Source organism: Ceratotherium simum, chromosome 27 (genome assembly GCF_057802395.1).
Source record: "Ceratotherium simum simum isolate JZ-2026a chromosome 27, ASM5780239v1, whole genome shotgun sequence".
Classification (NCBI taxonomy): domain Eukaryota; kingdom Metazoa; phylum Chordata; class Mammalia; order Perissodactyla; family Rhinocerotidae; genus Ceratotherium; species Ceratotherium simum.
In genome coordinates this window covers 32,175,863-33,329,295 of record NC_141926.1, presented here as the reverse complement: position 1 = coordinate 33,329,295, position 1,153,433 = coordinate 32,175,863, and the positions used below count along the sequence as shown (strand labels likewise).

The 1,153,433-nt window shown below is 36.0% G+C and overlaps 1 protein-coding gene and 1 pseudogene across 1 annotated transcript; both read left to right on the top strand.

Annotated features, from left to right (window-relative positions):
- Window positions 1-359,812: 359,812 nt before the first annotated feature.
- Window positions 359,813-360,615, top strand: LOC106803578 (small ribosomal subunit protein uS2B pseudogene; annotated as a pseudogene).
- Window positions 360,616-426,457: 65,842 nt separating this feature from the next.
- Window positions 426,458-907,309, top strand: ROBO1 (roundabout guidance receptor 1). Its single transcript, XM_087418208.1, has 29 exons — window positions 426,458-426,872; window positions 593,099-593,425; window positions 771,221-771,378; window positions 797,874-797,994; window positions 798,336-798,474; window positions 800,527-800,654; window positions 825,415-825,539; window positions 827,799-827,970; window positions 835,380-835,585; window positions 837,099-837,180; window positions 837,355-837,523; window positions 837,610-837,776; window positions 844,262-844,383; window positions 845,067-845,298; window positions 846,276-846,397; window positions 850,736-850,907; window positions 854,668-854,865; window positions 858,933-858,959; window positions 860,351-860,393; window positions 866,836-866,990; window positions 869,562-869,897; window positions 871,749-871,856; window positions 874,816-874,960; window positions 877,482-877,730; window positions 886,524-886,930; window positions 889,835-889,987; window positions 897,878-898,186; window positions 904,191-904,387; window positions 905,638-907,309. The coding sequence occupies exons 1-29, from the start codon at window positions 426,602-426,604 to the stop codon at window positions 905,650-905,652; spliced, it is 5,055 nt and encodes a 1,684-aa protein (XP_087274334.1). The 5' UTR covers window positions 426,458-426,601; the 3' UTR covers window positions 905,653-907,309.
- The last annotated feature ends 246,124 nt before the right edge of the window (window positions 907,310-1,153,433 follow it).

Genomic DNA, 1,153,433 nt, shown 5'->3' with positions numbered 1-1,153,433 from the left:
TCTTATGTGAGTGTCTTAGACGTTAATGTCAGTGTACCTTTGTGACCTATCAAATTATTAATGTGAAATTTCATGTTAATTCTGTCAGCAAATATTTTTTAAAACTTGCCAACAGGCAAGGTACTCTACTGGGAACTGTGTTTATAGTGAAGACATAGCTCTTGACATTTTGATTTTCACAAGAAATCTAGAATAGAAAGAACAAGTGTTTCTGCCTGCAAATTAGAGATCACTGAACTATGGTATAGCAAGAATGAACGTTAAGTCTTCTGAACCCTAATCCAAGAGCATTCCGCTTCATATTCTTTCTGCCTTCTATCATATCTTGTATCTTATATCATAGAAGATATATTAAAATCCTTTGGAATGCTAATATTTATAATATAATATGACCAACAGGTATATTAATGGTCTGTGATTGGATATCAAGTTACTGTGTTGTGTGCCAAACAAATGTTTCACTCAAGGGAAAAAAAAGTATTTGTAAAGATATATTATTTAGTTCTACTAAGAAATTGCTGGGTCTTTTTTCTTCTGCATATGCTATGCTAATGTGACCACCTTTTATTTTAAAATTATATCTAATTGACTATATTATAGAGTTTTAATTTAACTCAAGACAATATTTGTAACAAAAGCGTGATTATATAATTTTGAAGCAGTATTTTTTTAATATACCTAATGTAGTTCAGATCTTAAAATCCAACTTTATCTCCAAGCACCAGTTTACTTAGAGCTAGAATGAATGAATTCTGTAGCTGCAAATTCTGTAGAAGATTTCACACAGTTGACAGGCTCTTCTATTCAGACTCATTATTACACTATAACTAAATAACAATGAATCAAACGTTGATTGGATGTATGAATGAAGCACTTGAGGTCGGTTAAACTTGATAGATTCAAAGCATGAGCCCCATGGACTGCTTATCAAAGATGAGATTTCACAGACCTGTGTGTCTTTCCCTCGTTTGTCATGCTATCACTGGCTTGAGGGCTCTGAAAAGCAACTCTCATAGGAAAAAAATACTGTCTTTCCAAGTCTCATGGGAAATATAGACAAAGTTGCAGCAAAAATTATTCTTTGTAATTATGTATCTTAAGATTTTATAATCACTAATGCATATCTGAATAAGAAATCTAAAGTTGAAATGAATGAAGATGACAGTGAATATGCATTTTTAAATGATTTTCTCTATATATACACAGATAAGTGGATTAGACATTAGACTAAACATTAGTCTAAAAGGTCATCAAATAATTTGATAAATGTATGCATAAAGATACTGCTTGAAAATTAAAGGTTGCTTCATTTAATTAAATATCTTCTGACATTAACAGCTGCTTTTTCTCATTTCAGAATTTAAAATTTTCAGATTAAAAAATATTTTTTGTCTTTTCAGAATAAAAACATTCCGATTGAAGTTACTATTTCCTAATTGTTAAAAACTTTTTTCGGGGCCGGCCCAGTGGCCTGTGGTTAAGTTCAGCACGTTCCGCTTTGGCAGCCTGCGTTCAGTTCCCAAACATGGACCTACACCACTCATCAGTGGCCGTGCTGTGGCAGCAACCACATACAAAATAGAGGAAGACTGGCAACAGATGTTAGCTCGGGTGAATCTTCCTCAAGCAAAAAAGAGGAAGATTGGCGACAGACATTAGCTCAGGGCCAATCTTCTTCAGCAGAAAAAAAAACTTTTTAAAATTAGAGTTGGAATTGAAATTTCTTGACCAAAGTTTTTGATATTACACAGATCTAATAACAAGTGTCAAAGCAGGCAAAAACTCTACAGAATTTTAAATTTCTTTTTATAGAATAAAGTAGCTGAAATCAACTGTAGGAGCTTCACTCATTCTCTAAAAATCCATGGGGACGTATATCACAGGAACTCTTTGATTAAAAGTCATACATAGTGATTAGAGTTATGGGAGTGGTTAAGTGACAAAAGCTTTGTATGAAAAAGATTAATCTTCTATATAAGACAGATAACTAAAAGTCCATAATAACACAAAAGTGAGATAAACAATTTCCTCCTTAAAAAATAAAAATATTGCATTGAGTATAGTTGTGGAAGAGAGTGTTGTTAAATGTTATGTGTATGGAGCAAATTGAGGAGTTGCTTATTAATTTAGTGGAATTTAAAGTATATTTTCTAAATTTTATTGATTAAAATATGAATAATCTGACATAAAAACTATCAATAGAAGTGAGAAGTAATGTTCCATTTAGTAATAGGAATGATATTGTTTTACTAATTTTTATATCAGTATTTATAGTATATATATATTTATATAGGTGTACATATATGAAATAAAATATTTTTAAAAGTCTATTGAATGAATAGATTAATAAAACTTAATTTACTGGGGTAAGTTGTAAAAATAATTATTTTCTCTCTCTTTTTTTTTTGTCATTGAGGAAGATTGGCCCTGAGCTAAGATCTGTTGCCAATCTTTCTCTTTTTGCTTGAGGAAGATTCACCCTGAGGTAACATCTGTGCCAGTCTTCCTCTATTTTGTATGTGGGATGCCGCCACAGCATGGCTGACAAGGGGTGTACGTCCACGCCTGTGATCTGAACCCACGAACCTGGGCCACTGAAGCAGAGTGTGCCAAACTTAACCACTAAGCCATGGGGCCAGCCCGAATTATCTTCTCTTTTGACTGTGTGGCTTACATACAATTTCATGCAGTGTGGTGGGTGATATTACATTGGACTGTGGTTGAGGAGACTCAAGTTTGAGTCCTAATTGCTAGTAACTAGAAAACCAGTCAGTTCTCTATTACAGTCATTTTTTAATCATCAGCAAAATGTCGAAAAAACTAGATGATTTATTTACACACTTTTTCAAAAATTCTAAGAGATTTTTTCACATTAACATTTCTGAAATTACATTACTTTTACAATCATTTTTGGCAGTGTTGATTTTGGGGAGGATATGCAAAAATAATATATCTTAAAAATTATAATAACAGATTGGATGAAATATGATATTTAAAAATCCTTCTAGGAACTAAAGTTCTCTGATTCTATACATTCAAGGAATAAAAGATAGAGGTTTACAGGTATGGACTACAATACTGAAAGACACTTTGATTTGTAATTTTATGAAAGAAAATGTTGAATACATCATCTTGTGTGAATCCACTAAACAACCATATTAATTCTTAAAGAATTATATAACCAAAGAGCCACATATTTTGATCCACCTCAACACACATGACAAATCCCATAAGCATGCATTGTACACTCCACTGGATCTACCCATTGATTGGATAAATTGCAGGTTATGCACAATTCCCGGTATATTAGCTCTGACGTTTCCATTCTGTCACTCAAGGTAGCAAAATAGAATGTATTTTCTCAAGAGAGTTATAATTTTGCTATTGGTTAGGCTCTTTTGCCAAGGAAATTCTTTAGGTTATGTGAAATCTTTAAGGTTTTACTGAAAAAAAACGATGGCCATAAAGAAGACCAGAATCGTAACTATGTAACCAAGCCTGACAGAAAACCAGGAAAAGCTCTGTAACAAGGCAGGAACCTCAGCTCTTGGTTACAGGCCTATTGAAAATGCAGCTCGGAAACTGGGACGTCTGTCTGGATCCAGCCCAGCTGTGGCAGTCATTTTACCTCGCTGCCAGAATTTCATTCGTCTCTATTCTACTGCACCATTAATGTAAATCAGCAACTTTCTCTCCTTCTTTTTTCCTCTGTATCTTTCTGCTGCTGCTTCCCCTACCAGCCATCAGACTCTATTTCACATTGGAAATGTATAGAATATATATAGCTTAACTAGTTAGTTAATCATTATCCTTCTTGCAGTTTGGTGGCCCAGGAGTCAGTTATCTTCTTGATTCAAATAGCTTTGGCCAGGGTCATCAAGCATGTGGCCCACCTTGGTGTTTCTCCCAAGTGATTCTGAGCTCAGCAAGCATTCTGAGACAGGATCAAATAACAGGAGGCGATATGAGGGGTAATCTCAAATACAGTCTAATTTATATTTTAAAAATATGTAAAACATCACAAGTGACAGTGTGTTAAATGTAATCAATAAAAACTTAGCTCTCTTTAAATTGAACATGAAACTGTAGTGACTAAACGTTTTTGTAGACTCATAGTAGTAGTATTTTTATTTTCTTTTCTGATTGTCACTCCAAAGCTTAGGACCAATTTACCTCAGTGTTTTTTTAAACCAAAATTCCGCTATTCCATATGCACTAGGCCAGTTTATCTTTCCTAAGGCTAAGCTCTTATACCTCTTGAACAAGTATGTATCTTCTCTGTGCTGTGCTCATTATTAGAATCTCCAACCATTATTCTCACTTACTTCTCACAGTAAGTCCTGAGTTAGATAGCAGTTGATCTACTCTGCAGATCAGAACCATGAGGTGCAAAAGTGTAAGGGGCCTGTCCAGATCTCTGAGATGATTAAAGTGCACATCTTCTGGCTCCAATTGCAATGCTCTTCCCACTCTATCGAACAGCCTACCCAGATCTTCCCTTTTTAAGTTGTTTGGACTTATGAATAAGTTAATTAACTTATTATCAATAAGTTGATTCTTCTTACAATGTCATTCCATTTTTCTAGTCTTGTTTAGCATATCTTTTCATCTTAAGTTTGTGAAACACACGATTACCCATATATGTACCATGTCTTTCTTTTTCCATGATTTGCCAATGTCACTTCCACTGCCTGGAATAAGCTTCTGTACATTTCTTTGTATATACATTTTTACCATCCTTTAATACACTGCTTAAATGTTCACTTTCTCTCCAATCCCTCTTGATTTGACATCACCAAGTAGTAATATTTTTCTTTCTGCAGTTCCAAAACATTTTATTTGTGCAATGCTTATGGTACTGAATACTATATTATTTAGAAAGAATTATAGTTTTATAGTTACGAGTTATCATCCATTAAACTGTAAGCAATTTAAGTAACAGTATTTTCCCCCTTAATAGATCCCATGATATCAAGCTCAGTATCACGAAATTGCACAGAACTAATAAGTGCATTTGGGATAGAAAATGTATCTGAAATTAAATGTGTATATTGAGACATTTTGAGTTAATGATATCTTACATTATTTAATTTCCAAACGTAAAGATTAGAGTGAAGCTAAACTTAAAATCTATTGGTAGAAAATGACTTATAACCATTATTCTTATTTATCTGTGCAACCAAAAATGCTAAAAGGCACTGAGGTTATTCATTTCTCACTCATCAGTTCACTCTTTGTTTATCAGCTGAACATAAAAGTTTTTAATGAGAGATGGGAAATTGATCATTTTTTTTTTGCTTTGTAATTGCATATAATAGGAACTAATTTATATTGAAATAGCCAAAAAGCAACATCCTTGACCCTCCTCAACACAGAGAAAAGAATAATAATCAATATGCCTATGTCACAGATGCATTCTGCATTGTTTGAGATCTTCACTGGAATTAGTATTATAATATGTAAAATTAGGTTTACTGTATACATTAGGAAGTTGTAGTTCTTTAATTTTTAACATTCAGGGCTGGCCCCGTGGCTTAGCAGTTAAGTGCGAGCGCTCCACTACTGACGGCCCAGGTTCGGATCCCAGGCGCGCACCGACACACTGCTTCTCCTGACATGCTGAGGCCGCGTCCCATGTGCAGCAACTAGAAGGATGTGCAACTATGACATACAGCTATCTACTGGGGCTTTGGGGAGAAAAAAAAAAAGGAGGAGGATTGGCAATAGATGTTAGCTCAGAGCCGGTCTTCCTCAGCAAAAAGAGGAGGATTAGCATGGATGTTAGCTCAGGGCTGATCTTCCTCACAAAAAAAAAAATAATAATAATAATTTTTAACATTCAAAAGGATACTACCCTTTTAAATTTTATAATGTTTAATGATGTAGAGTTTAATGAAATTTTGAATAGTAGTTACTTTCTTATTGAAGACCCATCATCAGTCATACTTTTCAAAAGATGACATTTGGTGCTTATATGACATTATAGCATTTTGTGACCACAGAGTGAAAAACTTTCCTTATATGCTGTTCTATATTCCTGGAAATTGATATTAAAATTCATTTTTGAATGCGAATTTTATGCACAGTCTTTTGGGAAAAGCTCATAATGTTACCTTCTCAGAGAGAAATCACATGGAATGATTAACCTGTATCCTATGTATTTATGTGGCATGATATAAATTCAGTATCTGTCAGCATACTGCACTGGAAATGTGATCAAAGAGTAGAATTATGGAAAAATAGTGTTTTAGAAGTGGAAATTTTGTTATGACAACTCAAGACAGGACTGAAATCACCCTAGCTTGCTGTGGAATAAGCATAATTCGAGTTTGTTCGAATTTAAAACCCACTCCCTGACAAGAAATAAATGGAGGTGTCGAATTTCATTTCGATCACATTCAGTAATGACCTTGAGTGCATGCAAATGTGAGATTTACTCAGTGGGGCTCTGTGACAAGTCTACGATTCAGCTGTGAAATTAGAGTAGCTTGTACCTAAAGTGGAATTTCACACCTCCTGAACGAGCAGTCTGTTTCTTTAGTTATGGTGGTTAGAAAAATAATGCAGAGGTCTGTATTTCCATTTGTGGATGTGAGCAATAATAGCCTTAGCCATAGCAAATGTTCAATATATGTATTTTATACCCCAATCAGCTATTATATCCTAATAACTAAGTACTGATTGTAGCAGTAACAAATACCCGAGCCCCTCGGGAATTGCAGTGTGCAAGTTTGCAAAATGCATATATTGAGCCCTGCTGCATTTTCTTGGGATTTAGCACATCTAGGCAGGAATTGAAGCCTAACAAACAGAAATGATCTGCTTCTTATTCCCTATATAAACTGCCAGCTGTCTGCCAGTGCCAAGCTAACGATTGGGTAACTTGAACTATTAAATTGGAAAATAATTTTTATTGGTTCAGAGAATTCAGTTTGGAATGAACATTAGAGTGTTTCACATGGTTATACTTTACATATTTGAAATACATGCATATTTTTCTATCTATTAAATTTGTGAATTTACCATTCTGTAAGAGAATAGAGATGGCTTCTATAAAACTCTGTATCATGACAGCCTCCTCTTTATGTCCACATTCAATTTAAAAAGATAAAATGCATAGAAACTGATCTGAGAGTAAGGAGATGAATGCTTTTATTGCACAATTCACATGAAGGAAAAATCACTACCTTAATTTACGTGAATACTGCATTGAATCTCTCAAGTGAAACTGAAAATATCTTGAATCACATAAGGAAATATGTGCATCATTGTTGCATCCTTAATATGTTAATATTTGCAATGAATATTCATGAAACATAGTATGTATTGTAGTCCAAGCATATTGGGCCAGAGGTCTAGTGTGTGTGTGTGTGTGTGTGTGTGTGTGTGTATGGGATTATTGTTCTGCAGAACACATTTTGGCTTACACTGTCTAATAACTTTTTCATTGCTGCAGGTAGCCTTTTAAGTCAAAGTACAGTCTTAAGATGAAAGAAGGTTCTTCTTTGTCATCTTTAGGGAACTCTAAAGCAAAATAGTCTCAGGCCCTTTCCTTCTTAGTCTATAGAGAGATATAGGACATGCAATGAAGAGGTTTCCCATTATCTTTATATTGTCAGTCCAAAGGAACATATGAATGCAAAAGGAGGAAAACATACTTTAATTCCATAGTTCTCTCAGTTTACTTACCTATAAAAGGGAGTGATTCTGTCTTATGTGCCTGAAGAGAGGGGCTTGATCAAATCATCCTTTGAAAGGTCTTTTTACTCCTAGTTCACATAAAATTCTGCATCTGTTTTGTCACATAATTGAGATGATGTTGAAGTAGCACCTCAGGGATAGCATAGTCACCAGGACCTGGCTGTTTTGCCAGTAGCTGGTTACCATGAGAATGAGGGCAGGAATTTTGAATAGGTAAGAGCTTTTCTTTGCCTAGATTAATATTTTATTTCTCTGCCCACCCCTCTTCCCCTGCCTAAAATTTTGCTTATTTTGACGACCAAAAGGGTCTGCACAGTTTCCATTCTTGATTAGAGGTAGAGAATACAGAAAACCTAGCAGCAAATTTTTATTTCACAAAACTTAAAATAGTAGAAATCCAGAATAGCTTTCACTGTTTAACTGCAAAGTTAATATATTTCTTATGAAGTGGATCTTGTTTTTGCCACCCCATCTTCAAATTCCAGTTCTTGGGTAGAAGTTATTTGTATACTGTCAACCCCTTCAGAAGGATTTTCTTGTGTGTTCCACTAATTTTTATTCCAAGAGTCATTGTTTTAAAGTGACTTATCTATTCATTCTTGTCTTTGCTGATACTGGGAATTATTTCTCCCCAGTATTTCAGCATTGTGCAATAAACTAGTCAAATTTTCTAAGCATATGTTGAAACATAAGGTATAATCTTAGGAAGAAGGTGGTTTTTGTTCATTAAAACAATTAAATCTGTTCATAGTACATAGCTTCAAACTTGGCCATTGAATAAAAGTTAAGTTGCTTCACATTCCAAATGGCGTCATAGGACTCGTATAGAGCCATTCACTCAAGTGCTTCTCATTCTCTTTAGACCGTGAGAGAGCTCTGTAAAGGCCGTGCTTGGTGTGTGCTTTGACTTGTCAACCCTGCTGGTTCAGAGAGCAGTAGCTTTTTAGTGAAGTGAGGCTGCCGTTAGAAAAATGTTAGTGTTAACTGAAGAGAGCTTCTTCTATACAAGAGGTGATGAGGAAGACGGCTTACATGTCCTTCACTTTTTAAGATCCTATATTTTTAAAGATAAAGAATAAGGCAACTACCTCATTTTTAAAGTAGTTCACATATCCTGGGGAAGTACTTCCCAGATCGCCATAGTATGGGTTGGATGGGTTTTCTGAGTGCTTTCATCACATACTGTGCTCTCATTTATGTTTTACTGTATGTGTATGCACATCCTGTATCATATATCTAGTATCAAAAATTATATATAGAGTTGGGTGACTGTTGTTGGGGTAAGGTGATTGCGTCGTTGAGCTTGAACGCTTGCTTAATTGATGGCTGCTGTTAGGCCAACCATGGGTGTTTTTCTTCTTACACTCTAATGAAGGTTGTGTCCTATATCTAGAAAGCCGTTCCTCTTTAGATTATAATTTAAATTTACATTGGAATTGCGAGAGTTTTTAGGTAAATTTGAATTTGAACTTTAATTCTATTCTGGATAACCAGCTATCACCAGGCCTGTTAGGCTTTCCACCTCCACCTATAAATCTTCACACTATTTTGCAACATAGACGAGTTCGTTATATCATAATCTCCTTGAAGGCAATATGGTTTTCCTCTCCCCACCGCCGTTCTTTTCATTGAAGTATATATGGTGCTCAGTAAATCTGCCATGAATTAATGAATTTAATACAAGTGAAATTAATCTGCTCAAAATTACTTGGTGTGAAACCTTGATTTTCCCTCTCAAACATTTATGTTGGAAGAACCTGACTGTTTTTACAGGATTTCTCAGCCAATGAGAGACCAGAATTCTTTCTAAAAGAAATTGTCCCTTGAAGGAGTAATTTCAAGGAAAATTTTCAGTCATTATTTCCTCAAATGTTTTTTTCTGTTTTCTTCTCTTTCTCTTTCTTTTTTTTTTTTTAAAGATTTTATTTATTTAATTTTTGCCCCCCAAAGCCCCAGTAGATAGTTGTATGTCACAGCTGCACATCCTTCCAGTTGCTGTATGTGGGACTCGGCCTCAGGATGGACGGAAAAGCGGTGCCTCGATGCGCACCCGGGATCCGAACCCGGGCCACCAGCATTGCAGCGCGCGCACTTAACCACCAAGCCACTAACACTGAGTACACAATCCTATCCCGTCATCAACTGGCAATGACCCCAAATTCTCCACCAAGCAGAGGAGGAGAGTGTCACAAGAGCCCCTTCGCAGGCGTTTCCTCCAGTCTGCGCTCTAACGGACACTCTCAGTGTGCTGATTGCTTGCCATTCAATGGTGGAGGCAGGTGATGATTCAAAAATCTGCTGTTGCCAAGAACGAGTATTGGCATCTATGTCTGGTCACTGCTCTCAGAGAGTAGCACAAAATCATACTCAGGAATGGCCACAATGGAATTGGAGAATGTACTTCTTCTTTTCACAGAATCAACTGCTGCTAGGTGCATCTAAACACAACACAGTGCCATTCACCTCAAATGAGTCTTGAACCTGGGCCTGCTGTGAAGGTTGACTTAACGTCTCTGCTGTTTTATTGTATATACTGAAATTGTCAATGAGAAAAAAAAAGTACCTATTTTGATGTGCTGTTTCTTACTAGATGAATGTGCCCATTACACTATAATAAGTAAGTGTTTGTTCTACTCGGGTCAGTGCTCCGCTCCTCATCCTTAAAGTCCACTTAACAGTGTGGTTCCACTTTAGTTATCTAATTTTGTGTAAACCATGTTGGTAGACTTCTCATACCCAGAGCAACTCTTTCATACATGCCCTGGAATGAATATTCACACTTAATGGAGCATGGGAAACCCATTGCAGTATGTTGTTTCTCTCTTATAACTGCTCAACTCAGCAATTGCTTAGGAGCATTAATCAAATGAAGGGAAAATAGAGGAACAACAAAAAGATGGGTCAGTGGTGTACCTGGTGACTGAGTCTTGCTCTCAGGATCACAGGCTCAAGGACTCGTGCAGTGAAGGTCGGTAGAGGGGAGGTAGGTACTCTCTCCCTTCTTGAGTGAGAAAGTTATCTGCCACTATCTCCTGATGAGTGCTTTTCTCTCAGATGATTTTCTGGACACCCTTTGGGCATTTTGCTAGTGATTCAACCAAGAGTGACAATGAGGGGCCGGCCTGGTGGCGCAGCGGTTCAGTGCTTGCGCTCCACTGCAGCGGCCCAGGGTTCGCAGGTTCGGATCCAGGGCGCACACCGACGCACCGCTTGTTAAGCCATGCTGTGGCGGTGTCCCATATAAAGTAGAGGAAGATGGGCACAGATGTTAGCCCACGGCCAATCTTCCTCAAGAAAAAAGGGGAGCATTGGTATCGGATGTTAGCTCGGGGGTAGTCCTCCTCACACACACACAAAAAAACCTCCGGAAAAAAAAAAAAGAGTGACAATGAGTGTTGGAAACCGTTTCTGCACACATCCAGCATCTGATAATGGGGAAGCCTCACGCATATGTCCTCGACATCAACGAAACTGCCATGGTTTTTCCTCTAGAAGCTCCATCCCACTGGAAAAGCAGAGTGGAAGAAAAATGCCACATGGGGGCATTTGTCTCCTTGAGCTTTTACTTCTTAGTCCCCATTGCTGAACTTCACCTCTGTTAACACAGGTGTACAGCCCTGGGAGGACACGGCAGGGCAGGCCATTTTCATTAAAGCATTAATTCTGGAAAGAGAATCAAAAGACAAATTCCCGTTTCCTTGGACGCCCACCGTCCTGGAGAGGATTTTTTCTAGAAATCTTAATGTGTTTATGGGATATTCCCAGAATCCTCCAAAATCATTGAGGATTATCCTGTAGCCCCAGTATGTACCATCCTCTCCAGTCATGTCTGTATAAATATCATATACATTCCCGCACCTAAAGATCATCTTATAATATTTTACTTATTGTGAACTTAAAAATAGCACAGTGTAGACCATGATGTTCCCTGTCAGGCTAAATCATATATACTTGGAAAATTTCTGGAACTTTGTAATCTCATTTTCATCATTTGCAAGGTAGAATTAAAATGAACTATATCAGAATTAAAAGAAAGAAATGTGACAACCTGTAGAAGGACCTAGATGGATGCTCAGTGAACTTAGTTCTCATTTTCCTCCACGTGTTACTCTGCAAACTCCTCCAAATCCAGTTCAAATCCCACCATCTCCGGTTGTCCACTGCCTTTTGAATTTGCATTAGTATCTGCCATAATGAACTGCTTGTGTTTCTTACTTCCCTTAAATTCTAAACTGAACAACTTGTGTTTTAATCACAGTTGAGTTAGTATTTTCTACACTGCATAATAAAATCTTGCCAAGATTACAGTTAGTTCAATTATTTCATTTCAAGAATCAGCACTTTTCTATTTTAATTGCCCTTGATAAGTATTCCTAAACATAAGCGTTTAAATAGAGCATACTGAACAGAACCTGTTCACGGTGACTGGAGGCCATCATTAAATAACCTGTGATGGTGATCTGCTGTCGATAGAGTGGGGCATAATGCTGAGTGGACATGGGCTGTAATGATTGTCCTGGAACTTGCTTTCAAAGAAAAGTTCCCCATTATCAGCAAAATTTTCAGTCATCTTTCACGTCCTGAGAAAAGTAGAGTGTGCCCTGTGCAGCTGCAGGACTCTGAGTTATGGAACAGTGCAGACTCGCTAAACATTTAGCCAACTTTGATTCTTGCAAATCATGTGCAAATATTGATTTTGATCAGAAATGAGAAGCAATTTTGTTTTAACTCTCCAGGTCTTGTTCTTTTCTTCCTGTAGGAGGACTGGGCTCTTTCACTGTATATAATCCTAGGATGGTTTTATCATATGCTTAACTCTTAACTTTGACCGACCATCTATGCAAACCATTGTGCAGGCCTTACCACTAGGCTGTGCTTAGATTCAGTGAAGTCAGGTCTTTTCTGAAAGCAGAGAAATACATTCATAAAGAACCTCATTTTAATATCTGCGGCAGCTGTGTATTGCTATAAAAAACCTACCATCTCAAGTTCTGTAATCTCATAGAGCATGCCTGTCCCACTGCCTTTTACCCACAAATTGAGTAAATATTGTTAATAATAATAATAACTTGTTGAATACTACGAAGGATTAGGCTGAAAATTCATTAAGGTAGTCCCCCAAGATAAAACCTCCACTTCACAGAGGAGGATATTTGTTCAGGAAGATTAAGTGACACTGTAAGCGGCTGAGTTGGGATGGAAGCCAGTGCTGTCCAACTGTGGAGCCCATAATGTCTTCTTGGTGTCGTGTGGCGTTTTCTGCCAAGAGTAGCAAGAGCGGCCACGTTGAGGCGCAGGGACTAAGCTCTCTGCCACCTCCCTCCCAAGCTGAGGGCTCAGTCTTCTCGTTGTCGCTCACTCCTTTCTTCTCAGGTATAGCACCTGTAGTCCTCAAGGATCCATTCAAATCGTTCTCGGCTAAGAAAGGTGTTCTGCTCCTTACCATTTTCTACTTCTTTTACTTTACGTTTTGTCGCATGTCACTTCTCTCATTCCGTCCACTTTCACAAGAAAATGCTTAATGTAAAAGTATCTACCAATAAGAGAATTCATTTCCTTTTGCCTGATAGACAAGCTCTCGCAGTATACTGGATGTAATTTTGTTGTTTTAGAACCTTTTTTCTTTAATGCCGTGCTTGCTGGGGCTGAGGGCACAGGACCTGCTGCGTCATTCCTTATTTTTTGAGGAGATGTGAAAGGGAAATCACTTTTAAGTCTGGAGCCAGTTTAAAATTCTAAGGTCCAGAGTGGTGGTGGTGTTGTTTTTAATTCATCAGCAAATTGCTTATTAGCTCATTCAGTAAATATTTATTGAGTGGTTACTCTGTGCCAGGCATTGGGGAAAAAGCAGACAACAAGGCAGAGAAGTAGGTTGCTCTCATGGAACTTCCATTCTGTGAGACAAATAGACAAAAGGTCAGTAAGGCAATGTATAAGCTAGCTAGTTTTAGATACTGATAAGTGCTATAAAGAGACCAACGCGGGACAACATGGCGTGTGAGAGGCTGGAGGAGGTGTTGGGTCTGCAAGCCTTGCAGAGGGGCTGTCGTGGTAGAGAACTAAGTGACGAGGAGGGGTCGGGCAAGCACAGCGCTGGGGGAAGAGTTTCAGAAAACACATGCAAAGGAGAACACGAGGCAGGAAAGAGCAGTGTGTGTTCCTGGAAGCAAAAAAAGGCCAAAGGGTTGGGAATCCACTAGGCAAAATGAGAGTGCTTGATGAGGTAGTTGGGGTCCAAATCCTACTGGTCTGCTATGGACTTAATTGTGTCCCCCGCTAAATTCACATATTAAAGCCCCAACTGCCAATGGAATGGTAGTTGGAGATGGAGTTTTGGGACATAATTTAGTTTAGATGAGGTCATGAAGATGGGGTCCTCATGATGGGATTAGTGACCTCATGAGAAGAGAAATAGATAACAGAGCCCTCTCTCTGTCCCTGTGAGGACACAGTGAGAAGGCAGACATGTGCAAGCCAGGAAGAGGGTCCTCACCAGAACTCAGCTATGCAGATACCCTGATCTCAGACTTCCAGCTTCCAGGACTCTGAAAAATAAGTTTCTGTTGTTTAAGCTACCCAGTCTATGGAATTTTGTTAGAAAAGCCTGAGTGACTAAGACAAGGGCCTTAGAAACCATAGTAAAGTCATTTGTATTTTATTATAATTAGCAAAGAAGGCAGTGAATAGATTCTCCTTGATAAATCACTTTTGGTTTAATAAGCTTCATACACTCTAACAGTTCTATGTAAATGAGGAGCGTAGACTGAGACACAGGCAAATCTATGATAGAATCCCTACATTTTCAATAAAAGTTCAATAGCACTTATTACTGTTGTGTTATTATTCTTAATAGTGCTCAGATACTTGCTGGAAAAATCATTTATCTTTTTCATTAAAAATTTGTCCTTCCATATTTGTTAAATTAAAGCAAACATTACTTAGTTATTAATTTACATTGCAAATAGATGAGCATTCCCAAAGATATAAAAATTGCAGAATATAAAAATGAACACTTTTGTAAATTTAGCATTATTCCATAAGTCCTCCTAAATCAAACATGCCATTCACAATTTAGATTGACTTGTTCTGTTCTGTTCCTTAGTAATCAATCCCATGGAAATGTGAGAAAGTAGAGTCACTGTTCTATTAGGGTCATAAAAACAAAATATACTAGTAGATATCTGTATGTTTTTTTGATTGCTAATAAGAAAATGTAATTATTTTAAAGTTCATGTGTGCTATGAAAAAATGATCAGTAAATGTAATTTCCATAGTTAGAACTTTTTATTAGATCATGGATTCAGCCTCATCACCTCTCTTAGTTCAAGTCCAGAGCCTTGTCTCTAACTACCAGTTGTCCAGTTCAGATGATTCTCCCATCATTACCTCATTCTCAGTATCTGTAATCAGAATCTGCCTCCACTTCTTTTTCTTCTCCCTCGACCCCCCAAAAACAAGGGCATCACTAAGGTATTCAGGAGTGAGACAAATGACGCATTTAGTCGTATCCCAAATATTGTGTGATCATGAACTCAGGTTCAAGTTACATAATATAAAGACTTGGAAGAAAAATAGTAACAGCAGGGGAAGAGGTGGGTGACATCTACTTACTGTCTAATTTGTACAGGCCGTGTATTTGTGAGGAAGTAGAAAACGGCATTCCCATGCCAACTGCCTTAGTGATTGAGAAGGCGATTACAGGTTGGGAGAGTGTGTGTATATGATTTTCAGGACTTGATTACTTTATTTGATGCATATTTGACACATTCTCCAAATCCATCGCTTTTTCAGTTATCATGACATTCTCGGAGGTAGCAGTGAGTTCATTAAGTGTCTACAAGCAGTTTCCTTAGAACTTTGCAGATGGTTTTACTTCTGGTCACATGCTGCTTATTGAGGAACATTTTCTGTAATCTGTCCATTTCTACAGAGATGCTGTTTAGGTATCTAGGTAAGACAGGAAAATATTAAATATCAATTTCTAAGAAATCATCATCAAATAGCATTTTCGAGGTTAGGAAAAGAATGAACATATGTTATCTCATTTCCATTGAGTTTCCTTTGTGTTTCAGAAAAAGCCTGTTAGGTAAATTGGACAGATATTATGTCATTTTAGAGGTTAAAAGACAGTTGAAGGTCATGCTAATTAACAATACAAAGTCCAAGGCTAAGTAATTAGCTCGTGATTCCTACCTTAATGTTCATTCTGTACCCTAATATGAATGATTATTTAGATGTATATTGTTTCATCAAGACATGCAGTTTCCTCTATGTTTTTGGTTAGTATTTCAGCAAAATTGAATGTATATTGCTTTTTTATCAGGAAAAATATATATACAAAAAAATTTAGAAAACATAGAGCCTATAGTTTCTACCCAAAATAAGCTATATATATAGTATTTTAAAAGTGTCCCAGGGCAGGTACTCAAGTTTTGTGATTGTTCCCATATCTGCACTTGTATTAATATCTACAAGGTCATTCAAAAGTAGAATACTTTATTGATAGAACTTTGTCTAATTAATCAGTTTCAAGTCAATTTAGAAGACTAATTTATATGGGTAGGTTAAAAGTAGTCTAAATTTCAGTATTTATAACCTATGAATTGAGTATTCAAATTGTTACTGCAATATTTAAATTTCATGAAGACTAAAATAATCTAAGTGACAGTTGTAGATTAAAACCACAAAATGTGACATAAAATATTCCTCCTAGAAAAAAATTTATATCATTTATTTAGATAAAGGGCTCTGAAAGAGAATATGATAAAAAAATTTTTATGGTTTTTCACTTAAAAGTAGCCTTTAAGTAGGCTAAAGAAAAATATTTTGTGTTAAATATGAAACTCTTTCTTATACTCATTTGAATTACTAATATTGGTTATATTTTTCAGGCTTCAGTTGGGTAAGCCTAATGAAAACCCAGTCGAATCTTGTATTGTGTTGTATTAAATATTCTTCAATGCACTCTGTTCCCCAGGGTCTCACTTTATAGTGTGACATTCTCACGTTTTTAGGAATCATTTCTCATTGTTTTCTTTTCGTCTATACATTTTTGCTTATTCCTGCTTCCATCAAGCTTAAAAGGAAAGACAACAAATCTGCAGAGGGAATTGTGATGAAACTGTAAAATACACCCACATATTTGCATATACATGACTACCTTGAATCCTAGAGTCTATTTCCACAAATGCGTTTAGAAAATCTAATGGGGACTCCAAAGGAGTAGAATAGGAACTAGACGAGTTCTCTTTTTGAATCGTGAGTTGTTGAGAGTGAAGGATTTCATGAGTCAGAGCTGAACACAGCTAATAAAAAGGGTTGGCTTCTGTTGGGGGACAAAATATATATGTATGCTTTTGTATGGATTAAGTTCAGATTTATTATTCTGAATTATTCACCCAGCATTAATCATAAATCAATTTAGTGACAACTTAAAAATATGAGAAAATTTTATATGCAGCTTGAATAATCCATTTAACAGGTCAAATCGGTGGTTTTACTCTGTGCTTCCCTTCAGTTGGGTGCTCCAGTGAGGCACTGTCTCCTCACCAGTTTTATTCTCCCAGGCAGTCAAGGGCAGGGGGATCCCACAGTAATTTGATGACCCTGTGTCAGGGAACACAAATCAACTTGAAAGGAAGAGTATGTCTGGTTTAATGTCGTATTTTACGCACAATAAGAGAAATGACATTTCCTAAGACCAAACCTAAAGCCTTGAAAAAAGTAAATCTGGAGAATCTCACCCTTAAGGATTGCTTAGCTGTTACTTATACATTTATCTGTTTTTTTCCCCTAGAAAAATATTCCCCAAAGTGATTCCAAGCATGTTCTATGGTTTATAATTACTTGGGAAGATGACAGCTGATGAATAGCTTCTCTCCTTCCTGCATGTGTGGTGAACAAATGCTTTCCAAGAAAGTCAGACACATTATTCAGGTCATGGTATGAAATAAATACACATAGAGGTTGGTATTTTAGTCAAATAAATATCAAAAACTTTTAAATTCCTTTTTCACATCATGCCTGTGTGTAATCTATTGTGAGGTAGTATACTCTCTAGTATAATGCGGCATATTGCTGTGAAATTCCATTATGTTTCAAGATATTTCATTTAATTGAAGTGTGTTGATATATTAAAGGAAAATGTGAGCTGATGATGTGGCAGCTAGAACTATCTAAAGTGCGCCCTGCACCTCCCTGACTCCTGCTGCATAGAGCAGAGGAGAAGGAGCGAGCTGTGGAGCTAGAGCAGCGCTCACTCCTGGCTCAGCGGTTGACTCGTTGAGTGGTTAGGGGCTCAGTCATTTTAAATCTCAGTTACCTCATCCGCTAAATACAAATAGTAGAGGTTTTGTGAGGAATAAATGAGACATTCCATTTCATTGAGAATCAGATATTTTAACTTTTTAATCAAAATCATGCACTATTACTAGTAATATCATTTCTAAAATGTGAATTCACTATAAACTTTCGAATATATATTATGTATTGAAGATGTGGGTGAACTTTGAAAGAATATCTCTTAATGCTAATTAGCTAAAGTTAGCTTAAAAATAAAATATGTTTTGGGCCGGCCCCATGGCTTAGCGGTTAAGTGCGCGTGCTCCGCTACTGGCAGCCTGGGTTCGGATCCCAGGCGCGCACCGAGGCATCGCTTCTCTAGCCATGCTGAGGCCGTGTCCTACATACAGCAACTAGGAGGATGTGCAACTATGACATACAACTATCTACTGGGGCTTTGGGGAAAAAAAAAAAAGGAGGAGGATTGGCAATAGATGTTAGCTCAGAGCCGGTCTTCCTCAGCAAAAAGAGGAGGATTAGCAAGGATGTTAGCTCAGGGCTGATCTTCCTCACACACACACAAAAAAGTCAGTGTTTTTTAAAGCTTTTTTGATGAATAGCTTTATTCAGAAAGTTACAATGAGACTTTTTCTTGCCACAATTTTGTAAGCTGGAAAAGCAAATTAGAAATATCTAACAGTACATTTGCTGTGATAGAGAATAAATGCTTGAAGTTTGGGAATATTTTAAACTTCTAAATTGTGTAAATTTGTGAGCAAATATAATAGTGCAGACTCATACACTGAAGCAGAAAATTAGAATCTGTGATTGTAGACACTTAAATAATAAATCCAGTTAATTGCTACTGACAGTCCTTTAGAGATGAGGGATCATTGTATTTTCAGGTTTGGCCCAACGGCTGTGGAAAAATATTATTCCTCACCAGTGGATGATCTAATTTAACTGAAGAGCAAACCCTGTAAAATCAGAGTTGATGACCTGGTTGATTAATGTACTTAGTAATTCTATTAGAGTAAAATGTAATTTAGAAATCCAACCACTAAAAATCATCATTCTTTTGGTTAAATTATTTTTTAGTTAGAAAATTCACATATATTTTGGACTAATATTTAAATTGGTATATATCTTATAGAAGTCATGTATAAAGATATATTTCTTCTAGAAAATGCACATTTAATTTAGCGGGGGCAACAGAAAGTGAAGAGATAAAGTATTTGGGTGAGTTTTCAAACTCCACTTTCAAAGTTTGATAAGATACATTATGAAGGGAAGCATATTTTCTGTGCATGTATACAACTGCAGGCATTTTACTTTCCTTAAATGAATACTGTATCTCTCTTGAAACCGTGAAATAATTAATACGCTCCCATCCTTATCCACTCTCCAAAAAATGCCCCTCTGAATTTCTACCGTGCTCTGTGCCAGAGAGACTTGGATGGGGGGACTGTGTTAATATAGTGTGGAAACATTGGTCGTTGTAATTTCAATCAAAATCAAGTAGCAGAAACAAGATCAAATCAGTTGCTTGAATTGACCTGTCACTTCACTTAAATTACAACGAGCAGTTCAATAACCCTATGAACCAGTTAGGGAAATGTGGGTGAATGTGCGTGGATTAACATCATCGGAATTTGTAGCCAGGGTTGCTGACGCAGTTTTTAGACTAGTACAGTTTCCAAACATAAACTTTGATTTAAAGTGAGACAGATATGTATATGATTACCTATGTATTTTTATAACCAAATGAAGTTGACATGATTTCAGAATTTTATTTTAGCCAGGATATTGAGATGAAAACTTATAGCATTATTTACCGGAAATCTACTTGAATAAGAGTATATTTCATCCTTTAAGTCTAAAGGAGAAATGTAGTAGAAGATTTCATATACTTTTTATGCAAAATGTAATAGATACTATATTATTAAAGATTTGTGATAGCATTCATTCAAACACTTTTGAGCTTTAAGAGTTATACACAGAATGTGAAAACATTAACAAGATAATCTTCATGGCTTTAAACAAGTGCTACCTAATAAGAGCACGTAGATGCACACAAAAAGTATAATTTGAAAGATGATGGGATAACTTCAAAATGCTGTGGGGGCAAATTAAAGAAGGAACTTGGTTTTCAGGTCAAACTTTTCAAAGAAGATAAAAGTGAAACTGTACAGTGAAGGAGTCTGCTGAGCTGGAAATAAAGAACTGGGTTGTTAAAATTTCAGCCAGAGAAAGTAGTGTAGGCTGAAACGGCCAACATTAGGAAAGGCTGAAATGTTTGTGTTTATCAAACAGAGAGTAGATTGTCAGGACTGGAGCATGGTGTCTCTTGGTGGGGGGTGGAGCAGTAGATTGGATTATGAGTTGATAATCGTTGATGTTTGGTGATGAGGGCTTATTATATAATCTTTTTGACTTTTTGAAATTTTAATATTAAAAAAATACACACACACACTCAGGGGGACCAGGGAATGAGATGTGGGTGTTGTCCGTGTTTAGCTGGTGCACAGTTACTAGTCACATGTCAGTAGTAGGCTCAGATTGAGAGACAAATCAGACACGACCACCTCATTGGTAACTCAAACTACATTGACACATGAAAACAGTACAGAATTGTATTCGAGAAATAGTCACATCAGCACATTGTTGCAGGTGATGTTCCTGAGTGAGAAGGGCTGCACCAGATCTCCCAAAAGCTCAGCTCTCCCTCACTCCCAAGCCCAGACTTATATAGGCAGGTTTGGATGTGTGCTGGAGCCCACATAATCTCAATCAGGTGCAGCTCATCAATATAGGTGGAATCTAAAATGCAATGTGACAGCAGACTGGGTATGTCAGGAATGAAATTCTTATTGTTGACCGTCAGCCTTCCCAGGTCAGCCTGGTCCAAGACCAAGACAAACTAGCTGGGTCCAGGGACATACCTGATCTTATTGTTTTAAGAACTAGAAGAAATAGAGTAATGATCTTACACAGACATTCTAGAAGTTTTGTTAACATGTGCTTATACTGTCTGTAGGGCCTGGATCTGTTATTGAACGTATAGAATCAGGTACAATTACACAATCAGAGAGGTTAGAAGATACTAAAGACCCTGGAAAATCTTCACCTTTGGGATGGTTTTAATGTAATCTGTAAAAATAAGAGAGAATTTCAATTAATGTGTATTTTATCAACTGAACCTGTATGACATTCTTTGGACATCCTTTTAAACTCATCAGTGAGCATACACACCCCTATAAATTCTGGGTGTAAGCTAAATCATATTTGATGAAAATATTGCAGAGTATGGTTGAACTCTTGGTTCCATGATCTTTTAGGATACAAATATAAGATAGCAACTTTTTGAACTGCTGTGTTATAATAACTTTATCAACTGTTGTAGTAGTAGACTGGAAATCTTTGGTAAAATGTGCCAAATTTCAACGCCCTAAAGTATATCACTTCTGCAACTTATCAAACAGTGTTGACTCATGTACTAGACTTACGGTAACCTCCAAGGAATTATGAAAAATAATCATATTAGTGAAAGAATTATTATGAGTTTCAAAATCTAGATTCAAGTCCAACTTGGTGCCACATGTAAAATTAATCTTCGAATCTTTGCAGAAATCCTCTGGGCAATAGTCCATGTCGTAAAATCAAACATAATGATGAATAGACACTTTTTACTCTGAAGAAGTCCAGAAAATAAAATTTCACTGCACAATTGGGCATATGTGTTATGGAGGATTTTATCTTCTTCTTAAGCATGAAAAATTGTCCACTATGTGCTATAATACTGAAAAGATTAATATCCTGTTCCACTATGCAAATCCTAATATGAAGCTCAAAAATATTGCATTTTAATTTTTTTCCAAACTGCGAATGTTTTAAACAAACAGCCCTGACTTTCCAAACATGGTATCAATTAAGCAAATACCTAATATTGGTACTTTAATAATGTTAAAACGCGGTTTTATTTCTTTTTTCAAAAGCATCTTTCAAAACATATACTTTAAAATGCAGGGAATATTGTGGCATGGTTTTATGACAAAAGAGTAAAATGATATTAAATTATTCCATGATTATTCTGGACACACCCATTCATCATATGTATTAAAAGAAAACACACCATATATCTTTCCTAAAACAACGAATATGTCTATGTTAACAAAATTATTTTCAAATTTTTTTTGCATTTTTCTGTTTATCTACTCTAAAATGCAAGAGGTATTGAGGAATGTTTCTGTAACAAAATATCTGATAGTTCCATTTTGTAAAACTTGCAAAATGTGCAACATTCCTTTGAAAAGATTGCTTGATAGAAAATACATTGGTAGTCAGCTGTAAAGATATGTCTCAGTTGGTAAAGAATTTGGTTGTCATGATTTACATGTTATGCCAAACTCTTTGCTAAACTATGGGATTTTTTTTTGAGGGAAGAAAGCTATCACAGACACCGAATATTGGAGCAGACCCCTCACTACCAGTCCACCATTCTCGTCTGGTAGGGCCTTTTTATTCTAATGAGTGTGGTCTGTCTTGTGTACAAACACTAGGCTCTGCTATTTGATATGCACAGAAATTCAATCAGATGTTTAATTACATCTTAACATGAGTTCCAAGCAGCTGGATAATTCCCTTGTTTCTGATTAAAGAGATTACAAAAAATAAAATTTAACATGGCATTTACATACAACTCTAAAAGGAAACATTATTAATAAGTTTTAGGCGTTTAAGAGATGCAAGGCCTTTTTTTTTTTTTTTGCTGGGAACAACAGTTTCTACAACAATGAATCACTTGAACCGAATGGCAGGAAAGGGGGCACACTCATCTGAAATGTTAGCAGTTTGAAAGGGCAGATCCTAGAAAACTGTCAGATAAACATTTGCTGATACAGTGTAGAACTTTGCTATCACTGATGTGCCAGGGTCAGTACTGTGCATTTTGGGTTGCAACTGACCAACGGTGAACATTTTAGAAGCATGGAAGCAACTGCCTAAGTTGAGCATAGCTGACACAGCTTGATAATTTGAGGCATGCATTTTGGTGATAGTATCAATTATAATGTGCCCTACTTTTTTCATACAGACAAAATCTTTAGGATTTTTTTGCACTAAGTGAACTATTATTCTTTTTAAATCTCCTTGTAATTTCTTGGTGAAGTATATTTTCATTACCTTAAACTTTTAACGTCTTCAAAGTAAGGGAATTCTTTGGAAAGTGAACCAGACCGTCTTGGTTCTCATGTTACTTCTATCTTATGAACTGGACAGATAACGTTAAATCTGTGTTAACTCTTTTTAGACACAAAATCGTTAGCTATCCAAGACCCAAAGGCTATCAAACATGGATATAAGAATGTTGCCTACAGTTATATAACATGTGTCATCTCACTTCTCTTCCTGGTTTTGGTGATGGTGTTCATGGCACTTTTGCTCCATCAGAAACATTCCGTGAAGCTACAGTGCGTGGTGCGACCCCAGGCTGGACGAACAGGACCTGGAACAGACTAGTGTACTATATACATGTATCTGTGTTTGTCTGTGGGTGTGTGTGTGTGCTATAGGTGTGTGTGTGTATATGTATACACACATATTGATTTGGAAAGCTCTCTGGGATGTGTATCTGAAATGTGAAGAGCATTAAGAACAATTCTGGTAGAAAGAGCGCTCTCACCTGTATAAGAAAAATTATTTCATTGCCTATATACATTTGTACAAAGTTATTTTGAAATATTATGTAGCAGTTTAAAAAATGCAAGAAGTGTGTGTGTGTGTATGTGTGTGTATTGATGGATAGATCTCCAGGATTTATTGTTATTGGGAAGAGCAAGGCAGAGAACCAGGGAATGACAGGTATTGTTTAATCTTAATATATGATAAGGTATCTGTACATATATAATAAATGCATGCAAATATAGACAAAAAACTTTGGGGAAAAAACCCACCCTCTCTTGTAAACGATTTGGATTGCTATAACAGAATACCAAAGACTGGATGACTTATAAGCAACAGAAACTTATTTCTCATAGTTCTGAATGTTGGGAAGTCCCAGATCAAGGCTCTGGCAGATTCGGTGTCTGGTGAGAGCCCACATCCTGGTTCACAGACAGCCATCTTCTTGCTGTGACTCTCTGGGTCTCTTTGATAAGGGCTTTAATCCCATTCATGAGGGCTCCACCCTCATGACCTAATCACCTCCCAAAGGCCCCATAGCCTAATACCATCACTTTGGGGGTTAGTATTTCAACATATGAATTTGAGGGGGACACACTCAGTCTATAGCACCCCCAAACTGGTAAAAGGAGCAAGATTGAGAGAGGAAATCAAGGGCTGAGAATCTGCTTCTCTGGTCTCATGACTTTCCCTCATGGTCACAGATGACTGCTACAGCTCCAGTCATCACATCTTTACATGACAACATACTTATAAGGAACAACAAGGAGTAAATCTCCTGAGTCTCTTTTATTACAGAAATATATATATATATATATATACATATGCACACACATTTCTGAGATGTCTCCAGCACAATTTTCCTAGAATCCCATTGATTAGGATTTGTATCATGCCTGTAACTTCGCTGCAGAAAGAGAATAGGAAAGAAAGTAACAGAATTTCAATATCTGTCGTCCCAGGCAAGCTCTGGCACCAAGAAAGGAGTCATGAAGAATAATTATTACATAGGCCACCAGCAGTGTCTGCCACATTTTCATTACTTTTGCATATATGTTGGGAGGAAGAAGTACCACGGTTCCTTCCTTCCTCCCTATGAACTCGGTGGCTTGCCTGCCTTACGGTATCCTGAGTAACAGTGGTACATGCACTTTTTTTTTTTTTTTTGTGAGGAAGATCAGCCCTGAGCTAACATCCGTGCTAATCCTCCTCTTTTTGCTGAGGAAGACCGGCTCTGAGCTAACATCTATTGCCAATCCTCCTCCTTTTTTTTTTTCCCCCAAAGCCCCAGTAGATAGTTGTATGTCATATTTGCACATCCTTCTAGTTGCTGTATGTGGGACGCAGCCTCAGCATGGCTGGAGAAGCGGTGCGTTGGTGCGCGCCCAGGATCCGAACCCCGGGCCGCCAGCAGCAGAGCGCGCGCACTTAACCGCTAAGCCACTGGCCGGCCCCATGCACTTTTAGAGGAGGAATATCTGCAGCTCATTGTAAGAAAGCTGACAAGCTCTACAAGAGTACTTCTTATTGCAGTTCTCATAAAAATGGGCTCTGATTTGCTTGAACATTCCAATACTCCAAACATGGATATCAATTTGATTCCCACTATATCCCTAAGAGTTTGATTGTCGAAAGTGGATACTTCCCTAAATATTCTGAATGAGAATTGAAGATTTCTGGGTAAATCTTCACTTACTTTTTCTTAATTCTGGAAAATATTGGTGGACTTCTTAGGGTAGAGGATTTAGGAGTTGGTCCTACAAAGTGTTTTCCAGGAGACATCCTGTGCAAGATTATCTATCTTAACATTAAACTAAGGAAAGCAAATCAGCATTGCAATGAATTGTAAGAACCAAAAGACAAATCAAGCAGAGAACTGATAAACCTGGATGTGAGAGGTGAGGCTGGATCATTAGCATACATCCTGAGGGAGTCCAATGCAGGGAGAATCAGAAGCCTCTGATAGCGGTTCAAGGGGAGGTCAGGTGAGAGCCTGCAGGATCAGCTTCAAATTCTATTTGGAGACAGGAAATCTAGGAGGCTTAATTTTTAGAATAGCCTTAATAAATCCGTCCATAGATGGATGGACTGTTTAATGACAGAACAGCAGCCCCCAAGGCTGAGGACTGAACCTTGAGTGTGCTGTACTTTTAGTTCTTTTGAAAATTTATCCAAAAACGGCACTGGGATAAAAGGAAAGATTAAGATTTCCTACTTTAGAGAAAGCACCAAGAAGTAACATATATTCTTCCTTTCTTTAAAACAGAGTTTCTGAGCTTTTCAGGCTGTATCTGAGGACATAATGTAACAATATACTTACTAGGACTTAGCTGATACTAGCTGAGAAATGGAACAATTTATACTAGATCTATAAAAATAATTAACCAGGGAGAAAACAAGGAAAGACATCTAGGACCTTATTGCAGTGAACAGGCTAGATGGTGCCAGCTATGGAAGATATCAGAATTCCTTTATGCTCTGCATAGAGATGTCTGTCATTTGTGACTGCTGTCACAAATTAGCAAAAACTTAGTGCCTTCAAACAACAAAAATTTATTATCTTACAGTTCAGGTCAGAAATCCAGTATGGCTCTCACTGGGCGGAAATCAAGGTTATCAGCAGGGCTGCGTTTCTTTCTGGAATCTTGAGTGGAGGATCCATTTTCTTGCCTTTTCCATCTTCTAGAGGCTGCCCACAGGCCCACATTTCATCTCAAATCCAACAATGGCTGTTTGAGTCTTTCTCCCATTACATTAACATTCCCTCTTCTGCTTCCAAGGACCCTTGTGAGTATATTGGACTCACTCAGATAATCCAGGATAATCTCTCTGTTTTAAGGTCAACTGAAGAGCAACCTTAATTCCATCTGCTACTTTAATTTTTATTTTCCATGTAATATAACATATTTATAGGTTTTAGGAATTGGGAGGTAATGTCTTTCTGTCTACCACAGTGGAAAAACTGCCAAAATATGAAAATCTCTATTATACATTGTTTTGAACCTTCAATAGAAGATAATAAATATGGTAGAGTCCTAATAGTTGAAACACATTTCTGTTTTTCAAAAGAGCTTACAAATTGATTAAAATATATTAATTAGCACAGAGGCAAAATATATTAAGCTAATATATACTGAGGGTCTACTATATCTTCAGAGTCATGTTATACTCTAAAGAGGAAGAAAGGAAGTTCAGAATTGACCCAATTCTTATCCTCACTTTTTAGAGCCCACAAAATATCATATGTTTTCAATTGTCTATAAAAGTTGAATACAAAAACGGTAGTAAGAATATTGCTACCATGAGTAAAGTTAAATATTTACTAGTAATTTGATGTCATTTCAACTGTTGACTTACTGTAAGAGAAATTTTTTAGAGTAAAAACATTAAATAATCTTATTCCACAAAGTAATCATATTGAATTAGGAATTATGTGCAAAGTAAAATAATTATAAGATAAATTTTTAAAAAATAGTTCACAAAGCAAATGAAAAGAAACCACTCGGTACCACATAATGATCAAATGGATGACACAGAAAATGTTTTAAAGGTTCACAAGGATAAATCATCATTGTAGTCCCCCATAAAAGATTTATATTGTTGAGTCCACATTTTATTTCCTTCCCTTTCCTTTTCTGCACACTCCTCAGTATCACAGTGCCTACCCGCTAAGCGCCGTCTGTGATCCAGACCTACCCAGGCACCAGGAATATTCTACCACAAGAAAATCTTCCCCCTTAATTATGTTTAAAAGACCCTAATTCTTCTCCAAAGTGCTTAAGATGTATTTTACAAAGCAGTCCAGTTAATTTAACTATTACAGATGCTGACTGAGCAATAGTCCTCTAAACATAATTCAGTGTAAAAGAATTAATCTAAGTGAAACTGTAAATGACAGAATTTCTAACAGTGTGGGATAATGGCATGCAGTGGCTCTAGGGGCAGGGAAACATTTTGAGGCTGCCCTGTTTGGGAGCCAGCCCTTTTCTGAGCTGTTCCTGATTTTTGCTTCCTTACTTCTTCAGTCTCTGAACCTGTGGATTCTTTGAAAGGTCCGAGTTTTTTGGCAGTAGCAGCAGGGATTCCAGAAGTTCAGGATACAGAGAAAATCAGAGGGCTGCATGTGTATTTGAACACGTTTGTGTGACATAGGAGAAAATATCAGTGGCTTAAATATGTATTGCCTGGTGGTCTCCTCTCTTTACTGCTTCTATAGTTTGAGAAATTCTGGATTCAGATTGACTTTTTTATATTAATAACACAGTCACTCCTAACCGATTTAACCAAATTTGGGACTCATTTTTCCAGTTACTTGCTAAACACTTCTACTTGTATGCCTTGCCATTTTATATTACATCTGTAATTGAACTTATCTTTCTTCTTATTTGGAAAAATATAGAAAGCATAAACTTTGGAGTCAACCTGTGTCAGTCTCTTTTTCCTATTGGTTCCGATCTCTCCCTGTTGTCCCTTCTTTCTTCATTCCTACTGCCAAACTATAACCACCAAGACTGCACCCTGAATTATTGAAACAGTCTACTGTCAGTCTCTGTCTCATCTAATTTGTGCTCTTCAAACAAAAAATTCCTGAAAAACTTTCATTGCCTTCAGGAAAAAGTCAAATTATATCACTCAAACTACCTTCTAGAGTCAACCAACATCACCTTGCCTTAGTCTTGGTCAGACCCTCTATTAACACACCATCCACCTTGACTAAAAGTTCAATGCCAATCAGACGTCTTGATGTTTCAAAACATATCTTGGGTCCTGTCTCCAGCATATCATATTCTTAAGTTCTAATACTCTCTGTTCCTTCTTAGTTCTCCTGTTCTTATTGTTTGTACAATTTTTCTGATGATAATGGAGGTCTTTCCTAGTGATAACATTTGATTTATGCTTTCAGACTCATACTATTATTAACGTTTCATGCTTGGGATTCAATTTTCCTAGTTTGATATACCATCTTTACAGCAAGTACCGTGGTTAATGTGTTTACATATTGAATAAATGACTGTCTAATTCTGCCGGGCTATTGAGCTAGGCACTGGGATTATAAATTCCTGTAGAAAACACAAAACAGAGGTCAAGGATCAATTTGTTATATTTCCCAGAGTTTCCAGTATGGTACCTTAACATTCATATTGTGTGTGTACATTTAAATATTAAGAAGAAAAGAGTTCACATTATTTCAATTTAATTATTATAATTTTACATGTCAAGCATTTACATAGCTGTTACATAATATTTCATTCAGTGTATTTATTGAGCACCTACTGAAACTACTACTGGTTCCTGTTCTTCGGGAGTTTAGACCTATGGGAATATGGTAATTAATCAACAGATCGTACAAACTGATGTCAAATAGAGGTATGATAAATACTATGAAGAAGAGTGGCTTAGTCCATTTGAGCTGCTATAACAAAAATACCATAGACTGGGTGGCTTAAACAACAAACATTTCTTTCTCACAGTTCTAAAGGCTGAGAAGTCCAAGATCAAGTCACCAACAGATTTGGTGTCTGGTGAGGGCCCACTTTCTGGTTCATAGATGGTTGTCTTCTTGATGCATCTTCACATGTGGAAAAGAGAGCTAGAGAGCTCTCTGAGGTCTCTTCTATATAAGGGCACTAATCCCATCCATGACCTGATCGTCCCTCAACGTCCCCACCTCTGAATACTATCACATTTTGGATTAGAGTTTCAACATACGAAGTTTGGAGGGACACAAGCATTCAGTCCATTGCAGAGTATGTCTACTGACATGCAAGTGGAAGGTGCAAGATACCAACCAAGTTGGAGAAATCAAGGCAGGGTTTCCTAGAGTAGTAAAGTCTGACCTGATGAATGAAAAATAAAGTTTGGGTGAGTGCTGGGGAAAGAGTTTCCAGGCAAAGGAAGCAACATACACAGATAATGTTTAGCTAGAGGAAGAATGATGCATTTAAGGAAGTGACAATTGGCTGGTGTGGCTGAGCACAGAGTGAGGGGCCATGTCCTGCAAAATGAGGCTAGAGAGTATTTGAGGGCATGTCATGCAAGATCAGGTAATTCATGTAAAGGACTTCTGTCTTTATTCTAAGAAAAATGAAAATTCATGGAAGGATCTGTGTGTGTGTGTGTGTGTGGTGGCAAGGTGTTAGTGTGAGTTAAACATTTGCAATTGGAAAAGATCATTCTGGCTGCTCAGTAGGGGGCTAGAGTAGAGGCCAAGTCATCGAGGAAGCTATAGCCATGTCCCAGCTTTGACCAGAGAAGTCAAGGCAGGGTTTGTTAAGGGTGAATGAGTTTGAAAAGGTGCTTAGAAGGCAAAATTGACCAGATTTGGTTGTGGTTAGATATGGATGTGACAAAGAAGGAAGTACTCAGATGACTTGAAGATTTCTACCTGTGTTGTGGAGAGAGAGTGATGCCATTCTTTCAATGTACATTTTGACAGAAGATCGTAAGTTTGGTTTTGGGTATTCTTGAGTTCAGAATGTCAAATCCAGTTAGCAATGTCAAACAGGCAAATGGGAAAAATATCTCTTTGGAATTCAGAAGAAAGTTATTTGCTGATGATATATATTTGAGGGTCATTGTTTGTAGATAGAATCTCATGCCAATTCTATTGTTGCAGTAGGACCTGGGAGAAAGTATAAAAAAAGATGAAAATGGGCTGGCCCCGTGGCACAGCGATTAAGTTCACGTGCTCTGCTTGGGCGGCCCAGGGTTCGCAAGTTCAGATCCCGAGCGTGGACCGATGTACTGCTTGTCAAGCCATGCTGTGGTGGCATCCCGTATAAAGTAGAAGAAGATAGGCATGGATATTAGCCCAGGGCCAATCTTCCTCAGCAAAAAGAAGAGGATTGGCAGTGGATGTTTGCTCAGGGCTAATTGTCCTCACAAAAAAAAAAAAAAAAAAAAGAAGAAAAAATATCAGTGCTATGAGTGTTTTGGTAGTTATAAAATGTAATATTAAAGTAGTTCAGTTTTAGGAAAAAGTTTACAATTAAGAATCAGAAAATATTATGCTATTTTTAAAGCAATTTTATGTATTATTATCTTACTTTATACTATCATGGTAAAGCAAATTATAATGTGAGAGTTTTACCTTTATATCAACAAAGATAGCTCTTTTGTAAGGTTGCTAAGAAAGGGAGGATTTTCCATGTATCCATCTCATGTCCTTAACTATTAAACCTTAAAATGGTAAACAATTACATTTTCTGTATGAATGCAAAGAAACAGATGCATCATGCATCTATTTATTAAGGTTTGTTATGAGAATATTTTAATACATTTATTTATTACATTACAATCAAATTTTCACTACTTTGACTTGATTTTTATAGAAATTTTGAAGGTGGTTGAATTAACTCATTTTGATCCAATTCTCAATGTCCTTGAAATCCTACCCAAATCTTTGAATTCTTTCTTTTTAAATAACATCCCTAATAAGAAGTGACCTTTCTCAAACCGTCTTTAGGCAAGACATTATTAAATTTAAGAAGCATGCTTGTTGCTGTACATGAAATATAAATACAGACCATAGAATATTAATTACACAGTAAATAAAAGTCCTACAAGGCATTGTCTAAAAGCCAACAAAAATGTTATGAAATTGACTTTACTGTCATTGAGTTCAAGTATATGCTGCAGCAATAATTTTATGCATTTAATTATGAATAAAGGAGGCATTATGTGTCTATAACTATATAACATATAAAGGAGGCTTATCACAAATTCTTTTCAAAACTGTAATGTTCCAGAAAGATAGTTCAGTTGTTTCTTCTTTATGATATCAAAATATTTCCCCACATTTCTGGGGCATTCAACTGTATCACTGACAATATTTCCAAAAGCATTGAATTACCTCAGGAAAAATGTGAGGCTTTTTTTTTTTAACTGATTTTTAAATTACATGGTTATAAATGAGCATCATTTTAAGCCTTGATATTTGGTCTAAGAAGCTATCTAGGAGCAGGAGCCTTATTTATTTCAGCAGACAATAACTGCTGCCCTGATTCAAATGTTGCATGGGGACCAGTAAATGCTAATCTTCAGGTCTCAAATTCCCATTAAAAACATGCAAGATTCTCATTGCAGAGATTGAAGGATTTAGCTGCTTTTTTGTAATAACCAAAGCAGTTTCAATGTTTGAATGTGCAATATTTTGATAAAATCACATCTATTTGTATATGCATATTTATTTTGCTATCTACCTAAGGTGTTCCAAACAGTGAAAAATGTAGATGAAGCAAATACAATGGTGTTTGATATTGTGAGAACATGGATAGCATGGATTAATACATTTTCATCTGGATTTATTTAATACAAATCTTATTACAATGTTATGAAAACAGAAGGTTGTATGATAACCCAGAAAGCATTTTCCACGAAGTAAATCAATGAAAACAAACAAAGCAAAAAGGAAAGAAAAAGAGATATCGGGTCAATAAGATCTGTGGTTACTAAGAGGAAACAAATGAGCTTTGTGATTTTGCATAATTGATTTGTTGCTATTTATTCATTTGTTTTAATGTAAATGACAAAAATGCTTTTATGTGTGTTTTATTAACCTGCTGTAAGATATAAATAATTGGACATACATTCATATATTGTGATAGAAAGATCCATATAATCTACAGTCATCAACCAAGAACCTGAGAAATGGAATCTGAACCTTCATGTTCAGAAAATTATCTTTATACTTTGGACAGTAAAATATCTTTAAGGTTGGGTTGTGGAGAGTCAGTACTCCCACATACCTTATTTTCTAAACATGTGTGGTGGAGCACCGTTGTTACTCACACATAAGTGTGAATGTCTGCCACCCCTTCCAGCTAGCCACTGGCTTTCCTTTTGTGTTTCAACTGGATGCAGGGTGAGCCCATAAATTCTCAACTCAGTGTCTGTGTCATGAGAGGTTGAAGACAGCCTAGCAAAGTTATACTTAGGGCTCCTTTTGCCCAAAAAAGCTTTACTCTGAAGTACTTGTCCCATTATTTTGTAACAACCATATTTCCTTCGAATTATTTTACGCGTCTGCGTCGTCTCTGAATGAGAAAAACTTTGATGCATGTGGGGGACTTCACTTTGCTTCCCACTCTTGCTCTTGTCAAAAAAAAAAAAAATCCTAGGGGCCAGCCTGATGGCTTAGTGGTTAAGTTTGTATGCTCTGCTTTCGCCCAGGGTTCGCGAGTTTGGATCTCGGGCGCCAGCCTACACACCGCTCATCAAGCCTTGCTGTGGCGGCGTCCCATATACAAAATAGAGGAAGATTGACACAGACGTTAGCTCAGGGACAATCTTCCTCAAGCAGAACGAGGAAGATTGACAACAGATGTTAGCTCAGGGACAATCTTCCTCACCAAAAAACAAACAAAAAAACAAACAAACAAAATCCTAGGGACAGAAAAGAGATTGAATTTTCATTTCCATTCCCTACTTTACATTCTCCTTTCTTCTTGACTCCAGCTAAGAGTCACTAAGTTTCTTCTCTTTAAACTACGTAGATTATTCTGAAGTGATTTTCCAGGTTTTATCTCCTGATCTGCTGAAGAAGAAGATAATAAAATGTAACAAGTCCTCTCACCAAAAATCAAAGACGATTTTCAAGATTACTTTCTTGTTGAGAAATAGAATAACCACCCTCTCCTATTCTAGGATAAGTTTCATGGGTCTGTTTTGGAGGCAAGAATTTGCAGCAAACACAATTGAATGGGAGAAATCAAACAGCACCAACCCACTTACAGGGACATAGTAGTCCCCTGTTTTATTTGTTTGTTTTGCTTTGTTTTCTTTTGGCATGGGGCAGGATATTTGGGTAGAAACCACTAAATCTATCTACACTGAGCCCCTTTATGACAAAGTTTTATTATAGTAAGCCTGACATTTTTTAGTAGATCAGGGAATAGATATTTTCAGGACACAGGAAAGGCGACTTTTATTTTATTATTTTTTTGTGGGGGGGTAACATTGGTTTATAATATTATATAAATTTCAGGTGTACATTGCTATATTTCACCTTCTGTATAGACTGCATTGTGTTCACCACCACAAGTCTAGTTGCCATCCCTCACTGTACACCTGTACCCCTGTACTGCTTTTGCCCTCTCCCCCCACCCCTTTCCCTCTGGTAACCACCAATCTGTACTCTGCATCTATGTGTGTGTGTGTTTGTTTATCTTCCACATATGAGTGAAATCATACAGTATTTGTCTTTCTCCATCTGGATTTATTTTGCTTAGCATAATACCCTCAAGGTCCATCCATGTTGTTAAAAATGGCAAGATTTCATCTTTTTATGGCTGAGTACCATTCCGTTGTGTATATCTAACATATTTAAAAGAAAACATAGGCAGTATGCTCTTTGGCATCAGTCTTAGCAGTATCTTTTTGAATATGTCTCCTCAGGCAAGGGAAACAAAAGACTCCTTTATACTGCATCTAGTGTGAAATAGAACATACCACAGCCTTATATTCAAGCAATTTAATGAAAATGGATATTTGCATTAAATTGGCACAGTATCCTTCCAGAGGCTCTGTCAGTAGTTTATGGAAGGCCAGATTTAAAACAGGAGAGATGACTTATCTTGTGTGTGAGCATATTAGTCATCTCTGAATATAAAGGAACATTTAGTTGTTTAATACAGTTTGTATGTATTTTACTGAAATGTGCAAATCTAATTGTCCAATTTTGAAAGTTGATAATGTCTCTATAAATGTCACTAGATCTTTTGCTGAGTTTAGCTGTCCAAAAGGACCTTGATAATCTCAAGAGACTAATTCTTTCTTTTTGTCATTGAAATAATGGATATCTCTTTGAAATGTAAATGAATTGAATGTATAGGAAGAAAGGATTTTTTTTTCTGTGTATAGACATGTTCAAGTACTGTTGTAGATCTTATTGTTTTACAAATAATACTAATCATAAGAAATTTGGAAGAATTTGAAATATCAGTAAGTTAGGAAATTGTTTAGCAGCTGAATCATTTTGGTTCATCTTAGTAACAAATCTGAATCAAATTATAATAAAACGTTTTACAGTACTTTAAGCAAAATGTTCTTTTAAATTATTGGTAAAGACTTTGCACAATTTGTTGAAAGTTTAATCTTATGTTAAATAAAAAAGCAAATGAAATAAACATTGAGCTATAGAACTCAGTTTATCTCTGTTGGAAAAATTTGTTTCTTGTTGAATGGATTTGTTTGAGTAAAATTAAATAATGTAATATCTATTTGAACTGGTTTTGAAATATATTCCCAGGCAACTATAAAGCTGACTTCTTCACATGATTACCATTAGGTTTCATGTAAGTTATGCATGGAAACCTCCTGCGGATTCAGAGAAAAATTGATTTCACTGTGTAGAAACAGTGAGAAACCCCAATTCATACTACTAGAGGGAAAAATTTATGTCACAGTTTAGACAACTTGTTAGAATGCAAAATGGGTAAAAATAATGTCGGTTCATACATTTTTAACAATTGGATTTATTTTTATCTTCTAAATTTATCCCAGTTCTTTAGAATCATAATTGCAAAAGGTTATTGAATTGAATCTCCTTATTTTACAAATTAAAGCCCTTAAAAGTAGAAAAAACTACCAAAACCACTAGATCAGTGAATAGTGAGAAATTGAGTTCTCATGAATTGTAAAGGAGTTGGTGATAAGGACTTTAAATCAAAATGGATTCAATGTCAGTGTCCATCTGTTATTAGATGTAAATAAGACATCATCTCCGAACTTTTGTTTCTTCATAGAACTGTTGTGGAAGTCAGATGACGTATGTATTCAGATAACAGAAAGCATATGATAAGTTGTACCATTTATTTTATATCCACTATTTGGTGAGCACTGTGTCATTAACTTTATTTATGTTCTTTTTGAACTGAACGACCCTCCCTCCAAGGCAAGTATCATTTGACCCAATTCATGACATAGTTGAGTTTCAGTTACCACATATACCACATGACACTTGCCATGCGGTCACACAGCTAGTGACCGTGCCAGGTTTTTGAACTCATGCATAACTTGTCTTTGTGCTTTATTGTCCAATGGCATAGGAGCTCTTAAAGGATATTTACTCCCCTTTCTGTTCAATTCTTCTGCAACATATATGCCAACATGAATGTTAATTTTAAATATTTCAATTTTACTTTAAGGAAACAGATTCAAAATACTTGAGAATATCTTGCACTTCTATATAAGTTCTTCCAATTAGAAGACACAACTAGCTACCCTGCTTAAGTTTCTGGCGTTGGAAATTATCTAGGGGAATTGAATTTTAATAATTGTACTTTTCTATATTATCTCTGAGATTCCATTGGGACTAATGCAAAAAATCTGGAGCCAATTTTTTTATTAGTGGCATACTTCAAGAGAGAAAATTAATTTAAGAGAATAAAAGCCTTGAGGTAAATATGGAACTCTAAAGAAACTAAACACAAAAAACTTATTTTTTCAGTAAAAAAAATTATCTCTGATGCTTAGGAAAATAAATTAATGAAAAAATAAATATTAAAATTATTGATAAAACGTGTTAAGTAAAATTACCCAAGTATAAAATTGTCAGAAAATATATATACCCATGAGTATAAATGTGGTAGTAATGGTAGTAACTAGAAATTCTTCTTGTTTTTCATAATAATGTCAATACTAATCACTACAATGAAGTGTTTTTTAAATTATTTTCTATAAGTACCACTCACTAGATTTAATATTGCTTTCTCCAATTTCTGTTATATTGATAAATATAAATATATGATAAATAATGTAGACCTTATTTATTAAAGAAAATGTGATTGCATTGGCAAAAATGAAGAATATAAGGTAGAGAAATATATTGTTAAATACTTGAGAATTTTTATGACAGATTTCTAAGTATTTCATAGACACTAGTCTGAAACCTCTAGAGTCTCATAAATATATACGATCAGAGAAATAATAGAACTTTGCACCTTGGCGTTATTGGAGGAACAAGTTTTGTTTTAATTCCATTAAAAATATATCACACACCTTTTATGTCCAAGTGTTATAATACAAAATGAAAAAGACATGTTTCCCATTTTTGAAGACCATTCAAGTCTGGAATGGGAGATACAAACAAATATACCTAGATCAATTCAATAAAATATAGTTAACTTAAGAGTCCCATCTCTTCTTTGTTTTTTTCCCAGTTTTTAAATAATATTGAGGTTATTCACACAAATGCTGTTCTTAGCTTTAAAAAAAACCCTGGAAAACTTTTGGAATTGTTACTTGAACAGTTAGGTTTTCCAAGTGTAACAGAAAAGAATTCGCCTTTAACAAAGTGTAGCCATATCCACACACAACTATTCTGATTTTCCATTTTTATGGTAGTATTTCATCTGATCCAAGTAGAAACTATCAACTCTTTCTTTCTATGTACAGTCAATCATTTATGAATAATTAAAGAAGAGTTGATTTATGATGCTTTAGATGTTTGTACATGTAGTGTGTTACATTTTATGCATAAAGTATGCTTTCTAAATGGAATTTTAAAATTCTATTTAATAAATTTGTAGTTCACATTTAGTTATTACATTTTCATTTATTAAAGAAAAAAGATCTAAATAATGGCTGGTACACACATGCGCACACACACGCGCGTCAAATGGAGAAGAGTAAGTGGGAGCGTTTGAGCCTCCTCTGACCAAGGCTCTTTATAAATCCCAAACTCCTTTCCTCTTAGGTGCCTTTAGATGTCTCTTCCTTCCTGTCATCAAAAATCCTTTTCAGGCAAATAACTGACACCATTGATGGTGTAGATTTGTCAAAATATTAAGTCCCCCCAGAAGACTAGATATTAAAGCACATATCCCCAAATACAGCAATAAGCTTATGAGAGTCATAGTTTTCCTGGGCAGTAGAATCTACCTCACAGATCTGAAGGAATACTAAATGATTTTCTGTTTGTATAGTGTTCTACCATGATCTTGGTAGAATCTCTTCTCCTGGATGCATTTGCATGAAAAATGCAAAGTCTGTATTTTCAGTTATCTCAGAATGAATATTCTTGTGACTTCTTTTTTTTGGGAGGTGAGGAAGATTAGCCCTGAGCTAACATCTGTTGCCAGTCCTCCTCTTTTTGGGAAGGAAGATTGGCCCTGGGCTAACATCGGTGCCCATCTTCCTCTACTTTTATATGTGGGACGCCTGCCACAGCATGGCTTGATAAGCGGTGCATAGGTCTGCACCGGTGATCTGAACCTGCGAACCCTGGGCCGCCAAAGCGGAGTGCATGAACTTAACCACTACTCCACTGGGCCAGCCCCCTGTGGCTTCTTTTTTTGACTGAAAGATTGATAATTCTATCGGTGTGTACCAATTTATTTGGAGAGAGTTGTATATATTATTTGGAGAGATATTTATATCACCAAATATATATATATATAATTACCTTTTATGAAACCCCTTATAATGGTCAAGCTTAGCATATTGTTTTTAAGTACATAAATAACCATCAGATAATTTGGGGTTTTTTTTACTTATTTTTTTCTCCTGAGGAAGATTTGCCCTGTGCTAACATCTGTTGCCAATCTTCCTTTTTTTTCCCTTGAAGAAGATTAGCCCTGAGCTAACACCTATGCCAGTCTTCCTTTATTTTGTGTGTGGGATGCCGCTACAGCATGGCTGGCGAGTGATGTAGGTCTGAGCCTGGGATCAAAACCCACGAACCCAGGCCACTGAAGCGGAGCATGCAGAAATTTAACTGCTCGACCATGGGGCCAGCCCAGATCATTTGTTTTTAAAACAACTAGGTCAGGTCTCCTGTCCAATGAGGTAGGTATAAAATGTCATTTAGTTGATTGTAGAGTACACCTGATGCAGCACATTTAACATTTTATGCATTTATTTACTTGAAATATTAAGGAAATATTGACGTTTTGTACTTAGGAGCAGTAGTCTCCAAAGGATATGTTTTTTTTGGTGAGGAGATCAGCCCTGTGCTAACATCTGCCAATCCGCCTCTTTTTGTTTTTGCTGAAGAAGACTGGCCCTGGGCTAACATCCGTTCCCATCTTCCTCCACTTGATATGGGATGCCGCCACAGCATGGCCTGACAAGCAGTGCATCGGTGCGCGCCTGGGATCTGAACCGGCGAACCCCGGGCCGCCGCAGCGGAGCACATGCACTTAACCACTTGCGCCACCGGGCGGGCCCCTAAAGGATGTTTTTTAAATTCCAATTTTAATATGCTGAATCCTTTTATTTGTATGACTTCCCAGAGAATGTGAGGAGTTGAAGGATAATGGTCTTATAGTTTGTGCTCTACAATTTAAACAAAACTTGACATTTTTTGAATTTAATGTAAAAATAAATCAACTGAAGATAAACTCTAAAGGCATACTCATCTTTGAATATAAATGTCATCTTCAAATAGAAGTGATGATACAGAGATGCATTAACTTGTGCACTGTGTGCATTTACAGGGGTTATTGATTCCTTCACTCCTTCACCAGAGGCCTTATTCAGTGCCCCTTCTGTGTGAAGCTCCCCAGTAGGCATTAGAGAGAGAAAAATGAAATTGGCTTCCTCTCCTTGAGTAGACAGAAATGTCCAAAAACAAGTAGAATTAAATGATCAAAGTGATGAAAACAGGAACAATGATTCTAAGGTTTCAGAAGAGGAAATGATTATTCCTACTTTCAAGGCAGAATTCAGGTGAAGTTTCTAAGAGATGATCTCTGAGCCATTTCTTTAAGGAGGAATGGCCACTTGCCAGTTGTAGGAACAGAGGAAGACAGAGCGTTCCAAGAAGTAACAGTCTTGGCAAAGGCAGTGGTGTAAGAGTCCGTGGCCTGTGTAGATAAATATAGAGAACTATGCAGAGGGTCTTGCAAAGGGTCTTGAATGCCATTTGAAGAAGTGTGGATTGTGTTGTAGCAATACAATTACCAGCAAGTTATTAAAATACAGAAATGAGCATTTATTATACCCAAACAATTATTCAATTATGATTTCTTCAGAGTAACATTGCCTTAGATGAACTGAATTATGATGGTAGTAGGTAACATCTTGAGTGTTTTATTGTTGTTGTTGTTACCTTCATATATTTGACCATTTTGGAGGTTATAATAAATATTAGTTTCTTTTATTATATTAATATAACAACGTTACTTCCTTTGTGTTAGTTTCCAAAGGCGAGTGTATGTTTCATGTTTCCACAAACAATAAGATGTTGGGTAGGAGGATGGAGGATGATAATCACCTCTCTCTACTGGTACAGATGTTCAAGACATTCAAGGTAATCATCCTTTAGTAGCACCTCCCCAGGCATCTTCTGTGTGATCTCGGGAATAGACGATGCAGAGAACAAGCCTCCGGGTTCATGATGCAGGGGGTCAAATATGGCCACGGTGTTTTTTAAAAAAATATCTGCTAAGGGAAAGTGTTTATTTGAAACCAACTCAAATGTTTACTGGAAACCAACTTTAGAATACCTTTTGAACAGGGTTTGTCTTGAGGATGTGAAAGAATCTTCAGTCGTTTTAACTTCTTTCCAATGCTGTTACTTATATAGTCACTTGTCTTACACATGCGTCTAGGTTAGCAAAGACACACAGTACATTTATTCCAGCATCTTCCGTCTGAATTTGATAAAACTACTTGTCCGAAGTACTTGATTTGGAAAAGGCACATGGAGCGCCTAGCTTATTCTGCCACCTTGTGGTTAAAACAGCAAACTTTCATTACACCAACAATTTAACAAATTAGTATTCTTTACCTCAGGGAAATAATTTCCAGTGTTTTGTAAATAGGAATCCCTAAGAACACTGGTTTTTAAAATATTTTCTGGATAAATATGCCGATATATAAGGCAAAATACTGTTTGCTTTGAATTACTTAACTTTTGTTAAAAGCAAGTGACAAAAAAATTTGAATCTTATAGTCCTGGGATATATTTAAGTATAGAAAACTATTATCATTAAATACTGCAATTAGTACATGACCGATTGTGGGTGGACGGGTGATGTTTTCCCAAGGCGTCCCAGTCTGCACTGGTTTAGACTTGCTCTTTGGGGTCAAAAAAGATGACACAGCATCAGTATGTTCAAAGTTTACTTCATTCAGTGACAACAGCTGATGTCTAGATAGTATCTGAAATGCATTTTTCTTTTCAACACTGTGAATTGTGGTCTAGAGAATTTCATTTCATAACTGATTGGCTCTTCTTTAAACCAAGTGTTTTTGCCCTACACTTTAAAAAAAAAATTGCTTTTAATCTTCTCACTCACAAGTATTTCTTTTCACCAATGGCACTTGTTTAAAAAGTGGCTCAGGATTGCTTTTAGGTTAATGCTTTAAAACTATTTCTGAGCTAAGAAACATTAGTTTCATTAAAATCAGATGTTAGCAATAGAAATATAAGTTAACTTCCAATTCATTTGTTTGCTAATTATTGTTCCCTCATGTGGCTCTTAGTCACTGTTCCTCTCCATGTCAGTCTATATATCATCCATGTGGTCTCTGTTATATTTTGAATTCCTAACTTAAAGAAAAAGCCTAGACTCATAAGATTTGTGTTTTTCTATATTTATCTTAATTCTTCAATCTGTCTTATCCATAAATGACTCCAATTCCCCTCAGATGGGAATATAGTTGAATATGCCTTTATTTACATGTTTAAACACGTGCAAAATTGCTGAACTAACAAAACTGGATCTTCTGTTTCCTCTTGTCCTCTCCACTCCCACTCATGCCTTGAGACTCAGAGTGTGTGACTCAGTCACTGAGGCTGGAGGAATGGCACCCTAGACTCTCCTTTTTCTTACCATTACTTACCTTTTGAGATGCAGGACATCATTTAAATCAACCTACTTCTAGTCCATTATCCCTGTTCTTGCCCTGTGTTTCAGAAGAGATCTCACAGCCTCAGGCCTATGTCTACCTGCCTGCCTGTGTTCCCTTCCTTCCCTCAGCATAGTGTATGCATCCATGTGTGTATGTCAGGTCTTTTCAATGAAGCTTGCAGTCAACTCAGTTGTTCTCAATTCCCTGCTCCTTTCTTCCCTGTAAAAGGATTATAAGAAGGTGACAATATATCCAAGTTTGTCAGGACAATCCCAGTTTGTACCTATTGTCTTGGCTTAATTATTAAAAAACTCTTTCACTCCCAACATGTCCTGGTTTGGACAATACATTTTGTTACACTTAGTATAACATCTAAGTGCCACTTCTTATAGTGAGAGTATTTTTCATTCTCCATCAGTATTAGGTTTGGCCATGTGACATGTTTTGTCCAATGAGATATGAGGGAAAGAGACCAATACCGGCTTAGAACAGAAGATTTAAAAGCCATTCCAGAGTTTCTTCAAGATCTCTTGGTCTTTTCCCTCTGCCACAAGAATAACATGTCTCACATCGAGCTGTCCCTTCAGCCTGGGTTTGGATTAAGAAGCATTGTATTCTGGAATGGGACAGACCACCCACCAGCCACCAGCCACATGTGAATGAGAAATTCGTACTGTTGAGAACCACTGAGTTTTGGGGATTTTTTATTATCTTAATACAATGTAGCAAAAGCTTTGCTTTTGTTTTTCTGTAATTAGCCCCCCATCCGTAAATCTTAAAAGCAGTCCTCTGGGGTCTTCTGACTCTGTAGTTTCATGGACGATCCTGAACGTATTCAGCGTATACCAAGAAGCTGCATGTTTTTGGGTAATAGTAACTCTGAGACCACATCAGAGAGTAGAAAGAAAGAAAGGGAGGGAGGGAGCGTGGTGGCAGCAGCTTGTAACCTTATTGCCCCCATCTTTATCTCTCTGATTGGATAAGCTGCACCATTGTTTTTGTTTTGTTTTGTCTTCACATACTTCACTCCTATTCATTTCCTCTCCCAATTCTGAGTAGCTACTGCCAGGTTGGTAAATTAAATAAACCCATAGAAAAATAAGTATAGTTTTCGGTACATGTAGAAGGAGAATCAAATAGTCTGGGACAGCAAAGTTGTAAGAGTAGAATCCTGTGTGAGATCTAGGCAGGAGCTAACAGTCCTGGCCCTGATGGGTCCAGGTAAAGGAGAATGCCGCTCATGCCATGTGATTTTAGACTCAGTGCAAGCTCCGCCTTTCCTCACACAGTCTCTTACCACCAGGTGGCTCTCCAAGCCAACCTGTTCAATAAACCCTACAGAGATCTTTTCACTATGTATTTCCAGAACATCTTTTCAGTTTTCTGGAAGAGATTAAATGATCATTCCCTGGAATACTAACTGTTCGTTCAATCATTGTTTCCTCATTCATTCCTCAACAGTTGAAGGCTTGACTGAGGCTTGGCTCTAATGCTTATTTCATGGTGTAATAACAAAAATGTCTACAACTCATACTTTAGTCCTTGCCGTGTACCAAGCACTGAATAAGTGTTACCTATTATTAATAATTTATATGGCCTATTTTTTATACCAAGTTTATAATTGAAAATCCTAACATAATATTTTCCATTTCTTGCCCCTCTCTATTATACAAATAGCCAGAGCAGAGTGAAGTCAGATGCAAGGATGGGCTGGAGATAAAGATTTGGGGCCATCAATGCTATCAGATTAGTGCATTGGGAGCCATGGGTGTAAAGGAGATAGACCGGGAAGACTTCTAAAATAAGAAGAGAGCAAAGAATAAATCCTGGGGCCTACTAATGGGTTGAAAAAAATCAGTCTCAGCAAGGAGATTGATGCAGAACAACCAAAGAGTTTATAGAACAATCAGAAAAGATAGTTTTTCCCAAAAGCCAGTGGCAAGAAGTTTTTAGGAGGGAGAGCATGATGGTCAATGTCAAATGTTCCAGAATAATCAAGTGAGATAAGGATAGTAAGTATTTAATAGATTTGGAAATTAGGAGGTTATTAATAGCCTTCACATGGGCATTAACAGTAGAGGGATAAGGGTACTAGTCAGATTGAAATGGGCTCAAGAATGACTGCTTGTGAAGAAGTGAAGGAAAAGGAGAGAGTGATAATCAGAGGGAGAAATGAGGTTAGGAAAATATTTTCCTTTGTTTGAAGTAAAGAACGACTACACATATTTTTAGACTAAGGGTACAAGTTCAAACAAGAGCATCTTATGGTATATAATACACTGTGATGCGGTTTTCCACTCATTGGACTGACAACAAATTTAAGTTTTATTACACATTTTCTTAACAAAACTGTGGGGAAACAGCTACCCTCATATAGTGCTCATGGGAATGTAAGTTTGTTATAGCCTCCATGGTAGGCAATAGTGCAATATTTTTCTTATTTAAAATGCACATAATCTATTAGCAAGCATCTCCACTTCTAGAAATTTATCCTTAACTCACACATATGTGAACTGTTGTATGTTCAAGATTATTTGTTTGTACCAGAACACAGCTGGCACGTTCATCAATAGGCAATGATTTAATCAATTTATAATACATATAGACGATTGAATAGAATGCAGCTTTAAGAAACAAATGACTAAGGTGTCTATTTACTAGTTTGTAGAGATATCCAGAACATATTAAATTAAAAAGTGCATAATGGCATATATAAGCTACAAATATACTGTGTGTAATAAGAAAGGAATCAGAAAATATACTCATTTTTGTTTGCATATAAACAAAGGAGCTATGGAAAGATTCAAAAGTGACGAAAAATAATGGTAACCTGTGTATGGAGGATGGGGGTGGGGAGGATGTGTGGAGCTTGGGCTGGGGGGAACAGGGTGGGTGGTTGGGAGATTTTCCACTGCATTATTATTATTCTATTTTAAAATTATGTATGTTTCCTATTCAAAAGTTTGAAAAATATATTTTTAAATAATAATTGTAGGTGAGTTGAGAGCTATGAAGGAAAAAGTAAAGAGAATGTGGGATTATACATTTAATCTAGTTAAGGGAAATAGAGAGCTTTCTGACAAGTAGCATTGATGCTGAGGCTGGAAGTGTGAGTAGCAGCGCAGCAGGTGAAGGGGAGGGCAGGCGTGTGCCCAAAAAAGAAAAGAGAGGGAGGAGCACAGACAGAGGGAGGCTGGACAGACAGGGGAATGGAGAGAAAAGGACGGGGAGATGGTGTGTTTCTGAAGATTGAAGGTGAAGGACAGAGGAAGAAGACGACAGAAGGAGAAGACTGTGGTCAGAGAACTAGGGAGAGTGAGAGAAAGGAAGCTAGAAAGAGGTAAAGGGAGAGAGAGACAAAGAAAAGAGGAAGCATCTACCTGAGGGTACAGAGACACACTGCGGATGAGAATGGAGCATACTCAGGGAGACAGAAAAGAGGGAGCACAGACATATAGAGGGGGCGAAGGAGGGGGGAGAGATGAGATGACTGAAAAAGAAACCTGGTGTGCCACATAGCAAGTTAGCATCCTTTTCTGGTCTTGACGTCAGTGGTGGCAGAGGCTGCCCTTTAGAACTGGGTGTTATCTGCAGACTTAGCAGAGCGATTTGCAAGAGTTGACATGCAACACATATTGTGGTCCTGACTGAGCAGTGAGTTCAAGAATGAGTGAATAGCATTTCTGTGGCCACTGTATTCACATTCATATGTTTGCTTTCAATCTAATAATAAAATTTAGCAATTTTGCTAATAGTAAATCTAGTCAACTTTATTAATTGTCAGATTTCAAAAGTTGTTACAGTAAAAAAATTAGGGTATGGAAACTGTGTATATGATTCTACAGTTATGTGCTTTTTTTTTTTTCTTTATATGCATTGACCATTTCTTGAAGGAAACCCGAGTATCTGGTAACACTGAGGGAAGAAATTTGGAGTGTGAGATTCAAATATGGGACAAAGCTTTTTCTTGTAAAAGCTTTGTGATTATTTTTAGAGCATATGTGCATAACATATATGACACAGTCAATAAATGAAATATGCTGATGAGAACTAAATTACAAAATAACACATGTGAACACATGCAAACACATCAGCCAAATGCCTTTTAAAAACGGTTACATACCAACTGGCCAGAAAGATGTGTAGATATTTAATGATTCTTTTTATGGAATATTACCTAATCAAAATGTGGGTCTGATCCGATGACTATATTCAGTTTCACTAACCTAGGTTTTAGTCAAATGAACATTGGATACGACCAATCCTTGGATGTGGTATTTTGAATATACAAATAATACAACACTGAGGATATAATTTATGAATATTTATAAATATATGTCTATGGAGAATTCTGAGATGTTATTATATTATCTCAAAATGGAATTGGAAAATATTAAAAATAAGACACTGAAGACAAATTGCTAACAGTTAAAGGAATGTCTGCTGAACAGCCACAAACATTGTTTCTGGTTAACAGAAAATTTGCATCTTCATAATAAGTGTTATATGAAAAGCAGAGCCCCTTTCATATGCCAGCTCAGCTATTCAGACTCTTCTTATCTCCTATCTGGAATACTGCCTAGTAGGAATAGGAAATTCTTCATTCAGTTTGCCAATTATATCTGCCATGTGCAGGCAAGGCAGAGCATTGGCAAACATTCAGAAGCCTGCGGATTGAATTCGGTGGTGGAAGACTGTCAGCTTTGTTCAGCAATCCAGGAAGCTTTGCTGGTTTTAATAATACATGAGGAGGCATGGGGGGAAGATGAGTCTGGGCTATTTTTCAGCCTCTTGTGTTGACTGCATGCATGCTGCCATGAGCCAGGAAGTCTCCCATCTTCAGGCTTTGTTTGGAGAGGGAAGTTAGAAACCAAGGCTTGGAGAATTTTACATTTAGTAGAGTGAAGCTCTTTCGCAATCAAAAATACCCAAGAAAGAATAGTTAGACTGTGGCCAAGCATTTGTTTGAATTACACAGAAACATTTCCCTTAACATGGTAAAATGAGAAAATGCAGTTAAATATGTGATAACAGATTTAAAAATTGGCTAAATAATGAAACTCGTTTGATATACAGAGAAGGAATTTTAAGAACAAAAGGACATTTCTTTAGATTCTATAAAAAATTCAATGAGTAGTTCAAAATGTTAAGTGTATATTTTAAATGTGTACATTTTAGTCTCTGTATATGACTTTGCTGAATATATAGATGAATACAAACATGTCAATTCTCATTCTTTAGAGCTGAGTATCGTAATTTCTAGGGACAAAACATTACATGGAGATCACTACAGATTCATAAATACGTACACATCACCCCAATAGATTAAAAGGTTTTCTAGTGACAGTAGTGTTCCTAGCATTAATACCCTCCAACACTAGACTCCTTATCCAGTACTCTGGAAAAGGGATTGAAAACTCACGTGCCTTCAAGCCCCTTTGAAGAGGAGTAAATATAAGACAACAGCGAGTGCTGTGGACCCCAGCAAACCAAAGACTGTGTCCAGCCCCAAATTTGGAAAGAAAAAAAGGTAAAGCATAGTATTAGCCAAACTGAACCTTCAACGAGTCAATTATGTCCACCAGTTTGCTATCACAGCTTTAACAGACTTCTGCTTTATCTAAATTTTTCAAGAAACACCTCGAAAGGAACAGACTATAAAGCATGCTGTAAGAATATCAGAGGAACTCTCCTGACTCCTCCAGCCACACACAGGCGGTATGGGTCTGGAAGTTAAATATGCCTTTTGGAATTGATGCCACAAACAAGCGTTAAGCTCTCTTCTCTTCCCCTCTTTTCCAAACAAGCAGATGAGTCTTCTCCGTGAATGCAGACTTTAGCCCAGATCTACCTTGTTCCCTCTCCCAGCCTTCCCCTGCTCCCATCCTAGAAAGTTCTGTGTCCCCCACATCCTCCAGCCCACTTCCCTATGTGCCCTGCTGTCCAAGAAAACCAGCGCAAGTGCATTGAGAATCATGATGAGTGTTGGTGGATAAAGATAGTGGCCTAGAAAACAAGAGTTTTTGTTTCTTTGGTTGAATTTTTAACTTTTTGGGGAATAGTTTTTTTTGAGACATAGTTGACATATAACGTTATATTTCAGGTGTACAATGTAATGATTCTATCATTGTATGTATCACAAAATGATCAGCACAACAAGTCTAGTTAACATCCATCACCATAGAGTTACAAATTTCTTTTTTCTTGTGATAAGAACTTTTAAGATCTACTCTCTTAGCAACTTTCAAATATACAATACAGTATTATCCACTGTAGTCCCCATGCTGTACATTACATCTCCATGTCTTATTTATTTTATAACTGGAAGTTTGTCCCTTTTGACTCCCTTCACCCATTTCGCCCACCTCCCCACTCCCCACTTCTGGCAACCACCAATCTGTTCTCTGTATCTATGAGCTTGGTTTTTTTGGTTATTTTTCTTTTTTTAGATTCCACATATAAGTGAGATCATAAGTATTTGTCTATGTCTGACTTATTTCACTTAGCATAATACCCTCAAGGTCCAAGGTCCATCCATGTTGTTGCAAATGGCAAAACAAAAGGTTTTGATCACAGTGGTTTTCATCAGGGAGAAGAGTGGAGAGAAGTTCTCAGTGAGCCCTGTTACATCTAATGTGCTATACAGAATTAGTTTCTCCTAAAGCTTCTGAAATACAGCCATAAAAAACTCATCTCTTTGGGCTCGTTTAGCAATATAATTTTGCCAGACAGGTATTCAAATTAGCTATTAAGTTTCATATAGATTAAGCAGTACTACTATCGTTAAAAATCACTACTATATTGTCACAAATGGCTGACATGGATGGACATTGAGGGTATAATGCAAAGTGAAATAAGTCAGAGGGAGAAGGTCAAATACCGTATGATTTCCTTCATTAAGTAGTAGATAATAACAACAATAAACAAACACATAGGGACAGAGATTGGATTGGTGGTTACCAGAGGGGAAGGGGGGAGGGAGGAGGGCGAAAGGGATAATTCGGTACATGTGTGTGGTGATGGGTTGTAATTAGTATTTTGGTGGTGAACATGATGTAATCTATGCAGAAATAGAAGTACAATGATGTACACCTGAAATTTTTACAATGTTATAAACCAATGTTACTGCAACAAACAAAAAATTAAAAAAAAAAAATCACTACTATGTTTAAATCGACAAATCAATAAACCCAACAATAAGCAATCCAGGGTCCCAGGCAATGAGATTTCTCTTCCTTACCTAATTCAGGTTATTCTCATTGTTTTCTTCAATGTAAATGCTGACTCTGACAAAGCAACATTCTCCTTGGCTTATGTAGGTTAAAAAGTGACTTACTCATTCTCTGAATGTCATTATAAATTGAATTACTTCTCTGGTATATAGTGAGTCTTGTGAATTTACTAGAGGGAGGGAGGGGGGAACTTGCATGAGGACAGTAATTTAATTACTTTTCCTGTAACTGAAGGTATGGTTGAGTTCATGATAATCATCTTAGTGTAATGTTTTTTTCTCTATTGATGTTCCTTGACACTTACAGATTATTTTATTTAAAATATGGTTGAGCGTTATTATTGCCCCTTAAGAAAATGTATTAATACTTCTATTTGTTTATAGATATATAGATGTATTTTTACATATTTTGCCTACTTTAAATCATCTAGGTTTCTATGGTAGAATATATAATATGTTATTACATTTTTAAATGTTTTCTTACAAAATATGAGACAAAGTTCCATAGATCAGTCAGAACACTTAACAATGGTATCTTACGCTCCATTAAATACACTGTTGGTTTGTTTGCTGATGTTTCTTCTTGGTTATTTGTTATCTTCCGTGGGATTTTCTAATGTCTCCTAGAATTTCACAGATCAGTAATCTGAAATGAGATTTTGATGTTCAAAGCCCTAGTCCTCTGCGGGATATTAAATATTCCATGTGAAGGTCAGGTTAGGGTTGATTCATAGTGCTTGATATGAAATCCAGCTTTCAGTCCCTTTAAATCATGACTTCTTTATTTTTTCTTTTACTCTCTTTGTACATAATGGGCACTTGAACTTAGAAGATCTGCTTTTTGCATTATTGAAGAAAGGCATATCATATTTTTCTAAGGAAAGCTTTGAAAGACTTGGATTAAAATTGGTCGCTGTGTATTTTGTTCTCATGGTACTCCTTATGTTTAGGACTGTTTATCTTTGAATGTCTAACACCGGGTTTTCCCTGTAAGTTCTCAGCCTTTTGTTTGCTTCTCTTTCTTTAGTGTATTGCCAATTTTTTGTTTTGGAATATATTATTCTATTGTGATGATAGTAATTAAAGTCTCTGTGATAAAATATTTCCTGTTTAGAAAAAGGAAATTATCATTAGTATTTGTTTGATTTATTCTCTTTCCTGAGGTCAGTTAACAATAACACTCAAATTTGTAGAAAAGAAGTGAGATAGAACATAAAGAATCCTCACAGCAGAAGCCTTAACTGCCACTTATTATGAATGACCTCGGGCAAATCACCCAGTCTCAGAATTACTTTTTCTCATCTTTGCAAATGGACCACAGCACCGTAGCTACCTCGCTAGTTTGAGAGCCAAGTTAATTTATATATGTAAGTCCCCTTGAAAAATGTAAACTAAAACAAATACGTAAAATATTCTAATTTTATAAGTTAAGGCATAATCACAAAAACAGATGAATTTTAGATAGCAAAAGGAATCATAATTGATTTTAAATGGAACTTAATATATTTCGTTTTTTTCATAATTTATAAAATCTTGGTGAGACTTTTCAGCTCATGTTAGCTACTTTCACATAAAAAGTAGTATCAGTTGGAATCACTTTTTTTGTAAATTAAAGTCTGTCCAACATTCGTGTGATATAAGCGGATTAATTTCTCTGTGTCTCAGTATCTTCTCTAAAAAGTGGGTTGTACCAGATAATGGGTAAACATTGCTATCGATTTTTTTAGACCTTCCAACTCCTCTCTGATATTAAGCTGGATCTGCTAGCTGCACTGTGATCTGCTCTGCCCGGTACTGAAGCTCAAAGGAATCTCTCTGGTCAAAAAACTGTCGGCTCTGGCCATCCTGTTGAGTCAGGTGTCCTATCTAAATGCTGAATGTATGCATGGAGGCCTATGAAATCATAATTTCAGAGGGGACTGAAGTAGACAACCAGTTATTTGAAGGTCAGTAGCCTCAGAAAATAGTAGGAAGTGAGAGGAGCAATTGAGAAACTTTTTCTTCCTTTGGGTGAATATATTATGTCATTTAATATGCAAAATAACGTCCTATGGTAGTTAGAATTATTCTCACTTTACAAATGGAGATGAAAAATGTGAGGTTCAGAGATAATTTAACTGTCCAGTATCACTGAGCTGGCAGCAGCAGAGTCCATATAAAAAATCAATATCTACAATTAACATCTTACATATTTTCTAGATTATTCTCTGCCATCTCCTTTGTTCCACAGTGTGAAACCTCTGACACAGCTTGAGTGTTGTCCTGAAGGCCATCCCAGTGCCTTGAAGAGTCCTTGACATACAGTGAGCACACAACACACGTTTGTTTATTGAATAAAACAATACTTATATGATAGTATTTATTGAATGTTTCTCATTAATTTTGAAAAGAAGAAATTGATAGTTTTATTTTTTTCTAAAAACCTTATTCTGATTTTTATATAAATCTTGCCTAAAATTTTTACTTGAGGGTTAGTAGCCCTGAGAGAAAAGTATTCCCAGCTCCTGATATAAAGATTCAGCAACTAGCTCGTTTTTAAAAATGACTAAATTTGAGTAAAAAGAAAAATTCCATTAATTTTTTCTAAAATCAACAATGTTTGCAACTCTAATATGAAATTATAAAGTGTTCAGATTTTTTAAAAATGCTGTTAATAGGAAAGCTTACATGCCAGATTATGGTCCTTCAAAAGGACCATAAGAACTTCTAAATAATATTTAATTTTAATTCACTTTAATTACAAAATAAATACATGAATCACTTTCTAGGAAGTGTAGGAATGATGATCTTGTAATCTAGCAATGTCTGAAGGCAGTATTACCCAAATCTTGGAATCTTTGTGTTGAGCTAACAACAGCTTGTATAATTTTTACTTTCCTTTCCATACCTTCTCTTGTTGCGCAGACATTTCAGACCTTACCCAGATTTAATTTTCTCCCAGCTCATTTGATTCTGTTTGGGGGATTTGGAAATCAGGGGAGATGTTTTTTCCCAGAATGCAGTGGCCTAATCACTGCAGTCTTCTGTGGATGCCCTCCACCCCACCCATCTAAAAAATAGAAGGAAGAGGAGAGGATGTTCAAAACAACTATATATTTAGACGTGGAAATCTGGTTGTCAATTCCAGGGCCATACACTTAGTTAGACCTAATTTTCCATCTTGTTTTCCTCATTTCTTACGTGTATGGTCTTAAAGATTACCTCTTCCTTCTAAGCATCAATATCTTTTTTTGTTTATTTTTGTTAGGGATTGTAATTGTTCATACCTCAGAAGTTTTGTGTCACTTCACATGCTTTGCAAGATGCCTGATATACAGTAAATATTGAATAAGTAAGAAGAGTATTATGACCCTGAGGTATACATCCTACAGTGGAAATCAGATGATTTATGATTAATAATAACTAGAATTACCAAAATATGGTCCACTCTTCAAGTCTGTTTTTCACAGAAATATATTAATGTATTTCATAAAGGGCAGTTGAGACTGAGAAAGAGTTTATTTAACATTATTCATTAAACTGTAGAACTTTGGGGGAAAAAAAACTGTAGAACTTTGTGCAGAATCCAAGATGTATTGAGTGCTTGTTATGTATCCAGCTTGTTCTAAGTGCTGGGTAACGTTAAGCAAAAACGTATATAGTTTGGTATATAAGGGAGACACAATGTAATCAAATAATCAGATAAATGAATATATAATTATAAATTTACATATGCAGTAAAAGGGAAAAGATGAAATAATGGGAAATTCAAGACTCTTCCTAGAATTATACTATATGTGACCATGCAGGGAATGAGCTTTCAGAATATTGAAATTCTGAGTTCCTTAAATTCCCCTGAATAGACAAGCCTCAAATCCCAGCAGGTTCTTCAGGCAGGATACAGTCTGTAGACCAGCTTTGGAGTAAACAAGAGATCACATTTAAAAATGAACATAAACAAGAACTTTAAAAAGAAAGGTGTTTAAACTACAGCAAGTAAGATTTAATTCAGCCATAAATACTGTTAAGTACTAAAATTTGGCTGCCTTCCTGGAAAAAAAGTAAAATAGAACCAGCCATAATCACAGGGTATGTTGGACTAATTCTTTCAAAAGAAAAAGACAAGTCTAGGTGACTGCTTTAGGTTCAAGATAGTTCTGATTCCATGATAGAAATAGGCACCGCAAAATAACATTTTGTCTTTTTATAATAAATTACCTATGTCTCCCTATGTTGTAGAAGTTGCTTTTCACTAAAGACTTACTAAAGTATTATTAAATATCCCTTTAGATACTATATACTATATATAATATACTATTATATGCCAATGAAGCACATTTATTATAAATCACTAGCTGTTTACAGAATAAGAGAGTGCTGTGTAATTCACTTGACCAGCCTCCAACAGAAACCATGCTAAAGGCAAGCTCACTGATTTTGAGGAGCAGAATCCAACTGCTTCATTTATAATTTTGAATTTTTTTTCTTAGAAATAATTAGAAAACTGATACCAGATACTACAATTGTTTTGTTATACAAATGCAAGTTTTAAGCAGAATATAATTTCTAAGAATTGTCTTTTGGGGTAATGGAAAACTATAATGTATTTTTCATGGAAGTTGCTTTTATTTAAACAATGTAAACGTGTTGATCATATTGCTGGCATTCTATTGAGCAGTGGCAGTTCACAGCCTGTATCTTTGTTACCATGTATATTAGTTTGCTAGGGCTGCCATAAAAAGTACCACAGATTGGGTGGCTTAACAGCAGAAATTTATTTTCCATAATTCTGGAGGCTAGACGTCCAAGATGGAGGCGTCAACAGGGTTGGTTTCCTCTAAGGTCTCTCTCCTTGACTGGTACATGGCCCTCTCCTCCTGGTGTCTTCACGAGCTCTTCCCTCGCTGCTTGTCTGTGACAAATTTCCTCTTCTTATAAGGACACCAGTCACATGGATTAGGGCGCACCCTAATGACCTCATTTTAACTCATTTACCTCTTTAAAGACTGTATCTCCAAGTACAGTCACATTCTGAGGTAATGGGGGTAAGGGCTTCAACTTATGAATTTGGAGGGGACACAGATAAGCCCATACCGCCACGGATTTTGGCAAAGTACCTTCGTGAGCATTGCCAAACAATATTTTTTAAAGAAAAATGAAAGATTGGTAAATCTATGACACCACTAGTTTACACCATAGAAGCACACCTGTGTTGTTTCAAAGTAACATTTAGTGGGTGTACACAGATTTGCAAAGTTAAAAATGTTGAGACCAATTTTTCTCTATGGAAAACAATGTAATAAACTGATAAAGGGTTTTAAAGAACCACCAAAAATATTCTACACTTCTAATTCTCAAAATGCAAGGAATGCATATTTGGAAATATTGCTGAAAGGCTCTGAAGACCTTCCCTACAAATTGATCTCCTCTTGCTCTGACCCTTCATTGCAGTATTGCTACTCGGCTATTTTAATAGAGAGAGAAGTAAGTTAACACTCCCCTCCTTTTATTTTCTAGTAGTCTGGATAGTGTTTATAATACTTGGAGACCAAATGTGACTAGATTTCCTTAAAATATAACTTAAATATAACTATGCAACTATTAATTCAAAATTCATTGGTAGATTTAAGATGATCAGCTAAAATTGTGCAAAGTCCACTATCTCCAGGAAAACCTGCATTGTATGTACTTGGAACATCTACACAGTCATGCTCAGGGTATCTAGAGACCTTGGTAAACAGCTGCTTCTGAGCTACATTTTTATCAAGGAGCCCACTTCCAAGCTCCGATTAGATCACAAATGATGTGGTCTTGGTTTTGCACACATCGTGTCCCTCACTGTCTTATTTTTAACAAACTGGTTAATGCCCTCTAGGCATTATTACAGAAGTTATGATCTATCATGAGCTTTTATCTCTTTATGTAAAGTAGAGCCAGTTCTCAAGAGGAGCTCTAGAAGTATCAATTGATTGATTGGACAACTGACACTCCCAGAATGTGGGTGACGTTGCTGCACAAAGTACTGGCAGTGTGTACTCATCTGACACATAATTTCCTCGTAGGAACCTCCTATGAACTATGCATCTTTTCAGGTGTGGGACTTAGACATTTGCTTACTGGATAACAAATTCAAACTCTTCTGTTTTTTTCTTTGTAGGAGAGATCAGCCAGCCCTGAGCTAACATCCATGCCAATCCTCCTCTTTTTGTTTTGTTTTGTTTTGTTTTGTTTGCTGAGGAAGACTGGCCCTAAGCTAACATCTATTGCCAATCCTCCTCCTTTTTTTCCCTTTTTCTCCCCAAAGCCCCAGTAGATAGTTGTATGTCATAGTTGCACATCCTTCTAATTGCTGTGTGTGGGACGTCGCCTCAGCATGGCCGGAGAAGTGGTGCGTCGGTGAGCGCCCGGGATCCGAACCTGGGCCGCCAATAGCGGAGTGCGTGCACTCAACCGCTAAGCCGTGGGGCCGGCCCCTCAAACTCTTTCTTTCTTTTTTTTTTTTTTTGTGAGGAAGATCAGCCCTGAGCTAACATCCGTGCTAATCCTCCTCGTTTTGCTGAGGAAGACCAGCTCTGAGCTAACATCTGTTGCCAATCCTCCTCCTTTTTCTCCCCCAAAGCCCCACTAGATAATTGTATGTCATAGCTGCACATCCTTCTAGTTGCTGTATGTGGGACGCGGACTCAGCATGGCCGGAGAAGCGGTGCGTCGGTGCACGCCCGGAATCCGAACCCGTGCCGCCAGTAGTGGAGTGCGTGCACTCAACCGCTAAGCCACGGGGCCGGCCCCTCAAACTCTTTCTTATTCTCCAGTTTCGTGTTTTCACATACCTAAACTATACGAGTTGCACGTATGTCTCCATGACACTTGAAACTCACCATATTCAAAACCAAACTCATCAGCTTCTTTTTAAAAATTGCTTCATCTCATTATTTTCCTGTTTCTTTTCTTTGAAACTTAGTGTTGATATCTCATGGGTTACATTTGACCCATTTTCCTTGTTCCCACTGTCAATCAACTGACAAATTCTAGGTATTCTGTCTTTTCAGTAACTCTAACTACTTCTCTACCCTCTTTTCTCATGCTACCATGCTAGTTAAGGGTCTTAATATTTGTCATCCGTATATTTATCTCCTAGTTAATATCACTGCCTCCAGTCTCTATTTCAATTCTTCCTCACTGCCATGAGAAATCTTTTTCATATAAAGCATATTTCTAATCATAAAATCTCGACACACAAGCCCAGTTAAAAATAGTCATAATGATAATAATAACAATAATAAAAAAACTGTCTGTAACCCCTCTTTTTTGTCCTAATAAAATGCAAACCCTATTCACTGAGACAAGACATTCCTCAAACTCTTCCCTAAATATGTTTCTAATCTCAACAATAACTCTCTTTCTATAGTTTACGGTTTTGTTCTACTGGAGTCACTTGCTCTTCCCCAAATGCGCCTGATATGATCATCTCTTTGTGCATTTGCACACACTGTTCTTATGGCCTGGAATTCCCTCTCTTACCCATACCTGCATGCCCTGCCCATCCTTCAAGGCATAACTCAAATGCTAACTCTTCCTTGAGGCTGTATCTTCAAGTCAGGACTACAATAATCCCATCATTCTGTAGACCCACCACTGTGTGTGTTACTTACTTAGGGCATTCTGTCGTGTGTTACTGACATTTGACTACCTGTAGGATCTACCTGACTGGAGAGTAAATCCATGGAAGGCAAAAATCTGTGTCCCTCTTCATCTTTATGCCCCTCTTATGCCTATTCTCTAGTACAGAGACTGTTAAGTTGGTGACCAAGATATTGCAAACTGTTCTGAACTAGGGTAGCTTCCCTTGTTATTAGGCAGCCATTTCACTTTTCTCTCCAAACCAACAATTTTTGGATGCTAAGGTCAAGCCCCCAACTCCTTCTCTTCCTCTCTCTCTTTCCTATTCCTTCTCCTCCTCCTTGTCCTCTTCTTCGTCTTCTTTGCTAGAAGACTGAAAAGGCTCTGAATAGAACAAGAAAGTCAATTTGTTAAGTTAGAATGTCTTTGTCTAGAGATGAATTCTTCAATTAATGGTTACTCTTTATGTAGCAAATTCACACTAATTCCACCTCAATAATGGATTACACAGGAGTTCGTTTCAAAATAAGTAGGAACATAATTGTCAGGGAATTGAATATTCAAGAGGTTTTTATAGAAGTACTCTTAGCACCTATGTAATATTTTAAGAGCTATAAAATGGGATGTACCTTCTATTACAATCATATAACAGTTTTCTTTACTGAATATAGAAAGTTACACCAGAACTTCGGATGCTCTACCAAGCATCTTGTCAATGCACACGTGCACACATACACACAACTACTGCTACTCTTTCTTTGTAAAGATTTTGTATTACTGGTAAAATTGCTGTGGTTGTGAATATCTGTCTGGCAAGCAGGACATAAGAAAAAAAATTTGAACAGAAATCTGAAAGACAGCATGAAATGTGAAATTTGTGTTGTCTGTTCCAATATGCCAAGACAATTAAGAGATAAATATCAGTTCAAATTATGAGTCCTTCAGTTGTTAACTAAAACAATACTGAAATACAATAATCTATCAGTAATATTCATTAAATCATTTCACTCAAACTCAAAATGAAACCATTCTTCATGTAGTTTTTTTTCAAGTTTTCAAGTTTAGAGAAAGATATCTTTAAATTCCTTCTTTACAATTTCTTTGGCTTTAGGTTCTGTACTTAATGCAGTCTTCACAGGAAAAATTATCACAAAATAGGTCTTTTATTTTTAGCATTTTACAATAAAAATTTTGTTTCTAACAAAAGTATGAATATATATTTATACATTTATATTGCAATCTGGAGATTTGCTAATATTTTCTCTAATTTTAGCAACAGATATTAAGCCAAAATATTTCCATAAAAGCTTATCCCCTGAGAATAATAAAATATACCTCACAAAATCAAGGGGAAGATAAAAAAGATATATAGAGAAAGTTATTTTCAAATATAACATTCATTAGAATTAGTATAACCAATTCAGTACCATTATAATGTTATGTCTAAATTTAGCTTATAGATTTTCAAATGTGATTGTTATAATTTTTGTTAATTTTTTGGTATTAAAAATATGGCCTGCGTTCAGAATTTTTAGAGCCCCATCACTTGTTGGTTTATGTAAAGACACAGTCCTACAGCACTTTAAGGAGTCCACACCTTAGAAGTTCTATATCATCTAGGAGCAAATTCCTTTTGTACCTTGCAAAAGTAAAGCTGGTAAATTTAGATAATAAAAATATAAACCTTCCTTCACAAACCTTAAGATGGCCATTCTGTCAAAGTTTATCTCAATTGGCAAGAGTCTGTGTTGAATAGATTGCGACTATTTCTGAGTTTTTATAGACAAATCCAGACAATGGCCATTGTCTTAAAATATGATGGGAAAAATATGCTTCCTTTTATCATGATTTTACACAGTAGACTGAAAACAGATTTCCCAGAGACAATTTTGAAGTTATAAACATGCTTTGGTATGTTTTTCTCTTAATTCTTCATCTGACTATGTCCTCTCACTCCCTCTGCACGCCTATCCTCCACCATAGGGGGTTTGTGGTTTTGCTATTTATAGAGAGGGAATAAATGAAGACATGTTGAAGTAACTTACCTGAGGGAACTCAACATCAGTTTACCTAAGAGTTTTCTGACAGCTGCTGTGTCACTGGACAACATCATGTTTTATTCCCTCGAGCCTGACTAGCTTCATTCCATGAAAGGTAAGCAAAGGACTATGCTTTCTCTGCACTGATGTGTGTTACAGGTAGAGCTATCTGACTCAAATAGCTATGTCCACACTTACCTTTTTAACTCAATAGAGTGTCATGGTTACCTGAAACAACCGTATGTATTTCCTAGACTCAAGTAAAGGAAAAAGGGACATTGTTGCATATAGTCAAAACTGATAATGACCATTATTACTTAGTGGAGGTCACATGGCCTTGGAAACAGATGTTGAGACACTTAATAAAAATAGAGATTGGGTTTGCAAAAAAACATTTTTATAGCTGCAATAATGGGATTAAGAATACTTCTTGCCTGACGAATCTGCAAACAATCTGAAAAAGAATTAACCGACAGATGAATGAATTGATGTATAGACACTCAGTTCTAAGGGTCATCAGCCTGATTAGCTTTAGTAGTCATGGTATCAGGTCTACACTTCATACTGTATTCCCTCAGAAGACATCAATGCCAAGAATTCACTTTCTGCTCTGCTCTGTTCTGAAAGATGAAAGGCAGGCTCTCTAGAACTGTGCCGGGTCAGTGAAAAAGTCATCGGTGGAGAGCTTCATGGACTGGTTGAGAAAACAATAATACTTTAGAGCAGAGTTGGGCCAATGTTTTCTGTAAATCATTCAGGCTTTGTGAGCCATACAGCCTTTGTCACAACCTCTCAACTCTGCCATTGTAATAGGAGTGCAGCCACAGGCAATACACAAACAAAAGAGCGTGGCAGTGGTCCAATAAAAATGTATTTGCCAAAAGAGGTGAAGGGCTGTGCATAGTTTGCCAAACCTTGCTTTGGAAGCACGGTGTCTCCAAAAATTAGTCAGCCAAATATATGATGTATGTCATGATTTAGGGTGTGTGGGTGGGTGGTGAGAGGTGAAGAAGGTAAGAGAGAGACACACTCAGATGATATTCTGAATATACCAATATTACCTGGCTGGTTTGCCACGGTCCTTTGAAATTTCACTCAGAGCCCCATTCTGTTGCTAGGGCCCCCTTGCAAAAATGCATATGACCTTGAAATCAATGATGTGTTAGTCCATTATCCCCCTTTAATATTTAGCCTTTCTAAAAGTGTGATATGTAGAAAACTATGGTTAAGCACTCGGGGTTTCTCAAGATGATTTGAATATAGACCTCACTAATACCATCCCTTCCTGCCCTCCTCACTTTGAAAATCTATTAATGGAAAAAGTGATTTCTAAAAGATGCTTTGAATAATAGAGCTCTAATTCATATTAGTGGTGAGGACTCAGGTGAGATTTCAATGGGGAGGATGATATGGAGCCAGGGGCAACCGTTGGTGGAGGAAGCATGGTAAGGTCTTATAAAGGCAGGACCATCACAGGGGCAGAGGAAGTGGGAATTGAGAAAGGCATCCACACAATGGAGCTCAGTTACTCACTGAAGACAAGTTAAAACTTGCCAGTTCCACCAAAAGCTACCTTTGGTACCTAGTGAGATTATTTGACATGTCCCATGACAAAATTCACATTAACATAACACAATATTTATGTCCTTATTTTATTGATGCTTTATTTTTAAAAGAAATTTCTAGTCATATCTATGTTTATTATGTTTAATTGCTTGTGGTCATTTTTTTTAAACATAAATTGAATAAAGAGAAAGGTTGTGAATATTGAATCCATAAAAAGTATACCATAATGTAAAATATGAAATGAAAATGACATTTGTATTTTAAGGAAGAAAAAAAAATGACCTACAGATTGGACAAATTTTATTGTGGGTTATTTATCTCATTTTTGACTTTAATTTGTGTTACAGATATACTTATTATTCTTTAAATAATCCAGGGCTATTTTTAATTATTTTATAATTTCTTTATATTTATAAAATCTTATGTTTTCACTAGTTTAAATTGCTCTTAAAGATTTGGGAATGGGAACATTTGTTAATAAGTAAACAAGAAATATAGTCGACTAAATATTTGTTATATAATTTTTCAAAGGGTAAATGGAATCACAAACATTTGGTCTCTACAATTAATTGAGCTACCATACTTTAAGACTATTTTTTAAGGAAAGGAAATTTGCACAAGTACATAAATAAGATTCTTTTTCTAAACATATATATGCTTAAATTAGGAATTGTAAAAAGTAAGCAACAGTAAGGTTGAAGTAGAGATAAAGAAGTGATGTAAAATAGTGAATTAATGATAACATAATTTTAAATGCCTATCATAAATAGAATGTATTTTAGATACTATCATACATTCACCTCTTCTATACTAGAGTGTAACTTAGAAAAATGTATCTCTGTCAATATGTATTGAAATTATAAACTAAAAACACAATTTAGTGGAAATAGAGCACAATATTTTCTTTGAAAGCAAATCAAAAGGTAACAAAATGCTTCTGAAAAAATATTTCTTTCATATTTCTATGAACACTGTTTCTTATTTGTTGATATTATGGGCTTTTCAAAATATTACTTTCCTCCAAAAAACTAAAATACAGTTTTAGTCATCCTAGTGGTAGAGAGATGAGTTTTAGATTATAGTTTTATAGAATCAACTTGAATACCATTTCTTGGCAGAGATCCCAAGAAAATAAAATTATATGCCCTAGTTCTCTATTTCTACTTTTCATTTTAAATGAATCACACCTTCTCAGTCTTTAATGGCTGCGATAGACTTTTTTTTTACAATTCTTGATTTTTAAAAGTAAAACCTATCAACTACAAACAATTAATGGAAAATTATTTTATACTACTTACCATTTTGAAAGAAATAAGTTATTCTATCTTTAAAAACATTTGTATTAGTAAACTTTGTATTGCAAATATTGGAAGGGCACCAAAATATAATTGAACTGTCTATTTTTCAAATTCCACTAGAGGGCAACATATACCAAGATTTTTATCCATTTGCAGTTTCAAGGGGGAAAATTATCCAGTTTTATTCTTTATCATGAATAAATGTCATTGATTTAATATTTAGCAGCATTCAGTATTATCTTTATTATGCACATGTGCTCTGAATGAATACTATCTCATTTTTAAAAGATAGTAGTGTGGGTGTTACTTCATCTGATTTTAATTAGTTACAATGAACACTCTTCAGTTACCATAATTACTAGAATAAATGCCAAATAAAAAAGGCATTATTTTATATGTAATGAGTTCGTGTGGTGAGCTAGTTAATGTCATATGTGTTTTAAATTGTATATATATAGGAACAGTTCTAGGTTAAAAAAATAAAATAAAAATCATAGGAGATACTGGTAGTAAATTTGAAATTCAATTTTGAAGAAATACATTTGCTCATTATAGATCCTCAGGGTTTACGTTAACCGTGAGAGAGAAGACCGGTGGAATGGTATGTGTCAGCTCAGTACAGTACTTCTTAATCCTTGCTGAGAAAGGGATTTGGCTTGACGTTGGCAGCATCACCATTGTTTTAGAAGTCTTCCCAAACCCCACTGTTTACAGCCTGTCCTGTTCTATCCCCTACTTCTCCACTGACCCATTAATATTTACGAAAGAAAAATATTGTAAATACAGGTGGTTGTCACTAAGACACTGACATTAGAAAGAGCATAATGCTTTTGTTTCCAAATAAATTTTCTGTAAGAGAGAGCAAAGCTAAATGGAAAGCGGCGGGGGAGGAGATACACAACCAGCTTTGGGAAAGGATAATGTGGGTTTTAATAGAATCATATTTAGAAACAAATAAACAAAAATACACAAACGGTAGTGTACTGTAATTCACTCTGACAGATATTATACAGGAATAGACATAATTGTCATCTATGGTAATAAAATAGGGAACATTTTCTCCATATTTCTTGTTTAGTTAATTACATTATATTTAAAGGCTATTTTTGTATTCATAAAAATAATAGGTGCTCATTATATAAAAAAATTAAGCATAGAAGATTTATTTTCCCTCTAATCAAATCATCGCCTTGATAAATTATCATCTTTAACATGCCTGTTATACAAATAGACAGATGATAGCTGGACCAGGTTTTAAGTGCTTTGCATGTATTGGTTATTTAATCTTCTACTCCCTATGCAGTAAGCACTGTTGTTATCCCCATTTCATAGATGAGAAAACTGAGGCATTTATGTTAGCAATATGGATAATTAGAAGAATCGAGATGTATATACTGAGATACATAAACATGCATAAATCAATAAATAAATGGAATATTAGTTCCCAATGATACCTCTAAAATTAAGAAAACAAGATTATGAAAAACTTCTTTTTGTTTTTTTGCTGAGGAAGATTCATCCTGAGCTAACATCCCTGCCACTGTTCCTCTATTTTTTCGTATGTGGGCCGCCAGCACAGTATGGCCGCTAACCAAGCAGTTTAGGTCTATGCCTGGAAACCGAACCTGGGCCACCGAAGTGGAGCGCGCCGAACTTAGGGCTAGGCCACTGGGGCTGGCCCGAAAAACTTTTTAACATTGAATCATTTTAACCTCATTTTTCAAATTGAGATAGTATCAGTTCCCAGCAATAGATGATCGAAATCAGAATCCTTGCACACAGCCCTTCCTCCTCTATATCTTATCATTAATTTTATTAATATTTTCATAGTGTCAAAATTTGTAACATTTCTATTTCACTCTGTAACCATAATTTGCACTGCTTCTTAGCCTTAGTCTTGTATTTAAATAGATCATGCCCATTCTTTATCACGATTTTGTTTTTGAAATGTTTATTTTAATTTCTTGGCCATCTAGAGATCTTCAAAAATATCTTTTTCAAGAAGGAATCATGTATTCTGCAAGCATTCTTGTGAATTTCTGTCTATTATCTTGATACTTAAAAGCTAATTGTCAGGATACACTTTTTTTGTGTGTGTGTGAGGAAGATCTGCCCTGAGCTAACATCTGCCAATCCTCCTCTTTTTTGCTGAGGAAGACTGGCCCTGGGCTAACATCCATGCCCATCTTCCTCCACTTTATATGGAACACCGCCACAGCATGACTTGACAAGCAGTGCGTCAGTGCGCGCCCGGGATCCAAACGGGCGAACCTGGGGCCATGGCAGCGGAGCGCAGGCACTTAACCACTTGCGCCACCGGGCAGGCCCCTAGGATACACTTTGAATAAGTATTTCCTTGCTCCTCAGTCTTTAAGCGAGTGTTACTCTGGAGAGCAGATCAATAGGAATTTCCCTCTTGAATGTAATCTGTTCTTTTCTGCCCAGATTACTATATGATTCTTTATTTATTAAAAGTATTTATTTGCTCAACAAATATTAAATACCTTTGATATACCTGCGTAGTCGCTGGAGATAAAATAGTGTAAAAAAAACAAAAGTTGGCTTCTTGGAGCATGCATTCTAATTGGAGAGAGAGGCGATAAACAGATAAGTATCTCCTTACCTGTCTGTCTGTCTATCTGTCTATCCATCTAATCTCAGGCAGTGATCAGTGCTTTAGAAAAAAAATGTAAAACAAGGTGCAGGAATGGTGGATCAGGTATAAGGCATGATGCTATTTGATGTAGAGTCACTATGGCCTCCCTATCAGGGGTCATGTGAATGAATTAGCTATGAGGATATCTGGGGTTCCAGGGCAAAGACCCCACACCGTGGTCATTTCATATAAATTTTTCCTGGAATAACTGTTTCCTTTCGATTTGTAGATTCAAGTGTTCATTTAATCAAACTTTATATTTTCTGTGTTATTTTTTGAATTATTTTCTGTTCCTTTTTATTCTTGTACATTTCTTTTTGAAAACCAGTCATCTAAATGTCAAAAGTGCATTGTCTATCTTTCTATAATACCCTGTATAATTGTACATCTTTGTTTTTCTTTTATTTTGTTTTGTGTGAATTCCTCACACTTAGTACCCTGAATCTATGTTAAGTTGAATTTCTCCTCCTCCTCCTCTTCCTCTTCTTCCTTGCAAATGTGCCTGTTTTTTGGGGTTTTTTTAGTTTTTTCTCTAAACTGTGCCAGCTTACTTTTCACCCTTTTGTTTTGTCTTGAAATTTGTCCTCCCTTACTTCTTTTTTCTTTTTTTATTTGTTTTCCCCCAAAGCCCCAGTAGATAGTTGTATGTCATAGCTGCACATCCTTCTAGTTGCTGTATGTGGGACGCGGCCTCAGCATGGCCAGAGAAGCGGTGCCTCGGTGTGCGCCCAGGATCTGAACCGGGCCGCCAGCAGCAGAGCACGCGCACTTAACCGCTAAGCCACGGGGCCAGCCCAGTCCTCCCTTACTTCTTTGTTTCTCTTGTTTTTTTTTTAAAAATGTACCTTTTCTTAAAGGCTCTTTTTCTCTTGTTTGTTCTTTTTTAAAAAATGTATATAAAACTTCATTGAAGTTAAAGAGAATTATTTAACTAAAGGACCTATTTTAGTGATTTTTAAATGATGTATCATCTTAACATGGCTTTTCCTTTTGTGTCATTCTTTTCTTTTTTTTTTTCCCTAGGTCTTAATGTTGGTCTCATGCTTTCTACTTAAAACTCTCTTTTGAAAGTGGCTGGCTATTTGCTGAGAAAAAATGTGAGGCATGGAGGGAAAAAAGTGTGAGGAAGGATATTTTGGAGCAGTCCACTCTGCATTTTGTAGTATTTGTCGGGTATTCTTCATGGGTTTTTTAAATCAAAAGTCTAGTTCTTACATGACTGTTAGAGTGATGAATCCAGAAAGTCACGTGTACACAAGACAGAATTTCATAATTTCGGGAATGATTTTCAAACTTATCTTTGGTATGGAATTCATAATTTTTTTGGTTTTTGAATCATTTGTTAAATTAATGGGAAAGAAACCAACTTTTTTTCAATCATTTTTCAGATATTTTTAAAATAAAAAAAACATTTAAATAACCAGAAAGCACCAGTTAATTTTAACTTCAATTTTATCCTTTTAGAAATTACATTTATTAAATATATATCATCAGATCCTAGCATGGTGTCTGACAGCATAGATACTTGAAAAAAGTCTGCTAAATGAATTAATTATGTTTTAAAATTTTTACTAATATCTATCAATTTTTTCTTTTTTTAATACATTCCATATAGAGATTCATCAGATATTGTAAATTCTGATATAACAATAATTACTGTTTTTGAGTTGGGGACTATAAAATTCTAAATCCAAAATAATGTTTGATATTTTTATAGGAAATGCACTTTTGAAATGTAAACAATAATTAAGAGGAAGTGTGAATAGCTATTAAAACCAAGAAGAATGTTTTTAAATTTTAGATTGTTATCATAATATCCTAACTTTTTTACCTGTAATAACTCTCTTCCATCCTAAGCATTTATTTTGGGATTGTTTACTAAAACTTTGATTTAAATAATACCTGACACTTCTTGTTTTCCAAAAATTTTATATTGCTTCTTATCAATTATTAGTATTCTGGCTTCCGTTTGTACATTAAAATCTAAAATTAGATTTTATTCAATTACTCAAAGCAATATTGACTTGTGCTTTAAGTTTCTGATTTGAGATGACTATCATGGACTTGTAATAGGAATTTTAATACTAATAATAGTGTTGAGAATTTAGTCATGTGATTTTTCAGTAAGAAATTATTTTACAAGCATCATATCAGTTTCATAAATATGTACCTTAATTTCCAGGTGGAATTAAAGAATTTATACCTTGTGAGTCTCATGCTAATTCATGCACTAAGATAAATATCTTTGCTAATTTTATGGAAAAAATAACTCATAAATGGGTTACAGAAGTTTAAATATGTAACTCTAGATTGCACCCTACTGCCTCTTTTTGGTGCAAAAACATACCCCAGTTCAAATCTGGGCTCTCCAAGCCCTAGTCTCTTTGATGTGTAGAGTATCTAGTACACCCTATATCTTGAAGAAACCTCAAATGTGAGTGACAGCCAAAAAAATAACAACTTGCCTAGAGTGTTTAGGCTGGAATTTAATGGTCCTGTATTCCTACTAGTGCTGTACATATTGGCAGATGCCTTATATAAGCAAGTGGCCATTCCCCTGTTCATATGAGCAGCCATTTCCAAGCTGCAAACTGTCCTCAAAACACTGGGATAGTGAGGGTTCCTCTGTCCAGTCACAGTTCAGATCGCTATACCTCTTACCCTCTTTTGCCCAGGAAACTGGTTACTTCTCTTTTTAGGCTCTTGAAATATAAAACTTCAATTCAGTCATTTTCCAAGAAAATGTAATCATGGTATTCTCCCCACCCTACCACTCTACTTTCCATGTGGAAGAAAGGTACCGTCAGAACTCGACACAGATTCACTCTGTAAGGATGGCCAAAGTAAATGTAGGGTACCTCTCTTACTGGAGAAGATAAAAGAATTATCAGTTTAATCAATTTTTTATCATTCCTCAACTTTGCTCTTCATGTTTTATGTATATACTGAAGATGCTATAATTTCAAGAATTTTACAAATCTATTGCTGGCAGCAGTGATTCATGACAGAGTCAGGGTGGTATTTTACAGACAGTTCTATTTCTGCTCCTCCGTTGACTAGCATCTTCAGGTTGTTTGGAGGCTCCCTGGAGCTCCTTACTGTCTGGCCATCCCCCTGTCAGGAGCTCAGCTGAGCTGGAGAGAGATGAACTGCTAGGGCTTGGAGAAGTCAAGCCGAAAGTGAAGGTTAACGGGCAAGTCTTTCATCACTTCCTGCAGCAATATAAGCAAGAGGCTGAAACCCCAAGAAGGTGCTGCTCTGCCCACCTCCCCTTCCGTTTTTCCCCATTGAATGGCACAGATCAAGGCTCAGGTGGCTCAGCATAGACTTGGAGGTCATCTCACTGTTGAGGGAGCCATGACAAAAGGCTCCTATAATTCTATGTATCTGGGGTCCAGAGAGGGCGAGGGGAGGGTAAAGAGAAGGATAGCAGTGGAAAATTACTGAGTGCTAAGGCAGAGTGGAGAAAAGTGTCTTCATGGCTTCCCTCTCTTCCGTCTGACCCCTCCTCAATCTGGATGCCTCAGCAGAGGCACATGAGGAAGGTCTCTGCAAAAGACTCCACATAAAGAGGTCTCTGAATGGAGGAGCCTGAAATGGGAATGCAAATATATGTAAGCACAAGGCTGGCCCTAGAGAGGCCCAATTCCTTGACTGCAGCTGCAGTGCATTGGCTGTGCTCTAAGTCTGGTGTGGGAAGGGCAGCGTTCCTCTGTGAGGCCTGCCAGGTAAAGACTTCTTGTAATTGCCTTTGTGGTTGTAGTTCAGGTCAGGCCTGAAAAATCACAGGTAGATTTTTTTTTTTTTTTTACATGTTTTTTTTTTTTTAATTTTTTGTTTATTGCAGTAACATTGGTTTATAACATTGTAAAAATTTCAGGTGTACATCATTGTACTTCTATTTCTGCATAGATTACATCATGTTCACCACCAAAATACTAATTACAACCCATCACCACACACATGTACCGAATTATCCCTTTCACCCTCCTCCCTCCCCACTTCCCCTCTGGTAAGCACCAACCCAATCTCTGTCCCTATGTGTTTGTTTATTGTTGTTATTATCTACTACTTAATGAAGGAAATCATACAGTATTTGACCTTCTCCCTCTGACTTATTTCACTTTGCATCATGCCCTCAATGTCCATCCATGTTGTCACAAATGGCTGGATTTCATCGTTTCTTATGGCTGAGTAGTATTCCATTGTGTATATATACCACAGCTTTTTTATCCATTCGTCCCTTGATGGGCACTTAGGTTGCTTCCAAGTCTTGGCTATCGTGAATAAGGCTGCAGTGAACACAGGGGTGCATGTACCTTTGCAAATTGGTGTTTTCAAGTTCTTTGGATAAATACCCAACAGTGGAATAGCTGGATCATATGGTAGTTCTATCCTTGATTTTTTGAGGAATCTCCATACTGTTTTCCATAGTGGCTGCACCAGTTTGTACTCCCACCAGCAGTGTATGAGAGTTCCCTTCTCTCCACAACCTCTCCAACACATGTTGTTTCCTGTCTTGTTAATTATAGCCATTCTGACGGGCGTGAGGTGATATCTCATTGTAGTTTTGATTTGCATTTCCCTGATAGTTAGTGATTTTGAACATCTTTTCATGTGTCTGTTGGCCATCTGTATATCTTCTTTGGAGAAATGTCTGTTCAGGTCTTTTGCCCATTTTTTAATTGGGTTGGTAGTTTTTTTGTTGTTGAGATGCATGAGTTCTTTATATATTTTGGAGATTAAGCCCTTATCAGATGTATGGTTTGCAAATATCTTCTCCCATTGTTAGGTTGTCTTTTCGTTTTGTTGATGGTTTCCTTTGCTGTGCAGAAGCTTTTTAGTTTGATGTAGTCCCATTTGTTTATTTTTTCTATTGTTTCTCTTGCCCGGTCAGATGTGGTGTTTGAAAAGATGTTGCTAAGACTGATGTCGAAGAGCGTACTGCCTATGTTTTCTTCTAGAACTTTCACAGTTTCAGGTCTTACATTCAAGTCTTTAATCCATTTGGAGTTAATTTTTGCGTATGGTGTAAGGTAAGGATCTACTTTCATTTTTTTGCATATGGCTATCCAGTTTTCCCAACACCATTTGTTGAAGAGACTTTCTTTTCCCCATTGTATGTTCTTGGCTCCTTTGTCAAAGATTAGCTGTCCATAGATGTGTGGGTTTATTTCTGGGCTTTCGATTCTATTCCATTGATCTGTGTGTCTGTTTTTGTGCCAGTACCATGCTGTTTTGGTTACTATAGAATGTAGTATATTTTGAAATCAGGGAGTGTGATACCTCCAGCTTTGTTCTTTTTTCTCAGGATTCCTTTAGCTATTCGGGGTCTTTTGTTGTTCCATATAAATTTTAGGATTCTTTGCTCTATTTCTGTGAAAAATGTTGTTGGAACTTTGATAGGGATTGCATTGAATCTATAGATGGCTTTAGGAAGTATGGACATCTTAACTATGTTAATTCTTCCAATCCAAGAGCACGGAATATCTTTCCATTTCTTTGTGTCTTCTTCAATTTCTTTCAGAAATGTTTTATAGTTTTCGGTGTACAGATCTTTCACCTCTTTGGTTAAGTTTATTCCTAGGTATTTTATTCTTTTTGTTGCAATTGTAAATGGGATGGTATTCTTAATTTCTCTTTCTGCTACTTCGTTGTTAGTGTACAGAAATGCAACTGATTTTTGTATGTTGATTTTGTATCCTGCAACTTTACCATATTCGTTTATTACTTCTAAAAGTTTTCTGGTGGATTCTTTAGGGTTTTCTATATATAAAATCATGTCATCTGCAAATAGTGACAGTTTCACTTCTTCCTTTCCAATTTGGATCCCTTTTATTTCTTTCTCTTGCCTGATTGCTCTGGCTAGGACTTCCAATACTATGTTAAATAGGAGTGGTGACAGTGGGCATCCTTGTCTGGTTCCTGTTCTTAGAGGGATAGCTTTCAGTTTTTCACCATTGAGGATGATATTAGCTGTGGGATTGTCATATATGGTCTTTATTATGTTGAGGTACTTTCCTTCTATACCCATTTTATTCAGAGTTTTTATCATAAATGGATGCTGGATCTTGTCAAATGCTTTCTCTGTATCTATTGAGATGATCATGTGATTTTTGTTCTTCATTTTATTAATGTGGTGTATTACGTTGATTGATTTGCGAATGTTAAACCATCCCTGCATACCCTGCAGGTAGATTTTTAACCAGGAACCAGACTCCTCACCCACCTCATTCTCCTTTACTCCAGCTGTTTCCATTTCCTCCCTCCTCACTTACATATCTGATTTTGGTTCTTCCTCTTTAAACCTATACTGCACTAAGGAGAGTGGTGAAAATAACTGGAACAGTTCAGAGAAGATTTATGGTCAGAAGGTGAAATGAGTTTATTATGCACAGCTGAGAGAGAATCCACCTCATGGAAGGTGGAGGAACGGAGTGGATTCCAGGGATAGCATGTACAGAGGCGCTGATCCATTGTGGGGACTAGTGACTTAGGTTGACTGGAGCGCAGAGTGTAAGGCAAGAACAGGCAAGAGATGTCTTGAAGAGACCAAAATACGAAGGGCCACATATATCATACAAAAATTTAAAATATTTTTCCAGTAAAAGATGGAAAATTATTGAAAACTTAACAGTGAGCAGTATGATCACTCTTACGTTTTAAGAAAATGTCCAAGCCACGGCTAGTGCGTGAGCTAGTGATAAATATGAAAACAAATCATGAGGCATCTGAGTTTTTTAAGTAGTATTCATAGTTTGTTTGCACCAAGACCAAATTGCTTATTCTGATTTGTCCCTAAGGGAGACCATTTCAAAGATCAACAAATGAATAGTTAAAAGAGTTGCCAAATTATTCATTAGCATGTGAGTACTTCCTTTGAAATATGTGTTATATAAAATCCCCATATGTGTAAATAAACCTATAAATACTGTATTGCAGCTCCACACATTGGGAAGGGTCGTTTGGGAAAATGGTGGGTGAGGAAAATGTGCTGCTAACCTGGGGGGGGGGGTACAACTCATGTGTGACCAGAAGAAACTTGGGGTTCTGCAAAGTCTGTTTAGCATTAATATCTTGATAAGCAGTAAGTTTGTAGAGTACAAAGTGATTTTTTTTTAAAACAGCCAAAGTATTACCTATTTTCTTAACATTAGGCAACTCTATTTCTAATAAGCAAATTATAGTTTTAGATATGTGTTTGAACTTCTCATTAATGCCATTCTTTTTCTTTAAATGTTTGTGCTGTATATTCAAACTCATGTTAAGAAATAGCTAAGTCCAGTTTTTAAATTCCACAATTGCAATTGCCAATTTTTTCTCTTGAGTTGATGAGTTTGAAGACCTTTTCAAAACAATCTGACTATATTCTCAGCCATATCAAGCTATGTTAGAACCTACATATATGTGTGTATTTTCAGATTTAATTTTTATTCACTAAAAATATATGTGACAGAATAAAAGTTACTTATCCATTTGGAATATTAAGCCTAAATGTTTAAGGCTGTAGTCGTTTGTTCTTCATTATTGTTTACTGTGGCATGGGGGAGGAGGAGATCCAATTCTGATCTTGGAAACTCAAAGTAAATCTTATTGACTTCAGCAAAAGTTATGCATAAAGCATCCAAGGGCGGAAGTTGACCCACAACAAATGGAGTCTGATTTCCTTATCACTTTACATGCATGTATAGATGTTGTTCTGGACTAAGAAACATATTTTGTCTGAGGTGCATGGCTCTAAGGTTTAGTATCTGCTTTTTCCTAATTTGCAGTGAATGTCCGTTAGATTCATAGAATTGTGTTTATTGTCTCTGGTGGTTAATTAAGCAGCTTTTGTTTTTTTTTGTTTGATTGTTAATTAACAATCCAAGGATGTTAATCCCACACAGCGTTTCCAAGGCAAAAGGATTTTTATTTCCCAATAATAAATTCAAAATATTGTAGGGTGTAATTTTGAGACAATAATTCAAATTTTTAAAATAATACCATAGAAAATGGTATTTTTGTTTGGTTGTCATGAATTCTGTTGCTTTTATTTTTGGAGGATATCATTGTTTTATGAAACAGTGGGTACCGTATAATACAGCATTTAGCAATGTTCACCACAAGAAGACATTTGCTCTCAATGTCATTCAAAGTCTCCATCTTCACGTGCACGTTCCTCTTACACAGGTTGAGCCAAATGTAGATGAGCAACAACAAGCTAGTCCAATTTGTTATGGCTGGTTAAGGTGCTCTATAAATATTCTAGTGATATAATGATACTTTGGGGAAAAATAATCCCTATTTCTGAGGCCATAGGGAACAGTGAATGTTGGACTTAATTTATTTTTTCATGCTAATTTTATTAAGATTATTGCAAAATTGAGATTACTGTAATTTTGCCACTCAAAGATTCATTTTGATCTTACATATTCAGATTCAAATAACTCTCAGATTTTTTTTTCTTTAACTTTGTTGTTATTTATATTTTTCTTAGTTAAAAAAAGAAAGCATGAATTATTTTTTATTCAGTAAGAGCTAACAGATTCTAAATATAAATCTATTCTGTTTCTAATATAAGATAATAATGCCTGTTAGATGACTCTTTTTAACCTCTCAGTTGCCTTGTGTTTTTATTGGCTAACTTTTTAATATCTACATAAGTTTTCTGCAATTTTAAATAGTACTGCCTTTAAAACAAGTGGGGAGTCATTGTTCTCATTTTCCTTTTTTTCAATCTAAGGAAAATAAATATAACGATTATTTCACATTAATAAAATTCCTCAACTGCTAAATCTTGAGCAATGAGTTGTATATGTTAAAACGAGATGCTCTATATTTGGCCTCAGGATTTAATTCAATAGAATAATGGTAAATTCCTTAAACTATTTACTTAAGGGCTTAAGAAAGCTATTAAGCCTGTAGGCCAGGTGACACCAGAAGGCTGAGGTGAAGGCTGAGAGTTACAGCCCTCTTAATAACACAGACTGAAAGCTAGTATTAGGGAAATGAAGAAGATTAAGGTGTCAGCTCAAACCTTAGCTATACTGTTGGTCTCTACCCTTTACAGGTGGGGAGAAATAGAACAAAGGGGCTCCAGAGAACAGAAAGCCATACTGTGGTTTCACCTCTATTATCCCTTCAACTCCAAATTTTGCACATGCTAGTAAAAATGTATTTGGGAGCGATCATTAATATAGCTGTCCCCCTGAAACCTTACCTAATTTTTTTGCTGGGCAACCAAAAGTTAGCACTTATTTGTGCAAGTGCTTGATAAAGAATAAAGAGAGATTCCACTGCTCATTTGCTCATTTAACCTTTGGCCCCATTAAGCAGCATTGGAAAACTAGTCATTTTCCTGGGGATAGAGAGCTGAAATGAGTTCGCAGTCAGATGGAAAATAATGAATTAGTTGCAATACATTAGAATAGATACTGTAATAGAGGTACAGTCATGGGCCGCATACGGATGTTTCAGTCAACAACAGACCACATATATAACAGTGGTCCCATAAGATTAGTACCCTATAGCCCAGATGTGTAGTAGACTATACTATCTAGGTTTGTGTAAGTATACTCTGTGATGTTCACACAAGGACAGAACTGCCTGACGACGCATCTCTCCGAACGTATTCTGGTTCTTAAGCGACTCATGACTGTACTTATTGTGGGAAAGGAGAAGACATATGCCTAACACTCTCTGGGGTGTCCAGGAAAGATTTTGCAGGGAGAGTAGGAGTTTACCTGGCAAAGGAAACACCATATATAAAGGTATTTCCTTATATTTACTTTTGTACATTAAAGAAGATACACCTTTAATGAACCACAGGGAGTTCAGAATTATTTGCATATGAGAGGGCTGTGCACAGTGAGCTGTAATAATGTAGCAGTAAATTTACGAAAGTAGCTAATACTTGGTGAGCTCTTTACTAAATGCTAGTCACTATTCTGAGAGCTTTCATTAAAACCCACCATAACCCTTCTGTTTTATAGGTAAGAAACTGAGGCATTGAGGGAGTAACAATTTTTCAAGGACGTGTGGCTATTGAGCATCAAATGGGAGTTCATGCCCAGGCTGAGTGGTCCCAGAGTCTATGCTGTACATGAGGTTGGGGAGGTGGTGAAATCAAGGTGAGAAAGAACTTTGCTTAGGGGTTCCTCTATTCTGTAGGTAAGAGGGAACCGCTGAAGTCAGGCAACCCGTCGGACGTGAGACACGACAAAGGCTTTGCGGATGACTTGAAGCTCCCGTTGTGAAAGGCTGAGTTGCAAGTGGCACCGTATTAGAGATAGAATTAAAGAGTTGTGGGAGTGGGTGTTAGAAGAAACTGCACTAAGTTTGTGGCATGTTAACTGCCAACATGTGTCTGCAGTTTACAGTTATTGGCAGTTCAACACTGGATAAAATACAAGGCTTCTTTGTGCCTCTTTTTTTGCGTCTGTAAAATGGGGATGAGGTTGTTATGAGGGTTAAATGAGTTAATAATTTTAAAATGCTAAAAACACATCAGATTCATAGTGTCTGTTATCTCTGTGTTGGTTAAACAATAAATTACAGATCTAAACCTTAAACTGCCTCGAAACAGACCAGAAATGAATAGTAAGTTCTGTAATCTGTAAGGCCAGTTTTTAACTAATTGAAAAAGTTTTATTAACCTTTATTAGTGTAGGAACTACTTATGGTTTTAATTTTTAATCTCCTGTAATGGTGCCATTCATTATATTAATATTTTTCAATATATGTGATTATGTTTATCAATTTAAAATTAGAACAAATATCACTAACTTAGATGAATCTGAGGGTAACTGGATCAAATTACACATTATTTTTAAGTAATTCAGTTTTTTGAATTAAAGTGTACATTTTAATACCAACTACACTAACAAAAAATTAATATATTGTCTGATTTTATTCAAAGCACTCACACATTCAAACATCCTTTTATTCAACAAACATTTATTTAATGTCTGCTATCTAGCAGTCACCCAGCTCAACACTGGGTAGTGCTAAAAAGACAGTATCTTGGGGCCAGCCCGGTGGTATAGCGGTTAAGTTCGCGTGTTCCGCTTCGGCGGCCTGGGGTTTGCAGGTTCGGATCCCAGGTGCGGACTGACGCACCGCTTGTCAAGCTGTGCTGTGGCGGCGTCCCGTATAAAGTAGAGGAAGATGGGCACGGATGTTAGCCCAGGGCCAATCTTCCTCAGCAAAACGAGGAGCATTGGCAATGGATGTTAGCTCAGGGCTAATCTTTCTCACAAAAACAAAAACGAAAACAAAACAGGACACTATCTACCCCCCACCCCTGAGAGAGTTCAGAATCTAGTGTAAGAGTAAGGGTAGTCAGTGCAGTGATAGTGGCATCCAGATCATGTGATTTGTCACAGAATATTTAAACTCTTTCCATCAGTTGGTCTTCAAAAACAGTAGAGTACATGAGCAAAATATTACATGCATATTAAGGTTTTTCAGATTCTTGGTAGACAGCATACTAAATTATTGCCTCTAAATTATAAGCGCCTTTTATAAATCCCAGCCTATTATAGTAACTATTACAATTATATCATCATATATATCTGAAATTCTTATTTATGCCATCTATTGAAAAAATAGACTTTGTTATTATAGTGAATACATAACCAGCAGAGCAACTTGAAATCCACAGGAATAAATGAAATCTTCTCTCCAAAAATACTAAGTTGTAAATATACCAGAATCAAAAGTTGTGCATTTTTCTTCAGGATTCAGGCTTCACAGAGATGCTGATATCTGCAAGTTTTCTTGAACAATGAATAGAATTTTATCACTCAGAAAAGAGAGAAATTAATAGCCCAGCACTTCATCACCACTTTAAACATGTATCACCCCACCTTACAAATGAGGACTTTGGATTGCAAAAAAGACTCATGACTCAGTGGGTCACTATGATTCTCAAAGGCAAGGCAAACATTCAGCCCAGGTCAGCAGATCAAAGTCAGTGCTGTTCCTACAATCAGAGGGCTGTGTCCTTTCAGGCAGTGACTTCATCTAACAAATAGGATGTTCAGTGTATTACCTTAACTGTTGCTTATGTCCTTGAAAGCAGTTTGGTCTCCTGACTCTTAAATGCCTTGTACCTCAGGGCTTCATCTTCAGCCAGGACCACACTTCTCTTTCTGAGAGGTTTTTTTGTTTTTTTTTTTAAAGATTTTATTTATTTATTTTTTACCCCCAAAGCCCCAGTAGATAGTTGTATGTCATAGTTGCACATCCTGCTAGTTGCTGTATGTGGGACGCGGCCTCAGCATGGCCAGAGAAGCGGTGTGTTGGTGCGCGCCCAGGATCCCAACCCCGGGCCGCCAGCAGCGGAGCGCGCGCACTTAACCGCCAAGCCACGGGGCCGGCCCTGAGAGATCTTTTTGATTGCCGTGTGTCTGGCTGAGAAAGCATTCCTTCTCTTGGTCACCGCTATCACTTCTACATGAACAGATCCCATATCTGGAATTCTCATCCTGCCTTTCCCTTTGACACCCAGCCCTGATCCATAATTGCCTGCTTAGTATTTTCGTTTGAATGTAGAATCATTGCTTCAGATGCAACATATCAAAAACTGAACTCTTCATCCTTTGTTTTCCCAAAGCAAGTCTCTCCAAATCTCCCTTGTTTCCCACTCAGTGGGACTGTGAGTATTAATCCCTAACGCTTCTCTTTGTCTCCCCCCTTTTCCTTGCTCTTTATCATGAGTGAAGTATCAATCTTCCATTTTTCAGTTCATCTCGACCATCTGCCCTTCGTCACAGTGCCTCTGGATGGGATCTTGATCATCCATGCCAGGAGTTATATTAGATAGGACAAAAACTAAACTACTATAACAAAAACAAAAAACAAACACATTGGTTCCAACAAAGTAGAAGCTTATATATTCCACATGAAGCAGCCCAAGTTCAGTGAGCAGAGCAGCATGGGGAGGTTGCTCTGTTCTACAAGAACTCTCCAGGAACCACAGTGATTTTTTCACTGCTCCATCATCCCCTGGAATGTTGTTGTGGCCTGAGTGATACAGATACGAGCTGGCTTAGTTGTGTTGCATTCTAGCTCATGGGAAGCAGGGGAAAGAGATATGGTGAATTGAAGCAGGAGATATGGAGGTTGCACATGTGACTTCTGATCACATTCCTTTGACAAGACAGTTACCTGGCCCACCCAGCTGCAAGGGAGGCTGGGAAATCTCCAGTTGAGCAGCTTATGGCACAGCAAAAACAATTGTTATGGAAGAAGGGAAAAATGGATTTGGGCATATAATTAACCATTTGTCCTACTAGTCAAACACTATTGCCCAAATATCCATAAACATTGTTTCGCTCGTTTATTCTGAGATTTCAAGATCAAACCAAATTCCACTTCCTTTTCTGGTTATCATAATCATTGGCAGCATTGTTTTCTATTTACTTTCCCATTCATTTTGTATTTACTTTATACTGTCTTATTTAGATTCTGTAAAGCTCTTTATAAATGATCCTTATTATTATTATATGCATTCTCAAACAAATTTTAAGTTTCTGGAAACAGGGAACACATCTTATACTTCTTTGCATAGGCAGGGCCTGTCATTGTGTTATCCAAAATAAGCAATAAAATTATGCACAAGAGTTTAGTTTTTCTTATAATACTGGCATAGTATTTTCTGGCAGGGTTCTTATACATAAGAAGTGAATAAAATATGTATTTAAATGGATAAATATGTGAATGATTGGATGAATATGAACTTGATCCAACCTCTTTCCCAGATATTCATAAACTGAGATTTATATAAGTCTGGAATATAAGGATCTGATTTTTTGAGGCAGTAATAGAAAGAACATAGAATGTGTGTGTTCTGTGTAAAATTCACATGAAGAGCTATAATTCTCAGTTTATTTTCTATTCCTGTAAATCTGATGGCACACATAATCCTTACGATTTAGCGAAAGATAGTGTCTCGATTTTCATGATATTAAGAAAAGGCATTATAGCATATTTCTTTGTTTTAAGTTTGGTAGAAAAAATAACAAAATTTCCCCTGAACTATTTCCAACAATTACTGAAATCGAAAGCAAGCCAATGTGGAGAAGTGGTGAGGCAGTAACAAAGAGGAGTAACTAGGTGATGAAATAATAATTAGAGATCAATAAAGATCAAAGTAAGAACTAAGAATGGTTATTAAAATGTCCCTAAGTTTCGGTAGCACAGAATGGCCAATTTAAGGAAGACTTGCCCATTAGATTTGGGAAACGTTTGTTTATAATACATACTCCCATGTTAGTGGCTTGAACTGGTTGATAGATGAGGGAGAGGAGTGCATTAATAGGCTATTTCTTCTTTTTGAAATGGGCCTGTGTTTCAATAATGTAAATAATGGTCTTATGAGTGCATCTAGGCTGCTTGCAGAATCAGCTCTACAGATAAATCCACTGATAAAATGTTCACTTATACCTGTTTTTCACTTTTTATTTTTTAGTTATTTTTCCTACGTAGCAGGGTGTAAGAATTAAACACTCAATTCTAAGGATACAGAACTCATATAATTTACAGAAAGTAGGTAAAATTGTGTTGGACAAAATTCAGCTGAGCTCCATTCTACCAATGGTTTTCTTTTTCTTTTGTGGAACAAAAGAAGTGAGTTCACTTTAAGTACAAATTCCTAAGTCTTTTACAATTTCTATTCAGACTCTCCTTGGCATTTTCGTTGGGAGGCAGTCAATTTCTTTCTATAGATGGATTTCATTATTCAGACTTCACCATCAGTAGAATACATTATAAATTATGCAGAAGGTGATAATTAGTCGCCAGCAAGAATATAAATAAAACTGCATAACCAATAAAAGGCCATAAAACCTGGCAAGTAAAATTAGTTACTATGTGCTAAAATAGGAAATGTTATGGAGGAGAAAAATTGATCTCACATGTCCTCTCTGTGCTGGAGAGAAATTGATGTGTTACGCATAGCTCTGGAAACGCATGTGTATAGTCTATTAGAAATAAAATAAAATCATATGTAATGCAGTGATTTAGAATGATCTGAGAACAAAAGAACCATGGTCCCATGAAGGTAAATGGTTCTTTTGTTAAAGTAAAGCTGATAACATCCTTCCCCCTCCACATTAAACCAGGCTCCAATTTTTTTAAATGTGCATCGATTTCCACAGCTAGCTTTTGCAGTTTTAAGTTTTGAAAATGACACTGAAAATCTTAATAATTTACGTATGTTTTACAAGTAACACATGCATGCACACGTACACAAAAACTGTTTTGTATATTTCCTGGAAATCTCTGGTTAGTGAAATGACATATCAGCAATATGGAACAAAAGATAATCCCAGTGTGTACAATAAGATGCATTAAGTGAGCTGAAAAAAATTTACCTAGCCCACCCAACAGAGCTAGACTGTAATCAAGGGGAAAATATTGCATGTGAATTGTGCCCATCTAGAAAGGAAAAGATTTTTAGGCCCATATTGATTTCATTGAATCCCCTATAGATACACTTGAGAAATTGTAATGTAAAGGTTAAAGCAAGGGCTAGAATTCATTTGAATAATATATTCTAACATATTCTATAAGACCCAGTTCACTGCATCAAAGAACCAAAATGTATATCTAAAGTGTTCCAATTACATCAACAATGCCAAAATACTTTGGAAAGGATGACTGTCTTCTAAATAATTGTGATTATTGAGATTGTTTTCTTAATAAAAGAGTATTTGGCATCCCAAAAATAAAATCAGCTTCCAAAGATTTAAAAAACAATTGCAGTTAAAACCAGGCTTTACTAACTATGGAAACAAATTGGAATTTGTGCATAAAAAACCTTTTGGGTTCTTTTTATTGTATATTTTTAATATTCATGTTTCCTTTATCATGATGGTTTGCTTAGATTTCAATGTCAAAGGAGTCAACATGCCTAATATAAATGCAAATTTCCTATTCAGTTTTTAATAGAAAAACTAGGGAAAATGAACCTCAGTGTTTAGGTGGCCAGAGTAGGTAAAGGCACATTGAACTAAATATAGCGTGATAACATTATGAAATGTCTTCTGCTACTTAACGCTTAGGGTCTAATATAACCCTAAGATGCCTGATGAAAGATCTGATTCCAGAAGACCAACCATCAGTTCATATGACATAATAATATATTTGATTAATTTTTTTTTTTTTGTGAGGAAGATCAGCCCTGAGCTAACATTCATACCAATCCTCCTCTTTTTGCTGAGGAAGACCAGCCCTGAGCTAACATTCATACCAATCCTCCTCTTTTTGCTGAGGAAGATCAGCCCTGAGCTAACATCCGTGCTAATCCTCCTCTTTTTGCTGAGGAAGACTGGCTCTGAGCTAACATCTATTGCCAATCCTCCTCCTTTTTCTCCCCAAAGCCCCAGTAGATAGTTATATGTCATAGTTGCACATCCTTCTTGTTGCTGTATGTGGGATGCTGACTCAGCACGGCAGGAGAAGTGGTGCGTCGGTACACACCCGGGATCCGAAACCGGGCCACCAGTAGTGGAGCGCATGCACTTAACCGCTAAGCCACGGGGCCAGCCCTATTTGATTAATTTTTAAGGGACAACAATACTTTTTTGTGTGTGTGTGTGGGGAAGATCAGCCCTGAGCTAACATCCGTGCTAATCCTCCTCTTTTTGCTGAGGAAGACCGGCTCTGAGCTAATATCTATTGCCAATCCTCCTCCTTTTTTTTTTTTCCCCCAAAGCCCCAGTAGATAGTTGTATGTCATAGTTGCATATCCTTCTAGTTGCTGTATGTGGGACGAGGCCTCAGCATGGCCGGAGAAGTGGTGCGTCGGTGCGCGCCCAGGATCCGAACCCGGGCCGCCAGTAGTCGAGCGCACGCACCCAACCGATAAGCCACGGGGCTGGCCCAGGGACAACAATTCTACTTAGCTTCATTAATGAGAATTAATCAGTGAGTTATTTGGAGTTCCATTAAATTCTGAAGGTTATTTTAATATGCAGATTTCCAATATTCATTACCCATAATAGTGAGGTAACTATCCAAGGACTTGATAGATATATAAGTTCTATGAGTGTGACTTTTAGACACCAGCTTTGGCCCATTCTCCTTTGCATTCTTCGTACTCCAGATCATAGATATTTGTGGACTGCGATTTATTTACCATCATCATCTGTTTCTTGATTTGTGCAATAATTGTTGATTAAGTTCCACTTACAGGCTACACTAGAAAGGGAATAAAACAGATATGTGAGTGTTATAGATGGCGTGATTATCTAAGATCCTCTTCTGATGTGCCTCTAGAGCACTCTGCATTTCTCCTCCTTAGTATCCGATATGATACTCTTTTGTTGTTGTTGTTATTATTAATCTGTAGCGCCTCCTAGATTTTAGGTGTATTGACAATAGGAACCAAGTTGGGTCAGTTTCTCCATTGCATAACTAGTGCTTAAAAATCTCAAATATGTGTGGTGGGAACATAGCCATGCATGGAGGCATGGATCAGGGGATGGCTGCAAAAAATGACTAAGCAAAGCTTCCTGGTAACAATGAAGAGGGGTCATCATTTCTGCCTGGCAGGTGGGGGAGAGCGATGAGGAGAGCTTCGCCAATACAGGTAACATTTGAAATGGTTGGAAGGTGAGATGGGGGTGGAATGAATTAAAAAGAGTAAAATGAAAGGATAGAATCTTGAAGTACACATTGCATTCTGAGAAAGTTAAATAACCCTCCTGAGGAGCTGAGGGTTTCTGGAAATTTGGTAACATATGGGATTGGAAAGGTAGTTTCCTCGCAACTGATATGTGAGGAATGGGGTGGGGGCAGTTCAAACCACATATGTTGAAATATTCCAGGCGTATTGTTCGGTAACTATCTTATGTTGACCAGCTTAACGTGTACACCTGGTTTCTCTTTGGTCTACACTGACTCAGTTCCAAGTTGGCTAAGCTGCAGTTCCTAGCCCTCGGTTATTGAAGAATACTTTCAGTCTAGAATCAGGTGCAATTTTAGCAGGGTTTGGGCCCATAAGAATATCAGGATACCCCTCATACTCCAAGTTAATTGTTCTGTACTTACCTTTCTTATTCAAGATTCTAGTTTCGGTTCTTCACTTGATTGTTTTCTACCATAGATCCTTGGACCCTTACAGCCATATTTGGTGCGTTTTTTTTACCTTTACTTTCTGATCATAGTGCACTGAATTACAGCATGAATATTACGTGTATTTTCTATAACATAAGGAGTAAGATTATAATATATACAAAATGAAGGAGGAGAAACACTCATCGATGTTTTCACAATGTAGATTTAATTAGTTAAGATAGATTTACATATAAATTAATACACTATTATAGATTGATTATGTAACTATTTAATTAATTAATGTTAAAATGGTGCATAGGCCTTTGGACAAGAGTAGTCCAGATAATCCTATATCAGTAATAAAACTGAATACAAGGATCTTAAACTGGTAAATGTGCAATTATGAATCTTACATAGCAATGATATAAGGCACCTAAACTTCATTCTTTAAGAAATGCGTGTTTTAAAGCTCCCTTGTTATTGAGATCAAAATATTATAGGGCCGGCCCCGTGGCTTGGTGGTTAAGTGTGCGCACTCTGCTGCTGGCGGCCCAGGTTCGGATCCCGGGCGTGCACCGATGCACCGCTTCTCCGGCCATGCTGAGGCCGCGTCCCACATACAGCAACTAGAAGGATGTGCAGCTATGACATACAACTATCTACTGGGGCTTTGGGGAAAAAAAGGAGGAGGATTGGCAATAGATGTTAGCTCAGAGCCAGTCTTCCTCAGCAAAAAGAGAGGAGGATCAGCGTGGATGTTAGCTCAGGGCTGATCTTCCGCACCAAAAAAAAACAAAAAAACAAAAAGTAGTCCTACATTTTTTTTCTTTTTTTTGGTGAGGAAGATTGTCCCTGAGCTAACATCTGTGCCAATCTTCCTCTATTTTTAGTATGTGGGATGCCACCACAACATGGCTTGATGAGTGGTGTATAGGTCCACGCCTGAGATCCAAACCTGCAAACCCTGGGCTGCCGAAGCAGAGCATGCAAACTTAACCACTATACCACCAGGCTGGCCTCCCTACTTTTTTTTAATTGAGGTATAATTGATATATAACATTATATTAGTTTCAGGTATACAACATAAAGATTCGATATTTGTATATATTGTGAAATGATCACCATGATAAGTCTAGTTAATGTCCGTCACCATATATAGTTACAAATTATTTTCTTATGATGAGAACTTTTAAGATCTACTCTCTTAGCAACTTTCAGATATGCAATACAGTATATTAACTGTAGTCACTATGCTGTATGTTACCTTTTTTCTGTTATCACCATAACCTTGGCAATTTTAAACAATACAGTAATAAACTATTCCAAATACTCTCCTCCAAAAAATTTTTATCTTAAGTTCTAATCCATTACTGTGATTATAATTGCTTCTGTTATTGTCACTTTATGGTTTAGTGCATAACTGGCGAATTCTCTCCATTAGAAGTTATTTGAACTTCATTGAGTTTTAACAATATAGGTGGAAGCTAAAAACTAGCACATTTTAATTTTATCCTTAATAAACATTGTCTTCAACATGGCAATTAATACAAAGAACTCCCAGCTACAGAGTCAGAACCCCAACACACCCAAACTCAGATACATGCAGATTAAGCTACATGTGTTCATTTCAAGATAAAGTATGTAATAGCTCAGAAATGGCCAAAGTCACTTAGGGAGCAGTTCTTGATTCTGACCCCTATGATCCCAAACATCCCTGCATTTAAAAGTTGATTTCATGTAAACAATTGCTGCTCAGTGAGGGTAAAGATAAAAAATGAACTTGAGGTACTTCATTTCTGTCATTTCCTTGGAGTATTTATTCATTTCATGATTATTACTGAAAATAATTTTGTTGTATAGAGAAGAAGGGTGTTAAAAATGATCTACCTCGGGTGTCAAATATAGTGTATACCACCCTGAATGAGACAGTTTCAGCAAGCATTATTTTCCCAGATGGAGAGAACTTGTCCAAAATCACCTAGCCATTAAGGAGCAGAGCTTTACAAGAACCAAGTCTTCTGATTTCCTAGACTAGTGTTCTTGGTTTCACTCAAAATGCTAATACACTCTTTCCTGGGAAAAGTGTTTTGCGGTCAGATAAGTTTGGAAGATGCTAGGTTAAACGTATTTCTTTACTATAGGATTTAAGGTGTCTTTTAACATTGTGCATTTTAAATTTTCAAGGGGTGGGTTGGTGCTTCACAAACTTATTTGAAGCACAAATTGTTTTGTTTTCCAAGAAACATTTCGTAAGTCTAGCTTAGCACTAAGCATACAACAAATAAACAAAATATTTGAAAAACTCCATGTGCCGCTTCTTGAAGTTAGGCATTTGATTGGGAGATGTTTTACTAGAAAGTCTACCTAACATTCATTGAGCGCTTACTTTGTACTCCTTTAAGAACTCTGCATTTATGTTTGCATTCTGTTTTCACCCTACCATATGAGATTGATAGTATTATTACCTTTATTTTAGAAATGAGGAAACTGAGGAATGTCAGAGTGAAAGAACTTGTCCAATGTCAGAGAAATATGAAAGTGCAAACATTATTGCAGCCTAGAGAGCCAGCTTTTTTCATAGATTTTCAATTTTTGTTTTCACATGAGTGATATATAGCTCGTTGCTGTGTAAACTTTTTCCTGCAGCATACAGCTGTCTAGAGAAACACTCACCATGTGGGTGATTTTCTTATTGACACTTTGGGGTTTGTATATAATATTGAGGAATTATCTTCCCTACAAACATCTAAGTGAGATCTTGTACAAAGATTGAAAGAGCATGGAAGGACCGGCCCAGTAGCTTAGTGGTTAAGTTCGTGCACTCCACTTCGGCAGCCTGAGGTTCACAGGTTTGGATCCCGGCCGTGGACCTATGCACCACTCATCAAGCCATGCTGTGGTGGTTCCCATACACAAAATAGAGGAAGATGGGCGCAGATGTTAGCTCAGGGCCAATCTTCCTCAGCAAAAAGAGGAAGATGGGCAATGGATGTTAGCTTGCGGCCAATCTTTCTCACAAAAAAAAAAACCACAGAGTCATTTTTTTGACTAATGTATCTCTAAGCTGTGCCACTAGGAATCCTTAAACGTGTCGTTTTCTTCATCTGTAAAATGGAATGATTTATTTGCTCAGATTAATAATTACAAGATAAAAATGCCTTATAAACTATTCAACAGTTCACAAGTATGAGTTGTCATTCACTCATTTTGCTGTTTTCAGGACTGACTGAAGTGTGTTTCTTAGACATGGAAGTTATTGCATTCTGGATAATGAGAAACAGGTATTCAAAACAAAATACATAATGCAGTCCTTGATATAAAGAGTGAATGTCTTTCTGTTTGTTGAATGTACTCTTCTTAAACTGTTTAGGATTTTGATTCTAAAACAGAATGTATCACTATCCTAAGTCTGCTCTAACAAATTACGATAAACTTTGTAGCCGAAAACAACAGAAAATTATTATCTCACAGTTCTGGAGGTCAGAAGTCTAAAATTAAGCTGTCAGCAGGGTGGATTCCCTCGAGTTTCCTGCCTCTGTCCTAGCTTCTGTTGGCTGCCGTCCACCCTTGGCATTCGTTGGCTTGAGGCTGCATACCTTCAATTGTGGCCTCCGTCTTCACACGGGCTTCTCTCTGTGTCTCTTCTGTGTCTGTGTGTCTCAAATCTCCTTCTATTTTCTCTTTTAAGGACATCAATCATTGGATTTAGCGCCCACTCTAAATACAGGGTGCTTCTGATTTAATTACAACCGCAAAGCTCCTATTTCCAAATAAGGTCCCCTTTCACAGTCCCCAGAATAGGACTTGGATATATCTTTTGGGAGAGATACAATTTAACCCACTTCACAGAGATAGAAGCTTGTGTTTTAAATTGTTTGTCAACTTATGCCTTCAACACTCGCCTACTCTTATTTCTACTCCCCAACACCTTGCCCTAATCTTACTAATTCCTAATATTCCTTTAGATCTTAGTTGAAAAGTCACTTTTTCAAGGAGGCCTTCTCTAACCCCTAGACTAAATTAGGTGACTCACCGTATGTTCTATGCCAACATGATTACAATGACTTGTTTAGTGGTGTCGTCTCCAGATGTAACTCTGTTGGAGCAGGAACCATCTCACGTCTATATTACTCACAGTAACTGAAAGCCAGGCACAAAGTAGTGCTGTAAATTGTAATTTAATTGAATTCAACTAAAATTGTTCTTCAAGTTTACTGAAAATTAGCATTTGAGAATTAGAGTAATAAGGTTGTAGTTTAGTTTTCCTCTCCTTCTTGGCTTAAGGACCTCACCAATTCCTACAGTTTGACGTGTCTTAAAAATTAGGACCCCTTCTCTCATCAATACATAAGCCCTTCGTGCTAGTTCAATTACTACTCTTAATATGTCTGTATTGTAAGTCCCAGTGTGAAGGAGGTGATGCCCAGTAAGAAGACTAATTCACACTCAGGCATAAACCAAAAGTTATATTTACAGTTGGGTAAACTCAACTATTATACTTAGAACTTTGAATAGATCTATAGAGATGTCAGGCCACTGGGTTGTTCTAAAGTTCTCCATTTCGTAGGCTCCTCAGAATCTCTAAGTCTCCTAAAAACTAGAAAGTATGACATTGAGCAGGATTTAGGAAAACTGCCCATGAAGTTGGAGGGCGAGAACTATATATAGATTAGGTCATTTCTGATTAGTAGGTGTTCTCTTTAGAAAACAACTCCTATATATTTATTTGGGAACAAGCTTTCTGCTCAGTGTTACTTGCTGAATACTTGTTTAACCGTGACAAAAAAGACTCAAAATAGTGTCTAAATTCACAGAATCTTAGTTAAAAACAATTGAAATTTTCAAATAACTTTTCCTAGGAGCAGAGCATTTCAAACAATCATTGATTGAATGTAAGTAATCTTCAGTTCCCCCCATGAATACATCACCAACAATATAACCCTGTATGATAATATTTTAGCATAATTTTTTGTGATAAACAAATCTATAATATCCTTTAATTTACTAAATCAAAGAATTTTTAAGCTATCTGATTTTTATGTAAATTAATAACATGCTAAAGGATGAGGTCTTATAAACACTAACACTACATTTTTATTCTATATCATATATTTGTAAATATAGACTAAAATGAAGACTAAGATAGTTATGTGGGGGCCGCCCGGTGGCACAGCGGTTAAGTGCACTCGCTTTCCTGCGGCAGCCCGGGGTTTGCAGGTTGGGATCCCGGGCACGCACCGACGCACTGCTTGTTAAGCCATGCTGTGGCGGCGTCCCATATAAAGTAGAGGAAGATGGGCATGGATGTTAGCCCAGGGCCAGTCTTCCTCAAGAAAAAAAGGGAGGATTGGCATTGGATGTTAGCTCAGGGCTAGTCCTCCCCCCCCCCCAAAAAAAGGTAGTTATGTGGATGAAAGATATGAATTAGTGCACACAGACACATAGAAAAATATTTAACAATATTATTAATAAAGAAATGTAAACTAAAGCAGAAATATTATATAAATATTAAATTAATGAAAATATAATAATAAATATTATCTCCCTATCATTTCTACTCAGTGTTCCAAACATTCTTCAGTACACACAGAGTAAATTAATACCATTTTGTTATGTGTCCATGAATTTCTTGAAGACAGCTATGCTCAGCAATTTGTTAATTTTCCCTGATAAAAATCTTAAAAGTCTTTTAACTCTTTCTCATAGTTCAGTGTTGCCAGCTTTCTCTGCATTTTGGATACTTTCTCTGGGTGTCCTATTCCAAATGACCAAATTTTAAATGACCAGTAAAAGGAGATATATAACTGTAGCTATAGCTATAGGTAGATATATGTGAATTGTTTTCCATTATACAGTAAGACAAGTATGTCAGTACCTGGCTCAAAGCTGGAAAAAAGTGTGTGTGTATATATATAAACACATATCTGTATATACACACACACATATATATGTACACACACATACATCTGTCTACACATATATACAGTATACAGGTGTTACCACCCAAGGAGGGGGTCATCTGCACACTGCAAGACATACCAATAGTCAAGAGGCAAGGAGGTAGGAGAGAAACAACTTTTTATTACAGCTTTCTAGCAAGGGGGAAGATGGCCGACTAATGTCCCAAAGAACCATCTTACAGAACAAAGACTACAGGCCAGTTATATAGGGGGCTGGTTTCTGGGTAGGGGAGGCAGCTGGTCTCCGGGTGGGAGCAGACACCTGGTCTTAGTTCCTGATAGTCTTTGGTTTTACTGGATACGCATCAGACACCGGAGCAATGCCCACCCTCATCTTTCAGTTGTCATTGATGTTGGCTGTCAACATAGACTCTCTGCCCAGGGGTCATCACATTCCTAAGGAACTCAAAAGAACAAAGTTCTCAACTTATAGCAGCTGGGAGGGGCCATAAAATCTACAGAGCATGTCTGGGTTAGTTACTCAGAGGTCATTCAAAGTTACAATAGGGTTTCTTTACGACAGTATGGCTTCCCTCATGTCAACCTTGTGTTGAGCTGGTATCACAGGTACTGGCATATTTGTTTTACTATATGAAGGAAGAAAAAATTCTCATTAGTTCAAATTGTTGTGACTTTGTATTAAAAGCACTTCTATTTTGGAGTAAAGTAGATTAGCCAAAATATAATACAAATAACCAACATCTATTAAGTGATAACTCTCTTAGACAGTATGGGTTTATATTATTTCAGTCATTTCCTTCTCACAACAATTATGAAAAATTATTTTCTTCTTTTAATAAATAAGAAAACTAAACTTACAGTAGTCAAGAACACGGCCCAGGGAAGCACAGTTGTGTGGCAGAGTTAAGATTCAAATCTGGTTGCTGTTTTTCACTCCAAACTAATGATGTATATGCATGTTGTACCTACATTTCTTTTTTATTTTTGTAAATCAAGTGTTTGACGTCACGCAGTAATTAGGGAAAACTCATAGCAAATCCTTCTCTTGAGTTTTGGTTTGTTTGGTTGTTTTTTTTTTTTTTTTTAAAGATTTTATTTATTTATTTTTCCCCAAAGCCCCAGTACATAGCTGTCTGTCATAGCTGCACATCCTTCTAGTTGCTGTATGTGGGACGCGGCCTCAGCATGGCTGGAGGAGTGGTGCCTCAGTGCGCACCCGGGATCCGAACCCGGGCCGCCAGCAGCGGAGCGCACGCACTTAACCACCAAGCCACGGGGCCGGCCCTGTTTGGTTGTTTTATTTTTGTTTCCTATAGCCCCACCACTATCCTGGCCTCTTACCTAATCAATTCACTCTTGGTATTCAGCAATAAATCCTAATCACTTCTCATTATTCCAGTTTATACCAAATTCAGTTTATTCTGTGTGCTGCTGCCAGATTAATCTACCTATCTGAGATTTTAGGCCACTTAATTTTCCTTTTCTATAATTTCTAGTAACTTTTCTTGATAATTTACATACTCTTTAGAATCTTTCTAAATTCTTTGTAAATGATTTTCTGTCTTGTCTAAGCACATGCCGCATTATTTTCCAAGGTGAATCCGCTACTGTTAACCAAACTGATCTCCGAGTTGGCCCATCTGCATGTACTAAGTGATCCTTGTCTCACCATGTTGTCATTTAAGTAGATTTTTAAGTAGGTTTTAAGTACTTGCTGAGTGCCAGATACCTTTTTATGAAATTTACATGCATAATCTCATTTAGTCTTCACAACACTCCTATGAAACAGAGGAAAAGGTCAAGGTAATAACATTTATTGCACTCCATACTTTAAATGATCTTTGTTAAATTATCTCCTTTAATCCTCAAAATGGCCCGGACTGAAATTGGAGAACTTCAAGGGCTTCCCCAGGCATAGTCAATGAAGGACTGAGCTGGGTTTAATTAAGGTCTGTCCAAATCCAACCCCACATTCTTCCTATATCGTACTTCCTCCTTGGAGGCAGGAACGGGTCTTAATCTTTCTCATGTTTTCGCAGTGCTTCATGCAGTATATGGTTATCTTAGGTGCTCAATAAACAAATGAATGCTGTTTTCCTTCATACTCTTTCTATTTTGGCTCTACTTTGCTTGTTTAAATTCTCCCCAATTTGGAGTTTCATTTCATTTATCAAGCTTGCCACCTAAACAAAGATATCTTTCTCTTAATTACAAATGACTTACCTCTAACAATTAACATATTTAATTTCTATGAATTAAGGGGTAGAGTAAGTAGCCGTTAAGAGCAGGGACTCTGAGTCAGCCTATTCAAATACCATTGTGTCATGTGATTTGGGAAAGTCATTTAACCATCCTGTGCCTCAGTATCCTCAAGTATAAAATATGGATTATTATAGTACACTCTTCCTAGGATTGCTAAAAAGATCAAGTGAACAGTGATGATTTCTACTAGGCTCAGAATAGTGTCTTTACATGATGTATTTGTTAGGTAAAGAATGTACTCATCATCCAGCACTGTAGGTGCTGGGGCAACAACAGTGAGTAAAAGCAGTAGAGTCCTTATTTTCATGGAATTTTTAATCTGCCACTTAAATGTTACTGAGTTATATATTTGTTTTATGAGTTCTAGCCTGTGCTTAGCACAATGGGAGACATATGGTAGGAATCAATAGCTCCTTTGTTTGTCTGTCCTGGTGCCCAAGTTAAAAATGAAAGTTCAGAATCATGGTCTAATAGAGGTGTTGGTATCCACTGTAAACCCCCTTCCCTAGGATCTGCTTGCGTGCTTCTAGGGACCATGCTGTTGCTGAGATGTCCCTTCCATTACTGAGCGAGTCTACCTTCTTCACAAAGTGTGAACATTTGCCTTCAGGTAATTATTGCATTTTTCCCACTAGGAACTTGTGTCTTTTCCGTGAGCCATGTCTTCAAATATTTGGCTGTTTCTATTAGTCATTTGGTTTTATTTTTCTTTTTTAGGCAAAGTGATTCCCATCCCATAACCTATTCTCATATCATAGTTTCCACCCTGCTAGTCATTCTGATCATTTTCCTCTGGATATATTCTAAACAGTTCCTGAGATAGTCTGACGCTTGAAGGATACAGGGTACACTGTTTCCAATGCCCTTTTCCAAAGGTAGATATTGACACCAATAATATAAATAGTAATAATTTATTCCTCTGATTTAATCAATAAACCACTTTTTCAGTGAATTAACATTTTCCTGGCAAACATTAAGAGATACACCATATAGTCACTCATTATGCCACCAGCCCCTCATAAGTGCCTAATGTCCAAGATGCTTCATTACTTCAGTACCTAACCTATCGAAAAAGACACATAGAGATCCACTTGAATCTTCTAATTGTATGGAAACATCAGGCTCCTTGCCTACAGATTTAATGCATTATCTCATAGAAATCCTTTTTAACAATAAAATTGAGCTTCATTGTACCCTTAGATAAAGCTAGCTCATTTAACTTGTGAAATGAGCTATATTGATCTCCTTGTCATTAGAATTTAAAGGGACAATCTTATCAGGCTTCGGTCAGTGTTATCTGTCTTTTAAGAAATCCAAAAATAATTATAGCTGAAATACAAGGGAAAAGAATTATACCATACAAATAGAAGTGACATATAAATTTTTGAACTAAGATGCATATGACCATTTTTATAATCACATTGAAAACTTTATTTCCATAAAGGAAGCCATGGATTGTTTCAAATGTCAGTAATTATGGTCTGAGTTCTTTTAATATCTGTATTCTTCTAAAAATGTGTGCCTTTCAAGAGTACAGACTTTGTTAAATATATGTTCATAGCCTTCAGCAGCAAAGACAATCTTTTGGTCACAGAGAAAAGAAATAAATGGCAATTTCAGAAGAGATTTGGGGTGGTTTTCAATATTTTAAATTTAGACACAAGTCTGGTTTCTTTCAAAGCAAATGGACAATACTAATACCAATTCATTATCACAGGTATTAGCTGCCTAGAATTAAGATTGTTTAAAAATGACTAGATGAAAAATGAAAGGGAAACCTAACTATCATTTTTGTAGTTAATTCTTGGGAGCTGGTAATTTTCTTAAAAAAAAGTTAATGGATGAGTAAAAAGACTGACTTCTGTATGATAAATAATGGGAGTCCTCTGTTCCATCAAGAAACAATCCAGGACTTGAACTCATTTCTCATGTAAGAAGATTTGGATATATGAAGAAACATTTTCTGGTGACACTAGAGAATTTGGACACATAGATATTTTTAACAAAAGACCCTCTGGTTTGCAATGAGCAGATTCATTTAAAAATGTTTTAGAGACAGTATAAAATCAGGGTCGCAATGTAATTGGCAAACTATCATCTTTGAAAATTGCTGGTAAATAATGAAAATACTTTATAAGAATTGACTAAAATGAATCCCAAAACATGAGACAGATGTACTGTATCCAGCAATGAAAGTAAATATTTAACTTGAATTAAAATAGTATATTATTTAAGAATTCAAGAAGTTGCTAACTTTAGAGTTTGAAGCAGAACATGGAAGTTTCTGAATAATTGTTTACTATTATAGACAAACACGCATAACCAACAAAATAAAGGAAAGCACCATTAAGAAATGAAATTGGGGGGCCGGCCGGGTGGCGTAGCAGTTAAGTGCGTGCACTCCACTTTGGCAGCCTGGGGTTCACCGGTTCAGATCCCGGGAAGGCACCAACACACTGCTTGTCAGTGCACAGCCATGCTGTCTCGGTGTCCCATATAAAGTAGAGGAAGATGGGCACAGATGTTAGCCCAGGGCCAATCTTCCTCGGCGAAAAGAGGAGGATTGGCATTGGATGTTAGCTCAGGGCTGATCTTCCTCACCAAAAAAATAGAAATGAAATTGGAAGAGAGAAATGACTGTGTTTGGAAGGAACTTATTTTGTGATAAGTCTCAGTGGAGATAGTTAGATCTGTTTGGCATTCTAGGAGACCCGTTATTAAAATAGAATATTAATAAGTATCATTCTTTGATTTAGAATAATTATCACCATTACAGATATGAACAGTCAATGGTAACTCACAGTATTTTCATAGAAAGTGTATAAAATGTCATTTATTCAAAATGTTTATGCGATACAACTGGGAAAAACAAAACTAGTTGGTCCAGCAACTTAACATATGTAAACTGAGTTCCATTTTTATATTGTTAAAAATGTAATTCAAGTAACCAGGAGTGCCCCTAGGATTCAGCTTTCTGGGCTATAAGAAACATGTCACATTCTTTAAGGATTAGGACCTTTGTCTCCTCTTTGCTTTCTAATCCCATAGAGGTACCATGAGTCTACAGCTGCCTAAAGACTCTGGAATGTGATTAAGGGCAGAAGAGTTGCTGGAGGATTAGAGTCATGTACAGGGCACCTGTGCTGTATGGACTGAATTCATGGCCTCTTGCTGTAAAAATTTTTCCCCAGAGTATTGATCATAATCCCTTATTCAAAAAGCCACAGCACAAAAGTAAGAATAGAAAAAAAAATGGATTCATTGGCATTCATCAGAGTTATATACTTTTGTGTTTCAAAGGACACCATTAAGAAAGTGAAAAGGGAGCACACATAATGGGAGAAAACATTGGCAAATCATATAACTGATAAGAGACTTGTATCCAGAAAATGTAAACAAGGCTTAAAACTCAATAATAAAAGACAAATAACTCAATTAAAAAGTAGGCAAAGGACCTGAATAGAAATTTCTCTAAAGAATATATATATTAGCCAATAAGCACATGAAAAGATGTGTAACACCATTAGTCATTAGGGAATTGCAAATCAAAACCAACATGAGATACCATTTTACACTCAGTAGGTGGCTCTACTTAAAAAGTCAGATAATAACGAGTATTACTGAGGATCTGGAGAAATTGGAAGCCTCATACACTGCTGGTGGGAATATAAAGTAATGCAGCCACTTTGGGCAACAGTTTGACAGTTCCTCTAAAGGCTAAACTTTTTACCTTATCGGTTACCATATGACCCAGCAATTCCACTCCTAGGTGTATCTTCAAGAGAAATGAAAACATACATTCATACAAAAACCTTATACACAAATGTTTATAGCAGCATTATTCGAAATAGTCAAAAAGTGGAAACAACCCAAATGTCCATCAACTGATAAATGGATAAATATTCACATATATCATATCCATACCACATTTTTTGAGGTCAGTGAAAAGGAACGGAGGACTGACATATGCTACAACATGGATGAACCTTGAAAACATTAAGTGAAAGAATCCAGTCTCAAAAAGACCACATATTATATGACTCCATGTATATGAAATGGTCAGAAGAAGCAAATCTGTCAAGACAGAAACTAGATTAGTGGTTGCCTAGGTGTGGGGGCGTTGGGAGAAATAAGGAGTGACCGATAATAGGTTTGAGGTTTCTTTTTGTTGTGTAAAAATGATATAAAATTGATTGTGGTGATGGTTGCTCAATTCTGTATTATAATAAAAGTCGAGTTGTGTAGATTAAATAGGTGAATTGTAAAGTTTGTGAATTACATGTCTATAAAACTGTTTAAAAAATCAGTTTTAAAAAAGGAGCTATAGTAAACATCTTCAGACAAACGTCAGTTCAATTATTTCAAGATTCCTTTGATAAAAAAGATTATTAAATACGGACTTAAAAATTATTCATGCCTTTTTTGTTTGTTTTGTCTTATTTTGCTTTGGTTAGACAATTCCTCCATGTGCTATGTTATAATATTAAGTGGCAATCTAAAGTTGGCTACAACCTATGCTATGCAGAAATAATTCACCAGAGAAAGAAATAAGTTTTAAAAATTACTTTCTTTCTCTTAACTGTCTAACACTTCTTAAATGGATGAGGGAGTCACATCGCTGGAGTAATAAGTTATTTTATTTAAGTTTGTTTAAGAGATTTTGACAGAGAACAGACAATAGAAAAATGCCAACATGTAAGGAACATTCAGAAATGGTTCTCTAACAAGAAATAACATGTAAATCAGATAACTTGACATAAAGAACATCCTATATCTTAAAAAAATTGTGTATGAATGGTGCATCTATGTGTTCTGTATGCCATATATGCAAATCTAGCATTGATAACTATTTCACTGGTAACATGATATGCCACAGATTTTCATTTATTCATCTGCAAAACTTGGAGTACTAACTACATATTAGGGTTTGGCAGATACAAGAAATACCAGATGATTAGGGTGTAGATCTTGTTTTCAAATTGTCAGGCAAACTTCAAAAGTGTGTCAGATTTCCTAAAGTTACTTTGAAAAGAACTTACATTTGAAGAGTTATATAGTCCTTTTATTGTTTCACAGGTAACTTTATTTTCTTTCCAAAGTTGCATCATTGTCTGATAATTCTACAAAACTGTTTGAAATTACCAGTCTTTTCAAAGGTTGCACATATAGGCCATTTGATATGTCAGTTCATATCCTCAATCAATGACTTCGTAAAACCTAGTTTGCTACACAAGTAATATATCAAAATTTTAAAGTTTTGTTTATTAAAACAAATATGTTTGTTTATTATTAATTTATCTAAAATTTATATGTATATTGTTTTCATTTGTTCACGCTCTCTTCTAGTGTAGTGTACGTAACTTGCACATATATTTACCAATAGAATAGACACAAGTGTATAGTCTGCTTTTCTACTATACAATATATGCGTAAATATTTTTCATATAGCTACAGTCTTCAAAATTATTATTTTACTTAATACATAATACTGGGCTCATTGATATACCATAATTTATTTAATTATAATCTCATTTTTACTATTATAGTTGCTAGTTTTCACTTGATAAGTAACATATATATTTTATAGTTTTTGCTTATTTTGAATTATTTCTTTAGGTCAGATTAATTCTTCAGATGGCACTTTTTTTTAGACAAAGCATAGAAGAATTTTCATGGCTCTGGAAACATTTCACATTTTGCTACACTTCTCTTCAAAATGTATGTACATATTTACACTGCCGAGAGGATAGATAAGAGCCAGTGACACTCTTGCTGTCATTGTATAGTATCTTAGTTCCAAGAACGTATGTTTTCTGATTAGTTATTGCTGGGTAATAAACTACCTCAAAACTTAGTGGCTAAAAACAACAACCATTTCATTATATCTCACAATTTTGTGGGTGAGGAATTCAGGCAGGGCTTGGCTAGGTGGTTCTCGTTTTAGTCCATGTGGTGTCAGCTAGAGTCGTGCTGTGTTCAGTTGGCAGCTGGGCCGACAGGATGTGGATGAGGGGCCAGGCAGCTTCACTCTCATTCATGGCAGTTTGGTGGAGATGGCAAGAAGGCTGTGCTCACCTGTGCCCCTCTCCCTGTTCCTGGATTTTCAGGGTCACTTCTTGTGGGTCTCTCCAGCCAAGTTGTCAGACTTCTTGTTTAGCAGCTTAGTATCCAGAAGGCCAAGGTGAGAACTGCCATTCACCTCAGGGGTAGTCCAGATCTGGCATTTCGTTTCTGTCCTCCTCTGTTAGTCAGACTGTCACAGACCAGCCCAAATGTAAGGGAGGGGAAACAGACCCCAACTCTCAATAGAGTGTCAAAGAACTTGTGACCTTCTTGGTCCACCACATGATGATTTTATGTCAATAAAATAGATTTTTTAGCTAAAATTTAGCTCAACAAAAATTGTAGTCAGACTAAAAATGGTTTTATTTTAATGAAGCGATTTGATACAGTGCTTTGTGTCTCTGATAAACTCAGTACAATTTTATTAATTCTGTATTGATTTCACTATCGCTAAGCCAAGCAAATGTGCAGCTAGTACTTTTTTAATCACCCGAATTAAATATGCTGTGGCAACCAAAGCAGCCAAGGTCGCAATTTACATTGTTAGATGTTAGTCATTAAGAGATTGTTCCCATTAGGATTATTAAAGTGTAAATTTAAATTTTCTGCTTGGCTCAGAAAAATTAGTATAATTTTTAAATGCTTTGTCTGCTGCTGTATTCTGATTTCTCTTTCAGATCTATAAATATTCTTGATTCAAGGATCATTAGACTTCCACACAAAAGGCATCTGGTTTAGTCCTAAGTGTGGCTATTTTGTATGTATAAGCATTTGCTTTATTGCTGTAAATTTATTATGCAATCACATCAGAACACTACCTAAAATATATTTAACTTATGAAAAGCTTTTCTTCTACTTTGGAGAAAGTGTGTTAGATGGGTAATAGATTTTCTAAATTAGGCCACATGTTACATGGTAAATTTTAAACACATTTGGATATTTACAATCAGTGTTACGGCAGAATTACCATATAATAATGGCAAAAACTCTTAGCAAATGGGAAGTATACATTAGATTTACCAGTTTAAATCTAAATTATCAACATTTCTGTTTCTTTCTAGCCAGACACTTTTTAAAAGTGAAAGATAACTAGCCGAAATACTGGTTGTATTGTTTTAGGAGGTAAGAATTAGAGTTTATAAAAGGAACTGTATCTCAAATAGTCCTGGGTTTCTGAATCAAAATGGATGCTTAATTTTATTTTTTTTGTTATAAATTCCATGCATTACTTATAATGTATCACTTCTAAGGAAAAAATTATAAAAGCCTAAGTTTATTACTAATGCAACTTTATTCAATTTCAAGTATTTACATTTTCTGTTGTTCATAAGCAGAATTATTGTAATAACGAATTCACCGTTTGTTGTTTTTCTGTGTGTGCCAGGTTCTGCGTCACAGTACCTTACTCTGTTTTATTCCTCTTAATACCTCTTGAAATTTATTTCTATTTCTTTCTAAAATAATGAGCTGCATGTAATAGTGAGTTACGTATACAATATTCCCAAAATGTAGATTATTTTATTCTGTATTTACTATTAAAATGCATATAGTCTTCCATTGTCTGAAAAGACATCTTAGAGAATTTAGAGTTCATATTAACAAGCGTTTCTTTAATTGAAAGACTATTTTAAAGTGATAGTATTTTTGGAGAAGAAATACAAGTAGATAGATGAATAAGTCAGTGGGGGAAAGGTGAAGCATAATGATCTGGTAAATCTTTATAAAAATTTGATTTATTATATATGGTCTCTCCTTGTCTTCCTCGTATAATCCTTCATCAGGACTAATTTCACTTAATCTGTTGTCAACACCTTCAGTAAATTAGATGCAGATACAAAGGAACTTCTGATTCATATACCTAACACATTTGGCCTTTAAAAAAATATATGCCATGATTTTCTGTAGAAAGTAACTATTTCCAGTGCTTCTTGTATGGTTGTAAAGTCAGAGCATGATACCTGTTGATTGACTGAATGATTGATAACGTTTTCAAGATAAATGTGCTTGTATTAATTCAGCAGCTAAAAAATGAGTCAAGTAAAGAAGGCATTTTTAGGACTAAGTGAGCATAGGGAAATATCTTACCTAAGTTCATGTTTCCCTGATTATTAAAGTATAAATAGGAGCTATATTGATAATATTCTACTTAATGGAAAGCAACATAATGATCAGTGGAAGAATTCAATCTCATCACTTAAAAAGCATTTAATAAATTAACATAAAGTTGTATATGATTTTATAAGGGCCACAAGAATACAAATTTTCGGTTCTTAGGTAAGATATATCGTTTAAACTTATCATTGGTTTCCTAGTAAGTGTAGTTTAAAGAAAGTTTTGTTTGGGTTTCAATTTGATATTTTCTTTTAAAGTTTTGTTAAAAGAGTTTTACTTCTGGGCTGATAAGAATAATGATGAGGGCTATAATAGCACTTTTAAAAAATAATAATAATATTGCTACTATTATTGTTATTTTAGCTCTTAGGTACTATCTTAGTCCGTTTGGCCTGCTGTAAGAAAATACTATAGTCTCAGTGGCTTATAAACAAATTTATTTCTCATAGTTCTGGAGGCTGGGAAATCCAAGATCAAGGTGCCGGCAGATTTCGTGTCTGATGAGAACCCACTTCCTCGTAGACAGCTGTCTTCTCACTATAACCCTACATGTTGGAAGGGGAGAGGGAGCTCTTTGGGGTCTCCTTTATAAGAACAGTAATCCCACTCATGAGAGTGGGGTCCTCATGACCTAATTACCTTCGAAGGCCTCACCTCCTAAAAGCATCACCTTAGGGGTTAGGATTCCAGCATATGAATTTGAGGAGGACATAAACATTTAGTCCATTGCAGGTACTAAGCACATTTCCAGTTATTATCTCGTTTAATTCTTTTAACAAGCATCTAAAGTACTTTTTAATGGATGATTATTAGGTAAGATTAACTCATCCATAGCCACAAATCTAGTCATTAGTAGAACAATGATCCAAACCCAATAGTTTGCTGTACTCATACTGTTCTTTTAAGTATAACTCATCTAATTCTACCATCTTCAAAATTTGTTAGGTATATATGGTTGAACCATTATAGTTCAGCAAACATGAATTACTAAGATAGGTCCTCTACTAGTAATTGAATTTTATTTGTAAAAAATGATATTCATATTTAAGCATATCACTTCCAATTTTTTGGTAAGAACAAGATATACAATTTGGTAGCTAAATCTTTGTATGTATCTAATTATTTCCTTAAGATTTTTAGAAGTGAACTTTTTAAAGCTTTTGAAACTCACCTCCAAAATTTCCTTCAGAAAGTCTATACCAATACTAATGAGCAGTAAATGAGACGATATATATCCTAGAATTCTTACTCAAAAACTGGTTGTTACCACTTTAAAAAAAATACACTTTCATAGGTGAAATAGTCTCTGTATTTTAAATATGCGTTTTTGATGACTAAAAAGATGTATCAGATTTTTTAAATACCTTTACTGTTAATCTGACAAATTGGATATGTGTCCTGTTCTTTTTTATTGATATCCTAATAGTTTACAACATTGTGAAATTTTAGTTGTACATCATTGTTTGTCAGTCACCATATAAATGTGTCCCTTCGCCCCTTGTGGCCAACTCCCAAGCCCCTTCCCCCTGGTAACCACCAAACTGTTCCCTCTGTCCATGTGTTAGTTTATCTTCCACATATGAGTGAAATCATGTGGTGTTTGTCTTTCTCTGTCTGGCTTATTTTGCTTAACATAATATCCTCCAGGTCCATCCATGTCATTGCAAATGGGACTTTTTTGTATTTTTTATGGCTGAGTACTATTCCATTGTATGTATATATCACATCTTTATCCCATCATCAGTCGAGCGACACTTAGGTTGCTTCCACTTCTTGGCTATAGTGAATAATGCTGCAATGGATATAGGGGTGCATAAGCCTCTTTGGATTGTTGATTTCAGGTTCTTTGCTTAAATACCCAGTAGTGGACTAGCTGGATCGTAAGGTATTTCTATTTTTAATGTTTTGAGGAATCTCTGTACTGTTTTCCATAGAGGCTGCACCGGTTTACATTCCCACCAGCAGTGAATGAGAGTTCCCTTTTCTCCACAACCTTTCGAACATTTTTTTTTTCTTTGTGATTATAGCCATTCTAATGAGTGTAAGGTTATATCTTAGTGTTGTTTTGATTTGCATTTCCCTGATGATTAGTGATGTTGAACATCTTTTCATGTGCCTATTGGCAATCTGGATATCTTCCTTGGGAAAATGTCTGTTCATATCCTCTGCCCATTTTTTGATCAGGTTATTTTTTTGTTGTTCAGTTCTGAGAGTTCTTTATATATTATGGAGATTAACCCCTTGTCAGATATATGCCTTGAAAATACTTTCTCCCAGTTGGTGGGTTTTCTTTTCATTTTCATTCTGGTTTCATTTGCCTTGCAGAAGCTCTTTAGTCTGATGAAGTCCCACTTGTTTATTTTTTCTTTTGTTTCCCTTGTCCGTGTGGACGTGGAATTGGAAAAGGTCCCTCTATAACCAGTGTCAAAGAGTGTACTGCCTATATTTTCTTCCAGGAGTTTTATAGTTTCAGGTTTTACCTTCAAGTCTTTGACCCATTTTCAGTTAATTTTTGTATATGGCAAAAGAAGATGGTCTACTTTCATTCTTTTGCATGTGGCTGTCCAGTTTTCCCAACACCATTTATTGAAGAGACTTTCCTTTCTCCATTGTATGTTCTTGGCTCCTTTGTCAAAGATTAGCTGTCCGTAGATGTGTAGTTTTGTTTCTGGGCTCTCAGTTCTGTTCCATTGATCTGTGTGTCTGTTTTTGTACCAGTACCATGCTGTTTTGATTATTATAGCTTTGTAGTGTATTTTGAAGTTAGGGATTGTGATGCCTCCAGCTTTATTCTTTTTTCTCAGGATTGCTTTGGCTATTTGGGGTCTTTTATTGCCCCATATGAATTTTAGTATTCTTTGTTCTATTTCCGTGAAGAATGTCATGGGATTCTGATTGGGATTGCAGTGAATCTGTAGATTGCTTTAGGTAGTATGGACATTTTAACTGTGTTTATTCTTCCAATCCATGTGATGGGCTATCTTTTCATTTCTTTATGTCATCGTCGATTTTTTTCAATAATGTCTTATAGTTTTCATTGTATAGATCTTTCACCTCCTTGGTTAAATATATTACTAGATATTTGATTCTTTTTGTTGTGATTGTAAATGGGATTGTGTTCTTGAGTTCTCTTTCTGTTAGTTTATTATTAGAGTATAGAAATGCAACTGATTTTTGTAAGTTGATTTTGTACCCTGCAACTTTGCTGCTGTAGTTGTTAATTATTTTTAAGTTTTCCAATGGATTCTTTAGGGTTTTCGATATATAAAATTATGTTGTCTGCAAACAGTAAGAGTTTCACTTCTTCATTGCCTATTTGGATTCCTTTTATTCCTTTTTCTTGCCTAATTGCTCTGGCCAGAACCTCCAGTACTATGTTGAATATGAGTGGTGAGAGTGGGCAGACTTGTCTTGTTCCTGTTCTCAGAGGAATGGCTTTCAGTTTTTCCCCATTGAGTAGTATGAAGTTGGCTATGGGTTTGTCGTATATGGCCTTTATTATGTTGAGGTACTTTCCTTCTATACCCATTTTGTTGAGAGTTTTTATCATAAATGGATGTTGTATCTTGTCAGATGCCTTCTCTGCATCTATTGAGATGATCCTGTGGTTTTTATTCCTCTTTTTGTTGATGTGATGTATCACATTGATTGACTTGTGGATGTTGAACCATTCCTGTGTCCCTGGTATAAATCCCACTTGATCATGATGTATGACCTTTTTAATATATTGCTGTATTCGGTTTGCCAATATTTTCTTGAGGATTTTTGCATCTATGTTCATCAGCCATAGTGGCCTGTAATTTTCCTTCTTTGTATTGTCCTTGTCTGGCTTTGGAATCAGGGTGATGTTGGCCTTGTAGAATGTGTTAGGAAGTGTTCCATCTTCCTCTGTTTTTTGGAATAGTTTGAGAAGGATAGGTATTAAATCTTCTTTGAATGTTTGGTAAAATTCTCCAGAGAAGTCATCTGGTCCTGGACTTTTATTTTTTGGAAGGTTTGTGAATACTGTTTCAATCTCTTTACTTGTGATTGGTCTCATCAGATTCTCTATTTCTTCTTGATTCAGTTTAGGGAGGTTGTATGAGTCTAGGAATTTATTCATTTCTTCTAGCTTGTCCAATTTGTGGGCATATAGTTTTTCATAGTATTCTCTTATAATCCTTTGTATTTCTGTGGTGTCTATTGTAATTTTTCCTCTTTCATTTCTAATTTTATTTATTGAGTCTTCTCTCTTTTTTTCTTTTTGAGTCTGACTAAGGGTTTGTCAATTTTATTTATCTTCTCAAAGAACCAGCTCTTTGTTTCATTGATCCTTTCTACTGTTTTTTTGGTTTCAATTTCATTTATTTCTGCTCTAATTTTTATTATTTCCCCCCTTCTGCTGAATTTGGGCTTTGTTTGTTCTTCTTTTTCTAATTCCGCTAGGTGTAATTTAAGGTTGGTTATTTGGGATTTTCCTGTTTGTTAAGGTGGGCCTGTATTGCTATGAGTTTCCCTCTCAGGACTGCTTTAGCTGCATCCAATATGAGTTGGTATGGTGTATTTTCATTTTCATTGTCCCCAGATACTTGATTTCTCCTTTAATTTCTTCAGTGATCCATTGGTTATTCAGTAGCATGTTGTTTAGTCTCCAGATCTTTGTCACTTTTCCAGTTTTTTTCTTGTAGTTGATTTCCAGTTTCATAACAGTATGGTTGGAAAAGATACTTGTTATGATTTCAATCTTCTTAAATTTATAGAGCCTTCCTTTGTTTCCCAATGTATGGTCTATCCTTGAGAATGTTCCATGCGCGCTTGAGAAGAATGTGTAATCTGCTGTGTTTAGGGGGAGTGCTCTATGTATATCTAAGTCCGTCTAATCTAGTTTTTCATTTAAGTCCACTATTTCCTTATTGACTTTCTGTGTGGATGATCTATCCATTGATGTTAAGTGGGGTGTTAAGATCCCCTACTATTATTGTGTGGTTGTTAATATCTCCTTTTAGGTTTGTTAATAGTTGCTTTATGTACTTTGGTGTCCCAGTATTGGGTGCATATATATTTAAAAGTGATATGCCTTCTTGGTGAAGTGTCTCTTTTATCATTATATATTGCCCCTCTTTTTCTCTCATTATCTGTTTTATCTTGAAGTTTAATTTGTCTGATATAAGTGTGGCAATACCTGCTTTCTTTTGTTTGCCATTAGCTTGGAGTATTGTCTTCCATCCTTTCACTCTGAGCCTGTATTTATCTTTAAAGCTGAGATGTATTTCCTGGAGGCAGCATATTGTTAGATCTTGTTTTTTAATCCATCCCACCACTCTGTGTCTTTTGATTGGTGAATTCCATCCATTTACATTTAGAGTGATTATTGATATATGAGGGTTTCACGTTGCTATTTTGTCGCTCATTTTCCAGTTCTTCTGCATTGGCTTTGTTTCTTGTCCCATGTGTTTCAGACTACCAATTCAGTTTACTAGATCTGTATGATGGTTTTCTTAGCTTTCTCTTTGTTTATCGTATGTATCTCTGTTCTGTTTATTTGTTTAGTGGTTACTATGAGGTTTGTGTAAAAAAATATCGTAAATGAGATAGTCCATTTTCTGATGGCCTCTTATTTCCTTAGACTAAGCCAATTCCAACCCCTTCCGCTTCCCCTCCTAAGTTATTATTGTCACAATTTATTCCACCTTGTGCTGTGAGTTTGTGGTTAAAGTGATGAAATTATATTTACTTTTGGTGTTTTCCTTCCTTTTATCTCTGATGTTTTAATTAAATGTTTGCTAACCTATTCTGATAGAGAACTGCAATTTTTCTGATTTTTGTCGACCTGTTTTTCTCCTTGCTCAAAGCTTTGTATCCTCTTTCTCTTTTTTTTTTTTTTCAGGCATGAGGGCCTTGAGCATTTCTTGTAGTGGGGGTCTTGTGGCAATGAACTCCCTTAGCTTTTGTTTATCTGGGATAGTTATTATTTCTCCATCATATCTGAAGGATATTTTCACTGGATAGAGTATTCTTGGCTGAAAGCTTTTGTCTTTCAGAATTTTGAATATATGATTCCACTCTCTCCTAGCCTGTAGAGTTTCTGCTGAGAAATCAGCTGAGAGCCTGATTGGGATTCCTTTATATGTTTTTTTTTTTTTTTTTTGTCTTCCTGCCCTTAATATCTTTTCTTTGTCATTGACTTTTGCCAGCTTTACTACTATATGCCTTGGAGAGGGTCTTTTTATGATATTTAGGAGATCTGTTGACTTCATTCACTTGTATTTCCAGCTCCTTCCCCAAGTTTGGGAAATTCTTAGATATTATTTCTTTGAAGAAGCTCTCTGCTCCTTTTTCCCTTTCTTCTCCCTCTGAAATACCTCTAATCCTTATGTTGCATTTCCTAATTGAGTCGGATATTTCTTGGAGAATTCCTTCATTTCTTTTTAGTCTTAGATCTCTCTCCTCCTCTTTCCCTTTCTTCTCCCTCTGAAATACCTCTAATCCTTATGTTGCATTTCCTAATTGAGTCGGATATTTCTTGGAGAATGTCTTCATTTCTTTTTAGTCTTAGTTCTCTCTCCTCCTCCATCTGGACCATTTCTGCATTCCTATCCTCAATAATGCTAATTCTTTCCTCCATATTGTCAGCTCTGTTCTTTAAAGATTCCAGATTTTTCCTTATTTCCTCCATAGTGTTTTTCATCCCCAACATTTCTGATTGGTTTTTCTTTATAGTTTCAATCTCTTTTGCAAAGAAGTTCCTGATTTCATTGAATTGTCTATCTGTGTTTTCTTGTAATTCATTGAGCTTTTTTATGATAGCTATTTTGAATTCTCTGTCATTAGGTTATAAATTTCTGTGCCTTCAGGATTTATTTCTGGGTGCTTGTCATTTTCCTTCTGGTCTGGAGATTTAATATGTTTTTGCATACTGCTTGAGGGCGTGGGCTTATTTTTCCTCATTTTGAAAATACCTTGTTGCGGCTTCCACCTGCCGCCACTAGGTGGGGGTCAAGAGCTGTGTGTTCTGAACCCGCTGTGATCTGCAGGTGCTCTGGCCAACCGATTGTGCTGGGGGTTGCCGGGTGGGGGGGAGGGGCACTTTCTTTCGCCTCCCCCATCCTGGGGGCTTCTCATGCCTCCCTTGTTATCTGCTCTACTGGGGTGATAGTTTGATGAAGGCATCCCCACAACAGTTCAGTCCCCTCCGTTTGGGAATTTCCCACAGGCTGTGTGAGAGCTTGGAGAGTGATGGTTTTCCTGTGGAGGCCTGCCTGTTGCCTGTCTCTCTCTGAAAGCCACATGGTCTCGGAGGGGAAGGGCTCTTCTCTCACCTGCCTGATCCCGAGGTGCTTCTCACACTTCCCTCGCTGTCTGCTTTGCTTGGGTGGTAGCTTGATGAAGGCACCCCTGCAACAGTTCAGTGCCCTCCGTATGGGACGTCCCCCCAGGCTGTGAGAGAACTTGGAGAGCAACCGTTTTCCTGCAGAGGGCTGCCCTCCTCCGTCTCTCTGAGAGCCGTGCGGACCCGGTCTCAGGGTTGCTGTAATTTGAGAGGGAGGGGAGTTCTCCTCACCTCCTTCCACTTCCTCCGGGAGTTCCAGCACCTCCACCATCAGACTTATGGCTTTGTAGGTCTCTTAGATGTCTTTTGTTTTGTGTGACTGTCCTCTGTTGGTATATGAATGTCCTTTTTGTTGTATCTTATGGGGGGAGAGTCTATGGGGAAAGCTCATTCCGCCATGATGCTGATGTCACTCCTGTGTCCTTTTTTTTTAATGTTTTTTTTTTAAATTGGAGTCTTTTTATTCGTATTGATTTGATGCTGAACTTTTTTTTCCATATTAAAGGACATTAACACTTTGTTAGGGGGCCGGACCCGTGGCATAGCAGTTAGGTACACGCGCTCTGCTGCTGGCGGCCCAGGTTCGGATCCTGGGCGTGCACCGACACACTGCTTGTCAGGCCATGCTGTGGCGGCGTCCCACATAAAGTGGAGGAAGATGGGCACGGATCTTAGCCCAGGGCCAGTCTTCCTCAGCAAAAAGAGGAGGATTGACATGGGTGTTAGCTCAGGGCTGATCTTCCAAAAAAAAACACTTTGTTATGCTGGAAATGTTCCCTTCCTCCACTCTTCAACTACTTTTTATTTTTTCCCCTATGGAAAATTACAATGTTCTGTTTTAATATTTTTACCTTTTATGTCATGCTTAGAAAGTCCTCCTCTATCTCAACATGTATAGTTTTTTTCTTAAATATTTTTTGGTGTCTTTTCTGTTTTTTCTTTTTTTTTTTTTAACACAAAGACTCTAATCCCCAGTGCTTCTTTTTGAAGTGTTACATCTTTGTAGTCCTGTGGACATATGATACTGTTATAGCAAAGATACTTTGGAGCATTGTTATAGCAAAGATACTTTGGGGCATGTAGAATTTAAAATACACCTATCACCTCACCCATCGTTTTTCAAGCAAACCTTCAGAGTGGATCATTCTTCCACATCATTCTCATTCACTGTTGTAGAACAAGACGTGCTGAGGAGAAAGCAAGAGCCTCATAAGAAGATAACAGTTGCCTTGGTATCTTGGAAGGGAGGAACCTTCTTAGGCAAAAATTTCTAAAGAGCCTTACTACCACACCTGCTTCAAGTTCTTGCTTTGTGTCAGCTCTCTTGCTCTATCCATTAATATTTTCTTCACTTTAATGCTGCTTGGATTTCATCTTGGGGGGGTAGGGGCAGAATATGTCTATCTTGCATTTTTGCCACTTTGGCAGGCTTCCTCCCATTCACTTTCACCTTCTTCTATGTATAAACAACAACAAAAAAGGTTTTCTCTTATCATTTAAAATAAGTTGCTTCCCCCACCCCAAGCCTCTTAAATCCTAGTGTCACCTAGCTACCTTTTCTTCTTCATGAAAAATTCAATGGTAGGAAACCATAATTCGCTTATTTCTCAAGGCCCAAATTGTGAACCATATCAGAGCTGACCCTCACCTCCCTCTCTTTTCCTTGGGTAGTTCCCACGGCCCTTCCCCTATGGGAGATAAGGGTCAGTGTTCTAGCATTGTGTTGTCAGCGTCTGTGCCAAAGATCTGACCTGGGGGGACAAAGGAAGCAAAAGACACAGGGATACACTCACATGTACACACACACACACACACACACACACACACACACACATTTTCATTGATTTCATCTGATCTCATGACAATGATCTCCATAAAACTATTATTTTTAAGTGAAAACTTGTATAACTAATAACATAGTACAATAGAAATGGATTATGTAATGTAATTCTTCATGTTAAATTGAGTAAAATAGTTATTTTGCAAAAAAATAAATTCAACTGATGAATGCCAATTATTTTTAGTTTGTTTATACTAAGAATTATGTGCTCCCAGATTTTAATATGCCTGTGACTATATGCCTTGAATATCATGAGGAAAATCCATTGCTTACCTCTGTTTCTTCCAAAGTGAAATTCATCATTAGTGTTGGAATCTGTGAATTTATGCTTTGAGAATCTTGGCACCCAGTATTAAATACTTGGAGTTAAAGTCTTTGGAGGGGAGATAGATTAAGCCATTATTGTAGGGGATTAGAAAAAATTAACTCTGGGAAATAAAAAATTAACTCTGGGGAGTATATTTACCTGGAGGAAAGATGCATAGGTAGCAAAAAATGACCTAGAGTGAGGCAGGAACTTCCCTGGAGAAAAGTCTTTCTTTTTGTGGCAATTTTGGGGGAAGGTTTAGAAGCTTGAGGATTCTAAATATTTGGAGGAGAGAGTATTACAAGGATTAAAATGGCATGTAAAGTTGATATAAAAACTCACTCAAGCAGCTATTTAATAAATATTTACTGAATGTTTAGTAGAGGTTAGACATCATTTCTAAGTCTGGCACAAGGAGTAAAGTAAATCTAAGTGAATGCTATAAGTAGGTTAGTAACTGATTTAGGTAGAGAAAACTTATGTCAGTTCTTAACTGTATTTTTGTAGAATAATCTTACTGTACTTTGTACAGCAGTCAACTAAAAATGACTAAAAATAAGAGAAAGCAGAACAGAATAGAACTAGTGTCCAGAGCTTTTTCCCTTTAAACTATACAACCACTTACAATGCTGTGTCTCTGCCTCCATACTCTATTGCCACCTGCAGAACTTTTGTTTGACATTCTGGGTTTGGGTAAAAAAGTGACTTTCTCATTTCTCAGTAAATGTTTTTATGTTTTCACTGAAATAAGTTACACTTGCTGTTAAGTCAACACACTGTGCTAAAGGTTTCAGAAAAATGCTTAAAATTTCATCATCAAAGGTCTTGTGATTAAACTGTTATCTTGATTAACTGTTATGCTTGACCCACTGTTACTCTTCAAGGCCATCTTATTTTTCCATTAGATATGTTCAAATTTCTAATTAATCTCTCATTTCAATGAGAGTGGTAGAAATTAAAGATATCGCATCAAGAGAATCAAACTGTGAAACTTATGGTCAAGCAGATTTCCGCATGCACTTACACAGTGCTGGAGCATGAATGCAAAAGAAGCTTAGGTACAAGAAGCTTAATACCAGTGAGAGCTGCTCAACGGATGGTGCCTGCAGGAGAGACAGAAAAGACCTGAAGGGAAGTGTAGTGTGATTTGGGTTCTTTACTTCTAATATACAGGTGGAAGCTTAGTTATATGAAATCTTTGGACATTTTACAGTGTCATGTTTCATATTCGATAATCATCCTTAAAGCTATATCTATGTAATGCTCATATACAGGCTCATTTTTTAAATAATTTAAAATTATTACTTGTTATCACATAGGCATCGTAGCTAAAAAGCTCCTTATTGGACTAAATCCTTCAAGCAGTTGTGTTGAGAGCATAGAGAAATAGCCAGTGCATCTCTATTCGTTGACTTTGGAGAGTTGATCTGAGCAAGTCATGAATCAAATAGCTCTTCCTTGTGTCTCCAACTGAAATGCAGAAAAATTACTCAGAGCCCTACAATCAAAGTAATTATAATGGTAGATATAAGGGAATTACAGATAGGTGTTTACATGTCTGCTTAAAACACCGCACTACTGAAATTTTTTACCTGTGTTTTAGAAACTATTTTTTAATGAATCCAAAATTCCTCTTAGCATCTCATCTTGAAACTATACTCACCTTAGTATTACGACATTTTACTTTTTAAAGAAAGTGGTACATTTCTAAACTGGTAAAAAATCGTGCAGGAAATGGCAGAACAGTCAAGCCACCTGGTCCATAATGAGCTGTATTAACTGAAAACTAAAGGTTGATGTTAAATGTTGCACCTATGCCAGGGAGGTGAGTGTGAAATCTCAGTCTAGCTTCAGGCCCTCTTTTTGTGTTATAATGAGTCACTCTAAAGAGCAACACTGCTTGTTCTGTTGCAAAAGTCTTCTGTGTGCATATTTTAGCCTTTTTTACAAGGTGTGAATTGAAACTCAACTCACTGAGAAGTTTTTAGTAACTTCAACCAATTAGGTAATAAGAAAAGATATTCAGAGTGAGCATAATAAACTGTAATCCCTCTTGAAAAATAGGATACCTAGAATGTTCCCTGAGAAACTCTTGCCGACCTCTGAAAACTAGTTTTGCTGACTTTCCTCAAGAGTGTCAAGCAGGCTGACTAAACAGTCAAAGCAGAAAAAGGGCCACTCTGATATCCCATATGTTAAGCAACAAAGTTTGCGTTATTCCACTTCTCATTCCCCATCAGAGCAGTCTGGGCTCTACTGTGCCTAAGGAGCGGATTTTAGTTGAAGCCTTTCAACTGATTTTTGGAGAGTCAGTCTTTAAATTGAAACTGATGAAGCAAATGTGAAAACAGATGAGATGAATGGATGTGAGATAATGTGAGTTTAAAATAAAAAGAATCGAATAAGTGAGTGAAAATAATAGTTTAAGGACAAACAAATGATCCACTTGGGAATTTTCTTGGGCACTACTTCATAGAGATTATAGATTCTTACCACTGTTTTTTGCCAAAATTTTTATTCTTGCTTTACTTTTAAATGACATCTCCTTATCTCATGCTAGAACATATTACTAGAAATTTGAAGCTATCTGTCAACTGAAAGACAGAATGAATAAATTGCTTCTGTCTGATATTTGCAATTTTATTTTTTTACTTCAGTTTGTGGCTATAAATCAAAGCTCATGTCAAGTGTAGTAGGTTTTTCTTATTAACGTGAAGTAGAGTAACTGAATGAACAGTCATCTAAAAATATATCTTGAGTGAAAAAAAAATCTTGCCACATGAATAGAAAATGAACAGTTACAGCACTTATTGTCCTGTTTTTATTTCTCAAAAGAAGCAGGCTGCAATATTTAATCTTTCTTCCTCAGGTAATGAAACCATTTCCAATTACTTTTCAGGTTTTTCCTAAATAGTGTACTATCTGTGGCAAACTGTAGTTAATGTTTGGGGGGGGGGACCTTAAATATAATTAAATAGACTAGAACATTCCTCACCAAAATTCCTCACTTTTAAAAAGCCAATTAGGTTTTAGCTGAGAGTGAGACTTCTTTTTTCACAAAATCGTTATCTGACTCCGGTCACACACTCCTGTTTATTTGTGCAGACTGACCAAGTACTGGGAGGAGTTCCTATCACAACAGAAAAGTCTAGAAGAGACCGAGCAGTCGGAATCAACACTTCTTGCGAAATCTGTCTCTCGTTGTTGCTGTAGTCTGATCCTTCTTCTTCCGTGACCTTGTCCATTACATGAGGGTAAATGGGTTTCTGAGATTCAGAGCGGTCTTTTGAAGAGCCACCTTGCCTTCTCCTTGGGTAGTTATTTCCCCCGAGTTTCTTATTCTGGTCTGGCATTCAAAGTCTGATGTCTCCTGCTGTGATTTGTTCTAGGCTTGCTGCTTCTCATTTTCCCAAGTTTTCAGCACTCTGCTTTTGATATGAGTCTTCACTGAGGCCTCAATTCAATCTGAATCCTGAACAGCTCTTTGAAGCTGCTAATATTGGCACAGTCCCCGGCTCTCTCCCTTGTGACTGCCCAACCTGTCCTCTCAATAATTCTTAAACTTCACTTGCTTAAATGAGGCTTTTAAAAAACACATCCTTTAGAGCTGCAACCCCAAAGATTCTGTATTAGTTGGTCTGGGTTGATTCCCAGAAATCTCCGTTTTGACAAAACTGAATGGTTCTGTGATCCAATGACCACCTTTTGACAAGTATCACCCTTCTTTTTATTGACACTCTATTCTCTAAGTTAAGGAAAATGGAAGAAGGGTTTGGGTATTAAGTCCATCATGGCGACTGATGATATCCTATTTGGCAATGCCAAGTAGTCTTTTGAATTTGATGGCAGAAGTTTTGCTTTGTCTGGAAGCCCTGTATTTAGGATTAGCTTCTGTAAGAGCATCATGCAGCCTGGAAGTCTTACCTTCTTTCCTTGACTGTGTAAGAGAGAGGCATAGACTCACAAGTTAATTCTGGCTACTCAGGGCACTTTGGCACCTCTTCCTTCTTCTCATTCTTTGGGAAATCAAATTCACCCTCTCTCCTCCATATGAACATCTGTACGTATCTTTCCGTCTGTCTGTTATCTGCTCTGTTGTTCTCCTGCTCCTCTGTCTTTCCATATCCCTTCTCTCTTGATACAAAGCCTTCAAGATTCTGGAAAACAATAACCAGAAGTGCATGTTATCAGCTAATAATTTCTGCTTTATGCCCCATGACAAAAATCTCCCACAACATTAGAGACACATATCCTGGATACATGTTTGGAAATAATATGGGAGGAAAAATAATAACGTGAATAAAATGCACATTAGTATGATATATATTTTAGGTAAAAATCGAAGTTTTTTTCTAAATAAAATTCTGCAAATATGTAAAATCTACATGCTTATTAATGTATCTCTTTTAGACATATTAAAGTAAGTGCTTTTGTTTGTTATTTGGGTAGTTGAATATTGCAGTCATTCCCAATTAATACCTATTGTGAGCCAAGTACAGGGAGAAAATAAGCAAAAAACAGACACAATTTCTGCCTTTCTGGAGGTTAGATTTTGGTGGTGGCATGGATAAATGATCATACAAACAAATGTAACATTGAAAGTACAATATATGGGGCCAGCCCCGTGGCTTAGCGGTTAAGTGCGTGCGCTCTGCTGCTGGTGGCCCGGGTTCGGATCCCAGGCGCGCACCAACGCACTGCTTCTCTGGCCATGCTGAGGCCGCGTCCCACATACAGCAACTAGAAGGAGGTGCAGCTATGACATACAACTATCTACTGGGGCTTTGGGGGAAACATAAATAAAATTAAAAAAAAAAAAAAAAAGAAAGTACAATATATGTTCTATTAAAGAAGGATATATGATACTGTGACCTGCTCACCTCTCAAAGGTCCCACCTCCAAAAACCATCACTTTTGGCATTAGGGCTTCAACATATAAATTATGAAGGAACATAGACCTCAGTCCCTAGGGTATCCTTGTTCTGAGTGTTGTGTTTTTGTGTGTTCAATTCACAAATTTATATAATGCTGTAAATCTCAGTGTTTTCTCCTGTGATTTTCATTCGGTGATGTTTTCAGTTGTATCCATGATATTGTATGTATATCTAGTCCATTGCTTCTCTCTGATGCATGGTGTTCCATAGGAACCATCATCATATTTTAGTTACTCAGCCCCCTAGTCATGAACACATAGATTATCCCAACCTTCCACTAAACTAAACAAAGTTGCAGTGAATGTTAGCATACATTTTGTTCCCTTACAAATTGACTTAAGAATTTTTCTGTGGTAAAATAGCTGGATTTAAAGCATGCACATAATTCCTTTCACATAATATATCCAGAAAGCTTTATATGCTGGCTTTACCAGTTTACATTCCTACCAGTAGTGCACATGCGTTGTAATCTATCTATATCTCACATACATGTGGCGAGGTTTCTTTCTTTGCACGTTTACCGTTCTGATGGGTACTCTGTAGTATCCCTTGTTTAAATTAACATTTCCCTGTTTAGTAGCGACCTTGAGCATCTCTTCATATAGTTACTATTCATTTGATCTTCATCTCCCTAAATAATATTGCTTATACATGATTGCACATTTCCAGTATTTTATTCAGTGATTACAAATATACTTTTTTTTTTTTTTTTTTTTATTTATTTCCCCCAAAGCCCCGCTAGATAGTTGTATATCATAGTTGCACAGCCTTCTAGTTGCTGTATGTGGGACGCGGCCTCAGCATGGCCGGAGAAGCGGTGCCTCAGTGCGCGCCCGGGATCCGAACCCGGGCCGCCAACAGCGGAGCGCGCGCACTTAACCACTAAGCCACGGTGCCGGCCCTACAAATATACTTTTAATGAAAATTCTATATTGATTTTAGATATTTTAAACATTTATCAAGAGTCTGTTATTCTTTTTTTTTTGAGGAAGATTAGCCCTGAGCTAACATCAGATGCCAATCCTCCTCTTTTTAGCTGAGGAAGATTGGCCCTGGGCTAACATCCATGCCCATCTTCCTCTACTTTATATGGGATGCCGCTGCAGCCTGGCTTGACGAGTGGTGCATCGGTGCACGCCCGGGATCCAAACTTGCGAACCCCCGAACCTGCGAATCCCGGGCCGCCGAAGCAGAGCTCGCGCACTTAACCACTGCACCACCGGACTGGCCCTGAGACCGTTACTCTTTTTAAGGGATATATGACCAAAAAAAGTCACATAAAGTATAATATGGTCTAATAGGGCAGGAATTCAAAAAAAAGAGAGAGAAGAACATAGAATACATAACTTTCATATTGTTGTAAGAAAATTAAATGTATCCTGTGGAAATTAGAGTACTAAAATAATAGAAAATACAGGTTAATTTATACAAAGGACCTAGAATACTGTCTGACACAGAATCAGGACTGAATAATTACTATTTTCCTTCCGTCGTTTTGCAGTGTGAAAAAGTATTTCTGATAATCAATAGACATATTTTGATCTTTTAGTTTTTTTAAAAAAGGAAATTCAGAATGTTAGAGTATGAAAGATTATTCAAAACTGTGGTTTTCAAACATTTTAGGGATTGTTCATGTTTCTAATATAAACTCTTTTATAAAATCTCAATTTTTAAAACACATAAGGAATGGTATTTTCTTAATAGAATCAAGATGAGAATTTCAGTCTTATATCAGCCATAAGGTGCTTTATTTAGTTTTGTATCCCAAACAAATTAATTAGCCAATACACTAAATATATCTCAGTTGTTGTAAGAAAATAAACTATTCACGTATCTGAAAGGTCTCTGGGTTTTCATTTGTTCAGACTGGATACATTCAGGGAACTTGTCTTCATCTCTGGTTTGAACCATATGCCCATTTCTAAACCATCATTTTTTTTCAATAACTCTACTGACAAATTCATTGGTAAGACCTAAGTCATAAGCTCACTCTCGGAATAAAAGTGTTTGCTTCTCTGCAAAGTTTAAGGGAGAAACTGTGGAATCATCTACTTAAGGCATTTATTCATATTCCAACTTTGAAGTCAATCTTGGGTAAATTTCTTAACCTCCCTCTGCCTCAGTTCCTCATTTGTAAAATGAGGATGATAATAGCACCTCGTATTGTACCTGACACACCATAAGCATCATATAGGTGTGTACTGCTAACAAAGGACTTAAATTCAGTGGCAGCATGGACTTTTGTTTAAAAAAATTTTTGCTTTCTTCAACTAAATGTATTAACTATTTATATATTTATCTTAAAAATATTACATGACTTTCCTTTTCTTGACTGTTTCTAGAAAGAGCTAACAAAGATTTTATATATGTTTTATGGATGCTTATTAGGACACTCAAACATACCTTGATTGAAGAGACTAATATGCTTATATGAATATTTCTACTGTATGCATTTGTTTGATTTTTGCTTTTTTACCAAGTATATTCAATATGTAGGCAAAGGAGTTGTTTTCTGTTTTAATTAGAGTAGACCTATTACTAGATTCTTTGTAATGAACTCTTGTTTCTGAACTAATAGTAATCAACTTTATTTTCTATTCCCCTAGTGAAATGAATGTTCTAGCAATTTGTTTAATAAATCAGAGAACTCATTTTGGTGATTTTTCCCAATTTGGTAAAATATTTGTAGACATACAGGATTTTTCCTACTTTATTAGTATCTTGGGAGCTTCCTACACATATTTCTGAATCTTGTGGGTAGAAATTGCCATCCCTTCAAAGGCTTAGGTACAGATATGAGAAGAGAACCAAGAGAGGAGTTATTATTGAACCAGGTAGAATGATGGCTAGTTCACTCAATCAGAATTTCTTGTAAAATTATATAACTTCTCAGACAGTGACATGTTGATACTCAAGGAAACCCCTACATTTGTCCCTGCTTAATTATATGGTAACAATGACTGATTTTTAAAATAATTAATCTTTCTTCTTGATAGTAATAAAAGAAGAAAATGTCCCTATCAACTTCGTTATTTATTTATTTTCTTTTGCGGGGGGAGGTGGGGAAGATTGGCCCTAAGCTAACATCTGTTGCCAATCTTCCTCTTTTTGCTTCAGGAAGATTGTCCCTAAGCTAACATCTGTGCAAATCCTCCTCTATTTTGTATGTGGGATGCCACCACAGCATGGCTTGATGAGTGGTGCATAGGTCTGTGCCTAGGATCTGAACCCGTGAACCCTGGGGGTGCCGAAGTGGAGTGCGCTAACTCAACCACTACGCCACTGGGCTGGCCCCAACTTAGGTATTTAAATGACATGAAGCTCATATTATGGTAAAGAGCGCTACAATCTGAAGAAACATAAACTAGGACTCTATGGTGGGGAACCCCATCTTAGGCAAGAAGATTGCAGCATAGTGGAGGAAAAATTCCAAGCACTTTCAACCAGTCAACTGGTACTCAATCACAACTGCTAATTCTATAACAATATTAGATTCCAATGGTGCCAGCCCGGTGGCATGGTGGTTGAGTTCGGTGCACTTCACTTCAGCAGCCCAGGGTTCGCAGGTTTGGATCCTGGGAATGGACCTCCACCACTGGCCAAGCCCATGCTGTGGTGACAACCCACATACAAGACAGAGGAAGATGGGCACAGATGTTAGCTCAGGGCCAATCTTCCTCAGCAAAAAGAGGAGGATTGGCAACAGATGTTAGTTCAGCGCCAATATTCCTCACCAAAAAAAAAATTAGTTTCTATAAAGGACACGTGCAAAGCATGAGAAAAATAAATGATGGAACTACTGAAGAGGTTGAGCTTACAGTTGCTAAGAATAGATTGTAAAGAAATAATTAGAATGATGAAGTATATTTGGAGAAAACTTCCTGCTATAGATGCATATTGCTTTTATGTTAAAAAATCATGCTTATATTACAGTTCATTTGAATCTTTTCTTTGACTAGCATATAGATTAACAAGAGCATAAAATCTGAAATCGTTGCCTGATTTCAAAGGCTGGTCCTGCCTCTTGTAACCTGTATGATCTTGGGCAAGTTGCTTAACCTAAATTTGCTGTGATATAGTTATCTTTAAAATGGAGCTAATAATAGTACCTACTTTATTGGAGTGCTTAAGGGATAAATGACTCAATTTATACAACCTTCCAAGAAGAGTACCTAACATATTGTATTATAACAACTCAATAAATGTAACTTCTTGGTTGTAGTATTAGTGGTAGTACTAGTAGTAATAGTAGAAGCAATAGTCATAGTAGTAGTAGCAGTAATAGAAGTGGTATTAGTGGTAATAGTAGTGCTACTAGCAGTAGCAGTAATAGAAGTGGTGTTAGTGGTAATAGTGCTACTAGCAGTAGCAGTAATAGAAGTGGTGTTAGTGGTAATAGTAGTGCTACTAGCAGTAGCAGTAATAGAAGTGGTGTTAGTGGTAATAGTAGTGCTACTAGCAGTAGCAGTAATAGAAGTGGTGTTAGTGGTAATAGTAGCAGCAGCAGCAGCGGCAGCAGTAGTAGTAAAGTGGTACAGATCATCCCAACAACCAAAGCTGATGGTTTTGTCATTGATAGAATTTGAAAGAGCTGAACAAGCTGTATCTTTTCTAATGAATACATTATAATTAATATTACCTAGTGATTAGAAATCAAAGAATAAGCAACCCAACCCAGTATATCTATAATATTAGCACACTTCAGGACTGGTTTTTGTTTGTTTGTTTAAGGACCAGTTTTTATAGCTTTATATTTACAATCCACAAGTATAATCATTTGGTTCAAATTAATTCATGCTGTAGTCAAATCAATTTAATCCTTATATTCTTAATTATCTAGATTCGACATGCTTTTTCTTTTGCTTAAACCTTGAGCAAGTAAATTAAAATCTATAACAATTTTTGATATAAAGCGATGGATCTCAAGTCTGAAGAGAGGCTAAGAGTTTATTTTGTTGAATCCCTATCCAACACTTGAATTCGTTTTTCAATGGTTTTGTTCGGATAGAAGCTGGACATCCATTGATGGAGATGTCTTTATTGAACATTCCTTTTTTCAAGAGTTTGTTAGAAAATACTTTCTTCTGTTGAACTTTCCCTGTAGAACCACTTAAAATAAGTGTAGCACTCGGCTGTGGGAGGGGCCTTCCAGTATTGGAAATCGTCTCTCCTGTCCCTCACGTCTCTGTAGTCCGGATCATACAGTCTCAGTTTCTTCAGTGAGCGCCATAATAATCTTGATATTGCTTCACCTTTGCTTTTGTAAGCAGTCCAGTTTGTCAGTGTTCATACTGAATTGTAAACTATCAACTCTTGTGGTAGACTGTATTTCTTTCTGTTAATAAAACCCAAGATCACATTATTTTAATTTTCTTTTGTCTGTTTAAATTTATGTTTTCATTTATGTTTTCTCTTCTAAGTCTTTTTCCCTTGTGCTCATTTAACATGTATTTTTATTCTCTTATACTTGGACAGTCAATATTTTAGGTTCATTTTCAGGATTTCACATTGCAAGTTACCGTTTGACTTTTCCTCTCACCCACTTCTATGTTGACCTGCTGAGTAGGTCAGGGTACCTCCCAGTTGATATCTCCCTCTAATCAGTTTATCATATGAAATCATATTAGAGTTATTGTAACAAGATTTTAAATTATGAAGTATATTATCAAGTTAAATCTTCCTTTTGATTTAAAGATTCCATATTTTCTTTATTAAAAAAATATAGAACAGGTAAAAGATGTGTTAGATTTCTATTCTTAAGCCAAGAAGACTAGATTAAGACAGTAGAATATCATCTTAAATATACTGATATGGTCCAAAATTTGTAGTCTCATAGCCATAATTGATCTTGTACAAGTTCACTGTGGCATATTGTAATAATATCATTAGCATGCACATCAAGAACAAGATATACACCATGGTTTGTAAATAAACAGATATTCTCCAAAAATAATGTGACAGTTTTGTGGGGAAAAATCTTCCATTTTTCATATTTTAATTAATATTTGTACATATCTATTATAAGCAACGCTAATTGCATCATGACCTTACTTATTTCAAAACACTAAAAATTGGCTATAATATATATGGTGCCAAATTCAAGTGGCTGCTCAAATAATGCACTGAAATATTATACAGGACATATTGCATAGTAAAATTTCAGACATTTATTTTAGGAAAGATGATTTGCAATTATGGACTCACAATTTGATTCATGATAAATGAAATTTTAGAGGATTGTAGAGATTTGGAAAATTTGCATTTGATGTTACCCAACAGAAGTAAAAGTTTGAATTCACCACTTATATTAACTTGAGGTTTGTTTAGAATAAAAGATTCAAATGGTGAAATAAAAAAGCAGGATGGATATTTATGTCCTTGTAAGTAACAGAGAAAAGACAAAAATAATGAGAGAAAACAATTCTATATTGTTTATGAAAAACAACTAAATCAAAAATGGAGTATGATCTATGAAAATTGCTATGCATATAATTCTACTCATGAAGTTCTAGGCATGAACAAGACCATTCATGTGAGTTTTTTGGTGTCATCAATATAACTTTTTGAAGTAAAAACTTCAAACATTCACTCTGGGGTTAAATAATGAAGTTCAATATATTTATACATATTGTATGCCACATATTAATATGTATTGTATATACAGATTATATATACATTAATTTGGTTATGACATACATAAATATGTATGATGTTTTCTGTTGAGCAGAATACAGTGCACCAGTTATCAGTCTGAAGAGAGTAAGGCACCTTGCATCAGTTATCAATCCCAGGAGAGGACTCTAAACACTTCTGCCCATTGCATCTTTGGTTATCAGAGTCACCAAGGAAAACACAATGCAGTCAAGCACTTGATAGAACAACACTTTACGTACACAGAGAAGGAGCAAGATGAGTTTAAGTAGTGTGCATCAGACCCCCAGGACCAGTGGGTCTCTCCCAGCAGACATTGCAAGGCAGTTTGCCTACATGCACCTCTCTCGTGGTGGAAGGACCCAATCCACTCCCCACGGAGGACAGATGGAACAGTGGGGTTGGCCAGGTGCCATAGGACGCACAGACTTCGAGCAGAGACAGGAGAGCATTCATTGAGGCCGAAACAGGGAAAGACAGTCCCACACAAGGTGATAAGCACACCACAGGCTGTGAAGGCTCTTTATCTCTTGGTAAGGAAGTGTTCCAGGCCCAAGGCCCATTGTTATGTAGCCCGGGGGGGCGGCCAAGAGACTGCATGCACGAGACTGCCTTTCCCAACATTTTGTACATAAATAAAAAAATAATGAATGGGACTCCAAGGTTGAAATAACTAGATAAGATGGCCATTTATGTGTGTGTAAGTAACTGGGATGAGGCAATGGGGATACAATAGGACTGATATAATAAAACACACTACTGAGGGTATCAACTACTGAGGTTAGAAAACCAATCATTACCAGTAACTTAGCATCCTCCCCACTCCGATCTTCTTGGATAACTTCTTCCTCACTCACCCCCTGACATCACAATCATCACTTGTTTGTGCGTTAATCTCTCTCCTTCCTTTCCGTATAGTTTAACATGTATGAATCATTTACTTTGCCAGTTGGTGAACTTAACATGAGTGGAATGATATTGTTTGTGTTCTTCTATGACTCTTTCTCTTCAACATCATTATTGATATTTATTTATGTTGATGCATACAGAATTATTTAATTTGTCATTGCTGTATAGTAGTCAACTGAAAATACTATATTTTATGGATCCATCTTACTATTCCTGGACATTTTCTTTGCCATTATTTCAAAATAATAGTTTAAACAAAGCTTTTTGAGTTTTTAATTATTTATCTCCAAGTATTCATGTTCAAGAGTGTCTTTGGAATATAAATATAAGAGTGGAATTGCTTGATTGTAGAACATATGAACATTCAAATTTCTTAGGTAATGGGAAGTCTTTTCCAAAGCTGCTGTTTAAATTTACACTCTTGCCAGCAATGGATAAGGTCAGCTTCTCAGTAACCTTGCAAATACTCGATATTGACTAACTTTTACATTTTTGCCCATCTGGTAATTGTGAAATAGTATCCCATTATAGTTTTAATGTGCATTTTCTTAAATGCTCTTCACCTGATTTTGGACCACTTGGATGTCTATTTTATTAACTGTCTATTCATAACTTTTGCCCATTTAAAAAAACTCTTGTTTGCCATTTATTTTAGATTGGTAGCAGTTCTTTATATACCTTAGCATTAATCTTATGCCTGTAATATCTTCTCTTGGTTTGTGAATTCTCTTTTCAATGTTTTTATGAAGTTTTTTCATGAAAAGAAGTGCTTAATGTAGTTGAAATTAGCAATCTGTTTCTGCATCATTTGTAATTGTGAGTTCTTTTTAAAAAAAAACATTTCATCTCATGGTGATAAAGATATTCTGTATGGTCTTCTAAAGTTTTATCGTTTAGATTTATATTTAAATGCTTAATCCACCTAGAATAGATTTTTGTGATTGGCGTGAATTTGGATTTCAATTTAATTCTTTTCCTGTGGACAGCCAATTATCCTGCCTTCATTTACTAGAAAGTCCATCTTTTACTTCACTGACTTGCAATGCCAACTGTCATATATCAAGATTCCTATATATCTAATTTTTTTCCTGTGTTCTCTAACCCATTCCATGTGTAAGTTTTTCTATTTCAGTAACAAAGCCATTGTCTAAGATGGAATACATTTTGTATTCAGTAGGGTAAATTCTTTACTTGTAATATTCTTGGCCTTTTGTCCACGTAGGTTTTAGAATAAGTTTGTCAAGTTCAATGGGAGAAACTCTGATGGGATTTTCATTGACATTGTATTGAATCTTAGATCAATTTGTTGAGATTTCATATCATTGTAATATTTATTTTAACAAAAAAATTGTATTGCATAGGTATCCATTTATTTAGGTATTCTTGAATATCTTTCTATAAAGCATTTTAATTTTCTCTGTAAAGATCATGTATATCTTTTAAAAAATTATATCCAGATACTTAATGATTTTCATTATTGCTGTAAATGGTGCTGCTAACATTTTTGCTGGTATTATGGATATTTTTTAGAAGGTCATTTGTTAAAAATTCAGCAGTATACTAAACTATCATTGTTCTATCCAAACGTTCATTTATTTTACTATTATTCATAGATTCTTTTGGCTTTCAAATTTTTCTAAAATTGTTACCAGTACATAAAATATTTTTAAATGCACATATTTCTCTCTAAAAACATAAAATATTTTTAAATGGACACTTTCTAAAAATATTATGTTTTTGATTTCCTTAAACCAATGTTCCTCAAATGTACCTAATCCAATCTTTCTATTTTATGAAGAAAAATATCTCTTTCATTATACTTAAAAGGAAATTCATAGTTAATATAACCTCATTGCATACATTATTTAAAAATCTAATTCAGTGCCATAATTATAAAATGAAAGAGAAATTAGCTATAATAATAAATGCTTTTACTTTGATATATAAATTCTCAAGCAAAATACATTAGAGGACCTAATTAAGTAATTAGATGCTTGTCCTTAGGCATGTGAGTCCAGTGCCATATATATGACAGCTTAAAACACTGACAGATAAAGATGTTTTATGTTTTATGTTGATGATTTAAATACAAAAAAATTTGTGGTCTTTGGCAGTCTTATAGTCTTATGGTTAATAGCTTAGGATAAAGTTCAACATAAGAAATTATAAACTTCTCACCATTGACGTAATATTGCAATTTAGTTATGTTTAAGTAATGCACAATTTGCTGTTTTGGTAAGTGAAATGAAGTCACATTGTAGGTAATGCTATTTAAAGACTGGCTGTTTTCCTATGTCAGCAGCTGGTGGGACGTTCTCAAGCCATGCTTGATACACATTACAGGACATCTATCCTGCTTGGCTTCCTTCCACCAAATTCTTATAGTGTCTCCCTATTATTTAATAACCAAAAAAGCACTCCCCCAAATTCTCAAGGAGCACCTCTCTCTAGGAGATACTCTTGCCCCTGTTGGGAGCAGCCACAACTCTCTGAAGCTGAGATATGAATGTACTTCAGGGAAAAGGGATTTGGGTGCAGCATCAACAAGACACACCACCAAAATATATACCATAAGTCCTAAAATAGACCAAATTGACCTCCTAGCAGTCTTATATCAAAATGTAAAGGAAAACACAATTAGTTACGTTATTCTCTACATCTATGAGATAAATAGAAACCAAATACACAGGAAAAGCCTGAGAAATTTCCACCAGAATTCTCATAAAAAGATACTCTGAAATTTATGGGACTGTGTTTTCTATATTATCTCCACAGCAAGTACAGTGATACATTATATATGAATTTTCTTATATCTCCACTCAATACAGGTTGATAGTATTCCACCAAAATGCAATTCAGGGAAAGAAAATCTGTGAGCAGCCTAAAGAATGGTACATGAATAACTCTTAGTAGTTTGAGTCGATCCAAGGATGTCATCTAGAATATAAAAATAAGGATGGACTGCATATATTCAGGCAATTTTCTATGAATGTTATTTATTTATTTATTATTTATATTTTTGCATCTGGGCAAAATCAAAAACAAGAATTGAGCTGCTGAGGGGTCGTATTCTCCTGTAAGGACCAAGATTGCCATCATTCTATGTTGTTGTTGTTGATTAAAAGTGTAAGAATGAATAATTGAAAACTGGTTCAATTACATTTTTTTCCCTCTTGGAAAAATTGGTCTTTTTATTTCCTTGGAAGTCAACCTCTGAAGACACTGTGATCAGCATAACTTACTTGGTGAAATCAAATTCTGATATGCCTATAGCAGATAAATTTATAGAACTATTGCTATGTTAAATACAAAATCATTTTATGTTGTGGTTATAAGTTCAATCAATTTTGAAGTAATCCCTGGAGCACAGGTTCATGCCTTTAGTGTGTCCTGCCTACTGCTACTTCTAAATCATTTTCATTTTCTTTTAACCTTCCTTTATGCTAGCAATCTACAGACTCTAGGAAATGAGATTCATTTTTTTTTCTTTTGACATACTGTACATGTCGGCACACCACAGTCATATCAGTATATGTAGGATGACTAATTGCTTTTTTCTGAGAATAGTAATTCAAGATGTGGCTATTTGAAGGACTAAGGAGAGTAATGATGAATTTTTCACATGTTCATATTCTATTTTCTTGCTGTGAAATGTACAAAACAGATCTACTCCAGCTCCATAGCTTATCCCAAAGAACAGAATCACCAAAAGATGCTGCACAAATAATACTAAGCTATTTACTTTAGAACTGATTGGCCATGATTGTAAGAAATGCTAATAAGACCACCAAAAAGGAACACACACATAGTTGAAATCATACACATACAAATAAACATACACAAAATATCAGAGAGGAGGACAGAATGTGGCCTAGTGTTCAGTTCCCAAAAAACTACAACCCATTGATTCATTAATTAGAGTTCTATTTGTAGTTAAATTTGTCAAGGCTTATTGAATACCACTTTAAGTATTTTGTTAACAATTGCCTTTTTAAAAAATGGTTGAGGTTGTCTTTTACTAATGAATATAATATACTCTAATAGATTCTACACTCTTTTGAAATTCAGTCTTAGCATCTTTTATTGAGAGACTTTAACAACTGTAATTAAAGAGACTTCATGTAGCATATATGTTTTATGGTTGACAACAAAAATGTAAGATGACTTTAGGTAATGCAATATGAATTGTTCTCTGTGTAAAACTCTTAATTTGATATAATGTTCCCTTTAATATTTTAAAGTATAAATTGAATCATTCATTTGTTGAAAACATCTGCCAGAATGCCTGTGAAAATAGAATAGAGATCTAATTCCTTTTGATGGCACTTGAAGCCCTCCACATCCGGTCATTATTTCCACCAACCATTTTCTTCACCATTCTAAAGGCTCTTTATTTCTCCTCTGTATCCCAGCCACACAAGATCAATTCTTGTTCCCCAAACAGTATCTGCATTCTCTCATCTCCATGTCTTTGCTCAATTCATTCTAATTTAACAACAACCAAAACAAATGAACTCCTATTTTGTGTTAGGAACAAAATTCAGGCCACCCAGTAGCTAGGGTCCAGGGGAGAAACAAACCAGCGGATAACTGCGATTGTCCTTAGAGCTAAGAAGTGTGCTTAGGGTAACACATGAACGAGGAAAACTTATTTGAGGTCAGGGACTATCCTGGTCCTCACAGCGGGCAGCTGCGTAAGGGTAACAGATCAGCCATTTGAATCTTACTTTAGTAAAAGCTTTCTAGCATTTGCAGTTTTATTCAAGCTGGTTTTGAAAGATGAGTAAAAATCAGCAACACAAATAATGAGCAAAAGTTCATTCCAGACGGAAGATGAAGCCTATGCCAGATCATGGTGTCTCTGGGAAACTACAAGTAGTCTGGGTGTGTCTGGGGTAAGTGGGGGTGGGGTGAGGGGAAGAGCAAGTAATGGGAGATGGGGCTGGAGAGATAAACTGAGTGTAGTTGATAATAAACCTTTTCATGCCATACTAAAGGGTTTTTATTATACTTTGAACCAGTGGGGAGCATCACTTGATGCTGTTTGTCTCCTTGAAAGTTCATTCTCACAGCAATGTGAAGCATGGCTTGGAGGGGTTCAGAATTAAGACCCTGGTGATGTAGATATAGCATATTGAACAGATTTTCCCATTCACTTTTCTGTGCCTGGAATACCCTCTGACTTTCAGTTAAATCTGTTGGAGTCCTAACTTCCTATCAAGATCTGGCTCAAATGTTACCTCTCAGTGAAGTCTTCTAGATCTTTCCTCCATCACAATATTGTCTCTGTCTCCCAATTATTCTCACAACTCTCTCTCTCCCTCCCTCTTTCTCTTTTTCTCTAGTCTTCCTTCTAGCTCTTGATTAGAATCGACATATTTGGGCCGTCTCTGCAACTAGGAATAAACATGAAAAGGGAGTAGCCACTCAATAAATATTTGCAGAACTGGAATTTTTCATTAAGTTTTCAAAAGACATAGATTTACATTAAAATTTGAAAATAATGTGTCAACACAAGTAATCCATAATCAATCTATAAATCAAAATTGGAGTGAGTTTATTATGAGCCAGATCTGAAGACTAGCCAGGGGCCTTACTTCCCCAAGGAAGGAAGGGCACCAAAGAAGTGGGGTGTACAGAGTGGTTATATACTGTCTTGGAACGAAGAGCATACATACATCACGTATGATAGGAATGTCCCTTTTTCAATAGTCACAAGATGCTTTGCTGGCACAGCAGATTGGTGAACACACCAGGTCAGTCAACACAGCAGGTCGGTGGTCACAAAATGAACACAGCAGGTCAGTAATTAATCCTTAGTTTAGGGAGAGATGCTTCTCCTAAAGGAAACGGCAATATGGGGGAGGTTACATCCCTATCTTTAGGGGCATTGTTCTTGTTTTTGGGACATAGTAAATATTTAAAGCAGATGTACAGTGCATGCTCAACAGGCCTTGTCAGGCCCTTTTGGAAAAACAAGGTCAGGCCATATTAAGTTTTAAACCAAATGGCTTCCTCCTATATTCCAATATATGCTATTGCTTATCATTTATTTATCAGGTGTATTGATATAAATGAGAGGAGAGAATTTGGAAACTTTGTATGTGAAATTAATTCTAAATCTTGTTTATATTGTAACTATTAAATTTGTGTCTGTTGTTACTTCATCAGCCCTCTGGTGTTCACCAGTTGGAGAAGAGATTTCGTTTTATGTCAAATAATTGCTGATTTTAGAAAGCAGAGACAAAAAAGCAAGTGTCCTCTCAATTTACTTAGTGCAATATGAAGAACATAGTCATGCCTAAAAATAGATTTAGATATTAGTGCTTTCTAGTAAATTCATTTCTGTCAGGTATTCAAATTACTTTGTCTGAGATGAGGGGGAAATGTGAATTTTATACCAAAAAAAGATTCTCTACAAAAGGCTGCCTTACTCTGAAGCATTTTTCCTTAAAATTGAGGGAAAAAGAGAGTATCTAGAACCTTATTGACTTAAGCTAATTGTGAATTATAAAACTGTACAGTACCAAATTTGCCTGTCTTCACTTTGTAAAACAGAATCACATCTTTATATAACTGGTTTAAACATATTTTTCTAAGTTGTATTAAGTTCCAGACTTAGAATTAATTAATATTCATGAGGTATTATTTCATAAGCATGTTTAACATGAACAACATTCTTAAATTTTTTTTCTCAAAACTATTTCAAAAACACAAATAAATTTTTTCTATCACCTGTCTAAACATTAAGACCCTGGATGTGAAGATGCAGAATATTGGACAGATTTTCCCATTCACTCTTCCATATCTGGAATACCCTCTGTCTTTCAGTTCAGTCTGTTGGAGGCCAGGATATCCTAGTGATTTTCCCAGTTTCAGAGCTCTGAGACTGCAGTGACTTAATGAGGCAAATGAATTGATGCTTAAAGTTAACGATTTCATAGCCATTTAGAATATTAGCAAAGAGCTGGCAGGCATCATTGAAATTTGCCAGATGTATGAAGGGAAGGGAAGAGAAGGAGGGAGGGAAGGGAGGGAGGGAGGAAGGAAGGAAGGAAGCACCAGAATTTGCTCCACATGCAGACAAGATTAATATTCATACTAACTTGTGCTGTATTAACTGGTCATTAACTGGTCATTAACTGGCTTACCACTTATCTCAATCTCTTTCATTTGGTCTTGCTCTGTTGATAAAGTTAAATAAAGCTGATGGCCTTCTCTTTGTATCATTTATAAGGTAGATCTCCTTTCTTTGATTCTCAATACATTGATCTCACCTTGACTTCCACTAGTGGTACTAACATGACAGGGGCAGTCTATGCCAATATTATGATTTAGAGATTAATGGTGACATGTAGATTGACCATTATAGTGCATGTTGTAAATGCACAGAATTAAAATCTTTATAGTAAGACACAATCAAGAATCCAGAATTAGAAAACTCAGAGATTTACCTGATCAGAAAATCAGGACACAGGACAAAATAGATGAAACCAATTTGCGTGATTTGAGAGAAAAAAATAAACACTCTAAAAATCACGTTAAGAGTATGGAATAAAGTTTTAATTTTTAAAGCTAATTTTTATAACCCAGAGGCTCTAAGCATCTTTTTATAACTACCCTCACTTTTCACAATGCTTCTTTTGATACCAGGAAGCTCAGCCTGAAGTTTTTAGAATGATCAAAATTAAGAACATGATCTTCATTTTTGTTGGCCCAGATATCTGCTTTAACACTTCAAACACTCTTTTAAAATATCTCACACTGTATCAAAAATAACTTTCCTTAGCCACAAAGAAATCCGAGCTCTGTCAGTCAGCAAGCCCATATGTATGTGAGGAAGAAATGTGCTGCCTAGTTTACATGACAACCTACAGATCAAAGCAAAATAAATAAATAATCTTGAGTCGACTAAGCCTCCTATTTCTTTGGGAATAAACATCGAATCTAAACACTTTGAATTGGAAGACTGAAGACACTGCAATTATCTGTGTTGAAAGAAGATGGAAAATAAAAGTTTCTGGTAAAGGGGAGTTATCATTTTTAATATAGAATTTTAATGTTCACCGAAAAATACAAATCAAACTCAGTACAGATTGGTAGACTAAAAATAAAAGGTTTGTCCATCATTGTAGAAATCCAAACATTGCTATGGAAAAATAGTTTAGGCTTCTAAATGCAAACTAACCATATGTGATGTGTTTGGTTTCACTTATTATTTTCAAAATGGCATTTTATTCATTAGCATGTATTATTAAGATTTATCTCAAATGAAATGATCTATAGGATTAAAAAGTAAGTAGCCTTTTTTTACTGAGGAGTTACCATCCTTTGTTTGCAAGGATCCAATAGCTTTTCCTGGAATATAGAGCCATTGTCTTTTATGTAGAGTTTCATCTCTGCACTGGTTTGAATTCACCATGACTGATTCCAATTCTCACAATAATTTCTTCCTTACTTCAAACTTCATGATTAATCAGCTTTTTAAAAGAAGTATCTAAGGGAGGAATCTCCTCTTTTCGGAGAAATAAGTTCAGAAAAGTAGTGCAAGTTATTTCAGAAAGGGCTCAATTATCTTCTGTTCACTCTGCTCTTGGCCTACTTAGGATCTATCGAAGGAAGGGCGGCCCTTTGACAAAGTTTAACAGGAAGTTTGCTCAAATTAAGAGGATATCCACAATGTCAGAAAGCCCGGATTTTATAACAAATGTCGTAAGATGCTCTCAGCCAAACTCCTTTACTGAATTTGGTCAATACAGAGCTTGAATTTAGGTCACTCCTTCTGGAAACTCACTAGAGTTGTGGCTATCAGCCTGTGCGTATATGGCCATTTCTACATGGACTCAACCTCAAGTGCTGTAAAAATTGCTCTTTGTTACTACCTGGGTAAAAGAGAAGAATAAACTTGAAGAAGAGTTTGCGTGCCACTCTGGTAGGCTCAAAATTAATAGGACACAGTCTAGATTTTTAGAGGAAGAAACTATATGTAGAAATAAGTAAGTATGATTCAAAACATTTTTTTAAAAAAACAAAAATTTTGCTATAATTAATTTTATTTTATCTTACTTTCATTTTTGGAATGTAATAATTCTTAGGAAACACCTTTGGACTTAATATCAAGTATAGAACTTTCCAGTATTTCAAAGGCAATAATAAGATATAGCCTACATAAATTATATGTGTGGGTAATATTTAATCAACCAGGATGCCATTAATGACCCCTGCGAAAAAAGAAATACTTTAGCATTAATTACAAAAAAAACCCAGCATGGTTCAGTGAGCAGTGTGACACTAATCAGAACTTTGTGAAGGGGACATGTATTTTGGGGGCAGACATTAAGACAAGTGCACTCTCTCTCTGTTTCTCTTACAGAGATTGGAGTTGGTGAAGGTTATTAGGAAGCACCAGATAATTCTCTGCCACAGAATTAAGTAGTTCAAAATAATTATCATGGTTTTCTCATGTCAACTATATTATTTCCTAACATATTTTAAGTGCATCAAGATTAAGACTGTGCACTAAGCATGTGAAGTGTTATTTTTCGGAGTAGAAACTTATTACTTTAACAAGATAGATTAATCTCCATTTAGGTGTTAAATACCTGTGAGTGATTCAATGTTCTCAAATTTATTCCCTGCACTTCGGACCAAAATCTATTTCATGTAGAACACATAAAAATATCTATTTGGTAATCAGGAGTAAACTGGAGAGAATTTGGGTATCTATATGCAGTTTGGTGAAAAACATAACATTATGTTTTCTTGATATTATTAAGATAAAACAGAAAACATTAGAGAAATTTAAATATTGAGATCGTATAAACTGTACAAATAAAATATTTTCATTTTTAATGAAAAATGAGCTTGCTTTTGTAAATGTAATATTTTATATGAGTTATACATCTTTGAAATAGCTATAAGAAACTCTAGATGTAGAGTTTTTGATAATAATCTTTCAAGGTCGTCATAGTCACCATGAACAAACTTTGAACAAATGAGTAAATGGTACCAAATGTCAGGAAAATGTTTATCACGTCTTTTCCACTTAGCAAAAAGAACTGTCTTACTTTTAACAAAATTCAGGTAATTTTATTGTGATGCTGAAGAATATCAAAATAAGTCTTTCTTAAAGCCAAAAACTATCCTTCAAATTTTTTTTTTCAATTTTTTTGCTTATAAACCCTTGACAGTGCTCTTCCTTTGACAATCAGTGAACTTTGGAATGAGTCAGCAGAGAATTTTCTGGTTCCATTTCATCATATCAAATCAAAACAGAAATGAGTGGTGTGGCCTGGATTGCGTTAGATTAAACATTGTGATGTTATCACTTAATGTGGAATTCAGATGGACAAACTTTTTATATGCAAGAATTTCTCTGAGAGTAAAACAAGGTGTTTGTTTGAATATCAGAGTTCCTTTCTATCGATATCTAATTTATTACATTTCCATAATATTTCATATATTTCAAATGTTCATTTACCACTTTGAATATTTCTTCTCTGATACTTTTGCTACTCATTTGAAGAATAAATCATGTTATGCTAAACTTAAATTCAAACTAGGGCTATTACCTAAGCACAGTTATTAATGTCTATAGATGCATCAGTGTATACTGAAATCTTTTCCAACTCAATAATTAAATTATCATCTTGCACATTGTCATTTTATCTACTAAGAGTGTTATTCAAAAGTGGCACCTTTTCTGTTTACTTTGTCCTTAGTACCAAACAGTGCAGACTAGGAAAATGAGTAACTCTGTAATGGTGTGACACATTTTGGCTTCAGCTATAAATTGTCAGAATTTGCAATATACAGTGCTTGAACAGGTACTGTTGGAACTCATTCCTGGAAGATTCAGACATTTTAAGTTCACTGATGTAAAAATTTGAAAGCTTTTTCTCTGCAGAGTTTATTTTACTGTAAGATGCCTGTGTAGTATTTTAGCTTTGTTGTGTTATTTGCTATTTTCTATATTTCCTTGAAAATTAAACATTTAGGCTGAGTAAAAGAAGAAATATTAGAGTACAAAGTTTCAGTTATACAACATGAATAGTCCTAGAGATCTACTGTACAGCATAGTGCTTTTAGTTAACAACACTGTATTATCTACTTAAAAATTTGCTGTGAGGGTAGATCTTATGTTAAGTGTTCTTATCACACACAGACATACACACAAATAATAGATAAAGAAGGTGGGTGGAAGCTTTTGGAGATGATGTATATGTTTATGGCACAGGTGTGGTGATGGTTTCACAGGTGTATACTTATCTCCAGACTCATCTAGTTGTATACATTAAATGTGCACAGCTTTTTGTATGTCAATCATAACTCAAAAAAGTGGTTTAAAAAGAGAAGAAATAGGCCAGCCCAGTGGTCTAGTGGTTAAGTTCGTGCGGTCTGCTTTGGTGGCCCGGGGTTCACGGGTTCAGATCCCGGCCACGGACCTACACACCACTTATCAAGCCATGCTGTGGCAGACGTCCCACATATAAAGTAGAGGAAGATGGGCACGGATGTCAGCCCAGGGCCAGTCTTCCTCAGCAAATAAAAGAAAAAAGAAGAAACATTTGTGCAAGTAAATGCATATATGATATAATCCTCATTATATTGCCTAATTAATGCCTTGTATTCCTCTTTCTGTACTGTGTTTTGTCTTCTGAATCTGTTGAATGTCCACCTTTAATTAATTCTTTTTTTAAAAAGTCTGCATTACTGTGGTATCGCAGTCAGGGGTCAATGGAGAAAACAGAAAATACTAGTGTTATTTCAAAAAGAAAGGGGTTTAACACATGAAATACAGTGCTTTACAAACTTGCTGGAAGAGCTGGAGCAGTGAGAATCAAGGGACCACCTGGGTGATTGGAGTATGATCACTACCTTAGCTGTGACTGGGAGATGAAGAAACTGGTGCTGCTGTCTCCACCGCGGCTGGCTCTCACGCCTGGGTGCTGGTAGCTAGACACTAACATACGCAGTGAAGGGAGCTGCAAAGGCTGATCTCTCTCCATTCTTTTTTTGCAGTACCCATAGCAGCAGCAGAATGACTGCCACCTTCTTTTGCCTTCCAAAGCTCATGCAAGTGCATCTGCATGGTGGAACCTGTTTATATCCAGAACTCTAGCTGCAAGGCTATCTGGGAATGTAGTTTCTACCTTTCCAACCTCTGCAAATAGAAGCAAGTTGGAATGGAAGTTGAGAGAGCTAACCCAGGCATCTTCTATAGTCTACACTTTTGGCTATTCAACATCCCTTTACATTCTTTTACAAATAACTAAACTTCCAAATAGCAACTGTAACAACTTGGTCTAGTCTAAATAATGTAACCATACCATATATATATGTTTTCATTCTCTTCTCAAAAATGGAGACCCCAAATCCCGTCAGTGACTGAATAAGTCTTTGGGGTTATATTCAAGCTCTTCTAGTTTAGTTACAGTTCCAATTTCCTATCCTGTAAAATCTTTTAAAAATGTGGAGAACAAGGTGAGGAGGAAAAATGAAAATTGGTTAATATATATAAATGCATACAAAACAATGAAAATGAAAAAAATATGGAAATCTGCTACATCCTCTCATTTCTGCAGCTGGTCACAAAATTGTAGTTGGTTTGTCCAGTAGCCCCCCTCTTATCTGTGGTGTCACTTTCTGTGGTTTCAGTTACCCAAGGTCAACCACAATCTGAAAATATTAATTTAAAAGTTTTAGAAATAAACAATTCACAGATTTTAAATTTGGGGCGTTCTAAGTAGTCTGATGAAATCTCACCCTATCCCACTCCATCCCACCCAGGACATGAATCATCCGTTTGTCCAGAGTATCCACACTGTATGTGCTCCCTGCCTGTTAGCCTGTTAGTTAGGGAAAACATAATATATATAGGGTTGGTACTGTCTGTGGTTTCAGGCATCCACTGGGGGTCCTGGAATGTATCCTCTGTGGATAAAGGGGACTACTATACGACTCTTGCACCCCTTCTTTGTTGCTGTTGCTCTCAGCTAGCACTTCAGCTGTTTGGGGTTTTCTACATGAAATACAGTGACCCAAACCTTGATTTATTAGGGATCTAATAAATGGGATGAAACATAATTTTCTATAAAATGAAATCTATTTCAGTTTAAAATCCTTAAAGGGGCTATGGGCATTTAGAACTTTGAAAATTTTGCTTGCTTGTTTACTTCTTGGTATAGGTTGTCTGCATTCTTACAGATGTTTAAAATTAAATTATATCAAAAACGTGAAAAATTAAGCAGAATAAAATCATTATTCAATTTTGTTTTATCTAATAAAATTTCTGAAAATTTACAATTTGTAAATATTACATATAATTGAATGATGAAGATATTTTGGAAAATCAGTTTTCTTAAGCTCCATGGCCTATAGTAGTACCTTAATGAGTTGACTTATTTAAATTGTATTCATTTTTATTTGTTTTATAAAATTATAGAACACTTTTAATCCCTAAAAAAATTATAATAATCAGTTTAAAAGTTACATCAAAAATCAGACTTTGGCTAATTGTGAACATCAAATGCCAATAGGGAAGTAACAGAAAAAGAAAAAAATGTGAAAGAAGAAAGAAAAGTATAACAATTCAGAAAATTTACTAAAGCAATTATGGGAGTAACTGGTATATAATAATAATGAAATAATCATACATATCTAATATTTAAGATGAAAAATGAAATAAGAGCAAATCAAATCAAAAGAATGCTATATAGTTTGCTAATAGCTTGCAAAACAGATCTTCCAACTAAAAAAATAATGAAGTTAACAGACATAACTCAGTAAGAAGGCCTAATTGGTGCTATATGGAGTAGTCAGTTCAGACAGGTGTCTGACCCCACAATTGATTGTTTTTCAACCACCAGTACAACAATATTTATTGGGATTTTGCCAACAAAATTTTCTGGCTCCAAACCTACGTAGTCTATGAATTTAGTGCCAGCAGGCTGTTCTGCCACTTGCTGCCATGAGCTTCCTTGCTCAGCTCAATGCTAATTAATCATTCTTCTTTTATGCCTTGAGGCTGCGAAACTGACCCATCAATAACTCTATCAACTGGAACAGACTTTGTGTCTTTCAGGGTTCTTCATGAGTCAAGTCTCTTGCCCAGATTCTGAGGGTTAAGGTGGGTTTAGACTCTGAGCAGAACTAGCTTTATATTCTGGCTCAGGAAGCAACATCATAGGAATAGCCATAAACTTTGTGGACCTAGCTTGATTGTCACATAAAGTTCTAGGATGAACCAGAAACTCCAGTCATAGCCTAGGCTTTAGCTCATAGGAGTGTATCTATGCCCCTTGGAAGCCAACTAGTATTTCGACATATTCCCATGTGGTAACTTGACATGCACATATTCCTGGTTTCATTTTTTAAGTCAGGTTATTGAGGTATAATCTACATACATTAAAAGTCATGCTTTATAGCTGTACATTTCTGTGAGTTTTGAAAAATATAGTAATGTGACCATCACTATGATGAAGATATAGAATATTTCCATCATCCCCCAAATTTCCCTTATGTCCCTTTGTAGTCAATCACTCTGGCAAACTTAGATCAGATATCTTTCCCAATAATTTGACCTTTTCTAGAATGTCATGTAAATCAACTTTTACAATGTGTAGCTTTTCCTTTCTGGATTCTTTCACTTAGCATAATGCTTTTGAGATCCATCCATGTTGTTGCATGTATCAGTAGTCATTCTTCTTTTATTATTGATTAGTTTTCTATCGTATGGATGTGCCACAATTTTCTCATCTACTCACCATTTGATGGACAATTGGTTTGCTTCATGTTTGAGGCGGTCATGAATAAAGATATAAATATTCACATACAGTCTGTGTGGGCATATGTTTTCTTTTCTCTTGGGTAAATACCTTGGAGAGGAATTGCCTGGTCTAGGATAAGAGTCTGTTTAAGGTCATAGGAAATGGCCACATTATTTAAGCATACTGGCTTTAACATTTTGCATTTCCACCAACAATGTAACAGAGTATGTACTGTTTAATAATAACAACAACAATAATGGCAGCAATAATAACAATATAATAAATAGCAATAATAACAGTCTTATTGGGTACCTATTCAGCACCTCCCGTGTAACAGACACTGTGCTAAGCACTCTGCATATTTTTAATTCATTTCATCATCACAGGGATATATAGGGTCGATACTATTATTATCATCTTCATTTTAAAAATGAAGAAATTGAAACCTAAAAAGTGTCATGTAACTTGGCCGAGTTGTCTCAGTCTACAAGTGGTAGAGGTGAAATTCAAACCTAGGTAATCTGGCCATTAAAATTCCCTAAAGCTTCCCCTACACACTGTGTTCTGCTGCCTCTCCATTTACTGGTTAAATAGACATTAGGAATAATACAGAATCGGCCACCCTAAATACAGATAGAAGAATTCTAAAAATTGCATTCTTAAGGAGGGTGTTGAAAGGCATCTTGAGCAGAACATAAACTGAAGAAGTTAGCATCCAAGAACTTGAAAAAACTACCATTAATATGTGCATACAATAGCTATTCATATGTTCACGTTACCCTCTTTTTTTCTGCATTTGCACAATCCCTATTCAGACAGAGCCATTCCCAGCAAACTGATGTGAGGTTTGGATTGAATGTAAAAGGTCTAAATTTATAATCAGAAAGGAAAATAACTTCAGTCTTGGAGAACAAGAACAGAAGTTGAAAGAGTCAGACTCCAATACACAAAATTCTATTTAATCTGAGGAAGAAATAGAACATGACATTTTTTTACTGTATAAAACCAGGAGAAGGATTTAATGGAATAATTAAAATAGACTTTATATTTTTATTTGCAGATTACATAAAACTGCTCATGACAATTGACAGACACTAAATAGTTTGGCAACTATATGGTGCCCAGAATTATTTGTTTTTATATTTTCGTTAATTATTTTGGAAAATTGTGAAGACCTATTTTTGACAGTGTATGCTGAACCACTTACTTTTAAAAAATTCTTTCTCAAACTACATTAGATGGTTTTCTTGTCATTTAGTTGAATGCAAAGAGAGAAAGACAGTGACACTGGTTCTGCCAGACCTGGCTGTAGCAACGTTTTTGGAGACAGGCATGATAGAAGTAGATGAAGAAAGAGGAAGGAAGTGATAGTCATGTTGGTGTCTAAAGGACCTGGGCTTATGTGTATTATTTGTGTTCAGTCACAATGTACAAAAAGACATTGAATCTTCTCTCCTACTTGAATGTTTTTATCAGGTGTTGATGCAATGCTATTTTTACCCTTACTTGTTTTTAATAAAAATTCAGAGTGAATGTTTAAATGTGTGCTTATGTAACACATCGTATATCCAGGATGAGTTACATCAGTTCATTCTGGGTACTAAATAAATTTAGGCATGTAGGGGCCACGCTGCCCACATTTCTGTAAAAACTCCTCAAGTGATTTTCAACTCTTTGTGAAGATTAAAAAAAATTATTTGAGAATGGCTGGAGCTACCACATGGCATGAGAACAAAATATATACTGTTATCAGATCACAAAACAGTATGCCAACAACAAGCCAGATAGTGTGGAATCCAGATTTTTATTTCTAATTTCTTCTTCTTCTCTTTTTTTTTTTGTGAGGAAGATCAGCCCTGAGCTAGCATCCATGCCAATCCTCCTCCTTTTGCTGAGGAAGACTGGCTTTGTCCTAACATCTATTGCCAGTCTTCTTCCTTTTTTTTTTCCCTTTTTCTCCCCAAAGCCCCAGTAGATAGTTGTATGTCATAGTTGCACATCCTTCTAGTTGCTGTATGTGGGACGCCGCCTCAGTATGGCCAGAGAAGTGGTGCATGGGTGCGCACCTGGGATCCGAACCCCGGGCCGCCAGCAGTGGAGCGGGCGCACTCAACCGCTAAGCCACAGGGCTGGCCCCTCTAATTTCTTCTTTATCCAGATTTATGGCTGGGACAATGATCTCTGAGTCTTCTGGTCTGGCCTGCATCACCCAAATATTAGAACCTCCTGAGTGTGTGTGTGTGTGTGTATGTGTGTGTGTGTGTCCCACACTGCTCTTCTATGCTTTTTGAGTCATGGTCTTTACTGTTTCAAGTTTTTGCTTTCTGTAGACCTTATCTACGTACAACTTGACATCTGTCTCAGATTTTTTTGTATCTATTTGTTTGGTGCTAACCAGGGAAAATCTGGAATCTCTAACCAGCCACTAGTCTTCTCCACCTCTATTTCTGCTAGCTACTGTTGTCGGGCAAGTTGAAAAGAATCCTAAATCGGCTAGGAACCTGACCTATCACGACATTTTCAGTATCCCCCCTGGCTTCAATAGATCAGAAATGTTTAAGCATTTTGTTCCTAGTGTCACATGAACATTTATTGATAAAGCAGTTTTGCTGGCCTCTTGAATAAACCAATTGAAATAATTATTATGGTTACCATTAAAAAGGCTACTGTGGGGCCGGCCCCGTGGCTTAGCGGTTAAGTGTGCGCGCTCCACTACTGGCGGCCCGGGTTCGGATCCTGGGTGTGCACCGACGCACCACTTCTCTGGCCATGCTGAGGCTGCGTCCCACATACAGCAACTAGAAGGATGTGCAACTATGACATACAACTATCTACTGGGGGTTTTGAGGAGAAAAAGGAGGAGGACTGGCAATAGGTCTTAGCTCAGGGCCGATCTTCCTCACACAAAAAAAAAAGAGTTGAAGGGGAAATCACGGGAATATTAAAAAAAAAAAAAAGCTACTGTGTTATCAAGGAAGTATTGTTCATTAACAGGTTTCTTTCCAGGACATTTTTCTCCATGTGATTCAATATAAATGTATATTTTAATAAATGAATAAAATGTGAGGGGTGCATCATGGGAATGGAAGAAAGTAGTCATGTGCATCTTTAGCAGATATGCCCTCTGTTTAATTTAGGCTGTTTATTCGTTGCAAGATGAAGAAATTCACCCCAAGTTAGCTCCAATAATCAGAGTTTATTGTAAAGACACATACCCATGGCTTCCTCAGGAAAAGCAGAAATAATATAAAGGCCACTCCTCAGGAAGTGTATGAAATGTCTTACAGTTGGGTCAAATGGAACCTAGCTTCAGAATCCCCGGCAGTTCTAGTGTCTTAGTAGCACGTCTCTATCAGCTGGATTCCTCGGCTTCTACTCTTCTCAGTCTCCTGGTTTATGCTCTCTCATCTTTTCTGTTTCTTCCCAACATAATCTGTGCTCTCTTATAAAACCTCTCTTTACCTCATTTCTTTTAGTCTCTGTTCTTGTGTTCTCTGCATTGGCTCTTTGTATTTTTAATTCATGTTCTTAAGCGTTAAAATCTAACTGACCCAACACATCTCCACAGAACAAATCATTGGCCAACCTGTGGATCCGTTTCCCTTAGATCACATTCCCACCAGATGTCCAGAGGAAGGTACATAGTATCAGACATTGCCTCCTCAGGCTACTCCATCAGGGGCTGTGGTCTTGGGAGGCACCCCGTTGGGATGTTTTGTATATCTCCATGAAAAGACAAAGGAGAATTCTAATTTTAGCTCCACGCGAGCCAAGACTTTCTCTTTTTGTAACACACTATTATTTCTCCTGTTCCAAGAACAGTGTGTGGCACATTGTGAGCCCTCAAATATTTATTGAATGCAGGAATAAATGAATGACTAATGGGGGCCCAGCCCATGGCTGAGTGGTTAAAGTTCTGCATGCTCTGCTTTGGCAACCCAGGTTCACAGGTTCGGATCCTGGGCACGGACCTACTCCACTCACCAGCCATGCTGTGGCAGTGACCCACATACAAAGTAGAGGAAGATTGTGACAGATGTTAGCTCAGCGCTCATCTTCCTCAAGCAAAAAAAGAGGAGGATTGGCAGTGGATGTTAGCTCAGGGTGAATCTTCCTCAGCAAAAAAAAATAATGGCTAATGGATCATTTGGATTTGCTTAAGGAATGTGCAGTAACTTCAGAATGGGATAGAACTGAGAGATCCAACCTGATCCAGGTCGAATTCAGTGTGAACTAGCCTCAAATGGTTGCTTAGGTGTGGACCCAGTGAATAAATTTGTGTAGGATTAATGTGAGAGAAATCTTAGCCTAATGCAGACCAGAGAACAGACTGCCTCAGTCATCTTCTTCCAGGTCATATGCATCAGAATGTATCTTCTATAATTTAAAAAAATATATTTAATTTTGTTGTTTAGAGTATAGAAAGATAATAAAAGCAAGAACATGGACTTGGTTCCCACACAATCAAGCACTGTCTCTTGAACCACATGCTGCCGTCTAACCAAGAGAAATGTTGCTTTAGAGACATCTGTTAAAAGAAGCAAATTCAAGAATAATCTTACTGGAGAGGTATCCAAGACACTGTAATTACACCGAAACAAAACGCTTCTAAATCCCTACATTTAGAAAGTCCAAGTGGAACTCTAACCAAGAAGGAAGGGCAATCTTATGGACAAAACTATATATTAATATGGCCAGTTGGGAGAATCATGAAAGAACCTTTTTAAGCGCTTCTCCATCTCACCCGTATTTATCCCTGTCCTTCTCACTCTTCCCTGCAATTCTACTCATCAGATGTTTCCATGCATATGTGCCTATGGATCTTCTAGTGCATATTTCCTGAAAGCTACTCTTTACATTTTTCATCAAAATGCTAAATTATTCCGTTTTCTGCTGTTAGAAAAATTAATAAAAATAGTACCAGTATGCCTATTTACAGTCATAAATCATATGCCCATGTATCATCTCAGTTGAGCCACACAGAAATTCGATGCTCCAAACGTTCTTAATGTGTACATTTCAGAGGTGAGAATAAGGAGGCTCACCTAGGAGGAATGACCTACCCAGATCTATTATCCATAAGTGGTATCATCAGGGTCTGAATGTAGCCCTTTTAACACCATGAAGCTGTCTCTTGAGATTTCACATCTCATGAAAATGTGATAACAATTTAACATATCACCACTTCCTATGAATATTTACACTTTAATGTGAAAGTGAAGACTGGCAATGTATAACCCAAAGTTTCCTTAGTAGTGAAAAATAAAATATTTTGACAGCTCTTTAGAGATTTTATTTCTGGGGTTATCTTCCCATTTCCTAAAGGTGTGGTTGACTCAGCCGTGATTAATCCCATTTATTTCCAGACTCACTCTTAGTCTGCAAATGGTGAAACCAGGGGCTGATATTTTAAATTTTAATCTACTTTATTTTTTTAAATTTTGTAGATTGGTTCTGTTTTATTTTGAATGTTTCTTTTCATTTTAATCCTTAAATTTGTTTCAGGATATATTAGACACGAGCAAAATGAATAATTCTCTCAAGTCACTACAAGGTATTTTCTCCTGTACAATATTAGAAATATACCAAATAGAGTTATTTTGAGAGTCTGACTTGTACCACAAGGATAGTATGAATTGAGCTCAAGGCAGCACAATCAAAAGAGAGAGAGAGAGAGGGAGGAATTCTGGGTGTGTGGGAGTTTGTACCAAAAACAAAAAGTGAACACACGTAAAGAACTCTTGATTCTACTTCTATATTACATCCCCATACGTGTGTTTTTTCTCTGTTTAAGAATGACACAAGTAGTTTTTAGACAGTTGGAGACTTTGGCATAATATCTGTGAAAACCCAAGCAAACTGTGATTCCAACACCCAATCTGGATTTAAATAGAGCCTTCATTTATCATCAAATCATCCTTATTTCTAAACTCATTGGAAATCTCTGTTTCCTTTTTACGATTCTGTACCAGCTCCACACAAAAGCACTACTTTAAGTATTTTAACTGATGTGGTAATACATGAATATATATTTAAAAAAATTATTTTATTGAGGTCACATTGGTTTATAACTGGGTAATTTCAAGTGTACATCATTCTATTTCATTTTCTGTATAGACTGCATCGTGTTCACCACCAAAAGTCTAGTTTCCATCTGTCACCATTACAGGTGCCCCTTTACCTCTTTAGCCCTCCCTCCACCCTCTTCTCTTCTGGTAACCGCCAATCTGTTCTCCTTATCTGTTTGTTTGTTTATCTTCCACATATGAGTGAAATCATACAGTGTTTGTCTTTCTCTGTCTAACTTATTTTGCTTAGCATAATACCTTCAAGGTCCATCCATGTTGTTGCAAATGGCATGATTATAGTAAAAGAGTCCATGGTACAGTCAGGCAACTCTGCTGAAGATAGTTAAACTAATTAATACATCAGCTGAGGTACTTAGAGCGGGTTTTGAATTTAAATGTTTGTCAAACTCCCTTTGCAAAGAGTTACATCCTATGTCACTAACATAATTTCCAGTTCTTTTCAGTCCTTATTCAATTTAAAGCCTAACTACATTGTTTGATTCTAATGAGATAGGCAAAATTTCTGTTGCTAGTTAAAATGTTTTTAGTGAATCAAGTGCACTAATTTCTTTCCCACTTTCCAAAAATTATTGGGGTAATGGAGAATAGAATGCATTTTCTACCAGGATAGTTTGATAGAAACATATATTTGGCATGGATTCAAAGTGAAATTTATAATTAAAAAGTTTCATGTATGTAGAAAATCATTTAATTGTCAATAAAATGTCAAATAAATACAGTAGTAAAGCGAATGAAGGTGAGTATTACCATTCTCTGTATTTGTGTGTGTGGTGTTGCAAGTTAGGTGAAAGTTTATATATTTCTGCTGCAAAAATCAACATTGTCTTTTCTATACTGGTTTCCTAAAATAAGCTACAAATGTTAGTTTTAAACTTTTATCTGTAGTGTTTATTTTCAAAGTGTTTTTCCATTTGAAGAAAAAAGTGTATTACAATATTCTGCGATTTCAGCCATATAGCTTTTTTTTTTTTAAGTCTAGAAGGAAGCGTAAATCTTTTGTATATAGCTTGAAACACAAAATACTTGAAGAGGTGTCTTGCTCTTTCTCCGTGCAGAGAGGCTGGAACCTTTAGAAAGAAACCCTATTGGCTTTCATTGTATTGAACAAAGGCACTGAAATATAAGGGAGCTGAATATTTGACAGACATGGGGTTGTAAAAGCTTTCTTAAGGACACTTAATAGGAAGTATAAAATGTCACCAAAGTAAGGGTTGTAAATATAAAAGTAAGAGATACAGTAGAAACAGTATATCAGTTAATACAGATGCCTTTCTTTTTTCTCAAGCATAAATATTACATTTCAGTAATTCAATTTATAATATTTTCAAATATACATATCCATAAACGTACATATAGCCACACTTATATATACATATAAACTGTATTCTATTTATAGTATTTTAACTTTTAAGCTGACTGTATGCCATGTTTTTGAAAGACCAGACGCATCCAAGAGCAAAATTAATAATCGTAATAAAATAGGGGCCGGCCAGGTGGTGTAGTGGTTAAGTTCATGCACTCTGCTTGGGCAGCCCGGGGTTTGCAGGTTTGGATCCTGCGCACGGACCAACGCATCACTTGTCAAGCCATGCTATGGTGGCGTCCCATATAAAGTAGAGGAAGATGGGCATGAATGTTAGCCCACGGCCAGTCTTCCTCAGCAAAAAGAGGAGGATTAGCATCAGATGTTAGCTCAGGGCTAATCTTCCTCACCAAAATAAATAAATGAATAAATAAGTAATAATAAAATAAAATCATGGGGAAAACAAGATCTAAAAATACCTTGTTGATGTTGTTGTTTGTTGTCTTAGTCTTTTTAGTAGATTTGCATTGCTCCTCATTATATAGTCAGAAGTTTTTGTTTCGGTGTGTTTATTTTAATATGCATACTAAAAAAATTAAGTCCTAGTTATGAAAAAAATAAGTTTTATCAGTTTAAAGCTTGAGTGAATATATTTAGATGCTCAATTCTCCTATCTTCTGAGTCTGCTAACAGCTCATTATTCTTATAAATCTTGGGCTCTCTAATGAATGTACTATTTTTAAAACTTAATTGATGTTCTCAGGACAACAGAACAAAACTTGACCTCTTTCACACATGTGAAAGTAATAAAGCAAGACAGAGCTTCATTGATAAAGTCTTCCTTAATTAAAATAATTTCTATGGAAGTATTGAATATGTAAAAAGCCACTACATTGAATATATATACCACTACATATTCAATGTACTTTACATATATCGATGCGATTTATCTTCACACTTATTTAGATATACACACATATGTGAATTCTGCAACATACCTATTATTTTCCCCATTGTATGGAAGTAAGCTGAGGCATCGAGTTTATATCGCTTGTTAAGGCTGCAATGCTAACAAGTGATGGAGTTGAGATCTGAGCCCAGGTCTGACTCTGTAAAACCCAGCCTTTTACACTAAACCATGATTCTCCTCTAGAATCTCAAATAATTTTTATTATTAAATGTCAAGGAATGAATAAAAACACAGACACAAGAAAGAGGCACAAGACCCAAATGTTGTGTGCTGTACCAGAAGAATGCACTCATCCAGTGGATATTTGTTGAGGTCCAGGAATATAAAAATAGGTAAGACACAGTCCTGCTTTCTATGAGCTCACAGTCTAATGGGAGAGACGTAAGTAAACAGAAACTTTTAAAGCACTCACTTATCGTTTTAGCAATAACATGTTGACAGTGACTATGAGAGCAGACCGAGTGCCGCATAACCCTCTGAGAGGAATAAAGTGGATCTTCACAGAAGAGGATATGTTGGGGAAGAGTTTTGTAGTAACAGTAACTGTAGAGGTTACTACAGAAATAGGAGAACAAGAGCATCAGAACCAGAGAGAACAGCACAAAGTTTCCCAAAAATTATGGGCTGAAATGGAGGGTGAATATGAGGGAAGGAGTCATGGAAGATGATGCTAGACAAGTAAGGAGGGCCTGGCATGTTGTGCAAAGTCATGTTAAAATGCTTAATTTACTTACACTAGGCTAATTAAAATGTTAGTGATATTATATATGTGAACTCATTGACCACAGCAGCTGGCACATAGATATCCCTGAATAAATCAGAGTCACAGAGTGGGCATGAAAATGTGTAGCGGTTAATAACTTGGACTCCAAATCAAAAATATGGTCCTGGATCCTAGTTCCACAGCTGTGTGGCTTCGAGCAAAACATTTAATCTCTCTGAGTCTCAATTTCTTTTTCTGTAAAAGACAAATAAAAAAAGTTGCAGCAACAGTAACAACAACAATAATATTGTTGACTAACATTTTAGTACTGCTTGCTTTATCCCAGGTAATGTTTTAACATATTTAATTGCATTTGCTCATTTAATTATCTTAACCACCCTACAAGTCAGATATAATTGTTCTCCTCATTTTACAAAGCAGAAAATTGAAGCCAAAAAGAGGTCAAGTAAGGACACAGAGATGAGCATGTATGGATTTGACATGAATAATCCCATTGCAGAACATATACTGCTGCCAATATCTGGGATGGAAGGCTCATAGTGCCTTCCTCATGTGTTGGGCAGCTGGTGGGGGCTGTCAGCTGCAGGACCTCACTCATCTCCACGTGGCCTCTGAGCCTCCAGAAGGATAGACCAGATTCCTTTTGTGGCAGTCTCTGGGCAGAGCTCGAAGAGAACGTAAGCAGATGGTATAAGATCTCTTGAGGCCCAACCTCAGAAGTCAGACACATCACTTTTGCTGCATTCCATTGGTCAAAACAAGTCACAAGACTAATCTAAATTCAAGTAGTAGTGAAATAGACTCCACCTCTCCATGGGAGGATTGCCAAAGTAATGTGTAAGTAAGCATTTAGGATGGCAGGAACTATTGCAGTCATCTTTGCAAACACGACCACAAACCTTTCGGGATACCCTTTATCCTCGTCAATGGCCACATTCACAGTTCTGTACAAGAACATTGATGAAATTCAGGTATTACAAAAGCCTCAGCTGTTAATGGAAAACTAAATTTGGTATGCTAGACTGAGTATTTATTGGTGAGACATATTGTAGAGAGGTTTTACTTACTTAAGTTGAAGATTGTCTAGTTTACTCTCATTTAACCAGAGCATTAAATTGATGTTTATTCAAGCATTCTCTTTTTTCATGAATATTTATTATTCAGTATTCCTCTGTATATAAACCTTTCAGTTTCTTCTATCAGTGATAAAATTAGGTCTTTGTTACTGTTTTAAAAATACAGAATGTCATAATTCTGAAACACCTGTTCAGGTAGGAAAATAATAATACTTTTAGAATGGATTAAAGAAAATCTTATGTCCTACAAAGTAGCACATAGTTTTTAGTATCGAAAGTATTTATATTTAAGTTCTATCAGAAGACTTCATTTTTCTGTCAATGCTGTCCTGTTTCTCAATGGTTTATTAGAAGGCTAGTAGTACATTTCATGGATAAGAATTGAAAATACTAGAAGCATTTTATATATTATGGATAGTTTTGGCTCTCTGCTTTATTTCATCATAGAAGGATATTAAGGCCAGCCTCCAAAGGTTAGTCTTCAAACAGTTAGTCTTTTTCAAAATTACTCTATTTAAGAAAAATCTTAATCAGTAATATTCAAACCCAAATGCCAGATATGCTTTGACCATGGCTTGACTATGGTTTCTGAGATTCCTGCATAATGATGACCTGGATGGAGTCTCCTTTTCAGACGCATTTTCCAGGCAAGTGGCAAGATGAACATCAGTTTCCTGTCATCAATTCCCAGATTAACTGGCCCAAACCTCCTCATAGCATTACACTTTGGAGTAAATTAGACCACAGACTTAGAATTCAAAATAAGCCTTTTTCACTTTGACTGAAATTCTGTGTGCGACAAGGACAGGAAGTTGTGGGAGTGGAACTCAGCAGCCACAAGCTAAGCGGTGGACACTGTTTAGTTTCTTATCATGTTCAAACTGTAGGTTTTCTTTTATACAGATCCAACCTTAGAATCTACTTGAAAAAATGACTTGTTACCCTTTAGAGGGTGGAACTTGTGACGTTCAGGGGAGGGAAACTTGTGATACTCTCATCAGGTGACTCTTGTAAATACATGACAAATGAAGCATCTTGTTTGTCTAATTAAACATGAAGGATCTATCAACTCGTTGAGACTATGTCTTTCTTTCTATTTATGATAGTGGCGGGCTTCTTCCTCACACTGCCTTGCTCAGAACTTGTCACATTTCCCCCTTGCTCTCAGACTGAATTGCTTGCTGCTCGAATCAGCGTCGTGTGCTATGTGTCACTAACCTGCAGTTCAGGCTGGCTTTCCTAGGAGTGCTGTCTGCTCCAGCCACAGAAGGCCCTCTTGGCGTGGCCTTACAAATGCACACCCTGGTCTCTTCTCTCATCTTTTTACTCTTGTACTGAATATTCTAACACTTGTCATCATTTGTCCTTGACAAACGTCTAATTTTATTCCTGCTTAAGTCAAAACTTCTCGCACACATTTCCTTATACATAATCCGTTTCCCAAACTCTTTTAGCATTAAATATCTCTTGAATTCTTTAGAACCTGATTTACTTGTGTTTTTATTCCTTTTTCTAAGTTTACTTGCAGTCTGATCAACTAAATCATGAGTTTATGAGCATAGTTACGTCTAATACCTGTTTAGCAACCAACGTAGTGTCTCTATCCATCTACGTATGTATGTATCTATTGCTCTTGTATAGTTACTAGAAGAATTTCAGGCCTGCTAGTAGCTTATTTTGTATACCTATGTACCTAATTAAAAACTTGCTGTTAATATTATTTGCATAAAACCATTCTCTTTGTTAATTTATTCATCCAATTAAACCATTATTGCCACTATCTATAAAGAGCTGTTCTAATTACTGGGTCAAAGAGTGAGAGGCTATCATGGCTGAAGATTTTTTCATTGATCATGGCATTAGGGATATAGTAAAATCATTTTTGCAAAATTATTTTCAGCCCACGTATATCTTTAGATATCTAATATACTGAATCCAGTTTAGACGATATAGAAGTAACTGTGGTTGAGCTTTAAGTACTGGTCAATCTCTAATGTGCTACGATACTATTGGTTATTGTAATGTGATATCAAAAAAACAAACAATGAGTGGAATGCTTTTAATAAATGGGTCATCCTCTTTCATAAGCCATAAAAAGAAATTCACTAGTGTCCCTCTAAAAACCAGGTACCAAGGATGGATTTAGGGCTTCCTGGAGAAATAAAAAAGATAAGAACAGGACATCACACTCACAGTTTTTGCTACCCATTGTTGATGTTCCTCCTAGGTGAATAGCGTGCCAATGAATCACTATTCATTGAATCACAGCCTAGTCATTGAGTTGGTAATCAATAAATCACAGCCTGTTAAGCTGTGCTAATGGCCTAATAGGCAAACATCCCTTAGAAATAGGGCATTTTATCAAACTCATAGAAACAGAGACTAGAATGATGGTTACCAGGGCAGAGGGTGGAGGGGAAAGGGGAGATGTTGGTCAAAAAGTACAAACTTCTACTAATAAGATGAATAAATTCTAGGAATCTAATGTACAGCATAGTGATTATAGTTAATAATACTGTATTATACACTTGAAAGTTGCTAAGAGAGTAAAGCTTACACGTTCTCACCACAAAAAAGAAATGGTCATTATGTGACTTGATGCAGGTGTTAGCTAACTCAAGGGTGGTAATCATTTTGCGATATATAAGTGTACCAAATCAACACGTTGTACACCTTAAACTTACACAATGTTTATGTCAATTATATCTCAATAAAGCTGGGAAAAAATAATTAAAAAAAAATAGAGCATTTTATCTAACACAGTGATGACGTTTTTGTGATAATCCGGTTATAAAATACTTTCTGAAACACGACCTATAACCTAAATGTGCATGGCCATCTAGCCAGAGTGAAAAATTAGGGACCATTAGGAACTGTGTAAACTGGGGACTATAAGCCTGACTTAAACACACGCAAAGGCGAATTTTCAAAAACACTTTGCTAGTCAAACAAAGCAAAACAAATCAGTAGTGTTGATTAGAATAGTGTTCTGCCAGTTGATGTCCCTCGTATTAATATATCTTCACCTGACCCCACTCAGGTAAAGGAGATTAAAGTAATGGGGTTGATTGGAGTTAATGATTGCATCCATGGCCTTTACCAACCAGCTGATGTGCGAATAAAAATCATTGTTTTGGAAGTAGTTGTGATGAAAAGAAATGAGTGGGCTGTTGTGACCCAGGCTAGAGTAGCTATCTATTGCTGTGTAATAAATTACCCTCAAAGTTTTCAGGAGCTTAAAACAACAAACATCTATTATCTCGTACAGTTCCTGAGAATCAGGTACCCGGAACAGCTTCGCTGGTGGTTTCAGCGAAGGGTCTCTCGTGAAGTTGCAGTCAAGCTGTCATCCAGGGCTACAGTCACCCAGGGCTATCAGCTCACTCACATGGTTGTTGATAGGCCTCAGTTGCTCGCTGGGTATTGGACTGATACCTCAGTTTCTTGCTAGATGAGCCTCTCCCTAAGCTGCCTGAGTTTCCTCACAATATGGCAGCTGGCTTCTCCAGAGTGAATGATCAAAAGGAGAGAAAATGTGCCAGAAGGAAATCTCAATGTCTTTTTTTTTTTTTTTTTTAAAGATTTTATTTATTTTATTTTTCCCCCCAAAGCCCCAGTGGATAGTTGTATGTCGTAGCTGCACATCCTTCTAGTTGCTGTATGCGGGACTCGGCCTCAGGATGAACGGAGAAGTGGTGCCTCGATGCATACCCGGGATCCGAACCCGGGCCACCAGCATCGCAGCGCGCGCACTTAACCACCAAGCCACAGGGCCGGCCCTCTCAATGTCTTTTACAACCTAGTCTCAGAGCCACACCATCACTTCCTCCTTATTTTCAATAGCATCCCAGTCCGTACCCAGGAATGAGAATTAACGTCCACTTCTTGAAGGAAGAAATATTAAAGAATTTGTGGAAATATTTTAAGACCACCACAGAAGCTCTGCCATTTTCTAACTTAGATATTTGATGTTGGAAAAATATTTTAACCTCTCAAACTTCTGGGGATTTTGTTTGTTTGTTTGTTGGGGTTTTTTTAACTGAAAAAGTGTGAATAATTAGCCAAATTCTGCAAAACTGGTTTGAGGATTAATAGAGGTAATGTTTATACAAGCAATTTGCAAAGTGCCATAGGAATACAATGTATCTTGTAATAGCATCTGTAGTTGTAGTCAGAATATTATCCCCTAGACAAGTGCATTTTCCTATAAAATATGGTATGGAGATAGCTCACATGTTATTGTTGATTTATAGTTCAAAAGTAACCACTAGTATTATACATGGTTGGGCAATACTGTCTATAATTGACAGTTATGGGTGCATGGTTCTCAATCAAAGCATCACCAAGTCTTATCAATTTTATTTCTTTCAAATCCATCCATCTCTACTGTCAGAACTCTAGGCCATTATCCTCTCATGCCCAGGCTGCTGCAATAGGCTTTAACTGGTTTTGCAGTTACAACACTTACCCCTCCAAGCCTTTTTACCACATCGTAGCCATTGTGCTTTATTTAATTCAAATATTCCTCACATGAGAACTAAGACTTTTATAGGTTGTAGACAGATATGCCAATTGTCACTAGATTTCAGATCTTATTTTTTATATTAGTGTGTATTAACTTTCAGTATCCCTTCCCTATCTGGTTTGAAGTGATAGTGACGTTTTGGAAAGTTATTAAACAAAGACAAGAACATTAAGTTTAAAAGACTGCTGCTCACCTGTGATCCCCAAATCTGCGTAGATAGCTCCACCTGAGGTGTCTATCCCAGAAACTTTGCAACAATCTTGGAACCGTTTTCCCTCACTCTCGATGTGAAATTCATCAGCCAATCTTGTTGAGTCTCCCTCCAGAATATATTTCTAAGCTATTCACTTTTTAATTTATTTTTCTTTATTTCTATCACTGTTAATATAAATTTTTCACTTAAATAATGAGATAGTCTCTTAACTATCTTCTTACTTCCATTTTGACACCCTCCAACTTATTGTTTCTATTAAAAGGAGAGTAACCTTTCAATGCAAAAATTTATTCCTTCTTAAAACCTTAGAACAAAGTTCAGAATCCTTAACATCCAAACTGAAAAGGTTTCTACCTATGTCTTTAGCTATTCTTTCATCCTTACATGTGCCAAGCTCTTTTATGCCTGAGAGATTTTTTGCATAAGCTTTCTGTCTGGCTAAACCTATTTTCTGCTTTTCCCACTTTTGCCTTGTATGTGCTTATTCATCCTATCTCTGCCTATGCATCACTTCCTCGAAGAACCTTTAAGTCCCCTTATTATAATCTCTTTTTGAAATCTTCCCTTTCACTTCATTGCAGATGCAACTTAAAAGTATGTATCTAACAGTGGGATTTTATTATATGGTGTCTATTTCCGCTCACTAGAATATCGGCTCCATGAGGGCAGCGACCACATTTATGGATTCATTGCAACTCCTCAGTAATTACCCTAGTGCGTGACACATGTTGGGTGCTCGGAAAACATTTGCTGAACGAGTGAAGAACGGGAGGCTGTTGACTGCTCCCATTAACTTTTGTGAGTCAGGATTTATTTATTAGGTTAGTTGATATGATGGTACTGATCAGTTTCATTTAGGAAAAATGAGATTGCTCATCTCCATTGGCTCAGACCACTGTGTTTGCACAGCCGAGTGGAAGGAGAGCTTGGAGCAAGAAGGAAGAGAAGGTGCAGACATGCACTTTGCCTCTTTCATGTTCTAAGCTGAAATAGCTATGGCCATGTGGAATTTAGGATGTGACTGCCAAATAACTGGCTTTGTACCGATTCGTAATTTTAGAGCAGACTAAGCCCATCTGCTGATAATCTTCATTGCCTGTATGTTAAAAAGTTTGCATATTTGGAAGCTGGTTTTAGAATGTGTGTGCAGATTTGAAAGCTGGTCTTCCAGTGTAACTAGGATTTCCTATTTATCTGTAACATCTTGTAATACTAATGGCCAAGGAAAGCAAATGACAATGTATAAATAAATACATATCCCATATTTATAATTGCTCCCTTTGGGTGATCTTCTAATTCTCATGACCTAAAAGTTAATACAGAATACAAGCTTTGAGCTTTTACTAGTGTGATGTGGATTATAGGAGACTAAGGTGCTGCTTTTATTTGATGGTTATGATTAACTTTAACTGAAAGGGAATAAATGTAAGTAGGATTTCCTGTTAACTGTAACATCTTGTAAATACTAATGACCAAGAAAAGCAAATGACAGCATATAAATACATGTCCAGAGCATGAAAGAAGTTATCCTGGCTGTTTTAAAGAGTCACATTTTAATTTTAAAATTTACCAACTCAAATTAATATCCATAAAACAGGAAAAATGTACCATAAACTCAACACACTTTTGGTGATTTTCTTCTATGTACGGCAATCATTACTGAATTTAGGGATATAAAGAAAATATAGGGTCTGTCTCGTGGCATAGCGGTTAAGTGCACACGCTCCGCTGCTGCCAGCCGGGGTTCGGATCCCGGGCATGCACCGACGCACTGCTTGTCAGGCCATGCTATGGCGGCGTCCCACATAAAGTGGAGGAAGATCGGCACGATGTTAGCTCAGGGCCAGTCTTCCTCAGCAAATAGAGGAGGATTGGCATAGATGTTAGCTCAGGGCTGATCTTTCTCAAAAAAAAAAAAAGAAAATATAATACAGTTGGGAACACAATGAGCTCTACAACTAGTGTTGAATACACACACACACACACACACACACACATACACACACTTAAACTTTAAAATAATGTGCAAAGATCTCTACTTCCAGGTGAATAAATCATGAGAAAAATGGATGATTATGCCTGAGAAAGTTTGAGAAGATGAACTTCTGTTAAGCCCTTAAACATCAATAGGATTATACAAACTAGAGATGGGAAAAAGTTATTTTAAGGAGAAAGATAATAAGTAAAAAGACCTGACAGTCTGGAAGTTCATGTTGTTTTGGAGAACGGGGAGTTTCCTAGTATGGTTAGATTTTACAGCTCTAAGTAGGAATGAGAAAAAATAAAAAGCCTTCCTTAATGCTTCCAGATAGAAATTTTCTCCTCTGTGATTCCACAGAAATTGCATATGGATTTTCATTGCATTTATCATATCACATGAAAAATTATTTGTTTAAATATGTTTCTCCCTTTAAACTATGAGCTTATTTAATGGATATTTGTTATTAATAATATATTTGATACATGTAAGCATTCAAGGTATATTTCTTGACTCAGTGAGTCTGGAAAATTGAAATTGGAACCAGGTTCAGAATGCTCTGCCATATATGACTAGTGAAGAAGTTTAGAGTTGCATTGCTTTTTCTTTAAAAATTAGGAGATTCCTCATAATAATCTGAATTTCTAGCTTCTCCTTAAAATTTGAAACATCTGGCAACCTGGAATCTGCAGCCCACATGGCAACATTCAGCTGACGTTCAGTGGCAGCTGCCACCTTTCACAGGGTTTGCTCTGTACATCGCCACAATCCCCACCTCCCCCTGTTGTCTTCCACTCAGCCTGTTTCACCAATTTATGTTACCTGCTTGGCTGCTGTAGACTTTTTTTTTTTTCCTCCTCTGCTGCAGTACAGAGGACTAACAGTAAACAGAATATTCTCGGGTATGTGTTTTAGAAATATGTTTCGGCAGCTGTGTGAGCTATTTAACTGTAGAAGTCGGTCAAGTTGTAGAATATTATTATGTGTTTAGCAGTATCTTAAAATAGCTTTATATGCTTGTTAAAATAAATGTGTGTATATTACTGTGCTATAATGTTCTTAGAAGCATAAAATTATTTTTATTATTAAAAAATAAATTTGGTCCCAACGTGAAGGCAAGCTTCTTATGTCGTTGCAATGTAGTTTCAAAATAATCAAGACAGTGTTGCGATTTGCTCACGGTAAGCAGGGAAGTCTAATTTGCTAAAAAGATCTGCTCAGCTCATGAGACGATAAAAATCATTCTGCAGGAAACAGGAGAGATGGAATATACCAACGTGTATTTACAGAGCAAACAAGTGTTTATGATACAATGCAGATGATCCTTGAATGTGCAATATTCATTAGATTTTGCCTGCTTTGTGGATTTGGGATATTTTTGGCAGACTGTCTTTTTACATTATTCTCTGACTATAAAAATCGCACAGTACAAGCTAAGTAGGAAAGACGATTGTTTACCACTCCCTTTTTTCAGAGGTAGTTTTATCATGTCTTAGCAGCAGATATTTATACATCTAATCCTTTCTCTAAGATGTTAGATAGAGAACAAGTGGGGTGTTTTTACTTTCCTTAACAACCACCTCTGTCTGAAATGAGATGTGTTTGCAGTGCCAAAATTAAATATTCAGGTTCATCAAGTACTGTAACCTGGCGTACAGCATGGGTAGGTGGGAAAATGCGGAAATCTCGGCTTTTTCCTGTTATCATGTTATGAAAAATATTGACAAACATTTGGAAGAAGTGAGAGTTGGCAGGAGCCGGGTAGGAACTGGTAGCTGCAGAAAGACCAGAGGAAATTGTGAGCTTATCTCTCCTGACATTTTGCTTATGTATAGAGGAAGGCTTTACAGCCCTTCTAATTTTTTTTTTTAACATTCCCTGCATAATTCAAAAGGAAAGCCTGATGAGAACATACCTGCTTTTTTGAAATTTATGGAAAAACAGCGTTTTTGCATTTCTGCTGAATAAAATGACAGGATTGGCTCCAGGTTTCTGTTCTCGGTAAAAGCCTTCAGGTTCGTCTGTGACAGGACTCTCCACAGAGGTTATTTTTACCTGGCATGGCTGTGCTGTTACTGATGCTGCTGCTCTCGATGGCAGAAATAACTTCTTCTCTGGGTGTCTCGGGCAGAATGAAAGCTCGGTCGAGGTGGAGAGGTGAAAAGAATCGTGAGTAACCAGGATTTTCACTCTTGCTGCATTTCTCTCTTTCGTCTTTATATCTAAGAAGGCATCGGATCTGCCTAGCTTTGCAGTTCACAGCATTTCCAAGAGGTTGTTTCAAGACTTAAAAATAATTTTACACATTAAATATGCATGCAGAATAAATGGGCTCCACCTTCTGTGGGCTCCACACATCTGCAGTATTGTTCTGGATTTCATTACAGGACTTTTGCTTGTCTTTTCTAGTTAACTTACGATTCCCGAGACTTGTAAAGACTGAGCAGATAGAGCCAGAGGCCGTGTATGTAAGTTAACATTGCCTCTTCTACATAAAGTTCAAATATATTGCTGACATTTGTTGATATTCAGATATGCTATGTAATAAAATTCCTTACATCTAAGCATTTTGTTCTGAGGGTAACAAGAAAGGAAAATTAGCAATAGCAAATGTCATAGGAACTCAGATTTGAATAACTTAAGAGTTGATGCTACACAATTGGGAATTGCATGTTGATAAATATATTACCCTTTAGAGTCGTTAACTTCTCTCCCGATGGAAATGTAAAACCTCTACAATTTCACTATTAAATGTATTTATGTATTTAAGACGTATAGTATTTAAACTGCTCTTTTGCTTTTAGAACTGAATCTGTTTCTGGCATCATTACAGGAGAAGGAAATGGATTTGACATTTGTTTCCCTCCGAGCTAATTGGCCAGATCCAGCCGCTGTCTTTCCTCCCTTTTACCATCCCATAGGTTGCCATAGGTGGAAGGATCCCACTTTTATGTGTGTGTCTGTGTGGAGAAAGCTTAGATGTAGATATATTCCTCTTCTCCAAGTTTAGAAGTAGATGCATTACCCTTCTCTATATCTATCTTCAAAAAAAGAAATATAGAAATGGATCCAGGAATCTTTTTGGAGAAGGGGAATGCTTCCTTTAAAATATCACTGAATGCTCAGAGGAGGCATGCCAATAAACTTATTTTACTGAAACTTCCTCCAGAAAGTTCAACGTAACCTTAAAGCTAATTGCTGAGCTTATGACTTTTGTTTTAATCATGCCTTTGGCCCAGTTCTGGTTCTGTGTTATTTGTTTGAGTGGGAGTTGGAATGCTCTGATGGATTCCAGTGGGGACTGGAGCCATACAAGCTGGAAACGTCATAGATTGAACTTGCTCAGCTCCAGTCGAATTTCTCAGTAATCAATTAAAGTGGCCTGGTATCTTCCATTCTCTTTTTTCTTTCTTTCTATTTCCATTAATCTCTTTTTTTTTCCTCCTTCTCATGATTGAGAAAAGGTATACCTATAGGTCTGATATTTAAACCACCTGGATATAACAAGTGATTAGTCTTATTGACCATTTCTTCTCTGGACATCTAGGTTGCCGTGATGTTCTCCCTCACTGTTCTAAGGTGGAACCATGAAGTCTAAATTTGGTGTTCCCACTGGAGAATACTAAAGGAGGAATTCATTCCTCCCCAAAGTCCAAGATTCATCAGTTTTACTCGACTCTTTGGATTTAAATCTAATCACTCTAGTCCATAATATTTGTTATAATTTTTGCCTATCTAGCGTCAGATGTATATAATATTTTCATATGCATTAAATGAAAATATATCTACAGTAATCTCGTGATTAGCAAAGATGGATGTGACTACTTCCATTTCAACAAGAGGAAACTGATATACCAAAAAGTTCAATCACTTACTCCAGAACATTCACCCAGTTAATTTACCGACACAGCTCTATGCTCAAAGTGTTTAAACCTCTAACTTAGTGTGCTGTCCACGGCACAAAGCTCCCTCAGAGAACAATCTGACTGTGGGAAACACACACCCTAGTTCCTGAGTCAGCTTTGGGTCCATTTTTAAAACAATAGCCTCAAAATGAATCAGTTTGAGGGTACTCAAGATGTTACACTTTCATGTAGGGACTCCTGAAGTCTTTCTTCTGGTTGGACGTAAATCAGTATCTTTAGAGGACCAGTAGCAAACTACAAATAGTAAGTTCGAGAATTTCCAAACTTTTAAAAAGTTAGTTTTAAGGAAATAATGCTTGGAAAAAATTGGGGAGGGGAATGGGATGGGAAAAATGGGTAAAATTATGATAAACCAATTGTTCTTAATGTACAGGTATAGTTTTCTGTTTTTAAATTATTTTGACATCCCAAGAGGTGACTGAAGTGTAATTTCTTATATTATTACCACAATGGTGGTCTTTAGTGCCAAAAAATCAACAGGGTAGGGAGCAATACAAAATCTTAAACTCTTGTGTTTCAGCCTTTTACTTTTCGAATAAACTCCTTGGGAACACAAAATTGAGTAATCCATGCATTGAAGAGTTTGGATGAGAATAGCTGAGGCAATTCATTGAGAATTTCTCAACTAAGAGAATTCCTGTTGGGATACAGATCAATTGATTCCCAACAGTGAGTAAATTATGATAGAAAGCTGTCGTTCAACTTAATAGATATCCTTTGAGGGAATTTGTGAAATATATTTAAAGGAATATTCAATATCCTAATGAATTGAGAGTTATATAATATACTTAAAATGGCAGTGATAAAAGTTGAGGTAAAAAATATCAATCAGAATTTCTGATTTTCAAAGAACAGGATAGTGGTTACTGAAGGAGAAGGGGGTAGGAGGAGGGTGAAAGGGGTAAAGTGGCACATGTGTATGGTGACGGATGGAAACTAGACTTTGGTGGTGAACACGATGCAGTCTGTACAGAAGCTGAAATATGATGTGCACCCGAAATTTACACAGTGTTATAAACCAAAGTGACCTCAATAAAGTGATAATAATAATAAAAAGAATTTCTAATTTTCAAAGAATGTCAAGTCACAGCTTTGGGTTAGGATTTGAATGTCTAAAGAAATTTATATTCTTGGTTGCCTATATCAGAGACTTGATTGATTTTTTTTTTTTTTGGTCATTTTCTATTCATGGACTTGTGAAAGCATAAAAAGACTTCAAAGATTGTTAAAGAGATTTCTCTACTTCAAAATGGATTGCATTTATGTTCTTTGAGAGACTTGAGTGTCCTCAAATGTTTTCTTTGCTTACGTTTTTTTTCAGTAACTAGAACTTGAATTTATTTTAGTATTTATCCAACTTTTTGCATCTGTTTATAATTTTGCCTATTTCTTGAAATTGTGAACTCCAGGAAAAGACTCTTTGTATCATTTTCATCATCTAGTAGAATTCATGACACACTGTAGAAACTCAATTAGTATTTGCTTCAATAAATGGACTCTTCAAAACTAGCAATCAAATTTGAGAGTATAAATTAATATATCATTTAGTAAATTCTTTGGAATATGTAAAATCATTGAATATAGCCTTATCCTTTAACAAAAGTATTTATGTACAAAGATATCCATCAAAATATTATTGTAAAATATATATATAAATGTAAAATATATAAAAAGAGGTAAGTAAATATAGTAGATCCTGTAGAACAATGATTTTCAAACATTAAAAGTGCATTTTAAAAAACAGTTCATAGAAAAAATGCTTAAAATGTAACATTTGGTGAGAAAAGGCTGTGCGGATTTATATACATTATGATTCAAAAAAAGAACTCATAAAGACCTTCTTAGATTAAAAAGAACTGCATGCCATATAACTCTCAATCTTCTAGTCCTGTTATCTATGGCACTTACCATTATCTAACTTTATGTAATGTATTTATTTATATGTTTATTTCTCCACCAGTAGAATATAAACTCCAAGAAGGCAAGAATTCTGACTCTCTTGTTATTTCTTTCCTCCGCTTTAGTAAAGAACCTAGGAAATACATTTATTCAATGAATATTTATTGATTGAATAATATATGAAGAGAAATTCAATTGAAATGCTCTAAATTAAGAAGAGTTTTTATTAGGTATTGTGATTATATATAATCTCTACTTATTTTTAACTACTTTTTAAGGCTTTTCTCAATCTTTTTAAAAATAAGCATATTAGTTTTTTTTTAAAAAGGCAGCCATATCATCCAACAAAAAGGCTATCATAGACATAGCATATATATAGATTTAAGCTTTTAGTTTAATTTAGCAGATATTTTTTAAAGAAAATTAAATCTCTAGTTCACAGAGCTCCAACCACATGACAAGGAAAAGAAAATAGACTTAGAACATTTGTAAGAGATGTGCAATAATTTCATTATATAGCAATGGTTAGTAATATATATCCCTTGTTGGTTATTTCATTTTGGTTTATAAAATGTGCTTAACTTTATCATCCTCAGTCTTTAGAGTAGATAACAATTTAAGGATAAATCAAACTTTATAATACCTACTTACCTTATTATTTTGCAATAATATTTATGAATGTATTTAGTGCCGTTGAGTGGATTCCGACTCCTAGCAACACTGTGTACAGCAAAGCAGAACCCTGCCTTGTCTTTTTGTGCCATCATCTCACCTTCTGGCGCTGTATCAGACAATGCTCCAATGCTATTCATAGGGTTTTCACGGCCAATTTTTCCGGAAGTGGGTGACCAGCTCCTTCTTCCTACTCTGTCTTAGTCTGGAAGCTTTGCTGAAACCTGTCCACTGTGGGTGAACCTGCTGGTATTTGAAATACTGGTGGCATAGCTTTCAGCATCACAGCAACATGCAGCCGACACAGTGTGACAACCGACAGATGGGTGGTGTGGCTCCCAGACTGGGAAACCAACCCGGACCACAGTGAGAGCGCTGGATCTTAACCACTCACTAGACCACCAATTTATGAGTGAGGAGTTATTAATACTTTTATTTTTTCTAAACACACCATGTAGGAATTGAAAAACAAAAAACTCCAGTGGTGGACTCTACTAGGGAAAGAGTTCGAATCTATCAAAATAACATCTGTTAAATAATAATCTAAGCAGAGAAGAAAACAGAAAGAAAATCACTGTCAGAATGAAATGAAGTATGCAATAATGACTTAGAATTTTATTAAGGAAGTAATATCTGTTCTTCAGATTCACACAAGTGGAGCTTAATACAATGAGTGTCATAAGTTTGTATCATTTATTCTTTCCCCAAAATTTATATAGGCAGAATTTCATTATATTATAGGGGAAAACGTTTCTAGTATCTTTTCAACAAGATAAGGCCCTAAAACTGTGAATCTATGTATACGGACTATTTATTGCCACCTCTAAATGGCCGCGTGGCGGGTATAAACATCCACATAGTCTTTTCTATTCTGTAATTTCAGATTTCAAGAAATGTGTTGGTAATTCCATGCTTCTACTTCTCTGTCAAATTTGCAGATGGAATTCTACAAAACTGTAATGAAAGAAAAAAAGGATTATATATAAAGAAGAAAAGACTTGGATCACATTATTAAAACTCTGATCGGAAAATTCCCAGAACCTTTATAGAAATGCTCCAGGTGTGAACTTGATTCCTGCCCTTAAACTTGTAAACCTGACATACATATTTCCAGGAACAACTTGCTGTGGCTGAAACATCTTTTGCTTAATCTGTCCCATTCATTTATAGAACCCTCCACCGCTGCTGCTGTCAGACACACACAACACACACACACACACACACACACACACACACACTGCAACTTCCCTGTAAGATTGTCAAAACTATTCTCTGAAAAAAAAATTCCCTTCATAAATATACCACAATGCATTTCTTATTGTGATATTTCATTTTTAACCTCCCATCTCAAGGCTTTCAAATGAACTCTCTGCAGTTATTTTTAACCATCTGTTCCTTTTCTTCTGTCGCTGGCCACAGGTCAAGTGTTTCTTGTAGAAAATTTCTGAAACATTAGAGTTATTCAGGGCACGGTCCATCAGAAATTTTAAATAAATTTTTAAAATCTTTAAAAAACTTAGCTACCATGGCTCTTTCTCCAATTTTATGTTTCATTTTTGCCACTTTATTGACAATATCATACACTGCAAAATCGCCCAGGAGCTTAATACAGCAAAAGATTTTAACTCTTTTTTCTGAGTATTAGTTTTGTAAAGCTAGAAGCCATTTAAATAGGCTTACAATTTTTTATTAAAAAACAGTGTTTCACTGTTAATCTTTTTTTCTCTTTCCCAACTCTTCACATTTTACAAATTTTTGAGAAATATCTCTTGTAAAGAAATATCATATTCAATAAGTTAAAATACTGTATAGCTTTAATCCACAATATAAAGTTACAAAAGAGTCTTTACTATTTCTTGTTCCTTTTTTATACCCAATGAGAAAATATTCTTACAATGTTGATCAGATACTGAGGTTGAGACCAAAAATCAACAGAATTTTGGTGAACTAAAGTATAAGTGGTGAGTTACCTACAGGCAAAGATTAGTATCCAAGATACAAGAAAACACAGCCTGAAGCAAACAGTACAATACAGACAACTGGGAAACAGGAGAAGCTGATAGGATTTGCTGGGAACAGCCACAGGGGTGATCGGGCCCTATCAGAGAAAGCATAATGTGCTTCCTTGAAGATAAAAAGGCAGAACTGGATGTCATAACATATGATGACACGGTACCCTTTGCAGAACAAATCTTCCTTTCTGCAACCATATGAGCTACCAATTGCAGTCAGAGAGTAGAGATCTCATGCCTTATGTTAGCAAAGTTCATGGAACCCAAGAGGATTATCTTTACATCATGATACTTTAAAGATATTTCATAGTGAAACTCTGGAAAGGGCACTACATTACTTTTTATGGAGAACAATATAGTGTTGCATGTCCACAATCGTTTGTGGTGTGATAGTTTTGGAAGAACTAATGTGTTCTCTATCACTAATTCTCTGTAAGTTAGAGTTGAAATAAATGACCATAATTTCAGTGGGGCAATTCAGGCACTTTCCTTTCAACTCAAGGTGATGAAGAATAATTAGAATATTTAAACTATTATTTCTTAATATAAGAAAGGTACAGAGAGACTTTTTAATAGTTATAGCAAGAAAAGAACTGAAATAAAATGAATTTACACATATCTATTTAATTACTTTGTTGCTGTAAGATAAGATACATTTGAACTAAAGCCATTTAACATTTATTAGAATAATTTTTTTTTTTACTTTTTTTTTTTTTTTTTGCTGAGGAAGACTGGCCCTGGGCTAACATCCATGCCCATCTTCCTCCACTTTATATGGGACGCCACCACAGCATGGCTTGACAAGTGGTGTGTCGGTGCGTGCCCGGGATCCTAACCAGTGAACCCCGGGCCGCCGTAGCGGAGCGTGCACACTTAACTGCTTGTGCCACCGGGCCAACCCCAATAATATTTTTTAAATACCAATAATTTCATTGTACTCTAGTTTTATTAAATGGCTCTGGTGAGTATCTGCTTTATAGACAATGAAATTATTAATGTAGCAACACAGGCCCGTTCTTCCTGTGTCCCTTCCCATTCGGTCAATACTTGATTGTTCAGAAAACCTAGTTTAACTGATGGCAGAATATGAGCCTCCTTCAATGGCAGACAGCAAATCATTTTATCTACTCCTAAGAAACTCTAGGAGAGGAGCAACATAAAAGCAACTTTGTTTCATTCCGTTTCTCCAGATTGCTCTGCCTGTTGTCTGAGGATGAATACAAACACCAGATGACAGATAAGGACTTGACAGTTAAAGTTTGTAAGACTGAAACTTCGGTTTGGAGCTTGCCTATTTTCTGTTTGGTATTGCTCTGAGTCTCTTGACAGTTGTGTTAATATAACATATATGTATTTATAGTTGTGTTATATGTATATATAGTTGTGTTTTATAGATAGATATATATAGTTGTGTTAATATATACACCCAAATATAGAGAAGACAAGAGGTATAGAAGATGATTTCACCCATAGTTGTGCCGCAAAGGTCAATAACTTAAAGCTGTAGCAGATGAAGAGAAAGTAAATTCCTTGATCATATACATTCCAGTGTAACTTTGTTGCCTCAAGTTCCCTTAGTCTCAAATCTGGGGACCAGGAGAAAGCGCTCAGCTGTTCCATAGATGCTTAAGAAAACAGCTGAACTCAGCTGTCACACACATGAATAGAAAAGCAATTTCCCAGGTAATCCATTCTCAGACCATTCCATATTGAAAGGTTAAAATTTTACAGAAGCAGGATGTCAAAATAACAAAAGAACAATAACTTTGATTCCATTTTGATAAAAACGATGGGAAGGAAGTGTCTACAGATATTATAAGAAGGTGAGTAATCCAACAGGGTGAACAGGCTGAGTGTCTGTAACCTCAGTTTTGGTAAATCCAGCATTCATCCTGGCGTTTGCCATAGAGAAGTGACCCTAAATTATTCCAGCATGGTAATTTTAACTATCTCCTTTATAATTCCAAATATAATTTTTGGTTCTAACAATTTGCTCATAAATTTGAAGGAGACTGAAAGAAAGGGCGTCTGTAAGATTTTTTTTTCTCATCTTATGGTACAAATGTTAGCCAACAAATTTGGCTATGTAGCTTATTCTGTCAGTTGACTACTATTTTCCAATTGACTTTGATTTTAAAATTAGAGATTTGAACTCATAAAAATTTAGCCCAAGGGTGTAGTAAAACCACACCTAAGAATATAATGTCTTTGAGAACTTACTTTGTAAAGGAGGCAAGTTCAAAATTATACTGTTCACTAGTCCTCCTTAGAAACCACCTATTATTTGCCATCTGAAATTGTTCTTAGGTTACAGAAGCGTTAAAAATTTTTATGGGCTAGAGCTCAGTTAGTTTTGGACAGTGTAATGAAGTAGAACAGCGTGCCTAAGGAAATGTGGTGATGAATTTATCACTGCTGTAACTTGTCCAAAATCCCTGCCAAAGTAGCCACATTTTTTTCTCTGAATCTGTTCAACATTCTCACCATTAAGATTTTCACACTATATGTCAGTTTGGTGTCATTGAATTAATGTAAGAAAATGCTGAGCAGGCTCAAAAGTAGTATAGTCTTGGTTCATTTCTCAGTTTTACCATAAAGAAAGGAATCCACAAAATTATTAGCATTAAATTTCTAATCTTGTTACAATACTTTATGAATTAGAGAGAAATAGAGACAGAGAGGAGGAATAGGGTTCTTTGTGACATAAGACTGTATAGTTGAGATGTGTATTGAGGGAGAGCGGGCGATGATTGGAAGACATTAGGCAGCCCATTAACCTGAAGCATTTAATGGCTGAATTATCATAGAGTAGCATTGTAACCTGAACAAAGTTTATGAGCAAGACGGCTATGAGCTCCCCCAGAAATTTCATCAACCACTGCCAAGGAAATTTCTTCTTTGATAAATGAAGTCATCATGAAAATAATCATCATAATCATTTCCCATGGAAAGTAATACATAATTTAGAGTAAAACGATGGTCAGTCCAAACCCAAATTTAGTTTTGGGGAAGGCAGTTAAGAAGTCTTCAGTGTGTCTCAAAATCATTATACCATATGGAGTCTATAAGAGCAGATACCTTGGAGACAGACGTACCAACGTCCAAATCCAGTCCCTCACCCTGCGTGTTGTGAGAACTGACACAGTCTCTCTGGGTCTCTGTTTTTATCTGTCAAATGGAGATAACAATATGTTCTCTCCTGCAAGTTGTGAAGATTTACCACATTGACCAGAAAGGTTTGGTACATTAAGTGTTCAAACACTGGTGATTCTGATTGTGGTGGTTATAATTACTATCAACATTGTGATTATTAATATTAAATTTTTCTTCTCCTCAAAATGCCTCTTTATCTATTGCACATACTTCTCTGTAATATTCACGAACAGGAAGATAGCTGTTTCCTGAGAGCATATTGCTTGGTTGGTATACGACCCAGATCACCATACGCAATGGGAATATGTAACATAAAGATGGCAATGAAAGGAATGGTGACATACATGGCCTGTAATATTAAAAGATATGTTGGCAACTTTTAAATACAAAAAAATGGGAATATATTTTTGATAAAATAAAAAATTTTCTCCAGATTGAAAATATTAAATTCAAATCAAACTACACATCTAACCTTATTTATGTTTATTTTCTCTAATTCTCACATAAATTCATATGGTACTATGATAAGTGCTGAGAAAGACACTTATCTTGTATTTTGAGATTTATACTCTCCAAACTTAGTATAAAACACACTGAACGTTAGGTTATATATCATATCAAAAAACTGTAAAAAGAAAAAAGAATCAAAAGATGTATTTAACAAATATAAATTTGTAATCAATTAACAAACAATATGTTACACACCTGCGCACCCATGCAAACACACACACACACATATAAAACCTCCAAGTACAACTATGGTTTTTCTCTCTGAAAAGTTATTTGAGGGGCCAGCTGGTGGCATAGTGATTAAGTTTATGCACTCTGCTGCGGTGGCCCAGGGTTTCTGGGTTCGGATCCCAGGCACGGCCCTATGCACCACTTGTCAAGCTATGCTGTGTCGGCGTCCCACATACAAAAAGTAGAAGAATATTGGCACGAATGTTAGCTCAGGGACAATCTTTCTCACCAAAAACAAGAAAAAAGTTACTTGAAAGAGCACTTAAGGTTGTCAAAAAAGTTGCCAGAATTAAGTCTTGAAGAAAACTAGAGAAAATTGAGTGCTCTGTCTTTGCCAAGAATTCACGTTCTTTTTATTGCTATATAATATATTTTCATTTTATGTGCTAGAAATTATTGAAGATCTCGTGGTTTTATTTGCAGAGTACCCATATTTATCACCTCCCTCCTTTTTCCAACATATGTGATTAAGAAGTATACTGACTGCGCTGATCATTGATTCATGATGGGCCTATAATTGTGTTTACAAATATACATTGAATGTGTCTGAGTATTCGAAGTCACTTAAATTCTGTCAGGAACTTAATTAATTAAAATACTTCAAACTTAAGGGATTCTGTCTCTTCCTCTTCGTTGTCTAAAATGTTCGTGTATGCAATATTGGCCATTTACTGAAGGACTTCATTTTCCCTCTTCTTTTGTTAAACACTTCTTATGAGGAAGAAAGCAGACCCAATTCATATTTAATAATATCTACTCTCAGAAACCTTTGAGTGCTTCAACAGCAAAACGTAGAAGCCTAAATATAAATTCTTACACCTTTTAGCCTTTAAATTGTGACTAACTGTAACATCTTCATATTAAAAACCAATTTAGCAACACATTTTAGAGACTGGTTCCTAATAAATAAAAAAATAATGAGTTAATGAATGAATGGACAGACATCCCACAGTCAAACAGTAAGCTTGGGGAAATTAGGGCTATTTCTTTTTAATCAATGATTCTTAGAAACTAGCCACTGAATTAAAAAAATAATAATTTCTAAGCAATTAACTTTGACTAGGAATCCACTTTGGATTGTTTTTGTTATCTCAAATTTAAATATAGGTATATATATATATTTCCTCAGGTTTAATCTGTGCTGTGCCAAGAAACTAATAAATATTAAGGAAGTAGTAATTGTTGACAGTGCTATTTCCTCTCCTTTTGTCAAATTGTATTTGGAAAATTATAATTATTTATTACAAGATGAATAGGCCCAGAAAAATTGAGGAAAACCAAGACGGTATCTTAGAGTTACCTTACCAAATCATTGACTTATTTAATATAAAACCCATCCGTTTACACAGAGACACCAATTAGCCAAAATTCTAATATTGATTTTAGAAAAGAACAAACAGTACCCTTATGTCTCCATCCACTATAATATACTTATTTGGAAAAACATTTATTTAGAATATATATTATTTAGAATGCACATTTTTCCCAGAATGAAACTCATACTATATAAAAGGACATATGACATTCTAATATAAATGCTTTAAAATAAGTTCTCATCTTTAAATACTAACCTGTTATCAATACTTAGAGGGGAAACAACCTGAAAATTATTCTTATTATGAAAGTTTACCTTGAGGTTTGTAAAGGGAAGCCTTTGAAGTACAAGTATAAATGTTTAGTGTGTTAGAGGGAGGGGAAGTGAAACATTTTCACATAGAGAAGAACCTGAAATGTGAGGGTAGTTTTGGGGATTCAATTACAAAATTTTGTCAGAGTTCTGCCCAAAATAATGCAATTACAACATATATTTCCCTGATATTATCATTTGTTAAATATGCAGTCTGGTGTATCTATGTGTGTTGTGGGGTTGTTATAGATGTATTTCTTATAGAATGACTTGGGAAATTGATAGGAAAACTTGGAAAAATAGTTTAACACTTTGGTTTTTATGTATAGGAAATAATGCAAACTATTGAATTTATTTCAACGGATTGCAATATTTTTTTAATTTAATAGTTTGGCTGAGAACTTACATTTACCATATTTTGAAATTTACATTTGGTGACATAATTTGAAGAACTGATCACACAGCAAGCTTTTCTGAATAAGTAATTAAATATAAAACAGGGGGTAAATGTGCACCCAATAAACCTAAATATTATGAGTTCTGCTTGGCTACACAAGGATCTTGTGTGAGTAAATCAGCAACTCAGGTCTTTAATGTCATTTTTGACTTATGTTTGGAAAACACCTGTAAAAATTCTGTCACGATTTTAAGAATAAAGAACGAGGTCAGTGTATTTCATAGTCACGTTCATGTAATGCTATATAAATAGAAAATGAAAATATCTACAGATGGAAAAATATGAAACACCTTTCATTCATGCCCAGTGCAAGGAGCCCATGCTCTTCTCTCAACCTGAAAGCATCAGGGTTTTGTTCCTGGTAAAAACCATCTTGATGTTTTTAAGGCAAATTTTATAGAGTGTTAAATATGTGGTCATTTTCAGTTTGTAAGTAATTTAAAGTGTTCTGGCAGTCCTCGTAAGTAAATGTACATGCTAGAATGTGCATCATCACCTATGATTTCAACATATATGTTTAATCAGTATATATTCGCTCACTGAACAAATTAACAGACCTGAAAGTAGTAAACAAGTGAGCGCTCCTCCTATCACAGGAAAGAGTGTTCCAGAAAGAGGGCACAGTAAATGCCAAGCGTTGGATATTAAGAATGTGCTTGACTTTTTCAGGGGAGCATGCTCAGAAATCGGTGTGCCTAGAGGTCACAGGAGGTTGAAGGGGGAGCAGATCATGTCGGGCCTTATAGGCCAATGTAAGAGTTTGGGGTTTTAATCTAAATGGAACGTGAAGCCACTGGAGGGGTTTGGAGGGGTTTGAGCAAAAGAATGAGACGATCTGAACCTTGATAGTTCTGGTTATATATATACGCAGACGTAAGCATCTCACATTTCTCTGTTTACTGCTGTCTCAGAGGAGCTGCAGGCACAGACAGCCACGCACTTGGGAATGTGTTATTTATCAGAAGAGCCCAGCGTGCAGGCTCGACGCGACTCCTTTTCGGCGCGAGCTATGGTTCTCAGTGGGGTCAGTTTAGTCCTCTTAAGACAGACGTTTTCTATGGGGAAGATTTGACCCCCAAGAGGGAGAAAATTTGATCATATGGGGTGAAAAAATCCTACTGTTGTATATGAAAAGCACAGTGTATCTGGCTGTTAAAATTTCACTGAGGGAGCACCATAAGGACAAAAATGTCTAAAAGGCTGCTTAGGGGCGGCAATAACAAATAAACGAGAGTCACTGCTCTTAGGGATGGTTTAGAGCTCTGCAGAGGCACTGGGTTATTGTAATTATGGAGGAGACGTTGCCACCAGCATTTAGTGGGTAGAAACCAGAGATGCTTATGGCCTGCAATGCTTAGGGTGGTTCTTAAAAATAAAAATTTTCAAAAATCCCACTGAGAATTCGTGTAGGCAATAATTCTGTCTTTAATTATCTGAGTGTAGAAACTAGTTCTGTTTTTCATAGTCATTCTCACTAAACAACCACCTTGTGAAAGGAGGGAAGATTGCACTTTGCTTTGGTCAGATCACATCATAGACAAAGGTGTCTCCTTTTGTATTGGAGTCAAAAATAGCACACACCTGTGTGAGTCTACATTTGTAGCTGTCATAGTCACAGTGATTCTACATACAGGTGCAAGCAGATGACTGTTTCATTATATCTGCAATATATGCCCAAGCTGTATATATTGAAATACACATGATTTTAGTATAATTCATTTTTCTTTTAATTTTACAGTTATATGTGTATAAAATTATGTGACAGCTTATTATATATTTATTTTATTTTCAGGATAATAAAAGGAGTGTAATAGGGTTTGCTGAACAGGAAGGAAGAAACAGAACAGGGGAGACATCTCTTGATTCTTTAAGTGGCAAAAATTAAATGATTGAAGAAAAGGTTTTTTTTAAATCTTATTCTAGCACTATCAGATAGAAATTTGGCAGTGGATAATTAAAAATAATTAAAAGCTAATATTATAAGGAAGAGTAGAAATAGTTTCTTTTCTAACTTTTAACTAACTGCTAGTTGCTAACTATGTATAATTTTTTAACTCACTAAATACTCATTCTGGAGCAGGCCCTATTGTAATCTATTTTAATTTATTTAAATTTCTCAGTAAACCCAGGAGGTTTTCGCCATTTTACAGATGAAGAATATGAGGCACAGAGAGGTTAGGTAATGTAGTCCAAACACATTGCTAGGAAGTGGTAGGGCCAGGATCTAATTAGAGAGACCTTCATTAAAGTTATATCCTTGTCGCTTGGCTGACATTAGGCTTTCCTAGTCTCTGAATGTTTGTTTTGTATTGAATATTCAAGTGCACAGTATCCCAGCCTTACTGATTGCATGGGTCATGGTTAATTAGTCTTCCTGTCTGATTGTCTGCTTATTTGTTTGGTTGCTTGTTTTGAATTTAAGGTGAAGTTACTAATTTTTGTTTCTTGAAAAAGTCAAGATCCTTTGTCTAATAAATGTCTCTGATGTCATTCTTAGTCCAATGTGCTGATGCTTTTAGGATGTTTCTCCAGAACTAGAGTAACCTGGAAAAGCTTTGTCCAGTATGACAGATGGTGAAGAGTTTACCAACTGAAAAGCAGTATTGGTCACTGCAGCAACATAGCTAATGAATGTGTCTAGCTTCTGAACTGCAAATTTAGCTGTAGTCTTTGGAGTCTATTAACTAATAATCATAGCAAACACAACAAATATGCATATACTTTAAGGCTTCTAAAATGCTTCTCAAGTTTTATAAACTGGAAGTATTCTTACATAATAAATTTGAATAAATTACTATTTCATTAGACTTTTAGTCTGTTTTTCACAGAGGAATTATTTTTCCTCTTTAGTAATCAGTGAATATTTTAAAGGAATGACAGATGGACTAATGTCCAATGACAGAGGGTTAGTTAAATAAATTAGAACATAATCCTAAAATAGAATCCTACAGTGATTAGGCAAATAAAGTGATGTTTATGAAGGTTTCTTTTTTCTTAATAATGTCAGAAAAACTCATGATGCTGTTCAGAAAAGTGAGATGTAAAAATTTGTATTTAATCTCCACTGTATAAATAAAAATATATGCCTATGCATAGGATAGAAATATTGGAAGGAAATGTATTTAGATGTTAACAGTGATTGGAATTGTAAGAATTTTTATATTTCCTTATTCTTATCTTTAGACTTTATACAATGAACATATAGTAAATGTTATATTTGAAAAAAATTTTTAATTAATTTTCAGGTATTTCTTCATGTGTATTCTTTTCATGTGCCCTTCTCATCAGATGGGAAAATTTTTAACCTATGGTGTCCTGTAAAGAATGTGGAGATCTATGATGCCAAAAATTCAAACAATTCTGCTTCTAAAATCCAATACAAGATGCTGAAATATTGTTTCTTATTATTTTAACTATTAAAAATAAAAATAATGTTCTATTGATCCATATCCCATAAGTTCTTCTAGGAATAATTAATATAGGTAAAACTGCATTTTGTGTCACCATAAAACATGGCATTGTGCTAATAAAATATAAGTTATATATCAGAACATATATACTAGAAAACCAGTTAAGATAGCTGCTTAGGATTGTGATTCCAATTTTAAAATATTCTGTTTTTGTTTTAACACACACTAGCACCTGCCTAGTAATATCCCTAAAAATGATGATAAGGTTAATTTTCATGTATGGCATTCTGTCATAAATAGGAGATCCAACAATAATTTCATTTACTCCATTCCACTAAGAAAGAATGATATTTAGGTTAGTAAATTGTGTTCTCATCAACAATTTTAAAAATGAATAATGAATAGAAACATGGCACTTTATTTACTTATATATCATCTTATATAGTTGCTTCCTTATTTCCAAAAGTTATTTGTCAAAGAATATATTTATATATGTGTGTGTGTATATATATATACCATATAAATAATATAGAAAGTATATATAGTACTTTCCTATACATTATTTCATTTAATTCATTTCATTCTTTAAAGGAGCCCCATAATAGCAAGTAGATAGATGTTTAAGTCACTTGCTAAAGTTTACTTAGTTTATTGGTTCTTTCTGTCAAAGTTAATTCATTTTATTGCAATTTTTGATGTGAATAGGAAGATCAAATGCTCTCAGCATTTAACTGGACATATACACATCATTAGCTCCTCCTTACACACAAACTATTCTACTCTTTTCTGATCTGAAAACTTCTCTTATGTGCCAGGTATCTTCCAGAATCTTCAATGTTTTAAAAAAAAATTCCAAGTCCTCCACTAAAACAGAGATCTTATTGCCATCTTTCTCTTGATTTGCTTCATCAAATATTCCCAATCCTCTAGTCTCTTCCTGTGGTACTGAGAGACATCTAAATCCACACAGTCACCACTCATTGCCTTCATTTCCTTCTCCTGCAAAATCCTGAAGCATTCTGTTTTGCACAAGCTGCAGGATTTTTTTTTTTCTTTTCACCTAAGTTTCTATTATAACCATGGCAGCATCTTCAGAGAGTTCCTCCACTTTATCCAGACATCCGGGCTTTAGTGACATTCCTACTACAACTTAATTAGCCATCCCTTCAAAGCTGACTTTGGTATTTTCCCTTTGTTGTTGATGATGTAACATTCTGTTAGACACGTCTGTTGCCTGTGAAAAAGATATCCTCTTTATAATAAGACTCCACTTAAGTATAGCCCCCTTTATATCAGTCCATTCCTCTCCTGTCAGTTCTCGTCCTGCTTCTCCCATTTGTGGTGGAAGTCTTAGCAGGTCATTGTACCAGTCACCTGCCTTAGTTTATACCTACTCCACCACAATTTTCCATCATTCCCAAGATTTTAGTACGTTCTCTCTTCTACAGATTCCCAGATTTGTTTTTCTAGTTCTCATCTCTATTTAATATCAAACTAATGATTTTTTTAGAACAAAACTATGCTTAATTTTTTGTTTTCCTTCAGTTCTCCCCAAATTTCTCTTCCATGTCAAGCGGTTTTAAGCTAATTGAATAGCATTTACCTTATATTCTACTTCAGGCATTGTTCCTTTGTGCTGTCTGTTAGGCTTGTGGGTTTTAAAATATCCTGCTCTTGACCCACCTAAAAACTCTTCTCACCTCCCTCTCTGGCCTTTGTTCCCCTTTTCTTGAAAACATTGTTCTATCATCCATCATTTCTTTAGCTACAATATTTTCTGTTCTCTTAATTGTTTTCTAATCATATACAGACACAGATGTCATAGATTTTCCAAGTTCACCAACAATTTCCTCCAGCCTTTCTGGTTCCTCTCCTCTCTCACCAGTGACATGTCCAGTCCTCCAAAACATCCACTGCAGTCAGGTAAAATGATCCACTGGGATTTCCAGGTGATTTCATTTGATCCTTTGACTGTCATGTCCCCTAGAAAACCTTAAGTTGATTCAAATAGTATTCCCAAATAATATTAGGATTTTTTACCTTTTATTCTTATATTGGAAGAGAGAGCAAGAGAGAAGATAAATAAGATATATTTTGAATCTGTATTATAATCATAACTGCTGTTATGGATCATTTTATGTAACATTTCAGAGTTACTATAAAATTTCAGATGGCTTTAGATAGTGAAATATTTGAGAAATTCTTCATAGACTAAAATTTCAAAGTATATTAGAAATTCATTGAATTGTTAAACAAAATGATTTTTAGCTACTAAAACTAGAATGATTCAGTCATTCTAGTCATTCAGTCATTCAGAAGATTTGACATTCTAATAAATTTTGAGTGAAGTGGAGTTTATTTAAATGCAAATATTTGCTCTGTGATAAAGAAATAAAACAATTGATTCCATGGTAAGACCTATAATGAAATTTTCTCTCCTTAGGTAAAAGGAGAGTGCAACAACTCAATACCTTGGAATGGTTCTGTATACATTGATATAATGAATTGAAACCCAAAGTCTCTTACTTTTATATTTATTAATTGCTTAATTTTTATTCAAACTTGCCATATGTGGAGTTATAACTGCTATCTAGAAAGACTGGATAGTTGTTCAATTTTTCCTTTAATAGTCACATACAACCACATATATATATTTGTTGTTGTTAGTGTTGTCCAGTCACTTCCAACTCCTAATGACCCTGTAGACAGCAGAGTGGAACCGTGCCCAGTCTGTCTGTGCCATCCTCTCACCTTCCGGCGCTGTATCAGCCAATGCTCTGTGGCTATTCATAGGGTTTTCATGGCCAATTTTTTCAGAAGTGGGTGGCTAGGTCCTTCTTCCTAGTCTATCTTAGTCTGGAAGCTCCATTGAAACCTGTCCACCATGGGTGACCCTGCTGGTGTTTAAAATACTGGTGGCATAGATTTCAGCATCACAGCAACACACAGCTGCCAAAGTATGACAACCGACAGATGGGTGGTGTGGTTTCTTGACCAGGAAATGAACTGAGGGCTGTGGCCATGAGAGCCCTGAATCTTAACCACTAGACCACCAGGGCTGGCTACATATAATATTAGCTGTGGGTTATTTGAAAATATTTTTTTAAATCATTTTAATTTGTCAAACTGTTAATGTTGATATGACTGTTTTCTTAAAGCATCAGTAGAGTTTACTTTGCACATTACGGTTTATAAAGGACTATTCTCATAGGTCATCTATTTGTCAACATAATATCCTTGTGGATATGTCATTATTATCATCCCCTTTTCCAGATAAGGAAACTAAAGTGTAAAAGTTGAAATAACTTGTCTACAATCACACATTGTATTGGCTTACAGTAAATAACTGAGCTTGAACTGTCCTGTAACTTGAAATTTCATGTTCTTTTCTCTAAAACTCAGTGATGAAGATACTTGTAACTACGGTGCATCATACCTGGTACTGCAAGTAGTAAGATGTAGAAGCTGTGTATCTTAGAGACTTCAGCGAGACACAGCTTGATTCCAAAAATAGAATTATCAGAGCAGTAAAAATGACACCAAAATGGTTATTTAAAAATAAAATTAAATCTCTTCTTTGAATAAGCAAAACATCCTGAGAATCAGAACATTATTACAGGAAGTCCTATGATCTTACCCCTTAACCTCAATATTTCCACCCTTTAAAATTCACGCTACCTTCCCAGGTCCTGATAGGGAAATACAGTATTCACAGCAGACACTCACAGTGACAGCAAACACTCTTCAGCCAGGGTCCTCTCGCCATGAATGGTTTCAGTGAGATGATGCTACTCTCTGAAAGATGCAAAAATTATTATTAGGTCCAATTTGATATCAAATTATGTATCCACATTATGTTATCTAAAAAGTTTTAAACATAAGTATAATAAAACATCAAACCTTTTAAGCTAGACATGGTGTCATGTCCACATAAGGCCATTATAATCAGTTAAAAAATAAGTCCAGTCATCAGGAAAATTTATGATTGAATTAAATACATTATTCTATTACTTTGGAGTATATATGTCTTATACTTTCCTCCTCTCAAGGCCCTAGTATTGTCAGTTGTAGGATTCTCCTGTCTCTGTCCAGTTTATTACATAGTAAATGCTTTAGAGGATCAATGCACTAGCAATAGATTCTGTTCTAAGAGTACTGCTGGATCCAATGCAAATATATATTTGGTTATGTAGATCAATTAAATTATCTTTTTTTCTTTTTCTTTTTCTTTAGGTTCCTAATAATTACTCTAAATGACAAAATTACTATTTTAAATCATTTGACCTCAGTTTTTCATCTGTTAAATAAAAGGCTTGGACCGCTTGTTGACTATTTAGATCTCTTCCAGCCTAACATTGTCGTACATTTATGACTTTATCAACTACAGATTCCACAAAACTGATTAACAATGAACACGAAAGGAATTCCTGATTTGTTGTCTTTGAAATGAGTCTGCTTTTCTTCCTGAAACGTAACCATGTAACAGAATGTTTCAGATTATTTGCTGAAGTTTAGACAAGATTTCAAATTGCAAAATTATGTATTTTAAAGGGCCTTGTAGGATAATCTGTCCAAAGATTAACAAATATATATATCATAGATGAAATGAACAGCAATTATACCATAAAGAAATCATGAAGACTCTGTTATATTACCCAATTATGTATGCCCAGTTAATTATTATATTAGCTTCTTTATCCTTAAAATGAAATTCTCCTCGATTTTCATTTTGAAATGTATACAAGTTGTTCTAATTTCTGAATAAAATTACTTAAATCCTCTTATCCAGTTCCCATTTGCTATAAGGTTGAACCATTGGAAACTGTTGATATTCAGCTAACCTTTTTTAGAAAGGCAGTTTCCTATAGTGCAAGCTAATGCATATATAGGTACCTGGGCAGTAATCGCCAAAAGCCAGTGTGTGAGCATTTGCATGCATTAAATTAGGGAATATGTATTTATAGATTTATATACACATATGCTTTACTGTTTCTGAAGTTTTAGTATTTTTATTGATCTTGGTGTTTTCTGTTTATGTGCATCTCTAATTCTGTGTTGTGAGTGTTAGAGGGTGAGGAAAGTACTTAATATACTCTACAGTACATTGCTCTTGAGAGAGAATGATGATGAAATTTGGACGTATTTCTGATGAGGCATCAGCCCACCCAAATATAGTTTTAAAAATCTGGAAAGTAATTTGATTGTCTATAGATTTGTAAAATGTAAAATCTTAAAAAGGTTATCTTAAATTTTACATTCTACCACTTTAAGGATTTCGATTACTTTTAAAAATGGGGAAAAAATATAGGTCCTAAATATATAATTTTATAAAGAAAGGAAATTTTGATAATGGAAATCTCACAAAAATTACCTTTTGGAGAGTGCATTTTCTTCCCGTTGAATAGCAGCAGAGAAACTCATTTGATATTTTTATCCTTGACAAAAGCATCTACTAATAATACATTTGATTTAGGTAGGAGATAGACAAATAACAATAACAAAGGCAATTGTCATGCACCTTGTATGGTGATTTTAAACATGCTCACATTGTCACATTCGAGTTTTACAATACCCTGTAAGGCAGGCAGGAATGCATATTACCCTCTTCAATGACTGGTATATAGTATTTTTCAGTCTGCTAGCATTTGTTCCATAGGTGTTGTAGAAAGACATTATTACATGTCTACTCTTTATTTAATTTATATTCTCTAATCTAAAACTTCTCTGCTGGTATACGGTCTGTCTTTGAATCCAAAGGTAGCAGGGGATGGAGATAAACAAATGGAAAGTAGTTGAAAGAGTGTGTTCGACTACAGGCAACTGAGAGAGAATGAAGGGGACTAAAATTATGAAGAGGAATAACAATACCAGGCTTGTTTTTAGGAAGGTCATTTGAGCAGCCATATGGAGAGTGTAATAATGAGAAATACATTGGCAAGACTGATTTTTAAAGAGACTATTGATAACATCCAGAAAGAAAAAGATGGAAGCCAACACTACAGAAATGGAAAGAAATGCCAAGACTCTGATGCTGATTGTGAAGTAGATCAGATGCCTAACAAGATTAGGGTAATCATATAATTTATCATCCACACGAGGACCCTTTTGAGAGTGAAAGAGATTTCTATTAATAATGGAGATGAAGTGACAGGTATAAACTGGAACCATCCCAGACAAACAAGCATGCATTGTCATTACAGGCATACTGGGAAGAAGAATCAAAGAAGCCTTTCAGAATTTCAAAGGTGTAGATAGAGTAAAATTTCTGAAGACAGGGAATTCAGTGGAAGTTAGTTGTAGGAAAATTTAATGAGTTCCGTTTTCTGGTCCCATGCACTAAAATAAAAATATACAGCAGGCAGTTTGAAATTATGTCAGTATCTGTGGAGTTAGATAAATCTGGAAATATACACCAGAGTCCCTGGCATTGTGGGGATGGTTGAAAGCTTTGAAGTAAAGGACATCATCAGGAAAAAAGGTAGAGAGAGAAGAAATTAATGGTCTCATATATAAAGTGCTGGGGAGAGTGGGATTCACAGAAACCAAAAGAGGAAAGAATTTGAAGAAGCTCAGAGAGATAAACAGTGTCAAGTATTGGAAAAGATTGGTATAGAACAGGTACTAAAAATGAGCCACTGAATTTGTCATTTAGTCAGTCAATAGTGACCTTTGCAAGAGCAGTTTCAGTGGAATGACACAGAAGAAGCGAGATTTTAACAGGATGACAACAGATTGAGGAGTTGAATAATACCCCCTAGATATAATAGTAACCTAACATTTTGCATTTGCTACGTGCTCATTTTTATTGTAACCTCTTTACACAGATATTCTCCTGTAATCCTCAAACAGTCCTGATGAAGGAGTAATTGCCCAAGATCACTGCTAGTAAAAAGTGGAAACTAGATTCAAACCACACAAGCTATTTTGGAGCCTATTCTTTTAATCACTGAGTGGGTTGGCTAGTTTTCATCCGTTAAGAGTAACCAACACAGTGGTTAAGAGACTGGGCTCAAAATTCTCACTACTCCTTTGAATTATTAAAGAGTGACAGTTTTCTCAGAAGGTGATTATCAAAATTCATGTTTCCCCAACTCCCCTGCACCCCTCAAAATAGAAGAGCCGTAGTGTTCTAACCAGCATTCCTCAATTTCCAATTTACTGAATCAGATAGGCTCAGTGGCATTGGAAAGGCATATTAATTGTACCCATAAGCAATGATATATGGGACAAGTATGGAAGACAGGCACATCATGCCAGTGGCTTCTGGACAGAGAAGAAAAGTCTTGAGCAATTTGTCATAGATAGACTCTGAAAGGGTAGGAAAGAGAAACAGTGTATTTGGACGAGTGGAGCAGATTATGTTTCAAAGGGAAAGGAAGAGACTTTTGCAGATTTGACCAGGCTAGACCTGATGCTGACAGCTGTTCATGATTTGTGACCTTGAGCAAGTCATTTAATTTTTGAATCTCAATTTTCTTGTTGTAAAATGAGAAGCTGGGGTTAAGTGATCTCTAATGTTTCTTCCAGTTGTAACTTTTTAAAATAGTTTTAAATATTTGCTTAAGTTTTTCATTATTTTGTTTGATGATATGCTTTCAGTGTCTTTGAAAAACAAAGGTCCTTTTATTGCCTTAGGGGGATATCCACATGAAAATATTAACTGGAGAATGTAATGGGTCCTAGCATTTGAGGTTTCACATGAGATCTTTTATTTAGTCATGCTGTAGAAGTGTATTTTTACATTTAATAACCAGAAATGTCATTAATACGTTATCTGTTGTAAAACAATGCCACCCACTTTTGGAATATTGTTCTCCCTGAAGTTAAAACCCATTATCTCATGCATAAAGCCTATATATCATTCCTGTCCTTCCTATTTTAAGGTCTTTCTTTTGAAGTGCTGTCAAGAGAAGTTTATGACAGTGACAGAGTTATCTGACCTTGTAATTATGTGGCTTATTGTATTCTCTCCAAAACTGGTAATTATTTCTTACTAAAAGTAACTGGTTCTTCAAGCTTTATTCTTCTAGTAAAATTCTGATACACAAAGTGTTTTCTTTGACCGGGAAGATGTTTGTCCAACCAATTATGGCAGGTGTGAGGGGCAGATTAAGGTTACCCATTTCAATTGTTGGCAGGCCTGTGTCAGATGATTTGGATGTTCATTCTGTAATTGCTTCTCTGAGACTTTCTCATCAATTCCTTGAGTGATAAATGGGAAATGGACCACTTCATTTTTCCCCTTTCAGGGGGAATTTTGAACAAAAGAAATCTGGGCTTCTGGTCCAGTGTTCTTGACTGCATTATAGTGAATTCAGCCTTAAAATAGGAGGTAACCAATCGAGGAGTCTTAGAAATTTGGATAGAGGTTAAGAAAAGTGATACTTGTTGGTTTGCCTTTTGGAAACTATAGTTTTATTTTACTATTGATTTCTCTTTCATTTTGTCATAACAACTTTGTTTAAACCCAAACTAAAGTATCTAATTGCAAATTTGATAGTTAAGTATACAAAATCAATTACAATAATTCTTACCAAGTCATTCCCATTTGCATCTTGGGACCATAGTGACACATCTCTTTGTTCTTCTTATCTCCTAGTGATAACATCAACAATAAAACTCACTCATCAAAAGTACATACCTCAAATTAATTTGGGAGACTACTGTATATAGTTCATGTAAATAAATATCTCTGCATATTACACTGAAAATTTTAGTTCTTTGCATTCCTAGATGGAGCTATTGTGATGGAACGCTACATAGGGGTGAGAATGGGGGAATGGGAAATTTGGGAGAATTGTTGACTGAAATATTACTGTATGGCCAAAAAATATGTTATTCCTCACTTTATGATTGGACTAAGAGCCACCATCTGCTGCATGGTTTGTACTATTTATTGGACTACAAAAGACATTTAACATTAAATAATAATAATGTATATAGAGTTGTTAGTCCTATATGAGGACCAAAATAGGACCTATGTGTTATAGCCTGTTGCTGCTATTTTTTTTTTTTTTTTTTTTTTTAAGAGGCAAAGCGTTTATTTGAGATCAAAGAATTGCCATTTGGGGAGCACAGATTCAAGGAGAAACTCAAATAGTGTCCCACTGGAGAGTAAAAATCAGGGGCTTTTAAAGGCAAAGGAGGGAGGTTGTATTACAAAGATTTTTAATTGGCGTTGGAAGCAGAGAGCTGGTAGTCTTGGCTAAACATTGATTGACTGCTGATTCTGTCATCAGAAAGTCCACAATCCTCAGTCTTTATGGTCAGGATATGAGTTCGCCTGCTGACTTCTCAAACAATTGCTTGTAAAACAATTTCCCTTTTGACCCAGTCCAAAGGTTTGGCCCAGTCCAAGGTTCAAGACAGCAAGGCAGTTTCTCTGGAAAGCCAGCTCTGACTCCATTTTAAAATGGCTTCACTATAGTCAATTTTGACAGAGGAAACCAGACAAATCCAGAATGTGGACCATTTTACAGGATAAATTAACTGGTTTCTCCAACAAATCAACAGTATGAAAATAAAAGGAGGGTGGATTGCTATAGATAAGAAAAGGATTAAGAGAGATAATAAAATGCAATGTATTGTCAAAAGATAATTTTCAAAAAGTTAAAAATATGGTCCTATACAAATATAAAATGTGTTGCTGCTATTTTTAATAATTTGATAAGAAATATACTTTATTGTTAAAGCAGTGCTTTGGGGTATCCTTAAAACAGTCTTCCCCCTTCTCCATCTTTGAACATGTCCTATTTCCGATCTTCACAACACAGCTGTCCAGCTTTCATACTAGCATCCATTCCCTGCACAAACTCAAACTGAAAGCATTGCTTTGTTAGTACGGCAAATATGTACTGAAAATTGGCTGCCAGTCCTACTGCATTTTCCTCTCAGGTTTTATTTCCCACATTCCTACTCTCCTCTCTCTTTCTTCAGGCCTCCAAAACCTCCTTCACCATACCCCATCCCCAGGCATGTAGGCACCAATATATACACTTTCCTATGTTACTTTGAAAAGTAAACAATGGTAATCATTTCATCTTGCCATTGCCAAATCTACCAAACTATGTCCCTATAGATACCAAACTGTATCCGTATTTTATCCATATTTACTGCCTTGCTTCCTAGTGCAAAAGTAGAACTATTTTTATTAAAAGCTACTTGTGCTCTGGACTGATCATCTCTCACCTTGATGAGAATATGTTTTCTACAGTCATTTTTCTTTCTGACATCATTAACATGTCTCTTTCAAAAGTATCATTCTTGTCATGATCTAGGGTCCTCCGTCTTAGAAAAAAATAAAAAAGATTCTCTCTTAGAATGATTTCTCCCTCTATGCTCCCCTTTTCAGCAAAGTTTCTTGAGATGTTTATGCTTCCTTTGCCCCTTCCTTACTACACTGTCTCCTCATCACATTCAGATGGGCACCCACACTAAGCACTCCATTGAAACTGATCTTACTAAGAACAGCATCCATCTACATATTGTCAAATACAATAGTCACCTCTTCTCGTCTTACTGTGGCTTTTCAGCATCATTTGACAGTTGTCCCCTCCTTCTTAAAACATACACATCTCTTGGCTTCCAGTACACCACAGTCAGTTCTCCTCCTACCTTGTCAGCTACTGTCTCTCAGTCTCCTTTTCATATTTCTTTTCCTTTTCTGGTCTCTAAATGGAGTGCCCCCTGGGCTTGGAGCTTGTTTTCTCTTGTTTACAGTCTTTCTCCAAATGATCTCTTATAGTCACTTGCTTATCATCTTAAGTGTCTGTAACTCCCAATTTTATATCTCTAGCTCTGGACTCTCCCTTCTTTCCTCCCTTCTTTCTTCCCTCTCTCCCTCCCTCCCTCCCTTTTTCCCTTCCTCCCTTCTTTTCTTCCTTCTTTCCTTCCTTCCTTCCTTTCTTTTTCTTTTTCTCTTTCTTTCTTTTTTTGTTTGAGCTCCATAACCTTATATCCAACTATTTACGAGACATCTCCAATTAAATATAAGGTAGGCATCACAAACACTATATGGCTAAAATAAAATATTTGATTCTCCCACCACTCCATTGCAACTGGTCCTCTCTCTCTCTCTCCCATCCCACTATTCACTTCTATTCATCCAGTAGCTTAAGTTAAAAATATTGAATTTATCCTTGATACTTCTTACTCTCTGCCATCCAGTCTATCATCAGGTACTGTTGGACTCCGTCTCCAAAATATATCGTAAGTTATCTACCTCTCGCCATCTCCACTGTTATCATCCTAATCCATGCTTGTAGTCTTTTAATCCATTTCTCACACAGAAGCAAAAATGATTCTTATAAAACCTAAATAAAATCATATCATTCCACTATTTAAAGCTGTCCAGTAGCATCTTGTTTCACTCAGATGGAAATCAAAATTCCTTTTTCTGGCCTCAAGACTCTTTCTAACCTGGACCACACCTATTTCTCCAAACCCAGCTTCCACCACTATCCTTCAGACAGACTGAAGACATGTAACCCTCACACATGACAAGTTTGGTCCTGTCTCAGGGCCTTTATGCTTGTTCTTCCCTCTGTTCAGGATGCTCTTCTCCAAAATTGGATCATAGATGGCTCTGCTTAGATATTCAGAGTTCATCTCCAAAGTTGCCTTTTTTTTTGCTGAGGAAGATTAGCTCTGAGCTAACATCTGTGCCAATCTTCCTCCATTTTTTTGTATGTGGGACACCGCCACAGCTGCAGCGTGGCTGGTGAGTGGCATAGGTCCACAGCTGGGATCCCAACCTGCGAACCTGGGCTGCCAAAGCAGAGCACGCGGAACTCGAACCACTTGGCCACAGGGATGGGCCGCAAAGTTGCCTTTTTAAAGTGACCTTTCCTGATAGCTAATATTGCCTCATTTGTTTTCACATGACTCTGTCTTGTTTTCTTTTTGCATCTTATCCCTATTGTAAATCACATTGTATATTTCCATGTTTTCTTATTTATTTTCAATATCCCCTAACCTGGATTCCATATTTGTAGCTCCAGTTCCCATAGTGAAAATCCTGCTTCCCAAATATACTAATATATGCATTTATTTGTTCTACCCTACAATACACACAGACCAACTAATAACAAAAACAAAGCTACTAAGTGCAGTTCAAAATTCTTTGCACTTCTTTTTGTCCTTTGTTTATTTTTTTAATTTTTTTTTTATTGTGGTAACATTGGTTTGTAACATTATGTAAGTTTCAGGTGTACATCATTATATTTCGATTTCTGTGCAGACTACATCATGTTCACCAGCCAAAGACTAATTACCATCCATCACTGTACACATGTGCCCTTTTACCCCTTTTGTCCTCCCCCTCCCCACTTCCCCTCTGGTAGCCACCAATCTATTCCCCGTATCTATGTGTTTGTGTGTTGTTGTTGCTGTTGTTTTTGTCTTCCATGTATGAATGAAATCATACAGTATTTGGCTTGTTCCACCTGACTTATTTTGCTTAGCATAATGCTCTCAAGGTCGATTCATGTTGTTGCAAATGGCAAGATTTCATCTTTTTTATGGCTGAGCAGTATTCCATTGTATATATACCACATCTTCTTTATTCATCTGTTGATGGGCACTTAGGTTATTTACAAACCTTGGCTATTGTGAATAATGCTGCAGTGAACGTAGAGGTGCATATATCTTTGAATCTACAGTGCTAAAGGTGTCCAGTCAGGATTTTGTGTACAAAAGATAAGTGAAAGTTTTTTCTCTGTGGGTATATTATCCATTAGATATATAGTTATGTTCATTTGTTGATATTTCAATTCAAATTCAAGGTTAGCTTTTCTTTCTTTTTTATTGAATACTGTTTTTGAATATGGAAAACAGTTACATAGTATAAAAGCCAAAAGCTGTGCTCAAAGAAATCTTGCTCCCACCCAAATTTTAATAGATTGGAAATCAGACTAAATATATAATTGTTAATATTTCATTTACTTATTTAGTTATAACTTACCAATTCTCCAGCCATTAGACTTCTAGAAAGTTCCTTCGGTTTTTTTTCCTCTTTAAAATTATGCTCGCATCAACGAAGGTAGGTTTTTAAAAAAGTTCTTAAATATTTCTCTGACCTTTTGTTCTAACTGTGACATGGAATGTATTGCCATTCTGAGGTTTTGCTATCTGTTGTTACTCTGTATCAGATATCTGCAATTATAATTAGCATATTTGGATTAGTCCAGATGTAGGGGATTAGTTATTCCAGATGATAGAGTATCTCTCCATATATGTACATAGCATGAAGCAGATAATAAGTTAGAAGATCTGGACTTAGGTCCCTGTTCACTCCTATGTTACCTGTGCACATGGATGTCATTTACCTGAGGCTAAAGTGGGCTTAATAGTACCTGCTTTGTGGAGTTCACTACAGAAGCATTCTCCTGACCAGAGTGATTTTCCTAGAAGTGGCCCATATTCTAATTTATTCATGGTGCTTTTGGGGGGATTTTTTCAAACTCAATAATCTTGGGAGGTAATCTCTTTTCTCTCTGTCACAGAGTTGTCTTGTTGTGAGTGAAGACGTTCCAGCTGACATATTGCCTTCTCTACCTGCTCCTCTCACACCTACCCCCAAAGGTGGGAGGGAGAAAGAGATACCCATGCACTAGTGTCCCTGGCTCGATCCATCTCTATGGATAGCTCTATCCCTGTTTAATTATATGAACATATAAACTTCTCATTTAGGTAGTTAGATAAATATTGTATGTTCTCTTCTCAAAGAGCTTACATTTTAAGTATGCCTAAAACTTATCCATGTGTTACATGATAGGTATATCATTAGGCAGAATAGAACAAGGGCTGTAGCAGAAATATCCCATGTTCTGGGAAGGAGAGAGAAGATCTTAATTTCAGTATGAAGGATCAGTCAAAAGATGACTTTAACGGTGGTCTTTCAGAGGCTTAACAAAGAAGTGAGTTTGTGAATGTTCCATTCAGTTTACCAGATATGTATCAGGCACCTCCAGTATGCCTGTATCACATGAGATATCGCTGGGCGTACAACTGTTAGAAGAACACAGCATCTGCTTGCAAGGAACTCATAGGCTATCCTCGTGACAGGTCACACTGACTCTGTTTTGGCATCATCTCCCAATGCCATTATGCTACTTTAATTTATCCTGCACAAGGCAACCAGAATAATATTACTAATGCAAAGTTTTCAACATTTGGTTCTTTTACTCTAAAACCTTTAATGGCATTCCATTTTCTGGATAGAGTCTAGAACAAGAGTTTTCATTGTTCACTCTAATTTTTTTTTAATTTGAGCACTTCTCATTACATATTTTTAATTTATTTGTAAAATACACACACGCATCATTATGCTGATGGACATCATAAAATGTATAAAAATAATAGAGAATAAACAGTAATGAGATCAACATGAAATAAATCATTAAAAAATATACCTTTTTAACCGTGATGGCATTTTACTATCATTAGCTAATATTTGAAGGTAATATACATGTATACACACACATACATGCTGGTAAAGTTGTATTTCAAATGGCAGTCTGAAGACAATCTCTTTTGGTTTTTAGATAGCTGTTGTTTTTATCCAGTAATAAGATTGATGAAGTCTAGTAATAGTACTAGTTACTGCTAGACTGGTTCCACTCCATTTTCTGGTTTACTTATATTTCCATTATTTGCATTATCATCAATCTATGGTTTCTTTGTAGGGATCTTTTCATGTACTTGCCCATTTCTTGAAATTTGTAATCCCAGATTTCCATCCCTAGGTGTATCTGAACTATCAAATCGTTCACAAAGTGCTGAAAGCCAATAGCTGAAGGAGGACTCCACCTGTCACCCCATCTACATTGCAAAATGACTCCCCTGCTCCTCTCAGGGAGCTGTGCCTTCTCATATATGACAAGTGACCATCCTGATGTATGGCTGGCTGAAGAAGTCAGTGTAAATCTGTGCAAGAAATAAGAGAAAGCCTAATTTTTCTTGTCTTGTTGATACAAAATAAGAATAAACTAGGTCTATTATTATCTTTTCACACCCCAAGCATCACCTTTCATACTCTGTAAGGTGTGCGTACTTCACTGCACTGGGGAATTAAGCCCAAGTCCTTTATCTGGCTTCAAAATTCTCTGTGACGTGACTCTAATCTGTTCCTCTTCGTACAGGCAGTACTCATTTGGAAGTATTGCTCCCCATCTCCTGACCAGGCCGCCCTCTCCTACATCTGTGCTTTGACCCACGTTATGCCTCTACTTGAATACCTTGTCAGCTGTAATGTGAGAGCAGCAAGCATCTCTTAGCCATCCTTCACTGCCTCCCATCTAGCATAGTAACTGACAAAGAATATGGGTCTAATTGAGAACACCTTCTTGACCTGACTGTATTAGTTGATAGTAAGACCTCCGTAATTTCAAATGAGTGAGATTTTTACTCTAGCATTTGTATTCCTTCTTCCCTTCATGAATAAAGCAATCTCAGTATTACTAGTATATGTGTAAAATTTATTTTCTTTTCTCTTCTCTGTATTTTAAATTCTCCATTACGTATTCAGTGAGTTTATATAAAAATAGAAACTATATAGTTAAATTAGTAAGTGAACAAAAGTCTCTGGAATTCTGTATACACTCATGTTCATAGTAGTTTTTTTCCCCATATATATTTTAGTGTAAATCACACATTCTGATGTGCTGTGTTTGTTTCTAATTAAAACATTCTCAGGTGGCTCATGTCAAAAACAATCTCAGGTAAATTCTTTTACTGTGATGTCATGGCATCCACACATTTTGATACCAGCATATTTTTTCCCAGTATATTGAGGACCAATATAAAGATGGCTTCACAATCTTGAATTATTTTCCAGAGACTGTCAGAAGCAAGAAATTTACATTGGATTTACTAGCATGCCCTGTTCAGTGATTTTACAAAAGAGAATAATTAAAACGTGTAAAGAGCATTGGAATTCTCCTCTGTAAATCCGTTATCGTGGAAGCTGGCTCCTTATTATAGCCTGCACCACTTGAAGATCTGTGTTCCTGGAGGCTGTCTCCTTGAGTTTTTCTGTTTCTTTGCTAGTACATTCTTATGTCTGTTTCTTTTTTTTCCTTCACTTCAGAGTGATTCTGCCAGTTAAGTCATTTTTATTTATTCCATGTTCTACCAGGTAGCAACTCATTCACAAGGACCAAGCAAGATCCTTTCTTTTACAGAAATCTAGTGTCCAGTCCCAGCAGGTTTCACAAGAAGTTGCAAGTTCACAACTGATTATTGCATGAGAGTCTCGGGTTCCACATTTTTATCCGGCAAGCTTTATGTCGCCTTGAGGATTAGCTGGTCTTGTGGAAAGATAACCCATGAAGGCATGGAAATATTTTGTGCAGCAGTATAACATTACAATGATGATACTCACTTATATAAAAAATCCTATTTAGCAAGAGTTTATCTTTGCAACATAGCAACCCCTATACTCTTCAGCTCCAGGCGCCACGGTCATAAACTTCTTGAATTTGCAGTCCTAAAAACAGCAATTTCCAAACATTTGTGATGACACTTGCACATAAGGCAACAGAGGATTCAGGATGAGATATATACAGAAAGCTTCAAAATAAATGAAACCATCTAATATTGATAAAGCAGGCATTGGGTTTCTTTTTCTTCTTTATTCAAACTCAACATCAAGTGCCAAAATTTGAGAAACACAAATAGTCAAATCCTAAAGAATGAAAATTATTCTCACTTGTGTTTGGGATAGATCTTTCTGAACATATGACTGGAGGAGGCAAGCTTGCATTTCTGTGGTGCCCTTCATTTCAGAGTATCTGATTTTCAGAGCAACATTATTGTAATTCGCTCAGTATCATCAAATTTCTGTCAGTGAAATTTCATGCAGCGGTTTCTGTTTCACCCTCCCTGCCTAAGAAAGCAAAAGATGCTGAACTCTCCTGTGTCAGACAAGGTTTCCTGAGCCATGTCTGAGCCTCATGCCTTCTCCTCTTAAAGTAGGGTATTGTGAGACCATCTTATCCTTGATTTAACAGAGTCATAGTGTTTACCTCCATGTAATCATGAAGGTATCCACAGATACTTTTAAAAAATGTGTGTATGTGTGTGTGTAACTTCCCGTAAACTAAACATAAATAGATCTTAATGCAACCTTTAGGACTTGATATCATATTTGACTTGCTAAAGGGATTAGAAAAGTAAGCATTAGAAGAAAGCATTCAAAATCAAACTGTATTGTTTAGTGATAAACTCTTCTTTATCTTATAATACAATAATTTAAAAAATCTTCTCTGTTCAGTGCCTAATTGGATTTTTTTCAGATTTATGCACTCTCTTCCTTATAATTGCTCACTTTTTTCCAATTCTTATGTAATTGCCCTTTACTCCATGACATAAACATCTAGCAGACAAATGGCTATTTTTACATTGTTTTCATCACTGCTTTTATTTGGTTTGATATATATCTTATGTTTGTTTTTCCTATGTATTTTGAGACATAAAATTTCAGAAAATAATTGCGATCATTGTGTTTTCTACTCATTTTTGGTGCAGTAGAGTTGATTCTGACTCCTAGCGCCCGTCTGTACAGCAAAGCGGAACCCTGCCTGGTTTTTGGGCCATCCTCTCAGCTTCTGGTGCTGTATCAGACAATGCTTCACTGCTATTCATAAGGTTTTCATGGACAGTTTTCTCAGAAGTGGGCTCCTAGTCTGTCTTAGTCTGGAAGCTCCGCTGAAACCTGTCCACCATGGGTGACTCCACTGGCATTGCAAATCCCAGTGGCACAGCTTTCAGCCTCAGAGCAACACGCAGCCACCCCAGTATGACAACTGACAGATGGGTGGTGTGGTTCCCTGACCAGCAAGTGAACCTGGATCATGGTGGTGAGAGTGCTGAATCTTAACCACTAGACCACCATTTCTACTTATATGTGGAATTTGAAAAATAGAATTTTAAACTTAGAAGAGAAAATGTGACAAAACTGTTTGAAGAAAAGTACATTTAAACTGGTTACCAGTCATAGAAATAGTGTTAACTATAAAAACCAAAATAGTAAAAGATATTTTCTATAACTCTGGAATATTATTAAATTTCAAGTTAACCCACCAATATTTTCTTTTTTGGCATCAGTTGATTGCTCTCAATAGCTTGTTTTTGAACGGATAAGATGTTTTGATGCACTGCATATGTGATATATCCAGCCCATCTGTTATGGAAAAAGTGAAATTATCTCTAAACTAAATCAGTAGTCCTCAAAATAAACAACTAACCAAGTAAATAAGGCATATGGCACAAACTATTACTTTGCTGTAGTGTTTAATCTTTAAAAGAAGACTGTTAACTAAGCATTTACATTGTAAGTCACAAAGAACCTAAGCTACTCACAGTTAAAGGGACAATTAACTGACCTGCCAGTCATCTATACTGGCAATTCACTTAGTGAAACTTAACAAATGAAAGAAGAGAAATTATTGGTAAAGCCAAATGAGACATGCGTTAACTGAGTACGTGCATTTTGAAAGAGACATGGAAACTGTCGTGCCTACTTTTTTTATCCAGGTTTGCTATAGGTTAACAGACTAAAAAATGTTTCTTTCTGGGGAATGTTTGATCAAAGAAGAGAAGGATGAAAGAATGTGGCTTCCTTCCAGCTCCTAAAGAAAAGCAGAACTGAAAGGAACAAAGAGATGAGACTAACTGTCATGGGCGTGTTTATAATATACCCTCCTTAAATTAAGAATCACAATAAAACTGAGCCTCCAGGTCCATTTTTTACTTCATTTTTAACTGTTCAGAAGCCACTTATTGTATCTCAATGACAAAAAAATTTTGAGAAAGTAATTTATTCTTACATTTTTAGACATGGAAAATCTTAAGGAAATTCTTTTCTCTATTATCAAGCTTTCAGGGTTAAAAACGTTAATAATAATTATAATAGAATATACTAATAAAAAGTAATAAAAATAAATAAATAAAAATTTTAAATACAGCTCCCCAATGGAATAAAATCAGTACAAAAGCTTTATGCAGCATTTGAGGTAGTCAAAAATAATGACATTTCATTGTATGGCATTGATCTTGCATACTTTAGCTTTGATTTAATAGGAAATCTTGGCAGGCAATTAACCTACATATAAAGATTTGTATAATACGAAGCTCTTTTTGAATTGCTAATAGGTAATTTTTTTTCTCCACAGCAGCCCATTGAGGACTCCTCTTTTTTAATGTGAACTATATCTTCCATAGTTTATTAGCACCAACTCTTTCAACTGTCCTTGGTGTCTACTCTTTTTTTTTTTTTTTTTAAAGATTTTATTTATTTATTTTTCCCCCAAAGCCCCAGTAGATAGTTGTATGTCGTAGTTGCACATCCTTCTAGTTGCTGTATGTGGGACGCGGCCTCAGCATGGCCGGAGAAGCGGTGTGTCGGTGCTCGCCCGGGATCCGAACCCGGGCCGCCAACAGCGGAGCGCGCGCACTTAACCGCTAAGCCACGGGGCCGGCCCCCTTGGTGTCTACTCTTAAACGAGTCCTTCTTGGGGTCACTTCCCCTTTGTATTTCTCAGAAGATCGATTCTGTGCAAGGAGAAAACAGCTGAAATACCAAGGCCTGCTGGAAAATGCCAGCATCTAAATACACGTCTCATCGCACCTGATCAACTAAAAGTTGATGGCAAGGAGTTGAGAGTAGAGGGAATACAATGAGATAAAAACAGAAATTAGATATTGCTGTTTTAGGGAAACAGACATCATTTGTCAAGAAAGACCAGTTATTGATCAAGAAACTTAAGGATGTAAATTGAGACTGTGATGAAACTTGGTTCAATGGCCACATGTCAAAGAGAAAATGTCAGGCAAGTATCAGCCTTATGAAGAATCAAATTTCATTTCAACTTAAGTTTTTTTGGTGAGGAAGATCAGCCCTGGGCTAACATCCATGCCCATCTTCCTCTACTTTGTATGTGGCACGCCTGCCACAGCATGACTTGATAAGCGGTGCATAGGTCTGCGCCCAGGATCCAAACCTGTGAACCCTGGACCACTGAAGCAGAGCTCGAGAACTTAACCCCTATGCCACCGGGCCAGCCCCTCAACTTAATTTTTAATAGCATCTAGCCTGGGAAACGTTAAGTCCCTCCTTATATTCCAAGGCTGTATTCAATATTATCAAATTATTTCACAAGAAAAATTTTAAATTAATTAACAGCATCTATTGTAACTCTGTCCACCATCTTTAGCCCTGCATTCAAGACCTTTGAAAATATGGTCACGCCACATCTTTCAAAACTTAGGTTCCGAATACTTCCCTAGGCAAATCTGTCTTAGCTAAATGAGTCTATTGATTTTTCCTTAAGTATACCTTTATCACTGTTTCTACCTCTATTTATTTCTTATTGCCAGATGTCTTCAATTCTAAATTGTATAGCAGGATTATTGTTATTAAGTGCACTGCTTTTCAGATATATTCCTGATAAAGTTTATTGTTGATAGTTTCAATGCATTACTCCAACTTTTCAGTGTTTAATGGAAGGGATAGGGCATAGCATCCTGATGGTGTCGTTTAAAGTGCTACCTGTTTCCCCAACTTAATGTCAGATCTTACTTGATGATCATGCTCACTCTATTTTTATGCCTGATGAAAGATGTAATAATTTAGGTGTGAAGTGATAAGATTTAGACTAAACTGGTAGTAGTAAAAATGCAGATTAAAAATATCTAAGTAAATATAACAGATGAAATAAAGGTTAGAAAATGATTGTGAAGCATGAGAAAATATGGCTGTGTGGATATAGGGAGGTAGATTATATGGAGAAAATAATGAGTTCCATTTGAACATAGTGAATTTGAAGAGATGCATGAAATTAAATTTGCCACATGTATTCTTGATAACATGCATATCACTATAATTATATATTTATACATGCATATTAATTTATAGGATTTCGTATATAAAACCATGACTTGTCTGCTTTGTAGGCAAAATAATAAAACTTCAAGGAAGGTTTTGACTCTATGCAATTTTGCCTTGAGTCCTGCTATTGGACCCTGATCATGATCTAAATGCAATTCCATCACATGAGGCTAGAGATTAGGTAAGACATTAGAGCTAAAGATGATGCTATAAAGTGATATTAACATCAAAGTGGCAGCTACACACTTGCAGGATAAGTTGGCACAGTTAGCAAGGAGGGGCAGAAACAGTGAAAGTGATAACTACGGCAAGAATTATGCTGTTGAGAACAAGTTTTATTTTTGTATCAGTTAGCTATTGTTGCATGACAAATCATCCTAAAATTTATGGCTCATAACAACACAAATATATTATTTCACAAAAGTCTGGAGTCATTAGGTGTCTCTACTGATCAAGGCCATGCTCACCAGAACTCAGCTGGGCTCACGCTACAATCAACTGGAGTGTCGGCTGAAGACTGGCTGATCTAGTAAGGCCTCAGCTGGATAATTTGCCTCAGTTCCGCATGGTCTCTTATTCTCAGGCTAGCTCAGGCTTATTATCACGATAGGGGCAAGATTTCAAAAGAGAATGAGCAGAAGTGCTCAAGGCTTCTTAAGGCACACTTTAAGTCACATTTTATTAGCCAAAGTGAGAGTCAAAAGGCCAGCCCAGATTTAAGTGGTGGGAAAATAGACTCCACCTCTTGATAAAAAGAGCTACAAAGTCACATTGTATAGGGCAGGATACAGGGAGGCGATTAATTGGGGCTATCAATGGACTCAATCTGCCATGTCACACAATATGGTAGATTATGCTAGATTATGGCAAATTATGTGAGGACAATTTCAAGGAGATAAAATTGCTTGAGAAAAGCTTAACAAAATGCAAACAAAAAATGCCTAAAAAATTTATCAAGAACCTCAGTGGAGATTTTACAAAATTTCAGGAGAGTGATAGGGATAGACTTTACTTAGCAAGGAATTTTGAGTAGATGGTAAGATATTGAAGCAATGAGTGATCCCTTCATAGCTGGAAAGATAGCAGCCTTCATCATATTTTTTTCATATTATACATTTGAAAATAAGAAGGAATGGAAGAGAGGAAAGAAATACATATGAACAACTCATATGTTGATTGTATATACTTAGGAAGAATGTAGCCTTAGAAAGGAGATGTGACAATCTTTTCCTGTAATTTAAGGAAAAGAATAAAGAGTAGGTACAGAAAAAGGAATATATAGAATGAAAGACCCATAAGAAGAACTCCCTTTTGTTCTCAGTGAGAAAAGATCAGATGATAAATGGAAGTAACAAATGAGATTGAGAAATGGAAAAAATTGGAAAGGGATCTAAAGGAGATAAATAAAAGAAGCCAGGCAAGCATTTTGGTGCTGTTCATGATTTGTAATGGAACAGATGGGCACTTTTTTTGTTTTAGTAAATGAATGATTAAATAAATTATTTATAGTGCAGTGTTTCTTAAACTTTAGCATGCATCAAAATCGCCTGTAGAGCTTACTAAAACCAAACTATTGGACCCACCCCTGGAGTTTCTGAACTTAGCTCTGTGGTGGGGATCGAGATTTTATATTTCTGGTAAGATCCAGGTGATGCTGATGTTGCTGGTCTAGGGGCGATACTTTGAAAACCACTGGTATAATGCACAAGTGGTCTTGATTTCTATGAAAGTATTAGATTTTTAATAAATATAAATACAAACATAGCTTTATTTTATAGTATTAGCTTACAAGAAGTAGTATTATGCTCAGTCGTATGATGAACAGTTCTACAAGTCTGAATTATTATAATATAGCTGTAGAAATATAGAATTGAGATTTTTAGATTACAAAGTGAATGGCAAATAAGGAAAATTGACATACACTCCAGGTTTGGTAGCAAGTTGCAGGTGGGGTTCCCGTCTGCTCCACATCTTTTCATGCTGGATTCAACTTGAAGGGCAACGCCTACCTGGAACGCGCTGGGATCAGGGGCATTACAGCAGCAACAACAAACACATCAAACCTCAGAATCATTTTTCAATCGTCTGCTTATGTCATGTCCACTAACATCCCCCATGGCCAAGCTCAAAGCGGGTGGGAAAGTAGCCTCTGCCATGAAGCCATGGCAAAAGTGTGGGTATTACTCCACCAAGAGGAGAGAAGAAGTATTGAGAGCAGTAACTACCACAGTCATCAATTAGTTATCTCGTCTTTTTTTTATGAGAACTTTAAGATTTACTCTCTTAGCAACTTTCAAATATGCGATACAGTATTATTAATTATAGTCACCATACTTTACCTTAAAAACATACAGCTTGTTTCTAGTATCTTGTCTTGAAAGACATTTTCACCCCTTTTATACAACATTTTTCTTGTCTTTAAAGGGTTAGCTTAAATGATCTGTAAGATCCTCTCCAGATCTATCCTTTAAAAGTCAATACTATTCTGATGGTAGCTGAGTTCCAAAGTACCTATATGCGTATGCAGTACTACTAAATAACTTATGGAAAACCTATAAAGAGAGTTCATCAGACACTGTCCTTCTAAAATTTAAATTATTTATGGATAATCTGTTATATTAATTATTCTTATGTTGATATAGTGTCTTCAAACACATGCGGAAATGTTTGTGACTTTTGATCCTCACCATTAGTTGGAGAGGTAAGCAGGGAGACATTATTCAAATCCCTTTGCAGATGAGGACACTGAAGCTCAGGGTTCACGTTGCTTGTTCAGTTTTGCACAGGAAGAGAGAGAGCTGGAACTAGAGCTCAGGCCTTTCTCTGCTCCACTGCTCTTTTCATTATATTGTACACCAAAGTATCATGCTACATTGTGTGGATGATGCAAAAGTCTATTACAAATAGTTATTTCTGCAAGAAGTTTACTTCTCTTCTGAGCGTGTAGGGTGTAAAGGCATGAAATTATAAAACTTAATGCATGCAATTAAAAAATAGGAAAATGGCGGAAGAGCTCTCCCAAGGCAGCATCTGATTAATTGCAATAAGTATTAGAATTCTATAGAGAAAGAGATGACAATAGTTAGATAAAATGCCTTATTTTTTTTTTAATTTTTTGTTTATTGCAGTAACATTGGTTTATAACATTGTAAAAATTTCAGGTGTACATCATTGTACTTCTATTTCTGCATAGATTACATCATGTTCACCACCAAAATACTAATTACAACCCATCACCACACACATGTACCGAATTATCCCTTTCACCCTCCTCCCTCCCCCCTTCCCCTCTGGTATAAAATGCCTTATTAATCAGTGTTTTAGAATAAAATTTGCAGCAGTCTTGTGAAAATGAGAATGAGAAAAATTTATATATTCTCAGAGGCAGTCATAGATTCTTCACTCCATGGCATGAACACAGATGAACACAGAGCAAAATCTTGAGAGGTTAAAGCACACAAAAAAGTAAATTTTGATCTAGTGGGGGGTATCAGTGCTGGGTAGAAAGTGCTGCTGGGAAGGCACTGAGGACCGGGCACTGGGGACATTGCAGCGTGGGACACAGGGAAATAAGCCCTTGGACCCTTGGGTGAGGCTGGGGGCATGAGAGAGAGAGGTTTCCCAGGCTAGTTACTCACTTCCGATTGGTTATAAAGCAAGCCCTACTTAAGGCCTAAAGTGTACAGAAGAGCTTCATGATGTGTGTGTGTGCATGTGTGAGAGAAAAAGAGAGAGAAGTTGGTTCCATATGTGCTTTAAACAAATATATAACTTCAAAGCACGTTAAATATTTACTTTCTCTGCCATCAAAAATGTAAGTGCGTATAGGAGAATAATGCAGGGCCGGGGGTGCAGGTGGGGTTGGAGAGGCACTGAGGGAGTTGCCTCAGTGTTGAGAGAGAACATCAGAACCATCCTTCTAGTTAGTCGGTATTTTACTTTATCACATAAACCCTGCTAATCTGCTTTGTTAAAATAGTCAAGTCTTTTGTCTATAGTATTTTGGATTATCAAATTTTAAACACTCAAAATGTTGTTCGGGTCTATCTTCCTTTGTGTGCTAGCAAGAACACATCACTCATATGAGATTAAGAGAAGAGGGAAGGGTGGCTGGAATACACAGAACATTAGCAGTTGGGCTTTGACGAGAGAGAGAGCTGTGTATTATCAAGTGAACAGCACTGAGCTCTTCTTAATGACCACCTTTCTTCATTAGTGCAAACTCGGATGAATTACTAAGTGAAAGGATGGTCTGAATAATATATGATACCGAGTATAATGAAGAGGATAAACATACATGTTGGGCAGAAACTACATTTAATAAATTAAGTAGAAATATAGTAGGTGGTAATATTTTTAAATAAAAGAGGTGTGCTTCTACTAATGGAAAGTGGTTCTGTGGTGGTTTTTCTGCTCATTGCTCAGTTAGGTCCCCGACTACTACTAAAAATCGTTTAGTATTAAAATAATTGTATAAGTAGAAACCTTATCTAAATACTCTTGCTGTTTCCTCAAAGATATTTAGGGGGATTGGATTATTTGGACAATGTTATATTTTGTCAAGAAATTATTAGAGAAAAGCTGTTAAATTTTTAATTTCTGCTGGAGTACTTTAGGTGTCAGAATAATGAACTTTTTAATACCCTGGCAACAGATTCAATAACATCTTTAAATATGGCTTGACATTTATTTGAGAGAGTTGTATATTTTTTCATCTTTTTTTGTTAAATTGTGGCTGTCACCACATAAAGAAGAAAAGAATATATATATTATATATATATATATATATATTTTTTTTTTTTTTTTTTGAGAGGAAGGCCAGCCCTGAGCTAACATGCAATGCCAATCCTCCTCTTTTTTGCTGAGGAAGACCGGCTCTGGGCTAACATCTGTGCCCATATTCCTCTACTTTATATGGGACGCCACCACAGCATGGCTTAACAAGCGGTGTGTCTGTGCGTGCCCAGGATCCAAACTGGCGAACCCCGGGCCGCCGAAGTGGAGCACACGCACTTAACTGCTTGCGCCACCAGGCCGGCCCCGAAAAGAATATATTTTTTTAAAGACCACAAATATAATAAGCAGACATCAGGTCTGCTCAGTCTGTTGAAAAATTTGCTTTTCTCAACAGGTTGATTTCTTAATTATCATTTTAGAGCTCTGCTATATATTTTGCTTAATGATCTCATTACATATTTTTATTTCTCCCAAAGAGTGCTGTTGTTGCTTGTATTTCTGCCATTAGATAAGTTAAGGTGGAAGTGGGAGGCAAAGATTACCTTAGATCTTGGTCTCCTGTTCTTGATTTCCTTGGAGATAACCTCTTCATCTATTCCTTTCTCTCCAGTGTTCTCCTCAATTAAACATAGTTTTGAAAAGGAATAATAAACTCATTCTTACAAAGTTTCGAATACCACCCATCACATATTTTCATTTTAACATGGAGCAAATGAATGGATTTAAATTATGGAACTTGAGGCAGCCATAAAACATACGAGAGAAAGAGCTTAAGGGACAAAGGCTTCTGAAAACAAGTGTTATAGGTGCCTAGTCATACTGCTGGCCTCTGGTTGACCCTTCATTAGTAACTGGATGTAAGTAGTGTTATATTCAATGCAGAGGTTTGGGAAATAAGGACTGTGTAGTTTTTACATGATTTCCAATAAATTGTGTGTCTCAAAAATGATTAAGCTCCAACTTAGAGAATATTAAGAGGTTTTAAAAATATTTTAAAGTGTACAGCAATATATTAAAATAGCACAACTTTGGGGCCAGCCCGGTGGCACAAGCGGTTGGGTGCACGTGCTCTGCTGCGGTGGCCCGGGGTTCACCAGTTCGGATCCCGGGCCTGCACTGACACACCGCTTGGCAAGCCATGCTGTGGCGGCGTCCCATATAAAGTGGAAGAAGATGGGCACGAATGTTAGCCCAGGGCCAGTCTTCCTCAGCAAAAAGAAGAGGATTGGCAGATGTTAGCTCAGGGCTGATCCTCTTCACAAAAAAATAAAAATAAAAAAATAAAATAAAATAGCACAACTTTAATTATTTAAACTTAAAATAGTAAAGTTACATGGATTGGAAATGATGTACAATATAGATCCTGAGTCCCATAGTGAAGAGAACACTCCAGGCCTTTCGATGTCACCTGACCTCTAACTTCTGTGAAAATTCATCGTGCTCAGGCACAAACCTGGTCTATAATACAGTGTATACTTGCTATGAACTTCTGAGAAAGCTCTTGACTCTTTCATATGTAAGCCTCAAATACAAACCAGCTACAATCTCATAGTTTCACATTTTTCTTTAGTCATTTTTGTAAATGTAGAAATTCCCTTCTTTCTAAGTAAAATTCATAATACTGTTATGGTCTGGCAGAACTAAGAGGAGCATCTCAGATGTTCATCAGCTTTTAGTTTTGGGCACTTAAATAAATCTGTGAGTTTTTCAGTGGCCAGCTATTGCTTCACGTCTCAGACACACTCTCACTGTGGGTGAAAAATGCTGATTTAATAGGCGTGTGCCTGTTCGTGGCCCTCTGCTCAAAGTCCTATCAGAGTTTACAAGCTATTCTGATGGTAGCTTTATATAGATAGATCCTTTTCCAACTTGAACTAAACTTCTAATCTTCTAACAAATGTATTTCACTTTAGTTGGTTTCCAACATGCTACTTTGTTCGGAATGAAACAGGATTTGGAAAATAGAAGGCCCGGGTGTAAGGTCTATCTAGTTCCATCATTTCCTGGTTGCGGGATATTGAGCAATTAGCTTCTCCCAGCTCTAGCTTTCTAATCTGCAAAATCTACTATGAGGACCAAAGAAGACCAATGCTATTCCATTTAACCCTCTACAGATGCCAGCTTTCCCTCTTCTTCCAGTGGCATTCTCAGTCCACCTGACTAAGGTTCCTCTTGGAAACTTCTGTCGTGATGCCAACCTGCGTTGTAGCATTGGGGGAGCCTAAGAAGCATAAAATTTCTCTGAAGGGAATAGACTATGTCATTATCTTCAGAGACACTGGCTGGTGACTATTTCAACTCTGAGCCCTAGAATCAAATCATAGATATTTCTGTTACGGGGCCTTTTGCCATTGTCCTGGAACTGGCATGGACATGCACTCTTCTGGCTAATGAATAATAACAATCCCATTGTAGATTAAGAAGTATCTATTTCAGTCCATCCCGTTGGACTATTGATGGTTCTGCTGTTCCGAGTCCATTCCACGGTAGACTCAATCCTTCTAGCACCACCATGTGGCCTTCCCTTGCCTCCCCAAACCTACCTATCTTGTTCTCATTAGACTATTGAGTTACCGAGTTATATGAGCCTTAACAACCCAGAGGATACCATGAAGCTTCCCCTGACCCTCCAACGGAGGCATCTTTCCCATATTTAAACTTTAGATTAATATCTATTTATGCCACTTAATTCACTTTCTTTTATAACCTGTTTGTTGACCATCTGAATTTCCATAGTAGATTTGAAGGCACAAACTTTGTCTTCCTCTGATGTTTAGGCCTATTTTTGAATATACCTGGCACTGAATAAATAAATGTTGAATAAATCAATCAAAGAATGGACAAATGCAAAAATTATATTGCGAATACTCCTTAAATACATATCTCTTCTATAAGAACAAGGAGCCATAAGGCTAAAGTTCACTGCCTAAAGCTAACCTCTTGGTGTGTTTTAATTTTCCTGCTTGCATATGACCTTAAAATGCTGGTCCACTGAGAGCTACTGGAGAGGGTGACAGAGTCTCCCTAGGGATTGAATGTAAACCATTTTTGACTATCAAGCAAGGCCTGAAAAAAGCTAGGTTAGGCATCCTTTCTATTAATATGAATAGGAAAAAATGTAATACATGGCCAACAATTATTAAAACTAAAAGTTAAGTTCAAATAACATCTAAAATATCAAATTTTGAAAAGGGCAAAAATAAAAAAATTTTGAGTCTGAGATGCTGCATTTCTACATAAGACTAAGTACTGAAATTAAACAGTGATACCATTAAAATATTTTACAAGTGGTCAAGGCTTGCATATCAAATGCCAGCTTATATGACAACTAATCATTTTCTGCATGGTCATTTAAAATATGCACATATTTTATGGTTCAAAATGTGATCAAATTAGACCCAAATTGTTTATATTTTAATGGCTACCCCTCCAAAAAAGTGAAATCCAGATACTATGTTGTTCTTCTTTTTAAAAATGTATTGCTTCTTTTCATTGGTCAACATGATTAAGTAGCTTGGGGATAGGTCCCTCTTTCTAAAGAGAGAGAGTCTTGGATTTTAAAACATGTACTCATCATTTTATTTTTAAATATATCCATGTGAAAGTATGTCTGAGCTCTGAGTATTTATTTTATTACAGTTTTTTATCCAGTTGTCTGTGAAATTATTTTCAGAATCTAAACTAGACACCTACTTACATATTCCACAAGTGACTAACATGTTTGAAACTGTCATTGGAATTTGGTGATGAGTTCAGTGCACCTGAAACAGCAGCCTCTATCCTCTGGAGGAACAAGCTCCAAGTTTCACCCCCAAGAGGCTCCATGACTGATGCTTTTTCTGCTCCACTTTTTGACAAGCCCTCTCCCTTCCCATCACTCTTCACTGTAGTTCTTCAACAGTTACCTGAGACTTGCTTTTGCTTTTAATATAAACTTATGATGTAATTACTAAATAAAAAATAAGAATAATGGTCCTATTAAATAGTCAATATGAGATAAAAAGCCAATTAAAGCCCCAGATGGAAGTGATGCCAGAAGAAAACCGTATCCATGAGTGGATGAGGCTCATCAGTTGATTGGGTTCTAGATCTAAAGTTCCCCAAGGGATGTTTTAAACCCACATAGTGGGGCCGGCCCTGTGGCTTAGCGGTTAAGTGCGCCCACTCCGCTACTCGCGGCCTGGGTTCGGATCCCGGGCGCGCACCGACGCACCGCTCGTCCGGCCATGCTGAGGCTGCGTCCCACATACAGCAACTAGAAGGATGTGCAACTATGACATACAACTATCTACTGGGGCTTTGGGGGGAAAAAAAAAGGAGGAGGATTGGCAATAGATGTTAGCTCAGAGCCGGTCTTCCTCAGCAAAAAGAGGAGGATTAGCACAGATGTTAGCTCAGGGCTGATCTTCCTCAAAAACAAAAAAACAACCCACATAGTGGTTCAGAATGCTGAATTTTGCATTTGGGAGATTTTCTTGAACTAAAAGATCTTTAGAAGACTGTGTTCCCTCTTGGCTTCATAACCAAGGAAAACTGAAAAGTAAATTAATTCAGTCAGGGTCTAGAATAAATTGCACACAATAAATTCAATTCAGAATATCTTTGTCAAATATGCTGGAGGCTACCCTATTACAGATACTAAAGATCAGATACAAAGCCACAATTTTAGGGAAATGGCAGAATTTCATTGGGTCAATATTTGACAGTTTATTTATTGTTCTGTGTAGAATTGCCATTCTGTGCATATATGTAGACTACAAGATGATACAGCTTCCCTGACTAGCAACGGTTGCCAAGAATGACAACAGAAAAATATTTGTGATGTGTTATTCCCCTTCTCTTTAAGCTGTTCAGAATTAATAACACAAGTCTTCCAAGTGTTGTAAAAGAGATCATAATCCATTGATCATCTGTTACATATAGTCTGGATCAGAAGTAAGATGAAATAAAAGAATAAAGGGTAGACAGGGCACCCAGTCAAGAGACACATAGCTTACATATAGAAGCAAAACATATTTTATATTTTAACGATGAACTGCAATACTTTAAGCATGAAGCAAATTGAAGTAGACGTCATCAGCTTTGCTTCTTGCTAGTTATAGATATTGAACAGTTTTATTTTTTATTTATTTATTTTTTTTTTGGTGAGGAAGATCAGCCCTGAGCTAACATCCATGCTAATCCTCCTCTTTTTGCTGAGGAAGACCGGCTCTGAGCTAACATCTATTGCCAATCCTCCTCCTTTTTTTTTTTTTCTCCCCAAAGCCCCAGTAGATAGTTGTATGTTATAGCTGCACATCCTTCTAGTTGCTGTATGTGGGACACGGCCTCAGCATGGCTGGAGAAGCAGTGTGTCGGTGTGCGCCCGGGATCCGAACCCCGGGCCGCCAGTAGCGGAGCGCGCGCACTTAACCGCTAAGCCACGGGGCTGGCCCTGAACAGTTTTATTTTTTTAAATAAAGATGAAGGAGTTAGAATTCACTTGTCTGTTAAAAAACCCTAAAGCTTAGTATTAAACATAACTTCAGCCTCTGTCTTAGTCTCTTCAGGCTGCTGTAATAGAAATACCACAGAGGGGCCGGCCCTGTGGCTTAGCGGTTAAGCACGCACGCTCCGCTGCTGGCAGCCCAGGTTCGGATCCCGGGTGCACACTGACGCATCGCTTCTCCAGCCATGCTGAGGCCGTGTCCCACATACAGCAACTAGAAGGACGTGCAGCTATGACATACAACTATCTACTGGGGCTTTGGGGGAGAATAAATAAATAAATAAATAAAATTAAAAAAAAAAAAAAAAGAAATACCACAGACTGGGTGGCTTAAACTACAGATATTTATTTTCTTACAGTTCTGAAGGCTGGGAAGCCTAAGACCAAGGTGCTGGCAAATTCAGTTTCTGGTGAGAGCTCTCTTCTTTTTTGCTGTGTGCTCCATGACCTCTGTACACAAGTGGAGGCAGGGAGAGAGTGAGCTCTCTGGTGTCTCCCCCCGTAAGGACACTAATTCTATTTGATCAGGGCCCCACCCATATGATCTTATTTAACCTTAATTACCTCCTTAGCGGCCCCATCTCCAAATACAGCCACTGAAAGTTCAACATGTGAATTTGAAGGGGGCACAAACATTCAGTTCATAAAAGTCTGAAAACACATTATTTTGTTGTCAGGTACTTTCTCAATCCTCAGTGTTTATGTATTACTCCTTACTCCTCATAGTCCTTCACAGACCAACATGTTTTGTTTGTATGTGTGCATTTGTATTTTGGTGTTCTGTACCTTTATATAAATTCAAAATTTCCTAAGCCATATTTATATTTATTATGAATAATCTGGCTTTTATCTACTTTTTTTCTCTTGTGCATCGTTTTTCATCTTCTACATAAATGGAATGTATCTACAAAGCACCGTAATTTCTTTTACATGTCTCTAAATTCTCTAAAGATACATTGGCTTATGTTCATTTGAAACTTCAAATTCTATCTTCTCAGAAATAGATATTTAAATGTTTCCAGAAGACCTATTTGCAGATTGATTAAATATTTATTTCCATTGACTATAAGTCATAACACTCTCTTGAAGAAATAGAGAAGGTGAGAAGGAATTGTTACAGTACATTGGAAAGACTCGGATATCAATCCCAGGGTTGCTGCTTGGTGGATGTATGACCTTGGGCTGGTCATTGAGCCCACTTTTTTCTGTTTCCATATCAGAAAAATATGGAAGTTATGTGATTGTCTTTTTCATGCCTGGGTTGTACAGGATAAAATGAAACAATGTATATGAAAAATACCACACAAAAGTTAGTTATTACTCTAGAAGCAATTAAGCATAAGAATAAGTTTTATAATTTTTTTCCTTTTTTTCAAAAGAAATATAAACATGGAAAATACAGAATACGAACTTCTATGTGTTCAAAAAATTAGCATGGTAGGATTCTATCCCACTTCTATCAGGTCTTGAAAATTTCCTCTTATATTTTTAACATATATTTTACCTATATTTCTACCTAACTTTCAAATTTAGCAACTACATGTAAAATTTTTAGAACTACCAATTTAATGAATTATTTTTAGTGAAGATTTCAGTTTTACTTGAACAAATTTAGGGAATGTAAGTGACATACTTTTCATATTCCAATGGCTTTTCTACAGGGGCATAATATTAGACCAGAAATCTGCACATTCAATTAAGAACCCCCTCAAAAAAAAGAAAAAAAAAACCTCTGTAAGATTTGTAAGAAGTAAAGGACCATGAAAATGGTCACATATTAAACAAAATCTAACAGTTCAATAAAGCTTTTCTGAGAAGTTTGCTCTCTGACCCATAGGTGGCAGAACAACGTAGCAAATAGAAAATAGGTGTGTGTTCTCTCTGTACTTGTGAACATCCAAGCAAAGGATTATCTTTACTTTGTGAAGTTACCTTAGTGAGAATTATATGCGGTCAGAGCAGGGAGAGTCAGGAAAGGGAAGAAGCCTTTTCCAGTTACCTTTCTTTTCTGTGGATTTTGGTAGGCCAGATGCAGGGATCATCTGTGTGTTGAAATATGTTGAGAGAGATACTCACACTGGAAGCTTGGTATTCAGTTAGTACTGTGAGCTGACTTTTCCCATCTTTTGTAAGGGAAGTTGCTTGTGTAAGTGGGCCACAGGGATTCCACACGTGGAACTTATTTGGGTTTTCCCATATTGTATTCTTTCTACATGGGGAATTTAGATTTCACATGTGATGAAAGATTTGCAGGTTTTCTACAGCTTAACGTATTTTAAATCAGAGAGCAGAAAAAAGACAGTATCTTCCTGAATTGAGTTTTGTGGATCTCTTGTGTCTTTACATTAACCTGTGCAATTGGTTTAAGGCGTGTTAATTTTGATGACGCATACCTGAAACAAGATTTCTCATTTGTTTCCCACTATTTAGATTGTCCTATAAGGTGTGAAAGCTCACTTCTGTGAATGTTATGATATGAATTCACAGGGTTTTCAGAGGTCTTAGTTCTGTCAAATAGGTGTGATCTTGCAATGTTTTGTATAAATTAAACATTTATTAATCAAATAAGATTAAAAAGCACACAGGAGCAGGTATTACGTAAGGCACGGCTGCTGTGAGTCCTCTGCAAAAAATAAATCTTTTGTAAGGTAAAAAATTAAACAATTTTTTAATCTGTTTGGGGGCATCTAAGTGTTTAAAAGCAGGACCCACCTGTATTTAATTTCTTTCTGGATGAGAGAGGAGCAAAAACAGTGGAAATGGATTGAAGTAGCCAAAATCAGAACAAGCAGTTGCAACCAGTCTGAAATCAGAGTCGGATGTGGGGGAGGAGCGAGGAGAGCAGGGTGAGACGAGCTGCGGCGGGTGCCTGAGGGAGACAGTGAAGTGGGTGTTTGCAGCAACAGAACAAGTTCCTGTGGTTAGAGCAAGCCTGGTTCTCAGGCCTACAGCCTCACACCTGGCAGATTTTTAGATTGGTTTGTGGGAGTTCTGAGCCCTAAGAAAACTCTGTCACCAACGCTTGGGCTAGTCTGAGACCACTGAGTTTCTGTTTCCATGGATTGCAAACACAATCTACTCTTTTAATGTGCAGATGGTAGTAATAGCATCTATCACTTGCATAATAGTCTGCAAATATTCTTAGAAAATTATTTTTCACAAAGTCTCTCTTATGATCCTGGCAAAGAATCTCTAGGACTTGAGTATGAATAAGTTTATCAGGTAACTGTAAAACACACTGTCTGGTTGTAGGAAAAGGCAAAGGAAAGGCAAAGAGAAAAGTGCAGAAAAGAAAGAAAGCATATATCATTTCATTCATCCATTCGGCATTTTCTATGCGCCAGGCAAGGTACTGGCACAAAACAAGCGGGATCTCTGTCTAATTTCATGAAATGCACAGCCTCATAAAAGAGAGCAATATGAAACTAATCAACACTTACTACTCAATTACAAATTGTGAGAAGAGTAGAAAGTGTTGATCAGGGAAGGCCTCAAGGAAGCGATATTTTATCTGAGACTTGAATATTAATATGTACTGACCATGTGCTCAAATCTACAATAGGAGCTGCTATTATTATCCACAGTCGTTGTCCATTATTATCATCCATATTTTATAGGTGAAGAAACAAAGTTGTCAAGAGGTTGAAAGACTGTCCAAAGTCACCCGTTTTAGTAAACAATGAATTTGAACCAGGTATCCGGCTCTAGCGTGCTTAACCCCTGCTCACTGCTGCCGCACGACTGGAAGGAGGATAGACAACAGTCTGGCAACGCTCCAAAGCAGAGAAGTCTGAAGATAAACTTCCAAATCTCAGTCGTGCATGGTTCCGCTGGACCCTCGAGCAGTACAGAGTGTCCGAGTCAGCATCAGCGCGGTTGATAATACTGGTTATGAGCTTCAGGGACTCTGACTGTACACATTGTCTGAAAGTACGTTTACTGTAAGGAGAGAATCGCTATAGGTGGCCCCTGAGCCAGAGGTCACCTGAAAGCTGGAAATTCCCTTATCCCGTTCAAACTGAGCCAGCCTTTATCTCTGTGATGGAGACCAAGGACAGTGAGTCAAGAGAAAAAAAAATTAACATACTATATATGACACTTCCGCCATGTAAGAATTTTTAATTGTGTTCAGCTATTTAGGATAATTACATCTAATCACATAATTCCTGTAAATTGATGAAGTGACATAATTTAGATGTTTAACAAGAAATGTAGATTAAATAATTATAATGTATAGCTGTAATTTATGGATAATGATGGGAAAATTTTAAACTTTGCAAAATAGTGTAATTGGAGCCTCCATGGAAATGTGTCTCACCATTTCTGTTTCCTATTTCTGACCAAGGGCAACAACTTCGAAAGCTACGTAATGTAAACTTAAGGGCTTCGCTCTGTTTCTAGGACATCTTAAATATAGAGTATTCTTAAGAGACCAATGTGGTTTTAGCCTCTTCCCAGGAATCTAATATGAAATAAACTGCCTTAGAAGGAATTCAGGACTCCAGCTGTTTCTCGAGTGAAATGACCATTGCGAAGACTGAAAACTCTCCAGAAATCAGTGGCAACTTTGCCCCCGGAGCTCTCATTCGTGTGTTAGTTGTTAAGTCACGCAACACATATTTATCGGTGGCCATAGTGTGCCGTGTGTTGTGCCAGCTGAGTGCTGGATATTCTGTAGGGAGCAGAGTTAAAGGGGGCCAAGAAAAGAAAAGTGATGAGTAATTAGGCATGCCCAAAACATTGTCTTATGAAGAGGGCAACTAACATAAGCGTTTTTCAACAGGGAGCTGATACTGGAGACTTTATGAGGACTTGAGTAGAGTGGTGAATGCCAAGGCCAGAGGGAGTAGGGTGGGAGGCAAGTCAGAGGTGATGTGGGGAGACCACTTCTTTTAAGAAGTTTCATAGTGAAGTAGAAGAGATAGAAATAGAAAAGGGGGTTTTGAACCTAAGGGAGATTGCTGTCTTCCCACACCCCCGGTGGACAGGCTTATTTGAATCCTGATGGGAAGTGTAATGATAGCAAAACTTTATTAAAAGCTTTCATTCCAGGTTTTTACCTTATCCATTATTCTCGTTTATTCATCGCTCCAATCCTGAGAGCTCTCTGGTATTACTACTCCCATTGTACAGGCGAGGAATCTGAGGTTTAGAGAGGTTAAATATCGTGCCCGTTATTGCTTGGCTAGTAAGCAGTAATGCTCTGAAGAACACCAGGTCTGTCTGACTGCAGCGTCAGCATCTGCAGCTTTTCTATAGGTAGAATTAAACATAAGAGGATGAGAGCTTGTAATTGAAAGTTCCCGAGCCCGAGAAGTCTGGAGGGATGTAATCCAATGGAGAAGTGCAGAGAGAAGACTCAATTTCAGATAATTTAGGGTATTTAATTATCTTAAAAGAAAAGAAAAGTAGCACCATTTTAACAGAACAGAGAGATGGAAGTAGAAGTACAGATCCAGGGCCGGCCCCGTGGCTTAGCGGTTGAGTGCGCGTGCTCCGTTACTGGCGACCCAGGTTCGGATCCCCGGCGCACACCAACACACCGCTTCTCCCACCATGCTGAGGCTGCGTCCCACATACAGCAACTAGAAGGATGTGCAACTATGATGTACAACTATCTACTGGGGCTTCGGGGAGAAAAAAGGAGGAGGATTGGCAATAGATGTTAGCTCAGGGCTGGTCTTCCTCAGCAAAAAGAGAAGGATTAGCACGGATGTTAGCTCAGGGCTGATCTTCCTCACCAAAAAAAAAAAAAAAAAATGAAGTACAGATCCAAGGGGATAGACTCAGTGGAGGAAGTTGGTGGCACTTCCATGTGATGGCTTCTATTTCTTTATAAAGTTAAAGGTTCTCTGATGATAGAGCAGGGAGATGAAGAAGCCAAGACTCCAGACTGAGTGGCAAGGGGTGCAAAGTCTCAACCATGGGGAATAGGAGAGGGACTACTACAAAATCACATTTGCTTGTCCTCACTCAGGGCCAAGTTGAGGTTGTTGACAATGAATTGAGGATGCATGTGCAGGTGTGAAGAGCTGGACTGTTACACTGTGGTGTCTTTGCCAAGCAAGTGAGAAAGGATAGCGAGAATACTGGTAAAGGGGGTTACCGTCGTGGATGCACCTTGGACTTGAATCATGAAAGGAAAGGAAGTGAACAAGGAGTAGAAGCAGAAGACTGGAAGGCCTGGAAGCCCTGATGCCGTCATATTCAGATATGTTTGGGAACTGAGTGAGAGACCTGAATCATGGAGGCTGTAGTTGGCGTGAAGGGTGCCTGACTTCTTGCTTCAGAACTCAACCAGAATGGAAGGTGCCCCGGGTGTTAGGAGAGAAGGTCGCCCCCAGAGGGTACTGTTTGTAAGAAGTTTATTCTCGTGGCTTTCAGGGCTATATCAGCTCCCACGGTGTCTTCTCAGTCAAATCCTTAGAAAATAAATATACATTCAGGAGGTATACGTGCTTATTAAACATGCTAAACTAAAGTTCAGTTTTCTGACATAGGATTAACACGAATAGCTATAAAAAATGTTTTGTACGAGTTCTTGATGTCAATACCTTTTTATCTAATAAAAGTATTTTATGTAAAAAGAAAAAACGTGTGGTTAAGGACCAAAACTATACAGAAACTGGATTGATTAATCCCTGCACATTGTGATCACAGCTGCTTCACATTGTCACCTAGACAGGAAAATAATGGCCTGTTAAGGCCTGATTCTCAACAGGTAGAAGCTAGAGAAGAAAAGGTTACTTAGCTAAAAAATAAGTAAATAAAGCTGAAATTAGAGGAAAGGAGAAAAAATCAGAATATGATAAAGTGTATGTGAGTGGGCATGAGTTATTAAACCAAATGGCGACATTTCTGAAAAGTAATGATAAAGTTCAAATGACAAAACCGAAACTATTGTCAGACTATCATTGCAACACGGAGAATACATAATTAAATTATGACAAAATACAAAATTAACAATGACTTAGGGAGGCCAGTCCTGTGACACAAGTAGTTAAGTGTGTGCACTCTGCTTTGGCGGCCTGGGGTTCACGGGTTCGGATCCCGGGTGCACACCGACGCACCGCTTGTCCCACCATGCTGTGGCGGCGTCCCATATAAAGTAGAGGAAGATGGGCACAGTTGTTAGCTCAGGGCCAGTCTTCCTCGGCAAAAAAAAAAGGAGGAGGATCAGCATAGGATGTTAGGTCAGTGCTGATCTCCCTCACAAAAAAATAAAAAATAAAAAAAAAAAACAATGACTTAGAGTTTCTGTTGCCTAGAATTTAATAATTCACTGTACTTAAAGTGAACATAAACTCTATTTTTTAACTTTGATTATATTCTAATCCTTCAGAATTTGGGCCATGGTCCATATGATGAAAATTGTTTCTTGAGAATTGATCACTAAAATTATTATTATTCTTATTGTAAATTTGATATGGGGCTTTCAACTTGTAAGTCAGAATGAAGAAAGAAATATGAGGGTAAATATATCTGGGTGTGCACATATGTGTGTGCTTCTATGTACATGGATGTAGACATATGGACGTGTGTAGGAACAGTGTGTGCATGCATGTGTAGGTGTGTGTCTGTGTAGGCCTCGAACTCAATGATGCTGTAGTATTTTTCTTTGCAACGAGTTAATAGTCGATTTAATTATGCACACGTCAGTTCTATGGTCCTCCCAGTAAAATCTGTGGAGTAACCATAAAACCATGTAATTCTCATTTGTGTCTGAATCATGATGTGTAATCCAAGGATAGTCCATGTATAAATGGCCTTTTAAAAGTTGTAAAACCATTGACATCATAATGAGAAAATTAAAAATAATTTTAATTTAAAAAGGTAACACTACCACATTTCCCTTCATTTCTTTCTGTCTTCATATTCCATGGTCATGTTGAATACAGGGCAAGAAAGGAACAGGGTGCCTAACTGAAAAGGGGGTGTTTTAGGTCATATACAGAAAAGGAAAGAAACCACAGCTGCTTCTGTGTTTCAGAGGCTGGCCAAGAAAAGTCATCATGGCTAAGACTGGGGGCCCGAGAAGTTTCGAGACTGGTCTTATTGATCACTCTGAGTTCCACGTAACCGTATCATTTCCTCTGAGTGGCTGAGAATAGGAATGGCTCTTCTCTTTTCTGATAGCTCATTTGGAGCATATAAAAGCCCTCCTCATCAGGTTGAGAAAATTACATCACTGATAAATCAACCTTCTGTACCCTCTTGGATCCTAGTCTCTAGCTAGAAAATGTGGCATTTTTAGACATTAAGACGATTTTGGGTTCTTTTGAATTCCTCTAAGAGCAATTGGGTCTGATGCGAGGGGTTTGTCCCTTATCTCCTGGGCTACGAAGAGCTCTTTTATCATCCAGGCATTTGAGTTGGCAGAGTCGCTCGAATAGGTCAGAAAAAGCTCCTACAGAGATTTTTATATTACAGCATTGTTAGCTAAATTAATCCTTTTGCCTAGATTTTTTTCCCTGAAGAGAAATTTTGTAAAGTTAATTGGAGTCTCAGGAAAAGAACTAACAAAAGACAGAACTTCAGCTGGATCAAACAGGCATGTTATCTCAAAACCAAAAAGATGAATTATGAGGGAGGATACTTGGCTTTTAATGCAATTAAAGCCTGAAAAGAAACTTAATTTCATCTAGTCCATTACTTTTCCCCCAAGATAAAACAGTTCATGAACATTTCTACAGCGATATTTTTTATCTTATTATTTAGGATCTACAGTGATAAAAATTATATAACTTTTCATAAAGTCACATAGTTATCAAGTATTTTGCTGAGTAACCTTTCTTCTTCTCTAGCTTAAATATCATGTTCTGAAATTTTATTCAATTTTTACGTAGTCACTCCTATTAGGAAACAGAAAAACAAATATTCTTTTTTCATTGTGAATTGTTACCCATCCTGTTTGTAATAACCTTAAGTACAATCTTGACACTGAAAACTTACTTCAGTCTACTATTTTTAAAAAACTATTTGATTATGCTTCCCCCATATGAGGTCTTATTTATCCATTAAAGCTACCTTCTTGTATCTTTTATATATTACCTATGTCTTAGATACACATAATTCCTCATTCCTTACTAAATTGTTAAATATTAAGCTTTTTTTAGTGGAATTATTGTATGTTTGTCTCATTACTATACATTGAACTAAATCTCTTTAGGAAGTAAATATACATTTTAAAATTCACACTTATAGGGCCAGCCCGGTGGCATAGTAGTCGAGTTGGCGCACTCCGCTTTAGCGGCCCGAGGTTCTCAGGTTCGGATCCCAGGTGCGGACCGGACCTATGTACCACTTACCAAGCCATGCTGTGGCAGGCATCCCACATATAAAGTAGAGGAAGATGGGCCGGGATGTTAGCTCAGGGCAAATCTTCCTCAGCAAAAAGAGAAGGATTGGCAGCAGATGTTAGCTCAGGGCTAATCCTCCTGACCAAAAAAAATTCATATTTATATATGTGTATAATGTGTATATGGTGTAAATTTGTATCATAGGCACCCTCTACTGAACTTGATCAGAAAGGATAGTCTGTTAACTGGATCTGCCACTAGATGGCACTGATCGGCTTTTGGAAGCTGCTACCTTGACAGACATTTGCTTAATTGAGAAAAAAAAATTTTTACTCAAGAAATATATCACTTTTCTTAATAACTTTTAAGTTTGCAGTGAGTTTCTAATATTTGCAGATGTCTGGTATTGCTTAGAGCAACCATAAAAAGTTGAGATCAAACAACAAATGAATCCAGCTTTTTTCTGTACTAATATTTTTATCCCTCCCATTTTATAGTATATACAGGAAAAGGAAAGTTCACTATTGAATTTAAAAATCTTCAGCCTAGCCGATTTTCATTAGTATCTTCTAAAAAAGTTATTCATTCCTTTTTACTGGTTTTAAGTGGCTATTGATCTGGAAGTTCAATTTTTAAGTTATTTAATAGGCCCTAGTTATGCAAATTTGGTATCAACGTATTTTTGAGGTGTATGTTTGCTTTTTCCTGCTTTTAGCTACCTATAACAAATCTCTTAGTAAGATATGATTTTTGCCGTGTCGTGTTTACCTGACTCTGGTTCAGCTGGGATTACTTTTTAGGCAGGGGGTTAATTTTTATCTAACACAAAGATGCATAAAAAAAAATTCTATTATCCCCTCCAAATTAAGATTCATTGTAAAGTGTATCAAAAGAAATATTGGAAATATTTGTCTCAGTTCATTCAACTTTAATTTGCCCTTATATGGACTAATGAAGGGTGGCAAATGCAATATAGTAAATTAGGTTAGGATGTGACATGTCCGTTAGACGCCACAATGCTTCAGACTAACAAAGAATCAACATCAAGGTTCACAACCCGGGAAGTGTGCATCAGAATTACCCGTGGAGGTTTTTAAAACTACATACACAGACTCCACCACAGAGCTATTTACTGAATCAGGAACTGTTGGGTGTTAGCATCTGTATGGGTTAAAGGCTTTAGGAACTGCTCTACTGGGCAACCAGAGGTGAGAACTATTGGTTCTCAGAGAGGAGGTTTGAATGAAGAGCATCATCTTATTTAGACATCCTGCACCATGGCTCAACACTCTGGAATCTGGAGCTAGCTTGCTCCCAGCATTTCCACTTCTTACTTCTGTGACCTAGACAAGTTACTTATGTTGCTATGCCTCAAGTTCTTAACTATATAATGGTGACAGTAAGAGTATCTACCTTACATGTGGTTGTCCTGAGGAATAAAAGGGCTAACCATATAAAGTGCTGAAATTTAGCCCTCAATAGATGAGAGATATTATTATTATTTTATTATTATTATTGTTGTTGCAAAAATATAGCTGCTCTGTATATTGATAAGCTATAAATCTGTTTAAATTTATGTAACTTTTGCTATATTTTTATTTATTTTCATTATATTTATTTTTATTTTTGTCCTACATTTGGTGAGAGTCACTTGAATTAAAATTTATAAAGAGAAGAGTAGAGGAAGTGAGTTAGCAATTTAAAAAAATACCAAATATTTATAAATCATTTTATAAGCTCCTGGAGTCAATAGGAAATTGGTCACACGGAAAATTCATTTATGGATAGTCAAGAATTGATTTCATGTCTTCTTTTTTTTCTATTGTCATCTAAGATTTGTTCAGAACTCCCATTTACAAAAGTTATAAATGTATTTTATATATAAGGGATTTACATTCTGATATGATCACCAGGGCATTGGGCCAATATCATGTGATTAAGACTATAACTAGACTCTTCTTAAAAGAGGCATTTAGTAATTAAACCTTACTAAAACTTCAAGTTGGGAATGTTTGAACTTCATCCAAAATGTTTTCAGAGCACGTCTATATAATCTCTGATGCTATTGTCTTGGGTGCCACTGCCATAAACAAAGTCCACGAGTGTTCCGCAATTTCCTCTGCCTGAAATTATCTTTCTTTTATTATCTGGTGGTTCAAGTTCTTCTCTTCCTTCAAACTTAGCTGAAGTATCATTAACTTCAGAAATCTTCCCAATAGGCCTCCAATCCACTTACTCTGAAGTCCATCACTCCTACTGTTTCTAGGCCTCTTAGGGTTTCTAATTTCTAGTGCTGTTTCAGTTCTTTGTATATAGCTGTTACATCCCCAATTGGATTGTAAGCTTACTGAGAACAAAAAGCCATGACTGGGGTGGTTTGGTATTTCTAGCCCTAGCATCATGGGGCCTTTTAATCAGAAAGGTATTATGTTCATAATAATATTTTTTTCTGTAGAATCTTCTTAGGACTCTAAATATGTTCATATTAATAAACCTGGCAATGGTGACTGTAGTTAATAATATTGTATTGCATATTTGAAAGTTGCTAAGAGAGTGAATCTTAAATGTTCTTATCACAAGGGGAAAAAAACTGGCAAATTCTAAATTATATGCCAAATGATTGAGGCTTGGATAATTGTTTTCATCGTTTACTCAGTAGGTTGGGCAAAGAGTGAGCAAATCTGGCATTTGGTATGAAACAGAAAATTTGACCCTTCAGGGTCAGGGAAATTTGGTAACTAGAACCCTTGAAACAAGATCAACATCAACCACTAATCCAGTAACAGTAAGAAATATTTTGGAAACAATTCATAGACAGACAGAAAATGAATCAACTTCAATTTGTGTATGTATATGGAATTATAGTCATATAGTTTTAATTATTGACTGTATATTATCTGTGAATGGAGACATTACATGTGATATGATACCATACGCTATCAAATATGGTACCCCTTTGTTTAGAAGCTCAGTCCATAATTGAATTAAGCAGCTTTTTGTTGTGACCATGTATGCAGAATGCATTTCATGATGTTTATTTTCCAGAATTTAACCATTTTTTAAAAGCAGACAGAAAGCATAAAGGCTTATTTTGACTTTATAAATTATAGGAGCAAAATATGTTTTCAATATCTATCAAGGAGTTAATTGAGTGATTCATTTGCTGTTTCGTCATTCTATTGTTATAGCATGTTGATGTGTGATTTAGTTTCCATTAAGAGCTGCTGGAAGATTAATCTAGTTTAAGATGCTGACTAGGCAAGCAAAATGTTCGAGCACTGCAAGCATTTTTCTAATTGACTTAGCAGCACAGATAAATAAAGAGGTGATGGTATAGTAGCAAAGAGGACATGATATGACTGGTCTCTGAAGAAATATATTTTAAATAGCGGCTTATTGATTTATAGGTGGATATTTGTAGAGGGAAAAAAAGGCCTCTGACGACGTTAAACCATGAAGTGTTGTGCAAACTTGCAGTATTTTTTAATTTACATGGCCAAAAAATGTTGAAAACAATAAAATACATGTTAAACAGTGCAGTACATTACTGATTTATAATGGGAAAATGTGTGAACGGGTATAATTTTATGCAATCATTTGCGTCTTTCCATATGCAGGAAGGAGACTTAAATCTCTTAAATCTATAAATGTAAGATCTTTAAGATCCACTCTTAACATTGTAGATCGAGTTTGAGAAAGGAGATATTTAGTTTAAATTCCCACATTTCTGGAGTTTGTTTCCTTTTTTGAAATGGAAAATAGGTCTCAAATATGCAAGTAGTATTAAATGAAGAGTGAGACTTCTGTCATGGGAAAATGTAATTAAAGCACACCCAGACACACTGCGGATTCCAATATGTGTGTTGAAATTCCAAGACAGATTTACAAGAACAAAAGTATTATCTGGAGAATCAGCAAATGAAGGAGAGCTTCCCCAATCACAAATGCTTCTAGGGTAACCAGTTATGACCCGTTGGGATATCAATCAGTCTTCCTAAACCAAGTCCAAAGAGGAGACAGAGACAGAACTCAAGTAGAATCATTCCTCTGACCTTTGCGTGTTCCTTTGGACTGCTGGTGACTAGCGCTTAGACCTGAATCATACTCCGTTTCCCTGTACCAATAATAATAGCTGGCATTTATATGGTGCTTATGTTATGGCAAACACTATTCTTAGCATTTTACAGGTATTAGAACGTTTAATCCTTGTAACATCCCTATGGGGTAAGTAGTAATATTTTCACAATAGCGTTTTACAGATAAAGAAACTGAGGCAAAGAGAATAGCCAACATGACCAAGGTCACGCAGCTGTGTAAGTGATGAAGCCAAAATTCAAACCAAGAAAGTCTGCTCCAGAGACTGTGCTCATAACCAGTATTTGAAACCCCCAAAACCACACTATCAAACAAACTCTGATCTTACTTATATTTCTTCTGGGAATGCAAAGAAGAAACTGAAAAGTCTATGTGTAGAATGCTCTCTCTCCCTTTAATTTCGTGTTTTTTTTCTTTGCTTGCGTTGATCTATGGATGAAATTTGATTCCACCTATTTAGCTTAAGAAAGTCAGAGACTAGATTTCATATGTTATATGTGCTTAAATACCTTCCGGCTCCACAACCGATGAAGGTTAGTGCTAGAGGTAAGCAATTATACTTAAATGAGACTCATTTCAAACAAAGTCAGAATTAAGGAATCTGATTGGGCGATACGTTGTCTTTTTAGAAGTCTTGTATTTTCTCCAAACCACCTGGTCCTCAGGGAATTCATTAGCTTGCAACTAGACTTGTGGCAGATCCAGGTCAAGTTGGTATTTTGAACATGTCTATGTGGCCTCTCTGTAGTTGCAATTTTCAGTTAGGTAAATACTTCAGATAAACAGCTTCATTATTTTTTCTGTATAACTGAGGATAATTGTGTAAATTATAACTAAATTCTTTATAAACTATGATCTCCTTGTAATTACCTCAATTAATGTTTTTAATTGACATAATGACTCACTTTTTAGCTTAATACCCGAGGCATTTCCATTAACTCTCTGACATGAAACACAGATGGCAATTGATATGTCTGGCAGGCTTTTTGCCCCTTAACTATATATAAAATCCTCTTGACTTAGAAACAGAGTAGGTTCTGAAAGGTTGTTATCACCCCTTTCTACATCTAGAGTAGCATCATTCAAGTGTGGGTTTTCACTACCTGTTAGATACAGGCAAAGAAGACAAATAGTAGAGCATGTTTTATAATTTTTTGGAAATTATGTTTTTTTCAAGAATTTTCTTGAACTTCTAGGGTAAAATTCCCCATTCCTTCTATGTTATCTTCTGGCTCTATACTGATGACCATGAAGACAAACTCCTTCAAAAGTAGAAATAAAGGGGAAAATTAATGAACTTAGAAGTTTGACTGACCTACCGTATCACGGCTTCCTGATTGCCCAGCTCATATGAATATACAATACAAGAAAAGAAATTATTTCCTTTGGGCCAAAATTGAAAGTACCCAGGAACAAAGAACTTTTACATTAATTCAAAAAAAAATAAATGGCCTGAAACCAGAGGGCAGGCAGAGGAGTCTTGAAAAATTCTATTAACTCAGAGAAATTTTAGTTTTCTGCTGGATCTGATGAACCAGCCCTGAATGCCCTGAGAATCTCCTTCTGTCATTGGTTTCATTTACAAATGGAAAGACAAACTATAGACTAGCACATTTACAAGCAAATGTCTGAATTAGAGAAATAGAGACAAATTCAGATATTGTTGTATACAAGATCATAAATGAAGAAGTAAAAACAATAACATGTGAGGTTAAAAGTTTGGGTGATGCTGAGTCATGAGCCTCCTCACAGATCTCCAGTGTCAGATATTATTCGTTTTGGTGAAAATCTATCATGGCAACATTTTGTTCACTTCTGAGTCTTATGTTCCTGGGAAGGATTAAATCCCAAGGAGAGTACATTTACTATTGAAAAGCCCTGTGCTAAAAATGAGGTGAGTAGTAAGAGGAAGATGGTACTTTCATCAAAGCCTCTATGTATTTAGAAAAGGTATTTGGTCTTCATGTGGAGACCCACTCTGTTAATGAATTGTGTCTAACAGTGCTGTAAACCTGAGATCAAAAGATTAATTTGTGAGCATTTCTTCTGAAATGATAAAAATTTAAATACTATGGATGGTGTGGGTGGGAAACTGAATTTCTGAGTTCTTAGATTTAAAGCACAGAAGTGAACTTGTGAAATACTACCCTGATGGGTAGTACTTATGAAAATACTATTCATGGGTAGTATTTATGAAAATAAAATACATTTATGAAAATGGTGATTCCACTCACTCACATGGTTTCTAAGATCTATATGCTAATAACTTCAAAATCTACATCTCCTGATTTGATCTATTATTATTATTATTACTTCCAAAAAGCTTAAGTAGAAGAACAACATGATTAGGTTTAGTAATTTCTCTCTGTTGCAGTGGGGTCCATTACCTGTTTGAGTAAATGACTCATGGATTGTGGCAAATGTGTCAAAATAGACAGGCAAGGAAGTAAGAGGCAGAACTGATGACAAATCTATAAAAGTTGGTCAGTGGTGCTGAAAGCCCTGCTATGATTGGAAACCTTGAGTTGTTATTGTGACCGTCAACATACTTGAGTGATGTAATCCAGAGTATTCTTTCTGCTGTATAATTGCAGAATAGAGATGTGGGCTACAGTACTGATCGAAGGTTGGAATTCTACTGGGCAGCTTTAGTGGAATGATAGGGATGAAAAGTAATCAAGGGTACTGGTGTGAGAGCAGCATGGATGGTAAATCAGGCCTCTGGAAGGCAGAGGAGCAGAAAAAGTCAGGAGGAAGTTGGTTGAGATAAGATGAAGGAGGCAAGAGCCTGGATATCTAAATGAGATCAAATGGCAAGTGTAGAATGCAGAAAAGAATGGGACAAATAAGTTTCAACTCTTCCTTAATTATTCTCCTTGCCACACAAGCTGTGGTAAGGATTAAGTCTGATTGTACATTTTAAAAGTTTAGAGGTGTCCCTGGCGCGTGGTAAGTACTCAATAAATTCTGTCCAGTAGTGGTAGTAGTAAGAATAGTAATCGTAGCAGCATCAACAACAGTCATAGTGTTGTGCCTTTCCTAGACTATTGCCATAACTTCTTTTCTGTTCCTCTGGAACCTAACTTCTCGTGTATCCTCCACACTGCCACTGTAGCCCTCTGCTTAAAACTTCTGTTAGCTTACTGTTGACTTCCTCCTGATTGGATAAATTGAAATTATTTAGCTGGGTATAAAAGAACCCTCTGAGTTTAGCCCCAGCACTTCCATGTCCACACACTTGATTGAGGGACTGAGCATCAGATACAACCATCCTAAACTTCCCATCATTTCATAATACAGCAAATAATGACCACTCCACGTTTGATTTTCTGTACTTGGAAATTATTTTTGTGTGCACGTGTACCCTTGTGCATGTATGTATGTGCGTTTGTGTGGGTATTCTCTGTGAAATTAATTCTTTCAGATTCAACTAGTCAGAATTTTTCTTTCTCTTCTACTTTGATCTTATATATATTAGAGCATTTCCTGCAAAACTTAGCAATTTGTCTCTCCCACTAAATCCTTAACAATTTGTCTCAAGGACTCAGAACAGTACTTCAAAGCTAATATTGATGAACTAAACATTTGGAGAATAGTGAATGCTACAGTCTGACCCTAAAAAGTAATACATTTGATTAACTACATTGTCTTGATGTACTTTTGCTCTGGTCTCACACTTTTATTAAGGACAGACACTTTTAGGAAGATAGTTTGTCAATAAACAAATACCTGTTTATTACTAAAGAGTTAATGTTATCCAGCTGTACAAGTTTAAAAGTTAATCTTGATTCTTAACTCTTTCTAGACAGTACAATATCAGTAGATTGTACAATTTAAAGGTCGCTCTGGTTCCCTTCAATATGCATAATAGTTATATTCTGTGTATGTGAATGTAAAACGTGTATATACATGAAATTAATCTGGCAAATTTATAAGCAATGAGCATCCATAAATCTTTTTTAGTTGATAAATTAAATATAAAGAAAGGCAAGAGACAGAAAAGCAAAATATAATTCATCTAGACTTTGTGGAGAAATTTCGGTTTTTTTCCTCCATGACTTTCTGGCATGATTAGAAGGACTGTACTTGAAAGGAAGGTAAGCCCAACAGTTTGATGCGATACTTCCATTCCCAGTTAGTAGCCCTGCAGTTGAAAAGGAGGACACTCAGCAATTTTCTATTTGAAATTACCTGTGTTGAGATTTTTGTGTAATGGAATTAATTCAGCAGGGCCAGAAGAATGCTTAAAAAGGCAGTTAGCTTCTTCCTGTTGCAAAGACATATGTTTTGATTGTAATTACCAGAAAAACAGGTTGTGCATACTGTACTTTAAATCATCTTCCCAGCTATGGGAACTAGTACAGACGTGTGCAAAAGACACATTGTGCCCTCCTTTTAATTTCCCGCAAGTTTTTTTTTAATCAGATCCCTTTCAATAGAAATAATCAGTAGATAGCTTTTATATAGCTTTGTCTTTCATTTAAAAAAAAAAAAGACAAGATGTAATAAAAATAGACATTATATTCAAACAGTTGAATTGAACAGGGATGAAATGAATACACATCAAAAATCTTACAGGGAAAGAATGATGGAAAGTGTTATTCTCAAATGATTAGGAATTTAAAAGAAACAGAAACTTAATTTTGTAAAAGTTAAATCTCTTTGTGGCCTTCTCTTTATCATTATTCAAAATCAAACAAACAAATTGAAAAAAAAAAAAGACTTTACTAAACTGAGGAACATAGCCAGAAATCTATGGGCTGCTTAATTACTATCAACTATATAGACAATTTAAATCTGAATGAGATTGTAGCATTTAAAAGAATATCAGTTTATATCATTGATCTTTTAAAGTAAACCTCTGCACACAGCTGAGTAATCATTGGTGGCTCCTTAAACTATTTTATGTAGTTTAATTTTTTTCCTCATAGTTGTCTCTGAGATCAAATGAGATAATATCTTTGAAATGCATGAGGTAACATAAAACCGTAAAGCAAAATTATTTTATTTAACCACAATTTCCATTTGTCTAGTAGAGGACTTGAATCTCGTTTTTTTAAGAGCTTTTTTGAGATATAATTTACATACTTTGCAATTCACCCATTTGAAATGTACAATGCAGTGGTCTTTAGAATAGTCATGTACAACTTTCACTGCTGTCAATTTTAGAACATTTTCATCACTTCAAAAAAAAATCCTGTATTTTTTAGCTATTGCCCATCTCTCCTCCAGTCCCACTAGCCCTAAACAATCACGAATCTACTTTCTGTGTCTATAGAATTGCCTATTCTGGGTATTTCATATAAATGTAATCATATAATATATGGGTTTTGTTGTGACTAGCCTCTTTCACGTAGCATAATGTTTTCAAGGTTCATCCATGTTGTAGCATGTGTTCGTACTTTGTTCCTTTATATGGCTGAATAACACCCCATTGTATGGATATATCACATTTTGTTTATCCATTCGTCAATTGATGAACATTTGAGTTATTTCTACCTTTTGACTTTTGTGAATAGAGCTACGATGAACACTTGTGTACAAGTATTTGTGTGGACATGTTTTCATTTCTCTTGGGAGTGGAATTGCCATGTCAAATCATGCTCTATGTTTAACATTTTGAGAAATAGCCAGAATGTTTTCCAAAATGACTACATCATTTTACAAACCCACTAGCAATATATGAGGGATCCAATTTTTCCATATCCCCACCAACACTTATTATCCTCTGTATTTTTGTTATAGCCGTCCTAGTGGGTGTGAATTGTTATCACATTATGGTTTTAATTTGCAGGTCCTTGATGACTGCGATGTTGAGCATCTTTTCCTGTCCTTATTGGCCATTTGTATATCCTCTTTGGAGAAATGTCTATTTAGATCCTTTGCCCGTTTATTAATTGGGCTATTTGTCTCTATTATTGAGTTCTAAGAGTTATTTTAAATACAAGTGCCTGATCAGATACATGATTTGCAAATATTTTCTTCCCATTCTCTGGGTTACGTTTTCACTTTCTTGATAGTGCCTTTTGAAGCACAAAAGTTTTTAATTTTGATGAAGTCCTATTTATCTGGTTTTTTTTTCCTATTGTTGCTCATACTTCTGATGTCATAGCTAAGAATACATGGTAAAATCTGAGGTCATGTAGATTCACCCTTATGTTTCTTCTAGAGTTGTATGGTTTTAGCTCTTACATTTTGGTCTTTGAATTTTTGTATATAGTGTGAGATAAGGGTCCAATTTAATTTTTTTGCATGTGAGTAAACAGTTGTCCCAACACCATTTGTTGAAAAGACTGTTCTTTCCCTGTTGAGTAGTCTTGGTATTATTGAAATTCAGTTGGCCACAGACACGAGTTTATTTTTGAACTCTGAATTCTATTCATCAACCTGTCTTATGTCAGTACTACGCTCTCTTGATTACTGTTGCTTTGGAGTAAGTTTTAAAATTGGGAGTTATGAGGCTTCCAACTTTTTTCTTTTACAAGATTATTTTGGCTATTCTCAGTTCCTTATAATCCACATGAATTTAAAAAATTAGCTTGTCAATTTCTACAAAAAAGCCAGCTGAGATTCTAATAGGGATTACATTGAATCCGTAGATCAATTTGGGGAGTATTGCCACCTTTGCAATATTAGATCTTCAGATCCATAAGCATGAGAAGTTTTTACATTTATTTAAATCTTCTCCCATTTCTTTTAATAATGTTTTGTGGTTTTCACGGTATAAGTTTTACACTCCTTTTGTTAAATGTATTTCTAAATATTTTATTATTTATGTAAATGAAATTATTTCCTTAATTTCATTTTTGAATTGTTCATTGTAATTGTATAAAAATAGAATTGAATTGTGTGTATTGTTCTTTTACTCTGCAGCCTTACTGAACTCACTTAGTTCTAATCATTTTTTAGTGGATTGCTTAGGATTTTTATATATAAGTTCATGTCAACCGTGAATAGATTAGTTTTATTTTTTCCTTTTCAATCCAAATGTCTTTGATTTCTTTTTCTTGCCTAAATGTCCTGGCTAGAACCTCTAGAACAATGTTGAATAGAAGTGGAGAAAGCATACATCCTTTTCTTTTTCCTTATCTTAGGAGGAACGCATCCAGCCTTTCACCATTAATCGTGATGCTAGCTGTATGTTTTTTGTAGATGTCATTCATCAGTTTGAGGAAGCACTTTCCTATTTGTTGTTTTGTTTTGTTTTGTTTTGTTTTCACCATAAAAGAGTGTTAAATTTTTTCAAATGTTTTTTTCTCTGTCTATAGAGACAATCCTATGTTTTTTGTTTTTTGTTCTGTTGATATGGTGTATTACATTAATTGTTTCTTGCATGCTAAACCAACCTGGGATAAATCTAATTCTTTTTATATGTTGCTGGATTCAGTTTGCTAGTATTTTGTTGAAGATTTTTGCATCTACTTTCACCAGAGATATTCATCTGTGGTATTCTTGTGATGTCTTAGTTTGGTTTTGGATATTAGAGTTATACTGAACTCACAGAATGAGTTGGTAAGTTTCCCTCCTTGTCTGTTTTTTATAAGACTTTTTGAAGAATTGGTATTAATTTTTCTTTAAATGTATGGTACAATTCACCAGTGAAGCCCTTTGGGTATTCAATCTCTTCGCTTGTTATAGATTTGTTCAATTGTCTGTTTTTTCTTTAGTTAGTTTCAGTAGCATGTCTTTTTAGGAATTTGTCCATTTCATCTAAGTTATTTAATATGTTGGCATATAATTGTACATAGTATCCCTTTATAATGCTTTTTGTTTCAGTAAGATTGGTAACACTGTCCCTTCATATTTCTGATTCTAGTAATTGGGAGAGTCTTCTCTCTCTCTGCCTTTCTCTCTCTTTCTCTTTTTGGTCAGTCTAGCTAAAGGTCTGCCAACTGTGTTGATCTTTTCAAAGAATCATCTTTTGGTTTCATTGATTTTCTCTTCTCTATGTCAGTACTTTCCACTTTAATCTTTATTATTTCCTTTCTTCTGCCTGCTTTAGGTTTACTTTGCTCTTCTTTTTCCAGTGTCTTGTATAGAATGTTAGGTCATTAATTTGAGATGTTTCTTCCTTTTTTTTTTTTTTTTTTAAAGATTTTATTTATTTTATTTTTTCCCCCCAAAGCCCCAGTAGATAGTTGTATGTCATAGCTGCACATCCTTCTAGTTGCTGTATGTGGGACTCGGCCTCAGGATGGACGGAGAAGTGGTGCCTCGATGCACACCCGGGATCCGAACCCGGGCCACCAGCATCGCAGCGCGCGCACTTAACCACCAAGCCACAGGGCCGGCCCGTTCCTTTTTAATATAGGCATTTATAGCTATAACTTTCCCTCTGAGCATTGCTTTAGCTGCATCCCACAACTTTTTGTATGTTGTCTCTTCATTTTTATTCCTCTCAAGGTATTTTCTAATTTCTCTTATGATTTCTTCTTTGACGCATTGGTTATGTAGGAGCATGTTGTATAATTTTCACATATTAGTTAGTTTCCCAAATTCTTTCTATTATTGTTTTCTAATTTCATTCTAGTATGATTGGAGAACATACCTTATATTACCTCTGTTCTTTAAATTTAATGAGGTTTGTTTTGTGCCCTAGCATATGGTCTATCCTAGATACTATTCGATATATACTGGAGAAGAACATATATTCTGCTGTTGTTGACTGGAGTGTTCTAGAGATGTCTGTTAGGTCCATTTGGTTTATAGTGCTATTCAAGTCTTCTATTTCCTTGTTGATTTTCTTACTAGTTGACTAGCCATCGTTGAAGGTAGGGCTTTGAAGCTTCCATCTATTAATGAAGTGCTGAATCTCAATAAACATTTAGCTAATGCTATGTCTGGTGAGCAAGTTATTGAAATTCTCTCTGGGTCTCAATGTCCTCATGAGCATGAGCAAGCATTTACTTGCTCCAATTGATCCTCATAGACTTCTTACTGCTCTGTGATTCTATCACCTTTATTAGACCTAGGTCATAAGTGAAATGAATCCATAGCTCATTAATGCTTATGCTAAAATATCACAGACATTTTACTTCCCTTTGCAAATATTTTTCAGGATTGTCTTTTCAAGTGTAGCCAGAATCAGAAGCTTTAAGAAATCAAGGCAAAGACACAGATTTGACTAGATTGTTAACCAACTATTGTGCTATAGTATGTTGTTGGAATGTTATTAAAGCAGGGGAATGTTAATATTTAAACTCAATTGATATTATTTTTCCAATTAAACTTTTGGTTTTAAATTGAATTATTATTTAGTTGTAGCCAGGACTGGTTTGGAGGAGAAGATTAGAATTTTGATTATAAGTCTCCTGTGTTCTGTCCCTTTGGAAATGAGAGGAAGCATACAAACATAAGCTTTGCCATATGCATATGAAGTTTCTAAAGTATTTGTCTCTTTTTCCACTCAAAAATATTAAATACATGATTCACTCGTAATTTGCTGAGAAAGGTACCGTATGGCATCAGCCAAATGCCTGCCTGAGACAGTTGTCATTAGAGAGAGAAAACTGTTTATAATTCAAAGTCCAGCACATACATTACCTCCCATGGGATGCCTTCCCCATATCCCAATTAGAGTTAGTTTCTTAGTCCTCTGCCTTCATATCACTTTGTACACATGTATATTATGATGCTTTTTCCACTGTTGTGTTTCCTGTCTGCTCCCCCTGCCCCCGCCAAAAACTGAATGTTTGGAAGGGAAACCTTACCTCATTTCTGCTTGTAACCATAGAATAATACCTCACGTGTAGGAGGTGCTAAATAAATCCATGTATTTTAATATTAACACAATTTATTGTAACTTCGGCCATGATCAATGATATTTCTGGTATTTGTGTATCTCAATGTAACAAAAATAATAGAGTCTGCACTCTATCCCACCCGAGTCCATGTGTGTACTCTCCGCATGTATAGCATCTTAACTTCTATTCACAGTATACTACATTTGGTTTTAAGGCCCATGGTTCATTCAGTACCTTTGTTCAAAAGGAATCTATTTCTGATTAGTGTGCTCAGGTGAGTGGCTAAGCTACTTTTCCTCCTTGATGTTTGAAGGTTATATGCTACATTTGTTACACTTTAAGAAGACTTGAAAGCGATTGTTCTTTTCCTGCTTGTGAGGGCTTACCATCAACTCACCTGTTTTCTAGGTATTCTCTGATTGTGTCTCCTCTATAAGGGTTCCAAGATGTTTTTGCCAATATCATTGTGTTGCCATTTAATGTCTGTAGTTGTATATATTAAAATTGCTTGGCACTTCAGATGTCACTTTTGTTTGCAACCTGGCCATGAGCCAGGTTGCAAGTTAAACCCCTTAATTAACTTAGTGACAAAGAGGCATTTATTTACCTGTCATGTCGAAATTATTTGATGCAGTTCCTTGAGAGGATAATTTAGACTGTGCTGCATGCAAGCTAATACTTGACCTTGACTGTCATCAGAAATATTTTCTGTCCAACAAATACGCTGATGTTTTAGAGAAGTTTAGGTTCTCTACAGAATCCTAACATCAGGCAGCTTAAATGTTCAGTGGCTTTTAAAGGCATTCCTACACACGTTACTATTTAATGTATGTTATTGAAATATTTAGAAAACAAAATTAAACACAAAGGAAACATTACAACCTCCCCTGTCCCCTCTGTATTATCAATTCCTGGATAAAATTTGTTAAAATTAGAGATATAGTCCTTTCCAGACTTCTGTTTGTCTGTCTATGTATCTATCTATCTATAAAATTATGTATATACACGCACACTTTCGCTATAAAAAACTACATACTATTTTGTGCCAACTTTTTTTATTTATCACCATATTATGAACTCCAAGAAAAGGTTAAATTAAGTTGAATATTTCAACTGTCTACAATTTAAATTGTCATGATCATCATAACATCAAATAAAGTATTGATTAGAAAACTATTTCAACTCTAAACGTAAAGTATAATCCAGCTTTTTTTTCTGAATAATTATTCAAAATAATCATTAGTATAATACATGTGCATATGATTCTAGAATATGTGTCATTTTGCAAAATGATCAATTTTAAAAAGATATCCTTCAAAAAAAAAATAAAATAAAATAAAATAAAATAAAATAAAAAAAAAGATATCCTTCAGTGATCTAAGATGGTGCACATATTTGTGAAGCTATCCTAAGGAAATAAGGCTTCACATTGGAAGCTTTTTTTTGCTGAGGAAGATTCACCCTTAGCTAACATCCGTGCCAGCCTCCCTCTATTTTTTAGTATGTGGGCTGCCAGCACAGCATGGCCACTAACAGAGCGATGTAGGTCCGTGCCTGGGAACTGATCCCGGGCTGCTGAAGCGGAGCATGCCGAGCTTCACCACCACGTCACTGGGGCTGGCCCACATTGGAACCTTTTTTAATTTAGGAAATTTTTTTGGAAGAGTCAACTTTTAGTTGGAAAGTTGGCGCTAACATAACATTGTAAAACTTCCGATAAGTGGTTTAATTTCTACACAGAAAAAAATTAAAGCCTGGAAATATTCACTTAGATGCTAAGTATTCGCTTAGACTACTGTGCTAAGCTAATGTGTTCAGACACTAAAAAAAAAAAGACTTTTTTGAAGAGTTAATAAAGTGCTTCAGGTTCTGATAAAAGTCATATGAAATGAAGCCAAGAGTCAGCCTGTTTAAGACAGATAATTTTCCACATCATCGTAATTGCAGAATTAAAAATAAATCCCAACATACTTCTATTCATCCCACCTGGGTTTCAGACCCCTAAAAAATTAAAAGTATGAGAAAATAGCATCTAGAGATTCCTCAGTTCTCATCTGAAAAATATAACATATCCATAATTTTGTCATCATCAGAAGCCACTTTTGCTAAGCCATCACCAGCCCTGTTTTTTAGAAATGTATTTTATTCTAATTTTAACTCAAAAATCAGATGACAGTATTTCTCTGTGAATATAAACAATAACCGATATATTGACATTTACATCAAAAGCAAGAAAGTATATTCAATGAATTTATATCACTACATCTATTTTCCTAGGATTTGGTGTATATGAAACTGACTTTAATGATACTCCCTTCCCAGAAGTTATTCTTGACCTAATCCCATGTGAATTCTCCCCCTCTCAGTAATATTTGATTATGTTGACCAGTTGTAGAAAATAGCGTATTTTAAAGTTATGCTCTGTTAAATCATCAAGTATCTATGGAGTACCCCATTATGCAAGGCACTATGAAACACTGAAAAATATTTTTAAATGTTTAGCAAGAGTAAAAAAGCAAAAGTGTCTTTTTAATAAAAGTGGCAGCAGTTTATAAACTGTCCAAAGCTGAAAGACCTGCTTCAGCAAAATTCTTGATTACCCTGGAATGTAGGGCAAAGTAAGGGGGAGAGAGAGAGCAGTAGGGATTTAGTCACTCAAGTTATCATATCATGATTAGAAAGTGGCTGAGGTAGGGTTTAGATAGTTCGAGTGAAAGCCAAAGGGTGCGGGTCTTTATCTCTTTTCCCATTTTGTGTGCCTGAACACACAGTTTTTGAAAGCCACTGGGTAGTTTCCCATTCACAGGGACCCCTCAGGTAATTAGACCCAGCAGTGGAGGTGAAAGACTTCCCTTTAGTGAGCCGTCTGGAATCTTTTGCCCCCAGAGAGCAAAAGCCATCTAGATAAAAGTAAGAGAGAAGAGAAGTGAAATAGAAGATTGGCCAAAGCTGTCAGAGCCTTCATCGAGTCACGTCAACTGCCTGAACCTCTGCTCCCATTGGCAAACGCATCTCTTAGACTTCAAACTACTAAGAACAAGAAGTAGTGGAAATGGCCTAATGCAGTGTAAACTAAAGATGGCGGTTAACGATTTCAGTATCGAACCAAGCATAAGGGACCAATCTGTCCAAGTCCAAAATATATATTGTTAAAATACTTAGAATGGCACTTTCCACGACTTTTTAATGAACAAATTTCAAACATATTGAAAAATTGATAGAATAATAAATGAATATTTATGTACCTCTTCCTGTATTAAAAATTGTTAATATTTTATCACATTTATGTTATCTCTATAGAGATATATAGGCATATCTGTGTATATTGGGTTTTTTTGCTCTGTCATTCGAAACCGGGTTACAGACTTCAATGTGCATATCCTAAATAAAAGCATTCATTTTTGTAACCGTAATACATAATACATAATACAACCACAAAACATTTTTGTAACCATAATTTGTAATCACACCTTAGAAAAATAACAACAATTCTATATTATACACTGGCTAGCCCATGAACAAATTTCCCACAAGCGTCCTGCGAATGTTCTTTTTTAGTTGTTGCTACTGTTATTTTTAATTTTAAATTATAATCCAAACCAGATTCATATATTGCATTTAACTATTATTCCTCTTTATTTTATGGTTTCTCTGTCTTGGCACTATTGACATGTTGGGCCAATAATTCTTTGCAGGGGGAGGGTCAAGGCTCTCCTTTGTGTCACAGAATGTTTAGCAGCATCGCTGGTCTGAGCCCATAGCATGCAAGTAGCACTCTCCCCAACCCCAATTTGTAACAGTGAAATTGTCTCCAGATGTTACCAAATGTCCCCTGGGGGACAAAATCACCTCGGACTGAGAACCACTGCTCTATTTTAATCTAGAAAAGTATCTCCGTCTGCACCTTGTATAATGTCAGGCATGCCTGGAAACAAGTCTGTATTTCATACCTGTGTGATCTCGACATACAACACCATCCCTCTGTGGACAGTTTGGGACTTATGAATCTCAATAGGAAACAATCAGCCTCTGAGCAATCAAAAAATCACCTGAGAAACTTGCCAAATAGCAATTCCTGCACTTTTCTCCTAGATATTCTGACTCAGTTCTGGATTGGGACCTGGGAATCTGAGTTTTTTATAAGCACACCAAGTTATTTCTGTCCCAACTCAAGTTTGGGAAACAACAACTATGTCTTGTTACATGAAATCCAAGATCTTAGGAAGGGCATGCATGACAACTCTCTCTTCTTCGATTTTATTATTTTACAAGTTTCTCCTTCCTAGGTTTGCTCAGAGGACAATCATAGGTTCTTTTCTACATCTTTGTTTGCTCTTCTTCGTTTCCTGCTGAATTTTCTTCTTTCCACCACTTAAGCTTGGGGACACCTATGTCTTGAACTCTACGTTTTTGTATAAAGCAGCATCCAGTGTTTAATGGTTTCAGATGTGAATAGGGCAATATTTTCCAAATGTTTGTGTTTAATACATTCTCCCACTAATTCTCTCATTGTCTCATTTCTGTAAAGATTTTTTGTTCGTTTTGATTCTAACATGTTGGCAACACAATTTAGCATCTTTTCTACCATGATTGCTCAGCTTATTTCAGATTGCTATTGTCATTCACTACTGGTGGGAATGCAAAATAGTACAGCCACTGGAAAGACAGCTTGGCAGTTTCTTAAAAAACCAAACATACTCTTACCATAGGATGCAGCAATCATGCTCCTTGGTATTTACCCAAAGGATTTGAAAACTTGTGTCTAAACAAAAACCTGCACATGGATGTTTATAGCAACTTTATTCATAATTGCCAAGATTTGGAAGCAACCAAGATGTCCTTCAGTAGGTAAATGGATAAATAAACTGTGGTACATCCAGACAATGGAATATCATTCAGCACCTAAAAGAAATGAGCTATCAAGACATGAAAAGACATGGAGGAACCTTAAATGCATATTCCTAAGTGAAAGAAGCCAATGTGAAAAGGCTATGTACTGTATGATTCCAACTATATGACATTCTGGAAAAGGCAAAACTATGGAGACAGTAAAAGGATCAGTGGTTGCCAGGAGTTCAGGGAGAGAAAGGGATGAATAGGCAGAGCACAGAGGATTTTTAGGGCAGTGAAACCACACTGTATGATACCATAATGGTGGATACATGTGATTATAAATTTTCCCAAACCCATAGAATGTATAACAAGAGTGAACCCTAATGTAAACTGTGGACTTTGGGTGATAAGTGTTAATGTAGCTTCATCAGTTGTAACAAATGTACCACTATGGTGGGGGATGTTGATAATGGGGGAGGCTGTGCATGTGTGGGGGCAGGAGGTATATGGAAAATCTCAGTACCGTCCCATCAATTTTATTATGAAGCTAACACTGCTCTAAAAAATAAGATCTACTAAAATTTTGTTTCTATTAATTACTCTATCATTTTTCCTGAGCCCTGGGCTGGCTGCCATGTAATCATTGTACTCTTTTCTCCCTCCTTTGTTCTGAATATACTTACCATGTTCTCTTAATTCTTCCTCTAGAGCAGAACTTCTCAAACTTCATGTGAAAAAAAATTACATGGAGAACTTCTTAAAATGCTCATTCCCAGTCCTCGCCCTGAAAGAATCACACCAAAGAGTTTTGGCATATAGTACAGGAATATGAATTTTTAACAAACATCCCAGGCAATTCTGAAATAGGTGATCCAGGAACCAAACTTTGAAACCTCTTGCTTGATAGCGTCCGACATATATATATATAATTATATATTGTTTTCTCTCTTTTTCTTTGACTTTGGTCCTGTTCTAGCCATACAAAGGTTACAATAACTTCTTTGCTGGCGATCCTAATTCCAGTCTCTTTTTGCTACAATTATTCCTTTGTAAACTGCTAAAATAATCTTCTGCAAATGCCATTTTTATCACATCACCTTCCTGCTCAAGAATCAGCTACTCCTACCGTATCAAGTCTAAACTCTTGGCCTATAATTCAAGGTCCTCTGTCAACTGGCACTTTTGTACCTCTCTAATTTTATCTTTTCTCACTGCAGACTGACTCTCCCTGCTAGCTAAATCCAGCCAACTTTCCATTCTTCCATGCTACTTATATGCGTGCCTTTGAGTTTCCTATTAATCAGAATGCCCTCCTTTTTAATTTCCCTCAACATAGAATATATATTTGTTTCCAACTTACCTACTTCAGGAAAATTTTCCTGATTAAAAATTTCCACCAAATCATTGTGCCAATTGAATCAAAATTAGCATACTGGACTATAATTCAGATGGGTAGAAATAACAGAAGAAGCCTCTAATATAAAGCAGGAATGGTATGTTATTTTTCCAATTAACTGATAAAAATAAAGAATGACTGCAATAAAAATATTAATCAGAATTTTAATGGAAAAGTATGTGAAATAAAATATTAAAAATAAATAGTCTAAGAGTTTAATGTAAGTGTGGTAGTTATAGTAAACTCCGCAGTGAGACAGTAAGACATAGCCAGTAGAAAAGTGAATCAAGAAACATAAGATAGGAACTGCTAAGGTGTGAAATGAAAGTGGGGGCAAAGTAAAATGTCAGAGGGAAATGAGACAAGAAAGCAAAGCCTCAGTTGCCTATCCAAATAAATTTAAATACTTCCCAGAAGCAGTTTTGGTGGTGCATGGCTGTTAGTTTTATTATTTTATAGCCATAGCTCCTACATCCAACCAACTATTGGTCTTTTCAAAGCAGTCATTTCTTGAGCCTGTGTAGCAAAAACACCAGATTCCATTCCAGTGACATGCTACATGCCTACCTAGTTCATTGAGTATAGCCAGATTTATTTCAGGATGGCTCTATGGTTTAGGAATTCACAAGAGGTCCTGGTTTTCCATGCCCTCACCAACACTTGGACTTACCCATCTCCAAATTCTGATGATTGAGTGGTGAAATATGACATCGTATTGTGAGTTTACTTGCATTTATATAATTGCTAAGGAATTGGTGCATCCCATAAAATACTTGGGAGCCATTATGGCTTCTCTGTCTATGAATTGCCTAATCAAATCTGCCTAACTCTTTTGTATTATCTCTAATCACTTCCACATATTCACTCTATATCAGCCATGTTGAACTCTAGAATTCACCCAGAATTACCAGGGTCTTGCTAGCCTTCTTAAGTTTCCACATGCTTTTTTCTTTCCCTGCCAATCTCTAGTATACTTCCTGTGCACACTTCAATTATAGCACTTATAATGAAATTATTTATATCTGTGTTTTTCTCACAAGACCTGGTCTTTTAAAAAAAATAATAACTTTGCATTCCTAGCTTCTAAGAAATAGGAGGTACGTAGTAAAAAGTGGTGCAAAGATACATTCCTGAATAAAGTTTTCTTCTCAACATCCTAAGAGAGGAAATCATTTTCTCTCTCTCCTAAGATGGGGAAAGCCAAGACAAGCCATCTTAGGTGTGTACTCAAGGGAGTCTGTCAGACTCGTAGAACAGTGTACATCCCATAGTTACATCCTCCCTGAACCCAGAGATCTCACATTTCCCTTTTCCTGGTAACATGAATTTTGGAGCTCCAGAAGTTCTCTCCTCCCTCATTCAGGCCAAGATCCGAGTTCACCTGAAATGGCTTGTACCTGAGAGAGCGAAAGATCACAAAAACAGGAGTCAGGCACTCTACATACTTGCATCTTGTAACATAGCTGGGGAAGATTGCAACAGTGTGAAGCAGTGTGGAAAGAGCAGTGAAATGGACTCAGACAAGTCTTTTGGGATGAGGCAGATACTATCTTTTTAGGTGCATCCAGATGCAAGAGAGACTAACCCATTGAGCTGATGGAAAGAAGTCCAGCCAGACTGGCATAAATTGGTGTTGAGAAACTCACATGACAGACACTGGGTATTGGGACAGCAAGTGACGCCAGCGGAGCAAATAGGCTGTCCCACCTGCCAAATGAGTGGGCCTAAGATGCAGGGAATCTGGAAACAAGAATATGTAGGGTTGGAATTAGATGGGCCTGTCATTAAATTATAAGATCAAAGTCACTGGAGTGGAATTTAAAGTCAGCCAAGAACAAGAAGTATTCCAGACCTAGAGAAACAGGAGTGGTAAAGACACAAAACAGGAATCAAGATATATTCTTTAAATAACCACATGAGTTGTAAACTTTTATTTATTTATTCACTTATTTAACAGATATTTTTGAGTACCATCTAGGGGTTGGGTGCCAATGTCGACTGAAGATATGGCAATGAACAGACACGATTCTTGGTTCTCACAGAGCTTAACATTTTAGTGGGAGAATATGGACAATGCAAAAGTAAAAAAGTAACACACATGGTATGTCAGATGTTGATAGGTGCTAAGGAGAAAAATAAAGCAGGAAAGAGAAATAGGGAGTATCTGCAGGGAGGGTAGGATTAGGTTGTAATTCCATACAGGATGCCTGGAGAAGAAGACAACAGAGCAAATGCATGCAGATGGAGAGGGAGAGAGCCGTGTGTTCAACAGCAAGTGCGAAGACTCTGTGGACACAGGTCTGTTCGTGATGTGTTCATGATGTGTTTGTGGACAAGCAACGAGGCCCGAGTGGCCAGCGAAGAATGAGTGAGGCAGAAATGGGCACAGGGACTCAGAGATGGAAGAGGGCTGGGGAAGGTCAAATGGGGCCTTTGTAGTTCACTGCAAAGATTTTGGTTTTTACTTACAGTAAAACACACTTGGAGCAGAAGAGTATTATTATGAGCTGACTCACATTTAAACATTATCACTCTTTGTGCTGCATTGAGAAGAGATGGAAGCAGAATGGGCAGGAGGCTATTGCAATAGACCAGCTGTGCGATGGTGGCTCAGGTCTGGGTGGAAGCAGTAGAAAGAGTGAGAAGTGTGGAGAGTCTGGACACATTTTGAAGATATAATCAATAATATTTGCTGTTGAATGGGAAGATTGTATGTCGAGTGAGAAAAAGAGATGAGTCAAGGTTAATTTCAAAGTTTTGGGCCTGAACAACATGAGGAATGGAGTGGCCTTTTACTGAGGAGAGAAAGGCTGTAGGGGTGTAAAATTACAGTTCAGTTTTTTTTTTTTTTTTTTTTGCTGAGGGAGATTCACCCTGAGCTAACATCTGTACCAATCTTCCTCTATTTTGTATGTGAGTCACTGGTACTGCATGGCCGCCACCAAGTAGTGTAGGTCCATGCCCAGGAACCGAACCCAGGCCCCTGAAGCAGAGTGTGCTGAACTTAATCGCTAGGCCATGGGGCTGGCCCCCGAGTTCAATTTTTGAATCTGCTGAGATTGAGATGATTATTAGATATGTAAATGGATACATCAAGTTGACAGTTGCATACCAGGGTGTGGAGTTCAGGTGAGAAATCTGAATAGAAATATAAACTTGAGAACCTTTACTTGGTATTCAAATTCATGAGACCAGTGAAAATCATCAAGCTAGTGAGTATAGAGATAGAAAAGAGAAGAGGGCCAGGGATGTTTAAGAGCTAAGTAGGTACCTGCAAAGGAGACTGGAAAGGGGCAAACAGAGATAAAGGGAGAAAACCAGAAGAAAGACACCTCCTATCATCCAAGTGAAGAAAACATATCAAAGGGAAGGAAAGATCCAAGGACTGAAAATTAAGCAGTGAATTTAGCAACATGGAGATTACTTGTGACTTTAGTATTTTTTTTTTCTGATGGTAAACATATTTTTGCCACAAGATATTCAGTGATATCAGTGATATGGATTGTAACTAAGGTGAACAATCAGGCAGGATAACACCATTTGGGGGCAAAAATAAGGAGTCCCTATAAAGACGACACTGATTTTTTTTTTGTAATGCTTATCCTGACTAAGGAGATAATATCAAAAGAGTAACTGTTTGAATTATGTAAAAAATGACATTATTGAAATTATTTACCTAATATAGCCAACTTAAGATAAAATATTTATTTAAATTTTATCTCATTATTTTATAGACTCTTTGGAAATGTTTAATCTTGACTAGTATGTTTTTAGTTTCTCTGGAAGATGATTAAAAATGAGTATTATTTATTGAATACCACCAAAAGCCAAGAACTTTACATGAATTTTGTCATTTATAGCTCGACTTAGATATTGTCATCATCACTTTCAAGGGGAAAACTGATCTAGACTATTCTGGGTGATAGCATTCTGTGTGGAGCTGATATATAACTTAACACAACAGAGGAGGAGAGCGGGTTCCCTTGGAACAAAGACGGGCTGTGTTTTCATTTTGTATTCATACCACACTTGCCTTGATACTTCACTCACCAAAGGTCCTCAACATGTTTATTGAATTATGTTAAACTAAAAACTAAAGCACACCTTGAAGCTATCTATATAGTTGACTCCAAATCTGGTAATTAGGTGACATAGTTTTCTGGCAAGAAACGTTAGAAATGGGTAAATATTTTGTGCAAAGGGGTCATACTGTGTGTGGTCAAGTGATGTGATAGTAAGCAAATAGGCAGTTTCAGGAATGAAGCTGGCAATTTTCTGAGAATTGTTCTTGAGAGTAAAGTAAATCTATTTTGAAAACATGGCTGGTTCTGTTTGACAGAGGCAAAAAAATTAAATGCATCTTTTAAGGTAATCATCTGTATAATTCATGCCTGAATTTCTTAAGTAAATTTACTGGTATGTTGGTTTAAAATTACTTAATCAAAATTCAAAATCAACAAATAATAAATAACATCAAGCAATTACTGGTATTTTTTATTCGATAAAATTAGAAATTCAGTGAATTTTAAATTGTAAAGTATTGGAAGCAACCCAAACTAATAATTACAAATGATTTTGATCTTTATACATGTCGTATACAATGAAATTTTTATTATAACCTTTGCTGATTTTATATCATAACCTAGTATTTCCTTATATTTTATAAGCTATTTATTCACACTATTAAATAGTAGAAGATAATTTTTTTAAAAAAAGGATGAAAAGAAACTTTTTTTTTTTTTTTGAGCAAGATTGGCCCTGAGCTAACATCTGCCAATCCTCCTCTCTTTTTGCTAAGGAATACTGGCCCTGGTCTAACATCTGTGCCCATCTGCCTCCACTTTATATGAAATGCTGCCACAGCACGGCTTGCCAAGCGGTGCATCAGTGCGCACCCGGGATCCAAACCGGTGAACCCCGGGCCGCCGCAGTGGAGCGCCTGCACTTAACTACTTGCGACACTAGGCCGGACCCTGAAAAGAAACTTTTTAGTGTTCTTTGTATTAAAACCTTTAAAATAATTATAAAGGTTTATATTTTTTCCTCTGTGATAACTTCCCTTTATTATTTTACAATTTCAGAGTAAGTGACAGCAAATATTTTAGCATGTCATGTGCCTGTATAAGCATATTATTGGCTTATATCTAATTTGGTTAAATAAATATTTTCTTATATATTTTGATAAAGTAGAGCATGGTTATGAGAAAGCCATTCCTAGATCATTTCTGTATCAATATGATTCTGGCATTCCCTGGTATGATTTTCTTGAGTAAATATTTGTTTCTGTGGTGTGCTGTACAAATATAGAAGATGATTATAAAAATAATATACTAAGTGAATTGGTACTAAAGATCTTAAATATCTTTTGAATTCTGATATTTCTAAAATGCTTCCTTTAACTTTTAATATATAAAAGCAGACCCAGAAACCTTAGGAAGATAGAGGAGAAAAGTCAGTCTTGCTTTTTTTTTAATGTATGAGAAAATAAGTGAATTAAAGATTTGCTTCAAATTTGAAACAATTACTTGGATGCCACAAAACTACTAACCTACTATTCTTTTCCAGTATATCTTTGGATCAAAGATTGTTGGATCCAAGATATCTGTCAGCATTCTCGGGTCTTCTCTGCTGAGTGGGCTCACGCATACATACATTCATTGCATCATTAAATGTAGATTTATTGAGCATCAGCCATTGGTCAGACACAGTGTTGGGACACAGCAATCACCCAGGCTGAAGTCCTGCCTTCACAGATCTAATATTTTAGTTGTAGAAGACAGTTAAACTGAATAAGAAAACCGAATAACATGTTAGATAGTGATACGTCGTATGAAACACAATAAAAAAATGGAAATGGGGATAGGGAGTGGTGGGGAAGCTGTGATATTAAATGAGAGGATCACAGTAAGCCTATGCGTGAAGATCTGAAGAAGATGGAAGAAGGAGAGTCCTCTGCCAAGCTGGGGGCACTTGTATAAGTTTTATCTTGTGTCAGGCCCTATTTTAAATGCTTTGCTTCCATTGACACGTTTAATTATCACAATCAACTTGTAAGCCAGATAAGAAGTCCATTTTACAGATGAGGAAACTGAGGCACAGAGAGGAATAGCAACTTGGCCAAGGTCCTAGGCCAATAGTAGTGGAGCTAGGATTCAACTCAGGCAGTTATTTCCAGATTCTAGGTGCTTAAATGTAACCAAAACATCCCCGGCATAAGAAACAGCAAGGGCAAGTACCTGAGGGTACGCGTGTTTCGTGTGCTGGAGGGGCAGCCAGGAGGCCAGTGGGGGTAGATGGAGGGGGTGTAGGTGAGACTGGAGGGGGGGGGGATGCAGATCATATGGGACCTTGTGGATCATTAATGAGGGTGTGTGATGGGAAGTCACTGGAGGCTTGATAATTAATGAAGATATGTGCTATCAACTTGGTTAATGTGTGTGCTTCAAATCAAAGACATTTTAAAGGGCAGCGAAAAATGGCAAGAAAACGATAATCAAAAAGAAAGGAAAATATATAAAAACCTTCATGCTAATTTTTGTGATCATAAGGTACCTTTTCAAAATCCTCTAGTACTTCCTGTCCCCCTCACCCTGTTTTGTTTTTCTCCAGTGCACTTATCACCGTGTAACCCAACAATAGATTTTAATAGACTTTATTTTTTAAAGTCATTTTAAGTTCACAGCAAAATTGACCAGAAAGTACAGAATTCCTACATATTCTCCCCCAACACATGCACTGCCTCCCCCGACTATTAACATCCTGTGCTGGAGTGGTACATTGGTTACAACTGATGAAGCTAATAGACACATCATTATTACCCAGAGTCCATAGTTTACATCAGAGTGATATTTAATTAACTAGTTAATTATTTAATTATTTAATTAACTAGTTAAGTAATTCAAGCAGGACCTTTCTTTGTCACCAGGAAATCTCTCTTAAGGGATTATAGCAAATATGGCCATTTTTAAGACACATAGTGTGGATTTCCCAGGCTATTTTGCTCTGTTGTCGCAGTCCCAGTTGCACCACTTGTTTGTTCAACAGCTGTTTACTGAGTGCCTGTAGCATACTAGTCGTGCTTCTAGAAGCTAGGGATATAGAAGGGGAAAAGCAGTAAAGATGCACCCTGACGTCGTGTGTTGAAGTACCCTAGTGGAAGAGCTTGCACTCTGCAAGTCGGAGGTGGTGCCAGCTCTCACCTCCTCGTTCCCTGTTCTGTTGTTTGATGGCCGGCAATGCATTGTTCAACAGCAAACCCTAGAGTCTTTGTGTTTGTGATATAAACTCATTGGTGCGTTGGTATACTCATTCTTAACATTCATTTTTAATACTTCATATAGATGTTGCAATTGCACACGTTGGATTTTCTGGGACAGGCCTGGCATTAAATATCTGCCTCCTTGTGTTTTTAAATATGTCAGTACTTGTTAGAACCTGCATGCTAATTTTCTTTTTTCTGAAATTAGGTCACTACACAAATAGAGTCACAATCTGACTCTTATTCTGAGAATTCTGACTCAATCTGATGTCTGAGAATGTTATGCTCCTTCATTATCACCAACAAACTTTAGTCAGACAACGACTCTAAGGCAGGAGAGAAACTGGTAACCTATTGTCCTCAAAGAATTTATTTAGATTCCAAATATTTTTCACACAGAGGGGGGATTTCCTAGGCATCTGGAAAATTTACCTCTGTTATTTGGCATACTTTTCCTGTAATACTTTTACAAGCTGTAACTGCTCCGGGTGAAAAAATTTCTTAATCACCATTACATGCTTTCTACTAGAAGGTCAACGGTATTTGTTGCCACTGTTAATAAACTAATCCAGAGAAACAATTCAGAAAGTTGAAATTAGCACTCCTACTTATTAAAAAGACAAGAAACTTATTCCTATTTGTTAAAAAAAATCAGAAGTGTCTTTTAAACAGCTTGCTTTTAGTACTATATTTTGTACTGTTCTTGCTCATACGGTGATTTTCGTCTTAATTATTTTTCAGAGTATAAACAAAACTGGATGGGTAAAATAAATCTAGATAGCAATGTAGAGAGTTTTGGAAAATTTTTTATAAGACCCTCTAAAAGGTAAAAATAAACTTTATATTGATTTAATGGTAAATTCTAGGGTGTTTAATTCCCCATTAAATGTGGATTTACATTTTATGGTCTTGGAGGTCATAATTTATTTATGCTGAAGCGTTCATTTTGCTAAATTGCAGTTCTGTTCTTTCAAGCATAACAACTTGAAAATGCATTTCTTAGCCTTTACACTAAATGATACAACTGTATTATTAATGCTAAGATTTATTTTTATTGTTAATATAGTTAGTTATCCCATCAAGTCTAGAAAGACTCTGAACCATATGTGTCTGGTTCTTATTGTAGTGTAGCATATCAGATGTATTTGTATATGCGTGGCACATTTCAGGAGTATAAAACTGAAGAACTTTGGAGCATAGAGAGCTCATCCAGTCCAGAGGCATCATTTGCAAATGATGGACACTGAAAGGACCAGAAACTGAAGATCATTTCCAAGGGGTCTGTAGCTAGTGAGAGACAGAACTAGGAGTATAACCTCAGTCTCAAACTCTGAGGCCAGTGTCCTAACGATACAAAGTTGTATTTCCAATGACTGTCTCTATGCTTCTGATATAAGTAGATTTCACTGGTCTACAGCAGGAGTTGTAAACTTTTTCTTTTAAATGCCAGGTAGTAAATATTTTAAACTTTGTGGGCCATACAATCTTTGTCACAGCATTCATCTCTGTAGTTGTAGCATGAAAGTAGCCATAGACAAAACGCACACCAAAAAATGAGTGGGGCTGTGTTCCAATAAAACTTTACAAACAATGAAATTGCAATTTCAAATCATTTTCATGTTTTACAAAATAGTATTCTTCTTTTGATTTCTGTCAACCATTTGACAATATAAAAACAATTAAGAGTTCATAGACTGCACAGAAATAGACTGTGGGCCAAATTTGGCATTGAGGCCTTAGTTTGCCAAGCCCTGACGTAGAGCAATGGTGGGAATGTTTTAAAGCATGTTGCCTATAATTCACAGACACACAAGATATCCTACTGAGATTCTAGAATTTAATCATAAGGATGATTAAATTTAGATCATCCTTATAAATTTCTAATTTTACTAATGTATATATTAATACATTAGTACATATAAATATAATTTATAAACAAAAATATATAGATTTATTGAAGTTTTGCTCAATTATTTTACACAAATAATAAGTTGCCATAAAAAAAATTTGAAGTCCATTGGTCTAGATGACAGTGGTCTGAAGCCAACAAGGGAAATGTAATAAGAATATGCATATCATATTGCATAAGTACAGGATGGAAATTCCCAAATATAAAAATGGAGTTAATTATACTGCCTCCACAAGGTTGTATCAGTTAAATAAAACATTATAGGTCAAGCACCGAAATGGTGCTTGGGAATTACTAGACACTAAATAATAATCAGTATTATTATATCTCGTGTGACACCAGTTTGTAAGTAAAAAGTAGATATTCAGCAAGATGTAATACAAAAGGACTGAATTCATATTTAAGAGAATGCTGAAAAATAATAACATATCTATCCCACATTGTTATAGTGCTTTACAATTTTCAAGCACAATCAATTGTATTTATTTTAAATTTAATATATACCACAAATCTGTGTACTATGTAGGGCTGACATATTTTGTAGAATAAGAAATTATTACTTCCATTTTACTGGAAGAAACTAATTCCCAGCTGAAAATGATGGTGTCATTCCGGAACCCAGGTTTTCTAACTTCTACTTGTTAAGGGAAATGATAAACCACAATTCAACATTTGGTTGCTCTGGGCCACACATAATGAGGGGAATATTGAGAACCTTGATGAGTACAAACAGTAGAGTAAGTTTTCTGTGACCTGGTGACCTGAGAAATGGTTAAGGAAACTGTGGATGTTTGACCTAGATAAGAAAGCTTTAGAGTAGAGAGGATAACTCTAAAAATTTTTCAAGATTTGCCTTGTGGAAGAGAGCATAGATAGATTATTTTATTGCCCAGAAGAGAGAACTGGAACCAATAAGCAAAAAGCTTTTGACAAAATGCAAAGAAGGATTCTTAATAACGGAATAGTATAATGATGGAATGGTCTATCCTTGAGAGAGTGAGTTCTTCTAGAATATGTAGACCACCTGTTAAAGAAGAGTTTCTCACAAAAGAAGTCAAGTTGTATTGGATTTCTTTTGTGGCCTCTTCTATCCCTAGAAATCCATGATGCAGCATATTTGTAAGATCATAGATTATAAAACTCTGCTATTATTTATAGATTGATTTTATGTTCATATAATTTTATTATTATTTTTCAAAGGTTTTATTGTAAAATTCTGCCTCAATACAACTCCTCAGTATTACTCTGACTCAAACACCCTGCCAATATTTTTGAAAAATCATGGTAAACATATTTAAAATTTCTTTCATTTTAAACATTTAAATTGTTCCTGTATTTAAGACTGATGAGTAGGAAAAAGAAGGTGCATTTCTTATAAATTTTCTTACTGGAGCTGCCAACTGTCCTTTTCAAATATCATTTTTCAAAAGATGACAGTATAAATTAGAGCATTTCATGGAAGGAGCCTATGTGTTTTAATACAGGTGATGCTACTTTTATGAGACATTTGCACTTAACAATAAAATCTCTCCTAGGTCTAACTCTTGATCTAAATAATCTGTAAATTAGCTTTCACTTTATAAAAGAGAGATTAAGATAATTAATTCACCAGTTTTTGTTGCAAAATAAGGCAACACATTTAACCAATAAATCATATTTTGTGTGTTTTACAAAATTTTGATTACATGCATTTGCTTAAAGGCTCTTTATTGTGCAAATGATCTAATAGAACAAGAAAGCTTGGCTTTTCTCATTATGTCTATGTTTATTATATAGAAAATTTAAATTGTTCTAGCCTACCAAAGCAAATGAAAATGCAATCAGATCCATGATGCTCTGTTTCATGCAGAGTGGTACTATTTCCGTTGTTGCATTGTTGGCAGGAATTGAAAAGAAGCAGATTGTCTGTTGGTTTCTGGTTGTCATATGAATCATTCTCAAAGAATGAGCCCTTAGCTAAGGATTGGTGAGGACTAGAGAAGGGATCACGGGGCCTGTACTTCTTCTGTACCTTTTGACTATGAAATTTACTGCTTGACACATGAAAAGAGTAGCAAATGGTGATTTATTTCTGCAGGATAGAGAACATTACATATTTTCCTGTTCTCTAGCCATATTTTTGAAATTTATTTTGAGAAATCCATCTTTGGCTATAGAATGCTGATTAATTGCCATGGTATGTGTTCATGTGATTTGAATATGATGACAAAGCTGAGGAACTCAGGACCTCTAAGTTTAAAATGAAATCAAACAGCCCAACTACATTAGCCACTTTGTAATAAATACTTGGTCTATTTTCTCCAGTATGTAGGCCATACTTAAACTCTTTTTGTGTGTGTGTGTGAGGAAGATTAGCCCTGAGCTAACATCCGTTGCCAATCCTCCTCTTTTTGCTGAGGAAGATTGGTCCTGGGTTAACATCTGTGCCCATCTTCCTCTACTTTATATGGGACATCACCATAGCATGGCTTGACAAGCAGTGCATCGATCCGTGCCCAGCATCCTAACCTGTGAACCCCGGGCCACTGAAGCGGAGCACGCAAACTTAACTGCTATGCCACTGGGCTGGCCCCTTAAAGTCTTTAACAGAAATAAATTTATATTCAAGTGTGTATTTTACTGAGTAAATATTCAATTGCCAAAATACATTTTCATATTTATAGAATACATATTATATTTAATAATAACCATGTCAGTCACTACTATTTTATTTGAGCCTATTTATAGTATTTCTCTTAGAATGAAATATGTGACAATTTTTCAGAGAAACCAAAGCCCTGAAATGTAAGTATTTCTGAAGCAAGGTCTCCAAAGTGGCCCTCAAATACTTCTCATGGTGACTAAATTATCCTTCTTAAAAATTCCTGGGCCGGCCCCAGGCTTAGCGGTTAAGTGCGTGCGCTCCGCTGCTGGCGGCCTGGGTTCGGATCCCGGGCGCGCACCGACGCACCGCTTCTCCGGCCATGCTGAGGCCGCGTCCCACATACAGCAACTAGAAGGCTGTGCAACTATGGCATACAACTATCTACTGGGGCTTTGGGGGAGGAAAAAAAAAAAATTCCTATTCATTGCATTTCTCTGTCTATCAATTATGTGTAGTGTAAAAGTTTCTAGTTTCTTAATGCTAATTATGTGTTAAGTATTGTACATAGAAACTTATTCAAGCATCACAATGCCCCTCTTTACTGAAAAGAATGGAAGGCTCAGAAAGGTTAAGTGACTTGCTGGTGGTCACACAAATGATAAGTGGCAGAGCTGGGATTTGAACCCAAGAAGTTTGGCCCCAGAGTCAACACTCCTCACCCTTGAATCATACTACTCACCTATCAGAATCATTTTGTTGTATTTGTCCTTGAGAAGTATGTTCATATATAGTTTCCTAGCATCACAGAATTATGCAATAAACCAAAAAGGATAAATAAAATTTACTTTCAGTTTTAAAGAACTTCAAATAAATAATCTTTGTTCTCCATGAAGGAGAAAAAATGTCCACTGTCCTGTTAAAAGAGCCCTCGGTGTATCTGACAATTCAGATTGATTTTCCTCTTTAGGTTCTCTCACATTTATTTCTTAATTTTCCTTTGTGCTAAATTTTCAAACATTTTAACTTGGACTACGAGGTGCTGCATGCACGTGATCCTGACTTCCATTCTGGCCTGACCTGGTCCTCTTCTCTCTTGTGTTCACTATGTTCTGGCTGTGAGCCATCTTGCTCTCTTTCTGACACTCAGAACCTACCTCAAGGCTTTTGTGTTTGTTCCCCCGATGGGACATCTTCCCCTAGAACTGTCATCGCTCAGGTTTCAGGTTTAGTGTCACTCCTCAGAGAGGCTCCTCTGCCCTCCCAGCAGCTAAAGTAGCTGCTCCCCGTCTCCTCCCTCCCCTCCTCACGCGTCTGTGATTTTTAGATCTTACCGTGTTAATCACTTTGTGGTCATTTTCTTTACAAAGGTGTTTTTCAGGTCTGTCCACTCTATAAGAGTTGTCTCCCCATCTGCATGAGACCAGGGACCTTCTCTGTCTCTGATTTGCTGTTGACTTTTCAGTGCCCAGAAGAGAGTAGGTGCTAAATAAATACTCATTGAACTGAACTATTGAATCTTTTCTATTTCAAAAGTCTCCACACTAATCTCTGCGAGGCTGTAGGACAGGCATTATCAGAATGGGGAAATGTTGAAATCGTTCTTCACCTAACTCTTGATGGCCAGTGTGAGGCCAAGCTGAGAGGAGGCCTTGAGTGTTTTGGTTTTACGTCAAGCTTATCCATTCAAGTGCCTTTTCTGTTCTTTGTTAGTTTGATTATTTAGGCAACATCTGTTAGAATTTCACAGTTAAAAAATAATTTCTTTTAGGGCCGCCCCGTGGCTTAGCGGTTAAGTGCGCACACTCCGCTGCTGGCGGCTGGGGTTCGGATCCGGAGCGCGCACAGATGCACTGCTTTTCCGGCCATGCTGAGGCCACATCCCACATACAGCAACTAGAAGGCTGTGCAACTATGACATACAACTATCTACTGGGGCTTTGGGGGAAAAAAATAAATAAAAATTGAAAAAAAATCATTAAAAAATAATAATAATAATTTCTTTTAGAACACTGCATTGTCACACATGTGCAGTTTTGTAGGAACTTGTCTCCTCAGAAGATTTATGGTAGTTGGGGAAATGCTCGAGGATTTACTACAGCAGTAAACAAATTAACACTGTTGTGGGGCACACATCTGTGCTACTCGGTTAAGGAATATGCATAATTTAGAACTTGAACTACCTCTGCTATGCTGTACTGGTTGGATGTTGCAGTTACACCTGGCCTTTCCTAGTAGAAGGAAAGCTTGAATTTCCTATAAGTTGATCCTAAAAAATAGTTATAAAGAACAGATTTTTATTTCTATACCATATCAAAATATATGGCATTTTTTAAACTCAGGCAAATGATGGTCAGTTCTATATTGATTGACAGTAGCATAATCTTAACCTTCTGTATGATACTGTGTCACTCTTTACAAATGGTATTTAACAGTCTCATTTGTGCTTTGACTCTAAAATTGATGATATAATTAGTAAATGTACACATGGACAGATGCACACAGAGATAGTTTTATGTGGAAATAAATGCTTAATAAACTAATGGTATGTTTAATTCATCATTTTAATTGGAAATTAGTACAGGTAAACCACCTCAAACAAATGATGTAATACTACCTTTAAAATCACTAGAATTGACAGCATGTAGTCATACAGGTAAGACATTAGAAATGTGACAGCCACATTAGACTTCTGAAATTATAATTGAAGGACATCCTAAAGAATAGTGACCAAAATTTTTCCTACGTATCTCATTTACCATAATTTGAATAAATTTAAAAGAAAAAGAAATTGATACAAATTTGAAATGCATGTATAATTATTTTTGCTTTAGGAATTGTCATAAAATGAGAATTATCTTAAATGGTATAATTTTTCATATCCTTTCTTCTATTTCTTCCCTCTTGAAAGATTTCTTGAGTACATGTATGTCCATCCCCACCTAAAGGGATGTGAATAAAAAAGATACACAGTGCTCAGAGAAATCTGACAGGCAAATGGACCAATATAGGGCTAAATGGTCACAATTACTAGCCCACTGTCAATAAATAGGGTATATGCTTTGAGCTGCATTTTCTAGTAGATGGGAATGGCTTTTTTGATGATGCCATTTACGCTTTCTGACCTAGTTTTCTTTGCTAGCAAGTAGAAGCATTCATCAGGAACAGTATTAAGGTATGTCACCTTTTTTCTAATCTGTGTGATGCCTATTTATCTTACAATCTCCAAGACTGATTTCAAGCATCCTGTCATTCTTGATGCCTTCCTTTACTTCCAGAGTGAGCTGGTTGTCTCTCATTTATGCTTCCATAATCCTCAGTATATTCATGGAATTTAACATACCGGTTTATACTTGTTGGTTTTCAGTTTTGGTTTATGTTTATTCACCATCTAATTCTTTAAAAAGAGATCTTTGGCCTCTTTTAATCTGAGGGCTTTTTCAGGAAGAAGACTGTCATGTCATTTGCTTTTCCGTAGTACACTGAAATAATACTTTGCATTAATGTGGCCTATACAGAGACTGCCTGAGTACCTAGGTTAAGTCAGATTGATAGCATATTTTGTTCAAGTAAGCCAAGGCCTCAGCAGCTATTAATCCAAATTTTATGCACATTATCTAAATCATTGGTTCTCAGATTGTGGTCCCTGGCCCAGCAGCATTAGTTGCATCTTGGAACTTTTTAAAAAGGCAAATACTGGGACCCCAAACCCATCATACTGAATCAGACACTCTGGAGGTTGGACTCAAAAATCAGGTAATTCTGATACCTACTAAAGTTTGAAACCCCTGACCTAAGCTAATAAGAATGAGTAATGATGTATATAGTCAATATACCGTATTATACCTGAACTATGGGCTTAGTTTGTATTTATTTATTAATGTGGACATGTACCTATTAAGGAGAGCACCCCCTAATATCCAGCCCTTCTCCTTTCTGGGCTTTGAGCCGTGTATGAATCAGGAAGCAGTACTACTTGAGAAAACAAAATTGCAGTTTAAGCTGAAATAGAATTTTCCTTGTCTGCAAACTTGCCTACTGTGGGATTGACACCATTCTGAGCTGTAATACTAGTGTCTTGTCAAAGGGGGAACCTCAGACCTCATCCTCTTGCAGTTCTTTGAATTGCAGTCTGCGACTTTGAGTAAATGAGTGAGGAGAAAAGGAACCAAGGTACATTGGGTGCCCACTGCATGATATAAGTGTTAACGTATTATAATATCCTATTGCACATCTAAACAAAGTAATTCTCTAAGTACAAGACTGGGACTAGTACTATCACGAAGAAAAGAAAGTCAATCAGAGCCCAGAAGATAGTATGTGTGAAATACTTGGAACAGGGCCTGGTACAGAGTAAGTGTTCAATTTATGTTAGCTACTATTATTACAGATCATTTAGATATTTAAAAGAGACTCTAAACTCATAGGAAAACGTATGGATAAAAATTTCCCAATGTAAATATCCTTTCCAAATGTAAATACATTAGCAATATTTTGCGATTTTAGTTACTTCTAAATTAAAAAAAAAAAAAAGCTGTGTTTATTCAGTGCTCCCTTCAATTAATCTCACAAATTGACTTGCAACAGAAGAATGAAAATGGACATTATTTATTTTACATCTGCAGTTGGCAAAGGGAAAGATTGTAAATGTTCTTGCTTTGGAGGCTAGAATTTAACAACTAGTCACATATTTATTGGAGAATAATACCAAGTTTGGTGTAATCAACACCTTTGTCTACCTTTTTTCCTATAACAGTTTTTACATAGAGAAGTTCACTTCTCACTTCAAAATCCCAAATATCTATGAGGTAGCAAATTTAAGCAGCTTCAGCTATGCAGCTTAAATTTTATAAGAATAATCATGTCACCAATTTTACATAAAGTTAACAGTCATCAAAACCATATTGTCTATTGTTTATCTACAGAACACAAGTTCTAGTGGGGCAATACTTCATTGTGTGATAACTGTCACATCTCCAGTACCTGGAAAAGTGTCTGACACATAGTCGACTTCCAAAACTATTTGATGGGGGCCAGCCCATGGTCTAATGGTTGGGTTTGCGGGCTCTGCTTTGGCAGCCCAGAGTTCGCAGTTCAGGTCCTGGGTGCAGACCTACACACCACTCATCAAGCCATGCTGTCCCACATACAAAAATAGAGGAGGATTGGCACAGATGTTAGCTCGGGGACAATCTTCCTCACAAAAAAAAAGAAAAAATACTTGATGAATACTTAATTGAATAGATGAAAGAATTTGTGTGAACCCGCATTATGACAGAAAGTAAATGTTTAAAGTTATTTTTTAAATCTTTAAGGATGATGAATGTTTATACTTTGTAATTTGAAGTATTGTAATATTTAAAACAACTAAAAGAGAAAATTGTTACATGTATCTAATTTTATATTCTTTACTTGGAAGTATGGTATTGTGATCTTGAGTAAGATTAAAAGTAACTTTTCTTTTAGGAAAAAAATCAGTACATTGCCTCTCCTTTCATTCCATTACATACATTTTCATGTATGTCTTACATTTAAAACTTTCCTCAACTTAGGATGATGGTGTTGAGAAAAGAACATGGATGTGTAGCCAGGAAGACAATAATAACATCTCATTTGCCACTCTAAGCAGGAACCTTTTAAGCCTCAGTTTCCTCATCTGTAAAACAGGGGTATAATATCAAGGTTCCTCTGTTATTTTAAAGATTAAATGGAAACAAGTGTGAGTGTCTAATATTAAATGTAGTTTTCTTATCTCAGATTCATCTAAAATTTCCTTACATCCACCGTGAAATAAGTCAAAAACAATGGCTTAATCCTCTAATCCAAAGTGGAACCTTCTGTTTTTTAATATTATTACTATATTAAGTATATATTAATATAAAATATATTAAATATATGTTAACATGTTCATATAGTCCTTAAAACATTATATATGTCTCTCCATGAAATTGATTCACTATTCTAAAGTTAGAAGATATAGTAAGAGTCTACCCTAGTTATATACCTTAGTAGCTCTTGACCCTGAACAAGTTATTTAACATCTCTAAGACTCAGTTTGTCATATATGAAAAGGAGAATAATAATATACCTTAAAGAGTTGTTGGAAGAATTAAAAATACTGTATGGAGAACACTTAGCAAACTTAAGTATTCAATAAGTGATGACTCTTTAACCCTTTAGTCAAGTACTTACAGACCAAATTTTATGGTAGGCATTTGTTTTTCTTTTTACTATACTCCAAATTTCATATCTGCCATAATTACAGTAACAGAAACAAGAAATCTCAGAGCTTAATATTAGAACTTTAGCATTTTCATAAATTTAAGTTGTTTTTAGTACTTTCACATAAAGAAGCAGCTCCATTTCTGCAGCTATTTTCATACCCACTCCTAGGCACAGTTTTCATTTTATTTTTAAATGAAAATAAACATTAGGGAAATAAATTTTTGCCCTTAAATCCTTTAATTTTTAATTCATTAATTATGTCCAAGTATTTCTCAGCAGTATCACAAGAAGCTTATTAGATGAACTGACATAATCAATGTGGAACCTGCTGTTAAGCCCAGATATTCTGCTAAGCCAGTATTTCCCATTGAAAAATTAAGATTTTCAGAAGTATTACAAAGAAATTTTTAGCTCAACTCTTTCCTTTATTTCTATTAAGAAAATATATTGGTCAATATTGTTAGACAGAGGAGAATTAAACCACATAATAGTTCAGACCTGTGCTGTCCAGTGCGGTAGCCACCAGCTGCGTGAGTCTATTGAGCCCATTCAGAAGTGCTGGAAAGGTACAGTACACACTGGTTTTCAAAGACTTACACAATATTTCATGAATAATTTCATATTGATTATATGTTGAAAGGATAATATTTCGTGCATTTATATCTTATAATATTAATTTTACCTATTTCCTTTTACTCTTTTAAATGGGGCTACTAGAAAATTTAAAAACACTTATGTGGCTCACATTTGTGGCTCCTTGGCTTAGAATTTCACAAAGTCAGTCAAAAAGATTCCCTTAAACTAGGAAGGGGCTTTATAACTATATATGTTTCTGTGCATTTATGTGTGTGTGTGTGTATACATTTATAATGACTCTAGATAAAACAATAATTACATCACTAGCACAGTAGCAAAAGTATATATATATTTATTAATGAAAGTTCTGTTTCAAAACTTGTCAGAAGTTGACTACTTATCCTAGGATTTGTAGCTTGATTAGATATGTCAGCTCATTAAAGAATTAACTGAATAAGATATTAGAACAGTTTTAGTTGGAAATGGCAGAGATCCCAATCAGACTTGGTTAAATGAGGCAGGAAATGCATGTCCAGTTCTCAATTAACCAAGACACGGGTAACTGGAAAGAGCAGAGGCAGATTTTATAGACAGCTTGATCTTGGAGGTAAAATCTTGTCTGTAGGGTCTGCACACTCTTTCTCTACCACTTTCTCTATCTTCTTTCTCTTATTTGCTCCCTCACTCCATCTGCCTATCTCTTCATCAGTCTTGAGCCTATATATTTTTAATGTTTTCCTCATTTTCTTTTTGTGTATCTAATAGCGATTCCAGGTCTATAACTTTACAGCTTATAACCCGTAGTAAAAGAGAACTATTAGAAATTCTAACTTATTGACTTGAAAAATTCTTTGGAAGATTGCAGTTGTCTTGACTGAATCCTAAGCTTATGCATTGAACTAATTATGAGGTTTGTAAGGAAAGGAAAGTATGATCAGTCAGAATCACATGCCTACATATGCGCACATATGTACACATATGTATACGCATATCTGTGTGTATATATCAGACATATATTACAGTGTATATATAGTGTGTGTGTGTGTACATGTAGTAAATAGTGCATATAAAGATATATATACACACTATAATGGAGACTTCAAGTATTTCTAAATTTGAATGTGCCTCTGAAATGGAACTATAATATTTACTATTATTATTGTAAAAATCTCTATAATTTTATCTGATTTTATAAATTTCACCAGGTAATTATTCTCATGCAAGTGTTGCAAGTTTCATGCATATGCTCTCCTTCTCATAATGCCTAGAAAAGAAAAAAACAGGTAACATTCCTCTTAATACAAAGTTTTATTAAGTCTAACTGCAGAAGAATAACAAATATTAAGTGTGTAGTAGGTTGTATGTAGTTATGGATTACTTGAGTCATCTCAATATTTGAAACTCATTACTCCCCTTTATTTATTTCATTTTATTTCTATGTTACATTTTTCTTGGACTGATTTCTGACACAGTTGGTCCTGCTTGTTACTGTTTAGCCAACTTAGACATTTTATGAATAAAATAAGTCGCTAACACCTTCCCACACATGAGGGCCCAGAAAACTCTCAAAACTGCCCAGCTAAATGCCATCTTTCTGAGGTGGGTTGTCTGGGGAAACTTGACTAGACTGTAGTCTCATTATTTTCCTTTTTCAGGAACTTCAGAATGTATCTATATAAATTCATAATGAATGGAGATAGCTCTATAAAAGAGAAAATATCAAAACCATTTGATTTACCGAAAGAATGAGAGGGAATGAGGAAAGAAGGAGTGAAGGAGGGAAGCAGGAAGGAAGGAAGGAAGGAAGGAAATTAGGAAGGAAGGAAGAGAGAAAACGGTGCATTAAAAAGCACATGTGATAAGCAGGGTTTGAGAATGCTGATGATTATTTTTTTGGTGAGGAAGATTAGCCCTGAGCTAACATCTGTTGCAATCCTCCTCTTTTTGCTGAGGAAGATTGGCCGTGGGCTAACATCCGTGCCCATCTTCCTCTACTTTATGTGTGGGATGCCGCCACAGCATGGCTTGATAAGTGAACCCCGGGCTGCCGAAGCGGAGCTCACGAACTTAACACTATGCCACCAGGCTGGCCCCCAGGCTCACATTTGTAAATGCTGTCTGTGTATTTATTGGTGATTGCCAAAAGCGTATCTGCAACCTGAGTCTCTCCTCAGAAATCTGGACATTTATGTCTGACTGTCTACTTGACACCTGTACTGAAGTCTGATTGATAGTTAAAATCTAATCTGTCCAAAGTCGAGTTTCTTTTACCCTCCTCATTTCAGAACTGGAAACTCCATTCTCTCTGTCACTGAGGCAAAAAATCAGAATCATCCTTATTACTTTCTTCCTCTTACACTTCTCTCTTCCCTCCCTTTCTCTCATACTACACGTTCTGTCAGGAAATCCCGTGTGCTCAACCTTCACAATGTATCCAGATTTCGGTCGTTGTCACCACCCTCACTGCTGCCGTCCTAATTGGTGTCACGATCATCTCTTGCCCAGTTTATTGCGTCAGCCTCCAAGATGGGGCCCTGCTTTGCATCCTTACCTTGCAACATGTTCTCAGCACAGCGATCTGGAGCATTTTCTTTAAACAGGTGTCACTTCATGTCGTCGTGCTGTTCGAAAGTGCCACAGCATTCCATCATTCTCAGAGTAAAAGACAAAGTCCTTGCAGTGACGTGCAGGAGCCTAACGATCTGTCTCCTGTTTCCTCTCTGTCCTCAGTGAGGACATGCTTAGCCATCCTCTCTAAATTGCATTCACCAACTCTGTTATTTCCTATTCTTTGGCCTTGTGGAATTTTACTTTTCTCCTTAATATTCATCACTATCTAACGTATTCTACACTTTCTTGTTTATCTTGTCTATGGCTGTTGCCTCCACTAAAACAGAAGCCACGGGGACAGGGATTTTTTTATGTTGTCTGCACCTAGAAGAGATTGTGACACGGAAGAGTGTATGACAGCTCATATTGCACAATGGGTATTTGTTGAAAGAATAAATGAGCAGCATTTTCAGAAGCTTCTATCAGGTTTGTTATTGGAAATGGATCATCCAAATTCAAGATAAAACAGAAAATCTAAGTCTGAGGGGAAAAAATAACCAAAATCCAACTGTAGGTAATATAGCCCCAATTTCAAGCTTCTATGGGAGAGTATGAGACTTGGATAGAATCAGGAAGTCATAGAAGAAGGACAATATACATTCTTAAAATTTAGATGAAACACCAAATCTTTTTAGCGTTCTATGGCATCAGCCTAAACCTAAAGTTGGGGCTGTATGTTATTCTAATTTTAGGCAAAGACAAACAAAGGAATAAGACCTTTACAAACAATGCCTGTGATTTTAAGCTGCTGACTTTAATACAGCTCTGTAGCCGCATGTCTTCTTTCCTTTATCTTCATTTCTCCTCCTCAAATGTCTAGTTTTCTGAATTTTAAATAGCTACTCTGTGACTCATAAGTGCATATTGTAGATGATATACCATAAAAGCATTTTTTAATCTTTCTTGTTCATCTAGTTTTCTTTAACTGGTTAGAAACTTAGCAACATGTGAAATTAGTTTTTTCAGGGGCCTCTTTCCCACCTATGTATGGATTGGGTTGTCAGAATTTAGCTAAATGGGACTAAAAGAGAGAATTGTTTTATCTACATAATGACCATAGGATTCTTTTTATCTCTCTGCACATAACTCGTAATCTCTGAAAGATTAGCCACATATAATCATGCTATTTATGGGGAGATCAAACATTAAGAAATACTAGAATCTGGCAGACTTTTCTATTTGAACTACATAGAAAGGGATTTATAAAGTTGTAGAAGAAAGCTCCCAAAAGCACTGAAAGAAAGAATACAATTTTCTTGGCTTCATACAGTTAATCCCTTGTATGCAGACAATCTATTGGTCTTAATCGCATGAGAGGTTGCACACTAAAAGTAGGGGTAAAAGTCTGTGAAGTAGGATAGTGCTTTTGAATCTGGGTCCTTGTCAAACTGTCTGGTGAAAAGGCATAAACAGCATTGGTGTCTATTTTCTGCCAATATTTCTTGCAGCTCCCTGAAATGTTATTAACTTTGATTTTATGATTTAAAATCATAAATTTTTTTGTTTTTGGTGAGGAACATTAGCCCTGAGCTAATACCTGTTGCCAATATTTCTCTTTTTGCTTGAGGAAGAGTGGCCCTGAGGTAACATCTGTGCCCATATTCCTCTATTTTTGTATGTGGGACGCTGCCACAGCATGGCTTGATGAGTGGTGTAGGTCCACACCCAGGATCTGAACCTGTGAACCCTGGCCACCAAAGCAGACCGTGCCGAACTTAACCACCATGCCGCTGGGCTGGCCCCTAAAATCATAAATTTTTTATGATTTATCATAATTTTGAAAACTTAAACAGTGTTATGGAGATATAAATGACATTAGTTTTATTTAATTACTTTTCTTTCATCTCTATTGTGTGTGTATGTATGTATTTTAATATCTGATCTGCTGAAATTAAATCGAAATTGTCATACTCAAAACATTGTAACACTTAAGGGTGGGTATTCTATGTGATTCTCTTTTTTTCTTAATCCTAGTTAGCACAGTTACAAAAACATGGTAATGAATGAATGAATGAATGGATACACTTTTACAAATATCTGTGTGGTAAAGCTGGTAACAGGTGGAACTGTCTGTGTTTCAGCGTAAATCTAAATTACTCCTACTCTGAATTCAGAGAGACCTGAAATGCCTAAAGGATTGATTGACAGTTTGGTCCAGATTTTATTGGGATAGGTCTATTCACATGAAGAAGCTTGGTCTGAGTATAGTATCTTAGCTTTTGATAAGAGTTACAATTTTGAGTATAACATCTCTTATTCATATATTTATTCAGCAAATAATATTTGAGCCATTATTATCTGTCAGTAGCTGCTCTGAGCCCTGGGATTGACTTCAAGGAACTCATCTTCTATTGGGAATATAGACAGTAAACAAGTGTACTAATAAATATATAATTCCTGGTAGAAATTGTTTCATTGAAATAAATCAAGCAGGGGAGTGAAATTGAAAATGGTTCATGATGTGGGGCTCTACATCTAAATATGGAGGTCAGGGAAGACCTCATTCTGGAGGTCACCGTTGACTTGAGAGCAGAATGTTGGGAAGGACAGTGCCTTAATCCAAGTGGGCATGGAATTCATAGTTGTGTGAATGAAAATAGTGATAAGTGGTTGGATTTGAGAAATATTTGAAAATAGAGTTCATAGGACATGCTGATAACATTTGCTGAATCAAGCATGGGAGATCCAGAGTTGTGGGGAAGAGTGTTGCTTAAGGGCCAGGAGATAAAATTATATTTGAAATTTGATTTCTCTGTGTGAAGATGAGTGGGGATTTGTATAAATGCATCTGAAGCTAAGGGTATGGATCTGGGATGGATGTAGGGATTTGGAGACATTCATGAGTGGTTTTTAAATCTACATGATGAGAGAGAGAGTATTTACTGAGATAGTATATATAGAGAAGGACAGTGGGTCAACTATGAAGTCCTGGAGCATAGCAATATTTAAATATCAGGTAGGGGAAGAAAAGCAAGGAGTATGTGAAATTCAGACAGTCTGACTAGCAGTCATCATCAGAATGAATAGCACAAAATTCCTAGGCTCTAATCTGGTGGTACTTTAATATCCTGTTAAGGGGGTTGGTGGAGGGGAGGGGGAGTAGGGGAATGAAAAGAAGTTATGTGCCTGCCCAAAATCACTTGGTATACTAAGTAGATTTTCAGTGCTAGGTCTCAGGCTTAGAGAAATGAGACTGAAAACTATATATCCAGTTTAGGTTGCAAGCTGGGGACTAAACCTCAAGAACAAGGCATCAGAGTTAGAGATCTGGTCCCTACTTCTCCTCGTTGTAAGGATACTGGACCTCAATGAATTAAGTCAACATTACTGACTGTGGACTCTGGCTCTATTCCTTGAAGTTGGATCAGTGACTGCTTGGCTAGAATTCTTCAGATTTCCCCTTGAATAATATTGTTAGCTTTTAATGGTTTGTCTGACTATAAGTATACCAAGTATTTATTGAGCCCACCTGTGCCAAATACCTTTCCAAGTTCGAAGGATCCAACCATGAACAAGATCAATAACTCTTTGCTTCCGTGGACCTTATCACACTCTGTACAGGAATAAGTAGACAAGATAATTGGAGTTAGTATTAGCTGTGGTAAAGATAAAAATATAGAGAATAATGTGAAAGGTTGATGTCTGAGGAGATGCTATTTTGAGCAAGGAGGTCAGAAAAAGCCTTTTTGAAGAGATGAGACTTAAGCTGAGGTTAGTGATAAGATGTGATGGAGAAAGGCACCTGTAAATATTCAGGTTGCAGCTCTCCGCACAGAGGGCTAGGGCAACAGCTCTTAGGTTGACATGAACTTGATATGTGAGAGAAATCAAAAGAAAGCTGGAGTTTAATGAGCAAGGAAGCAGTGGGTATAAAATGAGCCCAAAGATGTAGTTACACTTTCTATTTAACAAGTTAATCCTAATAGAAGTGAGAAAAACTCATTTTTCTATCCCTAGAATTCTAAGTTCAAGGCTAAACAAATCTTTTATAAGGCCTATTATGATAGAAGGAGCTTCAAATCCTGCCTCTGCAATATAACTGGGTGTTTGGGCAATTTACTTAATCCCAAATTCCATGTATTTTCTTGTTTTAAAATTGGAATTATGGGGGCCGGCCCCATGGCCTAGTGGTTGAGTTTGGTGCACTCTGCTTTGGCGACCTGTGTTTGCGGGTTTGGATCCCGCACATGGACCTACGCCACTTGTCAGCCATGCTGTGGCAGCAACCCACATACAAAATAGAGGAAGATTGGCACAGATGTTAGCTCAGGGCTAATCTTCCTCAAGCAAACAAAAAGGGGAGGATTGTCAACAGATGTTAGCTCAGGGTGAATCTTCCTCAGCAAAAAAATAAATAAATAAATTGAAATTGTCATATGCTCCATAGTATTAAATAGTGCTATATACCTTAGAGAGTTGCTATGTGGATTTAGTTAATATATGTAAAAACACTTAAACTGAATCTAGCATAGATCGAGTCCACAGTCTGTGTGACTATTATGGTTGCTGAAGACCAGTACATCTGTTATCCCTCAGCTATTGCTCACAACTCAATGAGAAGTCCCATTGACTATAAAGATGTCAATGCCCAGTATTAATTCAACCATTATCAAAACACTGCCCAGATACAAAGCAGAGGAAATGAGGTTGTCCCGATGGCTTGTGAGCCATTAGTCATGAAACAAGCTTAGTATATCAAATAAAGAAAACAGAAATCAATACAGACGTTTTCATCTGGTGGCTTTTGGAAACAAATCGAAAATGCCAAAGAAAGAAAACCCCAACAGATATCACCACACACTTTTATCAAGAGTTTTACATTCTTTTTTTTTTTTTCATATCAATGAAATTGATACCACTTACTGGTTCTGTTTGTAAATGGATTTCAAAAAATGCATGACAATTATTATTTCATATAGTTGTCTTGTTATACAGACTTTACAGGATACATGAGATGAATAATGGGAACACGCATGCAATCTCAAAAACTTAAAATAGCCAGTAGAATTGTATTGATTGGGAGAGTAGGACAAGCTCACTGAGCTTCCAGCAATAGCCTCTGAGAAGCTGGGATCTCCGTTCCCGGCGTGAGCATACTGCCAGTGATAAGTGAGGTGCTTTATTTGGCTGATCCTCTGAAGCTACGGGATATCGAAAGGCCCAGCATCCTGGGAGAGGAAGGTGAGGCACACACTCTCTTGCAGCTTGATGAATAAAGTTCTTCCCTACCAGCAGCTGCCAAACAGATGAGCAGCTTTAAACAAAGTCGGGGTACACAATGCAAGCTGGGCCCAGAACTAATCAGATCTAATTAAGACAGACATGTTATGGTCCAGTAGTGTTGACAGGGTCGGGATTCCTGTAGCTTTAAATGAGGCGTGTTATAATTAGGATCTAATTGAAAATCTGGAAGTGATACCAAGCCTTTACCCTTCAGGGCCTAAGAGGAGGTCTGTTTGGGTCCTGGTTTGCACCTTATTGGATTGTGAATGCTCAATTAGACAGTTATGTAAAAAAATTAAGCAAGTAGGACAACAGTTAAATATAGTTCAAAGGAACAGAATTTAAATTCACATCTGTTTGGATATGAACCAGAGTTTCATCTAAATTTTAGATTTAGAGTTTGTCTTTATTTTCTATCTACTATTATGTTGTGGCTGTTATTATATACAGCCAAAAACAAATGTTTAGGCAATTTGCTGGGCACGATATGTCTCATTAAATGCTCCTGATTTCTGGAATTTGCAAGAGGTATACTCATCCAAATTATGTTCTAAAAAATATGTAAAGGATATTCATATTTCACAATTTCATACAATATTTTAAAATTATCTTTGTCCAATACAGACTGCCACAAACTTTGCTATTAGGCCATTTCCTTATTGAAGTTGCTTAATTTTTTAAATTATTTAATAGATTTTTTTATGTGAGGAAGACCACTCCTAAGCTAACATCCATTGTCCATCCTCCTCTTTTTGCTGAGGAAGACTGACCCTGGGCTAACACCTGTGCCCATCTTCCTCTACTTTATGTGGGACAACGCCACAGCATGGCTTGACGCCCGGTGCGTTGGTCTGCGCCTGGGATCCGAACCTGCGAACCCCGGGCCACCAAAGCGGAGCGCGCGAGCTTAACCGCTATGCCACGGGGCTGGCCCCAATCATTTAATATTTTTGTAATGTGACTCAGGTTTTAAGTTTATTATAGTCAGCTAGCTCTGAAGTGTCCCTTGACTTTTCCTGCCACACACGCAAACAAACATTAAATAGCTTACGTAGATCTGGATTTTCCCCTTCACGAACTTGCAGGTAATTCTTAAGATCTCTTTGGGTACTACTTACTAACATTATGGGGGTTTTTTTGGCCTTTGGGTCTTTTTAGCATTGACTCTCCTACTTAGAGTTGGAGCCATGTCCCTGTGGACAAATTTTAGCTGCGCATCTATCAGGAAATATCTCCTAGAGATCTCCCTTCAGATTTAAAAGTCGTTCTTTTCTAAATGCAGTGCTAACAGCTGACCTTGAATATTTTTCACTTCTTCCTCTATGTTAGGGTTAGGAATAGATCTGATTGTTATATAGCAACCCTAGTGAAAAACTCAAGATAACATCAGCTGTCTATGAAGTGTCATTTTGTTGATTTGCCATCTTATCAATTTGCAATTTAATTCTACAGAAGATCAATCCAAAATGCCAAATAACAGATTCAGGGACATGTACAGTGCTTGCTTCCTCACTGCATTCAGGTCTCCTTTTAAGTCTCATTTTATCAGAGAGGACCTCTCAAACCAGAGTATATAAAATACTGCTTCTATCCCTTAAGGAACCCTGCTTTCTTCCTTTTTATAGAACTTTTCACCACATGACATATATGTTAATAGTTTATCGTCATAATGTCTGTTTCTCTCCATGAGCCAAGGAACTGTCTTGCTCACTGCCATTTCCACACTGACTGAGACAGCAGTGGCCACATAGTAGGTACACAGGTGAATTTGTGAATAAATGAATGAGTGAAGGGAATATAAAGTCAATGCTTGCCTTTGGTGGTTAATCCTGAAAATTAAATTTCAGCTTTACAGACTGAAAATTATACATTTTCAACACAAATAAATGTGCAAGTTTCTCATGTATGAGTGATTTCATTTTTGTCCCAGGTGTAGTCTCTAACCTAAGTTCTTTGACGTGCAGAGTTATGTGATCTGTTGGCTTTTATTTACCTCTTGAATTTTTATTTTCCCTATAACTGTACTCTTTACATTGCAAATAAAAATTATGTAATTTCTACTTTACCAATTAATTAGTGCATACATCTCTCAGTGGAAAAAAACTTGTTATAAGTGCTTAAAATAATATAATATGTTTAAGGAGACAGAACTTTTGTTGCTCTTGTAACCTGATACAGAGATGGTTTCCTCATGTAGCAGTCAGCTTGTGGGAATTTATAGGTATGAAATTAGCCACAGACTCTAAAAACATTTTACCTATGGACAGGACACTCATTGTTACTAAGAGGAAAAAAGAAAATTAATTTAAATCAGGCTTATTGCTTTCAAATATAAGGTTGTTTCCAGTATATATAAGCATGTATTTCTTAACATAATTTCTATTTTTTTCTGTTTTGTGTTTTTTTTCTTACTGTGATGTTATTCATATCAACATAGATATTACTTCCATAGTGGATCAATTGATTGAATGGATTTTTCCTAATGCAATTACCCCAAACCAACAAACAAATCTATTTTATTTCTACTGTTCGCTGGCTTCCCAGCTATCTACTTGACATATCACCAAGAGACTCCCATTCTTTGTGAATATATGATTGAAATAATTATCAAAAATTCTAATAAGAATCATAATATTTAATAGATTATTTTACATTAATTCTGTAATTTTACCTAATAAAAATAATTTTAACAAGTTTGGATTTATCAGATAGATAAATTTAAAGAAGTATTAAGGAATTAAGCCATCCATGAAAATCCTGGAAATGTAAGGTTTATTTCAGTTTATATTTCATTGATGTTTTAAAAGGCATCACACTATTTTCTGAGCAGTATACTTTAGAGTTGTTTTTACAGAATGGCAGCTTGAATTTCACCAGATGTGAAATCATTTGGTTGTGTAAACATATTTTTTTTTCTGAAATGCATAGGGTTTTTATTTCACTTAAAAAAAAAAAAGGCTGTAAATGGATAATGTCTATAGGTTGCACTGAACATCTCAGAGGGTCCAGGGCCCAGATACGTGGAGGTGATTTACAATCTGAGGTAAACAGATTGGCTCAGATAACACTGGCTGATCGATGCTCCCCATCCCTCCAGCAGGAAATGTCTTGGGGAGGCAGGGGAATGACTTTTGCAAGCCCTGTCTCAAATTCTGAGCTTCCCTGACCGCACTCCCTCCTTTTCCTGAAGAAGTGAAAACTAAGGGAATAAAGATACTCTTTCTTTTGCTTTGGAAAGTTCTTCTTTTTTAGACATTCCTATATCTGAGAAAAGAACAGTTGACTGAACCATTTGACAAATTTACTTGAATAATCTTTCATAATAAATATTGAGCTATCTGTCCAAACAGTGCAGGCAAATGTGGAAATATTCCTTTTACATTTTCATGGGGTGTTTTAAGTAATTGAAAATGATGTTTGCAATAAAGTTTTCATTTTACCCTTTAATTGGTTCTAGTAAATGAAAATTGCTTTGTTATTTAACTAATTCTTCCATCCATTCTTGGAACTGGTTTCAAGAATTTCAAACTACCTTATCACATAGATGAAATGTGCTGTTGAATACTGTGATTGTCCTGAGAATGAAAGAATAGTGTATATTGATATCTTAAGAAGGAAAAAACTCAAAAAATGGTGCTTGCCAGATTGAAATCTGAGCTTCTGAATTTTAAAGTCAGTTTTATTTATGTTGTTTATTTATCACCTATCTTCTTCCCCTCCTGGCACCACATTCTGTCAGGAATGAGGAATAGTTTTTTTTTACAACTATCAGGAAAGACTCATTTAAAAATTGTAAGTTTAAAAAGGCTATATTAGTAAAACAAATTCAAAGAAGGCATCACAAATACATCCTGTATTATTTTTATGTATTTTGTTAAAAAGGTTTATGCAATAGGTATCAGCTTGCTCATTCCTCTGAGAAAAACTGTCTCAGACTTATATCCTGTTACTAATTTTAAGCATCTGCATATCTGTTTCAGTAGCCTTTTGGAGATTAAATACTCTGCAAAGTTGATTCTGATTTTAACACTCTCTTCCAGCTGCTATCCTAGGGTTTTTCCATTTTCTCAACCTTCATCTATATGCATTTAAAATTTTAACATATAAAGGAATCATTTTTATTTCCTATAAGTTAATAGTGCATAATTTCCTTTTTTCCCCTAATAACAACATTCTCGTGTCAACATTAGTAGGGCAATTTGGTTTGTACTCTTCCATCCCTACTACTAAAACTGTGGCCAAACTGAACCATTCTCAGCCACAGCTTCTTCATTATCTTCCAATAATAATAAGCTTCATCTCTCAGAAGTGTATGTAGCAAAAGAAATGAAGTGCATTGAAATTCTCTGAATTTTAAAACAATAATAAAAATTGCTTTTATTTGTTGACTCACACATCTGAAAATATTTTCTACAATATCCTTTTTTCCCCCAAAAGTAGGGCTCTCTCTTTTCCAATTCTTAAACATAAAGGATTAAATTTCAACTTACTTCTAAGTATAAGTTAGGATTTGTCAGTGAGTGAACATTGCCTTTGAGACTTTAAAATGCCGAAGAAAAATTAAGATCTGTACACACATAAATGGCTAAAACTAAAAACGCTGATCAAACCAGGTATGGGCTAGGATGTGGAAGAAATAGAACTCTCATATGCTTCTGGGGGGATTGTAACTTCTTAGAAAACAGTTAAAACAGTTTGGCAGTTTCGTAAAAAGTGAAATATCCACTACTATATGATTCAGCCATTTCACTCTTAAGTATTTGCCTAAAAGATATTAAAGCATATGTACACATAAAGACGTGCACAAATGTTCATAGCAGTTTTAATTATAATAATCCAAATCTGGAAAGAACTCAAATGTATATCAACATAAGAATGGATTAAATGTGGTATAGTCATACAAGGGAATACGACTCAGCAGTTAAAAGAAATGACCTCTTAATACACAGTAAATTGTAGATGAATCTTGCAAAAGTATTATGCTGAATGAAAGAAGCTAGGAAAATAATGATTAGATATTATATAATTCTTTTCTTTTTATTGTGAGGAAGACTACCCCCCGAGCTAACATCCATTGCCAATCCTCCTCTTTTTTTTGCTGAGAAAGATTGGCCTTGGGCTAACATCCATGCCCATCTTCCTCTACTTTATGTGGGATGATGCCACAGCATGGCTTGCCAAGCAAGCATTGCGTTGGTCCATGCCCGGGATCCAAACGTGTGAACCCCGGGCCACTGAAGCGGAGTGCGCGAACTTAACCACTACACCACCAGGGTGGCCCTAACATTCTAAGAAATAAAAACTAACGTATAGTAACAGAAAGTAGATTGGTGGTTGCTTGGGGTGGGGAGGAGGCAAGAAATGGGAGAACAAGAATACAGAGGGGCACAAAGAAACCTTTGGGGGTGGTGGATATGTCTATTATCTTGATGATGGTGAATGTTTCATGGATGTATATGTATGTCAAATCTTATCAAATTATACACTTTATATTTATTTTTTTAATTAATTAATTAATTTATTTTTCCCTCAAAGCCCCGGTAGATAGTTGTATGTCATAGTTGCACATCCTTCTAGTTGCTGTATGTGGGACACGGCCTCAGCATGGCCGGAGAAGCAGTGCGTTGGTGCGCGCCCGGGATCCGCACCGGGCCGCCAGCAGCGGAGCGCACGCGCTTAACCGCTAAGCCACGGGGCCGGCCCAAATTATACACTTTAAATCTGTGCAGTTTATAGTATGTCAATTATACTTCAATAAACCTATTGTGTTTTTTTTTTTAACAAAACGTAGGATTGCTGCATGGAGTCCCACCATTTTTCTGTGATGCGCATATGCCTTTATTACCCATTCTAAATTAAATATAGTCCATAATTAATCCAGTCACTGATATTAACCCACTTTCAGGATAGAATAAAATCGTCACAGAAAAAACGTTACCTTGGATTAATGATTCCAGCTTCTTTTATTTTAATTAACTAATATCTCTTGCATCTGTTTAATGCTTTACATTATCAAAGGGCTTTTACACCCTAACTTTCATTTTAGTGAGACAAATGAAACTTAAAAAAAAAATAAAAAAGAGGCTATCAAGAAATGGCCACCATCCTTCTAGAAGCATTTGTGGTTCTCATCAGAACGTATGACAGAAACTGTATTTTTTCTTTCCTGCCCTGCTCCCAACTTTCAGAGTTAAATTAAACTATGTACTTTTTTGAGTATTTTTTCCACACTTGGCAAAAAGGGATTATATTCTCCATAATTATGCGTGAAGGAAAGGATACTTAGGATTGGGTTCAAGGTTTCTCTATGGTTAATATAAAAGGAGAATTGCTAATCGCATTCCACACCACATTCAATTACACGTCCTCATTTCCCAAGTCGCCTTTGTCATTTTTTCACGTGATGCCAATTTAGGCAGTGATAGGTGATATGAATGACGTAGTTTCTTCTCTTTTTTCGATAAATTATTTTAACTTCCATTATACAAGATTGTGCAGTGTTGTAGATAAAATTTAAACTTGAACACGGGAAAACTCTTTAGTTTCTCTTCTTTCAATATTGCTAGTTTTAAAACGATGTTTTCTTTTTAATGTCTAAATATGTAATACTTGATCTGTTCCATCAATTCAGACAAAATGAATTTAAAGAGGAAGGACAGCCAAATTGACTCTTTTGGGCAACTGATTACAATTTGGTCAAAAGGGCTTGTTCTACACAGAAAGTGTAAAATAATAGAGCCCCAAATGAGAGAATTAGGGAGATATTTCACTTCAGTAAAATAATTTTTTTTAGATTACACTTGTTACAGATCTACCTCTACAAAGGAGCATGAACCAAATAGAAATAAATATAATAGTCCAGTATGTTAAAGCATCTTGAGTTCTTTCAAGGTTGTGCTCAAAAGCAGAGTATAAATTGGAGAAAATACCATTCTCGCCTCATTACTTTCTTTTTGACTTAATGAAGCATATCAGGCGGCGAGCAGGGTAAATGTGGCAAGTGCTCAGAAGGAAGCAGAGTTGTGTATGCAAAGGAGAGCAGAGGTTGATTAGATTACTCAGACATGTGGATGGCGTGTATAGTTCCTGTACTAACATTCAGTTCCTGGAATTCTGTCTGGCCCCTTCATTTTACTCTGGCCAAAAATAAACCCTGTGTGGTGTATCTGTTCTCATTAACCATTTTGCTTATCTCCTGATTGGAGTATTGTGGAATGTAGCTTATACAAAGACAATATTGTAGCTAGTGGGTGAGTGGGTAGAACTCATACAGTCAAAAGAGATAACATTTTATGTACCTGTTCTAAAATATCATGCTTGTATCCTAGGATTCTATTATGTTAGTTTTATGACATTAGAAATCTTTCTTTCCCCAAAAGTTTGTTTCCAGGGCCAACTGCACAGCCCGGTGTTGCCCATTTGTTATTTTCTTTAGGTATGCGTTTATTTGTTATGATTAAAGAACAGTTGGGCTTTTGAAGGGAAAAAGGAAAAATCCTTTCTTCTTTTTTATTGTTGTTTTGGAATATTTCTTATATATTTCCATCTATTGGAGCAATTCTTTGTTTTTTATTGTTGTTTTGGAAAATTTATTGCATGTTTCCGTCCATTGGAATGCGTGTGATTGTGTTCAGTGAGGTCAAGAAGCATGCCATGGGCAAATGTCGATTCACAGGATGAGTCCTACAGTGGGTGAAAAACTGCAAATAAGAATTTACCTTTAGGCATGGAATTTTAAAGATTTTATTTATTCAGTTTTTCCCCCCAAAGCCCCAGTAGACAGTTGTATGTCATAGGTTCACATCCTTCTAGTTGCTGTACGTGGGACTCGGCCTCACGTTGGACGGAGAAGTGGTGCCTCGGGGCGCGCCCAGGATCCGAACCCGGGCCGCCAGCATCAGAGCGCACGCACTTAACCGCTAAGCCACGGAGCCGGCCCTAGGCATGGAATTTTAAATTATTACAAATAGGGGGTGTTCCTTGGCATAAAGGATTTACTTGAAGGAAAGTATAAGCATACATCTTCTGGCAGGAAGTGCCTATACTATAGACAGTTTATAAATTGAAAACCTAGACACTTAATCACATTTCACAATACCATATATTCTTTTTAAGGCATTTATCTCATTTAAAGATGAAATCCTCATTTAATTCTTATAAATATTACTTTGATTCTGTTTTCCTTTTTTATATAATTTATAGTCTGAAGGTTTAAATGGCTTTATGAGAATTTAATAGATCTTTTAGTTCCAACGTTGTTATCTTTCAGTGTTTTTTTTTTGTTGGTTTTCTGAGTTGATATTTAAAACTACCTTTCATTTTCAGTCCTGGCTCAAATGCACCTCACTACTTTTATTTACAATTCTTAACTCTCAAACTTTTGGCTAAATTCCATTTAATTCGCAAGAATTCATGTAAATATGTAAAAAAAAAAAAACCCTGTATTTTCTCATTTTAATTTCTTTTGATGAAAAAAAATTATTTTATCTCAAGTATAATGTATCCTCCCAAAATGAGTATATTCATTGACAAACACTTTATAATTTTAATTACTTTATTTTCAAATCATATCAAGCAAGTAATGGTATCAGTATTAATTTAAAAATTTATTTGTACCTTTGGAAGAGCATATATTGTAGCATGCATGACTTATTTCTATAAGAAATGATAATGACAGCACCTTCACCCATGTGTCAGGAACTCAGCCAAGTGCTTTACATATCTTCATAATTCCCAGTAAGCCACGTATTAATTCCCCTTCCTGGTGAGGAATTTAGGGCCTGGAGAATTAAGTAATGTACTAAACATCGGACTCTAGTCAATGTTACAGTCAGGATTCAAACTGGGTCTCTATAATTCCAAAGCTTGTACTCTTTTCTCTAAATTTCGTTACATCTAAAGAAATTAGTTGAGAGCATAAAGACTGGTCTCTGCTAATGTGATCTAAACTTCAGTATACCTGATGATATCCATTTGGTGATGAAAAGAATACAACTCTGTTACCTCCAGTGACGTGCTGTGTTGTCATAATGCACACAAATGGAAAGTTCAGTTGTGCCAAAAGAAAGTATCCCGCTTCTTTGTGTGTATTTATTAAATCTGTTTGATTTAAATGTAGAAGTATTCTCAATACAATGAACTCAAAAGAACCTTTAGATTGTCATTATATTGAATAAGTTTGAAATCTTTATAGTCCTCAGATATTTTGGCAGTAACAGGCTTTAACCTGTAATTTCCTTCTTCAAAAGAGTTGAAAATGGAAATTTTCAAATAAAATCCTTCATATATTACTCTATTAGTGGGATTCCTTTAAATAGTATAATGAAAATCTAAATTATCTTCCTGCTTATTAAAACATTTTTTGAATATCTGCTTTAATGATGAACTTGCACTTGTAATATCTATTAATTTTAAATTAGTTAGAACTTGGCTTATGTACTTTTACTCCATTAAAAGAAACAAAAAACAACTTTTTTGACTGGCAGTTTTAAAACTTTTTAGAAAAAGTTTAAGGATAAGCTGGCATTCTGTTTCAGAACATCCTCAAATAAAACAAAGAAATTCTATTCCCCTGCTAAAGTAATATTTCATTACTATTTGCTAAACGAAATGGTTCAAGTCTTTTCAAAGGGACCATAAAATAGAGAAATAGACAACATGCACTACTGAAAAATTCTGACTCTTAAACCCCGCTTCCTGAGGGGAGGCATATTATCATTTGTAATGTGCTTGATCCTTCACAATCTCACCAGGGTCAGGGACTATTTTTTAAAAAAGAGAAAAATATCAAATAAGGAGTATAGAATGAGCTAGGTGGGGGAGGAGGGGATGTACCTTTAAACCCAAAGGCTTTTTGTTCGTGTGTTTGCCAATCAATCACGCCAGCTGGTGTGGTTATAGGTTGCTCTTGGTGATGTGTTGTCACAGGATCCTAAGAGAATTCTAATCATAAAAGACCTGCTCCTCCCCACCAAGAAGTATATAAAGTAAACTGACATTTAACAAAATATATCCACATCACAGAATCTACATTAGTGAATTTAATTTAAACAATTATCAATATGAGAACACGATTTCTCTGTTTCATTAATTCTTGTACAAATGATTTCACATACAGTGAGACACTAAAATCTAAGACATTGGACTTTCTCTTTTGAGAACTCGTATAGGAAAGAGAAACTGATTTTCTTAGGTTTTCCTAAGAGTGTATCACTTGAATTATCTTCATTGCTAGTTGCATTCCATTACAACATCATACAATATTACACAGACTTGTATGTGATTTCAGAGGTGGGATGATAAAGTTGCACCTCCAGAACTCTGTTGATTAAAAGAAAATCCAGCAATTGGTTTATTAGAATATTGTTAGTCATCCTCCCTCTAACAATAGTAATGAGATCTTATCATATTTCAATGAAAGAAGTATGTTAGTATATTTAGAACAATTTTTTATACAGTTTGGAGAAATGGTATTTTGTTTATGTGAAGCATCCATTTTTCATTTCTCTCTTCCCATGGGAGCTAACATAAATCAAAACAACTCAAATGTTTTTAATTTCACTGTGAGATCAGCAGCTGTTCCCCAGAACTCTACCACAAAAGAGAGATTTTTGTGAGTCACGTCAGATAGACAATGTAGCAAGATCTAGTTACATACTATGATACTTACTGTGCATATGCCCATTAGAGATCATAATAACAAAAAATTGTGTTTACTTAAACTCACAGTTTTGCAAAAGTCAAACAGTTATGTAATTGTCCCTATAGCCCTGTGAATCATGGTGGTAGAGAAATGTAATCAATTAGTGACAAGCTCCTTTGATGTACTCTATAGTGGATTGACATAACAAATGACCCATTGAAGAGCACTGGGCTAAACGAAACTGCTTAAAAGGAAATTGAGTTCAAGTGAATATTTCCAACAGTTTATTTTGAATGTTTATACTTTATGCAGTTCCTAAAAAATGTGTAATTAGGCTATCTGCTTAGTTTTCCAGAGGAAAGAGAAGTAAATATGAGAGTTTCATCTAAGCGCCAACTACATCTTTTATTTAAAAATAAAGAAATCAAAAACAAACTAGTTAAAGCCAAAGCAGAATTGAGAATTAGACTTTGGTATTTTGTGAGTCTTAAGAATTAAGTTTGCCTTAAAGGACTATGATAACATAACATTTTCAATTATCTTGTATTAAACACATGACTTTAAAAGCTAGTTTTCATAAGATTAAGTGTGCCAAAAAGAATGTGTAGTGTTTTACAGTTTGAACAAATTTTGGAGAGGCTACAAAAGATGGGGAATGATGACAAGCAATAAGACTATGGTAGATATGGTTCTGATTCAAAGTCAGTGATTCTATAACCACTTAGCTTTAGTGTCTGACCCCCCTTCAGAATTTAAAACCTCTCTCAAAAGAGATTGATCTGACCCTCATGGCCCATGGTCTCTTTTGGTATAACTTAAACTCCAAGTGGAAATTTGCTCTGGAACTAAACTAGTCTCATTAAATTCTTTTAAAATAAGATAAATCCATTTCAACTGGAAATCAATATAACTTCTGCTTCCTAAGCATCCCACAAAACCTGTCCAGGATTGGGCAAGCGAGATTCAAACACAAAGACTTGGTTCAGCAATTGATGGGCATCAGGTGATCTCAATGAGTCAATCTTTCTTTTCTTCTAGAAGATAAATAACATCTTAAAATTGCAATTCTATTGCTAAGCCTACACATAGAATGTTACCTTTAATCATTTAAGCCTTGTATATCTGATAATTGGCCCAACTGTGCTGCTATAAGTGTGAAGTTATATAAAAGATGGTTCCTTTTCATATATTCTCTTCTCTGATCTAATGAAAATTGATTATTGATGCATCATTGAGTTTCAGGTTAACTTTTAAATGAAGTAATAAATAAATGTATCTGTGTCAGCACTCATGTGCCTTATGCAGTGCTTCTCATATGATATTTTTGACATAGCTTGATAGGAGGTATCTTTACCTCACCCCCATGCCCATAGAACGAGTTTGAAAATATTATGATTCCATTCTTCAACTTGATTGCCAGAAGCTAGGGTTGATGTTTAGTCTTAGCTACTGGATTTACACATATGGATTTCATACTTGTTTGTGTCTTTTTTGTCAATCTCATTTTCCATTTTTTTATCTCTGTATATGCATATGTTACCAGAACCATTTTGATTTTAAAATGTTAAACTTATCATTCACACATATGCAATTTTAGTTTTACCTTTATCTAAATACACCAAATCCATAGCCTTCAGATTTTGAGTAGTTTGTTCTTTTTTATTATTGTTTTGGGAGAGTGGCAGAAGAAGGATTTCACCTCATTAAAAGAGGAAACTGGCTGTTTTTCTTTTTTCTTCTGGATTGGGCAGACATATTTGCTATCTTTTTGATTGTAAATAACTATGTAACAATGAAAATTAAAATAGCTGTACAAACTTGAAGGAATGATGTTTTTAAAGCATGGTGCTGACCATTCATTCATTCATTCAACTTTCCTTTTCAAGAACTGTTTGTGTGATAAGCACTTTTCAAGGCCCCAGAACATGCAGGGATGTTCAGCCCCAAATTATCTGAACTCTTTTCTTATGTCATAGATTTGAATTTCAGTTTAAAAGGTCACAATTTGTTGTTTATAGGTTCTGAGTCTAAGAAAATAAAAACTCAGAATCAACTATTCTTAACTGCCCAAAATCATCTTTGCAGGGTGAATAAGTATCTTGCCTCCCTTTAAATGTTTGGCATTATCTGATTAGATTTCTCGGTTCCATGTGGAATACTTACTGTCATTTGCAGTGAGCCATCACAGGAGTATGTATGATTATGGAGCATCTAGTTAATTTTAACCTATAACAATCTTTCTGAAAGTTTATGGTAATCTATCCAAAAGTGGCCAGAATTCACCAGCACTTACATAGCAATAATATATTTACAACCTACAATAAGCCTGGTACCATGCTAGACACTAAAGATGTAAATGTGATTAAAATAGTCCTTGTCCTTGAGGGCTTACACTCCACTGGGGGATCCTGAGGGGATGTGAGAAAGTATATAATTAGAGAAATTATCATATCTGGTAAATGTTATAACACTTGGTCGAAGAAGTACCAAATCTTTGGGAGAACCATAGGAAACATAATTAAAGGGATAGGCTTAAGTGGGTCTTGGAAGATGAGTTTAGGGGTTACCAGGCAAAAAAGGGGAAGAGTGTCTGGCATACTTAAGAAATAATATGGAGCTGGAAAATATCACTGAGGGATATAGAGAGGGGTAAAATTCGGTATGCGTTATATTGTGCAAGTCCCCTGTAGTATGATTAGGTACCCATAAGGTGCCAACACAGTGAAAATTTCTATCATGGAAAACTCAAAAGGAAGCAATAAGAGAAAAATTCAAAGGATTGCTAAGCAGTGTTGTGGTTCAGTTAAAATTTGAAACTAAACAATTGGCAGAATTTTGAGCAGTTAAGAGCTTGATTTTCATTGTGGACAAAATTAGTAATCAATATGGAATAACAAACCAATATATGGAGGTCACAGAATTTAGACAAGATGAAATTATGTCTGATGATAAATTTAGTTTAGGCTCATTTTTTTTGGAACTCAGAGGCCAGGGTCATAGATTCCCTTTCCACATGGATATTGAAATCCCCAAGGATAATGGCAGGGATCTTTTTTAATATGGGGAGTGACTAGGAGAGAATCAGATGACAGCAAGGAAGATGGGATGGGCCTCAGGAAAGAAAAATATCTCTGCTTAAAGTGGAAAGGTACTGTTCTAGAAGTAGAAGCATGGAACTAAAAGAATGTAGACTTTACCTCCCAGTCCCAAGAACTAAGGAATGTAGAAAATTAAGCACTCTGCCTTTAAGAAGGTTATAGGATTGGGTGTTCTTCGAATAGAAGCAGGTTTTAGTTAATGATAAGATTAAGATAACGTTCTAGAGAAAGCCTGAGGATGTGTGTAAGTTACGTGGGTACATAGTAGACAGAGATATCCAGAGGACAATATGGAAGGACTTCAAGGCTGAATAAGTGTATGTGGGGCCCTGAAATAAATGGGTTAAGGAGAAAAGACTGGGTTGTATAGTAAGAGAATACTATTGAGATGAACAGATCTGATGTTAAGGCAATAGGAGAGAGTGACTTAAGCATATTAGGAATCAGGTCTGAAACAACATCTGTGTCCTTACAAGACCACAAATATAACAGAGGCAAATAGTTTGAAGTGGAACAGAGCAACACAGGAGAAAATTGCATGGTTGGATATTCCATTAGAATTTTGGTGACAAATTCTTTTGGTCCCGCTGTTAATGTGTGCCCTCAGAGAGACCATTTAACTATTCAAACTGCATCTTTCCCCATTGACAGGCATCAGTGGAAAATGAAATCTCAGCTTAGGGGAGAATGACAGGCTGCCTGTTATGATGCTCTTTGGTAATTTTCATCCTAACAAAATATGTTATTTTGCGAACACATCATAAAGCAAAAGTCCAAGCTGATGTAAGTAATTGTAAATTTACTGTAAGCTATGGTCCTGGAAATTGTCTCCCAGCAGTCATAATAATTATTGCTTGCATGTTATTTCTGCCCTCCCTAAAATTTATATTATTTTAACCAGGAGAACTGAGAGAAACATAAAAGATAAATCAGGCAGCTCAGCTGTTGAGCATTATCTACAGTACCAGCCTAACACCCAGATCAAATCCAAGCTTACATCTCCCTGGGTGGGAGGAGCTACAACTGTGCCTGGAGGTCAAGAGTAAGACAGCGAAAGTGGTAAAACATTTCACCTGTGGGAAAATTAAGAGGCGGCCATTGGTTTGAAGTCACCCTCCACTGAAGAAACTCACGACAAATCTGATTTCAACTCTGTCTCTCTCTCTTTCACAAAGACACACCATGTATTGTGGCTAGTCGTGTGCTATTTTACTGGTTTAATGTTAACCATTATGGCCTTCATTAAATTCTAGACCAGAACATGAAAAATGAAGTTTATCTGCTTAAGGATGTAGTCTCAAAATTGAGACAAATGATGCTACTACCAAAGGGTGTGGCATTTTTACTTTTTATTATTCTTTTAATAAAGAAGGGCATTTTTAATATATCTCTGCACTTCTACCATAGGAGGCATTTACATTCCAAGAGAGTTTTTGACTATCTAAAAAAATAATTTTGTATGAACTTAGATTAGATATTCTAAATATTTCTAACTATTCTTTTCTCCTGAAATCTTCACAGTCTGTTACATATGGAGCAAAGCACACCGAGAGTCAGGGAGTTCAAATTTGGATTTCATAAAAAGGCACGTGTTGTTTGTTATTTGATTACAATAGCATCAAATGTCCTTGTCAAAATTTAGTATCATTTCCAAAAGGGTAAAAGTACTAATAAAGCATTTCCTTTTGATGTAATAAAATAGTTCTACTATACAAATGAGAATAACAAATTCTTTTTATTTGAGTTCTACACACTTTAAGTGCCATCTAAAATGAATAGAAATTGGGAAAAAAGATGGGGATGTAAAAGGACAATCACAGGTGGGGAGAAATAAAATACTCAATGTTAATAATAGTAATATATATGGGAACAGAAAGGTGAAGGTCATTTTTTTGGGCAGCTGTAGAATACTAAAGGAAGCTAGTCCAATAACAGAGATTTTGAAAGTAAGGAAAGATTGATTGTTCTACAGTGTTTCTGCATCTGGCCTCCTTGATTTCAAACATTTCCAGATTGTTATCCAGGATTGCAACTGGGCAAACTCTGTACTCAAGTTTGCAATTAGAAAAACACAAACACACAGCAAAATACACGCACATCAAAAGAAATCATAAGTTTAAAATATTCTGAAGTAAGAATGTTGAATATTGAGTTTCAATGTGTTTTTTTTTCTTTAGTCACAATAACTGTGGCTTATGCTTTAAAGTTGAAAGTATTGTCTTTAAACTTACTGTTAGGAATTATGACACCCCGTCCAGGCGGGTCGTTCAGAAAAGAATAAAAACAGATCATTCAAAAGGATTTCCTTAGTTTCAGAAGTGGAATAATAATAGTAAATTACAAGTATCAGGGGAATGTACTTTCAGGACTTTTAAACCTTTCACTGGGAAAAAGGAAATGGTGGTTATTTTTTTCCTATTATCACGTGCAAATTTTGAAAATTGAGGAAGATAGGAATTTTTACTTTCAGTGGAAACTACTTAGAAATCTTAAAAACAAATAAATTAATTATATTAATTCATACAGAGTTAGCTGAATCTAACTTAGAAAATTACTATTTAAGTTATATCATCTTACATACACACACACACACACACACACAAATAGACGGTTTCTTTGTTTCATGTTGAATGACCAAGATGTTCTCTTTTATGTCCATCTGAATTCAATTTAAATCAACAATATGTATAAAACATGACTACATACAAAATAGACAAAAATAGCAGCAAAGAGATGTGAACGTCACTTCCCTGAAAGTTACACCCCAAGTTAACAGAATAGAAACATTTATATCAAAATTAAATATTAATGTATTTAATTTACTTTCCCTTTCTTTTGAAATTCAGTACATACAATGAACTGAGGAGGGCAGAAATAAAAATCAGTGAGGGGAGAGTGTATGGGGAAGACGGAAATAGGTAAAGAAGGGAAATGAGTCATAAACACTGGAATAAGATATGTTCACATGAAATTTTGGTGGTATCACTCTCATAGTATTTAAAGAAGAGGAACCATCTGGAAGATGGGGGTAACTAGTCGTGTTTCTCATTTCTCTAGAGTCTGTAAAACATACTGTTGAATGGAAATGCAAATGACTAGTGTCTTTCACTATGTTTGTGATAGCATTTTTCAATACCTTCATTAACCCAGGAATATACAGTGATAGAGGTAAAGGAAAATTTCATAGTTTGCATATGTCGGGAATGACTAGGGACTTCGCCTCATGTGCCATCTGTGACTCAAACTATTCTTGTTACCCAGGCAATAGCCAAAGCAGAGAGATTGATTGGTTCTGCTATCAGATTGAATGTCAGCATCCTAGACACAGGATGGAGGATACATCTGCAATGAAGAACAAAACTCCATGAGTCCAAAATATTTCCAAACCTAGAAATTTTTGTGTATACAATTTAATTCAGATGTTGAACTAGTCTATTATGTATCCTCTGCAACAAACTGAAGAATTCAGTTACCGTTACATGATATCATAATCCTAAATTTTTATAGGATTGAGCGACGACTCATTGTGCTCTGGAAATCTTCCCAAAATTGGCATGCAAAAGGACATATATGGACAGTGATGTCACTACTTGCAAGCGAAAGATGATGGAGAAATGTTTGGAAAAGTAACTTATGTCTTGTATTCATTGTGATTGAACTTTGTACAGCAGAGTATAAAATGGTTTATACCCATCTTTAAAAGTCATGTGGATTTGAAAAATAATATACCATATAATGAAATCCTTGTGTTTATCTGGAATTTATAAAATGAATATCAATTCTAATTATTTTCTGTTTAGGTATGGGTGGTGGTATTATTATTATTTTCATTATACTGTAAGCATTATATATATATATTCATTTTGTGATTACACACTTCTTCCTCAGGCAAACTTTTGGAAATGCCCTTCAGGAGTTTAAAATCCACTCATTTCTCATACCTCCATCTTGTTTCCCCAAGCTCTAGAACAAACACTTAAATGCAGATGAGTAATTGAAGTCAGTGTGCATAGGAGTCCAAGGAGTTTACTGTATTAAGTTTCCAGTCCTTTGCTGTTAAACCTGATTTTCCTCTGCTTCTGTATGGCATTTAATACAGGGGGGAAAATTGACATCTTTTAGTGGAATTGAGTATAACTATATCTCTGTGAACTATTTCTTCAAAATGTGAATAAAGTAGAGAAAATGATTGGACATTCGGAATATGGTGTCACCGGGAAGTAAGGCACATTTACTTTGGGTGCGTTTATTGATTCATTGCTTTCATATTTGATTCTCTTGCTCATATTTTGGGGGCACATTCTTTTGCCAGAATCTTCCCCAAATAATGCAAATGAAATTGGTATATTTTTCCCTCCCTTATCATATTTTTTCCGTATGTCTCATCTTTTCCTTCACCTTGCCTGTCTTTCATTGTTTTCTATTTCATAAAGTTATGTTTCCAAATGTTAATATCTTAAGTGTAAACCATTATGAATAATGAAGTTTAGACATATTTACCTATTTCTCTCAAAGAATCAATATATTAAGTTTATATTATCTGACTTCTTGGAATTCTAGGCCTTATATGTGTTAGGTTATTGAGAGACACAAGGCTGTAATGGTCTGCGCAATATATTACCCAATTTCCTGTATCCTTTCCCTTAGGATGAATTTCACAAAATGTCTGCAGAGCTAAGGAAAAATCCGGGGCTTTGATATGTCTCCTTGGCCCTGCTTCCTGTTTTATTGCACTGCTTCCCTGAATGGTCCCATGATCAAGACTTCTTTCGTGCCTCTGGGTCCCAGACAAGACATGACCATGACGGGCCAGATAACATTCCTTGCATTGCTAATTTTAGGCACAGATTGAGTGTATGGTTAAAATGAGACACTGGTATTCTTGGTTTAAAGGGCTATTCTATGTGAAGTAACTCGACAACCTTTGACCTATTTAGTAATGCTTTGGGAAATTACAATTATATACAGGTGCAGGCAATATGTTAAGCAAAACACTACAGAGGCTGGTTTGCTTTCCACGATTTCACGTTCTTCCATGGGGGCTATAGATTTTAAGCCAAGTGAGTGTGAGATTTAATAACTTCTCCCCCTTGCTGTTTTTTTTATAGCTAAAATATTACCTTTGAATAGCTTTAATCAGTTAGCCATACATAGACGTTTGAATAAATGCTTTTGAATAACATGTTGATTTATAAATCACTGGGAATGTTAAAATATAATTTTCAATATGTTCAGTTATTCAAGAGTCCCTAATATAATTACCTAAAAATCAAATCAGCTAGTGAAACTAGCTTTATAGATACAAGCAGGCATGGAAAGTATAAAAAATTGGGAATAACATGAAACAAACTTATGTGGTAAAATACATGAATAAAGAGTTCTTTTTTCAGCCTTATTTTCTCACCTGTTCTAAATGTTTTTGAATAATTAAATTAATTTAGAAGTTTTATTTTATTCGCTTTATCCGTAGTTTCAGTTTTTATCACCTTATTTCTATTACCAGTGAAGATTCATGTGTTTGGATGATTGATCAATAGCTGTTATTACATTTGCTTTAGACACAGTCTCTTTCAATCAAATATAGCAGTTCTTCTAGGTATAGCTAAACTGTTTCCTAGCCTTTGTTAATTTTATACTTAGCTCGATATTATTTTTATATCAATTCTAACTCAAAATTATACTTTCAAAACTTGATCATTATTATTTTCTCAAATCAACTTACAGAGTAACTATTTTATAACAATTACCAAAATTGAGAAATAGGTTAATATGGTATCCTACAATGTATTTTTACTATAAAGATATATTTATTTTAAGTAATACAGAATAGTTTCTCTATAATTAACCTATAGTCTTTTAAAGGATAAATTTAAGAAATACTTTATGTTCTCAGATAACCTGTAAATAATGATTATTTATACCAAGAAGAAATGGACTCATATGTTGAATATTTCTTTAGCCTCATCTCTCTCTTCCACTATTCTCAGGCCCTCAGTTCATCACAAACTAGACAATAAAGAACCTTCACAGATTTAGAGCAGCAAATTGGGTCAATTTAAGAGAGAAATATTAATTTCAAATTCGACCCCAAATGTGCGTGTGTGTGTGTGTGTGTTGGTGGATGTGTCTCATGAAAAAACTTCACCAGCTTTCTGGAACTTCAGAGTGGAATGCCTCTGTAATAACTCATGGATAAAAGTGGACCCTCCTGGGGCCAGCCCGGTGGCTTAGCAGTTAAGTGCGCGCGCTCCGCTCCTGGCGGCCCGGGTTCGGATCCCGGGCACGCATCCCGGGCGCGCACCGACATACCGCTTCTCCAGCCATGCTGAGGCTGCGTCCCACATACAGCAACTAGAAGGATGTGCAACTATGACATACAACTATCTACTGAGGCTTTGGGGGAAAAATAAATAAATAAATAAAAATTAAAAAAAAAAAAAAGTGGACCCTCCTGGATACCCATTCTTTGGAAGTGAGAGAATGCCTGTTCAGAGTTAGCAGATTGAATGGGAATATGGGAAAGATAAAAAGAGCAATCTTGAAATTTTCTTCAACTATAAAACCTAAACCTTCTTCATATTCCTAAGGAAATTGGATCAGGCCTGAAAACATTTAATATACTGGACTGTATTATTTTATTTAATCAATATTGTCAGGGCTCCGAGATGGAAATAGTGAAAACTACAGTACAGATTTTTGAGACACATTAAAGGAAACAGACTTTTTAAAGTCTAAAAGGGAATTATAGATGGGATGATTGAGGAATGTACTTGTTCATCGGGTATGAAAAATTGTTTAGAATTACTCTGCAACTTATTCAAACTTATTCAAATTATGGCACCAAATTTACATAGGTACAGATAGGCACATGTTCAAGATTTCCAATTTTCACAAGATGATTTCTCTTCATTTTTGGTACAGTTGTGTATCAGTTTCCCTTTTAGAAATAATACTAAAATGTTCTGATCAATCTAGACTGTCTCACATGTGCATAAGTACATTTTTTGAAATTTTAATTGTTAGTTGACCATTCTCCATTCTTCATTCATGTCCTCTTTCACTCAGGGATACCCTTTATGGTTTTAAATTATGGAAAGACCATTGACTATAGAGCAAAAGGTCTGCATTTTAGCCATGGTTCTCCCTCTTGCTAGCTGAATTATATATCCCTTTGCCTGCTGTCCATATCCTCTTGAGGCACAGCAAAAACTCAAGGTGGCTAAAATTGACCTCAACTTTCTTATGCCAGATCTCAGTTAATAGTAAAATATCCATCTAACTCTCCAAGCCAGAAGACTATGACTCTTAGACTTCTTGTTCCTCTCTTGTCCCACAGACCCAATCAGTCAAGAGGTCTATAAATTTTACCTTCTAAATATTTTTCAAATTCATTCCATATCTCCTACTTCTGCTGTCACTTCTCTTGTCCGGGCTCTCATCACATCTTTCCTGGACATTGTTCATACTGTTTCCCACCAGGAAAGTTTTGTGAGAGCAGCATCTTATCTTCTCATTCACTTAGATCAGTCACTGCTACAAAAAAATCTTGGTTGAATGAACAATTGGCTGGTAAAGAGGGTTCTATTTTTGGTGCTCATGCACAACTTGCTCATTCTGTACCCTTTATCTTGAATGTCCTTTTCTCTTTTCTTCACCTTTATACTGCCTTCAAAACTTAGTTAAGATTTCATCACCCACAGAAAGTCCTCTCTGAATAACTATGTTGAGTAAGTGTCTGTATTCCCCATGGCACACTGTGATTATTTTATCTTAGCACATACCACATTTTATTGCATTTTTCACTTTGTGTGTCTGTCTCTACCTCTAGACCACGAACTCCTTAAAAACACTCTTGTTCACCTTTTATTTCCAGCACTAGTGCAGAGTCAAACACATATTCAGTGTTTCTTGAATGGATAATGAACAAATGAATGAATGGTCACAAAGAAGACGATTATTCATTTTGTTGCCTAGAACAGTACCACACACATAAAAATATATCAGAAATATTTAACTTAATTGGCTTGAACTATATTACTATGGACATCTTTGATATTTCCAAGGCTCAGTTTCCTCCTCTGCAAAAGAAGATGTTTGCTTCCTCTGATAACTGAGCAAAGTTACATGCACATGTGAATGGTTGCAATAACTTTCCTCTCAACTGAAAAGTTGAACAAATCGAATTATTGTCAATTTAAATAGAGTGCAAAGCAGCGTAAGATATTCATGAGCAATATTCCTGATGTTACTGACTATATAAATTAAAATTCAGTCTGATTTATTTTAAATTTAATCTAAAATTATATATTGAGCACAGAACACCACAATGTAAACTTCCGTATGTTCCATAGAATATTTTTTTTTTCCAGGCTTCCATTATTTTTCATGATCATCTCATTTATAGCAGTTTTTAATTTATCCTAATTTGAAAAAGATAAAAAAGCATTCCCATCATCTGATATAAAATATATGAAATTGAAAAAATGTCAACAAAATAAAGAGATAAATTTTAATTTTCAAATACATATATTGCTTTTAATGAATTTATTATAACTTTCATATTAGCCCCAAAACAGATGTCATATTTTACTTTATCAGAGCTTTTTACTCCAAAACAACATATCCAGTAGCACCAATTTAAGCTTTTTGAACGCAGAAACTCAGTATCCAACTGTTGCCTTAACATCTATTTTAGGAAGGAGCACCTATATTAGAAATTTGGTATGTACAATCTATTGTTTAATGTATCATTTTTGCTAAGTGGATAGATTGTCTGAGACAGCAATTCGAAGGTCGGATGAAAATGAAAGGACTATGAATATAATGTTAATATAAAAGGAAATCTTGACTCTCCATTTCCACGTTAATCCTAGCTTAAACCATGATCCCATCCCCCAAACAGCTGTAGTAAGTTTTATTTCATCTGCTTTCTCTGTTTGTCCTGTGGGTCTTGAAAGTAGCGAGGGCTTTTCTACTGACTTGTGTGTGTGTGCTACCCTGAGTGTGTTCTGTTTTAACATGTGGATGTAGCTTCTGTGTAATCTCTAAGTAAAGTAATCACAGAATGATACTCACAACTCAGTGTGTTTCTCATTAGCTAATGCTATTGGATGCGAAGAGTCTATATATTTGAAGGGTCCTGTCTTTCTGATTATGTATTGTAAATCTTTGTCTTTTTTTCACTTTGAAAATACTTTTCTCCTCCTTTTTCCAGTACATATTAAAGTGCCTGGCACATTAAAGTTACTCAGGAAATATTTTTTGAATGCTGAGACACTTGCCCTTTGAAAAACAGATATAGTCCTATATTTGCTCTTATATTGCTTACCACCTCAATTGCAGATATGGGGGATACAGTCCCACATACTCATTTATACTTATGTTTCTGTGTTATATATTAGGAACATTTCCATGTCATCATTTTTACTTGACAATTTATTCCAGAATCCATATTTCAAAATATATTTGAAAATAAATTGATTAATTTTCAAAGTTTGATAATTAAGGGCTTAAGTTATAGTTGTTATTTATTCAATTATTCATTCATTTCACAAATAATAATATAGTTACTTCAATGTGCCAGATGTTGTTATAAATGCGGGGAATCTTCTGATAAATAAACCTTTCCATGCCCAGATGAAACTAGTGGGAGAATTGTAAAAGTTACACATACATACATGCACACATACATACGTAACATCATGGGCTCACTGAGGAGGAAGAGACTACTTCTCTCTGAGAGTTAAGAAAGGCTTTGCATAGGAGGCAATCAGTAACTTGAAAGATACATAGGAGTTTGCCTGGCAGGAAAAAGGGGGAAGTCGCTGTAGACGGAGGGAAATTGAGTGATACACCTTTAAGAAGTAATAGTTGTCACCAGCAGTTTTCTTTTCAATGTCCTAATATTTTCCATTTGAAAAATTTATGATAACCACTTTATTATAGCAAAGAGCTTCAACCACCAGTTGGACCAGTTTATTTGGTCAATTCTATATCAAAGCCAGCTGTAGTGTTAGCAACAGGAAAAAGAGGCTGTTCCCTCTGTTGCATCATTTGAAGTAGGACCAGTGGTTATGATCAAAAGGACACTGAGGGGACCTGAAAAATAAGAATAACCTGGAGGGATTTGGTCACATATTTGCCTCCTAATAATAAATTCTGGTAGTAGTTAGTTTACACATGTTGAGTTTTCTTGAAACAGAGATGAGGTGAGGTAGAGAAGTCATGACCCACTACAGCTGAGTGATTTGTTTTGAAAACACGTGTGTTTACAGCTTACTTTTCTACCTTTTGCTAAATAATAAAATCAGTCAGTGAATTTGCTGTTGCATAATAGTATTTTTTCTGGATCTAAAACTCCATTATTTCCATTTTAAATGTTAATATAGAGTCATATTACAATAGTAGTGGTAAATACTTTTAGAGTGAAAGATGGTAGCTATTTGCTATTAAATATTATTATTTCTTTTATGTTAAATTAAGGAATACTTATATAAGATAAATATGATTATACTATATCAGAATTCAGAAAGCCGAAAAGCATTCTCTTGCTGCAGTGTGACCCAAGGAGATTTACATATACAGATCCAAGTACACTACGTTGCCAATGGATCAAACCGACTGGCTTAAACAGAGGTCATAAATTGGCAGCCCTGTAGCTATATATGGCTGGTAGATGTATTTTGTTTTGGCTGAAACATTTATGAACAGGAGAAAAAGGCAGGAATTTAACAATTAGAAGATTTGAAACTAAAATTCTGATTTCTGGATTCTCTTGTAATATGGAAAGATCCTGATAGCACTGGTCTTCCTTTCTTTATGGCAACAACTCAGATGGGGCTGAGTGGAGAAACTGCCTGCCTGCCTTTCAGTGGTGCCTACCTCTTCAGTTTTGCTGAGTCCTGATTGTGCCACTACACTATTTTTCTAATTTATTTATTTACTTATTTTGACTTTTGTATACTTTCCTTTGTTAAAGTCATAAATGTTGACTATATTCTTTTCCCAGATATATCAATTGAAGATCCCGTTGTTATTCATGTTAAAACCATACAATTATGCCATAGTTTAATATGCTAAAATCTTTTTATAAAATAAAAGGAAAAACCTCTTTCATAACTTGAATTCCATGAAATCGTGTGTGTGTAAACGTGTTTTTAACCTATGTAGATTCCCCCAAGGGACATCAGTGGCTCTGGTGTGTTACTTTTCATGTCCTGTTAGATGGTTGTTAACCTGTGGGGAGGCAAATAGAAGCTGCACTAGCCCAATGTTAGCTTTGCAGCATCAGACACTCTGTATCCTGATGCATTTGTTTCTTCACAGGCTGGCTTTACTGCAGGAGATGTTCAGATAGTTACTCTTTTAGGAAACGCTTTGGATACGTTTTTATCTGTATCACTTAAAACAACTCTGTAAACGCTGCAGTAGTGCACTGAAATACTCATTTGTAAAGTAACATGAGATACGGAATATGGGATTTTAGGGTAGAAATGGCTCTTTCACTCTCTGTTTATGGGAGTTGTGTTGATCTTGAGTCTTTTGCCAGAGTAAACACATCTGCAGCTCATATTCCACAGTATCTCAGGGAAGAACAGTCTCAAGTTTTGTTAAAATACAGTGCTAATTACATTTTTAGCTTCCATGTGTTCCTTTGGGATTTCATGCATTTTTAATTTTCAGCAAAATCTTGAAGCTCACCTCTAATAAACTGGAGAGGTGCAAAGAATGGAACTTAACAAATGTATGAGGAACCAGTGTTCTCAGAGCCATTACATTGACATTAATTCTCATCAGTGAGATCATTCTAACTAAACTGAGTTGGTAGCTCTACACATATTGCTGCCCTTTGTCTCCAAACAGTAAAAACCTAGGTTAATTCTTTAGTGTGACCATATTACACAAAGGAAATTAAAAGGAAAGTGGCAAAGTAGTGATATAGTATAAGTAAAATAAATCTCACTCATTCATTCACTAAGACATTAGGCTTACTCTGAAATTGACCCTATTTTAAACACTTGAAATACTGAGATGAATATAACATGATCTTGTCCTCTAGGAAAAAGCCATAATCTAGTGTAACTTCTTACATTATTTCCCTTCATATTCTAATATCGTATTCCCTTCTGAATAAATATGAAGCCCAGGAAATCTAAATAGTACAAACATACTTATTTAGAGGTTAATTGTAGATGTCAGGCTCTTTTTACACACATCTGCTTTCTCTAGTTGGAGAAAAGTTCATCTCCCACTGACTGTTTAGGGTGGTAATGAAGAAATGTAACTCTCTTGAAGGTGGTCAGTGTTCCAGAAAAAGAACTGGAGAAGATATTGGGGCTCATATCTATAAAGATAAGGGTAAATGTTGTACCACATTTTTTGTTAGCAAATATTTGAAATACCTAAAAATGTCCAAAAGATAATATACAGACATCTGTGTGAGCAAACATAGTTAATTCTGGTATTTTGGAATCAGAATAGTATCGGTTTGACTTTTACTCAGAACCCTTGTCAGTCAACCAGTTTTTCCCTGCAAGGATGGTAGGGGGGAAGCTGGTACAGGTGGTGTCAGCCAGGCAAAATGATGCAAGGTTAGGGACCAAGGGATTGGGGAAATGGTTAGGCCATGGGATTATCTAAAGCCACCAAAAGGAGGTGGGATCAAGTGGCCAATGCAAACCAGGATACACCGCAGTGAATCAAAACAAGAAAACATCAAGCAAGAGCTTGAAAGCAAAAGGTAAATTTGAAACCAAGATGGTATGTAAAGGGGGAAATGAAGCTATATAACTCAAAACTATCAATTAGGCTGATGTGACCAAACCGTAATGTTAATATCCTCAACATGTGGCAGACAGGGGCAGAACATTCCCAAGTATTTAAATGTGAATGTTTTTAGTTTTGAGGTTAAAAAAAGTTTGAGGGGGGCCAGCCCCATGGCGTAGTGATTAAGTTCGGTGTGCTTGCTTCAGCAGCCCGGGCTCATGGGTTTGGATCCCGGGCATGGACCTACACCACTCATCAGCCATGCGTGGCGGTGACCCACGTGCAAAATAGAGGAAGATTGGCACAGATGTTAGCTCAGGGACAATCTTCCTCAAGCAAAAAAAAAAAAAGAGGAAGATTGGCAACAGTTGTTAGCTCAGAGCAAATCTTCCTCAGCGAAAAAAAAGTTTGAGTATCTTTAAATATTGTTTTAAATGCAATTTTGAACTTATGGAATAAAAGTTTCATGTTGTGGTAGGGTTTTTGTTTTGTTTAAATCCAGATTTTTGGTGTATATGAATCCTGAAACATCAAAAAACAGGAGTATGATGACATGATAAGATTTCTCTTATGGCTTATTTCTGATTAAGTGATGGATGGCATTTCTTTAAGAACTCAAAACCACTAGAAAGGAGAATTGCCATAGAGTACCTATGATGATTGTTTTCTGCACACAACCAGTTGCAAGAGAATGTAGCAATGATTTTATCTGGTTGTTTTTCTTTTCAGTTCATGGGCAGTGAATGATTAGAAATATATCCTTCTCCTAATTTAACTTGAAATCTTATTTTCCCAAACAGGATGAATGACTCTTATAATTTGCTTAGATTCCTAAACAACTGGTTGACATTGATAAGATTTCTGTTTCACTAATTTTAGTGTTCTTGTATCATGCCAAATAAGAAACATTCAAAATTAGATCCAATTAAAAATTATATTCAAAATAATAAGCAGCTGTGGAAAGGTGATGACGTTATAGGAGGGGTTGTTACGAGTTAGGTGCAAGACTTAAGGACAGCAGACCTACAGCAGCCCAGTGACAGAAATCTTCTACAGTTATGCTACATATTTTCAGCCTGATATTTTGCATCATGACTGTAAAAGGTAAGAAATGAAAGCTTCAAATAGATTGATTTCCCTGCAATGTTCATAAGTGAGATGGGTCTTTTGAGGAAAGTTTTAACAATTCAACACTGGAGTTGCAAAAAACAAAAAGAAAGATTGATTCAAAGCATAGGATTCCCACCATCATCCTCTCACTCCCCCATCAGCCTAGACCACTTTAGTCACCTCCTGCTGTTTCACAACCTTCATAGCACATGGGCCACTGAGTAAGGCAGGAAATTGTTGCAAGACTTGGGACAATTTTAAAATCTGAATACCTACAGAATCATCTTGGCTGGAGCTAGGTCACTTCATTTTTAGAAGCCACTTCTGGAATTCTGTTCTAGGATGGGCTCAACTCTGAGAATGGAGTGGCAAGATTAGTTCAGAGCACTTCCAAGAATAGAGAGTCACTCAAGCTGAACTTAGGGTTATAAGTAGGACAGGAAATATATTTATTATATACTTGTCTATTTTATGTTTAGCCTTTTATAATAGCAGAGTCCTATAAAACTTTTTATGATGATGGAAATGTTCTACTGTAGCTTTCAAGCACTTGAAATATGGCTGGTGCAACTGAAAAACTGATTTTTAAATTTTATTTTATTTTCATAAATTTAAATTTAAATAACCACATAAGGATAGTGGCTGCCATATCAGATAGTACTCTTTGATTATATAGAGTTCAAATCTTTCTCTGCCAACACCAAGAAGAACTAAATAAGCAAGCAAAAAGCATAAGTGAAAGGGAAAATAATGGGAGAAACTTCAGAATACATTAAAAGTAATTTCTTTCTATACAATATGGGAAAACAGACTTCTAAATAGTTATCCATTGTGTCAGTGTTTGGAAAGGATTTTTAAATGTTGAGCCAAATAAGTGCAGAGTTTATACCACTTTGATTAGTATCAAATGGATTGGGCACCTTTTCAAACAGAAGGCTATGAAACCAGTTGGTTATGACTTCATGCATCTGAAGCCATCCATTGTCATTGGACACCAACCTGACTGGCCTACTCGGGGTTTGGGCATCAATTTATTTTATATCAGATAACAATGTGCTTTAACATTTCTGTTAGTACTTAGTATCATTAATATAAAAATGATCCTCAGGCTAGAATGTGAAGTCCATGCTTAAATGTATCATCTGTGTTCTCATATACCATAGAATGTTTGGGATTCTTGAAGCAGCAATAGGAATCCCCCACACACAGAGAAGAAAATGGATCCACGTGTCAGTGTCTGGTAGCTAAGAAGGATATTTTCTGTCTCCTGCGGGTTTATTCTCACTTTCTGGAGGTTTAGACTATGAGTATTCATAATTTTCACATTACCAAATAGATTTTGATTAGACTTTCCCTTCCATTTTGCTGTTCTCTTAGTCTTTACACAATTAAATGTCCTTTAACTAGAACATTTTAATCAAAATTATTACCTATAGAAATTAGATGTATGTGAGCTCTCACTGGATTTTATTCTGATTGACATTCAACTTAAATTATTCATCATCTTAAAGATATCTGTAGAAAGAAACAGATGTGTGTGGGAAGCTTCCAAGAAAAAAAAAGATTTATTTATATACACATGCATATGATAGCAATGCATTGATTTGCAATGGAATTAACTTTCACAAATCCATCCTAAACTTTGGGAAGAAAAGAAAAGTACATAAAATTTTACATACTTGTTACTAATATTTGTCACTCACAATTTTTAACCTGATTTTTTTTGATGCTTTGCACTTTTGTCATGGATTAGTGTTGTTGCCAATTTTTTTCCTCATTCATAAAATATGTATTTCACAATATTAATATTCAGTACCATTGTGTCATAAAACTTTTGTAAATGCATTTAAATTATACAGAATAAATTACCTTAAAAAATATATATATTTTTTGATGAGGAAGATTGGCCCTGAGCTAACATCTGTTACCAATCTTCCTCTTTTTGCTTGAGGAAGATTGTCCTTGAGCTAACATCTGTGCCAGTCTTCGTCAATTTTGTATATGGGACGCTGCCACAGCATGGCTTGATGAGCGATGTGTAGGTCCACGCCCAGGATCTGAAGGGCCCGGAGTTCACTGAAGCAGCGCGCACAAACTTAACACACCACCAAGCTGGCTCTCCTAAAAATATTTTAATTAATATGAAAAAATGAAAAAAATAGATAGTACATGATTATTCTAAAAGGTAAGAGTTGTTATATATAGTAATATCTACATTTATTAAAAAAACTATTTTATATTGGTTTCCTCATTTCAGTAGAACATTTGAACAATAATATTATTTGATTACATTTTTATTATTAATATCACAAAATAACAACAAACTCTGAAAGCTCTTCTTTACCCGCTGTAAATTTTTCCCTATTTATCACTTATAATACCTTATTATTTTCCTTCAGACAACTTAAAACATTTATAAATAATTGTTTATATGTGATTTTATACATTTAATCTTTCTCTCCCCTGTAGATATTTCTAAACTCCATTAGGGCAGGCATTTGCCTGCTCTGTTCACATTGTGCTTTACTCGGTACTTGGCAACATGGTAGATTCCCAAAAAGAATTTCTTAAACGCATGAATGAGGATGGATTGCATGTGTTTAACGATTAATAAATAAATAAGGACTATGATTTGCTAAGCTCTGACCTAAATACCAGTAAAAATCTACTTCTCCAATTTGGAAATTAAACCCTGATAATCCTTCCACAAGAAAAATAGAGATACTCATCTCTATCCTGATGAGAAAGATAATAGAAACAATTATATGTTACATTTGCTTTGCATGGCTTAGAACATAATATATATTATCTGATTTGATTATCTCAAAAACTCTATGAAGGAATTTTGGCTTGATATGATTTTGGATGTTATTTCTGGTAAGAAATAACTTTCATGGGCCTCATGGTTAAAGTGGAAGCACCAGCATTCAAATCAAGGTATTCTGATTTCTGAGATGCTTTCCTCCACACTCTGCTGCCAATATAACCCAGAAACCTGCAATTCCAAATACACTTAATCAAACTGATGTAAAAATAAATTTCCTGGCAGAGATATAAAATAAATCCTGATCAGGTTATCTTATACGACTGAGATTGTTACTACGTGCTGAATGTCTCTAAAGGTTGGCTTTGGGTGCAGTAACGCATGTCAGTCCCTATCTGTTCCAGCCCAACCCATCAGCAAGTCCTAATGTTATTCAGTACCTTTTGTCTGAAGCCTCAAAATGTTCTTAGAAAACTTTAACCAGACCTCTTTATATCTTGGAAGTCCCATCATCAGTAACAGGGAGGTCTGTAACTAGGCTTTCTGATTTAAGTCCAGTATCCTATTCCTGGGTTGAGGGACATATTTTTTAGGGGTAATTATTTCAACACACCTTTAGTAAATAACTACATGCCAGGCATCATAGTAGTTATGGGTATAGAATACTAAATTAAAAGCCATAGTTCCTGTCTTTTGGGGACATTTTAATGTAGTGAAGGGAAAGATAATAAAAAGTAAATATATACATAGTTAAATGGATGAATGGTTGGAGAGAGATGAGACAGAGAGATAAATTGTGATAAAGAGAATTAAATAATATATAATAATGTGGAGATAAACTTAAACTGGAAGAAGAGGTTCTTGATCAATCATATATTTAAGTTAAGAAAGACTAGCCATGTGAGAGATTGAGGGAAGGGAGGATGCTGTTTTACTAAGAAAGAATCATATGTGCAAAGGAACTGTGGTGGGAAATATTTGGCATTTTAAACTGACTCCGTTAGTACTGGATAGTCAGAACCTAGTGGGCTGAAAAAGCAAAGTGAGTAGGTCCTGCATATTCAAATATGGATGTGGTGTGCTCCACTTTGATGGCCTCAGTTCGCCGGTTTGGATCTCAGGCACGGACCTACACCACTTGTCAGCCATGCTGTGGTGGCGACCCACGTACAAAATAGAGGAAGATTGGCACAGATATTAGCTCAGGGCTAATCTTCCTCAAGCAAAAAAAAAAAAAGAGCAAGATTGGCAACAGATGTTACCTCAGGGCAAATCTTCCTCAGCAAAAAAAAAAAAAAAATACGGCCATGGTACAAAGCTTGGAGTAACACATTCTTATGTTTGTTGTCGTAGAATTTAAAATCCTTGTTGCTAATACGGCAGATGTAGAAGCTTAGAGACCAGCTAACTGTTTAGTGTTTATGATTTTATCTGGGCAAAAGATGGTGTGAGAATGGGGAAAAGTACATAGGTTGGAGATAGATTTTAGAGGTAGGAATGCAATAACTTGATGACAAATAGGGTATAAAGAGTCAGAGAAATAGAATATTTAAAGATGACTAATAGGTTTTGGCTTTAGTTATTGACTGAATGGTGATACAGTTAGCTATTATTTGCCATTCGATCTAGAGAATGTTTGTACATTATTTGTAATATTTTAAGCGGGAGGGAGGAAGAGAAAGAAATGGAAGGAGGTAGAGAAGAAACAGGACAAGAAGGGACGTGAAAAATAGGACAACTGATGATGGAGGAGACAGAGTGAAATATCAGAAGAGCAAGGTCCTTGAGAAAGCAAGGGGAATGAAATCCAGTGCATGTATGGAGGGATTGGTCTTTGTTATCAGGAGGTACCTTTGTTTTGTTGTAACAGGAAGAAAAATGAAGAAATTAAAGTACATAGGTTAGTGGATTTGGTTGCAAGAAAATAAAGGTGTTCTCTAATCAATGGCTTCAATTTTCTTAAAAAGTTGAAAACGTTGGGGCCAGCCGGTGGCATAGTGGTTAAGTTCACATGCTCTGCTTCGGCGGCCTGGGGTTTGCGGGTTTGGATCCTGGGCGCAGACCTACAAACCACAAAGCCATGTTGTGGTGGCATCCCACGTATAAAATAGAGGAAGATTGGCGCAGTTGTTATCTCAGTGACAATCTTCCTCACCAGGAAAAAAAAAAAGAAAGAGAAGATGTGAAATAGATGGTATTAAAGTGTGTGAAAGCAGTCCTTTTGGGAAAATGAGGTAAAATTGCTTTACACTGTTGAGTGCCTGTTTGAAATCTTGGATTTTAATTAAAACGTCACTAAAGCTGTATAATCTTATTATCTTTTTTATCACCAGTGAACGTTTCTGGTTCAAGTTTGGACATTTAGGATGGTTAATTCCACCCAACCTTAGGGATTCCCACATCTCAAACATCTCAAGAAGTCTCAAGGGCTGTCTGGCCTCTTTGAAATAAAAGAAATGAAATTTGTAAGAACACACCATGGAAATCCCAGTTTAGCAAACAACTTTACCCCTTATTATATTATATTCTGTCAAGGGTTCTTCATTTTATCATTTATATGTGAAGTATATATAATATATTTTTTCTTTTTATAGTAAAAAAAAGATTTTCATGTAGGATACTTTTAAAACTATTTGTCTTTGTCTTTTAAATTAACACATTTTAATGGCTTAAGCCTTATTAATTTTATTTGCAAAATAGTTCCTTGCCCTGTCTTATCTTTTCATTTCCCATGGAGTCAATCCAAGTTCCAACCTCTTTGAAGCTTCATGTTTTGCCTGGAAAACTACTTTTTAAGTAATAATGCCTTAGTTATGATGCAGTAACAAATAACGGCAAAAGTCTTAAAACAACAAGAGTTTAAAACAACAAAAGTTAGTTTTTTTCTTGCACTGCATATCAAATGCAGGTTGGAAAAGTGAGTCTGTACATTTTAATTCCTCAAGGATGCAAGTTGATTGAGATTCTAGCACTAATGTTGGAAATATTAAAATTATCTACCAAAACACCTTTCTTTTCAGTTTTGTCCCCCAAATTTTACTTAGGTAGGCTTGGAGACAGTCAATGAGAATGTGAAGCTAAAATAAGAATCCCTAACTTTCTTATCTTTTTCTGGAACAGAAAGACTTGAGCAGTTGAGAGATATCCCTTAGAGGAAATACTTCAAAGGTCATATTCCTTGATAAAGGTCAATTGGCTTACCTAGGGAATTCTATCCATCAGGGTGTTTGTGTGTTTTTGTTTTGTTTTACTTTGTTTCAGTTGTTTTGTTCTCCCCTAGATCAGAGATGACCTGGCCTTTCAACCAAGTAAACACTCTATTTGGATCTGCACAGACCCACATAATCAGAAAAGATCCGTAATCAATTTTGCCTCACATGAGTACCTCAGAGTACAAACTTCACATTTGTCCAGAAAGCTCTTTTCTAATCTTGAATAAACCATAGCATTAATCTCATTAGGTTGATTAAAATAAGGGACAACTCTAGGAAATAGCAGTTGATTCCTGATTATTTTCAAACTGGGTGAAGGAACATTTTTTCTTCATTCAGTTACATTGTGATGAAATTATGTGGTGCTTCACTTGACTTATGTTGGTTCCCTTTCAGATCTGGTACAACATCCCTTGTGTTTTATACAAAAGAGGTTTATAATACCTTTTGCAAGTAAATTAAATTTTTTTAAGACCAGTGCAGGCTGACCAATCATATAAGCACTTAGATCAGACAACCAGAAAACGTATTGGGTTGAGAGGAGATGGAAGCTATTGCAAAAGTGTAGATTTAATACCAGCTCCAAAGAAGATGGCCATAAAAATGCATGATGGAGGAAAAACATTTTTTTCTTTATTCACTTGCAATATGTTTGAAAATCATTATACTGAATATATACAACCTATTTTTACAGTATCTGATAATATTTAGGTTTTACATCTGCTGATACTATTTAGGTTTTACATCCTTCTTCCCTTGACCTGAAGATAAAAGCAAAATAGAATGAATGTTTGCAGCTGTTATACATGATATAAAAATGGGAATCTGCAAAGAGATATTTACATTTTGATTTCTTTTAGTTTAAAATGTACCCAATTAGCAAGCTAACATATACAAAAAAATACTGTGTTCCTGTAAAGTCAGATAATCCTTAAAATCAACTGTAAGGCAAACAAATTGATTCAATATTTACCAGGGTCTTATCTATACAGAAAAATTCTTCTTTATAGTATCACTTGCATGTGATGGTTAAAAGCAATAAAAAAGGTAATTTCTGGGGATGGGGGTATACAAGTATTGTGAATATAGCTTTCTGTTGTTTCTCTTGTTTTATGTAAGAGAGAATTGATATTAAATTAAATATAGAGTTGACCAGAGTTCATTGTTAATTTAATAGAATGTATATAAACAACTGAGTACTGTATATTTTAGTTCAATTGTTATATTGAAAATTTGGATTGTGTTTGAGATCAGATGCCGTGGTTTGGGGTTCCAGATAATCCAATATGCTATTTTAAGTGAAATTGTGATTGTTACTATCAGACTTTGAAGTTCTCTGTAACTTTTCACTAATACTATTCACAATAAAGCAAAAAGCAGCATTGGCCTTAATCCTGCTCAGGGAACAAACTCATCCCATTGGAATATCTCTGTTTTCTGATTCAACATTGTAAGACTTTCTATAAAACTCCTTGTAAAGACAAAAAGAAAAATGACACTATAATAACTAAATTCCCTTACGTAAAGTTTAAGCCAAACTCAGTTAAACTTGTAACAAGAAGATTCTTTATAAATCGTAGGTTATGTATTTCTATAAGTAACATTTGAATTCTAATGTTGTGTCACTCAGAGTTATTAGAAAATTCAATCTCCGTAAATTCTTGGGGTCTGGACAATATGCATACATGCATACGTACATATATGACATATAGTGCATATATTTATACTTAATATATGTTAAAAAAAAAACAGACACTAGATTCTTACATATCTAATAGAGTGATTCTATTCTGAGCTCCACCACAAAATACCAAGTAGAGCATTTCCAAACACATTTGAAATGGTGTATTTATGATAAAGAAGCTAGGGTGATTTTATACATCATTCCCAGGGATTCTTTGGATGTATAACTAGGATAGCTTTATATCAGATTTCAGCTAAATCAGCTGACTTTTTCAATAAAATTGCAATTACCTATATAGGTAGATATAGATATCTAAAAGTAAGTACAGTCCATTACTGGATGCTAGGTTTTCAGTTCATGCTTTCTTATTACGTATTTTTAACATCCCTTTAAAGCTTAATAAAAGAATGAAGGGAGAGTGAAGTTAGATTTGTATCTGGCCTCAGAGGCCTAAAAAAAAAATACCTGCTGGTGAAGTAAAAATTACAAAATGCATTTTACAGTTGAAGAAATCCTCTTAAACAATTTTCTCTTGTTTGATTATCTTTATCAGAGACTTGGGTATAGCAGATTATCATGCTTTATTAATAGAAGTAAGGGTCACTACACAAAGTAACTGGGAAATTTTAAAACAAATTGTGGTTTGAATATACAGTTTAGGGCCGAGACCTGAAATTTACAAATTCTTAGCTATGTATTTTTTCTCTGTTATTCAAGAAAAGCATCTCTATACAGCATCACATCTTTAAAATGGTGCATACTGTCATGAATGTAATAACGAATTTGTCCGTGGTGAGTACCATTTTTTAAATAGATTTTTAGGTGATAACCTAATTTCAGCAGCTTCAACCTGCAATGGGGTGTCCAATATTATAATATCATTCTTAAACCATGCAGTCTTTGAAGAAAGCTTTGAGTTTGGGGTCTTTGACATTTTGAAATGACAAATTTCGTGGTCATCTGTGTTTGGTGTCTCCCTGTGGAAATACAATATTTAAGAGATTAAACAATAGTGTAGGGAGTTGGATAATTGAAACTGTGCTTCAGGCCAAGGTAGTGATGAATTTCGGGAGGAGTTCACTCTGAAGTTCTGTTTCTCCCTCAGAGCTGCTGTGACACGATACACAAAATATTAATATTGGCATGGACAGCAATAAACAAAAATGTTCGTGTAACCTTTGGTATTCAAAAACAAACAGATATGTACAATATGCCTAGAGCAGGTTAAGATGGGAAGAAGGAGAAAACAGAACAAAAAACAAATTATGTTTTCAGTTGTTTAAATGGAGAAACTGTAAAGTAAACCCATATCACTCATATTTCCATACTTTAAATGTAAATATTTTAAAATGGTAAGTATATGTTTCTTGTGTTTATGAGTCATAACATATTTCCCATGTGTACACTATAATTTTTCTGAGGAGAAAATATTTAATTGATGGTATACAAGGAAAACAATAATGGTTGAAACAACAACAACGAAGATAAAATACAAAAGGAAGTCAGATTGTAGGTATAAGAAGTATAGCGAGAGTGCGAAATTAGATATGCGGTGGGAGGGAAATACCAAATTCCAAAATTTTTCCATTTACTTTAGCATCTGGTTGAAGTTGTTACAGCTCAGTGTGTCAAGATGGCTAGCTCATTGCAAGGGAGAAAACACGACTTATGTGAAGTGAGACACAGCCCAAAGGCTGAAAATCATCTAGTGTCTAGCTGGGGGTTTAGTGATGTCTCTATTGCTAAACAAAATTTTAATCTGAGTAGGAAGTTTTAATCCAAATAAGGCATAAGCCTGAATCTAAAGCGGCTGCCTCCGTGCCCTGATTTCTTATTCGAGTCGTCACTTTTGGTTTAGGAGAATGGCTCTGGTTATCATCCCTAGGTGAAAAGGAACATTTGAGCATGTCATGGTGCAGAAAGATCCTAGAAAACCGCTGTTCTGATATCAGTTCAACAACTTGCCAGGTAACCTTGAGGGAGTCAACTTGATCTTTCTGAGGCTCTTTTCTTTTTTGATAAAATGAAGGCAATGTTCCCCTTCCAGCTTACTTCAGATGATTATTATGGGTCAAATGAGTAAATGGAATGTGAACAACTTCTGTAAACTGTGAGCTGCAGTAAATGAAGGGTATTATCCTATGCTAGACTAACCGAAATTGGAGCAGAAGGGGGAGGGGCTTCCATGATGGAGTGGTACAGACCAGGGATTCATTGCAGCCCAATTAGCAGGCTGGCCAAAGAGTGGCACTTGCAGTTGATATGATTATTCCAAGATCTGCTCATTTACTCCATCCCTGCCCCAGAGACTCAACATCAATTTGTACTTTTGCATTCCCCACTTGATATTTTTAGCAAATGAGAAGGCTTTTAAGGATTTTTTTTCCCTGAAAATATGATAAATTCCTTCTTTCTCTGTCTTGTCTGAGATTTAATAGAAATCAATCATGAGTCCAAAAATCAACTTTACACCCTAGTTCACCAGTTGCCAAAATTCTCAGACTGACAGTCAAAAATATGCTTAAATAAACTCAATTTATTTCACCTCACTTTTAGCTTTGTTTATTTATTTATTTATTTTTGTCTCATAAAGTAAAGTATATTTGCAGCAAACAGGAGGCCATGAGGAATCCTAGCTTTGATTATTAATGGATTATTTTCCTCCAGGGTTGAAGGAACGTTACAGAAGGCTTATAACCTCAAACTTATTTTCTGGGAAGTGATAGAGTTAGTGTATGTGGTAGACCTTAGAATGTATATCATTTGTGAGGATGTAACCTATTTATGGAAAAGACTGATTGTGCCTACAAAGTAACACTATGTATAGGTAAATAAACTGATTTAATCACAACTATTGAATATCAAGTACTGAGCTTCAAGTTAAAAATCTAGAGATTTAAAGGTGACTAAGAGACGTTCTAATTACATTTAGAAGCTCCCCGCCTAGTATAGTATACAGTAAAAGGTACATCTTGAGCTCCTGCATCAGAATAATCTAGAATGCTTATTAAAAGTGGGACATCTCTATTTCCTCTTTAAAAAATTAAGATACTGACCTCTGCCTTACGTTCCTCACGGGGTTGTCATAAGAATAAAAATCACAGAAAATGAGTAGATGTAAAGTACCTTTTAACTTCAAGGCATTTTACAAATTTAGTCTTATGTGTTCATCAAATATCTTGAAGAGAGAAATTTAGATGAGTTCACAAATTTAGTGTGAGTCCAAGGTCCTAATATGATTTTCTTAGTTTTTACTGATTTATCTGTCTTATTAATGAAAGTTCTATCTCAATGTCAATAAAATGTTATTGACATTCTTATTTTTCCTCATTCCTTATGTATTGAGGATCTACTTTTTTCAATCATATAGTGTACAAAGTTTGTTACACATAATGTACAAAATTTTCTAATAGTGTACAAAGTTTGTTAAGTTAGTTTGGGAACTAAACTAGTCCCCATTGGTTTTAATCAACTGGATTAACATGCTAAGGTTGTTTCCATTCATTATACCGTCAAGCCCAGTCTATTGAAAAAGCTTAAAAATGTGAGGTTGATAATGAGTATATGTACCATGTGTCTACAGGCTGTGAGGAAAGGGTGACTCTTCCTAATTAGAAAGTATTGTTTTGCTTTTATACAAAGTTCCAAAAGGAAATCCAGAAAGTCATTATTTAAATGTGTGGGTGGAAGAACCCCTGCTCTTAAGGGTTTTTTTATCATCATGATTCATGGAGTTAAAAGGGAAAAAAAAAAAAAACAGAATGGAAATTGTGTGTATGAATTTTGTACTCAGAAGTCTTTACTTAATGCAGGTTAGTGGTGTGCCGAATGATGCTTGTTTTATTACAATTTCTACCAAATTATGCATTTCAAATTCTCAAAGAGCCTTTAGGCGAAACTATATGCCTGTTATATTCCACATGAACAGATCTTGCTGAGGAGACGGTCCAGACTCCATCCTAACCCAGCTTTGAGGCAGATGTTACCTCACTTATGGGGAAGTAATTCTCTTAATGTACTTCTTCCTGCTGTCAGTGGGGGCTAGGGGGCTGGCGAATGATTAATATTTGACGTTATGCAGTGTCTGAGCCTAAGCAAGTTCTGACTACTGGAATGTTCCTTCATACGCTACCTCTAGAAAAGATTGTGGGTGTGTATGTATCTATACTTCCAGAGCAGTAATTTGTCATTACTGTATAAGTGGGAAAACGCAGTGACACTAATGATTAAAATGCAGAATTTTTTTTGCTTATGTAAATACTACTTTATTGACAATCCAAATAGATTGCCTAACGTAGTCATTACATGTTGATTCAGAAAGCTACTTCGCTCAGCGGTAAAATCAACTATAAGAACAATACCGTTTTGTCTTAAGACTAAACTGCATTTTGGGATATGGAAAAGAGAGTGGTGAGAGAGGAGAAATTATTTTTCCATCCTGGCTTTTTCTGGGTGATGGACACACAAATTCAATTAGTCTGTTTTCCTTATTTTAGTATATAAGGTAGATTATAGCATTGCCCAACAGATGTGAAGGGTTTTTTTTTTCTTTTTAATTTTTCTGCTTAAAAGAATATATTGAAATTCTATTAATTTACTATGTGCCAGTTGTTTTAGATGTTTTTGCAGATGTCATTTGATTATTGTAACAACCCATATGTATAAACATAATGTCCATTTGCAGATGAAGAAACTGTAGTTCATTCATTCATACTCTGATTCTACAAACATTCATGAAGTTACTAGAATATCCTAGGTATGGCTCTGAGCACTGGGGAACACGATGGAGAAAATGTACTAGAATCCTGGCTTATATGAACTTACTTCTTAATGGGAAAGGCTTACATCCGATGAGAGAAGTTCAGATAGTGAAGGAGACTTTCCCAAGGCTCCATAGTTAATGGGAGAGCTGGTATTTAAGATAAAGCCTTCTTTCTCCCAGTTCATTGCTGTTTTTGTAACATGGTACTATAGTTTATGTCAGAAAAATGCTTGTCTCTCCTGATTTCCCAGGTTTACTGGATCAAATATCATCTCTGTTAGTTGCGGTCTTGTTTCAGTCATCCATTTGTGCTAGAGCAGCAATGTTAATATTCTAGTAGTGTGTGTGTGTGTGTGTGTCCTTTCTGTGGAGGAAAAAGATGTTAGTCAAGAATTGGAAGAAGTAAAAATAGGTTCAGAAGTACCAAATACTCTCAAAAGCCTAAATAACTAATTCAAACAAAAGAAAAATGCCAGAGAGACAGACTTGTAAGTTCCTATTATGCAAAGAAGTATTTAGGGCTAAAGTGGGCTGATAGTAAGTGTATAAATGAAAATAGTCAATACTGCTCATGACAGAGATAATGTTACTGATCTCATATCCTGTGAATAAAGGTATGGTTAAATGGTCAGATATTTCAGCAATAATCCATTCCACAGTAATTGCAGATATAGCTGTTCTGAGCATAAAATGGAATGATTTCCCAAGGTCAGATGCCACTTTAGAGTCAAGGAAAGCATTTCAAGAAAATTAAAAAATAAAACAAGTTAGTCCAGAGCTTTCTTGCCAGGTGGATAAGTATTCCTTATAAGGCACACTAGAAAATTGGATTGTAGGGAAGTAAAACCACATTGCAACCCAAACCACATAATGAGACAAGTGGCAGAATTGGAATTACTATGCAGTCACACTGTGCTTTAATCACTTGAAAAACATCCATATGGCTTACACATGCGAGTTACCCAGTTATAGTCAGAATGCTCACAATTATGGAAGAAGGGGCGGAACTTTAAGTCTTAGAGCCTAAGTTACAGTCTCTCTCCTCTTCCCTTCTTCATTAAGATTTAGCACTTGCAGGAGTTTCCTGTCTTATAAAGACCTAGCCCCAAGACTAGATCAATTTTGCCTCTTGTTTGCTGTATACTTATAACTTTTAATGTTGTTTTTATTTATCCTTGTTCTAATTGGAGTGGAGGAGTTCCTGCAGGTCTTGCAGACCATCATAAACTGAAGGAACGTTAAGTAGGCATCCATTATTTTGTCACCAAGCCAAAAATACCCGGAACTCCAGCAAGTGGCCAAGGTCCAACAACTCCTTCACACATTTTCTTTTTTTTTTTTTTTTTTATAATTTTATTTATTTATTTTTTCCCCCAAAGCCCCAGTAGATAGTTGTATGTCATAGCTGCATCCTTCTAGTTGCTGTATGTGGGACGTGGCCTCAGCATGGCTGGAGAAGCGGTGCATCGGTGGGCGCCCAGGATCCGAACCCGGGCCACCAGCAGCGGAGCGTGCGCACTTAACCGCTAAGCCACGGGGCCGGCCCAAGAAATTGTAGTTCTTTTTTTTTTTAATTTTTATTTATTTATTTATTTTTTACCCCCAAAGCCCCAGTAGATAGTTGTATGTCATAGCTGCACATATTTCTAGTTGCTGCATGTGGGACGTGGCCTCAGCATGGCCGGAGAAGCGGTGTGTCGGTGCGCGCCCGGGATCTGAACCCAGGCCGCCAGCAGCGGAGCACGCGCACTTAACCGCCAAGCCACGGGGCCGGCCCGCTCCTTCACACGTTTTCAACGCCATTGTTTTAAAAATGTTAGATGAGGGAATGGAACACATTCTTAGCATTGTATGAACTAAAATGTGTTCTTGTGAGTGCAAAGGATGGCCTCTCGTTCATTCCAGAGGATGTTTACCTTAGTATAGAGTCCCTCCTAATGCCCAAGCTATTGGGAGATTTCCTCGGGGTCTTCTAATGACACATCTGGAGTCTGTTAGTGACCACGTTACCATACAAACATCTCTCTGACTCTGCCTGGCTGTATACTTTGATGCTAATGTGGATGATTAAAATATTTAGAGAATTTACTTAACCAATTTCTTTTTGGACTACAAACTAATAATGTATTTGCATTGCATTGAATGGTTATTTTGATGCTTCATAGATAGAAACAAATGTGCATATTTCTGCACAGTGTATAAACAAATGTGAATGCATTTTTTAGCTTAGAAAGCATATAGTGTATACTTAATTCCCAGTGTCCTGACATAAGTTAGGTCACACAGGTAAGGTCAGCTGAGTCTTGTAGGCCAGTTGCGTGGTCCAGTAGGTTTGATAGAACAGGAATATAATGTAATCTAAGTCATCTCCCTGGGGAGGGAATGTGAAAAGTTGTGGATTAATGGGATGCTTGTGTATGTGACTGTGACTGTGTACTTCTTTGCAGAGTGTATTTTATGATTTCTAAACTGATGATAAAAATTCTAAATAAGAGCAATTTTTGGCTATATATATGATATGAATAGAATCATAAGTAATCTCAATAAGAAATTTTTCTTCCAGACTTTCACTTAACACAATACCTGATACATAATGGTTATTGGATAAATGCTAGCTGCTTTTAAATTATTGTTACATGTTATATTATTTTCCTAAGGCTGCCATAACAAATTACCACAAACTGCGTGGCTTAAAAATTTTAGTATATGTGCTGCCGAAGCGAGCACTGCGTGGCTTAAAAATAACAGAAATTTTTTCTCTCACAGTTCTGGAGGAAAGTTGTTCAAAATCAAAGTGTCATCAGGGCTGTGCTCCCTCCAAAGGCTCTAGGGAAGAATCCTTCCTTGACTTCTAGCTTCTGAGGATTGTGGGCAAACCTTGGCATTCCTTGGTTTGTGACAGCATAAATCCAGTCTCTGCCTTCTTTTTCACATGGACTTGTCCCCTGTGTATCTTTTGTGTGTCCAAATTTACCCCTTCTTATGAGGAAACCAGTCATAAGGACATCTACACTAATTCAGTGTGAAGTCATCTTAACTTGATTCCCTTTGCAAGACCCATATCCCCTTTGCAAGACCCATATCCAAATAAGATCATATTCACAGGTTCTGGGTGCACATGAATTTTGAGTGGATACTGTTCAATCCAGTAGACATACTAAGTTGTATAATTATTTAATGTTTGATGATTTCAAAGATGTGACCATCGATTAGTGAAATACTTGTTAACCAATAAGCTACAAAATCCTAATATCCAGTGTTCATCCAAGTATACGTTGTGAGATACCATACACAAAATAGTTGCCATCCCACAAAATATTTGTTGTTCTTTTTTTCTTTATAATCGTCTTGAGATTTTTTTCAAGAAAATCTGAATTTTTAGTCACATGATTTTTAACACAAAACATTATTACCCAACTTGCTGACCTCCATAATTCAACAGCCATGTTTCTGAATTTTTTTATTGAAAAAAAAACCATAAATAAATACACTTTAAGAACAGTAACAGTTTGTTTTAAATTGGGTCCCTTTTTTTTTTTTTTTTTTGTGAGGAAGATCAGCCCTGAACTAACATCTGTTGCCAATCCTCCTCTTTTTTGCTGAGGAAGATTGGCCCTGGGCTAACATCCCTGCCTGTCTTCCTTTACTTTATATGGGACGCTGCCCCAGCATGGCTTTGATAAGCGGTGTGTATGTCAGCACCTGGGATCCGAACCTGTGAACCCTGAGCCACTGAAGCAGAGCTTGCGAACTTAACCGCTACTCCACGGGGCCAGCCCCTAAGGTGGGTACGTTTTTTAAAAGTTGAATACATTGAACTGCAACAAAATAAGTTCTGATAGAAAAGAAAACTGAGTAGGGGGTAGATTCCTAATAGTTCTTGATATACCTATAAACATATTTTACTCTCTCCACTACTCATTACAGTCTGAGAAGCAATATGTTTAAAATGGAGTCCTTTCTCTTCCCTTTTCTCCCAAACCTGACCCCCTTTAAAATCTTATACCCTTCAGTAAACAGAACAAAATACTATAGATCTTTCAATTATAAGATGAATAAAGTCTGATGTTCTATTCTAAAAACAAAACAAAATACTGTAGATCCAGTTATGCATGCTAGATATCTAGGAGTCATCTAAGATTCTTGCCTTTCCGTCAGTTCCCACACCCATTTCCTCAGCTGCAAGTGCCACTGACTTTCCAAGATATTGCTTGAATCTGAGGTTTTATCTCATTCTATTTTGTCACCTCCTTGAACAAGCCACCTCACCCTTTTGCCTAGATCATTGCAACAAAAGCTTAACTGGTCTCCCTGCTTCTCATTCCCTGCTCCACACCTTCACTCATAGTAAAAGTGATCTTTATATATTGGATCACAATACTTCTCTTTTTAAAATCTTTCAATGACTTCCTATCAGACCTAGAATAAAATCCAAACTCCCCACCATGTGTCTACTCTACATCAAGCATGATTCTGTTATTCTTTCTGGCAGCCTTCTGTTTGATTTTTCCATGTTCCTTTTTGAAAATTGCCATTATCTTTCTGTTTTACTCCCTTTTGCCTGTCTTCTCCTCTAGGGTCTTATCTCTCTTAGGCATAAACTCTGTCATCTTTCCCCTTGTGCCCCAGAGTTTTCCACGATGTCTGGCACACAGCGAGCATCCAATAAATATTTGTTAAATGAATGAATAAATCTACTAGCCATCGTGTAAGTAAACAAGGGATCACTTATCTCAAAGTAGAAGTAAGAGTGTCTAGAAATGCCTTCCTTCTTACTGGAAAAATAAAGCTGGAAGCTGCTGGCAATATCATTTATTTTTTTCCCAAAATCTATCCAAAGTTCTCTTACAACTGCTTCTTTAACAACTAATGCAGATTACAGCTTTCCCTCTCTTCTTTAAACATCAGGAGAACATCATTAATGTTTAATATTTGAGCACAGGCCAAGGTTTCTGTTTGTAAGTCTCAGGGGGAAAGAATTTTGATAAGTGAATGATTTCCGGCAGGGCAGCACATTCCCAAATCCACATGCACTCATGTCTGTCCCAGTCTCCGCTGCCAAGATGCTTATTTATTCTGTGTCTGGGGCTTTCCAGTTTAAATAAGTCCTCCTACCTCATTACTGTGTCCACTTGTGTTTGGTGTACAAATTATTTTCTCATTGATTCTACGCCATCGTATATTACTGGAGGAGTATGTCTTGCAGCTCACAGAAGTTCTGAGGTGCCTGTGAGCATTGTCGCAGGGCATATTGAATAATTTTTCTTGTTGTGGACTGAAGCTTAAAATGAGATTTTTGGCTATTTATGATCAGCAGCTGAAAAGCTTCTGTTGTCAGCAAAGCTCAAAATAGCAAAGCAAGTTGGGGAGATTCTGTTATTGCTTTTCCTTCTCTCAGTGCCTTAAAAAATGTTTATTTTGTGTTGCTTAAATGGGGTTATTTTAGTAAATGTACCTCCCTGGATACTTTTGCAAGTGCAATGGCTGCTGAGCCCTAAATTTCATTGTTCAAAATAAACTGACCTTTCCTTTCTTCTGTTGTTTAAAGCTTCAAATCCTCTGAAAAGGATGAAGTTAATAAGCTGCCATTGATGACTCTGGTATGGGGTTTGGCTGTCAGGACAGTAGACAGTTGTTTTTTTTCCTTTTTAAAGGTTGACTGTCTTGTGGTACGTGCACCTTGGAATGATTTAACTGTTTGTTTAGAGAGAGAAAAAGATGCCACAGTTATATTACAGTATTTTAAAAGTCCTATCTGTGTTTATAGTTTTTCCCCATTGTATTTATCCCGGTTCTTGCAAAAACTAAAGGGAAGCATAATTGCTTTTCTCCAAAGTTTTATGCAATAATAGGAAATGTAAGGTCTGCAGAGCATTAGAGGAAAGGAGAATGAGATGCCTAACAATGACAGTTATAGTAACTGGCATTTATTTAGTGCTTGCTTCATGCCAAGCACTGTTCTAAGTACTTTATATGGATTAACTGGTTTAATTCGTGCTAGAACTCTCTGGGTTCTAGTTATATATGGGACAGTGTTATTATCCCTATTCATGAAGAAACAAGGCAGAAACGACATGATAGCTAAAGTCACACAGATAATAAGTGGCAGAGCCAAGATTTGAATGTAGGCAGGGTGGCTCCAGAGCTGCACAATGCCGACCGTAGTGAGGAAGGGACTTGGATGGTAAGCTGTTGTATGATTAAGACAATGGAGAAGCCATTAGTAGAAATACTTTTGAGCAGGCTTTCCAGCCAAATAATACATTAGGAGTGGTAAGTTCCCTTCAATGCTCATCACCCTAAAAACAAATGTTTGCAATAGCAAAACTTATGTATATTATTATTGGGACACAAGAACAAGACTGAGTTCAGTTACCAGCTACACAATTAATGAACCGTGGAATGTGACTTTGCCTTGGTTTTCTCATCTGTAAGTTGGAGCTCATATTAGTGCCTACCTCTTAGAGTTGTTGTGAAAATTAAATGACATATGCATAGAATCCTAGAAGACAGCATGGCACGCCGTAAGTTATGTTTTAGTTATATTATTACTCCTAAGGATTTTCTTTACAAGTTTAAAATTTTAAGACATCCAAAATAAAATACTACACTTATACACACAAATTAGTGTCAGCAACTTTAATTATCAGTTTTAAAAGAGCACAGTGTACCTCCTTTAAATCTCTGATACCAGAGAAACAGTTTAATTAAACATTTGGTTTTCAAGCCATCATTGGGCCACACTTAACCAGGGACGGATTGAGTCAGAGACACAGCCACACCCTACGTAAGGGAAAACATTTGAGATGTGATCCCAAATGGAATTGAATGTTCTGTAGGGAACATTCTGGAATGTTCTGTAGGGAGCGTATTGCTCAGTGATAAAAGGTAAGATTCTCTCATTATTGTTTCAATCAATTTAGAATAAACCTTTCACATTGGGTTTTGACTGAGCTTAGGTTACTTGTCATTAGGCAGTATAAAGCATTTCCCTCAAAGTCTCCAGTGGAAGGAACTGGCAGTTTTCCTAATTATGCGTCTTTGTTCCATTTGACCTTCCACGTTGTACCTTTGCCTTTTTCCCTTTTCCCTTTTTTCTTTGCTGCAGTCATGACCTAATTTCTTTTTACTTCGTTTTTCTGTGTAACATCTTTCTCAGGGTTCACATCACCCCCACCTGCCCCACCCCTATGTCTGGAAGGACCTGAAAGCCACCCAGCTGGTTGCCTAATCACATGAGATTCCAGGTTAGCTGCAAGTCTCCAATACTTAGGTGGATGAATATATAAAGGAACACTAGGAAGGGTGCAGATGTCTGACTTTGCAGTTTCTAGCCACATTCACATAACCCTAGTGTAATTTTAAAGGCTCCATTAGAAATCCTATATGAAGTATAAATTCAAAAGAATATGTAGATGTCTCCCAGTAGTTTTCCATGCGAAAATATTTTGTTTGAAATTCAGTACTAAAGAGTATCTGGAGTTAATAAAAAGAAAAATCTTATTCTGTCCAGATGAATGAATTTAAAACCAAATTTTCTTACTGAAGAATAACAGACTATATGATCTTTGGGAAGCAATGTTAAATAGATCCAGTGGTTTAAAAAAATATGTCTGTTATGACTAGATGAATTTTCTTGCATTTTAAACATTTTAGCAGTGAACCAAAATTCAGACATTTTAATCATGTATGACAGTTAATTTGAAATTTACTTGATGGGCACGTCTTTTGCTCTTCTTTCTTGCCACTTATGACTTCTTGTAACCGGACTGTTATAGCTGTTCACATTCTGTTTTCAGAACACCCTTATGTCTTAAAAGACGAATAGGAGGGGAAAAAAAGAAACAAAATATAACCAAACAAGGAAAAAACAGAAATAAATCCATTATTTTGAACACTTTCTATAATATATAGAAAGAGACATACATGTATATAAAATGTTTTATTCAAATACACAAATATAGTAAGAAAATCATTTTTAAACCCAGCTTGTTACTTTTCTAGTTTCATAGATAGAATCAGAGTATAGATATTAAATTCTCTCCCCAGTGTGATCTAAACATGCCCATCTACTATCTGTTTTGACCACAGGTGTACAGCCTGTGGGTGTAGCTATATGATACCGTCACAGAAACCGTTTTATCAAAAACATATTTGGCAACTCTTTTTCACAAAAGCAAAAGCATGATAAGTTTAGGGATAAATGGAGGATTTTGCAGGAGACCCTCTGTGTGCTGAAAATATTTTCTAAAGACAAATTTCAGAGACCATCCTGAGGGTATTTATGTTTAAGTACATGACTTAAAGATGGATTATATTTACAGAGACATCTTTTCCTTTCAAGAACTGTCTGAAATTTTCTTTGGCATATGTCTTTCATTTATTCTTTCATTACATAAAATTCATTGAGTGCCTCTGTGAGTAATCTATGGCTTCAACACTGAGGACTTAACAGTTAGAGGGACGGGGGGGGACAGTTAACCTCAATGAGTTTCTATTATGCAATATGACCAGTGATGTAATGAGGAAATGAACCAGGCAAGAAGAATACGTAATGGACAGAAAATACACACCAGAGTCTGATAAACATGGGTTTGAATTCTTGCCTGGATCCTTCTCATCCATAAAATTTCAGTAATAGTAACAGCTGCCTCATAGGGTTATTGGTAGAACCAAAATAATTACTGAATGTTAAGTGCCTGAGACATCATGGACTCTCAATGCATAGTAACTGTTCTTGGCAGTGTTATGAGAGTGCTGAGCTAAGCAAACATTATTTTGTTTTCCTTTTGATGGGAAAGACTTACTACTTGTCAATCAGCTTTAGATAATCAGTAGAAATTAAAGTGTAGATCAAAGGGAAAATTACATGTGATGAATGTGATCAGCAATGCAGTTTGTTGATTTTGTTGAATTTAAAGAATCCATTGCTCCTTTCTGGTGCCCCAGCAGCATCTTGTGTGAGCCTTTTTTAGCACCTGCTTTCCTGTATGTGAAGATTGCTGCGTGTGGTGGTAACATTCTTGAGCTCATGTTTCCTCGGAGGAAGGAACAAATACTGTCCATTCATCCTGTGTTCTCACTGTTTTTCTCATAGCAGGTGCCTGATAACATCTGTATTTGTTGAATTGTAAAAAGAACTTCGTGAATTTCTTAATCATCAAACCCACATCCTACCATTCATGAAATTTCAGGGCCTTTTGGGACTGTCAGTTAGATACACCCAGTGCTTCCCACTTAGGGAAGGTAGCAATAAAAATATCCTTAACTTTTAAAATATCTGCATTCCTGAAAGTCTGATTTTTAAATTGTTTTTAAAATTATATATATTTTAATCTGTTTTTTTAAATTTCGTATATCATTACAGTTTAAAATTTGAGATCGATAGTCATAAGACTATTTTTTTCTCATCAAGGCTAAATTAATATCACACTCAAAAAGGAAGCATACTCTTGAAGCTTTTTATTTAAAATAAAATAAAAAAAATTGAATAGATGTTAATAGATATTTTAAAATGCAAAAACAGTATCCTACCATTTTTATGTGGCTAGGATGAAAATTTGATAGGCTGGTGAGCCAGACCTTTAAATATTGGATTTTTAAGTGAAAAATACACGCATAGCTACTGTAGCAAAGACCTGATATAGTAATGTCTTAAATTAGTGAGAAGTTTATTTTTCATATAACAATCTGAGCGTAAACAGTACAGTTCTGGTGTGGTTTCATGGAGTCAAGAGACACAGGCTCCTTTTATCTTGTTCCTCTGCCATTCTCAACACAGAACTTTCACATCTTGTTCCAAAATGGCTGCTCTAACTCATGCTGTCATGTTCACATTCCAGTCACATAAAGGAGAAGAAGGGCAAGGGAGATCTTCGCTTTAAGGCTACCATACAGAGTTTGCACACCTTATCATTTCATGTCCTAATGCCCAAATGTATTTTCATTTCACACCTAGCTGCAAGAGAGTCTAGAAAATGTATCTTTCATGGAAAAAAAAAAAATAAGGCTAAAACTCATAGGTCATATTACCAAAACAATGAGGAGAAATTGGATTTTAGGGGACAGCTAGCCATCCATGATACAAGGCTTTAAGTCAAGAGGGATTTTACATGGAATTTGCATCATTACTCGTAATTCTTGCCTTTCAAATTGCCCCAAAGCACCATAATGCTAAATTTTCAGGGAAAATATATGTGAATCATATCATCCTACATAAAAATGGGTTATTACTATCTATCTAAGGTGACTTCAACAGTCCAATATCACAGGCTAAACATATATCAAAATTCAATTGTTGATTATGAAATAATAGCCTATAGTAGCTAACAGTTCATGAGAACTGATTATGTGTCAGGCACTGTTGTAAACATATTAATGTATTAAATAATTTCACCACATCTCGTTGAGGCAAGTTACTGGTATCCCAGTTTTACAGATTAAAAAATTAAGGAAAAAATGTGTTTTTCCTTTTTGAATATATAAATGCTAAGAATGCTTAATACATGCATTTTCTTGACATATGAGGTGCTGAATGGATGAATGGCATGTCAAAATCCACATACGGGAACATGGATGTTCAAATGATTGTATCCCCTTGAAAGGAACCATCTTCTCTAGTGGCGTGTCTAGTGATCAAAACATTCTTGACACTCCACTTGTGAAGCTGTCCAGTGAGTTTGTGTCATAATCTTTGGCAGATGTATAATGATGAGCGATATGGTCCTTCGAGGATGATTTTGATTTCATTTGATGTTTGGAAAAAATTGAAGTCATTTAGGAAATAGTCTGTTCAAAGATTAAGCTAGAAGAAACCAATTTTAGTCAAAAATGAAGTGTCCTTATAAATTAATGAGAAGGCTTTTCTCGTTGGGCAGATAAGCTGATTATTTTTGTATAATTCTAATATACTTGGGTTAAAGATAAAAATTAAGTTGATGTATTTTTAAAGTAAAAAAAAAATGTTATGATATCCATACAAGTGGTAGCAATATAAATATTTTCAGAAGCTAAGACATTCTTTGGCATGTATGTAAATAGTGAAAAGTTTGGCTTCATATTTCTCTCCCCCAGTTTTCAAAACAAATTTTTTTGAGTCAAGAAAAAAAGAAAAACTTACATGAATAAACTGAAAGGCAAAACAAGTTTAAATGTTTAACGTATTCTTTGTTAATTGAGATTTGATAATAAGTCAATACTACTGGTTTGTATAGTTCTGAAAATAGAGTGGCAAGAATGAGGCTAGACACATGCAGTAGCTTGATCCCAAAGAGCTCGTGTGCTGGGTTAGGGATATTAAGCTGATTTCTGTGTGACTAAATCGTTCTATAGGACTAAACTACAATATGGAAACTCGATTTGGAGCAGAGGCCTTGAAACTAGAGAGAGGAGACAACTGAGATAGTGCACGCGACACACAACAAATCTAAAGCAAAGCAGAGATAGGGAAAGGAAGGGAAAGAGCACATAGCTATGAAAGATATTAAGGAGTTAAAATCAGTGAGACTTGGAGACCAGTTACATCCGATCAGGACCTGAAAAGGGAGGAGTCAAGAGTGATCCCTAGATTTTTGCCTTGGCCATCGCCTTAGCATCATAACAGCTCACCTGTGTTGACCATCACCATAGCATCAGAACAGCTCACCTGTCTTGACCATCACCATAGCATCAGAACAGCTCACCTGTGTTGACCATCACCATAGCATCATAACAGCTCACCTGTGTTGACCATCACCATAGCATCAGAACAGCTCACCTGTCTTGACCATCACCATAGCATCATGACAGCTCACCTGTGTTGAGCACTTAGACGATGTCAGGCAGGTGGCTGAACTCTTCATATTAGTTACCTTATTTAAGGCTCAAACAAAAGCTGCTCTGTGCCCTCTTTATAAAAAGCCAGAGTATCAGAGAATATTAAACCCGTAGCAAAGAGCTGTCCACTTTGCCTTAGAAGAGATTAGGGAGCCTTGCGAAAACAGGACTTGAGAAATACTGCTTTGGCGGTCATATGAAGGGTATTAAATTTCCAGAAATTTTGAATATATGGATTTTTCATTTAAAAATCTGGGACATTGGAGGCAGGGTGGAGTATAGGTAGTGTTTTCAGTACCATTTACATGATATATTTACAATCTTGTTTTTAGGTAATGATTAAAATGCATTATACGTACGCTTAGTTCAGAAATTGTTATATTCCATTTTAAAATTAGATAATACTCAAAGATAAATTAAAATTTACTAATTAAATTTATTTTTACATGACTTCATAGTATGTTTCTTCACTTGATGTGACTGTTTTCAGACACAGACCAAATTTTATTTCCTGAAGTAACAGAGAAGCCTGGGCAAGGTAGAAAGCAAAAGGAATCGGAGAGCATTTTGTGCAAAGGCGAACGGCATGATCCCTCTAGGCCATGCTTGGCAGAAGTCTCCACTACATTCTTGGTACAAACTCTTGATAATGTTCTGTTTTACAACATGTGGTGGTGTCTTTACAATATCAGCTTCGAGTGGGCTGCTTTTGTCGCAATCAAGTAAATTTGATCATGGTGCTGCTATTACAGGAATTTTTTGGATCCAAGCACTTTGGTTGATAAAATTTTTCTCAGTAAGATTTTTCATTTTCTTTCTCCTGTACTTAAAAGCAGCAATTGAGTGCTCAAGAACAGTTGATTTTTCTGCATAATTTGGGAAAGAGTATTTGACAAAAGTGAAGTGTGTGATTCAGATAGAATGATTACTGGAGAAATTGACTTGAATTTTCAACAATTTTTGCAGTTGAAACCAAATATCCTTCTCATCAAGCATAATACCGTCTTTGCTTCTGGGTATTTTGATTCTCAATGGCTTCTGTTTCCTCAAGGATGTCTCTGAATTTTTAGCACATTTTTAAGAACATTATTACCAACAAATAACATTGAGTTTTATAAAATCCCCATATTTCACTTATCCTATTTACTTGCTTCTCCCTGTTGAGTGTAATTATACTATTAGTAATCTGGGATGCTTTATAACCTCTTTTTCTTTTCTAACATTCTTGAGAGTGCTCAAACTCATATTTTTAATAATCAAGTTTAAGCCATAGACTATTACTCCTACTGTAGTAAAAGTTTAATATCTATATAATATTCTTTCCTCATCTGTTTTCGTTTAACTTGCAATGTCAGCCAGCAAATTGAATCTGTTCACTATCTTTAATTTCAAATAATTTTTAAAAATGTACATTATTCTGAGGGCCAGCCCTGGTGGCATAGTGGTTAAGTTCAGTGCACTCCACTTGGGCAGCCCAGGTTTGGTTCCTGGGCATGGATCTACACCACTCATGGCCATGCTGAGGCAGCGTCTCACATGAAAAGTAGAGGAAGATGGGCAACAGATGTTAGCTCAGGGAGACTCTTGCTCAGCAGAAAAAAAAAATGTACATTGTTCTATTCTCTCCTTGTTACTATTTAAATTAAAAAAAACATTGAGCTTTATGCATGCCACAGAGCCTTATGCTTTCTTTTCTTTAGAAAGGTCTCTGCAGATACCACAAATCTGGTGATTCATTGTTCAGAGGCCACAATACACGTTCAAATTCTGATTCCAAAGAGTAATTTCATTAAATATTATCTAACAGACCAGTAGTAAAATTAGGTACTCATTTAAACATTCCCTGTCCAGATGGATTTTAACTTGTTGGCAGTCCAAAAAAAATGTTCTTGGAATGTCTTAATTTGCATATGTCAGTTGAAGCCAGTGAGAGTTAGGGTACATCCAGAAGGAAAATGAGAACTAAAAAGGACCCCTGTCCACTTGGGATTTAGCAACAGGAAGCCATTGGTGACTGACAAACATTGTGTCAAGAAAATGTTGGGAATGAAGCTGATTGCCATGACTTGTAAGGGAGATGAGGAGGTGGAGAGGGTGAGTAGAGGTAATTTGTTTGGTTTATTTTATTTTTATTTGCTTATTGATTTTTCAAGGTTGAAAATGTCTCGGGTGTGTTCACCTGCTGTTAGAAAGGATCTAGTATCGAAGGAGAAGGGGAACGTATAAGAGAGAATGGATAATCAAATCACCAAAGAGGCTAAGAAGGAAAAGTCCAGAGCACAGCCATACAAAGAAAAAAAAAAAAGAATGATTTTTCTATTATAAAAGGCAGAAGGAGAAAAGAAGAGGTTGGAGAAAGTCAGGCCATACCTGTAGGTTTGAAGTCAAGAATTGATGTGGTACCATCTGTTTTCTCTGTGAACTGGAGGCTCTGACCTCAGCTGTAAGATAAACAGAAAAAGTAGAGCCAGTGGTATGTTAGAAGTTAGAGATGAATAGGCAATATTGGAAATAGCCATTGTGAAAGGGTTATTATAATCAATAATCTAAAGAAATAATTATCTAATTTTTATTTATTTATTTATGTATTTATTTATTTATTTATTTATTTATTTTTGAGGAAGATCAGCCCTGAGCTAACATCCATGCCAATCCTCCTCTTTTTTTGCTGAGGAAGACTGTCCCTGAGCTAACATCCATGCCGATCTTCCTCCACTTTATGTGGGACGCCGTCACAGCGTGGCCTGACAAGTGGTATGTCGGTGCATGCCTGGGATCCGAACCCAGGCCGCCAGCAGTGGAGTGCTTGCACTTAACCACTACGCCATGGGGCCGGCCCCTAATTATCTAATTTGTAAAAAGGAATAATTTAAATTTTATAAAAGTGGCAATCTCCTCCTGTATATTTGTAAGAAAGTATATTAGAGACAATATCTAAGAAACTATCAAAATAAATCTGGGCTTCAATGAATAAGGATAGGACTAGGGTAGTGGCAGCAAGAATAGATCAAAAAGACTGATTTGTCAAAATGTTGGAAATTAGAAAGATTTAGTGCTCTAGAAGACTTGTCAGGGAATGAAAGAAAAATGAGCTTATCTATTAGTATTGCCATGTGTGTTACAATATTGTTCTGAACTAGGTAGCATTGCTCCTTAAATGAGAGAAATGAATTTGACAATTATTAAAACAGTGTGTCAGTTTTAATTATTTTGTTCTTAAATCTCATTTTTATTTTAACTGCTTACATTTTCTTTTATGCTTAATATGATACCCCTCTCAGTTGAACAGACATATTTGTGATACCTGTAGTACATGAATGTCCAAAAGGACTGTCCTGAGATATACCCTATTATATCACTATTTTTATCAGTATAAAACCTTTCTTTTACATAGTGTACTATACTTATAATTTAGTTTGGCCCATATAATAATTTTAAGAGGTAACCTCAACAAATATTTTTGTATTTTTTAACACACTAACATATAAAATGTTTAAAAATTTAAATATTCCTGGTTCCTGGAAAGCAGACTCTAAGATGGAGATTTCTGTGCAAGAGATAATTTAGGGAGTACCCTCAAGATAAAAAATTGGGAGGTGGGGGTTAGGTGGGAAAAGGAAATGGATTGGGCAGAGGAGAAGCTGAATGACAAGGTAGATGAAACAGAAGCCACAAATGATCCTCCAGGGAGCCATGAGGACGGAGAGCCCTTGAGATTTTTTCCAAATCTGGATGAAGGAGGCTGCATTGACCATTCATTTGATGCAGGCTGTCCCCTGAGATGGGGGATGACCTTGGACACGGTGTCTGTTTTCAGTCAAGGTCACATCTTGCAGTGGAACTCAGCTCACAGCTGTCCCTGCCAACACTCCCAGTGGCTGGGGTATTTATTCTGGAGAAGGGATCTACACAACACACCACAGCTCCCTCTACGATTACAAAAGGATTTATTATGAAAATACCCTACCTTATTTCTCTCCACCCCCAATACCATTCCCCAAATGCAACCATTGCTATTTCTCTTTTTTTCTCCTTCGTCTTTCCTAATGATTACTATCTCAACACTAAATAATGTACTTAACTGACTTTCTAATTTTACCAATTTGAAATATTATTCAAAAAGACAAATAAGTTTTTATCTCATGTATTCTAATTTCCCATTTATCTTTCCCTTTATTCTCAAAATAATTGCATCACTATTTGTATTTCCCTGAAGTAATCTGACCCTAAAGTCTAATCAGCGTTCAAATATGTGTGAGAATAAGGGTTCGCACTTTGTTCAAATTTGCTTTTACTTGGGTTTCTTTTTAAAGTGTCAAATAGAGCAAAGGAGAACAATGAGATAAGGATGCGGGTAGGTGGATACAATTTCCCTTGGCTTTTCTTGTTTCTGAGAGTGCTACCCCTGAATTCAGTTGAATGGATATAGCCTTTCTGAAAGGAGGGAGGTTTTCCCCAGGAGGACAGAGTGAAGAACTTTGGGTTCTGTGCATTTGGTACCATCAGTTACCTTTCAACCTTTACTCAGGTCCACTTCTCAATTTGTGGGTCAACCATACTTTCACTTTCACCTTAGTTATTTGCCATGCTTGATATATAGATTGTATCTAAAAGATGACCATTAAGTAGGGTTTTTATTATTGTTATTGGTAAATATTGTTTACAGCAGAGTCTCTTGGTGTGCTGTGATTATATTTCCTTGTCTGTGTTCCCATTGTGATTATCACGATGCCGTTTTTATACTTCACCAACAGATAGAAATCAAGTCCCCTTTTGGGGACTTTATATACTTCATATTTCAGCCAAGTTTCTTGTACATTTTAAATTTCAGATTTCTGCCTTTCTTTCTCTTTCTCTTTCTTTCTTCTTCTCCATTTTGCTTTAGTCTTTCCTTTCTCTTTAACTATAAGAGAAAATATACTTATTCAGAAAATAATTCTTAAAATTTTACCACTTTTTCATTCTATTACTTCCTTTTCTTCTTCTCCTTTTTGTTTTTCCTTATGGAATATTTTCCTGAAACTCACTGTGTCATAGAAACTTACCGTCTGAGGCCTTTCCCCTTCTTGCTAAATAAAACTGATTGTTCCCAGTGCCATCTAACCATCTGTGGTGTTATCATTCCAAAATGGATCCCTCTTTTGTTCCACTCACAGCTTCCTGTTTCTCCATTTATTTTCTTATTTTCTGCATTGTGTCTTTATGTGACTTTTTACAAAAGGGTGAATGGAAAGTAAACTTTCTGAATTCTTGTGTTTCTTACAATTTCCATCACATTTGATTGGTGCTTTGGTTGTATCTTGAATTCTAGACTCAAAATTATTTTTCCTCATAACTTTGAAGACATTACTCTATTGTTTTCTGGCATTAAGTTTGTGGATAGAAAGTTGAATTATTTTTTGTTTGTAGATGGGCTTTTTTCCCCCTCTGTGGAAGTTTATAAGATCTTCTCTGGTTCTCTAGAATCTGTTTGGAGGTAGGTCTTTTCTCATTAATCCTGCCATGCACTTGGTTGGCCCTTTCAATCTATGTGAAGACTACCTTTCGTCAGCTCTAGAAAATTTGTCTGCAGTGTTTCTTTGTTGATTTCTTCCCTACGCTTTCTCTCTTCTCTGTAAGACAATCTTGTCAGTCAAATATTAAATCTCCTGGATTGATTCACTATGTTTTTATGTTTCTCTCATATTTCCACTTTATATTTTTGTACTGTATACTTGGAAGTTGCCTAAACTTTGTCTTCTTTTCTACCTCTTTATATATATTTTTTGTTTTAAAATCTAGGAGGCTGCCTTAACTTCCTTTATTATCAACTTTTTATTTGGTAAGAGGAAGGGCAAATCACATTACTGATGACTCAGAGTCTCTTTTGTTCTCTGGTCATCCTTCTTTTATTGAAAAGAGTGAAAAAAGACATAGTTTCTACCCCATTCAAGTTTAATATTTAGTTGGGACAATATATCAGTTATCTGTTGCTGTATAGCTAACTGCTCAAAACTAGTGACTTGAAACAACTTTTTATTTGGCTCATGACTTTGAAGGTTGGAAACTGAGGCTGGACAGTTTAAGGATCTGGGTGGGGTTCAGTTGACATCTGCTAAGGTCACTCAAGTGTCTTCAGTTAGTTTGGGGGTCAGCAGAGGCTGGCCTTGGCTGGTAGGTCTGGGGTGTGTGGGAAGGCAGACCTCTCTCTATTTGTTACCTCATCCTTCAGCAGGCTCTCCTCAGCTTATTCACATAATGGGAGCAGATTCCAAGAGTGGCTTAAAAGGCAAGACCCAAAGTGTAAGCATTTTTCCAGTCTCTACCTACCTCACATTTGCTATTGTCACATTGGCCAAAGCAAGTCACATGGCCAACCCCAGAGTCGCATGGGAGGGGACTTTGCACGGATATGAACAGAGGGAGGCATTTGGAAACTGGAGTTCCCGTAACAGCCATCTACTAGAGATAAAATAGAAGACCTGAAATAGAAGACAAGACAACTTTGAAACACTCTTAAAAAAATGTAAAATTAAAAACCATAATTTTTGTGTTGCAATATGGTATATGCTGTAAGAATTCAATGAAAGAAAGCTAGAGCTCGAAATCCCTAGAAAAGCTTCATGAAAAGTTGGGTTTCACCAGGTTATTAAAGATTGAGATGAATTTGGATAGGCCAAAAGTGACACTCAGATTCGTGGGCAGGTTGAAGGTGTAGGGGATCAGAGGGGAGTGGGAAAATGAACATATTATTTCACTGAATTTGAGGATTTCCTCTGTGAAAGACTAGAAATGATGGTAGATATTCAAATTAAGGTTAGTTGCCTGAAGGCAACGAATGGCTGATTGGAAGACTCTATTGTTGATAACATTTTAATATTAGGTAAAATGAAGGAAAGAATCCCTGCTGGCAAAAATATAGTTTTTAAAATTAAAAAAAAAAACTCTCAATTATTTTTCAGAAATATCTTTGATAAGGAAAATTATGACTTGAGAATTAAGGATATCAGATATTTTGAATAAATATAATCTAAGATTTATATAGGAATAAAAGGGGCTAAAATTTACTTTCATCTTTATCTTATTTTTAGCACGTTGGAAGATATCTTTCAAAATAAGCACTAAGCTATTTAGCTTATAAACGTAGACCAGCATCCTAATTTTTGAAGGCACTTGTGGAACCAAATAACTTTTTCTTTTTTTTTTTTTTTTAAAGATTTTATTTATTCACTCTTTTCCCCCCAAAGCCCCAGCAGATAGTTGTATGTCATAGGTTCACATCCTTCTAGTTGCTGTACGTGGGACTCAGCCTCGCGCTGGACGGAGAAGCGGTGCCTTGGGGCGCGCCCGGGATCCGAACCCGGGCCGCCAGCATCAGAGCGCGCGCACTTAACCGCTAAGCCACGGAGCTGGCCCCCAAATAACTTTTTCTACAGTTGACACAATTTTAGCCTTTCTTGATGCCAGTCATATGGCTGATGCTTCTCCTTCACACCAGTCAGTCTAATTTATTTAGGATTTTTAGACAAAGAATTATTGTTCACTGAAACAACAAAAAAAAGTACTTGGAATTGTCTACCAAAGATTATTAAAATAAAATAATGCATTTGGATTTATTTAAATCACATACTTAATACCCTATAATGCAATAAATCAAGACTTGTTTTTAGGAAGAAAGTGAAATATGTTTCACTTTTTACACAGAGAATATATATTTTATTATAGTGAATTATAAACATTTTTCTTATGGCAATTTAAGTATCTTCGTTTAATTTAATTTAATGAATTAATTTATTTTTTGGTGAGGAAGATGAGCCCTGACCTAACATCTGCTGCCAATGCTCCTCTTTTTGCTGAAGAAGACTGGCCCTGGGCTAACATCCATGCCCATCTTCCTCTACTTTATATGTGGGACGCCTGCCACAGCATAGCTTGTTAAGCAGTGCATAGGTCCGTGCCCGGGATCTGAACCCGAAAAACCTGGGTCGCCAAAGCGGAGCATGCGAACTTAACCACTATGCCACCGGGCCGGCCCCCTGGGTATCTTCATTTTAAATAACATTGTTGAAAACACATATATAATATAAAGCTAATGAGACTATCCTCATTGATGTTAAAATACTTTAAGAAACTAAAGGATTGCGTTGGCTTTGGGGTTAACTGTGATGAATCTCTGAAAAGATATTCTTACTAACTGATTTTTTTTCCTGAAAATGAAATCTCTTGGATCACTGCTAGTCTAATCCCTGCTAACATGCCCAATGCCTTGCAGGTTTTATCATTTGGTATTTGCTAAAACTCATCTTTGAAAGGATGTGTGGTCTAAGAAATTCGAGGCTAAAAAAATCTCTCCATATTTAGCTTGAGCTGGATGTATTAGTAAACCATATCAATTACCTGACCATATAATATAGTCCATCTGTAGACATGAACCTCAGCCCTCTCCCAATCTGGAGAAATATTTGCAACCATTCGTGCCAGTGGAAGCATTGGCCTTTCCACCTGTAAATAGGTTGGAAAAACAAATCACTCTGACAATTGGAAATAATGCTGATCTCTTACACTAAATTTTAAGTATATCAAAGTAGATGTCGTAGTCTGATTATTACCAATACACCCTCAAATGTCTTCTCGTCCTGTTTATTGTCCTTATCGCACAAGGTGCAGGATACTTCACATTTACATTAATTACAAAACTGTCAGACGGTATTGATGTTTCACACAGGTTTGAATGGCCCTTAATCTTTTCCTGCATTTGGAGAACCTTGATTGACCCTTCAGAAGATAGAAATAACTATAACAACATGCAAAAATTGTGTATTTTTGCAGCTGAATTGACCTGTTTCTCTCTCTTTTGAACACTCCCCCCAATCTCTTCTCTTCTACTTTTTTCTCTACTTCTTTTTCTTCTCCTCTTCCTTTTCTTCCTTCTCCTCCTTCTCCTTTTCCTGCCCTCCTGCTTGCATACACACTCATTTGCACTTACAAGCACATAGGGATGTACAAAGAGTTTCTATGAATTAATAACACTGATTTTTTTCCCCTGTCATTTCAGAAGTGGTGAAGTTTAATACAAAATTGTACTCCAAACTATTTCAATTTTTTAAGGTTCAACAAGCCAGTCTTGCACCATCAATCGTGATTTTTGTCTACATACTAATTAAAGACCCTTATTTAAACCATGATGAGTAGCAAACTTACTTTGAATTTCATCTGCAATGTTAAGTTAAAGGAATCCCAAACAGATGGCGTAATATCGGGAAAGAATTTTGATATGTATTATTATTATTTCCTTTAAGGTAGGAAACTAGTTAATAATGATAACAATACTAACAGCTAACATTTAGTGTCTGTGTATGTTTATTACCTGTCAAGATGTGTGGAAGCACACGGCGTCCATCAATGCATGTAATCTGCAAAACAACTCCACGAACAAGGGTTCCTTTTGTAGTTGAGGAAAGTGAAGCACAGTAAAGTCACGTAGCTAGAAAAGGTAGAGCCAGGGGTTTTTTGTTTTGTTTTTGGATTTGGTTTTGGTTTTTTCCTGATAGACAGTTAATATAATCACCTATGGGACTGAGAAATTTTTAAACTTTTTAAAAAGTATAGAATAGTGTAAGAATAGTACAAGGTATAAGTATATTGCAAAGACCAGCCATAACCTTATTCACCTATTAACATTTTACGTTATTTTCCTTTTTTCTTGCAACTTCTTGATTTGTATTTTCAAGAATAGGAATATTCTCTTACATAACCGCAGGAGAGTTCTCAACTTTGGTAGACTTACACAGATACAACTTTTATCTACTCCATATTTCAGTTTTTTCAGCTGACCCAATAGTGTCTTCTACAGTATTTTTTACCAACATTACAGGGTCCAGTCTAGGATCAGGTATTGCATTTAGTTTTCATATCTCATTAGTCTCCTTTATTTATTTATTTTTTTCATTTTTATTTTTTGTGAGGAAGATCAGCCCTGAGCTAACATCCGATGCCAATCCTCCTCTTTTTTGCTGAGGAAGATTGGCCCTGGGCTAACATCTGTGCCCATCTTCCTCTACTTTATATGGGACTCCACCACAGCATGGCTTGACAAGCAGGTGTCCGTGCGCACCTGGGATCCGAACCTGCGAACCCCGGGCCGCCGAAGTGGAGTGCACACACTTAACTGCTGTGCCACTGGGTCGAATCCTCTTTAGTCTCCTTTAATCTGAACATTTCCGCAGTGTGTCTTTGTCTTTTATGATATTGACATTTTTGAAGAGTGTAGTGAGACTGAGGTCTTTCATACAAACAAGTGATTAATTGAGAAGCTGGTGGTGAAAGAAACAGATCTGAAAGGGAATGTCTATGAATATTTTACTAGATATTCTAAGGAGGTAATTAAAATAATTGAAGCTATATTTATTCTGATCTTACAAGGAAATCTAGATGAATTTTAAGAAAATAGAAGCATTATTGCACACATTTCCCATTTTGCACTAAATCTAAGTGTCAAACTCAGCAAAAGAAAGTTCCTATCTTTCTGAAGCCACTCTGGCAAGAATGACACAGTATATAAAATAAATAGATTAATTAATTACTTAGTTAATTAAAACTATCCATCTGTAAGTTTATATTGACTTGTTTGTTTCTTTGATATTACTCAGATTGAACATATAGAATTCACCCTGCAAGATCAAATAGTTAATTAAGATAATGGTAGCTTAGACTAAAGTGCTGGCAGTGGAGATAGAGGGAAGTAGATGAATTTAAGTGTAATTTGGAAAGTTCAATTGATAAGATTCTGTGATGAATTGAACATGGGAGGTGAGCTGGAGGGCAGGACCAGGGATAATTCCTAAGCTCCAGCTTTGCATATCTGACTCAATTCAGTGAGCCAGCCAAAGAAAGTAGAGGACCAGGGTATAGGAGAGAAGGTCAAAAGTTCAGTTGGGACATAGTTTCTTCTTATATATTTGTATAGTGATACTGTAATATATATACAGATCTGAAACTCAGAGAGGAGGGTTGAGGTGGAAAAAACAATTCTGGGCATCACCTGCATATAGATGATCATAAGAGTGTTAAATGTGGAAGAAATTGCCTAGGATGACTCTCTAGAGAGAGTGAAGATAAGAGAGCCCACAGGGGGCCAACCCCGTGGCTTAGCAGTTAAGTGCGCATGCTCTGCTACTGGCGGCCCGGGTTCGGATCCCGGGTGCGCACTGATGCACCGCTTGTTGGGCCATGCTGAGGCCGAGTCCCACGTACAGCAACTAGAAGGATGTGCAACTATGACATACAACTGTCTACTGGGGCTTTGGGGAGAAAAAGGGAAAAACAAGGAGGAGGATTGGCAATACTTGTTAGCTCAGGGCGGGTCTTCTTCAGCAAAAAGAGGAGGATTGGCATGGATGTTAGCTCAGGGCTGATCTTCCTCACACACAAAAAAGAGAGCCCACAACATAGCTTTGAATAACACTCACATTAAAGGGCTTGGTGGAGGATGGTTAGATTGCCAAGGAGCTTGGAGAAAAATAGCAGCCAGACAGGTAGAGTAAAACCAGAGAGGATGTGTTATAAAAGACTGGAAAAGAGTGCTTGAAGGGATTAAGAAATATTTACTGCAGTCAAAGGTTGCCAAGAGGGAAAAGAAGTTAAGTGTTGAGAAATGACCTTTGACTTTGGAATCATCTTGGCTCTATTGACTTCATCCAGAACTTTTACAGTGGAGTGATGAGTATAGAAGCCAGACTGGACTGAGTGGTCATGGGAAAAGTGGTAGGAAAATGGATCAACATACAAGTGTTTTCAATAGTGACTGTGAAGAAACAGGATGGGTGGTAGCTGGAGCGGTTTGTGAAGTTGAGGAGAGGTTTGAGCCCTGCTTTCCTTTTAAAAAAAATAGCTGTTGGAACAAGTTTAGCTGTGATTGGAAAGAATCAAGTTGAGAAGGTATGTTGAATGTATAGAAGCATGAAAAGAAAATAGAAAGTGTAAGTTCTTTGAGAAGATGAGAAAGGATCATGATTCAAAGCAAAGGATGTGGGATTGGCCTTAGATATAGAAGCGACTCCTTTGCTATAATGGGAGGGAAGAGGACAAGGAGAGGCACAAAAGGAGGAGGAGTTGTAGGTTTGGAAGCAGAAAGTCAAGAGTCCCCATGGGAAAATACAATTTTCATTAGGAGGTAGGAACGGGGGTCATTTATAGAGAGTGAGGACACAAATGGAAATAGAGATTTTTGGGAGCTCAAAGAAGACTTGATTGTTATTCAGAAGAGTGGGAGAGGATTTCTCTGTCCAATGGACAGTGTTGAGGGTCTCTTGAGGTTGGAGATCATACAATTATTTTGAAAGTGTCTACCCTGTTGTGTGACATTTTGCAGCATTACATGGCAGTTCCTGAGCAGGCTGGAGAAAGTAGGTAGTTTATGTAGGGTTGGGTGTTTGAAAGGCAGGTTTAATAAAAAGACAAAGGAGTTTGGATGTTCTAATAGAAGTATTGAAATGAAGGTCAGGATATCTATGCTAATATTAAGAGAAGTGAATGAAGGACAGGAATGGTGATCTGAATGAACTAAAGCAGGCAGTGTTTGCTGAAGTTAAAATATCAGTTATCTTGCAAGCACACTGTAAGAAGAGGAGGTTGTGCTTGAATTTGTGATTTTAGATGTGGAGCAATCTGAAGTGACGCCAGGTACCTTCATGTGACAGAGAGTGTGGCTGAGAGGTGGGACAGGACAAATTCTCCCCCAGTGGGGAGATCAAGGACCTGAGAGATCAGGATACATGGATGTTGAAAACAACCTGGATGAGGTTGATTGGTGATACAAGGAAGCCAGGGAGCGATTGCCAGAGATTTTAATGAATAAAGGGCAGCAACAGAGAGGCCGCAGATGGCAGCGAATAAGAGGAGGAGAGCATGATTAGAAACAGGAAGAAAGGTTTTGATTTGTTTTGCTTTTAACAAAAGGGCAGAGAAGTAACGATTTGGAAATGGTAAACGGGAGCGTGGAGGAACCAACCCATGGCCAGGCCCATGAAGTCTCCAGAGTACTGGAAAATAAAAGCACTTGAGGATGCTGCCTCTGGAGACACCACTATGTCTCCAGAGATGAGCCAAGTGTCAGTTAAGGCAAGGGTGGTGGAGAGGAAGCCCCAAGAAGTTGATAGGAAATTGGAATTTGCGAATTCAGGAATATTGGTTCTAAACACACGGCAAAAGGAGGTGAAACTAGGAGAATCGTAGGACTGGGGCGAGGGAGAGCTTCTAGGCACTGAAGAAAAACTGAACCCAGCAATTGGCAATGTCCTTATCATACCGAACCAAGTGGGCTCGCCCCCTGGTGAGTTAAATAAGACTCTACACCAGTGCAAGTTGTCTCACAAAGTAAAGTGTATTTGCAGCAAATAGGAGGCCATGAGGAATCGTTTCCAAAGTCATGGCGTCCCCGAACAAAGGAAAGCAGGAACTTTTATTTGGTTGGGGAATGAATATTCAAAAGGGAGGCAGGTATTTGCTTGCACAAGCTCAGTTGGAGAACATGCTTACACATACTGTGGCCTAAGCTCCTCCTGGAGAGATCTTTGCATTAAAAATAAGGCAAAGGATCAAAAAGAATAAAATATCTAGGAATAAATCTTACCCAGGAGATGAAAGAGCTATACAATGAAAACTACAAGACATTATTGAAAGAAATTGATGATGACATAAAGAAATGGAAAGACGTCCCATGCACATGGATTGGAAGAATAAACATAGTTAAAATGTCTATATTACCTAAAGCAATCTACAGATTCAGTGCAATCCCAATCAGAATCCCAATGACATTCTTCACGGAAATAGAAAAAAGAATACTAAAATTCATATGGGGCAGCAAAAGACCCCGAATAGCTAAAGCAATCCTAAGAAAAAAGAACAAAGCTGGAGGCATCACAATCCCTGACTTCAAAACAGACTACAAAGCAATAGTAATCAAAACAGCATGGTACTGGTACAAAAACAGACACACAGATCAATGGAACAGAATTGAAAGCCCAGAAATAAAACCACACATATACAGACAGCTAATTTTTGATGAAGGAGCTAAGAACATACAATGGAGAAAGGAAAGTTTCTTCAATATATGGTGTTGGACACCATATAAACTGGGCAGCCACACGCAAAAGAATGAAAGTGGACCATCTGCTATCACCATTCACAAGGATTGACTCAAAATGGATCAAAGACCTGAAGGTGAGACCTGAAACTATAAAACTCATAGAAGAAAATATAGGCAACACACTATTTGACATTGGTGATAAAGAATCTTTTCGGATGACATGCCTACCCAGACTAGGGAAACTAAAGAAAAAATAAGCAAGTGGAACTTTATCAGACAGAAGAACTTCTACAAGACAAACGAAACCAGAATCAAGATGAACAGACAACCCACCAGCTGGGAGAAAATATTTGCAAAACATACATCTGACAAGGGGTTGATCTCCATAATATATAAAGAACTCGCACAACTGAACAACAGGAAAACAAACAACCCGATCAAAGATCAAAAAATGGGCAGAGGAAATGAACAGACCCTTCTCCAAAGAAGATATACAGATGGCCAATAGGCACATGAAAAGATGTTCAACATCACTAATCATCAGGGAAATGCAAATCAAAACAACACTAAGATATTCTCCTCACGCCCGTTAAAATGGCTATAACCACCAAGACAAAAAACAACAAATGTTGGAGAGAATGTGGAGAAACAAGTATCCTCATACACAACTGGTGGGAATGCAAACTGGTGCAGCCTCTATGGAAAACAGTATGGAGATTCCTCAAAGAATTAAAAATAGAAATACCTTATGATCCAGCTATCCCACTACTGGGAATCTATCCAACGAACCTGAAATCAACAATCCAGAGAGGCTTATGCACCCCTATGTTCATTGCAACATTATTCACCATAGCCAAGAAGTGGAAGCAACCTAAGTGTCCCTCGACTGATGACTGGATCAAGAAGATGTGGTATGTATATACAATGGACTACTACTCAGCCATAAAAAAAGACAAAATCATCCCATTTGCAACAACATGGATGGGCTGGAGAGTATTATGTTAAGTGAAATAAGCCAGAAAGAGAAAGACAGACACTGTATGATCTCACTCATATGTGGAATATAAACCAACACATGGACAGAGAAAACTGTATTGTGGTTACCAGGGGCAATGGGGGTAGGGAGTGGGCACAAGGGGTGAAGGGAGACATGTATATGGTGATGGACAAACAAAAATATACAACCCAAAATTTCACAATGTTATAAACTATTAAAACATCAATAAAAAAAAAAATAAGGCAAAGGTCATGGGCATAGCTCTTGTGGTGAGGCTTGGTCAGTTTCAGGATGGCTGGTGGTTACATCTCCTTAACATACAAAGGGAAAAGAAACCACTTGGAAAAACAGTTAATTGCTTCCAAACCCACCTTTGAGTTTCTCCAGGCTCCTAGTCGGTGATGCTTATAACAGAACTCTGACTCATAGTGTGTGATTGAGGAAATTTTTTATTATTATCTAAAAAAGAATTACTGAATTTAGTTTCTATTTCCACATTCAGTTTACCTCAACAAATTCCATAGAAGACAGTTTTGCATGTGCTATTCCTTTGTCTGGAGTGTTCTTTCCTAAGTAATCTGCGTGGCTCGCTTGCTCACCACCTTTAGGTCTTTGCTCAAATGATACGTTTGCAGTGGAGCTTTTGCAGAAAGCTCTTCCTCCCGTCCAAGTCCTCCATATCCTCCTTCATTTTCTCTTTAGCACTTTCCGTCCTCGGGCATGCCCTGTGATTTACTGATTTATTTTCGCCTCTCTTCTAACGTGAAGCTGCAGAGGTCTGGAGGGCGGGCTTTTCATCCATCACCTTCGTTCACAGTTCTCTCGCCACCAGCTAGAACCATACCTGAAACATTCAATAAGTAATTGCTGAATGAATGAGTTAGTCCACACATGAATTAATAGTTAGAGAAATGCAATGGGGTCTGAGGACACTTCCAAAAGAGAAGTTACGAAAATATTTGGATCAATGAACACATTGTTGGAATAAATGTGGGGCCCTCCAGGGTAATAGGGTACAGCACACATGTGGATGAATAAATTGTGCCAGGAGCATTTGAAAGTGGGCTCTTTATTTCAGAGTCGCCCCCGGATTACAGGATGATTTTCATGTCATTTGAGAACTTATTCCCTATCAAATAGCACACTGAATCGTCTCCTTTTGGTTTAATTTTCAAACCAAATAAAGCAAAGTGCTGTTACCCTGCATGAGGCTGACTTTGCAGCTGAGGGCCTCTGGGCATGTCAAGGCCCAGATTTAGATTAACTGGCAGTTTCTGCCGCTGCAAAAATCAAGCTATGAGAACTTCGAAAGCAGAAGAATGGTTGAAGAAAGCAGCACTCTATTTCCCTGTTATCAACTTCCCAACATCCCTCTTGGAAAGTAGTTAAGATTCCACTCGATTGAATATAGGACATATTTTGGTGTCTTTAAAACTTTTTTTTTCTTGTTAAAAAAAATACATAGTCAAGATGTTTTTTTCTACATCTACTCAGTGCTCATTTCAAACCTGATGACCACAGTGACTAATCCTGATTTTTTTAATTGATTTTTTTTGTCTGGCTTTTGTCTTTATCTTTCTTTAGTTTTGCTTGTATTCTTTTTAATAATTTTTTTTTTTAATTTATTTACTTTTCCCCCAAAGCCCCAGTAGATAGCTGTATGTCACAGTTGCACATCCTTCTAGTTGCTGTACGTGGGACGCGGCCTCAACATGGCTGGAGAAGCGGTGCGTCGGTGCGCGCCCGGGATCCGAACTCGGGCCACCAGCCGTGGAACACGAGCACTTAACCGCCAAGCCACGGGGCCGGCCGGCTTGTATTCTTTTTAAAATGATCCTTAGTAAAACTCTCCTTTTATACATATAATATACATGTATAATATACATGTAAGATACACATATGCACACATTTGTCCTAGAATAAAACAAGGTCATTTTTAGAGCACTTTAATTAAACATCTCTCTTCTATGTAGTAAATATATTAACATTATTTCAAGTGTGAGGGTTTTTGTGCATGTGTGTGCACACACACGTGTATGTGAAGGTATATATGTGTGCGTGTGTGGGTGTGTGTTTGAGTTTTCCCAGAAATTATTTTCTATCAAGAATATATCGGCTGTATGAATAGGCTTACAGTCTTTAAAATGTTGCTTTAACTAGACAAGCTCCGTATTTCCCATCTTTTAGAGTCTTCTGTGTGAGACTGACTGACATTAAACGAGGGGAGAGTGTAGTGATGTCCAAACAGAGGAATGCTTGACTACCCATCTTGCGCCATAGGCCCAGACCTATGAGAAGATCCATCACTAACTTCAAATTTTCTTTTGAACTGGATGGTGCTGGATTGTTAACATGTTGTGTAATGACCTGACCTGTACGAATCAATAAGATGTCTGTCCCATCCTGGGAAGATAAATATGGATGAGTCCCATGCCATCAGTCATTTGGCCTGCTGATGTTAATGAATATTTGTACTCATCGAAGTCATCCAGAAGAGGGAATTGGTCCCAGAATAATCCTATTGCTGCCTTTGGATCTCAAGTATCAGGAGATAGATCAGATTCTTTGTATTTGCATATGGAGAAAGTGAGAATGCAGCTGGACAATTTCCTTCTGGCTTTTACTAGAATAAGATAGATATTGCTGTTCATCAACAGTGACTGCAGGGTTAAAAAAAAAAGAACAAGAGGAAGGAATCCTAGATTTTTCAGATACAATTCAGATGTTTTAGAAATCCATTTTTCCATGGTTCTGGTAAATGTTCTCTGATCCTCTGGAATTCACTGTTTCTTTTGTGTCTTCTTGCTTCCTGGTTTCTAAGTCTGTGCTATCCAAGGGAATTGAATGTAAAGTTTAAAGAAACCTAGCTTTTGAGCAAAATTGAGCAGGAAGGTCAGAAGGTTGGTATGAAATAGATGATTTTGCTTCCAAATTTCTTTGTCCCTCTTCCATTCAGTACCCACAGGAGAACTTAGGCTCAATTTATACCATTTGTATAAAATGTCTCTGAATGGTTTGGTCACTAATTCCTATAATAGTCTGTTGATAGATAATAGCTGTGACATTCTGAATAACAGGGGAAAATCTAGCTAACAGCAACAGCTTCCAAGGCTTAGAAAATCCTATCTGATCTAAAAAAAAAATTCTCATTTTTAAACAAAATAAGTAATTTAGCTTGAATATTTTAAATTATTCACCAAACATATACAGTATTTTTGTAATACATATTATAGTAACTTCATTCAAATATGGAATATTAATTGTATTGTGTTTAGAAACATAAATCTTAGTACTCAACAAATTTTTAGAAAATCTAGGGATTATGTTGATAATAAACAAATGGGAAGAGGTCCTTACGGTCTTTTTTTAAAAGTCTGTTACAATCCGCAGTGCAATCATTTTAAGAGACAAAAAGTGATTGAAAGGAGAGACTTAAGACCCATAGTAAATTATACCTAACACTAAATTTATAATGAAAGGCATTTTAATTTATATTAGATTTCCTCAGTATTTTATTTTATATGTACTATAATACCCTTTTCCCAAAGGGGGGAAATGCTCTTGATTTTCAGCCTATTGAAGAAGAAGAATATTTACTCTTTATGGGGAGTCTATTGCTTGACCAAAAATATGCTCATCTTGTGAGATAACCTCACGTTACACAAGAAAAAACTGAGACTTCAGGAAGTTAATTAACTGGCCAGGTTCACATATCTGATTGTAGAAACTGTGTTCTTTCCATTTATATCACACATGCAGTATTTCCTTGGTTTTGCCTGGGAAAACAGAGGCAAAAAGCAATAACAACTGGAAAATAAGATGAAGACTATGATAGAGAGAAAGAGAGAAAAAGGAAGTTGATATCACAGAAAAAGGATGAGTTTAGTGACGAAAAAAAGGAATTTGTAAAGAAGGCAAAGAATCTCAGTACATATTGTAAACTCAAACTCTCCACGTAAGAACTACTTCCCATACCATTGCCTGCCCCAGACTGTCAGCTTCCATTTTATAAACAAGATGTTTTTAGCATAACAGAACTAGAATTAATGTATAACATTCTATATATTTGAAAAGTATTAGTCTACATACATAAGCACATTTTCTACCCAGTGTCTTAAACTCAGAGACATACCACCTCATTTCCACAAGAATATAATTAAATTAATATAATTAGAATAATTGTAAGATCTATTCTTTATTTGAATCTTTAATGAATCCTTATGGTTTTTCACTTCATCTTGGGATATATTGCTTCAAAAAATTATTAAATAGCAAAAATTTAATTTTTTTCTCTTTACTCAAACTTTCATCTATTGCTTTCATGTAAAATGGTATGGTGGCAAATTGTTTGTTGTTATTTGGAATTTGAAAAGCTATTCTTGAGTTTAATTATACCTTTTAAAAATAAGGTGAATTTGCCCAGACACTAAGCTTTGAACTAGGGTCCATAAAACTATGGTAATTTAAGAAAAATAATTGACTAATTTAGAATAGTTAAGCAAGCTATGTGAGTATGTTAAACAGATGCATTGAATGTGACAATATGTCCCCTTTGGATGGGCTCATTCTGAGTTAAAACGTGAAAATAGAACTGGGTCTGCTTCTCATCAGTGTCAAAAACATCACATAATTTTCTATAAAAGTGTATATTCTTCAATTACTGACCCAAGTTCCCCCTTTATCCACATCCCAGGGGTACTCACATTCTGGGAATGATTTAAAATGATGATGTGTATAATGTACTTGATGCTGTATATTACTTTTTGTTTTGTTTTTTTACTGATTATCTCCTCCCTGTCTGGAGCACATTACTATTTGCTCTCCCTGGAAGAGAAAATATGCCTTCCCTTCCATAATTGTGTATGTTTGGGTATGTGTTGTGAATGGGGGAGCTGGCCCAAGTTTCTCATTTCAGAGTGTTAATCTGAAGTTATGGTTCTCAACGGGAGTGATTTTGCCCCCACCTCCCCAAGGGACATTTGATAATGTCTGGATGCATTTTTTGGCTGTCACAATTCAAGAGGTTGCTACTGGCATCTATTGGGTAGAGGCCAGGAATTATGCTAAACACCGTACAATTGACAGACCATGCCCCTACAACCAAGGTTGATCCAGCGCCAAATGTCAATAGTGCTGAGATTAAGAAATCCTGATCTACAGTGAGGAAAATGTGAGGAAACTATTTGAAAATATTTGTTAATTACCTAGTTTTACCTGAAAAAATTCCACGGAAGGAGGCAAAGGAAAATCTACCTTTTGTCATGATTTATTTAGTAAAGGATACATTCTCTTTTTCCTCTGAAGATATGTATCATAGCCTAATCTTACTCTATGACACAAAGCTAGGGCCTCATCAACCAACTTCTCAGGGAGAATACACACACACACACACACACACACACACACACACAAAATTAGAAATGTATCACATTGAAATTAGAGATACATCTTGTGGCCATTGGCTTAAAGGCTGCTCTCACACACTGTGTAATTAATGTCATCTCTTTATGCTGTATCAGGAAATTCAGATGATAAACAATTGACCATCACAATGAATTAGAAATAGAAATGGATATTTCAATTGTTTAACTCATTGATTTTTTGTTGTTGTTTATTTATTTATTTTTGCTGAGGAAGATTGGCCCTGAGCTAACATCCGTCACCAAGATTGCTCTTTTTTACTTGAGGAAGATTCGCCCTGAGCTAACATCTGTGCCAGTCTTCCTCTATTTTATATGTGGGTCATCACCACAGCATGGTGTAGGTCTATGACCAGGATCTGAAACCTCGAACCTGGGCCGCCAAAGTGGAGCACACCAAACTTAACCAGTAGGCCACGGGGCTGGCCCCCTGTTTATTTTTTATACTTTAGAATTTGATCTCGTTGAAAACACAACAGAAACTCAAGCTGGCAAACAGATACATAAACACTAAGAAAATGAGAGAGAGAGAGAGAGGGAGAGAGAGGGGAGAATCCAGTAGACAAATTCTTTGGCCAAATATTTTGGGGATTTTTTTCTTATTGCTCTGCCTGGCTATTGCTCCTTCATTTCTTTGTTCATAAAATAAATTCCTAACTGAGCATGCAGAATAAATATATACAATAATAGGTTGGAATTTTTACATCTAAATAATTTCAATGCAAGATTTATATTCTATTTTCTTTGATAACAGAAAAGCATACACTCCCTTTCCCTCCTTTCACCACATACCCACATGAAATTGAAATCTTTCACTCATATTCTAGCTGAATAAATGAATATATCTGTTTCCTCAATTTTGTTCTTTCTGGTTTAGTTTCCACCACACCATGGATATGACTAGCTTTTAAATTGCTGAATATTTTTACAATTTTAAAGATACGGCTTACATTTGTACCTCATAAATAAGTGGGAAAGGAAATGTTTTTGTATTATGACTTTAGGTGATCAAAAAATATTTATCACTGCTGTAAGGAAATGGTTGCTGTTAACACTGTCTTTTGGATGCTTTTATGGGACTTCTATAAAAGAATGATTCATGTCAAGATTGAAAGTAGTGTTTGATGGCAATGTGGAAAGTGGCCATCAGACCAGTTAATATGCAATTCTGGTCATTCCCATAAGAATCAGCCAGGGCATATCATCATACGATTCCTAGAAAAATGAACAGCACTGTTCACAAGAGCTTGGCAATTAATTAAATGATATGCTTGTTCATCTTGCAGGTCAAGCAGATAATTGTGCTGAGAATTGCTTTGAAATCATGCATGGTTCAGCTTAGCCCTTTTGAATCCCAGGAGAGATTTGCAGGTCACACTGCATATCACACTTCTTGTGGATGGAGGACTAATACTAGCTAATCCTGTTAGCATATACAATGGAATAAGAGATAGCTAGAGATTCACATTTACATGGTACAAGTTAACATGCCCATTAAAGAGTCCTGGCCTGCTTTCATTGGCTTTTTTGGTATGCAACTCTAATATAATAATTACATTAGATTTCACTTGGCATACTTTTCTATGAATGTCTATGATGGCATCAACTTCATTTGATCTTTATGTAAGTTTGCACACGCACTACACAGGTAAAACTTAGCACCCCCATCCCCAAAAAAACTAGCAGTTGAAAGGTAAGAGCACATATTAATTTGTTCCTTAATGCTGAAATTCCCAGGGATCTTAAAATATAGTATATTAAGTCAACATTGAAATGCTTTTTTAAAAACTACTGGATGGAAAATGTAATACCTAGATTTGTCAGAAGCTATTTAATAAGTTAACTAAATAATTTTTATTGATAATATAATATATATTGTATCTTCTTTATTACTTTGAACCAGAATTTTTATTTATTAAATGCTTTTAAAGCAACAGTAAACAAAAACCCAAGCTTTCCTGTCTTAATTATTTTCTGTATAATGGAAAAAATTCTTAACCTTAACTAAATTTGTTTTTAGAACTGAGTTAATGATCAAAAAGTTGAAGATGCAAGAAACCTATGTAAGATTATCTAATCCAGCAATCTTTGTTTTCAAGTTAAGAAACAGAGGTCCAGAGAGGTTAAGCAACTTGCAGAAGATCACACAGCTATTCAATGGTAGAATTGGGAATGACCCTCAGGTGTTTTTATTCCTAAGGCATTTTCTGTTGAGTCACAATTAGGCTCTGATACAAGTTACTTAATAACCATTTCTGGTCTACCTGTTCAGCTACACAGAAATCAATCTTTAAAACCAACCACCAATAAACCAACTGAAAAAACGTAGAGGGACTACTGAATGATTGGATTTAGGAAAAATAAATGGCTTGGGGAGAAGCAACTAACCCTGATTCTGCCAAAAAATATTCTCAGAAAACTGCTGAATAGTTTTAGCTTGTGGATTGTAGGTTGGGTTAATCTTTTTTTGGAAAACTTAAACATCATTATATCTAAAATATCCTATACAATTAGACAATTCTTGGTCCCTAATGAAGAATATCCCTTTACTTATCTTGTTCCTATATCTATAGCATCAAATGAAATGGATTCAGGCCTTTTCACTGACAGAAATAAATAAGAATGTGTGTGTAAATTTGTACGGGTCAATAATAATTTTCATTAGCAAAATCAAGACGATACCACCTGAGATGAAGTGAGTCCCCTCGTCTGTTACATTCTTCATTCTTTTTTTTTTTTTGTGAGGAAGATTAGCCCTGAGCTAGCATCCATGCCAATCCTTCTCCTTTTGCTGAGGAAGACCGGCCCTGAGCTAACATCTATTGCCAATCCTCCTCCTTTTTTTCTCCTTTTTTTCCCCAAAGCCCCAGTAGATAGTTGTACGTCATAGCTGCACATCCTTCTCGTTGCTGTATGTGGGACGTGGCCTCAGCATGGCCGGACAAGCAGTGCATTGGTGCGCGCCCGGGATCCGAACCTGGGCCGCCAGTAGCGGAGCGCGCGCATTTAACTGCTAAGCCATGGGGCCGACCCCTGTTACATTCTAACAATAAAATATTCATTATTATTTAGAAAACCCTTTAACTATAACACTTAAAAACTAATATAGTGTAGTTAATTTTATCCTGATATTCTGGAATACTCTTGTGAATAATTTATTTGCAATCATGTTAGAATGTGGACATTTAATCATGTACTATAAATTTATCGTATTCCTCTTTGCAATAAAATAGGATTCAGTATAAAAGTGATGCATTTTGGATTCTATCCAAAAGAATTTATTTATTGTAGTTGGTAGGAGTTTTAAACAGCAATGCCTACAGGGTCCAGGCAGGTACTGTACATGCACAAAATGGACAGAATAGAAGAGAAAAGGAAGTGGTGGGGGGGTTAGGGAGCACATGCTCCCTAAAGCCAATTCTTTCCATATGGGAATTCCAGCCCATTGTTAACAGAATGTCAGATTGCCCAAAGGACAATAGTAAATAAGATTTATATTTAAAATTTCCCAATTTATAAATACTGAATTGTATCACTCATCGTGCAGAACAAATAAACATATTTGGGGACCATATGCAAGATGCACAATGCCAGTTTACATTCCTTTGGGAAAGTTTCACTGAATGAAACTTTGTCTGTATAAGAAGGTTTCAGGCTCTAATGAACACTTTTTCTCTTTGTACTATTTTCTTTTATTTATATAACTTTACAAATCAGGAGATTTCTTACTATTTCCCATATCCAGTTTCTGTAACTCTATCTCATGTATAAGAAGAAGAATTTGTCTAGCTCAGATTTTAAATGATTTTTTATTACTGCCAGGGCATACCTTGCTATCAATAGAACAATAAATAATTGACTATTATTTAGAGTTGATTTTATTTAGAATCCCATCGAGTTTGATTGTTTAATAAGATAGTTGTGAGATAATTTTTCTTTAAATACATAACTGCAAACAACCTAAAGTAGTAGAAATGTTTATTTTAAGCTCTAAATTTCTCAGCACAAATGAAAATATGATCCTCTGCCGCCCTCAAAAAACCCTCTTTCTAAATGGACTTATATATGCTTATGTTTTGTCCATGTGGCTACTTCTACAGTGATGATCCATGGCTCAAGCAAGAATGTAGAAATGCAGAAACATTCTAAGAGTAAAGCGAAGAATCTACCACCCAAGACGCCAGCCCAGAGGAAGTTGAAAATAGTGCCTGTGATGGGCTAAACAGAGAATAATTAAGAACTCTTTAAGAGCCGTGAGTTCGGCAAGCTGATCTAAGAATGTGTCGGATGATAAGTTCCTTAGAAGGAATTTGATAAAATGTCAAGTTTGGAGTATGACGGCCAAAGCCTTTGCTGAATTTTTTTCTGAAATGGTAGTCCTCTTACAATAAAGCCATATCTGAAACCAAAGTATAATCCTGTAGTTAATTTTAGTTAACTAGGAAGTTAAAAAAATCAGGTGGAATCTTAAAAAAAATATATATGTTATCTTATATTAGCTTAGGGGATATTGCAGCTGTTCATATTGTCACTTCATAGCACGTGTCACTGTGACAAATGAAAAATATTTTCATCTACTAGGATTACTGGGTTGCTGAAAAGCAATAAACAAACTGTAACAAGAATTATGTATGTAACTGATAGTTAATCAGACTATTCAGAGTGGTAATGAAGAGAATGAGAAGATTGGATAAAGTGTTTTCTGCTGACAAATGGTCTACATCACATTAATAATTTATTAGCTAAAATTTGTGATTATTACTGGTTAATGTGGTTAGCAGTGACTTATTTTAATGATTTCTCAAAAAATACAGGGTAAAACTATTAGATACAGCTCCCTTTGAAATGATCTTTCCAGTAGCTTTTTCAACCCCAAGGTGGATTTCTGTCAGTGGTCCTCTTTCAGAAAGGGAAATGGGGTTGCTTAAAATGCCCCCCTATTTTTCACCTCATTGCAGCTGAATATAATGGGGAGTTGCTTTTAGATTCTTACTTTCTTCTTTCTAACTCGTAAAGTGGTGAATAATGATTTTGAATGCGGGTACTTCTTGAGAAAAAAGCCTTAGTGAGACGCAGAAAAAGTAGCAGTGTTATCATTCAGTTGAATGAATGCAGAATTCCAATTTACAACGCGAATATATTAACAGATTCTATAAAATACTACTTTTTGGAGATGCTCTTCAGGGGGGAAAAAAAGATTCCTTGGTCAAATAAGTCTGAAAAATTCTCTGTAACACTTCTCACCATTGGAACCAACAGTCCTGCAGTAAGGTAATGTGCTCAACTTCACTTGAGACTTCAACACCACTGCTGTAAACAAAACATATAAAAAGTCACCTAAAATTTTTATGGAAATCCAAGAATAAATCATGTATGCATGAATCAAATTGCCATAAGAGAATATTAAGCACAGAATCAGAAATTTTTAAAAACTTGCAAGATGGTGTCCCTCTTCCTGGCCTGGAAGCATGTCTGTGACCTAAATTGCCCCCAGACAGATATGAATCATTTCCATTCTGGTAATTAGCTTTCTAATTAGCTTTCTAGAATAAGTTATCTAAGGCTTTAAAACAAAAGTTTCCTTTGAAAATCTATTTGATGAAAATCTAAGAAAAGAGTTCATATATGTCAAAATCGATGCTTATTTTCTTAATTAAAAAATCATAAAATTAACAAACACCTTAGAGAGGATTTATGATGCTCTCTGCCTGATGAGGTGTAGGGAAAGAGAAAATCAGCAAAAGTTTAAGTTATTATTTACTTTCCAGGGATGTGTGCTGGCACAAAATATTTCTCCCTGAATTTCTAGTTTATATTGATATGTATTTTATTTTTCCCTAACATCAAAATAGACATTTTTACTTAAAATGCATGAGGAGTCTATTTCTTTAATGTAATGTTCTTGAAGGTGGATATATGGCATAAATAGATATAAGAATCATTAATGCCTGCCATTTATGACATTTAAGTTATGAAGTTAATGCAAATGGAGCTGTCAGAGAGGGAAAATATTTGAGCAAGTGTTGCCAAAACAGGAAGAAAGAATGAAAGTCTTCTGTACATACAGTGCTCATGCACACATGCTCTCCAATCAGCCTTTAATTTCTATGAATGTAAATGGGTGGACTGAGACTGTATATCTATTATGCAAACAGTCCTTTGTCCTGTCAGGCGATTGAGGAAAAAGACCATAATCCTTGGTGTCCTGGAGAATGTTTGCTGGTCCTCAGGGACTGACTATCGTTTAATTTAGGCAAGTTAGTGTCTGCCTTAGCTCTGGGTATTTACATATAAATTGTTTGTTGGGGTGGAAAGGCAGAGAGGGAAGATATATTACAAACTGCTTCCTCCAATTATTTTATGATGTCTGCTTTCATGTGGGGTGTGTGCTTGGCAAATGAGTGGTATGGGGGAAAAAAGGGCGTGACAGATGCAAGATCTATATTCCCCCACATGTGGAAAATGAGCATCAGTGAAAAGAAAACTGTTTGCATGTGATCTATTTCTACACATAATGAAACAGAATTGATTTAATATGGAGACTCATTGCTATTTTGGCGTAAGTGCATGTGACCTGCCAAGCTAATATATCCCTGTGCTGGGCAGGACTCATGGATGACTCATGGTTGCTGTGGTTTTCCCCTGATTCATTAGCATCCCGTGATTCACCTACACATTATCACCTGCCCGGCTGGTAGGAAGGAAGGTATACATGCATTTTAGGAGAGGGAGTGTGTATTTGACAAAGCTTTTTACAGATACTATCATCATTTTCTAAGATATGGGATTTGAGGCATAGCAGTTCAAAGATTGCTATGTTGGAGGAACAGGAAACTTACCCAGCATTCCTAAACCTAATGCCTTTTATGATGGAGGCCGGGGTTCAGGGCAATTAGGTGAGGGAAGAGACTATTAATCTCAAAGTAAACACTATTCTACAAAACTGTAAAAATAATTATAGAGCAATTACTAACAGAAACTATAGCCAAAAATAAAAGCACTAGGATTGAACCTTAGTGCCTTCTAGCATATATGAATCACCTCCTACATTGTTTTTTTTTCTTTTCTCTTTTCCCAAAGTTAACATTTGTTGAGAACTTCCTGTGTGTCAGGCATTGTGCTAAATACTTGATATGCATTAGCACATTGAATTCTCCCTATAATTTTATAGGGTCAGTAATTTCATTTGTCCCATTGTCTAGATGAACATAAGGAGGTTAAGTAACTTGATCAAAGTCACACAGTGAAGGAGGAAAGCCGGACCCAAATGAACCACATTCCACCTTTTAACCACTGTGTTATGTGGGCTCACATTTGGCTATTGAGAAGTGAAAAACGGGGATCTTCCCAAACTGGGAATTCTTACTCCTACACTTGCCTTTTCTTTATCAACTTTCTTTATTACTGTTATTGTACACATGTGGGTGAATTGAAAATATTTGAACCAAGAGGTTCCTCCTACCACAGCAATGACCGTGTGCCATGGTCTTACCTGGAACACCCCCAGCAACTCAGATTGACCCCTGTCACCATATGATAAATGGAGGGTTGCTACTTGCTTTCCCTCTTACTAAGCTTTTACTGAGCAAAAAAGTTTACAAATATTTCACACCAGGGAGAGGAGTTGGAATGGAGGAACATTCAGATGGTGGTTGCTATAGAAACTGCCATCTAGAAAGTGAGATAGAGAGAGGAGGAGGGGAAGAGAGACTGATTTCTAACAGAGAAATGAATTCCCTCTCTCTCCGTTTCTTGAGGCATCAGAAAAATATAAAGCTTTCTTTGATGCTATATCAGATCTTTGCAACCAACTGAGTGACCTAATTTAATATTATTTGACTTATTTAAGACATTTATATCATTTCTACCTTCAAAGTGGTTGGAGACAGCATACGAAATTAAACATAAACAACAAAAAGAGTCATTAGGGATGAAACAATAGAAAAGGAAATTACTTAATTTTGACAATCAAATCAAGAATTTGACACTAAACCTGCTGAAAGGCTAGCCTAAAAATAGATGTGCTGGGCCGGCTCCGTGGCTTGGCGGTTAAGTGCGCGCGCTCTGATGCTGGCGGCCCGGGTTCGGATCCCGGGCGCGCCCCGAGGCACCGCATCTCCGTCCAACCCGAGGCCGAGTCCCGCGTACAGCAACTAGAAGGATGTGAACCTACGACATACGACTATCTACTGGGGCTTTGGGGGGAAAAAATGAATAAATAAAATCTTTAAAAAAAAAAAAAAAAAAAAATAGATGTGCTAAATATTTGTATTTTACAACTCACACAATTTTAAGTTCATAAAATAATTCATGAATTTGTTCACTGATCTGTCATGATATAACCTGGTTTGGTCTTGACTTCAGCTTTAACATAAAAACGAATCACATTTTAGGATTTAACAAGACTAGGGAAATTATATTGCCAGGCAGACCTCAAGTAAGAAAAGTGCCAAAGTCTGTACTCAGAACTGGACCTAGCATGGGCCATCAGTGACACCTGGATTCGGATCCATGATCTCACAACATAGTAGCTATATGGTCTTGGGGAAGTTATGAAACCATTCTAAATTTCAGGTTATTCATCCACAAAGTGAATTGAATAAAAGTATCAACCTCACAGTTTTTTAGTGTTGTTGAAAGTATGACATGTGAAAAAGTAAGTAAAATGTTTAGCACAGTGCCTAGCACATAATAAGCCCTGAATAAGTAGTGGCACATACTATTATTAGCACGTACTATTATTAGTTGGACAAGTTGAGGGGAAAACAAATCCCTAAGAGACCACAGAAATAAAGTTTGTTGAGCCAATGAAGACATATAATATAATAAAATATAACACAATATAAGTGTATATACATATTTCTTTCCAACACATATAGAAAATAAAATAAAATAAAATAAATAAATTAAAATAAAATAAAAAAGTAAAAATAATACCCTGGAAGGCAGGCATAAGGTGAACTAATTAGCCTGGTTCACTTATACTGAGGTGCAGGGAAGAAAACAGCCAAACTTTATATTTGTGCTTTTATATGTTGCAAGTTTAAAACTTTATTTTATAACATAAAAGTGAGTTCAAATTTGTTATATCTTCACTTGGCACACATATTATGGGCTGGTTGTCAATTTCAAGATAGGCTTAGATTTATTAGGGAAAGTTGAATTTAGTAAACATGTTTAAACTAGGCCTTTTCCGTTGGTTTTACTTCAATAAAACATGTTGGTAGTAGTACTTTCCCAGCCTGCTTTTTTCGAACATTGAGTTTTAAAACCCACACACACAATATTTTAAAGACTTGTAGAAGTGCTGAATCGTACTTGAGGCTGGTCTTGGAAATGCTGCAAAATGTGCTGTGAAAATTCTATTTGTTTAGATTGGTTTCTTTTTTTTATATCCCACTTACTTCCCAAGTGAATTTGAAGTGAACCACAATAAGGCTCAGATATATATGAACATTAGGCTCAGGCATGCACACGCGGCGCACCCGCGCGCGCACACACACGAGCTCGGAAATAGAGTTAGGGTACTTAAAGAAAGGAGGATGTGGAGAAACCCGGCTATGAGGACCAAAGATGTAGGCTAAGGTGGTTGTGGTTACTGAGCATGAAGTTAACCTAGGAGCAGTCCAATTATGAAAGTGTACATGGTGAGTTTCACGATTCTTCTTACCAAGTAAAGACAAATTTCTCCCTAAGCTCTGTGAAGAATAAACACATCACCATGATTCCTGTGTAAAAGACTGTGAACGTCTGTGAACAATGTCTTCTTCAATAATGACTTTTTAAAAGATGTAGAATGTTTTAAGTATTATTTTTGTATGTAATTCAAATTTAGGTAGAAAGCATTTCAGTCAAATGTGTAATATAAACTAACACCCATAATATTCAGCTTTTACCAATTTGCTAGTGCTAATATTATAGATAATATTACTAGGCTTTTCTTTGTCTGCATATTCTGATATACACAGGTCATTACTGAAAACCTCCTGCGCCTGCAGCCACCGTCATTCTCTCTATTACATTTTAGGATATTTTTCATGTTCAACGGTTTAATATTCATGATGATTCACAAAACGAGAGTCAGTTTGATTTCAGATTTGCGGAAAAGCATTTTCCAAATTGCTCAACTCTAGCCTGTATTGTCAGATATCTCTTTAAATACATACAGAGAACTATACTTTTGCATAAGTGGAGAACATGAATGGGATGTAGTGGAGAGAGGTTAAGTATTTTGTGCTTTTGATCAGTCAAGCAAGAAAAGGAAGCAGCTGATGTGGATCCAGAACTAAAGAGAATTGCTCTGGAGCTTTCTGAAGCAAGTCAAAATGCCTTTGGGAAAGTTATTTCTCCAAGGTGTCTTCCCATCTCATTTCCTCACTTGGCACCTCCGCCCCACAGGCGTCCCTCCTTCAGAGAGCTGCTGATGCCCAGATTGTGTCTACAAAGGAAACAATGTTTTCCTTCGTAATAGAATCCCAGAGAAAATGTCTCAAGTTACCCACTCTGCTGTTCAAGCTTATAGTCACCTTTCCATGCACTGTGAGTAAGAGCTGGGTCATGTCAAGAGCTCATCTCTCACAACTCTGAGCAGAAAAAAAAGAAAAAAGTCTGATTGGTTCTTCCCTATATAGAACATATGTTTTAAATTATATTTTAAATATAAAAATAACTTTCATTATATTATAAAGAGTATAATTATATTCTACCCAGTAGACCACATAGGCTATCAATGTAGTCGAGTCTGAAAATTGATTCTAGAACATTGAAAAATAACAGCCACATAAAATAGTGATATGGCCTTCCAGTACCACTTGACTTATATACCTTGGTTGACTTTCTCATATTTTTCAGAAATAACAACAAAACAGATTCCTTTCACACAAAGCAAAGCAATAAAAAATAATAGTCTTTAATTATTATTTATTTTATTTTTTTCCCCCAAAGCCCCAGTAGATAGTTGTGTGTCATAGTTGCACAGCCTTCTAGTTGCTGTATGTGGGACTCGGCCTCAGCATGGCCGGAGAAGCGGTGCGTCGGTGCGCGCCCAGGATCCGAACCCGGGTCGCCAGCAGCAGAGCGTGTGCACTTAACCGCTAAGCCACGGGGCTGGCCCAATAGTCTTGAATTATTAATTTTTAGTATTAAGTGCAACCTCCCTTAACAGAATGTCTTTTTCCTATATTTTCTGTTATTAACCATGATGTTCAAATTTTCTGTCTTATGAAGATTCTCCAGTAAAATAGAGCTTGATAGATTGTTCTCTGTATTGATATTATATGCTTATTTTATAGGTAAGAAAGTACAATTTAATTCCAGAGATAGCATGCGTAAAATCTTTTACATGAAATCGCAGTGACCAAAAATAAAAATAAAATTAAGATGTCTGATTTAGACTTGCTATCTTCTTATATAATGTTTACAAACCAGTGGTTACATACACAAATATAATTTCTTTCTAATTATATTGCATAAATCATCTAATATAGCATTTGAGATAGTGAAAAATTGTTGATAGGTAATTTTTGTTTTGTTTTTTGTTTTTTTTTTTTGTGAGGAAGACCAGCCCTGAGCTAACATCTGATGCGAATCCTCCTCGTTTTTGCTGAGGAAGACTGGCCCTGGGCTAACATCCGTGCCCATCTTCCTCTACTTTATATGGGACGCCACCACAGCATGGCTTAACAAAAGGTGCGTCGGTGTGCGCCCAGGATCCGAACCGGCGAATCCTGGACCACCGCAGCGGAGTGCGGGCACTTAACCGCTTGCACCACCAGGCTGGCCCCTAATTTTTGTTTTTCACATATCAAGACTTAAAAAAAAATCTTAGCTTATTAGCTTTCATCTAGGATTAGAAGGTTGTACTTTCTTTCTTTTCCCTCATACAAACTTGGTGGGTTATCTGCTGTATATCATTTAACCTCTGAGTCTTCCTTTTCTCATACGTAAAGATGACTGTGCCAATGAGATCATATTTGTGAAAATTGTACTTCTACTATGTTACCCAGGAAGACTTGAAGACTTGTAGATATAGGGTACCTTAAAAGAACGATATATGCAAGATTGGGGCAATTTGAAGCTCATCTCTCCCCATATAACCATAGAGGGAACTGATTTTGTTAGGAGTCCCTTCCTTGAAACTCTTTAGTGAAGTCGCCTCACCTTCTAAGTTTGGCAGAAACTTCTTAGTAAGGATTGCAAAGTTGTTTGTGAGCTGCCTCTGGCTTGGTTCTCAATCCTCATCTCTCACTCCCATCCTAACCAACACCAAGCCCCTCTTACAACCATACCCACATCCACACATCCACACACACACACACACAACCATATCAACTTTCTTGCAAAGCTCTGCTTTATGGGTTCCCTTTTGCTTCTGGCCCTTGTCTGGACACGTCTCTTGGCTATCCCTCTCTTCCTCTTCATCTTTCAGGTCCAGCTGAGCATTCACCTACTTCTAGAGGAAACCTTCTTGTACTCCCTCCTGAGTTAAATGTCTTTCCAATGAGCCCCCAGGTTTTTTTTGTCTTAAAGCTCATTCAACCATATTGAATATACCTCTGTGTTTATCTGACTCTGCCAAAATAGCTCTTGCTCGCAGTGCCCAGGGCCACCATTGTGTCTGTATATACATTGTTTCCATATATACATTGTGGCACAGTGAGCATTAGATAAATAATTTTTACAAGAAAGAAAGGGATGGAGGAAAGCAAAGGAAAAGGGCAAAATGGAATTTAGCTGACAATTAGTGTCAAGCAAGGCAAAAAATCAAAATAAGAGGAGGGAAGCAACCTAGTCTTAAACTATGTCCACAATTGGAAGTCATACATCTGAGAGAGAAGAAAGCTGAGAGATGGCATGGGCAGTTTTCAGAGGCTTGTGAAACTCTTCTAAGTATCCTGGATAACCATGTTCCAACTCTAAAAAGATGACTTGATTTGAGCATGGAGAACTTAGATTAGTTATCATCAATTATTGTCTGACATTAAGGTAGTTTAATTTTTTACAAATAATTTTTTTTGCTGGAGATTTTCTTTTACTAATGATTCCTAAAAAGTATGTCAGATTTTTTTCTTCTTGACTAGTGAAGGGAATAGTGATGATTTATCTAATTAAATTAGTTGATGTCTCAAGGTATGGTCAAGCCCCAGAATGCCATAAGTGCATCAAATTATATCTGATTTCTAATGATTTATATACTAAAAATTAGATGTGAACAGAAGTCAGTTTTTTTTTCAGTTTTAAAGATCAGTAATTCAGGCCAGCCCTGGTTGCCTAGTGGTTAATTTCAGCATGTTCTGCTTTGGTGGCCAGGGTTTGGCTCCTGGGCACAGACCTACAAACCTACAACGCTCGTCAGTGGCCATGCTGTGGTGGTGACCCACATACAAAATAGAGGAAGATTGGCACAAATGTTAAGTCAGGGCAAATCTTCCTCAGAAAAAAGAAAAAGTCAATAATTCAGTTTATATTAATCTTCATGTAAAAGAAGTTACGTGGATTCTTTTGGAAGCCTTAGTCATGGATTTCCTAGTTTGCAAGGATCGTAAAACAATTCAACTACCTCAAGTAAATATGGTTTATCATACAGAAGTGGCATTGACTTTCCAGGTGCCTAACGCCAGACCAGATTCTTTCAACCTGAAAACCAAGCACTCATTATATTCTGACTAGCTTAGCCTCTCATTATCAAAATTCCAAATTTTTGCAAGAAAGAATGTGAACCATCCAATTTAGGCAATGAACCTTGATCCACTCCAATCAATTATGGCCAGAAGGTAGATGAGGGTTGGTGATAGTAGGATATTGAGGAACACAAGGCTCCCCTTTCGGGTACAGATTATCTTGGAAGAATTTGTAGATTGGCTAGCCATGATTGGCCTCCTTCAAAAGAGGTTGACAAATAATACAAAGCATTGTTTTATGAGACTGTAAAAGTTCTCTTATGAATGATTTTGGAAAATGGGATTTTTTTTTCCTTTTCAAGTGGTATAAGAAAGACAGCTTATTTCTTCTAATTAAATTAGACATTTACTCAATGTTTTCCCCACCTCCTATCCTTTGGCTCAGGATTCTATACTTAGAACAAATTTAAACTTTTTCTCGTGGTTCATTTGCTTTAAATGAGATTTAAATGTAATGCAATAGTGTAAAGTTAAAAGTGACTTCAAAATGCAGTTTACATAAATGTTCTTGAAAGCTTCATATGTTTTTTAAATTGAGTTCACGTAGAGGTGTCATTTTGAGAAATATAACTGCTGGATTTCTTATGGTTCCAAATTGTAACATATTTTATCAATCAAGTATTCTTTAATATACAGCTAATAGAATTATATCTGTAATAGTTTTATAACATAGTTAAAATTAAATTATTTCCTCAAAACTAATTTATTTATTCAACCTTCCTGGAAAGACTGCTTTTTCTTAGAGATCCTGGTAATTTATCTCCATTGTCATTTTTTTCCCTGGAGAATTAAAGTTATTTTAGCTATGTCTTGGTGGAAGTTAAATGTTACAAATTTTTTCGTGTTGTTATTGTTTTAATTAGGCCTCTTTTCGATTGGAAAACACAATCTGAATTAGCATGATCCAAAAGTGAATTTATTAGTTCACATACCTTGGAAGTTATCCTTCTTTCTAGCTTCAGGTTGGGCTCAAACTTGTAAATACCCAATTTTCTTCTTTCTACTTTCTCAAAGAAGCTCTCATTTCATGTTGGAATGATGGCAGCTACACGCCATTTTGACATCCTCTTCCCTGATAGCACCAATCAATGTCCCAGAATTGAGTCTTGTAGACTTCACTTGGTCTCAAATGAGTCATATTCAATTCTGAATCAATCACTGTGCCCATGAGATTGCTGATTTCTCCTGGGTGTAATTGACAACTTCTACTCTTAAGCAAGTAGTACCCTGCCAAATACATGCCTAGAGAATCCAAGAGTAGTAGCTGTTCAAGCAAATTTAGGGCTATAACCAAAAAAAAGTAGCACAGTTTACTACAAGTATTGACGTAAGATGTAATTATTTAACACTGAAAAGTAATATTTATTTAGCCCTATCTTATTTAGGCCCAATATTAGGCATTTCCCATACATTGACAAAAGGCAGATTTATCTCCATGTCATGTGAGTGATGTCATGGACACGTGGAGAAGTTAATTATCTAATCCAAAGTCTTATAGTTTATAAGTGAAATTCCTGGCTGTGAGTCTTACCTCCACAATTTCCTAATCAAATTGCTTATCCTCTAAGGACTATGGTGTTCTCCTTTCCAAAAAGAGGAGATTGGGCCTGATGATCTCTAACTTGCTTTCCATCTTGAAAATTTGCTTATTCTATGATTCTAAATTATTAACAGTTGCTCCTACCAAAGAAATGGCTTTGGATTCTGATCATGCTTTTCAGCTCCACTGCCAAATTGTAATCCAGGCACTCAGCATCTTTGACTCTAATCTTTGCAGCATCTTATTTGATTGTGCTGCCTCCAGCTCTTCTCCTCCGACTCCTCTCCCCATGGTTTTATGATATTGGGCAATAATAACAGATTCAATGATAGTCTTCTCTGCCTTCTCCTTCTTCCTGTTAATTATTAGATTAAGTTCAGACTCCTTAGTTTGATATACAACTGCTTTAATCTGACAACCTCCAATTCAGAACCATATTGTTCCTCTTCTCTCCAGACCCTCACTTATATTTAACTTTTCACCGTTTCCCAAACTCGACGTGTTCTTTAAAATTTCCATTCTCCCTGAGTTGTCCTTTCTGGCCAACTCCCTCTGGTCTTTCAAAGGACTGATGAAGAATAAAATATTTCTATGCAGTCTTTCTTGACTTCCGCAGGGAAAGCTGGTCACGTGTTCCTGTGTGCACCATCAGCACATACATGGAGAAGAGTTAAGAGCTTTGTGGCAAATAGGTCTGCATTAGAAAACTTCCTGCCAGTTATTGTCAAAAACCTTGGGTAAAATAAGCATGTTCTGTGTGTTTTCACTTTGCTCACCTTTAAAGTCAGCATAATCAGTAATTTCTGGCATTTTTATCCTAATGTGATAAGAGTGTCATATGTGGAAGCTATTCAGCTACTGGTGCAAGCCTACAGGTGTTAATAAATTGATGTCTTCATATTTCAAGATGGAGTCTTCAACTTTTTCATTGGACCCAAATGTGATTTTGAGAAACTAAGGAAATTCATTAAAAAAAAACAATGTTTTAATTTGTAACAAAAACTCTGCCAGAATATTGAGGGGATGGTACAATTGAATCTTATATATCATCTTTCCCTGTGACGTTTCTAGAATAACAATTGATAACCTGAAGACTATAGGATGAATATAGAATCAGAATAAGACCAGCTGGATGTGTGATCTAATTGGTTAGCATAATAGAACTAGGTGGTTTAATGTTTCAGGTCACCTGGTCACGGTAGGGCAAGGATCAGATTCATACCTTTACCCCCATAAATGAAATGTAAGGGGCAGAGCAACTGAATGATTGATCAAAGGTGCTTCTTTAGTGAATGGAGTAACTAGACAAAGCGGAAGTAACAGCAGTCTAGAAATTTTTAAAAATGGAGGAACAAGGTAAGAGTCTGACTTACAACCACTAATAAGGACATTGGTTCTTTTATTTCCCAAATATCTGCTCCTCACCAATGTACTCTAACACAGATTACAGAGTCTATGGCCATGGGGATACAATAATCTAGAAAATATTAACGGGAAAAAGCTTTTTTATATTAAACTGGATTTGGGGAAACATAAAACAGGAGTTTAAGAGGCTGAAAGTACGTTGTCACAATGATGTATAAATTAAGAAGCAGGAAGGACTTTAAGGGACAGTATGAAGAGGATATGAATTGAAGGCAATTTTTTCAGGGCCATGTTTATGAATGCTTCACAAAATGTCAGCCCATGATAAGATGGTACGTGGTCTGTGACAGCCCAGAAGTTATTGGTGGAGGAAGTGCCTACTTTTCTATGATCTAGATTCACCTATAATCATATAACTTGAAGAGACCAATTGAACTACTCTTTAAGTAAATGAAATTTTAGTTGAAAGTTCCTTCAGCAAATAGACTCAACAGCCCACCTTCCTTTTGGGCAACAGATTAATAGCAATATGTCCACCTGCTGAATCTGTGGGTCAGTGTTAACGGAAATCTAGATTTTTAGATTATATCAAAGCATATTGAGTGTTAAAAACAGAATTATATATTTCTTCATGAAAATATTATATTACTCTACATTCTTAGAATTTTTTCCGGGGGCCGGCCCCGTGGCTTAGCGGTTAAGTGCGCCCGCTCTGCTGCTGGTGGCCCGGGTTTGGAACCCGGGCGCGGATCCCGGGCGCGCACCGACGCACTGCTTCTCCGGCCATGCTGAGGCTGTGTCCCACATGCAGCAACTAGAAGGATGTGCAACTATGACATACAACTATCTACTGGGGCTTTGGGGGAAAAATAAATAAAAATAAAAAAATTAAAAATAAATAAAAAAAAGAATTTTTTCCGATGGAATTATTTTCTCTAAATGCTTTTTTAATGAGTAAAAGAGAGTAGCACAAAATTAATGTCTTCATGGTGAATTTTTGTGGGGTAAAACATTACTTTTCATAAGTTCTCTAAATGTAAAATTTCAAAATGGAGTCTATTATTGGCTATCATACTGATTGTGAGTGTGTGTGTGTGTGTGTGTTTACCATTTTACTTCAGTTTGAATATGTGAAGAAGGGAATTCATATTGAAAATATTTCTAAAAGTATTTTAGTTTTTCATTAATTAATTACTGAAAATATTTAATTTATAAAGAAATTATTTCATATTCTCTAATTTTCGATGTCTGTAAAGATAAAAATATATTTGTATTTAACTAAGTTATTTTGTATTTTACTTAATTATTCTAGCCAGTAAGTAGCGGCACAATTTAGCACTAACTTTGGGTTTTTTATTACCAAAAAGGCAAAATCATCATCTCAGCCATCTTTAGGCTAATTGTCAATCTATCATACTTCCTTTTATCTTTTTAAATAATATATTCACTCTTGCATGTATGTCCCAGAGAAGAGTCATCTGCAAACATCAGTCCCTGTATTCTTTTAAGCTAATGATTCTATTTGCTATTTGAAAGCAATTACTGTAGCCTGAAGACTCTGTTCTAGGAAGGAGCACATGGGAGAAGTAAAGAGACAGATGAAAGATTGTGAGAAGACATACTCGGAAAGTCAAAAACACACAAGGGATTTATATCTAGAATATAAGAGTAATTTCTCCAAGTCAAAAAGAAAAAAAGTAAAAGAAAAAAACAATGGCAGGAACCACAAGAAAAATATGAGCAATGTTATAAAAAAGCAGTTTGCAGTGTAGGAAACCCAAAAGGCTAACAAGCATGAAATATGCTCAAACCCATGAGGAATTAGAGACATGCTAATTAAAACAACAATAACATATCACTTTACACCTATGAGATTAGCAAAATCTAGAAAGCTGGATAATGCCAAATGTTCGAAGGAGTAGCAAGAAATAGGAAACCTGCACAGAGTGTAGAATAGTGCAGTCATTCTGAAAAGCAATCCGTAGTTGTTTTAATCCAATTAAGTTCACATCCCTACTATATCCCCACAACCCACCACAAAACATATTCTGGAGAAATTCACATACAGGCTGCGATGGAAAATACTTAACAGTGTTCTTCACAGTGTTATTTGTGGTAGCAAAGAGTTGGAGGCAATCTAGGTGCCTATCACTGGGAGATAGGTAAGTGAAGGATGGAAGCTACACATTATAAACTAATACAGAAGAGTTAGAGGCAATGTACTAGATATTCCTACAGCAATAGGAATAGATCTTTAAAACATAGTGCTGAGTGGAAAAGAATAAGAAAAAATAGCTATAGCAAATATCATTTCTGTTTATTAAAATATATGCACATAGTCTCACAACATTTTATGAGAATACGTTAAAATCAAAGGCTACCCATCAAACACATTAGGATGACTGCCTAAGTGAAGGGAGGGATGAGACAAAGGGGACTGGGGAATGGGGGTAGAAAGGAAATAAACAAACTAGTCAAATAAAAGATGGACTTCTTACTACCAATGATGTATGGTACCAGTAACTGTGAAATGTGATTGATCCACCTTTCTGCACCTGGGGTCCAAAAAAACCCAAAACAACAAAAATTTGAATTGTTGCATACACTGAGGAGCAAATATAAGAGAACCACATAGCTTTAGGATCCACCAGTTCCACTGATATTCAAATCATTTACCATGTACATTTCTGTATTTGAGTTAAATTGAATTCCTTGAAACAATAAGTCTGCTCACATCTAATCGAGATTTCCGGACAAGAATCCTGCTAAGATTCACTTGGGAGCACTAACCCAACTTCAATACGTATCCTTTTCAGTGAAACTTCTCAAATTTCAAGGAACTTCTGACCCACTTGACTACATAAAGAGCCAGTCTACTGACTCTGGCCATTTATAATTTTGAGTTATCTGTTTAAACGGAAAGGGAAGTTCTCTTTGATATCTAATAGAGATAAACTCTTTCCTGGAAATAGTGTTGCTGTGGTTAGAAAGTCTTAATGATTCAGGGCTGTTGCCTTTTGTTGTGCCAATTCAGGCGCTTTATGTCTCCAGACAAAATCTCTCTGAGCGAGATGGCTTTGATATAAAACTGCTGATATTTACATATGAAAATGTAACTCTTTGGCCTGGCAATAACCGTCCATGTGGGGGGCTTGGATGAGATTTCCAGACCTGCTCTCTTGTGCTTGGAGCTGCGGCATCTGGAAATGATACTTGTGGTCATGGTAATACTTCAGTCTGTCAGAGTATATTTTATCTAAATTGTTCAGTGTGCTTTGCAATTTATTAATCCTTGCAACACCTCTAGGAGGAAGGCAGATATTTTTTCCCTTGAGGAACTGAGGCAATAGAGAGTGGAAATGAGAACTTCACAAGGCCAGGCAGCTGGATGAGAGGGTGGAAGGAAGTCCTTTGCACTTAGGAGAACAGCCAATCCTATTAAATGGTGAACTCATTTGACACTACCATTAAACAAGTCTTAAAGGAAATTTTATAGCTTGTGAATGAAGAACAAGGTTTTGGAAACCAAAATTAATGAAAGCTGAAGGAAACTGAAAAATAAATTGTGACATTTAAAACGTGCTTCTTAAATATTCTACTGCGCATTCCAACTTAGTGAGATTAATCAGGGAGACTAGAAGAAAACACCAAAGATATTGAACGAAAAGCTTGAAAGTCTGTGGGCCCTGGTTGTATCCGTGTTTGGGGAGTAGAACAACTTCTTTGAAAGTATTTGCTCTTCCTCCTTTCGGAATAGAGTGACTTTTTGATGCTGTTATCTCCTTCTTTTTGATTTTTCCTGCAGATTAATAGAATTTCCTGACGGTTCACAGGCAACTTGTCCCTGCTCTCTGGTGGCTTGTGGAAGTGATAATATAAAGGGCAAAGAGTGGATTTTTTAAAATTCATTCCTAACCTTCTCTGTGAATTTGTATTTGTTCCAGATCCATTTTAGATTCTGTTAGATTCCATTAGATTATTTTTAGGTCTCAGGTGTAAAATGCAGCAGTGTATAAAGATGGTCTCTAAGGTAGGTCATTCCAGGTTATTCATTTATTCCACATTCCTCGTTTATCCCACAAATAAATATTTGCCAGACCTATTATATTTCAACCAGTATTCAAAAACTGGAGATACCAGCAATGAGAAAGAAGCAGTCCTATTTAAAAAACTTTTTGGTTACTGAAGACTCAAGTAAAAAAAATAGGTAATTACAGTAAAGGAGAGTAATGTGGATAATAAAAAATTCTGTTAACAGGGTTACTGTCCCAGACTTGAGGGATCATAGATGGTTTCATGGAAGAAATGATATCTAAACTGAGACCGGAAAGACACATAAGAGTTAGCCAGGCAAAAGAAGGGAAATTGAAAGATGAAATATTACTGGCGGGGCAAACAACATTTGTAAAGTTCCATAGATACGATATAGCAAACTCAACCAGGGAACTGAGAGGAATAATGATAGTTACTATCATAACAACAACAATGGTACTTGGTATTTATGAATATTGCTTAGCTGCTAAGTACTGTGATTTGTACTTAACGAACATTATCTCAAGTTCTCCTCAAAACTACTTCTGCTTCTGGGCTGGCCCTGTGGCTTGGTGGTTAAGTGCGCGCGCTGCAATGCTGGCGGCCCGGGTTCGGATCCCGGGTGTGCATCGAGGCACCACTTCTCCGTCCATCCTGAGGCCGAGTCCCACATACAGCAACTAGAAGGATGTGCAGCTGTGACATGCAGCTATCTGCTGGGGCTTTGGGGGGAAAAAATAAAATAAATAAAATCTTTAAAAAAAAAAAAAAAAAAACTACTTCTGCTTCTGAAAAGATTATTATACTGATTTTCCAATTGAAGAAAATGGAGGGGCTGGCCCCGTGGCTTAGCAATTAAGTGCACGCGCTTCGCTGCTGGCGGCCCAGGTTTGGATCCCAGGCGTGCACCGACGCACCACTTGTCTGGCCATGCTGAGGCAACGTCCTACATACAGCAACTAGAAGGATGTGCAACTATGACATACAACTATCTACTGGGGCTTTGGGGAGAAAAGGGGGAAAAAAAAAAAAGAAAATGGAGACTAGAGTTATTAGTAATTTTGCCAATGTTACCATCCAGTAAAGAGGATGATTTGGCATTTACAACTTGGTCTTGGCAACTGGCCCATGGCATAGTGGTTAAGTTTGGTGTGCTCCACTTCAACAGCCCGGGTTGGCGAGTTTCGTTCCTGGATGAGGACCTACACCATTCATCAGCCATGCTGAGGCGGTGACCCAGAACAAAATAGAGATAGATTGATACAGATGTTAGCTCAGGGCTAATCTTCCTCAAGCAAGAAAATAGAGGAAGATTGGCAACAGATGTTAGCTCAGGGCGAATTTTCCTTGCCAAAAACAAAACAAAACAAAACAAACTTGGTCTGGTTGACTCCAAAGCCCAGAAGTGGTTCAGAGCATAACCAGTGTGGAGACACTGCCTAAGGGTCTTTCTCACTGTGTGACCTTGGACAAGTGTCTCAGCATCCCTATGCCTCAGCTTTCCCCATTAGTAAATGGCGTTTGTTAATAGCACCTCCTGTAGGATTGTTGTGAGGATTAAATAAGGTAGTATGTTGAAACTGCTTAAAAGATATGTGGTATACATAAGCACTATAAAAGTGTTTGCTATTGTTTTCTTTGTGTTAAACCTTACAACCATATTGCCTCTACTGACAGAACTATAAAATGCAAAGGTGGCAGTGGCAAGTGATAAGGCCAGGGCCGTTGGAAGGATTTGCAGTTTTCTCACAAGGACAACAGAAACCCATTGAGGTTTAATCAGTAGAGTTGGAAATCAGTTAAGTACTTTTAAATATCATTTTGTCTTTGAACAGAAAGCGATTTGATGGTTTTAACAAGAATCCAGGATGTCTACGTCTGCTTGGGCTGCTGTTAAAAAATACCGTAGACTGGGGAGCTTAAATTACAGACATTTACTCCTCGTAGTCCAAGATCAGGCTTGCCAGCCTTTTTGGGTTCTGATGAGAGCCCACTTCCAGAGAAGTGAGTGCTTGCAGACAACAGCCAACTTCTCCCTGTGTCCTCTCATGGCAGAGAGAGGAAGTTCTGACATCTCTTCCTCGTTTTACAAGGGCACTAATCCCATCGTGGGGACTCCACCCTCATGACCTCATCTAAACCTAATTACCTCCCAAATGCCTCGCCTTCTAATACCATCACATTGGGGGTCAGGGCTTCAACATAGGAATTTTGAGGGGACACAAACATTCGATCCATAACACAGGACTATGATGATAATGTCCTGAGGTAGGATGGTGAGAATGGGATAGTGAAAATAAATAAATTATAGATTTAGTAGGTAGAGGACAGGAATTTATAATTGACTAGATTTGGGAAATGATGCATATAAAGGAAACAATGATGTCTGAAAGGCATGAAAAAAGCTAGTTGATTTAGAGGCTAGATATGCATTCAGTTTTGGATATGCTTTACTTGTGATGCTTTCTACATTATTCAAGTGGAACTGTCCATTAGACAACTGGATAAATCTATCTAGATTGCAAGAGATTGGTCTGAGTGTAATCTATAGGGCAACATATTGAGAGTAATTTAAACCATGGGATAGTATGAGATTGTTCAAGGACTGTGTGGAGTGAGAGAGGAAAGCTGAGGTGAGAACGTTGAAGAGCATCAACATTTATAAGATGAGCCAAGAAAGAGGAACTTCAAAGCTGTGGCCAGAGAAGAAAGGAGACACCCATAGTACTACTGAGAGAATCATGGAAAGAGAATTTTTCAGGGAAGGAGGGATCAGCAGCATCAAATACTTCCATGAGAACAAATTAGATCAGAATTAAACCATCTACTAGATTGAGCATCGGGTGGCTAATTGGTAACATTGGGAATGTAATTAAGGTACAAAGTGACAGCAAAGTTTGATTGCAGATTGCTCAAATATTTTAAGATTTTTATGTTCAATTTGAAATAAATGCCTTCATTTTTTCTCTTTTCCTTGGATTTCCAAAGCATAGACCAATGCTCTAGAATTTGATCATTCTGTTATTCATCTGTTCATTGCCACATTAAGTCTGTCCTTCCTTCTGTTTCTTAATCTACCAAGCTCATTCCTATGTCAGGTGTTTCTATCTTTGCTGCCCCATCTTCCTGGAGATACTTAAGACAGAGCAAACACTTAAGAGGTTGTTTTAATGGTTAAGACAATTAATAATTGTGGGTTACATGGGGTCTATGCTTGTTTAATTGTGAAGATAATGCAAAAAAGGAATGCAAAAGAATTCCTCTAATACATATGTGACTAGATCTCTCTCTTATAGGAGTTACAACAGAAGATAAGTTTACTAATGATATTGTTGTCTTTTTTTATGGTACATGCTGGCTATTATGTTAAAATACTAGATAATATGCCCTTTGCAGAGTGCAGTCTTTTTCTCATTAATATTTTAAAATTTAGGAGAAAAACATACATTTTATTAGTCAATACATTGCTTTTATATTTAATGTTCTTTCATTCCAGAGTAATATTATAAATAGACTTTTCTCAATGATTTTCATATTTGCATGGAATGCCAAACGTTTTATATAACGTAATAGAGTCATCTTCTTTAATATTAGATTGCCTTGTTATTGATGTTAATATAACATTATTACAACATTAACATTAATATTAATGCTACAAAATATACGATTTTTATATATGTTACTAATACAATTTTTTAAATGTTAAGGATTTTCTAAGAACAGGCTATCTTTCCTTTTAATAAACAGGCCTTTAAAATTTTTATCATGTTCCCTGTGTGCACTTGCAAGTTACCCTTCCAGACAAAATGATGACATTCAGTTTCTCCCATTGGAATTCTGTTTAGCTATCACAGACTACACAGAGCACAGATATGGTGACATAATGCAGCTCTGTCAAATGTCTTTCCTGACGTTAAACGGGCCTATCCTATGTATATCCTTTGTGGCCATGCAGATAATGCAGGAATCAGACAAATATTCAGTACAAAGTATTTCCTACAGGGTCCAGAGTTTGCTGTTTTCATTTACAAGAAAACTTCAGCTATCTAGAACCTTTAACATATGAACCATTTTATGTAGAAAGGGCATAATTTAACAACAACCAAGTATGTAAAAGTGCTTTGTAAAATGCAAAGCATCATTTTCCTGAGAGCTGAGGATTTAGCTTTAAATACCGAAAATTTTTTTAAATTGTTTTTGAAGTGACCCTTCCAAAATATATTTCCCTCTTTATTTTACATGTATAAGAATCTGATGACCGTAGTTGTTTGGTTATGTCACGGTTAGTGGACATTTCATGCTACATTATATTATTTGCCTTTCCCTGGCCAAGCATCGCACATCTACAGCTCTGTGGTCTTGGTCACATTGTTCTTTCTAGAAAACTCTTTGCTCACTCCTACCTACTCTCAAAATTCCAACTTAATTGGCACATCATTGTGACATTGTCCAGGCTGTTTTCTTATTACAGTGTTTAACATTTAATCTTTCTTTTTTTATTCCCTTTACCCTATTGTCTACTGCATCTAAACTTATAAGAGTTAGCAAAATTAGGGTACTAAGAAATATGTAACTATTTTTTTAATCCCTAAATGGAGTTCTTTAATGTCAGTATTTGTTTTCTATCAATAGATAACAAAAGCAAAAACAAATAAACACTTCTTTTCCATAAACGCATTATTACGTAATAAAATATGTCAGGAGCAGTCCTTTAATTCAGAACTATGTCATGTGAGTTTGACCGACCCTTCTTCATCTTCCTCAACACAAAATGTCACTGACCACAAGACGGCATTGAATGTAAATGATGACTAATCCTGCTCTGTTTCCACTCATTACAATGCTTTTCACTCCTTTACTTCACCTGCCTTGACCCTTTCATGATTATTTCCCTGCTTTCCATCATATAAATGGCTCTGCTTTTTGTCTTCCTACAGTTACAGCATTGACCGTCCTCCTTAGTTTTTATCTCTCTCCTCTGATATTTGTGTTCACTCTATACTTCCATTTTGTCCCATCCCTACAATCAGAATAATCATTCAAATTTAATAAAAAGTTCTTAGAGTTGTAAGAAATATAGAAAATTTGCATCAGTCACCCTCCCTTTATGCACTGGTGGATAAGATCTCTTTTCCTTTTGCTGTCAAAAGTTTATATAAGTAAAACATGTAGCTGAGTTGTAACTAAATTTTGTTATAATGACAGTGACAATGAAGCACTGCAGTGGAATCCTCACGCCACAAAGAAGAGTGTGTCCGTTAGATTACAGTCACATCCTAAACCATGTATCTCATGGAAATAGTATTTTAACACTTTGGCATCCAGGAAAAAGGCGTATAAACAAAAAATGGTAAATAGGGTTTAAAGATATACAACCCTTGATCCAAGTAGACATCAAAAGTTGAGCCATTCAGAAAAGGTAAATCATGATGAACACACTGAAAGTGAAGTAATACTTATATCTGCATGAGAGATAATTTGTAAAATTACACTTTTAACCAGCTCAGTGTTATTAAGGAGTAGGAGTCAATTTCCCCAGACATCACAGCAGACATATTGGTTAAAAATTACAACTGGTTTTAAGTGGCTACTTTAGCCACTTCTGTCTTTTTTTTTTTTTTTTTATAATTTTATTTATTTATTTTTCCCCCAAAGCCCCAGTAGATAGTTGTATGGCATAGCTGCACATCCTTCTAGTTGCTGTATGTGGGACGCGGCCTCAGCATGGCCGGACAAGCGGTGCGTTGGTGCGCGCCCGGATCCGAACCCGGGCCGCCAGTAGCGGAGCACGAGCACTTAACCGCTAAGCCACGGCGCCGGCCCATAGCCACTTCTGTCTTTATTTATTTATTTATTTATTTATTTTTTGAGGAAGATCGGCCCTGAGCTAACATCTGCCAATCCTCCTCTTTTTTTGCTGAAGAAGACTGGCCCTGGGCTAACATCCATGCCCATCTTCCTCTACTTTGTATGGGATGCCGCCACGGCATGGCTTGACAAGCAGTGCGTCAGTGCGCGCCAGGGATCTGAACTGGCGAACCCCAGGCCGCCACAGCGGAGTGAGCGCACTTAACCGCTTGTGCCACCCGGCCGGCCCCATAGCCATTTCTGTTATTAGCGCTGTCTTGAGTCTTCTGTTCAGTAAAAAGACTTAAAAATAAGAAGGTATAAATTCTTAACATTTGAGGATATTTAAATATTCCAGTGCTTTAAATCTAATCAGCAAGAGTAATAGACAACAACCTGAATTTGTGCCTGAATTTCTTATAAGCCACTCAAGGACTACTTAATTCATTTATTCCCATTCTTCTTGATTATCACAACACCTCTATGATAAAGATAAGTATATGTTTACTAGTTTATCATATGGGAATATGGAAAAGCAGTGCAATTTAAGTAAACTATACACCACTGAATAACAAGACATTAAAATAAGGATATATAAGAGCATGGTATAATCTAATTAATTCAAATTCAGAAAGAGAGAATAGCGCTATCTGAAGCATTGAAATGTCAGAAATACACTGAAATATTTCCTAGATCTGGATATGACATATTTGTATATTCAGTATTCTTAAAACAAGAAGCATTAACCTGGAGAAACTAATAAACTGCCATGAGTGTTGCCAATGGATGGTCCCAGAGGCACTAGATGTAAAGCTACAGAGAGACGAGCTGAAAAACAAGCGGTTTATTAGTAGCAAATCCCAAACACTTCTCCTATGAGGTTGAACCTCATTCATTTGTGCTGTGTGTCTTAGAAGACTTCCTATCCCTTTTGCTCTTAACAATCCATATAACTAGAAATTAGATAACTGTTGTAATCACTTTAAGGTAACTCACTAGCAAGTCTGGGGAAGAACTCTGTGTGACCTCCCCATGCAGTTAAAATTCTTTATTCCTGACCACTCCCTTCTTTGTTTCTATGGTCTTTATTTTATGAGTTTGTGTCTGTGTGTGAGATTCATCTTCCAGGAATGGCCTTCCCCTCACCGTATCCTTTTCTTCCCTTTTCTCCAACTGGGTAAAATCCTTTTCATCCTTCTAGCACTAGCCAGATACCATCTTTTCTGAGAAAACGTCAGTACTGTTGGAAAGGTTTAGTCAACTTTTCCAAGGTGTATTCCTACCCCGCTGCTTATGCTTCCTGTGGTCTGGCTTATACTGCTGTTTGCATACGTATGTAGATTTGTCTGCACATGTGTACAAATGTACTAGATACATACCTATCGTATGCATACATATGTATATTTGTATAGATATGCAGCAGTTCCTGCAGATAAAGGCTATGACTTTTCGTCTTTAAGTCCACTATGCTTTATTCAACGTCAGGCATAAAGTAGGTGCTCAATAAGCTTTTATTTAGTGAATAACTAAATGAATGTGCTAGTTAATTAATTAGTTAATTAACATGCTTAAAATTCTAGAAATAAAAAATGTTTAATAATATTCCTCCCTGGGCCGGCCCCGTGGCTTAGCGGTTAAGTGCGCACGCTCCGCTGCTGGCAGCCCGGGTTCGGATCTCGGGCGCGCACCGACGCACTGCTTCTCCAGCCATGCTGAGGCCACGTCCCTCATACAGCAGCTGGAAGGATGTGCAACTATGACATACAACTATCTACTAGGGCTTTGGGGGAAAAAAAGGAGGCGGATTGGCAATAGATGTTAGCTCAGAGCCGGTCTTCCTCAGTAAAAAGAGGAAGATTAGCACGGATGTTAGCTCAGGGCTGATCTTCCTTACAAAAAAAAAAAAAAATTCCTCCCTTTGATGTTTGGAGTTCACAATAAATAGGAAAGACATCAATTAATAAATAGACTATAATGGAAGATAATCTGAATTGATTATAAAAGACACATGAGCATCTAACTTGCTGTATAACTTTTCTGAGTATGCCTGTGGGTTTTCTGAAGAACAAAGAGACAAATTCCAAATGCCATAGAATCAGTTAGTCACTCAACAAGTGTTTATTGACCAGAGGAACTGCAAGCAATTTCATGAACTGAATTTCTATTTACATTTTGTTGTCAACGCATAACAGAAACTCGACAAAACTCTCCTTGATTTCAGGATATTACTCATCGAAAACAGTTTTCATTTTACAAGGCTTTATTTTTCATAATACAGAAACAAATCTATCAAATAACTTTTTTTATATGATAACTTTCAAAAAGTAAAAAATCTTTTTTTTGAGGTCAAAGTAATTTTACTGTTTGCCTGTGACAAGAACCAGATCAAAAGGGGATGATAAAATATTACTCAATAGTCTACCCTTTTATATTTAATACCTTAACACATCTAATTCAGATCCATATAAAGAACTATGAATTAAGAATCTTTGAAACATCATGTTACTTCAGACATGGAATAGAAGATAGAAATAGTGAAATCCTTGTTACAGATAATACAACATTTAGACACTATATCAAAATCTTATAAAAATGAAAGAACAGTGTGGCAAGATGTCATTCACTGGCTCCCTGCTCTTGACATCAGTCCATATCAAATTCTGATCTGTAATATATAATATATTTGATTAGTGTCACTTACATATTCTAGTTGCTCATTCCTTATAACATCACTCTGCAATGCTGGGACAACTATAAAAATAGTAATAGTAGAATGATAATGAAAATAGCTACCAATAACCGACTGCTTACTATATCGCCAGAACTCTATTTAGAATTTTATGTACAGGACCTTGTTTGCTTCTCTCAACAGACCTATGAGGTAGGTATTAATATTATTCCCATTTTAATGATGACAGTACTGATACTTGGAGAAGCCAAATGACCTGCCAAAGATCACATGACTAGCATATGCTAGATCCAGGAAGTTAAACCTAAATCTATCTGACTCATAATCACTCCATTGAGTCTTCTGTATCTGTAGGTAAAATTAACAAAACTGTTTCGGTGTCTTAACAGAGACCCCGATGGCTACCTTTAACTTTATATTCAGCTAGTCCTCTAGCATAGCACTACTTTGCCCTCCAAGTCAGAATCTTCATAACTAGAGATATCAAACTCACTACTCATAACTCAAGATATTGAACCCACTTATTAAAAGGCAGAACAATTCTCCACATCAGAAGAAAGATGATACCCTTCCAATTTTATTGGGTCGCATAATTTGTCCTCACTTACTCGAATGGCAACCAATCGTCCACACACCTGTAAAGAATAAGATGATCTTCTTTTGTTTTCATCATTCCAGTATATTAATAAAAGAGTAAATGAAGATTTAGGAAGACAGAAGGATAGAATTAAATGTGAATGCCATTTGGAATTGCAGATAAGTACGTGTTGTTCAGCAAATGCAGCATTTACATGTCTACACACATGCTAATGTCAAACACACAAGTACATGAGGAACTTGCCAAATTGAACAACTTCTGAAGGTGAGAGCCAGGCACTTGAGAACCTTTTAAGCTCCCTTTTGTATAAATATTTTTTTGTGTTGAAAGTGGAGACCACACATTAGAATAAAAAGAAAGTAATGTTCCATTCAGAAATTTGAAACTATTTTATTGGGATCTAATCTTCATGTAACATCTACCACCAATAAAAAAGACTTTTTGCATGACATCTGAACAGCATTCAGAGGAAGGAGGGACCCATGGAGACTTGTCCATATTTACTTGAGAGATCAGGAATCTGAAATCTAGAGATTAGAGACGTGCCCAATGTTTCTCATCTAGGAAATGTCAGGGCTGGGATTAGACCAAGAGCTCAAATGTCCGTGGCTATTCCAACATTCTTTCCTCCATCAGTATCTATTTATGAGGAACTTGTATCCTGTAATAAACCTAACTAGGTCTCTGAGCAGCAGTGGACACAGTTGATCCCTTCCTCTCTTTTGCAGCTCTCTTTTCACTTGGCTCTTGGCTTGTATGATCCCACATTCTCCTTGTTTTCTTCTTATGTCTCTGGCTATCTTTTGCATCTCATAGCCAACTTCTCCTCTCTAGCAAACTGTAGTTTGGAATTCCCCAGGAATCGGTTCTGGGTGTCTTCTTTTCTCACTCTGTACTTTATTGGAATCAATTCTACATTGATCTTCATCACATGTAAGCATGAGGATTGGGATTAAAATCATATCTTCAGCCTTTCCAAGCTACCCAGAGAGGGGTCCATACAGAGTTGTTCTGGGTTCCCGTTGTAACTTAAAGGGAAACTTGCACGATACTCGGAGCCCTTAATGTCCTGCAAAGGAAGGAGGAGGATGTCCTTGTGGCAGGAACCCACTTAGGTGGTACCAACTTTGATTTCCAAATGGAGCAGTACATATACAAAAGGAAAAGTGACTGCATCTACATCATAAATGTGAAGAGAACCTGGGAGAAGCTTCAGCTGGCAGCTCATGCTATTGTTGCCATTGAAAACTCAGCTGATGTCAGTGTCATATCCTCCAGGGATACTGGCCAGCAACCATGTTGAAGTTTGCTGCTGCCACTGGAGCCACTCCTATTGCTGGCCACTTCCCTCCTGGAACCGTCACTAATGGGAACCAGGCAGCCTTCTGGGAGCCGAGACTTTTGGTGGTTACTGATCCCAGGACTGACCACCAGCCTCTCAAAGAGGTGTCTTATGTTAACCTGCTTGCCATTGCTCTGTGTAACACAGACTCTCCTCTGCACTACATTAACATCGCCATCCCATGCAACAACAAAGGAGCTCACTCAGTCAATCTGACGTGCTGGGTGCTGGCCTGAGGAGTTCTGCGCATCACGGTATCATCTCCCCAGAACACCCATGGGAGGTCATGCCTGCTGTCTGCTCCTACAGAAATCCTGAAGAAATGGAAAAGGAAGCGCAGGCTGCTGCTGAAAAGGCTGTGACCAAGGAGGAATTTCAGGCAGAATGGACTACTCCAGCTCCTGAATTTACAGCTCAAGTCAACCGGAGGTCACAGACTCGTCTGAAGGTGTGCAGATGCCTGTGTGCCTATCCAGCAGTTCCCTACTGAAGACTAGGGTGCTCAGCCTTCCGCTGCAGACTGCTCTGTAGACCCCACTGCTCAGGCCACTGAATGGGGAAAAGCCTCCACTGAGTGGTCTTAAGCTGTTCTTCCACAGACTCTTAAAGAGAAAATGGAAATGAGGTTGATGGAAAATAAACAGTTTCTTTAAAAAAAATCATCCTCAAATCAGAAGAGGGGAGAGAATAATTTCTACTTTTTATCATTTTCTGAACACCTGATCTTTCTCTGATGGAAAATAAAAGCTATATCTTGGTATAAGGATGGGGTGAATATATCTAGGCTTTTTTGAAGGACAGCAGAGTGTAGATAGGAGCAAGGAATCTGGATCCGCACCTCCATGGTTCTAACTCTAGCTCTGCACTTACTAGCTGGTGATTTTCGAGCCTCATTTTCTACCTTGAAAATGAGAATAATAGTAATTACTTCATAAGATCATTTTGAGCATTAAATGAGATAATATGTGTAAATAGAGTAATTGGAAAAAAGTGTGCTCTCTGTTTACTATAATCATTGTCATCATCATCATCCATATTCAAAGACTCACAAACTTTTATATCCAACCCAGACTTTCCTCTGAGCTTCATACTTCCATATGCAGTGGTCTACTTGAGGGGTCTACTTTTGTGTTTCATAGATATCTCAAATTTAGCATGTCCCAAACTCTTGCTATATCTATTCAGCTCTGACAACTTCCACAAACCTGCAACTTGCTAGTCTTTTCTATTTCTGTAAATGTCACCTCCGACCAATACCACGTGCAAGCCAGAACACTGGCACTCATTCTTAAAACTCCCTTCTCCTCACCCCTCACATACAGCCGTATGTATTTTGAATCCATTTATTTTTTTTCATCTCTACTGCCACACCATAGTCCAAGACAACATTGTCTCTTACCTGTACTAAGGCAATATTCTGAACTCTCAGTGAGCTCTTGCTTACCTGCAATCCATCCTCCACTAAATAGACAGAATGCTCATTTTAAAAAACTATGGACAACTTGGTTTGAAACTCATAGGTGGCATTCTTTTACTCTTAGGTCAAATTCTTTCCGTGGTCTACATGACCTTGGATGTTCTAGCAGATACTTCTTCTAACTCATCTTGTCATTCGTTATATTCCAGCCCCTGGCCTCTGAGAGTTCCTCCAACATGAGGAGATTTGTCTTGCCAGTGGGGCTTTTAGGCTTGTTGTTCCCTCTGCTGTTCTTTCACACCTGCCACCTGACACACGTAACCCTTGCCCTGTGCAGATACTGCCTGTAGCGCTTCCTGCTGATTCTTTGTATCTCAGCTCATTTCCTTAGAGCAGCCTTCCCTGAGAAACCTTAATCAGTCTGAATTTCCCCCTTTCTTTTCCTCCTATCACTTATTACAATTGTTAATTACATATTACCTGCATGTTGTTTTAATATCAGTCACTTCCTCGCGAATATAATATCCATGAAAGTAGGAACCACTATATACCAACACTTCTTAGTGTCATTCCTGGCACATAGTATGGACTCGGTTAATATCTGTTAAATAAATGAGCATAATTAGTGAGCAATGCAATACTTTTTAAAATTGATTGATTAGAAACAGAAATGCAATCCAAAGCCATATAGCAGGGTAAAGGCTACTAATAGAATTGAAAAAATTGATTTGGGGCAACCATCAGGACATGTTGCTAAGTTTAAGTTTTGGAAAAATAATTTTTCAGGAGTTACGTAAACTCCAGGAAGAGTGCAGTATCAACCTGTTAACATAAAAATAGGGAAAGAGAGCAAATATGAAATAATCGCATATTCTCCTGCTATAGATATTTAAACTATCCTTTGATTTCCTTTAATAAAGGAGTCTGTCTGCAGAATGAAATATTATATTATTGAAACTTCTTTAAAAATAAAATAGCTATCAACCAGTGAAGGTTTACTCAAATGTAAATTCTTCTCCTGGGTTATATTTACAGAAATTTTTGCACCGAGAAATGTCAAAACTAAAAGAATGAGACATTTTAGAAAATATAATCATTTTATTGTTGAATGTGCAAGAAAGGTCCCCTTTGAATTTTTTTAGAAAAATTAAAGTACATTAATCAAAGCATAATACCTTTCATAACTGCTCCCATTAATCAAATTCCTCCCAGGAGGTGGGCCTATGTGAAGCAAGGTTAGAGCAGGTTGTTCTTTTGCACATTAATTTCCAAGGGAAATTAGTAAATACATATCCACATGCTGAGAATTCACTCACACAGTATGTGTAGCATATTAACAATTTATATTTATGTTAATATTTTATTATCTGAATCCTTAATATGGGCTTCACATAGTTAATTACCTGCTGCAAGCCTGTTCTCGTAAGTGAAATATAATCTAAATAATACAGAGTGTTAGAAGCTTGTAAACCACCTTGTAACAGGTGATCACATTTCCCGCTTAAGAACACATTCTTGGGGCCCGCCCGGCGGCGCAAGTGGTTAAGTGCGCGCACTCTGCTGCGCTGGCCCGGGGTTCGCCGGCTTGGATCCCAGGCATGCACTGATGCACCGCTTGTCAAGCCGTGCTGTGGCAGTGTCCCATATAAAGTAGAGGAAGATGGGCATGGATGTTAGCCCAGGGCCAGTCTTCTTCAGCAAGAAGAGGAGGATTGGCAGATGTTAGCTCAGGGCCGATCTTCCTCACAAAAAAAAAAAGAAAAAAGAACCCATTCTTGTGTCTACTCCAACCTTGATGTCATAGTGCATCTGATATTGAGGTAGTGAGTATTCATTTCTTCCTTACTCCTCAGCCAACTAACATCTGCTCAATCTGGTGCTATGTCCTACACAAGGATCAATTCTATAAATTATTTTAAATATCAGAACAATTAATAATATAAAACTAGAAAAAAATGAAAGTACGGCAAGGCAAACAATTTTTTGAGGAAAACAACAATAAATCTTTGGTCCAGCTTGGTAAAATAAGATGATTTACTCAGACAGCCCCTTGTACTCAAAAAGAGGAATTAACCAACATTTAATTAATATTTTCCACATAGTTTAAATTATTCTTAGCAGATAATGGAGTTTCTACTTCCTTCTTACAGGGTTGCATACAATAGCTCACTTTATGACCTTAGGAGTATGTCCTAAAAAATATCTATGGACAGATCAGAGAGAGAATAGGGAAAAATATTTGTGTGTATGTCTATCTCTGTTATAAACTCCTTGAGCGAAGGATGTAAGTTTGCTACTTTCATTCATTCATTCATTCATTTATTCCTGCATTCAGATAGTTGTTAATCACTAGTTACACTAGAAATGGTGGTATTGTTGAAGAATAAAATCTGCCTAAGATAAAGTGGGTTTGACAAACATCTTTTAAAAAGGTTACAGATGTAAGACATTCTATGAAATAGGTTTTAATTTTTATATATGCAAAGAACGTAGTAATTGAGTCAAGTGGAACACTACAAAGAAAACATTCCAGTTGGGTCTTGAAGACAGAGTAGGTCTTCTCCAGTGGCGGGAAAAAGAGAATGCAAGGCAGAAAGGGAAAGTGATTTGACAACGACAATTTGTTTGTAAACAGTGAGTTTGTAAAATGCCTAAAGCCATACTACACCATCCCACCGTCATGGTGAACAAATGAGGGTAATCTACCCCTCTGCCCTGCTCTCCAATACACAATTTGTAACAAGGCCTTAGAAACATGAGTTAGACATGTGCTGTCCAATAAGGTAGCCACTAGCCACGTGTGGCTATTTATAAAATGAATAATTCAGTTTTTCTTCGTACTAGCCACATTCCAAGTCCTCAATAGCCAGGCATATGTGGGTCTTGTAGAGTTCTACTGGACAGCATTGCATTAGAGCATCCTCATTTCTGTTGCCTGAAGAGAGGCATTTTTAGAATTCCATGTGGAATTTAGAATGCATTCCTGAACAATGTATAAATGGGGAGTTAATTTTAGTTTAAATGTATTATATTAGTAGTAGCCTTATTTTAAGATACATCAGAAGTCTTTCTGACTATTTTAGGAAGTGAGCCATTATTTAAAACATTCCTTTGTGGAAAATGCATTCCAAGTAAAACAATTAATGAATACATAAAATTCTGTAACAATTAATTTATTTATAAAATATTATAAATTGGAGATGTCTAGTAAAGAAATATGTACTTCTAATTTTTGCTTCCTTATCATAAAGTTGTGAAGTGCTATTATAAATTCCTTTAGGGTATTCCCTGAACATATTTTCTTTTAACATTCTCATGTACCTGTTTATTTTGCCAATTTCTACATCATGTATTTGCTTCTGAAAAAGAATTGCTGTATTTATATTTCTTTAAAATTATTCATCTTTAACTAAGATCTCAAATTGAGTTTAAAACTCAGATTTCAATTTCCAATAGGTTAGAAATGCACTATATTACTTTTCTTATCATTCTCCTGAAGGCAATCTGGCAAACTACTTAATACCTCAAACTGCCACTTTATTTTGACAGCGTTTCGTGTTATAATATTTTTACGCTGAAAGTACAGACTTATTGGCCTAACATACTTGCTTTTCTTTTGGAAACATGGATAAATATTCCTTAAGTCCAAGACTCAGGTTTTTGCTTTTAATATTTGGGTTTTATAGCTATGCAGAAACACACACAGGCACACACATGTACACACACACGCGTTATCACCTTTTCTCAGGAGCAGTGGCATAAATTTACATAACATGGCCTTAATGCTAATTTCCTCATTCTTTCTATCCTACTTATATTTATTCCTTTTTTATATTTACATGTTTTTTTTCATTCAAAGAAAGTTGTCATCCTGGACAGACATGTGGGTGGGTCTCTATTCTTAATTATTTTATGTATTTAATACATTTACATGAGTCTTATCAATCAAAAATCAATTGAGATGTTTATTAAGTGGACTTAAGGCATCTCTGTACACTGTATTCCTGATTTTAACAAATGTCTGAGTTCATAAGTGCATTTTTCAATTTCTTACTTTCATATACTTATTCAGTAAATATTTAGAGAGTAAATGACTCTGTACTCTGCTGGGTTTGAGGATACAGTGGAGAATAAGATGGATAAATCTCTGCTCTCATAGAGCATATGACTCAAAAACATTAGCAAAAAAATATGCTCAGCGTCTATGAAATTTTTTGGTTCCATAAAAGAGCATATTAAAAGAAAAGGCAAGTTTAAAAATGAGTGAAAGGCAAAAATCCATTATTACCAACAGAAAAATGGTGTGTGAGGGTGTGTGTGTGTGTGTGTGCATGCAAAGCATATACCCTAACACAGTAGAGGTGCACATACATGCACAGTATACATACATATCTTAAAAATTCCAGATAAATGTATACAAAGATGTCAACAAAATACTTTTATTTTCTGTAGTCTCTCATTTTGCTGTGATAATGTTACTATTGTAGCAAGAAAAGAAAAAAGTGTCCTGTGTTCCCCAAAATATTTAATTTAACCTGATGCTAATTTTTGTGTTTATGCAGTAAGTTGAAGAATCAATAGCCTTTCTTGTCTACATTAAGATTTCAAACATATACTTAAAAATATTTACATAGGAAAGTATTGCAAATATAGTTATATAAACAGTAAAAATGTCTCTAGGAGGCTAATTTCTTAACACTTGTTTGTACTTACATTTTATTACCTTTTATTCATCACACCTGTGACAGAGCAGTAGCAATTTAGGACTGACTGGTTTCCGTTACAATCTGTAAGCATTCTGCACTCAGTATTAAAAATAGAAAGAAGATAAATTTTTTATTTTATCAAAGAAATGGTACACTCATAGAGTGTTAACATTTGGTGGACCCTTTAGCTCAGAGAGGATCAGTGACTTCCCTGAGATCACACAGGAATTAGTGGCAGAAGCAAGGTTATAGACTGGGTTCCTTGCCTTCTCAGTTTTCTTTTACTCCATCACTTAACGTGAACTAAGTTGACTTGAATATTGTGTATAAGAATAGTTTAAAATAAATGCAAGTTTGTTTCTGCAGATTTACTAGAATGAGTTTTACTTATTTTTATGGAATTTGCCTATACCTGGGCCTGAAACCAGATTTTTATTTTACAGATGAGATTATACACTATCCAGATTAAAATGTGTCCCAGAAATCTTGGCAGAGTGAGCTAATCCCAGGGCCATCTGTTTTCTGGATGGCTTTGGAAGTTTTGTTGGAATGAGTTCTCTCAACACTTTGCATTTCAATGGCTCCTCTTCAAGTGATTGAATTATTCAGTGTTGGACAAAATTATTCTCAGCACCAGGTTTAAAATTTTACAGTAATTAATAGAGAAAAAATATTCAATTAGAGATGATCATGCTTTAGAGGTGATTCTCACTATCAAATAGTATTTAAGAAATGCTCCTCTGAGTGTGATCTAGAGAAAACCTAGACTAACATAGGGTAGAGAGAGAAATTGGCAGAATCTTGGCATTTGAAGGAAATTTAGACACTGTCTAGAAAGTCTTTTTTAGTATCTCTTCCAGAAGGTTGTCTGAAACAAAGGAGCCAGTTCCATCTAAGGATAGCTCCAACCATCAGAAAGTCCTTCCATATATCACGTCTTTTTCCCACCTCTCTAGAGCACAGCATTACATCTTTTCCTATGAGCGCTGGTGTTTGACAGAAGTAAAAAAAAAATTTTTTTAAGGGTATTTACATAATGACTGGACATCTTTGGAGCTCTTCTAAACGGAAGGGAATTCATTGTTCTCAAGATTGTGGTATGCTGAGGGAATCTCCATCTTTCCACTCACATCATAAGGCTTTATGCTTTGTACTTTCCCCATTTTACACACATGTCAGAGCCTAGGTTGTAATCTACTTCTGCCATGAAGCTTTCCCAGAGAAATCATAGCTCCTTCTTGCTCTCTCTGTCATACATTTGGCAGAGAAAAATCTCTCCATTTATTATCTTTTATTAACATTTTTACCACCATGAGATAATATGTCCTAATAAGAGGCAACATAGGGTAGTCTGTTTCACAGTTGTCCCACTTGGAGTTAGAAAGGGGCTCTGCTCGTTGTCACCATGCAGAAACCCAGGATGAGGGAGACCTCATCGCAACATATGTCCATGACTATTGCAAGCAGTGAGAAGGGAGGTGATGAGTCACACACTACCTCTTAAATCTTCTGCTCATACTTCATTGAATGCAAGTCAACTAGCTACACCTCACTTAAAGGAAGGGTGGAATAGTCCAGTCCTACCACACATCCATATGGCAGCCAGCAGAAGATGTGGACAGCACCAGTGATTAGCAAAGTGGGCATAAGTATGCAGTAGTGAGGGCTAGGATGAGAGACCTGTGGCCTAAATAGCAGATTTCTACAACAGAAGAAAACAGACGTATTGGTAAGGATGTGGAGAAGACGCTTGGCTATAAAAAATTTTAGAAGAGGCTTGGCTGAAAGCAAAGGATACATCAGAGAGAGAAGAACTAGGTTAATTCAGGAGAGAACAGTTGAATGTCAAAATGTGTAATGAAAAGCACATATGGCCACATATGTAGAAGGGAGAATCAAGTTATCTTGGGTAGCATTCTCCAGCCCAAGATTTGTAGTAGGACAGAATATAGGGCTTGGGCTGCAGAAAAATGGTTCAAAAACTCTCCTTAAATATTTGGGTCACCTTGAATGTAAGTTACTCGATCTCTTTGGCCCTTGTGTTCCTCATCTTTAAAATAAAGAGCTTGGGGAAGTTAAATTCTAATATTCCTTTCCAGCTCTCATCTTTCAAGATTCTCTATCTTAAGTATATTCTTTATTCTAAGTAATGTTTGGTGAAATTTGGGGCTCAGGTGAAAAGTATTTAGAAGATCTGGTGACATAGAATTTATATATAAAAATTTATATAAATATAATATATAATATACATAAATATAAAATATTTACATGTATAGAATGTTTGAATTCTATGTCATATTCATAATAAGACATGTTATGATGTACATATGTATATGAATATGTATATATGTATATATACATACATATGTCTTGTTATGAATTCAATAATCTGAAATTCATTTTGAGAAGACCCATGTGAGAAAAGGAAAGCCAGCTCTCCTCACATCACAAGATGAAGTATTTTCAGTGTGTGGCTTCCCCAAGATGACCAACCAAAAATACCAGATGGTTGGGGCCGGCCTGGTGGCACAAGCTGTTAGGTGCACGCGCTCCACTGCAGCAGCCCCGGGTTCGCTGGTTCAGATCCTGGGCGCGCACCGACGCACCACTTGTTAAACCATGCTGTGGCGGCGTCCCATATAAAGTAGAGGAAGACGGGCACGGATGTTAGCCCAGGGCCAGTTTTCCTCAGCAAAAAAGAGGAGGATTGGCATTGGATGTTAGCTCAGGGCTGGTCCTCCTAACACACACACAAAAAATACCAGATGGTTTTAAATTGAACTAGATACTTGGACTATAGCAACAAATGAATTTCAAATTTGCCAATTTCCTGGGCCTATATTGACTTCCTGTCATCTCGGATCTAACAGTATTTAAACAAGTCCTCTGAAGACAGAAATCTCCGTGTGACTATTTCTAATCTCCTCAACTGTTTTACTCAGTTATTATCTAGGACATATGCATAACAAAAATTTCAGAATGATGAGTAAAGATTCTGATTAGAAAGTGTCATTAAAGATTAAATGTAGCAAAAGTCATCTGATAGTTTAAATGTCATCTCTATGTGTTAGTGCAATAGGGAGATACTTGTGAGTAATAGAGTAAAATGAAACTTTTTGTCCTAAGTCTTTCCACTGACTACTGCCTGAAAATTCATCATTAGAATAATCCCTTTGACTTAATGTATAGCCTCTACAATCATATCCTTATAAAGGTAAATGGTTGTAGAAAAAATAAATGATTTTCATCAGCGTGAAGCCTCAAGACACCTGGAGAGAGAGAGAAAAGAAAAGAATGGAGCCGAAAAAGCTCTTTCCCTTCTCAGAGTGTTGCTTATGTCAGATTAGAAATTATTTTTACAACTTGAATTGTCTAATTAGCACTGCTTTATGAGTGCTTCCTCTGGCAGGTACTGTGATTCTCACAATAACACTATCAAATAGAAGTCATCAACTACATTCTGTAAAGAAAGAAACTGAGTTTTGTTGAAGTTGAGTAGCCTGCCCAAATGTACACAGCTAGAATATGGGGAAGTGGGTGTCTGGGTGACTCTCAAATCTGTGCTCTGTCCACTATTATAAGAAAGAGGGAACAGGGACCCTGGCTTTTGCTCTAGGTAAATTGGGGGATGCTGTAGATTGTATTCATAATCAGTCTGGCTTGTGGAGCTCGGAAGCCATTCATTGAAAAAGATGGTAGAAAGAAGCTCTTAGATGGAAAACTTAGAAGCTAAGGGCACCAGCAATTCCCTGCACATTTCAGGGGTCCTTTCCAATGCTCTGAGTCTGTCTGGGATGTTTACAAGACCAGAAAGAAGCTTTTCCTTAAAACAACCGCTTTAGCACAAAACTCCTTTCGAATTTATTCGGCCCTGCCCCAGCTTGGGTCATTTTGGGGGAAAGACCCAAGCTGACTCACCTACCCTAAGTCCTGGCCCTGAGCCCACTCCACTGTCTACACTGGCCAACAGAAATAGGAGCCTTTTCGCCAGATGGACTCTCTCTGAGCAATGCCTTCTTGCTTCTCTAAAGCACAAGCAACTGTAGGCTGTGTGACAACTCTCTATAAAATGCTCAGAATGTTCTGTAACAGTTCACATGGCAGCATGTTGCTGTCTGCCGCACCGGAAATCTATATATCGTCTTAAGTGAGAGCAGAGCTCTTTGCAAAGCCCAGAAAGACCTACATTTCAAGTTTCTGTTGATAGGATTATTGTCTTTAGAAAAGAGGCCCAATAAAGAGAACTAATGTGAGCAAACAGCAGAGCACTAACGATCTGTGGAATATCCTTACAATAATGTGCAGCCTAATCCTTTCTCATTTGGGGCATTTAAAAGTCATCTCTGGGGCCGGCTCCGTGGCTTGGCGGTTGGGTGCGCGCGCTCTGATGCTGGCGGCCCGGGTTCGGATCCCGGGCGCGCCCCGGGGCACCACTTCTCCGTCCAGCGCGGGGCCGAGTCCCGCGTGCAGCGGCTGGAGGGATGTGAACCTATGACATACGGCTGTCTACTGGGGCTTTGGGGGGAAAAAAATGAATAAATAAAATCTTTAAAAAAAAAAAAAAAAGTCATCTCTGTATTCTGTTCCCTGCATCCTGCCAATACACTTATTTTTTTTCCCTTGACATGACTGGTGATTGGGTAAAACCAGCAAATGTTAAAGAGCTAAACTCCGGAGGAAAACAAAACAGTTACAGAATTTAAACAATGCATCTTATTTAACTTGAAGCACAGTAAAGCATTAACGGTCATATTAATAATAATTGAATAACAAGTTTGCATTGGCTGGAGTACCAAAAATGCTTGTATTTATTGACAACAGATGTTTTAATATCCCAACTCAACTGCTCTAGGAACTGCCTTAGGTTCTGATGTGTTTTTCCTACAAATCTGATTATATCCTAGTCAGGAACAAAGCAAGATGACAACTGACTAGCAATCTTTTAGAAATATTTTACCAGGCAATGCAGAAAAAGCCAAAAGCCAAAAGCCAAAAGCCAAAAAAAAAAAAAAAAGGAATCCTGCTAATGTTTACTATAAAAACAAATATATTTTACTGCCTCTAATTTCCGATTTATGTGGCAAAAATATTCACATTTAAAAAATTTTAAAGTATTGTCCAAATAATGCACTTGCACCACAGATTAGAAAACATATCCTACCCTTAGGGCCACCAACCAGAGTTACCCTGAGTTATTTTGCTGTAAATCCAGGCTAAGCTACTTTCTATAGTGTGCAAGTATTTTTAACATTTGAAGGTTTTCTCTTATAATCACACTTTATCCTCTTAGAAAAGATGTAATGTTACATTGTACTCCGAAGTAGAATCCAATGGAAAACGATGTGCCTGAACTCCCCACAAAATCATGGTTACCCCTACCGTCAATGTTACAAAAAGTTTCAATTCTTGGAGTTTCTTCTCTGAGGGAACTACCTCTTCTTCTCTGTTTCATTTATATCAGCTACAACTATTTTCAAGTATTTATGGAGTAGACTTTGTGATACAAAAATACCAGAAGTTGGTTCCTGGCTTTTCTCTCTAGCGTTGCTATCAAGTAACTAAAGGCATGCTCCTTGTTCTCTTTTAACTATCAAGAGTTTCTTACTTATTTGAGCATATAAAGAAAATGCTAGTTTTCCAGCACAATCTTAAAGAGGAAATTAAATGACACTGGATTCTCTACTTCTTTCTGCCAAAAAACAACAAAAAAAAATGTGATTCTCAATATTTTTCCCTTTTGTACACACACACAAAATGACTAGATCTCTCTTTCTCTCTCTCTTTCTCTCTTTTATTTTTTTTCTTTTTGTGGGGGAGGGAAGATCCTGGTAGAATAAACTTTTTTCTTCCTTAGATCTTTGCCAATTAAAAAAGAAAGATCAGCAATATTTTTTTAGACAATAACACCACTTGATATTTTTGAGGGATGTGGTCGAAATTGAAGTTATCAGCACCTAAAAGCTAATGGGATTTTTCCAAAGCCTTCAGCAAATATCCAGATATCACTGATGCTCTAAAGACCCTTTACCAGTGGGAATAAACATGAGTTTTGCTGAGCGGAATTAATGTAAGTGTGATATTCAACAACTTTCCATGTCAATAAAAGGATAGTAAGACAAATTGCAGTCTAATTTCCAAGATATGGGCTTAGTTTACTACAAATTAGCCTTCTTAATTATTGACAAAGTTACATGTACATTATTTATACAGCATAGGTACTTGGAGATTGTTCAAACAAAATTTTTTTTTCCTTTTTTTTTTTTTTTTTTTTTTAGGAAAGAGAACATTCTTACTCACCCTAGGTTAAAAGAAAAGAACAGAACCACCACCCTCTTTAGAAATGGTGAAACTTAAAACCAGAGAGAGAAAATGGAGAGGGAAAATAAGCCAAATTCATACTTCCTCATTATTCTTAAATCATGACTTAATTCCTCAGGGGCATTTTTGTTGTTTTTGCTTCAGAGACAGCAGAAATTCAGGAAACTTTCTAATGTTGAATCTCCAATAACTGGAATCATCCCTTACCTACAGGTAATCCCCACCATCCATTTAGCTGTGTGTCCCTTTCAGTACTGGGTTGCTCAGGAGTGATATAGGACCCAGTGCTGGCTCTGCCGCTAACCAGCTGCATTATCTTAAGCAAGTCGCTTCTCTTTCTACCCCATCTTAACCCAGCCTCCCTACAACCACACCTCAATTCAGTTCTTCTCTTTTTCTCTTCTGCTGCTGCCCACTATAGCTGGAGAAAGTTTCTTAACAACCAGGCTCATCCATTTCTGATTTCCCTATCCATTTGGGCTCTTACCAGAATTCATCAATCCAACTATATGTTCCTAGCCAGCTACTATATGTGCCATTCCTCAAGAGGCTATTCCATACCTGGACAGTTTCTTGAGTCCACTGAGTCACTTCTGACAGTCTCACTCTCTGCAGATACCTTTGCCTCAACCTGCAGCTTCTCCCCCTCCACGTCCACACATCTCCTGCCAGACTTCCCTCCCTCGTGTGTTTCAGAGAAAGCACTGAACCCCTCTAAGTCTAAAATATGCTATTTCACCCCATTTTTATGGTGGACCTAGTTTTTGTTGGACGTGAAGCCTATAAAATTTGTGGAACTTTATTTAAGAAAATTAAATAAAAATAAAATAAAATGTGGCTTGATGGATTAAAGTTAAAAATCTCACTCTGGCGAATGCACGACGCCCATGACCTTGTGGTGGTATTGCTAGGGCCCCTTGCCTGACCTTGGCCGGGGTCTACGCACGCGAGGGCCCTAGGCTTCAGTTTTCTTGTCTTCCCAGTGCAGCCCTGCCACCCAGAGTTCACTCGGCTTCAGGCTCTGAGGCAGCCCTTGTCGATAATGCATTAACTTCCCTCCTCTGTATCTGAATTGGTACTAGTTTTGTCTCATCCTTGGGAGCATGGGGAAAATAGTCACTTCAAAATTTTTCTCTTTTAGGACTTACATTTCTCACTTGTCCACTGTTGAAAATGGCTACTTCTCCTTTCATCTACTTTGGGATTTTGCCCCTTTTACACCCCTGATCCTAACTTATGTTTCCAGCCTTATCTCCTCCCCACTCTAGCACCAATGTGCGCACACACACACACACACACACACACACCGGTGCCCCAGCACTGGTAAAGGCAGGTCTATGTAATTATGTGTCATAGACCAACCTTTATCACAGTCCTATGAATCACTATTTAAGGGAGTGTAAATATTCCATTCATATTTATAAGCTAGAAGAACTGACAAGATGGTTTTTTGCCACAGTCCTCTGCACTTAGGCTCACAGGACAGATGCTAAGAGGGAAAAATGCATTTTCAGTCTCTGGAGCTTGGCAGTCTGTCAGTGGCAATCAGCTGTGCAGTCTCTGGCCATGCAGAAGGCATCTGGCCCTAGACAGAAAAAAGATGGGAAGAAAGTGGAGGGAATAAACTGCTCTTCAGCAGTGCTGTAGATGCTGAAGAGCAGTTTATTCCCTCAATTACAGGTTTCTAAATTCATTGCTGCATCTACTTTTAGTGTCATATGATATTAGTAATGAATATCAACTGTGATGTAGTAATTTTAAGGCTAGATGGAAGGAGAAAGTAAAAATCAAAACAATTTAAAGTATCTTAGCATATAGGAAGAAAATATGTAATTAACTTTGATTTTCAATAAAAAGTGTCTTTAAAAAATGAACATAATCAGTTCTAAATTTCTGGTTAAATCTATACTGTTTTTCTAAGTAGGATGAGTGTTCCTAGAAAGAAGATTTAAATCTGATGAAGGTGTCTCATATGCATCTTAAATTTCTCTTACCCCTCATTAAAAAAAATCAATAATGGGAATTCCAACTATGTCTCGCATTTAAAAATAAAAGGGTAAACAGGCCAGCCTGGTGGCATAATGGTTAAGTTTGGAGCACTCTGCTTTGGCGGCCCAGGTTCACGGGTTTGGATCCTGGGCGCAGACCTACACCACCCATCCAGCCATGCTGTGCCAGTGACCCACATACAAAATAGGGGAAAATGGACACAGATGTTAGCTCAGGGCCACTCTTCCTCAAGCAAAAAGAGGAAGATTGGCAACAGGTGTTAGCTCAAGGCCAATCTTCCTCACCAAAAAAATAAATAAATAAAAGGGTATTAGCATTTATAATGAGAGTTAACACTGTGAATCAGGGAAATCCTTGATTTCCCAGGATAGGTAACTTTCGATGCATCCCCTTCAAATTGTCGGTCATCTAATCTCAATTTTCTATTTAGATTGTGCAGTCTCAACATTTAAGGTATGCTGTGAGGGTATGTATTTTAATTCATTTACTCACTTGACAAACCTTTACACCTTGGCACATGTTGTATGTGAAGCCCTTCTTGGTGCCGGGCCAGTGTTAATCCAAAGATAAACGAAGCAAGAGCCCTGTGATCAGGTAGGTCCCGTCCAGTAGAATTCACACGAGTCGAGTGGAGAGCGTTGAATGCTATGATGTGTGTTTACACGGAGGAGAAACCCCTGAGCCAGCACGGGGAGAAGGGTGCTGGGGGAGTGGGATCCGGGACGAGGCTTCCTGAAGGAAATGCCATATGTTCTGAAGAACAAGTAGACAGACGTCGGAAAAGATTGTGACAAACAGAGCGTCGGGGGATACTCAAGTCTAGGAAATTTAGATAGAATAGAAAATACAGCACTTCCACAAATATAGATTAGAGTGGCAGCCCCATTTATCACACTGTCCTCTCTGCTACAGCCTCACTAGCTTTCTCTCAGGCCACAAACTCTTCGGGCTGCTGAACCCTCAGAGTCTCCACAGGAAAGTTCTTTCTGAATGGAAAACCCTTAGGCTCACGGGCACCCCCTTCAACTGTGCATCCTCCAGAAATCAGCTCATTACTCACTTCCTCAGAGAGGCCTCTGTTCACTCCCCAGACTGAGTTAGACCCCTCACCCCCTCACAGGCCCTCATAACTCCAGTTTCCTTCCTTTGTAGTACCCACTACACTAATAATAATAATAGCTACAATTATCATGTACCAGACTGTATTTATTTATTTAATCCTCACAACAATCCTTTGAGATATGGTATATTGGTATGGTGGATAACTTGCCCAGATTCACACTGTTACTAAGTGATGGAGCTAGAATTTGAACTGAGATCTAGAATCTATGCTCTTAGCGGCTACACTGTATACCACCCCTCTGCTTCCAGTTAGATAATGGAAATGTACGTGTGTGTGTGAACACATGGTGGTGGTTATAGGGGAGAAAGAGATAGGTTTTTTTTTTTTTTGCAACTTATTTCTCATCCACTAAATTGTAGTCTCCATGAAGGCAGGGAGTCATATTTCTTTTGTTAGATATTTGTCCTCTGTGGCTATTTCAGTGCCTAAAAAAGAAGTATTCAAAAGACATTTATAGGGAGAATGAACGAGTGAGAAAGGTTAACAAGAAACGAAGATGAAGAAATGAGAGGTAGATGTGGCCAGTTATAATGACCTCGGATGCTGTGCTAGGGAATTTGGGCTTCATTCTGCAAGTCAGTCACTGAGGGAGGAAAGTTAAAGAGCAGATCATGTTTGTATCCTAAATCACTCTGAAGAACAGGTTACTGGGAGGCAAGACCGAAAGCTGTAGAAAAATTAAAAGTAGAGAACACCACTTGGATAAAAGAAAGGAGACAAGTCAAAACTTTGCTTACCAGAATTTTAAAAACATATAGGATAAAGCACACCAAAAAGCATGTTCCACGTGTCAACCAATAAAATCATCATACAGCTTGTTTTGCAAACTCTGCAAGCAACTTTTGTAAACTTTTAAAAGTGCAAATGCTTTACTCTAATTCAAGATCAATCCATTCAAAAGTATAAACCAAATGTTCAACGCTGATTGAAAATTGGTTTGTTCATAGTGTTTCCCATAGTCAGATGTAACTGAGTTCTTTATTCTGTGTCAGAAATACACTTCAAAAAATATTCATAAATTTAGCAACTTTATTATTCATAAAGATAATGTCAACATTCATGATTACATTTTTCCTGAAGATGTTCTCTGATTCACTGATTAACTGAATTTAGGCTAGTTAACACTAGGAAATAACTAGTACACCTACTGACATGGCTTTTTACAAATGTTTTAAGAAAGCTAAAGAATAAATAAACTGTGATATGGTCTAAACTGATTTAGTTCTATTAATCCTGATGTCCGTGATAGTGGAGAGATAACATATTTAGCAAGTTATTGTATCTTTGTCCTTATGAGAAACTAAGCTAACCCAATTCTAAATCAGACAGCACTCTGTTAAGCCAATGGAATAAGTTAAAATACACTCAAATCTTTATCAATTCTATGGGTACAGGTGGTCACAAGGTACAAACTTCCAGTTATAAAGTAAATAAATCCTGGGGTTGTAATGTACACATGACGACAAGAGTTAATAATACTGTATTGTATATTTCAAAGTTGCAAAGAGAATAGATCTTAAAAGTTCTCATCACAAGAAAAAAAATTTGTAACTATGTGTGGTGAAGGATGTTAACTACACTTATTGTGGTGAGTATTTTGCAATATATACATATATCGAATCATTATATTGTACATCTGAAACTAGTATAATGATATATGTCAATTATATCTCAATAAAAAAATAAAATTTAAATTTAAAAAATTTATCAATTCAGATTTTTTTTAAACTAAGGAATTCCACATGTTTTTTTTAAATGGAGCTTCTCATGCATGGTAAACTTTAGATTTCCCTAAAATAGCTTTTATAATATTGAACAATTCTTTCCTTCAGCTTCATTTTACACTAAATGGCTACTATTCCTGCTCCTACGAGGATGGGGCGTCTTTTGTTTGTTTGTTTATTTTTAGTGGGCTTTGAAATATCATTTGAGGGAAAAGCCCATCTGATGTCAGAGCTTTCTTTGTTGAAGTTCCACTGAGTCAGCCTGAGATAAATGGAATTTTCTTCTTCAATCCAAGGCTTAATTATGGTAATTAGTCTGTGCAATTTGTGAAGTTTGGCAGCCAATTCAGCTCCTAATATGCATAAGCCTCTTTCTGCTACAAATTGAGCAGGTTTTAATCAGTTTTGAAAAGACAGTATCTTACTCTGCCTGCGTGCCATACTCTTAGATTTTGAGATTGACTGTGATTTCAAACTCTGCTACATCATTAGCAGTTTTGATATTTTTAATATTCATGAAGCTTTCCTCTTAGCATTAATCCCCCGCCGTCTGTGATTATGATGGGCACTTCGGGGATCTGTCTATTGTTGTCTGTGGAGAATGAAAGGCCCTGCAACTCCTGGCAGTAAATTAACCCTCACAATGCCGCTTGGTGCCAAATGCCTTTTGAAATGTTGCCTTCTGCTCCATGCCTTTCTGTTCGGATTTCACACTCCTGTTTGATTCCCTCAACAGACCCATGCTTCATTTTATTCTGACAGCCATCTGTGACACTATGGGGTTTTTCCCCCCTCTTTTTCATTCAAAAGCCATATCTTTCACCAGTGTTTCTAAAATGGGCATGTTAATCAAATGAGGAAAAAAAGCCCAGGGTACTAATTCTTATTTCATTATGTGGATGTTTATGCACATTGGGGGAATTTGTAGAAACATATACAGTTAATTTCTTGACAGTGCTTCTTCAGAATAAATTTTTAAATCACCCATAATTTCTTCATCTACTGCTATTTTTCAAAAATGTGTCAGATTCTCTGAAATATATAACTCTCTTAAAAATTAGTTTCATTAGATTTTCGTATTTTAAATAGATAAATTTAAAATTTGGAACTCTTGCAAACAGAATAAATAGAATGTGTGTATTTTTATTGAGTATGCATCTTTTACCAGCCTATCTTGGTCTTTAAATATACAGATGGATAGGTAACTAAATTCAAAATGCCAAAAATTGAGGTAAAAATTAATACTTCCATTCCAATATTTTGGTAATAATTTATTTTTCTAACTCTAAAATATCCTTTACCCTTGCAGGTAAAAGAGGGCTTCTAATTAGCCACATGACCTTGTGTACAGTAAGACAAACGTATTTTATTTACTTCACAGCTTTTCAAAAAGAATCTTATTTCTGAAAAAAAATCAAGGACACTGTTTCTTAAATTACAAGTGATTTTAGAAATAAAATAGAGTCATCATGTTTAAATATAATCTTAAAGAATAAGCATCACCTAGTGAAGATTAAAAAAGAGTAATTCAGAGAGAACCACAGGCAACAGAAGCCAGTAATCCTTTATAGAAAACCAAGAAGAGCACGAGTGAGGACCGAGTCCCTGGTAAGCCGGGGAGTGCACTCAAGAAGCCAAGTTCAATTTATGTGAAAGAAATAGCTTCAGTAATCAAAACCATTCCTATTTCCTGAAATCTCTTAGATTTCTTTTGAATGTCAGATAAGATAACTCTGTAACGTTGTCCTTTAGTTAATGTGAGGAAATCATTCTCTGTAGTCTTCTCAAGTCGGGGAGGTGTGGAAGAGGATCCCTTGAATGACAGGAGCGGAGGGTGGCAGGGGAAAGGTTGGAGTAGAAGGACCTGCCCATCCTGTATGCCCTAGCCCCATGACCGTGTAGGGAGGAGAAGGTTGTTAGGAAAGGAGCCTGGTCTGTGCTGGAAGAGTGTTCCATTTGAGGCAATACACTTGTCAGCAAAGCACTAAGAATTCTGCATCCAAAATGTGAGCAGCTAATAAAGATCAATAGTGGTAGGCCTAACAATTTCAGGAAGGGTTAAATGCATATGTGAACTTAGAAAAGTGTAAAATGTAGTGGACACAACTTTGTATTTTTACTGTCATTGAGACCTAAGTTTATTATTCTGATGGATTGAAAGGAGAATCTGAGCTTCTGTTTTGGTCCTGTCCCTGCCTAGAGATGCTAGGAGTGGCTAGTGTAACAATAGGGAAATGGAAAATTTTGTAGAAAAACTAGAATTTTATAGAAGTAATTTTTTTTTTTTTTTTTTTTTTTTTTTTTGTGAGGAGATCAGCCCTGTGCTAACATCCGCCAATCCTCCTCTTTTTTTTGCCGAGGAAGACGGCCCTGGGCTAACATCCGTGCCCATCCTCCTCCACTTTATATGGGACGCCGCCACAGCATGGCCTGCCAAAGCAGTGCGTCGGTGCGCGCCCGGGATCCGAACCAGCGAACCCCGGGCCGCCGCAGTGGAGCGCGCGCACCCAACCGCTTGCGCCACCGGGCCGGCCCCGAAGTAATTATTTTTTTAAAAAAATTGAAACCCTATAAAATATCTAATTCAAACTTTTCCAAATTCTCCCTTATAATAACATAATAAAACTAATAATATATTATTATTATATTTATAATAAATGTTATTTATTATAATATTCTCCCCTATAATAATATAATAAAACCTATATTTTCCCCAAGAATATAGATTATTTTTCCCCAATTCTGTGCAGCCCAAAGGCACTTAAATATGTGTGAATGAACTGGATAAGTAATAAGTAGCACTATAAACAAATATGTTTTATAGAATTTGAGGTTTATATTTACTAATGACATGTTAAATTATATTCATGGAAAATAAAATAATTTTAGGTGAATCCTAAAACGGATATTGTAGCATTCTGAATAGGGAGGAAGAAAATACTGGTTAAGATAATAGCCTTCAAAAATGCTTAAGCCTACAAATTATTTTAAATAAATAATTGAAAGACATCATTAGTGTGGATGGTTTTGTTGCCAAAACATTACGCATAACTATTTCTTAATATTATTTAGCAAGTTTAGCAAAATGGATAACTTTTCTTTGAGGTCATGACATTAACCAGAGATCAAGCATCCGTAGCTTTATCTTTGGACATAAAGAGTGATATAAACATGCATATTAAGGCAAAAAATATGTGTGCTTGATCCAAGTGTGTCATTTGAACACACCCTCGAACTTCAGGAACTTTCTTGACAACCCCATAGCCTGGAAGACTTGAGGCAGCCCGAGGTCCCTTGAGCTTACAGGTCTGGCTCAGTTCCATTTTTTTTACTGTTCTTTAGATATAAACCAGAATGACCCCAACCCCCAGGGTAGCCAGTGAATTAGCCTAGCCTTAAAGGGGTTGAGTAAGAAGGTGGAGGAAGGGAAAAGAAGATAACCAGAACATTGCCAGACCTCCGTTTGTTTATTATTGTATAAAATGATACTTTTCTTTTTTAAATGGAATGATGCAATTCATATAACAAGTATTTAGCATTGTAACATTTCATCCATGGTTTTGAGGGGCAAGTAGGAGCGGAATAAGAGTCATCTGCCAATAATGTTCATGAAGTAGTGATTATCTTCATTAATCATTATGGCTGAAAGTGATTCTTGTCGCATGGTTAGATATGAAGACTCTGTCTTAGAAGACTATCTGCAGTCACCTAGAAGGAAGTCACAAGCACAATTGCTATTGTGTTTCCTGTAGGATAATTTTTAGGATTTTTTTTTAATTTAGGATAATTGTTTTTCTGAGTATTCCAGTAAGAATTGTAATAGTCAAGCATTTTAGGCAGTGTTAGCTTATGTTTGTGGGCAATATGGCCCAGATAAACTCCAGAGAAGTTTTCCGTTACTTGGAAAGTAGGAAGAACAATAATATAGGTAAGGTTGGGAATTTGATCCAAGTATATTGCCTAAATATGATTTATGTAGTTCAATAACTGATTCAGAATTACTAAAACTAGATGGCAGATTGATTACTGTAAAAAAAAGGTGCATAAAAACTGTTAACAAATGCTATACTAGTTTAAAAGTGAGCAGTTAAAAGTTTCTATAGAAAAATCAGCTTTGTCCTAAATTGGGAAGTAAACGTTCTTAAAATGTGGTTATTAGCAAGTGTATTAACTAACTGTTATCGTTCTGAGGAAGATGATCCCAAGTGTGGCTGTTTGTCTATGCCACTATAGTTGACTCTTAATTATAGGCTATGAAATAAAATTCTAATAATGATTATAAAGGTAGTGATTGTCTTCACCAGTCATTGCACATCGATATGCAATTGGCATTCTCTTGTGAGTACCTGATCCACGTAAAGCACTTTTTGTACACTTGGTGTCCATTACAAGGGCACAGACCTCACCTCAAAGAGCCTTCAGTTTTACAGAGGCAGATATGAAAACAGCTGAATTACTGAGCTTAACAAAATACTTAAAAAGAGATACACGAGAAATACCTTTTAGGAACAGAAATGAAAAAGCTTTTAACTCTTCTTGGGAGAATCAAGAATTAGCATTTAGGCCTGAGTCTTGAAAGGTAAACAAATTCTTTGATCCTAGATAAGGGTAGAAAGGTATGTCAGACTGGAAGAGTAAATGTCATAAGCAAAAGAATATGCATTTAAATGTATGCATCCTAGAAATGGTAAGCATTTCAGTATAATCGGTAACACAATTCACAGAGAAGATGTAGTGGGAGGGATAGCTGGAAAAATACAGTATTTAGAATTAAAAAAAAAGAAAATAATGGGATACACATTTATAATTGGAAGCAATGCAGTTTTGTACTTTTATTTTAATACAACTGTATGTCAAGTCTGGGATTGCTTCAAATTACCAAAAATGAGGAGAGCCTGTGAAGAGCCCACCTTCAGAGAACTTTGTAATCAACTCTGCCCTGTTGAACATGCCAGTTTCTTACAAGGGAGATCCAGAAGAGCACATTTCCAGGGTGCTGTCTTCTGAGGGGACCTTTAAATACGGAATATTGCGACACTTTAGTTAATAGAATAAAGATGTTTTGCTTTTAGAGATAGAAGGTGGTTATTTCTTTTGTTTATTTGTTTGGATACTTTTGTAGACCTTCATATTAATCTGCAATGATCAGAATTTCAGCCAACCTCCTACAAACACACTTGGGATCAAAAATAGTTTATCTTCTGTAATCAATGTGCTTTCATCTAATAAACATGAATTAGCAATGCATTGGGTCTTGTTTTTCACAGGCTACTAGGATGTATAGAGCAAATTTAGGCTACTCACAGAAATTTAGTAGGCTGTGACAATTTTTGTTAGTTATTGTTCTTGTTATTGTTACAAGTCTCACTTCTGTCTCTATTTGTATGCCTATTCTTTTGTTTTACTTTAGTACATACTTGTTAATTTATATATTGCCTTGTTATATTTTATATATTCATAAAAGCACTCATATGATTGTCAATGTTTTAACAATGGACTCTCCAGAATGTGTGTGTGTGTCTGTGTTTAGTATAATACTGATATAAGGATATATAACATATAACTTATACATAATAATATTATATATACACAATACTTTTTATTGTAGATTTCATAGTCAGTTGTTTCTCAGGGAATATTTTTGTTGATTTTTTTCTCTAACTTTTGTATTCTTAGCCAACCTATGGTTGCATTTCTAGTTTGTGAATATTGGTTGATATTTTCATTTAAGCTGACAAGTTAGATAAAAGTATAACAATAAAGATGTATATCAGAATTCGTTTGTTCATCAATTATGTGAATGACTGCTGAAACGGTTGGTAGTTTTTGAATAATAGAAGAATATTTTATCTTTTTTGTGTGTGTGTGTACTATTCACAATATACTGATGCCGCATTTTTAAGTTTAAGTTGCATTATTAACATTTGCTTCATCACTTTCTTAAGTCTAGACAATCAACAAAAAAAGTCAAGCCCTGATGCTCAGTTTTTTGCAATTTCCATGGCATAAATACTGCATCATGTCCAGTTTGAAGCTACTCATGTGACGTCACTGAATGTAAAGTCGAGAAGAGATGCTCAGTAGCACACTATTATATGGTATTTCTACCACACAGATAAAATGCATGTAAATAACATCAAGGGCATGAGCGTAGTAAAAATGTAGTAAAATAATTAGGAAGTGGTGAGTTTTTCGTATCTATTAGCTTTGTTTTTAACCTATTTAATTATAAATTTATATTATTTAATTTTTAATAATGTATTTGTTAAATAAAATTATTGGTTAACTGGCTCATAAAATCCCTGAAAATGTATCAGTCAGCTCTTGTGAATGAGCGCATCTGGATCCAGCACACAACTGTGTGATATAAACCACGTAAATTCTTTCTAAATGAAGGAAAGTTATATATAAAGTAAATGGCTCTGTTAAAAAAAAATGAACACAAGTATGAAAAATACATTAATTCAGATCAATGCAAATGCTGAGCCTAAAAATCAAATTGATGAAAAGTCAACTCTATTTATTTCCTTTAGCCTTCTTTGACTCTTTTTGACTCGTTACTGGCAGGCTTGTTTAATGTGTATTTAAATTCCTGAGAGAGAAAAGATAACTTGTTAAATTCACTGGTAATAATAACATTTGTGCCAAAAGTGCATGTGAGGCAACATTTCTTTTTTCCTCTAAAATAGATTTGCAGCAAATTGACAAAAATTTGCATTGCCTTCGTTTAGACATGGAAAGGAAATTGAATTTAGGTTGCTGTACAAAGAGGACACTATTTTTCCATTTAGGGACAATGTTATCTGAACATTTCAGATCTTTTCCTAGTTAAAATGCAAAATATTTATAAATACAATTCTTAGATAGCTAGATAATGGGCCACATTGGAGGATTATGTGGATTGATGGTGTGTTTACCTTACTTGGATTATTTTAAGAAGAGAAGAGTCTCCTTTGTTAACTGAACTGGAAACACCTCTAAATTTTCTGATAAATAGCAGCCCAAATAGCACACCATGGCCTCTGACAGCATTCACGTGTTAACAGAAGAGAGTGGTGTGTTAACTGGTGGAGGCCTAGAATGATTCCATCAGTAATTAGTAAGTAAATGAGGCCCGAGGATGAAAGCTTGAAGGTTCCCTTTGCCCCCTTCTCTTGATGGGCACGTGGTCCTGAGCTTTAGTGAGAGTATTTTATGAAGAGCTGTGCTCTAGGATATGCAGATTGTGCAGACTCAGCACTCACACTTACTGTTTCCTTTGTTATTAAAGATCACACTCTCTTACTTTCTGACTGAACATTTACCTTTTAGGATTTTTAAACCCATTTTCACATTTTTATAAGTTAAAAGTATGAAGACTATTAATATTCAAATGTTTATATAATTTTCTCCTAAACTTTAAGTTCAGAGTTTTGTAGGTCCTAGCCTTGTTTTGGTGTACTCCATCAATCTAGGACAGTGTCTTTGCTTTTATGCTTTTCACATTAAGACTTCTAAAACTTGTGAAATTTGAATTGAGGTAACAAAATGCACTTAGTTTATTTATTTCTCACCCCTCCTTCCTAACGGTCACTCTGAGCCTAAAATGGTAATGCTAGAGTGAAATCATTTTTTATGTGGTTTTATTGTACATCGTTAAGTACTTCCGCAATTTACCTACCCCGAGGGATCTGATTATAATGCCTACATCAGAGGATTTTATTCCAGGTTTCAATCACTTAGAATCTTTAGTCATGGAAGAGGGTTTATCTTTTGCATTGATTAAAATCAAGTAGTCCAAGGAATTATTCTGGTATCTGGATTTCCTTTGAAACATTTCTATTCATATAATATTAAAAACTCTGTGTGTGTGTACGTGTGTTCATTTCTACAAACCAAAAAAGTAAGGCTGAATAGGGTTAAAATGGAATCCTACAGAGTAATCTCAACAAGTACTTATTGTCTATAATGTGTCTGTGGGACAAACAAATAAATGACAAGGTCCCTACGCTTCTACCTTAAAGTCTTGTCTGGAACCTCTGTGTGGACTGTACGGAGAACTATAAAACTAATGTGTCATAATAAAATAATACAATGAATGTTTATCACTGTTATATAGCACAGTCTTGAATCCAAATGCTTGGCACTATAGTATGCTTTAGGTGATCCACATCATTGATAGTCCAATATCCTTGACGTTGCTGTCCTGCCGGTTGTCTGGGCTGCAGCAACACTGGTCCTTCTTTCAGTTCCTATATGGTTCCGTTCTCCTGCTCATTTTGTGATCTTCAGCACTTATTGCCCCTACCTAAGTCATTCTGTTCAGTGCTACCGACTTCTTTCCCCATCAATTCTAGGGCTTTGCTTAACTAACTCACCTTTATTCTTCAAGTCTCAGCTTTAAATGTCACTTCTCCATCAGATCTTTCCCTAACAACACTCATCTTAAATGTTTCCTGCCATCATAACACCTATAATTAATTATTTGTGTAAATAACCTCAATGCATTTTTTTCTTAATGTAAGCTCCTTTGAGGACCAGAACCCTTGGTGTCTTATCCAATCCTATATCCTCAGCTCCTAGCACAGTGCCTGAAACATAGGGGGTACTGAGTCAATATTGGCCAAATAAATAAATGGTCATGAATGGGGAGGTTGACAGTGGCTAGAGATATTGGAGAGTTTTGGACATATAGAACTTGAACTTGACCTCCAGACATTAGAGTGAGAGAGAGACTTCTACAAAGGAAGAGCAATGTAAACAAAATAGTAGTGGCAGAAATTAACCTAGGAGATTTGGAGACCGTAAAATGAACTGGCCAGAGTGATGGTCTTGAGGGTTACTGCAAAACAAATAAAATGGGGATGTGCTTTACTGTGTTGGGATGAAAGCCATTTTCAGGAAGCGAAGCAGTTCCTATCAAATTTAGTTTTAGATTCATGGTATTCCCATCTCTCTTTTTTTTCTTTTAACCTCCTTAAGATTCTGAGAGTAGAAACAATCTCCCTAGAAGAAACAGTGTTTGTTATATTATATAAAAACAAAGGTCATGACTCAGCATCAAAGTAAGTCTTTTAGTAGAGTGAGGATTAAAGCTGAGTGTTTCCTCTGAGGAGGTAAACTGTCTCTGTGGGCTCTTCTCTGGACACTCTGTTAACCAAATCACACACAGCCTAGTATGCTTGTGCCAGCAAAGCTCAAGAGGGATGCTGCTAATTCCAAGTTCTCTAAGCTTCTAGCTGTGCAAATTGCCTCTATCTATATGAGGTACACATTCCCCAAAACAGTAAGTTCTGCTTGACCGACATGTGGTACAAGTTATAAATAATTAGTATAATACAGATGATGATGATAGATAGCCAAAATTTATTCGGCGGTTACCATTGGAAAGATACTATTCTAAATTCTTTCCATGTATTAATTCACTGAATCCTCATAACCACCCCATGAAGTGGATACCATTACTATTTCCATTTTACAGATGAGGAAGATGAAGTACAATGTATTTAAGTACCTTGGCTGAGTCATCCAGCTAATAAACAGCAAAACCAAAATTCAAACACAGGCATTGACTTTGGAGTCCATGTTCTTAAAAGGTCTTGAGTGCCAGATCAGGTTTAAGATTGCATTAGTAGAACATGAGGGGCCATTGTGAGATCTGGAACAAACGTGTGAGATGATGAAAGGCTTTTTGTTTTTGTTTTTTTAAAAAAAATTTGATAAAACAGCAATGTGAAGGAATATTACTAGTCAGGACAGATGAGAAGGAAAGTACCCTATTAGAAGGCTAGTGTATAGTCTCATAATTGATGTGAAGAGGGTTTCCCCAAAATGATGACAGTCATGACAGGTGTTGTGAAGATATGTCAGGAATTTAGCAAAACAGAGCAGTGCTATTGATTTCTTGACAAAGACACAGTGCATGGATGTATACAAAGCAGTTTAATAGACAGTGAGCTAAATTCCATATGTTGCTCTTGCTAAGGAATAAATTGTTGCCTTGCATTTTCTGGAATTGTATTGACGCAAGCAATGAAAAATGGTTAAGAATAAATGAACAAAACCAAAAATTTTAACTTCAAAAAAATTACCAGGATGAGCTTAGATGCTCTGGATGAATTAGGAAATACCTTTGTGCTCCTGATTTTAGTGTCTAAAACACCTTTATTCGATGTGATAGTCAATAAAATCAGCAATACCTTGACCAGCAGAAAATGACATGGTTTGCCATTGGTTGCCTCTGTTGGGAGACACGATTAGAAAATGATTAGAGATGGAGTAGCCAGAGTTTTGACAGCCTTTGTTCTTAACACTGGAGACTCGTGGATGTATGCACCTCGTCTCAGCAGAGTGAACACCAGTAGCATTCACTTAGAATCCTAAGATGTCCCTGGAATATTCCTTTTCCGTAAGAGTGTAAATGACTCATTCATTCCACAAATATTATTAATTATTTACTGATTTAGGCACTATGGATACATTAGTTAACAAAATAGGAAAAATTAAATATCTGCCTTTCATCATTCAACATACTTTCTAGTGGAAGATTTCATGAAAGTTTTTATGTCATGATTGAGATATAATGCATATCATTTACTAGGCCTAAAATCATTAAAAAAAAAAAATAGTGTTTCGTAAATGCAGATGTTTATGGGAATAAAAATTCCAAATGAAAGAACTTGATGAATAATGAATACTCAGTCTCAGCAATGCCATTGTAAACAACCAACTGTCCAAAATTTACTTGAGGTCAAGTTTGTAATGATTCTCCAATTTCTACTAATTTCTAACAGAAATGGATTGGCTGCAGGCACTAGATTAAGTGTGCAATTTGCTGTGCCCTTATGATCTCCACCAAATCTTATATGACCTTGAGGCATAAGTAGCTCTATCAGTCAGGGTTCAATCAAAGAAGCAGAACCAGTAGAAGATATACATGAAGAGATTTATTGCAAGGAAGAGGATTGCACAGTTATGGGGGCTGGCTAGGCAATTCTGAAATCTGCAGGACGGGCCATCAGGAGAGCAGGCTGGAACTCCTCCTCATGGGCCAAAGCTGCTGTCCACAGGCAGAATTTCTTCTTCCCTCAGGGAAGCCTCAGCTCCATTAAGGACTTTCAACTGATTGAATCAGGCCCATTTAGAATCTCCTTTAATTAAAATCAACTGATTATGGATTTTAATCATCTACAGAATATCTCACAGCAACCCCTAGATTTCTGTTTGGTTGAATAATGGGACAGTAGCCTAGCCAAGAGGACACATCAAAAGGACTATCACAATGGATTATATGATATATGTAACTGGTTTCATGCACATTCTTCAATTATAAATACGAAAATTCAGCAGACAATTTCCTTTGGGTAATATTTGAACTTTTGCAATTGATTGATCAGGGGGTATAATGCTCTTTCAGGCTTTGAAACTTATGGGAATCTTTAGATAACATATAGCTTCCTATTATTTAAAAACAGTAAGGATGTTTTGACACTGATTCCTAGTCATTTGAATCAGCTCCTTCCCAAAAGGCTTTGTGGATCATCTCCTTATGATGAGAAATGGAAAATTCTCTGAGAGGGTATTCAGAGTTCACTTATTCCCAACAACCTCAAATAGACGAATCACTCTAATTCTGAAAGAAATCAGTAACTTTGCAAAGTGCTTCATAAGAAAATAGTGTTGAGATGCCTCAACTAATTATTGATAATGCCATAACTACACCTAATAGCTCCATGTACAGAATGCATTACTGCAGCAAACACCATAGCAGAGTAAGGTCTTCTGGTCAAACGTACATACTATAATAAAGTTCCTGAGCTTCATTGTTATGTGAATTATGATGCTATGTGAATGATAAATATTTATTGAGCATCTTCTTATGTGCCAAGCACCAGTTTAGGTTCTGGGGAAGCATTAGGAAAAAAAAAAATAGTCAAGAATCCTCGCCCTTATGGTGCTTACATTGTAGTAATGTGGAGAGAGAGTGGTTTAAAATAAACAATACAGATACAAATTAACTTTTAAATCAAGATAGAATGTTTTAAGTGTCATGGAAACAACATTTGGTTAAGGAAAGAGGGATGGGGTGTGACAGGGCATGTTGCAATTTTAAATGAGGTGTCAAATTTGTAAAGGTAATAGTTGAGCACAAACTTTAAGGATTCAAGAAAGTAAGCCATGTGGCTCTCTGGGGAAAGAGTGTTCTAGTATAGGGAACTTGCAGGTATTTGAGAAGCAGTAAGAAGACCACTAGGCGTTCACAGAAAGAGCAATGGGAGAGAGGTAGGGAATGAATTCAGAGGGGCTCAGATCCTGAATGTCTCTCTAGACCACTATAAAACTATGTCTTTAGTTCTGAAATAAAGGAGGAGCTATCAGATAGTTCTGAGCAGAACAGAAGCATGACCTGACATAGTTTAATGGACTCATTGAGGATGTTGTTTTGAAAGGCGACTATAAGGAAGCAAGAGTGTAAATGGGAAAAGCAGTTGAAGCTATTGCAGTAATGCAGGCAAGTGATAAGGGTGGGCTGAACCAGGATAATGGTGGTGGTGGAGGAGGACAGAAGTACTTGTATTCTCGTTGCATTATGGAAATGGTGGCAATTTGATTTTGTATTGTCATCATATGATCATGAGATTCATCACCTCTAGTCAGATGACATGAAGCTCTGATCTAAATGTCTTTCAAATATGCATCCTCCTGATGGATTTCTTTCTAAAGAGACAGTGCTATAGATGTTTGAAATAATAAATTAGTACTGTAAATTTTTGCAGCTTGATATTGTCTGTAGATATCAGAGACCATGCAGAGACTTTTTGTTGAATTTCTTAAAAGGATTTGGACCACATTTATACTAACAGTTGCTTCTTTAATACTCTATACTGTGTGGTGTTGAAGACTCATTGGTTCTTTGTTTTATTCTCCCCACCCTTGGACCACTGTAAATATCAAATGTGGTATAACCAGGTGGTACCATTGGAGAATTTCACTATGATCTCCTCTTATAAAGTAGTACCATGCAATGTCTTGTAAGAATTTTTTGAATCACAGAGCTGGATGTTAGTGTTATACTTCTACAGTAAAATCAGCAGTGTCATTAAGCAATGTCATTACCAGGCTAATGACATGTGTAACATGTGAATTTCTGAAAATTGTGCTCTCGGTCTTGCTTTAAGATTTAGAGTCAGGGCATGCAGGAAGAAGAAGCCTTATAAATGACATTCGTTCACCTGTCTCAACTACAAAACAAGGAGCTCTATACTTTTCTGTATAGGATTCTTTTCTTTGTTTGAAAGCTGAGTGAAAGCCTCTCAGAGTATGAGTCCCATGAAGCAAGATAACTGATACAAAAATGCTTTAAAGAGGCTTGGAATTATCCATTTAAACATATTGTATAGGTATTTGTTCCAGAAATTGGGGTCATATTCAGTTTTTTACCAGCTAGTCATGATGTACACGGCCCGCAGTGCCCAGCTTTCTCTTTATTTTTCAGAATCTCACACTTGCTGCTAGGAATGTATGTCTGATCACATTAGCATAAGCAAAATATGAATAGGCTTTTCAGTAAGACAACATTTCGCTGATACTAAAACTATTCTGAGCTAATCCCATTGTGAATGAATAAAGTATTTTACTACAGAAATTTGTAAAACCCTAACATGTTATTGCTGTGAACCCTGGGATTTAGGATTGATAGATAGGAAAGATGACTGATGCATGAAGCACCCCTCCAAAAAGAAAGACACATATATTTTTCTTTCATTTCACCTGTGATAATGCTATTTCAAGGAGAGAATGTTATATGAACATATAAAGATTAAGGCAAAACTATCAGTGAAGGACATCCTTCAACCCACATTTCCTACTACAGTTTCAACCTTGTTTTGGCTTTCAGTCTAATTCTAAACCACTGCTGCCACATGTTCCTGTCCCTTGTTCTTCTTTTCTCCTGTTCAATTCTTGGCAACTTTTTGTATGTTATTTCTTCCAATAACCTGACCTATTGAAATATATTTTTACCAGCATCCTGTGTGGTGTCTCAAACTCTGGCAAATGATCAGGGAACTCCTTCAAATTTTGCTGTCTAAGAAGCAGAAAATGACTCTAGTGGAAACAATTCTACAAATTCGAATACACTGAGAGGTAAATTTCACTGGCAAGATGTTGACATGCCACTTCTCTTCCTCATTCAAAACAGTAGTAAAATAAATAAATTTGAGAGAAAGAAAGAAAGAAATTATTCAAATACATTTATTTTTCCTCCATTAAACTCATTTTCATAATTGACATATTGGAATATATATCTAAATGTGGTTCAGCAGAGGCCAGATCTACCATTTTGAAGTTGTAGGACTCTTGGATTCTGTACAGGTATTTTCCATCATCTCAGGAGTGCAGCAGCTGCCTGTGGGGGCTAAGTTAGGAAGAGAAGGTCCAGGAGCAACGGGGGACTTCAGGCCATTGTGTATCAGAGGCCAAGAAGAGAACAGTGTTTCTGGAGACCAGCTCTGGCTTACTGAGGTTCCAATGCAAGCACATGAATAAATGAATTTTAAAGTGCTTATTTGTCTACAAGTAGTATTTTAAAACGTTTTAAGAGGTGTACAAAATCGTGGTATAAAAATGAAACATAGCAATAATTAATTTCCTGTACAGCTTCTTTAACTGATATATTAAAAGACAGCTCATATTTAATTTTCAATGACTTTTCTTTTTCTTGCAAAATCCTTTATCTATGTGTAGGGATTATTTTCACAAAGAACTATGCAACAAACTTATCCTCCATACAAATGTATATACCAATTATTATTTGGGTTTCTTCTCGTGTCTTTAAACCTTTGATTTTAAAAAATTAATAATATGTTTAAGAAAACTTTGTTAATGATGCTATTGGGGATATTCACTCACACCAAAAACAGAAATTTAACTTGTTTTAGCAAATCAACAGATTTCTTTCTTCCACAAAAATATTTTGGCAATGTGGAAGGAGATGCAGCAGTTGGATCATGGAGCGGCCTCCTTCTACATTGATGCCAGCTTGTTGGCTTGGCAGGCAGCCTCCGTCAAGAAATACAACCATCCTGCTGCCATTTGTTAAATTTACATAATTAAAGACCAATTATACGTGGTATTGTTTTGTAGCAGGCTCCTCAGCTGGCTTTGCCTTATTATGGTTTCATGCCACTTTCCCATTTTGCTTACCAAAAATTACTTTGACTTTTTGTCATTCTAATGAGGAGGTTAAAAGGAAAGCATATCTATCAGAATGATACATAATTATTGGGCTTGAAGAATGATCTCATGAGCGAAATATAAGTTAATGGATGTTTTCATTTAATTTCTTTGATGTGCACAGTAAAAATGGTTTAGAGTAACATTAGATGTTACCAGTAGGTATGTGTGTCTGTGTGTGACACTGACACACAGCGGGCAGCTTTTCATTAAAAGTATGAAGCTGCTTAGAAAGTTTGGTATTATCAAGTGCTCTTAATTTTCCTTTTGTTAGAAATATGTATTATATGATCATTTTTTAATATTTCTCACTGCTCATCCTGTAGATCCACACTGAGATCATACTGTGTTCACATGAGGTTTCTGAAGGTAACAACAGTTTATCTAGACAGCCAGTTGCATGACATAATAGACTAGTCCATCATGTAAAAATTAGCAAGGTGCTAGCCAGCTCAATTTAGCTATTTCGCTAGTTTTTAATTTAGAAGTCTTAAATATTATGAGTTTACATCTCACTACATTGACAGTTAGAGTCAGTCAGCAGTTCCCTTTACAAGCTGCTGCAGACAATGTTTCTGAAATGTTTCTGGAATCTGTAGTATGCCCTTAGTTAACACTGAGTTCCTGAACTGTTTTATATGAAGACACTGGCATACACTAATGATAAATTTATAAGATAATGATTATTGGCTTCCAAAGAAAATCTTTGAAAATATGGAAATCTTTTATTTGAAAAGAGGATTTTTAAAGCCTCACATAGCAATTAAAATTGGCATTGATAAATTGTATCTTAATTAAGAGATCTTATTGGAAAAAAAGTTTAATGTGTGATATTCATACTGCAACATATGTATACATTTTTTCAATTTGCAAAAGAAAAATACACAGAATAATATTGTGAATGTGAATACTTGAGTAACTGATTATCATGGTATAATGTACAATTTTAATAAGTAAATTTAAATTCTTCATAGAATTCTGTAAATAAAAGTGGCCTTGAACTGATCTAACCTAAAAAGAGAATATTTTGCATCACATATGGCTAGATTTTAGACTAAAATAATGTTTTCAGGACTAGATTATTCCCTGTCTCTTGACATCCTTCTGTGTGCTGTTTTTTTTCTCAGACACTATAGAGTTTCCAGAGTCGATCTAGCCATTTCATCCACTCAGATCCAAGGGCAACAAGAAACAGTTTCTTTTCCAGAAAAGTCAGAAAAAATCTCATCATGCTTTTTTGGCTTTGATTGGTGACATACCCATCTGTGAACCACTCACAGAGGCCATAAAATGCAAAACTGATGGCCAGACCTGAATCAAGTGCCCACCCTTGGACTCAGGAACATGGGAATTACTCTAGTAAACAGGAGGTATGGATGGTACAAACTATTAGGTTAGGAGGAATTTTCTCAAGTCAGTTGAAGGATTTGACATGGATTGACTATAAGGGATATTGATTTGTAAGATGACAATCAGTGCAATCAGATTTATAGGAAATCTTATCAAGTTAGTAGACTTGGTCACTTATACAACCGTACCCTTTCAGCTCTAGTCACTACATGGTAGCTCCCTTCAAATGTTGGATCTGAATTTAAACGTTTATCATTAGACCAGCATATCTAGTGGCCATCTATACTATTTTAGACAACTCACAAAAGTAGAAGTGGCCTTTGATGCCTAAATTTCTCTAGAGCACAATTAAACCTGGGTAATAATGGTTAAATGAAGATTCTCATGTAAGACCTCTACTGATGCTGCAAACGTCTTTGTATAGACCACACAATTTAGAATGGTTTTAAGAACAATTGAAGTGATTCCAGTGGTAATTTAGCCTTTCAAAATTAAGTTTACATTATTACATATGGTCCTGACAACAATCCCAGGAGGTGGACTGAGAACATTTTTTCTATTCAACAGTAACCCAGGCTTCATAGAGGCCAAATGGCTTACTATGGGCTGTGTAGCTATGATGTGTTAGATCTTGGACAATAAACCACATCTTATGATACTAATTCAAGTACACCATTACTCTACTTTGTCTTTCAAAATAATGCCAATTTTAGTGAATTATGTGGGGGATATTATTTCTTCCAAAAATATTTCTTATTTTCAACTCCAATATAGTCATGCATTGATGCCTTATCTTTATTCCAAAGAAGTAAATGGCACATAATCTATATTTAATAACTATTTTTGAATACATAGATAGATGAAAACTTTTTAAATGTGGAGACTACTTTCTATACAATCTTACAACCAAAAACAGCAGCCTTACATGGTAGAATACCAGAATAAATTGGAACTTGTAAATAAATAGAGGCAGCAAAAACAACGTATTAAGCACAGTATAAGCATAGAGTGGAGTTGGTTCATGAATAAACAGAATAATGCAATAAAATAGAAAGATGACATTTGAAACATGGGGAAAAGATAGATTATACATCAAATAGTGTTGGGACAAGGTGTTTAATATCTTGAAAAAAATAAAGCTGACCCTTACTTCACTCTTTGTTACAAAACACATTTCAGGTGAACCAAAACTTAAATAACAGCAATGAAAAGAAAAAAATGTCTAGAAGAAATACAAGAGAATGGTTAATAACTTGGAGTAGAGATTGTATTTCTGAGAAAGACAGAAAACCCAGAAGTATTAAAGGAAATTACTAAGATGTGTTACAATATAATAAGTAAAATTATCTACATAAAAATAGCATTAAGAAAACGCAAAAAAAATTAGAAAAATATTTGTAGCATATATTACAAAAAATAGTAATATACATATTACATACTATTACATGTAAATATATTAACAATGTATATTTTGTCATTAATATATAAATGAATAACTTAAAAAAGCAAAAATTCAATGGAACATTTTGCAGACTAGATGAACAGGCAGATCATAGGAAAACATGAAAAAGTGCTCAATTTTATTCCTAATCAGCAAAAGTATAACACAAATGAAATTCCATTTTTCAACTATAATGTGACTAAAATTTTAGTGTTGTTGTCAAGAGTATTGGGATAATATACTCTCATAAATCATCGTAGAATCTATGTCATAGAAGACATAGACTCTTTGGCTTAGCTTTTACTTTTTTTGAAGTTAAACTACAAATTTACTCACATATTTGCAAAACGATGTTCATTCTAGCATTGTCTATTAACTGGAAGCAAGGATCACTTAAACTGCAGTATACCCATATAATGAAGCACTATGGAAATAAATGAAGTAAATTTATGTGGGCTGATATGGAGCATCAACCATAAAGGGGCAAACTGGTGAAATTTAGAAAATGCGCTTATGTGCACCTATTGGCTTTAAAAAGTAAATGAACGTGGAGTACTGCTAAAAACTGCAAGCAACAGTTATTATATCTGAGATTACCCAGATTATTCATTCATAATTTTTTTTAATTTTTACCATACACATAGATCGCTTTTTCCAATAAGTAGAACTACTTTTTAAAACAAATTATGCTGGCAAAAAATACTCACATTCCTTTATTATACACTTATAACTCTTTTCCAAGAGCCTGTTTTACTCTTACTTCCATCCTAAACTTTCTTTTGAATAATTCTAAAAGCATGATAAGGAAATGATACTAGGTTTAAAAGGTTGATGGCACAAGCTACTTGAACTAGATGGTTGTTTGATTTTTTTCCTTCCAACTCGTCCCGAGACAGATCTCTGACCTGAGCAGAGTTCTGCAAACAAAACCACATGGTCTCATTACTGAATGCCCAGTTGGTTTCTAAACAAGGATCTGTAACTGGTATGCCAGCCTCTACCACTCTGCTTCAGTTCCCACTGCTCATCAATAAACCATGATGTGACACACAGAACCCTGTGCCTTGGGGCCAGCCTGTCAATGATGGTGGACCATAAAAAATTATATGTGTTCACCAAATCATCACAGAGAAAATCCAGGGACAAAGCTCAAAAAAAAATTTTTTTTCCCCAGAGGACTATTCTTAAAAGTAGCAACAAAATAAACAGAGAGAAAAAAATACACCCACATATGAACATAAAAATATATGTACAATTTTAAAATGCCATAGTGAAAAATGAATATTTTGGGGTGAACATGCAGTTTGCTTCATTTCCCCATGAGAATGAACAGCATAAACCAAAGTCTAAAATGTGCTCTTTGAGAGAATCCATAACCAGATAATGCTTTCTGTCTCTAAGTAGATGATTACAATAATATTAGAACTTCATAATTGTAAGATGCTTAGAAAGTCAGGAAATCTATAGGTATCCTAATAAATATACTGTTCACTAACCCCGATAGTTTAGTTTCCTTGTTTAATCGAGAAGGTCACATTAACTATAAACCTGACTATATTTTACTACTTAAATATAGAAATAAAGTATGTAATTTTTAACTTACAATTTTTACTATTATATCTTCTCTATTCGATGCTTTCCCTATGTTTTTCCATGGTATCTTTTATCCAGACCATCCCCATTTAAAGTATTGCTCAAGAGGCAATTAGAAAATGTTTTCTGATTTGATAGATGAGTTGTCTACCCTATAAGCAAATTGAATTACTGCCAGATAAGGAAAGAATGCTAACCTGTGCTAACTGAAGTGAGAGTATGCAAAAAAATGAATAATTTTTCTTTCTAATTATATATTTAACTAGAATACCATTTTATTTCATATAATCAATAAACATTTATTGGTCACTTATTAGGTAACAATAAGAAAAATAAAAGGGGTACCAGAATAAAGAGGTTTCTGTACTTGAAAAGTTTACCTTATGGCCAGTGGATATTTACATTACCAAAACTTATGATCCAATGCATTATTTTTACAATAGCTTTAGGTGCAGCCTACTGTGTACTGGCTATGAAGAGAACAATCAGCTCCACAAATTAGGGGTTAGGAAAGGAAGTAGCAAAGCAGAGCGAGGCAGGATGAACGGAATTCTGTCAGGGACACACGTTGAAAGGCATGTTAAGTGGAGTATGAATAGCACGGACAGAGGAACAAAGGTGTCTGTGGTTCGCTGAGAATGGTGGGGTCTAAGGGTGGTTAGGAGTCGGTGACCATCTAGAAAGGTTGGCTGTAGCCGGATGATCAAGAGCCTTTTGTACTTGGCTGAGAAACTGCAAATTAATTTTGGAGACGTTCAGGATTGTAAATTGGGAAGTGAATCAGGTGTGCACTTGTTAATTCTAGAAGCAAGGTGAATGATAGATTGTGGTAAAAGAGTTGGGTTGAGACTGGAAATGATGAAGACCTGACTCCTGGTCATTTTTTAAGGCAATTTGGTTAAGATTTGGGACTCTGGTTCAAGTGCTGACTTGGCCACTTTCTAGCTATGCAACCTTGACAGTTTTCTGATCTCTCAAAGCCTCTGTTTCTTCACTTGTAAAATGGGAGTACCATCTGGACCTGCCTTTTAGGGTTATTGTGAGGAGTAAATTAGATAATGTGTGGAAAATGCTAGGCACAGTGCCTGGCACAGGGTACCACATACTCAGCTGTAGCAGAGAGGAGAGATTGGCCACTGCTAGCTTTGCTGTTGATTGGGAAAGACAACGTGTCAGTCCCAGAGAGATATATCCTTACCATATTTGAAGAAAACATTTGATTCACTAAGTACTTGTAGGAAAAGAAAGAAACTCTTATCTTTGGAAAGTTTTCTTTTGTAGATATTAATGTACTTGACTTTTAGTGTTTTAGTATTTGCTTATTGTTTGTTTTAATTCAAAGAAGTAAATGCAATTCAATACAGAATAATTAGTTTACCTCCCAAATAACTGCATCGACTTTTATACAGACTGCTTATCCCTCCCTCTACAAAAAGATGTCCTATTTTCTTCTGTTTGTATAATGTGACTTAGCAAGCAATAAAGCTAGTAAAAAAAAAAAAAAAAAATGGATCTTTTAAAATCTGTCTTTTGGGGGCCGGCCCCGTGGCTTAGTGGTTAAGTGCGCGCGCTCTGCTGCTGGTGGCCCGGGTTCGGATCCCGGGTGCGCACCGACGCATCACTTGTCCGGCCATGCTGACACTGCGTCCCACATACAGCAACTAGAAGGATGTGCAACTATGACATACAGCTATCTACTGGGGCTTTGGGGGAAAAATAAATAAATAAATAAAATTATAAAAATAAATAAATAAATAAAATCTGTCTTTTGGGGGCCAGCCCCGTGGCCTAGTGGTAAAGTTCAGCATGCTCCGCTTCAGCGGACCGGGCTCAATTCCCTGGTGCAGACCTAAACTGCTGGTTGGCGGCCATGCTGTGACAGTGACTCATATACAAAATAGGGAAAGATTGGCACAGATATTAGCTCAGGGCGAATCTTCCTCAGCAAAAAAACAAACAAACAAAAAGATCTGTCTTGTGCATTGTGCGTAGAGACCTGGTGCTGCTCAGTGTGGAGATGTGGATGTAGTCTCCCGTCTTTGTTTGTGGATCACAGGCAGCATTGGCAGTAGGGGTCAATGTGTCCTTTGAGGGGCGCACATGTGTACACCCAAGCAGAGATGTACTTCAGTCTATTTTCCTCCTTGCCTTTGGAGCAGCTGTCACCAAATTAAACCACAGAAAATGGAGAACAGATAAAAAATGGGAGGTGATTACCGTCTTATTCTTCTTCCATACTTTTGTGCTAAATTAAACTGATTGCAAATATCAATTGTTATAGGTAAAACAACTTTCAGCCTTCACATAAATATTCCAAGAATTTGCTTTTAAAAGCTTACTATTGAAAAAACTAAAATGGAATTTATTTCCTAAATGTTATTCAGTCTAGTTACAGAATTAATAAGGAGGATGTTATTTTAAACTTGTCTTTTTTTTTTCCACGAAATTCAATGGCCATATCAGTTGTTTAGGAAAAATAAAACCGCCCATGGAAAGCAAGCCCATATGAATTAATTCTGAAACCAGAAAGAGGTTGATATCTGCATCAAGAGACAATATTTTAAGAATTCATGAATTTCCCTTTACTTATTCATTTGCAAAGGTTAAATGTGAGTTGTTTTATGCAATGCTTTGTGCTTTGATCAGTCTCAAGTGACTGTGTTGACTGATCTCATCTCTCTCATGTGAAATGCAACCCAGAAAAACAAAGAAAAGAAAAGTCTTTTGCCAAGATATGTAACTGTGGTCAATTTGAAATAAAAATTTATCTATCTGAAATTGCTTTTGAAATGTAAAATACCATTCCATTATTAACGACCCTACATGATCTCAAATGACCATGATCTGAAATGATGGCCCAGTGTGATAGACTGAGCATTCAACAAGATTCTAAAGATGTTCATTCTAGTCCATGTTTGCCATTTTTGTTGTTGTTGTTGAGAAAGATTCACCCAGAGCCAACATCTGTCACCAGTCTTCCTCTTTTTGCTTGAGGAAGATTCACCCTGAGCTAACATCTGTCGCCAGTCTTCCTCTATTTTGTATGTGGGTCGCCACCACAACATGGCTGCTGACAAGTGGTGTAGGTCTGCGCCCAGGAACCGAGCCTGGGCCACCAAAGCAGAGTTCAAGGAACTTAACTACCAAGCAACAGAGTCAGGCCCCAGATTTGCCATTTTTGATCAGTATTACATGTTTTAATGTAGTATTCATTCCACAGATGTTTACTCTGAATCCACTATGTGTCAAGCTGTGCAGACAGTAAAATAAGGAATGACTAGTGTGTGCAGTTTAGAGTAGCCTTTTAGATCCAGCCTCCCTGAGGAGCAGATATCTGATTCTGTCCTTGGATGTATCAACCAGCTCAATGGGACTGCTTCTTAAGGAGTAAAATGGACAAAACAGCAATTGCCATGCATACCACGCTGAATATTTTTAAGGATAAAATTTGATGATATATAAATTAAAACAGTTCAGTATATTTATATATTATTTATAGCCAATATAGATAATATATTATGTAATATATTTATTCAAGTAAATGAATATGTAAAGAGTTATAGAAATAAAACTGTACTATTAAGCAGAAAAGCAGATTTCTAGAGGAAGAATTGAATTGTATTTGTCAAATTGTTATTCCTTTTGCCATTTTCTGTAATAGGCCTTTAGATCAACCTGATAAACATTGCATAGTGGTCTCCTTTCTATAATTTTGGTTCAGAATGTGAGCTCTGGATTCAGAGAACAGAGATCAAAGCTTTACCAATTATTATCTGTGTATCCTGGGGTGGGTTAACTTTCCTGTGTAGCCATTATTGGAGGATTCCTTTCATAACAACTTTTTAAGAGCTTAAAAGCATGAAATAGCATGAAATAAAATTATTTGTTATTGTTACTGTTGCAATATTTGAAGTTTTGTTGATGGAGACCCAACTATCTACTCCCTGATAAAGACAGGGCAAAGATGGAGCATTAGCTACTTGATGCCGTGTGGTTCTATGATGAGGAAGTCTTGAGATTGAATTATCCTTTTTTCTGAACCTTGCTTTCCAAATCTGTCAGGTGGATTACAAAATATCCCTCACTACCCCCACCCATCTACCCCCAAAGCACACACATCCATCCTCCACATGACACCCAGGCTAGTATTTTAACAACATAAATTGGATTGCATCCCACTGAATGCCCTGCGGTGCACTTAGATGACAATCTAAACTTTTACAGAGGTCTATGGAGAGCTACAGCATCTGGCCCTTGCCAGATTTGACCCTTATTCAATTTCAAAATGTGCTTCTAGGGGGCCGGCCCCGTGGCTTAGCCATTAAGTGCGTGCACTCCGCTACTGGCAGCCCGGGTTCGGATCCCGGGCGCGCATCGACACACCACTTGTCCCGCCATGCTGAGGCTGCGTCCCACATACAGCAACTAGAAGCATGTGCAACTATGACATACAACTATCTACTGGGGCTTTGGGGGAAAAAAAAGAGGAGGATTGGCAATAGATGTTAGCTCAGAGCTGGTTTTCCTCAGCAAAAAGAGGAGGATTAGCCTGGATGTTAGCTCAGGGCTGATCTTCCTCACACACAAAAAAAATAATAATAAAAATGTGCTTCTATTTTTGTTTTTTTTCCCATCTTTGAAAACATTCATGGTTTTTCCAACTCAGGGCCTTTGTACATGCTGTGTCTTCTGCAGAAACATTAGACAACTGTCTTCCCATTCTTCAGATCTCTGCTTAAATATCATTGTCTCAGAAAAGGCTTTATTTCCTGAAACCCCTTCCAACAAATGCGCCCCTTGTTACACGCTTGTCTAAATGTCTTATTTATTTCCAGCACGGTTTGCAATTATTTTCTTTTTTATCTTTTTGGTTGTCTTGTATGATTCTCCCCATCTGACTGTCAGCTTCATTAGGCTAAAAACATCATCTCGTTCTTTTCTGTGATTTTACTCTGAGGAATTAGCCTATTGTAGTAGTCCAATAAATACTTGTTACATGAATGAATGATGAATGAATGAATGAATAGCTATTACACAATACAGATATAATCTAACACGCTTTTCCTTGCATTTGACAAATAGATACTTAAAATAGTGTTATTTTCCTTTTCTCTACAGTTTAATTAAAAATGATTGTGCCCTTTTGTCATCTTAAAGTAGAAATGCAATGGAGAGTCAACACACATCCCAACACCACCTCAGCCCTCTTCTCTGTCTCCATACTCCACTTCCACGTTCTTCTTTCTTTTTATCTTTCTCAGTTTTCTTTCTCATTTACTCTGCTTCCTTCTGCAATGGAAACAATGCTTATGTGTATTCTTTCTTTTATTGAAACTCAAAGCTCTGACTTTATTTTTATTTACATTGTGTTTTAGCACTAAGGTAGATTCTCTGAGACCTTTAAGAATAGCAATCACGAGATTATGAGCTCCTGAATGTTTGGGATTCTTTTATTCAAGTTTGTATTCACTATACTGCTTAACATAGTGACTAAAATATATTAAAAATTCAATATTTTTATTTGAATTGGAAGGCGTCAAGGCTATGAATGAAAATAAACCAGTCTAAATATTTACATCAAAAAAGAAATATGCGAGACCAAATAGTATACTGAAGGAAAATTTTAGAAAGGCTGTGATTTCAGATTAAGAAAATTTCTTCAGGGGGGCCGGCCCAGTGGCTTAGCAGTTAAGTTCACGTGCTCTGCTTCAGCAGCCCAGGGTTCACAGGTTCAAATCCTAGTCACGGACCTATGCACTGCTCATCAAGCCATGCTGTGGCGGCGTCCCATACACAAAATAGAGGAGGATGGGCACAGATGTTAGCTCAGGGCAAATCTTCCTCAGCAAAAAAAGAAGAAGAAGAAAATTTCTTCAAGAGTGATCTTCCAGGTTGGAATAAGTTGCATCATTTCCATATCCTAATGGTAGACAAAAAGGGATATAAAAAAAAAGTGTAAAGTAGAGGATAAGAAAGGTAGAAATACAAAAATTCGGTATGATTTGCCCCACAAATCTATACTTCAAATCGTCTAACAGCATACAAATCTTTCTTTCTATTCCTTTTTTAGATAATTATGGGAGAATTGAAGGACTCTCTGACTTTCTATACAATGTTATAGAGGAGGATTGGGATTTCCTCAGTTTGAGCTACTCTTCCTCTTCAAAATATATTTTTTAGAGGAACAGCCACAACTTTGTGCTAAGCCTGGAGCAAAGTGTCCTCTCCAGGGGCTTGAGGACAGCTGTGTAACTTCCAGGAGCTTACTTAGTCTCTGCTGCCTGAGGCCTGAGGTTAGTTGTGGGGACCGAGTGTTCTGAGTAATGATGGAGGCTCCATTTAAACCACTGCCTGGTTAGTAAGACCAGCGTCCTAAAGGCTTCTGCAATGTATTTAAGATCCTGACATTATCAGAAAGTAATGTTCCAAGATTATCATGTAATAAAAATGATAACCTTTTCATTCCCTTTTATTCGTTAAACGAGTCCCTTGACTAGAAGGCACACAATTACCACTTAGAGAAAGATGCGGAAATCACAGTTTATCTAACCATCAGCAGCTTGTCTCAGAGAATTGACCTTTGCATTCCAGAGAAAGTTATTTGGAACACAGCCACCTCTATCGCATCCTCAGAATTGTTTTTCTCTTTTTTTTTTTTTTTCTTCCCTGCTTACTAAATCTAATAGAGATTGTTTGTGCATAAGTGCCAATAGGTGTCATGGAATATCAAGAATCTGACTACCCAAACAGAAGGAGATATAACCAATGAACTAAACAAAAACAAACACCTATATGGCCTTACTGTTTTTTAAGCACTATACACAATTAATCTGCACAAGCTTTCTGTGAATTAGGTGTTAACATTATCCCCATTTTACAGATGAGGAAACTGAGGCTCAGAAAGGTTAAGTAATTTTCCCAAAATAGCACAGCTATTAAGAGACAGATTAGGATTTGAAGGGAGCAGACTGACTCAGAGTTCTCTAAACCACTCCACTATACTGAACTAGAGAACGAAGACTCAAGAGGAAAACAAAAACTTACTTGTAAATTTAAGAATTAATAGTCAAAAACTGTAATCTTTTTTGTACATGATTAATTGTTGGTTTGAACACTGAAGATAATCATATCAAGGAAATTAGAAATCGATTTCTTCTTTTATTTTCCCTATCACTCTCAAATAAGTTTCAAGTTCATGTTCCTGCCATGAGATTTATTTATTTTAGTAAAAGCCAACACTCCTGAGAATAATGCTTGTATACACTACTAGTCCCATTGAAATTGTTCTTGATGTCTTCTCTTAGGAGTTCTTTCCTTTAATTCATTCCCATGTATGAAAATTCACCTTGAACATAAACATCTATACTATTTCCATTTCAAGATTTATTTGTCTGTGCTATTTCTTTATTCATTTCACAAGTAATACAGTTGTGTATCACTAAAGACATTTGTTGATCATCTGTTGAATAGAGCATTAAACACTGTTGTAGATGCCAGAAGTTAAAATAAAAAATATGAGGTTTACACGCCCTGTTCTCATGAAGCTTATATTCCAGTGGAGTGAAACAACACTCAATGTATATTCAAACAAATGTACAAGGCAAGTTCAGGTTATGAAGAAAAAGTGCTAAAAAAAAAAAGACAGACAGATGTGAGTCAAGTTAGGTTGTGGGCCAAGACTGTCATCATAAAATAGGGCTAAATAAAGCTGTCAGGGAAGAATTCTATGATGTGGCAACATTTGAGGTGAGACCTAAGATGAGTTCAGTAGAGACAAGAATAGTAAGTTCCAGACATAGAAAATGCTATGTGCAGAGGCAAGAATGAGCATGGCCTGTTGCTTGAAGAGAAAGTCCAGTGTGAACAAAGGAAAGACTGGTGCAAATTGTGGTTTAAGACAAAGATGTGAAGGATTTTGCAGACTGTATTAAAGGATTTTCATTTTATTCTAAATATACTAGAAAGTAATTTATAGTTAGAAGTGGAAAACTGTCTGATTTTTTTTTTTTCTGCTGAGGAAGATAGCCCCTGAGCTAACATCCATGCCAGTCTTCCTCTGTTTTTAGTATGTGGGCTGCCAGCACAGCATGGCCACTAACAGCAGTGTAGGTCCGCACCTGGAAATGGAAGGCAGGCCGCTGAAGCGGAGCGCGCCGAACTTAACCACTAGGCCGCTGGGGCTGGCCCTGATTTTTATTTTTAACCAATCACTCTGGTTGCTTTCTGGAGGGCAGATTATAGAGGAAGAACAGCAAAGAAGCTGGGAGACTAGTTAGGAGGCTATTGCCGTGGTCCAGGTGAGAGATGTAGGGAGCTTAGAGGAAGGAGGTGGCAGTAGGCACAAAGAGAAGTAGAAATATATTTTGTTCATTGAAGCAATAATACTTGGTGATTGAATAGATGTGTGAAATGCAGAAATCAGGGGGTGGGTTGAGGAATCAAGAATGACTTAAATTTTGTCTCGCAAGATGAGGTAGAGGATGGTATTCTTTAGTTAGATTTTGCATGTACATGTATTGATGGTGGACATGGAAATTGAGACTTCCTTTTTTGGACGTGGTAAACTTGAGAGACCAATTAAGCATCAAAGTGCATAAAGCAAATATTTATATGTGAATCTGTAGTTGTTTTTGAAATATAATGCAAGTGTTTATAGTTTGCTTTTTACTTTGAGTTCTTATTTCCTTAGAAGCTTTTGCTTATATTTTTGTGCTTATATTTTTGAATTGTCTAAATGCTCTAAGAATATCCTTAACTAAAGATAAATATTTAACTCCATAACTTACAATCATTATTTCTTGAATATTAAATACCAGAATACTCCTATATGTGTTTCCTAGCTGCCGTAATATTGTCTTTGAAGTACTACTATTGACCTTTATTACATGTTGCTAAAAACAATTCAACATGTAAGTGTGCCTGCAAAATTAAAAATTCACATGTAAATGGAGTGTTGCTTCACATTCAGTGTGTATCACACTGAAAGGCCAGACTGAACTTCCAATTTCTGGTCCAGCATGTAAGGAACTTAGAGGTCACCACTCTGTCCTAACAACAAGTAAAAAGCTAACAAACTGAAAAAATCAACGACTCTTCTTAGAACTGTCAGAGAAGTGATGTCACAGGGCAAACCACTGCCCCCAAAATTGGAGAGAAAAACAGGCAGATACAGAGACTCACAAATTAACAGAGCAGAAACCTACCAGCAGAACCCACTGGTTCTTCTTCAAGAACCAATGCCAGAGGAGGGAAACCTGAACTGTAATTGGTGAATTACCAGAGGCTCAGTGTGGAGAAGTCTGAGAGTTAAAAACAGAGGGGACCGGATCGTAAGGGACCTCTCCCCCCAACAATATTGTGAGATTGACCTCCAGGAGCTTGGCCAGGTTCCTACAGTAAAGATCAAAGAAAAATCCCCTCAGGCTTCCAGCAGGGGGAGGGGAAAAGGGGCCATTTTGAAATAAGCTGGATCACTCTGTTCTTCTTAACACGGCCTGCCCTCAGTGGAAACAATTTTATCAAATCCTAACCTGCTGGAATTTTATCAGAGCCTAAACGACATGCGAGAAGGAAAATACCCCACTCCAGCCCCTTCTAGCCATTCTATCCTGCCCAAGGTGGGAAAAGAACTGAAAAGCACTGGTGAAGTTCACAGCTGGGGCAGAGGCTCACCAAAAGACTGAGACCTCATCACTGGACTACAAAGTGCCTCCCCTCCTCCACGCCTGACCACCGTGTTACTAAAGCCTTACCTACCTGAGTTCTTTTCACTCAGTACCTCATATCTGATTCCAACAAAAAATTACAAAGCATACTAAAAGGCAAAAAATGCAGTTTGAAGAGACTGAATGAGCATCAAAACCAGAGTCAGAAATAACAGGGATGTTGGAATTATCATACGGGGAATTTAAAACAACTATGATTAATATGCTAAGGGCTGTAAAAGATAAAGTAGACAACTTGCAAGAATAGATGGGTAAAGTAAGCAGAGAATTCTAAGAAAGAATCAAAAAGAAATGCCAGAGATCAAAAACGCTGTAACAGAATGAAAAATGCTTGTGATGGGCTCATCAACAGACTGGATACAGCTGAGGAAAGAATCTCGAGGCTCGAGCCTATGACAATATAAAGTTCTGAAACTGAAAAGTAAAGAGAAAAATGACTGGAAAAAAAAGAACAGAATATCCAAGAATTGTGGGACAGTTACAAAATGTGTAACATATTCATAATGAGAATAAGAGAAGGGGAAGAAAGAAAGGAACAGAAGCAATATTTGAAAGAATAATGACTAAGAATTTCTCCAAATTAATGTCAGACATCAAACTCCAGATTCAGGAAGCTGAGAGAACACCAAATAGAATAAATGCCCAAAAAACTACACCTAGGCATATCATATTCAAACTACAGAAAATCAAAGATAAAGAAAAACTCTTGAAAGAAGCCAAAGGAAAAAAGGAGCAAAGATAAGAATTACATCTGATTTTTCTGAGGAACCATACAGGCAAGAAGACAGTAGAGTGAAATATTTAAAATGTTGAGAGAAAAAAACACACACTCACCTAGAATTCTGCACCCTGAAAAATTATCCCTCAAAAGTGAAGAAATAAAGACTTTTTTAGACTAACAAAAATTGAGGAAATTTGTTGCTAATAGATCTGCCTTGCAAGAAATGTTAAAGAAAGTTCTTCAGAGAGAAGGAAAATTATATAGGTCAAAATCTATATAAAGTAAGTAAGAGCACCAGAGAAGGAATAAGTAAAAGTAAAATAAAGATTTTATTTTCTTATTCTTAATTGATCTAACAGATAACAGTTTGTTCAAAATAATAACAACAATGTATTAGATTGTGTATTCTTATATATATAAGCTTATATATGCTTATGTAAAGTTAAATGAATGCCAGCAATGATATAAATGATGAGAGAGAAGAATTAGAAATATTTTGTTATTGGAACAAACAAAACAAACACATAGATACAAAAAACAGATTGGTGGTTACCAGAAGGGAAGGGAGGTGGAGGGAGGGGAAAAAGGGTAACGGGGGTTAATTGTATGGTGACAAATGGAAACTAGATTTTGGTGGTGAGCATGCTGTAGTGTATACAGACATCAAGTTATAATGTTGTACACATGAAACTTATGTAATGTTATAAACCAATCTTAGCTCAATTAAACAAAAGAAATATTTTGTTATTTTAATGTACTTGTACCGCCTGTGAAGTGGTATATAGCATTATGTGAAAGCAGACTTGGATTAGTTACAAATGTATATTGCAAACTCTAGGGCAACCACTAAAAAAAGTGAAAAAAGAAGTATAACTGACGTGCTATGAAAGGAGAGAAAATGTATCATATAAAATGCTCAATTAAGGGGCCAGCCTAGTGGCGCAGTGGTTAAGTGGGCACGCTCCACTTTGATGGCCCGGGGTTCACAGGTTCGCATCCTGGGTGCGCACCAACGCACCACTTGTCAAGCCATGCTGTGGTGGTGTCCCATATAGAGTAGAAGAAGATGGGCACAGATTTTAGCTCAGGGCCAATCTTCCTCAGCAAAAAAGAGGAGGATTGGCATCAGATGTTAGCTCAGGGCTGATCTTCCTCACACACACACACAAAAAGGCTCAATTAAAACTGCAAGATAACAACCAAAAAAAGGCTGTCATGAACATGTTAAATAATAAAATGCACTTTGTCCCTGTTTCATAATGGGATATTAGAGAATTAGGAAAATTAGCAACTAGTTTGCTTGGATTCCCACTGAGTAGTTTAAGTCTAGAATTTGTAATAAACATGTGATGTAATTATCCAAAGGCAATGATGTGATGATAAGTGGTTAACAACTGGCTCTCTGGGGGGAAGGCCCTGACTTACAGTATTTAGTGATTTCCATGGTGTAAATAACTCCCATGGAGTTATTGAATGAATGAATGAATGAATTGAATGAATGAATATGGAGTTGGGAACCCATGTGAACAATTGATTCTCATGGAGCGAGTTCATGAGACTCCAACACACCACTGTCTAAACACATCTTTGATTTTGCTGTTCTGAGCATGTTCTTTCTAAAATTATCTTCACGCCATGTCTAAACTTTAATTATTGATGATATCAACATCACCCAGCTAATCTAATCAACCACTCTTATTAGACAATATATTTTAAGAATTCAACATTTCGGTAAATGCTTCTTAGGAATGGATGTCAGTGTTAATAAGTGATTTTTCTGGTATCATTTGGGTTCTTATTTTATTCAGTGGTGATTTCAGACAGCTTCAGGGCTTAACTAACTTACTTTATGTTTACTAATCCATTAGACATATGCATGAATACTCAGAAATGGAAAACACATATATTGGCTTATATGGACCATTGAGCTCAACTCAGAAACCAGCTTTGTCTATTCTTCATATAATACCTGTCAATTTTTTTTGTTTTGTTCTTCCCATATGCTATTTTAGACCTTGCCCTACTCCCAGACTTATATTTTATTGCCGGTATTTTTTTTTTAATTTCTAAATAGCTTTTTGTTATAACTATGAACGCTCTTCACCTTTGTGATGCTATTTGGCCATATTTGCAGGTTCTGCATGTCTATTGTGCTTCTATTTCTTTCTTTGTCTTTTTTGTAAAGACAGATAGCTTTCTAGAAATGGCCCATATGACCCTCAAAGGAGAGGTAGGAATCAAAGAATAATTAGAGTGACCCACATAAGTGAACAGGGGGGATACAACAGAGGCAGATGAGGAAAGAGAAAGAGAAACAAGAAAAAAGCTCTTTCTGAAATGTCTGTAACCGATATTCTTGGCAAAGTTTCCATGCTTTTTTTTCTTCCTAGTAAAAGTAAAGGGGGTTCTGAAGATAACTATAGGTGTAGAAAAATACCTGAAGTTAAAAAGAAAATCTGAGAATTAAAATACAGTTTAAGAAAATGATAGTACCTAAAGCCCTTTTGAAATCAATGCCTACAAGGATAAAGAAAGATAATTTAAAAGCATCAATAACAAATGGAAAACAAATCCCATGTTCAGTTTCACATTGGTTAAATGTTGTATATAAAACTAAGCACCAAAAAGAATCAATAGAGTCATTAACTATCTTACCCACTGGGTATGGTAAATGATAGATTAGCTTAAATGTGATCAGACTCCTTTTTTCCCCATTCAAAGGAAAGCCCTTTCCTGTTCAAGGATCACTTAACTGAATGGTGCTGGCTGGTCTCCCTAACACCCAATTTCCTAAAGTCATTTGAAGTATGAGATTATTTAACTCAAATTCTAAGCAACTAATTTCATCCTGGGACAACATCTGTGTAAGGAATATAGCTGCCTCATGAACATCACCTAATTATAATATTGCACATCTTATCTTCAGCCTCTTTGATCTCTTGAAAATGATGCATTTACTGAAAAGGAAACTCACCTGCTCAGTTTATATTTCTTTTTTAATGAAAAAATAGCCAATTTTCTGGGCAATAAGTCTCGGTTTTTGTCAGACAGTAAGTATGTTCTGAATTTTGTGACTAGCAAATTATATCTCTCAGGCAGGCATACCTGGGAATTCAAGATAGAGAAAAATCAGCTTTTAAACCATAGTTGAACCAATTATTATCTATTGACTGCATTCAATTTAAGTTGCTACCTGATGGGTAGTATAGAGATACCCCCTCTAAAAAACAAATTATAATTTAAATCTAATTTTCAGGGTTATCTTTACTTGCTCTTTGAAAATTAAATTCAAAACATATCTGCTATGCAACTATCTAGTTTTAATCAAAAATACTTTTATGCTATTTTTTGTGGATATGTAAACATTTATTTGCATTTCTTTCCAAAACCAATTCCTACATTTCTTTCTACATTTTAGAAATATGCATTACACTATGTCAAGAATTACTGAAAAAATATTTTTACCATTTCCTTCTGCCTGGAGCAATCTGTCTTCTCTCTGAATTCAAGGCCTCCTCATTCCTTTTTCTCTCCTTAAATAATCAGAATGCACTAATATCTATGTTACCTCTTTTAGATACTTGATATTGGGCATTTGCATCCATTTCTTCCAGTATTCTTCATATTTTTTTCTGTTTCCAATTTTGATTGTAATTCTATAAAGTAGCATATATTTAATTCTGTAAAGCCCAGAATAGCAATGCAAAAATAACCCCACAATGAAATATTAATCTTAAAATCATATTTTCTGCTATCTGCATATTTCATACACGTCCAGAATATATGTGGATATGTGTGTATGTGTATACACACATATATACATATACATATACTATGTTCCTGTATCTGAAGTGCTGTATTTAGCTTTACAAATGTAAAATAATAAACGTATTTTTTCTGCAATTATGTTCACAAAAATGACCAGAAATCGATGTAGTTCATAGTATTAATGGGCTCTATTTTTTATGGACCATTTTCTTTTCTTAAAGTTTTCAGTGGTTTATTCTTCTCCATCTTTATTCCTCTGGGATCTACCCTGGTGCCCTAAACATCCATTCACAGGCCACTCTTGAAAGGTGACTGATGACAGGTGGGCCTTAGAAGTGATAGTGGGGACAATTCCAAGCTCTGTGACATTATTGTCTTTGTATATTTAAGATTTCTTTTTAAGCAGAGGCTTTTATTGATATTTGTAATAAATATTTTTTATTTTATAAATAGAAATAGTCTATGAAAATTTCTCAGGCAATTTATTTAACTAGCCATTTTCTTCTTTCTTTATCTTTAATATGAACTTGTCCATTTGAAGTATCCTCAAAGGTTTAGTTGAGCACACACGCCAAATATGATTTCTTACCAATTAAATGGTCTCTCATTCCATCATCTATAGTTGAATTATCCACATATCTTTATCTCAGTCATTGTCCATTTCATTCAAAGAACACCATGAGGGTGGTCGTTTTATTTTATTTCATTTCATTTTATTTTACTGTGCTTTATTTCATTTTATCAAGCTTTTAGGGAAATAGTGTCAGTGGGACCTGAACTTTATCTCCCAAGCTGTCAGAGTTCATCAAATAAAAGGTTGTGGTTTAAATTCAGGGCAATCCACTGTCTGACCTCCATCAGTATCCTTTCAATCTCTTTCACAGAAATTGATCAGGTCAGTGGGGAAGCATTTTTTTTTATACCATCTTTTATGGTGGTAGCTTGACAATTCATTTATTAATTGACATAGATTTGTTATAAAACCTTATAACAATATTTTTCAAGTATGGTAGATATATCCATTTCAAATGACTAGCTTTAGTATAGGGAATTCTACATTCCTTATAGTTTTCATATTAAAAGAATAAGACAATACAGTTTTTTTAATACGATGAGCATTTTTCTATAATCAAGAATCTTACTTCAACTCTCATTGATTCCATAAAAGTTTGAGATTATATATGATTTTTATCCATTTTTGAAGATTACCTGTTGCTCTTATATTTGCTTTTATAGTGAGCCATCTAAGATTATCGTCACTCTCCTTATCAATGTAACTTGATCTATATCTTTAAACAACTGATTTTTTAAATATCAACAACTAGTTCTTATAGTCTCCCAATGACAAACCAAACCAACTTGATCATTTTTAGTAAATTGATATAATAACATCATTTTTAAAATTGTATGTGAAAATATCTAGGATGTACAAAAGCAACAAGCTTTTTTGTAGAACATAATTTTATACAGGCAGTTTTGTCCAGCCTTCATCTACAGTTATATGCTAGCCTAGGATGCAAATTTTTGGTTGGATTATATGGTCCCAAACATGTTTTACTTTGAAATGCATAATAACGTACAAGATATTAATTTTTCTCTTAGAAGATAGAGTGGTATTTACAGTGACAACATAAATTTGTCTTGTGATTTTTTTATACTTAAGTGACTTTTATTTTTCGCTTTTAGCTTATCACTATCAATAGAAAAAGGAAACCAAAAAGATTATTCTGCATTTTCTTTGTTCTTAGTATCAATTATGTATTTTTCCTTTTAATATAAGAAGGATAAGATGATATTATTAAATGTTTAAAAGCCTCAAAATACAATAAAACTAAATTTCAATGCTTTTAAAGAACCTACAAAGCTGCAATATTACTTATCTTTCTTGATCTCGGGTTAAGTTCACCTAGTCATTCTTTCTACCACAATTCCATACACACCTAAGAAGGGAAGGAGGAAGAAAGGGACTGAGGGAGGGAGGGGGTGAGGAAGAAAAAAACTAGAGGAGGAGGAAGAGACGAGGATGTGAGGGAAGTGAAAGGGAGGGGAGGGGAGTGGAAGAGGAGAAGAGGATGGGGTGGGGGGTGGGGGTGAGCTCTCAGAAGTTTAACTGGAACCTAATCCTAATGCCACAGAGACTTTTCTTCCGTGTGAACACATGCATGCCTTTGAAACTGACTGGCTGCTTGTGCAACTACACTGGAAAACAATTTGGCAATTTCTTAAAAAACTAAACATCAATTACCATATGCCCCAGCAACTGCACTCCTAGGCATTTATCCCAGAGAAATGAAAACTTATGTTTACATTTAAACCTGTACACAAATGTTTATAGCAGGTTTGTTCATAATAGGCAAAAACTGGAAACAACCAAGATATACCTCAATTGGTCAATAAAGTGTTGTATAGCCATTCCATAGAATACTAAAGAATGAGCTCTTAATACACAGGACAAGCAGCATGCATCTTTAGACAATGATGCTAATTGGAAAAAGTCATTCTCCAAAAGTTACATACTGTATGACTTCACTTATAGAACATTCTCAAAATGACAAAATTATAGATATGGAGAACAGATTAGTGTTTGCCAGAGGATAAGGAGGGGGTAGGCAGGAGGAAAGTGGGTGTGGCTATAAAAGGGCAACATGAAGGACCCTTATAGTGACAGAAATGCTTTTTAATCTTGCCTATAAATGTCAATATCCTGTTTGTGACATTGTACTATAGTTTTGCAAGATGTTACCACTAGGGGAAAGTAGGTAAAAGGTACAATAGGTCTTCCTATGTTATTTCTTAAAATTGCATGTGAGTATACAATTATCTCAAAATAAAAAGTTTAACTTAAAAATATCTACTGACTGTAAAATTGTAGCCTTCAAGCTTCTCAGAATCTATCAGCAAAGGCGGTAGAACTTTAAGTTTTCACAGTGAGATTCAGGATGACTTTTGTTATGACTTAATAGCCTTCTGAATACAATATTTTTTTTTTTTTTTGAATACAATATTTTTTTGAGAAGAATATATAACATAACTCTGGCATCATAAATTAAGTACACGTGATTGATGGAAAGTTTGACAATAATATTTTTATTCTCTAATTATGAAATACAATATGCTCGTATCATTTTTATAATGATAAATTACCTACATTGTGTAATTACTTTGGCACACTTTTTATTTTGTGTGTTTTCTCATTCACTATGATGCTTTAGACCTACTTGTCTTTGCCAGAATTAGGTACCATTAAAGAGAGTGGTTTTTCCCTAGGAGCTAAGGGATTATAAGTAAGTAAGCAATTTTATAACCAATGGAAGATTTATATTTACTGGAAAATTTGGTTACCAGGTATTAGACTGTCAGGTAATTTTTATAATCATATTTAAACATTGAAATACACATTCCAAAAATAAAATTTTAACATTAACATGAATAAATAATTTAGTCTTATTCTCCCCCAAAATCTAAGAGTAAAGGTACATATTCTTAGATATTTGATTTATTTACATTAATTTGCTACTAATGCAAGACTGGCCATCCATTTTTTAAATATAAATTGTTAATCTTATGGCCATTTCTGATTCTCTCTATTATGATTTTAAGGTTTATGTTGAAGCCTTAGGACATTTTCAAATGTCAGACATTGCAGATTACAGGTTACAGAAATTTTCTTCTAGTTATTTTTCCTTTTCTCCATAAGCAAGAGTTAAAGTATTTATTTATGATTTCTATAAGATTTCCCTAAAATATTCATGCATAGTTACCATAATTCTGGCAATATGTAAAACTCAGTAGATTTTTATTCCATATCTATGTACTTCAGTTCCCTTTCCTATTTTGCAGGAAAATGTGTTTCTTTGAAAATTCTAGCCTCTACTAAAAATGGTCACAAAAGCCCAATGGAAAGAGTATTAGTTACTATATTAAGCTTTCCATCCATTTCCCATCCTTGTGCTGACCAAAAGTATCCACATAAGAGCTGCATCTTTGGAAACAAAAATCTTATATTTGCTGGTCACCTAGACTGTCTCCACTCTAAACACTTAACGGAAGCATTAAGAATTAAGCTTGAAAAAGCTAAATGAGACAATACTGCAGAGGCCACTGAGTCTACAAATGAGCATATTTCTACATGTACAAATAAATGTATTATGAATTATAAAACAGGGACTGCAGAAGGAGGAAATTAATTGGTGCAATATCTTCAAATTTGAATGTAAATGTGCAGTATAGTTTCTGAAAAGCATTTCTACTTGAGAGGCCATATTATGTAATGAACAAGGTCATAATCCATCATATCTTTCCTCTGAGCCAGCAAATCTCACCAACTAGAAACTCACTAGTTACTTGACTCCTAGCAAGAAGGAAATCTACTGAGGACGGCCTCTTGCCTCGTTTAAACTGTTGACCATCTGTAATGAATGGACTTCATGAGCCAAGAGCATTGGTGCCCAGAAAATATTTTTACATAAACTGTCCTCGCTATCACTTGAGTATGAGTAATGATATAAACAGCCTGTCTTTAAGGTATTTGGGGGTTTTTGGGGTGTTTATTATTCAGAACTCTTATTCCCTCCACATGGATACACATATACACATTCCTTTAAAATAGCTACTTTTATTGTCTTAGGTTTCAAGAATTTCCCTTAATTTACAATAAGAATGTCTTTTTTGTAACAACATTAGTAAGTGAAAAATATCATCTTGCTATAAAAGTACTTAATGAGAATAAAAGTTGGCAGAGTTTCCCATTAAAAAATACAAATGCAAATCAGAAATACTGTGATGGTGGTGCGTAAACAACACAAAAGTAGGTCAGAATCAGCCAAGTAAAACAGAAAAAAAACATAGAACATATGCTATTATAGTATCTATAATTATAATCAATGGAATAGATGTAATAAGTGTGTAATTGATTACACTCAGTGACAAATAGCAAGGAAAGGGAATGCTGTTTTAAAAACCAGCTTGACTTTATAAAATGAAAATGAATGGCTGTGAGCTGAGAGGCTGAAACAATAGAGGGAGAATCGAGTGCAAGCTGATTTGATCCGCAGAGCCCTGTGTCTGTTCCTTACCCGCTTTCTGCGTGGATTTGCTTCAGTGAGACCTCGTGCCACAACCATGGCTACAAACAGCCTTCCTCTAAGGAGAAGTGGGGGAAGGGGGCGAGGAAAGTATCAAGTGAGAGTAAAAAAGGTAAGCACCGTTGCCGCTCCCGCACTGAGGGGAAATCAGTGGAGGTGGGTGAATGGGGGTAAGCGTCTACCGCTCTCTCTGGTCCTCGATGGGACACAGCTAATCCCCGTGACCTCTGGGAAAGCTGAAGGCATAAAGTGACCCCAATAATCAAAAGCACAATTACAATGAAGAGCGCAAAACCGTGACTGTGGTTAGAAAAGGCGGACAATGAAGAGACTATGGAGGAAATTTGTCTCTTTAGCAGTTGAGTGAATGCTGCCTTAGAGTTGCCCGTAATGGTTGCAGATGGACGAGGGCGAGGACTGCAGGCCACTTGGGGGACAGCGGGGTAGGGCGGAACTGGCGGTTACCACGTGACCTCGGGCCCAACTTGCAGATGCTGGACTTGCCCTGCCTCCCTCCAAAGCACCAGTTTGTATCCGTCTAGAGGAGACAGTAAAAGAAGAGCAGAGGTTGAAACAGCACTGGGCAAGGAAAAAAAAAAACTTTCCCCTAAGAGTGAAGAAATCTGTAGAATAATTTCAATATCCAATGTTGTTTTTTCCTCAAGAAATAAAATTGAGTGAATTCATCCTTTCCAGCATAAAGCAACCAGGCAGTTAGGCCAACTCAAGTCTGCAGTTCAAGGAGTCTGCCATAAGGATGAAATGCTGTCTGAATGGAAACACTTCCTGAATGATTGGGAATTCTGTGTAAACCGGGGCTGAAGAAATGCAGTGGGAAGACCTGATGTAACATGGCTAGACAAAAATCAAGTTTTCAAAATCCATTTTTCTCTTGCATTTTAACTGATACTTTATTTGCCTTTTCTCCTATACAAACCCCAAATTGGCACATTAAAACAGAAACAGAATGTGTCCCTTCTCATTTCAAGAGGCAAATACACAGGATTTTTTTTCATTAAGAATTATTAAGTGATCCTTTTAAAATTGGCTTCTAATTTGGATTAATTATAATAATAGCTAATGTTTACTGACTTCTTAATAAGTGTCTGGGACTGTAGTAAGACCTTATTTGCTTATTTAATCCTCGTAACACTCCTATGAAATAAATACTGTTATTTCACACTTATGGATGAAGAAACTGAGGCAAAAAAATAAAAAGATAAAATAACTTGTCCAAGGTCACAGAGTTAGCTAGTGGCTCCTAAACATTACACTATATTGAATATCTAAATAAATAATAATATATACTTAGTTGTAGTGATTCCAAAATGCCAAGCAAATTATTTGATATTTTGACTGAATTTAACAAATCATGTAGATCTTACTTGAATATCATTCAACATGTTAACTAGCAGCAGTGACTGGAAACATGCTGTATTAACGCACTTGGGCGAAGGGATAATAAATTAGCATGTTCTATGATAAGAAAAGAGCACTCCTCCTCACAAGGAGGTCTGAGTTTTTATTCACAATCTCAAATGTGAACACCTTTTCCCAAAACCAGATTTCTCCCTCTACAAAAGAAGAATGATCCTATTTCTTCCTGATCCCACAGCATCATTTTAATACTGTAGAAGGAGTACTCCCCTAATTCAGGTATTACTATTGTACCATTTCTGTCCCTTAAAATGCGAGATGTATCTGTTCATACAACTAGGGCAGCTGGGGCCACCACCTGTTAAGTAACTTCAAGCACCATTTAATTGGCCTATGTTGAAGTTACCGTATGCTTTGACTGGAAGAGAGTGGAACAGTAGCAGATGCTAAGCACAATAAAAGAAAGGCCGTTGAATACCAGGGCAAAGTGGGTGGAGAGAATAACAAAAAAAGTCAACAGACGGAGAGAGCCAGAAATACTAGTAAAATGGACCGGAAATTAACTCTCACAGATAAAGTTCAAGGGAGCAAATCTCTGCAGATTAAATTCCGTCCCACCAAGGTGTCTGTCACATCAGATGTTACTGAGAATATGATTTGAGCATTTTGAATAAGTGCAGAATTCAACTGGACAATTGACTTAGTTTCTAACTATATAAAGGAATTGTCATCACTTATTATTTCCATGAAAACATCTCTATTATTTCCATGAAAACCTCCTTTCTTAGACCAAACATTCAGGCCTCAAAGAAAAAAACATGTCGTCATGATGAAGCATAATTTTCCCAATTACATTAAGAGCTCTACTTTGTCAATGTTTCCACTAGAAGAGATCTGGAAACAAATGGTTTTAAAATTATGAGCATTTCTTCATCAATAGAATGATTTCCATATAGAAGGCACTTGATCTTGTTTTGCCAAATTAAGTTGAATTTAAATGAGTTAAAAGCTTCTTCTGTGACATTTGTATTCTTCTGAGCTACAGGCTTATCCATTAATGCATTTACCTTCCTAACATTCAATAGTATTTTTTTGTTAATAGAATTGTTTTTTTATATATATATACATATACGTATGTATATATATACATGCATATTTCTTTTTGATGTTTTTGCTTAAATATGGGTTAGGTCTCTATTATTTAATCAGATTTCATCAGCCTAGTATACCTGGATGTATCCCAAACTAGCTCAAACAAAATTGTACTTGAGGATTTTCATGTAGTTATTTTTTTCCCCCCAAATTGTAACATTTTTGCAAATTCAAAAATAGAATGTGGCATTGGCAAACTAAATATTAATTCGAAATTTGTATTATAGTACTTCAGTTTCAAGAGCAGCCCCTCAGAAAAATGCATTCCATTCATTCAAATTAGGATATACCTATGTTTATATCTATATATCTATATCTGAAATTACTCAACTCAAAGGGCGTTCATAGAATCAAAATGCAATTCACCTACCTGGCAATATTTAAATACTTTTCTTGTTTATTTATGTTACAACTTCTTTTGATTTTGAAAATTATCACTATTTATTACACTTTCCTTTATATCCAGTTTTTCATGGATATTTGTAAATCAACTGTTTTTTGTGTGTGTGAGAAGATCAGCCCTGTGCTAACATCTGCCAATCTTCCTCTTTTTTTTTGCTGAGGAAGACTGGCCCTGGGCTAACATCAGTGCCCATCTTCCTCCACTTTATATGGGATGCCGCCACAGCATGGCTTGCCAAGCAGTGCGTCGGTGCGCGCCCGGGATCCGAACCGGCAGACACTGGGCCGCCAAATCGGAGCGCGCGCACTTAACCGCTTGTGCCACGGGGCTGGCCCCTCAATCATCTCTTTTTAACGTGCAAGAAGGAAAACTTACCGGTAAAACCCTCACATGATTTTAACAAGGTTCTATTTCCTAAAGTACATATTTATGTGGGAAGTAGAGGAGGGAGAAAGATATTCTATCAGCAATAGTAATTTCCCATAATGCAGTTCTGAATTAGATTTATAGTGGTTATAATTTTAGATAGATAAATATATTACAATGTTCTAAATATAGAAATAATTGATATTCATTCATTGAGAAAAGTTCCCTTCATCTTAAACTCTTGACTACAGCAAAACTATGCCTCAGTATTTCATCCAATCATTCAACAAAAATGTAGTGACTTCCTACTTTGTTCTTAGCCCAGTGCTAGGGTTAGGCATATGAAGATAAGTAAGATGTAATCCTGTTTTAAGTGCCCTGAAGCTTATACCAAAAGATAAATCTTTGTTGTTGATGAATAATTTTTAAAAAGTAATTGTTAAAAAAAAAGAATCTGAATTTATTTTGATTTTATTTAGTCAGTCTTTCAATTCCCCAAATCTACATATTTAAAAATACATGGACAAAGCCTTATTTTAATAATAAATACCTATTTTAATAATATTTTATTATGTATTTCTAGCTTAAACACAACCAACTACCTTATTAGCTACTTTATTTTATCTTGTCTATGGAAGGAGACAGTGAAGAAGCCCTGGTGATATGCTTAATGGAGCTCAGAAATAGATTTGGGAAATTATCCAATCTTACTGTTCAGTGACTGGAAAAGAATCGCTAACCTGGTGTCCCATTGCTTATATACTATTGAATTCCATCCAGTTCCTAGAATTAGATCAATGAGTAAAGAGAGGCCATGGGGTATAATGAAAAGAGGAGGTGCTTTGAAGTCAGAAATCATTTGGAATCAAATTGCAAATCCACTGTTTACAAGTTGCATGACGGGGGCCAAAGAAATTCTCTGAGCTGTAGTTTCAGTGACTTTAAAATGGGAGCACTGATGATGCAGATCATGATGATGATGGTGATAACTGGGATCATGTTAGAACTGTAAGAATTACATGAGAAAATATACATACATGTAAAATGATGTAATTATATTGAATAAACTAAAGCATTCTGTAAATATTAGTTGTCATTATAATCAGTACAGTTTTTACTTCTCTTTCTTCACATATGATTCATTCAGTTAAACCAGAAAATGAGAAAAAGCACTTACATATAATTTGAGATCATTGTATGAAATCTACCTATTCATTTAATATAATCCTGGCATCTCAGGTCATGGGTTACAATTACCTACTCTATCGTGGAGATTATTTTAGTTAGTCAAATACCAAACCACTCTGAATTTGTTTTTTTGTCTTTTCAACAGCGTTGAGAAAATCTTCAAATTTAGGAAGAACCATCCATTCACTAAAAATTTTATGTGAATACATATTTTACATCAATTTTAACATTTTTCTTTATTTTATGTAAACACATTTTCTAACAATCATTATCCACATGGATTATTATAATCATGGTTCTTTTATCTCTGAAAGAAACATAAGGAAGCATCCTTGATTTTCCTTGTAATATCAAACTTGGAGATGGTTGTGACACATTGTTTTCTGGTACCATGTTGCTACTTTTTAAAAGATAAGTTTCTTTCAACATTTAGTAGCAGAATTTTAGAACTAGATACATATTATATTTAATGTTCCAGAGCATACAGATTTCTGAAAAAAGTCATTCCGTTCTAATTGTGAATGAATTTTTTGCTTCATTCTCTGGATTTTTTTAAGTAAGTACTACCTAAAAGCACCTACTGATGTTTCTTTTTTCTCTCTGTCTCTATAATATAACTCATATTTCTCCCCTTAGTTCCAGTTCAGAAGAATGTAGCAAATAATAATGTACCTTCCACAGTTATTTTAATCATACATGATTAAAGCAGTAGTTTGAATTTAACTTTAGTTTGATCTTGTAGAATTGTGACACAAATTTAAAGCTTTACAAACACAGTTTTTGCACTTAATTTTGTAATTCATTGCCTGGGTTTCTAATTAAATGTTCTCAGCACTCCCTTTAAAGTCCCCATTCCTTGCATTCCTCTTGATTAGTAGGAAAGAATCAATAAGAATTGATCCAATTTGTAGAACACAATTCTCATATTGATAGTAGTTTATATTCATTTGCTTTTTCCTAATCTTTTATTAATGGTCATCTTCAAAATGTCAATTAATGCCCAAGACCTGCACAATGATAATGCAGATCTATAAAGAAACCAGCTTGACACTTTACAGTAGGGCAAAAGGAAGAAGCTATTATTTTTAACATATATTTACACAACTGAATATAACAGAAAGGAAGGATAAAGATGAAACCTCTGTTTTGAGCTGTGAATTTCAAATCTAATTAAAAATTAAAAGTAAATAAATGAAGCTAAGTTTAAACAACAGATTTTTCTTTTATGCCTCTATATTTCCACAATGTAACACTGGCTAACATAGTATGAAGAACAATTTAGAGAAATATGGGTTGACTGGTAGTACAAATATGAGTCTTCGTGCTACATCATAATATTAGCTATTTTAATCATATCACCAATGAAAAGGAAATGTCATTGCATGAATTTCTGCTGCCCCTTATAGAGAAAGCTTTACACCACTCAGTCTTCATCCGCCATGCTTTAAAACATTTTCAAATGTTTTTCGTGATAAGATTAATTGTTAATATTTTGCCATGTTTGCTTTAGTCCTTCTCTCTATGTACTTTTTTTCTGAATCATTTGAGAGTAAGTTAGAGATAATTCACCCTTAATTATTCCATATGTCTAACCTAAGAATATATATTTTTTTCTATAGATTTTACTTAAGACTGTAGGTCTTAAGTCTTGATTGAAGTCAGGGCAAGCATTTTTAGCACAAACACTTCATAGGTGATACTGTATATTGTATCACACAGTTGTCTTCCCACTCTCAATTACCCACCATTGGTGATACGAAGTTTGATTACTGAGTTCAAGAGGTGACTGCCAGATCTATCCATTATAAAATTATATTTTACCCTTTGCAGTTAGCAAATAATCTCTGGGGTGATACTTTGGCACTGTGAAGTATGCTGTCCCCTACCATTTTTCCCCTAGCAGATTTAGTATCCACTGAAGATGCCTACCTGAATGAATCACTTGATCAAAAGTTGCAATATAATTATTTTTCTAATTCCGAATTTCCCTTGTGTTTTGGTAGGTATTGGGGAAATCTCAGTAAAGATATTATTATACAGATTAACAAATTTCACCTTTACTATTTAATTTACCATTAGAGAAAGTTGTATCACTTTTATTGAATTGTTGTATTGAAAGTTTCCTTAAAGACATAATTGCTATTGCAAAGGAAGATACAGATCTTTATTCTCTTTTGTGATTGTTGTTGCTTTTATTAAATCTATGAAAGACTTGTAAGATGGCCCGCTCATATATTATATACCTTATATAAATAATATGTATGTATCATATATATATAAAATCTTATATACTATAAGTTTAAGTTAGGTATACAACCCCCTCCAAAAAAAAAAACATAAAACCATGCAGCAAAATCTACTATAAATAATAAGTCTATAGGCCAGAGTTCAATTTGAACCCCAGATTCTAAAATTTCACTGAATTGTAAAATATTAAAAATATAATACAGTGATGACTTTCTTAACATAGATAGGGAATATAGGAAAGTAGTTTCAGGGAGAAGATGATGAGTTTAGTGTTTAGGAGGAGAAGGTGTGAGGATTCTTGGAGTCCACAGGACGTTGAGTAAGCAGTGGAGGTGAGGTTTGCTCACTGGTAGAACGTCTAATGAAGAACCATGGAAGTTGTATCATCTTATTAAAAAATGTTGAAGCCATGAGCCTGTATGAAGATATCTACAGAGAGCAAGTTGAACAGAACGGGATGGTCTGGAACCCTGTGAAACACAAGCATTTAAGGAGCGTTGGGTGGGAACCCTGCTTTCATAGATGAGGCATTAGTTCCATGTGGCCCCACACATCAGAGTTGGAATTAGAATTTAGAAAACAGCCTTTTCTTTATAACCTAACATAAAAGAAAGGACTTAACTGTAAAATTGAAATGTTTTGTCTTGAAAAGCAGTGAAAGCTAAATGGCCACTAACTGCAGATGAATCTATATGTCTGATGGAAGATTGTTGTGAGAGTCCATCTGACATATTTCCAACCCAGAATGTCTATGATTTTGTGATTCAAAACCTTTGTTTATGTTGAAAAAATGCTTTATATGCTTTTATGGATACTAGAAATAGAGTACAATAGCATTTGAATTAATTTATAACAAGTTTTTTTTTTCTGAATATGACACAGGTGCAGAAAGTGCATTTTTGTATTTTGAAATTGTTTCAGATTGAGGACCTATCACTTAAGTGAGATTTGCCTTCTTGTTTACCCTCAGTTCTTAAAAAAAAAAAACCTGTTCAAGCCCGTACAGTGTTGCAGGTCCAGTGTAAGGTGGTGGGTCTACACACGTGAAGCAGACAGATTCCCTGACGCTCGGGAATTCACAGTCTCATGGGGGCAGCAGAACATAAAACCAGCACCCCTAGTGCAGGTGCATTTCTAGATGTGATGGTGGCTTTTGTCAATCTCAGCCACACCTACTTCAGTTCAGGCCTGGACGGCCCTAAATTCAGACTTGGGGCCCAAGAAGACTTCCTTCAGACATTGTAAGCTCTAAATAATCTCTTGCCTCATTATGGTCTATTCCAAGGCTCACATAATCAAACTTATTTAACAGAAACTTTAAATAAATATCTTTTGGACTCTCTTTGAATTAGTCCTCCAGCTCGCATGCAGTGAGCCGAGTGGTTATTTCCTGCTGTAATCATCTTTTGACAGGAAGGAGGGGGAAGAAAAAAGTGAGTGAGGTTAGTAAAACTGGGCACTTTTGTTGCCTTTAGGTCTAGCATATTATTAAAGACAGGAGGAGGTAGATAGAAGGTGCTTTATAGATATGGCAAAATTCATTGGTTAATGCAAAGTCAAGGCTTTTCCGAGCTAAGAAGGGGCCAGAAGGGTGATGAGTGGGAACAGGAAAGCAAATATAGATACCACTTAGGATAAATTAGATGTAGGTGAAAAATCTACTTTCAACAGATTTAGGTAATCTAATAATGTCCTCATTCTCAGGGTGGTTTCATTAAGGAAGGGGGCACCAGCCTTATCCCAAAAGTCTTAGGATATTGTATAGACAAAACGGATTTAGTTCATGTTGTGGGTTTGGGTGTATTTTTATTGTGTTTTCAACAGAGTGATTAGAAATGTGTGTATCCACGTTAAATAAACCATCCCATCATAAATTAAAAGTAGTATTTCCTTTGAAAAGCTGCATTCATTACGAAGAATAATTTGTCTAATATTAAGGTGACCCTAAACACATTGTATCTTTTGAAACAAGATTGTGGGTAAGTAGGGGAGGTCCCCTTAAAAGCCCTTTAATACATTTGAACAAGTACATTCTGTTTATCTTCCTACGTCAACCTCTTTTATTTGGCGAATGTGCGTGAGCAAGGTTACTTAGTTTGTGGCAGAACATTGTACTAATACTTCCTGAAAATACACAGAAATGCCCATTTCCCATTCTGTCTTACTGATGTGATTGAAACTCTGACTTCAACAACTTGTGCATACAAATAAGCTAACAGGCTGGAGGGGTAGAAAGAGGACCTCTCCCTACTCTACAATGTCCAGAGTCCATTTTAAGGACAAACATGACGACAGCCATCGCTAGAAAGGCAAGGAGAAATAGAGCAATAATGAGTGTTTTTCCCCTTTAGTCTGCATGGATCTGAACCTTTGTTTTTCCTTCATTTTAGCCACATCAGGTTAATTATACCAGACATGGGGTGGGGGGGAGGGAAGGCAGGGAGATAGAATGGGTGAATATGCTCTATGCTAAAGCCACAAAGTGGACTCACGTTAGACTTTTTATCCTCTTTAAAAATTTCTAAATCATCCCTCAATAGCTGTGTTTAAAGCAAAATGTGTCAACCTAGCTAAAAAAACTGGCAAGGACACAAAATTAATGACCCCTGTGATGTTTCTAGAGGGGCATTACCTGCGTGTACTCGCTGACTCATTCATAAGTGACACACGTTCTTCCGCGAGTAAACAGCTGTGCTTCTTCCCTGCTCAGACAGAAATCCTCTGTAGATGCTGTTTAAGGTGATGAAAAGCCCGCAGAACACCACAACTTGGATGACCTATGACTCTATGGTATTCTGTTTAGGGAGTGCACACTTGGGTTTCATTGTGTCGGTGTCTGCTTATCAGCAGTGGAGCTGGAGGCTCTGCTCCTGTTTATCTAACACACATGGATATGACACGTGGAGTAATTGAGCGCAAGTGAAATTAGTCGTGGTGTCGTTGGGCTTCTCTGTATATTTATGCTGCTCCTCAACTTCTGGATATTGGAACTCGAGTGTCATGCTTAATCTCATCTCTAAAATTCTATATAGAACAATGAATGTGCAATTTGAAAAACATAAAAAAGCATTTCTTTTACTCCAGAAAAATAAGAATAGAGGAATGAAAATTATCTGGATGACTGTAACATAGAATTTCAATCAATTTGGAATGTTTTCAAATATTCAGACCAAAATGTGCAAAGTTAAGTGTCGTTTTACTCCTGCATTCAGTTCAATAAATTTATCTCAGGCCTTTAAGATGACAAATTGTTGCCCTCCGAAAGATGCGATGTGGCACTGCCTTCTTCGCTGTTGCTCAGAAAAAGTATAACATTTTTATCATCCACTCTCTTATTTGACAAGACCCTATTTTTCCCCACACCCTCCCCCCACCCATATGAGGTACAGTCCCTGGAGTCTGTAATTGGCAGGAGATGAGGCGATGATGGGGAGTGATCGCAGTCAATAGCTTTGATTAACAATAAGGTAGAAAATTAGCAATGCTAGCGTTCAGCCACCCTGCCCTCTCCCTCCTCCATATGCTGCCTCAGTCCGTGCTGGCGGCCTCACAGAGGGCAGTCAGAGCCCTTCGCCAGCTTTGAAGTGCAGCAAAGGTGCAGGCAGAGAATTAGGGAAATGAAGGAGAAGTAGAGACTGTGAGCCATGATGCTGAGACTTTCCCCGGGCTTAGTGTGCCGCAGGAGGAGCGAGGAGGAAGTGTGCTGTGTGTTGTCCCTCTGTGTTTTTATGTCACATGTGGATTTACTTGTGTCTGGACATGCTGTGATCGAAATGGCAACTACTGTTACTACTGTGACCCCATCAGCAGCTCTGGTGTTGTTTCCGACAGACCCTGAAGACCTAGAGAGGGGGAACGACCACGGGACGCCAATCCCCACCTCTGATAACGATGACAATTCGCTGGGCTATACAGGTAGAGTGTTTCTTTCCCGAATACTAACTGTCCGTTCCTTCTAAACTGCCTCTACCTCCATCAGTCATCAACCACCTGTGTAAAATTATCTACTCATCCCTGCTTCTGGCTAACAACCACCACCACTTCTTGTCCTCATTTTCGAGACTTCATCCTTCAGCTGGGAGGTCGTATTGCTAAAGTAAACACTTTGGGGATAAGAAATTTAACATGAAAACTGCATGCCTTCTTATTGTCTTTTTTGAATATAGAAGAATGCTTATCAGCCTGGAACTTTGATATTGCTGATCTGTTTAGAAGGATAATATTTTCTTAGAGATTTCATGTGCAACTAAATTGCTATCAAAAGAAATGAAAGCCTACCTACAAAGCAGTTGGGTTTCAAATTATCTATACTTCTTTTGTGGTTACACTTTGAGTCTTATAAACAACAGAAAGCAAACTCTTAACCAGAGTGATGCAAATCATAATGACCAACTTAGATCTCAGCATTGTGTTTGCATGACTTATTGTTACCTTATCCACGAACCACTTCTTAAATTAGATGCATGTGTACACCAGCATAAAAGTAACAAATTAACTAATGAATGTGTTGGAAATAATTCATATTATAAATGTCTAAGAATGATCACTCTGGAAATATTTCAGTGTTTCGTGCAGAATTTGTAATTAGAGTTCTAAAAATAATTGCATAAGTTACACATCTAACTCAGACAGTTTGACTAAAACTTTAGATCAAGGCAAAGAATAAAATACATCACATAACCCATTGAATCAGATAATGATGTGATAGCGGTCTTGTTGTAAAGCTGTTTATGATATTTTTTATTAGTTTTTGTTAATATAGTTTTCCATAGACTTTGCTAGGTTGTGGGAGTTGGATGGGTGTGTGTGTGTGTGTGTGTGTGTGTGTGTGTGTGTGTGTGTTAGGGTAGTAGAGATTAGAGATAATGGAGAACTCTTCTGTATCATTACAATCTTACAGATGACTGTGTTAAAAAGAGAATAATCCAATAGACACATTTCACTTTAATATAAAATAATAAACTGGTACTTTACTTTAGAAGCATCCTCACTATCTTCATAGAAATAATTTTCTCCAATGTTATCCCTTGTCAACATAATTTCAGGTTTTTAAACACTTGCAATAAGTGCTAAAATTAATAATGCCTTTATAAGCAACTTCAGTATTTATCATATTTTAGTCTTATAGATAACTTATTTTCCTTTTACTCCTATCTTTGAACATAACAACTGAGATTAAAAGACAGCAAATCAAAGCCCATTGGTGATGAGATGGTGAGGGAGTTATTGTACTTTTCCGGAAACTTAGCTAGAACAAGAGTTGCAAATGTCATTCCTTAATACCATAAATACCAAGGAAGTTCGTATTGATGGAAGGAGGAATCCGAGGTTGTGTTGTTTCTCCCGAGTCCTCATTTGCCAATGCATCTTAGTTCTATTCCCCAGAGCTCGCCCAGTCTAAACAACTGTATTGTTTAGATACACTAATAGGGTTTGCTCTTTGTCTTTTATAGATTTCCTAAAAATTATATATAACCAATACATAAATCATGTTGGAGTACTGAATTAAGAGAACTTAAGTTACAATGCAGTTAAGACTAAATGTACCATTTTTTTATTGTTTCATTCCTATTTATTTTTTCCCTCAGGTTAATCAGTAGTCAGATTTCTGCTATTAAACCTATCATTAGATGAATTAATATGAGGTAGTAAACTTATGAAATTATCTTTACATTCTACAAGGGAACTAATTAAAGTAGCACATTTAATGCAAAGTGACTGGAAAACAATCTTCTGAATAATCTTGTTCCTGAGACTAACTGTTTACAACACTCTGGTAGCAAAAGTTTATTCTCTTTTTATTCTTTGTTTCAGTAAATTCTTGATTATTCAAGAACCTCTTTTCTACTATGTGAATTAAAACATGCTACTTGTGTCTCTTTCATTTGCATATTAACCTTTTTTTTTTTTTTGCTCTTTAAAACATCCACTAGAAGTGATAATAAAATAGAATGGTTTTTGTCGGATTGATAACACTTATAAAGAAAGGTCTCAATTGGCTCTGAAGTTGAAGAAATACAAACTATTACTTGAAACTACCTACAGATTTCCTTTTCTTTCGTGTGAAAGTGTGCAGGTGTGTGTGTGTGTGTGAATTCCCTTTACTATGATCCCATATAATTAAGTTGATGAAATCTTTATATTAGAGGTAACTCAGTTCAGAGGAAAGTGAGATGGCCTATCTGCTCAGGAACATTTTTACATATTGAATGTGAGTTGTCTAGAGTTTAGCATGTCTAAAGTTTAGTAACCTTGGTTATAGCAGCAAGAACATTGTCAGAAATAAAATATAAATATTAAGCAACTCAGAATATATACAAAGCAATTGTCAAATAAATCATTGATATGAGTTAGTTGCAAAATAAATTTCCATGAAAGTTAACAAGTAACTGTATCAGGTATTGTTTGTGTCTATATTTTTGCACAATATCTCACAATTACTATGCAAATTGTATATATTGGATGTTTATTTTTTAGTACATGTTGCTTCACCTCATTGAGCTGACAAGTGAGATTTTTCACTCTCCCCCAAACATTCATATATATAAAGCTTCCCAGAGGAATCTGTACAATTCTGGAAAATATATTTTGGGGAACATGAAACAGTCCTGAAAGAAGATTACCAGTTCACTAAAATCCACATGCATACCTCCCCACTTCTCCCTTTTTGACCACTACAAATAGTGTAATTTCCACTGCAAGCTACTTTGTCGCTACATCTGCTCTGCTACTCAAACCGTTTGGGATCATCACTATCAAATTGATCCATCAAACTAGAATCCACAGATCTCATATCATACACATGAATTTATATTTTTACTAATGATCTAGTCAACAAATGATAATCTCTAAATAATAGTAGTTGCTTCTTAAATCATATACCATACTTATTTAAATTGTATAAGTGATTTAATTGAGAGGCCCAGGAAAAAGTGGTAATATAGAGTTCAGGGAAGAAACATATATTGATTCCTTTTCTCCTTACCATCTCCAGATACAATACTACAAAGCTATGTAAGGTTTGAAAACATTTCAGTCTCTGTCTTACTAATCAATGAATGCAGAGCAATTTCTAAGGTGGCTCTGTGGTGTGTTATTAAAATGGACTTGTGCATTATTTACAGAGAAGTAGCCCATTTCCTGTTTCACCAAGTGTGTCATAAATATTGGAGATTATTTAACAGTTCATGGTATATAGCCTTTGTTGCAAGAACAAGTAAAATGAGGTTTCAGGTCAGCACTTTGTGGGGTCAGACATACATCCCAAAGAGGCTGAATATGTAAAAATCAATGATTTTTTAAAAGGAGCTTCTGAAAAGAGTACATTGTTTTTGACTTCTGGAAGTGCGTGTGGTGCTTTACAAATATGGAAAAATTAAATAATTTGTCTAAGAATAATCAAATGTCTGAAATACACACATAATCTATGTACAACTTTAGTCAGTGACATAAAATCTAAAGAGAAGTTTATTGATACATAAAAATTCAGGGAATTGTGGGAGCTAATGACATCTTAGTAGCTTCTTAATCTTTTTAGAAAGCAGTAATTGGAAATTATAAAAGAAATTAACTTTATCTATTTTTCCGAGTACCAAAGAAGTCTGTAAATTTGATTTGTAATGTCTCATATATATCCTTCGTCCTCATTTCTCCATACTAAAATGAAGATAATGTAGCCCATCCTCATAAGTCTGTTTTAATGATTGGCCTCCTGTATTTGCAGTAGCATATTGGAAGAAAAGCTAAATGCAAATTTAAAAATCTTAAAACTGAACAATTATCAGACTTATGTCAATGTCCATTTAAGTGAAAATCTAGCCAGGGAATTTCAGCAATTCCAGAGTAATTTCAAATGGGGATAATCGAGTCTTCTACCCATCAACACTACCTCCAAGTAAAATCTGGTTATAATTATGTTTAGAAGGAAACAAAATACATGCTCTCTTATGGAAAAAATATCCTGGACGAATTAGGATGTTTGCCCATATGCAGACAAATAGCAATCCCAAAACCATGTTTTGCCTTCTGTTTTGGAATCTCAACAGGTAACTATTAATTGATGGTGACATTGATTCTTCTGTCACTCTACATTCTTTTTTTTTTTGGTGAGGGAGATTGGCCCTGAGCTAACATTTGTTGCCAGATCCCCCTCTTTTTGCTTGAGGAAGATGGCCCCAAGCTAAAATCTGTGCCAATCTTTCTTCCATTTTGAATGTGGGTCGCCGCCACAGCATGGCTTGACAAGTGGCGTAGGTCCACACCCGGGATTCAAACCGTCGAACCCAGGCCACCAAAGCAGAGCATACTGAACCTAACCACCACACCACCAGCCCGACCCCTGCCACTTTACATTCTTAATTGCATAGCTTCACAATTAAAATAAAACAGAAACTCCATTGTGGCATATATATTTTTAAAATTTATGTGTTGATACTAATAACTAGCATTTATTATCACTTCATGTATGCAATGCAGTTTTCTAAACACTTTACCTGCTGTAACATGTGCTATTATTAATAGAGGTGCCTGATGTCTGCTTCAATATTCTAGAAGAAAAGTAGTCCAAAATTAATTACACATTTTCCAACCTCACAGAGTCTTTAATTTAAATAAGGTTGCGACTACAAGCTGCATTTGAGCATATAGTTAGAAATTAAATAGGCTAGCCATGCTCCTTCTACACAACGGCACAGTTCTAGTGACCAATATTTTAGGTCTCTGCTAATTCTCACCCTGGGTTCATTATTATCACAATAACTAATGCACATATTTTTAAAAAATCAAAATCAAATCAAAAGCTTTTAGGACAAAAGCTTTAAACAAAAACAAGAGGGTCCTTACTCCACCTCCCTATCCTTGAACGCACTTTCCTTAAACAACCTCTTTTCTTACTCTTTCAGATGTTTCTTCTGATAGTTTCCTTTATGTTTTTAAATAATATGAATCCACAGGTACTTCTTGATTTGTCAGTTTTAGACATTATCTAGTAAACTTTTTTCCCCATTCTCTCATTATCACATTCTTTGTGATAGTCAGAATTTACACTGGTATGACTAAGCAAATTTTGCCTAGATGAGTCTACTGCAGAGCCAAATAGAGTACTGTAATTGCATTTCCTTCTTCGTATGAGATTGTTCATTTTCTAGAGTTAATAATTGCATTTTTTTAACTTCCTAAATGCTTAGTCGTATCCAATACTTCAGTGATCTGAGTTTTTTCTGGAAATCTCCCTCATAAAGCTCTCCATATTTTTGACCCAAAATGAATGGTTTCTGTCTAAACCTAGGCCTTTTTTTCGTCACTGTTTTATCTTGGATCTCCTGTTTCCTAGATCTTATTTCTTCCTCTTTCCTGGTTTATCCTCTTCTTAACAGAAGCCTAGTCTCCAGAAAATATATCATAATAAAACTTTAAAAACAGAAGTTTTACTGTGGTGTGCTTTTGGTGGCTTGTTCGTGTTTGCTTGTTGTTTATTTGTTTTCCCTGATTATGCTGGGTACTAGACGGGCCCTTTCAAGTTGGAGAATCATTTATTTCAGGTATGGGAAATTTTCTTAAATTATTATTATTTATTACTTTTTTTGATGAGGAAGCTTAGCCTTGAGCCAACATCTGTTGCCAATCTTCCTTTGTTTTTTGTTACTTGAAGGAGGTCATGGCCCTGAGCTAACACCTGTGCCAGTCTTCCTTTATTTTGCATGTGGGACACCACCACAGCATGGCTTGATGAGCAATGTGTGGGTTTGTGCCCAGGATCTGAGCTTGTGAACCCCGGGCCCCAAAGCAGAGCTCCTGAGCTTAACCACTATGCCACCAGGCAGGCCTCCTTAAATCATAGTGCCCCATCTCTGTTTTCTCTGCTCCCCTTTGGAATTGCTGTTAGTGAGACACTGGACCTCTTAGATTGATTCATTAAGTCTCTTGTCTTTTCTTTCCTAATTTCTAAGTCTGTGTCATTTTCTTTGCAACTTTGTGGGAAATATCCTTGATATTTATTGTCTACCAATGCTTTTAGCAAAATGTTTTATTTGTGTATTATGTGTTAAATTTCTGAGAACTCATTCTTATTCTCTGATGTCCAAAGAGCTTCTGTAAGTCAAGATTTCAAGTTAATTTTTCTGACTCTAATTAAGTGCTTTTTCTGCCATACCTCTGCATCTTCTGATAGTTGGTTAAAGTATTAGAAATCCACTCAAAATTCATCAGTTTATAGGTGAAGAAACTGCGACCTTTAAAGTTATCGTAATTTAATCAAAATAGTATAGATATTTAGCGGTGAGGATGTAACTAGAACCACATCTTCCAAATCCAACTTTTAGTGCATTTTTTTAACTTAAAATATGTCACAAAATTGCTAGGAAATGAGAAACTGTAACAACATAAGCTGCAGAACACTTTAAAACCAGCACTACACTCTAGTGGTTACATATATTTTATATTTGACTCTAGAAAATAACGTACTAATTTACAAGTTCATATAAAATGCCTATCCTACTCTGTGTGAAATATCTGGATAATCATCCATTCATTTACATAAACAAAATTCACAGAGTGAGTGCCTCCTCAGGAGAGAGCATTGTACTAGGCACATGGAGGTATATAAGATCTAAACTCTGTTAAAATCAATACCATGCATGACTCCTCTTTGGATCATTATATCTGGTGGTCCCCTCATTGCCTTAACAAAAAATGGTTTCCTTTTCATTATAATTGACAACAGAGAGTGGACATGCCTAACTCTGTCTTCCTGAAGTTTAAGGGTCACAGGCCATGGAAGCTTCAAGTGAATTTGAGCATTAAAAAGTAACTTGAACTCTAACGACAATGGGATTCTGTGAAAGAAGAGTTTAAAGCAGTTTATCTCAATTATTTAAAAAATAAATTAAAAAAGCAAATGTTGTGTTACTCTCACATTATTAACATTAAGTCTAATTCTGGAGTTTTTCATGAACACTTTGGAGATTTAAATTATTCTAAGAAGGTGTTGACTAAGGCGTTGACTATTATACATAGTGTTTGATAATATTTTCAGTGTGGAAAATTTGCAGCTAAACATTTTGAGTTTCTATGGTGGGGGATGAAAGAGCACAGTGTGTTAGCTTCTATCAAATGGCAAAACCTTGATTTTAACAGGAGAATTGCGTTTAATTTTACTTTCTTCAGTTAGAAGTTCAAGTGAAGAAAATACTTTTTGCGAATAATTTTGACTTAAATTTTTGAAAGGATGCTTTTAATTTTTAGAATATATCCAAAATTGGCAAATTTTAGAGATGTGTGGATAAGTAAACATATTGAGAAACACGAAGAAGGCGGGCCTTGTATAGGTATGCTGCCATCCTTAAGACAACACCCATACATATAAGGAATTCAGGTTAAAAGTTTTTTTAATGAAATTTGCAGAAATGAATAATCCTGTGTCAAAGCAGCTACAGTAAAGTGACTCCCTAATTATCTGAATAATACAGTAAATCTTCATTTAGAAATCATCCTGAGCTTCCTTTTTTTCTTGGTGAGGAAGATTGGTCCTGAGCTAACACTGTTGCCAATCCTCCTCTTTCTTGCTTGAGGAAGATTGGCCCTGTGCTAACATCTGTGCCCATCTTCCTCTATTTTGTATGTGGGATGCCGCCACAGCATGGCTTGATGAGTGGCGTAGGGCCATGCTGGGGATCTGAACCCACAAGTCCAGGCCGTCAAAACAGAGTGTGCTGAACTTAACCACTATGCCACTAGGCCAGCCCCCACCTCTGCTTTCTTTTGTTAGATTTCCAATTCATAAAAAAGGAAATACTGGGGCCAGCCTGGTGACGCAAGCGGTTAAGTGCACACGCTCCGCTGCGGTGGCCCGGGGTTCGCCAATTAGGATCCCAGGCACGCACCGATGCACTGCGTGTTAAGCCATGCTGTAGTGGCGTCCCATATAAAGTAGAGGAAGATGGGCACGGATGTTAGCCCAGGGCCAGGCTTCCTCAGCAAAAAAAAAAAGAGGAGGATTGGCATCGGATGTTAGCTCGGGGCTGGTCTTCCTCACAAAAAAAGAAAAAAAGGAAATACTGTATGGCAGTTCACTAATTTTTTTGAAAACTAAAAGATAATTGGCTAACTCTTCCTAATCTCTAATTTTTGGACAGAATTTTAGTCAATTATCAATTTTTCTCCTTATATTCATTTCTACAGAATTTTTTTCACAATTCATGGATATCAGTCTAACTTTAGCTTATCTCAAAAATTTAATACTTGGAGGGCTATGCAATCATTACATAAGCATTTTCTATAAAAGTAAAACATTTTACTATTATTTTCTATTGATACAAAGAAACTATTGAATTAGCTACAGGGTGGTACCACAGCTATAGGTGGGTACTACAGTAGATTATACTGTGGTACCAAGCAAAAACAAAATTTCCATGGCAACACAAGATAAGTGTTCTAAGGCAACACAACAAAAAGTTACGTCTCACTAAGGCTTTACCTGACAGGGGGACTCTATTCAACATAGTCATTCAGATTCCCGAGGCTACCTTTAGCTACTATCCTGAATGGATCTACATGCATACCTCTAGTCATCTCTCCTTCCAGGTAAAGTGGATGAACAATTGTACCACTCAAAGTTCTTCCCACAATAAGGATTTACTTTCCCTACAGTCCTTCATGGCATCCTTGTATGGGCTGTAATGCAGCAACAGTCCACTTCCAACCAACGTCAATGTATCATGCAGAACTAAATGTATATCAGGCTTAGTTATTCCTCTTGTCGACTGATCATGAGAAACACCCCAGGTATCTGTATGTGTGGATTGAGGGAGAGGTGGCAGTGTAGCAGGAAGAGATGCATCATGAATGGGAGCTACCTTCATGTGCAACATTTTTCTGTTTTCAGTACCTACTTGAGCCTAATCTTGTTTTTCCTATGCCAATTCCACTTGATGATGGTATGCTGCTGTGCACATCCAACTTTGCAATGTAGAGGATCTAACATCACCCAGTTCACGATGGTTGCATGATTTGGGGAATTAAGAATTAAGATTCCCTTGACCAGAAATTCAATCACTCCTAGACCCAAGTTGCTAGACAGAAGCTGAATTTTAAAAGATTAATTTTTTTCCCAAAGAGATCATTGCTTTTCTCTAACCCTAGGTGGTCTATGCTACGATTCTACTATCAGAACTTGCCAGAAGCACCATGCCATGTCCCATCACTGCACAATTGGATTTCCTCACTCAAATAGCCCAAATAACAGAGCTGCTTTGCACTATAAGCTGCATCAGTAGGACAGCCTTCTCTTGCTCTGGGTCACAGTCAAAAGGGATAGCATTATAGGCAGTTGGTAAATAGGAATGAATAGCTCACCCAAATGTAGTGTATGTTTCTTTAATTATCCAAAGATACCCAACAAGCAGAGGTATTGCCAAAAAATGTGGATTAAGAAGCAGCCACTGATCTTTCACTTTGGTGAGACTATCCTGCATGGCTGGACCACCCAAATTCACAGGGATAGTAGGCAGAACCCTAGATTTTTATGAGATTTATCTTCCATCCTTTGAAATGCTTATGCCTTACAAAGGCATATGGAGTAACTGCTGCTCACTGCTCCCCAAGATTTATGAGCATGATTTCAACAATCTAGTGGACCAGGATGTTGACTTGAGGATAATGAGATGATCTTAATAAAAAGAGGAATAAAGATAGGTGATGTAGCCTTTAGGTAAGATAGTGAATATGTACTACCATACCTATCAAGTGAAAGCAAGATTATTCTGGTATTATTCCATTTACTGGAGAGAAAAGAATGCATTTGCCAGAATAGGAGCTGTATTCTATGTGCCAGGGACTCTGGTAATTTTCTCTAGTAAAGAGACAGTATCTGGAAGAGTCTTTAACATTTAAATCTTCACCTGATTAAATATACAATAATCATTGTCATTCTCTGAGACCTATCTTTCTTCTGCATAGGCCAAAGAAGTAAGTTTAATGGAGATAAGGTAAAGGCAAACACTCACTGTATATTTCAGTTTCTTGAAATTGGTGCTAATTGGCTCATGTTTTCACAGAGATATGATATTTCATGTGATTTTTTGATTTTATATAGAGTGGCAATTCTAAGGGCCTCTTATTATTAAAAAAAGTCCTCATTCAATAGGTCAAGGAGACAATGGGTTGTTCTGCCAATTGTTGATTCAACTGTCTATTCAATAACTGGGAAGATGGTTACAAGGTGGATTTTCAGGCCCACTGGCAGATGTACTTAGGACAAAACTCTATCATTTGACTAACGACACAGTAGTGTTCTGGATCTCTAGGTATTAGCAATATCAAACAGTCTGCATTTCCCTTTCTTCAAATCAGACATCTTGATAAATGGGCCTCCCTTAGGGAAGTCTAGAAAGAAAGTTATAGTACATAAATTTAATGGTATTGCATGGTCCTTTTTCACAACTACCTGGGCTCTCCTTCAGGTCTGGGGCTCCCAGCCCATGCATTGGGTGAGAGCTCATGGTCTGGCAATTGGATGATGGACCATGACTATCCAACACCTGACTCAAGTTAGTTCTTTTTTACCACATCTAGAATATTTTTTTATTTAAAATTTAATTATACTGTGGTAACTTCACAACTATTTCAATCCTAAGGAGTCCTGATCTGTAAGCTACAACAAAAAATCCTTGGGAGTCCATTTGCTACTGTGAAAACCATGCTCACTTTGTCTCTGGTAGGTAACTGCTACCATCTGGTCTTGGCCACTCCATGACCCTGTCATCCACACTGAAACCAGGGAGCTAATGACAATGGCAGTGCTTCCTAACTGCATTGCTAGCCTACAGAGAACAAATGCTATGATGCTTTTCCAGGATGCAGGAGCTCCTCTCTCCAGTGTAGTCCCAAATGCCTTGTTGAAGGAATTGTCTTCCGGGCCCTTTCAGGAGACAGTTGGAGGATGGGTAAATATATCACAAATGATAAATCCGCTCAAACCTTTGAATCCCTCTACATCAGTTCTGCCCAGTAGAAATATAATATAAGCCACAGATGCAAGCCACCTGTGTACTTTTAAATTTTCTAGAAGCCATATTTTGAAACAGTAAAAAGAAATACATGAAATTGTTTTTAAAACTGTATTTTATTTAACCCAGTGTAGACAAGATATTATTATTTCAATATGTAACCAATATAAAAATTATTATTGAGATAGTTTACATTTTTTTGCACTATTTTACACTTAAAGAACCTCTTGATTTGGATTAGCCACATGTCAAGTCCTTGATAGCCACATGAATTCTTCCCTCTCCATTATGCCAAAGAATTTCTGGCATCTAAACTTTATTTACTAAACATATCATTTGAGTCTAAGTTTCAGTCAATACCAAGCACACAGCTAGAACCACTCCCAGCTGTTCAAACTAGCCCTTTGATTCCAGAATCTCTGTTAAATCCAACCATATTAATAAATGCAGCCCCTTTAAAATTATTTTTCTTCTTTTCTGGTCAAGCACATTTAGAATCACATCCCATAGATATTCTCCAGGTTTCTGCTGATATAAATTAGCAAAATCTAGTAAGCCTTCTCTTCTTGGGTTAAGTATTATAGCTAGGACATGTTGGGAATTGAATCTGATCTTTGCTCTGGAGGTAATTAGGAGTCTTGCAGTGGGGTGTAACGTAAATGGATATCCTTTAATATGATAACTACCGCAAGGTCTCCAAGCAAGGCAGATCCAGCTTCATCATATTGGAAGAAAGGGCTCTACCTACTGGCAAGGGAGGATCAGTGGAATTGGGGGGTTGGAGGGCTCAGGTTGATCTGAACCCATCCACATAATGCCACTCCAGTTTTCGGGTTCCTGCACTTTCCCCAGTCAATGCTGTAAATTTTCACACAAGAGCCCCGAATCCAGCAATACTGAGTCAGAATTTTATCTACAAGAGCTCTGAGGCTGTAAGTCAACAAAGATTCTCTATGCCCCAGATTGTGTCTTGAGCCAAGAATTTAAAATGCTGGGTGTATCACTTTCTCTAAATGATTCTATGCAATCAGAAGCAGGCGGCCCACCCACATAGTCCTTGTATTATTTAATGTCATAATAGCCTGCTGCAGGAACTATTCAGTCCACAGAAGCCTTGACTCAATTGGCCCTCCATTATAGGTGACACGTCATGGTACTGTTTTGTCACTTTGTACTACAAACAGCCAGGTTCTCTTTTTTTTTTTAATTTGAGATATAATTGACATATAACATTATGTTAGGTGTATATCAGGTGTACAACATAATGATTCAATATTTGTATATACTGTGAAATGATCACTACAATAGGTCTAGTTAATATCCATCACCACAGGTAGTTACAATTTTTTTTTCTTGTGATGAGAAGTTTTAAGATCTAGTGTAGGGTCTCATTTTTCTAATTGCATTCAGATTTCACTCACTTCAAATCATGCAGGTGAGTTAACAAATCCCAGATTCTCATCCTCTGTAGACAGGAGGTCCTGTGTAGACAGCGTCTACTGCATGGTGGGCCTCTGTTTCCAAAACCTGATAATGGTTCTGGAAGGAGTTGGAGTTGAAAAAATCAGAAATTACTCTAGATATTTTAATAAGAAAGGGATTTAATGCAGGCAATTAGGTGCTTACAAAATCATTGGAAGGAGAAGCGAAGCTGGGCCTCCAAAATAGCCCGTTAAGATAAGTCAGCCCAACAGGTCCACCAGAGAAGCTGTCACGTCTCACTTAATCAAGAAATGGGATATCAAAGGCAACATGGAAATGAAAATTCCTTAAGATTCTAAGTCTGTCAGTGAGCTAGTAACTTATTACTTCTGAAAGTGTAAAAAGTACCCAATTCTCATTCACTGTGATAACTTAGATCTAGTGGGCACTTAGTGCTGTTCATTTGGCATCATCTCATGCAATCCTTATGACAGCATGGCAAAGTGAATTTTATCTCTATTTTGTAGATAAGGAAACTGAGTCAGAGACAACTTAAAGGAATTTTCCTGACTTGCCATAACTGTCAAATCCAGGGAATCTTGTCTCTATTCTCAGTTGCTTCCCATACCAAGGTAGGGGTTATCTGTAGTAAGCTTTATGTATTATTAATAATTGCAAACTCAGCATGTATAAGCTTTCAAATTACCACACTTATCCAATTAACCCGTGGTTACTTATATAGCCTTTACTGCTTCTCTTCAGGAGCAGGCTAATGAATTTCAGGATAAATGATTATACAAGTGGGAAACAAAGGTCATGAAAAATATGGAACACTTCATAATAACTGTTACGTAAAGGGCTTTTTATTCCCCCCAAATCAATTTTAAAGATTGAAGTCTCAGCAGCAGCCTAGTCAATTTTAATTCCAGTGCTATGCAGTTGGTTCTAATAAAAATTTTAAAAACTAATAATAATGATATATCAAATTCCTAAGTATAATACTTTAATTTTACAGATGAAATGAGAGAACCATACATATCTAGTAAAAATATAAAAACATTCATGGAATGATTTACATCAACCCTTCAAGATGCTAGTTATCTCTGGGAAAGTGAGGAGTAGAAAGGGACAGGGAAACAGCTATAGCAATATCTGGAAATTTTTGTTTCTATTTAAAAAGAGAATGCATACAAATGTGGCAAAAATTTAATGATTGTTTATGTGGTGTAAATGAGTGTCTATTATATTTGTGTAGTTTTTTCCATGTGCAAAATATTTAATAATTTGAGATTAAAGAGTTTTAAGAAATTAACATTAATTTAAAAAAATTATTAAGATTCTGTCAATAGCATTACAGAATATGGCATACTTTGCTTGTCATGTGTTTTATGCTAGTAAAGGCATTTTATTTTATTTTATTTTTTTTTGAGGAGCTCAGCCCTGTGCTAACATCTGCCAATCCTCTTTTTTTGCTGAGGAATACTGGCCCTGGGCTAACATCTGTGCCCATCTTCCTCTACTTTATATGGGACGCCGCCACAGCATGGCATGACAAGCAGTGCTCAGTGCGTGCCCGGGATCCGAACCGGCGAACCCCGGGCCACTGCAGCGGAGTGCACGCACTTAACTGCTTGTGCCACTGGGCCAGCCCCAGTATAGGCATTTTAAAAATGATATATAATAGAACTTTGAAAGAGTACCCTAAATCAACACAGCTATGTTAAAATAAAACCGAAAGAAAGAAGAAAAGAACTTTTGCCCCAAATTTAAATCTTATAAAGTATGCTTTTGATGTATTGGGATTTTAATGTCTATTCAAGTCAGACATGACCTCAGTTTTTAAAGATCTAATCCAGAAACAAATGCCTGAAACTGATTTTTTTGTTTTAACAAAATGAAAGAGGCACTATGATGTACCTTAACGTCAAGAATGTGCAGAGATACATAAAATACTGTCATTCAATTTGTGCTTTAAAATATATACAGCATATAATTATTATGGGTAAATGTGTTTGTTCATTATCTTTTTTCAAATGCAATTTAGATGTTTTAAATGTAAAAAGAACCAGTGGAAACATACAAAGTCCTTTCACAAAGAACTGTGCAGAACTAAATTACCATTTCTAGAATAGGGGTTTGCCACAGAAATCCTCATTAGTGAAAATGTTCTGAAGAGACTCTATCAGACTATTCACTCTATAATTTAACAATACATTACTCTGAACTAACCAGAGACAGGACACCCTTATCCACCACAGCCTTTAATGCATATGTAGTTCCCTTTAGTTTAACCTAGTCCTCTTTTATCTATTTCTATCTTAAGTTTCCTTTAAATGACAGTTGTACAAGGAGAAAATTGTATAAGGAGAAATTCAGAATTGTATTCAATAATTAATGATTGTCTTTGTCTTTAAAGTAAAAATGAGATAAAGAGAAGCTTCTGGAAACAAATTCTGTTATTACCATTTTATTGTAATCTAATAAATTTCTCTAGAACTTAATCCAAAAGGAAGTATTAGAATGACTGTATTAACTTGGTAAAAATAGTTGAATGGACATTAGGATTTTGTTATTGATGTTTAAAAGTGACTATATAGGTAAACAAGTGAAATGCTGAGAAAATGTTAAAATAAAGCCACCCTTAAATTGCAGAAGTGCCTTTTTTTTTTACACAAGTAGCTGTGACTTTCCTGTTATTTCTGCTACCTTACATAAATTAGACCTTTATACAGATGAATTTTCTATGCATCAAAGAAAAAAGTTGATAAATCAATAATTGTTTTTATTGTTCATACTATACTCACTTAAATTTGCTTTGTGAATGACTATCAGAATCAACCAATTCAACTAAAAACAAAGTTCTGGGGATTACTTAAACAGACCATGAAATAAAAGGCCTATGGTATATTTTTGGTATTGAACTAGCATTCTGACATATAGTATAGAATTATTTGGCTATTTTATCCAGGAATAGTTTACATTGCCGTTTACACAGACATCTGTATTCTACTGCAACTAAAAATTTGTTTTCTTGTCAAGTTCAAGGGTAAATTTTATTCTTTGAATTTAAAATTGCTTTAACTCTTTATTTCAGCCAAATGATAATTTTAAAAAGAAATAACATTTAAGGGCTACAAATATGTCAATTAATAAACTTTATTTAATTAAGCAATCCAAGAATGTCAACCAATTTCTAAGAATTACTTATGTTGAAGGTTTTAATGATTACGTAAGTAATACACTCCCAATACAGGTAATTTAGAAAACAAAGAAAGGCATAAAGTGAAAATAAAATTATCAACACCCAACATTTTAATATGTAAGCAGTTCTCATTATCCACCTGTAATTATAATGAGCAAAGTCCACTTAAAGAGAATTCACACACACACACAAACTCACACAAAAGGCAAGTGCAAAATTGTATTAAAATTGAAAAGGTAATTAGGACTTTTTAAAAAATAAACTACAAGTTAGAAAAAGTAATTTATGTTACCTTCAATAAAATGTGCTTTATATTTGTAAGTCAGCTGTAACTCGTGTAAAGAATCAGCTCTAACTCGTGTAAAGAATCAAGCATCGGGCCGGCCCTGTGGCTTGGTGGTTACGTGCGCGCGCTGCAATGCTGGTGGCCCGGGTTCGGATCCCGGGTGCGCATCGAGGCACCACTTCTCTGTCCATCCTGAGGCCGAGTCCCACATACAGCAACTAGAAGGATGTGCAGCTATGACATACAACTATCTACTGGGGCTTTGGGGGGAAAAAATAAAATAAATAAAATCTTTAAAAAAAAAAAAAAAAAGAATCAAGCATCAAATCTAACACAATTTCTCTAAACATTGTGTGATGACAAGATGTGAAATCCATCACTTCACGTTTGATTTCACCAGAATTACCATATTCCTTGTGTAGAACCCATCTCGTCATACTTATGGATTTCCTCATCCTCTACCATGAACTGATCTAACTGAAAAATATCATCTGTCAGTGGTTTTTGTGAAATGTAAGCAGTTCTCCAACAACACTTTCATGGAAATCTCTTCTTTTGTGAGATCCTGTATCTATGGTAAGATTTGCAGTTTTACTTTGCAAATGATATATGTTGTGTTTGCTTCAGATTATTGGATTAGCTGAGACTGATCTACCGAGACTGACTCAATGAATGGGGATAGGTGCTCAGTGAAGTGGGGAGGGATATTGGAAGGGAACACATTTATGACTGATGACTTTGTTAGTGAATATATTCTTGTTATAACAACATTAGTTTTCCTGTGCAGCCTCAGCACTTTGAGTACTCAGATAATGAATATGAGGATAATAAGTACTTGGCATTTATCATTCTTGTGTTTTGGTGTATACATATTATATTTTAACTTATATATATATTTTTAATCCATGCATACTGTTTATAACCTAATTTTTCTACTTTAAATATCATAGACGTTTTAATAATGTACTATGTCATTCACACAGTATTAGCTCAGAAGTAGTCTAATTATAATTTAATGTGGGTTTAGAATTTAGCACTTGCTTAAGACCTTAGATCTTTGCAAAAATAATTCATTCTTAAGATAATAAATGCAGTAAACAGTCAATTATTGATCTAAATTCATATAATACATAAGTAAAACGCTAATAGAAATCCAGTTCTTTCTATAGTTCAGAGGCTGTTCCATATAATCAAAAATAGAATTATTAGTCTTGTTTTCTCAAGCAATATTCCTGTACTGAAAGAAAAACTATTTGAAGCAATTAAGGTTCATTAAAAATGTTGCTAATTTAATGAAACCCTGAGAATGTGACATAACTAATAAAAATGAGCTGCACTACTAGATTCTAATAAAAAATATACAGCTTTATGTTTCCCGGAGGGAGCTCATAAATGGTAAATATAATAAATCTCTGATTTATAGGCTTTTAGAAACCTCTTAACTAGCAAAACAAAGATATCTTTTCCTTCATATGGCAAGTTTTTTTTTATTTTTAAGTAAAATATTTGCTATTTTAAAAAGAAATAATTGTTAGAATAATATTTTTTTTCAGCTAGTCAAGTTGCTTTAATTTTGAGCAAGGTATCCAGCTATATGAATAGCAACTCTGTTACCATAACTAAATTTATGAGATTTTCCGGGATAACCAAGGACTTTCCATATATACATTACCTTACTTCAGATTTAACAGAAACAAAACAAGTAGGAATTAGGATCCAGACTAAGACCTCTAGAGACCCTCAGCAACAGGCAGAGACAATCTATCCTACAAAAATAAGTGTTTCCCGGAGCCATATACACAGCAGGAACTCCATAAATACCAATTGATGGCCATAATCAACATTACTGAGATTGGTTGACATCTTTCAGGCTAAAGGCATGTAACTTTGGGGTGTACTCTTTCCACCACATACATATTACACTGGGACTTTTTTCAATGCACTTCCATCTTTCTTCTACAATTCTTGTTTCCAAGTTGGACAAAACAATGCATAAATATAAATATTTGAACAATATCAATATTAATGTAAATTTAGGGAGCATGCTTCTTTTCTCTGTTACTATTCACTCTAGGCATGGAATTCATGAGATAAAATTAATATGTGAAATCCAAATTGGATCAAAGAATACTTGCTGTTTTTTCACCTAGATGTAAACTGGACATGCCAGATTGCCAGATTGTCCTCCAGAATGGCTACACTGCTCTACACTCCCACCAGCAGTTCATGAGGTTGCCAGTCTATGAGGTGTATTAACTATATCACTTCATTTTCACTTCTCTGATTATTAACGAGTTGGAGTATCACTTTGTTTGCACTGGTCTTTTGGGACTTCTCTTCTGTAAATGACCTGATTATATACATTCTTCATTTTTCTCTTAAAGTCATTGTCCTTTTTCTGTTGATTTTACTTATTTCTCTTGAGTCATTTGTCTGTTTTCTTTCTCCATGGTGACTTAATCAGAAATCCTTCATTTTCATACAAATCACACTATCTTATTTTGTCTTATGGTTTTGCTTCTGAATTATTCACAAAGATAGTTGCCTACATTTTTTCTATTAACAAGGTTTACTTTTCACATTTTGGGTTCTAGTGCGAAAAGTAAGGCCACTTTTTACATGGTGTTTTATTTTTCTTCATATACGGAGTCAGTTTTCTCTATACCGTCTATCAAAGCCATCTGCCCTTTCTCCGTTGGTAGCAACTTTTCATAGATCATATCCTCATGTATGCGTGGGTCTGCCTCTGAGTTCTCAGTTCTGTTACCTTAAATCTATGCATCTGTTCTTGCACCAATACTGCACTGATTTCATTGATACGTCTTTGTAGTAGTCCTTCAGATAAGATAGGGCAAGGGCATAATTGTCTCTGTAAATCATCCTATCCAAGAGCATGGATTGTGTCTCTATTAATTAAGATAAGCTTGTAATGTGACCTTGAACTAAATGACCTCTCTAAGGCGCAGGATGATGTTAGTATTACCTAATTCATATGGTTGTGTGAGAATTAAAGGATGTTCCTGCAGGCCTATCACTGAACAAGTGACTGATGCATCATAAATATTGAATAAATGTTAACAATAAGAATTAATAATAAAAATATAATAATCAGAAGGTACTAAACCAGGTTTCTGCTCTTGCTGGGAAACAGAGATAATGTACACAACATTACAATTACACGTTTATTTTACTTTAATAATATCCAGTACAAACGTTGGATTTATTTATCAGAGAAGAACAATTTGAAAAATTAATTGTAAGTGCTATTGTGTCCTTACTTATTATTTCCAGAAATAGCCTAACTTCATGTAAAATGGTTTCTACTAATTCCGTTTTACAACTTTACCAGCAGTAGCTTGAAAAACATTTTTTAATTTCCTATTACATTATCTTTCAGATAAAGTGACAACAAAAGAGTTCAGCATTCCTCAGTGAGAAAATACAGAATTCCACAAAACTGTGAGGACAAACCTGTGCCTAGTTTCACTCTTCTTTCCAAATGAGTGATTCTTGACCTGGGCTTCCATACCCAGGACTTGCTCTGGGCCAATAAATCAGAATCCCCAGGAGTGGAGCACAAACACTGGTGTTTTTGTTTTAAAATCTCCACTAGATGAATCTAATATGCCAGCAGATTAGAGAACCACTGCTCTCTCCTTCTCACATTAGTTTTAGGCTTGCAACCATTGTGAATCTCTGAGACCAAGTGTAATATTTGTTAAATTAAAATGCAATTTGATTTATTCTTTTTTTTTTTAATATTTTTTTTTTTTAAGATTTTATTTATTCAGTTTTTTCCCCCCAAAGCCCCAGTAGATAGTTGTACGTCATAGGTTCACATCCTTCTAGTTGCTGTACGTGGGACTCGGCCTCGCGTTGGACGGAGAAGTGGTGCCTCGGGGCGCTCCCAGGATCCGAACCCGGGCCGCCAGCATCAGAGCGCGCGCACTTAACCGCTAAGCCACGGAGCCGGCCCATGATTTATTCTTGTCATTCATTGTCTTTAATTAAGGCAGAATGCCTTAGTTAAAACCAATAAATCTTTGCTTCCATGATAGTCAAAGTCAGAGAAAGGCAGAGCCTCACATTTACTAAATGTCATTTTTAATTATATACTTTGCATGTATGTGTATATGTTTGTGTTTATATGTATTCTCTCTTCTTGGATGACTTTTTTTGTAAGAGACTTCAGATGTGATAAAGATGATAGAATTTATATTTAATAATTCTGGATATATCATACTATTAGGAGAAATAATGTTTATTCTGAGTTCACTGTTTTTTTTTTTTGGTGTATGTCAACAGAAATGGGTAAATATGGAAGAACTTTAGTGAATTCATAGGGCTATTTGCACTTGTAAACTGCTTACTCAACAAAAAACATCCATTTGTTTAAACTAAGGTCAGCCTTCATTTATTACAGTAATTACTGCCTTTCAACTGGAGATAATGTGCTTGATTTCCCAAGTATGTGAGAACTCTATCTCCTAGGAGTCACCAAGCCTCAGTAACTGGTGCAAAATTGACCTAAGACTAGGGTCTTAGTTCTATTTATGAATTTACTAGTAGGTCATTCCTGTTTGTGGGCATTAGTCCATATTCATTTTTCAGCTATGTCTGATTTTCTTTTTTGATGTTCAATTAAAGTATGTATACTTAAACATGAAAGCTTAATATTGCTAAGTCTAATAAGCTGCAACTAGTATAGGCAAACCATGCGCTAATATAATTAGATTTAATTTGATTTGTTTGTTGAATTCAGTCAAGCATGAGCATTGTTTTCTCTACATATCAAATAACTTATTTGACTGAATCTTGCACTTTCTGTCTTCTGGTTTTGGAATCATGTTAGGACAACCTCTTTGATAATTTACTTTAGAGTTTTCCTGTTCTGTTATCATCAAATACATACAAGATTTTATCCCAGGTCACTAGCAATTTATAGCCACTAATTTCATACACAGATATGGTTAACCATTCTTACTCAGAAGAATCATAAAGAGCTCCTTGAAAGAAAACCTGAAAATAATACTCATCATAAATAATGAAACAATTTTAATAATTTATCAAGAGCAAAGTAGCACAAATAACTTTTATGTGCCTGTCTCTTTGGACATACACATCTGCATTGGTGACATTTGTTCTGTAGTCAGTCCCAAGGATAGTAAAGTTCTATCAAAGTGAAGCAAAAAAACATTTGCTAAAGACCTGCCAGCTCCTTGCTTAATTTTATTATTTTTGTCAACCAACCATTGCCACAAATTTGTAACTGCCATATTTTCAATAATTTGTTTTTTAATCTTAAAAGGGATACAAATAAAAGTAATTCATATAAATTGGCAAGCAGAATGTTTAGGATATCTGGTGATTACTTCCTAGAAGGGCTAAATAACATCTTTGCCTTGTCCATGTGTTTTATGGCTGCAATTTATGATGTTTAATCAGCTTGATTCTACTCTTGTGATGGAAAATCTTGGACTCTCGGAGCTTCCTGCTGATGATGTGAGCTGTGGTTACAGCACATGAGCATTACACTGTTGTAAGTCACAACCTTCTATTTGCAGACTTTCAGGCAAAACACATTCTCTTAGCTACAAACTGGTAGATTTGAAAATAATTAAAAGAGACAAAAATTATGTTACAAAATTGTTTATGCTTTGCATCTGAAAGTGGTATGTATTTCTTTTAATTGACACCATAGACTATCGTATGAAAAGTACTAATTCCTGAGGAGTAAATGCTGAAATATTATCTATTTTATGTACACTTTTATAGATAATTACAATAAAAATATATATACAGATGCACACACAAATACTGATCAACATTAGTACTGATAAAAGATTCAATAATGGTGTTGAAGTTAGGTAGGTCAAAGCTCACTACATCCCCTAGAGTATAATGAGATCAGCTTCAATTAAATGCAAACCCTGTGAGCTGAGCAATATATTGGTTCACATGAAACTTGTTTTACAAAACTTATTTGCATTTATTGACATTTCATCCAGTCATGCTTTAAAACTTAAATCCTAACATGACTGTCTACACTCCTCTAAAATGTTTAGATTCAAGTAAATAAATTTTACCCGGAAATCTTGCTAAATTGAATTCCCTAAATATTTTTTGTGTTCGTACAGCCTAGACAATGTTGTGGGACTACCCTTCTTGATGTTCCACTGTTTACAGATATCCAACTTTAAAATATACACATACTGAAGCTATTTCTCTGCTTTCAGATTCTTGTGATTCTCAGATTAGCAGAGCTCTGCCAAGAGTAAAACCCTAAAGAATAATTGTGAGGATCAGGGCCTTAAACAGAAGCAAGTGGAATAACATGAAGCTTCAGGGCAAAAAACAGTGAGGAACTCAGCGAGTCTGAGTGAAGAGGCAACCTCGAGGCAGCTGGCAGAGTCGTTATTAATTCAGTTAAAGCTAATCATGCTGTTGTTAAGTAACTTCTTCAAATTATCATAATATAGCACCATTTTTACAAATTTAAAATTTTGCTTATAGTCACAACGACATGGGTACTGAATCATGAATTGCTAATAGAGTTTGCCCTGTCTACTCCTGGGATTTGGCAGAGCCCATTTGTTGCTAGATTTGTTCCCAAACATGTCTTGGCCACCAAATTTGTCTTTTAACTCATGAATGTCATTAGGCCTCTTTCTGATGTGCTGTATTGATCTCAATTCTCCAAAGCGTTCTCAGGTGCCAGAGTAGCTATGTCTGCGTTTTAAAAATGAGTTCTGGTTTCCAGTCATGGTGAAGCTGTTTCTTCCATTGCCCCTAGAAGCCACTCTATCTGCATAATACACAAGCAACTTCAATATATACCTCTCACCATCTGCTAGATTGGCATGATGCCTGATTACATCAAGACAATCACCTCCTTCTTCTTTGCCATAGGTGCTAATAATCTTCAGTGTATCTGACCAGCTTTCAAAATCCTGTAAATTACAGATTTTCCTGGAAGAAATCTCTCTTCTGTTCAAGAACAAAACAGTGGTGCCTCGAGCTTCTTTTCAAAGGGACCCATCTGCTAATTAAGAGTTCAAACAACAGTCCTATCTTGAAGTCTTCCCTTCAAACTGCCCTTCTACTTAAATCTAGGAAATATCTTTATTACAGACCTTCCTAGAATACATAAGGATTAGATGACCGCAAAAGCCCACAATCCCTGGAACACGGTTTCAAATAGATGTTTGAAGACTTAGTGAACACTTATTATTTGTCACTTAACATAAATTATTTCAGCTTACTGAGCAAAAGTCAGGCTTAATTTAGATAGGATCATGTGAATTCATGTCATGGATCCTCTGAAGGAGATTTCTTCATTGTTTGCAGTTTTTTAATTGATTCTCGTGCTCTTGGGCCAGCATTATGTCCTTTAATTCAGTTTCATAAGCTGTTCACTCTCCTTTCCATCCTGATGAAAACAGTGTGGAAAAAATAGGAATGTGGTTTAGGGAAAAAAGAATAAGATTTGGGTGAGACAGACCTCCATTTAAATCGATTACACTGCCAATGGATGATATGGAGAAAATTACTTAGCTTCTCTATGAAAGGGGAAAATAACTATTCAAAAAGATAGTGTGAGCATTAACTGAAATTATATTTTTAAAGTATCCAGTACAGTGCCTGGCAGTTAGTAGAGATTCAATAAATGTTAGTTATTATCCATCACCTTCAGACTAAAAGCAGTGATAATGCCCAGATGTGTGTGGTGGTGTTATTCGCTTTTTATATTTCCCTAACTGTAAGTGCCTGTTTCTCAACATTGAAACAAGCAAAGCTGTGTAACATAGAGTAAATTTTGTCTTGGCCTCACATTCATCTCTCCCTTTAAGACTCTTTAATTTCATGGTATTTCTTCCCTCACTTACCTGGACTTCCTGCAGCAATCCTGCAGCCCAGAATTGAGTATAGGGTCTAGTTGGCCTGCCATTTAATTTACTTATCTCTTTCTAACTCATCCCCTGTTCTTTGCAAGGAGAAGTTAAAGAATGTATTCAGCTGAGTTATTTCTCCCTCCCAGAACACAGTGCCCCATTAAAAAGATTTTCAAGAGATCTTTTGGGAGTTAGGGTAGTAATTGAGTTTCAGGACCACGAATGGCCAGTTGATACATATACAAACAAATAAGTCAAACTGCAGTCTGCCAACTCCTACTGCAGTATTATCTCCATTATATCACCACATTTCAGAGTATGAAATATGCTCATAATTTCTAATGATAAAAATTGTTAATTCTCATTTTAAAATGATGAAAATATATCCATCATCTTGGTTGAAAATATTATTCATCAATTATAATATAATTATAATGTGGTACTCTATACAAATCCAAAATTGTGAGATTTTCCCAAGCTAGAAACCAAGGCAGAAACTCAATTATACGTTTTTAAACTTCTGTCCGTTTTCTCCTTCTGGTTTCTTGTCTAAAATGGCCTTTCCCTTCCAGTCTATCTCACTGTCACCTCATCTGAGACTTTACTTGACTTGCTCCAAAAGAAGATCTTGCTTTGTCTTCTACAGGGCACTTGGGTACTTCTTGTTTATAACATGCATCACATAATTGTTAATTTACCTATCTGCCTACTTACCATTCCCTAGACTATTGTACCTCTAGAATAAGGTGAGGTCTTACTCATTTCTTGTATGCCCAACACATAAGTACAGTGTTTGGTGCTAAGTGCTTCATATATTTGATTGAATTTAAAGCAAAAAAAGTGCAAGTGTACCTTGAATAAAACAATTTAGAGGCAGAAAAAGTATGTTTCCTTAGTATTTGTAGCACAGGAGTATTTTTAATGAAAATGTCAAGTGATCTTTTTCAAAATTTAGTTGAGAAAATAATTAGTGCTTAAAGAGAAAGCAAGAGTTGTGTTTGTGTTTTCTTTCTGTTGTATAAGCAGGAAAATTAGCCGCATATTATAAGGAAATTTCTTTATTGTTTTCCTGTGATACATAATTATCTGTGCAGATATAATATATTGATTGTCCATTATCATGGGGAAATTTCACAGTGATTGTTAGGGAACTTTTATGGAGGCAGAAAATTGTGAGACCAGACCTTTTATTGTATCTTAGTCCATCTGTGGTTGCCATTTCAGACAGTGACAATATGAAAAAAGTATGAAACAAAGAGAAATAAGTATGAAAAAGATTAATTAGTTAATTCAAAAGGAAGTGAAATGATTCTTCTATGGCCTTCTAAAAAGAAAGTTGTTCTTTCATATGTACTGTTTTTCTGGTTTACTATATAATAACAAACAACTATATGGAACCCTGTAATCTGCTCTAAGGCCACATAAAATATTTCATCTGTTTCTTATATATAGTCATGCTGCATAGTTTAGAAATTTATTCCCACTGGGTGTAACCTTTGTCATCTAGATTCAGTAAATGCTTAACAGGCATAGGCCAGGACCATGTGTGTTTTGCTTTAAGGGTAAATAATCTACACTGAGACAGACAGCCCCTGAGAATATTCCTCCCATATGTCAATATCATGGTTCTTTTTCAGCATGCCTAATATATCATGTCATCAGCGTGGTCACAGCAAGACAATGGCAAAGAGAACCCAGTGTTGGAAGTATTGCTCCAAAAATCCTTCTTAGAGCATAATACTACTGTCTAGCTATAAAAATTCTCTACAAGGATTACTGTCCCTAATAAAGCCACATCAGGAACCCAGTTCAACAGAAGGACAACAAAAAGTAAGGAATTTACATATTGACCTGTCCACTATTGTAGGAGCCTGTAAGATTGGAAATGAGCCGACATATGGGTCATTCCTCAGCCTATAAATCTCACCTCTGTTGTCACAATGGAATATGAGAATGAATAGACATTCTTTTTAGTTCTCAGTCATCAAACCATTTTTTTTCTAATTTTATTGTCTTCACCTCTTTATAGTGACTAACTCTTCTAAATATACTAAGGGGAAGACAACTGTCCTCTGCTATCTGGATAGTGTGCAAATTAATTGATCATGCTTTATTAGGAATTCCTATATGAAAACAGCAAAAATATTTTATTATAATAGTCACAAGTGGATTAGAACTATCCTTTATTCCACAGATCAGGATCAAGAAAAATCTGAATTAAAGTAATTCATCCTTTCTAAAACTGGTGGTTGTATAACAACATATGCAATAGAATATTAAGAATTTAGAAGGATATGAGAAAGAAAATATCTAAAAATGAATTAGGAGTAGATTTAAAGGTACATTCTTATTTAATGGCGCTTTTTCTCACAGATTTCAGGCAATACTTTTTTACAAAACACTGAAAACATCATTGACTTCTTGATTAGTATTTAAATAATATATAGCTTAGTGGATTAGCACCCTGTTCTTTTATCTCTAAGATGTAGTTTTAAACTGACTTGACAGTCAATTTAATTATACAATACCAAAATCGCAAGTGGAAATAGATTAGTTTTCCGTAAACAAAGCACCACATGTCACACAATTATATCAAAGGTCTTGTTCAGCACTTTCGTGTTTTGTTTTATTTTTAATGAATACATGAATTATATTACTTGAAACACAGCATACTTTCATCTCTCAATGAAAAATCCAGCACTCTATTTCCATTTTCCAAATCAGGAATAGTTTTTTTTCCCCCCTCCCCAAAACCCCAGTCCGTAGTTGTGTATTCTAGTTGTAGGTCCTTCTAGTTCTTCTGTGTGACCGGCCACCACAGCATGGCTACTGACAGACGAGTGGTGTCGTTCCGTGCCTGGGAACCAAACCCAAGCCACTGAAGCAGAGCACACCGAACTTTAACCACTAGGCCATCAGGGCTGGCTCAGGGATAGTTTTTGAAACTGAAATTCCATGAAGAATCCAGATTTTCTACTCAGGTAATGCCCATACTTCATAAATGAAATGTTTCTCTCTAAAAACAAATGAATAATGTAGAAATTACTTACTTGCAAGTTTGCTTCACACTTTAAAATTCTTATGCAAGACTTTGTACATATGTTTATAAATATACCTCTATATAGACTCTGACTGCAGATTTCTACATTATGTCATGCTTTTATTAGTGATTGTTTCTATCTTCTTATTAATGTCTATTGCATCCATATTTCAGTTCTTTAAGGTAAGATTTGTTAATTGAGAGGAATTTTCAAAGGCTAATAATGAGAAATTGACCTTCATTTTAGGACCTAAAATGGAACGTTTCTTTATCGAAGTTGTGTTTTGAAAAGAAATAAGGGAACAGAACAATCTGAAAGCCATGCCTTCTGCCATGCCTGCAATTGCTTTCCTGTCTAAGTCCTTTACATTCTACAATGTCAAACTCAAAACGCATCTTTTTTCCTGCAAAAGGTGTTCCTTTCCCGTTCTTGCCCTTGCTGTTTTCCAAATTGTCTGGACTCAAACATATTTATAATAAGATTGTCCAATATTCCTTTAAGGAAAGTCCATGTTTACCTTTCCCAAAGCCTTAAGGTTGCCTGGATTGTGAGCACTAATAAGAAGTTGTAGATAGGAGCAAGGGATGGTGCAATGTCTTCGAAGGCCATCTCTCCGTTTCCACCAAGAGTCCAAACCAAACTTGAGAATGCCAGTAGAAACAGAAGAACATGGTGGTAACAACCAGCTCAGAGATCTACTGGGTAAGGCTCTGAAAAGGAGTCAGGGATTCCAATCCACTTATGAGCCTACGTTACACAGTAAACCAATCAATTTTATCTCCCCTTAATATTAATTTTTACTCCTCCAAAATAAATGTAAACTCGTGGAGATCAAAGGTAATATTTTCTATACTCCTCTGTTCTACTTACATCGTCTAGTATAATACTAAAAATTTGTCGATTATTAATAAATGTTTATATGAATAATTACTCTAAATACCATCAGGTTTCCCTTTGATGATGACCTAAAATTAAAAATATATTTTTATTGGATCTAGGTAGTTAATCATCAGGAGAATAAGGAACTTCATATTGCTCTTAGTGAGAATTACCCTTTTCACATAGTTTTAACAATTTCCATTTAACAAATATATCATAGATTTAAATTGAAAAAAACCTTCAAGAGTTCACGTGTAAACTAATATTAATAAAGCATCTTGAAATTAGGTGAAAGGGAAGTGAGAACAATTTTCCGTCTTTATCACCTTATAAGACATTTCATTAATAGCTTTGTAACAATTAATACTGAGGTTTTGTTCATTGATTTCTATAAGTAAAACCTGATCTTCTATAATGCAGATGGGAAGATTTCATATGGTTTTGGTTTCAGACTGTATTGCATTCCTGAAAAATATAAAGCACCAGATTTACATTTGTAAGAAAATTTCTTCTTGTCTACTTTATCTCAGTCTCTCCTCGTGAGGGGTAAAATAGGCCACCACAGAGAGAATGAATCAAGGCAGAATTGAGAGAATGTTTTGAATGAATTCTTCCAATTGCGAAAAATGTATAAAGCACGTGTATGTAGAAAATATACAAATGTCTCTAAATTTACTTGAAGTAAGTTAAATTTTAGCTGTACATCATACTCTGAAGTTAGGGAGTTGGTGGAATCTTTAGAAGGAAAATATTCAGTACTATGCATTTCTCCGTAATTCTTGTGTTAGAATACTAAGGTTACATGCTGCATTATTCTACCTGATCATATGTTTAGATAAATTACAAAGAGATGCACAATTGAAATGCATATTCATATATTTATATATGTTCTTCAGACTATACACAATAGCTGTCAACCTGCATATCAATTTTTCACTTGTCATCTCTATTCTTTTACTTTATAGAAAACTTATATTTTCTGTATTCTTTTTCCTTCTTCTTTAGAAATTAGAGAAGAACGAACTAGATATCTTTTTTAGATTACCTACTCAATCTAAGGCTATATGCCTACATAAATTAGAATCACACACATGGTATATATTTAAAGGGAAATGATGGCATCTTGATAAAGGTGTGGGAAATAGAATCTTTCACATTGCTTCTTGGAGTGGAAATTAACATAGCCAAAGTGCAATATTTATCCAAATTTAAAATGAACACAACTTTGACCTAGAATGGCTGATTCTAAGGTTTCATCCTACAGATACTTTCTCCATGTGTGCAAAGATATTTGTACATGAATGTTCATCATAGCATTTTTTGTAGTAGCTAACAACTGGAAACAAAACCAAAAAGTGCATCTAAGAAAAATGATTAAAAACTACTGGGTAAAACATGGCAAATACATAAATTATATCTATAGTTTATGCCTCATGCTGTGCATCCATTAAAAAGAATGAGAAACATCTACATGCAGTAATTAGGGGGAAACTCCAAGATACACTTAAAGAGAAAAAAACACTATCCAGGACATTGTTTTAGTATGCTACGATTTGTATATAGATCATGAACGGATTATAGAATATCTTTCCCAGTTCATTAAATGGCAATGCCTGTCTTCCAACTGCTCTGAAGAAAGAACAAAATACAAATCAAAACAAACAAACAAAAATCCAAAATCATCACAAAAAACTTTGAATTCATTCTCAACTCTGCGCGCGCGCGCGCGCGTGTGTGTGTGTGTGTGTGTGTGTCTGTCTCTCATCCAATGTGTTAGCGAATGTGGCTTTTCCTTCAAAATACACGCATAATCCAACCACGTACTATTTCCACTGCTCCCAATGTGAGCCACCGTCATCTCTCTCTTTTGATTGTTGGAGAAACCTCTCAACTGTTCTCCCTGCTCTTGATAAAATGTCTTCTCTGCTAAAGATATTTGTTGAGTCCTAGTACCGTGGTTATGGGCAAGATTGAAGTTTGGAATTGTATCAGGTTCAAAATAAGAATGTTTGATTATTTTAAGGCTTGGACCACTGTCTCAGAGACAGTATGTGTCGTGGGCCTCACGGTCAGTTAAGTTTATTCGCACAGGAAGCACTAAGAATAATTCTAGGGAGATGCCAGCAATCAGAATCCATGTGGCGAACATTAAACTGAGCAGATATTGAATGACCGAGAGGAAAGCATCGGCCACAGCTGACTTCAGTGAATGTTACCATCTCAAGGAATCTTTTGCCGCTTCCGTTAGTTGTTTGTTGTTGTTGTTTTAAGCCGAGGCCGTTCGTGTAACAGCTGTTTTCCCAGGGCGTGTTAAAGGCCTTCTGCAGGCTGCCACAGCAATTATTTTGGAGGTAACCATCTAATCATAAAACTCCACGTAGATACCATGTTTTTAAAACTGACACACTCTTCAACACTTCAAGGCGAACGCTACAGAGAATCCTACATAGCCATAGGACATAGATGGTGGTTTTGAAATTGGGTTTAGCAATGAAAACCTTCGTTAAATAGAACCCTATATACTGAATTATATATATATCTAATATATGATAAATATTTATATATATTAATATGTATATAATCTAACATATAACAACATATTAGAGAGAGTGTTTTCCCTAAAGATGCAAGATTCTGCCCGCTCAGGCTTCCCTGTCTTTCCCCTTGCCCGTTAAAAAAGATGATCATAACACATCTTCGTGAAACCTTAGGATTTCATGAGCAACATTTACGTAAGTTGGAAAGGTTTTCTCTATACATTGATATTTAACCTTTTTGCAAACCAGATGAACTCAATGAACTATCCACATCCTAGGAAAATATACATAACCATGTGCCTACAATATTTTCTATAAAATTTCAGTGGCTTACAGACCTTCTAAAGTCATCAGTAGACCTTTATGCAAGGTTTTTAGTAAAGTTGTTGTGAGGGTGTGAGACGGGCCGGGATACACATATGGTCCATGTACTTTTTCAGGCTTGTGTGAAGACTTGAAAGATATAAATATGAAAGAGAGGGCTCTACCATCTTGCCTGATAAACAGAACACGGCAGGTTGTCCAGATTCAGATTCAGCTGTTTCTGGTTCCAAGACCCAGGTTTCTCTCACGACACGTATGCTAACTGCATGTAATTATAAATGCGTGTAATTGGTATCAGACACACTTCTCCAGCTTATTTCTCCAGTCAAAGACGACATTCAAGTTTTCTGTTATATTGGTAAAATTTTAATTATATTTTTCCAATCAAAAAGATTCTAAAAACAAAAATATATCATTTTACTAAAATAGCATTTCCTCAGTTACATTGGGATGTCTTTCCCTAGAAAGTAACATTTGAAGCATTTTGAATAAGTTCTGAAGGAAATTTGTCGGCTTAAATAGATAGAAATTTTTTTATTTTAGAGTTTAAGTAAAGTGCAAATTATTTTAAAAGCCTCTAATTTATTTGAGAGAGTATGGAAAAACTGAAAAGATTGTTTATATATTATGTGAAAATCTTTGAAAGAATAGGGAATTAATTGTGGTATGTTGGTAGTAATACTGTGTGTGCAGGAGAGAGAAATCTCATATTTAAAACACATTAGTTAATTGATAAGTGCATTAGTTATCTATTGCTGTATAATAAATTACCCAAAAACTTAGCTGCTTTAAATAACAAATATTTATTATCCTACACAGTCTCTGAAAGTATGGAATCCAGGAGCGACTTAGCAGGATGGTCCTGGCTCAGAGTTTCACATGAGGTTGCAGTCAAGATGTCAGTGGAGGTTTTAGTATCCTGAAAGCTTACTGGGACTGGACGTTGTGTTCTAACATGGCTCACTCATGTGGCTGTTGGCTGGAGGCCTCAGTTCCTTGCCACATGGAACTTTCCATAAGACTGCTTGAGTATCTTCACAGCATGGCAGCTAGCTACCCCCAGAGTGAGTTATCCAGGATAACTCACAGAGCAAGAAGCCATCATGTCTTTTAAGGCCCCTCATCTCTGAAGTCACATACCATCACTTCCTTTGCATTCTTTTTGTAACCAGTATGTCACTAGTCCAGCTCACAGTCAAGGGGAAGAATATTAAGCACCACCTCTTCAAGGAAGGAGTATCAAAATGTTTATACATATTTTAAAATCATCACTACATGTATAAAACAGAAGACATGCTGAAATTTTGCATTTTGAACTTTAAAATGTTCACGTTAATTTTTCATGAAATTCACTTGACTGCGAGCCCCATGAAAGTGCTGAGTTTTTACGATCATTCTCCATCAAATACCTCAGTGTATCACAGAATGACTCATTTGTGGTAGATACTTCATATTTGTTGATTGAATGAATGAGTGAATAGAGTGTACTAATCTGTGATTCCCCATCCCAAAAAGAGTTATTTGGAGATCCTTCAACTATATTCATTTCTTCATGTTTGCTAGATCTGGAATCCCTCCTCTGCCCCACTCCACAAAATCAGATTCATCGTTTAACAAATTCTGAGGTAAACATTTCTTTAAAGAAGTTTACTGTTTAAAACTAAATAATTTTTATAAAGTTGATAAAAATAAAAGCTGATTGTCCTTGAGCCCTTAAAGTAATGCTTTCAGCAATAGCATTATTTTTAAACTTTCTCTGGAAGATGTAGTTTGATAATTCAAATTCACAGACTTCTGATTTGAACTGCCACATGCAATGAACAGGATGAGGCCTGGGGGTTCCTTCCTGTTTGCGTATCAAAGAATATCCATGGAGTACTGATGATCTGCAGGATAATTAATCTTTCTGACTTGTACTTCCGCCACTCTACTGAAACTGCTCTTGCTAATGCACTGTTGGCGTTCTCACTGACAAATTTATTAGACATTCTTCCTTCTTCTTTACCTTATTTGAACTGCATTCTACATATGAAATTTTTTTCTTACTATATCCTTCTTAAAGTAATTTATATGTCAGAAAGTATTGGGTTATATTGCAGTAATAAACAACCCCCAAATTTCTGTAGCTTCCAACAGGGTTGTTTATGCCTCATTTACATAAGCTTGGTTCTTCTCTACATCATCGCACTCCAGGACCCAGGCTGAGGGAGCAACCTCTCTGTGTTGTATTGCCGTCATTATAGGAGAGGAAAAAGAGAATTAGGTGACACACATCCTGTGCTTAAACCTACTGCCCACAAGTGACCGATCACACTTCCATTTACATTTATTAGTCAAAGCAAATTAGATGATCAAGCCTAATTTCAATGGGGCAAGGAAGTAAGAATTTTCTCTTAAGATTCTTCTCGCTCTCCTCAGGCCTCTCTGATTCTTCGTTCTCTGTTTTCTGTCAACCCTTAAATCCAGAGGGTCTCAAGCTTTCACTATGCATAGGATTCATCTGGGGAGCTTGTTGAAAACGTAGATTCCATTAACTATTTCCACTTCTGTGTTCTGTATTTTATTTGATGGCACTGTCTTAACGACAGTTACCCAAAATAGAATCATGGATGTCATCTTTGAGACTGGCTTACTAAGGACACAGCAGCAGGGCAGGAAATAAAGGGGTACTTTGTCTGTAGAAAATTTTAAAATAATGATAAAACTGATTTAAATTTAGTCTGCTTTCTATTTTCATGTATTGTCAATTCTAAACAATGTTAGTGATTTTTTCCTCTAAAAAATCTTTTGTTCATGTAAGCTATAGATAATTGTGCTTACTGTCAAGTTTTAATAAAATCTTCAAATCAGCACATATTTGTTACCTATATTTTAATGAGCAATGTGTTTTATATGAAAATTAATTCAGAGAACTCCCAAGTTATACAGCCAGCCATTGACACATGTGGACTCAGTCACACACATTCATTTCCAGAGTAAATTCTTAAGGTTCATAATCTTTTGAGCTCTCTTTGGGTGAGGATTCTGTCTCCAAACCCTGTGGTATCACATACTCTTGCATTTAAATATAGATGTATGATAACAATTGATAGAATATTGACTGTAAAGGCAAAGGAACAGAGTTTGAGTTACTTCAATTCCCATTCTATGTGAGATATTAGAATTTGAGTGTGTATGTGTAAAATTTAAAACAGCAAAAGAGAGTAAACTGTGAAGTGTAATATATTTGTTTGGTAAAAGTAAATTTTAGTTTATACTTGAAATAGTTTACTGAATTTGATTAGCATCTTAAATTTGAAATTAATTCTTTTTAATTAACTTTTGTTTTACAGCTAAAGAATGAATCAAGAAAATAATGATAATTACTGATTATCATGATTATAGCAAAATTATTTTGTCATATTGTGCAGCAGGATTAAAAAATTATTCACTCTGGGTTTCAGTTATGCTAGATAGGCACTGATCATTGATTTCTGCCTCTTCGTTACTACTTCCCACATCCAAACAATCTTAACTTTCTCAATTTGTTTTTCATAATTTTCTCAACTTCTCTATCCCTGGCATACACCAAGCGCTATGTAACTGTAGAATACCATTATTATTAAGGGCTTTTAAATGGGAGGAATTCAAGATAGGAAGAAGTTTAAAAATGGGATTGGATCAAAATTCATAGTATAAGATATTTGCAACATGCTATAGTACTTCAGAAATGAGATTTCATTTATTCAAATAATTAAAGAAACAATGCCAATCAAAGTTCCTTAAATAACATCTCTATCTTGCAATTCTCAATTTTATATCTCTACCCCAGACCTCTCTTAAATACAGTCCAGTGTATCCCATTACCCAATCTGCATCTCCACGTGGATGTCTAAAGGGCTTCTCAAAATTAAATGTCCAGTGAGAAAAAAACAAACTTTGAATTTCCATTCCCTAACAAACTCGCTCCTCTGAGTGTTTCCCATCTCAGTAAGTAGCAACCCATCCTTTCTGGTGCTCAGGACAGAGACTCTGAAGTTATCTTTGACTACAATCTCATTCTTACTCCCAACATCCAGTCTGAAAACAAATCCTTCAAATATGTGTAAGAATCTAAACACTCTTTCCATCTCTGCCACACTGATCCAAGCCTCATTAACTCTCATCTAGGTCACTAACTGAACTGTTTCCCTCTGTCCATATTTGCCTCCCTACAGTCTACTCTCAACCAAACAGCTGACCCCTTCATATTAAGTCAGATTAGGTCACTTCTTTGCCCAAAACTCTCCAGTGGCTTCTCAGCTCACTGGCCCTATGAGACTGGCCAGATGTTTATCTGACTTTTTCTTTCTTTGTTTTTTTTTTTGGTGAGGAAGATCTAGCCCTGAGCTAACTAATCCAATGCCAATCCTACTCTTCTTTTGCTGAGGAAGACTGGCCCTGGGCTAACATCCGTGCCCATCTTCCTCTACTTCTTATATGGGATGCCGCCACAGCATGGCTTGACAGGCAGTGCGTTGATGCGTGCCCGGGACCCGAACCTGCGAACCCCCTGCCGCCGAAGTGGAGCTCACGCACTTAACCACTGCGCCACTGGGCTGGCCCCTATCTGACCTTTTCTACTCTATCTTTCTGACCTCTTCTAATATTATTCTTTCCCTCATTCCCTCAGGTTGAGTCACACTGAAATTCCTAATGTCCCCCAAAGACTTCAGAAATGCTCCCACCTGAGAGCCTCCACACGTGCTGGTCCCTCTGCCCAGAAGGCTCTTCCCACAAACTCATATGGTTTCTTCTCTCAAGTTTGTCAGATCTTAGCTGAAATGTCACCTTCTAAGTGAGATCTAATTAAACTACTACACTACTTTATTTTTTCCATGTTCCGTATCACTGTATAACACTGTATGTATTTTTGTATTTGTTTATTTTTGTCTCCTCTACTAAAATGTGGGCTTCCTGAAGGTAGGAATTATTATCTCTTTTGTTTGCTTGCCTACTTCCCAGACCTTGAATGTTGTCTGGTACATAGTAAGCACTCACTAATCATATATTTAGTGACTATATGTATGAATGTAGTGAAGATGTGACAGCATTATTTTATCTAGAATATAACGTGAGAATACTTACAGATCATTGTTTTTGTATCCTTGTTGTTTACTATTTATTTTATACTTCAGAAATGCAATTGTGTTAAGATTGGGTGCTGTTCAGTCTTCTAGATTCCTAAATAATTGGTATATAAGGTAACAGAGAAAAAGAAATCCCTCTTTAGTGACATTTTTTAAATACCTCCTTTAATCTCGCTCGAGTGTATTGCAGAGATTACTTTTTTTAAAGCCTCGATATATGTCTAGTCAAAATCTTAAAATCAATCATTTAATTTAAATTGGATTCCAAACTCTTTTGGAAGGGTCACCAAATTAAATCTTCTGCTATACTTAGTGAATGGAAGTATATGTTAAAGGAGGGAAAGCAGACCACTTTTATGTTTTTTGTTGTTGTTCTTCTCACAGTGTAGCTGAAACAACTTGCCTTAAAATCTCCAGGAATTTCATGTCTCATTCCCAACTTTAAAACATGCAGGGGGCTGGCACCGTGGTGTAGTGGTTAAGTTCCCACACTCTGCTTCGGTGGCCCAGGGTTCCTGGGTTTAGATCCTGGGCACAGACCTATGCACTGCTCATCAAGCCATGCTGTGGTGGCGTCCCACATATAAAATAGAGGAAGATGGGCACAGATGTTAGCTCAGTGACAATCTCCTCAAGCAAAAAGAGAAGAGTTGGCAACAGATGCTAGCTCAGGGCCAATCTTCCTCACCACAAAAATAAATAAATAAAAAATAAAATATGTAATACATTATTACTAACTGTTAACTATTATTAACTATAGTCACCATGCTGTACATTAAATCTCCATGACTCATTTATTTTATAACTGGAAGTTTGTGCCTTTTGACCCCCTTCACCCATTTCACCTACCCTCCCACCCTCCACCTCTGGCAACCACCAATCTGTTCTCTGTATCTATGAGCTCATTTTTTTGTTGTTGTTGTTTGTTTTTAGATTCCATATATAAGTGAGATCATACAGTATTTGTCTTTCTCTGTCTGACTTATTTTACTTAGCATAATGCCGTCAGGGTCCATCCATGTAGTTGCAAATGGCAAGATTTCATTCTTTTTTATGACTGAATAATATTCTGGGGGGTGTGTGTGTGTGTTTGTGTATACACACACACCATACACCATATTTTCTTTATCCGTTCATCCCATCCATTTGTGATACAGATCATTTCTTAAACAGTAAAAGGGGGCTCTTTATCATTCAGAAATCTAAACTTAGCTTAAAGTTATAGTTATTAAAACCATATGTTATTCTTATTATAAAAGACAAATAGATAAAACATATGAGAATCCAGAAATAAAATGAACTATAGATCAGAATTTCGTATATTTTAAAGCAAACATTATGAATCAAAGGGAAAAAGACTTTCTGTTAGACAAATGACTGTGGACTCCTGGCTAGCAACAATAGTAATAATAACTGGGCCATCATTTATTGAATGCTTACAATGGGCCAGTCACTGTGCTTCATTCAACCATCTCAACAACCATGTGAACTAAATATTATAACCATCAGCCCCATTTTACATTTAAGAAAGTAGAGATACAGAGAGATTAGGCTCAAAATCACGGCCATAATGGGTGGCAGAACCAAGATTTGAACTAAGGTCTGTCAGAATTCAAGGCCTACACTTTTAACTTCTAACCCATACTGCAATTTGGGGAACAAAAGTTATGCCAGACTACCTCCCTCACTCTTTACACCTCCCCCAAAAAAGTTACTGTCTAAAACAATGAATGTAGTAGAAGAATATTTAGGATAATGTCTTTTAAAAAATATTTAGAATATAAAAACCTTTCTAATTATGTTGTTAGTCAAAAACGATAAAGATTAACTGGCTTGAATAACAAAAAAAAAAAAATTGTTAAACAAAGAATAACTGCAAGATATCTAGCATTTATTTTCCCTAATATACAAAGAACTCATAAATTGATTAGTAAAAGGATGTACAATGCCAATAGGAAAAATAGACAGAAGATGGAAACAGAAAATTCACAAAAGAAGAAATAACATTGTGTAATAATCACATGCTAATACACTCATCTTTATTTGCCATGAAAGAAATGCAAATAAAAACGTTAGTGAATACATTCATCTTCTAGACTGGCAAATGCTATGATGATTTAAAGCATGAATCTTGGACCGGCCCCGTGGCTTAGCGGTTAAGTGCACACGCTCTGCTGCTGGCGGCCTGGGGTTCGGATCCCGGGCGCGCACTGACGCACCGCTTCTCCCGCCATGCTGAGGCCGCATCCCACATACAGCAACTAGAAGGATGTGCAGCTATGAAACACAACTATCTACTGGGGCTTTGGGGGGGAAATAAATAAATAAATCTTTAAAAATAAAAAAAATAAAAAAAAATAAAGCATGAATCTTATTGAGAATGTGGTGACTGTTAGTGAGAATATAAATTAGAGACACTAGGTGAGTAGACTTAAAGATTACCAAGTTTTTAAATGTATGTTCCCTTTGATTCAGAAAATTTCATTTCTAGAATTTAATCTCAACAAGATTATAATTCAGTGCAAACATTTGTGCAACATTGTTCATCAAAATGTTGTTTATAATAGTGACAAACTGGAAACAAACTAAATTTCCATGAGTGAGGACCTAATTAAATAAATAATGGAGTATCAGTAAAATTGATTAGTCAGCTATCAAAAAGGATGGCATACATTTTTATTCATTGATACGGAAAGTGTCATTTTTTAGAGAGAAAATAAAGGTAAGATAAGAAGCTGTTCAGCTCACGCTAACAGTGGTGATCACTGGGTTTCGGAATTTTCAGTGAAAACTCTTTATGTTTTATACTTTTCTCTATTGACTGAATTTTCTATATGAATAAGCATTGGGTACATGATTAAATACAATTTGTAGAAAATTCTTAAAGGGAATTTAGATGAGATTTTGATTTCTTTATCAGGATTTATGTTCTCTTTCACTAACTGGTAATTAATACAGTTTCCCTTTTATATAAGAAACTAAATAGATTAAAAAATAAAATCAACTTCACTAAAAGTGAGGAATAAATATTTTCCTAAAATTTTATTTTGGAAAATAATTGAATCATACTACAGTTAATATCCAATTGTATATTAAATTCTTTCCCTGTAATTTTTCCTAGATAATCTTGCCAAATTGACTTCTCTGTTTTGTTCCCCTTAAGTTTATTAAGTGAGTAAAATATATCATTGCCAAAAAAAAAACACCACACACATACCCATTAATCAAAGGGAATCAAAAGATTAGTTTTCTGTCATCAGCATTCCTAAAAATAAGAAGCCTGCAGTATGATTAGTTTTCATTAATAATTTGTTATTATTAATTATAAGCCAAATAATTTTTCTCCCCAAAGGAATGAAGATAAAATTTACATCCATTAAATATGACTAACCTTGCTCAGAATATTGAGTGTTCTGCTGATGGCAAAAGAAAGATCCTTTCTTGTTAAGTAAATCAAGTTAATTGGTTAAAGGCATGCATTCTTACTTTCCTGTGACTCTCTTTATAATAGTGCTCACTGTGTTTATTTAAAAAGGAATTAAATCTAACAATCCAGAATATACAATTTAAACTTGTATTATTTTTACAATATTGGTAAGAATCTGTATATTTTGAAAAATGTGAACTCAAAGAACTACACTTTAACTTCCACATGGCTTATTAGATAAAATCAGCTTTCTTTAAGTCATTCTGCATTCTAATATATTCTGTGACCAAAATTACAGTCCAATGCAGCCTTATGACAGTAGCTTAAACTTTGCATAATTTTTATGAGAAAAATTAATCCCATCCAATTTAACAAGATAGTGGATGTTTATAATGAATAATTCTAAATCAATTTAAAAGTCATTCTGTTATACATGGATCACATAGCAGATATTATAAGGACAGAGTGCTTTCCCATATTGAATAACCAGCAGAATTAAAGTCTTGCCAAAGACTCTTTCATGAGAAAGAGACCAAATTTAGTGTGAAATTGAACACAACAGTCAAGGACACTAGTTGAGTTTAGTATTGTGATCCTATTGTTCACCATGACAGAAGGCGGCAGAAAGAACCTTTTTCCTTTCCAAAATCGTTGAACTCCCACCAACAATCACAGTAAATAAGTTTTAAACATATGTAAATGGGGATACCCTTGGTACCAGGAAATCACAAAAATGTCCACTTCATTAACAAGTCTTTAGAAAGACGTGTTTCAGCAGTATTTCAACACTTGATAAACACAGTTATCAGTACTGTCTGGGGTGGATTAAAATGAGTTGGGTTACTCAGACTCTCTTTATTACATGTCTTTCCCCCTCCAACAAAAGATACAGTTTTCTATATAATTTTCCCTTAATTTACCTCTATTTTTTTTGTCAGTAGTCATTCAAATTTGAAAAATCAACAGTCCTTTAGCATTCATTTCCACTTGATAATTAGAGAAAGGAAACAAGGAAAGGAAAGAAGGGAAGGAGGGAGGGAGGAATAAAGGAAAGGAGGACGGAAAGAAGAGAGGGAGGGCGGGAAGGACGGAGGGAGGGAGGAGTGAAGAAGGAAAGAAGGGAAGGAGGGAAAGAAGGAGCATGCTGAAGTAATTCAAGTCACTTAGTTTGAGAGGTTCAAGAATTGGAGTCATTAGAGTCATTCAGTTTTAACAATCACACCCTTAAAAGTTTGGAAACCTGCCTTTATATAGTTAAGAAATTTTAACAATTTTGAAGTAACTAGCAGGAAACAACCTAGAAACAGTACTATTTATATTAAATCAATGCATTTTAGGTTTATATTAAAACATTATAATTTCTAAAATGAAAGTCATGCTTAAAATTAAAGAAAATTCTTCTACTGCCTTTTTAAACTAGCTATTCATTTTTCCATTTTTAAAAAAGAATTTTGTCTCTGATTTCTGACATAGACAAATGCCTGGAATTCCTTCTATACTTTAATAGTCATCAACTCTTCTGGTCCTCAAAATGATTAACTACACTTTTCAATGAACATTAGTACAGAGTAATTAAATATGATTATTTTTATAATTTCTAATGTTACTAGCAGCTACAGAGATTATTAAAGGTAGACGTCAAAGTGTTCGATAATTTTAGTGAATTATTTAGTTCATTCCTTTTAAAATTCTTATAGATCTATAGGAAATATGTTTGAGCACTAGATCCTAAAATGTTCCTATGAAAAACAGAGAAAAAGAAAAGACTTCACGAAGGAGTCTCTTTAATGTTAGTGATTAAAAACATGGTTAATTGTTGTCTAAGGAAGAATTTATTCTTCAATTAAATATGTTTTGATATAGATGAGGAGGAAAATAAAAGATTGCTTCTTTCCACTTACATACGTAGATTAGTAAGGAGGGGGAAAAGCCTGATTCTCTGGAAATGAGGTTCCCACCTCTTATCTTTCAGGGGTATGTAGGAAAATGTCACAGCATTTCCCAGTGGTCTCCCTCTAGTGGAGACCCTGCAGTCTGCATGTAGAGCTGTGTAAGGAGCACTTATTTCCATCAGCAGCCTCAGCGGCCTATCTTTTCAGAAGCATTCTGATAGATAACGTAATATGCCCTGTACAAATTTGTCAGACTTTTTATGGAAGATCAGCTTAACCTATTTCTTTCACTATAGCAGAAATGTAAAATATGTACTCTAGTAATCATCAATGGATGTTAATGCAATTGCACATTCATGATGCAAATGTTTAATTTTTTTAAAAAGACACTAGTTTCTCAATATATAATATAATATTCATTTCTGGTTTTCCATATAAGTTGTAAAAAGACTATTAAAATTGTTAAAACTCTGCAAAGAACTATTATCAAACCCCTACTTGAAAGATCTACTTGAACACACTTCAAGTTTGTCCATTATGTTGATAGAGTAAACCATAATCACTGATCTGCTTTTTAACTTAGTGTGTGTCCTTTATCAATCTATTTGGATTCTTACTTTTCATCTAAAAATGGGTTTAATAATATTTATTCTTTGACTATATATATAAAGTGTTTTGAGAATTATTTTAAACCTTACAATAGGATCTTCTGTTAGGTTGAGAAGAGACAAGGGCCCTATTTAGGAATCTCAACAGCCACATCACTTCACAGAGTATTTGAGAAATTCAGCAAACAGTGCCATTAAATTTCACTGTTAGGATCCAGAGGACAAATTAACTTTCGTTTAGGCAACTTGATGCTTTCTCGAGGAATTTAATTTTCTCAGTGGCATGCACTGAAAGAAAATACCAAAAGGACGTTGAGTTGAATAAAAATTTTATCCTGCAGAACTGCGATGTGGTCACCACCCAGTCTGGTTGCACACATTAGCATTACTACCTTTTATTCTTTGTTACTTGAAAGCTTTTCAAGGATTTCTTTGGGTATAAAATCATTGTCCTTTGGACCTGGATAAAATTCCACATAATAACTTACACAAGAGCACATCCATTTGTTCATTACCTAATTGTGAGCTATTAAAGGACTACAAAGGTATTCTGTTGATCTTTGTACTGTCAATGTCTAGCTGGCCAATAAATGCTCTTACCAGCTGTTTGTATAGTGAGTACATTAATTAATGAGTATAGAAATTATGAAAGTTCTCTTCTTCATCACATTAGTTAAAATTATAGACATGGCCTTGGTTATATAGATGATATACTATGTTCACCGTTAATTAATCAATTTACTGAAACTGTAATAACAAAGTTATTTCATGAGGCTAAACTACACAAGATATGAATTTTTATCTTTGTATATACTTCCTTAGCATTTGTCTAAGCACAATTTCTCTTGTTTTCTTCCATTTGATAAAAATCATCATATTTTGCCACTTACTAGTCACAAAAATAGAATTCCCATCATCCTCTGAATCAAGAAAAAGGTGCTGTCCAGTGTTTTAGTGCTATTTACACAGTCTCTAGTCTCTCTCAGAGCTCTCAAAAGTTCATCACTGTCTTATGTGTTGCAGTCTCGTATCAGAGAGAACTCTGCCTTATCCTCGCACTGATCCTACTTGTGAAATCTTTTCTGAAAAAAATTTTTTTTGTGTTTCCATGCTGCCAAACCTTGCCCATCAGTCCTTTAAACTGAATTGTGGATCAGATCTCCTTTTGAAGTCACGTGGGGCTAAAACTTAACTATGCCCAAATGACATAAATTAAATCAGCATGACTCATCATGTTCCAATCATGTATATTAGTGTTTCTAAATTTTTGTAGATTATGATGCCTTGCAAAGATCCTATCAGGGCAAATACCTTAAATAGAAATGTTCAGAATCACCGAAATTAGATAAACAAAGAAAACAGAGTTTAATTCCAAGCACTCGAATTAGGCTATATCAATGATTTAAGTGCTCAGTTTGTTTAAATATACAACTAACAGGATGTCAAATTTGGAAAGTTTTATTAAATTACTAGTGTTTATGCTTTTGTTAATACTAGAATATTAAAAAACTCTCAAAGGGTATGTTTCTAAAACCGTGCCTTGTGTGTCCATGCAAAAAAAGTATAGCTTCAAATAGTATTTCTAAGTAGAGATTTAAAATATTGGCAACCGATATTATTTGCTATAAATAAATGTTTATTATATTAAGTGTATAATTTAAAATTAGTTTACAACTTTTACAGTGTTCAATATTGACTGTTTCTTTTATGAGAAAATAAATTAATAAATATGTCCATTTCCTATCTCATCTCAGGAGGATGGCAGGTTTTTCAGATCTTTCTAATCAGAATTTCGATAGCTGACTTTTATTGAGTTCTGTTGTGTACTGGACACTGTCCTGTGACCTTGACACGTGTTTTCTTATGTAGAGTCTGATTTAGTGATTAAGAGTATGGATTCTGGAATCTAGATTCCTGGGCTCAAAATTCAGCTCCACAATTTAATAATTGTGTGACTTTGGGCAAATTTCTTAACATAGCTAAACTATATTAACAGGACCTACTTCATAATTTTGTCGTAATAATATATAAAAAGCATTTATAAAAATTCCTGGCACTTAGCAAGTGCTCACTAAATGTTAACTAATGTTAACATTCACAATAACCTGATGTTTTATTATCCTCATTTTACAGATGAGGAAACTGAAAAAAAGAAAGATTAAATGACTTGCCCATTGTCACACAACTAATATGTGGTAAAATCAGAATTCACATCCAGCAACAGTCTAACTATGCTTTCAGACAATAAACTAGACCACCTCATAATAATCCCAAAATGGTAAACTTATTAGGTTTTGCTTCTGGAGTCAGCCAATACAATCAAATGAATAGTATTTTAAAGCTCAGGCTTTCAAGGTGAAAAACACTAGAATTCTCTAGGCTAGTGGGGAAATTAGAATAAGCTGAGGAAATATTTATGGCAGCAAAATGCTTTTCTGTAAGACTAAAACAAATTCCCAGAGTTTGGCTCAGAACTAGAATTGAAATTTCCTTCATAAAAATCTTCATTTAGTGGATTCTCTCCAAAAATATCTGTCACTTTAGGTAAGAAGCTTGAGAGAGTTTTCCTTCATTATAGAATTAAGTAATATCTGTGAGTTAACGGGTAGTTCAGTTGCACCGTTGAGCGCTCTTCTTTTCCCTCACAGTAGTTTCTTTTCCACTGATTGGCCCATGTGGAATATATTAGAGCCTTGAGGTTAAGCTGGAGTGGACTACAGTTCCTACCATTTCCCAATGAGAAACTTTTCAGTTAAGAAGGAAATTAGATATTTACCTGGCAGGAGAGATAACCATGATCATGAAAAATGAAATCAGCTGGTTTGCGCATGGTGCTAAAAAAATCGTGGTTAAGTGTTTATTTTTGTTTGGCTCCAGATTGTTATCCTTTCAGATATAAACTGCTTTCTAGCCAGTTTATCTGTGATTCCTAAGTAGAAAAGAATGGTAGTCTGTAGATAGGTAAAAGCAGAATCTACCATCAATTGATCAATCAATAGATATAGTACAACAATAAATTACTTGCAAAATCTTCACAAACCACCAGTTTTGAAAACATCATCAGAACATACCATTTACCTCATAATATTTCTATTTTGTGCCTAAGAGCCAAATATCTTAAACCTTTTGATTTTTTTCTTCATGTCCATTTCCAACTCTTTTTTAGTCACTATTCACAAACGTTTTTTAAAAAAATCACTTAAAGTAAGCTAGAGGCATTTCCCTAACATGTATATAAAGCATTCTTTTTTTTTTTTTTTAAAGATTTTATTTATTTATTTTTCCCCCCCAAAGCCCCAGTAGATAGTTGTATGTCATAGCTGCACATTCTTCTAGTTGCTGTATGTGGGACACGGCCTCAGCATGGCCAGAGAAGCGGTGTGTCGGTGCGCGCCCGGGATCCGAACCCGGGCCGCCAGCAGCAGAGCGCACGCACTTAACCGCTAAGCCACGGGGCCGGCCCTATAAAGCATTCTTGAAAGCCTCATTAGAAGTCAACTGTATGACTTAGAACAATACATTACATGAAATAAGGGAGTTTTCATTCCCAGAGAGCTAAAATAAGTTCAACATGCCTCTCCCCAGCCCATACAATTCAGTGTGCAGTGGGCAAAGAGGGGTAGAGGTGGGAGGGATCTGAGGGGAGCATTGGTTGGGCCAGGCAAGAAGACCACTAACAACAGTGAGCGGAGATTTGGGATTTAGAATCACACTGTGAGGCTCAGGACCCTTTTCTTTTATCCACTATGTACATTTCTACGTGGGATTTTGTCCATCTCACTTCATTAATCCAAAATTCTGTTAGATATTTATTCTCTTCGTTTTAAGAAAATTCATCGTCGTCAACTTGGTGATTATCATATAATGAACTTATAATGCATCCAATATTATGAAATTGATTAGATGTTATTAAGCTTGTAAAATTACATGCTTAACTTCTTTACTCTTAAGATTTCTACTCTCCACTCACGCATACATATGATTTGCATAGCCTTTAATGAGCATTATAAAGGCATAAATAGAAAAGATCTCCTATAGACAATATGTGACTTTTCTGGATGGCAGTATATTGATGGATTGGCTCTTGTAAATTTAGTCAAGCTTCGAATAGGAATGCTCTTTAAATGGTTAGAACAATTAGCTCTCCTGGCTGTGGAATTTCTTTTTGGCAGCTTAGGTATATTCTTAAATGGGATAGATCATTTTCCAAGGGTGGAATAATATTTTAAATACAATTGCTTAAAAGCTTTTGTATTTTAAAAGTTGCATTGAAGTTAGCTTTCTATTTAATGCTTTCTTTGTATGTCTATAATTTTGAATAATAATAGAAAAATAAAATTGCCATTTCACCAAAACTTCCCATTTAAAAAATTGATATTAATAGATCCTAAAAATAGTCTTAACTTGAATAAATGATCAACATAGGTAATTTTTAATGTAGTATTAAATGTCATTGTTAATAGTCTTATATAGCAATTTAATCCTTTATCTTATTTTATGTATCACAAATTTTCTTGATGTTACATCAAAATTTTCCATTCTTTCCCAACTCCATGAAGAAGCTATCCTTTCCACACTGTCACAAAAGCTAGATTCCTATGAAATGAGCCAAAGAATTAGATCCTTCATCAAGGCATGACATGAAACTTTAGCCCAGCAGTTTGCACAAACAGCTAAAGGTCTCCTTTGTGTTTGTTAGCATCACTGTGTCAGCTTTCTTGTGTTGGCAGCTTTGGGCCTTTCCGAGGAAAGCCCCAAAGAAAGTTGTTACCAGCGTATATTCTACAGTTCACAGACTCTCAAAAAGGACACATTAAAACAGTTAGAATCCCCAGGGCAAATGGGGAGATTAAGTAGCCTTCTCCTTAACAGAAGCCCCAATCAGACAAAGCTCAGTATTGTGTATTCAGTGCACTATCTCTTTCCAGCACTGAACTTTACTATTGTACTCAAAGATTCGAGTTTACAAAGTGTTTCAGGAGCTTTGCGTAACGGTTCACTGGCACCACCATTGACAGCCATCTGAGTGTGGGAATTTTTTTAAAAGACATGATGCCCAACAAATGATTGACCTATTGCATTAATGCAATGGCGGCATCTTAGCATGGCGGGGGAGGGCTGCAGAAGTTTACACAATATCTGTAGCAGCCTCATTCCTAAGGAATACAAATTAAGGAAAGAAAAAAAAAATCCCTATCAGGAAAAATGTGTACTTGGATAGCCATATTGCACAGTAATGGGTGCATCTAATTATAAAAGGTGCATGGGTTTTTGGTGAAAGGTTTCTAGGACTCTGTAGTTGATTTTCTGTTATGAAAATCTTCACTTGCCCTGTTTTTAAAATGTGTTCATGTGGGATGACATATGTCTCTTCAACTCTCATATTTAGATTCATGCACTAGACTGTGGCCCCTGGTTTGATTTGCCATATCAGAAAGCCTTGTTCTTAGGAGTGATATACTAAAATATATCCCAAGGTAAACTACGGGTTCATGGTCAATACTTTAGAAAAGGTTAAGAAAAAGTTGAATATTTAAATACCCGTAGATCTTTAATTGCTCTAACCAACGGGGAAGAAATTGTACTTATTTGGATCAGAGACTGTTTCATCTAAAGCTTTTTAATAAACCACCTTGAAAACATGAAGGCTGTATGAATTCAGGTAGCCGTGACCTTTCCTAACGTTTACATACAACTTACTCATTTCATTGAAGGATCAAACATGTTTTAATAGGCATTAATAGCAATAATACTTTATGCAAATGTTGTTTTTCACAGCTTCTCCATTTTTGTACATTTTTATGCTTAGTCTTTAAATTTTAGTTTAAACCCATATAATTTGAGGCAGGGTTTTAAATTTTGAGAAACCGTATTAGAAACTGAGAAATATTCTAATTTTTTAAATTGATAGAATACAATATAATTTTATCTTTTTTTTTTTGGTGAGGAAGATCAGCCCTGAGCTAACATCCATGCCAATCCTCCTCTTTTTTCTGAGGAAGACTGGCCCTGGGCTAACATCTGTGCCCATCTTCCTCCACTTCACAGGGATGCTGCCGCAGCATGGCCTGACAAGAGGCGCATCGGTGGGTGCCTGGGATCCTAACCTGGGCCACCAGCAGCGGAGGGCACGCATTCAACCACCATGCCTCGGGGCCGGCCCTAATTTTATCTTTTTGAATTTTACAGAGTGTATGTTAGTATACTTAAACTTCAAGTACCTGATTCATACAAATTATGAACATGCAGCAAAATACTTTATCAGATAAATGGCTAGAAACACATTTTTCCTGGGAAACTTGAGATAGCTCTCAATTTCTCACTACTATACTGTATAATGGTAAAGTAATAACTGAAAGTTAATATTAAAAAATGAAAGCTTCTTGAAAATAAATATTCCTTAAGGAATGGTTATTTATATGATGGGTTTAATAACATGTACAAAATGTATTGACGATTAGTAATTTATTTTCCATTTTAAACTTAATATCAACTCTGTAACACTTTCATGAGCATATTTCTGACATCATCATTTTGCTTATGTCCATGTATTGATTTTTCTATAATATATGTAAACTTTTGAAACAGGGAAATACATCATTAAAAATCATCATAATTTGAGTCTTTGATCCTGAGTAGTTTTTTCCATAATGTATTTACCTTGACAGTGAAACTTTTCCTGTGGTCATTTTGAATTAAAGAAATAGACTCTTACAGTTTTGGCCATCTTTTAAAAGGATAAGCACTCTGGTACCTTTAAAAATGGACTATCACCTTTATTGATGTGACTGTCTTTGCCAAATCACACTGAGATTAATTTAGGCCCTGTGGGTTTTATTTTTGTCTGCCATTAGTCACTTCACCTAAATTGAGGATTAATTTTATTGGTGATGTTCAATTTTATACCAGATCACAAAACAATTAAGCAGTTATTGGATACATTTCATTAAAATTATGCAGCTCCCATAGGGAATTATTGATGAGTATTGTTCTTCATTTGCCCTATTGTAGACACAGCAAAAACAGTGCTTATTTAATGATTTTCTAATTGCCAGTAGAGTGGTCTCTCAGTCCACCTCTTTTGACTTCTGACTATTTTAAATGTATTCATTAAAAACTTTGGAACAGCCTTACGAAATAGATTACAGTTTGCAAGCATCATTCTCTTAGAAAATTTTCTTGTTGAAATGAGTGATTCTTATATAAAACTCAGTGATTTGTATGCATCTATGCAGTCTGTTCAGATATTATTTTTATTTTTTTATTTTTAAGTTCTAGAATTTATATTTGGGGATTACTGTGAGTAATACATATAGGCTATATGCCTTTTCAAGAAAATGTGATTTTTTTTAAAGTATGGATAAGATCCACATATTTGTAATAATTTTATTCTATGCTTCAGTATTGTGATATTTGACAAAAGAGTTCCTTATCAGTTATCTCCACATCAAATGTTATTTTCTCATTTCTCTACTAAATTTTAGTTTAATGTGTACACAGTCTCCAAATTACATGATAATATTAGTTCACAGTTTTATTTAGGGTATATATGTATGTTTATACCCATGATTTTTAAGATTATTTCTAACTCAAAGAGTCTACAGCTTGATGAATGTGTAAATTTAATGTAATAGAGTCATGTAAGAAAAAAGACAGTACGGCAAAGAGGAGGAAAAAATGTGAACCAGAATCCAAAACACCTAGACTTTAGATCTATTTATGTTATGTGTTAAGTGGTTGATCTTGAATCTAACTTCGCTGATTCTTAGTTTCCCTTCTACAAGATAATGATTCAGCTCTGTCTACTGTCCCAGGGACAGGGTCAGATGCTCTTAGGATCAAATGTATGATGCATGGGAAATGCTTTATAAACTATCTAATGCGAGTGTTACTAGTGTACACTATTATTTTTATTTGAGATGGCATTTTACCATGGTGTTTTCACTGCTAATTTTGAGCGCTCCATGTTTCTTAATGTATTGTTTGCTTGTGGACCACAGAAACTATTATGCCTTCAAACTCTAGGGGCAGTAGTGCATGATGGGAGGTCCCATCACTCTCTCTTGGTTGGAATGTGTATAACTCAAATGCAATTCCAGAGCTTTTGTTCTTAATAATCTAACATAAGGTTTTGAAACTCAATGGCTCAAGTTCCCAGAATATATAGATTGACAAAAAAGTGTCCATTGTATATTTTAACTCTATTTAAAGGACAGTGTATGTTGTAGCAACTAGAGGGTACCACCTACATATATTAAATGGTCCTACCTTCTGTCCAAGAATAGTTCTTTTTATGGTTCAGTAGCCCCTCAATTCTTTAATCCCATTTGCATTCAATTAATAGTTTAAATTGAGAAATTAACATGTTAACTAGTCATATGCATTTATAGTTGATATGTTTTTATCAAATATGTTAATATGTTGGTGTATCACAAGTTTATAATACAAGCTGATTATGACAGAAAGTCAGAAAATTCACTTTTCCTTCGAATCCCTTCCTTGTGATTGTTTTAACTATATGCATTATATGATAATCATCCACCTTTTTACTTTATTTTGATAATTCTTTTTCCATCTTCATACAGTTCTTGGAATCCTGGCTTAGGAAGAAAATTAAAAAATCTATTCTAGCACTCTATACAAAATTTGAGTTTCCCTCTACAATATTATCTAATAAAAGTCCTCCAACTTCTGCTTGAATGTTTACTGGAACAAGGGAGTCACTATCTCTTAATTGCAGCCTGTTCTAGTTAAGAGGCCCCTAACTGCTTGATTGTTCTTTCATATATTTAATAAACTCATCCTTCCTAGAAATGAGGGCCATTGGCTCTCATTTTTTGATCTAGAGCAACATATAGTATTAGTGAGTCACTCCACTAGGTGCTTCTTTTAATAAATCCCCTGATTAAATTTATGAAAGCATGTGGAACTAAGAATCACACTATATTCCAAATGTTCAATGAATGTAATTACTCTTTTGTATGTGGAATTTACCAATTTATATTATTTTCACTGTAAATTTGACTTTCCGCATTCTGATCTAACTAGTGAAGACAACTAATACACTCCTGAGTTTGACCTTCACATGGAAAGATTTAGTTTCTATTATTTTTTTTTATCATGAGAAAAATAGTTTGCATTTAATAGTAGCTTGTTAAATTATATATAAAATAATAGGAATAAATAAAATAACAAATAATAAAAATAAATTGTATATATTTACATATAAATTGTATATATGCTTATATATGATCCTGCACATGTTTATTTGTTTTACTTACTCAAAAAACACTTATATAGTCCATGCACAATCCTAAGCACTTTACATGTATAAAATCATTTATTCCTCATAACAACCTTACAGGTAGGTGTTATTATTATCCAGTTTTTACAGCTGGGAAACCAAGGCACAAAGAGGTAAAATTACTTACCCAAGACCACATAGCTAGTGAGTGGCAGTTTTGGCCACTGGCCAGCTAGTTCCAAAGTCCGAGGTCTTAACCTTTGTACTAGGCTGCTTTTCCTTTGATATAAATCCCAAAACAAACATTTCAAATAATATCAGTTGTCCAAATCTTCCTTTCCATTTCTGTTATTATGAATTTATGTTATTATGCTACAGGATAATCAGTGAAACAACAGCTTTTACCTTATTGCAAATACCATAGCATGTGGTGAAAGTTAAAACTACTAACTCTTACAGTATATTTCTAGATAGTTTTGGAATTCCTTCAGAACTCTTTTTGGACTGAAATTGTCTTTCAGGTTTACCTGAAATGTCCTTTCCTTATAGAGCCTATATCTCCTAGTCTGTGCCCTCTGCTCCTACCCACTGCCCCACTGATTTCTGTTCCTTGTGCTGCTACAAAGCTGGTGTTAACTGTGACAGGATCCATGAGGACCGACCTGCTCTAAATACCATTATTAGCTCTGACACCAGGAAACTGCCGAGGCTGTTCCTCTTTGAGGAATTTTATGTACTTTAACATAAGTAGAAAGGCGTATATTTTGTTACTACTTTACATGTAAACATTTTGCCCTGACCCTTCCCTTTAATACGGTAAAATTGATTTGAAAAAAATGATGAAAGACCCATATTTATAGAATTTGCAATGTTTATTTTCTTCCAAATGCATGCATACATGAAGCTAAGTGCTTATGTCAGTACTCCAAAGGTTAGCACACAATAGTGAATCCTTTCACCTCGCCACCGTATAAATATGTGACGTGGCATGATGTTGATTTCAAGTGTGGAGATGTTACCAAATGTAAAGTAAACAAGACACCTTATTAAAACCCCCTCAAAACCCATGATGAGGAATCATGTCGATCCAAAGTAACTTCTTTCCTTGGTTCCCAGTGAACTTTTAAAATGTTACGGAAATTTCTGTGAATAGTTATTCTATGTTAACATCCTCTAGTTTGTGTTTGAAGGAGAAAATTCACAACTAAGTTGGTCTATTTTAGGATATACATTTTTACTTTTAACACAATTACTAAATAAAATAGAAAATGAAGCATTTTAACTATTAATTTTTTGTATTTTTTATATTAGAAAAAATATTTTCATTTGGACTAGTAGATTTTGTAGTACTTAGTAGGTAATGAGTAAACAGCAAAAGTACACTTTTTTTCAATGTCGGTTTAAAATAAAGCAGCATATGTTTTGAACTTGATAAACCATACTTACGTTGCTAAGCTCTCTTCATTCAAAAAGCATTTTTGTAATAAAGACACCTTCTCTAATTATGTGTAATTTTTTTTAGCAATATCAGTCAGTGCTGAGAACCAGGATACTTTGAAATAGAATAAAGATGGTAGATAGGCAAAGAAACAGTGAGCTTTTTAAACTCTAAGTTGTTTGAGTTAGAAGTTGCTCAAGGCTTGAGGAAAAGAAAAAGAAAAGTGTAGCGCTTTTTGATTATTTCCAAACCTGATAAAGATCTCAAGAAATATAGTTCCATGTGGGTTTTTCTCCTGTTCTAAAATGTTTAAATGTACACTATCAATTAAAGAGCAATGAGACTCTATTTAAAGAGTAATTTTTAACTAGGAAATATCTAAGGATTACTGTGTCTCAGCATTTTCACACAACTCTTTTGTTGTATCTGTTTCACGGAAGAGAAATATTAGCATTATTCTTATGTTTATTTCTTCCACATATCTAAGAAGTATCCCGTTGAAGAAAGGAAAGAGCTGGATGACAAAATGGTGCTTGCAGCAGGCCCGTGTTGAGTATAATCATGATCTAACCAGGGGCAAACATACTGTCATATTCACTGTCTGCCTGTCCCTTTTGGATGATCTACCTTTGCAAAGCACTAAAAGCATAAATGTGCTCAGACGGGGTTAGACTCCATAAAACGAACTCTCTTTTTGAATGCAAAGGACTATATTCTTTGTTCCCCCTTTTATAGAGCTCTCCAGAGAGTGTAGCATGAACTGAGATCATATATATATTTTTTGAATCTGTTCTGCCTGAATATTGATTATGTTCTTTCACTTGTGTCTATAATCTCATCCTGTATCAAGTTTGCCTGGTAGATGAAGGGCACCCTGTGGCACTGTCCTAAGGAAACCATCTCTAGATAATTGGGAAATATAACCATAAAGGTCCTGAGACTGTGGTTATAAAGATTTCATTTGTTATTATTCTTGATGGCTCACATATCCATTTAGAGCTCTCCCATAGATCTGAGTTGCAGCACTACTTCTATGATCCAGACTCTAAAAACACTATAGTCTCCTGCAACTAAGAAATTAAAAACTTACTAAGAAAAATAATGTATATCATTTTCTAATATCTTATACATTAATTTATATAACTTTGCTTTTAATCAAATGGCAGACACATTGAATATAAACATTAATAAGTTTAAATTTATCTTAAAACAAATTGGTCTCTTTTTCCTTAAAACAAACAAAACTCGTAATCAGACTACTTATAGAGAATTTAAATGTTATCTTGCTGCCCAGTTGGCCCAATGCCATTATCTAGATGACTACCGTAGCAACATTTCAAGTTCATTATTTTGTCAGTTTTTAATAGACTGTGCAATAATCTAATCAGTTGATCATCATTTAGTCATTATCACAGTTCCCATCTCTCCTTATGAATTCATCATATTTGGTTGTAGTACATAGATATTTACTGAGTTAACAAATACATCTAGTAATATTCAAGGCAGATTTAGGCAAATCTTGTATTATAGTTAACTTAAATATGTGTGTAAAATAATATGTTTCTATAATAATAACTGCATGTTTTTATAGGAGAAAAAAATAGAAACAAGTAAAGGTTAGCAATATAATTCAGTTAAAAGATAAATCATTATATTTATAACTTAATATTTATTAATTCTTATACTTCTAATGAACTGATTTCAAATGGATAGCAGTACATAAAATACTTAACCTGTGGCCTAAGGCAATAATAATTGACAACACTGAGCTATGAAGAATGTTTCACATCCATATCCCACAACTTTAAATATTTACAGGAGCCAGGCGAAATATAACTGAGTGAAACTGACAAAATCTAAAACAAAAAAAGTAGACACTGTGGCATACTTGATAGAACATAAACTATCTAAATAGTGCAGCTGCAACTCAGTTTTAACCTATGGTCAAAAGGAAGAAATGCAGGCCTTCCCTTGTTGACCAAGAGAAGAATTGAGCCTCTGCATGAGAGTTTCTGTGACATATATAAGATAAGCATGTCATGGTGTCAGAGTAAGAGCATTTTGACTAAGTATGTCTCCAAAATTCCAGTAAAATGCAGTTAGCAGAGAATAATTAAAATCTCAGTATCTTAGTCCATTCAAGCTGCAATAACAAAATACCATAGACTGGGTGGTTTATAAACAACAGAAATTTATTTTTCACAGTTCTAGAATCTGAGGAGTCCAATATCAAGGCACCAGCAGATTCAGTGTCTGGTGAGAGCCAGCTTCCTGGTTCATAGACAGCCGTCTTCTCTCTTTGTCCTCTCATGGTGAAGGGGTGAGCGAGTGCTTTGGATATCTTTTATAAGCCATTAATCCCATGCATGAGGGCTCTGCCCTCGTGATCTAATTACCTGCTAAAGGCCCCACCTCTTAACACCATCACAGTGGGGGTTAGGAATTCAATGTATGAATTTTAAGGGGAGACAAACATTTAGTCTATAGCACTAAGTATGTCAAAATGAAAAACCAGCACATTCCTGAAAGAAATTTATATTAATAAGAATATTTAATTTATTTGAAAAGCTTATGTATTTAAATTTAACAAAGACTTCAAAGAATATATCTTTGGAAAGAACCCTTAAAAGATGAGATTTTAGGTTGCCAAGATGGAGGGAATCAACAACTTCAGTAAGACATGAGATTGCAAAACTTGGAACATTTTTTCAGAAGAGAAGGTAGTTCAGACATTGCTACGGCAGCTTATTTATTTAAGGAATCATAGAACATCTATGCATCCTTTCGTGAAAAAATATTTACTAAAAATATATATACAATGGATCAGAATCTCTGCTGCTGAGAAGACGATGGTGAAGTAAATAGTCATGGCGTGTGTGTGTGTGTGGTACAGGGGTTACAAATTTCCGTGACATGGGATAGGAATAACAAGCTGAGAAATTATCATAAAATCACTGAAATATATAGTGGAAAAAAACTCAGTAGGGAAACTCACATAAGTAAGGACACAAATTGAAAAGAATTCACCATGAAAAAGCACAAATCACACAATGAAATGAAACACCATGAGGGAGAGTCTGAAATGATAAAAAAACAGAGCATCCCTAGTGGTGGAGTTAATGGAATAATCTGAAGACTGTGACTTTGTCTAAAATTATCATAGAGATTAAAAGAAGAGAAATTACCAGAAAGACATACAGAAACTATGTATAAATATAGAAATTCAAGAATAAAACCAAAATGATAAATAAGAGAGAATGAAATATGAATAAGTAGATTTTAAAAACAACCAAATCAAACTTTTAGATATGACAAATATAGTAATTAAAATAAAAACTTTATGAATATATTAAACAGCAGATTAGAGATAACTGAAGAGGTAAATTGAAATTATTTTCCTAACTTGTTGCACAGAAAACTATAGAGTCAAAAAATACATAAAAGAGAAATCAGAAGGCATTGAAGATAGAATGAGAGTGTAAACCATACAACCAAGGTAGCTGAAAGAGATGTCTGAAAAATAATTTTAAAAAAATAGTGGCTGAGAATTTTCCAAAGTTAAAGAAGCACGTGGGTCCTCGTGTAAAGATACTCACTGAGTCCTAGAGAAAATTTTTAAAAACACATACCAAGCAGTTCAGCCCTGGTGGCCTAGTGGTTAAGTTCAATGTGCTCTGCTTTAGCACCCCAGGTTCGGTTCCAGGTGCAGACGTACACCACTCGTCTGTCAGTGGCCATGCTGTGGTGGCGGCTCACATACAAAAAGAGGAAGATTGGCAACGGATGTTAGCTCAGGGCGAATCTTCCTCAGCAAAAAAAAAAAAAAAAAGAAAGAAAGAAAAAAACAAACCAAGCAAGCAGATCATGGATTTGCATGAATAAGCAGAAATGAAAAAAAAAAACTTACAAATTACTCCCTCCCCTCTGAAAAAGAAAGACTATCCATAACAGACTAACAGTTAAATCCTTTTGCTATAAATCTCATTAGCAACAATACATATCAGAAAACAGTGGAATAATATCTTCAACATACTGACTGTAAAAAAACCTAGAATTCTCTCCCCGGGAAAACCATTATTCAAGAGTAAGGATAGAATAAATGCTGTTTTTAGCCAAGACAAAGTTTACCAGTTAGTCATTTGCGGAAAGAACTAAAAAAACATAGTCTTTACTTAGAAGAAAACTGAAGGACCAGACCACGTGGAGGAATTAATTGTAAGAAATTAAGTTAGTAAATATTGATATATCCAAATAAACATTTCAAATAATAATAACAACACCAACAACAAATTATTTGGGTTGTAAAACCAGAATGGTGCTAACATACTTTAAACAGTAATATGAAAAATGAGCAGTGATCAGAGTTAAAAAATTCAAAGATGCTTCTCTTTTTCAGAAGGAGGTTAGTGATATTAGTGACCTAAGACAAATATGCATCTTTAAAAAGTAGTCAATACATGAATAAAAATAAGGATAACCAATAAATAAATAAAAATAGCATGAATAACTTCAAAACCATTTGAAGAAAAAGATGGGAAGGGGAGTTAAAGAAATTTGATGAATTAGTAAAAGATCAGAACAGAGAAGGAGAAAAAAGAAAGAAATGAATAGAAAATAAGATATAAGATTGCAGGCATACGTTCAAGTACTAATAATTATTATAGCTCTTATTATTTTCCAGGAACTGTTAATGTACTAATTAATTCAGTTAGTAGCTACTGTTGTATTACTGTTGATTATTGTTTACCTATTAGGAAACTGAGACACAGAAAGGTTTAAACTTGCTCAAAGTCACTACTGAGTTGTAGAACTGGGTTTGAATCCAAGTACAGTCTGGAGTCAGAGTCTGTTTTGTAACCACTTATTGGTCCTCTTAGCAAAGGGAAAAGCAAGATTAGCTTGAGATGAAATTTAAGTGATGGCACATGCCAGATTTTGAAGGACTTTGTTGATATGTTGAGAATTTTGGTCTTAATCTAAGATGGAAAGGTTGTAAATAGCAAACACTCTGAAGAGAAGGATGGAGAGGAAAAAGTTGAAGACCATGGAGAGAACATCCCAATGGGCAGGACAGAATTAGAGGGCTGAGTCCAAATCAAGAACTACAGAGCAAGAATGAGATGAGATTAATTCAAGTACATTCATCAAAATATTAAATGCTGGGCTGGCCCAGTGGTGTAGTTGTTAAGTTTGCACACTCTGCTTCGGTGGCCCGGGGTTCGCAGATTCGGATCCTGGGCACGGACCAATGTACCGCTTGTCAAGCCATGCTGTGGCAGGTGTCCTGTATAAAGTAGAGGAACGTGGGCACGGATGTTAGCTCAGGGCTAATCTTCCTCAGCAAAGAAATATATATATATTAAATGCTACACAAGGGAAATTGACAGGCTACAGGGGTAAGATAGATAATAGATAGATATGTAGATAGATAGATACAGGTAGATGATAGATTGATAGATACATACATACTTTAAGATCCCAAGTTTGTATAATTTGAGGAAGCGAAATATTATTAAAAGAAATAAAAGATACTCTCTGCATCTGCTAAATGGAGATATGAGTATATCTGTGTTGAATTTGGGATATCAGTTGTAAATTCAGCTAGAGATATTCTTTAGTAAATTAAACAGAATTTTAATATCTGAAAAAGGTTAAAAGTAAGCATTGGTCTTAATTATATTGGGGTGATGTTTGTAAGATGAAAGAATGGAGAAATAAATCTAAAAGCAAAGAACCTAGGGATATTAAAAATCTAGGGTAAAGACAAGAAAAAATACATAATAATGGGAAGAGAAAGGAAGTTTTCCAAAGAAAAGTAAAGCTGGCACTGTTAAATATTTCAGAAGTTGAGGAAGATTTGAATAGCCATCAGGCAAATAGGGAGAGTAGCCATTTCAGAACAATGATTGGGAAAGTTAGATTGCAAAAGTTTAAAGTGTTGTTAAGGCAATAAGGAAGAAGTGTAGACTGTTCTTACTGGAAGTTTAAAAGTGAATTAGAGGGCCGGCCCCATGGCTTAGCGGTTAAGTGCACGTGCTCCGCTGCTGGCAGCCCGGGTTCGGATCCCCGGTGCCCACCGCTTCTCCGGCCATGCTGGGGCCGCGTCCCACATACAGCAACTGGAAGGATGTGCAGCTATGACATACCACTATCTACTGGGGCTTTGGGGGGAAAATAAATAAATAAAATCTTTAAAAAAAAAAAAAGTGAATTAGAGAGCTGTAAGGTAAAGAGAAAGGCACAGAAATAACTTAAAGCAAGAGAAGAGAGCAAATGGAGAATGTGAACCAAAGAAAGGTTAAGTCATAAGGTATAATCATGGAGGAAGGAATAGATTTAAGACGACTGATAAAATTAAACTATGCAAGAAATAGGCTTTCTGAGGGAAATTTATAAAGAGAGAATATGAAGGTTTAGTGAAATAAAAAGCTATATAAGAGAGAAATTGAAGATACATTGCACAACCACATTTCATAAATTTGTAGGTAAAGAAAGCTGTTTACTGAAAAATGAGATAGGATGCTTTTAAAAATAAAGATGTTTTCCTATGTCAATGGTTAGTAATATAGATAAGAGCTCTGTGTTTCAGCAATGTCCATAACAATGCCCACATGGCTCACTGTATGAGAGGTTTGTCTAACTGTGCAGAGGAAGGACTGGAGGAGAGGAATCTGGGCCTTTATGTGTTTAGCGTTGGCACTTGGCAGCCAGCCTCCAAGATTACCTCCAGTGATCAACACATTACAGAATTCACACGCTCCCACATTGTATCACAGATGGTCCATGTGGCCAATAGCTTATGACAGAAGTGGGGGTATATTAGCTTATAAAAGACTGCGTCTGCAATCTTGGGTACTTTCTCATACACACGAACTCTCTCTGTCTTTGGATCACTTACTTTGGGGGAAGCTGGCTGCCATGTTGTGAGCAGCCCTACAGAGAGGCCTATGAGGTAAGGAGCCATAGCATTTGGTCAACAGCTAATGAGAAACTGAGGACCGTCAACAGCCATGTAAGTCAACTTAGAAGTGGATCGTCCAACACCAGCCAAGAATTCTGATGACCGCAACCCCAGCCAAGTTTGACCACAACCTCATGAGAGGCCCTAAATCACAACCAGTCAGCTAAACTGCTTCCTGATTCCTGACCCTCAGAAATTGAGGTAATAAATGTTTGGTTTTTGAAACTGCTAAGTTTTAGAGTGACTTATTATGCAGCAATAGATAACTAATACAGGCATTATAACTCTTTCTCATTCAGTCTTTACAGAATTTATTTTGCCCCCAAAACAAATTAAAAATAAATCAGTGTTGATTAACTTGAGAATACTGATGTTGGAAAGAACATTAGGGTATATGTAGTTCAACCCTCTCATTTTGGAGAAAGTGACTTGAGATTCAGACAAGTTGAATGAGTTGCCCAAAGTCGCATAGTTTGTAACTGACAGAATTAGAATTTTGCCCCAGGTCTACTGTCTTCCAATTCAGTACAGTTTTACTACTCCGTGCAATAATTATGAAACAAATTTTGTAAAGAATACCTCTTTAAAAGCATCAAGTCCTAGGATTTAAAATTTCCCTGTGGGAAATTTACCAAATAAAAAAGTAACCTTATGTTACTTCAGTGACTGAGTTTTGTTTGTCTTAATACAAATTCTCTAAAGACTTGAACACTCAGTAAAGGAACTATTTGCAACAGAATAATCAGTGTTTTCTTATACAAGTATTATATGTTCATGAGACATATCTTTGTAATTGGAAAAACTGCATAGTGTTACAGAGCATTTGAAATTGAAATCAATTTCATTTTCCTGCCTTGTAATGTCCACCAAAAATTTTGCCACGTATAAAAGACTTGTAATTCACAGCAAGGAAGACACAATTATTTTTTTGATAGTATCTAGTCAGCCCTGGAAACCTTTTATGTGCTTCCTGGCAATATTAAAGAAATCATAAAGGCTTTATAGTTTTTCTGCCCCTCTACCGCTTACTATCCTTTATCATGCTTGAATCCCAGCATCACTTATGCAACTTTGGAGCAAAGCTTTTCCTTTAAACATATTCCAGCCAAATAATCAGTTATCTTCTGAGAATGATTATAGGTTTTCTAGACACACTAGGGCTTCCTCTAGCCCTGTATTGTCGCTGCCTTATATCTTCTTGAATGGTATTTCTTCAAATATGATCTGTGAGTTTCTGGTGTCTCCCAAGAGCTCATTATTATGGTAAAAAGAAGAACAAAGAGCAAAAGGATGGTAAGTGGAAACCTCCTGCTTGCATTTTTCACTGATAAAATCAGACTTGGTATAACAGTTTACTCTGGGAAATATTTTTGCACGTTAAAAAAGGAATATTTTGGCAATGGTTCTTATAGTCACATTTGTATTTTTAATATCATGGCAATGAGACTGTTCTCATTGCAAAGTGAGTCTCTGCTTGTTTTTTAGTAATTTGATTAAGTACCAGAATTGCATTTTTAACATGTTCTTGTAAAATAAAATGCTGCTACAGAAAACCAAAACAAACAAATGCATAGCTTAGTGAATAATTACAGGAGAACACTCATGTAATGCATGTCAAGAAATAGCACATTGCCAGCCACCTTAGAAGCCTCTCCACGTGTGCCCCACCCAAGTCACAAATCCCTCATTCCAGCCAAAAATAACGACTATAAAAACCACTGGTTTTTATAATAATCTTTCCTCCTTTTCTTTACAAATGTGTTATGCAAGTATGTGTCTTTAGACACTTTAACTTAATATTATTCTTTTTTTTTAATATAATGTATCTTTTAGGGCTCAGTTAATCTACAGATTTCCCTTCCATCCGTTTATTTTTCTTACAAGTTATCTGTTGAGGAACCCAAGGCACTTGACCTGTAGACTTTCCCAGGTCTTTCCCAGACTGTGTGGTTCACTGTGTCCCTCTGAACTCTGTATTTTCTGTAAATTGGCAGCTAAATCCAGTGGATTGATCAAACTCAGATTATATTAATTTGGTAAATCTATACTTTGCAAACAGAAGGCACATAATGTCTGTTTTTCACTCTTTATTAGTGTTAGCTGCCTAGATCCATTAATTCCCTAGGAGTTGCAAAATGGTAATATTCTAATTAGAATTAGAATTTTAACTTACTGGCTGGAATAATTTTAAAAAGAAAAATTTACCGTCATCTATCGTTTGACTATCCAGTGGTATAGTTCACATGGGAAAACAAGATAAATGCTAGATCCTTTTCTTTTATCTCACTAGTTTTTGAGAAAATGAATTGATTCACAGTCATCAGAGAGTGACCAACTAGAGTTTTTACATATAATTATGAATTCATGAATTTAAACTTATTTGATCAGTGTCAATCCATTATAAATTTGTCCTTACTGAAGATTAAAGTGTCTCATCTTTGGCCAATACAGTCTCTCCAAATTGACTCCTAAAACCTTTTGACATTACCCTAGTAATCTTTGATCACTTCCTTGTTATCTGGTATGCTAAGATGTTCTAGACTCATCTTGTATGCTCCCGGCCCTAGACCTAGAATCAGCCATTTTTCCAACAAGCCCTGACTTGTTTTAATGGGAAAGGGGATTTCAAGACAGCAGCTTGGGTCTAGGGATGCTCATTCATTGGTCATTGTTTCTGGGACTTTTCAGTGGCTAGGGTGAGGATGCACCCAGGGTTTTTGCTTAATCTTTATTACAGCTGTATCTCGTTTCCTCCATACTGACTATCTTGGTTCTCAAGGATATAAAGAGTGACAGAATTATAATATTTCGTAAATATTTGTTTGCTCTTTCCTATGTTACACACACACAGATACCTCTTCTTCTGTATCTCTTAAGGCATTATTTGTTGTGTTGATTCACTCTTGTGTTCCTTCTATTTTATATCATTTCAAAAATGAGTTTTTTAACTCTATCTTGTAGAAGCTTTCATGCTAGCTCACTAGTTTCCCAAATCACAAGTAATTTCTATGGGACTCAACAAATGTCCCATGTGGAAAAACAACTGTTCATTTGGAGTCCCTCAAGTTTGCAATATGTCACATTAGCTCCACATGACTCTAGAAAGCTGTGAGAGTGTCCCTTTCCAAATACTTAGGACTTCTATTCTTTTTGTTTCTTCTACTTGTAATATTTGTGACTCCCCTCACTTTCTTCATGTTTTACTTCTAAGATAGAGAAATAACTTATGTGTTTGAAGAGAAGCATGGAGACCAGTGTTCTGTAGTGGAGTGAGTATTTGAGCATTAGAGTATCAGATGAGAACATGAGATGTATCTGGAACTAGATACTTTCTAAAAAAATTGGCTTTCACTTGGAATGAGATAATAACCTACTAGAGGGTTTTGTTCAGAGAAATTGCATAATTTGATTTATATATATATAAGTTATTTATATATATAAAAACATATTTTTGCTGAGGAAGATACGCCCTGAGCTAACATCCATGCCAGTCTTCCTCTACTTTGTATGTGGGCCGCCGCCACAGCATGGCCACCAACAAGTGGTGTAGGTCTGCACCCAGGAACCAAACCCAGGGTGCCGATGTGGAAGGTGCAGGACTTAACCACTAGACCACAGGCTGGCCCCCTCATTTAGTTTTTAAATGGATCACTCTGCCTGTTTGTGTGGAGAATAACCTCTGGCAGCATGAAGGACAAGGACAAAATTAGAGAGACCTTCTCAATGCAATTGCAAACCTCGGAGATCTACAATGATTAGCAATCAGGAAAATGAATAGGAAAGAGTATGTCAGACTAGAGGAGACAGAGTAGTACAAGGAAATCAAAGTACACTTGGTAAGCCAGAGTACACAAGTGTTTATGGAAACTTTCTATAATATATTAACAAACTGGATTTTTTTTTAAAGCCCTGACTTTTTAACATTTGTGGTTTCCATCTAGTAAACATTCTCATCATGGCTGACTTCAAAGTACAAATGGTTTAATAACTGACTCACAAATTTCCTGAATATTTAACAACCAGCTTTCTGGAGCTGCTGCAAGCTGGACCTAGAACACCATTGAGTGTCTTGCAAACTCAGCAAAAATAGTGTTTCCAGGAGGAGGAAGTGCTTAATTGTGTCAAAGGCCAAGTAAGATGAGCATTGAGATTCACCATTGGATTGAGCAATGTGAAGGTCACTGGTAAACTTAAGTAGAGCAATTTGGTGGAACAGAGGAAGCTAAAGCTTACTGAAGTAAGATTAAGGACAAATGAGAGGAAACTTTGGAATATAGGAAAAGAGAAATGATGGAGTCATTTGAGAAGTAGCAACAATAGAGCGTTATTATTTTAAGATGGAGGAATAACAGTATGTTTGTGTTCTGATGAGAATGATGTAGTTTCTTTTGAAAAAAAAAATAATCAAGAAAGAGTGGAAGGATGAGGGAGAGAGAAAGGGAAAGAGGGGGAGAGAGGGAAAGATAAAAAGGGAAAAAGAGAGGGAGAAAGAGAGACAGAAATTGTTGCTGAAGCTATGCTCTTGACAGACAAGAGGGGAATGGGATTAAGCTGTAATTTGTTAGCAAATTATAGCTCATGGGCCAAATCTAGCTCACCCCTTGCTTTTGTAAATAAAGTTTTATTGAAACACAGCTACATGCATCTGTTTGTGTATTTTCTGTGGCTATTTCCATGGTTCAATGGCAGAGCTGAGTAGTTGCAACAGAATCCACACAGCCCACAGTGTCTAAATGTTTACTATCTGGCCCTTTACAGAAAAAGTTTCCCGACCACTAGTCTCGAAGACAAGTGGAGGTCTTGTCCTTAGCTAGGACCATGAAGAATTCATCCACAGTCAGGATGAAAAACAGAGGATATGACCCAGAGGGAACAGGTTTATATGTGTTTTGGCAGATATTTGTGAAAGCTTTCTTCTATTTGCGTGTGTTATCTTAGCAAAGTAAAAATCAAGGCATCTTCATAGTGTGAGAATGAATGAAGATATTATGGAGGTATGAAGAGAGAAATGTACAGTGGGGTCATACGGAAGAGTGATAAGCCACTTCAAGTTAGTGGTCATGAATTTAAAATAAGGGCAGTCTGCATGGTTGTGCAAACTTCTCCAGCCACACTCAGCTGTGTGGATGCCAGTTGTGTTAGTTCAGAGTTCCATGAGAATCTAATGCCAAGACAGGGTTAGATATGCAAGAGAATAGTTAGGGGAAATACCTGTGAGAGAAAAAGAAGAGGGTACCAGCAGATGTGGTGGGAGTCTTCAGATCCAGGGGCAGGTCTACCCCTGTGAATGAGTGAGGGAAAGAAGGAGGGTGAGATAAGAAGCTTCTCAGTTTGCAGCCGAGTTCTCAAATGTTTTGACCAGGATAAAACTTATCCATAAGAGAAGTCCTGCATTAGTTTTGCCATTATTCTCAGCATTGGATGAGAGCAGCTTGTGGAAATCATGTCCTTGTTGCAAATTCAGTGATAAAGGTATAAATTGCAACAGGTGGGCCATCAGTCAATTACATTCCTGCAGCAGGAAATCTGATTGGTGGGTAGTGGGCTGAGCGTAAACCAGAGGTTGATTCTTACCAGAGGAATAAGGTGAAGGAAAAGGGGACAAGGGTTTTGAGACCCTTGAAAGGAAATATGCAAGGAAATTATTATAGTGAAGGAAGAGGAAATAAAAAGAGGAGGAAGGACATGAGTTGAGAGAGGAATAGTAAAAATTATTTTAGGGGTAGGGGTAATATTGTAATTCCAGCTGGGGTCAAGGAAATATTGGGGTATTTGAGGAAGGTTATGACGGTGTTGCAGTTATCAGGAATGGCAAGGTCTAGTCTTGGAAGTGGATGGTTGAGATAAATTTGATATAAAAATTTTCAAAGCAGGAGGAGGAGTAACCAGAGATCGGTAGATAACTGCCATGTGAGGGCATGGTAAGCTGTCTAGTTTTCAGACCTGATAATCAAAGCGAGGGGTTTACTTGGAAGGATGAATGGACTGGAAGCATGAGGATACCTACTTGACATTAAGGCCAAACAGTACCAGGAGTGAGGAAGAGAAAACAACCACGTCTTGGGAAGGTTACAAGGTAACCATATATTCAGGAAAGAGCCAGGTTTCATTTAGAGCCAGAATTGAAGAGAATGTTTAGAAACAAGGTTGTTTCTCAATATCTAGATGATTCAGCTCTAGCGCATATTTTCCTGGCAGTGCCCTGGATCTGATCTTTACTCAGAAGCTATTTCTTTCTTTCTTTTTTTTTTTTGCTGAGGAAGACTGGCTCTGAGCTAACATCTATTGCCAATCCTCCTCCTTTTCCTCCCCAAAGTCCCAGTAGATAGTTGTATGTCATAGTTGCACATCCTTCTAGTTGCTGTATGTGGGACGCGGCCTCAGCATGGCCGGAGAAGCGGTGTGTCAAGTGTGCGCCCGGGATCTGAACCCAGGCCGCCAGTAACGGAGTGCACGCACTTAACCGCTAAGCCACGGGCTGGCCCCAGAAGCTATTTCTTAATTTCAACATCATTTGCCATCTTGAGTGGCTGAGAATTTTTTAAAGTCCTGGCACCTTAAAAACAAACAAACAGGGGCCAACCCGGTGGCATAGCAGTTAAGTTCTCGTGCTCCGCTTCAGAATGCCCAGGGTTCGCAGGTTCAGATCCTGGGCACAGACCTACACAGACCTATACACGGCTTATCAAGCCATGCTGTGGCGGCGTCACATATAAAGTAGAGGAAGATGGGCACAGATGTTTGCCCAGGGCCAATCTTCCTCAGCAAAAAGAAGAAGATTGGCATTGGATGTTAGCTCAGGGCTAATCTTCCTCAAAAACAAAATAAAACAACCAGTTTTTCCTTCAATTCATCTTTCCTTTCACATTTTATTATAAGCAGCAAGAAAAAAAGTAGTACCTTCAACACTTTGCTTGGAAATCTTCTTACCAAGATTGGCCAGTTCCTTAGGCACAATTTGGTGTTGCTACATTCTGTCACTAAGTGACAAAGATTCTCCCTTCCTCCAGTTTCCAATAACATGTTTCCTGCTTCCTCTTGAGCCCTCACCAGCTGCATCCTCAAAGTTGAGATTTCTACCAACAGTCTGTTTAAGGCAATTGAGATATTCTCTGTTATGCTCCTCAACATTCTTCTGGTTAGTTATCCCACTGCCTAGTTCCAAAGCTACTTCCACATTTTTAAGTACTTGTTAAGGCAGCATGCTACTTCCAGGTACCAAAATCTGTATTAATTATGTTTTGCTGCATATCAAATAACCCCAAAGCTTAAAAGCTTAAACAACAAACATTTATTACCTCACAGTTTCTCTGAGTCAGAAATCTGAGTACAACTTAGCTGAGTGCCCCTGACTCAGGATCTCTCACAAGGACTGAGCCTGAAATCATCTCAAGACTTGACTGAGGGAAGATTCTTCTGCAAGCTGCTTTATAAGGCTAATTGCAAGTCTCGGGTCCTCACTGATTATTAGCCAGAGACATCAGTACCTTATTAAGAGAGCTTCTCCATTCAGCAGCTCAGGACAAGGCAGCTGGCTTCCCTCAGAGGAAGCAAGTGAGAGAGTGAAAGAGGACACTCAGGATGGAAGCCACAGTCTGTTTGAAGCCTAATCTCAAAAGTGACATCCCATCACTTTTACTGTCTTCTCTTTGTTAGAAACAAATCACTAGATCCAGCCTCTACTAAAGGGGAGGGTTTACATAGCCGTAAATACCAGGAGGCAGGAATCATGGAGGGCCACCTTAGAGATGGCCCACCGAAATTATGTACATTCCTACTTGAAGAAAATGTGGATTTTTAGAGAGATTAGTGAAAATAAAATATCTTCTTCCTCATCAAAATTCAGGGGCCTCTTGCGTTAAGAACCCCCAGACTAGAGAATGCTTTTGTTCCTACCATATTGATAAGAATTATTTGGAGAAAATGGGCAAGTTTGGCAAATATTGGTTTTACCACAGAGACTAGCTTGTGAGGATCGAATACCCACTCCTAGATAAAATTGTTGCTTTGTTAATACATTTGTAGAAAACATTCTAGCTCCTCACAAATCAATTGTTTCTCACAAAAAAGCTTAATTGTTGCATTTTCCAAAACAAGACACAATTTTCAAAGTATAGAATTTAAATAATTGTTAATTCTCCATGTTTAGTCATTTATATAGTATTACTATTTTCATTGTATTTCACATCTATATGTATATCATCTCTATTTATATCTTTATCTATAATTGTTAAATCTTCTACAAGCCAAGGAGTTTAACATGAAAAATTTTCCATAAGGTTGAGTTAATGAATTTGATAATTTTGAACCTAGTGGCAACAGATCACTAAACCCTCCTATTTTCACTTTCATCCTTACTTTCTTTTTTAGAAAATTTTATGCAGTTATTAACTTCCACTATTTGTGCTAAAAGTTAATATTTTTCACTTTTTTCATCATTATAATGATGAAAATTAGGAAAAATCCAGAATTTATTTTCATTGTTCTTTCTGAGGTTGTGTTATAGTTCTAATTTTTTTTTTGAAAACTCTTTTTTTGTTGTTTTTCATCCTGGTGTCTCCCTTTGTTTCAAGGATTCAAATCATTTCCTCCGTAGCGCTTCTCATTCAAAGAACTATTATTTACTGAGAGCCTAACGTGACATGCCGAAATAGGTGTAGGTAGTACAAAATCCCAATTATTTATGTTTCGGAAGGGATGAAATATATACATATAATTTGTTTTATTTATTGTGTTGAATAAGTGTTGCTATCCTCAGTTTGCATAAAAGGAAACTAAGACTTAATTATTTCCTCAATCAGGCAGCAAATAACTAGGATTCTAGGATTAACAGCTGGGTCTGTTTCATTATAAACCTTTTTTCCCACGCTTCCTCCAAATTCCGTGCTAGCTGCCCCGGATTGGTATTGGACACTAGAAGATAATGTAAGGCCCCTTCCTTCAGGTAGCTCACTGCACTTTTGTGACACATATTTACCATATTTTTTTGCATTATTGGTTGATGAATTATATCTGAAACCAAATTATAAATGTTTTGTGTAGAGGAAATAGACATTATATTTCTGTATCCTCTAGAATGTTGGTCATATGATACATTCTTTAATAAATATAATTATTTTTTCATTGGCTATTAAAGTAAATGATATATAATCCTAAGGAACTGAAAATAAGATGGTTTCACATATGTCTTTCATTTTAATTCATTTGTTTAACAAAAAAGTGAGAACAAAGATGCAAATGACTTTCTCCACATTAAGCAGTAGAAAGTTAATAAGCATTTTTTTAAAAATCTATGCTTTAGCCCAAGTATTATTTCTCAAGGTAACTTTCAGTGCAGCCATGCTATAATCACATTTGTGGGCTAGTTTTGTAGGTGAATCAGTGTGCAGAATCCTGCTGCAAAATGTATCCATCCTGCTCTGCTGGGCAAGTGCAAGCCATTTGAAAGAAATCATTCCATTAGAGATAAAAAGCAAACCTTGCCCTGAAAATATTACCTTGCATTTAACTTTGGAATTTGTAACTCTCCGACAAGACTTCTTTGTTTGCCTGGTTTGGCAGTAGGCTGGTTGCTGTATACATTTCTATACTTAACATTTGTTATCAACTTAGTTTGACAGCTTAAATCTAGCATAATGATGTGGAAATATAAACAAATGTTAAATGCACTTTTGCATTCCAAAAGGTTTTTCCTCCCAGATCTTACCCTTAAAACCAGTCCTTCGCAAGGAATGCTAAATCTGAGAAGAGTTTTGAAAAAATTTATATGATGTCATTTTATATATCTAGTAGTCCAATTTGACACACTATTTAGGTTACCCTAAGCTTAAACCAACTTAGATATGGGTTTTGACCTGAAGCGACCTCCTTGGCTTTGCAAAGCATTGTTCCAATAAACAGATGGATCATTTTCCAAATGGAATTTTTTAAAAATTAAAAATAGCTGTTAAGATCCACATATGACTTCTGTGTCTGAGAACAGCTAATTCAAAAAGCATAAAGCTTCAAACCATTGGGGATATGGAATTCTGTGTTAAATTGGCTTATTACTGTCCTTTTATTTTATGTGGTATATTTTTTGTAATCCATAAAGATGGATATCCATAAACCTCCAATTATAGGTCTCTTATTGACAGTCTTCTTGAGCATTAGGCAATTGTGTTTTTTTTAATTTGTAGCAAGTGTTACATGAGCATAATTTTTGGATCTCTTTGTATGATGGTCTCAAAAAAAAGACAAAAACTAAAAGGTAGAAGGAATATAAGAATTGCATTTGGCAGCTTTTATATTATGGAGGAAAAATTAAAGGTATGATAAAATGCAACTTTATCATCTGAATTTGCACATCAAGAGAATGGAAAAACCACGAAGGGAGAAAAATCTGGATTTAGCAATAAGGTAGAGCTTCAGGACACAATTATTGTGAATTCCAATTTCATTATAGAATTTGTTTCAGTAGCACTCTCCGAGTGTATCTAAAATATGAGTTGATTTGTTCATTTTGGGAAGCATCTATCTTTTAAATCATGTAATAGAGATAAGCTATTATTTTAACACATATTTGCCTAAAGATTCAATGACAAACTTCTCACTTTTCACATATAGAAAGTTTTGATCTAGTAACTCAACTGGTAAAAGAAAATGTGTGCCTGGAACTCTCCGCAGAATTACTTTTTAGAAGTCTAATGTAATCTGTTGATAGATTCAGAACGTCAGTGCCCTTATCTTACCATTATATTTGACTTGTTCTTTTAGAAGTTACAAGGCTAAATTATTATTTTCATTTAATGATCTCAGGAAGTATAAATTTTAAGAGTTTTCATGGCATATATAAGTTTAAAAGCAGACTCTGCTCTTAATTAGTTCTGTGACTATAATCAACGTATTTACCTTTCTCCACCTCAGTTTCTTAAGTCTCAATTTTTCATCTTTAAAAGGATAAAGATATGTTAGAATGTTGTAAATATAAAATTTATATGTGTGTGAGAGAGTGCATATATGTGTATATGAATATTACCCAGCATATTTTAGCTGCTTAAAATATTATTGAATAAATGAGTGAGCAAACGAATGAAGGAGTGTAAGTGTGTGTGTGTATTTACACATATATCTGGGACCCATGTGTATGTGTGGTGCCTGGATAATAGAAGTACTTAATAAGTGGTAGCTTTCATCGTTTCTTTAATGATTCTAGGAAGTAATATAAAGGTGAGAACAAAGTGTTTCAAGATCTTAGAGCTGTGAATGTTGCCTGCCTAGAGTGTTTCCAAATGGAGCCAAAGGGAAGGGGAAGTGCCTGTGCTGTGCTACAGTCCCATCTTGTCAGGATTGTTTACTCCTTCTGTCACAGATATGAATAAATAAAGAACTGAGAGTAACACTAGGCCTTTCTTCACTTCCACCACCGCAATAAACATGAATATGTGACCGAATACTTGGGCCAGGATAGAGCTTCACATTCCCAATGCCAGTCAGAGGGTGGTGGCATGTGTGACATTTGCTCAGAGACCACAGGGAGGTTGACAGCACTCTAACCTCCTGTTCACAGAAAGTAACAAGTTAAAGGCTGCCTGTGTGGGATAATTGTATGAATCCATCCAGAGCATCTCCTTTTGGAAAAAGCAGATCTGTCCTTGCAAAATTTAGCCAAGCTGTACTTTCACATGGGCATCTGGTAGAAGAAGTTCAGGAAAGCTGTTAGAAAACAAAGAATTTTGATCAGCATTCTCATGTAAATGGTTGATTCTGCCTGTTTTTATCTTAGCTTAATTACAGTTTTTACATGTATCTTTCACTCTTTGACTGTCATGACATCAGAAACATGAAAATAGAAAACCATTCAAAAATCTATCCGTTAAATTGATATACATAGATAGGTGAAGAATATCCTACAGGAAGTGTAAGAGGATGAAGGTTTCTACAACCTGGGTCTAATAATTACTTTGAGAGACTGTAATTTCAACTTTAAGATATAGGCAATGGCTCACAAATGTTTACATCTCTAAGATTCAGTTGAAGGGGTGGAAGATAAATCCCCAAGTCTTGGGGACAGAAAGATGAACAAGATACTGTCTAGGTGATTCAAGACTTCACTTTATAAATGAAAGAATCAGACACACAAGTAACAACCAAAAACAGAAATAAAGAAATAGGGAAATATGACTAGTGCTAGATAGATGAATATATGAAGGGATATAGGACTATAAAATCTTGACTTCCCCAAGCAGGTCCGTCCTTCCTAGAGGAGTAAGAATGGGTGATGGAAGAAGTGGCATCTAAGCTGGTGTTCAATGCTCAACAGGAAATAGAGAGAAAAGCCTTGAGAAAAGACATGTCCCCAGTATGGAGTGCGGGTAGTCTCTGAGAAGATTCAGGACCTGATAGTTCTGTCCAGGCACGTGAGAGAGCCAAAGAGGGAAAGGGTTAAGGAGTGAGCTGGACCGTGAAGAGCCTTTTGGACTCTTCTAAAGTGTCTGGAATGTTTCTTGTAAGCAGTTAGAGAGAGATCAGAGTTTAAAGGGAATTAACACATAATTGAACGCTTTAGGTTCAGAAAAAGATGACTCTGATTCATGCGATCAGGAGCTAGGAATTGTAGTTAACCACGGAAATGGCAAAATGAAAACTGAAAGCTAGTACAGTTTTTGGGTGCTCTGTGTCCACATCAAGGGTTGTAGAGTAACACTCGAATAACAACAGCAAATAAGTATTAAATGTATATTATGTCAAGAGAGACAAGAGGGGAAGAGCTATATGATATGAGTAATAGTCAAAAGAACCCGGTGTGTTTATATTGGAAAAGCAAAAATAAAATGAGAGTTGTGCTTTTGGTTTGGAGATAAAGAATTAATTAGACCTTTGGTATTACCTATTTCATGGATATGCAATTTCATCCTTTCTAGTAAATAATTCTTTTTAGTTTTTAAGTTTATTAGCTCTGACAGGTTGTATCTTGCTTTTATTGAAATGGTATAAATGACTGAGAAGTCAATGATGATTTGCATTTTTTTTATATTAAGTCTTACAGAGTACATTTTGACCTATTATCTCATTTGATCTGCACACCATTGGTGTGAGGTACGTTCCCCAATAATGGAGACACCGTGAGACACAAGACTTGCTGAAGATTACAGAGCAAGATTGAGGAGAATCTTGACCCCTTGTTATCTTTTAGTTGCCATCATTAGTACTTCCTGCAGTACCCTGGAAGTCAGTTTCTAAATGGAAGTCCTTTGTGAGCCTAGATCAGAAAGAAATTTTTACATTTTTGTGGTTGATCAAAACTTGTTATTAATATCCATCTTCTTAAACTGTCCATAGGTCATAAAAACAATCATGTAATAATAATGATGGTAACTAATTGAGCATCTACTATGTATCAGACATTTTTATATGTATTAAGTATCTCATTTCATCCTTATAGCAATCCTGAAAGGAACTATTATCTTCATTCTACAGATGAGGAAACTTGAGAGTGAAGTTAAGAAAACTGCCTATAGTCACATAGTCCTTAAGTAGATGGCCATAATTTTAAACTCATGTCCATCTCAATCCAAAGCTATGGCTGTTTCTACTGCCCACATTTTCCTCCCTGGCAGGCAGTACAATAATCCTTAATGTCCTGACCCACAGATGACACTGGATGACAATTCAGTTCTAAAATTATGTAACACTTCAGCTCTAAGGCTGAATTTCACAGGAAAAATAAAAGAGCTTCTTTTAAAGGAAGATACATTCCCCAGAAAACAGTAGAGAATTGGATTCCAAAAGAAGAACTTTTTAAAAAGGAAGAAAGTATCTCCATTGTTAGTCTAAGTAGAACAATTATCTCTATTTTTTGAAATAGATATTAGAGCCAATTCTCTTTAAAACATTTCTACCTTAATTTTACCAAAATATACAGAACTTAAGGTCAAAACTATTTCTGTGCTTCAGTTCTGGGCCATCGTCTAACGAAGAGTCTTGGATCATCTTTCCTCCCCACTGTAGAACCTTCCCATGCAGCAGACTTGCTGCTCTCCTGGGTTTCTTTCTACACTGGATAAAGATGTCTGCTAATAGAAGGGAGCTTTTCTTCTGCATGGGGGGAAAGGAGCAGCCTCTGTGTAGGGTCTGCTGTCTATATTTATTCGGGGCTTAGAGAATACAGCCTTTTCTGCTCTTAATCTGAGTTATTTGCTTGTAAATCATTCTATTTGGTCACAGGAAGTCTACAGTCTGGACCTGAGAGTTGGAAATGTAGGATTTGACCCCAGATCACATGTGACATTGAGAAGGTCATTAGAATTTATTTATTTATTTATTTTTGCTGAGGAAGATTAGCCCTGAGCTAACATCTGTGCCAATCTTCCTCTTTTTTTTTTTTTATGTGGGTTGCTGCCACAGAATGCTTGATGAGTGGTGTAGGTCTGTGCCCAGGGTCCAAACCCGCAAACCTGGGCCACAGAAGTGGAGCACACCAAACTTAACCACTATGGCTGGCCCCTAGAATTTATTTTTTAATACAAGGTGTAACGGTGTTCTTTTCAGGGAGAGTTTTTCTTTTTTTTAATTGAGATTTGCTTCTAGTTTTATAGAGGACTTTTTACTGAATCTTAAAATCCATCTAGGTGTTCAGTTTACAGTAGTGGAATGAGCTAGAGGAAAGAAAATTACAAGATCAGCAAGTATACAATTAAAAGTTGACCTCACCTTTTGAGTGAGAAGTATACTGAAAAGTTATCTAAGATGTTTATTTCTGTAAAGCAAGGGTGGATCTTCTTGATTTCCATAGCTACTGTTCCTAATTTGTGCGGAGTGTGGTATGTAAAGATGACAGTGCAAGGATTAGAGGGTTAATTGTCTGTAGGGTTCAAAATTTAGACCAAATCATTGAAAGAAAAAGCTCACAACTCTGCAATAGCTGTGGGCAGGGCACCATCATCTCAAGCGTATACTGTATAGAGAGCACAACACGTGGGTTGAAAGCTTCCCTCAGTAATTCAGTAAATGTGAGTCTTCCTGGAGCATATGCCAAATGTGTTCTTGTTTCAATTCTGTTGCATAAATCGCTGGATGATAGAGATGAGTCTCTAATAAACTTAAGAGACTTTAGATGCTCCATGCTTTGATTTAGATTCCAATGTGTAATTTTGTCACCTTTAATTATTTTATTAGAAATAGCTATAAAATTGTTGAGAGCTACGAAATTTAAGGAAACACCACCATACAGCATTCTTTTTTTAGTTCTGAGGAGCTTAAATCTCAGCTGATTTACTTTAAAAAAAGTCTTTCTTGGATCATAATGAAGGGACAGTAGAGAGATAATTGCACTCATAACTGCTTTTATTTCTCCAAAGAACTGTGTTTAAAAGAACTCTCACTCTTTATCTGATAAGAAATAAAATGTTAAAGGAACAGTTAAATATCACAAAGAACACATTTGTAAAAATGTTCAATTCCCATTCACAATCAACTTTCTCAGTTAAAAGCTAAATTCTAACATGAAATATAAAAATATATATTTCCAATTTGAATAACATTTGAATAACTTCAGAAACTTTTATGATATCCTTTACCAAAAAAAAAATCAATGTTTTTTAATAACCCACATATTTATTTTTCTTGGAGTTAAATGCATACATACATATTTCCTCCCACATTTACACACATTAAAAACACAGCCTATAGATTCTAAGCATTTTGCTCAGTAAATATTAAAATTCCATTGCAATATATACAAATTCTGTAACAAATTTTATCAATATTTATGTCTTCTTGCAAGAAAGAAGAATATTTTGTTTGAATAAACACTAGAATCCCTTTATGATACTGATTTTGGGGTTACATGTCTAAATTGACAATATTTACATATCCTACATTATCCACTAACTGATCATGTTTAATTAGATGTCAGTTGTATTCATGAGGAATAATGGTTCAGAGGAGAATAAATATGAAATGGAAGAGAAATTTATTGAAATCAAAGTAATAAAGCTGAAGAAATTATGCAATATTCATACAGAGAAACACCAGATTGTCATCCTACAGAATGCCTAGAATATTTAAGAGATACAATAAAAATTAATTAAAATTAATTATTAAAACATTAACAAATGTTTCAAAAGATATTAAAGGAGAAAATGAAATGAAATGAAATAGCCAATGATATTCCACCCTACTTTCTGGGCTGATTGAAATCTAGATACGTTCGATTTCTTAACTTTGTTAGGTATTTGTTTTCACCCATCACATTTAATTCTCATTCCCATGAGAACTGAAAGAAATTTTATATACTCTTTAGAGCCATCTTGATGTATTTCTTCAGAAACACTTCATCAATTTACAGACACAATTTGCTGTGAGAACTCGAGAATCTGCAACATTCCTCTTGATGTGCTCTCTGGAATCTAAAAATTGAATCCCACAGGCCTTTTTAATCACTGAAAAGTTTTCACTCCTTTTGTGTTCAACTTTTCATATCCAGCATACTGTAATGTGAGCCATACCCAAGATTCTGCCTTGGATAATTCAGTAATTCTTAACAGCTGACTTCGACTTAAAATATCAAATTTGAAGCACACAGAGGCCTTCTTTCCTTTGGGCCATTATAAAACTCCCGGTCAATGTCATTTTTTTTTAGAAAGGAAGAATAAAGAAAACTAATAATTTTGTTATACTTGTATTGTTTAATAACATACTGACATCATTATCTGATTAATATTTTAGTTATAAGTGTTTTTAAGCTTTAAGGTTTTTTTTTTTTAAATCTGTACAAGATCATCTACTGGAGGAGTTGAGAACTAAAGAAAATATGCTTATTTTATTCATACACATAAAGATTCCTTCCAAAGGCACACTATTTCTTTGGGCATGAGATTTAAAAGATGTTTATACAAGAAAGACAGTATCCATTCAACCCTGTCTGACATGATGTTGAAATTAAAGCAAGTTAATGTTTAGCTCTTTCTGCCATAGAACAAGAAGGAGGGGTTACCAAGTGGAAAGGAAAAGATGAAGAAATTCACATCCATAGCTTTTCATACAGGGTAACATTTTCCCAAATAAAAGCCAAAATATATTGATTACATAAATGCATATAATGAAAGTGAAAAGAGAGAAAGAGAAGAAAAGAGAGAGGGAGAAGAAAAAAAAGATTAATGTTTTTATTTTTCATAAACATTTAGAAGTTGAGTTATCTCTGTAACATGAAGAGATCGACTTTGATGGTACCTTGTTACAATTCTTATAGGTAACTCCCATTAATTTAGACTAATTTAGTAACCCAAGTCAAAATTACTCGCAATTTATTAATATTGTGCTGATATTACAAGGAAAAGAAGATATTGCCTCATGAATTTTAAAGAGAATGTTTTAAAAAATATATAAAAGAAATTTTTGAAAAAATATTTATTGATTATAAGTAAACAAGTATCTCTAAAGTGCTTGAGCTCTTTGAAAACTTTTAGGTTCCTTAGTTAAATGCATCAATAGTCATGGCAATTTTATTTATACTATTCAAATTGTTTAACAAAAATTTAACAAAATTTCAGGTGACCAGTTTGGAGAATTGATAAATTTTAAATTAATAGAATACTACAGTAATATTTTTCTTCTTATTCCTTAATGGACATCAGCAGTAATTCAATCAAGCTGGCTTTCAATTTTAACATTTCCGTAGAAATTAACTAAATTTGTTCTATAAGAGTAATGTACCTACCTGAGGCTGTTATTTATGAAGAGAACCTGCTAAGTACTTCAAGAACAGCAAAGTAAAACAATATTTCTCCTAAAAATCCATGAGATAGAGAACGGAACTTGACTTAAGAGTTGGAAACAACACCATACACAAAAGTTAACTGAAAATGGATTAAAGACCTGAATGTAAGACCTGAAACTATAAAACTCCTAGAAGAAAATATGGGCAGTATACTCTTTAACATTGGTCTTAGCAGCATCTTTTCAAATATCATGTCTACTCAGGCAAGGGGAACAAAAGAAAAAATAAACAAATGGGATTACATCAGACTAAAAAGCTTCTGCAAGGCAAAGGAAACCATGAACAAAACAAAAAGACAACCCATCAACTGGGAGAAAATATTTGCAAATCATATATCTGACAAGGGATTAATTTCCAAAATATATGGAGAACTCATACAGCTCAACAAAAAAAAGACAAAAAATCCAATCAAAAAATGGGCAGAGGATATGAGCAGACATTTTTCCAAAGAAGATATACAAATGGCCAACAGGCACATGAAAAGATGTTCAACATCACTAATTATTAGGGAAATGAAAATCAAAACTACAATGAGATATCACCTCACATCCCTCAGAATGGCTATAATTAACAAGATGAGAAATAATAAGTGTTGGAGAGGCTATGGAGAAAAGGGAACACTTGTACACTGCTGGTGGGAATGTAAACTGGTGTAGCCGCTACGGAAAACAGTATAGAGATTCTTCAAAAAATTAAGAATAGAACTACCATATGATCCAGCTATTCCAATTCTTGGTATTTATCCAAACAATATGAAAACACTAATTCAAAAAGACATATACACCCTTATGTTCATTGCAGCATTATTTATAATAGCCAAGACATGGAAACAACCTAAATGCCCATCAATGGATGAGTGGATAAAGAAGATGTGGTATGTACATATATGAATACTATTCAGCCATAAAACAAGATCAAATCTTACATTTGTGACAACGTGGATGGACTTTGAGGGTATTATGCTAAGTGAAATAAGTCAGATGGAGAAAGAAAAATACCATATAATTTCACTCATATGTGGAAGATAAACAAACAAACAAAAACGTAGATACAGAGAACAGATTGGTGGTTACCAGAGGAGAAGAGGGTAGAGGGAAGGTGAAATGGGTAAAGGAGGTCATTTATATGATGACAGATGGAAACTAAACTTGTTGGTGAACACATTGTAAGGTATATAGAAGTCGAATTATTACACTGTACACCTGAAATCTATACAATGTTGTAAACCAATGTTACCTCCATTAAAAAAAAGGAAAAAAAAGTTGGAAACAGCTTAATTTTTATAATACTTATTTTATATTTTTCAATAAAACAAATATAAACATACTGAAAACATTTTAAATTAAAAAACACAATAAATATGTATTCCTCACCCTAAAATATTAACTATTGTTATTTTGGTGTATTTCAACATAGCTATAATCATACTGCAAATATTCTATCTTTATTTATAATTCTAAAAGTAATACATGTTATAAAATTTAAATAGTATAAAAATATATATTTTAAAAATTACTTACTGTTTCTATCCCCTAGTTCATCAACAGGTTGATATACAAAACTTTTCTTACATATGCTAGGACATATATATTTTTTTTCAAAATGTGTTATCATAAAATACATATTATTGTTTCATAACTAACTTTCTTCACCCAACAGTATATAGGACACCTTTCTGTCGGTACCTATAAACCTGTCTTTTCCAATTTAATTACATAATATATAAACTTTTGTTTGCCAATTTTAAGCAACTCATATCTTTTCAAGTAACTATTATTTTTAATGACTATAATATTCCACTAAATGACATACCATAATTTACTTCTTTATCCATTATTTTATATTAGAAATTTAGACCTTTGCTAGTTTTTTTTTCCCCTTATTCCTACACTATTTTAATGAATGCTATCAGGGACATCTTTTACTATATATGGAATATTTCCTTAGCTTCCCAGAGTTGGAATTATGGGATCAAAGGTCATGATCATTTTAAGACCCAGATATAAATGTATTCCCAGCGTTGTTTTCCCCCTTCAAGGCTGTGAGGTGTCAGAAAAAGACCATGCACTTGGAGTTAGACAGACCTGGCTTCTTAGCTACAGGCCATCCTGTGTGAATTTGGACAGGACTCCTATCTCTCTGAATCTCCTTTTCCTGAGTGTTCCAGAGTCTTAAGGGGGAAATTGTAAAAAATTCTTTCTAGTGTTTTTATGAGGATTAAACGTAAAAAACTGTAAAGTACATGTTTTTTAAATCTGATTTGTGAACTGGAAAGTAAAAAACATATAGTTATGTTTTCTAGGATGAAACTTTTTTCTCTGAGTTTATGGAGAAACAAAGACTTCAAGGGACTTAGAGATTGGACTGAAAATATAGTCTTGGAAACTTTGAGATATGAATACATTCTAGAACAGAGGTATTTAGAGTAAGTTATAAAATACCATTTGCTGCAGAAATTTTTAAAAGAATTGACAGTTGTTTTGGCAAATAAGCCATGGGGAAAAATTATCCTCTTGATTCATAATAGACACTGGTTCTGAGGATAAAATGGGAAGGCAGAGCTCATGGAATAAAGCCTATTTCAAAGAACCATGACCCAAGGTTTATAAATGTTCCAAAGAAATACATTCAGAGAAATGAAAACCAGATTATTTCAACTTATATGGTAGCTGAGAGAAACTATTGAAAATATAAAATAAATCCCAGATTCAAAACACCAACCAAAATTTTGAAAAAACAGTGACAGTTTTGTTTTAAACTTTTAACCCAAGTATGTTTTAGAAAAACCTGGAAGGTCCCCTTAATAATAAAGACTGCATCTTCTGCCATGGATGGTAAGGTTACTCTTTAGAAATGTTTTTGAAATAAATGTAATCAAGCATTAAAGCAGCTTGCAGTGCTAAAATGAAACAGGTAAATTCATCAGGGAATGCATTTTATGTTCCTTGGGGCATTGTCACTGTTATTTTTATTAAAGAATTTATGCACCATTATACACCAATGTTGGTTTTTCCTCAGTGAGATTTGAATAGTGTATAAAGAATGCTTTAAAAGAGAATAATTGTGACAAATAAATCACTTGCTTAATTAAGAATTCTATTATTCAGCTATTATTTACACTTCTCCTAAAAATATGCTGAGAATATTCTTTCAACTAGATAAAAAGTATTTCTTTAAAAAAAGATAAACACACTAGACATATCATAATATCATTATAAAAAGATTCCACAGATGTGCCAACAATTAGAACATCATACATATCTTGTTGGTAAGTCCCAAGAATTCCTAAACAACTATGAGTCTTGCAATTATCACTTTAAAATAACGAAATAGAACTTATTCTCTTGAATTAATGAGAGTGTTTAGGGTTACATAAAATAATCAAATTATTCAGCTAATACAAAAACTAATTAAAAATAAGCAAAATTTAGGCCGTTTTAGAAATGTGATAAGAATGTTTTAGAAATTCATTTTTTTATTTGTTTATTATTCAAAACAATATATTGTTTTATTGTTTTGAACCGTGTCTTTATTTTCCATATTTAGTTTTCTATGGCCCCCATAGAGTTAAGAAGCAGATGTGAACTATTTATTTATCATTTTCTAGCCAGCAGAGGGCAACAGAGCATTGTATACAAAACACCCTCAGCCAATTGAAACACTTCATAGAGAAGGCATTTTCCTTCATGGACAAAGATACAAAAATACAATATAAAGAGACCTACTATTAACTTCTCTTTCACCAAAATGTGGATGTGTGTGTGTCTGTTACTGTGTGTACCTTGAAGTTTGAATTTTGTCTTTGATATTTAACTGTAACTGTAGTGAATTTAAAATCTAACATTAGTCCAAGGGAACATGCATGAACTAAGAAATATGCTCGTGGAAAATGTTATCCAGTCTTTTAAGAGATTTTCAAAAACTACAAATTCCCAGTATTTGTAAGGAAGTTTCTATCAAAGGATTCTTTTACCCATTTCATAGTGACAGGATAGGAAGAGAATTACTTTTGAGCTAAAAGAATGCCTCTCATCTCATTTATGTTTTCAAATAAATGGTTTCCCAGTACTTATACTAACCTTCATGTTTTTAAGCTCAATTAATTATATTATTAATTATTGTTTTAAAATAATTTTATGATGGACTAATGAAATCTACTTCTCAAAGATTGTGTGAGGATTATTTATTTAATATTGCAATGTGAGGAAAATCTTGATATAAATCTAATTTAAATACAAAGTAATATTTTCTCTCAAGGTTAAATTGGTTCTAAAGATTTTTTAATACTCTTTACTATGTATTAGAAAGTTAATTCATTCAATTCAAATCACTATTATAATGTCAGAGAAAATATCTCTGGACCTCCCAGCCTTAAATAACTGAATCCTTGATTCTAGAAGCTATTATTTCCCCCTTAAGTCTCACCTCCCCACAAATAGATAAGCATTAGAAAGGTCATTTCCTGACACTTAAGTATAAACACTGAATATCTTCTTTTCGTTCTCTTGGCTTTGCACCGTATATAAGTCAGGTTGTACATTTCGGAACTTGTAATGAAATACTGTTGTAAGTGGGTTTTATCATTTTGTCAGAGGAATAAAATGGAAAATTAATACATCTTTTTAAATTCCAAATTTCTAATTTAGGAAGTATAATCCTTGGTTGGTTTTAAAATCATGTTTGCTTATTCTCACAGCATTTAAGAGGGGATATACTTTGAGAATATTGCATTAACAATATCTGAGCACCGCTGGACCATCACATTTCAGATATACCATGGCAACTCTAATTTTAGCATATGCCCATGTGGGCTATTCAAAAATAGATCCCATTAATGTGCTATTGTTCAAGAATATTGGTTTCTAAATACTGTATTAATTGCAAACTCCTTTAATAAAATCAAAGTTGAGCTATTTAAAAGTTTATTGTATGTAGATGTCTTTTAAACTGTACTTATGGCTTTCCGAACAATATTTTAAGCAATAACCCTTATACACTTTCCTTTATTAATTAAAAAAAAAAGTTTGCAGTCTTCTACTACTAATTACAAACTTAATCCTGAGGTTTTCAGGATAGCACTCTCTTTTTCACAATGACATCACAACAATAATAACATATTTACTCTTTGCTTTCTCTACTCCAAGCACTATGCTAAGTACTTTATGTGTTTTATCTGTTTCAATCCGCACAACACTCCTATAAGGTAAGAACTATTATTCTTATTACACTTATACTTATTATCCTTAATATAAAAGGAATAAGGTGTTAGAGATATTGAGATGTGTCCATGGTCACCCAGTGAGTCAGTGACAGAAATCCACTTACACATTTTAGAAATAAATATCAGGCCTCATCATTATTCTAAGTGTGCACCAAACTCTATCACTTTTCCTGCTTCAAAGAGCAAAGTTTAATAAACACTAAATGCTCTAAACTTTGAATTTGCCTCATTCATTCATTTATCTTGTAGTTCACTGGAAAATAAGTAGTATAAATGCGTTATATACCTGTTTTTTAGTAAAGAAATATAAATAAAGTATACATATTATATTCAATAATTACTCATGCAACTCTGAAACATATCAACAGACTACTATGTACTCATTCAAAGCCATGTCCACACAAAAGCAAAATTTTGTGAGCGCCCGTTCCATCACGTCAAGTTTGGCAGCATTTAGGAATTATCACCCTAAAGGTTTCTGGTTAACTCTCAATAGCTCATATCTGGTTAAGTCCACACGAATTCAACTTGACACTTTGCCTTACCTTCCCATAACATCTTTCTTACTCCATTAATTCCAAGTATACATGGAAGTAAATAACATAGTATTGAAAAAATATGCCTCTTTATATAAGCTCTAGATGGCAATTTATCATAACAATGTAATTAAATTTTCTTTTTTAAAGTATGTAATAATGCTTTGGGCTCCATTTGCATGGAATTTTACAATATTTACAATACTTTCTTATACAGTAGATATCAGCATAGCTTGCCTAATAGCTTTAGAACCTAACTGTACCCAATTTATAAGATACATGTCCACTGTCTTATTTAATCCTCACAAGAAAAAAAAAAATCCCTGAAAATGTTTTAAAGTTAGACTAGAGCAGAGTTTCTCAATCTTGACACTATTGATATTTTGGGCCAGATTTTTCTTTGTCGTGGGTTGGGGGCTGTCCTGTGTAATGTAAGATGTTTAACAGTATTCTTTGCCTTTACACACTAGATGCCAATAGCACCTTCTTCCCTCCTCCCACAGTTGTGACAACGACAAATGCCTCTAGACATTGCCAGATGTCCTCTGGGTTGTGGGGAGAGGACAAAATGGCCCTAGATTGAGAGCCATGAAGTAGAGTAAACCTTCAAGCAATTGCCCATTTCCCTTTAGGAAATGGATAGTTAGTGCCCAGTATCTGCACATAGACTTTCTTCTTCTTCTTTTTTTTGTGTGAGGAAGATCAGCCCTGAGCTAACATCCATGCCAATCCTCCTCTTTTTGCTGAGGAAGACCGGCCCTGAGCTAACATCTATTGCCAATCCTCCTTCTTTTTTTCTCCCTTTTTCTCCCCAAAGCCCCAGTAGATAGTTGTACGTCATAGTTGCACATCCTTCTAGTTGCTGTATGTGGGATGCCGCCTCAGCATGGCCGGACAAGCAGTGTGTCAGTGTGCACCAGGGATCTGAACCCCGGGCCGCCAGCAGCAGAGCACGCGCACTTAACTGCCAAGCCATGGGGTTGGCTCCTAGACTCTCTTCTTATTCATTCTCTTAGTCTAGCTAAGTATTTCTCAAAATTTAGTATACTATAAAGAATTATAAGTACAAAATCATGTCCAGTGTACTATGTTAAGAGCTAAAATACCATTGGTAAACAAGTCAGAAGTCATTACTGCCACTGTGGAGTTTACAAGACTTGCAGAAGAGGCAAGCTTAAAAATTATGTTGTCATGGCAATTTGTGATCAGTGCTATGGAGAAATAGTCAAAGTATCTTTGAGAACATTTTACAGAGACACTTGACCTATTGTCAAAGGTGGGAACTGGCAGGTGTGGGAAGGCTTTTCTGAGGAAGAAACTTTCATCTGAGACTTAAAGGATGAGTAGGGGTTACCCAGGGGAAGTCTGGGCTAAGAGGCAAGTTCTTCAGTCCATATTCTTGTCCCTTAATCACATAGTTTCCACCTGGAAAACACATTTAATGATGTTCTAGTTTGTATAAACATGTCTAAAGAAACATGTCTATATTCATTATTACCTTTTAAAGTATTCTTAATATTGTGAAACATGAGAGGGAGCAAGATCAGAAAAATCTAATGTAGTGGATAATCTGGTTTATTAATTAGACCTTGCCAAGTGTTCTGTACATTTCTGTATGAGTTAAATAGGACTGACAAAAATTCACAATTATTTAAACAGATGGATTTGCCAGATAAAGATCTAATTTTTTAAAAGTGATAAAATTACTACCCTCAAGAAATAATGACATTACGTCTTCAATCTGTAAAGCTTCCAATATGAGAATTGATGCCCTTTCTTTAATTATTCTAACTTTATGGTTCATATTTCATCTGGGAAGGGAAGATAATAAATTTTTCAAACTCCTATTGCATGATAAGCCATATGTGGAATTTAGAGGAAAATCAAGAAATGGGTGATGTTAACCAAAATAATATGATTTGGATAATCTAAGATGCACATAATACGTCTAGGTTGATTCCTATTTAGACTATTGTATTTATGTTTGGTCACATTATAGTCACTGTCAATAATTGGAATAACCAAATGTTAAAAATATATCCTCCCAGCTGGAAAGAGCAATTAGCAAAATACTAAATTGTGCTTAAGTTTATACTTTTTCCCAAACGTATTTGTTTAGGAAAAGCCTTATGTCTTGATTTATTGTCCTTACTAAAAGAAAAGAGTTTACTTTTGGGTGTGAAATACAAAGACCTGTGAAATTCAAGCATACTTGTGAAATACAAACATTTTCATTTATTCATCAGTTGTAATGAAAACAAAGGCACCTCTTGAACAAATAAATAATAATCCTACTGGAAAAAAGGTGAAAATTTTAGGTGTTAAGAATTGTCTACTAGTTCTTCATTGTTGTCTGTGATCTTTAACTCTTATATATGTTGGTTCTAAGACCATTTGAACAAATAATTTGCATGGAAACCCCAAACAATTGAGTAACTTAAATTGTGGGATGTATATATGCTTCAATAGAATATCTGTGATTAAAATGAAATTTACTGGGGCCGGCCCAGTGGCGCAAGTGGTTAAGTGTGTGTGCTCTGCTGCCATGGCCAGGGGTTCACCTGTTCAGATCCCGGGCACGCACCAACGCACCACTTGTCGAGCCATGCTGTGGCAGCGTCCCATATAAAGTAGAGGAAGATGGGCATGGATGTTAGCCCAGGGACAGTCTTCCTCAGCAAAAAGAGGAGGACTGGCAGATGTTAGCTCAGGGCCGATCTTCCTCACACACACAAAAAAACAAACAGAAATTTACTAACAATTTAACTGACAAGACAACATTCTAATACGATTTTTTGAAAATCAAATTCTATGCACACTAGTGGCAATTGGAAATAACTTAAATATCTAACAATCAGAGATTAGTTACATATATTAGAGTACATTTATGTGATAGAATTCTATTTCACTCTTTTAATGATGGTGTTGAAGAATATTTTGTGACATCGAAAAAGTTTTGTTTTTTTTTTTTTATTTATTTTTCCCCCAAAGCCCCAGTAGATAGTTGTCTGTCATAGCTGCACATCCTTCCAGTTGCTGTACATGGAATGCGGCCTCAGCATGGCGGGAGAAGCGGTGCGTCGGTGCAATCCCGGGATCTGAACCCTGGTCGCCAGCGTCGGAGCGCGCGCACTTAACCGCTAAGCCACAGGGCCGGCCCGAAAAAGTTTTTATAACATATTGTTGAGTGAAAATGTACGTTGCATAGCAGTTTGTAGAGTATTATTCCATATTGTAAGAAGAAAAGTCTATAAATGCAGAGTAACAAAAAGAAAAACAAAAAGGCAATAAATACAATAAAATATTGATAGCACATGTGATTATATCTGAGAGAATTATTGTAAATTTTCATTGGTTTTTATTTTCCAAATGTTCTAAAAAAATATCACTACTATATTTTTAAGAAAAATAAGTGAAATCTCATTAGAACCAGTTAGCATCTGAATGTAGGGATATAAATCATATATACTTTAATATGTACTCTAAGAAATTTGTGGCAAAACATCGACATGCTAAATTTGTCAAATAATTTTTTGCTTCATAGTTGAAACATTGTGAGTAAAAATTAATGTTTAGAAATCTTTGAATAAATAGAATAATTTTTGTATGATTTTTTTATTGGCAAGGTTGTTTTACTGGCTTTAGCAAACATCTGTTTTGTTTCAAAGATACTCAAATAATACACAAATGCAACAAGATATCTACTGTATCAGTAAAATTCTACCATCCAGGTGTAATAAAGCCGCTTTAAGGTAGTATATAGTGATAGGAAATTGAGAAGATGAGATTAGATCAAATCACCAAAGAGTTTTAGTTAGAATAATGGAATTGGATGATTTCTTTTGGAATGTGGCCAGGATACTAGAGGAGGTGATTAAACTCTTGGGAAAATATATAATTATCCTTGTTGTTAAGACAGTAGGTTTACATTTCATGTCAATTTTCAACAGCAGGTTGTTGCTCCCCGACAATTGCAGGATATGGATTCAGTATTTATCCACAAGAATGAGCACCTCCATGTTTAGAATCCTAGTCCTCGATCACACCATGCAGCCATTAAATCCCAAAGCCCCAATTTAGCTTTTCACATGTGAAGTTGTTTTCCCATAAGCTGTAAAAGAGAAATATATTAATAGGCTGTTAAATAAATAACATAAAACTTCCAATATGATGTGTAATACTATAATTTAATGAATCCTTTATTATTAATGTTATTATTATTATTATTAGTTATGATAAGCTTGGATACTCTTTGTCCAAACTAAGTATAACATTAAATATTTAGGCCTACTTTTTATTTACTGACTCAGAAAATAATCTCTAAATAGGAAAATCTAAAAGATTTTCAAGATGTTTTTCAAATCAACATGATACTTCCTTAATGGCTTGATTAAAATAACTGTTAGAAGCTAGGTAAAATATTATTCAGAATAAACAAACCAGCAGGTGGGACTAAACATAATGAATGTACAAAATGAGACATAAATCCCAACATATGTACCTCAATCCTCTAAATATTTCTTGAAAGGACTTTTTAAAAAGCAATGAAAAACCAAAAACATTAAACAGTTTTGTACAACACATCTGCAGAATTAAAACATAATGTAAATTACTTACAAAGTAGTCAGTTTATGTTCAAATTGTAAGCTTATGGAGTATGTCATTCAGCTATGCAGCTGTTAACTATAAGCCTAATTTAAAGAATTTTAATTTATGATTAGAATAGTATATGCGTGGTTCCAGATATATCTGGAAGTAAGAAACCAAAAGACAGCAAAATTCTATGGTAAAATATAAATATATATACATCTTTATGTTTTCCAGTATACTTTGAATGTCTTAACGAACTTGTACTATATATTTTTCCATGCCTTTTCATCAGAGTTAAGATAAACATATAACCCTTTTGAACATTTTGGACATAAAATTAAAAAGTTTTAAACATCTAAAGTCCATGTAGAAGTAGAACTACAGATGCATATACTTCAGAGTCACTTTCTTGTACTTAATGCCAAAATGAAAGTAGATCTTTAGACAAACAAAACAAAACTTCCACATCAATAGCTTTCTCCAGCTAGAACTGAACCTGTAAGAAGAACATTACTTGTCTATCACTTTTATTTGCACATCACAGTCTGGTGTAGGGGTAAGATTTAGGTAGCCAAGGTTCAAATCTGTGTTTAGCCTCATGTTAGCTGAATGTCCCCATCTTCTCAGGTATGAAATGGGACAAGAATGGTAACTGATCTAATAATGTGTTTCTCAGAATTTAAATGAGTTAGAATATATAAAATACTGAGAACAGTTCCTCTAGCACATAATGCTATAGAAATTGTTGGTGGTTGTTATTATTTTTATTTTATTGGGAGCTGGAGATAGAAAAAAAAGCCATGGTTCCTATATTTCTGAAGATAAGTCAGAAATATATAAAACCACTATATAACATAATAATATAATATGTATTATGCTGTGCTATATCCAATGATGACAGTATTTTAAAGGTAGAGAATGTTGACCAAGAATTTCTGATTAACTTGCTCTGGTGGAAAGAAATCTCTAGCAATTTAGAGGACTGGGTTCTAGTTTTAAGAAAAGCTCTAACTAAAGGAGTGTTCTGGAGAAAGTCAGTTTCTTTAGGCTTCAGGTTTCTCATTTATGAAAAGTTCATCTTGAAGTTTGCTTCCAGTTCAAACGTTATATACTTTAAACTCAGGTTCCCACCTCTTTGCTCCCAAATAACCTGACCCAAATAAGCATGTTCTTATTTAGTAAGAACCTTGACTTTCAAGTTATTGAAGTTCACTGAGACGTCAATTCCAGGTGTGATGTTTGCTCCTAGTTTTCTGTTAGTTGAAGTGGATAAATGATGGAACTATATATTGGAGAAAATATACTTTAGAACTATAGAAATAAGTTCATTAAAGAAGCATTTTCTGAGCCAGCCCTGACAGCCTAGCAGTTAAAGTTCGATGTGCTCCTCTTTGGCGGCCTGGGTTTGGTTCCTGGGCACAGAACCACACTATTCACCTGTCAGTAGCTGTGCTGTGGTGGTGGCTCCTGTAGAAGAACCAGAACTTACAACTATACACAACTATGTACTGGGGCTTTGGGGTTGAGGGGAAAGGAAGAAAAAAGGAGGAAGATTGGCAACAGATGTTAGCTTAGGATGAATCTTTCCCTGGGGGAAAGAAGAGCTAATTCACTTTAAAAAAAAAAAAAAAAGAAGCATTTTCCCAAAAGAAATATTAACAGACAATGAAATAAGACTCCTTCATTCATTCATTAAACAGCCATTTGAGTGCCTACTCAGTACCAGGCACCATTTTGGATACTGGGAATATAAGAGTGAATAAAATAGTCAAGAATCCCTGATCTCATATCACATTCTAAGAGGAGGGAGGCAGACAATAAAAATAAATAAGGAAATACATAGTATCTTAAATGAGAATAAGTGCTTTGGAGAAAATAAAACAAAAATCAAACAGAAAAACAAAGTGTGAAAGGGGTACAGGAAATATTGTATAAGGAGATAATTTTAAAGTGGGTGATCAGAAAAAGCCTCTGTGAGAAGGTTTGATTTATTAAAACCCAAGAGAGGAAAGAAAGTAGGCTTGCAGATTTATGGAGGTGAGTATTCCAGCCAGAGTAAGTGCAAAATCTCTGAGGTAGGTGGTTGCCTGATAACATTCTAGAAATAGCATAGAGGCTGTTGTGGCAATGCAAAATGAAGGAAGGCAGGTACGCGGGGGAGGAGAGGCTGTCGGGGAGGATGGAGACCAGCTCAGGTGAGGACTTGTCGACTCCCAGAAGGAGTGGGTTCTAACTCTACGTTAGATGGGAAACCACTGGAGGGTTTTGAGCAGAGGAGAGACATGTTCTGACTAAGATTTCAATAGGATCCCCCTGGCTGCTCTATGAAGAATGGCCTAGAAGTGCAGTTACTTCAATTGAGTCTTTCTCAGTAAGGAATACTGCATTGCTCATTCAAGACAAATATGTTTTCCCCCAAGTAAGTACTGTATGCAGTTTAGTCAGGGAAAGCTAAAGATCTTAATCTTTAGGTGTGGAGCATTGGAGATGTTATTGGAGATATTACTATAGTAATTGCATGGTATAGAGTGAGCAATGTTTACTAAAGAGACAGGAGTTCTCAGAATGATCTTCCCTTGGGACTCACAATGGTTATTTGCATATTAAAGGCTTTGGAAATCCTTAAACGTGTTAAATCCAAAGTCTCCCAAGCCTATCCTACCATGGAACTGTTTTTTTTTTTTTTTTTTCCCATGTGCTGTGGTTCCAAACAAGCTGGGTTCAAATATAAGATCTGTGGCTTCTGGGCCTCTGAACTTTGAGTTAATGATTGATTTTCTCAACTTCATCTCTAAACTAGGATAATAATACCACCTCTCATGATCATGGTGAGAATTCCATCAGACAATGTTTGTAAAGGGCCCAAAACAGCGCCCTCAATCAATGCTGCTTCCTGGTGTCCTCTCCTTTATCTTAAAAAACTACTCCTCTGTTAACTTTAAAGAAGTATATTCTAGTGCGACCCATGTCACTAATACTTAAGGTCTCAGGCTCTATCAAAAAGATTTAGCAATATAACACTCAGTTTTAGAACATCTACAATGTCCCCAAGATGCTGAGATGCTAAAAGGTAAACACAGTCACAGTAATTCCACAGCAAGCTGGAGTGTATCATAGTTTATATTTTTGAATGAGCCTTGGAGAGTGTTAGTGAGACTGGAGCACATGATTAGATGAGGCCAATGGAGACTTTCCTGTCTATTCCAACCTTTCCTGTACTGAAAACACTGGCCCAGGTGACAGCGCCTTAAGTCTTTAAGTAAGTGAAGACAGATAACCCAGGAAATCTCTTCTCTCTATGGTTTCTCATTTGGGGCCCATAATTACCTGGTCTAAAAGGCAGAGAAGCAAACAGACAAAAGTGATGCTGTTAAAATGTGCCCAATGTATATTTGAAAGAAAGCATCATGGTAAACTTTATTCCCTTTCATGAACAGGAATACAGTTACACATATTTTAAAATCATACCTAACATTCTTTCTTTTATTTTTACTTTTTACTACTCTAACCTAAATTATTTCTCTCTTCCTTGAACTCCTATTGCATGTAAAACCTATACCCCTCCACATTGATTTATTACATGTGACTTGTTGCTGTCACATGTGGCAGCTAGAATCAGTAAGTAATAGTGTGTTGCTCATTTAAACAAAAATGAGTTTTCCCTCAGGTAGCTACCACATGCAATTTAGTAAGGAAAACTGAAAATCTTGATGTCAGGAGTGGAGGATTAGAGATATTACTACAGTAGCAACATGGCATAGACTGAACATTATTTATTACAGAGACATGGCTTCTCGAACACAGTAGATGTTCCAACAGATGTGTTTGTTCTCCCTTTATTAGGGTTACTTTCGGTTACTTTCTGAAATGAGACTTTTCTTACATATCCACACTTAGAAAATATTCAAACATTAAATCAATCAAATATTCAACCTAGCTCAGCAACTTAGACACCAAAGATTGCACAGATCATTCAGCAATTTTGTGTAAAAATCTGCTAAGCTAGCTGTTGTACCCTGAGGGGTGGTATCTTGGAGAATGCAGCACAGCCTCGGTGTGGACCATAGGTGCTACGCCCCTTCTCACAAGATCTCCTGGAACTTCCAGCTTGCCTCCCAGGCTCCATCTGATTCTAAGGCTTCTTGCTAAGAGGGGAAGAGAGAGAAACGTTCTGGTTTGTAGTTTCCTTAGGAACTCCACTCTGCTCCTCCTGATCTGGGTAAGTGATGTCTGGAATCCCTGGAGAGACCCTGGGAGTTTTGCTATTTCCTGAATTCCTGTAACTACCCCCAAGAAAGATAAAGGCAGATCAGACCAACCCAAGAGATCATTACTGCTCTTGAATTTTGACTGTCAAAGCTCATATTCACTGGACTACTAGAATGTATTATTTTCAGGTTTCCTCAAAATTTTCAAGGAGATATTTTAGGGATCCTGAATTTCATAAGCTCCAAGTGAGATCAGAATTCTCTAAATGGAACTTGAGAATTCATGATTCGTTCAGATCATAATGATCAGAATAGGGTTTCTGAGTGCAAATTAAGACACTGTCTCCTTACCTTGCTCTTTGTCTCCCAACCAATCAGTCTGGAAGGAGTCAAAGTTCTATTGTACATGTCAGAGTTGCCTGAAGACCTGACGTGCGTAGGCGCCATTTCTGGGTGTACACACTCACACGGCACACATACTCATACAGACACATGGAGCATTTCAGGCATTCTGCTAGCAATTTAATGTTCAGCAGTCAAAATGGAAAGGTGACAAGTTGCTATGATTCATCCATCTCCAGGAATGCACTGAGCTGTCATTTAATCCCAATGATACTTTGTTTTTACCTCTTCAGATAGGTTCCACTCTGGAGCTTGTGTAGCTCCCTGAGGTAAGAGCTCTTAGGATCTGGTGAGTGGGTTTCTATTTGCATCCTGCCCCATAGAGCCCTTTACTGTTTCTTGCACATAGATGAAGTTTACTAAGTGTTTGTTTGCATGGGTAAGAGTAACTGAGTGAGTGAAAGGAAGTAGTTACAAAGGTTCTCAGGTAACACTGAGTTTCACTTGTTATAGGTCCCTAATACCTTATGAATTCTTGTCTTCAGATGCCATCTTTACTGGTATAATAGGCAGAAAAGTACACTTTGGATGAGGCAGGGGAAGAAGAAAGGATCAATATATGAGTTGGTGATGATGGCCCTTATCAGGGGCTGGCCAAAAGTTAGTTCCTTGAGGATTCTTACTGCTGACCCTCCTAGATAAGATAATCTATAGGAGTAGGAGAGAGGAGTTGGCGGGGGGTGGGGAGGGGGTTGCTAACTGAAGTTGAGAAATAAAAGGGAATATTAATATGGTTTCCATTCAATCACAATGAGATAAATGTTAAAGGAGATCTTGAGAGATCTTAGCAGACTTCTGGAGACCAGGAGATCCACTGTGGAGAAACAATGCCATAGGGATTCTTACACATGTTCTACTTTATATTTAAAAGTATACATCCCTTTAAAGACTTGAATGTAAGACCTGAACCATAAAACTCCTAGAAGAAAATATAGGCAGTACACTCTTTGACATTGGTGTTAGCAGCATCTTTTCAAATATCATGTCTATTCAGGCAAGGGAAACAAAAGAAAAAATAAACAAATGGGACTACATCAGACTAAAAAGCTTCTGCAAGGCAAAGGAAACCATGAACAAAACAAAAAGACGACCTACCAACTGGAAGAAAATATTTGCAAATCATATATCTGACAAGGGATTAATTTCCAAAATATACAAACAACTCATATCATTCAACAACTAAAAGACAACCCGATCAAAAAATGGGCAGAGGATATGAACAAAGAAGAACAAAGAAGAACAAAGAAGATATATAGATGGCCAACAGGCACATGAAAATATGTTCAACGTCGATAATTATCAGGGAAATGCAAATCAAAACTACAATGAGATATCACCTGACACCCATCAGAATGGCTATAATTAACAAGATGAGAAATAATAACAGTTGGAGAGGATGTGGAGAAAAGGGAACCCTCGTACACTGCTGGTGGGAATGCAAACTGGTGCAGCCACTATGGAAAACAGCATGGAGATTCCTCAAAAAATTAAAAATAGAAATGCCATACAATCTAGCTATCCCACTACTGAGTATTATCCAAAGAATATGAAATCAACAGTTCAAAGAGATCTATGCACCCCTATGTTCACTGCAGCATTATTCACAATAGCCAAGATGTGGAAGCAACCCAAGTGCCCATCAACTGATGAATGGATAAAAAAGAGGTGGTATATATATTCAATGGAATACTACTCAGCCATAAAAAAAGACAAAATTGTCCCATTTGCAACAACATGGATGGACCTTGTGGGTATGATATTACGTGAAATAAGCCAGCTAGAGAAAGACATACACCACATGATTTCACTCATATGTGGAAGAGAAACAAACACATGGACAAAGAGAACAGATTAGTGCTTACCAGAGGGGAAGGGGGTTGGGGGTTGGGTGAAACAGGTAAAGGGGCACGTAGGTATGGTGACGGATAAAAATTAGACCATGGGTGGTTAGCACGATGCAGTCTATACAGAAACTGATATATAATAATGTACACCTGAAATTACACAACATTGTAAACCAATATGACCTCAATAAAATAAATGAGTCCTCCCATACAAAAGTCAAAATTTAATGATATATATGTGAAATGTATTTAATGTTATAAACCAATGTTATCTAATAAAAAGAAGTCAAAAAAATAATATAAAAGTGTACATCCTTTACTAAGTGGAAGTTCAAAATCTTTATTTAAAGTGCACTCAGATGATTTGAGGATTTGAAGGATTTTCTGCCTCTCTCCCTCTCTCTTTCTCAAGTACCATGCTTTAGCTTATTTATTTTCTATTACTAGGTAAGCTTATCTTAAAAGCATGTTTTATCCCAAGGAAAAAAGATATATTCTCACTAAATATCCTTTCACAAAGACCACATCACTGTATGTTTTTCAGCATTTACTGCAATTCTTGTTTTTACTGCTGGAAAGATTTTGGTTGGAGTCTTTGAATTCTTATCTCCAGCGTGTTTACTGAATTTTCAGTCGGCTTTCTCAGGATTAAACTATCTTTCACTTTCAGAGATAGGTGCTGTTAACCAGAGTTTCTTTCTACAAAATGCTGCTCCAAGGTCATTGGTTGTACTAGCAGCAACCAAAATAAATGTACAATTTGCTCGTAAAATTTTATCTTTTGTTAGGTAATGCATGTGCTCACTTAAAAAAAAAAAAGTAGAAAAGCACAATAGTATATAGAAAAAGCAAATCCATCCCCACCCCTTCATCTACCATGCGTTTCTCCTCTCCAGAGACAGCCCTGAAATCAGATTCTGGTATACCCTCAGAGATACCAAATACATGATCATTTTGAAGTTATTGTAGATAATAATTTATTAAAAAGAAGAATAGCTCTAAATACCAATATCTCCCATTTATTGGGCACCCACCATGTCTCAGGTGTTTTACATACAGTGTCTTATTTAATAGAAAGCAAGAAGAATGAATGAATGCAAGAATGCTCGTCAGATGTGCCAGAATTGTTTTGCTTTGGGTATGATTCGTCAATATTTGTTAATATCTCAAGAGTCCCTATTTTTCAGAAGAGAAACTGAGATTTGGCATGGTAACAGGGCTAATCACTGGTAGGTAAGGTTTCAGGGCGGGGTTTTTGGATGTCAAAACCCACGCCCGTGGGTTTTGAAATGACCGCAAACTCTGGGGTAGTCAAGGATGTTTTATGCATTTGTCGCTCTTCCTCAACTACTTCCCCATTGTTAACATTCTAATAGGTACCCACAGTTAGTGCAGTTGAAGGAGAGGCTCTGGAGTGAAACTTAAGGAAAAGACCCCATGGCCCACCCCTGTGCCCTTTGAATTGGATAGCCTTTCCACACAACCCTCAACACCTACAATTTACAAGAAAGTGCTTGTTGTAACAGAGTGCCCATCTACTTAAATATTCTAGATAATCGTCTCTCTACCTCCTGTCCTAAAGGCTTGTTTGCCCAAATTTGACTTAACAAAAAAAAGAAAAGGGAATGGGGAAGGATGAGGGTAGAGTTATTTGAGAGTTTATTCCAACTCCTGGAAGCGGTAAGGAAGAGGTTAAGCTGGACCAGGAGGATTTTTGAAGTCTTTGGCTGGGAGGTTCCATTTGGAGAAAGGTGCAGGGGAGCTAGGGGTGGCGAGAGAAACAAGGCAAGTTCCCATTCGCTTGGATTTCTGATCCTGAGCAGTTTGATTCTCACCTGAGGGCGCAGTCGGGCACCTCTGGCTTGTGGATGGAAATATTAATGAGCAGGACTTGCCAGACCGGAGTCAGGAGAGCGTAGAGTGAAGCATGGGAAGAACCGCGCGGCCCCTTTAAGTATTCTCGGGCTGGGGAGGAGAGGGAGGAAACTGGGAGCCGCGGGGCCGGTGGGGGAAACCCACAAGCGGTTGAGCCAGAGAAGAGGCAGCGTGAGAGCAGAAACTTCAGACGCTGCTGGTCCCGGCGGAGCTCGGGTGAGCCGCGGCGGCCGTCGCTCCCACCCGCAGCAGCATCCTCCGCGCCCCTCTCCGCCACCCCGGGGAGGTCCGGGAGCTGCCTCTCTGCAGCTACCACGAGCCAGGGCTGCGGGCAGCCACCCGCAGGAAGTTTGGGCTCCAGCGTCCCAGCCGCGGAGAGTTCGGGGGCCCTTGCGCGCGCGCCCCTGCGGGCGAGGGGCCGGGGGCGATGGTGACCGCTGCGCGGGGCCGGGGGCGCCGGGGAGGCGTGCGTGTGCTCGCGGACCTGCTGCTGTCCCTGGTGCCCACCGCATCCCCCAAGTGATGGGAACAAGGGCCCGCCCAGGCAGCCGCTGTCTCCGCACCGCCCCCTCGCTCGCCTCCAGCGCGCGGAGTCACCCAGGCACACCCCCGGCACCCCGTGCCCGTCCTCCGGAGCTGCTGCCGCTGCCTTGGCTGCCTTCGCCGCCGCTGCGGGTGGCCAGCTGTTGATTGGGCTCGCCTGTAGACGGAGAAGCACTTTTTGGCCCTCTCTAACCCGTTCTCACACCCCAACTTTGCCGCCGCCGCGCCTGCCCTCGCAGCGGCGCTCGGCGCGCAGTGTGGGGGCGCACGCCGGGAGCCTCGGCTAGACCGTGGAGGCAGGAAACGGCACAACTGCTCTTCTGCTTCGGCTCTTTGTTGTTCGGTTTGGATGGTCCTTGGAAGTGGCCGAGCCTCTTCGGAAACCCTGGAGCCAGAGAAGGCAAACCTTGGAACTCTTAGTCTGCAAAGAGCTCTGAGATATTGACACGCGTCCGGAAAGGTCGACAAGTAATTGCCCTGAAAACTCCTGGCGGATTGACCCACGTTGCTTATATTAAGCCTTTGTGTGTAGTGTATGTGGTGTGTGGCTTCATAAATTGGGGGACCCCATTTCTACTCCCTCCTCTTGGCATGAGACTGTATGCAGGATCCACCCGAGGACAATGATCGCAGAGCCTGCTCACTTTTACCTCTTTGGATTAATATGTCTCTGTTCAGGTAACCCCGCGTCTTCTTTCTTCACCCTTCATTCCCCTTCCACGCCCCCTCTCCACTTTTCAGAATCAAACCCCGAACTGCATTTCGGCGACCTCGCTTCTAAGGCCGGAGGGGCTCGATTTCTGCAGGAGTTTTGGGCGAAAAGGTTCCTAGTTCTTCTTTTGGGTCGTCCCTTCTCCCCCATCCGCCCAAAACCCCCGAGCCTCATCGCAGACCCCGGCCTTTTGCCAAGTTCAGGGCACGCCCAGATCTCTCTGGGCTAACGCACGTCTGAGTGCAAAGGCTGGAGGAGGCAGCGGTTGGTGGTGAGTCTGGGCCCCGAGGATGAGCTCAAGTGAGTTTCATCCATCGGCCGCTTCCTTTGGGGAGGGAGATGTGCGCCCGGGGAACTTGTGGCCCAGAGACCCGCCAGGATTCCTGAACCTGGTCCTCCAATTCGCCCCTCCTCTTGCGAGCACAAGGGGTTATTAGTAGTTGTTTTATGTAACCAAAGTCTGTAATTAAATTTGATTCTGAAGAAACTTCAGGAAATAGCTCCTTCTTACTGTAGGATATGAACTAGCCACTCTGCCTGGCTGGGTTTAGAAGGAAAACAGGCGGTTGCAAGTATCTGGACGGGAACAGTTAGTTGCCTGGGAATTTTCATTGGCAAGGGACACCAGAAGGCTGAATTTAGGATTAGGGGGATTAATTAAATAGTACTGAAACTCTCCATATGAAGTGTTGGAAGGATGCTGCAATGGGATCCTTCTGACATAAGAGTATATATACACTGTATCTACAATTACAAATAGTTTTCTTACACTCCCTGAGAAACTTACTATGGGTGAACAGAGCAACTACTCAACTTTTCCTTCTTTCCTTTTGGTAGATTCTGGTTTCAATCAAGGATCCGATTTCATCCCTTAACACACACACACACACACACACACACACACAGTGCACCTCAGGGAATTTTTTATAGTCACATACTGAGCTTCAAGTTGCATCAGGGCCTATAGGTTAGAGTCACTCAATTTGCATGATTATGAAACAGTTTTGAAAGGTTGGTTTGAGCTTTTTGTGGTCCATGGCTATGGTTTATATTTTGACCAAGGATTTTACTTGTTAAAGAAATATGAAAAAGCAAAAGGAAAATGCACATCAGCTAAATGATAGCAAATAAATCCCTAAAAGAATTTTAACCCAGGAGATATGCTTCCTGGCTGAAAGGAACGTTTGCAACTAAATTAAGTAAGAAATTCATTGATTGTTATTTCTTTGAAAAAAGCAGAAAACTGAAGTTTCCCCCTCAGATATCTCATATATGTCACAGTGGATAAATGAATAGATTAAAGTAAGTCTTTGGGGCCACCTTTTCTTACTTCCAGCTTCGCCTTTCTGTAATGTAGCTTTTTTCTTAGTTTGCAGATCTGAATGATTGAATAGTTCCCCACCCCAACGGCCAGCCGTGGATACAAATCAAAAACTTTAAGATCTGATCTCTCTATTTGTCTCTCTTTGCTGTGTCTCCCCCTAGTCTAATTTACAGCTTCAGATACCTTTGAGATTTTTGTTGATTCACCTTCTCGGTTAAAGTTTATTCACGTGTGTAAAGTGAAGTGTCAGTGTGATAAATGGCTGGAGGGGCAGATTACTGAAGATAGGGGGATTAATGGTCATTAGTCACTGTTTGAGCTGAGTTTGTATATGTTGGGACATTTTATCATGGCTGTAGATTAAAGATAGGGGCACACTAATAGGATTTCACTGAAAGCTGGTCGCGTCAGAGTGCAAATTCTGTCCTCACCTGGAGAAGTATCTGGGGGTGTGTTGTACCGTCTTTTCAGATTTAATAATTTTGTTAGTAGTTAGTATCTGAGGTTTGTAATTTAAATAGATATAACGCATTTATAATCTTAGAGTTAAACTGATTTCTGGCTGTTTTTCTAATTTAATTTCCCATTTAGGCCACTGATGATTTTTAATAAACCTGAGTTTTTCTTATGGGTGTGTGTATCTACTTCTTTCTCCAAGTTGCAGGTCAAAGGTGTCTTTGTGAGGTGCTGTCCCTCATATTTGACCTGAAGCTCTTTGTCATTCCTCTGATGACTTTTACTCAAGCTGTGAATCTGAATTTGGGAGGCCAGTCAAATTATTGGACTGTTGGCATAATTTCATGACTGTGTGCTGTTCTAAAGCCACACTATTGATTTGAATAAAACTTCACAGAACTCAGATAAGTGACTAGAGTTGGGCGTGCCCAAGACACCTGGTCAGAGAATGAATGAAGTTCTTGAAAAATTGTGTTTCATGTCTTGCCTCAAGCCTAAGATCACAGTCTATCACTTGTTAATGGAGTGTATTTAGGAGAAATGTGGTGAGCTTAAATAAATCAAAGTGTGCTGAGGAGGTAAGGTACCTTCAACAAGATTTAACCTGTAAAAGCATCTATTGGTTGTCAGTTCTTTTTTCTTTTTTTAAAAACCTGGCTGCCAGCTTAACACAGTCCTATAGTTTTCTTCAAACAGATTATAAACTCCATTTTAATGTGTTGATGTCATCCTTAACATCAAATATTATGTTTAAGAGTATGTGTTTGCTTTTTGTAGCCTTTTATTTATTAACCTAATGCTACAATATATAACTTTTTTTATTCCAGGAAACTAAGATTTTGAAAAAATGGGTATTTCTTTAGAAATTCATTTTTAAGGTATTTTCTTTAGTGAGTTGATATACCTGAGTTCTTTTCTATGGGTAGCTAGACTTTTGGTGAGAGGAGCAGATGAGGTAGCACTGGAAAAAATAATCTGTGTGATCTTTCAGGAATTGATTCTAAACATTCTTCCTTCATAGACTTCCTCTCCTCAACTCCATTTGCTGAAATCTGCTTTTAAGTGAAAAAGTGGTTGAATTTCAGTTCAAACTTAGGATGAGATCTGAATTTCAAATAAAGGGGAAGTTCAATAGTGCTATCTTTCTTTCCTTCTTTCTTTTTTTTTGGGACGGGGATCTTTTTCTCTTGGGAAGAGGAGCATTTTTAGATAAGTTTCACTATGTAAGCCACTTCTCTGGGTATCTGATCTCTCTTTCTCCTCCCCCCACTTCCTCCCTCCCGTCTCTGTCTCTCAAGATTCTTTGGTAATTCCAGTAATTTCTTATTCGTTTCTTTATAAGCTTTTTGGCTTTTAAATATACTTATCTGAATACTGTGACATCTTTTAAAATATCCTTATTTCTCAATAATGGACCCTCTAACACATAAGATATTTATGGTTAAAATGTCTTAGAAGAGAAAATTTACCTGAAATTTTCCGTTAGTCTTCACTATGACAAATGAAACATTCTTGTGTGATTTAAAGTGGTACAAAATGCTCAATTTCAAACCTATGATAAGAGTTGTTTGTTTATGTATGTACGTATGTATTTTACATTGAGTAGATATCTATAATTAAAAATACTGGGCAGGAAGAATAAGATTGGGAGGAAACTTAGAATAACAGCTTGCCAATGAAGATCAGAAATTGTTAATTTCTGTCTCTTTTAAAAATGTTTAATTCTTAAAAGAAAAGTATAACTGCTTTTGCAAACTTGATTTCTTATAGGTAAATGTGAGGAAATCAAAGTTTTTATTCAATTTAAAATTAGGCTTAAGATGATCTGTAGAATAAATTAAGAAATTTGGTAATAAGAAAGGGGAAAAAAAAGTGAAACCAGAGACAGAAGTCTAGAGAAGTATAGCAGAAACAGATCCAGAATTAAGCTGGTTTTAAAGTACAGGAGGAGGTGGAGTGGAGTAGACAGAGGAGCCAGGTCTGAGTGTGCCTCTGACCACACGCAGCACAAAATCAAATCTGGAAAGTGGGTTTCTGAAAATTTGATGTCAGTGTTTATATTTAACAACAATTAGAAAGGACTAGATATTTTGCATTTTTAACAACAAAAAAGCAATTTGAAACATGTTTAAATGTTTGAATTCATAGAATAGTTTTTTTAAAGCTACGTTTAGTAAGACTTTAGAATATTGACTACCTCAGTTTATATAGAGGAGTGACAAACTAACTAGGTACTTTCTAGATCATAACACTTTTGCTTAGAGGAGACCAGTAAAGTGAAAGAAGGGAATAATAAAAAAATGAGACTGAGTTCCAATTCTGGGTACCATAAGAATCTTTATGATGACTACTACTACAGTTGCTGTGAAGATATGACTCCCATTTATTAAACATTCACCATTATCTTATTTAATGCTTATAAGAACCATGTGACATAAATGCTGTTATTAGTAAAATATTACTTTATCCTCATTTTATAGTTGTGAAAACTACATCATGGAGAGGTTAGGAGATGTGGGTGAGCAGGGATTTGAATCACACTGATTCCAAAACTCTTAACCATGATGAAGTTTCCTAGTTGAAAGAGAAAAATAAAGAACTTAAATAAGAACGATTATAGTTCAATCACTTTTTATTTTAAAACCTATCCAAAAAATCCACCTAAATAAGACCATAGTTGGAACACTTGAGGATTTGGAAAGGGAACATCCTTTTCCTGCCATTTAGTAAATGATCTTTAAATTTTTAGATCAGCAGGCAAGACAATGACTTTTTTACATCCAACCAACTCGCATCCAGCCTTTATCGTGTCTGGTTTTCTGGCATGCTTCAAAGAAGAGACTGAACAGAAGTCAGAACAGTGCCTGCTGGTGATGCAGGTGCACATAGATTCTAAGTTGTATTTTGAAAAATGAATGCCATTCTCATTCATGCACACTTGAGGAAAGATTAGGCTCTGAATCCCAAGGCAAATAATTTGTACGTGTCGGGGAAGAGCCTGTGGAGAGACAATCGTTTCCCCTAGGGTTGCTTGTCCCCTCTGCGTTGGGCATGGGCTGGTGGTCATTTAGTAGTAGATGAGCCTTCTGCTTGACTGCTGTTCACAGATGATTCACTTTGTGGTTACTGATCATGGAAGTGCTGAGTGTTAATACCTGGTTGATCAGGTGGTTGGAAACTGCTTATGCATAGCCAATAAAGTTGCCATCCTGTGGAGATCAAAAGGCCCCCTCCTTTCTTTACAATTCTGAATTAGCATGGTTTCCTTTTCCCCTTCTCCCTCCACCTTCAGCCCTTTCTTTCAATCCTGCTGTTGAAGAAGAGGAAGAAAAAAGATTATCTGTAGTGTACAGGGGGATAGCTTTGATCTCCACTTCTTTGCTTTTTCCTCTTGCTCTCTCTTTTTTTAACCATCCAGAAGGCTATTTCCAAGCCTGGAAGGTGTCATGTTGCTTGCTCAGTCTCATTTCCCTTCAGCCAAAACAGGCTGCTACAAATTCCCTTACTTCTGTGATTTTACTTGGCTTCCAAACATCTTATGACAGTGTTGTTCCACACATAAAACAATATTTTGAACAGCATGACTGTGCATATCTTTCTGACTTCATTCAGCAAGAGAAATACCTCTGTGGTGTTCACAGCTGTGCATGGCTTAGAACCAGAAAAGAATATCTGTTTATTTTATTTAATTAATTTATTTCATTATTTGGGGAGAATGTATAGAAGGTAACCAATTGAGGAAAATGTTCTTGGATCACAAGTTGGATGCTAAATAGTCTATAGGCTTAATGCATGTCACCTAGTTTGACACTTAAATGAAGCGTTAAAAGCACCATCAATGGATATAGGCAAATGTCAACGGAGCAGTGTGGTTCTGCGTTAAGAGGGAATGTATTCTTTCTGTGTCAAGTGATTGGTTTGTATGCAGCATATAGGAAGTAATAGACTGCAATTCCTAATGATACACTGTATTTGGGAAATCTGTTTTTTAGATCATGTTAGTCTTCCTTACTAGAAAATATGTTTTTTAAAGCACTTCTGGTAGTAGCAGCTCATGGTTACACTTTATCAAGATGCTCTTGGTTGGATTTCAAAAAGTATCAAGTTCGAAGTACAGGCCACCTATGCCCAGGTTCAACTAATCTGTACATGACCTGAGAACCAGGGACAGCTTATCCACAGTCAGCTGTGGAAGGACCATGGAGTCATTGGAACTTTCCCCTAAAATTATTTGCAAGAGGTTCTGCTTAAGAATGCTAGAGACCCAGTTTGTATCCCCAATAATGTAGATTCTTCTTTTAATATGACGAAAAGTAGTATTTTAAGAGCAATAACATTGTTACATGCAATCATTTAGTACTTTAAAAATCATTTCAGGTACATGTTATCTCTTGATTTAACTTAAAATTTCAGTGAGCATAACATCAGACAGTGTTTATATGACCATAAAATTCTTTGTAGGATGATATGTCTGGTCATAATTTATGCAACATTATGGAAAAAAAATATATCAACTTGGTAAGCTCATTCCTGGGTTTTAGCAGAAGATGAAACAGGCCTGATTTTAGTTTTTCCCCACTAACGTGACTGAAGCTCTTTTATGTTATTAGCAATTCCAGAAAGAGTTGGAAAGGAAAATGGAGCCAAAGGATAAGTGAATCAGGCCACTCATGTCTATTTCAAGATCACTTGGCATCATGTGGTGCTAATGAGATACACTAAGTCTCCTAATCTGATCTCCAAACTTAACCTGCGTACTATCGGTTATATTTTCTGTTTTAGCATGTGATTTTTTTTCCCCACTATTGATGCACTTACTTTTAGTTTGGCTCAAGTGTCTGCCTGCAATTCCTTTTCTATATAAAGGAGATATAAATGTATACTTTTTAGTTTCACGGATCTAAAGCTGATTTTGTTTACTCAGGCTTGATTTAAAAGGCAGTCTTTATTACTGTGAAACTTCACTAAAATGGTGCTTGCTCATATAACACAGTGAGTTAAAGCACATTTCTATGTGTTAACTACACACCTCTGGGTAGCTTTAAACTACTTTAGTTGTTTGGTCTGGGAAGTAATTTCAGTGTCTCCAGATCGTTCAATTAGCAAGTTGTCCAAATAAAGTAAACTGGATTGTACAGGCTGTGGAAGATGAACTCATCTGTTTTTCTCTCTCATATTTGAAGAGAAGTGACAGTTTCGTTAGCAATCTGGTATCAAGTTTGGAACTAGAACTTGCTTAAATTAATGAACATAGTAATATATTGCCAAAACCTAAACATGTAGAAGGAAAATAGAAGAGAGGCAGATCCTTCACTTGGATACTGTACAAAGAGGAGGGACGTTTACTGACAAGATAGTTGTATTTATCTTGATGAATTAGTATAAATCTCGATGAATTAGGATTGAGTAGAAGCGTCCTAAGGGCAGCTTTTCTTTAGATTCAGTGTGGTCAGAGAGGAAATGAAATTCATTGTGTTATTTGGTCTTTTCTCCTGTTATGGGTCATTCAGTCCCCAGAGCTCATCATTTCCTAGGACCACATCATATTCAAAATTACCCTCTCCTCATTTTGCTTTTGACATATATAACATAATATTTTAAACACACATGGTTATTAAATATATATGTTGTATATATATACTACATATATTTTTTACATGACAAGGAAAAAAAATCAAGTGATTAATTAACTGATGAATTGATGCAGTGTACGCCCAATTGTATACACTGAACCTGAAAGACTAGGAATTATTAATAATAATATCTCTAATAATAATAATTATAAAGTCTAAAATTTATAAAATGTTTGCTGTCTGCCTGGCAGAGTGCTAACATGCTGTATCTTATTTGATACCTCACTAGCAATGAATGCATTGCTGTTATCCCTGTTTATCAATATGGACAACGAGGTTCAGAAAAATTAAGTTTGCTGACCATGCTCAGTCAGCTAGTGCGGTGGAGTGAGGATTTGAAACCAGCCTGTCTGATCCCAGGATTTTGGGGCTTCACCATTACACAGACACACTACACTATTCCCTTAAAGGAAAATGATTGTAGATGAAACAATATAAAATGTATATATAAGAAGGCTAAGATGCTTTTCTGTGAGGGAACTAGATTATGCTGCCAAGCTATTTTAGTACCTTTTTAGATGTTAGATTTTTCTGGTATATCTGATTATCCATTCCTCTCTTCTGCTTGTCACATGATAACCCACAAAAAAGAGTGCACCCTGGTATTATGCACCATAGAACACAGAAACATAAGACCAGCCCCATAGCATGGTTTAGTGGAATTCAGTGCTGTTCAGTTTGTGGAGTAAATTTGAGATAGTTAGAACTGAGTAAATTTTATGATAGCTCAGTTGTATAAGTGAATAGAAATTTCCTCCTATAGAAAATACTGCCACTGGGCTCTAACTTCTCTAAGAAACTGGCGTGGAATTTTTGTTTTTTGAGTTTGAAAATAGATGGTTTACTTAGTGATAAGGTGTTATAGATGATAAAAACATATTAAGCAGCAGCTTGGTTAGAATCTGTGATTACTATTCTTTTTTTTGTTTGTTTTTTTTGAGGAAGATCAGCCCTGAGCTAACATCCATGCTGATCCTCCTCTTTTTGCTGAGGAAGACCAGCTCTGAGCTAACATCTATTGCCAATCCTCCTCCTTTTTTTTTTCCCCCAAAGCCCCAGTGGATAGTTGTATGTCATAGCTGCACATCCCTCTAGTTGCTGTATGTGGGACGCGGCCTCAGCATGGCCGGAGAGGCGGTGCGTCCGTCCGAACCCGGGTCGCCAGTAGCGGAGCACATGCGCTTAACCGCTAAGTCCTGGGGCCGGCCCGATTACTATTCTTTTAAAGGTGTGTCCTTCTCAGATTACAAGTTTTAGAGAAAACAAAGAGTGTAGCGTTGGTTAACATGATCCCTGTGAGTGAAACCTGCCAGAATCTGTAATGACTATCAAAAACGGTTCTGTAATCAAAATCCTTTCAGAAGTAATATAGTTGGTTTTGAAAATGTTACTCTTTTGAATATATATGTCTGACTAAGATCATTCTATAATTTCTTAGGTATAGTTTTCTCAGCTGAACTCAATGGTCTTCCAAAGTTATTTCCAAATGTGTAGATGGGAGGCACATGTATATTCTCTTCTCTGTTTCCATAGGTTTGTGACTTCACTCGAGGCTTCAGGAAGAGTGAGCTTTTACCACTTCCTTACTCTATACCACTGAGCAAAACGGTGTCATATGTACAGCCCTCTATTATATGGGACTAGGGTCCTAGCCTTAACATTTTTGCTCTTCATCTTCAAATACACTTCATAATAAATTTATTTCTATGCATTCATTGCTTTGAAGTTTGCCACTCATTTGTGTTTAATAGTGCTATTATTTATTGTTAATGGAGCTTAATAACGTTATTTTATTCCTCAGTAAACTACTTACTATCAGTCTTGATAACAATCAAAAATTATTGGTAACTGGCTGTCAACTTTTCTTGCTATTAGACTCTTTAAAGAATGTTTCAGACATTCTTGATAATGTGTAAGAGCTTTTAATACAAGATCCAGGTTGTGTACATATAGACAGGAAGATGAATGTTGAATCACATTAATGAATTGTTGGCACTATATGAAGGAAAGATGTTTTGATATGGTGGGAGAGGGGAGAATTGCATTTGGGGAACTGATAGATCAAGGAGATTTTCTTAGTCAGGGAAATCTTCCTAGAATAAGTAGGTTCAGAAAGAATGTTGAGCGAAAAGAATGGAGTATCTTGTTGGGTGAGGGGAAATATTTGAGAGGTGCGTCCAGGAATGGTGATTTGAAAAACTAACATAATCTGTTTGAAGAGGTAGATTTTACGACAGTTGGTTATTATAGCTCATAACTTGCGACATTGTTATATTTTAGAAGACATTATTTAGTAGTCCCATTCATTCTTTTCATTCATTTAATCAACCTTAGCAGGCAACAAAGTTTTTTTAAAAAAAGCTCATTCCTTGCACTTGAGGAATTTATGGTAAATGGTTGATTGCCCTATAGGTGATTTAATAGAGGTATGCATGACTGCTCTATGAGCCTGTGTTTGGGCCATAAAAAGCTTCTACCAAATGGAGAAGAGATGATGTAAAATAAATGTAAACTTGATGACTTAATGCTTAGAAGTTAGTTAAGACATTTGTTTTTTGGGATTTTCACTGAGTGTGTGGATAGCAGTGTACAGATAAATAGACTTAGATATCATACTATGTGTATTACTGTTCCCAACCTGTCAGAGAATCATTTGAACAGTACCTTAGCACATTAATTTTATCTCTCTGTGCTTCTGCCCTGTCTGCAGTACCAAGAACACACAGTCTTTATCCTACCTTCTTACTTTCTGTGACAGGAACCATCTCCTCATAGTATAGAAGATTCCATTTACAATTTTGATAAAAATTTTTCTCATATAAGCTGAAATCCAATTCTGTTTCCTGCCTACTGGTCTTGGTTGTACCCTCCAAAGCTACCCATGGTAAATTTAGTCTAGTTTCTACATAAAACCATTTCAATATTTGAAGACAGTTATTATGTTCTTCTAAACCTTCTATTCTCCAGGCACGAGACTCCCATGTTCTTCCAATTTTCCTCATTTGATAAGGAGTCGTTTCCCTTGGTTATGTTGTTTTTGTTGTTATTGTATTTAATATCTATTTTGTCAGCGTCGTAAAGTGTAGCATGATGTCTGAGGAATCTACTTTCTTTTTTAGTTAAAAATGTAGATAACTTTTAACTTTTTCCTAGTCTTCTAATAAATCTTTCATTTCACCTAAATTTCTCTCAATATCTTGGGATGTAATGTTTTTCTGGATCAGGAAATTTAATATGTATTAAGAAGTTAGATACTTATCTTTTCACCTTAATTTCCCACTGAACCATCTTAGAACCACCCTTCCTGGTCTAAAGTCAAAATTTGTTGGCAGAGAAGATAAACAAAATAGAATTTGTGAGATTCTGTTTTTTTTTCCTGATAATATTTTATAATGGTTGAAAACGGAAACACCTATACAGGGCTAGTCTAAGGAAGGCCTTGTATCAGGTCTAAGGGATGGTTGGCTGGATGTTTCCATGGAGAAATATGGGCCAATGTGGACAGACTTTCAGAGTTTTCAAGAGAAGGCATAAATCCATTTTTTGTTTGGCGAGGAAGATTGGCCCTGAGCTAACATCCGTGCCAGTCTTTCTCTATTTTGTATGTGGGACGCTGCCACAGCATGACTTGATGAACAGTGTGTAGGTCCATGCCCAGGATCCAAATCTGCGAACCCCAGGCTGCCGAAGTGGAACATGTGAACTTAACCACTACCCCACCAGGCCAGTCTCTAAATCCATATTTTTAAGTAAAATCTCCCAACTGATAAATGAGAGCAATTGAGTCTAAATTAGTAATAATAATAATAGCAGTAAAAACAAGTCATACCAAATGTGGCCCACAGGTCACCATTTTGTGGCTCCAATATTACACCATCCATCCTACATAGGACTGACCTATCTGTTGCTGCTTATTCCTACTGTTAACTACATCAGTATCCCCTTATCTTCTGTTATCTTCAGTGCTTTAGAAGCTTTTACTTTTCTGATGTTTGGCTTTCCTTACTGTATTGTTGCTAGTTAAATGGTTACATAATGGCATATTTATTTAACCAAAGCTTCTGCCTTTGTTGGGGAACTATTTACATTTTACAGCTTGTATTTGTTGAGCCAGGCCAAGTGATCAGTTTGACTGTTTATGTTTATTCTTTTGTCCTAAAGCTAACAAAGAAAACAAAACCACAGGCCCTTTAATGAGCTAAGAGTCCCTGATGAACTGAATAAATAAATACATTTTTGAATAAGAATAGAAATTATCAATACAGACAGTCTAAAGGTTTACTGATTGCTATTAAGAGAAACACCACTGTATTGCATATGAATATGCAATAGAGAAAATACATTAAGGAAATCTGAAGAAATAAAAATAAAGAAAATTGGAGCTGTGGCTGAATTGCAAAGAAGCCTTTACCCTTCTGCAAGAATTTATTGCAGGATCCTTTTTAAAATCTAGTTTACCTTATTTTATTATTTGTTTATAGATCATTAGCTATTTGACAGAAATATTATCAGGAGAGAAGCTTAATCTAAAGGGTCAATAATCACTGCCAATTGAATATTAACCAGAAATGAAAATGAAGCATCTCTGAAATAATTTGTCAGTGAAAAATATTATTTAATTTACAAAATATTGATTTATATGCAGTTTTCAAGAGCATATCTAGCATTTCTGTAAGGAGACAGTACATAATTCATAAAGGTTTCTAAAATGACATTTGGAGGATTTCTTTAGATAGCATAGAAATAGTGTAATTTACTCAGGTGTTCAAGATATACCACGAAGCTAAATATATATGAAGAAACTTTTGTTAGACTTGACAAAAAAACTAGTCTTTCTTTGCTAAATCTAAGCAAAATATTCCTATATGTAGAAATTTCTGTTCTTTATTATGTTTCCCTGTAAAGTGCATAGAATTTCTTTTTGTCTTTGAACAACTCATCCTGCTGGAAAAATATGGCAGAGTCCCATTGGGGATCATTAGGAGCATTACTCATGTTAGACGTGTCTCAGAGGCAGCCCTCCTCATGCTAAATTCTAGAGCCACAGCTCACGAATAATATGAGATGCTCACAGGCACCAGGCAGGGAATAACTTCTGAGTGGGAGAAGGTCAAGGCACGGGCAGGAGAAGGGGTCAGAAGCAGTAATGCGCCCTGAGCAAGGAGCGCTGATTCATTTGAAGCTGGAAACCGTCACCAGCATTTCGTTGTCCATAGGAGGCGTGTTTAAAGATGAGCATTATCTGATGCTCTGACAAAATAGCTTGCCAATAATAATGGATTCTTCGTCACTTGAAAGGCCAGCTGTGGCTTCCATGTTTATTTGGAAATTATTTCTATAGTTGATAACTGCAGCCTTTAAAACAATGTAATGAGAACATATCAGCTAATTTGCCCGTGTCTTGATCTTTATTGTCCCTGGGACCATAATTCTATTTCTTCTCCCTATTTCCTTCCATATAAAGACTCTTCCTTCTTTGTGAACCATAGAAACATTATGTTTGATTTATTTTCTTATTAAATAGTACCTTGTGTTTGGATGTATTAGTATTATTGATTTGATTATATTGCACACCTGCCTAATTAGGGTTCCCTGCCAAGGAACCAACTTCAGCCGGGTGAATACTCTTACCCCTTTGGCTTTTGTAAATGCGGCTCCCTTTGTTTGGGAGTGCTCTGCTTAGACCCATTCCTTTCTCTCCCCTTTTTTCCTCCCCTGCTTTCAATCCCAATTCCTGTTCGGCTTAATGAATCAATACAGGTGTCTCCTTTTCCAGAAAGCCTTAGCTGCCCCTTCCAGCAGCCCAATGAAATTTGATGTACATCTTGTGTGTTTCCCTAGCACTTTGCCCACAATCATGCTATATTGCGTTTACTTACCTAGTCTCCTTTCAAAAGAGGGTCTATGTCTAATTAAGTAATTACAGCCAACACATATGTCATTCAGTGAATTAATAAGTGATTCAATACATGAATTTTTCACTTCACTTTGACAGGAGTTACAGAACGGATTGATACTCCCTCTTATTTTTGGGTAAAATTTTATCCTGTTAGAAACAGAAGTGAACAATTGGAAAGAAGAAATATCAGAATTGCCAAATATCACAAACCTGCATTCCAGTGTTTAAAAAAAAAAAAAAAAAGCTGGGCCGGCCCCATGGCTTAGCAGTTAAGTGCGCGCGCTCCGCTACTGGCGGCCCGGGTTCGGATCCCGGGCACGCACCGATGCACTGCTTCTCCGGCCATGCTGAGGCTGCGTCCCACATACAGCAACTAGAAGGATGTGCAGCTATGACATACAACTATCTACTAGGGCTTTGGGGAAAAAAATAAATAAAATAAAAAATTAAAAAAAAAAAAAGCAAAAGTCTTGAAACAACTTTTGGTAGAAATGTGGTAAAGCACCAAATTTGGAAGTAATTTATGAATGGGGGCACTCAACAGTTATGTATATACTGGATCCTACAAAATGGATCAGATAGGACTTTGGATGTCTACTTTTGCTTAGAGTTTGTAGATTTTCCTGTGAAAAATTGCACTAACTATATAATAGTGAAGGAAAAAACATGACTTGGATTCAGACATGGTTGTTGCTGGCTTTGAATTTGCCACTGAATAGCTTTTTACCATGCTGTGAGTGAGTTAGTGTTTTCAACTGTAAAACACAGGAATTGAACCAGTTGATATTTAGGCCACTTCCAAAATTTAAGTTCTGTAGTTTTTAACCTAGGAACAACACTGTAAACTATATAATTTATCAATGAGTGTTTTCTAGTCGATGTGTCTTTCAGTAGCGTGGAGTGATTACAAGGGAGTGGGTTTCAGAATTAAAATACCTGGGTTTTAAATCTGGCCTCACTGCTAACCAGCCATGTCACCTTAGTAGGTTATCTCACTTTTCTGTTTCCTTATCAGTAAAACGGAAATAATATTGGTACCTAGTTCCTAAGGTTACTGTGAAGTTAAAGAAGTTAATACATGTGAAGTGTTTAAAACAGTGTTTGGTATGTTTTAACATCTATTTAAATATGAATTGTTGTGTTGATTGTATTATTGTTTTGTTAATTGGTAGTCTTTATCAAGGTTTTTTTAAAGAAATTGGTTTATGAGACTTGTTTGGTATAGACACTGACTTACAAACTCTAAACATAAAGGTTATCCCTACAGAGAATCCAAACCTTAAGACCTCTTACCAGTGATTAAAAAAGTAACAAACAAACAAAAGCAGAAGTGTGAATGTTGTTAAGAGAAAATTCAGGGTTAATTTGATAGGTTGGAGACAGATTTCTGGGCAGATTGCCATGCCAATGTGATAGCCATTTCTATCCCAATAAAGGAAAATATATTGTTGTTTATGCTGGACAAAAATGCCAACAATGAGAGGCTGTATCAGATTGCTCTCCCCCTGCCTAATTTAAAAAAATGTTAATGCCTTTAAGAGGATTAAGAGATTTGCCATTTACTGTGAATTATTTTAATCAGATTATATGTCCTCTCTCACTTGGAGTTCAGCTCTTTAGCACTTGGGGAATGGAAGTTTTCATTTGGAGTGTGGGCTGGTGGCAGACATTGGGAAATGTCAGGGGTGGAGAAAATGAGGCCATTTTGGATCCTGGAGTAATAGGAGGGCCAGACTAGGAGAGTGAAGTTCAACTGGGGAGGTAGAGAAGTACTGGTATTGGTAACAAACTTCACATGTTGACAATGTTCTCTGAATCCAGAAACATTGTATCCAGCTCCTTTCTTTTCTACTTAAGTCCTTCTTTCAAGAAACCAAAAATCCAATTAGAAGCATTAATACTGTGGTACAAGAACCTGATTTTTAGATGAGTCCATGACATAAGTTTGGGAAGTTGTGTCATTTATAAAATAATGTGGTCGGTAAGATTTCAGTCTCTAGAGTAATTCATTCATTTAATAAGTAATTACTTACACATTCTCTGCTTCTGGCTGGCCGTGCTCTAATCTTGGCACTATAACTAGCTGTTCTAAAATGCACCCAGGATTTGTTTCCATCAGGTATGGCAGGGCATGCAGACCAGAAATGACTGTCATGAAGTTTTTACTCACACATCCCAAGAGACAGAAGGCACAGGATGAGGGCCACACAGGGAAGCACCCGTGTTGATTGGGAGGCAGAAGGAGGGAGGAGAAAGCTTGGGCAAAAGCCTTTATTGTGGTTTCCAGGGAGGAGAATGAGTGAGGCAGGGTATGAAAGCTAGTAGATTTAGAATTGGATAGTTTCAATAATTTCAGCAGGCTCTGGGCTACAGGGATGGTGCCTAGTTGTCCAGTATCTGACCCAGGAATGATTAGGGCAGAGGAATATTGCTTTCTGGAGTGTAAGAGCCAGATAGAGGAGGTGGGTCAGCATCTGGGCTCTGAATTGGTTGGTTTGTGTTTGAGGAGTATGCTCTTTGTTGAGTGTTTGCCATCTCTGGGGATTAACTAACCTTGAGAGAGGCACTCTCAGCAAAGCCTCAGATGCCAGAGCATCAAGAATATAAAAAATAAGAAAATATAGTTAATACATTAGCAAACTAAGTGAACTCGGTTATATTACTTGCAATAAGTTTCCTCAGCCTTAGTTTCCTCATCTGTAAATTGCGGATAGCAATAATACCTACCTTGAAGAGTTTTGAGATTAAATGGAAAAAGGTATTATTTTCCTCATAAGAAATTTTTAAGAAGTGGTAGAAATTTGAAGTCCAAAAAGGTGATATAGAAATGAACTCGGAGTTCACTACGAAGTTTCCGAGAACTAGTGTGTGTGTGTGTTCTTTTAATAAGATGAGATAAAATTGTATGTCTATTGATGAGACAAGTAGTAAATTACAGTACTTCTTAGATGATCAATAAAGGCGTCACTTCAGTCTCATAGTAGATCAAATTTATGTGTAGAACTTTTACCTCCAAACCTTAACACAATATGTCACATAGATATTATTTTGTCTCTTCATATGAATATATTTTCTGGGAAAGCAGCAGAATATTGGAGTAGTGGTACTTAATGCTAATTAAGTATTAATTAATCATACTAATATCAGAAGAACTTTGAAGAGGGTAGACTCTGGGTTTCATGGCAAAGAGAGCAGTCCATTTTGAAATGTTGCTGCTAGTTGAATGTGCACCTCCTCCTTCATATTGTCCGCGTGTCATCCCAGGCCAGTCTCTCCGGTGTGCTTGTCACTGCTGTTTGCTTGACTGAGGTGTGCTCATGGTCACTTTCTCAGGGAAGCCCCTTTGCCTTCCTTACTCATGGGCCCTCTTCTATGCGCTGTGTACTCTTATTCAAAGCACTGTCTCAGCTTCGGTATTAATTAGTTTCCGTGATTTTTCAGATTCTGCTTTTGACAGTAGTCTCACATCTCTGTGAGGGATGACCCATGGCTGTTTTACAGAACAAAGTACCCCCAACAGTTACCACACACTTAGCACACAGTGGGTGCTCAATAAATATTTGTTGAATGGACAAAGTCTAAACTGATCATTTTAGCATCCTAAAAATATAAAGAAAAGTGTATCTAATGAAAAAATAATAACCCTCCCACAAAGGAACGATAAATAAGGATGTGTTACCTGATATTTCACCTATCCTTCGCATTAATTATTTTTTCCATAAATGTAGTAAAGAACTTATGTGGTTTAGATTTGCCTTTAATATCGCTAGGGAGAGAGACTTAAATGTTTAACCATTTCTTTTAAGAATCTACGGTGATAAGCTCTACAATCGAGGTTATAGAGAAACATCTAGGGAATTTAAGAACCTCAAGTTATTAAAAAATAAAATTAAAAAAATTTTATGACAACTTATTGAAACTCACTCATAAATAGATGGGCATAAAAAGATACAGTGTAATTTTCTCCTATTCTTTAGTATGTTTGCCCTTCAAAATAACTTTTACTGGATACCTGTTATAGGCAAGAGACTTCTAGGCACTGGTGATATGAAGAAGAATTTAGTTTTGATACCTACACACAAAGTTCACATTATCTGATGACTGAGGAAGGTACATGAACAGTTAGATATGGTGACTCTGTATATATAGTAATCGAAGTACAAAAAAGGAAAATGTATTTCCTACTAGAGTCAGGAAGTGTTTAAGGAATAATTGAAGTAAATATTGAAGAAAATCCTTTCTTCTGCTGGTTTGTCCATCACACTAAGCAGAAGAAACACATATGTATAGGCAGAGAGAAGAGAAATTATGTTGGATACTGGAGAAACCCGAAATAGTTTGGAATTACAGATCAGGTGCCTGTGAGGATAAACCTGTGGTCGGAATATGAAGGTTCTCTTATTCCATGCTAAATAGACTGAATTTCATTGTGTGACAAAGGAAAACCATGAGGGACTTTTTGGTAGGGAAGAACCTGCTCAATTGGGTGAGACAGAAAGATCTCTCAACCAGTAGCGTGGAAGATGGATTGAATGGGCAGGATACTACAAGGAATGAGAAAGACTTAGAAGGCTATGAAAAAAATAAAGGGGCGAGATGATGAATAAATAGTGTTGACAGAAATGAAGCAAAGGGGAAAGATAGAGAGTTTTTGGATAGAATGGATAGGTAGAACTGTTAGAATATATGCAAGATTTCAGGTGACTCTCAGATGTGACTCCATGGGCGACAGGGACTTCAGTAATTAGGGAGGAACAATATGTAGAGAGGAAACACTGTGACTTGTACTTTGGTAGGTTGAATATGTGATGCCAGTGGATTGTCCACCTGAGCTTTCTACAATACCTGAAGTGCTGTACCTGAAATACATCTGAATTTTAAGAGAATCATCTAATTGAGCGATACAGCTTTGGGAGAAACCTTAGTATAAGTGGTAAGAGAAGCTTGTCCAATGAGAGGCTTGAGAATTAAGAGGGAGCCAGAGAGCAGGACCTAAAATAAAAGTTCTTCTTATTTGTTTTTGTTATTATTATTACTATTTAGATTACAATAATATAAGCCTGTACATAAGATTAGAGGTATGTATTATTAAAGAAGGAAAAATTAAAGGAAATGGTCTTTTGTGAGTCTGTTTTAGCTGCATTCACCTCAGTTTTGAACAAGTTTACTCTCTGATAAGTACATTGCAATTTCAATATGCACTATTGATTTGGAAAAAACACGGGGCCTGGAATAGATTCAAGTTACAGTTCCACAAATATTTGCTGAGTAATCAGTATGTAACATTATCTGGGATAAACACTGGAAATACAAAAATGATTCAGACAAAGCCCCAGTCCAAAGGACCCCAGGTTGCATGTATGATCTTAGATAAGTTTTGATCTTTGGAATTACAAGTTTTTCTAACTTTGAAATTAGAATGTTAATTCATGAACATGCTATGTAGGTTCAGAAAGACTTTCTGGAAACAAGTGTGGCAAAAGCAGGTTATAAAGAAAGATGTTTAAGGTGGGCCTATAATGAGGTAATTGAGTGAAGAAATTATAGGCTCACAGAATGTCAGAGTAGGAAGGAAACAAAGAGATCTGGCCCAATGTCTATTAAGGCAGAAATTTGTTTATGTTCATGTGTTAGGGCCTTAATATGTTACTCCTCTCATTTCCAAAGAGAAGCCACACACTTACCCCAGCAATGCTGTATGCTACTTGCTCTTTCCAGCTTCTCAAGTCTCATTTTTCAAAATTCTGTTTCTTCCTTCTGTCTGCCTGCCTGATTAGTACTCAGCACATCTGAGGCAGGTCAGACATGGTAGCTTGGAGGACATTTTGGACTCTCATCCCCTCCACTCCATCTGCTGATTCTTCAAGTCTGGTGACTCAGCCCTACTATGTGCTGCTATAGTACTCTGTGCGTGCCTTTGCTATGAGACTGTAGGAATTATATTGTGTTGTATTTTTTGTTTGTTTGTTTCCATTGTCAGATTTTGAATAATTCGAGGGCAAGGAGAATTTCTTCTTGATCTCTATAGGCCTAGAACCCGACATGGTGTCTTGTACTTCAACCTGAGGGCCTCATTTATTGAGCAAACCTTTAGGGACATGGCCAGTGTGAAGCATAAAATAATAAGCCACTGCTACTAGATTCATTTATTCACTTACTGAAGGATTTGAATGGACCAGGCACTGTACTAGGTACAAACCGACATCCAAACAACCATCACAGAAGGTGGTTTTCTGGTCGCTCATGGAATATATATGCTTGTGGTCAGAGGAACAATCAAGACTTCAAAGAAATTAATTCACAATGATGTTGAGGAACAAATTTAAAATTATTCCCTACCTCCCAAAAAGCAAAGATGTGAGGTAGCTCTTACTTCTTTTGGCAAAGTTGGAGTGAGGGAAAGAGAAAACCCTGTATCAGGGTTTCATAAGCTCGGCACTAATGACATTTTGGGCCAGATGATTCTTTCATCTGGATGCTCTTCTGTGCCTTGTAGGATGATTAGCAGCCTCCTTAGCCTGTATCACCACATGTCAATAGCATCCCCTCTAGTTGCGACATACAAAAATGTCTCCAGACATTGCCAAGCCTTGTAGGGGAAAAATTGCCTCAAGTTAAGAACCACTACCTTATATCTACAGGAAGAGACTCCTCAAAAAAGAGTCTGTCTGGCAGAACTACATTGAGACAGATTGATATCTACTTGCATATTAACCCATTTCTATAGAAATCATACACATATAGAGACACATGTGTACTTATGTGTATGTACATATATGTGTACACACACATTCAGTATTTTTTTCTCTATTCTTGCAAAAAACTGTTGTAGCTATTTAGCAAATAGACAATAACCAATCATCCTGGCAATATGCTCTTATGAAGTAATGAAGATTGAAAGTTGTGTGTGTGTGTGTATCTGTCTTATTGGCTCAGGTCAGCATACTTGTTATTGATTTTTATTGAAAGTGGGTTTTATTAATACATCAGGAAAGCCATTGCTTACAGACTAAATTTACCATTGTGAACCAGTCAAATCCTCTTCCATGAGGATGATACACTGTAAGAAAAATCAAATAGGGTAATGTGGTAGTGACTTGTGGGGAGGACTTACCTTAGATAGAATAGGGAAAGGTTTGAAGAGGAACATTTGAGCTGAGACCTAAGGGATAAGAATGAATGCAAAAAACCATGGGGAAAAGTAAGTACTGAGGTTTGGAGGTAGGAAAAGCTTGGTAAATTGGAGGAATAGAAGTGGCAGTTTATTCAAGTATGGTGATAAAGGGGGAGATTGTCGCAAAATGTTGTCACCCAATAGCCTCCTATGCCAATTGGCAGAGGTATTTGGTTTATTTCACATCATTTCAAAAATTTTAGGCAACATTTAAAAATTGAGGTTTCACATAAATGTCCAGATTTCTAGCTTCTTTTGAAAAACTAGATGGTCATATAACTTCAGATCTTCCCTCGCATGTGGAAGCTGTCGCTTGGAGCTGGGTTGAGGCTACCCCTTTAGGCAGTCTCCCTGCACCCTGGTTTGCTGCTACCCTCCGCTCGTATTGTGTATGCCCAGGTCCTAATGCCCAGCCTGTGTTGCCCTGTTAATTAACTACATGGCCCTGTAGCTATGCAGTTTTCATTCTCTAAGTACCACGATCTGCTTCAAAAACTGAAAAGATTACTGAGCATGCTCTGGAAGGATGGATTACAGAGGTGAGAGTGGAAATGGGGAGAACATTGAAGAGGACGCTACAGACGGGGATTGATGGTGGCTTCATCTGAGGTGGTACCAGGGAGATGGAGAGAAGTGGTCTAGGCCTCTGTGTTGCACAGTTTCAGGTGCATTGTTCTTGCTGAGATGAATGACCAACCTCTGGGGCATAGGCCCCAAGTGTGATGAGAATGGGGCCTTCTGGACCTGTGCAATGTAGCAGTCCTGAAGGAAGGATTTGGAATATATCTTGCAGGTAGAAATGAAGGATCTTGCTGATGGATTTGCTCTGTGTGGAAAGCAACAGTAGTTAAGGAAAGGAAAGAATTACCATTAATTACCCAACTTTGATTTGGATTTTCTTTGTTTAGTTACAGATGGAATTTGTTAGAATTAATTTATGTCAGTATTAAAAGTATAAGGTGCACCACTACATAAGACAGCAGAGCAGACACTTCTGGCTTTGAGTGTACAGTGGTAATTATTTTCCATCTGGTTCTCTAAACAAGTGCCATATGAAAAGTGTCCTGGTAGCTTGAATGTATGGATTCATGTCTGTGAGGTATTTATAAACACACGATGTGAATTCTTGCCCCTTCCAGCATTTTAATGGTTTCCCATTAAATGGTAGGTCATTATACTTTTCACTGAGACAGTGAAGGGTGATTAACTCCGTCTGGGTTCAACCAGTGTAATTTTAGAGGCTACAAATATTGTTACAAGTCAGGTTAAGGTTTAAAGGTGAAAGTAGAGTGAAGCTTGACTGAATGACTTTTACAGCATCGAGTTAATGTACACAAACAAAGAAACTCTTGTTTTCTTTCCATTATGAGTGCAGAGAACAAATGACTTGCTTGTTAAAGAGAGGAAAATGTGAAAATTAGGTTGGTCTACAATAAAATTCAGGTTGTGTGAACCCATTTACTCGGTATTTCAAATTGAAAGTTCTTTTTAAAGCCCTGTTTAACATTGCTGAGACTCAGAAACTTTAGACCCTGAATGCATGGCCTTTGTTGAGATAAGACTATCCTAACAAATGGCATCAACAGATTTACTATGTTATGCATAAAGAAGGCAATTTACCACAATAAAATACACTGGCACACTCTTAGAGAGGAAAATTGCCTTTTTCTCTCCACTGACTGTTTTTAATAGATCCAGCTCCCCCCAAATGCTTCCATTTCTCTCCATTTCTCTGAGTAAGTACTTTGGGTAATTTGATATAGCATTTGCCTTTTCACTAGCTGGATTCAAATCTTGGAGATGGGATTTCAGTCAAGGAATGGAGTGTGAGGGCATAAGGTGGCTTATTATGACTCAGGAATAGGATTAGAAGGCTAAAGCTTCCTTTTAAAGCTGTGTTTAGTATCTACATCGATCTTAAAGGCAGATGAGAAATGAAGTCTGACACTTATGTTGACTAATTTTGCCTAAATGACTAGATATTTTGAGTCTGCTCACAGGAACTTTAGGTAGATCCTGGAAACTCTAATTTAATATTCTAGACATTTAAAAAAATCCTGATATCTAATAAATTGGCCACTCTTTAATACTTAACACTCTTTTTACTTATAGCTTTTGCTTTGGTTTGAATTTTTGTTAAAATATGACAGGATTTTGTGGGGAAAAAACATTTTGGTTTAACAGATTTAGATGTAAACTTTAAAGAATTTAGGGAACATTTTGCTTTTATAGAAGTAGAATAGATTTGACTGTTTGGAGGCCCAGGAAAACAAAAAAAAAACTCGGAGGAATTAACAATAATAGGCAAAGTAAATAGCTTTCATTTGGGCTAACTGATCCTTTAAAAAACAGAGCAGCCTGATCTGACATCATTCAAGTTGTAAAGGTTGGGGTGAGATGAGTAGGTCTGTCCCTGAGGTCATGGCGGAAATGCAGAAGTCAAGGCTTTGCACTTAGCCTTGTGTCAACAGCGTCATGCCCTAATAAGTCTAAGAGCTGATTTGACTGGGTTCAGCTACATACATAAGTATATTATGCTCTTTCCTCAACTTAAATAAAGAAGTGAGTAAATGCAGCCTTTTAGGCCTTTTGTATTGCTGCCTAAACTTGATGTGAATTCAAGGAATTTACAACTGTGAGGGCAAAAAAAGTCTCCTTAAAGTACAATTTACATAGAACTTGATTTTTTCTCAGAAACATTTAAAAAGTGTGTGTGTATACTTGTGAATACACCTTTGAGCATCTTCTTAAGGTTTATCTTTTTATGCACACACACGTTGTGATGGAACATGCCTGACGCAAGAGTGTGAACTAATTTCACTTTATTTGGCTTGAATGCAGTCCTCCTGTGGTCAGAGATGATTTCCTGATGACATTGATGATTTTAAATTTAGTTGGATTCTCTAATGGTGGAGATTAGCAGTGGAGAATTGAGAAAGTCCCAGCACAGTGTCATGAAATACTTAGATAAAATATTATCCAGCTTTTCTGCCACTCTGTGGCAAACTGGGTATATGTACTCTCATCTCCAGCCCAAATCTTGGCATATTCATTTGTCCTTATTGCCGCTTCAGTTTCTGGTAAAATAGAAGAATCATGTATTTCAGAGCTTTCCTTGAACAAGGCTTTTTGTTGCTCTGGGAAACACTGGGTGTATACAGAGATGCTTCAACATATTGAATGTCTTCTAGTCTGAGAATTGTGATCACATTGTATTTCTAGACCTTAATTAAGACCACATGAGTGGTCTTGACTGCAATACTCTGGGCAGAGTTGACACAGGACCCGATTCCAATGGTATTTGTATTCTATTTAAGTAGTGGCCCTGAAGTTGTGCAGCTTTTGCTGGCAAGTCACAGCAGACTTTGATTCACACCACTCTGAGCAGTAACTAAATGTATTATGCCATGTGAGTAGAAATCCAGGGGATATAAGTTGCTCACAGATGTCATCAAGCACTGTGTTCTTCCTGCCTCTCAACTCTGCCATCCCCAAGGTCCGCTTCAGCTTAGGACTGCTGCTTCTTGTTGAGGCAGAATGGCTGCTGTTGGTAATTGTGGTTCCTTGTTTCAATTTCAACAATAGTGAGAAGAACTTCTCTTCCAGCCTAACGATATAAATCCTTCCCTTCAAACTGATTGAGCCATCTTCAGATAAATACCACCTTTGGACCAATAAATGGACCAGGGAAATGACATGTGGAGGTTGGCTTAGGCACCTGGAGCCAGGATTGGGATCATCTTTACCTGAGACACGTTGGTGAGGGGTGGATACCTGAACAACATAAGGGCCATTAGGAAGAAGGAGTATGCCCACCACATTCTTTGTCAAATAAATTTATTCTATTTTGTGCCCATTAGTGGAACCTACTCTCTCAGAGCAATCCATCAGTGTGTTCCAATCTGGACCATTGTCTCTGTAAGCCTACTGAATCCTCATTTTTAATTTTAGCCGTAATTTTAAATTTAGTCATAATTTTCATCTCCACAAGCATGCTCTGTTTCCTGAGTATTCCTTTTTCATAGCATTCTTTTCTTGTTTTCTAGATGTAATATATTCCTGAATATTTATGAGTTTATTCAAAAATAAGTTTATTACGATTCTCTGCCCCCACTTTTTTATGATGCTTGAGTAGTCTTCATTTCTTCTGGGGTCAATGTTTAGTTTCTTAATTTTGGCCCTTCCGTCTCATTCTGCAGCTTTTCTCATATGTCTGATAATCCTTCCTATAGTAAAAAGGACTGGATAGGTAATAAAAATCCTCTGAGTTGCAACTGATTCTCACTTGGAAATCTCACCAGGAGTTCTGTGTGAGGTAAACAAAAGTGAGACTTTGCTTTAGGGGGATCAGCTGGGAAGCCAGCTGTCAGGCTATAGGATCACTCAAATTAAAGAGTGAGGGTGATGCCAGGTTTCACCTGGCGGGTTGTTCAGTTTCACTGGGAAGGGGTCAGCTGCTTTTGCAGGAGGTAAATGTTAGCTGCCTGATTTGCCTGCATTTGGGAAGAAGGGGATGAGAAGTGAAAGAGTTGCCCTTATACAGACCTTTAAGTGATCCCCCTATCTTCAGTTCCCCTTTCACACCCGTCTTCCACAATACCTGCTGACTGGGCCTTGATTTCCAAGGGCTGTCTTTGCAGACTTCTATATTTTCCAGAGCCTCCTCACAGTGGATTCTAAGCTGGAACTCTTTTTAATTCCTGAACACGTTCCCATTATTTCTCCTTCCTCCAGAAATTTGTTAATATCTCTTGTTTATTTGTGATACCCATTCCTCTACCCCATCTCAGAACTTTTGTGTTTTCCCATCTCAGGACTTTTATGTCAGTGCTTCAGAAAGAGTGGAGGCCATTGTATGTGCATGATCTGACGTCTTAATCAGTTGCTAATACTATGCATAATATAATGCATATTTAGATTTTTAAATGTAGGTCATAATTTGTAGTAGTAACACAGTTAGTTGGAACATAGTGCTAATATTTCCACAGTGATTTATTAGACACCTACATGGAACAAGCACAAACTGATTCCTATTGTGAAAGCAATTCAAAGTGGGTTTATTTTAACTATATGTGCAACGGTTTATATTTATCATTATTTTATCAGGCTTGCTTAATCAGAGAGATTAATTCATAAATAGTTAAATCCAGGATTAATTTCTCTGTTCTTTCGTTTATTCAACCAATATCTATGAAACTCTGTGAAGTGCTAGTTACTACGATTGACCTGATATAGAATATCTTTAGTTTTATGTAAATAATTTGTGTTTTAATATTTAATAAAGCCTAATTAAAGAAAACGACCTGATAGTGAGGTTTGAGAAAGAATATAAATACCTTACTCATTCTGGAATGTGCTAAATGTAAATTTGGAAGGGGCAGGGAGATATTTACCTTTTTTATATATGAAATATCCTGTGCCAAGTATAGCACTTAACCATTCAGAAAGAATATATTTAAAATATGAATGTAATCCCATTGCTTTGTTATTAGTTACATATTAGTGATATTGTGACTCACTCATTTTCTCATTTACTTATAATTAGCTAAAAAAGGAAACTGACTTATTTGCCAGAAAACTGACTCAGACTCATTAAAATATATGCTTGTGTGTGGGGTAGTAAACTTTTGACAGGGGCCTTCTAGGGCTCTCCTGTTTAAATGCTGGAAGAAATACACGATTTATAAAATTCTGAAATATTAGCTGAAAAATGGTTTCTTCATATATTCTTATGCATTCCACATGACCAAAATGGCATACTGCCAATCAACAATGATTGAAAGAGTCTTAAAGGGAAAAAAATCTAGTGTATTAGGAAAAAAATTCTAGTGTATTAAATATTTTCTTAGGAAACTTTTTTTAAAAGTACAGTTTAGTTTAAAAGGAAAAATCCAATGTTGGCAGACAATTTCTCCTTTCTTTCCTTTTTTTTCTTCAGTGGTTATTGCTATCATTAAACATCATTGAGGTATAAAAATGTTTAAAAGGCAAATACTTCATTTTTATACCCATTATGTATTAACTTTTATTTTGGCTTTCTATAGTAGTCTTCTACTAAATTATTTATTACATCTGATTATATTTAAACAATCTGAAAGAGCAGTAATTTTTTTAGAAGATGTATAGTTTTTTTTTTCTGGTGAATTAGTGAATAATCAACAGTGATGATTAATTTATACAACAGAAGGTGAACCCAGGCAGCTGTTTTCTGTTTCCATGCCCCCTGAGGCAGCTAAAACTCAGTGTTATGTCCTAAAGAAGAGGAGCATTTTTTTTCCCAAGAGAAAGCTGTTTTTCTGTTAAAAATACTTAATATCGGGCCGGCCCCCTGGCCGCTAACCCCTGGCTTAGCGGTTAAGTGCTCGAGCTCTGCTACTGGCGGCCCGGGTTCGGATCCCGGCGCACACCGATGCACCACTTCTCCGGCCATGCTGAGGCCGTGTCCCACATACAGCAACTGGAAGAATGTGCAGCTATGACATACAACTATCTACTGGGGCTTTGGGGAGAAAAAGGAGGAGGATTGGCAATAGATGTTAGCTCAGGGCTGGTCTTCCTGAGCAAAAAGAGGAGGATTGATTGGCATGGATGTTAGCTCAGGGCTGATCTTCCTCACACACACACACAAAAAAGCTATCTGTTTTTAAAAAAAAATACTTAATATCTTATTTTTGAAGCTCTTATCTCAGCATCATTTTTCTTTGTATATAATAAACAATAGACATTATATTCCTCATAGCTCAAGACATATGGTATATGATCTTTCCATACCAGTGTCTTTCCCAAGGACCATAATTTTATGATTATCCCACTATTATTTATTTCCGTCACTTTCTTTGCAAAATAATTGGTTTACAATTTTGATGAAATGTAATGGTCAACTTTAAAACTTTAAAAGAAATAGACAAGAAGAATAAACCATGTAACAATCACAACATAAAGCATTTTAGGGTTGTGAATCAATTCAGTGACATAAATAATGTACAAAAGGATATAGTTTAAAATGGGTGGTTTTAAATCTAATTTGTATAAATATTTTTTCTTCCTGAAATATGTCGATGATTGTCTTGGACCCAGTTATATTTCATGCTTCCAGCAGGTGGAGATAAAAGGTTTCTGTCAATGATGCTAGTAATCTGGTGTGTCCAATATGGAAAACGTTAGACCACAAAAGTGCGAGACTTGAGAATTACGTTGGGGAAGTTAGAACAGGAATTATTTTTTCTATCTTCCCAGCTCTTTTGCTTTCAATTTTTGGCTGATTGAAATGAATGTTTCCCCTAAACTGGACCAGAGAGAAGACTCGGCCAGTCTTGTGAAGTAAACACGTTTCCTTTCATAAAAAGTTGCCTTTCAGTTTTTAGCTCTCGTTAATAATATGAAAATTCTTACAAAAAGGAAACTTAGAAATAAATTATAAATGTATGAGAAAAATACATGGACAGCAAGATTTAAAATTTCACTCTCAAAAGGAAATGACATTTGGACAGTTAGTTCTTCACATGATCACAACTTTTTCCCCAAGATTTATTTCAGTATCTTTGATGCTAAAGAAGACATTGCAATATCTGTTTACTCACCAGGCGTTGTTAAGAGAATATGCAGGGTGTATAGAAAACAAGTGTGAGTTCACTTGTTGTCTTGTTCATCAATTATTTATCATTTGTCTTTGGTATTTAGTGACTTAAAATATATAACATCTTTATAGCATGACTCTTCCTCAAGGACCTTTATGAAGACAAGGCCCAGAGATAAAGTGTTTGAAAACTATAAATGTTTTAACAAGATCCCACCCAGTTCTTAGAAAACAAACATCCATCCAGTGGGAGGATGGCTAGTCTACTTCAGAGGCTTCAGGATTTATCACTCAGCTGTTATCTTTTCTTCATTCTTATGCCTTATTTTATTGCCATTATAATTCTCTGAGGAGAAAGAGTTCCTCTTCTCCAATCTTGTGTGATACGTTGTTTTTATTTATTTTATTGGGGTTTTGTAAATGTAGGGTGCCATTGCTTATTTTTCCAGTATAGAGAGCTCCAAGGAAATATATATATATATAAACTATTGCTAATTTTCTTCCTCTTTTCTTCCCATCTCCCCACCCTGTGTTTGTGGCGAGAAACAAAGAGGAAAGCAGCTCTTTTTCCTCCCAAACACTCAGAGCACTTTGTCATGTTTTGGGGGAAGAGGTTAACATTCTGAAACACTGCTGTGTTTTATTGCCAGTAAATGTTTTTACTCACTAGTGAAAAGTTTGTAAATAGGCACTGTTTAAGAAAACAAAGAGATAATAAGTGCTCAGACTTTTCCCTTCAAATTCTCTATACCTAGGAAAATGCATTGGTGATCTCAGCCCTTCCGAACAATAGTTGGGATCACAAAACCACCACTCATCATTCAGCCCGCCTGGCATAATTAGCGGCTTTGACTCAAAGGAGACTAAGGGGTGTTTAGAATAGAGGGCAAAGCTTTATTTTTTTCCTTATCCCTGGTTATTCAGAACCGAGACTGCACATATCTGAAAGGCCAGGGTTGCAGCCGAACAAGTAGCTACCTTCTATACCTGTACTTCAGAGGAAATGTTTTCTCTTGATGCGCCATTTGGAGGACATGCCATTAAAAGTCTAAAAGAAGCAGTAAAGTTTGTATGCCCGATGGATGGTTGGAAACATTTTCCGTTCCTTCAGTAAAGGCAAGTAGTGCTGAACCATCACTGTTGCCTGTGTTTGATCAGCTTGGGACACATGAATAGCTGTCATTGAAGGCTTCAGGCTGGGTGAATAGTATATATTACAAAGAGATTTGAGAGGCAGGATTTGGCCAGCATGGTTGACTGGTTAGCACCCACAACTCAGAAGGACTGGGTTTTATTCTTTCTTTCCTCACTGAATGCTGCCATGGAAGTATAACCTATGCTGATAGTAATTGCTAGCAACCCAAGCATGTTAGTATACATTAACTCTTTCATTCCATTATGGTAATTAAGGACTGCTCCAGGGCACCAAATGGTGAGGTGGTGCCTTGAAATGCTCATTCTACAGCCCTTTTACTAAGATAGCCAGTCATTCCCTTTTGGCTCAAAGCCACAGCATCAGCTGGGGTCTTGTTTTCTTGGACCTTTCTCTGAAGTCTGTCTCTGATTACCCTTCTTCAAGCTTCTTATGGCTTTGGAGAAGATGGCATGCCATAGGCCTTGTTCTTTTGTTTCAACAACTTTTTTTTTTTTTTGAGAAAGATTGGACCTGCACTAACATCTGTTGCCAGTCTTCCTCTTTTTTCTTTTTTCTCCCCAAAGCCCCAGTACATAGTTGTAGAGTTGTGGCTCTTCTATGTGGGACGCCACCTCAGCATAGCTTGAGGAGGGGTGAGTAGATCCTCACCCAGGATCTGAACCAGCGAACCCCAGGCCACCGAAGTGGAAGGTGAGAACTTAACTGCCACGCCACCGGGCTGGCCACTTTCAACAACTTTTTTGCTGATGTCTTTTGCATGATCATTGATGTCATGTGACCCATTCAACATTTAGTCCTGGACTCTCTGCTGCTCCTCCTTCTTTTCACTGTTGGAGTTTTCACCATCCGTATAACTTGAATCTTAACTCTGTAGAGCTGATATTAGAATAGGCAGAATTTCCACAAATTCTTAGCAGCATGGATTTCCCAGGCTTTGTTTGCAATCCCACCTGTGTTGCTGTCTGCAAATCTTCTTTGGAATACTCCAAACAAATAATAATTTTTAATAATAAAAACAAAGCAAAATAACAACAACAAAACAACTTAAATATATCTAAGATGGTCGTCTTGGACATTTGGCAATTTGGTTTATTACAATTGGGGGTATACTGGCATCCAGTGAGGAGAAGCCAAGGATGCTGCTAACCATCCTATAATACACAGGACAGCCTCTCACAACCAAGAGTGATCCCACTCAAAATGTCAATTTAATACAGTTTGGGAAACCCTGGAATAAGATAAAATCATTTCTCTTCCCCATTTCATCTTCACACCTTTAAAATATTGCCTTTTATACTAATAATGTTACCGAGCAGTGGGCTCGCTCTGCTGGCCATGATCTGAGCAATTAATCACAACGAGTTAGGGATCAAGAAAGGAAGTTTAATTAGATTAGATTAGCCAGCAGATCAGAAGATGGGTGACTAATGTCTCAAAACCCATCTTCAAGGATTACAAAATCTTGAGGCAGTTACATAGGGAAAATAGGCAGTGAGGACGGGGTCCAGGGATGTTGATCTCCAGGCATGATGGGCTCCAGGCATCACATTGTTCCATTCTTCTGTCAGCTGTGATGGATACCTTGTAGGTGTGTGTCCTGCCTGTGGTCAGCCTGTTCCTGGAGAGAAACTCATAGAACAAAGTTTTAATTTATCAAGATATTGGGAAGTACATATGTAAGCAGAGGCCATAAATCAGGAGAGCATGTAAATTTTTTAGAGTACCTGCAGAGTGGTAAGTAGTCACACAGAGGAGGGGCTGGGGCCATTTAGTGTAACAAGATGGCCTCACTTATGCTCACTTACAATAGTACCACTTCCTTTCACTTTTTTGGACCAAGATTGGTGTAGTTACCTGCATAGTCTAATCCATTAGCCAGCTGGTCTGAATGGCCCATTTTCCCTCATCCTCACTTGACTAAGAACAGGGTTCAGGTGAAAACTAATACTGGGGCAGAGAAGAAAGACAGTGACCCACTTGGTGCTCATTCACTGAGGAGCTCTGAGAGCTGAACGCACATAGAAAGACACTTAAAGGATGTCCTGAAGGGAGAAAGACACATATTATATGATATCACTTATATGTGGAATCTAAAAAAGCCAAACCCATAGAAACAGAGAGTGGGATGGTGGTTACGAGGGCCTGGGGGGTGGGGGATCTGGGAGATGATGTTTACTGGTACAGACTTGGAACTAGTAAGTACGTTCTGGAGATAAATGCACAGCATAGTGATTATATTCAACAATACTGATTATAAACTTCAAAATTGCTAAGAGACGAGATCTTAACTGTTCTCACCACAAAAAAGAAATAATAATTATGTGAAGTGATAGAAGTGTTAGCTAACGTGATGATGGTAATCAAATTGCAATATGTAAATATATCATATCAACTCGTTGTGTACCTTATACTTACACGATGTTATATGTCAATTATATCTCAATTAAAAAAGAAAAAGATGGTCCCAGAAGGCACCAAAGGACTTTTATACTTCATTTGTAGTTAGTGTTTTCCCAATATAATTACTACTGATCTTTTGTCTTTATACGTTGTGAACCTGATGTTTATTGAGACAGACTCTTGACTTTCTTCCCTCCCTCTGACCTCCCTTCTCTTCATTCACCTTCTGAATCATCTCAGCTGTGGTTTGGGGAAAGTGAGTTTAGCACTGACTCCTCCTGGTTTTCCTAATCTTATGCAGAAGCATAACATAATGGTAAATAGCACAGGCTCTGGAGTCCGAGTGCCTCAGACATGTCCCTGATATCTACCAGCTTCAGTTCCCCTTTCTGTAAAATGGGTGTGTAAAATCATCATTGTCATCAGCATCACAATCCACTCATAAGGCTGTTGGAAGAATAAAGTGAAATATTAATAACGCATAACAGCGTCTGGCACAAAGCTTTGATAATTTATTATTTATATTACTGTGATTGTTATTAATGTTTGTATTGTTGTACATGGATAACATGCATGAAGAGCATGATTCTCCTATGTGTTTGTTTATGTGTGTCACTTTATTTGAGTTTGCCCTCTCTAGATTACAAGCTGCTTGTACCAACTTTGAACCAATTGTCCTTAAAATTTTCTCCTTAAAAGCTTGCCTGTCTCCCTTTCAGTGGACTGCCCATGTCGTGACACCTCTACCCTTCCCCCAACAGCCTTCCAGTTTAACCCAAGACGGTGTCGATTTCTTAATTACTTAAATACTCAAATATTTATATCTATAGTTGAGATTGCTCACACATCTTTACCCCTTTCTTTTTCCTCATCTGTATGTTCCTTCATCTTAAAGATTTGTGTTTTTTCTTCCTTAGCTTTTTGTAATTTCCTGTATTGTTCTCTACAATGCCAAGTATGAGTCACTCGCTGAAAGAGAGAGGACATGATGAGTTCTGATGGACTGTTTTACCTTTTTATTACACCGAGTTTGAGTCTTGTGGCAATTTGAATTAAACAAATGCTTTTTGATTAGCTAGCATTAGTATCAAATGTCCTGACCTCTGGGATTGAGAAACGGATTCTGTGGATGTCTTCCAGGGCTCTTTGTGTTTGCATTTGAGCAACCAAGGGAAAGATAGTGTAAGTGGTAATTTAATTTAAAGTTGTTTCTTTGTTCTCTTTAGGAAATTGGCCTGTGGATGTGTGCGTGGGGTAAGGTGGAAGGAAAGCGGTTGTTGTAAATTTGCTCTTCAGTTGCTACCTTTTAATTTCAAATTTCCCTTTATCCGTCATTTAATTCTGATAACTGTGAGTAGAGTATTAATACCTTTCTAAGTGACCTCAACTGTTTTTCTTACCTGAAAATGTACCAACTCCAAAAAGACAGCCATTCGGCTCGCACTTGGAACTTCATAGAAATGCTGAACTCTTACTATGTAAATGCTTTCAAGTCAGCTTCTTTGCTATTTTCATAATTTTAAGGTATGATATATTTTTTAATGAGAATAATTCAGTTTTTAAATCTAGTTGCTATCATTTGCGTGTGTAGGAGTGTTTGTTTATAGATATTTACAATGATACAAAAATGCTCAGTATTTGACCGCTTTAGGAGGCAGGGAGAAAGGGGAGTGGTTTAATGATTATAGAATTTCAGTGTTGCAATATGAAAAAGTTCTGGAGATCTGTTTCAGAAAAATGTGACTATACATAACACGACAGAAATGTACACTTAAAAATGGTTAAGATGGTATATTTTATGTGTATTTACCACAATTCAAAGAAGAAAGCCCAGTAGTTAATCTAGGCATAAATGCCTTCATCACAATGCCATTGCTTATTGAGTTTTGTGTAGTAGGGGTGGGACATCTCTTCCTTGTTTAAGAGGGTGAAGGGAAGTCACATAAGAAGGAGATGGTATTAGGACCTACCTGGTGATTGTTGAGAGATTTAAATGAGATAATTTGTGTGAGGTGCTTAACGTAGTCTCTAACTCTTTATAAATGTGAAACCATTGTTATTATATAGAGTACAGTAGAATGAACTATAATATACTATAATTTATTTAATTATATAGAGGAGCATAATGGTTAAGTGCCCAAACTCAGTGCCTAATTACAAGCTATGCAAGCTTGGGAAATTTGGCTTCCTTAAACTCTTTGTGTTCATGAGCTTTCTCATTTCTATAATGAATGAAACAATAATATCTATTTCATATGCTTGCTGAAAGGATTAAATATGTTAATACATATAACACACATACTATGTTTTATATAAGTGCCATTATTGTCTTACTTTGATGATTTAGAAGGTAATGATAGTTGGATGTTAGTAGTGGTTTATAGTTTTAAAGTAATATATATTTTAAACTCACTAATTACTCCCAATTATTATTTCTTTTTATTTAATATTATCTCTCTTGATGGGTCATTGTAAAGCTATATCTACCAGGGGTGTAATCTTTACACATTCTCATGGACTGAAGTGTTTTGAGGTGGTTTATAGAATTACGTATAACTAAGCAGAGGGAAAAAAGACCTAAGAAGCTTAAGTTCTGTTCAATGAGGAAAGTTTTTTACTGCATATCTGGCAGCCAGTTCCCTATGGTATGAATACTAGTAGTTATTTTTATGGCGTTTGTTTATATTAAATGAATACCAGGCTGCAGAGAAACAGTGATTGTATATGCAAGAACCTGTGGTGAAGATATTCAAGAAGATATTTAAATTTTTGATATGAGGAATGTTCCTCTATTGGAAAAGAATGCGTTATTCATTATACACTTATATTTGTATAGCCTTTAGAGTTTTCTGTGTAGCTTCAGAAAAGTAGTTGGTGCCTCCTGACATTTTCACATCATAATGGCATTGTGACATTGTGCCAAGCATAGAGGAAAATATGTAAGTTCTTTGTGCCCATGTTTTTGGGGTGTGTGTGGCAGAGCGGGCAGTGGTGATTGTAATCTTCACCCTCTATCCGGATGTCTTAACATCCTGCCCAGTCTTAGGGAGGCAGGTCACTTGCTTATAATTACAGTTTTGGGCTAATACACCTCTTTGAACACGTCAAATTCTTAATGTATTGATTTTTAAATATAATTATAATGTGAATTTAATTTGGTATACGTGTTTGGAACATGTGCTGTTCCTTGGCAAATGTTTCCTTAAATTATATGCTTGTGCATGTATTAAAGTGTAGGAAATTATTGTTTTGCTTGTAACTTGCTCAAGGTGCATTTTAATAAATATAAAGGAATACCCCGAGGCAGGGGAACAGTAAGATCAAAAGCTTACTCTGTTTTAGAAGCTAGTTTTATTAAGGTTGATTATTAATTTAAGGATTTATTTTTGGTGAGTAAAGTGACTAGAAAGGGGATGAACCCAAGTAGATCACGTGTGTGTTGTGTGTGTGCATTTTCTTTTTTTTGACTGTATCCTGTCTTATCCCACTTCCTCCTCCCTCCCTTTTTGTTTATTATGCCAGTGGGCTTTCCTAGCACTTTTAAAACAGCAGAGTCACAAGGTACTCTGGGGGGTAGATTTCAGTCAAAGAACATGGCATTCTTTTAACTCTTTGATTAGTAAAGTGGGGTGAAAGCCAAATAAGTAAAACAACATTAACCAAAACGGTCATCAATTTATAGGACCTAATCCTCCCCAGATCCACACGATTCTTAATATAAATTTGAGAGATCTTACTTGTGATACTTTATCAGAATGTGATCTACATTGCTGAGGAGACAGAAATCTTTTAACAGTTGCCTTTAAGGAACTGTAAATTTCAGCAATTATTCAGCCCATTGCCTTCAGCACCTTTTGTTGGCTTATTAGTGTATAGAACAGCAGGGTTGTAACCAGAGGAAGAGCCTGTGCATTTTAATTAGCTCCAAAGACAGGGTGAGATAAAAGCCAGGATTTTTGCCTCATTTTTATTTCACATTGGCTGATTAAGGATGCTATTGTAGGCTGAGCTGGCTTGACCTAATCTCAGTGACCACCCATTTATGGAAGGGCAATGGCAAAAACTTGCTCCTGTTTTCTGAATGGGATTAGGAAGGCACTAATTAGCAAACCCTGAAAGCCGTGAGGCATGGGTAGAAATGCAGCGCCCTTCTGTAAGAAACAAATGCAGTCTGGGGAAACATTCACCAATTGAACCAATTAATTCGTGCATATATTAGGCACTTGGTGATGTGTTTTCCGTTTTTAATTACTTAACCATGAATAAGAGCCTGATGTTCCTTAAGCTGTACTTGTTGATTAAATAAATACTTCTGTCCTGAAGAGAGATGTCAGAACTTGAAGAGTACTAATGTTGATAAAGAGGTCTGTAAATACTTGGAGAATAGATTCAAGCAGCATTTGACCTCAGCTGGAAGGGAGGTGGCTGGGAATACAATCTGCAGAACTTAAAAATGAACTCTTTCGGCTTAAGTACAGTCAGACTTTAGTTATGGATGGGACAAACAGTCTATTTGGGAATCATCAGCTCTTTCCTTCTTTGAATCATGCGGAATATTATGGGAAGAATGCGGGCTCTGGAACTAGCAGAACTAGACCTGGGAGTGAATCTCTTTGCTGCTAACTAGTATGGAACATTAGGGAAGGTACCTAGCATCTTTGAGTTTCAGTTTCTCTACCTTCAAAACGAGGATAATATCATCCATTTTATAAAGTCGCCATCAGGCATAGGCACAATATGTGTAACGCCATGGGTGGTACCTGGTGTTTAATAAGGACTCCCCAAGTGGCTCTTGCCATTAGTATTATTCATACTATTGTTATAATTTCTCAGCATTTCAAACAAATATAAGGCAGCAGTAGATGGAAGAAATGAAAACTGAAGACACCTAGTGTGTAAACTTTGGTCCAAAAGAGATTTGGCTGAAATGAGATGGGGAGTTTCATATGCATTTCACTTATCCATTACCTCTACCTTGGTTGACTGAACTGGCCACTAGATGGAAGCATATATTTTTATTGGTTTTATATCTGTACTTATATAGGTCTTGTAGAAATAGATATGTATATCTAAAATCACAATATCGATTCAGTCAGTGCAGCTAATCATTTTCGAAATCTGTAGAGCTAGATTGAGATTCTTCTGTACAGGAAAGGACAGCAAAAATAATTTAAGATTCTGGAGATGCATATGTGGGATTTGGATACTTGCAGTTTATGTTGAGTATATTGGTAATGTTTAAAAATAATTGGGAAAACATTCTGTCCTCCCAGTTTAGATGGCCCTATTATAATTATTTTTTAATCTATTTATATACATTAGAACAGCTTACTATATAGATATTAAAAATTCATGTAATGCTAAGTACTTTCTCTCAGCCTAGAGGGACTGGCTGTGTTTTCGGTAAGGTCCTAAGTGATCATGATCACTAGTGTGAGCAGTATTGCATATGTATATTAAGGAGTGGGACTTCAGCTTCTAGATGTGTGATGCCAATATTGTGGTGTATGTTTCTAAATACATCAGATGATTTTTATTTTCTCATGGCTAGTTTCTTTTACATATTCCTTTATTTCTGTTAAAGTAGCTTATGAAATGTTATATTTTTACAAAACTGTTGATTGCTTGAATGGAGATTCGCTGCATGATGCTCTGGTTGGAATAGGAAAACATAAAAATTGCTGTCCCTGCCCTCAAGGAGCTACACTGCAGTTTGAAAAAATATAAATAGTTAAATAATTTATGAAATTTAAATTATTTTCCAGAGGACAAAGAAAAGTGATTCAAAACTTTGCAGGGAGAAATCATTTCATGCTGGAGTAAGTGCTTTAAATTAATGACATATCTTGAAGAAGAAAGAGTGAAGAGGAGGAGGGTGGGAAGGAAAAGGGAATTTTAGGAAGCGGAAAGTGTGTGAATAAAGAACAAAGCATGTTTGCAGGCCAGTCAGTAATGTGATTTTTCTAGATCTGAGGGGAATTGTGGGAATTGGGGTTTAAGAAGGTAGATTGAGGTCAGGTTGTGGGAGGTTTTAACTGACAGGCTAAGTGGTTTGGAATTTATCCTTAGACAATTAGGAATATTCAGCCTAAATGGCCACAGTCATTTTAGAAGAGAAAAGGGGAGTTTTATACCAGTTCCTCTGTTTTAAAACTCCAGTTGAATCCTCTTTTCAAATTGCATGAAGAAATTTAAGGGAAAAGGGGCATTGATATTAGGCAAAGTTCAGATTTCCGTTGTTAAAATGCGATGGGGCTATATCTCAGTTTTGCTGTAAATTACAGAATGTACAAGGCAACCACATATCATGGTCTTGAAGAAAATTTTGGGGAAAATTAGCCTTTTGTTTCTGTTCTCTTATAGAAAGGATTAGCTCGTGCACTTTGCTAAACTTATTCTTATTTCTCTTTCAATGCAAGAATAGATTCTTAGTTGGTCATATTAAGTGAAGAAAGGCTTCCAAAATGTATAGCTGTATACGTAGTCAAATATATAGATTCAATTAGATGCTGATGGAAATATGGAGTCAGCATAGGATTTGCATAGAACTAAAATTGAGCAAAAGCTTATATGGAGCGAAGTAGAGAGACAGAAAAGAACCAAGAGTTTGGTTACAATTAGTGAGGGATTGGGGCATCATGAAGGTAGGAATTGTGTTGTCATGTGCCTTAAGCAGGAAGGTCTGTCAGGAAAAAGTGGGCTGCATATAAATCCAGGCAGACTGAACACTGGAATCCTGAGAGATCTGTCAGTCAAGGTTATGAAACCTGGGCTCCTGATCATCTAGGCACACGGGACTCTGAGGCAGAGTGGAGGCAGCCCAAGGTCGAACTCCAGACAGAGTGGGCACTAATTCGAAGGAAACTGCAGAATTAAGTGGTTCTTTTCCTTACGTTTCAGGTGATCCTTCATGTCTCCACTTTGGGTTCAGGGCAACCCTGAGTCCAGGTTGCGTGGTGTAGGATGGAGATGCATGATTTTACTGCCCCCGCTATCTCTCAGTACTCTGCTGTAAGCCTTTGCTCTCGATTTTGAGCCCCTGCAACTTGGTGGAGCAGTTCTAAGGTGTGGCCTACATTGAGTCTGTTCTTCTGTTTAGTACTTAATCCACATCATACTCTAGTATATGAAGAACCAATTCTGATTACATTTGGGATTAAGAAACCACAAAAACAATAAAACAAAGAGCAAACTTAGGCTGACCTGTGTCCGTTTATGTAGTTTAAGTATTTGCTGAGTAAAGGTCTTTATGCTACCTTAAAGCAGGTAAAGAGTTTTCAGGGATCAATGTTGAATGTTAGGGAGTAATGGTTTGAAATGTCACATGAATATAGAAATATAATTGTGTTCACCACTTAAGTGCTGGGACTTTTCCATTCCCTTTTGTTTGTTTCTGAACACCTTGGGCTATGGAAGAGGATGATAGATTAATTTCAGTATTGGTATAATCACACATTCAGTAATTCTGTTTTTCTTTGAGCCCAATTTTACTGACTTGAGATAGGTGCTCTAAAAGTTTTAGCTTTTAAAAGAAGCATCTATTGCAGGCTTACTTTTGTGTCAGACTGTTCGAAGTCTTTTTCATACTGTATTTCATTGAGTCCTCTCAGTAGTTACTCTTTTTTTTGTTTGTTTGTTTTTGTGTGTTTTTTTAAAGTCAGGAAACTAAGGTTAAGAGAGGTTAAGAAACTGGTGGCCCAAGTTTACACAACTAGTTAAGGGGCAGAGTTGGGACTCCAAAGTCCGTGTCTCATTCTCTTTATCTATTGTGCCCTCAACAGTCTCTGCAGAGAGGACAGGAAGGCATGCTGGTTTTATCTTTATGAAACCACTCATAAAGTTGTTACAAAAGTTTTTATTTTACCTAATCAAATTCCCCTTGTATGTAGGCAGAGTCATGAAAACAGGAGATCGTCTTTCAAATGCTTGTTTAGAATACTGTTGGAGGAAACCAGAAGGTTCTTTTAACTGGCTTTTACTGTTGGAGCTAGCCTGGAAGAGATTTAATTTAAATATAATTTAATGCAATCTCCTTATCTTGTAGATCAAGATGTAAGGGTGAGCTGAGTCTAAGAGATTTGTCCTAGATGCCTCCCTCACTTTTTAGAAACAGAACCAGCTTTCTTGATTCTCAAACCAACACTTTTCTCTGCAGGGCCCCATATCCTGGGCTCATTCCCATGTGAATGAAAATTCTAATTTACATTAGAAGGGCCCCGTACTCACTGGGAAAATGACTAATCAAATTGAACTTTCTGGTTCTGATTTAATTTGGTGGCATTAGTAGACATGGTCTTAGGCTCTTGGGAAAGAATTATTGAAAACTAATTTTAACTTGACGAAGAATAATCTAATATAAAATTTACCTTAAGCTACAAAAACTTAAATCATTGTATTTGTAAACTGGGACTTTTTATTTGGGGTACAATGTTTGTTTATCTCAGGTTATGAGTAAATTCTCAAATGATGTATCTTAAATAATAGGAATAAATATTGTAAGTTTATATTAGGTAAAAAATAAGAAAGAAAATCAGCCGTGGGGCTTTGATAGGAAAACCATTAGATGTGATCTCTTCACCTGTTAAACCCAGCTGTCTCTTCTGGGATTTGGCTTTTGTGCTCTGAGAACCGTTTCTGTGAAAATCTAACGAGGAAACTCTAAACTGCTGGTGACAAGAGTAGCCTATTTTACAAACCATGCAGTGACCAGGATCAAGTATCAGAGTACAAATTCAAGCCTCTTTCTATTTTTCATATATTGAGTTTGGTGGCATTTTGTAAAACTATCCTTCTTCCATTGCCAAGCTGACTAATCGACTGGTCTGTTGACACCATCTGTCTAAAGAATCCACAGCCGCTGCCATGACTTTTGGTTCAGTTTTCAGTAGAAACGCATTCCATCAAGAAAGAAATCTTTTTTTTTTTAATTTCGTAAGTCTAACGTTGTGAATCACATTGGAATTTCCCTTTCTTTCCTTCGGTTTTTCAGTCTTTTTTTTTTTTCATTGTCCAAACACATTCATTCAATGTGTTTCAAAAGAGTTGAGTACTGTGGATTTTTATGATATATTAATAGAAATTAATATATTGGCCCATGATATAAATATAATATAGGATGCCTATAATGTTTGAAAAGAAATAATTTATCTATAACTTGTTTTTTAAAAAAATGTTCTCTAAATGATTCTATGTTTCTTAGAAATTAAAACAGCAAAAGTGTTTTGTTTTAAGAAAAATGCTTTTGATTTGGTGAATACTCATGATTTTATTTAGGTAGCTCATGTATTCAGTCTTATAAGTTTGTTTTCGACCTAAGTAGTACAATCCTGATTGTATATTTTATGAGAAAAATATAATAGATGCTAAACACCCTTTGAAAATGAAAATTTTTAAAAGAAACTGAATTTAAGTGTACTTCATGTCTGCCTCAGACATTATAATTTGGAATTAACACTTCACAATAATTCAGAGAACCCTTAAATGATAAATACTTGGTATTTATGTAATTTTTTTATTTGAATGAATCAAATTCTTTAACCTGTACTACCTCCTCAGTTCCCACTGAAAAGTATGAAAAGTATGCCAGAACTCATTCAGTTGCCCTTATTATATTTTATATGTGTGCTTGGAAGTATATAAAAACCTGTGGTGATTGCAAATAAATTTAAGACATGGCTTTCACCTTAAGCTGTTAATAATTTAGTTAGAGAATAAGATATACACATGTGAAAGTTTAAATATTAATAATAGACAATCGAATATTAGTTATAGATGACAAGATGACTTATCATAGTATTTTTTTGAAAATAAAGAAGGCATGGATTGTACTGGTCTGGCAAAGCTTCATGGAAGAAGAGGAGGTAAATAGAAACTTGAAGGCATTGATGAAGTGGAGAGGTGATAGTGTAAAATTCCTAGGAAAGTCTCCATAGTGACACCAGCCAGGGGAGAAAAAGCTTGATTTAATATAGAGAAATTAGTGGATTAGGATTATTTGGTTGCAAGTGAAAGAAACCCATTCAATAACGAAAGGAAGTTTCATCGACTCATATGCTCAAGCCAAAAAAAACGCATTGGTGGGATCAGATGTAAGGGATGAAGAGAACAAATAACTAAATGCCATCAATATGTTTTGGTTTTCTCTCCTTCGCTTCCTCTTGTGTGGCTGTTTCATTTTTCTACTTTACGGACAAATCTTTTCCATGCACGAGCAAACATGATGCTTGGCAGCTCACAACCTAAGAGCTTTTCCCTGCCAGCTCTAGGTGGGAACATCCCAGGGAAGGATTCCAGTTGTCCTACCATTAGTCTTGTGGGCATTCCTGGACCAGTAATTGGTGGCACCAGCCTGGGGCCCACGCTCACCACTGTGATGTAGGAATGGAGCCTGTTACTTGAGGAATGGAGGAAAGGCACACTGGCCAGGGATTCCCCCACGCTCACAAAAAAATTATGACTGTGGACAATTAATATGTAGCTGAAGAAAATTTCTTTTTTCTTTTCTTTTTTTTTTGTGTGAGGAAGATCAGCCCTGAGCTAACATCCGTGCTAATCCTCCTCTTTTTGCTGAGGAAGACCGGCTCTGAGCTAACATCTATTGCCAATCCTCCACCTTTTTTTTTTCCCCCAAAGCCCCAGTAGATAGTTGTATGTCATAGTTGCACATCCTTCTAGTTGCTGCACGTGGGACGCGGCCTCAGCATGGCCTGAGAAGCGGTGCATTGGTGCATGCCTGGGATCCGAACCTGGGCCGCCAGTAGCGGAGCGCGAGCACTTAACCGCTAAGCCACAGGGCCGGCCCTGAAGAAAATTTCTATTTGTTACTTACCCGCTGAGGAGAATGAATGATTTTAATAATCTTTTGAGTCAGTCAGTGAAAGATATTGAATCATGAATGAAATTAGGAATGCCATTCAGTGTCAAATTCCTTTACACGTTGGTGAGCTTATAATATAAGTCTAGTTAGTACAGTCCTGACCAGAACCATGTATGGTTGTTTTTTAATTATAATATCATTACTGTAATGATTACATTGTAAAATTCTTAAACTATTTTAAAGTAAACATGTTGATCCATTCTACATGTTCATGAAAGAGATGATGTTATGATTATGGTATGTAGTGTTGACTTGGTTTTCAAAGCACAAATGTTGAAGAAACTGTCCTGTTTATCTAGTAGACCTTCAGACATATGCTTTTGACACTACTTGGAAAATAGTCAAGCTAAGGCTTTGTTGATCCAAGAAGTAAAAGGAATTCTAAAAATTACACTGTGGACTCCAGTCAGTTGTGTGAGAACTAACTCATATGACCAATGGCCCCATCCCTTGCTATGAATATTTATAAAAGGAATGGGTTTACTAGTCTTTTAGATATTTTAAAGGATTTAAAATGTCAGTACAAAGCATTAGATTTTTACCTTTTATCCGATTTTATTGTCATAGGAACTCTTCCATTTGTCTGCTGGATCTGTAAGGTTTTTAGTTCATTTTGTGTTATGCAGATTAGAGGGATATCAAGATTGCTGCTGTTGGCGTGGCCTCATTAATGATCCGTTTCAGGCTTTTAGGGCAAACCCATTTGCCTGCATTGGGACCTCTTTCTCTGTGCCTCATGAGGCTATGTCATTTTTTTTGTTTTTTAATTATGGTACAGTAATTTTATTTTATTTTTATTATTTATGTATTTATTTATTTATTTTTGGTGAGGAAGATCAGCCCTGAGCTAACATCCATGCCAATCCTCCTCTTTTTGCTGAGGAAGACTGCCCCTGAGCTAACATCTATTGCCAATCTTCTTCCTTTTTTTTTTTCCCTCCTTTTTCTCCCCAAAGCCCCAGTAGATAGTTGTATGTCATAGTTGCACATCCTTCTAGTTGCGGCACCTCAGCACGGCCAATAAGCGGTGCGTCGGTGCGCGCCCGGGATCCAAACCCGGGTCGCCAGCAGCAGAGCGCACGTACTTAACCGCTATGCCGCAGGGCTGGCCCTGGCTATGTCATTTTTTATGTTATGAGTTGGTGGTTCTCAAACTTTGGTACCTGAGCCAGACCTCAGACCTACCAAATCAGAATCTCTGGGCTGAGTCTTGGGCCATTTTAATATTAATAGCAAACTTCCCAGGTGATTCTGCTGTGTACCAAATCTGAGAACTTCTTTTCCTCTTAATTCTGTTGCTGCTGCTTCTGAGAGTATGGTGACATATTTTCTGCAAATCTAAACTAGCAATAAACACCCAGAAGTGTCATGTATGGTGAGAAGAGCTTTGCAATCAAATGACCTAGATTCAAATTCTAGCTCAATTACTAACTGATTTAATAATCTTGGGTGAGTCCCTTGAGTCTATTGTTCTTAGTTGCCTCAGGAAAACCAGGGATGATAAAAGCATCCATTGACTGTGGATTTGATGAGATGAATTATGACACTTCTGGAAGACATTAAGTCTGCAGAGATTTTTTGGTCTTTGTAATAATTACTTGATCATTCTATTACTTTGGTTATTTTATGTTTTAGGTGATTTTTTTTTCTTTTTTTGCTCAGGAAGATTCACCCTGAGCTAACATCTATTGCCAGTCTTCCTCTTTTTGCTTGAGGAAGATTTGCCCTGAGCTAACATCCGTGCCAGTCTTCCTCTATTTTGTATGTGGGTCGCTGCCACAGCATGGCTGCCAATGAGTGGTATAGGTCCATGCCTGGGAACTGAACCCAGGCCACTGAAATGTGAACATAACCACTAGGCCACAGGGCTGTCCCCTGTTTTAGGTAATTTTAATATTAAATTCCCTGAACAAATAATCTGGACTTCTGAATCTATTCTGTTTTCAGATTTGGGAGAAATGATATTTAAGCAACAATTATGCTTTTAGCTCCTTAAAAGTATAAAGAAGGGGCCGACCCAGGGGTGTAGGGGTTGAGTTCTCGCTCTCTGCTTTGGCGGTCCAGGGTTCGCGGGTTTGGTTCCTAGGTGCAGCCCTTATCTAAGCCATGCTTTGGCAGATGTCCCACATATAAAATAGAGGAAGATGGGCATGGATATTAGCCTAGGGCCAATCTTCCTCAGCAAAAAGAGGAAGATTGGCAACAGATGTTAGCTCAAGGGTAACCTTTCTCACCAAAAAAAAAAAGTATAAAGGAATCTCACTTTAATGTACCTTAAAGATCAGAGAGGTGGGTATAGTTTGAAGTTTGAAAGTGGTGTCTTTGTGGTAAATGAGCTGTTCACATCTTCATGCAGTAAGGTATTATTATTAACCAGAAAAACCTTTGGTCTCTTTATCCAACATCAAAGGAGGAAAGCAGAAGAGAATCAGCATCATAGGAGTATGTATTATGTTCAAGGCACTGGTTTTAGTAATTTGTCGTAAATTATTTAATCTGTGAAGCAGATATTATCACCAGATCTACAAAATCATCAATGCCTGAATTTTGTTCACACAAGCTTTATTTGTCATATTCTAAGTGAGTATAAAAAGAGAAAAGTATTCTATTGAGGTAGTTAGTATATAGTTTACTATTTCTCTTTTCCTTTGTCTTTGCTTAACCTCTTGGTTCCTTTCTGTACCCCCATTTTGAGAAATAAAATATGCTCCAAAATGTAAAATAACCTCATAATCATTTATAGGTCATTCCCTTTCCCCTATGTATTCAGAAAGATTACATTTAAAAATTCAAAAGTTTCCAATGAAAAGCATACTTAGTTATCTTCTTGTTTTTGTGTGAAATATATCTCACTCATAACTCAATAAATTGTTAGCAATGTTTAATAATGGTAATTTAACTCTGTCTGCAAACACCAAATGCTTCAGTTGTTTATTTTTCAAGGGCAATGGAAAATTAAGTTTGTATCCATATGATTTTTATATAAAATAATCATTTTCATATATTTGGCTTTGGGTTTTTTGAAAGACAAACTTTAGAAAATGTGAGGGTTTAAAATCTCCACATGATGCTGCCAGACACATCACAATAGGCTGCTGTTTCATACAACACATCTGCCATTGAACGTGAGCACTAAATGAGACTGTGCTTCCCAGGCGGGTTTGCTGAGAACATCCAGGAAGTGGGGCTCATGATAGATGTATTTAATTCTACTACTATTATAGGCATTTTCAAATACCTTGATCTAGAGTCAGGATAAAATATGGTATGGTCAACCTTACTCTGTGATCATGTTTCCAACATTCTGTGCCAAATAATTAGCAATATAACCAATATGTGATTCAAAATAGTTACTAGGAAAAGGACATTTAAGTTAGATCTTCCTTTTATTTGTAGACTTGTAGCACGATGCTCTATGGCATTCTCCCCCATCCTTTATGAGTGTAGGAACCCGATTTTAATGTCTGAGCTTCTGTAGTGATAGTGGTTATAATTTTACTAGCATTTGACTTGGGGGAACAGAGCTACTGGCAATTCAGTAATGTTTTAAAGATAATTTGTATTTTATCAATCTCAACAACTATCTTATATTATAGAAAATTTGTGTGCATAACAGTAGTTATTTAGTTTATAGAGTAGTGCTTGATGCAGATAAAGTTTTGAGATTCACTCATGTGCACCTTGGCTTTATGAAATTCAGATGATTTCAACTTATTGGAGTAGGGTCAGAGAGGCTAAAGTAATTTACTAAAAATTATACCTCAAACAAGGTACTTCTCTATTCTGAGCCTTCCTTTCTTCAAATACTATTATATTTTAAAATAGTAATAGCATGGATACTCATTAAGATAAAATACATAAAGACTGGCACCTAGTTATGCATGTTATAGTTAATGCATTACCAGTAATGAAATGTAATCTAAACTTTACTGGTATATCAAGTGAATGAAACTTTTTTGTTCGACAAGAAAAATGTGTTACACCTCGCATAATGCAAAGACTTGTACTTCGTTGTTGATGATGAGTTGACTTAGAAACAGCTCCTGAAAAAGGAAAAATAACTGAAGTTTGGCCAAACTTGATTCTTTAGTTTATTCTTACTAATTTAATTAATTTTCAAAATGTCAAAGAGTTTATTTTGTTATTTTAAAAATCCATATTTTATTTAAAACTGTATTTCTGCAGTTACAATAAAGCATCATGCTTTCCATTTTATGACTCCTGACACTTCCACCTGATATCTTGCTAGTATTCTTCGAGGTCCTTATAAAGTTGACATATCAAAGTGGTTAGTCCTTAAGTTAAACCAATGGCCTCTTGAACGAGATAGCAAGTAAAATGTTCAGAAGATCTTTTGATATTTTTGTAATAGGACTTTAAAAATAAACTGTATTTAATACAAAATATTGATTTCCCTCCACCCATAGTTTCTTCGACTTAAATAGGAATGTTCATTTGGTTACGTTCTAATCCCAAAGTGATTTGCAAATGTGCGATGTGTTTACCTTTGGAAGACTAAAAGCAGGTAAACCTCAGAAGAATTTTGTATGTAATTGTAGCCAATTCGAGAAAATCAAAATGGTTTTCTTTTAGATAGCATTCAATTTTACCCTAATAAAAGAACAGTTATCATATTTTCTTATAAGATGAAGAAATCATTTTGTATAATGTTAAAATACTTTTGTTAGATTTAGGGGTTTTTAAGTTTTGGAAATTTTTCATATTGATGCGAGGGATTACGTTTTTTAAATAAAAATTACTGAAAAGTGTGGACCAACGCTAGAGCACTAAAAAAGTAATAAAGAAGGAGGGTCATCATTGCTTTTTTGCTTCTAAACAAGACATATCAAATGCTATATGCAGATCCAGGACACTCCCACTCCTGGGTACTATCTAAATGAGGGAAGTCTTTGTTGCCCAGTATTCTCTCTTTGTTGGAGGGAGTGAAAGAAGGAGGGTTGAATGTAAGGCAAAATCTAAAAACAGTCATGGGGAGGCAAGCAAGCTTTTAGTTACAGGAACTAGGTTTGGCTTAGAGTAATACAACAACAGCCCCGGGGCTGGCCCTGTGGTGTAGCGGTTAAGCTCACATGCTCCACTTCGGCGGCCCGGCGTTCACGGGTTCGGATCCCGGGCACAGTCCTATGCACTGGTTATCAAGCCGTGCTGTGGCAGCATCCTACCTATAAAGTAGAGGAAGATGGGCATGGATGTTAGCCCAGGGCAATTCTTCCTCAGCAAAAAGAGGAGGATTGGCAACAGATGTTAGCTGAGGGCTAATCTTCTTCACCAAAAAAACCCCAAAACAATAGCCCAGTTTCAAGGATGAGGTGGAGTGGGGAGGTGGGCAAGGGTGACCAGATCACAGCAAAACAGCGGTACAAGTCTGGCTGGATGAGGATCACGTGGCCTTAGATTTCCTCTGCCCATGGGAGGCAGTGCTCTAGGGCTCCTCGTAGCCCTAAAATTAGGGCAGTTGGCTTCAGGCAACTATGAACAATCTTGACAGATGAATGGATTAAAAGGAACTAAATAGGAAAACAGCAGTTGGGAAGAGGAAGGGAACTGGATACCTAGCATTTATTACCTATGTGCCAGAGGCTCTGCTAGGAACTTTACATTTGGCCTTCGTAACAATCCAGTGAGGTAAGAGTTTTCATTCCAGTTTTATATCATTTTACAGATAAGGAAATTGAGAATTAGAGAATGACATTGCATAGATTTACATAACAAGTATTAAGGCATGGATTTAAAGCTGTAGAATAAAAAAAAGTTGTGTGTAATAATCAAGGCAGATAATTCATTCATCTCTCACAGAGAGACAGACCTGATGAAGTGTAGCATTTGTCTAGGGAAATTAGTTGATACTTAGTGGTATTTTAGAATGTGAAATAATTTTTTCTCCAGTCATTTCTAAAGAGATGGAGCTCTAAAAAAATGTTGGTTAAGAGGTGCCAATGTTATTTAAATTAAAGCAATATGTTTTCATATTAAAGCTCGATAGTTAAACAGTATGAATTCATATTTCCTGTGAGGGAGACACAATGACTCAACTTTGTAATGGAAGCAGAAGTAGATCAGGTGTTCTCAAAATTTAATGTGCATCAAAATTACTTCTGGTGCTTGTTAAAAACAGATTTTTAAAAGACTTGGTTCAGTAGATCAGGGGTGTGGACCCCTGACATCTGAATTATTAACAAGATCCCACCTCTCTAGTTCACTCTGATGTTCCCCAACAGTTAAGATCTGTGGGTATAAATTATGATTTTCATTGTGATGTATACTAGTGTTTAAGAGCCACTAGTATAGGTTTTGATTTCTCCCTTTGCATTTATTTTCACTTAACGTAGATTAGATCTGGTCCAACACTGTAGTCACCAGTTGCATGTGACTATTTAAATGAAATTAATTAAAATTAAAATAAAATGAAATAAAAGTTGAGTTTTAAGTGCTCAAAAGTCTCATGTGGCTGGTGGCTACTATATCAGAGAGAGCACATATAGAACATTTTAATCATTGCAGAAAGTTCTCTTGGACTGTACTGGATTAAAATGTAAGAATAATGAAATTCTGCCCCATTAGAGTTTTTCTGGTATTGGGAATTATTTTTTAAACTTGTCCTTATTAAATATAACTTTCTTTAAAGAGGAGCAGACATCTTCCTTACAAAAGTAGCTTTCATATTAAAAAAAATTTCTAATTAAATAAAAAAAATCACATGCTTTATTCTTTTGTTCTTTCTCTGAAAAGAGTAAGCATGCTTAAACAAAGTAAATTACTTAGATGGCTTCAACTTGTACTTGGAATGGCAATCATCTGAAGATTCTTTTGATGTAGCTGGGATTTTCCTACTGAAAAACTTCCCCAAAGAACATTTCTTACTGTGCTCAAAGAAGTAGGAGCAGCCTCAATATTTTATCACTTTATAAAACAAGTTTAAGGGCCAGCCCCATGGCCTAGTGTTAAGTTTGGCACGCTCTGCTTCAGTGGCCCGGGTTCGGTTCCCAGGTACGGACCTACACCACTCGTCAGCAGCCGTGCCGTGGCGGTGACCCTCATACGAAATAGAGGAAGATTGGCACAGATGTTAGCTCAGGGCAAAACTTCCTCAGAAAATAGAATAGAATAGAATAGAATAGCAATAGAAAAGAATAGAATAGAATAGAAAAAAGTAAAGTCAAATAAAGTAAAATAAAATAAAAAAATTAAAAAATTAAATTAAATTAAATTAAAATATAAAAAAATAAAATAGTTTAAAAATGATCTGCAAAAATGAAGCTAAATGTTCTAAACCACCTTCAGGATTTGTCCTAATATTGCTGCATTACATGAATTTGTTGTGTGTATCATCAAAAGAGTTTCTTTTTTTTTATTGAGGTATAATTGACATATATTAGTTTCAGATGTACAACATAGTGATTTGATATTTGTATATATTGCACAGTGATCACCACAGTAAGTCTAGTTAACATCCATCACCATACGTAGATACAAATTTTTTTTCTTGTAATGAGAACTTTTAAGATCTACTCTGTTAGTAACGTTCAAATATGCAATATAGTATTACTAACTATAGTGACCATGCGGTACATTACATCCCCATTACTTATTATTTTATAACTGGAAGTGTGTACCTTTTATCAAAAGAGTTTCTGAATAAAATATGCATGGAATTTAGCATTAAATCTTAAATGTAACTATGTTGGTTTGATGGCATTTTCCTGAATATATTGATTATGGTTTATAAATTATCAAGTGAAATTATCTTGGGAAAACATATAATATAATTAGAGTTTATAATTTGAAACATATAATTCTTGAAATAGAAAAGTTCATGGGAATGGAATAGAAAGTCATCTCTGTACTCTTTTTTAATATCATCTGTTGAGCTTCAAGTTGGTTTTTAAAAGGTCTTAGAGTTATGTCATATTTAATGTATGAAAAAACTGAAATTTACAGTGTTGGTTTCCTTTTCAAAGTCAAGCACGAGTTTAAAATGAAAACCACCCTAAACTGGCTTTCTTTTTGTCTCAGATCCCAAGCCTTAGAGCTGTTGGACTGAGTTGTGGAATTTTTACCTCACAATGCTTCTTGAATTTTTCATTTCTTTTTCATTTTTATTACCTTTGTTGCCTCACACCTGTATTATGGAGGTGATTAACTTATCAGTTCCTGATCTCCTCCCACTACCCTTCATCCTGCCTAGCCTTCGAGCTCCTAAACAACATTTCATCATGTTATTTCACTCCTCAAAATCTTTTAAGAACTTTCTTGTTGCTAATAGGCTAGAATCCAAAAGCCTTTCTTGAACATTGTTAGATCTCTACAGTTGGGCTAAAGCAAGCATTTCAACTCTTATTTTCTAGTAGTGTTAGACTGAACCCCTCATACAAATCGTACTGGGCTTCTTGTTGCCACATTATTCTCTGTTCCTTCCCTCTGTACCCCATCTGGAACATCCTTCCCACTCACCTCTGCTTATCCCACAGTTATGGGTTGAATTCTGTTCCACAAACAGTTGTTAAAGTCTTAATTCCCAGAATCTGTGAATGTGACATTATTTGGAGATAGGATCTTTGGAGATGAGCAAGTTCAGAAGAAGTCATTAGGGCGGGCCTTAATCCAATATGACTAGGTCCTTATAAAGAAGGGAAATTTGGACACAGAAGCAGAGACACAGGGAGAATGCCATGTGAAGATGAAGGCAGTTGGGCGTGAATGATGCAGCAGAAGCCAAGGAACTTCCAGTAAACTACTAAAAGCCAGGAAGGAGGCATAGAACAGATTCTCCCTCACAGCGCTTAGAAGGAACTAACCCTGCTGCTGACTTAGTCTTGGACTTCTAGCCTCCAAAACTGCAAGACAATACATTTCTGTTGTTTAAGCTTCCTTGCTCGTGATACTTTGTTATGGCAACCCTAGGAAACTGATACAAACACTTTTGTTTTTTAATTAAAAAAATTTTTTTGCATTAATGCCCCTCTTCAAGAATCAGATGGCCTTGTCTGTGGATGAATCTTCTCTTTAGAGAAATGCAAATATATTCATAAACACAAAACCTCAAATAATTTCAGGGGCAGAGAACCTCTAACACATCTAAGTCATAGCCAGCCCTCCATATCCGTCCAAATCCTCTTAGAGGAAGCAGTCTGCCCACTTCACTTCACTTTCGGTTCTCATTTCTCCTTTGGCATTTACTGTATACATGTTGCTTTTGTTACTTCACCACATACTTCTTGGACTTGGAGCTTTTCCACATGTTGTAAGCCCTTCCCAACTTGAAAACTGTAATCTGTCTAAGTCCTGAACCCCTAGATTGTAAGATTTTGAAGTATAGTGTTAGTTCACCACCATCACAGGGTTGTTATATGTATATAACGTACGAGGAAATCACATGTTCATGATTCGCAATAAATGCCTGGAAGAAACTCAGTGCTCAGTGCTTAGTGCCAGCTACTGTTGTTCCTTTCCTAATAATATTAGTGTCTGCTAAAATACTTCTCCACAGAAAATAACTTGAACTTCCTGCTTGGGCTAGGGAATAATAACAGGTGTTACTTCACTCAGCCTGTGCTAAGTCCAGCATCAATTGATGAGTAGGTGTGAAAAGAGCTTTAAAATGGGAAGGCAGAGGGCCGGCCCCGTGGCTGAGCGGTTGGGTGCGTGCGCTCTGCTGCTAGCGGCCCGGGTTCGGATCCCAGGCCTGCACCCACGCACCACTTGTCTGGCCATGCTGAGGCCGCATCCCACATACAGCAACTAGAAGGATGTGCAACTATGACATACAACTATCTACTGGGGCTTTGGGGGAAAAAAAAATTAAAAAAAAAATTAAAAAAAGGAGAAGGCAGAGAAGCAGTGTTGCATGGCAGCGCCATGGAAGGGTGGCAGGCTCCAGGGTCCGTGGCTTTGAGTTTGATTCTCAGTTCTCCATGAATTATTTGGTAATATTGTGCAAGTTATTTACTCCTCTGAGCTTTTCTTTATTTATCTAAAAAGTAAGATAATTATCCTTATATTTCTTGTGCAGATTAGAACCTCTTCTAAGACTATGTTGTTTTCATATCTCCATGCATGCCCAGAGACATTTGCATCCACTTCCAAGCATTCACAGACACTTTGAAGCACATCCCAAACAGGCTAAGAACACCTCTTCTTTTTCTTTCTTTATTTTTTTGCTGAGAATTGGCCCTGCGCTAACATCTGCTGCCAATCCTCCTCTTTTTGCTTGAGGAAGATCAGCCCTGTGCTAACATCTGTGCCAGTCGTCCTCTATTTTGTATGTGGGACACTGTCACAGCATGGCTTGATGAGTGGAGCGTAGGTCCATGCCTGGGATCCGAACCTGTGAACCCTGGGCTGCCGAAGCGGAGTGCGCAAACTTAACCACTATGCCAGTGCGCTGGCCCCAGAACACTTCTTCGTTAGTCTCTTTTACCAAAGATTTTACTCCTGACCTCATGTTTATGGGATTCAGAAGAACAGGGTCCTCGTTCTGGCTACAGGGGATTATTTGTTGTCAACTTTGATCAAATATTTTCAATCCGTTGATTAGTTTTTCTTTGTTTGGAAAATGTGAGGGTTGACAAATTTATCTGTTCTTATTCCAGCTTTAACATGCTGTATTAACCTCATTTTACGGATGAAGAAACTGACCCAGTAACTCAGGATGGAGAGTTAGAAATTTATGGGCCTAGGAGAAAAGCCCTATTATTCTGACATGAATCCTCTACCTTCTCTCCTCCCAACTGCCATGTGGAGCCACAGTATTTTTCTAGTTTTTCTTACGTTAATTTGACAGTTAAAAAAAATATCTCTGGGTCTATGGCATTTATTCTTATACAAGGTAAATTCTTAAACAATTGTACTGTTTAAAGCATAATTTAGTGGTTAAATGCCCAAATTCTGGAGCAGACTGTGGGGATCTGAATCTCTGTTCCATCGCTTGGTGCCTGTGAAATTTTGGACTGGTTACTTAATTTCTGTGCCTCTGTTTCCTCATCCATAAATTATGGATAATAATAATGCCTCATTCAGGATGTTTTGATGATTGTGAGAATTAATTTGGCTAATGAAATTGGAATATAAATGCATTTTAGTTATTGTTCTATTCTGACATTCAAGATTAATGAGATAATTATAAAAATCTTCTTGTGTCCTTTTGAGAGTTTTTGAGAAAGCACCGTTTGTTTTTACTACTCTTAAACAATAGAACTAAGTAACCGTGTAGAGCTAAGTCAAACCAAGTAATGATTCTGTAGGTTATACAGGGTGGCACTGCGTCTTTACCATCTCCTATGCATCCTATGCTCCATAAGAATTTTGATTCATATTTCTCTTTTCAAACTATTTTTCATATGCAAAAGCTACAACTCTTGTAGTTCTGTAGGGTTTTTGCACTTTTATTGGCGGTGTCAGGTTTGCAAAGAGGGATGAACGGTTTTCATCTGGAAGGCCACAAAAGTATTGCTTATATGTGTATGGTGGTAATAACTCAGAGAGGGGGGACTTGCTGTAGATTGCAGTTAAGATGGTGTTTTGTGCATTATGGCTGAAAACCATTAGGAAAGGAAATGGAAACTCTGGAAATTGGCATAAACTTTACTTTGGCTGTGCGTATGAATGTATAGTGCATTGCAATGGTCAGAGTGAAGCAAAAACAAACAGAACACTAGAAATAATGGTCTGCTTATAGTTTGCCAAGAGAACAGTTTATGAAGGGAAAAGCCAGTAAAAATATTTAATTCCTTAAGTATTTTCTTTATCATTATTTATTCTTTTTCTTTTCTCCTTCCATAATCTCATTTTAGTCATGCAGTCTAAAGCAATTGTTTTAAATTTACCTTTACTGAAATGCTGTGCTTTCTGTGTATTAAACATCAACTACTATATTGACACAGATCTGTTGCTTTACATGGTATCCTTGTAAAATTTTTAGATATTATATATCACTAGTTGGTTACATACTTGAATTTATTCGGTGTGTAACACATCTGCAATATAACTTTGTGGCTGATTCCTGTTCTTTCCTGTGTACTTCTTACAAGCTCTTTATGTGCTATCAATTTTAGCTTCCATCTACAATTTATAGGGCTAGGTACTGAGTAGTTACTCAACAAACACTTGTTGAACTGAAGTAATTTTACTTCCATGCATCATTTGGGATTATTTTTTTCTTGGACCTCTGCCATTTAACAGTCGTCCTTCTCATGGGGTTTTGGAATTAAACCACGTAAAGAAAACAAACAAGTAGAGAATTTACTATAGGTTTCCTCTTTACGTTGGTTTTCTGTCTGTGTTTCCACATTGGGTAGACTATTCTATACTTGTATTAAAACTAAAAAACATCAAATCTGATAGTAATGTGGCAATTCCTTTCCTTCATACACTTTATCTTTCAGTAAACTTTTTTCTTACTTGGCTAATAAGTCGACTAGGAACTTCTGACTCTTTTTGTTTCCATGATGTTTATTCACTGTAGTTTAAGATGTAATGCATTCTTTGTCTTAAAAAGTTTATTATATCTTAGGACAATTTGAATAAACTTTTTATTATTTCATTTTGTAGTAATTTTGGTACCAATTACCATGATGGAATTTTTTGCATGGGATATTGTTCTTTCAGTCTGTTCCATCTGACTTTTTAAGGAGAAAGAGTCAGCAACTGTCTTGGTTTATCTGGAACTAACTGATGGGGACTTTCATTGCTAAAATTGGGAAGGTCACAGTTAAACCAGGATGAGTTGGTCAAGCTAGGAGAGGATCCCTATATTTAAAAAGTATGAGTTAATTTCATCCTACTAATTTTGTCTGTATTAATAAGCTAGAAATGCATGGATTTTTCCATATACTTTTATTGGGCAGTTGTGTTCAGAGAAAGGCATATTAGTGTTTTCCCACTGAGGTTACCTATTGGAAAGCAATTCTTGAGACTTGGTTCCAAAATGATGCTGTATATCTGATTATCTAATACATCAACATTTAAAATTACTTATGCTTCCAAATTATATGTTTAAACAATTGAGTTGTGTGGCTAATGGATAAATAAGCATTAAAACTTGAAGATTTTCTGAGACTAGAATTTAAAGTTGTTTTGGGAATTAACAAATATTTGAATGTAAGTTTTAGTTCAAAATCCCTGAAGGGATATAATCCAAAAGGAAAAGAGAGGTTGACTCGGCATCAGCATTTTAGAGGGAGGTTTTGATCAGCGTGAACAAAATTGAAGGCACAAATGAGCAAATTTTAAAAGGTGATATAACTAGGAATATGACATTAAAGAAAAATCAGATATTTAACAATATATTCATACCCAATTTCCAATTCTATATATTAAAAGATTGTAGAGAATTTTAAAGTGGTATTTTAGAAGGGCAATATTCTATTCGAAGTACCAAAGAACTGTAAGTTACAGATGAAAAAGGTGGAATTTAGCATTTTTAATAAGGTGTCAAAATGTTTTTTGCATTATTGGAATTTTTTAAAAAGACACCTTATAACAACTAAATTTTGAAGATACGTATCAACCCTTAAATTTTTTAAACACCTTGGTCCTCAAATTCAATAACTAAGATGATATATTAAAGAAATAATTTAATATGTGGATAAAGGTATATACACAGTGATGCTGAAATTTAGATTTTGATCATCCTAAAAATTTGGAAATAAACTTTTCACAAGGAGGTTCAATTAAGTTAATTGTAACACATCTGTAAGATATGTTATTCATACATTTAAGGATATGTTTTTCATTAGTTCTTAGTGAAAGGGCAAAATGTTTATAATAAGCAAAAAATTAATTATAGAATATTTTACATGTAAAAATTGATAGAATAACACTGGAAGGAAAGATATTAAAATAATAGTCTTGGTTTTCTCTGTAAGAACATAGGATTATAGATAAGTATTTTATTATTTGTTCTATTTTGTACTTTCCACATTTTCTACAATGCACTTTTTATTGCTTGTTTTAATCTGTATTAATTTTTGTACCTTTTTATTTATGAAAGGAAGCATAACACTTTTTTTCTGTTGATTTTGAGGTACTTCTTTATAGTGTCAGTTAATTTTTCAGTTGAGTAAAGTCAGGACAACAGCTCAAGTTATGTTAAGTTATACTTCCTACTCCTGGAACAAAATTTGAAAATTTTTTCCCATTTCTTGACTCAGTTATTTCATAATGGGAGAATACATGAGTAAAATGTTATTTCCTATTCATTATGAGGAGCGTATTCTTGCAAGTATACATTAGTCGTATGTATTTTAATGTTTTTAATACATGGTCATACTAAATACTGTGTTATGGTTTGGCTAATATCTAAGTAGAGAGGCTGTTGGGAATAGTTATTATAAACATAAACTCTGGAGCCAATTTACCTGAGATGATGGCTCAGATCTATCATGTATTAACAGTGTGACCTCAGGTGAATTACTTAATGTTGCTATGCCTCAATTTTCTCATTTATAAATTGAGGTTAATAATAACATTGTGGGGGCCAGCCTGGTGGCCTAGTGGTTAAGTTCGGGTGCTCCACTTCTTCCACAGCCCCGGGGTTCACGGGTTCAGATCCCAGGTGCAGACATGAGCACTGCTTATCAAGCCATGCTTGGTGGCGTCCCATATAAGGTAGAGGAAGTTGGGCATGGATGTTAGCCCAGGGCCAATCTTCCTCAGCAAAAAAAAGAGGAGGATTGGCAACAGATGTTAGCTCAGGGCTGATCTTCCTCAAAAAAAAAAAAATCATAACGTTGCGTTTTCTGTGTGTGAGAATCAAATGAGTTAATGTATTTAAAACACTTAGAAAGGTGTGTGATACATAGAAAGCACTGTAAACTGTTTGCCAATATTAATATTAATAGCAGTAGTTGAAATAGTAAATGGTATAATTTCAGAACACTCAATAGTATGAGAAATACGTATCACAGTAGGTACAACCTCTAGTTCAGTGCTTCTCAATCTTAGCGTCCATTAAAATCACGTTGTGTACCTGCAAAGTACCACTTACAAATCCTCAGACTCAAGGAGTTTGACTGAATAGGTCAGGGACCGCTTATCTACACTTTTAACCTCACCCCTGGTATTTCTAAAGCAAGAAAATAAAGGATACTTAGAAATTAGAGAAACGTCATCAGCATATAAAGAATGATCACACATTGAGACACACTGCTTTCATTTGTTTAATGTTTAAAAAAATTTTTTTTAAGGTTGCCTGTTGACTGGTTTTTCATTATTCCAGTTTGGCATGCCTTTGTCTGATATTTCAGGAGGCTTTATTTTGATGAGCCTATATTTGCTTCTGAAAACACCTACATGCAGTTTTATGCACTTGTAGTAAGCAAAATACTTATTCCAAAGAATATGACTCTTACTTTTTCAAAAAAACCGTATTATATAAATATAGTTCTAAAATTAATAACAAAATAAATTTAAAAAACACCACCAACAACCTTATACTTCATCCTTCTCCATCTCAGTTCTTGTTTCACTGCTAGCAGAAAACTAGAGAAATACCCATTACATTGAGAGATTCTACCAGTTATTACAGGCTGAATAGGAAAAATGTAAGTATATGTTGATAATGTAATTTGAGCTTAATTGATTATTAATAGAGGGTCTCGCAATTGCTCAAAAATAGTCAAATGTGAAGTGAAAAATAATTTGAGGTTTAAAAAAGATGATTTTCCCTGGGCGGCATAGACCAGGAATGACCTTGTAATGGTATTGAAGACAAGTAAAATAATTAGGTCTATTTACTTCCTAAAGAGAAGGGGTAATTGATACCTGTTTATCGGTTTAAATCCATATCCAGTCTTTGAACTCCTGGTGATCACACAGGGCATGACCCAGCAGCTCTGCACCTCGGGGTTTGTGGCCTCTATTCATTTAATCTCATACAGACTTTCCACCTTCTAGGAAAGCATAGTTTTGCTTGAAGATGTTTGCTTCCACTCGTTCAATGTTGCATGCAGTATTGCATGCAGTGCGTTTGCTTCTACTAATTGTAACGATGTTGCATGTAGTTTTGCAAACACAACTCTTTCTGATTTGTTTACTGGTTGTTTATGTGTGCCCAAAAAAAGGTTTAATGTTGGCTTAAGAGATATAAGTGCATATACATTGTTAAGTGCACACAGTGTATATCCTTCACATTAACTTTGCATCTTTATTTAGTAGCTAAAAAAAGAGAGAGAGACAGATACTACTAAGTTTTTGTTTTTATTTGTTTGCGCTCTTATGTCACCTGCATCTGGCGCAGACCTGGTGCACTGTGAATACTTAGTACATGTTTGTTGAGTGAATAAATGAATGCTAAAGGGTTAGCAAAGGTTGAATTTTATTTTCTCCATATTTTTCAAAAATTTTTTGTTGGCTTTCACACTTCTAAAATAAAGTACTTTATTATGCAAATAACACCAGGACATCATAGAGTACTTAGAAACTGGAGAAACTTAGAGAAGGACACAAAAACTATCCATTTTTTAATGGTCTCCAAGAAATCAACGTTAAGATTCCCTTCAGATCTTTTTTCTAGGTCTCTTTCTCCTATTTCTCTCTCTCTCGGTGTATCTGTCCTGCTAGAATTGTACCTCTTACACCTCTATTTATCCATATGTTTTCACCGCTCATGATACTGTGTACAGGTTTCAATGGCCTTAGAATTAATTTTAAAGAGAGCTCCCTACTTTGAATGGACAAAAGTCTTGTTATCTCCACATGCCTTCAGGGAGGCCATGGCTTCAGGGCTCCTTTCCACTGTGGATGTCTGCTTCCAGAAGGAGAAGTAATGATTTCCCTTACTTTCTCCTGAACTCAGGGGTACACTGACTGCCTCCAAGCATAGATGTGTGTCTATACCATGATCTAAACTATTTATAAATACATAGGGGGTCATGTTCTTTTTCCATTATCTGATCATCCCTTCATCAAATGTTTGTTGAGTACCTGCTGAGTGCTGGGTGCTGTTGTAGACACTGGAGATGGTGAAGTATTTCAGTTATGGCCTAACTATTTAGTAACTAAACACAAGTATTTCAATATTATAAATGCTTTCTAAACAAAACTAATATTAGGGGGTGACCCCATGGCCTAGTGGTTAAGTTCGGCGCGCTCCACTTTGGCGGCCCAGGTTCGGTTCCCAGACACAGACCTACACTATTCGTCAGCAGCCATGCTGTGGTGGTGACCCACATACAAAATAGAGGAAGATTGGCACAGATGTTAGCTCAGGGTGAATCTTCCTCGGCAAAAAAAAAAAAACCAAAAAACTAATTTTATGGCTCTTTCCTTCAAATTAATTAAACCACCATCAAATAAGGACTAAAACTATTATATTTCCCTTTTAAAGTTGCATTAACATACAAAATAATAAATGCATATAGATATATTACTACAATTAAAAAAAATTAAAAAAAAATTCCAAACTTACCTGCAAAAAAAAAAAAAAGAGTATAAGTCTCAAATCAGAATGCAAAAAAAGAAAAAAAATGCTCTTAGAATTAGGAGAATTTTTGAAATTCTTATCTTTTTGCATGAAAAGTATATATGTTAAGATTTTATATATGGTAGTTTTCCTCAATTAGATCAACTACACATAGCTTTGTTTTGGACTGTTGAATTATTTACTTATTTCTTTAGAAAATAAAGATTACTGAGTAGATTTTAAGTCAACATTTGGAATGATTAGACTCTGCCTCTTGGCATTCTTTATTAGGGTGGCCCTTAGAATCTGTAAGAACTAAATCCGAGATGTAATGAGAGAAATGGGGAAGATAGAAAGGTAAAATGACACTTTGCTAATGTGTGAAGAGTTTCTTTAGAAATTCTTGTTCATGTCAGAAGTAGTGACAGAGTTTTAAAATGAGTGAAGTTGACTGCATTCCTGTAGGGATTTCTCAGTAATCTTTTAAAAGGTTGTTTTAAGTATTTTGTTTTCCAAAAGTGTAATTGTCTTTAGACAATTATTCCTAAAATTACAATTTCATACTCCATCTCACCAACATTAATTACTTATTTAGATTCAAGTGTTCACTAAATATGGCTCAAGCATGACTACTAATTCAAGAAGTAAAATTGAAAGCTACTTTAATTGATTTTAGGTTATTGATTCTTAGTAAATTATATCTATAATGGACAGATTCTATGAAAATCTAATGCAACTCTTGAGAGAAAGAATTGATCAATATTACTTTACATAATGATTTTTTTTAAAACTTCTGTATGGTTAAGGAATTGTATTATATCCATATTCATTCTTACATACTTTTAATTTATGACTTAAAAATATGTTTTTAAACACAAAAATAAGATTATTTTCAGAATAAAGATTTTCCTCTCCGAAATTTAAATTCAGGATAGAGGAAGATTGGTAAGCAAGATTTATTTTATACAGTTATAAATTGTTGAGTTGCCCTCAATAAGGAAGTCTGCTCGTGTTCTGTATATTGAGGTTATAGTTGGCTCAAATTTATAACCATCTGCTATTTCCATATTATATATAAAGAAATGAAATGTAGATTAACATTGATTGCAATACCATGTAATTTGCCCTAATATGTTGAAAAGACAATACTAGGATGAACTATTTTTCTATAGCAATAAAAAATATTCACAGGACCACCCAAGTGCTGTTTTCATAGGTCAAAATATTGTCCAAAATCCTTGGTCTGTGAAAAATGGTCCTAACAGCTGAAATAAGCTATTATATTTTCAGACCTAAATATTTAGGTCCAGTAAGCTAGGCATTTGTGAATTTTGATAACTTTAGTGCATCTACAGAGAGTTGACTTGAAATGTCATGTAGAAACTCTTCATCTATATTCTAGCTACCCATAGGATTTTTATATTCGTAATGAAAAGGAAAAGAAAGACATAACGACTGTTCACTCTGTAATATTTTAAAAACATCACTGTGTCTTTTAAATTTTAAAAGTAATACATTTAATCAATGAATCTCCATGGCATATTTTCCCTGAGGAACAGAGATGCTTTATCGTAGATGGCTTTAGAATCAACCTCTGATGATTCTTGGTAAAACAATAAGTTGGCTGTGCTAAGTGCTCTAGTTTTGTTTTATTTTGTTTTTCTTCTCTTTTGAAAGATGTTTTGCTGAAATTGTACCAGATCCTGCCAAGAACTGTGTAAATGGGAAATAATTTTGAGTTGAATTCTCAACTCTGACTAGAAACTGGCTTAGTGTGCAACTAAGGAAATTTATTACAAATTTAGGAAAAAAGTAATTGATTTCTCTTTAAATTAACAAGAATCCTAATGTAATTCCAGGAGAGAGTAGAGAGGAGAATCGTAAAATCAGACAATGGTGTTTATGCCACCTTCCAAAATACTACAGTAATGGTTTAAATGCATGGGTCAATGCAATTTATTTTATGCATCAGGGATTATGCTAAACTATAAAGTATGGGTATTATTTTTACACTCATTTTGTAGATGAGGAAACTAACATTCAGAGAGGTTAAGCAATTTATCTGAGTTCACACAACTTACAAGTAGCAGAGCCTAGATTTGAACCCAGGAAACTGAATCCATTCTCTAGATTTAATAAACTTTCCCCACAAATTCTACATTAGTTAATGTTTCCTTGCCCATGCAATTCCTTCCTTCTGGAATCCAGTTTCTCCTACTACTGCCTGTCCTTGTATATCTCCTATTTTTCAGTATTATCCTTGTTAATATTTCTGTCTCCCTTGGTGACTTCAGGCTGTTAAGGTCAGGGATTTTATTTTATATTTCTTTGTTTTGCTAATGCTTAGCGCAATTCCTAATGCAATTAGGCACAATATATAGGTAAACTGATAGATAGGAGAGTGAGAGAATTTGGAGTGAGAGAATTTGGACTCTAAGATATGCAAATATTTTTGTTTGGCATTTTATAGAAGGTAGAATCCTCCTATTTGCATGTTAATTGGAAATTTTACTAAAGGGCAAACAGGAAGCATGAACTCAACTAACCAACTTCAACCCTCCACTCCCTTTAGTTACAGCTCAGAGTGAAATCCAGCCTGATTTGAGTCAGCTGAGGCAATTCCTGCACTTAGTGCCCTAGTAGCTTCTGCAATATTTGGGTCCCATGACGAAAAGTCTCTTCTACTTAGAGTCCATATTATTAAAAATGGGGGGGAGGGCAAGCAATATTGTTTCTAAAATTTAACATGCTACTGCCAATCTTTTTCATATCTCTGGAGACACAGCCATATGATATTAGATTCTATAGGAATATTACAAAAACACCAGGGATTCACTACTGGAATTTCATTTCGGCCAATTCTGGTAATCATTTTTAGATGATAACAGATATTAACAATGGTACTCAGCTAATTATTGGGATTAGTCTAAATTTTGGCTACAAAAGGTTCCACCCCCCAATCTTTAGGTAGAATTATAATCAAGGGAAATTAGGATGAAACAAAATACCTGAGGAAAATGGCATGATCCATTAATCATGTTGTTATTTTAATGTATTCTGTTTCCCTTGTGTTTCTTTAGTTATGTAATTTCAAGTGAAACTAGCTATTTTTTCTGTAGAGTGTTGTCTGTTTTTATACTTATTTCAATAGTAAGCATGAGTATTTGGAAATGTGTATAACTCAGTAGAGGATATTTAAGTCTACTCTCTACACAGTGAGTAATTAATGGGTGCTGTCTTCTTAGTTTTAACAAATATCACCTTGTGGGATGAAATTCTGACAGGAAAATTACAGGATTGGTGCCCATGGTAGGATTTATGTTAGTAATTGGAGGCCGTCTGCCCCTTAAAATGTAAATGGAGCTTAAATAAAAAGGTTAACAGACAAGGCTTTTTTAGGAATACAGGTATTCTTTCACAAACATAGGTATGTTCTTAGGCAACTCTAGACACCCCTACCTCCAGCTTGGATAGATGTCACCCAGTTGTCAGTTAATATTCATGGTGCGTCTGTCAGCTGCTCACTCAACTTGTTTCTCTCGTGCTTTTAGCAATTTTACAAGCATTTTTGCACTGTAAGATGTTTTAATATGATATATGATACAAATGAATATTTTAATCATTTTAGCTTTTCTAATTTTACCTACCAAAGAATATGAAAAAGAAATTTGGATCAAAACAAGACTCTGTTAATAAAATAAATACTGTTTCGCTCAATCTACTAAGAAGAAACAGATTTGAAACCATTAACAAAGCCCTGAGACAATATTACTGCCATACTAGAAAAAAAGAATAAAATCGTATATATGAAAAAAAATAAAATTATGTATATGTGAGTTTTTCATACCTCAATAGCATATTAACAAGATCTGTCTCATAAATGGTTACTTGCTTGTGTTTCTGTAAATGTGATGTCTTAAAGGGAGGAGCAGTTTACATCCAACTAGGAGTTTGGTTTCCTCACCATAAATCTCATGTGACTTTGATATATTTCCTTGAAATACTTAGCACTTACGTGTATATCTTTTTCCAGCTGTGGTTGTATAAATATTTAGATATTTCGGTCACTGGTGTTTATATTTTATCTTCCAACTGGGCAGTTGTTGAAGGCATCCTGCCTGCCCTTTCCCCTGATGCTGGCCTTGCCTGAAGTCATTCGTGTTGTATTCCCAAGGCTCTACCAGGTTTCTTGCCGAGGACGGCTGACATTATCATCCTGGTTCCTTGTTAAAGCCCCACTCCATCACTCCCTTTCTTCTTTTGTCCTCTCTTCTTCATAAATTTTAAGTTTCCTATGTAGAATGTAGTTGAAACCTGGAAGTTGGTTTTGCCAAGTGTAATGTAAACTTTGTATCTTATTATATAAAAAATTACCCAATTTAGCATAACTAGGATGGTGGTTGTCTTGTGGCTTATAGGACCTCAGAATTTATGATTGAAGAGAGAAGGCATTTCTGAGTAACAAGTCAAGAATATTATCAAGAGAGGAGTTTGGTGACAGAGTGGAGGTGGACACTTCTTCTAGGGAGGAGATTGTAATCACTACGGGTCTTTCATCGACACTCTTCTGAGCTTCATACATGCTCTCCCCTATTTGATCTTGGTGTAACTCCCTAAAGTCCCCCTTTGAGAGAGTGAGTCATGGTTGGTGATAGAAGTTGGGCGAATTTTCCCTCAAGGTATGTTTTGGAAAAAATTTGGGAAAAGTGACATTGAATTTTAATTGTGCAAATTCAATTAAATATGTAGGTATTGAGGTTCTCAGAATATTAAAAACTGATAATATAAGAATTTTTACTTAAAAATGCAAGCTCATATTTAGAGAACATGACATAGTACCAGGAAAGCTTTGTATCCCCATTTATTCGTCATGAAAGTCTTCACTGAGTGAAACGACTATGAAATCATATGGTTCACAGTTAGATATTCTATGGATGCATGGGAAAAGAACAACAGATGTCATCAGGTTTGACTGCTTCTTGTTTTTATGGTCTACATTTTAAAAATAAGTAATCAAAATTAACACTTCCAGTGTTGGAAACAAGAATGGACAAAGCCTGTTTCTCTATGGATTTTAACTAATTAATCCTAGCAGTTTATGGAATAATTGGAAGGAGCAAGCGTTTTGAATTTGACTAAGATTGAATACCAGCACTGCCACCTTCCAGCTGAATGACAGCCCAGAGTCTCAGTTCCCCCGTATGGACACCAGATATCACAACACCCACCTCATAAAGATGTTGTTGTGATAAAGGAGATGATGGATAATTAATATTTTCTTTGCCATTCCTTTCCTGCCTGCTTAGACTTGATAATGAAAAATAATTTATTATAGTTTTTATAGAGATGATGATTGCTATTTATAATTTTTATTATTAGGGTTAACCAATCACTCATTATAAATATCATTGGGAATTGGAAAGTTCTTTTCCTGAAGGTTATACTTTATGAGAAATGTGAGATTTCTATATTTTTTGTTATGATTTCCAAAGCTATTGGCTCATCAGTCAAGTAACTTTTTTTTTCCTAACCCTATTCCTTCTCTTCAGATTATTATATACTAACAGAGTATATTTTCTTTTGGATTGTGTTCCTCAGAAGCAAAGTTTAGTGGGATGTCTTGTAAAAAGAAAAGTAAAAAAGAGTTTAATGGCCAAATAAGTTTGAGAAACACTGCATATTATACCTTTCTTCTGGTGCATCATAATGTGCATTAGCAAGGCTAAAGACCGTGAGAACTGCAACTCTTTTTTTGAGCAGTCCCTATTAACAATCTGAGAAAAGAATATTCCACAGAGCATTGTTGAAAATTTAGCCTTTAATAGAATAGAAAGCATTTTTATTGCTGAGACTCTTTTACTGACTGCTGTACAAACATCATGGTGAAAACTTGGGCCTGAGTTCTCCATTCGCAAAAGTCATGCTGGCTCTGGTCCAGCTATATGGGACTACAGGTTGGGGATGGAGAGAGTCTTGCGCTCCAGTGCACTCTCGTGGAGCCTGGGTGATCTCCAGGTTCTGTAATTAGCCGTTACTTCCTCTATACACTCTCCCTAGACAGTTTTATTCTTTCCCATGGTTTCAGTCTCCAGCTTGATTCTCATCTGCGGCTCCAGCTGAGATTTCTTTCCTGAGGTCAGACTTGCATATTCAATTGGCAACTTGTCATCTGCATTTGGATCTTCTAGAAGTACCCTAAACTCTCCATGTCTCATACAGAATAAATCATCTGTCCTTCTTCCTCTCACCAAATCCCACTGTTTTGTTCTCTACCTTCACTGCTCTTCACCCATTGCTCAGATCAGAACGTGGACTCTCTCTATCTTCTGCTTCTCCTACATCCTGTGCATTTTCCATTTCCATCTGCTCCCACGTTGCCAGTGAGTAGATTCTGTTGATATTGTAACTAAATATCTCTAGATTCTTCCCTCTGTTTTCCCTTCTGTCTGTCAATATCCAAATTCAAGTTTTCAGAATCTATTGTTTAAAAAGTACAAAAGTGTCTTAACTAATTCCTTCCTAGCTTAGCCTGCTACAGTCCAGTCTCATATTACCAATAGTGAGCTCTTTAAAACCAAACGTGATCATACGATCCCTTTGCTTAAAATATTTAAATATTGTCATTGGCTTCAGTTGGGTTCCAGGACTTTGGCTTGTTGCACAAAGCCTTATTGCTTCTAGCTACTTCTTCAGGCACATGCTTCCTAATCTCTCAGATGCACCTTTTATCAGGCCATACTAACCTACCTGCTGGTCTTCCACATGTACCATATTATTTTATAGCTGTGCCTCTGGGTGAAACCATCTCCTTTCTTTTCTTCCTGACTCATTTTTCGAGACTTATCTCAAGTTTCATGTCTCAGGATGCCTTCTCTGCCCTACTCATGCAGTCTTAAGTGCCCTTTTTTTGTATTCTTAAAGCAACAAATGCATCCCTATTTCCTATCTGAAATGGACTTTCAGAATTTAACATTTGCCTTAATTAAATGTATATTACCTCAGCAGTTGATCGTCATTAGCATCCACCTTTCATAATTGCAGCCGAAGTAAAGGTCAGTAATATATCAGAATGCTTTATTTTCTGAAGTTTTACAGCACTTGTAATTAAGTTATCTAAAATCCAATTTAAATTTCATTTGACTTCCATACAGCCTGTGTGAGAGAGTTTGAGTTTCCAAGTTATTTTTTTCCATGTTGCTGGTTTATTTACTCCTCTTTTAGAGTCTGGTTTCATTTAAAGAACTTACAGTATGCTGTATACTGTGCCCTAAAGTGATTTCTCAATATTTCAGATGATAAAACTATAAATATTTCAGGTTATAATGTTTTTGTTTCGTGGTGGATATAAGCAAAGAATAGATCTTTTAGTTACATCATTCTTTTATTCATTTCATTAAGAAAAAATGTTAATTGCATTAATTACAAATGAGACAGAGAAATAAGCTCCATGCAGATCTTACCGTCTAGTGAAGGTTAAATAGTATGCATATTGGTTACAATTTAAAAAATAAAATCTTTTAAAATCTCTTTATAGTATACATGATTATTAAGCTTCAGATCATTGCACTCAAATAGGTCTTTCCTGTCAGCACTTTATTCATTTTTTCATTTTTTCCACTCATGTTTATTGAGTATGTATAGTGTGCTCAACACTGCCAAACATGAGAAGCAACTGTGAGCAAAATCAGACCCATAGATCTTACAGAATAGTAGGAAAGACAGACAATATTTGAAGCATCAAACAAGTAAATGAAAATTATAATTCTGATCATTCTTACCAAGGGTAGCCATATAGTGCTGTTTAGGTTTCTAAAAGAGGCATTTAATTTTTGTTGTAAAGAGGAGGGAGGGCAAAGATTTGAAAGAAGAGTGAGTGTAAACTAGGATAAGATTATTTCGAGCCCAGACCCAGTAGCAGGTATGGGCCTGTGGCAGGAGGAAGCACACTCTATTTCTGGAACTAGCAGAAGGCTGAGGTGAAGACAGCAGAGAAAGGAGCGGAGTAGGAAGAGTCTGGAGAGCTGGATGGGGTAGTGCACGCTGACTTCCGTAGGTCTTGTTAAGGACTTTATCTTAAGAGCAATGACTTTATTTTAAGAGCCACTGAAGTAGGGGAGGACCCAGACTGTATTTGCATTTCAAAGACTTCATCTGGCTACATTGAAGTGAAGCTACTTAAGAGCTTTCCTAAATTCTGGTGGGAATTAATAGGTGTTTGATCTAGGATGGTAGCTGGCTGTAGAGATGGAGATGAATAGATTGATTTGAGAAATTTGGGGGAGGGCTAGGGGGCAGAAAGAGAGATGTCAAGGAAGACGTCTCTACTTTTCATTATTCATTGAGATTGGAACGTTAGATGAGAACAAGGTTTGGGGCTCAATTAAATTAAGCCTTGGGCTGTTGAATTTCTCTAAGAAACATACATGTTAAATCTATCCATGGCAGCAATAAGGAAGGAATATTAAAAATATAAAACTTGATCCCTGTTTTAGAGATTATGGTCTCACTGGAAAAAATAAGGTACAGATACAGAAAATATTTAAATGACACATACATTCAAGACTTCACATATTAAGTAATCCATAAGGTCTAGAATGTAGCCCCTCACCCAATATCCTTTTCCATTTAGTATTATATTTAATTATTTAAACTCAATTATTTAACATTTATGTTTGAAGTTTTATTAAAATATTAACATGATTATTAGTAACTAATGAAATTAATTTGTTAATAACTGGGAAAGTATGTATATACACACACACATATAGATACTTTTATTATTTAGGAAGATGTGAAAGTCTATATAAAGAATAGTTTCATTATATATTTGAGTGTAATGTTCATTAGTACATAGCATATGTTTTGTTAAAGCATTGATTGATGTTAGTTAAAAAGAAGATTCCAGGAAGTCATGCCATTATATGTAATACTCAACAATTTGCTTACACATTCCTCTGTAAAAACATGCACATACATGGTATAAACAGACGGGGTTATGGGTTCTGAAAGGATTCGTGGACAAGGGATTTGAAGAGCAGACAGGATTTGTACAGGCAAAGTTTAAGCAAGAGAACTTTGTAAGTGGAGGGTCAAAAGGATTCAGGAATTGGAAGGTGTAGTCAACACGGACACCAGAAGGATTAGTTAGTAAATAGGATAGGAAGGATAGGTTAATATTATGCAGTGTTTAAATAGTAGTCTTAAGCCTAGGCCTTTGAAATAAGACTTTTCATTATTTTCAAGTGATACTATGAAAATATTTTTTCAATTCTGCAGGCTCCCGTCTTCGTCAGGAAGATTTTCCACCTCGCATTGTTGAACACCCTTCAGACCTAATTGTCTCAAAAGGAGAACCTGCAACTTTGAACTGTAAAGCCGAAGGCCGCCCCACACCCACTATTGAATGGTACAAAGGGGGGGAGAGAGTAGAGACAGACAAAGATGACCCTCGCTCACACCGAATGTTGCTGCCAAGTGGATCTTTATTTTTCTTACGTATAGTACATGGACGAAAAAGTAGGCCTGATGAAGGGGTCTACGTCTGTGTAGCAAGGAATTACCTCGGAGAGGCCGTGAGTCACAATGCGTCGCTGGAGGTAGCTAGTAAGTAACATGGGCTTTCTGTGTTTGGGAGGGGGGATGGCAGAGTGCAATCATTTGCCTTGGTAACGGTAATAAAAAATCAAACCTATATCCCAGGCTTCACCTGAGGAAGATCTCTAGCTTTGTATGTGAACACAATTCACTCTTTGTTTGAATTTTCTATATTTCTCGTCCTAGCTGGTTATTCAAGTTAAACTTGGGTTTATACGTAATTGTTGAACTATTTTACTTTTGATTTGGAGCTGTTTTCTGTTGAACATTGTCATTGAAATTGATTTATTCTCCTCCTTTGTTGCTTATAAATATATTGAATATGTGTGTTTTTGTAAAAAGAATAGCATGGGATATTTTTCGTTTGCCTTCATTAGGAGAAATACCTTCAACAGGTAGTATAAGGTATGGTTTTAAACTGTTTCTAATTCTTAGAAATATGTTATACTTCTGGTAAAGCTGTAGCCAAGGAAATGTATGTATACACCTCATACGGTCGTATCTTGGCTACTGTAGTGCAGCCTGGGAGAAAAGCACGCGTATGTAACCTTCAGGGAGTTGATGGTTCAGTTTATTTATATAAATATCAAATGCAGCTCGTTTGATATTACCTCAAGAAGGATTTGAGACTAATGATTAAATTGTTATATTTAGAGTCTAGATGTGTATTCTATTTGAATGAGAATTGGGCTTCTCTTTTGTTCAATAAACATTCAAGAGGTAGCCAGAAAGTTTCATTCCCTTGAAAGAATCCTGCTGTGTATATGTATATATGACAGAAATTGAGAATTGTAAGGGGATTGGAAAAACAAATGAAATTTAAATCTAATTCACTTTGTTGAGATGTAATTATATGTGAAAGTGTATATTTAACTATGCATATATTTATATATAATGTTTTCCAAGATGATTGATATTTGGACATAATTTATGTTCAAAATTTTAATTAGATCACCAGTTTTCATAATTTCTAACATTGTCTTCAACATTCAACTAGTTGGATATATGACACCACAGATAATTATAAAATTATAGATGTAGCAAGGAATTTGGAGACAAATTATTCCAACTCAATCATATTATTAATGTGGAATCAGCCCCAGAGAATTCAGATAATTTGATCACACTCACAGAGCTATGTAGTACTTAAGTTGAGACAGAATGCCAAAGATGTCTGATATGAGCATAAAATTTAATTAGATAGAATAAAAAGTTAAAGTAACCATTTAAAACTATGTCAGACATATAAACTTGAAACCCAACTTTATATGTCTCTAATCTCAGTTAATTGATAATGAACTTAGTGTACTCGCTCTTACTGTCTTGATTCTCAGTGAAGGTCTTAGAAGTAAATCAGTGAGATGTGTAAAAGCTATAATCACAACAGAAAGCTATTTTTCTTTGTCTTTTTTTTTAAGCCCAACTTTGAGTATAGCACAAGCAAAAGAAGTTTAAAGTTTCAACTTAGTTATAAAAGGACATATATGTTTTGATAAAGTCATCTTTGAAAGTTATAATATTAGCACTTTTCTAACTCTTGACACATTTATATTTAAGGATAATTATTCCCTGTGGAGATAAATTTAAGTTAACATTTGAAAACAAACTTAGAGACTCAAGAAAGATGATGTAGATGACATAGGCCAACTCCTATATTGGGTAGGAAAGAAACTGAAGACCAGGAGGAAAAACAGAGTGATTGTTTATTCTCTGGAATTATAATTCCTTGTAAATGAAGTGTGTACCAACAGAAATATCAAAGATCATCTCATGTTTCTGTGTTATTTGCTACTCTATTTGCGTTCTTATCATTGTCAGAATTTTAAAAAATGGTTATAGACTTGAATAGAAGGTCTAAATGCTTACTCTCGGGATCTTCCTTTTCAAAACACCACCAGTTGTACCTCAGATAATCAAGATACCCTTAATGCACTAGGATTTAGAGAACTGTCTTTTCTAATCTGGCTTTTGTGTAGATATTTTAAAAGAGGCTATTAGTTTCCAGTTAAGTTCTTTTTCTAAGCTAGACATTCCGTTGCCTTGAGAGTTCGTTATGGGAAAAGCACTTCCAGTCTTTAGTGAACAAATATACCATTGTGGAATTGAAACGAGACATAAGATCAGTATATAACTTTTGCCAGTAAAATATTCAAATACGTAGTCTCTGCATGCATAATTTGCAAATTTTAGTGTGGTGTTGCTCATTATGTCTCTAAAACGTTTTCCAGCTCCAGAGAAAAAAGATTATAATTTACTGAAAAAAATTTAATAAAAGTACTTTAAAAATATTTAAAATCATATTCAGTAACAATTTATATACTTGGAAAGGGAGAAATGTATAGATACTGTATGTTTATCAATTATAGTTTGATGTTAATAAGGATAGTTTGATTATAAGGATCCTTATTAGTGATAATAATAATTTGAAAGCCTGAAAAAAGTTTGAGTAGTGTTTGCTTCCAATAACTTTTATACTAGTTTAATTACAATAATTAAAAGCATTTTTTATTTGGATAAATTGTATTATTTGGACACATTAGTTATATGAGAAAAATTAAGTACTCTGTAGTTAAAAGTGGGTTTTATGTGTTGAAAAGAATTTGGAAACTATTATTTAGTAAATTTATGCTTCAGTGCACTACAAATAGATATGTGGTTTTTTAATTCACGTGTATTTCCGTTATTTTAGACAATGATTACTGCTCATTCCCATTTTTAAATGTATTTTCATCCTCAAATCTAAACTAGCCTTTTGTATGTTACATAAATAATGGGGGGGAGGAGCAGGGGAACACGGGTAGTATTTGCTATAGGTTAAATCTATAAAGTACTATTACAGTTTTTTTTTTTTTCCTGGAGAATATTACTACATTTTCTTTTCATATTTCCTTAGTTGAGGTACTAGAAGTTCAATAAGAACTATTCTTATTCTTCCCAAAGGCTCAAACACAGGAAGACGAAGATTGCCTCTAATTTCTTAGTGTTGCTGTAGCCCAAAGTAATAGCATTAACGAAGTACCTTGAGGCAACACAGGTTTCACAGCACAGTTGTTGGTCATGCTTTTAAAAACATCTATCTGTGTTTTATTTGCCTTTAAACCAAGTTTTACAGCTGTAATATCAACTGGATTTCTTGGTTCCTAACGATTGTCAATCTCTCAAACATTAGAAAAAAAATGATATGGAATGTCATTTAAATCCTTCCTTTCTGTATGGAAATAATAGTATTCTTGTCTATTGTGTTTTTAATATTTATTTAAACTTAATAACACACCAAAAGAATTGTATTTATTGGTTTTCTTTGGGATTATGTATTTTTACTTTCTTTTAAGTCCCGATTATAACCAGGTTAGACCCAGTGAAAAGCATGGACCAACCTTTTGGTGCTGATCCTTGCCTTGTGGTGAAAGCTGTATTCCTTGTTCTTGAAAACTCAGTTTTGATGCAATTAAACTTATCTCACTCAATTATAAAGTCTAAAAATTGGAATGCTAAGAAATAGGTAGTAGTCCTTATACCTAAAGTTTCCACCTGGAATTTTTGGAAGTTTATCTCTGTAAAGGAAAAGGATTTTTAATCACAGATGCATTTTTTAAATTTATTTTTTAATTATTAGTTTTCATTGCAAACCAAGAATGATATATCTTGATGAGGATATTAAGTTGGAAAATTTAGGAGATATTGCTGTTTCTAAGATTTATAAAAACTCGTTTTATCTAATTCAATTTTAGAAACAGATTTCTAATACGGTCTTGCAAGTAGTATTTTCTTGTTTGTTTTGTATTGACTCTGTTTCAAAGTCTACTAAATGTTTAGGAAAATATTTTATGGGTTCATTCTCCTATATCCAAACGTTACCGATTATTAAATTTAGAATTCCATTTTATGCGTGGCACAAATTGATAGCACAATTCTTTGATGCAACTTATATTTAATAAGTAATTTGATCTTGGGTAATTGCATTGAATTTTAAGGAAATTAATTTGAACTTGGACCTCCATACCTTCCATTGCAGGACATGGCTCTCTGCGTCATCTGCTAAGCAGTGCACAGTCAGCATATGGCTGTTTGTTTCCTATTTAAGCTGTTTCTCCTGAGGAAGAGAAATTCCCTTCAGACTAGGCAGACATCTGCTGGCTGTCTTAGCAGCAAAATCACAGAAGACCTATCTTTCCTGGAAAAAAAAATATATTTTGTTCAATTAATCAAAGATTGTCTTCCCAGATTTTATTAACTGGGGTGCTTTTTAACAGTAATTACTTTGAGGTAAAATGTATTTCGGAGTAATATTTCCTCACTGCTTTCAATGCATTATGATCTTTTGTTGTTATTAGTATTGTTGTTGTTACGAACAATATGCTTAAGGAGGATCATTTAATATTAAATGATGATCAGGTGACTTAGAATTTGAGGTATACAATTTTCCTCATTTGGATAAAATGAGAAAGTGAACTGACCATGTATGGTAAGTAGTCATATGTTTACCTGGGTACAATAGAGTGTATTTTCAAAATCTGGACCATGGAAGATAGAAGGATCACTCCTGGAGGTGAAATAGTTCAAATGAGCAGGTGGAAATGTAATATACCATTATATTATAAAATATTGATTGCTTGTATGTGTGCACACACACACATACATACACATATTATATCCTGACAGACTTCTTATCTTTGAAATTGAACTAGTTTTATATTGCTTTATAAATATTTAAAAAATCCCTTGTTTCCTCTACTTACTTTGTTTCATCTTTTTTTAAAACTTGCCATTTTGAAGGGCTTTAACTAGATTCTAAAACATTTGTATATATCTTATGTTTGTTTTCATGATTCAAAGGAAAAAGGTTAAAGAGTCATTTAGTTTAATGATTTTAAACTATCTTTCCACTTTCTTGTGCACTTATATTCTAAAATGCAAACTGACTCTTTGTTCTAAAATTGGTTCATGATTAAATGAAATAATGCATATAAAGTGTGTAGCACAGACACTGGCACATAATTATAAATCATAAATCTAATTTTTGGTGCTGCTGTTTTTACTTCTTTTTTCTTTTTAGTTCCATTATGGTCAGATGCTAGGATCATTTACACAAAGGAGGTCTGGATGCTTCTGACTTGAATTTGAAGATATATGTGTTAATATACTCAAATTTAAATAAAGTGCTTCAGTAATTAAATTTTCTTAAAATAATTTCTGGTTAAGTAAAGAGCGTGTTGAATATATTAAATTCCATCTTGAACTGAGATCAGTGGTATGAGAAATTTGCCCTTACCTCTGGGTCCTCGTTGCTAATGTAGGACATGCAAGTGGTGTTGACTCAAATCCTTTTTGTTCAGGGACAAATGAAAAAATTCATTTCTATAACTTTTACAATGGGGATAACATTAGATTTTTCTTTTTAAATTTACATATTTGTTCACCTAAGTAAAGAAGCCATATTGCTAGGTTCCGTGACATAATTATATTTCCTAGAGACTTGAGTTCTTACTTTAAATCAGAGTGTTTCTTTTCTTGCTGCCTGTCTTAGTCAGTTCGGGCTGCTGTAAATAAAACCTTGTACTGAGTGGCTTAAACAACAGATATTTATTTCTCACAGTTCTAGAGGCTGGAAAGTCAGAGATCAGGCTGCCAGCATGCTTGGGTTCTGGTGAGAATTCTCTTCTGGTTTCCTCACATGGCGGAGAGAGCTCTGGTTTCTTTTTGCTTGTGTAAGGGGCACCAATCCCATCATTGGGGTCTACTCCTATGAACTCATCCAACCCCACTTACCTCCCGAATACTGTCACATTGCGTATTAAGGCTTCAACATAGGAATTTTGGGGGGACACAAGCATTCAGTACACAGCACTGCCTTTTATGACACTTATGTTTGGCTTTTCTATTGGGTTTATAGTTATTTTATCATCTTAAGTAACTGAGAAATAAAAATCAGAAAATCAGGGAAAAAATCATGAAATCTCCACGATGTCAGTAGTAAGTCCATCAGACCATTTGTTACATCCAAATATCAGATTTAAATTGTCATACGTCAAGGGTAGACACATTATATCTTCAAGTAAATGTAGTGTGAATTCTGTATTTTTGGGGAAAAGTTAGAGCATCATCCTTTGGGTACCCCATAAAGAGAAAAGACAGCTGTCATTTTTTTTTTTCAAAGCACATAAAAATTCACTTTCATTTTTTTGATTCTATCTTTCCAAAGAATATTTAATATGAAATGTAAAAGCAGAAACCCATATTACATAATCCATGTGAGAGATGGTAGTGATGATGAGCATACAGAGAAGGTTGAGTTTCAGTGGATGTTTTATCAGAAAAGGACAAAGTTTGCTGACCATTTGAATGTGAGTGTTAGAGGAGATGGCCGTGTCAGAGAATGTACTATTCAACAGGTTATAGTCTATCTTAAAATTTCTCTTAGTTAGATAATTAAATTATAGGTTCAAGATATGTGTTCAGTTGACTTCTTGACTTAGGCAAAGTTATACTGTTTTTCATTCATCTCATGTAACTGTTATATATGAATCTTTAGCAAATTTGGAGAAAGATCTTAAAGTGGGAGCACATTATATACTTTCCTTTACTCCCAATAACAGGTTAATGGAGATGATCAATAAGCTTACAGAGATCATTTTTAAATAATGGTGAAAACTTGTGTTTTATTTTCTGATTACAGAACTAATATATGTTCAATAGAGAACACTTATAAAATACATACATGCTCTTGTAATTTCATTACCCAGAGTTAGCTACTGTTGCAATTTTGGTGGTTATCCTTCTAGATATCCTAACATCCCTATATATTCTCTAGGAAAAACTATTTACTATTCAATTAATATTTAGTTTTTTCTTAGATGGCCAGAAAAAGACATTGGATGTGTTAGAACACATAGCTATGTCATAAAGACTAAATGGAACAGTTTAGCTCTCTAGATGAGATGCTACAAAACAGCGTCCGTCTACTAAATATTACTAGATACGCCGTCCTGGACCAGATTTAATCCAGTAATCTTGGGGTTAAAGGTTATATTACTGGTCTCATGAGCCACTCCTTTTAGTTTCTCAAAAAGTAGATGGTGTTCATACATGCTGAAAAGCGCTAAGATGGTTATTTCAACACTAGTTGATGCTTAGATATAAAGCCCCTCGAGGCTTCCAGAAAATCAATTCAGCATATAGTTATTTATGGGAAATTCTTGGCAGCGTCTCCTCATGTTAACAGTAGTGTCTTTAAAAACTAAAATTACAAGGTGGATATGGTTGGAATCTCTCAAATCTTATCATATCATTCTTCCTTTTAATCCTAATTTACTTATGATTTAAATGCTAGAAGTCTTTCCACATACACAGACTAACTTGACAACCATTTGAATTTGTTTTAAAGCTTTTGCTTCAGAGATGTTTATTTAATAAAATATACCTAAACCTTCTTAGTATAATTAATATTACTTAATATAATGTAAATTAACTTAAGCTGTCCTTAATTATCAATTTAAACTTTTTTTGTCAGGTTAGAATAAAGCACTATTGAATGTTTTGGGAGGCATAAAAGTTCTTTTGTCTCTTTGTCACACAACATGGGCATTAAAAATGTTGTTTTTAAAAACAACTGTTTTTAAAAAGTCAGAAATTAAATAAAAATATGAAGAATACCAAAATATAGTTTATCCAAAAATAATTGGTGGTTTTTTCTAAAAACTCTTCCCAGGCGTTCTGCTTAGCTCTAGCTATTGAGTGGTGAACAAAAAGAAGGGGGTTCTGCCTTCATGGAAATTGCAGTATAGTGAGGAAGCAGGACAGAAAATACGCAGCTAACCCTACAAATAACTTTTATCCTTAAAAATTGTGACAAGTGCTGGGATGGATTGGGGTTAAGCTAAGAGCTGAAATATGTATGGATGTTACCAAGGCACAGAGTAAAAGAAAAAGCATTTTGCCAAAAAGAGCTAACAGCACATCTCAAAGGCCATGAGAAAATGATAGACTTAGGCATATTTGAGAAAATGAAAGATGGTCAGTATGGAATATGAGTCAGGGAGATGGCTAGATTGGTAGGCTGGGGCTAGGTCATGCAGGGTCCTGTAACCAGGTTAATGATGTTGGATTGTATGTTCAGTGCTGTGAGAGCCAAAGAAAGTTTTTAAGCAGTGATGGACGTGACACGATCTGATTGACATTTTAAAATGTCACTCATATGGTACTTGAGTACTACATGTGCAGAGAATGAGTTGCAGAATTATTGGGGGAGACCAATTAGGAAGCTGTTGCAGTATTCCAGGCGGGAGATGGTGCTAGTTTGAAGCAGGTGGTAGTAATGGAGATGAAGAGAAAAGCAAGGATTGGATTTGGAGATTGGTTTAATTTTGGAGGGTGAGACAGCAGAAGTTGAGATTTTGCAAGAGATGCAGTGATTGGTGATGGCAAAGTGCAAGTCAAGTCAATGACCATGCAAGTGGAGGTGAGAGTTTAGATTGGGTTATGTTAGCTTTGAATGGCTAACAGTGGTTCAGTCTGCTCCAGCCCATCACGGTCCCAAGAAATTGCACTTTCCTCTGTTTCCTCGGCCTGGAATGTGCTTCTCTTCCTGTTCCACTGGTCAGTCCCTTACAGTCAGCTCAGGGGTCACCTCCTCTGGAACCGTGCTGTAACCCAAGCGCCTAGCACCATTCCTGGCACATTGTAAGTGAAGTGATGTAACATGTAACTTAGAAGTGTTTTATTCCAGGGCCGGCCTGGTGGCTGGTTAAGTTCACGCACTCCACTTTGGTAGCCCGGGGTTTGCCACTTTTGGATCCTGGGCGCGGACCTATACACCGCTCAAGCCGTGCTGAGGCAGCGTCCCACATAGAAGAAGTAGAAGGACCTACAACTAGGATATATAACTATGTACTGGGGCTTTGGGGAGAAAAAGGGAAAAAGGAGGAAGATTGGCAACAGATGTTAGCTCAGGGCCAGTCTTCCTCACAAAAAAAAAAAAGTGTTTTATTCCATTTATGATGAACATCATAAAGCATCATAACGCCACTTCAAAGAACAGTCTAATCTACCCTTTTCACTCATTTCCCAAACAACTTCTTTATAAAGTCATGTAGTTCACATAATGTCAAATACTCATTTGAAAGCCAAGTGCTTAGAATGCAGTAATCAGGTACTATTTTCCTGGGAGCTTTTCTTTCTTCCAAGGTTCTGGAATATTTAAGTAGCTCTTCTGGAAATAACATTACTCAGGGAATTTAGCTGACTTCCAATAGTATAAAAAGCCAAGTGAGTTCTTTTCAGGTTCTGATAAGTGTAGAACTGGCTCTCTAAATGTAGTGACCCCCTCTGAGTAACATCAATGTGTGTTTATGACCCTAATGACTGTCTAATAGAAAAAAAAGAGGACAGGGGTTAAACTCCCTGACTGATAAGGAAACAGTTAGTATTGGCAGTACCTGAAGGGGTTTTCTCAAGTTCCCTAGAGAGACTTTACATATGCAAAGCAGGACCTAAGGGTCTTTACTTTCTCTCTTTCTTTCTGGATAGGGAAAAAAAATACATCAAATAAGTGTTAAGTAAAGCAGAATTATCTGCATTCTTGTACTTTGCCAGAAATCTATATATTATGTGTAAAGCTGTTATCATAGTCCAGTAGGTTTGTATTTAATGAAGCAAATTTGATGGCAAATTACAGCATAGTAAAGTTTTAAATTTCTTATTACGATCTTAGGTTTCAGTCTCTGGTTGATGAAATAAAAATTTTTTAAAAACTTAGTTAAAATAAGATGTAAAAACCAATGGAAATTTAGATGCTACAGTAACCAGGCAAGATAGGGATAAGAGAGAGAAGAAATCCGTACAGATGGTAATGTTGTGTCTAGCAATGTGGGGGAGGCAAACTCAGGTGTGGGAAGGATTGGGTCTACTATAGGCAGCAGCCAGAGGTTCCTACTCGAAATCTGGTTCATGGACCAGTATGGGCATCGCCTAGAAGCGTGTTAGAAATGCTGTATGTTGGGCCCCACTCCAGACCAGCTGAATTAGGCCCTGTGTTTTAACAATATTCCAAGGTGACTCATCTGCAAATTAAGGCTTGAGAAGCACTGGTGTAGATTGTGCTAAACTGGAGTTCATAGATCCCTGCTCATCTCCTAGAGTCAAACACATACCTTTTGGGAATGTGAGTCCAATGTAGTTGATTTTTTTTTTCTAAGAAAAGCAGGTAAAACATTATTTTAGGTGAATTATCCTTGGTTTCTAAAATAGTGAGTAGTAGAGGCAGGAGAGAGTAGGAAGGGGCATGTAAGAGACTGGTAGGGACAGCAAGTCAGGGGCAGAAATGGAGAGAGACACAGAAAGAAAAGCGTGGGAGGGACACACATCCAGAGTAACAGAGAGAGACACACACAGAGAATGAGAACAAGCATGAGGACAGAGAGCAAGACACATACATGAGAGAAGGGGCGGGGGGTAGGTGGGGGTGGTTAGTGGTATGGTACGGATTGAGCTTGGAAGAGTAGAGTAAAATACACTTGCCTGGATGGAGAAGGAAAAAAAATGTTTCCTGTATAGGAATATTTACAGCTAGTGGGATGTTAAGCAGAGAATAAGATACTCAAACCTTTATTAGTGTCCATACTATTGTTTACCAAGGAAAGTAATACATGAAATGTATCTTAGGTGTTTTTAAATAAATTCATGGAAGGCTGTATTTACTTAACGTAATCCAAAAGCGAAATGCTAGATTCTTTATTTTAGTTTACATTTTCTAGAATGAAAACTATAGAAAACCCAGCTTTTATTAATAAGAATAGAACCATGCTGAAAGGGTCATTTGGAAGTCGTTTAATCTATTCCGGTGACTTTTAAATTATCTGAAGACCTTTGTTGTATTAAAAGAGGTTCAGAGCAAAAGATTATCTAGCCTCCAGCATCAATATCCCTTATATGTATCAGCATATGTTAACACAATGTTATTACTTTAATTTACTTAAATCCTATGCTACAGCGTAAGTCTTTCTTTCATTTTACATGCTAAGTGACAACAGAAAAGCCTTTTTTTTTTATATAGCAGTTCATATGTTAGAAGATCATTATTAAGTGGGGTCTAATTTTTAATAAAGTATATCTGATGTTTAATTTAGGTACTGAGCATAATAAAACGGTTTCTAATCTCAGTCTCTTAGTATCCAAAGTGGGAATTGTAGCTTTAGTAACATTTTAAGTTGTGTCGTATTTAACCTGAGGTTTAATTTGAGGTTTTAATAGCCCATATAACATTTTACACTTGTCAAGAGAAATAAAAGTTTATGACCAAGTTATTTAGTATGCCTGAATGGGGACATTTTTAATCTTATCCAGTAAATGATGGAGTAAAACTTAGAATAAAAGCCAGCAAGGACACCCCCCTCAAAGATTTATATTGTGTCTCAATCTCTCCCTCTCCATCACCCTATATCTCTTTACCAGATAATACTGTACTTTATCTAGATTAAGTCACATTAAGTTACCCTTTTATTAGATTCGTATCTCGGACAGACACCAGAAAATGGATTAGGAGCCTGTGTTTGATGTAGAAGGACATTGAGAGGATTTTGATCATGTAACTCAGTGCTTGTTGTAGCTTACCCAAGTGACTTCCCTATGTTCTCAAGTGGAAGTGTAGGACAGGTTGCAACCTTGTGGAATCTTGCTTAAGAGAATTCTTGGAAAATGTGATTATAGCATATTTTCCTTTGGGACCACCTCAGGAAAGAAAGTAGCAATGAGCCAAAATTCCACAGCAGAGGAGAAATGTTTTTATGGCCAGTGGATTGAGAACATGTTGACAGTTGCCTTTCCCTCCACTCCTTTCATCTTTTGCCTAAATCACCAAAAACTAATAACTTGAGGACCTCAGAATTCTGTGGTCAGACACTGTCATGTTGGTAGGCAGTAAAGCCAATTCCTTAGCATTTTTCTTTTTCTTTCCTTCTTTTCTTTTTTTAAAAAGGAATTACCACTTAGGTCTCTGTATGGTCTCCCATGAAATGGGCTCTTTCTGGACTATGTTGGTTACAGTTCTTTAAGCCTCCCTCAAAATTTTAATCATCGATCCCAGAGGAATAGCAATATATTTCTTATAACCTAGTCCAAGAGGAGTTTGTGGGTTCTCTTAACCCTGTATCATGGCTCTTGTCCATAGAGTACATTGTGGAAACTCTTTGTAGTTAGTTACAATTAATTCTGTCATTAAGTTGAAACAAATTTTGTTCCTAACAAACTCAATAAATGTTCATTTAGTATAGGTCTGTGACCTTGGTGAATTTACTTAACCTCTCTATGCTTCAGTTCCCTCACCTATAAAATGAGGAAGTTAATTCTACTTACCTTATAGAGGTTTGGGGAGTATTAAAAAAGTTGATATATATAGAGTGCTTAGAACTGTGCCTGGCCTACAAAGCACTATATAAATGGTAGCTGTTTTTCCATGTGCTGCTTACTGTGCTAGGCATATTATTAAGTTTACTTCTTTCATTTATGTGGTCCCAAAGAATGTATCTCTTCATTTCATGAAGGCTGGCAAACTAGTGCCATATATGGTTACATTTAGAACGAGCTTTCTGTTCCCAGAGTTAGTCATCTTCTCATATACAAGTGGATTTATAATCTACATAAATATTTGTGAAATGATATGTATTCTTCATATATTAGTACATGATGTGTCTTTTATGATAAATATGTTTTTGAGGGTTTGTAAAGCTATTGTTATTGGCATGGTTAGCATTTAAATATTTCATTGTGGCCTTTCTTAAAATATGTTACAGTGAATTATTTCTATGAGTTGTTAAAAAATAATTTGGGAAAAACATCTTTAAACAAACCTTTAAATATATATGTCTTTTCTTTAATACTTCAGAGCTTTAAAAATATTAATGAATGACATGAAACATAAGTAGGAGATCTAAATTATTATCATTCTCACATTTATATGAAATGTCAAAATATTTTTTCAGAAAAAAATTTGTTTTCTCAGAAAACTTTTTTTTTTTTTTTTTTTTGGTGAGGAAGATCAGCCCTGTGCTAACATCTGCCAAACCTCCTCTTTTGTTTTGCTGAGTAAGACTGGCCCTGGGCTAACATCCATGCCCATCTTCCTCCACTTTATATGGGATGCCGCCACAGCGTGGCTTGCCAAGCAGTGCATCAGTGCACACCTGGGATCCGAACCACCGGCCACCACAGCAGAGTGCACGCACTTAACCGCTTGCGCCACCCAGCCGGCCCCTGTCAGAAAACATTTTGGGTAAACATTAATATTTGGTACTTTGTAGGAGGACATACAATTTCAAAAGTGTCTGTGTATCTCCAGGTGCGTGGTTATCTTCATGGTTCTTTTGTTTCTAGAACGTAAGAGTAAGAATACAATATACTATTCTGTTTCTGCTTTGTCGTCCAGGGATGTTTTCCTCTCCTACATCAGCATGTTGAAGGCCATAACAGGGATCCATTCAAGATTCCAAACGTAGGAAATTTAAATATGGCGCTTTGCCAAAAGTTTGCAAAGAGGTACTTAGAACAGTGTACGACCTTACCTTTCTCTCTCACTAATATCTTGTTACTCTTAACCTTGACCTCAGCTTTCTAAACTCTACCTTCTATTAGGGATCTAATTTACCTCTTACAGGCTTTGACACAGTTTACCTTCTTTGTGAAATATTTTCTTTCCTAGAATTTCATGGCCCCCAGCTAGATCAGGATTACATCCTACTGCATGTAACCAGAGTCAGACAGTTTAACCAAATAGGTTTAAATGTGATTCTGGAGAAAGGCTGTAGAGAGAAGTCTGACAGCTCCAAGAAGCCATCAACAATTCAGCTTCCTTTTATTTTTCTGCTCTGCCCACCTTAATGTGTGACTTTCTTCCTTGTGGTTGTAAGGTGACTGCTGCACCTCTCAGTGTCAGCTTTCTGTGCTGTACTAGAAGGAGGAATGGAGAAAAATCAGCAGCCTATGGTTTTTTTAAATCAGGAAAACAAATTTCCCAGAAGTCCCACTGAGTAGAATTTTGTTATGTCACATTGGCCAGAACTATGTCACATGGCCACCCTTAATTTCAAAGGTGCATGGAGAGATGTGTTTTTAACTAGCCCATTTCTTCTCCAAACAAAATTTGGTGTTTTGTTGAAAGGGAGAACAGAGAACGGGTATTTAGTAGGCAATTAGCAAGGTATACCACACCTATGCTATTGATTTTCCTCTTATTTCTCTGGCTGAGTCTTTCTTGGCCTATAGCTGAAATGTTCAAGATCCTGGAGGATTTGTTCTTCTCTTTTGATTCTGTGGCCTCCCTGGGATGACCACACCTACCTCCTTGGATTCCGCTACCAAAGTTGTCCCGATTCACTCCTTGTTCTGTTATCTCTAGCCTAGACCTCTACACTCAGCTCCGTATGGAGGTCCTCGTGGCGCCTCCAGCTCAAATATCCAGAATAAGACATCGTCTTCCTTTCCATCTCTGCCCTTCCTCTATTATTTCCTAACTATGAAAATGATACCGCCAACCATCCAGCCCTCCAGACCAGACACCTGAGATCGGTTCTTTTCTCCTTTTTCTCCATCTGTTCACATCAGTTGATTATCAGGTCTTGCTGATATTTCTTCCTGAATAGATTTAGCATTTTTCCACTTATCTCCATCCCCCTTGCTATTTTTCTAATTAGTATCACCATCATTTTGCACCTAGATGACTGTGATACTCCTTTACGAGTAAAAATGTGATCTGCCCCTCTTGATTGCTCACTCAGAGATTTTGAATTGCTTTTAAAGTTTAAATTCTAAAATGATGTGCAAGGATCTATGGGATCCTGGCATTATTAGTCTCTCACTCCCATCCCTTTGATCTGGAAAAAACTGATTATTGCTTCAGAGCTCAGCAGAGCTATCCTTTCCTCCAAGCCTCCTTTTCTTAGATCCCAGTCCTCCCGCCATCACAACTCAAGGTTAACCTTACCTATACCACCTATGTTCCTTTATCACAGAAGGTAACTCCTGTATTATAATTAAATATTTACTTCTGTTTATTTCCCACTTAATTCTAAACAGTATGTTTAATTTGTAGTACCTAGCGCAGGTCACAAAGAGTGTGTTATCACTGAATCTCTGTCAGTAAAAGGTACTATACAATGATCCCCTCCAACCAACAACAATGAAAAAAATGTTTTCTTTATATTCGGAAATGCTAATGTACAATTTGGCATTTTGTTTCCCCAGTAGAAATGAGAGATTGCACAAATTACTGTATTTGTCTGCCTGGTCTACTTTATGCCTCATTTTTTTTTTCCTATTTAGAAACAATTTTTTTCTAGAATCAACACTAATGAGAAGTCAAGTTTGTGATAGCACATCTCAGCTAATCTTTCTGAAAAGAGCTTCCAGTACAACATTAATTTATTTAACAGCATGTTCTGATCATTAGCTCAAACTATAAATTTAATATACCTTAAATAGAATGAATTAAGTTTTTAGAATTTATACTAAATAGCATATATTATGCATGGATATTCAAAAAAATTTGTATGGATATACATCAATAATAATAAACATTTTTCCCCTAAATTGTTAGATAACCTAACATTAACATTTATAGTTAAATGTATAGTATAAAATTTCATCCCAATGTTTATTTTAATAATCCAACATATGTTGCTTGAACGTCAGTTAAAAGGCGTGACCACATAGAATCTTACCAAAAAATATAGAATTCAAATTTTTCTATCGTGTTAAATTTAAAAATTAATAGAATTAAAGACATTTACTATAAAATTTTTAATGAGTATTTTTAAATATAAATATTTTTCATGTAAATATAAAATAAACATGTTAAGTATTTAAAATTGTACATATTTAAAAACTTTAGAACATTCTTTCTGCTTTTGCTTCAAGTAAGACATAAAATCCAGACAGTGGAAGCATACAGTCCCTGACATTGTTAACTACTTTTGGCTAACTCAGTTGTGTTGATGATAACCTTTTTTTAAGCCACAAAAGTTAGTGCTACTAAAGAGAGAGAGGAAAGAATGTTAATTTGAGTGAAATGTTTCCAAATTTAAAGAAATTTTATTGAAGTCACAAAGGACACACAAACACACACAAACACACACACAAATGAAGAAATATTTTTATATGCTGTTATGGATTCAGTGAAAGCTCCTTTTTAAAAAAAATATTTTAAAGAGTGTCAGATTCAAATTTTCTTTAGATTTTTAAAAATAGCGTTGAAACATGATTTATTCATGAAATTTTGGATAGGGAAAATACGAACAAAGATAATCTCTTCTCTCTACCCTTGCCCTGAAATGCTACAGTTACTGTGATAATTAGCTCAATGGTATTATGGATTATTTTTTCTTATAAATAATTTATACTTCAGTTTGCTTTCATCCTGTAAAACGGTAATGCATGAAATTGATTTCGTATAATTGTACCTTTGATTAATATTTAATTTGAAATTATTTTACAGATTCAAGTTTAGCTGTAACTGTGTCACGTTTTAGGTTGCTAAGTATGTATGAGAAAATTTGAGTACACATGTCTTTATAATCACTCACTGTTTCATTACTCAAAAGCACCAATTCTCCAGATCTATAAAGTAGTATTTTGTAATGTATATATATATACATATATATATATTTGTATATATATATGTAAACACAATTCTTTCTTTTGGCTCACTAACAGAATTGATTAAATTTAAAAATCACCTCCGCCTCCCCACGCCCCCTTCGCACAAAGTTCAGGTCATGTCCCTCTAATATTACATATAGAACACGTAACTGTTGTAAATGAAAGTATTTGCCAATTTGAAAATATGGGTCATTAATTCCACAGGTCAAGTCTCTGCTTCAAGGGACTATTTTCCATCACTTCATTCAGACCTCTGAGGAACTTGGGCAATCAGTTCATGATGAAAGCTTTTGAGACGCTGATGCTCATGCAGGTGAAGGGTCAGAGGACCTCCTTGAGGGACGTATTGCTTAGGCAGCTTGAGCTGGTGAGCGAGAGGTGGCTTGAGAGAAGATTAACTTCTGAAACAAGGGGCATTGTCTCTTTCTCTTCTTCCCAATTGCAGTATCTTTTCTCCTTTAATAGGCTTTTGATTTCATACGAAAGAGGGGGCTACTTTACAGTGAGGTTGCATACATCTCTCAGTTCAGCTCAAGTTTCTGGAATCTGTCCGGTGGTAACCTACAGTTCTGTGTACAGCCTCCAGTGAAGGGGGCATCTTAATCAGTCCTTTCCCATTTTAGTAGTAAATGACTTACAAACAACCCAAACAAATAAACAAAAACTAAAACAGGGCTGATATAATTTGAATAACAATATATAATTATTTACAATTGATTTTACTTCCTACACTGTCAGCTCCATGAGGACATTGATCATTGCTGGTCTAGAGCAGTCCCTGGTACAGAAAAAGTATTCAAAATGTTTGGTGAATGGATGTTCTGTAAATTTAATGCTCGGAATTGATTTTCTGGGGCTTTCCTAAGGAACTGATAATACCTCTTAACCTCTGTGACTTCAATTTTTTGTCTACAAATAGACAATGCTATTTGCTATCTTACATAGTAATTGCATAATTGGTAACTATTGGAAAGTAATTTGGAATGGTCAGAGATAGGCATTGTACAGATAAGAGGTGGTTATCTTTGTTAAGTAATCAATGATATCTTTAGAACTTCTGATATTTCTTATGCTTGTGGAAAACTGTATAGTCTTAGTACCTGAAAGAAAGTCAGGCAGTGGTTCTATACAAATAAATAGAGAGAAGAGATGGAAAGGAAGAAGGAGTGGGAGAGGGCTTTAAATTTAACCAGCTCTGATGTCCATTTCTATGATCTTTTCTTTTATGGTTTTCTATGAGAAAATTATGCTTTTTCATGAGAATTTGTGTACTTTTGTTGATATTTTTCAGTTTTTTAGCCTGATGATATGGACTTGCATATCCAGGGCAAATTGGTGAGTGAGTGTAGGCCGTGATCATATGTAGCAGGGATAAAGCCTACTTCCAGAAGGTACATTCCTCCTTGATTTTCCCAGGCGTTTCTGCTTGGTGATGTGGGGGTGGGGGAACCGTTTCTGTAAGAGATTATTTTTTGGTCTTGATGTTTGAAGGACAACTTGAGCCTTAGTTTTGGATTATATTCTCATAGCATTTAGTCTATTGACTAACCTCACATGCCTTTAACCCCTTGGAAAGCTAATTTGTCTTTTGTATATTTAATTCATTGGCTGACTAGAGCTCTTTTCTGCTCTTTTGTATGTGCTGTGTCTTCCCTTTATGTAACAGTTATTTGACAAATTGAACTGTTCATGCCAGATTCTCTTCCCTCTTTAAAAGTGTGTTTTTGCACCAGTGAACTGTTACATATTTTGTATGCAAACATAACCATTTGTGTTCTGCCACTTATAACCTTTTTCATTTTATACTTACCTTCCTAAAATTCGGACTTTTTGGAAGGTGGACTTATTTTGAGAACAAAATCATTACTTCAGAGACATTCCATTTGGGATGTTTATTGTGCTTTAGAGAATCTCTCATTTCAAAATGACCCGCATTGCACTAAATGTTTATAAAAACTGTTCATTTATCTGACATAAGGGTCTAATCAAACTTCTTAGGTACATTCCTGGCTGTTTGGAAGCTTTTAAAGCACCATACAGAGAGTACTTAGTAATGGAAATTGTGTTTATATATGGACTATCACCCCTGCAATTCTGAACAGACCCAAAGGAAGAAGAATATTAAATTTTAATATTCAAGCTAACATAATTTATTTCTATTTTATATTTAACTTAGTGGAATAAATTGTCCCATAGTAAAACTTTATTATAGAATACAATCTAGATTTTTTAAAGTTGAGGAAGAAGTTGAGGTGAAAGGCCATGTTAATTGTCATAATAACCAGTACTTCTGAGTGTTTACTATATGCCAGGTACTGGTTTACATTTCTTAATTTACTTAATCCTCACAAAAACTCAATGAAGTAAGTATTATTATTATCCTCACTTTTCAGGTGATGAAATTGAGGCCCAGGTAGTTTAAAGAACTTTGCTTATACTCATAATCCTTATGTTATTTAGCCTCTCACACTTAATGAGACTCCTTAATCATGAGGGATTCTTAATCATGAAGGTGAAACTTAAGACAAATTCATTTTGTACATGAGACAATTGACTTCTCAAAAATAATGCCAAAGCATGATATATTTTACTTCCTTTAGGAAGATAACTGTTAATATGGCAGCCAATAGGTTCTAAAATATACAATTTTCAATTTATAGTTTTCTATTTATTTTCCTAATCTACACTCAATCGTAGACAAGAACCAGCAAAATTTAATATTGTTTTACATGCAATTCTTTTACACATGAAACTGTTATATTTTTATCCTGCCACAGTCAATTGGTTCAAGACCTATACATTTTGCATTTAAGATTAAGCTGTGGCTTTGATATTTATGCATTATTGACAAATCAAACTATCACAGGATTAGTATACTCAGAAATAGACTTCTCCAATAAAATTTGAGATGGGCTAAAAGGAGAGGTAATTGATATTTGGTTTTCGTTCCTTATATTTGCCTTTATTGTCTTTTAATAGGCCTAAGAAATTTAACCTGTGTCAACTTGCTTTCTTCAACTTATTCTGTGATATAAAGACAGAGTGGGTTTGGGTAAAGAAACCATTACCTAATATGACCCCTTAAAAGAACATGACCGGTATGCCCAGGAGAGATCAATACTTGAGATCTTCTGACATGACACAGGTAATCTTTTAAAGGCTAGGTATTGACAAGGCAATCCAGTAAGTAAATAGCTGGGAAGCAATAAAGCTTTAGTTGGCTTACATTGTGAACACACATAGTTTCCCTTTCTCTTGTATTGGTGACATTGTTCTCCTGACATGTTCGGCTGTTAGGGCCATCTATTTTGATTCTACTTAATTTACCGTTAATCATGTTGTTTTATTTGTCAAAGTCAACACTTAACTCTCCAACTTAAATGAGTTACTCATTTCTGGCAAGTAAGTTTCAGTGACGTGGAAGTCCTAATATTTCAGTCCTGCTCTGTACTAGCTGATCTAGAAGATGTATGAGTTCCCCTGTTCAGAGGAGCCACTGAAGCTCCATTTCGGGGATTTGCTTGGGGCCGTTTGAAGCTCAGGTGACCATGATCTCCTGACAGTCGGATGTAATAGCCACTGAGAAAATCAAACACAAAATGATAGTGTTGAATGACATCTATGTCTGAGGGCGGCAGTCATAATTCACTTTGATATGACAGTTTTAGAGATAATGTTGTCAGTATATCATTGAACTTATAACTAAAATTGATAAAGTATTTGTAAGCATATGAAAAATAATGCCAATGTGGTAGTGGTCCTTTGCTCCAAAAGAACGACAAGAAAGGATCAATAAATTGGTTCTAGAAACATGTGGTGGAGAATTAGGTAAGTGCACCCAGATTAGGACACTTGCCAGATGCCTTATTTTTTTCATATCAGAGTGTTTTATGGTGGTAGGCTATCAGTATCCATGAGCATTCTTTCCAACATGAGGTTTCCTAAAAGTATGAAGGATGTATGTGTGCATTGAACTCAACTTCACAGATATACTTTCTGGCACCTTAGAAGGCAGCTGAGAAGACTCATGACAATCTTAGTGTAATAGTCTGAACTTGGAAAGTTCAAGAAAGCAAGCTAGAGTCTAATTGAGCTGACAGTTTATTTCTTTTGGCTGCCCTGCCACAGACATCCTGGTGATTTTTTAATACCCTGAAGAGTAAGCAAACACTGAATTAAGAAAGATTGCTGTAAATTAACAGGAAACAAAATCCAAAAATTGCCAAATAAGGAATAACGATTCATCTTTAATTGTTAAAAGCATCAAATAGTTCTTTAAAATTTTTGGTTAATTTTAGTTCTCTCAATTGAACAAAAGTTACCATATTTTCCATGTTAGAACCTTTTCTGGTCAATGACTTTTCCAAGCTGCTCTTCCTTCATGGTTGGTTTTCACACATTTCTCTCATCACATTTGATACTCTGCCTCTTTCATGGACCATAGGCATTCCAAAATATTTACATAGTTCTTTCTCTTTGCAAAATGGGCTTTTCACTCTGATTTCTTTTCCATTTATAGTTGTAAATGTTATGAACACAATTTAACCTTATGTCATAAGAGAAGAAATAAATTAGAATTATTCTATAATTTTTCCATAAATGGTTTACCATATATTTGTGTTTTTTTAGTAGTTGATTAATAATCTGCTATCAACAGCTTTGGTGCTCATAACATTATGCTTGAATATTTAGCTTGTAATCGAGTATTCAACATCAATTAATGTGTGCTGAAAGCCTGTGTATGGCATAGAACTGTGCTATGTACTTAAATAAAGATAACAATTAATCACCTAACAATTTAGGCTCTGTCTGGTAGTAGCTTCTGTTCTTAAACAACATCAATAAGAACTCACATAGGAAGGATAAAAAGAAGGAAGATATCTTCTGAATGGAAGCTGAGAGTTGCAGTTGAAAAAACCCATTATTTCCTTTTTGCTTGCTTTCTTGTTTGGATTCTTTGAATTAGAATTGTTAATAGGCCAGATGAATCTGTCTAAGATACATCCTTCAAAGCTGAGTGAACGATCTGTCCTCAGAGAAATTATCTTACTAGGACACGATCTGAGTTTATGCTAAGTCCTGTCCGAAGGTTCAGGACGACTAAGGACTTCTTGAGACTGGAGTTTAACAGGCTTTCTTTAAATATGCCTTCTTTTTTTTTTATTGTAGCTGAAGAATGATGGTGGAAATTCAGATTTTGTAAAATTAGTTATATTTCTAGTTATAAAACAAATTATTTTACCTCAACAAATTATATTTATATTTAATATGGCATCAAAGGCAAAACAGCCTAAATTGATGTAATTTAGCTTAATCTTTTCTTATTTTAGAAATACTTGTTATTTTTCTAAGAAGTGATGTCCTTGTTAATACAGAATATTTCAGACTTATTTTTAAAATAAGTAAATAGACATTTATAAGAGAAATTCAGGCTATACTGATATTAATCATTATTAAATGGGAATATGAATATTTAATGATACAGCTTAAGAACTCATGGTGAAAATTTTTGATTTCAGACTTAATTGTTTTTTTTTTAATTTATTTTATTGAGGTAACACTGGTGTATAACAATATATAAACTTCAGGTGTACATCATTGTATTTCAACTTCTGTGTGGACTGCATCATGTTCACCATCAAAAGTCCAGTTGCCGTCCTTAACTGGTTTTCTGATGCTTAAGTCATTCTTCTACTCGAGATATACTTACATAATAAAATTAAGGAAAGGAAGCTTTCTTGTTCTGAGTAGTTCAAAGAAGATGCCTGTAAACTCTTATGTGTACCATCTGGTTTTTTTTTTCTTTTTTTTTTCGAAAAGAGAATAACTGAACCCATCTAGTAATGTCTATCCAGGCTCTAATTAAGCTGGATAACAATTCCTGGAAACTGTACTGTTTAACTAGATTGGAAATTATAAATCCAGTTATTTTAGTACCATACTCGGAATGATAGTTACAACTGTTATAAGACAAGCCTCCAGTTTTCAATAGATATTGCTCGTTATCACTTAACATATTTTGGACATATATATTTATAAGACATATATATGTAAGACATATATAATATATATTTTGGACATTTATAGGACATATATATATTTAAATATATAATAAAATATATATAAATATATAAGAGATTAGATAAATAAATAATATTACTTATTAGTTAATTCCTAAGTTTTTCATTTAGAAAAGATCACTTTGGAAAAAGAATGATCTGAATGTATTTCTACTTGATTTTTTTGCCAAATCATAGTTTTCTAAGAGGCAACTTTTTTAAATGTATTTTGGATATAATCTAAATTTTACTTTAGTAATTAAAACTCGTGTCTCAATAAGTGTTATACTATAGAACAGTATTTTTTTAAATTGTCATAAATAAAATACATAAAGAAATGGGAGGAAAAAGTCATCAGTCAGTATGTGGAATTACTGGAAATATGTTATACCAGGTAAAAACCAATGTTAATCTGATCTACATTTTTCACTGTCATTTCATTTGGAAATAAACTTGGATGATTATGAAGTTAATTTTAAGTAGAAATTAAATACAAAAATCTTTGAGCCTTTGATAGAAGCAGATTAAAATCAAATCAGAAACACCTAGTACTAATTTTTCTATCTCCCCAAATTTTGAAATATTTTTAGAATTGTGAAAACTTATAGAAAATTATAGGTGTTTGTTATTATTTGATACCTTTATAATCTTGAATAGGTCTGAATTTAAACCACTGTCGATTTTATATTTTTGAGCATTATATCTTCTGGAGCCCGAAGTGCCAAGGCTAATTTTGACCTTGTTGGAAGAGATGACAGTCTTTCATTTTTTTATCATGCCATGTGGGATGGTGGGACCTATATTTTCCTTCTGTCCTCTTTGCCACTGTTCTTGTCTTTTTTTTAATCAAACATCCAATAAAGATAATGAAAAAAGGGAACGTGCACATTTGCAGGTTTAATGTGCTACTCCTATAAAAGAAAGTACTTTCATATAGATGATTAATAAGACATTTTTGATAAAAATTTTATCATACATATTTTAACTACATGTCTTACATTAAAAATGTATTTTCTCCATTTTTACCTAAGGTTTTAGTTAGGGTTAAATAGGTAAAATTAGATGCAGTATTATAAGCCATTGCACCTATTTTCAATGCTGGTGTTGAAAAACCAAGCAAATTCCATCCAGTAAAGACATTGATTCATATTATTGATTATTCTGGCCATTTACTGAGATTTGATGTAGTGTCAGGGAAATAGTCATAGCTGGTGGGGGCCACTGGACTCAAAATAGGATGTCAACTGGACGTAGGGTAAGTTTGTATATTAAATACACAGCTTCTCCATCTGCTTCCAAAAGGCATTCTAACACTAAACTTTTTGAAAAACTCATTACCTGTACTGAGTGAAGTAGTATTTGAAAAAAAATTGTAACTGTTACCTTTAAATTTGCACAAGTTTTCTTATGTCATAGAATGTTGTTATTAAATATTTGGTAAATTTCTATACTTAGCATATTTTTTCAATTTTTGATGCCACATAGTTTTATGCTTTGTGATTTTTGAAGAGATTTTTGAAATATAATATGAAATTGTTGTTGGAAATTGTCAAACAGTGTATGTTTCTGGCTTATATATAGTCAATGATTTATACAAAATGAAATTTAAAAGTAAAGAAATAAGGGACCACATGTTTAAAAATCCTAGTCATATGGGGGATTCCGTTTTCTCGCTACCAGTTGTTTCTTTTGAATTGGTAGTCACTTGTCCTCAGATAAGATGAAAATCACACCCTTGTCCTCCTACTTTGATTACTGAATCTTAGTGTTCAAGGAAAGAATTGTTCTCACCACAAAAGCTCTAGGCCTGGGGCAGTTAATTTTTCTTGGTCTTTAGCCTAAGGAAATATGACTCTCTCTAGAAGTACTTCCCATCTGCACACATAAAAGGGCTCTCTGTCTTTAACCATTACAATAGCTTTCTGCTTTCCTTTAAGAAAAGTTTTGTAAATCAAGAAAGCTTTTGTAATGTGTTCCTTTAATCTCTACTTGCTTCTCCCTATTCTCCTTATTTCAAAGTTTAATCAGGAATTCTAACATTTCACAAGTTGGAAAGAAAGAAAATGTTTGAGTAATATAAATTGAAACTCAACACTGTTACACAAAATACATCTGCAAGTATCAATCTATTAGTTGCCTCTGAGAAGCCTGGAATTGATGACTATTTACAGTGGAGAGATTATGTATGAGATTATTTTGTCTTTCTGATTAATCTAAGATGAAGCAATGGAATTTTAAATATACTTTTTACTCTGTTTTTACAAATTATTTTTGCATTGTTTTAGGTTATTAATCTTTCGGATTAAATCATATTGGCTTGAGGTTCTAAATATTGAACACTGGGCAAAACAGCTGCTAGTGGCCCTGTTTGGTCCATTGCTCAGTTGGCTGCAGCGCATAATGTAAACATAATAGGATCACAACTTTGTGCTTGATTCCTGTATAGCTGAGTTAGCCTACATTCACCAAAACAGAACTCAATATCTAATTGTCCACATTTCACAGTCTCAGTTATGTATTAGGCTGACCAAGTACATAAATGCATTTAATAATGAAGTACATTATTTTTATTCCATTTATTCCATAGTTGAAATGCACATTTATTTATTCATCCCCATTTGTTGGTTAAAGACTTAGCAAAGGAAATGATATAATTCTAAATATGTCTTTTATTTTTCAAATAGAGGTCACATTGTTTTCAGCTATCAAATTTTAAAATCTGTGCTTCTTTTTCATATATTTTTCTGTCGAGTACATTCAATAATGTAACTTTTTAGAAGTGATGAGAGGAGAAAATTTCTAGCAAAATTATTTATTTCTAGCAAGTTATGTATGTGATCATTTTAAAGGTTAATGCGTTTTTTTATAGCAACTTGTTTTAATTTTTTGTGACATGTAGCCTGAACTTGCCTAAAAATAAAACAATTTACTATTTTCTGTTTACACATGGATGCTTTACTAGTTAGCTAAAATTGACGATATTATCACAAATAATAGAGCTTGTGCAAGGTTTCGAGAACAAGGAAGGAGGTTTAATAAAACAGTGACTTAGGCTCTGCTTAAACGTCCTGTCTTTCATGCTAATCTCCTGTTTACAATGATCCATTACGAATATTTAATGGTGGGCAGCACACACACCAGAATTAAAGAACATATGGGTACAGTTATCCTGGTTAAAATGGCCAACGTGCCTTGTATTGTATATGGAAGATAACAGGACAGGTGGTAATCCATCTTTGCAGAGTGGAGACAGCTGGTATTTTCTGTAAGCTGAAGCAGTCTTTTTCAATGTAGTCTCACCTCGCAGCTGATATGTTGCTTATTAGGATAATTTAAAACATACATTGATTTTAAAAAACATTCTATTTTTCTGTCCAGTACAAAAAGCACCTTGTGGGCCAGGCATAAACTGAAAAAAAAAAAAAAAGAAAATATATTTTAGTTTTTGAAATTGAAAAAAATCAGCTTCAATTTAGTTGTTTTTAAAATGTAAAATGAAGGTTGTCTTTAACTAGGCTTTCCTATAACATATTTTTCCTTTGAACTAGGTAAGAGAACTCTCTTCTCTGTGTTCCATAGTCTCTAAAATTATGAAGTTATTAGGGAAGATGCTTAGTTCACACCATCAAGGTGTATTTGTTACATTCATTTTTTAAAAACCATTTATCTCTCATTTAAACTCTTCTTCATTTCTTATGTTAAAGAAAGACTCATCAGATATATATTGGACTCAGAATAACAGAATCTCGCAGTATCTGCTTGGAAATTAACTTTTTTGCTTGCTTCGTGTTATGCAGTATTGTGTAAAGAAATCAAATGTGTTGGACTTTCGGTATATTGAAAACTATAGTTCCATGGAGCTTACGGGCCATTTCAGATTCCAATTACCCCTTTCAAATACTGTAAAAATTTTGACAGGGCCTTCAGTTGCAATGGCCATGTCAATTGATTTAGTCCATCTCAAAATTCCCCAAAGGCAAGTTCAGGTGAAAGGTCAGGTTACTAGAGCATGCCACTCTTACTCATTTTATAAGATCAGGACCAGCAGTTTCCACTAGCACACTGGACATTATTTCCGTCTCTCTGTGCACGTATTGCATAGTCAACATCACTGATACAGTCCCTATCTGTGAAAGAGGTGACGCTCTTCACAAAGTATCTGTACATGAAGTAAGCTAGGGGTTTAGCACAGCACATGAATTAAATTTTTGTTTATCAAGAAATGAATGCTCGGATTTTTACTTCACCACTTAATTTCAGATTAGAAAATTTTTTGGCTGGTGCTCTTATACATCAATTTTGTAAAAATTTATGTAACTGTGCTCTTCAAAAGTAGACTTCAGAACTACAGATGTGAAATCAACAGTTATTTGCCGTAGATTGGATTTCAGAGTTTCTCAAAGGTATGGATCTAATTACCTGTTACTTCCTTTAAGTTCTTTCATGTCTGTGGTTCCATGTTGTCTAATTGTAAACTTCTTTTACTTACACGTTTTTGGAATAGTTGACATTATTTAGTGCAGTGACAAACTGAATGATCTCTTTGACCTTACTTTCTTCTCAGGGTATAATTACCCCCAAGCTTCGTTTTCTTAAAGTCTAGAACAGCAGTTCTCAGACTTCTGTTTGTATTTAGAATCACCTGGATGGCTTGTTCAACCCTGGATTGCTGGGCCCCACCCCTAGATCTTCTGATTTAGCGGGTCTGGGATGAGCTTGAGAATTTGCATTCCTAACTAGTTCCTAGGTGTTGCTAATGAAGCTGGTTCAGAGACCATACATTAAGAACTGCTGCTCTATCAAATACTTTTTGACATTGCTTTCAGCATATTTCAGTTAGCTAATGCCTTTCAAAAATATGATCTCTAATGTAATAGGGAATTTACCCAGAGGAATACCTAGAATATTTGCCATAGCATATGAGCAAACCATTGTAAAAACATTTGCTCCGTCGATTTGGGAGGGGCATTTATGGAAACCACTGGCATTTCCTCTGCTTGCCCTTTCTCTTCTCCCCATTTCTCTCTCTCCTAATCCTCTTCATCCACACTGGAGTTTTCTTTAAGATTTCCCTAATATTTGACTCTAATCAGCTCTTTTATGAATTACCTGTTAACATTTCATGTTATCCTTGATCCTTTCTAGGAGTTGAATCAGTTTTGGTATTAGTGGAATTGGAAAGAGTGAAAGATTCTGTGCTTCCTTGCGATGAATTCGACAAAATTGCCAATCCTTAAGGTGAACCTAGGTATGATTTGAAGTCATCTTTTATTGAGAAGTAAAAAGAAAGTTATAGAAACTTAAAACACACACACACACACACACACACACAGACACCTCTCTTGACATTTGCACATGTTATGTGTATAAAAGATAAATATGTGACACCTTTGAAATGTATGAATTGGCTTGAAATTTCAATGTAACTAAGACTTTATTCTATAGGACAATGCAGGATCCTTAATAAACATACACACACCATTGAGTGTCTTTTTTTTTAATTGAGGTATAACTGACAAATAAGATTATAATAGTTTCAAGTGTACAACATAATGATGCAATATTTGTGTATATTGTGAAATGATCACCACAGTAAGCCTAGTTAACATCTGTCACCATACATAGTTACAAAATTTTTTTTTCTTGTGATAAGAACTTTTTTTTTTTATTTTTCCCCCCAAAGCCCCAGTGGATAGTTGTGTGTCGTAGCTGCACATCCTTCTAGTTGTTGTATGTGGGACTCGGCCTCAGGATGAATGGAGAAGTGGTGCCTCGATGCGCACCCGGGATCCGAACCCGGGCCACCAGCATCGCAGCGCGTGCACTTAACCACCAAGCCACAGGGCCGGCCTAATAAGAACTTTTAAGATCTGCTCTCTTAGCAACTTTCAAATGTGCAATGCAGTATTATTAACTATAATCACCAAGCTGTACATTATATCCCCATGACTTATTTATTTTATCACTGAAAGTTTGTACCTTTTGACCTTCTTCACTCATTTTGCGCACCCCTACCCCTCACCTCTGGCAGCCACCAATCTGTTCTCTTGATTTATGAGCTCAGTTTTGTTTTTTTTTTTGTTGTATTTTTTTTAAGATTCCGTGTATCCAAGTGAGATTCCATGTATTCCAAGTGAGATAATATGGTCTTTGTCCTTCTCCAAGTCTGACTTATTTCACTTAACATAATGCCCTCATGGTCCATTCATGTTGCCGCAAGTGGCAAGATGTCCTTCTTTTCTATGACTGAATAATGTTCCATTGTATATCTATACACCACATATCACATTTTCTTCATCCATTCACTTATCAGTGGATACTTAGATTGTTTCCATATCTTGGCTATTATAAATAATGCTGCAGTGAACATAGGGGTGCACATCACTTTTTGAGTTAAGGTTTTCATTTTCCTCAGATAAATGCTCAGATATGGAATTGCCAGATCATATAGTACATTGATTGTCTTATACACTGAAGATCATTCCTTTGAGGTGCAGATTTACTATACCTCATTTGTTCTCTCATTCAAAATAAAGAAGTCCTTTATTTTTAAGTAGTATAATATTAAGGCTCAGGAGTATTTTGATACCTTTATTTTCTTTTTTTAATGTTTTCATGAGATGCCACTATTGGTGTCTGACTTTTACATTAATTAAGATCTGGAGAGTTTCAGGGTCAAATAATTTTATTCTTTTATTGTAGCATCATTTTTTTTATTGAGGTAAAATTGGTATACAATATTATATAAGTTTCAGGTGTACAACATTGTAATTTGACATTTGTGTACACTAAAAAGTGATTATTGCCGAAAGTCTAGTTACCATGCATCACCGTACAATTGACCCCTTCACCCATTTCGTCCACCCCTCTGGTAACCACCAATTTGTTCTCTGTGTCTATGAGTTTTTGTTTTGTTTATTTGTTTTGTTTTTTTAGATTCCATGTATGAATGAGATCATAAAGTATTTGTCTTTCTCCAAGTCTAGCTTACTTCCCTCAGCATAATACCCTCAAGGTCCATCCATATTGTTGCAGATGGCAAGATTTTATTCTTTTTATGGTTGAGTAGTATTCCATTACACACACACACACACACACACACACACCCCTTCTCTATCCGTTCATCCTTTGATGGACACTTAGGTTGTTTCCATATCTTGGCTATTGTAAATAATGCTGCATTGAAGATAGGAGTATGTATATCTTTTCAAATTAGAGTTTTGTTTTCTTCAGATAAATACCCAAAAGTAGAATAGCTGAATCATATGTATTTCTATTCTTAATTTTTTGAGGAATCTCCATACTTTTCCATAGTGGCCTAACCAATTTGCTTTCCTACCAACAGCGTATGAGAGTTCCCTTTTCTTCTATTGTGGCATCATTGATTTTTATAGTTGGAAGTATTAGAATCAATTTAGGGGGCTGGCCCAGTGGCATAGGGGTTAAATTCGAGTGCTCTGCTTCAGCAGCCCGGGTTTCATGGGTTCCGATCCCGGGCGCAGACCTATGCACTGCTTATCGAGCTGTGCTGTGGTGACATCCCATATAAAGTAGAGGAAGATGGGCACGGATGTTAGCCCAGGGCCAGTCTTCCTCAGCAAAAGGAGGAGGATTGGCAACAGCTAATCTTCCTCAAAAAAAAAAAAAAATCAATTTAGGATACCTAATGGTTAATGAATAAATATTGCTAGTTATTAAAATTATCTTATAAATCATTTTAATTGCATAATGCATGATATTAAAATTAAATAACTATTTACCAAAATATACTGGTGGTCTGAAAAGAAGACTCTTTTTTTCCTAGGTTTTTCTCTTGAAATTGCTCTTTTATCCTTGATGTATCATTGATACAAATATCAAATGAATACCTTCTTTCAAAAAAAAGGAAATGAGAATAGCAATTTATTAATTTTTAGTTTGATGATTTATTGAATATTCACAACTGCAAATAAATTCTTTTGCAGCCAGGAAATCAAATCATAAGGTTTCTTGGTGAGCATGTAATTAGAGAAAAGATGTTGGTTATTCTTAAGACACTTCATTGGGTTTTATATATCTACAGAGAAATAACCTTTGTGTTTGAAACTCTGGGGCAAGACTCTTATCCCTTTTTTTAAATTTTTATTTATTTATTTTTTATTGATGTCATAATAGTTTATAACATTGTGAAGACTCATCCTTTTGACAGTACAGTGCTCACATTGGCAACATTTTCCCTTCTGAGCCAAGTAAATAGATGCTACTAAACAACATGAAACTTATAACAATCCTTTCTGCGAACGTGAAAATGATTTTATATATATGGCCATTTTCATTCTGATTTTCTAAATAATTCCAAAGTTAACGTGAAATGTAGTTTTCTGTTTAAGTAAAAATGTATTCTGTATTTCTAATATACCTGGGGCCAACTGGAGTTTTACTCTCACAGGGCATTAGTGAGTTCTCGATAGAGATACTCACACTAAACACCATTCTCCTGTCCTGAAATGCAGAGCTCCATAAGTCACTATTATTAGGTTAAGCATGGATCATAATCTGATTTTCTTTCGGCCTTACTGCCTGTATACTTGTAATATAAATAGTTTGTGTAATTAAAAGAAATCTTTACATTCTTTTAAGCTTCATGTTCATATTTTTGGCTTATTCTAATTGTTTTTAATGCTTGTTTTCAGTAAAATTCTAAAATTGACTTTTTAGAGTAGGGTATGGAATGCATTTTACGTTTTTATTGCATCTATGTTGAAGGGCTAACAGAAAAAGCCTGTTAGAAGGATTTTAGCAAGCTCTAGAGCGCAGTTTACTCAAATGTTCAGTATAGCTCATGCGTGCTTTTTATCTGTGGAATGAAAACTGTCCTTACCACTGCTACGGTACGTACTTTCAATGCCTGTAGCCGCTTGGTGTAGTGGAAAGCTAAGGTTAGCTAATGGCATGAGGAATGCAATGGCGTCTGTCTTTCCAAAGGGGAGAGATTTGCACAGCGTGTGATTTTAATGAGCTCAGAGAATGGTAAAGGAAGAAGAACCACAATTAGTACCAAGTACAGTAATTTTTCTACTCATAACCAGCTTTCAATATATTCATTTTAAACGGCTACTCAGACTTATTAGTAATCTCCAGTCCATATGAGTCATCACTTAGAAACCCTGTGTTTTGCGAAATTGCGTATTTACCACACAGCATAAGTCTCTGAAAGACATGGATTATTAGAAATTACCTTAGTTTTGGAATTATGCCCTCTGGTCACCAGATATAGTAGGAAATAGCTAGTTTTCTTGATGGTAGGTTATGTTGGTAAAAATCAGATTTACATTATAGCTACATACAAATAAATTGAATTAGGGAGCATTCTGAATTTGATAATGGTTAAAATTAAAAGAACAATGAGATAGAAACTAATTTTTGCTGAATATTAATTTAGTTATAAATATCTTCCTTCACTGATATACTGTTTAGTTGATGCAAACCAGCTAGAGATCTCATCAAATTTTGAAGAAACAAATCTTTAAATACTTCAGTTTTTATAAAGTTTACTATTTTAGAAACACTTGTTTCATTATATTTTCATTAAATATCACTTTCTTTGGGCGGCATGAAGCTTCTTTTTGAAACAGTTAAAATGCTGAGAAATTTTTATTGTTATTCCTTTTAACTGAAAGGAATTGTTTAATTTTTAAAAATAAAAACCTCTTAATATTAAGATTTAAAAATTAGATGTCCTTCTTTTTTGATGTTTTCTGTGTACCTACCTTTTTCCCCTGATAATACACGTCATGAAATAAAAGCACTCTGCTGGAACCTGTTATTATTTTCTACTGACCATGAACTTTTAACTACCAAACTTGTCATATCCTGGTGTGTCAGTATAACCAGGACTTCCATGTACAGTTGTGTAGATTGTTCACTGCCAAAGGTCAGTCTGGCCAAGGGAGCAAATGGAAGTTATAGTCCCATTGAGTCTACTCCCTAAACCAAGTTTGCAAGACTGCATCTCCAGCATGGGCCTCTTTTCTAGTTTACAAAGCCAAACATACAATGCTGTTAGGAACTAGCAAAAGTCTTGAACCCTTTTGTAAAGTTCTTTGTACAATTACTGCATCTTCCTTTGCCACCATGCTAGACTCACTCATTCATACTCTTTTCAGAGATTTTTTTACACGAGTTTTGATTCCCAAAGTGTGATCCAGAGATCCTTTCAGGGAGTCCACAAGGTCAAAATCGTGTGTGGGTAAAGGATCCATTGAAAGTTCAAGTTAAAAAAATGGATTTTAATATAATATGTTACAAAAAATTCACAGATGTGGTTTCAGATTCCACATCACCATTAACGTTTAAAGAACGACCACATGGCGAGTGTTGGTGTAGTGTGAAAGAACATCCACAATCATCTGAAAGGCTATTAAAGTACTCCTTCCTTTCCCAACTAGATATCTTTGTGAGGCTGAATTTTCTTCATATATTTCAACAAAATATATTGCAGGAGACTGAATGCAGAAGTAGATAAAAGAGTCCGGTTGTCTACTCATTAAACCAGATATTTAAAAAAAATCTGCAAAAATGCCAAACAGTGCCATTCTTTTTACTAAATTTATTTGGGAAAATATAGTTGTTTTTCATTAACATGTTATTTATGCAGACATGTAATGGGGTTATTTTTATTTAAAGTAAGTTAATAAATATTTAAAAATTTTCTCTAATTTCTAACATAATTGTATCAATGGATACAATTCCCATAAATAAAAGCACTTTGGGGTCCTCAGTAATTTTTACGAGTGCAAAAGGCCCCTGACACCAGATCATTTGAGAACAGCTGCTTTAAGGTGTAGAATGTCTAACGTTCCTTTGTTAGCAATAGTAGTGATGTTCCAAATATTGGACTGGCTGTACACATATACATTGGGTCCAGGAGAGTTGCTTTTCTTAGGAAAAAGGAGTCCAACCCTCCTATTTTTCAAAGATCACTTAAGTTTTTACGTTTGATTCATCGCGAGCCAGCCTACAGGTGCGGATGTGTTGACTCAACTCAGCAAACACGGAGAGAAGCTACATAAAGGCCAAGGCAGTGGCTGTCAGGGTGGTTTTAATTAACAGTAAGGCACTCTGGTCCCATTTTGTGTGCACTTCAAAATGTTAGTTGTCCGTTGAGATGGCTCACAGATGAGACACTGCTTGAGCCTGGTTGAAATGCAGCTGTGACATATGCCTTTTCAAGAAGACAGGAGAGAAGAGTTTGGGCAAACGGTTCCGTGTGAATTAGGAACTATTTTATGAGAGATGTTGGACAGCTGGTCTGTTCCTAATGATTGTCATAGAAAACCTAATATGTCAGGGAAGACTCAGGATTCAGGAATAAGAATGTTCTGGTTAGTGATACCTAAATAGTATATATATAAAACAAAACAGAGAAACAAGCAAAGAAAAACTCCCCTCCGCATTTATACAATTCTTAACACTTTGATTAGGATTCTGTTGACTTGTATGATGAAATAGTTCTACCATCATACCTAGTCTTGACAATCATGCCCTTAGCTGTTGAAGGCAATCTATCATAGAGGTTCAAGCACTGGCTTTGAAGTCAGTCAGACATACTCAGATCCAAATCCTGCCTCCAACGCTGACTGGTTGTGTGAATGCTGGCAAGTTACCCTTCTTCACCAAGGCTTGGTCCCTTCATCTAAAAATGAGTAATACCACTTCTCTTAAAGATTTATTGTGAATATTAAAACACACTTAAGTATGAAGTATAGTACTTTTTTCATGGTGAGGGCTCAATTTTACATATCTATGAATATATATATATATATGTCCCACCCCAGGTATACTGAGCTATCCTTTTGTTTAGTGTCTGCTAGCAGCAACAGTCTTAACGTTTGAGATCCCTCTCTCTCTCTCATTTAAATATCCCAGTGCTGCCTTAGATTCCAGAGGTATAGTATATGAAGGCAGAAAGCAAAGGATTTATATAATGGCTACCTAGTCATTTTCAGGGGAAAATTATAATAGCCTCTTAGGGTTCCTTAGAAAGAAGTACTGAAGTCCAGTCAATTCATAATTAATGACAAAGTGTAATCTCTCATAATTTAATATTTTTACACAGAAACTTATATTCTTTTTCCTGTACCATCCTTATGCTTTACTTACTTTTAAACATGGCAGAAGCAACTTAAAGAATTATATAGAAGTAAGACCCCAGGTAAGTATGACTTTATTATTTGTACCGTAGTAGGTGAATCCTCTAGCGAAAAGAATGGGTTTGGGCCTATTTGAAAGCAAACTTGAGACAAGATACTGGTATAATAGGGGATCATTTTTATTAGTTTAATAATTAAGAGAGTGAGTTGTTGAATAAGTAAAAATAACCACATTTACATAAAATAGATTTTTCTGTTTTAATTATTATGGTCCATGGTTTTGCTGAGTTCTAACATGAGGGAAGCAACAAGATGTATGGGAGTGTGTATGTCTCTGGGTCTGTGTGTTTGTGTGAATATGTACACACACAAGCCCATAGCCCTAGAGTTTCTTGAATGAGTATCATTTTCCAACTTGCTCCAAAATTTACTACGAGCATGGCATTCTGGACTACTTTGGGAACTTATTTATCCTGCCCCAATTCCTAATAGATATAAATACAGTTTGAGTAGAGAGTGAGATATTGATGTTTGGGGACTTTTTTTTTTTTAAATTTTACTCCAGTTACAACTTCGCCAGGAATAGTGTCTTAAGAGCCAGAAGAAAGAATTGAAATTTGTTCTCAGTGTAATAAGCTCTCTGATGAACTAGCTGTCGTGAATATTTACAATGAATTAGTGTCATAGTGCATAAAAGTTGATCAAATGGATTATATGTTCCATTCAGTATTGCTATTTAATTAATATCAGCACTTATGAATTTCTAGAAAGTGAACTTAAACCTACTGAACTGATTCGTACACTTTGAGTATGAGATACACACATACACACACACGTGCACAAGCACACATATATGTATATATGTCTATATAATATATATATACACTGATAATCATAATTAGAGTCATCTAACAAATGTAATTATACTCATATCACCTAACATTTATTGAGTACTCTGTGTCAGGTCCTGTTATAAATGCTTCATATGAAATCACTGTTATTTCATACAACAGTCCTCTGAGGTCAATAAAATCATTGCTCCCATTGTATAGATGAAAAAATTACCCTCAGGATGATTAGTTAACTGACCCCAAAATTACTTAATTGATAAATGGCAGAACCTGAATTTGAACCAAGACAGTGTGGCCTATTCTCTTCTATTCAATTATTTTATTATATGATCTCTCCAAGATAATCAAGCATTTAAAATTCTCCTTGCAACACATACTTCTAAACTTTTTTTTTTAAATTGCCTCAGTGTTCTTTTAAGAAGTAAATCTAAATTTACTTATTTTGTACTTGTTTTTAAAAAAATGGAGACTAAAACAAGTGTGGTATCATATTTTTCTCCTCCTCTCGGACACTTTTATATGAAATATCCCTTTGAAGTTAAGCTGGAAGGCAGGTGTTGGGTACGAGTGTGTTGAAGGACAAAACTTCCTGAAGTAAAATAGACTAAATATGGAGAAAGAATTTGTTTAGTAGCTAACACTTTCTGTTGGCCAAACTGAAAAACCATAATATTTATGGTATATGATGTGTGTGGCATTTGAAGTTATAAAAGAGGATCCAAAAGAATGTACCTCATTGAGGATTATAGTAATAAAAAGTGACAAACATTAATTATATTTATGATTTTTTACTTATTTATTTGTATATATTGGAAGAGAGTTATATTTCTATTTGTCCTGTTAAATTCCGGCTACCTCTTCTTTATTATAAGAGTAGGTTTTGTACCCCATATATATATATATAGAAGCAATTTTTCAAAATCTTTTTCTGTTTGACCATAATGACATTTTTCTATGGCTTAGCAGTAAAAGAAAATTAACTACAGGAAAAATGAAACTCTGTAGCTTGGAATTTTAGGACAATATGAGAAAATGTGTCTTTAATCAATATATGTTTAATATTTCTCCCTTCAGTAGAAATTTTGTATTAATTTACCTTCTTAAGAAAACACAAAATGAAAATTTTGTTACATAAAAAGTTATCTTTTGTGTACTGAAGCCAGCGGGAGATAAGGCAAAAAGAAATCAGTTTAGAATTTAGAAGTCTCTATCACCTAACCTTTGCAAACCAGAAAGGAGTCCTCTATGGAGATAATAGTATGGATAAGAGAATTCTTTGACCTAAAACTAAGCTTAAAATTATTCTTTGATTTTAGACATGATTTGCATGTTTAAATACACCTCTGCTTTACCACATAGCATACATTTTATTTCACTTAATTATTTGAAGCTTTTAATAAAATTCTAAATATTTATTTCAGAGAGTATAGAAAATATTTTACCCTTACAGTAGCTTTGAAAATCATCAAAGATGCCAGATTATCAAGTGGTTATGGATCAGTGGGACTAAATAATGGCCTGAGCTCCATTGCTTTCTAGGCTGCTATTCATCAAGGATTCTAGAATGTGAAATGGACCTGGAGTCCAGTCTAGGAAAATAAACTGTAAATTTCTGCAGAGCACTATCAAGGGCACTTATATTGCATCAAACCAATCTTTCCCTCCCCCTAGCACTGAATGACAGAAAGAAAACAACAGAAAAAGTGGCCACTGTAATGGAAAGATGGGCAATCACAAAAGTTATTAGTGTAGACATTTGATGGGTCTAATCTACCTATGGAATACTGTATTCTGTCAAGAAAAGAGAGCTAATGCATCTTCTAAATATCAAAAGACAGGAGCCAATTTATGCCTGTCAGGCCTCACTTTTCACAGATTTAAATCATTCCTGTTAGAGAAGGATACATTACTCCCATTGTAGTCAAATTTCCCTCTTGATTTTAGTCAAAAATAATTTTAAAAGCTTTCTGACAATTTAAAAGAGCATTTTAAAATAAATGGCATTCTTTTAAAAATCCCTATTGGATACCAGAAATTATCTATAATTAGTAGTAAGTTTTAGTATTTTACATTGCTTTTCTTTTGTGTTTACTATATTTTAAAGTAAAATTTCTTTGAGGCATACTCCCACTCATTATATAATCTTTTTTCCTTGTAAATGTTGAAGAGTTGTATAAAACTTTTGCTGTCTCTAATCTGAGTGAGCTTTACATTATTATTTTGGTTGGCTGAATGGAAATCCCTGATGATATTTCATTGGTTAATTAACTTCCTAATATTTGCAGGTGGGGCATCTGCTGTGTTCTTGATTGTCATGGCATAATGAAATTGTGGGCTAGAAGACATGAATGTGGATCTTTTCCCTACCCATTATATTTCTTATGCAAGCAATATATCCTAGTTACTTCGGGTCAGCATGACATTGTGTGCAAAATTGCATACTGCATTGGACCAGATGAGACATTGCCATACATTGCTCATGAGGATGCAAATTGCCACTTATCTGAAAAAGATTCTCATAATAAATGAACAAGCAATTTCTCTCTCTGTAGTGAGGCTGTTAATGTCTCCATGGATGGATAATGAGAAGGAGACAGATGAGATGAATAAAGGTGTTACATTTCATTTTCTATTTTATCTTTTCCTTTTTTGTAACTTCTGTCAAATTAATACTATAAAAGTATTTGTTTCCAATTTGTAGTCTTTCCGTTCTAGAACATACATTTATTTTGGAGAAAAAGATAACATTTTTATTTTATATTGGAAATTGGTTAATATACTCTGTAACTCAAATAATATATATATTTTAAGATAATATAAAAAATCAACTTGGAAACATTTCATTTTCAACACTCAAAAATCACAGGTGAACATCTGCATGCTTAAGTGTTTGTCCATATACAGTTACCTTTTAAGCAAGTATGTAGGCAAAGATAAAAGGGATAGAAACTGTCATTCCTGAAACTGCTATTTTTGTGTAGCTGAATCCAGACCAATTTAAAAATGTTTAACAAGATTTAATTTTAAAACACCAATGCATTTATTACTATAAATATTTTAGTTAATTTGACAGCCAACATTTTCATTAGAAACGACATGCAAATTCTTCTCTCAGATCTACAGTTTAAGAACTTTAAAAGTTTATATTCTTAGGCCTACCAAAATATTCTGATTGTACGATATAATAATTTAAGGCCCATGAATCTATACATATATTTTTTTAAGAATTAAATATTTAGCAATGGTTTTCTAGTTTACATTCTATGTTTACATAGACATTGAAGAATAAAAGATATTATGAAATAATCTTAAATTTATTAAGAATTTCATTGATAAACCAATAAATATTAACTTAATAACTGCTTGTTAATATGTTGGTACTGATTCTGTCTTAGAGCAGTGCCATTATGTGTAACTGAACTTTCTGTTTTCTCGTGGTTGAGCCTTAAATTACCATGTCTTCTGGTTTCAGTGTTTTTCCTGGGGCACAGATCATATTTCTTACTGCCAAAGCCCAGAAATAATAGCCTCACACATCTAGAGTCCCAAAGGTTTCCTGCAGGGTACCCAGAGAGCGACTGCAGTGCTCCAGACTGTGTTTGTAGACAAGAAGTCCTAAAGCAACAGCAATGCTGTTGAAAGCAATTTCATTTCATAATACAATTCATAGTTATCTGCTTTTATCTCATTGTCTAAATTCTAACTGCTAACCTATCATATTGACAAATAATTAGAGGTTGCCTTTATTCTGTAGGGTGTGTGCTTTTCTAGACAATATGTTTATTTATTTATTTATTTATTTTTTTATTTATTTTTCCCCCAAAGCCCCAGTAGATATTTGTATGTCACAGCTGCATTTCCTTCTAGCTGCTGTATGTGGGACACAGCCCCAGCATGGCCGGAGAAGCGGTGCGTCAGTGCGCACCCGGGATCCGAACCCGGGCTGCCAGCATCGGAGCGCACGCACTTAACCGCTAAGCCACGGGGCCGGCCCTAGACAATATGTTTAAAGAAACAATTACTGTTTGTAATAAATAAGCAAAAAAAGAGAGAAATGATTAAAAATCTGTAAGTATATGCTATCATTTACATTTCTTTTACCATCTAAATGAAAGTATAATGTTTAATATCAGCTTTTGAATATAAGATCTTTGTTTATTTTTAAAGCATGTCCTTTTTGTTGCTTTCTAGCAATGCCGTATTTACACTTGTTTAAAAATTTATGTTCAGAGAGTAAACATCCTCATTTTTCCCAGTTCCTGGATGTTGTCTAGCACAAAAACAGGAGTATATAAACTAGAACTAAAGCCATGTATACCTTTAGTGTGGTATAACCATGCATCCTTCTATTGTATATTTACCATGATTTTAAAACATATTACCATTAAATAACAATCATTTCTGTAAGTTACTTTATACGATTATTATAGTTTGTTTCCTTTGCAATGAAAGATATCTAGAATTTTAATGGCTTCCAGGTGTATGAAGCCATGTAGCGTGGCTTTTTATAGGAACTGGGATTTCCATCATCAGAAAATGTACTCACCTATTGAAGTTGTCCTTCAGCCTCTAATTGCTTTATCATTAAAAAAAAAAGGTAGTATGTTTATTCTATGATCAGTATAGATCAAAAGGATACTTACTATTTTAAAATTGAGCCAGTTAATGACTCCAGAATTTGGTGAACATAAGAGTACTAGTCCTGGCACAGAACGCTGGGAATAAATCAAATAAAAATGAGAGGAAGGAATACATGCACTAGCTCGTGGATGATGCCTGGATTTTTTGGGCGGGCTACACTGTTGGTGCCTCTGGGCTTCCTATTCCTCTCTCTGCCAATACCGACACCGTGCCCACTTCAACCTTTGGTTTCTTCCTTCTGTTTACAGAGTAACTGAAAACAGACATGACATTTATTTAAAAAAAAGAAAAAAGAGGGGCCAGCCCGGTGGCGCAAGCGGTTAAGTGCGCGCGCTCCGCTGCAGCGGCCCATGGTTCGCCGTTTCGGATCCCAGGTGGGCACCGACGCACTGTTTGGCAAACCATGCTGTGTTGGCGTCCCATATAAATTGGAGGAAGATGGGCACAGATGTTAGCCCAGGGCCAGTCTTCCTCAGCAAAAAAAGAGGAGGATTGGCAAATGTTAGCACAGGGCTGATCTTCCTCACAAAAAAAAAAAAAGAAAAAATGGAAAAATCACTTTTGGGATATATGTATATTTAAATTTGGAAATGAAGTATAAAATGAGCAGTATCTGTTTTTTGTATTTTTATTTGCTAACTGTACTATGTCACATATGGGTTCTACCATTCACTTTGTTAAGTTGTACATTAACAGGCATTTGGTATATCCAAGTCAAAAATCTGAACAATGCCTCCTTGGTATATCATCTTTATGTTCCCACTCAAAAACAAAGCTCTGTCAGTGTTATACTACTTTTAAAATTTTAACTATAGGCATAATGTTTTCTTCTTATTTCTTATGGGCGAATTATGAGTTAGCATGAAATAATGTTGATTCATTTTATAAATTTATTTCAAAATATATTAGCCCTAAATAAATATTATAGTGTGCTACAATAAATCTAAAAAGAATACAATAATAGCCCTTTAAATGTGTTTTTGGCGATCCAGGATGCTTTCAAAATAACACAAGTGCACCAGACAAATTCTCACTCAAAAGTGTCTCATTAATTTAAGATTTTAATGAAATACTTTTTAATTTCTATAAAATGAACTGATGAAAAAAATAACCAAAAGACAAATATAGTAACTACTTGGGATGTACAAAGATCGGAACGTGCTATTCCCAGTCTTGACTTCTAAACATGCTACATGCATGGAAATTGCTTTTGATACATTTATGGTTCTCAGACTTGTCTGCACGCTGGAATTACCTGGAGGGCTTCTAAAAATACTGATGTTTGTGTCCCTCCCACCCAAGATTGTGAATTAATTGGGTCGAGGTGTGGCCTGGGCTTTGGAACTTTTAAAAGATCCCAGGTAATTCTATTGTTCAGCCAAGTTTTGCAGTCACTTGTCTAGACCTTCAAGGTACAGAATAAGAAGGGTGAGGTACTGGTCACTTTCACAACTACACCAAATTGTTCCCTTACAGAAATGTATCTATGGATAGCTAGCAGAACCTCATGTGTGTGGGGGAGTGCACTTGCATGCATGTTCATTTGCACACAACTGATAGGAGTAAATGATACAACATTGTTACTTTTTCTTACCTTTGCTATTCTAACTCCATCCAATTGTCAACTAAGAATTATTTTCATTTAGGCAGATATGTTCATTGTTGGGATTGGTGGTGTACACTTGTAGGTAATTTAAGCCCTAGAAGTTCCTTTCCCTTGTCGTCCCCCACCCACCTTTTTTCCTTTGTGAAGACAAGTGGATAAAAATCAGAAATTGACTAAAAAAGGCTTGATGCAATTGTTACATTGATCAATATTTTAAAATTTAAACAAATGGTAGCATTTATTGGGCACTTACCAAAACAACCTTGTCATTTAGTATTATTATCCCATTTTACAACTGAGGACGCTAAAGCAAAGAAAGGAGAATGGAGAATATAATCATTTCTGGGTACATTCTTTTGTTTTACATCAAGTTAAAATTACTACTACAATCAGCATACCTATTTGAATAATTTTCCCTGTTTTAATAAGGAGAAGGAACAGGTTGAGTATTATGAATCTTGACAGCCCAGAACATAATTGGCCAAAATCAGCTGTTTCTTATAGTCTTAAGTCTCCGAAGGATTTGATGTCTTGAGCAGTTGAAGATATGTGAATGGTTATGAATAATTACTTTTATCTAACAGGATTAATTAAACATCCGTTCTTTGCATCTTTGAAATTTCGAGGATCGCTCCTTAAGTGTACGGTCCTTATGTTTTAGGAGAGTCCCCATTCAGAAAAATTCACTCCTGTTGCCATATAGGTCATCTGAAACATATGGAATGTTGTATCCAGATTTTTGTTTTAAAATATGTGATCATTATTTCTAAAAATAGCTTTTAGTTCAAAGAAATTGTATGGAAAATGAAAACAACCGCTACAACACAACCACTGTTTCCTGCTCAAATGAATTTACTTGATCAACTTTTCTAATGATATTGCCAAACCTTGCTAAAGTGCAAATGATTTTTTCCCCAAGAAAAATGTTGCTTTTTAACTGATATGCTCATGTTTCTGGTCATTCAATTACACAAGAGAATATCCATTTAGTGCAACATGACATTTTAAAATTTATACTTCATTTTATATTGGACTTTATAATTTGTGTGACCTAATAACGCAGTGGATAGGTATGGTTTTCTTTCCAATGAAAGCATTTTAAAATACATCCCATAAGCAAGGATTCAATTTAAAAGCTTAAACCATTGTGAAAAACAAGGAAGCCTGCTTTCATCGATTATAACCCTCCCTATCTTCGATTTCTTTTTTTTCTCTCTTCTCTTCCCTTCTCTTTCTTTTTCAAGTGTAAAGTCTCAGCATTTCCTTAATGCTGCTGATCAAAATAATGCATTTGGCCTTCAAGGAAAGCATGGATGTTTGTAATCATAATTGTCAGCAGCAGGATTTTTCTGACTGCTGAAGGGAACTGATTTGTGTCTGCATTAGCACCCCTCACACTCCAAATCCTCCCTCCCCTCCCCTGTCCAGGGGCAGCTTCCAAACTACCAACTTTCATGTCAAATGCATGTTGGGCTCTGTAATAAATCACTGATGAACAGCCAACTCTCTATTTTGGAGGTGCAGCCTCTGAACATTGATTAATGTGATTCTTCAAGAATGGAACAATGGCACATGTGCATATGCACCAGAAAAGCTCATCCATTGCAATAGATAGCTTTGTTCCACGTGCTTCAGCCTCTCTCCTTCTAGTGTTCTCTTTCTGGGCTTAGCCCAGACCTCAGCTAATTGATTAACAGAACCTTTAGGCTGCCTGAGGTGGGCCTAAAACAGGGATGTAATCAGAGGTTTTGAAAGACTCCATTCTTGTCTTTGGGGATTCCTGCAGGCACATATGGCAGCCACAATAGGCAGAACAGCACGGCTTCTTTTTTTTTTTTTTTTTTAATTTTTTGTTTATTGCAGTAACATTGGTTTATAACATTGTAAAAATTTCAGGTGTACATCATTGTACTTCTATTTCTGCATGGACTACATCATGTTCACCACCAAAATACTAATTACAACCCATCACCACACACATGTACCGAATTATCCCTTTCACCCTCCTCCCTCCCCCCTTCCCCTCTGGTAACCACCAATCCAATCTCTGTCCCTATGTGTTTGTTTATTGTTGTTATTATCTACTACTTAATGAAGGAAATCATACGGTATTTGACCTTCTCCCTCTGACTTATTTCACTTTGCATTATACCCTCAATGTCCATCCATGTTGTCACAAATGGCTGGATTTCGTTGTTTCTTATGGCTGAGTAGTATTCCATTGTGTATATATACCACATTTTGGAAATTTTGGTGGATTTCAATGATAATTTGCTTCTGCTGTATTGTTCTTTTTCTTTAACCTAACTGGCTATTCTTCTGTAGTTGACAGATATTTTTAAGACAAAAATTCATGTTAGGTTCTTCTTTCCTCTTTATTGTCTCTCTGTTATCTTTCTTCTCGTTATTGATGTACTAGGAAACCATTTTTCTATTTTAGCAGTTGTTCATAAATACTGAATATCTATGGCAGCTAAAAGTAGAATCACAAAATTTTGATTGCAAAATGGAACTCAGTTTATCCTTTGTCTGCTATCTAAATAATTTTTTATAATTTATCGAGTGAACAAATATTAGGTAAACATTGAAGAATATTCAGTAATGTTTATTTTTTGTTTTTTAATATTATTTTTAAAATGTAAATCATTGAGTATTTTTTCATTTATTTAAAATTTAAAAAATTAAGTTGAAGTATATGTATAATAGTAATAATAATGGCACAGTAATTGCCATTTTTACTTATTTTTCATAGTTTTGAATTTTTGTGGTTGTTAGATTATCTTTGAAAATGCATGATGTGTTGCCTGAGGGAGATATTAATGTAGGTTGCTCTTTGGTGTGTTTTTTTTCACGGTTAGAATCATATGTTCTTTTAATTTGACCTTTGAATTTTATAAACAAACGAACTCTACTTGTTTATAGGCAAAGAAATTGAGATTCAGCTAAGTGTTGAAAAGATGAAACATTTTTGGCAAAACCTTATCTCCAAGTGTTCCAGAAATCTTACTAGAAGTTTTATAGGAGCTCTGTTCTCTCCTTTTTATGAATAGGAAAGCAAGCATGCCAAAGTTCAGAATTGGTGAGCAGTGAGGAAGAGAGCAGAAGCCCTTTTGTGGTCTTTCATATACTAATTCATGATCTATTTGCTTCTCTCTTTCAAAACAGACAAGTTCCTAATACCAGAACCTAGAGGAAAATCTGTCATAAAATAATATTTTTAGAGAAGTTGATTTTTGTACTGTAGAAAAGAGTTTGCTTCTATGAAATAGGAAAAAATTAGGTAATTCTTCATTTATAAAGGAGAGATTTATTCCCAAAGTGTAAAACATTGTTTTAACCTTGAAATTATTTTCTCATTAAAACTTATGGTGTTCAATTCATAAACTTGTCCAAGAAAATTATTTATAATTTCTAAATAATAATATGTATACATGAGGCATGGGATTAATATTAATATTAATAAACAGACTATACATGAGACCTAGCAGTGATTCTGTGACAAATGCATTCAGAATTTTAACTTGGGACGTCAAGAACGCATCTCCCAAAGAGCTGTGCTTACCGCATCGTGGGTGGCAATGTGAGAGTGGGATGGGGGAAGGGATGGATGTTGTGGGATTTGGTCTTGCCAGGATGAGGTTTCCTTTTCATGAAATCCAGGGGACTAAGATCCAGGGAGAGACAAAGGGCAGTAGTGGTTGACCTGATGGAGTAGAGGACTAGGGGGAAACTTCTCTCCTGAGAGTAGAGTGGGAAGGAATTCCTATGACTGGGTAGCTGATTTTATGTAAGGGATATAAGGAAACTCAGATGTATAAACTAGGAATGGCCTGAAATAAATGGTCCATTTGGATATAAAAATTGAGAACTAAACTATTCAAAAAGATGAACTAAACACTTTTTCCGCTGATCCACCCACTGAAAATATTGCAGCCATTTAAATTAATTGATTTAAAGTGAGACTTTTTAGTCTTTCATTTTGGTACTCAGAATAATAGCAATTATGATAACGATGACGATAATAATAATAATGATAATAAACATTTCCTGAACAATTGCTATTACCACTCACTGTGCTCAACACGTTATAGAGATTCCTGCAGTTACTCCATATAATACCATGCAGCATATATTATTATCCTCATTTTAGATGAGGCTCAGAGAGATTATATAACTTGCCCAAGTTGATTATCTGGCCAATGTCAGGACCAGTCTTCTCACACCAGATCTTTCTTCCCGAGTCCATGCTCTAACCGTTAGACTGCTCAACCACACCTATATAACCAAACTTACTTTTTTTTTTTCATCAAGGTATGATTTGTAACACATCTATTTAAAGGTGTCAACCTCCATAAGAATCAATAATGAACTGATTTTCTACCCTGTGTCAAATGAAAACTTTTTTTTCCTTAATTTCATTCATTTTTTTAATTCACCAATATTTATGGAACTCCTCTATGTGCCAGACATTCTACTGCTTGCCAGATGCGTAGTATGATGAAAAGACAACACTGTATGCCTTCATATTCTATTTATGTTTTCAAGTTGTTGGAAATACTCAACTATATTGATTTTTAGTAAGGGAATCTGACCGTTTTTTCCCCGTGAGAGATCTATCCCTAGAATAGCTCTTTCCTGAGATGACCAGATCCTTGAGTTTATCTTCAGTGCAACAAAGCAGTTAATTTTTTTTTTCCTTCTTTTTTTTTGTAATTGATGTTTTAATGGTTTTTAACATTGTGAAATTTTGAGTTGTACATTTTTGTTTGTCCATCACCATATATATGTCTCCCTTCACCCCTTATGCCCACCCCCCACCCCCATTGCCCCTAGTAACCACAATACAGTTTTCTCTGTCCATGTGTTGGTTTATATTCCACATATAAGTGAGATCATACAGTGTTTGTCTTTCTCTTTCTGGCTTACTTCACTTAACATAATACCCTCCAGGCCCATCCGTGTTGTTGCAAATGGGACTATTTTGTCTTTTTTTATGGCTGAGTAGTATTCCATTGTATATATATACCACATTTTCTTGATCCAATCATCGGTCGAGGGACACTTAGGTTGCTTCCACTTCTTGGCTATAGTGAATAATGCTGCAATGAACATAGGGGTACATAAGCCTCTTTGGATTGTTGATTTCAGGTTTGTTGGATAGATTCCCAGTAGTGGGATGGATGGATCATGGGGCATCTCTATTTTTAATTCTTTGAGGAATCTCCATACCGTTTTCCATAGAGGCTGCACCAATTTGCATTCCCACCAGCTGTGTATGAGGGTTCCTGTTTCTCCACAGCCTCTCCAACATTTGTTGTTTTTTGTCTTGGTGATTATAGCCATTCTACTGGGCATGAGGTGATATCTTAGTGTTGTTTTGATTTGCATTTCCCTGATGATTAGTGATGTTGAACATCTTTTCATGTGCCTATTGGCCATCTGTATGTCTTCTTTAGAAAATTGTCTGTTCATTTCCTCTGCCCATTTTTTGATCGGGTTGTTTGTTTTTTTGTTGTTCAGTTGTGAGAGTTCTTTATATATTATGGAGATCAACCCCTTGTCAGATGTATGTTTTGCAAATATTCTCTCCCAGCTGGTGGGTTGTCTGTTCATCTTGATTCTGGTTTTGTTTGTCTTGTAGAAGCTCTTTAATCTGATAAAGTCCCACTTGTTTATTTTTTCTTTGGTTTCCTTAGTCTGGGTAGGCATGTCATCCGAAAAGATTCCTGTATGACCAGTGTCAAATAGTGTGTTGCCTATATTTTCTTCTATGAGTTTTATAGTTTCAGGTCTCACCTTCAGGTCTTTGATCCATTTTGAGTTAATTTTTGTGAATGGCGATAGCACATGGTCCACTTTCATTCTTTTGCATGTGGCTGTCCAGTTTTCCCAACACCATTTATTGAAGAGACTTTCCTTTCTCCATTGTATGTTCTTAGCTCCTTTGTCGAAAATAAGCTGTCTGTATATGTGTGGTTTTATTTCTGGGCTTTCAATTCTGTTCCATTGATCTGTGTGTCTGTTTTTGTACCAGTACCATGCTGTTTTGGTTACTGTTGCTTTGTAGTATGTTTTGAAGTCAGGGATTGTGATGCCTCCTGAACAAAGCAGTTAATTTTAATGAAGCACCACTATCCTTATCCTTTATTTGAAATTGGAAGATTGTCTGATATTTTACTGGCTCATATTCCCAATTTTCCATTTTCACAGGCATTAAGTTATCATGAATGTAATCCATGCAATCAAAAAACCAGAAGTTGTTTCAAGTGATAACATTAATGCAATGTGCTATATTTATTCTTTTAGTTTGATCTTGTATACTCTTATTTCCTGAGGTAATAGATCTTTCCATAGTTCCAACAACCTGCCTTCTATTATCATCAAGTTCCCAGTATGTTTTCTGCTGTGTCACTCTTTTTATTCTCATGTACTGAAGACACAACAGTTTAACCATAGAGGTGGCCCTAGTGGTGTACTACAAACTTTGGTAAAAGTGCAGTGTTTGTATATTTTAAAGGAAAGTAAGCCCTTCTCCTCATGTCTTTATCATCTTTGTGGCTCAGAGATGATAAAGAGTAGCTACTAGTAGATACTCTGTAGCTACAGAGTACCGGGATTTGTATTAAATCTAAATGGAATCTAACCTTACTTTTACCATGAAATTTCTGCATATAGAGTAAGAATCCTACGTCTGAACAATTCCACATTATTAGTTTTTTAAATCTTGGGAAGAATTAGAAACCTTACTAATCATTTAGGTTTAGACTTAAAATTGCCATCATATTCAAAATTAAAATTAGAAAAGATTTTCTTTTCTTTAATTTTTGTTTTTACACCTAAATTTAAGTTTCATGCCACTCCTAATTATCTGAATTAAAACAATTTTATCATTAGGAATGACTCCAGCAAGAATTATAAAAAGTACCTGGAAGCGTTCTATATTGCAACTTCGTGTAAATATTATTGTAACAAGAATGAAGAACGAACACTAATAGTTAAAGATACTTGTGCCAATTTAAAAAGTAGTGACGGTTTGGAGGTGATGGATATGTTTATGGTGTAGATTGTGATGTTGGTTTCATGATTGTATGCTTATCTCCAAACCTATCAAGTTGTACACATTAAATATATGCAGCTTCTTGTATGTCAAAAGAAAAAAAAAAAGTAATGATAGTAGCTTTTTTCATGAGATTATGTTGCCAATGTGTCATACAACTGATGTTTTAGGTCTAAGAAAAACTTTCCTACAATGTTGAGGAAGAATACTTCTAAATTACAGAAAACTGCTGAAGTCTCAGGAACTCTTTTACCTACAGTTGCAAAGACACTGAAAGGACCATTCTAGGGTCAGAGATAAACTGTTTTTTTTTTCTTTTTTTTGTGAGGAAGACCAGCCCTGAGCTAACATCCGATGCCAATCCTCCTCTTTTTGCTGAGGAAGATTGGCCCTGGGCTAACATCCATGCCCAGCTTCCTCTACTTTATATGGGACGCCGCCACAGCATGGCTTGACAAGCGATGCGTTGGTGCGCGTCCAGGATCTGAACCTGTGAACCCCGGGCCACTGCAGGGGAGCGCACGCACTTAACCGCTGAGCCACCAGGCCGGCCCCCAGAGATAAACTTTTTAATGCGGTTTCTTGTGAACGCAAAAGCTAAATGATATAGGAATACTTCAATGCTGATTGTGATGTCTGTTCTAATGCTGGAATCACAGATCTCGTATTATTTGTTTGATATTTCAAATTAGATGATAGTTCATATTAGTTTAATAATTTGTTTGATAAATTTTATAATTTAAAAGCAAATTTTAAATAAGTATCAAACGATGAAATAATCATGTCTTTTTACTGAAATTTACATACAGTGACATGCACAGATCTAAGTGTTTGATCTGATAAGTAATGATCAGTGTATACACCCATGTAACTATAACTCTAACCAAGATATGGAATATGTCCATAATTCCAAAAGTTCCCTCATTCCGTTTTCCACTCAAACCCTATCACCAGAGGCAGCCGCTGTTTACAATTTATCACAATAAATTAGTTTTGCCTGTTCTTTAATTTCATGTAAATGGAATCATTCAGTATGTGCTCTTCTGGTGTGGCTTTTTTCACTTAACATGTTTGTGAAATTCACCCACGAGTTTACACACATCAATGGTTCATTCTTTTTTAATTGCTGAGTGGAATTCCATTGTATGAATATATCACAATTTGTTTATCAATTCTCCTGTTAATGGATACTTGGACTGTTTCCAGTTTCGGGCTGTTATGAATATGCTGCTAGAAACATCATTGTACAAGCCTTTTTATGGACATATGTTTTCATTTCTTTTGGGTAAATAGTTTGGAGTGGAATTGCTGGGTTGTATATTAAGTATATACTTAACTTTATAAAGATAACTGGACAGTTTTGCAAATTGCTTGTACCATTTTACGTGGCCAGCAGCAGTGTGAGAGTGTTCTAGCTGCTCCACATCCTCGCTATCTTTAGTGTCATCAGTCTTTTTATTGTAGGCATTCTAGGGTAATTTGTATTTTCCTGGTGCTTCATGATGTTGAACTTTTTTTCATGTGCATTTTGGCCATTCATATATCTTCTTTTGTGAATTGTCTGTCCAAGTCTTCTGCTCATTTAGGGGCCTATTTGTTTCTCTATTATTGATTTGTAGAATATTTGGATGAGCAGAAGGTTTTAATTTTGATGAAGTCCAATTTATCTATTTAAAAAAATGTTTAGGCCTTTTTTGTCCTAAAAAAATCTGCTTACTCTAAGGTCATGAATATATTATTTGTGTTTTCTTCCAGAAAGTTTATTGTTTTAGCTTTTATGTTTAAGTCAATGATGTGTATCAAATAGATTTTTGTGTGTAGTGTGAAGTAGGGGGCAAAGTTCATTTTTCATATGTTTGTCCAGTAGTTCCAGCATCATTTGTTGAAGAGACTTTCCTTTCCCAACTTTATTAACTTGGCACTTTTAGTGAAATCAGTTGATTGTATGTGTATGGGTCTGTTTCCAGACTTTCTCTTTTGTCTCTGATCTATTTGTCTTTGGTTATGCCAAAAATAAATATACCAAACTTTTTAATTACTATAGCAACATCTTAAAATCATGGAGTTATTCCTCCATCTTTTTTTTTTTTAATGGCTATTCTAGGTTCTTTAAATTTTCAAAACTTATTCTTTAGAATAACTTTGTTAATGCCTACAAAAGAAAAAGCCTGTTTGGATTTTTATTAGGGTAATATTGAATCTGTAGATTATTTTGTGCAGAATAGACATCTTAGCAATATGAAGTTTTTCTATCAGTTAAGAGAGGATGTTAAAATCTTGAACTATAATTGTAGGTTAGTCTGTTTCTCCACTTAGCCAGTTAATATTTTTTTATGTATTTTTAATCTGTCTTATTAGGCACATACAAATTAAGATCGTTGACTCTTGTTGTGAAACGTCCCTCTATTCCTTGATTCCTTGTCTTGAATTCTATAGTGTCTGGCATTGATATAGCCATGCCAGCTTTACTATACTTACTGTTTGCATGATATATCTTTTCCCATCCATGTACTTGTAACCTATATGTATATTCATATTTGTAGTACATCTCTCAAAGCTGGGTAGTCTTGCTTTTTTGACTTTAATCTAATATTACTAATATAATCTAAAATATCATCTATGCCTATTAAATAGAATATTTAGTTTAGATTTAATGTGATTATTAATATGGTTGGATTTGGGTCTATTACTTTGCCATTCAATTTCTCCTTTTCCCAGCTTTCTTTGTTCTTCTGTGCCTTCTTTCCTACCTTTTGGGTTAATCATATATATGTAAATATTCAAACATATATATCAAATAGACCTTAATATTTCATTTTAATTCTACTATTGGCTTTTTAACTATACTATTATTTTTTTAAATTATTGTGCTAGGTATAAATACATGCATACTTAAATGAAAATAGTCTACTTGGCATTGATATTGTACTACTTCAAGTAAAATGTAAGAATTTTGCACCAGCATAATTCTATTTACCTCCACTATCCTTTGTGTAATATTGTCTTATAATTTGTATTGACAAGTTATAAAGTCCACAATATGTTAGAATTTTTCCTTTAAACATCAGTTTTTTTTTTTTTTTTTGTGAGGAAGATCAACCCTGAGCTGACATCCGTGCTAATCCTCCTCTTTTTGCTGAGGAAGACCGGCTCTGAGCTAACATCTATTGCCAATCCTCCTCCTTTTTTTCCCCCAAAGCCCCAGTAGATAGCTGTATGTCATAGTTGCACATCCTTCTAGTTGCTGTATGTGGGACGCGGCCTCAGCATGGCCGGAGAAGCGGTGCGTCAGTGCGTGCCCGGGATCCGAACCTGGGCTGCCAGTAGCGGAGCTTGCGCACCCAACCGCTAAGCCACGGGGCCGGCCCCTAAACATCAGTTTTTAAAAGAAATTAAGAAAGAAAAAAATTGCCTTTAATGTATTCATATATCTACCATTTCTTTTGCTTTTCATTCCTTTGTAGTTTAATATTTCCATCTGTTGTTATTTTTCTTCAGCCCCAAGAAGTTCATTTAGCATTTCTGTGGTGCAATTCTCTTGGCAGTAAATTCTCTCAGCCTTTATCTTAATATGGCCTTATTTCACGTTCATTTTTGAAGGATATATTCACTGGATATAGAATTCTGTGGAGTTTTTAAAAAGTTGTTTTGTTTTTGCCTTTTAGCACTTTAACAATCTCATTGTCTCCTGGTTTTTACTGATTGTGGGTGAAATTGGATGTAATTTATATCCACCTTTTCCTCTGGTTTCTTTCAAGGCTTCCTCTTTAATTTTGCTTTTCAAAGTTTGATTATGATGTGTTTAGGTGTAGTTTTTTATTATCATGCTGATGCTCATAAAGTTTCTTGGAGCTTTAGTTAAGTTTGTATAATATAAGTTTATGTTCCTACTTGACGAAAATTTTGCCATTGTTCCATAGAATACTTTTCTGGCCACTTTTACTCACTTCTCTTTTTGCAGTTTTTATTTAGATGCATATCAGGCCGTTCTGTATTGTCTCAGCTGTCCATGAGGCTCTGTTCCTTTCACTCCAATCATTTTTCTCTCTGTTCTTCAGTTGGATAATTTCTAGAGACCAGTTTTTAGGTTCCTCAACCCTTCCTTTTGCCATCTCCAATCAGCTGTTGAGCTCATGCATTGAATTTCATTTCAGATTTTTATTTTTTTCAGTTCTAGAATTTTATTTTGATTCTCTTTTATATTTTCTACTTGTCTGCCTAATTTCTCCATCTGTTCAATTATTATGACCATTGTTTCCTTAAGTCACTGTACTTATTTTCATTAGCTGCTTTAAAGCCCTTATCTGATAAGTCCAATATTGGAGATATGTTTAGATCTGTTTCTATAGACTTATTTTTTCTTCATCAGGATATTTCTGTTATATTAGTTACATGTCTAGAAATTTTGGTTGTATACCAGACATTTTGAATTAAACATTGGAGAGACTGTATTTCTGTCATCTTTTCCTGAAGAGTGTTAATTTATCTTCTAGCAGGCAATTAAATTACATTCTGATACCTTAAACTTTGTGGTAGCTTGTTTTTACTTTGCTTTAGTATGCATTTCTCTTTAGTGTTGCACTTAGGCTAAGATGAATCCCTTATGCTTGGGACATGGGTTTTATTCATAAGATGTGGCCCTTCTGACTTGGTGTGACATTAACTCCATCTTCCTTGTGTTAGTCTCAGCTCTTTTGGTCTTCTAGCTGATGCTTCGCATTGGGGTCTCTTGTGTCTCCACTGCACATGTGCAATTCATGGGTCATTCAAGGATTTGAGGGGAGGTTATGTGCAGATTTGGAGCTCCTTCATATGTGACTCTCTCATTTCTGGGATTTTTTTCTTCTTCAATTTTTAGCCACACTGGCAGTTCTGAGCTCCATTCTCTTACATCTCAGGCCAATAAAACTGTGGCTTTCTGCTTGAGTTCTATGATTGAGTTCTAACTCATTGTTTCTGCATAGCCTGAGGAGTGCCTTCACTGGAAAAGCTGTACTAATTAATGTGCATTTCCCCACATTAATCCCCAGTACAGTTACCCTCTCCCGAGGTTGAATCCTCTCCATTTTATGCCTGCTTTTAGTCACTCTCCAGTGCCTTCAAAGAGTTGTTCCTTATATTTTGTCCAGAGTATATAATAGTTATCTGTGGGTAGGTTAGTTTAATTTAAGGTTCTCAGCCATTACTGAAACTGCAACTATAATCACATATCGTTGACTCATTCTTTATAATTGTCTCAACCTGTTCCCACCTGGATTTCTTCTAATATTTTTGTGTTATAAGACTTTATTTCTCAGCGTGGAAAAATATCATTCCATATAAAAAATAATGGAAAGAAAACCATGAAATTAAACCACTTATATTGCATGGGAGAAAAACATATTTAATGTAAATGTAATCAACATGTAACATATCCCCCAAATTAAAAATAAAACAGAAAAAATAAGTTCAGAATATGTCTTAACGGACAACAAAATATCCTGCTGCTCTTCTCCAATGTACTAATTTTACTAATGGGAATTCTTTGTTTATTTATGAAACACTTAGTCTATTTAAAAATTTTCTGAGTCCTGGAGATATAGCAGTGAACAAAACTGAAAACATTCCTGTTCTTACAGATCTTATATTCTATGGGAAGAAATGAACATTAAGATAATAAGTAAAATGTATGGTATATTAGATGATGATACTGCTATGGAGAAAAATAAAGGAGTGAATGAAATTTAGGGAGGGCAATGAGGACAGAGAGGGTTTAGTTTAGGACAGTTAAGGGAGGGCTCACTGAGAGGGTGACATTTGAGTCACAGTTGACAGCACTAGAGGAGCCGGTCAGAGAGAAGGAAGAGCAAGAGCAAGTGGACAGTGCTTTAGTACCATTAGCTTGGAAAGTTGTATTTTTGTTAAAAATCTTATTTCTTGGGCCGGCCCCGTGGCTTAGCGGTTAAGTGTGCACGCTCCACTACTGGCGGCTTGGGTTCGGATCCCGGGTGTGCACCGACACACCGCTTCTCCGGCCATGCTGAGGCCATGTCCCACATACAGCAACTAGAAGGATGTGCAGCTATGACATACAACTATCTACTGGGGCTTTGGGGAAGAAAAAAAAAAAAGGAGGAGGATTGGCAGTAGATGTTAGCTCAGAGCCAGTCTTCCTCAGCAAAAAGAGGAGGATTAGCATGGATGTTAGCTCAGGGATGATCTTCCTCACCAAAAAAAAAAAAAAATCTTATTTCTTCCAATCTAGTTTCTTTTAGATCCTGTATTGTAATTGTTAATTTTTGAGCTTTGTGTGTTTCTAAATATATCCTTTTTTACTGACTGACTTTCCCCACTCGTCTTTTTCCTTGGAGTTATTTTCTGTGTTCCTTCAATCCAAATGAGGCTTGTGCTACTATGAACACACAGTTCCCAAACAGGAATCAAAACCCCATATTGTCAAGCTGCCCAACTGGCAATATACATGGCAGTCTCTCCCGCCAAATTGCTGACTTGTAACATTTCTGCCTAACTAGGAAGAAACATCATGTGTGCATCAATCACTAGGAGACTGTGTCCACCCTAATTAGAATCACGTGTGTGTGTGTACCCTCATGCACATGTGTGCTTTCTTCCTAGTTGTGGCTCTCTAAAGATGTAGAGTTGGTGGATTTAGTTGAATTTTAGGGTTCTGTGTGCAGTAAACTTGGAAATATAATTCAATTTGGAAACAAAGAATGCTGTAGCCTCTAGCATTCCCCTAATATGCTGCTCCGGCATATGTGAAAAAATGTGCTGTCCTGGCTCATTTAATTCTTTTTGAAATTTATGAAATAAACACAAAGTGGCATATTTTGAAAAAAAATGCTTAATGTAAATATAGAACAAGGAAAGCAAAACCAGTATTTTACTTAGTGCTAGAAGTATTAACACATTTTATTTTCATGCTGAATTCATTTATGATCACTTCTAAAAGCTTCCTCGTAGTTTAACTCTTGAAATCGCGGCATCTGCCAAGGTCAGATCTTTTTTAGAGAAAGCTGCAATGTGTTATCTATAGATATAGGCTCCAATGTTGCCTTTGAGAATGTGTTGTCGTTGTTTGTACAGAATGCATCATCTTGTCGTAAAAGAGGATTGTAGTATTGTACTTTTTAAAGACCCATTGTTTGCATTCTGGTTATATCTATTATCACACCCAAGAAACATCGAACCAAGGAGTGAACAGTGATTTTTCAGTTGACTCACAGGTCTTAAATCAATTTTAATGTAATAGCTAGCTATTTTATGGCACCACTAAGGGGAATTTTTATAAAACTTGTACAGTTTTTAGCATTTTGGGGAGTTGGTTCACCATTACCTGAAACAGAGCCAGCTCGTTTCTCATCATGCTGTATGCCACTGCAAAATTGATCTAAGTTTATGTATCTCTTTGAAGTCAAGATGAGAGAGCAACCTAGAGGGCTTTATGAAATGTAAAGAACTACTGTTTCAAGGTGGAGAAAGGACTTACATAATCTTGTTTGTTTGCTGACAGTGTTCATTTTAGGGTCGAAATGGTTACTTAATTTTAACTGGACTGATGTTCTAAAAATGGTGTGTTATTTTTGAGCAAGAAAAGGAATATTTGAAATAAGACTTGTTTTAAAAATATTATCATTAGATAGTTCAAGTCTATTACCACAAAAAGCTAGCAACTGCTGCTTTGTTATAGTACATACCATAGTTTAAATTTTCCCACCATGATTAGACTAGATATTGGAAACCTTCACACCTATAAAAATTACAATTTTGTAAATCATTGACTTACTGTACTAAATTCTTAACGTTAAAATTCCCCTTAATTTAATCTCAAAGAATGGGACATTGTGATTCGTCAAATATGCCGTTATCCAGAGAAACAGTTCTTTGATGGTTTATTTTATTAAAAACATGTATTTGGTCAAGACTACTTTCTAAAAAGGATCGAAGGGAAAGAATTCCTCTGGCCCCAAATTCCCTTTGTCGTAGGCAACAAGTTTGAAGAAATACAGTATCTAATGTTGAACTTGAAGTTGTATGCATTTGTGCAATGCAGTCTCCTCATGATATTCCCACTCTTTAGACAAGAGGGCTAAAGTCACAAATGCTTTCTGGAAAGAGTTTTTTTGTTGAGGGTTGAGTCAAGTGAAACCCTGGGAAGAGTCTTGGTTTCATATTTGGTAATGCAGTGTGAAGCAGAAGTCACAATTGCAGAAGCTGCTTTCAGTGACTTGACATAAACCTTGAGGCGGTATTTCAACCTCCAAGGATTTGGAAGGGAGGTTTGAACTGATGTTATTCAGATCTCAAGGAACCAGTGAGCCTGACATTTATGTTATACCGTATAATTATAGGATTAAAGCAAACCAAGCTAAACACTCCTGCATCAGCATACACAGCCTTCACAACCTGGTTGAAACATATCTGTCCAGCATCTCTTTCTGCTGCTCTCCACTCCACTCCTCCATGCATACCCACAAAGCACTACTAAGTATTCCTGGACTTGAATAGCTTGATATCTTTGTGTATGCTTCTGTTTTTCTGAAATGTGTGCTATTCTCTGAGATCATCTTGGTTAAGTTCAGCTCATGCTTCAAGGGCCTGCTCAGTTGTCATTTCTGGGAAGTCTTGAATTTTGTAAGCGTTCTCTATCTTTATAGCTTAAGTTAATCACTTTTTTATGATTGCATGCAACTTTATGGAGTGTTATAGAGACAAGAGAATTAATGTTGATTGAAGTCCAGTAATGAATTTCATTGAGTCCTCTCAAAAGCCCATTTTAACAGAGAAGTAGCAAACTAAGAAGTGATGGAGCAAATTTTTGAGCTGAGGCCTATTTGACTCCAAAATTCACCTCATTCTTAAGCTAACCTGTTGCCATCATGCCACACTATATTTTTTTCATGTCTCTCTCCTCTTCCTTACTCTATGAGATCTGATTTTAATTTTATGCATCCATATTAATTTCTTCTTCAATACTAGGAACTGTGTATTGATCTAATAAAATGGTCAGAAATGCTTACTATATTAATGAATAATGAATGTTTATAAAATACAAATTTAATTGAATTTGCACACAGAGAATTGCACATGTCATAAAGATATAGCTAGATAAATTATAACAAATTAATCATACCCATGTGACCCCTATACAGATCAATAAATAAGACATTATCAGTAACTCACAATCTCCTTGGAGCTTCTCAATCTTTGCCCTCTCCCTTCTCTCCCACAATGCTACTATCTTGACTTCTAACATCATATGTTAGTTATATTAGTTTTGATGGCTTTTTTATATTTACATAAATAGAATCATTTAATATGTATTATTTTGTGTATGTTTTCCTACATTCCATATTGTCTTCTTGAGATTCATATATATGAGTATATGCAGCAATAATAATTTATTGAATGAAAGAGGATACTTTGAAAGTATCCTCTTTATTTACTCAGATAAATATAATATAATTTATATATCATTTTATACAGATATAATTTGCATGTGTCACAGTACAACATTTTATGAATGAAAATGATTGAATTTGTCAATCATATATGAACTTGGGTTAAAGAACCTTAATATATAAATATTATAATCAACTTATTTCTTATTTCCTATTATTTATTTATTTTTCCTGAAAGATATATATGCTAAATTTCTACAATTCTGATTAGTAAGGGTTAATTCTTCACAATAGAAAAAGCATAACTGACTAGCTACTGTATTTGAAGTTATTTTATAAATAAACTTCAAATAAACTGTATTTGAAGTTTGTTTAGAAAACTAGAGTGAAAATCTTGTATATCAAGTATTGAAAGAAATTTCACAAAAATATAAACTTGTTTATGTCCAGGTAATATTATTCTTCAAATGTATATTGAGTTACTTAAAATAAAAATACACGCATACACATAAACATCGGCATACGCATCCTCTTATTATGAGTAGTGTGGCCTTGAATGTGTCATTTTACTTCATTTTATTAATCTGTAAAGTGATCACGGTTATATGATCATTATTTTTTTTAAAGTATGGAGTTAGTATAGGATCTATAGCCAGACTGACAAAGTTCAAATCCAGGCTCCACCTCTTTGTAAATGTTTAATATTGGACATGTGAGTAAACCTCTCCATCTCTCCTTTTACTCATCTATAATATGGGGTAAAAGTAGTACCTACCTCATAAAGTTGCTATGAGGATTAAATGAGTTAATACGTGTAAAGCATATTGCCTGGCACATATATATTCCTAACGTGTCAAGTGCTGTTCTCACTATTTTCATTACTTTATAATTATTTCATTACTTTGGTTTGCGTAGTTAGAACATCCTCACCTTGGCAAATGGAATTTGGAGAACTTTTAAGAGAAATATTTTTGAGACTTCTCAGAATTTTTCAGAACATTATTTGAATTTTATGAAGATTATCTCACATGACATCTCATAGATCAGGTTAGAGTATTGCAAGTAGAGAGCCCAAAGATGCAGCCCTCCTACAAAGGAATGACTGAGTTTCGTTGTGGGAACCTACAGAAGAGAAACACACACACACACACACACACACACACAATCTATTCCTTCTTTTTTCTCCTGGCATTATCTTAATCCAGGACCTTATCATTTCTTATCTAGACTACCGCCTTTTCTTCACTAGCTTTCTTGCTTATACTACCGTCTTACAGAAATCCATCTTCCACTGCATTGCTTGTCACAGCTGATCTCTAAAGTACAGGTCTGTTATCGCCATTCCCTATATTATAATTCTACAGTGACTCCTGATCAGACATATAAAAAAGTATGTTCCTTTGCTTGGCATCTAAGTGTTCATTAATAAAATATGTGTTGAGTAGTCACCATGTGCCAGCCATTCAGACGAAAGGTCCTTTAGGATCTAACCCTCACCTTCCCCTTTATCTTCATTCTTTGTACTCCTTCCACCTGCAATCCTAAACTACCCAGGGCAGGCAGTCTCTGTGACCTCACACATGCAGTGTAATTTCCCTGTCCTAGCTTTGCTCTGAAATGTTGGGACAACCAGTTTACTCTTTGGGCTTCAGGCGCCTCATTCATAAAACAAAAAGATTATGTTCTTAAGTCTGTTCCAGATCTAAAAGCTATGAATCTAAGAAACCTCAGGCATTAGATGAGAGAGAGAGAGTTTTAAATGGTGGCTGGATTCTTGAGTAAACTCAAAAAAGCATATACTGTGGTTAAATTCACGATCTAATAATATCCTCAATAATGCAGTAGAACAGGACATAAAATTGTAATCATTTAATTACCTTACGCTTGAAGAGAAACAGGTGTAATCACGGCAGTGATCGACGCTGAAGGAGAGCACCTGAAGTCATGGAAAAATATGACATTTCATCGCTATACTAAATTGCATCATGCCACCTAGGGACTTTTTTAAACCAACAGAAAGTAGAAAATTTAAAATGAGCACAAATGTCCAAGGAAAAAAGTCTATTAGAACTGAACACAATGGCTTATTTCAGTGCTTTTACTGTGGAGAAGGAGAACAGGTGAGTGAAAATGTTGAGGAAAACAGAGGGGTTACCTCACAGGGTACAGAGACTGAGAAATATTTTCTCCAAGTTTTTGACAAAAATAATTGAATGAATTAAATAGATGAATGGAAGTAATAGATAAAGGGATACTGAGGGAGGGGGGAGAACAATGGAAGGAAGGGACCTGAGCACATAAATTGATAATGGAGCAGTAAATATTGGAAATCACGGGAGAAGAGAGTATGTGCATTCCCGGAGGTGACAGAAAGATGCCGTGGAGAAGAAACATTTGGAAGATATTTCACCATGATGGCCGTCTGCTCGAAATGTCAGCTCAAAACAGCTTGCTGTATTTTGAAGTAAAAAAGAGTAAGATCTAGAAGATGAGAGCAGAAACAGAAAGGAAGGCAGGACACAATGGGGTTCTGAACGTGCAGGATGGTCACATGGTCTTTGTAAAGCAGATGAATATGTGGCCCAATTTTCATTGTTTTAGTTAAAAATTATTCACTTTTTAGTTTTGCAGGGACATTGTTCCGATTATCAATTTCTCCACACTTTTTACCTTTGTAAATCAAGAAACTGAGCATAAAACTTAGGACTTATATTAGACTCCATTGGCCAAAATTGTAGCACACATTTTCTCCAAATGTAGTCATTTCTGTAACATTGTTAAACTTAAAAAAATTGCCCTAAATTTAAACTATAAATTTCAGGCTTGGGAACTCTAAAATCAAGGGAAAAAGTTCACTTTTTCACACACTATTATTTTTTAAAGATGTGGAAAAACAAGGCTGAAATGCACACAAACATCAAATCTAACAACATAAAATTTACCCCCAAGTTCATGTTACTTATTTACTATTCATCTAAAAATAATTGAAGAGTTAAAATCCATAACTTCTGTTTGTGTGTTTATTTTATTTCCATTTGGTCTATTAATATCATGCCCATTAAAAGTATAATTATAACTCTTTTTAAATGCCCATAAGCTAATTTAAAAGGAATTTCTAGTTAAGTGACTAGAAAGTATTTCTCTTTCCATCCTTGCCTATCCCTTCACTGTGAGTGTTTGCTGTACTAGGCCATGACCCTGATGCAGTTGTTAGTAAAATCTGCCAGGTTTTATTCCTGGGGAGGAAGGATTCTCAATAGAAAGTAAGAGAAGAATATGGACAATCGTGTCTGCAGTTAGAAAATTAGCTCCTCTTAGTTAAATTCAGGAAAGCAGAGTACTTATATAAGATGCTGAGTGTCTAAAAATAATCATACTTTTCAAACTTAGACAATGAAAGAAAAATGCATTTAGTTGTTGCTGATTACAATTTTTAATGGCATTTTTATTAGTGTCTTCAAAATTTTTTATTGCTAGATATAAATACATTCATACACGAGACTAACCCTTCCCGCTGTAAATAAAGAGAGAACAAAGAGCTGTATGTTTGTTGTGAAAAGAGGAGTCTGTGAGGCGAATGCCCTACGGCTAGTGCAGACTGAGAGGGGCTCCCTGACATACGTTCCCACCAAGTTGGAGATGCTAAAATGAGTTGGTGAGATCGCCAGCAGTCTCTTGTCCTTAGTACAGCTCAGAATCCTCTCATCAATATGTCTTCCTACTATTAGAGAAACAAATAAAACTCATCTCTGCTGGGATTAATTTGCTTCAGCCTGAAGCAATGAGCCTCCACTGGCAAGCACTCCTGAGCTGAATAAGCAGCATCCCAGCATCTGTTGACAATATGAAATTGTTGCGGCAGCCAATATTCTAAGAAATGGCCTCCAGAAGCCAAAGAGAATACACTAGTCAATAACTAGCAGAGTCTGACCGCGGAGAGAATAGCATATAATTCCAGATTTTGTAAGCTATATTTAAATTGGGGCTTTTTCTCTTTGGATCTACATATGGAGAATCTGTGTAGACCTAATTTTGCTTGAAGAGACCTAGTTTATGTAGCTCGTTTGGGCAGAAAATGCCTGAATGTATTTCCAGCTGGACATAGATCTGTCTTAGGAAACCAAGACATGAATAGCTGCTCTTTAGCAGACTGGTCACTCCTGTTATGGAGCACTGTGATTGGGATATAAATAGAAAAATAGATAAAAATTGGGGTCTTACGGTGCCATGATGGTTGAAAGAGCAGTGGCTTGGGGGTGATGCCATTTGATTTGCATTTTTGTTGATATTGCTTTTTATTTTAAATGTAAAAGAAATTTCTTTTTTATGTTTGTAACAATTTAGGTAGCTTAACTGATTTACTCCTTTCCTTCAATTAGTGAGTCTGTGATTATTGTTTTTTTTACCTGGTACTATGTGGAGAGGACATAAAGGTACCTTTTCAATAAGTGATGAGGGGTTTGTGCTTATCCATGACGCACATTTTCTAAGGTGAAAATCTTTTTAATCTACAAAGTGTGCATTTCTTTCTGGTTATGAAATACAGCAAAATTTCACTGCTCTCTTTTTACAGAATGTATTGTTGACATCTTACATAGCTGTATAGGATTCAATCTTCTGATCCTAGCTAGTCGGACTTGTAGGAGTAACATTGATTTAGACTGCATGATCTTTATAGTTTAAAATGCTTCTAGTGCAATAGTGTTATTAGAATTTAGGATAAGGAAGAAGAGCAGTCCTAATTAACAATAAATGTGTCTTAACTTTTCTGTTTGAACTCATTTTATCATTTGTGCTTCTATAATTCACAGACCCAAAATTAACATGAAGCTTGAATAGGTATTACAAGTTCTATTAGATGAATTATACAGGATCATGTATATATTATACATCACTCTTGAGTAATGATTATAGCTCATTTATTTTCTTTCAGAACAATTTAGTATTATCATTTGATTTTTCTATTGTGGGTACCAAATGCATAAAAATTGGTCCCTGAAGTATGTTGCAGACTATAAATACTGTAAAGACTGTAAAATGTTGTTCGAACTTATTAAAACCTGATTCATGTGATGCCAAGTTTATCCTAAGGCTTCTGCTGGGGCAGGCATGCACATCAAGGGAAAAAAAGAGTCTATTTCCAAGGGGATTGGTAGACAGCTAAATTCTGTGAGGTTAATTCTAGCAGCCAATGCTGAATCCAAAGGGATGCTTCTGACTACACTTTTATTATTCGTTTTTATTTTCTTTTCTGAAATGGTCAAGAGAGCATGTGCTTGAACATGTGAGCCAGCAAAGCGTCTGTGATTCTAATCCCTTAATTAGACTATCATGCACAGATGGTATTTAGTTTTTTTTTTAAATGAATGAAAGCATGTGGTAATGATGTTCATGAATTTTTATAAGATTAAAAAACACTACTTGAGTTTTGCTTATATTTGTCTAACCTCCTATATAGGTCAGACCATAGGTAGAAAGATATGTAAAATTTATGTAAATAGATGATGCCATTTTACCAGCCAGCTTGTAGGCATGATATATGTGTAGGCACATACACACTTCCTCTCACACATGTGCCAATACAGATCGAATGTATGCCATTGAAAATTTGGTGATACTTTGTAGGGGAAAAGGAGAATTGTTCTCATAAGTCTTCTATCCTACCTGTAATTCTTTAGTTATATTCTTTACTACTTTTTATTAAGTCAGACTTAGAGGAAATTTCTTACACATGCTATTTAGTTTAGTTTAAAATGTTTTTGGCAGAATGATAGTAGAGCACAGTGAACAACTGTAAACAACTGTAGGCACAAGACAATGAACAATTTCAAATAGGAGCAACAATTTTATGATGCAAGTACAGTGACCCATTTTTCTCCATGTTTAAAAGTAACTTCCACTAAAAAATGGCCAACTATGAGATTTAAAATTTTATTTTGTAATTGCAATGTTTTTCTCTTTTTGTCATCTGCATACTATGTAGGAAAGCAGGTATTTTTACCTGGATTGTAAAAGGTAGTATTCAACTTTTGGTTTATAAAACACCATATGAATTTTCTACTGCATTCTTTTTTTTTTTTTTTTTTTTTTTGCTGAGGAAGATTCACCCTGAGCTAATATCTATTGTCAAGCATCCTCTTTTTTTGCTGGAGAAAGATTAGCCCTGAGCTAACATCTGTGCCAATTTTCCTCTATTTTGTATGTGGGTCGCCGCCACAGCATGGCTGACGAGTGGTGTAGGTCCACATCTGGGATCCGAACCCGCAAACCTAGGCCGCTGAAGCGGAGCATGCCGAACTTAACCACTATGTACAGGGCCAGTCCTCTATTGCATTCTTTAAGGCTTTTGAAAATAAATATGGGAGTTGATAGATAGAAAGATGATTGATAGATAGATGATAGATAAAATTTGGCTCCACATATTCTATTTAGCTTAAATATGATACTGTTAAGTATTTTTTCATTGAGAAAGTAGTTTGTCTATTTTATTTTGGCTAGGACTTCCAAATAGTTTAAAATACAGTAGTCCACTATACAGTATCTAAAATTACACATTTCACAGCTTGTTAGTATCTTCCAAGGTCCATGGCATTTAGACATTGGAGTGTTGCTAAGGTTGGGTTTGAATACTGAGCTGAAAGATGGATTTGGGAGTAAATTGTTTGGATTGTGACTAGGCCTGGATTACTCAGTGTTAAAGTATTATTTGCTTCTTGGTGTTTCATTGACAACAAAGGCCCTGAATCAAAAGAAATCTGTAGTGAAAATTAATTAGGCGGTGTGAGGATATGCATAGGAAACATGTCATTCAACAGTTATGTGATTCAAGAGTCTGTCAGAAGTCAGAAGCCTGTACAAATATAGGCTATATTCCCAATTTGGAGATCCTCATTGAAATGCATTTTTCATTTTGAGTAGATGTAAATTTTTCAATCTGGTACAAAATTTAAAAAGTATTCAGATAATTTTATACAAATTTTACCTTTTTATACACCCTTTTTTCACCTGGCTTTTTTTTTTTTAACGTAGCGTGTAGTAGAGGTTCCTCCATGAATACATTACTTTTAAACATTGCAGAATATTCCACTGTGTGAATGAAAAGCAGGTAGCTTTACTTTGTATTCAAGGACAGTTTTTAACTCTGTTTACACATATTGTTTAGGAATGGTCTGAAATTAAGAATCTAGTTAAAAGTGTGCAAGAATCTTCATTTTACCTTCAACTATTTAGAAAGTTAGATCTAAACTATTTTTTAAAATATACCAGAATTATTTTTCTTAAGCCCTTAATGAAACATTTGAATATGCATTTTATTTTTTTTCTTTTTCAAATTTAGCCTAAGCTATTAAGCTATTTAGATTTATTGAATTTAACTTTTTTCTTTTATTTAGATTTATTTTAGTGATATTTTCATGCTTTTTAGTATTTCATATCAGTGAATTCTTCTGTTGAATAGCACAGTTTTCATTGACTTTATGTTGTTGTTATTCTGTTATCTTTATCATTTTCTTTACATGGAAATTTTAGCTTTACACCAATATTTCTTGTTCTCAATAAATGTGTTCTTGGTAGACTTAAAATTCTCCACAAGAATTTCTTTCCTCTGTATTTTTACATTTATTATACTTTAAAATGTGTAGAATTTAAGTATACCCAAATTACCAAGACTAGTATTATAAAATGTCAGTACCATCAGTTGCTTTTGTGCTTACCATTTGCATTCATTCATTCATTCATTCATTCAGTAAATTGTATGTAGTGGCTACTATGTGCTAGACACTGTTGTAGGCCCTTGGATCCAGCAGTGAACCAAATGGATAAAGTCCTTGCCCTCATGGAGCTTACATCCAATTGGAGGTGCAAGGATTGGCATGGACACCACGTGGTGGAATTAAGTGGATTCTTAATAAAGTGATGCAGTCACACCACATGAATCCCAAAGGATGTTATATACACTATGAATGAAGTTTCTCAATAGTTCAAATAGAAAACAGAAAGTGATGGGATTTTAAAGTTACTTCTTTTGTTCAGGGTCTTCATGTGTCTATTACTGTGGTTTGACCAAAAGTCTTTTAAATGTAACACAGCAGAGCTTTCACAGTGCGTGTACCTTAAGACTACACTCTAGTAGGTTCTTTACCATGTTTTCCATGTTGATCTTGAATGGAGGTAATCAGACATTTGTATTAGTGATTGGCTTATTTCCTGACTTTCTATTCATTTTAAATGTGGAATTTTCATGTGTTTTTAGATACATGTTTTTGATTTTTCTCACATTGGATCAAATGAGTTTATTATTCTAACAACCGTTGATTGTATACCTTGGAATACATTATGTGTGTAACACAAGTATTTGAAAGCCAAATGCTAGTTTCCTTATTACCAGTATTATGCCTGTTGACACATGCTTATCTGCACTTATCAATAGACTGGATAACATCTGAATACGCACAGCAAACCCTATCATCTCATCAGGTAACTTGGTCCTCATGAGAATAAGATAATTAGGGCTAAGCCCATACAGGTTCTTGTGCTTTTATTTCTACAAGTAGATTTGTGTTTGACTCCTAGGACTATTTTATGTGTGGTTACACTATATAGACCTATTTTGAATGGTATAAAATATGTCTTTATTATTGAAAACTTTACGTATATTACCAAGTGATTACATGATACTTTTCAAAAAATGGAAATAGTGAATTTTGTACTCTCCAGAAATAACATCTCTTCTGTCATCCTTGGAATTTATTATTCTCTTTTACTGTTTATTCAGTTTTGACTAACCATTTCTTTTCATTCCTGGCACTTTGTGCTCTAGATATTTTACTATGCTTATAATGTGAATAAGTCTTCTATGCCAATACTGAATTCTTGATTGGCAAATCTTCATTAACTATGCTCTGGTCTATATTTAGCATGTTAATATATTGTTCTTTTGGTAAATATGATTGATTTCAGGTAACAAAATCTGTCACTACAGAAAACTAGAGTTTAAATTGCAAAGATGATGTATGTGAAGCATTTATTAATAGCTCCTCTTTCTCCTCTGAGTTGTTAGTTCTTCACATCTGACAGGTGAGGGCTTGATGTTTTCCACTTTGATGCCTCTTTTAATCTCCATGTGGGACAGATTTTCCTGATTCTCTGTAACGTTTTGTCTTCCTAAAACCAAATTGTCTGAATGTTTTGATGTTTGGAGACTGCCAGAATACTTGGCTTGAATTCTGATAGTTTTTCAATTGGTAACATACCCCTTTCTTTAGTGTCTTTGGACTGGAGGACGTTTTGCAAATATTTCCATAAGCTATTCTGAGTGCATGCGTTTTGATTTTTTTCTGTCCTAGCTTTATTATAAGTTAGTAATCAGTGAAACCAAGTCACTTTAGCTATTAGATTTGATTTTTTTTCAACTTACCATTATATGTGTCATTTATATGACTTCACAATCCTAGGGCCCTTAAGTGGTATTTTTCACTTTATTTTAATTGTCTTTAGTTTGCTTTTGCTTTCAAGCTTACTAATTTTCTCTCCCAGTATTTTTCATAAAAGTAGCCTGTTTGATTTCTACCACATTTTCCTGATCTACCAGTCCAGAAAACCTGGAAGGTGGCGTGACTTATTTTTAGTGAACCCACACTGATTCCATGTGATTATTTTTTTCCTTTTCTAATCATTCCTAATCCATTTATTATTTAAATGAATCACTTTATAATAACCCTGAAATTACTGCCAAGACAGTTTGTTTGCAGATTGAAGACTCAACTTATTCTGTTTTTAGAACGTTAAAGTGAAACTTTTCATTTCCAAGTTTTTTTATTGTCTCATTTTCTCATGAGTTTTCTGGAGCTTTAGGGTACTTTGCTTTAGCATTTCAGTGCACTTCCACATACACATCTCATACATTTTCAATTCCTATTTTATAGTATATGTTGAAGCTCTAATCTGTTATTAGAGTTAATAATTTGTTCATTCTGAAGTAAGGCAGGTGGGTGTAGAATTATTTCTTTGGTCTAAGGTAAATGTCAACAGAATAGAGGTATTTAGTTTGAGGTAACTATTGGTGAAGTAACAATAGTTCATATTGTTCAAGTGACCATAATTTGAGACAACATTGTAGTTTTTGAATTTTAGCTGAAATTTTCATCTATCATATGATAGAATCACTTATAATGGTTGATGCCATCTAATAGTAAAATTAACTAGTTTAATTTCTTGTATTATGAAACTCTACATGTCCATTTTTTCTAATTAAGTGTTTTTTGAGCTTTATCAGATGATATAATTAGTTATAAAGCAAAAATAAACCAGGAAATTTAGAATACTTGAAAATCTATGGCATAGGTTTTTCAAAGATTTTGTTGCCCCATATCCTTAGCCTCTATAGTTACTTGTTAATACCACATATTATAACTATATATTATATATTATTATAATACACATGTTATTATGTGTGAGACACAAGTATTTGAAAGCCAAATGCTCGTTTCCTTGCAACATATGTATTACATATCTATTATAATGCAAATTATGAAACAAAGTTTTATGACATAATATTTTGAAGTTAGTTTTAAACTAGCTTTAAAAAAGGTTTTAAAGACTTACAAATTTGAGAGAAAATTCTTTTAATTACGTAACCATCTTTAATATCACAGTTTTATGGGTGTAAAATTATTCAGAGTATTACTGAGAATAAACAGGTGTATTTTAATAAGCAATGACCCAGTAGGTATTAATTTAGTGCCTACTGTGTGCTAGGTAATTGCTAAGTGTATATTTATAGGAGGTATAAGTAATTTTTCTTAAAATTGCTGCTGGTTGATACAGTGATTGAATATATTTTAATACCTAATCTGACTTAATATTTTAATTCTTGTTTCCTTTAGAACATTCTTTTGAAAACACGGCTTACACCTACTGCTAGTACTGTAAAGTTAGTAATAGAAGTCATATGTCTTAGAGAATATTCCCTCTCTACATTTCCAAAGGGGCATATGGTATAATGGAGTGTGGGTTACAGAAACAGACAAATTGGATTTGAATGTAAGCTATAGTACCTTAGATAAGTTATTTGATTTCCAAAGCCTTGGTTTCCTCATCTGCAAAACTAAAATAAAAATATTTGGGGCCAGCCCAGTGGCATAGCGTTTAAGTTCGTGTGTTCCACTTCAGTGGCCTGGAGTTCGCCGGCTCGGATTCCGACCGGGGACATACCCACTGCTCGTCAAGCCATGCTGAGGCAGCGTCCCACATAGAAGAGCTACAACTGTACAACTATGAAATACAACTATGTACTGGGGCTTTGGGGAGAAAAAAGAAAAAGGAAAAAAAAAAAAAGAAGAAGGTTGGCAACAGATGTCAGCGCAGGGCCAATCTTCCTCAAAAAATAAATAAAATTTAAAAAATAAAAATATTTGTATTAATCACAGTGTTGATGTATACAGTCAGTGAGATAATTGATATATAAAATATCCAGCATAAGGTTTGGCCCATAGACGTTGTCTGAAAACAAACAAATGAATAAACAAAACAAGTATTTATTAACCTTTCAACTTTTCTCTTCTTCCCTAAAGAGCATTTATGAAAAATTTCTAATCCTTTCTCAGAAATATACATGAGAGTAAGTTTAGTTTTTTGAAGAAATATCCTTTTAATTTTATACTGGACCCTTTACATGACTCAAATGTTAGAAATATCTGTTTTGTAGGAATAATTTCCAAATCGATATCCTATTTTTAATTTACTCATGTGCAAGAAGAGATTTCCTTAGTCCCAAGCATGTGACAAGTAATAAAACACTTGCATAGACTATCACTCTGGGAAAAAATTGGAATTCATGTCTTTGATGTTGTTACAGCTAAGGTTTCAATTCATGAACAGAAATCTGTGGAGAATCCAGAGGTATGATCTAACAGTTTAGCCAGCTCATCTATTTTCCTTTGGAACGAAGAGATAGGGCAAAACTGGATATCTCCGGAGGGAGATCTAAGTACAGTGGCACAATAAATCCCCTTTCCACTGACAGAGCTACCTGAGTTCCTTTGAGCAAAAGGAGGGGCGGCGGGGAGGAAATAGATGGAGGCTGACTGATTTAGGGACTTAAAGATAGCCCTTTACTGTAGAAAGGAGGGTGTTCAATATTTCCCCTTAGACTGTTTTGCGGAGGGGAAGGAATTTTAGGTAAATATAATAGGATATTAGTATTCTGAATATTTATTCCATAAAAGAAAAAACATTATCAGGTCAGTCTTATCCAATCCAGGCTTTTTCCTCCTTTGCAACAGACAGGATCTATTTCTTCTGAGCTGGGAAATAGAAACAGATTTTTAGTGTTATTTTTCCTAATTTTAAAATGAATCCTAAATTAAAATTTGTAAGTCTTACAATAACACATTCTCTCAAAACATTCCTCAATACATCACATTTCAAACATTTCTTCACTTATGAGTTTCTGAAATGAGAAACAGTATTTGTGGAATTACGGATATCATGGGAATTTCTGAGACTCTCGTACTTGGGCTATTGAATTAAAAAAGACTTTTGGAAGGACAAATGCCTTGATTTATCTGGGGAGCTTACTGATAATGTGAGTGTTACAACCTGGAAACTAGTCTGCCTTTAAATGCCCAGACACTCCCCCACCTCCACCCCCAAATGTATTTAATTTTGGATTTCTAACTAAGCAGAATTTGTCCTTCAGTGTGTTTGTTTAATATAATGTTGGGGTCTCAAAGGCAGTTGAAGATTGTTAGGAAAAGAAAATAATCCTTCTCAACTGTCGAACATCAAACGGAAGGTCATAAACCTTATAACAATAAAAGAAATTTCTTTTGTCCTTTTACAGTCTTCTAGGATTCCAGGATAGATTCAGATTGCAGCAGAGGAAGTTGAAACAAGAGTAGAGTTGGAAAATTCCAGACAAGATTTATCAAACCAGACGTTGTGCCTTCCCCCAAACTCAGCCGAGTTTGGAGTCACTTAATTATCAAAGCGCAAAGGCAGTTCTGGGAAGTTTGTCTGTGTCCCCCCCGGAGTGGTTCTACTCACTATAACATCAGTCAGGATTGGAGGGGTTGGTGTGAGGAGGAGGGGAGCGGGTTGGTCAGGACAAGGAGCCATAGAAAAGAATATTTGTTAAAAGTCAGAAAATTCCCTAGGCTAGAGTATATGTAGTCACAAGTCTCAGAAAACAATAAGATATTAGGCTCACATCTTATAAAATAGTTGCAATAAAATATAGTCCAGAGAGACCTAGACTCAACCGTAAGTCTCATATTGTTGATAACATAGCAAGTGACAAAGAAAAGCTCTTGTGTCCCAAATTGATGGGTCATGAATTTAAAGCTAAAGGAGACCATTTTCATTCATTCTTATTCTGTTTTTAATACAACTGAGCGTCAGGAGCAGGATATTATGGCAACAGATGGATTCATTCCACTTGCAGGTAGATGGGTGTGGAAATTCTTAAGTAGTTCTGTTTCAGACTCATATTTTTTAGTTACTTTTTTTAAAACCAAAAACTTAGCTTTACAAATTCCTTTTTTGCTATAAAAGCATATAACACACAGATTGTCTTTTTCAAACACTTAGCTTTCTGAAAGAACAGTAAATTCCCAAACTTAACTTGGTTTCCCTTCACACGTTATAAAAATAAAATTAGAAAAAATAAGGCTCAGTAATACAAAGGAGGAAAACAGTGCAAAAGTAGCAACTTCTTAAAACTCATATGCATAGTGAAATATGTGTAACTTTGTCAAAATAGTAGTACTGCGAAGGAAAAAAACTCATATACTTCAGTGAAATCAAGTGATGCCATATGAAATTAGAGCTAAGGAGACAGAATGTTCCTTTTTTTTAAAAAAAAGGAATTTAATAAATTGTAAGAAATGGTGAAAATCTAAAGCTCAGTGTATTTTAATTTGTATAATAAAAATGAAACTGACTTACATGAAAAATACAAATTGTTAACTCTCAGAGATTTGGAATCTTATCTAATGTCACAAAAGTAAACCAGGCTTTATGCCACCAACTTTCATATGCCATCCTTACCTCCTTTTCCAAACATTCACACTCACATGGGTACCAGTATCTTTACATGACTTTCTTTCTTCCTCTCAGAAGGTTACTCTTAGAAGAAAACAAGGAAATGCAGTTTTTCTTAACATAGGCAATGTAGTATCTCATATTTTTAATAGCACCATAACAGCTAACAAAAATGGCATTTACTGGGTGCTTTCTGTGTTCTAGGAATTATACCTGGTGCTTTATACATATTATGTCACTTAACTTTTAAAATATCTGATGAGGCATGTGCTATTATTTTTATTCCTACTTTACAGGTATGAAAACTGACGTTCAGAAAGGAAAGGAAACCTCCTCAATATCATGTAGCTAGTAAGAAGAGACCCAGGTCCCAAGATTGGTAGACATGCTTGCTTGGGACCCTTCTCACTCTCCTCCGCCCAATGGTTTTTCTTTCTTTCCTTTTTTTTTGCTGAGGAAGATTGGCCCTGAGCTAACATCTGTTGCCAATCCTCCTCTTTTTCCTTGAGGAACATTGGGCTTGAGGTAACATCTGTGCCAATCTTCCTCTATTTTGTATGTGAGTTGCTGCCACAGCATGGCTTGATGAGTAGTGTAGGTCTGTACCCGGGATTCGAACCCGTGAACCCCAACCTCCAAAGCAGAGAGCACCGGACTTAACCACTATGCCACTGGGCTGGCCCCACTGGTGGCTTTTCTTACTAACAGTATCTTGATGTTACTTGAGAAGCCATGTGCCCAGCCTGAGAGCGTGAGTCCTGATTGCCTCAGCCAGTTTTGGCGATCCCTTTACCCCTTGTCATTGATGATAGCCTCAGCCATGACTCCAGAGGTTTACAAAGGGAAGTTTGTGCTGGTGCTTCTGGGAACTGTTCTGCCTTTCCTTGTAAGGCAGAACAAGAGAAAGCCTTTTACTCCCAACTGCTTCTGTCCTTCTGAAGATGTCGTTGTGTGAGAATGAGATGTTGCACCTACAGGAGTCATCTTTGGATCATAAGGGAGAAACATGGGAAACACACTTAAATGGAGAACTAAAAATGAGAGTCTGGGGGCCGGCCCGGTGGCATAGCGGTTAAGTTTGCGTGCTCTGCTTTGGTGGCCTGGGGTTCGCAGGTTGGGATCCTGGGCGCGCACTGATGCACCGCTTATCAAGCCATGCTGTGGTGGCGTCCCATATAAAGTAGAGGAAGATGGACACGGATGTTAGCCCAGGGCCAGTCTTCCTCAGCAAAAGGAGGAGGATTGGCAACAGATTTTAGCTCAGGGCTAATCTTCCTCACAAAAGAAAAAAAAAGATGAAAGTCTCAGACCTTGAAGGCATCATTAAGCATCAGAACAAACCTTAATATCATCAACCTCTGGACTTACTGGTGACTCATTTTCGTTACAATATTCTGGTATTTGCAGGCAGATAAATGGAGTTGGCCAGGCCCCCTAAGGCAAATCAAGTGAACAAACCCCAACAGAAGCAAAAGTGGTGCAGACTTGGTGCAGAGGAAAAAGAAGAGCTAAACTGTGCTTATAATAAATGACAGAAATACCCATTAACAAATAAAGCTGTTCTTTGCTTTAAATTCATGACCCATGTTTTACACCAAGTTCTTTTTTGTTTTCAGTTGCCATGTATCATCTTATTTTAAATAGTTATAGAAAGCATCTTAATCTTTGAAAGGATGACCAAGTGTTGGTGACCTATATATTGAAGTTATTCCTCATGACATTGTTTAACTGTAGCAGACACAAAACACCAACTTTATTGTTTAAAGCTTATTAATTGTGGGTAGAAAGCAAATATAAATTTTGAAATCTTTGTCACACACAAAAATGTTGATTCAAATGGAGAGATTCAACTAAAAAAATATATACAAGTTTAATTATTGGGTTAAGTTGAACAATTAAAGAGGCAGATGAATTCAATTTTTTTAGCTCTAAAAAGATTGAGATTCTAACTTTGACTTTAAAAGTTTCTATCATTTGAATAGGATAAATAGTTAAATTTCAATGTCATTGAATCATTTGTTGGAACAGAAAGGTTTCTTTTTTTAAAAAAAAACTATAACTCTTATTTGTAGTTGATTTCCAACTTGAAATTTTATTTTAAACAAATAACGTTTATTTTAAATAAATTTTTCATCATTTTACTCTAAAACAAATAATTTTATAAGGTACTGTTTTATTGCCAAAATTCATTCTTGATCAATATTTTTAACACTATTTTATGCAAGCTTGCAAAATAAAGCAAACTTTATAACACAGAAACAGTTTGTTTTTGTTCTACCTACACTTTAAAAAAAAAGGCTGCATAGTTGAAGAGAAGTATTACCTTTTGACATCTACATACCCGTTGTTCTTTCTAAGCTTTTGTTCACCAGCTCAGGCTGAGAATGGATAATTATATGTAATGGAAGACAGCTGTGATGTACCAAGTGTATTTTTTCTCTTTTTATCTTGTGCTTGAGTGCATAATTCCCTTCCTGCTTCGGTGTTATATAAAACTCAATTTTCCTATGTTTATTTTATCCTGAATTTTAGTGTGAGGATTTTAACAATGAAAATCAATTATAGTTTTGTTGGTACCTTTGGATAATGCCTTAAATTATGGATTAAAGTGTAAGATTTCTAATAGTAGACCATTTTGTTGGGGAAGGTGGTAATTGCTCTGTGTATCTAAGAAACGATGCCACATATAAAGAAAAGACAATAAAATTTTAAACCATTCATTAAAATCACCCTAATTTCTGTTTAGCAATTGCATTGGATGATATTGTCAACTTTTTGGGTACCTATTTTCTCTTTTTCAATTGTAACTCAGACCTTGACTTTTTTTTTTATTTTTAAGATCTCCAGGTTTGCAGTCACATCCTCTATAAAATTTGGTAATACTCTTATTACTGAGTATGTTGCAGTGTGTATTGTTATCATTTTCTTCTGTGCTCTGGTTCTTCTGGTACATCACTGAAATAGGAACATAGTCTTATCAAGTCTTGGTGGCTCCACATGTTCCCTTTCCTCATGTCTTTAATTCTTTCCACATACCTTATATCACTGGTAATTGGGTAATTAGCCAGAAATGCTGTCGCGGAGCAAGGGAGTAAGAAATGTCTCATTGAACAAAATGATCTTTCTTTGTACTCATGATTCATTTTTGATATGCTACAACTCTAGCAGCAGGGAAACTTGCCTCCCCATCGGGAGTCTAACAAGCCTTTAAGACAAGAATAGACAGAGAGATTCTGCTATTAGTCTCAATTCTAAGGCAAATTGGGTTACTCCGCTGTAGTTGCATTTTCTGCCTGCACAGCATGAGATCTTAGGAGATCTTCTTTTGAAGATTTGATGAATAACAAGATAAGAGTTCTATTGTGGGCCACTTGAAGAAAATTTGTAGCCGATTTGGCTTTTCAAACAAGCTAAAAGGCATTTCAGGGAGTCTGAAGAGCCCACTGGGTTATTTGGTTTCAAATCCATTTTGATGCAGTGTGTAGATATCTGGAGCAAAATGCCCTTCAGTGAAGAAAAATTTTTGTTTCGGGCTATCAGTTGCATCATTATTCCCAAGCAAATAGCTGAGTAAAAGAAAACATCCCTTAAAAACTCTACTGCATTCTTGTAATAAATCACAAAAACATTGGTATCAGCTTTCTTAGTCATTCTGCAAGACTATAGTTAAGAATATTTCCAGATGTGTCTTACTGAAGGGAAGGTAATTTTCTTTCATGCACAAGAGATCCTTTCTTAACAGTGAAGGGAAAAAAATCAAACACTTTTTTAGTCCTCTGCAGGTGACAAAATTTCAATTTCCTGTATCCTTAGACTGCTAGCATTTTGCTCCTATCCCATGGGAATGAAGAGAGATATAATCATAAGACTACGAATACATCTAAGGTAATATAAATGAAGAAGGCAATTTTCCAGTTTCCTGACAAGGTAGCTTCATGGAACAATAATCTGAAGAAAAGAAAAGAATGTACCGGCATGGAACTGATTGCTGGGGTTTGTGGTAAAGGAACTATTCCTTGAAATATTCAAGTTAAGAGCAAAGGAATTTTCTTAATGAGGTACTGAGTTGTTCTCCAGGATAAACAGAAACTTCAGTGGAAATAATGTCCCAATTTGTCAAAATTAATGGTAGACCAAATCTTTCAAATAAAACTGCAAACCTAGTGGGCAATTTTGTCTTCTTATTCTAATCACATTCTTGGTTGGTGGTAACTGAAGCACAAAAGGATCTATTACAGTCTAAAACTCTCCTGTGTAAATTGATGTGATGTATAGTATCACAGTTTGATACCAGTAGAGATCTTTCATGGTCTGGTATTATAGAGTATATTTCTTTCTTCTCTCCCATCATTCCACTGTTCCCAAGAGATAGATGCGATATACTGCCCCTCTATTCCCAACAGATAAATCAGTATAGAGAAAGCCCTATATGGACTGCCATTATACATCACAATTTAAAAACCATGCAAGTTAAGATGTGTCTATATTCACCAGTGCAAAACAAGAATTCTGGGATGAATCCATAAACAAGAATCCACAAAACAAGAATCTACAAAACAAGAATTTGTGGATGAATACTTAATAAACAGTATTGAGTTTTCAGATTCCCAAATGTATTTTTTGTCACCTGGATTACTATGTGACTTTATGCCTCAGCAGTGCTGTATTATGAAATATATTTCTGGGTCTAGGTCTATATAATATTAGTTTCTTTATTTAAGAAAATATATGTATGTACAAGGAAATGACATGGAGGGGTGGGGTTGTAAAGCAGAGTTCTATGATCCATACATTTGGTAAACAGAGGCAAAACAGCTTTCTTTCGGGTAGGATTTAGCAGTCTCCATCTTTCTCACCTTAGTTTAGGTGAAGCATCTCTCTTTGGGAACAGAGGGGCCAAGGAACACCTATGGGAAATGCTGACCTCTACACATTTTTCCTTTCTTTTTTTCACACACACAAATATTGTTATTAGTAAACATAAAATATTTTTCTAATTTTCCTATTGCTTTTGCTTGCAAATGTTTGTATTCATTGATAATAATTTTATAATACTTTTCTGTCCTTTATTCCCTTTCTTTTCCTCTTTCTAAATCTAATTATAAGAAGAATGATAATTTTAAAGAGCATACAAATAATATTCATGTAAAAATAATGCAGGAAAGATAGAGTTGAAATGTGTTTATTTTTCAAAATGTGTAATATTTTGTGCCTGTTTGGTGAGCATAAGATAGAATTTCCAAGAACTATTTTTGTTGCCATCGAATTTGGTTGAAACCATCTGTGATATATACAGATATAGATATTAAAAGATCTATATCTTCTATTTGAGAATCATGTTCAACATTTGAATGTAAAGCTAAATATATTTTATATTGGAATGTTGGCTTGTCAACCAAAGAGTCTTGTCCTGTTGAGTTAGCACTTTTTTCCCATCAAACCACAAGCAAATGGAATTAGGTGTGTCTCGCTAATTTTATTTTAAAAATCAAAATTAACATTGAATTTCTTTCACCTTTGGAGCCATTTCTTAAAAATCTTACCCTTAAAATAATCTTCTATTGCAGAATTTTAATTCTGTGACCTTCAGAATAAATTTTTGTTAGTTTGTATTGAACCTAGGAAATGCAAACCTAAGACTATATGTTTGCACAAGTACCATTTAACTCACATATCTTGTCTTGTGAGATGGCTATAAATTTGTGATAAAATGAACTCATAGTCATTTTGTTTATGAAACATATTAAATGATTCTCTTTTGATGGCAACTTTTGTTATACCTTATCTTATGTGAGCTGTGAAACTTAGGAAATTAACAGGGAAATGTTTGAGCTTTTCTGTTAAATTTAAAATACTGGCCAGACGACTGTCCAGCGAGCAAACAGCATGGACCTGGATACAATGAGTGAAGCTGATGTGTGATGTTGGAGTAGTGAGGGTACATAGAGACTGTTAAGCAGGAGGAATATCAGATAGAAGTAGAATTTTTTCACAGTTGTCCCTATCCTGGAGTGTGGAAGTTGTTTTAGAGATCTAACAAGCTAGCAAATACAGATCTATATGAGATCATTGAGAAAAATTGAGGTCTTCCTGAGAAAACAGGATTGCTCTGGGCCATAACTAGTATTACTTGCTTGTAGCCATCAAGATTGTGGTAGATGGCATGATCTAACAGCAGCTAACTACTGTCTTTAAAACTCCAATAAAATTCAACCAAAAATTTACTATTGTGCCATCCATTGTTTCGAAAACAACAATTACAGTTTACGTAACTTTGGAATGCATTGATAACTTCAGTACATCTTTTTAGAATGTCTGCTCTGTCCAAAGCACTGTTCTAGGTACTAGTGAAGACTATAAGCATAAGACACTCTTCCTGACATTAAAGATGTTCAAATACTTATCTCAGAAATGTAGATGAATCCATAACACAAGACAATATATATACAGTAAAGGAGATGATTCATTAAGCAATGCAGATTTTGTGTGACATTCTTAGGTTAAAAATGAAACATCAGATTTATTTAAACCCGTATGAGTAAAGAATATGGTGATGAGAAAAAATTTTGCCGTTTTGGTATTATAGTGTACTTGCCAGTTATAATAAAAATTGAAACAATGTAGCATTGTCACCACAGAAGTGTTGCTATGACATTAATGGTTACTTGAATAGTAATTTGTTATTTTGCATTGTTTGTACATTTTGTTCCAATTATTTGTTTTTCCCCTAAGTATTGCACAAAAGGAACCACACTTGAATAATCCAGCTCAAATTAATAACTAAAATGTGTAGACACACATCCTGATCTAAACGGTTTCCCATAAGCCAGGCAAAAACATAGTGTGATATCACTGGTGCCACTCAGATAATATGTTACATTCTAAAATAAATGAATGGTACTGCAAAAAATTGGAAGTCTGTTTTAGTAAAGATATTGTCGTCCATTACAAAAAAGTAGTGTTCGAATATGAAAATTTATCAGATGAAACAAAAAACAAAAGCCAGTCTCTTTTTTTCTGCCATTTATAATCATAAAGGTCTTCTTAGAAACAACAACATTGTGTGGTAGTGAACTTTTTTTTAATGTTTCTTGTCTTTTTCTCTTGTTCTTCCTTGAAAAAAATCTTGTTTTTTTCTTGTTTACTCAAAGAGTTAAATTGGAGAGAGAATGTTTAAAAAAAAAATCTACAAAAGAAGAGAGATTTTCTATGTATGTTAAAAAAGAAAAGTTAAGATAAAAGGTATAGGATCCTTTTGCTAATATCATTAGGTCCTAAAATGTCTGCATTTAATTCAAAATACATCTATTTACTTAAACTAATTTTGAAAATGAAATTTGAAGTTAATTTAGCTTCAATGTAATTAATTTAGTAGTTAGGGAGTTAATCAACTTTAAAACATCATGCATTACTCTAAGTTAAAAGTAATATCTTCCTTGTTACCATTTTTGTCCTTGAAAAATTTATTTGCATGTGTATAATCTTATTTAAAAATTTATGAAAATTACTAAAATATAGGCTGTTCATGCATAGACCTCCCAGGAGATATGCTATATCGATTTATATCTGAATTCCGTCAAATTACATTGCTTACACGAGGCTATTAATTTGCTTTCACTTTAATAAATATTGTGGATGCCAGGATTGTTTCTTTTGTCTAAGAGCTAGCAAACTGATCATCTGAAAAGGGTTCAGGAAAAGTAAATGGCATTCCCTCATAAACCATGAAGCCAATTGTGTGTTTTGTTTGCTTATTTTCAGGAGGAGATGGATAAATAAGACGGATTAGGGTAGTTTATTCCTCCTGATGAGGAAGGAGTAAATCTAATTATGTTCCTAATAAGATGAGAAAGAGGTAGTCAATGAATTTGTGACCTACATAAGTAGCCCAGAATGCAGCATGCAAGCTATATGAAGGGCCTTATACTGTCATGATGGCAGGAATCTTTTAGCATTGTAGAGGCAATGGATTGTTGTACAATAAATTTTAATTACAGAACATAAAAAGTTATGTTATTCTCAGCTGAATCAGTGTGCCATGGGTTCTTCCCTACTATCCCAGATGAGACGTTTGGCTGTCCAGCATTTGCCAAACTGATCTTGATGGTTGAAAGACCCTCCCATCCCTCATTCTTTCAACTTCCAGTAGTTGGACCAGAAATAACATGCAGTGCAACGGTGACTGCATTTGGGTATGTTTTGACATATTTCCCTAGCCTGCTAACTGAAAGCAGCTGAAATTTAACTGAAAGAACATGGTGGATTGAAACCAAGCATATGAAATTTCAGATTCAAAGAATCCCCTGAAATGGAGATACTATAAAACAAGTGTAATTTTTGGCCTTACTCTTGCAGTAACTGGGAGGAACTATTGGCCCAGTGGTAGGGAGACTATCTTCCCCAGATCCCTGTACGTTCCCCACTACTAAAATTGCCCACTAGTGAGTGATACCAGGCTGCCAGTTGGCAGTCCGTCCGCAATGGCGTCCCCTGCTGGCTTACCACTGGCTCTGATTCAGCATTCGCATTGCCCACACATAGTTTGCATATTTCCTGATTGGCTGTTGCTGCTTGCATTTACTCCTAAAAATCTAAAGGTTTGGACTGAAAAATGTAAGTGTTGTCTATGTAAAATGTAAGAGCATTTCAGTGGATGTTAGATGCTGTTACAGTTCCAAACGGATTGGATGTTGAGAATATTAGGTCTCTACATTAATTATGACCTGTACAACTTACTAGTTGTGAGACACAAGACAAGTTAGTTCACTCGTTTTCCCTCAGTTTTTTCATCTGAACAACAAAGAATTGTAAAGACTATCCTATAGATTCTTTGAAAGAATTAAGTGAGCTATGCCATATAGGACATTTCCTGGCTCAGAGTAAACATTCAATAAATACTTTTCCATTATCACTATGTTTTTTTTAATTGATATTAACCTGGTATAGACATGGTTAGTTATTTCTTCTGAAAATTGGATCTTTTAGAGGCAGTTTAAGATCCAGTTTTCAGAAGATTAAGATTAGCTTAAGCTTTAATAAGCCAGCACTGGTTTGGAAATGTCACCGACCAACCCTGTACTCTAATGACATGGATCAGGGGAGATTTGGAAGGGAATTTGGAAACTGGATGTATTAGGATTACCAAGAGGACACAGTGCCCAAAAATTCTGGTATAAATATCCTCCACCCAAACACTATCTTCTGGTAATTACTGAGAGGTTTATATCATATCTCTCAAGTATGTTCAGAGTAAGAAAGAAACTGGGGATGATATTTATAAGCCATTTAAAAATTATTTTTACTTATTAAAATTTAGTCAGATTTTCCATGTGTACAAGTGACTTTTCAAAGACTAATTGTTTAGATACTCTCAAACACTCGCAGATTGTTGACAAAAACTGTTGCTTTAAATTTGTTAGATTCATTTCCTATTGCTGCTTTAACAAATTACCACAAATTTAGCAATTTAAAACAACACAAACTATTTCACTGTTATGCAGGTCAGATATCTGAATGGGCTCAGCTAGTTCCTTTGCTTGGGGTTCCATGAGCTGCAATGAAAGTGTTGGTTAGGGCTGTGTTTCTTACTGAAGGTTCTAGAGAAGAATCCACTTCCAGTCTCATTCAGGTTGTTGGCCAAATTCAGTTCCTTGTGGTTGTGGGTGTAGGAATGAGGTCCCTGTTATTTTGCTGCCTGTCGATCAGAGGCCAGTCTTTGCTCCTAGAGGTCGCCTGTATTCATTCCTTCTCTTGCTTTTCTGGTGGCCCCATCCTGCAAGGGCTGGCCAAGTCTCTCTCATGCTTACCTCCTCTCTGACTTCTGCTGCATCTCTCTAATACAGATGAGAGAAAGTTCGATGCTTTTAAGTTTTCCTGTGATTACATTGGGCACACCTGGATAATCCAGTATAGTCTCCCTGTCTTAGGATGTATAGCCTTTGTTACATCCGCAAAGTCCTTTTTTCCATGCGAAGTAACATATTCACAGATTCTAGGAATTAGGGCATGGATATCTTTGGAGAGCTATCTTGTCTACCTTGGGTTGTTCTAAATCCAAATATGCTAAAATGTGAAAGCCTTAGGGAATCTTTGCCTGTCCAGCCTTGTTCAGCAGCTTATATTAAATATCCTAGGATGTCTAAGAAACTTATAGTCTAGTTGAGAAATAAAATCTACAGTACTCCTACTTAGATGTAAGGGGCTCCAGAGAGCTACAAAAGAAGTGTTTGGGACATAAAGGAAATTGCAGTTATCTCTAAAAAAAGATCAAGGAAAGCTTCTTTAAAGAGGTAGCCTTTGAAGTACATCCTGAAGGATGAGTAAGGGAAAGGTATTTTTTTGTCTTATGGATGATAAGACATAAAATCAAAGACATATGCTATATTTGGAATGTGACAGCAGCTAGGATTCATGCCAATATGTAAGGAAAATGGGACTTTGTAGAACCCCATGCTAAGAACTTAGAAGTTTATTCTATAATAGGAGTCATCAAAGCTTTTAGACCATAGGAAATAAAAGACTACAAGTCATGTTTTAGAATATGAAAGACTGGTGTCAACGTGGAGGATGTATTGGAGGCAGAGGGCCTGTTGGAAGGCTGCTGTGTGGAGGGGAATTAGAAGGCAGGAAAGTGCTGGTAGAAATGGTAAAAATGATGCAGTTATGTCAAGAAATTCTTTCAGGGTGATCGCCTGATTTAATGAGGGGTTGAAGGTAAATGTAGAGTCCAGATATGACACTTCCTGGCCTTGGAAACTGAGGAAGGTGATGCCATTTTCCAAAGATAAAGGAGATATGAAGAAGATAGGGTCTCTGAGTGAAAAGATAATATCCTCATGCAATTGGAGAAGGAAATTAGGAGAGTTTCAGGCCAGAGATATCTATAGGAAATTCATCAGCATCAATATGATAGTTGGGACAGAAGAACAGCTGTCATTTGGTGACAAAATGAAGAAGAAACCCACAAACTCCTTAGTGAGACTGAGGATAAGCCACATACGAGAAGGAGGTAGCAGGAATTTAATCGGTAAAGGCAGTTCAGATGCAACCAGCTGGGATGCTTGAGAAAAGCTTCCTGCAGGGCGGCTTCCAAACTAGAGGAGGAAAGTTTGTACCCTTCAACCAGCCTCTCCCTGTTTCGCCCAATGAAAAAGGTCTGAGGATCTAATGTAACACGTGGTAACAACAGGGGGTAACACTGTATTGTATAATTGAAATTTGCTGTGAGAGTAAAACGTAAATGTTGTCACCACCACCAACAACAAAAATAAAAATATGTAATGTGATGGATATGTTATGTTCTCACCACCACCACCAACAAAAAGAAAAATATGTAGTGTGATGGATATGTTATGTTCTCACCACCAACAACAAAAATAAGAAAAATATGTAATGTGATGGATATGTTAATTAACTAGATGGGGGAATCCTTTCACAATGTATGTGTGTGTCAAATCACCACAATGTATATTCTAAATATCTGGCAATTTTATTTGTCTATTATACCTCAATAAAGCTGAAATTTAAAAAAAAACTAGAGGAGGAATTTGGGACAAAGTGGGAAAGTGCCTCCTCCAGGAAGAGAGATAATTTGCTGGAGCGAGGGAAGCTTTGAGTAGTAGAGGCCAGCCAAAGATAATACCTTGAGGGCTGGTACTGTAAGGTCCTGGCAGGGGCTGAAAATCTACCTCTGGTTGAGTTGAGATGAGCCACTCCATTTGGCTTGCAAGCCACATGAGATTTGGGTGAGGAAAATGAATCAGGGCCAACTGCTCGGTCCTGGTTCTAGCCAATTCGATCTGTGGTTAGACTAGTCACTTAGGTTGAGGAATCTTTCTTTCTTTCTTTTTTTTTTTTTGTGAGGAAGATTGGCCCTGAGCTAACATCTGCCAATCCTCCTCTTTTTGTTGAGGAAGACTGGCCCTGGGCTAACATCCATGCCCATCTTCCTCCACTTTATATGGGACGCCGCCACAGCATGGCTTGACAAGCGGTGCATTGGTGCACGCCTGGGATCCAAACCGACGAACCCTGGGCCACCGCAGCGGAGCGTGCGCACTTAACCGCTTGCGCCACCGGGCCAGCCCCGGAGTCTTTCTTCTTTAAGCTTATGCATTTGTTTGCTTTTATTACTATTATTATTTTGTTCGTCTTCTGTAGTTTCCTGGTAAAGATCATTTGGGGGAAAAAACTCATCATTGTTTCCTCTGAACCAAGGAGAAAGTCTTTAACCACAGTTATACCAGAATAACTAGAGACATCATGTTCTTGAAGCAGTGGTTCTCCACATTTTTTCCACTCAGAGCACCTTATGAGGTATCAAAAAGTATTATTTCTCTTCCTTCCTTTTTCAAAAACTCCAGTTTCTTCAGAGTTCATTTTAACAGACTCTACCTCCCAGTACTCTTCCTAATTGCTGCCGTGTACTGACACCCTCTAGTTCCTCTCCTTCATGCGGTAATAACACCTTATTGTTGTTTTTCTTTCTAATCTGATGTCTGTCACCTTTCTAGAGGTTTAAACATCGGATGATCCATTCAACACATTGGCCTTTCAATTCCCTGTTCTTCTTATCTACAATAATCTTTTCCTCTACATTTCCTTGGTCCTATCCTAGCTCTTATCACCGCCAATAATTGTACTTCCTCTGATACCTATACTCCAAACTTTCCGTCCTTACATTTAATTCATCAGCAAGACTCTACTTCCAAACACACCCCAACTCCATCTAATACTGCTCTCCGTCTCTACTAGGACCATCCTGGCATGAGTTACTTTCTCCTGCACTAGTTCAAGGGTCTGTCACTGGTCTCCCTGCCTCCCTGCAATCCACCTTGAACCCTACATGGCACAGAATAGGAGTTCAACAGATAGTTGTTGAATGAATGAGTGGTTTATGCATGTTGGGGAAAAAGGGAATGTTTGAGATTTTTAAAAGCAGATCCCAGAATATGTCCCGAGGTAATAATAGTCAGTCTTGGATACTCTCCTCGTTACTAAGTTGTAGAAAACCTGACTTTTAGACGTAGTCATCCATATGTATTCCTTTAAACAAAGTGCTTTGGACCCTCACCCACTCTGATTCCAGGTTCTCCTTTTCTAAGGATCTGCAGCTGCTGAGACTCTGGCTAGCACGAATTGGTCATATTGTCAGGGCTGGTCTGTGACAACAGCTTACATGATGGTATAGTTCATCAAAGTCTGCTTTTGGTCCTGGGAAGGAGGGGTCTGGGATGACTGAGAGAGCTGGTTTAGAGGTGTGGAGCCTACAAGTTTGCTCCTGCTTTCCTCTGATGTGTCCTGTCAGAGAATACATGTCCCCAGTTCTGCTTGCTTCCCAACTCTAAATAACCCTCTCCTTACCAGAGTGCCAGACCTAAAACGCTGCCCCTTCCCTGTCTAATGAAGAAGGCCTGTTTGTAGGCTGAGAAAGGTGGGATGGAGACTGTCTGGACAGATCAGCAGCTGGGAGCTGGAGGCATCAGATATTTCAATCTCAGATCTTGACAATATATCAGGAATGTTGCCAGTGTTTACATGACGGTTGAACATTTGTCAGAATGTTGACCGTGAGGCATTGTAAGATTCTGTAACATCAACATTTCCATTATGTTCGCTACACTCTTGATCAAAGTAATCCAGTTTAGAAAGAAATATGGATTTGAAACAAAAAGAGCCGTCTTTAGCTAAGGCCGTGTATAAGATACTGGCTTAAAGCTTGGGCTTTAAAAGAGAGAGGCCGACCTAGTTTCCCTCTGGTTTCATCAATTATTTGATGTGCAACCTGAGACAAAGTACCTCAACCCTGTGGTGGTTCTAAACTGCAGCATGCATCAGCATCACCTGAAGGGCTTAAAACACAGGTTGCTGACCACACCCCCAGAGTTTCTGATTCAGCAGGTCTGGGGTAGGGTTGGGTAGGGTCGGAGAGATTGCGTTTCTAACATGTTCCCATATGATGTTGATGCTGCCTGTCCAGAGACAACACTTTGAGGACCACTGCCTTACCCTCTTCAAGTCTGTTTTCTCATATCTAAAACAGGAATATCTAGAGCTGACTTCTTTGGGGCTATTGTAAGAATAGGGCATAAATCAAAACATCAGGCTTGTAATTGGGATTCAGTGAATGCTTAACTCTTTATGGTTATGGTTATTTGCCTAAAGCATACAAAATTTAAATTTTCAAAATTTCAGGTTTTTTAAGTCTGCCAATTAACCTATTCCAATTGCAAAACACATTTCCTCATATCATATGCATCCATGTTCAATAGATTAAAAAATAAAGCTTGCCTGTGAGGCTACAATCTTTTTTATTTACCCATTCTCGGTACTTGTCACATCCTTTTATTTCCACAAATTTGTTACCTAATCATTATACCACCTATTTGGGGCTTTCAAAAACAGTTTTTAAAAGGATTAATATGGTGTAAATAAATGTCATCAATAATATTTATCACCTAGGCTCTGATTGGTGATTTTTTTGAATGAGATGTAGGTGTGAATAAAATTGTTTTAAAAAACTGGCATTTTAAATATAATTAGCCTTTAGTTAATGCTGTAAACATTGTTTGAAAAAGTCAAAGCATAATTTGGGATGGGATTTTTAAAGGATTAGAGGTTGAATTTAAGAGTGGTTCTTTAGGACTAGAGAAAACAATGGTGATCATTTTCAAATGTCTGATATCTTTTGTAGATTACGCTGACGATCTAGAATGTGAAATATATTTTGGTTAAATGCAGATTATTCATTTAATTGTATGAAATATAATTTTAGAAACAAATAAAATGTTTTTTTTCTTTCGGTATGCCCTAAACATAAAATATATCAAAGGAGCTTGGATAATTTAGTTTATTTATATTAAGTTGGACTGTACCTGAAGGTCAGGGCACATAAGTAGATATAGACTATATGAGACATAGCTGGGGCTTTTGCAATTATTGGTTATACACTAACTGTTGGGAGAATTAATTGTATGTCCTTACAATGTTTGGGTTACCTTGAAACATTCAGTGACCTTTAAATTTATGATACTATATTTTATCTCCCAAGATGACATCTTTGTAATAAGCATAGGAAAGTTATTCAGCTTTAGATAGCTTCTATATTCTTCTGGTGACATGTTTATTCACTTTGTTTATGTGCTTGTTCTTGGCCTTTTCCCTTGGATTTTTTTATGCTGTTTTTTGCTAGGGTATGCTATTTACTATAGGTTAAATATTTTTCTCGAGTTTAGCTCAAGTTTTTGTGTTTCATATAAAAAATTTACAGTAAGTCCTGGAAACAGCAATCCAGATTGCCTGTTCAAAACCCATTTCTGATGTTTAAAACCATAGAGGAATTACAACCATTATGTAGAGTACTTAGAAAATAGATCCTTCCTTTAGAATGTAATTTGTTACCCATGAAATTAAAAAAAAAAAATAAAGAGTTCTGGTAGTGTATTATTTCTGAATATTCCCTTGGAACTAACCATACTTTAACTTTTAAATGTTTTCTCTTCTTAGAATAATAAAAACAACATGTAAAAGTAATTTTTGATCCAGATGAAGTTTCCTAGTTTCATTTCCCTTAGTTTAAAAAGGGAAAAAAAAAGATTCTGCTAAGTTTCCCTCATTTTATGTTGAGTGAATGAGCAGCATGTGATACTTTGGGTCTCTTTTGCAGTAGTTCTTTGTTCGTATTAGGATGTTTGTTTAAATCAAGATATTATTTTTTCTGTTTAACGATATTTAAAATAGACTTTTCTTCCTTTCGTACTCTTGTCTGTGACCTAGTTTTAAAAGTTAAGCCCAAAGTAATGCTAGCTGTCGCAGTAATAATACTGTATGCAGCGTGAGCAGAGAAGTTTAAAGACACGTAATAATATGTAAAGCATAGTTTAATGAGGTTATCTAAGCCACTTTAACTTTCAAGGACCACATAATTTGAATAATTATTGTGTAAAATATTAATGAAAAAACCCACATCGCCTGGCAGTGCAGAGGTGTGCCAACTGTTTAAGGCAGGTTATCTACCCAGGTAGTTCTCACCAGGTGGAGTTAGCAAATTTGCCTTGCCGAGTATACTGTTGCCCAGATTCTGCCCGACTTTGCAGATTCGGAAATCTGGTTGGTTAACACTGCAGGAGGAGGTCTCTTTCTCAGAGTAGACTCACGTTAATCAAGCTTAGGGAGACTGAATAGTACATAAACCAGAACACTAACTCAGATGCTTCTGTTCTCCAAACACCACATTTTCTTTCTGTCACCATAATACAAAGACGTACTCCCTTTGAGATGCTGCCAGATGAGCATGAAATGGGAATAAATGATCAAGGCATGATTCAAATGTTTACTGTATCAGACTTGGTGAACCTAATGATACCATCTTCAAAACAGGTGCTCTGTGTGCTCCAAGAACCAGATAAATCACACTTTGGTATATTGGCATCCTTGTCAATGGACAATGGTTGGATGATTAATCCTGAACAGACTTGTGTTTTACGACCCTCTTTTTTGTCTGTTATTTTTTTGATCAACTCCCATGCTTTCTAGTTACAACCTTTTTTAGATATGTTATACCATATAAAGATAAGCACATTTTGGTACCCTGGGAAATATCCCATCCATTTGGCCAAGGCCTTTTTAAATGTTTAATATTTTGGCAAATTATAGAAGTTAGTTGAAGTATGTGAAAGGAACCTCTATAATCTTGTTTGCATTTTTATTAGACAAACATCCATATTAAAATTGTATTCAATTTCCAACATGTGTATAATTTTGGAAAAATTTTAATAGTTGCCATAAAAGATTTATTTGGGAGTTGTAATGTAAATTTCTAACTCTTATTTTTAGTTAAAAGAGTTCACTGCTTGTGTCCGATTATAAAACTAAAATAATACATGCTCTTCCATGGAAAATCATGAAATACAGAAATGAATAAAGAAGAAAGTGGAATTTATCCATAATCCTGCAGAGAAAGCCACTCTTTGTATTTTGGCATATGTATGTTTTTAACACACAAATCTATTACTTGACTACGAAGTGATTACGTTAGTGAGGCTTCTCCAGAGAAACAGAATTACAAGGAAATCTATATATAGGAGAGAGATATAAACAATAGGAGCTTGTTAGAGAGAGAAAGATTTATTTTAAGGAATTGGCTAACGTGATTGTAGGGGCTGGCAAGTCTGAAAAATCTGCGGGGCATGCCCACAGGCTGGAGACCTGGGGAAGAGTTGATGTTGCAGTCTTGAGTCTGAGGGCAGTCTGGAGGCAGAATCCCTTCTTTTTGTGTGTGGGGGGAGGGGAGATCTGAGCCTTTTCTCTTAAGGCCTTCAACTGATTGAATGAGGACCACCCACGTTATGGAGGGTATTCTGATTTACTTAAAGTCTACTTACTTAAATGTTAACCATATTTAAAAAATACTTTTTACAGCAACATCTAGACTGCCGTTTCACCAAACTACTATTACCATCGCCTAGCCAAGCTGATGCATAAAATTAACCATTACAGTGATCTTATATTATGTATACTATATTTATATGTAGTGTAAAATGCATTAGATATACATACATATACATATACACACGTGATGTATATACATACATACTATACATACCATATATATATAGTGTGTATGTGTGTATGTGTGATGTTTCTTACTTTCCCTGTCTCCTTTGTGTGCACCTTTTGCTTAACTTACCTCCTCTCCTCACCTTTCCCTGGTCACCTCCCCTCCATCTCTTCCCTCCCATTCTGCTTCCCTCACCTCTCCTGCTCTTCCAAACACTCATATAACCAATGACTCCCAGAACTCTCTTCTAAACTGCGGACTCATAAGTACCAAATGCTTACTATTATCTTCACTTGAACATCCTACAATCACCTAAAAAAACAAAGTCTGAAATTGAATTTATTTTCTCTTCAAATCTGTTCCTTTTTCTTTTTTTCTTATTTCAATGAAAGTAATTGGCCCAGGCTATTTTTAATGTTACCTTCTTCTTTCCTATCTATTAACCGTCCTATTCCCATTTAATGGCTAACGTGAATAGAATCTATTGACCAAATACCTCACAGTCCATCACCACTGCTTGGCATTTCTTAACTGGTGCCTCTGCCTGTAGTCGTCATCCCCTTGAAACTGGTTTCCATATTGCCATTGTAAAAATCTATTTGACATGTGAACCCAATCTCATCATTTACCTCCTAAAAATCTCTCAAAAGGTCTTTATTGTCTTTATGGTACAATCCAAATTCTTTCCCCAAAGTCTTTTATGATTTGATCCCTACCTAACTCCTTTGTCTCATTTATAGACACCTTCCTTCTCATTGCTGAAGTAACAGGGCTTCTAATAGTGATGACAAAGAATTGAACCATGAGCAAGCATTAATGTTTTTAATGAAAAATTATGATAAAGAGGAATTAAATCATAATGCTGATCACATTTTTCCCCTAATTTTTGGTTGGTAACTTCTTAATATTGTCTGAATTGCTAGTCTCCTGTGAAAGCATTTTGTCACTGGAAGTAGTAGTTAATAAGAGTTGTTATAACATACTACAGGAAGTAGAATTGACATTATCATACAGAAAAGAGAAATCTGTTATAATGATAAAGATTCTTGCTTAATTGAAGTCAAATATATTTCAGAGGTTTAAAGTATTCCTTCCCACAAATCATCTTTGCACTTCTACTTAATACGTATTAAATTGCTTTGCTTAATTATAAATATCCTATAATCCTAAGTGAGATCCTTAAATGGCTTTAGGGATTGATAGAAACCGTTAAAAATGAAGGCATACTAGAAGTTATGTTTCATTTCCTGGGCACTGATTCTAAATTAAAACATGGTTTAAATTTCTGGGAAGCTGCACACGTTGTTTAATGTATTGCTTAAATTTACAATATATGGAGAGATTATTATTCATAACTTCATTGATAACTAGCATGAGCACCCCATAAGTGTTTGCTTATAATGTTTATATAGTATTTTATACTCAGAAAAATCCCTAAATATTTACTATTATTTTTTGTGTGTGTGAGGAAGATCAGCCCTGAGCTAAGATCTGTCGCCAATCCTTCCTCTTTTTGCTGAGGAAGACTGGCCCTGAGCTAACATCTGTGCCCATCTTCCTCTGTTTTTGTATGTGGGATGCCGCCACAGCATGGCTTGGTGAGCAGTGCATAGGTCCACACCTGGGATCTGAACCTGTGAACCCTGGGCTGCCGAAGTGGAGTGTGCAAACTCAACCACTACACCAGTGGGCTGGCCCCTAATGGACATGTATTTTTAAAATGTAATCTTATATGTTTAAAATTATTTAAGAGATGTATACAAAAGACTAAAAGGTAATAAAAATTGTTATCCCTCAGAGAGGTGTTTTCCAGACCAGAAATGGACTTTCTGGAGACAGAAACATCCTATGTTTCGACAGAAACATCCTATGTTTATCTTCTAGAATCTTTTGCAATTGTGTTCTCTATCTAATAGTTTATGTAGACCAATAAGCAGGACAAAAAATAAAGAACTGCACTGAGAAAATGACAGATGTAATCTCCTGCGATGAATGGTACCCCAATCCAAGACACAGCACTTGTGCCTGGAGCATCTGTGCTCTGCTGCCATCATGGCTTCTATCTTCCTTCCTTGCTGCCAGTTCATCACCTGGACTGTTCTTGTTCTCATGGCCCTTGTCCATATGGTACTTCCTGATAGACTTTTTGTTCCCTGAAATCCATGAAAGATTTTGTTTTATTTTGTATCACATATTTGCTTCAATATTCTACCCATGACTTGTATTACTGTGCAACAGAAAAGGATGAAAAAGAATGAGCTGTTGTTTTGTTATTTTCTTGCTTTATAGCCGTTGCTTTCAGTGTGACTGCTTCATTCCTTTCTCATTAAACCTGTTATCTGGTTTCAAATTTAATATTAAAATTTAATAATAAAATTTAAAATATAGATTGATATTGCTACTTCTATTGATATTGCAAAAAAGATATTGTTGTACTCTTAAATAAAGCTTATTAACCCATATTTGAAAATATAATTTTGTAGCCAAAATCAATGCCCAATGCCACCCTAAAAGGGAAATTAAAATGTTTGTGTGTGTGTGTCTGTATATGTGTGTGTGTGTGTGTGTGTATGATATATGAGAGAGAGATTGATGGAAAACAAGAACATGAAGGGCCTATCCTAGCCTAGCCGCATCTGTCTTAAAGATATTTGAAAACCAGGAACTAAACGATAAAGATTAGATGTTACTCATAGAAGCGTGCTTTGAATCTCCTCTCAAATCCTTTTATATCTTAAGTACCTACTTCTACTTCTAGAAGGCACACAGACAATGACTAGAAAAGGAAGATGATATGAAAGAGATAAATTATTTTTAAAATCTCACAAAAAGAGCACTCTGGGATTTTTTTTCAACTTTATGTATTTGTTGATATTCTCATAATAACTTCGAACCATCAAAAAGAGACTAACTTTTGCTTTGAGCACTCTCAAAAGGGAGATAAGAAAAATATCTTTTGCTTAGTCAGAAATTTGAAAGTGCAGTCCTTCCTTAAAGGCTCTTTAAAAAATTGACCATTTTTCACATATAATTATAGCATGATATAGTGAAGTAAGAGATAAACTGGGATTCAGGAGACCCTGGTTCCTGCCAGAGCTTCTAATGAGCATGTGTTTATGAGAACATTCCTTTGCTTCCCTACAAGTAAGTGAAGGGAGTTGGTTAAGATCCCATAAACCTCTATAATTGTAGAGCGTTGCTCCACTGAACTCCACTGAACTGCCAACTCAACATCTCTACTGGAAGATCTAAAGGACACCTCAAGCTTACTGTGTCCAAAACAAATATATGAAGACTGCTGCACTCCCAGGCTTCCCAACCCACTAGATAGAAATTCCATCTTCTAGTTGCTCAAGTTAAATGCCATCAGATTACCCTTGACTCCTCTCTTCCTTTCAGACCCCTTATCCAATCCATCAGCAAATCCTGTTATCTCTGCCTTCAGTAAGTATCCAGGCTCTCATCCTGTTCTTCCACCACCACTACTGTGGCAGATGGAACCAGCATGTCTTTACCTGAATTACTGCCATCACCACCTAAGTGGGCACCTGCTTCCACCACTGCCCCATCCCCACACTCCTCTTTCTTCTCAAGGCAGTTGGAGTGATCCTTTTAAAGTGTAAGTCACTTCATGCTCTGCTCTAAACTCTTGGAGATTTTCAGTCTCGCTTTGTTTCAAAGCCAAGGTCTCCACAAGGATTATGAACCTGACCTGATCTCTGTTCTCCTCCCTCTCCCAGTCTCTCTCTGACCTCACTTTCCCCACTGACGTTCGCTTTTCTCTAGGCTCATAGGACACATTTTGCCTGGACACTTCTATCCCCAGATGCCCACATGGTTTGCTCCCATATTTCCTTTAAATCTGTGCTGCACAAAAGTCACGAAAGCAGGATTTCCTGTAGAACAGGGCAAGCTGCACCCCCCACCCTATTCTCTCTAACCCCTTTGCCCAGCTTTTGTTTTTCTACTTAGCACTTATCACTAGGTGGGCAAGGACTCCATCTTGTTTGTCCACTGCTCTATCCTCAGGACCTAGGATAAATTCAGTTGGATGAATGATTGATTGAATGAAAATATTTCCTACTGAAGTTGTGACATGAATCTTTAAAAATTTCTACTTTTATAGATAAGATAAAGAAATAAAATCAACCAATTTCTCCTTTTCCTTTAAAAGAGCTAATAGGCCAGTTTGACTAACACATTCTTTTGGTTGTTGAGAAAACATAAAATCATAGACTATTTCTTGCATCCTCCATGGTGTTGTAGCTCATTTGCACAAAAGTAACAAAGTGGTTAGCATTCAAAATGCGCGGGTTGGTTTTATGTTGCCTTTTGACGAGAATAAACGGAAAAGAATATGTATGGGAAGGCTGTTTAGGTGTCTGATAATTCTTATAATCTTTTGTCAGGTTGCCCTTTTTCCAAATGCACTGTTGTTACACAAACAAACAAAACAATTATATATATAAAGTGTAATGCATTTAATTAACTTTTCTTTTTACCTGAAAGCAGAATTCACTGCAAATGAACAGTGAAGAATTTCTAGACCAAGATGAGCTGGCTTGGTTTTATTTCCTCTTTAACTTAGTGTGTGGCCTTGGGGAAGTTTCATGCCCTTACTAAGCCAGAGACTTTATCTTTAAAATAGGTAGTAATAAGTGTATAATAATAATAATAATAATACCACTCTCTTACCTGCCTGACTGGGTTGTCATGGTTAAAAAGATAATGGCTGTTTAGAACTCTGAAGTCCTTGGAGGGAAGGTGTTATTAATAGGAGAAAAGGAGTCTTACATTTTTCTGATATTTATAATTATTTTGGAAAAATGCCCTATCCGCATATTTTGCCATAGCTTCCCTGACAGATTCATGGAAGCATGTTTGCCCTCCTTGGACAACTGTTTTGAGGTACAGCTTCAGGTGCTCCACACGTTGGCACAGTTAATCTCTAAGATCTACCAGCTTTACACATGTGTTCTGCAGTATAACTATTAAAAGAAAACAAACTATGGCCTGAGACATTTCTGGCACCTATTATGGAAGATACACATTTGCCAAACTCCCATTTTCTATTATAGTAATCTGAAACTCTTTAGGAGTACTCGTCCAAGGAAAACTTGGTTTCTTAAGAAGTTGTATTCTATTCTCTGCATGATGTCTTTCAGTCAAGATAATGTCTCAGGAGTGGATATCTCTAAGAATCTAAGAGGATTTCCCCTTCACTTGCCTTTTTTTTTTAATCATTTCGTTTTGCAGCCTGGAGCCTATATTTGATTAATCGATTTCCCTGTTCTATTTAAGGCTTGTTTTTATTAATGCACTTTTCAAGCCGAGACACAGCATTATCGCCTTCTCGATCATTGTGCTAAGTGTTGAGATCTGAGCAGGCCAGCTGTAGCAGCTGTGTTTCCCCTTGGATCTCAAAGCTGAAAACTTTCATCTCCTTTGCTGTCTCAGCTGCTGGTCTAAGGCTATGGCCTTCCCATAACTCAAACCAGTTTCAAAGCAATGTAAGTAACCTCTTCGGAATGCTTTTGGAAAACCACAGAAAGGTTCTTTAAAAGTATACCACTTATATACTTTAAATGAATGTTTCCATTTTAAGGTAATAACAGCATAATGTCAGGAGTCAACGCATGGTATTTAACTACACTGTGAACATAGTGTAGGCTTGTCTAGATAGGCCAATTAAAAGAAAAGAAAAGAAACACCAGAGTTGAAGATTGAAATTCTTAAAATGATCTCATAGTTGTGGAATCTATGAATCAAAGATTATATTTTCCAAAATTCTATTTATAAAGTAACATTTTCTATAGGCCTAAAGACTTTTTTCCTATCTAAAAGATCATGTGTAAAGATGCCATCATCACAAATGTGTAAAGATGCCGTCATCACAAATGACAATGGTATTGATGGCTTTAACGGGGAGATGCTTGATATTCATGGAGAAGCATTTCAGATTCAGATTGGGCTTGGGTTTACTTGGGGAGTCGGGAGGATCAAATTTGCGTGTATTTAAAAAACCATTTGTTCTATCAAATCATCAATGCAATAAAATGTGACTGATGACTTGTAAGATTAAAGGTCATTTTAGTGAAATGCCATTTACCTCCAAGTCTGGACAAGAAGAAAAGCTTTTGGTTTATATGTGTGTCCTGCCTTCACAGAGGAGATTGTTACTCCAAACCTCCCTTGTGCTGACTTCGTGGTGACTTAACTAAAGAAGGACTCCTCAATGAAGTTTGTTTGTAATTACAAAAGAGATTACAAATTAGATTTTACATTTATATCTTTTTTACCATCTCCCTAGTGTTTAGTGGCAGGAAGAAGCCTCATCCTAGGGCATTGGCAGAAGAAAAGAAATCTGTGGGGCTAATTTAAGTGTCTAGTTGGTGTTATATAAAAAGAAGCCAAATTCCAATATTTCAGAGTCTCCAAGGGCCACCTTTACAAAACCAGCAAAGTAGAACACACTACCACAATCCAGGAAAAATAATTTACTTGCCTTAAGAATCCTGAACACATTGTTTTTTTAGTGATTTACTGCACGGATTTTAAAGCTTTTCTTGATAATCACTTGTATTACCTTATCTGGAAAGGCAGCTTATTGCAGTCCTCCAGAGTGACTGCCTGTGCTACCGGGGGATTAAAGCACGTAGACATGCTATCACTTTCCCCTCTGGAGGCACCCCAGACATTAGCTTAGCTTCTAGTGACCTCTTCTTGAACCTGTGCCATTCAAAGCCAGCATTCGTATGTGTAGTATTTAGAAAAAAATAAAATATTTTTTTAAATTGTACACGCTTCATGAAAGTATTTTCTATCATTTAGTCAATTCCTTTCCAGTAAACATTTTTCTTTTCTTTAGGAAATACGTATGTATGTCTATGTCTGTATCTGTATGTGCATACACACGTGCACGTATATATCACACACACTATCATATATACATAAAAAACAATAGAGATACAGTGTGAGGTACAAATGTGAGCCGCATGTGTAATTTTAAATTTTATAGGAGCTGCCTTGAAAAGAAAAAAGAAATAGATGAAATTGATGTTACTGATATATTTTATTTACCTCAGTATCCAAGATAGTAGCTCTTTAAGGTGTAATCAATATAAAAATTATTAATGAGAGCTACATCTTTTTCTCATACTGTCTTCAAATCTCTGTGCATTTTACACTTGCAACACATCTTAATTCATAATAGTTAATTAATTCATATCGTTAGTGGCTACCTTATTAGACGGTGCAAGGACATATATATACTAAAAGACTATTTTGAAATAAGTCCTCAGGTAGAGTCTCAGAATTCTAACCACGGCAAATTTTGACCAAATTTTTTCTTCAACCTCTTCAAGTACAGTTTATTTTTAATAAAGTGTTCTTTTATTTTAACAAAATTACCTCAGATGTAGACATATCTTTTAAAATAGCATTGACGTGAAGATAATACTTATCTGGTGGTGCACTTACCCCTACATCCTCCATTTTTCAGAGACTGATTTGGAGGAATTTCAAGGCATTACCCATACCCAAGTGGAAGCTGGATTCATTAATTATTAAACCATAAGGCCATCCTAACTTCCATATTATTCACTGAATGTATGCTTTCTTGATTTAGTTGAAAATATATGGAAAAACTTGCATTTAAAAATTTTAAATGTTAGGCTTGTGTTTTGTTATATTTATACTGAGAACGATGGTACAAGATAGGTGGATTTTCAGGTGCGATAGAAGAGCAGAGAGAGTGATCTTGCTCAAGCACAGGGTTTCCTTGAACCCTCTAAATGATTTGCCCTTTGCTCATAAATCTTTCGTCATGGTCAACACAAACTCTAGTATTGATTTACCAGTGAACTATCTTGTCATCTCTGGGCTTGGGTGCTTTGACCTTTTATTTGTTCCTGTAAAATTATGATGCATCTCAAACTTCCTTTCTAATACGTCCTTTAAACTTTGAAAGGCCAAGAGACTCTGTGGGAATATATTAAAAGTTGGATAATCCAGAAAAAGGAGGTAAAGAAAAAAATAATTGCAGACAGCTAAAGGTCAGAAAAATCCTTATTGAGTCGAAAAACACAAACACATTCTCTTAGGAAGAAAGGACTGAGGGAAAGGCCTGAATTTAGTTTGATCCTGGCTAAATTCACTTCGACTTTCTCAGTAAAGCATGCCAAATGTGCATTTTCTTCATAGTAGGTGAGTGGGGGACAAAGTGAATTTTAAAATGTGACTCTTTCTAGGCAATGGAAAGAACGCAAACACAGCAATTTAAACAAGTGTAATGCATGTCAATGGGATGACCACAATTGATTTCTCAAAATACTGGTGTTAGCATAAAGTGATTTCAGTGGAGCTCATGCAGGCTTCTTGGTGTATTTGTCACACACGTGTGGAGGTAAGCCCTGCACACTCTGGTTTACAGATAAGCTAAAGATAGTTTCAGTAGACTGAGTCTTAATGAAATAAATGTGGAATCAGGATTTCAACTGTCATTCAACATATTTCATATCCTTTCATTCACTTTATTGAGAGTGTAATTTATTATACTGGCCTACCATCTGATAATTCCTCTGCTACATATATATTTTAGTCCCTACAAAGGGATTCTTCTTGAACTTTAGTTTCTGGAATTCCTTTTTGCTGTAGATCTATGAAAAAGAGTGAAAGTTAGCTTTCATTTTACATTGTGTCATTTGTTTCCAGATCATGACATGGCTCTTATTAAAACTTTTGGAGAAATATATTATTATTGAAAAATACTTCCTCTGAGACATGTTTATCTGGTACCTGTTTGTCCTGGGTGATGCTAACATGCTTTTTTCTGTACAAGTATAACTAAATAAGGGGACACTAAAGAGCTTTTGGACAGTTTGAGTATATATATAAAACAAGAATGTTGGGTCAAGTGTGTGTGTATATATATATATATATATGTATATTTTAAATGTTTCACTCCTCCTTAACCATCTTTTGCTAAGGTGTACAGCACTACTGAAAAGGGAATCATGAATTTAAATTCAGTCTCATGGAAGGCAAACCTCAGTCTCCTCATCAGTGAATGAATGAAGCACTGATTTTGGGATCTGAAAACCAAATTATTATTTTAAATTAAATTGTTAAATAGTTGACATTTACATAGTTCAGTATTCAAAAACTTAAAAAGGGTATATAGTAAAAATCTCCCTGTTCCTAGTTCTCCTCCATGGGAAACCCTAAAATTGCTAGTTTTGGGGGATTCTTCCAGAGATAATTTTAAGCATATGAAAGCACATGCATGCTTATTATACAAATGGAACCATATTATACGTATTGATATTGGTACATAAGGAACTTTCTCCTTCTTTATTATAGGTGGATAGTATTCAATTGTGTGAATAGAGTATACTTCATCCAGTTCCTTTTTAATAAATCTTTATATGGTTTCCAATCACTTTATTGTGGCAAACCGTCTATAGTGAATAATCCTATACAAATGTCATTTTGTGCATGTGAGAGAATTATCAGTAAGATAAATTTCTAGAATTATCACTGTGTCAAAAAAGTATATGCATCTGTAATTTTGTTAGATATTGCCAAATATTTCTTCCCACCAGTTATAGAAATTATTGTTCCACCAGTGAGACAAGATAGTTCCCATTTCTCCAAAACCTTTACTAATAGCATAAAATCAATTTTTTTGGTTGAATTTTTGCCTATCTGATATATCAGTATAGTTTCAATTTACATTCCTCTTATTATGGTTAATGTGGAGTGTTTTTTTATGTGTTTAGGAGCTATTTATATTTTTTGTGTTTGTTGGCGAACAGATTGGTCATATACTTTTTCATGTTTCTCAAGTTACTCTTTTTCTTATTGATTTGTATGAGTTCTTTATATATTAGGGAAATTGGCTGTTATCTGTAATACGTCATAAGATTTGCAAGTATTTTCACAGTTTGTCATTTATCTTTTGATTTTGTTTATGGTGGTTTTTGCAGCACAGAAAATTGGGGTTTAAGTAATTGACTTGATTGATTTTTTTTTTCTTGTGTGGCTCTGGCTTTTGTAACATTGTTAGAAAGGCCTTCCCTACTCTGAGGGTATAAATTAGTTTTTCTATCATTACTTCCACTCCATTTATGGGCAAAATCATAATTTTTGAGTTGGGACAATTGTCAGCAGTTCTGGACATCATGCTGCTTTGCTGGTTAATTATGGCCAGCACACTGCAGAGACCTGGTACTTGTTCTGATTGAGGAAGGGAGGGGTTCCTTTATGTTTCCCACAGGACCCAGCCCCAACACTTGACTGAACTTCCTTTAAGTCCAAAGAGTCCAGCAGTAAGAAGCTGTCTAATTTCAAGACCAGCTGGAGAGATGAGTGATGCCAGATTTCTCCCACGCCTTATCTATAGTTATGTATGCTCTGATAATCGAGAGTTGATTAGTTTAGTTTTACCTATAATTTGGGTTTATCCATGATCCTTACTTCTCAATATCTTAGGTAATCTGAAATTGATTGTGTGTTATTAGTGTATAATATTGTATTAGCATAAAACATTGCCCTATTGGCATAAATAATGAACTACAATATATATTTTATTCACTTTTCATAATTTAATTATTAGAATTAAGTCTATTCTTATATTTACATCAATATAAGTAGAAATTTACTTTCTACATTAATTAGTGGTTTACTATTCATTTCAACTAAGTGTTTTAATCATATTACGACGAAGGGATTAAGGTTTGACAGTTGAGTGACTCAATTACTAGTTATGCAGTTTTACACAATTATTAGCTACATGACCTGGTGCAAGTATGACCTCATGCCTTGATTTCCTCATCCTTAAAATGTGGATAAATAATAGTACCTATCTCAGAGGATTGTTGTGAGGGATGAATGAATGAATGAAGACCTACGAAGCCTTTAATAGTTCATGGCACTATTAAGTCTTCAGGAAATGGTAGTGATCTTGATGAAATCCAGATTCAGATGCTTTGATAGAAGGTGAATATAACTGGTAGACTAGTTATAGTCTATGGACTATTTGTTCCATATGGAGGTACAATTTTAGTTACTTTCAGATATCATGATATCACAGCAACTTTTTTTTTTTTTTTTTTTTGACTCTGAGACCATATCTGTTTCCTTTGGATGATCAGGACAGCTGAACATCTAATCCATTCATTTTGGCCCTCATTCTGATTGAAACAGCTGAATCCATCATGCAATGATTTGCTTTGATCATGAAGACAGCCAAAATGAAAGCATTGGCTATGCTGCCTAAGATCCATTTATTTTGGAAATAACTTTTGACAGGTAAGACATAGTCCCATATTGCCTTCCTGACATTTCATTGATATCTTGTGTGGCTTCTGGTAGCATATTCATCATTTTGCTAATGCACTTTTTGTTATCATTTGTTCTCTGTTATCTTAAGAAATGTAAACAGATGATTCATGGGGGTGATTCATTCGGAGGGAGTCATTTTAGCTGCAGATGGCCTGAGAGGCAGCAGAGGAGGTGGCATTTTGTGCTTTTCTTGCTGATGGGTGTGATCTAAGGGATGGGGATAGTTCAAAGGAGAGCAAACTGCAGCGGTTCAGAGGAAGAAACGGTTTTCATATGCTTACATAGTGACAAGTCTAGGATTTTCAGTCTATGAAGGTTTAGTTTGAAGTAGATGTGATTAAAGTTGATAAAATCATGTTGTTGTTAGGATCAAGATGAATTTGTTCCTAATGAAGGGGTTTTAATAAATTTTTAAAAGAATCAGTTGCATAAAATAATTGTTTTTTAACAAATATCATTGTTTGTCTTTTTCTATCCTAATAAATATTTATTTAATTGATTTATTGTGATAGTCCCTGAATGTTACTAAGGAAAATAATATTCAGTGGAAACCAACACAAGTTCCTGGACTAGGAAAGGCCATCAATAATACACACACACACACACACACACACACACACACACACACACAGGGATAAGATCAGGTAATCAAAAATGTTAGCAACCAAACTTTTGTTTTGAGTGTTGGACAGCTGTAAGAATGAAATGTAACGAATCTTAGCTTTCTCTTTAGTATCTTCTGGAGAATTCAGCAACTCAGATCGATCATAGGCCCTGGGCGGTGTTTCTCAGCTAAGGGTGTGTTTCAGAAAAAGATATGCCCACAAAGAAGATCTCTCAGGACATCGGGAGAAATTTTTGTTTCTTTGCTTATCAAATGAGGTCATGGTTTGAAATAGTTGAAAAGCATGGCACTAGCCCATAGTAAGGAACATTTAAATCTAGCTTTAGCCAACAGAGTGCCAGAAATGTCTATGTTGAGAAGTGTTGGATGGGGAATAAGGTTGAGAATCCTCTTCTCTTTTTGGCCATTTCTTTTTTGAGTGATGACTTATGTCTAAGTGGAAGAATTGAAAATAGTGATTGGCTTTGCAAGTAGTCGAATGAAACAGCAATCCTGAAAGAGGAGAGGTAGACAAGACTGTTGGTCATGTATTGATTCTTAACTACACATAGATTGTGATCACTGTCAACATGACCTTTAATTATGATGGACAGCTTTTTTTTTTTTTGTGGTAGTTTCTTTCATAATGGCCATTTATGGAATCAGTAAAAAGGGGACATAGAAAGGTTAACTTGTAAGTTGTTATCAGTCTGAATTAAACTTTTAAAAATCTGAATTAAACCCAAGATGTTGGTATATTAGCTGAATTTATGATCACGGTGGGCTTCCTTACGTGCATAAATGTGTTCAACGCTATTAAGAATCTTGCAGTCACTTGGAATTTTAATTAGTCTTTAAAGATAAAAGGCAAATGCTAAAAATGTTAAGGTATATTTACAAAATTGAGAATTTACTTGGATAACATTTGATTAATAGGTTGAGGAGATTTGCCATCTTTATAATCAGGAGTTATCCCATTATGCAGCATGGCATGTGTTTTTTCATTTAGTTATCTGGTATTTGATGTTGCTCTTTAATTGTGTGCATGTGTGTGCATGTGCATGCATGTGCATGCATGTTTGTGTGTGTGTGTTGCACATTTTTTGCTATTTTTATTTTTGTATATTTTATACTCTTGTGGCTATAATGAATTAATTATTGTCTTTGTATTCTTGATTGGTGATATATAGGAAAGGAAAACATTTTCATTATTCGGTTTGAACACTTTCTTAATGTTCTCATGGATTGTCAGCTGATTTTTTTAGCTTGCCACGTTAAGTGCTCATATCACCAAAAAAAATGATAGTTTTGCTCTTTATTTCCCAATATCTCTACTTGGTATATTCCTTCCTATCTAATTGCATTGGGTAACACATTCAGAAGAACACAAAATAGTAATTGTGATAGCACTTTTTTTTCTTTCTGAATTTAATAATACTGCCTCACTGTTAAGTATGAGGGTAGCTATTGATTTAAAAGATAGAAAATATCCATTTTAAATCATATTAAGCAACTTTTTTTTTTTTTTTTTTTGCTTCTCTCAGCAATATTCTATTAACCAGAATATATAATCAACAAAAACCCCCATTGTTTGGCAGTGTCACAGAAGAGACTCTCAACAATAGAGAATAAATTCTCTATTGTTCAGGAATTTTTACTCGTAGGTCTGTCTATTACTTCATTAAAACTATCAATACTTTTTCTTTATTAAGCTTCTGTACTTAAGTTAGTAGTTGGATATAGCCAACATTATAAACAATATATAGCAAATCATTATGATTAAATGTTTTTTTGTGTGTATGTGTGAGGAAGATCAGCCCTGAGCTAACATCCATGCTAATCCTCCTCTTTTTGCTGAGGAAAACTGGCTCTGAGCTAACATCCACTGCCAATCCTCCTCCTTTTTTTCCCCAAAGCCCCAGCAGATAGTTGTATGTCATAGTTGCACATCCTTCTAGTTGCTGTGTGTGGGACGCGGCCTCAGCATGGCCGGAGAAGCGGTGCGTCGGTGCGCGCCCGGGATCTGAACCCCGGGCCACCAGCAGCGGAGCCTGTGCACTTAACCGCTAAGCCACGGGGCCGGCCCTTAAATGTTTTTTAATTGTGAAGAACTTCGATAAACCCACATTATTGTTTTAATTCATTGTTCTATGTCATTTATTAATGTCTATGTCAATTCATTTGTGAATTATAATTCCTTTGTAATATCTATTTTATGTTGCTTTTATTTATCATTTTTTCCAATAGAATAATAATATGTGTGGATTTAGACCTTCAGATGTGATGGCTATTTCGTTAATAAATTAACAGAAAGTTGTGTGGAAGCCATGGTGACTTCTTTCTGTGTTGTTGCTCTGTGCGTCACAACAGCTGCTTCTGCTCTTTCCTTTTCTTTTGGTGTTAGACGTTTTTAGATTTGAGCACTGTAATTTAAAATTTTTATTTAAAAATGTTTCTCTCTCATTCTTACATCAAAAGAGACATTGTTTACAACTCAATTTTACAGAAGAAGGAAAGAAAATTTGGAAGAGTCTAATGCTTTTCTTTATTATCGTGCAGCCCTATTCGTTCCATAATACAACTTAATTTGCTATTTTAATCAGCAGATGCTTATTTTACTGTGTTTTCTTGGTTTAGCCTTAGCAATAAGTTATTATATTATTATTATTATTTATCAATAGTAATTGTGTTATAGTTTTCAATTGAAACTGTTAAATATGGGTGTTTTTCATGCTTTCTAAAGGAATTCCTAAATGGTCAATTTTATAATGAGATTTGAAGAAAGCTCTGAAAGAGAACCAAACTTCTCTTTTACAAGTGAAACAGGGAAATGCAGACATTTCTAACTATTGGTTTACAAAAATCTATCATAAAACATATTCCTTTGATATTTGACAGAGTAAAAGGGATCAATTGGTTTGGGCAACGTTATTTGATCAATTATGTATTTTATTTTTTGAGCCTACTAGGTTTTCACATCACTAATTGCTCTAAAATAAATTTCATCTAACCCAATTGGAATGATTCAGTTCCACGACAAAAACAGGTGAAGTAATTTATAATTTTCTTTTAAGTGCTTAAAAAAGGTATTAAGACACAGTATGGAAAATGTCATCCCTAAGATTATAATTAATTAGAATCTTGCTTTTCTAAGATGGAAATAATTTTAGTTTAAAACCTGAATATATGACTGTGGCTTTAAAAATGTTTAATTTGGCTGTCTTACTACATTGAGATGTAGAAGATTAATATAGCAGTTAGAAATACAATGAAACGTGCATTTCCCAGTTGATTAAATGGGGGAATTTATAATTCGTAAGTTGATATAATTTCTTAGACATATTGTCTGCATAAAACTATGGGTGTATCATTTCCCGGTAGGATTTTTTACCTAGAGTTTACTATTCTGTAATGCAATCTTAAGCGCTCCCTGTAGGAAATTTAGCAGACAGTACTGTAATGTGAAGAATATAGGCCACTGTGTCATAGCAGTTTCTTAGGTTTTTTGTTTGTTTGTTTGGAGGCATTAATAATGTTTCTTATAGACCCATGGCACTGAATCACTGTCTTTTAAAAATGTCATGTCCAGGTGTCTTGTCTGCGAAATTATAAATCTCATCTCTGAGCGCTTTTCTGTGTCTTTACTACCAAATGTTCATCGTGGTGTTTTCTCCTGGTAATTTACTTCTCTATTGATTGCCCTTTCTTTCATCTAGAAAAGCAAAAGAACACAACATTTGGAAAATATTATTAAATACATAATTTGTAATGACATTACTCCCTGAGAAAAAAATATTTCAGTTCCTTGAAATGTGGGACATGAAGGGATGATTATAATGGAGGCTTCTGTTCAATGAGTAATGAAAAAGCTGGATGACAAAAACATCTGTTTAATATGGAATAGGCATTGATTCATCTTTTGGCTTCATTCTGTTACAATAGTTGTCTGAAAAGTGATAAATCCCATGAGTAAAACAAGTTGAATGTATTGTTTTTAAAGATTTAGTTGGGGACAAAAGCTTTCCTCTAGACTTTTTAATGTCATTATATACACAAAAGTTTGCATTTTAGGAAAAGTACTTATTTCGGTAATTAATTTGGGACAGGGAAAACTTACTCTGTACTAATAGTTCATTATAAAGTGACTGTTATATTCTGGAAATACAACTCTTTAAAATATTTTCAGGGTAGGTTTTTAAAAATCAAGCACAAAAATGACTTCAGGGCCAGCCCCAGTGGCCTAGTGATTAAGTTCAGCATGCTCCACTTTGGTGGTCTGTGTTCAGTTCCCTGGGTGCAGACCTACACCACTTGTCTGTCAGTGGCCATGTCGTGGCGGCGACTCACATGCAAAAAAAAAAGAGGAAGATTGGCAACAGGCATTAGCTCAGGGTGAATCTTCCTCAGGAAAAAAAAAGAAGACTTCAAAGAATTTAGCTACTTCAATGGAAAAGCAAGCCGATCCCTTAGATCAGCTCAGGTTGACAGTTTAGGGATGGTCCTTCAAAGCCAGATAAGGAAGAGTGTGAATAGATTTAGTAATTTTTGCCTTTTAATACTTGGTTTAAACCCAATTAAAAAATAGGCAAAAGACCTGAACAGACATTTCTTCAAAGAAGATAGATGGCCAACAGACACGTGAAAAGATGTTCAAAATCATTAACTATCAGGGAAATGCAAATCAAAACTACAATGAGATATCACCTCACGACCGTCAGAATGGCTATAATTAACAAGACAGGAAACAGCATGTGTTGGAGAGGATGTGGAGAGAAGGGAACTCTCATACACTGCTGGTGGGAGTGCAAACTGGTGCAGCCACTATGGAAAACAGTATGGAGATTCCTCAAAAAACCAAGGATAGAACTACCATATGATCCAGCTGTTCCACTGTTGGGTATTTATCCAAAGAACTTGAAAACACCAATGCGTAAAGATACATGCACCCCTGTGTTCATTGCAGTGTTATTCACAATAGTCAAGACTTGGAAGCAACCTAAGTGCCCATCAAGGGACGAATGGATAAAGAAGATGTGGTATATATACACAATGGAATACTACTCAGCCATAAGAAACGATGAAATCCAGCCATTTGTAACAACATGGATGGACATGGAGGGTATTATGCAAAGTGAAATAAGTCAGAGGGAGAAGGTCAAATACCGTATGATTTCCTTCATCGAGTAGTAGATAATAACAACAATAAACAAACACGTAGAGACAGAGATTGGATTGGCGGTTACCAGAGGGGAAGGGGGGAGGGAGGAGGGTGAAAGGGATAATTCGGCACATGTGTGTGGTGATGGGTTGTAATTAGTATTTTGGTGGTGAACATGGTGTAATCTATGCAGAAATAGAAGAATAATGATGTACACCTGAAATTTATACAATGTTATAAACCAATGTTACTGCAATAAACAAAAAATTAAAAAAAAATTACTTGGTTTATATTTTTCGAAGAAATTAGCTTGCCCCCATGTTAATTATAATTTTGATCATTAAATAGTTAAAGCACCTTGATGAAGACATTAGTACAAATTGGAGGTTAAGATATGACTGTGGAACTATTGGAGATGTATTTGAAATAATCAAATATGAAAAACTCACTTTATTGTTGTATTATTTTCTATATTCATTTGCCTTCTCCAACAGTTTCGTCTTCCTCTAGCCCTTACTCCATTAAGTTATTCTTTCCTTCTGCCCCTTCAGACTTATTTCCTGTTCACCATCTTCTGTAAATAAACCCAAGCCCTCTCCATCCAAAATCGCTACCTCAACAACAGAATATGTCCCTAGATCCTGTAATCCGTTCTCTCTCTCTCCCCTTCCCTCCCCCACCCTCTCTCTTTTCTTTTATTAGGACTTTTTGAAAGTTTGGTGACCCTAATTATTTCTAGTTATTAACCTTCCATTCTTGGTGAAAACTGCTATAATCTTGTTTCAATCACCATCACTCCATTGTAACTCCTCTTAATTAGCTCTCTAGTGTCCTTTTTTGTGTGTGTGTGTGTGAGGAAGATTAGCCCTGAGCTAACACCTATTGCCAATCCTCCTCTTTTTGCTGAGAAGATTGGCCCTGGGCTAACATCCATGCCCATCTTCCTCTACTTTGTATATGGGACGCCTGCCACAGTATGGCTTGGTAAGTGGTGTGTAGGTCCACATCTGGGATCTGAACCTGCAAATCCTGGGCTGCCGAAACAGAGCGCATGAACTTAACCACTATGCCACTGGGCAGCCCCTCTAATATCCTTTTATTTGTAGTATATAAGCAATCATGTTCAGTCATCTTACTGAACCTCTCCACTCTATTTTGCACTTTTATAGTATTCTTTCCTTAGATTCTGTGAAATTCATCCTCTAATATGAGCTCACTGTTCCTTCTCTCTGCTTACCCCAGAATGAGTCTTTGCCAAAGCTCTCAGTTTAGCTCATTGTTTTGTCGTTATTTTATTTTGTTTTCTGTGTTTGTAGTTTTACTCTACACACTCTTCCTGGTTCAAGTTATTTAGGAATATAATATCAAATATGATGATGAGTTCCCAATTTCGATCTTCCTTCAGACCTTTCCAAGTGATCTCAGAAATTTTGCAGCCAACTGCCTGTTGGTCATCTCCTTCTTTATTTACTCTAAGTACCTAAATCATAGGTGGCATGTATGGAGCATTTACTGTATGCCAGGCCCAGTACTAAGTCTTTATGTTTTATTTCATTTATCCCGCAAAACAATCCTAAGAAAATATCCCAAACTGAAATCATCTATATAATTAAACGTCTTTTTCCTCCAGTATTCTCTTTATCAGTTGTTAGCACAACCATTTACCTGGTCAACTAAATTAAAACACTGGGAGTAATCCTTTGCCTTTCCCTCACTGCACTCCTATCCTATTTCCCCCACATCTAATTAAATATTAAACACTGCTTAATTTATGAACTAACTTTTTACACAATTTTCACCCTTTTCTTCATCCTTACTTTTCACTGCCCTACATTAAGCCCCTGTGATCTCTCATCTGGACTATTCTAACGGCGCTTTCACTGCTATCCCTTTGAAATCCACCCTGCGTAGAGTGGCCTCCGTGATCTATCTAGAGTGGAAATCTGATCCCGTCATTTACTTGTTTAAACATTGGGTTTCTAATTACCTACAGGATAAAGTTCAAGATGCTAACCATGTGATATGAAGCTCTCTGTTATCTTGCCCCTGCTAGATCTACGGCCTCATCTTTAGTCATCCCATACCTCCCACCTCATGTGGCATTAGAAGTTAACTGTTTATGGTTGTCGGAATACACTACCCTGTTTGTCTGTTTTGTGCTTCTCCTTCGGTTGTGCTGTATACCTAGAGTGCCTCCTCCCACCTTTGCATTCATTTTTTTACTACTATCCTCAGGAAGTACTTCTTCCAAGATGTTTTCCTTACCTAACCTTCCAGTTTATCTGAATAGCTTTGGTATCCTTCTTCTCTGCTTTGAGAATGTTACAAAATACTAAAACACACCTCTGTGATTCACTTGCCATGCAGCTTTGTGTGGTAAAGACATAGATTTTGTCCTCTTTTTCTTCGTGTACCTGGCTGTTAGCTCAATGTTAGCATTTAGGTCATACTCAACAAACATTAGTTGACTAAGTGGATGAATGAAACCATGAGTGAATTAGTTATCCTCAAGCATCACTGCTTAGCAGGCAGAGGCATATGTCAGATAGTTCATGAGGTTAGCCCTCCTCTGAATAAAGGAGAAGGAGGAGCAAGATAAACCGAGCTCTCTGTTGCTCAGTAATTTGGGCTGAGATCTGCTTTAAAGGTGGAGCATAGATGCACCTGCATAAATATATGTGTTTACACAAAAGAACAAAGGAGGAATCAAAATATAGTGAGTTTAGAGAGGAAAAAGAGTGTGGAGAAAGGAAGAGTTTAATATTGAATTATCTATGAGCTATTGAATGGAGAAAATAAGTCTATTTCAACTGAATAGTAGGATGGCAGAGAGTCAGTGAGTGACTTTTTTTTTTTTTTGAAAATTTAAAACAACTTCAGAGGTAGAAAAAGTAGTAAAATTAACTCCCGTGTATCCACTGTAAGCCTTAACAATTATCAATATTTTACCAAAGTAGTTTCATTTATCATCACCTGCCTCCCTTAACCCCTGACACACTCCACACGTTTAGCGAGTGGTTTTGAGTGGTGAGTTCCTGGAGGACATTATGCTAAGTGAAATAAGCCAGTTGCAGAAGGGCAAATACTGCATGTTTCCACTTACACAAAGTCTCTAAAATAGTCAAATTTATTGGAACAGAGTAGAATGGTGGTTGCCAGGGGCTGGGGGTGGGGGGAAATGGGGAGTTGTCATTCAACTGTCAAAGTTTCAGTTATACAAGATGAGTAAGTTCTAGTTGTAGCTGTTGTACAATGTAGTGCCCATAGTTAACAATTCAGTATTGTACGTTTAAAAATTTGTTAAGAGGATGGATCTCATGTTAAGTGTTCTTAACACAATAAAATAACAACAACAAAGGGGTGGGAGGAAACTCTTGAAGGTGATGGATATGTTTATTACCTGCATTGTGCTGATGATTTCATGGGTGTATACTTATGTCCAAAACTCATCAATTTGTATACACTAAATATATCCAGTTTTTAATATATCAATTATACCTCAATAAAGCTATTTAAAAAATAAAAATAAAATAAAATACTGCCTCATAGTCACTTTTTGATGGATAAGATAATCTGATATCTCCTCTGTATACTGTGCACAATTGAAAATTTGTGCTGTGTATTTTATTAGCTATTTAACAAATACAGTAGGAAACACTGAGAAATAGCAGAATAGAGATAAATTCATTTAATTGTCTCTTTTACATCCAGTTTACATTCAAAATAAATTTCAAAGAAAACCATAAACTATTATTTGCAGAAAGTTTTTATCAATCTATTGAAATATTTATAGAACTTTAAATATCATTTTTAAGATGAGTCAGCTTTGGTATTTGTGTTACCAAAACTGTAGAATTAATTATTATTGTTTGTAATCTGATTTCTCCATGTGTCTGGGAAGCACTTTGTCAATGAATATGGCTTTAAAATTAGAATCCAAGGTTGCCAAAGCAGGAATTGTGGGGTGGTGGTTCATGAGTAAATATCCCAACCATGTTCTAAACCTATTTCTAGATTTATATTCTGGAAATTTTCTGCCAGGAATTCATGGAACTGAGTTCTATTCCTGTTGCCCCTATTAATTAAAAGAATGACCAAATGAATCATTCTGTCTGGGACTCTTTTTTTCAGTCCAACATTATGGATTATGATCTCCAAGGTTTCTTCCAGCATTGGAGCATGCAACATGCATCTGTGTTCAAGTCACGAAGTAATATAGTCAGCAATGAAGACAGCAGTATTAGGAGAGAAGTGTTCTGGTGATGGTAGTGAGCCATTGTCTGTTCTAATCTGATACTGAGAAATGTAAAGGCAGACCTTTTAATCATTTAACAAGGATCAAGAGACAAATGAGATACACAGAAAGAAAAATAAGACTGAATGCACGCCTGAGTCTTTGTCTCTAGCCACCATGGTGGATTTGTTTTTCATACTTTTAATGGAGATTGACTGATGATTAAACAAGTCCACACTTGGATGTGTATCACTTTTATTTTATACAGCTGTACCATGCCTAAGTAAATTGGGTGAAAAACTTGGTAAAATCTACCCATAACTTTGTGTTTATTCACCCTGATTTTTCTATTGTAATGTTTTTAAAACCCTAAGAAAAGGACAGTCTTCAAACATTCTAATAATGATAACTAATATTTCTGTATTTCCATCAAGAAATATATTCACTAACATGTTCATAAGTAACTATCTTGCCTTTATTTACGCATAGAAACAAGTCACACAACCAACTTCTAAGTAGAATCTCTCCCTCTAAAGGGGAGTTAGAACTATTCTTGTCTACAACCCTCTTCTTATCTCAGGAGGGAGCTTTATGGTCTGTTTTTAAGAGTGAAAACAGACATAAATCTAAGGGCCACCCTAGGAAAATTTTAAAGGTGAAAATCATTAGCTCTTGATGACATAGCCATATTCATGTTATCACAGATCTTTCCTCGTGTTGGGGGCCGGGGCATGTAAACATGTCTAGCTCTTATTACCTTCTACACAGATGTTTTGATGGCAGAAAAATGGACTAGAAGCAAAAAGGCGTAAAATCAAGGTTACGGAGTTAATCCTGACCTGTCCACTTAGATTGTGAATGATGCTACTAGTCGGGAGGGAATATATTAATGAAATTTAATAACTATATCTTTAATCTCTTTGGTTTTCCAGATATATTAAGAATTACATTTGCTTCTTAAAAATTATGAAGTGTTATCCTAACTCTGTAATTCTTCAAAAACCTTTTCCAATCCATCAAGTATTTATTGAGGACTAATTCTATTTCAGATACTGTTCTAGGTTTTTGGGTTTTTTTAAAAAGGGAATTATACAATTTAATTACAAATTTGTTATTCAGCATATTGTAGATGAAAGCTAAATATTATGTTTTCATTACACAACTAAAAACACTAGAATGTTAGTGTCTTTCCCAGTGAGTGATTTCTTATACATCACCTGGTTGCAATCCACTATTCTTTTCCGTTATTGAACTTTCCTTAATGCAGTTCCGTGATCTACTAAGTGGTTCCCTGAGAAACGTTCCACATGGTTTCCATCATAAAAAAAGTTTATTGTGAGAATATATGAAAGTTCTTTTTCTACAGTTAGCTAGTTGGTAAATTTCCAGATTGCATGATTTTTACTAGGTAATATTTCTACAAACTTGATTTAATGTAATCTTGGATCAAGAACTTTCCCCACTGGGAAGCCACCTATTATAGTGGAAAGAAGATAAGACACTAAGTTTCTGACATGGCTCATGCCTAACAAGCTGTTTGACCTTTGTCAAGGGCAACAGTTTGCTCATCTAGAAAATGAGGAGCAGAGTTTAGAAATATTCTTATATCCCTTTAAAGTTACTATATTCCATGATTCTTACATACAAGTGATCAAAATCATGAAGTAGTTTTAGGATTCAAAATAAACTTTTAATTTCTTTGTAATTAAATTCATTCACCTATCTTGTTTTTTTTTTTTTTTCTTTTTACCATGTATATGCTGGAACCATTTGTTTTAGGGTTAGTATGGTAGCATGCGACTTGTCTGCCAGTAAATGACTGTTCTTCTTCTTGGATACAGGCAACATTTTCTTAGGTCATTAAACACACATTTTCAAATGAAGACTACAGTAATAAATTAATGTATTCTAACAGTGCAATCTGTTCCATTGACCACCTTTTGCCCTATTGGAAATTCTCTGGAGCTTGTTAAAAAATTCGCCTTTTAGACAAGATAAAAACTACATTCTGGAAGACTAAATATGCATAGCATGAAACTGAAAAATGCAGCATCAGTGAAAATCAACTTGCAGAAAATGAATTTTGTGCTGAGAAAAATAAGTAAAATTAATATTGTAGTCAGAATTTTTAGCTACTGGATAAGCTAACTCGCCTTCCATCTTTTCATACTTAACCTTCTCTGACTACAAAGCAAAATAACCTACTTACAGAGTTTGGGTTTAATTTAAACTTTTGGATGGTTGTACATCAAAATATTGATAGCATCTGGTTTTATTTTTTCCTAAATCGAGTATTCAGCACCATTTGGTGGTTAATTTTATATGACAACTTAGCTAGGCCATGGTACCCAGATATTTGGTCAAACACTCATCCTGACATTGCTGGTAATTTTTAGATGAGATTAACATTTAAATCAGTAGACTTTGAGTAAATCAGACTACCCTCCATAATGTGGGTGGGTCTCATCCAATCAGCTGATGGCCTTAAATGAAAAAGACTGAGGTCCCCTAAGGAAGGAGAAATGCTGCCTCCAGACTACCTTTGTACTCAAGCTACAACATCAGCTTTTCCCTGGGTCTTCAGCCTGCCAGCTTGCCCTGCTGATTTCAGTGTTGCCAGCTCCCATAATTGTGTGAGCCAATTGTTTAGAATCTCTCTCTTGTTCTCCCCCGTACACACACACCCATACACACCCACACCCACCCCATTGGTTCTCTTCTCTGGAGAATCCTAACTAATATACACTAGAAAGACAAGATTCCACAAATACAAATTGTGAAGTACTAGAAAGACCAGTGATACTTACTTGCTATATAAACTTAGCTTACTCTCTTTAACTTTTTGGGCTTCAGATTTCTTAAATATTACTTCAGGAGATTGGAATAGATTTGTCATTTGTAACTTTTTTTAAGTGTTAGAAATAAAATATGGTGTAACATAATAGACAACCCCTATATTCTCAAAGGAAAAATTGAAATATAGAACTGTATGTAGTAAGACAAGAAGTTCCAGTCCAAGAAAGCTAAACTATGTAATTTTTAATTATATCTTACTCTTTAAACATAACATTAACAATATTTTTCCACAATTCCATACATGTTCTTTTATTTTATTCTTTTCCTACCCAAGTGAAACGTGTCCATTAAAGAGATATTCAGTTGAAATTAAAATGAACTCTTTCTACATGCTTGGTTTAGATTTATAATTATATTATATTTGAGGCCTATGCTTACTACTAGTGTCAACATTTCGTTTTTGCATTTCCTCTTTATTTTTATGAAATAAAAGTAAAACAAATTGCTATACATAGGGATATGCACAATCATATATTAAAATAGAGATACATCACTACCCAGAAAAAGATGGCAACTGCCAAACTTGAAATGTCAGCTATTAGGCCATGTCACCACATAGTTACTTCAGCTGAAGGTGCTCACATGCTCACAGAACGAAGAACAATTTGAGGATGTCAATATATAATGTCTGAATGTGTAGGTTGTATGAGAGATGAATATATCAAAGGACTCTAACAGAACTGCTCTGATTGAAGCAGGAGTTGGAGAACTAGAGCCCACTCAATATATCTTTCTCCTTTTACCTCTTTCCCCAGCCTAGCACTTGGAGTAATTCAGTGGAACATTTTGGTGTCCAAGAAGCACAGATTCTAAATGGCCTCCATAGTCAACTTGAGCTCTTACAATGATTCCAATAGGGTTGTTGGGGAAGGAAGCACTTCTTATACAACCCTCTCTCACCTTTTACACTATGCCTCTCTGATTAATCTCTAGCAACCTTAGATTTTTCCACTGATGTTGAAATGTCATGAAAAGAATCGCCTTTTTTCAGGAACTATTAATTTCTGCCCCCAAATCATGGCTTATTATGGCTTCAAAATGAGGCAAATTACAGAGTTAAAACCATTTTTGAGAAAGATGTCTCTGTAATGGTTCAATAAACCAGAAGTTCATTGAAACAATAATGTGCGAGTACACACTGATTATCGTACAGAATATCGTGTGCATTGTATATGCACTGCAGGATTACATGAGATTAAAGGAGTAATGCTTAAAAACTAGCTCGTCTTTTCTGAATCTATTACTGAAGCAGAGTTCCTTTATATCAGATGATGCAGTTTCTGGAAAATTTAATTTGGCTTGAACAACTTCCTTAATGAGTTACAGCTGACTTGGGACTTATCAGGAAAATAGAAAATGTTCCAGCTCTGTGGCTGTATTGCAGACAGGGACATGGGTATGCTGACTGAGAGATTTTTGGATATCCTAGATGGTAGGCATTATTGTTTGAATGTAGAGTGTTTTCTTCCAATAAGAACGACAGCAAGGTGATCTTTATGGATACTTTGAATCTTTCAAAATCTTAGCAGGAGTCATAATTCCTTTGATTTAATAAAAATCCTTGGGATATGACAGATTTAATTAAGGCACTGAGACTGAACAGTATCAGCACATTTTCTATGAGATGATTGTCCCAGAGAGAATATCACTTTTGCAGTTGATATCCAAATTGGATTTACATGAAGCTACAGTCTCTTGAATTTGAAACAGGGCTGACATGTAGATAATGCATTTTGTCAGGGAGGGCCTCTGTTAAACATTTTATGGGAAGAATGACACCTTCTAGGGGTGCATGTGCCCAGTCTCTTTCTTCATGATGATATGATTTAAGGGACAGAAAAAAAATCAACAGCAGAAAATTGCTGCTCTCCTTGCTTTCTAGAGAATTGATGGCTCAAGCCTTTATAAATGGTGTCTCTTTGAAGAAAGACATATGTGGCTGTCTTCAAATAGGCTTCTGTTGGGACTGGGACACTTCTAACTCCTCTCCTGAGGAAGATTTTGGTCAACTTGTCATCAGCTACTTTGTTTTCCATGCGTTGCTTCAGGACTCCTCCTTTCCTTTTTGAGTTGAGCTATTCTAAATCAGGGCTCATTTGATGAGTGATATCATCTGGCCAGAGATCATTTTGCTACAGGGCATATTTTCTGCTGACATCAAACTAGTTTGGCTTTCTTTGTATACTCTTGTCCTGCCTATGAGGCTAGCAGCTTTTAAGTTTTAGAAATGCCTCTATAAGTGTGAATGAAACTGTATAAGTCTGCTGTTTTTAAACTATAAAATGTTTACCTGTATTCGAAGACAATTATTTGTAACGAATTCACTCCGTATGTATTTGAAGAAACTCTTGTCTTATTAGAATGATAGCCTTCAATGAGATTAACTTGGGATTTATAGAAAAAAGGGGTTATTCAGAGAAGAAATTTCAAGAAAGGGTGAATAAAGAGATATGCAGAATTTAGGTGAAAGGAATAGCTTTGTGATGGAATAGAAACTCATTTTCGAGATGTAACAAGTATCAGGCAATAGGTGCATGAGTAGAGAGACACATGAGAGAAAATAACAGATTAGGGAATTAAAACATGTTTCCTAATAAAACAATAATTAATAGTATTGTTATTGCTGTCCTTTATTAAGAGATTACTCTGTGCATATATATCTGCACCATTATATTATTTGCTTAATTTAGGCTCTCCCAATTCTTAGAACAAATATGAGGGTACTGTTATCCGTATTAAAGGAATGATGAAAAGGAATCTTCTTTTAGGGAGTCTAAATAATTTGCCCAAAGTCATATATCTTTTAAGTAGCTAAATCAGGACTTGAATCTAGGTTTATTTGATTCCAAGTGTGTTTCTCACAACTTCTATTGTATCCCAACTTCTATTACATCCTGACTTCCATCATTATAAACTGCAGTTCCAAACTGTGTCACAAGCCAACATTTGCCATTTAGCATTACAAATATATTTTGTTCAAAAACCAGAAAAGTTTTACAATCTGCTTTGAATAATGCTAAAATCACAAACAATGACTCCTTCCTAACTAGGTTTTTCATGTTGACTTTATTTAATCAAACAGGGTAAAAAAAAATCTCAAAAACATATATAATTGTTTTTAGAGAGTGGGAGATGAAGAGCATTGATAATATGTATGTCTTGTAACAGACTAATATGCTCCTTGCCACTGACTAATGTGAAAATTTGGGAATTATCATATCATGCTCATTGATTTACTTAATTCAACAAACTTTTTTTGTGTTCCTACAATATGCTAGACACTGTTCTAGGATAAGGAAACAAAAAGGAATAATTTCTAGTTCATTTTCTTGAAAAGCTACTATAATACAGCCTCAAGGAATTCAGCAAGTCATGTCTCTCTTTAATATCAATGAATAATAAATGTGCAGATCTCTATTTACCCCAAAGTTTTGAATAAAAATGAATTGCTGTTCATTTATTCACTTAATTGACTATTATTAATTGGGTAATTACTAAGTGTGATAGATGCTGGGTACCTGATAATAATAGACATAGAAATGCTTCCTGGCCTCAGAGCCATACATACTGTAAACATGTACACATGCATGCAAATTGTGACAGAGTTTATGAAGGACAGAAGGAACACTGAGAGAGAATGCTGATAGGGATCTACTTTAATTTGGTAGTCAGGGAAAAAAATCTCTAAGGAGGTTCCACCTATCTGAGACATAAAGGATGGGTATGGATTAGGCAGGTGAATAGCTGGAGTTAAGAGTGTGATAGGTAGATGGTTAAACGTCGGGAGGCAGGAAAGAGCTATTCAGGTTCAAAGACCATAGGAGGAAATGGTATGAGTTGAGGCTGGAAATGTGGGCAGAGCCAGACCTTAGAGGTCTTTACAGACCATATCCTTTCGCAGATTTGTATTGCCTGGATGATGACTTAAAGGATCAACAGTCTTTCTCCTTCATAATTGTATATGGATGATCTTTATGGTTTGTTAACAAATTACTGGATTTTTTTTTACTGGAGTTACCCTGTTTGCTGTGAGTTACTTAATAAGGATATTTGTCCAGTATTTTTTTCTCTATTCTTTTTCTCTTAGATCTAAGACTTGTTAGCAAAGACATAAGATAGTAAGTTATCTTAAATTTCTAGATATTTCTAGATACTTTATGTATGTTATAAATATTTGCTTGCCCAATGAGAAATCTTTAAAATATGACATTTTCTGTATTTATAGTGATTGTCTAGTGTTAAAAAATAAGGAGCAAAAGCTTTGCAGAATCTGATGGAAAATGTAGTACTGAGGATCCCAAGAGCTGAAAAGGCATCAGCAAAAAAATCATTTTAAATTATTGTAATTATTTTTAAAAGTTTCCCTTTAACATCAGAGGCTGAATCTTCACTATTGAAGACATGTCAAAAGTAGCTTGATTAAAGACAGCAGTATTGTGTTTTTGCCATTAGAATAAAAAGACTGAATTGTTACTGAAAAGCCATGAAGTGCAGAACTCTGGAATTTGTGGTGAAAGGAAATTGAAAAAGAACAGAACATTTGGATTCATGTTTCATGAAATAATTTGTGTGACAGAATAGGAAGGCAGTCTGAGGGAAAATTGACATAATTTTTTCCTAGGACTAGGAAAGGCCAGATAAATATGTCACTGTTAACAAATGCACTATTGTGCATGAACAAAGCATATTCTACTAAACTTGTAAATATTAATTTTTGATCATTGGAAAATATTTACATTTTTTTAAGTATAAACAACCACTTGAACTCCCCTCCTTTTTTTCCCTTTTCCACCAGCTTCCTTTTAATTTTGGATAGACTTATTAAATTCGACCAGAATGAGGAAGGCGGAAATAATTTTTAACCCATGGAAATGTTGATTCTTCAGGAGAAAACATGTATTGTGATATTATCGTGGAAAATGTAATATGTAGTCTGCCCATAGGCTTTCTGCAGTATCTAAAATCTAGCGTCTTTCAGTTTTCTTCCACCAGACTATAGAATCATAAAAGCTTACTACTGGTCCATTGGGGGTGCAGGAACTGTGTCTTTCATTTCTTTGTTTTTCCCACAGTGCCCAACATAGGTTTGGGGTACAGAAGGTGCTCGAAGAATATTTGTTTGATTAAGAGCAACTGGCACAAACAGAATCAGGAATAGACAAACAGAATCTCTAGATTTTTCTCCTTATGAAGTTTAAGGATATTGTAATGGATGCTACTGGTTTACCACCCACATCTCCTTTGTACTCACTGCTTCTGTACATGCCAAGGACTTCCTTCTACAAATACCTGTGACTCTTTTTCTCTGGCCCTGTGCTTGGGCTGTGCATGTAGGTACTCTGAAATTGCTGGGAATTAGCGTGTCCAGAAGTAGCCCTCAACCAACGCTAGGCGTTTGTTTTGTTTTGTTTTGTTTTGTTTCTCCAGACGGGATTTGATGCAAAATTGTACCTCGGCTTCCTTTCTCCTCTGGTGGGATAACTCTGAAGGGTGTTCCACATAATGTCCTGGAGGGCCCCAGTGGGACTGACTGTTGTCTACAGTGGCATTCTCTCTGCTCATGAATGCACCCTGTATTGGCTTCCTTTCCTTCTCTTTCTGAGTTCCCCACTTCCCTAAACATGATGGCACTCAAAACCTTGTCTCAGGATCTGCTCCTGGAGCAAGGGACAGGGACCTAGGTTCCTGGACTATTGAACTAGCCACAGATGTCTGCAAAAGTTTGTTGAAAAGAATTGAATTATGTAGAATTTAATTGAATTAAATTAAATTATCCTGCAACCTCATTTTTCTGGGCCAATTCCAAATACTCATTATGTGCTGTCATGGTAGCTGGGGAGGAAGGGGTGGGTCATGTTGTAATTATGAGTATGTTGACAATTCATTTATAAGCGATATTAACTAGTTTGTAGTCTGATATCTAAAATCTATTGCATGTGAAAAGCTAACAATTTAGAGAAAAAAATGAAAATTTAAGAATAGGCACATCTGAACAGGTAAAATGACTTTGTAGATGGGATGTTACAGGATAAAACAGAAACACTATACAACGCAGGTATACGCAGTTATCTATACTTCTGTATAATTTGAAGTTTTTACTATATATAAATTGACATTTTTCAGATTAAAAGATTAAATTTTGCTTCATATAGTTTGTACAAAAAAAGGGAAACTAGCTAACTAGCCTGAATTAGTTTCTTAGTAGGCCAGAGAAAGTTTCACTATAATTAGAATCATATTTTAAATCAAAAAAGATTACCAGGCAGTTTAGGTTATATGTAAGTGTGTGTGTATGAGAGAGAGAGAGAAAGGATATTTTTTATATTCTCAAAAAGAAAGGATGGTAGAGAAATTTTGTAGCTACCAAATCAGAAAGAGATTGTGGTGGCATGTTGCCACTGAACTTCTGGTTTGAATGATATGAGACAATCTGTTCAGCGGTTATTTGTAGCAGTTTTAATGTAGTTATAGAGCAGTATGTGTCGCTCCCTGGACTAGCTGAGGTTCTTGGCAAGAGAAACAATGCATAGATCTAGCCACAGCTGAATGGAATAGTTCCAGAGTAGGGATCACAAGGTCTGGTGTAGATTCAACCTATCAACAATGAATGATTTAAGAAAATAAAATCTCAATTAATATCGTACATCTTTAATCACTTACAATGTATCCACATTGTTCTCTTCTAAATCTGAGTTCTATTACCATTTTTTATACACATAACAAACATTTATTCAACATACTTTAAAGTTAGAAAAACTTGGGTTTCAACCCAGGTCCTGCCATTTCTTGGCTGTTTGTCCTTGGGCAAGTTACTTAATGTCTCCAGGATTCAGTTTCTGCAGCTATAAAGTGGAGAGAACAGTACCCATCTTACAGGATTATTGTAAACACGAATGATTAAACATAAAATACTTAATTCTTTTCTAGGCATGACCTACATAGATACTCAAAAAATTGAAAAGCATCAAACATAACAGTGCTTAATATAAATACTGAAGAGTTTCATTGGAGTGAACAAATCGTTCTCTGTCTTAAAGGAATTTGCCTCTAATCATACAGATAATGCACACACCAAAATAACACATGAGTAGACCAACCTGACAGAAAAGAAAGAAACTGCTGAGTGTGGGCTAACTATGAAATCCTTTAGCTTTCAGGTTGGATCACTTTATGTTTTCATTAGATTGTACTCTTTCGATTCTGTTCCAGCAACCTGGGTGCATTATAAAGACCTGTTTATAGAGAAGGAAGAATGGACTGAATCAAAAAGTTGTAAAAATCCTCTCCTATTAGGCAATAAATAGCTATGGTGGATCTTAGCTGGGAATCATTTTCCCTCATTGACAATAAAGATTCTGTTTTGTTTCTTTCTTTCTTTCAATAAAAATCTCAACAGGCTTTTGTGTGTGTATGTATATGTGTGTGTGTGTGTGTATGTATGTGAGGGGGCCTGACAAGCTGATATAAAATTTTTATGTAAGGGCAAGAAACCAAAAATAACCAAGACAGATCTAAGAATAAAAATTAGGTGGGAGGACTTGCCTTATCAGATATAAAAACTTACTAAAAGAAAAAGAAGTAGACACTTATTCCACATTCTACAAAGACGTAAGTTTCTAATAAAGTCCTAAATGTGAAAAGAAAAACTATAAAGGAGTATAGGAATAAAGCGTTATGACTTTGGGATAGTTAAAAATAAACAAGACTCAAACAGCATTAATTATAAAGAAAAAAAGATCACTAAATTTGACTTGAAAATTGGAATCTTCAGAGTCAGCCTTGATGGCCTAGTGGTTAAGTTCGGCTTGCTCAGCTTCAGTGGCCCAGGTTCTGTTCCCCTCCAAGGCAGAACCACACCACTTATCTGTCAGTAGCCATGCCGTGGTAGCAGCTCACATAGAAGAACTAGAAGGACTTACAACTAGAATGTACAACTATGTACTGGGGCTTTGTGGAGGGAAAAAAAAAAACTGAAATCTTCTGTGCATCAAAAAGACACCATAAAATATGACAAGAATCAAGAGATCTTCACAACATATGTGACAAAGGATTAGCATCCTTTGGCATATTAGCCTATTAAAATGTCCCACATCAGGAGGCAGAAAAAGAGACCAAAAGAAAAGTGGGCAGGAGAGTTGAGCATGCCCTTCAAGAAAGCCAAACCCAAATGGTGAAGAAACATGCGCACAAATGCTCAAGCTTATTTGCCCACAGGGCCAGCCACCATATTCCCAGCAGCACTTGTGGGCTTGAAGTGGGAAGTCTCAGAGGTGGCTGCAGGCACCTAATGTCTTGTCACTGCCTCTTGGGCTTCCAAGGCACTGACTTCCTCTATTTGCACTGGGCGTGGGGACATGGTCACGGCTGTCCACTGCTCAAAGCAGCAAGCCCCTGCCCGGATCTAAGCCCAGGCGTCCCGGCCTGCCCTGAGGGTGGCAGGATCACGGCCTCCACAAACCATCATTGGCATCTTCAGCCTCTACGTGGATTGAGGGAGGTCAGTGCTGGCAGCGACCTCAGAGTGGTGCGGTGGGGGGAATGAATGATGCCGCCTGCAGAACATCTGGTTGTGGGACTTTAGGGCCTGGGTCAGCCCTACCCCACACCCCACAGAGCCCTGGCTTCCTGAACTCCAAGATGTTGTCCTCGACCTACATGCCAGGGAAGAGCCTGGACCAGCTGGGGCCTCCGTGATTCCATCAGGACTTAGATCCACTCTCTCTACATGGACAACAGTCCCGGCCTAACGCCCTCCAGCTGCTGGTTTACGTGGACCTTCCCTTATACTAGATTGAGGGAGTAGAGATAGGAAAGAACACTCAACATGATGCAGTTGGACTCTTTTACTCGGCCTCACCTGTTCTGGCTGCAAACTGTAGTGTTGACGTGGTTTTGATTGGATTTTTTGTGCACAGCTTTTGCTTAGCTGTGTTTTGAGTGAATCATTGGGGTCTATGCCTTCCAATGCTGAATTACTGGAGATGTTGGGATATGATCTGAAAAAATGTCAACAGCAGACAGCCTCACCTGTTTAGGTCTGAGATGGCTGCCCTGGACTCCTATCTTTTTATGTCAGTTACTATGTTCCACTTACATTGTTCCAATTGGGAACCATGGTGGTTGGAACTATGATCATTGCAACTGTGACTGTAGGAACTGTTGAGGTTGAAATATTCTGCACGACTTTTACTAACTTTATTTTTTAGGACCTCTAGAACGATGTTGAATGGGAACTGTGATACCAAGTTTCCCCTGTCTTATTTCTGATTCGAAAAGGATTGCTTCTAATATTTTCCTATTAAATATAATATTTGCTCTAAATTTTTAGTGTATACCCTCTTCTTCATTTTCTGAGATTTGTTTTTTTTCATGAGTGAGTTTTGAATTTTCGGGAATGATTTTCGTGGATCTCTTGAGCACGTTATCTGTGTTTTCCCCACCTACTCTATTGATGTAGTGAACTCATACATACATTTCCTGAAGTGCAACCAACTTTAACTTTCTAGAATATTAACAATTTGACATGATCCTTTATATTTTTATGTATTGGAAATTATTTCTGTCTTCAGAATCAAAGACCAAAAATGTCTTAAAGCCACATTTCCACCACTTGATAAAGAATTAAAGAGGTCAGTCAGTAGTGGAATAGCTATACCTAAAGCACCCTGCACCCTACTTTAATTATTAGCCTCGGAAACACGCACTTGCAATTTACCAAGAAAAAAATTAACATATACTTAAGTGAACATCCTAGTAAGTTAATAGATCTAGGATTTGGGAGGAGTAGAATATTTACTTAAATACGAATGAATGAATGAGTATCTCTACTCTGGATCCAGCCTAACGGGACAACACCCATGTAGTTAATAAGTTTGAGTTTAGAGCTAGGACTCAAGTAAGCTTTGCCCATAGTGAACATTCAATAAATAACTATTACTATGAAAAGAGGTGAAAGCAGAAATAATGTCAATAGCCTTAGGCCAGTGCTACAGGGAGGCAGGAGGAGTAGTGATTAAGAATGGGCTCTAAAGTCAGACTGTCTGGGTTGAGGTCTCTGATCCACCATCTAACCTTGACAATGAAGGCACAGGTGTGCATGACATAATATATAACTTTTATTTTAACATAGTTGACAAAAATATATTTTGGTTAAATGGACTGATTCTGAGGATTTGCTTTAACTGCTGTCTTATTAACTGGAAGTCTAGAATATTAATGTTTCAGTGTAAAAATAAGCTAATTTTAAGTTAGGGCACTGTATATTCACTTTTGGTCCAGGTGAATCAAGACACATCCATATTTATATCTTTATACACATATTTATCCCTTGTAAAAACCAGCAAAATCAAGAAGTGATTTTATACTTGACAGATGTTTTACAAACCTGAGCTTTCAGCTAAGACGCAATGTGAATTTCAAACTTGATGGCTTTGAAGACTTTCTGTATTCATTTTGTTGTCAAAGTGTGATGTGTGCGTGTGAGTATGTGTGTGCTTGTGTGTTTAAAGCTTCGAGATGAGTATTATTTGGTATAAAAACTATTTTCTTCTTGATTATTTAAATCTTGCTTAAATTGTGGTTTTATTTTTCCAAAGATTAGATCATATAATGATTGACAAAATAGCTGTATGTGTGTTTTAGTTTTGTTAAAGAATCACTTAAAATATTTGTATCTGGAACAGTTCATAGTTTATATTTTTCTAAGATTTAAAGAAAATTTTATACTGACACTTTTATTAATTTCTATAAAATTACAAAAATACGTAAAAATAGTTTCAGATGTTAGGTGTAAGCCATTAATATTTTATTCTTGTCCGTTTTTAAATTCTACCATGTGAATAACTGTAATAATGCAATTTAAAAATAATGATCAAGGTCAGAAATTTACTTTATTTTAACATAGCTACCATGTTGAGAAATAAAATATATAGTTCAATTTTATTATCTTTATCATATACTATTCAATTAAATATTAATTTAATTTTTTCCTAAGGGCAAGCACTGTTCTAGATACTGGGGTGCCAAAAAACAGAACAAAACACAAAAGCCACAGTTTCAAATTCCTCCTCTCATAGAGTTTGCAGTGCAGAAGAGGGGATAAATAGTGAATAATATAAGTGCGTAAATGTATGGTTTGTTAGATGATGAAAGACTAAAACAGAGCAGGAACAGCGGATAGGAAATGCCAAATGTGAACGTATTCATTCAATCTTAAGTAAAGGGATCAGGCTAGGCCTCACTGAGTAAGTGACAGTTGACTAAGTATCTGAAGGAGCTAAGAAGGGAGCCTTATGGGTATCCATTATCCATGCAGAGGGAATGGTAACTTCCTCCCACTTCCTGAGGGAGGAAGTGTGCCTGAGACATGTAAGGAATGGCTAGAACCCCAGTCTGCGAAGGAGTGAGTTAGGTGGAAGCATATTAAAAGAAGTGAGAGGGGTAGTATGGTGAGCAAATCATCTAGACAGAGTCTTGTAGGCCATTATAACAATTTTGGCTTTTCCTCTGAGATGGGGGAATTGGAGAGTTTTTGAGTTAGGGGTGAGTGGGGAGAAACATGATTTGGTAGGAGGGTTAGAAGAGAGTTCAGAGCAGAGACTCAGTTTGGGATGAGTTAAGTTTAGAAAACCCATTCTTGATTTAGCAGCATCAGCAGAATCAAGAAATGTAGATACATTGCCTCTATATAACAAAATCAGTGCTGGTGTTGTAGAGATACTAAAGAATGTTCAATTCTAAGCAGATTATCAAAGGCTTCTAAAATTTAGATACCTTCCTAGGAAAAGATTTCATGGTAACATTAACCAGTTCCTACTATGACGGATCTTGGGTAAGATTGACAAGTGCAATGCATTCTGCTCTTGCAAAGGTAAGGGCTGTGTTCTGTAAGCACATAAAAAGGAGATTTTTCCCTACATTATTGTTGGGGAGGCAGTGCTGGGCAGGTAGATGCTGTGGGAAGAAAGGAATTAGAAGTTTATAGGTTAAAAAAAAGATCTAATTTGAGACCGATAGAACATATAGTAGGTAACTAGCTAAGACTTTGGGATGTAGGAAATAACCTAGTAGCATCTAATTAGTGGCTAGAGAGATAGTGACTAGTTTAGGAACTGAAGTTAGTTCAGTCAGCCTGGAATACAGAGTGTCAGCGGGGGTCAAGAGTGGCAACAGGTGAAGTGGAGAGGTGAGCAGGAGAGGAGCCAGGTCATAAAGGTGCTCATCAAACGAGAACATGGATTCTATTCTCAGGGCAACTGAGAGATATTGTGGGATTTAGCTGTTTCCACGGGCCTGGAAGACCAGCTACAGTGTCAAAAGATCAGAGTAGACACATATAGAGAAAGAGTCTTATAAGGTACTTAGCTTTGTGAGTTGGCTCTTATATCATGGAAATAGTTCCAAGTAGCAAACGTTTTCCAACTAAAGAGAATTATAGAAAATTCCATTAGGGCTTTAAAACTTTCTTGTCTCTAATTACACTAGAATGTGCAGACTTTTTGAACTTGAACCAACTGCAGTTGAATTTGTTAATGATCCTTTATTACATTTGTTTTAGAAACAAAACTGAAGTCCGAATCATTTTGGCACTTTAGCCAGCAGCCTGAGTAATTTCATAGAGTAATAGGCTTTAGGGCTTGCATTTGAATCTCATTAAGGATTTCTGTATAATCTTGAAAGATATTAATAATCTGTATGGACTGAGAATGATCCTTAAAAATGAATTCTCAATATCACCAGCCAGAACGTGTAATTTCCTATAAAGCAAACTGCCCAGTTAGAGAGGAAAACTGGTTAGAAGTGAACACGTTTGGCCTCACTGGAAAGAATGAAGTGGCTCTGATGTTTCCTCCCAGTCTTGCTGGGAAAGGTTGATTGGAAGTGGGAAAATGGCTAAGTTAAAGAAAGGCTTTAATTTTTTAAATCTTATTTGTTTGCTTTCTGAAGGTAAAGCATGTTCACTATTTTAATAAAAATCAACAAGAGATATATTAACATCCAATGAAAGGTGATCTCTTAAGATCTGTGGGGCAGCAAGAATGGATTGCAAGGTTGGGAGAGGAGGAATAGAAATGAGTGGACTCTCAAGTTGGCAAAGTTTACAAGGTGATGATCTTTTTTCTCATGTAAGTCAGCACCAGAATAAATCTATCAATAATGTACATCAGTATGAGCAGGTTTAGAAGTAAAGAAGTCAAGATTTGTTTCATTAGTCTTTAAAATAAAATGTGTGCTATGTTACTCAATATATATTTACCCATCAATGGTATACTTCATTTTTACTTCAGCAGTTCCTGGGGTGGAAATCCCCCCACCCCCCCCGCCAAGGTAAAAAGCACCTTTTATCCATTTCTAAGGGCATTCAGGAAAAAAAGAAAAAGAAAAAGAAAGCAGAAGTGTTGGCATTCACTTTCCATGAATACAGCAAATTGGTTGCAATATTTATTCCAAAGGAAAGGCTTCCTTTCTCTCTTTTTCCGTGTATAAAAAAGAAATGAATGCTGCAGTTGTTGGACCAGGGCTAACAGTTGATACGGAATGAACCAGCCAAAAATTTCCAAACAAATTAATAGCATAGAAACATCTGCTGCTGTTTTATTAGAGTTTCACATAAAAACCTAGTTTGCAAGCTGGCGTTTGGAAAGCTTTTCTTTACACTGAACTCTTAACGTAGCTGCGAAAGGCAATCAAGACCATATGTCTTAATGTTTTTAGGTCCAAATTTTCCTGCAACTCTCTCCAACCTGGGACAGTTGCTTGTAACATGAGTGCTGGATTATGAAACCCGTTTTTAAGATCAGGATTTTTTAAACAATGTATTTTAAGTCGTTGAGGCTATGGCATTTACATTTCTCTGCTTTGGTTCTTATTACAGTTTAATTTAAAAATCTTTGTACTTTATTTTTACCCATCATTATTTCAGTGATGTTGGCTTTAGCTAGGCATAACATTTAAAATATACATTACAGCATTAATTTTGGATGTTTTAAACCCAATCATTGGTCAGGAAAAGGAATTCTGATTTTTGTGGAGATGAAAACCATATAATAGCCTATGAAATAAATTATTTTGTACAAAAAATTCTCTTATTCTTCTTATAATCTGTTTATTTAATATTAGTTAATAAACTCCCATAAAACCCTCATGCGGAAAATGGACAAGTTGGAGTTTCTACATCATCAAAGTGTCATTATTCATTGCTGTTCTGTCACTGTTATGTGGCAGAGAACTGTAATGACAAATCTTGTTAATGTGTTTACAGGTTGTAGCAAATGTTTGTTAGATATTAATACTAAGAAGAAGGCTGCAGCTCATTTTCGTTTTGTAATATGAGATGACAGCTATTCAGTACCCTATTCTTTTCCCCTCTTCTTTCCTTTTTTTCCCTTTGGAACGTCAGTCTTCACACGCACACACAAGTACACATGCATATACTGTATGTCTGCATTCAAATGTTTAAATTAGAGCTTAAGAGGAGTCAAGCGTATGTTCTTATACACTTTTATTTGTATACAACAAACTTCATTATCGCTTTGGTTCTGACAGGAATGTAAGAAAGTTCCCTAGTAACTTCACCTTTTCTGTCACTTTTGTGTTTTTTTGTTGCTTGTAATGCCCTCCCTTTTATTCACATTTGGCAACTCTGAAATCAGGGTAAGTTTTGCAGTTGATTTTCAATGAAATGTGACATTTTAGTTTCAATGAAATGTGGCGACATTTTTCACTAAAAGGAGGAAAAGAGAACAAAGCCTCCTTTTGCTATGGGAGGGAAATTCCTTTTGCTCTGAAAGCCAGTTCCTTATGTTGTTTCTCATTACATACAGCTTTTTAGTTTCTTTGGGCAATACCTTAGGTTATAAAAAGGACCGAAAGTTCAAAGATAGGGAAAATGTTGCTTGGTTTCTCTATGAAATTGTTCAAGCTGTAAAATATCATTTTCTTAAGATAAAAATAACCAGATGAATATAATTTCCTTTTTCTCTTTTATATTCCAGAATTCTTGATCCTACCGCTATTTGTACCTTCTTTCTTATACATTGCTCTGTGAGAAACTCTTGGAAAAGAAATGCAATGTCTTATTAATTTTCTACTGTTCTTTAGTCTGTGTAGAGACTCTCCCTTTTTTTATATCATCCTTCATTATCCTATTCTAGAAGATCTACATCATTAATGAGTATGTAAAAGACTTTAGTAACTATAAAGCACTAAATAAATTAGCAGTTAATGTTATTTCAGTCTGTAAAACTACCATATACAGGAATTCCATCTTAGAACTCATACACATGTAAATGGATAATCAATAGATAGTACTATACAGAGATTTACAATGTCAAATCCATATCTTTTACTATAAAAGCTTTTGTTTAAACTCATCCTCTATGTTGTGGGCTTTCACAAGTGTTTCACTGTACAAGAGTATCAGTGTCATTGGAATGGATTTCTAGATCTTCTGCCAGAATAATCTTTCTGTTATGCAAATCTGGTTATGTAACGCCCCTGCTTGAAACAAAACAGAATAAAAGCTTCAGGGGCCTCCAGTTTCCTAAAATATAAAGTGCAGACTCCTTAATATGTCCTATAAGTCCTACCTGATCTGTCCCTATTTATATCTACAGTTTCACCTCTTGAAACCTACTTCCCACTTCCACAAACACTACTTACTTTTCCAAACATACTTTAGTACTAAACAGGCCATGCTCTGTCCTCCCTTTCTGCACATCCTGCTTCCTCGTCAGGAAACACTTTCACCACCTCTCATTCCAGCCTTCTCCCCTCACCTGTCAGTTCTCATTTCAGACACCACTTCCTTCCAGGAACATTCATTGATACCTCAAGTCTGAATCAGGTGCTGTGTTGGCTAGGATGAGGGTCAGCTACAAATAACTCCAAAACTGGAGATTACAAATTAAAATTATTTTAAAATTTCTTTTGAAAATCCTTTGTAAGTACAATATTATTAAGCTATATAATAATTATAATTTTAGCACAAATATACCACTGGCTAGAATAAAGTATGATTATATTGTACCACATGTGTCTATGTTATGTACTTTGTTCTTTAATTTATAATACAATATACTGATTGAGAGATCAAAATATGTTATATCTATAGGGTATATTTCAAAATACAGAGAGTTCAAGCTTTAGGTTTAAAATAGTATGAGTTTAAAATATTATAATAATATTAAGTTGTATCAAGGGAAGCTTACTCGGTATCCTCTAGCTGGTATATTTTTCCCCAATAGATCTGGTCAGTTACTCTAAAAAAGGAAGAATCAAGTAATGGGAATTTTAAGATCAAGTTTAGAGTTAGGAAAAAAAGGTACATTTATTTATCAAAAGTAGGTCAGAGAATGAAAGTTGTTATAAATATGGTTAATTGACAATTATTTATGTATAAGTAATTTAAATATAACTTTAAGAAGAGATTTATAATTCCACATTTCTTGGTGACTTTCTCATGTGGTTTGTGTCATTAAAAAACAAAAAGGGGAGGGAGCCTAAATTAATCACAAGAAATCTTCTGGCACATATATTTGCCAATATTTGAAATGTAAATACTTGGAAAGAAAAAAATGTACATAAATTCTAAATTTCTCTTAATTTGGTAGAAATTTTCCCACCGAAAGCCCTAGTAGTGCACAAATGAGAATGTGTTAATTGGGCTGACAGACTTTCAAGTAGTAGAAAGAGGACAGGACCAACACTGATTCTTTCCAAGCATTTGAAGATCAAATGAATCATTATGAATCCTGTAAAAGTTCCAGCAGTCAATGGTTACTTGGAAAAGGGCATTTAATAAACAGGCACAAACAGGAAGCTGGATAAAGGAACTAGCAGAAGGAGCTCTTGTGACCAAAAGAGGTTTTTGAAACTGAACTTTCGAGGAGCTCTCACAAGTCCAAGAAGTGCTGAGCTTAATAGGGAAATGCTTGAAGCAGATGAACCCAACCAATAGACCTTGGAATCCTTGATGGATGTACAGCAGTTGTGCCACAAGCCAGTGGAATATGTCCAGAGGAAAAAGTTTTTGCCAAACTCTGAATATTTTCTCTTTTTGCTTTTGCTACAGTGAGTTGAGTCAAGGAACAGATACTCAATTTCCCATCCAGTTGCTCGATTCCAGACCATTCGTCAATGAGAAAAAAAAAATCTTCCCCCCAAATATTTTTTTCTCAGCACTATTTTTTCAGAGTAAAAAGAGGGGAAAAAAAAAATGGAATGGTTGAGAGATGCAGTGGGTTTAATAAAAGACTCTTTTGCCAAAAAAAGGAGGAAAGAATAGAAGGCACTTTGAAGTAATAATTTTTGAAACATTCCCACTGGCAAAAAACAACTGTTGTGGTTTTCCTTAATTATGTTGTATACACAGAAGATATTTTAGTGGAAGAAGGAAGAAACCTAAGCTAAAATGCTTGAGACATAAGACCAACTTAGCTTCATTTTTAATGTAAGAATAAAATGTACTATATGTTTGAGGGAAAAAAAAATCAGTCTCTGATGTTTTCCCTCTGATTGCTTAGTATTCCATTTCTATGAATTTTCAAATTTAGAACAGAATTAATAGTAGAAGTCCTGGAAAATAAACAGGCTAACGTCTCCAGATAATAGTCCAACATATTTACCAAATCTAATTGTACTCATTTATAGTATATGGAAAAAAAGTATTAATACCATTAGTTTTGAAAGAGTATTTCAAAATGCTGATGAGTGGAGGTTTGTTTGTTGGCTTCAAAGAAATCTGAAGAACGTGGTCTTTGAAGAATGATTTGGTGTGCTCTTAAAGACACCATGCTTTGCAGTAGAAGAGACACACAGGGTTTAGGTGTATATGGTTCTCATGTAGTGGGAAAATCTTTTAAGTATATCTTGCAACACAGTGTCATTGTACAATTTCAAATCTTTTGAAACATACATGCACATTTAAGAATTGATCACTGTCAAGATACAGTACCAAGACTTTCCTTGACTGGACAGACCCAATAGCCTTCTTCTGCCTTATTCCCTGTTGGTTTTCTGCAAAATAAGCTGTACCTGTGTTGCTAGTTTCCGAAGCCATAGTTGAGTCCATTGCCTGACCTATTCCTGTACTGTCACTCTTTATCCTGCCAACAGCAGCTGTTTTTAGCTTAGAGGGGAATAAAATGAGGAAGAAGTTATCATAAATTTATTGTGTTTCATGGGAAAATCTCAAAAGGAAGGCTAGATACAATGGCCTTTAAAAAATGATGTGTAGAAGAAGATTAAAAGATCCCTAACTAGCTAAAAGTAGAATTATTAGCAGAAAATAACTAGCAAAAACTGACTAATGTAGACCACTTTATTTTTTATGTAGTCTGACATACTATAATAAGAGTGATTGGTGCCTTATGTTTTTATAATCTGTCATATTTTCAGTATGTTGTTCTCTATTTCAAAATTTTTCTTCTCAATGATGAAAATTTCCTCAAGAACAGGGACTATATAATTTTTTCCTCAGTATAGCATTAGGTACATGGTATAGAATGTTACAACATTAGGAGGGAAAGGAACCAACATTTCTGCGTTTGCGTGCACATAGTATGTTCTAGACATTGCAGTACCCCTTGTCATGTGTATCTCGTTTAATTCTCACAGTAACCCTATGAGGGAGGGAAAGAGAGGCATTATTTCCAGTATGCAAATGAGGAAGCTTAAGGGCCAGCAGGTTGATTAGCTTATCAAAGATACACAGTCAGTAAGTGGAGAAGTGGTAATTTGAACTCACATGTGTGTGATGCTCGAGCCCCTGCTCCTTCTACAATGACCTAAGTTCTTCTATTAGAGTTGGATGACTGCATAGATCAGAGATTACTCGTTCTTTTCAATATAGGTACAATATAAATACTTTCTAATATGAAGTAAAAATAGCCTTTATTTTAGGCAGTATTTATTCAGAGTATTTACTAGTTGTGTTTCCTTGATCAAGTTGTCATGAAAAGTTTGTATACCTTTCTTATACTTCAGTGCTCATATCTAAAAAATAAACACATGTATGTGATCTGCCTACTTATAAATATATTGTAACTTAAAAAGGAAGAATAAATTTAAAGCACTTTGTAAAATGCTTTAAAGTGTAAAGTCTTATTGTTGATGCTGCTGCCAATGATGATGATGATAGTCCATGAGTTCCTTCTTTTTTTGTTGTTGAGGAAGATTCTCCCTGAGCTAACATCCGCTGCCAATCTTCCTCTTTTTGTGTGTGAGCTGCTGCCACCACAGCATGGCTGCTGACAAAGGAGTGATGTAAGTCCGTGCCCGGGAACCGAACCTGGGCCACCAAAGCAGGGTGTGCTGAACTTAACCACTTGGCCACCAGGGTTATAGCATTTTTTCCATAAAAGTCTATAGGATTGAATTCACCTTTTTGTTAAATTAAAATTAACTAAGTAGGTTTAATACAGAAAAATCAGGTAAATTCTGCATTGTGATCTAGTGTTTTTTTGTTTTGTTTTTGTCCCAGATCACTTGGTAAGCCCGTCTAACTCTTTTTACATATCTAAGTTATATATTTGGAGTATTCCCACTATAACTTAGTAAAGAGATATTTCAGTTCTCTGTTGCCTTCCGTTGAGTAGGAAGGACTCTACAACATGCTTCTTCATGTACTGAAGATCTTGATGTGTAGTTTTTGCTTATTTTTTAAGCTGAATGGTTTTATCTTGAAAAGCTTTGTCTTTATGTTCTTTCAACTAGTATCACAAATGGCAGTGTATCACTGTGGGGATGTTCTCCCATAAACCATACATTCTTCAGAAAGAGATAGTAGAATTGGTAGGCTAGGGAAAACATGCTTTTGTAGTAATTAACTAGAGAAGTTATGTAACAAAGAAATTCTTTTGAATCCTGGTGATATACCCCTCACTGCCTGTAAAACTACTCTGCCTCTCATGAAAATCTCTTCCTAGTGTAACTTCTTAGCCTGTTGAATTATCTCATTTTAATTGCAAAGTAACAGAAATAATGTCAATAAAAACTGCCTTGTGTTTGGAAGTACTTGACAGTTATAAGACCTCTTTAGGGAAAAAGATCAGCATGGGAAAATATCTTTTAAATGTGGTCTAATATAATCACACTAAAAAGTGAATACATTGCTTACTCCAGTGATGTCAGACACTAAAAAAAATCACAAACCCACAGGAAGCATTTCCTTTTCCTGCTTTTCTCATGTCATATATCACATGTGTAAATGTACCACCAAATGTTTCTAGAACATCTCTGTTCTTAAATTACTTAGAGGTATTTCATTTTCAAACCTGTTTCATTCCTATTTGTTATAAGATATTTGTGTGGAGAAATATAAATTAGTTAAAATACTCATTTGTTGAGCAAGTGACCTTAGAAGGTACCCCATATTACATTTAGAACACTTAAATTACTTCTAGATTTGTTACCTAGTTATCTACAACTAGCCACTCATTTCACATTTATATTTTTTGTATAGCACATTTAGAGGAATTTTTAAAATTTAAATATTTATAACTGAAATATAGCATTTTCATTTTGCCTATATGCATTTTGTTAGTGGAAGAATCAGGATAAAATTGTAAAGGGAATTAATAGAGAAGATAGCATTGCAATTTTAGATTTTTGATATCTAAATCTTTTTTGATATAAACTTTTGTATACTGAAACATTGAATATATCTGATATTATAATAGGTTCAAGATTAAAAAGATGAACAGAATATCCTCTATTTTAATCTTAGAGTTTTATAAAACTCTTTCACAATTGAATATATCCTGAGCAAATTTTCAGCAAAAACCAAAGAAATGTTAAGCACTAATTCATGCTGTCTAGAATTCTTTCCGTGGCGATTACTGCAATGAACCTTTGTGACAAATAGATTGGAAAAGTCCCTAACTTGCTTTAATAATATCTTCTGGATCTATAATTTATGAGCCCTAAACCTCATGTGAATTGTTTACTGTTAGCTATACCACGTCTCACAATAGTGAGTGCTCTGTGTTCAACTGCGTAAAATAATGTGCTTCCTGAAGTGGCGTGGCATTCAGTCCGTGATGCAGCATACAGGATTAGGGCAATCAGTTGTCATTCTATTCATGAACTATTTTTTATTTCTTTGATTAGAGTCCTCTGAACTTCTAGTTTCTAGATTAAATTCATTTTTTAAGAACTTTCATTATTTCATCTTCACATGAGGTTAATATTATATTTAGTATTGCAGGTGAGGGTAAGTCATCCTATTCTGAGATTGAGGGCCTATGGCTTTTGGGGACCCCTCTTGGTTGCACCTTCATTGCAAGTTAAATTTTTTGAGCATACCCATTAAAATTATTAATTAACCTTCTTCTCTTTCATATTTAGGCAATATCTTTTAAGAATTTAATAAGAGATCCAAAAATTATTGTGATTTCATTGCTTACCGCTGATCAGATCTTGCTAAATGCCTTAGCTACCATTGTGTTGTTGTTCTTTGTTTCTGGGTTGTTTTCTAAATCTGTTTTTATCCCAGAAATATTGCAGAATTTTAAAATGTATTTTAATCACGAGATAAACAAAATACACTCAACTATGAGGATAAATGAGAACTGTTAATGTCAGCTGTTAGGAATGGCATTCTAAAATCCTTTTGGAACATTAACACACGTCTACTCTTAGCAAGACATCTGTCCAGAGTTCCTACTCTAGAACCAATTATAAAAAGGAAACAGTATTGATGAGATGCTCTGGAGTGAATTGGCACCAATATTTGGCAGACTAGGGTGACCATGACTCAGAACCTAGACAGGCTCATCAGGGGAAAATGATATGATAAGAGTGAATTCTTGAGCAGAAAATAAGATTAAGTCTGCTTGAGTGACTCAGTACCATTGAATAGGCAAGCAGTTCATGGTATCAGGAGAGTCTGACGTAGTGCAGTAGGTGGGGTCCAGGCAGGTAAAGCGTTAGCCCAAGAGAAGCCTGACCGCCTGACTGTAGGAAATGGTTATCCAATCCTGGATGCTGAGGGTGGAGGAAATCCAGAAGATTAGAGAAAGGAAGACCAGAACTCAGGTACTAGGCAGAGAAACAAGATAAGGAAAGATTCAAAAATGATAGAATAAAATAATTCAGTTTCTAAAACTGAGTTTGCATAGAGAAGCAGACCAATGCTCAGTTATTGCACTGGATGTTTAAGGTAAGAATGGAACAAATAATAGAATTGATTTGGTTTTTATCCACTAGAGAATGGATTTCACATATCCATTATATTTCTCCTACCTACAAATGGGTTTAACAAAAGCTGTGAGAATTTGTGGCAGGCAAAGAGAAGCATTCTGGGAATGGTCAGCAGACCTCACTGTATGATACTAATCCATCACTTCATCACTCGCATAACTCCAGTACAACATCATCCAAGCTGGTTTCCTCATGTCCCCAAATATGACGTGTTCCTATCCACCTGTATGCTTTGTTTTGTGATTTTCCATCTCCCTGGAAAGCTAAACCTCCCTTCCCAGCTTATCTATGTTCTATTCTTCCTCTTAATCCCTACTGAAATCTTACTTCCACATAACTACTAAATAAGTTTCCGTGAATAGCTTCACCTAAGACGTCAGTAGGGAAAGTATGAAAGTACACTAAACTACTCTTCATGAGTTTCATTGAACTGAAAATTTCCAAATTGTTGTACCTTTGGATTACTTGATGTTTTGACATGTCTGTGTTCCTATATGTTTGACTGATCAGAGATCTGAAAATATATGATGAAATATCTTTTGATCTCCTTTGTTGGACATCTGAAAAAGTTTACTTAGCATGTGGTAACAATTTTAATTTGGGAGCATGCTGATAATAAAAAGATGTGGTGCATGCATGCATCCACAAGTTAAAAATGAGTTCACATATATTTGTTCTTAGCATTCAGCTTGCCTAGCTTTGTTTTTATAAACAGAACTATTAAGCTTGTGGCTTTGCTAACTGAATGCAGAGTAAATAAAGTATGAGTCAATAAAAAATTTGATAGCATCTATACATACTACCTAGTAATTTTATGTATTTGGTGCATCTGCTCTAACATGCTTATTTGACACTTTAGTGGAAATATCATATGCAGAACCTATTAATTAGTCATTCAAGAAAAATAACTTTTTATGTTTTTCCAAAGAAAAGGGATTTTATTTAGGTGCAACAGTTACTGGAATGATAATACATTATGTTCTATACTTGAAAAACCCTGCGTTCTTCTATACTTGTCTGGATTTTATATTATGCTTTCTAAATAACATGTATGTTCTTTATACTAAATTCCGTATGTATAATGTCAGGAAAATAATACATATATCTCAACAATTTTGATTGATTTGGATTATTTAATGCTTTTTTAGAGAAAGAAAAACTAAAAAAATCATAATACCTGATAGCATATTACATTGCTATTCTCTGTTTCCTCATATCATGAAGAACAGTTGTTATATATACAGAGGCCGTGTTTTGTCATCTCATGCTAGATATTGCATGATTTCAAAAGGCAGCTCATTAAGCCTAAATATCTGGTTTTCAGGGTTTTTTAAAATTATATATACTCATTTCATTTCATATATATTTTGAAAATATATGGTTCTAATTTGTCATAATGATGGTCTTTGGGAAAAACTGTTTAACCAACTTGTTCCCTTTTGGTGTAGAATCAAACATTTCATTATACAAAAGGTTACTTAATTACTATTATCATCATTAGCCTCCAGAAATCACTCTGCTTTTTGAAAAGTGGCTAAAGAATGATTTCTAGTTATTCCTGATTAATTACATCTCCTGTTGGGACATACTCAATTTTGCATTTGGGTAACCGCAGCTCGGAAGCAGAATGAGATACAGCCAGCTAACATAGGGCTATAAGGGGTGGTGCCGCTCCATCATGCCCATGATGGGTACCAAAACCCTGAATACAGTAGGCAGTTGGGCCTTCTCATTCCATATATGTATTTATAGCAATATGGAGTTTTAAAATAAAGATAATAGAAGGATTAATTGAAAATAACTGAACCAATACCGTGGAATGAGAACCCTATGAAGTTCAATCCCATTGATATTCATTTTGCATTTCTGTGTGATTTTACAGAGGGGTAGGATTTGGGAATATACCAATGCACTATGACAATGTCTCTAACTTCTGAAAGGTTTTAGTCTTGTGGGAGACTCATTTGAACATGCGGGTACAATGATGAGATGTAAACTTAGGAAGAGAGATGTACGCTGATGCCAGAGCACAGAGCCTAGAAGGGTACCTTTAGAGAGCGAGGGAAAGCTTCAAGAGGAAGAGCTGTCAGAGTTGTGGACAGATATTAGTAGGACCTAGCTAAGAAAAGAAACACATGAGATGAAAAGTAGTTCAGTTGGTTGGAGAGATTAGAGTACAAGGGATGGAAAGGTGAGAGATTAGGTTGGAATAAAAAAGGTCAGTATATTAATTATAAACTATGCTAAAGACTTTGGACTTTCTTCTAAAGGAAATGAAAAGACATTTGGATTTTAATCAAGGTAGTGACATTTTTCAAATATGCATTGAGACAGCACACTCCTGTGGCAGAGAGAAGGAGAATTTAGAGAGAAGAAAGTTTGGAGACACAAGGAGTAAGTTACTGTAAGCCAGTCAGGAGAAAGGATGCAGGTAAGAGTGGCTGTGCAGTTTTAGCAAAGCAAACAGAAGTGAGAGCTAGTTTAGAATTAAAATTAACAAGACTTGTTGGTAGGTTGAAGGGCCTTGAAGGTAGATTGGAAAAGGAGCAGGATTTGATACAATAGAATTAGTGGAAGTTAGGGGGAGTAGAAGAAGAGGAGGGTAGAAAAGATTAAAAGTTCAGTTTGGGGGGCCTGCCTGGTGGCGCAAGCGGTTAAGTGTGCGCGCTCTGCTGCGGTGGCCCGGGGTTCACCGGTTGGGATCCGAGGCACACACCGCTTGTTAAGCCATGCTGTGGCAGCGTCCCATATAAAGTAGAGGAAGATGGGCATGGAAGTTAGCCCAGGGCCAGTCTTCCTCAGCAAAAAAGAGGAGGATTGGCATTGGATGTTAGCTCAAGGCTGGTCCTCCTCACAAAAAAAAAAAAAAAAGTTCAGTTTGGGATACAGATAATGTGAGATGCCCATGGAGCATTGAATTGAGGATGTCCAACTGGCTCTTAGATAAATTGGTTTGGGGTATCTATGTTCTATGTTTGGTGGTAGTTTGTTACACTGTAAACCTAAGCAAGGAGTGCGTATGCATGTGTGCACACACGTGCTCAGTGTGTGTACACTGGTACTATATGGGGTTCTGGTATTGAATTTCAGTCTCTCATTGGTCGTATCTTGTAGCCAGATGTGACTAAGGAAATATCTCTTCTCTCCATCTGTAGGAGGATGTTTCTTATTATTTTGGAGTGCTCTGCTCTAATAATTAGAGAGATAATGATAAATGGACAACATGTATCTGCCAAGTGGCAAGCCTTATCTCACTTTACCTAAATTATTTCATTTAATCCTCATGACTCCCACATGAAGTAGCTACCATTATTATCATCCACATTTTGCAATGATGAAAAGATAGAGGGAGATAGTGTAGCTTTCCCAAGATCACATTGCTAATATGTCATGGAGGTGGGATTCAAACGTAGACCGCTTGTTGTGTCAAAGTCTGTCTCAAGGATTTGAAGTTCAGATTTAATTTGGCTCCGTCAATGCATTTAAAGAAGTTGCTCCTAGCGACTTATAACTAGGATATACAGCCATGTACTGCGGCTTTGGGGAGGGAAAAAAAAAAAAGTCGCTCCTCAAGAATGGTTTTTCCTTCCATTTGTGAAGGGCCAAAGGTCTGCTGTGTGCTCAGATGTCTCGTCCTGAGCTCTGTGGGTTATGCCTTTGTGCCTGTGCCACTATTCCCTTTGGTGAGGAAGTGTAACTTCCATGAGCCTGAGCTGAAAACCTCTCCCATTTGCAAAAATGCAGACTCTACAAATTTTTCTGTGTAGCACTTTTCAACTCGGCAGCTGTAGCCTGGCTTTTGCTCCTCTCTAGTTCAGGATTACAATACCATATTCTAACTCCCTTTTATATGCTTTATAAATAATGATATATCATCTCAATATTTATATTTGTGCCTTATACCAAAAATGTTATGCTGCTTAAAGGAAGTGACCCTAGCATTTTCTTTTGTATCTTCCTATAATATCTTATTTTTGAGATCTCAATAAAGATGGTGTCCAGTTCTCTGTCTTACTGTTATGTGTATATGCAAAGCTGTTTATGAACACTATGAAGTTTTCAATCAGAAAATATGCTGCTTAAGCCAGGATGTTACACATTTTCTATTATGGGAGGGGGAAGCTATAACTGTGGTCCTTGAGATTATGTTAAGAAAGTCTATTATTTCTATTGAGAAATAGCTTCATTTTTACTAATGGGGATAATTAAAAGGATGCCTGGAGTATGAATTAATGCTCTGACTTTTATCATGCTTCATTATTTTCCTTGTGTAGTTTGTCAGCTTTGTAGTTGGAGAACAAATGTTAGCTCTGTACAGTGTTATCTAGGATAGGTATTAGAAGGAAATGTTATCTTTGTGTGTGTGTGTGTGTGTGTGTGTGTGTGTGTGTGTGTGTGTGAGGAAGATCAGCCCTGAGCTAACATCCATGCTAATCCGCCTCTTTTTGCTGAGGAAGACCGGCTTTGAGCTAACATCTATTGCCAATCCTCCTCCTTGTTTTTTTTGCCCCCAAAGCCCCAGTAGATAGTTGTACGTCATAGCTGCACATCCTTCTAGTTGCTGTATGTGGGACGCGGCCTCAGCATGGCCGGAGAAGTGGTGCATCAGTGCGCGCCCGGGATCCGAACCCGGGCCGCCAGTAGCGGAGCTCGCGCACTTAACTGCTAAGCCGCGGGGCCGGCCCAGAAATGTTATCTTTTTACAGGCCAAAATTTTTTCTGCAAAGAAAGTGTAACTGATATATCAATAATTTGAACACATGGCATAATTTCAGTTAAATCTTTTTCAGTATGGATTGTTTTCTGTTAAATCTAGTTACAGTGCTGGGCTATTTACAAGATACTTTCCTGAAAAATATTTAAAATGAGTCATTTAAAGTTATTCCTTTTCAGAACTCCCAGAATACAGTCACTGGTAAAGAATGTCATTGCTACAAAGCTACTGTGTTGCTCTATTCAGCCCACTATATACTACTCTTGGCTCTGCCTTGTAACTGGCTTTTGCAAGTGACATAGGCTTTCATTTTCTCTTTGTAAAATAAAGAGGCTCCTTCCAACTCTAAAGTTGCATACACCTTTGTTAGAAATCAGACTTTTAACATTTAAAATAAGATAACAATGATGATGGGGGCCGGCCCGGTGGCGCAAGCGGTTAAGTGCGCGCGCTCCACTAAAGCCGCCCAGGGTTCGCGGGTTCGGATCCTGGGTGCGCACTGACGCACGGCTTGTCGAGCCATGCTGTGGCAGCGTCCCATATAAAGCAGAGGAAGGTGGGCATGGATGTTAGCCCAGGGCCAGTCTTCCTCAGCAAAAAAAGAGAAGGATTGGCAGATGTTAGCTCAGGGCTGATCTTCCTCACAAAAAATAAAAAAAAAAAAAAAAAAAAAAAAGATGATGACAGTAAATATGTATATAGTGCTTACTAGGTATTAGACACTGTTCTGTTTTACATATTTTAATTTTATATAATCCTCATAATAATCCAATGAAGTAAGCATAATGAGTATTATTTCCATTTTATGGATAGAGAAATTGAGCTTGTGGAGAAGTAAGTGCCCTGCCCGGGGTGACACAGCTAGCTCAGGCTAGAGCCAGGATTCCAGTCCAGTTGGGTTCCATAATCCATTCTCTTAACTAATACACTACAGTACCTCCCATCGTATTTTTGTTTGCTATATTTTTGTGGATTTAGGATTGAGTGGAGTGCAGATCTTTGATTACATGTAGATGATTTGTCCAAATACTAACTTAAAAGTCACAACAATAATTAATATGATTCTCCTTTTTTAAGATGAGGAATTATTTAAAAATAATTCTATAGTCAGTATACTTTAAATTTAAAATTTTAAAATAATCCCATATTTCCTTTAAGAAAAAATATGTTTTCAGTTATTTGCTTTTTTTGGTCATAGAGAATTGCCAGTGTTTATGAAAAAAATCTAAATATCAGTTGACTTACATATGGATAAAACTGAGTACCTTGAAAAAATTTTTAAAAGCTAATTTTCTTTCCAGTTTTTGTTTCCCCTCTACCTCTCAATCTAAAGTATAATATATTTTTAGCATTTTAGTGTGTTGACATACTCTATCTGATGTCCTACAGTAGGGTTCAGTAATTGAACCAATTGCTATTGATGGTTTATTTGTCAGTCAGGTCAAGGAGAAACCTTGATCTGCCATATTTCAACAGAAAAAAAAAAGATTGGTAGATCATATACCTGCAATTAGACCCCACAGTTAGCAAATTTCTTTCCTCCTATTCATCATCAAACTTTGTGACATTTGGTGATTATTCTTTGTAAGGCTAACTAAGTATAATCAGAAGGTTCCAATAAAAATATTTAAAATGCAGGAACCAGCTTCCAAGCCCAGGTTAGTGAATTTGATAAGCATGAGTATCTTTTTTTTTTATTTGTTTAGCTCCATATGAGATTCCATTATGCACTCATGGCTAAAAAACAATGAATTAAAATGAAGTCTTTAGAATCTGACGGACTCATGTTTATATTCCACCTCCACAAGTTACTAGCTGCAATTACTAAGTTAACTTACCAACTATAAGCCTCTACTTTTTCATATATAAAATGTTGATGTTATTACTTATTTCATAAGAGTGTTATGAGGATTAAATGTGATAATATACAATAAGAACTTAGCAGGGTGAGGCATACAGTAAACACTCAAATGGTAGAGATTATTAATACTGATTATAAATGATATAAAATATTGAGAGGAAGGAAATGAGGCTACTATGGGATTTGTCTTGGGTAGAATCCCCAGTTTACATAGTTGTTCTCATGAATGCTATAGTGATGGCCAGGACGGGAATATTCTTTTCTCTTCGAAGCACCAGCAGCTCATCCCTGAACCCCTTGATAGCTTTCTACTTGCTATTGTCCATTCAACCCTTGCAGTACTTGGATGCACTCAACCCATGACTGCATAATTACTTGTGAAATTGCTTGTTACCAAATTCTGCTACTTCAGCAGCTCTCTATCTAATAATGGCACATGAGTGGGTAAAGTAATAAATCATATTTTAACACTCATAACATTTACAAGAATGACAGGATGGTGAAAACAAAGAAGCATGTTCCTGACCAAAATTAAAGTCTGTGAAGCTATTGTGCTGTCTGGTCTTGTTTGTGGAAATGACACCCACCATCACCACGTTCAATTATAAGACAAATCCTATCAACATCTCTTAGTACCACACTTCACACCAGATGGTAGGGCATAGTTTCCCACAATGAGGTCCCAGGACTCATGCAATCCTGAGAAGTTGAAACCATTCTACATGCAAGTCAACTCCCCAGGGCTGGAGGGGAGTTGAGCACATGGCAGGCAGATGAAACCCTATGAGGGTCCCCTGTAGCACAGCCTGAAGCAATGTAACATCACAGTAGATAGCTGGAAAACACCTGCAGCTGAATGGGTATTCTGGACAGCAATCAGGGATGGCTCAGCTCATTTAGAGCTTAGCTCTTGTAATATCCTGGAGACAAACTGGCAGGAACACATGCAGCAGCAGCCTCTTGCTGGAAAATAGGAGCCACAAGAGAACAGTATATTGGTGGTTATAATAATTACACAGAACATTGCAACATAGCATTTTTATGTATGTATTTCTGATCCTCATCACAGTTTTGCAAGCAAGGTAGGGCTCCTTCTATTAAACCAATTTTGAGGGTAAGGAAATGGATGGATAAAGAGGTACGTGACGTGCTCAACAGCACACAGGTAGAAAAGGTTGACATAGCAGCAGAGGCAGATACAGACTTTTAGGAGTCTGAAGCTCATAAAAATTTCACTCTTTAAGAAAAATAATACAATACAAGAATGCATAATCAGGGATGTCAAAGGAGCCTGTGTCAGTGAAGGGCCTTAAAGCTTACACTCTATTAGACTCTGGATAAATCTACCTGTGCATATTGGTTTTTAAAGTCAGTGGCTTTCCCAAGGTAGAAGTATCAGAGTCAGGGCTTGAATTGTGACTGTGGAGATTTTGTTGTTTTTTTTTTTTTATTTGAAGCAAAGGACTCTTTCTGCTATGCCATGCTGCTCTTATTAGATAATTTAGCAAATTGGCATGCATTCCTGCATTCATCTAAAGGGTAGGATTATAGACAACCGTTAATATTATAATGATTCTTCTGATTTTGTACCTAATTCAATAGGGTGACTATAATGAAGGAACGTAGCAAGAAAAAGTGGCGAGTGAGGGACGGATACTGGCAAGAAAATAGAGAAGTGGTCCCTGCTGGTTTTGCATCCAGCAGCTTTTCTCCCCTTTATACTCGCTGGCAGGGCTTCAGTTTTCATCGGGTGTGTCCATCCTTCCTAAGACTTAAAGGAAGGAGGATCCTCTCCCTAGTTCCAGGGTAAATCCCTCTTTGTGTTATCCCACTTCCTTAACAATAATTGGTTTCAAAAGTGATGGTTGACCCCTTCCTTGGGAATGAGATAGGAAGAAAAGTCTGATGGGACTACTTCAAAAGGATGAGATGGCTTCCCACTCCCCACCCCGCCCCCACCCCCAGCTGCCACACCACTCCTTGGTATTGTTTCTACTTATGAGACCTGGAGTTACAGCAGCCATGTGTCAACCATAATGGGGAAGCACATGCAAAAGGTGAATATTGGAGAATGCTAAGAGGAAGGAACCTAGATCCTTAAGGACATTGCTGACCTGGAGAATGGACTAGTCCTGGAGCTTCCTTCCCTCGGGACTTTTTGTTTGTTGAGATAATACTTTTTCCTTCTTGATTAATCCAACTGAGTAGAGAGTGTTTGTGGTGTGGAACTAAGTGTCCTTGCTGATACAAATATTTGAAGCAATGGACCATGAATTCTAAGCTGCATAGGAGAAGCTGTGAATCCAGGAGAGGAATGATGTGGAAAGAAAGGTGGGGGTTGGAGTGGGATCTAAGCCCCGGATGTTTGGATAAGTTTAGTGTCCTGATACCTGATGTAATAAGAGCAAGAAAACTGGAATGGACTGTCTGAGACTTGAGAGTTTAACTTTTAAATAGTCCCCAGTTTATATATCAAGGTTTATGGTGTGTAGACAATGGAGGACAAGGCTGCAATGGAGTGGAGACTAAGTTCATTATAAAATTCTTTTAAAAAGCTAGGATTTTATATGAGTCATCTATAGAGAAGTGGAGCTAGCCCAAGATGTTGATAGAATTAGGGAGGGAGTGGGGAGGATGTACAGAATCAAATTGTCCAAATCTTGATTCAGCAGAGGTGATGGCTAAAAGTGATGACGAGATAGGATAGCTAGTTGTATGTGTGAGTGGCTTGAGCTATAAAAAGGGGGCAGTTTTTTTCTTGAGAGTATGAGATCAATGAACTAAAAGTCTGAGTGAAGTGGAAAAGGAAATATTGACACTCCTTCCTAGCATTGGAAACTGAGGGAGTGAGGGCCTCCCAGTGTTCTCTCAATTTAACCAGATTTCATTTAAGACAGGAGGGTGTGAAGAGTGTGTAAGAGATTGAAGATAAAGGACAGACCATTTATAATTTCCCAAAAGATATAGTAAAATCAGAAGGTAGGGAATTTTTGATACCATACAATGACACTAATCATTTCTATTTTAAAAGCGTAGTTTATTTTTATTTGTACGTGATATATCCATGCTGCTCAAAATGTCAGTCACAAATCATTACCGAGAGTGAATCTATTACTTCTTTATTCCAAGGTGCTGAGAGATTATGGAAAAGTCCTCCTTCTTATTCATTAAAATATTAGTTCATACTTGAACCCTAATTTCACTTGTGAATTTGAGCCAAAAGTTGAAGTGCAAATAATGCTTTTGAAATAAGAATGCTATCAATGTCTTATTTTTAATTTTTTGCTTTATTTTCATCATTAAAAGTGAAAATCTTGCTCTTATTCATTCTATTCCCTTGAGACATAAAACCAGTGATAACTTGCTAAATTTTAGTTATGTGTGGTCTAGCCAAGATCAGTCAACACTTAATAGAAATAAATTTCAGCACTTTATTCAGACTTACTAAGTAGGTTTATTATTTTGGATGACAATACTGATCTTTCATATCTTAGTATTTGGCCCAGCCCATGTTAGAGTAGTGAAATGAGTCCATTCATAATTCTATTTCTCTAAGTGGTAGACTCATTTACCTATTCTCCTGCATATTATGACTAGTTGTGGCATTCTTAACATTTTATAATGTACAATCTTGTCTAATTCTCACCATAATTTATTTATAGAATTATGAAATTATGGAGTACCTTAAAGATATATTTTTTAATAGCTCAGTTAATTTTTAATATCTTATAAATTTAGGATTTAGTTTTAGCTACATCAGTTTTGCCCATTTGAATAAGAAACCCTAACATTTTATAATTGTAGAACTAAGTGTACTAAGGACTTCAGTTGCTTATTTCTTTTTAACAAAGAAAAAAAATATGCTGAGAAATAGTAAACAATTAGATAATTTGGAATTATTTCAAATTGTAAGTGTGACTGGACTGTTTTCAGAAGAAATGAATGTGGCAAAGGCCTCTTAGAAAATAAACAATATTCTTGGACCCAAAGTGGGGAAGTGAATTTGGATATCAGAGATCTAATTATTTTATTTGGCAACAGTGGATGTTCCAGGTCCTAAGAGTGACCTTTGAATTCGACCTTTGAATTCTATTTTTTTAACTTGTTCTGAGATCAGTACACATAAATATTAGTAGATGAAAACCACACATAGGTGATAGCTTGTATAGAATCACATTTTTGCCTACAACTGTGTGAATCAGCAGACAAAATAAACCCCATCAAAATGAAAGTAATTATGGTTATTATGTACCTTGGATGAACTCATTCCTTTCAATAAATCAGTAACATCTTCCTTCCAAAAATCAGTAAGGGATTATAAAAAAAAATTCTTACTTACTTCAACTAAATAAACAGTACTTGGATTTGACTATATTAAATATTACTTTCCCATGTTTTATTCCAAGCACCCATTGAAGTACTTGCTGTCTTTAATTTCAATTAATAAACTTTTAAATTCTAAATCACATAAAGGTTATAACATTATAAATAGACATATTACAAGACACTTAAAATACTAGTCTTTGTCTACACAATTGCTAGTTAGTTTTTTTATTGGTTAAAACTTATTTTGGGCCGGCCCCGTGGCTTAGTGGTTAAGTGCGCGCGCTCCGCTGCTGGCAGCCCGGGTTCGGATCCCGGGCGTGCACCAACGTAGCGCTTCTCCGGCCATGCTGAGGCCGCGTTCCACATACAGCAACTAGAAGGATGTGCAACTATGACATACAACTATCTACTGGGGCTTTGGGGGAAAAATAAATAAATAAATAAAATTATTTAAAAAAAAACTTATTTAAACAATCAAACCAGCGTGTTTAGTGATTTAGGCCAGTGATTCTCAAAGTCTGGTTCCCTGGCTAGCAGCATCTGTATCACCTGGGGGCTTGTTAGAAATCAGATTTCAGGTCCCACACTAGAGTAACTGAATCAAAAACCCTGAACATGGCCGCAGCAATCTGTATTTTATCAAGGCATCTAGGTGATGCGGATGTGAATTAAAGTTTGAAAGACACTAGTTTAGGATCTCCAGCTCTGGAATTACACAAACCTGAGTTCAAATCCTGGCTTGTTTACTTATTAACTGTGTGACTTTGGCTGAGTTGCTTAACTTCTCCAAGACTTGGATCTCACATTTTTAAAATGGTAAAATGATAATCTGCATCATAAGGGTGTCATGAGGATTAACTTAAATGATAATATGAAATCCGTAGCATCATCCTGAAACATACTAAGCACTCAATTAATGATGATCTTAAGAATAGTATCAAGGAATAATTCTCGAAATTGACTGAAATCTGTTTTATAAAAACACTTTCATAAATGTATTTTTCATATCAGAAATATTATTGCTTGTATTAAACTTAGTTACATATATAAGTGGCCATAATAATAATGTCATTTTTTCTAAGGTACATGCACATCAAACTTAAGTGACAGAAACTATTATTAACCCTGCTTTTCAAAAGAGGAAAAAGATAAGCAGTTATCCTTATCTAAGGATATGAGGAGAAAAGCAATAAGTAGTAAGTCATGGAATCAATTTCAAATCTGGAAGTCTGATCATAGGACTTGTGTTCTGATCTATTTCTCTCTACTGATTTTGTGCTTTTCAAAAGAAATGGAGTTCACATTCATTTAATTTATATACCATTGTTGAATTGAGAGTTTTTTAATGAGAACTAGCTGTTTTTGTTGGCACCTGTAAAAAGTACTGATTCTAATTTTGAGTTACTTGTTGAAAACCAACAACCCATTTTGGACTGCTGCCTACTGTGAACTGTGGTAAGCTAAGAAGGAAGCTAAATAAAATATCCATGATTCGAAAAAGGCATTTATAAACTCATTATGATTTGCAAAACAAAGCTAAATGAATGCAGGTACACAGAGAATAAATATACACTATTACATTACTCTGCTACAATGAAAATATAGGTGGACATGTGGAAGTTTCGAGGGATAAGCAATCTTTGAAATAATTGGAATCAGGTTAACCTCAAGCCACATTGTAAAAGAGAAGGTACTAATAAGTGAGAAAGGATCTCCTTATTTATTTTCAAGTAAGGAGGAGTTGAATCATAGGCAGAATTTGTAAGGAGATTTGTCTAATTGGCAAGCACACAAGATAGGTCTGTATGAGGAGTTGGAGGAATAAAGAGAAGGCAAAGACAATTTTTAAAAGTTATCAAATAAGCAACCCACAGTTCAGTGTTTAGAGGGGAGTGAGGTAGTAAAAGGGTAAATGATAGCCACTTCATAGGGGAATGTAGTAAGTTGATGAGACAGCTTGGAGCCTCACCAAGAGAGGATGTCCACTTTAAATGTGGTTCAAGTCTCCATGCACTCTTTTCAAATTGAAAGAGAGTAAATAAAGAAATTAACGAAAAGACTTAGAAGAGTATGGTAATTGTTTTACCCATTTAAAAGAATGAGAAATATACCTGTAAGAGTGATTTATTGTTATATATTTATAATGTACCTCAAAGACTTTACTATAGGATTATAATTTTAGACTTTATATCTTTGTAGTTTATGCAAAAATACTCCTTTCTCTGGGCAGTCACATCCCTGAGCATAGCTTGGCAAGTGGGGTTCAAGCTACGTTACAGACCCATTCGCCTTCTTTGCTGGGTGAACTTGTGCAGTGAATGACCTATGCAACTATACATGGTGATCTTACTTTAGTAATTTTTGTAGAATTATAGAATTGGAAGAAAATTTATTAGTAATGATCTAGATGAATATGTTCATATTACAGAAGAGAAAATGAAGCCCAGGGACAAGAAAAATTTTTCTAAGTTGCTGAATAAGTATCCCTGATAGTTACCAATGGCTAATGGCATTCAGAATTATTCCATAAGGTATTAAGGAATAAAGATAATTTATTGTCCAGGACAAGTTGTAACCTATGTAAAATAAATTTTGTGAGAATTTTTTTTGCTACTATTCTTTGGACATTGCCAATATACATTTATTCTATTCCTTATACCATAAGAACTTCAACCTTCTTTTTTTCCAATTCACTTTGAAATTGTTAAATTTCCCCAGATTAATTTCATGCATTGTTATTGTCATTTGTTAATTCACAAGTGTGTAGTAATCATGCCTTCTGTACTTGGACTGTATTATGTCTCCTCAGGCCATACAGCTAAACATTTTGAACTAGAAATTGAACTGCTGGCTGTCTGAACTTAACACCTGTGCTCTTAACCATTTGTCTATACTGGCTCCTTATGTGTTTGATAACAAAAATAATTATGGCTAACCTTCATGGAGTGTTTCAGAATGTGCCAGCAATGACGTTTGGGCTTTACATGGGTAATCTCATTTAATGGCTAATAATTGCTATTATCCCTATTCTACAGATGAGGAAACTGAGGCATTGAGTAGTGAGAGAGTGGTTTGACCCCAAATCCACTTTCAATTGCAGCTAATTTAAGCTACAACTCTTATCTGCATGTGATTAATGATTAATGTTTTGGTTACAATTGTTATATACTGATAATGCTTGATATGTTAGTGCGTTTAAGGAATTATGAAACTATTATTTAAAATGTCTTTTTTTTGATTAACTAGGCACCATTCTCTAGCAGTCACTCTTGCTTTCAATGCTTAAAAATTTGAGTTAGTTTAAAGCCACTTAATATTTTATAGAGCCGTAATAATCTTTTATATTTCTCAAGTTTCACTACATTGAAACAATGAGGAGCAATGTTTTATTCATAATAACATTCTGTCCCTTAGACAGTGAAGTGTAATTCAGCATGATTTAGTCTGGGACCACATATCCTGGTTCACCAGGAGAGAAGTCAGTTTGGTGTGGTGTAAGGGGTGCAGTCTTAGGAGACGTGATTTATACTCATGGTTCAGTTATTAACTCATTGTGTGACCTAAGGCGAGACATTTTACTCCTATGAATCTGTTTTTCCATCTGTAAAGTGATGAATTTATGTCTTCTAACACTGTTATTCCATTAAGTCTGAATTTTTCCTGAAGTTAGAATATCACAAAATGCAGTAGAGCCTATGAGTGTAGTAGACATAATTTAATCTTGGATTAAGATGACATTTTAGGATCTTGAATTTTCTTAGGATTACTATTATGAAAATAATTTATCATTTCACAGTAGATGTTTAGAGCAGCTATTATAATGAATTCCCATTAAGAGAAAGAAAACAGAATTAATTGTATATATAGGTGAAATCCTGGGTCTGTAGTAAATGTTGAGCTACTTTCGTTTGTTTGTTTTAGTAATGGCTATTTTTCTTCCGATTTTCCTTGTAACAAACAACATTCGCTTTTAAAATTCATTGCTCCTTCATTTATTTAGCCAGGAAGTAATTTTTTCATTGTTATCTTCACAATGCCTGTGGGAGTGCCTGGCACATAGTAGGTAATCAATAAATATATATTGAAAAACTGAGGGAATTTATTCAACAGACATATATTAAGCCACTATTGTATACTTAGCTCAGTGCCAAATATTGGGAAAATGTAGAGATGAATGTTAGTATTAGTCTTTGAGGATCTCAGTATTTAATAGGAACAAACATGTATGATAATAATTGCAGTGTAATGTGATAAATACTCAGGTAGACATTTCATTAATGCTGTCTAGAGGAAACCTGGATATTTGAGAAAAGCGCTCTGTTTTAATTGTCTTTGGCAAATTAAATGGAAGTTTACCAGGTAGAAAAGAAGGAAAAGACCATTGTAGACTGAGGCAAGCAAGTGTGAACAGAGACATGGCGTATCTGGATAATGGAGAAAATATTGCAGCAGAGGATATGGGGATGGAAGGGTGAGAAATGAGGCTGTGGGGCTTGAAGAGACACTGAAGGTGCTTGTGAGTCATATTAAAAATTTCTCCTTATTTTTTTTTAAAGGTCACTTAGTGAAACAATCAACTTGGAGTTAAACAAGGCAACTTAGAGTTAATAAAGATTTTAAAGCGGGGAGTGACAGGATCATAATTGGTGTTTCAGAAGAGAACTTCAGTGGAATAATTCCTTGGCCCAACAAGGTGGGGGGGCTGGGTGAAAGGAGACCGTTTTGCACAGTTGCATTGAGAGACAGCGAGCTACAGAGTTTATAGCAAAGAATTTCAAATTTTTAAGTTTTTATCCGCCTGTTTAGTAAATAACATATTTGCAAATATACTATAGTTTTTGTAAATTTATTTACTGTGTACTTCTGTATACTGATGCTAAGGTATTATGTATGTTTTTAAACATCATAGGAAATTTTATTCCAAACTTTGAGGGTTGGATTAAAAAACAACATCAGTAAAATTTCTATTAATATACCATGCCAATGGATTGTTTTGTGTAGCCCTGGAATGTTGCTCACTCACTCTAGATTTTATTTGTTTAGAATGGTGGTTCTCAACTTTGGCTGTATATTGGAAATGCCAGGCTGTGTCCTACAACGATTACTTCTGAATCTCTGGGGATGAGACCCAGATATCTGAATTTTTCTATCTCCCCAGGGGATTCCACTGTGCAGTCAAAGATAAGAACTACTTAAAGGGATTAAAAGAGTGATTTCAACCCTGAGTGCAGAGAAAACAGAGGAGAGGAGTAGATCGTTATATTAGATTCACACAGGAAATTATTTCAAACTACATCCATTGCTTCACCTTTCTTGAGATTTTATATATCCACCTGGGGTTTATTATATGATTTGAGTCCACTTAGACTGAATTAAACTCAAAGACTTAGTCTAGACAAACACGTTGGCTAGGATCTCATTGAATATGTGAATTTGGGATTGGAGAGAAGATAACTTGTTTGGGAGAAAATTTTGTGATAAACTTGACTATTTGAATATGAGCTGATATAGAGCCATGATTCCAGGTTGACTAGAATTTCTCGGTGTACTCAGATACTGACATAGGAAATACAGAAGGAATAAAGTTGGTTCTTGTTATTTGCTTTTCTTTTGTATGTGTGTGAGGAAGATTAGCCCTGAGTTAACCTCTGTTGCCAATCCTCCTCCTTTTGCTGAGGAAGATTGGCCCTGGGCTAACATCTGTGCCCATCTTCCTCTACTTAATATGTAGGATGCCGCCGCAGCATGGCTTGACAAGCGGTGTGCAGGTCCGTGCCCAGGATCTGAACCTGCGAACCCCAGGCTGCCGAAGTGGAGCACACGAACCCAACCACTATGCCACCAGGCTGGCGCCATATTGTTATTTGCTTTTTAAGAGAAGTGGTATTGGTGAAGTCCACGTGCATTTAGGATTAAATCCTGTGAGGCATCCAAGTGGTTACGTATGAAGGAAATGGGAACTATTGGGTTAGGATTTAAGAGAAAAATCTGGGCTAGGATTATAGATACTGGAGCATCCCACATAAAGACAGTAGAGAACATCATATAATTGAATAATATCATTCCGTCAGGAAGAGTATTTAGCATAGAAAGAAGGAAAAAGAGGATAGAGTGTTAAAAATCACTAATCAAAAGGATAACATACGGAGAAAAATCAGTAAAGAAAACCAAGAAGGAGCAGGTGGAAACGTAGAAAGAAAAGCAGTAGAAATGAATGTGATGGGCACCAAGAAAGAGTAGAGTGCTAGGAAGAAGTGGTCCACAAAAACAAATTCTGCAAAACAGTCAAGTAGGACAGAACCTGAAAAAAGGCATTCTAGTAAGAAAATTAGGAGATTTTAAAATCTGAACTGAGAAGAGTTTGAATAGGATGAGGACAGAAGAAGCCGAGGCAGTGTGTCTCAACCTGGAAAATTCCTGGCAGTAGAGGAAATAGGAAAGTGCCTTCAGGGGAAGTTTGGGGGGATGTTTTTATTTAATGGAGAGCTGTGGGCATACATGCATATGGAGTGGAAAAAGTGGAAAAATAGACAAAAACGTCACAGTGGAAAATCAAACTGAGCCCAGATTATTTTATAGACTTAGTATTTTTTTCAGCAGCTAAGATATTTTACATTTTGGAAATTGTATCTTATTTTAATATGTTGCTTTAACATATGGCTGTGGCATTCGATCTCAGTTAATGATAAATCAATAACACATGTGAAAATAAATATTCTTATAGAAGGTAAACAAATGTTTTTAGTTTGATAAATAAGAAATCTAAAGTTTCTTTTAGATTAAGTACTGTTAAAAGGAAATAATCACTAAAGAGGATTAGATACGTGCTCCAACAGCAATTAATTTCCTGGGTGCATTTTTATTTTGTTTCAACCATTCCGCATGACTTTCAAATACAAACAAATATGAAGAATGTCGGTTAAAATTGTATCCATCCATTTAAATAATAATAGTAGTAATGAATATGATGTAGGACCAGATGACATTTTTGTGTATCTGCACTGGGGAAACTTGTGAAGCCGACTAAGTGTGTCTTCATGAGCCTTCCATTTCTTCTACTTCAGTGTGTCTTTGGATCATCATTTTGATGCTTTTAACCCTTAAAATCTTCCTCAAATTGTCATTGCTCTGCACTTTCTTTTGAAACTTCCCTTCCCTTCATCAGAAGTTAATGTTTGTGAGTGAAATCAATTAGGAATTAAGATATTATTGTTGCTTCATTTAATAGCCGAAGGTGACTACGCCTATATTCTGAGTTAGCACACGTCAGGAGTTTGGTACTCAACTTTGCATAATTGCAGGAAACAAATTCTACTGTCCGCCTAAGGTTAGTCAACCTCTTACTGTCCAGTTCAATCTAACTAAGCTTCCAATGAAATTAATAATAATAGTAATTATCCTAGGACTAGCATCCACTGTTATTTATTAAGCAGAACGTGCAACTACATTAATATTGACCATAAGAGCTAATACTTCTAGCTATTAATCAGTGTACTGGGTACTCTTATAAGTTTTTCACATGTAGTAACGTTTAATCCTCACAACAGTTCTCTGATAGAGCTTTTATTATCAATCCCTATTTTATTATCCTTCTTTTACATATGAGGAAATTCAAGCACAAAACAGTTAAGCAACTTGTCCCAAGTTGTATATTAAGTAAGTGGCAGAGCCAATTTTCTCACCCAGGCAGTCTGGCTCCAGGTCTCTGCTCTTAAACACTGTACTATCCAGATTTATGTATTCTAGTTTAATATAAATAAATTTGCAGAGAAATATACCCATGTCAGCAGGTGATTGTATTTTTTGCCAGTAATAACCAAAGGTCTACTTGTTGTTTATAGAATCATATTAAAGGCCACTAAGGGCTAATTCCTCACTGCAACTCTATTACATAATCTTGGAGTGCCTATTGGGGCATGTGAGATTCATTCATTCAGTCATTCGTTAATACTTATTGAGTGTCTACTGTGTGCTCCATGCTACTTTGTGTGCTATGGACAAAAGCTTTCTTGGACTCATAAATGGGTGCAGAAAAGAGACTATAAAAAATAGACATAACATGCTATAATCTAATCTAATATAATGTAATATAACATATAACGATAGGTTAAGAGTCTGATCCCATGAGGGTGCTTTAAATTCAGAAGGGTAGAATTGTATGTAAACGGAAAGCTTCTAGGAGTGCTATGCTCTGTCTTGGCTGTTCCTTCAGTCTTGTGAAACAAGATGCTAAGCACTCAACCACTGAGAGAGCTGTTGGAGCAGTCTGTCCACAGACCTCAGCAGAAACTGGCTAAAGCCATAGGTAAGACAGCAGAGAAAAAAACACTTCAATCTAAGGCCCAAAATGGTTCCCAGACAATCATTCTGTGGTAAACAACAGGGCAAAACTGAGGCCGGAAGAGTCAAGTATGATGAAGTAGTGTAAAAGAACACCAAAGAAAACAAGGCAAGCTTGTTAGAGAGAAAAGTTCTCAACGCTTTAAAGCTGGGATAGTTTGTATTTTGTTCTCAGCAAGTTGAAGAACAATGTTTGCACATATTTAAAGGTGGGCGTCATTGCTCCTTCTGTAAATTTACCTCTTTGTACAGAGCAGTGACTACGTTATTGCATGTTGAGTGAAGTTTTAATTCAAAGAAAATAACTGTAATCCTCTAGTGCATGATTTAATAGTCTCACCTGTCTTATTTTATCTTGATTATTTAACTTGTATTTCAGAAATACTAAGGGGTGTCTTGAATAGAAAAGTGTAAATAGAACAAAATGTATTTATATAAATAGAATTCAGTGTGGAAAAGAACGTTTTTTCCCTGTTTTCTTTGGTCATCTGAAAATGAACATCTGTACCTTCATACTTGCTGTAATTTTCCACCCTAGCAATTACTCACATGAGCTAGTGGGATATAATTGTCCAAGATATGTGTTCATCTGGGCAATTTAGTGGAAAAACTCCTATTAGGTTAAGCTGGCCAAAAGATTGAATTTTATTGGATGGTTTACCAGTTAATCAGCTTTGTTTTATGGTGGGTACAAATTGGCATCCTGTAGAAATGGACATGTACACGTAATGCATTTCTTCAAAGTGTATGATATATAAGAATCAGAAATATTGAATAGTAAATGTAGCAAAGTTGGAAAACATCTTTTCAGTTAATTAAAATTATAAGTAAAATTTAAGTTTCATGATTTGCTTTAAAGAGTGTTTTCATATTACCAGTGGATATTGGCTAAATAAAAATTTATAGAAAGTTATTAAATAGTGATAAATTTATCAGTATGAATACATTTTCAAGTCATTAATACTTAGGCAAATAGAAGGTCATTTCCAAATGTTTTTACCTGTGCAGAGTAAATAGAGACACTTTAGGGACTACTGGTATTAATTGTTGTTGTTTTAAACTTCTGTTGAGCAAGGGCAAAATTTGAACTGTGTATTCCTTTTCTTATTTGTTTTATACAATCTAATATTCATCATGATATAGAAGTTAAAGTGAGCTTCCTCTGATACTTTTAAGTGATAGATGATAATTTTCTATTAAAGAATGTATTAGCAAGTATCTTTGTTACAATAAAGAATAAAACATTGAAAGGAGTTGTCTATTTAAGCCTAGCTTAAGGGATCATCATGACCCTTTAAAATATTAGAGACAGTGGGAATATTTAAACTATGAGATTATTTTTGATAGTTCCAGTTTTCATGACTAGGTGTAGTATTAGAGCTGAACTAAATGACTCGTTATTGGATAAATTCTCTAAGTGGCTGTGGAGTTTGATATACCTTGGTTAGGCCCAGTCTGCCACATACTAGTTACAATTCCTTGGGCAAAATTCTTAACTTAGAAAATGAGCAAAAAATTGAGCACACCTCCCAGGGTTGTTTTAGGGGTTAAATAGGACTATCTTGTTCGTTCCAAAATATCTGTTTATCTCCTTATTTTGAAAGAAACAGTGCCATACCCCAGGTATGCAGAGATAAACAAGACATTGGAGCTTAGTGGAGATACCAAGATGGAAAGAAAACACAATATTAAAGCAATTCAGTCCTAAAACTAATAAAATGTGTGTAGGGGAGGAAAAATTCTTTTCCCTACTACCCTTTTAGGTTCTCCAGCTGGGCCCCTGTAAATTGGATTGACAGAAGACAGATTAACAAGAGAAAATCATACAAATTTATTTAATATAAGTTTTATGTCACATGGGAGCCTTTATAAGGAAATAAATACCCAAAGAAGAGATTAAACCCGAGCATTTTTATACTAGGTTTGATGAAGAGTGGAAAGTCATGGAAAAATGTGATAGGACAAAAGGATATGAGCTAAGGAGAGTAAACTGGGTGAAAATTAGCAAGGCCTGTTTATTCCAGTTCTTCTCAGTGGCCCTCTATCTTGGGAAATAAGGATGCTCCTCTCCTCCGGGAGTAGGGAGGGCACCTCTCACAGGAAGGTCTTACGACCTGCCTCAGGGGAGACGGGGGAGGTCAGAGAATCCTTCCCCTACCTGCTGTTTCTCAAATTCCTTCAGCTTATAATATTCAATATGCCGTGTTTTGGGGTAGTGTGTTCTGAACCCTATGATGTGTAATAAAGATATTCAGCAACCAACATTTTTGTGCACCCACGATGTGCTAGATAGAGTTTGCTAAGGGTGAGTGGAGGGAGGAAGACATAACTAATGAAAAAGGATGAGTTTGGGGGATTATCTAGTATGTATCACACTGAGTGTAGTGTAAACCCGTCATGAAAATTTTTTTCTTTCCTGTCCAAATCTGTAAGTCAGAAAATCATAGAATATTAATACTATAAAGTACTTTTTTTTTACCATTTTATTTTAGAAACATTTCTTTCTTTAAAGAGATGTTTAAACATTTATCAAAATCTAAGTAGATTTACGATATGGATTTTTCCGTCACTTTTAGATAATTTAATATCATCATTTTAAGAAACAAATATGAGTAGAATGAATAAACATCTATGCACTGATGTAAGTTCGCTAAATTTGTCGTGTAAGCTTTTTTTTTCCTAAAGAAAGAACTCAATTTAAAAACTGCATATTGGGATAACAATGCATCCTCCTGGGGGGTTATACTGATTTAGTGAGTAAGAATACTGGTTTTAGAATTAAACTGATATAGTTTATAACCTGATTTTTGTACTTCTGTATCGCTTAGTTTATTCACCAATAAATGGGGATAATTGTAGTTTTAAGTCATATGGTTCTGGTGGGAATTAATGAAATTAATGTGTAACAGATCCTTAGCCCAGTTCCCAGCATAGTATAAAATACTCAAATGTTAGTGTTATTTTTTAAAACACACGCACACACTTTGCACCTACTAATCAATGAGTAAGTGTTAAGTATTATTAGTTTTATTTGGTTATTATCGTATGGTAGGTACTATGATGATGTACTTTGGGAATATCTAATATGCAGCATAATTCTTGTCCTCAGGGTTTTAACAGAGTTTAGTGATTAAAAGTATGAGATTTGACATCAGACAGTCCTGGGATGGAATCCCGGTTCCCCGATATACTAAGCAAAATATCAGTTTCTCCATTTGTAAAATAGCGAAAACTCTCCATCAGCCTTTGTGAGGATTAAATGAGATTCACTTCTTAACACAAAACTTCCACAGACTAAATGCCAGATTTTTAGCTGTTTGTAGTAGAGGGATGAGAAATGATCACATGTGTAGTTGTGTAATATATAAAATAAGAAGGTGTTTAGTACAATGCATGCTTTGGTCTGTTGTAAAAACAATATAAGTTTACTATATAATAAATCAGACACTTAGAATGTACAAAGGGGAAGATTAAAATCATTCATAATCTTACTTCTCAGAAATGACTACTCCTAACAGTTATCTTTTCTTTATGCCTCTGCTTTCTATAGATATATATATTTTAGTTATGTGTTTTTACAAAATTAGAAACAGATTTTATGTTGGCCTTTCCCAAAGTATATTACTAAGGATTTTATTTTAGAAAGAGGTCAATGATGTTCCTCAAATAATTTATAAAAGTTAATGAAGTTGGTGTGACCAAATATGTTTGGAAAATACTAGAGAAACAAAGTTAAATGGATTTCTTTACTATACGACTTTTTCAATATTTTTAATATGCTAATGAATATTGTAATTCTCCAAAGGATCGCTATAATATGTAGAGTTTTCCAAACATAAATGTCTTACCTTTTTTTCTTTAGCAAATTATATTAAGGTCACTTTGATCTAGTGTTTTATGAAACATAGTTTGGGAAACTCTGTCATACCTATTTTTATGTGCTTTGTTTTTTCCAATTAACATTTTAGCTTGAGCATTTTATTACCTTATTTTAAAAAGAACATTATATTTAATGCCTGTGTAGTATTCCTGAGGTGCCTATTTTAATAACAAGGCAAAATTTTCACTTTACAATGAGTAATATGGATATTAAAAGTTTGAAATTCAAAAGGACCAAGCCTAAAGTAGCCTGACAAAGCTTTAGGTAGGTACCTGTGAACTGGGGGTAAGGGGGTGCTGAGGGAGAGGGCTGTGTCAAACAGACGTCAGGGAAGCCATTTTGATGTTCCTCTAGGAGGAATTGTTCCAGATAATTTCATGGCTGCCTGTCACTCTGAAGCAAAGACTCCGTTCTTTTCTATAAAAATGATAGTCTGACTGCTACATGCCTTTTTCCTTTGTTCAAGATCATTTTGAAAGGATAATTTTTAAACAAAATTATCTCAACTAGAAAGTTGCAGGGAGGAGGTTAGGAAAATTTATTCAGGCAGGCATTTTAATCAAAGAAGCATTTGTTGGAAATACAGTTAAAAGTGTAGTTGGCCAACTCATACAAATAGTAACTATTTTTCACTTTGAGCTCTAGCCCAAGGCTTTAGAAATGAGTTATGAATGTAAATAAATACAAATCAATAGGAGTTCTGTTTTTATTATTTCACTGGGAATTTCTGTACAATTTGACAGCAACTTGCTGCAAGTTCAGCAGATGCTTAAGGTTAACCTTGATCCTGAGCCAGCAAGATTGGCTGACTTTCTATCAGCAAGGGATGTAAATTTACTCGGACACATTTTAATTGGCGTTTATGCAACATGTACACACAGATGCTGACTTCATTGAGAAATCCTGAGTGCCATCTGTTTAACTAGGTTTGCCCTCTATTAAAGTACGTGATAAAATGAGACCGTGGCTCCTTGGCTTGCTCATATATTTTTCTGACACTAGACAGCATTTCCAATGACCACCTCATTAGTGTGATGCCCTGGGAGATGTTAATGCTTACTATCATCATCTAAAAGTATACTTTATTTTCTCTTTCTCTTTACGCAGACTATTTAAGACACATTTCTCCTACTCTTTCCATTAGAAAAAGATCACCTTCATGAAGTGGCTTTTTTCTAAGTTTAGTAAAATTTTTGTAGGTTAAGGTAACTTTCTTAGTAAAATGAGATTGCTATATGTAATATATGTATATAGTAATTTTAAGAACTTTTTGTCAAATACAAACTACTTTCATAATAAATTTAATGTTTCTAAATTTTAAAAAATGATTTTAAAAATAATCATTTTAATCCCCCTGTGAAGATTGACTTACAAATGAACTAACATTTTAAGATTAGTCTGTTCTCTCTTCCACATATAATCAAAACTTTAGATTGGACCCAGTTCCAAATGAAAGAGTCATTTGCCTTCCCTGCGAGACTTGGGGCAGGCAACAGCAATCTCCCATCAGGATCTACATGACCTTGAAGGAAGGTCTGAAATTATCGTGAAAATTAATGCAGAGGTACTCCTCATAACTATGCAATACCTTAATTTAAAAATATATAATAGCGGCCTGGCCCCGTGGCTTAGCAGTTAGGTGAATGCACTCCGGTGCTGGCGGCCCTGGTTCGGATCCCAGGCTCGAACCGACGCACTGCTTCTCTGGCCATGCTGAGGCCGCGTCCCACATACAGCAACTAGAAGGATGTTCAGCTATGACATACAACTATCTACTGGACCTTTGGGGGGAAAAAGTAAATAAATAAAATTTTAAAAAATAATAAAAAAAATAAAAATATGTAACAGCAATAAAACAGCAGGTCTAAAACACACATTTGAAAGAAATCTAAAATATACATTGATTCGTTGATGAAGTGTTAAGATTGGAATCCAATTACAACGATACTTTCCTGATGTATTGCCTTTTACTTTAAAAAAAAAAAATCACCCAAACCATCAAATTATTTTTTGTAGATTTTCCTAAAAATCTAAAGTGAGTATTCAGTCTTAAGAGAGCTGTCACCTTTTATAGCTGTCGTGATGACAGAATGAACGATTTATTTTATCAGTGGAGGCCTTATATCTCTGTGACAGGTAGAGATTATGATGACATTGTCTTCAACCTAAATTCATGAGCCCGAGAATGAAATTCCTAAGCTTGAAAAGTTTTCAAAATGGAAAGTAAACTAACAGATATAATATCAAATTTAAATGGTTGTTACAGGAATGGGTTTAGTTAATTTCCTCATGTGGTTAATGCTTAATACAGTGATATTACTTAGTATATTAATATAATTCTCTTCTAAGTGTTGGGTTTCGGGGCTGACCTATGGGGAAAACCATGAAATAAGCAGTTCCTCCCCGGTGAATCACGGTGAGCAAATCCTGTGGCTGCCAAGGACTTTCCATTGAAGCCCTGGATAGGGCTGCTTCAGAAATACTCTCAATTCCATCTCAAATTAAAAAAAAAAATTTTTTTTAAATTAAAAACTCTTTGTTATCTTTGGATTATGTTCTAGTTGTCAGTGGATAATGATAATCTAATTGGAAGTCAATGGGCTTCCCTAACCTATTTGGGTTATTGTAGCATTAAACAAATTACTTAACCTTGCTGAACTCAGTTTTTCCATCTGTAAAATGAAAGAGACTTGGATTAAAGAGACCTCTAAATTCCTTTTAACTAAAACATTCTATTATTCAAAATAATAAACATATAAAATAAGATTATGGAATACAGATGAGGCCGCTTATCTTTGATCTCTCTCATGCCTCCAAAATATAAAACTTTTAGAAGATATGACTAAATCCTTCTTGACTAACTGAAAATCTGTTGATTTTCTGATGACTAAACTGAAAATCTACTAAACTTTTACTTTGCTTTTCAGATGAAGCACAGTTATCTATTGAAAATCCACACCCAAAACACAGTCAGCTTCTAGTTGTAGCTTCTAACTAAAATTAAATCCTTGAACACATAATCATCTCCTACCTTTACCTTATAACGCTTTTACTTCACGTATTAACCTTGAGTGATTAAACTGCTCACACTGTCTATGTGGGCTTTAAATTCCTTTATGTACAGAGTTGCAGTCCTTGAGGCCCAAGGTAAGAAGTGGGAAATGGGGTTGCAGGTGTGAAATGCAGTAGGAGCTGAAGAAGGAGGTGGGAGGGAGGGTTGGCTGATGAGTTCTTGGGAGTCAAGTGTTACAGGTGGTCTCAAGATTGGCAGAATCATAGATGGAGACTCAGTTTTTCAAGAGCTCCCACATAATAAGAACTCAAATGTTTGTTCACTGAAATAAAATAAAAGATGACTAAATTAAAATGTAGGAGAACAGTGGTGTGGGGTTAGGGGATGAACAGAAAGTAGTGCTCTTTTGTCAAGTCTGCCCATAGGCATGTGGCATGTTTATCACACTTCATGATGAAGATATGGGAACGTGGCTAGCTAAAAGTTACAGTTGCTTCAAAATGTATTTCAATTTTGATTGGAATCTGGAAGATTAAGGTATGAATTTTTTTTCCCCACTGGCAAATCAGATTTGCTCCAGCATTCTTCATTTATTTATTTATTTATTTGGTAAGGAAGATTGGCCCTGAGCTAACTTCTGTTGTCAATCTTCCTCTTTTTGCTTGAGGAAGATTGTCCCTGAGCAAACATCTGTGCCAGTCTTCCTCTATTTTGTATGTGGGACGCTGCCACAGCATGGCTTGATGAGCAGTGTATAGGTCCACGCCCAGGATCCAACCCTGTGAACCCCGGGCTGCTGACGCAGAGTATGTGAACTTAACCACTACACCACTGGGCCGGCCCTGGTATGAATTTCTTTTCCATGGTAAAGATGATAAAGTATCACATATCTTAAATTTCTTAAATTGGAGGCAGTGTTTATGGATTAAAATATTAAGAACATTGGCAGATGTTAGCACAGGGCTGATCTCCTCACAAAAAAAAAAAAAAAAAAAAAGAAGTGCATAGTTCTTGGGGCCGGCCCCGTGGCTTAGCGGTTAAGTGCTTGCACTCCGCTACTGGCGGCCCGGGTTCGGATCCTGGGCGCGCACCGACGCACTGCTTCTCCAGCCATGCTGAGGCTGCGTCCCACATACAGCAACTAGAAGGATGTGCAGCCATGACACACAACTATCTACTGGGGCTTTGGGGGAAAATAAATAAATAAATAAAATTATAAAAAAAAAATATTAAGAACAGCTTCAGAGAACAGAAGGCCTTATGTATTTGCTATAAATGTTTTCAGTAGTTCATTTTCTACCCAATAGGGTACCAAAAGAAAGCCTACTAGAAATTCATTTATTAATTTGTTTTTTTCTTATGTCTTTACTTTTGTTTATTATTTTGCTACCAACACTAAATTTATATGACCATATAATGCCATCTAGGCTGTTTTAATCACCAATCTTGACTTATAGCCAGCTCTTATCCTTGTTAGAAATGTGGTAATATGTTTCTTTCAATTATTACTTAGATCAATTAATTACGGTTGTAGGAGCTGTCAATTATTTATAGTGTTTGGGAGTAAAATGCATGTCTCTTGTGTCACTTATCATGTGGTATGGTACTTATTCCATCTTCTCTTCCATATTTAATTACCTTTTTCAACATGTCTATGATCCCTTCAAATCCTAGAACATTGTATAATTGCTGGTTGCAATTTTTCCTTTACTGGTCATGTTGTTTTGAACAGCTTTCCTCTGATTTTTTGTTTCTAAGCAAAGAGAAATAGTGTTATTTTTATTATTTCAATATTTAAATAGCATAAATAGTTTGATTGGTAAAGACAATAAAGTTAGTAATCCTTAAAATGTTATACTTTCAATCAGAAAAATTAAACGTAGCCAATTTTTCCTTATATGAAATGTTGGTCATTCTGTTTTATTTTTTGGAAGTTAAAGAGGAAATTGTTATGCATAACCCAAGTAAAATTTTTTCTCTAGTTCTGACCTGGGGAACACAAAAGAAAAAATTAATTGAAGAAATATGTGATTCAGAAATGCTGCCACAACGTTTGTTTAGTGACATCATTACATTAAATATGTATCCCAGATTATTATGTGTTCACATAAGCTTCTCTTTTGAAACAGTGCATTTAAGATGGTTAAACAAACAAAAACAAATACGATAGAAAATAGAAATATGATTGAGAGCAGAGGCAACAATGTGTTTTTAATTTCTTTGTTTCCTGCTTTTTAGTAGTTAGGTCAAAGGGGCATTTGATGTTTTGCCATGCCTTTTTTTTTTTTTAACTAATAAATAATCCTTTATATGACTCAACTTTTTACTCATTAAGACCGTGGGATTGTTCCATGATGTCTGTAAATTCAGAGCTTCATCTCTATTAAGTCATAGGTCATTGTCAATTAAAAATAATCATGCATTTAAAGCGAGCCCTTAATTATCTAAAGTTATCTGTTAAGAGAGTCAAGAAAGCATATTTAGACTTAGAAAAACTTTGTTTTATAATTTCTTTAGCAGGAAAATGTAATCTTGAGTTATTATTGGTAAAGTAAATATTCCCATTTTGAAAACAAATATGTAGATTTCTAATGAAATTGGGCTCTGAGATCGAATATAAGTGATTAATGATAGAAACACCAAATTAACTTAGCATCACGTTTACTTTAAAAATCCTGAATTTTACAATGTGAAAAAATATTTATGTTTGTTCATAGGAAGTTATAATATTGATTTTAGGAATCAAACTTTTATGAGTATTTTAAGTTACAGTTATCACCAAGTGTGCCTTCTTTTGTCAAAGTGAATTATGATTAATTGCAACTTAGAAGGTTATACACTATCAGTAACCATTTTTGTATGTCCTTATAGGAATTGATAAAAGTATATATGATTAAAAATCAATAGCTAAAGTTGTCATTCTTTGTTTAGTTTTTACTGCAACGCGGTTAAAGTGTTGATGTTGAGAGAGAACTTGTATTACTCATATGTTAAGGAGGCTAGCAAATATTTAGAAACAGATTTATCAACGTATTTAAAATACAGACAAAAGTTTTATGATAATCACAGATTTTTATTGACTAGTTATAAACTACTTGGTTCAATAAAAATAGTAACAACTTTCAGCACTTAGAAAATAAAAAGATTTTAAAATAGTCAAAAAAGCAGAAGTTAACAGCTGCTCCTTGTGGAAAAACAAAACCTTATACATTTGTTTAATTTACAAGAAATGTTGCTGTTCCAACTGGGGTCTGTTAAAGAAGAAAAGTAATCCAAAGCTTGCCAGCATTGCAGAGAAACTCAGAGGTTTCTTTGTATTTATTTGAGTTCCTTGAAGTCGCTAATGGTTTTATAGTTCTTTAAATTGGTTGTAGGGGTATTTTCAAAAACTGGTCAGCTAACCTGGTCCCGAGAACCATTTGTTCCTCATTATAAGCAGAGATCTTAAAATCTCCAGAGAGAGCATTTGGCCTTCTTCGCCCATTAGACTGAGTTTTTGCTTATTTGATTCTGTTTTGTCTATTGATTGTTTAAGATTGTACTATGATCTAGTAGGCTATACATAGCTTACTGAAGTCGTTAAAGTTAATAATTACATTTGGTTTGGACTGTTTTTCTTTAAATTTTACAATTAAGAATATAGGAGGCCGGGGGCCGGCTCGTTGGTGTAGTGGTTAAGTTCATGTGCTCTGCTTCAGCTGCCCAGGATTCATGGGTTCGGATCCCAGGCGTGTACCTATGCACTGCTCATCAAGCCATACTGTGGTGGCATCCCATATACAAAATAGAGGAAGATGGGCACAGATGTTAGCTTAGGGCTAATCTTTCTCAGCCAAAAAAAAAAAAAAAATTAGATTGGCAGCAGATGTTAGCTCAGGGCTAATCTTCCTCCCCACCCCAAAAAAAGAATATGGGGGGCCAGTCCCGTGGCCTAGTGGTTAAGTTTGGCGCACTCCACTTTGGCGGCCCGGGTTTGGTTCCTGGGTGTAGACCTACACCACTTGTCAGCCATGCTGTGAGCAACCCACATACATAATAGAGGAAGATTGGCACAGATGTTAGCTCAGGACGAACCTTCCTCAGGCAAAAAGGGGAAGATTGGCAACTGATGTTAGCTCAAGGTGAATCTTCCTCAGCAAGAAAAAAAAAAAAAGAAGACTATAAAATAAGAGTTGTAAAATGGTTTTCTTTTCTACTAATTTAATCCCTAGTACCTTTAGTCAGGACTTGTTACCAAGACTCCAGTTATCAGCAAAAGGAGGTCTGAAACTTTGTCTGCCAAAGACCTGAAGGCAGAGGGACCTCTCCCAAGGGCTATGTGGTTTGTTAGGAAAAGGCAGCCTCACACGGCTACACAATTACATGTTTGTTAGTTCTTTGGAGATTGAAAGCTCTGTTAGATACTTGACATTATTATTCTGAAGCCCCAGACAGCCTGTGATAGAGGAAGAGACAAGGAATTAACAAATCTGAAAGTTATTATGTTGAGGAATAGTAACAGTGATTTAGGGCAGATTGTCACCAATTAAAGACCCCTTTGTTTAATTGATGTTTCTGTGTGTGTGTTATTTAGACTTACTTTTTTCCTCTCACTTAAATATTCCTTTTGGTTGGAGGGGCTGTTATAATTGGCAATCTTAATTATGCTGCACAAAAATATGTTAGTGAGAATAGTTTTGTTTGTTGTTGTTTTTTTTAATCCAATAGCTATTTTCTATGGCTCTTCCCAATTTCTAGGGAGGTTTTAACGAGATCATTTTCAACTGTGAGGATTTTTCTCCCTTGATACTGTTACCATTAGACTCCCCATAAAATGTGAAGACTCCTTTTAGCCCTTCTCTTGTTTAGCTGCTAGCATCTTGGGCTTGAGAGGGTAAAGAAACACCTGGCTTTTTTTTTTTTTACAACCACCTTTGTTTCCCAGCAAATATTTTAATTAGAAAATAGTCTAGTCTTTCTCAGGCACTTAAAAAAAATGTCTGTTTGAGAACAGTTATTTCAAGATCTAGTTCTACTATGTCCAGTAACTCATTCTACATCCTTGAATCCTTTTAGCTCCTGACTTGAGTCCTCACTTGCAATTGCTGGTGGGGGTGGATGTGAGGGACTTTGTTCTTAGATTATGTAAAGCTTTAATTTTATGAACTGTAGTAATATAGACCTATTTTAAGGCATTATTTTAAATGCAAGGAATGAAAAACTCCTCCACATTTCACTTCAGTGTGACAATGAAAGCTGGGTGTATTTTGAAATGGCACGAAAGTGAATTCTCTTATAAACCGCGGAGGAGACAAACTCAAGTCTGAGTATCTATCTCCTAGCGGGCCAATAGAGTTTCATGCTAAAAGTGCAGGCTTTGACATTCAACTGAATCCAGGTCCACGTCCCAAATTTATCACTTACTAGCTGCATACAATATAACAGGAGCAAGGGAAATTTTTTTCCCTCGTAGTCAGTTGAACAGTAGACCTGAATTCTTCTGCAGGACAGCCCCAGACGGAGAAGTGAAACAGTGTCCTCTTTATCTGTTTTGCATATTAAACTTTTTAATAAAGTTTCAATTGAACAAAGCATTCTGTGCCAAAAGAAAAAAAAGGAGAGAGAAAAAAACCTGAAATAAGTGCTTTGAAAGCAGAGATGGACTATTTCTTATTTATCTTAGTTACCACCTCCCAACACAATGCCTAGTACTTTTATTGAAGGGACAAATGAATCACAACTAAATCCTTAACAGTTTGGTGATTCAGCATTTTTCCAGGGAACTTTATTATGCTTTAGAGATTTTGTAAATTTCTGACAAATGTGAACTCAGATTATTCTAATTATGTAATGACATTTAAGTTGCATTGATTCTCTTATACTTAAATAGTAAATTAAGCTTAAATTATAGCAGTTCTGAGAAATTCCCTATAATGTTTTGAATTATTTTATTCTCTGCACAAAATGACGAGTTTTTACTATAGTTTGCTGCTAAGCGTGGATGTCATCACAATATATCAGTTGTTCCTGGCCATATATATATCATGTATATCACACATAAACATACATATTGGTATATAATATGTGTATCTATAATAAAAATATATTAGTTTCAGATTTTCAGTCGGTTAAAAATTATATGATATGCATCAAACTAAACTAAAATTTGTCATCCTAAAAATTATAATGTAGCTTAATGATCAAGGGATATTATCAGTAATTGAGATTTGGGATATAGTAACATAAAGGTCTAAATAGGTAAAAATCAATCCTGTGTTAAATACTAAGGGGCAGAATTTGAAATCATAATAATTTTTAATCAATAAAATAGTTTTCATACTATCATATTATTGTGTAGATGGATTTTCTACATTTTCCTACCCTCATGGGAAGATTTGTTTGTATGTTATATATCTCTCCTCCCCTACGTTAAAAATGGCATGTTCGGGGCCTGCCCAGTGGCACAAGTGGTTAAGTGTGAGCTCTGCTGCGGCGGCCCGAAGTTCGCTGGGTCAGATCCCGGGCGCGCACCGGCGCACCGCTTGTCAGGCCATGCTGTGGCGGCGTCCCATATAAAGTGGAGGAAGATGGGCGTGGATGTTAGCCCAGGGCCAGTCTTCCTCAGCAAAAAGAGGAGGATTGGCAGATGTTAGCTCAGGGCTGATCTTCCTCACAAAAAAAAAAAAAAAAAAAGGCATGTTCCATTACTCAAATCAGAAACCTGGGTATCATTGTTGACATCTTGCTCTCTGTCAACTTCAACCCCTCATGAGATCATTTTGATTTTTACCTCTATGTACACCTCTACTCTGTCCCCTTCACGCCACATCCAGTGTCATCGTAATAGTATAAAACCATTATCATTTTTCCCTTAATTACTACAATTACTGCCCTCTAATTGGTCTCTCCACCATTCTTATTTCCCTCTCCATTTCATTCACAGAGCGGCTAGAATGAATATTTAATATGATAATTCCATCATAGGACAGCTCTGCTTAAAAGCCACTGAAGTGGCTTCCCATGGGAATTAAAAGCTGGCCCTTTATCATGGCTGCTCTGCACAGCAGATCTGGCCCCTACCTCCATTACCAACCTCATGTTGCATTGCTGTCAACCTGTCCCACTGCACAGGGTCAGAGTCTTGTGAAGCTCATTTACTGTACTGGATTTTTTCTTCTACCTGGATTATTTCCTCTGCCTGCAATGCACATCCTTGGGATAAGTTTTACTCATTTTTCAGGCTTCAGCTTAACTGTTACTTCCTCAGTGTTCTCTCACCTCCAATCTAAATTTTGTTCCTCATTAGTTTCTCACACAGCATCCTATCCTTTTCCTTCATGGCATGTATCACAATTCCAGTCATATATTTACGTGTGTGTTAATTTGAATATTGTCTGTGTACTCGCCTAGACCTTGAGCACCATGAGTGTAGGACTCGTGCCACTTGTAGTACCATTTCAGATGTAATTCCCAGTGCACAGAAGATGTATGGTAAACATTTACTGAATGCCTGCTATGTCTTGGTCATTGTTCAGGGCACTGGAGATATAGAAGTGATAAAGACAACCCCCTGTTCTCATGGAGCTGACATTTGAATACAAAGAACCAGGCAGTAAATACATAAGTATATTCCTTTGATCAAGGACCCTATCAATGCAGGGTGCTAAATACAAAGTTGGAACTTATAAAAGAAAGAACACATGTCTGTCTTGCCCCAATCAGGGTCCCAAAGCCCAGATAGCCTCATTCTGTCTGGTTTTTTTTAACCCTGCCAGGCTACTCCTGAGTGTGACTTTTGCTCTGGCGCTTAGAAACCCTCGTCAATGGCATTCTTTGTCCTCTTTTCCATTTGTACTGGCAGCTGAGAAATTTGGCAATTCCTTACATAGTGACTAATAGTAATACTTCTTTGCAGATGTAATGCACCATATAAATGGCAAGTCCTGTACAAACACTAAATAATTAGTCTTTATAATAACACTAGCAAGATAGAGTGTGAGAGTCTCTGTTTGTATGGAAATAACTGAGTCATTGTGCATGTACCTATTAAAATCACAGCATGGTGGAAGGATGTGTGTTGTGATTCTGAAATTCTTGACTTCTGTTTTTTGACTCCTAAATAATCATATCTACAAATAATACCACATAAAATGGTGTTTTACAAATGCTGCATTTTTAAAATTAATAAATCCATTTAATTTATAGTAGTTTAAAGTATGTAAAATGCAAATATTTCTTAAGCTACTGACATCTTTAAGTTAGAACATATGATTTTAGCAACTTGATGTACTTTGGCAGTACATTTTTTATAATCTTCCAGACTTCATTGTCTGCTGAATATCAACTATTTAAATGTTGATCCTTACTGATGTACACCTTTCGCTGGAATACTTTACAGATTTTAACTTAAATCTAGTATGCCAAACTTACCTTCCCTTTGTCTTGATGACTTGGTGCCATTGTAATAAACACCAGGGTGTATATTGTACTGTTTTAGCACCCATAATTTCTGAAGTGAAATAATTAAACATGAGACATTGACTGCAGATAGGCATGAGGGCTTTTCATAAGAAATGTCATTGTGGTGTCCAGGTTTCTGCAAAATGGAAATGTGCCTTAAGCTTGGATCCAATCTGGAATTAATTCTCAACATTAAAAGGCCAGGAATGGGATGCCCCCATTTGCTGCAGCCCAGCAGAACTCAGGGGCATGCAACTGGGTTTAAGCTCACTCCTCCATCAAATGTTGTTGAAAAAAACCAAACAAATAAATTGCTATTACAATTACTTTCATTTTGGTAATAGCTTCTCCTTTTATTTGCGATGTTCTGTATTCATCAGTAGTTAAGGCCAAGTAATATTTGACATCCATCCATACTATATAACTTTTTCAGGATGTACAATTTTTGAAAAAAAAAAAGTACTACTTTCCTACGGTAGAGCATAAGAGGTTTGTGTAATCTTCAAAAACTCTAGTAGTTGAGAAAATAAGTGCTTTTACCAGCATACTTTCTTCCAGAATCTTAACCAAAGCATAATTTAAGGTTTAAAAATAAACTTGCATGCTATAAAAAACACAAGTAGAAGATGACATAGTTATTGAAGAGCATTCATAGATATATTCAGTGTCAAATGTAAAAAAGTAAATTGGTATCCTTTAGGAAACAATCATGATTAAATCATAAATTTATACAGACTTGATGTTTGAATGTATCATTTTAAAAATCAAATTCCTCAGCATTAGAAAATGATGGTATAAGATGGATAATACCTCACGGAATACTATTTTACATATTATCATTTTAGTTTTCCTCTTCAATGAGTTCAGGTATCCTTCCATACATTCATCCTTTTTGTTGGAATATTTTAAAAAGCTTGGAATTATTATTTTGTTTTAAGAAATATTAAGGAATTTTAAACACATTTGTACCCCAGATAACACTTTGCTTTAATGCTGTGAGCTTAAGAAGTAGGAATGCAAGTAGTTATAAAGGCCTTTATGATATACTTTCTTATCTAGCTCCTAAAACATAAATCTTAATACAGAATAACATGCAATAAAACTCTATTGTGTTACTATTTTCTCACAAGGTGAAGATTAATGTTATTTTTCACAGACATCAGCATTTTTTTTTTTTTTTTGTGAGGAAGATCAGCCCTGAGCTAACATCCGTGCTAATCCTCCTCTTTTTGCTGAGGAAGACCGGCTCTGAGCTAACATCTATTGCCAATCCTCCTCCTTTTTTTTTTCCCCAAAGCCCCAGTAGATAGTTCTATGCCATAGTTGCACATCCTTCTAGTTGCTGTATGTGGGATGCGGCCTCAGCATGGCCGGAGAAGCGGTGCGTTGGTGCGCCCCCGGGATCCGCACCCTGGTCTGCCAGTAGCGGAGCACGCGCACTTAACCGCTAAGCCACGGGGCCGGCCCCCGACATCAGCATTTTATATAAACTTTATGGCAAGGAAAATACGAGTTATAGCGTAGGTTCCAGGCACAAAGTATGTACTCAGTAGAGATGTGTTAAATGAAAGAATGATAGTTATTTTGAAATTAGATAACACATATTTATGTCATCCTGTAAGTGGGCTTTTAGATAGAAGTATCGTAGAAGTGAGTAATACCATTTCTACTCAAAATTGAAGACTAGCTAAGTGATTAGAAATTTTGAAAGCAGTTAAAGTGATACATTGCAACAGAGGCCTGCTGTTACTGAGCATCTGTATAGTTGTTGTCTTTGGGAATATACCTCCTCATTTATTTTTTTCCTCTAATATGCCCTATTTTTAAGAGTTTCATTGATGTTTTTTTTCTTTCCCGAGTTGACAGTTTAATTCTATTTACTGTAAGGCTTCATTGATAAAGTAGTCCTTTAAGTAGGAAAAAAAAATCCCAAGATTGCATATTGTCTTCCTCTGTTTTTTCCAAGATACTCACTTCTAATGAAAATGTCCATATTTAATTAAAATGCTTATTATTTTGCAGCTTTTCCGGTCATTTTGTTGTTGAAATAAAAGAAGAACCATTGAGAGGGGTTAGCTTGACATACATTGTGTGAAAGATGAATCTAATTCTCAACATGCCAGTGAAAATTGGAAGTGGAAATTTCTCAGAAAATACAAGAATGCAAAATATATTCAAAGATAGCCAGAGCCAGCCCTGATGGCCTAGTGGTTAAAGTTCAGTGTGCTCCACTTCCGTGGCCCGGGTTCGTGTCCCAGTTGCGAAACCATACCATCCGTCAGTTGCCACGCTGTGGTGGTGGCTCACATAGCAGAACCAGAAGGACTTACAACTAGGATATACAACCATGTGCTGGGGCTTAGAGGAGGGAAAAAAAAAGAGGAATACTGGCCAACATTTGCAGGATGAATCTTTCCCTCCAAAAAAAAAAATTAATTAATTAAATTAAATAAAAATAAAATGGCAGTTCACTTCTGGAAATAAAAAGATAGCCATTTGACTGTGGAGAGGGAAGTTTCTCACTCAACTTCTGTTTCCATGCAAAGAGACTGAAATATTAATTATATCATGATAGCTACATGTTTAGAATTGTGAACACTGTTAAGACCAGATGGGTGGGCAAGTTGATAGAAAGAGTCCTTGGTGGACTGGAGATCTGCAATCTAGCTCTGCTCCTAAGTTCTTACAAATTCCTCACTCAGAAAATGAAACTAATAAATTCACTTTATCATTGCCTTTTTATGAGGATTAAAGGAATGGCTACTTGGTATGGTTCCTTACATAGTAAATGTTGGCCATTGCTAACATTATCATTATTTAGGTGACATGCTCCTGTCCCCACTGAGGAGCCTTAGATTATTAATTTCTAAAAGAAAAAGTTTGAATCACACAACTTGAAGGCCCCTAACTGCCCTGAGATTCTCTGATTCATGAAGCCAAAGCACTGTAGTTCACAGATGTTCACCACATGATTAGGGAACAAAATTAATTTGAAGAGCACTTGAACTTTACCACAATTGGGTAGTCGTGAGACTGCAGTGCATTGGTGTGCAATCACTGGTGAGTCAAGCCTTCTGCGATAATGGTATGGGTTTGTTGGAAATATGATGGGTTAGAGAGGAGAATTGCACTTTACAGTAAAATCGGGACATGGTGAGAAAAGAAAGAGCACTGCCTTGGAAGTTGGGGTACTTGTGTGTTCTTTTGGTCTCTTCCTGACAAATAACACAGCTAGTGACAAAGTTTCTTGGGACTCAATTGCCTCTGTTTATGATGGATTAGATGTTGTCAAAGACCCCTGCCTGTTCTACAATTTTATGTTTCATTCACTTCTAAAATTTCCCATAGTGCTCTTAAAGCCTGTTACAAATATTAAAGTCTCCATAATACTTGATACAGTTTCTGTCTAACATTTTTTTTTTCACTTTGCCCCCTGTCTTCTCAGCATTACCCAAATAGGTTGCAAAGTCACCACTGAATTTTAGAATCTTTTTCTGAAAACATGTTTACTTATTCTGAGAATTGTATTAGAATTGTTATATAGCTTTTCAGAAAGACAAATGATTGTGTTTTATGTTGTTTTAAAAGAGTTAACCATGTTTTTGGACAAAAAACTTCTAGGAGATTCAAAGATTCAATGAAGCTTATCCTTTTTCTAATTTAACAGAGTGAAGGAAAGTGAAAAACTGTTGAGCCAAATTATATGTACCAACCTGTAAATGTAAAACAATTACATGAATATGGAAGAAATATAATATTAGGATGAACTGTGATTCGTTTAACAAATTTTCAGGTGATATTTACTTGGATACATTATATATGTTATTTGCTCTTTTTGAAATTAATATTAAATCTTCCTTTCAAAAGTTAGTTCCAGATTTCAGAATTTCATACTATTCAAATCAAGAAAAATTTGAAAATATGCACTATGATTAGTGGAGATGTTAGAGAAGAAAAGGAGAGACTTTTTAAAAAAGAGATCTGTATTTGAGAATACTTATAGTACCATTGGTTTTTCTGCCAACATGCTGCCAATCATTTGAATTCAATTTTTATTTTAATTACTTAAATATACACATGAATTAAGAATATTGGATAATTTGACTAAAAGCTCATGTGACACATACTATTTTTTCCCCAAAAGGAAATGTTCAGGACAAGTATAAGGAAGAAAAGTTGCTTTTACAGAAGAGAGAAAAAAAATCTTAAATTCATAACTTTATGCAGGGTTGCCTGTAGCCATGGGCAATACTAGAGTTTTATGCTTTACAGCTGCAAAAATAATTACGTGAGCATTATCTAAGCAACAATCTTTAATGGATTACATTCTGTTAGCTTTTCATTATATACTGTAAAAACCCAAATAACTTAGAAAATGGAAAAAAAAACTTGATTCATCTGACTTAGACCTTTGATATTTTTGAAAGACACTTTATGATTCATTGGTTTATTAGAGATATGATCTCAATTTGTAAATAAGATATGGTGTTACCAAGTTGGTTTTGAGCTCACCCCAAGTAGAAAAATTGTGCAAATTCTTTATTTTTATTCAAAAAGAATTTTACTTTTGCATGTTTCAAGGATGTTAAAATTTTTCGGATTTTGTCTTAGATTAATAATGTGATCCATCAAAGGCACATACTGTTTGTTAAGGTCAGTTCATTTGCTTTTTCTATAAACCTTACATTCTGTTTGTGGTACATTCTTAACACCCAGTAGTAATATAAGTTTATAAATAATGAAAGTCTTCATACTCTGGTCTTTTGTTATGTGGTAACAGTAGCTAGAATTTCAGTTCAACAAGATTTACCTTTGTGTCTATGTATTTTATTAATAAATAGTGTACAGTATTGAAGTTAGAATTTCAACACTGTGGTGCGTTCATATGTCCTTTTCTTTGACTGTTTCTTCCAAAGGTGAGGACACAAGTCTCCTCTTTGAAGTAGTATTTTCCAAGTGTTAACATAGTCATATTGTGCCCAAGTTGTCTCAGTATGTAGATTAAAAACCAGTTTTGCTAGAGTGGATATTAAGGCTTACTCAGATGTATGCACATCCTTAGTTGGCATAGAGGAAGGAAAAGTAGAGAATTGCAAGAGAAAAATATAGGATTTTATAAGCCTCTAAGCTTTTTTGAGGTTTTGAAACCAAAATTTGAGTGACTTTTGAAATAACGGTTTGAGCGTAAGTTTTTTACATTGTAGTACTTCATCCATGAAATTTTTCTTAAATTCCATTGAAATGGAAAGACATCCATTCCAGTACAAAATTGTAGTATTAAATATTCAATTCAATAGATTTTAAAAGATAAAGAACATTTATCACTTCAAATCTATGCAGTTCACATACCAATGAACATTTTAAGTACCATCTTAAATTAGATTACTAAAATTATTCACATTTTATTACACACTGGGGGAAAATGGGGTGGAGGAAAGATAACTAACATTTTTAGACTTTGTACGGAAGTACGTGTCTTCATACCTGCTTTGTAAAGAGAGAAACAAAAGTATTAAGTAATGTGTTCAAGATTACCTATCTAGTAAACAACAGATTGTTTACTAGAGTTGTGATTTAAGACTGATGCCAAATAATTCATGATTTTTTGATGTTAACAAGATGCTGAGGACAAATTTACAGTATGAACTATTTTTGAAGTACATATTTGGTTTATTTTCTACATTTTATTCCAACAGTTACAAAGTGAATAATACTGCTTGTTTTACAGTATGTTAATATTACATTAGTATCCAGTTGAGATTGCAGTAATGAATTATTTCATCCTCTAAAAGGTAGACTTTATACAAATGGGGTTAATAATGTCTCTCACCCTGAATAGGTTTAAGGATTAAATGAAATAATATATACCAAAAAAGCCAAAGAACAAAAAAACTTAGAACACGCAAAGTGACATTGTTGGTAGCAGTGCTGTTATCGTCCTTGGTGCCTTCTAACACTCTCCTTACTCTGTGTTAATGCAAAAAGATAGTATTTTGAATGTAGTCGCTTTGCAAATAGGTCTAAAGTTTTTTTAATGAAAGCATTTTTTTTTTTTGAGGAAGATTGGCCCTGAGCTAACATCTGTTGCCAATCTTCCTCCTTTTTCCTTTTTTTCTCCCCAAAACCACAGTAGATGGTTGTATGTCACAGTTTTACATCCTTCTAGTTGCTCTATGTGGGACTCCACCTCAGCATGGCTTGATTAGCGGTACATAGGTCTGCGCCCAGGATCTGAACCAGCGAACCCCGGGCCGCTGAAGCAGAGTGCGTGAACTTAACTGCTTGGCCACCAGGCCAGCCCCAGGTCTAAAGTGTTTATAATGAGCATATTTAAATTATAATGGCTGTATACTCATGCACTAATTTGAAATATCTTTAAAATATCTCTTAATTAAATGCATGTTTGGACATATATTTATTTTTACTTTTAATATTTTGGTTTGTATGTATATGTAATTCATTTAATAATAGAAAGCATCACCTCAATGTTTCATGTAAGTAAAAGGAAGATTCAGTTATATTCATCAGCACATGGATGAGAAAATGTAGGCAGTAGGTCAAGAAGAAATGCAAGTTAAAGATAAGCCAAATAACTGTGAGGGCCCTAAGCAGCAGAATGCACTTGCCCCCTGGCTTATGAAGAATATCAAATTATTCCTGTTGTGTACGCTTAAGGCCAGATATATTTATTGAATTTTGTATGTCTGTAAGTAGATCTAGATTCTCCAAGATGTATCGAGATAGCTGTTAGTAGTAGTTTATTATAATAAATGTCTCTTTTGTTGAAGTTGAAAGATAAGGACTGTATATATCACTATTGAGTATAATGATTTAATCTTGTTCTTATAGTACTACGGGATGACTTCAGACAAAACCCTTCCGATGTCATGGTGGCAGTGGGAGAGCCTGCAGTGATGGAATGCCAGCCTCCACGAGGCCATCCTGAACCCACCATTTCGTGGAAGAAAGATGGCTCTCCTCTGGATGATAAAGATGAACGAATAACTGTGAGTATTTAATTCAGCAGTGGGGAACATTTCTAGATCTAACTGGATATTTCTTCACCAAAATAAAAGAGAAAAGTGAAGTAGATTCTTTTAAATAAAGGATTGCATTATCTCCCATTTTCAGTTTTTCTTTTAAAATAAATACAATTTAATTCTCCCTGTGTTGACATGAAAATAAATGAGAAAAATGCATGTTGCTTAGTTTGGAGATGAGTAAAACAAAACTATAATTTCTACATTAATGTCTTAGAGTTAACACTTTTGTGTATGATTTAATTATTATCATAACTCAGGGCATATCACAGTTCCATGTGTTACAGTAAAAATTGTGTATAAAAAAATTCTGTAATATAGTATGTTTCCAGAAGACCTCCTAAATCACCTGAGGATTTTTTATCTCTTATTCCTTTTTAAATTGATTTTCTGTTCTACAGAGTTCAATATTGTTTCTGAAAAATAAAATTTCATTCTGAATGATGGTTAATGATGAATTTATCTCATTCCAAAATAAAATTGTGCGACTAGGTTATTGGATTTCAAATTCCTGCTGTGATACAAGTAGAGAAGTATGCTATCTGTAGTAATTAATGATGCATTTTCTTCTTGATATCAGTAATTCTTTCCAGTGACTCCTCTGCTTTTTCCATCTCTTGAGGTATCTACTAAAGCACCTAATAACCCAATTCTCATTGATTCTATGATTGTACAATATTCCCCTTTACAATCTTCTTTGTTCTGCACACACTCTCTGTCCATTGTGAATCCATTGGCCAAGATGTAAAGTTCCCCAGGAGAACGTGTGTGTAAGGAAAAGTCACTGCTGAAGTTGTGAAACAACAAGTTATAACACAGACCACATCATCCTAATAAATGCTTGCACCGTTTCTGAACAACCAGTTAGCAGATTAGCATGAGAATTAAATAGTGGGAAAAAAATAGAGAAGATTGTGGTAGACAGTGTTTTAAGGACCTTGAAAGAAAAGGCATCCTTTTTCCTGCACTGATCTGAATTAGGATGAAGCTCTCAAAGGATTTTTATAATTCTAGGAATTGGGGTGAGAATGACCTAGGTCTACTTTTAGGAGGTGATGAAAAGTCACATGGCAAAGTGAACCATATGTGGACACGTTGGGTTTGGGAAACGAAGTCAAGAGCATGGGGAAGTAGAGAGTATTCGAGCAAATGATTCTCTTGTTAGTGATAACAGATTCCTTTTAGAATTATGCACAATTGAGATAATATTTTCCCTTAAAAACATATTCTAAGTCATTTAATGACCATTATCTGTAATTCCCACTTCCCTGCCCTAATGATTCAAACACATTTAAAAGCATTATTATCCATCTCGTCCCTCATGTCTTTCCTGAATACCTATTTGTGTTTAATACAAATTAATGATAAAATTCTCAGCACTGGAGATGCAGCATTAAACAGAAATCAGTGAGTGCCCTCCTGGAGTTTATATTCTGTGATTAGACAGATAAAATCAAAATAGAGAGTACAATATATAGTATATTAGTCTATAATAAGTCCTATAAAAAATAAAGTAGTAAAGAGGTAGACAGATTCATTAGGATTGGGGTAGGATTTCTGTTTTAAATAGTATGACTAGAGAATGCTTCGTGTAAAGACCTGAAAATTTGAGAGAGGGAACTATACAGGTATCTGAAAAAAAGTGTTCTAAGCAGAGGCAACAGTGAATTTAAAGACCCTAAGGCAGGGCATACCTAACACATTCAGAAAAGAGCAAAGTGGTCAGTGTGGGTTAGGCAGAGTGAGGAAAGGGGAGATTTATGGGAGAGAGCAGCAAGGGTAACAACTAGCCAGACTATGTGGGACCTTATAGACCTTATAAATAGTTTGGCTTTTCCTCTGAGTGGGCTGGAAGGCATCAGAAGTTTGTCAGCAGAATCACTGAAGGGTGATCATGGCAGAAGTGGGGAGACAAGTTGGGAGATTTACAAAATCTAGGCAAGAGGAAAATGGTGGTTTGGACCAATCTGCTAGGAGGGGAGGTAATGAGGAGTGGTTAGATTCTGGATCTGCTGTGAAGCAATAGCCAACAGAATTTGCTAAGGGATTGGATGTGGTGTGTGAGAAAAAGAGGAGTCAAGGTTTACCTTAATTGGTTGGTCTGAGCAACTGTAATAACGGAGATGCCGTTAACTGAGATGCTGTTAATTGTAGAAAGAGAAGATTTGGGGTTGGAAATATCAGGAGTTCAGTTTTAGACATTGTAATTTTGAAATTCTTATTAGATATCCAAGGATAAATGTCAAATAGGCAGTTGGAAACATGAGTCAGAAATTTAGAGTTGAGTTTGAGGCTGGAGAAAAAATTGAGTTGTGGTAGACATAACAAGTACTCATTACTATGCAATCCTCCCCTCCTTCTGGGCAGATGAAAGACTCTGCTTCCCAGCTTCCTTGCTGTTAGACAGACCAATTTGACTAGTTCTGCTTCATGGGCTGTGAGCAGAAATTACAGAAATTAAATACTAGTGAGTGAGCCTCCAGCACTCTCTCTCTTTACCGTGTGGCAACCAAGGAGGCCACATGTCCCAGGTAGTCCAGCTACAACATGGAGGACAGCACAAGAACCTGGGCCCCTGACTTATGTATAGCAGAACTTTCCACCCCTCTGTCTTCCCATGATGGGCATGTAGAATGAATGAGAAATAAATTTGTTGTATTAAGTCAAGGAGAATTTCTTACCACAGACTAATGTGGCCTATTCTGATGAATATGGGAGTCATCAGTGTGTACATATTATTTAAAAACAAGAGACTGAAATCACTAAGGAAGTGATTATACTTAGAAAGGGAAAGAGCCGTGGAGACTGAAAGGAAGCAGTCAGTGAGAGAGGAGAAAAACCAGACGGGCAGCCAGGTGAAGACAATGTTTTAAGGAGGTGGCAGTGACTGAGTCAGTTGCAGCTGGTAAATCCAGTAATATGAAGATTGAGAATTGACCAGTGGATTTAAGAACTTGGTGGTCATTCATTGATGACCAGTTTCAGTGGAGTGGTGGGGTTAAAACCTCATTGAACTGGTTCAAGATGGATTGGAAAGACTGAAATCAGATGGAGTATAGAGAATTCTTTTTATATTATATCTCATAAGATAGATAAAAAATAAAGGTGATTGTAGTCTCACATTTTGAAAAGTCTTAATCTTAAAGGTTTGGTTTTGTGTGTATGTGCACACTGTGTGTGTGTGTCTGTGTATTTTTTGTGACATTAGCAGTTTAAAATCACTAAAGTGTATTTGATTTTTTTTAAATCCTTGGAATTTCCTGTTGAATCATATATTGAATTAGAAGAAATGTTATGGTTTATGCCCAAATGTTTAATTTTTTATAGGACCTTTACTTATGTTTTGTTGTCTGGAAGTTGCTATTCTGTAATTAAAGAGTACCAGTCCCCCTACTCTGTTTAGAGTCAATATAAGAACCACCTCCAATCAGGAATGAAGCAATTTAAAGTTGCAATAACCTATCACTATGAAACTATGCCAAGATGTTAATGTATAAATAATCTTAAAATCATTTAAATGCTGCCAAATGATGATCCACGATAGTGTTCCATATGCTAGGAAGTTGTAACATCTGAAACTTTTACTGTTTCTAAGACCATCTGTGTGTTTTGTATAAATTATGACTGTTAAACTGATAAAACACTAGAGGTAAAAAAGCACATTTAGACATTCAGGGAAATGAGTAGATTAAAAGTCAGCAGTTTGGGTTCCAAATTACTGTTCTTATTTAGATCATAATTGTTTTTGCTTTATTTTCTTCCTTTAGGCAAAACTAAAATTGAGTAATTAAAACAAAAACTTAAAACAGAAGCAGAATGCCTGACATTATTTCCAATTCTTTTTTTTCAAAAATTGAAAGTAAATTCTTAAGAGATGAGGGTTATTAGGAATTTTATGTGATTCTTCTTTCCTAAGCTTTGTTTTCAAATGATTGTTTTCATTTCTATTGTTAACATACTTTGCCAAATGTGTTGAGTACAGACGAACAGGAGATTAAAGCCCGTAATATCTTTATGAAAGGCAAGTGAAGATTGTACTGTTATTGCTACAGTTTCAGTTATAGGAATTTCTAGAGTTCTTTAATGTGGTGGCTTGCTTTGTTGAAAATTTAAAGTACGACTCTCCCAGCTGTGAGAACAAAGACACACCCTACAAAAAGGGGAAATATGTAATTGAATTGTAGGTGCACCTGTATTTTTTGATGTTGCTAAGTCATTTCTTTTTACCTTGACCTGGATTCTGAGCCAAATTTTAGATCTATGATGATTATAAACCAGGAATATATAAATAGCATTTTCTCATTTTCTTGCCTGACAGGAGAATCTTTTAGAACTCTTTTGGCACATATTTCTTAGAATAATTTGAAGGAGGCCTTAGATGATGTTTGTTGCTTGTCTTCTTTCTTTTCTTTTTTTTCTAGACATAAGTATTGATATTTAGAGTTAGAAATAAAAGTAGTTTAGGTGGCAAACTGGATTAAATAGATTTACTTCATATGTCTGAGACTTAGTCATAACTATTATTAATAAATGAAATTTTCTCAGAGAGATGAATCAGGACCAAAGACTTCTCTTTGATGTAGAGTAACATTTAGACATACCTTACAAAAAGTGATATATTTATTTTATTTCATACCATTTTGGAAATATTATACTTAAGTTCAAGATTTTTTTCTAAGGGTGAAAAATGGAGAATATTAAGATTGGGAAAAAAAGTAATACCAAATATTGAAAAAATAATAATTTTGTGTTCAGTCAAAAGACTAAAATTGCCCTTGAGTTAAAGAAAAAATTAAATGCAGTTAAAAGTAGACATCACAAATATTTTCCTAGATTATAAAAGACCTTAATTATGTATAAAGATGGTTAATTATAGGATTATGTTGAATAAAAGCTGACAAGGAGACCCGAAAAGGCCCAACAAAAATTTTAGTATGATTTTGGATTTCTGAGTGGAGTGGAGTCTTTGGTAAAGAGAGAAGAGAAAGTTACTGATGCCAAAACATTGTGAGAAGGTATTAAGTTTATTTAAAAATTTGCCACTTATTTTATATTTATTGACCTGGGTGATGTTAATATTGTTATCTTAGTGAAAAGTTAAATTTGTTATAAATCACACAGTTTTGGGGGGGTCACACAATTGCACAGTGTCTGAGGCATCAGTTTCCCCCTGTCTTTCTCTTGGGTCTTGGTGAGATGAACAGCCTCCTGGTGGTAGCTACAGGAATTGCAGGCATAGAAGGAAATAGCCCATCTCTCATGGAGGATAGCTTATAAATAAAACATATTTAATTAATTGTTATAAGCATAAGAACAAATGTATTCATAAACTACAGTATTAAGGTATTCAATAGTACCTAGAAAGTAATGAAACAAAAGCAACTATATGATTTACCTCAACATATGATAAATTGGGATAGCAAATTGATGCCATTATTTTAACAAAACAAAAGAATAGTTGTGTGTATTTATATATGAGATCTGATGATTTACGACTAAGAATTAAACCTTTTGATTTGGATTAGTAAATAATTATAGGATCAATAGTAAATTCTCAATACCTGGAACATAGTAAACATGCAATAAATGTTTATGGAATGTTGCAAGCTCTTTGACTTAAGTCTGTCATGAAAACAAATTGAAAAATAACCACTCCATTTTTTTCATTGAGTGGTTATTATTGAAAAACAACTTTCCAAACAAGTGTGTCAAGTTTTAGAAATGGTTATTATAGGCACACCAACAATTTACTAATCAACCTTAGTAATAACAATAGCTATTGTGTATTGAGCCTCTGCCATGTACCAGATGCTTTATATTATCTCATTTAATCCCCTTGAAAACTCAATGAATAAGCTGTTTTCTCTCCTTTATGACACACTTATACCTGTCAATTCAGTCTCCTGGAGAATATGATGATGATGATGATAGTAAGCACTTAACGTACACTTATTATGTACCAGGCCCTGTTCTAAGCACTTTATGTATATTGATCCATTTAATCCTGACAACAACCCTGTAAGATAAATACTAAACTTTCACTAATGCAGTGGTTAATTCCAAATTGGCTGAGGGGTGGGGGGGACAATTATGGGGACACCTGGCTTTTGTTCACTGATAATATTTTCTGTAGGGTCCTATAGATTTTGCTACATATATAAGGACTCTCATTACTATCAATACAAATTTCAACTTAGAATGACAGTAACTCTTAGTTTCCACTATGAAATATTGTCTTTAAGTTTGCAAGGGTCTGGAGAGATTAGTTCACACAGTGGAGGTAGTAGTGGTCTTGAAACTAGACTTGGTACATTTGAGAATTAGTCCATATTATATCCAGTAATGAAAATTATAACATAATAAAGATCTATAAAATTTGAAGTTTAGTAGTTTCACAAAAGATGGCACAGCAATGGTCAGGTTTGACCAAAAGTTATACTTCAGATAAACTAAAATTATTTATTCTGGAGACTGGAAGTTTTACCTTAAAGGATATTAGAAGAGGGGCCAGCCCAGTGTCTTAGTGGTTAAGTTCGCGTGCTCCACTTCGGTGGCCCAGGGTTCACAGATTCGAATCCTGGGTGCGGACTGATGCACTGCTCATCAAGCCATGCTGTGGTGGCGTCCATATACAGAAATGGAGGAAGGGGGCATAGATGTTAGCTCAGGGCCAATCTTCCTCACAAAAACAAAACCAAACAAAAAGATCTTAGAAGATTATCTAAAGAAGATAAGTAGTAACCATTCACTATTTGGCATTTCGGGAAAAAACGATTTATAGTAAAAAGGATATTATGAATCAGTGAATGATTCAACTGATGTGCTTTATAGTTAACTGTCCACATTGTGGATTTGCCAGGTTCTAATATCATCAGCTGGACGCATTTCAAAAGTTATTGCTGAAAAATTAAGTAATTATGGGAAATTATATAATGAATGGGAAATTGAGTTAAAGAAAATATGATTGATGTACTGGCTTGGCAATTTGTATAAATACAATAAAATATAGTAAAAGCTAACACAGTAACAATACAGTGTATATAGTGAGATCTGCCTGGACTCAATTCTGAAATTCTAGAGTTAGTTTCTTTGTAATAACCTTTGACTGTCATTTATCTTGAATTATTTCATTTTTATATTTAAAAGAAGAGCTTAAAAGACATTCATCATTTCACGTTTGAAATTTTTAGCTTTTAAGCTAAAATTTAGAGATGAATAATACTTGCTTTTTCCATCCTCTTTGTATGTGGCTTTGTGACATAAACATTTTTGACTGACTTGTGTTATTCTTTGAGATAAGCTGTACCTTGAATTTTTTATTCTTTTTCCTTCCTGCTTCAAAATAGCATGCTACGAACATTCTATGTCTTACAGATTTTTTTTAATTTGATTGAAAAAATAATTTGGATGATGAGGAAATAATTTTAAGTTATTTATTTCCATCAAAGCCATAGTCCAACCAGAAACCATTTTATTGTCAGTTTCATCTACTTATCACATAACTGTATTAAGATTTTATTCATTCTTCTTCAAAAAATGTGGAAAAAATTTCACAGCATCAGTGTGTTTTAACACGATGAGCAAATGTATTTAGTAGCCTTTTCTTCAGGCTTTTACTTAGACGGAATGACCAACGATCCTGGTTTCCTAGGGACTGTCCTGGTGTTAGCACTGAAAGTCCCTAATCCTGGGAAAAACACCTCAGTTCTGGGAAATCTGGAACAGTTGGTCACCCTAAACCTGGAAGGTTTAAAGGAATTGATTTATATATGAATGAGGAATCACATTCATACAAGGAAAGTAAAAAGTAGTAAATAAATAGAAGGGTTTTATCTATATCATTTCTTTCATAAGCAAATTAAGGATTTGAAAATCATTAGTGAAGTTAGGAGAAAAATTTAGTTATACATAAAAAAATTATTTAACACTTCCATTCCCATGCTAAAGAGGTGCAATTGTTAGAATGCAGTAAGCCATCAGTTCTTTTTCTAGTCCTTTTCTGCTTCCTGTGTATCTTTGTAGGTTTCTTTGATTTCCCCTGTTGGTGTGATACTTTGGTAAAAAGCAGCTGACTCACATCCCATCCAAATCCCCAGTGTCCTCCAGATCCTTCACAAATTTGGCATTCAGCCCTCTCCTTGCCAATTGCTTCCTTCCCCCCCAATTCCCACATGTCTCCTTCCTAAGCCATCTGCTCCCCTCCCTTCCTTCCATGAGTGCTTTCCTCTGGTCTTCCAGTTTCTTTCATTGTTCAGTGTCCGTTGCTTCCCTTTCCCCTCTCCTCCCCGAGAGGAAATCAACATAATTAATGCAGCTGATGTCATAAAGGCCCCTTGTCCCTGAGAAGTTAAATTTGTGTTCCTGCAAAATAAATATATAGTTCTGTTATGTGAAGGTCAAAGGAAACTGGTGCAGTGAACTAGAAGTTTTTTCTGTCCATCTTATATAAAGAACGATGCACATTATATATTTTATCTCTTTTAAAAAATAAGAATTTTATTCATGATTTAAATCTAAATTAAATCAATGTAAATATAATATGAATCATGGGACTTAAGAAATGAGTTAAAAAGTAAATTTATGTCCTATCCTTCTGTCTTAATTTTCAAATTTGATAATTGAACCACAATGGATTAGTAGAATAAAACATAGTCTTGGGCACTAGAAGATTGCATTATAACTTCAGGTTTCAACACTTATTAAATGGATGACCTCATGGACATTTGATGTCTGTAAATTTCATTTCCATCTATGAAATGAATTGTCTAGTAATACCTATATTGGTTCATGAAAATACATGTTAAATGTCATTGTAAATGATGACACACTCAGCACATATTAGTAATGGGTGTTCTGGTTATTATTGTTGTTAGTATACCTGCCTGAACTCTGGATATAGCAAAAACTTGATGGAAAAGGAAAATCAGGAACTGTTTGTGCCATAGCAATTTTAACTTTTCCGAATAAACAAGAAGACCATATAAATATATATGAAAAGAGATCCAGCATTTATGTCCCATCTAAATTTCCATCTATATCTGATTCTCAACTGTGAGAAAATTTCCAGTTTCTACAGAATCACCATGGATATGTAGTTTAAGTGAATATTATGAGTAAGTAAAATATTTGGACTACTGACAGTAAGAAACTAATTTGAGTCCTATATACACCTTTATTGTGAAATGCAATAATCACCTGGGGATTTCACAAGAGAATTAAGCCCTAATGCCCTAAGGCATCCACTGTGTGTAATAAATCGACTTTTCTCTGTGTATCTAGAACAGTTCTAAGTGTGTACAGTCCTTAGAGGAATTGAGAAATGCTGTGATTCAGATGAGGTGCAGTGGTCTAGAAAAGCTGGTTTATCTTTCCAAGGAACACCTTGAACCTTCCCCAAAACTTATAATTCTATTTAAATAATTACACATACACTTATCATGTTAGGACACTGAAACTAGAAGAAAGAAAGCGAAGCATTTCAGACATACCTGTGAGGTCCAAGTACTCTTTTGAAAGGATTGTAATGAACAAAGGCATTCTCAGTTCTATCACACAAATTAGTTTCGATGACAATATAATTATAAACATAATTCTGGTGAGCATTTGCTTGTTGCTCTAGCTTTTCATGATTTGTGTGTTAGATGTGCATTTAAAAGCTTGGATACCAAGAGCTTGAAATACTAAATTATGAGAATATTTGAATATGCTATTCCCTCTGCCTGGAATGTTCTGACCCCCTGCCCCCTTTGTCTCACTCACTTATTTTTCAGGTTCCAACTTAAAGGCAAGTTCTTCAGAAGAGCCTTCTGCAAAACCCCACTCTGCACATCCATACTATATTTATCTTCCTGTTGTCTGTTCCTTTTCCTTTTACTGAATATTCTTTAATCTGTTGCAAATCATTGTATATCACTCATCTAATATACATAAAACACATAATTGCCACCTGTATTCCCTGTGTCTGTCTTATGGTAGGAGCTCAATACGTATTTCTTGAGAAAATCTTAAATGAATGAAATATAAGTCAGAATAATGTCTTCCAGCATACCTAATACTGAAAAGTTGCTAATTTGAACGTAGTTGATTTTATTTCCATATCCACTTATATATTTATTTTCTTATTCCCCTATAAAATGGAAAGTGGGTATCATCCATATCATTTCTTTTTTCTAAAGCATGGTTTTTCATTGGCTTACCAGTAGGAGAAGGAAGAAGTATTACACAGGTTAATTATGTGGGTAAATATCTTTCTGTGTGTGACTTGTGGATACTCACAGAATCTTAAAGATAGGGCAGAGTTGAGAGATTGTGGATAAACAAGCCCCTTCATTTTTAAGAAGAAAAGGGAAGCCAGGGGAATTGATTTGCCCTGAGTCACTTAATGGATTTGTGTTGTGAGCCAGACCTCTCACCACTAGACTTCTTCCTGTTCTGATTTTTCCCATGACAAACTAGAACTGATCTAGTCTTCTAAAACAACACTAAAATTTGATTAAGATATGTCCTAACAAAAAATCCACAGGTAAAGTGTCTTACTGGATTTATTTCATACAATTTTGCCACTTGCTTTGTGTCCTAAATTCAATATTTCCTGTCTTGGTACCAATATAGAAAGTATTATTTTCAATATATAGGGATTAACAACTTCCCCTGCATATTTGTCCATTGGGTACAAACATGGCTTTGTGTCAATTTGATTAATAATTCTGTAACATTTTTGCTTTATCAAGTATGTTATTAAGAACGTATCTAGGGCCGGCCCTGTGGCTTGGTGGTCAAGTGCGCGCGCTGCGATGCTGGTGGCCCGGGTTTGGATCCCGGGTGCGCATCGAGGCACCACTTCTCCGTTCATCCTGAGGCCGAGTCCCGCATACAGCAACTAAAAGGATGTGCAGCTACGACATACAACTATCCACTGGGGCTTTGGAGGGAAAAATAAAATAAATAAAATCTAAAAGAACGTATCTAAATTCATCTTAAATGATTGACTATCTGAGGTTGCCTCAGAATCTCATTCAAAAAATAAAAATAAATTATAGCAATTTAAAGCATGAGTTGAGCTTAACTTATGGTCATCTTGGGAAAGTCTCTTATGTCTGAAGCACCTTTTCAAAACTGTACTAACAACTAGACCTTTGTCAAGTCCTTTAATTGTTGAAAATATTAAGATAATAATATCTTCCCTATTTATTAGGATCATTATGAGAATCAAACCAGAGCAATGAGAGTGTTTTGAGGACTATCAATGACAGCCTCATTGTAAGGTGGTATTTTAAGTACCCTGTCTCCTTTCCAGTTCGAGTTCATTCTGCATTGATGTCAATAACTTGGAGAGGTGAGACACCAGAGATTTTTAATTTCAGAGTGAAAAAGAACCCTTTTGAATTAGACATTTAGTGGACAAACAAAAAATCAACACTGATAAAACTATAATATATCCTGTTTTGATCAGTTTTTAAGTGTACATGAAATATATGAGTTGTCTTCTGTATGACATATACCTTTAGGGAGCTCTATAATTTATAGTCTGCATGCTGATTTGTCTGGGTCCCTTGAGACACCCAAGGCAATTCCTAATAAAGGAATTCCTAATAAAGTTCTTACAAGTCCATGTCAACTAACTCAAGTATCACAGAGAGGGTGCAAGCATGCTTTGATGCAGAGATAAAATAGCAGAGGCTAAAGATTGCCAGATAAAATATTTTCTAGTTCAACAAATCATTTTTGGTGACTTCCGGAAACAATATACTATAAAACTTTCAAGTTTCCTCTAAGTGGTGTAATGAACTTCCATATGAGTAAAAGTCCTAACATATATGAAAAATCAGAATCATCTTGAACAGTTTTGGTATTGTACAGTGTGGATGGTTGATCCTGTTTTCTGTTGCGTGTTGATTGTCAGTACTCTTTCAAATCTCTTGAGTTGATTCTGGCCTTCTGAATTTTTTTTCCCAAATAGGTTTCCTCAAAGACAGTTTTGAATATTTTTCCAAAATCAAGTCCCACCCAAATGTTAGTTTCAGCTAAAGCAATTTAGAAGACAGAGGAGTGCCCAGCAGATCTGCCTGAGCCACTTTCCGTATGGAATTCTGCCAACTCCTGAAATTCACTGGGCCCAGACCTAACGTGGATGTACGCTGCTGGTTAGCATCCACGATTCTTCAGTCAGAGTACATCTTCCAGAAAGTAGAAGGTGTCTCAGAAATTTGAGTAATTAGCTAAAAAAAAAGTTGTACCTCATAATTCAAAGTAATTCTCAATACAGTATGTTAACCAGAAGTATTATAAGGCTACAAAATGAACACACATGGTCAGATGACAGAACTCGTAATAGGAATTTCAGATCAGCTTGATATCCTAACATAGAAAGCAGACTTAGAAATGGTGTTTACCCCTTTGTTTTTCCCTTGTAAGACACGCTCACTCAAGTGGCTGTGTTGCTTCGCTTTCCAAAAGCTTTGATATATTTGATCAGGCCATTAAATTTCTCCAAATAGCCAAGGACTAGTGGAATTCTACTACTGTCTGGGAGCACTTTGTCTAATTATAGGTTAAAGTAGTTTGCCAAATTAAAGGTACAGTCTTTTGTGGTTTCAAGGTTGGTGTTCTTACCAGTTTATTTTGATGTTCTATTAATCATCAGTGAAATGTTTCTCTAAAGATAGACTATTAAAATTTATCTTAAAACATTGCTTATAAATCTTACCTGTGATTTGCAGAATATTTAAATGATATCAAAATATTTTTTGGTAAATTCTCTGTTTTTAAAAAGTTGACTTTTCTAATTGCTTGTAATTTTTGTGTTTGCTCATTATGGCCCAGATGTCATTTTGTTTTTCTGTTTACCACAGGCAGGATGAATTGTAATTAAAAAAAAAAAGTAGTAGATTCAAAAGTGCCCTCGATTGTACAAGACATTCTTTCCTTAAAACATGGTTCAAAATACAGAAATCAAAGAAATTATTTTAAGCTTTTAAGTTTTAAATTATTTCTAATCTGAGCACTTTAAAGGGAGTTGGGATTTCCTTTTCATTATTTATAATGGGCTAAAATTGATGTTATCTATTTCTACATCTTGTCCATATTATCACTTTTATTTAAAGATGCCCTCTCAATGAATAATCTCAAATCTTATGCTAAGGCTGATGTCTTCTCTAATCTAATGCTGATTCTGCATGTCTTTTGTTAAAAGGCTAGTTGCTTTAAAAGTACTATTACTCTATTGGTAATGTCTGACCACTTCAATTTTTATCTCCTTAAGCCCAAAGAATATGATAATATGATAAATCGTACACTTGTAAAATAATCTGGTGTGCGTTAACAAAATTACTAACAGATGGCACAGGTTTTCTCTTCTTAAATCTTACAGATCTAGGTGATCTAGAAGCTTTAAAGCCTGATCACACGAGAAATAGGCTCATGTTTGATTCACCTTTAAGAACAGCATCTTGGGGAAATTTCAAGAGCAGTTGAACTCAATTTGTATAATTCTGGTTGAAAATAATGGAAATTTGTCTCCTTGAGTGGATAAAGTGTAATTTACTAAGGAATCCATTATTTCTTATTTCTTTGCCTTTTAACATTCACGGTGTCACTCTCACCTAGATAAATCACATCACCGTATTGCCCCATGCGTCATGCTTATAAAAGATCATGTCCGATTTTCTCATCTTTATTAGGGAAGCTTATAAATATTCCATTTAAATTTTAAACCTGCTGTAATAATAAGTGCATGTTTATATGGTAAAAGAGGAGCCATTCCTCTGTATAGGAACTAATGTAAGATATTTACCTACCCACATTTCCCCCTCAGAGAACACATGCATATGTGAAGTGTAAACATGTGCAGTTTTTCCACTGGCAGCTAGATGGATTAATGGCAATTAGGTTGGATATCCAGATCAGTCAGGCTTAAATATGGAGTGTGATGGAAGGAGGGCCATCAATCTAACACACTCAGGGAGGTCCACCAATAGCACCAATTTCTTTGTCTAGCCAGTGGGTCTCCGGATCTTTGCATTTACAAGACATTGCTAATTTGTAGTTTATGCTGTGGGAAGCAAAGAAAATATGAGCTCTTGTTTTGTGTCCAAAAGAAAGCACTCTGTGTAAGCTTTACTTTGGATCTGTGTAGAATAAACTCCAATCCACTTACTAAATGATCTGAAGCAAGTTTCTGATATTCTCTGAGCATTAGTTTTCTCATCCCAAAATAGGAAAATATACCTCCCCTGTAAGACTATTGTAAAAATGAAAGATGATGCAGGCAACAAGGTCACGTGTACTGCACATGTTGGTACATCATGGTTCTCATTAATTACAACAATAATAGTCAGGATTGTTATTTAAATACATTAGTACATTTATGATATTTACCACATATTCACTGATGTATTTTTTTGTGTGTTTGTGGAGAAAATTGTCAAAGGTAATTTACACATAGGGCATAATTTTTTTCAGGTGTTAGGTTTTTGCAATTGTTGGAGTCCTTTAAAACTTCTAGTGAAACATCAGTGAATTAATTTATTCATTACTTTGATATGAAGTTGTCAGAATTTGAATTTGTCTTCTACAAGGCAATGTAAAATAGTGTACTTCTAATATAAATTCTAAAATAGCAAGCCTTTTTCTGAAGAGATGATGACTGAAATCAAAGGATTCTACATATCTAATTTCTCAGATCTTGAAAAAAGTGATAGTATGCCTTCTATGTAGGTGGTGTGCTAGATACTAGAAATATGACAAGCTCCTTGCCATCGTAGAACTTATATTCTATGCAGAAGAGAGGCAAGCAACATTAAGATCAAGTTTTTTTGTTTTTGTTCTTTTGCTGAGGAAGTCACCCTGAGCTAACATCTGTTGCTAATCCTCCTCTTTCTGCTTGAGGAAGATTCACCCTGAGCTAACATCTGTGCTGATCTTCCTCTATTTTGTGTGTGGGTTGGCACCACGGCATGGCCGCTGACGAGTGGTGTAGGTCTACACCCGGGAACTGAACCTGGGCTGCCGAAGCAGAGCGTGCTGAACTTAACCACTAGGCCGTGGGGTCGGCCCTTGTTTTGTTTTGTTTTTATTGACTTTATCTTGCTCCTTAATCTTCCCACTGATTGACATCACTTCCACCAGAACCTTTCTCACCACTTAATAGTGGAACCTCCTACTTAGGTTTGTATGGAAGTCACCTAGGATTCACGAAATTCTGAATTTCAACTCAAGGTTCAAACAATATAACGTATAGACTGAGGGTTAGGGGCAATTCAAAACATTGAGATCCTTAACACCATTCATACTTTTGTCTTAGCCAGGGAACTGAAGCATTTATAACTGAGAAAGACTGTCGTAAACAAATGCAACTCCAAACAATTTTTGAAATATCCTTCAGGTAGATCATTTTCTATTTTATTTTGTTTTCACAGATAACTATAGAAATGTAAAGGAGCAGGATGCATTTATTTTTATTTCTTATTTGTCGACAAGTTAATCATTAGTTTTCAGGAAATACAATAGTGACAAGAGCATGTTGATAATTCTAAAGCTTAATGTAACCCACCAAAAATAGTTCCTTCAAGTTCTAGGTCAAACTTTTCTTCCCAAGATTTTATTCTCTTCCTCACATGTGTAAATTGCCCTACTTGCATTCTCTTAGGAAGTATGTAGATACATTTTCATTCATTTTAATATGTGCAGTGGTGAGGGAGAGGGGGGTTATTATCTCTATCTTATCGTGTTCACCTTCTGAAATGAGTCATACATTTGCCAAATTACTGAGCCAAATTCTGGGATAGTCTTGTGATCAATAAACGAAAGTGAAGCAAATGCCCATATAGATATTGAATCTCTGACCCTGGTCTGATGAGCCCTGACTTCTGATTAATCAATTAAGCTTGTCACTTGCAAGTCTCTTCTTGCTCTCCTTTGACTCCTTAGGATTAAAATACCACAGAATGGGAATAAGTGTTTACGTCGATTTGTAGCTACTTTAGGGATGTTCATACTTGTATAGAATCTTAATAAATAGTATTAAATGCTTTTATTGCTTTTTTTATTTTTGCAAGTTACAAATGTTTCCATAAATTAAGTCCCTTTACTTAATTTCCTTACTTAATTTCCATAAAATTCTGAATTTCTTAATCCAAGATTCCCTTTCGTATTTAACCTTGATTTGACTTTGTCTGCTGTGGTTATATGTCTTCTTCAGAATATAAGTGAATTTAAATTTCAACAATAAAAATTGATACGCAGTCGCTGAAAGAGGCATTATCTTAGCAAGGCATTTGGTGATGAGGGAAATTCTCACACTGGACCAAAACTGTAGAGAAGAACTAAGCATAACAACCCTTGGAAATAAAGAGGGATTTACCTTTTGAAAAGTATTTTCAGCTGGTGCACTTATGACTCGAAAGAGCCAAGTGTTTGAAAATGAACTTTTCTTCCCTCAAATGCTATGAGCATTTGTCATCTTTGCTTCTAGAGTATAGTCATAATTCCTCCATAGATTTTTATTTCAGGCTGTCCCAACAGTGAATGTATGTAAATTCAGAATTATGGCCAGATGGTAGGACGAGGTGATAAAAAGCAAACGTGGTTTTGTAGGAAAGTGAAAATTGCTCATAAGACTTTGTTTTTACCTTTAAAACAGCAGGACATTGTTTCATGAGACCTATGAAGGAACTAATACATTAACTTTAATAGCTATGAGCTAAATTAATTTTTCGTATGTATGCAGAATACTACCATGTAATACCTAGAATTTTTAAAGAGGTAAAAATCAATCAACTTTGTTACTTTTAGGAGATAGCTAGCAAAGGCTATTTTCTTCCAAAACCACGCTTTATATTGCCTCCTTTTTATAGGATTCACTTTTGGGTTCTGATCTTAATGACTTAGGAACCAGACACCTGGGGAATCAGCTAAAAGCCTTCACTGTTTCATCTGCTGTCTGTTTCCACAGCACTCAGCAGTTGTCTGCCCCTGGTTTGGAAAACAATAAATTAGAGGGGGCTTTCTCTGTTGATTGCTTTCGGATTTATAACTCTGACTGGCCCAAGAAAATGGGTGTTCAAGAGAAAATGCCAAACCCAAGTGTTCCTGTTGACTTTGAACCACATTTAAGCAAGCAAAATAGGTGTGTTTTAAGGAGACTGTGTTTCTTCTTTCTATTACTCCTTGTTAAAATTAGGATTCATGAAAAGGCCCTCTGGTGATATAAACTAGATAGATAGAAAGGTAATTTATACTTTCACTAGGAAAATCATCCTTTCCCTTTACCTTAACTATGTCTCACTGCAGGGTGGTTTCCACTTGCCTGCAATTAACAATACAGCTCTTCTGATGTTATCTATAATCAAATTATCACAGGTGTATGTCTGCAGCAGCAGCCAGCCAACTACCAATTTATAGATTGCTATGAGGAAGAAATGAGAAGTTTCGTAGGAGCAATGGAAATAACAGAGAAATGCAGCTGCCATAGTCCTTGGCAGCAATTCTCCCAGGCCTGTCTTCTCAGCTGGCAGCTCACCAAGCTGTGTGGAGAGCCACGTGTTCCCACTGGGATAATTGCTTTTTCTGCATGAGTCTCTTGTTGCTTCTCTCTGATGATCGAGTGTGTTTAAACTCCTGGCTGAAATCATGTTGGTTTTTAAATGGTATTGTAAAGTGTACCAGCAAACAAATGAAATCGGATCATGTTCTCTCGTATGCATGTAGCCCAGGCAAATATGGGACGCCAGTGGAGAGATCCTAATTGCCTATTTTTCCTCTCAATTCCACTCCTAAGAGAATAGTTGAACCACCAACAAGTTATGGTTTTCTCTTTAAAATGCTGCCCCTTTTAATGTAACCAAGAAAAATGTAGAATGGTCCTTTGCTTTCAATTTGTCGTTTTCATATTTTCTTTACGAGTATGTACTCATTGTATATAGTGTATACATACTATATACTTATATATTTATATAAGATTTTTGTGCATCCCGTGAACATTGTTTACACTTTAGGTGGGCTGTCAAAGAGGAAATGGGCTTTGCATAAGAGTGGACGGGTAAATGGCTTGGTAACATCCAGGTGAAAACTTCTTACAATGTGATTGAAATCTGAATTAATTAATTTTTTAATAATCTATAGTAAGAAAAATATTGTAAATATTACTATATAATCTAGTTTTCTTAGTTTAACTCATCTCTGGGGTACAGCCTCTCTCATTTTGTGTCACAAGTCTGTGCTGAACTGGTCATGGGTACAGGACAGCTTTACCTAAGAGCCTTTGGAGGAAACCAGATCATACCTAATCAAGAGACATGAGTGGGTAATATTTAAAACAATGCATCTCTTCTTCCTTCTCCTCCTCTCTCTCTCTCTCTTTTTAAGGTGTCTGTGAACCAGAGTGAAAAAGGAATAGGGAGAGATGAAAATTTTTTGGAAAATGAGAGAGAGTAGCCTTTATGCAAAGTAGAAAGAGTAAATAAGCTTTGCTAGCCAGGAAGAAGAACTGTGATTTGGCTGACCCTGGTTTATTGTTTATATGCTTATCTAAATTAAAACTTATGTTTGAGGCTTAAATATGAAATCATGTTGTCATAGATACATGATATTTTAAAAAACATTATTTTTGTGTGACAAGATTAGTACAAATAAATAGAATAATAATTTCTTGAAATGTGTTCTTAAGAAAAGTGTTGATGGTGACTAGAGTAGTGGATATAAATTGTTTTATATCAATGATATTTGGTAGTGGAAATTTATCAAAAATTTGAATTTTTCTCTGATTACTAATTACATTAAAATTTAGATTCCAAAGAGTGAAACGGCAGCAAAATTATTAATGTGTTTATTCAGAAATATAAAGTACCTACATATGATATTCAACCATAATTAATAAAAACATGAAGTTATTTAGTTGTAGACGTGGCTTTTCTATTAATGGTTCATATTGAACTACTTAACTGAGGGTGTAAGAAATATTGCCAAATAAAAACTATTGTAATTTCTTTGATATTGTGTAAGATCTGAATTATATGAATTATCTTTTACTTGATTATAATTTTTTTAGATCGCTATGAGACATGTATTTTATCCAATCCTTTTTCTATCATTTGTACTGTATAATTACACTACCATGAGTGTTTTTGCTTAATTTAGAATGTGATAAAGCAAGATTGTTTTTGAAAGATACTCTAATATATGTTAGAAGCTGTGGATCCTTTAATCTGAATTGTTTACACTAAAGGTTGATACTACTTTTGTAGCCAAACTGGAAAGTACTGGGGTGTTATTCCCCTTCTTCCTTCTCTCTGCTCCCTGCTCAAACAAGATATCTTTTTTTGGTTTATTTTTGTTGTTGTGGAATTAATGCTAAATTTTAAAGAAATAAAAGCTGTTGTTGTGACTCTTCTCTACATGTCTCTGTTGAAAGGTGTCCTTAGGGACCATCCAAAACTGCCCTGCAGTTTATTTCACCAAGAAGGATGTCTGGGGGCTAAGTCTGGCCATCTGGGTTACCTGCATCTCATTGTCATTAAGAAGTCTTAAACCCATGCAAAGTACTTTGCTAGTTCACAACAGCTTGCTGTCTGTTCTGTAGGTCAAAGATCCAGGCAGAATTGACAGTATTGCTATGAAGAGATATTCTGCCCAGACAGACTTAGTAGTGAGTTGTTTAAGGATGATACACTAGACTATAACTTGAAACCTCTCATCTCATTTACTTTGCAAAATAGCGTGAGAACAGTGATGAAGAATCAAGTTTTTCAGAAAAAATAATTTCTAATCCCAGGTGCTTTAAAAATTTCACCCTTCATGTTAATCCTGCTTATCAAACCATTACTAATGTAAATGAATATTTCCAAGCCTTTAATCTTTAGGAAATTGTAAAAATTAAGTACTGCACAGTTTCTCCTTGGTATGATGACACATATGTGTGTGTCATATATATATTATGAAAACATATTTCTCCTTTAGCATTCTAAATCAGTATTCTTTTAATCCATTGTTATGATATATTTTAAAAATAGTGTTTTTAGTAAGGAACACAAATTTTAAATGCAAAATCTATTAAAGGAAATGAAATAAATTATATGACAGTTGGATGGTTAGCAATTTGAAATCATCTTTGAAGCCCTTAATATAATTAGTGGTTTCGTTTTTGGTCTGCTGAATGCAAGTCACATTAGGTTAATGTAATTAAAAGCAGAAGAGATTTTGTGTAGCCAAACTAGTTAATTAGCCCCAGTTGGTTTAGTATGTTAACCTAGAGGTGTATGGATAACATTGTGGGGGTGATGCCTGAAAAAAAAATTCCGGTGTAACAGATACTGCAAATCATCTGACTTGCTTTAGGGTAGAAAATGAAGACATACCAAGGAGTTCATTTTAAGTTCATCTTTATTTCTGATTTTAAGCACTGATTGCAGAGTAAGCTGTATATACTCCGTAGACCTAACCAGACAAAAAGCTTCCTTAATTTACTTTTTTAAAGAAAGCATGCTTCCTTGTGTGCAAAGATAATAAGTTTCTCTTCTTGTATTCTGGAAATAAGAATTCTGATTGTAGTTTTTTCATGCTTACCAGAAATATAAAATGATTCTCTTCACTTTCGGTTAAAAAGCTACATCTTAAACCTAATTTTTCTATATTATCTTGTTACTCAGTAAACAATTCAGTAAAGGAGATGAAAGTGTTCTAGAAAAAGATTTTCAACTGCTTCAGAGGAGTCTTTAAGTACTAGGAGAGAAGACTATATAGCCCTAAGGAAAATAATCATTTCTAGTTTCTTAAAGGGAAAACGTTAGTATATAAGAATCCTATATATCAAACACGTGGAGGTGTTCCGTACCGTAATGTCTCTAAAACATTTTTTTAAAAATCTGAGACTGTTCTGAAGAAAAATACAAAGTGTCATGATATTTGAAACTTTAAAATTCTTTACCACCTTCTCCTTTCTCCTCCTCTGTCTCCTTCCCCAAAAAGAGCAAGGCCACTGGGACCTTTTTCTGTTTTATTTTCATCAAGTATGTAGATGGCCGAGGCCCCCCTTTGAGCACTGTCTAGAGCTTATGGAAATGTGGGCTTCTAATGTGGTTACCACTGTGGGCTGGGAAGGTGTATGGTAATGAGAAAGTGGGACCTCTGCCTGGGGTTCTTGACGTAGGCTAGATGCCAGCATATTGTCTGCAAGCTTAACACGTTTTGCTTCTCCAGGACCCGGATTATGTTAATTGAAGTAGTGCGGCTGCAGTGCAGTGTTTAACATTGTGTCTGTTCATTATACAAACTTGTTTTTGATAGGTTTACACTTTGGCTGTCAGATCCAGATGCAGGAAGAGACCTGCCAAGAAATATTTCTTAGCTTGTTTTAAATAGTACTATTTTCACATTTATAGTGTTTTGTATGTGTTAGACATATTTTTCCTTTCTATCTAGAGAGAGGAAATGTCAATTTTTGGTTTACAAAGGGACACTGAGATTTAGAATGTATAAAATCCCCCTTTACAATCAGTGTTTCTATATGACTCAACATAAAATGGTGCTTGTTAATAGTGGGTACTGCTTGAAAGTTGGTATATTTGATCAGGGTTATAGGACTATGTTTTTTCTGTTCTTTTGTTTGTTGAAAACAACAGGCCACCGTGTAGTCCACATTTGTGACCAAAGAGAATAGAATTATGGCTTTTGGTTAGCTCTATTTCAATTCAGCCATTGACATAATGCCAAAATGAATTTTAATTTATAGAAACTGAAGACCACCATCTTTATCCATTATTTATTTTCTTTTTGTATTTCTTCATTTGCTGTACTGTTTGTTTCTTCCCTCACTTTAGTCTGTTTCTGTCTCTATCATCTATGAGGAAATAAGTTCCTCCCAGGTTTGGTGAGGCTTGTTTAGTCTTCTGTTTAAATTGTAATGTCTACTTTGGGATCCTAACTGTTATTGCCAGTGAGTATAGAATGGAATGGGGTATTTTAGAATGAAAGTATCTTACTGATGGGGTGGAAGTTGTGTGGTGTATTTATACCAATCTGAGAAGTCTCAACAATGATTTCCCAAATAGACTATTAATATTAGCCCCATTTTAGAGCTGAAAAACAGAGGAGTTAATACCTTGCCTAAAGTCACACGTATTTACTAAGAGAAAGTCTGACTCCAAGGCCCATGCTCACTTTGATTTCCTATGTGGGTGTGTCTACTTTTGACCAATTTGAAAGATTATCTGAGATTTTGAAATCTTTTTTTTTGTTATTTTTGTATATATTTTGATTCTGAGCTTGGTTCCAACCTAGGTAATGTTGGTAAAGAATATCTTGAGTGGAAAAACAAAAGTGCAATTTAGTTGACTTCATTTGGCCATTGATGATATGTATGCTATTGCCACAAGAAAAAAATACATTTTTCTCATTAAAAATGTTTTGTAAGTTTAATATTTTTATTTTCAGGCCTCAGTTATTTTAATTTTTGTTTTTCATTGATACAGAAATTGTGTATAAATGAACAGCTGTGATAAATGTATGCTTTTAGTCATATTAAGATACTAATGAAAAAAGCTTTTCAAGATACCTGATTCATTGAAAAAACATTTCTTGTAGAAGAATTTGTCATAGTGGTCTATATTATAATGGTTTGTTTACTTACAAAGGACAGAGAAAATATTTTGTAGAATGCTTGATGGGTTACTTTTAATTTGAACAGCAGATACGATTTAGAAATAAATCTGAAAAATAATTTTTTATGAGACATGAACAATTTTTCTATTTATAGTTAGTGCCAAAACGTAACTATGTGTTCCCAAAGCATAGATCTCCTGGTAGATTGAGTCAGAAAATTTTTCCAAGATTGCGCCAAGTATAATATATAGTTGGGACTATAGTAATAAGATACATACAACACACTCTTTAGGACTTTATAGCTCTCTTTGAATAGTTCACCTCAGTTATTGTTTCCTCCCATTCATCTCAACATTGGAATTTTTCCATGTCTGAGAATCTCCTGGCAGTCCCCTCATAACTCTTGTTAACTAAATTCCCCTTCTTCTCCATTTATATGCGTTCTTTCAAAATATAATAGCATTTGGCTGTAATATATAATGTTAATTGGTGCCCCACACATGCATAAACAGGTTGATTTAAAACTCTACATTCCCAAGTATTTAAGATTTGTAAAGGTAAATTAGTGTTATATTATACTGAAGCTGTAAAAATATATCTGAACTATTGAAAGTTATATTTTATCATTTTCTGATTCATTTTTATGCATATTTGAATATATTTTGAAATTATGTTTAAAGCCTTATATTTTATTGTAGATATAATTCATTGACTTAACTTTTAGAACAAAAAGAGTATATAAAGCATTTGTTTACTTCCTCTTATTTTGCTCTTTTATTTATTAATGTGCAATTTCTTCAGAAATGAACTGACCACCTAAATATGTAAGGACATGGAAGGTTAGATTCTGAGGTAGGAGGAGGCTCAATGTCTTGTCCAAAGTTAGAGAACCAATAAAGGAGCGTCGAGGGCCACGTACCAGATCACTTAGCTTCCATATCAGGAATAGAATTTGTCACCTTCCTTGTTGCTCAAATGATTTTGTTTCCTCAAGATTTTGAGAATGTTGATATAAGTGTTTCAAAATAAGTATGTGGCGAAAGGTTACAGCGGATCTTCTTAGAAGGATCTTGATATCATGATACTCAAATTTTCTGAACCTCAAAAACTCAAGTTTATTAACTCAAGTTTACTAAACCACAATTATGATAATAGAGCTGTGGGCTGTGCATTTCTTGTCATTTGTCCGTCTTGTATAGCCAGACACGTATCTTGCCTAAAATCTTAGCCCTGTTCCAACTTGCTATATGACATTGGGCAAGTCACTTCCCTTCTACACAAATTTTACTGTTTACTGGGCATTGTGACAGGTCCTGGGGCTGTAAAGAGGGATTAGATATGCTTCTGTGCCTCAGACTTCACACTCTGGGAGGAAATCCGACCTGTAAAAACATAATTAAATCATATTGTGATGATGGGCACAGTGGAGGTATGCGGGAGGAGAGATTATACTTTTCTGAGCTGCTGGTCCCTTAAGTGGAAAATGAAGCTATTATAACACTTCCCTTAACAGTTTCACAGCAGGATTATGCTAAAGACCAAAATTTAAATGATATATTCACACAAAAGCAACTTTATAACACATAAAATAGTTAGCACTATGAACCAACAGCCTTATGGTTGGGTATACATTTGATTTAAGAAGCCCACTTTGAGACCTTCTAAGGAGATAATTGCACATGTAGAAAAGATATATGCAAAAGGATGCTGATTTCAGTGCTGTTTATAAGAGAGAAAAATGAAATACCTTAAACATCTATCAATAGAGGAATAATCTGGTAAATATTGTGTCAATCCATATTTTATAATAGAATACTAATTTTACTTATTTATTTATTTGTTTATTTGATGAAGATTGGCCCTGAGCTAACATCTGTTGCCAGTCTTCCTCTTTTTCTTTTTTCTCCCCAAAGCCCCAGTACATAGTTGTAGGTCCTTCTAGTTCTTCTGTGTGGTATGCCGCCTCAGTATGGTTTGATGAGTGGTGAGCAGGTCTGTGCCCAGGATCCGAACCGGTGACCCCCGGGCTGCCAAAGCGGAGTGCGTGAACCCAACCAATATGCCTCCAGGCCAGCCCCCAGAATACTATTTTTAATGGAATACTACGTAGTCATTGAAATTGAGGCTGAGAGTCTATATACAATGTTTTCAACGTTTAAAATGTAAAAACGTCCTCAACATGTTATTTAATTGAAAATGCTGCTTACAGAGCATATGTCACACGATTCTACTTTAGTAAATATGTGTGTGTATGTGTATATTTTATATGTATCTTATCTACATCTGTATACCTATATCTATATTGAGAGAGAGAGAGAGAGTGTGCCAAAGGAAGAATGCTCACAAAGTATTGATAGTAATTAACTTTTGGAAGATTTTTTTTCGTGTGATATTTATTTCTTCTTTCTTTTCTGTTTGAAAATTTAGGTAAGTATATATGAAAACAATAAAACTATTATTAATATATCTTGTAACTGCTATAAATATTTATAGAAATGCTTCATTGAATAAAAGACTAGATTTTGTCTGTGAAAGCAGTTTGCATTCAACAAAAATCTTTTGAGTGACTATGCAGGCATTATTCTAGACATGAGGGATCAAGTCATGTCCCATGTATAGAAAAGTCCCTGGATGGTTTTTATAATGGTTCCTAGAGAATCATGATCATTTTTTTAATAAAATGACTGAAAAAAATATCAACTTCTAAAGCCACAGATATTAAAACTGCTTTGTTAATATTTGATTTATCCTAATAAATAAAGACTTGGTTGCAGTATCTAGTTTGTGTGGATGAAAATAACGCAATTTAGGCATTCCAAAACAGTATGACCCACCTTTATAAAGTAGTAGTTTCAGTAAACTCCCAGTGTATGATGAAAAGAAAATTCTGTTGGAATGATCTCTTCCTTCCTTCCTTCTTTGCTTTTTTTTCTTTCCTCCTTTGTTTAATTAGTATACTGTACAGAATAACTGAGGGTCAAAACCTCCATGATTACCATTCTGGAAGTTATCCTTGACATAACCTGTCTAAGGTTCGGAACATTATAGATATTTATGGGTAATTGAACTCAACTTCCCACCAAAAGCATATTAAATTAAGTAAAGATAGTTCAATTTTCGCATCCCAATCTTAATTCATGGTTAGCCTACTTATTGTAATGGAAGTCTGCTTACATTTGTAATTAATTCTTCCTCAAATAATTAAATGTTCAAGAGTGTACCCGGATGACTTTCCAGATGATGTATTAGGATCTGTTCAGTCTCTGCCTCCTAAGTCCCCAAGAAACTACTTGAGTGGCAACAACACCTATGTTTTTTAGGACATGTCAGGTTCTGCAATGTTTTTAATCTTTAAAGACATATTCCTTTAAAGCAACTTTGGCAAATTAAATAATTAGAGACATTTTTATTTCCACATTTTATAATACTAGAATATATTTCTTTGAAATCACTTATAGTTAATATGTATTTACATATTAATTATAGTCATTTGGTATTAAGAATTTCCTTTTTCTTTTTTCCACTTGCTAACCAAATTATTCATGCAATTTTTTGGTTTTCATTTAACTAAATAATATGAATGAACTTGGCTGGCTTGGAAACACAAATTTCTAGTTATACAGAATATAATAACTTTACAAGAAATGTTGGTAAGTAAAAACATTTCGTTTCTCTTATATTGTACCTTTGGAATAAATTCTGTTTAAATGTATTACCTATATATGTAACAAATACTATATATCAGCCTTTTGACATAATTATGCTTTGTTTGTATGCTTACAAGGTAGACTTCACTTATGAAGACCTCTGTCATGTAAACATGACTTACACGCAATTTTAATAGTATTCATGTGAAACTTTTTTTTAAGATACGAGGAGGAAAGCTCATGATTACTTACACCCGCAAAAGTGATGCTGGCAAATATGTTTGTGTTGGTACCAACATGGTTGGGGAACGTGAGAGTGAGGTAGCAGAGCTGACTGTTTTAGGTAAGTGCAATTTTATCTACTGTGCTCACTGTTAAATATATCTCTTACTATAATTTAGTATCTTTACAAAAGGGAGGAAGAAATGACCTTTTCTGGAAGGTAAAGCAATATTTTTGAGGGTGAGAAGAGGAAAGAAGGAATCAGTATAGCAGCCTGAGATAAAGTAGCTAAGATACAGGGGGAAAACCAAACCTAGGGAGGAGTTTCTAGAAGCAGGGAACTATGTGGAATAATTTTCTAAATAATATTTTAAATTACAGATTTGTTATTGCTGAACATCTAAAATGGTTTTTAGGTTGTTCGTCTTTATTTTTTCTTGAGATGCCTTTTTCTAATTTTAGAGAGACCATCGTTTGTGAAGAGACCCAGTAACTTGGCAGTAACTGTGGATGACAGTGCGGAATTCAAATGTGAGGCCCGAGGTGACCCTGTGCCGACGGTACGATGGAGGAAAGATGACGGAGAACTGCCCAAATCCAGGTATAGATCAGAATTTAATAATGGATTCATCCACTCAGAATTTGTGCGGTTCTCATCAGACAATTGTTCACATACCTGCCGTTAGAATAGTCTACTGCAGACTCCTTGATCTGGGGCCAGACACGATGGAGATAATTAGAATCAGGAGGTTGCCATGCTTTCTCTGAGGGCTTCAGATAAGAACTATACATTCCTGACCCAGGGAACCCTTGTAAAATGTGATATTCCTTAAACAAGTTTCTCTTCTGTTCAACCAGACCAGAGTTAATACCAATTTCTTGTATGGGAGTAGGCGGGGAAGGGAAAGGAGATATAGCATTAAAGATATAACTATGAAGCAAATTAAAAAGCAAGCCTCCTTTTCCTTAGTTACAGCATCACCAGGGAATGGTAGAAGAGGTCAGAGTTTCTTGATATCTGTCAAGTCCTTAAGTTGGCTAGGAGCAGAGATACACTTGTAGCCTTAGGGAATGAGACAATGAAATGAGGCTTTCTTCAGGCTGTCTTCTCTAGTGTGTCCATTCATTCAGCAAACGTATGTTGAGCCCTTGCTAGGTTTTGGGATTACAGCAGTGGCTTAGACATAGTTTCTGCTCTCAAGGAGCTCACAAAAAAAGACATGTATGGAATACATATATGGAATACAGAATAATGTAGCAAACCCTTTTGTCACAGAAAGGTAGACCTGTGGGAGCAGGAAATCAAGAGAGAATTCTCAAAGGAAAGTGACATGTAAGCAATGAATTGAAAAATATGTATCATTTTGATAAGCAAGAGAGAGGAGAATAGTTTTCCAGGGAAAGAGACATCACAACATAGACACAAATCTGAGAAAAAACATCCCGTCTTTTGAGTGGTAGAAAGTTTAGCATGGCTGGCACATAGGGCATGTGGCAAGAAGTTATGGGCTATCAGGTTGAAGATACTGGGACCAAATTATCAAGGGCCTTGTATAGTTGACTGAGGAATTTTGGATCATATTACATGCACACTGATGAACCAAGAGGGATTACTATAAACAGGGTTACTTTTTAGAGAAAATAATTCTTTTAGCATGATGGATATTACATTAATGTGGGGAGAGGCTAGTGGCAGGGTCACCATTGTTGTTGTCCAGATAAGAGATGTGAATTGCCTGACCTGGGAGGTGAGATGGAGATAGGGGTCCACAGTGGAGAGAAATTTCTGAGACTAAATTGATGAATTGGGTGATTTGTTAGATATAGGGGGCTGGTGAAGGAAGATAGGTAGATTGTGTTAGGAGAAGGAGTTGGTTTACGTGATAAAGTCAGAAAAGAAAGTTTTATTTAACATATTAAATATTAGGTGCGTGTAGGATATGATGTCTAACTCTTAGTCAGTTGGGATTATAAATTTGGAGCTTAGATGAAATAGGGGTTGGAAATGTTTGTGTGGTCGATCAATATATAAACTGTAGTAGATAACATAACGCAGGGATATTATGTAGAGTAACAGGAGGATTAAAGTGAAACTTCAAGGGAACCCAACATTTAACGGGAGGGCAGATGAGGCAAGGCAAGTGAACTCTAGAATGAGACCATTTGGTTCAAATATCAACTCTGCCACTTAATTAGCTGAGGACCATAGCCAGGGTACTTTATCTTCCTATGCCTCAGTTTCCTCATCTGCAAAATGGAGATAAACATAATACTTACTTTATACAATTGTTATAAAAATTTTAAAAGATAAAACCTACAAAACACTTCAAGTCTGGTGTATAATAAGAATTTATTTAATGGTCACTATCTTTTAATTTTAGTATGAGCACAGTAGCTTGAGGAAATAAATGAATAAGTGTCAACTTTGCCCCAAAATATCCTTTCAGAAAGTAGTTTAATATTTTAGCCCACATAAATATAAAAATAAGCTCTTTTCCGTCTGCGTGCTTACTTAGAGGACTTCGCATTTTAGTTTAAATTTTCTGAAGAGAGTGTTGCATGTGATTTGATGCCTAGATGTGTCATATTTGTAATGACGTGATCTTTCAAGTAGAAAGTCACTTAATTGTGCTTTCTTTTGTTATATCACTAGATATGAAATCAGAGATGATCATACCTTGAAAATTCGGAAGGTGATGGCTGGTGACATGGGATCATACACTTGTGTTGCAGAAAATATGGTTGGAAAAGCTGAAGCATCAGCTACTCTGACCGTCCAAGGTAGGGTTTGTGGTTGTTTTATCATATGAAGCATAAGGTTGATATTTGAAGAACATATTGTATATTAGGGAAGTCTGTATTAAATGTAGACTTAAATGGTGCTATAAATATTTTATTTCAAACATATTTAAAGGAAATTATTGTTTTGCCTATGGGAGCTCTATAAGTGTTTGTTACAGGAAATGGTATTAAGTTTTCAGAATTCTAGAGAGTTCTGTCTTGGTCAAGTAGAGGAGCAGAATGTGCTTTAATCTCTGGGTCTTCAAACATAGAGCCCTTCTAATCTTTTAATTACATGACACCTATTGTCAAGAAAGCTTTGTCTTTAAATGGAAACAAATCTACCATTTCTTCAGATCATGCTCTTTCAAGGGTCTGTATAATTCAGGACACAAAAATGAGAAGATTCTACTCCCCTCTAGAATGTAAGATCCATCCATAAAGTAGGGACTTTTGCAGTCTATTTCTGTGCACACAATGCCTGTGACATGGCAGACACTCAATAAATACTTGTTGAATGAATGAATTGCTTTTGCACTTTGCTAATTTTGATCAAGATTTATTATTTGGTGTTATATGAGCCAAAGTGGATGCCATATTCTATAGCACAAGTTTACGAATGTCAAAGTTACATCTTAAACTGATATGCAGAAATGGTTCTGTCACCTTCTTTGTATCCATAATCCAGATGTTTTTCATTCTCATAATCTCTTTTCTCCTTTCTCCATGATGTCATATTAATTATTTCTTACTACGTCTCATCTGAGTACTTTCTCTCATTTTTTTTCCTTTTTAGGAACAAATGGTTTATTGTGGAATTTAAGAGACAATGACCTTTAAAAAACATTTTGATGGTGAAAAAAATTCCCTATTTTGACAGGTATATATAGTAAACAGGGATTTTGGCCATAAACCACTTAGCTTGTTTCTGAGTCTGACATTAGCAACACTTGGTGCTGTCATCTTTTCTGTACACTGTGTCCTCTAAGGCCATTATGAAGAAAAAGGTGTCTTTTGAGAGAGTGCTTCTACTGTGGGCTTTCTACAAAAGAGCCTTGTGGGCTTTTTACAGTAGAAAAAAAGATTACAGAATATTTCCTTCCTGTCTCTAACGCCATTATGTTCCACTTTGGGGTTTTTAGTTCAACCTCATAAAAACAAAAGAAAAAAAAAAAGAAAAGATCAAGAACAAACATTGAATTTCTAAGGTCTACACTACTTCTCTTTAATCTAAGTTAGACATGAACTCTGTAAGTCTATAACTGTTAGAAAAGGAAACCCTTTTATATTTAGAAAAAGCATAAATTTAAGAGATGTCAAATTCAAGTTCAAAAGCCCTCCAGTGGGAGTGAAAGTAGCCCAGGATGAATACAAGACATGAAAAGGTGTGTCTATCTCCAGGCAATTGTGACAGGGAGGTTGATTGTCTATCGCATTAGTCAAAGAGATGTGTTTCACTTTATGTTTTCAAGTCCTTTACCTTGAGAGTCTGATGCTTTTATAAATAACAGTCATTCTACTATAGCCATTGAAATCAATGTCTAAATAGTGGCCAGTCTACAGTAGACATTGAAATCAAAATAGAGTTTCTTCCTGCAATTTTAAACTCAATTCCAAAGCTAATTCAGCCTTAAGTTTTCCATATGGAATTCTCGCTACCTAAGCCAAGATTTCAATGGAAATTGGGTACAAATGATCAAATCCAGAAACTAGTTGAGGAATTTAGAAGTTCTTATTTCAACTGCACTGGGTTTTCTATAAATATAAAAGATCTATATATTGTTGAGAAGATATTATTTTATTCAAATATTAAAATAAAATATGCATATTAATATCAGTGTTAAAATATCTTTATCACGCTAGAATAATATACACGATATATCAAAGAAAGTAACATGATTCTCAACTGCAAAAGATAACTAAGGAAAAAAACAAAGGAAACTTCTCAAAAGAAACTTGAGAAGTTATATCTTTTTTCTTCATTTGAGACTGAATGTAGAAAAATACTAGTTACTACAAAGGAACCTAATCAGAAATGAATTCATTCGATAGCAGGAAACAATTATAAGAAATTCAGTAGTGTGGTTATTTCTGATTTCTGTATTTTATCTGTGGTTCAGTTTTAAAAGGTACTGTTAGAATCAGTATGAGTTTAAAAATACTCTTCCTTTCTCTCATTCCCCATACAATGAATATTTAATTTTGAGAATTTATCTTGGGCAACAAAACCCAGTCCTTCAGATAGAAGTTATGGGGGAAAAAGCTCTCTTAAATAAGGGTGACTGTTTGATTTTCACCCTTAATGAGTTCCAACATTTAAAAAAAATCTTGTTTTGATAACTACTTCTTTTTTCCATTTTTCTCTTGCAATTCCAATTCTGCTTTTTTGGAGACTCCATCTGTAATATTTCCTTAAATATTCCTTCCTCGACTTAGGATTTCCTTGGTTTTTCCCTTGTGTCCTCTTCACAGTGCTTAAAATGGTACTGGGCATTGAGTGGGCACTTTATCTATAAAGACTTGTTACAATTTGAAATATGAATATGGACTCCAACCTTCTGCTTGAGTGGTAGAAGTATCACAGGGACATCCGAGGGGAGATTCAAGCAGCTTCTGGTGGCTTTGTTCCTGAGTGACAACAGTAGGTTCCTTGCATCAAATTTCAATAGATTGCCATCTATGATGGCTGCCTGGAGGTCTGTGTTTGAAAGGGAGCAGAGTAAAACTTAGGACTAGACAGAGTTTCTTAAACTTATCTGAAGCTTGTTAAATATACAGATTATCAGACCTGCTCCTAGAGAAACTGATTTAGGAGATCTGAGTGGGGCACAGAAATTTGTTTTTATTTTTGTTTTTAAAGAAGCAAGGTCAGGAATCCTTGGAATGAGGAGTTACTTGATGAGCTGACAGAAAGAATAAAGGATTTTAAAAAATCTCTTTGGGGCCGGCCCCGTGGTTTAGCAGTTAAGTGCGCACGCTCCGCTGCTGGTGGCCAGGGTTCAGATCCCAGGCACACACCAACGCACTGCTTCTCCGGCCATGCTGAGGCCACGGCCCACATGCAGCAACTAGAAGGATGTGCAGCTATGACGTACAACTATCTGCTGGGGCTTTGGGGGAAAAAAAAAAAGGAGGAGGATTAGCATGGATGTTAGCTCAGGGCTGGTCTTCCTCACACACACACAAAAAATTTCTTTGGAGTTTGAGAATTACCAAAGCTGGAAGAAGTGTGTTACAAAGAATTGTGTAGCTAAGAGCACACACATTGGAGGCAGACAGAATTGAGTTGAATCCTGTTTCTGTCCTTTACCAACTATTTGACCTAGAAAAGATTATTTTAACTTCCTGAGCCTCAGTTGCCCCATGTATAAAATGGGTACAGTAATACCAACCTCACAGCATTTTATAAGGATTAAATAAAATTATATATGTATATATAATGTTTAACGTATTGTCTGTTACAGAGTAAATGTTTTATAAATAAGGAGCATTATATTCATATTAGTATTAATATTACTGATAGCTTTATTGCCTAATTTTAATAATTATTAGTTATTTAATAAGAAAATAGTAATACTCAGATAATTCTGGAGAGGTAGTTCTGCCTCTGCTATTGTAAATGAGAAATCTGAAGTACTAATATAGTCATGATAATTTATGTAACAAATTATTTACAACTCTTCTCAAATATAAAGCATTACATTTTCATTTAAAAAGAACTTTCTTGGCTTTTATAGTAAATGTGTTGGATCTTCTTAGTGACATCAAAACTAGGGATAGACTTATGTTGAAGTTTTGCAAAATAATTAGATAAATTAATGAAATTATGACCATTTGGGAATAGAAATGATTCAAAAAGATTACATTTTATGCGCAATGGAAGGTTATTGTTTTGGGAAAACGTTCAGCAGAGGGTATTTGACCTCAATTCCGATTCTACTGCCTCTAAGAAAGACTGTTTTCCAATTTTTTGGATTCTCAGCACCTCAGGTTATCTTTCTATAAAATAGGGATGTTTCCCGGTAAGATTATCCATGAGCAAAAATCCGTATTTTCAAGCCAGCTTGATGGCCTAGTGGTTAAAGTTTTGCGCTCTCACCTCTTCGGTGGCCCGGGTTCGGTTTCTGGGTGCAGAATGACACTACTTGTCTGTCAGTTGTCATGCTGTGGTAGCGGCTCATAGAAGAAGGACTTACAATTAGCATATACAACTATGTACTGGGGCTTTGGGGGTGGAAGGAAGGAAGAAAAAAGGAGGAAGATTGGCAACAGATGTTAGCTTAGGGCAAATCTTCCCTTGCCAAAAAAAGCCAAAAAAACCAAAACTGCTTATTTTCCTTCATAACTACTTGGAAGCTTCAGTTAACTACTCCAAGCCATGAGTGAAATGTGAAGTCACATCCTCTTATTAGCAAGTCACTGCTCTGCTAGAACCTATACCACATATATGACTCAGGTAACAGTGGTTGGATTACTTCTTCCTGAGCAGCAGGATGCCAAAGCCATTGATGCAAGTCAAAATATTGATTATTTGTAATACAGAAGATTTTATTTTCCTTGGAAAAGAGGCACATTTGTAATAAAATTTGGCGATATTAGGAAGTTTCCTATGAAAAATATGTGCAGCCTGCGCTCTGTAAATATTTAGGCCCTAAAAAGAACATGCAGATTCCTTTAACTTGCATGTCAGTTTTGGTGTATCATTGAAACTAATTGTTAGAACAAGACCCAAAGACTCTGCGGTAATTTGACCTATTGAAAAATAATGTCTATTACATGACCAATAAGAAATGGTGAAGTAATGCTGTTTGGAATGATTACAACAGAAAAGTGTTTCTGCTTAACTCGCAGTTAACCAGAAAATTCAGTTAACCTGAGCTTGATTGATATTCTGTCATTTTCTAGTTAAAGGTTTGTTACCTATAAATTTAAATCACTGATGTTATATTTATACTTAATGTTTGTCTGCCCCTATTTCTCCCCATATGTATACCACCTACACATCTCAAGAATTCTCTTTGTGAACCTAAAATACACGTAAAAAAATCAGGCATCTTTTTAAAGACATGTCTCAATTTTGATTTATTACATTGTTATAGTTACACTTTAACGTCTCAATTTGGCTCTGTCTTGGAAGGAATGAATTATCTTCGGAACTAGTGTTTCATATTGCATAATGGCCCCATCTTTTAAGGAAAAAGATATATACTGTGGTATTTATAACCATTTTATGGGTTGTGACAACCTATAAAATATAAAATCTAACTAGAACAAAATAGATGCAAAGAAGCACCCTGCCAGGGTTTTAAACAGTGGGCCATTGAAACTGCTAAAATTTATGCCTCCGCTTGGTGTTGTGGCTGCAGGCTTGTTTTATATTATTTTATTGTCGTAATCTAAACCTATTAGACCTGGTGGTGTATTTAGATGTTTGCCAGGTGGGCCCTGAGGTCCTTCTTGGAATCACATGATAGCCAACTTCAATGTTTGTACTTGTTTTTATTTTTGAACCAATTCATGGTTAATTTAAAAATGAGTGCTTTTTTTCTTTCTTTGATTGAAGGTAGCCTTTAAGAAAAGCATGGTGGATGCAGCTTCAAAATACTTAAAAGAAAAATAATTTTATTTACTACACTCTCAATAACAAACCCTTTAAAATTAGTAATTCTTTATTTATGATGATAATCATGTTGATAGCTTTTTAAATAATTCGATTTTTGAGGAGTGTTATCCTGAAAGAAAGATAGAAGATGAGGCCACAGAGAGTTTAAACTCTGAGTTTTTCCGTTTTCCACGTTTGTCCTCCGCCCCTAAGATTTCTTATGATTCTTTGCTTCAGTGATACTCATTGCTTCAACAAGGCAAACTAGATGGCATTATTCATCTTTGCACTCCCTTTGCAACTTTACAGATAAAGCAGCTATTATTACTGTCACAATTTCATTTCCAAAGTAAATTTGTGATTCTCTATCACCAGAGTGATCGTGTTCCCATCGTGCGTCTGTCACAGGAAACCAAATTGAAAACGGGCTTCCGTACACCAGCCATTTCCCAAGCAATCATGTTTTATCTTCGCTGAGTTGAACCACTAAGAAAATCTAATCCCATTTTTTTGTTGTCTGTCTCTCAATAGGAACTAAAAGACACTTAGTCCTCCTGTTTCCCTTAGCCCTGAGTGCTGGGCCAGTCAGACACAGGAAGCCGGATATTTAGATCTTAGTTCACACCTCACTGCACTCCTCTGCAGCCCTCTCACAGGGACCAGTTATTCTTTGAAGCTCAAGAAACAGTTGCTGTTCTGCCCTTTCAGCAACAGCTCTGTTAAAAGAAAAGGCAGATGCCAAACATTTCCAAAGTAGGTGATGCTCTGTTACCCAGTGAATGGGATTTCGGTGAAATCCCAGCTCTTTTCTCACAAGTGCCTGTCCATTTTTTCCCCCTTGGTGTGAAATTACTCTAGTTTCTCAATTTCATCATCTGTTTTATTTTTTTAGTGATAAATGTAGTTTCATGAATGATGTTGCTATCTCTTTAAATTTATTGTTGGCATATAATAGGAATGTTCCAATGAATCATCAGAAAGATGTGCATTCTCTTCTGTTCTGAAGAACTGTTATTTTATCTGGTGCTTCCCATAAGTATTTACACCTACCATGCAATGAAGGAACAGAGTGCTTCCTCATTAGGACTGATTAGCCACTGACAGTTTCTGGAAGGCTGAGCCTTCAAGTCCGAGATTAACGTGAGACCAGAGAGACACCAAGAAAGAAGAAAAGACCCATTGCTGTCTTTTGGCTGACTTAATTGCTAGTAATGGGATATTTCCCTGAGCCTTTCTCCTTGCTGCTGGTGACTGCATGCTTCCAACAAGAAGCTTTGCTGAAATATCTTGGGCACTACACTTTATGATTGCCCCCTATTTAATGTCCTAATAAACTGGGAATTGAACAGTAGTTATAACTTTCAGTAAAACAAGAAGCAACTGTCAGAGGTTTGTCTAAGCTTTTAAGTTTCTGCTAACCCAGAGTGTATGTATTAATTCACAGGAAATAACAGTGATGCAGTGAAAATAGGAGCAGATTAGGCATCAGAAGTTGAATTCTCTCATCTTCTCCATTTCAGTTGGTGGCAGTGCAAACTGCAGATGCACACCAGTCGACAGCTTGGGTGGTGGGTGGGGTCAGGCTTTACTCTCTCATTTCTTGAATGTCAATCACCTCAAAATCCTACTTATTTTGCCTTTTAAATATTTCTCAACTCTCACCACCTCTCTTACCTTCTTGACACTGCTTGAATTCAGGCCTTTATCATCTCTCTAACAATGAAACTGTTAATCTCTTACCAGTTTCCTTGGCTCCATCTTGTCCCATAGAATCCATTCTCCACACAATGAGTTCATCTGCCTAAAACACAAATCTAGTTATATTAGCTCCATCATAAAACATTGTCATGGTTCCTATCTCTCTAGGAAAAGATCCAAAATACTTATAGTACCCTGCCTGACTACCTGGTCCCCTCTTGCTACTCCCTTCAGTGTAGTATCACTGTATTGTTTATATATATATTTGATACATATACCATGTAGCTTACCTCTGGGCTTTTCTTTATGTTGGTTCCTTGGTCTAAAATGCCCCCCCGACCTGCCCCATCTTCTACTTGCTAATTACTCCTATCTTGGACTCAGCTCAGGTAAGCATCCTCCAGGAAGCTTTGCAGACAGTCCCCAGCGATCCCCCATTCATGTACCCACTGGATGCTGTTGCCGCCCTTATTGCATTTCAGTGTCTGCCCCACTTGACAGTGAGTTCCTTAGAGGCTCATTTTGTTTACATTGCCTTCTTAGTCTGTTGCTTACTGTGGTCTTAGAGGCATCCTTGGTGCTCATGTAACATTTCCTCTGTGCGTGAATCAAGAGCTGCCCTGATACATACCAGCTATGGGATCCTGGGAAGTCACTTAACTTCTCTGAGTTTCAGAGTACTCATCTGTTGAAAAAATGTAATGTAACATCAACCACCTGATAGGAAATAAAATAATTTACCAAATAATTATATTCTCTTAAAAGTGGTTGGTGGATTATGAAGCACTTATGCAAAAGCAATTGTTATTATGATTATTTTTCTCATCAGCTTCGTCCAAAACAATGAAAACTCTGTTAGATTCCCAGTAATATTTATTTTGTCCGTAGAGATTTGAAATTTTTGGTAGCTGATTAACGTAGATTTTGGTAGTTGTTTTACTTTTCTGCAGATATAATTTTCTGTGACTCCTTGATGTTGAGATCTATCTGAGAAAATTAGTCCTCAATATTTCTTTGGAAAGTGTTGTAGGGAAAGATCTTTTTGTTTATTTATTTTTTCTGCTGCTGTTAGGAAGCATTCGGTAAGGTAGAATTAATAGCGCAGTCTTTTCTGACAGACACGCGGATTGGAACGCTGAATGTGTAAGTTATTAAATCTCTGGTGCTCAGTTTTCTCATCAGTAAAATGGGGGTAAAAATGTTTCCTTCATGGGGTTGTTGTGGAGATTAAATGAGCTAATAAATAGGAAACGCTTAGCACATTGTGTGATGCATTTAAATGCTCAGTAGAAACGATGAAGGTGATAAGAAGGAGGAGGAGGAGGCAGAGGAGGTCACTTCAGTGATGTGTCTTTATATGAGTCAGAATCAGGACTCCATGTGGCTTCAGTGCTCCTAGCTGCCTATTACTTGCTGTCAAAAAGGATTAAGGTCTGAGTCACGTGCGCATCTTCCAAAATAGTTTACGTAGACACACAATAAATACTTTTCAATAAACAATACTATCAAGGTTCCTGTAATTGTGGTTAAAAAATGTCAGTCTTTATTCTAGTTGCTTCAGGCAGCGGTGGATAAGTGAAGTATAATACAAAAAAATTCTGCGTTTAGTTAAAAATACTTTTGTTTGTATTAATTATATATATTTTATATGCATTTGAGACCCAAATAATGTTTTTTTTTGATTAAACAGATCCATAATTAACCTGATTCCTTTTGATCTTTATTATTGATATTTATCAATATAAATATATTGATATTTATTATTGATGATTATTATCCCTCCTGGTATGTTCAATGCTGCTAAATTTCCTGATTGAACGAATAATATTGAATTCCTTCACTGCTCCTTCTATTAATATAATCCATATATTGGAAAATTGAATTAACTGGAGATAAAAATAATTTGGATAGATGGTGCCCAGTAATAACTTTCATATAATTTAAAATTTAATGGTCTTGAAAATGGATCACAAGGCATAATCCATTAAAAGTAATGCACTTCCATGCATCTGACCATTTTCTAAGATGTGAAACAACAACTTTGAAGATAACCAAACCACATATTAATCTCACGCAATGTAACCTGCTGTGTATGTGTGTGGCTTTTTTTTTTTTTTTTTATGGACCACTATATAAATATTTCAGAACATAAAATTAAAATTTTGGTAAAAGTAAAACAATATTTCTTACTGTAGATTTTATTGCTAGGAGTACTTTAATAAACTTGCATTCAAAAACAAACTCTGGGAGAAAGAAGGCATATTTGGTAAATTTGTGGTTCACTGTGTTTAGCTTTCTATCAGCATGTGAGATCTGAAAGAGTGTAAGAGTCATGACTTTTTAGAGCTCGTACGATATCTAGGCATAAAAGAAGTAATGAGAGCAAAACACTGGGCCCTTCAGTTCTGAATTTCCTTTCTTTGATGTAGACTTCATTTAAATCATTTGTTGGAACAGTTTGCTTAAATTGCTGATTTCAGAAAAGCTGGCAGTATAATAGTACATTGTTTCTGACCATTAACGTGGTTATTTGAGTCAAAGCCAAAACTAATAGTGTCAAGGGGCCTTTTTGGAGGTTCAAGTTAGGTTTACTATAATCCAAGATCCTGGTTGAGAACTGTGAGTTCATCAATATTTTGATGAAACACATATTATGAGACCCCCAAAGCTTTGCGTGATGACTTTAAGAACCTTGATGTGTGTCTGACATGTTTGTCACACTGACCTCTGGCGAGATATAGCAGACTGGTTCTTTGGGGAATGATTCTTTATGACATACAGCAATAATCCACAGACGCCCAGTAAAGTCAGTAGTACTGCAGTATAAACAGTGCTTCAGGGGTTGGGTGGTATTATATATAGATGCTCGCACACACACACACACACACACACACACACACTGTTATATTTATTTACCACTTCCTGTATGTATGTATTGCTATTTGTAATGCTGAACTCATGAAATCTTACTCAAAATGCCTCCCATATAGGATTTGTTGTGTTTTTTTTGTGATTTGTTATTGTTTGTTTTGTAGTTAAAATAATGATAAAAAAAATTCCTTTGAAAATCTGAGGGACTGATGAGAAAACGAGATTTGTGACTGTAAAAAGAAAACCCAAAAAAGACAACGTGTGACTGGAGACTTTTAAAGCATCAGTGTTGCCAGCTGAGCCCTTTGTGAGCAGGCTGAAAGTGAAATGCCATCAGCCAAGAGGTTTAATGAAGTCCCACTACAGAAGTTAACAAGAGAATGATTTGTAAGAATGGCTCCCTCTCCTAACTGTTCTGATCCAGGGGAGTAAATAGGATGCCAGGCTCCACTCCTGCTGGTTTTTTATGCTATTTGATTTGATTGAGACCCAGCAGCATTTTGGCCTATGATTTTTTGCCTTTTTTTTTTTTTTTTCTAGGAAGGATGCAGTAAAGAACTTTTTGTGTTCTTAGAGCTTTCAGAAATAGCCATTTTACCTCTAATGACTGTTGAAGACGTGACATTCTCTTAGATTTCTTTCATTTACTCATGAAGGTTGTGGGTTGCTTTCAGTTATTTCAAACAAACTGATAAATCTTACAATCAATCTAAAGGAAGAGCATTCCCCACATGGCCTTCCTACAGAGAGCTTGAAATACTCTCTTGCTGTGTGTGCCTAGCAAGTATTCAAAGAAAGAAGTAGAGTAGTCAGGTACAAGAAGTAATCGATACATAAGATGATTCTATGACAAATAATGACACACACCACACTAGTAAATAGCACATCATGGGCCTTCCCTTGTGTTCTGAGCTTGGCTGGGCTTTATTCATTTACATAACAGCGGGTAAGGTTTTCTCGTCACCCAGTTATATAGATGTATAACTTAGCAACTGTCTTTAGCAACCTACATTCTGAAATAATGGCATCAATGTGGAAATACGTAATTGAGTTGTGTGAATCTAGACTATTTGAATTACTCAGCCTGGGAGTGAAATTTGGAGAAATAAATTAGTTTTTTGCTTTAGTCATTGACAGGTAGCTCATTTTAAAACATTTTATTTATTGCTAACAATCTCACATAACTTTAAGACTTGGAATAATTTTGTGATGTGTATCATTTACTGTAAAAGAATTAATTCTAAGTTAATTCCCATTGATATATTCTATTTTATCCAGAATTGTTAGGACATAAAGTGATTAAGATAATTCATTGTTTAAAAGAGAATAATCATAAAGAGAATGATCATAGACTATTTCACATTAAGGACACCTTTTTCTGATGATGAACTGTAGGTAAACTAAGTATGCAAGATAATTGAAAATTTGACTTTTTATGTGTCCAAAGGTATTGATTTTTTATTATTTGTTTGCTATCATTTTAAATATTTTGATAGGTATACACAGCATTAATAGTTACATTGAACAGTATTAATTCTTACAGATTCACAAATCATTTCAGCATATTCCACACATCAGGGTCATCATTAGAATAGTTACACTTTACAATTATGCAGCAGATGGTATCCTTTGAGTCTTAGTTCAGTAATTTAAAAATTTAAACATAGAATAGACTTTTTTTTATTTTAGTTTTTTAGAAAAAGATTCTGTACAAATTGGAAGTTACTGCTTTATAATATCATACCTAAAGTTTGCAAAACTGATTAAAATACCATAAACACTTTAATTTGCTTTTAAACTCTTATTCTCAGGGCTTGATAAATAATGTGCCAGTATAAACACACCTGTAGAAAATACTAAAATAAATATAAGACAAAATATAGCTGAGTAATTGCTTTATAACAGATTTATGAGGGTAGGAAAATCCATAAATGGCTGTTAAAGCCAGCTTTAGCTTTAGGACATTTATTTTGTGTGGTCGATGTTATTAGGAGAGAATTTAAAGCATTGCACAATTAAACCTGATAGATATGGCCATTTTACAAAGGTGCTTTTAAAAAGTTAACTTTGTGGATGATGGAATAGTCATTTCGAACAGTGTTCTTTTTAGGTCCTTAGGAAAGAGATGAGGTGTGCTCTTGTGTTTCTCTTAGACTTTTTATTCCCCCAAAGTGTACTAAATTGCTAAATATAATTGATGATAAGTAATTTGGGCTTGATTTAGGCTTATTGGGAATAAATGTTAAATTATATCATTTCTTTGCTGGACTGTTAAGATTTTGAATGTTAGAAATGGATGGGGCTTACAAATCATTTACTTTGGCTCTGTTTTACAGACGAGAAAACTGAGGTCAGAGACGTCTGTATATTATATACCAAACTATGCATTTGATACTTGACTGCATACATGTGACATTTATGGTGGTGTCCTAAAAGATTGCATCACATCACTTTTCAGAGGTGAAATTGGCTGTTTCTGTATTGTTTTTCTATGAGAAAATAAAACATAGCATGAGTCATTCCCCCCCCAAAATCTTTTTATCTGTGTGAAACCTGCCCATAAATGAGCAGAATAATTATGTATCCATGTTAATTTAATATATTAATACATGAAATGTGCATTTAAATAATTTCTTATTGAAAATTATTTTGTTTAGGTGATGGAAGCAAAACATTTCAGAACCAAAATTACATTAAAGTTTAACCCTTTTTTTAAAAACAAAACAAATAAACAAAAACAAGTCATACAACATAGTAAAAAGAGCAAGTATTTTTGAGCTGGACAGACTGAATTCCAGTCCTCCATTTCTTGCCTGATGTGTGACCTTAAGAAAGTTACTTTATCTTCACTTTCCTCTCTTTGCAAAATGGGCATATTGAACTCTTCCCTGCAGAGTTATTGGGAAGTTTCCAGTGTGTGATCTAACACATAGTTAGCTAACACTGATGGGTCTTTATTAAGCTAAGACGTAGAAAGGTTATGTGATTTATATAGATCACAGACCTGATTAATTTTGGAAAGAATCTTGATCCAAAGTTGTTTAACTGTCAGTTGAGTAATTTTATCTTATACCATCATGTACGTTAACTCTAGACCTTCCAAGAAATATGCTATTTGAAGATAGGAATTCCAAATTTTCAAATAAACAAATTCTTGAGCACTTTCTATGTACAAAACAGCATGCTGGACACTGTGAAGGATGCACAGATAAATAAGACGTGGATCCTGCCTTCACGGAGCTTAATATAGCCTAGTGAAGAAGGGACATAAACACAATCTCTACAGGATCAGCAGAATGTAAAGAGTGGATTCATAAAGATATGGATATGCCAAGGAGGGAAAAAATGCTTTCAACTGGGTGATGGGAACATTATTATCATTTGTTTACTTTTCAACAAATATTTACAATGTGAATAATGTCCTCAATTTGGTAAGTTCTAGAGAGATGATGGCCAACAAAATAGTTGAATACTTGCCCTGATGGAGCTTATAGGCTAATGTTGGAGACAAACATTTATGTAGTAATCACACAAATGTATAATTTTAAGCTATCAGTTCTCTGGGAAAAAAGAATATACAGTATTCTGATATGATTTAGCATCAAATTTCGAGGTAGCTCCTTGAAGACGTATTTTTTTGAGCTGAAAGCTGGAGAGTGAGTAGGAATTAAACAGATGAAGGGGGAGGATCCCAGGACACAGCATAAACAGAACCAGAAGTGAGATGAAGCGTGGTGTACTCAAGGACCAAAAGGAGAACTCTGGGGCCAAGTTAGGGAGACAGAGGAGAGATAATATGGGAAGACACTGAAGTTACATAGCAAGGCCATGTTAAGGAATTTTCTCTCTAGTTTAAGAGCAGTGGGCCCATATTGAAGGATTTTAAGCAAAGAAGTACTATAATCAGATTAGTTTAGTTTTGTTTTTAATCACTCTGGCTACGTGGTGAGATTGGATTGGAAACAAGCAAGACAGTAGTTCAGGTGAGCGCTAGTGGATAACTCAGGTCAGCGTGATGGCAAAAGAGACAAAGAGGTGGATGGAAGGAAGAAATAGTTACAAAAGAAAAAGCTGTGGAATGTAATGGATTGTATATTTCAAGGAGGAAGGAGAGGAAAGATCTAGGTTTCTGGCTTTCTAAACTGATTTAGGGAATATTACCATCAAAATTATGATCCTGAGATCCTATGTCAGGGGGCATGCCCATTGTCATAGATTGCTGGGTAGCTGCATTTCCATTTTGGATTCTTTAGTAGGCAAATAAGGAAGTTGAACTATTTAGTAACTGCTTTTCAGCAAAGTGGGGACATTTTTAGAAAAGGAAGAAAAAGAGAGTATTAATTCTTTCTGAGGACCTATGAAATGTCAGGCATTGTGCAAGGTACTTCGTGTATATTTGGGGGAAAATAATTATTTGTTACTTATTCTGTTAAACTATGAATTGAATAGATATTCTACAGCAGAATTTCTCAGTCCTGGTGCTACTGACATTTGGGGCTGGATAATTCTTTGTTGTGGGGAGCTGTCTTGTACATTGTAGGATGTGCATGTTTATCAGCATCCCTGGCCTCTGTCCACTAGATGCCAGTAGCAACCCCTCTTCAGTTATCACAACCAGAATTGTCTTCAAAACCACTGATCTACAGAATAATGTGAGATATTTGAGTGGAGGGGAAAAGTTCATAGTATTTTATGTATCCGTTAAATACATTTCAAAAATGCCTCTTTTAATCACTCTATTTTTATGTCTGAAAAGTTGAAAGACAATGACAGGCTTTTATGTTGAACTCAATCATTTCCCCCAAAAGAAATTATACCTAATATTAAAATATCCTAAGGGTTTTTAATTGTTAGAGATACTATCATTCATGAGTATCTATGCATATAATTTCTCTTGCATAACAGTGACTGGGCTTTGTGAGTTCGAACATAGATAGCTTCACTACTTGAAAATTTGAGTTTTCCTCTGTTTTAATAAAAGTATATTTCTTCCTCTGAAAATCTTGGAACTCATTACTTTACTCCATTCATATTCTTCTGGAATGCGGTATTTACAATTCCAGTCTGTCAGATTTGTTAATTGAGCCCTGCTGTTCAAAAAGCACTATATATAAGAATTAAAAAAAATATCATCATATCAATTTAAGGATTTATTAGAATTTAGCTACTAATAATGAAAATTAATATCTATGAATTAGCAGAATTCCATAGTCAAGGTGATTTTATTTGCAGTCCATTCAAGAAAGCTGTTCTCTGATATTTACTAATAGAATTGATCCTACCATAAATAAGTTTGCTTAATGATGAAATCTTCTATAGAGTCATTCTAGGAATTTAGAAATATTTACATTGTTTTAGACCCAAATACTGTGGCAGTCTTCTGTCATTACATTTTAAAATAATTGAATGTCCCATTGCTAACAGTGAAGAATCTCAATACTTTATTTACCTCGTAAGGATAAACTCAAGTATGTTTGCCTTTATGCTTTAGAAATTGAGATCTCAATGTGAGAATACCAAAATCTTAATCATAATGTTGTGCTAATTATATAAATATTTTACTTTCTTGGAATTTTCTGGTATCTCCTGGATTTGTGATATGAGCTATGTGTATAAAGTACTTCATCAACTTAAAGTATTATTAACTGAAAAAAATATTTTTAAGAACACTTCCTAGTAGAGTATACATTTGTATATACATGATCTGAAGGAAAAATATTGGGGACAGAGGGATATATCAGCTGTCCTGCTTTGCCTCTGAATTTCCATACTCTTAAAATCATAGCGTAGAAAGCACTTTGAGTGAACTAGTCTATTCCTTTACCAGCCAGGGTTATAGCTAAACTGTTGTGGCCAAATGGAAATAAATCCCATTTTTAAAGACCTCAAGAGACATCACACTTGGCAACCAATTCATGGTTCAGTGACCTTTACTGTTAACTGCTTCTTTTCTATACTTTCTCTAAGTCATTCGTGCTATTATTTAGGCCCATTATCTTCTTTTCTTCTGGCCTAAGTAGTTATCAAGATTGGCTGGTCCCTGTATTTATTAGACCTAATCTGAAGACTTCCTGAGTATCTGTCCAGCTAACATTTTCTCAGACCAAAAAAGTCTCTTCCTCCAGCTTCTGTGTAATTTTTTTCAAATATTTATCATCTTTCTGACTCATGTCTCCTGAATATGACAAGCAGATAGAAGAAATGAGTCTTTTCTTTCTTTCTCTCCCTTCCCTCCCTCTCTTCCTTCCTTCCTTCCATTTCATTTTTGCTTCTTTTCTCTTTTAGCTTCTTATCTTATTTATAACTGAAGATTATTGTCTGAACAATGTACATTCTAGAATACAGAAGATTTCAAAGTAATTAAATAACCTGGAGCCTTTTGATGTCACATTCAAAACAGAAAGGAATTCTCTCATTCTAAGTGTATGTGTGTGTGTGTGTGTATGTGTGAGAGAGAGAGACAGAGAGACTGACAGACAGACAGAAAAGCTAAATTCTTCCAAACTTTATAAACAGTTGTTTTTTAAAAAACTATGAGTCAAGTATATAATATTTGTATATCTCCAAATATTTTAAAGAAAGCTATCCTTTTTCTCTTTTAGACTCAAAAGGGAACCAGAGAGTCTTATAATTATAAATTTTATATTATATAAATGTATGTGTGTGTGTGTGTGTATATATATATATATATATATATATATATATATATATATATATATTAGATTTGCATAACTCCCCTTCCCCTCCCAACAAAATACAATCTGGGTGAAAACAGTGTGCTTTCTATACAAACTCAGCCTTGTGACAAGTTCTCTAATTCCTCACCCCTTTTCAAACTCCCTCCAATATAAAAAAATTTAGAGCTGTTACCAGAGATGGATTGTAATCTCCATAATGTTGCTATGTTAAAAAAATAAAATAGCAAGTTTTAATCTCTTAAAAATATATATTTATTTTTATAAGTTGCTTTACCTTCCTATTTGACATATTTACCTTAAAATGTATTATTGTGAAAATATTATTTGTTATCGTGTTTCAAAAGAGTATTATCTTACTCAATTTATAATGATTTCAGTGATGAAATGATTAAAATTGGTTCACCCTTAAAAATGATTGCTTTTTTTTTTGTTCCAAAAAGGTGAACTTTTCAGGAGGCTTTAAGTCTGCTTTCTTCTCACCTGTTAGTTTTCCATGTCTTTTTAAAACTGTAGCTAGATATTCTCAAAAGATTTTTAATATCATGAGGAGTTCTTTAAAAAGTGTTTTTATGTGTAGGTATGAGGTAATGATTTTGGTAGTAATGATTTTAGATTAAATAGTTTCTGACAGTTTAAATGTAAGATCACATACATTTTGTGTCCTATTGCATATCGTTTTCCCCAAATGGATTAACTAGTAGGAAAATTTTTGCAGAGACTTGGATTCAGTCAAGAGGCCTGGAAGGCAGTCTTTGGTTAGTCATCTGTGACCTTGAGAGTGTTATTTAACAATTTAGGTTCTCCATTTTCTCAGGCAAAAAGGAGAGGGTTAGACTGATAAGTTCTAAGGTCACTTCCAGCACTAACATTTTATAGTTTTATTGTTTTATTAGAGATAGAGACAGACAGGCTTTTCCTCTTTCCTCTTTCTTAGTGAGAAAAGGGAGTTGGGCTAGAGGTGCTCCCAGCCTTTAAAGAAAGAAAAGAAGTTGAGAAGAGTTATGAGAAGGGTAGGAGTGAAGCCGCCCATAAACCACAAACTTGAGAGGATAATGAATGAGCTGGATCCAAATTACTCTGCTCTTCTCTGATTCTTTCTGGACATACCTAACTGGACAATAATGGACACTGCCTGTTCTACAGAATGTCCCTGCTCTCTGTATGAAAAGAAAATCCTTTGACCTGACCCTGAGAGAAATATGGAGAAGGGGAAATCTGAGAAAAACTTGAAATTTCTGTCATTTACTGTTTAGAAGAGAAAGTTTGAGATGATAATTTCCTTCAAATGAGTAAAAGGATTTTATGTGGAGGATATTAATGGCATTTATTTGTTTACTGAAACTGGAATGAATGAAAGAAAGGTTAAATAGTGACTGGCAGGTTTTCATTTAGATAAGAGGAATCATTTCCTGATAATCATGGTTGTAAAAGCTTAAATGATCATTCAAGATAGGGTCCTCTCAAAAACCTCAGATGTTTGAGAAGCTTCTGTGTTAGACGTTGTTGTTAGGTAACTTTTAGGTAATTTATACACAATGAAATATTTTCCAATTATCATTTGTCATTGATATGATATGCAAATGCATTAGCTTGAAGTTTTTAAACACCTTGGATTTTAATTAACAAGAGATTCAACTCCTATGGCTTAATTGCTGGTAAAACCTAGAAGCAAGGAAAAAGCACTTTAAGTTTTAAATGAGCTGCTTCCCAGTAATATTCTTGTTTCTAACATGTGGGATATTTTTTAAATGTTTAAGAAATTTTAAATTATTGAAAGTATATGACTAGAAGAGATTTAGGAATCATTCCTCTAATCTCCTGACTTTAAATTTGGCTTGCTTTTACCTGCATTGATCTCATGAGATCAAATTTATTTCCACAGATTACCCCAAAAGATAATTCTACAACTTTTTTTTCCTCTCCAAAGCCCCAGTACATAGTTGTGTATCCTAGTTAGAAGTCCTTCTAGTTCTTCTATGTGAGCCACTGCCACAGCATGGCAACTGAGAGATGAGTGGTATGGTTCTGTGCCTGGGAACTGAACCTGGGCCGCCGAAGCAGAGCAAGCCAAACTTCAACCACTGGGCCATCAGGGCTGGGTCAACTTTCTGTTTTCTCATTCTATTGCTACAGTATGTCAGGTTCTTTCTCTTGTAGTTTCTAAATATTTCTTCCTGTCACTGAAAAGGTATCATCTGTAAGGTTTCAAGAAATGTAACCAAGTCTGATCCACTCTGTTGGTGTTGTCAAACCTGGATAGCATAGCTGCTGAGGCTATGATAAACAATAAGCCTAAGTAAATGAGAAAGATTTTTTTTAACTTTTGCCTGAGTGAATGAAAAATTATGCTTAAAATTTGTTCTTTAGACTAAAAAATAAAGACAAATTATTTCACTCACTTTGAAGGGAACATGTGACTTAAAATGTTTCTGAATTGCATTTAAATTTTGCATATGTGGTAACAATAGGCAGGAGAACTTTTGTCTCTTTTTAAAAAACCGTAACATTTCACAGCAGCAGTGCTGGCATAGTCCATTTGTTAAAGCCACAGGAATGTGTATCAAGTCTAATTAATTTTGACTTGCTGAAAAACATGGGAATTGAGTAAAATAGATTGTGAGTGTCTACTGGGCTATTATGAAAAGGTTCTGCATTTGACAATAATTACTTTTGTTTCTAAAAGAGCAAAACAGCACAATTATTTTCCAGTGTTTCAAATATGTATTATTTGAACTTTCCATATTAAAATACCCAGTGTTTCAGCTTTGAAAACAGGTAATGTGACTATGACTTTATGAGATAGGGTTATAAAGTTTTCTCTCTTTTCATGATTTGTTCACTTCTTTTTCTGTGTTTCTCAATTAAAAATGCAAGAATTTAAATGTAATACCTTTTAATAACCTTGATGCTCAACCAATGGTCATAGTACCTGGGTGCTTGTTAGAAATGCAAAATCTCTTGCCGCACTCCTGACCTATAGAATCATAATCTGTATTTTAACCAGATCTTAGGGTGATTCATATGCTTACTCAAGTATGAGAAGCACAGGTTTAATAGAATATCATTGGCAGCATGAGCCTTTTATAAATTAATCTGATGGTGGAATTATAGGATTTAGCACTGCTTTATCTTTGATTAAGATGCTCAATTTCTATTCTGTGTAGCATTAGCAGTTAAGATTTATCATGTTTTTTTTTAAACCCCTTACATATATAGTTATCTAACTCTGTCATCTGGTAGCAAAATGTAAAGTCATTGAAAAGTGTTTTACGATTTTATAGCTATCGTCCATTTTGGCTCTGCCATTTAATCATAGTAGAGACTTTAAGATTCATTTCTATTTTTCTTAAATTATTCACGATTATGGTTAAAATGCTAACAAATATTCATTCATGGACAGTATGAGCCATATATCCCAATATTAATGTGTTTTTTATTTTTAAAGAAAGATCATTGTTAAATCAAGTCTTACTACATTTTGTTTCATTTTCTGTTTCTTTATTTTTATTTATTCCATGTTTTCTTTTTTCGTTTTAGTTGGGTCTGGTAAGTTGACATTTTGTTGGCCATCTTCTAATCACCGTGTCACTGTGACTGGAACTTCTCTTCCCCTTTCCATCCATACCCTTCCATGTCCTTCAGCCAATCAGCCTCCATGTTTCACTTGTCATTGGCCACAAAGACAGACTGCACAGAATAAAGTCTGCAGGAAGTATGGGTAACTGTGACAAAGAGGAAAGGTAATGGGGTTGCTAACTTTATGTCTTATTACATGATGTGTGATCTGCCCTTTCTTTTGTATTTTTTTCCTTAAATAAGTGATTAACTGGTAGGACTGTATCTTTGTTAAATACTATTTCAATTTGTATCTCATAAGATAAACACAAATAGGTGTCCAGAGAACAATTTGAGATTTTTTGGTTCAAAACATGTTTATGAATTCATGATTGTCTGAGTTTTTGTAACTATTATTCAATAAAGTCATTGAAAGTTCTGTTGGTGAATAACCTTGCACTTAGGCCTGTTTGCACTCATTTTCATTTCTATGTGTCAGATTCATTTCATTTTATGTAAGAAAAAACCACCTGATATGTCCAGGAGTTTTTAAAGTTTGCTTTGATAAATGTTGGTCCTCGTATAAATAATCATTAGGTTTCTAAGTAATTTCATGATCAGTACATTGGAAGGGTCCATTTACTCTTCAAGGATGCTAGAGTACCATTTTTGGAGAATTTTGCATGAATATGCTAAGTAGTATGCCAGGGAATAATTTTGACCCTAAAAGAATCTTTGTAACTATTGTTTAAGTTAAAAAGTTACACAAATATTATAAATGTGTCATTTTATACTAATACAGATAGGATGGATTATTTAATAATGGTGACGCAATAACTGGCTATTTGAAAAAATAATTGCTTTCTGTGTGCTACTATACATACAAAAATATAGATGGATTAAAATTTAAACATAAAAAATAAAAGATAAAAGTATAGGATGAAAATGGAGGTGAATATTTATATAATATAATTTATTATGTTATTCTATAGTCTAGCTTATATAATTTTATTGATACAATAACAAAAATACCCAAGAAGATTAGAAAGACTGTTAAAATAGAAAAATATATCTATAACGTATGTGAGAAATGGATAAAATTTTAGCCTCTCAATAGTTCTTAAAAATTAGAAAGATAAACATAGGAACACAATATCCACAGCAAATAGAAAATCAATGACAAGGTAATGTGAAAATAAATGTTTAACCTTACTAATATAAAAATACTAATTGAGAGGAGATTCTATTCTGTTTGGCAAGATGTTAGTGCTCAGTGTGTGTGAGGCTTGGGAGGAAAGTGCCCTGTTAGTAAAAGTGTCAGTTAAAATAATCTTGATTATAATTGTGAGAAGGACGTTAATCTCACCACTATTTTTAATAGTGAAAATTTAAAACAATCTAAATTTTTACATAATGAGTTGGTCAAATACTTTAAGGTAATAAGTATATGGATTATTAAATGGTCATTAAAATAATGTGTAAGAGAGGGGGCCGGCCCAGTGGCACAAGCAGTTAAGTGCACGTGCTCCGCTGCGGCGGCCCTGGGGTCGCCGGTTCGGATCCCGGGCGCGCACCAACGCACCGCTTGGCAAGCCACTCTGTGGCGGCGTCCCATATAAAGTGGAGGAAGATGGGCATGGGTGTTAGCTCAGGGCCAGTCTTCTTTAGCAAAAAGAGGAGGATTGGCAGATGTTAGCTCAGGGCCGATCTTCCTCACCAAGAACATAAGTAAATAAATAATGTGTAAGAGAATATTTTAAAACAGTATAGTCCAATTTGCATGGTCAAATTATGGATAGCTTTTCTTTTTTTCTTTGCTTGTCTAATTTTCTAAATTTTCAACACTGAACATATGTGACATTAATAACATGATTATGTATTTTTAATTATAGCAAGTTTAAATGTTGTAGCCTTTGAAAAATACTCCAACATTTTATCATAATCGTCTAGTTGATTCATATGATGAATGGCCTTCTTAATCTAAATAGATGGGGATGATGATCGATTGATAAATAGAGGCATATTTAATCCATTTAAATTTTTTTATAGAGATATAGCTACATCTAATATTTAACATACATGTTGAAAAGGATTTTTTTAAAGTTATATTCTAAGACATATCTTGTGGCTGATGTCACTGTTGATGTTGGCTTGAGAATATGCCTACAATATATAGTAAATTCATTTGCAGGCAAATATCCTGTGTGGAAGGATTGCTGCAGGATAAATGTAGTTAGCATAAGCATTTGGATCCCATGTTCCTAAATAAATCTTTGAGGTTTGAGGACAGCTGGCATTTTATAAAAGAAACATGGATTCTGGCACATGTTATTAGACATGCTTCTGAGATTTAGGAAAAAGACCACCCGAAGGTTTTACTTGTCTAAGTGGTTTGAACATTTATATTTTCCTAGGCAAATTCCCTGCATATTGGAAAATCATATTCTCCCATTCATTTAATTAATCATTTGGTTTCTTTCATTGAAACAAACCAAACTCTCTTCTGGATTTAGTTTATTATCCAGTCAATCCTTTCAATTTATTGGTCTGATTTCTACATCAATTATTCCATCCCTTAACTAAGGCATCATATGCTCCTGTATGGATGGGTATGGAGGAAAATCCCTAAGCAATGAGGCACATGCCTGTTATTATACCTGGATAATGATAGTGTTTGCTAAATTCATGAGTAAACCACTCAATTACAATCAGAGTTTAAAAAAAATTATAAGCTAGAACTTCAGTGTTACCAAATTGAACCTAAACTATATCTCCTAACTTCGTATTTTCTTGCTACGAGTTACAGGACATTTGAAGGCATTTGACCTGGGTTTTCAGGTCTCCTATAATTTTCTAGTCAAATGGTATAATTTCTACTAAGCCTCAATTAAAAATAAAAAGGGAGTATAGAAGAGAGCACACTAATCTAGAAGTTAGGAGATCTAATTGCTTTCTTCAGTTTTGCCACCATGCAATCTTTGGCAAGTTGTTTTAGATATCCTTTTTTTAAAAGGGGGTTTATATTTTAATTTGTGTGTGTGCATATATATATATATATATATATATACAGATTTATAAATTTATATATAATATGTATTATAAATATTTGTATATATGTCTTAGACGCAATTGACCAGAAAATTTTTAGCAAGAGAAAAGTACCCTTTCAAATCCTCGCCCTTATTAACAAAGAAATATTCTTGCGAGCAGAGTGGTAGCATTTGCAGACATAATCTGAATATAATTTTTGATTCATATTCACTTTAAGGAGTTATCCTAAGTGACTGACATAAGTAACTAAAAGTACTTTTAAAGAAAAGGTTAGAAATAATGGAACAGTCTTACAAAGTGGATTAGAAGAACTCTATCCTGTATAAACTGTTAAATGTCTGGCTTGAAATGTTCGCTTCAATTTGAACTGAGACAAGAGAGGAGAATAATTAGGTGTTCCAGACAGCTGATAAGAAATGAATTTGAAAAGTGTAAACAGTGGGTAAAAAGACTTACATGCACTGCACATTTTTCCAAGCACAAAGCACAGCCCAAAAACAAGCATTTTTTTTTTCCAGGAGTGACTCCATCAGCACACCTAATGTGTTCAGCTGCCATTGCTCTCAGTGTAACTGACACAATTTTCTGACACTCTATTTACTGCAGGATGAAGTGGCCATTTAAGTCTGTATAAATCAAACAGTTTGGACAAAGCTGGCAGTATTTATAATGTCAGGATGAGCAGATGTTTCAAATTTGCCCTCATTTCCATATATATTCTGTTTGAACATGCCCTTGCCTATGTAAATGAAGGAGGCTTCCTACTCCACTATTGCTTTAAATTTGTTTCTATTCAAATAATTGTACTGAAGATTTTAAATAGTTATAATGTGCATGGTAGCATTTTAGGAGCTTTTGAGTTAAATTAAAGTACTTTTAGGACCTACCTACATCAGGAGGTCCTTGTGTGTATGATTAAAGTCCATTCATCTTTAAGCAGCTCTAAATGAGAAAAGGTAATATTTATTCATACAAATTTCGGGTATACTTTGAATGGAAAGGGGCAAATTGTTGATCAAGAATTCTTTTTAATATGGAGGTTAATCTTAGAAGGTCAGGTAATAAAGAAACCTCTTCACAAAACAACTATATTCCTTTCTATAAATATGCACTTAACAATTTAACTTCAATTGAATGAAGGATGAGAATTGATACATTATGGACTATAGTAATATATAACGAGTTGTATAAAATAAAGGCAGCACTTCAGATATCATCAGATTGTCTCAATTAGGTCAATAACTACATGCTTTTGATTCAATGTAATTTGTTTCATCTCCTTTAGAACCTCCGCATTTTGTTGTGAAACCCCGTGACCAGGTTGTTGCCTTGGGACGAACTGTAACTTTTCAGTGTGAAGCAACGGGAAATCCGCAACCAGCTATTTTTTGGAGGAGAGAGGGGAGTCAGGTACAACCTTGTTCTAATATGTCAATCAGACAAGATGGGTGCCAGATACATGAGAAAAACCAACATATTACTTAGTCGTATAGGGGTGACTTTAAGAGAGCTGAGCAATCTCTGAGTGCCCACAAAATTTCCTTCATTGTTTTAATTTTCAAAGCATTTTAAAATTTTACCTTTATTTCCAATTCAGCTACATTAAAAACAAACTACTCTTTTCTCAACATAATTCAATTAGTTATCATGCCTATTATTCAGGTAACTCTAATTATATGTTAAAAGAGATTTATACGTATTTAAAACAGATGATAATTATCCAGTGTAATTTCCCTGAAAGCACCAGAAATCTGAAGTGTCTTCTTCACTTCTTTATGTTTTAATTTATGTATATAAATATGTATGTATACATGTAAATATACATACATATATATCAATCAAAGACTCATCAAACTATGTGAAATTCTCTTTAACATAGATGTTATGTTAAATATAGTTCAATATATTCTAATTCTTGGAAAACTATCACATGATCACCATTTGCTATCAAACCCTATTCTCTAAACATTTTATAAAGCAGAATTTTCAATATACATTGAAACGAGAATATAGAGATCTGTGTTCTTACAAACTCTAGGTTCACTATTGGGCTTTGTTTTAATAAAAAGGAAATTTTGAAACAATTTCACTTTAAAAATAATAGGAAACTTTAAAATTGTTTTTAAAATGTAAGTCTTTTTTCCTCACCTCTTAATGACTGGACTTCTGTAAAGGGAAACATTTCCCTTCACTTGTTTCTGATACTTGTAAAAAATAATTCTCTTTCATTTTTAATGAAGTTGTTCCTAACCTCTTTTATTTTTTGGCTTAAATCAATCTTGGGTCTGTTGTTTCATGGTCTTGCTTCTACTGTGCTCATATAAATAACACGCAGGTAGTTTCCTGACCGCACTCACTAATCTTCTGTAGGCAATGCCATCCAGTTCACTTTTGTTTTCACTTGGGTAGGCAAATGTTAACTTGATTATGGTACGTAGGCCATCATTTGAGTTCTAGTACCTTGATTGATTCTAACACATTCTAACACAGCCTCAAAGGACTAAATTTGCTGAATGCAAATTAAAGACAAGAAAAAGCAAAATATTCTAATACAGCAGAAGAATTGGAAGTGTATTATATAAGAAAATCTGTGTGACAATAATGGTAAATCTACTAGAAGTTCTTCTTCGTAGAGTAATATTTAAATGATTCATTTAGTTATTTAAATAAACTATTCATTAAGTCATTTAAGCTCTATCAAATTTCAAAATAATTTTGATTTGGTTTGGTTTAGTGATACAACTCACTTTTTACTAAAATTTTGTCATTGGACATGTGAGCATGAAATAGTAGTTAAGCCTTTATAAAATGATGTATGTTAAAAGGCAACTAAACTTTTAAAAAGGAGCAACTTTATTTGGTTAGAAGAAATGTTGATATTCTTTATTTCATGACAAACAATGACATGATGTGTTATTTTGCATGAAATATCCACTCCCTCTAACAAGCATATTTTGATCCATAGTGAGAAATTCATACCACAAAATAGCATCACATCTTGTCTTAACTTTGCATTTAAGATAACTTTCTGCAGAAATGAAATTCCATTATGAATTCTTAAGTTCAATATTTGAATTTCAAAGTAATCCATAACAGATATGCTCACCATTTATCAGGAGAGTCAGGAAACTATTAACAATTTGATAGAGATTATTGAACTTTTATAATGGACGGCTAATAGAGATACTTGTTATGGTGCCAGAATGATATATTTGAACTTAATTTGTCAGAATGTGCTTACATTTTAGTTCTGTTTATGTATTAAAAGTCTGAGTGTTTATAATCCTAATAGTCATGTATATGTGAAGCAAAGCTTTTGATTTTTTTTGGTTAAATATGTAAAACTTTTAACTCTAATGATACCTAATATCCTTTAATATCTAGTGTCGTTTGAAACTGATAATTATAAAAGGACATATTAATATTTAGAATTTATTTAAAATTTCAAATGACCCTATTTAAGGCTAGATCTTTAAACCTTGTGTTTTATGTGTTTATGCTTGTGCACATCAATATATGTGGGTATGTGATGAAAGAATATATAGCTTATTTGTGTGTATATGTGTGTGTGTATGTGTCTGTATACATTTATGTATCTTTATCTACCAAAATATTAGAACCTAGCAATTAACCTATTGTTATTCTTTCCTCCCAAATTCTGGGTTCTAGAATCTGCTGTTCTCATATCAGCCACCACAGTCATCCAGCCGTTTTTCGGTCTCCCAGACTGGTGACCTCACTATTACTAATGTCCAGAGATCTGATGTTGGTTACTATATCTGCCAGACTTTAAATGTTGCCGGAAGTATCATCACAAAAGCATATTTGGAAGTTACTGATGGTAAAGTAGAGCACTTTATTTCAAAATGTCCAAGTTTGGCTTAGGGTCTAAAGAGAGTGCCAGTAAATGTATTTATTTCCAACTTTGTGTCCTTTCTTACAGCAATTTTGGTGTAAAGCTGAAGAGGATATTGACGCAATGATTAAGTCTAAAATTTTTCTTATTTTACCTTTGCTGTACTATACATTTCTAGCATCAAATCAGATTCATAAAAGCATAGCAATTATACAAGGAAAAGTTTATACTGGATAGCTCTACATAGGAGTGTTTCCATATTTTGGAAAATAAAAAGTTATTTTAAAATATCTTTTTTCTTTCCTCTGGATTAAGGAGATAAGATGAATTGTTGATAAACCCGACTCACAATTCATGATAATGAACAAATTTTTCTTAATAGTGTGATTTTGTTCTGTTTATCTACTCCCCTAAACATTATCAATTAATGGCAAATGTATTATGAAGACATAATAGATAGAGAAAATCTCCAAACCATAAGTTGGAGAATAGTAATAATTTGAAAAAAAAAGTATACATATAAATATATAAAAATATATATACACATGTGTGTATATACCTATAAATACATTAAATATACAGTCATGTGTCACTTAATGATGGGGATACATTCTGAGAAATGTGTCGTTAGGTTATTTTGTCATTGTGTGAACATCATAGAGTATACTTACACAAACCTAGATGGTATAGCCTACTACACATCTAGGCTCTGTGGTACTAGTGTTATGGGACCACCGTCATTTATGTGGTCTGTCATTGACTCACTATTTATATACTCTTCTATTGATGGATTGCTTTCAATTTAGGGCTTTTATTAATAAAGCTAAATATTCCTGTACAAGTGTTGGTGGGCGTGTCACTCAATTCTGTTGGTTTGCCTTTTGGTGGATGCATGTGTTCATCTCTTCTTTTTTTATTTTCTCATATATTCCAGAAACAAGTCTTTGTTAGATATAGATATATTATAAATATTTCTCCTTAGTCATTCTCTTAATGATGATTTTAAGGCTTAAATAACTAATTTTAATAAGGACCAATATATTATTTTTTCTTTTATGGTTGGCACTTTTAGTTTCCTATCCTACCTTCAGGCCATGAAGAGGTTCTCATATGTCTACTTCTAGAAACTTTATTGTCTATACTATTGAGATTTAAGTTTTTAATCCATCTTAAATTAATTTTTGTGTATGGTGTAAAATAAAGGTCAGAATTCCTTTTTTTCCCCCATATGGATACTAATTGTTCCAGCATTAATTTGTTGAAAAGACATTCCTCTCCCTGCTGAATTGCAGTGGTGTCTTAATCATAATTTGAAGGAACATAAATGTGTGGGCCTACTTCTATCCTCTCTATTCTATTCCACTGATCTATTTATGCTAGTATATATGGTCTTAATTTTTTTAGCTTTATAGTAAATCTCACAAACTGGAAGTGCAAGTCTCCAACTTTGTTTTTCTTGTTTTCCGTTGGCTGTTAGAGGTCCTCTTCTTGTAAATTTTAAAATCAACTTGTCAATTTCCACACATACACCCGCACACATCCTAAACAAACAAAAAAATCAGTTTTGAATTTTGATTTCACTTAAATTATTGAGATATTTAAAAAAAAGTAACGTCTTAACAATCTGAGTCTTCCAATTTAGGGAAATGGTTTATAGTCCATATATCTCTCTCAATTTATTTAGATTTTTGATTCTCTCAACAATGTTTTATAGTTTTCAGGGTAGAGGTCTTGCACATATTTTGACAGATTTATATCTACAATATTTTATGATTTTTGATGTGACTGCATATATATATTTAAATTTCATTATTATTTGAGGCGAGATGTACAATTGACCTTTGTATATTAACCCTATATCCAGCTGCTTTGCTAAATCCACTCATTATTTCTCAGAGTCTGTAGACAGATAATTTTGAAATGTCTGTAAACAAAATTTGTCAACTGCAAATAAAACCAGTTTTACTTCTTTCCAATATTTATACCTTTTATTTCTTTTACTTTTCCTGCATTGTCTGTGATCTTCAATATTAAGAGTATAATTGGTGATAGTGGACATATTTTTCTTGATTCAAACTGCAGGAGAAAAGCATTTAGTATTTCATCAGTAAGTATAGTGTTGGATGGGATTTTATACATACCCTTTTGAAATTCAAAAAAATTCTTGAGGAATTTTTTAATATGTTAATTTTCTTATTTTGTTTTCTAATACTCTCAGGATAAAGTTTATATTCCTTAATATACTTTGTAATTTGTGATCTGACCTCTGCAGGCTCAGCTCTGAATACTTTGTTGCTCACATGCCCTAATTTTATTGTGTTTGCTATGCTTTTCTTTTAAGACTTCTGCACATGCTATTTCTACTGACTTGAAATTTCACTTCCTTCAAGAAGCATTCTCTAATTCCTCAAATATGGGTAGTATGCCCCTACCCCTGCCAAGTACAGGCATACCTCATTTTATTGTGCTTTGCTTTATTGGAATTCGCAGATATTGCATTTTTCACAAGACCCTCCACTAGCAACAAGATTACTACTCGCTGAAGACTCAGATGATGGTTAGCATTTTTTAGCAATAAAGTATTTTTTAAATTAAGGTATGTACATTTTTTTAGACATAATGCTATTGCACACGTTATAGACTACAGTATAGTGTAAACATAACTTTTTTATGCACTGTGAAACCAAAAAATTTGTGTGACTCACTTTATTACAATATTCACTTTACTTGCGGTGATCTGGAACCGAGCCCACAATATCTCTGAGGTATGCCTGTATACACATATTGCATCCTATACTTTCCTATCTTCTTTCTTTATTTTCCTATATTCTTTATTAGACCCTACGTTCCATAAGAGCAGGGTCATGTCTGGCCAATCAAGTTAAATGTGCTCATTATCCAAAGTCTGACATGTGGTAGATGCTCAGTACATACTTTTGAATTAGTGGATAAAACAAAGAAGGAAGGAATGAGCAGCTGGCTCTTGGTTAAGTCAGAATTCAAAGTTAGGATTGTCTCATTCAAAAGTCTGAACTCTTACCCCTGTCGGTGATGCATATTATATGTGTACTGGCTCCAATAAGTTAGAATGAACTTAAATGTTTTTACAATTTCTTACATACATTACCGCTCATTAAATGATGGTTGTGAAGACCATGTCATGAATTTGATTATGATCAATATAATCAATATGTAGAAAAAGTAGAACATAGAATTGCACATACATGTATAATTGCAACTTTATAAAGCAACCTGTGTACATACAAGCAACTTGTATATACAGATGTACATGAAAAAGGCCAAAGAAAATTATGGTAAGATATTTTCAAGTGTCTCTTGTTATTCTCATAATTAATAATTGAAAGCATCTATGTACCGTCTGACATGGCATTATCATAAGTTGCTGTATTTGTGAGAAGAGATCAAGCATACCAACTTTTGCTAAACTAAAACAAAAACCAAAACCCTAAATTTGTGAATTTGGGATTCATCCCTAATTCACTCCTAACACTAAATGTCCTGTTTTATCTTACAATCTCTGGGGAAACTTAAGGTGATTTTGTGTTTGCTGTGGCTGTATTTTTAGTTTTGTTTGTTTACTTTGGAATTCTTTGATATTGTACAATGAACATATTGTATATTTGTTTTGTTTGTTTAGTTTGTTTATTTTGGGGTTCATTGGTGTTGTACAAACAGTGTACAATATGGACTTGTTCTTCATAGGGAAACTATAATTATTGTCAGTGCTAGCAGTATCAGTATTTGTATATTACCAAGTCAATTCACGAGGATAGCTAGTAGGCAGAGTACTTTCTGGATACCGTTTGACTTTAGCTTCTTGACCTTCTTTATTGTTTGCAAACAGAGCGAAGGCAAAGGCAGAATAAAGCATGAGGCGCAAAATATGGTGGAATAGTGTCTGTCTTTGAAATGTTCTTCTCTGTAGCTGTGGGCTACCCTAAATAGCATTTGACTCAGGAACATAGAAATTCATATCACCTCTTTAATTGAAAATGTTTCTTCTCCTTATTGCTAGAATGTAAGAGAAAAATAGTTAATGATTATTAAATTATACATAAAATTTAAAATCACTTCTATTCATCTCTCAAAAGTTACTGATAGACAGTGGAAAGAGTGTTAACTTTTATTCAGAAAAGAGATTTGCCAGTTGCTAACTATTTGATTTGGACAAGTCACTTGAACTTTCAAAGTTCCAGTTCCTTGATTCCTAAGATGGGATAATAATATTTTACAGCCTAACTCATTGGTTTGCATGATATGATGTTTGCAAACTGATGGCAATTGTAATATGTAACTCTGATGTTTGTTGGTGTATAAATGTGAATTTTTCATATTTAAACCAGTCAGTGTGGGTATGTTGTTTCGTATTCTTTTTCACTTAAAATTATTTTATAAATATATTTGGATGTATTAATATAGTCTTCATGATCATTATTTTTGAGGTGACAAAATATTACCTCTGATGATATAAGCCCATTTTTTAGGGTCTTTAAATGTTTCATTGAACATGGGGAAAAGATAGGTAAACTTTTATAAACCCTGCTGTAATGGGGTTACACAACCTCTTACACAACTTATATCAGCGCTGCTACCACGACTATTACCACTACACTGATACTAATAATAAGTTACAGTTATTCAGTGCTTCCTTTGTGCCAGGCACTATGCCAAGAAGTTTTCACAAATCAGCAATTTCAAGTCTGACAACATCTCATTTTACTGATGAGGAAACACAGGCAGAGAATGGTGAAGAGGTATGCCCACATCATACAGACGATAAGTAGCAGAACTGATTTTTAAAACACATCTGCACTGTCCAGTGTGATAGCCACTTGCCACATGAGGCTATTTAAAGTAGCATTTAAATTACTTAAAAATAAATAAAATTACCATGTCCAGTTCCTCAATCACACTAGCCACTCTCAGGTGCTCGGTAGCCTCTGGAATCTATTGGCATCTATATTGGGTAGCACAGATATCTATTATCTATGAAAAGCACTTTCATATCTATTATCCCTTTTAAATCTTCATAGCAATCCCTTGAGCTGGCTAGAACAAATTCTTATCCTCATTTTACAGAAAAAAAACTGAGGCCTAGAGAATTTAATAAACTTGCCCAAAGACACATGACAGATGTTGGGGCTGATAATCAACCCTACTCCTGTTTGTTTGCTTAATTTTTGTAAACTACCCAGTGTAAACCAGGAAAAAATAAATGACAGAGAAACAACATCATTAAACTGCGTTGAGATGGGATGAGGAGGTGTGGATAATGCTAAATAGGATGCAAATATCATAAAACTGTAAAGATACAGAAAATCGAATAAATCCCCAGATATTGGATTGTTTCTAAAAATAATAAGACTACCAAATGTAAACCACTCCGTTACTGGACTTAATTATAATCAGTTATAGACAAGCGCTCTGTTACTAATTTAATTAATGTCTGGAAATAAATATTCATTCATTCTTATAATCAAGGGAACACAGGTGGTAGAGTCTTATAAAAACCCCGATGCAATAACACACTTTTATTCTTTTTTCATACTTATCAGGAGAGGCCTCTAATTTGATTTTAGCCAATCTCAACAGATAATGTAGAAAAGATTAACCAATTCTAAGCAAAGGGATTATTGGCTTACATTTTTCATCCACAGAGTATCTGAAACACTTCTGCCAAGTTTCAAACTCCAGCCTTCTAATACGCCCCCCTGGCATTAGCAAATTTCACACTGGTAACCAAGGATGGAAGAGAATTGGAAGGGTAGGGTGAAAATGCACAGTTGCTGATTTCACTCTCTTGCTTTCTTGTTTTTCTTAGATTGAATGCACACCACTAATATTTATTGCATGATAAATGAGGAACAAATTGAAGTGTGACTCCAGCTTGTGAAAATCTTTGGTGCATAAAACTTTGAACATGACACATCCAGCTTTGCAAATTGTTACATCCAAAGTCTAGTTACTCTGGCAACTGGTTTCCTTTCATTGGGCAACTTCTTAAAATGGTCTTTTGTATATTTGTAACTTTAAAAAAAAATTTTAACTAGTATCCAGAATTTTAAAGCTTAATAATGAAAAAAATTTCTGAAACTTTATTTTTAATTTTTATTCATTTAAAAAATCATCTATGGAGTTTCGCCTAAATTGCCTAGGTCAGAGGATGAGAACATCTCTCTAATGCAGTATTTATTCTAGTTCTACCACAGTTGTTTTAGATTTTTCCCTAAAATAATGGTTTATTATCTCAGATAAAGTGTTTAAATTTTAGATTTTTCATGTAATAATGAGAATTTAATTTATATATTATAAAAATTCCTCCCATTGTTACCTTCCATAGCACATTAAACTATTAAGCAACAGAATTAGCAAAAGTGTTTTCCCGTTCCTATAATTACAATATGGAAGTATGATATTTACCAAGTTAGGACATCAGCTTGAGTTGTATTTTTTTTTTTTTTCGTGGGGAAGACCAGCCCTGAGCTAACATCCGATGCCAATCCTCCTCTTTTTTGCTGAGGAAGACTGACCCTGGGCTAACATCCGTGCCCATCTCCCTCTACTTTATATGGAACGCCGCCACAACATGGCTTAACAAGCGGTGCGTCAGTGCGCGCCCGGGATCCAAACTGGTGAACCCCGGGACGCCACAGGGGAGTGCGCTCACTTAACCACTTGTGTCACCGGGCCAGCCCCTTGAGTTGTATTTTTGAATTAGCCTACCAACCATGTATTTGGGAAGTTTTCCGACTTCTCTGAATTCATTAGGGCTGGGAAATTTTTACTTACATATTCTTTTAATTGAAAGAATTCCAAGATAAAAAGAGCTCAGTTATATTGATTTGTAAATTATAAAAGTCCAAAGCAACTTTTTGACTCCAAAATTGTCAAACATGCTGGTATAGTACCATCATTTTTTCTGTTGGACATAAAGCAGTTATCGAATATCAAGTTGGCTTTGGTTCATTTATGAAAATTTGTCTCATACGTTTCCTTGGGGTAAATGGTTTTTCGGTGGTTGTGTTTTGTTTTTACGTATTTTAAAGTCTAAAAAGGGAGCATTCCACCTGTCACTACCAGACAGCTACTTCACCATCCACAGTCCTTGGTTAGTCCCTGAACCCTAAGGTTAAATGGATCACTTGACAATGCAGCGAGCTCAGTCAGTGGCCATTGGAAAGGAGTACATTGTATCTCATTTGAATATTCTGAATCAGTGCATCATATAAATGCATTCTGAATGATGCATGTCTCCTACTTTAATTACTTCTTTAATTAGTTTGTTTCAAAGCCTAGAGCAACTGCTGTTGCTCGGATGATTAGAAAATTGCTTCCAGTCGCAGAAATCTATTTCCTGTTGTTTCTCTTGGCAGTGATTGCAGACCGGCCTCCCCCAGTCATTCGACAAGGTCCCGTGAATCAGACTGTAGCGGTGGATGGTACTTTAGTGCTCAGCTGTGTGGCCACAGGCAGTCCAGTGCCCACGATCCTGTGGAGAAAGGATGGAGTTCTTGTTTCAACCCAAGATTCTCGGATCAAGCAGCTGGAGACCGGAGTACTGCAGATCCGATACGCTAAGGTAACTTGGAATAACACCCTGGGTTTCCCATTTTGTTCCACTTTATTTTTGCCTCCAGCAACTAGTGTTGAAGTCTCAAATTTTAGAATCAATGAAATGCTAAATAACAGTATTAATATATTTTTAATTTGAAGCTTTATTCTTTTAGATATTCCACTGTGTATATTTAAGATGATTTGACTCATAATTTAGCCCATGGCAACTAATTTAAGCTTTCATATGGAAGAGAAAAAAAAAATTCTGAGACCTATTGAAGAAAGCAGATGGGGTTTTGTTGGAGAAAAAGTACCTTCCAAATAGTCATTTGATGTAATCATTATATAAAGCATTTTTCAAAGATATGTTCAGTACCATTTTATGTGCAATATACTGAAACAGTTCCTCTAATGTGAATATTTGGTTCAGCATTTTGCAATTACACATACTATACATGCAATCAAAAACCATAAGACAGTGTACACACTCAGCATACATTTCAAATCAGAATGTTAAATGATGGAAATCACCCAGGTCTGTGGGAACAATTTGGGATTTACCTTCCCAGGGCCTCTCATCCCATACCTGTTCTTTCAGGACTGTGTTGTTTTGTTTTGATTTTTCTTTTTCTTTTTAGGTCAAGATCAGACAGGCTCATGAGGCCTATGAAAGAATAGCCTTGACAGCAATAAACATAAATTTCAATTGCTTTATTGCTTATTGTGGGTGGCTTCTTCGGAGTTTTGGATCAGCATAACAGTTCATTTTATATACCACAATATGTTGTACGTCTTTGTGACAACTATTGTGACTTTTTCATTGCAATTGCCAGAGCCAGATGACAACATTCTTTCTTTCTCAAACATTCCTTGAAGATAGAGTTGTTACCTTAAGCAGAGGTATATGGGCTCGTTATGCTGCTGCTGCTTCTAAAGTTGGACATGTGACCTGTGTCTGTTTCTGGCATTCAATCTTTAGAAGGGAGAGAGAACATTCATTCCAGCTAGGGTTTGGCTTCATACTTATTAAGCTGCCTTAAGTTACAGATTAAAAAAAAGTGGGAAGAAAGAGTGAATAAAAAGAAATTATTTTGTGTCTATCCTTTTTCTATAAATATCTGTTTATCTCAGATATCTATATAATTACAATTCTGATAAAATGTGAAATAGCAAGAATAGTTACTGGCTAAACTTTATCAGCCTTATTATGTGACTTATTAAATATAAAGATATAATTTAGCAATAAAGATTAACCTTTTGAATTGTTTATTGTCCCTGACACTGAAAAAGTGATATGCTAATGCAATTAAATGTTATATTTTATTATGCAATTAGCATAACAATATAAAATCTTTTTTCTGTTTTCATGCAATACTTTCACATTCAATAAAAATATATTCAATTAAGAGGAAGTTTCTGGTTAGCGAATTTTAATGCATTTATCCATATTCATGGGCCATATACAAAACTATAATTGTTTTTCTAGCCCAGTGAGCTCTTGATTGTTCCAAATATTTATTTTCCGTCTGTCTTCTCAGCTGGGTGACACTGGTCGGTACACTTGCATTGCATCAACCCCCAGTGGTGAAGCGACATGGAGTGCTTACATTGAAGTCCAAGGTAAATTAGATAGCATTTTTACCTTAAAATAAAACTTCAAGAGCAATTGTTTACTTACTGGTAAATAGACGAGGTAGATGTCCTATGCCTAAGGAGGTGTGTGGATACGTTATCTACGTTTGTGTGCTTATCTGTACATGTGTAAACATCTTTCATCTTTTTCCCCTTTGTTAGAATTTGGAGTTCCAGTCCAGCCTCCAAGACCCACCGACCCTAATTTAATCCCTAGTGCCCCCTCAAAACCTGAAGTTACAGACGTCAGCAGAAATACAGTAACATTGTCATGGCAACCAAATTTGAACTCAGGTGCAACTCCAACATCTTATATTATAGAAGCCTTCAGGTAAAATGAAGATGATGTTTCCTAGTTGTTCTTTATTTTGATTTACCATTAAATATGCATGTTCTAACTTGCGTATCTCTCCTTAGCCATGCGTCTGGGAGCAGCTGGCAGACCGTAGCAGAGAATGTGAAAACAGAAACATTTGCTGTTAAAGGACTCAAACCTAATGCAATTTACCTTTTCCTTGTGAGGGCAGCTAATGCATATGGAATTAGCGATCCAAGTCAGATATCAGATCCAGTGAAAACACAAGGTAAATATTGATTTACTCGTGACACTTACTTATCCTTAGATGTTATAATTTTATAGATAAATCATTTTTACTACATGCTAGAGTTGCATATGTGACATAGATCTGTTGTCCGAGTTGCTTAATTATTATTATTATCTTTTTTTTGGTGAGGAAGATTCACTCTGAGCTAACATCCATCAGCAATCTTACTCTTTTTTGGCTTGAGGAAGATTAGCCCTGAGCTAACATCTGTGCCAGTCTTCCTTTATTTTGTATGTGGGATGCCTCCACAGCGTGGCTGATGAGTGATGTAGGTCCACGTCTGGGATCTGAACCTTCGAACCCAGGCTGCCAAAGCGGGCCATGCAGAACTGGAACCACACGGCCATGGGGCCGGCTGCTCAATCAATTTTTAATACACAAACACAATGTCTGCAAACTTTATTATTTTCTAAACTAAGCTCTCCAAGGTAAGATTAATAACAAAGAGCAATGTTTCTTATTTTATAAAATCATAAATCCAATGAGACAAAAATATTATGTGAATATTTTTGTATTATATTCAATTTCTTTATTTTTAAATATGGTTACATGTGGATAAATCTTAGTCACATAATAATTGTATTTGAAATTGAGTAAATTTTATCTTGAGGTTAGTACTCATGCACTTCTAGATGAGTTTTGAAAATTACAACCCTAATCAAATAATACTCTCTGGAAATCACGCAAATGTAAGGGACGTTTGGAAGATAAACTTGAACTTGTTCTTATCCCTCTGTCCAGTCAACCTCCTACAAAGCATGGAAAAAAATACTTTAGGTCTGTATGTTGTTAGTCTATCTTTTTGTTGAATGTGTGAGCCATGAAATATTAAACTTTTAAATGGAAGTTATGTATATTTTGGTCAAAGCTGGGTTAAAGAAACAGATAAAAAGAAAAATTAACATGTTGAAACTGTTTCTAAAAACATTCGGAATTGGAAATTTATTCACTTGGACCACATTCTAGATACATTGCTTTTTATTGTCTTTTGTGAATAAAAATTATCTTTAGCTTTCAACACACAGATTATTATCTCCTGTCCACCCTCTTGCTCCGCTTATTATTTTAATGCTTTAATAGGAGTAACATTTATATATTAAAAAAAAGGTGAATTTGAATCAACCTTTACCTTTTTTTTTTGAACATATTGTCATTGCAATTAAAATACGCTTGTCCTTATATTAATAATGAAAGAGAATTCTAGATGGTAGTCATTAGAAATATAAAATTCTTTTCTCAACATACGGAGGAATCATAATGTCTCTATCCCGAGTTGTATTTTTCCAAAGGAAAATTTGGAACTTTAAGTTACAGTGATAGAATCAGGTTGGGCACAAAATGATTGAAAGACTTAAAGTCTTTATTCCTGGTTTTGGAGAGCATCTGTGAGCCATGTTGAATGTTTTGTCTCCAGCAAATGTATAAACAATCTTTTTGGAAAGACCTTTTGTTTCAGAATTCACAGAGAAAGCAAACCGAGTTGTGGAACATGCCCACAACTGTCTCTTGCCGTGTGAATTCAACACACCCAAATGCCTATATTTGCTGTTATGAGTCACCTCACCAGGAGCTCTAATAGTCTCGGAGCCCGCCTTAAGGCGGTTTGAGGTTTTCAATATTAGATGCGCATTTGTACAGAATGCAGAAACTGTGACAGCTGTAAAGTGAATTCAAACTTTTGTCCCCAGTACAGTGGTCTCTACCTCGTAGACTTTAAATGAAAGTTTTTGATTGACTGCTGTTCTGTAATATATGAATGATTTTGTAATATATATCCTCATTTGTAAGTGAGGAGGTAAAAATTTTATCTGAAAATTAAAGTCTTTTAAAATTTTAATCAACTCACTTTTGTACATGAATATCTAATGGAACAATCTAAGTGAAATGAACCCATGTCAACTGGAAGACTGGAAATATAATGAAACAGGCACACAGTTTTCAAATCAAAGAATTTTTAATCACAGGTCCTCAACCTACTAGCGGTGTGGCTCTGGGCAAGGTAGTTAGTCCTGAGCTTTAGTTTCCTTACCTATAAAATGGGGCTAAAAAATACCTATTCCACAAGATTGGACAAGGATTAAATTAGCTAATCAATTCATGAGAATACAAGACTCAGATATCTTTTCTATTTTATGCCGTAAGACTTTATCAGACTCATATTTCTCTCACTTTCTGGTCTAAAAATAAAGGAAATTTATAAAATTTGTAGATATAAAACTGGGAAAGACAGCTAGTGTGCTGAATGAGAGAATCAGAATTAAATATATCTCGACTGGAATGATGGGCCAGCACTAACAAGATTAAAATTAATGGAGCAAATTTAAAAGTCTGGTACTTGAGCTTAAGTATTAAAAATTAGCTGCAGAAGGATAGACCGATACCAGGCTTAAATCCATGTGAGTGTGTGTCAGGGTGTGGGGGCTGGCAGACTTCATATTTGAAGTCAATTAAAGCACCTCTCTGAGCCAACTGAGTGATGTAGTTGCCAAGGGAACAAATGTCATCTTAGCTGGCATTAGCAGAATTACGTCTGGATCAGTCATCTCCCCTCTTTACTCTGAACTGGTCAGATCATGAATGGAGTAATGTGTTCTTTTTTGAGCACTACATTTTCAGATAGACTTTTAAGAAGAGGACAATGAGGATAGTTCATGGGGCTGCATTGAAGGTTGAAAATCACATCATTGGAAAAGAAATCTAAGAATCTTGGCATGTTTAACCCCCAAAAATAATAAAGTTAGAGTAGTCATGACATTGTTTTCCTTAACATTTTAAGAGACTGTCGTATGAAAAATGTATGCTTATTCTCACTCCAGACAACAGAACAGGACTAATGAGTAGAAGTAACACTGAGGCAGATTTCGGTGTCTAGTTCTTGGACTCCTTTTGAGACGCTGTGAAGCCCAGCTGAAGGTCAGGCTAAAATTGACTATAGCAGGAACCTGGGGATAAACCTGGAAAATATCCAGTTGGAGAGTGCAGAATGTGTAAGCAGTGAGGGGAAGAGCCGGGGTGGAGGGAATTCAGAAAAGACTCGTTGGAAATTGATTCATTTTGGTTATAATTTCTATAACCGTTTCTGTAACATGGCTGCAAATAAGTCTTCCCCAAGTGGAGATACCTATGAATGAGCTGGGTCAAAGTTAAAGTTGCATAGATACAGGGCATGGTTTCCAGTTCAGGAGTCAGGTAGACCTATGTTGCAGTTGGAGTTAGAGCCTTGTCACAGGGTGATCGAGACGTATTTCTCCAAAGATTGATAATGCAAGGAAGATGAGATGAGTAGCTGGCAAGTAGGGTTGTTGGTAGTCATTGCTGGGATGGTCATGGTTGTTGCCACTGTTAGCACTGTTTCTCCTCTGCTTGTCCTATCCACCCAGCATTCTTGAGCCTTATCCTTGAAAGAATATGTACACAGAATGTACAGAAAATGTGTGGTATAGATAATAAGAGACCACTTATCGTAAATAATGAAGTGGGGCCTGGATAATCTCACTTGAGATTGTGTATAGGGAATTCCAATAGTGGGGAAGCAGCTGGATAGAATCATATCTGAGGTCTCCTCCGAGTTTAAGTCTAAATGTTGGGAAGGACCTTTTACATTATAATGCATCTCTTTCAGGAGGAGGAGGACAAGAACAATAAAGGGGCCAATTCATAAACTTCTCAATATTACGTTATGAGACATTGCTTTCCATTTTTCTTTCTGATGGGAAATTTTCTAAAATAATATTCTAGACTGCCATTGCCAAAATGGTTACACTAGGCAAGGGAGTCTAATAATTAACTGGCAAGTTTATCTCAAATCAGAGAAATTAGAAATTGTGATGTAAATCATAGTAGTTATCTTTTAAAATGGTTATTTACGTAGGGCTGGCCCCATGGTGTAGCGGTTAGGTACGCGCGCTCTGCTGCTGGCGGCCCGGGGTTGGGATCCCGGGCGTGCACCGAGGCACTGCTTGTCAGGCCATGCTGTGGCGGCGTCCCACATAAAGTGGAGGAAGATGGGCGTGGATGTTAGCCCAGGGCCAGTCTTCCTCAGCAAAAAGAGGAGGATTGGCATGGATGTTAGCTCAAGGCTGATCTTCCTCACACACACAAAAAATAAAAAATGAAAAATAAAATAGTTATTTATGTGTTTGAAGATACTTCCTAAAAGGCAGGAGATTCCTTGAGTATGGAAGCTTATATATGAGAAAACATGTTTAGAAGCTGACATAATGTGTATGTCTTCCATACAGTGATTTACTTTAACTCAACCAATGTTTATTAAACACATTTTATCTGTGTGGCACTGTGCTAGGTATTCTGGGTTCACAAACATTGACCTGATCCCTGCCTTCAAGAAAAGGACTTTATATACCTTACAGAATGGAGTCCTCACAGCAATCCACAGAAGTAGCTGTTGTTGATATTGCCATTTGACAGATGAGGAGACAGAAAAATAGTGACGTTAAGAACCCTTTCCGAGGCTGGCCCTGTGGCGCAGTGGTTAAGTGCGCGCACTCCACTTCAGCGGCCCGGGGTTCGCAGGTTCGGATCCTGGGTGAGCACTGATGTACCACCTGTCAAGCCATGCTGTGGCGGCATCCCATTTAAAGTAGAGGAGGATGGGCATGGATGTTAGCTCAGGGCCAATCTTCCTCAGCAAAAATGAGGAGGATTGGCATCGGATGTTAGCTCAGGGCTATTCTTCCTCACAAAAAAAAAAAAAAAAAAGGAACTCTTTCCAGTGTTACATGGCTGTTAGGTTGCTGAGTTGGGATGCAAACCCAAGTCTGTCTTATTCCAAGGACTTCCCTCTTACCCTAGAGACAGATGGTAGCTGGGTTATAGGAACGATGGAGACCAGTAGGGAAGGAAATATGTCTGAGATGGAAAAGTAACAATCAAGTGCTTTCTATCTATAGGCTGTGATAATAGGTAGCCTGAGGGCCAATATGAGCCAAAGATATTTGTAAGGTATGATAAAGTATTAGAAGCCAAAATTATCTCACTTGTTTTCCTCATTTTGCTTATTTATAAGCTTAATTTATAGGCTCAGTGTATGTACAGTCAATGGTATTATATCTAAGAGTGTTGAATAGCACTCTTGATCTGTCGTCTCTTCCATTTGCCTGCCTTCCGTGAATGCCATCAAGGATACTTACCAACCTCATTTTTAATATTCATGTTTTTTTTTTTTTTTTTCCCCCCAAAGCCCCAGTAGATAGTTGTATGTCGTAGCTGCACATCCTTCTAGTTGCTGTATGTGGGACTCGGCCTCAGGATGGACGGAGAAGTGGTGCCTCGGTGCGCGCCCGGGATCCGAACCCGGGCCACCAGCATTGGAGCGCGCGCACTTAACCACCAAGCCACGGGGCCGGCCCAATATTCATGTTTTTGCTTTCTATCCAAAGTCAGTTCTTTGAAGGTATTTAATTGTATAGGAAAGTAAAATTCTCCTGTCTGTTGTTTATGGGATGGTAAATAATCTAGAATATATGTGCCAAGATACAATACTCTGAGAAGGAGAATTCTGGATACAAAAAAGTCTTTATTTTCTTCTCTTTGTTACCTCGTATTTTCTTTTACTGTTGTAAACAAAGCAAAACATCTGTATGTAGAAAACCTCTTTAGAAATGGGTTCAGGCTTTAGTAAGTTTAATAAAACCCCTCCTTGTTGGAAAAAAGAAAGTGCAACATAAATGAACACTAGTAGTAGTTTAATTCTTGCTGTGTTCTTGGTTTCCTTTCTAAAATTTTGGTCTTCTTGAGATTGAGAAGTCTTTATTAGACCTTCTTTACAGTGATATAATAACTAAACTAAAGCAAACCATCAATTAAATAAATGTTAAATGCTCTTTTCTCATTAGATTTATTCTATTCTGTTCTATTCTATTCTGTTCTGTTCTGTTCCGTTCCATTCCATTCTGCTGGTGACTTCTGCATCATTGCCACTAACTTATCATATACCTTATTTGGAAAGATAGCCAGGTTCATCTTATAAGATGTAAGGTGTCTAATTTCTTTTTGTGCTTGCTTTTTACTTACATGTTTTCATTACCGATCCACTCCGCTGCAATTCCTGGCTCTTTCATGCGTAGTCAGGATCACTACAGAGGTTATAACAAACACAGAGGGGACTGCACTAGGTTCCTCATCCTCGGCAAGAAAATGATCATGACATGGAAGGAGGAGCCCTCAAACGCTGCCGTTGGCCAATGTTATCTTTGCCTCCAGCTCTTTTTTGCTTTCTACGTGCTATCTGCTTGTTCTCTCTCTCTCTGTATGTCCCTCTCTTCCTGATCCTAATAAAAAGGTTAAATTGTTCCTTTTTTATTCTGTATCACAGGTTGGCTTCACAGTTGGAATGATTCTTCTTTTCTGAGAGTTGCTGTGAATGAAAGGATTGTTTCACCATGTTTTCATTCAAGTCGGTAACATTGTGTGGGATCTAACACAGTCTTCTTGGATTGTTGCAGATGTTCCCCCGACAAGTCAGGGGGTGGATCATAAGCAGGTCCAGAGAGAACTGGGAAATGTTGTACTGCACCTCCACAACCCTACCATCCTTTCTTCCTCTTCAATCGAAGTGCACTGGACAGTGAGTTGTTGTTGTTGTTGCAATATTTGATCTCAGTTTTAATAAGCAGATGACTTCTGGGAGATCATTATATGACAAATATATATATGTTGCATATGCATATATGCAACAGATAGTTAAATTATATATATCTGTCACCCACTTCTCCACCAATGATAACTTGTAATATAAGCATGGTTTATTATGGTAGCTATGGACTGGCTATAAATTTTCTATTATGTAGCAATATTGAATTTACCAGTCTCAGAGGAAAGAAACACGGAGTACTAATTATGAATATACACTGTGGGTTGGATCATTATCACATGAATGTTTTTAAACTTAGGAATATTTCTAATTAGGATTAAGAAGGTTTTTAAAATTAGAAAGGGGTAAAAAACATTTTATTTCCCCGTCTCCTTGACCCTGACATTTCTCTAGATGTCTGTCACAGAACTGCCCTGATTTCTCACATTTCTGCATGAAGCATAGAAAATTAATATCTAATATACATTAAGCTGAAAAAGTGAACACATTATAAAAGGTAGTGATTTGTTTTTAGTATTCTACTTTATATAAACTAGAAAACCATGAGGTGAACCCAAATGGAATTTTTTGCATTTTGTTACATTTAATTTTCATGATTTTCTAATAAACCAATAAAACGATACAAATGATTACATTTTTATTTGTCCTTTTAATAGGTGGACCAACAGTCTCAGTATATTCAAGGATATAAAATTCTCTATCGGCCAACTGGAGCCAACCGTGGTGAATCGGAGTGGTTAGTGTTTGAAGTGAGGACCCCAGCCAAAAATAGTGTGGTGATCCCTGATCTCAAAAAGGGAGTCAACTATGAAATTAAGGCTCGTCCTTTTTTTAATGAATTTCAAGGAGCAGATAGTGAAATTAAATTTGCCAAAACCCTGGAAGAAGGCAAGTATAATGAAATGTTTGATTACTGTGTGTTGCAGTACATTTGTTAGACTTGTATTAGCTTAAGTGAAAAATTTTTAATGTTAATAGTGACATTAATTATTAACTCTTGATACTGAACATTATATTTTGCTAGTAGAATTTGTTTAATTAAAACTACTAAAAAGCAAAATTCTAGAATACTTGACTTGCTTTAATGGTGGTCTATGTAAAGATGAGCTAATGTGAACATTGTATTACTTAATGGCATATGTAGCATGTATTTAATTATTCAGAATTAAAATTCGCATTTCAAGATGGAAATGTTCTCAATTTGCTTGCCTTTCCATTAATGATTTTCCATCCGTTTATTGAATGTTATTTTGAGTGATGATTTGTAAATGAGATGAGTAATGTCTTGGTTTGCCCAGGACTTTCCAGGGTTAGCATTTTATGCTTATGCCTCATGTCCTTGGAAACCCGTCAGGTCTAGACAAACTAGTATGATTGGCCACCCTATAACTGGAAATTAAAAATTAATGTTTATGTAAAAGTAAAAAGTTACATGTCACAAGTATACTCTTTAAAAATAACCAGAATTTTCCCTAAAATGCCTATTACTTTGATTATGTAAATGATAGAATATGGTTAATTTCTTGAATTATTAGCATGCATCTTCATGCTTTTGAACATTTTTAGGGAGAAAATGGGACTAGAGTTACAGGGAGAAATAGGAATTTTTCTGGGAGATTTTGTGGAGATAATTTATATAACTTTGGTTATGGAAAATTCACAAGAACAATGGGTTAGCAATATTAAGGAAAAACTTAAATAGTTCGGGACTATTCAGATTTGGGTGAGATACATCTTTAAAACATATGCATATATTCATATATATGAATTTCATATAGTTATTGTTTGACTTTAAATATTAAGTACCTGATTTCAATGTTCTCTAATGTGCTCATAATAATCTACTTTTTAAAACTATTTAATAGCCCCCAGTGCCCCACCCCGAAGTGTCACTGTATCAAAGAATGATGGAAACGGAACAGCAATTCTTGTTAGTTGGCAGCCACCTCCGGAAGACACTCAAAATGGAATGGTCCAAGAATATAAGGTGAGACATGCTCATTTATTGATGGACGCCCGTCTCCCCAACAAAGAAGAAATCTTGGTTAAATTGTTTGTGGATATTTGGCGCCATCTGCTGGTCCACACAGCAGCATGTAAAATTATTGCTTAAAATCCTTTCCTGTTTATTCAGTGATTTTAGAATAATCCTTTTTGTTGGAAAAGCCATTTGAAAAAAATTAATTTGAAAGAGAGAGTCTATGTGGTCACAAAATATATAGTTCCATCTAATTTCATACATGCAACAAATGTAAATGCTAATAAAAATCTTTCTTTTTCCCTAAAAAGTAGCTTAAATATATTTTGAAGGATTGGATTGCCCTGTGGAATTGGCTGTTTGTCACTTTCTATCAAATATGGTTTGCTTTCGTTTTTTTTTTTACATGTTTGAAATTTTAGAACTTTGGGGCTAAGTTGGAAAAATGATTTTACTGTGCCTGATAATCAGATTTTTTTCTATAAATCTTGTTTTAGATTTATATTTAGATTTAGAGAAAGATTATAGAAAATCTTGTTTTCTGTAAATCTCTAAACAAAATTTTATGTCAGAGGAAATTCAATTATAAATTTCTGTATGTTTAAATGAATTTTTAAAATATATGATATATTGTCAAGTGATTTAATCTAATGATTCTGAATAATTATTTTAACCTGTGAAATCATCAACTTTACTCGATGAATTTAGAGAGACTTACATAGATTCATCTTGAGCAAATGTTTTCAGGGTGCAACAAAAACTAAGTTAAGGACATGAGATTTATCCTATCAACGAGTCTATTATAGGAAAATCTTAATGAGCTATGATAAATAAATAATTGATAGACCAAATCAGGAAAATCTTAATAGAAAATAGATTTTATGTGTATTTTTTCGACATTTATGTAAACGCACTATGTACAAAAAATTTAACTGCAGAACATGTATTTCTCTAGACACTGCCTTATGTTTCTATGATACCTGAGTATTTTTCTAGTTACTAGCTAAATTATGATCCTTAGTAGATTATCTCCTATGTTTGAATATTTTAGACTGTGCCTATTGATATGAAACTGATATTTAGAGGGTGAACACATCTACCTTCTATAGTGTAGGTCAATGATTTTTAATTACATGCTAACATCAGAATCACTTGTGAATCGTTTTCCACACATAGGTGCCTGGTCCCCACCCTCAGAGATTCTGATTTAGTAGGTCTGCCAGGGGGGCCTTGCGCATATGTTTTGGTAGATTTCCCCAGGTGCACTCTTAGTTAAGGCCCAAATAAAGACCATAAATGTTCTTTTGAGTAGCAAATTAATTTGTACAATAACCAACTATACTGAGCTTAATTTTAGGTATAATGTTTTATTTTAAAATGATTTTTAAAAACATACTGAAAACCTCTGAAATGAAATTTGTGTACACTTTAAAAGGGCTACATATTTTTTAAGTATTTAAAATTCTTCCACAAATGCACTGTGGATGTTTTAAAGTATTTCAAATTAGATCTTCCAGTGTAACTGAGTCATTAAAAGGTAAGAGTCTCTACACTTTTAAGTGCTTTCTCATGAGTTTCAAGGTTATTTCAATACTGGGGATTGAAAGGATGCGATGGTTCAGTCCGGAAAAATAAACTGTTATAGAGATTTTTAAGGATTTAAAATGAGGTGATGTCTCAGCTCTCAAGCAACATTGTGTAATGTAGGCATTTTCCCCTAAGAGTCAAAACTCATTTCTCTCCTGAAGAAATGTGAAAGGGTGGATTTCACTTAACTTCATGGTCAATTTAAAATAATAAAATGCCTTTCAGAATCTGATTGACTGCTTCAAAATCAGTTTGTGGCTTTGGTTCAGCTGCATAATGTAATTGGGGAAAAAAAATCACAAAGGACTCTATTTCCAAATGGTCAGATCCTGGTATATAGAGTCTGACCATTTGCTGGTGTTATGCATTGAAACTATATTAAAATAATATTAACTTTCAAAGAATAAAATTAAAGGTTATTGCCCATGTGATAGAGGACACTGATATTCTTAGATTTATTTTAAATCCCATTTCCTATTACAGCTTAGACAATAGGCTACTTGCAGTTAATCCCACATATTGCTTGAGGACATCATAAAGAATATAGAGCATGGTTTACTACTCCATGGATCATTTTCTTCTGGAAACTAAGTCCAAATACTGTCATGCACCATATACAAGTTCTTGAACATTGCAAAAGATCACTCTATGATTAAATAATCCCTTAGTGAAATTTAAAATAAGGATTATAATGTAGTTTAAAAATATTAATAGTCTAGAAACAATTTCCTATCACAAATATCATTATCCAAGTTAATGAGAAATACAGTAATTTTCTTATTAGAAGAACATTTTCCTTTCAAGTCAAATACGTATTATTATTCTTTATAATCTCATCTATGTTATCAAAGACATTAATATTCCCATTTAAATACAAGATCAGAATGCTAATTTCCTCTCATTGATAATAGTTGAACATACCATAGACTGAATTAAATCCTAGGATGATCCTTACTTCTTATTTCAGTTTTATTTTTAATAACCATATTTATGCAAAGGTGCTGTAGATTATTCAGAAGCTCTCTCTCTTTTTAAATCAACTGTGTCTTGGTTTTGACATAAAAGGTGATGTGACTGTGACAGTGTCAGGTAATTTTATCCTGGAGAACTGTTGAAGTATAGTACAGATCTTCCTTAACCTACGATGGAGTTATATCCCAAGAAACCCATAGTAAGTTGAAAATGCATTTAGTACACTAACCTACAGAACATCATAGCTTAGCTTAGCCTAACTTAAATGTGCTCAGAACACTTAAATTAGCCTACACTTGGGCAAAATCATCTAGCACAAAGCCTATTTCATAAAACAGTGTTAAATATCTCATGTAATTGAATACTGTACTGAAAGTAAAAAACAGTATGGTTGTCTGGGTACACCATGGTTGTAAGTGTATCGGTTATTTACCCATGTGATTTTGTGGCTGAATGGAAGCTGCGCTCGCTGCCACTGCCCAGCCTCGTGAGAGAGTATTGAACCACATAGCATTAGCCCAGGAAAAGGTCAAAATTGAAAATTTGAAGTACGGTTTCTACTGAACGTGTATCGCTTTTGCACCATCGTAAAGTGAAACCATCATAAGTCAGAACATTGTGAGTCGGGGGCCGTCTGTAGTAGACTCAAAGTTTCCTCCTCATCTTTGTTTGGTGTTATCTGGTCATCTAGATTCATGCTTAGCCCGTAGTAGGAGTGCAGACGCTGAATGATGATAGATAAATTATTGTTCTTTATCTGGATATAGACAGCTTTTTGCAAGGTCCTTTTTTTTCCTGGCAAATAATTTCTAGATGTTTTAAAAAAACCTGATGATATAGGCTGATAGAAACCAGTGTCTTCGAGCAAAAATTTGTAGACTCACCTCATGTAATCCTTTAAAAGTATGTGAGAAAATTCAAAGAGGTCTTTAAGGTACAACAGTCCCCCCACTTATCCATAGTTTTCCATGGTTTCCATTACCCACCGTCAACCACAGTCTGAAAATATTAAATGGAAAGTTCAAGAAATAAACAATTCATAAGTTTTAAGTTGTGCACTGTTCGGAGTAAAGTGGTATAATATTACATCATCCTGCTCTGTCCTGCTGGGGATGTGAATCATCTCTTTGTACAGCGTATCCATAGTGTATACCCTACGCCCGCCAACACACACCCATTAGTCACTTAGTAGCCGTCTGGGTTATCAGATCAACTGTCGTGGTATCTCAGTGCTTGTGTTCAAGTAACCCTTATTATACTCAACGATGGCCCTAAAGCACAAGGGTAGTGGTGCTGGCAATTCACATACGCCAAAGAGAAGCCTAAAGTGCTTCCTTTAAGGGAAAAGGTGCAAGTTCTCAACTGAAGAAAAGAAAAAACTAGTATGCTGAGGTTGCTAAGATCTACAGTAAGAACGAATCTTCTATCTGTGAAATTTTGAAGAAGAAAAAAGAAATGCATGCTAGTTTTGCTGTCGCCTCAAATATATATATATAGGAAAAGATATGGCATATATGGGGTTTGATGCTATCCACGGTTTCAGGCACCCTCTGGGGGTCCCGGAAGCTATCCCTCGCAGATGAGGAGGAACTACCATACTACTAACACTAGGTTTGACTGGAAGAGTCTTCTCAGAACTAGATCCTAGGGAAAAATGACTTCTGAAACTTCCTATTTTAGGTTGGTGATAGGTCTGAACTTCGTCTAGGTCTAAAACCGCAATATAGTATGTTATCTTTGCATTAACTTACGTAATTTAGCAGCTTATTCCTTGTGCTCTTCTCACAGGTTTGGTGTCTGGGCAATGAAACTCGATACCATATAAACAAGACGGTAGATGGTTCCACCTTTTCTGTGGTCATTCCCTCTCTGGTTCCTGGGATCCGATACAGCGTAGAGGTGGCGGCCAGCACTGGGGCCGGGTCTGGGGTGAAGAGCGAGCCACAGTTCATCCAGTTAGGTGAGTGTGGTGCAGAACTGGTTGGAGAGTGTATCACTGGATACTTTGTCCTGCTTTTCTTTTTTATGTGTGGTAGAGCCATCATTGCAAGTTGAATAGAATATGGAATGTGACAATAGAGCCACAAAAATGATGGTGTCAGCTTCATGTCATTACATATATATATAAAATAACATATATATATGTTATTATATGTATAACAACGTTATATATTTTGTGTATATATATATATATGAACTAAACTTAAACTTATCCAAGTACACATTTTAAATTATATTTCAAGTAAAAGGTGCCAGTATTTGGCGTCATCCTACTCCTGTCCTACTGAATTTTTTACATCTATTCAACTAATACTATTAATTGTGCAGCAGGGATACCTCAGCGAACAAGATAGACACAGTCTGCACCTTCATGGAACTTACAGTTGTTTGGATTAAAAAAAAAAAAACCAAACTTCCATGCAAAACTTAAACTAGGTATTGGAAGTTTATAGCAATATGCAATTTGCAGTCACCATTTTTGTGTCTTTAAAATTGCAATTGCTTTTTATAACAAAAGATAGATTGAGATGTCAGAGAGCATTGGAAAATGGTTATATGCTAATTACTTGGAAAGTTAAGTACAATGTGTGCTTCAAAAGTGGTTAGATAAATTAAAAAAAATGGACAGAGAAGACTTTATTACCATGGTTCACTTTAGGCAATGTGGCATGAACATAAAATACAAATTAGCGAGTGGTTACCGGTAAAAATCTAAAACAAGTAACAACAAAAACAGCAATAAATACAATTATAAATAGAAAGGGAGAGAAAAAGTTCAGATGTTAAGAGGCAACATTTAAATTACGAAAGATATCAAGAAATATATGGTCAACTTTGTGTTTGTTCCTTCCAGCTCAGAAGTTAAGCATTAGTAATATTTTGTCAGTTACTAAATTATAAAAAAGGATCCGATATATGAATTTTTATACTACACAAATAAGTACATAACATTTTGCATATTGATAACATTGATGGCATCCTAGAAATTATTTCAAAACAAAATTAAGAAACGTTTAGCTTTGAATAAACCTTGTTGCTGTATATAATGGATTTTACACTCTATTTGGAAACTGTTACTGATGTTCCATTCAGACAATGCTAGCTGCTGTAACAGACATACTTGCAGAATCTCTGTGCTATAAAACAATAAAGTCCACCTGAAGTCCACTGGTTGTGGATGGGACTCTGTTCCACTTGGACTTGGAGGGTCAGGGGCTGATGAGATTTACACTCTTTAACATGGGGCTTCCAAGGTTGACCCTGGGCCAGCAGAAAGGAAGAAAAGAAACACTTTTATGTGGGAGAGTTAAATGGTGCAGGGCTGGAAATGGTGCACATCACTCCTGCCCAGAACTCAGTCATATGATTCCAAATAGATGAATGGGAACACCGCAAAACAAAGTCGCTGGCTAGGGAGCTATTTCCCAACAGCAGAGAGTACTATTCAAACCTTTAGTGAGAGCTTGCTGTCTCTGCCACAGCCATGGGCCAGAATTTGATTTTTAGATTATCTTTTACATTTAGTACATTTTTAAACACTGATTATATACACAACTTTTAAGCAAAAATAGCTTCATGGTTTATTTCTGGTTCATTTATTAGAAAATTCCAAGCAATACAGGAAACTATTTTAAAAAATTGCTTGATGCATCTGTTACAATGTTATATAAGATATGGGAGAAAACAGTCTAAATATAGACCTTTTTGCTCAAATAGTTCCCAGTTTTGTGAAATGTCACTATTAACTTATTAAAAGTGAAATTATAAGTTACATTATGATGACCCTATACATTGTTGGTATCCTTTACCTATTTTTATAACATATGACTTTTAGTCCTGGGTTTTCACAAATGAATTGGAAAAGGGACCATGTGTAATTTTATTTATTTAAGATTTAAATCATGGGATTTAAGGGTCAAATTGGTTTTCTTGAAATTATAAATGTGTTCCAGTTTTCCGTATCTTAATATAGCCTCAGCTGCAGCGAGACAAAGACTGAGATATGGAGTAGCCGTTTTAATTCATTAGTCACACCACACTTTATTCTGTTAAGCCCATCTGGTCACTTGTGTGGAACCTCTCTTGGCTGTCTCCATAAAATCTGAAGCTACCCAACTTAACCTTGCACAAATAGCCATGAAATCTATAAACCTAGCAGATACCAAGGGCATATTAGAAATAAAAAGAATAGGTCTGCTTGGTGAACTTTCAGAGGATGAAGTGCTCTTAGGATAACCATAGATAAAAGAGGCTGGAACATGAAATAAAACTTTCAGTCAACAAACCGTTGAAGGCAGGTGACTACGGTTGCTTGTGAAAATGGGTTTTTCAGCCTTGACCCTCCATAGAATGAAATCTGGAATTCTGTTCAAGAAAAAAGAAAATAAAAAGCACACACACACAAAACATAGGTGGCAATTTAGCCATTTTACATAGAAAGGGGTGCTATTTTCCTAAGGCTGTTCCTCAGCCATTGAATGCTGCTTATTTTTCCTGCCACTGTCTTGTTAGGATGCAATATCATTTAGTAAGAAAACATAATCTGTAGGAATTTTTTTCTGTTTGAGAAATGTTATTCATATATAGTGAGTTATACCAATTATTTTTCTGGGAAAAAAAAGGATTTTTGGACTGGAACAAATATTTCTATTCTAAAGCAGGTTGGATTAGCAGAACATTTTCAGAGTCAAATGATTTAACAGTTGTAAGAAAGCACCAATCCTAATGAAATGGGCAAACACCTTCTTGTTTCACCAGATGTTGTGGGGGAAGAACGCTAAAACTACAGACGCTGGTGGGAATTCTGCCCACTGGGCATCCTCGGCGTTGGCCTCACTCAGTGCCAACAAAGGAGGATGTTGCAAAGCAACAGCTTCCAGTTTTCTACAGACTTTGCAAACTGCTCTGTGTGATGTGATGAAATGGTGGGCTTGAAAAATGAGTATCTCAGTAGGTTTAAACATAAATGTAAAATAAGTACATTTTAATAGCCATAAATTCCATCAATTTTTAATTCCTGAATCAAAATAAAAGAAAACATAAGCCTTTTTGACTATTCATAGGACTTGATAATTCTTGTCCATATTTAATGTTCTTATATCTATTGCTGGCTACAGTTATTATTTTAAAAGAAAGATTGTTCATAGATCTTTCAATGGTAACATTATCTTAATTTTTCATTGATTTTTAATGATCCTGAATTTTATAGACTCTTCTGAACATAGGTTCAAATAATGTGTTTCTAAGGCACACATTAAGAATCTTAGAATATAGTCGGTGGGGGGTAGGGTGGGGAAAAGGAGTACTCACACATACACTTTTTTTTTCAATATATACCTTATGGAGGAAATAAAATTTTATTTTCTACCTTTTTTAGAACATATAATTGAGGGTTCCTATAGAAGTCTGAGAAAGTTTATATCTTTTCTATACATAATTATTTGGTACACCTTATTTTTATACTTTCATTTCATTCATTAAATATATTCCATGAAATTATTATATCATATTTGTTTTAAATTAAAATAAATAAAATGAATATAATTTTGCTGAAAAATCTCATGAACTATTTTAATAAACTGGTGGATGCTGCAGAATGCAGAACAGAAATCATGGTCCAAAAATTAACAAAATAGTGTCAGCCATTTTATATTATACAGGTATGCATTCATTATCTCGTTGAGTTTTAAACTCAAATTAATCAGAATGTGGCTTTTCAGATTCTCATGGAAACCCTGTGTCACCTGAGGACCAAGTCAGCCTTGCTCAGCAGATCTCAGATGTCGTGAAGCAGCCAGCGTTCATCGCAGGAATTGGGGCCGCCTGTTGGATCATCCTCATGGTCTTTAGCATCTGGCTCTATCGACACCGGAAGAAGAGAAATGGGCTGGCTAGTACTTATGCGGGTATCAGAAAAGGTATTAACTTACCTAAGTGTTTCATAGTTTAATATGTTCATATAACTCTTGATTTTAATCTGTGACTCCAAATTATTTATGATCATATATATCCTATATTTAAATTATTTTAGTACATAAACATTTTCAAAAGTGCTTTTATTTCATTGTGATATCTACCTATTAACTCCTTTTGAGTAGCAGTATTAAAAATAGGGCTTATCAGTTTCAGCCTCAGGTCCTGTAAAATATATTTCACCAAGGTAGGTCTACACTGGATTGTTATACTATTCCCTTGTTCTCTTGGGAATTACTGTATTACTTTATATTCTAGAGGACAATTTTTAATCTCCTTGTCACAGCATTTATAAATACAAGCTTTGAATGATCTCACACAGCTTTAAAGGGAGCATTTTGCCCTTTGTGAAGCTAAAGAGATTCTTTATAAAATAACTATTTTAATGATTATTTCTGATTATTTATAAAATAATCATTTCTCACTGAATATGGAATGCATGACTGATGTGCTTCAGTTTGTAGAGAGAGGAGATTTAGTGCTTTTTTATTGTTATATTTAAAGTTGCAGAGTTGAATATGTATATGCTGTTAATTAGTGATGGTGATTTCGTTAGAAATGTGTTTATAGTTTTAGAAAAGAAAGTTTACTTGGCTGCCATTATTTACAATTTTCTGGATGAACTGAATATGCCAAGGTATATTTCACAGATACCTTTGCCACATATACTCAAAGTCTGTAGATTGGTGATTTGTGTTTTTTATTCTCTGAGGAGGTTATTAACAATGTCAGACAGATAATCATGCCTACCCTGCCCCCACCAAATATATTCATCAAGTTTGGGCCTCAGATCTGAGCTATAGGTAGGGTGACTGTAAGTCCCAGTTTTCACAGGATAGTTCCAATTTATGTGTTTAGTCCAACTCATTTATAGTTCTCCTTTTTGTCCTCAGAATTGTCCTGGTTTGGATGACAAATTATACATTCACCCTAATTATAGGGCTTATACTTCGGTCTGAGACAACACTTTTGCTTTGCTGCAAGCAAATTTAAAGAGAATTACCAATAGACACATTCCCTCCCCCCATCACCACCTTTGTAAAAAAAAAAAAAATTCTCCACGTGTTTCCTGAGTGAATATTTCCTACATGTCTTGGCCAAGTTATTTCTCTGGTCAATTATACGGCAAAGTCAGAATTTTTAATGCTAGCTACAACTTTTCTCAATGAAAACTTTTCTTGAATGTCCCTATACACTTCTAAAACAGTCTGGGACAACAGTCTAAAATATTTGTGCTCTCGGTTACAAGGAGTCTTGGCAAGAAAGAGTCAACACAAATTCATCACCCATACTGTAAAAATAAATCTGTGTGCCTCCTGCCTGTGGCTCCACAGTAATCTCTTCATATACATACATTTGCCTTAGCATTATCATCCTTAAATATGTTTTCTTCAGATATGTGTCCTATCTAGAGATGAAGCAAAATGTCGGTATCCCTCCCTGTGAAATGGAAAATGAGGGCTTGAAGGTTACTACAAAGAGCGCCTGTGCTCATTATGTATACAAACTAGAGCAAAGTCAGGCACATGTGTGGCCACATAAAACCTTTGACTGACAAACAATGCAGAGAAGGGGTTTGTGGATGTCTGTGTGTCATGGAGCAGGGAAGGGGCAGGGTGTTGGGGGTTGTGTTTTGAAATCTGATTTGAATGAGGAAAAGTGATTAACTAACATATAGATGTAGAGTCTCTTGAATTCTTCGGGAATTCTGTATTTCTTATTGCGATGAAGTGCTATAGCTGTGTGGTTATAACAATTTAATGCTCTATATTGTCTTGAAATCTAAATATGTGACATGAAACCCTCTTCCTTCTGAAATGTCTCTTTTCCTTTACTAATGTACTTTAAGCATGCTGGCAAATGCCTATGTGCTCTTTCTGCAAAACTTATTAAACTAATATCATTGTCCCTTTAACTAGCTTGTGTTTGAGCAGAAATCATAGAACATAATTACAAATGTAATTGGTGAGCATTTGATTCCGCTTTTCTCACTTTGCCTCGTTGGCACTTTTTCATAATTCTGTTTCTATACAATTAAAAAAAGTGCATCATGAAATCTTAAATTGTCTATGCCCAAAACAGTGCTGGTAATTATAAGCAAAAAGGAAGTGAAATATTTTAAAGAAATAAATGTAAAAGAGCCTATTGACCTATAAACCATGAAACCAGAGTGTGACTTTCAGTAATAGAGAGCATCTTTAACACTTCCCCCTACACCTGTCTGTAGGTGTACCCTCTGCTAGAACATTCAATACCCCTTGTTCACACGCATTCGCATAGTGCACCAGCAGCACTGGGTAAACAGAGTTTATTACTCTATTATTGGAAGCTTTGAGAATTAAGTTGTTCTTTGCTGTGTGGGCTGTAAAAATTTCATTTAGACTGACTTCTTTTCATCTCTCCTTTCATTCCTCATAGTGAGCTTAGCAGTTAGCTAGGAGTACTGACAAGGACCTTTCATATTTTCCCTATGTCCTTGTGATTGCAAATTAATGTTCAGATCCTCTATTCTTGCTTGAATAGCTGTACTTTCAAATGTACCTTTTAAATTTTTTTATGAGGACTTGTTACTACAGCTCTCAATTTTTGATTGTAGCTGAATTACATTGACTCTCTGAGTGAAAGAAAACAATGGAATTCTCAAGACAGGGACCGCTGTGCTGCCAGTGAAGGCCACTGTATAAATTGTGTACACAGCGTTGAGGCTTTTGGTTTTCCTCTTTCTAGTATGCTCAGAGATAAAATGGTTTGGTAAGAAGTGACAGTAGTAAAGAATGCTAGAGATTCCTGTTTACAAGCCCAAATGCTGAAATCCTACAGTAAATTTCCTGGAGGCATTTGAATCTGAAGTGGAAAATACATTTTTGGCAGCTTTTCGATCCACAATAAGTAATCAATATTCTGGCTTGTGTGTATTAAGGATTTCTTAAGAGCAAACTTCAGTCTTCGAGGTAGTAACATAGATTTCCTTGCTTTCTTTCCCAGGGCAGTGTTTACTTTGAATTAACATGAGGACCTTGGAAAATAAGGCAGCCTCCTCCCTCTCTGAAATGACATGGAAATAACTCTGGTGTTATCCAACACCCAGGAATGGGAGAAGATAGGAAAAGTGGGGGAGGCCAAGCTGGTACTTTTGAGGTCTGCAGTTCAATTTCAGGCGTTATTGATTAGATTAAGATTTATAACTGCAGAGAGAGTGAAGGTTTTCAGAGGGGTGTTATTGTTCCATTGTTTAGCTTCTGGTGTGGCATTAAAAAAAAATGCTCAGCCTACTCCTGGAAAGCTTCTAAATGTAAACTATAATAGAGAAATTAAAGATGAAAACTCCCCATTTTTTTCTGTCCATTCACAAATTTCTGTGATGATAAAAATGTAGCATCAGATAAGGCATCAGGCAGTTCTTAGCAGTGAAACAGTTCAACTTTATGGTTCCCCTTGTTCAGTTCTTTTTTCTCTCCCTCCCTCCCTCCTTTTTCTTCCTTCCTTCCTTCTTTTCTTTCTTTCTCTTTTTTTATGTCTTTCTCTCTCCTTGCCTCTCTTTCTGTCTCTGTCTCTTCTCTGTCTCTTTTAATGATAAATACTTAAGTGCACTATTAGTCCTCTTTAATAGGCATTTACTTCCAGATTTCTAGATAAGGTTCAAGCAAGACCCTGATAATACTTGTTTAAGAATCCATCACTCAATGTTTGGAAATGATTAATAGTAGAGGATTTCTGTACTAAAGCCATGAGCTAAATCTATGTTACTAAATGCAGGGTCATTCACAGGCCAACCCGGCACAATTCCCCCGCCTCCTCGAATGTCAGACACTTCAAAATAGTACCTGTAGAGACAAGCTTCTTTTTTTAACCTCGGATTTGGTTTTATTCCTATATCAGAGGGTCAGAACTCCTGGCTTAGTTATTTACATTTGTTTTATGTTCCGCTGTCTGCTTGATTTATACTAATGTGATATGTACCCTTTCTCTCTTCAGCTTAATAACTGGTTTATATTTTGTTTTGATTTTTCAGTCCCGTCTTTTACCTTCACACCAACAGGTATATATTTGCACCCTCCTCCTTTCCTTTGTTAGTTTGGCATGTGTTGTACTATTATGTTTCTGGTTTTATTTCATTTTCTGCAGTAAGTTGGGGGAAAGGACTTAAAATGGAATACAATACTTCATTTACCCATGTCAGGCATGCACTTGAAGTAGAAATGGTTGATGTTGCTTTTCATGCATTTAATGCAGTTACTTATTGGTGACTCCACATTGCATCTTAGCCTTGTTTGCATGTGTTTCATTCGATAGACACACTGTTTCTACCCTCAGCATGATTTAACATGCCAATGATCTTGTTATTTCGTACTTGGTAGTGCATTTTTTTCCTTAACTTAAGCTTGCAGGTTTTCCAACAAAAATTTCTCCCCCTTGCCATTCTCTGTCCATAGAATCAACTTTCTTAAAGGTAACCAAAATATCCAGCCTATGTGAAAGATAAAACTTTTCAGTTTCCCCAAGTCAGAGTCCTAATATTCTGTTCTATTCAGTTTTCTTTCAAAGGGGGTCCTCTTCTTTCACATTACCCTGAGTACAAGATTTACCTGTAGTCTTGCCTCCTCGGTTTTAATCCAATTATTGTAATCACTGGAAGCAGTTATCTCTCCTTAACAGACTCCCAGTTTGGAGTTCTTCTAAGTAGCAGAATTTGGCCGCTTTTAGAAACACATTTCTTCTTAGAAAATGTGTCTCTATTTACAGAAAAACTAATCTTCTTAACCCCTCGCCTAACTATGTGCAAATCTTTTTTTTTTGTTATGGCTAAATTTTTATACCCATAGTTTATTAAGCTGAGAATGCTTTCAAGAGCATTAAACTATATTTTCACTATATATACATGTCTGATGAAAATATAATGAGAAGGGTTTCTACAAGCCACAGTAAAAAATAGGTCGCATTAATTAATAGTCACAACTTGGCATACATCTTGGTGCGTGAAGAGAGGGAAGGTTTATTTTAACATTTATCTTTGTCTTACTGGTGCTCATACTTCTGGGAAAATAGTCTACTGGGGTTTTCTTTTTCCAAATTTAAGATTCCACTTATATAAAATCATGAAATTATATAATCATATATTCAAAATAGAAATCTATGGGAATGGGAATGTACAAATGTATAATAATTATATTTAATAAGAGTGTACTAAAGTTTTGCTTTGGCTTAGTTCTCAACCTTGTTGGCACATTAAGAAAATAAGAGTAACTTATATAATTCTATACAATTAAAAAAATACTAGTTGAATCAGAAATCCACTTCCTGTGATGATTTTTTCGATGCTTCTGAGTAGAAAGGGAGAAAGCATTTCATTTTAGAAAGATGCTCATGAATGTAATAGCTTTTGATATATCAACATAAACGTGTCTATTAATTGTTCCTTTTTTTTTGTAGTAACTTATCAGAGAGGAGGCGAAGCTGTGAGCAGTGGAGGGAGGTAATTATCTTGCTTGTTTTGTAGATCTTAAGGGGAGTTTCAGATATTTCTTCTTGTCTTCCTCGATGACATCACTTTCTTTGCTTAAAAGGTTTAACTTAAAGGTTAAATTTGTTCAAATCTTTTAGAAATACTCCATTCTGCAGTGCTGGGAACCAAGCTTGTTTACACACAAATGCAATTGATTGGAGCTGTTGCGTCTTAGTCAGTGAACACCAGAGGGAGCTCTGGAACCGAGAAAGACAGACTGCTGATTTAGCAGATGATTAAAAGGAGTTAAAGTAATTAAGCGATGGCATTTATGAAGATTAAGAAATATAGTTAGTTAACAGACACTATCAAAGAAAAAAGTGTTCATTTGAAAACCTGCTGAACACAGCATTTGCTCATAAGTTGTGGTAGGTTTTGTTTGTTTGTTCTTGTTATGAATTCAACATAGTTCAGGCTCTCCATTTGCAGGGAAATACGTTGAAATGAAAGAAGAAATCTAAGTAGCTTGTTAACCCAGAGCTCTTTTTTCTCTAATTAAAATGAACCTCAATCCTATATTTATGATTTTTTTGTAATTATTATTCAGTGAACTTTAATGTATTCACAGAGAAATCACAAATTGATGTGACAAGCAGCTTAAAGGGGCTGAAATAAGGTATAAGTTACATGAACCAAGCTTCAGGATTTTCTAAAATAAGGTGATTCTTTTTTTGAAAAACATTAACATCCAACTTAAGGTGTAAGAAGAAAAATCTTTCAAAGAAAACCATTTTATAATTCAAATTCAATTAACATATTGAGTACCCTGCTTTGTACAGGATAATGTGGTTGCTACTGGAAAAGACAAAAATGAGTAAGAATTATTGCTGATCTGAGGAACATACCATCTGATGACAAAATTACTGAATTTATTATATGACAAAGAATGATTAAAAAAAATGTTGACCCCCCTTTAGCCAATGCTGTACAAATTTGGCAACAAGCACTAATCTTTTCTTTCCTGGGTGCTGACTACTGCTGGCTTCTTGTTTTCATACCTGGAAAACAAAACCAGCCACTGAAAGATCCAGAAACTAGGGAGGTCTTCATAAAGAATAAATCCATTTGATTCAGGAATTAAACCAGGGCATGTTTCTGCATCCAGGGGAATTCCGTCTAAATCATAGCCCAGATATTCGTGAAACAGCCTCTGGCATAAGAAAATTCTCTCGTGGATGGATCTGGAATGCCTGATTATATAACCACGTCTCTACATGTGTGTATTCATGACTATAGACTTCAGCTTTCTCATTAATCAAAGCATATGAATGTGCTTATTGAGCATCTTCTATATGTTCTGCACTGGCCTCTGTCTCTCTCACACACACCTAAAATATAAATCTGGTTTCTGCTCTAAAGGAATTTACAACCAAGATAGACCAAATTATCAAACAGGAAATAATGGCTGGAATCCATAGATCCCAAATGCTAGTTTCTATGGCAGGACTGAAAAATTACAAAGTTCCTGAACTATCTATCCATTTAGAAACCTCACTATACCACCATACAGAATTAACCTTTTAAATTTAAAAATAGAACAGCAGCAAAACTGATTTATTTCAAATTCCAAGGAAAAATGATCTTTTTAGCAAATGAAATGATAGAAGATGCTGGAATGTTACAGAGGTAACAGTTAAATAAAGATTTTAGAGTTGGTGCTCAAAATGACAGTTATATACACAATTTTAAATTTATTTCTTCATCGAACATATTGATTGAATATCTGCCATGTGACAGGCACTGTTCTAGCTGCTTGGGATGCATCAGTGAGCAAAGTTAATAAAAATTCCTGTCCTTGTGAACCTTGCATTTGGTGGAGGAGATAGAATATAAATAATAAACATTAAAAACAAGTCAGCACTATAGTATTAGCAGTTGATGAGTGCCATGGAAAAAAATAGAGCAGGAAAAGGAGATCAGGAGTGCATTCTGAAGAGGTCTCATTTCTTAGCCGTGTGTGTGTGTGTGTGTGTGTGTGAGAGAGAGAGAGTGTGGTCTCTGGTCCAGTGTGGTAAAAGAATGCGCAGTGGACCAAACCCCTGCACTCACTTCTCTCATGTCCATCCCTTAAATGCTGGTTTCCCTTAGGCTTCTCAGGCTCCGTGAGCCCTCACTGGACCTCCCACCTTGTTTGGTTAATGACACCTGAGTCAAAATGTTCAAGGCATCCTCTTTCCTGCATCCATTACTGCATTTTGTTGATCCTACATTTTACCCCGCCACCATCATTATCTGGTTTCACTTCAGCACTTGTTCTCCCTTGCCTAATCTATTACAAAAGCTTCCAGCAGTCTTACCTTCATTAGCACTACTTTCTGTTAATTTCCGTTGCCCATGGGGGCCAGAATAATATTTAGAAATGCGTATTGATCATGTCTTTGAGCTGCTGAAGATCCCATTTTCAATAGAACCCACCATGTTTAGACTGTCAAGTCCAGATTGGGCATAGCTCCTGAAGCCTACAATCTGTGGGGGCTTTGCAGGCCCACTTCACAGCTCTGTGTGCCACACCCTACAATCCACTGTGTCAGCCCACCTGCCATTTGCCAACATTGCATTATTTTATGTGTCCCTACATCAACCTTAATGTATGTGCCCCCCCACATCAGATTGCTGAAGTTCACCTGCTGTGTCCTCGTGAACTCTTTGTGCTGTGTAAATGTCACAATTAAGCACCTAATGTGAGCTAACACAATTATCTTTTGTTTATTTCAGGGGGGCCAAATCCAGTCTGCCACCTGTTTTTGTAAATAAAGTTTTATAAGAATACAGCCAGACTCATTTGTTTACATATTGCCTATGACTGCTTTCCGGCCACAATGGCATTGTTGAGTAGTTGTGACAGAAAATATATGGCCTGCAAAAGCTAAAATGGTTACTATCTGATCTTTTACAGAAATAGTTGGCCAACTCCTGGCTCATATGATTGCCTTTCACAATAAAATGTAACATCCTGGAGTGTAAATGCTACATAGTTTATTAATCAATAATTAAATTCATAAATTTTTGTGATGTGATAAATGTAATTTATTGAATTACGTCAATACATTCAATACATGAATTATTGATCTTTGAAAGATATCATCATTAGGTATCTAAGGAAGGGAGGAATGAGTGAGTTATTGAATAAATGAATGTCAGAAGACCTGAGTTCCGACCCTGATGACTTTAGAGAAGATTTCTGGGACTGGATTTTTTTCCTCTAATAAAGGAGAAGGTTGAGCTAGAAATCTCTTCCAGCTCTCAAGATTGTGAATTTAGGTATTCCTGGAAAAGGGGTTGTGGTAAGCAAACAGACCTTCCCAACTTGAAAAGGGCGAAGAGGCCTTGTGATGCGATCCAGGGGAGGATCGTGGAAATGTGAAGTGGCTGTTCCTATTCATTTGTTTTCCTTACCTCAAACATCCCAATCACCTCTTCGAAAAAACTTACTTAAAATCCAAACCACAGCATAAATCAGGAAACAGCAGAGAAAGCCTGAAGTAAGGAGTAGGAAAGTCAGGCTAACCTGGTGGAGAATGCCAATACCACAATTCCTGGCAGTGGGAGGGAGAAAGAAACAGAGCTCAGGCCTTGCTTCTCTTTAAAGTATAGGCAACTGTTAGATCTATCCCTCACTTCTTCCCAGGCTTCACAGCTCTTTCACACTCTCAATGGAAAGAGGAGACAGCCTATGGGCAACCCTTATTGCCAGGGCCCCTCCATTTTCCCAGCCCCTGGACCTTCTAGTATTGTATTTGGTTTAGGAGTTTAAATAGGGTTTTTTTTTTTTTTTTTTTTTTTTTAATTGGAGTGAGTAACTGGAATACCTGGAGAAAGGGGGATGGAGAAATTGAAGGTAATTGCCACATGATTATTTAAGTGCATTTGTCCTCTTTTCCTTTGTGACACAAATCTATCCCCTTATCATAACCTGGAAGATAAAGTTGGTTTTTACGAATCCTAGTGTCTTCCTTTTCCTGAAAATATTGTCTTTTCGAAGACAAAGAAGAAATAAGGCAACGCAGATGTGTTAGCATGAAAATATAACAACTAATGTGTTATATAGTAATACGTATATATCATATGATAACATTATATAATATTTTAGACACATATGAATCACTGTAACCAGCATTATGTTTTGCTCCTGCTTTGTTTCTTGTTGTTGGGCAGCTAAATCTGTCTGATGCACACTAGATCATCATAAATGTATAAAGATAACCTGGGAGGTTGTTAGTTTAAAAAGACCACAACACCCTTATCAGAGTAGCTGCACGTGACCCTGACTTCCTCAGAGGCCTCTGAGATATGCACGCGGCATTTTAAGATTCACTATGGGCCAGTAATCATGGCTCACTTTCTTCACTAAATAATTAGCATTCCAAATGCAAGTCTAAACTAAAAGCCAGGATGTGAATTGTCAATCCTACTTCCTGTTGGAAATCACCCATACGTATGAAATGTTCTTTCAGTCTATGATGATATGGACACGTTCACTTTAAAAGTGTTTTTCTGAGGGAATCATAGTAGCATAAAAGTATTATCTATTCCTTTTGCAACATATAAGCCAGACTGTGGAAAATTTCCACTTGACCCGTACTTCAAACATCCCATAATATCTCTACAGTGTCAAATATGGAGATTTATTTTTAATAACTTCTGATAAGATAACACAGTTGGTTTAAGTTCAAGAGAAAAGAAAATAAGGAAAGCTCAAGATGACTAGGTGCAGAATTTCTATAACCAACATCTATTTCAAAGGCTCCAGATATCTGTGATACAGCTTACATTTAAATGCTTTAAATTTCAACAGTTCAGCAACATTGCTCTTCAAAGCATGTTGTTATCAACAATTTTAATAGTAAGTTGGCTCTGTTTTAACAGTGTTACTCTGGATTTCAAGCCTTCAGACATTTCCCCTACCCTTCCTTTCATCAAGAATGTTTGAGGGCCTTAGGACATTTCAGCCCTTTCCAGCACATGTGTTTATAGCATCCTGGATTAGAGTGTGGATTCTAGAGCCAGACTACGTGGGTTTGAATCCCAGCTTTGCCACTCACTCACTTTGTATAACCAGGCACAAGTTTCTTAATCTCTCTTGGGCGTCTCAGTTTCCTCATCTGTAAAATTTAGATAATAATAGTAACTACTTTGTAGAATTGTTGTAAGAATTAAATGAGTTAATACATGTCAAGAGCTCAGAACAACACCTCACACACTGTAAGCAAAGATAAATATTCATTTTTATTACAGATATATATACATATACATATGTACGTAGATATATAAATTATAAATCCATATTCTTCATTTGAAGTGAATTAGTCCTCAAATAACCATCATTTGCATAGTAAATTTCCTCAGTCGACTATCTGTGTGTCACAATAGGAACCATGGAGAGTGAAATGTCAGGTTCTTGCTTCTGAGGTAAATGAGGAGCATGGTGTTGCACTTTAACAAAGAAAATGAAACCGTAAAGAAAATCTCTGCAGAATCTGTAGTGCCCGTCTGTTTATTGTGGATCTGACGGCACATCATGCATCATCACCTCTTTTGCTGAGTTATGAAATGGAGTCAGTGTTGGAAAAGAACATCAGGAACGCCATCCTTGGACTCCAGTCTGCGTCTCTGGCACTGGTGGCCTCAGGCTGCCATTAATAACTGCTGATGTGCTTTGCATTCCCAACGCACAGTGAAAGAGGATTAACATCTGTTGTGCCAAAAAAACGTGAACACTAATATTTCTTAGAGTGGACATCTTTGTTTTACCAGATTTAATTCAGTAGCTTTCCTTTGTTTATGTAGGGATTTGTGGCATTTTACATTGTCACCATCAGAAAATGTTGACAAGCTTACAGAACTGTGCACTGAAACATTGATGAGGCTCTGCAAAATGTCACGGAGCCCCAAACTCACTATATCTGAAACGTGGTTTTGAAGAAAAGTATGCAAATGTGCTTACTGTGAAGGATCCATTGTCTAAGTAAAGGAGTTTGTTCCATTTTTTTAACGAAGTTATGAGAAGAATCATTATTTTTTAATGGGTCAAAAATGAAGAAATGCAAATTGTCTCAACTGTGGTACTCTTTAAGCTACTAAAACGCCGAAACATATATGTATCCATATTTTTAGATTCCATGTTTGACTGTTAGTCTCTGTGACTAAAGGCGGAATAGAGCATTGCAAACGGTACAGTATTTTAAGTCTGTAGCACAACTCTGCTAGTTTACAAAGTCGTGGCTATATAAACTGAGGCCCGTCCCAGAACATTACTACCTTGTCTGAAAAATAAAAGGAATAATAATATCATTCAGCATACTTGACCCAATTATTTGTGCGAATAATGAGATGAAGAGTTTGTTGGAATTCTGAAGAGGAAATATTATTTGCTATTTATATAACATTTGCTTTTATATATTTTTTTGTTTAGGCCAGGACTTCTCAACATCAGTGAACCTGCCACGCAGCCATGGCTGGCAGACACGTGGCCTAATACTGGCAACAACCACAATGACTGCTCTATCAATTGCTGTGCAGCAGGCAATGGGAACAGCGATAGCAACCTGACTACCTATAGTCGCCCAGGTTAGAGACAGAGACAGCTTGCTATGTGTGAGCATTGTAAGGAACTAGCTATAAGGAGATACATTTCTTTTCCTCTCCCTCCATTGGAAGGGAAAATTTGATCAACATTTTCATGAAATGCTAACTATTGTTTAGCAAACAAGCCTGATTCAAGTATTTTCTCCATCCCTATATCTCCACACCTCACCCTCCACCAAAAAAAGTTTCCCAGATTGCAGTGGGAGAATGGAGACTATAAACTCTAGAATAGACAGCAAATAAGGAAAAATGAAATTATGTAAGTATTCATCTTGATAAGAATGTATGCAGTTATAATTTTTAATTGTTATTATCTTCAAGATTTAGGGAATAAAACAGATCAAAAGGTCGATAAATGTATAGCTAGAATGAACCAAATTCTTTAATAGCAGTAACAATAATAATAATTGCAGTAATAACAAAAAATTATAAATGAAAATTAAATGAAATTCGAAATCAGATTTGAATAATATATTAGTAAATCCTGAGGATACAGGAAATAATCTTTTGCAGGTGTGTATGCATATATTTATTTTGTATTATATGGGTTTGGTTCAGAAATATGTGTGGGTACCTTACTTTGCTGAAATTTCATACTAAAACATGACAATAAAATATGGATGTAGAGGATGCAATATTTAAAAGAATAAACAGAAAATTACAAATGATTTTTTACAAAAAAGAAAACAACAAAAAAAGAAACCCTCAACATTCACAGCATGGCAAATATTAAAAGAATCATAAAGAATCAAAAGATGACTGTAGGAGTAAAATAACCCATGGAATTAAGGAAAAGGGAAATAGAAGATGGCATTTAAGTAAAAATGTTAAGCCCTGTAAAGATAAATCATAGTGCTAACTGTACGTCTACCCTTAAAACAAGTCCCAAGTCTCCACTGGATATGAATATGGATATGACATGTCCATGTGACCAAGTCCATGTTCTCCGGAGGTCCATATTCTAGTTGTCCAGACAGGTAGATGCTCACATAATTATAAATGAAAGAAAGACTATACTCTGCCTTATAGGAGAGGGAAAAAAATGATGATACCCATTTAAATTAATATGTAGAGCTGTGTTGTCCAATATGGTAGCCTCTGACTACAGAAGGCTATTTAAATTTAAATTAACTAAAATATAACTTAAAATTCAGTTCTTCATTCGCACTAGCCACATATCAAATGCTCAATACCCACATGTGGCTAGTGGCTACTGCGTTGGACAATGCAGAATAGAACATGTCCATCATCTCAGAAAGTTCTGTTGAATAGCACTCATTTAGAAGGACTGGTGAAGAAAAATGAGATTGCCGAAACCATATTGCCTTTAATAATATTTGTTAACCACTCTTAAACAAAATTTAATACCTAGAAATTAGCAATAAGAATTACTAGAAGGCAAATGAATCAAATATTCCTGCTCCTTGATCATTTATTGTTGAAATGCAGAGTAGTTGAATTCTGGAGGATAGAGAAGTTGCAAATTTTTCTTAAGATAATATTCATATTTACATCTTCAGTAGCAACCATGTTAATTTATCATTTTTAAGATATCCAGTTGAAAATCAATTCTCAAAGTGATCTGTTAACGTTTGTCATGATGAACTACATGAAAAAAATAATGGTATTTTTACCATTGTAACTTGACTAATTTTTTTATTTAAAAATATCTTAATTTTGAATTATGATTTTAGTTCCTTCTGCTGTTTTAATATTTTCAGCTGCAGCCTTTAAATATTTCTCTCTCTCTCTATATATAAATGATTTCATTCTGAAATATTTCAATGAAGGGAAAATTAGGGGGAAATTGAGATCGGAGACATATTAGGTATTATTTTAGGCTTTATTTGATTAAATTACCCTGGTTACTATGATTCATTTTGTCATCATCATTGTTGTTGTTATTGTCTTGGGGTGTCATTATGAAACTATGAAAAAATGATTATATATCACCCTGTCCTGATAATCATTATCCTACACGACCAGGAGAAAAACTAATAAAATTCTCCTGAGCACTGTTTACTATCACTTTACCTCTGTTCCTCATATCTTTTGAATGGAGGTACTTTATAAAATATTGAAATCTCAAGTTCTTTGATCTGAGAGCAGTTTTTTCCTTTGTCTGGATTCTCAACTTACATGCTTTGTTCTGTTGCTTTAACAGCTAGCTAGTAGCTTCAAATAGTTCAGTAACTCAAGATTAGAAAATTTAAATTTGGCACGTAAAGATATTCGTGTATATATTAATTTAGTGGAATTCCTATTAATGACGTTGTTAAAGGAAAATTAAATTATGTATTACTACAGAGCACTAACAGAAGTTAAAAATTATTTAGTCTCTATATAAATTCTGTGTATCCTCTCTTATTCCCTCAGTTTTTAGTTGTTTTCTTTAGAAAGTACATATGAATACTTGGCCCTTTTTGTTGATCTTATTTAAGCCCATTTGTACTTTACATAATTTTACTGTGACTCACAAAGCTACTTACAAAGAAATTTAAAACGAATAACCATGCAGAATGACTTTTTCCTTTTCCTCTCCATTGCACATAGCTGATTGTATAGCAAATTATAACAACCAACTGGATAACAAACAAACAAATCTGATGCTCCCTGAGTCAACTGTTTATGGTGATATGGACCTTAGTAACAAAATCAATGAGATGAAAACCTTCAATAGCCCAAATCTGAAGGATGGGCGTTTTGTCAATCCATCAGGGCAGCCCACTCCTTATGCCACCACCCAGCTCATCCAGTCCAACCTCAGCAACAACATGAACAATGGCAGCGGAGACTCTGGCGAGAAGCACTGGAAACCGCCTGGACAGCAGAAACAAGAAGTGCCACCAATTCAGTATAACATCATGGAGCAAAACAAATTGAACAAAGGTGAAGAGCTTTGTCTTCATCCTTTTCTGTATTGGTATCCTTAACCCTTCAGCCCAGCATGCCGAAACTTGTCTGGGACTAGCAAGTGTAATCTTTCTTTTGTTACTAAGGTTTTCTTATTTCTTTGGTTTCAAAATTTCCGGTGTCAAAGAGTTAATTAGCACAACAATAACCTTGGAAAACTGATTTAATAATAATATATAAGTATTTTCAAATGGTTTTGAGATTAATTTAAATTCAATTGTAGGTGAGGGATTGCTTAGGACAGACAATCTTTTACTCATAAGGCAGACGTACCACCGTCACAATATCTCCCATTTTAAATAAATAGACTATCGCATTCTTTCCACTCAAGAATGGAAGATAACTGCATCTATATGATCATATAAACAAATGGCATTTTTATATCAAACTGAAGAAAAATAATTAGACTTGAACTGGAGAAGTGGTTCAATTTGTTGTAGTTCTCCTACCTCATGTGGTTACTAAGACTACTGCAATGTGTGATTTTAGAACCTGAATTTCTTTGGTTGACCTGACGGAAGTCTGTTAGGATAGAACCTAAAGTAAATTGAGTTTAGTGTTAACATGTAGCAGCAGAAGAGTATTTTATGGCCTGAGGGGAATGTTTCTCTATTGTAATATGTGTGAGTTGGAATAGATAGGTATTTGATTTCTTTGTAGTCCTTCAGGCTGCTACTTTAATAACATGATTTGCAAAGTTATACCTCTAGGGAAAAAGGAATTACTCTAATTTGAATAGATCAGGGCAATTTTGTAGAAGTGTCCAGGTAAAGGATATATTTTATTGTAGATAATTAAAGACATAGATTTATTTTCTTTAGGCTTGAGTTGGGACCATATTTTTAAAAAATAAAACTTGTTACAGTTGGAGATTTCAAAACGATAGCATAAGACAAATATTTCATTTGATTAAGTTAATGTTATATGTTTTCATTTAATAGTACAGTCATCTAGCTTTTACCAAGTTTAAAAAAACACTTGATTGGTATAATAATCCAATTTAATAAGTGTTTGTTAAGACTCTTGCACAAGTTCATGACAAAGGCTGACAAAGATGAATAGGACAGTTTCTGCAATCATAGAGTTTATAGTGGAGATTCAAACTATTGTTCCATTATTCCTCTGTAGTATATCGCTTTACTTTGGATTTTGGAAAGCTCTGACAGTCCTCAGCACAAATATTTCAGAGCTCTGATTTATTGTTTATACTGCTTGTAAACAGACTTGGTATGTCAGACTATAATAAAGACCCTGGAATGCAACTAGACTGACAGATTATTACTCAGTACATTCCAGTGGTGAGTTTGTCATTTGAATTTTCACCATTGCCTAAGTAAGCAAAGCATTTCTGTGGCAGATTGAGATACATTTTTTCTTATCATGAATATATCTTTTATTAAATAGAATCTTGCTGATTTCAGTTTTATTTTATTTTTTTCGATTTGCAGATATAATATTTTCCTGATTTCTTATTGATAAAATTATTTTGTTACTATGTTTTTAAAGTTAACAAGTCAAGCAAATCTGATTTCTGCCTTAGCTGATTTATCAATATTTCAAAGAGATGAAATAGTCCTTCATATGATTCGTCTACACCTATGTTTAGTCTGGTTCATGTAAAGGAGATGATGCAAAGAATTTGTATTTTATAAATCTTAAAGGAGACATGTTTAAAGGTCTTTATCTTTTGTTGACTTTTCCTCTTGAACACCTACGTACATCTTAGCAAGTGATCAATGCGATGGTTTAAATGTCTAATTGTTGGTAAATGATTGAGGCACCAAAGAAAAAATAAAGGTTTAATTTTTTTCCATCTGAAATGTCTAGATTATCGAGCGAATGACACAATTCCTCCAACTATCCCATACAACCAATCATACGACCAGAATACAGGAGGATCCTACAACAGTTCAGACCGGGGCAGTAGTACGTCTGGTAAGTAAGGGGAACCAAAGAGAAAGTCATCCTCTCCTTTAGAAATATGGTACATTCCAGAATTATGAATTGAATGCTAATGAACTCGTGTACGTGTATGACATGGCTGATCACTTTATATAATTTGACTCTTACAGGCATGGGTCTTGTTTTAGCAATTTGAAAGACTGTCCACTCACTAAATCATTTTATGTTCTATTTGGTAACAAAGATTGAGGATCCTATTTTCCTCCTTGTTAAGGAGCTTTGGTAAAGTCAGGAGCATGAACTAATCTTTAAATGCAGTTGAAACTTCTTTTTTCCCCCTTGGCCAAAATATAACTAAAAATGCTGCACATGTAGTTAATCTGCTAAGAATGTCACCATTTGAAGCAAGAATATAAACGCCTGTAAAATTTGCGTACACTTGAGCAGAATCAAAAGCCTAAGAGACACTATTAGAAGATCTATGTACAATAGGAACCTGCCTCAGTTAATAATCTCTCTACTATCCTTCAGTTCTTACTCTAAAATCTCATAAAGCAAACTCCCAACTTAAGTCTGTAAATGCCTCAGAAGCCTCATTGAGGCTTCTTCCCTGTGGTCTTCATGCTGTTACAGCTGTTTGCCAGCTGTTTTCCTGATAGGGGCTGCACATGGGAGCTTGCTGGTACTTAAGTCCTGTTTTTCTAATTAAAAGCAGTTCATTATTAGAACTAACATGTGGCAAGTCACACCAGGATGAGAACAAAACCAATTGATCTTGACTCGAGAATGTTTCTCCAGGAGAGGGTAGAAGTATCACTTCCCAGCAGCTGGATTAAAGTTGTTGCTAGATGCCCTTAGCCAAGTGTCTCTACCCTTCTTCTGTAATGAATATACATTTGCATTTTACTGTGTTCTCTTGACTAAGGCATGCTGATGTGGCATTTTCTGGCTATGTTTTGTCACTGATTGAAACTGTTCCTATTTGAATTTAAAAAGCTTAGAAATAGCCCTTTACCTTTTCAGATCTACTCTTATTCTATATGTTGTTCGATTTTTTTTTTTAACAATTAAAATCTTATTAAATGACTTTTTTCTGTCTTTTTTAAAGTGAGTGAACCCTGAATTAAGAGAAAATTTTCAAGGATCTACTCTTGGGAAAACCATAGAAAATATTGTAATATTTGCGCTCTCATGCTGTTTCATCTTTAAATTCTTAGCCACTTAGCAAGAAAATCATATCTTAATGGAAAAAAAATGATTCTAGGTCATTAATATTCACTTGATTTTCTCCATACCTCAGCTTAGATACCTAGATCTTGATGTTCTGCTGCTATTTATCATTTGGTGTTCTGTGAATACTTGGTAAAAAGATACAAAGATGTGAAATCTGGTGGTAATTAGGGGAAGGAACAAAGGAAGTAAATGAGGTGTAGGAGACATTTGTGATGTTAGGCCTCTCAGGACGAATGGAGTTGTTAGAGCAAATGTGTGCTGGGAAATCAAGAGGAAGGCTCTGGATACAATCAACGCCGCAGTATAAGCACAGCCATTCCAATACAGGACAACTGAGTGGAGGAAGAAAGAATGGAGACATACAGGCAGAGGAGTCAATCATAATTTATTAATAACAGCCTGTCCTTCAACCCACACTTGGGGTAGTAACATACCAGTGCAAGAGCATCTAGCTTAACAAACACTGCCATTTGACTGAAAATTCCCAAGTGTCTTAAAAAAAAAATAAGGCTCATTGAATATACCAAGACCTGTTTCATGCACCATGTAACTTGGACCTGTTTCAGAGAGGTTTAAAAAAAAAGAAAAAGACCAAGAGAATTCACTGAATTTAGGGATCATATGAAAAAAATAATTATATACTCATTGTCTGTAATTTACACAAGAATCTAAAATGTATCATATTTGAGGAGGAGGATAAAGATAATTTTATCTCAAAATATCTTTTGACACAAAGTTATTTTAAAATGAATACTCTAGGGGCCGACCCGGTGGCACAGGCGGCTAAATGCGCATGCTCTGCTGCGGCAGCCCAGGGTTCGCCGGTTCGGATCCCGGGTGTGCACCGACGCACCGCTTGTCAGGCCATGCTGTGGCGGCGTCCCATGTAGAGTGGAGGAAGGTGGGCGTGAATGTTGGCTCAGGGCCAGTCTTCCTCGGCAAAGGGGAGGAATATTGGCAGATGGTAGCTCAGGGCTGATCTTCCTCACAAAAATAAATAAATAAATAAATACAATGAATACTCTAAAATGTGCAGCTACCTATGTTTAAAGAATATGCCAAATCTAAAATCAGAACACTAGGGCACTGGAATTCATTGGGCTATTTCAAACTTCTAAGAATGTTCAAGTAACATCATTTTACTGTAAGCCATAATTTTATAGAAGCAGTGGCTAAAAACACTTCTATCCCTTTTTAAAAATCATTTTTCTGCTTCTTTTGTTGTTAGTTATATTAGCTCTTCCAGCAATTATTTTCATCTGCACCTGCCTTTCTGACGAAAACTAGTAATTTCATTGTACCTAAAACAGTTCAATGGACAAGTACAAATTGTATATATTCAGTGATTTAATGCAACAGTGGAACTCTAATAGATCGTATCTGTATCATATTGTATTTTAGGTTCCAGCAATTAAATAATAGAAAGGCACTTCAGAAAATATGTCTACAGCTCATTTGTTTTAGATGATAATCCATAATGCAATTAATTGCTGTAAGAAGATCACTATTAATGATATGACTTGTAAAATTCATTTATGGTTTTATTGCTATTTTGCTATTTATCTTGTAGTTAAACTTGGCGATACCTCACATCTTCTATTGTACAAAGTTCTGTTTAAAATCAATGAAGAAAAGTGTGTTTATCTTTCTATACCTATATGAATTATAACATCATTTTTACAGAAAATAATTAACCTGTAGATAACAGAAAAATTTGAAAGGCCAGAGATAAAAGACTTGCGTTTTATTTCTTTTCAAGGGAGTCAAGGGCACAAGAAAGGGGCACGAACACCCAAAGTACCGAAACAGGGTGGCTTGAACTGGGCAGATCTGCTTCCTCCTCCCCCAGCGCATCCTCCTCCACACAGCAATAGTGAAGAGTATGGTATTTCTGTAGATGACAGGTAAGAGGAATCTCAGAACAGATGTAAGTCGAATAATACAATTCCTTAAACCCATATTAAGGAATTGTTAAACTTGATCACCAAGGGGAGACTGTTTCTTAAGGTCCATGAACATTTGTCTCTGAATAAAATAGTAATGATATTTCAGCAAGACTTGAAAACCCTCCTTGTGCTGTCAAAAAACGAATTTGTGCCTTGGAAGCTTCTTTTGTAACTAAGAATCATGAATCATGAATATATATATGTACACACACACAGGCACAGACAAACAATTTTTTTTTGGTGAGGAAGATTTGCCCTGAGCTAACATCTGTTGCCAATCTTCCTCTTTTTTCACTTGAGGGAGATTAGCCCTGAGCTACATCTGTGCCAGTCTTCCTCTATTTTGTATGTGGGTTGCTGCCACAGCATGACTGATGAGTGGTGTAGGTCCGTGCCTGGGATCCGAACCCGGGAACCTGGGCCACCGAAGCAGAGTGCGCCGAACTTAACCACTATGCCACGTGGCCAGCTCCTGTAATTTTTCATTTCTGAACAAAGCTTATCTAATACACTTATTTTCTCCATTAAGGCATATTGCAGCCTTTTTGCCCTTAGGAACACTAGACAGCACTATAGCACTGCACTTAGGGGCCATTTTAAACAGGGAAATCACCAATATACAGCAAAATAACCAAAAAAAAAGGAGAACAATGTGGCACTATATAGACCATTAGAAGAACACTTGTTTCCAGTATGAAAGCTAAAACAAAAAGGCAGAGTGTTGCCTTGTTTGACCTCTGCTAGGAATGTGTGCATCAGGTAACTCAAATTTTTTGCCTTTCTGTGCATGTCCGTGAATGACTGCGAAAGTGCTTCAAGACTTTGGGTTACAAATAAATTTTAGGGAGTAGGTGAATTTGCAGATGTGGAATCTGCAAATAATGAGGATTGACTGTATTTTTAAAAATTCATTTTCTATGCTATATTAACATCATTTAGTGCTATTTTAGTCCATCAAAAGAAGGACTAAACTGAAATGAGTGGATACAGTTTTAAAAAAACTGACAGGAGGTACAACTGTGCCCCAAAGGGAAAGACTGATTCTAACTAGGAAGAATGAAAGTTTCCTAATCTGCTAGCTTCTGTTCTTGATCTTGACAAATGAGAAGGTTCTCAATCAGGAGGAGGGGGGTTTTATGGGCATTGGGACCGCACAGAGATGTGGACTCCTGGGGAACTAACATGAAACACATGGGAGGGAGGGAGAGGAAGCTGGGAGGGCAAGTGTAAGCCAGATTATGCAGATACTTGAATGTCTTCTTTAGGCACTTGTATTTTATTCTCCAGACAAATAGAGAGCCATTGATTACTTTGGAGCAAGTGAACAACCTGAGAGTGGTGCATATTATAATAAATTTTGGAAGCAATGTGAGGATGAGAAGGGAAAAGTAACCGGAGGCAAAGAGATCGATTAAAAGGTTATTGCAGTAGCACATACAACAGATTTTAAAAATGAAATCAATTCTGGAGATTTTTTAGAGATGGAATAGAGATGACTGGGGAACAGTTTGAGGTAGGAGAGAGACGGGAATAAGTCAAGATGACTACAAGATTTCTAGTTTGGATGACTGAACAAATAGCTGTGTTATTTGTGGATACAGGAAACATATGGAAAAGAGTCAAAGAAGGAGATGGTGGGATTAGCGAAGTCAAAGAAGATACAAAGAAATCACTTTATGTGAGCATCAGCTTCCTGAGTTTGAGTAAACAAGGCAGGTGGTGGAGAATGACCGAGAGAGAGGGGTAACATGAACGCAATTTATACAACGCAGTAAATCACTGCCATTCTAATCTATAACCATATGCCCTGGGGTAGGAGAAAAGATAAAGGTGTGAATGTTTCCCAAATCCATCTAGAGCTTCCACAGAGCTCTAGCAGAGGAGTAGAGGGGGCATTTTATTGTTTATGGAGTATTTTATTTATTGTGTTTTTCATTCACCATCCTAAATGCAAGCCAACTACTTCATCTCGTGCTCCGTTGAAGAAATAGCGGTCTGTTATAATTTCAGAGGAAAAGTGGGTTGTATTGGGCTAAATAAGCTGATCTCCAGTATATCTCCCTCTGAAAGGATTTTCAAGAGTAATTTTTCTCAGAATTTAGCACATCATCTTTGGGTCACCTGCAAGACCATCCTTGAGTCATCCTTTAGAGATCATGTTGAGTTGGAGAGAGAGAATATGTCAAACACATTTGGGAAGTAATAAGTTAAACTATGTTAAATAGATTTCTTTATTCCATGACTTCTCAAAGGCTGTAATATACCAATGTAAATTATAATCCCTCAGAGAAAAAATATTATATGTAGCAATTCACAAACCCTGGTGACAGTGAACCATTTTTTTTTAGCAATATCTCCTTAATGTGACCCAGACCATTCAGATTTGAAAAGCAGTTCAAAGCTGACATTCCACTAACTATACAAATAGTTTATTTGAATAACCTGAAGTAAATCTAAGTATCCTTATAAATTGTTTTAGCTATGATCAAGAGATGCCATGTCCTGTGCCACCAGCAAGGATGTATTTGCAACAAGATGAACTAGAAGAGGAGGAAGACGAACGAGGCCCCACTCCCCCTGTGCGGGGAGCAGCTTCCTCTCCAGCTGCCGTTTCTTACAGCCATCAGTCCACTGCCACTCTGACCCCCTCTCCACAGGAAGAACTCCAGCCCATGTTACAGGATTGCCCAGAGGAGATGGGCCACATGCAACACCAACCTGACAGGAGGTATGTTGTCACTAGCCTTCTTTGCTGACAAATCAGAGAATTGCCACTCCTAAGTGGCATATATAGAATGCAATTATATGAAGTAATTTTCATATCACGTGAGCCTTTTTTCCAGTATCATCACACAGTAAGCCCTGGTAATTAATATATCAAGTAATATTGTTGACCAGCACATTAGATTAATTGATCCCAGTGAACTTGCAACCGTAAAATAATGTGCATTAATGCTCACCCACTTATGATAATCGCATTCATAAACACATGGAGATCATCTGGTAAATATATGGGTTACTAATCTTGAAACATTTTATTGATGATGGCTATTTTTGTATTTTAGTTTTCCTTATGCATGGTTAAGTCACTTCTCTGGTCTATGGAAAATAGATTTCCTCCTGTCTTTTTAAATTAAGTCTGCAAAATGATTTGTTCCCTCATAGCTGTAATGTTGCAGAAGAATGAGTTTGGTATTTTCATTTTGTGTTGACCTCAGCTACCTTTTATTTTGGTTGAGATATTAGGTTGGAATCCTTTTGTTCAAGTTACTAAATAATTTGTGTGTGACTTAGACTTATTTAAATCTGTATATTCAGCATTGCCAACCAATACATTTTTGTTATACACAAATACTTCACTTGTCATTTCTACCACATAAAAGCTATTACTGCATCATGTTAGCTTTTCTCTCATTGTTAACGATTTTGTTTGTACAATTTTATAGCCGTTGACACATTATATTATGTATATATATATATTACTTTCTGTATTCCTAATATCGTTTGAAACTGAGTATATTATTTGCCTTATAAGATCTCCCTTCAATATTCTTGAATAAATAACAAATTCTGGTTTATGCTGCTTGAATTCCATAGATTAAAATGGAATTTGCAATGTTTATTAACTATTCTATCAGTAAGAGGTTATTACCAAATTCAAATCGTATGCTCTCTAAAATGAAGGAAGTAGTTAAACCTTCTATGTGACAGAGGAAGTTGGATTGCTATACATTTAAATTCAATATTATTAACCCACATAACTTCATGAAGATTGAGAACAAATAAGGCATCTCTTTTCCGTATTAAGGTTACAGACCATCTCTACCACTCGTATTTGAAGCAAATACTAATAAAAGCTATTAGCTCTGAGATGTCTCAGCATTCTCCTTTCATTCTCTCAAATTACCTATTTCCTCACCTTTCCCCTATGTTACAAGTGGTACCTGATATCTTCTTCCTGGCAAGCCTCATCTTTTGTGTTGCTTATGTCAACCTCTCCACCTTCCTTGAAAACAATCAAAAATCAGTTTACCTTGATCTGTTCTGACTTTTCAGCCTCTTCCTCTTCATTCAATCCTTCTTTCTCACTGTTAATCCTACTACTTTTTAAACTTTCCCTAGCCTCCTATCATGCTCTTCTTCTCTCCTACTCCTTAGAATTGTTTAACTAGTTCTGCCTTCCTAATTCCCATTCCCACCCCAGCCCACTGCATTCTGGCGTATACCATTTTGCTTCCATCAGTCTACTGCAGGCAACTTCCTAATGGTCAATCTAAAGGCTTCTCATTCTTTATCATCCTTCAGCTTTCTGCAGTGATGGCAATTTATAAGTTGTGAGAATCAAATGAGATAGTGTACATAAGGATCTGAAGGAGGGTAAGTATTCAACAAATATTAGTTCCCTACCATCCTCACCCTATGCTATCACCCCATTGCTTGGTTCAACTACTACTTATAGTCTGATGGCTTTCAAATTGACTTAGCCAGCCCAGCCCTTTTTCTTGAGCGCCACTGTGGTATTGTCACTTGGACATCTCAGACTACACATGTCCCAAACCAAATTCTTTGTCTTTGCACTTTACCTTTGAAACTTGCTCTTTCTCCTCCTTTGTTGGCTATCTTGTTTAGAATTATCAATCCTTATTTATCTGACCAGTGTTAAAAATAAAGTAGCCAAGGGAATAGGCAGAATCACAAAAAATGCCTTTCTCATTTTGAAATCAGCTTAATTATCCTGTTGTTTAATGTCGTCTGTTCTCTTCGTACATTCTCCAAATTAAATTATTCACCAAGTCCAAAATATCTCTTGGTTTTATTACTTTGTTTCCATTCCTGCAGCTCCTTAGGCAGGCGCTCCGTCCCTATCTCTTGAAATACTGCCATATCCTTGAACTGATCTCCCTATCTCTTCTCTCTCCCCTTTGCTGTCCACTCTCCACATTATCTTTCTTTATATACACGTCTGGTGATGTTATTTCCCACTCAGAGTGAAGTCATACTTTTTAGCCCAATATTTAAAACCTTTCACAATCCTTTCCCCATTACTTTCTTCTTTCTTCCCAATTCCTCCACATACCCTCTTTTCTCATTAGTCTGTTTGAAATTCCCTGAATATCATCAATATCCAGGTCAGCAATGCCACTTCCTGGCCCACAGAGGGCTGCTCCAGAGTTAGCAGGAGGGGCAGGCCACTCTTGCCTCTCATGGCCATCCATCACCAAAATCCTCGACTTGCTTATTGTCCTTGCTAAGCACGTGTCTTGCACGTGCTGTTTCTTTGATTGCCTGGCAAGCATTCTCATCTTTCCAAGCCCTGTTCAAATGCATCCTCTCTGTGAAACTTTCCTTGGGTCATCTGGCAAAGATCAACCCATCCTTTTGTTTACCCTTCACAATGGTCTGTTCACAGCTCTGCTAACATACTAAACAGTTTTCATGTTGCTTTAGCATTTGCTATTTGTATCTCTGTTTCTCTATTTAAATTAAAAGCTCTTTGAGGGCAGAGCTCATGTCTTACTCATGTTACTGAGTTCCACAAAGCTTTCTTCAGCCAGTGTTTGATGAATGGAATCTGATACTACAGGAGAATTTGGAGTTGACCTACCCCTTGTGGTTTTAGGGGGATGAATACTTGTATGAACTCAGTGTGGACATGTATAATTGGGAAATGCATTGGGTACCTGCACTTAAAATCCTGTTTGACTATATTCAGCCTTTTTTAAAAGGTATGATTTTCAACCTATAAAGCAATTAAGAATTTTATTTCCAGGATTGTTGCTGGAAATAATACTGGACATTAATAAGAAGTAGATGAAAGTGTATGAAATAAAAAACTATTACTGCTCTTTTATGATGAAGGTATAATCTATATGTTTACAATAGAAATTTTGAAAATACAGATAAACAAATGAATATACAAAAATACCAATGATCTCTTTAGTCAGATAGCCACCTTTAAGACCTCAGTAAAGATCTTTTAAATCCCTCATCTCTACATGTACTCACATTGCTTTGAATTTATGATATGCTAATATTATTTTAAAAACTACTCTTTCCACTGAACAGTGTATTTTTCCATGTCAATAACTTTTTAAGATACTCATGTTAAACAAATGTGTACTTTAATTTATTTAAATAATTCCTTAATGTTGGACATTTAAGTCATGTCTACCTCTTTGGTACTATATACAGTGCTATGCTTCCCATCTCTAGTTAAGTCCTTGAGTGAAGCCTCTTCTCAAACCCTTGACCTATTGGAATGTCTGCCCCATCAGTAGATGACTTCTGTTTCTCATCATCCTGCCACTCCCCTAAGGAAGCAGTCATTAGAGATAGAAAGCTATCTCTTTATGGATTTCATTCTAGAGCTTCAGACCTATATAGCCAAGTCCTTGTTCCCACAGATTTTTACTGCTTGGCTATCACTCAGAGCAATACATATATCTACAGCCATAAAAGCACTTTTCTACATCCAACAGCCATTTTCTCTTGCCTATATTACTGTAATGGGCCATAAGCGGTCTTGTTGTCTTTAGCCTTGCCCCTTCTTCAGTCTAATCTTCCTACTGCAGACTAAAGAGGCCTTAACTAAAATGCAACACTGATCAAGTCTCTCCACTGCTTAAAATCTCTGAATGGCTTCCCATTTCCCTTAGAATAAAGGCGAGATTCCTTAATGTAGCAACCAAGGCCATTTTTGATCTGACCTCTCCGTGCCTTCCCATCCTTATCCATTGCTGCTCTCCATCTCACTGTTCCTGTGCCTTCACTCTAAATTTCTTCCAGTTCCTGGAATGACCTGTGTTCTCACCCACCTCTAGGTCTTTCCACATGCTCTCTCACCTTCCTGGAACATCATTATCCCCTCTCTCTTTTGGAGCTAACATTTATGTATCCATTAGGTCCAAGATTAAATGGCAAATACTCTTCATAGAATCTTTCCCTGATATCCCAACTATGAGATAGGAGCCAATACTGTGTGTGTTCCCACAATACCCTAGATATCCTCTCTGATGGAGTTTTGTTAGTACTGCATTATCGTTGCATATTTAATTAATTGTTTGTCACCTCCATTGGACTACAAGTCTCTTCAGTTAAGGTACATATCTATTTTATTTAGTTGAATTTCTAACATAGTACCTGAGTTCCTGTTTCTATTGCTGCCTAACAGATTACATACTCTAAAACTTAGTCACCCAAAACAACGTTTTATTTTACTCACAATTCCATGAGTCAGGAATTCTGAAAGGATTCACCTCGGCGATTCATCTCCAAGCCACGTGGCTTCATCTGGGCTGTTGGGGCTGGAAGAACTACTTCCAAGTTAGTTTCTTTACTCATATGTCCGATGTCTCAGTGCTGTGTGGCCTATGTCTGTCTCCACATGGAGTCTAAACCTCCAGGGTCTCTCCACATAGCCCATGCTTCTCATAACATGGGAATCGCAAGGTAGTAGCACTTATTATGTGGAAACAGGCTGTCAAGTAGGCAGGAAGAGGAAGTTGCCAGGCCAGTTAAGAGTTACATTTCTGCCACATTCTATTGGCCAAAGCAGTCACAGGGTCCACTCAGATTCAGGAGTGTAGAACTAAACTCCCTCTCTTGCTGGGAGGGTGGCAAATTCTTATCCCAGAAGAGCATTTGGCATGGGAGATATTGTTATGGACATCTTTGCAAAATACAGTCTGCCACGGCTTGATACACAGTTAGCTTTATAAGTATATATGCCTTAAAATGGAATCCTTTCATATCTCAAAGTACAAAGCATTTCCAAAGCTCTTGTTGCTTGGATCCCTTTGGTTTTAGAACCTAGCAAAGTCTTCACCATAGCAGGTGCACAGTAAGTGTTTAAAGAATGAATACATCGTTTTTTTACTTGATTAGGGGCATATATAAATAGTGGGATGTGTATTAATAAGATATTACTGAACTAAAACCATTATTATAACACTGCAATATTTAATTAAGCATTTCAGACTTGCATTATTATGGATATTGCAATTTTGGCATTCTAATGAACTTATAGGATATTCCATTTTTGTTTAAAACTAGGTAAACTAGGGGACCAACATAATAGGAATCTTTCTTCTCTCTTTTCAGACAATAACTATGAAAATAATGTAATTAAACTTATTTACATATATTGTTTCAAAAAGTGTCTGGTACTATTGAGTTGACTGTAGTTGATATTTATTAAAAAATCTCTTGAAAAGTAAAAATAATGTTCATGTATAGAATAGGAAATTTACTGATATTTTATGAATAAAGACAAAGTGAATATGATATTGTTGGAAGGAAAAGAAAGTAAGAAGGCACAGGAAAATTAATATCTTGTCTATTTACAAACCAGGTAATGGTTAATTATACAAAGTATTGAAGCTATACTAGTTCTAGAAAAACACCTCAAAGGTCTACATTTTCCCCCTTTTGTCTTTTGCCTGGTAAATGGTATGTGGCAAACTATATAAACACCTGCTTTCATAAATTAAAGTCATCGTTCCCTTCTTCTCTTGAACATGTTTATGGAGGCATCATTTTTGCAGGAGCCTAGAGTTTTGTGATTCGCAGTCATACATTATTTCAGATGTTGAAACCCCTCAGGGGGAAAAATCTAGAGGGCTAAGGTTCATTTGTGACAAGTCCCACTTGAGTGCAGCATCTTGAAATAGCTTTTTGTTTTCCAATAGAATACATTACATATTTCAAACTGTACATGTTTATCACACATTCCCTGGGCTTGCCTTATTTACAGATGGTTTGAATAAATTTTTCTGTCTTTCCTTAGAATTTGTACAGGGTAGTAGTAGTTAAAAGCCAGCCCTTTTTTGACATGAAGATGTTTTTACTCTACAGAATCGGAATTATCCAAATACAACAATGCTGGCATTCTTTTATGGGGAAGTTGGCTGTTCTACATCCCTTTATTTGTGGTTAAAATAGTCCCTTTTGTGCTAAAAAGTCTTCCGTGTCTTAAAAAAAAAGAAGTTTCTTGTGGTATTTTGGATGTGCATGCTGACAAAGACTGTAAATTGACTTTTAAGTATGGTATTTTATTGCAATCCAAATTAAACAAAGGTTTCCCTCCTATGTGTCTAACACACTCCATATTGAAACAATTATCCATTTTAATCTCTTAAATAACTTCAGCTTTGGCACATTCTTCGTATTTCTTCTAGTGCCACACACAGATGCATTAGAAACCACCCAGAAATGAAAAATAATACATTATATTAAAGAACTGTGTGTAATGTATGTACATGTATGTGTATATATATTATTATTACATATATGTGTGTATATGTGTGTATCTGTATACATATGTAATAATACCATTCCTAGAAGAAAGGTCATGACCTTGGAAATGAAATGTGGGATTAAATTCTACATTTGATAAACATTAGTTGTGGGAACTTTGGTAAGGGTCTTAATTCCTCTGAATTTCAATATCCTCATCTACAAAATGATATTAAAAGAAGTATCTTGGATAGTTGTGAGAATTAAATGAGTTAACGTTGTAAAATATACTTAGCTACAAAGTAGGTGCTCAATAAATGAGTTAATTGTAGTATTTTAATAATACTCTATTTTTAATGCTTTCCATTTGTGTTAATAAAACATGTTTATTGAAGTGTCTGAATTCATTGGGATAAAAAGCACAAAACTCTTTTCTTTGAACAACTCCCATCCCATCCTAAAAACTGCGTTACATTGAACTTCCTTCTTTCTCTCTATAGTAAGTCCCTTAGTTAGATCTTGACCAGATCCTATGTGGTTTTATATGTTTGCTTTCTTTCATTTAAGACCCCGTCCTGTCCATTTTAAAACCGTCATCGTGCGCTCCCAGACATCCTTTGCAGATTGCACTTGTCTGTGGCTATGGTGGCATGGAGTAAGGGGGCATGTTCTGCTTTTATCTATCTTTCTCCTTCTGCCTCTTTCAGATGCATTCTCCTAAGTGCTAAGGCAAGGAAGAGGAAAGATAAAAAGGGCAAATTTAATGAGAATCCGGTCTTCTTGGTTAGCCCTTGGTTAGACTACTCTATCTCGTCCTACTCTATGAGTATCATAAGGATGGTGAGGGAAGGGGCTGGTGCCAGCTTACCCACTGATGAAGGACTCAGGCCTGGGCAGGCATTTGTCATCCTTGAACAATTTAGCTCCGTCTTCAGGTGGACTACCAGTCAGTGGCATTCATGCCATATCTTTCCTAGTTTCCCAAGCCATGGAGGTCACCAGATGACACTAGATCCTAATCTCACCTACCCTCCAACACTAGTTCTCAGGTTGGCAGGCTTGGGTGGAATCTATCCTCTTTACTTCTGAGGAGCACAGAATTTGATGAGGTGTTGTCATGACCCTTCTAAATGATATTGCCCCTCAAGTCATCCCTTTAACCTTGCTTAGAGAGCACTGGGACTGTTGAGCAAGTCACTGACTAAGCAGTCCTCCCACTAGAAATCACCATATCTCTTCCCTTTTTTTCAGGCACTTTCCTAATTTAGGAATCAATCTCTTGGCATTCTCCTCCCTTGAGAATAACTTCTTTCCACAAACCTTACTTTCCACTAATGTCCAGACGCTCTCTACCTTCTCAGTCATCTTATGTTTACTGTGGGTGATGGTGTTGGATGGTAGTGGAAGGACTGTTTTTAACTGATGTTGTTCTCCAGGTCCATGGAGAGATGGTTGAAACCAGTTATTGGTAACTTGGGGAACTTAAATTATAGGCTACTACATCATTTTGTCTTCAGCTTTGGTCCTTAACTAATTCCAGGACATCAAGAAAAATACCTTTAAGCATTTTGTTAAACAGTTAAGTGGAATAACGGTAAAATCCATAGAGTTGAAAGTAGCTAATAACCTTTAGTGAAACTCATAAGTGAGTAATTCAGAGAAAAATTGCTCTTGGCTCCCATAGCATTTTTTTTTTAATAGAATAAAGTCTAAAGGAAATTGTGTCATATGCTGAATGTATAATTTTTTAATCCTATGAAATTCTACTCTCTATGGTCAAAATGAATGAATCCATTTGCTTGCAATGGTGGGAGTGGCAATGAAAGAAAGGGAAAGGAACATGTTGATATGTTTATGGAGCAATCTGTTTTAGGACTGATGTCTGTTGTCTGTGGTAATAATAAGCTGTCAATAATATCCGCTAGGCTTCAGGACAAATACATAGGTGTCAATGTCAAAATAAGTACTACTTCCCCTTTTTTAACTAAACATAATCTAAATGATAAAGCATAAGGAGACTTACAGTTAGCTGAGTATATTTCTATTAAACTTGAATCTAAAAGTAGCCTAGCTTGGTTAAAAGTGCCTCTGGTTTTGAGGTAAATTTCTTACAATTCAAAATAAAATAAAACTTAGACACACTCTGACTTCCAGTTGTTTTTTCTGAACAAATTAGCTCCACAAGAGCAAAGATCAAATCGGTATACTTGTGAATTTCTTGGTTAATTTATCCTTTTGTGTCTAAAATAATGAGCTGAGCCATATTTGTTTATTCATCTTCCTGCAGACGGCAGCCTGTGAGCCCGCCTCCACCACCACGGCCGATTTCCCCACCGCATACCTATGGCTACATTTCGGGACCCCTCGTCTCAGATATGGATACGGATGCGCCGGAGGAGGAAGAGGACGAAGCCGACATGGAAGTAGCCAAGATGCAGACCAGAAGGCTTTTGTTACGCGGGCTTGAGCAGACCCCTGCCTCCAGTGTTGGGGACCTCGAGAGCTCTGTCACTGGGTCCATGATCAATGGCTGGGGCTCAGCCTCGGAGGAGGACAACATTTCCAGCGGACGCTCCAGCGTGAGCTCCTCCGACGGCTCCTTCTTCACCGATGCCGATTTTGCGCAGGCGGTGGCGGCTGCAGCAGAGTATGCAGGTCTGAAGGTGGCGCGCCGTCAGATGCAGGATGCTGCTGGTGAGTGGTCCGCTTTTCACCAAGCTAGAAAAGAAAACCTGATGTGTATGTGTCAGTCGCTGATTGTCTCCTATAATCTTACATCCTATGTGAAATGCAACTATTACAGTCTTTGTTTTTTTTTTTTGGCTGCCTAAGGAATCCAAAGTCCAAGAGTATGACATAGCTTGATTATTCCCTTTTTCTTGACAGGACTTTTTAAATCTTCTATTTTGTTTTTATTTAATAAATCCTATATAATGAATGAAGCTACGTGGGCAGTCTTTATTTTTATGATACTCATAGCGAATATATATACAATTTCTTTAGGTATGCATACAGTCAATTGAATGAGGTTTGTGTTATATGGGTTTTTTTTTAAGATGTAGAAAGTCACCAAAATAAATTCATTATAGTAGTTCTCTTATCCCATTTAATTAGAAATTCTCTGGGAGAAATAAATAAATTTCCAGGCAGGACACTAAACCATTGGAAACTGGGCTATTTCTCCTTAACCCTATCCTCTTCATGCCTTCTCAATTAGAATATTAATTTAATTGGGAAGATATAAAGATGTTTGTAATATACATACATTTTCAAGCATAAAGATGTTCCATACTTAAACATTGTTAATCTAATAATTTTGAGAGCAGTTAATCCAAACGTTTATATATTTTTTTTCTATTTTCCTTTTTTGTTGCCAGTAGCCTATTTTTAATTAGCATATATCCATTCTTATGTTTTAATCCATTTTTACTTAACTCCTACTCCCAACCCTGTTTAGAAAGTAAATAATGTGAGAAAGAAAAGAATTTAAATTTAAATCCTAAATTTGTCACTTGATTTTCATTTCTGTAGAATGGTATATATATATATACACACACATATATACACACACACATATATATACACATATTCCTATACACATTGTGTGCATATGTATTTCTGGTAGCCAAGAAAATACAGATAGTAAAATAATGTGGACAGAAAGAAAGAAATACATTTCTGAGAAAGAAAAGACTATCATAACAAATCAATAATTGCTATTTTGTTGTTTGATTTTTCTGAATAATTTAATAGTTTAATAGATAGTTTAATAACTGTCACATTGGTAGTTTTCCATGTTCTCCTCAGATATTGGATTGGTCATTATTTTTTGTCAGTGTAGAATATATTCAGAGAAAATTTAACTCACATCATAAAGTTATTTCTATATATAATTTATCAAGAATCTGTTGCAGGAAACAAATGTCTAATATCTCTCAACCTGTGATTGTAGAATGTGTATTTATTTCAGCCAGGCCTGTATTTTATGATATTCAACCAAATTTCCTTTTTTTCCTCACAGTAGCTGCTGAATGTAATAAAATAAGTATGCAAACCTACTTATCTTTCCTAATAAATAAATAACATCTAACTTTATATATAGCTGTTGTTTCTCCTTATTTTTTAATCTTCTATAAAAAAAATAAGAAAGGGAAATTAAGCATCTCAAACTACTACTTTCAGATTGCATTAAGGGTGTGTTTCAGTTCATTAAATCAACGAAACATAGAAATAACATTGAAAATTCATCTGTAAATGACCTTGTGCCTCAGGGTCTATAAGCAGAAGATGGCCTTACACAATAGAATAAATAATGGGTTCAGTCTCAGCCCTAATTCTCTCTTTTCATGGATATGTAACTTTAATTGTAATAGTCTCCATCATAGCTAAAGAGAGTTTGGTTTAATATTTTATTGTATTGTAATTTAGCGGCACTTCTGGTTTTGGTATGGCTCATAATTATAATGAACGAAACATGCATTGGCCTCTGCCTATTAAAATGTTCTTTTCAGGAAAGGGTTCTGCTTATCATATGACTTGAAGTTAATATGAATGAATAATCCAATCACATTGCTTCTCACTTGGCTGCATTAATGTCTATTATTTAATATGCTTCAGTTAGCATCTTTAAATGTATTGATTTCACTATATGTGGCTTCTCCTGTTTATAGCCAACAGACATGTTGTCTAGGTCTGTTTGAAGTTTCTTGTGGTACAACAGCAAGTTCTGGATTTGTCTCTCTGGAATTTCTAGAAAGCAGAATATTGAAGGTCAAGTATAGGGCCAATAGATCTCCATTGCCATTATGGATTAAATATCTTGTGCCATTGTAATATGACATCTCTGTAAGACAGCCAGAGAATTGAAGAGCACTGGAATGCACCATGTCTCCTTAGCAAATTCGGTTATCACTGGTACCTGCGAATACTGTCCCACCAAAACCAACTAGCCAAAAACCACCTCTGCCACCACCAAAAAACAGAAGTCTCTGGAGGGATCAAGTAAATACCTTGTGATTGAAAGGGATGTAAATAATTTTGGGCACGTCTAAGTAGGTGAGCTGGCTTAATTTCAGGCCACCTTAAGAGAAAATACCTGAGAATGTATTAGGATATTAGGAGTCTGCCTTCAAAGAATAGCATAAACATATATTTAATTAAAATGGGGGATTTAATTAGTACTGTTTATTCTTAGAACATATATTTCTTAAGGACTCTGGCTATTCCTCTTGAGAAAACAACAGACATTGCATATATTATGCAAAAATTTAATTAATATTTTTGTTTAACAATAACTTTAGTGAAGCTAATTATAAAAATAATTAGAATGTTTTTCTTTAATAAATGGGTATCATGAACTTGAACAGAATGAAAGTACTGTGGTTAAAAAGAAAAAAAAAGAGCCTAAAAATGCTTTTAAAATATTTTTCCCAGTGGATAGTTCAAGAGTGACAAAAATCCTATTATTTGCTAGAAGAGTTTATTTAAAGCTTTTTTGTTTTTAAATTAGAGAGGTTTCTAGTTTTAATGTTTTGTTTTTATTATTACTGTTGTAATTAAAATTCACTGATGAGTTTGGCTCTGATTTTTTTTCCTCAGGCCGCCGACATTTTCACGCATCCCAGTGCCCTCGACCTACCAGTCCTGTTTCTACAGACAGCAACATGAGTGCTGCCGTGATGCAGAAGGCCAGACCAGCCAAGAAGCAAAAACACCAGCCAGGACATCTGCGCAGAGAAGCCTACACAGATGGTAAGGCCATTGAAATGGATGAAAACATCTATGAATCTCGCCTATTTACCTTGGCTCTCTATGACTAGAAAATGCGTCCACTGACATTAGAAATTACATTAAAAATTCATTAACACTAAGCCTCATATTACTTGTAGGAATGATTGCCTTCGATATCTTGTCAAGCGTCTCAAGTCCTTGCAGTTTTCTACTAAGCTGGCTATTTAAGAAACTAAAACAAAGTATACTTTTAATATTTTTAAAAGGTTATTTTATAGTGGCGAACAAATAGACATTATTGTAGTTGAAGTCATGCCATAGGATTAACCTTCACCAGATTCATTGATAAGTCTTCCAAAGTGTCCTCTTTTCTTTTTTCCTTTAGAATTTTACATTCAAATAGAAGACAATAAACTTATTTGAATATTAATTCTAACTATAGCAGTGTTACAAACAGTTATTTTGTTCCCGAAGAGGTGAATCGAATCATCTTCCTTCCTGCCTTCACACACAATATCAGCTCTCACTGAAAAGGTAACGGTTTTATTCTCAAGAGAGCACCGGAGACTCATGCAAACATTGTGGTGTTATCTAGAGAAAGCCTTTCATGGAAGTGCCTCAGGTGGGGGCCAGCATTTATTAAACCACCACCTTCTCATTTTATGAAACAACCCCAAGGGCCTTGTTGGAAATTCGTGTAAGATAAATTCTCTCAGACTCACCCATCTTGTCAAGTTCACAAAATTTGCTAAAGGGGTGGAGGAAAAAGGGTGTCTCAGGCATCCTTCCCCACCTCCTGGTCCTCCAACCACAATCTGATTAGGACTTTCATTACCAGTCAGCAATTTTTCAAAAAGGGCATCATTTTCCATTATCATATGAAAGCCTAATATTATGGATCCTTATCCAAGGTTACAAGGGGGGTTTTCTGAGGCACTTCTCCATGTGATTCCTGCCACTTGACAGAAAAATTTAATACAAAGCTCACAGCATGATGAGCACAAGTAATTTTGCAATGAGTGGCTGTCCATGCTATTATCTGTATTTTATTCGTAGTATTTTCTCTCACTAGCATCTATCTGATATTAGACTGCATTAAATACTGGCATGACTCAGCGCACCTGGGCCTCCTGGCTTCTGCCCAGGACTCTTTTGTCAGTGAAACTGAGCTGTCAGAATATTATCTGATTTTGAGGGTTATTACAGTGGCTCTGTGCATGTTGTCTGTGAGGGGACAAACACTAGGTGTAAATCCCCAAACTCTATCGGCACTTTTACATTGATGGGACCCCTGTAATGGCGTTTTACAAGTTTTATAGCTGTTCTGTTAGTTTTTTATTCTCTAGAAGAGAGTGCTCTTAACTGAAAAACTGGTCAAACATCAAACCTTGATGTAAACACGTCTAGGTTGAATACATAAGGAAGAAAATCTGGCCTAAAGCTTTGTGTAGCTCTTTCCACCTCTTATTTATATTTGTTTTGAGGGGCTTCTGGCATTGAGTGATGCTTTTCAAAAATGCTTTAAATACTGTAAACATGCCAAGTTAAAGGGCATGGCATCACAGTTATAAACTACACTAGGCTCGAAAATTGTGATCTGTATTTATTGTTTCACATTCTGCAGTACTTATTTCAGTGTATTTAATAATTTAATGCAAATTCTAACTCATCCCTGAATAATAACTATTAAACTGAATGATGAAGCACACAAGATTTTTTTTAAGTTAGTTTCAGAAATATCAAAGAAATATACTGAAATATTTGTAAAGCCAAAAAGTTCCTTTGAAATATTTTTGGATTTCTAATTGTTCATTTCATAAAAGCAATTATGCAAAATCATCATAGGATGTATTATAATGTAGAAGCCAATGATTATTTTCTCAAAGTCACAAAAATAGACAAAATGGAGATATGACTAAAGGTATTTTTTAAATTTTAGCTTGAACTTCCTGTCAGCATTTTGATAACCAGCTGTCTTTTAGTTAAATTTGTTGTCCTAACAAGTCTTCAGTATAATTCTGGATGCTTTCGGATTTGGTAAAGAAAAAAAATAACAAAGCTATATGTTATTTTATCCTTATCTCTTAATGTATATTGATTAACTAAAATCATATAAATGCATTACTTCTTAATACACTAAATAAAAGAAATGCACATACTCTTCATAACAGTGGTTATGACATGGAAACAAAAGTCATTTTCGCAGAAATTATTTTCTCCAATTACTACACTGCATTTTTTGAAAAACTATTCACAGACTAATTTCATGAAGAAACTCAATGGCAGACACAATTTGTACAATTATTGAAAAAGAGAAGGCTGGGGAAAAGAAAGAATTTAAAGGGCTGCTAATTGTTAAAATGTGAATTAAATATATTAGTAAGACATGGAGGGTTTTTTTTCATTTTTGCTTTTTAGTGATTAAAATATATTAACTGATGGGTGGGTTTGACTATTGTGAATAGACTTCCTATGTGAACAATTTTTAGAATATGGTATATCAGTCTTGGGTTTGTAGCATCTTTGCTTTGTAAATTTTGTTCAGATTATGAATTTTCTTTGCAGAATTTTTTTGGGGGGGCGGTGGGGAGGAAGATTGGCTGTGAGCTAACATCTCTGCCAATATTCCTCCATTTTGTATGTGGGACACCGCCACAGCGTGGCTGGATGAGCAGTGTGTAGGTCCGCACCCAGGATCCAAACGCACGAACCCCAGGCGGCTGAAGCAGAGCCTGCAGACTTAACCACTACACGACCGGGCCAGCTCACTTAGCCGAACTTTTGTAAACTATATAAGGAAGGATAAAGAGTGGCTATGTCCGAACGGATAAAGAGTGATTTGTGATGATCCTTTTCAGTCAGCTCTGTATTGGTTTTCTAGGGCTGCCATAACAACGTACCATAAACTAGGTGGCTTAAACAGCAGAAATTTATTTCCTCACAGCTTTGGACGCTAAACGTCCAAGATCAAGCTGTTGGCAGGGTTGGTTTCTTCTGAGGGCTCTCTCCTTGGCTTGAAGATGGCCGTCTTCTCCCTGTGTCTTCACTTGGTCTTTCCTCCCTGTATGTGTTGTAATCTGCTCTTCTAATAATGAAACCAATCAGATTGGATTAGGGCCCATCCTAAGGACTTTGTTTTACCTAATTATCTCTTTAAAGACCCTATTTCCAAATAGAGTCTCATTCTGAAGTATGGGGGTTAGGACTTCAACATATGAATTTTGAGGAGACACAATTCAGCCCATAATAGCCGTGCAACCCCTAATCCATGACACTGTGACCATACCTTTCTCTGTAGGTAAGTACTTGGCCTCATAAACACCCAGAGAGTACTCAATGCAAAGTAGAGTGCTGTGTGCTATAGTCACAGTCACAGGCTGAATCCAGCTATTTATTTATTTCATATTTGCCACTTACAAGTTTAACTCAGATCAAGGGTAGTATTAAAATATATGAATATTTATCAGTCAGAGTCATATGGAGTTAAATCCAAGCATAAGTGCATTTCTAGGACCTTCTAATAGATTCTTCCCACCCCCTCTTTTCACCTCTTTCTGATGCATTTACATACTTGATTTAAAAACCAAATCTACATTATTTCTCCAGCCCTACTTCTCATACATTATAAATTCACCAGCCTCTTTGGAATGATGTTATTTTGACTTGATTTATCATTAATTACAAGGTCTTGGGACTTTAAGCAGTTAATTAAATAGAGTGCTGGATCTCCATAGCCAGTTAATGCCGGCAGAGTTATCTGCACCCACATGCCCTTACACATTACTTTGTATGCATTATACCGATATTTTGAGAGTCTTATAAAGAATCATATTTATATGAATATATAGAGAGTCTATACGTATATATAACAGGTCCACGATCCCATTTTTTTTTTTTTTGTGAGGAAGATCAGCCCTGAGCTAACATCTGTGCTAATCCTCCTCTTTTTGCTGAGGAAGACCGGCTCTGAGCTAACATTTATTGCCAATCCTCCTCCTTCTTTTGTTTTTTTCCCCAAAGCACCAGTAGATAGTTGTATGTCATAGTTGCACATCCTTCTAATTGCTGTATGTGGGACATGGCCTCAGCATGGCCGGAGAAGCAGTGCGTCGGTGCGCGCCCAGGATCTGAACCCAGGCCACCAGTAGCGGAGCACACGCACTTAACTGCTAAGCCACGGGGCTGGCCCTGATCCCATTTCTTAAATCCAATTTGAGCTATAAATAGTACCAAAGTACTATTTATCACTGTGTGAAATATAGAATTCTTTATACTATGATAATCCCTGATTTGACTCAGTAATTATTTTATAATAACTAAAAAAGAATTTATTTGATAATCTATTCGTATAAGAAATCAAACCTACCAGCATTTCCCTTTGTCAATTAGATACAGTGGCAATTATATACAGGAAGTTAGAAGTCTTGAAGTTATCATTGGGTTCTCTCGTTCTCTACCTGTGTTGTATATAGCATCTATATAGAGCATCTGTTAATAGATTTTGTCTCGAAACTCATATGTTCCCAAGACTTTGTATGATCTTATGATAGTGGTAATCAGCAGCTTTGATATCTGATAAGCCCAGACATTTTATGATTTGATGCTAGTGGCAATCACTTCCTGCCTGCTTGATAATCTGTGTGTGCAATCCAGGGTTTAAGTTTATAGCAAGTAGATAGTGCAGAAATGAGCCTGCAGTCACTCATTCTTTCTGCTTCCAGGTGGAATGCTCTGCATTAGGCTTTTCTCCTTCGCTCATTCCGGGCTGAGTCTGAACTTAGAACTGCTCTGCTGTGGGTGTCTTGGCTTTAAGCCACTCAGTAGTACAGTCTGTCTTTTAACTCTCTCTTTTGGGTTATGTTTAATAAACAACTGGCAGATGAGGGAGGACTCTCATGATAGTACCTTTACTTAAGTATTGTTTTTTAAAAATCCATTAACATAATAAAAGTGGAATATCAGGCACTAGTGACAATGGTAATATATGTCGTAAGACAAAAAACCTTTTTTTTTAATTAATTTTTTTTTGCTAAGGAAGATTCGCCCTGAGCTAACATCTATTACCAGTCTTCTTCTATTTTGTATGTGGGTCACCTGCCACAGCATGGCCACTGATGAGTGGTGTAGGTCCATGCCCAGGAGCCAAACCCAGGCTGCCGAAGTGGAGCACACAGAACTTAACCACTAGGCCGTGGAGCCAGCCCCCCTCCTGAAAGAAACTTTTGATTTTGTAGAATCAGGAGAAAATTAGTGCTATTGGCTGTACTTTGGCCATCATTTTAGATAAAGCGTTGAAGCTATTTATATGAAACTAGAACATAGTGAGCCATGAGAACTAACACCAAAAAAAAAAAACCAAAAAAAACAAAAATGCAGGTAAAGGTTTGACTACTTTTAATAATGGAGTCATAGGTAAAACAGCTGGTAGTAAGATGGTACCTCAAGCTTTCTGATTTCAAAGACCACTACAATGAACTCTGATGCCTCAGTTTTAGCATATAATATCAAAAGAAATTAGTTTCAGAAAAAATTATACCACTTATGGGACAAAAAAAGGATTAATTCTTTTTTAAAAAAATGTAAGAGTGAGAAACACCAGGTTAAAACTGATGCTTCCTAGAATTCTTAATTTGCTGTTATATTAAGAATTTTCAAGACACAATTTTAATATCAAAAGCTTCTCGGGGCCAGCCCGGTGGCGTAGCAGTTAAGTGAGCGTGCTCCGCTTCTGTGGCCCAGGGTTCCCAGGTTCGGATCCTGGGCACAGACCTACGCACCGCTCGTCAAGTCATGCTGTGGCAGCGTCCTACATAAACTAGAGGAAGATGTGCACAGATGTTAGCCCAGGGCCAACCTTCCTCAGCAAAAAGAGGAGGATTGGCATCGGATGTTAGCTTAGGGCTGATCTTCCTCACAAAAAAAAAAAAAAAGAGCTTCTCATGCTGGTATATGTAAATGGTAGTCAGTAGACGATCGTCAGTAACAGCAAAATACCTGGTAACAACCTAAATGTTCCTCTGTATGGATTGACTATATAAATAATGATATAGTCATAAAACAGAACATTATACAGACTTTTCAAAGAAAGAGGTAGATCTGTGTGTACATATATGGGAATGTATACAGCTGCACAGGTGAAGAAAGGGCAAATCCCATTTATGTTAATAAGAAAGGAAGGTCTTATATTGTGTATGGTACTTCTTATCAGGCCACCACATACAAGTGGGCAGACAGGCACTATATACAATCCCAGATGCGGCCATTTTACATAGCCCCTGACGTGAGTGATGCTCCCTGGAGTGATGTGACTTGGGAGCCCTGCTTTATATGCATAAATAATTTCTCGATTGATCTATGGAAAACTATTCAAATGGATCACGTCTGCATAATCAATATTGAGGATTTGAAATAGAGGTGGGAGGTATGAGAGGTCATACTTTCAAGTCCGTATGGACTTTTGAATGTTTTTACATGAAAATGTATACTTGTTTTCTTTAAAATCTTAATGTTAATTTTAGAATACTAAACATTTAATAGATGTTTTATAAATGCTTTTTAGTTGATTTATTCTATCACATAGACGTTACTCTCTAAATGTGAAAACATTACCGTTTCTAAAGTCATAACTAAAACAACATAACTATGCTGGTAATTCCCAAATCTCTGTATCTTTGGTTTTGACCTCTCTTGAAATTCAAATTTTATGTACAACAACCTGTTGGACAGCTCCACCAGGATACCTCGAAGACTTCTCCTATTCATTTTTCTAAAATTGAACTCATGCTCTTCCTTTGCAAACCATCTCTTCCTCATCCCCACATTCTTTATCTTCAATGATCTTTCTCTCATCCACCTCATCAACTACAGCAAAAATCCTAACAGTCATCTTAGATTCTTTCCTTTCCCTCCCCTACTGTAGTCCATTGATCATTAAATAATTTTGATTTTTCTTCCTTAATCTCTCTCAAAGACATCCACTCTCCGTCTGAACAGCCATGAATACAGTTCTATCCCCTATCATTACTTACCTAAGCTGTTACAATAACCTCTTGGCCTCCTCGATTCAAGCCTTTCCTTTTAATCCATACTACAGCCAGAACAGCCTAATACTAGAATCTATTCATATTCTTCTATTAACTTAGCAACTATTATTAGGATACATAATTCTCATCCCTGGAGTGTACATAGGAGAAATTTGAAAGATAGTACCACTTAAAATAAATCTTCTAGATATCAAATTTTATGCCCACTTTTGTAATTAAGTATCCTTAAGTATGTCTATGACATAAAAAATTGAATAATATATAATATTATCTGGCTTAAAACCTCTGGTTGCATATACAAAGTGGAGCGATCCCATCAATGAATGGTAGATTATAAACATTCAATAGAATGAAATAGTATTCATAGTCATGGTCTGATCATATCTAGCTTTGAGATTGGAAAATAACTTAAAGTCGGGTTGTTTGCGTTTCCATATCTACAAAATGAGAAGGGATTTAGGCTAGATTAGAGATGGCAAATAGGTCTCAACTCAAGTGCGATCCTCAGTCAATTTGAAGTGGTTGCCTGAAGGAGTAAGGGTATGCGTCTGAGACCAGCAACATTATGCTGAAATCAATTAGGAAGGTCTGCCAGGGTTGGGGGAGGGAAAGTTGCAGCACATGTACGTATTAGCTATCCCAAGACTAGATAATCTCTAAGTCCTAGCTCTATGATTCAGTATTTCTGTGCTAGATAACTAAGTGTACATTAAAATTGTTGGTCTTCTTATTCCTTGGTTGCCTTCAATTCTTCTAGTTCATTTAAGATATAGTATCTCACAGATGAATGTGACTCCAATGATAATCCTAATATTTGGTGATTTCATAAATGGCAGACCTTTACAGTATTTTAAATATTTCTTTTTAGATCTTCCACCTCCTCCAGTGCCACCACCTGCTATAAAGTCACCCAGTGTCCAGTCCAAGGCACAGCTGGAGGTACGACCTGTAATGGTGCCAAAACTCCCTTCAGTAGAAGCAAGAACAGACAGATCATCAGATAGAAAAGGAAGCGGTTACAAGGGAAGAGAAGTATTGGATGGAAGACAAGTTGCTGATATGCGACCAAATCCAGGTGAACCCAGAGAAGCACAGGAACAGCAAAACGATGGGAAAGGACGAGGAAACAAAGTAGCAAAACGTGACCTTCCACCAGCAAAGACTCATCTCATCCAAGGTACTGATTTATTCAAGCAGCAAATAAATGTAGATTGAACATACATTTGCAAGGTACACTGTTAGGTTCTCTAGGGTCATATGAATAGTAGTAAGACTTAGAAATTTGCTATCTAATGGAGGAGACAGGCATGTATCCAAATAATTTTCATACAATGCATTCCAATATATGATATTACACAAGACTTCCTTGAAGAGATGCCAATTGAGTTGGATTTTAAAGGAAAGCATGATTTCAACAGATAGAACAGGGAGAAGGGGATATCAGGTAAAGGAAATAGGTAGGGAAAAAACATGCAAGTCTGAAAATGAATGTTTGGTGAGCACTGATTTCCAGTTTGGCTGGAGAATAGGATGCTTGGGGCAGGGGACAAACGGTATGAGATACAGTTAGAAAGGTGGTTGGGCCAGATTGGGAAGTCCAGGAATACTATTCTAAAGAGTCTGGGATTTATAATAGGCAGTGGAGAGCTAGCAAAGAATTTTGAGCAAGAAACGACATAATCAGATTTGTGTTTTAGAAAAATAACTGGCAACACTCTATAGTGAAGGAAGAGACTAGAATCAGGTAGATGAAGGTATCAGAACATTGCACAATAATCTAGGTATAAAATACGAAAGCACTGAATTAAAGTAGTTATGCGAATGAAAAGGAGAGAACCGTTTACACAGGCTTTTCAGAGATAGACCCAATAGGAGTTGGTGACTAATTGAAAGTAGTAAAGTAAAATGAAATCATTGAGTAAAAAAAAAAAGTTATTCAAATGTTAATTAGATGGCCCTGTATGACTAGTAAAATATAATTATATTAACCAATGTAGAAAAAAATAAGGAAAAGGATAGATGTCTTAGGGAAAATAATTTCAATTTTGAATGGATTAAGGTGCTGATAAGAACACAGATGTGAAGGAAATCAATAAGATTTAAGTATAAAGTTTAAAGGTTGTGAGTAGAAAGTGGATTTTAGAAACAGGAACACAGGTGAAAATTGTGTGAATTACAAAGGCTAAATTATCAGCAATGACATACTAGTTAAGGTTTAGCAATCAATTCTCTGGGAAGAAAACAAAGCAAAACCCTAATTCGTAGCCATTTGCTCACTTCTGTTGTGTAATTACTCCCCAAATGGCTAGTTTCAAGCTACTAATGTGAAGTCAGAAATGTGGAGTTGGGAAGAGATGGGTAGGGTAGGCTTTTGTGAGAAAATGTGAGCCAGCTCCAGCACGTCAGTAGTCAGAGATGATTGTATTTAAAGGTTCAGCAAAGGAGTGACATTCTATGACAGAAACTGAGATGGATCCACCCAGAGGTATAAAGTAATCAAGATACCCAAACTAGAGAGAATAGTATCCTAGAAAGAACAGAGCAGGAAATTTAAAGAAAGGAAGAAATATAAAATGCCACAGAAGTGAAAGTTGGGTGTGAATGGGGGTGGGGGTGGAAGGACACCCAAAGATTTTGTAAAATGTTATTTGTGGTTGGTATTCAGAAGAACTGTTGTTAGTATAGTAGTCAGAATAGAATCCAGACTGTAGGGGCTTGGAAAGTGAATGGAAGTTATAGAAGGGAGGTGAGGAGTATAGGTTCTTTTCAGCGCTCGGGAAGAGGAGGAGAGGTTGGAATAGGGTTTGACAAGAAGGCAGAATCAGTAGAAATGTTTAGGAAGAAGAGATACAAGAAAAGGAAGATGACGGCTGAAGGAGTCAGGAAAGAGTGATAGACAAATGAATCTCAGAAGGCTGTCAGTGCATTTTAACGACTACTGTATTTTAATAGATATATTTTGGTAAGATTAGACATCAATCTACTGTTCTGTTTATTGGACATCTAGTCATCAGCAACCTCGTTTCAACATGAAGGACAGTTTCACTTTGTTCTGTGTTGGAAGCCTGAGCTCCCAATCCAGGCACGCACTCAGCAGTGAAGTGATCTGTGCATTTCAAGTGAAGTAAATCTCTGCATTTCAGACAGATGCCTCCACTATATGACCACAAAGTCCTTGGTGACATCACCACAATCTAGAGTTTGAAAAACTTAGCTGATTTTTATCAGTTAAGCTAAAGGTGATCTGAAATTTTGACTCATGTGACTAAACTCTAAGTAGTGATTCATAAATAGAATGTCATGATGTAAACTATGAAGTTTATATATGGCCTGAAAGTATGGACCAGTTTGCTGCTCACAAGCAAGCTTCCTCCAAAATAAGTGGGATTCTTCAGGAGAAAATTTTGCAAATCTGGAAAGGTCTTAGTGTAGGCAGAATTAGAGCAAAGAGATGAAATTATTTTTATCAATCTTCAGAAGTTTAATAAGTTGTCCTTTGTGTTATAAAAAATATTTCTAACTAAAGAACCAAGACTAGAATCTTTAATTTAGAAATAAGGAACCCTATTCCATGAAAACTCATCAGTTATTGTTTTATATGTCATGCTTTCCCAAAGTTTTATTTGAACCATAACCCTGTGTGTATGTGTCATTAAATTATCATTTCTATGCATTGCATATTTTTCATCTTCATAATTCAACTTACATTATTTATAATGAAAGAGGCACCCTGATTAACATGTGTAACAAATGGTTATTTTTAATTAAAGAGAGTGGTCTTCTAGACTTGAATGTTTGATCTTTTTGCTGACATTTACCTCAATTAGTTCAATTTATTTCCACATATATCAAACACCTACTGTGTTATTAAGTATTGTACTAGTCCTGAGATTTATGTATAAGCATGAACCTTGACCTCAAGGAGCTTATAGTCAGAGAGACAGGCAGATAATCTATAAATTCACAGATATATTTGTATTTGGTATAACTTTCATGGTTCCATGATACTGGAGAGTCCAGAGAAGGGACAATTAGCCCAGTCTTGTGGGAGATGTAATGTAAAGAAAGACTTCTTGATTTTTTCTGGTGGTAATGACACATAAGCTGAGTGTTCAGGATGAGTGGAATTTAGCTCAGGTAAGAAGAATGGATAGATTGTTCTGGCAGAGAAAATCTGAAAATGAGAAGCTTTGAGGTACATTTAGGAGACTATAAGAAATTCAGTATTATTAGATAGTAAAGGTTGTCAAAGATGGAGCTCTTGAGGTAAATGTAAGCTTAAGTCACAGAGAGCCTGTAGTTCCTGTTAAGAAGAGGGTTGCTGAATGAAGACAGTTTAGAGGGGAATAACTTAAGAGGTGGAGACCTGTTAGAAGATACTATAATCCCCAGACAAGAGATGTAGAGAGTATAAACCAAGCTATGGGAGCAGGAATGAGTTAGTGGGAAAATTCAAGAAACTCTTTAGAGTTAAAATCAGCCTTACCTCTTATATATTTGAATATGTGGAAAAGGTACATTTAAGGGGGATGGGAAGGTTGTTGGAAGGGAGGGAAGACTCTAAAATAATTCCAGCTTTCTATCTTGGGTATCTTAATGATTAGTGATATCATTAGCTATATTAGGGAATACAGAGGGGGAAGAAATCTCAGAGGAGTGGAACTTGGTGAAATCAATGTTCGACATGTTGAGTTTGAGGGACACTCAAGAGAAAGTGTTCAATTAAGCATAGTTCAGGAGTTGGAAATATAAATAAATGATCCATCATGATAAAATAGTAGTTAAAGCCACTTATCCATTCATCCAAAACTATTTATTGATGATCTGCTGTATGTCAAGCGAGAGTATATCAGTACACAAAGCAGAGGAAAATACCTGCCCTCTTGACAGTTATATTCTAGAAAAGGTTACAACCTGTAAGAATGGATGAAATCACCCAGGGTGAGTGGAAAAAAATTTATATATATATATATATATAATATATATATATATATATATATAAAAGTATATATGTATAAAATTATATATATATAAAAGCATATATAAACACTGGGCTATACAGAAACCTGCAGGGCATCAAATTATAAGACACTGCTTAAGAAGAGCCCAGAGAAGTCTGGCCAAGAAGGAAGGAGAACTAGAAGCTAAGAGAGTAGTAATGTTTAGATTGATAGTGGTTTCCAGATTAAGGGCAGTGAGAAGTCCAGAGACATAAGGACTGAAACATGGTTAGCCTTATCAAAGTCAACAGTGAATTTTCTCAGTTTCACTGTAGTAATGTGTGCATAAGTAGATTTCAGTGGGCTGCAGAGTGAATGGGAGTTGTGACTACCAATATTGAGTCCAAATTGCTTTTCAAAAAGCTTTGCTGAGCAGGGAGGAGAGAAAGAAGGTATTGATTCATGTAGAGCACAGGCTTAAGGGGAAAGTTTTTAGCAAGAGAGAGATTTTATCATATTGTAGTTTGTCAAAAACTAAAATCAGTAGAGAGCCAGCCCTGATGGCTTAGTGGTTAAAGTTCAGTGCTGACCACTTTGGCAGCCCAGATTGGCTTCCCAGCGGCAGAACCACACCACCTGCCTGTCAGTTGCCATGCTGTGGCAGCAGCTCACACAGAAGAATTAGAAAGACTTACAACTAGGATATACAATGGGGAGGAGAAAAAAAAAGGAAGATTGGCAACGGATGTTAGCTCAGGGTGAATATTTCCCTGAAAAAAAAGAAAAAATAGAGAAATATTGATGAAGCAGGGACAGAAGATGAAGGTCACAGGAGACCAAGTGCTATGAAGCTAGGGTTCAAAAGTACTGGTCTTTAGGGGCTGGCCCAGTGGCGTAGTGGTTAAGTTCACGTACTCCACTTCTGGCGGTCCGGGGTTCGCAGGTTTGGATCCCAAGCGTGGACCTACACGCCACTTATCAAGCCACACTGTAGTAGGCATCTCACATAAAATAGAGGAAAATGGGCACGGATGTTAGCCCAGGGCCAATCTTTCTCAGCAAAAAAGAGGAGGATTGGCAACAGGTATTAGCTCAGGGCTAATTTTCCTCACACACACACGCGAAAAGTGGTGGTCTTCATGGACTGTGAAACCCCAGTGAGTCAGAAGTCTGGGTCAGGAGTGAAAGTTGTGATGAGCAGAATGGAAGGAGAAAGGTGCCATCAAGGAGGGCTATACAGGCTACAGAAGTAGTTTGCTTGTCCCTCACAGGAGGAGAATGTCTTTGTGTAAGGGTGGAGAAGCAATGATTTAGAGCTGGTGTTAGTGAGCTGGAGGCAAGCCTTCCTCCTTCCACTGGAGAGAACTTCAGTGGAAGCTTCAAGGGAAATCAGATTTCATTCAGGCAATGGGGACAGTAGAAGAAGAATTTAGGGGAAGAAAACAAAACCACATGTAGAAGAGTTGGTTTTTTTATGTGTTTGATGTCCAGTGGGTAGAGTGGACAGGCTTTAGAGAGAAGTGAGCAGTTGGAGGATGCATCAATAGAAGCAGCACCAAATTTAAACCAGTATGGAGATAGAAATTCAGGAGATGCCAGTTAACTGGAGTGCCTTGTTTTTTGAAGCTAGTGATAAAGGCAGGCTTCTGAGATTCAGAGTTCCACAATATAAACGTGATATGCAATGGAGCTTGACATCTTGGTGTCTGGGAAGCAAACTCGGGCTTGGCTCTGTTTTGGTAGTTCAAGGAGACTGGGCTTTGTTTTTATCAATGCCTTATAATAATCCTTCATAGTTTACATAGAGATTTAGTGTCTCATCTGTTTTCACATCCACATTAGGAGCTCCTCTTGGTGTAGATACTATTACCAATTTTTTAGAAAAGTGGAAACTGAAGCCTAAAATAATCAGAGATAACATAGTGAAGGATAGAACTGGAAGCCAAGTCTGACTCCAGGTTTGGTTTACCTCTTTCAATGATGTTGGTCCCGAGTGATTTTGAGGTGGACAAGAGTTTATGAGTGAAATCAACCTAAATTCCAATCGCTACTAGGAAAACAACGTCTTATTTTTATTTTCAAAAGACAGTGCTGCCTTATTCATTATTGTTATAAAATGTCCTCATTTATTCCTCAGAAACACTCATGCTCCCCTGTTGAGAATTATAGATATGAGTGACACATTATACAATGAAAATGTACAATGATGTTCAAACACACTTATTATATTTCATTACACAGAGGATATTCTACCTTACTGTAGACCTACTTTTCCGACATCAAATAATCCCAGAGATCCTAGTTCTTCAAGCTCAATGTCATCAAGAGGATCAGGAAGCAGACAAAGAGAACAAGCAAATGTAGGTCGAAGAAATATTGCAGAAATGCAAGTTCTTGGAGGATATGAAAGAGGAGAAGATAATAATGAAGAATTAGAGGTACCTATAATTTTTTTTTCAAGTTTGCCAACATTAGACTGGTTGCTATATCAGCCTCCAAGTTAGGAACATCCATCAGTCTACAGAAATGTTACTGTTTTATCCCAAACTGTAATGTCAGTGATGCCAGCAACTGAAATTCTGATAATTTAATGATTTTTTTGACATGTGTTCCAAAGTTTTAAATGGTGATAACAGTTTCTTTTTAGATCTCGGGTTCATATTCATATGCACATATTCAGATAAGAAATTTATATGGCAAATGTGTTGATAGGAAATAAGAACTATTGATCTAGATAATTATAATTCATAGTATTATAGTAGGTTATAAAAATCCTGTAAGGTGGCAGTTATATGATGGGAGTGAGAGTGTTCTGTCTGTGTTATCTGCCACCCTAGTGATCACTGGGGTTAATCTGACTGAGTTGGCCAACTATCTTCCACCTTCAGTCTTCTGAAAATGGGGACCTGGTACTTGACACTGACCTTCCCAGGTGGAGGAGAACACTTCTTGAGTCGAAGATAAATTCCTTTGTTGGAATCTATAGATAGGGATATGAGATAGAATTGGCAGTCAATCATAACCTATTATAAAATCACCTCCCATTTTTAAGATTGTGTTTTCTCCATTTAAAAAAAAAACAAGTTGATGACAAATTTCTCTTCTTACAAATATATGTAATCTCAAGTAGGTTGTTAGTGTTGAACTTTTATAATAGAAAATAAAAAACTATAAGTAATTCTGTCTAATTGAATTTTCTATAATGCCCAATGTGTTTTGATTTTGAGGTTTGGAATAAGAAGACTTTCCTTCTGCAAATGCTGTTAGAGTTGTTGTTTTTCAAGTTTTTTTTTTTTGTTTTTTTGTTTTTAAGTAGAAGAGCCTTTTCAGGGAATGAAAAGTTATTGTAGACAACTCTAATATTTAAAGGCAATACAGGTTGAGCTTTAATGTTGAGTTGGGGCTGTGGGGAGGAGAGAACTCAGCCTACCCCAGCTCCTCTCTCCCCTGCGCCACACCCCCCGACACCGAGTACCACAGTTTGGTACTTGTTAGAGAACTGTTGGATTTGCTATCAAAACCAACTGAAGTTGACAAATGAATTAGTTGCCGTGAGCACTTTCCAATGTTTGCCAGTGAATGAATGAAGAAACGTGAACTGTAAGATTAAAGACATTTAAATAAATGTAAATATAAGATAATACTGTAAGATTTATTTTCACATTTAACAATAACTTATGTCTTATAGGAAACTGAAAGCTGAAGACAACCAGAGAGGCTTGTGAGATCTAATATGAAAATGGTCACTCAAGATGCCTCATGTCTGATGACACATGATGCCAGATAAAATGTTCAGTGCAATCAGAGTGTACAAATTGTCGTTTTTATTCCTCTTATTGGAATACCATTTTTTAAATTTTATCGGGGCTTTATTGTTGTTGTTTGATTCCTATCCCTCTGAAGAACCTCCCTATTCCCCTCACTGTTGGAACAAACCATTACACCTTACTTCCAGCAAGGAAGTATTTGACTTCTTGCTTGTCATCAGCCAGCAGGAGAGAACAAAACAGTTCTTTTGCTTTTTTGTCCCTGAGATATGGCATTGCACTGCTTATGTATCAAGCCAATTTACAGCAAAATATTGATCAAAGATGCAAAGTTGATTAATCAACCTCATGCCAAGGGCTCTCAAGATATAATTTTTATATAACCAACTGCTAATGCGAATTAAAACATACTTCATTTTTAACATGATTTTAAAATCAGTATTTCATACCACCCTCTGCTGGGGGAAAATAAAAATATAACAAATACAGGACAACCACAATCAATTTGAATGGGGTAGAAACATTGTAAATATATACTCTTTGCAACCCCTGGTGGTACTTTATTTTGTCTTCATTTCAATCATTGAAGTATATTCTTATTGGAAATGTACTTTTGGATAAGTAGGGGTAAGCCAGTTGGATCTCTGGTTGTCTAGTCATTGTCATAAGTAAACCTAGCAAAAACTTTGTTCTATTTTTCAATCAAAAAGCAATTACAAACGCATCTTACAAACAAATGGATGTTTTTAACCACCGATTGAATAAGGACATCCCTATCTTAACTGGCCTAAATTTCTTCTGGTAGTGTCAGTTCAACTTGCAGAAGTGCCACTTAAGGAAGTTTGATTTTTGTTTTTGTAATGCACTGTTTTTAATCTTTTTTTTTTTTTTTTTGGTTTTAAAAGCACAATCACTAAACTTTATTTGTAAACCATTGTAACTATTAACCTTTTTTGTCTTATTGAAAAAAATGTTGAGAAGCGTTTTTAACCTGTTTTGTTAATGCTCTATGTTTGTATTTGGAATATTTGAATGATGACAGATGGTGAAGTAACGTGCGTACTTTATTGTGGGCCATGAACCCAGTGGTTCTTTGCTTTTCTTGGACTTAAAGAAAAAAGGCTTGAGTTTGTTGTGGCCAATGTTGAAACTTACAAGATTTCCTTATAAGCTCAAATAGAGGCATTATGTGCTTTGAAATTGCCAAATGATGCCCTCTGACAGTAGATTTTTATGATCCTTTTTTGTTGTTATATAAATTTCATTGACTTTATAATTGGTGCTATTTGAAGAAAAAAATGTACATTTATTCATACACAGGTATCAGGCCTGACCCCACTGGAAAACGAAGCCAAACAAAGCTGAACCACAAAAAAAAAGCTGGTGTTCACCAAAAACTAAATGTGTTCACTTAGATGATTTGAAAGTTACATAGAAAGGGTTTGCAGTACTAAGGGAACAATCCATGCGATTAATGTTTTCATTATGTTCATGTAAGAAGCCTCTTATTTTTAGCCATAATTTTGCATACTGAAAATCCAATAATCAGAAAAGTAATTTTGTCACATTATTTATTAAAAATGTTCTCAAATACATCATTCTTTCTTGTGTTGATTTCTTTTCTTTTCATTGTGTGATCAAATTTATTCCATTTAATCACAAAGTTGTGCTGTCTTAACATTTCACCAGTATATTATCAGATGAGTAAAAATTCTGTTTTATGAATAGCCAGGTTTTACTTGTAAGGAAAAATTCTCATTTTACTCCACTGAAATTAAAGATGTAAGATGAATCAAAACCTAAAAGTTAGTCATTTGATCAGAGAATAACTTTGAATATTAAGGATGTACTAAAATGTTTATGTGTGTGTATCTGAATTTCAGTTAACCTGTTTCTGAAATAATTAGGATTCAGCTATGATAAATCTGATTTGTAAGGTTTGGACCACTTACGTTCTGTTAACAAGAAAATTATATAAATCCAAAATATTTATCAGTAACTATCTGCTTTCCTGTTACAAATTCATGTGAAATTTTGACAGTGCAATACCTATCATAACTGGGTTGCACATTATTGTTCATTCAAGTCAGCTTATTTAAGTATTCAACTTTGGATGGATGAGATGGGCATCATGTCTTAGAAGTGCCAAGAGCAATAGAATCTAGTGGAGGTTTTTTTCCTATGACATATATAGCTAAATTTTGTGTTGATCACAAGTTGAAAATCTGGGGAAAATTTTTTTTAAAAAGGGGGTATAATTTGAAATTTAATTTTACAAAAATGAAGTCATCACCAGCATCTACTTAGAGATGAACAGGTCCATAGGTCAAGAAATCAGTTTCCAAGCTATTTCCAGGAAAAAATTGGAGAGACATGTTTAATGGCCTAATTTTTCTTTTTCTCTTGGTAAGTTGACTATAAGTTAGTCTCTCTCTTTATTTGCAGTATGTGATATGCATACAAATTATGTGTATCAGAGGGACTGGGTTTGAGTCCCAGTTTTGTCACGGGCTATGTTTTCTTGGACATGTTACTTAACCTCTAAGTCTCAGGTACTTCACCTGTAAATTCAATAATACCTACCTCATGGAGCTGTTGTCATGATTTATTGAGTTAATGTACGTGACTTGGACTCTGTAAACCCCAAACCAATACAAGATATTGTGTATATGGACTGAAATTCATTGCACACATGCTATCCCCACTTTTCACACACAGTTTTTTCCTAAAAACTTGCAAAGAGTTAAAAAAAAAAAAGGTCAAAGAATAAATGTGGTACAAGGATGGGGGTGGTTCCATTTCCAGTGAGTAAAATGCACTGTGAAATACCTAATTGTGGAATAAATTCTTGGTGTTTTTGTTTCCTTGCTTTTGAATTCCTGAGGGCCACACAATGGGTGGTGATATGGTATTTTCAGCATGTATTTCACAATTTAAGTGCACAAGCATGTCACTTGAGTTCTGAATAACCGGACTTAGTGTCTATTTCAGTCTATTGTTCTGCTTAGTGGCAGAAAAATATCATCTTAGTTCCAGGTGAGCTCAATCATTTCTGACTTTCTTGGTCATTTCAGATACAGAGTCTGGATTTTCTCCTCCCTTCCCTCTCTGCAGGGTGGTGTCTAATTCCAGAGGCTGTCTTCATGTGTAGAAAGTATAAGGAGTTGAGTAGTAGGGGCTTTTGGCATCATTGCTGTTGACCAAATTCCCAATGGTCTTCATTTGTCGGAACTCTTCATCATCTTCTCCCCAACCTCCATGCCCCTTATCATCCATTGATCTTCTCCTAATATTTCTAAGCCCTTTGATGTAGGTTGGGTGTAGGGAGCAGGGAATGGGAATTTTGTATGCTTTTCTGTGCCATGCTGGGATCCATAGACTTGAGTTTGGGGGCCCTTCTTCAAGGCCTCACAAGATACCACTGGGTCTCCTTGACAGCTTACCACATTTGGACTGTGCGTGTATTGGGGGAGGGATGATGGCTACTTCTGCAGTTTGGAAGAAACAAGCCTTGATTCTGGATCCAGACTACCAGGGCTTGAGTCTTGGTTCCTCAGATTATCAGCGGTGTAACCATGGGAAAGTTACTTAATGAATCTGTGCCTTAATCATAAAATGGTGATATTAATAATACTACCTTACAAGGATTTGGGATAAATGAGTTGATATATGTAAAGTATATTGTAAGTGCTCAATATTTCTTGGCCAATACCTGCTGCCTCTCTGGTGTTGAACTGGAAGGTACTGTATGTGTTGCTTTCCTTTCAGATTCCCCAAACCCTACTTGACTAGAAAGTGAGAGGCACAGGAATCAGAAACCTCAGTGACACACTCATCATATTTAATTCCCTCACCTCACGTTTAATTCTCTCTTCCCAGTGAGATGGAGGGGGAGGGAGAAAGGAAGAGGGAGAGAGAGCGGGAGAGATGGAGAGGAAAGGAGGAAGAGAGGAAGAGATACAAGGAGGGAGAGAGAGAAGCTATTATGTATACAGCTTGCATGCCAGGTCCTTGGTTTGCAAGACTCAGCTCTTGCAACTCAGCCTTCATTCTGCTAGTTCAAGAATTTATTTCAAGAATCTATTTTGAAACCCAAGAGAACTGCTTTTCTGTGGTAACCATCCCTTGGCATTTCTCTGGTAACCATCTGAAGACAGTGTATAGAAAGAGCCCTCTCCCCTGCCTGAAGTGAGGTGGGATAGCAGGAAATAGCTTATAACAGGTGCAATGTCCGTTAATATTTCAAAATATGATCTTGCTACAAAAGCATATGATTAAAGAGAACATTAAAAACAGAGGTTACACTTTAAAAATAGAAATTTTTCTCAAATTCTAGTTTTCTCAGCTTATTTCAAGAGAATTGAACAGAGAGAAATTTAAATTTAGGTTGAAGGATGAGGGATTTGTCAACAGAATAAACTGAATATTGAGTGTGGGATTGTAAAGATCACTTTAGTGTTAAAACATTTTAGGGAAGTTTTCCCTAGAGAAAGATGGACATTGACCTCTTTCTTTTCCTCAAGGAGTCTTTAGCAAGAGTCCCAACCAAGAGCCTTAAGGAACTTCTGGTTTTAGATCCCTAAACTTAGTTCTATTTTGGTCCCCCTGCTCAAGATTTTTCCATATATGAACATACTCCACCTGCGACATTTTGTCTGTAACACCAAGTAACTGCCGTTTCTGCCCCAGACATATCATTTTCATCAGCATTTTAATTTTTGTTATTCCTTCATTTATATAAAATGACGAAACATGAAATATTCAAATAACACTACAAAGACAGATGCCAACACAGCCAAAACTGAACTGTTTGCCTAGCACCTGTGTGCCAGCTGTAAAATTCTGAATTTGTGGTTTAAAGAAATTAATACATAATTAACAAAAATGTAGACTATATGGAAATGGAATGTAAGAAATTAGAGCTCTTGGGCTTAAAAAGATTTGCTCACAGAAATACAAAAAATTATTTTGAGTTAATAAATTGACTTTTTAATCAAAACCTGAACCTTTCTTAGCTGTTTCTTTCAAAAGTTGCATGAGAAAACAAAAGTTGCTTTATTCTTCAAAAAGGAGACAATCCTTTATTACTAAAATGTCTTGTCATTCTTAAGAGCAAATTAGACTAATTAATTAGCGCTTTGAGTACTATTGAAGTAGTTTAGAAAATTAAATTGTCTTACTTTCTCTCTTTCTCTTAGTCCCTGTTTTGAATGATAGTGAGAGAGGACAACAAATGAATAGTGAAAAAATATTTTCAAAGATACCTGTTCTCCAGAGGTGCTAAGCCTCTGTTTCTCAAAGTGATGTCCATGGATATCTGTCTTCTGGTTATAAGTGTCAATTCCTGATTCCTGTCCTGATGCTGCTAAATCAGAATCCCAGGAGGTGAGGCCTAGTAATTTGCATTTCTGAGACAATCCCAGGTAATTCTATGTTAAAAAAAAAAAAAAACTCTAAAACCACTACCTAACAAACCAAGCATAAGTTTCACTGTAACATGTCTGAAACTAGAATGAATCTTACAATTGTGTCTTACAATCACTTTCAGCCAGGCAACAGTCATGATGTAGTTTTTATTGCCTACTGTAAAAGACATGTCTCATACAAACAGTGAGCATGTGTCAAACTTTATTTACCTCATGAATAAGAGAATCAGCAGGAAGACAGAGCATTGGAAGAACAGTCATGGAAGGAACTTAAAGATGATTGCTAGGTTGGTTAACTTCCCACAGGGCAATACAAGCACGATATTAATATCTCTGCTAACCTAGAGAATCATAACACCGATCTTTTCTTTAGGTTAAATAATCACTAACCTTCAGAGCCACATGAAATCTGCACCTTTATCATTTACAATTAGTTAAAAATATACTTTGATAATTTACATTCCCCTAAAAGAATCAGGTGAGGGTCAAACAGTGACTTAGTCTTGTCTGTGTTTCCCCAGAGGCAGAACCTGTGACAAAGACTTGGGTGCAGTTTATTTGGGAGGTGGGAGAGAGAGTGGGAGGGGAATGAGAGAAGTCAATGTAGGTCCTTGGAAGTCAGCGAAGGTGCCTCCAGGTGAGCTCTACTGGCTCCTCGAGAAGCATACAGAAATGCCTCCGCAAGGATGGGAGCCGGGAACATTATCAGTTTGCTTCTCGTCCCCCATTGGTTGCAGGTTGCTAGCGGGATGGGGGATTTATTTTTCAAACACTAGGAGCCAACCCAGTGGGAGACTCTGAGGCAGAAAGTGGACGTGCACATGGCTGGTGTTTGAGATGGGAAGGTGCCATGATAAGATGGATCTAAGCTCAAAGGCAACTGTCTGCCACAATGAAGTCCTCAAAACCATATGCTGCAAGCAGGAATATTGGGAAATGTTTCAGCATTGTATCAAACATCAAGCAATCATCAATTTACCTTTTTCCAAATTCAAGATAAATTTTCTTTTATGCTGTGCACGTAGCAAATTAGTCATGGGTATTCATGTTATTTTCACATTGGTGGAGTTCTTACCAATTATCAATTGTTGGTAATATAGGTGTTGAGTTTATCATCTGATACTTAACATGTTTTGAAAATTTTTAATCGTCAGCACTGAAACAAAACAAAAGCAAAAAGGTAGGGAAACAGCAGTGAGGCATGAATTGGATCATTAGAATAACTACAACTGTACATTTTCTAGCAAAGCAATAGGCTTTACAGTACCTAAAAAAGTATCCACTATAATTAAAGTTGTGCCTTATAATACACACACACACACACACACAGACACACACACACACACACACACACAGTGAAATGAATGCAAAGTTGTCAAATCCCTCAGAATAACATGAAAGAAATTTTGAGCAAAGTTGAGGATGATGTAACCAATTTGTGTGTCCCTCCAGACTATCACCGAGAAGCTGTATTATAACTACAATTGGTAACATTTTCACAGTGGCACATAAAGCTCTTACAATCAATGGAGTCTTACGTTTGATGAAATATTGTAACATTTATAAAGCCCATTGCCTTAAATAAATTGGGCTCAAAATATTTATGGATTTGGTACTTTTTTTTCAGTTAGATCTTTGGCATAATCACTAACTCCACGTATTTGAGGTTTTAGAAATTCTTCTTCCATTTGGGATAAGCTCTGAGCTCTTCAACTTGGAGTAAAGCAGAGCTTTCAACACCTCTCGCTTAAGTGACTTCTGTAAACTTCTCAGCTTCCGAAAGTAACAAAAGTAACCTGGACAGCTAAGGCTTCTGTCCCCACCCTGCACTCAGCGGTCTCCTGCACTTGGGAGTGCCTTCCTTGAAACTTTTTAAATCCTCCTCCGGTGCCTGAGTCTGGGCAGGGCAGGCAGTGCCCTCAAGGCTGTGTGCTGGGACCAATGTTGACCCCCTTGTGAGGTCAATACCCAAGGAGTCCCAGAATTCACATTAGTGTCTATGGGGTCCTCCTGGGGCCCTGTAACTGGCTCCCTGGTTCCAGGAGGGTGGCCTCGTTAGTGGATTGCTCACACTGGCTGGCATATTTCTTTCATAAGATTGAGTGATCTTGGGCTGCCAAAATGGTGCTGATGTGTGTGATTTGGAGTGACTTAAATTGTATTTATAAACAGGGGCCTTGCAGAAGTATTTGCCCTGGCCACCACACTAGGGGAGCCCTGAACATAGTTTGAAAGGGCATACTTTTAAACTAGCCTAATAAAAACCTGAGTTTTTATATGGAATGCCTATAATAGACTGTGTATGTTTTTCACATTATGGGAGTTTAGATACTATATTTGCAATGTTGTATCTACTTGTTCTCTGTAAAGGTTATGTGTACACCATCTCTAAAGGCCTCTTCATTTTGTGTGTGTTTATGTGTGTGTCTATGATTTGGGGGAGACAGTGATAGAGCAAATTAAGTTAATGGTTCTTTATATGAATTCTGTCTTCAAGAGAAAATTATGCAACATGCCAGTAAGGACTTGGGAAGTGAAAGGCATTTGGAGTAGCTACTGTGGGGAATACCACAGAAAATAAATTATAAATAAATAGATTATGGGAAAAAATGAGTCATTTATTGTGTACCTGCTATGATTTAAATATGTAATCAGATGGAATTTTTGCCAAATTTGGTTTGAAATGGCTAGGCCTAATCCCTTTGGACAGATAAGAAAAGCAAGATTTTAAAAGACTTAAGAAATATGCTGGAACTCTCAATAGGGAGATATAAACAAAGTGAGGCTACAAATCCAACTTCAAGTCTAGAGCTCATTCCAGAAACTAAAACTGCCCCTCAGGAATGAGAATCCAGTTAATAAACTTTAGAAACAATACTCAACTTCCTTTCTTGAGTTCATTATAACTGAAATGGGAAAAACATGATGTCTGTGTTGGGAGCAGGGAAACGGATGAATAGATGCTAAAGGAGTTGAGGCCGCAAAATATCTAAAAGCTCTATTGTCTTTAATTAATATATAAATCTCAAAATATTGCTTAGATTTCCAAAGACCACTTTTAGAAATAAGAAATTATAAATGATAATTTCCAAAGCGTAGCAACTGTGCGTTTATACGTATATAAGATATGGAATCCATACTAACATTCCCAATACTAAAGGAGTTTAACAATTTGATTTAAAGGCAACTTAACTTTCCAAGTACATGTACCTTTATTTTATCAAAAGAGACTTGAGAAGTTGTTCAAGGTCATACAGCCTTGCTTTTTAAGTCAGCATTTTTCATTGCTTGCCTAACCCAGCAATTGCATTGCTCCCCTTCTGCTTCTCTATGGGAAACAGGAATCTTTTGAAGAGGTTTTAACTTTTTTTTTAAATCTGTCTTTTTCAAATGGGCTAAGACATTTATAGTAAGTAATACCTTACCATTTTGAATGCTTGAATACTTTGGGGAAATATAAGTGAAGAAAAATAATAAATTACTTAGACTAATAATGCACCTATGCATAGGATTAGCATATATTCAGAAGCTAATATATTGTATCTGGATGATTTACTATCAACCATTGTTAATTAAGCCTCACATGTTTCAAGTGTGCATAATTAAACAATCATTTTGAATAAACTTGATTTCTTTTCCTGCTATATAATATGGTGCCAAAAATATGACTACCAGACTATCCTGAAAAAATTAGTCACCCTCTACAAGGTAATCAAAAGAATTTGATTAAGTTACTTGTAAACTTTTACTCAGGCTCCCTCCCCTGATTTCAATCTAAGCATTCATTCATTGATTCAGCAGTCTACTGAGCATCTACTTTGTGCTAAGAACAAAGATGAATAAATTCTAGAAGTGCTCACGATGTATTGGGAGGAAAACACACACACACAACAAAGTGTGAACCATGTAATAGAAGTATTTACACTGTGTATTAGTCAATTCAGGCTGCCATAACAAAAATACCTTGGACTAGGTGGCTTATAAACAGCAGAAATTTTTTCCTCACAGTTCTGGAGGCTGCAAAGTCGAAAAACAAGGTGCCTGCAGATTCAGCGTCTGGTGACAGCCTGCTTCTTGGTTTATAGACAGCCGTCTTTTTGATGTGTCCTCATACGGCAGAAGGGAAAGGGAGCTCTCTGAGGTCTCTTTTATAAGGGCACTAATTTTATTCATGAGGGCTCCACCCTCATGACCTAATCACCTCCTACAGGCCTCATCTCTGAGAGTCAGGTTTCAACATATGAATTTTGAGGGGACACAAACATTCAGACCACAGTACATGGCAATAAAGGAGCATGTTGAAACTCTAAAGAGGAATTGAGGAGATGTTTTGTCTGGATTATGAAGGCTGAAAAGGAAGTCATCAATTCATTTACAACATATAAAGCTTGGGTTGTCTCAAAATTGTACTTCCTTCTACTTAAAAAAAAATGCAGGTGGAATATATTTTAAAATTAGCATAGATTTAGGGGCCAGCCCAGTAGCATTGTGGTTAAATTCGTGTGCTCCACTTTGGCAGCCCGGGGTTCACAGGTTCGGATCCTGGGAGTCGACCTACGCACCACTTATCAAGCCATGCCATGGCAGGCATCCCACATATAAAGTAGAGGAAGATGGGCACGGATGTTAGCCCAGGGCCAATCTTCCTCAGCAACAGACGTTAGCTCAGGGCTAATCCTCCTCACCAAAAAAAAAAAAAAAATTAAAATAGATTTAGATGAGCCCAAAGACTAATTCTTAATTATGTTTGAGGATGGTGATTTGGATTATTTGTTTGTTTGTTTTTTTGACCAGTTTCCATCATTCTCCAATTAAAATAATTTTAGAATCACACAAATTTAAAGAATTAACCAATAAAAACATAAAAGGATTAACTGATAAAAAATATCAAGAGGATTTGGGATTAAATTGTTTTCTTTTATATTTAATTTCTCTCTTTCATATAGACAGAGTTAGTAATGATGCTTCTGCACACATATATAAAACACATAAAATCTAATTCAATGTGGCTAAACAATGAAATAAATTAATAGTGTAATGGAACTGAAAAGGTTCAATAAAAGGGCTCTGAAAAGATATGGCTCAATTAAGGATCCAATCCTATTTGTCTTGGAATCTCTGCTTTACTCCACGTGTTGCTTTCTTTCTCCAGCTGTTATCAAGATGGCCAGGCCTTAACAAACCAACCCTCGAGGCACATATGATGATATTCAGAGGTCAAGAGACAAGAACAAGAAGACTCAATACTCTCTAAAAATGCATCCCAGTGATCTAAATTGTTACACATGGTCTTTCGAGAACCAATCCTGTGACCGGAAAAATACCATGTACTCTATGGCTTATGCCTGGATTCCCTTAGACCTGTCAGGTCTTCCACTGGAGTGTATTGATCTGTTACCCCTAAAGTCTGTGGGCTTTTTGTTGAAGAGAATGGACGTTGGAGAGCACCAACAATAAACAATACACACATTCTTACTCATACAGTTAGCAATTATTCTGTGCTCTGTCTCTACCTCTTATATATAGTTTATGTCGTGATTTTTTTTTTTTGCTGAGGAAGATTCACCCTGAGCTAACATCTGTTGCCAATCTTCCTCTTTTTGCTTGAGGAAGATTAGCCCTGAGTTAACAACTGTGCCAATCTCCCTCTACTTTTTTTTTGTGTGTGTGTGAGGAAGATTGGCCCTGAGCTAACATCTGCCAATCCTCCTCTTTTTTGCTGAGGAAGGCTGGCCCTGGGCTAACATCCATGACCATCTTTCTCCACTTTATATGGGACACTGCCAAAGCATGGCTTGACAAGCGGTGCATCGGTGTGCGCCCGGGATCTGAACTGGCGAACCCCAGGCCACTGCAGTGGAGCATGTGCACTTAACCACTTGCACCACCAGGCTGGCCCCACATCCTCTACTTTTTATGTGGGTTGCTGCCACAACATGGCTGATGAACGGTGTATGTCTGTGCCCAGGATCCAAACCCGCAAACCTGGGCTGCCAAAGCAGAGCACACTGAACTTAACCCCTACGCCATGGGGCCGGCCCCTATGTGGTGACTTTTAAAAAATGACTACAAACTCTTTGACATTCCTTTCAGCAAGAGGCAAAGTCTATGACAAATCCCCTAGAATCATGTAAGATTGTGACTGTTTCAACCAACAAAGTAGGCTTACTGATTTCTGAAGTTAAGTCACTAAAGTCCATCCAGTTTCCTCTTGGTTCTTTGAACATTCGCTCTGCAGAAACTCACTCTTAGAACCCAGTTGCTATGTTGTAAAAAGCCCAGCCACCTAGAAAGGTCCTGTGTGGGTCAGCAGTCTCAACTGAGCCCAGCCTTAGTGCTGTCATGGGAGTCTGATGAGTCCAAGCCTCAGCTTTTGAGTCACCCCTAGCCACTTACAACTTCCCAGCTGGGGCCCCAGATTTCATGGAGCAGCTGTGAAGACATCCCGACAAGCCATCCCAGTTGTGTCTTGAATTTCTGACCCACAGAATCCATGAGCATAATAAAATTGATGTGACCTTATGCCAGTCAGTTTGAGGTGGTTTGTTACAACAGTATATAACCAGACCGCTTAAAAGTCTCTATCGAATAGGAAATCCATAAACTTGGAAACAGGAAGACAGAAGATCTGAAAATAAAAGGAGTGGCCAGGCATTTAAGCAACAGCATATGTTTTGAGAGGGGAGGATGATGTTTTTGAAATGGGATGATGATAAACAAAACCCTTGTACTATGTCTAGTATCACCTTTAATGATCCTAGGAGTACATTGTCCAGCTGTAAAGAATCTGCCGCCCTAACATTCATATCAAGTCACTGGTTCTCAGGTTTCACTTTATAAACAAGAAATGTGATATTCCTTCCCCTTTGATTGCATGTGCCAGGGAAGCTATAGGGATTTTTGAATGAAATTCTTAAATTCAGGCAACAACTCTTCTGCTAATAACCAGGACCTAAATCATTCACTTAGATTATAACCATCATCTTTGCTCTTGCTGTCTCTTCCTACCTGTAATCTGTTTATTCTTTATTTTTAACTTCATCAAGGCAATAAAAATGAATAGAAATAGGAATAGAAAATATACTAATTTTTAATTCCCTTTAGTGGAGATACAGGCTTAATACAGAAAACATGAAATTAAAAACTTGTAGAGTATTTCCCTGCTTCTTTACAATTTTTATGGAATTTTGCAGTTTACAATGTATTTTCAAGTACATTTTAAAATATAATCTTCAAGACAATATTAAATAGATTAGTTTGCATATGAGATAATGGAGAGTCACGGTGGTTATGTCTTGCTCAGGGTCACAAAACTAGGTCAGGACCCAAACACAGATAAAAAGTCCTTTGTTCTAGACTTGACTATAATAAGTATTATACTAAGCTCCCACTTTTTCTATTGATAATTTATATTTATTTATATATTTATGTTAATGATTTGTATATATAAAAAATAGAATTTTGGTGGACTGATGAAATGCATTATAATGTATCACCTGAATTTACTGCATTACCAGTTTAACAAATATATTTCAATATTTTATACAATTAACTTCTCAAGGACCCTATCCCCTTGCAGGCAGTTGAATTTCTAGTCTTTCACCACCTAACATTATCCAAGAGTTACTGGAGATTACTTAGTCCAAAAAAGCATAAAATTAAGAGATTAAGCATGAAATTCCCAGAGAGAGAACAGGGGATGGAAGTTTAATATCACCATTCATTCTTGGCATATGGTGTCAGTATTGTCACTAGTCCTGCATATTTGTTTATGAACTATCAGGCATTACTGCCACTCTAGGAACCTACCCAAAACATGGTGCCCTCTCATATCGAGTGTCAAGGAAATAGGTCATTTTTTTGACTGGATTCCATGAAGCTTCTGGAATTAGTAACATGTTGACCTTAAAATAGCTCACTCCTCAAAACCTTAGAGGTTGAACCAACATCTCCAACCCAATTTCTCAAAGATCTTGTTTTCCTTTGTCGTTAGACTTTTTTCTGGAGTTACTTTGGTCCACATAAAAAACCTCAGAACCTTCTAATGTAAGGGAACATGTGTTCTCAGTGATCCTTTTAAAGTGTAGTTTTGATCACCATTCCTCTCCTTCAAAGCTTCCCTGGCCTCTTGTCTCACTCATAGTAAAAAGGCAATGCCACCCTAGCCCTCCTTCCTCTTACATGTATTACCTACAATCGGTCTCCAGTCTGATGGTCTCCTTACTGCTCCAAGAATAAAGCTGGTGAGCTCCCGTCTCTGGATATTTGCATTTGCTATTCCCTGAGCTTGATACACTCTCTTCTACCCATCCTCATGACTCACTCCCTTTCTTCAAGTCTTTGTTGTCTAAATAAGACCTTTGTGACCACTCTATTTAAAATTGTACCTCACCCCTACACTACTCCTTTTCTCCTTCCAGGCTGTATTTTTCTCCACAGAATTATCCCTTTGGAATTTTCCTTGTTAACCATCTGCTTTCCACCAAAATCAAAGCTCCTTGAGGACAAGGACTATTGTTTTATTCACAGTGCCTAGAACAAGGCCCAGTATAAAGTCCTCAAAAAATATATACATATTATATAAATTGAATCAAGTTGGCAGGTGTATTCAGTATGGACTGTAAAAAACGGGTATCTAGGAGAAAATCCTTTATTGTGGGACTGCTCTCTGAAGTGGGTCTCTTAATTATGTCAGTGTAGAATAAGTAGACATCTACTGTCCTAGGTGAAGAATTAGGAGGTCGCCTGTTTTTGCAGGGTTTAAAAAAAAGCTATCACACTTCTGAAGAGATTTGGAAAGGGGAATAACAATATTTTGAAAGCCCATACACCATCTGGGCAGGAAAGAATAGATACCCAGCCTCTGCTCCCCCAAATAAGAAGTTAGTAACACCTACTCAAGTGGAGCCTCCTCTCTTCACATTCTTTTTTCTGTCATGACACATTTAGATTCCATGATCTATCATTATAACCACTCTTGGCAGTCCTGCGATATCTCCTTTGTCCTTTCACTCTTCTGTCTCTCCAAGACAAGCATCTCATTTCCCAAACCACCAACTCATCCTTCCCAAGGATGACGAGGGCAAACTTTCAGCTAATGATCTTATTTAATTAAGAAAAAATCCAGAAGAGAATTTCTTCCACATTCTTTACCAACTACCAGCATACCTGCATCGGTACCCACTTATTCTGCTTTCAGTCCTGTTAAAATGGATGGACTGTCCATGCCCTAATTTAATGCCAGTCCCTTAACTCGTCCACTAGAACCTAGCCCCTCTCTCCTCTGGAGGAAATCAATCCAGTAACTGTCCTCCTTTCTACTTTTCATTATCAAATTTTTCATATAGGATAAGCTTAAAGGCATGTTACAATATCTTCATTCTTGAAATTCTCTCTAAGGTCCATATCTCCCTCCACTGTCCCGTCTCTTTGCTTCCTTACAAGTTGTTTGTGCTTGCTTTCTCCAATTTGTCTTCAACCATTTTCTCTTGAATCTACTTCAATCAACTCTTTTATCTCCACCACCTGAAACAGCTTTTACCAAAGTCACAGTTAAAGAAAAAATTATTCTTACACTTGTTAAAGAAGGTAAGGCAGACTTTATTCAGGGGTCTTATACAAAACCTGCAATGGGGTTTTGTAGTATGGGAGAGACATAGAACTCAATGTTGGTTCCAACAAAGACAAGTAAGGATTTATAGCCAAGGAGCAAGGTGGGGAATCAGTGGATGGAAAATTACTAAGAGGAAACATCAGGGGTAGGGGGATTCCAGCTAACCTACTGGACAGGATTTTTGCTAAAGGCTGGTCACGGTGATAAGATATCCAGGGTAGAGATAAGGAATTTGATCAGATACTAAGGGTGATCAGACACCAAGAGTGAGAGGTGAGGAATTTGATCAGCTATAAAGAATGGGGGATTTTCACTAACTAGGATTCTTGCTAAAACTGGACTAAAGTTGCCAATGAAAGAGCCTGAGGTTAGGGGCACAATCAGAAGGATGACTCAGAGAATCCTGACTCAAGTTTGGTCAAAGGAGAGAGTCTTGTCATCACCAATGACCTCCATGTTGTAAAATCTAATGGCAAATTCTGTCCTCACCTTACCTGGCCTGTAAACAAGAATTGACACGGGAAATTTGTAAAGCCTCTTTCTTTCAGACATAAACACATACTGTCAGCAAATTCTGTCTGCTCTATCTGTAAAATATTTCCGGTCACTGACCTCTTTTTTCTATCTCCACTGCTATCCACCTCCACCTCTCCAATCCAGCCACTTTTGTTTCTCACCTAGACTATTGCATTTGCCTCCTAACTGGTCTCCCCAGCCCTTCCACTAGCCTACTCCCCAGCCAGGAGCCAGTGTAATCATGTTTAGATCTAAATCAGATCTACTGCCACTCTACTCAAAAGCCTTCAATGGCTTCACAACGCAGAGTGAAAGCCTAAGTTCTTACAATGACTCACAAAAATCTGTTACTCTGTGTCTATACCACCTGTCTCCTATCTCACACCTACTGCTTTGCTCTTTGCTCATTGATCTGCAGCCACACTCCAGCCTTTGCCTCACAATCTTCTCCCTCGTTTCTTTGGTAGACGGTGCTACAGTAAGAAACAGCACCCATACAGATATTTTTTGCCTACTCCCCTTTAAACAATGGTTCCCCAAATGTCACCAACACAGTCTATTGATAAAACAGAGCCAAATTCATTCTTACCGTTGTAAGAGAAAACATCACATTGAAAGAGGTTGGAGCATCTTGGAAGAGAAAAGCAAGCTTGGATTCTATAAAGACTTTTGAAATCTGGTTTAGGTCTAGTCTTTCAATACAAGAAGAGATGGGTAGGCTTTATTAGGGTTGGGTAAGGAACAGTTTAGAATTGGTGGATACAGCAAGGCCCAAGTTTTGAGGCAAAGAGCTCAAAGAGTTTTAGGGTGTAAACTGTCGCTATTTCCTAATGAAGAGTTGATGGGTCTTTTGGGAAAGTTCCTACAATGAACAATAAATTTATTTACCTGGGTGAGAATCTCTTGGAATATAAAGTTTTGCTACAGAAGATAATGGAATGGTAAAGTCATATTAATGTAGGAACTAAGTGATGGGGGAGGTAAGGAGATTCAAAGCTGTGGGTGGGGAGAGATTGCTTGGTTCTCACCCTACGCTAGAGCAGAACTCCTTGCGGGCAGGGGCTATCGTATGTTTCGTTCACAGTACCTAGGACAAAGTCAGGTCTACTGTCCACCCTCGGTAAATATATACGGATGAATCAAGTTGCTAGCTATACTCAGTAGAGGCAATCTCAAGAGATTATCTATAAGGAAAATCTTTATTTTTATCTTGCTTTATTTTTCTGTGTAGCACTTTTCACACTTTTATCTTTATATTTACTTGTTTTGTTGTTTATTGTTGTTATTTATTGTTATATATATATTGTTACATATACTTGTTTTTGTTATTATTCCATGAGGGTGAAAAATTTGATTTATTCTCTACTCTTAAAAGATGAAGTGAGGCATACTAAAAATTTTAAGAGTTTATTTGAGCAAAAATCTGCTTGAACTGGGCAGTGCCAAACCAGCGGTGATTAGGAACACTTCACTGACAGGAGCTAGGACAAGACTTTTAGAGAGAAGTGGAAGCAAAGCAAGGACATCATTATTTGATTGGCCGTAGCTTCAGTGGTTGCCTTATTTGGAAAAGCCTTGGTGGCTGTTTGTGATTAGATGTCCTTAGGTTTTGATTTCTGAACCTTGAGGCATTCACAGGCTTAGGTCTTGGTTTGCTTGTGTAGGCCACTCGGGCATTAGAGTCGCCTCAGTCTGATGGCCTACTTATTTAATGAATTGAACTCTCCTGTACCCACAACACCTAGAACAGCGCCTGTGCAGCACAAAGTAGGCATTCAAAAAGTATTATTAGTTGAATTGAAGAGTGAAATTGTTAATAGTGATAGTTAATATTTCTTCTGTCAATATTAGGTTCTTAAAAGAATGCTGTTTCACACGTCTTCTTATTTAATCCTCCCAACAATTCCATATCTAGGTACTATTTGCCACATTTTATAAGTGCAGAAAGAGAGTTAGGGGTCTTCAGGGACTTGTTCTGGGTCACAGGACCAGGATGTAGCAGCAGCAGGATTTGAAGCAAGGCTATCTGTCCACATGGCTCATGCTCTCAACGACTCTATACATGCTCCTCTGCTTAAAATAGTCTCTTCCTTTTAAAAACCGTAATAATTCACATTTCATATATTTAGCAGGACTGCACTTCTTTTGAACCAGATTAATTTTCTTTTTTCTCAGCAGCTTTTGAAAGTAAATCATTTTGAATTTTAATCCAGTTGTGGGCAAAGAAGATGATGGGTGACTCCAATTCTCTCTTTCCTCTCTCTTTCTCTCAGTATTTGAAAACAGGTCTGCCTGATATTAGTAATGTTTCTTGGATAAGACAATCCACACAGAGGGAAGGAATCAGCTTTTATTTGGTGTACCAACCTTCCCAAATGACTTATTAATGTACTCTAAGAAGGCGGCTTGCTAGGTTTGCTGCTAATACATTTTTGGGTGATGAGTTCAAAACCAGGGAAAATAAAATTAGGTTATAAAATAATTCTGAAAGATTAAAAGGTCAAAAAATACAAGACAATATTTTAGTGATATTTTAAGTTTTCTTTCATTTTCATATTCTAAAATTTTTTCAGCTGGAGCCATAATGTCATAAAATAAAAGGAATAGTGATTGGGAGCCTGTATTTCTGCAAAGAAAAAAAATATAAAAACTTTATAAAGTAACTCACTCCTAATATCTTTATCTTTTAATTTAAATTATATTTATATTTGAGGAGAAAATATTTTCTTCTACACATGAGGGTGAAGTTTTATAAACAGGTCAGGATTTTAGCTTCATGTGCTGATAGAAAAATAAGTGCTTCCAGCTATGTTTCTTATAAAGGCTGGCCCTGCTACTTTAAAAGAGAAGTTGTAAAGAAAAGTTTTATTTAATCTTTCCTGTTCTCTTTTAACATAATTGCCAACAATCTTACTGAACAGCAGAATGATTTATCCTGCTTAAATTCAGCTCAATGGCAAATTGGCTACAAATCAAATTAGCTTAGTTGTTTTATCTTAAAAAATTGGAAAGTCCCTTTTTCCGTGTAATTTGTCATGAGGCATTTAAGAATCCAAAAATTAATTTGAAAATCTGTAAAATGTTAAAAATAAATACAATTTTTAAAACAAAAGCTTTTGCTTTTGAATTATACTTAATTTATTAAAAATGACTCTATCCACCACCCCCCTCACATTTTTTATATTTCAGATTCAAGGAATGGCAGGATGAATTGGTTGCTACATTGATTGCCAACAATGAGAATTTATAAAGTGACCACTCTTTATCATACAAAACAACATTATATGCTGCTATGGTGAGTGCTAAATTAGGAGCAAAAGGCAATATCAGGGTATACTGGATTTGCGATTAAACACAGCTGGTTAAAAACACATTTATCCTAACCTCTCCCTAAAACCTTACTAAAATAAAATTAAAAGGGATAAAAAAATAAAACCAGGTGGGCAAAGAGAATAGGGAAGAAATGAAGGCCAATAACAGATCTCAAGCAACCATGTAAACATGGAGATCATACTATGCAGATGATAGCTCACTGTTCAGATATGAGAAATAGGAAGCCTATGTGATCTCAGAGAGAAACCAACAGGACACAACATACCACACAATAATACAAATACAGACAACTAAAAAAAAACGGAAATGTGATCATCATTAATAACCATTAATTACAGGAAAACTATGTAAAAATTGTACAAGCAAAGGAAATGTTGTCCTAGTATATACCATGTGACTCGTCTATGAACAATATTGCTATTGTTGAAAAAAGTAAATATCCATTTAAAGTTTTCGTCTAAACATAGCAAATGGATGGAGGAGAGAAAGCGTGTGCGTTTTGGGAGTGGTGAATGTAAGAGAGCTAAATTCCTCTTTTCATAAGGCAAAACCAATAATGTCTAAATTTTGAAAGGTAAAAATACATAAACATATTATTTAAAGTACGGACTAAATGTGAAAGAAACAACTAACGTGGGATTGGAGGTGATCAAGCTACTGTTTTTTGTTGTTTTCACAGCCTTGTAATGTCATTCAAGTAGTAGAACACTGTACATGTAATTGTTTGAATAAAAACAACAAAAAAAACTAGAGAGAAGATGTAATAAAATACTAGTTATTCAGTTCTATCATGTACAAAATAATTTTAAAAAAGAGAAACAAAAAATTCTGGCTCAGAGGCAGGCCTGGTGGCGTAGCAGTTAAGTGCGCAGGCTCGCTTTGGCGGCCCTAGGGTTCTCAGGTTTGGAGCTGGTCGCGCATGGAGGCACCACTTGTCAAGCCATGCTGTGGCGGCGTCCCATATAAAATAGAGGAAGATGGGCACGGATGTTAGCCCAGGGCCAATCTTCCTCAGCAAAAAGAGGAGGATTGGCAAAAAATGCTGATCTTCCTCACAAAAAAAAAAAAATTCTGGTTCAAGTACTAAAACATCTGGTTCAGGTACCACCTAGCTAAGGGAGGTGGTGTGCTGTGATGGAAGTGTATGGTTCGTGTAATTCCTGACACCTAGATTCGAACGTGAGCACTGCTTCCTGGCTGTGTCAGTTGGATTTATTTGACTTCTCTGATTTTCAGTTTCCTATTGGGTAACGCACAGAATGATATAAAATCTACCACATATGGTTGTAGAGTATTAAGATGATAAGAGCTAAAATATCTAACACAGTATCTGGTATATTGTTTGATGCTTAAAATGTGTGAAATACTTTTTAAAAAATGCATAATCTAAAACAAAAAAAGCATAATCTGGCTGAGCCTGTGGTTCAACTTCTCAGAGTCTCTTACTGGAATTAATTTTTCAAACAAATAATTAACGTGATCTCTGTTAAGGCAAACAGCAACGATACTCCGTTACTTAAATTTTGCATCTGTTATTCTTTGTAGTCACTAATCACAATATTTAATGTCTTCAGAATTTAAAAAATCAATTTCTCTAGACCTCAAAATACTTTGTATAGTGATAATGGGTTCCACACAGTTTTAATATTAACTTTGAGCATTGTAGATCTAAAAACAATGGTTAGGACCAGGTGTTTTGTGGCAAATCTGAAGTGTTATCTGTATGGCCTTCAGTGAAAAAAAAATGAGCCTGGGAAAACATTTCACTTTAGGAGGTCTCCCTCCCTGAATAATTCAATAAACATTAGCTAGTGGATGGAAGGAACAATGGAGGAGAAAGATAAAATGAGAAACCAAATGTAGTGTGTGAATAATTTGTTGAACTAAAGGGCAACGGCTGAAATAGAAAGGTGATCAAAGGCTAAAACGTCCCAGTGTGAATGGAAGAACAAGATGCCAAATGTTAATCATTACACGCATAGACTGGTAGGCAACTGGTGTTGCAAACCCAGTAATCTGCCCAAATCAGCTAATTTCTTTAGAAAACCTGTTTAGTCCTGTCTGTATTCTACGGGAGATAGTGCCAAATAGGCTCATTTCCAGACACCAAAATGAAAGGAAAAAAAATATATTTTACTTACCTTAGTACCCAAAACATGTAGAATGAAACCACTCAATCCAGATTAAGAAGAACCATTTGAATTGATGAATGTATGTGATTCTACACGTCTCTTCATATTCTACGTTGTAAAATGATCTGCTATATTTGTCCCAATGATTTCCTCTAATCTTTGCCTGCTCTTCCTTATCTTATCATTCTCTTTCAGGTAATTTTAGGTTGGATTTGGGGATTTTCCATCTACTTCAGGACATGATAAGTCTTCTGTTGAATGTTCAATGTAGAAAGAATAAAACACAATCAGAGTCCACGAGATTATCGCCACTCAGAGTGGCTCACACACCTTCTCTTGTGAATTATATTTAGATTCTTTACCTTTGGCATCAGAGAAAGTTATCTTAATCTACAGGTTTGAACATGTCTAAAAGCTTCCATGACTGGTCTTGTTTAACTCCATACTGAAGTATACACCTGAGGGTCAAAATCCGCTAGAAGGCAGACACTGTGATCCTATGTGTTTTTAATATGAAATCAAAATTCTATCCTCCAAACAATTAACCAATGAATCACAGCTAAAGCAATTTCTTAAGAGATGTGTTTATACTAGATCAGCCTGATTATAGGTGGTCATATATATGTGAGCAAGAGATTAAACACATAATTGTCTGCATTAGTGTTTACCCTTATAAAGTCTAACTTGAAATTTTTGGTGACTTTATCACCTCCTTTGCTTCAGGGATTGATTGACACACTATTTGTTGTTTTTTTTTTACTCTACTTTGGATTGTAGCCTAGGGCATAGCAAGAGTAGAAGGAGGTTTACAGTTCCTTCTCTGAAAAACAAAACATCGACTTGTTTTAAAAACATTTACTTCCCTTGCCCTTAGGAAAGCTGTGAATCCTAAGGACTCTAACCCACAGAAGGATCGAGAGGGAGATGGGGTAAAAAGGGAGAATTTCATTGGTTTTGTGCTCTTTTTCATAAGGCATGAAAGTTTTGTTGCTCAGCTGCACTCTTGAGTGTGAAACAGAATGAAATTCAGCCACTGTGGTATTTGGAAACTGGGAGAGAAGCAGGGATAAACGAGACAGGAGGAGAAAAAAATGATCTGATGTGATATGGAATTTTAGTTATTTAGGCAATCTGGGGGAAGGACACTAGGAGTAGAACTTTCTAGAGTCTGGGAATGGCATTAAGTCCTCAGGCAAGAGGGAACTGAGCTTTCTCCAGGAACTGGAAGGCCTGAGTGACTCAAGCATGGAGATCGGTGGGAGAGTGGTTTCTGAAGAGGCTGAGGGGGAAAGCAGCTTTTGAAATTAGAAAGAAGATGCGCTACACGGTTGGGGCACCATGAGAAAATGCCTGAATTTTCCAAGAAGATGGAAAGTGTGTCAAACACTGAGTCAAATCTATCGGAGTTGAGACTTGTTCCCCAATCTTGTAGGCTCAGAAGCTTAACTATGTCAATGTATTGATTGGCTAAGGGCAGGTTTTGGAATCAGGCAGGTGGATGTCTGAAGCCCTAAACCACAACCTACTAGATATAGAACTATAGAAATGTGACTTAGCTTCTCTGCCTCTCATTTTAAAAAGATTTTTTTAATTAAGAATTTTTTTAAAGCAGTTCACAGAAAAATTGAGGGGAAGGTAGAGATTTCCCATATACTTCCTGCACCCACACATGCATAGTCTCTCCCATTATCAACATCACCCACCAGAGTGGTACACTTGTTACTATTGATGAACCTGAATTGACACATCCTTATCCCCCAAAGTCCATAGTTTACATTAGGGTTCATTCTTGGTGTTGTACATACTATGGGTTTGGACAAATATATAATGACATGTATCTGTCATTATGGTATCATACAGAGTATTTTTACTGCCCTAAAAATCCTCCGTGCTCCACCTGTTCATCTCTTCACTCCCCTACCTCCACTTAATTTCTGACAACCACTGAACTTTTCACTGTCTCCACAGTTTTGTCTCTTCCAGAATGTCATATAGATGGAATCATACAGTACGTAGCCTTTTCAGATTAGCTTCTTTCACTTGGGAATATGCATTTCAGGTTCCTCCGTGTCTTTTTATGGCTTGATAGCTCATTTCTTTTTAGTGCTGAATAATATCCCATTGTCTGTATGTACCACAGATTATTTATCCCTACACCTACTGAAGAACATTTTGGTTGCTTCCAAGTTTGGGCAGTTATGAACAAAGCTGCTATAAATATCCATGTGCAGTTTTTTGGGTGGACATAAGTTTTCAACTCCTTTGGGTAAATACCAAGGAATGTGATTGTGGGATTGTATTGTAAGAGTATGTCTTGTTTTGTAAGAAATTGCCAAACTGTCTTGTAAATGACTGTACCTTTTTGCGTTCTCACCAACCATGAATGAGGGTTCCTATTGCTCCACATCCTCATCAGAGTTTGGTGTTATCAGTGTTCCAGACTTTAGCCATTCTAATAGATGTGTATTGGTATCTAATTATTGTTCTAATTTGCATTTCCCTGATGACATATGATGTGGAGCATCTTAATATACTTATTTGCCATCTGTATATCTTCTTTGGTGAGGTGTCTGTTAAGGTCTTTGGCCCATTTTTAATCAGGTTGTTTGTTTTCTTGTTGTTGAGTTTTAAGAGCTTTGTATACTTTGGGTAACAGTCCTTTATCAGATGTGTCTTTTGCAAAATTTTCTCCCATCTGTGGCTTGTCTTCTCATTCTCTTGACATTGTCTTTTACAGAGCAGAAGTTTTAAATTTTAATGAAGTCCAACTTATCAATTATTTCTTTTGTGGATCCTGCTTTTGGTGTTGTGTCTTCAAACTCATTGTGTCTAAAAGGTCATCTAGATTTTCTCCTATGTTATTTTCTAGGAGCTTTATCGTTTTGCATTTTTCATTTCTGTCTGTGATCCATTTTGAGTTAATTTTTGTTAAGGATGTAAAGTTTGTGTCTAGATTAATTTTTTTTTGCATGTGAATGTCCAGTGGCTACAGAACCATTTGTTGAAAAGACTATCTTTGCTCCAATGAATTGCCTTTACTCCTTTGTCAAAGATCAGTTGATTATATTTATGTGGGTCTATTTTTGGGCTCTCTATTCTGTTCCATTGATCTATTTGTCTATTCTTTCACCAATACCACACTGTTTTGATTGCTGGAGCTTTATAGTAAGTCTTGAAGTCAGGTAGTGTCAGTCCTTCAACTTTGTATGTCTCCTTCAATATTGAATTGGCTATTCTAGGTCTTTTGTGTCTTCATATAAACTTTAGAATCAGATATACACAAAACAACTTGATGGGATTTCATTGACTCTATAGATTGAGTTGGGAAGAACTGACATCTTGACAATATTGAGTCTTCCTACTCATGAACATGGAATATCTCTCCATTTATTTAATTTGATTTCATTAGTCAGTTTTATAGATCTCTTCATATAGATTTTGTACATATTTTGTTAGATTTGTATGTAAATATTTCATTTTTTGGAGTTCTAATATAAATGATATCATGGTTTTAATTTCAAATTCCACTTGTTTATTGCCAGTAGGTAGGAAAATGATTGACATTTGTACATTAACCTTGTAGCCTACAACTATTATATAATTGTTTATTACTACAAGAGTTTTTTGGTTGTTTTTTTGGATATTCTACATAGATAATCATGTCATATGTAAACAAAGACAGGTTTATTTCTTCCTTCCCAATATGTATACTTTTTATTTCCTTTTCTTGTCTTATTGGATGAGCTAGAACTTCCAGTAGGATGTTGAAAAGGAGTGGCAGGAGGAAATATACTTGCCTTGTACCTGACTTTAATGGGAAAGCTTTGAGTTTCTTGCCATTAACTATGATATTAGCTGTAGGATTTTTGTAGATGTTCTTCATCAAGTTGAGGAAGTTCCCCCCTATTCCTAGTTTACTGAGAGTTTTTATCATGAATGGGAGTTGGATTTTGTCAGATGCTCTTTTTGCATCTATTGTTATTATCAGATGATTTTTCTTTTTTAGTCTGTTGATGTGGTGGATTACATTAATTGATCTTTGAATATTGAACCAGCCTTGCATACCTGGGTAGCTCTCAGTTTTTCTAATCTGGGAAATGGGAATAATAGTATCTATTTTATAGAACAATGGAGGATTAAATAAATTAGTATCATAAAGTTCTATAGGAGAGAAAAAAATATTTTTTCCTTCTACCCTTCTAAGTTCTCAGCTGGGACTCCTGTAACAAAAGACAGATTAACAAAAGAAAAGAGTAGAAATTTATTTAATATATGTTTTATGTGACACGGGAGCCTTCATAAGGAAATTAAGACCCAAAGAAGCAGTTAAACCTGAGCATTTTTTTTTCTGGGTTTGATGGAGTGGGAAGTTGTGGAAAAATGTGATAGGAAAAAGGGTAAGCAGGGGGAATCTTAACGAGGGCTGTTGGTTCAGACTCCTTTCAGCATCCCTCTGATGTTCCTCAGTCTTCAGAGATAAGTGTGTTCCTTTCCTCCAGGTACAGGAAGGGCACCTCTCCTATGGGGGCCTTATGAACTGCTTCAGGGAAAGTCTTTCCTATACCTGTAATTTCTCAAGTTTCTTCACTTTGAAATATTCAATATTCCAAGGTGCCATATTTTGAGGTGTGTCCTGAACCCCATCAGTCCATAGAACAAGGCTTAACACATCCAAAGAGCCCTTTAAATGGCATTTTTTACTCTTAGGGACAGAATCACACTAACTAATCTCTGAAGAGATGAGTCTATAAATCAGAATAAGATTTGTTAACATGTCATGGGGAACAGTTGGTGACCCCTTTGGCCTGTTATTCATTCCCATTAAGAAAATCACATGGCAATTGTAATCAGAAGGTTGTTTGTGAAAGCAGTATAAAAGCTGGGAGAGTTAGTTCTATGAGTCAAATGTCAACACGGCTGTAGCAGAAACATTAATTTCCAGGTAAAGACGGATCTTGTTATGGTCACTCTGCCCTGGGCAATGCTCTAGGTGGTTCTGCCAATTTTCTCACTTTTTCCTTTGTTTACCAACTGCTGGTAGAGACCTTCTTTTCTTTAGAAATATTAATGAATTCAATTAGACTGCTTAAGACTGAAGCCATTTTGCCTCTTTGGGGTTACTTTGCATATATCTGCTCAGATGCTTTGAATTGCTTTTAAAGTTTAATTCTCCCAGGAGAACCTTGTTTCCAGGTTGTTGTTCACACCCCTCCTATCATTGCTCTGCGTATTTCCAGGCACTCTGTACAATGTAAATGTTTAAGCTATTGTTATTTTAATGAAATTGACTATATGCCTTAATTACCCTTCCTCTAATTTCCCAGTTTTCTACAGAATAATATCTAAATTCCTCAGTTTCGCATTTATGCGTCTTTAACTACAGCCCAGTTCTAATAATCCAATTTTACCTTCCACTCCTTCCCAACAAGAAATGTATCCTCCTCAAGATCAATGAACACAGAGTAGTGCCTTATTACAAGATTGCCTCCCCCTTTGTCATTCCTCCTGGCTTTTCCTAGCTACTCGTAGCCACTTAATCTCTCCTTTCTCAGAACTCTTCGCCACTTATTTTATGTCAATCATTTTCAATGCTTATTTACTTATTGTTCTGCACTATTACCTTATTATCTATTTTTATCTACCTTTTTTCCCAAAAAAGAATTAGGTTTAGTTTTAGTTTCTGTTCCATCTTCCACAGTGCTGAGTACAAGAGTAATACATACTTGTTAGGTACTCAATAAATACTTAGTAGCAAATTAATTCTTTCAGAGGTGGGAATATGATCTAATTCCTGGAAAACACTCGTACTCCTGCTGTTAGGGAAATATCTATTTTAAGGTATTTAAAAGAAATTTCCTAAGATAAAAGCAAATTATCAATTTGATAAACAATTTGAGATTTTTTTTAATCTCAAGAAGCTGAATTTTTAAAAGAAAATATTTGTGTTTCCATTTTCTAGAGTCACTTGCAGAAAATGGAAAATAAAACAAGTTTTAGGGGTGACTTGTTAAGGAAGTTGCTTTTCAGTTCTAACTCATTTGGCCTAAAGAGCTTTGAGGAGAAGCAAAATCTAGTGAGTTTTGAGAGGTCCCTACGGCAGAGAGGACAGCAAAGTTGGGATGTTCACTTAGCAGTCGGGATGGGAGCGTCTGAGTCAGCTGGGGAGGTTGTGTATACCTGGGCTACAGAGGGGCCTGGGAATCAGCATTTTAAGTGTTTCCTACAAGATTCTAATGGGAACCAGGATTGAGAATCACTCTTGGGAAACATTAAAATTTATTTAGCATAGGTATGGTTTAAGACCCAGTGTAATGGTCACAAGTAAAGCCAGCCGCTGGGCCAATCAGCTGCAGTGTGTCCTGTGTTCTTCCTGCTGTCTTGGGAGGAGCATCTGGCCCTCCTCTAACAAACCTTTTGAACTCCAGCACATCCACGCAGAAAAACTTATCACAGGCATTCATTTTAATGAAGTGATAAACATGGAGTTCAATTTGAGGTGACAGATTAGGACTTAAAATTTACATCAGGAAGCCCAATTTGACAGGGAATTTTGCCTACAATGTTTTTATTTGGAGCAGAGATATGTATTGCGCAATTGGAAAAAAAGTACCCCTAGTTCGTGTGTATGATAATGAAAATATTTTTATGTGAAGAATTGTAATTTGAAGGGAGAAAATTATAATGAACTCCAGAAAATCCCTTACGGTCTCCCAAAGCACTTAGTTGCATAGGTAGGCTTCATTTTTAGTATTCTGGCAGGTTTGACCTTTGGTTTTTACTAAGTACCATCTTTATGTTTTATTCACTTTCTATTTACATTCACAAATGTTGTACAGATTGCATTCACACGTAGGTTCTTTAGCCTATGCTTTCATTTTTCTAAAACAGTTTTTAGAAAATCTCAAAAAAAATAGACTGTAAATATTTCTTCTGGGTAAGCTATGTAGTCTAAAGCCAGAGATAACCAAAAAGTACAATGAATAGCTTTAAAAAACATCTCTGAGATATGCATCTCCAATATGTTCGCATGTGTTTCTGTGCATTTGTGTATTTATGCACATATATACAGATTTTGAAGCACTTTAATACAATAATGAAGAGTTTTCTAGAGTTTTTCAATTCATTTTAAAACTTGGTGACTTTTTTACTCCAAAGTTCCTTGTCTGTTACTACCTATTCTAAATAATACGAATTGGAAAAATAGCATTATGGGAAGATCCATAGAAATATTAAGCAATCACTCAGGGATTTGATAGGCTAGGACCAGATGTAGCATTAGATTATGAAGAAGTTTATAGGCATTGGATGATGACAATAAGATGCCATCAAATGTATGTTACTGGAGCTTTCCACCTTGAGCCACATAACAAATTATGGAACTTGTTTATAAATTTACACCCTTATCTCCTACCCTTCCCAAGGCTCCCAGGTATGAGCGGAGAAAGGAGAGAGAAAATTAGTATATTACTGAGGGGCCATGTGGATGAGCATGGTCAAGGGTATAGCTTTATTCATCTTGAAAAGTCTTCTAGAAAAGATGTTTTAAGTCATGTTTTCAAGGATGTGGGGATAAGGGGATGATAGAAAATAAAGGAAGTATATCCAGGTGGAGTGAATTGAAATGACATAACGAAAAGGCATAGTAATAGGACTGGTAAACTGAAAGTAAATTAGTTTGATGAAAAGGAAGGTCTTTGCAGAGGATAATGAGAAATTAATTTGTTAAGATTGAGGTGGGAATTGATGCTGGACTGAAGAATCTGAAGCCTGAGTTTAATATAAGAGGCAATTCAAATGGATAGGATAATTTTTTAAAATTTAAAATAAAGGCCAACTGTCACAGTGTGGCAAGTTCACTAGCTGTACGCCAAACCCATTTCCACAGTCAAACCACATTTCCATTTTCCTCTGCAGTTAGGTGTGGTTGAAGGACTGAGTTTGGGCCAGTTGAAGGACAGCAGAGGTGATATGTGGCCCTTCCATGTCTGGTCCCCAAATCCTCCCGGGTGAAATCCTCTGTGCTCTTCCCCGTCTTGTCTGTTAGATAGTGATGCTCAGAATGACCTTGGAAGTGAAGTGTTGAAGATGATCCAATATCTGAGGCCCGAATCCCTAAATGACTGTATAAAGCCAACTCCTCCTCCCATAACAAGGAACACAAAGCGATGGACTGTATACGAATAAAAATCATCTTCCATAATGTGTTTAGACACAGAAATTGTGGGTGTTTTATTTAAAGGAGGTAGCCAGGCCAGCTAATACATACAGTAGAATACATTATATGTTTATTATCTTGCATAAGGGGAATATTTAGGAGTATGACATACTTGAAGATAAACTTAAAGAAAGAAATGAAGAGCAGAGTTTTTCATTAATTAATTGTTTTTATAGGAGCGTCTTCTATAAAGACATCTTCACGTCTTCATCTATCTCTTCCAATGTAACTACTTACATGTTAAAAGATGAATAGATTTTTGGTATTAAAATCTTGAATTGGTAATTTCTCTAATTTGTACTTCAAGAACTGCATCACTGTCATTGGCTTCCCTGTCAAGAGGCTACGAGTTCCCAAGATGAGATGGATGCCAATACACTTTGACAGAGAAGGTCAGGGTTCCAGAGGAGTTAAAGACAAAGAAATGGGTAAGCATGTGGTGGTTAACAGACAGAGGCAAGTTGCAGAGGACAAGAAACCAGAGTGATGCCGTGCTAACCCAAACGGTAAAGGGAGCAAAATGAAGTGTCAGAAATGGAAGTGGGCCTAATTCACAACTATTGAGTACCTAGAGGATTTAGAGGATTGAGAACCACGGAGCAGAAAAATTTCAAGTCTCTGGGTACCAGTAACTGGCGCCTTAGATTGATGCTTCTCGAACATCTTTACATTATGGCCCACGTAGAAAATCATAATATTTAAATGGCACAGTTGGGTATATGGGGATGTTTGCTCATGGCTGGAAATAACAGGCTAATGGCTCAAGGTCTTATGGCAAAGCTGGCTAACTTAAAATGTGCATTTTCTTTTCCATAAAATAGTTGTTTCTGAGAAGTGGCTGCCTAGTTAGAGACTATATGTCCTAGCGTTCTTTGTATCTAAGTAAGGCCGTGTGACACTAGTTCTCGCCAATGGGATGTGAATAGAAATAATGTAGGGCACTCTATAGTGCAGGTGGCTAAAAAGTAGGTGTCAGGGCCAAAGATGAGGAGACCCTTGCCAGCTAAATCATCCAATCGAGAAAAGCCACCTGCTGACCGCTGCTGACTGGAAACAGTAGCTTTTGACTGTTACGTAAGCAAGAAATAAGCTACTACTGTGTTTATTATATTATATTTATATATTATACATATTATATTATATTTATATTTTATATAATATACCAATGGCTTGTTTTAGCTTCTAGCAATATCTTAACTAAAGCACACCTCAAGGACTAAAATGCTCAATATTTCACCCCACCTGTAACTTATTCACAGCAAATGGTGTGTCCAAGTTGCAAAGCTCTGCCTCAGATCACCCAGGTAATTAGTTAAATAAATGAATGCCTTAATAGCATGGGGAACAGTATTCCTTTACTTTGTCACTAAGTGCTTCTAGTTCATTAAGGGGCCATATTTCAGGAGAGAGAAGAGAACTAACATTTATTAAATTCCTATTATTAGAACCCTGGTACTTATTATTAGCACCATCCTGAGATTCTTTTCATACATGTTTCATGCAACTTTATGTAAAAATTTAGGCCTAACTTTCTGATATCATGTCTATCCCTTTCTCCCATGTCTTACTTTGTCTAATGTTTACTTTGACCAATACACAATCCTGAAGGGTTGCCCTTGTCTCAGGGTACACCAATTACGTAGCTTTAATTAAAACTATCAGAAAACACAACCTGACAATAATAATAACAATAAATAGGAGATCCATTTAACCTAATACTGTAAATTCAGGTATGCTTAGGTTTTTTGATCCAAGGCTTCAAAGATGTCACCATTTTTCAGTTCTGCCTCCCCTAGTTTGGCCCATTTCTAAGCCTCCTTGTAGTAGTAGGTGTGAGCTTTAATTTCACATCATTTAACACAAAATGCATCAAACGAGAGTCTACCACTCTGACTGCTCACATGAAAGTTCCAACATTGGCTCTTATTGATATTATTGTTCTAATTTGGGTCATGTGCCAATCTCTGAACCAGTTGCTTTGGCAAGGGGATGGAAAGCATTGATTAGCTTAGCATCAGTTGTTTGAGTCAATCCTGGGGACTCAGGTGGATTCAGCATATGGTCTAAGAATGGGGAAGGAAAGTTACCCTAAAGGCTGATGTCTCCCTAGGAACAAAGTACAGAAAAAAAAATCCGAGGCTTTCTCTTTTTTTCCCTCTTTCATCTAAATACCCATACTCTCTGAGTGTCCCACATCTGAGATAAATACATGGGAAAATCCCTATCTTGTTTCATCTGGTCCTTTCCTCTCCTAATCCCTTTTCTTTAAAATGGATTTCTTTATAAGGTTAAAAGACCATTTAACCTTATATCTGTTTAAGAACCCCAACCTGGTATTCTTAAATCTCCTTTGGTCTGAAGGTGGGTATACCATTTTATCCATCAGTCTGTCCAAATAGCCTTTCATTCCAATAGGAAAATATTTTACCAAACACTACCCTTGTGCTCTACTTCGCCTAAAAGAAACACTTTTGAAAAAAGTTTACTCATGTTTAATGTACAATGAAGAACTTGTAATGTTTACATACACCATTCAAGTGCAAATGTTGCACAGATATACAAAACTGGTAAATGTAAGAAATTTAAGAATTCTGAAAAAAGCTGTGGTGTTTACTAGACTAAAGGAGATTATGGAGAAGAGGATTCAAGAAAAGTTGTATTTTAATACCTAGGATCCAGTTCTGCCCCACCACCAATTAACATGGTGACTTTGAGATGACAGTTCATCTTTTTGAGTCTTTTCAAATACTATAATGTAGAGTGTTGTACTTGCTGCGCATAACTGTGGTGATGCTCAAATTTGATAGGTTGTACATGGGATCTTCTAAAGAGCTAGACAAATATTAAGCAGCACTAAATAATATCCAAGTCAGCAAAACACTGTTAATGTATGCTCTCAACCAGCTTTTGCCTAATCATTCAAATAGTGCTTTTAAACTGGATGACTTGCCAGGAAATGGTCTGGGCCGTGGGAATATAAAGATGAGTAAGGCTCATCTTTAGCCTTCAAAGGGTTCTCAGTTTATGGTACAGACAGACACATAAACAAACATTGATGATACAGGGTGATTCATGCCACAATAGATTTATTCACAGGATGTACGGAAGCAGAGATGAGAGAAGAAAATATTTTTTGTCAGAATACAGAAAAAGTATCAATAGTAGCTGGATATTATAATATTTGAAATGGGCTTCATTGGAAGTTTTTCAGGAAATACAGAACTTACTATAACAAATGCAAAAAGAAAAGTGGTTAATTTGATTGTTGAGAAAGAGTTGGAGTTTGAGGAACCTTTTTGGCATCTGTTTGTAGAACAGAGACTAAAGGCAAAAGGACAAGCTAAGCATTCTCGAAATTTCTGGGTGATGTAGAACTTTCCTAAGATCATGTTCAATAGACAAAACTGTGTCCAAGAAAGGACTTGTAGGACATGGTGATCATTAGAATGGGATAAAGAAGTGTTGTGATTTTGTTAAATTAACATTTGTTAAGTAGAGTCCTGGGGTGTTGGATGGTGAACCAGGATTCAACAAAAGACTCAAAGAGAAAGTGACACAGAGAAGTTTATTACTTACAGGTCCTAGAGGAGGTACACGGCGTGCCTCAAGAGGCCATACTGGGAGGTCAAGGTAGGGTGTGGAGAGAGTGGGACTTCAGGTAAAGGGCTAGAAATAAGGGTCCTTGGGTGGAGCAATTTGGAGCTCCTGGACTAAAGCCCGACTGGTCAATTCAAACAAAAAAAGCGGGGTTTGGGTAAGCTTTACGGTAATCTAGTCTAAGGGACTCTGGGGCTGTTATCTAGGGCATGTGCTAGAGGGAAGGACTAGTGTCAAGTCAAGGCCCCTGCAGGTAGCTTGGTCACACTAAAGGGATCCTGAGGAAGCAATATTGTGGAGTCCTTTAGCTAAACTTTCAATGAAAAGGTCTAAAAATAAGAGATAGTATAGGCAATGATGCCCTGGTTGATGATGGAGGAAAATTGAACAGGATATCTCTTTGCCTACTATTTGGGAGGGAACAATGGGCCAGATATGGAACATATTTCGGATCCCTAATAAATTGGAGCTTAGGTAAAATAACTTAAAAAACAAACAAAAAAACTCTTTCCCAGAAGCACGTGTAAACAAAAAGGAAACGTCAAGAGAGGCGAGGATGACCGTTGATGCCCCGACTGTGCCTCCACTTCCACTCTTCAGCTAAGCCTAACCCTAGAACTTCTAATTCAGGGGAAGGAGTTGCTGCAAAAATGTGGCCCTGATTTTTTCGTTTAACAAAGTAGCTCAACACTGAGGAGGTGCACTATCATAAAAGGGTCATTCTGGGAAAACCAGAAATAAATCAGACAGAACCCTAAAGCAACAAGTTATAGGGACTGATTTTCTCATAACTCTTGCATTGTGCTATTTAATTAAGTGTAAAGTGTTCATTTTATTTTACTTGCATAATTTTTGCCATATATTTAACTTTCTTTTTTCTTTTTTTAAACTAGAAATATGTACAAGATAAGTCATAAAAGCTAATGATTTAACTGGAGAATTGCTCTAAGCATCAAAAAGATTTCCTTTGATTTTTCAGGAAATGATGGAATTTGGATATTATTTTATTCTGTCAAAATTCATATATATATGTATTATATATATATATATATATATTTTTTTTTTTTTGGTGAGGAAGATTAGCCCTGAGCTAACATCCGTTGCAAATTCTCCTCTTTTTCCTGAGGAAGACTGGCCCTGGGCTAACATCATGCCCATCCTCCTCTACTTGTGGGACGCCTGCCACATCATGGCTTGATAAGCAAAGCCTAGATCCGCACCCTGGATCCGAACCTGTGAACCCCAGGTGCCCAAAGTGGAGTGTGAGGACTTAACCACTATGCCACCGGGCCAGCCCCTCGTATATTTTTTATTCAGGTATATCTCAATAGTATTGGAGCACTTATACAATATATTTGTGTATAAAATGCACCATTCTAGGAGAGGAAATTTAGAAAATAATAAATAAAGGTATAGGGAAAATCTTTCAAGAGGATCATAGCTCTCTGTACCAGGATCTGGGCAGAACTTTCAGTCCACGCAAGCCACAACCCAATGGAGGGCCAGATGAATGTTACAAACGTTATAATGTAATTGCTGCCATTGTGTCAAGTTTTCCTGCCTTGCATTCAATTGTTTTAGTAGCCAGATAATTTTAAATAATTATCTTAGGTTTAGTGGCTAGTTATTTTATAATAATGAGTTATTTCGACCTAGATATTTTCTGCAGCCTACCAACTTTTGGTTTTAAGGAAAACAAAAATATTTATTCCACATCTATTTTTCTGTCATTCTCTCCTTATGGGGCCATTCCACCTTTCTTCCTTATTAGATCTCCAACTCCATGCCACAAATCACAAACATTAATTTCCTCTTGTCTTTGATTAATTGTCTGCTTTGTTAGTCAGGCATTCTATCAACATGAATCATTAAGAATTCCTTAACAATTTCCTCCTTGTGTTTAATCTGCTTATTAAATGTGTTTACAATTATTCTACTTTCATCATACTACTGGCTTATTGCATTTGACTTTGCTGATTTATGGTTTTCTAAAGGGCTTCTCCCCCTCAAGCACTGTTGACTTAAATGCTTTCAGATATAATCAACCTGTTCGTACATTGTATCTTTATTGAATAACTCTACAGTTAGTTAGGATGTAGTTATTGAAAATGTGTACTGAAAATCACCTTTCTGATATTTTCTGAATGCGTTGTTGCATTACACATACTAGAGACTCAATTAATTATTATGAAATAGAATTGAACTATACTAGACGCTTCAAGCCACTGAAACATATGTCAATAGCAGAGTGTAGCTAAAGGTTTTCTAGGTAGTGACTTACTTGGAAGGCTTCTAGTCTGGAATCTAATATTTCTTAGCTCTATCATTTGTTAAATCTTTAAAAAAAATATTTTCGTATATATGAGTCTCAGTTATAATGATGACAATAATAATAATAGAAAGAGTTAACTGAACATTGTTTTGTTAACACAAGACAAATATTTTCCATAGACCATCTCATTTAGGTTTAAAAAAATCCTAAAAAGTAGATATTTATCATCATCATTGGTGTTGTTGTTCATAGTTTCATTATTATATTTTCTCCATTGTACAGATGGCAAACTGAGGCTTAACTAAGATGAAATAACTCTTACATAGTCCATTGAAAATTTAAAATCTTACCCCAAGTCTTTATACGTTTCTGGAAAGAGGGATCCAACTTTAGTGTCAATTCTAATAATAGTACCATCAAAGTAGGAGGAGCTTTCTTCCTTCAAAATCCTAAACAAAGAGAGAGAGATTATGTAGCCTTTCAAATGTTCGCTCTTCATGGAAAGTATCATCTTGAAATTGTGCATTAACTTCCCTATGCAAACTCATCCCCAGTGTTACACAAGTCTAGTTTATATTTTTGCAATCAAATAGAATTCCTTCAATTTGCCCCTAGTCAATACATTGCAGGTTCTTATTACCTGGTTCTCACCAGTAGTTTACTAGCCATTCCTTTTCGTTTCAATCATTTTCATAAGTCTACACTAAAAAAGAACTCAGGACTCAGAACTAGATATTCATATTTTGATTCATTCTATTAGGATCTGGTCCTCTTCCTCATCCCTCTCTTCCAAATATTTATTTGTAATCAAACTAAGAAATAGATTTGTCTTTTACTCCCAAGATGACAATCGAATGAAGACAGAATCATGTTACGATAAATACCTTGTAGTTGGTTGAATGGTGGCCTCCAAAAAGATTTGTCCAAGTCCTAATTCCCAGAACCTGTGAATGTTACCTTACTAAAAAAAACAGTCTTTGAAGATGTAATTAAATTAAGCATCTTGAGATGAGGAGATTTCCTGGATTATCTGGATGGACCCTAAATCCAATGACAAGTAGAGACACAGAGGGGAGATTTGACAGACAGAAGAGGAGAAGATGATGTGAAGATAGAGTTAGAGATTGGAGTGATGTGATCGCAACCCAAGAAACACCCAGGAATGCTGAGACAGACACTGGAAACTGGAAGAGGCCAAGACAGTTCTCCCCTAGAGCCTAGAGAGGATGTGCAGCCCTGCTCACACCTTAATTTTGGACTTCCTGCCTCCAGAACTGTGAGAGAATAAATTTCTGTTGTTTTAAACCACTCAGTTTGTGGTTATTTGTTATGGTCTGCCATGGGAAAGTAACACATGTCTACATAAACAGATATTGAGAAACCAGATTAAGTAAATTACCTGGTAGCCCTAGAATGTACCAGAAAATGAATAAATATATTAAAAGGAAGTGAAAATCTAGCACAGCAATGATGTAATTCATAGAAATCTTGCATACAAATTGGTTGTCATCTATATTTATATTGACATGTAATTCCATAAATATAGTTATTGGACATTATTTCTTGGAAATTTTCAGATATGACATAGATTAGCACCCTGGTGAAATCAATCAGTTGATTGCTGGAAGATAAGGTAGTGTAGTAAAAAAACCTTCAACTAGCAACCAGGACACTAGAGTCCTAGCAAAGACTTGGCTACTTAATAGCTGTGTGATTTTAGACAAGTTAGTTAACCTGAGTCTCCTTCTCTGCGTAGGCTACTAAAATCTCAACAGTGTGGAAGGGAGTGTTTCTACTTACACAGTAAACAGTGAGCTCCTGTTTATGTAATGAATCATCATTTTGCAAGAGGATACATTTTTCTTGACTTTGGACACTGGTGGCCAACTTAGCTCTCACAGCTTTTGCTTGTTTTTATTTTCTGGTTTGATGAAAAAAATTAGAATTTTTACACAATCACACACAAATATAACTTACTTATACTTATACTTCACAATTTATGTATGTATTCATGTGCACTTTTGTCAAATCCATCACGCATATAACAGTTATATCCCGCGACCGCCCAGGATGTTGGGGTATGGATGTGTCTCCAATTCCCTTGAGAAAGTGCCCTCAAGTTATCATTGACATATGTTGTCCATTCTATAGCTTCTGCCCATCCACTTTGGATTGTTATAGTCCTAAAATATCAAGTCACAGGTCACCTGTCTAGACCCTATATTGTCTTTGCCAGTTTTTTTTAGTAAGGCTATTAAATAAGAACTTGATTTTCTAGAGATTTCCTTCATCATCAGGACTAAATGGCCAAATAAAGAAACAAAAATAGGCAGAATTCAATGTTTTTTTTCTGTACTCTATTTAGAAATGAGTAAACACAACCACCCCTTTTATATTGATATATTTTTTGTCCCCCTTCTACCAACTTATACCTTGTCTGCCGTTTCTGTGCAGTGGCGAAAACAATCTTGGGAGGAAAAAAATGAATTTTTAAAATGCCTTATTGGAAACATAGTGTTTGTCTCCTTCAGTTCAGAGAGAAGAGGTACTCAAGTGATAAACCGGAAACACTGGAGTTTGTGGCAGACACTGAGGTTATTCACAAGAATTCTAGTTATCCTTCTAGGCACAGAATAGGATGGCATGTCCCTGCTTCTTTGTAGTTGTCATGTAATCGTGTGGCTTCCTTTGGCTACCGACGTGAGAGCAGAAGTGGAAGACAGTACTCTTTTTTTCTGCCATGGTACTCATGGAAGCTTGTGTTGAGATAAAGCCTCTGCCAGCCCCAGGCTCTAAGGTACTATGATGACCAGAATGCCCCTCCACCCACTCAGTGTGTAGAATGAGGGAGAAATAACTATTCTGTTAATACTGAGATCCAGGTTTGGTTTTCACTGCAGTGTAACCTAGGCTATGCTGACTGATAAAGGCATAGATCAAATGACTCAAATCCTTTCTCATCTATAAAGTTATACGGATGAACTAGACTAGATGATTACCAAGATTGTTTCCAATTCCTAATATTCTAAGGGTCTGTGATCAAGAAAGTAGATTGTTCCCTCTTTTCTATTTGAAAAAATTTTGTAACCAAAATATGAAGTAGTGGAAATCACTTAAAGTTTTTTTAAACCAGCTACAGGCAAAGTTTTCAGATTTCTTTGCCATCCTGAAATATCCTGAGGTTTCTACTTCTCGAGAGCACTCTATCTGGAGAGTGACCTGCTTAGATTTGATTTGATTTAGTATCAACCAGCTCCGAGCTACGTTTCTATGTTCTTCTGGCACAGAGGCATGTTTCCTGAAGAAAGAGTAAAATATTACACCTGGTATACAACAAAATGAAATCATCTGAAATTCAGTTTTGATTTTTTAAAAAAATCAAACATGGCTTAAAAAATTTCAGAAAAATCAAAAATAACTTGAACAAAAATATGAAGTTTTTTTCAGAGGAACAGCAGCAAAATAATTGAGAGAACAATAGAAATCTCCTGCTCAGAAGACTGCTTGTCATTTTAGCTAAAAAAACAAACAAATCTCTATTTAAAACACACACACACACACACAAACACCCACACCCACACACACGATGGGCATAAACAGTAGAGACTCAGAGAAAAGGGTAAAACCAGACTTCAGACGTCATGTAACTTCTTAATCACAGAAGACCCTCCATCCCAAATTCGTCATTTCCATACTAGAGTGCCAACAAAAAGGCACTTTCCTTGGATTTATCCCTTTTTCTCATCTTGAGTTGTGTCTTTCAGAGTTCCCACTTTCTGTTGTATAATACCAGATAAATATCACGAGTTCCTTGGGCCTTTGGATGTGGCTTGTAATTTAAAAAGTTTGTGGGGGCTGGCACCATAACCTAGTGGTTAAATTCAGCATGCTCTGCTTCGGTGGCCCAGGTTCGGTTCCCGGGCGCAGACCTACACCACTCATCAGCAGCCGTGCTGTGGCGGCAACCCATGTATAAAATGGGGGAAGATTGGCACAGATGTTAGTTCAGGGTGAATCTTCCTCAGCAAAAAGAGGAAGATTGGCAACAGATGTTAGCTCAGAGCTGATCTTCCTCAGCAAACAAAACCAAACAAAAAACTCAATAAATAAATAAATAAATAAACAAATAAAAAGTTTGTAGCTTCCATCTTGACCAGGCATTGGCAAATATTTTGCATAGGGCAATGTATTAGTCTGCTAGGGCTACCGTAACAAAATCACACAAACTGGGTAGTTTAAGCAGAAATTTATTTTCTCATAGATTTGAAGGCTGGAAGTTCAACATTAGGGTGCCCATACGTTTGGTTTCTCCTGAGGCATCTCTTCCTGGCTTGCAGATGGCCACCTTCTTGCTATGTCCTCACATAGTCTTTCCTCTCTGTGTGTGCACTATTGGTGTCTCTTTTTCTTCTTATAATCCTATTGGATTAGGACCCCACCCTCATGACCTCATTTAACCTTAATTACCTCCTTAAAGTCCATATCTCCAAATACAGTCACACTGGGGGTTAGGGCTCCAACATATGAATTTTGGGGGGATACAATTCAGTCCATAATAGGCCAGATAACAACTATTTTAGGCATAGGGGCCACAAGATCTTTGTTGTAAGTACTCCGCTCTCCCATTATATTGAAAACTCAGTCATAGCTAATATGTAAACAATAAAATATTGTTTTTTTATTGGCTGTATTCCAATAAAATATCATTTATGGACACTGAAATTTGAATATTACATAATTTTCACGTCATAAAATATTATGCTTTTCATTATATTGCTACAGTTTAAAAATGTAAAAACTATTCTCAGTTTTCGAGTCACACAAAACATGTTGGTGACTGGACTTGGCCCACAGACTGCAGATTGCCAACACACGATCTTGGTCAGACTGGTAATTCATGGCAACATTGTCTGGTCTTGACCTTTCAGGACATGTTTGGTTGAAAAAAATGAAAATAAACAAGAGCCCTTCTCCTTGATCTGTAGTCATGGAAAAGGAATTTGTTCAAGCATCCTATTATCAGGGAAGGAAGGAAGAGATATGTCGAAGTTTCTTGAATATTCCACGCAATCAAATCTAGATTAACAGTCTCAAATGCACAGTGGTAAGCAAAAAATTGGCTCCGATATTCTGAGCTCTTTATAGTTCTGTAATTTTAGCTCTTTATGAAGGGATTATTCTAGGTGAAAAAAACAGAACAGTACAGAATCAATATTTTTTAAGTTAAGAAACTCCCAAAGGAGCCTAATCAAATATACTTCTCTTTAAGTAATTTTACTGCATAGAAGAAGATTTTCCAGGTCTCTTAATAAATGGTAAAATCAAGTCTCAGAAGTGTATTTTAGATTTTCTATTTTTATCTTGTGTCCCTTGTTACATTTTCACACTTGGCAGTATTTTTTTTATTCTACAGCAAACAGGACTGGCAGGAAAGATAAGTGATAGTTGTTTATTGGTTGTATTATTCAGCCACATGAGAAATACGTTTCAAAATTATTTGGAAAATTATAAAAGACAACATATTTTCTGATTTTTTTGGTATGATGGTCTTTCTAGTCATTTCTCAACATTACCTTTCAGCCTCAGTTGCAAGAACTGAGTTAAAAAAACAACTACTGCATTAGATTTATGAACAACTCTGATATTAGGTTCTAACCATATTCTTGTACTAAACATTAATGCCATAAGATTCCCCAAAAGATGTACCATAACCAGGAAAGGAAGAAAAATAAACTCCATTTGTCTTGAGATAGTAGGTGTCTCTTGACATAAATCCCTTTTGGAAATTCCTCTTTTCCTTTTTTCTGAGAATTGTAGTAGGAACCTCTGGTAGAGCAAAACAGAGTTCAAAAAGCATATGGTTACATGGATTAAAATCTCACTTTCAGAAGTGCACATGGGAGCAAATGGCTAGCCAGTGCAGATTGTTGCATGGATTATGTCCCATCTGCCTAATTTTAAGAAGGGGAGCTGTTAATTACAAGAACAAATGATGATTCCAATTGATCTTTAATAAGGGTAATCCTAGATTAGTAAAATCTAAGACAAAAATCTAGTCTGAACTTTACAAAAGTCTGCACCACAGCAAAGGCATGTCTCCAATGGTGATACAGGTTGTAGGAGATTATCTGAATTCCGTATGTAGCAGTGAATGACTTTGGGGCACACTCGAGTGGGAAGGCTCTACACGAAGGGTAACAAAGTGTGCTCACTTTACTCCCACCATCATATTGAATCAATTTCAAGATAGACTTGCCCTAAGAAAATTCAAAGTAACTAACTTTAAAATGTTAATGTTTTATGTTTATAAGATTAATATATATTATTGTCATTCTAGAAAATTTGAAAAGAAGAAAAAATAAAGAAATAGGAGAAAAAATTAATTTCACAACTCAATGGCAATCATTAACATTTTGGCACAATTTATTTTAGTCATACATGTTTTTTCTTAATTTATTTATCTCCATTCTTATCAGATCTCCTTGCCTTTCTTTGCCTGAACTGAGTCTAATTCTCAATTTAGAGTCAGGTATTTTGAATACTGTAGACTATAAATATCTTAGAATCATGAAATGTATAATTGTCAAAAGAAATGAACATTAAAAATATAAAGTTAATGGGTCATGATGTACGTCATGAAATGTACCTACTCAAGAGTAATCTCTGAGAAAAAATGAAGATAAATAAAAAGAGATTGAAAATGGGTTGTGATTAGATACTTAATGTACTTTAAAGGAGACACTGACTCTATGTCTATGAAAACGGATAGTGTTAGAAATTCTATATGAGGTCTACAGCTGCAAATTAGAAGTTCAGGATAGAGAAATAAGTTCTAAAGCTCCTACACTCTGGTTTTTTGAGAGAATACACTTAGGTTAACGGAAGCATTTATTAATTCATCTACCTATCCCACAAACACTGGGTATGTATTATACACAAGACACGATTGATGCTGTAGATTCAGACTGAGAAAGGAGAAAAGTTTAGAGAACAAAATAGGCTTTAATCCTAAGCAACCATTCTTACTCATTAAAAACTTAACCAAATCCAAACCAAATTAAAAAGTTAATCTCTTGAATTGTTACTTGTTGCTTATCTGCACCAGGAAATGTGTTGTGATCTTCCAGATGTATAAATCAACCGAATTCAATGACTACCTTGTTTACTTTTGAAGTAATCTTTTCAGACGATGATTCTTCTGTCTTAAGATGGAGAACATTATTTTGTTCACTGCCATATTTCAGATACCTTTGTTATGTATGATTACATTATTCATAAAAGTTAACATGCCTACTTGTGATTTCTTACCATTGTGGAAAGGCTACTTTTTATTCTGCAGCTTCGCTGACAAAGCACAGCTTCTATGGCAGGAAGAGGGGTTACTTATAGTACTGTAAGTTAAAATCTTTCCTTGTCATTGATAAGGCATTTGCTACTATCAAAATAGGGTCTTCCCTGGACGAAACTGTGGCAATTATTGATTCAAAACATATTTAGTGCTATGAGCAGTGCTAGGTTCTGGAAATTCAGAGCTAGTCATTTTTCCTGCACTAGGAGCCAACAAACGGATAACCACCACACAACGTGAGAGTGGTCAAACAAGAGGAATGAGCAAAGTGCTATAGAAAATCAGAAGAGGGACGAGATGTTGTGAATGTTTCTTGTGGGCTGATGTCTGGGCTAAGACTTAACGAATTAGTAGACTTGGGCCGGCCCCGTGGCTAGAGGTTAAGTGCACACGCTTCGCTGCTGGCGGCCGGAGTTCGGATCCCGGGTGTGCACCGAGGCACTGCTTGTCAGGCCGTGCTGTGGCAGCATCCCCCATAAAGTGGAGGAAGATGGGCACGGATGTTAGCCCAGGGCCAGTCTTCCTCAGCAAAAAAGAGGAGGATTGGCAGATGTTAGCACAGGGCTGATCTTCCTCACAAAGGAAAAAAAAAAAGAATGAGTAGACTTTTCTAGGCAGAGAATAGAATGGGTTGTGTTGGGGGTAAGAGCAGGGCAGGAGTGGGATATCTAGGCAAGCTTCTTTCTAAAGAGATGCCAAGTTAACTCTCAGAGACATGAGCATGCCCAGAATTTTGTGGACCAGTCAAGTAGTCCAATGATGAGAAGGCATATTGCATATGAGAGAAAAGGCATACTGGTGTCTGCTGAGATGAGTGGATGGGTAAATAGCCTGTGGCCAGATCGTGGAGGCCTGGAATGTCAGTCTAAAGAGTTTGGACTTCATCATATGAAAAACAGCAAGCCTTCAGGTGGTTGGAAGTAGGAAAACTACATTGTCAGGTTTATGTCTGATTTGCCTCTCTTTTCCTGCTTTGGCTCTGGTCTCTTGACTTAAACGCTCATCACCCTCACTGTGCCTTCTGGCTGCCAGTGGATGGTAACCGCACACTCTGTCATTCACTTTCCTACTGTGCCCTTAATTCCCACATCTCTAAGTTAAATCTTTTCTCTGCCATGGTGCTGAAAAACAAGTTCATGTCAAGGGTAGCAAATAGATTTTGACTTCCACATCAAATATTGCACATTAGTAGTCATTTAGTGGGGCATGGTGTCAGAGGAGAATTGTGTTCAGGATTAGCAGGAAAGAGTTCTATGATCTATTTTGAATGACTGGTGTGCCTGTAAGAGAGGGACAAGACAGAGAAGTTTGTGATCACTGTTAAGATGATAATGGCTGGCTATGGCTTATTTTTCTACAATCTCTTGAAGACAGTTACGGTTAAAAAAAGTTTCCCAAACTTTGCTCATTCATGTAACACTTTCACAATTTTTGCTATCTTCAAGTATCATACGTATTTTTATTTACTTGATAATTTCTTTTGTTTTTCAAATAAATGTATTAAGCAGAAAAGAGTGGAGACATATATATAACTTAAAATGCAAGATATAATCATCATGCATGGGAATGATGCTAGTCAACTTCAGAATAATGGAGAAGGGGGGCAGACAAAGGATGAGAGGCTTTAGCTGAATGTGTTCATTTTATTTATTTTTAAAAGTGATTTGAAAGAAGAACGAGGCAGGGTTCACATTTTTTAAATGAAGGTGGTGGGTACGTGCACGCTTCTTATGTCCATATATTACTATAGGTTTGTTATATTTTGTAATGCAAAATACTAAAAGAAAACTAATAAATGATAAGAAAAAAAGGACAGGTTCAAAAGGGCAGCAGCACCATGGCTTCTGGAAGAAGGTGCAGAGCTCAGACTAAGAGGCAGAGACCAGACATGCCAGGGCAGGAACAGGACAAAGGAAAGAGAGTCTGGGTTGATCGCGTCACATTCCGGAGGGCAGAGAACAGCATCGAGTATGTGGATAACGAAAACAGCTGAGGGCTACCGGAATTAGGGTTTGGGGTCCTCAAATGTCCCCACTGCACCAAAGGTGGTTGCCCTGAAGCTAAACTGTGAGTGTGTTGATGTGGTGATTGGTGATGAAGTGGACTCATGATGACCTTGTTCACTGATGACCTTGTTCATCCCCAGCAGTCACTTTGAGTGTGGTGGTGGCAGTCAATGACTGCTGATGAAGTAGACTTATGCCATCTTATAATTTAGCTTACCACACACACTATGGAGTTCTTTTTTTCTTAATGTACTTTATTTATTTATATATTTATTTTGGGGGAAGATTGGCTCTGTGCTAACATCTGTTGCCAATCTTCCTCTTTTTTTTTTCTCCCCAAAGCCCCAGTACATAGTTGTGTGTCATAGGTGTAGAGTTGTAGCTCTTCTATGTGGGACGCCTCCTCAGCATAGCTTGATGAGCGGTGAGTAGGAAGAAATATGGGGATAGGGAGAAATTCAGATTGTAAGATATATGACACTCTTTATTTGACTACAACTAAAGGTAACATTCCTTGAGATTACCCAAATTATAGAAGTTAATTTATGAGCATGAGGAATAGATAAATTGTTTTTGGAATATTGTATTTTCAAAAATGGCTACTGCAATATTTCTGGCTCTGTGCACCCTTCCTGAACTTTGCCCCTTCTCCATCAACAGGTGGTGTCTAGTTCCCTCTTATGGAATCCGAGTGGCACAGCGACTGCCTTGATGAATCACTATTCATGAATCACTGCGTTATTTTGGAGGCAAGGGCATAAAATGTGATAAAACCTCCACTCGTCCCTATCTCTCAAAAATCTCACCTTTGGAACCCATCCACCATATTTTGAGGAAGCCCAGGTCACATGGAGAGGCCTTGTGTAGGTACATTTTTTTCCATCGCTGCTGTGACAAATTACCACAAACGGTGGCTTAAAACACATTTTTTACCCTATAGTTCTGTAGATTGGAAATCTGATATGTGATTCACTGTGCTAAGATCAAGGCGTCACTGAGGCTATGTCCTTTCTGGAGGCTCTAGGGGAAAATCTGTTTCCTTGTTTTTCCAGCTCCTAGAGGCTACGCACATTCCTTGTTTTATTGTCTGCTTCCTCTGTCTTCAGGGCCATTAGCTGTGGGTCAAGTCCTTTTCACATTGAATCACTCTGACTGCCTTTTCTTCTTCCACTTTTAAGGATTCATGCGATTAAATATGGCTCACCTGAATAATTCAGGATAATCTCTCCATCTCAAGATCTACTGATTAGTAACCATAATTGCATTGCGACCTTAATCCCCTTTAGCTATGTGCCTTAGTCAGTTCAGGCTGCTATAACAGAATACCATAGGCTGGGTGGCTTAAACAACAAACATGCATTTTTCGCAGTTCTAGAGGCTGGAAATCTAGAGATCAGGGTGCCAGTCTGATTTATAGATGGCTGTCTTCTTGCTGTACCCAGTGAAGAGAGAGCTCATCTCTCTCCTGTCTCTTCTTATAAGGGCCCTATTCCCTTTCATGAGGTTTCCAGCCTCATGACCAAATTACTACCAAAGGCCCCACCTCCCAGTGCTATCACACAGAGGTTTCAGGCTTCAATATATAAATTTTGAGGGACAAAAATACCATGTAACCTAATGTATTCACAGGTTCTGGGGATTAGGACTTGGATATCTTTGGAGGCCACAGTAAGTATTCTGGCTGACAGCTCCAACTAAGGTCATAGCTGACAACCAGCATTAACCACCAGGTGTGTGAGTGAACCAACCTTCAGCTGATTCTAAATCCAGCCTACAAACCACCCCAGCTGAAGCCAAGTTGAGCAGATAATCTGTCACTGCAAAGCCCTGCCCAAATTGCAGATAAGTGGGTAAAGTAAATGCCATTAATTTGGGGGGATTATGTGTTGCACTATAGTAGATTACTGAAACACTACTTAATAATAACATGGGCAAGTAAATTTTGCAACATTAAAAAAATGTAAATATCAGCAATAAAGTAAAAGTGACCTTGAAAATGTCATTCTAAGAATACATTTTTCCAGCAAGTTGACCCCCATACATAATTAAAACTGTGCATAAATGCTTAATTGGATATAATTTGATTGTTTGCCCCTCCAAGTTTAATTTATAGTTAAAAAAGTGATTCTTAATCTCTGACTTTATAACTTTCTTGATGGTCATTCCTCACAGAAAACAGGTAGATTTTCAAGAATTTGTTAGTTATTGATAACAAACTAGAGAACTCTGATGATTTTAGTGAAAGAATTTCTAGCAAAAAATTTAATGACTATAAATTACATTAATTGTATATATTAATATAATATAATTAATTATAATATATGCTATTAATTATAATATATTAATACAATTATATTATATATAATTATATTACATTAATTACTGAATGCCAAACCCAGTAACAGGTGATTGTCCATGGGGATAATGGATTTGAATTGTTTCCTTAGTAGGACAAGATTAGTTCCTAGATAGGCTTGGTTTCATATATTGGGGTATCCATATGAAAATTCCAAATTCAAGGGAGAAAAATCTGCATCTTTATATTAATATCTCTGAGCCTCAGGATTCTCGTGTCTAAATTACATGCCCTTGAAGGAAAAAATTCCTCTTGAATATGAAAGACTTATATTAATAATTTAAAAAAAAACAAACAAAAACCTAGCTGTAAATACCTGTCATCAGTTGGGATAAATCTTAACCATTGTTAAATAGCATTTCATAAAAATGCTAAAAATAAATGAAGGCTGATGTTCTAATGATTTTCTATAGTCTACGGCCATACCACCCTGAATGCACCCGATCTCGTCTAATGATTTTCTATAAATCTTATAATTGACATAGAAGAGTTATAATTTTCATCCTTCTACTAAGGCTCTTTTATATAAAATATTGTCATTCTACTATCTGGGGTAGTGAAAAATATGTACTGCTACTTATTTGGAAATAGCTAATGCAGAGTTACCCATAGGGAAACCAGATCAATTACAAATCTACACCTGTAATTTGAAGAACTAAGCTTGTGATGTAGCAAAGGTCAAGGCAAAACTGAAGCTCAGAATGAAAGATAATTAAAAGCAAATGGATAATTCCAAGAAATCCATGGTATTGGTTTTGGGGGGACAAATGTGAATGCTCTTTATTCCATCTTATTGCAATCTGTTGTGGTAGACCTTCATGCATTATTTTAATTGCCTCAATTTCAGATGCTGCTCCAATAATAACTATTTAAAAGACTTTGGGAGCTCAGTGTAGTAGGTTGTAAAAATGGCTGCAATTCTTTGAAGCTCCTCCTTTCACGAAATCGTTTCTTTCCTCATCCCTTAAATTGGGGCTGGCTTTGTGACTTGCTTTTGACCAACAGAACACAGTAGAAGTGATATTGTGTGTCTTTTAAGGCCAAACCTGAAGGGGACCTTGCAGTTTTTGCTCTTATGCTACTGAAACCATTTAACACCCTATGAACAATTCCAGGGAGCCTGCTGGAAAACGAGGGGCCATGTTGTGAGAAGTCTAACAGTCACAGCTGTCCTGGACAAGTCTATCATAAACCACTATTCCCAGACTAAGTCTGGGGCATATAGTGAGCCCAAACAAGAACAGTCAAGCTTGGTCCAGATCAGAACCAGCTATGTGAGCCGTGTCCAAATTACTGACCCTCAAAACCAAGAGTAATAAACGGTGATTGTTTTAGCCATTAAAGTTCTGAGGTGGTTTGTTATTAAGCAAAAATGAATTGATACACTCATTAGCTGGATACACATAACCTTTCTATCTTAACTATACATATCTTCACACCAAGGATGAGAAAACAGTCCACAGGTTAAATTCAGTCCATCACTGCTTTCTGTACGGCTAGGAACTAAGACTGTCTTTTATATTTTTATTTTACTTTTTTATTTTTGTGAGGATGATTAGCCCTGAGCTAACATCCGATGTCAATCCTCCTCTTTTTTTTGCTGAGAAAGATTGGCCCTGGGCTAACATCCATGCCCACCTTCCTCTACTTTATATGGGACACCACCACAGCATGGCTTGACAAGTGGTGTATTGGTGCATGCCAGGGATCCGAACCCGTGAACCTCTGGCTGACAAAGCAGAGCGCGGGCACTTAACCACTACGCCACCGGGCTGGCCCCGTCATTTTATATTTTTAAATGGTTGAAAAAAAATCCAAAGACTATTTCAAGAAATATGAAAAATATATGCAATTCAAATTTTAGTGTCCATAAACAAAATTTTAATGGAACACAGTCATGGCAATTTTTTGGCATAGTGTCTATAGCTCCTTTCATGCTATATTGCCAGAGCTGAGAAAATTCGACAGTTTGTATGTCCTGCGAATATTAAAGTATTTACTATCTGGCCCTTCACAGAAAAAGTTTATTGACTCCTGATTTAGGCACATATTTCTACTTCAAGACAAAATGAAAATGGGAAATTTCAAATACTAAGCTAATATTAAATATAGCAAATATGAGTCCAAGCTCATATTTGAAACTCGATTATTCTCTGTCCATGGCGCTTTAACGCCCACGGCATGTTTGCATGATCAGCAGCCTAGCAGCCTTCACGCTGTACTTGGGTTTCAATTTCCTTTAAGTGCTGTGTTGCCCTGTTGGACATCTTGAGCTGTTTTTGCAGTGCCTCTGAAAGATGACTGATGATTTCTCCTGGCGCTCAGTCATTCTTGGCATTTTGCAGTTGGTCTTGGTTATCTATGAGAATGCAAGCCTTTCCCTATTGGCTGCCAAATCGACCTCATGTTGAGCATAAATTTCATTTGCCCTTAATTGAGCTTTTCAACTCTTATTGCTTTCGACCTGTTTACTCTTTTGGACTAGCTTTGGACACTTGAAATTATCATTTTAAAATTTTTAACTCTGCATATTTGTCATCAAGGTATAACAGGCACAGTAAAAAGTAATAGATTGCTCTGAAATAACACGTTTGGAACCGTAACCATAAAATTAGAGCAAAATTTAAAATGAATGTGAATTTCAAACTTTAGCTTGTTGATATCTTTTAAATGATGTGTTCCCTTATTCGATACAGGGGAAAAAAAGCTTGTGAAGCCAGCTAGAGATTCAGTGTGAGTTCCTCCTGTGCCATAGAACTGATATATTAAGGCAACCATTCCAAATATGCCATCAATTTTAGTAAAAACCATATAGCCATTTCTTTATGTGAGTGCCATGTTAAATAGATATATAGACAGAAGCTTAACTGTATTTACATAGCTAAGAGTGTTGCATATTTTTATTTTCTACTAACAAGAGCATTTCACTCAAGAATATTTCTTTCATTAACTTTATGTTCAATTTTCTTTAGGGAAAATTTCAAATTTAGCATACTATATACTTCATGAAACTATGTAAATTATTTTTCTTTTAATGTATCCTATTAAGATGCCTTTATAAATATATAAATTACTCCACTTTTAAGCAAAAAAAAAAAATGAAGCAAACAAAAGTGCAAAATAAATTATTTATATTGGAATTTTTTCTTTCTCCAAAGACTCACAGATGTCCTGGGAGATGAAGAAAAAAAGAACAAAGGGAATTTCTTATGAAACCAAAACAGCTAAAAATAATGTTATGCTTAACTAACACGCTCTTGCTGAAAAATACATACATTAATTGTGTGCATAAATTGACTTTCAAGTTGGGAGATACACCAACAAGAAGGGAAAAGGAAAACACTTAAAAAAATAAATACCCAGAAATATTAAACCACCATACAAATCCTCGAAAACTACTTGCTCAGTGTTCTGGAAATCCTTCTATAAAAGCAAAATTGGAGAAAGGCACAATTTTTGAAAACTCTGCTTAGAAACAGATGAGAATATTGGCTTATCCTTGCATGTAATGCATTCTGGCATTTTTAATAGATAAGTGCAGACATCGAATTGCACCTGGAATTAAAGAAAAAGCTGGAATACAGAATTAACAGGTGTTCCAATTTATTATGATAGCTGTTAACACACACCTGCATTTTACACAGACTGAAGATTTCGGCTAGTCTTCAAAAGGCCCTCTTATGGAGAAAACTGTAATGGTTTACAAGACCAAACATATTTGGCATTAATTACATTGCATGAGAGTGGGAGGATATGCCAGCTATGGCTAAAAAAGGGAATACCAACTTCTAAGGAGGGCTGAAAAAATGATCTCTAAAACAAAAGATCAATAAGGAAACATTGGCCTTAAACGACACACTAAAACAGATGGACCTAGTAGATATATACAGAGCATTCCATCCAAAAACCGAAGAATACACGTTCTTTTCAAATGCACATGGAACGTTCTCCAGGATTGATCACATATTAGGCCACAAAACAAGTCTCCATAAATTTAAGAAGATTGAAATAATACCAAGCATCTTTTCTGACCACAAAGGCATGAAACTAGAAATCAACTATAGGAAGAAAATCAGAAAAGCCACAAATACATGGAGATTAAACAAAATGCTACTGAACAACGACTGGGTTAATGAAGAAATCAAAGAAGAAATCAAAAAATACCTGGAGACAAATGAAAATGAAAATACGACATGTCAGAATTTATGGGATACAGCAAAAGCGGTTCTAAGAGGGAAGTTTATAGCAATACAGGCCTATCTCAACAAACAAGAAAAATCTCAAATAAACAAGCTAACAATGCACCTAAAGGAACTGGAAAAAGAAGAACAAACTTAGGCCAAAATCAGTAGAAGAAGGGAAATAATAAAAATCAGAGCAGAAATAAATGAAATAGAGACCAAAAACAATAGAAAAATTAATAAAACCAAGAGCTGGTTCTTAGAAAAGATCAAAAAAATAGACAAACCTTTAGCAAGACCCACAAAGAAAAAAAGAGAGAAGGCACAAATAAGTAAAATCAGAAATGAAAAAGGAGTGGTTAACAACAGACACCTCAGAAATACAAAAGATTATAAGAGAATACTATGAAAAACTATATGCCAAACCAATTCGACAATCTGGAAGAAATGGATAAATTCTTAGAATCATACAACCTTCCAAAACTGGATCAAGAAGAAGTAGAGAATTTGAATAGACCAATCACCAGTAAGGAGATCAAACAGTAATCAAAAACCTCCCTTAAAAATAAAAGTCCAGGACCAGACTAAGCTCTGGTGAATTCCTACCAAACATTCAAAGAAGACTTAATACCTATCCTTCTCAAACTCTTCCAAAATTGAGGAGGGGAAGCTCCCTAACTCATTCTAATAAGCTGACATTACCCTGATACCAAACCGGACAAGGACAACACAAAAAAGAAAATTACAGGCCAATATCACTGATGAACATCGATGAAAATCCTCAACAAAATACTAGCAAATCGATACAACAATACGCTAAAAGATTATACACCATGATCAAGTGGGATTTATTCCAGGTATGCAGGGATGGTTTAACATTCGCAAATCAATCAACGTAATACACCACATTAATAAAATGAAGAACAAAATCACATGATCATCTCAATAGATGCAGAGAAAGCATTTGACAAGATCCAGCATCCATTTATGATAAAAACTCTGAATAAAATGGGTATAGAAGGAAAGTACCTCAACATAATAAAGACCATATATGAGAAACCCACAGCTAATATCATCCTCAATGGTGAAAAACTGAAAGCTATCCCTCTAAGAACAGGAACCAGACAAGGATGCCCACTGTCACCACTCCTATTTAACATAGTATTGGAAGTCCTAGCCAGAGCAATCAGGCAAGAGAAAGAAATAAAAGGGATCCAAATTGGAAAGGAAGAAGTGAAACTGTCACTATTTGCAGATGACATGATTTTATATATAGAAAACCCCAAAGAATCCACCAGAAAACTTTTTAGAAGTAATAAACGAATATGGGAAACTTCCAGGATACAAAATCAACATACAAAAATCAGTTGCATTTCTGTACACTAACAACGAAGTAGCAGAAAGAGAAATTAAGAATACCATCCCATTTACCATTCCAAAAAAAAGAATAAAATACCTAGGAAAAAACTTAACCAAAGAGGTGAAAGATCTGTACACCTAAAAACTATAAAACATTTCTGAAAGAAATTGAAGAAGACACAAAGAAATGGAAAGATATTCGGTGCTCTTGGATTGGAAGAATTAACATAGTTAAGATGTCCATACTTCCTAAAGCCATCTATAGATTCAATGCAATCCCTATCAAAGTTCCAACAACATTTTTCACAGAAATAGAACAAAGAATCCTAAAATTTATATGGAACAACAAAAGACCCTTAATAGCTAAAGGAACTTGAGAAAAAGAACAAAGCTGGAGGTATCACACTCCCTGATTTCAAAATATACTACAAAGCTATAGTAACCAAAACAGCATGGTACTGGCACAAAACAGACACACAGATCAATGGAATAGAATCGAAAGCCCAGAAATAAACCCACACATCTATGGACAGCTAATCTTTGACAAAGGAGCCAAGAACATACAATGGGGAAAAGAAAGTCTCTTCAACAAATGGTGTTGGGAAAACTGGATAGCCATATGCAAAAATGAAAGTAGACTCTTACCTTACACCATACACAAAAATTAACTCCAAATGGATTAAAGACTTGAATGTAAGACCTGAAACTGTGAAAGATCTAGAAGAAAACAAAGGCAGTACGCCGACATCAGTCTTAGCAACATCTTTTCAAACACCACATCTGACCGGCAAGAGAAACAATAGAAAAATAAACAAATGGGACTACATCAAACTAAAAGCTTCTGCACAGCAAAGGAAACCATCAACAAAACGAAAAGACAACCTAACAATTGGGAGAAGATATTTGCAAACCATACATCTGATAAGGGCTTAATCTCCAAAATATATAAAGAACTCATGCATCTCAACAACAAAAACTACCAACCCAATTAAAAATGGGCAAAAGACCTGGAACAGACATTTCTCCAAAGAAGATATACAGATGGCCAACAGACACATGAAAAGATGTTCAAAATCACTAACTATCAGGGAAATGCAAATCAAAACTACAATGAGATATCACCTCACGACCGTCAGAATGGCTATAATTAACAAGACAGGAAACAACATGTGTTGGAGAGGTTGTGGAGAGAAGGGAACTCTCATACACTGCTGGTGGGAGTGCAAACTGGTGCAGCCACTATGGAAAACAGTATGGAGATGCCTCAAAAAATCAATGATAGAACTACCATATGATCCAGCTATTCCACTGTTGGGTATTTATCCAAAGAACTTGAAAACACCAATTTGCAAAGGTACATGCACCCTGTGTTCATTGCAGCCTTATTCACAATAGCCAAGACTTGAAGCAACCTAAGTGCCCATCAAGGGACGAATGGATAAAAAGCTGTGGTATATATACACAATGGAATACTACTCAGCCATAAGAAACGATGAAATCCAGCCATTTGTGACAACATGGATGGACATTGAGGGCATGATGCAAAGTGAAATAAGTCAGAGGAGAAGGTCAAATACCGTATGATTTCCTTCATTAAGTAGTAGATAATAACAACAATAAACAAACACATAGGGACAGAGATTGGATTGGTGGTTACCAGAGGGGAAGGGGGAGGGAGGATTGAAAGGGATAATTGGGTACATGTGTGTGGTGATGGGTTGTAATTAGTATTTTGGTGGTGAACATGATGTAATCTATGCAGAAATAGAAGTACAATGATGTACACCTGAAATTTTTACAATGTTATAAACCAATGTTACTGCAATAAACAAAAAATTTAAAAAAAAAAATGATCTCTACAGAGATCGTCATAACTTGATTATGGAAGAAAGTGTTTTTGTTCAGTAAAACACAACAGTGAGTCAATTAAAATTGGAAAATGAGTACCTGTGAACATTGGCTGGAAAGAGATAATAAAGTGGATAAAATAAAAAGTTAGCTGTACTGCTCTTATGTGGAATAAAGAAAAGCAGGAAAAAGAGGTCATGAGGAAAAGGGTAAAGAGGCATTAAAAGAGCTACATTAATTTTAAGTTATTTAAATGTTCTATTACCGTCAAATTTTCGGTAAAGTCTGTTGCAAATCCAAATGCATTTTTTGTATGTTTGGTAAAATATATGTGTGTGTAAATCACAAAAAGAACACTGAGTTTATTGACTTAGGCAATACAGTGGACACAGGAAGGGGAAATGACCCGTATACTGATGAGTTAAGCCTAAATGCAGAAAAAATATAACTAGGAAAAAATATAAGCTTCTCACACTATCCTCATCCTCCAGGAGACCTTGGGTGGTATTTGGAGACTGTCGCTGAGCTCAGGATGGGGTTCAAAGAAATGTTATTTGGATCTTAATGGACAGCATTCTTCAGCTGTTATTTAACGTACTTGTAAAATGAAAAAGACACTTCACTAAAGCAGTCAGGAACAATGGGAAATTTCTCTTCCGGTCATCTCCTCTCTCTCCCATATGACCAATCTCTCTCTCCATATCACTTTCTCTTTCTCTCCTTCCTGCTCTCTCTCCCTCCCTTTCTCTCTCTCTCCTCATAATCCACTAAAAACCATGTTCCAGTAACTCACATTAAAAACAAACCCACAGAGAAAAAACGTAATAACCAGTATCTTCTTCGCTTCAAATCTTCCTTCAGCTACCTCCTTATTTATAAATTCCTTTTCAATGAAGTACTTCTCTAAAGGGTTGTGTACGCCCACAGTCTCACCTCCTATTCACTCATCCCTCTCAAACCCAACTCTGGCTCCTGCATAATCATTCTACTGAAATGGCTCTAACTAATGTCACTAACAATCTTCATGTTGTCAAACCCAACAGACACTCTTCTGTCTTCATCACGTGCAGTCTTTCAGTGGCATTTGGCACAGTTGGCAACTCTCACCTCATGTTGATCTATATTTCTTAGTTGGGTGACCCCCGAAGTATCAAGGCTTTAATGCTCAAGTGTTCAAAATCCTTTCTCTCTGTTTTATCCTCCAGCACTTGGATGATTCACAGCCTCTGAAACTTATCCAACAGAAGACACTTTTCTCCCCTGCTCCACACCCAGCCTCTTTCCCATCTCAATGTATGTAAAAACAGCAACCAAACCTAGAAAGGGTTCCTTTACCTCCCAATTCTTTCTTTTGAAAAATCTCAAACCTACAGAAATGCTCCAAGAATAATACAATAAACACCGAATTGTTAATATTACACTTGCAACATTTGTTTTCTATTTATATTCGTTTTTACTTGGAAGGAACCGTTTGAAAATAAGCTGCAATCATCATCACACTTCACTTGTAAATACTATCAACAAAAATAAGAACATCTGCCCACAAAAATACAAGGAATTTACCATTGATATAATTATATTAACTAATATAAAATTCATATTAAAATCTCCTCAAATGATCCCAAGTTGTCCTTTGTAGCTCTTTCTTTGTTTTTAAAACTGAGGTATAATTTATATACTATAACAATCAGCAGTTGTGAATAAATCTAATATTTTTTAGTAAATTTTTAGAGTTGTGCAACCATCATCACATTCCAGTTTTAGAATATTTCCATCACCCTAAAAATTCCCTATATTGTTTATGGTCAATTTCTGTTCCCAGCCCCAGCTCCAGACAACCATTAATCTGGTTTCAGTCTCTATACATTTGCTTTTTCTTGAAAGTTCATTTAAACGGAATCATAAAATAGGTAATCTTTTGCATCTGACTTCTTTCATTTAGCATAATGCTTTTGAGGTACATCCATGTTGTTATAGGAACTATTAGTTTATTCCTTTTTATTGCTGGATAATATTCCATTTCATAAATATACAGTATCACTAGGAATCCAAGTTCTCCACATCCTCACGAACCTTTGTTGTTTTGAATGTAGCAATTCTAGTGGGTGTGTAGTGTTATCTTATTAAGGTTTCAATTTCCATTTCCCTAATGAGTAATTATATTAGGCATCTTTTCATGTGATTACCAGCCATTCATATACATCCTTTGGTGAAACGTATATTCAAATATTTTGCCCATTTTTAAATTAATTTCTACATTTTCATATTATTGAATTGTAAAAGTTCTTTATATATTCTGTATACAAATTCTTTATCAGACATGTGATTTTCAAATATTTTTTTCTCAGCCTGTGGTTTATCTTTATTTTCTTAATTTTGATTAAGTCTATATTTTCTATTTTTTTCTTTATAGATCATGCTTTTGGTGTCATATCTAAGAAATCTTTGCTTAACACTGAAATGAATAAAGGAAACCTCAATTAAACTGGAGTCAGGAAGGCCTGTAGGGGGAGCTCTCACACCCTATCATACATTGTCAATTACTCCAAAGAGGAAGAGAAATAGGCTTGCATCTCCAATAGGAAGCATTACTACTTCACTATTTAAGGGAGATTTCTCTTCTTGCCCAGCAACAGCCCAGCCAATGAGAAACACTGCAGTTCAGCCAATGAGAAGCCATCATCACCCTGAACTGTTACTTTCCTCCAAAGGACTTTTGTTTAGAACAGCCCCTCCCTACTCCCCCTTTTGCTCTATAAAAGCAAGCCCCTTCCTTTGTCTCTTCAGATTTGCCTATAGTTCGCCATAGCATGCACATCCTGAATTGCAAGTCTTTTGGCTATTCCTGCATAAGCTTGTTTGGAGGGTAAAATAACTGGTGAATTTGCTTTTTAAGTTGACAAGACAGTCACAAAATTTTCTAAGTTTTATTCTAGAAATTTTATGATTTTATTGTTACATATGTCAATTATATAGTTTGAGTGAATGTTTATGCATGGTGTGAGGTAAGGGGGAAAAATGAACTTACATTCTTATCTCACACCATGCATAAATATGAAATAATTTTGAAAAAGAACAAATTTGAAGAACAAAAACTGATGCTAGGAGAATTAGATTTTTAAAAATAAATTGTCCTTTCTGCATTTAATCGCTCTTTGTTGAAAACAGTTGATCATAAATGTGTTTATTCCTGGTCTCTAAATTCTGCTCTATCCATCTATATGTCTATCCTTATGCCAATATCACATAGCCTTGATTGGTATATCTTTACAGTAAGTTTTGAAAGTAGGTAGTGTATGATCTTCAAATTTGTTCTTTTTGTAAATTATTTCTTCTAATCTTGTAAGCAGTTCCATATAAATTGTAAAATCAGCTTATTAATTTTTACAAGAGACACGAGATTTTGATAAAGACTGCATTGACTATATTAATTAAGTTGGTGGGAATTTCCATCTTAACAATATTGAATCTTCAAATCCATGAATACAGGAAGTCTCTACATTTATTCAGACTTTGTATAATTTCTCTTAGCAAAGTTTTGTAGTTTTCAGTGTACAAATCTTACATTTCTTTTTCCAAATTTATTTCAAATAGTAAATTAGTTTATATTATGGTTAAATAATAAATAAATTAATAAAGTTCACATTATGGTTCACTCTTGATGTTGTACATTCTATGAGTGTGGACAACTGTATAATGACTTAAACCCATCATTATAATATCATATAGAATATTTTTACTGATGTAAAAATCCTCTGTGTTCCACTGTCTCCCTTTACCCCCATCAGACCCTGACAACCACTGATCCTTTTACTGTCTCCATAGTTTTGGGTTTTCCAGAATGTCATAAAGTTGGAGTCATATGGTATGTAACCTTTTTAGATTGGCTTCTTTTACTTAATAATATGCATTTAAGGTTACTCTATGTCTTTTCAAGGGTGGATAGCTCATTCCTTTTTAGCACTCAATAATATTCCATTGTTTGGATGGACCATAGATTATTTATCCATTCACCTGCTGAAGCACAACTTGACTGTTTCCAAGCTTTGGCAATTATGAGTAAAGCTGCTATAAACATTGATGTGCAGGTTTTTGTATGTACATGAGTTTCCAGCTCCTTTGGGTCAATGTCAAGGAGCGCAATTGCTGGATTGTATGGTGTGAGTATGTTTAGTTTTGTAAGAAACTACCAAATTGTCTTCCAAAGTGGCTGTACCATTTTGCATTCCCACTAACAATGAAGGAGAGTTCCTGTTGCTCCACACCCTCATCAGCATTTGGTGTTGCTATTAATTTTGTTTTCTAGCCTTTGTACCTATATGTCTTCATAAGTAGCCAATGTTTAGTCAGAGGTTGTGTTAGTTAGCTTTCCACATTCTGCCAATAAATCTATGTGGATTGGGGAGTACAATTTTCTGGATCTTCACATGTTTCTCCTATGCATGTGAACAGATTTCCAGTTATTCAGGATTGGGTAGAGAGTTCAGGCCTTTTCAGGTCTCCTTTGCATATGCACACAGCCTTCCAGTCAACCAGGGATGTGTGGATAGCCTATCTAGCCCCACTATGGCACTTTTATTTTCAGGATGTCTAGGTTAAATTTCTGTCTAAGCACTGGTTTCCTACTGACCCCAATCAAGTCCAAAACCTCCAACTTGCAGAGCTCTGTGCTGTTCCCATTTGTTTACTGCCAAGTTTTCTCCTGTTACTGACAAGACCCCTTGATTTTTCTGCCTCTGGTGCAAATCAAATCAGGCCCACCCTGGTAGAACTACAGCACCAACTGGGCTGGGGGGAGGATGGCAGCAATCCCAGGCAAGAAAGCCACAGACTCCCACTGTTCTTTCCCAAAGTCTAGAAATTTTTCATGAGTAAATATTTATCAATTAATTGTTTTTGGTTGATTTTCAGAGCCCTGAAATGGTTATTTTGATAATTCAATCAAGTTTTATAGTCTTTTTGTGGGAGAAAAATTGCCAACATTTGCCATTGCTGGAAATCCTATTCCTTTTGCTTTTTGATCTAGCATTCAATTAAGGCTGCCTCTGGTAATCATGTGTCTTTAGTCTTTTCTGATTTACGACAGTAATCTCACCGTCCCACCATTTTCATTCTTTGTGACAATGATGTCCTGATTGGGATTAATTTTGATTCCTCCCCTTTTCTTTCATTCATTATCAAAAATCTTTCTTTTTCACTCCATTCATCAAATATCTTTTTGGTTATTTTTTTCCCTCAAATTGGTCCTGAATCCATCTACTTGCATCCATTCTTATCACCACCAGTCTGAGCCAAGCCACTGTTATTTCTTTTTTGGATAACTGCAATAATGTACCTCTGTGCTTCCACTCATTCTCTCCCAGAGCCTATTCTTCAAGCAACAGATAGAGTGATTTTTTTAATGGTGCAATATTTTCTGTATTTAGACAGAATTTTCAAAAAAGGGCAAAATAATTTTTTTTGCCATCTTAATTATTTTTAAGTGTACAGTTTGGTACTGTTAGGTATATTCACATTGTTGTGAAATAGATCTTCAAAGTGATTTTCAAATCATAAAGCAGATCATATCATTTCCCTGCTTAATATTTTACTTTTTACTTTACTTTTATTTATAACTTTTTTTTCAGATTGTACTGCTTTTACTATTTCTGCTCTTGGAATAAAATCCAAGCACATCACCATGGCCTATAGGGCCAGTGTCTTAGTCTGTTCGGGCTGCTATAACAAAATACCACAGACTGGGTAATTTACAAACAACAGAAATTTATTTCTCACAGTTCTGGAGTGTGGAAGCCTGAGATCAGGGTGCCAGCATGTCGGGTGAGGACCTCTTCCAGGTCACAGACTTCTCGTTGTATCCTTTCATGGCAGATGGGGCAAGGGATCTCTCTCTTGGGTCTCTTACAATGGCACTAATCTCATTGAGGGCTCTGCCTTCATGACCTGATCACCTCCCAAAGGCCTCACCTTTTGACACCATAGCTTTGGGGGTAAGTTTCAACATATGAATTTGGAGGGACACACTCAGCCCAGAGCAGCCAGGTATTACCCGGCTGAAGCCTACCTATTCAGTGTTCTCTCCTCACACCTCCCTTCCTATATGCTTGCAAACCAGTTTCCTTTCAGCTTTGTAAATTTGCCAAGCTTTTCCCCACCTCAGAGCCTTTGCACTTGTTGTTCCCTCTACCTGAAATATCTTCCACCTCTTTGCCACATGACTGGTCCCTTTTCATTCTTCATAAATCAGCTTCAGTGTCCTCCTCAGAGAGGATTTCTCTCACAACCCCATCTGATTTAGTATCATCTACTTCTTAACCAATTACTTTCTGATAAATCACCCAGGTCGTTTCTTTCATACTACTTATTATAATTGGTAATTATATTGTCTATTTGTTTACTTATTTATTATTACTTCTTCTAATCGATGCTCTCTATAAAGAAAAAAACCCTATCTCTCTTACCACTGAATCTCCAATTCTTTTAACAGTGTCTGGCATGTAGTAAGAACTCCTTACCCCCCTCTCCCATTAAGAAATTAAGTGAAAGAGAAAAAGTATTATTCTCCTCAAATCGCATTGTTAAGAAATATTAGATAAGGAGATCAACCAATACTTATGCTAAAATTAACAACTTCAATAAGTATATCATAATTTCTCTTAGTGTTTTTTCCTTGTGTTTTTCAACAGCACGTGCATTAGTTAATAAAGTAGTTTCAGATGTTCATTTTGTACAGACGAGATATTAAACCAGAATGGTTTAGATTTCAAAATAAGAAAACAGAAGCATAATAATTTAAAGTTCAAACAATCCATTTAAAAATGAAGATAATATAGGCATTGTAACCTAGGAACATTGTTGTAAACTCAAGAGACTCATAAAATGAATGCCATTTCTACAAAGAAAATACATTTATTTCACATATTATGTGTGAAAAAGGACTATTTAATGTCATTCATCATCTGGAAAACCAAAGCATAATAGATATATCTCTGCAAGTCTGCATTCATGGTAATTCTGTCATTTTCTTCTAAAGAAAGTTTGGGCATTTTAGCCAATTTATCTCTTGTCTCTTGAAACACTTTCCATCTAGACATTTTTAAAATCTTGGTTTCAAAGGAGAAAAAATATGAAGCTGCAACTTATTGACTACTAATTCATTTAATCTATAAATCAACAGAAACAGAAAAAGAATACAGATCATTCCTAGAGCTTACAACTTCCATAAATAAAAATTTCATTTTCTGGTACTGACAACCTGAGTTTCTACTATGCTAGTGAGTCCTCATAGTGTCACTTGCTCTTTATGACTAAAGTAAATATTAAAGCCCACATACTTGATAGATCTGCAGTGGTCCTCTTTCCTCCCAGCTTTGGAAATGAAATAGGAGTTCAATAAAATGAAGCAATACAGGTCTTTTGTTCAGCTGCATACAGTATATCTTTCAATATGTACAGCACATTCGTTTCTTCCAAAAGTTTTATTGACCTTGATGCTTGGGGGTGATGAAAAAACAAAGCAAGTGGAAACTGAAGTCCTGACATATTTACAGAGGGATTCAGAAAGTGTAAATTATATTGGACACCATTATCAAATACAGCATTTAATCTGATTGGATTTTTTTTTTTTTTTTTTTTTCTTTTCACCGTCACAACTAGGATAGGCCTGATGAGGACCTGAAAAGATTCAGGGGCTTTTCACCAAGAGACACCATGAAAGACACTTAGGTTTGGGGAGCTAATTCCAAGCAGTCCCTCTTCTGAAATTGGAACTTGAATCCCATCCAGGTTTTTTCCTCTTTCATTTTGAATTCCCATTGTATACTGCAGTAGCAGCCATGCAAATTAACACATTCCTATATGTTCAGGGCATTCGACATAGTCTATGAGGATAAAATAAAATGGCATAGACTTTCCTTTTCTTTTTCTCATCTTTAATTTTTGTTAAAATTTCCAGTGCATTGTGCAAGGGAGGAAAAAGCTGGATTTATTTCTAACCAACAAAGATCTCTGTATTCGCAATGTAGTAAAACAGAAAACTAGTGCTCATTTCAGGAAAGGGAAAGAGACTCGGCAGAGCAATGGTGGATGTATTACCGGGACTCTTTCTGTTATAGAGACAGAAACTCAACAAACTTAGACATGAAGTATAAGTTCATGTTATGTTATGGTATAATATAATGTTATACCAGCTATAATGTTTATAGCAGCTTTATTCATAGTTATACTTGAACATTATACGGTACATTTAATTTGGTATTTGAGGAACTGGCTGACTTCAGACAAGGTTAAATCCAGGGACCCAAGCAAACAAGATTATCTTTATCCTGCTTCATCTGTTTATTCAGCTTCTCTTGGTGCATTGGTATCTTTCTTCAGTCATGATATGGTGGAGAAGCTGGCTATCTGGAGGCATCTAGTCATAGTCTACTTATTCCGTAATTCAAAAGAAAAAGCTTTGTCCTCATCAAGTCATTCATTCCAAAACTCTTTGTTGATGCTTATTATGTGCCAGACCTCTCATGAAGATCACATTCTACTGGGGAGAGACAGAAAATGAACAGATAAAACAGATACAGGTAATCTTGTGCCCAAATCCTCTGTGAACATAATTTCAGCTACTACCGGATGATCTTTGAGAAGCCTTCTAATCAAGAAGTAGTATTTCTCTTTTATTTCTTATATTACAAACCCCAAACCGTTGATGACTTTGGAGATAAAGGGGGACCATGTGCCAAAAATATGGACAGCCTCTAAAAGCTGAAAAAGGCAAAAAACAGATTGTCCTCTGGAGCTTTTAGAAGGAATGCAGCCTTCTGGGCACCTGGACTTTAGCTTAAGATTTTTCGTCTACAGAACTGTAAGATAATAAATTTTGTTTTGTTTTAAGCCACTAAATTTGCAATAATTGTTACAACAGCAATAAAAAACTAATATACCTGCTATGTGCTACCATTGTGGGCAGCATGTGTATCTCCATTAATTCATGCCTTCTCCTTCTTTCTCACGTCTTCCTTCCATTCTTTTATTTCCTTCTCTCTCTCATGGAAATGTTTCTTTTTCATGGTGATTTAGCCACTGTAATTCAACCCTGCCCTTCCCTACATCGAATATTTGATCCTAAGGGAAAATAATTCTTACAATCCTAGGCCATCATTTAGGGATTACTGCTGAATGTTACTATTTCAAAAAAAACTTTGTTTTTCCTGCTTCCAATTTTACAGAAATAGTGTGTGAGAGTCTCTGTTTTCCTATGGCTTTAAGAAAAAATATGTTCTTGGTTTTGTCTAACATCATTCATTCAGGAAAGAATTATTGAGTATCCACTATGTGCAGGGCATAATGTTATGTACTGCTACAGGTAAATGTTTAAGAAGTAGTGTCTAGATTGTAGAACTGATAGAAAAGCCATCTTCCTGTAACATATGAACCTAATTGATAGGTTCTAATAAACAAAATCTAGGCAATGGTACATCTGTTTTGAAGGCATTTGTTAGACACAGTTGTTATTTAGTAAGTATTAAATAAAAGTAATATGACAGTGATTTCCCTATTGCCCCAATTTGTTTAGGACTGTCTACACAAATTAAATTCTTATTTCATTGCATCTTTTAAAGAAACAAATATATTGCCTCCTAGGCTTCCCTACATCGAAAGAAAAATCAATACAAATAAATTATTTCATTCCTTTGCTGGCATCACGCTTGCCTGAAATTGTTTGCATGTTACAAAATCTCACGTGCACTGCTTTTAAATCCTAGTAAAGCAAGTATAACATTATTGCTTTGTTATGAATTCCAGAACTCTGTGTTGTTTTTTTTTTGCTACATGTAATGAAAGACAAACCCATCTCTGAGTGATCAAGCAAAAGGGACATTTCGAAGGAGCTTGTACTGTCCATTTATTCACAGCCTCCCTAGTTCCCTAAAAGCAAGCATTATTTGAGGCTTGTTTTAAATCAGCTTTACTATAAAACATTTGGCTCTCGCCTGTGTTTCAAAGCAGTTCTTTGAACAGCTTGAAATCATTAGGGAGGGAGGGGTGGCAAAAAGTGGAACTTCAAAGACCTTGCCCAACTGAAACAATACCGCACACTCAGAGCTAACAAATCAGCAGGGAAGACGCTGCAAGCAAGGTCAAAGCTTACAATAAGGTCATTCACTTTTTCAAGGTTGTGGAGACCCTTTTGCTGGCTTACAACAATGATTCAACCAGGCATAACTAAGAGAAAAAAATAATAATCTGAAATATCATCTGCCCTGAAGATGTCACTTATGGTTCAGTTAAATAAGAAAACTTCTAGCAAAAATGGAGTGATTTGATTGTCTGCTGAGCGTCGAGTCTTGCGTGCAATCAACTCCATTCAGGCTCTGAACTTTAAAGTTTTGAATGGGGCTGATTGCAGTCCTAGTACAAAACATCCTTTTCCTATTACTTAATTAACAACATAAATATATATTTTCCCAAATAGCCATTTTCTAAGTGAAGTAAGAAAATTGCTTTACTTGACCAGTATCCATTTTTGAGAGATTTGATAATATGTCTTCTCAGATACCCCGTATTTTGGCTGGGGGTGAAACAGTGATTATGTGCATGGGCTCTAACATCAGACTGTCTGAGTTTACATACCAAATTTGCCATAAACAGTGCAGTTTTGGCCAATTAATCTGAGAGTATCTCCTTTTCCTCTTCTGTAAAGTGGAGCTAACATTAACTATTTAACTACCTCTTAGTTCTTGTGAGGATTAAATGAGCTAATTAACACTTGTGAAATGATTGGAAAAGTACTTGCGCATGATAGATGCTCAATAAGTGTTAGCCATTTGTACTACTCAGTGCTCTCCACAGAAACAGAACCAGTAGGATGTGTACACATACGTAGAGAGATTTATTTTAAGGAATTGGCTCACATGATTGTGAAGACTTGGTGAGTCCAAAATCTGCAGGGTAGGCCCACAGGTTGGAGACCCAGAGAAGAGTTGCAGTTCAAGCCCAAAGGCAGTCTGCTGGCAGAAGTCCTTCTTGCTCTGGGGTGGCCAATCTTTGTTCTACTAAGGCCTTCAACTGTTTGTACGAGGTCTTTCCTCCCCTAGACACATTATGAAGGGTATTATGGTCTGATCGTTTGTGTCCCCCCAAAATTCATATGTTGAAATCCTAATCCCTAATGTGATGGTATTAGGAGGTGGGGCCTTTGGGAGGTGATTAAGTCATGAGGGTGGAGCCCTCATGAATGGGATTAGTGCCCTTATAAGAAGAGACTTATACGTGAGAGCTTGCTTCCTCTCTCTGCTCTCTGCCATGTGAGGATACAACAAGAAGTTGGAAGTCTGCAGCTTGGAAGAGGGCCTTCACCAGAATCTGATCATACTGGCACCCTGATCTCAGACTTCTAGCCTCCAGAACTGTGAGAAATAAATTTCTGTTGTTTATAAGTGACCCAGTCTATGGTATTCTGTTACAGCTGCTTGAACTGACTAAAACAGAGAGTAATCTGCTTTATTCAAAGCCCACTGATTTAAATATTAATCTCATCTAAAAACACTGTCACATGGGCCGGCTCCGTGGCTTAGCGGTTAAGTGCACGCGCTCTGATGCTGGCGGCCCGGGTTCGGATCCCGGGCACGCCCCGAGGCACCACTTCTCCGTCCAACGCGAGGCCGAGTCCCACGTACAGCAACTAGAAGGATGTGAACCTATGACATACAACTATCTACTGTGGCTTTGGGGGGCAGAAAAATGAATAAATAAAATCTTTAAAAACACTGTCACAGAAACATTCAGAAAAATGTTTGACCAGATATCTAGGTGCTGTGGCCCAGCCAAGTTGACATATGTAATTTACCATCATACCATTGTTATCAATATATAATCCCGATCTCAACATATAACCTCAATCTGAAAAATATAATGGGGGGGATAAGAAAGACTTGCCAGAGAGGACTTAGACCTATGCCCACATTCCACCTGTCCTAGTCTTGGCCTTCAGTAATGGGGGTCTGAACAAGAGAAATGTCAATTTGAATGGAATGAATTTCACAACTTTCAACACTCACTGGGGTGAAATAGACAGACAATTGTTAAGTATAATATACCAGACGATAATAAAGGCTTCACCCTTGTCAAATCAAACTTCCATGACATTTTCCCTTCTTCCCTGTTAGATCAAAATTTCTTGCCGTTTCTCTCATAAATGACAAGACAAGTGGGAAAAATTATTTCTAGAAAGGTGTTTTTGAAATGTGTTGGCTTTTCTAAAGAAGTGGAGAGGTAAGAGTCCTTCTTTAGGTCTTAATCGCCTCTTTAGATCTCTTTATCTTTAGCATATCAACCCGCAGTTCTCTATCAGATGATTTCACCTATCTGCAAATATTGCTCATTACCTAACTTTTGGTTTTGAGATTATTTTAACTTTTTTTTTTTTTTTCCAGGGAATTAATTCATTCCAACGGCTTCATTGCTAGGTGGCATAGTTGATAACATCTTTTGCTCCCAGCAAGCACTGGGGTAGGAGGGACACTGACCCACCCTGCTCCTCAGGGGACCTTACATTTTAGAGTGCATCTCTTAAAATTTTGTAAGTCCCCCTCCTTCCAGTGACTGGGCCAGCTGGCGACAATAATGCCTTCTGGGCAAAGTATCCTGAGCGGGGACAAGTACCCCTGTAGGCTCTGGTCCTTGTTTGTCCTCTTTATGGTGCTCTCTGACCCTTTACCCTTCATGGTGATCAGATGCTCCTTAGAAGCTCCAGGAGTTGAGCCTAAGGGGATTACCCAGGGCCTGTAGCTTGGCCTTGGTTCAAGAAGAGTGGCCTAGTGGACAATTTTTCCTGTTGGCCTGTAAGATATTTTTTTCCGGGATAGCACGTGATTGGGCTGTCAGAATGGGGATGACATGCTGATTTTTAATGACTCAAATTTTTTATATAGGGGACCCTCAAAAAATATTTACCAGGGAGGAGCCCTGCATACAATGACCCTCAAGATGGTCATGAAAGTATAAAACTGGATCTTTAAAAACATCCCTACAGAAATGGGCATTTTCATCCATTCTTGGTGGGAACATATACTGATGCAGGATTTGGGGGAAGGTAAACTGGCAGTGTCTGCCAAAATGTTAAATTCATATAATTTGGCCTAGAAATACAACTTCTAAGAATTTGTCTTACAGATACGTAAGTGTGCAAAGATTTATGTATATGAATGATTATAGCATTACTTATAACGGCATAAAGTTGGAAACCATCAATTATAAAAGTTACATAATTTTTACATATTCCATACTATGTAATATGAGGCATTCATTGGAAACAATGAGGCAGATATATATGTACTGACATAGTAAACATTTCAGTTCACAGTTTCAAATAAATAAGAAAAAACAAGTTGCTAAACCTTTGAAAAGATACTCAATGAAGTGATTAAGAGGTTACTTCCAGCGAACGTGGTTAGAACTGGACAGGGGTGGGAAATTTTACAAATTGGTTCTATCCTTTCTTTCTTCTAATAAACAAAAGTGGTCAAAAAGGTGGCATATGAATGGGTCGATCAAGCCCATGTTTCTCAATTCTGATTCAGGTCTTAGACTCTGTAGTGAATTGGGACAGTCCAGCAGACATAAAACTGGATTTAAATCCTGGCTCTGTCACTTATTATTTGTGTGGTCTTGGGAAACTTATGTTACATTCTCCTCATCCATAAAACAAGAACCGTAACACCTATATGATAGAGTATCTGTGAATATTGCATGAAATAAAACCAGTAATATTTTTATTTCAGACTCAGGCCCATAGTAGGCACGCTCAGGAATTTTCAGCTATTACTCTTGCCATCTTATGCCCTGACATTCATCCAAATATATATGTCGTTAGAACTTCTGAATCTATAACAGACTTATATGACCAATTATGTATCTCGTCATCATCTCAGATGAAACTCACTGAAGACCAAATATTATCTTCTGTCTTCCCTGCCTGTAAAAGACTGCCATTTTCTTAACAATGCAGATTTAAAACTATGGGATATTTCTGACTCACCTTTTTCCTTCCTATTTTGGAAGTCATAGATAATATTGATTGAATATGAATGCCCTTTCATTCCAATTAAACTATCATTTATCAAATGCTTTCTATGTTTCCAGATACTATGCTCGACTATTAAGACATAAATATGATTAAAATGTGATGCATTCTAACAAGCAGGTCAATGTTAAGGAGTACAGATAGTTAAACAAATTATAAGACAATGTAATCAATGCCTTAATAAAACATAAAAGAATATATGGTTACATAGGTGGCGAGTCTGTATCTGCCCTTACAATGGATAGGAATGTTTCTGAAGTCAAAGAAAGAGAAAAATTCAGGGACATGGTCAACTCTGGCAAAAATGTAGCATTTTAAGTGTTATGAAAACTAAAAATTTGTATTAAAATAGGGAACATGGAAGGCAAAATTTTCACGTAGAAAATTGAATGAGTTGCAAGAAATGAAGAGAGCAGATAGAGATCTTGTTTGCCAAGACGTAGCATCACGGATCTGGATGGCTGTGGATGGGTTTTGGAATCAAGTATGTCTTTAGGAATTTTTGCAGCATCATCTCATAAACACCTATTTCCTGTGAGACCCCACTTAAAACCATTAATTTCTCTGAGCCTCATTTCTTCATATGTAAATTGAAGTGATTAACAGAATTTATCTTGTTGTTGTAAGAATTAGACACGACAAATAAAATGTCTAGCCCGAGTGGTGGCACGCAGGAGACTCTCAATAAAAGTAAAACATTCTCCTGTCTTCCTTATTCAAGATTTGGGCAATAAATAAAAAGAAACGGGGCAGTTGCTTAATGAGAGAGAAAGGATTGAGGACAAGTTTTTTTAATTTGTTTTTCCAAAGATGGAAAAGCTTCCTTGTACTCAAGGAGAATGAACCAAAAGAGAGATAGACTATCGGAGAAGGAAGAGGCTGTATGTTCCAGATCAGTGCTTTTCAATAGAAATAAAGTGAAAGCCACAAATGTAAGCTACATATGCCAGTGACCATATTAAAAAGAAAAAAGAAAAAGTGAAATTAATTTTGATAGGATAGTTTATTCAACCCAATGTATCCAAAATATTATAATGTCAACATATAATCAATATAAAAATTACTAATGAAATATTTTCAATTATTTCATGTAAAGCACTTAGCAGAGAACCTGGCATGTTAGAAGACCTCAATATATCTAGCTATTATTATTATAATCTTCCTAAATAAATTGTAAGCCCCGTGAAAGTCAGTAGCATGCACCTTAAATATCTCTCTTGAACACACTTTATTCCCAAACCTTACTAACAGTTTATGAGTCATTTCTGTCCTGGATTACTGTAATCGCTTCCTCACTGGTGGTCTCCCTGCTTCGAGGTTGATTTTCTCCATCCCACCCTTAGATTTATCTCCCTAAACCCAAATGCAATCATATGAGTCATCTGCTTAAAACCTTTCAATAGCTCCCCATTGCTGTAAGAAAAACTGTAAGCTCCTCGTGGTTTGATTTATGTTGTTTTCCTCTTTATTTCCCTCATCCGTTTCCTGACTTCAGTGAGACGAACTGCTCTGTAGGCCACTGCTTCAGAGAAGGCACTTGGCAGGGGCGAAAGCAGAGGTAGTTTGCAAGTCTTTCCGGATTTGTTTTGAAAATGCTGAGTCTTTCGGAGATTTCAGATCATTTTCATGGAGAAAGGGATTTGAAGGTATAACCAGAGTGTCTTGGAAAAGCAAGAGTGAGAAAGGAGATTTTCTCCCAGACTAGAAAGACTTTTCAGGATGCAAGAGAAGAAAGGAGAGGGTCTGTGAGTCCTGAGATGATAGTAACCTGGTATATCATCCTAGCAGTAGCTCGTGGAAGGGCCAAGACCCTGGAGAAGAGCAACTATAATGAGACTGGGAATATCTAACCCGTGTTTTTGAGGCATTTCCTACACATATGGCTTTTTGGATGAAGAATCATATTTGCACATTCTCAGGAAAGCAGACTAAGTCCTCCATGAACTGGATGTTGCCTCTCTGTTCAACCTTATGTGTCCCAATTCCTCGATGCCTCGTATTTTATGCCACTGTACTTATTTATACATAAACCTTGTTCTACATAGAGAGGCACTGCACTGTAGTAAATAACATGGACTTTAGAATCAAATCACAGGAATTCAGTTGCCGGCTCCTTCACTTACAGATGATATATCTCGGGCAAGTTATTATTATGCCTTGTTGGCCAAGCGATTATACCTCTCCAAGGCTCATTTTTCTCCTCTGCAAAATGAGGATATTAATAGTATCTACCTCATAAAGTTGTTGTAAGGGTCAAACGTATTATCACATATAAAGTACTTAGAATAGTTCCTGGCATATTAAAAACACTCTATAACCAGAGGTTATTTATTATTATTATTTTATCAGTAATTTGTTATGAAGATTATTGTTATTAACAGTTGGTAAACAAACAACCATTTTTATTTCCATGCCTGTTCTCCCCATTAGTCCATAAACTACCTGAAGCCAAAGACTCTTGCGTCATTATAGAACCTGCCACAACAATCATTTAAAAAATATTTCTTAAATGAATAAGTTGATATTTGTTATGTGGTCTCTTTGCACCCCTGGCACAGTACCTCCTCCCTGACTCAGATCATATCTTCAGAAATAAGAACCTTCATAGTCTAGAAGACAAACTATTGGGTACAGAGTGTGTTGTGTTCCCACGTGGGGCGCTGGGCATCTGAGGAGCAACATAAAGTTGTTAGAAGTAGCAGACACCACTGCTCGTCTTCCCATCAACCACTCACAGCCTTTCCTCCTTTCCAACAGACACCTTATCTTGTTTATCTACCATCCTCAACAGAGATATGTGTGGTGGGGTAGAAGATGGGGCAGTTGTGGAACAGCCCCAGGCAGTGAAACATTTTTAGAAGAAATCAATCATGATCATCCCATTCCTCTCACTAGGTATTGGTTTAGGCATGGGCCTGTACCACTTTCCTTCTTTTTCACTGGACATTGTTGTTTAGCAGCCATCTTGTTACCAAGGTATAGATAACATGTTGAATTCAGCAGAACCTGTAATTGACGGAAACTGCATACCTGATAAAATTTTGTTGATCTTCTGAACTGCATAATCTAGAGATGATTTTATTTTAACGCTTCTATTTGCAGGAAAGTATAAATATTTCCTCTTTGTTTATGTTGAATTAGAGGGGTTTTTTTTCCTTTATTTTTTAGCACGCAGGAAAAATCATTATTAACAACACAAGGGACCAAAGAAGAAAGACCTGTTGATCAACCACAAGATGTTCATGTCATTATAAAGAATGATAAGATTTCTGGCAAGAAGTTGTTGAGATAACTATATTGAAACTATGATAACAACTCTGTAACCATTTTCTCTCTTGATGCTGCCTTTTGCTGGTTGTTGAGTGAACTATAATTATTTGCTCCAGGAAAGAATTTAGAATATAGAGCACAAAATTGCTGCCTGAGAGAATGGCTTTCTTCGCACATGTATTATTTTATTTTACTAGAAGTTAGAATCAAATTAGTTTTGTCATTTTTTAATTTAGGTTCAATTTTTTTCTGTAAATAAACATTCTATTAGTTTGAAATTTAACAGTAACCGCAATTCCCTTGTATAATGTTGAAGATGGTGCATTATAAAGTAATGAAATATGTGGAGATATTCCTCTTTAATAGACACATATTCTAATGTGCAAATAGTTGGGTTTTTTTCCAATATTAGGCTTTGTGGGTAAAGCATAGCTTATAAAAACATTTTTTAATACTCAAGCATTTATCATTAAGTGTTTAAAGTAAATTACAAAAAAGTATGATTTTACCTTATTTAGTACATATAAATATATAAAAAAGTATATATATAAGACTATATTAACAAAAGTTATATCTGAACGTGATAGAGTAAGTGATTTTTTGTGTTCTTTATGCTTATGTTTATTCTTAAAACCTTAAAAAATGAACATGTAAATCGTACATAATCTTTTTTAGGGGAGGGACATAGAGGAAACCATTGTGAGAATAGAAATTGTCTTTTGGAAATGACTAGGGTGCTATTTTTTTATGTCCAGGGATTTGTGTAATACTCTTCGTAACATCTGGAGATTGACTTGAGTAAGAGACACAGTGATTTATTTCTTAGAGAGTTTGGAAACACTTCTGATATTCATACACAAGGGCAGCACCTCTCAACCCTTCTATTGTCCTGCAACGACACGGAATGGGCAGCATTCACTTCCGACAAACCATCCTGCCCATCCTAGGGCTTAAGCTCAGTGCCCGGTATGCAGGCTGTTACTCTGCTTCTTCCTTTCCTATTTGCTCAAGAAAATATATGTCAGAATGTGAGAAAGGGAGAATGACCACATTGTAGAAATTACTTTACTTTAGCTCTATTTGTTTTCTCCTGATTATTTGCCAAGCTTGGTGTTGTATTATCAGGAACAAATTATGTGCTGCTTCTTCAGAATCTCACAGTGGAGATCTGCATTAGGAAATAAGTGCTAAGGCAGTGTTTCTCAAATCAATATACATCTAAATTACCTAGGGGAACATCTAAAATCTGGATTCTGATTCAGTAGGTCTGGGGTGGGGCTTGAAATTCTGCATTTTTAACGAGCTTCCAGGTAATGTCAACGCTGCTGATTGCATAGCAAAGGATTAAGTAAAACTCACGTATAATAGTAGGAAGATGGGCAAGTGAGGCACAGTGCCCCATATCTGTAGCCAACTCAAACAGACAATATCAACTTGGCTGCCATAAAAGCTTCATGGAGTGTCTAGGAGTAAAGGAAGCTCTAGGTGTCCAGATGGGCAGTTGGTATTCTGAGCTAACAATCATGGTCATTGCATTTCTTTAACAAACATGCAGTGCTTGTCATATGCCTGGCATTGTTCTATGTGCTTTCTGATGTTAACTTATCCTAACAGCCCTAGGAGGTATGTTCCACTATTTTTATTCTCCCTATTTTACTGGTTGAGAAACAAAAACATCACAGTTTGCAAATGAACAGGCTGGGAGTGCACCCAGGCAGAAGGGTCTAAGCTCCTGTGCTTAATCACAATGCCGTGTTTCCTCTCTGACCCAGGGAGACGGAACCGGTCAGAAGCATCCATCTAATGAACTAACTAGAAAACTGGGAAATGGGGTTATTCTTAGGATCATCAGGCCTGCTTGTCAGGAAAAAGGCTAAGGGAGCCATATGTAAACCTTAATTTAAACAGGCCCACTGAGTCTGTGTGAGTGATTGAGGTCCATTCCTTCTAGACGGTGGTGGGGAGATTCTTGATATCTGTCTATAGCAGTCCCCTCCCATTTGCGGTTTTGATTTCCATGGTTTCCTACCCATGGTCAAGCAGTCCAAAAATATTAAACAGAAAATCCCAGAAATAAACAATTCATAAGTTTTAAATTGCACACCATTCTGAGTAGCACGATGAAGTTATGCTCAGTCCCACCTGGGACGCTATTTCACAGTGCCTACATCATTCACCTCACTTCATCTCATCACTAGGCATTGTATCGTCTCACGTCACCACAAGAAGAAGGGTGAGTACAGTACAATAAGATATTTTGAGAGAGAGAGAGACCACATACATTCACATAACTTTTATTACAGCATATAGTTATAATTTTCTATTTTATTATTAGTTATTATTGCTAATGTCTTACTGTGTCTAATTTATAAATTAAACTTTATCATAGGTATGTATACATAGTAAAAGTATATATAAGGTCTTGTACTATCCATGGTTTCAGGGATCCACTGGGGGTCTTGGAACGTATCTCCCATGGATAAGGGGGGACTACTGCATTATGTTTTGGAACTAGGATAGTCCTGAACTAAGTGTGTGTGTGTGTGTGTGTGTGTGTGAATCTGAGAGTGGGGATGAGGACTGAACAATAGTGGAATTAATTGCTGAATATCTGGGAAACTTAAAGGCAAAAATTAGGCAAGGGTTAATTTTTCAGTATTTCTGTAATATACCATCTCATCAAAATTTTATATCTCCCTTACAGAGAATGAAAGGTTTTGTCACTAGCTTTAGGTTGCAGAATAAGTCAAGGTCAAAATAAGGCACATCCTCAGGAGTGTCAGTTTTAGATCTAGCTTCTTTTAAATCTTATTTCAGTTCCTCAAAAGAATCATTAGAATATTCAACCCTAATGATCCCTGCTGTTAACAACTTTCTATTTAAAATTACCATAATAACCATGAAAAAGGAGTATGTATTTAATAAGGTTCATATGCACTTCAGATTGTCCTAACAGAATTAATGACTAATTCTGAGACTCAGGTAGTGGGCCCTGGAAGAGATTTTTAAGGCTGTGTGTCAGACATCAAAGCAAACTTCAACTTCCCAACACAGCAGGCTCCAGTCCAGCAGGACAGAACTGCCTGTGGGCAACAGCCCCCCAAGTCCCAGGAGAAGGGAGGAAATTTGCATTCACACTGTGTGTATTTGTTTTTGACTGGAGAACTTTGGTTCTTATGTCATTCACTAGCATTCTCATGAAAGTTGTGTAATGGAAGATGAAAGGGAATTTGAGGGAAACGAAAGGAAGAAAAACAATGCCCAGGCCCCTAAAAGTAGTTACTTTGACCAGTTTTCCAGACTCTTAAAACTGATACTTTCACACCAGTGTGTGTTTAGAAGTTTCCATTTTTATTGGTTTTAGGCGAACTGTTGCCACATTTTGGTCTCTTTTCTGGAACATTTTATGTAACTAAATGTTAAATAGCTGCTGTCCGTGTTCCACACTTGCTAAATTGGCTCAGCTCTCCAACAGGGCTGTCTCGCTTTGATTGGCAGTCACAGGGGACAGGCGATGTTTCAGGTCAGTGCTGCGGGAGACCGTAAAGGCTGGCGTGGTGACGATTTATTATTTCTCATGACTAATTATAGGGAGGTTTGTGTTTCATGGGTATTTTGCTGGGTGGCTTTGCAAAGCTATCACCTTACTGAAATACCTCAATGCTTCAACCTTTGTCAGCACTTAAAAGATATTACCTTTCTCTGCGGGTTAAGGATGATAAGGAAGTGGAAAATGTTTATATGGTCAATTTCATGATTTCCTAGAGAGAAATTAAGAAGGTTTAAGAGGGAGATGACTGATCTTAAGACTTGAAGGATTAAGACCAGGCCCAGGGAAAGGTTTATTAGGCATTAGAAGGTGCTTATTTGCAGGAAGTTGGTAGAAAGCTTATATCCTAAGAATGCAATGTGATTGTCTTATCTCGATTGCATTAAATACCTCAAAATATTATATGCCAGGAATTTAACACTGTCTCAGAGGCTCACAAATCAAATTTATCTCCTTGAACACTAGATTGTTAAAAAAGAAAAAAAAAAGATCTGTATGAGACCTACTTGTAAAGAATGGGTGCTCTGCTAACCAACTCAAATTATGTGTAAAATTTATATGAAGAAAATGGTTTGAATGAAGCGTGTTGAAATAACTTTCTAGGCCCAAGAGGGAGTCACTCCTGCCCAGGGTGCCACGTCAGCAAACTGTAATTTCCTGTTCCTGTAAATGCTCTGCTTGACCAGAAAGGCAGTATATCCAGTCAGCCAATCCCCCAATGCCAAGACAACTCTGGGCCTTCTCACCCCAAACAAGGTTGATTATGTGGCCCCAGCTAATCAGGTAATTTTTGTTTGTCTCTTCCTTGTTCTTTATTCTATAAAAGCTTCTTGCCTTTTGCCCCATTTTGCAGTTCTCCAAGAGGAGACTGTCCACTTTATAAAGCATTAAATAAAGTTCTTTGTATCACCTAAATTGTCTTCTTTAAGCATTTTTTAACAAGCATAACAATTATCCAATTTGATTGGCAGATTTTTTTAAAATGGAAAATTATGATAGTTTTGCTATAGCAACAAACAACTCTGAAATCTTAGTGGCTTATAACAATAACTATTTATTTGTCACTCAAGATTCACGAGAACCGTGGGTCAGCTGTGACACTGATGGGCTGAGCTGGGTCACATTGGCCTTGGCAGGCCTTGGCTGGGCTTTGCTCCATCTGGCTTTTATTCCAGGACTCAGGGTAAGGGAACAGTCATTATATGGGTCATGTTTTTTTTTTTTTTCATGGCAGAGGGCAGAAGTTCAAGGTGGTAAAGCCAAACCACAAAAGTACATTTAAAGTTTCTGCTTGAAAGCAGTGTAAGTCCGATCCACTCATGTTCCATTGGCCAAAGTCACATGACCAAACTCAAAGCCAGTGAGGTAGCCAAGCATATTCCAACAATAAGGAAGTATGATAAAGCCAGAGATGGAACAAATAGTTGTGAACAAAGAATATAATCTACCACAATGACCTAAAACTTTGAAGTGGCGAAAAATCAACTTTAGAAATCAAACAACAGAAGAAAAATTTGAAGACAATAACATAAATGGGATAGCTGTGAGTGAGGTATATTTAGTTTGTAAATTCTGAGAAGCACTTCTACTCCCTAGGTGGTGCTGGATTGACTAAGAAACTCTCATCTTAGGGTTTGGCAGCACCTGATACATACCTTTTACCCTGCACCTATTAGAACTTGTAGTAAAGAGTAATTTGGAGAATAATAATTATCACTTACTCATCACTTATTAAGAGCTGGGCTTTGTGCTAAAATCCATGAACCTCATGAAGCCATCTGTGGATTCTCTTTCTACATGGAGCTCGGGTTAAGAAAACCTTATTTCGTGGAGGCTCACCTCCTTCCTAAGCCTGGAGTTGGCTTTCATTGAATAGCAATTCAGTCTCTTTTTTTGATTAAGCTGAAAATTTCTTGCTAATTGGTAGTTCTCAGTACTCACCTACACTAACTCTGCTGTTACCAGTAACTTGTACTAGCACCAGACTGTGGCTTATTTTCACTCTTAATTGCCTTTTAAATTGGGTGTATCCACCTCTTGGTTGTAAGTGACTGAATCTGCCTAGTTTACTGTTGCATCCCCAGCACGAGGCAGAATTCTTGACTTAAAGAGTTGTTCAATAATACATGCTGAACCGTGTTGTATATTCAAAAAGAAATATGTGTAGGATCATATAGAAATTTTAGAGGCCAGGTATCACATGTCCAAAATCTATAGATGAAAAGCACTAGATTTAGAAGGAGGGATGTGTCTTCTCCATAGAAAGAGAGATTAAAAATGAGTCTTAAGAAATTCTGATCAGAGAAATGGTGGAAACTTTGAATTACTAAGGTTGAGGTGCCCATGGGAACACCTGGCTAATATTACATTGAGTCCGCCTATCACATTTTTTCCACAACTAAACTCTCACAGCTTTTTAGAGAAGCATCAGCAAATGAAAATATTTTCTTTGTACCCATAGTCAAGGACATAATGCCCACACTGTGTGTTTTTAAACTAGATATATATGTCATTTTTCACAGTTTGTCCTTTGCTAGAATGGTTTTACTCAGAATATTAAAAAGATAATTGATACATTTAAGTAATCGAGTGGCTAGCCAGTAGTGTCTGATTCACCTTCCTCTAATTTGCCATTGAAATTGTCATAAAGGGCAGAAATAGGATGTAGTGTCATGAAATGCTAGGAATATTGAATCTTCAGTTATAAGGAAGGGTGCAACAATTTCCCTCTCTAAAGGTAGAATAAAAAGGAAAAGATAGAAAAAAGAAAGCTTTCCAATGATCTCCATTGGCATCCCTGTCACACAAATGAACAGAGGAGGCCAAGTAGGAGGATCGAAGCACTGCATCTTCCTTTCCCACAGTTCCTCACTTCCTCCTCAACCTCCTGCTTGAGATACGCTTTCTGAGAAAACCAAGCATCGTCTGTTTCTTGCTATCCACTTGAAATTTCTTTGTAAATTATTTACTGCTATGTGGTACACACACATATATGCACATGCACACACACATATATATGTTATGTATGCATACATATGATATAAATTCGTGAATATGTCTATGTGGTATATGTATATATACAATGTGTATGCAAATGCATTATATAACATGTATGTATGCAGAGGCATATGTATTTACATGCACGTATACAGATAAATTGATAATTTATTTATTGTCTATCTCCCCCATGAGCATATAAGCAAGAACCTTGTTTATTATTACATTGCAAAGTAAAAGTAGACTAACAATTAGTGGCTAAATAGATGCAGAAAATCTTTAAAATTTATCTTCAACTTGTCTTTTTCTTCTTCTCATTTTGTCTGGTAATGTGCAAGATATATTATTTCCTAATTACATGTACAAATGCATAATGTGGCCTTCATGTGTCATACAGAGTGGAGAGACCCATGATTGTAATGGGGTGGTGCAATTGCAGTTTGAGTGAGAAGTTGGCAAAACTAACTCTAGCTCTGAGAAAATCTATTGATAGAGTAAGCGCTATTTGAAAACTCAGGACTTTGTACCATAAAGGCATTTGAGACGGAGACAAGGTGATTTTATGGTTACTGCTGGGAGTGTGTTTGTGAGATGATAGACTCTCCTCTGCTTCTTAACACAAAGCAAATGTTTGGTGATCTTTCTAGAAGCTAATTTATTTTATTTCTTTAATCATGGAAGGTAGCATGCCTCTAACAAAAATGTTTTTATTTAGCTCTTTTATCCAGGGAATGAGTAATAGATACAAAAATAATCAAATGGAAATTTAGACCTCTAAAGTTAATGCAAGAGATGAACTAGTCCAATTTTGGTTAAGGAAATAATACCAAATAAATGAGCTATACTCATTATCCAGTCCTTCAGTACAATGGAGGAATCACAGGAAAACAGGGCAGGAGAAAAACTGTGTATTTGCCTGTGAACACTGTTTATAGGAAGATAAATAAACAATTGTGAATGGAGTGGGGAGAACTAAGGTAGAAGATAGGTTGACGCAGACTTTTGTTGAGCTAAAAAAAAAGTCTCCCAAGTTATTGAATTGTTATCTGTTATGCACTCACATTCTCTTGAGAATTAGATTGACAACTTAAAATATAAGATCTTTCACTTCATCTCAGTTCAGTGTGTGTTTAATATTGTTTTTGACTTTTTTGCTTTCCATCTGTTCATTGTCTAGGCAATGTGAATAGAGGAAATGACAAAAAGTTGAAAGCAAATATTATTCCAAATCAAGCAAATACTTCAATTAATTAATTTATTGGCCAAACAATTTTAGCCAGGAGTGTTTATATGTGTGTGTGTGTGTGTGTGTGTGTATTTAAGGCATAACTGAAGATGAGTACCTTTCATAAGGGCATATAAACAGATTTTTATGGGTGTGAGGGCTTTGTGTGGCTAATTGTGTAGGAGCTACGGATTGATATAGGTGTCTTCACAAACATTTTATGAGGATGGCACCTCAGAGAAGCGATTAGGTTAGATATTTGTTGTATAAAAAGTATGAAACTGAAACCTATTTTTCTTAGTACACGCAGGTCAATGTTATTTATAGGTAGTTCACCACGTGCATATGAAAGGTATCTATATGAAAGTCATATAGGCTTCTACTTTGTTATATAATTTAAAAAGGGTATTTAGAAAGCTAATGGTGGTATATTCCAGAATAATAAAATCAAAACTTTAATGATCAGAACAAATCAATTTCAAAAGTTAATTAATAAAAGGTGCAGAGTCAGTTATATGAATCAATCTAATAGAATTTGAAAAGTAAGATTACCCAATTTTCATCAGAAACTAGCAGAAAAAAATAAAAGGGCCTGATCGAATTCTCACTTGGTCATGTGTGCTATGGTGAGATTTGAGTACAAGGGTTCCTCAGCCACCTGATTTGTAGCAGGGGGTTGGCAGTGTGTGTGAATGGTGGGAGATCGTTTGCATAAAAAGGTTAGTGGAAAAAGAAGTTTTTTCTAGAAATAAGGAAAGAGTGGTGATGATTCCCCTTATTCCAATCAAGTTGACCACAGAAAAATTAGAATAAAACAACATTTTCAATAAAGACAAATTCTTGGAGGCCTTTTCAGAAGACAGAATATTTCTTTTTTAGTAAAGCTATAGGTCTTAAACATGTGACTCAAGTCTTCTGGATTTTTTAAAATTAAAAATTCCATATGTTTCACATGACTTTTTATATATTACAGCTTTGGGCAATAGGTGTATATATGTGAGTTGTGTCTGTATGTGTGTGCTTTTTATATGTGTGTTTTTTGTGCATTGCATATTGGTGTGAAATTTTCAAAATTTCAAAATTTCCCAGGGAAAGACTCAGCTTCCCTCCCTGCCAAAACAGTCTGAGCCAGCCTCCGCTCACTCCTCTACCTTCACTGATCCACAGCTATTGCTTTTTACAACATACGTCTGTGAAGGTCTCTCACTGCACATGTCAAGACAACGCTCTTGAGCATATGTGAGTTATTTATCACCAAACAGATTTCATAGTAACAGGTGCCTCCACAGGATCCAAATGTATAAAAAAGACTAATTTCCTTTCTCCTCCTAAAAGACAGTGACTAAAAGTGATAAGATAATGGCCAGAATCCTAGACAACAAAAGCTTCCAGCAGATGTAGCTCTTGAAGCTTGTACTAAACACTGGAGAAGCATTATGCAATCATCGCAGGCAAACGGGGGAGACGACTGAAAGATAGGAATAAGCCTGTGATCTTCTCTTAGAACAATGGAATGTTTAGACATGAAAGCACCCTTAGAGCTGCTCTCATCCAACCTCCTCATTTACTGAGACCAAACATAGGATGGATGGTTTGCCTTAACTCAGAAGTTGTTCCTACAGAAGCCAGGTGTTACAACAGCTAACCCAGTGTTCTCTGATCATGACATCGTTCCACCTTTCTGTTAAAAACAGCAGAAATCTCATTTTTTCGATCTCTTTACTGAGAAATTTCTTGAATATAGCTTTCTCCACCCTCTTTTCATATTTATTACTCTTCTTTTTCTTACTCTGAATTTGTGAAATGCTCTTTGTGCTTGTATAAAAAATGTTAAGTACACTACAGGAATGATCTGAAAAGAATATTATCAGGCAGAGATTCTGTGCTGTGCTTGTCACACCTGCAGTGTAGTAGTATTTTCTCCTGGCAGCATCCATATGATCACTTGACACAGAATTAAAAATCAGCAGCTCCAAGAGAAGTGCCTGCAGCCCCCACCAGGCTCTCGTCACTGGTGGCTGAGCTCAAGAACACTCACAGTGAGAGCAAAAATCAGCTCTGAACCTGGCCACTCTGCTGTGTTGTGTCACTTGCTCAGACCGTGCATGACAAATCCTCAAATGCATTTGGTGACATTTAGAGAGCACTGTGGACTCTGCCAATATGCCAAGCAATCAGAGTGTGCATGACAAATTATGAAACACATACTGTGAAAATTATGGACCCTGTCACGGTGCCAATCTACTGCTGAAAACCTACTGCTGCTAGAAGTAATGTTGGCACAAATTTGTTGCTAAATTCAGTCGTATTTCTAATTCAGTAATGGATTGATCTTAATGGCGAGTTGCTGTACCTGTTTAGGTTTTGAACAAGTACTGTGGGGGCTAATGACCTCACCTGCTATTACAGGTAATCGGAGGAGCCGGATACTTTCCCACCACTCCTCTCTGTTGACGGCTCTTCCTTACCTCTCTATCTCACAGGGTTTACATACAGGTCCCCAAATCTTGGTCTCCTCAAAGATTTTTCGGTTGTAGACCAGAGTACTATAAGACCTACTTCCATATGCACTAAAACATTGGGGGTATTTACATTTGCCCTGAATCTTAATACAGACAACACAATCTTCACCCTTTAGATACTTGCCCGAAGAGCCAAGAGCAGCAGGAGATTATGAACTGGGTCGGGGCAGCTCTAACGAGCTCCACTGGAGAAGGGGACAGTTAGAACCTGGACCAAGTTAGTGTTGACACTCAACGAATCATTGCATAAGATCATTAAATAAAAAGCACTGGGAGAGCTCGCTACTTCACAAACACACAAACACAAAATAACAACAAAGAAATTCCAGCAATCCAGTGAAGGCATAAGAATATAGGAGCTAGATAGTTATAAAAATATAGTCAAGGACACAACCCCATAGCCTGATAGAAATCAGAGTCTAATAATTTCTGTCTTTAGAGTGTGCACTTTCTAGAAATCATGTCTACTGACTTACATGGAAATAATCTGGTAGAAATATTTAAATGTGAAATATAACTAGAGTGATATTAAGTTTATGGTTTGCAAAGCTGAGAGCTATAACTTCTTTTTTCTGTGCATTTTCTTTTAACTTTATAATTGTGGCTTTAATTTGTTTTCCTTACTTTTGGTTGAATTAGTCCACATTTTATTTTTAAGGAACATGGAATTTTGTACAGTGATATCATGATGGTTTCTTTTCTAGATATCATATTTTTGCAGAGCTATCTTTAGTAAAACAGGCTCCAAATCATGTTGAGCATTAGATGGATTAAAATAATAATCATGACATTTACTCTTATCACACTAAATAAAAGTGAATAGTGATGCCCAAAGTAAGCCTATTTATATCAGATTTTTGTAGTATATATGTATCCCTTGGCTGTTTTCTTATTTTTTTTTGGATCTAGATCATCAGCGGTATTTAGCTATTGTGTTTGCTTATGGAATCTACATATAATTTTGAATTACATTAATTCAGTGTGGATTATTAAAAAATAATTATAGCCAGGCCGGCCTGGTGGCATAGTCGTTCAGTTTGCACACTCCACTTCAGCTGCCCTGGTTTGCAGGTTCGAATCCCAGGTGTGGACCTATGCACCGCTCATCAAGCCATGTGTGGTGGCACCCCACATACAAAAATTAGAGGAAAATGGGCACAGATGTTAGCTCACGGCTAATCTTCCTCAGCAAAAAGAGGAAGATTGGCAACACATGTTAGCTCAGAGTCAATCTTCCTCACCAAAAAAAAAAAAAATTGTGGTCAAAACTCTGTGTTTTGCTCTATTGAATTAAATTTTGTGTGGCGCTTTTCCCAAAGAAATCATGGAGTCTTAGAAGGCATATTAACATTTTTGCTGGTTTTAGTACCAAAAAACAAAGTGAAAGCTCTGATCTAAAAGAGATCTGGCAAAATCTAATAATTCCTGGATCTGGGGCTGCCACCATATGGATATGACTCATTGTGAATAGTATGAAAGAAAACAACAAAAAAGAGGGATGGAAGGAGAAGTCTTTCCAGGACTTTCCCTGCATGGTGCATGCTGAGGCTCTGATTTTTAGCTTCTGTCAATACCAGACGTCTTGAGAATGAAGCCAAGAAATGCCCTCTGACTCAGTGCTCCTCTCCTTCAACAAAAAGAGAAGTTGACGAAGCAGCTACCAGCTAGGCTCTCTCAAACTTTAAGGAAGTTTAAACTGTCTAGACTGTCAGTTAGCAACTCTTCTTTCAAATAATATAGATGAGAAATCCCTCAGATTGAAGAAAGCTGGAGCAAGGATTTAGAAACAAGCACAAATCTTACATCTAGGAAATAGTGATGAAAATAGTGAAATAGTTGTGTTTAGCAATCTGAACATTAATTTTCTTAAATATGAGACCATTTTTTTGGCCAAAAAGAGAGTCCAGGAGGCTGATCAGTGCCAAATGGAAAAATGGCAGCACTCCCTCCATCTATGTCTCTAATTACGAAACAGCAGGAGAGATCATTAGGGGAGCATACACGTTCTGCTTTGGGGCATATGTCAGGTTCAATAGTGTGAGCAGATTTAAACTCTGCCAAGGATGCCAAGTACTTCTTCCTGTGACTTCTCCAACCAGGAGGTGCTGGGTTTGTGCTGCTGGCAGTTTTGCAGAAAACTGTGGTGGTGAGTGACACAGATGGTGTGGAGAGTCTGACATTGCATATTATTTACCAATCAGAAAATGACTCGGTTATTTTATGCACAAAATTATAAAGGACCACCTGTACCAGGGTGTGCCGTCGCCTGCTTGTGGGTGACAGCAGGGAGAGAGCATGCGCCCACGTAAGAGAGAAATTTTCACTCTTTGTTATATAGTTTTGTGATTTTGATACCACCTTTATTCATATTCAGTTTATGAGAATTTAATAACATTTCACCTCCCATGAGGAATCTGCCTAACACCACTTGTCTAGATAGAATTCAACGTAAGGCTACCCTATTGAATCCCATTTTCTAGACACAGTTCTTGAAATATCAAAATGGTACATTGTAAGGTGATTTCCTTGTCTGACCTCTAAAGCACAGCATTCTAAGGAAGTTCATGCGTATTATTCAGGCATTTCTTGGGTGTGCTCCAGATATTTAGAAAATACTCTGATTATTTGAAGACTTGGTGACATTAAATGGTATTCTCTTGGCATTAAAAGTAAGGAAACTAGCATTTCTTGAACACCTGTGATAGATACTTTATAGATATTGACCTATATAATCCTCTCAATAACTCTCTGATATAGATAGTAATATTATTCTGTACAGATGAAGAATTTGAGACTCAGATAATTTAAATAAATTTTTAGATTCACACAGCTAGTACATGGTAAAGAAAAGATTCCAACCCCTTATGTAATTCTAAATCCTGTTCTATTTTCACAAAGGTTGATTGCATGCTTTCTCCCGAAAGGGCTATCTTATTCTGTGTCTTCATTAGACTGCCAGATTGATTTTTTTAAATAAAAGTATCTTTATATCTTTGTTGTATCTGTCCATTGTAAAAAATTAACTATAGAGAAATATGTAAAAAGTGAAAATCCCTTTGTAATGCTACTCAGCCTTCCTACCACCAACCCTCTCCCTACCTCCAAGAAATAGTTATAGTTAAGACTGGAAAATATATATATTCCCAACTTATCTATAAATGTATATACACATTTATATTGATAAATGAGATCATGAAATACATGCTACTTCAAAGCTATACACTAAATAGTATATTGTGGGTATATAGATCTGGATCTAGCTAATCTCCTTCTCCTTTTTCTAACAACTTGTAGTATTCTATAGTATGGATAGAGGGATATTGTATTTTATTTATCCAAGCCCTATTGATGAACATTTGGATTGTTTAAATTTATCTCCTTGTCAACTTATTAGCTGTAATTTTTTGTTTTATTATTTCATGATTGTTATTTGGTTTATAATGTGTATCTTTAACTTCTCACAGACTCCCTTCACGTGATATACACCACTTCACCTATGGTAAAAGAACCTCATAACAGTGTTCTTCTATTTCTCCCCTCCCAACCTCTGCCCCATTGTAAGCAATTTTAGTTCTATATGTGTTGTATTCTCCACATTACTTACATTTTGTTTATAGTCAATTACTGTTTAAGATATTTAAACAATAAGAAAAAGTCATATATATTTATCCATATAGTTATCATTTTGTAGTTCATTCCTTTGTGTAGATTCATATTTCTACCTGGGATCATTTTCATTCTGCTAGAAGGATTTTCTCTAACATTTCTTATAGTAATCGTCTGCTGGCAGTGAATTGTTTCAGCTTTTGTACGTCTAAAATTATTTGGCCTCTGTCCTTGATAGATATTTTTTCTGAGTATAGAATTCTAGGTTGATGGTATTTTTTTTAGTACTTTAAAGTTGTTGCCCTATTTTCTTGCTTACATTATCTCCAGCGAGAAATCTGCTCTCATCCTTATCTTTTTTCCTGTGTGTAATGTTTCTTTTTGTCTTGATGCTTGTGTGATTTTCTCTTTGATATTGGTTTTGAGCAGCTTGATTATGATGTGCCTTGTTGTACTTTTATTCATGTTTCTTGTGCTTGGGGTTTGTTGAGCTTTTTGGATTTGTGGTTTTATAGTTTTCATCAAATTTGGACAAATTTTGCTTATTATTTCTTCAAAAATTTTGTCTATCTTCTTCTCTCCTTTCTACCACTGGTTACAATTACATGTATATTAAGATGCTTAAAGTTGTCCCACAGGAGACTGATGCACTTTTTAAAAATTCTTTTTCTTCTCTGTGTTTCATTTTGCATATTTCCTATTGTTATGTCTGCAAGATCATTAATATTACAAACTTGCCTATACAGGTTTACCTTGGAGAGACTGCAGGTTTGGTTCCAGACCACTGCAATAAAATGAATATCGCAATAAAGCAAGTCACATGAAATTTTTGGTTTCCCAGTGCCTATAGAAGATATGTTCACACTATACTGTATTCTATTAAGTGTGCAATAGCATTATGTCTAAAAAAGCAATGTATATGTCTTAATTAAAAAATACTTTATTACTAAAAAATGCTAACCATCGTCTGAGCCTTCAGTGAGTTGTAATCTTTTTTGCTGCTGGAAGGTCTTGTAAAAAATTCAGTATTTGCAGAGTGCAATAAAATGAAGTACAATAAAACAAGGTATGCCTGTATTGTTGCTATTTCTATTCAGTGTTTTTTTCATATCAGACTTTGTAGTTTTCATCTCTAGAAGTTTAATAGAACTGCTATTTATATCTCTTATGTCTTTACCTAACTTTTAGAATATATGAAATATGATTGTAATAACGTCTAACTTTCCTGTCTTAATTCTTACATGTGTGTCAGTTCTGGCTCAGTTTCAACTAATTGATTATTCTCATTATGAGCTATGTTACCTTGCTTCCTTATATGCTTGGTAAAATTTGGTTAGATGGCAGACATTGTGCATTTTATGTTGTTGATATATTTTTGTATTCCTGTAATTATTTTTGAGCTCTGGTCTGGAGTGCAGCTAAGTTTCTAGGAAAGAGTTCAATCTTTTCAAGCCTCATTTTTATGGTTTTTAGTCAGTTCCAGAGCAGTAATGGGTCTAGGGCTAATTATTCCCTACCCCCGAGGCAAGACCTTCTAGAATACTCTACTCAATCCTTCACGAATTATGAATTATTCTAATCTAGATAGTGGGAAAAGACACTACTCCTAACCTTGTGTGATATCTGGTCACTGTTCCTTCTAGTGTTTTGGGTTGTTCTTTCCCCACCCTTGAATCATTTCTTCACATGCATGCAGTGATCAATATTTTGCTGAATACTCAAAAGGGACTCTCTGCAGATCTCTTGGATTCTTTCTGCGTACAGTGCTCTTCTATCCAGTACTCTGTCCTGCAAACCCTAGCTGCCTTGGTATCCCTAAATACATACCTTCATTTCTTCAACTCGAATTATCTACCTGAATCTACCTGCCTACCCCCTCCCTTCATTTTAGCCTAAAATCTCTCTCCAGGTAGTAAGCAAGGGCAATGGTAGGGTGGAATTTCATTGTTTCTCAGGGGTCACTGTCCTTCATTACTTGATGTCCATTGCCTTGGAAACTGCTGATTCATATATTTTGACTATTTTTTTTCTGGTTGTTTCAGGCAGGAGGCTATATCCCGTTCCCATTTTTCCAACTTGGCAAGAAATGGGATGCATACAATTTTCCTTTAAAATTTAACGTCAGACTAGATCAATCTCCTCTTAAAACCCTCTTTTGGCTCTTTTTGTCCTTGATGCAAACTCTGTATTCCTCATTAATGCCACACAACCTTGTGTAATTTGGATTCTGCCTGCTTTCTGGCCTTATACCCCATTTTTTCCAGGAAATTTGTATATGTAGTAGAGGTGTTTCGTCTTGCTTCTTTCTCTCTCTTTAAAACCAGAAATATAATAGTTTTACATATGTTGTTCTTCACTTTATCTTTTTGTACTTACTAATATATTCTGTAGATATTTATATCTCAGCACATACAAACCTACCTTTTCTTTTTAATGGCTACATCTTATTTTATGGAAGAAAATATAATTGGTTAAATTATAATAAGTTATGATGTACCCTTTTAATCCATACAGAACCATTATGACTTTTTCCTGACCCATGAATATGTATTACTTGAAACTTCTAGTTGTACAAATAGGGGCTTCACAAAGGTTCTATTTTTTTGAATACAGATCATAGTGTCAGCTGATGGGACTAAGGTAGAAAATGTTTTCTGTTTCCAATTTCAAAGTCTTGTGTAAAGATAAAAATCTGACTTTCTGACTTCAAATCTCTATATCAACAACAATTACTTCCTCTTAGAGTCTATCCAAGACTGTCCTTTTGGAAATTCCTCTATAATAGCTATGGATGCCAATGTTTGTCCTACCACCTCTGTTGCCATAGTTACTACATATGGATACACAGGGGTTTAGGGAAAGGAGGATGGGGCTGGTTTGTGAATAGCTAAAGCAACATCTCCATATAAAAGTGGTCCATAGGCTTTATATTTTCTGTTAGATATATTTTCTGTTATATATAAAACACATATGTATGTATCATATATATGTAATTTAAGGTGACAATTTCAATTTTTCAGATTTTCAATTACTTTCTAAAAAATTTGAAACTAATATTCCAGCAACTAAAATTACTTACAATTTTTTTAGATTTGCAATACGTATTTTCTCTTGAGCCATTATTATTGGGGAAAAAAGACATTGTTCACTTGTTCATCTTTGCTTTGTTAGGAGTTGGCAGACTGAACTCATAGTAAGTCTAAAATATTATTTGTTAAAAGAATGAATAAATAAACAAACCTCAGAGTTTTAAAAGGGAAAATTTTCTAACAAAAGTAACAATATGTTAAATGGCTGGCCATCTTCAATAAGCTCATCGTAATTTTAGGTATTTGTATAATGACACCTGTATCAACACAATCAAGTCACCGTTAGAATATGAGCCTTGCTCTATGGATGTAAGCTGTATGAGGACAGGGCTATTTTGTTTTGTTCACCACTATATCTAGATCGCTCATAATAGTGAATGACATATAGTAGGTGCTGAATAAGTATTTCAAAACAACAACTTTGAACGTACGTTGTGTAAAAAAATATATAAAATGTTTTATTTAACTATATCAGTTAAAAAGCTCAGTCAACATATGTAACTAGGATTTCATGTGGGTATACACACAATAAAATATTTTTGATAAAGAGACTTGGATACAAATTTTGTATTGCTTCTGAATAACACTTGGTTCTTTTGTCATATATTTATAATGGCTATAAATTCTAGAAGCAGGTAAAATTAATCTCAAATATTACAAATCACTAATATATCCTGGGCATATTCACATTGCTGTCTTCTAACGTTTTCTTTTCTTTTCTAAAACCAATATGGTCTTTGGTAGGTTGAATCCACTCAAGTACTAGAAATGGGTGATTATTTACTCCAGATAATGAGCAATGACAGGTCCTGGCCAAAGTGACTTTTTCCCCCAGAAATAGGCCTATAACCCAATCAGGGCAATGAGAAGTAAGAATAACTTTATAGAGAATCCTGGGAGAGAGAAAATTTCCACTTTTTTCAGAGAAGTTACTAGATTTTTTTTCTTCCCTGGGATAGAGTAGAATGATGTGAGAATATAAAATATGGTATTGTTATAGCCATTTTGATTCCAATCAGTGGGAGCACCTAGATCTTTTGGGTAGAGACAACTTATAGAGTCTATGGATAAGGCAAAATCGTGAAAAGCAATATGGATAGTCAGAGAGAATTTGATCTATGATAACATTGTTGAGCTGTGAGATCATGATAAAAAGTCTGTGCTACCTCTAAAATTTTATTTATGTAAATCAATAAGAATCCAGTTTAAATCCAGTTTATCTGTCTTTGGAACACAAAAAACATTAAAGCGTTAAGGTGAAAAATGCTCTTTCCTATTTTGCCAAATACAGTTTTATAATGTCTTTGTAAAATATAATACACATATGTAAATAAGGAATTTAGGAGGTAATTATTTTGATTTAGTTTTTATTTGACTCTATCCTCTGGTTTTCATTTTCTGGTAGAATGCTTCAAAATTCATTTGTAGAAATCCATAATTATAAATAAAACTTAATATTGAATGATTTGTCATTAGACAATATAAAATTTGAAACCGTAATTTCATTGGCTTATTTTGTGTGCTGATTTTACAGACTACAGTGAGATATGTATTAAATTCAGTTCAAGTGTGAGTAAAAAATGGCAGTTTAAAATAATTTTCCAGTCTATATTTACAAGCTGACTATTTAACCACATGCTCACCAGTAAAGTTTATTGAATTGCTTATCATAATTTTCAACTCTGCAAGTCACATGCTAACCCTGAAGGTTTATTGAGAGACACCTGAAAGAATTTTATGCCTTTGCTCAAGATTAAAGGATACTTTTATTTATGATTAATAAGATTGAAGATAAAGAACTTTGAAGAGTCAAGAAATCTTGTGGTAATAAGTGAAAAATAAGCATTTGCCCATATTTTGAAACTATTGAAAAAGAGAAGCCATAAAACAGTGAGGACAGTTAACCTATCCATATAGAAACTCTTCCCAATTCTAAACATGTATTTATAATACTGTAATCGTGGTTCAGAATAATGTCTCAGAAGGGAAAAAAAAAAACACCTGGATGAAACTACTCACTATAGATTGCATTTCTTCCTAGAGCAGAAATATAGTTTATTGATCTATACTGCACCTGTGGCTATACAAACTTCAAATCGGGCAGTTATCTCTTAAATTGACTGATAGTGGTTTGTTGAACATTCGTATTTTAACTTTCCTTTAAAATATTTCCACAGTGTGTTCCCTAAAGTAAATGTAGGTGAGTTTTTCTTGGCTTTGATTTAAATATAAGATTTTTGGATAAGTTGGGAAGATTAAAGTCAGTTTCTTGAGTAAGAGAGTGAGGTAAAATCTCATTCAACAGGGTCCCATTCAGATCGGGGCTGCTCATTACCGCCCTATGGAAGTGGTACCATCTCTGCCTTTAGAATGAGGGACACAAAGCTCAAAGGGTGAGGGGCCAGCCCGGTGGCGCTGGTGATTAAGTTTTCACGCTCCGCCTCAGCAGCCGGCGGTTTGCCGGTTTGGATCCTGGGCACGGACTTATGCATCCCTCATCAAGCCATGCTGAGGCGCCTTCCCACATAGAGCAATTAGAAGGATGTACAACTATGACCTACAACCGTCTACTGGGGCGTTGGGGAAAAAAAGGAAAAAAGGAAGACGATTGGCAACAGGTGTTAACTCAGGGTCAATCTTCCTCAAAAGAGGAAAAAAAAAAAAGCTCAAAGGGTGAAGGGATTGCAGAAAGGGCCTAAAGTTAGTAGTTTGAAAGCCAGCACTTGAACACAGAATTAATATCATATTTTACATTTATAAAATTCTCATACTCCCTCTTAAAAAGAAATAAATATATTAACAAGGATATTTAAAGGGATATTATTTTGAAATTTATTTTTTAAAATTAACATGTAGTAAAACTGACATTTTTGGTGTACAGTTTTATGAAATTTAATCCATGTACAGATTTGTGTAACTATCACTTCAATAAGGATACAGAAAATTTTCATCAAGCTCCAAAACTCTCTTATGCAATCCCTTAGTAGTTAAACCCTTCCCCTTCCCTAACCCCTGCAAACCACCCATCTATTCAACATCACTATTGTCTGGTCTTCTGAGAATGTCATATAAATGGAGTCATACAGGCACCGACTTTATTTATTTATGCTCTATCTATACTATTTCCTTCTGCTTGCTTTTGGTTTATTTTCCTCTTCTTTTTCTAGTTTCTTGACGTAGAAGATTAGGTTATTAATTTGAGACATTTCTTCTTTTGTAATATAAGCATTTGATTTTTTGTGTGTGTGTGTGAGGAAGATCAGCCCTGAGCTAACCTCCATGAGAATTCTCCTCTTTTTGCCAAGGAAGACTGGCCCTGAGCTAACATCCGTGCCCATCTTCCTCCACTTTATGTGGGACACTGCCACAGCATGGCGTGACAAGCGGTGCGTCGGTGCACGCCCAGGATGCGAACCCAGGCCGCCAGCAACACAGTGCGAGCACTTAACCCCTATGCCACGGGGCCGGCCCCCACATTTGATATTTTTTAACAGTGTTTTCCTGTAAACACTGTTTTAGCTACATCCTACAAATTTTGATATGTTGCCTTTTCAATATTTTTCAGTTCAAAATATTTTCTAATTTCCCCAGAGGCTTCCTCTTTTACCTAGGGAGTATTTAAAAGTGTATGTGTTTTCTAATTTCTAAGATTTTTCTGTGTCTTTTGTTATTGATTTTCAATTTAATTCCACTATGGCTTAAGAATGTACTTTGTATGATACAAATTCTTTTAAATTTGTAAACACTAGGTTTAGGGCCCAAGATATGATCTGTTATGGTGAATGTTCCGTGTGCGCTGGAACATCATGCGTATTTTCCATACATCAAGCTAGACCTAGAGGACTTCTCCCAGTTCTCTGTGCCAATGCCTACTTCTGGGGTTTTTGTTGCCTTGAGTCAGTGCTTGAAGATACTGAAAGAAGAAAAAAAAAAGTAAATTCACTACTGGTTTGGTGGTACTTTAATTCTGCTCTGCCGTGATTTGCCTGCTATTACTTGCTTTGCAGAGCCCTCAAATGGCTGCTTCCTGCATGCTCTCCAGATGTTACAGCTGCACTCACTAGGAGAGAAGGGGGAGGTTGTGCATGCTTCATCTCACCTAGCAAGAGTTAGTGAGCTAAATTTTTATAATCAGTTTTACCACTTCCAAAATCACATATGCCTAATTTTAGGTAAAATCCTTTGTTTGTAGAAAGTGATCTTTTATTTATTTGTTCACAAATATTTATTTAGCACCTTCTATGTACTGGTAGTGTTCTAGGCATTGAGGATATACCAATGAATGGAACACCAAAAAGATCCTTGCCCACACTGAGTTTATATTCTCGTGGGAGAGAGAGACAATCTATAACTAAAAATACATATCAGATGGTGGTAGGTGTAATAAAGAAAAATACTGTGGAGGTCGGTGATTTGAAGTGCTGTGGGAAGAGGTATTTCAATTTTGAAAAGGATTATGAAGAAAGTCATCACTGAGGAGATATTTGAATGAAGAAAGAGATTAGTATTTGATGAGGCACATTGTGATCAACATCTTTGAAAGCTGGGTTTGAAACGGATGAAGTTGAGGAGATTTATATGTATTTTATATAATTATCTCTCCAAGTGAAAGTTGTAGTTATCTCAATCATCGATGCTTTATTTCTTGTATACTTAAATTATTTCTGATATATATAATATATCTGATATATATATCAGAAATATATAAAATGTGAAGCCTTTATTAAATGTAATTAAATTGTTAATGTTATATGCCAGACAAATCAATTTTAGACTTAAATCAGATAAAAGTAATCTTGATAGTATGTAAAACTAAATTGAGTTGGATAAAACTGATTTTATGCAACGTAGGCTGGGCTCTGCTGGTCTAGTCAACTTCTGTGATTTGACATGGGCAAGGCAATTTTTTTCTCTAATTAAATTCCATAGTTTTCATTTAAGTTTTGAGATTGGTTTTGTCCATACGTATTCCCATGGGGGTAAAAATCATCAAATTAAGTTTGTGGTAGACTTTTAAATAGCATCTGTTTTTCAAATGCTAAGTCACACCTCCAATGTCAATACTGAATGTCAGCTCCAAGCACTTGAAACAAACTCTTTAAAACACTCCAAACAAATTCCTTCAATATCTTACCTCACCTTTTGTCAGGAGTGATTGGAGCAGTATGAACAATGCTAGGGCAAAGTCAGCTGCCACTGCCTCAGCTGACACGCCATGTCCAGATGTTGCTCTCTGCAGTTGCCGTGTAATTCTAATTGACTCCCTGGGGAATCTCTGTTTGAACCGATGAGGGCCCAATTCAGCCTTGGAGTTGTGAGTGAGTAACTGACGACAGAGGTCGACTCAGTGTGTTTGTGTATGTGGAAGTGTTGAGAGTAGGGGAGGTTAGACAAAGGCCAACAGTCATTACTTCTAAGGCCCAGTGGAACCTACACCTTGATTATCAGCTTTTACCTTTAGCGCAATTAAACGCATATTTTGAAATGTGAAAGCATCTGAAACTTATTAACCAACAGGCAATAATAATTCTTTCAAAAACAAAATAAAGAAGACTAATATATATATATATATTTGCATACACACATTCACAAACATATATATGTATATATTGGAAACATACAAACTATTTTTAAGTATACGCAAGTATATTATCTGAGAATAGTAGCATCTTTTTGGAGGTTCGTAAAATATTGAACATTTTTAGTGCTGTGCCAAATAATGGTGGTTCTTTTGGACACTCTGATGTTCTCTTTTTGTTCTTGAACACAACTGGAAATACATATTCTCTGTTAAGAAATTAGGCTACCTTCAAATTTTTTATCTTACCCTAATTTAATTCTCAGCTAAAGGGAAACATATTCTCAAATTTCTGTAGGAGGATGACAAAAATAATACCTGGGGATTTTTTTTTCCTATGTAAGTCACCATCACAAGTTTTCAGTTGGATGTGACCCAACTCTAAAACTTTAGCACTCTTTGATGCATGAATTTTGACTTAAAAGAATTATTTTAATTTAAAAATAGCTCAATAGTTTTATAATAGAAAAAGAAAACAGATGAATACTTGGACTTAGGTTGAATAGTACCTTGTATTTTACAAGATCTCTTTTCAGCAATTAAAAAGAACCACTCTTAAATCATAATTTAAATTTTCATAAGGTTTTATCTCGATAATCGGGTGTCACTCTGAAGAGATAGTTTAATGCAAAGAGAAGTGTATGAAGAAATGAAAACAAATCCATAGAAAGGTATGAAGTTGTAAAAATCATAGAGAATTTACCCACAGAAAAAAGACTCGTAGGAAAGGATAAAACAGTAGTTTGCTTTCAAAAGATTGATCTAAATTAAAATGAATGTTAAGAAGATACTGATAAAAATTGCTTATTCTTTTGCTCCGAACCCTCTCAGGGAAACTTTTTCCTGTAATTTTATATACTGGTGTATAGAACATTTGATACTGCAAGAATTTAAATAAGAGAAAGTTATAGTCATAATTTTAAGCTGTTTATATGATTATAATTAATTTCCCCTGCAAGTAGTTACAGAGTTAATTTTTATATGTACATTCAATGAAAGAAAACATCTCATAAGGATCTTAATATGATTTGATCTCAATAATAATACCAACCTATGTGTTGAGTCTTTCTCTGGGACAGGTAAATATTTCATATTTAATTAAAATATTCACAATAAGATATCAAATATATGAAACGAAATGTAATCATTTATTAAACAAATATTTTTGTCAATAAGACAAACTAATAACTTTCCTCTCAGATTTGTGTGTCGTAACGATTATCTTACATTATCAAAGATAAATGCATTCTTCAGCCATATATTTTGTGAGTTGGTATCTTTTTTTTTTTTCAGTTTTATTTATTATTATTTTTATTTTTTGTGAGGAAGATCAGACCTGAGCTAACATCCATGCTAATCCTCCTCTTTTTGCTGAGGAAGACCGGCTCTGAGCTAACATATATTGCCAATCCTCCTCCTTTTTTTTTTTTCCCCAAAGCTCCAGTAGATAGTTGTACGTCATAGTTGCACAGCCTTCTAGTTGCTGTATGTGGGACGTGGCCTCAGCATGGCCGGCAAAGTCGTGCGTCAGTGCTCGCCCAGAATCCGAACCTGGGCCGCCAGTAGCGGAGCGCACTCACTTAACCGCTAAGCCACGGGGCCAGCCCCTGGAATCTTCTTAGTTAACATTGAGGATGTATCTATTCTGTTACTTAGATATTTCATCATGAACATTGTTATAACTGGTTTGTTTTAGTCCTTTGTTAGCCATAATTAGAAGAAGTGAAGATAGAAAGTCAGAATGAAAATGAAATTTTGGAGTTTTTGTATGAATAAATAAGAGTAAATAAATATTTGTAATATGTCAGAAAATTAAACAGAATATTTTAGAAAATGTTAACAATAGGATAAAATGTAATATTTGGCATAGTACATTACCCTATGGGGAACTCAAACATAATTCTGTCATATTGAAAAGTATATGTTCATAAATGTTCAGTTTTTAAGGAATTATAACAATTTAGAAAATGTTGAACTACTTATTACATTTTTCAATGTTAGTAATCCCTGCTTCCATCATTCAGTGTTTTTCCTTGTTTGTCTTAAAATTTTCCTTCATAGTCTGTAAGTTTCCTTCACATGATCTGGCTTAGTGTTTTTCAAACACGGTGAAATTCACTAATCAGTCACAGGGAATTTTTGAAAATTCATAACTATAGAATAGAAAATTTTACAGTGCCTTGCATGCATCATTCTAAGGACAAGCTTCATGGAAAGATTTGCTTCACTTATGTATACTGGGTTTTAATGGAAACTGAATTTCTTATTGTAGGTTTTGGTAAAATATGAGTGAAAAGCCATTTGATTGGACTAAAGGCAACTGAAGAATACTGTGTATATACTCTTTTTGCTATGTCAGTAGTTCATTTACTCTATTTTATCTATAGTTTGGAATATACACAATGAATATGATTAAGTGATCCACTGTCAATGTTGCAATCAAGACTTCACTGGTGGTTGATGAATTGCCCATAAGGATGAAAAATGAAGTGTTAGACTTAATCATTTTACTGTCAGAGATCTATGTATCAGTTGTTGGTAAAAAACATCCTCAAGAGAAGAAGCTGGCTATTACTTAATTAGCATTGGAATATTACAGGCACAGATATTCATTTCATAACCATATTTCAAATGAATTATGAAACTAAACAGAAGTCAAAGATGTAATACAGGTTGTAGATACTGCAAAATTAAGATGGGTTTGACCATATATAACAAACTTAACTGAGCTAGGTTCCTGTGACTTTGCAAAAGCAATCACCACACTTAACTGAACTAGGTTACTGCGAATTTGAGAAGAAAATCCCTGAGCACAGAGAGACTCAGAGCATGGATTCATTGGTAAAAGTCTTATACTCAAATTAGATGCAATATTCAATATTACGCTAGAAGAGTGTGACACTAAACTCAAATATTTTTTTGTGAGACGAAAATAAATCGGTGGTTATAGGCTGTTAGAAACAATTATACCAATTTCAGGTACTGAGGTATTTGTGGCAGAATTGTTTAGAGCCAGGATGTGAGAAAGAACTGGAAAAGATATTTTGGTTCCTACTCAGTACCACTAAACCCTTAGGTTACACCACTTATCATAAAAAATAAATAAATAAGTAAAAACCTTAATGGTTGTTTCTACAAACTGCTATTCTGTATCATTTCTGTTTTTTAATCCTAATTTTCTGTTCTACAAATTTTTAACACTAAGCCCATGTTATTTTTATTTTGACTTTTAACTTTTATAAAATTATTAATGTAGTATAATACAATATTAAAGAATTTTTTTTTAAAAAAAAGAGCTTAGTCCAAATTCTGCCCTGGAATACAACTTCTTTTATTTATCCATATGCATCACTGTTATAATCAAGGATAAGAAAGGGCAATTAGATATTTATAGATATGACCATAAACCTACAAATACAGATGTATAAGCAGACATACATTTTAATAATTTAATAAAAGGGCCTCCAACACTTTCGAGTTATTCATACTATCTTGATTCTTGAAATTTTTTCTTTTTTTTATTGAAGTATAGCTGACATACAATATTCTATTAGTTTCAGGAGTACCTCATAGTGATTGGGTATTTACATATATTACAAAATGATCACCGGGATAAGTCTAGTAACCACCTGTCACCAGATGAACTTGTTAGAGTATTATTGACTATATTCCCCATGCTGTACATTACATCTCTATGACTTATTAGTTTTATAACTGAAAGTTTGTACCTCTTAATCCCCTTCACCTATTTCACCCACCCCAAACGCCCTCCCCCTCTGGTAACTACCAGTTTGTTTCCTGAATCTCTGTTTCTGTTTTGTTTTGTTTTTTAGATTTCACATATAAGTGAAATAGTACAGTATTTGTCTTTCTCTGTCTGGCTTATTTCACTTAGAATAATGCCCACTAGGTCCATCCATGCTGTCGCAAATGGCAAGGTATCATTCTTTTTTATGGCTGAGTAATGTTCCATTATATATAAAAATATGTATACCACATCTTCTTTATCCATTCATCTATGAATGGACACTTAGGTTGCTTTCATATCCATATCTTGGCTGCTATAAATAATGCTCCAATGAACATAAGGGTGCATATATCTCTTTGAATTAGTGTTTTTGTTTTCTTTGGATAAATATCTTGAAGTGGGATTGCTGGGTTGTATGGGAAAACTGGACAGCTACACGCAAAAGGATGAAATTGGGGGTGGGCCCCGTGGTGTAGTGGTTAAGTGCGTGCACTCCGCTGCTGGCGGTCCAGGTTCAGATCCCGGGCATGCACCGAGGCACCGCTTGTCAAGCCATGCTGTAGCGGCATCCCATAAAAAGTGGAGGAAGATGGGCACAGATGTTAGCCCAGGGCCAGTCTTCCTCAGCAAAAAGAGGAGGATTGGCATGGATGTTAGCTCAGGGCTGATCTTCCTCGCAAAAAAAAAAAAAAAAAAAGAATGAAATTTGACCACTATCTTACACCATATACAAAAATAAATTCAAAATGGATTAAAGACTTGAATATAAGACCTGAAACCATAAAACTCCTAAAATATAACATAGGCAGTCATCTCTTTGACATTGGTGTTAACAATATTTTTTGGAAACAGTCTCTCAGGCAAGGGCAACAAAAGAAAAAAATATACACATGAGATTACATAAAACTAAAAAGCTTTTGCACAGTGAAAGAAACCATCAATAAAACTAAAAGACAACCTACTGAATGGGAGAAGATATTTACAAATCATACATCCAATGAGGGGTTAATAACCAAATTATATAAAGAACTTACACAACTTAATGTCAAAAAAAGTAAACAATCCGATTGAATAATGGACAGAGGACTTGAATAAACATTTTTTTCAAAGAAGGCATACAGATGGCCAACAGGCACTTGAAAAGATGCTCAACATCACTAATCATCAGGGAAATTCAAATCAAAACCACAATGAGTTATCACCTCATACCTGTTAAAATGTTATCATCAAAAAGACAAAAGATAACAGTGTTGGAGAGGATGTGGAGAAAAGGGAACCCTTGTGCACTGTTGGTGGGAATGCAAACTGGTGCTGCTACTGTGGAAAATGGTATAGAGGTTCCTCGAAAAATTAAAAAAAGTATTACCCCATGAGCCAGCAATTCCACTTCTGGGTATTTAGCAAAAGAAACTGAACTTCTTCTTTTGACACACATCACACTTTCTTCAACAACCTTTCCTTACTTTCCTGGCTTTTTACCTTGGGATTAATTCTCTCACAGAAAGCCCTCTCATAGGTCTGATTCTCAGTCTACTTCTGTGTTAGCACTTTTTGACTTCCTTCCTTGATGCTGGCTTAGACTCTCTTTTCACCATCTCAGGCCAACTTTCGAACTCAGCCCATACTCCAGAAACAATGGTTATGCTTGCCTCAATGCTCTCAACTTTGGCTGTCAATTGGGGCACTTTCAAGTCTGTGTGGGCTCCACTCCAGAACTCTTAAATCAGAATCTCTGGGGGTGGATCCTCGGTATAAGAATTGTTTTAAAATTCCCATCTTGTTCTCAAGTACAGCTGGGCACTTTAGAGCATTAGCCCTAGAGCAGACTATGCTAGCCTCGGCACTATTGACACTTTGTGCTGCATAGTTCTTTGTCATGGGAAGCTGTCTTTCTTGTGCATTATAGTTCATTTAACATCATCCCTCGCCTCTACCCAGTAGATGCCAGTAGCAACTCCCCTCACCCAACCATATGACAACAAAAAATATGGCTAGACATTACCAAATATTTTCCTGGGGGAAAAATCACCCTGATTTGAGAATTGCTGCTCTACAGATAGCACACAGTCAGATAAGAGGGTTATTTATGAAACTAGAGTTATAAAGTAGAGCAACGAGGAGGACCAGGGACTCAGGCAGAGGCTGACATCTTTCCGGACATATTGAGCATGGCTCAGATGGAATGGACTCCAGGCAAGAAACCTGACCCTGGCCACTTGTGTGGGGCAACTATTAGGGAAGCTGGCCCAGCTTCATGTTCTTGAAGAAGAGGCATCCGATGTGCATCAAGTCAGCTAACTGGAAAACAGCTGCTGCTGGGTGCTCCACATGTGCCAAGAGAGGTGCATTACAGGGAAACGGTGCACAATGATAGTGGTTTCCTGAACAAGAGATACTTACATGTCTCACTGAGTGGGCCCAGGGTTAAGTCACAACACAGGAAAGCAGAAATGAATTGTGGATCAGTTAGGGACTGTATTAATTAACTATGTAACTGATGACATATAGAGTGGAAACAGGTCAGAGGTGATTTTCCTCTTACAACAAAGAATCTGCAGTAAGCTCTCCAGAACTGGTGCAACGGTTCAAGATTTTTCAAAGACTCAGGGTTTTCTATCTGCCTTCTCTGTCATCCTTACCCTTAGTTGTCACCCTTACGATTGCAAGGTGTCTGCTATACCTCCAGGCATTGAATTAACATCACGGACCGGAAAAAGGAAACTGGGTTAAGGGCCAAGGGCAAAAAAACCAAAGGAATTTCTTTTAGGAAGAAAAAGGGAAAGATTTTATGCCTTCCCCAAAGAAATCTAATTACATCTTACTGACCAGAATTCTGCTAATGGATATCCTAGCTTCAAGGGGAGCTGAGAGAGAGAATATTTTAGCCAGACTCATTGCCACTCTGAAGAATAAAAGTCATTTGTATAAAGAAAAAGGGAGAAGTTTGAGAATGGATATTGGGCAGGCCACCAGCAGCATCTGCTAGAGGGAATCTAGAATCTAATCTGCAAGACAACAATTCAGAAGAATTCAGGGAAATAGCCCAAGTAGTAGACCTGAGAAATAAGGAAAGAAATGACCCTGTAACCAAGCCAGATATCTGTCTCCCTCAGGAGGGTTTTGTATATTTTCTACTGAGTAGTGGGCCAATTTCATGGCACAATCAACTCCAAATCTGTAAATTGACACAATTAAACTACTTTACAGAGCTGGCAATTGGTTAATCTGGCTGGAGTCGGGAATGTCAGGACAGTCTAAGTCTGACTTGTATGCAACATTATGTAATTTGCCATATGCTCTCCATTTTCTCAAAGCATGAAAAAGAAATTGGTACAAAGTTAAGATTTCATGGAATTGTGAAATTCCAGGTCTCTTGGGGTTAATTTTATTCTGTAAAATGCAGTCTTATCTGTTTTTAAAGTCTTAGTTTAAAAGCATTAAGCATTTAAAAAATACCGCTTCATATATAATTGGCATTGAGATTCATTTTTTTCCACTTGAATTTTATCTTTTGCCAGCAAATCACGTCTTTGCTGCATAGGCCTTAGTAACTGTGTTTCTTTTATGTCTATGCTCATTAGCTACAGGAGGAGAAGGACAGATATTACTTAGTGCCTAATGGGATATCTCCTTTTATAGAGAAGATTTTTATATATCACAGTTGTCCAATCAATGACATACTTATTTACTTATATGCATCTCCTTTTAGTCTTTTAGAGTTATAATATTCAGTATGTCTATTGATGCAGAATTCTTTAAATATTTCAGATTGTAATCCATTTTATAAAAAAAAGTACATAAATTACAGTAATAGATTCAGAAGAGGTTTCGATTATATTTTTCTTCACAAAGAATGTTATTTTTGTTTGTACAACATATATTTTGTTGGTGCTCCGTGAAAGGACATTCTTTTCAAAACCCTCATCAAATAGTGCTTGTCATTTTTTCAATAAGATTTTGTGGTTATTAGTTACAATTTCTAAGGATTGGTGTGGCATGAGTGACTAATTTTCACCTTGAAAGAAGTATAATAGAGTTGAATATTTCACTGAGAAAATATAGTGTTTTGTTTTTGTTTTGTTTTGTTTTGTTTTGTTTTTGGTGAGGAAGATTGGCCCTGAGCTAACATCTGTGCCAATCTCCCTCTATTTTGTATGTGAGATGACATCGCAGCATTGCTCAATGAGCATTGCGCCCGTCCGTGCCTGGGATTCGAAGCTGTGAACCCCAGGCTGCTGAAGCAGAGCACACAAACTTAACCACTATGCCACTGCGCTGCCCCCGTTTTGCTTGTTTTAATCAATTGATAGTTGTGAATCCTCTAGGGAGTTAAATAGCTTCTTGTAAGGCTCAGGGGTCCATTTAATAATTCTCAAGCGAGACATTACACAGCAATGTCCAATAGAAATATAATGTGAGCCACATGTGTGATTTTGAATTTTCTAGTGGACGTATTAAAAAAGTAAAAAGAAACAGGTAAAATTGATTTTAATAATATACTTTATTTCAACTAATGTATCCAAAATATTATAATTTCAATATTTACAAGCAATGTAAATGATACTATGATGGTAATTTAACATTATAAATGTTCAATGTTATAAATGTAATTTAACATTCTTTTGATTCATATTAATTCTTTGAAATCCAGTGTACATTTTACACTTATAGTATATTTGAATTTGGATTTGCTAATAGCCACACATGGCTAGGTGCTACCATAGTATAGAGTACAGCTCTAAATGTGTAGATTCTATGATATCAAGGCAGCAGAAAACTATACTACTCGATAAAGGGAAAACCAAAATATAAATTAATTCTTTATTTTCTCAATTAAAATAGCCTCCAAGTTTAGAGGTATTAATAAAAGAGTAACATATCTGCTTTTGATAATCTATTCACTTAATTGCATTATATATTTAAAATTACATGCTCTAAAATAAAATTTTAATTAAAAACATTACTTTCTCATATTTCATGAAACAGTTTTATTCAGACTTTTTCCATGGGTCTCAATACTCATGTCTTTGTCTTCCCTAGAATCCTCTAACTTCCCCAGAATCCTCTATTTTCTGGAGCATGTCTGCTTCACCATGGGCTGAGCTGATGGAGACACAGCCTTTTTTGAATTTGTATCTCATGCCATCACCGTAAATTTTAACACAAGTCACAAAATGTATTCATGTAACTTTAGGACAGTAGCTCTCAATGGGGTGTGTCTGGGATTTTGCCCCCTCCAGGGAACATTTGGTGATGTCTGGAGACATTTTTGGTCGTCACATCACAACTGGGGGCAGGGTGTTATTGGCATCTCGTGAGTGGAGGCCAGGAAACTCCTAAACATAATACAATGCACAAGACAGTTTCCCATAACAAAGAATTCATCTGGCCCAAAATGTCAATAGAGGTAAGGCTGAGAAATTGTGGAGTAGCACAGTTGGTTGTTGTATTCATCCAGTAGGCATATGTTTGTGATCTTTCACTATAACCCTCACAGTGGTACTTTTGAAAGTGATTTTTAAAAATTGTTTACAATATGGTCCAACATTTTCAATTCTGAATTTGAACCCACAGGAAAAATTAATAAATCTGTGTTAAGCCTTTGACCCTCTTTCTCTCATTTGGATAATACCAAGGAGTGCAGATGTTGGATTGTATGGCAAGAGTACGTTTAATTTTGTAAGAAGCCACCAAACTATCTTCCAAAGTGGCTGTACTATTTTGCATTGTCACCAGCAGTGAATGAGAGTTCCTCTTGCTCCGTATCCTCATCAGCATTTGGTATTCTCAGTGTTTTGGATTTTGGATATTCTAATAGGTATGTAGTGGTATCTCACTGTTGTTTTAATTTGCATTTCCCAGATGACATATGATGTGGAGTATCTTTGAATAGGCTTATTTGCCATCTGTACGTCTTCCTTGGTAAGGTGTCTCCTAAGGCTTTTGGCTCATTTTTTTTTTGTGAGGAAGATCGGCCCTGAGCTAACATCTGCCAATCCTCCTCTTTTTTGCTGAGAAAGACTGGCCCGGGGCTAACATCCATGCCCATCTTCCTCCACTTTATATGGGATGCAGCCACAGCATGGTTTGACAAGCAGTGCGTTGGTGCACACCCGGGATCCGAACTGGCAAACCCCAGGCAGCCGCAGCGGATCGCGCGCACTTAACCGCTTGCGCCACCGGGCTGGCCCCACTGGCCCATTTTTTAATCTGTTTGTCTTCTTATTGTTGTGTTTTAAGTGTTCTTTGTACATTTGGGTAACAAGAGCTTTACCAGATGTATATTTTGCAAATATTTTCTCCCAGTCTGTGACTTGTCATCTTTATTCTCTTTTATTTTATTTCCTTTACTTTGAAGGGTATGCCCCAGCAAGCCCCAGACTACTGAAGCCCTAAAAATTTCATTGATCTTGTGGGCCCCCAAATTACCTGAGGGTTTATCCCCTACCCTCCGGAGTACCTGTGTCTTATAGAGCTCTCCAACATACTTGTCACTTCTTGCTGATGCACTTTAATTAACGTGATATCATCAATATATTATATTTAATATGTGAACATTATAATCATCTGAAGACAGCTGATCCAGGTCCCTTCAGACTATATTATAATAGAGGCTAAGAGGATGAACATAACCATGGGGAAAGACAGTAAATGAATACTCTTGCTTGTCCTACATGAATGTATACTGCCTCTGATCCTGCTTCTTGAGAGGGATAGAACAGGATGCATCCACCAGATCAATAGCCATATACTGTGTATTGGAGACCTTGTTAATCTACTTTAGCAAAGATATTACATTGAGTTGAGCAGCTTCAGTTGGGTTTCCTATTTGGCTGAGTTTATGATAGTCCACTATCATCTTTCTGGATCTCTTTGGCTTTCATAGGGTTCAAATTGGTGAATTAAATGGATGTATATTGAAAACAACCATCTCTGCATTATTCAGAGCTTAATAGATGACAATAATCTCCATCATTTTTGCTAGGATGCAGCATTGTCTTTGATCTACTCTCTTGGCCAGAGGTGGGGAGGGCAATGATGGAGGCTTTCACTCGGCTTTTCTTACTGTGATGATTCTTACTATAGGGGTCAAAGGTCCAATGTTGGGAATTCTAACAACCCCCAAGTATGCCCACCCCAATTTTACATTTGGGAACTGGGGACGTGAACACTGGGTTTGTGGATCTAGTAGAGCCACTGTGAGCTGGATCTGGACCAGAACTCTCTAATGTATTATCTGGATCCTATATGTTCCTACTCTAACAAAGGGTCCAGTGATGATGCTTCAAATACTACAAATCCCCAAATATCAATGTCAAAGAAAATCTGTGACCAATTATCCTCAAAATGACAGGTACTCCCTTTTCCCCAGTGTGAAGTTATCTGAGTAAATGGCTTAGGACCCTTTGGAGAAGGACTGTAAGAATCACTGCCAGGTATCAAAGTCTGCTCTATGGTGGACATGGTGAAATGTCATCCAAATCCCCTTCAATAAGGGAATTGTTGTCCCCACTGCTGAGTGGCTCTTCAGGAATAGCCTTAGCTGCAGAAAGCCACTTTGCCAAAAGTCATGCCCATTCCCAGGGTGGTCCACTTCCAGTGACTCACTAATGAGAGAGTTTAAAGACTCCCACTATGTTAGCACAACTCAGGACAACTCTGAAGGGCTATTCTAGCTCCAGAACTCCCTGCAGAGTTGATCAAATCTGTCTTTCGGGCCATCGTCACACTCGACTTCTACTTCTGACACTCTTGCTTCTTCCCTCTCATTTCCACAAGTTTAGATCCTTAAGTTTAGATCCCTAAATATTCTGCACATTAAATTCCATCTTAATGTCTGTTTTCTAGGGAAGCCAATCTGCAATGATTCAAATTCTATGTCCAACGGTCTTTGAAATGTATAAGTATATCCCTTTCTGCAATATGATTACTTGCCCTCTGGAGTAAGTCTGGGGAAATAATTACTGTATATACTTATTGGGGTGGTACAGGGTCCTTCCTCCCGGGGACAAAGCCTCTGTTTCATTCAGTGGGTCTTGGTCTGAAACTGCTCAGATCTGGATGCTGGGAGAGGATTATGAATTTTTAATGGCATGGCTTCCCTTAGCCTTCTGACCTATACTTGAATTCTTGTGTTTGTACAAATTGAACAAACATTTATTGGGCATCCTAGGTTTCTTTAGTCCTGTTAAGCATCTCCATAGCAATCTGTGGGTCATGCCCTCCTGGCTGCCACTGCAGCCTTATCGTTCATTAAGATCACTGCACACACCTGGCTTCTGCAACTAGGCGTGCCACTTCACCTCTATTATTCTGAGGACCTATCAATCCTATTGAGCCTAGTTTTGTAAAAGCATCGTGTGCTGTTGGTTTTGCCTTACAAAGGAGCACCGCAACTGAGCTTCTTGGCGACACTGGCGCCCATCTCACAGGAGCATTCCTTATTATTTTGGTAAACAATGTCCTTTGGTGCCAACCAGGGGAAATAATCATCTGGCTGCATAAGATGAGAGTCTCTTTCTATCCTGCCAGAGAGTTCCTCTGGCTTTCCCACCTAGCCTTTAATTGGTCGTTCATCACTCTCAGTCTTTTATTGTCTTTTTCTTGTGCCTTGATTACCCTCAGCAACAGTTCTCCAAGTTCATTGTTCTTATAATTACTATTGTTTCCAGCACTTCTTAAATACCCGTGGCATTGCAGCCATCAGTCCTTTCCTTCCACTGGTATCAATTCCCAGTTCACCATGGTGGAAATTTTAATCATTCTACTAGTATCGCATGCCAGATGGTCTCAGTGCTCCACCTGACTGAAGAGGTCCTCATAACAGCTGGGAGGTGGGTGATCTGACACCAAAATCCTACTACAGTGTGTGGTTCCTAGTACTATTTTTGGGACCAGCTGTTACAGGTCACGTTCTCCAGGAGACAGACTCAGAGACTCCAAGATTGGTATGCAGGCAGTTTATCAGGGAGTTTCTTTGAGAACAACATCTGTGAGGGGCTAGATGTTAAAAATCTAGCCTTTCCTTCTTTTTTTTTTTTTTCCAACCTCTGTCTGTACTTTTGGTATTTTCTCTCTCAAGAGCTGGAAAGGGTTGTTTTTTAAAAGACGGACTCAATAACAGAAATACTTCATGAAATTTTTATAGAGGAGTTAATACTTAGGTCAGAATAACAGGTCTAGACCCTGTCTCAGTTTGGTGGTTTATTTTATCATTGCTATATTGGTACACGTGTCTTAACAGAGTCACATCAATCTGGTCGGGTGTCAGGACTGTTTGAATGTACAGCGTTAGGACTCAAGCTCCCATGGTTTCTGGTAGTGAGGCTGCAGGCTGGTGGGGAATAAAAGAGATGATGCATTTAACAAGGGTCGGAGGACGAGGCTGTACTAGGAAATCTTCAGTGGGGCCTGAAGACCAGGCAATCCTGGGAATTAAAGTTACCCTATAGCAATGGCTTCTAAATTTCTTTTTCTGACCTTTCCACTGGCCCTTAATACATTTTGGACACTTTTTCTTCCATTTTGTCTGCCGACCATTTTTTTCTGTGCTCCCAGGAGGTCTCACTACTTATCTCCATGCAGGTAAAAAAACAATCTCGGTCATCTGCACTTCAGTTGGAAAATTACGTGGTAGCTCTTTCTCCTCCAACCATGCACCCCTAACCACCCTGCCCCCTTGTTCGCCATTCATTTCCTTCTCCTAGTCTCGCTGACTCGGTTTCAGACAAGTCACTCTGGCTCTGATCTGGCTTTCTCTTAAAAGGCAAATGCTGCTATGGCCCCTCCATGAAACATCTTCAGGAGATGTTCTATCTGCAGGCCGTGTCCAGGCATTTTGGACTCTGTCCTTGCTGGGCTCACAGCAGTCCTTCATGCTCTTAACAGAGCAACGGGATCAGCCTCCCAGTCCTGGCATGAGTAATTATGCATCCTCTGTTCTATTCCCACAAATGTGTGCAGTTTGCCAGTGGAGGACAAACTTTTCCAATTCCATTAAGCGTTATCAAAGATGAAGTTAAGGCAGATTTTTGGGTGGTCAGGTACATTTAGTTGTGCCACTGACTTGGAATTATATGTGTAGTATTAATTAATATTTAGCTCAGCATTAATATTTGTGCTAATGCAGGTCAATGTTAATATATGGGATAATAGGAATAATAATAACACTGTGAGATGCCATGAAATAGTTATATTAGTGTTGTATTAGTATATTAGTACTGCATTATAAACACTACTGCAAGCATGAGTTAGATAAGAATTTCATTTTAAAGTGTCTACCAGGAAAATGAATTTGCAAGAGTGTGAGAGTATACATGGATGTGGAAAGTAAATAGAAAACAGGAAAAAGCAAAGCAATATTTTAACACTCTGTTGATCCTATTACTTTAAAGAATGTTGCTGAGATTCACACCTGTGAGATGAGGAGAACCAGATGACAAGCCACCGTGGACCTAAAGCTGTTGCTTGATGAGATGTGGGAATCTTGCATCAAGGCTAGGGTGGGACAACGCAGTAGAGACAATAGGCACACACATCGGGAAAAAAAGGAGGCATGTGAGCAACACACAGCATCTCTGCACATCAGGCTGGCTTGTGCAATTCCCCCATGACTGTGTATAAAAGACCCACGAAAATGAAATACCTCGAGGGTATTATGATGACATGACAACAGGCTGCCTTTTGCCTTAGCAGAGCAGGCCACTTTGGGCAGTGTATAGGGACAATAAATCGTATATATACACATTTGTGTGTGTGTTTTCGTGCAAGAGAAAGAGATTGAAATAAGAGAGAAGCAAGGGTAAAATTTTGTGATGAATAAACCTATTAAAATGTACATAGAGCACCTTTTGAAATTCCTCTTTAACAATCTTCTCTTTCATTTGTAAGGCTATATTGCTGGTGGACCACCAAATTCTCATTTTTTATTAAAAAATAAAAAATTTCAAATTTAAAAAAATTGGTTATAATTTTGATAGATCATTTCAGCGTGTGGCTTTCAATCTGAGTTCCACCTAGCTGTAGCATTCCTACAATGTTCTTCAGGGAGTGATTGTCCTGTCACAAATATCTCATTTGATTTTTAAGGAACCCACAATGTAAGTGCTAGTATCATCCTCGCTGATAGGACACGAAAGCCGAGAGGCCCTCAGCTAGCAAGAAGGAGAGCCAGAATTCAAACCCAATCTTCTTTCTTCAAATACTGTTTTCTCTTTTCTGTACAATCATTGATCCTGAGATGACAATGATAACTGATGTCTGTATAGTAATTTAGAGTTTCCAAAGCTATTTCATTACATTATCATATGCATTTAAAAAAATTCTGTGACCTTGTAGCTGTTTCTATTCCCGATCATATTTTTTATAGTTACAGAAATTGTGTTTCAGATAAATCACCAGACATGCTGAAGAGAAACAAAAAGCAAATGCCGAATCTAGGTCCTCTTTCTCTGGAAGCCAAGCTCCTTCCACCATGTCGTACTGTTGATCTTGATGTGAAGCCTTAATTGTTAGAAAGAGCAGTGAAATAATTCTGAAATGTGCAAATGTGGGTTTTTTTAAAGATGAAGTCCATGTGGAAACAGAAGCTTAGTTTCCTGTTAAAATCTGGAAGTGATAAAACTTTAATTTTGAAGGCTTTAAGCACAGAAACAAGGCTGGCTAACCAAATTTTGCGTGGCAATCTATAAAATAACTTAGCATCCATCTGTATATCTCAAGAGACTGATGTTCTTATATTTGTCTTAGTTAGATTTTATTTTATTGCATGAGTCACACTGTGTCATTTGTTATTTCTATATTTTTTAAATTCATGTTTTACATTTTATTACACTTCTGTCCCCAGAAAACATCACTAGGTTTTATCATTCAAAGTAGTACCTTTTAAAATAAGGATAGGTCTCTCTCTCTCTTTCTGTTTCTCTCTTTCTCTCTCTCTTCAATACAAGTGAAAACAGGCCACACTGGGGCACATGACAAGCAGCACTTTGCAAAATACTTCAAATCAAAATCATTCTCTACATAATAGGAGAGGGTCATTTTATAAAAATGAAGTTTTCAATAGAGGAGCAACAGAAAATCCGTTTCTTTTGGTTAACCTCTGATAACAAACACTAAGCATCGAAGAAATGAATATTTTTAGTTATTTGGTTGGTATTTTCTATGACGGAACATAAAGTAAAATATCACTTGATAAATTTAATTTGATAAATTCCTCAGAACACTGTTCTAGGGATGTTACTACATGAGCTTTGGAAAAAAAGTTGGAATAATGAAGTTAAAGAGGTTTATTTACAGTATTATTTCTTGGAAACCTTAGAGAGTTCTAAAATTATTTAGTCAGAACTCAGCTTCTGAGCCCCATTTTTCCCCAGGACTTCTATTAACATCTTCTCAAGCAAAACCCTATAAAAGAGTTGATCAGTGCTATGTTAGAAGTATAGATAGACCTTACCTATAAAAAAATATGAAATGTGATCAAAGATAATTGAATTTATTTTATTCATTTTGTAGATTCTCTAATAGTTCTCAAATTTGTGATACAGCATGTTTTTAGCCCCAAAATGATGAAAATTACATTTTCTGTATATATGAAAAAAATCTTGATTATTTAGATCCACAGTGACCATACATCGATAGCTAATAGTCAAGTGGGAGATTTTGAAATTCAGGAAGTAACATATCTCCTCTTGTTATATCCCAGTGTCTCAGAGAAAAAGGCACTCACCCAACTCTCTATTGCTGTTTTTCCTGGGTCTTTCAATTGTCCCAGAGACCTTGCACTCTCTCCCTGTCTAATACCATCAGTCTCTCTCTTTTCCACTCAACTTTCTCCGCAAACTCAGCATGACCTAAAGCACTTGTGTTATTCCTCAAGGCAGTATCAGCCCTTAATTTCCACATTACTTTCAAAACCACCACCTTTTTTCCAATATCATGGGCTTCAAACTTATGTTTATTTAAACACATTCCTTTCATCATCCTGCTACTTCAAAGTTTAAAGAATCCTTTGGAACTTGATTGACTATCTATCATTGCCGTGTACCATACTAGGTGCTCAAAGTCAAATGTTGAATAATACAAATTCCTAGCTGGGAAAAAGACAAGTAAATAAATCAGTACAATGTAATGCTACAAAGAAGGGTATACTCAATATGATGGAGGAATGAGAGAAGGGAGTGTTGGTCACTGTGTGACAAAAGGGCAGGGCTGGGGGTACAAAGGAAATCCTCCAGAGATAGAGGTCATATCAGCAAGTCTTAAGTGGTGTGTTGGTATTTGCCAAGATTGAGAGTGGAGAGTAGAGGCAATCCGGGGGAGAGAGCATTGAAAATAAAGACACAGGAGAAAGAAAGAACAATCTGTTGGATGGGAAAAAAGCTTGGCTTGGAGTCCTCAGTGTCATCCCTACGGATTTGGACTTTTTCTGTAGGTATACAATATAGGTTCTTAAGTGGGAATAAAGTAATGATTGGGTTTTAGAAAGATCACAGACAAAGCTATGTAGAAGATGGATTGGAGGAAGGTAAGTCAGGAGTCAGGGATACCAGTTAGGGTAGAATGTCAGATTAAAAGCGAATGATAAAGAGGTCTTGAACTGAAGTTGTAATGCTGGGACAGGAGAGGAAAAAGGTAGAAGTGGCTAAGGTGATAACATGACTGGTTATCAAAAGAATCTGTGGGCAATGATCATTTTCATGGGGATGACCAGTCCAACGTCCCAATTTCTCAACAGCCTTTAACTGACAACAGACTTTATTTTGCTCTACTCATTCACTGACTCTCAGGGTCACAACCTGAATCTTTTATGCCATGAAACTGCTGCATCTTTGAAATATTAAAATCCTACTTTTTACTCTCCCACCAAAGCTTCTATTCTGCCGGTGATTATGCTCAACCACTCCTGCGACCCTTGTTTTTTGACTTCATTGGAATCTCCTAGCCATTGACCCCTTTCCTCTCTTTACCTTCTCTCTGAGTTATCTTCTATCTCTATACATTTTTCTACACTTCTGAACATTCTTATTCTGTGTTCTTTAATCTCGTCTTTCAGAAAAAAACCCAAATCAAGTGTCTATCTTCTCTGCACTTGCCCTGGTCAGATAAACACTGCTGGGGAAAAGAAATCACACAATGAGGCAACTGAAAATGTATTGTCATTAATGTCAATAGGCTCTCATCATAGTACACAATATTACACTGATTTTGTATTCAGCCCTTTCTTTCTTGCTCTTCACAAATCATTTTGGAAATTTTCTGCAAACTTCTTCAACTTCTGACGCATTTTTTCTCTTCAGCATCATTTAGTACAATCGAGGCAGCCAAAGTCACATTGCTGGGACAGGGGAGTGGTTCTCAGTGAAGCCAATTAGGGGAAGGATGGGGATGGGTTGTGGACTGGAAACATCCTTCTAAAAGGAGTCTATTCCACAAGGAGTCTACATTCTAGAAAAATTTCCAATCACAATAGCTGAAGAAACTTTAGTTTAAAAAATTTACTGGAATATTGTACTTCACAAGAATTGCAGCTAATTGAAGAAGGAATCATTTATCATATCACACTCATTATCTGCCTAATTAATCAATGAAGTAACATAGAGAAGAGAAAAAACCCTCAACTAGTTGATTTCATCAAAAATAAATGCGTGCACTTCTCCTATGCCCATAGACATAAGTCCACTCTCACCCCTGACTCATGAGTCAGAATATCGTAGCTGTTTTGCTCACCCAAAGTATCCCAATGTCTTACAAAATGATAATTTAAAAAGTAGGAGAGTTGTCCCTGATGTTTAAAAGAATGATGATATCTAAGAATATTATAATTAATTGGTAATCTCATATGCAATATAGTACCCCAAATGACATTTCAACATGTAAAAATGTGATTTTCTTATCATTGTTATTAATTTAGAAAGTAGTTCATCTAGATACTTTCACTGAACATGAAGTTTATTTTTCCAGTAATACGTTATTTAAGTAAAAATATCTGCTCCAATAAAGTATTTTATACAGATAAATTAAATTGCGCAATGAAAAATATTAACTATGATATATATAAAATCTCAATTGAAAGTATGAAATCATAAAATGAAGTCATATTTTAGGCCAAATCCCACTGATTCTTCAATTTACTAAGAAGTAAGCAGCTTAAATACTTGCTTGAATAGAGAAAATTTACATCTAATTTATATTCAACGTCATATAAAAATAAATCGACTTTAAAAAATAATTTCTTATATGAATAGTCAATATACATGCCAAATTTTAATAACATAAATGAGAGCTATCTACTTGTGTTTCCTGTCTCAAAGTTCTGTTTAATTAATTGTTTGATATAGATTGAGCTTCCTATCAGATCAAAGACTCCCACCATAAAAATATTTTTTATATACGTCAAGCTACAAGTTTGTTTTTATCATTTTAATTATAAAATATGTAAAAGTTATTTTTGGAGAGATTAAAACTTTCTTGATTGAAACCAGGACAGGCTTAAAATAATGTTTTTAGACTTGAAAGAAAAAATTGTCAAACCCCGCTGAGTTTTTTACTGCATTAAAATGAGCACAATTTAGGTCAACACAAGAGGAGGAAATGAGATGAGAGAAGTGCAAACGGAAGAAGAAAGAGGAGGAGAAGAAGTAATGACAGTTACTTTTTGTAAAGGAAAGCATGGAGAGAGTGAAATAAACAGGGGATAAGAGAGGGAGGAAACATGAAAAGATGAGAGAAAAGGGAAAGGGAGGCGAGTCAAAGGAAAGGAAGAGGTGGGTGGAAAGGATAGGTCCAGGAGCACTAACTGGGCACTTTACACGAATAGCTGAATCTCTCTCCCCACAGTTGCGTGAGGTCGATAATATTACTATCATAGAGGGTGAGAACTCTCTCCAAGTCACAGAGCTGCTAAGTGGTGGAGGTGGAAATAAAACTCCACTATGTATCTCTCTAGGTCCTGCTCTGAACTCGATACACATCTGAATCTTTTAGAGAAGTGAGAAAAAGGAGCAAAAACAAAAGAAAGAGAAGAAAGAAGAGTTAGAAGAGAAGGACTGAAAAGATAGAGAGGAAGAAAACTGAATAGGATCATGGACATTTTCTGGAGTACCCATCAGAAGACTCAAGATTTTGGTAACAGACTTTCTACAGTTTAGTTAGGTGACAGTAAGGATAATTTTGAAGCATTTTAGCTGACACCAACATAGATTTTAGAAGATGGGATCTTTAAAGATATTTTAATTTCTGCTAATTCTACTGCCTAATCACCCCTCCCCTTCCCAACACACATACATTACAAAAGTCTTTTCAAGGCATTCACTTGAGAATCTAGGAATTGGAAAGGGTTTACAGAAAATACCATTTATTGAACAAAGTAGAGTGGTCTGTATATTATGTACATAAATTTATAAAATTCTCCTATAAATTATGTGAGGTTAAACATCATTATACTGATTTTGGAGACAAAGAACCTGAGAGATTAAACTCACAATGAACTGTAGCAGGGACAGAATTTAAAGCTGGGGCAGTCTGATGCCAAATGTATGGCTTTTTTCCCCATTCTTTCTTTCCAGAATATTACCTCTGTTGTTTTTCTGGTCTTGTCCCAGATAAGTAGGAATAACAAAAACTGCTGTAATTATTTCAAGTTTCTTATTTCTATGAAGTCATAATCACAGATGATGATATTATACTGCATTCTTGGAGCCAATGAGTAACTCGCATAACTTAAAAAGAGACAGAGTTGACTTTCTTCACTGTTTTTCCCACCACCGAGAATATATCTTGTCTGGATCTGCTAAGGCAAAGCCAACAATAAGAGAAGGTGCAGACTCAGCCCTTACTTTCAGTGATGGCACACGGAAGAGCGAGCATGATGTGACTTGGGCTATCTTGACTCCTGACTGTGGTTTAAAAAAAAAGGTTTGGGAGAATTTTTATTCTAATTCTAAGTCTTAATTTGTATGCACCATGTGCAAGCACCTGCTTTTAGGACTTCGTGCACCTTCTCTCTTCTTACCTTTAGCACTTCTCTTGGATAGCTCTCCTGGGAGGAAGTAGGGCTTCTCTGGGAGAGGCTGAGAGCAAGACAACAGTGCTTTTCTTAAACTTGCAGAAGTCCATGTCGTGTGATGGAAAACTGGATTTGTATATGGAAAGGATTGTTTTCCTACTGCCATAACTCCTATTTCTTAAATCATGGAATGGAGCATTTCTTAAAGAATAATTACATCACTCCCCAATTAATCCAATCAGTGTGGAAACACTAAACAAGGATCACAGCCTTGGCACTTGCTAATAGTTTCCCTATGATAAAGTTTTCTCTGTTGAATGAAGACAGCTTATGGAATTGTAGTTAATGCTGTTCTCTTATCAGTCCATAGAAACTGACGAGTGAAAATAGCTCAAAATTTATAGTCATGATCTAAGATCTAGTACAATCCCACTCTTTTCTAGTGTGATCTCTCAACTTCAGTTTCCTCATAGTTAAAATGGGAAAAATAAAACCTATCCCCCAAATCAGATTATACATGCTTCAGTGCTGTGAAACTTGAAACATTATACAAATGAAATCTAATATCGTTACTTCCATAACTTATCTGCTATTACTCCCCCCAAATATTAAAGGCTGCTATGGGCTGCTATTCTCCCAAATATTAAAGGATGCTGCAACCTGAACTCTGAGGGCAACTGCAAGCCTATTCCTAAACTCCTACTTTGCTAAAAATTGAAATTTAGTACAATGAGGGCAAGGATATTTTGTGAGGGCATAGAAGCGAGAACTTAGATTTTTTTAAATTTATCTTTTTCTTGTCGTGTTCTTTGGTGATTAATTACAGCCATATGTAAAAATTCAGATGCACCTCAAAATCAAATAATTTGGATTTACAATTGATTTGATTATGCCACTGTCTCTTAAAAAGTTGTGTGCACCATTTAAAAATAGCCCCACTCTCTCTCAAGCTTAATTGATTTAAATGTTGCATTTTGCAGAGCGTATGATACCAGGAAGGTGAAATTACAATGTTGCGACAGAAGAGAGCCACGCTAAGAAGCAATATGGATAATGCCTCCTTGAGATACTGATGGATAGATGGTGGGGGATCTGAGGATCAGTCATAGTTATTAATCATGTGTGGTAATATGACTGACTGTTATTACTTCATACACTAGGTGGCTAGGAATGCAGCCAGTTCAATAAAATCATTTTAACTTCCTTTTCATGGTGGTCATTTTTCTTGTGTCTCCTTTCCTCCTTTGGTGTTCTTCAATTAAGGGAAAAAAGGCCTTCCTTTCATTTCACTGTAAGTGACCCATGATTGGGGTTCACTGGGAAAAAAAATACAGCCGTGCTATTCAGAGCAAGTCTTTTCCTGTGGGTGAGAGGGCGCTGCAAGCTGGCTGTAAGCCATGAAAAGAATTGGGTAAGTTGATCCCTCTCCTCCTGACTCTCCACCTGTATTCCATAGTCTTATTGCTAAGAAGGGATAAAGAAATACAAATTTGTCTTTTTTCTGTGCAGTAAGTACATTCAGATATTTCTGTGCATATTTGATGTAGAGAAATTCCTCTGGAAATGAAAAAAGAGAACTTCTAAATGTGGAGCAGACATATGGTTTGCTGTTTGAAGTATCCCCATTTGAATTTTGCAGGAAATGTGACACAGCTAATAAAATGCAGCCTTAAGTGTTGAATGTTCTGGACTAAAGATATTTTAAAGACAACTTGAAGATTCCCAGGAATTGTAGACTGCAGGGGATATTATTTGCTTTAGCTCAGTGTTACCTTTCAGAATTATTAAAAACAATTCGGATGAAAACGACTGTTGTCTAGGTGAAGCAGCGAAATATTAATGAAACCATTTCATCCATTGATGAACTGTCGCGGTGTGGGGCTGGGTATTTTTGGCTGATGTTAAGCTAAAGCATATTTAAGGCCAGAGTTTGGTTGCACAGTGTGTTTGTAGAGCTAAACTTTAGATACTAGAATTTTGTTACACAAACACAAAACTTTTGAAAGCACTTCTTACAAAAACTGCAATGGGAAAAAAGGAATGTGAAGGTAATACCTTAATACATTTGATCATAAATAGTCATTTTGGTAACTGATTTAAGTTCAAATGCTCTTTTCCTCCCCATTTACTATTACTGTGAATCCGGAATTTGAGTTATCTTAAAGTGGCTGTCAAATAGTGTTGTCCATCTTCATCTGCAGGTAAAGAATAATCTTTTTGCTCGTAAAATTTTCCAGGCACTGACAGTGAGAAATTAACTAAAACAGTATTTTATTCCCTGCTGTAACAGTGAGTACATAGCATTAAATATATTATTAATCCAACAAAACATTTTCATACTAAGCCATTTGGATCCATCAGTAGCCCCATTGTAATTGATGGATTACTGTGTTACCATTTAATTTAGTTTTGTTTTAAAGGCATAACACTCAGTATCATTTTAGTTAATTGTATAACCAAATAAGGAGAGAAAATGCTTCAGGAAAATGAGCAACGAAGAAGAGGATTCTTGTTGTTAAGAAAATTATTATGAATTGTTTTCTTAAAGGCTCTGCACATGCAACTGCTTACATTTTCAACATTTACTTTCAATGTAATTGAGGAAAAGAAATGAGGGAGAAGAAAAATTCAATTAGTTGTAATTTGGGTGTTCTACCTCTCCCTTAAAATATTGATGATAATATGTCAGGTCTGCTTTTGGCTTTAGTTTTCCTCTCAGAGCAATTTTCAAACACAAAACCAACACTGCTCAGAGGGAAAACTACTGGAAATCAATTGTAATTTCATTTGTTAAAATTGCACCCCCCGCCATTTCTGCTCAATTATATCACGCTCAAATCACTTGTTAAATATCTTTGTGTCAAGGAGTCAATATATGGAAGTGAATGCTATGTATATATTTGTGTGATTTTAGAAAATGACAGAAAATTTTTCCTTTGATGAAAATTGCTTGAATTTAAAACTCATACTAAATTGCTCAAAGATAACCAATTTGGGTCTTTTAAAAAACAACCTTTTATTTTAGAACATTTTAGATTTACAGAATTATTGCGAAGATAGTACAGAGCATTCCTGTATACACCAGATCCAGTTTTCTCTATTATTAACATCTTACATTAGTATGGCATATTTGTCACGATCGCTGAATGAATACTGTCATATTACATTCCATACTTTATTCAGATTTCCTCAGTTCCCTAATGTCCCTTTTCTGTTGCAGGATCCCATCCAGAATACCACATAACATTTAGAAGTCATGTCTTCTTTGATTCCTGTTGGCTACAACAGTTTCTCAGACTTGTTTTTGATAATGTTGATAGTTTCAAGGAGTACTGGTCAGGTATCGCGTAGAATGCCCCTCACTTGGGATTTGTCTGATGTTTTTGTCACGACCAGAATGGGTTTATGGGTTTTGGGGGGAAGACCACAGAAGTCAAGTACCATTCTCATCACATCATATCAGGGGTATATACTGTCAACATGACATCACACTTAATGTTGACCTAGACCACCTGGATGAGGCGGTTTTGTCAAGCTTCTCCACCATAAAGTTACTCTTTTCTTGATTCTTTCTCATACTGTGCTCTTCGGGAGAAAGTTACTATGAACAGCCCGTACTTACAGAGTGGGAACTTGTGGTCTCTCTTCTCAACAGTGGAGTATCTACATAAATAATTTGGAATTCTTCTGCACTGGAGACTTATCCCTTCTTCCTATTTACATTTTTATTTAGTAATTTATTTATAACACTATAGACTCATAGATATTTATTTTATACCTTGGGATATAATCCAATACTACTCCCTTACGTTTATTTATTTATTTATTTAGCTGAAATTGTTTCAGCTTTGGCCATTGGGAGCTCTTTCACTTGGCACCTATATCTGTTTCACATATCCCGTTATTGTATGGGGTTTGTTTGTCTGTTTTTGTTTCACACTTCCTTACTTTCTGGAACTGCTAGATGCTTCAGGTTCTTCTTGTACATTTCCAGCCCAGTGCTAGAATCAAACATTTCTGCAAGGGGTCCTGGTTTTCGTATTGGAGAATGGTATTAGAAACTAAGTTTTGGGTGCTAAGTGTGCTCAATGGGTCTTTTTCTTTTCTTTTCTTTTTTTGTGAGGAGATCAGCCCTTGTGCTAACATGTGCCAATACGCCTCTTTTTTTTTTTTTTTTTTTTTTGCTGAGGAAGACTGGTCCTGGGCTAACATCCTTGTCCATCTTCCTCCACTTTATATGGGCTGCCGCCACAGCATGGCTTGCCACACAGTGCGTTGGCGCGTGCCCGGGATCCGAACCGGCGAACCCTGGGCCTCCACAGTGGAGTGCGCACACTTAACCACGTGCGCCACCGGGCCGCCCCAGTGGGTCTTTTTCTTTAACTTTTTTTCCTCCATGCACATCTTTGGCAAGATAACTTGGGAAGTTTATTTGTATTTAATCAAGGAAAATTGAAAATACCAATGCATTTAGAAATATGTGTAGATATTTTAGAACATGAGCAAAATTAAGATGACTTCATAAAGTTGCCTAAACATAGTTTACCAGTTTCTGAGATTTCCCTCTGACCTTTGAAAGATAAGTAATTTGTGCTGAGTTGGATTCACAAGGTAGATGTTTCAGAGCTGGGAACTATTGCAAACTTTGTCTGAGATCTGGAAGCACTCACGAAAGTGGATCAAAACATAGGCATAATCCTTCTACTGAGGTTTAGATAAGCTATTTCTCCAAAGAATGTCTCATTTCTACATTCAAACATCTCATGGTCAATGAATTACTCTGAGATTAAGCAACTGTCCTGCCACAGACAGAAAACTTTTGACTTAATATTGACTACCATTAGTTTCTTGAAAATGCTTTCTTTTCCAACTGTGAAGTGACAATTATCCAAAATGAATTTGTGCACAATAAAAATAAAATGTGTGATCTTTCCTATATGTAGTAGATTTGTGCTGATTTTGACTCTGTTTTATTATTCAGTAAGTGTTTAATGGGCACTCACTGGGCCAGTCTCTATGATCTTCAACAGCTTTTATAAACTTTAGTATTTATTTGTGATGTAGTCGATGGACAGGAAGAGTACAGTGAGTGATCATGGAAGGCAGAGCAGGAGAGATCTGTCACATGGGCTTCCGTAGGAATTGGCTATTACTGAGTTAACTAAACTTACATATACGTTGAGCAAAGCTCTATAAGATCTAAAAGAGCAAGATTTATGGCTTTCTAGTTTATATGGCAGCTATATTAGCTATTACGTAGAGTTGATCCTTAAGGAAAATAAACTAAAAAACTTTAGCACCACACTGGGATTAACGGCCAGGATGATTGACTAATACATTGAATAAGGCCATATTTTTACTGTTTATTCTACTACTAATAGTACTCAACAATTACTATTAATAGTACTATTAATAATTCAATAATATTAAATACAATGTAGTAGGCATTAAGCTATGGTTTTGTAGAGCATATAGATTTAATACCGAAAATAAGTTCCCATGTTTGATATCTGCTGCATGGTAAGGAAATGGAGATGGTGAGAGGATAGTTAACTCACTGAATGTCACACAGAGAACAAGGGACAAGGTTTGTTTTTAATACAAGAACTTCTAATTTATGTTCCTAATTGCTGGACTATACCACCTCATTGAAAATAATTCGATTTGGGGATATAAATCCATTTACAGCTGGAGTGAAAATCTTCCTGATTACATGATGAAAAGCCTAATCTGTCTATATTAAGGTATATAGTATATTGCTATTATAGAGCTACATGTGTATACATGTATATGTGTGCACACACCCACATAAATATATAGTGAAAGGGAGAGAGAGAGTAAATTTAAATTTAATTTTCTATTAAATTAGTAATTTGACACATAGCACTTGGAGATTTTCCTAATTGCAGTATGGATTTCATAGTGTAAATTTCACTATGGTTATTATGATTTTCCCTTATCACTGCTAAGAGCTCAGAGAGATAAAAGAAAAAAAAAATAAAGGCAGACTAATGTAGATGAGAAATTACTTATGTTGCAGAAACATTGTTCATTTGCTTCTGGCATAAGTTGAGGGAAGAGACCATATATTTATGTCACAACATAATGGCATGCTGTAGGCTATTTCTATGTGCATTCTCGTTCCAGACTAATTTGTCAATTGTTGGTAAATTCAGCATCTTCCACATCCGGATAAATATAGATTTCTCTCTCGGTTGACGGTAAATACACTGCAGCTGCTGCATGGCAGGTGGCAGATAGATGGAGGCGTTAAGGTGAGTTTCTTGCTGAGTGCCGTGCAGTGAAACCGGGCCCTCTGGAGAAGGTGTATTGGAACATATTAGAAAACGAGGCCAGAGTCTGGGGTCGTCTCCCCATCATCATCATGATTCTTGCCTTGGCCAGTGTGGTTTCTTGAGTTGTGGGAAGGCAATTAGGACCAGAATGACTCAGCCCAGAACATGGGGCTGAGGAAATCAGGTCCTGGTTTCAATAACTATGTTGTTTAATTAGCTTTGCTTTGATCTATCTGTCTCAAATCTTTTTGGAACAAGGTGGAAATAAATAAATATCTAAATAATTAAGTACACAATACAAACTTTGATCCATAGTCCTCTTTGATCTGCTGTATAGCCAGTCATCTCAAAAATGTTACAAAGGGGGATCGGGGAAGAAATAGGTGAATATTAAAAAAAAGAAAAGAAAGAAAAAGTGCTAACCTTTGAATAACGCAGTTCTAGATGTTACATTCAAATAAAAAGTGTAGCACTATAAAAGAAATTAATTTGGAGAGATTTCAAGAATGCTAAAAATAAAATTTTAAAAAGTAACGAATGTGGCGGTATAGTGTCTGAAAGGGTGACATGAGGACAGGCAGCATCAGCAAGACTTCAGAAACTCTGAGGATGGGGCCAGGCAATCTGTGTTTCAACAAGTTCTCTGGATAAATCTACATGAGAATCACTGGTAAAGTTACATTCACTAAAGTTCCCGAAAGTAGAGGAAGACTCCGGATTCACTTGTCACTTGAAAGGAAGAACTAAAAAGAAGAACTTTGGAGTGAACTGCTGACCCCAAACTGAGTTATTTATAGATGATATTATCACTCATTTGGATTTTTTTGTTAAACAAATTCTTTGTCCATCATATTGGATATATTGGGGAAAAATAACCTTCCAGCTACTCAGAAGTGATTTCAGGACATTTTCCCTGATAGATTTCGTCAGTCTCAGATTTGCAAAAGCTGTTATGATGGGTTAGATAGATAAGTCAAGTACCTAACAATTGAGCTTTGTAACTCAACACCCCTGAGGTGAAGGGCTCAGGAATCTAGAGCCTGTGGGCAGTGTTTGGAGGGATAATTCTAACAGAATTTAATTCAATAATTACTTATTAAAAGGTGATTGTGACTATGGCAAAGAAGTTAGTGATGTGGAAAATGTATGTATAAACCATGACTCCTATTCTTAAATTGCTTACCATTTTTATTTACCTAGGGAAAATCTTAGAAAACACATATTTTACTAGTAGGTATTTGCATACATATAAATTATACAAGCTCTCATATTGTGCTAGCATTCTTTAAAATCAGAGCTTCAAATTATTTTAGATACTCAGCCCAAGTAAATCCACATAGTCATGACTGGTCTCTGATGAGTCCTCTCATGAATACAATTTTATGATTTTCTCTTGGAATTTATTAACTGTTGAGACACAGAATTTAGTGGTATAACTCTTTAGGCATCTTAGTCTCCAACAACAAAACAGAAGGTCTTGAATTCTCAACCTCATTACTTCAAATGCAAGTTTTTTGAAATGACATTTAAAAGCATCAAAGAGGGGTCCATTCCTTATATAGGAATGAAAAAATTGAATTTAGCATGAAGGAATAAAGCATTCCACCTCCTTACATCAAAAACAAGACATATTTGGGAGACCTAGAAGTGGAAAGAAAATGCCAAAATTGCTAAAGTAGTAATGAACATCTTTTCACAAGGGGGAAGTAAAGCAGATCTCAACAACGCACACATAAGTAGAAGAGACTTGTGAGGGTGAAGACAAAGCAGCTTAAGCAGAAAATTAGGTCTAAGGGAATAAATTGGAATTCAAATGTAGTTAAACATAAGCGGAAAATGAAAATAGCTAATTTTTATTAGATATGAATGAAAAGGTGAAAATCAAAGGTGATTTCTAAAATAGAAAATCTCCAAATGAATTGATTAAAACTCTGGTAATGATTAGGAATAATTAATTGAAACTGGGCTAGCTCAAATTTGGACTCAATAAACTAAGCTGGAAATGAAACACTTTTCATAAAATATATATTCAAGTGGTCAGGCCTATTTGTGTTTGAGTGACTCCATGGAAAACTTTCAAGTCAAAACGAGGTCCATTACTGGGGAACCAGGAAGCCTGACAAAGTGCCTTGATGGAGAGAAGAAAATAGAGCTTCTATTTAAAGGTAGCAACAACAAATTTCTACAAATGAAAGATCTGTGGTATTAATCACAGATCTGTGATTGGTATTAATTATTTACATGTTTCATTTTACAATATGGGAAAATGAAATGCAAAAATATTTGTAAGGGAATAATGTGTTGCTGCTAATCAATTTTCTTTAAATTATTTAATAAATAAACTGTAGGATTAAAAAAACAAAACTTCTGACAAATTGATTGTAAAATTCATATGAAAGAGTTAACATGTAAGAGGAGCCAGCATGTATAACTGGTTATGACAACATAGTGGAATAAGATAACTTTAAAATTCTTTCAGTACAAATATGTAGAAATTCTGGATAAAATATAGCCAAAACTTCAATTTAATACCTGTTAATCTTGGAAAGATAAAAAGAAAGCAATATCTAGGTGCAAAAAACAAAGAAAAGCATCAGCAAATTGAAAACCAGCATATAGATGAAGGAATTGATGCTTCAGTAGCTTGGCGGTGAGCAGCGAAAGATGGGAAAGGGGAAGTATTGTATTGACAACCAACTGGCTTTGGTTTTAATGCCTAGATGGGGACAAGAGACAAGGGATTGGAGCAATGCAGGAGGGAAATCAACCTCCCCTGCATAAACCAGAACCCCAGACGGACTGCACATTGTGTGAAATGTGAGTTAGAAAAAATAAAATATCTGAAGGTACAGAACGATCACAAGGAAGTTTTGAGGGAAAGAAAACATTTCTCCAAACTATGATTTTAACATAAGTGATCCCAAGTAGTTGACATGTGTGAGCAGCTGAAAGAAACAAAGGCAAACCTGCTTTGGAAGACGTGGTCTCACCCCAGGTTAAACATAAACCTCAGTTAAATTCCCACTGAAGATGAGTCCAAAATCACAGAGAACATGGGGAATCAATCCACTGTGATTAAGCGTCAATAGGAGAATTGAAACATTGAAAAGGTCACAAATACAACTATAAAATAAGTATATTTATTTAAATAAATAAACCCCTATTTAAATAAAGGGGTAGTGATCTTTAAACTAAAATTCAAACATAAGGAATTAAAAATACAAAAAATGACAAGTCAATGTGAAAAAAGCCAGGCAAGTTTTTAAACAGATGTTATATGACTTGTAATATGCGTGAATTACATATAAACGGATGGAGGAGGAAGCTAGCATCTGAACGAAAAAGCAACTTCTAACACCATGGACTAAATTATTGCTGCCATAGCAATGAGTAATGGAAGTGTTTCAGTTCCTTCTTTTTCTTTCCCTACAATTGACAGATTTTTTTTGGTAGAAAAAAACGTTCAAATGTTTGAAATTATGATTAGATTCTCAAGCTAACTCAGTTTCAGGTAGATTTGACAATAACTTATAATGTCAAAATATTGTATGTTCAAAAACCACATTTCTCTAGTTTTTTTTAGTTCAATGCAGTGTAAGTTAAATAAGAATGTATAATAATCAAGATATCCTTTTGCATGTAATATCTGTCAGATATGGGAAAAATGGGCAGATTTACAAAAGATTCCAATATCATTTCTAGAAATAAAAAATATAGTCAATAAAATTAAACAACTCCATAGAGGTCTTCTATAGCAGATTAGACACAGGTGAAGATATAACTAATGAACTGAAAGATAGAGCTTAAAGAATTTCCTAGAAGGCAGTGAAAAGAGATCAGCAGATGGTTAACGTGGCAGAGAAGTTAAGAAATGTGGAAAATAGAATAAGAAGATCCAAAATATGTCAAATAGGTGCTACAGAAAGAGAGAATAGAAATATACTATACAAATATACAATATCTATTGCCAAAATGGAAAAATATAAACATGTAGAATTGTTGTTACACCATAATTTATGTAAAGTGATATAGTATGCATACGAGATTGTGTATGTGTAGATTACCTTCAAAAGCAGTACACAAGATATGCAAGACTCTGGAGAGGAGGCCTGTGAGTCAAGCAAAGGAGAGAAATTTTCACTTATATATGTATTATAATTTCATTTTTATTTACCTACACAAATTATTTTTTCCTACAAAATAGTTTTCCAGTGTTAAAAATTCATAGATGAAAAAACAAGAACTAAAGCAAAATGAGGATAAGAATATCAGATAAAGCCAGTGATAAAGTTACATAAAATATGCATGTATTGTTTTTTCTAGTGATGAACAATTTGGTTCTAAGCCTTTTTATTTTATTCACTACAAAGAGGAAAACACAAACTTTTATGATTCATAATTTTCAAAGACAAAGGCAGACTAATAGTTCTGAAGAAGAATAGCTATGCTATGTGTTGAAATGATAAAGAAATGTTTCCTGAAGATCTGCAAGACTCTGGAAAATGCAATTATTAAATTTATCCATATCTCTCCATAAGGTAGAACCCAGGAAATTGTCTTGCCAGTGCCAACACTGGGGATCTTAATACCCAATCATCATGTTTTTGTGTTACTCATTAATTGAATTTTTATTGAACACCCACTATATCCCAGGCACCGAGGATACACGGCCAGAATGGTTCATGTTATCACAAGCTAAAGGAAAAAGCAGACATGAAAGTAACCAATTGCAGTGCAACATGATCATTTATATGACAGAGAGATTCACGTGGCACAACATGCTTACAGAGAAGATTGTAGCAGCATAATTTGAGCAAAATTTTTTTTTTTTTTGTGAGGAAGACCGGCCCTGAGCTAACATCTAGTGCCAATCTTCCTCTTTTTTCTCCCCCTTTTTCTTCCCAAAGCCCCACTAGATAATTGTATGTCATAGTTGCATATCCTTCTAGTTGCTGTATGTGGGAGGCTGCCTCAGCATGGCAGGACAAGCGGTGCATCTGTGCATGCCCGGGATCCAAACCCGGGCCGCCAGTAGCGGAGCTCGAGCACTTAACTGCTAAGCCATGGGGCCGGCCCCTTTAATTTTTATTTATTTATTTATTTTGGCAAGGAAGATTGGCTATAAGCTCACATCTGTGCCCATCTTCCTCTATTTTGTATGTGGGACACCACCACAGCATGGTTTGATCAGCGGTGCATCAGTCCACGCCTGGGAATTGAACTTGCAAACCCCGGGCTGCCGAAATGGAGCGTGCATGCAAACTTCACCACTACGCCACCAGGTTGGCCCCTTGAGCAAAATTTTTTGAAAAAAGGCAAAATTTCACAGGGAGATAGAAATAATCTAGTCAGACAAGTAAGACAGTGGCTGGGGGAGTTCTAAGAATAGGAAATATCTTTTCTGTTCTCTGTAGTTCTTACTTTACTTACTTCTGTATTAGTTCGCTTATGGATTACTTTATTTACATCATTTATAAATATTTATTGATTACTTTCTTGTTTCTAGCACCATTTTAGGCACTTGTAATGCAATAGTGATGAGATATCCGGATATTTTTCTAAAACACAACTCTCATCCAGTCATTTCCATATTGACAAATGTATAATGGCTCTTTCTTGTCAATGGAAGTAGTCTGTAAACTCAGAAACTTGTACCTCTTGGCGACAGGAAGACTTTTCAGGGTATATGAGCTCATAAATGGTTTTAATGACAGACATTTCCAGACCTTCAGTTTCCACGTGTATTTCCTCCTAAACTAGATCTTCCTGAGAACCATCTTGTTGTCCACAGGTCCTCCTTTCTCAACACTCCTTTCATAATTATCCTGGTCCATTTTTCTCATCCATCCTGGATAAAATTTTGCACATTCCCCAGGTACAAAAATCTCCAGGGTTATAAACAGGGGGACATTTCAAGAATGCGTAGCTTCTGAGAGTGATTTCTCTATAAACAAAGCCAAAAGGGCTTCATTAAGAAATTTGGAGGGGGTTTTTGTATCTTATTTCAACACAGTAATTTATTTTTGTCAAGGCTCCATTTTGTAATCCGTCTGTCTGTCTGATCATTTATGTCTATCTACCTACACACCTCCCTATCTGCCTAAATACCTACTTACTTATTCTAGAGGCAAAATTCAAAAGTAAGTATGTATATGTGAATTGAAAATGAAGCCAGACTTGATCCAAGAGAAATTCTGATATACATGAGAGGTTTTAATGAGAGGACTTTAGTCATTTAGCTAACATGGGGGATATGTTTTTAATTAAATGAGCTACTCTGGAGCTCAAAGATTTGCAAATATAACTACAGCATGTATATAATACACCAGAAATGTATCCTTTGAAACTATTTAAAGTTATGATATAATAGTTCAGATGTTAATTTGGAAATATAAAACAGGTATATAGTTTTTCAACAACATAATATATATATTTTTATAGTACATATAGTGTATAGTAGACACATATGTATTACAAGTGACAAATAGTTTCTAATAACTTATTTGGGTGCACATGAATGAAAATGTATGGTTACCACTGATATGAAATTAAACTTCATCCCCTCGGCAGGATAAGCAAGTTTTATAATCTAGTCAAATCCCTCTTTCTCAACATGCTGCTCTCGCCTCTTTTCTCTTCTTCCACTACACCCTATGCTCTTAGCTGCATGGAATAATCTGCTCTCACAGAATAAATTGTGTTTTTATACTCCTTAATCTCACAGTCATTATTTTCACTGCCTTGAAAGCATTTCTTTTTGTCTCACTACTGTGCCTCTCCAAAGCCTCCCCTGAAACTCCATTGGTTACTTCTCTTCTGTTCTCTTTAAGTCAGTGGGAGGGCTTCCATTATGCTAGGTATGACGAGGCAATGATTTGGTCATAGCTGTGTCTCTTTTCCTCAGTGCAGCTCCATGAAGGCAGGGAATGTGTGTATATATATATGGCACTGTAACTAGCTCCATCATGCCAAAACGATTGTAAACAGAATAATGAGCAAGCTGCAATTTCTCACTCCTGCAATTTCACCTCCTTTCCAGATAGTCATTATTGACAGTTTGAGGAACACCTTTGCATAGTTTTTCATACACAAACACACACACACATATGCTAACAATTATCACTTTATCTCTTCCTCTCTATACCCTTGCTTGTTCACTGTTTCCATTTTTTTTTAATTTACTACTTCTAGACTACAGAATATTAGTGGTAATATAGAGGATTTTGTTTCTGATTTGAATGAGACTCACTCTAGTGATTCACCCTTTTAGAATAATCTCTATAGTTATTTCGAATTTATACTTTTTGCATTAAGAATATTTTCTATTCTCAGTTTGCCAGCACAAATGCCAGAAATATTTAGATATCATCGAAAGATTTTTTGTCACCTATTCCTATGATTTTTTTCCCTTTCGATTAACAATATAACGAACAACAACAAAAAATAATTTCTTAATGTTAAACCATCTTTGCATTTATGGAATAAACTAATAAAGTTTATCTCGTATTATTATCAGTGCATATTGAGATTATTTGCTATTATTTTATCTAATCGATAATATTTTTCTCTATGTTTATAAGTGAGCAATGACGGTATCTTAATTTTGTTTTATATTCTTAGTATCTAGCTGAAGACATGTTCAATAAATATTCCCTGAATTAATGGATAAGTAGATGTTAGCGTAAGATATTTTTATCTGTACACAACTTTAATATGTGATTCACAGCATTTATTTAGTATTCTCTCATCTGTGTCTTCTTTTATTCATTTGTTCATCCACTAATTTATCTATTCAGCAAATATTTGCTAGCAGCCTATGATGTGCCAAGCCCTCTGCTAGGAGCTTGTTATACACTGGTGTTAAAAACAGACACGGTCTTGGTCCTTGTGGAATCAGTCTAGCATCTACACCACCATAAAGATCTCAATGACCTAAAGAAGTCTATTTTTTTTTTTTTTGGTGAGGAAGATCAGCCCTGGGCTAACATCTGTGCCCATCTTCCTCTACTTTATATGGGATGCCTCCACTGCGTGGCCTATCAAGGGTGCTTAGGTGCGCACCTGGGACCCGAACCCGTGAACCCCGGGCCACCAAAGCGGAGCGCTCGCCCTTACCTGCTGCGCCACTGGGCCGGCCCCAAGAAGATTAGTTTTTTTTTATTGTAAGCTCCTAGGAGACAGAGCCTGTTTATTGTGGTAGAAAGTAACAAATCAAGCAAGATACCAAATATGCACATGAAAGTGTTTTACTAGAACGTCAAATTAGCATATAGCAATTTCAATGTTATCCTCTTGCTATATTCAACATTTTATCTTTATTAGAGGACAATGTCCAGTTTGAGACTCCTTAAGGAGTTTAATGAACTTTGTGTAGGATTCTTTGGAGAGCCACATAAGTGAAAGAGCTGGAGAATTATACTTATGAGGAGAAATTAAAGAAATCAAAATGATCTTGTCTTTAAAATGAAAGACTGAGACCAGTTTCAATATAATCCTTCAGGACTCATTCAAAAAATTGATCAGCTCTTCCAAATCTCTACTGAGGGTGGAATTCTACCAAACAAATATTCAGTTCAGCAAAATATTTCCTTTATTGCAACCAAATTATAGAAATTTACTGATGGTGAGAATGGTTTAACTTTGAATATACTATCAAAAGAAAATGTAAAAGAAGGAAAAATGAGATAAGAACTAAACTGTCCTGGATGGTCTAACTGTCTCAGTAAGTTGACACCTAATATAGACCCAAGGTGGCTCAAGGTTTTTCCAAGGTCAACAATAATATATAAAAATGTTAACAATAATCTAACACTTATTGAGCACCTACAGTTCTAAGTTCTAAGTCTATATGTCTTCCATGTGTTTTCTCATTTAATAATGTTAGGCACTATTATTAGTAGGGTGACCATATGTCCGGGATTCCCTTGAATGATCCAGGTTTATGCCTGTTTTACTAAAGTAAAATTATTATTAGCATTCTCTACAATTCGCAAAAGCGTCCTGTTTGGAAAATAAATCACATGGTTACCCTAGTGCATATTTATTTTTCAGCATAGAATCTTAACTGCATAGAGGTTAAATAATTTGCCAGGGTCACACAGGCAATAATTGGAAAGCTGTGAATTTATGATTAAATGGCTGCATATTCACGACCTGTATTGAGGACTCTGAAAATAAGAACAAGACGTAATATGTGACCTCTTGCAAACTATTAGTTAAATCACACTATAGCTATGCACAGGTATGACATATGCAATTCTAGACATCAGTAGCGAGGAAGCCATACAACTCAGAAGTGAGACAAAGCAATCTTTAAACAACATTTAAAATTCTGTGTGTAATGCATTAGCATCTGTACTATAGGAAGATTACAATTCTCTGAGTCCTCAGAAGATGCACTGTTTCAGTAAATCATAGAAGTAAGCAATTGTGGATGGTGGTTGAAATTGAATTTAAAAAAGACTTTTGACTTTAAAAAGAAATATAAGAAAGATGACCTTGAAATATGGGGAAATGGAGTATGCAGTCAAAAGGGCAGCATCAGGAGGAAAAAGTCGAGAAAGTAACCAGTGGAACTGGAGGAGATGAGAAAACTCAAAAGACAAAATGTAGCTTTACTATGGGCCTTCAAGTAACATCCCTTCCCCATTTTTAAAATAGGGGAACAGAAAGTCTACATTTAAGATGCAAAGGAACTTCAAGGAAAAGTGTGTTTCTTTAATCATCTAAAGGCCATTCGCTGACCAGGCTTGTATTCCCCTACCCCCAAACCAACGCACTCCCAAAATTAACAATGGATAGGAACAAAGGGATGTTTCCAGGAATGCATTTGTGGGCATGTTCACTGGATGGTTCACTGTTTAGTGTTTCTGGATCCTGACTTCTGAAACTGGCAAAGTGTGAGTTGTTATTTCCAGAAACCATATCTTTTCAGGATGGACCTTCAATTGAAACCAGAAACCTAACATTTGTACCTTGTTTGCCCCTTTGTTCTCTTACTCACTGAATACTGAATGAACAGCTATTATATTCCAGGCATCAAACTTTATGCTGAATTTATGAAATGAAGATACCAAGTCTCCTTCTTCAAGGAGCTCATAGCCAAATGAGGGAAACATATATGTGAACCCACAAGACGATTTTGAAAACAAAGTAAGTGAAAATATGAAAAAAAAAAGCTTTGAGAAAATTTAAAATAAATTTAAACATAAGACATTTTATTTGTCTATCAGAAATATATTGAAATAAAAAAAAGAAACACTAAGTTGTTGATTCATTTGAAATTAAATTCATTAGTGGACACAGTTGCTCGCTGCCTACTTTATGCATGTTCTTCACTTGGATTCCAGTCAAAACTCTTTCCTGTGTTTCCTCTTCTCTTTGTGGTGGCTCTTCGGTCTTTGCTGCTTCCTCCTTTTCTCATGCCTCTTGTTCCTTAACATTAGAGCACTCCCGAGTTCCTTCTGGCTCACTCGTGCCTTTCTATTTATACCCATTCCTTAGCTAAAATTCCTGAAATGTTCTCTGTCTTGCTCAGAGCAAGAACAGATCCAGGGTTTTGAAGATTGAAGCTTATAAAATATGGCACTTTCTTCAAAAAAATAACATAAATTTATCTTGAGAAGTTAATATCAATGAAAACAATTAAAACAAAATCATAAAATTAAAAAAAAATTGACAATACCCCAAATATCACCAAAGCAGTAAAACCATGTTTTTATTAACTGCTTTAAAATTTTTTTCTGTATTTTTGGCTGCATATTTTTTGTTTCTTCATATGACAACGATTTTGTACCACCATTTTTTATAGAGCACCTAAAAAGATAATTTAATCTTTCCATTCGTGTGGTTGAATATTGTTTTTTATTGTTAGTTTAATTTTTTTTCTTTCGGCTTCACAACTATTTATTGGTAATTACATGTAAATTTTTAAGATTGTTTTCAAGTTTGAGAAAACTTCTACTAAGTTTCCTTCATAGCTGTAAGACCAGCTTTCACAGATTAACTTTTGGCTGCATATATTCCTCACCTCCTGGCGCCACAGGACACTTGCACATTATGATGGTCGCTTCTTTCAAAGCATGGTGGGCCAACTGAGTCACCCAACTGAGGGGGAAGGAATATTCCTGAATACCATCCTTGTATGCAGAAGTGATTGGAGCATACATAAATATACCCACTAAACCCAAACTTATTGTATCCCCAACTCAACTTCCAGGGCTTTGATAGGAGCCAGTGAAAGAGAGGGAGATTTGATTATCTTTATGATAAAAGCCAAGGTCCTTACAACGGCCTTCAAAGACCTAGATCACACTCCCCTGCTCCCCAGAATCTCTCTGATCTCCTGTGCCCTCTTCCCGGTCTCTCCTTGCTCTCTGCTTCTACCACACAGGCTTTCTTGCTGTCTCCCAAACATCACAAGGCTTTTGTTTCCTTTAGCTGGAATCCTCTTCCCCAGGTATTCTCTTGGCAGTCTTCCTCCTTTAAGTCTTGGTTTTCCCAGGAGACTACCCTAACCACTCTATTTAATACTACTCTCTTCCTCTCCTCATCTTCCACACTCTGCTCTAATTATTTTTTATTCCATGGCTTCCATCATCTTCTAATACAACACATAATTGCTTATTTATTATATTTATTGACTGACTCTCTTTCCTTGGAAGGGAACCTATATGAGGGCAGGGATCTTGGTTTTTGTTTACTGATATATTTTAAGAACCTAGAACAATGCCTGGCACAAAGTAAGCTTGCAATAAATACTGGAATGAATGATAATGTCTACTGAGTGTAGAAAATATACTTTTGTTTTAACTTTGAAAACTGGGCATATGTGTACTTTTAAAATGTACATATTTGAATTTAAGTAAGTAGTCATTTTTTTTTAATCTTGTAAACATTTCTAAGGTAATTTATTAGATTTTTCTATAATCTTTGGTTGGGGAAAAGAAGACTATTTTTGCTAATAAATTTCAAAATTTATTTTCTATTGCATTATGTATTCTGTATTTCTTATAGCTAAATATAAGTTTGCAGAAAATTAGAATTTTTATTTACCCCTGGAACATATGTAATATGTTATTCATTAATGTAGAAATAACTCAACTCACAAAGTCCAGTGGTAACATTCCCTCTCCAGGAGGATCATGAAATAAGGGAAATAAATATCATTACTCCGACTTGAGAGATACTGTAAACCTCATTATCACCAGCCCCATTCTTGTCCACAGCAAGATTTACGTATTCAGTCCACTGATTTGACTTCTAGAACCTTTGATCTAATTTCTTACTAAATAGTAAAATACTATAAGGTTTGTTTCCATTTACTACCCAAATTCTTTAATATGTATATACTGCAAAACTGCTGTTTTGGACAATCTATCTGCTTATAAATCTCACTCTATGGGGTTAAACTCCCGCTTCTCTATTGAAATGAATTTCTCAAATGTCACCCACCACCTTCAAATTTAATTACCTTTTTTCAGTGCTACTTGACCTGTCTATGGCATGTGGTGTCATTAAATCTCCATTCCTTGAACTATTTTTTCCTTGCCTTCCATGACTCCACATTTTCCGATTCTCCTACCTCTCCAGCCACTGCTTATCCTCCTCTCTTCATTTTTTTTCCTTTCCCCATTCTTTAAATGTGGCTGTCACTCAAGCCTCCCACGTTTGTCCTGTGATCATCTCTTTTCACCCCTTGCATGCAGTCGTATATTTTCAAGGCTACAAATATCACTCTGACTAGGTGAGTCTCCAACTTACAATCTCAGTTGTGGTCTTTTTGCTATTTTCTTCTTATTTATTTCCACTTTCCACATAACAACCTTAGTTAACTATTCTGCTGTTCCTTCCAACATGAGGTTTGTGCTCTCAAGCACCTGTTTCCAAGGTATAAAACAAATATCAATAAATTCCTAACTTTGTAAAAGTGTTAACTATAATTGTGAGAAGTACAAGAAAGGAGACAGACAGCAGAATCTATCCTAGGCAGCTGAGGCAGTGAAAGTTTCCCTCAGGCGTAACATAACAGAAATAATAACAGTTCATTCATTCGTTCAGCAAAGACTGAGGGCTAACAAACTCAAGGCACAAAACTACTAAGATGTAATTCCTTACCATGAGATATTATCATCTAGTGTAGGATATAGGGATTTAAACAAATACAACACGGAATACCACAACTGTGATCTGTATAAGTTGTAATATAACCTTAAGGAGGAAGATATCAATTCTACTTGAGAGGTGTTCCGTAGGGCTGATTCATCTCAATAAGAAATTGAACTATCTATCAGATACATGAAATAATTGAGAATGCAAAGAGAAAGAATTGTTAGAATATTTGGAAAATTCTCCTTTAAAAATATTCTGCTTATAAAAAGGTACCATTGCACTGATAAAGAAATACAAATGGAAATTTTGGAAGCCAGAGCATATAGCTATATGAGAATTCTATCATCATTCTCCTCTTTAACGATTATGTATCTGCAATTGAGACATGACACATTAGGTGTATAGGTCAATTCTTAGCATAACTTGACAACTGCAGCTAGTCAAAATATGCAAACTGTTAGACTGTCTAGTCAGCCAGACGTTCGTCGATGGTCTAGCAGTGTCACTGAACAGGCTAAACTGTACTAAACATCTCACTTTTGTCTGCCTCTCTCAACAGACTGTGAGCTTCTTGAAGGATATTTCTGTGTGATATTCACCTCTGTGATTCTTAGCCCAAGAGATTGCCCAGTGTATTTGTGTTGAAAAACTAAAATTAGGTGAGAAGTGGTATGAAGGAACCAAAATAATTCTTCTCCAGTACAGCCGTGGCATGACTATACATATGTTATTTTTTAACTTTCTAGCTTTACATTTATTTTAATTGCTTTACCTTTTATCTTCAATCTTTAACATTTTATGCTACATGAGTGAAACAAATTCTCTTTCTACAGATTGAGATCATCTGAATAGACATTATTATTATTATAGCTATTACTTTTAGGTCTGATTTAATTCAATGCTATATGGGATTCAACACTTGAAAAGATTTAAAAATTGACCTACACACATTTGTATGGAACAGGATCTAGATATATTTTTCTAAATGGGGCATTACATGTTATACTGTGATTTGTAAGATAGGCACCTTAAATTTTCAAGCTACTGTAGGCTGCTAATGAATCAAGAAAAAATTGTGATTAGATGCTTGAAATTTCTAGCAAAAGACATGCTTTGACTCATATCATTGCAGAGAAAATCGTTTCATAGTAGTAAATGACATTATATAGAAATTTAGTATAATTTAATTTGTGAAGGCATGAATATTTTTGTTAGGGGAAAAAATGGGCATTTAGCATTCTATAGTGTCTCTTGCTTCTCATTATGGTCCTTCCAAAGCCTTTTGAGAGTTAGCTATCTCTTTGTGACATCATTCAAATATTTCATACATATCACCATCAAAAATCCCTGGTGTTCTTTCTGCTCTAGATTTATAGTGTTGTCCAGTAGAACTTTCCCAACCATGGAGATGCACTGACAATATGGTAGCCACTAGCCACATGTAGCTACTGAGTATTTGAAATATGACTAGTGCAACGGAGGAATTGAATTTATAATTTCATTTAATTTTAATTAGTTTAAATTTTAATTTAAATAGCCACACATGGCTGGTTGCTACCATATTGAACAGTGCAGCAGCATAGGTTGTTGATCTTTCAGATTATTGACTTTTGCCCCTGGACAAATTTAAGTTAATTTTTTAAAAACATCAATGTATATAAATAAGGAAAAATAAAATACAACCAAGCATAAGGCTCTCAACATGTATAATGAGAAAGACATGTATAATGTCTTAAGACATGTATAATGTATAATGAGAAAATCTCCGCTTTGTAATTTCCAAAATACCCCTAGAACAAATAATCTCTAAATTGCAGTAAAGTATCTCTGAGCAACACGTTACCCCTCACATCCTTAATGAGAGTTGCCACATACTCTTTGTTATTGGAACACAATAAAGTCATGCTGAGATGCAGGGAATGGGCAGTCAATTCAGTTTATTACATCATAAAGTCTACAACTCAGGAAAAGTACAAATTACTGTGTGTTATGGCCCTTCAAGTCGTTCACAATTAGTTCAAACAAAGAAGGTTAAATTCATCACTGAACACAATTTCTATATAGAAAATGTAAAATATAGACATTTCTTTGAGGACAAAAAGAGGAACAATCACCTTCTGCTCCTCATTCTGTTACTGAGTTATCTAATTCTAGTTCCTGTCCTACTGACGGCAGCTCTTTGTTTCATAATAGATTATGAAAAATAATTTTAGAAGTTGTAGTCACAAAATTCCTCCCCACTGCCTATCAGAATGGTTCCTCATGGTAGACATGATGAGTTTCCTCCTCTTGCGGGAGTTGTTGGGGACACTGTTCGCATGTGAGAAGAACCATAGCACCATGTGAAGGCAGTGGGTCAAGGACTAAAACTTGGCTGGGCACCCAATGTAGCCATAGCTAGCCTCGTTACTGGGCTAAGGCAGGGCTGGGGAAACAGGAGTAGCTGCAGGAAGTTTATGACGGCAAGCATCCGTAGATTCTGAGAAACAGATAAGGAATAACACAGAATGTAGACAAGGAGCTGGTTTGTGGCGAGGGTTAATGTGAAGTAATGGAGATGGCAAGGGGTTGGGAATAGCAGAGGGATAAGATCTGCCCAAACATGCTGGCAAGTGTTTAGTGTTTGGGAAGTCTGTCATTAAGAAATAGGTGTCAGAGTGACGTCAGCATCATGGAGGAGTGAACTTTCCCGTGAACTCTTCCCCCGACAAGATACAACAAAAGGAACAGTCACGGACCAACAATGGAATCCCAGACAGTGAAAAGCTACAGCGGAAAGATCCACACTGCCGCACATCTGAGAGCGGAACGTGCTGGGCCCCCGGAGGAAGTGGGGAGAGGTAAGGAGAACTCCTCTCCCTCCCCATCAGATCAGCGATCCGGGTCTGCGCGGCTCCCAGAGAGGGGGGAGGCGCGGCCCTCGGCAGGGAAACTGTAGCTCTTCGGGCTCTCTCAGCCAGTGGGAAACTCCCGCACAGAGGACTCAGAAGAGCCACAGGGCTACCATCAACATCTGAGTACCCCAGAGAGCAGATAAAGAGGGGCAAACGAGAAGCCTCCCACGTGAGAGATCCAGAAGGTAAAAGAGAGATCTCCCCCCCCCCGCAAACCAGACCCTGCAGCTCAACCACCCAGACCAGACCTAGCGATCCGCCTCAACCGACCAGACCAGACCTAGCAATCCGTGGCAGACCAGACCAAGAGATCCGCGACAGACCAGACCAAGCGATCCGCGGCAGACCTGATCAAACGACTGGACCCGTGGATCGCAGCGGGAAAAACAAAAAACAAAAAACAAAACTGTTCATCGCAGCAGAAAAACCGGGGAGGAGTGCAGGGGCTTAGACCACACAGCCCTTTACCACCAGACAGTGGTGGCAGGTGGAAATTGCAACCAGAGATTTCCAGGATGAGGAAAAACAAAACCAACACAGGAACCACAATGCAAAAATATATGAAATCACCAGACTAGAAACAAAATGACAAGCACCCAGAAATCAACCCCGAAGACACAGAAATCCATAATCTAAAGGACAGAGATTTCAAAATAGCTATCATAAAAACACTCAACAAAATACGAGACAACACAGACAAACAATTCAATGAGATTAGGAGTTTCTTCACAAAAGAGATTGAAATCATAAAGAAAAACCAATCAGTGCTGATGGAGATGAAGAACACAATGGAGGAGATAAAGGAGAATCTGGAATCTTTAAAGAACAGAGCTGACAATATGGAGGAAAGAATTAGCATTTTAGAGGATAGGAATACGGATATACTCCAGATGGAAGAGGAGAGAGAACTAAGACTAAAAAGAAATGAAGAAAGACTCCGAGAAATATCTGACTCTATTAGAAAATGTAACATAAGAATTATAGGTATTCCTGAGGGAGAAGAGAGGGAAAGAGGAACAGAGAGCCTATTCAAGGAAATAATAGCTGAGAATTTCCCAAATCTGGGGAAGGAGCAGGAAATACCAGTAAGCGAAGCCAACAGGACACCTATATATATTAACAGACAAAGGCCTTCACCACGACACCTTGTGGTAAGGCTAGCCAGGAGCAATGACAAAGAAACAATATTAAGGGCAGCTAGACAAAAACAAAAAATAACGTACAAAGGAACTCCCATCAGGTTCTCAGCAGATTTCTCAACAGAAACTTTACAGGCTAGAAGAGACTGGAATGATATATTCAAAATACTGAAAGACAAAAACTTTCAGCCAAGAATACTCTATCCAGCAAAAATATCCTTCAAATATGATGGAGAAATAGTAACTCTCCCAGATAAACAAAAGCTAAGGGAGTTCATGGCCACGAGACCCCCACTACAAGAAATACTCAACAAGGCCCTCAGGCCTGAAAAAGGAAGAGAAAGGGAACGCAAAGCTTGGAGCAAGGAGAAAAGTAGGTAGACAAACTCAGAAAAATAGTAGATCTTTACCGAAATAGGTTAACAACCACTTAAATACTAAATTCAAAGATCAAAGGAAGAAACTCACCAAAAATAAATTTAACCTCATCACTGTAAACACACAGCCACAACACAAGATAGAATAAGGTATAACAAGAACAACTTAGAAGGGGAAGAGGAAAGTGATTGAATTGACTTAGTATAAGGAAATAGGAGGCCATCAGATAACGGACTATCTCATACACAAGATTTTTTGCCCAAACCTCAAGGTAACCACTAAACAAATAATCAAAACAAAACCACATATGATAAACAAAGAGAAAACTAGAAGAGTCATAAGACAGAACAACCAAACTGAATTGGCAGTCCGAAACAAATGGGACAAGAAACAAAGGAAATGCAAAAGAACCAGAAAATAAGTGACAAAACAGCAACATTAAGCCCTCATATATCAATAATTACCCTAAATGTAAATGGATTGAACTCTCCAATCAAAAGATACAGAGTGGCAGGATGGATTAAAAAGCAAGACCCAACTATATGCTGCCTTCAGGAAAGACATCTTAGCACTAAAGACAAGCACAGGCTCAGAGTGAAAGGATGGAAGACAATACTCCAAGCTAATGGCAAACAAAAGAAAGCAGGTGTTGCCATACTCATATCAGACAAAGTAGACTTCAAGATAAAACAGGTTAAGAAAGACAAAGAAGGGAAATATATAATGATAAAAGGGACACTCCATCAAGAAGACATATCACTTATAAATATATATGCACCCAACATAGGAGCACCAATGTACATAAAGCAACTATTAACAAACCTAAAAGGAGACATCAACAACAACACAATAATAGTAGGGGATCTTAACACCCCACTTACAACAATGGATAGATCATCCAGACAAAAAGTCAATAAAGAAATAGTAGACTTAAATGAAAAACTGGACGAGATGGACCTAGTAGACATATACAGGGCACTCCATCCAAAAACAGCTGACTACACATTCTTCTCAAGCACGCATGGAACATTCTCTAGGATAGACCATATGTTGGGAAACAAAGCAAGCCTCAATAAATTTAAGAAGATTGAAATCATAACAAGCATCTTTTCAGACCATAAGGCTATGAAACTGGAAATGAACCATGAAAAAAAACTGGGAAAGTGACAAAAATGTGGAGATTAAACAACATGCTACTGAACAACCAATGGATCATTGATGAAATTAAAGGAGAAATCAAAAACTATCTGGAAACAAACGAAAATGATAATACGCCATATCAAACCATATGGGATGCAGCAAAAGCGGTCCTGAGAGGGAAACTCATAGCGATACAAGCCCACCTTAACAAACAAGAAAAAGCCCAAATAGGCAACCTTAAATTACACCTAACAGAACTAGAAAAAGAAGAACAAACAAAGCCCAAAGCCAGCAGAAGGAGAGAAATAATAAAAATCAGAGCAGAAATAAATGAAATTGAGACCAAAAAAACAGTAGAAAGGATTAATGAAACAAAGAGTTGGTTCTTCGAGAAGATAAACAAAATCGACAAACCCTTAGCCAGGCTTACTAAGAAAAAAAGAGAAAAGGCTCAAGTAAATAAAATTAGAAATGAAAGAGGAGAAATTACAACGGATACCACGGAAATACAGAGGATTATAAGAGAATACTATGAGAAATTATATGCCAACAAATTGGACAATCTAGAAGAAATAGATAAGTTCTTGGACTTATACAACCTCCCAAAATTGAACCAAGAAGAAATGGAGAATCTGAATAGACCAATAACAAGTAAAGAGATTGAAATAGTAATCAAAAACCTCCCAAAAAATAAAAGTCCCGGACCAGATGGCTTCTCCAGTGAATTTTACCAAACATTCAAAGAAGATTTAATACCCATCCTTCTCAAACTATTCCAAAAAATAGAGGAAGATGGAACACTTCCTAAATCATTCTACGAGGCCAACATCACCCTGATACCAAAACCAGACAAAGACAATACAAAGAAAGAAAATTACAGGCCAATATCGCTGATGAACATTGATGCAAAAATCCTCAACAAAATATTGGCAAACCAAATACAACAATACATTAAAAAGATCATACACCATGAGCAAGTGCGATTTATACCAGGGACGCAGGGATGGTTCAACATCCGCAAACCAATCAACATGATACATCACATCAACAAAACAAAGAATAAAAACCACATGATCATCTCAATAGACGCAGAGAAGGCATTTGACAAGATACAACATCCATTTATGATAAAAACTCTCAATAAAATGGGAATAGAAGGAAAGTACCTCAACATAATAAAGGCCATATATGACAAACCCACAGCCAACATCATACTCAACGGGGAAAGACTGAAAGCCATTCCTCTGAGAACAGGAACGAGGCAGGGCTGCCCACTCTCACCACTCCTGTTCAACATAGTACTGGAGGTTTTGGCCAGAGCAATTAGGCAAGAAAAAGGAATAAAAGGAATCCAAATAGGTAACGAAGAAGTGAAACTCTCACTATTCACAGATGACATGATTGTATATATAGAAAACCCTAAAGAATCTGTTGGAAAACTATTAATTTTAATTTTTATTTTTATCTATTTATTTTTTCCCCCAAAGCCCCAGTAGATAGTTGTATGTCATAGCTGCACATGCTTCTAGTTGCTGTATGTGGGACGCGGCCTCAGCATGGCTGGAGAAGCGGTGCGTCGGTGCGCGCCCGGGATCCGAACCCGGGCTGCCAGCAGCGGAGCGCGAGCACCCAACTGCTAAGCCACGGGGCCGGCCCTGGAAAACTATTAGAAACAATCAACAACTACAGCAAAGTTGCAGGGTACAAAATCAATCTACAAAAATCAGTTGCGTTTCTGTATGCTAATAATGAACTAACAGAAAGAGAGCTCAAAAAGATAATACCATTTACAATTGCATCAAAAAGAATAAAATACCTAGGAATAAATCTTACCAAGGAAGTGAAGGACCTATACAATGAGAACTACAAGACATTATTGAAAGAAATCCATGATGACATAAAGAAATGGAAAGATATCCCATGCACGTGGATTGGAAGAATAAACATAGTTAAAATGTCTATATTACCTAAAGCAATCTACAGATTCAATGCAATCCCAATCAGAATCCCAATGACATTCTTCACAGAAATAGAAAAAAGAATACTAAAATTTATATGGGGCAACAAAAGACCCCGAATAGCTAAAGAAATCCTAAGAAAAAAGAACAAAGCAGCAGGCATCACAATCCCTGACTTCAAAACATACTACAAAGCAATAGTAATCAAAACAGCATGGTACTGGTACAAAAACAGACACACAGATCAATGGAACAGAGTTGAAAGCCCAGAAATAAAACCACACATATACGGACAGCTAATTTTCGACAAAGGTGCTAAGAACATGCAATGGAGAAAGGAAAGTCTCTTCAATAAATGGTGTTGGGAAAACTGGACAGCCACATGCAAAAGAATGAAAGTGGACCATGTGCTATCGCCATTCACAAAAATTAACTCAAAATGGATCAAAGACCTGAAGGTGAGACCTGAAACTATAAAACTCATAGAAGAAAAGATAGGCAACACACTATTTGACATTGGTTTTAAAGGAATCTTTTCGGATGACATGCCTACCCAGACTAGGGAAACTAAAGAAAAAATAAACAAGTGGGACTTTATCAGATTAAAGAGCTTTTATAAGACTAATGAAACCAGAATCAAGATGAACAGACAACCAACCAGCTGGGAGAGAGTATTTGCAAAACATACATCTGACAAGGGGTTGATCTCCATAATATATAAAGAACTCACACAACTGAACAACAAAAAAACAAACAACCCGATCAAAAAATGGGCAGAGGAAATGAAGAGACACTTCTCCAAGGAAGATATACAGATGGCCAATAGGCAGATGAAAAGATGCTCAACATCACTAATCATCAGGGAAATGCAAATCAAAACAACACTAAGATACCACCTCACGCCCATTAGAATGGCTATAATCACCAAGACAAAAAACAACAAATGTTGGAGAGGATGTGGAGAAACAGGAACCATCATACACAGCTGGTGGGAATGCAAATTGGTGCAGCCTCTATGGAAAACGGTATGGAGATTCCTCAAAGAATTAAAAATAGAGATGCCCTATGATCCAGCCATCCCACTACTGGGAATCTATCCAACGAACCTGAAATCAACAATCCAAAGAGGCTTATGCACCCCTATGTTCATTGCAGCATTATTCACCATAGCCAAGAAGTGGAAGCAACCTAAGTGTCCCTCGACTGACGATTTGATTAGGAAAATGTGGTATATATATACAATGGAATACTACTCAGCCATAAAAAAAGACAAAATCATCCCATTTGCAACAACATGGATGGGCCTGGAGCGTATTATGTTAAGTGAAATAAGCCAGAAAGAGAAAGACAAACACTGTATGATCTCACTCATATGTGGAATATAAACCAACACATGGACAGAGAAAACTGGACTGTGGTTACCAGGGGCAGTGGGGGTGGGGGGTGGGCACAAGGGGTGAAGGGCGTCATATATATGGTGATGGACAAACAAAAATGTACAACCCAAAAATTTCACCATGTTAGAAACCATTAAAACATCAATAAAAAAAAAATGTGAATATAGTTATGCTGCTCATCTGTTCGAAACCATTTTATTATTCTTTTTTGACCAAACAACAAAAGTCAATCTCTTTGATATCACATTTAAAGTCCTTCAAAATCTAGCCCTGCTTAATTCTCTGATCTTATCTCACGCCACCCTCTATGTTGAATCTTACATTATATCAGCCACACTTGCTAGTAGGTCCCCCTGTGCACCATATTATTTCTGACTTTGGTATTTTTATAACTTGTGTTCTACCACATAGATAACAACTTGTCCAGAAAGCTTTCCCTGATCCTCCAAGTCTGAAATTGTTCCTCCTCCTTTGTTCGCCCATAACACCGTTTGAATATCTCTATACTTACATGTAATCATAATACATTATATTGATCTTTGTGTATGTCTGTTGTCCCAATAGATGATGAGGTGATTCAGGACAGACATTGTAATCTATTCATCTTTGTTTCCCTAGAAACTCGTAGTGCTTAGCATGTATTGTTTAAGAGATTATGGCTGAATAAATGAGTAAATGCATGCCACTCATCTTTCCTAATATTATCTTAATTCTCTGTTATGTTAGTTTCTTGAGTACATAAACTATGGCTTATTTATCTTTATATTCATATTTCTTAACACAGTGACTGCTGCATAACAGATACTCAGTAAGTGCTTGTTCCATGAAAAGTTGCGGATAAGAATCAAAAGCATTGCATGGCACCTCAAGGCGTGACGTGATATAGAATGGAAAAGAAGAGTTACCTCTGAAAAATGAAAAAGTAAAACATTGACAAAAGGCAAACAATTCTTTTGAGATATTATTAGAAGTCAATATTTGATTATATTCTAAAAATAACTCCATTGTTCTGATTGTACAGGAGAGAGTTGAAATAAATCCTGAGGATGTCTTCATTCAAAACAAAACTGAATTATAAAGTTGTTCATTTAGGGGGTCATTTTGAGATAAATTGATGCCTGTTAGGTATTTGATTTTCTGTAAGAAAACACTGGCAGTTTCTACTGCTTCCAAACCAACCTGTTCACTATTGTCAACACGTATGCATCCACCATGACAAACAACAATGAACTTAAAGACAAATTTGCACTGACCTTGATAAAAACTCATTGTAGCAACACTAGACTCTTACAAGCTGATTGCCATGGGAAGCTTCAGTGCACATGGCTGCGATGATTCTGAATCCTAGAGGTGTGTTATTAGCTGCCACAGCACTGACAAACATAATAGCAATGTACTGATTCTCATCCCCGACTTTTCCAAACAGCAGCCAGTGATTGTCAGCACTGTATTTCTGGTGACCAAACAATTTATTTTAATCTGAGATGTGTTTTAAAAAAGCAACATAGGAGAAGTATTTTATTTGTTGTATTGCTTTTTGAGCAAGCACAGAAGAATTCAAAGAAACATCAAGTGTTGAAAAAGCATCACATTATATGTTCTAAATGGTATTAGATACAAGAGATATGCTGTAAACTATGAAAAAAAACCAATGTAATTATTGGAAAACTGACTTGGGAGTTGAAGAAACTGGATTCTAAAACAGAATCTACCATTATCTAGCTCTATTGATATGAAACAAATCTATTTATATTTCTGAGCCTCATTTTTTTTTCCTTGTACATGAATACTTGGGACAATGGCTTTGTCAATTGTGTTTCAAATCTCATATTTTGTAATTTTATGAAAAACTTGGAAAAACTTATCTACTACCTTGTCACTGGGCTCCATGGTATTTGGAAAGAGAGGATGTAGGGAAAAATAGATGAAGAGAAACAGAAAAGGTGAACTGCCATCACAAACCTTTTTAATGAAGCATTTAAATGATCAAAGGTATTTTTCATCCCCTTATCAGGTCAAGGGAAGATCTGATCTTCATCACTTTTAATCCAGTGAATAAATAAGTAGCCTAGTGAAGAATTGTGGCTATGACTGATAGTAATAGGCTTAGAAAGGAAATGTAGTGTAGCTACATCAGCACTGTAGACAGCCTCAGAAAAAAATTCTGAATGCTCTGTCATTTTGAGATCTTTCAACCCTATGCCTTGTGCCCACCACGTGGTAAGGAATTTAGGGTTTATTCTAAACAAGATGGAGAGCTATTAAAGAGTTTTAAGCAGAAGTTTATAATTTATTAGTTTAAAAGATTGCTCTGATGTTGGGAGATAGGCACACATGGTTATGGAATGAGTAGCTGGGACACTATTGAAGTGGGCCAGGTGAGAAGTGATAGTGGCTTAGACTAGGGTAGTTTCAGTGAAATGAAAAGAAGAGGACCAATTCTGGATATGTTTTTAAAATATAACATGCCGTGTAATCACAATTTATCCTATATCCTCTTTTTATCCTTCTCTGATCCACCCTGCATTTGGGAGGCTGATCATCCTGACTGAACCATCTGTGCTCCCTTTCCAGGTGTCTTCCAGGTAGATTTGGCCAACTGGAGTTGCTGGCAAGACATTGGAAGATGTGGAGGTGTTTCTTCCCCCACACACTCCCTACTTCAGGCTTAAATCTCTGAGAGTACCTGCATTTCTCTATGACTATGGTTCCTCCCACCTGGGCTCCACTCCACCTTCTCACACGAATTTCCTGACTGATAAGATTCCTTTCTCCTTTTATCCCTTCAGCCCCTGGGGCATTAATAGCTTCCTACTGTTGTTAGTTTATGCTTGGCTCACCATTCCTTGTTTGTTCCATAATTCTTATCACATCAGTATAAGTAGTTCCTTTATTGAAGTCTTTTCATTTGAACCTTTTGACATGAATTCTGTTTCCTCTGGGGACCCTGAATAAATGAACAGCCGGGGCTGGTTGATATGCCAGATGTGGGGAAGTGAGGAAAAATAGAGTCAAGGTTGACTCTCACATTTCAGGCTTAAGCAACCGGGTACACTGTGGTTGCATCTAATGCAGTGAAGGAGGCTGCGAAAGAAATGATTCATTTGTGAAACCAATATGCCTTCATACAACAGTATACATATCATTAAAATGTGCCAGATGAATACTGATCTAAGCAAAGGAGGCTGACAGCCGAGGACCATAGCACCTAGGCTCATACTAAGTTTCAGAATCTTGATGTGAGTTTTATACGATTACTACAGCAAATATATCATATGTGTACTTTTATGTTTTTTTATATTGAATTATTTTCACAGGATCCTAACAATATCAGAAAGCACATGAATTAAGCATTTGATGAAAAGTGTCAAAAGAAAACATCAAACAAATTTTAAGTTTAATCACATAAAGTTTAGAAAGGCATATTTTTATCACATAACATAGGCTAAGGGGAGATGTGAAATTGTTGCCAAACACAAAGTTGGAGTAGGACAGATGCATCTTTACTGAAAAGGGATTTAGTTCAACAAGAATTTCTTGAGTCCCTCATGTCTCCAAAATAATATGGTCTTATTTCTAGCTAAAATATTTACTAACACTTAACTACGGTCAGGATTTAGGTCTAAGAACTCTTGGAAAAATTTGCTTCACTTGTCCAAGGGACAGGAATTCACTTATCAAGGACTCTTCATCACAATGTTCCATGATTTAATCGTAAATGTCATAGAGAACAGTAAATACATGTTATTGCTTAGTCTAACTACTCCTACTTGTCCGCCTGGCTCAGTCTTTGTTGAAACAAATTCTATCAGCCCTAATTGTTTTGGACATTGTTATCCAAAATGATTTAGATTCCCTAACCTTCACATTTAACTAGTGATATTTGGTGTCATGTTCTGACAATTAATATTTACGTAAATAGGGTTAAGATAATATTATGGAGAGTAGTGAAAAAATTACGTACTAAAGACTTTAAAGAGTTAATCAATGTTCAAATGTTAAAAAATGAATTTCCATATCTTAACTGATTTCAAAACTTTCAATATAAACTTTGCCATCAAATTAACATCCAATTAAAAGCCCGGTCTAGCTTTGAAAGCCTGGACATCCACTGAGTGCTCTGTATTATTCTGGGAAGTGGTATTGGAGATTCGGTAAATGTCTGAAAATCAATTGGTAGCTTCTCACAGTACTCCTCCCCCAATCCCTTCACTCCACAGAAGCAGAAAACCTACACCAAGTACCACTCAGCCTGACAACTACTGCCAAGTTCATTGCTAGTAGGTTTCTGTGTTTAATAGGTTCTTTTGTCAGTTGGCGTTACAGGTATTTGGGGTAGAAATTACCATAAATAGTATTTGCTCAGGACCTGAGATTAAAATGTTTGCTGATTTTGTTTTATAAATATATCTCAAATTCTGTTACACTCACCAAAAGTGGCCAATGACTGGAGAATAATATTTGGTATTTTGAGATATTTTAAAACTTTAACTGACAGGAAGTATTTGGCAGAGTAAATTTAAGGATTTATTTATTTTACTTTTTCTACTGCTTCAATCAGGAGATTTTTAAAAATCTGATACTAAAATATGTCTAAATCTGCACAAAAATAGAATTCTTCTAGCTCAGACTATTGCCCTGTTATTTGAGGTCTCAGCTGGGTCAATAATGGTTCTTTGGGGAAAAGCTCAATGTTATCCCAGTTCAAGTCAAATAAGCTAACAAAGGCAATGCCATCGGATTCTTCACTTCTTTTTTCTGCCCTTCAAATGTTATGACTTTGCATGGGCTTTTCTGAGATGATTAATGACAGGTGTGACTGGGAGAAGTAATTACAGGGAGTGACTAGAAGTTTAAGATTTGGGGGATGAAAGTGAATGATATGAACATGAAACTTTTAGTGATGAAGTCAACTTCTGACAAGCACAACAGGCTCATTATGGAAATTTTGAAATAGAGCAAAGTAAGCTTGAAATGGAAGAACGTAATTTAATCATTAACCTCTCTACTATGGAGACTAAAGGCATATCCTATGTTGAAAGCATTTGTGATGTGGAAGGCTAATTATTCATGCCCCTACAATTTTATTCTATTTCATGCTTAAGCTCCTTGTGCGTTCCCATGGACTGTGCAAATTTTCTCTGGTTGAGGTTGTGTAGATGGTTGCTCACATGGTCTAGAAATTCTAAATGGAACACGCAAATCATTTAATTTTATACCAGTCCTTTATAGGCTTCAAATTAGCTCATATGAAGAAGCCCTAAAGAGTGACAAAGAACACTTCCACGCACCTGTTGACTTTCTTCTTGGTTGGTCCTTTGACAGCACTGAAAATTTAATTAATTTATAAACATCTGGAAGGCAAAGATCATATTTTATATACTGTATCTTAACTAGTATCTAGCCTTGTGCCTCACAAATAATAGCTTTAAAATGAATATATAGAACAGATAACTGGCCAGGTCATGGATTTCTTGGAAGAAGATTTAAGAAGGAAGGGAGTGAGCATATCTGTGCATGAACTTTAGAAAAACCAGTTTTAATGATTTCAAAACAAAACTGTTTTATCTATTTTGAATTTGCCAAGGACAGAGTTACTTCTCACTTATTGCTTTACTTCAAGTCATAAAACTATGTGTACTTCTATACTAATCATTTTGTACTGATGCAAACTGAGAATGTAGAACATCAAATTTAATTTTTCCCTAGAAATTCTACGTATCTAGAAACAACAAAAAGTCAGGAGAGTAATAATACTTTAACAACAGTCTTTTTTTCTGAGAGGAGTTGGGAGGGAACAAATTTACGGACATTGAACCTCAGTTCTTTATGGTATATCCCATTTCATAGCTAATGTCCAATCACTCTCATTTATCAGTCTATCTGATTATTCTTTCTGGATATCTGTTGTTTATGCCACCAGTATACATCCATCCTACTCCTTGAATTAATAACTAAAATTTTCTCTGGAAACTGACATGCTTCCCACTTTTAATCCATGTCTTTAGGTGAGGTTTTACTCCTAGCTCCAAAGGTAGAGAATATGAATCAAGCCTGGCTAGTCAGTCCATCACATTACAATGTCTTCTGTTCTTGGGCCAAGTATGTAATCAAATCCAAGCCACTGGAACATGGTTTTGGAAATAGTGTGGGAAAATAAATAGCAGGCTGGACCCACAATAAACCAATACTGCTGACACTACACAACTCATAACCAAGAAAAACTAAGTTCTGATCACATCATTTGAATCCTGATTCCAGCTGTGCCTGAAATTAGAGCTAACCTGACCTTTTTCAATTTTATGAATCATAAATTTCCTTTTATTTCTTAATCCAAGCTGAGTTGGATTTTCTGTCAATTGGACCTGAAAGTGCCCTGAGGCTGCCTGGCTCAAAGGTAACACTGCATGTAGTTGTCTATTTCCAACCAATGCCAACAACCAATGTCAGTTGCAGGCATCGCTAGGTGGCTATGTTTTCGGTGAAGTATCTCCCGGAGTGAAGCTCTATTGTCAGGCCCCTTGTGAATAGGACCTGGAGAGAAGGAGACCGCGTGTAATTTTGGCTGCCTGCCAGAAATTAGATCTATGGTGAGAAACAGCTCCTCCGCTTCAGTGCTAACACTCCTCCATAGGTAAGAACTTGTCTATTATCTTTGGCATAATGGGTAGTAAGCAGCTAGTGAATTGTTGGTGGGCCCAACAATAGTGGTCTTAGAAATCCTAAGCTGGCTAAAAGTTGTAGGCTTTCCAAAAGAGTCAACTCGTGAGCATTCAGCCAGAAGAGATTAAAGCCAGAGGAGAGGATGTAGAGCCAGTGATGGTCAACAGCACCTCTCTACAGAATGCCCCTGACCATGGATCATGTGGAATTCCAACAGAGGACATTTATTAACATCCATTGTTGGATCGAGTAGAAAAGCAAGGCATGCCAAATTAAAACTTAGTCCTTAAAGCTTCTAGAAATCCACAAGTTTATATATTCCTCAACTTGAAATTGAGACTCCACCCCCAGAGAGTTCTACTCAGAAATACTACCTCATCAAGGCCTGGAAGACGCATTGAGAACAGAACCCGTGTATAGTCCAGTCATGCAGCAAGAAAATGCAGCCAATGGCAGAGACTTCCAGGCTTGAAGCACGTTTTCAGAGAACTAGACGTTCTTTTGCTCTTATTCCCAAGAGCTGGATTAGACAAGAAAGTGGAGGGTGAAACTAGCCCAAGGGTTTTAAAACTTGGAGCCAGGTTTTACTGAAAGACAAAGTTTGGTAAAAGTCAAGTTCAAAAACAAGCCAATCTAAAAGAAAAATCAGGGCTGGTCCCGTGGCTTAGCAGTTAAGTGCGTGCGCTCTGCTACTGGCGGCCCGGGTTTGGATCCCAGGCACGCACCGACACGCACCGCTTCTCCGGCCATGCTGAGGCTGCGTCCCACATACAGCAACTAGAAGGATGTGCAACTATGACATAAAACTATCTACTGGGGCTTTGGGGGGGGAAAAAAAACGAGGAGGATTGGCAATAGATGTTAGCTCAGAGCCGGTCTTCCTCAGCAAAAAAAAAAAAAAAATGAGGAAGATTAGCATGGATGTTAGCTCAGGGCTGATCTTCCTCACAAAAAAATTAAAAACAAATAAATAAATAAAAATAAAAAAATAAAAGAAAAATCAATCCAAAAACCAGACACTAAAACAAAAGCTAGATTTGAACTTATGGAAAAGCAAGAGGAACCACCAGGATATATAAAGTTGGTAAAGCAGAGCTAGTGGAAGGCAGATCCTTAGATCTCTTAATATGGGTTGAGAATATTTTATGGAGAATTTAAAACTGCACTCATCCTCTGGGAGCAGCTAGTAAGCTTGTACAACTACCCTGAGCTCCAGATCATTCTTTCTTTTGGATTAGACTTAGAATCACAGTCATATTTTATCTCAGAGCTCTCCTATATTTTGTAAAAAATAAGTGTATCCACAAGAAATGTAGAAGTGTGTGAGGAGATATACTTCCCGCAAAATGAGCCATCTAGCAACTCTCTGAAGGGTTAATAGTGTATTAGTAGCATACCCACTGCTATTATATATTGCTTATTTGCTAGTGTTGTGATTGTTATCAGAAATATTTCATTCATGTCTTCTGTTCAGCAGTCTATGGTGAAATGGAAAAAATAAGTGCAATATAGTTGGTTGTCACAAAGCTGAATGTATTGAATTTAAAGGAGAAGGCAGGATTCCGAGATGATGTTCTTCTCACCTTTTAGTGTTAAAATGTCTTTTTTTTCTTTTTAGAATAATAGTGATAGGAAATAGTAATTGTTGCCAAAATAGTCCTTGCTGTGCAAAATAAAAGCTGATAACCTTCTATTGGTTTCCAACGCCTACACACACACACTACACAAATACCTACACTATAAAGTTCAAATATATTCTAGAGAACTCAATGGTGTGATAGAAAAAAAGGATTCAAAACTGGGGGACTGAATTATTCTATGGGAAGTTGGTAATAAGGTTTTGAAGTAGAATTGCCAGTCTTCTAGGAGGTCAGAAACAATTGTTTGAAACAGATTCCTTCAAATCAAGTGAAATATATCTCTGCCAATCCCCATATGATGACACAATATCCATTGAAACAGTTGTTGCATAAGCAATATATTCAATTGGCAGGCTGTGACTACACTCACAAAGTTATTGATGACCTTTCATCATGATTTTCTAACTTTGTTTTGCTCTACCACTCCTGAGTTATAAGCTCATCAATAACTCATAGAAAAAATGATATATGGAGAGTCGGTAAACAAAGGACGTATCTGTAGTCAGTCTTCTGGTAAGCAGCAACATCTCTATACACTACTTCTGACATAAATTTACAGGTCTTGTTGAGGACCCTCTTTTTATAAATATTATCTGAGTCCACAAGTACTGGCCTTTGTTTTACTACTATTTTTAAAGTATAATTGTTTGAGAATTGACAAAATGGACATAAAAACATATTAAATATATTTTCTGATACAATAGAATTTTTTTTTACAATTATCAATTCCAATTAGTAAGTGACATTAATCCAAAACATTCTATGTAGACCATGTCTAAACATGTGGAAGAAACGGGAAAAAATCAATTAATTTTTTCCTTAGCTAGATATTTTTGATTAATGTAAACACAGCTCATGTATATTATATTTCTAATGTACAGTGATTTTATTATACAAGTTGAAAAAGTACATTTTAAAATTTATTTTTTGACATCCGACAGTGCTAGAGAATAAAGAAGTGCTCAGAAAATTATGGAAGTATGGCAAAAGGACATAGGAGCCACATTGAAGCCAAATCTGGGGCAATTTGAGCAGGAAAAATACTGAAAATAAATACTGATTGTAATGGATTATAATCCTTGAATAATGTAAATATCCTTGAATCCAATTTAAGCAAGTAGACAGATAGATGATAGGTAGATAGATAGATAGATAAATAGATAGATAGATAGACAGATCGATCGATAGATAGATAAGGGACAATACTTCCTTACAATAGAATTCTGATTTACGAAAGTAGAAAAAAGTGATGTAAACAGAAAATCATTATTTGGTAAACACACATCATCAATAGTGAAATTTTAAATTTATGATTTAGAGTAATCAATACATCTAAAATTAGTGAGTAAAAGCAAAATGAGGGGGCCAGCCCAATGGCATAGTAGTTAAGTTCGCATGCTCTGCTTTGGTGGCCCAGGGTTCATGGGTTCAGATCCTGGGCGTGGACATACACACCACTCATTAAGCCATGCTGTGGTGGCGTCCCACATACGAAATAGAGGAAGACTGGCACAGATGCTAGCTCAGTGACAATCTTCCTCAAGCAAAAGGAGGGAGATTGGCAATAGATGTTAGCTCAGCAACCATCTTCCTCACCAAAAAAATAATAGTAATAAATAAATGAAAACAAAATGAGAAAAAAATATTTCATAATTTCAAAGCATCTCTTCACAAAACACTTCTTAATTACAACGGGAAAAACAGCTTTACAGTAGAGAAACCTGGCAGACACCACCTTAACCAAGTGGTCAAGGTTAACATTACCAGTAGCAAGACATAATGATATTATGAACCACTGAGATATGAAAAGTTAGAAAGAGTAAACATCACGTATTGCCATGTTATTGCCAAGAAATGCATGGCATGATTTTCCTCATGAGGAAATCTCAGACAAGTAAAAATTGAGGGACATTCAAAAAAGATATATTTCTTGTACTCTTTAAATGTGAAAATGTCATAAAGACAAAGAAGAAAGAAATGTCACAGATCAGAGGAGACTAAGGTGACAACAACTAAATATGTGACGTAAATTAGATCTGGAACCTGAAATAGGAAATTTTTGGAACAACTGGAGAAATCTGAATATGATCTGTAGATTAGTTAACAATATTGTATCAGTATTAATTTCCTGGTTTTGACAGCTGTCCTATGGTTATATCAGATGTTAACATTTGGAGAAGCTGGGTGAAGGGTACACAGCTGAGCAGTCATGCCAGGCCCTGCATATTTCCCAGCCTCTGAGGCCTTCTTCTCAACCCAGCTGAGGCTAATTAATCCTTACCTAGAAATTCACCCAGGCCACATCTTTAAAACCAAGTCTTATTTTAGAAGAAGATGGTGTGAAACTCTAAATCAGTACAACCAGTTTTAGCAACACATTAGTTGTACTCCTGCTAGTCCAGTCCTAATCCTGCACCCTAGTCTGGTAAGAAGGCTTCTTCCTGGTTCCACTGAATTCTGGGTGACCATTTTAGTTCTTCAGTCCCTTTAGCACTATAGTCCTACCATCTCTTGCACTGACACCTATTTCTTTTCTTTTTTTTTTTTTTTTAAAGCTTTGCAGTTTTATTTAGTTCTTTATGAGGTTAACCTCAATTTTCTTTTTTTGTCCCTGGTCCAAGTCCATCATTTTTTTTTTTTTAATTGATGTTTTCATGGTTTCTAACATTGTGAAATTTTGGGTTGTACATTTTTGTTTGTCCATCACCATATATATGACTCCCTTCACCCCTTGTCCCCACCCCCCACCCCCACTGCCCCTGGTAACCACAGTCCAGTTTTCTCTGTCCATATGTTGGTTTATATTCCACATATGAGTGAGATCATACAGTGTTTGTCTTTCTCTTTCTGGCTTATTTCACTTAACATAATACGCTCCAGGCCCATCCATGTTGTTGCAAATGGGACGATTTTGTCTTTTTTTTATGGCTGAGAAGTATTCCATTGTATATATATACCACAATTTCTTAATCCAATCGTCAGTCGAGGGACACTTAGGTTGCTTCCACTTCTTGGCTATGGTGAATAATGCTGCAATGAACATAGGGGTGCATAAGCCTCTTTGGATTGTTGATTTCAGGTTCGTTGGATAGATTCCCAGTAGTGGGATGGCTGGATCATAGGGCATCTCTATTTTTAATTCTTTGAGGAATCTCCATACCGTTTTCCATAGAGGCTGCACCAATTTGCATTCCCACCAGCTGTGTATGATGGTTCCTGTTTCTCCACATCCTCTCCAACATTTGTTGTTTTTTGTCTTGGTGATTATAGCCATTCTAATGGGCGTGAGGTGGTATCTTAGTGTTGCTTTGATTTGCATTTCCCTGATGATTAGTGATGTTGAGCATCTTTTCATCTGCCTATTGGCCATCTGTATATCTTCCTTGGAGAAGTGTCTCTTCATTTCCTCTGCCCATTTTTTGATCGGGTTGTTTGTTTTTTTGTTGTTCAGTTGTGTGAGTTCTTTATATATTATGGAGATCAACCCCTTGTCAGATGTATGTTTTGCAAATACTCTCTCCCAGCTGGTTGGTTGTCTGTTCATCTTGATTCTGGTTTCATTAGTCTTATAAAAGCTCTTTAATCTGATAAAGTCCCACTTGTTTATTTTTTCTTTAGTTTCCCTAGTCTGGGTAGGCATGTCATCCGAAAAGATTCCTTTAAAACCAATGTCAAATAGTGTGTTGCCTATCTTTTCTTCTATGAGTTTTATAGTTTCAGGTCTCACCTTCAGGTCTTTGATCCATTTTGAGTTAATTTTTGTGAATGGCGATAGCACATGGTCCACTTTCATTCTTTTGCATGTGGCTGTCCAGTTTTCCCAACACCATTTATTGAAGAGACTTTCCTTTCTCCATTGCATGTTCTTAGCACCTTTGTCGAAAATTAGCTGTCCGTATATGTGTGGTTTTATTTCTGGGCTTTCAATTCTGTTCCATTGATCTGTGTGTCTGTTTTTGTACCAGTACCATGCTGTTTTGATTACTATTGCTTTGTAGTATGTTTTGAAGTCAGGGATTGTGATGCCTCCTGCTTTGTTCATTTTTCTTAGGATTTCTTTAGCTATTCGGGGTCTTTTGTTGCCCCATATAAATTTTAGTATTCTTTTTTCTATTTCTGTGAAGAATGTCATTGGGATTCTGATTGGGATTGCATTGAATCTGTAGATTGCTTTAGGTAATATAGACAGTTTAACTATGTTTATTCTTCCAATCCACGTGCATGGGATATCTTTCCATTTCTTTATGTCATCATGGATTTCTTTCAATAATGTCTTGTAGTTCTCATTGTATAGGTCCTTCACTTCCTTGGTAAGATTTATTCCTAGGTATTTTATTCTTTTTGATGCAATTGTAAATGGTATTATCTTTTTGAGCTCTCTTTCTGTTAGTTCATTATTAGCATACAGAAACGCAACTGATTTTTGTAGATTGATTTTGTACCCTGCAACTTTGCTGTAGTTGTTGATTGTTTCTAATAGTTTTCCAGGGCCGGCCCCGTGGCTTAGCAGTTGGGTGCTCGCGCTCCGCTGCTGGCAGCCCGGGTTCGGCTCCCGGGCGCGCTCCGACGCACCGCTTCTCCAGCCATGCTGAGGCCGCGTCCCACATACAGCAACTAGAAGCATGTGCAGCTATGACATACAACTATCTACTGGGGCTTTGGGGGAAAAAATAAATAGATAAAAATAAAAATTAAAATTAATAGTTTTCCAACAGATTCTTTAGGGTTTTCTATATATACAATCATGTCATCTGTGAATAGTGAGAGTTTCACTTCTTCGTTACCTATTTGGATTCCTTTTATTCCTTTTTCTTGCCTAATTGCTCTGGCCAAAACCTCCAGTACTATGTTGAACAGGAGTGGTGAGAGTGGGCAGCCCTGCCTCGTTCCTGTTCTCAGAGGAATGGCTTTCAGTCTTTCCCCGTTGAGTATGATGTTGGCTGTGGGTTTGTCATATATGGCCTTTATTATGTTGAGGTACTTTCCTTCTATTCCCATTTTATTGAGAGTTTTTATCATAAATGGATGTTGTATCTTGTCAAATGCCTTCTCTGCGTCTATTGAGATGATCATGTGGTTTTTATTCTTTGTTTTGTTGATGTGATGTATCACGTTGATTGGTTTGCGGATGTTGAACCATCCCTGCGTCCCTGGTATAAATCGCACTTGCTCATGGTGTATGATCTTTTTAATGTATTGTTGTATTCGGTTTGCCAATATTTTGTTGAGGATTTTTGCATCAATGTTCATCAGCGATATTGGCCTGTAATTTTCTTTCTTTGTATTGTCTTTGTCTGGTTTTGGTATCAGGGTGATGTTGGCCTCGTAGAATGATTTAGGAAGTGTTCCATCTTCCTCTATTTTTTGGAATAGTTTGAGAAGGATGGGTATTAAATCTTCTTTGAATGTTTGGTAAAATTCACTGGAGAAGCTATCTGGTCCGGGACTTTTATTTTTTGGGAGGTTTTTGATTACTATTTCAATCTCTTTACTTGTTATTGGTCTATTCAGATTCTCCATTTCTTCTTGGTTCAATTTTGGGAGGTTGTATAAGTCTAAGAACTTATCTATTTCTTCTAGATTGTCCAATTTGTTGGCATATAATTTCTCATAGTATTCTCTTATAATCCTCTGTATTTCCGTGGTATCCGTTGTAATTTCTCCTCTTTCATTTCTAATTTTATTTACTTGAGCCTTTTCTCTTTTTTTCTTAGTAAGCCTGGCTAAGGGTTTGTCGATTTTGTTTATCTTCTCGAAAAACCAACTCTTTGTTTCATTAATCCTTTCTACTGTTTTTTTGGTCTCAATTTCATTTATTTCTGCTCTGATTTTTATTATTTCTCTCCTTCTGCTGGCTTTGGGCTTTGTTTGTTCTTCTTTTTCTAGTTCTGTTAGGTGTAATTTAAGGTTGCCTATTTGGGCTTTTTCTTGTTTGTTAAGGTGGGCTTGTATCGCTATGAGTTTCCCTCTCAGGACCGCTTTTGCTGCATCCCATATGGTTTGATATGGCGTATTATCATTTTCGTTTGTTTCCAGATAGTTTTTGATTTCTCCTTTAATTTCATCAATGATCCATTGGTTGTTCAGTAGCATGTTGTTTAATCTCCACATTTTTGTCACTTTCCCAGTTTTTTTTTCATGGTTCATTTCCAGTTTCATAGCCTTATGGTCTGAAAAGATGCTTGTTATAATTTCAATCTTCTTAAATTTATTGAGGCTTGCTTTGTTTCCCAACATATGGTCTATCCTAGAGAATGTTCCATGCGTGCTTGAGAAGAATGTGTAGTCAGCTGTTTTTGGATGGAGTGCCCTGTATATGTCTACTAGGTCCATCTCGTCCAGTTTTTCATTTAAGTCTACTATTTCTTTATTGACTTTTTGTCTGGATGATCTATCCATTGTTGTAAGTGGGGTGTTAAGATCCCCTACTATTATTGTGTTGTTGTTGATGTCTCCTTTTAGGTTTGTTAATAGTTGCTTTATGTACATTGGTGCTCCTATGTTGGGTGCATATATATTTATAAGTGATATGTCTTCTTGATGGAGTGTCCCTTTTATCATTATATATTTCCCTTCTTTGTCTTTCTTAACCTGTTTTATCTTGAAGTCTACTTTGTCTGATATGAGTATGGCAACACCTGCTTTCTTTTGTTTGCCATTAGCTTGGAGTATTGTCTTCCATCCTTTCACTCTGAGCCTGTGCTTGTCTTTAGTGCTAAGATGTCTTTCCTGAAGGCAGCATATAGTTGGGTCTTGCTTTTTAATCCATCCTGCCACTCTGTATCTTTTGATTGGAGAGTTCAATCCATTTACATTTAGGGTAATTATTGATATATGAGGGCTTAATGTTGCTGTTTTGTCACTTATTTTCTGGTTCTTTTGCATTTCCTTTGTTTCTTGTCCCATTTGTTTGGACTGCCAATTCAGTTTGGTTGTTCTGTCTTATGACTCTTCTAGTTTTCTCTTTGTTTATCATATGTGGTTTTGTTTTGATTATTTGTTTAGTGGTTACCTTGAGGTTTGGGCAAAAAATCTTGTGTATGAGATAGTCCGTTATCTGATGGCCTCCTATTTCCTTATACTAAGTCAATTCAATCACTTTCCTCTTCCCCTTCTAAGTTGTTCTTGTTATACCTTATTCTATCTTGTGTTGTGGCTGTGTGTTTACAGTGATGAGGTTAAATTTATTTTTGGTGAGTTTCTTCCTTTGATCTTTGAATTTAGTATTTAAGTGGTTGTTAACCTATTTCGGTAAAGATCTACTATTTTTCTGAGTTTGTCTACCTACTTTTCTCCTTGCTCCAAGCTTTGCGTTCCCTTTCTCTTCTTTTTTCAGGCCTGAGGGCCTTGTTGAGTATTTCTTGTAGTGGGGGTCTCGTGGCCATGAACTCCCTTAGCTTTTGTTTATCTGGGAGAGTTACTATTTCTCCATCATATTTGAAGGATATTTTTGCTGGATAGAGTATTCTTGGCTGAAAGTTTTTGTCTTTCAGTATTTTGAATATATCATTCCAGTCTCTTCTAGCCTGTAAAGTTTCTGTTGAGAAATCTGCTGAGAACCTGATGGGAGTTCCTTTGTACGTTATTTTTTGTTTTTGTCTAGCTGCCCTTAATATTGTTTCTTTGTCATTGCTCCTGGCTAGCCTTACCACAAGGTGTCGTGGTGAAGGCCTTTGTCTGTTAATATATATAGGTGTCCTGTTGGCTTCGCTTACTGGTATTTCCTGCTCCTTCCCCAGATTTGGGAAATTCTCAGCTATTATTTCCTTGAATAGGCTCTCTGTTCCTCTTTCCCTCTCTTCTCCCTCAGGAATACCTATAATTCTTATGTTACATTTTCTAATAGAGCCAGATATTTCTCGGAGTCTTTCTTCATTTCTTTTTAGTCTTAGTTCTCTCTCCTCTTCCATCTGGAGTATATCCGTATTCCTATCCTCTAAAATGCTAATTCTTTCCTCCATATTGTCAGCTCTGTTCTTTAAAGATTCCAGATTCTCCTTTATCTCCTCCATTGTGTTCTTCATCTCCATCAGCACTGATTGGTTTTTCTTTATGATTTCAATCTCTTTTGTGAAGAAACTCCTAATCTCATTGAATTGTTTGTCTGTGTTGTCTCGTATTTCGTTGAGTGTTTTTATGATAGCTATTTTGAAATCTCTGTCCTTTAGATTATGGATTTCTGTGTCTTCGGTGTTGATTTCTGGCTGCTTGTCATTTTGTTTCTAGTCTGGTGATTTCATATATTTTTGCATTGTGGTTCCTGTGTTGGTTTTGTTTTTCCTCATCCTGGAAGTCTCTGGTTGTAATTTCCACCTGCCGCCACTGTCTGGTGGTGAAGGGTTGTGTAGTCTAAGCCCCCTGCGCTCTGCCCTGGTTTTTCTGCTGCGATCCGTGGTTTTGTTTTTTGATTTTTGTTTTTTTCCTGCTGCGATCCACGGGTCCGGTCGTTTGATCGGGTCTGCCGTGGATCACTTGGTCTGGTCGGTTGAGGCGGATCGCTAGGTCTGGTCTTGTCGGTTGAGCTGCAGGGTCCGGTTTGTGGGGAGCAGGGAGCTCTCTTTTGCCCTCTGGGTCCCTGATGTGAGAGGCTTCTCGTTTGCCCCTCTTTATGCGCTCTCTGGGGTGCACAGATGTTGATGGTAACCCTGTGGCTCTTCTGAGTCCTCTGTGCGGGAGTTTCCTACTGGCTGAGAGAGCCCGAAGAGCTACGGTTTCCCCGCCGAGGGCCGCCCCTCCCCCCTCTCTGGGAGCCGCGTGGACCGGGATCGCTGATCTGATGGGGAGGGAGAGGAGTTCTCCTTACCTCTCCCCACTCCCTCCGGGGGCCCAGCACGTTCCGTTCTCAGATGTGCGGCAGTGTGGATCTTTCTGCTCTAGCTTTTCAGTGTCTGGGATTCCGTTGTTGGTCTGTGACTGTTCCTTTTGTTGTATCTTGTCGGGGGAAGAGTTCACGGGAAAGCTCACTCCGCCATGATGCTGACCTATATTCACATTTTGATACATCATTTTGCCAGTATATTAGGCATTGAAATTGCTTGGCACAAGATACAAAGTAGAAAGCTGAATTACATGGCTGATGCATTAGGGGAGGCCTTTGATGACCGTAAACTGAATAAGGAGAGTGGTAGAAGGGATGAATAAAAGGTTAAGAAATCATGAAGCAATGATGTCTATAGGGCAAGAGTTTATGATTGATTGCACTGAATGAGGAGAATAAGGAAGCGAAAAGAACCAGTTTTATACCTAGCTCTGTAGGGAAAAAATTTCAAGCAAAGCAATAGATTTATGGAAAAAGATGACGAGTTTGATTTTAGACTTAGACTGTAACTTCCAGAAGGGCAGGATGAAGTCTATTTTATTACTAACCACATACCTGGTGACTAGCACAATTCATGGTACATTGTGGGCATTTAATATGTATAGTAAACAAATATATAACAAAGAACGGATATGAAAGTGCACCTGCAATATTTATTTGAAATATTTACCAGTGCATGCATATATAAATCTCAAACTTAGAAAGAAAGAAGAAATTTGATATATGAATGTGAAACTTAGAGTGAAGTCTGGGCTAGACATGCACTGGAAGCTGTTACAGAGCATATAGGTGGTAATCGAAACCAAGAGAATGGATGGTATTAGAAAGAGTGAATCGTGATAAATTCAACAGGCTAAAGGGGAAGAAATCTCTTGGGTACACCAACATTTAAGGGATGAGCAAGTAACCCACAAAAGAAAAAAGAGAAAGAAGAAGTAGCCAGAGAGTTATACGGAGAGCTAGAAGAGTCTGGTATCATAAATATGAAGGAGTAAGTGTTTCAGGAGAGTTTGATAATATCAAATACAATAGAGAGAGTCTAGGACATGAATTAAAGTATATTTTGGATTTGCTAATTAGGAAAAATCAAATTCAGTGGAATTAAGGATAAAGCCAGATTGAATAAAAACTGTTGAACAGTAAATAGGAGATCAGGGAGTAAAGTCAGCTAGTTTAAATTACTATTTTGGAAAGAAAAAAGCTTGGAGATGAGGTAGGTGATAATTTTGTATAAAAGGAAGTGATTTTTTAAAATGATAGTCTTGAGGATGTAAATAGGATGAAAAAAGTTGCATTAGAAGGAGATTAAAAAGAGGGGAATAAGAAAAGAGAAAACAGAAAGAAATATGATTCTCGTAAAAGATGAAGGCACTGCAGAAAGCTGAAGATGAAATTTATTTGTGAAAAATGTTGGAGGGAAATCTCATCCTCCAAAACTAGAAGAAAGATGAGGATGAGTGAAGTTGTAAATAAATGTGTGAATAGTGGAATGGAGATTGCGTGTGGTGGAATACTGAAATAAAAGGCAAATTTGCCTTTTGAGAGTTCTGGCATCAGGGACTGCATAAAGAATTTGAGGAGAAATGAGGACATTTGTTATTGGAGAACATCTGAAAGAGAGATAAGTGAGGATAAATGAAGGAATTGATAGATAGTACCATGAAACTCAACCGTGGTTGAAGGGCAGACATTTGGAGTGATCACTCTATGTGAATTTTCTCTGATAGTACTCAGCCACTCTGGGCTTCTCACCAGTGGAAGTGAATAGTAATGTTAGTCAATCAGATAATTTTCCTGGATGAATGCATTTCAGGATAAAAAGAAAAGAAATTTAGAATGTGGTAGAAAATTAATTTAATATTCATAGGATTTAGGCTAAATCAGAAAAGAACAGATGTTTTAAGGAAAGAAAATTGATATATCAAGGAATTAGAGACTTCTTATAATTAAAATAAAAATAATAATAATAATATAATAATAATATAAAAATAATAAAAATAAAAAAAAGTAAAAGAGAAGTGGAGTGATTCGTGAGATAAGGGTCATATATCTGATAAGGGGTTAATATCCAAAATATACAAAGAACTCATAAAACTCAACAACAAGAAAACAAACAACCCAATTAAAAATGGGCAAAGGATCTGAACAGACATTTTTCCAAAGAAGATATAGCTATAGCCAATAGGCACATGAAAAGATGTTCAACATCAATAATTATTAGGGAAGTGCAAGTCAAAACTACAATGAGATATCACCTCATGCCCGTCAGAATGGCTATTACTAAAAAGACAAGAAATAATGAGTGTTGGAGAGGATGTGGAGAAAAGGGAACCCTCACACACTGCTGGTGGGAATTTAAACTGCTGCTGAATCATGGAAAACAGTATGGAGATTCCTCAAAAAATTAAGAATAGAACTACCATATGACCCAGCTATTCCACTTCTGGGTATTTATCCAAAGAACACAAAAACACTAATTTAAAAAGATATTTGCACCCCTGTGTTCATTGCAGCATTATTCACAATAGTCAAGACTTGGAAACAACCTAAGTGTCCATCAATGGATGAATGGATAAAGAATATATACACAATGGAATACTACTCAGCAATAAAAAAAGATAAACTCTTGCCATTTGTGACAACAGGGACAGACCTTGAGGATATTATGCTAAGAGAAATATGGCGGATGGAGAAAGTCAAGTAGGATTTCACTCATAAGTGGAAGATAAAAACAAAACAACAACAACAAACACATAGATATAGAGATTAGACTGGTGGTTACCAGAGGGGAAGGGGGGAGGGGGAGACTGAAGAGTAAAAGGGTACATGTGTATGGTAAGGGTTGGTAATTATTCTTTGGGTGGTGAACATGATATAGTCTACCAGGAAATCAAAATATAATGATGTACACATGAAATTTATATAACGTTATAAACCAATGTTGCCTCAATAAAAAAACAAATTAAAAAAAATAAACTACAGAAAGTTTTGGTCAGTGTGTAGTTGAGTTTAGGATTTCAGAAGCAACCATTATAGGTAAAAAAATTGTGACAAGATAAGGCTGTGAGAGTGGATGACTCAAATATGGGTGAGGAGGTCACCAAACTGTGGGGCTAAAGTTTTGGATAAAATTATTCACATGGATTTTGAAGCCACTTGAATGACAATTGGACTTAGGATGGAGAAGAAGACCATGATATAGGTATCAAAGTCTTTGATTAATATTGTGATATGAATAGGTCTTCAGGAAATGACAGAGATAAGTATAGATAGAGCAGAAAAGCAGGAGTTTTTTACATAGATAATCGGAAGCAGTCCTGGAGATCTAGATTGTTCCCACACCTCTCCACCCAAACGTAGAGTGTGGGATAATGTGCAGGCTACCTTTGAAAGCATTATGTGAAGCTATATGATGTGGGAAAGAGCTAGAGTTCAGTTAAAATCTAGTGTATGGACCACTTGAAAATAGATTAAGGATACAATTATTTTGTTCAATGGACTATAGCGGAAATATTTGAAGGGTAACAGCAAGAGTTTTGGTGAAACAAAAGGGAGTACAGAAAATAATAAAAATGAGAATGTGGTATTGTGAGATAGTAGATGAGGAAACAAGTAGTGAAGCTAAAGAAAGGAGGAACTGCCTTTTCAGTTATTGTTTAAAGTAACAGTGGCAGTTATTCAAGAGACTGCTATTCCTACAGAAGGAACAGCATGTACAAGGGCAGAAGAGAGAAGGCACTATAGTAGGAATAGTGAGATGGTTGTTGTGACAGACTTTCAAGGGTGTTGTGTATAGTACAAGGTAAGTGGATGTGTGTGTACAGACTTGTGGATGTGTGTACACCAGTTGGTATGAAGATGATGTTAAAGTGATTTGGAGGGAAATTGGAAAATAATTGGGGAATGTTGTGAAGCATCTAGGCTGCCATTCCTAGGCATTCCTATGTAATCTATAGGCAATAGGGAGGCTTATGATAATACATTCAAAACTGTGTTTAAGAATGATAACTTTGGGAGCATTTTGAGCATGAAACATACAGGGGAGTGAATAAAGTGAAGAGGGTTTGTCAGGAGTTAATAGAATACATCAAGTGAGAGAGGAATGACCCTGAAAGGAAAGATGAGGCTTAAGACACCCAGCTGTGTGATTGATACAATTATCAGGGAGGCTGAAGATGACTCCAATATTTTTCACTTTGGAACATGAGTTAATGGTGATTACTTTAAATGAGATTAAGTTTGATGCGCCTATAGCATATCAGGGAGTTGGACAAAGAAGTCTGGAGCTAAACAAAGGGATTAATTTGGGGGAATATGAAAATCATCTGAGTACAAATGCAGTAGTAGAAATGATGGCTAAAGAGAGGATTGCCAAGGTGAAAGTACGGAATAAAAGAAAACAGGACCATGGACAGAGCCCTGTGCAGCATTATCATTTCAGAAATGTTAAATGTCTGAGGAAGATTAGATGAAAGAGAGGGGAGGAACAGTCAGAGAGATAAATAAACATGAGACAGCATTTTCATAGGAATGTACTGAGACAATGGCAAGAACTGTGAAGGATCTGATATTTTTACCTTATTCACAACCAAACAAGTTAGGCTTCCACTATTTTCCGGATGCTAACAAAGGATACAATACTGCTGGGTCAGAGACGAAAGACTTTATTATTCACATCAAAAGCACTAGCTAGATTGTCTGCATGGTCTTGCCGGTTCTTTGATCTTTAGTTCCCACGTGGATAATACAAGAGGGCCTAGATGGATGTCTGTACACAGAGTGGGCTGCATTACAGGAGAGGGACACCGAGTCTGGGGAACTTGCCACTTTATAGCAGCCTGTAAACTAGTCTGTTTTTTTGTCCCAGGGAGAGACATTACCTCATCCTTTGAGGTTGCTGGCTGCAAACAGAAACCTGAGGAAAGGCTCTGTAAAGGGTGGCCAGGATCTCGCATTGTCTGCAAACCCAGTAAGACGTATAAGAGGGCCATGGAAGACTATCTCCCAACAGAAAGTTTCAGAAAGAGGCCTACAAGACCTGCATACTCTTTCACCTCTTCTCTCATAATTTTATTTTGAAATATTATGCTTCTACTATGCTTTCTTTCTGTTCCTCAAACATGCTACCTCCCTTCTGCCTTGAGATCTGTGCATTAGATGCTCCCTTTGTTTATCATAGTCCTCACTCTGCTTCATATCTTCACCTGGCTTGCCTCTCTTGCTGTTTAGGTCTCAGTTCGTATATTATCTCCTTAGAGAACAGTGTGAGGCATCTAGTGGTGGCTCCACACCTTATTGACTGGATGAATAGATAAATAAAACAATGAATAGCTCAGAGAGGAACATGGTCATAAACTCTACCCAGGAATCGAGTAGATAGGGACTGGGACAAGATTTACCAAGCGTGAGGATAATGCAGATTCAGATTATGGACAACCCTGATGACAACAACATGTAACTTCAAGTTCATCCTGTGGACAAGGTGAATCATTGACAGCTTTTGAACATGGGAGTGACACAACAAAATAATCTTGAAGATCTCCACCTTTAAAGTGAGCAGAGGGGAATAACAGACTCCATCCCAGCACCGAGGATCATGTACGTCAAAGCATGCAATTAATTAGTAAAAAAAAAAAATCTTAAGAAATTATCTTTTTTTATTATCATCCAGCTTTTATGTTAGACTGCTGTTATCATTATATGGATAAATTTTATTAATTCCTGATATTCTGTGTATTAGTGTATTGTAAGTATCTGACTACCAATTACTGCAATTTTCATAGGATATATTTTGTGGAATCTGACAACTCATTCTAAAAGTAAAATTCACTTGCTAATACCTCTTATTATATTATAATGTTATTGCTACTTTTTAATTAACTCATTAAAAAAAATAAAGACAAGTCTTTTTTTTTTTTGCTGAGGAAGGTTTCCCCTGAGCTAACATCTGTTGCCAATCTTCCTGCATCTTGCCTGTGGGCCACCGTCACAGCACGACCGCCCACGAGTGGTATATGTCCGCGCCCGGGAATTGAACCCAGCCTGCTGAAGTGCAGTGAGCCGAACTTAACCACTAGGCCACCCGGGCTGGCCCAAAGACAAACCTTAAAATGTGTTCGTGAAGCACAAAAAAGTTAATTGCCATATTCTTAAACTTCAGAGAAAAAGAGGACTTTCTTGGTTTATCTCAATATAGGATTTTAAAGAACTGACAGTACGTAGTAGAGGAAGATAATATGACCATGAAATTTTTAACAAGAAAGGTGCAGTATACTGGATGTCAGTTGCTTTCTAAAAGGAAGTCTAAGTTTTTCTAAAAATTGTGTGAGTATTGTCAGCTAGGGCACTTATTTATTGAGGTAGTTTGATGTTTTCAAAAAAAACCAATGGACATGAAAGGATCATTGATGACATGACACATACAACTACTTTTAGCCTCTAAAGAAAAGAGCAGCTGTGTAGAACTTCCAGTGTCACAAGTTCAGGCTGGATTTGACAAAGGAAACTCTCTGGAGAAACACAATTTTTAAAGTATTGACCTTCTAAGAAGAAAATATTTGAGGGACAAGTGGAGGACTATAAAATATTAGGGTAGGGTTTGGCACTTCCACAGGTGAGACTATATCTGTAGAGAAAAGTGAAGAGATTCAATATAAGACTTGAATTTCCCATACTGTCGTTGTTTAAGTTTTCTTAAACGTTTTTACATTTAAAACAAAAAGACTATAATAATTAGAGATAGAGGTTTTATATGCCTGATCCTATCCAATAAATACCAGTGCCTCAGTCATGTGACCACCACAATGTTTTGCGGAGCACTCCCCTCCACACACACAACCAAAGCCTCTGTGTGGGTCAGGGCTACCCTCGCTTGAGAACTGCTGGACCAGATGGACCAAATTTACTCCCCTTCTGTAATTCCAAGGAAAAAGCAGAGTAACAGAATGAGAATTAGTCTCAGGTAGACGATGAGGAGGAAGAAGAATTATTGAGGCTGAGTTTTGTCTGTGTACCGAGAAACAAATGTCATTATACCAAAAGACATAGTGTCTATCAGACTTGCAGAATTAAAATTAAATTGATAAGCAAAAATTATGGCATCTTCCAAAAAATTTTAAACCTTAAAGAAGTTTGTTTTTTCTTAAACCTAAAGAGTGATATTGTGGCTCATCTGATGAAAGAGTTGAAGGATTAAGCACATTTTGTGGTGTCATATTTGATTAAGTCTATAATTGAGCAAGACAATATTTTAGACAAATAAACTGATAGTAAAGTTGAGGAGCAATGTCTGGAAATACATTAGAAGTCTAACCTAGGGGCTGGCCTGGTGGCGCAAGCGGTTAAGTGTGCACACTCCGCTTTGGCCTCCTCGGGTTCGCAGGTTCGGATCCCAGGCACACACCATCACACGGCCTGTCAAGCCATGCTGTGGCGGCGTCCCATATAAAAAGTAGAGGAAGATGGGCACAGATGTTAGCCCAGGGCCAATCTTCCTTAAGAAAAAAGGGGAGGATTGGCATTGGATGTTAGCTCAGGGCTGGTCCTCCTCACAAAAAAAAAAAAAAAAGTCTAACCTAATGCTGGCGTGGCAGGGTTAGACTAATGTCTATATTGCAAAGGGCTTTAAAATAGAGTTTACCTGCTCCTAGAAACTGTAAGAATCGAAAGTTTCTAGTGATATAGCATTTATACAGAAAGTAAAGTGTTAAATGTAGGTAATCATTCATGTAATTTAAACCAAAATGTAGGTTTGCCTCGATTACCTAGGTTTTTCAGCTGACATTCTTTAGGCTTGAATTATTCATATTAATTGCAGCAATTCTACATGTCTCTTTTCATTCATAGACAGTTTTGGATTCAGAGAAATTGTTTGGTCTGCTTCTTGATATTGACATTTGGGATGGTCCCCCAAAACTTCAAAATTCTTGAGCAAATGGTGTAAGAGAGTTGCATCTCAATTGCATTCAGGGGGGAGCAAAAGGATTAGGAGAGAGTAGGGAAAATTGCTTAGCTGGTCCTTTTGATTATTGTTGAGAAAGCAGAATAATCCAGAAAGGGACTATCTACCTCCCACAGCAATGTATTCTCTGATTAACTCGATGAAGCTGATATTGGAGTGTACTTGGATTCAATAGATTGCACCAGAAAAATCTGCAAAAGGATTATTTTATTAGCAGAGGGAGACACAGAGAGAAAATTGATGTATAGTACACAGTAGCCGGGAGTACATGACAAATCCTTGAGCGGTGTAGCCTCAATGAAAATATTAAAGTCAAAGGTATGTACATCCAAGATGAAAGGTGGAATTCTAAAGTTGTTAAGACAAGTGCTTTACAAAAAGATGGGTAAATATAAAACAGAGAAATATAAGGTGGGGAAAACTGGAACCTGACAGCATGTACTTTGCAACAAGGAATTTGATGACATGTATTTGGAAATAAGTTAAGAACTATAAGGAGTGTAAGTAGATTCTTAGATATTGCTTAGTGTAGGTCGCCAGGACCTTAACAAAAGGAGATGAGGAAATATTTTTATAGATTGGCAAAGGCTGTGGCGAGGCATGTTCTTTGATCCTGGCAGGATTTTAATTGCTTTGCCATTGATTGGCATGCAACTATGTTCAAATAGAGGAAGAGAACATATTTTGAGAACAATTTCAAGGATTGCTTTCTGATACACTTCATTGAACAGCCTAGGTGGTTAGAGGCTATTTTGGACGATAGCCTAGAAATGGCTCTGAGTAGGATAAATAAGGCTGAAATAGAAGAAAGTTGCTATCTCACACTATAATCACAATAACCTTCATTTTAAAATACTCTTGAGAGGTCAGGAAAGAAACAAGTACATTACAGAGAAAAGCATACAAAATCTTAATTGGAAGAATGCCTGAAATGCTTGGATAAATTTTGATTGTACTCTTTATAGAAATAAATAGCAACAGTAGAGCTATATTCTCCTTTGGGGTTCAAAGTGCCTGTCGTGTGTGTGTGCGCGCACGCGCACGCACATACACAAAGGTCTGAGCAAATAAAATGAACGAAGAGTTTCTACGGGTTGCTCTTTCTGGACTCCCTTACTAAAAGATGAGCTAAATCATGGTATGACAAGACGTGACAAGAGCATTGCTAGACCATTGTGAGTTCTTGACAAAGTGTCGTGTGTACTGGTATTTTCCCTGAGGCTTCGTGACCCTGTCCATTGGTTTGGAACAGGTGAATGTTTAGAAACCAAGATCCTCCACAAAATTTCTGTTTTCTCCCCATGATTTTCTCCAAGGCTAAAGGCACATTGAGAAAGCTAATCAATTGGAGCCCATACTGAGTGACCTAATTCAGGAATTTTTTTCCAAAGTGTGTACTCTTGAGCTTTATGAAGATTTTGCTTACCAATATTTACTTCCACTTTTCATTCAAATGTATCTGTGATGGGTCCTATTTTTTGACATCCAGGCTTGTGGGTTAATTTTTCAAAGTTATTCCTATCGCCGTCCAGGAGAAGCGTATAAGTCCTCCACAAACTAGGCTGATTATTTTTTCCCACGATCCATCAGGGAGAAGGAGGAGTCTGACAAAAGCTTGTGACAATTCTAGCATCTGGATGAAAGCACACAAACAATTTTGATACTAAATTTCCTTTAATACAAAGAATAAACTACTGGTTAAAATGTTTTATTCACACATTTCAATCTTGTCTGCATGACAATTCACATTAAGATGAAGATTGAAAGCGTCAGTCATCTATCTGTATATTTCTTATATGTGAAGCCAAACATTCACCTACATAGAGAAAATTGGACAATGAGTAACTTTTCAAGTTCATCCTGGATGTTTTCTTTGAAAACTTTAGTGGTTTTATAGGCTTCCTGCTCCTTATAAAGAACACCCTCTCTGGCTACCTCTTCTAATCAGGGCATTTCTCTAAAAGTCCCCAAACTCTCTGGCTTCCCTGGTTTATGTGATGTCGCCTTCCACTAGGATTCTCTATAGGCTTGTCAGATTGTGCCCCTGTGGATCATTAGCCTGGCTTGTCATGTTGTTTCTCCTCAAGATTCTACTTCTTGGACTGCTCCTTATGCTCCCTGAATTACAGCCATCGGGCCAATAGCACATCTATTACCGTCTGCCTTCAGCACCAACATCTCAACCTAACCAAGGGCTTGAAGGACTTGCTTGTCTGGGAAGAGGCATTTGATATTCTACTGACAGAGCTGTTTTGGGGGCAGTGTGATTGGAAAAGGACAGTCGTTTCTCTCCACGCGAGAACTATTCCTGCACTGTAAAGAGAGCTCTCCCTACAGCAGAACGAACAAGAATCAAGGTGCCAGCCTCAGGATGTTGGTGGAGGGATAATGACCCTGGAAAGGAGAGTAGCTCAATGTAATCAGCCTCCCCTCCCCCACCAACACGAGGGCAAAATGATGGAATTGCCCCCCTCCCATGACCACCACCAACATACACATGGTTCAACTTCTCCTTTTGTAAATTTCTTTTCACTGTGCCTTGGGGTTTCTCTGTTTCAAAAAATGGTCCTGAAAAGAATTTGGGTAAGGAATATATCATTGCAATCAGTGACTGAGTGTGAACATACCACTATTTCATTAAGTGTTTCTTCTAAGCCAGCCTACTTTGTCCTATTTCAGAGTGGTTTTAGTTCAGTCTCACCGTAAAATAAATGTGCATTCTGAGTGAAAGGAAATGATAACCTTACTCTCCAACCTTCTGACCTTCAGGATGTAGAAGGTGGCTTATAAGAAAGAGGGTTAAATACACATATCTGGTATAAACATCAGTAACCAAGCAGCTCACACATTTCCTCTATGCAGCTCTCTCTGCACTGTTGCCTTGGGAGACTTGCAAATTAGCCATAAATAGGGAGGGACATTTTTTTCCCCTTCCGCCCACATGAGTGGAAGCAGTGTCCCCAAACCCAAAGCAACATGCCCACCTGGGCATTGGTTTCAATCCCCTCCTGCCTACTTTGGCACCTTTCTCTATCAAATATCACCTCCCTTTTCTGGATTCTCGTTTTCCTCTTTTTTATCAGTAATTACAAACACAATTATATTAAATCTAAAAAGAATTGTTTTTTAATTGTAGATCCGACTTTTCTAATTTTCTTCCTTGTCTCTTTTTCTTTGCTGCTTCCACCACAATGTCCTTCATAAGATCTTTTCCTACAGCCAAACCTGATTAGTCAGCGTTCCCTTATCATGATCTTGTTAACTGTTTTCCCCTCCAAAGTATTGCATTCCTTTTCATGTTTTTAATCACTGTTTATATTCTTATGGATCTCAGATCTGTGCTACAAACCCACAGATTTGTCTTAAGAACATTTCCTATATGGAGGTTCCGCAAACACTTCAAACTCACAATGTCCAAGCCTGGACTCATCATATTTCCCCTCAAATCTACTCTTCCTCTTGTATACTCTATTTTAACTTTCCAGAGAGTCTAAGCCAGAAACACGGCAATCATTCTGGACACCTACTTTCTTTCACTGTCCCCACCAAACTAACTCATTCACCAGGACTGAGGATTCAACATCTAAATCCCTCTCTTAACCAACCTTGTTCTCAATTTCTATCCCTGCAGTCTTAGTATAATGCAGTCCCCGGAATGGTCTTCAGCCTCCAGGATAGCTTCTTTTGTCTAATTCATCTTCCATATTGCAGCAAAAATGTAAATTTAATCATATAATGTTCCTTCTTAAAACTGCTAAATTTCTCCTCAGAGATTTCAGGGCAAAGATAAACATCTTAAGTGAGAGTTTTGAGTCCTTTTTTCTTCTAATGTCTGTCTACCTGCTTTATCTTCTGCCCCTCTCCTGACACCTCATTTACTTAGAATAATAAGTCCTTTACTTTTCCGAATTCACCTCTCTTCTGCTCGGAATGTTCTATGCCATTTCTCCCCATGCAATACAAACCACACACACATACACACACATATATACACAAAGATACTTATAGTTTATCTTACTAACTCTTATTTGTTTTTAAAATGACATCTCCAGGAATTCATTCTTATCCTCACCGTCTGACTGAGGCTCAACCACCGTGTTACTTCTTAATTTGTTATCATGATGTTCTATAATCAAGGACCTACTTATCTATATTCCAGTCAGACTGTGAGTTTCTTGAGGGCAGAGGCTATGTCGTAATTAACTTCACACCCTCACGACTGGGCAGAGAGTCTGGTGCACGGCAGGCATCATGGTTCAAATAAAATTTGTCAAGGTGGGTTTTCCTATAGCACTCCTCATTCCTGGGGTGAGGTGTTTAGCCCCATTCTGGGGCCCTGGCCCACATTTAGCAAGACTAACAGGAAAGGGCCTTTGCAAAAATGTGAAGGTGGTGCTGTTATTACAATAGTGAAAACAGATGCCTTGTTATGATCTGATGAGGGACTTAAAGGCCAAAGGAAACAACTCTTTTGGATTCTCTCTTGGTTCAGTGTTTATGTTTGACCATTTGGGGGTAAAATTTCATTCTGACAACTGTATCTGTCTGTCCTTTCTACAGTTAACAGTATTGACAAGAGGATACAAAATGATGACTAAAAGAATCAACATGACAGGAGCCATGAGAGTTACCAGAATGTGGTTCAAGTGAGACTATGTTTTGGTAAATCTGATTCCAGAGAGAGTTTACAAAGAAAAGGATAAGAGCCTGTATTGGTGTAGTGGAAGTTTGTCAATCTTTGTTTTTTGCTTTAAAAATAAAATGGCAGATCTTGTGTTTTACCACTAAAAAGAGATACCAGAAACTGATATTGACACGCAGATGTATAATTTTAACTAGAGAAACTACTTGTAGGAAGTGTAAGATAAACTTATTTTTAAATCGTATCTTGGCTGTATGTTTAAATAACATACTCAGATAGTTTTTCTTTAGCCTCCAGATACTTTTCAGATGAAGCACCTCTAAATTTAAAGCAGTGGGTATAATTATTAATCTGATAAAAGTGCAATAAATAGACCCGTTTTCTCTGTATTTCTAGACACTTTTGACACTCTGTATTGTATTTATTGTACTGTTTTCAGATTAATAATTGAACTCGTTGCTATAAATTTAGAGGCACTTCACCTGAAAACATGTTGAGCATTATTTGAATATGTTACTTACATATTGTTTAAAAATAAGTTTATTCTGTTTCTCAACTTTGTGGATACCCTGAATTATACAGACGTTAGAGAGTACACATCTTTAAGGATGTGAGAAAGTTCATAGTACATATATGTTAAGTGAAAAAAATCAGGATCCAAACACACAATTTTATATATGTTACAATATCAAATTTATGACTATATTTGGAAGAAAATATGATATGTTAACAGCAGTTATCTCTACTGGTGTGGTTTCCTGAATTTACAAAGTTTTTAAAAGGAGTATTTCTTATCCTTTATAATTGGGAAAATTATTTTTTAAATTTTTGTCATTCTTCTGAAGATTTTCACAGAAATACAGAACAAATCCTTGGGAACATTTTAGCAGGTTTGAGAGGACAACTTGGTTGTTTTGGTGTCGGGTGATTTTCGGCACTTCTCTGGTTAGCATCTGAATTAATGATATTTGACTTAATCCTGCTTTTGAATGGTTACTTTTGATCATAGTCAAGAGCATCTATTTCACAGTGACAATCCCAAAACCTGTTTGATAATGTTTACTGACAATTACAGGCTTAGCTAAGAAGTAACAACAGGGAGTAAAGCAGTCTTTGAATAAAGTTGGCCTCAAAATGAGCAACAGTAGGGGACTGATTGGCTCAGTTTTATTTAACATTTTTAAGCCTGATCTTTGACATTTTCATTAGTGAGCAGAAATAGCACACTGATGCAATTCTCAGGTGGCTCACAGAGGAAAATGTTAAACAGACCAGAAACAACTAAATAATTCAGAAGATCCCACTATGTTTAAAATTGAAGAGATGCATGGAGAAATTTTAGAACGTGGCATAATAGAAAGCTAGGCAATATTCCCCCCCCCCTTCTTTAGGAGACAATAATGTATTTGTGGAAATCAACCATTCTGTTGCCAAAATTTTGGAGATTTACTGGAATTATGGCTGTGTTATAGACAAGGAACTGAAAATTTAGTGACATATTGGGGCAATTTTATTCTTGTTTTCTCAACTTATTAACAGCAAGGTTTATGGAAGTAGTGAGAAATTCTTCCAACATCCTTCCCATCAACTACGAAAAAACAAACTAAAAAGGAAAACAAGAATTAACCAGCTAGATCATGTCTAAGCCATTATATATGCTAATACATATTACTATATGAAGAGTGGAAACAGAAGGGACTTTTTTCACTGAGCGTTCATTAGTTTACATCCTTGCTACTTTGGCTGCTCATTACCTATCAGTTAGATTCTCAAATAAGAATGAGCACATCACCAGGGTTATGTGAGAGTATTCAGGGAGTTGTAACGTAAGGTCACGGGGTGAGATGAGACATTTCCTAAAATATCAGTTGTTAAGAAATTAACAAAATCTTAATATTAATGGCAGTATTAATGTTATCAAGGAATGATCTCTCAATGTTGTTGGAGCCAATGTTTAAATGAGAAGTCGAGAACCATCTCTCTGTCATTGAGGCCGTAGTCCAACCTCCGTAGCCTCTATAGGAAAATAAATTTGAAGTTCAAATAATAGAGTTATTACTGAGCATTAAGAATTGAATCTGTTCATAAATGAGAGTTGCCTGTACAGATCTCATGTCTTCCTTCAATTATTCATCAATTTAGCAATCTCTATTGAGCCAAATTATTTTCAAGTTATTGTAGAAACTCAGTTTGGTGACCTCTCATTACTCTTGGAACCTGGAGGTCTTAAAGGCAGTGTATCATATCATTCTTTTAATATCTTGTCCTCTAGCTCTGTATTGGGCATAGAGTGTGTTTGTTAAATGACTAAGGCATGGCAACAAAGTGAGAGATTTTGGAATCCGACTTTCTAGATTCAAATCCTGGCCTGAAAACTTACACTTCTTGGTAGAGCAAGTTACTCAATGTCTCTGAGCTTTAACTCCTTATCTTTAAATGAAAGGATTACAGTTAGTCTCTGCAACATGTCTTACTATGATAAAGACACCAAAATACTAGCTATTGTTTTTCAAGAAGTTTGCTCTTTTTTGAGGATAGCATGAAAAACATCTCTACAATCCATGTAATTTCAATCACTACCTGTAACTTGTATTAATCTCATATTGTGTGTGTGTGCATATATGTGGAGGAAGAAAAATTAAATGTGTATGTGGAAAAAAGGACAGTCATGTTACAATGACAAGAAAACAGATTTAAAGGTTAAAGGTCAAAAGTCCCTGAAGGCATCAGTCTTCCACACTGCAAGATTGAAAAGGCAAACAGGTTAGAGGGGTTCATCAACTGAGAAATTGAAACACAGTATAAATCTGGTGAAATGCTGTCTCTAAATTCCAGAAACACCCCAGCTAAAACATTCTATTCAATATCAGAGAAATTATGCATGATTGTGCACTGTTATTATAGATTAGGAATGTATTCTGGTAGACTGTTAAACAAGCAGAAAAAGATAATACTGGTAATACAGTGTGGAGTAATCATTTAAAACAAATCAGATATTTTCTTGTATTAATGTTTATAAATTAAGATAATGCTGTTGCCTGACTGAAATTTTTTTCAATTTATTTGAAAACTCAATAATGTGTACTCAGCATTTCAGACCAAAGGGATAATTGGTTTTAGGGGCAATCCTATCAACTTTTAATTAATTCTTTGGAAGTCTTGAAACAGAAGAGAGAGCATAAAGTAATGCTGTAAATGGGTTATATGACCCTCACTTCATTCAAAGCCATGTTTCTAAAGGAAATCTATATATGCAATACTTCTAAACTTTAACTAAAAATAGTTTTAATGACCAAAAATTCTCAAAGTTGAAATAGAAAAAGAAATATGCCTATTCCTTGTCATTGAACTGCTTTTAAGAAGAAAATCTCAAAAATCAAAATGAATTAATCAAACTCCTATTCCCAAAAGGACTCATGAAGGGGGGAAAAATGATGATTTCAAATTCTCTTGAGAATGAATAATGAAGAAAGATTTAACTCAAGCTAATAATTGTACATAATGCATTCATCTTCTTCACAGAAATAGCTTTTCTCTCAAAAAATAGTGCTGATATATTCACACAACTATGCCCACCTGAGTTAACCCCACTTTTTTAGACAATAGAAAAATAGTGAAAACCAATTTATGTCATCTCAACTTGAAATACTGAATTTGGGAGAGGATATTGACTTGAACTACATAAACTGAGAGGACAACTATATGTTCAATATATGCATTGAGTTGAAGATTGAAGAAAGTCACACACACACACACACACACACTCACAAGATCTTTGGAGTCATCTTCTTTTCTATCAGATTTTAGTGAAGAATTTTGACACATAAAGAGGATTTCTTTCATATGAAAGACTGTACATACTGGCTTCTTCAACATCTGGCTGTGGTTTGGAGTGTGGTATCTGTTCCAGCTGTATTGTTTTTAACACCCTCACTATCTTCAATCCTCTTGGCCTTCTTAACAAGGGATGGGGTTGAGAAGGAAGAACATCCTACCCCAAGGAAGCTGGGTTCAGGCAGGCTCAACCCAGATCATGTATGGAGTTAAAGGGCTTTGCCGTATGTGTGTGTGTTACCGAAGAGAAGAGTTATGTAGCTGGTCTGTATTGCTTATATTTATTCATGTTAAAGAACTGCACTCTGCTTTGCTCCAAAAAAAGATTTAGTGGCTAAAACATATGACTGACTTGGTCAGATTAGCAGTTGCTACCTTTAGAAAGTGAGGAAAAGATACAGAACATGGAGTGATTTAATTGTGCTACAGAAGTTAGGAAAGGTTAGAAGACCAGGGTGTCTTCCTGGAGAGTTATATAACAGAGGGAATTTAAATGTCTGGGAGCATCATGAAGTCATCAGACACCTGGTGTGGGGCTAGGGCACTATTCTAGGATCATCTGCTTCCACAGTTTGCCATGAATCAGTCATGTCTGTCCACATCTAGTTCTGCTCCAGAATTCCTATTACTAAAAAAAATGCTTTAACTTAGTTCTTTTTCCAGAGAAATATGCAAACATATTGGCCAATAATGTAAAGCAAATAGTTTAGGATGACAATGTTCAATGCGAACACTGCTTCACCTTTTGTTTCACTTTTAATTCCAAATATTTAACTCTATGGTACCGAGGAGTAATTTCCGAACAAACCACTTGATCTACCGTGAAAGCGTTAGCTTTCCTGCTGCGTTATCTGAAGCTATAGACAAATAGACGAAGCAGATATGTTAAGTTGGGGACTGAAGCGGGTCTAGAAAGAGGAGGTGGTAAGTAGAATGTCTGAGGCTCAGAATAAAATAAAGCCAAGTTCGCAATTTAAGAAGATTTGATTGGACATTAAAATACTGTATCAGAGGTAAACTATGTTAAAATTTTCATCAGCATATTAAAGGGGAACACTGCACTGCTCACTTGAATTTTTTGTTTTGTTTACATAAGTCAGATGCTAAATCACAATGGTGTCCTATAGTGCAAACCATACAAAGGTAATACCATTCTAGGCATATAATGAAGTTGAGAAGTCAGATTTCTTCCTTGCCTCAATCTCACTAACACTATTGTCTCCATAAAGTTTTGTTTAATTTTCTTCTTTAGTTTTTGTTAACTTCAATTCCAAAGTCAGTTAAAACTATCTCTTTTGCTTCTACTGAGCCATGAAAAAATATTCTTTCTCAGAGCTCTTTTTCTAAATAAAAATACCAACAAAACTACTCTATAGGCAATTTCCAGGCTGGTTTTCAGCTTCTTGCTGAGCCTTTGAGTAAAAAAGATCTCCATTGTTCTTTTTCCTAAGCAAAGAGATGAGATTAACTTCCCTGAAAACTTTTTTTTTTTTTCTGGTCTTGTAACTTGAAGTGTTTTTTGTTGTTTTGTTTGTGTTCCAATGTCTTTTTACTTATGTCTGTTTTCTTAGGGTTTGGAGCTATTACTCTAGACTTTTTTTTTCCTCGGCTTTGTTGAGGTGTAACTGACAAATCAAGATGTACAACTTGATGTTTTGATATATGGATACATTGTGAAATGGTCACCACGATCAAGCTAATTAACAAATCCATCACCTCACATAGTTACCATTTTCTTTTTCCTTTTTTTTGTGAGGAAGATTAGCCCTGAGCTAACATCTGATGCCAATCCTCCTCTTTTTGCTGAGGAAGACTGGCCCTGAGCTAACATCCATGCCCATCTTCCTCTACTTTATATGGGACGCCGTCACAGCATGGCTTGACAAGCAGTGCGTCAGTGCGCGCCCAGGATCTGAACCTGCAAACCCTGGGCCGCTGCTGTGGCGCGCGCACACTAACCATTACGCCACCAGGCTGGCCCGACTTTTTCTTTTTTTTAATAGATGTTCTCTTTGGATCACACACAACTCTAGGTAGGGTGGACAGAGGAAGAAAAACTAGCAAATGTGACTGAGAATAAGCGGACTGAGAGAAAGCGGCAACACCAGGGAACACATCAGAAGTCACACAAGGTGGGAGATTTGCTGCCAGGAGGATGCAGGTAGTCTAGGAGGATGAGTGCCTTTGAGGCAGCAGATCTGGTGGAATTCTAAGATTGGAAAGGAGTTTGCAGGGGGCTGGATGAAAGGAGATGGAAACACCGTGTTTAGAATACCGCTTGGAAAATACTGGTAGTAAAGAAAATTATAGATGGGATACAGCTCAAATGTGAAACTGGATTGTTGCTGAAATGTAATAGACAATAGCAAAGTTCTGAGTGTGTTTGCTTCCTTGGACTTCTCTGACATTATCTTGTATACTGGTCATTTGTCTTCTATGAGATTACTTTTTATTCAGATATTTTATATTTCTCTATATTTACATATATAATATGATATAAATATATCAACATCATAATGTATCTGTGCTGATTTTGTTAGTATATTCTGTTAAAAATATTTTTCTATTTTGCCTGCCACTCCCTTTCTTGAACCTCCTACCTTCTTTCCCCACATGATGACCTCACACAACCCATATTAACAGACTACTATTGATGTTGCATTACCCCCATGCCCATATAATTATAAACACACGTGTAGGTACAAATACAGGTTTTTTTGATCATTATTATTTTTAAAAGGAATAATATAGTCCTGCTTTTCTGCCTTTTTTTCTCCCACTCAGCTCTAGTAGAATGCTTCCAATTCAAGTAGTAGAGCGTTGACTCCTTTTTGTTTTTGTTTTTTTCTACATAAAGTTCTATAACATCAATGTACAGAAATTTACTCCACCTTTTTCCTTCTGATGAGCATTCATCTTTGTTTCTTTCTGCTTTTTGTCCTCAGCAACAGTGCTGCGTTAAACACTGTCCTGGTATAGACATTCTTACACACTTGTACTTCATTTCTCTGGGATAGAAATCCAGGAGTGAGATTGTGGCGTCTAATTTTAACAGCTGTTATTAAATTGCTCTCCAAAATGACTGTAACAAGTCACATTTTCCTAGCAATGTGAAGAGTATCATTTCCTCCACATTTTAATCAGCAATAGATATAATTATTCTTTTTTAACTTTGCCAGCTGGTGGGGATAAAGTAATATCTCTGTTCCTCCTATCTATTACACACTGCACTAGGTATTATATTAAGGCAGTGGGTTTTCATGGAGCTTACATTCTAGGAGGGAGATGCAAATAATTAACAGGTAAATAATTAACAGGTAAAAAAGCAAATATATGTCAGATGATGTTAAGCACTGTGAAGGAAAAAATTAGGCAAGTTCGGGGCACAGAGTGATACAGCCATCCTATTTTATCTCATCATTACTTGATTTGTTCATTTTTGGCTTTTAATGAAAGTTTGAGTATCTTTTCACACATTTATTAGCATTTGGATTTAGTCGTCAATGAACTACTAAGCTCTTTATATTTTATAGGTATTAATCTTATGTCATTGCATTATAAATCATTTCCCTAATTTTTAAATATCTATTGACTTTATGATCGCCTTTATCAAATTTTATGCTATCGAATGTCTATATTTTTCTTTTGAAGCTTCTGATTTGAGCAGACTTTTTCCACCACTAGTTTGTAAAACTAGACCATAGACTTTCTCCTAGTATTTCTAATGAATTAATAAGTGTAGAAGTTTTTAAATAAATGCAATCTAGATGATCAGAAATAGAATGATGAATGTTGGCTAAAAAATATTGAAAATGTCTCATGAAGGAGGTGAAACCCAATGTTAATATTTGAAGGATGAATAGAATTTGAATGGGTAAAGAGAAGTTATAACTACTTTTTTTAACTTGGAGTCCTGTCTGAGAAGATGCAATGTGTATATATTACTTTGTCCTGCAGAGATGGATCACTAAAATTCCATATAGTTAGTGATATGAACATTTAAATCGCTCATTAAGCTAGACGATTACATGATTACTACACAGTTATGTATAAATAAGGTGTCAACTATTTCATAACATATGAATAATTATGACAATAAAAGTACAGCCATAGCTAAGTGTTGAATATCTTGAGATAGTACAATATTTTTCTAATTATGATCAATAGAGAGAATTATTCCAAACAGCTGATTGATCTAGAAAACTCTCTAACTTATATTCTTGGGCATGTTTTCTAGTCTAGTTTAAAAGATACCAGTGGTGTGTTTTTCAACATCTTCTCTGGACAAGTTAGATTGCAATGCTACAAATTACAGGGAAATTTTTGCATCTGTTACAAAATAAATCTAAAATCTGAAGCTCTTTCGAAATCAGAAAATAAAGTTTGCTTTTCTAAAAAAAAATTAACCTGTGAATTTCCTTCTTTTCTCCCCCCTGTAAGTCCTTCCCTTATAAATAAAGCCATTCTAAATATGACTATGAACATTTTTTCCATCTTTCTTTCTATTTCCAGGTTGACTAGCTTCCATAATGAATAAAGTACTATCATATTAAAAGCGGTTTCCTACCATCGTCTTCATACAGGAAGAATAACACGTTTATTTGTTCCACAAATATGTATTTATAGTCACATAAAAGAATAAAATTGCTTTCACAATACATTAATTTTTTTCTGCCTTTGCTGTGTAGAGTGTTATATTTCATAGTGCCTTATATTTGCATAGCACTTTAGATTTCAAAGAATTTTGTATATTTTACCATATTGAGTGTATTTTACCATTTGACCATATTGAACTCATCATGGAAAAATAGGGCTACTGTGACTTTTTAAAATGAATTTCTAAACTTTATTTGCTTTGCATTTCTTTTAAATGCTGGTATATGCTTAAAATATAGCTTTCCATATCATGTAGCTAAATGGTATAGATACACACACATGTGCACACACATGTATTTTAATTTTGTAGGATCAAGTTATTCAATGATTACGGCATTTCTATAGCTCTGTTATGAGTTACCAGACAGAAATGCAAACTCAGAGGCTTATTTGAGATAACTCTGTGTGTACAAACCTAAATCTCACTGAATTTTATTTTCTGCCTTATTGCATGCAATTTGCTGTTTCTCCTATATATTTTTTCACATCATTACTCCTTTTCCAATTTAATCCATTAAGTGTTTTGTAGAATTTTCTTTTGGTGTAATAGCCTTGTGCATTTAGAATACAAATTATATACCACACCCATTTTCCTTACCACCTACTGTGCATTTAAAAGTTGTTTATACGTGCCACTAATGCTTTTTAGATGAATCAGGTATGTAACTAGATTGGCCACATAAATAGTTCCACAGAGTCCCCTAAATATAAGGTCCATATTTTTCTAGCTTGGAGACAGTCGAGACAATTAGTTCCTCTACAGAGAAGAAACTCCAAATTTTGGCTTTTCTGATCCTAGACAATTACTTGATTAGACACTATTAGATGAGACAGTTCTGGGAACAGAACAGACTTTTTATTAAGGGCAACATTCAGGTGACTTCTCCACACCTCTTGAGTTTCAGCTTTAAAAGACATAATTTGTAACCTTGACTTTAAGTAGAGTACTGAAATTCTTAAGTTCATTTTAAGAGCTCTTTCTTATTTGCAGTCTCTATTGGCCTACCCGGGATACTCCCTCTCTTTTATAATTTTGGCATAGTTTCAACAGTGACAATGAAGCCTCAATGTTTCTTCTTCATTTTTTATCAGAAAATTGTAAGACATTGTTTTCTAAAATTTTACACCAATTCAATGCTACTGTAAGTTGCATAAATCCAATGTACAGTGTATTTCACACTTCACTAACTTTGAGAAGATTAGCACAAATTAAATTTCACATTAACCAGCCTAAAGCCATGAGAAGGAAAGTAGGCTCAAGGGTATTTGGTTAATTGTGCTAAAAATATATTCATGCTATTTGTGTAGAGCATAAATGCAGCAAAAGTATATCTTTAAACAAAATACTGTGAGTTTAATTCTTCTGTTTTCCCATTCATTTGTAGATGTGAATAATAATGACTATTTTTATCTTTTGCAAATCTGGTAGCTTATTGCTCAACAAGCTGTTGTCCTTTTATTATATTGTAAGTGTTTGAAAAAAATATATTTAGTAAAATCAACTTTCTTTATGTTTTTATTTAAGCTCTTTGTTGCTATTGTTTTATTACTTTTTAACCACTCAGCATAGGCATAGACCCAGAAATAAAGGAAAATCATAATTAGACCAATTGTATGTATATGAATTATATGACTATTGTTCATTAAAGACTTGAAGTATAAAGGCATTCCACTTTTGTTCCGTCTTTTTAATTTAGCGATTAAAAACAAAGTCTTATTAAGTTGTTTATATGAATAGGTGTGCATTTCTCTAAGTATTGCACAAAGAAGGTGCAAGGATTTTATTAGATTTTACAGGAGACCTATGTCTCGAAATTTTATCATATAAAATGTTAAATTTTTCAGATACTATAACAAGCTTTAAGGAGATTGTACAGTTATGATTCTCAAGGTTGGTCGGGAATAATTGCCAGCTCCCTATTAAGGTTATCAGGTGATTCCCTAAAATATCTATTAAGGAAGTACACGGAATTTTTACTTTTTTCTCTTGCTTAAATTTTATCAATGACTATAATGAAAACAATATAAACACTGGCTAAAAACATTGAAAAGTTTTAAACCTAAAAATCAACATTCTATTATTCAATATCATTTGACATTATATGTAGCATATTTTTTCTTGCTATTCACATTTGCTGATAGACCATTAGCCATGAAAGGTCACCCTCTTCAATATTTTATTCCCTTTTGGTTGTTTAACCAGGCTGCGCCATGGACGATGCTTCCTTTTTGCACCCTCTATCTTGGATGTTTAATTTAGGATTTGAATTGTTAATATGTCTTGATTATTACAAACTCTAACTCATGGAATTCCATTTCTGAGCCTGGAAATAGACCACCCCACTCCACGAAAGGGAAATCAGTGGTCCATTTGAATGCTAATTACTGCACAAGTCCTGTATCCTGTATGAAAACTTAGCATAAACATGGTCTTCAGGGGAGGCGGAAAAAACCATTAAAATGCTCCCTGGGAGCCTGAGTTCGTTACAACTTACACTGATATCCAACAAATAAGGAAAAGAGTTGCTTAGCTGGACTGGGTCCTTTTTCGGATATGCAATTCATATACGTTCTAAGTGTGAGTGGGGTATGTGTCCTCTATCCCAACAAGGAAGAACATTAAAAAATAATTTTTTTAAGCTTCTCAAGGTGAAAAATCTGGGGCTAGGACAAAGGTACTTCACTGAAAAGAGAGAATACTGTACAGAATGAAGGCCCGTTAAGGTCGTGTGAAATACTTAGTTTTCTTTCACAGAAAATGAAAATTACTACTCTACATTTTGCACCAAAGAATTTTCTAGAAAACTAAAGGTGGTAGTTATTAACAAAACACTTCTTTTCACGTTTTGTGTCTATTATGTACTTAAATATAAATTTCAGTTTATCTCATCTGGATTGCATCATGTAGTTTTAATCAAGAGTTGATTTAGACATTTTGACCAATATTATCTCTAGAAAGTTATTAAAGTCATTAAAATTTTAGCTGATACATAAAATAATATCTTCATTCAAGAAAAAAAAATACCCATGGCATCAGGCAGAGGCAGATCCCAAGGCACAATATCATCAAACAAAATTCTTCTTGAGTCTTACTTATATTTTGTATTTTATTCAATGTTAATTTAAATATAAGATATTCTTTCCAGTATAATTTAATTAGATCGTTACAAGTTTATCTGGCATACCATCTATGTTGTTATTATCAATTCCTTCAATCAGTAGCTTTTAAATTTTGTGTGCATCAGATTACCTGGGATAGTGCTGAAACCAAGACTCTGGGGCCCTGTGCCCCTGGGAGTCTTCATGTTTAACAAGCGCTCCAGGTAATCGTGGTGTAGCTAGGACCATGTTATTTCAAACGAATAGCATTAATTACATGCTGCTATATCTATTCATTCTCAGCGAATTTAATTTATCTGTGCTTTGCTGGGAGATCTGGATGATATATTGTTGAAACTACATATCTTTTTTAAAAAAGAAGAAAACAGAAGGAGAGGAATGTTTTTTAATGTCTATAGCATTTTTGACAAATGATTGTATTTTCTCACTTTAATTAGATTTTACCTTGTTTTAAGGTTCTCTATAGGTGAACTTTGTCATATTATATAATTGTAATTACCATGTATCATACATGTATATGTTACATCATATAGCATATCATATAATTTGATAAAATATCAAATTATTTTCTAACGTGCCCATTAAAGGATCATGATGTTTGTGGTATAAAAAATATATTTGTTTTTTGTCTGCAGTGCCTGGCACAGAGCTCCTACACACTTGAAATTTCCGAGTGACAGCTGTATCTTCTATTATTCATAAGGAAGCCCTTTTGATCACACCTGAGTTTATGCTAATCAGATGACTTAGGCTGGGGATCCTGCATAGCCTCAGGATGGGGCTGGTCACTGGAAAGACCAAGCAATTAGAGGGTTGGAATTTCAGTCCCACCCACTGACCTCTAAGAAGGGGAAGGTGGGGGTGGAGATTACACTCTATAAATACTCTTGAACAATAAGATTTAGTAAGCTTCCAGGTCGATGAACACATCAAGGTGTTGGGAGAGTGATGTCAGAGGGCATGGAAACTCAGGGCATGCCCACTCCATACCATGCCCTATGTGTCTCTTCTATCTGGCCATTCCTGAGTTGTATCTTTTTATAATAAACCAGTAAACATAAGCAAAATGTTTCCCTGAGTTCCATGAGCCATTATAGCAAATTATTGAACTCGAGGAGAGGGTTGTGGGAACCCCCAATTTATAGCCACTTGGTCAGAAGTATAGGTTACAACCTGGGACTTGCCATTAGCATCTGAAGTGGGGACAGTCTTGTGGGACTGAGCCCTTAACCTGTGAGATCTGATTCTATCTTCAAATAGCTAGTGTCAGAATTGAGTTAATTTGTAGGACACCCAGTCCTACAAACTGGAGAATTGCTTCTATCAGAGAAAAAACCTACACCCTTGGTGGCCAGAAGAATTGAGTCCGAGAGTAGGGAGAAACAGTCTTTCCTTTCAATAACTAAGTGTACACCATCATTAAAAAGGTGGAGACATGCCTTCCTTGTCCAAGGGATTCTGTGAGAAGTCAGGCTTCAGTAGGATGACCCTCCCTCCACAAATATGTATTGAGGACCTAAAATAAAACATGCCAGATAACATGCTAGGCATTGGGTATACAAAGGGATGGCTTTGGAGAGGACTGGGTATCTTGTCTTTTACTTCTTTTCTCTTTTAACAGATTAGTTACAACTGATCTGATTAAATACAACTGATGAATTAAACTATGTTCATAGATGTTAGTAGGATAACAGCATTTATCTATATTTTCAATTTGCATGCAGTTGAAATGACAAGTGTAATATACATACTCCTAGCTCTGTAAGAATGATTCTTTAGACCTTAGTGAAAAAGAAAACTTAACCTGTTAGAAATACGATCAGAAGTAATTTGGAAAAAGGAAACAACATAAGAATAAAAGGTGTTCATTCCCTTATGTATTCAACAACTATTCATTGACTATCAAATACTTCAGTGGCAATGGTCACTGCATGAACCTAGGCTGTATTTACTGTCAGAGTTACAAGTGTTCAGGCATAATTTGGAGGACTGGTGAAGAGCAGCCAGGGGTATGTTTACATGAAAGATCAAAAAACCTCCTAGAAAAATAAAAATTCATCCTAGGGGAAAAGAGGGTCAAGATGGGTAAGGTTGGTTGAAAGATTGTTGGCAAATATTGAACACAGACGGGAGGGATGATTCTGAGCATGGTTTGTGTCCCTGAGATTATTACATATCCAAGATCTCATTATCTCACACACAAATCCTCGGGCCAGAGGGCTGAAACATAAACTAAAAAGTGGCCGTTAGATGAGCTATTGCTCTATAATTGCTGTGGGATGTGAAGAGTGTGAGGCTTTGGCAGCATTGGTGCTGATGGTGTTAGCAGCACTGTTGGGACATGACATTGGCAGTGATCACTATGTAAATGCCAGTAACAATATTGGCAGCAGCATTGGTGACCATGGCATTGGGAAAGATGCAAACACTGGCAATGCCAACATGGTGGCTGGGGTGTCTTCCGGGTCCTGCACATTGGAGGACGATACCAAAGCATGAAGGAGAAGGAAGGGTCAAGGATGATTTCCAGGTTTCTTTCTTAAGTAAATGGTTGTGCAATTTTCTAAAACAGCGAAGATCTTAGATAAGAAGCAGTTCAAGGGGGGAGAAGGTTTCATTTTTGTACATATTGAGCTTGATCTATCTGTTTTATGTATAACCTACAATTGGAAATACGTATGTGATGTTCAGAATGAAGGACCATATCCCCACTTTGGGAGTCATCAATAATTGAAGATATGAGAAGTGGTTGAGATAATTCAGGGAAAAAGTGCATGATGCTAAAAGAAGAGAAAAAGATTTAGAACAGAGGATTGAAGAGCAATAATGTTTAATATTTATCTTCCTGGATTAAGTAAATCTGGGCTGAGTTTGAAGGATGAAAGTGCTTAGTAGGAAAATTGGGTATAAGTCATAAAGCGCAATCCAGGCAAAAGATATAGCATGTAAAAAAAAGCAGAGGATGAGTGAACTGTCATGACACATTTAAAGAAGCAAGGGAAGTTTAGTATTGTGGAAAAGTAAAGCTCAATGTTGCTGGTAGCAGGAGATTGCTGAAGTAGTGGGAGACGAGGCAGGAGACTTACCCAGGGACCTGATCATAAAATGTCTCATACATCATGTTCAGGAACATATGGAAATAGAGACCATTATAAGGGTTTTAAGCAGGAAAGGGAGATAATCAGATTTACATATTAAAAAGATGACTGTTGGCTTAGTTAAGGAAAAATGGAAGGGCTTTAGGCTAGGAAGGGAGAGCAGTTAGGACCCTATTTCTATAGCCCGGGAAAACACCGACAATGGTCTAAAAAGTAAGCGAAGGGGATGATGGAGAGGAGATAATGCAGGGTTCAAAACAAAAGGATGGCTCCACGTGGTACTATTACTGATCTTGTGTTTATTTAGAAATTTGATGTTTTGTTCATCATAGTTTTTTTTTTTTTTTTTTTGCTGAGGAAGACTCACCCTGAGCTAACATCTGTTGCCAATCTTCCTCTTTTTTTTTTTTTGCTTAAGGAAGATTAGCCCTGAGCTAAGATCTGTGCCAATCTTCCTCTATTTTGTATGTGGAATGCTGCCACAGCATGGATGACTAGTGGTGTAGGTCCTTCCCCGGGATCCAAACCCAGGAACTTGGGCCACCGAAGTGGAGCACTCTTAACTAAACCAATACACCATGGGGCTGGCCCCCTTTTTTTCTTTTTTATAAGATTTATTTATTTATTTTTTTTCCCCCCAAAGCCCCAGTAGATAGTTGTATGTCATAGCTGCACATCCTTCTAGTTGCTGTATGTGGGACGCGGCCTCAGCATGGCCGGAGAAGCGGTGCGTCGGTGCGTGCCCGGGATCTGAACCCGGGCCACCAGCAGCGGAGTGCACACACTTAACCGCTAAGCCATGGGGCCGGCCCTGGCCCCCTTTTTTTCATTATTTTTTGTTTAAAAAATATTGCATTAATTATTATTTATCCTAAAAAAAAAAAAAAGAAGAAGAAAAGGAAAGGAGCTGCTGAGGACATCCCTGTTTCTGGCTTAGGAGAATGGGCAAATTGGATTGCCCTGAGATAGAAATATAGGAAGAGAGGAACCTTGAAGAAGCAGATGGAATATAATGATGATATGAATATGATGTGAAGCTGTTCAGATAGCAGTTGGCTTGCAATGTGGTCCATCACTCTGTTACAGTAACAGTGGAATGGATTGCTTCGGGGAAAGGTGTGTGTGAAGAGGGACCTGCAAGTAGATAAAAAGCGCTTCTGTTACACCACACACAAATCAGATTCAAATTAGATTATGCAAAAAGAATTTTTATGGGGTTTTCTTAAGAGATTCAGGGATGAGAATAAGCCTGGACCAGAGGTATAATTTGAAACAGTGACTCAAACACCATCAGGGCTATTTACCTCTGCTAGGTATTCCTTAGTTAATCCTCTGCATATCTATCTCCTCTCTCTCACTGTCTCTCCCCCTGCCACCCCAAAGCCCTCCGTTTTGTTGATTCATGTGAGAATGATGATTCTAGAGCACTTTTATGCTCAATTTCAGTTCTAAAACATTCAGGAAAGATTCAGATTGGCCTAATCTCTGTTAGCCCTCCCCTGGAACACTTTCAGGCAGCAAAACAGAATCACATTGTAGAAAACGTCTATCCCATGTATAACAATGTGAATCTTGGAAACAAAGTTTTTAGGAAAGTGTGCATGTATGTGTCTGGGTTTAGGAGGAGGATAGGGAGTGAAACATTTAGGTAAAAGAAGTCTTACGAGACACCGTGCCAAGTAACGTGAGCCTTCTGATGAAAACCACCATTTAATCAGAGAGGAACAAATGAAAGGGTACAAGTCAAGGAGATTAAGAAGGGATATTCAGAGGGATGGTAGGAGAGAGGAGAGAAAGCTTGAAGGGCAAAAGAGAAGTGAGTTTCACGAAGGTGAGAGAGGGAATAGATAATTGATAATAGATAATTGCCCTTATAGCCAAATACACACCTGTAAGCTGTCTAGACACAGTAAAAAATAGGTGGTTTGTGGTCATGGGATGATAATAGCAAAAAATTAAGATGGGATTAAATAAATGACCTCACTTATATGCACTGTACACTAACAATAATACCTTCTTACTGCTTAAAGGCACACTCCGACTCTCGACTCGCAGAGTGTGTGTGGTGGGGTTCATAGCCTTCTTTCTCTCTTTATACCATCTCCACACTCCTGTTCATCCCTAAAACACACACACATGCACACACACACACACAGTTGCAAATTATTGACTTGGGTCTAGACAGTAATGCCTGGGGTGGGAGCTTTCAATAGCTAAGGCTGGAAATCAAAAACGATTATACCTAACTGTCATATTCTATTTCATGGCTTCTCTAACTCAGTACTATTGACATTTTGGGCTGGATAATTGTTTTTGGTCGGGGGAGGGGGTGTCCTATGCATTGTAGGACTTAGCGTCCCTGGCCTTTACCTACTAGATGCCAGTAGCATCCCCAACCCCAGTTGTGACAAACATGTCTCCAGGTCCCGGGGCAGGGTAGGAGGAGGGGGATAGGGAAAATTGTCTTGGTTGAGAACCACTGTTCTATTTAGATTCATGTTCTTTGGAATATTCTCTTGCATTCTCCTTGGGGATACCTTTCCTCTGTGTTCTTTGTCTTTTTGAATGTCTTACTATTGGTAAATATTCCAGGCTACTTCCTGTTTGAGAAGAACACTTCCACCAGTCTATAACATCATTGTCCTGGAAAGGCATAGCCTAATAGTAGGCTATAGAGAGAAATCAAAGTGCTTGCATTGGCTTGATTCTTTCTTTGCATCTTTGCTCGTTCCACCAAGTGTTGTTTTGAGAATAAAATGAGATAATTTGTCAAAACATAAACTCTCCTTAGCAAATAATAAGCAACAAATTTTATCTACATAAATATTTAAGATTCTAAGGACCAAGAATGCAGATGTGTAGGTATAGGGTTCTGTTTAATCTGTTTGGCTTAGACAAGAGTCCTTGAGGCTCAATCCAGCCCATGACCACTGGAAGTTTCATCAAAATTTTAGATCCAAAGTATGGAACAATAAACTATGCCTGGTCTTTACCTTGAAAGTACACATTTCAAAAACTGTGGTATTTTTAGGTATGTGGTAGGAAGGTACTGAATCCAATAATCTTGCAATATTTATTTATCAGCATACATGTCTATTCTTACCTCTTTCCTACTCGTCTCAGTGGAAAGGAGTTCCCCTCCTGAACTTGACTTATTTCTCCACATGCTTATTTTTCTGTCCAATCCTCATTAGCCAGGAGTCACATAACAGTTGGTTTTCTTGAGCACAGCACAAGCCCATGTTCCATCCTCTTCCCACTGGCTTTCTCTGCTATTCATACAAGCATTTTGAAATGAGAGTAAGGAAAAATATTATAATTGTAGATTATAATTTTAAATTTGTTTGTATAAATAAACAAAAAAGAAGAAAAATATTTGTCAACTTTAGAACTTTTCTAATATTAGTAGCAAATTACTTATTACCTGTCCCGCTACTGATCACAACATACCGTTATCGGATGACACTGCTCTACCCTCCACCCTTCAAAATTACCAAGCTTTACCAGAAATATAAAATATCTGCATTTATGAACACTCATTAAGTGTTGAGTGATTTATATATATGGTAAGTTATTTAATCTTCACAATACTCCTATAAGATGTATTTTATCATCTCCAATTATTAGATGAAGAAGCTGCCGCCCAGAGTGCTTATGGAATCAACTCAAGATCAAGCTACTTGTAAATACTAGATCTGATTTGGAGTCAAATTCAATCTGACTCCAAATGTATGCTCTTATTCAGCATGCTGTGTTGCCTATGCTAACCAGCAAGAAAAGTATGATGAATTATTAACTCTTTAATCTACATATGTATGTGTATATAATTAACTCTCTTTTGTGTTATACGAAATATTGACATAATTTTTGGGAAACATTCTTAAATTTTCAGTATGGATGTGAATTGCAGATAGCTTAAAATACAAGATCATCGATCTTGAAATTGAAAGAGAACACCATTGTGCACAGATGCATCATACAAAATTATAGCAAAAATGGGTAAGTGACATATCCACATGCATGCAAGAAATTCGCTTATCTATAAACATCAGCATACACATCACTTCCACATGAATCTTCTCAGCTCTATATTCCCCTGAGCTTTCTCAATGGATGATGACCAAGTTGTATATCTTTAGATGCTTATACGTGATATATGATTTGTCAGACTAAAAACCACTTTCCATAGGAGAAAAACCTATCTGATTGGGGGAAAATGTGATACAGAAAATGTACTTTTAGGGCTGGCCCCGTGGCTTAGCGGTTAAGTGCGTGCGCTCTGCTGCTGGTGGCCCGGGTTCGGATCCCAGGCGCGCACTGACACACCACTTCTCCGGCCATGCTGAGGCCGTGTCCCACATACAGCAACTAGAAGGATGTGCAGCTATGACATACAACTATCTACTGGGGCTTTGGGGGAAAAAATAAATAAATAAAAAAGAAAAGAAAATGTACTTTTAGAGTGGTCACTGATACTAATGACTTTTCTGACAAGCCTCTCCTGAGTCGAGAAAATGGAGAAGAAACAGAATCTTGTCAAAAGTGTATACCTGGAAGAAATATTAAAATCTGGCCATAAGAGAAAACGGTGAACCAGGCAGCCTTCAAAGTCTTTGGGACTGTGAATGCGAGTGCAGAATGTGACATGTCTAACCACCGCTGAGATCTTGCATAGGCTGGAATTCCACCTTCAGGTTTTGTATTACTGAACAAACCTACGGTGTTTGTAACCTTGCAAAATCTCTTTGAGCCTCTCTGAGTTTTAAAGTCTTAAATCAAGATCCTGCCAGGATGAGATGGTTCTTGTCAGAATGATAACCTGCAGATAAGACAAAATGAAATTTAGTTGGATCTTAAAATGACTTGGGCTAACTCTAGCAATGGAAATGTCAATCAAAGGGCCTCGAGTCAAGGCTAAATCCAAACTTGTGTTTGACTCATAAGACTGGATACCTTGGTTATTATTGCTTCTATTATATTTATACATTTTTCAACTTCAAATGTAAAAATGAAAAACCATAAGCCTGGAGTGCACAAATATCAGGGGCCGAGCACAGCAGTAATTTAATTTGAAGCAAAGAAAAGGAGGTTGGTTCTAAATCCAGAGCATTTGTACCTTGTAAATCAAGTCTGGGCATTAAGGGCTCTAGTGACTCTTCCTTGTTTTGTTTTGTTTTTTTCCTGTCAAGCTGAATCTGGTGATGAGGTGGTTCCGGGTAGCTTTGTGGAGTCACTGAAGAGAAAGAAGAAATGCATTCTTTATGTAGTCATATTTATTGAAACATTATTATTATTTTTTGTTGAGATAACGTTGGTTTATAATATTATGTAAATTTCAGGTGTACGTCATTATATTTCGATTTCTGTGCAGACTACATCGTGTTCACCACCCAAAGACTAATTACCATCCGTCACCATACACATGTGCCCTGTCACCCCTTTCGCCCTCCTCTCCCTCTTCCCCTCTGGTAACCACCAATCTAATCTCTGTATCTATGTGTTTGGTTGTTGTTGTTGTTGTTTTTATCTTCCACATAAGGGTGAAATCATAGGTATTTGACTTTCTCCATCTGACTTATTTTGCTTGGCATAATACCCTCAAGGTTCATCCATGTTGTCACAAATGGCAAGATTTCATCATTTTTATGGCTGAGTAGTATTCTGTTGTGTATATATACCACGTCTTCCTTATCCATTCATCCCCTGATGGGCATTTAGGTTGTTTCCAAGTCTTGGCTATTGTGAATAATACTGCAATGAACAAAGGGATGTAAATATCTTTTTGAATTAGTATTTTTATGTTCGTTGGATAAATACCCAGAAGTGGAATAGCTTGGTCATATGGTAGTTCTATTCTTCATTTTTTGAGGAATCTCCATACTGTTTTCCATAGAGGCTGCACCAGTTTACATTCCCACCAGCAGTGTATAAGGGTGCCCTTTCCTCCACATTGGCCATACCACACTGAACCTGTCCAATCTTGTCTGAAACATTATTTTTGGCCACTAGATTCTGATATATTTTATGCTAATAAAAGTATCTAGTATATACATTATACTTATTCTATTTAACCAACAGGGGTAACTTTGGTCTTTTTCTGTGTGTAAGGAATAGGGAATTTTCTACTACTTTAATATTACACCAGTGTGAAGGATTTTTGATATGTGTCATGGCCTTGACAAGAAATCTTACACTATAAATATGGCTTTCTAAATAAAATTTGAGGGCTATGTAACTTTTGATTATCTAATTATTACTTTCTAAACTGAAAACATCACCTTCTGTAGCAGAAACTGCTAATTTTTTTTCCATGATCCATTCTCTCCTTCCTTTTTGTTACTAGAATCTACTGAAATTTAAAGGGCTACATGGATGCCTGACATATATTCTATTTCCCGGTCTCCCTTGCAGTTAGTTAAGGCCATCTGACCGAGTTCCAGGCCCTGAGACTTCAGCGCAGTGGTGTGTGCGAGCGACTGCCTTGATTGCATTCTTGAAAAAGGAAAAGGTTTGCCTTCACTTCTTTCATTTTTCCCTCTCTGAAGGCCAGAACAAAGAAGTGATGCTGTTCGACCAACTTGAACTATGCAGGCTACAGAAACCCACAGAGAATGGCATATCTGGAACAGTCCTGGACGCCTCATGGAGTCTCTTACCTGCCCTGAACCACCTGTCTATCTCAGGAGCGTTAAGTGACAGAGATACCTTGAGCCATATATTGTTTTTCTGAGGTGAAAGTTACATAAAATAAAAAAAACTGTTTTAAAGTGTACAATTCAGTGTCACACTCACTCACACTGTTGTACAACCACTACCCCTATCTAGTTCCAAAACATTTTCCTCACCCCACAAGAAAACTCAATAAGCATTAAGTTGTCACTCCCTGTTCCTGCCTCCCACCATCCCCTGACAGCCAGTCTGCTTCTGCCTACCAGCAACTGGCTTACCTAGTCTACATTTCATATAAATGGAATTATACAATATGTGACCTTTTGTGTCTGTCTTCTTTCAACAAGCACAGTGTTTTTGAGGTTCATCCACATTGCCGCATGTATCAGTACTACATTCCTTTTTATGACTCAGTACTTGTGTGTGTGTGTGTGTGTGTGTGTGTGTATACCACATTTTGTTTATCCATTCTTCTGTTGATGGACATTTGAGTTGTTTTCAACTTTTTGCTATTATTAACAGTGCTGCTATAAACATTTTTTTTTTTTTTTGAGGAAGATCAGCCCTAAGCTAACACCTGCCAATCGTCCTCTTTTTGCTGAGGAAGACTGGCCCTGGGCTAACATCCGTGCCCATCTTCCTCCATTTTATATGGGATGCCGCCACAACATGGCTTGCCAAGCGGTGCGACGGTGCGTGCCTAGGATTTGAACTGGCGAACCCTGGGCCGCCGCAGTGGAGCGGGTGCACTTAACTGCTTGTGCCACTGGGCCAGCCCCTAAACATTCTTGTATAAGTATTTGTTTGTATATCTATTTTGAATTCTTTTGCATATAAACCTAGGAGTGGAATTGCTGTCTCATATGTTAATTCTATGCTTAATTTTTGAGGAACCACCAACTGTTTTCCACAGTGTTGAGTCTTATTTTTAGATCTCTGGTTGAATCTGTACCCTGATCATTACACTCACTCAATGATGGGCACTGCCATTGTAAACCAAGAGCTTCCTGTCTCTTAGTGAATACAGAGAGTAAGAGCTGTTACAGAAAGGTAACCAGTATTTTTAGTACAATAACAGAAAAAGTTCCCTCTGGAAGTGAGATTTTAAGGTATAACAAGATAATTAAAAGAAAGGGTTAACAATGATTTTCATGGTTTTTTCTTTCATTTGTGGAGGACAAGGATAAGAGTATATACATATATTTTCCCTAAGGTAGCATTCTTTCATTCACTTTATCACTTACAGAATATCTATTAAGTGCCATGGACTGTAATGGGTGCAGAATGGAGGCAGGGATTAGTAAGACATAGGTTCTTACTCTCAGAAACTTGGAACACAACAACAATCTAAGTACATGTTACATTTTCCTGTGATATTTTATCCCAAAGGAGTTGCAAACAAAGTCTATACTGATTGTTTCATAGGAAGATAAGGTCACTCTCTTCCTTGGGATAGGATCAGAAACAGCAGACTGGGTGTATTTTGGTTTGGATTTTAAGTTTGTGATTTTTATGATATTTACAAGTGGAGACATCAGCTAGACATGTAGATGATTCTAGCATGACTCTAGAGGCCAAAGGAGAAGTCTGAGCTATAGTTAGAGCTAGCATTATAAATGTGAACACATAAAGATGCTATTTAAAGTCATAAAATTGTATGAGATTACCTAGGATGAGGTTGTGTATGGAGAAGGAAACCTAGGACTTCGTCCTGCAGCACTCAAATATTTATTTGTTGGGAAGCAAGAGTCAGAAGTGACTGAGGTGGAAGCGTCACTAAGCAAGATGAAACCCAGGGAAATGTGATTCCCTGGAAGCCAAGAGAACAAAGTATTTTAATGAAAAGGCAGTGATGAAAAGTAATGAACGTTGCTGAGATGTTGAGTAATATAAGGATCACAAATGGCTTTAGGATTTGGCAACATGAGGTCACTGGTGATTTTGACAAAAGCAGTTGTAGTGGCATGGTAGTCATGGAAAACAAGATAAACAATGAAAATAAAAATAATCATCATTGATCACTCTTTTAGGAAATTTTTCTGTGAACGGAAGCTAAAGATGTGGGAGGTTCTTAAAGGGGATTGAAATCGTGAATAACTAACAACAGCTAACACTTGTATAGCAAAGCCAATGTGCAGGCATTGTTCCAACTCTGTTTACATATATTAACTCATTTCATCCTTACTTCAACCCTTTCAGGTACATACACTATTGTTCCATTTTACACACAAGGAAACTGAGGCACTGAACATAAAAATAATTTGTCCAAATCATATGCTAATAAATGGCAGAGCTAAAATTCAAATCCAGACAGGTTATTACTCTAGAGTCCATACTCTTACCTACTTTTGTTGGTTTCGATAGACGGTTAGGTCTCTTTGACACTCACTTTTTTATTCCATTGCCTTTTAGTTGACAAAGGCCCAGCTCCTGGACCTTGGAATGCAGCTAAGAAGTGAAGCTTCAAAGCTGATGGTTTGATAATGAAATGACATTCAGATGTATATTATATTCAGACCTATAGTCCTTAATCCTGGCAATTCTGATCTTTTTTTTGTTTGGGTCAGTTTTATAGTTTTTATAGAAGCTATACGTATTTGGGCCTGCTTTATAACTTTTGGAGAAACATTAACACTCAGAATGGCCTTGGCCTCTTATTTATTTGTAAGTTGAAGGTTGTAATGAAATTCCTCTTCCCGTAACTAGCAGGAAGAAGGAGACAGTGAAGTCAGCTGTTGAGCGGTCTTCAGGTAGCAAGAAGATTCAGGCATTGACTACTGCCAAAATAATCTTTACAGGGCTAGAGGGAATCCATGGGGAACCTCAAAATAAGATTAAAAAGGAATAGCCAATCTAGAGTGATTTTAAATCTTATGTTAAAACATCTCTCACTATTGCTTTAGCCTGAATGCAAAAAATCCATTTTTGCAGGTCAAAAGCAAGGGTAAATATATCCTTTTAGAATTTATCATGACAAATACCATGCATGTGTGTGTTTCTGTGTGTGAAATGTATTTGAAGTGGGACTAGCACACTACTACAGAAGAAACCCTGTTCATCTTTACTGCATTCTTTCTACTACTTACTAGCTGTGTGGCCTTGAGTAAGTTACTTAAACTCTCAGTGCCTCAATTTCTTCATCTGTAAAATGAGAATAATAATGAGTATCTATTTATTGAATGCAAAACATAGTTAACATTCTAATTTTGTATTGAATGAACAAAAGATTGCATTTAGTATTTCTTAAAACCACCACATACCAGACACACACACACACACAGAGTTTGACCTTTCCCTGACATTCCCAGATGTGGCAGATATGGCTTACTCTAACCAATTCCAAGTCTCTCCTTCTTTAAAGCATGTACTAACCTAGCAGCAGTTTTTCTAAAGCACTATTGACATCTTGCTTCTTCTTCACTCAAGAACAGATAATAGCTTTCTTATCATCTACATCAAATCCCATATATTGTACCCCTATTTTAATACCCTCCCAAATTTGTGGATTACTCTGTTTCATAATCTTTAACTTTCTGTGATCCAGTCCAGTATTCTCACTTTTCTACGTATGTAACATCTCACTATACCACTAATTTACCTTTACGCTTTTCTTGAATGTGTCCTGGAAATTCCTTGGGTTTAAATCTTTATTGCCTCCCATATCCTACAAGATAAAGTTCAAATTTCATATTTATCATTGTGGTAGACATGTTGGATAGAATCCACATTTATTCCAATCTCTTTCTACTGTAACTCCTGTTCTGTAGAGATTGGAGAATTAAAAACTCTGTCTTCAAGTTTCCTTGGGGCTAGGCTTCTGGATGCAAATCACGTCCACCAGTTAGCAATACTTGCATGGGATTTGGAAAAGTGGCATGGCAGTGCTTGGAAGATAGATGGAACTGAAGACTGAGCGGCAGATGAGGAAGTGAAGACAACCATTATCGATTACTCATGTTTCTGTTGCCTTGATGTGTTTTCTGCTGTCATGCACGGCAGTGAAGACAGTTAGGTTTTCCACAGTAACCTCACAGTTTCATGAGCGTTGAGAGGCTATTACAATGGCTCAAACAGTGGCTTTCTGATCCCTATATTGAACTTGGATTGATATGGTTTTGGGAATCATTCTTGGAAACAGTCTAGAGCCCATTCCATTCAATTTTGTAAACTCTTAATCTGCTTATAATTGCTAAAGTATTTTATTGTTGTTGTTTTGTTTTGTTTGTTTTTTCCTTCCCACAACAGATCCTTGTCTGATTCAAATAAATACGACCCTTCACAAACTGTTCGCAATCTCACTTTTCTGCCTGATTTCCTCCAATTGTCACTTCTTTCTTTCCTTTTCTCAAACGGTATATGTTAACTGTCATTTCTCAAACATTCCAAGGACTTCTATAGATTTGTGTATCTATTCTATTCCCTCTGAATAACGTTCATTCTTTCCTCGTGTAGGAAACTTCTACTCCCCTTTCCACGTTTATAAATAAAGCCTTCCCAGACCTTTCAGGCCAAATTAATTTCTCTCTCCACTAGATTTCAACAGCAACTCCTACACATATCTCTCATCGGCTAGCACTGATAACACAGTGTTCTGATTATTTTTTTAAATACCAGGTTCATCAGACTCTGAGCTCCAAGAAAGTGGGAAGAGGGTCCCATCGATCTGTACATTATATGCTAGGTCTTAGATCTGGAAAGTTCTATGTAATTTTTGTTGTTTTAAAAAGCCTATTTCACATCACAGATCCTCTTGGAAGCTTTGTCATGAAATCTAGCCACAATGATGTTATCTCATTTGTGATGACTCAAATTGCAAAGCTGCTGAATTTTATAGCTGGAAAGGAATCAAGATATCACTTGGTCCAGCCTATTTATGTGCAAGGACGTTTTAAAGTCACATAGTGAGATAATAGATCGTAAGTTTACTGTTTCCAAACTAATTCCCAAAATGCTGCCTCATATCCAGTTTCTTAAAGTCTAGCTCATTATTTCACACAAATAGTATTAATATTAGCTCATAATAGCTAATGTTGATGGAACACTGTTTTAAATGTTTTATACCTATTAATTTATTTAATCCTGGCAGCAACCCTAGAATTTGTTGGTAAGCCAATTTGTAATCTCTTCAAGCACAGTAACCATTTCATTTAATCATTTATTTTTCAATAAAAATTGAGTACCTACAATGTGTGAGGCAGGCATTACATGCCAGAGGATATAATACCAGCTAGACAGAGTCGCTGCCCTCATGAAGCTTAATTCTTGGTGGGGGGAAAAAATGGACATGTAGGCAAAATAATGGCAGATTTGATAAGTGCTGTAACACTGACAGTAATAAGCTATGCTTTAGATAGGGTAGTTAAGGACAGCTGACCTTGTGATTGATGGACGGATGAGATCCAGAGCTTTGGTGGAAACTCTGGTCTCTCATAAAGGAAAGGACACTTCCTCTATTGTAACTATAGTGAGGAAAGAGAGGAAGTAAATATAAGTGGATTTGTTGCTTTGATTGTAGAAAAGTAAAAGATTCCATATTAATGGTTGTCATATCCAATGCAGAATTAAAGGTTAATGGCTATATAGAGCAGTGTATGAGATCAGAAAAAAATAAAGTCTCTCTTTAGCCTTTGCCAAATGTCTATACACTTTCTTCTATTAAAAGTGCCTCACGTACATTCTGTGTATCAGAATCTCATATCTAAATTATCATCCTATTTAATTCTGAGCACATTTTGGCCAACAATGAAGAAAATGCAATCACAAGAGCTGCTAATAACATTCTTGTTACTCAGATTTAACGACCATTAAACTTGCTGGCATTGTGCTATGGAAAGAGATGGGTGGTCTTTGATGGATGTTTATACCTATACAAATAACTCAATTGTGACTGTCCAAAACTGAAAGCTTTTTCAAGGCTTTGTACATTTATACAAAAGCACAGCCTTTGTTTGCTATGAGTTAATAGCTTTAGCAAATATGTAGCCAAGACGGTTTTTGAATGGAAGGCGACCCTTGAAGCTAAGTCACCTTGCTTGGCATATCAGAAGGGAAATAACTAATTATGCATGGGCAGTAAAGAACAACTGTTGTTATTTTGTGCACTGGAGATATGATGCTCTGGGGACGTAATACTCCTTGATTGAAGTTTGGATAAAGATAACCACTTCTCTTTTCTGATTATCTCCAAAGATATAACATGTTTTTCTGGATATGCCCAGACACTTGCCTAACTCCAGCTACTGATACATAGTAAAAGATTAGCTCTTATAGTAATTGCCATAAAAATGGAAAAAAATTATGGCATATTTTAAGAGCATTTAGAGAGCTATGCAATGCTCAATGTAAATGTAGAGAGAGGAGTGATTTATTCCATCTTCATTACATTATATCATCCTGTACTGTTCTGTATGCTGTTAAACTTGGTTTGTAACCTAGTTTATTACACTAGTAGTGCTGCCATTATTTGCATTCTAGGTAAAGATGAGAAAAACTCCATAAAATACTATACCTTTTCGGGTAGTGATATTCATTGCCTTATCCAAATTGGACTTTTTATGAACATAAAATGTGTAAGATGAGTTTTTAATATATTGCCCTCTAAACTTTTTCCCCATCCCACTTCTTTATTTAGACAATGAATATTTTCAAATTAAAAATATATACAATAATCAGTTTAAATTAAAAACTATATATAGTAATTGGTTCATGCGACCAATAATTATAATTACATTGACATATATTTTTCAATTTACTAAATGTTTTCATAACCACATTTTAAAACTGGGAAAGGTCAGGGAATATAAGAAACTGACCAAGACAATCCAACTGAAAAGGGTTAATAGAGATTGCCTAAATCCTAGTTCTATATTTGGTCCTTGCTGTCTTTCTCTTTTTATAACTTTTATAAAATCAGATAACTCTGACTTTATAATTTTTGTAACAGATAATTCTATTTTTTATATCAGATAATTCATCTGATAAGATCCTGTAAAGTGATTTTGAAAATTTCAGTATATTTTAGTTTCTATGTACAATTAAAAATAAAAGTGAAAGTTATCATTAGGAAATGAGAAGAATTTTTTTGGCAATTGATTTATGGTGTCGCGTATGTGTTTGCTCCCAGACAACAGGGCCGTGAATATACGTGATGTTAGCATTACACTACATTCAATCAGATTATAAAGCAAGCCACTCCTTAGGGCTATGTTAAATAGTCATAATGAAATTTTGCGGACACTGTCAGAATCTGTTACTCCCTCCTCTGTATATTTCTTTTGCTTGATTGCTCTACTCTTTTCTTATATCTTATATTATAGTACTTTATGTTCAAAACTTGCTCAACAGTTTTTAAGTTGCTTTGGGACCTAGACAATGAGAGGGAAGCCAGCAGAAATTCTAAATCAATGGCTAAAATGAATTAGAGTTAGATGTGTTGCAACTGGCCTACAATTTTTGCTCTTAGGAAGAAATAGGAGTCAAGATACCTAGACAATGTTTAATTCATCTTTATCCATTTGGTCATTCAACAAATATTTAAGAGTTCCTATTACATGCCAGGGACTGTGCCAGGTGCTTGCTATATGACAATGAACAAAAGAGACACAGCCCCTGCCCCTGTGAACCTCAGAGGGATACTCGGCCAATAAACAAGTACAACACACCTACAAATTGTGCATTGCACATAATAGCTAATGTTGATGGAGCACTGATAGAGAAGAGAAGGACTTCTGTGAGAAGAATTAATATAATGCAGTTTAATTTTGAGTGTTTGGACTAAGAATGCAGCCTGGACTTCTGCCAGGCACATGCCAGCTGCTGTGTGCTATAAACACAACCCTAACTCTTCTGGCCATGTTTGGGTTTCTCTTATTTTGTAGCTTGTGAGAAAAACTGATATTTGGAAATGTTCATAGCAACTCAAATAACAACCGGACACATAATGTGGTAGAGATATTTTCCCCAAACCTAGTCAGAATTTAGATACTTAAAAATAAGATGAGAAAATAAAAAAAATAAGAGAAGAAAAAACTGCTGATGGAGAGATCTCTAAAATGAGACTGAGTCATCTTGGGTAAATTTTCAAGTAGCTAAATTATTCAATTTTTTAATTTAAAAATGTAATTTATTAATTTATTTACCTTTTTGTTCTTTTTTCTTTATCTCATCTCAGCTCCTTCTCTGAAAATGAGTAATTTTATGTGTCAACTTGACTGAGCCATGGGTTTGGCCAAACATTATTTGGACAAAGATTATTCTAGGTGTGTTTATGAGGGTGTTTCTAGATGAGATTAACATTTAAATCAATAGTAAATTGAGTAAAGCAGATTTCCCTCCCTAATGTGGGTGGAACTCATTAGGTCCAATCAATTCATTCAGTTCAATTCAGTTAAATTCATCCAATCAGTTGAAGAGCTGAATAGAACAAAAAGGCTGAGTAAGAGGGAACTTCTTCTACCTGACTGCATGAGATGGAAGATTGGTCTTTTCTGGCCTTTGGACTCAGACTGGAACTGAAACATTGGCTCTTCTTGGTTCTTGAGCCTGCTGGCTTTTGGACTGGAACTTATACCATCAGATCTCCTGGGTCTCCAGCTTGCTGCCTGCTTATCTGCTGATCTGGAGACTTCTCAGCCTCCATAATCTTGTGAGCCAGTTCCTTATAAAAAGCCTCGCTCTCTCTCTCTCTGTCTTTCTCTCTGTCTCTCTCTCTAAAGATATATATATATATATATATATATATATATATATATATATATATCTTTATTCTTTTGGTTGTGTTTCTCTGTAGAACCTTGACTAATTTGCAATGAGTGTTTTCAGTATATACTTGACATTTTGTAGAATAATAAATCAAGAAAATAAAATAAATTTCTTTGTTCTGTTAATATGCCTGTGGCTTCTTCTGTTGTCAGATTTTGCCTGCTTTGCCACAAACTAACAAAAATTATATATATTTTTCCGCATTCAGTAATTCATAGTATAATTCATTAAAAGAAAACTAAATAAATTAAATCATTAAATTTAAACTCATGATCAAATACCAATCAATATAATTTTCATTAAGCCCACTTTTTTGGAATATCTAATACTAACTACATGCTATATACAACAGAGATAATAGCAAAGTGATGCAAGCAGACATTAAAACAGACAACTCACTGTGCACCCAAACTAGACTCAAAGGATCAGGCTACGCAATAGTAAGTGGGGACAATGTCATGTGCAAAAAAAAGGGAAGTATAAGAGAATGGGCTTGCAACTGGAAAATGAGAGAAGTTTGACTATTCAGGAAGGCAAACAAAAAATGAAGGACCTTTGGATTCCATATAGTTAGCCAACATTGCAAAACTCATTTGCTCATGGAAATATTTTAAAAATCATAACATTGGAGGAAAACCACCATATGGATAATATGCATGTTTGGATTACAGTAGACAGAAAAAAAAAATGGTCATTGGGACTAATTACTTTGAGAAACAACAAATATTTGAGTCATATGTTTTTATAGACAATGAAATCTAAATATAAAAAATATTCTTTGAAATATTAAAGTATGTAATATAAGCAGCTATAACCCAATAGACAATGTTATTTACCACAATTAATGAGACATTGCTGCTGCACAGATTTTATATATAAAGTGATCTCCCATGCAGTTTCCTAATGTTCTCTACTCTGGAAAGCCATTTCTTAAAATCAATTGTAGCATGATAATAGCAGTTTTCTCACACATACGCTTTACATATCAGAAGAAAAAATATTGTTAATATCAGTCTTTTTCATAGAAGGTATATCAATAACTCACAAAGCAAATCATCCTACCAAGAAATCTGGGAAGTGCTACCACAGGTAATGGGAGACTTTAGTCATGGGAGTAGTATTTTCCAACTATTGTTTTAAAGAGTTCAATGCAGTGACTGTTTGGAAAGGATAAGAAGCAGATGAGACTTAAGCTTTGGGAAGTTGGTTAAAAAATATTTGGGAAAATCCAAGGAAAGCAGGATGAGCACCTAGATTTTTTTGGTTTTGGAAGTGGAAATAAGGCAAAGAAAGAGATTAGAATTATACTAACAAGTTAGAGTAAATCTGATTTAATAACCAATTGGATCTCATAGTTAGAGAAAGAAAGAAACCAAAAAAAAATTGCCTCTAGATTTCTGTTTTGGAAGATGGACTGTGTTGTGTTGTCATGTTTCTTTGTTGATGGTGATATTTCCTTTTCAGTTTTTGGAAGGTAAGTGGAGAAAAGGAAACATAATTAATTGAAGTATGAATTCTTAGAGTCTGAGAAGCTTACAGAATGTCTGGCAAATAGTAAATGTTCAGTAAATGTTCACTGAATATACAAATATTTCGTTTAGTGTCCAGAGAGGGAACTGAGTTAGAGCTATAAGTTTTGGAATTATGGACACTTAGATGGTAGCTGAGTCGTGAAGATAGGTGGGTAAGAATATGAAAAGTGATATATACTTTGTATTTAATATGCCAGATGCCTGTTGTGTTTGGCTATCTAAGCAAGACCTTGAACACAAGAGTTTTGGTGGAGTGATGGAAGTAGAAGCCAGCCTGCAGTTGCGTGAGGAGTGAGTCAATAGAAACGAGGAGGCAGTGACAAGAACATTGACCTACATTTCTCAAAATGTTCTGCCAGGTCCTCACCATGATTGTGATTTAATTGGTCTGGTAGAGCAGTGGGACTCAATCACAGTGTCACCCATACTGGTGTGCTGTGATCAGTAGCGGCACGGGTAATTTTAGCAAAAACTCCCAAGTTTATAAATGATTTACTTCTTTCTTGTTTATTGAAACGAACATTTAAAAATTATCTCTAATATCTTTTTCACTCTCTTCCATTCTAAAATGCTCTGGTGAGTAATAGAGAGAGCACATGCAAAAAGCACTGCTATGCGAGACCCAGTCAGTGAAAGTTTAAGAACTATAAGTTGAGGACAGGCGGACAGGTGCAGGAACAAGCCATGTACAGGCAAAGATCCCTTTCTACTAACAAAAGAAAGAAGGAGGTGAGAAGGGATGTTTTTGTTGATAAGTAAAAACCTCAATTATGGTAATTCAATAAACAAATTGTTTAATATGTAAAATTATATTTTATATTCCTAAATGAATAAAATCAGAAACCTGTAAAGAGCTCTGAAAATAATATATTTACTAAAGAGTTTATGGAATAAATATAAATGATTTGTATTTTTAAATTTAAAGGGAAAAAACCATTATTTTCAGTTAATACATTTAGTATTTCAGTTAATATTTTTTACATTTTTACTTACTGCTAAAATTGCTAAATGTGTTTCTTTAATAAAATGTGTCCAGTTATGATCCACTTTCAAGATTCTGTGACAAAGTTTCTAAACATGAGAAGTTTTTGCAATGGATGCTATTTGAAAGAATTAAAGCTTTGCTCTTATTGGGGAACACAGGGGTTTGAAGACCTCCCATCTATGAAGTGAAGCTGCAGGAAAAGTAACAGCAAAGTGCTGGTGTGATCTGAGGCCCCTCAACAACAATCTCAGATTCATTAGGTAGGCTGCAGGGAACCTATGGAGAAGAGTGAGGGGGAATAGAAATTTACAGAACCCTCTCTCTATTATTGGTTTGCATACCATAGAAAGAATTTTTAAGAGGATGTAAATGAAAGAAAGAAAAAAAAAGGAGATAAGAAAGAAATGATGGGGTCCAGAACATATCACCCCAAAATATGGCACCTTGGTATATTGAATATTTTAAGCTGAAGGAGTTTGAGTGGTGGCAGGTAGAGGAAGTCCTCTCTGACTTCCCCTTTCTCCTGTGGGGGATCAGAATTGGACACCCTAAAATGTTTCTCTTTACCTTGATTATTTTTGAGAACAAAAGACTCTGAAAGGAACTTTGACTTTCCCCCTAACTGCCTAAAAGAATTTAAGACAGAAGGCCTGTTCCAGGATGGAGCTAATACCATAAGATAACTATAGCATAATGCAAAAAAGGTGTGATAGAAAGGCACCAACAAGCCCATTTTTATCAAAGTTCTATCTCTTGGGTCACATTGCCTTTAGGTGGCCCAGCAAACACTGTTTAACAAACATTTGCATCTCCATCTCCATGTAAATTGCCTCCCCTCACCCAGGTTGAAGCCCCAAACCATTACCCCCAACATCCTCCTTTGCCTTTAGCTGCAGATGATATTTAAGGTGGTGGCGTTGGCCATTCTGGTGAGTTACTCAGTTTTCCTGGGTTTCTCCCATGTATACATGTTATTAAACTTTGTTTGATTTTCTCCTGTTATTCTGTCTCATGTCAATCTAATTCTTAGACCAGCCAGAAGGACCTAGAGGGTAGAGGAATTGTCTTCCTCCCCTACACTCCCAGGAAGCAGGTCATAAGATCCTCATGTGAGAGGTGTCCTTATACCCAGAAGAAAGGAGCATCCTTATCCAAAATATGCCATTTTGGCATAAGGATTATTTTAACCTGAAGGCAATCGATGAATAACAGATGGAGGAAAAACTCGAAAAACAGAGTATAAGTTTCCCTTTTGTAAAGGAAATTTGCACTTATAAAGGAAATTTTCATTTGCAGAAATGTCTCCTCCCATAGCAGGAAGAGGAGGACTCTTAACCACTCTTATCAATGGAGAAAACTTCAGCTTGAATCTGCATACCAAACCTTCCTAAACAACCCTGGTTTTCCATCCATTCCCTAGTCACCTTCCCACGACTCCCCCTCCAGAAGCCCCAAATCCCTTTCCGTTTATCTAGCCTCTTCTCCACACCTTGTCCCCCTTTGGGATAATTTATAAACCCCCAAATTCTGGCTGTCTCCTTGAGTCTCATTTCTTTGTGAACTCCTGTGAATATGTTTGTAATTAAAACTTTTTTTTCTCTTGTTAATCTGTCTTTTGTCAGTTGAATTCACAGGACTCCCACCAGTGGACCTAGGAGGGTAGAGGAAAAAAGGTTTTCCTCCCCTACAAAAACTATTAAGATGAGTCTGATTTATTGCTGTTCTTCAGTAATGTTGTTATTGTTATTATACTGTTGTTATTTATTCTCATTTGTGGTGAATTGTCTATATTTTTGTTGAAGATATGTATATTAAGCTCTTACGAAATTGTTAAAAGTGAAATAATTATTTTCCAACTCTATTAGGAAATTTATCATACCTCAGTGTCAAATATTTTAAATACATTTTACTTTAAACATAGGAAATGTGACCTCTGAATACAATGTCAAACAGAATACGAACTAAAATCTTAGTAAGTTCCCTCTTTGGCGTTGGCTATATTGCTTAATGCATTTTTTGGCTTTTTATCCAATTCGCTTGGCCTAACAGATTAATTAATGTGTTTTCAGATTTGCTTCTTTGCAGCAAAAGCGTAGTTGAACCACTTGCTTCTTTTGTTCCCTTCTTATAGCCTGAAATATACCTATAAAATTGTTAGACTGAGCAGTCTGTTAAGTATCAGGTATTTGTGTAGGGGAGGAAAAATAACTTTCTTTCTACTCTTCTGAGTTCTTGGTTGAGACCCCCCATCATCCCTGTAATAAAAGATGATAGATTAATAAGAGAAAAACAAATAGAAGTGTATTAACTTGTACACCTCATATACACATAGGAGATACCCAGGGAAACTGAGTAACTCCCAGAGATGGTCCAAGCCACCACTTTAAATACCATCTTCAGCTAAAGACAAAAGATAAATTTTGGTGGGAGAGAGGAAGAGACCAGTTACCAGAAGGAGGTAACTAGGAAAGAGCACAGTAAACAAAGCTAAGGTTATTGCGCAGATTTAAGTCCTGGCCTTCTCCACTGATAAAATTCTGTTATGATTTAGAGTCATCTTTCTCTTCCTGGTACAGAGAGGGAGACACTTACAAATGGAGATTTCCCTTGTAAGTGTAAATGTCCCTTACAAAAAGGTCACCTCGACTCTGTGTTCAGAGCTTCTTCTGTGTCTGCAGTTTGTCAATATTCAGCTCAAAATAATCCTTACATCAAAGAGGAATATTTTGGGGTGGCACATTCTGCTCTCCTTCATTAGTTTGGAGAGAAAAATCTCAATTAGGAAAACATTCTTCTACTCCCTGGTCTCCCACACTTTCCTCTTGGGATGGAGAGAGGAGAGTGAAAGCTGGCTCATGCTATTTTGAATTAACTTAAAAACAAATAGGCCAAAATACACCTCCTTAGGAAAAATATATTAAGTTGACAAGTTACAGCTGTTGTATGTACTAATCAAATAGTACCAGAAATAATCACATAATGTTTAGATAAACGGACTAGGCATAACGAGTTTTCATAAAAGAGCCATGTCAGCTAACAAAGAGTGGCTCAGAATTTGATGACTGCAAAGAAAGATTTAGAAAACATTCGTGTCTGTGTAGTGTTTGTTATGGATGACTAACTGTAATGTGTGAGTGTTTGTGTGTGTGTGCATAAGTTTGAGTGTGTGGTTTTAATTCTGGATGACAATATACTGTAAAAAAAATAATAAAATAGATAACTAACAATTGTATACAATTACTTTCTTTGGAATTCATAGTTTAATATGTTTTAAATTGTCCAAGTATATTAATTATGTTTAATGTTAGGATGGAGAAAAACAATAGCAAACAAAATTAAGCCAAATATTTTTCCCATTTGGAGACTGAAACAATTGTGAGACTTGTGGCATAACCAGCAAAAGATTAGAACAATTACTCTGTGTCATCGGAAGGCCTATGTATACCTGTGGTTAGAAGAGGTCAGGTTCCCCAGAGGGAAGTCATTTGTCCACTTCTATGCAAACTGGTCTTCCAGCAAGTGATGGAGGTTCTTTGAAATTAAGTACAATTTCAATGAATTGGCACAACCTGAAATCAATGCCTGCACATGAGCAATCAACAGTTCAAAGGCCTGGAGCAAGACTGAAGCTCTTCAGAAACCAAACCACTCAAGTGAAGCAGAAGAAGAGAAAGAGAAATAAACTTTTTGTGGATCGTACATGCACAGCTGAGAGTTTCATAGTTTTAAGGATTCTTCTTTGTTAAAAGAAATAACCCCACAATATCAAAGGATTTGGGGTAAATAGTTTGGGCAGGAGAATTCATCCTTTCTATGGCATATGCTTGTGCCAACTCACATTCCCAAGTGGCCAGATGTGACTGGAAGTGGTTCCATGTGTCTAAATGGTAGCACTTGCAGGCACAAGTCAATGATTGGACTAATGGCTCTTGGCATGATGTCATCTAATCCAACTGAATGGGTGTTCTTGTCCTGCTGTGAAAAGAAGTAAGACCTGCCTTATTATTTCACTTGTTGGGTGTCTTCCCATGAATCCAAAACAGGAGGTGTCTGTTCTCACTAATTGCCATTTCCTAAATAAACATCTAGCTTATTATATTGAAGCCAAGTTAAGTTGACCTATATAGATGTATAAAATCATTATATTTTATTTTTCAGATTTAAGAACTATATTTATGATGCATTAGATAATTTTTAATATTAGTAGTTTAAGATTCATTAACATATGAGAAATTTTACTGATCCTAGATACCAAAATGTCTTTTATAACATGAAATAATTTTAGAGAAAGAGTTGGTTAACTCATATCGCTATTGTTAGAAATATCTAAAAAATTACTCATTTTCACATCAATTCCTGTAGAATTTGGAAAAACACTGACATTTTCAGATTAGTGACAATAAAATTTTCATAGAAAATATTTTTTATAATACAATCAAGAATTCACACAAATATTTGAGCCATTTTTCTTTTTTTCTCCATTAGTGTACATATATAACTTTTCAGAGTGCTATTGATTAAAAAACTAATTCCCATTACAGATATTGTGCCTATATGCTCATTTGATAGTTAAAGAAAATATAACACAAATTGATTCTTTGCCTGAATTTCCAAAGGATGTCATTGACTAAATAATGATTAATATTGGAATCTCTGGTGTTTCACTTATGAGCATATTATCTGTGGGAGACCACATTCTAGTGAAAGATCATTAATTTGTTTTTTCAGCTTGGTTTTTAGTGACACATTCTAAAGAGTTAAAGTACTTTCATAATCAGAGTACCTCATTATTAAGAAGATTGTTTTAACTACTTTCATCCACTTATTCCATTTTTGTGAATCTTCATGCTTGGGCTTCATAGCAATTATAGACATTTCTAGTTGTTATAATGTTTCTTCTGGATTTTGCTAGCACCAGGAAATCACCTATATTCTATGAAAACAGCTGGACACTTTTGACATAGCTTTTGAACACTCCTTGTCTCTCTTCATTTTTAGTGAAATGTTTTTTCTGTCCTGAAAATGATTAGGACTTGATTGTGCACAGCATCCTCACTGCCAAACGTATCCTTAGCATTTTGAGTAATTACAAGTGCATGAATGTATACAAAAAAATTATTGCTTATAAACATCACACGTGGGAAACTCATACCTCGTTGCTTTCATTCTATGTCTGATTAAAATACACAAATGCCATTCCAATCAGCTTTGGAAAGTTTCAAAGACACTTCATAAGATCAAAATTTAGTGGTGGCTTTCTCAAAAAAATGATAAAAAAAATCTCCCTTTTGCTCACCCTGTGTATGAAGGCAATGTCATTATAAAAACTTCATTAATATGTAAATTGCAGCATTTTGATTAGCACTTGCAGATCCCTTTTGTTAAGAAAAAAGACGGAAGGAGCTAACCAGATTGCAATAATTTACATAATAAAAACTCAGTGGTGGCAAAGCCACCAAGTAGAGAACCTAAAGAAGGCTAGAGTGTCTTTTTTAAACAGCTTAATAAACTATGAGAATCACAAAGTACAAAAGGAGAGAAAATATTTTTCTGTTAACTGACAAACTCTATTTTAGGGGAAAATTACAGGTGCTACAGATTACATTAGGATGATAGGAATGAATATGTAGCCAACAATGTCAACACGTATACCTTTTTTCAGTTTAGAAGTGAATGCTTCCATCACTGTCGTATAGGGACTTAAATACAAAATATAAGCATCTACTCACAAACTTGATTTTGATAATACAAAATATAAGCATCTACTCACAAACTTGATTTTGATAAAGGGAAGTTAGCCTAAGAGGAGACTTCAGTTTGTTGTGGAAATAACCAATTCACACTCATTTCAATGATCAAAAGTCATATTTCAAGTTGATGTGAGAAATTTAAAAAAAACACTAAAAAAAAATTTAAAAACACTAGAAAAATTAAGATATTTGAATATCCAGTTTGTAACATGTATTTTTTAGTACTTTGTAGCCCAAGGAACATGTTGTTTAGGTCACCTAAACAGAGAGAGCCGAATAGAAAAACTGAAACAATATTTTGGGTACTTTGACAGAAAAGAATTTTTCTTGGAAATATATAGATGGCACGGAAAGGGAGGGAAAAAACTCTTTCCCTCTACCCGTCTTAAGTTTATTGTCTGGGGCTCTGTAAATTAGACTAACAAGATATATTAACAAGAGAAAAACAAAAGTTTGTTAATATGCACATCTCAAATACACATGAGAGCACCAGTGATGAGTAACTCAAAGTGATGGTTAGAACTTGGGCTTATATAGCATCTTAACAAAAAATAAATAAATTTTTAGAGAAGTAACAAGACAAAGAAAAAGGAATTTGAGTTTCTAGGGTGGCATATTGTGGGAAGGCAAATACGTGGGGAAACTAATGGAAGATAAGGGCTCGTTAGTAAAGTTTGCCATGTAGAATCTTCTGGTGCTATCTTTGGGCTGATAAGGATCTAGAGTTATCTCCAAGGATTAACTTTTTTCCTTCCTGATAGAGAGGGTAGGGGAGATTTTTTAGAAATTTATCTCCTCCTTTTAGGCAAATGGGGGAATGCAGAGAGCTTTTCTTATATCTTCTTCTTCTAATTGCCTTCCGCTCAAAATAATTCTTGTGCCAAGATGACATCTTTTGGGATGGCACATTCTGCTACTCTATAGCACAAATGAGACTAATGCATGGGTTTTTCAAATTATTACCTTTTACCCACTCCACCTCTTATTTGTTGAATACACCTACACATTCATTTGATGTATATCAAACAAAAATTCACGACTGTGGCACATGTGGAAATACAATGCTTTATGGAAGTGAAATATCAAAATATTATCTAGAATTTTTTAAAAAAGGATTTTCTTCCTGGAGAAACTTGATAACAGAAACTGCTGACAAAATAGCAAACAGTGAGCTGGGCATGAGGATTTGTTAAAGATACTGTCTTCTGGCTGAATCCAGCAAGGCAAAAACCATGCTTGGTGACAGTAATTTGTTTATTGCCCAAAAGAGTTCACGAATTGCTTTTAACAGCTGATTGCTACCTAGAAGGGAGGTAACTCTGGTCTCAATGCTTTATCTTTTGTAATGTTCTTGTCTTTAGTGTCATAGCAATTAGGTTAGCACCCGAGAAACCTATTAATCATTTCAGTAACTGCTAAATTGCATAAGTGTGTCGATTTGGAATCTTAGGGTGAAAATAGAAGATTAATGAGCTGATCTCAGTTCAGTGTGATAATCCTAGAACTAAATATCTGGTGCCTGTCTTGTTTTACAGAGTTGATGATATAAATTTTACTTTCTCTAAACTCTACCTTATATCAAGCAGGAAATGGGGTAGGAGACGGGTTCAGAAGTGGGAAAATAAAGGGACATTATGAAGGAAGTAAATTATATTAAAAATTTAAAAGTTACTACCTTAGAGACAGGCACCTCCACGCCCTAAGGATTCCTGGTATAGGAGGGAAAGTTTATCAATCCTGACTGACTCTATTCATGAAAGACCCACCCTAAACTGTTCGGGGAAAATTGAGAACAAGAGAGTGCTCCAGAGGGATAAGTTTGGGAGGGTCGGGGTGGAGGGGGTCCAGATGGGGATGCGTGTGTGTAACCTGATAATCGCTTCGCGCCATAGCAATTCGCGCCATAAAATGTAACTGTTTAAATGTTTTAAATTAGCCAATCATGTAAGACCGCGCCAACCTTTTCCCGCTTTGTGCTTCCAAACCCTATATAAGAGTTTGCCCTTTAAGGTCCGGGGTCGACTCCTCTGTCTCCTGCGAGAGACACGTGTCGGCCAGGAGCTCCGCTTAATAAAACTCTTACCTCTTGCGTTTGCATCAAGCTCGGTCTCCTGTGTCTGTGGGTCCGCGCCTTCCCGAGGCTGGAGTTGGGGTTCCCTTTTTGGGATCCTACAATTAAACCAAGCAACACACAATCAACAGAGAGAGATTCTTTTGGTGTAGACTAAAGTGAACAATGGTTTAATGTGTTGAAGGAGCTGCAAGGGTTCTGCCCTTCCATATTCGCTGAGGCAAATTTGATGAGTCTTCCAAGGAAGGCTGTCCTCTTCCTGTGACTTGACTACCTTCGAGTGGTACCTGCAAGTCACTCGGATTTTGAGTCTGGATTAGCCCTAGTCAGGTACAACCTACAGAGTCCAAAATCAACTTTGGTTGTTCACCTGTCAGGAAGGTTTTAATAATCCTTTCACACCCTTGGTCTCCCAGCGCTAATGACTACATCTGGCTTTGATATATTTTACATAAAGTGTCAAAAAATATCAACCCCTTAGTTAGGAAACTGTTCAAAACAGAAGGAGAAAAAAGAAAATATTTGACAGACAGAAGACAATAGCCCAATTTATGATAGCTGGAATTATGGAGATTATTCTGAGTGCGTCTCTCCTCAAATGTATACATATCTTTAAAAGTATATAGTTTTGGAGGGATTTTCTTTGTCACAATTTTGAAGGGATTTTTCCCTCAGCTGGCTTCTATAAAAGAAATTCTACTATAATATAAACAAAGCAAATATTGGTGTAATGTCTAGGAATAACAACAACATCTTTTTATTTCCTTAAACCTGAGGGCTATTCTATTTCATTGGAAAAATAGTTCATATGAAGTAGTGTTCCCAAGAGGAATTTAATATAGATTAAAAAATAAAAAATAACAAAAAAGGAAACCTGCAGAAAGGTTTGTGGTTTAGTGAAACCCACAGACCATTTACCAACATTTTTGACATCTTAGCCATAACAGAACTTTGAAAAACCTTTTGTTTAGAGGAAATCGCCCATAGCATGGTGAAAAAAAAAAAAAAAGCCCACCGCCTTCAACACCCTAAGGTCTTGTACATAAATCAAATGTTACTCTGCAACCAAGTGATAAGAAGGTAGAATATGAATATCACTGTTTATTTAAAAATCTTTAAGGATACGTAAAGTTAGATGTTCCCTTTGCACATTTCTACATACTCAAAAGGGAGAGGTCAAATTAATTAAAGTACCTGTAACAGCTAACACTAAGAGTCAAAACAAAAGACAAGAACTAAAAACTCCTCTTTGTCTTAGATGTTGAAATAGTTCTCCGATATTTATATTTGTCATAGAATTAATTGGATATGTATTTCTGTTCTAAACATCAGCTTGCATATTTAAGCACAAGTCCTGACATTTATGATGATTAAATACAGAGTGAATATACACGAAACAGTAGTAATATTTTCCTTTACATCTTTGCTCAAAAATTGTATATTCCTTTGGGATCATGAGCTCTTGATATATTTGGAGAATTAAGGGACCAAGTTATGATTTTACATCAATCTTTTGCAAAGTTCATTACATGCATCAAATAGCAACTAGTGTTTTCTGCTATAATACAGCTAGTAGGTAATAGCTAAAATTTGAATCCTCATTTCTCTAACTCCAAAGGTTCTCATCTTAACTTCTGTATCTACACTGCCCATCAGAGTGGCTCAGTGGTGGGCTATCAGGAAAGAAGAGCATTCCTTTCCTTTTATCAGCCTCTTGTTTTGTTTTCAAGGTCTTAAATTTACAGAGTTGATGAGAATGGGGGATTTTGTAATATATTCGGAATTAATTTATAATTTGCAGGTGTGTTTTTGGGTTAATTAAATCATTTGATAATTGTGTATTATAGATCATTTGATAATTGTGTATTATAGATCATTTGATAATTGTGTATTATAGATCATTTGATAATTGTGTATTATAGATCGCTAGCAAGTGATTTGGTCATGACACTTGTCTATTCTATAAAGTACATTACCTCTGGAATGCTGGGGTAAAAAGCTATCATCAGTAACTTAGAATTTACTTTATGCCTGTTATAGATTATAGAAAGGTACATATAGTTTGCAGCTAAAAAAGTACAATAGGTAAATGCATTAATAGAAGCATAAAAAAAAGCCATGAGCTGATTTAATCTGCAATACTTTCCAAGGGAATAGGGAATCATTTCTGGAGAAGATTGTCTTTGAGCTGGGCCCTGAAGGGTGGGTATGATAGTAAGAGATGGAGGTGCAGAAACACCACTACAGGGAGTAGTGACAGCAGTAGTGAGTAAGGCAGGAGGGTTTTCAGGTAAGGAAATGTTTTTGGAATTGACTGGATGATAGAGTTTGTGAAGACTAGTTTGAGAAAATGGAATTCTTGGAAATTATATTGTAGATAATTGACGAGCCATTGAAATTTTCTAGCAGGGCAATAATAAAATGAGAGCCAAAATGGAGTGTGTTGCTATAGGAAGAGAGAAGTGTCAGGGAAACTAGCATACTAATTCAGAACTCCAAGTCTGCATCCAGAATATTCTCTTAAACTGATTGCTTATCTAGAAAGCAAATAATTTGTGCATGCTTTTTAAAATGAATGCTACCTTATTTTAATGGTGGCTAATTATCATAAAGGTCATTATAACAACACAAATATACATAGTGCATGACATCTCTTTTTGTGCTTTCTCTATTCTTAAAAGTAGGTTATATATTTAGGATCTTAGGAAAGTGCTAAAGAAGGAGGAAGAGGCTGTGTTCATTATGGGTTAATTATAACATGGCTCCATCATTAAACACAAGAAACACTTTGCAATTTTATTGAAATATACTAGTTTCAGTACCTGGGGTAACTATACTGAGATAGTGAATAGAAAAAAAATCAACACTGCAATATTCACATGAAGGCAAAAATCTGGTTTTCTTGATCTCAGAGAACATCTATAGAAACAAACATTCCTTCAATCAGTTGCAGAGTTGAACTGTTCTGACCTGGGAAAGAAAAATAATAAGCTAGAGTAACAATGTGTTCAGAAAAATTAGAGTCAGCTAATCAATTTTCAGTAACTCTCTGATTTATATGTCTAATAACATGACTGGCAATTTATAGTCTCTATCACTAAATCTCAAAATACAATTTGCTGCTGCCATAAGCAATTTGTTTAGTGTAAATGGCCTTTAATCCCCTTGATGATTGATTAATCTATAAATCACCAAAAGAGCCACATGAGCCTGAAAAAAAAGGATTCCCTAGTTTTCTTATTTATTTTTAATTTTTAAATTCTGTATTATTACCAATAAAAAAAAATAAGTCAAGTCTTCCAAACATCAAAGATAAAAATTTTAATTAGTAAAATATGAAAACTTTAGTTATTGTTACTATTAAATCATTTTGAAATGAACTCAGCAAAATATATACGGTTGTTTGAGGGTTTAGGGATACTTTACTATGACATAATTTACTTGAAAATCCTACAGAAGTGTATATGATTTGCTAGGCCATAAAAAATATTCATCTTACTTCTTCTCTAGAATCTGTAAGTTTCTTTGTCATTTAGATAGGGGGGTAATCAATTTAAGACAAAAATATTTTTGAGGAAAACAAAACACAAAGTAGAATATTCATTTAGAAATATGAAAGGTGGTCATTGATACATTTAGTGACAACAAGTAAAGACTTAACTCAGTTTATTTCATTTAGAGAGAGAAGGTAACTGATAACACAGTGTGACTAAAAGGAAAAAAAAACATGTTTTTGAATGACTTTCTATTTCCTTCTGTAGGGATTAAAGCACATAGAGTGACATGTACATGGGATTCTATTATGCTTGTGATGAACGGGCTTGTTGGTAAGGATTATTATTAGAGGACTAACCATAATAAAATATATTCATCAACTTTCTATACAATGAAAATTCCATAACCCTCCTTATCTTACTTAGGGTAACCCGCATGGACAATTTACCTTCCCCTCTTATACTCCAATACGGAACTGGATCAAGGATATTTCCAACATTACCCAACTAAAGAAAAAAACATGTCTGTGTGAAACATGACTTGCTCAATTTTTGTCAATTTCAGTGTTCAACACCAAATGTTTGCCTTTATATTATTTTCTCCCCATCAAGGTGGCCTCAAGTTAATGTTGGACTTTCAGTGATACTTACAATCTGGTGAGTTTGGTGATCACACTTCTTAATGCTGAAAGCAAGTTGGAAAGAAATTTGATTCTGTTGCTTCCTGTTAGAACATTTCAAAATACTCAGATGTCAAATAGGAGAAACTGATTTTGATAGAATTCTGGGCTCAGCCTGTGCAGCATACCCTTACAGGGCTGTATTCACTCCCATTCTAATCTTTCCGGTAAGCGGACTGCTCAGGCATTATTCATGCATGTCATAGGAAGTGGGTAGTTCCATTTAGTGATTTACAGGCTTGGTTGCTTTTTGTTGAAGCCTGAACAAAGTGACAGAAATCTTTTTTACTCAGGATTGTTCTTGGCATAGCAAATGCAAGATATTCAGCTAAAATAAATACCCGTGAGAGTCATAAATGCCATTAAGGACTTGCATTCAAAAGGAATGCGGAAGTTTGGCTTGAATAAAGAAAAAAGGGGGATTTCATTGTTACAATTGCTGAAGTTGACAGATATAATTGTTTTCTCAGATGCATTCTCTTTACTATCCGCAGGTTGTCAGTTCAAGAGAGGAAAGAGGAGGGAAAGGTTTTGCCCCTTCCTCACCCCCATCACCGACTCCCTGCCAAGAGAAAAATATCTAAAACCTAAACATCAGTGAGAGGCCATGCACTCCCCTGGGGGCCTTGGGGGAATATGCAGAGCTTTAGTGACTTTCATCCCTACCCTTCTCTACTCCTCTTCTCTCCTCTCTCTTCTTTCTCCCCCTCATAGTCAGTTGGCAGAGTACATGTTACTGTGTCATTATTCACTGGTTTCTTGCCTCTTCACGTGCTTTTAAAAAAGAGAAACAAAATATTATTTTCTAGCAGGTGGTGACAGATTTTCGACAAGGAAATGAGTGAAGTGACAAGATAGGAAAGTTTTTTTTTCTCTTTTTCTTTTTTTCTTTTTGGCCCGCAGTACCAAGACTTTGGGCCCTTTGTGAATATGTGAGGTTGGCTGGCAGAACATTGTATCAAGGAAGCCAAACCAGTGTAAAGACCTAATCCGTAACCTCTAATTGTACAGACGTGAACTCTATTATTTCCCATTAAAATTAGAGGTTACCAAATTGTAACAGATGTCCTTAATAGACACGTCTTTATTACTGGGGAACATTAGGTAAATGAAAATTGAACCCCATATTTTAAGTTGCAGCTCATGAAAATACAAAGCTCCATGGCTGGATCTGGCATTTTAAGCCTAAATTATAGAAGCCTTTATACAATTTGCATTAATTGATGCATCAGCAATTTTTCTAAATTGCAGTAAGTATGAAATAGTGGGAATTAAAAAAAAGAAGCAATTGAATCCTAGCTACTCTAGGCAAACTACAATATTTGACATCCCCTGATTCATAGAGACTATACAGTGCATTTCAATAGCAAGAATATTTTAATTAACTGCTAAGAGAATAGGGCTGAGGGTGGAAATCTTCCAATAGACCTATAATGAAAACAAGCTGAGGGATGAATAACCTGATATAAAAGAGCTTTATGACTATGTGTTATTGCAGGTGTCTGAATATTTTAAAATAGAGAGATTAAGATAATCTCTATGTGTAGAACAGTTAAGCTACAAAGACACACAAAAAATGGACAAAAATAAGAGACAAAACTGCTTTGCTAAAATCAGTGAAATTAGATATTGTGTCACTATGAAATTACTCCCATTGACGTGATTGACAAAATTTAAATACATTAAATGTTCTATATTACCTGGATAAAATTCTATGTACCTCCAGTGTCATATTAGAAGTTTTAATTTCACAGTTCAGTTTTCCACTGCTTAACAAATTGCATTCAAAGATAGTTGAGAATAGAATTAACTTCATCATGGTGCCTATCTGTAGATGGGGATAGCATTTAAAGAGATGGAAAATATTTAGTGTCTATGAACAAGAAGAAATGGTTTTCAAATACATGGATTTTTTTTCTCACATTGATAACTCTTTGTGAGAAAAAAGAGGTCATATTTGTAGCATTTTTCCATTAGTAATAGTATTCTTATGATATTTAATATAACCAGAAAGATAGCACATTTAGATTAAAAAATTGTTTTGCCAGTTCTGGAAGTAGCAATGGCAATTCTGGGTCAATCTGGAGAAAATGTGTGGACTATACACAAGTGGGAATGACTGCCAGGAAAACCACAGTAAAAACCGCAGGGGGATTTCCAGCCCGGCATGTAAGGAGCTTGGAAGTCGTCAGTCTGTCCTAACAACAAGTAAAAGCTGAACAAATTGAAAAGTCAACAGCTCTTCTTGGATCCATCAGAGAAGTGATGTCGCAGGGCAAAACACTCTCCCCAAAATTGGAGAGACAGATAGGTGGATACAGAGACTTACCAGAGCAGAAACCCAGGAGTGGAAACCTCTGTGGGAACCAGTGCCAGGGTAGGAAAACGTGAGCTGTGATTGACAAATTGCAGATGCTCAGTGTGGAAAAGTCTAGAGATAAAAACTCCAAGGGGACTCAGTCATCGGGGGTCCACACACTTTTGTGGGTTTTACCTCCAGTAGCCCTACCAGGTTCTCAGAGTGAATATTAGAGAAAAATCCCCTCATGCTTCCTGAAGGAAGAGAAGAAAAAGAACCAATCTGAAATATGTCAGAGTGTTCTGTTCTTCTTAACAAGGTCTGCATTCGAGAGAAACTATTTTACCAGAGCATAAACTACTGGGGTTTTATCAGAGCTTTACTGACCTGAGGAAAGGGAAATACCCAGCTCCAGCCCACGTGAGCCATCCTGCTCCACCAAAGGAGGGGAGAAGCTGAGAAGCACAGGTACAGGCTGAGGCCTGATCATAGCACTCTAGAACACTTCCTCTCCCCAACACATTACCACCACGTTACTAAAAGTCTATTTACAACAGTTCCTTTTACCCAGTACATCATGTCTGGCTATTAAGAAAAAATTACATGGCACATAAAAGGCAAAAACACAGTTTAAAGAGACAGAGAAAGTATCAGAATCAGACTCCAATACGGCAGGGATGTTGGAATTATCAGACCAGGAATTTAAACAGCTATAATTAATATGTTAATGTCTCTAATGGATAAAACAGACAACATGCAAGATCAGATGGGCAAAGTAAGCAGAGAGATGGAAATTCTAAGAAAGAATAAAAAATAAATACTAGAGATAAAAAACACTACAATCGAAATGAAGAATGCCTTTGATGGACTCATAAATAGGCTGGACAGACCTGAAGAAAAAAATCTCTGAGCTTCAGGATACATCAATAGAAGCTTCCAAAAGAAAAACAAAGAGAAACCAGACTGAAAAAAACCAGAATGGAATATCCAAGAACTGTGGGAAAACTATAACATACACTGTGATATATAATTTTATATGTCAACTTGACTGGACCGTGGAGTGCCCAGATATTTGGTTAAACATTATTTCTGGATATGTCTGTGAGCATGTTTCTGGATGAGAATAGCATTTGAATCAGTAGACTAGGTGAAGCAGATGGCCCTCCCCAAGGTGGGTGGATAACATCCAATCTGTGGAGGGCCTGAATAGAACAAAAAGGTGGAAGAAGGGAGAATTTGTCCTTTGTGCTTGCTTGACCTGGGACATTGTTCTTTTCTTGTCCTGGGAATGAGACTTGAACCATTGGCTTCCCTGGTTCTCAGGCCTTCAGGATCAGACTGAACTAAACTCTTGACTTTCCTGGGACACCAGCTTATAGAGGGCAGATCATGAAGTTTCTCAGCCTCCATAATCACATGGGTGAATTCCTCGTAATAAATCTCTTGAAATATGTATATATCTTATTGGTTCTGTTTCTCTGGGGAACCTTGACTAATACATATGCATAATGGGAATACCAGAAGGAGAAGAAAGAAAGACACAAACAGAAGAAATATTTGAAGCAACAATAACTGAGAATTTCCTAAATTAATGTCAGACACCAAATCACACATATAGGTAATTCAGAGAACACCAAGTAGGATATATGCAAAATAACACCCAAACTACACCTAGGCGTGTCACATTCAAATTTCAGAAAATCAAAGATAAATAAAAAATTTTGAAAGATGCCAGAGGAGAAAACACCTTATCTATAGAGAAATAAAGAAAAAGATTATATCAGACTTCTCCTCAGAAACCATGCAAGCAAAAAAGAGAATGGAGTGAAATATTTAAAGTTGAAAGAAAAAAATCCACTCACTAGAGTTGTGTGTGTTGCAAAATTATCCTTCAAAAGTGAAGGAGAAATAAAGACTTTGTCAGACAAACAAAAATTGAGGGAATTTGGTGCCAGTAGACCTACCTTGCAAGAAATCTTAAAAGAAAATCTTTGGTGAGAAAGAAAATGATATACAGTAGTTCCCTGTTATCCATGGGGGATACATTCCAAGACCCCCCAGTGGATCCCTAAAACCATGAATAGTCCCAAACTCTATATATACTATGTTTTTTCCTATACTTATGATACTTATGATGAAGTTTAATTTATAAATTAGGCACAGTAAGAGATTAACAACAATAAACTTCTTTTTGGCATACCCAAATTGCCAGCATGACTACTCTTGTGCTTTTGTGCCATTATTAAGTAAAATAACGGTTACTTGAAGACAAGCACTGTGATACAGCGACAGTCAGTCTGGTAACTGAGACAGCTACTAGGGTAGTGTATACAGCATGGATACCCTGGACAAAGCGATGATTCACATCCTGGCCGTGATTGCACAAGATTTCATCATGCTACTCAGAAAGGTGTGTGATTTAAAACTTATGAATTGTTTATTTCTGGAATTTTCCATTGAATATTTTCAGACCAGGGTTGACTGTGAGTAATTAAAACTGTGGAAAGTGAAACCGCAGACAGAGGGGACTATGTAGGTCAAAAACTCAGATCTATTTAAAGAAAAGAAGAGCATTGGAGAAGGAATAAATGAAGATAAAATAAGAACTTTTGCTTTTTATTCATAATTGATCTAACAGACAACAGTTTGCTCAAAATAATAATAACAATATTTGATTACATATGGATATATATATATTCTTAGGTATAAGTGCGGTAAATGACAGCAATGATACAAGGGAGGAATTAGGTGGAATTAGGATTAGTTTGTTATGATAAGGAACTCACACTATTTGTGAAGCAGTGTACCGTTATTTGAAATTGAATTTGGATTAGTTGTAAATGTATATTGCATATTCTAGGGCAACTAATAAAAAAAAGTAAAAAAAAGAAGTTTAACTGATATACTAAGAAAGGAGAGAAATGGAATCTCTTAAAATGCTCAATTAAAACCACAAAAGGCAAAAAAAAGAGTGAAAAATAATAGTAAGAAGAAAGAACAAAGCAACAAATAGAAAACAGTAACAAATATGGTAGATATTCATCCAACTAAATCAAATCATGTTAAATATCAATTGTCTAAATCCACCAATTAAAAGAGAGAGATTGTCAGAGTGGATCAAAAATGCAAGACACAACCATGTGTTGTCCACAACTATGTGTTGTCCTCTTAGAGTATAAGACATTTTTCAATTAAAAGTAAAGGATGGAGGGGTCGGCCTGGTGGTGCAAGCGGTTAAGTGTGTGTGCTTCACTGTGGCAGCCCGGGGTTCACTGGTTCGGATCCCGGGTGCGCACTGACACGCTGCTTGTCAAGCCATGCTGTGGCGGCGTCCCATATAAAGTGGAGGAAGATGGGCATGGATGTTAGCCCAGGGCCAATCTTCTTCAGCAAAAAAAAAAGAGGAGGATTGGGCCAGCCCCATGGCTTAGCAGTTAAGTGCATGTGCTCCCCTACTGGCGGCCCGGGTTCAGATCCTGGGTGCGCACGGACGCACCGCTTCTCCGGCCATGCTGAGGCCACGTCCCACATACAGCAACTAGAAGGATGTGCAACTATGACATACAACTATCTTCTGGGGCTTTGGGGAAAAAAAGGAGGAGGATTGGCAATAGATGTTAGCTCAGAGCCGGTCTTCCTCAACAAAAAGAGGAGGATTAGCATGGATGTTAGCTCAGGGCTGATTTTCCTCACAAAAAAAAAAAAAAAAAGAGGAGGATTGGCAGATGTTAGCTCAGGGCTGATCTTCCTCACAAAAAAAAAAAAAAAGTAAGGGATGGAGAAAGATACATCATGTTAGCACTAATCAAAAGAAAGTGAGCATAGCTATATTAGTTTCAGACAGACCAGACGTCAGAGCAAGGAAAGTTATTAGAGACAAAGAGCAGCATTACTTAATGATACAGGGATCAATTCTCCAAGGAAACATAACAATCATTAACATCTATGCATCTAGTAACAGAACATCAAAATACATGAAGCAAAAACTGACAGAACCACGGGGAGAAATAGACGAATCTACTATTACAGTTGGAGACTTCAACATCCCTCTACCAGAAATGAACAGATCCAGCAGGCAGAAAAATCACTGAGGACATAGTTGAACTCAACAACATCATCAATCAACTGGATATAATTGACATCTGTGGATTATTTCATCCAACAACAGCAGATTATATATTCTTCTCAAGCTCACATGAAATATTTACCAAGATAGACAAATTTAAAAGAATAGAAATCATATGTTGCCTGCTCTCAGACCACAATGGAATTGAACTAGATATCAATAACAGAAAGATAGATGGAAAATTCCAAGATACTTGGAAATTAAACAACATACTTGTAAATAACAGTTATCAAAGAAAAAAACTCAAGAGAAATAATAATTATTTTGAAGTAATTGAAAATGAAAATACAACTTATCAAAATTTGTGGGATGCAGCGAAAGCAGAGCTTAGAGGAAAAATTATAGCATTGAATACATATACTAGAAAAGAAGAAAGATCTAAAAGCAATAATCTCAGCTTTAATAAGTTGAATGAAACTTTTGACACTTGTTCATTTTGTATTTGCATGAGAGTTACATTTTTAACTCTTTGAAAATTTTTCTTAAGCATACTCAGTTTGGAAATTGACTTCTTGTCAAAAGCCTGGGTAATTTATAAAGCCCTATTTTTTATATCACAGCCAATGATAAAAGACTTCTCTGTTATATACAGGGAGCCATAGCATCCATTATCCTAAGTTTATTACAAGAAATAAATCAAAAGCATAATGACAATAATAGATAATGACTATTGAACACTTACTATGAACAACTATGTATTTTACATATTTTGTCTCATTTATTTTTTACATAACCCCATGAAGTGGTGCTAATTTTAGTCCCATTTCCTAGAAAATAATTATAATTGATAATCATGATGATGACGATGATAGCAGCTAACATATGCTGAGATCTTACTCTATGCCTAGCGTTGTTCTAAGTGCTTTACATATATTATTATCTCATTTAATCCCCACCACAATCTCATCAGGTTACTACAATTACTATTCTAGTTTAACAGATGAGAAAATTGAAGCATAGAGAAAATAAGTAACTTTTCTATGGTCAGGCAGATAGTTAGTCCTGGAACTCATTCCTAGATGAATGCAATGTCCATGTTCTTTCCATTCTAGGGGGATGTATCCATTACTTCCATTATATTCCCCATAAGGTATGAGGTCCCAACATATTTGTGTAGGTATATGCTTTTTTACATGGCGTCGTTCTTCCTACCCTTTGAAAAAAAGGAATGTATTTTTAAAAACTATAAAATTTGATCTATTATAAAATTTCACAGAAAAGAATGTAAATATAATTCGTCTACATGTTTATTCATTAAGAATTGTTCTTTCTTTGTTTGCTAATTGTAAAAAGCAATATCTTCTTATGTCAAGATTACTTGTCTCTTAGATTGACACTTGCATAAAAAATGGAATATTTGTGACTCACGGGAAAGACTGAAGTAGTGTTTTGGCAATTATACCAGGAGTATTTTTTGCACATTGGGGGACAAACTGTAGTTAAAACTATTCCTATAGATAGACTTATCTATCCCGGCACAATTTTAAAAAATTTCAATCTCTTGCAATGCTGATTCCATTCTAACCTGGATATGCGATTAGCTTTCTGCTTTATAATATGGTACTACACACTGACACAGGAAAGAGAAAAAGAAAAAAGAAAGCAGGAAGGAGGGAGGAAGGATGGAAAGAAAGAAGGAAGGAAAAGTTGACATATAATTGACCGGGCAAATATGCAATAACTTTCTAGGGAAATCCAATATTGCTTTCCTAACTGAATAAGCCCCTGTTTGTTCTAATAAATATTGTTTCTGCTATATCTGCTTAAATTTTCAAATTAAGATGCATTTGAATTTGTCTTTTTTTCTTTTCAGTTAAGTAATCAGTTAATTTAGTCAAAACAACAGAATGAATAGTGCATGCATTTATATTAACCTCTAATCTCCTGACCAGTCCAGATGCCATTCTTTTATAATTGCTCAAAGTTAGTTCCTTGTGCGTACCATAAAATTGTTTTTTATAAAGAGCAAAACTCCTCCATGCTCTGCCATGTTAATTCATCTCATCAAACTTCATCCAATCCTCTAGGAAGTATTCCCTGTCATTGCTTTGTATTTACCAGCTCCCTACCCTTTTTTTTTTCAGCTTTTGAAAATCTTATCACATTACTGCACATCAATTATTTAATGTCTGTTTCTCACAACTAAGCAGTGAGCCTTTGGAATTCAGACCTACATCTTGTTTATCTCTATATCCTTAGTGCATAGTTTGGTGCTAGTCATGTGGTAAGTGCTGAAGAACTGTGTTATAGAACCCTTTTATTATTTATGTTGCATGAGTGAAACCTACAAAATCCATTAACTTTAAAGCACTCTACATTTACCAACAATATGTTGTGGTAAAAATATACATGCCCTGGCCCACTCTCTGAGATTCCAATTTAGTCATTCTGGAATAGAGTTTAGTGCCCATGTTTATATTAAGCCCGCAGGCAATTCTGAGGCACATCAACTTTGGAGAAAACTGGGCTATGCGTACTCAAAGTCTCTCACGATATTATGAATATGTTTTTGTTCAGTGGATTTTAACTTGTATATAGTATAATGAATCCCTTTTCACTTGTGAACCTCCTGAATTTGCTAAGACCATTATGGGGTTCAGTATTTGGTTCCTCAAAATACTAATTTTCAGTCTGGGAACATTACCAATTTTAATAAGTATGTTCTCTTCTCCCTACCTAATTATTTAAAAATATTTTAAAACAGATTACTGTGCTAATGTACTATTTGCAATTGTCCTTTACTGGACAGTCAGAACCGTCCCCTAGGCATGTTTTGGGTTGTCACAAGTTTAGTGAGATACTGGCATTTAGTGGGCAAGGGTCATTGATGATCAAGTCCTGTATGCTTGGGACTGTCCTATACAGTAAAGACTTGTCCCGCCCAAAATACCAAAAGCACTGCTTTGAGAGACAATATTAGAATGAGTTTTAATTAGAAAGGAGAAGTGATGACTTGATATGCGAACAGAAGTGAATAAAGGAATCAGGAGTCTAGTAGAAAAGCCACTGGTTATTTTTTGCCAAACTCTACATGTGCCCTCAGGAAAAGAAACATTAAAACAATGTAAGAGTGGTGTCTTGCTGTCTATAGTCACTCTATATTCAGTCATATGAATCTTAGAGTAATGTTTTTTCTCTGACCGTATCTCAAATCCATTGCAAGGGCACAGACACTACACCAGGTTTTTATATGCATTACCTCATTTGCTCCTCATCACAATATTCCCAATATACAGATGAATAAACCAAGACTAAAGAGATAATTATTACTGTTTTTATTTTTCTAGGTGGTGAAATAATGTACTTAAGTTCACACAGTTAGCACATAGCAGAACTAGAAATCAATGCCCAAATCTAACTGGACAGCCAGAATTTGTAGAGTTCTGGGAGGCAAACCACGAAAAACAAAACAAAATCCTGGCTAAATAAGCAGGAAAGTTAACTCTTCTGATATAAGATAACTTGCACCAGCCACAGGAAACCTGTGGAATCAGACTCAGAATTTGGACTTGAAATAAGGGAGACAAGGCTGATGAGAACAGAGCCAAGATTATGTCTTTGGCTCTAAAGCTACTATCACTGGACACTCGTCACCACCACAGCTGGCACCTCTGCTGCAGGGCAGACACTTACCAGGTCACAGCTGGATTCTCAACTCCGCCACCACCGCTGTGAATTTTCTCTCTCTTTGTGCCTACGCTTTATTGTTTTAGGATTCAAAATTCCAGGTATGCATATGCATGCTTATTGAATGTCCCCATGCTTGAAGAGCAAGAGGGGAAGTAGATGAACGCTCTCGTTCCTCAATCTTGAACTTCTTTAAAGTGTCTGACAGGGATTTACTTGCCACTAATATGGCATTTGCCCCAGAGAGAAAAGTGTTGGAATACTGGTACTCTTCACATCCTAAAGAATGCGGTAGTATTGGGTTAGATATGGACACATGAGTTTCATTTATACTCTTCTGCCATTTTTTAACAGTATTCCATTAGTTTGTAAACCAGCAGACCCCTATGTAAAAACAGGTTGTATTACAAACTTTTGTACTGAAATAAGTCATTTGGAACACCAAGTAGGAAAGAATTACTAAATTATACAGATCAATTCACAAATGTCTGTTTAATTCTAACGCAATGATTATTTCAACAGTTTTCGTGTATGTGATGCTACACAGTTACAAAGTTCTTTTCTATATATTATTTTAGCTAGGCAGTTTTTAAACTTCTTCGTATCCTGACCCCTTTATACTCTTAAAAAATATCGAGGACCCCAAAGAGCTTGTGTGTATGTAGGTTATATTTATCAGTATTAACTCTATTAGAAATTTAAATTGAGAAATTTAAAAAATATTTATTACTTCATTCAAAAGAAACAAAAATAAACTAACTACATATTAATATAAATAACACATTTTAGGAAAATTTAGAATAATTTTCCCAAACAAAAAATAATTCCTGAGAAGAGCAGTATTTTTTACTATTTTGGAAAAGCTTTGATATCTGGCTTTATAAAAGACACTACTATTCTGGATTATCATTTCTGCTTCTGCATTTAATCTATTGTGATATCATGTGTCACAAAGCTTCTGGAAAAATCCACTATACACTGATGAGAGAATGAGAGTGAAAAAGGCAAATAACATTGTCAGTCTACAAAAACAGAAACCAGTTTAAGAGGCACAGCATTTACTTTGGGATCAAAGAATTACAATTCAGGGAGCACAGATTCAGGTGGAAAGCCAAATAGTCTCCGATTACAGGAGAGGGCCTCAGAGTTTTTATGGGAAGGGAGAAAGATAAGGTAAGTTGTATTGAAGAAGAGTTCCTTGGTGCTAGATGAGGTAAGGCTAGGTTTGCACATCATTGATTGACTTGAGATTCTGTCATCAGGCAAAAGGCTAGACTCGTACTTCATTGATTGTGTAGCAATTCAGTCATCAGCAGAGTCCAATTTCATCAGTTCTTGCAAATAGGATACTCTTGTCCTTACTGACTTCTTGGAATGTTGGTAGTTTGGTCCGGTATGGAAGATAAAGAAAACAAGACGCGCAAGGCAGTTCCTCTGAAATGGCTGCTCTGGCTCTATTTTAATATGGCTCCACTCATGTCGTCTTTCACGACATCTTAGTAGTACTATTATCAAAATAGTTTGGGCCTCATGGACCCCACTAAAGGATGTGGAGAACCACCAATTGTTCCTGGACCACACTTTGAAAACTACTATTTTATCTGAACAATTATACTGGGAGGATTATAAACATTATTATTTCTAGTTTGTAGAAAGAAAGCATAATGATTTTTAAATGCTCTATCTTTATATACTATTGTTTAATTTTCAAATTAATTTTATATATAGTTTTTTAAAGCCTTGTACTAACACTGTTGAGTAAACAAGAGATACCATTATCCTCATTTTACCAATGAGGGAAATGAAAGTTAGAAAAGTTTAAAACTTGCCCAATATTAGTTAGCTGTTAAGTACAAGAGCTGTAAGCAGGTCCCAGGACTTTTGATTCTTGGTTCAGAATATTTTCTACACAGCATATTAAAACTACTAATGGTACTTCAAGTATATCCAAGAATAATTCTTAGCTGATTCTATGGGAAAGTGTAGGTTCCAGTGTAATCCGTGTTGCATTTTGGGATAGTGGTAATAGGAAGGTGTTGGTGGTGGCTCCCTCAAAGGGAAATGGGAATCTTGGAATTGGGGATGCAGATGGGGTTAGCTGGTGTCTGATTGGTGGTGTGGGACAGTCTTTATGAGCAGTTTGCTAATTCTTTACCCTGGGTGAAAGCATAGCACCTTCTCCTTCCAGGTGTTCAGAATTAGGCTAGGCTTTGAAAGTTTTTAGACTTAGAGTCTTCTGACATTTTCTACAACTAGTTCTTCTTAATTAATCATTTATAAATTAGGAAGTGATGGCATTTTCTCATAAAGAGAGAATGTAAGCTTCTTGAGGCAATGACTTCCCCTCTTATTTTCCACTGGATCACCAGCCCTGGAGCTCAAACCAGAGAATCAACAGGTATTTGCTTCATAAATGAATGTTTGGTAAAGGTCCTAGTCCATCCATTTTCTTCTGTAGAAGGAGAGTAAATGTGATTTAACCTCTCTAGCCAACCCAACTGCTGAGTATGAAATTTGTCAATTAGAGGGCTGTTTGAATCTGCTGTGAGCTAAGCCACACCTCCCTTTTACTCTGAAAGGCTTCACAAAAGGTGGTGACCCCAGGATAATTAACAATTCTGTTGACACCTAATTGGTTTCAAGTGGTTCGCATACACCTAGAGAGAGCAAATAGGCTACCCATTTCCTTTCCTTTTAAAATACAGGTTTCACTCACATTATGAATTAACTGAATAAAAGTGAAAATGAATGAAGATTAGAGTGACACCCTCCCTCCCCTCTGCCCCCCAACTCTCAGGAATATGGTCGAAACTGTCAGTGGGTGGCAAAGAATAAACTTTGGCATCTGATATCCTGGATTGATTTATTTACAAGTCTTGTGTGTGTGTAATGTCTTGTGTTAATGTTTCAGAGGATAAGAAGCCATACTACTAGCAACTATATTTTTATTTCAATCTTGTAAATCTTACCAGATGCTAACAAGCAGTAGAAAAGTCAAAAATATAATAAAATATTTAAAATCTTTAACAAGTCACATTGACATTAAAGAAGGAAAGCTTTACAGGAAGAGAAACTGTTTCTCTAAGAAATTCTAATAGAAGAGTAAAAATAACCCTTGTGAGAAAAGTCTGAGAGTTATTCTATGAAAGTAAAACAAAAAATATCCTATGAGAACTGTTTTGAAGAATTAAAGATTCTATCTCCACTCCTTACACCTGAAAAACAGAATTTGTATTTGTGAAGAATCTTGAGTGTGATCTAAAATAATTCCCACAGTTTTAGGTAGTCATCTTTCTGTTAAGTCATTTTTCATACCCACATAACCTAAAGAATGTTGTTAGTGCTAGAAGGGGGTGCTGTAGTTCACTATATTCTTTCACTTTTACACAGTGTTTTGGTTGAGAATGCAACCCTGGTATGAGGCTGGGTTTTAATCCAGACTCCAGTACAATGTAGCTTTGAATTCAGGACACTTAAAAAAAATTCCCAGTGCCAATGGTCCATAATCTGTAACATGGGATAATAATAGTACCCATCATGTTGTTTGGAAGAGTAAATGATTTAATGGATATAAAGAGGTTGACTTACTGGTAAGTGCTCAACACATGTTAGACACTATTATTATTCACACAAAGGGTCCCACAGAAATTGTAACTGAGCAAGGGTTTGTTCTGCTCACTGCAACCTGATGTCAATCAATTACAAGACGGGTTGGTGGTAGAAAAAGGGATTTATTCAATTAGCTAGCAAAATCAGAAGATAGTGGACTCATGTCCCAAAGACCATCTTAAGCAAGAACAAAATCTTGAGGCAGTTATAGGTGGAGGAGGCAAGGAAAGGCAAGGGTTCAGGCTATTTCTGGCATCTATTCTCCAGACTTCTCGTCTTTTGTTCTGCCCACAGAGTCTGATGTTATTTCCTTCCTTAACAATGGGTTTCAGTCTTGGGCAGCCTCCTCATCCATTTTTGGTTCCTGAAAAATAACTCATTCCAATGTCAGCAAAATTTCACATCAGATTTGAGAACCTGCTGAAGCATGTTAAAACATGTCCCTGTGGCCTTTGTACAATAGCCTGGTTACATTATAGGTTAATGATCAGCAATATGTGATTAGCAGTTACAAAATGAGGAGCTTTGCCCCTACTGATTTAGTGGCAAAGGCAGATTCAGACCCAGTTCTCCTAATACTTTTGCCAGAAATATTCCGTTATTCCAGAGCCCTAAGGCTCCAGAACCAAACAACGTATTTATTTATTTATTTATTTATTTATTTTTTTGTGAGGAAGATCAGCCCTGAGCTAACATCTGCCAATCTTCCTCTTTTTGCTGAGGAAGACTGGCCCTGGGCTAACATCTGTGCCCATCTTCCTCCACTTTATATGGGATGCCACCACAGCATGGCTTGACAAGCTGTGCGTCAGTGCACGCCCAGGATCCAAACCTGCGAACCCTGGGCTGCCACAGCGGAGTGCGCACACTTAACCGCTTGCGCCACCAGGCTGGCCCCCAACTTTATTCATTTTAAAGTCAAGATAGAAAAAATTTCCCAAGTCCAAAATGTTCCTTTTACCTATCCTGTTCTCTCTTCCTCATCTTCTTTCTCATAAATGTGTATTCTTTCTAAATAGCCTCATATGGAAACACACACACACACACACACACACACACACACATACACACACTGTCTTGAAAAGAGAATTGTAAATCCATTCAACAAATCTTGTTTTGAATTCAAATAAGGTAAACTCAATCTTTCTTGTCCTGACATCTGAGGCAAAGAAAGCAAGACTTTTTTTTTTTCATGAGCAGAAAGGCATCTTGTAGATAATGATTTCCTATTCGTTTATTTTCATATAATCGACAAAACCCATACTGCATTCATAAGCAGTTTGGTCAATAATAATTATGTTCCCAATAAGCTATGTCTATAATTTCCTGTTAAGCACCTTTGGGTTTCAGTGTCTAGAAAATCAGAATTATTTGATCCAATAGGTATTTATTATGTCTTTCTCTAGTAGAATGGGAAAGATTAAAACTAATATTTTTTATGTGCTATGAATTTGATGATGCCAACTCATTTATCTTCAGAACAACTCTTTGAGGTGCCAATAATAACACATACTATTTTGTGTGCATATGCACTATGCTAAGTACCCAATGCTCATAACAATCCTCATAACAATGCTATGCAGGAGATCCCACTGTCATTTCCATTTTATGGAGGAGGAGCCAAGAATCTAAGAAGTTACGTAATCAGCCCATGGTCTTATGGTGTATGGACAAGCAGCAGAACCTAAATTTAAATTCAAGTTTGTCTGACAGCAAAGTGCATACTCTTTTGTACACATTTTGCCTCCTTAGTTCCTAGCATCTAGCATAGTACCAGCACCTAACGCAATGCCTGATTCATACTAGACAAACCATAAATGTTTGTGGAATAAGTAACTGCAAGAAGCAGTCTGGTGTGAAAAGAACAGGCGGTTTGGTGTCAGAGAGCATTGGTTCAAATCCCTGCTTCAGTGCTTTCTGATTAACTGACATCATGTTGTTTTATCATTTCTGCAACTTGGTTTCCATTTCTCTAAAATGGGTTTAACTATAGATATGTTGTGACGATTGAAGTATATTTACAGTGCTTAGCCTAGTGCCTCTATATTCTGTAGTAGATACTCAATTGTAGTTACCATTATGTATGTGGATAAGGCATCAATGCCAAATGCATTAAATATATTTTATATATTACCATATGATACAAAGAGGCGAGTAAAAATTGATCAGTAAGAACCTCCTATTGTCTTTATGTGTCTTTTTTTTTTTTTTGTGAGGAAGATCAGCCCTGAGCTAACATCCATGCCAATCTTCCCCTTTTATTGCTGAGGAAGACTGGCCCTGGGCTAACATCTGTGCCCATCTTCCTCCACTTTATATGGGACGCCACCACAGCATGGCCTGACAAGAGGTGTGTTGGTGCACACCCGGGATCCGAACCCGGGCTGCCAGCAGCGGAGCGCATGCATTTAACCGCTATGCCATGGGGCCAGCCCCTTTTATTGTGTCTTAACCACTGAGTTTTTGCTCTCAAGTTTCATCATTCCGTACATAAACCTTCTTTATTTTCCTTCAAACAAAAATATTCTCCTTTGATTTTGAACTTTCTTCTCTAAATTATGAGAAAAGCAGAGTCACAGTTACTTCTACGTAAAGCATTACCAGATATATCAAGTACATAAAATGTATTTTAATGGATTTTTTAAGGGAAGAGGATGTGAGGTTTTATAGAAATGTTTTGGGGAAAAATATCTTTATGCTACTTATAAATATATATATTTATATACAAATATATGTTACATATATTTATAAATTATAAGTAAGATTTACATGCGCTGAGTGTTGACAATGGAAATATTTTCTAGTAACCTAGGACTAATCTGCCCTTTTTATTTTATTTTTTTGGTGAGGAAGATTGGCCCCGAGCCAACATCTATTGTCAATCTCCCTCTTTTTGCTTGATGAAGATTGTCCCCGAGCTAACATCTGTGCCCATCTTCCTCTATCCTGTATGTGGGATGCCACCACAGCATGGCTTGATGAGCAGTATGTATGTCCGCACCTGTGATCTGAACCCACGAACCCTGGGCTGCCAAAGTGGAGTGCATGAACCCAACCACTATGCCACTGTAATCTGTCCATCTTTTAATAAATATTTTTAATTATCTCTTTATTCATCCTTATTTATGATATTTAAATTATTCATAGCTTGTGAATTCATAGAGTATATTATACAATCACATTTCCTTCTCTCATTTGAATTAATAGTGTTCTTTATTGATTTACCCAATTAAGAATGATTATTTCAGGCCCTAGATATTTATTGGTGTAAATGTTGATGTCATGTTGAGGTTGTTTAAAATTGAAACATTCTGTGAAACACCTAGGTGCAAGATAGCAATTCCAGAGTAGGTGGGTATTTTAAGTTAATTCTGATAGAAATCTCTTTTAGACAAACATCTCCTTATTCATTCCCATAACATATGGATCAATTTCCCTTTATCCCTCTGGCAGTTCCAGTGAATGTTCTAAGCACCTACCTTCCTTTCTTACTATTTTCTGCTTCTCATTAGTTAACAGTTCTCACAATATATCACAGTACATGGAATATTTTGTACTGAGTAGCTCTCGTTACCAAGTCCTTTGAGGATTTTTTGACATTCAAAATGATGTTCTAGTACAACAGTGAAAGCTTTTTCTTTATGTCAAATTCCCAGTGTATAAATTACACAGTTAAAAATGCGATCTCCAACATGTTAGGGCTCCATTCTCTACAGACATTTTGTAACGTTAAAAAAAAGAAGCTTTTCGGAGACAATGTACAATGTCTGATACATGCTGTCTTTCAGAAAATGAGCTTAGGAGAAAATAATTTTATTCAGTTCTGCTATGATATGTGATATTTTAAAAGGCCTTTACTGTAATTAAACTCTCTTTCCCCATGCTAAGTGTAACCTTCATTCAGTTATTTGTACATTCATTCACTTATTCACTTTATTCATTTGCCCAAGGTTGTGTGATGGCATTAAAAAACAAAAACAAAAACAAACTCCCTCCTCCAAACCATAACACTATTTTCCTTATCTAGGGAGAGATTAAATATTTTCATGGCTTCATTAATATAGCTCTTGAAATGCCTTTGCATATGTTTCCATACTTGATTTTAATTAATAAAAAAATTATCCTGAAATTCCTAGAAAAATTTATCAGATTTCACGAGAACTTTGTTAAATAAATCCTTTGGTATTTCTACACCCTTTTCATTCAGTCCACTTATGCCAGGTTCTTAGACCAAAGGAATTTCTTCCATTTAAGCTGGGAATTAATAGAAAGATGAGCACAAGAGGGAACCACAACCTGCCAGCAGCAAGCAAAGAGCAGAGTAGGCGAAAAGTTTCTATGAATGAAGTTAGTAAAATCAGAATGAAAGTCCGAGACTTGTATTTCTGAGCGTTGTGTTGTTTTTGATTTTGTTGCTGTTGTTGTGACAAATTTAAATTTGTGAAACTGATGCAACAGGTGAATTCCCAGATAAAGCAATGGCTGATTTAAGTTTTCAAAAGTATAGTTCATCTCTTTCAACTCAGTTTGATTTTGCAGTGTCTCAGGACTAGATAAAGTGAGCAGTTATCCTTTTTAGGTACTTTTGCTATTTCTGCTCATTTTGCTTATCCACTACTTTTCTTTTAGAAACCAGGTGGATGCTATGGGTATACTTGTTTCATTATTAAATATTTTTGAGCTACTTTAAAAAGATGAACCCTGTAAAAAGATATAAACTGAAATTTTCCTGAATCCCTCACTAACAAATCCATAGAGCTCTGCAAGAATACTCTCAACACTATCAGTTAAAAATTGTTTTTTTAAAAACCTATTTTAGAGACATGTAAAAGGGTAGTATCTATTAGGGAATTTATTAGTATGCAATGATCATTTGAAGTGAATTATTTTTTTAAATAAATGTTAGCCATTAACCCTTTAAAGCACCTTTTAAAATGACAGATTAAAGTTTACTAATATAGAAGTTTTAGATTCTGTGATGCTCTGTGTCATAAGGGAGTTTATACAATGTTATTATTAGGAAGAGTTTACTCTGTGGAATAAAGTATAAGTGTTAGTCTAGAGTGAGACAAGGCATTTCCATGTTCCAAATTTATTCTAAATCCCACGAACAGAAAATGTTTAAATGATCTTGATGTGGGAAGAGTGATGGTTGTAATCTGCAGACATCAATTGTGGCTGTGATTTTTGATAGTCTCCTTGCTATTCAGGTAACATCGACCACTTTTGATCCCCTAGATCTTCTCCTCTTCTAAATGTTTGGAAATTTAGGCTCTGGCTCTTTTTTTTTTTTTTTACCAGACATTGGTTGTATATATTGTGTTCTCAAGAAGGCATTTGGGTGATGGTGGAATAACGGTTTTAAAAAAATATAATTTTACTTAGCTGAGAAACTTCATCAACCCTTTGTATATGCTGTATGTAGAACCAAAATAAATAGCCTGAGTTTCTTCAAGTATTTTTAAGTAAAAACCAAAAAGCCCAAATTACTTACTACTTTTGCTTAAGCGTGTGTATAATTACTTGAACTCATATAAAAACCTTTATTCTACACTCAAAGCAAAGTCATCCACCCTTTAAACTCTGTAGTTGCTACAAATGATCCATTCCAGGCCTCCTTTTGTTTCTATGCTATATTCTCCCTTGCATAATGGTGCCACCAGAGAATTAGCTTCCATTTCCTCATCCTTGAGAAGGGATCATCATGTCTACAACGTTAAGTTGCTCTGAGGATTAAACTAGACAACGCATACAAAATACTTAGTGCAATGCCTGGCATACAGTAGAATAGAGTAAATGATAGATTTTATCCTCTGTTCTACTTCATTTTAAGGCATAATTCTACCATTTTTTGTCAAGAATATGTGAAGGAGAGGCATTCTTTTGCAATCTAAAAATTCCATTCTTTGCCTGTAAGAGTAAAACATTGTGATGCTATAGACATGGATAGCAGCTTTTAAATAGGAGTGAGTATTTCAATAGGGCTTGGGGGAAGCAGGACGCTTACTTCTGGGGATATGATCAGTTATTTACATTAAAAAAGCATCATCATAAATAGCAACTGCCATTCAGAATTAGACTAAAATTGTGCTTCTTGTATTATCCATTCAGACATGTGCTCTATAGCAGCACAGCCTGTGTTATTTTTGCATTTTCTAAAAAAAGACTTTCTCTAGAGTAGCATTTCAATAATATTTTAAAACTAGATTCTTGTTTCTCATGAAATTGAATTTTGCATTCCTACAGAGATGGTTACACTGGGAAAACTGAAAACTAAATCCAAATTTTGGGAAATCTGTTATATCAGTACCAGAAATAAGATATCTTGATTTAACTTCAGATCAGATATTATACAAGACAAATCAGGGATTGTATTTTTATCTATAATGGTATCAAGGTGACTAATCATCTTTATTAAATTGAGGGCAGATGAGTCATGTGTGTGAAATGAATGTGTGGACTCATTCCAATTCCTCTGAGAAAGACCCTATAATTGGCATCAATTAGTCCTCTTGTTGGCATTTTTAGTAAACCATCTGAAATTTAATAAACAGAGACTAAAATGCATTCTCGATGAAAGACAGTCATCTTGGACATTGATGAGAGCTGATTAGCAAATTGGCAGTTGGTATTCACTCTCCTCCTTCAAATATTGACTCAGTTGACTTAGTGCTTTTTCCTCCTGTATCGGCATAAGACTTCATTTTTACCTCCTTCAAAAATAAATTAAGATCTCTTAAATAAATATTTATGTGATCGTTTTACTTTGACCTCTTTGCATATACTCTGATATTAATGCATGTGCTACAGAGAAATGGGGAAACCCCAGGGTACCACTTGCTGCATTCATATTATACACATTAAACAAAACTATGACCTCAAAGAGTTGATGTGCCATCTCAAATGCTTAAGTTAGTCATGGAGAGTAGGGCTTTCACTGAGAGATTCTGAGCAGCGTTTTCATTTTAAACTCACAACTTTATAAAATAGGAGGTGGCAATTGTTCCCTGATTCATCTGTGAGGTAATATGAGGTACCAACCCTAAGAGAAGTTAGATTAAGAAAACACAGCAAATTATTATTATTTTTGTTGTTGTTGTTGTTGGGGAAGACTCGCCCTGAGCTAACATCTCTTGCCAATCTTCCTCTTTTTGCTTGAGGAAGATTTGCCCTAAGCTAACATCTGTGCCAAGCTTCCTCTATTTTGTATGTGGGTCATTGCCACAGCATGGCCGAAGAGTGGTGTAGGTCCACACCCAGGATCCAAACTTGGACTGCCAAAGCGGAGTGTGCTGAACTTAACTGATATGCCATGGAGCCAGCCCCACAAATAATTATTTTGTTTTAAAAATTAATTTTCTTTTTTCTTAATCTCACAACCACCAAGTCTATATTTTCAGACTTGACTAAAGTTTTTGAATTCAGCAGTAAGGATAAATACATGTGCATTTTATCAGTTTTAAAAGAATCATAATATGAGAATGAGTTATATAAAAAATATTAAAGAAGGTAGTAAGAGGGCTCATGTGTCATGTTTTGTCATTTCATAATGTTGATTAGATAATTTAAAAATGCAGAATATGTGAATTGAAGTTGAGGAGCTTCCTTCTCTAAGTGGAGAAGTGCCACATAAATACTCACTTGCATTTTTGACATGTAGTATAGTGACTCCAAAAAAACAGAGTACCTATAAACCAGAAAGTAGCATAAAATGTGTAAAATATGATGTCAATAAGGCACTGATATCCCAACTAAGTTAAAATTTTCTAGAGTGATGAAAATCTTCATGAAGCTTATAACTTAGAGTGATAACCTAGATATGACTTGAAGTCATCCTGTCCTACGACACTTGAATAAAATGGGCTGTGCCAACTCTCCCAGTACTGTGGGAAGGCCCTCCCCAAATATATGTGGTTTCCAGGGGTTTACAGACGCAAGGCCCCCTCTGACTCCAGGTTTCGATTTCTAGTTCACTCCATTTTACTTCTGTCTCATCCTCCAGGCTGTTCTCACTTCTCTGCTCTGCATGAATGCAGATGTGATAGATGACCTTTGCTTTGATTCCGCCGAAGTACTCGGCCTCATCTTTAAATCTCTCAAACCTCTTCTCCGGGATCTACCCCAATTTAATTGTGCAAAGCTCTTTAGCTCTCCTGCTGTGCATAGCCATAGACTCACTGTTTTGCTCTGCTAAACTAGGAGGTCTCCTCCAGGGTCACCGTTTCTCAGAGAAGAAATAAAAATGTTGGTCTTTCCTTTCTTAATTTCTCCACTGGTGATTGGAAATGGTACAGGAGAGAATTATAAGACAGAGTGACCTTCATCAACTTTGATTTTAAATGGTGTTTTTTTCCCCCAAGATATCACATTGATCCTCAGCAGTTTCATTGCTATACCACAGAGGTAAGATTTTGTAATAAATGGCAAGTTATCATTTCTGTTGAGGGCATAATACCCTTTCAGACAACAAATCAATGCTTCCTGCATTGTAGCTTCAGTAAGTAGAACACACACACACACACACACACACACACACACACAGAGAAATGGATGACCCTTAGTAGCCTCCACATGATAGAAGAAATACAAGGACAAATATATCCATGACTTCAACAGAGGTGGATCATAGGATGAACTCTGGAAAAAAGTAATTCTGACCTTGCATGAAAAAAAATTTCCCAGTGTGTTAACTGTTATCAAGAAGTTCTCGAGGTAGTCAGAGTTTTACCTAAGGAAAAGATTAAAAACCAACGTAGCCCCAGTCAAAATACAGTGCTATTTATCCATTTTCAGTATCTATTCCTCCAAATCCTGTTTGAAAGCCCCTCTGGTCTCTGTCCCTAGGGGCTAGCCTCCTATTGCAGATAATGGTTTTCCATTTCTCCAGGACTTTGTCTTTAGCTAATAACGCTCAAGGTTTTAGGGGAATTTTAGGAGAAAATTCTTAGAATTGAAAAGCTTTTCATGGTCAAATGAGTGAATTGTTAACGGAGGAATTTCAGGAAATAAGGAAGGCATTTTTGGTAGATAGCCCTACAGACATATATATCATATCAAAGAGATAACTCAGTAGTCTATCTGTATTAAGTCCAAATCAATGTCTTCCCAAATATTGCCTAATATCTAATAACAAGGGTTAATATATACATATAAATTGTGGAATTATTTTATCCCATAATATTCATTAAAACTTTAATACTGCTTGTCATTATTTTACTTGTCTTTTGCCATCTTCATATCTTGGTTCTCTCAGTGATTATTCCCAACATTTTCACCTTTCCTGACTCCCACCTACCACCCCTGCCTTAGCTGACAAGCTTGCCTTCCAGTCCACAGAGAAAACTGAGGAAATAGGCATGCCCTCGATTAAATTCATACCCATCACCCACCCAAATTTTCTAACAACCTTTTTCTCCAGAATCAGAATCATTCATAGAATCCGAGTTCTTTTTCTTTCCGCTCAAAGATGATTTCTCTATCTACTTGCCCTCTGCATTCCATTTGCTCTCACTTTTTCCAGAATCTTCCTCAATCTGTTATCTTTTGCTTCTCTGATAGTTTCAATCTCTTCTTTACTGTCTTCTTGCCTTTAACCTATGTAAATATGTTAAACCTCTTCTATTCTAAAAATCAAGCCGAAACAAAGGAGTAAAACTGTCCTTTGAGTTTACATCCTCAGTCCACTATCTGCCTCCTCCTCTTCTCATTCAAATTTTTCAAAGTAACAGTCTTCTATCACAGGTTCCCTTACCACTGAGTGAATCTCCAATCAGCTCCTATTCTGTTTCTCTTTTAATTCTGCTGAAAAGGCTTTTTGTGAGATTTCTGTTGGATAATTTCTTGCTGATTTGTCTTGATCTTAAATTTAACAATATCTGGAAGATATTGCTTGTTCACCAGGCAAACCTCATGAAAAGTTTTGGATGCATTTGTTCGCGATTGTAGCCTGGGAAGTACCTGGAACACAGCGACTCCAAGATGGCCACTGGTTCTCCATTTCCTAGAGTTTGTCTCACATGGTAATGGAGATACTGCTGTTCCTCCAGGGCTAGCTCCCTTGGCTATATCTGTATTTCTTAGGTTGACAGCTTTCTTATCTGTAGCATCCATTCTCCTAGTTCTTTTCACAATCTACTCAAGTACCTTCTTTGTCTCCATATCCTCCTGTTCTTGTCTCTAGAAACACTTCTCTTGTTCCTGAGGGATCTTTTCTTCCAGAACACGAGATTCTTTCTCTTTCTGAATGCATCCCATCTCCTCCCGCTGCTTCATCTCTCTCCTCCTTGCATTCACAGTCGCTCCTCCTGCTCTGTGGCTTCCTCAGCTTCTAGCTGTCAGGTTCTTCTTCATGTGAGTCCTCTCTTTAACCACCTTTGAGCCAATTCCTCTTTTTTTTCTTTAGAGTTCTTCCCATTTCCTCCTTTCCCTTTCCTCCTTCGTGGCTGCTCTCCTCTCAGCTAGCAGCCCTGTGGCCTCTTTGGAGCTGGCAGCCCCTGCAGAGGCTTAGTAGGAGCCGGGGCAGTCACACTGGATGACCTGGCTGGGGCCCAGTCTGGGGCTGGGGCTGTGGCTGGAGCAGCAGGCGTGGTTTCTGTTTTGACAGATGACCACTCTTCAACTCTGGCTTCTTCTGCCTTCACTAAAGCTGCTATGCCCTTTAGAGAGGGATCACTGGCAATTTTCTTCATTTCTTTCTCAGGCAATGCCCTGACTTCTCTCTTGACAGAGCAGATGCCAGAGGATGCGGCCAGACCTTAGGGGGAGCAGCTTTGGCTGAGCTAAGAGCCAGGAGAAAGTTGGTCTGGGTGTGCCAGGCAAAAGAGTTTCCCCTTGGACTTGGATGGAGCCAAAGATGGGAGGGAGCTGGTAATCTAGCTTTGGGATTAGGTAGGATTGATAGAGCCTATCTGATGCCAGATGTAATGAAGTGGAAGGGTACATTCTCTCCTTCTCTCTCTCTCGATTTATTTCTATCTTATCTCTATCATCTATCTCTACCTCTCTCTCTCTCTCTCTGTGCTCTCCTGCTCACAGAGCCATCAGGTCTTGTCACAAAGAATTTGGTCACTTTGTAGGACATGCTGTTAATACTAGTGTGAGATGCTGCATCTCTGAACAAGGCCGCGCTACATTTACTTCTGGCCAGGAGCCAACGTGTGGGCATTAGCAGTATATTAACAACACCAAAGGAAGAGTGTATGGGGTCATGGAGTCAGAAGTGATCAAACATTGGACAGGAGCTGGTGATATTTTTGTAATCCCTCCTCTATGAAAATTAGCCTGTAGTACATTAAATGTTCTCATAAGGTTTTTATGAGGATTGAAGCTAATACGTGTTTCTTAGAACAGTGCCCAACATGTAGTAAATGCTCAAAAATATTAACTATTAATACTTATTAAGGATTTCCTACTAATTACTATGGGAAAACAGAAAATCAAAAGTTACATGAGAAAATGTAAAAAGTTTAATAATTTCTAACAGAAGAGGTTCTAGGGACTATAGTTCTTTACTTGCGCTAAGATGGTAGTTGGAAGTTTATGTGTTTCTGGTCTCAGCTTTTATTACTGAAGATGAGATTTCTGAATCCACCCTCATCACCTTTACGACACCTTTTACAAGGGTCAGAACAGTGCATGTGGCTTTGTTTCAAGAAGGCAATTTGGATTTCTGAAGCCCTCTAGCTCCGCAATACTCTATTCATTAAACCAGGAATGAATTACACTCAGTACTAACTTACTTTAACTGACTGAGCGCTGTGTTTAATAATAATAATAGTAGTAATAAAAGCTTTAAAGATATTTAAAAGATTCGCTGTTTACTCTTTTATTATTTTTTCCTTTTCTCTCTCTGAGTGTGCTGTATATGTTTTCACTACTGCTAATGGACATCCTTTGTGTCATTCAAAAGAGGAATGCATCAGAGGAGGTTTGCTCTAGATTAACTGTTCCTTCCTTCAGTGACAAGAAATAAACTGTCATTCAGAAAAGTACCTCTATGTTTTGTGTTTTCAGCCAATTCAATTCAATTCAAAGATGCGTGTTTAGGTCCTAAGAAATATCATGCACTGAACCAGATGCCGTTCAGCCTTTTTTTAAAGTATTACATTAAAGAACTGGTTTGGCTATGAAGAGTATGCTTACAACTTGGCAAGTGTTTGCTTTTCTGCCCTGCATGTAGCTTAAAATGTAGTTGTGTTGTTACTGGTAAAATGTAGCACAAATTGAGTCATATGATTTATTCATACTGAAAATAAATGTATCATTTACCATTTATCTAAAGACATGGGCAGTGGGCACTTTGTTATAAAATAAATAAATAATTCTGTGTTAAATATTAAACTATTATTTTTAGTTTTTTAATGCATCAGAGCTTCTATAGACTGAACACTCCAAATCATCAACTTTACTCCAATTACAAATACATCAATCACTTTACTCCAAGTAAAACATCAACGTTAGAAACCCTGTTATTGAGATAATGGGAAGGGTAAGAATTATGGTGGAAGGAACTGGCATTTTCTATTTATTTTTATTAAAAATGAATGTTATTTATTGCTCCCATCCTTAAAGCCTTCCTTTGGGTTAGAGCTATAAATTGAGTAAATAAAACTCCAGGTAGCCCTGACTCTGAATGATTTTGCAGTTCATTTTTCATCTCGTTCTGGGCTGCAGAGCAGATCAGAGCCGAAGCCTAGAAAAGTGCACCACACAGATTCCAGCTTCAGAGGGCTCAGTCAGAGCAATAGAAGATAAGTAACTTTCAGAAATGAGATTCACCTAAAAGCTTAGACTCATCTTAAAGCTTAGATTGTCGATAAGAAATCTGAGCACTTTTTAAAATTGCATCTAGTTAGAGGAGAAAGCAATGGTCATCATATTTTTTATAAATACTTATAACAATGTGTTTTTGATTTTAAACCTGCGTATAGTTAGCACGTACATCATACACCTGCTGTTACTAAACTCAACTCCAGACAAAGGGAAAAACTCATTGCCAAATCTGGGTGCTGATAGTAGTTCTATTTTGAAAACTGATCATGTTGACTAAAGAAAAGCCTAGAGACTTAAGGCAGACTCTCAATTTCCATCCTGACAGGGAGTAGAATGCTGACTGAGACCCAGAAGATAATTTGCCCAGTTTTGAAATTCAAGTGCTTGGACTCTTACCAAGGGAAGTGATAACTCTAAATAATCAAGTAGATGTTTTGTTTTCGCAGCAGGACGAACATGACCCTAATTAGCAAGTTGGCTAATAGCAGTTCTCATTTTACAGAAGATTGGGTAAGTCTATAAAGGAAAACACACACACACAACAACTATAAAGTTTCTTGATCAGGTGGTTTAAAGGAAATTTAAAACGAAAGATCTGAATAAATTCCAATCTCTTTTCAGGTTCCAAATTAATTAACAGGTTCTTTGGCTAAGGCCATGGGTGGAAGGTAGTCAGACCTGTTTTTCAACAAAGTCTGTTTGTTTTATACTCAAGACAACTAATAATATTTTATTTATCAATTTATTAATTCAAGCATATAGCTTAAGTGTCTTCAACATAGTGGCTGAGGCACAGACTCTGGGACCATGCTTTTTGGGTTCAGATTCTAGCTCTACCAGGTCTGGATGCGTGACCTTGGACAAATTACTTGACCTCTCTGTGACTCAGGTTTCTCAAATCTGAAACGGAGAAGCTAGTAGTATCTATTTCATACCAAGATTAAATAGATGAATGATGCCATTAGCCCTCTTTGAGTGTTAGTTATTATTGGTAACATGTGCCAGGCATTATTTAGATCTATGGCAAAATGGTTGACCTCATAGAGATAACATTCTAATAGAGAAACTATAAGCACATAAACAAGCGCTCGTAAAATGTAAGCCATGATCATTGCTCAAAAGAAAAACAAAACAGGGATGAGTACATGGTATGTATATTGTTGGAGGTCGGTATGGGATTAGGTTCTTTAGAGGGGGGATTGAAGCTTCTTTGGAAAGATGATATTTGAAAAAGACATAAATGGAGATTTATAAATGCTCAGATAAGAATATTCATTTACTTCTTCTTCTTCCCCACCATCTAATCCTTGCCCACCTTGAACAACATTTTGAAAGAAGATTGATGATTAATTGACTTCTCGGTTGATTTACATTATTAATTAAATAAAGTTTGATAGGTTCCAATTGAATATGCACAAATTATATTTGAAAACTCAAGGGAGAAGGGATGTGAACTTTGTCATCTAATAATAAAGAAAGGAGAGCCAATATTTTCTTGATATCACAGAGATATAACGGTTAAGAAAACATTCAGTAAGATTATTTATAGAATCTTTCCAAACATTTAAAAGAATTATGCAGACTTACTGATGGAAAGAGAGCCCAGTAGAGCTGGAATGGTGTGATTCAGCTCTCCCATGAGGGGCATGCACAGCAGATGAGTATGGCAAAGTGTACTTGTCACGAGGACCTGGATTCTGTGAGTAGTAATGTTCCTATGACTGTGTTTTAGGAGTTGTGAAAATTAAGTAAATTAAAGTTGTGAAAGCAATTTACAAATTATAATTTGTCCTGTATAAAAGTTACTCTTTTCAGATCAATTATTCTCACTTGTCAAATGAAGGGGAAATAGCAGCTAGAAACTTTTTCATTTCATGCATCATTCAAACTTAAGATAAATTATCATAATGCCCTGCAGGTGGAGAAAATATATAGTTTTTCATGAAATGTAAAATAAATATCCTTTCTTTTGTGTTCCTTCTCTTGCTTCCTCTCCCATCCCTGAAAATTTACAAATCAAAGGCGTAGAATGCTCCCTGTAATCATTCTCTTTCCTCTCTAACCCATTTTTGTTTTACTCCTATATCCTAGATAAAGCTGTAACCACGACAGGCTATATTAGCCGCTGAAATCTGAACAGAAGGGCAATTCCTAATCAAATTGGCACTAATTTCTTTCAGTACAAATTATCATCATTCACAGCAAATTTGCTTTCAGTGAGCTGTGCCAACTTGAGGGACGGTTCTGAGCACTTTTTTCTCCTCCCATCAATACAACAGATCAAATCATTCTATAACAACCATGTCTTTTTTTCTCCTCATTTTTTATGATGACCGATAAGGTGGAAAGTCAATTTTTTTCCACGTATTCCAACCCAGCACTTAAAAGAAAACTGCTACAAATGGAGCTCTATTTCTTTATAATATTTCTTATTGAAATGAATTTGGGTAAAATACGGAAATTAAAAAATACATATTGCAAATATTGCAATGATATTAAGAAATATGTTTGATTGCTTGCCTATTGGGTACTTACGACATTATCTAGCCTAACACTTTATATCCAAGAAGATATGTGTGTGTATGTCTATATCAGTCAGACTACAGATTCGTATGTTCCCAACTGTTATGCTACTTTAAATAAATTGTACAGACTTCCAGGTGTCATCATAATATTTATATATAGTTCTCTGATTCCTCCTCATCTACACTGTTATAGTTTGCTGAGCCATCTGCTCAAAATATACATTTTGATAGGTTTATAATAATGCCATCATCTAAACAGCTTGCCAAATTGCAAGTATTGTTAAAATATATCAGAAAGAGAGAAACCCTAGGCAGTCCTCTATGATTCTACAATCTTATACCTGTCTGCGTTTAATTACCTTTTGTTGTTGTTTAGGTGTAGAGCTGTCTCATGTGCAAACTTGTGGCTAGGAAATTTTCATAATTATGGTTTTATTATTTCAGTTTTGTAGTTTTACCCACAACAAGATGAAACACTTCCTCTGAAAACAACCATCTTTACCAGTAAAAAGTGTTAATTACAACATAAATGATGTCAGTGAAAATGTTGGAAAATTTCAGGTTTAATTAGGTCTGCCACAGAAATAGAACTGTCACAGACTTGGCATTTTGGCAGTTTTAATTCCTGTATGAGTTTTCTTCTTTAACACGATCACATATAGAGAGTGAGAAAATGAACATGTCATTTGTTTAAAACATATTGTTCAAGTATCTACCCAAGCTGAAGTGTAATATCCATTCACAACATGTTACAGTGACAAAATATTTTCAGCCAAGGTTTCCACAGAGATACATATGCATTCCTTATGCTGCTTCTTTCTTTCCTTTTCCTGAGATATGATGAGAGCCTGAGCCTACCTAGATAAAAACAGCTCCTCAGACATATTTTGAAGAATTGTGCCTTATGTATATTACTTATCCAGGTTCAATAAACTTGAGACTTGGAAATAGCCATAACCCAAAGAGTTGGATATATACTAAGCCCAGTGGAATCACGGAAACAAAGCCTCAAGACTACAAAGTGGTAGTCTTCTTGCCAGTAAGATCTTAATTGCTATAATTAAAAATAAGAGTCACTTTTATTAAAAACTGAACCCCCCATTGTGTGAATCATTCTAGTAATGTTTTGCATAACACTTAGGAATTTATAATGCCTAAGGATAATATAAAACATAACTTTCCCTGACTACTTGCAACTGTAAATACA

Excerpts from the sequence above, each read along its gene's own strand:
- ROBO1 (XM_087418208.1), top strand. The coding sequence starts at position 426,602 with ATGATGCTGAGACTTTCCCCGGGCTTAGTGTGCCGCAGGAGGAGCGAG. Across the intron at positions 771,379-797,873 it reads ATAAAGATGAACGAATAACT|ATACGAGGAGGAAAGCTCAT; the intron begins GTGAGTATTTAA and ends CTTTTTTTTAAG. Across the intron at positions 877,731-886,523 it reads CAACACCAACCTGACAGGAG|ACGGCAGCCTGTGAGCCCGC; the intron begins GTATGTTGTCAC and ends ATCTTCCTGCAG.